The 940,371-nt window shown below is 37.3% G+C and overlaps 2 protein-coding genes across 2 annotated transcripts; one reads left to right on the top strand and one right to left on the bottom strand.

Moving 5' to 3' along the window:
• Nucleotides 1–71,650: 71,650 nt before the first annotated feature.
• LOC150099410 (uncharacterized) lies at nucleotides 71,651–72,462 on the bottom strand. The gene is made up of 2 exons (XM_090404341.1): nucleotides 72,136–72,462; nucleotides 71,651–71,971 (listed from the first exon to the last, which is right to left on the bottom strand). The coding sequence occupies exons 1-2, from the start codon at nucleotides 72,460–72,462 to the stop codon at nucleotides 71,651–71,653; spliced, it is 648 nt and encodes a 215-aa protein (XP_090260467.1).
• Nucleotides 72,463–92,228: 19,766 nt separating this feature from the next.
• Nucleotides 92,229–873,891, top strand: LOC150099409 (tolloid-like protein 2). Its single transcript, XM_090403893.1, has 17 exons — nucleotides 92,229–92,298; nucleotides 153,321–153,449; nucleotides 401,335–401,512; nucleotides 454,085–454,293; nucleotides 500,834–501,041; nucleotides 522,989–523,197; nucleotides 550,856–550,897; nucleotides 586,499–586,682; nucleotides 586,883–586,897; nucleotides 647,055–647,248; nucleotides 667,141–667,366; nucleotides 712,925–713,142; nucleotides 745,884–746,051; nucleotides 798,015–798,144; nucleotides 836,000–836,067; nucleotides 836,228–836,341; nucleotides 873,632–873,891. The coding sequence occupies exons 2-17, from the start codon at nucleotides 153,344–153,346 to the stop codon at nucleotides 873,853–873,855; spliced, it is 2,493 nt and encodes an 830-aa protein (XP_090260019.1). The 5' UTR covers nucleotides 92,229–92,298; nucleotides 153,321–153,343; the 3' UTR covers nucleotides 873,856–873,891.
• The last annotated feature ends 66,480 nt before the right edge of the window (nucleotides 873,892–940,371 follow it).

Genomic DNA, 940,371 nt, shown 5'->3' with positions numbered 1-940,371 from the left:
ATGAAACCTTTGGACTCTTTATTTTAGTAAATATTTTATAATGTATGCTGAAGATTTCAATCACAGATTTCATATTTGAATTAAGTAAGCAACCATTAAATTGCTTTTATCTTTAATAGTAATGTTGCACACATGAAATTATTTTGTACACAAATTCACATGGAGAGAAGACACAAGAAATAAGAAAAGTCTCAATTTAACTGTTGATAGCAATATTTTTATTCTGGTTTGGGGCACAAGAGTAGTGGGGAATTTGAAATAGGAAGTGATCACCATTTAGCGAACAGTTTTTAGAAGTAAAACTGTATACTCAAGCATCCAAATATTATTTAAAAAAAAAAAAAAAAAGAGTGTTTGAAAACAAGAACCAGTCCTTTGAATCTCACTGGCAAGCTCAAAAGAAAGCATTGCATTGATTAATTCATCCAGAGAGAGAGAGAGAGAGAGAGAGAGAGAAAAGCATGAAGTGAGGTGGTTTGGATAGAAAAATTTGAACTTCATAGTGTACTCAAGAAGCTAGAGTCAGTTCTGGAAAGAAGCAAACATATTGAAACTTCCTAAAAAAAGAAGTCGGCAGATACCCTTGAGAGAATACAAACAAAAATGTAAGAAAACTAGTGTGTGTGTGTGTGTGTGTGTGTGTGAGAGGATTTGCTAAATAAAATATACCAGATAAAAAAAATTATATTTTTGTTTTAATACTATACCCAAGTGAAAGAAAGCAACGTTTACACATGAAGTATCTGCTCAACTAAGCTATATTTATATCTATAGACACAGTTGGCTTCACAACAGTTCTCTCCATAATGCATAGCATACTTCCTGTCAGATGGGTGTATTGTGCATTAAAAGAAGGATCACTATCCAGACAAGCTTCGACCTTTATCGAGGTCTCATCTGTAAACAAATGAGAAAACTTCTACAACTCTGATTCAGAGTATCTTAACATTATGGTGATAATATTTATGACCATAATATTAAGCATGATATTGGTAATAATATAGAAGATAAATACAGGCAGCCTTCGGTTTACGCCTCAGTTCCGTTCCTGAAAAAACGGGGATAAACTGAATCGGCGTAAAATGAACCCAAATTTAATGGGAGGTGTGAAGTTATGTTTCGTGCAGTCAAAAAATATCCACATGAAGTATGTGTAACATTGTTATACAGGGTGTTCAGGATAAATTTGACAGTTTCGTAAGGAAAAAGAAAATCTTCTTTGTATCTATTAAATTTAATGAATTGACAAAAAAACATTACAGGCAGAGTTAATTACAATACTATCAACAAGATTTACTCAAAATAACCACCATTAGCATCGATCACAGCTTCAATTCTGCTTCGGAACCTCGAACAAGCTGATGCTACAGTCTCCCTGGGAAGGGCCGCAAAAACTGTTTTAATTTTATCCATTAACTGGGCTTTTGTATTACTGGAAGTACGATTGGTGTCTTTTTCAACTGCGCCCCATACAAAATAATCCATGGGGTTAAGGTCTGGGGAGTTTGGAGGCCAAACATTTGGACTGGTGAAGTCGTAGAAATTTTCAGACAACCATTTTTGACTTTTCCCAGAGGTGTGGCAAGGGGCCGAATCCTGCTGCCATACATACGGCCTACCATTGGCTACCCTTGTTATCCAGGGCTTGACTACAGTTAGCAACTCCACGAACAAAGCCCGAATTCCAATGCCAGGGTTCTTCAACACCTGTTCCTGCAGATTTGCGAGGAATTCTGCTGTACGAACGCAATCAGATCGTCTGCTAGGGATCTTTCTTCTTGCTACATCCTCGTAGTCACCATTGCAAGTCTCTAGTTCATGCCTGATTGTTTTTACTGTATTCAGGGAGCATTGGGCAGCAGTTGTAATATCCTTATTTTGATGGCGGGCACGAATCATCATGATACAAGTTATTCTCTTCCATGATTCAGGTGGGTTCCAGCTATCCATCCTTTCTGACATCTTGTATATGAATGAAGAAGGGTCCAAACTTTTAAATGAAGAGAAGTGTGTGTTAATACATGTAACTTACGGAAAAATATAATTAATTATAAATATGTCAAATTTATCCCGAACACCCTGTATTTAAAGCTTTGATAATACATACATATATATTTGTTAAAATCAAATTATTAATAATGAAAACAAAACAAAATTATATACAAAAATATGAAACTTCGAAAGATAGTTCCTGGTTTCGGATCACCTGCATTTTTTTAAAATAAGTATCCAGTGTTAACTGCCTAGATTTTTTTTTTCTTTCTTTAAGGAGTTCAGTGTAAGGTCGAATAGATGCGATTACACTCCTTTTTATGTTCGCACTCCTTTCCCAATCGTGGTCCATTTCACAGAGTTCATCAGGCATTGTCTCTATGCTTGCAAGGATACGCTGTAATTCGGCCATTTTTATATCTCTCAGAGGATCTTCTTCATTTTCTTTCTCCTCCTTTGGATGTTGATTTAATTGTTCGGCTAATTCTTTTAAGTCTTCATTGGAAAGCGGTTTATCATGGCTCTCTAAGACTTCTGTCACATCTTCAGCTGTAATATCGTACAATCCCACCTCTCTCGCGCAAGCTTGGTGACATCTTCAATAACATTCTACTCTTGCTCTATTTCCTCGAAGTCGTGCATAAATGCTGGAAGAAGTTTTTGCCATGCTCCTTTTAAACACTTTGCTGACACGTCGTTCCAATCTGCCTCGATGTTGTTAATGCCCTTCAAAATATCGAATGACCGCAATAGTCTTTAATAGTTTTTCCTGAAGTGTCCAAGACTCTTACCATAAATGTTATACGGAGGTAATAGGCTTTGAAGATTGATATAATCCCCTGATCCATCAGTTGCAAAAGCGATGTTATGTTTTGGGGCATGTAAACAACCTTGACATGGCTGGCAAATCATTTTCTTTACAGAAGCGAAGCAGTAGGACAAAAATAATTTGTGTACTAATCTATAAAAACGTCTTGTGTAACCCAAGCTTTCTTGTTCCATTTCCAATAGACTGGCAGCATGGCTTTTAGACGCTTGAAGGTGCATGGTGTCTGTGAATGGTACACCAACATTGGTTTAAGCTTCAAAGTTCCGGAGACATTTGCACCCAACAAAAGCATAAGTCTATCTTTTGCAGCTTTAAAACCTGGAGTGGAACGTTCTTCACAGGAAATGAAGGTGTGCGATAGCAATTTTTTCACTAGAGCCCAGTCTCATCAACATTAAAAATGAGATCAAGAGGATAACTTCCTTGTTCTACACAGTCTTGAAATTCTTTAGGAAAAGCAGCTGCTGCTGCAACATCTGCACTTGCCGTCTCACCACATAATTTGACACTGTGGCACTTACTTCGAGACTTAAATCTCATGAACCAACCTTTGCTTCATAAAAATGTTTCTTCGCCTCCATCTGTCTTTTTAAGATCCTCAAAAATTGTTTTTGCTTTCTCAGTTATAATAGCCTGCGTCAGAGGAATGTTTTTCTGATTCAAGTCATCCACCCATAATGATAATAATTTTTCCATTTTTTTTTTCATGAAGTTTATCCCTGCTATAAAGTAGTTTTGCATTTAGTGCAGCCGTAGATTGTTGCGCAGACTGTTTTATTCTATCTGCATTTTTCATAATTGTAGTAATAGTCGATGGAGGTGAGTTCATACTTCTACAGACATTAGCACGTGTCTGCCCATCTTCCATTTTTCAAATCTCCTCCATCTTTTCAAGTGTGATTGATTTCCGCACCTTCTTAACACCAAGTTCTGCTAATTTTTCTGCACTTCTATTATCAGACATGGTATGTAATTACGTAATTTATCAATTTAAATATGCATGTATGTAAAAAAAATTAAATAGAACAATTAAGTAGATTCGACATTAAAACTAGATTTGATACATATATGTCGTAGTAGCTCGGTAAGCACTCAAACACTAGAGTGCCTCCTAGCATCGTTTCTCAGTCAACCACACTACAGTAAGAAAGCACGCGCAGGCAGTCGGCATAAACCGAGGGCTGCCTGTATAAGTGTGACAAATTGTTCTGAAGGCTGTTAAAAGTATAGAAATGGGTACTGGATCATTCTATGCAAAATTATCAAATTAAAAATTAAAATGATCTGCTTAATTTTGCATTTTGATAAATGTAATATTTTTTTTTCCCCTGGTAATTTTTATTCTGCAGATCCACAGAAATTTTGGTTTTGGAGGGTTTGAAAATGAATCGCAGCATATTTCCAGATTGTCTGCTTTCTTTTTTTTTTTTTTTTTTTTTTTTTTTACTGCCATTTTAATGCCCAGGATAAATATTTTGATTTCTTGTATGCATTTGCAGACATTAATATTTTTTCAAGATAGCAGTCACCTGCTTCAGGTGTTACGAGTGCTCTTTTTCCATATGTTGTACTCTGCTTGCAAATCTTTGGCTGAATTCACAAATCAGATTTTCAGTTTGTTTTATCTATTATACATGTAGTTGAGTATGTCCAAAATCACCTTGCATGAAGCCTTTCCTCGGTAAAAAAAAAATTGCCTTATTTTAAAAAATCAAAAATGGCTAACTTTGAACTTCAAAAATAAGTTGTGGAGGAACCCAATAAAAATTGAAAATTTTATGAGGGATAGTCTTAATAGGTGGCTGTAAAGCAAAATTGTCCCATTCTGTTATTTTCATCCCTTCAGCCTAGGCAGCCTTTTGAAAATGAAGAAAACCACATGCCTCCCCCCCTTCTCAACCTTCAGGACATCCACATATTGAGACAGTTTTTTTATGATCTTGATTGGTGTGCCACATGACAGTAACAAATGAGATTAAAAAAAAAAAACTTGGTTAACCCAGCCAGCTGCAAAGATGATTTTGGTTTATTTGAAGAATGTCATTTTTATTCTTTTATTTCCTTCTCCTCCTGCACCCATCACATGTGCTCTTGCCCAGCGTGATGATGCTACCAGAGGAAACCATTAGATGGTTGGTCACAAAGGTAAGCCTGCAAAGAGTTATTAAAACCAGATGTTATCACTGTGAACCATGTTAGGCTTCTTTTCTAACAACATTGCTGGTATAAAATTATTTTATGTATCAAGTAAAGACATTGAACAGAAAGACAAGCTGCTTAAACTTAGAAAGGTTTGAAAAAGGCTTTAAAATAGCATTTTTCAGGTTGTCTTCATCCAAGACATCCTAGTTGGAGGCTGTCTTGGATGAAGGGAAGAAAATAACAGAACAAGACCAGTTTTGCTTTATAGATACCTGTCGAGAGTATCTCTTAAATTTAATCAGACTTGTGAATTTAATTTAGGGCAATTATGTGCCAGTGATGCACAATATACTGTAATTACTAGAGCAATAATAATGCTCTGGCATCAGCAGGCATTCCTACTGTATAAGGATTCCAGTTCTTCTCCTTCCAAGGCTTTAAAAACATGCAGCGTGAGTGATAGATACCCTTCAAGGGCATGCCAAACATATTATAGAGATCCAGTACCTTCCTCATCTTCAAAGGGTACAGCAGTAAGCAGTTCTGCAGACTGGTTTCTAGATAAAGTACAGGACTGAACCAGACAGTAATGCATTTTAAAGATTTCCTGATCAGCTGGTATATAATCTTGATGCTATCTAACACTGCTAAGTTTTGTCTGGATGGCTGTGTAATGGATGTAAGGGACACTATCAAGGCCACATTATATCATGGAGTCTGAATGCTGTCTGCTCCTTGCTTTTTTACTATTCACTTTGCCATACTAGTGTTATGACCTCTTATTTTGTCCTTTATTATGATATAATTATATAGAGATCTATGTGTACTTCTGCCGCTTAGATTGTCATGTGCACGAATTAAATTAACAAAGGGATTGTCTCTGAGTAGAGCCAATTCCTTAGTTGCAAAAATCTAGAGTTACCTCCTCTTAAGGTCCTGGGAAAATTTATTTGTTCCACCACCACCCAGAACCCTTAGATTGGAAAACTTCTTAGCCAAGGAGTGAACTCTCAGACACACACTTGATCAATTGTTCTACATATATACCTAGTTTCCAAATATCGATACCTTCTGTATTTAACTTTGTTTTCAGTCATGGTCTTAACTAAACAATTAACTTCCGCTTAGATCCGAATTTTTATGAGTGGTGCATTGGATTCATTAAATCAGGCAGCCAATTAGGTAAAAGCACAAGGGTTTATTAAGAAATTTCATATTATACATTTCAGCAAAACATTTACACTTAATTAAGCTAATGTATTCTGAGATTAGAGAAATTAACATGTAATAAACTGTAATCTATACAGTAAGACCTTATCAAGAAACATTACTATCAAACTTTAGTGGTTTGCCATTTCAATTCCTTTATCTACAATTTCCTTCAGGCATCAGCTTAATTATCTGTGCTTATGGTTATGCTATAACACATCAAACTTAATTAACATTCACAACATACACTGAAACACATTACTAGATCTAAAGCATTCATCCTTTTGAATATATATTACAGTCCTGCCCATAAATTAACTAGAGTTCTATTAATGGAATCCTTGTTCTCTAACACACAACGATTCTTCTTTCCATATAAAATTAATTAAAGGTTTGTACTTTACCAGATCTGTGATTTCATCAAGCTTTTCTCTCATCCTTTAATTCTTGTCTTCAGCATATTAACCCTTTGTCCGGACTGTTGAATCTCCTGGGCCTGGCTTGGATCTCGGTATAACGATCATTCCTCTCTGGTGTAGATGGGAATAGTTCAGCCTAGGTTGGTCCACATGGTACTGCACATCGATCATCTTACGCAGGCTTTCTCGACATGCTTACAAAACTGCATCATTTAGCTCGCTACCTGGCTGCTACTTCTCCATCTGTACACTGCTATGTTGAACCTTTCATCCCCTCGTCATCGTGAACAATTCAGGTAGCGACCCTTGAATGATGGGTGCTTATGTCGAACCCGAGAGCAAGCGCAAGAAGGATTTTCTGGGTGGTCCCAGCTCTTATATATCTAACCCTAACGGCACCCTTTTTTGCGTCACGTATTTCCACACGGTACTGAATTCTTCTGCACGCGAGTCCTGCCTTCTCCCATAGCATCTTCCAAGAACCCTCTTCGGAAGAAGCATCTTCCAAAAACTTTCTTCCATTGCTAATATACAAAGTTAGGTAGTAATTTCTTATGTATATACTTATCAAAATTTGTCAAAAATACGTTACTTGACAGATTTTTAAGTCATTCAAATTTTTACCTAGATACAAGCATATTCCCTTTGCGTTTTAAACTTGTTTAATCCCGAATGAGATAGTTCTTGAAATATCTTCATCAAGATTTAACACTAGCATGAAAGCTGAATAATTGTGGTTTTTGCAGTAAAATTAAACAAACTCCTCCCTCAAAAAAATTTTAAAAAATTAAAAAAATCTTACAAAAAAATTCTTCCACAGTCTTAGTATCAACACTAACCTAAATGATGTGCAGATATTCAAACCTGATTTGTTTTTGACTTAACCTCAAATCCCTGCCACAACAACCACATAATTTGCACAGTTAAGATAAACTGTCCAAATTATGCCCTATATGATTCCTTCTATCACAAGGGTGGTACAAATGCTTTTGTGTCATCTGACATTCCTTGCCAGAGGATGACTATTCTCCCCTTTTTTGATTTTTTGTGACCTAAGATCCTGCTGTCTCTACCATTCCCCCCCCCCCCATTCTAAAAACCATTCTGATCTCTTTAACTTATCCATGAATCTCGATTTCATACAATCCAAATTTCCTAACAGCGGAGTCCATCTTCCTTGGCAACTTTAATGTTCACAATTCTAAACTGTCTCCCTTTTTTAAATTCCACTGACCATGCTGGAAGAGAAACAGAGATATTTTCTGTAAGTAATGATTTAAAACAAAAAACAAATCATCTCCCATCTAAGATCCCTGACATTCATTACTGCATACCTAAAACTCTGGATCTTTTCCTTTCCAGTTCTCCTTCTAGATACACTGTTGAGGCAACTACTCTTCTTGATAATTCAGATCACAATCTCATCCAAGTTTCTTCTCTTATGAAATCTCTTCCTTTCATCGATTCACAACTTCATATAGTTAGGCATTAAAGCAATGCCAGGTGGAAAGATCTCTGTGACTTTTACTCCTCCTTCCCATAGTCAGATTATCTGATTTTCATATTCAGATACAGAAATTATCCATGTTGAAATGAAGGTTTTCGTTCTTCACTGTGTTGAAAATTCCCACCCCATATCCTATCCAAGCCATGGTTTTCCAAAAAGTTTCCCAGGGTGGTCAGGGGATAAAAAAAACAACTGCTTATTGGGAGTGGCTTAAGATAAAAATCCCAACTTCATTCACAGTCAATACCGAAATATGCAATATTTGCAAAAACTATCATTAAAAAAGTTAAGTCTGACTTTGGCAAAGCTAAATTTGGAAACTTGCCACATGTACCAGTGGAAATTGTTCCTTCTGGTTCTTGCAAAAGCCATTGGGCACAGCCTTTGTTTTGTCTGTACATCTACCTCTTTCTTATCCAAATGCATTTCAACATCCTCCAAGGATAAGGCTGACTTCCTGGCATCTTTCTTCTCATCCAACTCCTATATATATATATGATGAAGACAAATCACCTTCTTCTTTACCTGGAACATATATAGATGATAAAAAACAGATGTTAGTTCAGGAGCATATTTCTTGAGCACAACTGGTGAGTTTCCATCAGAACTGGAAGCCTTTTTTGGTATCCAGGTCATTCAAGATTCTTCTGATGGAAGCTCACCAGTTGTGCTCAAGAAATATGCTCCTGAACTAACATATGTTCTTTATCATCTATATATTATATTATACTCATCTAGCATCCTTCCTACATCATGAAGCAAGTCCACATACAGCCAGTTACAAAAAAAAAAAAAAAGGGAGGGGTGATAAGTGTATGCCATTCATCTATTGACCTATTGCTCTCACCCCAAATAATGGAGAAGTGTTAAGTAATTAATGACCACAGTATGGATTTTGCCATTCAAGATCCACAGCAGATCTCCTGGCCTGCATCACCCACCCCTATATGTGTGCTATGGAAAAGATTGGGGAAACCTGTTCCATTTGCACTTGCCATTTCTAAGGCTTGTCATAGGTTGTGACATCAAGAGCTTCTCGGCAAATTGCCATGTTATGGTCTTTTTTTTTTTTTTTTTTTTTTTTTTTTTTTGTAATTGGATTGCCAGTTTTCTCTCTGGATATTTACACGTAATGGTGAAAGATGTTCTCTCTTCGGATTTTCCTGTTAATGTAAAATTATTCCTCAGGGCTCTGTTGTTTCACCAGCCTTCTTCCTTATATATATACAAATTATCTACTCTCACTGACCTCACATCCTATTTACAGTTTTGCTGATGATGGTACTCACTACCCATCTTAATCATACTATAAATTTTGTAGTGGGGCATCAGCAACCTGGTCAGATTCAGTTCTTCCAAAAACAAAGTTTTGCCTGTTTTCCTCATAAAAAAAGAGTTCTTCTCCACTTACTTTGATAATGTTCAACTTAACAGTGAAGACTGGATCTCTCTCTTCTTGGAACTCTTACTCCTAGTCTTTCCTGACATCACTTCTATGGCATCTTCTAGAAAACTCAGAACATACTTTTTTTGCTCAAGAGAGAGAGAAGAGAGACATTACTTCTCTCCTGCCCAGTTGCTTCCTTTGTACAAATCTGAAATCTGCCTAACCTTGAAATTCTGCCCTCATATTCGGGGTAGAGAAGTGTTCCTAAGACTTCACTAAAAATTCTTAATACAATCCAGAAGGCCACATTGCTAGGTGTCCAAGATTGGACATAGGATTACTTGGTTATTGAAGAACACTAACATCCAGAGATAAAGAGGTTATTATTCCCCATTATAAGGTGTTGATACCACATTTAGATTACTGTGCTCAAGTCTGGCCACCTGGATTCCTTAGAGATGAGGAGGTTGTAGAAAGGATTCAGAGGAGAGTGACTAAGTTGGTGAGTGATGTAAAAGATGCTTCCTACATTTGATAGATTGAGAGCTTGTGGATTGCAAGGTTAGTTGATAGATGGAGAAGAGGAGATATGATAGAAACATTTAAATTACTAAAAGGTTTTTATAAGCTTGATGCAGGGAAAATGTTTCAGCTGTGTGATAGTGATGGAAGAACAAGAGTTTATCCCTGGAAATTAAGGAAAAGTGTGGTTAACAAGTGTGTGAGAACGAGGTTTTTCACATGGAGGATGGTGAATGAGTGGAATGCATTGCCTGACTCATATGTGAGTTTTTTGTCTGTAAATGAATTCAAGAAGAGATATGATAGATATTGTTTTGATGGTTTGGGTCTCCTGCGATGAGTCTACTGACTCCATGGAGATACCCGTAATAATAATAATTTATTTTTTCATAATGAGCAGACAACCCTGCCAGAGAACACTTGCTATCAAACTGCAGAGAAACGATTAGCCACCACGTCCTTACCACCCTTAATAAAATGCTAGTTACTTCACTGTAACATGCTGTTAGGCTTAATACAAAGAAAACTGAGTTGAAATGGATCAAATCATACCACATTACGTGCCATTTGGGTAGCCTGATGTTTCAAATTGCTATATTAAACTTTTTCTTTATTTTAACACTTTGATGTGCTTAGAAATGGATTGTCAAAATATACAAACTAGAGGAAACTGCTTGAAGACGTTATTATTTATTATTGTTATTATTATTCATGCCTCCATGGAGTCAAAAGACTCATCAAGGGAGGTCCCCCCCTAAGAAACACGTCTATCATACCACTCATTGACCGTTCTCACTCTCGCCACTCCATCAGGCAATGCAATCCATGGTTCAACCGCCCTCCATGCAAAGAAACCACTCCTCACCCTCTTGCTCGCAGTTTCCTTTCGTAACTTCCAGGTATGGCCTCTTGTCATCACTCCTTCCAGCTGTTCAACCAAGCAAAAGAACTCCCCACTGTCAACCCTGTAATCACCTCTCCTTCTTCTATCCACCAAACTCTGCAGTTCACATTCCCTCAGCCGATCCTCATAACTATCATTGTACAGTCCTGAAACCATCTTTGTTATCCACCTTTGTACCCTTTCCACAGTTAATTTATCCCCTTCAAATCCTGGGGACCAAGTCTGAGAACAGTAGTCCAAGTGTGGTCTGATCAGGGTCTTATGCAATGGAATGATAACTGTTTTATCTCTACAGGTCAGTGTCCTTCTCGTTATTGCAGCAATCCTCTGTGTTACCTTCACCACCTTTGCAATATGTCCCCTAAATTTCAGGTTTCTATCAATCATCAACCCCAGATCTCTTGTCTCCCCTACTTCCTCCAGTATAACTCCTCCCATAGAGTATGCAGCATCGCATCGATGTTTCCCAAACCTCAAGACCTTACATTTTGCTGCATTAAACTGACACTCCCCCATTCATTTGCCCATCTATTTAGCTTATTCAAATCCTCTTGCAGGGCTACCACATCTGCACTATTACTAATAATCCTTCCCAGCTTCGCATCATCCACTAACAAGTGAATATCCCCTTGCAATCCACTGGCAATGTCATTGATATAAAGGTTAAACAATATAGGTCCTATTACTGAGCCGTGTGGGACCCCACTTGTAACCCTCTGCCTCCTTGAAACTGCCCAACCATACACAATTCTCTGATACCTATCGGACAGCCAATCCTGAATCCAGTTGACCAATCTGACATCCAGACCCATGTGCTGCAACTTAAATATCAGCTTATCATGTGGCACCCTGTCAAATGCCTTTGCTAAGTCTAAGAAAATGGCAGTATATGCCTTTCCCTCATCTAATGCTCTTGTAACTTTATCATAAAAGGTTAGCATATTGCTAATACAAGAGCACCCCTTCACAAATCCATGTTGACTCTCACAGATAACATTACCTTCATCTGCACAATGCTGTATGCTGTCCTTCACTACTTTCTCCAAAATCTTACTAACTACTGATGACACACAAACTGGCCTATAATTAGACACTTCCAGTCTGCTACCACCCTTATGCAATGGCACTATCTTACCTTCGTTCCGTTCCATGGGCACCTTTCTCGCAGCCACACTTTCATTGAAAAGCTAGGTCAAAGGCACTGTCAGTTCCCCAGCACATTCTCTCAAAACTCGTCGTGACATACCATCCAGTCCCACAGCTTTACTGACATCTAGAGTACTCAGTATTTGAAACACACTCTCCTCCTGTACCTATAAACCTTGAACCTGCCCTATCCCTCTAGCATTAAAACTGACTCTTCCAGGATGAAATACTCCAATAAAGTGTTCATTGAACAATTCTACTGTGTCCTTTGCATCAGTCACTCTATTCCCATTTTTATCGCACAATATCATTCTTCCACGGTCATTTGTCCTCCTACTGGCTACATATCTAAAACATTCCCTGGGATTTTCTTTGGATCTTAGGAGTAATCTCCTTTCATATTCCAGTTTCGTCTTCCTTACCATCCTAGTCACTCTTCTGGCCTGTGTCTTATACTCTTCATGCATCTTCTCTTCACTTGTCTGTTTATATCTCTTCCACAGCCTCTTTTTTGCATGCAATTCCTGTTTAATATTGTTTGTCATCCACTTTACTCCAAATTGCGTCCTCTTCTTCACTCATGGTATACAACTTACCATTGCTGATAACAAATATTCTTTCACAGTTTCCTACGCACTAGTGATATCCCGGCCTTCCAATTCCTCCCTCCATGAAACTTCCCGAAGTTGACGTCTAAGACTATTATAATCACCTGCCTTATAATTCCACATAAGTTCCCGTCTCTTTGATACTCCTGCATGTCTGTTCTATTTCCAATTCAAAACCATATGGTCACTCTCTAGAACTGGTGGGAGAGATGTCATCTCAGTTATTATCGACTCCTCTAATGCTATAACCAAATTCAAAATTCTTGAACCTCTTGTTCCCTCTATTACATGTTGCCTAAGACATTTGTCCCTCAAGGATTCTAGAAATTCCATTCCCTTATTACTACATGTATCTTCCTCTCCCCAGTTTATACTGTAGTTAAAATCTCCCATAACAATCATTCTTCTTGCATTTGCCAAACTCAACTGTCTAAACATTTCCTGGTCCCCACCCTCTGTACTCCTGGGTCTGTAGCAACACCCCACTAAATGTCCTGTCTTGCCAACCTCTACCTCACACCATATGCTTTCAAAATCATTAGTGTCACTGCCTTCCAAAGTCTCCACTCTTAGAGGACATAGGTCGTCACTTATCATAAGCAGTACTCCACCACCACGTATTCCCTTCCTATCCTGCTGAAAAATGCTTTTCCCAGCGACTTCTATTCCTGTAATTATATCCTCTTCTGTCAACCACATCTCAGTGATCCCAATAATTTTTGGCCAGGCTGATGCTATCTGCGCCACCAATTCCTCTCTCTTATTCCGGATACTCCTGGCATTAGTATATAGCATATAAATGCCGTTGTTTCTGTACCCAGCATTATCCCCTCTAGACTCCACCGGGCTCAGTGTTACCTGATGTTGTCCCCCTTCTCCCAAGTACACATTCCCACAAGAGGCCACCCCCCTGCTACCATCCTCCCTGGGACACACTGACTTTTTCAGAACAGCAATCTCTCCAGATGCCTACGTCTTTCCTCATTCAAATGTAAGCGGTCTCTTGCATACAATTCCCCTCTGTCTTCAAACGCACTCCAAGCATCCACATATTCCAATCCTCTCTTGTCACACATTATAGCTATTATGTCATTCAGTATTACTGCTCTTCTGCTCAGTTCGTCATTATCATACCTAGGCAACACACACACACACTATCTTTCATCTCTGTGTCTTCTTTCCTACCACCTCAAGAAAAAAATCTCATATCTCTTGCTGCCCTATTTACACCACCACTCAAGTCATTTGTTCCCACCATCACAATCATCTCATCCACCCTTTCACCTCTCTTAACTGCCAAAGCTACCCTTTCTATCGTTCCTTCTGGCAAAACTCCTCACGCATCCTATCTTGAACACCACGGATCATTGAGTCCTCCATACATTATACCTCTTACCATTCCCTCTCTCTCCTATTGTTTCCATTTTTTCATTGTTTCATTCTCCTATTGTTTCCATTTTTTCATTGTTTCATTCTCCTATTGTTTCCATTAATTCATTGAATTTTCTTCCTGGCTCTCTGTCAGAAGGAAGAAAGACAAAAATACATCCAGTTCATTACAGAAGAGTTTTTACTTTGAGTAGAAATTTGATTGATGTTTGTTCATAACATTTTTTTCAAGCATTTTAAATATTCACTTTTCAAAAGCAAATAACAGGTCAGCTTTTTTTTAGGGAATTGAACAAGAGTTTTGAAGAGTGCTTCAAAATGCATGTTATTGTGACCAGAATTCAAATAGTGTGTTTCTGAATCAATGGAAACCATTCAAGCATATGAATTCATAGGGAGAAATTTTTATTACTCTCTGTAGAAAGAAAGAAATACATCCAGGATATGGGAAAATTTTTACTTTCCCTTAACACCCTGGATGTATTTTTAAACTCATTGCACAGATGATTTCTTTATTACTTAACAAGATTTCCATATGTTTGTATACTAAAGAAGGAAGAAGAACATTATATATATAAATACCAATGTATCCAATTATTGACTAATCGGTAACTCAGGAGTTGTGGTGAAGATTTTTGAAAAGTTGGTCAGGGCTCGCATTCAGAAATGGGATGACAGAGAATCTCTACTTTGCAATGAACAGCATTATTTTATCAAGGGAAAGTCATGTTTTAGCAACTTGCTTGCATTCTATAATAATGTTACCATTCAGCTAGACAAGGGGAATGGATATGCCATAATACTTTTGGATTTTGCTAAGGCTTTTGAGTGAATACAGCATGGAAGACTATTGCATAAATTGGAGAATATGGATTGAATTATAAAATATTAGTGTGGATGAGAGGATGGCTGACGGACAGATATCAAAAACTGATATATGGAGGATGCGAGTCTGCAAGATATAACATAACCAGTGGTGTACCACAAGGATCAGTCATTGATCCACTATAATTCAATCTGTACATTAATGACATTGGGAAGGATTTGACATGCAACATTCAACTATTTGCTGATGATGCAAAGATAGGTAGGATATTCAGGAATGTGACTGATATGCAATATGATTAGAATAGACTTGAATTGTGGGCATGGAAAAATGGATGTTCAGTGTCAGTAAATGTAAAGTCATGCACTTTGGCATGATTAGATATCCAGTGTCATATTATATTGGTGGGATTATGCTAGAAGAAACTGATCAGGCTAGGGATCTTGGAGTGTTAGTAGATAGGAAGTTGAAGTTCAGTGGCCATGTAGCAAAGACTGTAAATACAACTCAAAAGATAATTGTAATGCTGAAAAAAGAAACTTTGACATATAAAGATAAGGATGTCATTTTGCCTCTTTACAAGGCCTTGATAAGACCTCATTTTGTGCACAGGTTTGGCCTCCTGATTTCCACCGTGATTCTGATACAGTGCAGAGAGTGCAAAGGAGAGTGTTAAAATAATAACAGGATTGTGGAAAACTCTTGGAATATTATCATACGTGGATATACAAGATTTGAACAGAGATCCCTATATTACCATGATTTCTCAACTCTTTATCTTCTATAAAAATCTGGTCATTGCAACCCCAAAGAATCTATGCAAATAATAAAGTCTACTGAACAAAACACGTTTTCTTTCTTCTTTTCACGGCAGCCACATTTGAACCTCAATGCTCTAACTGTGCAGCATTCATCCCTACTGAATGCCAACTTATGATGACATCTCACTAGAAGTACTGACACCTCTATTTCTAGAACTGTACAAATTTCTCTCATTTAGTTGCATTCCTTTTCGGGGTAACTTGCAGTGCTGGTTCCCTTATACACAGTCAAGAAAAATGAAGCGCTCATTCTCCGTGGAATTGTTGCATTGTGTATTTGTACTCTGTTTATGTGAATCTCAAAACAGTATATCAGTATTAGGAATTAAAATCTATAGAATGTGATATTTCATAAATTTACTGCACATCTCTACAAGCATTAATGTGACTACCACAATGTTTCCTTGGTGGTTCTTAGGAGTTAGAACCACCAAGACGAAAAAATGGATAATATGATGGTTTGTGAAATGTTATGAAATGATCCCATACATGTGCTCAGCGATGGTTGTTACTGTACACATATTAATATAAAGATATTGCTCATACTTCATGCAACAGGAAGTATATTAGATGTTTCCTACTTTTATTTCAATTCAGCTGTTATTTGCTATTTTGTAATATAATTTGACTAGCCTACCATAATGTGCAGATCATAACAGACTGTGCATTATAATGAGATCTATAGGAATATCTGAGCATCTAATTCTCTTGGTAAGAGAGGTGTATAACAACAAAGAAGCTTCAGTACAAAACAGTCTTTAGAGAAACAAGCAGTGTTCGAGTGAAAAAACGGATGCGGCAGGGTTGTATACTGTCATCCTATATTTTTAATAGTTATAGTGAGTATATTATGAGAATGGCTAACTTAGAATAAGACCCAGCAGGAATAAGACTGATAGGAAAAATAAATAATTTAAGATATGCAGATGATACAACCCTCATAGCAAAAACTAAGGAAGATCTGGGGCAGTTGATTCTCTTGGTTAAGAGGGAAAAGCAACAAAGCTAGGATTAATTTAAACATCAGCAAAATAAAAGTGATGGCTTCTGGCAATTTAGATGAATTTATGATTGAGGAAGATAAAATAAACGTCATTGAAAGTTATGATTTACTGGGGTCCAGAATCAGAAATGATAGTAAATGTGAAGTGAAATTATAAGCATAGTCATGTTAAACCTGACAGAAATTATGAAAGATAGAGGTGTTATGAAGGATAGTAAGGCCACAAATTTAGAATTATTAACGTAGTGGTATTTCTTATAGTGATGTATGGATGTGAAAGCTAGATTATTAAAAATAAAACCAGAAAGCAAGTTGATTTATTTGAATTACAGGTGTGGAAGAGACTATTAATAATCTAATGGACTGAAAGAATAACATAAGGTTTTATGACTAATAAGAATATAAAGACAGAATGCTCCTTGGAGGCAATGATTGCTAAATAGAAGTCAATGTACTTCAGACATATTAAACGAGAAGAATAATCATAGGAAAAGGTAGTTATGTTGGGGAAGATTTAGGCATGAGAAGGAGAGGAAGGCTGCAAAAGAGTTGGATGGAAAGCTTAAAGGAACTTACCAATTCTGTAAATATAGCAATCTCTTCATCTCAAACACCATGTTTTTCAATAGACCTCTATGCAAATACACATGGAACGTAAAACTGCTGGAAAAAAAAAAAAGACAAGTGGTCGAGTGAGATGAAGAACTTTGTTCACAAGATACCAAGAGTCGAAAATGACTGGGTGACATATAATAATAACCCATAATGGATATGTCTCATAATCAGTGGATAGTACCTTGCTATCACTCTGGCTTTAATGGCTTAGTTGCTTCAGCAGTAATTCCAGGTCAAAAGTAATAATAATAAGAATAATAAAACTTTCTTTTAATACTTTCCTATGTTAAGACTGAAATTAAATACCAGCTCACAATGCTACGACCTGCTCATTCAAATCTTGATATTCCATATAAACCCCATTGCAATAGTAACAGTTTGCACCATGTTGAATGATCTTCCCTAATGGTCTCATACAATTGTTTAAACCCATTTCTATATATTTCTGTCTGGATTATTGTCCAGAGAGAAATATCTGCTTGAAATAATTGCTGAATATTTATTATTAGTAATAGTAGTATTGTTATCATTATAAGCAGACTTCTAAATAGTCTGTGACTCATTGAGACAGACTATATATCACCTACACCACCTGTCATACCTTTTTTTTTTGAATTCGCTCACAATACTTGCACTTGCAACCTTCAAAGGTAATCCATTCCAATCATGCATCACTCAACAAGAAAAAAATCTACTCTCCCCACCCTTTAGCTGCATTCATTCTCAGATTCCATTGATGTCTTCTGCCCACCCTCCATAAAATGAAAAATTCCATCTACTGTTACCATAAATGACCCTTTCAGATGTTTGTCTTAGTCATATCAGCCCTTTCTCTGTTTTCTTGTCTCTGCAATGCACAAACTCTCATTCAGTCTTCATAATATGTATTCAACAATCCCAATATCATCTTCAACACTCTCCTTTGCACTGCCTATTGTATTAGCATTACAGCAGAAGCCAGGAGACCACTTGAATTACTGTGCCAGTAATTCAAGTGAGATCTTAAGCTATGTAAAGAGGCAAAATGATTTCCTTATATACAGGTTAAGGTTCTTTTCAGAATTGCAATTATCCTGTTATATTTGCAATCATTGCTAATATAGCTCTTGAACTTCAACTTCCTCTCTACTAAATCTCCAAGATCCCTACCAGGATCAATTTCTTCTAGCATAATCTCTCCCATATAATATGACATAGATATCTTATAGCACCAAAGTATTACTCTACTTTTACTGACATTGAACTGATAGACATTTCCCATACAATTCCAACTTATTGAAAGTATTCTATAAGTACTGCATATCAGCCTCATTCCTGATTATCCTGCCAACTTTGCAATATCAGCAAACAGCTGTATGTCACCTTTTAAATTCTTCCCATTAATGTAAAAATTGAATAACATCGAATAAAGAACTGATCCCTGTGTTGTACCGCTGATCACCTTAAATCCATATACCACTTTTTGATATGTCAATCAGCCAACCTATTATCCACTCCAATATTTTATATCTAGTTCCATATTCTCCAGTTTATACAACAATCTTCCATACTAGATTCTGTCAAAAGCCTTATCAAAATCCAAAAGTATCATGGTGTATTCATTCCCCTTGTCTAACTCAATTTTAGCATTGTTATAGGATGCGAGCAACCTCCTAAAGCATGACCTTCCATTAAATATGATATATTATATTGGATTTATTGGACCATGATTTTTATAAACATATATACATAATTCGACAAGTTTTGCCATCTGGGGTCTGTCTGTCTGTCTTTTTCAAGACGAGAAAGGTTATACTAACATTAAATGCTAAAAACAAAACAATGCAGTAACGACTTAAAAATCAGCTAAACAAATTGAAGAGCACGCTTCACATCAAAAGCATAAAGCGTGGAGACTTAATCATTGTTATTAAACCACGTTTTATAATTTTTCGCATAATTGAGTTTTGCTAAGCATAATGAATTTATTAAATTTTTCCAAATGTCTTTAAATATTATGCCTTGGGTTCTATTGAGGTTGTCTCCTGTCTGTAATACCACTGCAGTTTCTTTAAAGATTCTACATCTGAAATCTTCTTCAATGTATGGCATGGAGTGGTTATCCCAATCTATGGAATGGTTTGAAATTGAGAAATGATGTGCTAATCCTGAGGTGTCTGTTCTGTTATTATTTACATCTCCGACATGTTCTTTCTTTCGGATTTTTAGGCTTCGTGAAGTTTGGCCTATGTGAGTCAGTCCACACAAACATGATATGCTGTAAACTCCTGCATATTTGTAGAAAGCTGTCCTTAGGAGATCTTAACATCTGCCGTGTAGTTAAAATTGGTTTAAATGCAACTCTGATATTAAAAGGCTTCATGATTCTTGCTATTTTGATGGAGACTGATCCTGCAATGACGATGGACGATACATACTGTGTCACTAGAGGTTGTTGCTGGGAGTTGTTTCTATAGAGGATTAGAGTTTTTGATATAAGTGAGAGCTCATCAAGTACATGTTTTTCTTCTGTAATATTTTTACTCTGTTTTTTAGCATATGTATGATGCAAAGTTTCTGTGCATAATGATGATTAGATGTAAAATGAAGATAACGTGTCTGTAGGTTTGTGATAGATTGAGCTTGATTTGTCCATTATCTTGTTTTTTAACTAGTACATCCACAAAAGGTAATTGATGGTTGTTTTCTAATTCTAATGTGAATTTAATTTTATGATGGAAAGAATTTATTTTTTTGGAGGAACTTATGTAAGGTATCTTCCTAAATATGTATCATATTTAATGAAAAGGATCAAATATTAACTATCAAAATTAACAATCTAGATGGATATAAAAAACACAAGGTACGTTGTTTAGAAAAAGTTAAAGGCAAAATTGCTTAACCATCTAACTTTCTTTAAAAGATGCAGACAGTATTTTATCGTTCCTAAGTTTCTTAATCGTTAAAGAACATACAAAATCAAAAAGTCAAATCGGATTTATTACAAAACTTCTTTAGCCTTACTCAGAGAGAGAATCCAATATGTCAGATACGCAATGAACAAAATTGACTTTCAATGCCTAGACCCTTTTTGATGATATTTCCAATAACATAGATAATACCACTTGGAATATAATTGACCGCATGATACACAATAGCTACAGCAAAGTTTTTCAGTCTAGTAAGGTATTTCAAATTTAAAAAATTGATGAACTCTATCGAAGAAAATACAACTCTAGACCATGTCTTCCAGATGATAAGGTTATTTTCAACCTTTCGGACTACAGTCTTTCCAAACAAGAATCAGAAATTTTAAAAAAAAGGTTTTAACTTTTTTACTCTGTTTTTAACATATCATATATTAGATAAAGATCCAACCATGAAAAACTATGAGACCAATCTTTTAATACGCAATATGACTAGATGGCCTCAAGAATTACAAAGAAATTTAAAATCTTTACATCCATTAACACCACGCCTATATGGTGTACCAAAAGTCCATAAAGATGGAGTTCCGCTTCACCCGATCGTGGACGGCAGAAACTCTTACATACCTACTAGCCAAACACCTCGCTAGTCTGTTGCAAGAAAAGAAAGAAATCAGCATCATACATAAAGAACCTTCAACATTTCGTTGAAAAACTTAAAAACATCAATATATCAAACAGATATATTTGCAAGTCTAGACGTCGTCTCTCTGTTCACGAACGTAAGAAGTAATTAAGAAGTCTAAGAAGTAATTAAGATCATAGAAGATCTCTTTCCAAACGACATTACACAGCTTTTCCGCCATTGCCTCAGGTCTAACTATTTTAAAGTAAACCACACAGTATATCAACAACCGAAAGGCTTAGCGATGGGCAGTCCCCTGTCACCACCGTGTGCGGATCTGTTCATGGAAAAACTAGAAAATGACATCCTAGCAAAAATAACTCCGAAACCATCAGTCTGGTGGAGATATGTTGACGATTATTCGTTTGGAAAGACATGGAAGATACCTTATATGACTTACTCCAAAAAATAAATTCTTTCCATAAAATTAAATTCATATTAGAATTAGAAAACAACCATCAATTACTTTTTTTGAATGTATTAGTTAAAAAACAAGATAATGGACAAATCAAGCTCAATCTATCACAAACCTAGACACTGGACGTTATCTTCATTTTACATCTAATCATCATTATGCACAGAAACTTAGCATCATACATATGCTAAAAAACAGTAAAAAATATCACAGAAGAAAAACATGTACTTGATGAGCTCTCACTTATATATCAAAAACTATCCGAAAATGGTTATCCATAAAATATAATTCAAAAGATCCTCTATAGAAACAACCGCCACTAATAACCTCTAGTGACACAGTACGTATCGTCCATCGTTATACCTTATGCAGGCTCAGTCAAAATAGCAAGAATCATGAAGCCTTTTAACATCAGAATTGCATTTAAACCTATTTTAACTACAAGATCACCGCTATAAGACGTACAAGACGGATGACCTGGAGCATTATCTAGAATTAATAAAATTTTAAATTCTACATTTTATTTCACACAATAGCTTTTTATTTTACTCGCATAAACAGTTAATTAAGGCATCCTCAAACAATTTTTGAGTCATCCACGACTTCTTATTGTTCCGATAATGAACTGGGAGTATGCTTCCTAAAGTTTTTGAAGATTCGTGGATTCTCACTGCGCCATATCACAAATGGTTTCTATATACAACCACATTATCCATAACAGAATCGTAATATGGGCATTAAGAGCTTTGAAACTAGGTATAGATTTTAGCTTTTTGTGGATAACTGTCCGCTCGAGCATTTTTTTCCGAAACCAGGACGTCTCATCCATATTAAATATTTGCTGTGGCAAATAATTTTATCCAGTTTTAAACTCCTTGGCAGCCTTCTTAACACTTGCAGATTCCCATACATTTTCACATTATGCAGTTCAAAACGCTGCTTGAATCTCATGAACCAACTGGAAGAAGCGTTGAATTCATAGTCATAATCGGGTTCTGCTTTCTCCTTCAACATGTTGAAGAGACTTAGTGCCCTAGCACTGTGACTATATATATGCTTTTGGTTTCAGGTCCTCTATATATATATTTCTTCCCTTATGTGGTCACGGACGTAACTCGGAAGGAACGTAAGTCGAGGGATGACTATAATAACAGGACAGACACCTCAGGATTAGCACATCATTTCTCACTTTCAAACCATTCCATAGATTGGGACAACCGCTCCATGCTATGCATTGAAGAGGATTTCAGATGTAGAAAAGATGCTGCAGTGGTACTACGGACAGGAGACAACCTCAATAGAACCTAAGGCATAATATTAAAAGACATTTGGAAAAACTTAATAAATGCATTATGTTTAGCAGAACTCAATTACGCGAAAAATTATAAAACGTGGTTTAATAACTGACACGCATGCTCTTCAATTTGTTTAACTGATTTTTTAAATCGTTACTGCATTCTTTTGTTTTACCATTTAATATTAGTATAACCCTTCTCGTCTTGAAAACGGCAGACAGACCCCAGCTGGCGAAACTTGTCAACGATTTACATACAATTCCTTCCACTCCTGTGAAATTTTCCCTGTTCTGAGGCTCAAGTTATATAGCCTGGTCAAAGTAACCACCAGTTCAGTGAACACTCTTTAAGCATCCATGCTGATATCCCATCAGTCCCTATTACTGAATTCTTATTTAGTATGTGTAGCATTTCTAATACTTCCTCCTCGTTCACTTGGGTTTCTTTATCCATTGAAGAGGTAACAAATAAGTTCAATAACAATAATAAGAGATAACAAGGAAGTTCAATGCTACATATACTAGTTGATAGCTTTTAGCAAAATGGGCACTCATTGGTTAAACAACCTCTTCTGCATCATCTGTCACCAGCAACTATCTGCATTCAGTAGAGTTATTCTTTCATAATCATTCTTTCTTTTTACTTGCAGCATAACAATAGAATTATTTTGGGTTGTCTTTAGATTGCAGAGCCAGTTTCTTTTCGTACTAGTCTTAAATTTCTGTACAATACTTGTAACTCTTCTGGCCTGCTCCTTATAATTCCATACCTGACGTCATCCTTATGTACAAGATATTCCTTTTTATTTTTATTTTTTAATAAAATTCCACATCCATTGCACTCCTAGCCTATTCATTCTTCGAACTCTGGGGATATATTTTGATATTGCATCATGTAAATATTTTTAAATGCTTTCATGCACTACCAATATCAGTTGTTGATGCAATGGGAAAGAACTCATCATTCTTTTCAGTTAGGCATAATTTCTTGCTTTGTAGTTCAGCATGTAATTTTTTCTGGATGGAACATCCATTACCAAGCCACCCCCTCCTCTGATACTATAATCAGATCTAACCTCTTTAACCTTGACTTCCTTCTGTTACATGCTGCTTGAGGAAGTTTTCTCGCAACAACGAGATAAATTCTGGTTTTATTCTTATTTCTCTCACACACACCTACAATGTATAAATATACAATATATTTTTGTGTTTCCTACCGCCTGTTTGCTTGGTGGTTGAGTGGAAGGTTCGAGTTTTCAGTAGGAAAAACTCTCCCATCTCATAATGAGACTGACTGCTTCACCCATATATTAAACTGAATATTTATCACAAATATCATTTATAAGAGCCTTAATTTTTATAACTCTAAACTCGGAAACATTTAGAGTTTTGCTTTTCTTATTTCTGTGTAACAGTCTATAAGGGTATAACATTTAACTTTTTGGTTGTGTGATGAGTGAATTCCTTATTTAAATGTTGGTGTAATGCTGTAATATTTTGTTTTGTTAAATTATTAAATTTTAATAGTAAATATACATCAAAGTCTATTTTCTAAAAGGTAATGCTCTGCAAACTACCATCCTATGTTTGCTTTCTACCTTTTGCAGCTAAGTCGCATTCTGTCATAGTAGGTGGGTTATTGTTTATTCTCCTTGGGTTTCTCCTCTAATACAGCGAGTATCAAGGTTCAATACATAAATGACAATCTCTGTGTCGCCAAAATGCAGTTCTGTTTAACTTCTCACAAGAAATAATTTCACTTCTCCTAACTTTTAATAAGATTATGGTATCCAAACATGATCAGATTTCTCTTCTCGAGCTGACTTACACATAGTCTTTCCTGACTCAAACCATCTCGGCCATTGCTTCCACAACTGCCGAAACAATTTGGTGTACTTTTTTCATAAGCACATATTTTCAGTTATTCAATTGCTAACATGTATAATCCCAAATCTGCACAACCATGAAATACTGCTCATACATTCCGGGTAGTGTATTCAAAACTTTTTTTTTATTCTTGATGCGAACCAAAAATGTTCAAAATGTAATACCAATATAGCTACTGGTTAACATATATATATACAGGGTGTTCGGGATAAATTTGACAGTTTCGTAAGGAAAAAGAAAATCTTCTTTGTATCTATTAAATTTAATGAATTGACAAAAAAACATTACAGGCAGAGTTAATTACAATACTATCAACAAGATTTACTCAAAATAACCACCATTAGCATCGATCACAGCTTCAATTCTGCTTCGGAACCTCGAACAAGCTGATGCTACAGTCTCCCTGGGAAGCGCCGCAAAAACTTTTAATTTTATCCATTAACTGGGCTTTTGTATTACTGGAAGTGCGATTGGTGTCTTTTTCAACTGCGCCCCATACAAAATAATCCATGGGGTTAAGGTCTGGGGAGTTTGGAGGCCAAACGTTTGGACTGGTGAAGTCGTAGAAATTTTCAGACAACCATTTTTGACTTTTCCCAGAGGTGTGGCAAGGGGCCGAATCCTGCTGCCATACATACGGCCTACCATTGGCTACCCTTGTTATCCAGGGCTTGACTACAGTTAGCAACTCCACGAACAAAGCCCGAATTCCAATGCCAGGGTTCTTCAACACCTGTTCCTGCAGATTTGCGAGGAATTCTGCTGTACGAACGCAATCAGATCGTCTGCTAGGGATCTTTCTTCTTGCTACATCCTCGTAGTCACCATTGCAAGTCTCTAGTTCATGCCTGATTGTTTTTACTGTATTCAGGGAGCATTGGGCAGCAGTCGTAATATCCTTATTTTGATGGCGGTCACGAATCATCATCAGCAAGTTATTCTCTTCCATGATTCAGGTGGGTTCCAGCTATCCATCCTTTCTGACATCTTGTATATGAATGAAGAAGGGTCCAAACTTTTAAATGAAGAGAAGTGTGTGTTAATACATGTAACTTACGGAAAAATATAATTAATTATAAATATGTCAAATTTATCCCGAACACCCTGTATATATATATCACTTTTTTACTTGTAGAAAAACAGAAGAATATGTGTAATACAAAGGGCAGTTCTAATAGTAAAAAATACAAGTAATGTAATAAATTAGTTTCCAAAAAATATGTTGTTTTTACTGTTCTACCTGTTCTTATTATATATATATATATATAATCTCTGGCACGGGCAAGCAAGTTTTTCCTCCCATAAACTCAAGAAAATCGACAGTAGTATCCACATTATTTCAGATAGTAACATATTTTGTTAGGGTTAGGTACCAAGAGATGACAGCACTTGTTTGCCGGCCTCTTCATCAGTGTCTGCTATAATTAGTGATAGACATGGGCCAGCTATCTCTGATTGGCTATCGGTGAAGATTGAACTGCCCACGTAGTCTCAAAAGCTAGATAGGGTATAAAAGCCTCGCCTACTCCCTATAAGAGAATAAAAGGCGTTCGCTAATTATATATATATATATATATGTGTGTGTGTGTGTGTGTGTGTGTAATATAAATATATAAATATATATGTAATATAAATGAGCCTGTGTAGCTCAGTGGATGTGGCGTTTGCACACCACCGCACTTGGCCGCACGAAGGAAGTCTTGGTTTCGAGTCTAGTCGGCGACTAGAGGAAATTTTTCTAAGCCTTTTTTCGACCGGTTCCCGAGTTAGTCGATCTCTGGCACGGGCAAGCAGGTTTTTCCTCCTGGAAACTCGGGTTTTTCGTCCTGTAAACTCAAGAAAATCGACCGTAGAACCCACATTATTTCAGACATTAAAATATATTTGTGTTAGCGTTAGGGACCACGAGATGGCGGCACATTTGAGCCGTCTCTCTTCACTGCGTACCGCTTAATTAGTGATAGCCTTGGGCCATCTGTCTCTGATTGGGTACCAGTGGAGATTGAACTGCCCACTCAGTCTCCAAAAGTTAGATAGGGCTAAATGGCCTCGCCTACTCCTGTATACGGGAATAAAAAGGCGTTAGCTGATTTTTTCTTTTTTATATATATATATATATATATATATACTTTTTATACATACATTGCTGCCGTGGTCGAACGAGTGGTTAGCATATCTCATCTCCAGCCAAAAGCTGTGGGTTTGAATCTGCCATGGGCATGGATGTTTGTGACTGTCTGTGAAAATACTAGTGGTGACAGCGGAAAGTAGATGGCGTTGGTGTAGATCATGGCTGTTCAAAGCGGGGCCCACCTGTTTGTTTTGATTTTCACTAGCGAAAAAATAAAATTTTCAATCGAATGGGTATATATATATATACCCACATGTTTCTCAAATATTAGATGTGTCAAAGAAGCATTCTTACACTGTTTTGTTCCAATACGCATACTCCGGGCGCTAACGTGAGCGCGCGATTAGTGCTCGTTTGTTCAGCTTTCGAGGTTGCATCGCTGCTGCTCATCAAATTACTAGATACGTATTGTGATGCGGTCCTCGGATAAATCTTTTTTTTTTTTTTAATGTAGCCCTCGGATTACCTAAGGTTGAACAGCCCTGGTGTAGATGGTGCGGTTCGTTGTAGTTGGTGAAATGAGTGGTGGAGACGGTTGTAAAGTAGGTGTCCTCCCTTAATGAGTCTTTGGACTCCCTGGAGGTGTCATATAATAATAATAATTTATCTCTTCTTAATGGAATAGTTCTCACAAAAATGTTCTCCAAATAATGATACAGCGCCACTAATATTTTATGTAACTCCACTTGGCTTATTGGGACTTCTCATAAAAATTCTTGGGCGAGTGTCTTTTTTCTGTTTTTTTTTTTTTTTCTTTTTCAGTATTTATTAGTGTGTGTGTGAAGAATTAATTATTCCCTCATATATTTATAATTTATTCAGATATGCTAACATCGTATAATAACAATTGACAGTATTATTTACATGATGTACTGAATATTTAAAAAAAAAGTCACGTACTGATTGTTTATCAAAGTACTTTATAAAACATTTAATCGATGTTTAGGTTTGTGAAACCGACAGACAACTGCAGATACAGTATCAAAAAATTACATTATTTTATCTAAAACAATTTCAGTCAGTCTGGTGTGGTTTTACAACTTCTTCGATGCTGACAGTAGCCCTGCAGAGTGGGGTTTTATGTCTTGGGCACAATTTGCCACCAAAGGCACCCAGAAAAGTGGGAGGCTGGAAGTAAACAAAAATTATGCAAGTAATGTATCTGAATACATATTTTGTATTAAATCTTTCACATATTTTCCATTCTATTATTTTAAGTTAGTAGTATATAATATGATAGTTTTGACACTGAAAAAGAAAATCATATACACTAGAACTGCCACATTCAGTACAATTGAATAGAACTGAAATATTCTAAACCACTGAATAGTATGAAACAAAATCGAGTATGCCAGCTCTGTCATATTCCACACTTTTGAAAAAAAAATCCAATAAAAATGTATAAATATGTAAAAATATCGATAATTTCTACTAAATTTAAATAATTTCATGTTAAAATGTTCAATTAGTACAAATTTCTACGACTGCTTCGGTGTAATTTTCTATTCCTTTAATAACATGTTTTCACCTTTGTCATATGCTTTCTTTCATTATTTCATTCATTCATTCATCAATTTCATTCTTAATAAATTGATAATGTACAAGTTTTGTTGTTGCTTAAGAGCATGTGTAGCTCAGTGAATGTGGCATTTGCACACTACGCTTGACCGCTCGAAGGAAGGATTGATTTCAAATCTAGTCGGCGACTAGATGAAATTTTTCCAAGTCTTTCTTCGACCGGTTCCCGAGTTAGTCGATCTCTGGCACGGTCAAGCGGGTTTTTTCTCTCGGAAACTCAAAAAAAAATCGACTGTAGAACCCACACTATTTCAGACATTAAATATATTGGGTTAGAGACCACGAGATGGCAGCGCTTGTTAAGCGTCTCTTCTTAATTAGTGATAGTCTTGGGCCAGCTGTCTCTGGTTGGCTACCTGTGGGGACTGAACTGCCCACTCAGTTTCCAAAAGTTAGTTAAGGCTAAAACAGCCTTGCCTACTCCCTATACGGGAGTTAGCTGATAGCTTTTTTTTCTTTTCTTTTTTTGTGCTTACTAAGCAGGATGGAGATTTGAGAAACAAGAATGAAAAATAACTACTTGATAAAATTATTAAAAAGCTACTTGACAATTTCAACGGTATCGATGCTCTAGGCCAGTGGTTCCCAAACTTATTTGGCTTACCGCCTTCTTTTCAAAAATAAAAAATTATTTAGCACCCCCCCCCCAATCCTCAATCCCCCCAAACTACTTTCTAAGACCTGTCAGCAGTTCTCGAGTTTTAAGCGAACAAACAGATAGATTCAGAAACAAATTTGCCTTTTATTATGCATCTAGTAGAGATTTTTGAAGTTTGGAAATAAGACAGCTTGGAACTGAAATAAAAACTATTTATTGAAAACGAAACTAATTGCATGTGAACATAGGACAAGTTGGAGCTGAAAATTTAATAACACTATTAAAATTAAGAAAAAACATAAATTGCACACAATGTAAAAATCGCACTTAAAATAGTAAATAACGATCAGTAATATTAAAAACAATCCTAATGAGAAGGATGAGCCTGGTGTGCTGCTGCTAATTGATTGCTGGCTATATATTTGTCAGCAGCTTTCTAAAATCACCGCGATCAGCTATTTACAGTTAGTTTCTTTTTTTAGTTAAAAGATTTGTGACCCACTCAACCCACGTTCCACTAAATATGATAGAAATGCGATTAAAAACTTTTTACTACGGCCCACAATCCAGGATAAAGCACGAGCATTGCTTTTGCATCCAGAACTGTTGGTACCAGTTTTTGTATTTTATTTCAATTTCTCATTTATTGTTCTATCAGTTCTTGTAATTGTAAAGTATTTGTAAACAAGTCCAAAACACAATTGGGTATTTTCATTTCAAGAATATCTTTAAATCGTTGGTTAAAATCATAATGGAGAGCTGACAATAACAGCACATCTTCATCATATATTTCCACTGCTGACAGATTTGGAAACTGGTTGAAATCTCCTTGCCTTCAGTTTCGTTTGTACAGGACAAGTTTTGACACAAACGCAAAAATAACAGCTTTTGTTTTTATTAAATTCAGCTCATCTCCTTGGAGATGTAGATTTGTTTCATTAAATTTGTTAAACAAGTCAGCCAAATAAGCTATGTCACTTTTGAAATTAATCAAATTGGCTCGTAATGAATCATCTCTGTTTTCTAAAAACTAACACTCAGTCAAAGAGCTTATAAAATCGATTCAAACAGGCACCCTTTGATAGCCAACGAACTTCTGTATGGAGTTCGTTAGCTCAGTAAGCGATTGAATTCTTCACTGTTTTCAATACAAAGTTGTCCAAAGAATTTGACTTTTGATTGACAAATGACTTTTGATTTTGTTGACTGCTGTAATTACATATTGTAATGACCTGTATAGGCGATTACTCAGGTATTTGGCAACTAAATGTTGACGATGACTCACATAGTACAGTGAATATGGCATCGCCTCTTTGAAATATGCAATAAAACCGCAATAGCGCACTGCCATCGTTGGAGCACCATCGGTAGCAACTGAGAAGATATTAATGTCAGTTAGTCAATTTTTTCTTTTATGTATCGTACATATGATAAAAGTAAGGCTTCATTTTCTGGTAAAGTAGACTCATGAAGTTGTATGGAAAGCTGGTTTGTTTTTAAATACATAATGAGTCTTCAACATCCTGGGCCATTTCATCAATTCTTCATTGCGCTGTATTATTGCTCAAACGAATTTTCTTGATAATATCAGAGGCTGGCTTGTGCAGTACAGTGCGTATGACCTCGCTAACAGCTGGCAGAATTAGTTCTTCACCAATATTATGTAGGTGAACAATACCCATTTAGCAATCAGTAAGAAAATGTAAGAGGTGCGCAACCCATCTCATCTAGTTTGGATGCTGATGAAAGCATACCCGCCTATGTTGGTTATTTCCAAAATTTTTCTTTAAGTGTTTGAAAATACGATAAATCCTTATCTTTTTTTTTATCAGCATGAACTTTTGTCAAATGTTTTAGTCTTGAAGGCTTCATAGATTCATTTGAAAAAACTTTGGCAAATCAGGCACATATGTAATGTTTTGTTTCAGGCGAACTGAATAAAGTCGTATTTCAAATATTCGATATTATATCGTCTACATTTCTTGTTGAGTTCAGCCATGATATTATCTGTAAAAAAAGTTAAATTTACAGAATTGCTAGAATGCACTTTCTCAAGTATCTAAACGAAAGTATGTTTTACAAGAAAAGGTATACGTTTCATTTATAGTATTATACAGAGAACAAGTCATAACATGGACATGTTCCTGCCGATACGCATCGGTAGGACCAGACAAATAGTTTTTTTTTTCTAGCTGATCACCCTCATTAATCACACTCTTACACAACTTCCAGGGATGATCCCTATTTCTCTCTCCCTGCTCATTATGTCTGAAAATTTTCTTTTCTATTAATCTTATAATGCCATAGGAGAGAGGGAGAGTTCCTTTACTAGCTTATTAGTTTCCATTATGTCCCCTCCTTTCTCCCTGTCAACTAATCTTTACATATGCACACCCAACTCCAACCTGTCCTTACAGGGTTAGGGAGCATTCGTCAGATCTGCGACCCTTTTGGTTACTCATCTAAGGATGCACTCCACCACCATCTCATACACAAGAAACTCAGGTGAACAAATCTGTGCATAGTGGTCAAGATACAGCTGTATCTATCATAGCTTTCTAAAGTGCGATAAAAATCTCCCTGTCAATGTGTTCTTCAACATTCAAATAATTCTTTGAGATAATTTTCCAACTTTTTTTTTTTTCAATATGGGCTTTAGACCCATATTGAAAAACATATAATAACGAGTTATTTCTCCATAGGGAGTATACCCCTACCTAACTTTTATAGAATGAGAAGCAGTCCATCTCTTCACTGTTAACCAGTGAGATAGCTTTTCCAAGACTATCACTCGTTTTAACAGCATCCAATGAAGAGAGAGTATGGCAGACAAATGCCGCCACCTCGCTCCCCTAACTCTAACGCAATATATTATTGTCTGCAATAATGTTAGTTCTATGGTCGATTTTCTTGAAATAACAGGCGAAAAATTCGAGTTTCTGGGAGAAAAAAGCCCACTTACCATCCAGAAATTGACTAAGAAACCAGTCAAATAGAGGTTTAGAATATGTTCCTTTAGTTAACGACTATAATCGAACTTAGAACTCTTTCTCCAGGTGACCCAGCGTTACTATGGATGTAAACATCATTTCCACACGGCTACAAACTATTATGCCTTCAATCTTCTGGGAAGGCTTTCCACTGGATTATAGTATGTTGCTGGTTAATTACCGAATCTTCCAAAAGAGTATTATCGAGGTCAATCACTGATATCAGGCAATTTGTCAGAACCTGCATTCCAATTAATCATACCAGTGTTCCATGGTGTTGAAAATAGGGCTCTGCACGTGCCAGCCACATTCTTCAACACCCATTTTATCAAACCGTTCCTGCACAGATCTTGCTTTGTGGACAGGAACATTGTCATGGTGATACATGAAAGGGCCTTCACAAAACTGTTCTCATAAAGTTAGAAGCACGAAATTGTCTACAGTGTCATTATAGGCTGCAGTGTTAAGATTCTCTTCTGTTAAGAAACCAAGAAAAACAGCCCTGGAACATGATGCTTTCACCAGATCACACTTGGCACTACACTTTCAGGCAGGTAGCATTCTCCTAGCAGCCACAAAACCCACATTTGTTCGTCGGAACGGCAGATGGCGAAGTGTAATTCATCACTCCAGAGAACATATTTTCACTGCTCCAGAGTCCAATGCTGGCGAGTTTAACGGCCCCTACCTGACGCATGATTTTGTCTTTGGTCATGTTAGGCTTATGTGCTGCTTCATGGCCATAGAAACCCATGTTCTTGAGTTCCGACAAATAGTTGCACACATGCTGTAGTTCCTTGCAGATGCATTTTGGAACACCATAGTGAGTGTTTAAAGAGGACAGGCGACATTCTTTGCGACATGCACTTCAGCACTCGGCCGGCTTTTCTGATTTTATTGGCCTACCACGTTGCAATTTTGCCTTGCTCTTGGACATTTCCACTTTACAATAACATCACTTACCATTGATTGGGGAAACTGCAGCAGGGAAGAAATTTCACAAATTGAGTTGATGCAAAGATGGCATCCTATGGCAATGCCACATCAAAAGCCACTGAGCTCTTCAGTACAGCGCATTTTACTGTTGGTGTTTGTCTAAGAAGATTGCACAAACATGTGCTTGCTTTTATACCTGTATGAGTCATATCCACTACTACAAAAGTTTCCGGATATACAAGTCTCTCTCTCTCTCTCTCTCTCTCTCTCTCTCTCTCTCTATATATATATATATATATATATATATATATAGAGAGAGAGAGAGAGAGAGAGAGAGAGAGAGAGAGACTTTTATATTATATATATATAATTTTGGGCTTGGTATATGCGATTTGGCATAGATTCCACAAGGTATTGGATTGCATCCACGTCTACGACATACTAGTTTATCAGGCACGTCTAACTGACTCGGATTATCTGTGTTTCTAACATATCCCATACATTCTAGATGGGTTTAAGATCAGCGACTTCCACCATCTTTCCTGGTGGCCAGGGGACCCGTTCCGTATCAACAGAACATGCTCTACACCATGACCCCACCTCCACAGCCTTGATTTGTGTTTACAAGGCAAGCTAGGTTTATTGTTCATGGAAAGTTCCCGCCAAACTCTCTGCCTATCGTCGTATAGAACAAGGTGTGCCGTGAATCATCAGACCATATGACTTTTTTCCAGTCTTCCAGTGTATAGTCACGGTGTTCCTGACACCACTGTATCCGAACTTTCCTGTTCGCAGAAATCAATGGTTTTCGTATAAGCATAAGACTGCCAATGGTCTTCAATTCCCCGGGCATAGTTTAGTGAGATATAGGTTGGGAACAGCCTGCATTAAATGCTTCGGTCAACTGCTGCACAGAGGAAGTTCTGTTTGGCCATACAGTCATTCTCAGATGACCGCGATCTCTTTTTCCTACAGACTGTCTTAGGATCATAGTTACGTCTCTTAAGAAGCAATGAGGTTATTAAACATCCAGGATATCTCACATTTTGAGAAACCAGTCAGCTCTGCTGTTTTCAATATCGTGGCTGCAGCTAGATAGGCACTTACATAACTCTTTATCGAATTCTGAAAGATCCTTTGTTTTTCCCATTGTGATCAAAATGGGGTTCTGCTCCAATGATCTCATTGTAAGTTGAAAAGGACGTCAGTCGAAAATCGCGATATGAACTATATAAATTCGTTCCACTGTATAGGACTTTGATCAGGAGAAATATGGGCTATTGCGCAGATTTGGTTACCTGGGTTTCAAAACGATACAGAGATATTGGAATGTGTTCAAAGACGATAAACTAAAGTGGATCCTTGTCTTTACGATATTGGGTATGAGGACAGATTGAATAAATGCAATTTACGAAATGTGATGAATATGAGAGTTGGAGTGATTGAGATATATAATAACAGATCAATGTGCATGGGGTGTTTCATAGTATGGAGTTGATAGAGAAGGAAGTAGCTACCTTGAAACCTCTAAAAAGAAGGAATCCGCGGTTTTTTTTTTGCATGGAAAGAGTGGCGGGTGGTTTTGGTGGAAATACATCCCAACTCCATCAGGATTTTGTGACAGGTTGGAAAATATTCCATGAGAATGTGATGAGTGAGCGAGACAGTGAATGCATTTAAGGCTAGGTATGATATTCTCTCTCTTTCTCTCTCTCTGTGTGTGTGTGTGTGTGTGTGTGTGTGTGTGTGTGTGTGTGTGTGTGTGTGTGTGTGTGTGTGTGTGTGTGTGTGTGTGTGTGTGTGTGTGTGTGTGTGTGTGTGTGTGTGTGTGTGTGTGTGTGTCACAACAGGTCATCATATCTATTTGACTGTGTTATAGTGGAACCTCGAATGAATATTTGAATCCATGAACAACGATGATAAATATCATAATGATAACTTCTAAACCACCAAGTTTATGTAAATATCAATATAAAACAAGTACCGTACTGTATTTCCAAATTTATAGGCCTTGTCTTAACTAATGAAATGTTGGGTTTTTGTTGACACAGAATATCATAGCAAGTCTGGTTTTTGTTGACACAGGATATTACAGCGAGTGATATTTATGGGCGATAGCTAAGTATTGTAAAACATGATGTAGCTCAGTGGATGTGGCGTTTGCACACCACGGCGCTTGACCGCACGAAGGAAGACCTCTTGGTTTCGAATTTAGGCGGCAGGGGCGAATACTGGTCTTGAAATTCACGCTTGCTCTTGTTATCATTCAGGGAGTGAGAGGTGTGATTGAAGTCTGATTAACGGAATAATGAATTACTGACAATTTAAAATTATATACAAGTAACTCTCGTATAACGCGGTACTTATACAATGCGGTTTCGATATAACGCGGTCTACAAATGTAGTAACCCTTGTTGACCGCGGTACTTATACAACGCGATTTCGATATAAGACGGTCTACAAACTGTAGTAACCGTTTATCTTTTCATATATTTTTCAACGGCAACTTAAAAATCAAAAGTTATCTTCGTTAAATATGCGTCTGCCCGTATCGTGCATGTAGTTATAAGTAACGAATTTATATTAGGGGATATACCCCTTAGCACACATGTACGTCAATTGTTTACCGTATAAAATATTTATTGTTGAAAATTGTTTTCGTTTTCTGCCAGGAAAGCGCATTCAAAATCATAACTGTGTTAATCTCAAGCTGAGCACTTTATTTTTTGATGAGTTACATACAATATGTAATGCTTTTTTTTTTCTAGTAATGGCCATTTAGAGCGCTTTTGCGATATGGCTGAAAACGAAATTAGTGGATTAATTAATGGAGAAATAGATTTAAATGAGGAGGAACTGGTACAATTAATAGATGACGTTGAACCAAATGGCGGGGAAAGTTCTGCCGAAGATTCTGATTGTGATGAATCCGTTAAAGAATTCAGTTTACAGAAATTAGCAGAAGGATTGGACTTGGCAAGAAAGTTATTTGATGGATAATGATCTCCCAGTGGAGCGCTCCGCAAAATTCACGAGACAATTGGATATTTGTTTACCTCCGTATTATGAACTTAATAAAACATTGCAGTATTGTGGTAAGCAAGGTCTTATTACTGACTTCTTGATAACTAAACCAACTAAATTATGCAAATGATGTCCATATCGTAAATAAAGAACATCTACGAAATGTTAGTTTTGAAGACAATGATGACGATTAAAATATACACTTTATTTTATTTTGCCAAATTTATTTATGAATAAGTGCAAATAAGTGCCAAATTTATTTATGAATAAGTGCAAATAAGTGCCAAATTTATTTATGAATAAGAAAACAAATAAACTATGAAACAAATACATAGTATAAATTTATCATTTTTTTATAATTTTATACTATGTATTTGTTTCATAGTTTATTTGTTTTCTTAACTTACATGAATTACCTGAATTAAATAAAAATATATTTTTTGTTGGATATGTCATTGTATATAACGCGGCATTTTTATGGAACCTAACATCCCCGTTATACGAGGGTTACCTGTATTTAGAAATTTATGTGCATTTAATTATACAAATACAATATTTATTTTACAAATGATATTCTGTCTTTTTTCAATTTAGCTACTTGAATATATATTCTACCCTACAGTTCTACTTATGAACTGGTCAATAACATCGTCATAAAATGTTGGTTGTAACTTACGGTAATTTTCCCATGCAACACGCACACTTATAAAGACTGGTTGAAGCTCACTGGCTACAGCTACTTTGACTGCGTATGGCCTTGTGTTTAAGACGACGTGAAGGGAGCGGAAATGACTATGCGCGCGCATAAAATCACAGTACCGCAGCGAGGACCTGAAAGCGCCTACAACAGAGCAAGCCAAAGGTAGCTTTGACTAGACGAGCAAGCATCGGCCTTCGATACACAACGCAAACCTCAATTATTGCCGCGCAAGCATAAGATGTCTTCTGTCTACAAAAATAAAAGCCTAAATGGAATGCTTATAAATGCGTGCATTTATTAACTAATAAATATTACTTCTTTCTCAATTAATGAGCTTGCACAGCAAGCATGGAGAATTCGCCACTGCTAGTCGGCGACTAGAAGATATTTTTCTAAGCCTTTCTTCGACCATTTCCTAAGTCAGTCGATTTCTGGCAGGGGCAAGCAGGTTTTTTCTCCTGGGAACTCGGGTTTTTCTTCCCGTAAACTTAAGAAAATCGACCGTAAAACCAGCGCAGGCCCGAGCAAATTTTTGAGTGTGGGCAAGATTTTTTTCCCTCCCTTCGGTCGAAATTGTCAAAAAAAAAAAAAAATCAGCTAACGCCTTTTTATTCCCGTATACGGGAGTAGACGACGCCATTTAGCCCTATCTAACTTTTGGAGACTGAGTGGGCAGTTCAATCTCCACTGGTAACCAATCAGAGATGGATGGCCCAAGGATATCACTAATTAAGCGGTACGCAGTGAAGAGAGATGGCTCGAATGTGCCACCATCTCGTGGTCCCTAACCCTAACACAATATATTTAATGTCTGAAATAATGTGGGTTCTACGGTCGATTTTCTTGAGTTTACAGGACGAAAAACCCGAGTTTCTGGGAGGAAAAACCTGCTTGCCCGTGCCAGAGATCGACTAACTCGGGAACCGGTCGAAAAAAGGCTTAGAAAAAAATTCCTCTAGTCGCCGACTAGACTCGAAACCAAATCTTCCTTCGAGCTCAAGCGCCGTGGTGTGCAAGCGCCACATCCACTGAGCTACACAGCCAGTGACTGTGGGAATCTTAGTAGTAAAACATATCGAACTGAAGAGATAAAGTGAATAAAATGGGATATTCGTTGATTGTATGAAGAGAAAAATCAGTAGATTTGGGTTCATGATAAAAAAAAATGCGTACAACACAGCACAAAAAATGCTCTAGCATTTTTGTTCCTTAAAAGTGCTTGTACTCCTGCATTCTTTCCCTTCATATTTGACCCTTTGTCATATCCCTGACCACGGATATTTTGAATATTTAAGTTTTTTTCTTCTAATAATTTTAAAATTACTTCAGCCATACCACTTCCTGTTGTATTATTAATTTTAATAAAATCTAGAAATCTTCCCTCTATTTGTATAATATCTTGGGTTTCTTCATTTTTTTTCTTTTATAGAAACATATCTTACAATTAAGGATATTTGCTCCTGCCGCGAAATATCAGTGGTGCAATCAACAATTATTGAAAAATACTTAGCATGCATTATTTTAGGTACATTTTTTTAAAAATTTCATTACTCAATATATTAATGATTTCGTTTTGTATACATTTCCCTAAATAATGACCGTGAATATCATTGTGTTTTATGCGTTCTACATGTTTTTGTAATACGCTGTCAAATTCGGCGAATAATACAATCAGTTTCAAAAATTTTCCATTATTATTTGTATATAGAGTATCTGAACTTCCTCTGAACGCTATGTTTTCTTTTGCAAGAAATTTAATAACCGATATTATGCGTTTTAAAACATGCATCCAAATGCCTGTGTAGCTCAGTGGAAGTGGCGCTTGCCTCCTCTGCGCTTGGCCGCTTGAAGTTAGACCTAGGTTCTAGTCTAGTCGCTGACCAGAGGAACTTTTTCTAAGCCTATCCTCAACCGGTTACCGAGTTAGTCGATCTCTGGCACAGGCAAGTGGGTTTTTCCTCCCGGAAATTCGGGTTTTTCGTCCCGTAAACTCAAGAAAATCGACCGTAATACCCACATTATTTCAGACAGTGACATATCTTGTTAGGGTTAGGTACCAAGAGATGGCAGCACTTGTTTGCCAGCTTCTTCATCGGTGGCTGCTATAATTAGTGATAGACATGGGCTAGCAATCTCTGATTGGCTACCGGTGGAGATTGAACTGCCCACTCAGTCTCCAAAAGCTAGATAGGGTATAAAGGCCTCGCCTACTCCCTATTAGGGAATAAAAGGCGTTAGTTGATTTTTTTTAAACATTCATCCAGTGTTCTTGTTCTTTTTTGAGTCAAGAGCTGATATTAATATATTATGTTGTTAATCAATTGTAGTTTCATTTTTTAAACGCTTTTCCAAATCTTTCCATTTTTCAAAATTATTAAAATGTTCTTGAGATTTTTCGTGGCGCTGAAGAACTTGGGACATATATTTCTAATCGTTATTGTCTTCCGAAATTAAGTTCATAGTCCGAATATTAGAAAATAATTTGCAGCAGAAACAAAATACTACCTTTTTTGCACTTGAGTAAATTAACCAAGATCTTTTAATGGTTTCTCCGTTACTCAAAATCTTGTTATAATGCGATACGTGAAAACTTCTGTTATGTTCATCGCGTGTGAAAAAGTCTCTTTTATTCAAAATTAAGTGGATATTGAATCCAACATTATTTCTTAGCCGAATATAGAAACTATACAAATAATGTTGGATTCATTATCCACTTAATTTTCAATAATTTTTGCATCGCCGAAGTGAAGCCTGTTGGCTCTTTATCTCAGTTAATTATTGATGCACCTCTTGGCAACTCGTATAGTAAGGAAATAACCTCCATATCAAGGCAGCCTTGGTATTTACATCTGGTCTACCTACTCACTGATGAGATCTCAATAAAGGTCGAAACCGGCCTGGGTAGTGACCTCCTCCCATAATGTATAACAGCATACATCTCCTAGGAGATGTGTTTTACATTATGGGAAAATACTAAGGACAGCGATCTGAGCTTAATCCAACTTTACTACTAGTTGTCCCAGCATGTAGTACCAGGTGTTGGCTTATGCTTGGACTGGCCGAAACTTTGTATAGTTTCTATATTCGGCATGAAACTCTTAGATCTTAGATTTCCTATCTTAGACTTTCTTACTCTGCTAAGAAATAATGTTGGATTCGATATCCACTTAATTTTGAATAATTTTTGCATCGCCGAAGTGAAGCCTGTTGGCTCTTTATCTCAGCTAAAGTCTCTTTTGATTGAGCAGGAGGACCTCGTTTTACCAATATATCAATTATTGAATTGGACAAGTTTGGCCATAAAGCTGGATCGTCAAAAAGCTCGTAATTTAGTGTTCAGGTATTTGTATTTGAAATCGAAGCTATTGGATGTTTCTCAAGAGCCTGATTATCATCTAAACACAAATTCGAATATTTTTCCGATTTCCGATTATTTTTGTTTCTTAAATGAAAATATTATATTTATAAAAGAATCAAATTTTCTCAATGAAATTGGATCTAAATATTTCTATCCCAGGTATTATCAAAATAAAAATAATTATTTAGAGCTTATATAATTACATTAAAATATAATTATCTTTATAAATATATATATATAAACTTAATATTTTTGAAATATATGATATATCCAATTTAATTAATTTTTTTTTAGCTTATTCTGCCTCCAGTATAATTGTAACATAAACTCTAAATTTTCTGCCCTTTTACTTTTCCGCCTGCGGCATTAATCCATTCCTCCCCTGCCTCGCGCCGGGCTTGTGTTAAACCAACATTATTTCAGACATTAAATATGAATGTTAGTGTTAGGTACCACGAGATGGCGGCACTTGTTGAGCTGCCTCTCTTCATTGCGTGCCGCTTAATTAGTGACAGACTTGGGCCAGCTATCTCTCATTGGGTACCAGTGGAGATTGAACTGCCCTCTAGGTCTCCAAAAGTTAGATAGGGCTAAAACGGCTTTGCCTATTCCCTATATACGCCGTATATATGGAGTATAAAATAAAAAGGCGTTAGCTGATTTTTTTTTTTGGTAAAACATGACAAATATAAACTTATTACAAAATAATAAATCAGTAATAATGAAAATGGCAATGCCAGTAATGCGCTGTCCTGGTCTGCCGAGTGGTTAACATCTCTGCTCTCCAACTAATAGACTAATTGTTCTAATCTCGCTGTGGACATGGATGTTTGTGATTGGTTTTAATTAGGAGATGGAGGTCATTGCCTGGTGTGAGATGTGAAACAATAACTACACTCATTAGAAACCTAAAGTGGCTTGAAAGAGTTCTGTGTTTGGTCTCTAGAGCAGGGCTTCTGGACCACGCAAAAAAAAAAAAAAATCCCTGTTGTGTGGGATGAAAAAAGAGCTATAGGCTCGTTTTTTCATCCAGGCTAACTCACCTTCAGTTGAAAAGCTCTAATAAAGGTTCTTCATGTCCTTGTGGAATAAAATCCCTAGCCTACCCATAATATGCATGTACTGACTTTCAACCTTTCATTAGTGGGATGTACATAAAAAGTACTTTTCCATTATCCATTATATAAAATATATAATGAATAATGGATTAGGCCTGTGTAAGTTCTATACAACATTTTTTTTCAAAGTTCATCGTGCATGTTTCCCAAGCAAAATATGGGTTGTGGCGAAAGGAATACCGTTCGATGGTCTTGCAACCTTTCAATTCTGTAAACAGTCAGGAGCACTTTATCACACGATGATTTTTGTAAAAAAAGCTGAAGAAATCTGGAGTCTTGTGAAACAATGGATGCTGCAAAATCAAATAATAAATGAAAATCTAATATTTTTGGCTGAACCAGAAAAGGTTAAGCAAAGTATACAAATAATCATAATTATTATAACTATATATATAATATTTGAACACATAGAGCCTGTGTAGCTCAGTAGAAGTCGCGCTTGACAGCACGAAGAAAGGATCTGATGGTTCAAATCTAGTCGCCGACTAGAGGAAATTTTTCTAAGCCTTTTTTCGGCCGGTTCCCGAGTTAGTCGATCTCTGGCACCGGCAAGCGGGTTTTTTCTGCCGGAAACTCGGGTTTTTCGTCCCGTAAACTCAAGAAAATCGACCGTCGAACCCACACTATTTTCAGACATTAAAAATATTGTGTTAGGGTTAGAGACCACGAGATGGCGACATTAGCTTGCCGCCTTCTTCACTGCGTACCGATGAATCAGTGATAGCTCTGGGCCAGCTATCTCTCTGATTGGCTACCAGTGGAGATTAAATTGCCACTCAGTCTCCAAAAGTTAGATGACGTAAACGGCCCCGCCTACTCCCTATATGAGAACAACATAGGCGTTAGCTGATTTTTTTTTTTTTTTTGATATGACATAACAGGCGGTGAAAAGTTGTCATGAGGAACTCTATCCTTTTGAAAAAGATGAATGCAGAGGAATGGGAATCCTTAGTAATTCACTTCGTATCAAATTAACCAAAGCTACCGTTCAGATAGCTGAACAGGAAGAACTTTATGTATGTGTGTGTGTGTGTGTGTGTGTGTGTGTGTGTGTGTGTGTGTGTGTGTGTGTGTGTGTGTGTGTGTGTGTGAGAGAGAGAGAGAGGGAGAGAGAGAGAGAGAGAGAGAGAGAGAGAGAGAGCAACAGTAAATAACGGTGTGTTAAAATAGCTATCAAGTAAATAGTTAATAACAGTAAAACAAAGGTATTAAGAGTTTAATCCTGAATGTAAATAATAATGTAATCAGTGTCATGTAGCTATTCACTGTTGATGACTAAGAGAAGTAAATTCACAAAATGAATTACTTGTAACAAACAGCAATACCTTTAAGGAGGTTAAAGTATGCATATGTAAATATACGATGTACTGTATTTATTTTTATTACTATGTATTTAATTGTTATTGGTTTAATAACATATACTCTGGGAAGTTACGCTTGCATTCTCTGCACTAGGCCGCTCGAAGGTAGACTTAAGTTCAAGACTAGTCGCAGACTGGAGGAACTTTTCTAAGCGTATCTTCGACCGATTCCCGAGTTAGTCGATCTCTAGCACAGGCAAGCGGATTTTTTCTTCCGGAAACTTGGGAAATGAAGAAAATCGACCATAGAACCCACATTATTACAGACAGTAACATATTCTGTTAGGGTTAGGTATCAAAAGATGGCAGCACTTGTTTGCTCGTCTCTTCATCCTGGTGGCTTGTAATTGGTTATAAGCCAGCTATCTCTGATTGGCTACCGGTGGCAATTGAAATGCCCACTCAGTTTCCAAAAGCTACATACGGTTTAAAGCTTCTCCTACTCTCTATAAGGAAAATCTGCCAATGTCTGTTACAACTAATGACATAACCGTTTTTTTTTTATTTATTTATTTTTGGATGACGTGCAATTAGTTTTGGAGGATTACCGAGTGACCGGCAAGTGATATTTGTTGTAAATGTGTCCTGAATACCACGCCATTATATATCAGTGCTCTTACCCAAAAAATTCAGAGACCTGCATAAGTGCCGGTAAGGCTTCAACTGCACGGTAAGCGGGTTTTTTTTTTCTTTCTTTCAACTTTAGGTACTTCATATTGATAGTCATGGAAATTCAGCTAAATGAGACACTATTCGAGGAAGTATATAGAGAATTTATAAGACTAGGTGAACTACTTAACAAAAATTGGCCGTGAAAAGTGAAACTTTATGACACGTTTCCCCCAGAAAGTGTCACAGACGTTATCGCAAAAGGTCAGTTAGATTCAGTGCTTTCTACTCTTTCAGACTTTGTAGAAGTGCGAGCACGCAAAAAGCGAAGAACAACAGAAGAACCGCACAATGGCAATAATGAAATTGAACAGGATGCTCAGGGTTCGGACGCCGCTATTTCTCACAAAGAAAAGGTGCCTCCGATCATCCTTAGAGAAAAGCAGAGATGGGTAGCTTTAAGATCCACAATGTCCAATCTGCACATTGGCTTCATTAAGGCCAAAAACATGGATGAAGGCATAAAGATACAGCCAGCAACAGTGACAGACTATAGAAGGTTGACCAAAGAACTGGACGATAGAGGCATCCAGTATCATACCTTTGCGCTCAGCTTGGAAAAAAATTTAAAAGTGGTCCTTCGTGGTGTCTGTGAAGACATTGACATAGCAGAAATAGCTCCTGACCTTAATTCTCAGTATCTGCCTCCAGTCAAGGTCAGCGGAATGTACAAAACAGACAAGACTCCCATGCCATTAGTCCTAGTAGAGATTCATAAAATTTACAAAAATATCTACAACTTAAAAACAGTCTGTGGACTCATCGTCACACCAGAACCCCTCCGAAAAAGATCATCTTTTGGGCAGTGCCACAGGTGCCAGAAGTTTGGCCATGCCCAATCTATCTATGTAGAGTGGAATATAGATGTTTGAAATGTGGGGACAGCCACCCAACCAATACTTGCACAAAGCCGAGGACCACCTCGGCCAAATGTGCCAACTGAGGTGGCCCTCATCCTGCGAACTACAAAGGATGTACTCATCACCCAAAGAACAGATGGATGGAGACAGTCAATCAGCGCTCCTCCTACAGTATAAGAACACCAGAGGCCCAAGCATCAAAACCGGAGACTCAGCGGCCACAGTCGGAGACCTCCAAAAATAGAGACACCCAAAAGCCAACAAGAAGTAATGCCGATGTGACCCGTACAAATAGACCAATACTAGAACAAAATCAACCAATAGCACCTAAAAATCTAACAGCTGTTATTACGGCCTCTCTAGCAAACATGCTACAAAATTTCAGCCTATCAAACCCTACTGAAACCTCCACTAAAAGATTTCTTCGTGAAACACAGCTCATCCTCACAGCTCTCAAATATGAACAGTAACAAACTCATTCCAGCATCTCTTCAGATCGTTGCATGGAATGCAAGTGGCCTCAAAAACAAAATTCTGGAACTCTGAGATTTCACATATAGGTATCAACCAAATGTTATATTAATCAGTGAAATTCATTTAAGACCCTCAGACAATCCTAAAATAAGGGGTTATCGCCTATACAGAAATGATAGATTACTCTACAGAGGCGGCGGTACTGCCATCTTCATTAAAAATTACATTAAGCACCACTCTGTGAGCAACCCTTCAACCACTAACCTTGAGATCACAGGCGTGGAAGTAGTCACCAGCTCCGCTGGCAGTCTGGAAATCTACTCAGCTTAAAACCCTTCCCAAAAATCTCTACTACACTCTGACCTAAATGCCATCTTATGCGTCAGAGAGCCCATCATTATACCCGGGGATCTGAACTCCAAGCACCCTGCATGGAATTGCACAACCACCAACAAGAATGGTTGCATCCTTTCCAATTGCTTAGGATCAAGCAACGATGTTGTGGCAGGCCCCACCGAACCAACTCACCTCAGTACGTTTGGCACTGCTGACATCCTGGATATAGCTATCCTGCAGGATATCAAACTTCAATACAACATCATATCTATGAATGAACTATCATCCGATCACAACCCAATTTTACTACAGCTGGGAAAACAAGAATACCTGTGTCCTCCTTCTCACTCCTACATAGCATGGGAAAGACTGTCAAGAGCACTCAAGGATTATATTGGACCTGTTCCTCACATATACACAAAAGAAGTAGAAACTGCAGTTACAAATCTCACACAACAAATTAATTCTGCTATAACGGTAGCTACCTCCTACAAATCTGCCCGCAAGCCAGATCGTTTGCCTGAAAGACATCATGAACTTGATCAGAGACAAAAACAGAGCTAGGAAAAGATTCCATAGCATGTGTGCACCACAAGATAAAACAGCTCTAAAAAGACTAAATGGGGCAGTAAGAGATGCACTTAAAGATCATAGAGACCAAGTATGCGAAGAACCTTAGCCTCTATTTCACCTACTGATCACTCCATCTGGGGACTACTGAAAAATATCAGAAAGACAGATCCCTTCTCCCAATATTCTTTGACCAGGGCCTTGCTCACACAGATGTAGACAAAGCAGAAGATATAGCAAACAATTTGGAGGAGCCATGCAGGCCTTGGTATGAAAACCTTGACTTTGATCACATATATAAGATTCACAACAACGTCAGACACTCACTCAAACTTCCTGACACTAGCACTGACCATATTGCACCAACATCACCTGCTGAGATATATGAATTATTAAAAAATTAAAGAACAAAATAGCTCCTGGGCCAGACGGCATTACTAATCGGGTGATCAAACTTCTGCCCTGAAAAGCAGTAGTGCACCTGACCATAATTATAAATGCAATCCTAAGTCTTCATTATTTTCCTTCCACCTGGATACTGTCCGATGTATTTCCTATACATAAGCCAGGCAAGGATACTCACCTGCCTCAAAATTATCGTCCAATCAGTCTCATCTCCAACCTAGGCAAAATTGCAGAGAAGGTCATCCTCGCACGTCTTCAAGCCTCAATAAACGAACTAGACATTCTTCCTAAAGAGCAGTTCGGTTTTTGGCAATACCACAGTACTACTCACCAAATCCACAGAATACATTATTACCAGCTATAACTGGCGTCAATACACGGGAGCTGTTTTACTTGACCTATCCAAAGCATTTGACAAAATATGACATTTTGGATTGTTACATAAATTTATCTTAGCTGGTATCTCAATGAAATTGACACATTTAGTTCATATCTGCAAAACAGGACTATGCAAGTCAAGATTAACGGCACTACCTCATCTCAGCGACCAATCTTGGCCGGAGTGCCACAGGGATCACTACCAGCTCCATTACTGTTCTCTGTATACATGTCTGATATCCCACACAACCCAATGTCATCCATCATGGCCCTGTATGCAGATGACACAGCATTATTAGTCAGATCTCTCCGACCACATTTCGTTACTAGAAAACTTCAAGAAAACCTTCTAAAATTAGAAAGATGGTTCTCCGAATGGAGACTGCAAGTAAATCCCCTAAAAAGTTCAGCTATTCTCTTCACAAAAAGTTCGATATCTCAGGTAGGAGACATCTTATTATTCAACACCAAAATTCCCTGACAAACGGAAACAAAATACTTAGGTGTCGTCCTCGACAAAAAAATTAACTTTTAACGAACACATCAAGGCTACATGTACAAAGGCATCTAAAGCCATCGCACAGATCTATCCCCTAATAAACAGAAGCAGCAAGCTAAACTATGCTTCTCCAGCCTGGAGCCACACCTCCACTACAAATATTATCAAATTGCAACGGGTTCAGAACAAATGCTTGAGAATGATCCTAAACGCCCCATGGTTCGTCAGAAATCATCAACTTCACCGAGATATAAATATTCCTTATATCTTCTCCTTCCTACAAACTTTAGCTGCAAAGTTCTTCCTAAAGACGTCCACTCATCCCAATGATTTAGTTCAGCAAGCTGTAGCCTATGAGCCTACGGATACACAAAAGACCAAAAGCCATTTTAACTTCCTTCAGTGATGTATAATTTCCATGCCCATTCTGGGCGAGCAAACCGCTCATAATATTTTCCCTCACTGTGACCGTAAGAGACAACGTGGAATATGAAAAGCTTTTCGCTTCACCCCTTAGTCATTATTATTATTATTATTATTATTATTATTATTATTTGACACCTCCAGGGAGTCCAAAGACTCATCGAGGGAGAGTTTGCCAACAGCATCGAACGGTGGGATCCCTTCCAACTACTAACCGCGCTCAAACTTACTTAACTGAGCCATTAGTAGCAGAGGCTCTACCAATCGACCAACCTTTGTCGGCAGTACTTTTTTTTTTTAATTTTTTTTAGTGCTTCATCAAGTTTAAACGACTAGAAATGGTAAAATTTTAAATATATTTCCATATATATATATATAGCCTAGAATTTAAAGCATCAAGTTTAGTAATTACCAGACTAGACAGACACTGAGACACATAACCTACGCAAAGATTCCTCTTTCGAATTTCACTTCCGTATTAATGGTGTTTTGGCAATTATTACATGTAGTACGAACTGATTCACTGGCATATGGAGCCTGTTCCTGATTGCATGTACCTATAATACAATTCGTGGTAGTACAGAAGCTTTAGTAAATTGCTATATTGAACAAAGCATCATTAAACTACATAAATAGTGTTCTACGAAAGGACTTTTTTTTTCTCCCATTTCATACTACAAGCTGATTTTCATACTACAAGATATATAACGAAAAATAGAGAAGATGAAATCGATAAATCGGTAATACTTCAATTTTATAAATTAAATTTAGCCGATTGAATTAGTTTAATAATAATAATAATAATAAAAATTCGAAATTAAATAGATTATTTATTTATTTATTTTCAAGTAATGTAAACACTAGAATCATTCAAAATACAGTATTCTGCATGTTGCACATACATGGCCAGTGGAATGAAGTAATAGGTGACGCTTTAACCCATCAGTTATAGGCCAGACTGAGTAATAACGTCAACAACAACAAAAAAAAAAAAAAAAAAAAAAAAAATCGTCGCCTGCTTGCTTTTCGTTTCTCGTGTTCTTGTTCAGCGAAATAAATAAGACCTCCAAAATGGTGAAAGAAACTAACTCAACACGCGTATCGTGCATGGAAATAAAGAGAAGCAGGTGTTTCTTCTTCCCACCCTCCTGCACAGTCCTCAACGTTAGCACTCCAGACTTCGATCTGTTCCCTAAATTGAAAGACCAACTTCGTAAGAAATATTTATACTACCACTACGAGGTTTCTTTTGAAGTGAACTAGCTTATCAAACGCATAAACGAAAATGGTTTGCTCACAAGAATATGACTTGACCAAGAAACTCATGAAATATATAATAGTAACCATGTAGCAGCGAATTTCAGGCTATGGTGTGAAGTGGAGATTAATTGGATGAAATATAGGATGGGATGTTGCAACAGACCTGATGGATTTATTGCTGTGACGATAAAATGCATTTCCAAATCGCATTTATCGATACTAAACGAGTAATCATTATGGGTGACTTTGATTCATACATTGATCCATATTGACAGGGTAGCAAAGAAAACTCACGACAACAATGAAGGGGAATTTATTCAGTTGTTGCGAGAAAACCTCATGCAGCATGTGAAGGAATGACTCTAGGCCAAATAGTATTAGATACGATCACAGTGTCAGAAAAGATCCCAATTAAGGATGTAAGTTGTTTTGCCACCGTTTAGTGACAATGATCATGCTATACTACGGACCTGGGAAGTAGCTAAGTATATGGATATTCCAATTAAGACAGGTTACATGCTGGATTACAAAGCGGGAGAGTGTTACAAACTCTGGTCTGTCCAGTGGTATCAATTACTGAATGGGAAGGATATCAGCAGTGCACAGGAAGCTTTGAAAAGATGCTTAAATGATTCAGTATCTGTGGTAGAAGTAAAATGGATCGTAACCTTATTAAGAGACAGATACATAAGAAGATAATGTCGAAGGAATATCCTAAGAAGAAATTTCTTCTAAGGATATTCAGGAAATATATACGGCATTAGAAAGAAAAGTTAAGAATATTGTACAAAAAAGCTAAGTTGGAGCATGAAAAGCAATTGGCTGTGCCCGCTAAAGGCAATCGATAAGAATTTTACCATTATCCTGCAATTAAAAAATTAAACAGTAAAATAAAAGACTTAAAAAATGTGGAAGAATAACTTGACTGAATCCAGAAGGTACCCTTGTGTCAGATGCAAATGCGATTGTTTAAATAATGAGTGCTTACTTCACTAATATTTATCAACATGGTGTATATATCATATATCAAATGAAAGGAAATTATGATGCTGAAACAAACATCCCCATGTATGGATAAGGAAATCATTTTCCTTCTTTAAGGATGTGATATGACTGCACCTGGACTACTGTGTGCAGATTTGGTCTGCTGTCTTCCGAGGAGATTAAGAAGTTGTGGAAAAGGTGCAAAGAAGAATTACAAACATTATCGGGATTATGGAATATGAATTATGAGGATAGACTGAGAGTATGTCAGATGCATACGCTGATAAACAGGGTGATATGAGAGAGGGCTATAAACTTCTGAAATGATGTTTTAGGATATCAGTTGATAACAGTTTTCTTTATGTGGAGGATGGGGAGAGCGCAAGGGTGTATCCGTGGAAGTTAAGTTGCTGTGTTGTTAAGAGAGGGATCAGAGGTAGATTTTTCTCTTACAGAACAATGAATGAATGAAGAAAACTGCTCGCCTGTTTAAGTGGTGAGTTATTCTACTATGCATGAGTTTAAGAGCGGGCATGAACAGTTGCTTATATGACGTTTGGCTTCCCTCGATGAGTCCTTGACTCCCTTGAGGTATCTGATGATGATGATGATAATAACAATAATGTCATCAACAAAAAGAATACTGGTGTCAATTTTAATTAATCCTGAATGAACACTGTAACTTAATTTTTTTTCTAATCTTTCGTTATAAGATAACTTGCATATAAATTCCATTGTATAATATATATAAATTCTATATTCCATATATAAATTTCAAAGCGCATATAAATTCCACTGTATATGGCTTTGATCAGGCCATGTGTGGATTACTGTGCAATTCTTCTTTGCACCCCAGTATTACGATGTTTTTTGGTCACCTGGTTTTCAAAAATATGAAGATGTATTGGAAAGGGTCCAGAGACGATTGTCTAAGGTGTATGAAGACAGATTGAGAAAATACAAATTACAGTGGATAGGAGGAGGGCGGGGGATATGATTGAGACATATAATTGTTAAGGGGTTATTACCAGATTATATTTAGATTTTGCAAACGCCTTTATAGGTTGCCACATGATAAACTGGTAATTAAACTGGAGGGGCCAGATAGTAGATTAGTGCGCTGAGTTTGAGATTGACAGTCTGATAAGTATTAACAGGTTGTCTATGGAGAAGCGATATCCAGAACCCGGACAAGACATTAATGGTGTGCCTCAGGGATCTATTTTAGGACCTTATGCTGTTTAACTTGTATGTTAACGATATTGGAGGTGGTCTGAATATTAATATGATATTTTTTGCAGATGTGGAAGAATTGAGAACTCTGAGAAATAGAGCGGATGTTGTGGCTTTGCACGAGGACTTGAATGCACTATTTGGGCAGCGAATAGAATTTCCAATTTAATGGAAAGCATAAAGTTATAAAATTCGGGAAGCGTAGATGGAATACAAAGTATGCAATTGGTGGGGAGATCTAGGAAATAGAGGAGATAAGGGATCTGGGAGTGACTAACAAGGACGGACCTGAAATTTCGTGGAAACATTCTAAAATTGTGAGGATAGCACAGCATATTATGGCAGTGATGCAGAGGACACTGACTTTTAGCAGTAAGGATGTGATTGTTTCATTCTATAAGGATTTGATCAAGCCGCATATGGATTCCAATATCACTTCGTCCTTTCGGAAACATCTGGTTTGCAAAACAATGAAGAGATATTGGAAATGGTTCAGAGACGACTGACTAAGGTGGTTTCTGATCACTGGAATGTTTAATATGAAAACAGGTTGAGGAAATGCAATTTTCAGGGCTGGTGGCATAGGAGGAAGGGGGGAGGGTATGATTGACTAAATAAGCACTCGTATACGTACGTATACATAATTTGGACCAAAAGTTGAAAGCCAAATAGAATTTCACGTGTGTAACACATAGTTGTATCGAGAGTTCCAAACACATGCACGACAGGTGAGGGGTGTTACGGCCCCAGTGACAAAATTTCCCTTTCAACAAGGATGGGACTGCTAATAATGATACTATAAAAAAAAAAGCAACAAGAATTTGTAGCTCCCCCCGACCCCCTCTTCTTTGCCGTGGATACAGATATACGATATAAAATTTTCAGTAATTAGATTTTTGTGGTATAAATTGTGTACATTATACGCGATAATTTACGATCAAAAATACACATAAAAATAAATATGCATAATAAAAAAGGTGGATAAATATATATATATATATATATGTTAAAGATACCAAGCAATTTTATAAGCTAGGTTTTTAATCCTTTTTCCCAAGTCAGCAAACAGACAAGTAAGTCAAGTTTGAGGCTGCACGTAGTGCAACTCTAGGCAACGTGGTAAAGGTGGAGCAAGTCTGATCACTTTCCTTAGAATTTTCCCTTAATGCAAAACACATTTCCTTGTGGAAATGTATGATGCTAGGCATTAAGGTAATGGTCACTACCCATACCAGTTTCGACCTTTATTGAGGTCTCGTCAGTGGGAGCCAGACCTAAAAAATGCCAAGGGTGAAGTAATACAGAGCTTATAAATATTTTAACAAAACAAGTTGCTATAAGGTGCTTTGACCTCATTAAATAAAAATCTCAGGATGAGAGTAATATGTAGAAAGTTTTTTTTTACCTTGGGTATATATTAGGTTAAAGATACCAAGCAATTTTATAAGCTAGGTTTTTAATTCTTTTTACCAAGTAAGTCAAGTTTGCTTACTTGGGAAAAAGAATTAAAAACCTAGCTTACAAAATTTCTTGGTATCTTTAACATAATATATACCCAAGGTAAAAAACTTTCTATATATATATATATATAATAAGAAATTTTCAGGATTAACTAATTAAAGGTGTAATCTTCTTTCTTTATTTTTTTTAAAGGTAGAACTGTATATTATTGTAATTTTAAAATGTAAAATTACTCTATAATACAAATTTGTTTACAATCTTTTACAACATTAACACCACACGCATAAAACCATACCAAATGGTGATATTCAAATTTAAGTTAACTTGCCTGCTAAATGGAAGGACTGAAGTAAGATGGCGGCTCGCGTGTTAGTGTTTCGTGTCGTGTATTTTTGATGGTGAATTGTGAATTTGACTGATATGTTTTTAGAGATTTATGCTTATTCATTAATAATATCAGTTAATTACTTGCTGCCATAAACAGGCACTTTATTTTCTATACTGGTTTATCCAGGTAAGTCTATTGAATTTACAAGGGCGATACGCTAGGCCTACTGCCGCTAGTATCGCCATTGTTGTATTTTATATCGCCACATCTTATTGCTGGTAGACACCTTAGTGTGTCTACGGGATTTGCTAGTGGACCCTTAAAAGTCCACAGGATTATCTTTACCTGCTCGGAACACTTGAGCAATCTCTACTCTTTCTCCATCCTTGACTTATTTCCGAATATTATCATGGCAAAACTTCTAAATGAGGCCAAATTCGAGGAAGTTTACTTTGAATTCCTCAGACTGGGAAAGCTGCTGAGTGATAATTGGCCAGGAAAAATCAAGCTCTTTGACACATTTCCTCCCACAGCAGTCACAGAGGATAATATGGTTGACATGAGTGTAGAGCCCATAACTCAGACGCAATCAGATTTAGCACACTCCCCGAGTATGGAAGATGCTACATCCCAAGACAGCAGACATCATACCTTGGAAACTGATATAGAGTTCCAATTGGTGGAAGAACCCAAAACATCAGGGATAGAAGCACACAATGGTCCTAAAGAAAAGATACCACCAGTCATATTACGGGATAAAGAAAAATGGATCCCTATCTCATCAGCCCTAATAGAGCAAAACATCTCATTCTCATGGGCTAAAAACACAGATGAGGGAGTTAAAATACAACCCTCTACAGTGTCGGATTACAGACAGATGACCAGATTTCTGGACAAAGAAATCTGGTCATCTGTCTGTCCCATACCACACCTTCACTTTACCTAGTGAAAAGAACCTGAAAGTTGTTCTACGTGGAATAGCTGAAGGTATCACTCCTGAAAATGTGTCCACTGATCTCTCCAGACAGGGCCTGTCCCCAGTTAAAGTGAGCAGAATGCTCAGAGCAGATAAAAGGCCAATGCCTTTGGTGCTGGTGGAAATAAACAACACACAAAAGCAGATCTATGAACTGACTGTAGTATGCGGTCTCAAAATTACAACTGAGCCTCTAAGGAAAAGAGCATCTGCAGGTCAGTGTCATAGATGCCAAAGATTTGGACATGCCCAAAAATTATGTAAGGCAGCCTACAGGTGCTTGAAGTGCGGCGAGGGACACCAGACCATCTCTTGCACCAAACCTCGCACAACTCCAGCATGCTGTGCAAACTGCAGAGGACCTCATCCTGCCAACTACAAGGGATGCCTTTCCAATCCAAAAAACCGAGGACCAACAAAAGTCAATCTTGTCCCGCCACGTAAAGACGTTTTAAGCAACCAAACAAATCGTCTTCCAGTCCGAAACACCTTGCCTTCTTCCTCACAAGAACGAACAACCATGACCAAAACATATGCTGAGGCTGCAAGAACTAAGCCTCCTACATCTCTCGAGCTAGAAAGCTCCAACATAACATCCGTTTTAACAGCCTCACTTGCCACTATGCTGCAAGAATTCAGCAAGACATGCCCCTCAACATCTTCCAGAAAGAGATTCCTGCAAAGCACTCAAAACATTATAACAGCCATCTGTCATGAATAATAAATTCAAACCAAAAGCTCTTAAGATAATAGCTTGGAATGCAAATGGATTGATGAACAAGATTTTGGAACTACAAGAACTTTCAACTCGTCTCAGTGCTGATATCATCTTGATTGGTGAAACACACCTAAGACCAGCTCATAACCCAAAAGTCCGTGGATACGCTATGTACAGAAACGACAGAATTGGCACAAGAGGTGGAGGCACAGCCATATATATAAATAGTTATTTGAATCATAACACAATAGACAAGCCCAAAACAGTAAACCTGGGGTGACTGGTGTGGAGGTACATACCTTCAATGCTGGGAGTCTCAAGATCTATGCTGCATATAACCCTCCAAGCATTCCTTTGCTGACAACAGATCTAGACTCCATACTTGGTCCAAATGACTCAATAATAGCAGGAGACTTCAACGCAAAACACACATCTTGTTACAGCTCATCTACTAACACCAAAGGCCACACACTTTTCAACTATGCAATGCTCAACTCTGTTGTAGTCGCCGGCCCTACTGAGCCCACCTATTTCAGCCCTTCGGGTGGCTCAGATGTGCTGGACATTGTCATTTTTAAAAATTTGATACCAATTCAAATTGGAATCAGTCAACGAATTATCTTCTGACCACAGTCCCATAGTGCTCAATCTCGGTTCATCAGATCAATTCTCTCCTCTGCACACATTCATACCATGGGACAAGTTAGCCAAGGTTCTTCCCGATCATATTGGTCCAGTACCCAATATCAGTAAAAAGGAAGAGATTGACACAGCAATAAATAACTTAACCATACAAATTCAGAAAGCAATTGAATCAGTCAGATAATCAACTGTCTTCAACCCAACAAACCGTATCCCTGAAGAAATCATGGACCTAATCAGAGCAAAAAATAGAGCCAGGAAGAGATACCACAATACCAGAGCCCCACAAGATAAAAAAGTATTGAACAATCTAAACAGGCAGGTCCGAGAAGCTCTTCAAAAACACAGAAACCATCAATGGGAAACCAAATTGGCTAACATCAATACTGAAGATCATTCTGTATGGAAATTCTTAAGAGCAATCCGCACCAAAAAGCAACTCATACCCCTATCCAAACCAAGAAAGGGACAGTTCACAAAGATGAAGAGGAAGCCGAAGCACTAGTAGATAACATAGAATCTCAGTGCAACCCATCGTATACTAATTTAAATATCAACCTTATGTACAAGATTCATCGTCATGTTAGGTCAACCTTAAGACAGAACATTGTCAACTCAGAACATATCACTCCTACAAATCCAACAGAAATGATAAATATCATCTCCCCATCTAAACAATAGAAAAGCTCCAGGACCGGATGGCATAACTAACAGAATAGTAAAACTACTTCCAAGAAAGGCCATAGTCCATCTCGTCAACATTACAAATGCTATCTTTAGATTCCAGCATTTCCCTTCTACATGGAAAACAGCCACAATCATACCACTGAAGAAGCCAGGAAAAAATGCTCACCTTCCTGAAAGCTACAGACCCATAAGCCTATTATCCAGCCTCGGAAAGGTAACAGAGAAAGTGATCCTCTCAAGATTCCAAGCAGAAACAGATAAGTTAGGAATTTTGCCTAACGAACAGTTCGGCTTCCGTAGAGCCCATAGTACAGCCCAACAAGTGCACCGCCTGGTAGAAATCATTACTAAAGGTTTCAACTGGAAACTCAATACAGCTGCCATCTTCATCGACGCAGAGAAGGCGTTTGATAAAGTATGGCATCAAGGTCTTCTCTACAAACTGATAAAATTTAATTTCCCAGTCAGACTAATAAAGGTAATACATTCTTATCTGAAAGACAGATACATGCAGGTCAGGGTAGGCGAAACGGTTTCGACCAGACGCAGGATCTCGGCAGGCGTACCTCATGGCTCTCTTCTGGCACCTCTACTGTTTTCAATCTATGTAGCAGACATCCCTCTGAACCCAAGAACAACATTCACTGCATTATATGCTGATGATACTGCACTGATGTCAAGTTCACTGAGCCCAAAACTGGCAACTAAAAGACTACAAAATAGCATACACACTTTAGAAAAGTGGATGGCAGACTGGAGGATCCAAGTTAACCACCAGAAAAGCTCAGCCATACTGTTTACTAGAAAGAAAATCCATACCATGGAGGATATTTATTTATTGGGAGTAAAGATTCCATGGCAGACTGAAGTTAAATATCTTGGAGTGATTCTTGATAGTAAACTCCTATTCAGCAAACATATTAGTTACATTTCCTCAAAGACATCCATCTTAGCACAGCTCTACCCTATGATCAACAGACAAAGTAAACTGGACATGCAAACAAAATTAACAATTTACAAGATGGTTATTAGACCGGTTATCACTTACGCATCCCCAGCTTGAAGACACACCGCAAATTCTAACATTCTAAAACTTCAGAGATTACAGAATAAGTGCCTGAGGATGATTCTGGATGCCCCCTGATTCATAAGAAACACCCAGATCCATAGAGAAGTTAATATCCCTTATATCTCTTCCTTTCTCATAAATCTAGCTGGAAGTTCTTTACCAAGACAAGTAACCATCCAAACCCGTTAATCAAGGAAGCCTCGGAATATAATGAAGAAGAAATCTACAAATTTAAAAGACCAAAATCTATTTTAAGTTCAGCTGAACGCAACTAACTTCACTGCCCTCAATGGGCGAGCATATAGCTCATAAACACTCCATTCAAAGTTCTTCCATTACAAGACAAAGGGGAATATGAAAAGCAATTTTGCTTCACCCATCTAGCCAGAAATGTTAATGTGAATGTTGCCTGCTAAACCAACTACATCTTCACATTTATAGGCCTAAAAAACACAAAGATAGTAAAAGAAGAAAAATGGCCTATAAATGTGAAGATGTTGTAGTTGGTTTAGCAGGCAACATTAATGTTGCCTGCTAAACCAACTACAACATCTTCACATTTATAGGCCATTTTTCTTCTTTTACTATCTTTGTGTTTCTTAGAAGCCATACTTTTATCGCATACAAATTTACGATGTCGAATTAATACAAACAATTACATTAATTGCCCATTGTTCAGTAATACAAAATCGACAGCTTAATTGAAAAGGTAAAATACAATAATCATAAAATCATCAAAAGAAGGTTAGCAACCTCTAAAAATGTCAATATTTTGTTCAGTTGAAAAAAAAAATGCAGTATATTATAATGAATAAAATTAAAACAAATAATTAATAATTTTAAGTATATAACATGATTTTATTATTATTGTTATTATTATTAATTTGAATAACAACAGGACTTTGTGCTTGCTTGTAGAGGAAAAATCACTTTGTGTGTGTGTGGGTGGGTGGTCCTTCCAATAGTAATCCTACCAGGAGGTACAGTATTTTTCCGTGTATAAGACGCCCTCATGTATAAGACTAATCCTACTTTTTCGAACCCAGAATTAAGAAATCAATATTTTAAACATAAAACAGAACACGTTTAATATTTTTTAAAAATATTCAAAGTATATTTAGTAATTAGATAATATTTTTAAGATACATACTAAGAAATTATGCATCACTCTCAGTTCCGGGCATGTCATTTTCTTCATCGTTTTTTTATTTTCGGACATTTTTATGGGCTAGTGCTCAAAATATTGTTAATGCATTAACTTATCTCATCAATGAGTTGCAGACGTATGAATGCTTTCAGAGTTCTAATTGGTTTGTTCAGAATCAGCCGTTAATGACGTCAATCCACGGAATTAAAGACTAGTGATTGACGGAAGCCTGATCTCAGAGACAAGGTACCGGCAGTTTTGCCGTGATAACCGCGGGTTCTCAACCGGTTTCCCCCCCCCCCCCCCGTGTATAAGATGACTCCCAATTTGGTCTAAAATTTTAGAAAAAATTATTGTCTTATACACGGAAAAATAGGTAATTTGTTTCCTACATTCACTATATTCATACAAAGCATATATTACACTGGCGCCCAAAAGCTAAGCGCGAACTGCATTTTTACCTGTATGTATGAAAAAATGTTCATAACAGCCAAATGTGGACATAGGTGTAAATTCATTGCCAGCATACTAATAAATTATATTACACAAAAAGTGTTACAAATTTGGTTACAAATTAAATCGCAAAAGTTACAAATTTCCTAAAGATGTAGTTAAGGAAATAATGTACGGTGCTTACAGAAAACTATGTGGAGAGACATTTCAGTATGAAATATGTCCACCCCGAATTGCGATGCAGCTCTCACAACATTGTGCCATGCTTACCACCAAGTGATTCAGGACTTTTGGAAGCAAACTAGCCCACTCCTCCTTCAGAGAAAGGATAAAGCTTTATTTGTTTTCTTAAGGGTAATTTGGAGAAGCAATGCGTCTCCCAATTACGTTCCTAACGTGTTCTATGAGATTCTTGAAATCTGGAGAGCATGCTGGACACTTGATTCGATTAATATCTTTGGTCGTGAAGTTCGGGGTGAAGAATTTCCACTATTCGTGTACGATGTGGTGTGGCATTATCATCCATAAAAATAATTTGTTTTCCTACAGCACCACCGAACAATAGAACATGACGTTGAAGAACTTCGTTACAATATCATTCACCAGTCATAGTCCTGTTTTCCAGCACTTGTAGCTCAGTGCATCCATTAAGCATAATGCTTCCCCACACCATAACCCTGGCACTGCTGTATTTATCTCTTTCAAGAATATTCTCGCGATGGTGAGCAGTACCACTTTTACACCATATCAAGTATTATCTAGAATCGAAGGAAAGACTAAAACAACTCTCACCTGTAAAGAGTACATTAGCCCACTGGTGTCTTGTTCAATTTTTATGGATAACAACACCTCTGAAAATGTTCTCTGCGATGAGCTGTGGATAAAGGAATGCAGACACTTACAGGCCTTCGGGCATATAGGCCTGCTTGTCGGAGGTCTTTCCATAATTTGTCAAGATATCCGCGTATCTGTGCTTGTATGAAACTGTCTTGAAAACTGACATGCCGCGATGCGTCGATTAAGTTTTGCTGTTATAACCAAAAATCTGTCTTCGAGCTCCGTGGTAGAGCAAGGACGACCTCTTAGCAAAAGTCTGCAACACACTCCATTTTTGAAACGTTACCCAGAGCTATATTACACTATGGATATGTAACATTCCAAATTCTCTGGTAATATCAGTAATTCTACGGCCTTCTTCAAGTTTTTCAATAATGCTTCTCCACGTGAAATCATCTAGATGATAACTTTGAGACATTACAAGACATCCAAGTTTGCAACTTTATTTCTTCACAAAAGGAGTTTCCTTTGTCTTTTATCCTGTTGAATGCTACCACATGACTTCTTTGAGCGTGATTCGAAAATTTGAATGTGTACTCGCTTTCTACGTGAAATCGTCAGTTATACAAATTACTACAAGCTGATTCGTCTGAATTTACGGTTGTAATATTCAGAAATAGTGTTCGTCCTTAGGGTTTGGACACCAGTGTACATGTAGCTTTTTAAAAAACTGAGTAATATTTGCATTATATTTATATTTTGAAATTAATATTTATATTTACATTTATATTTTACATCTATATATATTTTATATATGCATCCATATAAATATATGTGTGTGTGTGTGTGTGTGTGTGTGTGTGTGTGTGTGTGTGTGTGTGTGTGTGTGTGTGTGTGTGTGTATACGTGGGCTGTTCAATAAGTAATAAGACTAATTTTACTGTGGCGAAACCACTCATCACAATATTAATTTCTGTGGAATAAAGAAATGTTGCTGTCTATATTAACAAAAGAGGTTGATAGATGGCGTATACGGGCTGATGTGCCAGAGTGTCACGTGACTAAACGCAAGCTTGTTTCGGCGCGCCTACGAGCTGCGACCAGTCGTCGAAATCGAAGCGTCCTTGGAACAGCGTTATGCGATTAATTTTTGTGTGCGTTTGCAAAAGTTGGCATCGGACACTTTTAACATGATACGCGAAGCTTTCCACGATGAAGCAATGTCGAGGGCAAGTGTTTTTCGCTGGCAAAACTTTTCGTCCATCACAGAGACAATGATCAACACAGCAGCGATTATCATCAAGCACGTCAAAAGGAAGCGTCCATTGCTGAAGAATGGCTTCTTATTGCACCACGATAATGCAAGGCCACATATTGCTGGTTGTGTAGTAGACGTTTTGCAGAAGAACAACACAGATATCCTACCGCACCCTCCATACAGTCCTGATCTCGCACCGTGAGATTTCTGGCTGTTTCCTCAGCTCAAGATACCACTAAGAGGCCGCCATTTCGAAAGCAACAAAGCATGTGTAAAAGCTGCGGAGGCGGTTTTGAAAGAACTCTCAAAAAAACGGACTTTCACATGTGTTTAAGAAGTGAACGCCACGTTGGGACAAATGCATCGCGTCTCACGGTAGTTACTTCGAAAAAGACCATGTAAATGATGATGATTAAAGGTAATCTGTTTTCTGTATAAATATAGTCTTATTACTTATTGAACAGCCTATGTATGTATATATATATATATATATATATATATATTTTTTTTTTAATTTTTTATTTTATTTTATTTTATTTTTTTACATCTATATGTATCTACGTATTAGACATTGTTAGCATCCAGGAATGTGTTAGCAGAGATAATCTCAGGTGGTATGGTCACTTAAACAGAATGGGAGAGGAAAGATTAGCAAAACAAGTATTCCCTGCGAGGTTGGCAGGAAAAAGACCCAGAGGAAACCAAGATATAGGTTGATGGATACAGTAAAAAGTGGCTTAGAAGATAGAAATATAAGATCTGACAATGTTGTAGTCTTGACATGTAACAGATTGATTTGGAGAAAAATTGTATATAGGAAGTTAGTAATTATGTAAATTTTTCATGTAGTACTATTATATCCTGTACATCCCTTTCAGGGTATAAGTCAGGAATTTGATGATAATGTACGCATCACTACATTTAAATCCATATTAACATTTATATATTTATTTACGTTATATAATCCAAGCATTATTTGTAGTTTATATTACATTACAACTATTGCAAGTTGATCCTATTAGCAAAATTAAATAATTTTGAGTAATAATTCTAGATTCAAAAATATTAACATTTATATATTTATTTACGTTATATAATCCAAGCATTATTTGTAGTTTATATTACATTACAACTATTGCAAGTTGATCCTATTAGCAAAATTAAATAATTTTGAGTAATAATTCTAGATTCAAAAAGTCTGTTTGACACTGGCCGCCCTGAAAATTTGTTCCAATTGTTTCCAAATCGTTATAACTATTCCTTATACCACTAGATATTACCATCATATAATTACAAACTGTTGGAGACTGATGTGTGCACGTTGTTCTCAATGTAACTTTGTTCATTGTGGAAGTGAAATGTCTTTTTCCCAGTCGCAATGAAATTTCATTTTGGAAAATTATTTCACTAAACGTTCTTACGCATGTGTTGCCAAGGAATTTCGAGATAAAAATCCGTGTATAGCAGTCCGTCAGAAGTCAACGACAATGAGATTAGCAGCATTTTTGGGGAAAATGTTGCAGATAAAAATCGCTCCTGAAGACATTTTATTTTGACTCACGATAAAATGGACGAGGTAAGAGAGCACTGCAGCAGTCCCCAAGAAAAAGCCTCAGAAAACGTGCTATGCAATTATCAATGCCATACAGTAATGCTCAGAAAGCTGCGAGATCGTTACACCTTCATTCGCATCATGTGTACCCAGTCCATGAACTGAAGAATCCAAATAAAGACAAAGGAGTAATCTTCTGCAGATGATTATGCTTATTAGTCAAAGAACGTGGTATAGAGATGCTTGATACAGTTTTCTTCGATGACGAAGCCTGGGTTCACCTCAGCGGATATGTGAATAGTCAACCCAATAGGGTTTGGTCATATAAAAATCCACATACTTTTCATGAAAAGTTTTGCATTCCATCTACCAAGACATGATCACACGGTTCGTGGCTCTCCTTGATGTCTGCAAATGTCATTGTTGGTTCCAGCAAGACAGTGCCACACGTCGAATAGTACCATACATTTTATGCAAGAAATTTTTGGTGACCGTCTCATCTTGAAAGAATTGTGGCCTCCAAGATCATCACATTTAGCACCAACAGAATTTTTCCTTTCGGAGTATTGCAAAGGTGGTGTTTATTGGAATAATCCTCACATACTGAATAAACTAAAAATGAAGCCTTTGGCTCTTCATATAATTAGTAAAAGTGAAGATTTCAACAGCGATTGAAAACATCAGTATGTAGGTGCTTTTCACAAGATGACATCAAACCTGGTAAAAAGCGAGTGAGTTTGCATTCACTATGGAGGTGGCTAATTTCAACATATGTTAAAATGAAGTTCCCATTCGTCTTTTGTTAAAAAAATTCCGATTAGAACCTGTATTTGTAGCTGTTTCATTTTTCATATACTTGTAATTAACCGTGAAGCAGAAATGTGTTATTTCTGAGTTGCGCAACTTCACGATCACCGTATATGTAGGTGGTGTCTTAATTTTCCATGTCCCGTTAGTAGAGTGGTTAAATCGGGAGAGATGGTGTTTACTTTCAGGCGGAGTCTACTTCCGATACTTGGCACGAATTCTTATGTTTTGATCCGTTTTTAAACATTTTCAATTCTTCTTCTTCCCGAAATTTTGGCCTATTTCTTCTGCAAGTGTTCTGAAAGCTAATTTCGAGTCCTTCGAGTAACTGATTTCTAACGATTCGCTCTCGTGTTTCCTGCCATTCCAGTATGCAGTATTACCCATCCTACTAGACTCAGGTTCCTTACCAGATTTCTTGTCTGCTCTGTTAACACTAAATGGTCGTTCGGATATTTTATGCCATCGACAGTTCTTCTAGTGTCAGTGTAAACTGTTGCAGTCTTTTGATAAGTGGTGTTAAGTGCTAAGCTAATTGTGACCAGCAAATTCATGAGCAATACAAGGATCAGGCAAGAAAAGTGACCAGCATGGTAAGGAAGGCAAAATCATATTGTGATAAGAAATTAGCCGAGCAGGCGCGAAAGGAAATCCAAAGAGCTTTTCCGTTACGTGGTAAATAAGAGGAAGTATGACTGTGGAAGAATAACTTTAATAAATGCTGAATGGCGACGGGGTAACAGAATCAGATAAAATTGTTGAGTTTCTGAATATATCTGACTTTGCAAGGGCATATCATCCAACTGAGGTTAATGCTGTTACATATGGAGCAGACACGTATGTGGGAACAGAGATAGATGAATTGGAGGTTCTTGGGATATTGCAGAATCTCATTGTAAATACGGCTGTGAGGCATCGGCCGGCGTTTTGCGAAAATGTGCAAGGGAACTAGCAATGCCTCTAACTAGGCTCTTTAATTTAATTTTCAGCTCTGGTAGAGTTTCAAGGGAGCAGAAAGAAGTCAAAGTAATTCCCTTGCATAAAGGAGGTTCTAAGACTGCACTGATGGTAAAAGTGCTGGAAAATTTGGTCAAAAAGAGAATTCAAGAATGGGCGGATACGAATATCATACTCTATGATGAGTAACATGGCTTTGTGAAGGATCGGTTATTGCTTAGTAATTTGCTAAATTTTTATAATAAAGTGACAGCTGGGTTGGATTATTGAAATGACTGCATGATTCTCTTGGATTTTGCAAAAGCATCTGACAGAATACCACATGAAACTCTGTTACGTATATTAGAACAAATGACGATGAATATGATACTAATTATGTGGATTTGAGGGTGGCTGCTGGACAGATATCAAAAAGTGATATATGGAGGGGCAGAACCGATGCGAAAACAGGTGACTAGCGGTGTGCCGCAATGTTTACATAAATGATATAGGAAATAATCTGAAAGGAAACATTCAGTTATCTACTGATGATGCAAAATTAGAGAGAGTAATAGTTAATCAAGATGGAGAGCTTGCAAGATGATTTAAATAGGCTGTCAGTATGGGAAATAGATAATGGGTATCAATTTAATGTAGAGAAATGTAAAGTTACGCATTTTAGGATAAATCGAAATAGATAAAGCTAGCGATTCAGTTGTGGCGGTAGACAGAGAGTTCAAGTTTAGAGGTATATTGCGCAGTTTGCTAAAGTGGCTCTGATTACTTGGCTATGGAAGAACATGCTAACGCATGTAGAAATAAGGAAGTTGTTATTCCTCTTTATAAGGCCTTGATGCGACCACATTTGAATTACTGTGCTAAGATCTGGATTTCTTGGGATTGAGGAAGTCGTGAGGAGGATTCAGAGGCCTGTGACCAAAATGGACTGAAGTCTGTGGAATGTTCTCTATGAGGATAGATTGAGGATTTGTGGACTGTAAAAGTTGGTCGACAGGTGAAAAAGGAAGATATAGGATTGAAACATTTAAGTTATTTAAAGGATTTTTTTAGGATTGTTGCAAGAGAAATATTTCAGCACTTCAGCTAGAAGGGAAGAATAAGAGGTAATCCCTAGAAGTTGGGTAAGAGTGTGGTTAACAAGGACGTGAAGACTAGATTTTTCGCTTGGAGAGTGGTAAATAAATGGAATGGATTGCCTGAGTCAGTTTGTGAGTGCTTTGTCTGTTAACGGTTTCAAGGAGAGGTACGACAGATATTGGGTTGATAGTTTTGGTTTCTCACGATGAGTCTTAGGGCTCCATAGAGGTGCCCGTACAACAACAACAACAACAACAACAACAATAATAATAATTCTCGGAGATATGCTGGTGAATTAACTATAGCATACGTGATTGTTTGAACAGAGAGAATGAAGTCTAAAACAGCGTTCTTGTATAATGGAACTGTGTGATATACCATGACAGACTGTCATAGTCCTGTTTTACACCTGTCAGTGTATGGTGTTAGTCACTTTCACGGTTTTTCTTTCTTGATAATACATGTTTTTCTTGCTTGGTGAGTCCACCTACTGTCGTGAAGCAGACGTTCGCAGCAGTTTGGGTCAATGTTCTCATTTTCGTTATATTTTCCTTATTTATGAAGTGACGTCATAAATAAGACAGAATGCTTGCATCTGTCTTATTTCTTGATTTAAATCTGCCTTAAATCTTGATTGTTGTAGGTTCATAGAGTCTGAGTACATTACCGCATTTGCTTAAGACTGATATTTCATTATTCCACCAAGGCACTGATTTTCTGCCGTCGATCTTTAGCTTCTTAGATATTCGGAGAGTTTGTCCGCAGGATTTTTCGGACATGATGAAACTCCTGTATTCCGTTTAACTCCGTTAGACTCCTGTATTCTTTTTTTTTTTTTTTTTTGCTGATAATGATATACGATGATCAGAGCAACGTTCTCCTTAGATTCAGAAATCCAGGACAAAATATCATTGTTTGCAATTGTTAGATTAATGAAGCTTTAATCTAACAATTGCAAACGATTGTTAGATTAATTGGTATTTTGTAACGATGAGGTAGTCGTCATTTAGCACGTGTATGGAATTTGATGATAAAACCTCTTTCAGATTTATACTTCTATTATTTGTGTTCTCATTAAAATATAAAACAAATGGCCGTTGCTATCCATCGCGAGCCGTGAATTATGCTACAATCCAGGATGTTACCCAGTTTTTCTAAGTCGCACTGGATATCACCATGATAGTCTAAATATACTCTCGCAGCAAACGTTTTGATTCCGCGTTACAAAATTTCAATAAATACCGAAACTTCATTGCTGTACTGAGAAATTAATATTGCCTTAACTTCAGGGTTGACCACAAATACTGCAACTCTCTTTCTTTCTGATTCTTTGCAAAATATTTTACGATTAGTTGGAAAGACATGTTTTGTTGGTGGTGTTGTAAGGTTCTTGTATTAATGCTAATGCTATATTTCTTCTCTTTATGAATTCTATTAAGTTATTTATAGCTTTGATAGAGCGTTGAAGATTTATTTGAAGGCTTGCTAAAGATGTTATAAACGCACCACTATCGCTTTACTGTTACACATACCACTGCATTAACAACAAAAACAGCTGTCGATATCCCGAAATCATGCCCATAACACATGCAAAATACATACCTTGGCCTATACATAGATTGCTCCCTTAAATGTACAAAACATAGAATATTTATATACTAAACTCCGCATCATTGCAGCAAAACTCTTCCAAGTAAAGGACATAATTCCATTTAACATAAACAAAACAAAAAAAAAAAACTCATATATGAAGGTATTTGCGAATTGCTACTCAAGTACGAAATAACAGTACGCAAACAACCATCTAACGAACTTAGAAACATTACACAGGAAAAATTGTTTCAAAAGTGATTTGGAGGCCGCATATACAGCAGCCAATAACCGAACCACTTATGGCGATACGCAAAATCATGTGCATTAAAAATCTGAAACACTACACAGTGTTACTAAGGAATTACTTCAACAACTATCGTAACAACAGAGACACATATCGCATAACACGACCCACCACAACTTTTCCCATCCCTGGATCCATTAATAACTCACACAGTTCTGCATTGGGATCACATCTTTATACCCACCACTCAACAACCTAACACAAAATTTAAAACACATAGATAACTACAGAACATTAAAATACGAATTGTGGAAACTATACCAAAACAGTTAATATAGAATTAACACCTATGCGCACTTTACAAATCACCAGCATCCAACGCCTACATTCCATCCATAAAGTACCGAACAACATAAATAGTGTACTTGCATGCTAATTCCATTCTCTTCATAAAAGCTAACCCTGACTTCAAAGTAAGTGGGATTTGCCGGCATCAGCATGGCTTAATCAACTAATCCCATAATCACCATCACTAAACTCTTCGAACAGATTGCAATTTGTTAACCATATAACTGTAAACAGCCTGAATGATAACAATAATCTCTGTGTAATTATATTTATTAAAAAAATGAATACATTAAGAATTGTACACGTAACCCTGTAGAGACGAAATAATGTAACTATATCTTAGTTATATATAACACATGCAATGTAAGCAAGATGATTATAAAGATGATGGCTTTTGAATAGCTATAAGAAAAAATATAACAAGTATTTGCTTGCACATGTATGCAACACATAAATTGTAATAATATGCACGAATTACTAAGAGTGAATGACTATTATTAATACTATTAATAATAATTGCATGGAGTAATTTTGCATACTATAAACAAAAGCGAAGTACTTAGCAATGAAATCATTGTATCATGGTGTTAAAAAAAGAAGTGTAACCATTCTAGAAGATCAATAAGAGTATTACTGTTATTGTTATTAAAAAACGTATTATTAAAATTAATACTGATTAAAAATGTATTGTGAAAAAAGTGAAATGAACGCATTCAGCATTATGGAACACGAGCAACCAAGTGAGATAAGAGTGGAAAACGACATGATCACGCAAGCTGCGGAAGATGCCATGGTTGAAGACGACTGAACCATTCAGGATACAAAGATTCTTCCAGTGCCTGATAAGGAAATCACAGAGTGCATGGTCTCCGCGTGTAGGTTGTTCACCGCACAAGGGCGGCTAATCAAAGGAGTGGCATTTTGATCGATTACATATATAATAAAATTTATTTTTATGGTACCATTTAAGGAATCGCAGAATTATATATACAATGCCCGTCTGATATATCTAGCCTGTATTCATTTAGACAGAGTATAGCCGTGGTTGCACGCATCTGGTATTGTCATTGTGTTGTATCTTGCGTGATCTTACGTACATTTGAATCTGTTTTTCGAGAGAAGCCTGCGAATATAATCCTAGTTCAAAACGCAAAATATTACTCAATAATTTCGATTCAACTCCAGACAACTCATACGGAACAATTAGCTCTTGCTATTAGCTTTGTATATCATAACAAAAATAAAAACATAGCAGAAATTCATGAACATTTTTTGGAATTTTGTGCTGTTGAGGACACTACTGGTCAGGAATTATATGAATTTATTTTAAATCATTTACATCCGCTGAATCTCAGTACAGGTATCTCTCGGTTAATTAATCCCACGATGTTACCGCGTATATCAAAATCGCGTTAATCAAATCTAATAATCAATGGTAAAAATTACAATTCGTCCATGATCGATTACTGTATTAATAATTCGTTTTATATGGTACTCTTTAAGGAAAGATAAAAAATTAACAAAGTAAATGTTTAATAAATACTTGTACCTACATTCTTTACTGCAATTTTTTTTTTATCAAAACAAGTTATCAAGAATCGTTTGAACAGTTTTAGTTTTTTTTTCTTATCAGCATAAATTCTATGATAACAAGCAAAATGACTCTCCAGTCCTCGGCAAACTAGCAATGAAACATAAAGAGAAAACACTGCAAATATAATACATGATGGTACAAATTAAGTTAATATTGAATCCAACATTATTTCATAGCCGAATATAGAAACTACAAGCGTTTCGTGCCGAATATATAGAAACTAAAAGTTTCGGCGGATGCAAGCATAAGCAACCTTATGGGTAACTCGTAGTAAAGGTGAGTAAGCTCCAGATCTCTTTCCTTAGTATTTTCCATAATGACAAGCACATCTCCTAGAGGACATGTATGATAAATAAGCCTTTGGCTCTCTATTTCAGTAATACATGATGTTTATTTATTTTTAGTTACAATCTAGAAATTATTGAACAAAGAATAAAAAAAAAAACTAAACCATACTATACTGACATCGGAGGTCGCGGTATCTCTGAGATACAGTTTACTGTCAAATATCACAAACCTTTACATAACATGTGTTAAACCAAACTGACAGCAAAAAACAGTGCGGAATATCACTCGTAACATATGAATGCACAGCTACTCTGATCTCCAAGCTATACGCTGAATTGTGTAAGAATATTTATATTAAACATTTTGCATGTATCTGTCAGATCAGCTGCGAGCTCCGCAGAGTTAAAGGCGCGTTAATCAAAACTCTTGCCGCGTATATCAAGGGATTGCCGCAATTAATTTCGCCGCATTAATCAAGGGTTACTTGTATTTTTAATTTACGCAGCCAAGGATACGACAATGGCGCGAATATGCATGGTAAACATAACGGGCTTCAACAAAAAATTATTGAAAGAAATTTTAGAGCTTTCTTTGTTCCATCTTCTACACATTCATTAAATTTAGTAGTTTATGATGCAGCAAAAATATCTTTTGAAACAGTTGATATATACTGTATATATAAATATTTGTATTGTCCAAGAATTGTACAATTATTTTGAACTTTAAAACCGTTGTCAAATACATGATGGGAAAGCCGTATCGATGCGACTCTTAAATTTAGCATACATGAAATTTATCAAGTCCTCTTGGAAATAACTGAAGACACAACTAAAGATATCAAATCAAGAGCGCAAGCTAATAATCTTGTTTTTAAAATTATGTCGTTTAAATTTCGTTGTTCAATTATTATATGGCATATATTTTAACTAAAATTAATGTCGTCAGCAAAATTATGCAAAACCCTTCATTTAATATATAATCAGGTATTGAATATTGAACACATTACAAAAGAATGAACTGATTATAGGTCAGATCAAAATTTTGAAAGTGTTATTAATTTTGCAAAAAAAAAAAAAAAAAAAGGCAGATATTTTGGATGTAGAACCAGTTTTTCAGATATTCAAAAAAAGAAAAGAATGTTTAGTTATGAAGCGAACATATACTTCTTTTTTTTTTTTTTTTTTTGCGATATCAGACAATAGTCTGTCATCTCTAATTGAAAGGTTTAAGGAGAATAATGAAATATTTAAAATCATCCATAATGTCAATGCATCGAAACAATGGAAGGAGGAAGATATCTTAAAACATTGCAAAGATTTACACTTGAAATTAAGCAACGATAAAAATTCCAAATGATCGTGATATTGATGGCTAGCTTCATATATGAAAACAATTTATATGATATGTTTCTGAATATTTCATTGCTTTAAGAATTTATCTAACGCTACCAGTATTAGTGGCTTCAAGGGAAAGAAGTTTCTCAAAACTCAAAATAATTAAAAATTATTTACGATGAACCATAACCCAAGAATGTTTAACAGATCTGTCTATAATATCTATAGATATTATAGACATTATGGATAGTTTAGATTTGGGTGAATTAATTAAGAATTTTATTGCATATTGCATATTTTATTACATATATCATAATTATAAAAACATTGCCTTTTTTAATTACTTTCATTAACTTTCGGGGAAGGGGTTAAAGTTTGCACAAAGCCGGCTCATATGCACTTCGGCGGCCTTGACGGGGTCAGTGCCGTCCGCGCTACCTGCTCATGAATCGCCTATTCAGCTACTGAGTGTACATGCACACGAAGACCACTTAGGTATAGACAGTGGCGTAGTTGGGGAGGGAGGGGGGGGGAGGTCCTCCCCGGACAGCACTTTCCACTTGAGACACAATTTTATTTTTCGACAATTCTTTTATTTATGTTAAATTAGTAATTTTTATTACTTAATTAATAATTAGTTTTTAACAACTATACTTACAACTAAAATAAATATAAACATAATGTTTTAATTTATTTCCCTATACGCCGTTTCGACATTTTAAAAAAATTATGTCGTTTAAATTTTTGTGTTTAGTATTTTTGGTGTGTATTGAGAGGGGCGGCAAACTCAGGAACCCCGGGCGACAAAAGCGTCTAGTTACTCCACTGGGTACAGAGCTGTAGCGATTACAACTTGTAGTCCTGCAACTTGTGTAATAACAAGACTGTGTGTGGGGAGGCGGGGGGGGGGGGCAGTTATATACGTTAGTTACTAACCATTATCGTAAGACCAAATATGAAACCAACGTAAATCCAATGTGTTTACGCAACTACCTTGCGTCAAGCGTCTTCTTTTTTAACAAGTATGTTTTATTCAAATGTCTTCTGGGCGTTCAATGAAGTGAATAGCACTTTTTATAAGAGTCTGCCTTGGCAATGTGAGCAATTAGCAAGTTCATGATGTCTGGATAACAAGGTGATTGTGGAATACCTGGCATCAACTATTGGTTTTTGCGGTATGCCCTGTTTGTGTGATTTTAGCTCGTTTCTGCAACTCGAATTTATCCCTTACTTTAATAATATTCACCCTCGGATAAAATTCACTTTTGTGTTGAAAATCTACAGTACTTTTACCGTTTTGGGATACGCTCACGAGCAGAACAATCTCGGTTACTCGGTTTACAGCAAACTATCTATACAAGACGATACCTGCACGCACAATATCATACCACCCGGCAAGCACACACACAGAAAAAAAAAAAAAAAAAACCTGTATTATAAAACCCTAAGAAGGGTTCACCAAATATCCACGAATACAGGACCGACTCTAGAATTTTTGTCACCCAGTGCAATCCATTACTTGCCGCCCCAGCACCAACCTCAACTTTTGGAATTTTGAAAATTATTATGTTCAATATTAGCTTCATGACCATTAATTTTAAATATCGTACCATTAATAATAATGCACTGATAAAGTGATTAAAATACTGCATATTCATAAAATAAACCATCGACTTCATCAATTGACAATTAAATGAAATGTAGTAATAATTTATTACTTACATATATGGAATGATCTTCACTTGTACAATGGTGAACTGTTGAGTTACACTTAACTATAGAATGTACACATTATAGTTTTAGCACTATTTTCACATTATTTTAATTAGAATTTATATTGTTTTTAGTATCTACTGATTAAAAATACATTTTTCTTGCTTTCATATTTGCAAAATCAGAAATTAGGTCTACATAGTCTAATTTCTGACTAATTTCATGTTCAATTGAAATCATGGCAAGACTTCCAATTTAGTTTCGGCCATTGTTGAGCGTAAGTAAGCTTTAATAAGATTCAGTTTTGAGAAACTACGCTCACCACTTGCAACCATCACAGGCAATGTCAGTGATATTCTTAGGGCGACAGCGACATTCGGAGCAAAGTTATTTTCAACAATAAAACGAAAAACTTCAATTGGCGGCGTATTTTCTGGTACTAATTTGGACACTACTTTCAATTCATCACATAGCTCAATTGCATCGATGTGTCTATTTTCTTCATGTGTTAAAACGGCTTCTAGGTTTTTACAATTGTCTAAGAGCTCATTTGTCGTCTCAGATTTTAATTTAGAGATGTTATATAAAAATGAAAAATGTGAACTGTGATGTCCAATTGCTCGAACCTTTCTTCAATAGAATTAGTTGCAACAGCAATAATAAAAAAGAAAAACTCAACTTTGAATTTTGTTTTGGGATCTAAAATAGGTTCATCTCTTGCTTCATAATCATGATGCTCTTTCTGCTGACGCAATCTGGTACTTTCGAATGTTGGTTTCAAATCAGCATCAATTTCGACTTTCTCAGCTAATTTTCTTGTAGCATCGACAAGAAAATTTTGAAATGATTTATCATTTCTGAGATTCTTAAGACTTTTGAGAACATTGTCCAATGTTGTTATGGCGCTAGACAATTCCATCTTTATGCTTTGCAACAGTTTACTTGCAACATTAATTTCATTTAAAACATAGTGCCATATAGCCAGACAACATAAAACTTTAAAGTCTCTAAGTTTTAGAGCAAGGGTTTCAGCTTCGTGTCTCGCCATTTTGTCTACTGACTCATCATCAGCAATTTCTATCAGTGCATAATAAAACTCCTCAATATAGTATCTTAAAGGACGAATAGCGTCGATTCTAGATTCCCAGCGAGTTGTACTTAATGACTTGGGCGTTAGGGTTGTAATATATGTCTATAGGATTCCCCAATGCAGCGTTGACGCTAAGAAAAACACATACAATTTCTGAACCGTTTCAAAAAATGAAATCCCTTCTCTAGATGACATTGCGGCATCATTGACCACCAAGTTGAGAGAATGAGAACAGTAAGGGATATAAAAAGCTCTTGGGTTCAAGTCCTTAATGCGTTGTTGAACTCTTGAATGCTTTCCTTTCATGTTCGATCCATTGTCATAACCCTGGTTACGCATGTTTGCGATTGGAATATTCATGTCTGATAATTTTCTTACGATACATTCGGTTAACGCTGAGCCCGTAGTGGCTTCTACAGGAATAAAACCAAGAAAATGTTCATGAATGTTGATATCAGTTGGATCCTTATTAACAAATCTTACACTTAATGTTAATTGTTCAATGTGGCTTACATCGGGAGTACAGTCTGCAACTATGCTGTAATATTTAGCTTTCTCAACCATAGAAATTATTTGCTTTTTTATGGTTCCAGAGAGGAGAGCAATCAATTCGTTTTGAATATTTTTCCCAAGATAATGATGGGCCGAACCACAAGCTACTCTCATTAAATGTTCAGACATAGCACTCTCAAATATGGCAATCAGTTCAACAAGCAGTAAAAAATTTCCATTATTAGGGTCATATAAATTATCAGATGTTCCACGAAATGGTAAGCATTGTTGACCCAAGAACTGGACAACAGCAATTAGGCGTTCTATTATGCTCCTCCAGTGCCGAATTTCTGAATTTAATAACTTTTGCTGCATTGAATCAATTGTCTGTTCTAATTTAAGCCTGGACGATAATTCAATCCGCTTTTTATGGGACTCCAAATGGTTTTTGGATTTCTCGTGTTCATTAAGATACACATACAAATCACCCAAATCATTATACCCATCAGTAGTGAATGACATTATATTACAGGAAAACAACTTACAGCAGAAACAAAATACAGAATCTTTTTCTTTTGAATACACTAACCATGATCGATTAACATGTTCTCCATTGCTATTCCATTAGTTCCCTGGTGTAAAAATTTAATGAAAATTTCCTACCATTAGAGCTGCGCGGAAAAATGAAATCACTGTTTGGTTTCTCTGGCGGGCCCTTTTTTACGATTTCCAGTCTTTCGGCTTAAAGAAGGATTCCATCTAGCTGGATCAGTGTTATCTATCAAGTTCATCACTTAAATCTCTAGATTCGGAAATTGTCATATCAGTCTCATTTTCGAGATTCCTTGTAATGTCTATGTTACTAGGATCCGAGTTAGAAATACTTGCCACGAGCTCAGAATCATTGGTTTCGGCACATTTACTTATTTCCTCCTGCCCCACATCAGCTGATTCAGTTTTTAGATATTTAAGTAAAGTCCCGCTATGTTTTTGAATATGACGTTCTTTTTCCAGTTTCCGTTTGCGATATTCTGCACCTGATAGTTTTTTTTCTTTTATCGGACATTGTAATCTATTTGAATATTAAAATTGTTTTAAACCCTACAATAAAATATTATTATTAGTATGGTATTATTTAGTAATTAATGGAGGTTGAAACACTGTACTAACTACTCATTTACATGAAACTCAAAAAAATTCTTATCACTGTAACGGTCACTAACACTGAGCAAAATCAACTTTCCTTAATACACGCTCAAAAACAAGTGAAACGTTCTCGAAATTACAGTATCGACGGCCGTTACTCTAAGAGAAGGACTCTAGTGAAATTTTCAATTACTTCGTATATGACTCGTTTTCTAGTACACGTGTCTTGTCTTAGGCAGTAATTCATATAATCGGATTAAGTTCCGAGTTCCCGTGTTTAGTTCACAATGTATGCATACCCAATACTAAGAATTAGCATGATTATTACAACTAACAACTACAAGTTTTTACAAATATATTACAATATATTATACAAAATAGTGACACACAACAGTAGGTAATATTTTAACATTTATTCTGATGAACAAAATTGGCCTTGGGAATGGAAGATTATGTTAAACTCTGAATGAGATACCATTATATTATAATTCTTCTCATTCAGAATTTAACACCAGCTAACAGTGGGAAATTCAATTCATAGTAAGTTAACAAACACAAGATGGAAATATAATATCGCATAATGAACTTTTAAATGCAGTTTTATTGCAGACTCCATTGTTGCATATGCAAGGAATAAAGAGGAGAGGCGAAATGGAAAGAGAGTAAGCGAAGAATGACTCACATAACTTCGATTACCGAAGAGCATTACGCGCGTATCATTGGTCGACGGATTGTCGGAAATAGAAGCAGCATCATGGGCATAATAAGTCACTGGTCGACTTTTATAAAAACTGCGATCTTATGCAATATTATTATGATTATTATTATTTATTCCACATCTTCATTTTTGCCCCCCCCAAAAAAAAAAAATTGTCTCCCCGTGCAAATGCACTCGTTACACCGTCGGTAGAGCCGGCCCTGTACAAATATATATATATATATATATATATATAAGAAGTCAGGAACTACTACCTGAGTCCATTCATCCAAAGAAATGGTTACAACAGATCATTAGTCAATGAATCCGACATCTACCTCCTAGACAATCAAATGAAAGCAGAAAAAAAAAAAAAAAAAAAAAAAAAAAAATATATATATATATATATATATATATTCACAGGGACAGTAATTCTACCATTTAAACGGTCGTCCACGGAGAAGATTTCAAAATTATTACGTAAACAAGGTATAACAGCTACTTTCTACCCAATCAACAAGATCACCAATCACCCCAGGCCTCCAAAATCTCTCCATTTGCCATTTAAGAAGCCTCACATCTGCATGAAAAACTGTGCCTTTGGTTGTATTACTCCTGACAAAGAGGCATTTCAAGCGAGACGCACGTGTTGGAACATTGCATGGACGTGGAAAAAGAGAAAATAACACATCAGGATTGGCATCGTACAACGAATACAGAATATCAAATAATATCGCATCAAACTGAGATGATCCAAAAATAGTTCAACTTAGAGAAGTAACATGGAAAATTCCATGTTACTTCTCTAAGTTGAACTATTATTTTTATGGCTAATATAGCCTACTTTCGTTTAGGAGTGTCCCTTCTTTTACAATATTATTGGCTCTTTAGTCAGATCTTAGGGCATTACTGATGTGTTATAAAACTAATATATGAAGAATAATATAGGAGGAAAATTCGGACATACATTTTTTGGATGTTGTTGACTGTCTCCTTATCCCGGCGATATGCATACATCTGCTGTTAAGCTGCTAAAGGAAGGGGGGTTGGGGAAAGTGATGTGGGGTAAAGTAATGTGGGTAAATTATTTGAAAAAACCCCAGGTTTTTTCAAACAATCTTACGATTATTTAAAATTTAAGAAATAAAATTTTCTGCCAGTTAACAACATCCAAAAAAGGTATGTCCGAATTTTCCTCCTATATTATTCTTCATATATTAGTTTTATAACACATCAGTAATGCTCTAAGGTCTGAATAAAGAGCCAATAATATTGTAAAAGAAAGGACACTCCTAAACGAAAGTAGGTTATATTAGCCATAAAAATAATAATTACTTTTTCCTACTCACGAGTGCTCAAAATAATCGTCTGAAATGATATAACACCTCAACGATGCAATATGAAACACAGGATTTCACATCAACTCTGAATCTCTTTCATTAAGCAACCAATGTATGCAGATACCAATAACGAGCAGAATGCCAACAACTACCAAATGTCTACATAGCGCATTGGAGCATTCCATCGCCTTTCTTTTTTCAAATAGTTTAGTGTGATCGACAGGGCCGTCACAAAATTAGATCTCCCCTGAGGCAAACAATTAAAAATCGCCCATATTGATTATAAGACAAAAATATAAGAAAATCTCCAATTGCTATTTTGTTTTTATTAGAAGAGAAAATTAATGCAAAACGATTGCATAATAATATTAATTAAATGTTTGCTCCGGGAATATCACACAATAAAACTGTTTATAAACTCATCTAAATTTAAATTATAAACTATGTCCGCCTCTATTGATATAGTTGCAACACCAACAAATCTTTCTTTGGTTATTGCTGTTTGCAAATAATTTTTAATGAGTTTAAACTTGGAAAAATTTCTTCCCGCAATTGCTAAGCTAATGGGAACTATTAGCGTAGAAACGGCGCCTACGACAATATGGCTGAATGAGCGCCCTTATTAAGCCGCGCCGTGAGGCAGGCTGCCTCTATGCTACACCCTGTCGACGGTACAGGTGATCGATACATTTCTGTAACCTAATTTTTATCTGCTGATAATGTGCAACGCAGGAATTTCATAAAACTAACTGAGTGTCTTAATAAATAACTTTAACGACAATTGTTCCATGTGGTAAAAAATTGTGGCAACACAATTGCATGATGTCCTCTTTTCTCTTCCCACAGAAGTTTATGTACATAAAATGACTTCATTTCGATTCTCATCTTGATGAGAGGAATTTTTATATGGGCTTTTTAGTTGAAGATGTGCTAGCCAATATCCTATGGAGGTATCAGATTTTTTTTTACTCCCTGAAACTAGAGATGTTTCTGCATACAGACAAATCTGCCACAGCCCACATACAATTTACAGACAAAAATTCTATTGGTGGGGAGTAGATGGTGTAATGTGCAGATGATAACACTAACATTGTTGAAGATCATAGACAGTGGCCCACCCAGCGAGGGGGACAAGGGGCCCTGTCCTCCCCCCCCAAAAAAAGAAATGTTAAAAAACACTAGAAAATTTTCCAAAATACTTTTCCTAATTAAAATTCATTTTTTATTTATGTTGTGTTATGTCTTCTATTTCTATACTACTTATGAATTAGGGGTCACATAAAGTGAGAGAACCCTTTAGCAGTGTTTCTTAACGTATAGTCCGCGGACCACAGGGGGTCCGCGACGATGGGACAGGTGGTCCACAGACTTAAATGAACCAAATAAATCTATATATTTTAATTATTCAAACAAAACAAATTAAAATTGAATAAGTAAGTAAAAATTATTAAAATAAAATGAATACTTTAAAAAAATATTCTGCCACTATTTTAATTTGTAGCGGCAGAATGACGAGTAATAAAAGCGGGGTGAAGTGAAAACAATATGTTTTTATTGCTTCCACCTTCCCTTGCTGTTTTGTCAGATTTGAAGTGAACATGTGTTATCCACATTTCAACCAATTACTTGTTGTTTATTGATTTTTATTGTTGAAGGTTTTCCTCCTTCAACCAAGGCTCAGTATATCTTCAGAAGTGCTAAATAATACTTAGACATAATGCGTTGTGAGTTAACTCCAGTATTTATATATTTTTCGGAAATCGCGCGAAAAGCAAGCTGACAATTGAGATGAAATATATATATATATATATATAAAGGGTGTCCCAAAATTCACGCAAGATTTAAATTTAGCGCCATTTGTGCGGTAAAGTGAGGAAAAAAAAAAAAAGACAGCGTGACAGCTGACAGTTCAGGATTATTAAATATGGAGCGCTACACGAAAAAAACAACGCATTTTCATTGTTGAGCAATATTTTAAAAATAATGAAGGTTTGGCAGCTACAGTTCGCAATTTTCGTACAAAATATGGTCGGAATAGTGATTTAACTTCATCAACTGTGAAAAGATTATTTAAAAAATTCAAGGAAACTGGATCAATTAGTGATCGTATACATTCTGGCCGTCCTTCAACAAGTCGTTCAACAGAAAACATCGAAGCAGTTTGTGAGAGTGTTGCTGAGAGTCCAGGAACATCAATTCGGCACCATGGTCTTGAATTGGGCATTTCGAGAAACTCTCTACAGCGTATTCTCACGAAAGATTTGCATCTTTATGCTTACAAAGTTCAATTGACTCAAGAACTGAAGCCTACTGACCACACACACAGCAAAGAGAGTTCGTTGAATGGATTATGGAACAAAAAGTGGATGCTTATTTTTCGAACAAAATCATCTTCAGCGATGAGGCTCATTTTCATCTTGATGGCTTCGTTAATCGACAAAATTGTCGCATTTGGGATTCAGAAAATCCACGAGTGATTGTTGAGAAACAAATACATCCACAACGTGTCACTGTTTGCTGCGGATTTTGGGCGGGAGGCATCATCGGTCCATTCATCGAAAATGCGGCTGGTAAGTCAATAACAGTTAATGGTGCTCGCTATTGCGACATGATAATCTAGTTTTTTGTGCCTAAATTGCAAGATATGGATGTGGACGACATGTGCCACATGCCATACAGCCCGAGGAACAATTCAATTACTGCATGAGTCATTTCCTGGTCGTGTAATTTCCCGTTTTGGTGATCAGAATTGGCCGCCCAGATCATGTGACTTAACGCCGTTGAACTTTTTTCTTTGGGTTTTTTTTGAAGTCTAAGGTTCTTGCCAACAAGCCCACGACCACCTATGGCTTCGTTAATTTTTAATACCCTTGATTATTATATTTTTAATACCCTTGAAGGAGGAAATTGAGCGCTGTATTAACGAAATTCAGCCACATTTATGCAAAACGATCATGGAAAATTTCGACAAAAGAGTGCGTATGTGCCAACAAAGCCGTGGAGGACATTTATCCGATATGCTATTCCATGCATAACCCTATACTGTATACTTTATGAATCAATAAATTACAATTTTTAATTAAAAACCTGCGTTTTCTATATATATATATATATATATATATATATATATAGAAAGTATTTTTACCTTGGGTATAAATATGTTAAGGATACCAAGCAATTTTAAACCTGGTTTTACTACATTTCCCAAGTAAGCAAACAGACCAAAAGTCAAGTTTGCACCTGCAATTGATGCAAGTCTAACTGATCCCACAGGTAGTGCAAGACCGGGGCAACTCGTGGCAAAGGTGGAACAAGCTCCGATCACTAATCTTAATATTTACCCTTAATGCCAAAACACATCTCCAAGAAGGGGATGTATGACGTTTTGTATTAAAGGCAAGGGGCCACTACCCAGACCGGTTTCGACCTTTATTGAGGTAGAATGGGAGTTCATGTCTCTCATCATTGGCCTTTGGAGAATAAAGCATGCTGAGGATCAGCAGACAGTAAAAGAGGAGTATGATATAAGATAGAGTAGGATAGTAGGAGGTAAAAAGCGGCCTCAGTCAACCTGTTTAGCCTTATTGGCTAATTGGTCTGTAACATATAATCTCAATTTATCTGTTCAGAAAAAAAGGTTAAACATAGACTTTTGTCTATAGTTCACATATTATTTTATCTAAAGTAATGATTTATTCCAGTATTAATGGAGGTTCTTTTTATGTTACTAGATATAATATCCTTATTTTTATTCCAGGTAAATAATTTTTTTTTTTTTTTAAAGACAAGATGTAAATAATAGGACTTATTTAAATATTTATTTTAAATCTAAAATAACAGGACTTAAGGTCCGGTAAGTAGGAATGAATAGGAACTTACTGAGGAACTTGTATACCTGGTACTACTGGGACTTAGAATGGGGAAGAGACTGGCCCGGGAGATGCCGCTGACGAGGAGCGGCACCGCCTCGCAGTAAGCCTTCGCCGCCCGGGTTCTCAGCTCTCCCCCCCCCCCCCCCATTGTTTGGAGTAAAGAAACCGTGCCAGCGAAAGCTTTGTGGCTAGGGGAGACAGAGTGGTTATTCTTTTTCCTGGGGTGGGGGGGATGGTGGGTTTTTTGGGTTCTAAAGAGATATACAGGGCTTGATGCGTCCCTGTATAAGAAAGCATATTGTCGGTGGTTTGCAGTATTGATTCACAAATTTAAAGTCTCCTAGTAAGTGCCTTTCTTGTGAAATTTGAAATTTGGGTAAGTAGAAAAAGAAACCTTTTTTTATTCTTGCATACATTAAATTTGCGTCTCGTACCTGGGATTTTTTCCGTACTTTCCAGATGTGATATTTTAGTACATTGATTAGGAAGATAGTGAACTTTTGGGTTTTTTGGACTGGTGGCGGGAATTGTAGTCGTACGACCTCTTCTACTGTTAGCATGGGGATTCCCAATGCTGTGCTGAGTCTCCGCCAGATGCGTTGGGCTGGTGGGCAAAAATAAAAGAAGTGGTCCACCGTTTCCACGTCCCGGCAGACATCGCAGAATGGGTCGCACGGGTTAGGTACATGCCGGGATTTCACCAGTTTCACCGGGAGCCGCCCGTAGGCTATTCTCCAGGCTAGATCCCGATGAAAAGGCTGTCCCCAGCTATTTTTGATGTTTCTGAAGAGAATTTCATTATTTGTACTAAGATTGGGTGTATCACGCCTGGAAAGTTGGAAGAAATCCCAGTATACTGCTTTGGGTTTGTGTGTGAGGATTGCTATTCCTCTGTCTCTGAGTGTTGTGATCGATTTCACTACTGTACGGTACCACTTGGGCACCCCCCTTGCGTGCGGTCCAGCATAGTCCGTGATCCCAAAGAGGGGGAGGAAAAGTCCTATAAAATATCTAATTAGTAGGCCAGAAATGTGGTTGGAGTTTAAGGCCTTCCGTACGGTTTTGAACGTGTTTGCTTGTAGCAAGCTTTTGTGATCAGGCAGAGCATAACCCCCTTCTTCCTGTTTGAGTTGTAGATATTCTTTCTTTACTTCGCGTTTTCTCCCATTCCAGAAGAAATCCAGGAGTTCTTTTGATAATTTATTTTCTTGTGCCAGTGTGATGCCTGTGATATTGACAGTGTGCATCAGCATTGGGGTGACGATTGTTTTTATTACTGTCGCTCTGCCATAAAAGGAGAAGAAGGTTGGTTTGAACAGCCTTATCCTTTCCCTGCTTGTCTCCTGCAATTTTTGGATTGGTAGTGCTAGGGTGTCTGAAAAGGGGTCTCATCAGTGGGAGCTAGGCTAGAAATACCAAGATTTAGTAATACAGAGCTTGTAAGTATTTCACCAAAACAAGTTACCATAAGGTGTTTTAACCTTATTAAATAAAAATCTCTGGAGGAGATATAAATGAAGAAAGTATTTTTACCTTGGGTATAAATATGTTAAGGATACCAAGCAATTTTAAACCTGGTTTTACTCCATTTCCCAAGTAAGCAAACAGACCAAAAGTCAAGTTTGCGCCTGCAATTGATGCAAGCCTAACTGATCCCACAGGTAGTGCAAGACCAGGGAAACTCGTGGCAAAGGTGGAACAAGCTCCGATCACTAATCTTAATATTTACCCTTAATGCCAAAACACATCTCCAAGAAGGGGATGTAATCGGCGTACAATTAAAAACATGTATGCGGTAGCCACGACCCAACTATCTATTAATGGGTTTCTAACAGAACCAATCCGCATAAAGAGAGGGTTTAGGCAAGGCTGCCCGCTAAGCCCCCTCCTCTTCTCCCTAGTATTAGAACCCCTAATCAAAAGAATTGATACCAAACCCGCAATTAACGGTATTCCACTGCCCCAAGGCTCCAGACAATGCAAAATAGTGGAATATGCGGACGATGTAGTGGCTACACTCAGAGACTCTGAGTCCATCTATATCTATCTGCACACGCTGCAAAAATTCAGCATAGTCAAGCTGAATTTTTGGTCTTCGCGTTAACAGCACTTTTTTGGTCTTCGCGTTAACTTCGCAGTGGTCTTCGCGTTAACGCACAAAAAACCAAAATCAAAAGTTTCGGAAATTTCCATAGCACTGGACTTCCCTACGGTTTAACGCTACAGACACAGCCCCTAACTATACTAGGCGTGCCCTTTTCAGACACCCTAGCACTACCAATTCAAAAATTGCAGGAGACAAGCAGGGAAAGGATAAGGCTGTTCAAACCAACCTTCTTCTCCTTTTATTGCAGAGCGACAGTAATAAAAACAATCGTCACCCCAATGCTGATGCACACTGTCAATATCACAGGCATCACACTGGCACAAGAAAATAAGTTATCAAAAGAACTCCTGGATTTCTTCTGGAATGGGAGAAAACGAGAAGTAAGGAAAGAATACCTACAACTCAAACAGGAAGAAGGGGGTTATGCTCTGCCCGATCACATAAGCTTGCTACAAGCAAACACGTTCAAAACCGTACGGAAGGCCTTAAACTCCAACCACATTTCTGGCCTACTAATTAGATATTTTATAGGACTTTTCCTCCCCCTCTTTGGGATCACGGACTATGCTGGACCGCACGCAAGGGGGGTGCCCAAGTGGTACCGTACAGTAGTGAAATCGATCATAACACTCAGAGACAGAGGAATAGCAATCCTCACACACAAACCCAAAGCAGTATACTGGGATTTCTTCCAGCTTTCCAGGCGTGATACACCCAATCTTAGTACAAATAATGAAATTCTCTTCAGAAACATCAAAAATAGCTGGGGACAGCCTTTTCATCGGGATCTAGCCTGGAGAATAGCCTACGGGCGGCTTCCGGTGAAACAGGTGAAATCCTGGTATGCACCTAACCCGTGCGACCCATTCTGCGATGTCTGCCGGGACGTGGAAACGGTGGACCACTTCTTTTATTTTTGCCCATCAGCCCAACGCATCTGGCACAGACTCAGCACAGCATTGGGAATCCCCATGCTGACAGTAGAAGAGGTCGTACGACTACAATTCCCGCCACCACTCCAAAAAACCCAAAAGTTCGCTATCTTCCTAATCAATGTACTAAAATATCACATCTGGAAAGTACGGAAAAAATCCCAGGTACGAGACGCAAATTTAATGTATGCAAGAATAAAAAAAGGTTTCTTTTTCTACTTACCCAAATTTCAAATTTTACAAGAAAGGCACTTACTAGGAGACTTTAAATTTGTGAATCAATACTGCAAACCACCGACAATATGCTTTCTTATACAGGGACGCATCAAGCCCTGTATATCTCTTTAGAACCCAAAAAACCCACCATCCCCCCCACCCCAGGAAAAAGAATAACCACTCTGTCTCCCCTAGCCACAAAGCTTTCGCTGCCACGGTTTCTTTACTCCAAACAACGGGGGGGGGGGGGAGAGCTGAGAACCCGGGCGGCGAAGGCTTACTGCGAGGCGGTGCCGCTCCTCGTGAGCGGCATCTCCCGGGCCAGTTTCTTTCCCATTCTAAGTCCCAGTGGTACCAGGTATACACGTTCCTCAGTAAGTTCCTCTTCATTCCTACTTACCGGACCTTAAGTCCTGTTATTTTAGATTTAAAATAAATATTTAAATAAGTCCTATTATTTACATCTTGTCTTTAAAAAAAAAAAAAAAAAATTATTTACCTAGAATAAAAATAAGGATATTATATCTAGTAACATAAAAAGAACCTCCATTAACAGTGGAGTAAATCATTACTTTAGATAAAATAATATGTGAACTATAGACAAAAGTCTATGTTTAACCTTTTTTTCTGAACAGATAAATTGAGATTATATGTTACAGACCAATTAGCCAATAAGGCTAAACAGGTTGACTGAGGCCTCTTTTTACCTCCTACTATCCTACTCTATCTTATATCATACTCCTCTTTTACTGTCTGCTGATCCTCAGCATGCTTTATTCTCCAAAGGCCAATGCTGAGAGACATGAACTCCCATTCTACCTCAATAAAGGTCGAAACCGGTCTGGGTAGTGGCCCCTTGCCTTTAATACAAAACATCATACATCCCCTTCTTGGAGATGTGTTTTGGCATTAAGGGTAAATATTAAGATTAGTGATCGGAGCTTGTTCTACCTTTGCCACGAGTTGTCCTGGTGTTGCACTACCTGTGGGATCAGTTAGACTTGCATCAATTGCAGGCGCAAACTTGACTTTTGGTCTGTTTGCTTACTTGGGAAATGGAGTAAAACCAGGTTTAAAATTGCTTGGTATCCTTATATCGACATTATATATATATTATATATTATATCGACATTATATATATATATATATATATATATATATATATATATATATATATATATATATATATATATATATATATATATATATATATAGCAAGTTACTATCGCCATTCTCTGAACGTGTTTCAGATTTTTATTTCATTTGCGAGGAATATGCGAAACTTTTTAATTTCTCTGTTCGAAAAGAAAATCAGGGGTGCGAGTTTTACGTGAGGGCGAGTCATATCCGAGTAAGTACGTTATAACAATTATGGATAAGTACATTGGTACCTTCTTTAAACGGAAAAATAGCTTGGATGACAGTGATAATACAAAATGAGTTTGTAATAACAGTTTGTGTATAGTTTCTGAAGAGAAAGAGGTCTGTAACGAATCCACAAAAACAGAATTCCCATCAGTTGCAATACGATAATATTAACACGCTGAACAAAAGGAAAGATTTGCTAACTTGCTGGACACTCGACCAGTGGATCGCATTCAAAGGTAAATACAATTGGTTAGTTTGTAGGAACATTTTTCTGTTTTCTGACTTTTCTCCCTTTACGGTAATTATGCCTACATTATTGTTATTATTCAACAGTTATTTACAGTTTTGAATGTGTATATAAAGTCAATATCAACAGTTGCCTGATTACGAACGCGTGATGAAAGGGGAGGTTTGGAGCTTCCCCAGATAGTATTCAAAAGGTAAATACAATTGGTTATTTTGTATAGGGCCCCGAAACTTATTAGTTTAGAATTTAACCACTGGGAAAGGGTTTGTGTCCGCCTCAAAACTCTGAAACAGAATTTGGAAACATTTTCCGAATAACTTTTTATAAGAAATTTCTGTGATTTCACGATCCATTTCAGGCTTGCAGTCATGAGAACGACATTTCGTTATCGAAAAAAGAGCAGCTAATTGAGCTTTCAAGTAACAGCGGCCTTAAATGCAATTCCGTGATCGTGGTTTGGCTCGATTCTGGATCTCGCCTCCAGTGAAAAGTGAATTTCCCGAATTATTTGAAGAAGTCGAAAATCGTCATGCAGTTTTCTACAACCTATGTTTGCGAGAAATTTCATCGCTCCTTCAAATAAAAACAAAATACAGAATTCATCTTAGTGTGTGTGTGTGTGTGTGTGTGTGTGTGTGTGCCGATCTTCGACTGAAGTTGACCAATATTGAGCCAGATATCCAGCAACTCTGCAGAGGCCGAGAAGCTGAACCATCTCATTAAAAGTAAATAGTGACATTATTATATCATATTATTTATTTGTTTAATAAAAATTAAAACTTTGTGTCAATTTTTATCCACAAAATTTATTTTTTTATCTATATATCCGGCCTGGTTGGTCGACTATCCAGCCAAAAGGCTGCGAGTTCAAATACCGCAGTGAACATGGATGTTTGTGATTGTCTGTGAAAATACTAGTGGTAGTGGTCGGAGGTAGACAGCTTTGGTGTAGATGATGATAATGATTGTAGTTGTGATTGGTGAAGACGGAGAGTTATTATTATTATTATTATTATTATTATTATTATTATTATTATTATTATTATTATTATTATTATTATTATTATTTTAACGGTGTCTCCATGGAGTCAAAAGACTCATCGCGGGAGACCCGACATTGACACACTAACCATTATTTACACAATACCTGTCATATCTCTCCTTAAATTCATTCACAGTTGAAGCATTCACAACCTAAAATTCATTTAGATGCCTTTCCTCAATATGTCTTTGCACTACCTGGAGGTGTTATGTAATAATGATATCGACAAGCTTTATATGTTCATTGTGCATCACATAGTTTGAATTTGGCACTTGGAAATGTCATATCTGTGAAAATAAGAAATTGCATTGGCATAATTGAAAAGGTATACAATTTCTTCAATACCCTTAAAAGACAGGACGTCCTTGTTCTTTATAATATTATAATATTAATATCTTTTAAGATTTATAATATCTTCGTTTAGCTTGCAAAAACATTTGCGTGCACCTTACCATTGTCTAAAATAATGCAAAAATCTGACCTCTTAAGTGACCTCTTAATTGCTCTCAATTTTGTTGATGATGTTGTGGCTCAATTAAATACCGTTCGTGAAACACCAGATTCTTCATTTAAAGATATTTACTATGAAGCATGTATAAAAGCCAATAAGTTTAATATTGACATTAAAAAGCCAAGGACTTCATCAAAACAAACATTAAGCTCCAATGTTCCAGCCGATTCTGTAGAACTGTATTTCAGAAGAACTATTTCATTCCATTTATGACCAAATATTGACTCAACTTCATGAACGTTTCACTCGGCACTACAACATTTTGAAATATATATTTTTCTCTTCTATCAAATGGAAAAGATGCTCCAACAGGAAGTGAAATGGAAGATTTTCGTCAATTATGTGAATTTTATGCTGGTGATTAGCCTTATACAAATCCACCAATTTTGAACGCCGAATTCAAGTTGTGGTATAAGAAATTTGAAAAATCATTTGCAATAGCTCCATGCAAAAATGATGTTGATGTAGTTTCAAAGGGCGACAAAATGATATATCCTAACATCTATAACTTATTAAAAATATTTGCAGAGCTTCCGATAACAACATGTGTCAGTGAAAGGTCAATTTCTAACTTACGCCTTTTAAAAACCTATTTAAGATCTACCATGACACAATCACGATTGAACGGACTGGCTTTGCTATATATATATATATATATATATACACACACACACACACATAGAGAGAGATTAATGTAACCACGACTGAAATAATTGAAGAGCTTTGTAAAAATAAAAGAAAACTGGATTTTATTCTTTAAATAAATTTTTATAATCACCTAATGAATTTTATTGAATGAATGAAATTTAACGAATTTTAGTTGAACGGATAAAAATATTTTTATCCGTTCAACTCGCCCCTCCCCCAAGATTAAATCCTGGGTGCGCCACTAATCATAGAGGTATATAATAATAATAAATAAAAAAAAATCAGCTAACGCCTTTTTATTCCCGTATACAGGGAGTAGGCGAGGCCATTTAGCCCTATCTAACTTTTGGAGACTGAGTGGGCAGTTCAATCTCCACTGGTACCAATCAGAGATAGATGGCCCAAGGCTATCACTAATTAAGCGGTACTCAGTGAAGAGAGACGGCTCAGACTCGAAACTAAATCTTCCTTCGTGCGGCCAAGCGCCGTGGTTGGCAAACGCCACATCCACTGAGCTACACAGGCTCTAATAATAATAATAATAATAATAATAATAATAATAATAATAATAATAATAATAATAATAATAATAATAATATTAATAATAATAATAATCCTATATATCACAGTGGAAGTGAAGCTTGCATCCTCTATGCTAGGCTGAAGGTAGACTTAAGTTCAGGTCTAGTCACTGACTGGAGGAACTTTTTCTAAGCCTATCTTTGACAGGTTCCCAAATTAGTCGATTTCTGACACCAGCAAGTGGGTTTTTCCTCCTGGAAACTCGGGTTTTTCGTCCCATAAATCTCAAGAATATCGACCGTAGAACCCACACTATTTTCAGATATTAAAAATATTGTGTTAGTTATTTAAAGTAAAGAGCCAATAGGCTTCATTTCGGCGATGTAAAACATTATTTAAATTAAGGGGATAGAAATCCTACATTGTTTTAAAACCGAATAAGAAACTCAAAGATCGAAATATTGTGACAGGGTTAGGGACCACGAGTTGGCGGCACTTGTTAAATCCTCTCTTCACTGGGTTCTGCTTAAATTAGTGATAGTCTCGAGCCAGCTATCACTGATTGGCTACCAGTGGAGATTGAACTGCGCACACAGTCTCAGTAAGCTAGATAGGGCTAGAACAGCCTCGCCTTCTCCCTATACAGGAATAAAAGGTGTTAGTTGATTTTTTTTAATAATAAAGCATTCTTAATTGCATCCTTCTCTTACCTTAGCCTTTCTCATTTTCATTGGTTCTCAACATTTTTGATACTTGCACAGCAAGACCAAAATAAAAAACTTTCGGTACCACATTTCAAATTACGGTATATATTTTATTAAGATATCTAATAAAATATGTGCACTACAAAATGAACTAAACTACTGCATTAACATGTCATTTTATTTTTGGGAATGTTTGTTCCAATGAATCTTATGACTAAATTTCCACCATAGAACATAATTATTGTTATTATTATGTAACACCTCCAAGCAATCCATAAACTCATCGCGGGAGGGCATTCTACTCTACTCCGCTACACAAATCACACATCTTCCGTACTACTGAAAGCTCTAAATTACAGCCTTAGTATAGAACGCCCACCGATTGTAGATCTCTGCTTGGCGTTTTGCCAAAAATAGTCAATTCATGCTGAAGGGGAGAAAGAAATGAAGGATGTACGAATTGGTCGCCAACATGCGAAATCACGTGCTTTCTTGTCTGTCGCTGTACTAGTAGTAGCTTGATTTTTTGTTGCTTTTTTGCTTTATTATTTTTTTTTATTATTAATTTGTGTGATGGACGTTTAAACGTTTCAGTAGCTCTTTCAAAAGAATATTGACTAATGTGCTGACATTCTGCGAAAAAAAATCGTTAAAAGGCAGTCTCATTTCTCCACTTGGTCAAATCAAGTCATAAAACGTGCAAGTGCAATTGCGGGCGTATCGCGATCGACTGTTAAAAGAATTCGTAGGGAATCAAAAGGTGAAGGTAAGCTAAAATTTAAATCTCCTAAAAAAGGGCCAGAGAAAGAAAACCATCGAAACCATAGCTTTGAATGATTTTGATGTAGACGTTATAAGAAGAACTATTCACGAATTTTACGTAGTCGAAAAAAGATTGCCAACTGTTCCGAAATTGATTCCTGTGCTTATAGAAAAAATTAATTTTCCTTGGAAAAGATAAGCTTTAAAGAAAATACTTCATGAAATCAGATTTTGTTTTAAAAAGTCCCAGAATAAAAGGAAACTTATCATGGAGCGAAGTGAGATTGTTTTATCTAGAACGCAGTATTTGAGAGCAATACGACGTTTCAGGGAGGAGAAAAGGCCGATTGTGCATCTAGATGAAACTTGGATTGATAGTAATTTAACTTATGGAAAATGTTGGCAGTCTAAAGAAGAATGTGGAGTGCTAGAAAGCGGAAATGCCTCGCGGCGCATAATAATTTTGTGTGCGGGTGGAGAAATGGTTTTTTTTACCAATTCAAACTTACTATACAAAGTCAATTCAACTACTGGAGATTACCATGGGCAAATGATGTGCGTAAAATTGAATTGCTTAATTTGGTCAAAAGAAACTCGCCCACAACTAAACTATTTAAATTCGACACGGTGCTCAAAGAGCATGGATTTCTAGCTTTGAGGCTACCACCATATCATTGTGATATTAATGCTATTGAGTATGTTTGGGCAGAAGTGAAAAGTTTCATTCGCCATTGCAACGTAACTGGGGATATTGACATGTCGAAACTTTTTAAGCTTTCAAAACAGGCGATTGAAATTATTACAGTTCAAACCTGGGAAAAATATTGCTCTCATGTCACCTCATTGGAAAATATGTATTGGGAAAGAGACGGAATTATCGAAGAATTATGCGAAGCTTTGGTGACCAGTTTAAGAAAGTGATGGCGATTCGGACACCGATTCAGGTGACTATGAAGATTAAAAGGATTTGATAATGGTATTTTTTCCAACCTTTTTTTTTGCGTGGGTTTGTTTAAAGAGTCACAACAAGTCATAAATAATTAATCGGTTTAGGACATTAAAGTGTCTCAGTTCTCTCAACTGTAAGTTTAGAATATCTAAGTTCATTTGAAAAAAATTGCTGTTTTTCTGTATAATTATTTTTATTTTATAGAAAACTTTCTTAAAATAAATTTCGTTAAATTTTTGTTTTATGCTATACTTTTTTTAATTTTGTTAATACTCTACGTACATTTTCCCAACTGTTATACAAGCAAAATAATTACACTTTAAAAACTACAATATTCATAAAAGAAAAGCTAAATTTTCCGACCTGCAATAATAAACAAACTCATCCGAAGAAGGATTGATTACCGGAATGGATTCTCCTTTTTGGGACATGCGCGGAAGTGTCGAAGGATCTTTAATCTGTGGGCGAACTATATTACTTAATTCTCTCACTACACATAACTACTATTAGCGCCATCTATCGCCCATCACCACCGCCAACAGTACTTTTTGTCTGTGAATTGCATGTGTTCCAGGGCGAATTCTCCATGCTTGCTACGCGCAAGCTCATTAATTGAGAAAGAAGTAATATTAATTTGTTAATAAATGCATGCATTTATAAGCATTCATAATATTAGCGCCTTAACATTGCGCGGCAATAATTGAGCTTTGCGTTGTATCGAAGGCCGATGCTTGCTAGTCTAGTCAAAGCTACCTTGGCTTGCTCGGTTGTAAGAGCTTCTAGATCCTCGCAAGCAGCACTCTGATTTTATGCGCGCGCATAGCCATTTCCGCTTCCTTCAAGTCGTCTTAAACACGTCAAAGTAGTTCTAGCCAGTGAGCTTCAGCCAGCCTTTACAAGTGTGCGTGTTGCTTGGGATAATTAAGTTACAACCAACTTTTTATGACGATGTTATTGACCAGTTCATAAAGAAGAACCGTAGGGTAGAATTTGTATTCAAGTCGCTAAACTGAAAAAGACAGAATATCATTTGTAAAATAAACGTTGTATTTGTAGGATTAAATGTACATAAATTTCTAAATATATAGTTTTAAATGGTCAATAATTCATTATTCCCTAATCAGACTTCAATCACACCACTCACTCCCTGAATGATAACAAGAGCACGGGTGAATTTCAAGACTAGCATTCGCTCCTGATGTGTTATGATCTGATGATTTAAATCCATTTAAAGATTCCTTTCATCACGACGAGAATCGAATTCATGCCTTTTTCTATCATAGGTTGCAATGTACCATCGTTCTTCTAATTTTGCTAAGGAGGCTTACAAAAAAAAATTAAAAGATATGTTGATGTGAGATTAAAGACACGAATTACCTCGATGCGAACAATGCATGCTAACAGCAACACTGTTGTGTAAGAAAGTTTTCCAAGAAGGAATAGAAAACATCGAGAGATGAGGTTCGCTTGCGATTTTATGCTTTCCAAGAAATATACGAGCTCGTATAGCTATCCAATCGTAGGTTGAACAAATAAAATATTTCAAAATCAACACATGATTTGTCATAAACTGCTAGGTAAAACATAATTATTTATCTTTACGGGGGGGGGTTAATATTTTATTTTCATAATTTCATAAATTAAAAAAAATCAGTATATACCGCCTTTTATATGAATAAAAGGCGTTAGTAGATTATATTATTGTTATAAAAAAAATCAATCGCCCGTTATTCACGTATCACAAAATCTTTTTCCACGTATATCCAGTGGTACGCGTACCACCGATTGAAAGGTGCTGCTCAACACTTATTGTTATTTATAGACTTTAGAAAAATACGAATGATTATTAAATGCATGCTAGGTGTTGTCTTAACATTTTCTTTCGATGAGTTGTGAGTGATGCTGCTTGACACTGTTTTCAGCGCCCCTGGTGATCAGCTTTCTATCAGTGTATAGAAGGTCTGAGAAAGTTTTGGGAAGAGAAAGTATCCGATGTTGTTCCTTCTTTGCATGATGTTGATGATCCTTTCATGTTAAGTTATTACTTTCTTATAGAAGAAAGAAAAGGAGCTCTGAATATTAAGAGTATTTGCTGTTTTATAATATCTAGTGTATGTTTCCGATACTGACGGAGGTAGTGCTTACCAGTAAAGATCATCATGTTGACGGGGAAGAGACCTTCAACCTACTGCCCTGTTGTGTTATATCTACTGTAGGTTCTCTTAAGGCGCCGTGCCAGGTTAGTTTAATCATTATTTGTTTTGATTACTATATCATTTTTTTTATAAATACTGTAACAGAATTGTATTTTTAATAAAGATTTTATTGCTATTAGTATTTTTGCATTATGTTATCAAACATCTCATTTGACTTTCATTAAGCATATCAACTTACTGATGAGATATAACAAGATTATCTCTTCGCAAGAGGATTAGATATTCTTGGTATATTTCATCCTCTTGCATTCCAACACAAAAAACGATAGTATTTGCGATTCCATGTAATTTTTTTCTTCTTTCATAAAATTGCATGTGCTTGTGTTAATGTTTTTAAATCTGCAATTTAATACATCTTTTAAAAAGCCCATAGCAGTCTCTCGGAATTATCACTTTTTTGCATAATTTTGTTTAAACTATTCCCATGAATGAATGAAATGAATGAACCTATCCCCAGATATCATGGAAAGAAAAAATAACCAATGAAGATGTCTTAAAATCCATTGCCAAAGCCAAAGATCTCATACAAACAATCAAGAAATGAAAAACATCATATTGTGGCCACATCATGAGAAACGACAAATATCAGCTTCTACAAAGAATTGATGACAATGGAGCTAGTAGAAGAAAAAGAATATCTTGGTTTGATATCAACAAGACAGGAAAGAGCAGTGTACAACTGCTCAGATCAATGCAAGAACATAGTTTGTTTGCCAAGATGGTCGCTGACTTTCAATAGAAGATGGGACCATAAGAAGAAGATCCCCATGAAGGCAATTCATGATAACATATATATTTTGACCTGAATATGCTTTTGTCATACCAAATAGAATATAGATCAACTTAGATCAACTGCAGTTGCCTCTAAAATATAATTTAATACAAAATCATTTCAGTTTTTGCTACAGAAAGTAACTTAATTAACATGAATGCTTGTTCAGTGCCATTTAAATCAGTGTTAGCAGGAAACTGAAATTATAATACCTGTGTTCATCTAGCGAATGATCGTTGTGTTATCATGGATTCAATCTCATTTAATTTTTAATTAAATGAGATTGTATAAAATAATATTTAAAATTAAATGAAATATGAAAATAAAATTTAATTATTATTATTATTAACAATAACAACAATAATAATATTATTATTAATGTATCTCCATAGAGTTCAATGACTTATTGTAGGAGATCCACAAACAGTTCACAATATACCTGTTGTACCTTTCTTTAAAATGATTCAGTGATGAAGAGCTGACAACACCTCAGGCAACCCATTCTACTCATTCACCACCTTCATAACAAAAATCTAGATTTCACATCCTTATTAACTGAAACTTTGCTCAACTTCTGATGACAACCTCTTGCTCTATCACTACCTGCCATATACTGAAAAATATTTCTTACCTCTATTCTATAAAACCTTTTTAGCACCTTGAACGTTACTATCATGTCACCCTTCTTGTTTCTATCTGCCAATTTTTGTATCCCCAAAAATCTTCAATCCATTTCATACAGAACATTTCACAGGCCTGAAACCATCTTGGTTACATACCTCTGAATCCTCTCAACAATCTCACATCTCCAAGAAACCCAGGTGATCAATTCTGAGCACAATAGCCAAGAGGTGAGATTTATAAAGAGGAATAAAATATGTGAGACTTATAAAGAGGAATAATGACTATTTATGTACATTGCTAATTAGCATATTTTTGACCATCCAAATGACCTCTGAACTTTAGTTCCTTATCAACCATAACTCCTAGATCTTCAATTGGATTCATCAATTTCCAGCATTGAAACCCCATCAGCAGAACACAGAGATGGAAATTTTTTTCAGAACACAGAGATGGAAATTCAAAATACAAAGTGCATAACTTTGTATTTTGACACATTAAAAGAAAAATCATTATCCTTTCTTTGTTTTAAGGTTATACGCTGGTCAGCATTCGTAGTGAAGAATTTATGGAGTCACAACACATGTTAGAAAAATTACTTTACTTAACGAAACATCGAATGTTACATTCTTAATGTTAAGTAAAGTAATTTTTCTAACACGTGTTGCGTCTCCATAAATTCTTCACTATGAACCATTATCCTTTGATTACAATGACAGCTTATTCAAATCACGCAGGATCACCACTGCCTTTATTTACTATAGCTCTTCACCACTATGCATCATCAGGCAAACAACTGGATATCAATCTTTAAATTGTCTCCAGTTGTTTGCCTGATGATGCATATTAAACAACAGTGGACCAAGAACAGAGCCTTGGCATACCACTGGTTACTTTTCTGACTTTTGACTGTTCCACCATACACTGCTCTCTTGATGTCTGTATGACAGCCACCCACTTATCCATCTCACCAATCCAGTATCCATTTTCCCATTTGATTTAGCATTGTGTGACATTCTGTGAAAATGCAAAATCCATCAGTATCACGTTAGAGGCATTATCTTTATCCAGCTTTATCATTAGTTTATTTGTAGAAATAAAATAAATTGCTAAGGCAAGTCCTCCCCTTAACAAAGCCATGCTGACCTCTAAAAAGTATCAAATTATTATCCACTCAATCTTGAATTCTTGCTTTCACCAACATTTCCAAAACTTTAACCACCACACCTGAGATAGTAACAGGTCTGTAATTATGAACCTCTGTTTTGGACCCACCAATGGAACTGTCATACTTTCCTTCCATGCTCTTAGATCTCCATCTGAGCTGAGACTTAAATTAAAAAAGCCTAGTTCCTTGCACATTTATACAACACACACATGCCGAAATCACATCTAATCCTATGGAAGAATTCATGTTTAGATTTTTTAGTACCCCACATCTTCAGTTTATCTATTGCAAAGATCATATCCATGCCTCTCTCATCAGCTATCATAGATCTTTATCCTGTTGATATACCTTCACTAAGTAATCACTCAGTAATTACAACTATTTCTTCAGGTTATGTTACCTTTGCACCACAGATTCAAAGATAGCTTTCCATAATCATTTTTCTTTTTATTCATAACATACCAAAAGAATTCCTTTTGGATTTACTTTGGAATGTTCAACTAATTTCATCTCATAATGTGATGTAGCTTCCATACCATTTTCTTGCTTGTGCCTTTTACTGTTCATGAGCTTGTTGGTCACATCTCAGCTTATATTCTTTCCACAATAACTTCTTTTGCAGCTTGTGCTTGATGATGCGCCTCCGTAGCGCAATTGGAAGAACGACGGTACATTGTGTGCTTTGAGTGGAATAGGCCTAAGTTCGATTCTCGTCGCGACGGGAGGAATCTTTATCTGGACGATTTCAATCGAAGGTGAGTTAGCCGATCTCATACGGAGGTAGCAGGGTTTTTTCTCCCTGAAACTTGGGTTTTTCATCCCGCATACAGACAAATCGGCCTTTCAGAACACGCGCAATTTACAGACAAAAATACTAGTTGTGGTGGAGGTGAGCGATAGATGGCGTTGATGGAGATGATTCGTAGTAGAGGTTCGGTGTAGTGGTTGAGACAGTTGTAGGTGTCCTCCGGCGATGAGTCTTCGGACTCCTTGGAGGTGTCAGGAATAATAATAATCTTATTCTTCTCACTTTAGGAATTCAGTGTGATACTATTATCTTCAAATATCCTTGAATTATTTCCCATTCATCAGTTGTCCTTTAAGCTTAACAAAATCAGATTTCCCTAAATACTCATTCTTTACTGAGTATTCAACATGACTAAATATCTTCCAAATAACACTGAATGAACAATACTCTCTCTCTCTCTCTCCATATGGAGGCAAAATGATGACCTTGGATAAGGACAAATTCTCCATCACCAAATCCGATACTCTGAGTTCTCTCAAAAACACATTGTTTCAATTAATTCTCTGTCAGTAGCTGCATAAATTCCAATTCCCTTCCCCTATACAACATCTCCTCATTCCAATATATATCCCCATAATTAAAGTTGCCCATAATAATTTCATTGCCCTTATTCATAGAACTCATAGAACTGATCTGCTGATGTATGTCATCTAAATCTGTTCTTGCAAACAGCAACCCACAACAAACATGTCACTGTTTAACCTTATCTCACACCAAATAGATTCAAATGCACTACCTCTCACAGTAATGTCACTGCCCTTCTGACAGATCTCAAACTTAGTTCGTAGCAACTCCTCTGCTGTCATTAACAACACTCCGTCACAGATTTTGTTCTTCCTCTCTTCTCTGAAAACAGAATAACTCATATACTCTATTCTGTCATATCCTGTACACCCCCCTTGAGAATACATGTCAGGAATTTGATGATGATATACTCTATTCCTGAAACTATATCATCTTTTCTTAACCAAGTTTCACTGATACCAATAATATCAGGCCAAGATATAATAATCAAAGATATAAATTCTTAGGTATGCAAACACTTAATACAGCTGGATGCACTAGAACCACTTGTCCCAGTGATCCTTGCACATACATAGTCCCTGTACCTGTTCACACTTAAACAATCAGTATAGTTTCCTATTTATGCACATCACACCACACTTTATTCAGCGCTTCTTTCCAACAGTGACCTCCTAATTTATTTAAATGAACACCATCATACAGATATAATTCATTTCATCTCTCAAATTCACTCCATAAATGAATGAATTGCACTCCATTCCTTTTACACAACTCATTCTTCTGAATTGAATTAATGAATTGATTCATTTGCAATTATGGTTCTTCTATTCAATTTATTCTTATCAAAGTGTGGCAATACACCTATAATCTTCACTTTTATCCCTTTCTCTACTGATTTTTTCAATAACACTTTTGTATCCTCTCATTTCATTTTTTGCTCCTTTCAGATCATTTGCATCTGCAAACACAATCCACTGAGCCTGTGTAGCTCAGTGGATGTGGCGTTTGCACACCACTGCGCTTGGCCGCACGAAGGAAGACTTTGTTTCGAGTCTAGTCGGCGACTAGAGGAAATTTTTCTAAGCCTTTTTTCGACCGGTTCCCGAGTTAGTCGATCTCTGGCACGGGCAAGCAGGTTTTTCCTCACGGAAACTCGGGTTTTTCGTCCTGTAAACTCAAGAAAATCGACCGTAGAACCCACATTATTTCAGACATTAAATATATTGTGTTAGGGACCACGAGATGGCGGCACATTTGAGCCGTCTCTCTTCACTGCATGCCACTTAATTAGTGATAGCTTTGGGCCATCTGTCTCTGATTGGGTACCAGTGGAGATTGAACTGCCCACTCAGTCTCCAAAAGTTAGATAGGGCTAAATGGCCTCGCCTACTCCCGTATACGGAAATAAAAAGGCGTTAGCTGAAAATTAAAAAAAAAAAAATTTTTTTTTTAAAAACACAATCCACTCATTCACTTTTCCAACGTGTTTTTTTGGAAAAGTGAATGAGTGGATTGTGGAAAATTAAGAACACTAATATTCTTAATTTTTTTATTCAAAGGATGATTTAGCCATTCTAATATCATATAATTTTTATCATAGAATTCCCATATAATATTGATCCTTTATTGTCCATTACACACTTTTTCATATTCTCCTGACTCTTTTCAAGAACTTCTTTTCCCTTGTTTATCTCCGTCTTAATCACCAAATACTCATATCAGTTAAACTTTCATACCTTTGACTATCTCTTTCAGACTCTCCTTTTCCCTTTCATCCACCTGATTATCCCCATTTTCACATCTGATCTAATAGAATTAGTTAATCCTATATCCAGCCTCTTAATCTCACTATGCACTCTCAACTCAGACTTCATGCATTTCATCTCTTCTCTTGCTATTTCCAAGCAGCAAATCCTAGATAAAGAATGGTCAGAAATCAATGATGCACTGTCTTTAGAAGACTATATTTAAATTAATAGTTTGTGAGCATTGTCAGGAATGAGTGGACAAATGGTTGGTACAGTCTTCCTCATAAATCTCTTTAAAGAAATAGAGGCCATAATTTGGCAGTAATGAAGATCTGCCGCTGCAACTTCCTCATTATGAAGATATGATTACTTCAAAATATCTTTGGGATGCATTTCCAATGCTGCCTGTATAACAGTCATGGTAATTGGAATTACAGACGTAGATGAAATCTTATATTGTATATCTTTGAAAACCACTGTCTTGTTGTGAAGAACCAGCAAGAGATACTGCAAGAGAACTGAAGTTGGAATCTTGTGCTATGACTTGAGAAGAGAGGTCTGATGCTAATGACTCAGGTGGTGCAGAAAAGGAAGAAATGAATGATTGTCCATCTCCAAACAAATTCCGAATGACAGCTGAATCAGCATTTTTAGAAATGCTGATTCAGCATTTCTAAAAATGAAATTTCTAATTTCATTTTTAGAAATTTCTAATTTCTAAGAATGAAATTTTTACCTATCTAGCCAAGCCATATACACTCAGGCAGATGTTATCAGACTCAGACAGATTGCATGATATTTTTTTTAACCTTCTACAAAGAATTAATTTGTAGAAACATTTGACTGTAATTTTGTTTGTGTAGATACTGCATTGCTTAACTTAATTTTTGTGCATGCATATTATTTTCTAATTTCTCTTTGACTATTTATGTACTGCTGTAATGTTTGCTGTAATTTTATTTATATGTGTATGCTGCATTGCTTTGCTTGGTTTTTGTACATGCATATTGTTCACTAGTTTGACTATTGCATTGCTATAATCTTTAATCTTGCGTATTGCTGTAATCTTTGCTGTGACACAGTATGACCTTTGCTGTTCTTGTGCCAATAAACCAACCAAATCTAAAGTGTTTAACATTTTATTTTTAAAATATAAATGTTTAGTACTTCAGGTTCAGATTTGATCACTTTATATGTTTCAGTGAATGTAAATATCAATTAGAGATGGATAGATCATAACAAATTAATTCAAAAAGATTGATTCTTCACACTGCACATTAGTGCAGTGTGAAACAGTTTATAGTTAAAATTGAAATTAGTCTGATGTACACAAATAACTGTCTGCTATGGCTTAGCAACAGACCACTGAACTGTTCACAATGCATCTGTCAGTTAATATTTGTTATTAACAGATATTCATGGAGTCTGTAGATTATTGTAGGAGACTACACTCTACTGATAGCATACACTCTTCACATCACATTCTGACAGCTCATTGCACTGACTTGTCACTCTTGATTTTTTGTTTGTTATATCACCTTTACTCTGCCTAAGCAGTGAAGTCAACCTCCTTGGATATTTCAGTGTTCAAAACACCATATGGCTCTCCTCTTCCAGCTGTATCAAGCAGGTATACAGTTTGAGACATTTGCTGTCACAATGATTTTATCCAAATTACTTATATACCTACTAGAATAATAGATACTGTCTGACTCCAGATCTGAGACCCTGGTCTGGCAACATGCCAAGAAGAGTCGATTCATGTGAAGGGAAGAAAAAAATAAAGGATGTACGAATTGGTCACTAACATGCGAAATCACGTGCTTTATACATGAAATTTTCCAATTGTTATACAAGCAAAATAGTTACCACTTTAAAAACTACAATATTCATAAAAGAAAAGTTAATTTTCTTACTTGTAATAATAAACAACTCATCCCACAAGATGGATTGATTACCCTGTTATCGGAATGGATTCTCCTTCTTCTGACATGTGCAGAAGTGTCGAAGGGTCTCGCATCTGTGGGCATATAGTAACTCCACTTGCTCTTCAGACACACTAGCTCTATCTCTTCCTAGTGACTCATCTAAATGCACCTCAAATGTTATCTGTCTTTCAGGCATTTTCGATCACAATGATTACAGATCTCTTCCCCTCATGGAGCAACATATATGCAACCATTTGCATCCATGTGTATGACATTGTAAGAAAGCCAAGTGTGATGGTCATTGCACTTCTCTTCATCCTTTCCTTATTTCGATTATTATTTTTACTATTTGATCCACGCTTATGTGTTAACCATATCACTGAAATAATTCTTATCACTGTGAAAACATTTATTTCCCTTTCCACCCTAAAGTCCTCTGTCCCCCTGTTTAAGCCTAGGTTCTCCCAAAGGCCTACCAGGACTGTACAAGAGAAGAATTAAGCATACTCTTACTGGCTTTCATCCGAACTCCCCCATCCTATGCTGCTTATACCAGATTCTGGAATGGCTGCAAGAAAACTATTGACACATCAGAAACTGATTTTGAAGGAGTTAAATAAAAGTAAGAAACTTATCCTGTCCAAATGGCAGACCTTTTGTCTCTAGCCAAGCTGTTGGTGATAACTTCTGTCCAACACTGCTCCCATCGTTATTACATCCAGTTGATTCTATTGAATTGTCAGCCACATAAAAAAACAAACGAGTTGCCCGTTGTTGTACCACCTTACCCCAGTCCTGAAGATACTTTCAGTCGCAAACTTTGTTTGCTCACACTTGGATAAAGGATTAAACTAAATTTATTATTAACTACTCTACTTTTCTTCCAATTCTTGCACCACTGATCATGGTAAATGATCCTCAGCCATTCACACCAGCGAATGCAGAAATGGCTGCAGCAGGTTCAGCTGAGAACAAAGAAAGAAGTGCAAGAAAAGAGAAGTCAATGCTTGACTAAGAGAGAAGGAAAAATTAAGGAGAGAGTCTTGTATAGAAGTTCTATCATTTGAAGTGTGATTGTCAAGAAAATGACAAATCATGCTTGCCAGAGCAAAAATGAATGATGTTAGCCAGGCTATTAAAGCGCAAAAGAGTAAAGTGAAAGAGTTGCATGATTTGAAAGGAGAAAAGTGTGGTATGAAGGAGGATATGAAAGAGTTACTGAAAGTTGCAAAAGAAAAGAGAGAGAGAGAGAGACAGATATGACAGAGTTGAGCTGAGAAAGAGGACCATAATAGTTAATGAATCAATGCAGGAGGAATGATGTGGATGTGTGGAGTGAGTTTGATGGACAAAAGGACTTATTCAAGAAAGATGGTTTGCATCTGAATGGATTTGGTGTTCAGTCAGGAAAAAGTGTTGCTGAATAAAGTGAATATGAAAAATCAGGGAAACTAGAGCTTTTAGTTGAGAGTGATTTAGTTGAAAGTAGGGCAAACTGGAGGAATAACGTGTTGCAGAAGAGGAAGAATGAAAAAAGGAAGAGGAAAAAGAGAAAATGGAAAGGTAGTTAAACAATTCAAAGTGAAGAGTCTTGCAGAAATGTTCTCTGCAGTTAGCGCTGTTTTCAAAATAGTTGAAGACATGTCCCAATGCTGAATGCTACTTACTAGTAGGAAGGAAAGTAGATGATATGTTTGCTTGCTATAAACAAATTTATGATGAAAAGAAGAAGAGGAATAAGCAAAGCACATTGAACATTTTCATCAAAAAAACAAAGGTTACACCAGAAGAGTCGCCCTGGTCCTTCACATAGGGAAGGTATTGAAGATGTGATTGTGGAAGAAGATTTGGGTGATTATTCTCCTGTTTTATAGTGGCAGTAACACACAGTACAGTTTTATAAGGTTTCAAAATTAAAATGACAGTATACTTATTACAGTTAAGGCCCTAACCCCTATAACTCTGTTGATTTAATGTACCGACTTACATCCTGCCTGATGAAACAGAACCCCAACCTAAGTCAAGGTATGACTGTATAGTATAATAGACATTTAGACATAGTATAATATTTAAAATATTATACTATGTTAAACATCTACTACCTTCTGAGGCATGTAATGCTTCAAACAAAGGGCAATACCAGTAAGTATTCTGTGTAAAAGAAATTTAGTTATATTTGTAAAAAATGGATTTGAAATCATGAAGAACTTTGTGTGATTATATTTTGTATTAAACTGAACAACAGTATTATTGAAACAATCAGTAAAATTAAGTAGGCATATGGTAATTATTTTTATCACATGTTCAAGTATTTAAATGGCACAAGATGTTTTTGGAGGGGACAGAAAGTGTAAAAGATGAGCAATGTGCAGGGTGGCCTGTCACAAGAACAAACAACAATATTGAGCAAGTACAATGCTGGATCTGTGAAAGTCTATGTTTAACACCCCCAAATAATCTCAGAAAAATTGCATATTAACTGTTTTACCATTCACAAGATTTTGACTGAAGATTTGGAAATGCGAAAGATCTGTGCATAGTGGTTCCAAAAAATCTCAGTGATGATCACAAAGATTGGTGGTGCAATGTTGCCATAGAAATGCCGGACAAACTTTAAACCGAAACCAGTTTTTTAGATCATGTTATTACTAGGGACAAGAACTGGTTTTTATCAGTACTCTCTTGAAACGACACCACCAAAGTTCAGAGTGGCAACACGAACAAAATCAAAAAAGGCATGTGCATGAGCAAGTTTCAAGCGAAAACCATAATTGTCATATTTTTGATAGCCATGGCATGGTCCACCAAGAATTTGTAACTCCTGGAATAAACCAAGTTTACTACAAAGAAATACTTGAATGGCTGTGAAAACACTTATGGGTATGTGTCCAGAGATTGAGAATGATTGGATCTAGCAGTGTTTAACCAAAAAAAAAAGAAAAAGAAAAAAAAAAAGTGTTCCAGTGTTGGAACAGCTACCATTCTTGCTGGACTTGTCTCTGTATGACTTTTTTTTTTCTTTTTCTCAAGTTCAAGAACAAGATGAAAGACCCATTTTGAGAACTGTAGAAAACATCCAAAGAGCTGTTACATGAGCCATAAACGAGCTAATAGAAGAGGACTTCAATCCTGTTGTACTGCATGGAAGGAATGTTAGAATCCATATTTATATATATATATAAAACACCTTAATCAGAATGCATATAGACTATTGTTCATTGATCTGTTCACCTGGTTTTCAAGGGGATATTGATATCTTAGAGAGGGTGGCCAGATAAAATTCACTAAATTGGTATCAGGTATCTAGAATGTTGGATATGAAAACAGAATGAGGGATTGTAGAGCCTTGGGAATAGAAGGAAAGAAGGGTATGATATCTTACAGCTTCCAGAGATGGCCCTTGTTCTACCTGTCTCCCTCTGCTCTATAGAAGTTCTCCACTGCATTTATCTAGTAATAACCCCTATAGAGCAGAGGGAGACAGGTAGAACAAAGGCCATCTCTGGAAGCTGTATAAGGAGGATGCATGCAAGAAAGTGAGGAGTAAGTTCTTTGCATGGAGACTGATGGTCAGTTTCTCGAATGTGTTGCTTGAGTTTGTGGTGAGTATATTGGATTTAAGCCATGGTTTGATGATCTTTTTATTTGAGAGCTTGGACCTCCCTTATGAGTCTTGAACAACGATATTTTAGCTGCAATCTGATATGGTCTTGCATGGTTGGATAAGTTTTTTAGTCTAAGTCTCAGTTCTGGCAAGGTTCCAAGGGAGTTGAAAAAGGACAATATTGATAATACCATTACATGAAGGTGGTTCCAAGACAGAAGCAGCAAATTGACAATTAACATCTGAGGAGTAGCAGTTAAAGTATTGGAAAAGTTGGTTATAGGTAAAATGTAGCAGTGAATGGATAGGAATGTGATATTCTATGGTGGGTAGCATGGTTTTTTAAGCTGTATGGTCTGCCTTATTTTACTCATATTTTATGAAAGCAGAATTAGATAAGAGAAATGGCTACCATGTTACTGTTCGACTTTGGGCAAATTACCACATGGAAAACTATTACAAAAGTTGGAGCATATGAGAATAGATATGAGTCTGGTGGCATGGATGGGATGGCTGATAAAGACACTAGAGAGTGTTATATGGTAGAGTGGAATCTAGGAGAATGAGGGGGACTAATTGATGAATGATATAGGAAAAGATTTAAGGGGGAGAAGATAAGCTGTTTGCTGATGATGTGAAACTGGAGAGGGGCAATAGTTGCTAAAGGTGATATAGATATCCTGCAGGATGATTTAAATAAATTGGGATTGTGGGTAAAGGAAATTGACTGTCAATTTAATGTCAAAATGTATGGTTTTGTCCATTGTGTTGACAAGGCTACATACTATGTATCACATTGATGGTACTGGATTGAAGGAAATTGATGAGACTAGGGGATAATGATAGACAGAGTCAAAGTTCAGAGACTATATTGTAGAAGTTGGTAAAATAACTCAAAGGATTACTTGGAAGCTGAAAAACACTAACAAGTAAAGATAGGTAAACTATTGTTCATCTTTATAAGGCTATGATTTGGCCATATCTTGACTACTTGGCATAGATTTTTTTGTTTGGAGAGTGGTGAGTGAGAATGGGATGGTTTTCCAGAATTAGTTGAGTTCCCTGACAGTGAATGCATTGAAGGGGAGGTATGATAGGTATTTTTATGTATAAAGGTTAGTGTGGGTCTCTGGTGATGCGTCTTCTGACTCTGTGGCGATACTCATATAATAATAATTACATATTTATTTCTGGTTGTCATTCTCATGGTATCTATGTCATCATTTTGTCTTCAAAACTCATGCAGTAGCTTTATTGTTTAATATGCAGATGAGCACAAAATGCCCATTGGGGAAAAATTGTGCATTTAAAAGTATTATATTAAATATAAACCTATTTAAGTAAACAATATATATATATATATATTATACAAACATATGACAAATAACTAATAATAATAATTATTATTATTCAGAACCTGCCTGGAGTTACAAGACTCATTCTAGGAGGCCCATCTTATACAGCACAGTATCATACCATTCTTTAAACCTGTTTGCTATATCTACCGTAGCAGTGAATACATTCCACATTCCATTCACCCTGCATGTAAAAACCTCTTTTCACCTTCTTCTTCACCACTTCCTTTTACAACTTACTGGGATTCCCCATCTCCTTGTTTTTTCCTTGTTCTATCATACAAAAAAATCTCATCTCCAAGTGTCAAGCCTGTAATATCTCTCAACAGTTTAAATTTCTCTTTCATATCATTCCATCATCTTCTATCCATCAGACTGCACAGTGCTCTCAGTCTCTCCTCAAAAATCAACACTACAGTTCTGATATCATTATTTGTTTCTCTACCTTTTCCAAGGTTACTTCATCCCCTTTATATTCTGATGACCAAATTCGAACATAGTAAGATGTTGTTCGATCTGGGCATTATAAAATTGAGTCAACCCTTTTATCTCTGCTGGTAAGCATCCCTCTCTGTATTGTAGCATTTCTTCACTGCCTTCATGATTTATCTCTGAACTTAAATTTCTATCAGCTTCCTCCACTTCCTCTAGTGTAGCTCCACCAGTAGAGTAATGCAACTTTCCATTGGTGGATCACACATTTCATGACCTCACATTTAGCTGCATTAAACTGATATTCCCATTCATTTGCATACTTGTTCAGCTTATTGAAATCCTCCTGTGGACCAGAGCATTGGGGAGTATTACTAATAACTCTTCCTAGCTTCACATCTGCAAATAGTGAATATCTCCCTACAATCTGTTGACTCTATTGATGACATAAAGGCTAAACAGCAAAGGTCTGAATGCTGTGTTCTGTAGAATCCTACTTATGACTGATTTTCCTAGATACTTCTTTCTCCCCTCCCACACATTCTGATATCTGTTATATAGTTACAGAACCTTCATATCTATCAGAGAGCCTTTGCAAAATCATAAATGTTCTGTAGGTTCAGTTGATGTTTTCAGTGTTTCTACCTATTTTGTCTTTTTATTGCTGATTTTCATTGCTTTTTCTTCACCAAGTTTCTCTTCCTCAATTTTTCTTAGCCGTTTCTGAAGTATACTTGCATAAAACTTACCAGGAACCCTCAGTAGGGAAATATCTCTGTAATTCTCATTCAGTTTTATTTCTCTTTTTATAGATGGGTGCTATGAGAGCTCAGCTCCAATCCTCTGGAATTTGTCCCTCTGACCTGGCTTTCTGAATTATGTAGCCACTGTAAAACTTTTATACCTCCATATTTGAGCATTTCTGGCCAAATTTCACTGGCCTTGTTGGCCGAATGGTTAGCATATCCACTTTTGGATACGGAGTTTGAAAGGCTGTGGATTTGAATTTCACCATGGGCATGGATGTTTGTGATTGTCTGTGAAAATACCAGTCGTGGTAGTGGGTGATAGATGTCATTGGTGTAGTTACAGTTCATTGTAGTTGGTGGATTGAGTGGTGGAGACAGAGTTCGAGTAGGTGCCCTCCTTCAATGAGTCTTTGGACTCCCTGGAGGTGTCAATGTAATAATAATAATAATAATAATTGCATCTACTCCAGTTGCCTTTCCACATTTCAGGTATTTGATGGCTTCCTCCACTACAGTCATTCACTAAAGTACAGTCATTCTCTGGGTTATGGATGAGATACGTTCCTGAGAATGTCTTTAAGTCAGATTTGTATGTAACTCGATCCCTGATGAACAGTGCATACACGGTGATAATAATAATAATATTATAATGGCTCGTATATGGCAATAATAATACAGTGTAATACTGTAATAATAATAATACCCCTGTACTGTAATAATAAGTTTCAGAAACTGTTGTGTTCTTTCTTTTAATTCAAACAAACAGAACATAAACACAAACTCATACAAAAAGTTTAGATAGGAGAAATTTCAAAAAAGTATATTAAAGGTTAACACTCACCTAATGTTGCATCAATGTCTTGTTTATGGGAAGGGCATTTTTGAGGCAAGAAGGTAGGCTAACATTAATCAGAAGATGATGTCGGAGATAGTGCTGGAGAATCAGGATTCGAATTGGGGTCAGATTCTGGTTCTATAGAGGGTGGACCTGGGGCTAGAGAATCAGGATTTGATGCTGTTGCTGGAGGACGGGAGCTTACCAAGTCAGTTTCTTGAAAAAGGTATCTAGGGTTGTTTGCACAGCCTTTTTCTTTTTTTTTTTTGATCATAAATGGCCTTGTAGTAGCTGATGTTCTCACTAACTGCACGGTAAACTTTTGTAAACTGCTCAGTGTTAGGATCTTACTCCTCAAGCTTAGCAAACCCTGCTTCAATGAGATGAAAGGCTTCAGCTAATTCTAAAGCATTAGATGTAAGCTTAATGCTTTCCAAATGAATGATGGTGTCTGGCCTCTCTCTCTCTCTCTGAATGCTTAATTATTTCTGCTTTCATTTCCGTTGTAATCACCTTTCTCTTCGCTGCAGGCTCACCTTGACTTGCAGTGGACTTTCACTTTGGAGGCACAGTCATAAGGGTAATAACAGCCTTACAAAATCAAATAAAAAAGTTAAGATGAAAGTGATGCCGTATGTAAGTGATGCCAATGAACCGCTTACACCATGCAGGTTTGTTTACATGTGCGGAAGAAACTAATTCCCGAATTATGAATTTAATTATTTCATTATTAATTATCCTTATGGGGAGCCTTGGGAGCCCCATTCGTAAGTACGGAATGGCATAAGTTGGGTTGTCCATAAACTAGGGACCGCCTGTGTTAATGTGTGTTCCTGACTGCATTCCTGTTGAGTGTTTTCCACTGCCATGCTATCAATGCTTGTTTCATTTAGCAATCTTTCAAAGAAATTACTCCAGACATCTAGAATATTTTTGTCTTCAGTTTTCATGTCACTTTTATAATCTCTGATTCCTTTTACTGCACTCTTTCCTCCATTTCTAGCTTTCTCGATAGCCTCCAGAATATTTTGTCAACTTCCTGATATTTATTTCTGTGTTCTTACCAAAGTCTTCCCATGACTTTTGTTTAGCTAGTTTTACACATTGCTTTGCTTTCTTACATTTTTCTCTGTATTCTCTAAAAGCACAAGCTGACTTACTTGCCAGGAACTTTCAATATGCTTTCTTCTTTTCTTTCACTGCATCTTTGATCTCCTGACTCCACTATGGAGTTCTGATTTTTCTATCCTTACAAACTGCCTCACCATCCCTCTCTGACTGAATTAATTAATGTGTTCAACCTCTTTCATTTTTTCCTTGAATAGTGTTGGTGTATTTGAGTCTGCAGTTCACCTCTGAAGAAAACTGTTTGACTTTGATTCATTTTAAAACTTTCTTACACACTCTTCTTGTCAATATGAAATTCAGTTTTATCCTGCTCAAAACTAAATAGTGATCATTTACTATTTCAAATCCTCTGTATACTCTTGTGTCCTGAACCAGTGGGAAAGTCACTATCAACTATAACAGGGTTTCCCAAATTGTGTTCTTCAGAACACCAGTGTTCCACAGAAAGTGAATAAGTGTTCCGTGATGTTAATGACAAGCTGTGTATTTTTAGACATGGAAGTAATTTGGGAAAGGGAATACCGCTGTTTATGACCTGTCATAAAAATTGCCTGCAAGTCAATTACAACAATGGGCAGCGTATCCTCTGTTCTCAAAACTGAACGAAATAACATCTGTGTTGCAAATGTTAGTGACCAATCATCAAGGAAGTATAAAGAAAATTTTTCCACTGAAATTGAAGATCAATGTAATCTGTATCCAGTTCTCAAATCTAGTAATACTCAATACTTTCTTCGCAAGTTCGTGTTGTAGGATGAAAGTGCTTGTTTCGAAACCGTAACACAGTGATTTTTTAAAAGTAATAGGCCTACAGATTTAAATTTTAATATGAATAAGAGACAAGGGACTTTGTTTAATTTTGGTGCTAAGAAATCTCTTATTGAAGGTGTTTGTGACAAAACAGATTTCATCCATCTCCAGCCTATAAAGCAATATCCAGGATGTACAAAAGGAGGGGAAAACTACCAGCACACAGGAGAAAAAGTCTGCATTCACTCGTAAGTACTTATAATAATATTATAAATTTTTGGTGATCAGAATGGGGTATGTCGATGAAAATCAGCACAAATTAATTTAATGATGTTGGCCTGAGGAAATTACAATATTATTATTATTATTATTATTATTATTCAGACCTCCATGTAGTCAAAAGACTCATTGTGGGAGGTCCTTCCTAAGAACATAAAGTCTATCAAGACTCATCGAGTGGAAGTTCCCCCCCCCCCTAAGAAACACAAATTCTATCATACCACTCCTTAAACTCATTGACCGTTCTCGCTCTCACCACTATATCAGGCATTGCATTAAACAGTTCAACCACCCTCCATGTAAAGAAACCACTCCTCACCCTCTTGCTCACAGTTTCCTTTCGTAACTTCCAGGGATGGCCTCCTGCCATCACTCCTTCCCGCTGTTCAACCAAGCGAAAGAACTCTCCAGTGTCGACCCTGTAACCACCTCTCAACAGTTTAAAAGTCTCAATCATATCACCTCTCCTTCTTCTATCCACCAAATTCTGTAGTCCACATTCCCTCAGCTGATCCTCATAACCAAAATTGTACAGTCCTGAAACCATCATTGTGATCTGTCTTTGTACCCTTTCCACAGTTAATTTATCCCTTTCAAATCCTGGGGACCAAATCTGAGAACAATAGTCTAAGTGTAGTCTAATCAGAGACTTATACATCAGAATGATAACCCTTTTATTTCTGCAGGTCAGTGTCCTTCTCATAATTGCAGCAATCCTCTGTGTTACCTTCACCACCTTTGCAATATGTTCCCTAAATTTCAGGTTTCTATCAATCATCAACCCCAGATCTCTTGTCTTCCCTACTTCCTCCAGTATAACTCCTCCCATAGAGTATGCAGCATCGCATTGATGTTTCCCAAACCTCAAGACCTTACATTTTGCTGCATTAAACTGACACTCCCCCATTCATTTGCCCATCTATCTAGCTTATTCAAATCCTCTTGCAGGGCTACCATATCTGCACTATTACTAATAATCCTTCCCAGCTTTGCATCATCCACAAACTGAATATCCCCTTGCAATCCACTGGCAATGTCATTGATATAAAGGTTAAACAATATTGGTACCAGTATAGTGAGCCCTGTGGGACCCCACTTGTAACCCTCTGCCTCCTTGAAACTGCTCCACCATACACAACTCTCTGATACCTATCACACAGCCAATCCTGAATCCAGTTGACCAATCTGACATCCAGACCCATGTGCTACAACTTAAATATCAGCTTATCATGTGGCACCCTGTCAAATGCCTTCGCTAAGTCTAAGAAAATGGCAGTATATGCCTTTCCCTCATCTAATGCTCTTGTAACTTTATCATAAAAGGCTAGCATATTGCTAAAACAAGAGTGCCCCTTCACAAATCCATGTTCACTCTCACAGATAACATTACTCTCATCTGCCCAATGCTGTATATGCTCCTTCACTACTTTCTCCAAGTTCTTACTAACTACTGATGACACACAAACTGGCCTATAATTAAACACTTCCAATCTGCTACCACCCTTATGCAATGGCACTATCTTACCTTCCTTCCATTCCCTGGGCACTTTTCCTGCAGCCAGACATCCAAAGTACTCAGTATCTGAAACACTCTCTCTCCTCCTGTACCTCTAAACCTCGAACCTGCCCTATCCCTCTAGCATTAAAACTGACTCCTCCAGGATGAAATACTCCAATAAAGTGTTCATTGAACAATTCCACTATGTCCTCTGCATCAGTCACTCTATTCCCATTTTTTCCCCACAATATCATTCTTCCACAGTCATTTCTCCTCTTACTGGCCACATAGCTAAAAAATTTCCTAGGATTTTCTTTGGACCTTAAGGCCAGTCTCCTCTCATATTCCAGTTTCGCTTTCCTTACCAGACTAGTCACTCTTCTGGCCTTTGTTTTATATTCATGCTACAAGATTTCATTAGTCCAGCGATTGATAACTGATTTAAATGTAATTTTATATTTGTTAACATGTCACACCGTATACATAAGTGTACTAATGCTCTTTATGATTATGCCATAATTAATTATTAATACATTACAAAATAACCAAGGTGTTCCGTGAATATTTCAGGATTTGTGAAGTGTTCCTTCGTAGGAAAAATCTGGGAAACGTTGAATTATAATATAGTCATTGAGATCCTTCTTATTTCTTGCATCTTCTCTCCTTGTGAATTTGTGCACATTTTTATGTTGGAACATTGCATTAATAATAACTAATCCATGTCCTGAACATAAATCCAGCATTTATTTACTGTCATTATTAGCTTTGTGCTTTTCTCCAAATTTTCGCAAAACATTATTATTACATAACACCTCATTTCTATATACCCCACATTTCTATATGTCTGGTAATCATTTCCTACTCTGCTGTTTAGATCTCCAACAAGGACCAACTTTTCTTTTTCATTAAGCCAGTTTCCATTTCTAATGCCTCAAAAAATTCCTCTATTTCTTCCATTGTAGAATCTTCTTTGGGATCAGAAGTCTGATTGCCCATTCTGATATTAGCCCATATCAATGTACTTGATATTGCCTGCCATTCAAGATGATTATACTTATATTTAGTGTTAAATACTATAGCTACTCTCTCTTTTCCATGATTGTCATTGCCTGAATATATAACATTTTGTATTTGTCACTTAGAAACTAGCCTGTTTTTGTCTTCTTCGTTTCAGTCATGCTTATTATGTCAATCTGGTACTTATCCAATCGTGATCTCTGTGGGTGTTGAGTCGGGATGTGTTACAGGATTTGTTCCAGTAGCTGACGTTTTGCTGTTTCCCCCCAGTTACCTAACAAAAACAACGGGGACCTTGTTTAACCAGGTGACATCCCAGTTGGCATGAAATTCTGTCATATTGTACCATAATTTTATATTGAGGTTTAATTAGATTTTTTTAATAAAATAATATACTAATATTATAAATTGCACTACTCTCTCCCCCCCTTCTATCAAGGGGGATAACATGATATCCATAACACAGCACATTCCAAGCTTCCATGTCCTACTGTACACTCTCTTTGTACAAGTATAGACGATGTTGCATGTTGGTTTGGGTAATGTGGGACTTGCATATTGTGTTCCTTCCATGAAAAACCATGTTGTGTGCCTCAGTTATGAATGTTTTTGTGCAGATTATTATATTACATGACATCTCCAGGGAGTCCAAAGACTCATCCAGGGAGGGCACCCACTCAACAATTGTGTATTCATCACTCAATCCACCAACTAAACAAATCACAACTACCATTATCATCTATATGAATGCCATCTACCGCCCACCACCACTAGTATTTTCACAGACAATCATAAACATCCATGCCCATGGCAGGATTCAAACCTGCAGCCTTTTGGCTGGAAGGTGGATCGCTAACCACTCAGCCAACCAAGCTGGCATCGATAACCAGAAGGGTAACCAGTGTTGTGCCCCAGGGTTCTGTTCTTGGACCAATGCTGTTTAATTTGTTTGTAAATGATATATCATGTGGACTGACTGGGGATTCGAGTTCCAATCGATGCCCAGAACTCTGTGTTTGATATGTCAGCCAAAGAATGGCGGGTTTTGCATATTATTTATTGTAGTACCTTATGGTCACATTCGGTGAGTGTGGTTAGTCATCCACTGTGGATAGCACTTGCAGTTGACTTCCTTCACTTTCATATGATTATGGTATCACTGATTGTTGACCTGGGATGGCCCAATTTGTCAACAATTTGCCAAACAGATAGGCCTGCAACATGGCATCTATTCACAATGTCTCTTTCAAACTGCATCAGTTCCTTTCTCATAGCCATCTCACCTGGACACTGTTGCACTTACTTGAGAGCATCATATTCTTCCAATTGTACTGGTTACAAATTGTTACTCATTACATGGCATGGTAAACCTTGCGTAAGGGGTGGCTGTTGACTTCTTTCCAAGCAGTGCATATCATACTATATATATATATATATATTTCAAATATATAATTTGCAAATATTTCAAAATGGAGTGGACATTGATATTTTCACTGGAAAAACAAATACCATATTTCCATTGAAATATGGTATTTGGTTAGCAAAACTATGTAGTTGAACTAAATTTTGATAAACAAATACCATATTTATTGTATTTATTACTGCTTGGCATTGGCAGGGTATTGACAAAATCAATCCTGCTGGATGTAACTGTCAATTCATGGTTCCATACCTTTATAATGGTTTCACGGAGCTCCCGAAGTGTTTTCGATTTCTTGTGTATTTCAATCATTGTTTGGTACCAAAATTCTCATTGGGGTTTGAGATCTGTGCTGTTTACGGGCCACAGTAGTCACTGAATCAAGTGTTCATTGAGCCACTTATTAAGCTGCAACAAAATCTTAAGATTTTTTTTAAATACTAAACTCAATTTGTATGGTACATTTTATGGCTATAATAGCATTATTTACTCTTTTTGCTCTATGACAAGGAGCAGAGTCATTCTGAATGATACAATTTGTTGTTACGATAAAATGGTCTCTGATAGTAAGCAGCAGTTCTTCTAAAATTTTCTGATATACTTGTGCATTCACTGAACCTTTTGTGAAATGCAAGCAACCAACACCATGATATGACATGTGGCCCCAGATCATCTGATTGGCTGAGAGTTTGACTGTTGACACCAGACAGTCAAGGTTGAATTTTTCCCCTGATTGTCTTCAAACTGTCTTTCTATCATTGGTGCCCTGCAAGTTGAACTTTTTCTTGTCAGAAAAAAAAAATTCTTTTCCACTGATCAGGAGTTCATTTGGTATGCTCTTTGCACCAGTTTAATCAAGCCAATCTCATTTTTTTGGTTAACAAGAGTTTTTTTTTTTTTTTTTTTGGTGCCTGGCAATCTGTCCCTGTTGAATGAATCTTCTCCAGTTGCAGTTTCCCACAACTCCAGTTTGTTATTCCCAGTCCCGTTTCAATTTTCTGGATGATGCACGACAATTTTGAGGTAGAGCTACTTTAGAACTGGATCTTATATGATGCAGACAGTAGCTTTCTTCCTCTATCCTTCTTCCTTTTGGCAGATCCGGTTTCCTTCATTTTGACAGCAGCCATACCACAATAGATTGACTACAGGACACAATTTGAGCTATTTCACGAGAAGAGTAGCCTTCTCTATTCAAAGCTTGAATCACATTTTTCCTGTGAGGTGTTAACTACACATAATTAGCTATAGTAATCTCAGCACGAAAATGTGAAAACTAGCTCTTATTGTCTATTGATAGCATAAAACATTCTGATGCAATAGCAGCAACTATTGCATTATATAGAAATAAGCAGATCCGGTTTCCTTCAAATTTCGACAGCAGCCATACCACAATAGATTTACCTACAGGACACAATTTGAGCTATTTCACGAGAAGAGTAGCCTTCTCTATTCAAAGCTTGAATCACATTTTTCCTGCAAGGTGTTGACTACACATAATTAGCTATAGTAATCTCAACATGAAAATGGGAAAACTAGCTCTTATTGTCTATTGATAGCATAAAACATTCTGATGCAATAGCAGCAACTATTGCATTATATAGAAATAAGTGGGAATGTTAGATGATGCAATACAACAAAATATCTAATGATAAACCAATGAAAATGACCATTTAACTACTAAAAAATATATTTATGTAAAGTAAAGCAGTTTCTATGAACATGGGTGTATATTTTTGATGAGTGCAGAGAATGAATCTGAGCAAGTAAGAAATTATATGAAAGAGCTGGAGAGTAAGGAAGAAGAGAATGAAATGGTGCTTTTGAATGGAGAAGTGGGTAGCATGAATGTAGAGAGAGAGAGAGAGGAATGTGCAAGACAAACAGGTAAACAGCAAGATTCAGGTTGGATAGGGGAAAGCATCATGCGAAATGTTGATGCTCAAAGAGGAAGTGACTGTGTGTGTGTGTGTGTGTGTGTGGACAAGAATGGAATGGCCTGGTATGTAGGAAGAACAGTTGAATTTGAAGGAGGTTCTCTGATGGGGACAGAGTAAAGAAATGGCTCAAGGAAAGCATAGTCACATCTAAAAAGTGGTATCAGTGAAACTTGTAATAGATCTCAGAATGAGCAGTTATGTTTGCATATGAATGCTAGAAGTATCAGGCACAAGGGAAATGAAATGATTGCATTGAGTTTGTTCACTCAAAAATTGTTGGAATAAGTCTGACGTCGTTCACTGAGGATGACATCCTCATAAATTATTATGGATGTTGCTATAGGCCAGGTAACTTGGAAGGTAGTGACCATGAAATGTTTAAGCAAATTAGCCAAACAAATTGGAAAAGGGTGATCATTATGGGCAGTGGCATAGCTAGAGCTTTTGCCACCCCTCTCAGCACACACCAAAAATATTACAAAAAGTCAAAACGAAATTATCAAAAAAAAAAAATTAAAATGCAGGAAAAGAAATTAAAACACTATGTTTATGTTTATTTTAGTTGCAAGTATAGTTGTTGAAAGCTAATTATTAATTAAGTAATTAAATTAGTAAGTTAATATAAGTAGAAGAATCATCGGAAAATAAAATTGTCTTTTAAGTGAAAAGTGCTGCCCCGGGCGGACTACCCCCTAGCTATGCCACTGATTATGGGTGATTTTAATTATGTCAGTATAGATTGGGATGACGAGATGCGAACCAGAAGTAAAGAAATTGAATTTCTAGTGGTTAAGCAAGAACTGAGGATTCTTAAATTTGATCATTTCAAATGAGAATGTCATTATAAATGAAGTATAAAATCTTCCTCCAGTTGGTGAGAGGAACAACCTAGGTGATTATCAGCCATGTGAAGACTTCTGTGAAGAAAAGATACATATGGAGCTCCAAGGATGATGATTATGAGAAGCTCAGGGGATACTTGCAGCTATAGCAGAGAATGAAGAGTCGGGTGGAAAGGAGATCAATGCTGCTTGCGTGCTATTTATCTAGTAGAAGCAATGTCTAAATGTATTCCAAGAGTTAAAATGTTAAATAAGGTATGTGCAGAATGGATGAATGAAGAGGGTCTGTAAGTAAATACAGAAAAGACAGAGAAAGAAGGTATTGTGGAGGCAACGTAAGATGAGAGGTAATAATTCCATGAGGAGTACAAAGAACAGGCAAGGAGGGAGACTTGGTTGGTAAGAATAGCAAACATGCAATATCAGCATCAGTTAGCTGATGAGAAAAAAAAAAAACTTTTTTTGTGTGGCCAGCAAAAAAAGAATGATTATGGTAGGATGACATTGTTTGGAGAAAATGGTATAAAGATAACTGATGAAAAGGATATAGTTGAAATATTTAATAAGCAGTTCATAAAGGTCTTATGAATGTGACATCATAGAGTGTTTGAGAGCAGTGCATGAGGAAGAGGAGAAACTGGCTGTGAGTGAGGAAGAAGGATATGGGAAATTGAGCAAACACGTTGTTAATTAGTCTGTAGGAACTGATGATGTATAACCTAGAATTTTGAAGAAATTTGTCAGGGAGTTGACCATTTCAAATTACAAATATGGCTTGGCATATTTGTTTAATATGAGTCTTACATTAGATCAAGTTTCAGAGGAGTGGAAGGAAGGAAGGAAGGAAGGGATGGTTGTACTACTTCATAAGGGAAGTGACAATATTTAAGGCCAATCTGTGTGTTGTGGCTAAATGTTGGAGAGGCTATTGATAACCAGGATTCAAAATATTGGGTTGACAATAGTGGTATTATCTTTTTGCAGCATGGATTTGCTAAAGGGAGATCATGTTTTAGTAATTTACTTGCTTATTACAATAAAGTGATAGCTGCATTGGATGAGGAGACAAATACACAGCAGTACACTTAGATTTTCAAATGCTTTTGATAAGTCACAACATGATAAGTTGATATTCAGACTAGAGCAGATGGGGTTAGATATTAGACTAGTGAATTGGATCGGAAATTGGCTGTCTGATAGGTATCAACAAGTGGTGTGTGGGGGACAATATCTTGGAAGAGGAAAGTTACTAGTGGCATGCCTCAAGGGTCTGTTTTAGAGTTATTGCTGTTAACCTGTTATGTTAATAATATTGGAGAAAATTTGAATGGGAGTATTCAGTTGTTCGAAGATTATGCAAAGTTGGGAAGAACTATGAGGAGTAGAACAGATGTTGTGGCTTTACAAGATTTGAATAGACTGAGTGAATGGGCACTGGAGTTCAGATGACAGCTCAGTGGCACAAAATGTAAAGTTTCAAATTTCAGTAACAGACATGAGATGAAGAATTTACTTTTGGTGGGAATATATTATTTTAAATTGATGAAATTAGTGATCTTGAGGATTGCAGATAAGAATCTAAAATTTAGAGGTTACATTGCCAAAACTGTGAGGAGAACACAATTCTGGTAATGATGCAGAGGACACTGACTTTTGGAAGTAAGGAGATTCTGGTTCCATTGTATAAGGTCTTGATTAGGCCACATATAGACTACTGTACACAGGTTTTTGTTTATGTTTTAAATTTTTTTCTCTTGATTTTGAAATGTTCATTAATTGGAATCTTTGTAAATAGAGGAAAAGTAAAGTGAGACCTTCCTTTGTACATCATCCCACAGACCTGCATGTGTCATTCATGTCATCATGGCGAAAAAACTATTAAAATATTAAAAAGTGCATTGCTTAAAAGTAGTGTTATATGCAATTTTATCCATGAAAATGAAGTTAAATTGTTCATTCTGTCATACAGAACAGGCTTGGTTTGCTTCTGCTTCTTCTGATCACTTTTGTTCCTTTCAGTCACAGGTAGTAATTTCTTTGATTGATTTTTTGTTGAGGATTATTACATTTTTGATTTATGACCATGAACAGTATTTGGCTCATTAAAATTCAGATTTTTTGTTTCCTTGAATGACATTAACTACAAAGAGACAATCGTGAATTGACCCCTCTTCCATTCAAAATTTTATTTTAATTTTTTCCTCCTCTCTGGAAACTAATAAACCCATCAACTGCTTTTGTTCAGTCAAATAATGTACCATGCTTTTCATTATTTGATCAAATGGGTTTGTAAGTTTTCTTTGTGATGCATGAAAATCAGACTCAGCAAATTTAAATTTAATGTTTGTTTTTATTTCATTTATTACTTTTGCATTTCTCATCACCATCATCATGCTTTTCAAGAATTTAGGCAAACAATGGCCAGTTCTGGCCTTAGAAGTCATTGTTGAATCTCTTTAGAGGACATCCTGGTTTTCTTTTTCCTAAAGGTTTGTAATTTGTCTTGTTTTGGTAATCTTTCTGTTTTAATTTTTTCAATGTGTTCCATCCATTTGTGTTTATATATTTTAATTTTTTCTATTATTGATTCCTGGTTTAATTCTTTCTGCATTTCTTTTGTGATCGAATAGAGTATACTTGACAGTTTTCTCATAAACTTAATTTCAGCTGTCATTAATCTTTATTTGTCCTTTTATTGTCCAGATTTCACTTCCATACAATAGGACTGGTAGAGCTAATGTAATTTATAATTTGTCTGGTTTGTTTTTGAACTAGGTTAGGTTTAAATATAGAGTTAATTGCACTTGTTATTTTTAAATATTTCACAATTTTTAGATTTATATCTTTTTTGCATTTTCATATGTAATTATACATCCTAGGTAGTTTAAATGAATTCTCCTGTTCTAAAATCTTGTTATCTATTACTATTTTATTTCTTATTGGATCTTGTCTTTTAAAGGCCATTGTTTTTGATTTTTGTGTTGATATTATCATTCCATAATCTTTGGCTATTTCATTTAAATTTAAAATATCTTTCTGTAAGTTATGTTCAGAATTTGTAATTATTATTTGGTCATTAGCAAAAAGGAGCATGTTTAAGTTTGCAGTAGGAGAAAATTTAATACCTTGATGGAAATTTTTTTTCCATTTTATTATTATTTCATTTAGATAAATATTAAAAAGAGTTGCCGAAAGGGGACATCCCTGTCAGACTCCTTGGTTTATCTCTCTCGGATATGATAGTTCATAATTTAATCTTATTTGCGATTATTTTCATATATACCTGTGATAGCTTTTAGAATATTATTTGTATTTATCTTTCTTTTAATATGTTAAATAAAATACTTCTTTTAACTTTATCAAATGCTTTTTCAAAGTCCATAAATGTATTGTGTTTCTAAATTGTATTCTCTTCTTTTCTCTGTTATTAATTTTAGGCAAAAGGCCGGGTCTATACATGATTATCCTTTTCTGAATCCATTTTGTACTTCTAAAATAAAGATTTCAGGATATTTCATTACTTTGTTATTTAAAATTCTGCTATATATAATAGGTCATTCTTGTAGATAGGCTTATATGTTGGTAACACATGACTAGTAAATTATTTAAGGAATTTACAATGTATACTGGAATATTATTAAAAGAAACTTTAATGAATACGTCTTATATTTTGGCAATGTCACATTGCCATCTTCATGGGAACATAACTATGACATGTGCAAGCAGGATTACAAAAAGCAAATGAGGCAGAAGAGAGAAAACTAATGTTTCTAGAATCCTAAAGGTGCCCCCTAGCGGGCTATATCGGGTTGTCTTGGTTGTTGGGCTGAAGTTCTCACGATGCAGGCTTCCCAAATTTGGGGCAGTCTCATGCACCCAAATTTGTTGAGATTTGGAAAGTTTTTTAGAGCTGAGGCTGATTCCATGAACAGTCTTTCATATTAAAATTTGCTGTGGTGTATTAACGTGGCTTTCTTTCAACGTATTCTGTGGCAGGTATCCAGAGCATGGTCTGCCAGACCAGAGTGGCTGTACTGGTGAAACCAGATGTAGTCTTCATGTTCTGAAATCCTGACATTTGCTGTCCTGCCTGTTTGGCCAAAGTAGGATAGTTTACAACTGCAAGGGACCTGGGATACACCAGGTAGGTCTAGGGGAGGTGGTTGGTCTTTGGTGGAGTGGATAAGGGATGCTAATTTTTTATATGGTTTGTAACAGGAAGTCAGGTCATGTTTTTTAAGATTTTGGATAACTTTTCAGAGGTGCCCCGGATATAGGGAATGGTGATGGATTTAGTGTAATCTTTGTTATGAAGGGAGGAGGGGGTTGTGGTTAACTGGTTTATTTTTTTATTTTATTTTTATTTTTTGGATTTGAAGAAGGCAATGTGACATTGCCAAAATATAGGAAGTATTCATTAAAGTTTCTTTTAATAATATTCCAGTATACGTTGTAAATTCCTTAAATAATTTACTAGTCATATATATAATAGGAATTTAGAATACTCATACCTCTATAATTTTTAGGGTCATCTTTACTATCTTTTTCAAAGCAAAAATTGTTTTGCATTTCTAAATACTAACCATCATGGATAGACTGAACATTCTTGTCATGTTTCTTATTGTTCCTCTCCTTAAACTTGTTCACTGATGAATCACTCAAGACTATCTCTGGTAACTTATTCCGTTTAATGACTACTTTCCAAGCAAAACATCTAGTTTTTAAATTCTTGCTAACCACACTCTTAGACAACTTCGAAGATTGATCTCTTTTTCTCTGCCATCTACTCAAGTATTCAATGACTTCTTTAGCATCTGTCACTACCCAGCCCTGTTTCAACCTTTATTGAGGAGAAAATGTGAAGGAGTGTTCATCATAGGCCTAGAATAGTATAGGGGTTCAAGACAGCTTAATAGTATCAGGAGAAAAATGGATAATAGGAGAGACATCCTGTTTGAACTAAAATTTGGAGATACTGTATTTTTCCATGTATAAGACGAACCCTACTTTTTCAAACCCAAAATTAAGAAATCAATATTTGAAACATAAAACAGAACACATTTGATATTTTTTTTAAAATCAAAGTATGTTTAGTAATTAGGTAATATTTCCGAAAATAAAAAACAATAGCTTTTTATTTTCAGACATTTTATGGGCTATTGCTCAAAATATTGTTAATGCCACAAAATATTATATTGTTAATAATATAATATAATTGTAAATTATATTATATTATATGTTATACGTAATATATATTATTATTATTAATTTATAAATAGCCAAATTCTCTTCTCATTGCTAACAGTTGGGAGATATTGAAAGAAAAAAACAAAAAAACTTGCTCTGCTGTAAGAAATGGAATGCCCACACAACAGTGTTCCAAATATGCAGGGCAAGAGGCAGCTGTAAAATGTATGTTCTGCTGTTTTCAGTTTGTCACAGATTGGATCTGCAATTTTAAAGCCTCGGTTTGATTCCATATACTGAAACGGGACTTTATGCAATTCCTCAAGCAAGATCCCACCTAATATTTTTGAAACCTCTATAAATTGCTAAACAGTGTCATTGTTACCCTACCAGCAAAGTTTGTGATGAAAGTGCTTAAATAATTCTTTATACCAACTTCTGCTGTTATTGATGGAAAGAATGTTGGTGCCAGAATGATACAGCTGAATTCATTGTTTCTGAATGTTCAGGAAAACCAGGAACAGCACAACCATCATAATATATATGGGCAATCTCTGTTCATTGTGACTATTTATTTCAGCAGCAGGAGATGAAAACACAGGTGGTATCAGAGATCAATGGTGTAGCTAAGCTGTTTCATGCACTTAGCAAATTCGTAGCTAAGCACATAGTATAACAATTTCAATAAATGGTCATATATCCTACTGATAACTGGTGCCCTTCTGATACCAGCACATTTGGCAACTGCCCCAGTGCTAAGCGTTCCCATGCCTCTGCTAGACATAGTCTGTGCACTTGCATGATTGGTTTGAAATATATATGGATGTTTTTAGTTGTATTGCTTACATAGAAGAATTTTAATACTGGAAGCTTTAAGCCCCATTCTTCTGTCATAGTTAAATTTAGCCTTTATTGAGGTCTCATCATCAGTGGAAGCTAGACTCAGGAAGATACCAAACTTAGGAAATCCCATAATGCAAAGCACATCTCCTTGCAGATATGTATAATGCTATGCATTATGAGAATGGTCACTACCCAGACCAGTTTTGACCTTTATTGAGGTCTCTTCAGTTGGAGCCAGACCCAGAAGTGATACCAAGGTTGAAGCAACGCAGAAGTCATATTTCCATATGCCAGTTGCCAAAAGGTGTCACACCTTATTATTAAATTACTCTGAATTAGAGAAAGATATTGGAAGTTTTCCCCACTTGGTTAGACTATAAATTATATATTTATTTTAATCCTTTTAATGCATAGCATTATACATGTCTGCAAGCAGATGTGCTTTGCATTATGGGATACTAAGGAAAGGGATCAGAACTCAGTCCTTTGCCACGAGTTGCCCCAGTCCTGAAGATACTTCAGGCATAAACTTTGTTTGCTTACACTTGGAGAAAGGATTAAACTAAATATATAATTTATAGTCTAACCAAGTGAAAAAAACTTCCAACATCTTTCTCTAATCCAGAGTAATTTAATAATAAGGTGTGACACCTTTTGGCAACTGGCATATGGAAATATGACTTCTGCATTGCGTCAACCTTGGCATCACTTTTGGATCTGGCTCCCACTGAAGAAAACTCAATAAAGTTCGAAACAAGTCTGGGTTATGACCCTTCCCATAATGCATAGTGTTATACATGTCCGCAGGGAGATGTGCTTTGCATTATTGTATACTAAGGAAAGTGATCAGAACTCGTTCCACCTTTGCCACGAGTTGCACCAGTCCTGAAGATACTTCAGGTGCATACTTTGTTTGCTTACACTTGGATAAAGGATTAAACTAAATATATAATTTTTAGTCTAACCAAGTGAAAAAAACTTCCAAAATCTAGATCTGTGCACAGTTGTCAAGATGTAACTTTATTAAAGCCTCAGAGGAATAATAACCTCTCTATTCCTGCTTGTTAGTGTGTTCTCTAACAATCATGTAATCTGATGTACTGTTTTGATTACCTTAGCAAGATTCTCTCTCAACTTCCTCTCCCTGTCCACAAACACCTCTAAGTACCTGGCCTCATCAGTTACCTGCAGTTCATTCTCATCAATATCAATAAGGTGCACTTTGGGAAGAGATCACTGGTGATCTCTTCCCAAAGTGCACCTTACACTTGACCACATTAAACTGGCAGCCATTTACCTTTGCCACACTGCTAGTTTATTTAAGTCTTCCTGCAGTATCTATGCATCACCTTCATTTGCCATTGCCCTTCTCAGTTCAGTATCATCAGTAAATAACTGAATATTTCCTGTCAAATCATGTCCTGTATCATTGATATACAAATTAAAGAACAGATGACCAAATACTGAGCCATGTGGCACACCACTGGTCACTTGCCTTTTCCTGGACTGGACTGAATTCCTCCATAAACCATTCTTTGATATCTTTCCATCAGCCACCTTCTAATCCAAATCACCAGATTCATATCCATCCCCATTTTCTCCAATTTATGCAATACAGTTCTATATGAAATCTTGTTCAAATGCTCTTGCAGAGTCTAGTAATATCACTGAGTAGTCATTTCCCTTATCCAACTCCATTGAAATTTTATTATTAAAATGGAAGCAGATTACTAGCGCAAGACTGATCTTAGATGGTATACCCCTACAAAATGCTCACTTAGTAATTCGACTATTTGGTTTGGTTCTGTTACCTCCTCACTATCAACAATTTTTAAAGTCATTCATCTTCCTTTTATTTACCACATAATGAAAGAAATTTTTAGGGTTTCTTTCAGTCTCATCAGCTAGTTTTCTCTCATAATTAGCCTTGGCCTTTCTTACTGTAGAGATCACCCTTCTTGCTTGTGTCTTATACTACTCATGGGCATGCTGATCAATTTTTTTTTTTACAATCCCTCCACAACTTTTTTTTTTGTGTGTGTGCGTGTGCGCAACTCTCACTTAATGAAGTTATTCATCCATCTGACTCCTACCTGATTTATCCTTCTGTCTCTAGGTATATATATTCAGGTATTGCTTTCTTTAAACATCCATCAACCACCTCCCATGCACCAACAACATCTTTCCCCCTCCAAATTCTTATTTCACTGTTGAATGCTGACTCCTCACCTTGTCATAATTGCCTGTTTTATAATTCCATACACATCCCTTCTTAACAGAAAATTCTGCACATCTGACAGTCTTCCAGCTGAAGACTACCTGATCACTTTCTTCAAGCAGAGGCTGCATTGCTAGATTGGTTATTGTTAAGTTCTCTGATGCATTGAGCAGATTCAGCACTGTTGAACCTTGTGTTCCCTTGATTACATGTTACCTTAAGTAATTATCTCTCAGCAGCTGTATAAATTCCATTTCTTTCTCTGCTGTGACGATCTTCCTCCCAATCTGTGTTCCCATAGTTGAAATTTCGCGTAATAATTACTCGACCTGTACTTATCATGCTAATTTGCGAGTGTGTGTGTCATTTACATTCTCCTTTATATCTCCTGGGTTATAGGAGCAACCAATTACATATTTAGTCATGTTGGTTTCTATCTTGTATCAGAGAGCCACAAATGAACTGCCTTCTGAATACCTGTCTCCCTGATGTACTCTACTCTTTTTGGCTTTAATTCCTCTGCTATCATTAGGCATGTTAAGACCCCCCCCCTGTGCTGTTCCTTCTGATCTCTCTGAAGACACTATATCCTTTGCATTCTCTTCTTATGACCATGTCATTCTTGATCAACAATCTCACTAATGTTTATAACTTTTGGCGAAGTTGTACAAACAATGCCAAATCTACTCAACCTTATTTTGAATGCTCCTTGCCCACTAAAGTTAAGAACCTGACATGTTGATCTAAATTTTGCATCATGTGATCAATCTCCCACTTACTAATCTCTAGGTTGCCTGGACCCACGCTCACCTGCATCCTCCCTAAACAGGCTAGTCTCCCTGACTTGAAAAAAAAAGTAAGCAAATTACTAAGAACACTCATTTCCAAACATTTACTGGACAACACTTTCTTAAGACTACTGACACCAAATCTATTTAGATGCACGCCATCCTAGCTTATATAAATCCTTCCTTCCATCAAACTCTCCATAAATCCTCAATAAATTCTACACCATTCCTCGTGCACAATCTGAGCACTGACTCATTCATGATCAAAGCTCTGTCTGAGCTCTCCTCTATCATATCATGACAACAGACTTGCAACTTTTACTTTCTTACTCTTCATTTTCATATGCCCTAGCAACTTTTTCATGTCTTCTTGCATACCACACATACTGAATCATTTGTATCGGCCAAAATAAACATCTCATTCATTTTTAACTCTCAACTCTACATTTTTACAGTTAAGAACTTGACATGTTAAGTTCTTAACTGTAAAAACTGAGATTAAAAATGTCAGCATCACTGACATTTTTAATCTCAGCACTAGGAAAACACGATTTTATCACACTGTCATCAAAGACTCCTCTTATAATTGAATCACCATACAAAATCTGATCTTATTCTCACACAAACAATGCAAAAGTCATATGTATTTTCAGTTTACAAGTAGTAAAATGGTATATCACCATATTAAAATACTCTTAATTAGAGATAGTCGTAGCAAGTTTTTGCACTTGGTCGTGAGTGCAAAATGACAGTCTTCGTATGGGCTGCAGCAAGATAAGTTAATTTTATATTTATTATGTGATGATATCATGTAATTTTTAGATCAAGTGTTGCTGTGTGATATTTGAGATTGGAACACATGCTTGATTAAATATTTTAGACAGTATTATTTTAAATTCTTTGTTTTTTGTTTAGTGCTGTGGAGCAAAATGACAGTAAGAGGGAGGTCGTTGCCTATGTTGATGCAAAAGACAAACTAAATGGCATAGATTCTTCGAGAATGGTATGGTGCTGTAAGTGTATACAAATTAATCAAATTAAACAAATTAATCCGAACACTCACATTTTCGAGATATATTTAATTTTGCAAGAAAATAAATGGAAAAATTAAACTCCAGCTTTACCTAATAATTTATATGTTCTCCTCTGTTCCTAATAAGTTCATCAACACCCCAGCCATGACGTCTATAGACTTTGAGCAAAATCTGGATACGATTCTGTAACACCATGGATAAGAAGTGCAATTTGGTTTCACTATTTCATCCTCCATGGCTGGTAGAGAGGTTAAGTTGCTTAGGCATGGGCCTTATCAACATAGAACACATTTTTTCTTATTTCTGCATCTTGAGACCATACTTTTATAATGGATTGTATTAAGGTATCCTTTGTATCACAATTTAATTTTACAAGTCTCTTTTTTCACTATGGCCTACAATTTTTCTATTGGTTTAATGTCAGGAGAATTACCTGGCCACTGAAGCAATTGGACGTTGTGATTTTTAAGAAACTCTTTTGCTCTTTTTGAAGTGTGGCATAAAGCAAGATCCTGTTAGAAGATGATTTCTTTATCTTTCTGGATCTGTGGGACCACTCTCTTCTCCAATATTTTTATGTATTGGTCACTTGTCATCAAGCAACCCCAGAAAATCTTTTTAGCTGGATATTTAGGAGCTTGTTGAAGGTGGGAGAGAGAAGTCTTATCACCTACTGATTACTTTCCTTGAACAAAGAAATGGCTTTCATCTGAGAATATGACCTTCTTCTACTTCTCAACTGTCCAATCTTTGTACACTTTTACCCACTGGAGCCTCTTTTTCTGCATAGCCTTCATCACCAGTTGTTTCTTTTTTGGTCTGTGGGCAGTCCTCCCTGCTTCCAGCAATCTTTGACAGAATGTCATGTCAGAAACATTAATCCCACTAGTTGCCAAGTCTCTATTCATGTCTATAGCAGACAATCTTGGATTAATTTGCTATTCTTCACTAGTAAACAATCTTGAGCAAGTGTAGTTTCCTTTTTCGCCCACATTTTCCTTTTTTTTTTTTGTCAGGAGAAAAGGTACCTGTCTCCCTAAATTTCTTTAAAATCACATTAACAGTACTCAAACCAACACTATACTCATTGGCAATTTGTCTTTGAGTCATGAAAGTGTGCTGAGAAAGAGTACATACTTTTGAACGCTTTCATGGAGATATATCCATTTTATAGCTCCACAAAATGAATAAAACACTGTGAATGTCAACTTGTTTACACTACTAGAAATGCACAACACTATTAATAAACATCATAGAGATATTTAAAACACACTGCACTCAACTAAAATAGTGAACCAGAATCAGTACAAAAACCAAAATTATTGGTAACTGTGAAACAAATACCAAACCAAAAACTTGACAAAAATTTGTCTTGTTCGGATTAATTTGTTTGTTACTGTATATGTGCGTGGAGATATGTTGGTGATGTTTATGTGAAGAGGTTGAATAAGAGAAAATAGTGAATATGTTCTTGGACCATGAGGCTTGTTTGAATCAGAGTAGGGAACTTGGCATCACAAGTGAAACTGATGTTGAGAAAGACAGTGCAGATGTTAAATAAATGCATGAAACTGCTTGCTGAGAAACAGGTATGAATAACTGTTACAATGTGTGTGAGAATAATGGTGAAAAAAGAGTGCAAGTAGGTAAGATGATGAGCTGGAGTGATCATTGCAATAAAGCTTGTTAGACTGACAAGTAAGAGATTGCAAGAAAGAATAATGGCAAAAAAAGAAGCAAAATTCGAAAGCTAAGCTGATGAAAAAGAGGCAAGAGATGATGCAGAGTGAAATGAAGAAAAATGTACATATATATAAAAAAGTGAAAAAAAGTTTGAAATGAATCATGTCCAAATTTAAGAGGTAATGAAAGACTTGCAATTAGCGTTCGTTCTGTGGTGATTCGATTATTAGAGGTGTGAATGAACTAGGTTTGTTTTCCAGGAGACAAAATGAATAGAGGGATTGAGTGAGGCATTAGATATGAGGACTAAGCAAGCAGAAAAGTTGGTAGTAGAAGTACAAATCACTTGGTTGGAAACAAGGAAAATGTAAGACTGGATATCAGGAGATTGTTGAGAAGAATGAAAGATAATGGTGTAGTAGTGAAGTTTAATATGTTGTTCAGGTATGAGAATGATGAGTTGAGGTGAAGAGCTAGTATTATAAATGATATTAGCAGGATTTGAACCCACTGCCTTTTGGCTGGAGAGCTGATACGCTAACCAATGTGTGAAGAGAAAGGGACAACAGGACACCTACTCCACAAATGTCCGCCTCCACCACTCAACTACATTCATCATCTACACCAATGCCATCTACTGCCGACCACCACCACTAGTATTTTCACAGACAATCGTAAACATCCCTGCCATTAGCGGGATTTGAACCCACTGCCTTTTGACTGGAGAGCAGATATGCTAACCAATGTGTGAAATGTGTGAAGAGAAAGAGGTGCAGTTTGTGAATGTGTGGAATGAGTTTGAAGTATGAATAGAATTTTATAAGAATGATGGACTGCATTTGAATTGTTGTTAGTGAGACCCTGTATTCAGAATTGGGTTGACAACAGTGATATTCTCTTTGATGGACCTAAAGGAAGGTCATGTTTTAATGATTTACTTATTTATTACCATTGCTTGTTTTATTATTATTATTATTACATAGCACCTCCAGGGAGTTCAAGGACTCATCGAGGGAGGACACCTCCTCCACAAATGTCCGCCTCCACCACTCAACTACATTCATCATCTATACCAATGCCATCTACTGCCGACCACCACCACTAGTATTTTTCACAGACAATCGTAAACATCCCTGCCATTAGTGGGATTTGAACCCACTGCCTTTTGGCTGGAGAGCAGATACGCTAACCTCTTGGCCAACCAGGCTGGCATTTTGTAAAACAACAGGTGCCAGTATGCATCCATTACTAGCTGGAAAAGTTAAAAATTAAAACAATTCCACATCAGTATGTGAGATGCTATGTATTGTCTCAAAAAAAAAACAAAAAAAAACACTGCTTATTACAACAAGGTGACAGGTGCTTTAGACAAGAGAGATAGATACACAGTAGTATACTTTTGATTTTACAAAGGTTTCGATAGACTGCCACATGATAAGTTGATAGATTAAACTAGAACAGTTGGAGTTGGATATTCGATTAGGGCATTAAATTGGTAATTGGATTAGATGTATATGTGGAACTACAAGGTTGGTGATTATAAGAAGCTCAGGAGACAGCTTGCAGGTATAGCAGGAAATGAGGAGTTGGGCAGAAAGGAGATCAGTGCTGCTTGCATGCTGTTTAAGAACTGTCTAATAGAAGCAATGTCTAAATGAAGAGATTAACCATGCAGTACAGAGAAAGAAGGAATTATGGAGGCAAAATAAGTTGAGTGGTAATAATAAATTTTATAAGGAGTACAAAAAACAGGCAAGGAAAGGTAACTTGGTTGGTTAGAAAAACAAGGGTAGCAAAAGTGAAGCATGAGCAACAGTTAGCTAATGAAGCTAAAAAAAAAACCTCTAGGGAGTTCTTTTGATGTGTTGCCAGCAACAAGAAAAAATGATTTATGACATTGAGTGGAGAAAATGGCATAATAAGGACATTATGCAGAGGATATAGTTCGGATGTTTAATGAACAGATCATAATGGTCATCCTTATGAATGTGACATGGAGAGTTTGAGAGCAGTTGATGAGGAGGAGATGAGACTATGAGTAAGCTAGATATATGGAGAATTGAGCAACCTGATGTTAATAAGGCTATGGGACTTATAATATATTATCATGTATTTTGAAAGAATGTACCACTGCCTTGGAATATTTGTTTAATATGAGTCTTACGTTGGATTGGTTCTTTGCAGATGATGCAAAAGTTAGGAAGAGCTATCAGGGTAGAGCAGATGCGACTTTACAAAAAGACTTGAATAGACTGAGTGAATGGGCACAGGAGGGGGGTTGCCAGTTCAATGTGTCAAAGTGTAAGGTTTACAAATTTGGAAAACAAAGACAGGACTTGAGTATGCCCTTGGTGGGTATATATTGGAGAAGCTGAAAGAAATAAGGCATCTCAGTTTAATGGTAGATAGTGGTCTAAAATTTAAGCGACACATTGCTAAAATTGTAAGAATATCATTGGTTGCTGCTGTTGAATAGACTGAGTAAATGGGTTCAGGAGTGATATTACCAGTTCAGTGTTGCAAATTGTAAGATTTAAAAATTTGGAAAACAAAGATGGGATTTATTCACTAAGTGTGGATATGGATATATTGGAAGAGCTGGAGGAAATCAGACATCTGGATGTAATAATAGATGGGGATTCTAAAATTTAAACTACATACTGGTAACATTTTGAGGATGTGATACTAGTCATTCTGTGCAGGTCTGGTCTATTGTGCATGGGTCTGGTTTCTGTTGTGATTCTGATATATTGGCGAGAGTACAAAGGAAAGTGTTAAAAATGATATCAGGATTGTGGAATACTGATTATGAAGACAGATTGAGAATTCCTTGTTGATGGTGCATAGGAGTTGGTCAAGTGTCATCCAGAGTCAGAAGAATAAATCAAATAGTGGTTGAATAGCATGATTAAACATGAGCTGCAAACAAATAAAAAATTGTGGTGGGAATATAAAGAAAAATTTGATCAGCATGCCCATAAGTAATACAAATCAAAGCACAGTAAGTGACCTCTATGGGGAAGGCCAAATCTAATGATGAGAGAAAGCTAGTTAATGAGACCAAAAGAAATCCTAAAGAGTTCATTCACTGTGTGGCAAGTAAAAGAAGGAATGACTATGCTAGGATATCTTTTAAAAAGTGCTGATGGTGGGTAGGCATTAGGAGCAATTAATAATTCAACTATTTAGTTGAATTATTAAGTGAGCATTTTGCATGGGGGCACCTTCTAGGTGGTAATGTTGCAATTCCAGATGTGACATTGACTGATGTGGTAATAAAAGTTGAAGAAATGGAGGTGCTTGAAATATTGCAGATTCTTATTGCGAACACAGCCATGGGATTAGATGCCATATTGGCCCTTGTATTACGAGAATGTGCATTATCAGCTCGTCTCATCAAGCCATTTAGTTTAAACCTCATTTCTTGGTATCTTTATATGGGTGGGCCGGATCCAGTCCTCTACTTCTTTTGATCCGGCCCTAATCTATTTCAGCGAAGTTTGTCTGATTCATGGCGGGAGTAAACATGGTGTGTTCTAACTCACATTAAGCTGATGCCATATGACTTGTGCGAAACACACTATGTTTTCTCCAACTAAGATCTCAGAGCCTGTGTAGCTCGGTGGATGTGGCGTTTGCACACCACGGCACTTGGCCGCACGAAGGAAGACTTGGTTTCGAGTCTAGTCGCCGACTAGAGGAAATTTTTCTAAGCCTTTTTTCGACCGGTTCCTGAGTTAGTCGATCTCTGGCACGGGCAAGTGGGTTTTTCCTCCCAGAATCTTGGGTTTTTCGTCCCGTAAACTCAAGAAAATCGACTGTAGAACCCACATTATTTCAGACATTAAATATATTGTGTTAGGGTTAGGGACCACGAGATGGCGGCACATTTGAGCCGTCTCTCTTCACTGTGTACTGCTTAATTATTGATAGCCTTGGGCCATCTATCTCTGATTGGTACCAGTGGAGATTGAACTTCCCACTCAGTTTCCAAAAGTTAGATAGGGCTAAATGGCCTCGCCTGCTCCCCGTATACGGGAATAAAAAGGCGTTAGCTGATAGCTTAGCTGAGATCTCTTTCTCACTTTGACTAGCGGCATGTGTAAACGTGTTACAATGTGTCAGTTCTGTACTTGCGTTGGTGTTGTGCTTTGTTCAGTGCCTGCATTGATGTTATGTTCTGTTCGGTGCCTGCGTTGATGTTGTGTTCTGTTCAGTGCCTGCGGTTTAGGACAGTTTTGTTTGACAGTTCTGAATATCGCTTATAAATTTGGGACAATGTTAGGGGTTATTGCAAAAAAAAGAAAAGTAGATGTAGAGAATCGTCAATTTCAAGACAATTGGACAGAGGATTATTATTTTATTCTGAATAAAGGTTTGCCTGTATGTTTGCTGTGCAACGAATCTGTATCCGTCAACAAAGAATACAACTTGAAGAGACACTTTACTTTGAGACATGCGGATCACCCAAAAATTGATGGACAACTACAAAAAGATGAAATACAGAAGTTGAAGAAGAACTTGGATACCCAGCAGCAAATGTTCAACAAGCAAAGAATGCAGCACCACAGCATTGTCAAAGCCAGCTTTGTGGTAAGCGAAAAAATCGCTACGCATTCTAAGTCATTTGGTGAAGGAGAATTTATCAAAGAATGGATGTTGCAAGTATAATATGTCCTGAAAAGAAAAAATACTTCAAGAATATTTGTTTGTCGAGACGTACTTTTGCCCGACGGATAGAAATTATGGCTGATGATATCAAAAAAAGTTTAAAAGAGAAGACTGCTAGATTGGAAGCATTTTCAATTGCTTTGGATGACAGCACTGATGCCTCTGATACAGCACAACTAGCAATATTTATTCGAGGAGTTGATGCGGATTTCAACATCACAGAAGAATTACTGGTGCTTCGGTCGTTAAAATGAACAACTACCGGTGAAGATATATTTGAAACAGTCAACACAGTCTTTGAGAGATTTGGGCTTAAATGGAGTTCACTATCACCGCATATGCACTGATGGAGTCCCTGCAATGGTTGGTGCACAGAAGGGATTTATTGGAATAGTTCATGAAAGAGCAATAAAACTACAGATCCATCCAGAAAATTTAACAAATTTTCACTGCATTATCCACCAACAAAATCTGTGTACAAAATCGATTAAACTCACAAATGTTATGGAAGTTGTAGTAGCCAGTATTAACTTTATTAAGTCATGTCCACTTAATCACCGCCAATTTAAGGAGTATTTGGCAGACCTATTTTTGGATTATGAAGATGTGTCTTATTATTGTGAAGTGAGGCGGTTGAATAAAGGTAAAATGTTAAAACGATTTTATGATCTGAGACAAGACATTGCAGATTTTATGGACATAAAAGGAAACACAATTAACCAAGTAAAAGATGATGAGTGGGTGTGTGATTTAGCATTCTTTGTAGATGTTACTGGATACCTGAAAGAACTAAATCTTAAATTGCAAAAACAAGGACAATTGGTTCATGAACTGCATCAACATGTCAAAGCTTTTTGTAATAAACTAAGATTGTTGGAAAGTCAGATAAGCGCTAAAAATTGTTATCATTTTCCTACTCTAGCAACTCATAAAAATATCCCTTATAATTGTTATGGAGATAAACTGAAGGCACTGATAGAGCAATTTGATACAAGATTTGCAGACTTCAAAAACAAAGACTCCACATTCGCTATATTTGCTTGTCCGATGGATGCTGATGTAAATAATGTACCAGAAAACTTACAGATGGAACTTATTGAGCTTCAGGCAGATTTAGTGCTAAAATCACAATGCAACAACATTGCTTTGATGGATTTTTATAAATTTTATTTGGGAAGAAAATATACAAATTTACACGCCTTTTCAAGAAAAACCATTTGTCTTTTCGGCAGTACATATATGTGTGAACAGTTTTTTTCAAGGATGAAATACAATAAATCAAAAATTCGGACAAGAATAACAGATGAAAACCTCAAAAATTCTATGTGATTATCCTTAAGTAATAGTCTCGTAGTTGAAGTACAAGGCCAATCTTCACATTAAATTGTTATGTCGTTCATTATAAAATTTATGTAGAGCTTTATACCAAAGCATTATATTATAAATAAATGAAATATGAAGTAGCAACTTGTTTTAATTCATTTAATATTAATTTATTTCATTTAATAATTTGGTCTGGCCCTTTGCTCGGAGACAGAATGATAATTTGGCCCCTGAACTAGGAAAGGTTGCTTATGCCTGATTTATAGTATAACAAATGAAAAAAACTTTCATCTGTCTCTAATCTAGAGTATTTTAGTAATAAAGTGTTGACCTTATTACCTTTTGACTACTTTTATATGGAAATATGACTTCTGCATTATGTCAACCTTGGTATTACTTCTGGGTCTGGCTCCCACTGATGAGACCTCAATAAAAGTTAAAACTGATCTGGGTAGTGACCCTTCCCTTATGTACACCCTCTGTCCAAAAAGAAACCGAACTTTTTGAAAATAGAAGAAACTAGTGGCACAATTAAGCATACAGTGATGAATGCTTATCCCTTACTCAAGTTTATGAGTGGTTTAAGCGATTTCAAAGTGGTCATGAGATGCTTGAGGATGACGAAAAGCCAGGCCATTCAAAAACTGGACTGAGCGATGTTAACGTCCAAAAAGTACGTGATTTCATCAAAGAAAACCCGAAATCGTCTGTGAGATTGATTGAAGATGAATTGGAGATTCCAAAATCAACTGTGCATAACATTTTGACTGAGAGTTTGGGCCTTCATAAATTGAATTCGCGATTTTTCCCAAAAAGTTGACCGATGACCAAAAAATCGAATTGAACACTGCAAGGACCTTATTAAAACTACTCATAAGGACACAAACTTCCTTGAAATAATCGTTACTGGTGATGAAACATGGTGTTTTGAGTATGAGTCCAAAACAAAGCGCCAGAATGCTGAGTAGAGACTAGGAGAAGAGGGGCATCTGGAAAAAAGTCGTTTGGAGAAGTCAAAAGTAAAGACAATGCTGATCTGTTCTACGATTCCAAGGGCATTATCCACAAAGAATTCGTTCCAAATGGTCAATGGCGAGTTTTATCTCGAAGTTTTGAAGTGATTTATAGGGAGAAGTTGTTGCGTACGGCATGAATATCGTGATGCAGGCAGCTGGTCACTTTTGCATGATAATGCACCATCTCATTGTTCGAACATTGTGAGACAGTTTTTGAGCAAAAAAAAACAAAAACAAATTAGTGTGTTGGATCATTCGCCGTATTCACCTGATTTAGCATCCTGTGACTTCTTTCTGTTCCCCCCGACTTCATTTGGCGATGAATGGAAAGCGATATGACACCATTGAAAACATTCAAGTGGCAGTAACCACGACTCTCAACAGTATTCCAAAAACTGATATAAAAAAAACCATTTAACGAATTTAATTGACCATGCAAACGCTGTATCGAAGCTTAGGGAGAGTATATTGATTGAAAGAAATGATTTGAATAATTATAATTGCCTGTGTTTTATTTTCTGCCAAAAGTTCGGTTTCTTTTTGGACAGAGAGTGTATGATGCTATTTTTGGACAGAGAGAGTGTATAATGCTATGCATTATACATATCCATAAAGATATATGCATTACATTATGGGATACTAAGGTAAGTGATGTGAGTCATTAGCTTCAATATACGGGTAGCCCAGTTGTGAATTTACTTCATGTGCAAACTTTGTTTGCTTACACTTTTTGATAAAGGATCAAACAAAGAATATAATTTTTTGGCATATTTAATTTATCATATTATAAGTTAAAAGAACTCTTCAAAATGACACCAACAGTAGAAAATTATGTGTATTTTAAAACTGTAGTGTACCGAAAGAGATAAACATGATGTTACTCAACTCCTACAATGATCCTGGAATGGGTTGTACCATATCCACTCCTTCTCACACACATGAAATTAAGGAAATTATTTGATTTATATATGGATCCCCTATAACAGCACTGTGGAGTATAACAAATTCATCATCTCTAACTTGTCATAAAAAAGGTGAAACAGGATGTTCTGTTCCAGTTGGAGGACAAAAAAGGAGAACTAATGACATTCACATTTAATAATTATAGGAAATCAGGCCTTTCTGATTATTTCCTGGATACTCACCACAGAATTGATGAGGAAAGATACCTGGTCTTCATGTTGTTTCAAAGATTGGGTATGAATGTGGATTTTAATGAAGCTTGTAACATTCTAATCGACAGTAATTATGGCTGAAAACCATAGGAATACCCTTCCATGAAAGGCATCTGTTTGTGGTGGAAGGGACTCCCAGTGATGGTACTAGCTATTTTCATCCTTATTCTTTTTCTATGCTTTTCTTCTTATATTTTTTGCTCAGCTTCTCTTGAGTCTCTTATTATCTGTCTTCCAAACTGCCATCACTGAGATTAATACCTTGCCATTGTGTTTGCCATGCAGTGTGAACCAAAGACATCCAGAAAGGGTGATCCTGGTAGTCTTTCACTACTCTGGCCTCTGCTTTGGCAAGATGGGCAGTCCTGGATGTCCTAGGACAAATCAGCTAATTTTTCTGTTTGTGCTACTGTAGTTGCTTCAAGAATATCTTCGGAATGTAATATCTTTACAGATTTTGGAGATCTCATCAACCCTTCCAAACCCTTATGGATAAAGAAAGGTGACATTTTTCAAAGTAGAAAATTCCCTGTTGAATGCAGAATTAAGAAAATTGGTGTATTTGTTGTGCTTCTGATGTTTTTTTTTTTGTTTCTTCTTTTGGTTTTCTATTGATTATTCTAGGTTTCTGAACCTGGTTGGGGCTTGATGAGTGCTCCTGATGGATGCCCACTCTATGGCAAGCAATGACTGTGCTTGGGGGAGTGAAACACTAGGGCTTCCTTGGACCATGGGGAAAGTGATTTATTGCAACACCATTGTCACTTGCAGGCTAATCAATAGAAAACTAAAAGAAGAAACAAAAAACATCAGAAGCACAACAAATATACCAATTTTCTTAATCCTGCATCCAACAGGGAAATTTCTACTTTGAAAAATGTCACCTTTCTTTACCCATAAGGGTTTGGAAGGGGTTGATGAGATCTCCCAAATCTTGACAGATTTTGGAGATCTCATCAACATGGATATCTCCTGAATGTAATTCAGGAGATATCCTTGAAGCAGCTACAGTAGCACAAGCAGAAAAATTACTTCATGCAACATCTATCAGAGGAAATGCCAATTATGGTTACTCCCTGCAAAACTTTAAATGTTTCTAGATGCATAATATTTGAATGGAACCTCCTCGATGTTCTTGATGATCAGATCTGCACTGATCTCAAGGACCAAGGAGTGACAGCCATGAGAAGAATTTCATATATGGGGATGGGCATCTGATTCCCACCAGGAACATTATCTTTACCTTTAACAAATCAAAACCACCAATGTTTGTCAAAGCAGGTTATTTCAACTTTCCATTAAGGCTCTATATCCCAAATCCTTTGGGATATTTTGAGGTATTTTCCACAGCATCAAACCTAATTGATTTCAAATGTGCTAGAGTCCAAGCAAGATACATCCATCATTACAGCCAAAATGAATCATTTTGCATCCAATACGTATCTTTCATATGTTTGTCAAAGCAGGTTATTTCAACTTTCCATTAGGGCTCTATATCCCAAATCCTTTGGGATATTTTGAGGTATTTTCCACAGCATCAAACCTAATTGATTTCAAATGTGCTAGAGTCCAAGCAAGATACATCCATCATCACAGCCAAAATGAATCATTTTGCATCCAATACGTATCTTTCATAATCAGAACTGCTAGCAATAAAGAAGTCTGAGACAAAATCTGGAAAATGAGATGCAGGTACACCATCCACCAGCTCTCCATCCTAGAACATAATGGTTGCACAGTTGCACCCGGCAGCAGTTGTTAACATGGTCAGGAAAAGTTTTGCTAAAACATCACAATATCTTACCTTCCAGAGTTCCTTGTCAAAAAATGCAATGCAGAAAAACAACAAATTCTGTTTTTTTTAGAACAGTACTGAAGAATAGAACAGGTGGTCATGAAGGAAGAAATGAAAGCTTCTTTGCTTAAATATCACCCATCTACTTTTGTACCAAATAGCATCCACTATGAAATGGTTAAACATCTGTCGACATCATCTGTGTATCAACTGTTTAAACCTCTTCCATAGGATAATCTCTGAGCACATATATCCCGATACCTGGAAATATGCTATTATGATAGTCTTTCCTAAGCCAGAGAAGAATCCACAATCCCCAATAATCTATTGACCAATTGCTGTAATCAGTTGCTTGTGCAAGATTCTGAAAAGAAAAAAAAAAGATTAGTTTTTGTCTTTTGTGGTGGTTTCTTGAGGGAATCGACTTTTTTTTTTTCCCCAAAAAAACACAATGCGCTTCTAACAGCTGATCATGTAGTCTGGATGGAAGCATCCATTAGAGCTGTCTTTCTAAAATGCAAGCAGTTAGTTTCTGTTTTCTTTGATATGGAAAAAAAAGTGTACAATGCTTGCAAATTTGGAATACTGAAAGATCTACACATTAATGGTCTCATATGAATCTCACTTTTTTATCAATTTTTTTTTATTACTGAATCTTTGAAGTCAGAGTGGGATCTGCACTCACCCAACCCACGAGGAGGGAGTCCCACAAGGTTTATTTTTAAGTGTCACTCTTTTTGTAATCAAGGTTAACTTTATAACCAGACAACTTCTAATGCCTTCAATGTATTTGACTTTACCATCTTCTGCCATTCATGTAATATGAGGGTCATAGAAAGAGATCTGCAGTAAGTCATTGATCACCTTTCAAAATGGGCACTTGCAAATAAGTTCAGATTTTCACAGCAGAAGACTTTTTTTTTTTTTTGTGACCACATCTACAACAAAAGTGCACTTCTCTGCACTTTTTTTTTTCTTTCACAGATGTGGTTTTCATCCTGACCCAGGAATCAGACCAGGACAAATTTGATCCCAATTGCACCAGAAGCCAGATTCTTGGGACTCTCGTTTTACAACAAACTCAGTTTCTTCTCTCACATTCATCATTTACAAGATAAGTGCCATAAAGTGATGAACATTCTTTGTATCATGTCATCCACCTCTTGGTGGATGACATGATACAAAGTTTGTTTTATTTGTATGGTGCACTTATAAGATTGAAACTTGATTATGGGTCCCAAGTCTATGCTTCTGCTGGAGAGAGCACTCTGTGTTGGCTAGACCCTGTTCATCATTAAACCATAAGAATTGTAACTGGAGCATCTTTGAACTTCAATCCCTAGCCTGTATGTCGAGGAAAATAAACCACGTTTGTCACTTTGATATCAACAGCTATCTCTATTATATACTACAAAAATAAAATCTGTCATTTCATCCCTTGTTACCTCCAATATATGTTTTTGTGCACTCCAGATAATGAGCAGAATATTATTTCCTTGGCCCTCTTCTTGGAGTTAGATTCACTGAGCCTCTGTAACTCAGTGATTGATGATGTCCTTTTATTGGAAAGGCCCAGGTTTGAATCCCATCTAGGATGCTAAGAACCTTTATAAGGGCATTTCAAATGAAGATGAGTTAGCCTATGTGTTTTCCTTCCTCCCAAAAGCTTGGGTTTTTCATCCTGCAGAACATGCAAACTGACCAGAAGAAGACATACAACTTCCATGCAACATCCAGACAATATTCTACTCTCACAGTCTTAATTTGCTTTGTCCATAAATTCAAATCACCAACAAAGGACTTATCATGGGAAGACCTCACTAAGTGTTATTTGACATTACCATATTTCTCTGTGAATTCATTCACTGACAGCACATTCATAATTGCCTCTAGCAACCCATTCCACCCTTTCATTACCCTTAACAAAAACAATGTAGTCCGTGTGGGGGTGGTTGAACCATGGAATGCATTGCCTGATGGAATAGTGAGAGCGAGAACAGTCAATGAGTTTAAGGGGTGGTATGATAGACTTTGTGTTTCTTAGAGGGGGGGGGACCTCCCCTCGATGAGTCTTGATAGACTTTGTGCTTCTTAGGAAGGACCTCCCATGATAAGTCTTTTGACTCCATGGAGGCCTGAATAATAATAATAATAATATGCAGTTGCTAATAATGACATTTTTAAACAGTTTTTAGCAGTGACCTCCTGTTCTCTTTCCTTGCCTTGTATCGAAAAAAGTATTCCATGTTACTCCTATAAAACCTCTTTAATAATATATCTTTTTATTGTATTCCATCTACCAACTAATCTTTGTAATCCATACACCTTCAGCCTGTCATCATAGGAAGCTGTATACTATACTATTGGAGGAAATTGATGAGGCCAAGGGTTTGGGAATGACTGTGAACAGAGAGTTGAAGTTTAGAGAGCATACTGCAATGGTGAACATCTCATCAGATTACTTGGATGTCGAAGAATACACTGAGATGCAAGAATATGGAAGTAGTTCAATGTAGCCTTATCAGAGCTATATAAAGAGGTATAATAACCTCCCTACCCTTGCATCTAAGTGTATTCTTCAACATCTAAGTAATCTGATGAGATATTTTGACAACCATTGCAGTATGCTCTCTAAACTTTAGCTCTTTGTTCACAGTCATTCCCAAACCCTTGCCGTCATCAATTTCTTAGTCAGGATGATTTAAATAGCACAACAGATGGTAAAACCTCTGTAGTAATGACTGCCAATTTAATGTAGCAAAGTTTTTCATTCTATAGTCTTTACTATTAAACTGGCAGTCATTACTACAGAGGTTTTACAATCTATCGTGTATTTAAATCATCCTGCAAAATCTCACCTTTATTAATTATTGTTCTACACTTTTGAGTTCATCATAAAAAAAACTGATTCATTTATGTACAAATTAAACAGAAGTTAATATGAAATCTGCAGCAAGTCATTTGCGTTCTCGTAAATTCGACTCCCTCATATATATATATATATATATATACACACACACACACTAAAACCCCGTTTTTACGTTCCCGCAATTTATGTTTTCCTGCCATTTACATCATTTTCCGTTGGTCCCGTCTTAAGACCTATTCTTACGATATATTGTTTTCCTGCCATTAACAACTTGATGTGGACGTTATTTCCCGTGATTTGCGTTTTTTTTCTCTGGTGGCAATACTGATTTTCGAATTGATTTCCTCTCATTCAAATCGATTTCTGCAGAAATCTGCGCATTTCTGTTCCCAGATGATGTTGCTTTTGGCTGTAGTTTTGTTTCCGCCATCACGGTGACTTGCACGCTTGGAGCAGTAATGTAGCGATGAGCGATACCTTGATTTTTCAATCACAGTACGAATTGATATTGCAGAATTTCTGCTACGTAATTTAGCGTGTGAAAGTTGCTTTCAAGTTGCGGTGGTGGATTATCCATGTTAGTAACATGGAGCGAAACATGGACCATGAAAAGGAAAGATGAAAAATGAATTCAAACAGCAGAAATTAAGTTCCTCAGAAAAACAGCTGGATATACCAAGTGGGACCACAAAACAAATGAAGAAATCTTACAATCCCTGAAAATAAAACCAATTAATTACTACATAAGACAGTATAAACAAAAATGGCTAGAACATTTAATTTGAATGGACAACAGCAGACTTCCAAAAATATTATACAGATATGAAATAAGTGGAAAAAGAAGAATCGGAAGACCAAGAAAGAGATGGCATGAGACCGGAACAGGCCACTTGGCCTAAATTCCATGTTAGGAAGAAGAAGAGTAACATGGAGAAAAAAGACAGAAAATGTATTTCGGTAGAAGAAAAGATGACAATTCTGCTACTTGTAGATTGGCATGCTGGAACACGTGTGCAATTAGCAAAAGATCTTGGACTCTCCATGTCCACTTTGAACACGATAGTAAAAAACATGTCCAGCATTGAACTCAACGCAAATCAATCTGGCGCTATGTCAAAAAAAAAAAAAAGCAAAAACAATCAACAATTAAAGATTTTTTTAAATAGATAAATGTAAGTAATCGTAAATTCATTTATTTTCAGTTATTGAATTTTGTAATCTAGTATATAGCCTCACATACTAGCAGTAAGTCATTTTTTGCCTTTTTTGTAATGTTTTTTTTTACATTTCCTGCTATTTACACTTTTTCCCATCAGTCTCCTGAAAAGTGTAAAAAAGGAGTTTTACGGTATATATATATATACAGTAATACCTTGTATAGTGCAGTTAATTGGTTCCAAGAAGTGCCCGCGCTATGCAAAACCGCGTTGTTTGAGGTCTATTTATAAAGGCTTTCAATTTAATTTGTTTATTACAAAAATTTAGGATAATAAAAATGTTTAAAAATGAAAAAAAAATGTTATTTTTATTAACCAATAAAATAACTAATAATAACTACATAACAAATAAAATCCTTTTAAACTTATATAAAAGTTGTAGAAAACAAAACAAATATTGCTTCAATTTTAGCATACAGTAATTTACTTTTTACTAAAGTAGTCTCTCGTGTTCGTTGAACCATCCTTGTCTTTTTTGTCTCTTCAAGTACTAGATCTCTGTAGCATTTGATGGCATTATTGAGACTTGGTCTCACTTTGATGCTTCTTTCCAAATTTGGGTCAGCATGTATGAGAAAGTCGAAAGCTTCGTCGATTTTTCTCACATTTGAAATGTCAGAAAAGGAAAATTCTTCAACCATGACATCAGTGGGGTCATCTTCGTCTTCTTCTGCTTCATAGGCTTGTTGTTGTTCCAACTCCAAAAGGGTTTCATCATCCAAATCATTTGAATGAGAATCAATACATTCGTTCACATTGTTACAATCTAAACTTGTAAAACCAAGATCTTTGCCCATCTGCACAATTTCTGTTGAGATTTTCTCTTTCTGTGTTGCAAAGGCAACAAAGTCCTTTGAACAATGCGGCAAGATATTATACCATATGGCTCTCATGTTGCTTTGAGTCACCTCTTGCCAAGATTCATAAATATTTTGAATGGCATCTTTTATGTTAAATTTCTTCCAAAATTCACTCAAAGTTCAAGAATCTTCTTCTGCTGCAGCTTTAATAGCTTGAGGAAAAGTTTGTCTTAAATAGTAAGTCTTGATAACGCTTTGATCTATTGGCTGCAGAATTGATGTTGTATTTGGAGGAAAAAATGAATCTTGACATTTTCATCTAAGTCAGTCAATAGAGTGGGATGGCCTGGCACATTGTCTAATAAAAGCAAAATTTTGAAAGCATTCTTTTTACAAAAGCTTTTAACTTCAAGGCAAAAACAAGTTTTAAACTAGTCTTCGAAAATTGAACGAGTCACCCACGCTTTTTTATTCTAATGCCAATGAACAGAAATTGTTCTTTGTTTTTTTTCCTTCTCTGCTAGAAATGTGCATGATGGCATTCTTTTCCAGAACAAGCCAGTCTTGTCAGCATTAAAAATTTGATCATCTGTGTAGCCTTCCTTCTCAATAGGCTCCTTCAATTCATTGGGAAATACTTTTGCAGTTTTAGTGTCAGCACTTGCGCTTTCACCTTGGATTTTTACGTTATGGAGTCCCATACGCTTTTTGAAATTGTAGAACCACCCGCAACTTGCTATAAAAGTTTCACTGGTTGTACCTCCTTCATTTTTCGCTTTCATTTTCTTTTATTTTGTCATATAGACTTGTTGCTTTTGCCTGGAATATCATTTGACTCAAAGGAATATTTTTCTGATTACCATCTTCAATCCAGATCATTAGAAGGCATTCCATATTTTTCATTGTAGAAGATTGATTTTTTGTGATCACTTTTGACATATAGTCAAAAGTGAAGCAGTACTCTTCCATGTTGTTTAATCTTTTCTTTGCTCTGAATAATTGTTCGTACAGATGACTCATTCATTGAATTCTCACATGCTATTTTAGCAAACGAAGCTCCATTCTCGTGACATTTTATAATTTCAAGTTTCTTGTCTAATGTCAACCACTTGCGTTTTTTTTTGTTACTCCAACAGTGTCTTCTTTGTTTCTCTTTTCACTCATACTTAAATAATAAAAAATATTAAATATTAATATTAACGTAAATAATAAAATGCCGAACGTGTCTACGTGAGAGCCAATCAAATAACTACTGCATAAACGTGGCTCTCGACTGTCACTTGTGGCACCCGAGAGTCGCCGGTCAGTGTTGACAATGTTAGTGTAATAATGATAAGTGTAATAATAAAAATCGTGTTAGATCAAAACCCGTGTTGTTCAAACCGCGCTGTACAAGGTATTCCTGTATATTGCTCTTTGATGTGACTGGATAAGCAATCTTTTTATCCTTATCATTTGGCTTCATATCCCATTTTGCTCCAATTTATATAACAGAATTCCATCTGCTATCCTGTCAGGTATCTTTGTGTATCATCATGTAGAAGTTTCCTTTATCCAATTCAGCTGTTACATTATTATAAAAAGAGATAAGCTAAGACCTATCATTCATAAAAATTTCCCCTCTCACAGAGTATTATATTCCTGTCTTTTTCCAGATATTTGCCTTTTACCCACTTTTCTAAGCTGAACCACATTCCTGAGATTTTGATTGGTCTCTAAATTACTGCCTCTTTCCACTCCGTAGTAGTATCTTACCAGAGCTGACTAAAATTAAACTGCCGGGTAACAGAAGTTGCCAATTTCTTTGAACATTCTCATAATACTTTGGCCAATTTGTCATCTAATCCCATGACTTTACTTGCATTAAGTTTTTTAGAATTTTAGAATAAGGTTACTAGAACAGGTAAAATAAAAATAGGTGAAAAAAGAAATAGAAAGACTTAAAATAGACATTCTGGGCATTAGTGAGACGAGATGGGAGGGACAGCGTGATTTCTGGAGTGGAGAATTTTTAATAATATATTCAGGACAAAAGAAGGGAGAGTCAGAAAAAAGTTGGAAATTTAATTACTACAATAATTAACCACAGTGACAGAATCATGGCTATAAGTATTCAAAATGAACCAGTAAACCTCGATATTATAATGGTCTACATGCCAACATCAAACATAGCAATGAAGAAATAGAAGAAATTTATGAACAAAAAGATGAAATCTGGAACAGCTTTAAAGACAGAGACAACACAATAATAATGGGAGATTGGAATACTATAGTGGGAGAAGAGGATAATGATAATGTTTCAGGAAGATTTGGTCTTGGACATAGGAATGAAAGAGGAAAGCAATTAATAGAATTTTGTACACAAAAACAGTTAGTGATTGCAAATACACTATTTCAAGTTCCAAAAAGAAGAAGAAGATACACCTGGAAGGCACCTGGGGATTCAAATAGATTATATACTGGTTAAGAAAAGAAATCAAATAAAAAATTGCAAAAGCTATCCAGGTGCTGACATCAGTAGTTACCATAACCTTGTTTTAATGAAAACAGAACTGAAACATAGGAAACATATTCGAAGAGACAAACCAATAAGATGGAACCTTGAAAAATTAAAGAGTAAAGAAGTAAAAAGAAGGTACCAAGAGGCAATTGATCACAACATTCCAGAAAACGTAAATAGTCAGAGTAATATTGAATACCAATGGAATATGATGAAAGAGACTATTACAAATGCATCTAATCAATTATTGAAAAATACAGAAAAAGAAAAAAGAAAACATTGGATAATAGATGAAATACTTTGCCTTATGGATGAAAGAAGAAAATATAAAAATGGTTTGTTTAAGTTAAGGGACATTACATCCCATATAGTTTCTTAGCCGAATAAGAAACTCAAAGAGTTTCATGCTGAATATAGTAGAAACTATATAAAGTTCGGCGATTCCAAGCGTAAGCAAATACCTGGATACTGCAGCAACTGACCCTAAAGGTAGTGCAAGCTGAGGCAACTCATGTCTAAGGTGGAGCAAGCTCTGATCACTATTCTTGATATTTGCTGCAGTGTCCAGGTATTTGCTTACGCTTGGAATCGCCGAACTTTATATAGTTTCTACTATATTCGGCATGAAACTCTTTGAGTTTCTTATTCGGCTAAGAAACGATATGGGATGTAATGTCCCTTAACTTAAACAAGTCATGTGTCGCCGAATTGAAGCCTTTGTCTCTTCATATATCTAATAATATAAAAATGGTGTTAAAGAAGAAGATGTGGCCAAATACAAATATCTTAAAAATCAAATTACAAGAAAATGTAGAAAGCTAAAAAAGAATACCTGGAAGAACAGTGTAATAATATAGATGAATTATTTCAAAAAGAAAACATAGAGAGAACATATGAAGAAATTAACAAATTGACTTTCAAATTTAATAAGAATAGTAAAAACAATGCCATCAAAGACGAAAATGGAAAATTACTCATAGAATCTGAGGATATATTAATGGAATGGAAGAATTATCTTGAAAATTTCTATAAAGGCGATGAACTAGATGTGGATATTAGCATAGAAAATCAAAATGAAGATAATCTAGGACACCTAATAATGCGAGAAGAATTTGATTAAGCACTATCCAAAATGGGTAAGGGAAAAAGTCCAGGTGTAGACAATATTCCTATAGAACTACTACAAAATCTATGTGATGAGACAAAAACCTTACTCCATCAATTAATAGCCCAAATCTATAATAGAGGAAAAATACCAAAGGAATTCATGAAATCAACTATAATACCAATACCAAAAAAGAATAATGCTAATAAATGCAGTCAATTCAGAACAATAGCTTTAATCCCACATGTTAGCAAAATTCTACTAAAAATTATTCAAAATAGAATTTATTCAAAAATAGATTGTCTACTGGGTGAAGACCAATTTGGATTCAGAAAGAATAAAGGAACAAGACAGACAATACTCTGTTTAAGAAGAATAATAGAGAGAAGAATAGATCTTAGTAAAAACACTTACATTTGCTTTCTTGATTTAGAGAAAGCATTTGATAAAGTAAACCAGCAAATACTCCAAAATTGTCTAAATGATATCGGCATAGACTTGAGGGATAGGAAAATAATTTATCAAATATATAAAAATCAAAATGGACTGATTAAAATCAATGATAAGGAGAAAATAACTGTACAGAGTGGAGTAAGACAAGGATGTATTCTTTCACCACTTTTATTTAATTTATATATTGAAAATGCCATTCAGGAAACTAAAGATAAAATAAATAGCTGCATAAAGATAAATGGTGAGCAAATCATGCATATGAGATTTGTTGATGACATAGTCATTCTAGCAGAAAACAGAAGAACATTAAAAACAATACTAGAATTACTAAATAATAACCTCAAAAATATAAAATGAAAATCAACACATAAGACTAAAATCTTGTTACAGGCAAAACCCCTATCAATATAGAGCATATGTGTCCTCCCTCGATGAGTCTTTGGACTCCTTGGAGGTGTCGCGTAATAATAATAATAATAATATAGATATCAACAGGAAACAAAACAAGTAAAAAGCTTTAAATACTTAGGAAGCCTAATAACAGAAGATGGCAGAACAAAAGAAGACATAAGATCAAGAATAAACAATGCAAAAGCCCAATTCTCTAAGATGAAAAGCATTTTAACAGGAAACAGTCTACAATTGAAAAAAAAATTAATAAAGACATTGATATGGAGCATGACACTGTATCGATGTGAAACTTGGATTCTAGGCAGAGAAGACATACGAATATTGAAGGCTTTTGAAATGTGGTGCTGGCATCGCATGAACACAAAATGGACAGAGAAAAAAATCAAATGAACAAGTCCTGAGAGAGATAAGTGAAACAGGAAGTTTAATTAGATCAATCAAAATTAGAGGGGATAGGTGGTATGGACATATACTTCGGCATGATGGACTTGTGAAAAGAATAACTGAAGGCAAAATGGCTGGGAAAAGAAGAAGAGGCAGACCAAGGAAAAGCTTTGTTGACCAAGTCAAAGAAAGCATGGGCCTGAGGAGCTACCAAGAGATTAAGAAGAAAGCCAATGATAGGATGGAATGGAGGAAATTGCTGCTGAGTTACCAGTCTCATGACTAATGCAACTGAATGAAGGTTTTTTTGCAGTATCTTAAGCACATCCAATTTTATTGACATCACTCCCTGTTTCATATGGTACTTGCAGATGAAACAGGGAGTGATTCAGGTGAAGATAAGGTATGCTCTTGCAAACGATCGCTCAATAACAGAGCTATTCATATTGTCTGCTCTGTTACCTCTCTACTACCATCACTCATTAAGGTCCCCATCTATAGTAGTTTTTCCTTTTTATTACGACAAATTTATAGATTCCTTGGGATTTTCTTTAATCTGCTCAGCAAGTTTCCTCTCAGTCTTTTGACACCTATTTGTGGTATAAGGAGACCTCACAGTCATGGTGCTGGCCTTTTTCATTCTTCCTCTTTTTCTTTGCTTGTCTTCACCTATTCTTGACTCTTTTACCGAGTCATTTTTACCATCAGCCATGCTACCATCACTGGGATACAGTACATGAAAAGCAGAAGAGCATTCCTGAACCTGCCCACACATGGGCAGGTTCAGGAATAAAGTAATTGTTGATATTCTTCTTGAACTGTTGAAGATTGTAGTCCTTTGGAAATGCTTCATGGGGAAGACTGTTCTACAGAATTTAGATGGAAGAAATGAAAGATGACTGGAAGTATCAGGTTCGCTGAGTATGCAGTTTGATTGGCAGTGGCATGAGTTCCTGTAGATCTGGCAGAAATGGGACTGCTGAACAATGGTCATTGAAATATCTTTAGAAGAGACACAACACAGCAACTGATGTTCTAAGGAAAGTGGGTGAAGAGGGTGTGGGTGAGGAGAAGTGTCATTTATCAACCAGACTGCCCTTTTCTGAACAGCATCAAGAATTGTTAGGGTGGTCTTAGGTGCACTACCACATACATGAGAACATTATTCCAATGTTGATAAGATTTGGGATTTATACAAAATAAGGAACTCTTTGGCAGAGAAGTACTATCTTGAGTGGAAAAGGATGCGAAGTTTTTTGGAAGCTGATGACTATACAAGTGATATGATTGTACTAGGAAATGTTTGGAGTAAGAGTCAGTCTGAGAAGTGAGATTTGATCTTGACTGTTGAACTGAGCATTATCAAAAGTAAGTGGAGAAGATCTGATGTCTTTTTCATGCGAAAACAAGCTATTCATTGCAACCTGTGACCAGAAAGGGGGAATCTTGGTAGTCTCTTACTACTTTGATCTCAGCTGCAGCAAGACTGGCTGACCTGGATGGCTGGCCAGGATCAATCAGCCAGTTTCCTTGCATCCCGCTATGGGCACGGGTGTTTGTTATTGTCTGTGGAAATACTAGTGGTTGGTAGTCAGTAGTAGATGGCATTGGTGTAGTTATGGTTAGTTGAAGTTGGTGGATTGAGTGGTGGAGACGGAGAGTTGTGGAGTGGGTACCCTCTCTCGATGAGTCTTTAGACTCCCTGGAGGTATCACGTAATAATAATAATAATAATACGTAATAATACCAGGAACAATGCCGTTGCAATAAGTCAGCTTTCCCATGGTTTGGGACAGGGCCCAAGACTTGCTGTGATACCAGTACCAGCATGGTTGTCTAGGTTAGCCTTGGCATGCCACTCCAGAGTGCAATTATTGCTTGCCAGTGAGTAGGCATTCACATGTGGCTCTGTGGTGGGTAGGGAGCTCTGGTGCTAAAACAAGATCCAATTGGGAATGCGTCATTTTTCATTTTCAAGTTTATCAGGGGCCTCAGCCATATCCGGAAACCATTGTAACATCAACTGAACAAAATCTTGAAATGAAAAACATCAGATGCAGTTATAAACATAACCAACTTTTTTTAATATGACACTAAACTAAAGAATGTTCTCTCAGAAAAATGTCACCTTTTTCATCCAGAAGAGTTTGGAGGATCTCCAAATTCAGTTGAAAAACCCTGTTCAGGGAACATTCTTTTAGAAACAACAATAATCAGAGCATTTCCTCTGTGCAACATGTATCAAGAATGCCAGTCACATCCCCCCCCCCTTCCCAAAACAAACACAAAACTTTGAACTGCTATTGAGATAACATTTGAGTGGGATCTATTCGATGTTCCTGATGAAAAGATCTGTTCTGAAGACAAGGAGTGACAGAAGACCTCTCATATGTGAGGAATGGTCATTTGGGTCTGAACAGGAACATCTTCCTTAACTTTAACACACCTAAACCACTAACATCTGTAAAAGCAGAATAGCAAAGCTCAGTTATGCTCCACATCCTTAAACCCTTGCACTGCTTTAACCTCTCTACTGGCCATGGTGGATGAAATAGTGGGACCAAATTGCACTTCTTATTCAATCTCATCCAATAGGTGTTACAGAATCGTATCCAGATTTTGCTGGATGTCTATAGACGTCATGGCTGGTTGAGGTGTTAAATGTCAGAAGTATGGTCATTCTGAAAAACTCTGTCATGATTCTGCCATCAGTGCCTAATGTGAGAGTAACAACCATGAGAACAAAGACTGCAAAAGCAAAACATCAAAATGTCCTAATTGTGAGGTAATCACCCAGCATACTTCTGAACAAGCCAAAGGTGGAAAGATGAAAAGGAGACCTAAAAAATTAAAACTGAGCAGAGCACCTCACTCTTATCAGGAGGTGAGGAAGCAGTATACTACAAAAGTAAATCTTCTTATACTGAGAAAATAACTGTCTCAGTAGGGGGGGGGGGTCATATGTGTTAGTATGTGAGTCCCACCTCACTGTTCCCAGATCCGTGAAGTTCACTCATAAGGACATTCGAAAAATGGTCCTACTACAAAAGAATCCACTAATTAACAAAAACAGTGGAATGTGCACTGCAAATAATGCAACTGGGCTCATTAATATATGGGATGAATACCTACGTTCTTCCACAAGAAAATAAAACAATTAGTATGCTATACCTAGTGCTCCAGAGGTTGTTCAAGACGGCTTGGATATTTTTCTTGACTAAGAAATGATGGACACTGGCTTTCCCCTGTTCTCCGAAAAGAAAAATCTAACCGAATGAAAACAAAACTCATGACATTGTGAGTATGACAAGATGATACATGCAATATTGTTTTTAAATGGTACAGGCGAAAGAACCACAGGACAATGCTCCCGTCCATTAGCAAACACTGGAGTTCAGTTCTTGTCAACTGGAAAGGAATCTTTATGCAGACTTTTATTTAAAAAAAAAAAAAAAAGTTAACCAATCTCTATGGAGGTGGCAGGATTTTTCTTCCTGTAAACTCGGGTTTTTCATCCTGCACATATGCAAATTGAAACAAAAACAAATAGAAAACATGCAGTTAACAGACAAAAATTAATATCAGTGGATGGTAGATGGTGGATTATGTAGTATGTAGAGGGTGAGTTAAATAGTGTACACAGTGGGTTTGTATGGTCTAGCCTGCCCTTGCACAATGAGTCCTTGTACTCCATGGAAGTGTCACATGATAGTAATAATACTTTCAGAGAGAGAGAGAGGAGAACCTCTACCAAACAGTAGGAATCATTCCCCCCCCCCCAATTCCATATTGTATAGCGTATTTGCATTCTTAGCAGCATGGTTGGCCAAGTAGTTAGCGCATCTGCCCTCCAGCCAAAAGGCTGTGGGTTTGAATCCTGCCGTGGGCATGGATGTTTGTGATTGTCTGTGAAAATACTAGTGAAGGTAGTGGGTAGTAGATGGTATTGGTGTAGATGATCTGGTTTGTTGTAGTTGGTAGATTGAGTGGGAGACGGAGAATTCAAAACCTATTTACCTTGGAAAGAAATATTCCCCTAACCCTTATTATTATCCAATAATTCATTAATAACATCAGAGGCTTAAATAAACGAATCAACATTAGCCACCTCTTTTACTGCCCTGGTTGGCTGAGTAGTTAGCGTATCCAGCCAAAAGGCTGTGGGTTCAAATCCCACTGTGGGCAGGAATGTTTGCGATTGTCTGTGAAAACACTAGTGGTGGTGATGGTGGTGGGCAGTAGATGGCGTTGGTGTAGATGATGCAGGTCACTGTAGTTGGTGGATTGTTGGAAATGGAGAGCTGTTGAGTAGGTGCCCTTCCTCAATGAGGCTTTTGACTCCTTTGAGGTGTCACATAATAATAATACCACCAAAAATAAATAAATAATGAATAATGAAAACATTTCTACAATAGAATTGTCATGGATTCTTGAAATATTGGCAACATCAAGGCTCTCTTGCAGAAGCATAAACCAATCTACGTATGCTTACAGGAAACATATTTAAACTTAGTGATGATCTTACATTCCAAAATGCAGCCATTGTTCATAAAGACAAGATGGGGAATGGATCTGACCACAGAAGAGTCACCGTCCTTGTAAGATCATTCTCCTTGAAGCAAGATCTACTTAACACAAACACACATTCTTTGCCATCTGACACTCATTAGGATCCCTTATGACAGTATTCTGCTGCAGATATCTCTCACGATGACCTTCATGATGTAATATTGCAGTTACCATCCCTTTGCTTTTAATGGTAGATTTAAATGAACACAACACCTAGTGGGGGGTAGTGCTCAAACTAGTATCAAAGGAAGAGTTGTGGAGCATATACTCATCAGCAATAATCTCTCACTTTTGAATACTGGAAGCAGTGCTTTCTTCCATATGCCCGTGAGCATTCACTGCAGTTGACTGAAATATTTACTCACCCTCCTTTATCCTTCTGTTTAAGTGGGCAATTGTTGACAGCTTATTTGAGAGAGTGATCACTTTCTCATGATATCCACTTTTTTTGCATGGGCAACCATACATCACAGAATTCCAGTGGAAAATTGATCAAACTGAGTGGCTCTCCTTCACTTCCCTAGAAGAATTCTATTTAATAGTGATCATCCCTTCTTCTAGTGTATTATACAAACTGCAACAACTACAATTCCTGAAGCATCTAGATGGTTTCTACTCAGAGTGTACCCACTCTGAATGGTCGATATGTCTAAAAGAAAGGAATCCTGGATTCAATGCACATTTTCTATAAGAAGAGCAACAACACCAAAGAAGTCTGGAATAAAATTCAGCAAATGATTAGCAAATATATCTCCCTTTCCCACTCTTCATCATTGAACATAATGGATGCACAATTTCTAACATTCTGTGAGAAATTTTTGCTAGATCATTTGTCGTAGTTGCTCCCCCCCCACCTTCCCATGAATTCCTTGTTCAAAAATGTAAAGCAGAAAAGCAATAAATTCTGTTCCTCCCAAGCAGTGCAGAAGAATACAACAGGCCTTTCAGGAAACAAGAAATGAAAACTGCTTTGCTTAAATACTGCCCAACTGCTAAACTGCTGTTGGACCATATAACATCCATTATGTGATTTGAAAGTTTTTTTCACTTGATTATACTATAAATTAAAGATGCCAAGATCATTTATCCAAGTGTAAGCAAGTACAGTTTACATGTGAAGTATCTTCACGACTGGGCTACTTGTATATGGAGGCTAATGACTCCACATCAATTGTCTTAGTATCCCATAATGCAAAGTATGCAACCTCTCTGGTGTGTATCATGCTGTGCATCATGGGAAGGGTGCCTCAACACAACAGTGTTTATGCAAGATGGAGCACTTTCTCACATAGGATGTGAAGTTCAACAATTATTGCATCAACATTTCACAGAAGATAGAGTAATTAGTTGCTCATTTTTTATGAAATGGCCATCACATTCATCAGACCTTAATCCTGTGAATTTTGCTTTGGGGACACCTCAAAAGTATGGTATATCATGGCAAAGTTCTTCATCTGGCAGATTTGTTTATTTATAAGTATTGTATAAGATTTGTATTTAAAATTATAGGTCTTATATATTTATAAGTATTATAATGTTATAAATCTGATGGAAAGTTTGCCATAACATATTATTCTTGTTGTAGAGCCAATATTGGCTAAGACGGACATGGCGCCTGGAAATCATGAGGAAATTGAGTCAGCGGGTATTGCCACTTGGTGCATTCTTGCTGCAACATGCCTGGCAGTCCTACTGCCTCACCTTACTGCCTTGGGTAAGTTGGTTCAAAATCGTAGACTTATTAGACTATTATGGTTATAATAGTAGTTTGTCTTGTTAAGATGGTAGCATATTTTTTTATATTTAACAACAAAAAAAATCTTTTCATGTTCCCTTGCATGACCTTTGGCATTCGTGGTGTGCTTTCTTTTTTCTTTTATCATATGTGGTTGTAATTTATATAAATACAGTGGTATCTCGCTAATCCGAACTAATAAAAACCGTGCTCATTCGGATTAGCGAATTTTCCTCCAAGAGACAATAACTAGTGTCTTCTTCTTCTTCTTCCTTTCCAAGTGGCCTGTTCCGGACTCAATTCCATCTTTTTAAGGGTCTTCCTCTGCATCGAGTACCTTTTGGGTGGTAATTTAGAATTTGTTAAGGTATTCTGCTTCTATTCATTCTTAGTATGTGTTCTTTCCATTTTTCTCTATAGCAAATCACTGTTTCATTTAGGGAGGTTGTAATTCCAAGTTTTTTTCTGATTTCGCTGCTTTTCATTTTGTCCATTATTGTGACTCCTTCAGTTCTGCGCAGAAATTTCATTTCGGATGATTCAATTCTTCTTTCACCTGCTTTTTTTATTGTCCATATCTCATAAAGTAAGGTTGGTTTAGCAACTGTATTGTAGATTCTTATTCGTGTGTGTTTTTGTACATAATTGGATTTAAAAATTTTATTTATAATGCCTGTTACTTTTAAAAAGTTTGATATCTTTGGTTCTATATCAGCTTCATTTTCATATGACATTGCGCAACCTAAATATTTGAATATATTTAATTGCTCTATTATTTTGTTGTTTATTACTATTTTGCTTCTTATTGGATTAGCACCTTTGAAGGCCATGACTTTTGTTTTGTTTGTTGATATTTCCATACCATATGTTTTTATCAGATTATTTAGACTGCATAATGATTTTTGTAGTTCATCTTCATTATTTCCAAGGATTATTTGGTCATCAGCAAAAAGATGAGTAGCTAATCTGGTGTTACGGTTTATCTTGAATCCTCCTTCATTAGTTATCTTCCATTCTTTTATGATTTTATCTATGTATATATTAAATAAAACCGGTGAGAGAGGGCAACCCTGACGTACTCCTCGATTTATTGGTTTCCAGCTTGATGTTGAATTATTGTACTTCACAGATATTTTATTATCTTGACATATATTATATAAGGCTCTAAAGAGTTGGTTTGGTATTTCATATTCGTCTAGGATTTCCCATAGTTTTTCTCTGATAATTTTATCAAATGCTTTGGTGTAATCTATAAAAGCTATGTGTGTTTCTATGTTCATTTCTCTGTGTTTTTCAATTAATAATTTTAACGTAAATGCAGAGTCTATGCAAGACCTGCCTTTTCTGAATCCATTTTGCTCTTCTATTAATTTTGGATCTACTATACGTTTAAGTTCATGCTAAGATTTTTGCATATACTTTATAACAGGTACTAAGTAAGCTGATTCCACGATAATTGTTACAATCAGATTTGTGTCCTTTTTTGTAGATGGGAATAACTATTGCTTTGGTCCAATCTTGTGGACATTTTCCTTCTTTCCAGATCATATTATAAAAATTAAGTAACCTGAGTGAGAATTCAAGTCCTGCATATTTGATAAGTTCCAAGTTTATATTGTCTTCTCTTGGAGTCTTTCCTGTTTTGCTTTGGGTTAATGCTTCTCTTAATTCTTCTAGAGTAATGTTTTCCAAGTTATCAGAGATGTTTACAAAGGGTAGTTTCTGTTTTTAATGTTTTCATCATACCATAGATCTTGGTAGTGATTTTGCCATATTTCTATTTTAATGGTATTAATATCTGCTTTTTCTCTAGTTTCATTGCTTAGATCTTTGAGGATTTTATATGCATTAGGTCTTTTGAGCGTACAGTCTCTCTCTCTCTCTCTCTCTCTAATTTTGTTACAAAATTGTTCCATCTGTTTCTGTTTATTCTCCTGCATGCTGCTTTTGCTGTTGCTTTTTTTCTGTTGTATTCGATTTTTGATTCTATTGTTTTTAGGTTGAGCCAGTTTTTATATGCTTTTTTCTTTTCTTCAATAATGCATTTAATTTCATCATCACCCCTAAGGCCTCTTTTTCTTTTCCACTTTTTCTTTGTTCCTAAACTTTCTTTTGCAGCTTTTGTCATTATGGTTTTTAGGTTTGACCATTCTTCTTCTATGTTCTGATTTTGTTTTATACTTGTCATCCAGTTCTGTATTCTTTTTTGGTACAAGTCTTTAATACTACTGTTGTCCCAAAAGTCTAACTTTGAAAGATAACTAGTGTTTAAGACAAAAATAATGAGATTCTAATGGTACATTAATAAATGAAGTAACTGATAAAAAAAAAAAAAAAGCTACTGTACTGTAATGTAAAACTTAAAAAATAATACAAGTTTATTTTAGTAAAAAATTTAGTTTATGTGTACTGTATTGTTGAGGATTCTGATTTAATAAAATTGCATAGTTCAGTACATAACATAACTTAATAAATAAAAATATCACTTTCTTGTACACAACACAAAAAAACATTTCACAAAATAACACACCAAAAAAGTTTTTTTTTTTAAATTTCTTTGTAAAAAGTCACTGATTTTCTTTTGCTTCTTGGAAGCTAAACTTTTCCAAGAAGTGGAAGTTTCCAACACGAAGAGGCAGTTTACATTTTAATATGTGTATAGAATTGGCTAAGCAGAATGATATGCCATTCCACAAAATTTTTTTTCGAATGCTTCTTCTCGGAGCTACATTAGCAATAAAATTTTGTTTAATGGCATATCATTCTACTTAGCCCATTCTATATACATATTAAAACTGTAAACTGCCTCTTCATGTTTTACTTTTTTTCTTCGAGTTCTTTATCGTCATCATCGTCTTCTAATTCATTCTGTAGCGTCATATTTATAATTTCAACATGTGATTCGATTTTGAATTCACTTTCGGTTCTACCTGTAATCCATTCTGTAACATCTGTTTGTGAAATTTCAACATCTGGATTTGTATCTTTAACCAAATTATGTACATTTTGAATTTCCTCTTTTTTGTGTATCACCGTAATTATCTTGGTAAATTTTAGAAGGCCACAGTTTTTTCCACGATGCTTGAATTGCTTCAGGTTCTACGGCTTCCCAAGCAAATGTGAACACACAATAAATCAAAATAGGCCTACACTATAACAGTACAATCGACAGTATGAAAAAAAAAATACTGTTCTGTAATAATAATAAAATAAATAATAATAGTTAAAATAATTATTAAATAAAAATAATAGTGCACAAAATAATACGTAATAAAGAAAACTTTTTTTTTCTTTCAAACCGCAGTTCGGATTACTGGAGGGTTTGGACTAAAGAGGTTCGGATTAGCAAGATACCACTGTAATTTGTTCTTTTATTTTTTACAATTTCGATGAAGTACTTTTTGGTTATCATTTTCATACATAATACAAATATGCGGCAGTGATCTTGCAGCTTCTTAAATATTCTCTAACCTATGATTCTATGTTATATGTCTGTGATGATCTAACTTATTAATGAGGTATACATGCATAAAATATAAATGAATTTTGGTTTCACTATTTTGCTTATGACGTAGCAAGTATGGTTTAAAAATTTTTGTTTTATGTCTTGCATTCTTTGAAAACATGCATTTTGTGCAAGATAAAATAATGTAGAAAACAGTTTTACGATGAACTGTATGTTGGAAATAAAATATTGGAAGGTTTGTTCACAAACGTTTTAAGTACTTGATTAAATCTTGATTTACAGCAAAAAAATGATGCAAGATTTGAAAGCTGAGTTGGTGAAGATGAGACATGAGATGAAGAAGATACAGAGTGAAATGAAGAGAATTGTAAATATCTATGGAAGATGGAAATGAAAGATGTTTGCATGGAAGAGGTATTGAAAGACTTGTAAGTGGCATTGTTTGGGGGTTTGATTATAAGAAGTGTGGTAAATGAAGAGATGCACAAAGTTTGTATTCTTGGAAGTAAAGTGAATAGAATGATTGAGGCATTGGGTATAAGTAGTAAGCAAGCAAAAGAGTTGGTAATGGTAGTAGGAACAAATGACTTGACTTGATTGGGACAAGATAAATGTAAGGCTGGATATCAGGAAGTTGTTGAGAAGGATAAAAAATAATAATGTGATAGGAAAGGTAGTCAGTGATTTCTCCAGGTATGGCAGTGATGAGATGAGGCAGAAATCAATGATTATGAATGATATTGTTAGCAAATTCACAAAGAGAAAGCAGTGCAGTTTGTTAATGTGTGGAATTAGTTTGAAGGACAAATTGACTGTATAAGAATGATGGACTGCATTTGAATAGCTTTGATGTGTGTCATTTGGAGAGACCGCTGCTGAAAGGGAGAGTAATGAGCACAGAGAATGAATCTGAGTGAGTAAGAAGTAATATGAAAGAGCAGGAAAGTGAGGAAAAAGGGATCAAAGTGCTTTTGAATGGAGAAGTGGGTAGTGTGAATGTAGAGAATGAGAGAACAAGTGTGTAAGATACACAGGGAAAAGTGGAGACTCAGGGTGAATGGAAATGCAGTGTTAGAAAGGTTGATGCTTAAAGAGGAAGTGAATGAGCATAGACAGAAAGGGAATGAAATGGCCTTGAACAGGGGTTCTCAACCTTTTCCAGTGGCATACCACTATATTTAATTCAGGATGTTAGATGTACCAGTAAGGCAGTGCTCACGTACCACCAGTGGTACGCGTACCACAGATTGAGAATCCCTGGCCTAGAAGATAAGGAGAATAATTTAATTTGAAAAAGTTCTGAGATGAGTAAGGAGAAAAAGAAATGGCTCAAGTAAAGGTATGGAGAAGTTATATCTAATAAATGGTATCAGTGAAACTTGTTATAGAGAGGAATGAACTGCTATATTTAGATATGAATGCTAGAAGTATCAAAAACGGGGGAAATGAAATGGTTGCATTGATTGCATCTATTCATCCAAAAATTTGTTGGAAAATAGTGAGACATGGTTGGATAAGTATGACATCCTGACAGGAATAGAGTTGGAATGGGTATCATGTTTTTCATGCAGATAGAAAAGATGAAAAGGGAGATGGAGTGCTATTGATTAGAAAAAAAAGTTATATGTCCATGCAAGTTAGAGATGCACGGAGGAAACAGTGGTTGTAGTTTTGAGGTAGTATGGTGTGAGACAGAGATGATAGAATGAAATACTTAGTTGGATGTTGTTTTAGACTGCAATGTGGAGGGCAGTGACCATGAAATGTGTAAACAAGTTTATAGCCAAGCATATAGGAAAAGGATGATCATTATGGGTGATTTCAATTATGGCAATATAGATTTGAATGACAAGATAGCAACCATATGTAAAGAAAATGAATTTCTCGAGTTTTTGAGGAACAGCTACCTCAAGCAGTATATAACAGATGTCCAACAAGGACTGAGGATCTTAAATTTGATTATCTCATCTGAGGATGTCATTAAAATGAGGTGACAAATCACCCTCCAGTTGGTGAGAGTGACAATGAAGTGATTGCCTGGGCATTAACCAGCCATTATTATTACAATTATTATTATTATTATTATTATTACGTGACACCTCCAGGGAGTCCAAAGACTCATCGAGGGAGGGGTACCTACTCTACAACTCTCTGTCTCCACCACTCAATCCACCAACTACACTAACGCCATTTACTGCCCACCACCACTATTGTTTTCACAAACAATCACAAACATCCATGCCCATGGCGGGATTTGAGCCCTCAGCCTTTTGGCTGGAGAGCAGATATCCTAACCACTCAGCCAGCCAGGCTATGTGAGGACTTCTGTGAGAAAAGGGTATATGTGGAACTACAAGGCTGGCGATTATGATCGGCTCAGGAGACAGCTTTGCATCTTTAACTTGGAACGAGAAGTTAGGTAGAAAGGAGATCATTGTGGCTTAGTTGCTATTCAAGAACTATCTAGTAGAAGCAATGTCTAAATCTATTCCAAGGGTCAGAATTAAATAAGCAAATAGGTAGGTAGGTGCAAAATTGATGAAAGAAGAGATGAAGCATGCAATACAGAGAAAGAAGGCATTATGGTATCAATATAAGATGAATGATAATATTCATTTCCATTTGGTGTAGAAAGAACAGGCAAGGAGGGTGTCTTGATTTGTAAGGATAACAAAAGTGCAGTATGTGCAGCACTTAGCTAATGAAGCCAAAACAACCTAGGGAGTTCTTTCTGTATGTAGTGAACAAAAAAAAATAATGACTATGGTAAGATGATATTCAAGAACTGAGGGTTCTTGAATGTCATCAATTGGATAAAAAAAAAATGGTGTATGGACACCCACTATGAAGGATACAGTTGAGATTCTGCTTGGAAAGAAGTCAATGTACAACCCATGCTCAAGGTTCATTGTGCCATGTAACGAGTCACGTGTTTGCAGCTGGTATAAATGTGAGGAATGTGATGCTCCCAAGTTCAATGCAACTGTGTTTGGGTGAAATGGCTGCAAGAAGTGAACTGCTGGAGTTTGAAAGAAGCATTGTGATAGGATGCTGTGTTGATTATCTCATCTCAGGAAGTGATTAAAATGAGATGACAAATGACCCTCCAGTTGGTGAGAGTGACAATTTGACATGATGGCATGTCAAATTGTTTACAAATTGGGACATCCCAGATTAACAATTAGTGATACCATACCGACATAGAAGCATAGGGAGTCAACTGCAAGTACTACCTGCAGTGGTGAATGACCCACCACACTCACTGAACTTGACTGTAGAATGCGACTGCAATATGCAAGTCCCGCGTTACCCAAACCAACATTCAGCATTCTCTTCAGTGGTGCAAAGGGCATCTATAGTCAGACATGGAAGCTTAGAAAGCTGTGTTACGAAGGTTGTTTAAAGGTTTTGTAAAAAAATAAGTTAAATACCTTTTTTGGAAAAAATCACCTTTATTTCTCAACATAGTCTCCAATTGCTGCTGCTTGGACTCAGGTATGTACTGGTGGATCCAAGTTTTGTCTACAGTCACGAATCGACACAAAAAATCCTGCAAATTGTGATTAAATCACCAAACACTGCATTGAAATGTCTTTTCACATGCGTTTTTGATTAACAGTCAACAATTGTGGCATCCATCTCTCTCTCTCTCTCTCTCTCTCACACACACACACACACACAGACAGACAGACAGAGAGAGAGCTTTTCATTGTGCAATTTAATTTTTTGTGCTGGATATTATACACCCATTCAGTTGAGATGCATACAATCTCGGCAATCTTGCGCGCTTTCACTCTGCAGTCTTCCATAATGATATCATGGATTTTGTCAATCATATCCTTCTTAGTGACCTCAGTCGGGCATCCAGAGCACTCTTCATCTTCGATGGACTTATGACTGCGTTTAAACTCATTTATCCAAAAATAAATAGTCTTTAATGCTGGTGCAGAGTCCCCATGAACTGCATCTAATTTGGCTTTGATCTGTGCAGCCATCCATTTCTTCAAATAAAAGTGTTTTATCACTGCACAAAACTCGTTTTTCTCCATTTTTATGAAAAATGTGAACATGGTCATTTTAAATGTTTGCCAAACAAGAACTCTGCATTGCACATTGGTAAAATTTTGCCAGGGATTACAAAAAAGATTATACATGCCGACACTGGTATGAATGAATGAATTGTGTCACCGTCTATTAGAAATTTACCAAATTTTTCAAACAACCCCTGTATGTAGTTGACGAATCATGCTATATCCTCTAGTGATGAAACACGCTACATCCTCTATTGAGCAGATGGACAGGTGTGGTAGATGTCTGGTGAACACCTCTTACCAGAGTGCACAACCCCAACTATGAAATTCGGAGGTGGCAGTGTTATGGTATCATCCATTTTTTCCTGGTATGGCCTCGGACCTCTGTGGTGGCAAACATTCAACTTCGAGAAGTGTCTGAACATTCTGGACAATGCAAAATGCTTCCTACTATGTGGTGTTCCTTGAAAGAGCATGACAATGCACTGTGTCATACAGCTACTTCTGTAACTGCATGGTTTGTGGACATGAACATCACCACACGGGGGATACTTTCCACAAGAATATGATAGCGACCAATGGGAATTATGGACCATTCTTCCTGCAGGCCACCCTATTGAATATCTGTGGAATGAACTGGCATGTGTGGTGAGGTCTAAGGACTGCCCACAACAATCCAGGACCTCATTACATGCCTGCAGGAAGAATGGTCCATAATTCCCATTGGTCACTATCATATTCTTGTGGAAAGTATCCCCTCGTAGGATTGCTGCAGTCATCACAATGAAAGGAGATCTTACATCTTATTAAGGTGATGCCATTGGTATTTATTCCTCATACTGTGGTGTCAGTTGGTTCTTTCAGAGCAGTGCATTTAATGAGCAGTTCATAAAGATCTTTCATCTTTGTGAATGTGATATCATGAAGAGCTTGAGAGCTGTAGATGAGGAGAAGGAGAGACTGTGAGTGAGCAAAAGGTATATGGGGATGATTGGTTGGTATGGTTTATTGGTTCAAGAACAGCAAAGCTCATACTGCACCATAGCAAAGGTTACAGCAGTACATAAGTAATCAAAGATACATATCGTTTACTAATTTATGTACAAAAATTAACTTAAGCAATTTATATCTACATATAAATTAAATTACAGCAATACAGAAATAGTCAAAGAGAAATTAGTAAATATATGCATCCACAAAAATTAAGTTGAGCACAGTATCTACATATAAACAAAATTACAGCAAAGGTTACAGCAGTACATAGTCAAAGATGCAATTAAAATGATATGTATGTATGTACAAAAATTAAGTTAACCCTTCTACCGGCCGAGGTGGATGAAATAGCCAGACAACCCCAGAATTTTTCATGGATCAAAACTTCATCGGCATTCTATCTTTTATCAAGTATTTAGCCTCCTGCGCCGTGAATCCCTTAGCAGCAGAGGAGGCTAAATTTTAGAGCCATTAACAGATTAACTGTTGTGGAAGACCCTTTGAGTCACTTGTCTTTACATGTACTGTGGTACTTGGAATTTGCTTTACTGAACTAGGATATTTGATCTTTTTTTTTTTCTGCACAATTTATTGTGTCTCTTTCCAAAAATAGAAGTTTCACATCTGCCAAAATAAATAATCAATCCTGAAATGACCACAGATCAGCCTTTGCAATGAATATATTTCAGTAATAGTAAATTTGCTTCACTTTACTGACAATATAGATTCTTTTCCCAAATTTTCAAATGTTTGCTTGCATTTAAAATATGTTGTCTAATATTTATATTTTAAAATAACATTTAGTATAATAAATATGACATTTTGCTTTCTTTCTTTGCAAAATACCTTTATATGGATCGTTACGTTTCAATTTTAGGAACGAATTTTTTTTTTTTTTATGAACAACAAATGATTATAAACTGCATTACTCGGTTTCCGATATTGTGTCTTTTTAGTATCAGAAATTTATATCCAATGGTATTTTATCAGAGACTCTTTGCCACCTCCTTTTGCTTAAAATTGCAACAGTTTTTTTTTTTTTTTGTAGGATGCACATTACTATAATGTCCAGTGCTTAACCATTGTAGATATGTTGAAAATATAATAGGAAGGATATCCTGTATGGTATTAGGATTTTTTACTGCAACTCACCCCCCCCCTCCTGTCCTGGAACTCAGTTACATAACTACTTTAAATTTCTACTGGTTTGAAAACTTTCAGACAGTATTCAGAATCTCTTATTTCAGTTTACTATTTTGACCAAAGAAATAAAGCAATAATATTAACTAAGATGAAATGCCAAACGGCTATTTTTTTTTGGCGAGGTTGATAAGTTAAGGGGGATAGGATTGTAGTTTTCGATCTTAGTTTCGCTTACTGGCTGAAAAACAATAAGGGATTTTTATCCCCCTTAACAAAGCAATAATATTGTTGTATATTGGAAGCTCCTAATTCTGTACTCTTTCTTTGCATCTGAAATCAGCTGGTCAGCAGTCTGCTGAAATTATTCTAAGATTTAGAAATACTATGCTGTATTGTCAATATGTAAAACTGTATACCACATAAAGGAAAGTTCAGTTGTGTTATCTATGTTTGTTTGTTTCTTTTTTTTTTAATTCTAAATATTACTACTACTATTGTTGCCGGTTGCTATTTCTGAAATATGTCTTAGAAATGCTGGACAATAATCCTCTTAGCTGGAGGAAAAGCTAAAAGTCTTAGATTACTCTTTTGAGAAACACAAGAGAGAAAGTTTCCCAGAAGTCGCACTAAATTGCCTCAAGCAAGAATGTCTTGTTTCGTTTCAGTTGTTCAGACATACTAACACAGAAAAACTGACATTTCTTTTACAGGCTGATACAGTATTTATGCCAAAAATGATTTCTTTATTTGTAGTGATCAGTTTCACTTTTATTATCAAAAAATTCTAAATTATTTGATACAATTATCTTGAAAAAAGGACTTTAATTTTTTAAGAGAAAAGGCACATATCTGTTACATAATCATTTATTTTTTGGTTGGGGGGGGGGTAGACATATTCAATCTGCAGGCAATTGTTACAAATGTAAATCATTTCGGGAGCATGCTCATGCAGTTTAGTGTAAAATAGTAACAAAAGTTTAACTACTTCAAAAATGTCACGTATCTAAACTAGAAGAAAATGTCGTTATATCTGCTGATGTTAGATCTTACATAAATATTTTTTCTGGCATGAATTCTCTATCAGCTATAATGTAATCAATTTACAGATTTTTGCACTCTTGTATTGACAAAAGAAATATGTTGAGTAATTTCTTCTTTCTACTACAAGAAAAAACCAGATAATAACAGAAGAAAAATATGTAGTATTTTCTTTTTCATTGGGTTAATTTACAATGTTCTTTCTTTGTGTTTTGAAATGAAAGTGCAATGATTATTTTCTTACCATTTTTGCCGATAGAAAATCTGCTATAATTATACGAGTGGCATTTTACCATTTTTCTCCCACAGGAGAAAAGAAATAATGCAATAATATTGTTCAATCTGTCGAACCTTATTGTAGTGCAAATATTTATTATCAAACTTTGCTGTTTTGTAATAAAAAACATATTTTTGTTAATTTGAAATTTTCTAATCTGTGGCACACACTGATATGAAAATTTAATAGACAAAGTTTCGGCAAACTGTATTCTTATTTACAAAAAAACGATCTTATAATAGGCATATTTGGAAAAAAGTTGTATTAGGTGAGATTGTGGTACATAGAATGTTTCAAAAATTAAGAAATAAAACATCTCAGAGAATGATTTACCCTACTGTTCAGAATTGTTTGGAATACAATTCTGAATAGTAGGGTAAGAATAGTAAGCACAATTCTGAGAATGTGCTAGGGAACTGACAGTGCCTTTAACCTGGCTTTTCAATGAAAGTCTGGCTGCGGGAAAGGTGCCCAGGGAATGGAAGGAAGGTAAGATAGTGCCATTGCATAAGGGTGGTAACAGACTGGAAGTGTCTAATTATAGGCCAGTTTTCTAGTAGCAAGGTTTATATGTTGGTCATACATAACTGGTAATTAGTTTACGGAATTAACAACGCATATAAAGTATATTAATTAAAGATAACTTTAATAAATAACTTCTATATTTTGGCAACGTCACGTTGCCATCTTCAGGAACATAAAGATATGGAATGTGCACGCAGGCACTAACAAAAGCAAATGAGGAAGAAAGCAAGAAACTAATATTGTTCCTAAAGTCCTAATGGTGCCCTCTGGTGTGCTAATTTGGTTGACTTGGCAGTTGGGCTGAAGTTCTCAAAATGTAAGTCTCCCAAATTTGGGGTAGTTTCATGCACCCAAATTTGTTGAGGTTAGGAACGTTTTTTAGAGCTGCTGAAGATTCCTTGAATAATTTCTCGTATTAATCCCACCGCAAGTTTAAATACGAGAGATTATTCAAGGAATCTTCGGCAGCTCTAAAAAACGTTCCTAACCTCAACAAATTTGGGTGCATGAAACTACCCCAAATTTGGGAGACTTACATTTTGAGAACTTCAGCCCAACTGCCAAGTCAACCAAATTAGCACACCAGAGGGCACCATTAGGACTTTAGGAACAATATTAGTTTCTTGCTTTCTTCCTCATTTGCTTTTGTTAGTGCCTGCGTGCACATACCATATCTTTATGTTCCTGAAGATGGCAACGTGACGTTGCCGAAATATAGAAGTTATTTATTAAAGTTATCTTTAATTAATATACTTTATATGCGTTGTTAATTCCATAAACTAATTACCAGTTATATAGGCCAGTTTGCGTGTCATCAGTAGTTGTTAAGATCTTGGGGAAAGTAGTGCAGGACTGTATACAGCATTGGGCAGATGAGGTTAATGTTATCTGTGAGAGTCAACATGGATTTGTGAAAGGGTGCTCTTGTTTTAGCAATATGCTAGCCTTTTATAATAAAGTTACAAGAACATTAGATGAGGGAAAGGCATATACTGCAATTTTCTTAGACTTAGTGAAGGCATTTGACAGGGTGCTACATGATAAGCTGATATTTAAGTTGCATGGGTCTGGATGTCAGATTGGTCAACTGGATTCAGGATTGGCTGTCTGATAGGTATCAGAGAGTTGTGTATGGTGGAGCAGTTCCAAGGAGGCAGAGGGTTACAAGTGGGGTCCCACAGGGCTCAGTACTAGGACCTATATTGTTTAACCTTTATATCAATGACATTGCCAATGGATTGCAAGGGGATATTCAGTTGTTTGCGGATGATGCGAAGCTGGGAAGGATTATTAGTAATAGTGCAGATGTGGTAGCCCTGCAAGAGGATTTGAATAAGCTAGATAGATGGGCAAATGAATGGGGGGTGTCGGTTTAATGCAGCAAAATGTAAGGTCTTTAGGTTTGGGAAACATCGATGGGATGCTCCATACTCTATGGGAGGAGTTATACTGGAGGAAGTAGTGGAGACAAGGGATCTGGGTTTGATGATTGATAGAAACCTGAAATTTAGGGGACATATTGCAAAGGTGGTGAAGGTAACACAGAGGATTGCTGCAATTATGAGAAGGACACTGACCTGCAGAGATAAAAGGGGTATCATTCCATTGTATAAGTCTCTGATCAGACCACACTTGGACTATTGTTCTCAGATTTGGTCTCCACGATTTGAATGGGATAAGTTAACTGTGGAAAGGGTACAAAGGCAGATAACAAAGATGGTTTCAGGACTGTACAATGTTAGTTATGAGGATCAGCTGAGGGAATGTGGACTGCAGAGTTTGGTGGATAGAAGAAGGAGAGTTGATATGATTGAAACTTTTAAGCTGTTGAGAGGTGGTTACAGGGTTGACACTGGGGAGTTCTTTCACTTGGTTGAACAGCATGAAGGAGTGATGATAAGGGACCATCCCTGGAAGTTACGAAAGGAAACTGTGAGCAAGAGGGTGAGGAATGGTTTCTTTGCATGGAGGGTGGTTGAACCGTTGAATGCATTGCCTGATGGAGTGGTGAGAGCGAGAACGGTCAATGAGTTTAAGGAGTGGTATGATAGACTTTGTGTTTCTTAGGGGGGGGCCTCCCCTCGATGAGTCTTGACAGACTTTATACTCTTAGGAAGGACCTCCCACGATGAATCTTTTGACTCCATGGAGGCCGGAATAATAATAATAATAATAATAATATATAAATATATATAAATCTCCCACACAAAAAATTTGGAACTTATATCACATCAATGCTGTGTGTAGTAGTGCGTTGTCAAGGGGAAAATGTTAACGTTATTATTTATATATTTTAATTATTTTATTTTATGATTTATATTTTCATGTTTTTGGTGAAATAATTTACTTGAAAGATGAAATGGAAACAGTACAATCAGGCATCTCTCTATCATGCAGCAGGAGGTGGGGGTGTAAAACTATCAACGTTGAAATAAAGTTCAATTCTATTGTGAAAGTATGAAATTTCACATTTAATGCATGCACATATACATATTTTGTATCAGAGAATATATACCCAAAAGTATCGCTCACTTTAAAATTGGAGCAAAATATATAAACTAGCAGAAAATATACATATCAATTTAAATAATAACCGTTTATTTCATTTTGAAAAAAGACCGATTATACAGGTAAACCAATAAGGTGAAACTGCAAAGAACAGTAGATTACAATATTTTGAAAAAACTTAGCGATATTACATGACAAAATTAGCAAAAACATTAAACATTGGTTCTCCAAGGTAACACAATATTTAAGTGAAGAAGGTATGCAAGGATTTATATTTTGTCCTGGAATTATAAGTGTACAATAAAAAGAGAAAATAAAAATAATTTCTATATTTTTAGCCTCTCTAATATAACTAACAGTCAAGTTGCCCAGCATAAAACAAGGAACTACTTTCCTTGTTATAGAGAACTGAGACACAGCTTCACAAGATAATCTGTTTAAGTGTTGTCTACAGTGTGAAGGATTATCACACCTTCTAAAGGACAGAACAATCAAATTGCACTTCTTATCCATGTTCTTTCAACAGATGTATTGAATCGTATCCAGATTTAGCTGGATGTATATATACGTTCTGGCCAGTTGGAGGGTTAAGCAATGCAGTATCTACATATAAACAAAATTCCTGTCAAATGTATTTGTACAGATTAATTCTGTGTAGAAGGATAAAAACATCATGTAATCTGTCTGAGTGTATATGACTTGGCTGGATAGGTAAACATTTCCTTCCTCATGTAAAGTGCATCATCCATTAGAATATAACAAATGGTAAGACATGTATTGCATTTTTCCAACCCAGGATGGTCATCAGCTCTCAGTAAATAAGATGTGTAAGGTGACTGTGGTCTGTGTGGAGCCTAGCAAGAACAGCTTCTCTTCACTTTCTACATTGACTAGAATGCCAATGTGCTTAATTTCAGGCTTAATATCATATAATTTTGATACAAAATTAATAATGGAAAACTCGCGTACAAAGATTATTTAATTTTGTATCGATATGTCTACTCACGGTATACCTCTTTTAAAACTTATCATATAATTTGTTGTCAATTCTTACTGCAGCGATGACTGCCATTGTGCTAGCTTTGATCTTATAAACTATCTGTAGTTTGTATATTGTACTGTCAACCAGTACATAGAGGAAACATGAGCTGATCTAGCAGCTGTATCTACTGTCTCATTTCCCTTAATTCCAGTGTGACTGGGAATCCAGCACAACCAAACGTTAAAATTAAGGGTTTTCGTTTTATACATTAGGTGTAACACTTCATACAGCACTAGCACTGGATGTGGATTATACATTGCAAAGGAGATAGCTTCTAAAGAGCGCAATGATTCTGTATAAATTACACACTTTTGGTAGCAGTTTTCTTTTATATACACAAGTGCAAACTAAATGGCATGCAACTCTGCTGTATAATTACTGCAGTCAGGTGGGATCTGGTTGGAGATAGCAATGTCAGGAAACCAGGATTCGCAGCGGATCGTACACAAAATGGCAGAGCCCCCAATGCCACCCACGGGGCACAGCACACTATCTGAAGGTTACTGATGAATCTTTATTCCCTCAGCTATTGAATGATATAAGTTTGGTTTGGCTACCTTTAATACTTTAGAAATTATTAAACCAAACCTTATCGAATGATTTCATTACACTCAACTTTTCGTCCTGTACCCCCTAGTAGTGTTCTGAATTTAAAGACATATTCACATCAAAAAGACTCAGGAAATGTAGAGCAAAGAATATGGGAAAAACAGTAAAGAAAAAGAGGAAGAATGAAAAGGGCCAGTAACATAATTGGGAGGTCCCCTCCACCACGAACAAGTGCCTCACATGGATGGGGAATTGAGCAAACTTGATGTTAATAAAGCTGTGGGACTTAATGATATATCACCTTGTATGTTGAAGGGATGTGTCAGGGAGTTAACATCTGACTTGACATATTTGTTTAATATAAGGCTTACATTGGGTCAAGTTCCAAAGGAGTAGAGTGGAAGGAGGTCAATATTGTATCGCTTCATAAGGAAAATGAGAGAACTAAAGCATCAAATTATAGGTGGTCTGTGTGTCAGTTGTTGTGGTTAAAGAGTTGGCAAAGCTAGTGAGACTAGGTTCCAGAATTGGGTTGACAACAATGGTATTATCTTTGATGGACAGCACGCATTTGCTAATGGGAGGTCGTGTATTAGTAATTTAATTACTTATTCCAATAAGTGCAGCTGCATTGTATGAGGGAGATGGATGCACAGTAGTATACGTCAGTTTTTCAAATGCTTATGATAGATTACCACAAGATAAGTTTCATCAGTGATATGATGCTTAGAGTCTGCACAGCACCATGCACATAAAAGGGTGACTGAAATTCCCCACAGATGTAATAAGTGGGTACAGCAGATTTGTTTGGTTCTAAATCTGTTTAGTTGGCTCCAGAGGATATTCAGTTGTTTGCAAATAATGCAAAGTTGGGAAGAACTATGAGGTGTAGATCATATGTTATGGCATTACAAGAAGACTTGCATAGGGTGAATGGGAACAGGAGTGGGGGATGCCAGTTTAGTGCTGCAAAATGTAAAGTTTTTTAATTTGGAAAACAAAGTTGGGATGTAGAATTTATTCTTCATTGAGATATATTGTTGGAGGTGGAGGAAATAAGAGATTTTGAGGTAGTGGTGGATAAGGATCTAAAATTTAGAGTTTACATTGCCAAAATTGTGAGGACAACACAACAAATTCTGGCAATGATGCAGAGGACCTTTAGTTATAAAGTAAGGAGATTCTAGTTTCATTGTATGTGACCTTGTTTAGGCTGCATATGGATTAGTGTGCACAGATTTGGTTATCTGGTTTTTAGAATGATGATGATGAGGTATTGGAAAGGGTCCTGATGCGATTGAGTAAGATGATTTCTGCTCTCTGGAATGTTGAGTATGAAGAAAGGTTGAGAACATGCAATATGCAGAATCTAGTGAATAGGTGAAAGAATGGTGCTATAATAGCAATATACAATTTGCTAATTTGGGTTGTAGGATTAACTTTGAAGAGGTTTTTTTTCATAAAATGGTGGGAGATTGGGGGAGAACAAGAGGTCATCTCTAGAAGTTGTATAAGGATGTTTTGAGCAAGGTAGTGAGAAGCAAATTTTTTGCATACAGAGTTGGGAATGATTGGAATTCATTTATTATGAGTGTGGTGTCTGTAGAGAATTTGAATGTATGTATTTTGGACATGGCATGATGAGTTTCATGAGCTTTAGCATAAAAAGTGAATCACTTTAGTATAAAAAATGAATAAATTACTAAGACAAGACCTGCCTCCCCACAAAACTGTGCTGCTTCCCCATAAAATATATTCCCATCCATCCATTTTAGAATTCTGCCTTTGAACAATTTCTTCAATACTTGCCTTTCTGAAATTTACTACCTCTGCCTTGGAGCTTTTTTTTATGCAAGGAAACTATTTTGACCTTTTTCTGGGACCTTGAAAGAGAGCGATGACTGAAAATAAGCAACTTGGTCAGAGGTACCAGTTTTCTTGTATGTTCTCATAATATATGATAATATCTTTTAATTCCACGACTGTATTTGCACATTGAAATTCTTCAAAATCTGGTTCATGTTCTATTTGCATTGAAGATCTAAATGAAGATACTGTAGTATCTTCATTTAGATCAGTAGCTCCCAAACTTTTAGCTATCATACCTCCCTTTAGTGTAATCTTATGTACACACCTCCCCTAAAAATCCAAATGCTAAAATGAACACAAACAAAGAATGAAAATAATGCAGTCAACTTTATTTTTAATTAAGATATGAGAGATAAATATATTACAGACCTACTAGTGGATCAGTTGCTAGTGATGACAAAGAAGTGCATCACCAAATAAAGACGATGGGTGCAATAAGAGTAATCATAATGGAAAACTTTAATTACCTGCACATTGATTGGATAGTTGTGAAATTGCAGGAGAAGAATGAAACTGAATTTATTGAGCTGTTGTGAGACAACTTCCTCAAATGGTATGTGACAAAAGGAATTCTTGGTTAAAGAGTTTTAGATCTGATTATAGTTTTATATATTATTAATAGTTATATATATATATATCTATATATATATATATAGATATATATATATATATATATATTATTAATGAATATCTAATTAAGATTAAGATGCAACTAGTCTGCCTCTGGTTGGTGATAGTGATCTTGTGGTTCTCACTTTGGAAGTAGGAAAGTTTATGAATGTTTCATTCAGAAAAGCAAAGCAGAAAATTATGACCACCTGAGGAGTATGCTGGGTTGTGTGCCATGGTATCAGTTGTTGGATGGAAGGATATCGACAGTGCATGGGAAGTTTTTAAAAAATATGTAAATGATGCAATATCAAAACGTGTCCCTCGAGTTCAAAGAATAAATAGAGTAGGAGATGTGTACTCTAATTAAGCAGTATCGTAAGAAAAAGATGAAGTGGAAGGAATACCACGTGCATAAGGATGATGTCAGTTATGATAATTATAAGCAGCAGGTCAATGTTGTATGGCAAGCTAAGTCTGAGTATGAAAAGAAATTGGCTCTGCAAGTTAAAAACAACTGAAAAGAATTCTATCATCATGCTGCAAATAAAAGAAAGAACACATTTGAAAAACTAACTGAATGCAGATGATATGCTGATGGCTGATGCAGAAGAGATTGTTCAACTAATGAGTAACCATTTTGCTTAAAGCTATCAACTTGGTATATGCAATATTGAACTTACCACTACCTCTTCACTGTATGAAGAAATTTGTATATGAGGAGGAAGTACTAGAGCTGTTGCACAAACTAAATAAGAGTTCTGCAATAGAATCTGATGGGATATCAACATGGATGCTAAAAGAGTGTTCATCTGAACTGGCTATTCCTTTGACCACACTATATAATTTGAGCCTCAGAACAGGGACGATTCCACAGGAGTGGAAAGAATGTATGGTAATCCCATTGCACAAGGATGGTGCAGAGACGGATGTATCCAATTTTTGACCAGTCAGTTGCTCAGGAGTGGTGGTGAAGATTTTGGAAAACTTGGTTGGAGCTCACAATCAGAAATGCATTGACAGAGAATCTCTACTTTGCAACAAACAGCATTTTACAAATGAATGGTCGTGTATTAGCAACTTGCTCACATTCTATAATAATGTTACCACTAAGTTAAACAAGGGGAATAGATACACCATGATTTTTCTAAGGCTTTTGACAGAATACAGCATGGAGGATTTTTGCATAAATTGGAGAATATGGGACTGGATTATAAACTATTGGCATGGATAAGAGGATGGCTGACAAAAAATCGTATATGGGGGTGTAAATCTGCAGGATTCAAGGTAACAAGTGATGTTCCTCAAAGATCAGTCCCTGGTCCATTGTTATTCGATCTGTACATGATCACATTGAGAAGGCTTTGACAAGCAGCATACAGCTATTTGCTGATGATGCAAAGATGGATTGGAATGCAGCTGATATGCAGTACTTGCAGAATGATCTGAATAGGCTGGAATTGCAGGCATGGAGAAATGGCTGTCAGTTCAATGTTAGTCAATATAAAATCATGCACTTTGGTCAGATTACATATCAAATGTCATATTATATGTGGAATTATGCTAGAAGAAACTGATCAGGCTAGGGATCTTGGAGTTTTAGCAGACAGGAAGTTGAAGTTCAAGGATCATATAGCACATATTGTAAATACAACTCCGAGAATAATTGTAATGCTGAAATGAATCTTGACATATGAAGATAAGGAAGTCATTTAGCCTCTTTACATGGCTAAGACCTCACTTGGACTACTGTTTGCACATCTGGTCACCTGGTTTCCATGGTGATTCTGATACATTGGAAAGAGTGCAAAGGAGAGTGTCAAAAATGATATCAAAATTCTGAAATACTGATTATTTATGAAGAGAGATTAATAATTTGAAGGCTGCTGACACTGGCAACACAGGAGAAAGAGGTGTGATATGATTGACACTTACAAACCAAACTTCTGAAAGGGTTATACCGAATTTCAGTTGATTGAAAATTTTCATTTTATGGATGGTGGAGAAAAGACATGAGGGCATCCTTGGAAGTTGAGAATGAATGCTGTCGAGAAGGGAATGAGGACTACATTTTTCTCTCATAGAGTTGTGCATGATTGCAATGAATTGCCGTTGGATGTTGTGTGTGTGTGTGTGCAAGTAGTAAATGAATTCAAGAATATGACAGCTGGTGTGAAGAGCATGGCCTCCCTTGATGAGTTCCTGACTCCCTAGAGGTCTCTCTTAATAATAATAGTATAAAATATAAAAATGTTCAAATGAAAGAGAAATAATTATTTATCCTCAACAATTATAAAATAATTATATAATTCTTCATAACCACTTTAATAAGATGGATGTTGCTGCTTTTGAACAGTTAGGACAGAAACTCAAGGAACATGAGTCCTTGATGGTGATAGGTAAATATCATGTCTGGCATGCAGTTGATTTCTAGACTTTGTCTTCATACTAATGTTGAAAATCCAGATTTGCATAGATAGGTTGTAGCAAATGATATTAAGAGCATTACTTGCAAAACTATGTATGCAACCATTTGGGAAGAACACGAGAATTCATCGAGATTTTGATTAAAGAAATTTTACCTTAGCAAAGATTTGCTCTATAATTTGATGAGATCATCCTTCTTCTTATTGGCATCATCCATAAAATCCAAATTAATTTGATTTATAGGTGTAAATCAAATGATTTACACCTGGCTGTTAGTGAAGGCAATGATTGTGCTTCCACCACCACCATGTTACTCATTTGAAACTAGTATTTTGGGAAAGGTGGACTTATTGTAACAATGTGTAACTAATAGGTTCTTCACATCTCCCCTGGACTCTGGCTGTACCTCCATAAGGAAGGTATACCTCACAGTTTGGGAAACCCTAATGTAGATGGTACACTCTTGTGGAATAATTGCTTAGTAACTCAACTGTTAATGTCGTTTGTTTCTCTTACCATTATCACTCTAGTTTTCCTTCTAAAGTTGTTCTGCATTTCACTTGCCACTTAGTGAAATAATTTTTTGGGATTTTCTTTGGCCTGCTTAGCTAGTTTATTTCATAAGCTGCATTTGCCTTCCTTTCCATACTGACTTCCCATCTTGCCTTTCTCTTTATATACCCTCCACTCCACAGTGTTTTCTGTTTCTGTAGCTCCTGTTTCATGATGCTGTTCATGCATCTAACTTTCCTGATAATAGCTATACAGTCTGATAGCTTCAAGCATCCCTTGATCATCTCCCATGCACTGTTTACAGCCTTCCTTCCCAGATTTTTATGTCATGGCACTGCTTCAAACTACCTCCTCAGTTTGTCATAATCACCTTCCCATGTATATCATGACTGAAAATTCCACATTTGGTAACCTCTGAGGTCATGATTATTCCTGTGGAGGCTGTTACCAATGTAGTTAGTCACCAGGATAGCAATGACTACCTTGCATATTAACAAATTCTCTGATACTGTCTCTACATCCAGAAATTTCGAATCCATGTCCCCTCCATTACATGCTGTCTCAGGTAATTGCCCCTTAATAGTTGTATAAATTCTATTTCCTCTATATGACTGTTATGCTTGGCAGTCTATTTACCTGTAGTTGAAGTTCCCCATAATGATTATTGCCTTGAATTCATTATATGCATGCTTGTATATTGTCTGATACTTATATTATTGGACAGTATGCATACGTAAATTAGCATATTGTACCAACAACTCTCATATTTTCTCAGTATAACACTTGTTGCCTACCAGATTATTTGTACCTTCAAAAATGATCATCTCTTTCACTTTCCTTTTCTGCATCCCAGTAACCTTGCTAACATCCTTAATCTTTGCACTTGGGAATCATGATTTCATCATGCCCCCATCAAAGGTATTATTAGTGATAAGTGTAAAGTGAAGCAAAATGTTTCTTGTAAGAGACAAGACAGGTTCTGTCAAAACTGAAGCTAACAAGGATCCTCGCTCCATTTGGGAATGATAAGGGCATTAGTTATTAAGGCATTGGTTACAGAAGATCTTGAAACTGAGAATGTTTGAACTATGATTTGTGAAAGGAATAGGAAGAATGAAGCATATTGACCACACTGAAATTATAGATAGAATTCAAGGTTTTGTGTGAGAAACTCATTTATGTAGAAGGAAAAGAATGGGATGAAAGTACAGATTGCCAAATACAGTACTCTGCTATGGTACAGAATCTGAAAAGAGGAATCATTCCACTATGGCAGGTAGTGAATGATCAGAGCAGTAACTGGATATCCAGATGCAAAAAATGGAAGACGGATGATACAAACCGCATCACTTATTTTAATGGTATATTATACAACACTAGACTGACTATGATAAATTATAAAGAAAAAGATGTTTATTTACCAGCTTATATTTCACTGGATTTCAAACTGCATCTTCAAGCACATTATATGTTATTGTTAACATGCATAATGACAATGAGTAAGCAAAACAATTGAAATTGTAATGAACAAAAGATCCAAAAGTTATATTTTGGCACTCTCCAATGTTATAAAAAATAAGTATTACAGTTATTTAGAAGTTGATCTTAAGATAACAATCTCCCAAATTTTTGGCAAATTAATGTAACCATACTTGTTCAGGTTAAGAGAATGTTTCATAGCCATAGCTGACTCCAAAAATGATCTCTGACCTGTAACAACTTCTATAAAGCACATTTGTTTCTTTCATCTAATCCTGTGTGAAGGGGTGTTCAAAGCATGGTTTGCAGGTTCAGACTTGCCATAATAATGGTAGTGAATGTATATTTTATGTTTTCCAAGGCAGATGTCAAGAGATCTTCCTGTCTGTCCATAGTAAGACCAAGTTATAGTCACACGGAACTTAACACTCCAAGATATGCCAGGAGTGGAGTTTATCCTTAGGAGAGCTGATGAGATTTGGTAATTTAACATGAGGTTTGAATGTGGTGCAAGGGTTATATTTTATTAGTACTTTGGCTATCTTTTCAAATGCATCTCGGACATAGAGAATAGGAATAGTGGTGTTTCGTTCTTGTGTGTTTGAGGAGGGGAAGTAAGAAGACCATGTAGTATTTTATCTATTTTTTAGCTCTGTAGCCATTGGCCAGGAGTTTGGCAAAGTATGGCAAAGATATTTAAATTAAGTGGAAAGAGCTGCATCATTAGAACAAATGGCCCAAGCCTGTGTGCTAGTGTTTTAAGAATACCATGCTGTTTGGCTGGATGATGTGATTATTTATGTAGATCTCTCTCTCTCTCTCTCTCTGTGTGTGTGTGGGGGGGGATCCCATAAATGGAAAAAGATAGTAAACCATCTGAAAGCTGAGTAACTAATGTGTCAAGTAAAGGCAAACAGTTATTAGATTCTTTTTCTGTGAAGTGAATTATGCAGTCTTGGCTGCTTAGGTAGATAACAAAAGAATCCAAGGTGGCTTGTTCATGGGGCCAAATGGCAAACTCATCATCAGAAAAACAAAACCAGCTAATGGGTTGTATGCAGCTGTAGTTGTATTTTGTTTTTGAAGTGGTCATGTTAAAGTTAGCTAAAGGAGGAGGAGATGTGGAAACCCATAACAGTACCATTAGTCTATTTGTAGATTTTTTCCCTTGCCATATAAACTAACCTGCATGCATAGTAAATTTGAATAATTCGAAGATACCAAGAGGAGAAATTAGATTTATTAATTCCAGAGCATCTGTTAGTGCTACATTATTAATAAAGACTTGGCATTGAAACTAACCATTATGTCTGTATTTTTAAGGATGTGATTTTTAACTAGTGATTTGAAATGGACAGAACATAGAACATTTTTTTTAATAAAAGTAGAGGAGTTGCCAGTAAAGGGGGGAGGGGAGGAAGTGACTTAGCTAACTGTTGAGCAATTTTATTAGTAGGACTGTTTTTGCTATCAACTATAGAGCATAGGGGGATATTAGATTTGTGAAGTTTAGGTATCCAATAAATACGGAGTGGTTTAATATGAACAAGTTTTATTTTGTTGATGATTTCTTTGGGCAAAGAAGTCACTTTTTTTCAATAATTTATGGACTTTTTTCTTTATTATATGTATTACTATATGTATCATACCTCTCTCTTTAAACTCATTCATTGATAAAGTACTTGCATTTGCCTGTGGCAACACATTCACCACGCTGAAGCACAAAAGGTCAGTCTAATGCTCTTACTACCACACTCTTACACAGTTTCCACAGGTAACCCTTCATTCTCTCTCTCTCTCTTCTTCCCATGTACTGAAAAAAAAAATCTTCAATATCAATTCTGTAAAATCCATTTAATAACTTATATGTTTCTATCATGGCTCCTCTTTTTCCCCTCTCAGCTAGTTTTTGCAGTATGCCCTGTAAACTTCAATTCCTGTTCACAATCATTCCCAACTCCTAGACATCTTCAGTTTCCTGCATTGCAGTTCATCAATATAGTACACAGCTTGTGCTCTCTTCTTTCCAAAGTGCATCACTTTACACTAGGCTACCTTAAACTGGCAGTTATTTATTACAATTTCAATCTGATTTCACAGAGAGCATTCCACAGACATGCCATAATCTTTGTCACTCACCTCTGGATCCTCTCTTCCACATTTTCGTACAAAATCCAGGTGACCAGATCTGCATGCAGTAGTCCAGATGTGGCCTTATTAAAGCCTTATAAAGGAGAGCAATAACTTCCCTACCCTTCTTGTTAGTGTGTTATTCAACAACCATGTAATCTGATGTACTCTTTTATCAATATTTGCAATATGCTCTCTAAACTTCAACTCTCTGTCCACAATTACCCTCAAGTTACTGACCGTATTAGTTTCCTTCAGTTTAGTTTCGTCAATATTATTATAATTATTATTATAATACCCTCCATGGAGTCGGCATACTCATTGTGGGAGGTTCATTCAACTGACAACATATTTATCATATAGAATGCATTAACAACACATTCTGGTAATGCATTCCATTCACTGACAATTCTCCATGTAAAAAATCTAATCCTCACACCCTTCTTCATCACTTTGAGGACATAACTTCCAGGAATGACCTCTTGTTCTTCCCCTCTCACCTTCTACTCCTTTTATTATCCCCTCTGGATTAATCTGATAAAATCCTCTCACCAACTTAAACGTCTCTATCATATTACCTCTCTTCCTCCTCTCCACCAAGACACTGCTCCATCATACATGACACTGAGGAGTTCTTTCATTTGGGGGAAACAGGGGGAAGGAGTGAGGACAAGCAGCCATCCCATGGAAGTTATGAAAAGAGCTGTGAGCAAGAGAGTGAGAAGTGATTTCTTTGCATGGAGGATGGTTGAACCATGGAATGCATTGCCTGATAGAGTGGTGAGAGCATGAATGGTCATGAAGGCTTGCATCATCATAATAATAATACACAACCTGCTGGTATCATTCAGAGAGAAATCTCTGAATGATACCATCCAACCAATCCATCTAACCAATAAACTATCTATTCCCATCCTCTGCAGCTTATACACCAAGGTATGTAGTAATCATATGCTTTTGCAAAGTATAGTACAGAGATTGTGATCACTTCTTCCAAAGTGCATCATCTGACACTTGGCTATATTAAACCACCAGCCATTTACCTTTGCCCATGCTGCCAGTCTATTTAAGTCATCCTGAAGAATCTCTACTTACCATCATTTACTGTTGCTCTTCCTATTTGCATCATCAACAAACAGCAATTCATGTTAGATGATTTCCTATGTCATAGATGTACAAATTAAACAACAAAAGACCACGTACTGATCCCTCTGGTATATATCAGTCACCTGCCTTCACCTGGCCTCAACTCCTCCATGAATCACCCTTTTTGTCCACAGCCATGTTCTAATCCAAATCACCAGTTTCATATCCATCCCCATTTGCTCCAATTTATCCAACAGAGTTCCATATAGAATCCTGTCAAATGGCTTTGCAATATCCACTCGTATCACTGAGTAGCCATTTCCTTTATCCAACTCCATTATCACTTTAGTATCTCACTCCTCAGATACTGATTGGTGTATAATTTTCTACTTCAGTCTTAGAGTCTCCTTTATGTGGTGGAACTGTTTTGTCCCCCTCTTTCCACTGCATTGGCAACTTCCTAGTTCTGAGGCTTAAATAGCTTGGTCAGAGGCACTGATAATCTTTGCACATTCTCATAATACATGGGCCGATATGCCATCTAATCCCATGGCTATATGTGCATTAAGGTTCTGCAATATTCCTAAACACCTCCAATTCTTCAACCTCTATTCTTCCAGCAGTCATTGTCACATCCGGTATTGCACCATCACCGCCTGGATGGTACACCTTTGCAAATTGACCACTCAGTAACTCAACTGTTTGATTTGCTTCCTGCCACTGCCCTTCTATCAGCACTTTTAAAGTCATTCATCCTTTTACTTGCCACATAGTGAAATAACTCTTTAGGATTTCTTTTGGCCTCATCAGCTATTTTCTTGCATAATTAGCTCTGGCCTTCCTTTCCATACAGATTATCCTTCTTGCCTGTGCCTTGTACTACTCATGGACATGCTGATCACTTTTTTCTGTATTCTCCACCCACAACATTTTCTTTATCTGCATCTCCAGCTTAAGAATGCTGTTTATCCATCTAACTCTTACCTGATTTATTATTACTCTGGGTATACAATCAGATACTGCTTTCTTCAAACATTCCCCGATCACCTCCCATGCACCACCACCACCACCATCTCTCCCCTTCAAATTCTTATTCCTTGGCACTACTGAAATCTGTCTTTTCAAGCTTGTCATAATCACATACTTTGTAATTGCACATATATCCATTCTTAATAGAAAATTCTTCATGTCTGACAATCTACTAGGTCAGAGTACATGATTATTTTAATGAAATGTTGACAGCATAGCTAGATTGGTTATTGTTCTGTGGTACTATGATCAGATCCAGCACTCTCAAACCTTGTGTCCCCACCATTACATGTAGTCTCAGGAATTATCCCTTAACAGCTGTATAAATTCCATTTCCTTTCCTACCTGCAAGCATTCCTCCTCCCATTATATGTCTCTATAGTTGAAAGCCCCATAATAATTACTTGACTTGCATTCATTGTGCTAATTTGTCAGTACATGCCACTTATATTCTCCATTATGCCCGCTGGGTTATAGCAGCAGCAACCAGTTATATAATTTGTCCTGTTGGCCTCTGCCTCACACCATCTGGTTTCAAATGAACTGCCTTTTCATTTTCAACCCTGTTCTCCTGATGTGCTTCTACTCTTTTTAGTTTCAGTTCTTCTGCCATCATTAGCAAACCCCCCCCCCCCCCGTCCTGTTCCTTCAGCTCTCTCTGAAGATGCTATATCTTCCGAGAGGGCTATATTGTTCTCAGTCACAAGTCTAAATAATGCCTATAATGTTTGGCCAATTTGAGTTGATCAAATGCCATAAACTCTTTGTTCTTATTCCGAATGCTTTTGGCATTAGTATATATATATATATAAACTGCAATATCCCCTTCATCTCACAACCACCATCATGCCTTGTGTTGCTTAGCCCACTAAAAGTTCAGAACCTGGGGAGCTACATTCAGCATGATGTGCTCACTCATCCACGTAACCTCCAAGTCACCTGGATTCACTTTTATTTCCCCTAAACATTTTAAGCCCCGTGACTCTGCACTTCTGAATGCTTACTAAACAATACTATCTCAGGATTTCAGATCCCACACCCATTCTTCAAGGTAAGCCATTCCTCCACCTTATATAAATACCTCCTTCCATCAAACCTCACTTTGCACATTCACAAACTCTACACCATTCTTCCTGCACAATCTATGCACTGACTCATTCTCAATCATAGCCGTCTATCTCAGCTCACTTGTGTTATACCGTGGAAACAGATTTACAACTTTTACTTTCTTCCTGTTCTTTTTTACTTGTACTAACAACTTTTTCATATCTTTTCACAATACCACACTTTTCACCTGCTAGATCAGGCGTTCCCAACCCTATGCCCGCGGGCACCATGGCGCCCGTCGAACAATGTGTATGTGCCGCCGTTGTTCAACTGTGTGCAGTATAGTTTGAAATAATCACGTGCACATCATGCAACAATTCATTTCACTGGCCAATGAAATGCAATGCCAAAGATCACACTAACTTACATATATATATATTTAAATTTTTATATAATGTAAACTTTTAAGTAATAAAACATTTGATTATAATGTAAACTTTGTATGTATTCATTTAACAAAAGAATTAAAAAAATTTGCTTGAAAAAATAGATGGTGCCCGTCGCCTTACCAGTATTTTAGAATGTGCTCTAGGAAACAAAAAGGTTGGGAACCCCCTGTGCTAGATCATTCATACCAACCAACCAAAATAATCATGATCTTTGCTCTCTGCATCCTTATGGCACCACTAACATCCTTAATCTTAGCTCCAGGGAAACATGATTTCATTGCCCTCTCCTCGTGCACTTCTCTTATCATTGAATCACCATGCAAAATTTGATCCTCAATGCTTGTATTTACAGTGTTTCATGCTCTGCTTTCTCTCCCCTTGCATCTTCTCCTTCTTTTGCTTCTTTGTCATACCATCTGCCATGCATTTCTCCAGCCGCTCAATTTTTATTATTATTATTATGTGACACCTCCAGGAGTCCAAAGACTCATTGAGGGAGAGTGTGCCAACAGCATCGAATGATTGAAGCCCTTCCAACTACTAACCGTGCTCAAACTTTCTTAACTTTTTGCGAGCCATTGGTAGCAGAGGCTTTACCAATCGACCAACCTTCATGTTTGTTCTGCTCAGAACTCCCTTTAAGTTCACTGTCTTTTCCATTACCATCTTTCATTCTTTCATTCTTGCTGTCACTCTTACCTTACCATTCACAATCGCATTTTCATTCATTTCATCTAACCGCTATCATTCTTACTCTACTCGCATTTCTGGCATTCATTCTCAAAACACTTATGATAGAACTGCTCACCAGTTTTGTTCTCCTTCCATAAATCTTTCATTCTACTAAATGCATACATTTTGTAAATATGAACAATATATCATGCATGTTGAAATTGCTGATCATTGTTTTACGTATTGATGCCATCAATACCATTGTTAAAATATATGTGCTCCTTGGTAAGCACTATGTTGCTACCCTTAAATTCAAGACAGTATGTAAAATTATTAAAAAATAAAAACAATGTTTGTATAATAGAGGTAAAATTTTCAAACCTCACAATTCAGCAAACAATCCTTAAAATTAAAGACACACTTGCAAGGATCCAAGGTTTAATGTGCATTGTGTGATGAGGAATGGTGATTTGTGAGAATGCATTGCTGTAGGTTGTTAGGAGTATTTACAGTGCAAATGAATTTGAGGTACAGTATTGCAAATATGATTATTATTAGTAGTAAAAAGTAGTATGAAGTCCAGCAGCAACATAGAATAACTATTTCCTTGCTTTTTTATGCAACTCCACTATTACTTTATTTTTACAGCTATTACTTATTACAGTTGTTACTTTATTTATTTAATTACTACAATAAAACTGAAAACACCAAACTGAAAACAATAAAACACCAAGTTATGCTGCATTCCAAAGAAGAAGGTTTTCCTTTCCATTCCCATTCCTAATTTCTGCCTTGAGCTGATCTTTCACTTTAACTATACTCCAGAGATGCCGATCAGTCTATAATTTGTTCTCTTTCTCTCTCTCTCTCTCTCTCTCGGGACCTCTTTCATTGGCAAGGTCAGAGACACTGCCAATTCTTTTGCACCTTATCATAACACTGGGGTCAATATCCCATCTAATGTTCACTTTGAGATTTTGTAATATTCTTAGTACTTCCAGTTCCTCTTCCTCTATTCTCATCAGTTTCTGTAATTTCTATCACTGCAGTATCTCAAAATAATATCTACATCTCTCAGTAAGTAATTACCTATTCCTTGTTTCTATGATCTCCTGTCATCTGCATTCATTTACCTTTTTCTGCCACATTCTTCCTTTTAATTGTGAAAATCCCAGAGTTCTTTTCATATAGTGAAAACAACTCTGAGATTTCATTTGGCCTTCTTGGCTAATTTACAATTATAATTTAAATTTGCCTTCATTACCATTCTTATCACCCTTTTTTCCATTTCTTTATATTGCTCATGAACTTGCTGATTATCTTTCTCTTTATATTCCCTCTACAACATTTTCTTTTTTGTTCTTGCTTAATGATGCTGCTCATCTGTTTAACTTACACCCGATTTAGTCTCTTTATCCTAGGTATGCAGTCTAATACTTTCTCCAAATAATCTTTGATCCTTTATTATACACTGCTAACATTCTTTGCTTTTAATGGTACTATCCCATGCTCCTTCCTAAGATTGTTGTAATCACCTTTTGTAATTACAAACAATATCCCTTAACTGAAAATTCCACATTTATCCATCTCTCAGGTCAAAATCATTGTTTCCCCATTTTCCCCGTCCACTTTGAGAAAGGGGAGAGAGTGATGTTATCACCAGATCAAGCACTTTCACACCTGGTTCCCTTCCATAATACGTAGGTGGTCTGAAACTATAGATGGCAACGCTATCAGCAAGATTTTTTCCCCCCCAAGTTGATACATCTGTCATAAGCATCCATGTGAAATTGCAAGTCATTCAATCAAGTACTTTGTTTTATACAGTTGTCTGAAGCAAAAGTGTTGTCTGTATCCCTTGAAATGGATAAAATTGAGTATCATGCAGTTAAAAAATTCTTTGTAAAAGAAGGTTTAATGGCAAAATAAATTCATTCAAAGTTCATAAAAGTTTATGGACACTCTTCTCCTTCATTTTCAACAATTAAGAAATGGGCTGCTGAATTTAAACTTGTCCGTACAGCCTTGAAGATGATCCATGTGAAGGACGTCCAAAAAGTGTAACAACACCAGAAATCATTGATCAGGTGCATGATATGGTATTGAATGACCAGCGAGTCAAAGTGAATGAAATTGCTGAGACTATAGGCATTTCAAAAGAACATGTAGGATATACTTTGCATGAAGAATTGCAAATGAAAAAGCTTTGTGCATGATGGGTGGCATGCTTTGCTCACAGCAGATCAAAAACACACTCATATAAAAATCCCTGAACAGTGCTTGGAGCGTTTTAACAAGAATAAAACTGATTTTGTTTGTCAATTTATTACTGTGGATGGGACGTGGATTCACCATCACACACCAGAATCCAAACAGTGGTTAGAAGCCGGTTGTTCAGCTCCAAAGAAGACAAATTCAGTTCCATCGGCAGGAAAGGTCATGGCATTGGTGTTTAGGGATGCTAAAGGCATTTTGTTTATTAATTATCTTGAAAAGTGTAAAACAATAACCGGGTAATGTTATTCCGATCTTTTAACCAGCCTAGATGAAAAATTCGTAAGAAAAGACTCGATTTGCAGAAGAAAAAAAATCATCTTTCATCGGGACAGTGCACCTGCCCACAAAGGTTTCTTGGCAATGGGAAAATTAAGGGATCTGCACTATGAATTGTTGGAACATCCACGCTATTCCCCAGATTTGACTTCTATCTCTTCCCAAAACTAAAACTCTTCCTCGCTGATGATTGTTTTTCTTCTAATCAAGAGGTGATTTCAGCTGTAGAGGGGTATTTCACAGATCTTACTGAGAACCACTACAGGGACTGGATAATGGTGCTGGAGCATTGCTGGAATAAATGTATTAGTCTTAAGGGAGATTATGTTGAAAAATAAAAATAATTTTGAAATTATAAATTCATTTTTTCATCGTTAGGCTGAGAACTTTTCAGACCACCCTCGTATGATATTTAAGATAATCATCTCTCTCTCTCTCTCTCTCTCTCTCTCTCTCTCTCTCTCTCTCTCTCTCTCTCTCTCTCTCAATAGCATCAGAAATTCCATTCCATCCTCCAGTGTGCCCTTTTCTCCTTTCAGTTTGTGACCCAAAGTTGAAGTTCTGTAGAATAATAACTTGTGCTACACTTATTGAGCTAATATGCTGATGCTTGCCCCCTATAGGATATACGAGGGATGTCCAGAAAGTAAGTTCCATTTTTAAATATTTTCACTGCAGCACTGCAATCGCAATGGTGTGCATGCGTGCTGAGTTTGTTGATTCGTTAGCAAGGTGTTGATGCCATTTTCAGACATTCTCACGGCGTATGTTTCTTGGTGTGTGTTTATAATGTTTAAGAAAATCGAATCTCCTGCCCCATGTGAAATAGGTCAGTTATCCATTTCTTGAATGCGAGGAATGTTAAAGTAGCTGAAATTCATTTTGATTTGTTCTGATGTTTTGATTCATGATAACGGCCGGCTTAACACAACAACTTCTTACCTCTTTCGGCTGGGAACATTCCATCATTCTCTCATATAGTCCTGACCTCATGCCAAGCGACTTTCACCTATTCATACATCTGAAATCTTTTCTTGGTGGCCAGCAGTTTCAAGACTATAACGAGGTCAAAGAAGCAGTCAATACATGGTTTGTGTCACAGGTGGCAACCCCTTCTATGACGAAGGTATACAATTGGTGCCCCTTTATGATAAGTGCCTGAACAATGGCAGAAATTATGTAGAAAAGCAGTGAAAGATGTCTACTTTAATTTCCAATAAAGTTTTTTTCATAAGGATGTTTTTGTTTCTCTGACAGCCCATCGGAACTTACTTTCTGGACGTCCCTCATATATATATATCACATCATCTCATCATAGCCCTCCAAAACTGAGTGCTTATGCCTTTGAAATTTGATTAAGAAAAAATATTGCAAAAAGCAACATTTTTGTCTATAGCAAGCCTCATGATCCTGTTCACTTAAAGAACACTTCATTTGAACTCACAGTTTTTATTATTTTTTTTTATTTGTTTATTTTATTTTTTTAAGCTGCTCCCACTTGTGAAATGGTTTTTTGATAAACGTATAGTATATGACATAAACATATAGATGATGATAGCAGGGTTGAGATATCAGGAGAAGAAAGTGGCAGTGGTTTTGAATCAGTGTGGTGTGAAGTCGAAGTTGATAGAATGAGATATTTGGTGGGATGTTGCTACAGGCCAGGTAATGTGCAAGTTGGAAACAAATATATAGGCAACTTGGTTTAGTGAACAAACATAGGATGATCATTATGGGTGATTTCAGCTATAGCAGTATTGATTGGAATGAAGAGATAGCATCAGTCAGAGTGTAGTTTTGGTGAGTATGCAGTTTGATCATAAGAAAGGATGTTGAGCCACTGCTGCATGAGTTCCTGTAGATCTAGTAGAAATCGGAGGCATGAGAAATGCTAGTTCTGTTGAACATTGGCCATGGAAATATCTGTAAAATATACTCAATGCTGAAACTGATCTATAGGAAAGTGGTTGAAGACAGTCTTGTAAAAAATGTCATTAATCAATTGAACTGCCCTTTTTCTGAACAGTATCAAGAATTTTTAGGGAGGTTTTAGGTCTACCTTAGGTTCCGATGTTTGGGAACAGTATTCCAAGGTCAGCCAGATTTGGAATTTATACAGAGTAAGAAAATGTTCAGAAGAGAAGTACTATCTGGAACAGAAAAGGATACCAAATTTTTTGGAAGTTGATGATGCTATAGAAGTGATATGATTATGATAAGAAAGGGTTGGAGTAAGAGTCAGTCCAAGAAGATAGATTTGATCTTGACTGTTTAGTTGAGCATTATTAAAATTAAGTGGAGAAGATCTGAAGCCTTTTTTTTTTTTTTTTTTTTTGCAAGAAAACAAGCAAAACTGTGTATATTATTTCTGGGAAAACTCCCATGTTACTCCTCTTAATAAACTATTATAATTACGGCTATTTTGCCTGATTTAGTTTAGGAGTGCCGCTGTTTAAATGTCATTGGCTATTTACTCACGGATTCTTAGGGCATTGTAGATGTAAATTTACCAAAAAGTATATGTAGCATAAGGAAGAGAAATTTACACATACCTTTTTTTGGGTGTTGCGGCTTTTCTTCTTTCTGCGATGCCCAAAAACTACTGAGTGTGTGGAGTGGGGGGTAGGCAATTTGGGAGAATTAAAATAGAAAAACCCAGGTTTTTTTCAGTAATATATATATAAACATATATATTATATTATTATATTATATAGGGTATGAAAGGGTGAAAGGGTTGATTTTTTATATGGGGAAGGGGAAAAGGGGGTTGCTTTAGTTTAGGAGTGCCCCTGTTTAAATGTCATTGGCTATTTACTCACGGATTCTTAGGGCACATTGTAGATGTAAATTTACCATAAAGTATATGTAGCATAAGGAAGAGAAATTTACACATACCTTTTTTTGGGTGTTGCGGCTTTTCTTCTTTCTGCGATGTCCAAAAACTATTGAGTGTGTGTGGGGGGGGGGGGGAGGCAATTTGGGAGAATTAAAATAGAAAAACCCGGGTTTTTTTCAGTAATATATATATATAAACATATATATTATATTATATAGGGTATGAAAGGGTGAAAGGGTTGATTTTTTATATAGGGAGGGGGAAGGGGAAAAGGGGGTTTTCGTGAGTAAATAGCCAATGACATTTAAACAGGGGCGCTCCTAAACTAAAGCAGGCAAAATAGCCGTAATTATAATAAAAGCAAAACTGTGTTTCGGAAGCATTGACTAGGTTGTTTTCACCTCAATCAAGGCTACTGTACCGATCAGTACTCAGGGCATTTTTTTACAAATGATCTTGAAGCTTGAGATGTTTGAGCACTGGTAGGTTTGGCATATAAGTAGGATGAGTAGAGGGTGCTATCTTCAGTAAAATTAGGAATAGGTTTGCATTTAATGAAAGCAGGTCATTTATATAAATCAGGAGGAAGATGGATGAAATGACAGAGTCCTGAGAGACACTGGCATTAACAGGAAAATAACATAATGCAAGAACACTATCCACCATTGCATGTAGGGATTGATCTGAGAGAAAGTTGGTAATTCAGTGAAAATGTAAAGTGCACCAGCACAGGTTTCCCATGAATTCAGAGGTGCATGATGTAAGCCAGATCTCCTGTGGATCTAGATTGGTGAAATCCATACTGGTGATCACTAATTAGATGGTAATTCTCTAAGCGCTGAAGAATTTGACTGTTGATAACCTTCTCCATTACTTTGGACAAAATTGAAGTTGGAGTAATAGGTCAATAGCTTGATGGTAGACATTTATTACCCTGTTTCGGAGTATATATGGGCTTAGTTCCATTCTGTAGGGCAAAAGATGTCAGTTGAGTACAGTTTAATGTATAGAGGATAAAGGACATTTGTTTAGTTAGTGCAGGAGAGCACATCTGGTGGAAGCTCACTGAAAGCACAAGATGCAATGTTCTAGGCAAAGGAAGTAATTTGCCATGGTCATCAATGGAGGAGTTGGAAGAGAAGAATGAAGCCAGGATGCCGGCCTTGTCTTTAGGTAATAATACATTTTGGTCTCAGTCCACTTTTCTTGGCAGTCGAAGAAATACTGTTTGCTTTTCTTCAACCACTAAGAAAAGGACTTCCCTGGCACACTTCTTTGGGAACCATGGTTTAAATATGCAGTGGAAAGTTTGAACGCAGTGAGGAATGAAAACTTCCATTTTAACATGGATTATTTGTACAATAAGATCACAACAGATATCTGAATTGATTAATGAAAACAGTAATGTGACCATGAAAAGGAGGAGTAAAAGTCATTGTAATACCAAAGTACGCAGGATTGTGAATGGTTGAAGGAAGGGCATTCCACCAGAGATGAAACTTTGATGACATTATGATCTGAATTACTAAGAGGAGAAGACACCTGAACAGAGTACCTGGAGAGAGAACTAGTTATGAACAGATCCAGAGTGCTGGGTGAGTGAAAAGATTGTTCTACCAGAATCTGGAATTCTGGTAGAACAATGATCTGTTTTAAGTCATTGCTGGAGGAGAGGCAGATATTTCTGCCTCTCATCCAGCTTTGTCATAGAAATTCAAAAAAAGGGGTGCCAGTTAGAACTGTGAACATCACCAAGAAACTTCACTTTACTTCCCTGTTTGTAAATTCGGACTGAATGAAAATGAGCTTTGAAGATGGTATAAGGTCAAAATGATTTTCAGAATTGGGAGAATGGTAGAGGCAGCATATGACAAAAACAATGTAGCACTTTAAGGCACTGGGGGTTTAAAAGGTGAGATTCTAGATTAGACATCCTTTGGCAAGGAATATCAGAGCTCATTAATGCTGAAGGAATTCAGAATTCACCTCCCTTATGGCTAAAGGAATCATACTGGGGGTAATTTGGAGACATTTAACGTCAGCTTTGGTTGATATAGCAGAAATTTGGGATTCAGTCAGCAATAGAACATCAGGTGTCAATGTTCTGAAGATGATGATGATGCACATAATTTAATTATTGTTAATGCCACGGATGTTGGTCAAGTGAATATGGAAGATTTTTGAGTGGAATTTTGGAGAGAGAGGTTTATTTTTTTAATTTAACTACAGAGACTATAACCTTTTAGGGGCTTACTTTCATATCTAATGTTTCAAAGAAAGATGAAGAGAAAAAGAGAAGGGGAACACACACAGTGGAAGAAAAATAGACTCTTGAACATGTTACCCCTACAGAGAGCATTCGTTCTCCAAACCATGGGAGGAATTGGAGGGACGGGATATCATTAGTGATTGGGAAATTGTGAAGGAATATCTGTTAGCAGCAATAGTAAGCTGTATCCACGAGTGAAGAAGAGGAAAAAATTTAGAGTAAAGTGGAGATATAAGGAGACAGGTGAAGAGCCAATGCATGAAGAATATAAGACACAGGCCAGGAGAGTGACTAGTATGGTTAGGAAGGCAAAACTGGAATATGAGAAGAGAGATTGGCCCTAAGATCCAGAGAAAATCCTAGGGAATTTTTTAGCAATGTGGCCAGTAGAAGGAGAAATGACTGTGGAAGATTGACATTGTGGGATAAAAACGGGAATAGTGTGACTGATGCAGAGGACATAGTGCAATTGTTCAATGAACACTTTATTGGAGTATTTCATCCTGGAAGAGTAAATTTTAATACTAGAGGGATAGGTCAGGTTCGAGGTTTAGAAGTGCAGGAGAAGAGTGTGTTCCAGATGCTGAGTACTCTGGATGTAAGTAAAGCTGTGGGACTGGATGGTATTTCACTACGAGTTTTGAGAGATGTGCTAAAGAACTGACAGCTCCGTTGACTGGCTTTTCAATGAAAGTCTGGCTGTGGGAAAAGTGCCCAGGGAATGGAAGGAAAGTAAGATAGTGCCATTGCATAAGGGTGGTAGCAGACTGGAAGTGTCTAATTATAGGATTGTGTGTTATCAGTAGTTAAGATCTTGGAGAAATTAGTGAGAGACCATAAACAGCATTGGGCAGATGAGAGTAATGTTATCTGTGAGAGTCAACATGGATTTGTGAAGGGGCGTTCTTGTTTTAGTAATATGCTAGCCTTTTATAATAGAGTTACAAGAGCAGTGGATGAGGGAAAGGCATATGCTACAATTTTCTTGGATTTAGAGAAGGCATTTGACAGGGTGCCACATGATAAGCTGATATGAAATTGCAGCACATGGGTCTGGATGTCAGGTTGGTCAACTGGATTCAGGATTGACTGTCCAATAGGTATCAGAGAGTTGTGTATGGTGAGGCAGTTTCAAGGAAGCAGAGGGTTACAAGTGGGGTCCCACAGGGCTCAGTACTGGGACCTATACTGTTTAACCTTTATATCAAGGGAATAGTCAGTTGTTTGCAGATGACGTGAAGCTGGGAAAGGTTATTAGTAATAATACAGATGTGGTAGTCCTGCAAGAGGATTTGAATAAGCTATACAGATGGGTAAATTAATGGGGTATCGGTTTAATGCAGCAAAATGTAAGGTCTTGAGGTTTGGGATGCTGCATACTCTATTGGAGGAGCTATACTGGAGGAAATAGGGGAGACAAGAGATCTGGGGTTGATGATTGATAGAAACCTGAAATTTAGGGGACATATTGCAAAGGTGGTGAAGGTAACACAGAGGATTGCTGCAATAATGAGAAGGACACTGACCAGCAGAGATAAAAGACTTATCATTCCGTTGTATAAGACTCTGATCAGACCACACTTAGACTATTGTTCACAGATTTGGTCCCCAGGATTTGAAGGGGATAAATTAACTGTGGAATGGGTACAAAGGCAGATAACAAAGGTGGTTTCAGGACTGTACAACGTTAGTTATGAGGATTGGCTGAGGGAATGTGGACTGCAGAGTTTGGAGGATAGAAGAAGGAGAGGTGATATGATTGAGACTTTTAAGCTGTTGAGAGGTGGTTACAGGGTTGACACTGGGGAGTTCTTTCACTTGGTTGAACAGCATGAAGGAGTGATGATAAGGGATCATCCCTGGAAGTTACGAAAGGAAACTGTGAGCAAGAGGGTGAGGAGTGATTTCTTTGCATGGAGGGTGGTTGAACCATGGAATGCATTTCCTGATAGAGTGGTGAGAGCGAGAATGATCAATGAGTTTAGGAGTGGTATGATAGACTTTGTGTTTCCTAGGAAGGACCTCCTGCAATGAATCTTTTGACTTCATGGAGGCCTTAATAATGATAATAGTGTGGTCTCGACAGTGCCCTCCCCAACACCATTACATAGCTTCCCTCCAGGCATGACCTGGCAGCAGTTTAGATAACAGTATAATTATGTGCTAGCTGATCAGGACCCCCTCTTAAAAACATGTTGCCATCTGGTTTGATCCCATACACTAACTTGTGGCCAGCCTGTGGAACTGCTTTACTGCTATACCCTCAAAGATGGGGGTGGGGCTACTGGATCTCTGCAGTATGTTTGACATGTCCTCAATGGGTATCCCTTGCACTGCATGTAGAAGGTTTGGTTAGTGGGTGGGGGAATAGAAATCAGAATCTATTTTGATTTCAACCAACCAAACATGGTAACAATTACTTCAGATCTCCAATACGCAAGGTGGTGGTATTTCACTGAGCAGTAAAATCCATTTTCCACCTAGGTCTAGTTGGCAGTTACTCCAACTAGGAAGATGTCCCTTTGCCACTGGAATACTTACTGTTGCAAGAGCCTTTTTTAAACAGGCCACACCACAAGAAGTGAGGTTAAGTTGACCAGGAGAGGCTGTATGTTGTGTATCATCTCTGCTCTTAGTCACCCATAAATGTCTAGAAACATTTATTTCCCATTTCACTTTAAATTCTTGTCTCATATTTAAGCTTGATCCAAGACAAGAATTGTCTTATCTTTTCACTCTATATATCAAAGGCTTTATATATCACAGTCAACATTGATTTTGAAATGGTCATATATATACGCAATCAGCACGAATCATATCCAAATGGTAATCATGCTTTGTGGTCTCTTGTCATAGCTGGTGGCCATAACTTTTGTCAGTCAGCTTTCACCTCCTGTGTATTCAAATGGTTCTATTCTGTTGCATTACTACAGAAAAAGCCAATCTCCTGGATTCATACTTTCCTCAAATTCTTATATTTATATGCACTCTCAATATCATTCCAGACATGCAACATTCAATATCCCATTTGATTTTTTGCCATAAAGAAAGATGAATCTTTTCAAACTTGATGATAAAAACTCCTTGTCCTGATGACATTTCTTTATTTGATTGGAAGATTTTTATGTTCCAGAATTAACACTTGTTTTTTTATGTTGCCTTTTTATTTTCTCTTCTTCAATGGCATCTATTAGAAGCTCAACCATTCCTAAGACTAGAAATATCTCTGCCATCCATTTGTTGTTCAATTTTACTCACTTCAGTTCCTTCTAAAGTAATGGAAAGAACCATTAGCACTCAACTTCCACACTATCAAAGGTTTTAATGTTTCCCATCCACGAAAGGTTGTAAACCTATAGTACATCAGTACTGCAGGTGGGATAAGGAATTTATAATTTTTTAGTATTTTATTTTTTACAATCTTCCAGTAAATGGCACAGTGGTCTGACACTAGATGACGAAATTCACCTCTTACCTAGAGACAAATATAAACATCAATGCCCATGTTGGAATTCGAACCCACAGCCTGTTTGTTAGAGAGCAGGGACTTAACCACTTAGCAGAATCCACTTGGTTGATTCTGCCAAGACAGATAGTAGTAGAATTTGTACTGGATTCTGTCACTGTCTCTCAATTAAGTGGTTGCTTTTTTGTCTCTAATGAATTTGATTAACTCGTTAGAAAGACCTATTAAATAAGCTCCACATATGATTTGTCTTCTGACTTCTGCAACTGGGTTAGCAACTTACTTTCTAGATGCACAAGTGATTATAGCTGGATCTTTATCCTTAAACTTTTCTATTGGCATAAATGTATTCAGATATTGCTTCCTTGAGGCTCTACTTTATCCTAAAACTATTAACTTCATACAAGTCACAAATTCATCCAGCCATTGCATACTGTTTTTACCTTTGGGTTGATTGATTAAAACACAGTTCCTCTCCAAAGTATAATCTACTGGTTTTCAAAGCCAGTGTTCAAAAGTTTCTTCTTTTTCCTCATTTCTCCGCTCATCCAATACTAATGTAACTCTAGGTTGAATAACCTTTCATAGATGAGATTACCATTTAAAGAACAACAACGACAAAAAAAAGTATATGAATATGAATATTATTATATTATATTAATATTATTATTATTAAAATAAAGAAATAGAAATTCTACAGGAAAAACATGACAATTTTAATCTACACAAAAAGATGAAAGAGACCTCAGGTATATATAAGAAAAAACAATTCTGTATCCTTCGAAACAAAAAGGGAGAAATTATATCCAAAAAGGATGACAAAATACAAGAATGGGTGAAATATATAGAAGAACTCTTTACTGATGACAGACAGAACCCAGAAAATACTTATGAACTTATGGAAGGTCCATGCATTCTATAATCAGAGGTAGAATGTGCATTGAACTCAGCTAAAAATGGTAAAGCCCTAGGACCAGATAGAATACCAGCAGAAATAGTAAAGTTATTAGAAGGTGACAACATTAACATATTAGTAAAGCTATTTAATAAGATCTACAATACAGGCATAATCCCTCAAGACTAGTTACAGTCGACCTTCATCATGCTACCTAAAAAAGTAAATGCGAAAACTTGTAATAACCATAGAATGATCAGCCTAATGAGTCACGTTCTCAAAATGTTTCTGAAAATAATTCAAAAAAGAATATACAGAAAATGTGAAGACACCATCAGTGATACCCAATTCGGCTTTAGAAACGGCTTGGGAACAAGAGAGGCTCTTTTCTGTTCTCAGATCTTATTTCAAAAAAGTATTGACCAAAACAAGGTAATATTCATTTGCTTCATTGACTTCGAGAAAGCATTTGACAAAGTCCAACATGCTAAAGTGATTGTACTATTAAAAAGAATTGGATTAGATGGTAAAGACATCAGGATCATTGAAAACGTATATTGGAACCAAAAGGCATCTGTTCAAGTTGATGACATTATTACAGACTCCATTAACATCAAACGAGGAGTAAGGCAAGGATGTGTGCTGTCACCTCTTCTTTTTAACATCTACTCAGAAGCCATATTTCAAAAAGTCTTGGAAGGAAGAAAGGAAGGGATTAGTGTAAATGGTGAAATCATCAGTAACATCCGATATGCCGATGATACAGCTCTTCTGGCTGACAATATTCAGGATCTTCAAAATCTTTTGGAGCTAATAAATGCAGAGAGTGAAAAAATGGGATTAAAAATAAATATCACCAAAACTAAATTCATGGTCATAAGTAAGAAACCAATTCTTAATTTAGCACTTTCTTTAAATAGGAAACAAATAGAAAGAGTGGCAAAGTTTAAATATCTCGGATGCTGGTTAAATGAAGATTGCAATCCAGAAATGGAAATAAAAGTTAGAATTGAAATGGCAAGAAAAAATTTTCTCTTGATGAAATCAACACTGTGTAACTGCAGTTTAAACTTAGAGCTTAGAGTACGCATGGTTAAATGCTATGTATGATCTGTACTGCTGTACGGTGCAGAAACTTGGACCTTGAAGACAACATCAATAAAAAGACTTGAAGCCTTTGAGATGTGGTTATACAGACGAATGTTAAAAATCCCATGGACAGCAAAAACATCCAATCAGGAAGTACTGAAACAAATGGGGAAATCACGTGAACTTTTAGATACCATAAAAAGAAGGAAAACTGCATATCTTGGTCACCTACTTCGTAATGAAAAATATAAGATACTTCAATTGATTATAAAAGGGAAGATAAATGGAAGAAGAGGACAAGGAAGACGAAGAAAATCTTGGCTGGCAGATATCAGACAGTGGACTGGTATGAACTCTGAGAGACTGCTCAGAATAGCTGAGAATCGCTCAAAATTTGCCAAGGTGGTCGCCGACCTCCGATAGGAGATGGCACTCAAAGAAGAAGATTATTATTATTATTATTATTATTATTATTATTATTATTATTATTCAGGCCTCCATGGAGTCAAAAGACTCATCGTGGGAGGTCCTTCCTAAGAACATAGTCTGTCAAGACTCATTGAGGGGAGGGCCCCCCCCCCCCTAAAAAACACAAAGTCTATCATACCACTCCTTAAACTCATTGATCGTTCTCGCTCCCACCACTCCATCAGGCAATGCATTCGGTTCAACCACCCTCCACACAAAGAAACCACTCCTTACCCTCTTGCTCACAGTTTCCTTTCATAACTTCCAGGGATGGATTCTTGTCATCACTCCTTCCCGCTGTTCAACCAAGCGAAAGAACTCCCCGGTGTCAACCCTGTAACCACCTCTCAACAGTTTAAAAGTCTCAATCATATCACCTCTCCTTCTTCTATCCACCAAACTCTGCAGTCAACACTCCCTCAGCTGATCCTCATAACTATGCTTATACAGTCCTGAAACCATCTTTGTCATCCGTCTTTGTATCCTATTCCAAGTGTGGTCTGATCAGGGTCTTATACAACGGAATGATAACTGTTTTATCTCTGCAGGTCAGTGTCCTTCTCATTATTGCAGCAATCCTCTGTGTATTTACACATGGTAAGCACACAGTGTTGATCTCAAAATCAGTTGTAGTTGTGTGTATTCTGAAATTCATTTTTCAAAAACATATCACATGATTTTAAAGCACTTCTTTATACTCAAAGTTTCTTAGCTTTTAATTCAGTTGTATTAATTTTAGGCACAGATTTATCAGATATATAAATTTATTATTCTTTCATTTGTTTATCGCCTTTAATGAGTGATGTGTTTTCTTTACTTTAGTTAAGTAAAAATGAAAACAGAAAATAAGAATTTCATTTCATCTAAAGTTAATGTAATAGTACTTTCATCATTTTTTAAAACTGTAGTTGTGATATTATTAATCGGTATGAAAAGTTGTTTCTGAATTTTCTTAATTAAATTACGAATGTTACTGTATCCATGATTTAGCTATGAAAATTACTTAATTTCTTCTTCTTCGTCTGTGATCTCTTGTGCTTTTAAGCATCGAGATTTTGCCAAAGAGATTTCCATGCCATCCTGCCCAAGGCTTGTTGTTTTGCTTCTTTCCAGTTAATTCCCTTCTTTTCCAATTTTTCTATAATTTCCTTTTGCCAACCTTTCCTGGGTCTGCCTATGTTTATTTTTCCTATTTTCTGGCTTTTGTATACAGTTTTTGCTATTCTTCCTTCTTCCATTTGATTAAGATGTCCAAACCACCTCATTTGGTCTTGTGTTATGAATTGGTTCAGAGGTGCAACTTGAAGGCTGTCTCTTATAGTTTGATTTCTTATTTGGTCTAAGTCTTGTTTTTTGGGCCACTTTCCTAAGATATTTCATTTTAATGTTTGTAGTTTATTTGTGTTTCCTGTTGTTAAACACCAAGACTCGCAACTGTATATTAATATTGGTAGAAACACTGAACAGTACACTGCCATTTTGGTATTCTGGGTGACTTCTTTCTTATCTAAATACAATTTAGATAAGAAATATCAATACAATTTTTCTGAAATGCTTAAAAGCGAAAGTCCTCTGTGGTTTTCACATTTACGGTTGCCTCCTTTCTTAAATATGGGGATTATTATTGCTACTTCCAAGTCTTTGGGAATAATTTTCTTTTTCCATACGACATTGAATAGGTGTAAAAGAAATTTTATGGCTTTCAATCCTAAATTCTTTACCATTTCTGGTGTTATTTGGTCATGGCCTGCTGATTTGCCCAGTTTTATTTTATTTATTGCTGGTAATAGTTCATTTGCATGAATTTCCTCACTTTGATCTTCTATTTTGCTTGCATGTCTTGCTCTTAGAGTTCTATTTTTTTCCATGTACTGCATCGTCCAATAATTCTTGGAAGTATTGTTTCCATCTTTCCGTGATGTCTTCGGAATTTGTGAGTAACTTTCCATCCTTATTATTGATGAAGTTTATGGGGGCATTCTATCTCTGACATCATTTTTCTTAAAACATTATACAAGAGTTTTGGGTTTCCTTTAAAATTTTGTTCTAAAGTTTGTCCGAAGTTGTTGTTGTTATTATTATTCAGGCCTCCACGGAATCAAAAGACTCATCATGGGAGGTCCTTCCTAAGAAACACAAAGTCTATCAAGACTCATCGAGGGGAGGTCCCCTCTAAGAAACACAGTCTATCATACCACTCCTTAAACTCATTGACCGTTCTTGCTGTCACCACTCCATCAGGCAATGCATTCCATGGTTCAACCATCCTCCATGCAAAGAAACCACTCCTCACCCTCTTGCTCACAGTTTCCTTTCATAACTTCCAGAGATGGCCTCTTGTCATCACTCCTTTCTGCTGTTCAACCAAGCAAAAGAACTCCCCTGGTGTCAACCTAACCACCTCTCAACAGTTTAAAAGTCTCAATCATAACACCTCTCCTTCTTCTATCCATCAAACTCTGCAGTCCACATTCCCTTTGCCGATCCTCATAACTATCATTGTACAGTCCTGAAACCATCTTTGTTATCCGCTTTTGTATCTTTTCCACAGTTAATTTATCCCCTTCAAATCCTGGGGACCAAATCTGAGAACAATAGTCCAAGTGTGGTCTGGTCAGTGTCCTTCTCATAATTGCAGCAATCCTCTGTGTTATCTTCACCACCTTTGCAATATGTCCCCTAAATTTCAGGTTTCTATCAATCATCAACCCCAGATCTCTTGTCTCCCCTACTTCCTCAAGTATAACTCCTTATAATATATAACTCCTTATAATTCCACATACATTCCCATCTCTTTGATACTCCTGCATGTCTATTCATTTTCCAAGTCAAAACCATATGGTCACTCTCTCCAGCTGGTGGGAGAGATAACATCTCTCCCACCAGTTATTATCAACTCTTCTGATGCTATAACCAAATCCAAAACTCTTGAACCTCTTGTTCCCTCTATTACATGTTGCCTAAGACATTTGTCTCTCAAGAATTCTAGAAATTCCATTCCCTTATTGCTACATGCATCTCTTCCTCTCCCCAATTTATACTACTGTAGTTAGTCTTTGCAGTATTTTCTTTTCTTTTCTTTCACTAAGGTTTTAACTTTATTTCTTTGGTTATTGTATAGTTCTCTATCAACCTGCAGCTTTGATGTTATATACAGGGTGTTCGGGATAAATTTGACAGTTTCGTAAGGAAAAAGAAAATCTTCTTTGTATCTATTAAATTTAATGAATTGACAAAAAAACATTACAGGCAGAGTTAATTACAATACTATCAACAAGATTTACTCAAAATAACCACCATTAGCATCGATCACAGCTTCAATTCTGCTTCGGAACCTCGAACAAGCTGATGCTACAGTCTCCCTGGGAAGGGCCGCAAAAACTGTTTTAATTTTATCCATTAACTGGGCTTTTGTGTTACTGGAAGTGCGATTGGTGTCTTTTTCAACTGCGCCCCATACAAAATAATCCATGGGGTTAAGGTCTGGGGAGTTTGGAGGCCAAACATTTGGACTGGTGAAGTCGTAGAAATTTTCAGACAACCATTTTTGACTTTTCCCAGAGGTGTGGCAAGGGGCCGAATCCTGCTGCCATACATACGGCCTACCATTGGCTACCCTTGTTATCCAGGGCTTGACTACAGTTAGCAACTCCACGAACAAAGCCCGAATTCCAATGCCAGGGTTCTTCAACACCTGTTCCTGCAGATTTGCGAGGAATTCTGCTGTACGAACGCAATCAGATCGTCTGCTAGGGATCTTTCTTCTTGCTACATCCTCGTAGTCACCATTGCAAGTCTCTAGTTCATGCCTGATTGTTTTTACTGTATTCAGGGAGCATTGGGCAGCAGTCGTAATATCCTTATTTTGATGGCGGGCACGAATCATCATGATACAAGTTATTCTCTTCCATGATTCAGGTGGGTTCCAGCTATCCATCCTTTCTGACATCTTGTATATGAATGAAGAAGGGTCCAAACTTTTAAATGAAGAGAAGTGTGTGTTAATACATGTAACTTACGGAAAAATATAATTAATTATAAATATGTCAAATTTATCCCGAACACCCTGTATCTCTTCCACAATTGCTTTTTATTTTTAATTTCTTGTTTTAGTTCTTCAGTCCATCAAGGTGTTTTATGTTTCTTCTGTTTATTATTTAAGGATACACCACAAATTTCTTTGCTTGTTTCTGGAAGAAGTGTTTTGAACCTGTTCCATAGGCTTTCTACATCTTGGTTTTCATATATTTCTTTTTCTACTGCTTTTATCTTTTCTTCTATTTTACTTTTATACTTAGTGGCTGTTTCTTCCTTCTTTAGTTTGTAGTTCTTTATCTTAACATTTATTTCCTTGCTACTTTTTCTACATTTTTCAATTTTTATTTTATGGATTGTTTCCAATAAGTAGTGGTCACTGCCTATTTCAGGACCTCTATAGACTCTTGCATTTTTTGTATATTTCCAGTATGATCTGCTTATGATGGCGTAGTCAATTATAGATTTTTCATTTCTGCTGGGCTCTTCCATGGTAAACTTATGGATTTCTTTATGCTTGAAGATAGTATTCGCCATTACTAAATTATTTGTAAGGCAAAGATTTATTATTCTTTCTCCATTACTATTCTGGGTTATTTCTCCTTGTTATCCCAACACTTAATTTCCTCATCTACTTGATTCCCTACCCGGCCATTAAGATCTCCTAGTAGTATGATATGCTCTTGAACTTCTTCAATTGTTTTTTGTAAGAGTTCGAAGAATTCATCTTTAATTTCTTTATTAGCATTATCATTTGGGCCATATGCAACAATTACAGTGAATACTTGGTTATCTGATTTAAAATCTATAGTGATTGTCAACAACCTTTCATTTATTAGTTGCCATTTAGTAATATATTCTTTGAGATCTGGTTTAATTATGCAAGCTACCCCTTGTTTTCCCCATCCTCTATTCCCCCGATTAGAAAAGTATATATCATCTTTCATTTTCTGGCAACCTTGACCTTTCTTTTTTGTTTCTGTGACTTCTAGCAGATCCAATCATAATTTGATCACTTGGATTTTAAATTCATCTATTAATTCGTTTTCTTTTCCATGTAGACTTTTAATGTTCCATGTTCCATATCTCATGTACCTTTTTCCTCGCTTTATCATTAACCATTTAAGCAGTTCGGCTATCTCTTTATTTCTTTTAATGGGTGAAATTTTAAGGTGTGTAGGGGATTAGCCTTCAGCACCCAAGTCTGGTGGTGGGGCTGCCACCTTCGAGGCCCCCCAGACCAGCCTATGTGAGAAGTGCTATCCTGTTGGTCCACGGGAGGTATTTGATTTCCCTCCTACCCTTCATAGTAAACTATGACGAGCATTCCCTGATCCGCCACCAGGGGATGCACCCGATGGGGGTTACAGGGGTGTCCCCACACTGGAATTACTTAATTTATAAAGTTTATTTAATTCATGTGTTTTATATATGGAGTACATTATATGACTTAAAAAATATGAATACTAGGTTTAAATTTAGGATTGTGTCCAATAAAGAATGTTTAACTTCATACGGAATAAACTTTCAAAATATAATAAAAATAATCTTTAATAACTTCCTGAACTTGCTTATCTAATAAATATTAGTGAAAATTATTATCATTATTTAATATCAGATCTCCATAGAGTCAAAAGACTCATTGCAGGAGGCAAACATTGTTACACACGTGCCCTTCAAACTGTGCTTTACACTGATTCGATGTATCCACATTAACCACACTGTCAGGCAATGCATTCCACTCATCGACCACTCTCCATGCAAAGAGCCTGCATCTTATGCCCTTGCTAACCCCGTCCTTATATGGTTTCCAGAAATTTCCTCCCCTTGTTCTTCCCCCTTCTCATTCTATGAAAAACTTTTACATTCAGAGTAGGGAACATGGTGTCCTAACTGAAACAATTTTTCAGGAGGATTGTGCAAATGTTAAGAAGTCATGTGAAACTCATAGTGAAGAAAAGAGTGCGGTTGACAATAAAAATGTGCAATAATGATGTTGAAAAACAGAGTGCAATTAATGGTAAGATCGCTAGTGGGGGTTGAATGGTGAACAAGCTTTGTGACTGAAGTAAGATAGTCAGAGTGAATGATAGAGAAAAAATGATGCAAGATTTAAAAGCTGAGTTGAAGACGATGATGTAAGAGATGAAGTAAAAGCAGAGTGAAATGAAGAGAATTGCAGATGAAAGTATAAAAGAGTGAAGAAGACCAAAACAGATGATGTTGGTATGAAATAGGTAATAAAAGGCTAGTGAGTGTCATTGTATGGGAATTTGATTATGGAGGTGTGGTGAATGAAGAGATGCACAAGTTTTGTTTTCCACGATATAAAAGGAATAGAGTGATTGAGATGTTGAATAACAGGAGTAAGCGAGTAAAAGCATCAGTAGTGGAGAAAATTCACTTGACTGGAAACAAGGAGAATATATGACTGCATATTAGGAGATTGTTGAGAAGGATAAATGGTAAAAGTGCAATAGAAAATGTAGTTAGTCATTTTGTTCAGGTATGATGGTGATGAGATGAGGTAGAAAGCAAGGATTATGAATAGTATGTTAGCAGAAATGTGTGAAGAGAAAGTTGACTAACGTGTGAAATGATAGACTACATTTAAATTGTTTTGGTGGTAGTCATTTTGGAGAGACTGCTGCTGTAAGGGAGAGTAATGAGTGCAGAGAATGAATCTGAGCAAGTAAGAAGCAATGTGAAGGAGCAGAAGAGTAAGGAAGGACAGATCAAAGTCGTGCTTATGAATAGAGAAGTAGGTAGCACAACTGCAGAGAATGAGAGAACAACTTTGCAAGACAAACAGTGAAACAGTGAGACCTAGGGTGGGCAGGGGAACACAGCATGAGAGAGAAAGGTTGATGCTCAAAGAGGAAGGGAATATGTATGTGGACAAGAAGGGAATGGGATAAATTAAAGATACCAAGAAATTATATACTTAGTTTAATCCTTTATCCAAGTGTAAGCAAAAAAGTTTGCACCTGAACTATTTTCAAGACTGGGGCAACTCATTTAAGAAGCTAATGATTTCACATCACTTGCCTTAGTATCCCATAATGCAAAGCACATCTCCTTGCAGACATGTATAATGCTATGCATTATGGGAAGGGTCACTACCCAGACTGATTTCGACCTTTATCGAGGTCTCATCAGTGGGAGCCAGACCCAGAGGTGATACTAGTTCAGGTGCAAACTTGTTTGCTTACACTTGAATAAAGGATTAAACCAAATATATAATTTCTTGGTATCTTTAATTTATAGTATAACAAGTGGAAAAACTTCCAACAATTTTCTCTAATCCAGATTATTTTAATAAGTTGTGACACCTTTTGGCTACTCATATATAAAAATATAACTTCTGCATTACTTCACTCTTAGTATCACTTCTGGGTCTGGCTCCCACTGATGAGACCTCAATATTGGTCTTGGTATCTTAATTTATAGTATAACCAAGTGGAAAAAAACTTCCAACAAGGGAATGGGATATAGAAAGAACAGTTGGATTTGAAGAAGGTTCTGGGATGGGTAAGGAGAAAAAGATATGGCTCAAAGAAGGTATGGAGAAGTCACATGTATCAGTGAAACTTGTTATAGATCCAGGAATGAGCTTTTATGTTTGTATATGAATTCTAGACGTACCAGAAACAAGAGAAACGTTGAGATAGAAGTGAATAGAACAAAATAATTAGATGTTGCTATAGACCTGGTAATGTGGAGGGTAGTAACCATTAAATGTATAAGCAAATAGAAAAAAGGTGATCGTTATGATTGATTTTAATTCTGGCAATATAGTTTGGGATGACATCATCATGAAGTGAAAAAAAGAAATTTCTTGAGTTTTGTGAGACAACCACCTCAGGCAGTATGTAATGGAGGGTCTGCAAAGATTATGTGTCTTGATTTGATCATTTCGTCAGAGGATATAATTATATTATAATAAGAGGATATAATTATAAATAAGCAAATCTCTCTCCAGTTTGTGAGGGTGACCATCATTTGCATACCAGGATGGTTGCCAGCAATGTGAGGACTTCTATGAGGAAAGGATATATATATGGAACTACAAGGCTAGTGATTATGAGAAGCTCAGGAGACAGCTTGCAGCTGTGTAGCATGGAATGAGGAGATGGGTGGAAAGGAGATCAGTGCTGCTTGGGTACTATTCAAGAACTATCTGGAATTAGCAATATCTAATTGTATTCCAAGAGTCAGAGGATTAACCACGCTACCGGCCAAGACGTGTATAGACGTCAAGTTTATCATGGATGCAAAGTGCATATTAAAATTGCAATACTATTGTTATTACATTGAAATATATGATGGATACGAAACATATGAGGATGCGTATTTGATCCATAATGGCTGGTGAGGTGATTAAATAAAGTAGGTCTGAAATGAATGAATGAAGAGATTAAGCATACAGAGGAAAAAGGCAGCATAAGATGAGTGGTAGTAATCTCAGTTCCAGAATAGGCAAGGAGGGAGACTTGGTTGGTATTTCAAAAGTGTAGTATAAGCAGTAGTTATCTAATGAAGTGAAAAAACACCCATACATTTCTTTTGATATGTAAGCAACAAAAAAGAATGTTTTTGATAGGATGATATTGATTAGAGAAAATGGCATGAGGTTAATTGCTGCAGAGGATATAGTTGAGATATTAAATGAGCAGTTCATAAAGGTCTTTCATCTTTGTAAATATGACATCATGGAAAGTTTGAGAGTAGTGGATGAGGAGGAAACACTGATTGTGAATGAGCAAGAGTTATATGTGAAATTGAGTACACAAGATGTTAAAAAGTGGGACTTGATGATATTAGCACATATTTTGAGGGAATGTGCCAAGGAGTTGACATTTTCCTTGGCAAATGTTTTTTATATTAGTCTTACATTGGATCAAGTTCCGAAGGAGTAGAAGAAAAGCAAGATTGCATCGCTTCGTCTGTATGTGTCAGATGTTGTGGTTAAAGTGTGGGAGAAATTAGTGAGAACGAAGATCTTGAATTGGGTTGAGAATAGTGGTATTCTCTTTGATGGACTTATTAAAGGAAGGTCATGTTTTAGTAATCTATTTACTTTTTACAATAAGATGACAGGTTACCACATAATAAATTGGTAGTCAAACTAGTGCAGGTAGGGTTGGATATATTAGATTAGTGCATTGGATTGAAAACTGGTTTGCCTTAGGGGATCTATTGTAGGGCTATTTCTGTTTTTTTCCTTATCTTAATGATATTGGGAAGATTTGAATTGGGATATTCATATGTTTTGATGAACTATGAGGAGTAGAGCAGATGTTTTGACCTTTGAAAGAGGGCTTGAATAGACTGAGTGAATGGGCACAAGAGTGAGGATACCAGTTCAACGTTGCAAAATGTAAGGTTTTAAAATTTGGAAAAAAAAAAGATGGGATGTAGAGTTTATGCTTGGTGGGGATATATTATTGGAGGTGGAGGTAATAAGAGATCTTGGGATGATGGTAGATAAAGATCTAAAATTTAGAGGACAGCACAGCAAATTCCAGCAATGATGTGGGGACACTGACTTGTAGAAGTAAGGATAAGTAAAAAAAAAAAAAAGACTTGATTAGGTCACGTATGGATTACTGTGCACGGATTTGGTCACCTGGTTTTAACAAGGTTGAAGAGATATTTCAAAGAGATTTTATAGGTAGTTGGATAGGAGAAGGAGGGAGTGTTATGATAGTAACATACAAGTTAGCAAGGAATACTTATTGGATTAATTTTGAAGAGGTTTTTCGAAAAATTGTAGGAAATTCCCAGAAGCTCTATAAGGAGGGAGTGAGAAGCAGATTTTTTGCTTTTAGAGTTGTGAATGATTGGAATGCATTGTCTGAGAGTGTGGTGTGGTTTCTGCAGGGAATTGAATGTATTTAAGTCAATGTATGATGAGCTGTGTGTATGAGAAAGGGACCTCTGCTAACAAAGCTTTGACTTCATGGTGGTCTTTGGATAATTATAATAATAATAGTAATAATAATTAACCAGGTTACAACCCTTTACCAACTTAAATGTCTCTGTCATATCTCCCTCGTTTTCCTATTCACAAGGCTTTTTTAAATTGCATTTCCTGAATCTGCCTTTGTATCTCACATCCCAAAGACCAGTTACCACCTTAGTCAGTCTTCTCTGGACCCTTTCTAACATGTCATCATCATCATCACTGTAAAAACTAGGGGACTTTGTGCACAATATTCCATATGAGGCCTGATCACGGATTTATACAATGGAAACATAACCTCTTTATTTCTGCATTTGGATTCACTATATCATTGCCATAATCTGATGTGATGACTTCACAACTTGTGAATGTAACCTCAGACTTCAGTAAACTTCAGATCCTTGTCCACCAACACTCCAAGGACTGTTTCTTCTTGACTTCCTTCAAAATTTCCCCACAAAATGTATACTTTGTATTTTATTGTTGCCTACTGAATTGACAGCTCTATACAGTTGCCTACTTATACAATCTATTCAAGTCCACCTGTAAGCCACAACATTTGCTTGATTCCTCATCATTCTCTCCAGTTTTGCATTATCTACAAACAATTGTACATCACCAGTTAAACATATTTTGTATGTACATATCCAAAGCTGAACAACTTTTGGTGGTTCCACAACAAGCTTTGCTCTTGTCAAGATGTCTGATGTCCGAATGAGCAACTTGCATTGCACTGCTACTAACTGCATCATGCATATATATATTACAAATCTACTTAATTCATCAAGGTTCTAGAGAATCAAGGATACGAAGTCATATTTTTCTTGTTACTGTCGTGTATCTTCATATAGGTGGAATGAATTCTGTTAATTTAAAAATAAACAAGTCAAAAACATATTTTGTAGCATGATTTATCACTGCATTGGAAATATATGACTCGACAAGAAATTATATTTTCATCAGTTTACTCTCAGAATATGAATTTTAATTAATATGTGTTATAATATGTTAAGTTTAGCACAGTGATGTAGAGCAACATGCAATTTTACAATCTAAATCTAAAATTATATTCTTTTCTTCCTTACATTACCTAAGTACAGTTGGAAAGACCTGGATTCAAATCCCATCCATAAAGCAAAGGACTTTTAGAAAGTCTTTTCTCCTGAAAGCTTAGGTTTTTCATCCTGCAGAACACGAAAATCAGCTAGAACATGTGCAATTAACAGTCGTCATCATCAGTTATCATCTGCCCAAGATGGGCTGAGTCTTCTAATTAGGGATTTCTTACCAAATTAATGCAGCTAGTTTCCCACTCCTTTGCTGCATTCCCTAAGGGAAAGTATTTAGGACTGTGGATCTGTGTGTTCACTTCGCTGGTTTGCCTGTTTTGAGGGATGAAAAATCAGAGTTTCTGGGAGAAAACACTCTCCATCTTCGTATGAGACCAGCTAACTGACCATTTGATTGAAAACACCTAATAAAGGTTCCCCATGTCATAGATGAGATTTGAACCTGTCTCTTTACATCCAAAGGACTTGTCTATACCAGCTAAGCTACGGAGGCGCCAATTAACAGGCATAATACACAATAATACTTCATAATCTAAATTGCTTCTGTAATTCAAAATGATCCAAAATGAATAGTTAGCAAGCAAAATATCTCAATCCACATCTTCACCAATATCATTAATATACAAGTTAAACAGTACTGGTCCTAAAACAGACCCACTGAGTCACACTACTAGTGACCTTCCTTTTCCTGGATATCACGTCTCCATTCACAACTTGTTGTTACCTATCAGATAGCCAGTCTCCAATCCAATGCACTAATCTAATATCCAACCCCATCCCCTCTAGTTTGATTATCAACTTATCATGCGGTAATCTATCAAAATCCTTTGCGAAATATAAGTATATTACTGTGTATCCTTCTCCTCTATCCAAGGAAGCAGTCACCTTATTGTAATAAGTAAGTAGATTACTAAAATGACCTCCCTTTAGCAAATCCATGCTGTCCATCAAAGATAATATCATTGTTGTCAACCCAATTCTGGCTCCTAGTTCTCACAAGCTTCTCCAACAACTTAACCACAACACCTGACACACAGGTAGGCCTATAATTTGATGCTTGAGTTTTATCACCTCCTTTATGAAGTGGCACAATCTTGCCCTCCTTCCACTCCTTAGGAACTTGACCCAATGCAAGACTCGTATTAAAAAATATGTCAATGCAGGCATCAACTCTCTGGCACATTCCTTCAGAATATCCCCACACTTAGGCTACTTGTAGATAACAGCTAACTTAGGCTACTGTTAACTTTTCCTCTCGTATTTCCACCCTGGTTGGCTAACTGGTTAGTGTATCTGCTCTCCAACAAACACATTCCAAACCTGGAATGTGTTTGTTGGAGAGCAGATAAATTCATATGTCCATGATGTTGGTAAACACATTCATGGACATATGAATGTCTTTAGTTGATGATGAATTTCATCACTAATGCGAGACCACTGTGCAGGTTATTGGAGGCCTGAAGTGGCTTCGTAAAGTTCTATATTTGGTCCCTATAGCAGGATTTCCAGCTTATGTAAATATATATATATATATATATATATATATATATATATATATATATATATAAAATTTGATAGAAAGAATAAATCCTTAACACGTTCATGGTACAAATACACTTTTGGTTTACAAATAACCTTTTGTGGATTGGAGCCACATACAGAAAGAAAGAAAGAAAGAAAAATCACACATCCCATATACATGGTGCAGAGCATTACTATACAGACCAGTTTGACTTTTATTGAAGTCTCGTCAGTGGTAGATAGACATGCAGGAATACCAAGATCTATCTATTATTAGCAGAGACCTATAGGGAGTCAAGAACTTATAGCCATATAACACCCAACCAGCTGTCATACCTTTTCTTAAACTCAGTCGCACTAGATGCACTTATCACTTCAACAGGCAAACTATTCCAACTGATAAAACTTGTTTTATGTCTCTAATCCAGAGTAATTTAATAATTATAAATAACATGGTAATACAGTATTTTTGCTACTTGCAGTGGAATTATGACTTCTTTTGCCATCAAGATAATGTTCATTATCTTAGGAAATCCAGTTCTCACCAATGAGATTCATACAAGATGGAAGTCAGCCTGGGTAGTAACTCTCAATGCTTGCCATTTTTTCATATCAAGAAGGAAGTGCTGTGCATTATGAAATACAAAGAGCAACTTGATGTCAAATCACTCTCCCTCTTTATCAGTGGTTCTCAAACTTTTTTGTCTGGCAGCACACTAAAATCAATAAATAAATTTCACGGCACCCCTAGTATTATTTGATTTTTATACAGAGTAAGGTGCTGATTAATTGATTCTGAAAGACTCGCATATATAACCCATAAAAAATTTATATTACAGATACTAAAGATATGAAGGAAAGCGTGTTTAAAAGAAACCAAATTTTATTTAAACTAAAAAGGAAAAAGGAAAAACATTTGTTTACGATGTCTCTCGTTATAGTTGGAATATATAACAATAAGAAAAACCTCTACTCACTGAATTTAACAACTTTAATATCGTACTTGGTTTATTCTCAACGATGACAAAAGACTCATGATTTTTGTTTAGGGGAAATGATCATGTATAATACTTGTCACACTGAACAGAGAAATACTCAAACAGACAGCAGGACATCTAACCATTCATTAGTTCATTTTCCCCAGTATTTATATGCTGTCACACATCTAGTTACTACGACACGGGGTGATCTAATGAAATCCCAGGATATAATATAAGAGTGATACAAAAAATTATGATTTTTATATACGCTTCATCCATTAAAATCAAAATATATAATTTTTTTGTTTTTGATTTAGTTATTTGTGGCAATTGAATATTTTGCTTTTTTCAAATAAATGATTCAAAATTTCACGGCACCCTTGTGGCATACTTGCAGCACCCAGTTTGAGAACCACTGCTCTCTCTCTATATATATATGCAAGTAGAATCATAAAGGGGGTGCTTAAGGGTCAAAGCTGTATAACTGAGAGGAGACCTCCACATAGCCTTTAAAGGAATGCGGAGAACCGACCAGGGCTTCTGACCTAATGTCCAATCCTCACCTTCTTGTGGTGCACCCTGTTGGGTATCTACTTGGATACTGAACGAACGAGGATGGGCTGGCAATTTGGGATTTAGCCGACCAAATTGTATTCTTATTGGTTAAACCAAAATAAAAAATGATGGTACAACATGACAAAATTTCATGCCAGCTGGGGCATCGCCCGGTTAAACAAGGCCCCCGTTGTTTTCACCAGGGAACCAGGGCGAACAGCGAAAAGTCAGCTACTGGAACAGATCTGAAAACAAACCCCAACTCAACATCACCAAGTTAAAGATCAGTACTATCAACGTAAGAAGCCTGAATGGCAAAGAAATGGAGCTAGCTGAGGAATTAGATAAGTACCAGATTGACATAATAGGGGTGACTGAAACAAAAAAGACGAAAACTGGTGAGATCTTTCTGAGCAATAAGTACAAAATGTCAGGCAATGATAATCTAGGAAAAGAAGGAGTAGCCATAGTATTCAACACAAAATATGAGGCTAATCTTCTTGAATGGCAGTTCGTCTCAAGTAGAGTAATCTGGGCAAATATGAGAATGGGGAACAGGACAATGAGACTTATTTGTGCCTATGGTCCCACAGAAGGTTCTACTAAGGTAGAAGTGGAGGAATTTTTTGAAGCTTTAGAAAAAGTAACTGACATGATGAAAAATGAAAAGTTGGTCCTTGTTGGGGATCTAAATAGCAGAGTAGGAAATGATTGTGAGACTTACAAAAATATTTTGGCAAAATTTGGAGAAAAGAGCAAAGCTAATAATAATGGCAAATATCTGTTGGATTTTTGCTCAGGACATGGACTTGTTATTACGAACACCATGTTCCAACATAAAAATGTGCACAAATTCACATGGAGAGAAGAGGCAAGGAATAAGAAAAGTCTCATTGACTATGTTATTGTTGATAGTGATGTTTTCTCCCTGGTGCAGGACACCAGAGTGTACAGAGGATTTGAAATTGGAAGTGATCACTATCTAGTCTTGAGCAAGTTAAATTTAATTTCATATTGAAAAGAATAACATGTAAGAAAGTTTTAAAGCGAATAAAAGTTGAGCAGCTCTCAGATGTGACCTGTAGACTAAAATACACAAAGATTATTGAAGAAAAAATGAAAGCGTTTGAGAACAGGAATCAAACCTTGGAGATTCAGTGGCAAACTCTGAAGAAAACATTGATTGATTCTGCCAAAGAGGCATGTGGTGAAGTTGTCTGTAAGAATAAAAAAATCAGAACTCCCTGGTGGACACAGGAAGTTAAAGAGGCAGAATGAAAAGAAAAAAGCATATCAAAAGTTCCTGTCAAATAAGTCAGCTTGTGCTCTTAGAGAATATAGAGACAAATGCAAGAACTAAACACTGTGTCAAACTAGCTAAACAAAAGTCATGGGAGGACTTTGGCAAGAATATAGAAAATAAATATCAAGAAGGTAGCAAAATATTCTGGAGGTTGTTGAAGAAGCTTAGGAATGGAGGAAAGAGTGCTGTAAAAGGAGTTAGAAATGAAAAAGGTGACATGAAAATGGAAGAAAAAGATATCCTTGAAGCATGGAGTAATTACTTTGAAAAACTGCTAAATGAAACAAGCAGTGATGACAGAACAGTGGTAAAAAACACTGACCAGGCATGCAGTCAGGAATCCATATCCATACTTGAAGTAGAAAAAGCCATCAAAGGCTTGAAACGTGGAAAGGCATCAGGATTAGATGATATTCGACCAGAAATGCTGAAGTATGGTGGTATAAGAGTCTTACAGTGGCTGCACTGCATAGTTCAGAAGGCCTGGACACAGGGACGAATTCCCGATGATTGGAGTAGAGCACTCATAGTACCCATATATAAAAAGGGAAATAAAACTGCATGTGAGAATTACAGAGGTATTTCCCTACTGAGTGTTCCTGGCAAGATCTATGCAGGTATACTTGAGAAACGGTTGAGAAGAATTGTGGAAGAAAAGCTTGGTGAAGAACAAGCTGGATTCAGGCCAAATAGAGGCTGTCAGGATCAGATCTTCACTTTACCACAAATAGTCGAGAAAGCATGGGAATATAACAAAGATCTGTATTTAAGTTTTTTCGATTTGGAAAAGGCATATGACAAGGTGCCAAGAGAGAAGCTATTCAATACGCTGCAGTTATATGGTGTCAATGGGGCATTATATCAAGCAATACTTAGTCTTTATTTGCGTTGTAAGTCAGCAGTTAAAATTGAAGGAAGTACAGGAAGATGGTTTAATGTTACATCTGGTGTGAGACAAGGATGTACATTATCCCCTCTGTTATTCATTATCTATATGGATCACATTATGAAGGAAAGTGGTATTAAACATGATATCAAAATTGGAGATGTTAATGTCAGCTCTTTGCTTTATGCGGATGATGTTATACTTCTAAATAAATCCGCTACAAGTCTGCAAGATCCTCTGACTAAATTGAATAGCTGTTGTAATAGATATGGTATGAAGGTCAGCAATAAAAAGACAAAGACAATGAAAATAGGCAGAATCATTGAAAATGTCAACTGTGTTGTGAATGGAGAACCTGTGGAACAAGTAAAACATTTCAGCTATTTAGGCACGATGTTTACTGAAGATGGTAAATTAAATATAGAAATAGACAACAGAATCAGCAAAGCTGGTATGGTGGGAAGTCAATTGAATAAATTCATATTGAATAAGAGAGAAATTAGTCAGAACACTAAATTAGCTGTATACAAGTGTTCAAACCAGTTTTAACTTATGGATCTGAGAGCTGGGTCAGAAGTAAAACACTTGACCAAAGACTGGAGACCACAGATATGATAGTCCTGAGAAAGATTATAGGTGTGAACAGATGGCATCAAGGGCAATATCATATTAAAAACGAGGATATTAGGAAAGAACTTGATATTGTCAGCATCCAGGAATGTTAGCAGAACTAATCTCAGGTGGTATGGTTACTTAAACAGAATGGGCGAAGAAAGATTAGCAAAGCAAGTGTTCTCTGCCAGGTTGGCAGCAAAACGACCCAGAGGAAGACCAAGATATAGGTGGATTGATACGGTGCAAAGTGTCTTAGACGATAGAAATATAAGATCTGATAATGTTGGAGTCTTGACAAGTAACAGACTGATTTGGAAGAAAATTGTAAATAGGAAATTAATAATGATGTAATTTTTTTCATGTAGTACTATCATATTCTTTACACCCCTTGAGGATACATAGCAGGAATTTGATGATGATGATGATGATGAATCATAAAGATACTTAATTTGCAAACTGTTTATTTGCTTATGTTTGGATAAAATAAGGATGAAAACAGTATTTCGCTAAGTATAATATATGAATTATTTATTTTTGTTTGGATACATCCCCAAGTGAAAGAATAATTTCCTAATTAAACTTCCTGAGGCCTAGTAAAAAAGTTTGAATCATTTGTGAGAACAGAGATGTTACAACAATTTTGCATTCTGCTATTTTTCTTGGATGCCTCTATTGGTGATGGTTGTATAATGTTGTCATCAGGAAGTCTTCAGCAGAAAGATGACAAATGAAGGGAGGCCTATAAACAAAAATGATTATAAAAAAGGATTTAGAAGAAGAATATTATTGTTATTATCATTCTCAGACCTCTATAAAGTCAAAAGGCTCTTCATAGTAGATTCTGAGTGAATACAATGTTCATCCGATTGTCTTGTTTACTGTTGCTCTGCTCACTACACACTCAGACAACAAAGCAGTATTCTCACCACCACTTTCCAAGCAAAACATGGCTTCTTGTTCTTCTATTCCTCTCTTCTACCACTCACTGAAAAATCTATTCTTCATTAATCTGTTGCAAGATCCCCCATTTCAAACTAACATCACTTTCACTAGTATCCCCCCCCCCCTACACACAAGGTTGTATAGATGGCATTCTTTCAGTCTGTCATCAGTATTCCAGAGGCTTGACATAACCTTAGTCATTCCTCGTGGACCCTTTATAATTTCAAACTTTGTTCATCTCATTAAAAAAGAAGTGATCAGATATGCACATAATCCACATGTGGTCTGAACTAGACCTTGTACAGTAACATCTTTACTTCTACATTTCAGCATCCTTCTCACCGTTGCCATAATCTGTTGTGTTGTCCTCACAATTCTTATAGTGTATTCCCTAATTTCCAGGTCCTTGTCAGCTTCACCTTCAGATCCATAATCTCCTAAAAGTATTCTTGCCAGTTGAATGACAGCATCCTATCTTTTTTTCATCCAAATTTTCAAAGCCTTCAACTTTGTATTGAACCGATAGCCCTCATGCGCTTCTCAGTTTTCCCCCTTTGCGTCATCATATGCTAATGATAGTTGGCAGATGATGCAAAATCCAGTATCAATAATGTATAAACCATAACAGTCCTAAAATCAGACACCAGTAGTACTTTCTGGAGGGGTGGCTTAAACATCTTAAAACAAGCACTAGTGGTGTGCTGTAAATATTAGTGATTGCAGCACATCATTAGTTACTTTCTCTTTTGAGATACTGTTGTTCCATGCATATCTTGCTGATAACCATCAGACATCCTGTCTTCTATTCAACTTATTCATGTATTATTATTATTATTTTATGTTATCTCCATGATGCCTGAAGATTCATCATGGGAGGCCACTCTATACAGTGCAATGCTATCCACCATCTACACTACACAAATCCACTGTCAATGATTTGCACAGCCATCTACTACCTATTACATTTTTTATTAGTATTTTTGTGTGTTAGTTGTGTTCTCTGGCCAGTTTGCTAATTTTCTGGGAGTAAAATCCCTGCTACCTCCATATTAGATTGACTAACTCATCTTCATTTTGAAGCAGTCTTTATAAGGATCCCCTCCCCCTCTCATGAAGAGAATCAAACTCAGGTCTTTTTCTGTCATTGATTACACTACCAGAGCCTATTATCTGACTCCTATCCATCCACTTCAGTTTAAATACCAACTTGTTATGTGGCAGTCTGCCAAATGCCTTAAGTACCTAAGTAAATTGTGAATACCACTTATTCTGACCTACTCTCTAGAGCAGTGTTTCCTCAGGTGTGGTATGCTTATCCCCAGGTGTGCACAAAGATCTTTAGAGGATATGCATCAAAGGATATCTTAAACAAAATATATCTCTTGGCATGTATTAACTGACCTCTGTTAGGGCGGTCTGGATGACTGCACATTCAGACCGTGTGGTTTGAACTGGTTTGCATTAAGAGTTTAAATTCAAATAGGTCAAACCACTTGGTCAGAATTCTCTGTTAAATTTAATTTCTGAATCGTTTTTATCTTAAATTGTGCTGGAACTTAGTGATTGTTTCACCACCCAGATGTTTATTGATATCTATAAATGTTTAATTGTGCTTGTGTCATAGGTTGTCTTCTTGACATGGAGCCTCATACAGCTAAATATAATAATTATAGAACTGGATTTCACCATACTAACTTCTTCCAACAGAAACAATTTCATTTATCTCATTAAAGTTTTTTATTATTGAAAATTTAAATGTCATAATTTTTGTTTCTACTGTATGTGTATTAGATTCTTATAAATAAAACTATATTTTTATAATTAAAAATGTTTCAGATGTTTGTAATTTATTATAATACATATATTAAAAAATAAATACCTTTATGGTTATTTTTGTTATAGCAAAATATAACTTTTCCAAAATTTCTTTTGCTTTAGGAGGTGGTGGGAAGGATAGGTCGGTGTTACTAAAATTTTTAAAGGGGAGGGGGTACATGAATACTAAACATTTGGGAATTCTGATCTCAAGAATTTTTGCTGTCGTCACCCTAGTTCTTAATCCTAGTTTTTTCCAAGGAGAACTCCAGATATGCAGGCTGACCATTAATTTGAAACCTCAGTTTAGTACTTTCCTCTCATGCAGTAGAACAATTTTGTAATTCTCCAGTCTTTCAGAACTCCTGTTCTTCAAGGCCCATATTAAATAGACCAATGAATAGGCTCATAAATCCATGGAATATATTGTAAAACACATGACATACCATCAACATCCACTGAACTCAAATTCCTTGTGTGCTTTTCTCCTCACTCACTACTAGCCTCTCCATTACCATTCTATCCTCGCTGAAACTTTGTATGATCTCATACTGTTTTCCCTTTTTTATATATGAATCCCATCCACGAAAGGTTCTTAATCTATCCTACAATTAGTACCATATCATGAGTAGGCTAAGAGCTAGGTAAGCTGGAATCCCTGTTCTAGAAATCAAACATAGAACTTGTCAAGCATTAAATTTAGGTCACTAATAAACAGGATGTGGTTTCATACCAGGTGATCAAAATATCCACTGCCTAAACACTTATACAAAAATCCATGCCACTACTAGTCATTTAACTGAAACATGCATGGTAGACAAAATATTTTTTTAAAATAATGGTTTCACATATGTAAAGGAAACTAGAATTTATTAAATACTCCTATTTGCTCCATGTAACAAGAGCACCATTCAGAGAGAAAGAGAGCAGAAGGAATTGGCTACAATATTTAAATGTGAACACAAGAATGAGTCATGCAGCATGTGCATACTTCCACATCTCTCAGTTGCTGCTGTGCAAGTAGGAGGAAACAATATTAAAGTTCCAGATGAACAGGTAGGATTATGTCATTAAAAAATTATAAATAGTTAATTGCAATTACTTTCAAGAACTTAGAGATAAGCATACAGTTTGTTTGGTTAAAGATTAGGGCAGTAGTGTAGGATATTTCACATGATTCTAGGAATAGATGATAAAATTATCAAATTTAAACCTGTTGCAGTGAACTTTGTGTCTTGTGTCGATGGCATGAGAAGTAATGCCTGAACCTTCTGATTCCAGAAATCTTACATAATTTTGATATTCTTGAATTCTGATCTTAGCAGAATGACCAGTCTGTCTGAAATGGGAAATTTGACAGAAAAATTGTATTTGACAAACACCAGACAATGGCTGAGGTGATAATTTATCCTTAATAGATAATAAAAAAGAAGACCATTCATGGGCTAGTTTGAAGGTGGTATATATTATATTCATGGCACCTTTACGTTTTTGAAAAATCTACATCACTTACATTCTTCTTTCATGCTTAAAGCCACCCACAGGGAAACATACAGAAATTAATTAATACAATCTGAACTGAACACTGCCTACGAGTCACAGCTATCACACAACAAAATTTAATTGATATATTGATATTGGCAAGCAACAGATATAAAATTTTAGTTTTCTGCATCTCTGAACAGTCGTCCTTCTATCTTCACCACCTACTGGTATCTGATATCATTTTAGTAATGGGTCTAGAAAAATAAAATTAAAGTATATTTGAAATAAAAATTTTGTGTGTGTAAGTGCTTGTTATTGAACTTGAATAAATGAGAGTTACATGTTTTTGTCATTTTATTTTTTATTATTTAAAGCAGGATTTTCTCTGTCGACTAGTTGATATGATATTTGAATTATTATATTATTATTATTCAGGCCTCCATGGAGTCAAAAGACTCATCGTGGGAGGTCCTTCCTAAGAAACACAAAGTCTATCATGCCACTCCTTAAACTCATTGACCGTTCTCGCTCTCACCACTCCATCAGGCAATGCATTCCATGGTTCAACCACCTCCATGCAAAGAAACCACTCCTCACCCTCTTGCTCACAGTTTCCTTTCGTAACTTCCAGGGATGGCCTCTTGTCATCACTCCTTCCTGCTGTTCAACCAAGCAAAAGAACTCCCCCAGTGTCAACCTAACCACCTCTCAACAGTTTAAAAGTCTCAATCATAACACCTCTCCTTCTTCTATCCATCAAACTCTGCAGTCCACATTCCCTTAGCCGATCCTCATACTATCATTGTACAGTTCTGAAACCATCTTTGTTATCTGCCTTTGTACCTTTTCCACAGTTAATTTATCCCCTTCAAATCCTGGGGACCAAATCTGAGAACAATAGTCCAAGTGTGGTCTGATCAGGGTCTTATACAATGGAATGATAACTGTTTTATCTCTGCTGGTCAGTGTCCTTCTCATTTATTTGAGGACTAGTATTTTTTTTCACCATAGCTGGTACTGGACTACTGATAACACTTGGGATGCACTGTTTTAGTGTGTTGCTTATCACGAGCTGTGCTAATTTGCTGATGTATGTCTTCTGCTGCATTATTTCTGGCTTCTCCTCCTGGTCTGTAGCAGCAACCAGCTGTATATTTTGCCCTATTATAGAATGGATAGAATAGAATCGATCTCACACCAGTTTGCCTGAGAAGAATTACCATTTTCCTCTTTGTCTCTTTTTGATCGCAATTCTTCTGCTATCATCAGCAATAACCTTCTTCCTGTCTTGTTTTCTTCAACCTCTCTGAAAATACTAAACCCATTATATTCTATCCCTGTAATTACATCATTTGCTATTAGCCAAGTTTCACCAATGCCTATAACTTTTGGCATGGTTGCATTAGCCAATGCCTAAATCTCCTCCCTCTCATTTCTTCTTCTGATGTTAGTATATAGAAATTGTAGCATTCCCTTAGGCTCTCATCTACCTTAATATCCTGATTTGATTGTCCTCTTTGATATTGTTGCTTGAGAGACTAGATTCCATATTTTTTTGGTCATTTTCACACTCACTCACTTTCACACTTTTTTCAAAAAAATACTACATAGGCCCATTACTTTGTCCCCCCCTAATACACAAGAATACAACATGACCATTTCTATTCCCTATATCAGAGGTACATCGGAAAAGATAGCCAAAGTATTGGTGAAACATGGCCTTCGCACCACCTTCAAGCCTCATGTCAAGCTGGCAACTCTGATCCGCTCACCAAAGGATAAACTTCACCCTTTAGCACACCCAGGAGTGTATGAAGTTCCATGTGACTGTGACTTGGCCTATTATGGGCAAACAGGAAGATCAGTGAACATCCGCCTGGAAGAACATGAAAGATACATTCGCTACTATTACTATGGCAAGTCGGGACTGGCAGACCACGCTTTGGACACTCCTTCACACAGGATTAGATGGAGAAAAACGAATGTGCTATTTAGGAGTCGTTATAGATCTGAAAGACTATTTTTTGAGTCAGCAATGGCTTTGAAGAATTCTCCCAACCTTAACAAATATGGTTGCATTAATTTGCCAAAAATTTGGGAGACGGTTATCCTAAGAAAAACTCCTGGATAACTGCTGTTTTTTTTTTTTTTTTTTTTTTTTTTTTTTTTTTTCTCGTTAGAGGGCGCCAAAAATAGGACTTTAGATCTTTTGTCTTTCTGCAATTATATTGTTTCACTCACTGTCGCGTTTACATGTGTGTTGTGCTCTGATGATGCTGATTTGAAAATCAGCGACATATTAGCGTTAATAAAACATCCTTGTTGATAAAAGTGTTTGTGGTGTTGTTAATACCGTGAAAAAATAAGTAATGAATAACCAGCAACGCCTAAGTTTATCAGTTAGATTGGATAAAGGAAATTGGTCACTCAGTGATACTGCTGGACTTTATGAAGCAATGTAACATGATACCATGTGGAATAGGAACTCTATTGCATAAATTGGAGCAATGATGGACAAACATCACTGTGTAATATATGCGGTCATTGAATCTGGGGGAAAATGCAGGTGGTGTGCTTATTGGGCTTTGTACTTGGGCCAGCTATTGTTAATTTGTACATCAATAAAGAAAGTGATTCAAGGGGAAGAATATCCAGTTGTTTGCTTATGTTGATAAGTAGGTAGAGCAATATTCAATAAATGTCATAATAATGTAGATATCTCAAAAAATCATTTGAATAGTTTTACTGTATGGACAAGATTTGCACTTTGGGATGAAAAGGTTACAAGCTGTGTATGATGTTCATGGGAGTGGGCTACAGGAAATTGAATTTTGAGTAATGGTAGACATGGAGCTGAAGTTCAGATGTCACATCTGGACTGCAGTGTATGCACTGATCACCTGGCTTTCTTCAAATGAAGATTTGACAGAAGATACAAAGTTGCGATAGTAATCACATGTCTGTGGAATTCATCTTATCAGGATAGATTGAAGGTTTATTGATTACAAAAATTGTTTGTGGAAAAGAGGAGATATGATAGAATTCTATAAGTTACTAATGCATTTTTATAGAATTGATGGCTACTGGTTAAATTTTTTAGTGTATGACAGAAATGAAAAACATGATAGAGGGTGACACTCCTGGAAGTTGTGGTAAATGGAACTAGGTTAAAGATGATCTTCACCACCTGGTGAAATACCACCACCTGGAGGCCTCAAGTGATGAACAGCATGTTTGGTTACCAGAACAGGTGTCTCAGTTTCTCTTCCCTATACACTATGATGATACCCTTTCAGGACCATGCCAAACATACTTAGAGACTCAACACTTCTATTTCATGGATATATCATTAACAATAGTGATGCTGAAAGCTTGTTGTCAGATATTACTTTGGCCCAGACCTGTCAGTAATAAGCCAGGATGCTTCCTGATCAACTGGCACATAATCCTACTGCTACATCTGCTGGCCCATGCTTGGAGAGCAAGTCTGAGTAGTAGCATGTGGGAAGCAGTTTTGAGGCCTCATTATGCATGGAAACTGATCGCTCTTTGTATGGGTGTAATTTACAGACAAAAAAAAATGGTGGTGATGGGCAGTAGATGGCATTGATGGTAGTTAAATGTAGTAGAAGAATTAAGTAGTAGGGGCAAACAGTTAGATGTGCATAGCAGAGTGGAGTAAAGCCCTCTCACGATGAATACTTGGACTCCTAGGAGGTGTCATGGGATAATAATTTCCAAGATTCTATCCTCTCACTTACCTGTGAATGAATAAATGAAATGTACAAACATTGAGAGTGATATTGTATCTGAAACCAATCCTAACAGATCAAGCATAACATACAAATCATGCTAGAATCCACACAAAAATATCTCACCTTGATATCTGCTTTACTGATATAAGCTGCATAAACACCGATATAAATGAGTTCATCATTACTTTCACTCTTGAAAGTTTATTTTTCACTTGGTTAGAGTATAATAATATAATAAGCTAATGCTTCTGCCTGGTATCTCAACTTGGGCCTGGCTCCCACTGAAGAGACCTCAGTAAAGGTCGAAACTAGTCTGGTTAGTGGCCCTTCCCTTAATGCATAACATTAGACATATCCACAAGGAGATGTGTTTTGCATTATGGGAGATACTCAGACAGGAGTGTTGGTAGCTTGCTCCACCTTTGCAACGAGTTTCCCTGGTGTTGTACCACCTTACCCCAGTCCTGAAGATACTTTCAGGTGCAAACTTTGTTTCCTCACACTTGGATAAAGGATTAAACTAAATTTATTATACTCTAACCAAGTGAAAAATAAACTTTCAACATCTTTCTCTAAATCCAGAGTAATTTATTAAAAAAGGGTGGCACACCATTTGGCAACTCCTATAGGTAGAGATGACCTGCTAATGCTTCTGCCTGGTATCTCAACTTGGGCCTCCCACTGAAGAGACCTCAATAAAAGTCGAAACTAGTCTGGTTAGTGGCCCTTCCCTTAATGCATAACATTAGACATATCCGCAAGGAGATGTGTTTTGCATTATGGGAGATACGGAGACAGGAGTGTTGGTAGCTTGCTCCACCTTTGCAACGAGTTGTCCTGGTGTTGTACCACCTTACCCCAGTCCTGAAGATACTTTCAGGCGCAAACTTTGTTTGCTCACACTTGGATAAAGGATTAAACTAAATTTATTACTACTTTCACTCATCCAGACCAAACTTTCAGTGTCTTATACAACTTCCGTTGTATAAGACCCTGATCAGACCACACTTGGACTATTGTTCTCAGATTTGGACTCCAGGATTTGAAGGGGATAAATTAACTGTGGAAAGGGTACAAAGGCAGATAACAAAGACCGTTTCAAGACTGTACAATGAGGATCGGCTGAGAGAATGTGGACTGCAGAGTTTGGAACTACAGGGTTGACACTGTGGAGTTCTTTCGCTTGGTTGAACTGCGGGAAGGAGTGATGACAAGAGGCCATCCCTGGAAGTTACGAAAGGAAACTGTGAGCAAGAGGGTGAGGAATGGTTTCTTTGCATGGAGGGTGGTTGAACCATGGAATGCATTGCCTGATGGAGTGGTGAGAGCGAGAACGGTCAATGAGTTTAAGGAGTGGTAATAGACTTTGTGTTTCTTAGGGGGGGGGGGGGGGAGGGACCTCCACTCGATGAGTCTCGATAGAGTTCGTGTTTCTTAGGACCTCGCACGATGAGTCTTTTGACTCCATGGAGGCCTGAATAATAATAATAATATTGCCTACCTTTGTTATACTTTTTGCAATAATGATCTTTGAAATTTTGACTGGAGATTGTAGATGGTGATGAACGAGTATGTTATTAGTGATAAATAAAATAGTAAGATGGAGCTCCATTGAGTTTTAAAATTTAAACCAGATGTGAATAAAGGAGTTAAAAATGTAAAAAGCATTGGATACTATTAAAAGATGAGAATAAATCCAGCAAAGAATGGATGTGATATGATTAGTAAATATACTATAAAACTCATAAAATTTAAAGATGAAAAAATATTAAAAGATTAAAAACTAAAATGTAAAAACTTATCTTACGGTAAAGTAAAAGGAAAAAAGATGAAATATATTTCATTATGTTTTTATATTTTTATGTTCACCATTCATGTGAAATCGATTTCATCTATATTTTTGTTTTGCTTTCAAGGCCTTTAATTCTTTTCTTATCCATTAGTGTTTAAGTTTTGTTTTTAAACTTTTAATATTTTTCATTTTTAAATTTTACAGTGTATTTTATAATATTATCACATAATTTTATTTTTAATTAAAAAATAGAGTTGCAGTCAAATGATACATTCTGATCTAGGGTGTTCTATAACATGAAAGTTTTGCTTCTCTTCCCTTATACTTTTGACAGAAATCCAAATTGTTGCAACATCAACAGCTATCCACTTCCAACGTCCAAATTACGTTTCATCATTCCTTTCACTACAAGGTTAGCACCTGCACATTTGTAAGATCTGCTAGCCATAGAGTGGCTAATTTAAAACACCCTGCTTTTGGCCTCCTCTGGTGCGAGATTTTCTTGCTCTATTTAGTAACAACTCTGAAAATCACGCTGACCTCTTAACCTTTCTCTCCGTGAAGCTGAACTATCTGTAGTGCAGTTTTCTAAATAGTGAGGTCATCTTATTAAGTGATCTTTACACCTGATACCTCCAATTAATTGACCTTTTCCAACACCACTGACCAAGCTGGATGAAATTCAGATGTATTCTCTTTATTATTCTTTGTTATCTCTTGTTAATCAGTTTTCCTTCTGGATACATCATACACATCATCTTCTCTCTCTCATTAACTCAGGTCACAATCTTGTGGAAGTCTGTATTCTCACAGAATGCCATTCATCCAGCCATTCCCAACCTCATGTCGTTTGGCAGCACAATGGCACCAAGTGGGATAATGCTCAGAATTTCTACTCTTACTTAAACTCTTCTGACTTAAGCACCTGCTCAAAGAAATTATCCTCACTTGCAACATCAAGAGCTTCATACCCCATTCTTCCCCAAACTCTCATGAACTTTCCAAGCAGTGGTTCTACAGAAAGCAATGAATCAGTTAAAGACAAAAACATCACAGTAAAAATGAACATTCGACGTTTCGACCTTCATATCAAGGTCATTATCTGTAGCATACACGTATATACAGAGAAACAAGCTGTACTACAATCTACATGGTTTGCTAAAGTTACTGACCAACCGTTACAACAATTATTGGCCTGACCTCTGGTGAAAAAAAAAAAAACTTTACTACATCAAAGCTAGAGTCCTATTATTATTATCTATTAGGTTACAAACTTAAATTGGGCTGGAGAGCAACATGTTTATATATATATATATATATATATATATATATAAACTGATTATATACATAAATTTAAATTAACTGGTATGGAATAGTTTCCAATAAAAGCTTAAAGTCCTAAAGTATGCTAGATATAAGCTGAATATGTGCCATTCAAATTTTTGGAATTTTTATGCCACCATTATTGTTGAGATTAGGGTGGTTAATCAGAATTTCACAGGCATCTTTAAATTTTCTTTCATACCCGGTTTTTGTATGATGTAAAGAGCAGGTATTTTCCCAGTCAATTTGATGTAGGGTGTTGAGAACGTGATCTGAGAGACCTGCTTCACCAAAATTGTTATATTTAATGTGTTCTTTTTTACGTTAATAAAGGCATGTACAATCCCTTGAGCATCAACACTCAAGGGATTGTACATCCAGATTCACCAATATAAGGTAAGTTATGGGTACAGTAGATGCAATAAACTCCAGGATGTGCCAATGGAAGGAGAGGATCCTTAGAGGAGTTGAGTATGTTTTTTAATTTTATAGGTGGTTTAAAAGTGGCATTGAGATTATAATTTTGTAGGATTCTATTGATTTTTTCTGATAACCCTTTAATGTATGGGATGGCTATGGTTTTACTGTAATCTGTATTCTTTTTTTGATGACGTTTTATGAAGAACTTTATTAATAGTATTTTTCTTCTAGCCATTATTTATAAATGGGTTGCTAATAATATTTAATTCTCGTTTAAAAGCTTGTTGATTAGAACAAATTGTTTTAGCTCTGTTTCTAAGGGTGTTAATGACTCAAAATTTTTGCGATGGATGGTGATATGAGTTAGCATGTATACATTGGCCAATATGTCTTGGTTTGCAGTAAACCGTTGCCTGAGGGAAAATGTGTGACCAATGTATCCAGGAACAGGAGCGAGTTCTGATTTTCGATTTCGATAGTAAATTGTATGTATTCATGTTGTTTGTTTAGGTGGCTCAGGAATGTGTTTAAAGTTTGTCGACCATGTGGCCAGATAACGAAAATATCGTCAAATGTATCTAAGCCACACTGTAGGTTTTAGAGCAAAGGAATCAAGAGCACTTTGCTCAAAAGTTTCCTATTATTATTGTAATAATAATAATAGGACTCTAGCTTTGATGTAGGAAAGGTTTTTATTTTTTTTTTTTCACCAGAAGGCAGGCCAATAATTGTTGTAATGATTGGTCAATAACTTTAGCAAACTCCAGATGATGACCTTCATATGAAGGTCTAAACGTCGAGTGTTCATTTTGGTTTATATTAAACTAAAGTTTTGCTCTATCACTGTAGTTGTCTTCATAATTTTCCATAATGTATTCTGGTCACTGCGTAAGCATGAAAGAAAGGATTCTCATCATGGAGTTGGTACTCACAAGCGTTGCAATCAGTACGGTAAGCTAAAGATACGTGTTTCCCATTTTATTAATTGGCTGGCCTCTTTAAAGAGATGCAGAGACAGTAATCTTATTCCTAACTCATCAAGCTGAAAAAGAAATTTACTTCTGCTAAAGCACTTCATATCTGTGCATGCACAGAGAAAGTAAGCAAATCCAAACAGCCTGCAAAAATCTAGCAATAACTCAAAATCAGGTTTTAAATTTACAATCTGAACTACCTAGTTATATGAATCCAGATATTTTGAATGTGCTTGAAAGAATCACTGACAATTGGGCTAAATTCTAGAAAGTTATAAAGAAAAACTTAAGGCCAAATTTCATATTTTAAAACAACAGCAAAATTTGAAGGCCAATCATACGAATCCAACCAATCAGGATATCTCTTCTCCATTAAACAATTCCAATGAACAACAAACAAGTGAGACAAGGAACGACCAACCACCTGCAAGCAATAGTCATCATGTGATCAACTCATCAAGCCACACCTTAAATAACGGTCAACTTGCATTACTTGATAAAGGCCTTAACTTCGCAGTAGCACCTAGAACAATTAATAAACTGGATTTTATAAAACACATAGAAAGAGGCATTAAGTCTCTTCCTATTAATATAGCTGATAAAATTCGGTTAGAAACCAGCAATGTTCTGAATAATAAGAAAACCTTATATAGTAACTTACAAAAACAGAACTAGCAGCAATCAAGTCATTAAAAGCTAATTAAGATATAATTATAACAAAATTGGACAAAGATAATGCCACTGTCGTCCTTGAGAGATCAGCTTACATCCATCAGATGAATCGACTAGTCTCCAACAACAGCACCTATCAGCTTGTAAACTATAATCTAACTAACAGAATAAAGAAAAAAACTGAGAAATTACTTAAGTTCATCATTTCTTCGCCATCAGACACTGTTAAAAAACTTATACCCCATTACGCTCATTTTCCTAGAATATATGGTGTTCCTAAAGTACACAAACAAAACGTTCCACTTTGGCCAATATTTGAAGGAATAGACAGCCCTAATTATCACCTAGGCAAGAAATTAGCATCAACACTCAAGGAGTTGGCAGGTCATTCCTCCTCCTATATAAAGAACACGCAACACTTTATAAAGAAAATTAAAAACATAACACTCGGCAAAGATGATTTATTAGTTAGTGTTGACGCTTCTGCCCTTCTCACAAATGTCCAAATCAGTGACACAATTCTTTTGCTACAGAACAAATTTCTGCCCGACATTACGGCCCTCTTTGTCCGTGTACTGCATTCTGGTTACTTCGTGTGGCAAAATAAATTTTACCTACAAAAAAAAGGTATGGCCCATAGGCTTGCCACTATCCTTCCCACAATTGCTAACTTTTATATGGAAGCTTTTGAGCAAAGTGCTGTTGATTCCTTTACTCTAAAACCTACAGTGTGGCTTAGATACGTTAACAATGTTTTCGTTATCTGACCACATGTGGTCGACAAACTTTAAACACATTCCTCAGCCATCTGAACAAACAACATGAACGCATACAATTTACTATCAAAATTGAAAATCAGAACTCGCTCCCGTTCCTGGATACACTGGTCACACGTCTTCCCTCAGGCAGTCTATCCTCAAACCGACACATACTGGCCAATGTATACATGCTAACTCATATCACCACGCATCGCAAAAATGTGGCGTCATTAATACCCTTAAAAACAGAGCTATAACAATTTGCTGTAATCAACAAGCTTTTAAACAAGAATTAAAGATTATTAGCAACACATTTATGAATAATGGCTATAACAAAAATACTATTAATAAAGTTCTTCATAAAACTTCATCAAAAAAGAATATAGATTACAGTAAAACCATAGCCATCCCATGCATCGAAGGGTTATCAGAAAAAAATCAATAGAATCCTACACCATTATAATCTCAATGCCGCTTTTAAACCACCTATAAAATGAAAAAACATACTACTCCTCTAAGGATCCTCTCCTTCCATTGGCACATCCTGGAGTTTATTGCATCTACTGCACCTGTAACTTACCTTATATTGGTGAAACTGAATGTACAATCCCTATACATAAAAAAAAAAAAAAAAAAGATAACACATTAAATATTACAATTTTGGTGAGCAGGCTTCTCAGATCATGCTCATAACACCCTACACCAAATTGATTGGAAAGGTACCTGTTCTTTACATCATACAAAAACCCTGGAATGAAAGAAAATTAAAAGAAGCCTGTGAAATTCTGATTGACCACCTTAATCTCAACAATAATGGTGACATAAAAATTCCAAGAATTTGGATGGCACATATTCAGCCTACTTAGTATCTAGCATAGGACTTTAAGCAATTTTCAGCTTTTATTGGAAAGTATTCCATACCAATTGGTTGAAATTTATATGCATAATCACATAGTTTTTTTTACTTTTATATATATATATATATATATATACACACTAGGGGACTCTTCTCCCCTGGCGCCTACATCACCCCCCATGTTCCGGACTGGTAGGCCAGTTCTCCTTGAATTCTGATGATTCGAATTTCGAAGACTCGAAGAAGGGGGGGGGTTCCGTTCTAAACCCCCCCCCCCCCCCCCCCCCGATGCCCAATCTCCCGAGTTTTGGACTGGTAGGCCAGTTCTCCCCTGAGTTTCAAAACGTTTAAAATAACTTGAAAAAAACGCGACAGAAAAACGTTACACAAAAAGGCTTATCATTTTATATATATTGGGTAGATATATAAACATGTTGCTCTCCAGCTCAATTTAATTTTGTAACCTAATAGATAATGATAGGACTCTAGCTTTGATACAGTAAAGTTTTTTCACCAGAGGTCAAGCCAATAATTGTTGTAACGATTAGTCAGCAACTTTAGCAAACCACGTAGATTGTAGTGCAGCTTGTTTCTCTTTATATATGTGTATGCTACAGATGATGACCTTGATATGAGGATCGAAACATCGAGTGTTCATTTTGGTTTATATTAAACTAAAGTTTTGCTCTAACGCAGTAGTTGTCTCCATAATTTTCCATAATGTAACTTCTTGTAGATCAACAGTAGAAAACTTGCCTTCTGTCCAAATGTTAGACTGTGCCTTCTGGACCTGTGTTAAGTTTATTGGATGGAACTTCTGCTTACTTATGCTCCCATCTCTGTGATCCAGATGGCACTACTGTTACAGCATCCATAGATAAAGCTGATCTCCTGGCATTACTCTTTTTCTCCTCCTCCTTTATCATCTGAACACTATATACCTCATGTGGTTATTCACTAAAAAGGAATCAGAAAAATGCTAAACGACTGCTTTGCTAAAATTATGGTGGTATAGATTCGAATGAAGAGATAGCATTTGGGAATAAGGAAAATAATTTCTCAAGTTCTTGAGTGATAACTATCTCAGGCAGTGTGTAAAGAGGGTCATGCAAGGATTCAGAGTTTTAGATCTGATCATTTCATCAGAAGATGTAATTGTGAGTGCTGTTTCACACTTTCCTCAAGTTGGTAAGAGTGATCATGAAGTGATCACCTGGGTTGTGGCTAGCCATATGCAGACTTTTGTGAGAAAAGGATATATGTTGAATTATAAAGCTAGTAATTATGACAAACATAGCAGATAGGTTGGAGTTATAGCATGAAACAAGCAGTTGAGCATTAAGGAAATAAATGCTGCTTGGGAACTGGCAAAAAAATACATAACAGCATCAATGTGTGAATGTATTCTGAAGGCCAAAAGGCTGAATAAGGTAGGTGTAAAATGGATGAATGAGGAGAATAAGCATGAAATCTAGAAGCAGGTCATTTGGAGGCAGTTCAAGATGAATAATGGTAATAATCAGTTATATGAAGAGTGTAAAGAACAAGAGCCAGGAGAGTGACTGAGTAAGGGAAAAAAAGTGCATTATGAGCAGAAATTGACAAATTAGGAGAAGAAAAACTCTAGAGATTTTTTAAGATATGTGGCAAGTAGAAGGAAGAATGATCATGGTGAGATGGTAATGATGGATGAAAATGGTAGAATGGTAACTGCTGCACAGGACATAGTCAAGGTATTCAGTGATCAATTTATAAAGGTGCTTCATCCTGATCGGGGTGGAATCATGAGGAACTTATGTGAAGAGGACATAGAAGAGGATGACTTAACTGGGAGTGAGCAGGAGATATTTGAAGAAATAAATAACCTTGATGTCAATAAAGTGATAGGATTTGATGACATATCACCACACGTTCTAAAGGCATGTTCCAGGGAATTGGCAGAGCATTGACATACCTACTTAATGAGAGTCTTACAACAGCACAAGTTCCAAGGGAGTGGAAGGAGGATAAAATTGTTCCACTGCTCAAAAGTCATGATAAGACTGTAGCTTCAAATTATAAGCCAATCTATATATCTGGAGTTGTGGTGAAAGTACTTGGATAGATTGGTTAGAAGTAGGATACAGAAATGAGTTGATAACAGCAGTATTCTGTATGGTTATCAGCATGGGTTTGTTAAAGGGAGATCATGTTTTACTAATTTATGTTCTATAACAAAGACAAAAACATCTTGGACAGAGGAGATGCATATACAGTGATGTACTTGGATTTGTAAAAGCTTTTGATAGACTGCCAAACAACAAACTGTTAAATAAATTGAAACAGATGGGATTGGATAACAGACTTCTTAGTTGTTTCAGTGACTGGTCACATATGTATCATAAAGTTGGTTGTATATGGGGATGCAGTATCCTGAAAGAGGAAGGTCTGTAGTGGTGTATCGCAGGAGTCAGTTTGGGGACCATTGTTGTTCAATGGTAATGATATTGGGACGGGTTTAACTAGGGATATGCAGTTGTTTGCAGATGATGCAAAACTGGGGAGAGCAATGCAGAGCCAAGCAGATGTTTTGGCATTACAAGATTACTTGAATAGATTGCATGAATGGGCAGGTAAGTGGATCTGTCAGTTCAGTGTTGCAGAGTGTAAGGTTTTGAGATTTGGGATGCAAAGTATACACTTGATGGGAAAACTTTAAAGGAAATAGAGGAGATAATCGATCTAAGAGTGATGGTGGACAAGGACTTGAAATTCAGGAGCCACATTGCACAAGTTGTGAAATTGTCACATTGGATAATGACAATAATGCAGAGGACTTGATATGCAGAAATAGAGAAGTTATGATTCCATTGTATAAGGCCTTGATCAGGCCTCATATATGGAAACAGATTTGGGCACCAAGTTTTCATGTCAAGGATATGTTGGAAAGGGTCCAGAAAAGATTCACAAAGGTGGTCAGTGGTTTTTGGAGTACAAGGATAGATTGAGAGAATGTAAGTTGCAAAGCCTCTTGAATAGGCGGAAGACGGGGGGGGGGGGATATGATTGAGACATATAAGCTAGTCAGGGAGTTGTTATCAGATTGATATGGAAGATATTTTTGTGTGAGCAGAGGATTGAGGAGCATGTTCTTTGCATGGAGATGGTTAGTGAGTGGAATACATTGCCTGAGTGTGTTGTGAATGTAGACACATTGAATTAGTTTAAGGCAGTTGGATGAGCATTGTGTGCTATAGTGTGTACCTCCCATGATGAGTCTCTGACTTCATGGAGGTTAGATGTTAATAATAATAATAATAATAGTCTTCTTGTACTGATGGCATCTCTCCAGCTGTACTCAAATATTGTGCCCCATTGCTAACACCTGTTCAGTATTGTCTTTACAATCTCTGTACTTAGCTAGCACTTGTCCTAGTGTGTAGAAGCAGTTGTATATCCAGTCTATTAAAAAAAAAAAAGAAAAAAAAAAGAAAAGACAGATAAAATTTACTGTTGAACCACCAACCATAATTCTCAATAAATCTTATCGAGTATTGAGACTTAATAAAAATTAGTTATAAGTAATTATAGGGATGGTCATTATATTTGTTTTATATTAATGCATTGTTGAAAATATATTTATTTAGTAACACAGATAGTATATCGCTGTGTATTTTATGGCTACTTTTACAGCCCTGTCAATAATGTGTACCATCTGTGAGCATCTCTGCAATTATTTGATATGCGATTGAAATACCTTTGTTAGTGCTCTCCCTATTAACCATACTATATCCTGAAGCTATATCATGTATACTCCACTGTAATTCATTATAATTTTTCTAGGTTTTGATTACTGCAATATGTACTCCTTTTGTTTGGTGTTTAAAGCTCTTTACCTCCCTGAAAAAATAACTACTATAAAATTTCTTATGTTTGAGGAAAGGTGCTTACTGTGGAAACTGACATAAATAGATCTAAATATCAATATGTAAGCAGACAATGTAGTCATAAAATTACTGTGCAGTAATGGAATGAATAACACCTACATTAAGAAAATATTTATAATTTGTAGAATTTTTGGCTAGGTTTTCTAGCTATTGTCAATACAGTTGAAAAGAGATAAACTCCATAAGAGCAACACTTAAAATTGCAAGCATGTGGCAATATATGCTGTTGACTGTAGGAGGATAAGCTCCATCTTCAGAGAAATAAATTTAAATAATTACAATGTTAAGAAATGCAGGAATGAGGAGTGTTATTTAGGATGGCTTCCAAAAAATTGAGAAAGTTTAAGTCACTCATTTTGTGGAGGTTTGGACTGGGAACGTGAGCTTCACAACTTTTTTTTTAAAATCTTTCAAGAAGAAAATAATTTTTATATGCTTTTATATGTAGGACTTTAGTTTTATTCCAATAATTTTATGCCTAGTGGATAAGGCATGGCTAGCTAAACCATTTTTATCAAACTCTTGATAAAAAATACTCGGAATATTTTTCTATATGAATCTCAGCAGAACGACCTATCTGTTTATAATAACAAAGACTGCATGAACAAGAGATCCTGTAAACTCTAGGATAAGAGAGAGAGAGAGGGGATGATATTTGACTTTTGGCGGGGCTAGGAAGGAATTTAGTTTACAAACTGGATGGAGAGAAACTTGTAGATCAGTTTTTTGAAGGAGTCTTGCAATTGTTTCTGATAATCCTTTAACATTAAGTTTTTGAAATGCTGGAAACTTCTCAAGGATTAGGATGAAGGTCATAATTATTGATTATTTTGTCAATTATTTTTGTATTTTAACCATTAGAGATGAAAGTAGTTCTGATAAATGACAGTTCATTATTTAAAAGAGAGTCAGTCGACCATAGCTTGTGTGCATAGTGAACTAAGGTTTTAATTACACCATATTTATGACAAGGATGATGAGGAGAAGCAGCATTAATATATTTACCAGCATGAATTGGTTTCCTGTGTCCTGAGAACTATAGGTTGACTTAGAATTAGAACATCCAGAAAGGTGAGACAGTTGTTATCTTCTACTTCAAATTTATGTAAATTTAATTCTTGAGTGAATTAATTTTCCCATTCAGACAAGAAGAGTTCCATATAGCAAAAATATTAGCAAAATATCTGTACCAAAGTGATGGCTTAGGACTAAAAAACATTCGAGAAGATGCAATTTAAAACATTCTGTGAAATAATTTGTTAGAGTAGGGGAAATAGGAGACCCCATTTTATTTCCTTCTATCTGCTTATATAGTTTGTTTTAACAAATAAAATAACCTGAATTTAATGTCAGATTCAAACAATTTTACAATATCTGCTTGTATAGTTTGTTTTAACAAATAAAGTAACCTGAATTTAATGTCAGATTCAAATAATTTTACAATATCAGGAGGAAAATCATTGCATAGTAATTATATTGTATCATCCAGTGGGATGTTTATGAAAGGATAAAATTACATCAAAACTGATTATGAGATCTATGGAATATAAAGATAATCCTACTTAAATAAAGAGCCAATAGGCTTCACTTCGGCGATGTAACGTTATTTAAATTAAGGGGATATTAAAAATCCCACATTATTTCAAAGCCGAATAAGAAACTCAAAGATCGGAATCGAAAAGTTTCATGCCGAATATAGTAAACTATAAAAGTTTTGGCAGATTGTAGCATAAACTAAAACAAATTCAAACAATTTTATATCTGCTTGTATAGTTTGTTTTAACAAATAAAGTAACCTGAATTTAATATCAGATTCAAATAATTTTACAATATCAGGAGGAAAATCATTGCATAGTAATTATATTGTATCACGGGAAATTTTGCATTATGGAAAATACTAAGAATAGTGATCAGAACTTTACCCACCTTTGCTACTAGTTTGCCCTAGTGTTGAACAATGTGCTTTACCTTACACTACAATCCGCCAACACTTTTATAGTTTACTATATTCGGCATGAAACTCTTTGATTCTGATCTTTGGGTTTCTTATTCGGCTTTGAAATAATGTGGGATTTAATATCCCCTTAATTTAAATAATGTTACATCGCCGAAGTGAAGCCTGTTGGCTCTTTATTTAAGTAATCTATGGGTGCACCTTTATGATAACTCGTATAGCAAAGTAAATAAGTTCTTTTCGCTATAACCTCAGTATTACGTGGTCTACCTACTCATCGATGAGACCTCAATAAAGGTCGAAACCGGTCTGGGTAGTAACCCTCCACCATAATGTATAACATCATACATCTCCTAGGAGTTGTGTTTTGCATTATGGGAAATACCAAGAATAGTGATCAGAATTTTACCCACCTTTGCTATGAGTTACCCTAGTGTTGAACTATGTGCTTTAGCTTACGCTACAAACCGCCAAAACTTTTATAGTTTACTATATTCAGCATGAAACTCTTTGATTCTGATCTTTGAGTTTTTATTCGGCTTTGAAATAATGTGAGATTTAATTTAATATCCCCTTAATTTAAATAAAGATAATCCTGTTACTTTACTCTTGAAATCATCTGAATTTTTAATGGAAGAGGAAGAATTACCTGTTAATGTGCAGAGAAGATTTGAGAGATATTTTGAGAGTTTATAGGTAGGACACTTTTAAATTTACAATTTAATTTTAGGTTATAACAGAACATTATGTAACTGTGGAAGACCATAAAGTTGGGGAGGTTTGCATGACAAGCAGTTAACTTTTTGATGGTTTCTTTGTCCCAAGAATGAACTTCATCTAGAAGATTATTAAGTTTATTGCTTTGTGATTGAGTAGGAGCTCTGTAAATACATCTATAGGTTGTGTATTCATGAAGTAGTAAGTTAAGCTTCCTAAAGTAATTATTTTATTGTGACCACTATGTTCTTCTTACTTTTAAAAGATGATAAAGTTAGGATATCATTTTTCAATACATTGCTGTGAGGAGTACAGATTTAAATAGAATATATGCTACCTAAAAACAAATTTTACTTGCCAAGGAATGTGGGAAGTTATGAAGGCCTTTATCAATACCAAACATAGAGTCCATAATAGGGATGGTTTTTGGAGCCACATCATAATCTAATCATTTTGGCATAAAGAATGGTTAGAAATATTAATAATAGTTCTTGAAGTGTCAGTCTGGTTTCAAAGTGGAAGTTTCTTCTTATTTAAAAGTGATTAAAATTTATGAATATGACATTTAACAGGCATCAAAATCTTTTCAGCTGAGTCTGAAGATATTCTAATAATAATATTGTATTCTTCAGCAGATAAAGCATTAGTGAATTCGGTAGTAATAGTAATAACCTGGGAATTGATTAAAAAAAAAAAAGCCTATTTTTTTTTTTTTTTGAAGTCATGAATTTGATGATTAACAAAGAAAAACTTGCACACCAATAGATGCAATGTGATTGAGAAGAATGAAAAACCTCTTTGATTTTACAACAGTATTCTTTTTTCAAAATAGACATTTAAAAAAAAATGTTCTCTGTAAAACATACAGATAGGTCTGAATATTGACACATAAGTAGGTAACATAATGTATAGCATTATATACACCCTAAAGGATGTGTGCTTTGCATTATGGGATACTAGACAATTCATGTGAAGTTATTAGCTTCTATATACAAATTGTCCAGTTTTGAAGATACAGGAAAACCTCGCTTAACGCAATTAATCCACCATTAATTAATGCGCACTAAGCAAAATCACGTTAAACGAATACAATAAACACTAGGAATAATTATAATTCATCCATCAGTGTAAATTTGGAAAATAAATTACAGTATAAGCTATATTAGAGGATAAAATCAAAGTTAATAAAAATCAATTGCTTAAATTTTTATTTAATGTCTAAACATTTGATTGAGCTACTTTTTTTTAAAAAAAATTAAGTAAAGATGTTTGAATCATGCTCGACTTTTTCATCTTGTCATGCAAATTGCAATAGCTGGCGATCGCAGAACTTTGAAGCTTCATTCCATATTACGATCAGTATCAAACAAAATTTCCTTAGCATAATGTGATTGAAAATTAGCTCAAGTACTTTTGCAATTAACTTCTTAGCCATAACATTCTCTTCTTGTTCGCACTTCTTATCTTCTCCTTCTTTATATGCACACTGTTCTAGTTGAAGGAGATCATTCTCGCTTAACTGTTCTGAATGGGAATTGAGCAAAGTTTCTCACATCTTCATTATCCAGTTCATGAAATTTAAGTTCTTTTCCAATTGTGCTGATTTCTTCAATAATATTAGATTTTGGATTTTGCATACAATAAACTAACATAGGCGTGAGTTTAAAGCCTATGCATTGCCGTCTAGTAAAAGCATAAAAATAAAAATAAAAAGCTATCATTAGATACTCTTTATTCTGGTTGAGATGTTTCAGTTTTAGCTAGGAAAGTTTTTGTTGGGATATGCCAGCATAGGTTGGTCGATTGGTAGAGCCTCTGCTACTAATGGCTTGCAAAAAGTTAAGCAAGTTTGAGCGCAGCTAGTAGTTGGAAGGGGTTCAATCTTCAATGCTGTGACACACTCTCTCTTGATGGGTCTTTGGACTCCCTGGAGGTGTCACATAATAATAATATGCTTCCAAAAGAGACCAGTTTCATCGAAGCTGAATATTTGCCAATCATAATCGCTCTCCTGAATTATCCTTTGCAATTCTTCAGGAAACTTGGCAGATTCCCCAGTTATTCATACGTTATGCAGTCCAGCTCGATTTTTAAACGGTCAAACCATCCTAAACTTGCAGTAAAGCTTTCACATTCCTCTTGAAATTTGGTTTCTTTCATTGAGATAAAAATGAGAGCTTTTGCCTGAATATTTCCCTGTACTAAGAGGTATTATTTTGTTTATAATCCTCAATCCAGAGTGATAGAAGATTCTCCATCTCGATCATTGAATGGCTTCTATTTTGGGTGATCTGCATGCTTAAAAAACCAGTAGCAACTTTCTTTGTTCTTTGTATTCTTTGCTATTATTTAATATAGTCTGAACTGTAGGTCTCGCACAGTCATTGTATTACTAGCTCCATTTTCATGTCTCTTCATGACTTCCAGCTTTTTCGCTTGCTGCAGATAGGCAACAAAAATTTCGCTTAACGTAAAAAAATGCATTAACCTATTAATCACTTACTTAAAGCATGAAATAGTATCATTTCACTCTATCGAATTATCGAATACAGTGAATTCAAATATCGAATTCGTGTTAAGCAAGGTTTTCTTGTACTTCATAAACAAACTTTATTTGCTTACACTTGGATAAAGGATTAAGCCAAGAATATAATTTTCTTGGCATCTTTAATTTGTAATATAACCAAGTGAAAAAAAAAAAACCCTTCAACGTCTTTCAGTGATAAAATATTATATAGTAATGCAATAACAATAGTGTTAGGAAAATATTTATTACTTGTAGAATTTTCAGCTTGCTTTCCATGCCATTGTCAGTACAGTTGAAAAAAGATGATCACAATAAGAGCAACACTTAAAATTGCAAGTTCATGACAATATACTCATATGCTATTAAATGCAGGAGGAAACTCCACAAACTATTAGAATTCGTGATCACACCACCTATAGATGTATTTCCAGATCCTACTCATTTACAAATAAACAAACTTAATAATCTCCTAGATGAAATTCATTCTTGGGATGAAGAAACCATGAAAAAGTTAAGAGTCATCATGTCACACCACCCCAGCTTTAAGGTCTTCCCTAGTTACATAAAGAAACTGTTCTGTTAAGACCTATTGTAAACTGTATAGGTTATCTTACCTATAATCTCTCAAAATATCTGACAAATTTTCTCTGTACATTTACATGTAATTCCCTCGCTTTCATTAAAAATTCAGAAGACTTCAAGAATAAAATAACAGGATTATCTTTACAACCCATACATTTTTAATCAGGTTTGATGTAGTTTTACTCTTCACAAACATTATACTGACTAATACGATAGAATTACTATGCAATTTTTCTCCTGATATTGCAAAATTTATTTGAATTTATTCTAGATTCAGGTTACTGTAGTTGTCAAAAATAATTGCACAAGCAGATAGAAGGAACTGCATTGAGGTTGGCTATTACCTCTACTCTAACAAATTATTTTATGGAATTTTTTAAACAGTATCTTCTCAAATGTTTTTTGTCCTAAGCCATTCTTTGGTACAGAAATGTTGATAACGTTTTTGCTGTATGAAACTCTTCCTTGTTTGAACTTAATGAAATTCTTGGGAAAATTAATTCACTAAACCCAAGAATAAATTTATACTTGAAGTAAAATATAACAATTGTCTCCCTTTTCTGTACGTTCTTATTCTATATATCAACCTGATGTAAGTCTACAGTTCTCGGTATACAGGAAACCAACTAATGCTGATAAATATATTTATGTCGCTTTTCATCATCACCCTTGTCAAAAATATGGCGAATATTCACTGTATATACACACACAAGTTATGTTCTACTGATTCTTTCAAATAATAAACTTTCGCCTATCAGAACTACTTTCATCTCGAATGGTTATGATACAAAAATAATTAATAAAGGTATTAATAATTCTGGCCTTCATGCTAATCTTCCTCAAGAAGTTTCCAGAATTTAATACCATATGCATGATTTCTTTACCAGATTGACTTACACGTTTCTTTGTGTTCCTGCTGGCCTCTCCAAAAGACAAAATATCCTCCTCTCTTTGATCCGGGAGTTTGCAGGATCCATTGTTCATGTAGCCTTTTGTTATTATGGACAGACATATTGATCTCATCAGATGTCTCGAAGAACATCAAGAGTATATTTTATCAAAAGTTTGATAAGTCTGGTTTATCTAGACGTGTATCCACTAGACACAGAATTCATTGGGTCAAAACTAAAGCCCTAGATAAGTAATTTTCTTCTTGAACAATTATATAAAGAAAGTTATTATTATTACTGTAAGACCCCATGAGGCCTTACGATCCCTTACCGCACCTTAAACACAGTCAAATTCTCTGCAGACACCACCACACTCTCAGACAAGTAATTCCGATCATTTACAAATCTGCATGCAAAAAAGCCTGCTTCTCACTCACTTGTTCACGACCTCCTTATACTGCTTCCAGGGATGACCTCTTGTTCTCCCTGGAAAATAAGTTTGACTATCAACTTATTATGCAGTAATCTATCAAAAGTCTTTACAAAATCGAAGTATACTAATGTGTATCCATAGCCTTTGTCCAGTGAAGCCATTACCTTATTGTAATAAGTAAATAGATTACTAAAACATGACCTCCCTTTAGCAAGTCCATGCTGTCCATCAAAGATAATACCATTGTTCTCAGCCCAATTCTCGATCTTGGCACTCAACAGCCTCTCCAACACTTGAACTACAACAACAACAACTGACACACAGATAGGCCTATAATTTGATGCTTGAGTTCTGTCACTTCAATTATACAGCAGCATAATCTTGCCTTTCTTCTACTCCCACTATCATTGAGGGCTTTCAAATAGAATGGATATCTTTCATTGTTATTGTTTTTTCTTGAGTTTTTGAAAGTGGATGCAGACTTTCATAATATTAAAATTGACAGTATTTCTGGGTTATTTTGAAACATGTCATTGTGTCCTTGACCAGGAACACAATCTCTGTTTATAACATTAATCCTTTATGGAAACTGGATTTTTTTTTTTTAAAATCTAAATTCAACATTTAATTGAAGAACACACTATTTATATTCAGGAACTGCAGACGTCCTGTATTCAGGTATATAATAAAATGGACATAACCATTTTTCTGAATATCACCAATAAGATATAACTCTGCAAAATGTAACTTTATTGGTATTTAATATTATTGGCAAACGGAAATGCACTTTGCCACACAGTTTACATGAATGTTCCAGTGTGCACAGTATGCTGCCATAAAAGCTCTGCTTTTTTTTTTATTTTTTAGATTACCTCTTTTTTCATTTATGCAGTGCCAGATATATGAGATATTCATTATTAAACTATGAACTTTTTCTGGTGAATGATGCCTTTCACTAACTGTTCAATATATATTTTTTTTTTACTTGTACCTTCAATTTGTTATATTAAAAAAAGTTTTATATTTTTAACTACAAATATCATTATTTAATTTTCATTTTTCTTAACGGTATACATTAAGAAATCTGTTTTTATCTTTTTTTTTTTTGAGTGTTACATAATGAACTTTTTTTCAGTTATTTCCCTTGAGAAAGAAATCAAAGAAAAATATATAACATTTGAGTAAACATTTATTTATATATATGTGTGTGTATATATATATATATATTAATTTTAGCACATTTTAAATATTTAATATAAGTTATTTTATCATTTATATGGACACTAGCTCTGTATAAAAACATTCACATATTTGAAGTATACTAGACATTTGTGGATTGTAAATGATATGGCTAATTTGAAATTTAAGCACTGTTTAAAATACTCAGTTATACAATAAATAAAATGTTTCTTAGTGATTATTAGTATTGAATAGTAATATAAGCCCTGCTAGTTGTGTTATCAGCCATCAGCCAGATCTTTTTGATTCCCCAACTAGTTTTTGGAGTTCTAAGGTAACATCAAACTCACTAATACAATATCTGTAGTTTGCATGTTCTGGTGTTAGGGTCATGATTATCTATTTTTATGCTGGATTATGGCTGACAACATATATTTTTGTATCAAAATTGTTGTCCTCTTATTGTTAACCTAACTTTCCCTTTCACCATTTTCCTTCTCTGTAGTCGCCGGATCAGCGGCTGTGAGTGATGCCCCGCCTGCCGTACTGTACCCTCCGCTCACCCCCCCCTCAACCCACCACTCGGGCCCCAAGTATGTCCACTCACTTGCCTTTCTATTCTGTTCTGTTTGCTGTAGCCACTTACTAGAAAATATAGATTTAGAATGTAGAATAGATTTTATTGCTGGGGTAGTAAAATGTTGCATGAAAACTAACAGACATTTGCATATGTTAATGCCTAAACAATTCCGTTTTTTTTATTTTTTTTTTTTTTTTTTTATATATATATATATTTTTTTAAGTGGATTGTCATTCAATTCTTGAATTTCAGGAAAATAATTCAAATTTATTGTTGGAATAAAATTTAATTATTTTGTCATAATATAGTAATTTTTTGAAAATTTGTTTAAAAAATGGTTAATATTATGTTTCATATTGATTATATATATATGTCATAATATGATTGCATACTGGCTCAAATGATTAGTAGATATGATAGTGTTGAATTTTAAGGTGTTCTTGTCTGGAAGTCTAATTTGGTAAAGGAGATTTTTCCATTGTGATTCTAAAGATTCATTATTTTCACATTCTCTCAATTTTTTTTTTTTTTTTTTTTTTCATACATGGTGACTTTTGATTAGAATTTTGTTGAGATGATGATATTTAAAAATTTTTGTTTCTGGGCGAGAGATACAATCCATAAAAAGTTCTTCTAGAAATTGACTAATCCTTTTAATAAATTAGAATTCATGCAATTTCTAGCAGTTTAATGTATTTAGAAACAGACTTTAAATCTATATCTATATATATATATACATTTAGTTTTAGGAGTAGGCATGCTCTTTTAATCTTATGCGCTTTTATCTGTAGCTTATGTTTAGCTTTAGAATAAGTACTGTATTAAGTGAATGATAACAGATTCATTTAAGTTATTTTTTTTGCTGAGAACATAATAAGCTATAAAATAGCTGATGAGACATTTTAGTATTTTGGCTGATTGTTTCAGTCAGTTTTAAAGTTACTGTTAGATGTGAAAAGTGTAATACAGTTAATTATTAAGTTAAGGGATATTACATCCCATATCGTTTCTTAGCCGAATAAGAAACTCAAAGAGTTTCATGCCGAGTATAGTAGAAACTATATAAAGTTCAGCGATTCCAAGCGTAAGCAAATACCTGGATACTGCAGCAACTGACCCTTAAGGTAGTGCAAGCTGAGGCATCTCATGTCAAAGGTGGAGCAAGATCCGATCACTATTCTTGATATTTACCCATAATGTGAACTTAGCTCCTAGGAGCTGTATTACTGTTCTACATTATGAGAGAAGGTCACTACCCAGACCGGTTTCAACCTTTATTGAGGTCTCATCAGTGAGTAGGTAGACCTAGTTAATATCAAGTTTGTAGCGAACAGAACTTACAACCCTTCTATGAGTATTGCCGAGAGGTGTCCTAATAATGGGTAGTGACCTTCTTTCATAATGTAGAACAGTAATACAACTCCTAGGAGCTAAGTTCACATTATGGGTAAATATCAAGAATAGTGATCGGAGCTTGCTCCACCTTTGACATGAGTTGCCTTAGCTTGCACTACCTTAAGGGTCAGTTGCTGCAGTATCCAGGTATTTGCTTACGCTTGGAATCGCCGAACTTTATATAGTTTCTACTATATTCGGCATGAAACTCTTTGAGTTTCTTATTCGGCTAAGAAACGATATGGGGTGTAATATCCCTTAACTTAAACAAGTCATGTGTCGCCAAATTGAAGCCTTTGGCTCTTCATATATCTAATAGTTAATTATTAATATTATTATTATTCAGTTCTCCATGGAGTCAAAAAAACTCATCATGGGAGGCCCTTCCTAAGAAACAAAAGTCTATCATACCACTCCTTGAACTCATTGACCGTTCTTGCTCTCACCAATCTATCAGGCAATGCATTCCATTGTTCAACCACCCTCCATGCAAAGAAACCACACCTCACCCTCTTGCTCACAGCTTCCTTTCGCAACTTTCAGGGATGGCCCCTTTAAAAGAACTCCCCAGTGTCAACCCTGTAACTACCTCTCAACAGTTTACAAGTCTCGATCATATCACCTATCCTTCTTCTATCTACGAAACTCTGCAGTCCACATTCCCTCAGCCGATCCTCATAATCCAAAAATTGGCAGAATATGCCTTTCCCCTCATCAACCACTCATGTCACTTGATTATAAAAGGTAGTCATAGTACTAAAGCAAGAGAGACCCTAACAAATCTATGTTGACTCTCACAGATAACATTACCCTCATCTGCCCGATGCTGTATATGGTCCCTTGCTAATTTCTCCAAGGCCTTAACAACTACAAAAACAAACTGACCTATAATTAGACACCTCCAGTTTGCTACCACCCTTATGCAATGGTACTATTTTACCTTCCTTCCATTTCATGGTTACCTTTCCCATAGTCAGACTTTCATTGAAAAGCCAGGTCAACGGAGCTGTCAGTTCTTTAGCACATTTTCTCAAAACCCGTGGTGATATACCACCCAGTCCTCCAGCTTTACTGACATCCAGAGTATTCAATACAGTGGTACCTTGGATTGTGAGTAACTTGGTCTGCGAGTGTTTTGCAAGACAAGCAAAAATGTTTAATAATTTTTAACTTGATAAATGAGCAAGGTCTTGCAATATGAGTATTACCTATATGCTTCGTCTGCCGAGCGTCATGTGATATCACAAGCCGCTTGGGATTGTGGGTAATCGTCTTGCATGCTCGGTCTCAGTAGGCATCCCTCATTCATATAGTCAACATTCGTGCTAGTGTTGTGACCACGTGTGTGTGCATAAAGCATTTTTTTATTTTGTATCCAAATGTAGTGACTGTTCTTTATTAACTGTACTACGACAATGGGCCCAAGGAAGAAAAGGGTTGAAAAGGAAGGCGGTAAGAAGAAGGAGATGATTACGGTGGAAGTTAAAAAGGAAATCATCAGGAAGCACGAACCAGGTATGCAAGTGGCCGCCGTCGCAAGATTTTATAAGAAGTCTACATCAACGATTTGCACAGTATTAAAGAAGAAAGAAGAACTAAGGGGAGCTAGATGTAGCAAAAGGAGTCACGAGAGTATCAAAGCAATGGCCGCGTATTCTGGAAGATGTAGAAAAGTTGCTTTTGGTGTGGATAAATGAGAAGCAACTAGCAGGTGATACTGTGACTGAGAACTTGATCTGTGAGAAGGCAAAGGCCTTGTACGCTGACCTCATAAGTAAACTGCCAGGTATGTCGACAGAAAACGAAGAAGGCTTCAAGACGAGTAGGGAATGGTTTGATAACTTTAAGAGGAGAAGTGGCATCCATAGTGTTGTGAGGCAGAGGCTGCGAGTTTGGATGCAAAGGCAGCAGAGGCGTTCGTTGCCAAGTTCCAGAAGCTCAGTTTCCGAGTGTTACCTGCGCAGCAAGTTTTTAATTGCGATGAGACGGGGATTTTTTGGAAAAAGATGCCAAAGAGGACCTACATTACAGCAGAAGAGAATGCAATGCTCGGTCACAAGCCCATGAAAGACGGTCTCACCCTCTTGCTGTATGCTAATGCAAGCGGTGATTTCAAAGTCAAGCCCATGCTCATGTATCATTATGAGAATCCATGAGCCTTCAAGAAATGCAAGTTTGAGAAGAGCCAGTTAAACGTTATGTGGAGGTCCAACAGCAAGGCTTTGGTCATTCGTATCTTGTTTGTTGAGTGGATTAACAAGGTCTTCGGTCCTGCAGTGAAAAAATACCTTTTAGAAAAAAATTGCCACTCAAAGTCTTGCTGGTTATGGATAACATTCTTGCTCATTCTCCAGGTCTTGAGGACAACTTACTGGAAGAATTCGAGTTCATTAAGGTCAAGTTCCTTCCTCCCAACACTACTCCATTACTCCAGCCCATGGATCAGCAGGTCATTTCGAAAAATCATTTCCACATCGTAAACTGTTTCAAGATCATCAATAAAGTCTGGGATGGGATCACCAAGAGAACCCTTAATTCTGCTTGGAAAACTGTGGTCTGATTGCGTCGAGGGGTTTGCTCATGAAGAGGAGCTGCCAGTTGTCGATGAAATTGTGTCCTTGGAGAAGACCATGGGACTGGAAATGAATGAGGACGACATTCAAGAGCTGGTGGAGGAACATGGCCAGGAGTTTACCACCGACAAACTGACGGATCTGCATCGCGAGCAACAGCAAGAGGTTATGGAGGAGATCTCGTCTGAGGAGGAGGAGAAAAAGACGGAGACATCCCTCTCTTCAAATGTGATTATGGAGGTGTGTAAAAATGTGGGAAACAGTGCAAAATTTTGTAGAAAAGCACCACCCGAGTAAGGCTGTGGCAATGCGAGCGATGAATCTGTTTAACGACAATGCAATGTCGTATTTCCGTGAAATCCTCAAAAGGAGGCAAAAGCAAGTGTCATTGGATAGGTTCCTTGTTAAAGTTGCACAAAAAGAAAAAGAGTCAACAGATAGCAGTGATTGTTAGTGACAATGAAAGTCGTCCTACCCAATACAATTAATATGTACAGTAATTGTAATGTAATTAATAAGTTTGATTACTTTATGTATATTACATTTAAATAATAAAAATATAAAAAGGTGCAGTATACATATAATAAGGTATATGTATTTTGTATTAATCATTTTTATATGAATATTTTTGAATTTTGGAATGAATCATCTGAGTTCCATTATTTCTTATGAGGAAATTCGCTTTGATATACGAGTGCTTTGGATTACAAACACGTTTCCAGAACGAATTATGCTCTCAAACCAAGGTACCATTGTATTTGGAACACACTCTCCTCTTGCACCTCTAAACTTTGAACTTGCCCTGCCCCTCTAGTATTAAAACCTTCTTCTCCAGAATGAAATACTCCAATAAAGTGCTCGGTGAACAACTCCACTATATCCCCTGCATCAGTCACTCTATTCCCATTTTTATCACACAATGTAATTCTTCCACAATCATTTCTCCTCCTACTGGCCACATAGTTAAAAGATTCCCTAGAATTTTCTTTAGATCTTAATGCCAATTCTCTTCTCATATTCCAGTTTTGCCTTTCTCACCATACTACTCACTCTCCTGGCCTGAGTCTTATATTCTTCATGCATCTGCTCTCCACCCCTCCCCTTATATCTCTTCCATAATCTCTTTTTCACCTGAAGTTCCTGTTTGATATTGCTTGTCATCCACTTTACACCAAATGTGTCCTCTTCTTCACTCGTGGAATATAGCTTACTATTGCTGCTAACAAATGTTCCTTCACAATTTCCCCAGCACTAATGATATCCTAGCCTTCCAATTCCACCCTCTTTGGAACTTCCCCTAGTTGATATCTAAGACTATTATAATCACCTGCCTTATAATTCCACATACGTTCCCTTTTCTTTGATACTCCTACGCAGTGGCGCACCCAGGATTTAATCTTGGAGGGAAGGGCCTAGTACTCAAGATTTAATCTTGGGAACTTGGGGGGGGGGAGAGTGCACTCATGATTTAATCTGGGAGGCGGGGGGGGGGGGGCTAGTTTTGAGTAGATGATTTGAGAATATGCACACTACGCATCGCATACGACCTATGACTGAGCATCTTCAGTGATCACCAATACATGATACCCTGTGATCTCTGGCCCGGCTCGGGCAAACAAAGTATCGTCCGAGCACTACTTTGTTTGAACGAAGACCATGATTACCGAGAGTCAGAGGGTATTCCCACCTTATGTGACCACTAATTCATAAGTGGTATAGAAATAGAAGACACGACGCAACATAAATTAAAAAAAAAAAAAAAAAGAATTTTAATTAGGAAAAGATTTTTGGAAATGTTTCTAGTCTTTTTTTCCTTTTTCTTTTTTGAGAGGACAGAGGACCCCTTGGCCCCCTCAATGAGTTCGCCAGTGCTCCTGCATATGTATTCATCTTCCAATTCAAAACCACATGGTCATTCTCTCCAACTGGGGGGGGGGGAGTCATCTCAGTTATTATTATTATTTTCGTATGGGTGCTTAAGGGTCAAAGCTGTATAACTGAGAGGAGACCTCCACAAAGCCTTTAAAGGAATGTGGAGAACCCACCAGGGCTTCTGACCTTAATGTCCAATCCTCACCTTCTCGTGATGCACCCTGTTATCTACCTGGATACTGAATGAACAAGCATGGGCTGGCAATTTGTGATTTAGCCAACCAAATTGTATTCTTATTGTCTTAAACTACAATATTAAAATGGAACAACATGATAGAATTTCATGCCGGCTGGGGCGACACCCCAGCCGGCATGTTAAACAAGGGCCCCCGTTGTTTTTGCCAGGGAACCAGAGTGAACAGCGAAAAGTCAGCTACTGGAACAAATCTGAAAACACATCCCAACTCAACATCACCAAAGTTAAAGATCGGTACTATCAACATAAGAAGCCTGAATGACAAAGAAATGGAGCTAGCTGAAGAATTAGATAAGTACCAGATCGACATAATTGGGGTGACTGAAACAAAAATGACCAAAACTTGAGCTCTTTCTGAGCAATATATTCAAAATGTTATATTTTGGCAATGACAATCAAGGAAAAGAAGGAGTAGCCATAGTATTCAACACTAAATATGAGGCTAATCTTCTTGAATGGCAGGCAATTTCAAGTAGAGTGATATGGGCAAATATCAGAATGGGGAACTGGACAATGAGACTTATTTGTGCCTATGGTCCCACAGGAGGTTCTTCTAAGGTAGAAGTGGAGGAGTTTTTTGAGGCTTTTAGAAAAAGCAACGGACACAATGAAATATAAAAAGTTGGTCCTTGTTGGGGATCTAAATATCAGAGTAGGAAATGATTGTCAGACATACGAAAATATTTTGGGAAAATTTGGAGAAAAGAGCAAAGCTAATAATAATGGCAAATACTTGTTGGATTTCTGCTCAGGACATGAACTGGTTATTACTAACACCATGAATTTGTGCATAAAAATGTGCACAAATCACACGGAGAGAAGAGACAAGGAATAAGAAAAGTCTCATTGACTATATTATTGTTGATAGTGATGTTTTCTCGCTGTTGCAGGACACTAGAGTTTACAGAGGATTTGAAATTGGAAGTGATCACCATTTAGTCTTGAGCAGGATAAAATTGAATTTCATATTGAAAAGAAGAACATGTAAGAAAGTTTTAAAGCGAATAAAATCAGCTCTGAGATGTGAACTGTAGACTAAAATATGCAAACATTATTAAAAAAAAAAAAATGAATGAGTTTGAGAATAGGAATTAAATCTTCAGTTATGTGGTGAAGTTGTCTGTAAGGATAGAAAAATCAGAACTCCCTGGTTAAAGAGGCAGTGAAGGAAAAGAAGAAAGCATATCAAAAGTTCCTGGCAAATAAGTCAGCTTGTGCTCTTAGAGAATACAGAGACAAATGTAAAAAAGCTAAACACTGTGTAAAACTAGCTAAACAAAAGTCATGGGAAGACTTTGGTGGCAAGAACATGAGAAATAAATATCAAGAAGGTAGCAAGATATTGGAAGTTGTTGAAGAAGCTCAGAAATGGAGGAAAAAGTGCTGTCAAAGGAATTAGAGATGATAAAGGTGATATGAAAACTGGAGAAAAAGATATCCTTGAAGTATGGAGTAATTGCTTTGAAAAATTGTTAAATGAAACTAGCAGTGATGACAGTACAGTGATAAAAAACACTGACCAGGCATGCAATCAGGAATATAAACATGCTTGAAGTAGAAAAAGCCACCAAAAGTCTGAAATGTTGAAGGGCAGCTGGAGTAGATGATTTTAGACCAGAAATGCTCAAGTATGGAGGTATAAAAGTTTCACAGTGGCTACACTGCATAGTTCAGAGGGTCTGGACAGAAGGAAGATATCCAGATGATTGGAGTAGAGCTCTCATAGTACCCATATATAAAAAGGGAAATAAAACTGATTGTGAGAATTACAGAGGGTATTTCTCTATTGTGTGTTCCTGGTAAGATTTATGCCAGTATACTTGAGAAACGGTTGAGAAGGATTGTGGAAGAGAAGCTTGGTGAGGAACAAGCTGGATTCAGGCCAAATAGAGGGATGTCAGGATCAGATATTCACTTTATGTCAAATAGTTGAAAAGTCATGGGAATATAACAAAGATCTGTATTTAAGTTTTGTGGATCTGGAAAAAGCATATGACAAGGTGCCAAGAGAGAGAAGCTATTAAAAATGCTTCAGTTGTATGGTGTCAGTGGATCATTATATCAAGCAATACTTAGTTTTATTTGAGTTGTAAGTCAGCAGTTAGAATTGAAGGAAGTACAGGGAGATGGTTTAATGTTAAATCTGGTGTGAGACAAGGATGTACATTATCACCTCTGTTATTCATTATCTATATGGATTACATTATGAAGGAAAGTGGTATTAAACTGATATCAAAATTGGAGATGTTAATGTCAGCACCTTGCTTTATGCGGATGATGTTATACTTCTAAATAAATATGCTACAAGTCTGTAAGATTCCCTGACTAAAATGAATAGCTGTTGTAATAGATATGGTATGAAGGTCAGCAATGAAAAGACAAAGACAATGAAAATAGGCAGAATTGTTGAAAATGTCAACTGCATTGTGAACAGAGAACCTATGGAACAAATAAAACATTTCAGCTACTTAGTCACAATTTTTAGTGAAGATGGTAAATTAAATATGGAAATAGACAAAAGAATCAACAAAGCTGGTATGGTAGGAAGTCAACTGAATAAATTTATATGGAATAAGAGAGAAATTAGTCAAAACACTAAATTAGCTGTATACAAGACGGTGTTCAAACCAATTTTAACTTATGGATCTGAGAGCTGGGTCAGAAGTAAAACACTTGACCAAAGACTAGAGACTGCAGATATGAGAGTCCTGAGAAAGATTAGGGGCAGGAACAGATGGCATCAATAGCAATATGATATTAAAAACGAGAATATTAGGAAAGAATTTGACATTGTGAGCATCCAGGAATGCATTAGCAGAGCTAATCTCAGGTGGTATGGTCACTTTTTTATACAGAATGGGTGAGGAAAGATTAGCCAAACAAGTGTTCTCTGCCAGATTGGCAGGAAAAAGACCCAGAGGAAGACCAAGATATAGGTGGATTGATATGGAAAAAATGCCTTAGAAGATAGATATATAAATATAAGATCTGACAATGTTGTATCTTTGACAGGTAACAGATTGATTTGGCAGAAAATTGTAGGTAGGAAGTTAGTAATGATGTAAATTTTTCATGTAGTACTATCATATCATGTACACCCCCTCCCCTTGAGGGTAAATGTCAGGAATTTGATGATGATTATTTTCATGACACCTCCAAGGAGTCCAAAGACTCATCGCGGGAGGACACCTATTGTGCAACTCTCCATCTCCACCACTACACTGAATCTCTCCTACCAATCATCTACATCAGTGCCATCTACTGCCCATCACCACTACCACCAAAGCTAGTATTTTTTGTCTGTGAATTGCATGTGTTCTGAAGGGCCGATTTGTCTGTATGCAGGATGAAAAACCTGAGTTTCCAGGAGAAAAAAGCCTTCTACCTCTGTATGAGATCGGCTAACTCACCTTCGATTGAAAAAGTCCATATAAAGATCCCTCCCGTCATGACGAGACACATACCTAGGCCTTTTCCAATTGAATGGTGCAATGTACCATCGTTTTTCCAATTGCGCAATGGAGGGGATTATTATTAGTGCTTCTGATGCTAAGATCAAATACAAAACTCTTGAACCTCTTGTTCTCTCTATTACATGTTACCTAAGACATTTGTCCCTCAAGAATTCTAGAAATTTCATTCCATTAATTAAATGGTGTAAACTAATAATAGGCTAATCTGGAGTTGTGGTCAAAGTGTTGGAGAAGCTAGTGAGGCACAATGATTCAAAATTGAGTGGACTGCAGTAGAATTCTCTTTAATGGGGGCAGCATATGTTTGCTAAAGGAAGATCGTGTTTTAACAATCTGCTTACTTAAAACAAGGTGATGAATACATTGGACAAGGAGTATGCATATACAGTAGTATATTTAGATTTTGCCAAGGCTTTCGATAGACTAACACATGAGAAACTAATAGTTAAATTGGAACAAATGTGGCTGGATGATAGATGAATGTATTGGGTTAGAGATTGGCTGTCTGATAGGTATTAACAGGTTGTGTATGGGGAAAAGTAATATTCCAAAAGAGGAGAGTCACTAGTGGTTTCCTAAGGGATCTGTTTTGTAGCCATTGTTGTTAATTTGTATGTAAATGACATTGGAGAGGACTTAAATGGTGATATATGGTTATTTGCAGATGATGCAAAGTTGGGGAGAGTTATGAGAAGGAGAGCAGATGTAGCTTTGCAAGAGGACCTAAATAGACTGTCTGAATGGGCGAGTGTGTGGGGATGTCAGTTTAACGTGTAAGATTTTAAAATTTGGGAAGCAAAGATTGGATGCAGAATATAGGACTGTTGGGGATATTTTGGAGGAGGTGAAGGAGATGAAGGATTTGGGAGTTGCAGATAGAGACTTGGAATTTTGTGGATATTTTGCTAAAATTGTGAGGATGACACAATGGATTATGGGAACAGCGTAGAGAACACTGACACGTAGAAGTAAGGATGGTTTGATTCCATTGTACAAGACTTTGATCAGGCTGCATATGGATTACTGTGTGTGCAGATTTGGTTGCCAGGTTTTCAAATGGATGATGTTTGAAAGGATCCAGATAATTGACTAAGTTGGTCTCTGGAATGTGGAATATGAGAACTGATTGAGAGAATGCAAATTGCAGAGCTTAGTGGATAGAAGGTAGAGGGGAGACATGATCAAGACATATAAGTTGGTAAGGGGTAATTACTAGATTAGTGTAGATGAGATTTTTTGTAGAATATCTGGAGAAAGGGGGAAAACGAGAGGTCATCCCTGGAAGCTGTATAAAGGGGTGACAAGTAGATTTTTTTGTATGTTTTTGCATTGTCTCAGAGTGTGGTGAGTGCTTGGACAGTGAATGCATTTAAGTCGAGATATGATGAGCTGTGCATGTGAGAGTGGGACCTCCTATGATGTGTCTCTTGACTGTATGGAATCTGTTGATAATAATAAATAATATGTTAATATGTGATGTCTGTATCACTTCGATGTAAAATTCAAACGTCAGTATGGAAATATGGTCTTGTAATTTATTTTAAAAAAAATAAAAAAATCAGTGAGATTATCAAAAGAACAACTTCCAAGAACTGTAGAAGTTTACATGGTTATTTCTGTTTAAGGTTAAAAGAATTGAAAAAGAGCTCATCTTTCATAGTAACACACTCTCATACCCATCATATGGTTAGTATATAAGATTAATTTGTGTTAACCCTCTTTAACTGCTGTAATTATTCTAACTCACGTGATGACTGAGACATCTCATTGTTAATTTATTTAATATGATTTAATGAACAAATATTTGTTCATTCATTAAATGAATTAACAAATTCATTTAATGAATTAATTTTGGCACCTCAATAATGAATTATTAAGGTGCCAAAAATGTACAGTATACTGTCAGCCTAAAACATATAGTGTAACGATCTGCCAGTAAAGTAAGCATGGCATGCTGCTGAAGCAAAAGAGCCATGCATAATTGTCCCTGCATGATAAGCAACTCTGTTTGTGGGGGGGGGGGGGGAATGGATCATTCGGTGGATGGGTGCTTGCTGATTGTACGAAGAGTCAAGCAAATAAGTAGAGTAGGAGTAGTAAGATGGATGAATAGTGAAATCAAGCAAGCATTATGGGAAAAGATGTTATGGAGGAAGTACAAGACAGTGAACAGATGCATGTGGAATATAAACAGCAGACCAGAAAGGTGACAGACATGTTAAAAAAAGATAAAGTACAAGATGAGAGGTGATGTCATTCATGTCAATAATAATCCAAGGGAACTTTTCTGCTATATGGCTAGCAAGAAGAAGAAGAATTATGGGAGGATGACACTGTTGGATAATTATGATAACAAAATGGTTATCATAATCTATAGCAAAGGATATATTATTATTATTTATATGGGCACTCCATTGAAGTCTAAAGAATAATCGCAGGAGACCCACTCTATCCATTAATATAATACCTGTCATACATCTCCTTAAACCTATTCACTGTTGGGGTGCTCACAACCACCTCTGGCAAACCATTCTACTCATTCACCACTTTCCAAGAAAAGAACCTAGTCTGTACACCTTTACTACCACGCTCTTAGACAGTTTCCAAGTGTGATTTCTCGATTTCCCCCTACTCACCATGTATTGAAAAATTTCTTCTGTTTTAATCTTATAGTGTCCTTTTCGTAACTTTCTGTAGTTTCTGTCACATCCCCTCTCTTCTGCCTCTCAGCTAAACTCTGCAACTCACACACTCTCATTCTATCCTCATAGGAAACATTCCACACACCAGTCACCAGCTTGGTCACTTGTCTCTGAATCTTCTCCACCACTTCCCGATCCATAAGAAACACAGGTGGCCAAATCTGTGCACTGTAGTACATGTGACCAAATCATAGCCTTATAAAGAGGGATAATAACCTCCCTATTTTTACTTGTCAGTGTGCTTTTCAGCATCTAAGTAACCCTCTGAGCTATTTTGCCAGCTCTTGCAATATATGTCCTCTGAATTTCAAATCTGTATCTACCATCACCCCCAAATACCCAGCCTCGTCAATTTCCTGTAAACTGGCACCATAAATACAATATGAAGTGTGTAATGAAGTGCATTACCTTACATTTTACAACATTGAATTGACAGCCATTGTCCTTTGCCCACACTGACAATTTCTTTAAATCATCCTGTAATATATCTACATCACCTTTAATCAACTATTGCCCTTTCTAGTTTTGCATCATCAGCAAACAACTGAATGTTCCCACTTCAAATCTTCTTGTATATTAATGATATAACAGTTAAAGAGTAGTGGTCCTAGTACAGAGCCTTGGGGCACTCCACCAGTCACCCTCATTTGCTTTGATTCCATTCCACCGTATACCACCCTCTGTCTATCAGCCAACCCCGATCCATGCCACCAGCCTCATATCCAATCCCATTTGCTCCTACTTATATAATAGTTTTTCAAACAGTAGTCTATCCATGCAGTTAGCCTAATGGCTGTGCGCTTTGCAACCATATGCCTGGGGAAGGAGTGTCCCAGGTTCATTCCTATCGGTGACGTGAGGAGCTGAAGGATCTTCCTCAGCCATAGCCAAGTTAGCCAGTCTTGGGTGTGGATAGTAGGATTTTTTCCCCAGTTTATCCTGGTTTTTTTATCCCACAAAGCAGGCAAACCGGCCTTGAGAACTCAACATTATAGACATTAGGATATCCTGTGAACGGATTGAGGTCTGATGATTAACTAACCCTTGACACCGCAAGATAAAAGAGGGATAAGGAAGATGAGATAAGATGCAGTATTGTATCAAATGCTTTTGCTAAGTCCAGCAGTATCATGGTGTAGCCATTTGCTTTATCCAATTCTGCTGTCACTTTATTATAAAATGCAAATAAATTACTGAGGCAGACCTATGTTTTACAAAGCGATGCTGTCCCCCCCCCCCCATAAAGTAAAGAATGTGGACACAGCATTATCATTAATATAATACTTATTATTATTATTATTATTATTATTATGTGACATCTCCAAGGAATCCAAAGACTCATCAAGGGAGAGTGTGCCAACAGCATCGAACAATTGATCCTCTTCCAACTACTAACCACGCTCAAACTTGCTTAACTTTTTGCGAGCCATTAGTAGCTAATCATATTCCTATCTGCCCTTTCTTGAATTTTAATTTTAACCAACTTTTCTAACTACCACTCCAGAGATACTAATTGGTCTGTAATTTACTACTTCTGTCTTGAAGCCGCCTTTATGTAGTGAAACTATCTTACCCTTTTTGTACTCCTTTGAAACCTTGCCAGAACTGAGACTTAGATTTAACAACTCCATAGTAGGCATTGCCAGTTCACTTGCATATTCTTGTAGCACATGAGCAGATGTACCATTCAGGCCCACTGCTGTATTCACATTAAATATACTGGGTACTTCCTGTTCATCTACCTAAATACTCGCATCGGTCTCTGTCACCTCAGTAACTATAAAGTCACCACCTGGATGATATACCTTTGCAAAGTGATCACTTAGTAACTGAGCTATTTCTTCTACTTCTTTCACTTTCCTACTATCAGCACTGAGTAAGGTTATCTTTCCATAATCATTCATTCTCTTACTTGCTACGTAGCAAAAAAAATCATCATGTGCTGTTTCAGGTAATTATCCTGTAGTAACTGAATAAATTCCATTTTGCCATGTACCCTTTCTTCCTTCCAATCTATATTGCCATAGTTTAAGTCTTCCATGATAATTGCTCGGCTTGCACTCATTATACCAATTTGATGATATTTTCTTCTAGACCTTCAGGTCTATAGCAGCAACCAACCATATATTTTGTCCTATTCACATCTATTTCACACCAGACATCCCCAAATTCCTCATTTCCATCAGATCTACAATCTTTTTTAACCTCTATGTTTGTTGGTTGAAGGTCTTCAAATATAATACCCCTCCTCCTACCCTATTTTCTTCTATCTTCTCTGAATATACAATATCCATTACATTCTATTCCTGTAACTGCATCATTCTCTGACAACCAGGTCTCGCTGGTTCCAATAATTTTTTGTCAAGTTGAACTAACAGTGTGAAAAATTCCTCTCCTTATTTCTGATAATGCTTTGGACATTCATGTACATGCATTTCAACATTCCCTTGGGCCTCCAATTACCTCAAAATTCTGATTTGAAACCTGGGAAATTGCACCCAGCTCTTCATAATAATTCCTACACTCATACTTATCTATCCTAGTGGTGGCTAGATACATTCTTGATTCCTTCCTCGCTAATATGCCAGCCTGCTTAGCCAAGTGGTTAGTGTGTCCGCTCTCCAGCTAAAAAAGCTGCGGGTTCGAATCCTGCTGTGGGACTGGATGTTTGCAATTGTGTGTGAAAATACTAATGATGATGGTGGACAGTAGATGGCGTTGGTGTAGATGATGATTGTAGTTGTGGTTCATTGTAGTTGGTGAATGAGTGGTGGACACAGAGTTTTAGAGTAGGTGCTCTCCCTTGATGAGTCTCTGAACTCCCTGCAGCAGGTGCCATGTAATAATAATACTAATAATATTTCTAGTTTCCCTGGTTTTGCACTTCCAGATTTTTACTTAACAACACTTTCTCCAATCACCTCACTTCAAAACCATTTAAGTGCAGTCCATCAGTCATATACAGGTCCTTACATACATCAAATTCACTCTACACATCTATAAACTGCACATTCCTCCTGCACAATCTTCTCATTGCAATAATGGCTCTTCTTCTTAATTCCATCCTGTGATACTGAGGCAGCAGACTCACAATCTTTACTTTCTTACTCTTCATTTTTGCTTCTTCTGACAGCTCTTTCATATCTTCTCTCATTGCATATTTCTCACCTTTCAAATCATTTGTGCCTGCCAAAATGATTAATTTGTTCGCTTCTTTCTTCTGCAAACTTACAGCTTCACTAATATCCTTCATTGTTGCACCTGGTAAACATGCTTTTGTCGCTCTCTCATTTAGTGTATACCTCTTATCATTGAATCCCCATACAATACTATCTCTTTTCTCCTGGTTTTCTTGCACTTTTATGCTTTTCCCTTTCACTCTTTCTTTCATTCTCTGTCTTTTTGTACCATATGCCAATCGTTTCTCCAGTCACTCGAGCTCACGTTTTGTCCTGTGAAGGAGTCCACGTAAGCATGCAATTTCTTTCTGCGCTAGCATCTTATCAGTCACATTATTATTTTCACCACTTCCTTCAAACTCATTCGTATTTTGTACACTATGATTCACTGCTTCTGCTACATTCTCTACAACACTCTGACAATCCTGCTTTTATCAATAATATCAGTAATTTCATTCTTTTGCTCCTGACACGACATGACTCGCATTTCTTATACTCGCAAAACATTTCTGATAGATATTTTCTGCATCTTCGATCTCATACCACAAAGTATTCACTCTCAGCAATGAATACCTTAAACACATGCTACATTGCATTAAATCTCACACTTTGATATTATCAGTAAACATCAATGTTGTGGTTGCTATTTTTCTCGTACACATTGGTGCCATAATGACAAACATTTCTGAAAGTATATCACGTAATAATAGATGACTAAACAACAACACACTCAAAAATAAACAAAATACCACCAGTTATATATAACTATCTATCTACTATCTACTAAAAAATAATGACTTAGCTGAGCAACACGTGAATGATTGGTGTAAATGATTCTGTGCAACATGCAGAAGGGATGCAAATATTATTATTAATGCCAAACCTGCATGGATTCATGCAAAATGTTACCCATTATTATTATTATTATTATTATTATTATTATTCAGGCCTCCAAGGAGTCAAAAGACTCATCGAGGGAGGTCCTTCCTAAGACATAAAGTCTGTCAAGACTCATCGAGGGGAGGTCCCCCCCCTGAGAAACACAAAGTCTATCATACCACTCTTTAAACTCACTGACTGTTCTCGCTCCCACCACTCCATCAGGCAATGCATTCCACGGCTCAACCACCCTCCACACAAAGAAACCACTCCTTACCCCTCTTGCTCACAGTTTCCTTTCGTAACTTCCAGGGATGGCCTCTTATCATCACTCCTTCCCGCTGTTCAACCAAGCGAAAGAACTCTCCAGTGTCAACCCTGTAACCACCTCTCAACAGTTTAAAAGTCTCAATCATATCACCTCTCCTTCTTTTATCCACCAAACTCTGCAGTCCACATTCTCTCAGCCAATCCTCATAACTATCCTTGTACAGTCCGGAAACCATCTTTGTCATCCGTCTTTGTATCCTTTCCACAGTTAATTTATCCCCTTCAAATCCTGGGGACCAAATCTGAGAACAATAGTCCAAGTGTGGTCTGATCAGAGACTTATACAACGGAATGATAACCCTCTTATCTCTGCAGGTCAGTGTCCTTCTCATAATAGCAGTAATCCTCTGTGTTACCTTCACCACCTTTGCAATATGTCCCCTAAACTTCAGGTTTCTATCAATCATCAAACCCAGATCTCTTGTCTCCCCTACTTCCTCCAGTATAACTCCTCCCATAGAGTATGCAGCATCCCATCGATGTTTCCCAAACCTCAAGACCTTACATTTTGCTGCATTAAGCTGACATCCTCCATTCATTTGCCCATCTATCTAGCTTATTTAAATCCTCTTGCAGGGCTACCACATCTGCACTATTACTAATAATCCTTCCCAGCTTTGCATCATCTGCAAACAACTGAATATCCCCCTGCAATCCACTGGCTATGTCATTGATATAAAGGTTAAACAATATAGGCCCTAGTACTGAGCCCTGTGGGACCCCACTTGTAACCCTCTGCCTCCTGGAAACTGCTCCACCATACACAACTCTCTGATACCTATCAGACAGCCAATCCTGAATCCAGTTGACCAATCTGACATCCAGACCCATGTGCTGCAACTTAAATATCAGCTTATCATGTGGCACCCTGTCAAATGCCTTCGGCAAGTCTAAGAAAATTGCAGTATATGCCTTTCCCTCATCTAATGTTCTTGTAACTTTATTATAAAAGGCTAGCATATTGCTAAAACAAGAGCGTCCTTTCACAAATCCATGTTGATTCTCACAGATAACATTACCCTCATCTGCCCAATGCTGTATACGGTCCCTCACTACTTTCTCCAAGATCTTAACAACTACTGATGACACACAGACTGGCCTATAATTAGACACTTCCAGTCTGTTACCACCCTTATGCAATGGCACTATCTTACCTTCCTTCCATTCCATGGGCACCTTTGCCAAAGCCAGACTTTCATTGAAAAGCCACGTTAAAGGCACAGTCAATTCCCTAGCACATTCTCTCAAAACTCGTGGTGAAATACCATCCAGTCCCACAGCTTTACTGACATCCAGAGTACTCAGTATCTGAAACACACTCTCCTCCTGTACCTCCAGACCTCGAACCAGTCCTATCCCTCTAGCATTAAAACTGACTCCTCTAGGATGAAATACTCCAATAAAGTGTTCATTGAACAATTCCACTATGTCCACTGCATCAGTCACTCTTTTCCCATTTTTATTCCACAGTCATTTCTCCTCCTACTTGGCCACATAGCTAAAAAATTCCCTAGGATTTTCTTTGGATCTTAGGGCCAATCTCCTCTCATATTCCAGTTTCGCTTTCCTTACCACACGAGTCACTCTTCTGGCCTGTGTCTTATATTCCTCATGCATCTCTTCACCTGTCTCCTTATATCTCTTCCATAGCCTCTTTTTCGCATGCAATTCCTGTTTAATATTGTTTGTCATCCACTTTACTCCAAATTGCGCCCTCTTCTTCACTCGTGGTATACAACTTACCATTGCTGATAACAAATATTCTTTCACAATTTCCCATGCACTGGTGATATCCCAGCCTTCCAATTCCTCCCTCCATGAAACTTCCCGAAGTTGACGTCTAAGACTATTATAATCACCTGCCTTATAATTCCACATAAGTTCCCGTCTCTTTGATACTCCTGCATGTCTATTCATTTTCCAAGTCAGCACCATATGGTCACTCTCTCCAACTGGTGGGAGAGACGTCAACTCAGTTATTATCAACTCTTCTGATGCTATAACCAAATCCAAAACTTTTGAACCTCTTGTTCCCTCTGTTACATGTTGCCTAAGACATTTGTCCCTCAAGAATTCTAGAAATTCTATTCCCCTATTGCTACATGCATCTTCCTCTCTGCAATTTATACTACTGAAGTTAAAATCTCCCATAACAATCATTCTTCTTGCACTTGCCAAACTTAGCTGTCTAAACATCTCCTAGTCCCCATCCTCTGTGCTCCTGGGTCTGTAGCAACACCCCACTAAATATCCTGTCTTGCCCACCTCTATCTCACACCATATGCTCTCAAAATCATTTGTCTCACTTCCTTCCAAATTCTCCACTCTGAGAGGACATAGGTCATCACTTATCATAAGCAGTACCCCACCACCACGCTTTCCCCTCCTATCCTGACGAAAAATGCTATACCCAGCGACTTCTATTCCTGTTGTTATATCCCCTTCTGTCAACCACGTCTCAGTGATCGCAATAATTTTTGGCCAGGCTGATGCTATCTGCGCCACCAATTCCTCTCCCTTATTCCGGATACTCCTGGCATTAGTATAAAGCATATAAATGCCGTTGTTTCTGTACCCAGCATTATCCCCTGTAGACTTCACCGGGCTCAGTGTTACCTGATGTTGTCCCCCTTCTCCCAAGTACACATTCCCACAAGAGGCCACCCCCCCTGCTACCATCCTACCTGGGACACACTGACTTTTTCAGAACAGCAATCTCTCCAGATGCCTACGTCTTTCCTCATTTAAATGTAAGCAGTCTCTTGCATACAATTCCCCTCTGTCTTGAAATGCACTCCAAGCATCCACATATTCCAGTCCTCTCTTGTCACACATTCTCGCTATTATGCCATTCAATATCACCGCTCTTCTGCTCAGCTCATCATTATCATACCTAGGCAACACGCACACTATTTTTCCTCTCTCTGTCTTCTTCCGTACAGTCTCAAGCAAAAATCTCATATCTCTCGCTGCCCAACTTACATTACCACTCAAGTCATTCGTTCCTACCATCACAATCATCTCATCCACTCTTTCACCTCTCTTAATTGCCATAGCCACCCTTTCTATTGTTCCTCCTGGCAAACACTCCTCACGCATCCTATCTTAAACACCACGGATCATTGAGTCGCCATACATTATACCTCTTACCATTCCCTCGCTCCTATTGTTTCCATTCTCTCCTCTTCTTTCTTTCCCATACCTCTCTCTTCTACTGTTTCCATTCTCTCCTCTTCTAGCGCTCCCATACATCTCTCTCATTCACTCTCTCTCCTAGTGTTTCCATTTTCTCCACTTCTAGCACTTCCATATCCCTCTCTCATTCTGTCTCTCCTACTACTTTTTCCATCCTCTCGTCTTCTAGCATTCCCATACCTCTCTCCCATTCCATATCTCCTACCGTTTCCATTCTCCCCTCTTCTAGCACTTCCATATCTCTCTCTCATTCCGTCTCTCCTACTGTTTCCATCCTCTGGTCTGCTAGCATTCCCATACCTCTCTCTCATTCCCTCTCTTCTACTGTTTCCATTCTCTCCTCTTCTAGCACCCCCATACCTCTCACTCATACTCCCTAAATTCTCTCTCTCTCCTACTCTGATTTGCCTTGCATTTATCTCTTCCATTCTCCTGATCTTATCTTTCATACTTCTGCTCTCATTCACAAGACATTCCACCTCCTCTTTCAACTCATCTATCTCCCTCTGCAGGTCAGTCACTCTTAATCTAAATTCACTCTCCCAAACAAAACCATCTCCTAAACTTTCACAGTCACTCACACCTTCCACACTATCAACTATTATTTTCTCATTCTCTCCTATCACACTACTTGTCTTCCTACATTCATTCCCCGTTCCTGGAGCAACAAAGTTGGATATCAATATATCTAATGTACTTATTTCCTCCAACTGCCTGCATTTTGCGCACATACGCTCTCCACTCTCTTTAACAAGCCACATATGTAATTCCCGAGACGCATACATGCCGCAAGTACTGCATGCCACAAAGTCCCTTATGATATTGCTAATAATTGAGTTCTTAAATGGCGGAGGACTTGGCGTTACGCCACTTGCGACTGCTGCTGAATCCACCATCATTCCTTACTGCCGAGTAGCGTAATCTTTAATAATTATTCAATTAATAAATAAGAGGAAAAAAAGTACAAGCATCAGAACATTTAAGTACTAAATATAATTAAATAAAATGAAATATTACTAAATACAGTAACTTAGCTTCGTTTTGTCTTCCACCGTTACGTGTTCGATTCCGACGGTACCAAAATATATTATATTGTGACAGCAACTAACTTCCAAAAAACAACCACTGAAGTACACTCGTATTCAGAGAAACAATTTAGCACTCAAAAACGTAAAAAAACGGGGAGAAAAAGCGGACTATTCACCGATTAAAAATCTTTATTGCTGTTTCCACGAAAGTCCACGAAACCATGTTTTGAACTTTGAACATGATTTCCCCTTGTTATACCTTTTTCTTCCATTCTGTGAAAAATTTCTTCCACATTAACCAAGTAACAACTCCTTACCAACTTAAACGTTTGTCATATCCCCTCTCCTGCTATTCACAAGGCTTTACAAATTGCATTCCCTCAATTTGTCTTCATACTCCACATTCCGAAGACCAGTTACTACCATTGTGAATCTTTTCTTATATATTCTCATATAAGAAAAGATTCACAAAGCTTATATATTCTCATCAAAATGAAAAATAGGTAACCAAATCTATATGCAATAATCCATAAGGCCTTACACGAGGGTGGTCTGAAAAGTTTTCGACCTGACAATGAAAAAACGAATTTATAATTTCAAAATTATTTTTATTTTTCAACATAAGCTCTCTTAAGAGTAATACATTTATTCCAGTGATGCTCCATCGCCATTATCCCGCCCCTGTTGTAGTTCTCAGCAAGATCTTCAAAATACCCCCTCTACGGCTGCAGTCACCTCTTGATTCGAAGAAAAATGATGACCAGCAAGGAAGAGTTTGAGTTTTGGAAAGAGATAGAAGTCAGAGGGAGCCAAATCTGGGGAATAGGGTGGATGGTCCAACAAATCATAGTGCAGATCCCTCAATTTTCCCATTGACAAAACACCTTTGTGGGCAGGTGAATTGTCCTGATGAAAGATGATTTTTTTCTTCTCAAACTGGGTCTATTCTCATGAATTTTTTTGTATAGTCTGGTTAAAAGATTGGAATAATATTCCCTGGTTATTGTTTTATCCTTTGCAAGATAATTAATAAACAAAATGCCTTTAGCATCCCTAAACACCAATGCCATGACCTTTCCTGCCGATGGAACCAACTTTGTCTTCTTTGGCACTGAACAACCGACTTCTGTCCACTGTTTTGAATGCTGTTTGGATTCTGGTCTGTAATGGTGAATCCGAGTCTCATCCATAGTAATAAATCAATGCACAAAATCAGTTTTATTCTTGTTAAAACTCCAAGCACTGTTCAGAGATTTTTATGTGAGTGTGTATTTGATCTGTTGTGAGCAAGCATGGCACCCATCTTGTGCAAAGCTTTTTCATTTGCAATTCTTCATGCAAAATATATCCTACACGTTCTTTTGAATTGCCTATAGTCTGAGCAATTTCATGCACTTTGACTTGCCGGTCATCCAATACCATATCGTGCACTTAATCAATGATTTCTGGTGTTGTTACACTTTTTGGACATCCTTCACATGGATCATATTCAAGGCTGGTACAGCCATGTTTAAACTCGGCAGCCCATTTCTTAATTGTCGAAAATGAAGGAGAAGAGTGCCCATAAACTTTTGTCAACTTTGAATGAATTTCTTTTGACGTTAAACCTTCTTTTAGAAAGAATTTTATAACCGCATTATACTCAATTTTATCAATTTCGAGGAATACAGACAACACTTTCGCTTCAGACAGCTGTATAAAACAAACTAATTGATAGGATGACTTGCAATTTCACATGGATGCTTATGACAGATGTACCAACTTAAAAAAAAAAAATCTTGCCAATAGTGTTGCCATCTTTGATCGAGGCCGAGAACTTTTGAGACCATCCTCGTACAATGGAACCATAATCTTTTTATTTTCTGCACATTAAGGTTCACTGCATCATTGCAGTAATCTGATGATTTCACAACTTCCGCAATGTGACCTCTGAACTTCTGATCCTTGTCCACTACTCTGTGGTCTCTTGTTTCCTCAACCTCCATCTAAATTTCCTCAACAAGTTTATATTTTACATTCCATTATTGCCTACCATTCAGAACCTTACACTTTGCAACATTGATCTAACAGTTCCAAACTCTTGCCCATTCATACAATCTATTCAAGTCCTCCTGTAAGGCAGCAACATCTGTTTGACTAATCATTACTCTCCCAAGTTTTGCATACTGCAAACAGTTGTATATCTCCAGATAAATCCATCCAAGTATCATAAATATTTTAAATTATTATTATTATTATTATTATCCCTCCATGGAGTTGGCAGACTCATCATGGGAGGTTTAATTCAACTGACAACATATTTATCATATAGAATCCTTAACACTCCTTGTATTAACAACATATTCTGGTAATACATTGAATTCACTGAAAATTCTCTATGTGAAAAAAACCCTACTTCTCACACATGCCCCGCTTCACCAACTCTTACACAACTTTCAGGGATAGCCTCTGGTTCTTCTCCTTTCCCTTCTACTCTTTTTATAATCCCCCTCTAGATTAATCCAATAAAATCTTCTTACCAATTTAAATGTCTCTATCATATCACCTCTTTTCCTCCTATACATCAAACTCTGCAATTCACATCTCTTCAGCCTCTCTCCATAGCCAGCATTCCAAAGTCCTCATATTATCTTAGTCACTTGTCTCTGGATCCTCAACAAAAGTTTCCACATCACATTGAAAATAAGATGACCAAATGTGAGCACAATAGTCCAAGTGTTGTCTGACCCGTGCTTTATACAGTGGTACAACCACTTCCTTATTCCTGCATGTTAGAGTACTTCTTGTCATACTGCCACTACAATGTGCAGTCTTTGCAACACTTGCAATATGCCCTCTAAACTTCAGTCTGCTGTCAACCATCAGTTCCAAATCTTGAATCTTGTCCACTTCCTGCAGTACTTTGCCATCGACATAGTACACAGCCTTATTTTTCTACACTCCAAAATGCAACACCTTGCTTTTATTGATATTAAAACTACAACCCCACTCCTTTGTCCAAGTCAAAAGTCTATTCAAACCTTCTTGAAGGGAATTAACACCAGCAGTGCTAGTAAATTCTCCCCAACTTTGCACCATCAGTAAAAAACAAACTACTTAAACAGCAGGGGCCCAAGAACAGAATCCTGGGGCACACCACTTTTTTGAGGCACTGCTCCATCATACACATCTTGATGGTATTATTCAGAGAGCCAGTCTCCAATCCATCTGACAAGTATATTATCTATTCCCATCCTCTGCTGCTTGTATACCAATTATCATGTGGTAATCTATGAAACTCTTTTTTAGTCTAAGAATATCACTGTGTATGATTTTCCCTTATCTAACACACTTGTTATCTTATCATAAAATGCAAGTAAATTACTTCCACAAGAACTATCCTTTACAGATCCATGCTGACCATCATAAAGAATGTTATATCCATTAACACAATCCTGTTGTCTATTCCTAACCAATCTCTCCAACACCTTGACTACAACTGCAGTTATACAGACTGGTCTGTAATTGGAAACTTCTGTCTTAGAACCATGTTTTGGAGTGCTACCACTTTGCCTTCTTTCCACTCCTTAGGAACCCTACCCACTGCAAGCCTTGCATTAAATAATCGGGTCAAGGGCATAACTAACTGTTTTGCGCATTCCTTAAGAATTCTTAGTGATAGGTCATCCATTCCCACAGCCTTATTAACATCTAACTCAATCATCACCTCTGATTCTTTCACTTCCAGTTCTACTAATATTTGCCTCCCTTCTATATATTGCACCTCATCATTTATGCCAGTATTATATACAGTGTTAAAGTGCTCGTTCAGTAATTTCTCTATATGCTTTGCAACTGTCATTCTGCTGCCATGATTACCTTCCATACTGCACCTTTTCTTTCTTTACCATGATCATCACCTTCCTAACCTGCACTTTATACTCTTCTTGGATCCAATCACTACCAGCTGTCTTGTACCTCCTCCATAGCGTTTTCTTTTCCAACACAGCTTGCTTGATTTCACTGTTCATCCATTTCACTCCTACTCTGTTTACTCACTTAACCCTCCATATGCAGTTCTACATTGCTTGTGTCAGATACTGCCTTATGAATTTCCATGCACTGTCAACATAATTTCTGCTCAAGTCATTTACTCAATGTACTGATGCTGATTGACTGCAAAGTGTTCCATAATCACTCGCTTTACTTCCACATATATCCATTTTTGGCAGTAACCTTTTTTTGTTTCACCACTTCTCATTAAATAGCTAAATAACAATGCCCCAAACCAGACCTTATTGCACACCTCTAGTGACTTTTCTTTTCCAGGATACTGAACCCCCATAAACAACTTGCTGATACCTGTCTGAGATGCAGTAGCCTATCCAACTCACTAATTTGTCATCTAATCTAATCTTTTCTGCTCCAATTTAGTTACCAGCTTGTGGTGTGGCAGTCTCTTATAAACCTTTGCAAAATCTAAGTATTCCACTGTGTATGCATTTCCCTTGTCCAATACAGTCAACATGTTGTTATAATACATAAGTAAGTTGGTAATAAATGACTTCCCTTTAAGAAACCCATGCTGACAAGTACAGAGAATACTGTTGTTATCAATCCTCTTTTGTGTCCTATCTCTTGCCAACCATGCCAATACCTTAACTACAACAAGAGATATTCAGATCAGTCCATAATATGTTGCCTTGTCCTTATCACCACCTTTGTGAAGTGAAAAATTGACCTTCCTTCCAATGCTTTGGGACTTGTAATGTTGCAAGACTTGTTAAACAGGTAGGCCAAGGCCAGTGCTAACTTCCTGCTACATTCCCTAAGACACATGGTGATATCGCATCAAGTCCTACTGCATTATTGGCATCTCACTTATTTAACTCATCATATACCTCTTGTTCGCTCACCATTAAGCCTTCTCTCATTTCATTCTCTACACTTGAGCGTCTCCTGATTTCACATCGAGGATGTAACACCCTGATGAATTGCTCACTGAATACTTTGACCGTGTCCTCTGCAGTAGTTACCAGTCTACCCTTTTCTTCCATCAACATCATCTTGACATAAATCATTATTCTTTCTACTTGACAGATATCAAAAAACTCCCTAAGATTCCTGCTTCCATGTTGTAGGGTAGATGCCAGTTCAACAGGATAGATTGAATTATTAAGAACACATAGGTCCACAGTAATAACTTTTAATTAATAAATAAGGTACAGATATTTCATAGTAAAACTAATAGTACATCTTAAGTGTTACAAACAGATAGGAATGCAATACAAGTTACGAACTTTCGGTGGATCACCTTTTAAAATACGTTGTTGTCGTGAGCTAGGAAATGAAAGAAATGAATAAATAATTAATATTTAAGATAATTGGTTTTTTTAATGATTACATAAAATAAAAGTCTCCCAGATCTTCGAGAGAGAGAGAGAGGCAATCATTTTGATTTAAATTTGGTCGGTGTAAAATAGCTTCACAACTTTCTTTAAAGAGGCATTCATATTTCAACCTGCATCTATAAAGGAGAATAGCTTTATCCCACTGGATATTATGGGAAGTGTTAATACTGTGTTGTGCTAGACCAGACTTCTGAGGGTTGTTGTAATCAATATAATATTGATGTTCTTTAATTCTTTTTTCCATAGAACGGCCAGTTTGTCCAAAATACGAAACATCACATTCACATGGTATTTGGTAAATGCCAGCCAAAGATAGAGATGACAGTTTATCTTTTGTAGAAGGCAATATCTCTGTTTACCAATATTCCATTAGCCGACACAGCAAAATTATTATATGAAGATCACCCTCCAGATATCGCAAAGACAAAGATTTTCGAATTTGTTATCTATTCAGGTTATTTTAGTTGGAAAAAAAGTTCTACAAACAAGTTGAGGGTACTGCCATGGGTAGCCCTTTGTCTCCACCTTTGGCTAACTATTTTGTGAAACAATTTGAAGAGACTATGTTTTCATCCATTCACCCTCAACCATCTCTTTGGTATCGTTATGTCGATGATGTTTTTGCCATTTGGTCACATACTGAAGATGAGCTTTCTACAACAGATAAATTGCCTTTACCCTCGTATCCAATTCATCATGGAAAAGGAAAATTCTAGTACTTGTCCATTTTTGGACATCCTGCTTACTCGAACTTCTTCTGGTACCTTATCTACATGCATCTTGAAAGCCCACATTTAATGGCAGATATATTCATAAAAAGTCTGCTCACTACACATCTCAAAAATTTGGCATTCTTAAATCTCTAATTAATAGAGCACATAAAGTTTTCTCTTCTCCAGAAATCTTACAACAAGAACTTTCCATCATTAAAAAGTTAATGGAATCTAATAATTACCACCCTAAGCAAATTCAACAGATAATTGAATCTTATGTTCCAGTAGATAAAGTTTATTCAACAGTCCGCAGAGTTCCAATCCTCTACATTCCAGGAATCTCAGAACCTATAGGTAGAATTTTAAAAAAGTGCCAATTGATTCCCACATACATTCCTATTAACAAAATTTCTTCCTTATTGCCTTCTACAAAAGATAAACTGTCATCTCTCTCTTTGGCTGGCGTTTACCAAATACCATGTGAATGCGATGTTTCGTATTTTGGACAAACTGGCCATTCTGTGGAAAAAAGAATTAAAGAACATCAATATTATATTGATTACAACAAACCTCAAAAGTCTGGTCTAGCACAACACAGTATTAACACTACCCATAATATCCAGTGTGATAAAGCTATTCTCCTTCATAGATGCAGGTTGAAATATGAACACCTCTTTAAAGAAAGTTGTGAAGCTATTTTACACCGACCGAATTTAAATTGAAATGATTGCCTCTCTCTCTCTCTTGAAGATCTGGGAGACTTTTATTTTATGTAATCATTAAGAAAACCAATTATCTTGAATATTAATTATTTATTAATTTCTTTAATTTCCTTGCTCGCAACAACAATGTATTTTAATAGGTGATCCACCGAATGTTTGTTACTTGTATTCCATTCCTATCTGTTTGTAATGCTGAAGATGTACTATTAGTTTTAGTATGAAATATCTGTACCTTATTTATTAATTAAAAGTTATTACTGTGGACCTATGTGTTCTTTAATAATTTTACTATGCCACAGGTACATCTAAAAATAAGGATAGATTGAAGAGATGATACAGGATAGGTGTTAGCTCTGGGGCACAATTTTTTTTTAACACAATAGGTGGGATACCATCAGGACCAGATGCCTTGTTTGTGTTCAGGTTATTGAGGATTCTTTGGATTTCTTTTTGTCAGAAGCCTATGGGCAACATGAAGGGAGCTGTTCTTGGTAGCATGGAGGGAACCTTGGGCAAATCATCAATGCAGGGATTTGAAGAGATGAGTGATGCTAGTAAGTTGGCCTTGTCCTTGGGTGAAGTAACTACAGTACCATCTAGTTATGAGAGTGATAGAAGCCTCAGTGGGCAGAAGTCGCACCCAATAATCTTTGCATGGGACGAAAAGTGTTGCCAAGTTTCAGTTTTGCAGTTGATTCTCACAGAATCAACTGCAAAATTTATAGATGTAGAACTTTGTTCTACATCTATAAATTCTGTGAGTTGGTTTCTTTGAAACAGACATAATAATAATAATAATTATTATTATTATTATTATTAACCAACATTGAACTAGTATAACTCATCATAGCAGGTCTCAATCAGCAATATATCAATTTTGAAACTTAAAGTCATCCACACTTAGTAATCACAACATGGTCCTGCAGCACATTACACTAATCCACTGTTCTCCATATAAAAAATTTGTTCCTCACTGCTTTATTTACCATTACTTCTAGTAGTGTCCTCTCATCCTTAATTTTCCTCCACACTGTATATATATTAATTCCTTATTAATCATCTAAAATCTCCTCCCAGTTTTGACAAATCTGCCATTCCTCTGTTTCTGCCACGCCACAAAAATAATTTACTTTTCCTCAACTACTCCCCCATGATCAGCATTCCAGAGTTCTATTATTGATTTGGTTACTCATTCCTGGACACATCCCAGAGTTTTGCATCACAGTGGAAACACGTAACCAAAGATGTACACAGTAGTTGCATGGTATAGTTACTTTCATATCTCTAGTTTAGGCGTCCTCCATTTCAAAGATGTAATGCACAGCATGTCTTTGCAATGCTTGCAGACTTGTCTTTATCTATTTGGATTCCTTTGCTTGTATTTGAATTCTTCGGTTCTGATTGATAAGTTGTAAAAAAGTGTCATCAGTATGAAGAATAGCACTACAATTCATGTTTGTAAATTGTAGAGTTTGAGTTAGGTGAAAAAATTGGAGTAGAGGTTTGGCTGTGAAGTACAATGCAGTTGCACTTTACAGCCAAAACTGAAGTTTGGTTAAAAGTGAAGAGCTGAGTCATTTTAAATAAAGGCATGATAGTTATATGAAATATTATGCTGTAAGAAAAAAAGGCAAACAACAGTGATAGATGTAAGTACAAGGCTGGTGATAATAACAAGCTTAGGAGTCAGTTTGGAGCTATAGTATGGAACGAGGAGTTGAGCGGTAAGAAAATAAATGCTGCTTGGGAACTGACAAATACATAACAGCATCACTGTGTGAATGTATCCAGAAGGTCAAATGGCTGAATACGGTGAGTGTAAAATGGATGAATGAAGGTATTAAACATGAAACCTGGAAGAAAAAGGCACTTTGGAGGCATTACAAGATGAATAATGGTAATAATCAGTTACAGTAAAAAGTGCAATGAGAGCAAAAAATTAGCAAAACAGGCAAAGAAAAACCCTAGAGAGTTTTTTAAATAAGTGGCAAGTAGAAGGAAGAATGATTATGGTAATATGATGATGAAATTATAACACAGAAGGAAAACTCGTGTAAAATACTTTATTAGCATAGAATGTTCACCTAAGTATCATAGGTATCATCAGTACAAGATCACAGAATAGCAGTTAAAGATTAACAGACAATTCAAAAAAAGCACGACCGACCTAAGTAGCTAATGTATGATAACTATAAAAGGTCAGTAATTTCCTAACTTATTTAAAAAAGATATCTTACATTAGCTATTTAGGTAGTCCTTTTTAGAATTGTCTGTTAAGGTTTAATTGCTATTCTGTAATCTTGTACAAATGATGCCTGTGATACTTGGTGAAAATTCTATGCCAGTAAAGTATTTTACGTGAGTTTTCTTCTGGTGTTATAATTCTTTTAAGTATACCACTTCACGGTATTTCATTATTGAAACTAAGATGATAATGGATGAAAATGGTAGAAAGGTAACTGCTGCAGAAGACATTGTTGAGGGATTCAGTAATCAATTCATAAGGGTTTTTATAATCAATTTATGAAGTTTCTCCTTTCACCTCATCAGGGTGAAAGGAGAAACTGAAGTGTAGAGGACATGAGAAGATGATCTGGTTGTGAGTGAGTAGGAGATAGACGAGGAAATAAATAAGCTTGATACCAATAAGGCGATAGGATATTTGATAACATATCGCCTTGCATTTTAAGGGAATGTTCCAGGAAATTGACAGTAGAACAACAGTAATTATAGCAGCACAGTTTCCAAGAAAGTGGAAAAAGATAAAAATTATCCCACTATATAAAGATGGTAATAAAGTTGTGGCTACAAATTATAGGCCAGTCTGTATATCTGGAGTTGTGGTGTGAAGGTACTGAAGTGATTAATGAGAACTAGGATACAGAAATAGGTTCATAACAGTAGTGTTCTCTGTGGTTGTCAGCATGGATTTCTTAAAGGTAGATCATGTTTTACTAACTTATATACTATGACAAGGTGACAAATGTCTTGGAACAAGGAAGAGAAAGATATAGCAAATGACTTGAATTTCACCATATGGAGATTCTATCATGAAAAGTGTGGTGAATGAGTGGGTGCAAAAGCAGGGGTGTAGTCCTAAAAGAAATAGTGCCAGGGTGAAAGGAGAAACTGAAGTGTAGAGGACATGAGAAGATGATCTGATTGTGAGTGAGTAGGAGATGAACTCTACCTTGGAAACAAATATCCAGAGCACAAAGTGCATTATTATTATTATTATTATTATTGCGACAGCCATATGGCAGAGAGATTGCCTTGTTTTCTGAAACGAAAATGACAAGAGCGGCAAGCTGCTATTTTTTGACCGAAAGCTGGAAATGCATTATAAGTATCATTATTATAATTCTTATAATTTATTATAATGAATTAAAAAAATTTTATAGTTTCAAAAAAAAGTACCAGGGCGTCGCCCTGGCCCGACTACACCCCTGTGCATAAGATATGCTTTCTAGGATGGAGAAGTACCTCAACCATGAAGCTGGTTGAGGTACCAGATATGAGAATTAAGCATGCCTGGGAGTTAGTGGTTGTAGTCGCGATGAATGATTTGATTGGGCATGGAAAGAACATGAGATTGTATATCAGGAGATTACTGAGGAGAGTGAAAAACAACAGTGTTGTTGGAAGAGTAGTTTGTGTGTTACCTAGATATGACAGTGAGTTGTGGAAGAGTCCAAAATCTTGAATGAATGTTAGCAGAAATGTGTGAAGAGAAAGGAGTGCAGTTTGTGAATGTGTTGAATGAATTTGAGGGGAAAATGGATTTGTATAAGAGCAAAGAACTGAATAAGAGCAATGGATGGCGCTCGTGAGGCAACAGTAGCGGCAGTGTGTAAGAAGAGCTCCGGATTCAGATAAGTTATTCTTAAAATAATTAATTGTATATGAGTGATTGTTTGAGTAAGAGCTGCTATAAAAGTTGTGTGCTACTAATATTATTAGTGTGTGGAATATTTTGCTTAAACTTAATTACAAATTCATTGTTATTAGACTTTAGAGTAGTAAACGGCAGAGGAAAGATTGCGGTGGCTTTGTCAGTGCATAACTTTAACTTAGACTTCAGTCGTTTCGTGAAGTGCGAGTTGTGCTACATTTATTCTTTTGATTACATAGATGATATGTGGACATTTAGAGCTGATGGAAGGAGGGTATGTGCGAAGTGCGAGCTAAACGAGGATATGATAAATGCTAATATGAATTCGATGACAGAAAGTGTTTGAAAGAGAAGCATGATGTGAAAGAAAGGTGCAAAATTGTTAAAAAAAATCATTGAAAAAGAAAATGAGTGATTTGAAAACCGTAATGGATGGTAAAAAGAACAAAAGTGAGGTAAATGTGGTGGAAGGCAACGAAATTGAGAGAACGAAAGAAAATGGAAATAGCGTGATGAAAGATTCGAAAGTTGGAAAAATCAAAAGAACGAATGAATACGGAAATAGCGTGATGCAAGGTTCAGAAGTGGGAAAAATGGAAAGAATGAATGAAAGCGAAAGTTGGACGTATGTACCAAAAGTACGGAAACTCAAAAGGATGAATGAGAGTGAAAGTGTGAAGCGGGAGTTGAGAGTTCAAAAATTTGAAAGATTGAATGATAGAGAGAATGTGACGCAAGATTCGAAAGTTGAATTGGGTTGGATGAGGCAAGAGATGAAATGGATGTGGAGTGAAATTAAGAAAATTCGGGTGAAAACAATTAAAACAAATCAAGTAGGTACGAAAGAATTGATGAAAGACGAGCGAGTGGCATTGTGTGGCAACTCCATTATTAAAGGTATGCTGGACGATAGGATGCACAAGGTATGTTTTTCAAGTGGTGAAATGAGTAGAGTGATTGAGGCATTGGATATGAGCAGGGAGCAAGCAAAGGAGTTGATGGTTTTAATAGGTACGAATGACTTGACTGAGGACAAAGAGCACGTCAGAATGGATATCAGGAGGCTCCTTAGATGGATAAAAAAGAATAGTGTTACAGGAAGGGTAGTGAGCATGTTGCATAGGTATGACTGTGGTGAGATGAGGCAGAAAGCAAGGATTATGATTGATATGTTAGCTGAAATGTGTGAGGAGAAAGGAGTACATTTTGTTAATGTGTGGAATGAGTTTGAAGCACGAAGTGAACTATATAAGAGAGATGGGCTGCGTTTGAGTGGTTATGGTGTGAGTCGCTTCGAGAGAGAGACTACTGCTGGAAGGTAGAGAAGTAATAATGAGTACATAGAATGAATCAGATCAAGTGGGAAGTGATGTGAAAGAGCAGGAGAGATTGAAGATGTGGTTATGAATGAGGAAGTGAGTGGCATGAGTATGGAAAAAATTAAAGAATGGGTGTGCAAGATGAGCAGGGAAATGGGGAGGCTCAGGGTGGACGGGGGGGGGGGGGTACACAGTGCGAGAAAGGTGGATACTCCAAGAGGATGTGAGAGCATGTGTAGCCAAGAAAGGAATGGGATGACCTGGAATCAATAGAAAAGAGGGTTCTAAAATGAATAAGCAGAAACGGGAATGTCTCCCAGTCCAGCATGGAGAGATCACATCAAATGAGTGGTATCAGTGGAACTAGCTGTAGATCCAGGAATGAGCTGTTGTGTTTGTATACAAATGCTAGAAGTGTAAGAAACAAAGCAGATGAAATTATTGCACTAATTGAGTCTGTTTATGCAAAAAATGTTGGAATAAGTGAGACATGGTTAAATGAGAATGACATCCTGACAAGAATAGAGATGGAAGGGTATGATGTGTTTCGTGAAGATAGAAGGGGGAGGGTAGAAAGGAGGGGGAGTGCTATTGATGATAGAGGAAAGAGTTATGCCCATACAAAATAGAGATGCAAGAGAGAAATAGTGCCAGTGGTTTTGAGGCAGCATGGTGTTAGAGGTGAACGGAATGAAATACTTGGTTGGATGTTGTTATAAACCAGGAAATGTGGATGGTAGTGACTATGAAATGTATAATCAAATTAGCCAAGAAAATCATTATGGGCAATTTTAATTTTGGCAGTATAGACTGGAATGATGAGATTGCAACTGAAAGTAAAGAAAATGAGTTTCTTGAGTTTTTGAGGGAAAACTACCTCACACAATATGTAAAGAGGGCACACGGGGATTGAGGCGTCTTGGATTTGGTCATCTCATCAGAGGATTGATTATAAATGAAGTGTGAAATCACCCACCAGTTGGTGAGAGTGACCATGAGGTGATTACCTGGGTGGTTGTCAGCAGTGTGAGGACCTCTGTAAGAAAAGGGTATATGTGGAACTACAAGGGGGGGTGTGATAATGAAGAGTGCAGGATACAGCTTGCAGGTGCAGCATGGAATGAGGAGTTAGCTGGAAAAGAAATCATTGCAGCTTGGGGGATTTTCAAAAACTATCTAGTAGATGCAATGTCTAAATGTATTCCAAAGTTGAGAAGGTTAAATAAGGTAGGTGTGAAATGGATGAATAAAGAGATTTAATCATGCAATTCAGAGAAAAAGGGCATTATGGAGGCAGCATGAGAGAAATGGAAATGAGGGTTACAATTCCATGAGGACTACAAAGACCAGGCAAGGCGGGTGACTTGGTTGATGATGGCAGCTAAGGAGAGGTATGAACAGCAGTTACCTAATGAAGCCAAAAAGAATCCTAAGCAGTTCTTTTGATATGTAGCCAGCAAAAGAAAGAACGATTATGGAAGGATGACATTGATTGGAGAAAATGGTATAAAGACAGCTATTGCAGAAGGTGTGGTGGAGATTCTTAATGAGCAGTTCATAAAGGTGTTTCAATCTTGTGAATGTGACTTCATGAAGAGATTGAGAGCAGTTGATGATTGGGGAAGAGAGACTGACTGTAAGTGAGCAAGAGGTGTATGTAGGGTTGAGCAAACTAGATGTAAATAAGGCTGTGGGACTTGATAATATACCACCATGTATTCTGAAGGAATGTGTCAGGGAGTTGATGCCTGCCTTGACATATTTTTTTAATACGAGTCTTGCACTGGGTCAAATTCCTAAGGAGGGCAAGATTGTACCACTTCATAAAGGAGGTGATCAAACTATAGGCCCATCTGTATGCCAGGTGTTGTAGTTAAGTTGTTGTAGAAGCTTGTGAGAACTAGGATCCAGAATTGGGTTGACAAAAAATGGTATTATCTTTGATGGACAGCATGGATTTGCTAAAGGGAGGTTATGTTTTTGTAATCTACTTACTTATTACAATAAGTAAGTAGTAAGTGACTGCTTCACTGGACAGAGGAGAAAGATACACAGTAATATACTTAGTTTTCGCAAAGGCTTTTGATAGTTTACCGCATGATAAGTTGATAGTCAAACTAGAGCGGATGGGGTTGAATATTAGATTGGTGCATTGAATTGGAGACTGGCTATCTAATAGGTATCAACAAGTTGTGTATGGGGGAGCGATATCCAGGAAAATGAAAGTTACTAGTGGTGTGCCTTGGGGGTCTGTTTTAGCATTACTTTTGGAGAAGATTTGGATGGAGATATTCAGTTGTTTGCAGATGATGTAAATTTGTGACGAACCATGAAGAGTAGAGAAGATGTTGTGGCCTTACAAGAAGACTTGAATAAATTGAGTGATTGGGCATGGGAATGTGAGTTCAATGTTACAAAATATAAGGTTTTAAAATTTAGAAAACAAAAATAGAATGCAAAATTTATGCTTGGTGAAGGAAATAAGAGATCTGGGGTTGATAGTGGATAAGGATCTGAAATTTAGGGGACATATAGGGGCAAAAATTGTGAAGACATCACAAAGATTTTTGGGAATGATGTGCAGGACACTGACTTGTAGAGGTATGAAGATTCTTGTTCCATTGTAGAAGGCTTTGATTAGGCCACACATGGACTATTGTGCCCAGATTTGGTCATCCGGTTTTCAGAAGGACAAAGAGATGTTGGAAAAAGTTTAGAGGTGACTGACTAAGGTAGTTTCTAACCTCTGGAATGTCGAGTATGAGGAAAGATTGAGAAGATGCAACTTGAGAGTCTGGTGGACAGAAGGAAGAGGGGAGATATGATAGAGACTTACAAGTTAGCAAGGGGGTTGTTAAAGGATCAATGCTAGAGAGGTTCTACAGAAAATAGTGGTAGATCAGCGGAGAACCAGAGGTCATCCCTGGAAACTGTATAAAGAGGGTGTGAGTAGAGAGTGAGAAGCAGGTTTTTTCATGCAGTGTTGTGAATGATTGGAATGCCTTGCCTGAGAGTGTGGTGTCTGCAGAGAATTTGAGTGTGTTTAAAGCACGGTATGATGAACTGTGGTATGATAAAAGGACCTCCTAAATGAGTCTTTGACTCCATGGTTTCTTGGGTAATAATAATGAACTGCATCTGAATGGTTTTGGAGTGAGTCATTTTGAAAGATTGCTGCTGGAAGGAAGACATGCAAACAAGTTATCAGTGGGAAGTCAGAAAGTATGTGAATGAGCATGATTGTTGACCAGATGAGGCATATGTTTTTGAATGAGCAGGAGAGTGGACCAGATGAGGCATATGGTTGTGACTAGAGAGGCGAGTTTGAGAACAGAAATGCAATTTGGACAGGGAAATGAGATGAGTTCAGGGAGACAAGGTGTAATGAGAGTGGATTCTAAAAGTAACAATGAATGCATACATATGGATGGCAGCACAAAAATGGAATGGCGTGGAATACATGGGGGTTGAGTCTGGGGGATTATATGGGATAGAAGGTGAGTAGACAGGAGCAAGTAAGGAGAAGTCACAGATGGGGGGGGGCAGTATGAGTAGAACTGGTTATAGACCAATTACTAAATTTTTTATGCTTATTTATGAATCCCAGGAGTATGAGAAATCAGGGAGATGAAATTGTTGCATTGATTGAGTTTATGTGCCAAATATAGTTAGAATTAGTGAATGGTTGAATGAGAATGACATCTTGACTGGAATAGAACTGGAGGGATATGATGTCATTCTCATTCATGTGTTTTCTTAAGATAGGAAAGATTATACCATGGGAATTACAAGTTTAAGATACAAAGGGAAAAAAGCTGCATTGGTTTTGCTGCAGTATGGTGTGAAGTGGAGGTTGATAGAATGGAATATTTGATGGGATGTTGCCACAGGCCAAGGAATGTGGAAGGTGGAGAGAAAGAGATATATATAGGCAACTTGGTTCAGGGAGTAAATGTATGAAGATCATTATGGATGATTTCAGTTACGTCACTATTGATTGGAATGAAGGATTCGCATTGGAGAATAAGAACAACGAATTTCTCGAGTTACGGCACAAAATTCTTATGCAATATGTAACAGATGGCATGCAAGTGTTAAGAGTCTTAGATATGGTTATATCATCAGAAAAGGAAATTGTGAATGGAGTGTGTAATCCTTCCCCAGTTCATGAGATTGACCAAAAAGTCAAATAATAATGAAGTAAAATAATAAAACCCAGCTGGGTTTTATTATTATGTCACACCTCCAGAGAGTCCAAAGACTCATAGGGAGGACACCCACTCTACAACTCCATCTCCTCCACTCAATCCACCAACTAATGAACTGCAACTATACCAATGCCATCTACCTCCCACCACTACTACTAGTATTTTCACAGACAATCAAAAATATCCATGCCCATGGCAGGATTCGAACCCACAGCCTTTTGGCTGGAGAGCAGATACGCTGACTACTCTGCCAACCAGGCCAGCAACCGGGTTGCTGCCAGTCATATGAGAACTTTTGTAAAGAAGGGATATATATATAAAACTACAAGGCTGCTTATGAAATGCTTAGGAAACAATTGGGAGCAATAGCATAGAAAGAGGAATTGAATAGGAAGAAGACAGATGCTGCGCAGGCATTGATCAAGAGCTATTTAACAGCAGCAATGTCTGAGTGTATTCCAAATGTGAAAAGGCTAATAGGAGTGAAATGGATGAATTGAAAAATGTGAAATCTGGAAGAAGGCACTGTGGACGATGAATAGTGGTAATGATCAGTTGCATGAAGAATACAAAGAACAGAACAGGAAGGTGACTCAGCTGGCAAAGACACCAAAAGTACAGTATGAAAAGAAATTAGCCAATCAAGCTAAAAAGATTCTAGTGAGTATTTCAATATGTTGCAAGTAGAAGAAAAAATGACAATGAGAAGAGGAAGCTAGTTGATGACACAGATTGTTAACTAATGTGAAGGATATAGTTGAAATATTCAATTATCAGTTTGAGTATTTCATCCTTGTGAAAACTTCATCATGAGAAGCTGGAGTGTAGAAGGTATGGTGGATGAGGGTCTGCTGGTGAATGAGCAGAAAGTGTATGTGGATTTAAGTAAACTTGATGTTGATAAGGCAGTAGAATGTGACAACATATTGCCACTTGGCTTTAAGGAATACTGTAGGTTATTCATAGCACATGTTGGAGGTTTAGTGGAATATTAACAGCACTGGGAAAGGATTAAAACTAATTTTCATGCTTCCAATATTTCGTCTCTGTCACAGAGACATCTTCAGGGATTACAAAAACTTTTTGTAACAACACACACACACACACACACAAATACAATACACTAGTGAGCGAAACTAAAGTTTTAGTTTCACTCACTTTAGTTTTTTATTTGTGTGTGTGTGTGTGTGTGTGTGTGTGTGTTGTTACAAAAAGTTATTGTAATCCTTGAAGATGTCTCTATGACGGAGACGAAATATTGGAAGCATTAAAATTAGTTTTAATCCTTTCCCTGTGCTGTTAATATTCCATTAAACCTCCGACATGAATTCTTCACAGCACTCAAGCCTCAACACATGTATTAATAGCACCTTTAGCACACCTGCTGTTTGACATGAGTCTTGCAACAGAATGAATACCAAAGGAGTGCAAGATGGAAAAAATTGTTCCACTTCACAAATAGGAAAAGATAAGACTTGAGGATAAAAATTATTGGTCGATCTGTGTATGTCTGGAGTTGTGAAGGTTTTCAAGAGGGTGGTGAGGACTAGGATGCAGAAATGAGTTGATAATAGTAGAATTCTTTATGAGAGTCAACATGTTTTTGTTAGGGAGAGGACATGCTTTAGCAGTCTGTTTGCGTATTACAACAAGGTTAAAAATTCACTGGATAAGGGAAATGCATATACATACTTGTGGCATACTTGAATTTTTTAAAGGCTATTGATTGCCATATGAAGAGCTAGTAGCTAAATTGAAACAGATGGGATTATAAAACAGTCTAGTGAGTACAACTGAATGGCTGTTAGATAGGTATCAGCAGGTTGTGTATGGATGAGTGCTATCCCAAAAGAGGCCATTCACTAGTGGAGTGCTGTTTTGGGATCATTATTTTTTTAATTTGTATATTAATAACATTGGGATTGGTTTAACTGTAGATGTGCAGCTGTTTGCTAGTGACGCAAAGTTGGGAAGACTATTGAGAAGTAGAGCAGATGTTGTGGCCTTGCAGAAAAATCTTAATAAACTATGTGAGTAGGCAAATGAGTAGACCTATCAGTTTAATGTTTCAAAGTGCTAAGTATTGAAATTTGGTAGGCAGAGTTGGGATACAGAGTATACAATTAATGGGGAAATTTTGAAAGAGATGAGAGATCTGGGAGTGATAGTGGACAGATGCTTGAAGTTTAAAGGTCATATTGCTAAAATTGTTAGAACATCATATCAGATTATGGCAATAATGAAGAGGATATTGACATGCAGTATCCTCTTCATTATCAGAAAAAAAGAAGTTATGGTTCCCTTTTATAATGCTTTGATCTAGCCACACATCGACTACTGTACAGAGATTTGGTTGTCTGGTTTACAGGGAGATGAGGATTTGCTGTTTTAAGGATACTTGTGACATAAGACTGAATGATATATGCACGTAAACACAAGAAAAATATTTAATTAACCAAATATTTCGGTCTGGAAATAGCAGACCATCCTCAGTGGTATTACAAGAACAGTTTTAAAAAATAAATACAAGCTAGAATACTAACAATAGATCGTTAAAAATAGAACATGCCGCATGATGTTATATCACTAGGTATGAAACGGAATATTTTGAAGTAGAGACATGATTGAAAAAATAATAATAAAATAAATAAAATAAAATTTTAAAAAATTAAAAAAATATTAATGAGTAATCTTGATTAGACTTTCCCAGATTTTTGATATAGATATACAGTCATTACAATTCAGGTTGGGATGATGGAGCAAGGCCTGTACGCTTTCCTTGAACAAACGTTCAAACCTATAATAGGATCTATGCAAGAGGCGAGTCCTGGACCAAAAGATTCTGTGGTCAGTTTCAATCCCGTGTTGAGCCAATCCAGACTTTTCAGGTTTGTTGTGAAGAATGGAGGATTGATGTTCTTCGATTCTTTTTACAAGAGAACGAGAGATCACAGTTGCAAGGAATTTGATAAACTCCAGGAAGAGATAAAGTTGAACGTTTGTCTTTAGGAGAAGGAAAATGAGAAGACAATTTGTTAATAGGCGAATACATAGCTGTTAAATCATATTTCTTTAAAATTCTTGCAATAGGTTCAGAAATACCGGAGATATAAGGAATAGGCACTCGACGTATTGAAACTTTGTTGTTTTGTGGAGGATTGTAAGAATTGAGAAGATGTTGAGTACTTTTTTCAGAAAAGCCATTGAGTTTCATGTGTTGTTGAATAGTAGAAAGTTCTTTCTGTAGATAATCAAAAGTAGAACAATTAGTTTTGGCTCTTCTGATGAGACATTTTATAATTCCTGTTTTTTTTTTTTTTTTTTTTTTTTTTTTTTTTTGACATGGATGATGGGCTGATTCTTTAAAAATATAACGACCTGTGAACGTTGATTTCCTGTATACTGTAGTTGTAAAAGTATTTGAAGGTGATCTATGGAAATGGAAGAAAACTGGTTGTTTTCTTCTATTTCCATAGTGAACTTTATACGATGATGCAAGGAATTGATACTGTTTAAAAAATAAGGTAAAGAGTTTTTGCTGTGTGGCCAAATAGTAAAGATGTCGTCTATATATCTTACTCAAAAGGATGGTTGAAGGAAAATAGATGAGAAGAGGACTTTTTCTAAATGCTCTAAATAAAAGTTGGCTAAAGCAGGAGAAAGAGGACTTCCCATGGCCATTCCTTCTACTTGACTGTTAAATTTATTTTGACATACGAAATATCCAGAATGTATTATGAAATCGAATAGTTTTATAATGTCTTCAGGAAAGATGTCAGCAAGTAATTTTAAAGTTTCCTTGAGAGGTACATTGGTATATAAAGATTCTATATCAAAGCTAACCATAAGATCTGTAGGTTGTAATGAGACATTTTTTAATTTTTCTAAGAAATCTGAGGAGTTTTTTAAAAAGGAATTAGAGTTGCCAATGTAAGATTTCAATAATTTAGCTAGATATTTGGCTATATGGTAAGTAGGAGAATCAATAAAATCTACTATTGGACGAAGAGGATAGTCAATCTTATGTATTTTAGGAAGACCATAAAATCTAGGAGGTCTTGCAAAATGAGTTTTAAGTCTTTCAATTGTGTCTTTATCTAAACTGATGACTTCATCGAAGAGAGAATTTAATTTCTTTAGTTGTCTGTTGGTTGGATTATAATCAATTTCTGGATATGTGGAGCGATCTCGAAGTAAAAGAGGAAGTTTTCTGCAACAGTAGTTATGGACTCAGCAAATTACAGAAGAAATCTTTCTTTTTTACTTCGAGATCGCTCCACATATCAAGAAATTGATTATAATCCAACCAACAGACAACTAAAGAAATTAAATTCTCTCTTCGATGACGTCATCAGTTTAGATAAAGACACAATTGAAAGACTTAAAACTCATTTTGCAAGACCTCCTAGATTTTATGGTCTTCCTAAAATACATAAGATTGACTATTCTCTTCGTCCAATAGTAGATTTTATTGATTCTCCTACTTACCATATAGCCAAATATCTAGCTAAATTATTGAAATCTTACATTGGCAACTCTAATTCCTTTTTAAAAAACTCCTCAGATTTCTTAGAAAAATTAAAAAATGTCTCATTACAACCTACAGATCTTATGTTAGCTTTGATATAGAATCTTTATATACCAATGTACCTCTTAAGGAAACTTTAAAATTACTTGCTGACATCTTTCCTGAAGACATTATAAAACTATTCAATTTCATAATACATTCTGGATGTTTTGTATGTCAAAATAAATTTTACAGCTAAGTAGAAGGAATGGCCATGGGAAGTCCTCTTTCTCCTGCTTTAGCCAACTTTTATTTAGAGCATTTAGAAAAAGTCCTCTTCTCATCTATTTTCCTTCAACCATTCTTTTGGGTAAGATATATAGATGACATCTTTTCTATTTGGCCACACAGCAAAAACTCTTTACCTTCTTTATTTAAACAGTATTAATTTCTTGCATCATCGTATAAAGTTTACTATGGAAATAGAAGAAAACAACCAGTCATCATTTTTAGACGTTCTCCTTATTTGATCACCTTCAAATACTCTTACAACTACAGTATACAGGAAATCAACGTTCACAGGTCGTTATATTCTTAAAGAATCAGCCCATCATCCATGTCAAAAAAAAAACAGGAATTATAAAATACCTCATCAGAAGAGCCAAATTAATTGTTCTACTTTTGATTATCTACAGAAAGAACTTTCTACTATCCAACAACACATGAAACTCAATGGCTTTTCTGAAAAAAGTACTCAACATCTTCTCAATTCTTATAATCCTCCACAAAACAACAAAGTTTCAATACGTCGAGTGCCTATTCCTTATATCTCCGGTATTTCTGAACCTATCTCAAGAATTTTAAAGAAATATGATTTAACAGCTACGTATTCCCCTATTAACAAATTGTCTTCTCATTTTTCCTTCTCCTAAAGACAAACATTCAACTTTATCTCTTCCTGGAGTTTATCAAATTCCTTGCAACTGTGATCTCTCCTATTTTGGACAGACTGGACATTCTCCTGAAAAAAGAATCGAAGAACATCAATTCTCCATTCTTCACAACAAACCTGAAAAGTCTGGATTGGCTCAATACGGGATTGAAACTGACCACAGCATCTTTTAGTCCAGGACTCACCGCTTGCATAGATCCTATTATAGGTTTGAACGTTTGTTCAAGGAAAGCATAGAGGCCTTGCTCCATCGTCCCAACCTGAATCTTAATGACTGTATATCTATATCAAAAATCTTGGAAAGTCTAATCAAGATTACTCATTAATTTTTTTATTTATTTTTATTTTTATTTTATTTTTTTCAATCATGTCTCTACTTCAAAATATTTTGTTTCATACTTAGTGATATAACATCACACAGCATGTTCTATTTTTAACGATCTATTGTTAGTATTCTAGCTTGTATTTATTTTTTAAAACTGTTCTTGTAATACCACTGAGGATGGTCTGCTATTCCCAGACCGAAATATTTGGTTAATTAAATATCTTTCTTGTGTTTATGTGCATATATCATTCAGGGAGATGAGGATGAATTCAAGAGGGGTCCAGAGAAGGCTTACTAAGTCAGTGTTGGGTCTGTGGAATGTCAGATATCAGGAGAGAGATTGAGAGAATGTAAGCTGCTGAGCCATGTGAATAGAAGTAGAAGAAAGAATATGATTGAGACATATAAGTTCGTGATTAGGTGTTACCTGATTAATGTAGAGATCTTTCATGGAGTAGAGGGAAGCGGGTAGAACTCGAGGCTATCCTAGAAGGCTGTATGAGGAGGATGCAAACAGGTAAGTGAGAAGCAGTTTCTTTACATGGGAAGTAATTGATGATTGGAATGCTTTGCCTGAAAGTATGATGAGTGCAAAAATTGGGAATGGATTTAAGGCATGTTCAATTATCTTTTTGCATGAGAAAGTATAGACCCCTCACAATGAGCCTTTTTACTCCATGGAGGTCAGATGTTAATGATTAAAACATTTTTTATGTTAAAAAAATTATTGTAGTTTGTTCACTGTTAAATACTTTATACAGTTTGAAGGAAAATGTCATCTCAGAGTATTTTTGTTGTCTTTATTGACTCAGATTATATAGTTGTAATGAGTTAATCTTGTAGTGTTCTTGTAACGTGATGTATCAAAAGTTTACATAAGAACCTTCATTCCAAAATCTAGTGATTTTGTTTACTTTCATTTGTTTACTTTTTTTTACTTTCATTTGTTTCACTTGTTTTACTTTCTCGTACATTTTTATTACGTTATCTATTTCTGTGCCAAATAATCTTCAGTGGTCTAAACAGCTGGCATAGTATTATATGCTTATACAACCTCATTATTTGAGTACTTTTTACTTTGGAACTTTGATGTCATTTAGAAAGAGTGATAGGTGAAGACCATCTATCAGTTGTCTCAGTATCAATATAATATTAATTACTATTATTATCTGATCTCCTTGGAGTCAAAGGATTCATTGTGGAGGGGTCTATACTTGCTCATTCAAAAAGATCATTGAGCCTTATTTTTTTAAAATTTATTATTATTATTATTATTTTTATTAATCTTTGTACTGGTTATGGGCAGTACTACCCCTTACATCACGTCCAGACTTGGTATAGGCCTAAGCCCTTACAAGTATTTTACCCTATGCCTGTTCTAGTTATCATTGTAGTCATTCTCTGGTGGCAATACCATACCACCAGTGTACCCTGCAGGGCCCTCAAGGAAATAACTTTTATATCCTTTTGTTTAAGCCCAAGCTGTTTTAAGTCCTTATAACTATCTGCGCTCCATACGCCATGTAAAGAAATGGTGGCACTGATAAACCTCAGAGTTGCCCCATGCTCCTCCCATATCTTACTAACTAGATCTTGGTTATTTTTATAGTAGTTCACTTTATTCTTGTGGCTATAGGCTAGTGGGCACCCTGTTCCTACCACCTGGGCATCAACTACCCAAACGTCACCATCTGTTTTAATCACTAAGTCTGGCTTACACAAACCTGCAGAGGTCCTATAATGTGGTTCCACCGTGGTCTCCCAACCTTTGTTCTTAAAGCGGTTGTTCAGAATTAAGACCATGGCGTCATGCCTCTGCACGTGGACCCCATGAGTGCAGAAGCAACACTGGGCTATATGAAACAATGTCTCACTGTAGTGGCAGTTAGCCCTACAGTTTGAGTCGTCACTACTCCATCGAGCTGTGCGGGCTCGAGTAGGCAGGACATTGATCCTTGTCCTGATATGGTCAATGTACTCAAACCTAAGGAGGAGTCTGGTGCCATCCCTTACCCAATCATGCTGGGGAGGCACCATCTACAGAACAGTGCAACAGAGATGCCCACCTCTTGTGTTCTGTAGGTGCTGACTCAATTAAGTTACCAGTCTTTAGCCCGCCTAAAGTCTTCTTGTATTAATGGGCTATAGAAAGCTTCTCTGCAGATAGGGGAAGAAGATAGTTGTGTGTGGTGTGGCAGTATCAAAGAGGCAGAAAGTTACAAGTGGGGTTCTACAGGGCTCAGTACTGTGACCTGTATTGTTTACCTTTATATTAATGACATTGTCAATGGATTTAAAGGGGATATTCATTTGTTTGTGGATGATGTGAAGCTGAGAAAGGTAATCAGTAATAGTGCAGATGTGGCATCCCTGCAAGAGGATTTGGATAAATTAGACAGATGGGTAAATGAATGGGGTATCGGTTTAATGCAGCAAAATCTACAGTCTTAAAGTTTGGGATCCATCGATGGGAGGCTGCATACTCGATTGGAGGAGCTGTACTGGAGGAAGTAATGGAGACAAGAGATCTTGGGGTGATGATGATAGAAACCTGAAATTCAGGGTGCATATTGCAAAGGTGGTGAAAGTAATCCAGAGGATTACTTTCACCACCTTTGCAATATGCAGGTCAACATCCCTTTACTGAGAGGGATGCTGACCTGCAGAGATAAAAGTGTTATCATTCCGTTGTATAAGATCCTGATCAGACCACACTTAGACTATTGTTCTCAAATTTGGTCCCCAGGATTTGAAGGGGATAAATTAACTGTGGAATGGGTACAAAGGCAGACAACAAAGATGGTTTTAGGACTGTACAATATCAGTTATGAGGATCGGCTGAGGGAATGTGGACTGCAGAGTTTGATTGATAAAAGAAGGAGAGGTGATATGATCAAGACTTTTAAACTGTTGAGAGGGAGTTATAGGGTGGACATTGGGGACTTCTTTCGCTTAGTTGAACAGTAGGAAGAAGTGCCATCCCTGGTGTTACAAAAGGAAGCTTTGAGCAAGAGGGTGAAGAGTGGTTTCTTTGCATGGAGGGTGGTTGAACCGTGGAATGCATTGTCTGATAGAGTGGGTGAGAGCAAGAATGGTGAATGAGCTCAAGGAGTGGTTTGATCGACTTTGTGTTTCCTAAGAAGGACCTCCTACGATGAGTCTCTTGACTCCATGGAGGCCTGAATAATAGTAATAATAATAATTAAAGCTAGCAGCCCTTATCCCCCCCACCACCACCCAAAGACTAGCTGCAATCTCTGGATTTATCTGGAAGTTACCAGGGGCTCTGCAGCTGCAACCTTTCTTATTATGGACAAACAGGCAGGACAACCAACATCCGTATAACTGAGCACCAAGATTACATCTGATTTCACCACTACGGCCGCTCAAGATTAACAGGCCATGGATACCCAGTACAGAATCCAGTGGAGAAAAGCCACCTTACTCCACTGAAGTAAATTCAAGTTCAAGAGACTTTTCCTGGAATCAGCTGCAGCTCTTACCAATTACTGCTACATAAACCAACATGGTTGTATCAGACTCCCATCATATTGGAAACCCTCATCTGCAGCCTGTCAGCCCAACGACTAAGAACCCCCAGCCAAAGCCAATAGGTGGCATAATCGGTGCAGATCTCCTGTATCTCTCCATTTTCTTCATCTTTTACTGAAGTGTGCCTGTATGTACTTGTCTAATACAAGTGTATTTTTCCCTGATTATGCTCATTTGACTTTGGCAAAATATAGGATAGTAAGTAAATAAGTTTATTTATTAACCACTGCATTGTCAGTTTTTTTTTTTTTAAAATATACAATGCTTGAGAATCAGTATAAGGATAAACTAGCTGTATACAAGACAAAGTTCAAATCAATTTCAACTTACGGATCTGAGAACTGGGTTAGAAATAAAAATCTTGATCAATGACTGGAGAAGCCTGAGAAAGATCAGGGTACTGAACAGATGACATTGATGGCAGTATCATATTAAAAATGAGGATATTAGGAAATGATCTGACATTGTTAGCATTCAGGACTGTGTAGCAGAGATAATCTCAGATGGTATGGTCACTTAAACAGAATGGAAGAGGAAAGATTAGCTAAAGAAGTGTTCTTTGCCAGGATGACAGGAAAAATACCCAGAGGCAGAACAAGATGTAGGTGGATAGTAAAAAGTGCTTTAGAAGACAGAAATATAAGATCTGATAATATTGGCATATTGACAGATAACAGGCTAATCTGAATGAAATTGTTGATAGGAAGTTTGTAATGATGTAACTTTTTCATGTAGTACTATCATAAGATCCTGTACACCCTCTGAGGGTATATGTCAGGAATTTGATGATGAAGCACTAGTCTATTCAAATCCTCATGTAGCAAAAAAATGTCAACTCTCTAATTCTCATTAATTTAATATTATCTGTGCACATTTATGAATATCTCCTCTCAAATCTTTAATTATTTCACTGAAATATAAATTGCACAACAAAGATCCCAAAATAGAAATTTGTGGTAATACTATGCTTGACACACTTATCCCCCTCTATACTTATGCCAGCATTTTTTAACCAACCATTATCATATTTCTCCATGCTACCAATTCACTATCCATCTTCATCTCCTTCCATTTCAACCCTAGTTGTTTGTCATTCAGTATTCTGTTAAACTTTGCAGAATCTAGAAAATTACAAATTTCCTACTATCTGACACAGCTGTTATCTTATTACGAAATGCATCAAATTATGAAACAAGACCTATCTTTAAGCCAAACCCCAACATGATCTCTGAAAATGACAATTTTCATCAGTCCAATATTGCATTCAATATCTGTAATCAGTCTCTCTAACACTTTCACCATCATACCACATTGCCAGCCTGGTTTGGCTGAGTGGATAGCGTATCTACTCTCCAGCCAAAAGGCTGCGGGTTCAAATCCCAGCGTAGGCATAGATGATTGTGATTGTCTGTGGAAATACCAGTGGTGGTCGGCAGTAGATGGTGTTGGTGTAGTTGTGGTCAGTTGGTGGAGATGAAGTTGTTAGCAGGTGCCCTCCCTCGATTAGTCTTTGGACTCCCTGGAGTTGTCAAATAATAATTATTATTATTGTTCCGGGCAACTCCAAGGAGTCGACAGACTCATCGAGGGAGGCCCTAACATCATGTCAAGAACAACTATTCGACATTGACACAGTATCTATCATACCTTGCCTTGAACTCATTCATGGTCGTAGCACCCACAACAGACTCTGGAAGCTTATTCCACTCATTCACCACTCTCCAAGTAAAAAACCTAGCTCTAACACCCTTGTCAACCATGCTCTTGCCCAGCTTCCATGCATGAGTCCTAGTCCTCCCACCACCAGTCATATTTTCAAAAATATCTTCTGGATCAATCTTGTAGAAACCCTTCAGTAATTTGAATGTCTCAATCATATCACCCCTCCTTCGCCTATCGTCCAATCTCTGCAACCCACAAATCTTCAACCTATTCTCATAAGGTTTATTCCACAGACCTTCTATCATCTTGGTCACTCGTCTCTGGATCCTCTCCACTTCCTCCACATCACGAAGAAACCCTGGTGCTCATAACTGGGCACAGTAGTCCAGATGGGATCTTATCAAGGCTCGATACAGAGGAACAAAAACTTGTTTGTCTCTGCATGTTAAAGTATTTTTCAGAAGCCAAGTGATTTGATGAGCTGATTTAGTCACTTTTGCAATGTGTCCCCTAAACTTCAATTCCCTATCCACCAACACTCCCAAATCCCTGGCCTCATCAATCTCCTGGAGTACGGTTCCACCAATGCGATATACTGCTGCTATTCTTTTCACCCCAAAGTGCATAACCTTACACTTTGCCGCATTCAATTGACATCCATTTTTCCTAGCCCAGTCCTTCAAACTATCCAAATCATCCTGTAACATTTTGACATCCTGTGCACTCACAATTGCTCTATCCAACTTTGCATCATCAGCAAACAAGTGAACACTTCCTCTCAAATCCTTTCCTATATCATTGATGAACAAATTGAAAAGCAGTGGTCCAAGAACAGAGCCCTACGGTACATCGCTAGTCACAAGCTGTCTTTTAGATTCCACTCCTGCATAAACCACTCTTTGGTATCTCTCCTTCAACCACCCTCCTATCCATCTCACCAACCCTATATCTATCCCCATCTGCTCCAGTTTACTGATTAGGATTCCATGTGGTATCCTGTCAAAGGCCTTGGCAAAGTCCAGTAGTATACCCATTACCCCTATCCAGTTCAGCCATCACTGTGTTATAGAACGTGAGCAAGTTACCGAGGCATGATCTATCCTTCACAAAACCATGTTGTCCCCCATACAATATCCCATTTTCATCTATCCAATCCTGTATTCTTTTCTTTACTAATTTCTCTAAGACCTTGACAATGATTCCTGATATGCTAATCGGTCAGTAATTTACAACAGCAGTCTTGGAACCACCTTAATGTAGTGGAACTATTTTCCCCTCTTTCCACCCTCTCTGGACTAACCCAGACCCGAGACTGAAATTAAACAAAATGGTCAAGGGTACTGAAAATTCTTTAGCTGCTTCTCGTACGACACGAGCTGGTATACCATCCAATCCCACGAATGTATTGACATTGAGGTTATGCAATAGACTACTCACCTCCACTTCATTCACCACAATTCCCATATAATCTACTGGTTTATTCGTTTCTGCAATGTCACCACCTGGATGATATATACTTGCAAAGTGCTCACTCAGTAACTCAATATATCAACTGATTCAGTTACCTCCCTACCATCGGCATTCTTTGAAATCATTCTGCTATGTACATTTTTCCTTTTACTTGCTACATATCTAAAAAACTTAGGATTCTCTTTTAGCTTGCATGGCCAATGTTCTTTCGTAATCCTTTTTTGCTTTTCTTACCACACTCGTTACCCTTCTGGCCTGCGCTTTATACCGTTCATGTGCCTGCCGGTCACTTTCCTCCTTAAATTCCCTCCATAGTTGTTTCTTTTTTTGCAGCTCAAGCTTAATGGTGTTATTCATCCATTTAACCCCTACTTGATTTATTATTCGGACTCTAGGTATACAGTCAGCCATTTCTTCATGCAAACACTTCTTAACTACCTCCCATGCACTATCAACTTCTAGTCCTTGCAGTTGTACATGCCATGGCACTGAACCAATCAAACTCCTAAGCTTGTCATACTTTCCAGCCCAATAATTCCACATGTACCCTGTCTTAATTGAAAATTCCACACCTTCAGCCACCTCCCAAGTCAAGACCCTATGATCACTCTCACCAATTGGTGGCAATGTGGTCATATTTGTTACAGCCAAATCCTCAGATGTAATTACTAGGTCAAGCACTCTCTGACCCCTAGTATTTTCCATTACATGCTGTCGCAGATAGTTATCCCTTAATAACCACATAAAATCCAATTCCTTCCTCAATGCGACCATAGTTGAAATCTCCCATAATAATTACCCTCCTTCCACTCATTTCTTCTATTTGCTTGTGCATACTGTCACCACCATCTTTTCCATCACCTGGTCTATAGCAGCACCCAATTGTATATTTAGTTCTGCTAGCCACAATCTCACACCAAATGGCCTCAAATGTGCTCTTTTCTCTATCCTGCAATTCAACTTCTATTCTCCTTGGCTGGAGCTCATCAGCTATCATCAACAATACTCCTGCCCTCATTTTATTCTCCCGGTCATTCCTGAACACACTATACCCATCACATTCAATCCCATTAGCTATATCATCTACAGTCAGCCATGATTCACTAATACCAATAACCTGTGGTCTGGAAGGTCCAACCATGGCCAAAAACTCTTCCTTCTTGTTCCTAATACTCCTAGCATTAGTGTACATGAATTTAAGACCCCCCCATTAGCCCCAACCCTACCTTGATGCCTTATATTAACTATCCCACTCTGATTTGTTTTCCTTATTCGCTCGGGCATATTATATTCATTCATACATTCAACTGCCTCCCTAAGGACTGTATATCTACCCCCCCCCCCTTAATAAATCTCGTTTCCCTGAATTTGCACATCCACTACATTTAGCAACACTTTCTCAAGTCTCCTTACACCGTAACCATTCAAATGCAAACCATCCATCTTATATAGGTCCTTTCGCCCATCTAATTCACTCCACATATCCACAAATTCCACACCACTCTTCATACATAACCCACGCATAAAGTCATTCGCAATTATGGCCCTCCTTTTAAACATTTCACTGTCATACCATGGCAAAAGCCTAATCATTCTAACTCTCTCACTCTTTTCTTTTGCTACCTCAAACAATTCATTCAGGTCTTCTATCATTTCCATTTTATCGCCTTTCAAATCATTCGTACCTGCCACAAGATTCGTTTCTTTTACCCTTTCCTTTTGCTCTCTAATAGACTCAGTTACATCCTTTATGATCGCACCAGGTTGGTACGATTTTGTCAAATCCTCTACTAACACACCTCGTACTAACGAGTCTCCATACAGCACTCTATCCTTCATTTTGTTCATGTTCACACTCATACGCCTATTTTTCCTGTCATACTTTTTATTATTGGCTGGTTCATTCAGTCGACTTTTGCTCATACGCTCTAGCTGCTGTTTTGCCCTTTGTATCGCACCATTCAACAACGCGATCTCACTCATTGCATCTATCTCATCTTTTTTATTCTCCTTAAAACCATTAATACTATCATTCGTACTTTCTACATTCACACTCTCACAATTCTCTGGTACAACCTTGCCGTTTCTTGTCATATCCCTATTTTCTTCATTCTGAAGTTTGACAAAAATATCATGCTCACGATCCGAAATACACTTCAATTCCTCATTCTCCCTACATTTTCTACACACATTCACTCCTTTATTATCATCTAACCACACTCTGACCGCACTCGGCAAACCGTACATTTCGCAGATAGTACACTGAATCATCTCCTTTACATTACCGTTCTTGAAAGAAGATGGCGAACCATCATTACTGGCCGACGTTTTCCTTCGTACTGGAGCCATACTGGTAACGTATTTTATCAAATTATAAATTATAAACACCAAAAACACACAAACAGATGCACTAACAAAGCAAGGCAAACAAAACTACGCAATATTAAAGTAAATTTATCAGCGATAACTGAAAATAACGCTTATCTTATCAGGAGCTTTCACGAACACTACACACTACGAATCCCTCTAGTGGCGACTTCCCGACATAGATTATGTTATAAAACACTTTAGTACACTAACTACACTAATGAAACTACCATAATATACTAAAATTACACAATTAAATCTAACAAAATATTAATAAATCAACAAAAATCACAAATCTTTCAGGAGCTCTCCGACAGTACGTCCTTTCACCATAATAATAATGCTGATATACAAACTGGTCTGTACTTTGTCACCACTCTTGAATGCTTTCCCTTGTATAAAGCATTATTTTTTGTCCTTCCTTCCACTCTTCGTGTATTGTTCCAGATGACAGATTCTTATTGAACAACCAAGTCAGGGGCACATTCCCTTAATGTGCTGGGTAATACCTCAAGTATATTAAAAGTCCATAGTATTTGCCGTTTCTTCCACCTTGTATTCATCACCCCTTCCAGTCCCAACATGAAATACACTGGCACAATACTTCTTGAGCATATCTACTATATTTTCTGCACAGGTTTTTACTACCTTCAGTAGGTGAACTCACTCTTTCTTCTACTAGCCATATAACCATTGAATTTGTTATGATTTCACTTTTCTGTGAGAGCTAATGCAGAACATTGCATAGCAGCATTTATTATTAAGCATGTAGTACACTTTGAAGATCAACGGGACGTTGTGCCATTAATTAGAAAATACCTGAATTCAACTCAGTATTATTATTATTATGGTAGACTCATCACGGAAGGTTCTAATTAGTAACATATGTTGAACCTTGAATTATTTAAACTACCTGTATTCACAGTGCATTCTAGTATTGCCTCATGTTGAAGTTTCTTGAACAAACAAAAAAAAAACCCATAGAATTTGTTATAATTTCGCTATTCTGTGAGAGCTAATGCAGAACATTGCATAGCAGCACTTTTGTCCATGGTATGGACCTCTAGTAAAATTCTTATTTATTATTAAGCACTTCTGTTGTACACTTTGAAGATCAACAGGACGTTGTGCCATTAATTAGAAAATACCTGAATTCAACTCAGTATTATTATTATTATTACGGTAGACTCATCACAGAAGGTTCTAATTAGTAACATATGTTGAACCTTGAATTATTTACACTACCTGTATTCACAGTGCATTCTAGTATTGTCTCATGTAGAAGTTTCTTGATAAACAAACAAAAAGAAAACTACATAGAAACTAGGTTGCAAATAAATAATATAATTACTGACATTTGTCAGCCTGGTTGGCCAAATGGTTAGCATATCTGCTCTCCAACCAACAGGTCATGGGTTTGAATCCTGATGTGGGCATGTATGTTTGTGAGTTTCTTTAGGTGGGAGATGAATTTCATTGCCCACTGTGAGACCACACTCTTCACTTATTGGAAGCCTGAAATCGCTTGAAAAAGTTCCATGTTTGGTCTCTAGAGCAGGGTTTCTGTGCTATGTAAAAGTAAATAAAAATTTTCAAAAAGTATAATAAATTGATAAAAATGGAAAAAAAAATCCTTAGCCCACCCACAGTGCAAATGTGTGATAGGTTTACTAACAGCCTTTTGTGGGTGGGACCACATTAAAAAAAAAAAAAAAAAAAAAAAAAATATTTACATGCCGACCTTTTATTACCTTAAGCTACCATTATCAGAGTTACTTTACTAATACACACTCAAGTGAAGACAGGGAATGACATGACCTCGAGGACATCCACTTGCATAAAGGGTAACAGTGACACCCTTATTGATAATTTCTTTTTATGGAAGCAGCACAAGTATCTGGGTAACTGCAGCAGAATAGAAGATGTGGTGTTGCATAGATTTTGGTGCACTATCCCTATCTACCTGCTAGCATTAATAACAAATTACCATGAAGAAGAAAAAGAAGTGCTAGACCTCTTTACTTCCTATCCACTACGCTGTGCAATGTTCTTCACATAACTGACATTCCACAGGATCTTTTTTTTTTAATCCCTATCCACTCTTTCTACATCACAGGAAGAAAAGGTCACCTTCCTTTTCTGAGACACCACTCCATCATACACAACTTGCTGGCATTTCTCAGAGCCATCTTCCAATCCATCTAACCAGTCTGTTTTTTTAATCCCGTTTTCTGAAGCTTGTATACCAACGTTTCATGTGGTAGCTTATCAAATACCTCTGCAAAATCCAAGAATTTCACTGCATAAATATTGCCTTATCATAGAATTGCCTTGTCATATCCATCACCTTATCTTGGGGTTAAGATCTTGGAGAAAGTAGTGAGGGACCGTATACAGCATTGGGCAGATGAGGGTAATGTTATCCGTGAGAGTCAACATGGATTTGTGAAAGGGCGCTCTTGTTTTAGCAATATGCTAGCCTTTTATAATAAAGTTACATTAAATGAGGGAAAGGCATATACTGCAATTTTCTTAGACTTATCGAAGGCATTTGACAGGGTGCCACATGATAAGCTGATATATTGAAGTTGTAGCACATAGGTCTGGATGTCAGATTGGTCAACTGGATTCAGGATTGGCAGTTTCATAGGTATCAGAGAGTTGTGTATGGTGGAGCAGTTTCAAGGAGGCAGATGGTTACAAGTGGGATCCCACAGGGCCCAGTACTAGGAGCTATATTGTTTAACCTTTATATCAATGACATTGCCACTGAATTATTATTATTATTAAAACAAGACCTCATGGAATCAAAGACTCATCTATATTCAGTTGTTTGCAGATGATGCGAAGCTTGGAAGGATTATTGGTAATAGTGCAGATGTGGTAGCCCTGCAAGAGGATTTAAATAAGCTAGATAGATGGACAAATGAATGGGGGTGTCGGTTTAATGCAGCAAAACGTAAGGCTTTGAGGTTTGGGAAACATCGATGGGATGCTGCATTCTCTATAGGAGGAGAGTTATACTGGAGGAAGTAGGGGAGACAAGAGATCTGGGGTTGATGATTGATAGAAACCTGAAATTTAGGGGACATATTGCAAAGGTGGTGAAGGTAACACAGAGGATTGCTACAATTATGAGAAGGACACTGACCTACAGAGATAAAAGGGTTATCATTCCATTGTATAAGTCTCTGACAGACCACACTTAGACCATTGTTCTCAGATTTGGTCCCCAGGATTTGAAGGGGATAAATTAACTGTAGAAAAGATACAAAGATGGATGACAAAGGTAGTTTCAGGACTGTACAAGGATAGTTATGAGGATCGGCTGAGGGAATGTGGACTGCAGAGTTTGGTGGATAGAAGAAGGAGAGGTGATATGATTGAGACTTTTAAACTGTTGAGAGGTGCTTACAGGGTTGACACTGGGGAGTTCTTTCGCTTGGTTGAACAGCAGTAAGGAGTGATGACAAGAGGCCATCCCTGGAAGTTACGAAAGGAAACTGTGAGCAAGAGGGTGAGGAGTGGTTTCTTTGCGTGGAGGGTGGTTGAACCATTGAATGCATTGTCTGATGGAGTGGTGAGAGCGAGAACGGTTAATGAGTTTAAGGAGTGGTATGATTGACTTTGTGTTTCTTAAGAGGGACCTCCCCTCGATGAATCTTGACTAACTTTATGTTCTTACCACAATGAGTCTTTTGACTCCATGAGAGTGAAAAATGAAGGCCTGAATATAATAATAATAATAATTATCATGAGATGTAAGGAGATTTCTAAAACAGGACTGACCCTTCACAAACCCATGCTAAACATCACAGAGAATACTTTGTCCATCCATTTTCTCCAAACCTTGACCACATCTGCAGATATTCAAACTGGTTAGTAATTAGAAATATCAGTCCTAGAACTGTGCTTGGTGAGTGGTACTATTTTGCTACTATTTTCCATTTTTCTCTTTGAGAATCTTTTCTGCTGTAAAGCTTTCATTAAATAACTATGCCAAGAGGATAGCTAACTCTTTGGCAAGAGGAATCTTTATATGGGCTTTTTTAATTAAAGATGAGTTAGCTAATCTCATACAGAGGAGCAGGATTTTTCTCTCTTGGAAACTCAGATTTTCGTCTCATCCAGGTAAGTTAACCAGAGAACAAACACGTGTGATTAACCAACAAGAATTCTATCAGTAGACTAAATGGCATAGTGTGTAGATAGAAGATAATGTGGGTAGAGAGTGTCCTGCTGTGATCTTGGAGGTTTCATATAATATAGTAATAATAATAACAGTCAGTTAATGCCTTTTATTCCCTTATAAGGGAGTACGCGAGGCCTTTTAACTCTATCTAGCTTTTGGAGACTGAGTGAGCAATTCAATTTACTAGTAGCCAATGAGAGATAGCTGACCCATGACTATCACTAATTATAAATGGCAGCTGATGAAGAGATGGGCAAACATGTGCTGTCATCTCTTGGTACCTAACCCTAACAGAATATGTTACTCTGAATTAATATGAGTTCTATGGTCAATTTTCTTGAGTTTACGGGAGAAAAAAACCCACTCTGCCAGAGATCAACTAACTGGGAACCAGTTGCAGAAAGACTTAGAAAACATTCCTCCATTCGTGACTAGACTTGAACTTAAGTTTGTCTTTGGGTGGCTTAGTGCAGAAGACACAAGCTCCACTTCCACTGAGTCACATAGGCCTTTAATAATAATATAATAATAATAATTTATTTATTTTTGTCATTCTCTTCATGTTCTGGATGGTACACATGCCAAATTTCGTTGTGATCCAAGAGTTAATACTGCAGATAACTCCAGTCAACAATAACGTAATTATGATAATTCATTAATTTTAAATCATTCCTAAATTTAACAACCTGACACTTCCGTTATTTGTAATATATGTCCTCAATATTTCATCTATTTTTTAATGTAATTGAATGAGCATATAAATCCTAATATTGGGGCCTAAATTCACCAAAATATAGTTCACTAAAAGTTTGCATTTCATGAAAAAATCATTTTCTAAACAAAAATTCATCAGAAGCACTTCCAGGAAACAACAGTTAATGATAATTAACCAACAAATCATTTCACTGAAAATCATGATTCACAAAAAAATTAACTGAAAAGGCAATAACCTAAACATTTATGATAGAAAGAGTTTTTTCCCTCTTGGTTATATATTATTTTGACATTTTAATAGTTAGCATTACTCAGGAAGCGTAACGAGAAAGCATTTGCTTTCTTGTTAAGAATGTTGTTGGATTCATTCTGATATGAGCCTGCATAACTCAGCTGGTAGCAGTGATGCTCTTTGGTCAGAAAAGAGCTCTGATTACCATTGCAGCACAAGAAAAATTCTTGTGAAAACTTTTTTTAGCTAAGCACTTATCTAGTCTCATGAAGTGATAGATATTCTCCCTAGGACATTTCTGTGAACATACAGATACTAATACTTAACGCTTAACTAACATTCCAGTTTCAACTAGGATTCTGAAACAGAAATAAGAAAAAGTTGACTTTATTCTAGAATATTATTCTCTAATTTATACACGCTGTTTGTTATAGGAATTAGTGATACATTTATCATACGTATCACTTGTTCAAAAACTGAACATGTTTTGACTTATTTTAGCACATAGCTTTGACATTGCTACAGATGCGTGTTTTTTGTTGTATTATTATTTTTATTATTACACCCTCCATGGAGTCGACAGACTCATTGTGTGAGGTTCATTCAACTGACAACATATTTATCATATAAATCTTAAAGTCTTAACACTCCTTGCATTAACAACACATTCTGGTAATGCATTATATTCACTAACCATTCTCCATGTAAAAATCTACTCCTCGCATCTTTCTTCACCACACTTTTACACAACTTCCAGGAATGACCTCTGGTAGACTGATAAAATCCTCTCACTAACTTAACGTCTCTATCATATAACCTCTCTTCCTCCTATCCACAAAACTTTGCAGTCCACTTTTCTTCAACCGCTCTCCATAGTCAGCATTCCAAACTCCTCATGTTGTCTTAGTCACTCATCTCTGGACCCTCTCCAATGTCTCCACATCACATTGAAAAACCAGATGACCAGATATGATCACAATAGCCCAAGTGTTGTCTGACTAGTGCCTTATACAGTGGCACAACCACTTCCTTATCCTTGCATGTTAGAGTACTTCTTATCATAGCAGCACTATGATGTGTAACCTCTGCGACACTATCAGTATGCCCTCTAAACTTTAGTCTACCATCGACCATTATTCCCAAATCTCTAATCTCATCCACCTGCAGTACGACACCATCGATATAGTACACAGCCTTATATTTCTGCACTCCAAAATGCAACACCTTGCACTTATTGATATTAAAACTACAACCCCCCACTTTTTTGTTCATGTAAAAAGTCTATTCAAATCTTCCTGAAGGTATTCAGTGTCAGCAGTGCTACTTATAATTCTTCCCTACTTATATGTTTTGGAAATCAATCTTAGAAAGTAGAAAGATATTTTATCTATGAATCTTCTTTCTCAGTATGCGTGATTCAATGGAAGAAAAAAAAGAAGAAATCTCTTTGTTATTGGAAATCTGTGTGTGTAATTCCTAAAAATGATGCTGTACAAAACTATTCTTATTTGTTCTGCATTTCATTTTATATTAAGACCACATGCTTCTAAACATATAACAGGTTTATTAAAATGGCAATATAACCCAAGCTTCATAAATTGTTGAACTTGCATCATTGGGGAGGGGGGTATCAAAACTTATATAAAAAAAAACTAGAGAAAATTAATAATATATGACGGATGTTATCAGAACTTCACAACTGGTACATGCAAATAAAGTAACCAGAAAAAAACTGTTGTATTAATTACTATGTATATGTTGGAACAATGCTAGTTGTTGCTGTCCTGGTTTGTGGCATGACATGTGTCATATCCCAGGTCTGCTTGAAAGCAGACCAAACTGGTGTAAGATTAAGCCTTGGTTTTTATTACATTGTGTAGGAGTATTGAGCATTTCTGATGCTTCATTAAACTTTCTTGTAAAAGAAATTTGATCAATATATAGCATTTCTGTTTCTTGCCAAACTGTTTGGTGGCTTGTGCTTGTTGTATGGAAGACCAATCCTGATTTATGCTTTCTTCTTTTTTTTCAATATCTTTTAGATGTTTGGCATGCAAATTTTCCCAGACCTTCTGGTCTGGTCCACATAAGAGCATTGAATTTTTTAATGCCTGGTTTTTTTCAGCACTGCTTCATGATTACAACATCAATGTTTTTTGCCAATGCATAAGGTCTCGAGATTCTTACATCCACCAAAATCTTCAAATCCTCTCTTGAAAAAAATAAGAGTTCACAAAATTCACTGCTCCTGTGGCATCTGCTATGGAGACTAGATGGGAAGTTCTGGGAAGATTCGTATGTCTGAACACATAAATGATGTTGAAAAAAGAAGGTAGCATAAATCAATATTAGCCTTTCAGAAAAGCCATCAAATGCTTGAAATGTGGAAAGGCAGCTGGAGTAGATGATATTCAACCAGAAATGCTGAAGTATGGTGGTATAAGAGTCTTACAGTGGCTGCACTGCATAGTTCAGAAAGCCTGGACAGAGGGACGAATTCCCGATGATTGGAGTAGAGCTCTCATAGTACCCATATATAAAAAGGGAAATAAAACTGCATGTGAGAATTACAGAGGTATTTCCCTACTGAGTGTTCCTAGCAAGATCTATGCAAGTATACTTGAGAAACGGTTGAGAAGAATTGTGGAAAAAAAAGTTTGGTGAAGAACAAGCTGGATTGCCAAACAGAGGCTTTCAGGATCAGATCTTCACTTTACGACAAATAGTCGAGAAAGCATGGGAATATAACAAAGATCTGTATTTAAGTTTCGTCGATTTGGAAAAGGCATATGATAAGGTGCCAAGAGAGAAGCTATTCAATACGCTGCAGTTATATGGTGTCAATGGGGCATTATATCAAGCAATACTTAGTCTTTATTTGAGTTGTAAGTCAGCAGTTAGAATTGAAGGAAGTACAGGAAGATGGTTTAATGTTAAATCTGGTGTGAGACAAGGATGTACGTTATCCCCTCTGTTATTCATTATCTATATGGATCGCATTATGAAGGAAAGTGGTATTAAACATGATATCAAAATTGGAGATGTTAATGTCAGCTCTTTGCTTTATGCGGATGATGTTATACTTCTAAATAAATCCGCTACAAGTCTGCAAGCTTCTCTGACTAAATTGAATAGTTGTTGTAATAGATATGGTATGAAGGTCAGCAATAAAAAGACAAAGACAATGAAAATAGGCAGAATCATTGAAAATGTCAACTGTGTTGTGAATGGAGAACCTGTGGAACAAGTAAAACATTTCAGCTACTTAGGCACGATTTTTACTGAAGATGGTAAATTAAATATAGAAATAGACAACAGAATCAGGAAAGCTGGTATGGTGGGAAGTCAATTGAATAAATTCATATGGAATAAGAGAGAAATTAGTCGGAACACTAAATTAGCTGTATACAAGACAGTGTTCAAACCAGTTTTAACTTATGGATCTGAGAGCTGGGTCAGAAGTAAAACACTTGACCAAAGACTAGAGACCACAGATATGAGAGTCCTGAGAAAGATTATAGGCATGAACAGATGGCATCAATGGCAATATCATATTAAAAACGAGGATATTAGGAAAGAACTTGATATTGTCAGCATCCAGGAATGCGTTAGCAGAGCTAATCTCAGGTGGTATGGTCACCTAAACAGAATGGGCGAGGAAAGATTAGCAAAACAAGTGTTCTCTGCCAGGTTGGCAGCAAAACGACCCAGAGGAAGCCCAAGATATAGGTGGATTGATACGGTACAAAGTGCCTTAGACGATAGAAATATAAGATCTGATAATGTTGGAGTCTTGACAAGTAACAGACTGATTTGGAGGAAAATTGTAGATAGGAAGTTAGTAATGATATAATTTTTTCATGTAGTACTATCATATCCTGTACACCCCTTGTGGGTACATAGCAGGAATTTGATGATGATGACAATACAAGCCACCAAGTAGTTTGGCAAGAAACAGAAATGCTCTGTATCCCCACAGAATGTAATAAAAACCAAGTCTTAATCCTACACCAACTTTTGTTTACTTTCATCAAAAATTTAACATCGACAGACTTGAGATATGATGTGTCATGCCACATAACATGAGAACAAAAGTTTTGATACCCCTAATGATGTAAGTCTGCTGACTTACGGCACATTGGGTTATATTGTTTCTTTTAATAAGCCTTTTGTATGTTTAGAAAAGTGATCACAGTACTGAAAATTAGCTGTAGAACTGCTAAACCACAGGAATATTCCTATTTGTTCTTATTGTTATTGGTTAAAGTGACAAAAATTACATATCAAATATCAGTGATTCGTCATTTATTATTATTTATTTTAGAACATTTTAGTTTATTTTTTTCTTTCTGCCAGTGCATATACTTGAAATGCAAGTGCCACTTGCATTTCATGTATCTATTTGTGACATGCTCATTGGGATGGGAAAGAGTACCCAATATTTTACTTATATAACAACTTTTGCATGATTCCCTCTCCTGCCCCTGTGTACCTGAAGCATAAATACAAGATATCCAAATCAGTTTGCTTAAGTTAATAAGTACACTTATGCCAGAGCCAATTATAGTGTTATGGTAATTATAATAGTTCAAATTTGTCCAGAGGATATGAAATGAGGATATGCATGGATGGAATATTGTTGAAGTGAAGGAAGTAAGGGATCTGAGGATCTCATTGAATAAAAAGTTGAAGTTCAAGAGACATATTGCAAAAATTTTAAGGCTTACTCAGAAGACTGTTACCATAATGCAACAATGACATGTAATGACCACATCTACATTTCTCTTTACAGATCTGGTCATTAAGAAGATCTAAAAACTCCAAAGAAAGCTCTGAGATGAGTAATTGAAACTATCTTAGAATTATGAAATGTTAGGTATGAGGACAGATTGAGAGAATATGTTTTATAGAATTTGGCAGATAGGAGGTTGAGAAATGATATGATTGAAAATCCATGAGAGGATTCTATCCGATAGATTTAAAGAAAATCATTCATAGCAATGGGTGGGACAAGAAGTCCTTCTGGATATGAGAGTTATTATTATTGTTATTATTATTATTACCCCAAGACCTAATGGAGTCAGACTCATCTGGGAGGTCCTTTTATCACACACAGCTCATCATACTGTGCCTTGAACACATTCAAACTCTTTGCAGACACCACACTCTCAGGCAAGTCATTCCAATCATTCACAACTCTGCACAAAAAAAACCTGCCTCTCACTCCCCTACTCACACCCTCTTTATACAGTTTCCAGGGATGATCTCTGGTTCTCCCCCGATCTCCCACTGTTTTCTGTAGAACTTCTCCAGCATTGATCCTATAACAATCCCTTACCAACTTATAAGTCTCTATCATATCTCTCCTCTTCCTCCTGTCCACCAGACTTGACAAATTATATCTTCTCAATCTTGCCTCATACTCGACATTCCAGAGGTCAGAAACTACCTTAGTCAATCCCTTTGGACCCTTTCCAACATCTCTTCATCCTTCTGAAAACCAGGCGACCAAATCTGGGCACAATAGTCCATATGTGGGCTAATCAAAGCCTTATACAATGGAACAATAATCTCCATACTTCTGCACGTCACTGTCCTCCTCATCATTCCCAGAAGCCTTTGTGTTGTCTTCACAATTTTTGCTATGTGTCCCCTAAATTTCAGATCCTTATCCACTATCACCCCCAGATCTCTTATTTCTTTCACTTCCAACAATATATCTTCACCAAGCATAAATTCTGCATCCCATCTTTGTTTTCCAAATTTTAAAAGTTTCGTGAATAAGGGAAAATGATTTTTCCATGGAGAATTTTAAGTGAGTAAGAATATGTTGGCAGAGTGGGTGGTAGATGCACACCAGTTTAAAATATGTTCAATGTCAGGTACAATTGGAATTGTAATATAGAGAAATAAGACTTCATTTTAGAAATTATGGACTTTGACAATCATGTTATAAATAACTATTTTAATTTCCTGACTTTTCCACCTTCATATTAAGGTCATCATCTGGAGTATATACAAATATACAAGGACAAGCTGAGTTACATTTCACACAGTAAGCTGAAGAAACAAATTAATTATTTCTTTACTGTGTGAAATGTAATGCACTAATTAATTAATTAATTTGTAATTTTATCTGTTTTTTTTTTTTTTTTTTCACTAGAGATCATGCCAGTAGAATAACCGGTGATCAAATCATTGTTTCTTTAGCTTCCTGTGTGAAATGTAACTGAGCTTGTCCTTGTATATTTGTATATACTCCACATGATGACCTTAATATGAAGGTCAAAATGTTGGGAAATTAAAATAGTTATTTATAACACGGTTGTAAAGTCCATAATTTCTAAAACGAATGCTGATCACCGTGCAACACGAAAAGAAAGGATAGAGGAATAAGACATTTTGCAATTAGTCTTGCAACCATGGAGGCATGAAATAATATTTTTACTAATGCACCAGTCAACCTGCTAGTTATATTGTACTTAAATGACTGATTCAGGAATAAACTATGAGTAGTGGTTTTAGCTCTCTGGTGATAGTAATGCAGCTTTAGAGAGGTAGGGGGGGGGGGTTTGGTTGTTTCTATAGCACACTATTGTGTTTTTTTTTTTATTTCTTATGAAATAAAGAAAATATTATTTTATTATTTTTATTTTTTAATTGTACTTTATTATTAAAGTACAATTAACATATAATCCAAACTGTACAAACACAAACGTGTCATGAAGGAATATAGTTGTATTTTGAACTGTGCTGTGAGAACAGAAGTTTAAATTGTATTGTGTTCCTATTTGTAATGGTTCATTTTATCATACTGGGTAAAGGCATTGTTTCTTTCTTTCTTTCTTTTTTTTTTTTTTTTATGTTGAGCCCATACACGAGAGGTTGGTTGATCAACCTTATAGTGTGTAAGTATGGGTGGTGGGTTGGTAAAGAAGGTACTTATTATTATTATTATTATTATTATTATTCAGACCTCCATGGAGTCGAAAGACTCATCGTGGGAGGTCCTTCCTAAGAACATAAAGTCTGTCAAGACTCATCGAGGGATGATCCCCCCCCTAAGAAACACAAAGTCTATCATACCACTCCTTAAACTCACTGACCGTTCTAGCTCTCACCAATCCATCAGGCAATGCATTCCACGGTTCAACTACCCTCCACGCAAAGAAACCACTCCTCACCCTCTTGCTCACAGTTTCCTTTCGTAACTTCCAGGGATGGCCTCTTGTCATCACTCCTTACTGCTGTTCAACCAAGCGAAAGAACTCTACAATATCAACCCTGTAATCACCTCTCAACAGTTTAAAAGTCTCAGTCATATCACCTCTCCTTCTCTATCCACCAAACTCTGCAGTCCACATTCCCTCAGCCGATCCTCATAACTATCCTTGTACAGTCCTGAAACCATCTTTGTCATCCGTCTTTGTATCCTTTCCACAGTTAATTTATCCCCTTCAAATCCTGGAGACCAAATCTGAGAACAATAGTCCAAGTGTGGGCTGATCAGAGACTTATACAACGGAATGATCACCCTCTTATCTCTGCAGGTCAGTGTCCTTCTCATAATTGCAGCAATCCTCTGTGTTATCTTCACCACCTTTGCAATATGTCCCCTAAACTTCAGGTTTCTATCAACCATCAACCCCAGATCTCTTGTCTCCTCTACTTCCTCCAGCATAACTCCTCCCATAGAGTATGCTGCATCCCATCGATGTTTCCCAAACCTCAAGACCTTACATTTTGCTGCATTAAACCGACACCCCCATTCATTTGTCCATCTATCTAGCTTATTCAAATCCTCTTGCAGGGCTAACACATCTGCACTATTACTAATAATCCTTCCTAGCTTCTCATCATCTGCAAACAACTGAATATCCCCTTGCAATCCACTGGCAATGTCATTGATATAAAGGTTAAACAATATAGGTCCTAGTACTGAACCCTGTGGGACCCCACTTGTAACCCTCTGCCTCCTGGAAACTGCTCCACCATACACAACTCTCTGATACCTATCAGATAGCCAATCCTGAATCCAGTTGACCAATCTGACATCCAGACCCATGTGCTGCAACTTAAATATCAGCTTATCATGTGGTACCCTGTCAAATGCCCTTGCTAAGTCTAAGAAAATTGCAGTATATGCCTTTCCCTCATCTAATGTTCTTGTAACTTTGTTATAAAAGGCTAGCATATTGCTAAAACAAGAGCGCCCTTTCACAAATCCATGTTGACTCTCACAGATAATATTACCCTCATCTGCCCAATGTTGTATACGGTCCCTCACTACTTTCTCCAAGATCTTAACAACTACTGATGACACACAGTCTGGCCTATAATTAGACACTTCCAGTCTGTTACCACCCTTATGCAATGGCACTATCTTACCTTCCTTCCATTCCCTGGGCACCTTTGCCGAAGCCAGACTTTCATTGAAAAGCAAGGTTAAAGGCACTGTCAGTTCCCAGGCACATTCTCTCAAAACTTGTGGTGAAATACCATCCAGTCCCAAAGCTTTACTGACATCCAGACTACTCAGTATCTGAAACACACTCTCCTCCTGTACCTCTAAACCTCGAACCAGCCCTATCCCTCTAGCATTAAAACTGACTCCTCTAGGATGAAATACTCCAATAAAGTGTTCATTGAACAATTCCACAATGTCCTCTGCATCAGTCACTCTATTCCCATTTTCATCCCGCAATATCATCATTCTTCCACAGTCATTTCTCCTCCTACTGGCCACACAGCTAAAAAATTCCCTAGGATTTTCTTTGGATCTTAGGGCCAACCTCTTCTCATATTCTAGTTTCGCTTTCCGTACCACACTCGTCACTCTTCTGGCCTGTGTCTTATATTCTTCATGCATCCTCTCTTCACCTGTCTCCTTATATCTCTTCCATAGCCTCTTTTTCGCATGCAATTCCTGTTTAACATTGTTTGTCATCCACTTTACTCCAAATTGTGTCCTCTTCTTCACTCGTGGTATACAACTAACCATTGCTGCTAACAAATATTCTTTCACAATTTCCCACGCACTAATGATATCCCGGCCTTCCAATTCCTTCGTGCGTGAAACTTCCCGAAGTTGACGTCTAAGACTATTATAATCACCTGCTTCATAATTCCACATAAGTTCCCATCTCTTTGATACTCCTGCATGTCTATTCATTTTCCAAGTCAAAACCATATGGTCACTTTCTCCAACTGGTGGGAGAGATGTCATCTCAGTTATTATCAACTCTTCTGATGCTATAACCAAATCCAAAACTTTTGAACCTCTTGTTCCCTCTGTTACATGTTGCCTAAGACATTTGTCCCTCAAGAATTCCAGAAATTCCATTTCCCTATTGCTACATACATCTTCCTCTCTCCAATTTATACTACTGTGGTTAAAATCCCCCATAACAATCATTCTTCTTGCACTTGCCAATCTTAGCTGCCTAAACATCTCCTGGTCCCCATCCTCTGTGCTCCTGGGTCTGTAGCAACACCCCACTAAATATCCTGTCTTGCCTACCTCTACTTCACACCATACGCTCTCAAAATCATTTGTCTCACTTCCTTCCAAATTCTCCACTCTTAGATGACATAGGTCATCCCTTATCATAAGCAGTACTCCACCACCACGCTTTCCCCTCCTATCCTGACGAAAAATGCTATACCTAGCGACTTCTATTCCTGTTGTTATATCCCCTTCTGTCAACCACATCTCAGTGATCCCAATAATGTTTGGCCAGGCTGATGCTATCTGCGCCACCAATTCCTCTCCCTTATTCCGGATACTCCTGGCATTAGTATAAAACATATAAATGCCATTGTTTCTATACCCAGCATTATTCCTTCCAGACTCCACTGGGCTCGGTGCTACCTGACATTGTCTCCCTTCTCCCAAGTATCCATTCCCACAAGAGGCCACCCCTGCTATCATCCTCCCTGGGACACACTGACTCGTTCAGAACAGCAATCTCTCCAGATGCCTACGTCCTTCCTCATTCAAATGTAAGCGGTTTCTCGCATACAATTCCTCTCTTTCCTCAAACGCACTCCAAGCATCCACATATACCAGTCCTCTCTTGTCACACATTCTTGCTATTATGCCATTCAATATCACCGCTCTTCTGCTGAGTTCATCATTATCATACCTAGGCAACACACACGCTATTTTTCCTCTCTCTGTCTTCTTACGTACAGCCTCAAGCAAAAATCTCATATTTCTCGCTGCCCGACTTACATTACCACTCAAATCATTTGTTCCTACCATCACAATCATCAAATCCACCCTTTAACCTCTCTTAATTGCCATAGCCACCCTTTCTATTGTTCCTCCTGGCAAACACTCCTCATGCAGCCTATCTTGAACACCACGGATCATTGAGTCGCCATACATTATACCTCTTACCATTCTCTCTCTCCTATTGTTTCCATTCTCTCCTCTTCTTTCATTCCCATAGGTCTCTCTCATTCCATCTCTTCTACTGCTATTCTCTCTTCTAGCATTCCCATACCTCTCTCTCCTACTGTTTCCATTCTCCCCTCTTCTAGCACTCACGTACATCTCTCTCATTCCCTCTCTCCTACTGTTTCTATTTTCTCCACTTCTAGCACTTCCATATCCCTCTCTCATTCTGTCTCTCCTACTGTTTCCATCCTCTCGTCTTCTAGTATTCCCATATCTCTCTCTCATTCCATCTCTCCTACTGTTTCCATTCTCTCCTCTTCTAGCACTTTCGTATCTGTCTCTCATTCCATCTCTCCTGCTGTTTCCATCCTTTCGTCTGCTAGCATTCCCATACCTCTCCCTCATTCCCTCTCTTCTACTGTTTCCATTCTCTCCTCTTCTAGCACCCAGATACCTCTCACTCATTCCCTCTCTTCTGTTTCCTTTCTCTCCTCTTCTAACACTCCCAAATTTCTCTCTCTCCCCCACTCTGATTCGACTTGCATTTATCTCCTCCATTCTCCTAATCTTATATTTCATACTTTTGCTCTCATTCACAAGACATTCCACCTCCTCTTTCAGCTCATCTATCTCCCTCTGCAGGTCAGTCACTCTTAATCTAAATTCACTCTCCCAAACAAAACCATCTCCTAAACTTTCACAGTCACTCACGCCTTCCACACTATCGACTATTATTTTCTCATTCATACATATATTTTTTTCATTCTCTCCTATCACGCTACTTGTCTTCCTACATTCATTCCCCATTCCTGGAGCAACAAGGTCGGATATTGATAATTCGACACTTATTTCCTCCCACTGCCTGCATTTTGCACACATACGCTCTCTGCTCTCTTTAACATGCCACAAAGTCTCTTATGATATTTCTTATAATCGAGTTCTTAAATGGCAGAGGACTTGGTGATACGCCACTTACAACTGCAGCTGAATCCGCCATCATTCCTTACTGCCAAGTAGTGTAATCGTTAATTATTCAATTAATAAATTCTGTTAAATAAATAGAAAAAAAAGTACAAACAATTACAAGCAAAACAAAACATTTAAGTACACTAAATAAAATGAAATATAACTAAATACAGTAATGAAAACTTAGCTTCATTTTGTCTTCTACTGTTATGCATTCGATTCCGACGGTAACCAAAATATATTATATTGCGACAGCAACTAACTTCCAAAAAACAACCACTGAAGTACACTCATATTCAGAGAAACAGTTTAGCACTCAAAAACAGGGAAAAAAACGGACTATTCACCAATTAAACATCACTTTCTTCTGCACAGCTCAAATTCACCGCCACATGCTACGGCGACACTAGTGCCAATCCAATACTTGTTCACATTTGATTTGAATGACTGTATATCGTATTCCCTGGGGGAACAGAACAAGGGGAAGGCTGTTCCACAGCATAGCAGTTGTGGGAATGAAGGAGGAGGAGAAGAAACTTGTTCTGTGGGTTTCAAAAGTGGACTGTGAAGGGATGTTGAGCAGCAGCTGCACGTGTTCCAACAAGCTTAGGGGAATTATCGATGCTATTTCCGATGAACATTTTCCATGGAAATATTTATAGAATACACACACATAGTGCGGAGACTGATCGTCTGTGGGAAAGTGGGGCAAGTGAGTTGGTAAGAGATGGGTTATTAATAAGTCTGATTGCCTTCCTCTGTATTGAGTCGAGCATTTTGAGGGAGCTTTTGGGGCCTAACCATATGTGAGAGCAGTACTCAATAGTTGGGCGGATTTGTGATTTGTATAAGGTTAACAGCTGTTCAGGGGTGAAATAACATCTTGAGGAAAAGAGAAATCCTAGTTTTTTAGAAGCTGAGGAATCAATGATTGTTATGTGTTTATTCCAGGAGATGCTTGATGTCAGAGTAATTCCAAGAAGGGAAATCTCAAATTTTCTGGAAATTTGGGTGTTGTCAAAAATAATACTGGGAGAAAATGGTTTTTTTATGAGAAATACGACAGTGCTGGGTCTTAATAGCATTGAAATTGATTAAGTTATCTGAATCCTATTGGAGGATGGCTTGGAGATCAGAATTGAGGGCAGTGGCGGTTGATGTTCTGTAGGTTGAGGTGAATTGTGGGGAGTAAGGATTATCATAAGAAAGGGAGGAGTGCAATGTGCTGTCATCTGCAAAACTGTGTATTGGGTTGGAGGATTAGCTGAAGTAGGTCAGTGATATATAGTAGGAAGAGGGTTGGTGAGAGGACAGAACCTTGTGGAATCCCAGCATCAGTTGAATGGTGAGAGGATAAGGAACCAATCACCACTATACATAGTGTGTGTGTCCAGACAAAAAATTGGCAATCCAACTACAGAGGTCTTGAGATAGACTAAATGATGGCAGATTGCTTAGTAAACCTTGTGCCAGACCCGGTCAAATGCCTTGGAGATATCCAGTGCAACCGCTTGAGATTCGCCAAACTTCTACATGGCATTTGTCCAGTGGTGAGTAACATATGTGAGCAGATCTCCTGTTGATTGGCAGCAACGGAATCCATACTGGCAGTCATTTATTATATAGGTAGCTTCAAGGTAGTATAGGAGTTTTGAATTGATGATTTTTTCCATTACTTTGGACAGGACTGAGGTGAGCGAGATGGGGCGGTAGTTGATTTGTTGTCCTTCTTCTTGGGAATGGGTTGAATATAGGCCAATTTCTAGGCTGTAGGATAGAGTAAGAAAATATATATAGGCGAGAGTAGGACAGGATTCAGTTCTAGTGTACAAACCTTCAGCACAATTGGAGGAATGCCATCAGGGCCATCAGAAACTTTTTTGTGTCTTATTTGGACAGTATTTTACTGATCTCTTAAGGATATAGGAGTGGGCATTGTATGTTGGGCATCCGGAATGGTTGTGGGACATTTGTCATTGTCAATTATTCATGCAATGAAAGCAAAGTTTGAGGCCAGGAGATTGGATTGGCCTTTTCTTTAGGTGATGATGCAATGGAGCCATCTGGTTAGGATATGGGTTGGAACAGTGTTGGGCAGAAATTACAATTGATTGCTTTGGTGAGAGACCAAAAGGCTCGGCTGCCATTTGAACAGGCTGCTAATTTTCTGCTTTTTGCTCTTTCAAACTCTGTTTTGGAAGCATCGATTGTTTTTTGGATTTATTTTGGGCTTGGGTATAAGCTCTAAAGGAGGATGGAGTTCTTGATTTGAGCCAGTAATGGTATGTTTGTTTTTTCATTCTTTTGGAAAACCAGAATTTAGTTAGGGAATGGCAGGTCAGAGTATTGTGGGGAATGTATGTTTCCACGCCAGTGAGGATTGCTTTGGTTATAAGTTCAGTGCATGCATTTTGATTGGAAGGTTGGAAGGAATAATCTAGCCATGGGAATGAGGAATAGAAGTTGTGGAGGCTGTCCCACTTGGCACTGTTTTAATGCCAAACTACTCTTGTATGGGAGTGGCTGTGTAAGTATTGTTGCATGGGGGAGAAGATGAACACTAGGTTGTGGTCTAGGAGGATCTCTACATTCACTGCGTATTTGGAAGGGTCATTGGTCAGGAAGAGATCTAGAGTATTTGGAGAGTGGTTCAGATTATCAGGTATTCTGGTTGGCCTCTGAACTATTTGTGTAAGGTCATTAGTGATGGCAAATGTTTCAGCATCTCTGCCTGCAAGATCTGTACAGCTGGAAGAGGAAGGCCAGTTGGTGTTTTGGACATTAAAATCTATTAGGAGGATGATTAGTGTTTCTTATCTTTAATTTTGTTGCTGTGTGTAGTCTGTTTTCTGATTGGTAGTTGATATTTTGAAAATGGTATCTGTAAGCAATTATACGCCAGAAGTGCAGAAAGTTTCACTTTAAAGACCATTTTGCTTTCGGCTTTTTCAATGGATACATTGCAAAAAATTATTATATCTATGCCTCAGAAAATGTGAAAGATTTATAGTCTGTTAAATGAATGAAAAGAAGGAAAGTATTCTGTGAAAATATGATGATAGTATTCCAAAAAGGAGACTGGCATCATCAAAAGTAGTTAGGAAGTGGATGAAAGTGTGAGTAATGATAATGAAAATGAAGTGAAAGAGCCTTAGACAAGAGCTGATAAAAAATGGGGCATGTGGAGGATCAAATTGAACATCTAAAGAAGGGATTAATTGATGTGAATATAAGGAGGAAGTTGCTAGTATGAAGCAAGTGTCAAAGAAAGGTGGTGTAGCTTTATATGGGGATTCAGTCGTTAAAGATGTGTGGTGAGTAACAGGGTACATGTTTTGTTGGTGGCACATTGATACAAACTAATGCTTTGCATGGAAAGAAGAAAGGAATGGTTATCAGAATTACTTTTAGTTATGCACACAAATGACTTCGATGTTGATGAAAGGAATGTGAAAAGGATTTCAAGAAATTATTTCAGAAGTAAAAGATAATATTGTTATTGTAAAGGTGGTTAGCATATTGCCCAGATACGATAATACTAAATTGCGAAGGAGAGCTGAGGTAACGAATGAGTTTGTGAATGTATGGAGTGATTTGAAGACGTTGAAATAGTTTATTGGATTGCATTTGAATGGGTTTTTTGGTGTTGAACATTGGAGCAGCTGTTGTTTGCTGAGTGCACTCAGTCAGGATAAAGGTGCTAGCTAAGGATCAGAGAGTTATCGAGAAGCATATTGTGAAATTACAGAAAGAAGATGAATATAAGAGTGAAGAAGTGATTTATGGCAGGGCAGAGTGATGGAATGCATAAATTTTAGATGGGAATGAGAGGAGTGAGAGTGGGTTGGAGAGAGAGAGATATGTACTGTAGCAGCTAGAGTAAGAAGTGATGGTGTTGGTGGGATGGCCTTGAAGAGAGAGAAGCTTGTTATTTATATACTAATGTAAAAAGTAACAAAAATAAGAGAGCTGAATTTTATGCATTGATTTTATCCTCAGGCACTTTAGTGAAACTCGGATTATATACTGAGGATGCTCTACTGTCAGGAGTAGAAATGGAGTAAATCTACCACCACAGAAGAATGCGGCAGTAGATTTGAGCTGTGCTAAACAAAAAAGAAAAAAAAATTTTAATCTATGTATAGTGTGGCTTTGTCACAAATTGTGCTACACATTTTTTCAGTGATACAAGTGTCCTTCAGTAATGTTGCTTTTGAGAGAGAGGTCAGAGTCAGACACATTCTGAAGTAGAAGAGAAGAAGAAGATAAGTTTTGTTATTTAGTGTAGTTGTAGCATATTATAGTTTATAGTTAAGTATAGTTTATACTTATAGTATCACATGAGTATAGCTTATAGTAAAGCATATAAATATAGTAGAGTGTTTAGTATAGTTGTAGTAGTTCCTAGTACTCAGTACTATTTCAATGAGCAGCAGCCACAGCTCAAATTACAAATGGTGTGTCACCAAGTCCTCCCCCATTTAAGGACTACATTTGTATAGCATACTACAGGATTTTGTGGTATGCATTCTGGCAGTTGGGTATGTGGCAGGGTGAGTGATGAAGAAGTACATATATGCAGAAAATGTAGGAAATGGGAAGAACTTTGTGAGTTAGAGATTACTGTAGCCAACCTTGGCAGCACTGCATCAGAGGCAGGAGAATATTGATCTAGAAAGATGAGTAGTGTGATAGAGGGTGAGAATAATGAGCTAAATATAAATAAAAAAAAAAAAAGAGTGATCAGTGTGGAAAGTTTGAATAATTGTGAATTTTTTGGAGATGGTCTTAGCTGGGAGAATGAATGGTGGGTAACTTGCAGAGAGAGATAGATGAGCTGAAAGAGGAAAGAGGAGGATGAGTTGAGAAGTGTGAAAGATGAGATTAAGCAAATAGAAGAGATGAATGCAAGGTGAATCAGAATGATAGAAGAGGAGAGAATAAAACAGTAGAAGAAAGGGAATCAGAGAGAGTTATGGGAATGATAGAAGAGGAGAGAATAGAAACAGTAGAAGAGAGGGAATGAGAGAGAGTTATGAGAATGATAGAACAAGAGAGAATGGAAACAATGAGAGAGAGAGAGGAAATGAGAAAAATGTGACGGTGTGCTGGAACCAGGGATAGAAAGAGAGATGCCAGGATGGCAGGTAAGCAGAGGAACACAGAGAGAAAGTGTTAGGGGAGAGAGAGAGAGGGATGCCTGTGGGCAGTCAAAGAACAGATTGGTAAGTGGTGCGATGTATGGAGACTCGATGATCCATGGTGTGCAAGATAGGATGCTAGAGGAGTGTTTTTGCCTGGAAGAACAATAGAAAGTATGGCTATGGCAATTAAGTGGTTTAAAGGGTGGATGAGATGATTGTGATGGTAGGTATGAATGACTTGAGAGGCAGTGTAAATTGAGTGGTGAGAGAGATCTGAGATTCATACTTGAGGTTGTACAAAAGAAAACTCAGAGAGAGAATGTGTGTGTTGCTCAGGTGTGATAATGATGAGATGAATAGAAGAGCATTAATAATGAATAGCATGATAGCCAGAATGTGTCAGAAGAGAGAATTGGAATACATGGATGCTTGAAGGGCATTTGTGGACAGAAAGGAACTGAATGCGAGAGATCAATTGGATTTCAACGAGGAAGGATGTAGTCATCTGCAGAGATTGCTGTTTTCTGAGTGAGTCAGTGTGTCAATGCAGGGAAACTAGAATTCCCAGGGCGGATGGTAGCAGGGGGTGGCCTCTTGTGGGAATGGTGCTTGGGGAAAGGGGGGGGGGATGACATCAGGTAACACTGAGTCCAGTGGGTTCTGGAGAGGATAATAAGTATAGAAGCAGTGACATTTTTTTTTATACTTTATACTAATGTCAGGAGTATCTGGAATAAAGGAGATGAATTGGTGGTGCAGATAGCATCAGCCTGTCTGAAAATTATTGGGATCTCTGAGACGTGGTTGACAGAAAATGATATAATAACAGGAATAAAAGTAGCAGGATACAACATTTTTTGACAGGATAGAAAGGAAAAAGACAGTTGTGGAGTACTGCTTATGATAAGTGATGACTTATGTCTTCTCGGAGTGGAGGGTTTGAAGGGCAGTGACATTAATGGTTTTGAAAGCATATAGTGTGAGATAGAAGTGGGCAAGACAGGATATTTAGTGGGGTGCTGCTACAAGCCAAGGAGCACAGAAGGTGAGGAGCAGGAGATGTTTAGGGAGTTGAGCTTGGCAAGTGCTAGACGAATGATTGTTATTCGAGATTTTAACTATGGCAGTATAAATTGGGAAGAGGAAAATGCATGTAGTAATAAGGGAATGGAATTTCTAGAATTCTTCAGGGACAAATGTCTTGCGCAACATGTAATAGAGGGAACAAGAGGTTCAAGAGCTTTGGATTTTGGTCATAGCATCAGAAGAGCTGATTATGACTGAGATGGCATCTATTCCACTGTTAGTTGGAGAGAGAGTGATTATTATTATTCGTGACACATCCGTGATCATGTGATTTTGACTTGGAAGATAAATAGATATGATCAAAGAGAAGGAAATGTATGTGGAATTATAAGGCTGGTGATTATAATAGTCTTTGATATCAACTTAGGGTAGTTCAATGGAGGGAGGAATTGAAAGGCTGAGATATCATTACTGGTTGGGAAATTGTGAAGGAATATTTGTTACCAGCAATAGTCATTTGGAATATTTGTTACCAGCTATATTCCACGAATGAAGAAGAGGACACAATTTAGTGTAACGTGGATGACAAACAATATCAGATAGGAACTTCAGGTGAAAAAGAGGTTATGGAAGAGATATAAGGAGAGGGTGGAGAGCAGATGCATGAGGAGAGTGACTAGTATGGTAAGGAAGGCGAAACAGGAATATGAGAATTGATTGGCATTAAGATCCAAAGAAAAAACCTAGGGAATTTTTTAGTTATATGGCCAGTACGAGGACTGATGCAGAGGGCATCAGTCACTCTATTTCAGTGTTGTTCAATGAACACTTTATTGGAGTATTTCATCCTGGAGAAGGTAAGTTTTAATACTAGAATGATATGAATGAAGAGTTTCTAACCTCTAAGTCTAACCTTTAAATCTCAGGTTTGAGATTTAGAGGTTAGACAATTAAAAGGATTTCAATATAGCTGTGGGACTGGATGGAATTTTGCCATGCTTTTGTGCTAAATGTGCTAAAGAACTGACAGCTCCATTGACCTGGCTTTTCAATGAAAGTCTTGCTACAAGAACGGTACCCAAGGAATGGAAGGAAGGTAAGATAGTGCGATTGCATAAGGGCAGTAGCAGACTGGACGTGTCTAATTATAGGCCAGTTTGTTATCATCAGTAGTTGTTAAGATCTTGGAGAAATTAGTGAGGGACCGTATACAGCATTGGGCAGATGAGGGTAATGTTATCTGTGAGAGTCGACATGGATTTGTTAAGTGGTACTCTTGCTTTAGTAATATGATTGCCTTTTATAATCAAATGCAAGAGCGGTTGATGAGTGAAAGGCATACTCTGCCATTTTTTTGGATTTTTCAAAGGCATTTGACAAAGGCAATTAGATGTCATGTTAGTCAACTGGATTCAGGATTGACTATCTGATAGGTATCAGAGAGTTGTGTGTGTGGTTTGGCAATATCAGGGAGGCAAAATATTACAAGTGGGGGTCCCATGGGGCTGAGTACTGTTACTTGTTTTGTTTAACCTTTATATAAATGACATTGTCAGTGGATTGCAGGAGGATATTTAGTTGTTTGCAGATGATGTGAAGCTAGGAAGGGTTATTAGTAATAGTTTATTTGTGGCAGTCCTGCATTTGTGCTCAGTTTATTCAAAGCCTGCAACAGGATTTGAATAAATTGTACAGGTGGACAAATGAATCAGGAGTGTCAGTTTAATACAGCAATATGTAAAGTCTTGAAATTTGGGATACATTGATGCGAGGCTGCATACTCTCTTGGAGGAGCTGTACTGGAGGAAGTTGGTGGGGGACAAGAGATCTGGGGGTGATGATTGATAGAAATCTGAAATTCAGGGAACTTATCGCAAAGGTGGTGAAGAGAATTGCTGGGAACCCAGAGAATTGCTGCAATACTGAGAAGGACACTGACCTGCAGAGATAAAAAAAAAAAAGTTCTCATTCCATTGTATAAAGCCTTGATCAGGCTTATACTGTTGTTCTCAAATTTGGTCCTCACGATTTAAAGGGAATTAATTAACTTTGGAAAGGGTACAGAGGCAGATAACAAAGATGGTCTCAGGATTCTACAATGTTATTTATGAGGATCAGCTGAGGGGGAATATGGACTGCAGATTTTGGTAGATAGAAGAAGGAGAAGTGATACGATTGAGACTTTTAAACTGTTAAGAGGTAGTTATAGAATTTACACTGGGGAGTTCTTTTGCTTGGTGGAACAGGGGACCATCCCTGGAAGTTACTAAAGGAAGCTGTGAGCAAGAGGGTGAGAATGGTTTCTTTGCATGGAGGGTTGTTGAACTGTGGAATGCTTTGCCTGATAGAGTGGTAAGAGCATGAACAGTCATTGTGTTCAAGGAATCGTATGATAGACTTTGTGTTTTCTAGGAAGGACCTCGCATGATGTGTCAATTGACTCCATGGAGTCTGAATAATAATAATAATAATAATAATATAGAATTTTCTAGAGGGGTAGGCTGTTAATGATACTAGAAGAATTGCATCCACTGTTAGTCCTTAGGAAGATTTTTAAGCTGTTTGGTCTGAGGTTGAAATTAATAGGATGGAGAGACTATAGAGAGCACTGATTGTGAAGTGTTAAGGCAAATTGGTTGAACACACACACACACACACACACACACACACACATACACACACACACACACACACACACACACACACACACACACACACACACACACAAAATGATCTTAATGGAGGAGTTTAATCATAGGAATGTGGTTGGAAGAAGGAGATTAGTGTATGAGAATGAGAACAAATTTGTTGAATTTCTGAGGGATAACTATATTTAGCAGCATGTAATGAAAGAAACACGAGATTTTAGAGTATTGGATTCATTGATATCCTGACTGGACTTGACATCGACACTGCCAATGTTGGTGAGAATGAACATGAGTTTAGGAGGTGATCAAAGAGGAAAATGTTAAGTGATTAACTTACTATACTCATAAATTACATAAAGACAAAATAAAGCATTTAATAAAATTTGTGATTATTTATCTTGTCACATCATTAGAGTGCAATATAGAAAAGGAATGGGCAATTACATGAAGCAAGAATGAAATGAAATTTCATTCTTGCTTCATTCATGTAGACATTATAGAGTGTTTTTTTTATTTCCCCACTTGCTATCCACTCACATAATACTATTAGGAACCCATGGGACAAAGTATGAAATTAGCCATAAACATAACTATTATTATTATTTGGGTCAGAATCAGAAGAAACAGAAGAAACATCGTGGGAGATCCACACCAACCTTTATATACATAGTAACTATTATACCTCTCCTTAAACTCATTCACTGTCAGAGTAGTCACAATTAATTCTGACAATCCATTCCACTCATTTGACACTCTCCAAGCAAAAAATCTAGTCTGAACTCTCTTACTAACCCCTTCTGCACAACTTCCAGGGATGACACCTCTAGTTCTCTCTCTCTCTATTCATCACACATGGAAAAATTTCCTTTGCGTCAATCTTACAGAACCCTCTTTTCTGCCTGTCAACTGAACTTTGCAAGAGACACCTTCAATCCATTCTTACAGAGAGCATTGCATAGACCTGTCACCAACTTGATCACTTGTCTCTGAATCCTCTCTACCACCTCTTTATCCCCAGGTAACAGGTGTGGTTTTATAAAATCATAGCCTTATAAAGAGAGATAATAACCTCCTTGTCTTTAGTTGTTAGTGTGTTCCTCAGTATCCAAGTATGAGCTATTTAATCTACTTTTGCAATATGCTCTCTGAATTTCAACTCTGTCCACCATTACCCCCCCCCCAAGTCTCTAGCCTAATCAATTTCCTGCAATCCAGTATCATCATTGTGATACACAGTATGTAGTCTTTTCAACCCAAAGTGCATAAACCTTGTTATTATCCTTCACCCACAATGCCAATTTAAATAAATTGGCATTGTGGGTGAAGGATAATAACAAGGATATCTGCATCACTTTTATCAACTGTTGCCATACTCAGTTTTTCTATCATCAGCTGAAGCAGCTGAAAATCCTTCCTTAAATCTTTCCCTATATCATTAATATACAAATTTAAGAGTAGTGGCTAGTAGAGAACCCTGAGGCACTCCGCTAGTCACAGTCATTCTCTTAGATTTCACTCCACTGTATACTACTCTGTCTGTGTCAGCCCCCCCCCCCCCCATTCTACAAGCTTCATATCTATTCCTATTTCCTCCAACTCTTGTGATAGTTTTTCATGCAGAATTCTATCAAATGCATTTTCAAAGTACAGCAGTATCATGGTGTAGTCATTTCTCTTATGTAATTCTGCTGTCACTCTATTATAAAATGTATCTAAGGTAAAACGCCTAATTTTACGAAGTCATTCTGCCCACCATAGAGTAGTATCATATTCCCATCTACTCACTCGATTTATTTGCTAATTGCTATCCTAGATTTGTTAAACTAATCAAAACTGCAGCCAAAGCCTCTATTCCTAGGGGCTACAGAAAGCAATATATCTCATGCTGGAGGAGAGAAACTGAAGAACTTTTAGCCAAATATGAGGAAACTGAAGACCCAACTGTTGCTAAGGAGCTCATAGCAACCCTGGATAAAAACAGAAAGGAAAGATGGATCTCAACCATCCATGAACTCGATTTCACCATATCTAGCCAGAAAAGCTGGTCACTCCTGAGAAAATTATGGGGGGAAGGGGCAGAGCCAACAACAAACAAAACAACAGAGATAACCCCTGATCAAATGGCTAATCATTTATTGAAAACCTTCAAGATACGTCTCAGCTCTATCAGGAAAATTGCTGTGCAATCTTCCATCAGACAAATCCTGAAGACGGGACCCGAGCTTCCTGAACTTGTACACCCAGTATCTCGCGAGGAGGTACAGGTAGCCTTAAAACTCACCAAGAATGGCAAGGGCTGCAAAGAGTGGATGTATCCTCCATGAGTTTCTAAAACATCTTAGTCAACAAGGCGAAACATGGCTGGCCGCCATGTTTGGCCTTGAAATTATAATGACTCAGAAATTATAATGACTGGTAAACTACCAAATCTGTGGCGGGAAGCCAAAATAATTGCCGTGCCCAAACCAGGGAAAGATCCAAATGATGTGAAATTCTATGACTATCTCCTTCCTTTGCTCCACCTTTAAGCTCTTTGAAAGAATTCTCCTTAAAAGAATTTCACCACTCATAGAAAGAGCACTCCTGATTGAACAAGCTGGCTTCAGGCCAGGAAGAAGTTGCTGTGACCAGGCCCTGGCCCTGACAACACAGAATGAAGCAGGTTTCCAGAAGAAACTGAAATCTGGAGCCACTTTCATTCACCTAACATCAGCTTATGACACAATCTGGATTAGGGGCCTCCTCCTAAAGCTAGGAAATATAATAAGGTGCAAAAAACTTTCCAGCTTTTTGAATCCATTCTCTCCAACAGAAAGATCCGGGTCCATATTGGCGGAAAAAAGAGCAGGCCCAGATTCCTTCACAGCGGTCTCCCACAGGGCTCCATGTTATCCCCTTTACTTTTTAACATCTACGTGTACGACTTACTGCATACCAGCTCAAGCAAGTAAATGTACGCTGATGACCTAGTGATCCTACATCAATCTACCTCCTTTGCCAACCTGGAATCAACCTTGAACACAGACCTGAACATTCTGGAAGAGTACTTCAAACAGTGGTACTTGAAGCCAAATCGAACAAAAACTGTTCCCACAATATTTCACCTGGACAATGCTGAGGCGAACTGACACCTCAACCTTTCTTTCTGTGGAAAAATGGTACAACACGAGCCTCACCCGAAATACCTTGGAGTGAGTCTAGACAGAAGCCTAACCTATAAAAGGCATATCATCAACCTATCCAACAAAATTAAAATGAGAAACAACATCATTTCAAGGCTTGCTGGAACAACCTGAGGTTGTGGCGCAGGTTGTTCCAGCAACCTGCGCCACAACCTTAAGGTCGTAAGGTTGTGGTCTTAAGGTCGTCTTCACTAGCCCTCGCATTCTCTGCAGCAGAATATTGTGCACCTGTCTGGGAAAAAGTGCACACACTAACATTATAGACACCCAGCTAAACGATTAAAGAATTTAATAAAGCAATGAGCAACCCACTCCTGCCCCTGCACCATCTCATAAATCCACCTGGTCTTCACCTAAAATCTAGAAAGCCTTTCTGGTTCATGGATGAACTCTCTTCAGCTGCCCTGCCATCAACACCTGATATGTGGAGAGAATACTGCTCCAACAATCTTCCAACCAACGGTTTCCTGGTAGAAGATCCCTGTGTTCTGGTTTTGTTCTTCCTAGGAAGATTTGGTCATCAATCAACAGGATCAGAACTAACCAGGGCAGATGTGGCTACTTATGACATAAATGTGGGCTGTTAGACCACCCTTATTGTGATTGTTCTCCCATGGCTCAGACGATTACTCATATTGTATATGACTGCCCAAGCCTCCAATTTCACGGTGGTGGCCTACAGGACATCCACAAGGTGACGGATGAGGCCTTGGATTGGCTTTCTAGACTAGACATTGACCATTACCTGTAGTTGTAATTACTTTTGCTTTTTTTTAAAAAAGGAAGATTTGGAAAGCAGTTTGTGCTAAATAAATAAATAAATCTACTCACTGCTGGATTTTATCTTTAACCAACTTTTCCTATACTTTAACCACATTCCTAAGATGTTGATTAGTCTGAAATTTGCTACTTGTGTCTTAGAGCCACCTTTATGTAATAGAACTATTTTACCCTCTTTCCACTTCCTTGGAATTCTGCAAGAGCTGAGACTTTTAGATTGGACAACTTTATCAGAGACACTGCCAATTTCATGCATATTTGCATAGCACATGGGCCAACATTCCATTTAGTCTCACTGCTTTATTTACATTGAAATGTTTCAAATGCTAAGCACTTTCTGTTCATCTACCTCAATACTGACACCAGTCTCTGCCACATTAGCAACTGTAAAATCTCCATCTAGATGATACACCTTTGCAAAGTGATCACTCAGCAACTCAGCAATTTCTTTTGCTTCTATCACCTTCCTACTATCAGTTTTGATTAAAGTTTTTTTCCATAGTCATTCTTCCTCTTACTTACTACATAAAAAAAATCTTTTGGATTTCCTTTGATCTGCTTGGCTAATGTTCTCTCATACTCTGATTTGTCCTTTCTAACCATACTGTTACCCTTCATGCTTTCACTTTGTACTGCTTATGAGTATACTGATCATATTTTTCTTGATATTCCTTCCACAGTGTTTTCATTTTAATTTTTTGAAGCTCTGGCTTTATATTTCTACTCATTAACTTAACCCAACTTAATTTATTCTCCTGACTGTAGGTATGCAGTCTGTTACTGCTTCTCTCAAACAATTTTTGACCACTTCCCATGCACTACTGACATACTTTCCTTGTATCTTCCCAAGACATATCATTACTGTAAGATACCAACTAAGTTTGTCATAATTACCAACCTTCAAATAAGCATAGCTATAAAACAAACTATAAACATAGGCAATGGAGCACAAGGGTTGTTACAAAGTATGTAAAAGATATGCAATAAGAAAGTCTTAAAAATAATAAAAATTAAATTATAACCTCTGCATAAAACATTCCATTAGAGTACATATAAAATGAATAAATTATTCATCTTGAATTGTAATTGATCCAGCCATAAGCACTTGCATATTGAATGATTGATAAATTCTGAATAGAATTGCTCAATCATTTCTTAGATGACCAGTTGAAAATTCTAAGCATACAAATTGTTGCATTAATCCAAAGTATAAATGATGAGTTTTTTACATAAACTGCTTATTTATAGAATTTTCATCCAGCATATCATGGGCACCTTCAGTGTGAAATGTAGAATAGTAGCACAAGTATATGACAGCAGGATAAACAGATAAGAAATCATGATTAGATCCACGTGGGTCTGATTATTGTTATATAGTGCTTCCAAGGACTCATTGGAGGGCACTCCATGCCACACACTGCCCATCTACATTACGGTCTTTCATCTACATACAACACTATCTATCCCCCACTAATATAATTTTTTGTCTGTAAATTGTGTATATATACTCAAGCTGATTTGCCTGTATGCAGGATGAAAAAAACCTGAGTTTCCCTAAGGGATGGGGACCCCTGCTACCTCCGTATAAATTTAGCCAATTCACCTTCAATTGTGAAAAAAGTCTACATAATGACTCCTCTTTTCAGAATGAGATCTGAACACAGATCTTTCCCATTCAAAGGATGCAGTGCCCTGTCATTTTTCCAACTGCGCTATGGAGACATTTTTAAAAAGAAATCAGAAGTTCTAACAAACTTTTTTTAAGTTCTAGCAAAATTTAGTAGAAGGTAAAAATTAAAATTAAATCAGTGAGCAATTTTAAACACCATTACTTCACTTTGCGCAATGGTAGTACAGTCATACAGTCTTTTGTCTCTCAATAAGAATACCCATTCTTCTGTAGAAATTTAGTCATCTTCCTAAGAACCCCATGAAGGTAATATTGGCATGTTCACTAAATCCAGACTGTTCTAGATCATGGTGCTTGATGCAATTTTTATGTCCCTTGTGATGAATACTTGAATTTATTTGTTTATTCTCATGGCAAAAGGAATGCAGAACAGCTACAGGTCAATGTCAAGTCTGGAAAGCCAATCCAAGGCCTCATCCATCACCTTGTGGATGTCCTGTAGGCCACCACCGTGAAATTGGAGGCTTGGGCAGTCATATGCAATATGAGTAATCGTCTGAGCCATGGGAGAACAATCACAATAAGGGTGGTCTAACAGCCCACATTTATGTCATAGGTAGTCACATCTGCCTTGGTTAGTTCTGATCCTGTTGATTGATGACCAAATCTTCCTTGGAAGAACAAAACCAGAACACAGGGATCTTCTACCAGGAAGCCATTGGTTGGAAGATTGTTGGAGCAGTATTCTCTCCACATATCAGGTGTTGATGGCAGGGCAGCTGAAGAGAGTTCATCCATGGACCAGAAAGGCTTTCTAGATTTTAGGTGAAGACCAGGTGGATTTATGAGATGGTGCAGGGGCAGGAGTGGGTTGCTCATTGCTTTATTAAATTCTTTAATCGAGGCTTGTCTTCTCCGTATGTTGGTGGAGCAATGTTAGATAGGACATGCACCCAGGAGAGAGAGAGAGAGGGTGCTTCTCACTGTCCCACTAATTGTGCACATGGTAAAGTTCAGCTGGGTGTCTATAATGTTAGTGTGTGCACTTTTTTACCAGACAGGTTCACATTATTCTGCTGCAGAGAATGCGAGGGCTAGTGCAGACGACCTTAGGATTTCTGCACCACAACCCCAGGTTGTTCTAGCAAGCCTTGAAATGATATTGTTTCTCATTTTAATTTTGTTGGACAGGTTGGTGATGTGCCTTTTATAGGTTAGACTTCTCTCCAGGCTCACTCCAAGGTATTTCGGGTGAGGTTCATGTTGTACCATTTTTCCACAGAAAGAAAGATTGAGGTATCGATTTGTCTCTGCATTGTAATATTATTATTACAATGTTATTATAAATATTATTATATTGCAATATTATAACTCCATAAAGGTAATATTGGCATGTTCACTAAATCCAGACTCTTCTAGATCATGGTGCCTGATGCAGTTTTTATGTCCCTTGTGATGAATACTTGAAGATCCACATTGACCAACACAAGATAAACCACAAGGAATCTGTAAACACTAGGAAATGCCAATAGAAGAACCTTATCTTTCACAGAAACTAAAAATGAAGATAATTTTAAATATGGTTGGAATGCAACACTTGGATATCAAGAGCTGTTAACTATTGACAATGTATTCAGTTTCCCAAAACATGTGATAACTTTTTAAGTGGTTGAAGATGGAGTAACTCATTGTTGATGTGTCACCAGACAGATAGAAAATTCTATGTTCTGCTCTTTTTCAGGTTGATAGATTAGTTTTTATAGTGCCAGATTTTTGATCTGGTGAGATACCTCAATATTTCCTGTGCTTGTCTCCTTCTAACAAAAAAGACTGAACAGTTGACTTCTTGTTGTCAATAAGTGAGTTTTGTTGAGAGATTCTTGGACCTCTGTTACCTTGCTATACAGCAAAAAATGTTCTAAACAAATTTGGACTACACTAAAGCCTTTGATGAATGCTGTGGATAAAGTGTTTAAAATTCTCCATGAAGTACTCAGCCAAAGTAGGAAAATAGGATTTGCACCCTGCTATCCCTTGTGATGTTCTCACAATTTTAGCAATGTGACCACTAAATTGCAAGTTTCTGTTCACTACCACTTCCAGATCATCATATCTTCCACCTCGTTAAAAATTTCCCATTTATTTCTGTACTCTGCATTCCATCATTGCCTATCAGATTTCAAGACCTCACACTTTGCAGTATTACGTGAATGGAGCTGCCAGTTGAATTCTATTCAGATCTTTCTGTATGACCATAATATCTCTAATCCTTATAGTTCTTTCCGAACAGCTATACATCCCAGTTAAGCCTTTCTTGAAATCATTGACTTACAAGTTAAACAATAATGGTTCAAAAACATTACTCCACAGTACACCACTGGTTACTTTACTCTTTTGGGATACCACTGCTAATACCTCTCTTATAGCCAATCACCTGTCCATCTCACTAGTCTCTTATCCAATCCTGTCCATTCCAGTTTAGTTACTAGCTTGTTATGTGGCCTATCAAAGGCTTTTGAAAAATTGAAGTACTTATGTATTTTTCATCTTGTTACATGTAGTACATAAGCAGATTGCTAAAACATGACATCCAATTAACAAACCCATTCCGACCACCGACCATCATAGAGAATACTATTGTTATCAACCTATTCCTGAAACCATTTTTCATCAACTTCTCCAACACCATAACCACAACCTCTGACACATAGACTAGCCTATAATTTGCAGCCTCAGTCTTTTCTCTCCATGTGTGAAGCGGATCCATTTTACCCTCGTTCCACTTCTTTGGGACTTGCCCTGTTAAACAGGTGTGAAGGTGCCACCCTGAAGCATGGTGTGTTAGCAGTCCTATTGCCTCATTAACATCAAGTTTACTTAATTCCTCATAAATACTCTGATAAATTGCTTGTTTAATACCTTAACTATGTTCTGTGCAGTAGTTACCAATCTGTCATTTTTATCCACTAACATAATTCTCCCATATCATTCTTTCTTTTACTAGTCGCATATTGATAGGATTTTTTCTTGACTTGATTGGGCTAATTTCTGCTCACACTGCACTTTTGCTATGCTTACTAGCCAAGTTGCCCCTCTGTCATGCTCTTTGTACTTCTCATGTAGCTGATTATTACCTTTCATCTTGTGCTGCTGCCATCAAGTTTTTTTATTTCAGATGGCATGCTTAATCTCTTCATTAATCCATTTTACTTCTACATAATTTAGTCTTTTTCACCTTTGGAATAGACCTTTATTTATAAAGTTTATTTTGACAACTGAAATTTTACCAGGAGAATAGTGCAATTGGAAGAACGACAGTATGTTGCATCCTTCAATTGGAAAAGGCCTAAGTTCGATTCTCGTTGTGACTGGAGGAATCTATATGGTTTGTTTTTTTTTCAACTGAAGATGAGTTAGCTGATCTCATACAGAGGTAGTAGGTTTTTTTCTCCAAGAACTTTAGTTTTTCATCCTGCATACAGACAAATTGGCCTTCAGGACACACGCAGTTTACAGACAATACTAGTGGTGGTGGGCAGTAGGATGGCATTGGTGTAGATGTTGAAGACAGAGTTGTAGAGTAGGTGCCTTCTTTTGATGAGTCTTTGGACTCCGTGGAGGTGTCACGAAATAATAATAATAATAAAAAACAATATCAGATTTGTTAGTTATAATTGTAGTACAGCCAGTTCCAGTTATCAGCTCACTAAAGAATTATCCATGCTGCTATCCACTTTTATAAGAAATTTTCCTTTATTTATCAGTAATACATTAGCTTTTAAAAACAAAATTTTGATACTTTGGCAATCTTCAGATACATTGCTTAATCTGGATAAGAATCCATTATTCATTACACCTTTGGAAGATACACTGAATTTGCGTAAGCAAAAGTTTCTGGTATTATCAGATTCTTTGATTTTGAAAATAACCAATTGTGTCTCCAATTCTGACCTTCTCAGTTCTATGCCAACCTGATAGGCTTCAGTTTTAATGAAAGAGGACGCATATATCATATTCATGCCTTTATCTTCGCATATACACGGTGTGTAAACTTTAAAGGAGGTAGAGGAGATGAATGATCTGGGAGCAGTGGTGGACGACGACCTGAAATTCAGAGTTCACATTGCATAAGTTGTGAAGATGTCACATGACATAATGGCAATGATACGGAATTCCCTAAACAGGCAGAAATAAAGAGAGAATATAAATTGCAAAGTCTTGTGAATAGGAGGAGGAAGGGGGGGGGGGAGATTGAGACATATAAGCTAATCAAGGGTTGTTATTAGGTTGACATGGAAGAGATTTTTCATATAATGGGAGAGGGGGGGGAAACAAGAGGCCCATCCCTGGAAACTGTATAAGGAGGGCATGAGCAGAGGGGTAAGGAGAAGGTTCTTTGCATGGAGAGTGGTTGGTGAGTGGAATGTATTGCCTGAGTGTGTTGACACTTTGAATCAGTTGAAGGCATGGTTAGATAACCTTTGTGTATGATAGTGTGTTCTACCTCTCACATGGTTAAATTTAACCATGTGAGAGGTAGAATTTACTGGTCAGTTGATATATTGAAGAACCAAAACTATTTGCTCATCAAAATCCATATAGGAAATCTCTGCTATAATGAAAGTTATTTGACATGATGAAACAGGGTGTATGCTTTCCATGATATAAGCATATGTAAACTGATCTTTATTTTGCATGTAAAATTTTTATTATATGTTATTTAACAATTTAGTTATTTTTATGGAGTATTTCCTTTATTCAAATAGATAAGCTTATATTTTATATAAGCTGTTGGTTGGTCCTTTGCAGTTGCTATGTAATATACCTGTACAAGTTTTTAGCCACTGCTACTATTACATCCATTTTTACTATTTATGACTTGGTGGATAGGACTTCCATTGAATGAAGACTGTTCTGTTTGAAGTTTCACAGTGTACAAATGTATAAAATAGTATGAGACTGTGCAAGTAGAAGTCACAACTTTTGAACAGGAGGGGGAGGACATATAAGATATCCAAAACACATTGGAAATTCTCAGTGAATTAAAATTTCCTTTATGAAAATTCATGTAATCCATAACTAGATGCTAGATTTTTTTTTTAGTTTACTTTCCATGAATTTTATTTTATGAAATATAAGTTATTCAGACATGGCCCGAACTTTGTAGCCCAGCAGTATTGCTAATTGTTTGAACCAGTATAACTACAATTAAGAATTTTTTTTTTTTTAAATAAAAGTTTTTGTAGTTGCAAAGTATTGGAGTATATTTTATGTTACTATACATATGTATATTTTAATTGTTAAACTGTTAATCTACTGTCATGTTCTAACTTAACAAGAATTAGGATGTATTTAGAAGAAAAACAAACATGATTTGAAATAAAATTATATATTCTACTTAATTTAAATATATAAAATCACTAAGCATGTTGTATCAGATCTTTATTTAAACAAAGCAGAATATATTCAAGGAGAGAAGTTTATGCCATTTATGATATTTTAGAAGGGTGTGGTATTATCAGTTACTCTTCATAAAGTAGCTTTCACTGAAATAATTAAGCCATTCTTCATTATAGAGGTCACCCAGGACTGATGAATTTTGTTATTATTTGGTAACCTAGAACATTACTTGATTAGATTTAAAAAAAAAAATCATTGCAAACGATTAACTAAACAGTTTTCTTGAATCTTTTCTTTCATTCTCCATTCTTATAGATCCAGGAATGAGCTGTTATGTTGGTATACGAATACTAGAAGCATCAGAAACAAGGAAAATGAAATAGTTGTATTAATTGAGTTTAATTATTAAAGAACACGTAAGTCCACAGTAATAACTTTAATTAATAAATAAGGTACAGATATTTCATACTAAAAATAATAGTACATCTTCAGTGTTACAAACAGATAGGAATGGAATACAAGTAACAAACATTCGGTGGATCACCTATTAAAATACAATGTTGTTGCGAGCTAGGAAATGAAAGAAATTAATAAATAATTAATATTTAAGATAATTGTTTTTTTAATGATTACATAAAATAAAAGTCTCCCAGATCTTCAAGAGAGAGAGAGAGAGAGAGAGAGGCAATCATTTCGATTTAAATTCGGTCGGTGTAAAATAGCTTCACAACTTTCTTTAAAGAGGCGTTCATATTTCAACCTGCATCTATGAAGGAGAATAGCTTTATTACGCTGGATATTATGGGTAGTGTTAATACTGTGTTGTGCTAAACCAGACTTCTGAGGTTTGTTGTAATCAATATAATATTGATGTTCTTTAATTCTTTTTTCCACAGAACGACCAGTTTGTCCAAAATAAGAAACATCGCATGGTATTTGGTAAACACCAGCCAAAGATAGAGATGACAGTTTATCTTTTGTAGAAGGCAATAAGGAAGAAATTTTGTTGATAAGAATGTACGTGGGAATCAGTTGGTACTTTTTTAAAAAAATGCCTATAGGTTCTGATATTCCTGGAATGTAGGGGATTGGAACTCTGTGGACTGTTGAAGAAACCTTAGGTATTGGAACATAAGATTCAATTATCTGTTGGATTTGATTAGGGCGGTAATTATTAGATTCCATTAACTTTTTAATTGATGGAAAGTTCTTGTTGTAAGATTTCTTGAAAAGAGAAAACTTTATGTGGCTTATTAATTAGAGATTTAAGAATGCCAAATTTTTGAGATGTGTGATGAGCAGACTTTTTATAAATGCATCTGCCAGTAAATGTGGGCTTTTGAAAGACGCTTGTAGATAAGGTACGAAGAAGTTCGAGTAAGCAGGATGTCCAGCATAAAGTACCAGAATTTTCCTTTTCCATGGTGAATTGGATACGAGGATGAAGGCTATTTATCTGTTGTAGAAAGCTCATCTTCAGTTTGTGACCAAATGGCAAAAACATTATCGACATAACGATACCAAAGAAATGGTTGAGGGTGAATGGATGAAAACACAGTCTTCGAATTGTTTCAAAAAATAGTTAGCCAAAGGTGGAGACAAAGGGCTACCACCAATGGCAATAACCCTCAACTTGTTTGTAGAACTTGCTTTTCCAACTGAAATAACCCGAATGGTTAACAAATTCGAAAATCTTTGCGATATCAGGAGGGTAATCTTCAATAAAAAATTCAACAGATTTCCTTGAAAAAATCAAGGATTTAAAAATCACAGAGTCTGAGTTGCTAGTCAGTTTCGACATTGCATCTCTTTTACCAATATTCCATTAGCCGACACAGTCAAATTATTATATGAAGATTACCCTCCAGATATCACAAAGATTTTCGAATTTGTTATCCATTCAGGTTATTTCAGTTGGGAAAAACAAGTTCTGCAAACAAGTTGAGTGTACTGCCATTGGTGGTAGCCCTTTGTCTCCATCTTTGGCTAACTATTTTTTGAAACAATTCGAAGAGACTGTGTTTTCATCGATTCACCCTCAACCAATTTTTTGGTATTGTTATGTCGATGATGTTTTTGCCATTTGGTCACATACTGAAGATGAGCTTTCCACCTTTCTGCAACAGATAAATAGCCTTCATCCTCGTATCCAATTCACCATGAAAAAGGAAATTTCTGGTATAGTTCGCCCACAGATTCGAGACCCTTCGACATTTCTGCGCATGTCAACAGGAGGAGAATCCATTCCGATAATAGGGTCCGATAAATCATTCTGTATTGTGTGATGAGTTGTTTATTATTACATGACGGAAAATTAACTTCTCTTTTATGATGATTGTAGTTAACTATGTTGCTTGTATCACAGTTGGAAACTTTTACCTATAAAGCATGTGATTTCGCGTGTTGGCGACCAATTCGTACGTCCTTCATTTCTTTCTCCCCTTCAGCATGAATCAACTATTCTTGGCAAGACTCCAAGGAGAGACCTACAAACTGTGGGTGAACTATACTTTATACCATTTTTGGACATCCTGCTTACTCAAACTTCTTCTGGTACCTTATCTACAAGCGTCTTTCGATAGCCCACATTTACTGGCAGATGCATTTATAAAAAGTCTGCTCATCACACATCTCAAAAATTTGGCATTCTTAAATCTCTAATTAATAAGGCACATAAAGTTTTCTCTTCTCCAGAAATCTTACAACAAGAACTTTCCATCAATTAAAAAGTTAATGGAATCTAATAATTACCACCCTAATCAAATCCAACAGATAATTGAATCTTATGTTCCAATACCTAAGGTTTCTTCAACAGTCCACAGAGTTCCAATCCCCTACATTCCAGGAATATCAGAACCTATAGGTAGAATTTTAAAAAAGTACCAACTGATTCCCACGTACATTCCTATCAACAAAATTTCTTCCTTATTGCCTTCTACAAAAGATAAACTGTCATCTCTCTCTTTGGCTGGCGTTTACCAAATACCATGTGAATGCGATGTTTCGTATTTTGGACAAACTGGCCATTCTGTGGAAAAAAGAATTGAAGAACATCAATATTATATTGATTACAACAAACCTCAGAAGTCTGGTTTAGCACAACACAGTATTAACACTACCCATAATATCCATTGTGATGAAGCTATTCTCCTTCATAGATGCAGGTTGAAATATGAATGCCTCTTTAAAGAAAGTCGTGAAGCTATTTTACACCGACCGAATTTAAATTGAAATGATTGCCTCTCTCTCTCTCGAAGATCTGGGAGACTTTTATTTTATGTAATCATTAAAAAAACCAATTATCTTAAATATTAATTATTTATTAATTTCTTTCATTTCCTAGCTTGTAACAACATTGTATTTTAATAGGTGATCCACCGAATGTTTGTTACTTGTATTTCATTCTTATCTGTTTGTAACACTGAAGATGTGCTATTATTTTTAGTATGAAATATCTGTACCTTATTTATTAATTAAAGTTATTACTGTGGACTTACGTGTTCTTTAATAATTATACTATGCACAGGTTCCTCTAAAAATAAAAATTAATTGAGTTTGTTCAAAAATTGTTGGAATAAGTGAGACATGGTTGGTTGAGGATGACATCCAGACAGGAATAAAGATGGAAGGGTATGATTTATTTTATGAAGATAGAAAAGATAAAAAGGGAGGTGGAGTTTAGAAAAAGAGTTTCATCCATACAAGGTTACAGATGTAAGGGGGAAATAGTGGTAGTGGTTTTGAGAAGGTATGTTGTGAGATAGTGGTGAAAAAATGAAACACTTAATTGGATGTTGCTATAAACTGGTAATGTGATGATCATAAAATATATAAGCATATTAGCCAAGCAAATAGTAAAAGGATAATCATTATGTGTGATTTTAATTATGACAATATAGATTGGGATGATGAGATAGCACCCAGAAGTAAAGAAATAAAATTCTCAAATTTTGACAGTCAACTACCTCAAACAGTATATAACAGAGGGCATACGAGGATTGAGTCTTGGATTTGATTATCGCATCAGAGGCGCTCATTATAAATTAAGTGTCAGATCACTTCCAGTTGGTGAGAATGACCATGAAGTGATTACTTTGGTGGTTGCCAGCCATTTGAGGACTTCTGTGAGGAAAGGATACATGTGGAACTACAGGTCTGGTGATTATGAGAAGCTCAAGAGACAGTTTGTAGCTATAGCATGAAATGAGGAGTAGGGTGGAAATGAGATCAGTGCTGCTTGGATGCTATTTGAGAACTATCTAGTACAAACAATGTCTAAATGTATTCCAATGTTTAGAAGAATAAATACGAAAGATGATTGAAAAGTTTTGAGAGAAACAAAGGAAGCTACATCTGGTGTTTATTGATCTGGAGAAAGCATACGATAGAGTGCCAAGGCAAGAAGTCTGGAGGTGTCCGAGGGAGAAGAAGGTACCAGAGAAATATGTCAGGTTGGTGCAGGAGATGTACATAAATGTGAAGACAAGAGTTCAGACCTGCCTGGGACAGGCAGAAAGTTTTCAAGTGAGAGTCGGCTTGCATCAAGAGTCAACATTAAGTCCCTTCCTGTTTTTAATATTGCGATGGAGATGGTGATGGAGGAGATGAGAGAAGGCGTGCCTCGGACAATGTTGTATGCGGTTGACATCTTGCTGCGTGCAGATTCAAGAGAAGAAATGGCAGCTATACTAGAAAGATGGGGGAAAGTACTGGAAGAGAGAGGTATCAGACCGAGCAGAAGTATGACAGAGTATACTTGTTGTAAAGTGAACGGCGGCCAGGAGACAGATCTGAAACTGGAAGGAAATGTCATCAGGAAGGTTAGGGACTGTAGATAACATAAGTTCAACAGTGGAAGAGGATGGAGAGGCTCAGAATTAAGTGGGATGGAGGAACTGGAGAGATGGCTGGAGTGCTATGCAATAAAACGGTGCCGATCAATCTAAAAGGCAAAATTTATAAGACAGTAGTGAGACCAACTATGACGTATGCTATGGAAACTGTGGCCCTGAGGAAATATAACATCAGCAGGATGGAGGTAGCAGAGATGAGAATGCTTAGGTGGATGTGTGATGTGATCAGAAAGGGTCATCTGAGAAATGACTATGTGAGGGGGAATGGTGAAAGTTACAAACTTAGGAGCGAAGATACAGGAGGCAAGGTTGAGATAGTTTGGTCATGTGATGAGGAGGGAGAATGAATATGTGGGAAGAAAGGTCATGCAGATGGATGTACAGGGGAGGAGGAAGTGCAGGTGGCCAAAGAAGAGACGAGGGAGCTGGTGGAAGAGGACTTGAGGATGAAGAACTTGGATGCGGTTACAGCCCAAGACAGGAGGATGTGGAAGAGACTCACCAAAAACAGCGACTCCACTTAAGTGGGACAAGCTCTGAATTGAATGAATGAAGAGATTAATTATGTAGAACACAGAAAGAAGGCATTATGGAGGCAACACGAGATGCGTGGTAATAATCAATTCCATGAGGAGTACAAAGAACAGGGACAGAGGGAGACTTGGTTGGCAAGGATAGCAAAAGTGCAATATGAGCAGCAGTTAGCTTATCAAGTCAAAAAAATAGAAATAAAAACTAGGGAATTCTTTCAATATGTTGCCAGCAAAGAAGAAAAAAAAATGATTATGTTTGGATGACATTGATTGAAGAAAATGGTATAAGGATAACTGATGAAGAGGATATAATTGAGATATTTAATGAGCCATTCATAAAAGTCTTGTGAATGAATGTGACATCATGGAGAGTTTGAGAGCAGTGCATGAAGAAGAGAAGAGATTGATTGTGAGTGAGGGAGAGGTATATAGGAAATTAAGAAAACATGATATTAATATGGCTGTGAGCCTTGATGATATATTATCACATATTTTGAAAGAATGTGCCATGGAGTTGACATCTGCCCTGTCATATTTGTTCCATATGAGTGTAACGTTGTGTCAAGTTCCAAAGGAGTGGAACAAAGGGAAGATTGTATTGCTTCATAAGAGAGGTGACACAACTCAAGTACCAAATTATAGAAAATCTGGTCAGGTTTTGTTGGAGAGGCTAGTGAGAATCAGGATCCAGAATTTAGTTGAAAAAAATTGGTATGATCTTTGATGGACAGCATGCATTTGCTAAAGAGAACTTATGATTCAGTTGCTTACTTATTATAATGAGATGACAGCTGCATTGGATGAAGGAGATGGATATGCAGTAGTATACTATATATTGTTGTGTTGTTGCTTTCTCCTATATTTTCTCCTTTATTATTCCTTTTATCACTATTCTTCTATTCTACCATCCGGCCTGAGAATTATCTATTTTGAGGCTTGTCTCCTTTTTGGATATTGATAAATTCATATTTTAGAGCTGCGCCAGCCAATATTCTATAATAGAAGGGACTCTTATTCAGAGAGACATTCCCAGAATTTCATGCATATGCTCATTAACAAAACTCTTTACTACGGCTATGTAAATTTCAGCTAACAGTCGTGACCTATAATCTAACTCTATAAACCTTCAATTCCCTCCCACTCAGGTTCAGATAATATATCACACATTCAATGGACTCAAGGTCATGCAAAATCAATTCATACTAAGTTAATTCTAAAGTCATACTAAATAATACTAGACAAAGGAAATAAGCACAGTACTATATAAGCAATAATTCTCTTCCATAAGTTACTAATTTATATACTCAGATTTCACGTTAAAGAAATTCCAATCAGATTCTATCTGCTACGCTTGTCTCATACATTGAATTCTATCACACTCAAATATAATCATTCCCAGACAATTTGTCTAATGGACACCAGCCATTACAAGTTAGAATAATCACTTAGAGTTCTCTAGTAAACTGTCCAAATTCAACCCATTACACACCACTTTCTTTCTTCTAATGCAACTGAATAACATATAACAAAATTTCTGTACTTTACCAACTCTATGCCGGAAATCAGGTCTGCCAGATCTGTCTACCTTTTGTTAAGCACGACTTGAAACTTTCATCCGATCGCATCCACGTGCAGGGGTCTGGTTGCCATCTGATTAGGCTATACTTCACACCTGGCGTTGTTTCTGCATTGTCCTTGATTAGCTGCCGGACATACTCGTATCTGCTGCTGCTTCTAAGGAAATGTTTGTCGTTCCTTTCCAATGGGAAATTTAGTGAAGGCTCGTAACTGCTGATGCTGACATCTCACGCTTAGCTCCGTCAGAAATCTATTGATCTAATCTATCCCCTGGTTGATCCCATACTCTCCTTCTGCTCTAGGAGTGCTCTTTTCCCAGAAAGCGAACTAAAGTTACCTTTGGGGGGGTATGCCACTTCCTCAGGCCCTACGCTCAACCAGCAAGGCTGGCAGGCAACCTTTGGACTACTGTTTACAACTTACTCAGTGATTTACTGTATACAAAATTGTCTTAATGAAATTAATATTTGCACACAAATTCTCTGCTTAACATTGAATCATAAAAATTTACATGAAGGGAACATATATTCTTAACACACACTTAATAATTTATTTTATTTTCTGCTGGAGTGCAAGTTTCTCTTACAGCTTTATATTAAACTTGTTAAATCCTGAATGAACAGTTTCCTTTTCCAAGTTCTTCATTCAGGATCTAACAATATACTGCATCATAACGTCATTAATCATCATAGCACTTACTAACTGGCGATGCATTACACTCATCACATTTTGCAAGCAATAACCCTCATAGCCAGCATTCTAGAGACCCAGTATAACTTTGATCACACTTTTCCAGACACCTTTCCCAGATCTCATTATCCAGAAGCCATGTGGCCAAATCTGTGCACAGATTTAAACTCATTCATTGTGTCTGCATTCACAACACTTAAAGCAATGGATTTCACTCACTAACCACTGTCCATTCAAGAACCTATTCTTAACACCCTCCTTATACAGTTTCCAGTGATGGCTTCTTGTTCTACCTGACATCTCCCATGCCATGAAAAAACTTCCTCCATGTTAACCTGGTAACAACCCCTGACTAACTATTCATGAATCTTTGCAAATTACATTCCTTCAGTCTGTCTTTATACTCATATTCTAGAGACCAGTTACCACCTGTGTGAATCATCTGTGGATCCTTTTTTAACATATCCTAATCACCTTAAAAACCAGGTGACCAAATTTGAATAAAATAAGGCCTCATACACCGGAACCATAACCCCTTTATTTTTGCATTTCTCCATCATTGCTATTATCTGATGTCTCACAAATTGTGCAGTATGATCCATGAACTTCAGGTCTTTGTCTATCATCACTCACATATCTTTCATTTCCTTTACCTCCTTGCTAGACAAGCAATGATGAGATGCTTACCAAATTTAGAACTTCACACTTTATAACATTAAACAAATAGTTCTACTTACTTGCTCATTCACACAATCTATTCAAGTCCTAATGTAAAACCACAACATCTGCTTGACTCCACATTGTTCTCCCCAATTTTGCATCATTTGCAAGCAGTTGCATATCACCAGTTAAACCCGTCACAATATCATTAATATACAAGTTTAATGATTGAAACTAGTTTGAAATACAGACGCCTATAACACACCACTAGTGACTTTCCACTTTCAGATTACTGCTCCCCCATATACAACTTTCTGATACCTATCTGACAGCCAATCACCGATTCCAAGTGGCCAGTATGTTTGTTTGTTTTTTTCCAGTCTCATCTGTTTTAATTTATTTAATAGCTTGTCATGTGGCAGTTTATCAAAAGCTTTGGCAAAATCTTAGAATACCACTGTATATGCATCTCCTTTGTTCAATACATTACTCTATTCATTATAGTACATAAGCAAGTTGGTAAAACATGATCTCCCTTTAGCAAATCCATGCTTTGAATACTGCTGTTATCAACCTATTTTTCTATCCTACTTCTCAATAATCTCTCCAGCACCTTATCTGTAACCCAGATGTACAAGTTAACCTATAATTCGTAGTTGCAACCTTATCACTACCTTGATGCAGTGGAACAGTTTTACTTTCATTCCACATCCTTGGAACTTGTGTTGTTATAAGACTATTAAACATGCATGCTAGTACTACTGCCAGCTTCCTGGAACATTCCTTTAAGATACATAGTGATATTTCATCAAATCCTATTGCTTTCTTGTCATCAAGCTTATTTAATTCCACATACACCTCCCTCTTCACAATTAAGCCATCCTCTTCTAATTTGATCTACACTTGAGCTGCTCATCCTCATGTGCCCTCTCTTATATACTGCCTAATTTAGCCATCTCTCCAGAACTCAAGAAATTCCCTTTCCTGATGCTTAAAATGCTATCCTTTCATTTCAATCTATGTTACCATAATTGAAATTGCCCATAATAATTATCCTTCCTTTTTTCACTAACCCAAGTTACTTATGCATTTCTTCATCACTGTCCTCTACATTCCCTAGCCTATAGCAGCATCCGACTAAATATCTCTTGTTGTCAAACTCCACCTCACACCATACTATTGCCACTATTCCCCTCTCGCATTTCCATTTTGTATGCACAGTAACCTGCAGGGGAAAAAAAAAAAAAAAAAAAAGGCGGCGGCATTGTCATTCCTTGATTTTAATTTAAATTTCAGTTGTTTCGTTAAGTGTGAGGTCTGTTATATGTATTCCTTCGATTACATAAATGATTTGCGGATGTTTAGCGCAGATGGAAGAAGGGTGTGTGCGAAGTGTGACCAGAAAGAGGAACTGATGAATGCAAATATGAAATTGATGACAGAAAGTGTTAGTAATGAGAATGTCGTGGGGAATATGAGTACACGTTTGAAAGAGAAGGATGGTGAGAAAGAGAGGACAAAAATGTTAAAAAATCAGGAAAAAAGAAAAAGAGCAATTTGAAATCTGTAACGGATGTTAAAAGGGATGAAAGTGACGCAAGAGTGACAGAAGGAAACGAAATTGAGAGAACCAATGAAACTAGAAATGACGTGACGCAGAAATCAAAAGTGAAAAAAAATCGAAAGAATGAATGATGGCGAAAGCTGGACGCATATTGGACTGAAAGTACGGAGACAAAGAAAGATGAATGAGAGTGAAAGTAAGAAGAATGATAGTGAAAGTTGGATGCATGTTAGACCGAAAGTACAGAAACAAAGAAAGATAAATGAGAGTGAAAGTGAGAAGAATGATAGCGAAAGTTGGACTATGTTGGACCGAAAGTACGGAAACAAAGAAGGATGAATGAGAGTGAAAGTGTGAAGAGGGGGTCGAGAGTTAGAAAGATTGAATGATAGAAAGAATGTGTCACGAGATTCGGAAGTTGAATTGGATTGGATGAGACAAGAAATGATATGGATGCGGAATGAAATTAAGAGAATTCAGGTCAAAACTATTAAAATAAATCATGAGGGCATGAAAGAGTTAATGAAAGATGAGCGAGTGGCGTTGTATGGAGACTCCATTATTAAAGGTGTGCTAGAGAATAGAATCCACAAGGTATGTTTTCCAGGTGGTAAAATGAGTAGAGTTATTGAGGCATTGGATATGAGGCGGGAGTGGACAAAAGAGTTAACAGTATTAATTGGTACAAATGATTTGAGAGAGGACAAAGAGCATGTCAGAATGTACATCAGGAGGCTGTTTGGAAGGATAAAAGAGAATAGTGTGAAAGGAAGGGTAGTCAGTGTGTTGCCTAGGTATGACTGTAGTGAAATGAGGCGGAGAGCAAGGATCATGAATGATATGCTGGCTGAAATGTGTGAGGAGATGGGAGTGCAGTTTGTTAATGTGTGGAATGAGTTTGAGGGAAGAAGTGAGCTGTATGGGAGCGATGGGCTGCATCTGAGTGGTTATGGTGTGAGTCGCTTGGAGAATCTGCTGCTGGAAAGTAGAAAAGTGAGTAGAGCGAGAGAGAATAAATCAGATCAAGCAGGAAGTGATGTGGAAGAGAGTGGTATGAGTATAGAAAATGAGAGAATGGGTGTGCAAGAGGAACAGGAAAATGGGGAGGCTCAGGGTGGACAGGGGTACACAGAATGAGAAAGGTGGATGCTCTGAGAGGAGGTAAGAGCATGTGTAGGCAGGAAAGAAATGGGATGACCTGCGATCAAGAGAAAACAGTTGGAATTGAAAAGGGTTTTAAAATGAATAAGCAGAAAGGGAAATGGCCCCTGTCGAGCTTTGAGAGATCACATCGAGTGAGTGATATCAGTGGAACTAGCTGTAGATCCAGAAATGAGCTGTTGTGTTTGTATACCAGTGCTAGAAGTATAAGAAACAAGGCAGATGAAATGGTTGCACTAATTGTGTCTGTTCACTTAAAGATTGTCGGAATAAGTGAGACATGGTTGGAAGAGGATGACATCCTGACAGGAATAGAGATGGAAGGGTATGATGTGTTTCATGAGGATAGAAGGAGTAAAAAGGGAGGGGGAGTGCTATTGATGACAGAGAAAGAGTTATGTCCATACAAGGTAGAGATGCAAGAGGGAAATGGGGCCAGTGGTTTTGAGGTAGTATGATGTGAGATAGAGGTGAACGGAATCAAATACTTGGTGGGATGTTGTTATAGACCAGGTAATGTGGATGGTAGTGATAGTGAAATGTATAGTCAAATTAGCCAAGCAAATAAGAAAAGGGTGATCGTTATGGGTGATATTAATTATGGCAATATAGACTGGAATGATGAGATAGCAACTGGAAATAAAGAAAATGAGTTTCTTGAGTTTTTGAGGGATAAATACCTCAGACAGTATGTAACAGAGGGCACACAAGGATTAAGAGTCTTGGATTTGGTCATCTCATCAGAGGATGTAATTATAAATGAGGTGTCAAATCATGCACCAATTGATGAGAGTGACCATGAGGTGATTACCTGGGTGGTTGCCAGCAGTGCGAGGACCCCTTTGAGAAAAGGATATATGTGGAACTACAAGGGGGGGGGGTGATTATGAAGAGCTCAGGAGACAGCTTGCAGGTGTAACGTGGAATGAGGAGTTAGCTGGAAGAGAGAAAGAGATCAATGCAGCTTAGGGGATTTTCAAAAACTATCTAGTAGATGCAATGTCTAAATGTATTCCAAGGGTGAGAAGGTTAAATAAGGTAGGTGTGGGATGGACGAATAAAGAGATTAAACATGCGATACAGAGAAAAAGGGCATTGTGGAGGCAGCATGAGAGAAGTGGAAATAACCAATTTCATGAGATCTACTAAAGACCAGGCAAGGAGGGTGACTTGGTTGGTGTGAGTAGCTAAAGAGAGGCATGAACAGCAGTTAGCTAATGAAGCCAAAAAAAGAATCCTAAGCAGTTCTTTGGATATGTAGCCAGCAAAAGAAAGAATGATTATGGAAGGATGACATTGATTGGAGAAAATGGTATAAAGACAGCTGTTGCAGAATGTGTGGTGGAGATACTTAATGAGTAGTTCATAAAGATCTTTCAATCTTGTGAATGTGACTTCATGGAGAGATTGAGAGCAGTTGATGATGGGGAGGAGAGACTGACTGTAAGTGAGCAAGAGGTGTTTGGGGAGTTGAGTAAACTAGATGTAAATAAGGCTATGGGACTTGATAATATATCACAACAAATTCTGAAGGAATGTGCCAGAGAGTTGACACCTGCCTTGACATATTTTTTTAATACGCGTCTTGCACTTGGTCAAGTTCCTAAGGAGTGGAAGGAGGCCAAGATTGTGCCACTTCATAAAGGAGGTGATCAAACTATAGGCCTATCTGTGTGTCAGGTGTTGTGGTTAAGTTGTTGGAGAAGCATGTGAGAACTAGGATCCAGAGTTGGTTTGATAACAATGGTATTATCATTAATGGACAGCATGGATTTGCTAAAGGGAGATCATGTTTTAGTAATCTACTTACTTATTACAATAAAGTGACTGCTTCCTTGGACAGAGGAGAAGGAAACCCAGTAATATACTTGGCTTTCACAAAGGCTTTTGATAGAGTACCTCATGATAAGTTGACAGTCAAACTAGAGTAGATGGGGTTGGATTAGATTAGTACATTGGATTGGAGACTGGCTATCTGATAGGTAACTACAAGTTGTGTTTGGGGAAGTGATATCCAGGAAAAGGAAGGTCACTAGTAGTGTGACTCAGGGTATCTGTTTTAGGACCAGTACTGTTTAACTTGTATATTAATGATATTGGTGAAGATGTGGATGGTGATATTCAGTTGTTTGCAGATGATGAAAGTGGGGATGAACCATGAAGAGTAGAGAAGATGTTGTGGTCTTACAACAAGACTTGAATAAATTGAGTGATTGATATGAGAATGAGGATACGAGTTCAATGTTGCAAAATGTAAGGTTTTAAAATTTGGAAAACAAAGATGGGATGCAGAATTTATGCTTGGTGAGAATATGTTGTTGGAGGTAGAGAAATAAGAGATCTGGGGGTTGATAGTGGATAGGGATCTAAAATTTAGGGGACACATTGCCAAAATTGTGAAGACAACACAAAGGCTTCTGGGAATGATGCGGAGGACACTGATGTGTAGAAGTAGGGAGATTCTTGTTCCGTTGTATAAGGCTTTGATTGGGCCAAAAATGGACTGTTGTGCCCTGATTTGGTCACCTGGTTTTCAGAAGGATGAAGAGATGTTGGAAAGGATCCAGAGGCAACTGACTAAGGTAGTTTCTAACCTCTGGAATGTTGAGTATGAGGAAAGATTGAGAAGATGTAAATTGCAGAGTCTGGTGGAGAGGAGGAAGAGGGGAGATATGATAGAGACCTACAAGTTGATAAGGGGTTGTTATAAGATCAGTGGTGGAGAAGTTCTACAGAGAATAGTGGGAGATCAGGGGAGAACCAGAGGTCATCCCTGGAAACTGTATAAAGAGGGTGTGAGAGGCAGGTTTTTTCATGCAGAGTTGTGAATAACTGGAATGCCTTGCCTGAGAGTGTGGTGTCTGCAGGGAGTTTGAGTGTGTTTAAGACACGGTATGATGAAACGTGTGTGTGATAAAATGACGTACCAGATGAGTCTTTGACTCCATCAGGTCTTGGGGTAATAATAATAATAATAATTCAACTGCTATCATCAACAGCACTTTCTTTCCTTTCTCTTTTTGTCCTTACTATCTAAAAACATCATTCCTTTCTATCCTGTCAGGATATACTTTTCCAACCATATTTGACTTAATCCAATGATTTTAGGGCAGATAAACTCAGTCAGTAAAACCATTTCATCTTCATTATTTCTGATGTTCCTGGCATTTGTAAATAAACATAGCAATTCATTTTTAGATCTACCCATTCCACATATTGGTTGTGATTTCCCCACATCTAATCATTTCCAATCCCCCTTTATCACCACTTATCCTAGCTATCTGCTTAGACTCGACTATATCCCTTATATCTCAGGTGAAATGTGGACATTAAAAGCAAATACATTAAAAATAACAAACCTGTATGGCTTTGAAATGTGGATATTTAGGATATTCAATATCCCATGGACAGAAAATGTGAAGAAGTAATGAGAATAATAAATAAAAATAAAAATTTCTCATTAGATGTCCTAAGTAGGACATCTAATGAGAAACCATTAATATAACATTCTTCAGGTGATACTAGAAGGTAAAATCAACGGAAAGAGAAAACACAGAAGAAGAAAAATATCATGGCTGGGCAATATAAAAAAACTGGACACAGAGGCTCTTAATCAGAGCCACTAAAGACGAAGTAAATTTGCAGTGGTGGTTGCTGAACTCTGTTGGGAAATAGCACTGAAAGAAGAAGAAGAAGATTATTTCAGGCAATTTCATTCCAATGCTGACCATCCTCATACGTTTATTACTACCTTCAACATCCACTCTCTCTATACAGTGGCTCCCTGTGCATCCTATACACTGAAATTTCCCTTCCATTTCCTTGTCCATCTTGCACTTGTTCTCTCATCATTATCTCTCATACGTTACTACTGTTCTCATTTATAACCAGTTCAGGCTCACCAGTTCCTCTCTGGTTTTATTTCTTACTTCCTCTTCTCTCTTGCTGACATCACTCATTGCTCTTCCTTGCAGCAGCAGTCTCTCTAGCTAACTCATACCAAATCCATTTAAATGCAACCCATTACTTTTGGATAAATACATCCTTCCTTCAAAATCCTCCCACACGTTTATAAACTCCACTTCCTTTTCTTTGCACAGCTCTGCCAACACACTATTCATGATCCTTGCTCTCTATCTCAACTCGTCACTATCATACTTTGGCAACACACTGACTTGCTTCCTTTCCAACTGCACTATTATCATAACTCTCCTCAACACCTTCCTGCTGTACATTCTCCTTATATCTCATTTGTTCCACAGCCCCCAGTAACTTGCTTGCTCATCTGCTTCTCTTATCTAACACATCAGTTGTTCTGCTAATTCTCACTGCTGGAAAACACACCTTATGAAATCTCTCATTTACATAGTATATGTAACCTAGTTAACCACTGTACTTGCCATGATGATTTTATCATCATCATCAAATTCCCGACAAATACCCTCAGAGAGTGTACAGGATCTTATGAGAGTATTACATGAAAAGTTACATTATTATTAACTTTCTATCAATAATTTTCCTCCAGATTAGTGTGTTATCTGTCAACATTCCAGTATTATCAAATCTTATATTTCTGTCTTCTTAGGCAGTGCTTCCCAAACTTATGGATGTAAAGGCCCCTTTGAAAAAATTAAAATATTTCACGGCCCGCATCGAAAAAAAAAAATTGCATGTTATATGTGCTATCAGTGCAGTCACCCTGCACTTCTAGCATTTTGTATATAGCTACTTTAGTGTTTTGACTAATCTCTCTCTTATTCCATATAAATTTATTCATTTAACTTCCTACCATACAGCTTTGCTAATTTTGCTATTTCCAAATTTAATGACATCTTCACTAAAAATTGTGCCTGAATAGCTGAAATATTTTACTTCTATAGGTTTTCCATTCAGAATGCAGTTGATGTTTTCAATGTTCCTGCCTAGTTTCATTGTCTTTGTCTTTTTAATTCTGATTTTCATACCAAATTTATTACAGCAGTTATTCAGTTTGGTCAGGGAATCTGACATACTTGTCCTGGATTTATTTAGGAGTATAACATTATCTGCATAAAGTAAAGCCCAACATCTCTGATCCTGATATCAGGTTCAATACTACCTTCCTTCATAATGTGATTCATAAAGATGATGAATAACAGTAGAGATAATCTACAACCTTGTTACACACTTGACTTAGCATCAAACCATCTTTCTTTACCTCCTTCAATTCTAACTGCTGATTTACAACTCAAAGAGAGACTATGTATTGCTTGATATAATGTTCCATTTACACCATAGAACTGGAATGTTTTGAACAGCTTTCCTCTTTGCACCTTTCCAAATGATCAGTATAGAGCAGCTTTCTCAACCTTTCTAAGCCCAAGGACCAGTAAAATGCCTAAAGCAATTCTACGGACCACTATGTAATTTAAAAAAAAAAAAAACTATGTGGGGATTACCGACATTTGAGAAAAACTGTGCCATTTATAACATAATAAATCTAGAAGCATGTTTTGAATACATATGGAAACATAATTAATTAAATTGAACTAAACTGAACAAAGTTTTAATTTTTATTAAACAAATAATATGATATAATTATATTACTATATACTTTTAATGAGATTGTTGAGCTTCTCGGTCCTTGCAGAGTTGTGGATATCTGGATCAATATTGGTCAACTTCAGTCGAAGATTGGCACACACACACACTAAGATGATTTCTGTATTTTGTTTTTATTTGGAGGAGTGGTGAAAATCCTTTCTCACATGTAGAAAACTGCATGACTATTTTCAATACTGATTCAGATAATTCAGGAAATTCACTTCTCACTGAAGGCGAGATCCAGAATCGACCCAAACCAAAATCACGGAATTGCATTTTAAGCCTACTGTCTCTCGAAAGCTCAATTAACTGTCCTTTTTTCGATAACGAAAGGTCATTCTCATGACTGTAAGCCTGAAATGGATCATGAACCCACAGAAATTTCTTATAAAAGTTATTCAGAAAATATGTTTCAGAATTCTGTTTCAGAGTTTTATGGTGATCACAAACCCTTTCCAAAAACTCAGAATCAGCAAAAATATTATTTTCCACTAAAAAGGATTCCAATGTTGGAAAAGGTGCAAATTCTCTGTCTTTTCCATAAGTAATGCTATCAGACGAGAGGATGGAAACAGTAGGAGAGACGGAATGAGAGAGAGAGATGTGGAAGTGCTAGAAGAGGAGAGAATGGAAACGGTAGGAGAGATGGAATGAGAGAGAGGTATGGGAATGCTAGAAGACGAGAGGATGGAAACAGTAGTAGGAGAGACAGAATGAGAGAGGGATATGGAAGTGCTAGAAGTGGAGAAAATGGAAACAGTAGGAGAGAGGGAATGAGAGAGATGTATGGGAGTGCTAGAAGAGGAGAGAATGGAAACAGTAGAAGAGAGAGGTATGGGAATGAAAGAAGAGGAGAGAATGGAAACAGTAGAAGAGAGAGGTATGGGAATGAAAGAAGAGGAGAGAATGGAAACAATAGGAGTGAGGGAATGGTAAGAGGTATAATGTATGGCGACTCAATGATCCGTGGTGTTCAAGATAGGATGCGTGAGGAGTGTTTGCCAGGAGGAACAATAGAAAGGGTGGCTATGGCAATTAAGAGAGGTGAAAGGGTGGATGAGATGATTGTGATGGTAGGAACGAATGACTTGAGTGGCAATGTAAGTCAGGCAGCGAGAGATATGAGATTTTTGCTTGAGACTTTACGGAAGAAGACAGAGAGAGGAAAAATAGTGTGCGTGTTGCCTAGGTATGATAATGATGAGCTGAGCAGAAGAGCGGCGATATTGAATGGCATAATAGCGAGAATGTGTGACAAGAGAGGACTGGTATATGTGGATGCTTGGAGTGCGTTTGAGGAAAGAGAGGAATTGTATGCGAGAAACCGTTTACATTTGAATGAGGAAGGACGTAGGCATCTGGAGAGATTGCTGTTCTGAACGAGTCAGTGTGTCCCAGGGAGGATGATAGCAGGGGTGGCCTCTTGTGGGAATGGATACTTGGGAGAAGGGAGACAATGTCAGGTAACACTGAGCCCAGTGGAGTCTAGAAGGGATAATGCTGGGTATAGAAACAATGGCATTTATATGCTTTATAGTAATGCCAGGAGTATCCGGAATAAGGGAGAGGAATTGGTGGCGCAGATAGCATCAGCCTGGCCAAAAATTATTGCAATCACTGAGACATGGTTGACAGAAGGGGATATAACAACAGGAATAGAAGTCGCTGGGTATAGCATTTTTCATCAGGATAGGAGGGGAAAGCGTGGTGGTGGGGTACTGCTTATGATAAGTGATGACCTATGTCCTCTAAGAGTGGAGAATTTGGAAGGAAGTGAGACAAATGATTTTGAGAGCGTATGGTGTGAGGTAGAGGTAGGGAAGACAGGATATTTAGTGGGGTGTTGCTACAGACCCAGGAGCACAGAGGATGGGGACTAGGAGATGTTTAGACAGCTAAGTTTGGCAAGTGCAAGAAGAATGATTGTTATGGGAGATTTTAACTTCAGTAGAATAAATTGGAGAGAGGAAGATGCATGTAGCAATAGGGGAATGGAATTTCTAGAATTCTTGAGGGACAAATGTCTTAGGCAACATGTAACAGAGGGAACAAGAGGTTCAAAAGTTTTGGATTTGGTTATAGCATCAGAAGAATTGATAATAACTGAGTTGATGTCTCTCCCACCAGTTGGAGAGAGTGACCATATGGTGTTGACTTGGAAAATGAATAGACATGCAGGAGTATCAAAGAGACGGGAACTTATGTGGAATTATAATGCAGGTGATTATAATAGTCTTAGACGTCAGCTTCGGGAAGTTTCATGGAGACAGGAATTGGAAGACCGGGATATCACTAGTGCGTGGGAAATTGTGAAAGAATATTTGTTATCAGCAATGGTAAGTTGTATACCATGAGTGAAGAAGAGGATGCAATTTGGAGTAAAGTGGATGACAAACAATATTAAACAGGAATTGCATGCGAAAAAGAGGCTATGGAAGAGATATAAGGAGACAGGTGAAGAGATGCATGAGGAATATAAGATACAGGCCAGAAGAGTGACTAGTGTGGTAAGGAAAGCGAAACTGGAATATGAGAGGAGATTGGCCTAAGATCCAAAGAAAATCCTAGGGAATTTTTTAGCTGTGTGGCCAGTAGGAGGAGAAATGACTGTGGAATAAAAATGGGAAAAGAGTGACTGATGCAGAGGACATAGTGGAATTGTTCAATGAACACTTTATTGGAGTATTTCATCCTAGAGGTGTCAGTTTTAATGCTAGAGGGATAGGACTGGTTCGAGGTCTGGAGGTATAGGAGGAGAGTGTGTTTCAGATACTGAGTACTCTGGATGTCAGTAAAGCTTTGGGACTGGATGGTATTTCACCACGAGTTTTGAGAGAATGTGCTAGGGAATTGACAGTGCCTTTAACGTGGGTTTTCAATGAAAGTCTGGCTTTGGAAAAGGTGCCCAGGGAATGGAAGGAAGGTAAGATAGTGCCATTGCATAAGGGTGGTAACAGACTGGAAGTGTCTAATTATAGGCCAGTCTGTGTGTCATCAGTAGTTGTTAAGATCTTGGAGAAAGTAGTGACGGACCGTATACAGCATTGGGCAGATGAGGGTAATGTTATCTGTGAGAGTCAACATGGATTTGTGAAAGGACGCTCTTGTTTTAGCAATATGCTAACCTTTTATAATAAAGTTTCAAGAACATTAGATGAGGGAAAGGCATATACTGCAATTTTCTTAGACTTGGTGAAGGCATTTGACAGGGTGCCGCATGATAAGCTGATATTCAAGTTGCAGCACATGGGTCTGGATGTCGGATCGGTCAACTGGATTCAGGATTGGCTGTCTGATAGGTATCAGAGAGTTGTGTATAGTGGAGCAGTTTCCAGGAGGCAGAGGGTTACAAGTGGGGTCCCACAGGGCTCAGTACTAGTACCTATATTGTTTAATCTTTATATCAATGACATAGCCAGTGGATTGCAGGGGGATATTCAGTTGTTTGCGGATGATGCAAAGCTGGGAAGGATTATTAGTAATAGTGCAGATGTGGTAGCCCTGCAAGAGGATTTAAATAAGCTAGATAGATGGGCAAATGAATGGGGGTGTCAGTTTAATGCAGCAAAATGTAAGGTCTTGAGGTTTGGGAAACATCGATGGGATGCTGCATACTCTATGGGAGGAGTTATACTGGAGGAAGTAGGGGAGACAAGAGATCTGGGGTTGATGATTGATAGAAACCTGAAATTTATGGGACATATTGCAAAGGTGGTGAAGGTAACACAGAGGATTGCTGCTATTATGAGAAGGACACTGACCTGCAGAGATAAGAGGGTTATCATTCCGTTGTATAAGTCTCTGATCAGACCACACTTGGACTATTGTTCTCAGATTTGGTCCCCAGGATTTGAAGGGGATAAATTAACTGTGGAAAGGATACAAAGACGGATGACAAAGATGGTTTCAGGTCTGTACAAGGATAGTTATGAGGATCGACTGAGGGAGTGTGGACTGCAGAGTTTGGTGGATAGTAGAAGGAGAGGTGATATGATTGAGACTTTTAAACTGTTGAGAGGTGGTTACAGGGTTGACACTGGGGAGTTCTTTCGCTTGGTTGAACAGCGAGAAGGAGTGATGACAAGAGGCCATCCCTGGAAGTTACGAAAGGAAACTGTGAGCAAGAGGGTATGGAGTGGTTTCTTTGTGTGGAGGGTGGTTGAGCCGTGGAATGCATTGCCTGATGGAGTGGTGGGAGCGAGAACGGTCAGTGAGTTTAAAGAGTGGTATGATAGACTTTGTGTTTCTTAGGGGGGGGGGGGGATCATCCCTCGATGAGTCTTGACAGACTTTATGTTCTTAGGAAGGACCTCCCACGATGAGTCTTTCGACTCCATGGAGGTCTGAATAATAATAATAATAATAATAATCCGTAACACCAGTTTTTTCTTGAATACCTTTATTTTGTTGTAAGCATCAAGAACAGTTAAAGAATTTCCCTGAAGGGGGAGATTTAGTTCATTTAATTTTAAAAAAATGTCTGAAAGATAGGACAGTGTCAATAATCATGCTTCGTCAACAAGATCTGATACAAAATCAGAATTATATTCATTTACAAACAATAAAACTTCGTGCCTTAATTGAAATAACCTTGCTAGTAGTTTGCCCCTGGAAAGCCAGCGAATTTCAGAATGAAGCAAAAGTTGTATATATTCACTTCCCATTTCATCGCAGAGTACTGAAAATAACCTGTCATTTAACGGTTGAGCCTTAATGAAATTAACTAACTTTATAGCATTGTATACACGCTATGTCCAAAAAGAAACCGAACTTTTCAAAAATAGAAGAAACTAGTGGCACCATTTGTTGTATCTTTTTGTTGTCGAAAGTGGCAACCTCATTAGTGTTGTGAGAACTGTTTATGACATTTGTTTCATTAGAAGCCGAGTTATAGTACCAAGAGTGATAGTCTGTTTTGACGAACGGTCGGTATTCCCGATATTCATGCCGTATGCGACGAATTCTCGCTTCAAAACTTCGAGATAAAACTCACCATTGAACGTTTGGCAAGGCGGAATGAAGTCTTTGTGGATAATCGCCTTGGAATCGTAGAAAAAAATCAGCAGTGTCTTTACTTTTGACTTCTCCAAACGAATTTTTTTCAGATGTGCCTCTTCTGGTGGTCTCCACTCTGGCACTTTGTTTCTTGCTCATACTCAAAACACGTTTCGTCACCAGTAACGATCGTTTAAAGGAAGTCTGAGTTCTTACGGTTTTAATGAGGTCCTTGCAGTGTTCATTTCGATACATTTTTTTGGTTGTGGGTGAACTTGTGGGGAACAAATCGCGAATTCAATTTATGAAGGCCGAAACTCTTGGTCAAAATGTTGTGCACAGTTGATTTTGGAATTCCTAATTCATCTTCAATCAATCTCACAGACGATTTGGGGTTTTCTTTGATGAAATCATGCACTTTTTGGATGTTAAATTCGCTCAGTCCAGTTTTTGGACGGCTCAACTTTTCTTCATCCTCAAGCGCCTCACAACCACTTTGAAATCGCCTAAACCACTCGTAAACTTGAATACGGGATAAGCATTCGTCACCGTATGCATTTTGAAGCATTTGATGCGTTTCGGTAAAATTTTTACCAAGTTTGACACAAAAGTCAATCGCAGCTCTCTGTTTGAAACTCATTTTCCGACCATTCGTCAAAACACTGTCACTCTTGATACTATAACTCGGCTTCTAATGAAACAAATGTCATAAACAGTTGACACAACAATAAAGAAGGTTGCCGCTTTCGACAACAAAAAGATACAACAGGTGGTGCCACTATTTTTTTCTATTTTCGAAAAGTTCAGTTTCTTTTTGAACAGAGGGTGTAGAACAGTTTTAAATTCTAGTGGGATTCCTTTGGAGGCTAACACTTCCCAATGTATGAAACAATGTACCCAATTAATATTCGGAGCTACTTTCTTGAACTTAGAAACATACCCAACCCCACTATGCTTGCCTGTAATGGCACGAGCTCTGTCCAAACAGAAGCCCATACATTTCTCCCACTGGATCCCTTTGTGTATTATGTAATTGAGAGTGTGAAATAGTTCTCCACTTGTTCGAGATGACAAATTTCTACAAACAGAATATCATCATGAATGTTGTTGTTATGCTCATATTTCATGTAGCATATTAACTGCGCATCATTTGTAACATCAGTAGTCTCGTCTATTTGTAATGCATAATAAGTGTTGTGTCCCTATCTATGATTATTAAACTTTCTTTTATCCTTTCAAGTGAATCTCTATATTTTCTTTATTCAAAACTTAACTATGCACGAGATATTACAAAATTCAAATATTTAAGCTTTTTCTCCCCTTAGTGTCCCTAATATTTATATTATACTGTACTGTTCAGGACATTTAGTTTAAGATATATAATTCGAAAACAAGGAGCAATTAAAAAAATATGTCTGAGTGTGAAACAATTAAGCAGTCGTGACCCTCTATCTCATTACTTAACACATTAATTTCCCTCATGATTAGATTCATATTTTCAAGTGGTGCATTAGGCAGCAATTTCAATCAACTGTATTACTAGTGAACAAAAGTTTATTTAAAATCTCAAACATGGTACAATTCAATTCTATTATATAAAACACAATTCAATATTAAGAATAAAAATTTACAAAATTACACAAGCAAAATACAAGTATTAGGACAAAATCCTATATGGGAATTTGTGATCATGCCATCATATCAGACTTTATACATATAAATATACACATATAATCCTGGAACAAATTAACACTTTACTTAACCTTATGCTAGTCAGAATGCTCTATATTGCTATAATACCATGGACATTAATGTTTATATTTAGTTTACCTTATCTAACTTATAAAACAAAACAATATAGGTTCAACTCTCCTTTTGCTATGCCCATACATACATTTGACCTTTAAGACATTCTTATATGAAATACCATGCGCATACATAAATCTCTAGCACATGAACGTTTATCAAATATATAAACTAGTTTACTCCCATTCTACTCTGATTTGTACTAAAATCCTAGTATATCTTCGACTGTCCAGTAATTAACAATGATTGCAACTATATGCGATTTCAATTGATACAAGATTTTACAGTACCTTTCTAGGATGAACCCTGGTTTTCACGATCTATACCTTTCGTGCTTTAATAAAGAACACACACAGGATCTTCTATTCTATCATTATGAAACTCATCACGTGGGCATGGATTTCTGTATGGATTTTCTTTCCCTCGATACGAGTACTGGATGATGAGATACTTAGACAATTCCTTCTTGTAACTATATGGCATTCCTCGTCTCTTGCAATAGGAATATGGGATTGAATTCCCTCACACTTTGTTTCCTTGTTGCGTCGGATGGAGATAACTCCTACGCCGTCACTCAGGAAAACCCGTGTTACCTAGATGAAAATTTCGTGAAGAAACTCTGAGGGAAAAATAAGCCCCTGTGTGTGTGTGGGGGGGGTTCCTAACCCGTTTATCTGCATGGTCCCTATCGGCACCTTCTTCAATTTCTTTTCTTCCCCTCCTACTGGAGTCGATCTCACTCACCAATTAAAGTCGTGTTTTTCTGCCCAAAACATGCTACGGTTTGCTTGCACGCAACTCTCACGTGACAACGTCTCACTTCGGAAATTGACCTTGAGCGATTGTCATTTGTTTTAACTAGCCTCTATACTAAATTAATCCCCTTTTTAGAATTTAATTGAATATTTTAATCTCCTTTTTTCAAGTGTTAAACTAGCCTCTCACATACAAATTCTTATCTCTAATCTTCTTTGTCTTACTTAACCTAATTTTTCCATATCCTTTTTTTTTTTGTAATAAGATTCCCTTTTTTATTATTTAGTTACACAAACAATTTTTGCTATAATTAATTTTCTTGGATGTAAGCATATTTCCTGTCTTTAAATATCTTGTATTAGCTACTTACATAGGATTTTATATTTTTATTTTCTTGTTACACCATGATAACTGAAATTTTTTACATTCTTGGTTATCAGGGTGTAACAAAAGGGCTCTTAACTCTTTCGATTAACTGAGATTCGACTCACCTACCACATCATTAATTCTGTGAATGACAGTGTCATTTGAAAGAGGAATCAAATCAACATCTTTTAGTAACTTGTTGCCAAACATAGTTTTTACCACATCTTTTACAGCTGAAAGTAGTAAATTTTCCCAAATAGAATGAGGTTCCCTGTGTTTGCTATATGCACACTTAAGAGATAGGATGCTTCCAGTGCCTTGCTATTAATCAAACCCATGACCAAAACTATATCTTTCTCCATGATTTAATGTCCCTGAGCATTGCTGAAAAAATTCAATTGGCTTATTTTTCACATCACAATGTTTAGTTTCTAAATGTCGGAGTTTTGCAGATTTCATACACTCACTCGACAAAATAACTTCATAACACGAAACACATTGAGGTTTCTGTTCACTTTCATCTCCACACCAGGTAAACCTGAATTTCAAATATGAACTGTTATATTTCCTACTGTATTTTTTCTTTGAACTGCTTGTTTCTTCTACTTTAATAGTATCAGATTTACTCACCATTACAACATATGTATCACAATTAAGGTTAGCATTACCTGTTTCATTTGCTTTTCTTTTCAAAGTCCTAATTCTAAGCCACTTTTCCATTATTAAAAAATGTTTCTGAAAAATATATAAATACTAGGGATAACTCATGACACACTTTGTCCAAGTATCAGTTAGCACTTCTGAAGATATACCGAGCCTTGGAATGTGGAAAATGTGGATAATGCATGTTTACTTCAAATCTGACAAAACAGCAATAAAAGGAAGGCAGAAGCAATAAAACCATATTGTTGTTCACTTCACCCCTCTTTTATTACTCGTCATTCTGCTGCTACAAATTATTGTATTGTAGCTGCAAAATGTTCGTGGAATGAACATTCTGCCGCTATTTTTTGTTTTTTTTTAAATATCCATTTTATTTCAATAATTTTTACTTATTAAATTTTGATTTGTTTTGTTTGGATAATTAAAATATACAGGCGGTCCTCTGTTTATGCATCACTTCCATTCCTGTAAAAATGGGCGTAATCCGAATTGGCATAAAACGAACCCAATTTTAATGGGAGGTACAAAGTTATGTTCCTTGCAGTCAAAAAATATGCACATGAAGTATATGGAATATTATTATATTTAAAGCTTTTATAATACATACATATATATTTGTTAAAATTAAATTATTAATAACGAAAACAAAACAAAATTATATACAAAAAATATGAAACTTCGAAAAGATATTACATATTTCTATGTTGAATCGCCTGCATTTTTTTAAAAAAATGTATCCAGTGTTAACTGCCTAGATTTTCTTTTTCTTTCTTTAAGGAGTTCAGTGTAAGGTCGAATAGATGCGATTACACTATTTTTATGTTTGCACTCCGTTCCCAATCATGGTCCATTTTGCAGAGTCCATCAGTCAATGTCTCTATGCTTGCAAGGATACGCTGTAATTCGGCCCTTTTTATATCTCTCAGAGGACTTCTTCGTTTTCTTTCTCCTCCTTTGGATGTTGATTTAATTGTTCGGCTAATTCTTTTAAGTCTTCATTGGAAAGCGGTTTATCATGGCTCTCTAAGACTTCTGTCACATCTTCAGCTGTAATATCGTACAATCCCACCTCTCGTGCATGCTTGGTGACATCTTCAATAACATTCTACTCTTGCTCTAATTCCTCGAAGTCGTGCATAAATGCTGGAAGAAGTTTTTGCCATGCTCCTTTTAAACACTTTGCTGACACGTCGTTCCAATCTGCCTCGATGTTGTTAATGCCCTTCAAAATATCAAATAACTGCCAATAGTCTTTAATAGTTTTTCCTGAAGTGTCCAAGACTCTTACCATAAATGTTATATGGAGGTAATAGGCTTTGAACATTGATATAATCCCCTGATCCATCAGTTGCAAAAGCGATGTTGTGTTTTGGGGCATGTAAACAACCTTGACATCCAATGGTTCTTACTTCAGCAAGGTTTTCAGGATGTCCAGGGACATTATCCAAGAGAATCGATGCCTTGGCTGGCAAATCATTTTCTTTACAGAAGCAAAGCACGGTAGGCAAAAATAATTTGTGTACCAATCTATAAAAACGTCTTGTGTAACCCAATCTTCTTGTTCCATTTCTGATAGACTGGCAGCACGTGGTGTCTGTGAATGATACACCAACATTGGTTTAAGCTTCAAAGTTCTGGAGACATTTGCACCCAACAAAAGCGTAAGTCTATCTTTTGCAGCTTTAAAACCTGGAGCGGAACGTTCTTCACAGGAAATGAAGGTGCGTGATTGCAGTTTTTTCCAGTAGAGCCCAGTCTCATCAACATTACAAATAAGATTAGGAGGATAACTTCCTTGTTCTACAGTCTTGAAATTCTTTAGGAAAAGCAGTCGCTGCCGCAACATCTGCACTTACTTTGAGACTTAAATCTCATGAATCAACCTTTGCTTCCTAAAAAATGTTTCTTTGCCTCCATCTGTCTTTTTAAGATCCTCAAAAATTGTTTTTGCTTTCTCAGTTATAACAGCCTGCATCAGAGGAATGTTTTTCTGATTCAAGTCATCCACCCATAATGATTTTGGGTGGATGACTTCATGAGAAAATGGAAAAACATTTTTTCATGAAGTTTGCCCCTGCTATAACTTGCATGTTTTGCACTTAGTACTGCTGTAGATTGTTACGCAGATTGTTTTATTCTATCTGCATTTTTCATAATTGTAGTAAGAGTTGATGGAGGAAAGTTCATACTTCTACAGACATTAGCACATGTCTGCCCCATCTTCCATTCTTCGAATCACCTCCATCTTCTTTTCAAGTGTGATTGATTTCCATGCCTTCTTAACACCATGTTCTGCTAACTTTTCTGCACTTCTTTTATCAGATATGTTATGTAATTACATACTTATGTAAAAAAAAAATAGAACAATTAGGTAGATTCAACAGTAAAACTAGGTTTGATACATATACGTCGTAGTAGCTCGGTAAACACTCAAAATACTAGAGTGCCTGCTAGCATCGTTTCTTAGTCGGACCACACTACAGTAAGAAAGCATGTGCAGGCATCCAGCATTATTGTGAATCGGCAAAATTGAACCGTAGTAAATCTGAGGGTTGCCTGTATACAGTTACACCCCCAAGTTACTTAACACGTGACTTATGTAAATTCACAGTTATGTAATAAATCTAATAGCTCGTATGAACACGTTTGTGGCTTTGCGCAGGTGCATCTTTGACAGTCTTATTGCAGTACAGTAGTAGATGCCTCGTGCAGTTAGCTCAGTCACTTGATATCACTGCTAGTTTAGTTGTTTTTTTTTTGCCCTTAAAATTGAATGCAAATGCAAAATCGAATGAACTGATAATAAATCTAAAAAACAGTGGTCTGTAATTACTTTAGAAGAAAAGTGGAAAATAATTCGTACATATGAAGGTGGGAAAATTCTTTCACAATAGCTCTGGAAATAAATTGACCTATTTCGACATGAATACAATAGTGAAGGATAAAGTTCGCATTGTTGAAGGCATGAAAGGTGCAGTAGCATTGAAGGGCACACTTATTACAAAGAAGAGGCTGGGCCCAATATCAGAAATGGAGAAATTGTTGTCTCAATGGATCGATGATCTGACACAGAAGCAGATACAGTTAAGTTTACTGATTATCCAGGAGAAGGCTATGTCCTTATATAATAAGGACATAGCTATGCCGTTATATGGGTGACCATCAGGTGCAGGAACAGTATAAAGCTCAGGCCAGGATGGTAACAAGGGTGGCAAGAAAAGCAAAAGCGGATTACGAAAGAAAATTGGCCATGCTAAAGAGAATCCCAAACAGTTTTTTCAATATGTTGCAAGTAAAAGGAAAAATGCTCATGGTAGAATGATCTTAAAAAATGCTGAGGGTAGGGAGGTAACCGAATCAGTTGATATTGTAGAATTACTGAGCGAGCACTTTGCAAGAGTATATCATCCAGGTGGTGACTTTGCAGGAATGGAAGAACCAACAGCTTATACTGGAATTGTGTTGAATGAAGTAGAGGTAACTAGTCTATTACAGAACCTCAATGTCAATACATCTGTGGGATTGGATGGTATACCAGCTCGTGTCGTACGTGAAGCAGCTAAAGAATTGTCAGTACCCTTGACCATTTTGTTTAATTTGAGCCTTGGGTCTGGGTCAGTCCCAAGGGGGTGGAAAGAGGGGAAAATAGTTCCGCTGCACAAAGGTGGTTCCAAGGCTGCTGTTGAAAATTACCGGCCAATCAGCATAACAGGAATCATTATCAAGGTCTTAGAGAAAATAGTCAAGAGGAAAATACAAGATTGGATAGAAGAAAATGGGATACTGTATCGGGGACAGCATGGTTTTGTGAAGGGTAGGTCATGTCTCAGTAACTTGCTCACATATTATAACACAGTGATGGCTGAACTGGATAAGGGTAATATGGGTTTACAGTGATTCTACTGGACCTTGCTAAGGCCTTTGACAGGATACCGCATGGAATTCTAGTCAGTAAATTGCAGCATATGGGGACTGACATAGGGTTAGTGAGATAGATAGGAGGGTGGTTGACGGAGAGATATCAGAGAGTGGTTTACTCAGGAGTAGAGTCCACAAGACGGCCTGTGACTAGTGGTGTGCCACAAGGATCTGTTCTTGGACCTATCTATCTATCCCAATGGCTTTAACAGGCCTTTAAGGCCCACAACCTTCCAAGCATGCTTGGATTTCGTAACCGAAATACGAGGATAGAATGGTCACTCCTATGCCTGAAGGTATTCTTGGCTGTATCCCTGTGTGTTCACGGGGCCGGTTTGCCTGCTTGCGGGATGAAAAACACCAGATAAACTGGCGGAAAAAACCCTACTTCCCGCGCCCAAGACCGGCTAACTTGGCTATGGCTGAGGAAGATCCTTCAGCTCCTCACGTCGTCGACGGGAATCGAACCTAGGACACTCCTTCCCCAGGCATATGGTTGCGAAGCGCAAAGCCACTAGGCTAACCGCGCGGACTCTGTTCTTGGACCACTGCTGTTTAATTTGTTCATTAATGATATAGGGAAGGATCTGAGAGGAACAGTTCATTTGTTTGCAGATGATGCGAAGTTGGGTAGGGCAATAGTGAATGCAGATGACGTCAAAATTTTGCAGGATGATTTGGATAGATTGGAGGTCTGGGCTAAGGAGAATGGATTTCAATTTAATGTGGCAAAATGTAAGATTATGCATTTTGGGGTGAAAAGATTGGCGGCAGTTTACTGCATTGGTAGAACTGTGCTCCAGGAAATTGATGAGGTACGAGAATTAGGAGTGTTGGTGGATAAGGAATTGAAATTTAGGGGACACATTGCAAAAGTGGCCAAATCAGCTCATCAAATCACTTGGTTGCTGAAGAATACGTTGACAAGCAGAGACAAGCAGGTTATTGTTCCTCTGTATCGAGCCTTGATAAGACCCCATCTCGACTACTGTGCCCAGATTTGGTCACCTAGGTTTCTTCTTGATGGGGAGGAAGTGGAGAGGATCCAGAGGCGAGGGACCAAGATGATAGCAGGTCTGTGGAATGAACCTTATGAGAACAGGTTGAGGATTTGTGGGTTGCAAAAATTGGTTGATAGGCAGAGGAGGGGAGATATGATTGAGACATTCAAATTACTGAAGGATTTCTATAAAATTAATTCAGAAGATATTTTTGAGAACAGGGCTGGTTTTGGGAGGACTAGGGGACATCCATGGAAACTGGGCAAAAGTGTGGTTAGTAAAGGTGTTAGAGCTGGGTTCTTTACTTTTAGAGTAGTGAATGAGTGGAATGCGCTCCCTGAGTTTGTGGTGGATGCTGTGACAGTGAATGAGTTTAAGGCGAGGTATGATAGATACTGTATGAATGTTGAATAGTTGTGATGAATATGATTTGGGGCCTCCCTCGATGAGTCTAATGACCCCTTGTAGTTGCCTGTAATAATAGTAATAGTAATAAGGATTTAAAAGAGCAGGCCGGTATCACGGACATGGAGAGTACATTTAAAGCTAGTGCTGGATGGTTCGAACGATTCAAGAAATGTACAAATCTGCTCAGCATCAAAATCACAGGTTAGGCAGCAAGTGTAGATACAGATGTGGCAAGTCAATTTTCCAAACTTCTGGCAGAAATAATTGAAGCGGGAAATATTTGCCTGAGCAAATATCTAATGTTGATGAAATGGCTCTGTTTTGGAAGAGGTTGCTAACACGGGCATTCATTGCAGAAGAGGAAAAATCTATGGCTGGATTCAAGGTCGCAAAAGATCGGATCACTGAAGATCAGTGGAGGCTGAATTCCTCCACTTTAATCCTCGAAGAACATGAGCAGCTGGTGGCCAGCATCCATCCAAAGTTCATCTTCAAACTTTCAAGCCGACTTCTCATCTTCGAACTTTCATTCCATGTATCTGTCATCCTTTGAACAACCTTCTACAGACTTTTTTTCTCCAATGATTGTAATTCCAACTATTAAAGAAACAGAGTTATTTCTTCTTAACCACTTGTCCATACATAGCACTTTTGTACTATGATCTATAAGATCATAGCACAAAACTTGTGTTTGTATATTGTTTTCCTCACAATAGTAGCTCTACCAAGAGGAGTAATTTTAGTTTCAAAGTTTGCCATTGTATACAATGCATATATTATATTTATTTACATAAATTTAATTTGTGTGTATTACACCTAACTAATCTTGACATTACCAATCGTTATATCCCTGCTAATACCTGTACAGATTTGTTTTTTAATTTAGGGTATGCTACACCAACTGAAAATCGTCCTTGTTGGCGAAATTAAATAATTTTGAATCATACATTTGGACTAGTCTGGTTGGACACTGGCCAATCATCTTCTGAATTTGATGATATGTTGTATTACAGACATCCAGATAGTATATAATTGGCAGTAAAAGAGTAAGTGATTGACAATCTGTGAAGCATGTGAACTCAAATGCAGTTCAGTTTCATCAATTTCATGGCTTGTGATATCTTCTTTCTGAAGTGCATCACTTTGCCTTGGCCATATGTTAAACTAGCAGCCATTTCCCTTGCGTATACTGTCAATTTATTTGTTATCTTGCAGATTCACTACATCACTTTATTAATCACTCATTCCACCTTTGTATCAGCAAACAACTGAACATTTTTGCTCAAACAGTTCCTATATCATTGTTGTACAAATTAAACAGCAAAGGACCAAGGACTGAGCCCTGCACCATGCCACTTATCTGCCTTCTCCCAATCTTGACACCTCCTTCCTCCTCATATACTGCTCTTTGATATCTATTCATCAGCCACCCTCTTATCCAGGTCTCCAGCTTCATCTTCATTTGCTCCAATTTATGCAACAGAATTCCATGCAGAATCCTCTCAAATATCTTTGCAAAGTCCAGCAGCATCACTGACTAGCTTTTTCCTTTATTGAATTCAATTGCCACTTTATTATTAATATTTAAAAAAAAAAATGAAGTAAGCAAATTACTAAGGCAAATTACCTACCATTCACAAAACCATGTTGTCTCTTATAGAGCACCATATTCCTATCCACCTAGTCCTGAATTCCTTCCTTTACCAACTTCTCATGAAATACTGATCGTGCTATAATTTGCTACTTCTCTCTTCCATGTAAAGTGTCTTCACAACCATTTTTAAATTAAACTGCCTTCAGTTGGTCGTTACTCCCTGAGATTGTTCATAGTCATTCCTACAGTTCACTATATGACCACAATGCACTAAGAGGATGGAAGAGTGTGAAAAATCTCTCCGAATAGACAATAGACATTTTATTGTTCCTTTGATGAATATTACAGAATGTATGGTAATCTGCTCCGCCTTGCCAAAAATGCTTTTTTCTAAATATAAAACTTATCAGACTGAACAGTATAATTAGGGTATCCTTGAAACTTCAGAAAATTATTAAATGGAGTGGTGGCATTGTTAATATTAAACTGAAAAAGTTGAATATTTTCTTATACCAGGTTTTACTATTATTAATGGAAAGAATATTGGTTCTAGAATGATGTAGCAGTCTTAGAGCTAAGCCGAGAATGCTGATGCTGTAGCAATCAAAAATGATCTCTGGTTTTGGGAATTTGTGATCATTTATTCCAAATATTGGAGATGAAAATCCAGGTAGTACTGGAGAAAGTCTGCCAATATGTGATTAGTCTGTAGCATATTGATTTTTGAGGCTGTAGTGCTTAAATAGCAGAATTTTAATATTGGGAAAAGTCCTAATCATCCACTTCTTTGATAATTGAAGAAATACCTTTTTAACTTTTTTTGTATAAGCTGCACAGAAAAATTGCACAGCCTTCCTATATAGTTGTTTTCTTGTTTTTCTATAATATCTTCAATATTTATTATATGTCTTCTAAGGAACAATAAAATTCTTTCATTTTGTTTTGTCATTGATGGCAGTTAGTCTGCTGACTTACCAAAAAAGATGTGCATTTTGTCATTCTCCCTCAGAGTACCTACTGCATCATCCACATATGCTAATACTTTATTTTCCTTCTTAGTTCAGGGAATTGCAATTCTTCACATAGCATGTGAATTTTCATCTTCCTGCATAAAAGGTTCCAGAACCAACATAAACAGCAAGGGACTAAGAGGGCAATCTTGCTTGACTCCTTTTTGAATTTTGACCAGGTTTAATAGGAATCCATTGACTAGAAGGTGAATAATTGTATTACATAGGTTCCTTTGATGATAGCTAGCAGCCCTTTTGCGCATCCCAACCTGCTGGAGTATGTGGAACCAAAAAAGATGCTGGTCATCGTCAAATGTTTAAAGAAGATCCAACAAGAGTATCACTACTGGATTTTTATCATGTAGCATGAACAGATCAAACTACTACTTTACCTAAAACTACACATATCTCTGTGCTTTTGATTATTTATCTCATTCCTGTTTGGAGCTTGCTGTTCATAATGTGAAAAAGGATCTTGTAGTGAGCATTACAGAAATAGACCTCCAGTTGAAAAAGTATGATCTCTATTAGGTTTTGAAATGAAGATTTGTGGTTGGCTACAAATTTATTTGTCATGTATGTGTAGGGTTCGCATACATCCCGTATTTTACGGGATTGTCCCTTATTATGAGTTTGTGTCCTAGCGTCCCGATAAACTCTTCGGGATGCAGAATTGTCCCGTAATTTGTGCATTTGTGTTTAACATTCCCATTCTTAAACATAAAACATGTAATTGCCAAGAAATCGATATTAGTTATTGATCATAAAATTGTCTTATCAATTGACAATACTGACATGTTGCGAGAATAGTGCAACTATTGGACGTTGTAATAACTAAGCACAGCTTATTTGATATGACACAGATCTGTTATGAAACGTAATTAGTTTTATTATTTTATATGCCTTTAAAATGCCGAAAAGAAAGTGTGTTCTAACAGAAAAGCTAAGGACTGAATACCCTTTTATTATACCATGTAATTGTGATGGCAAAGTCGATGAGAAAGTGAAATGTACACAATGTAATGCATTATTCAGCATACAACCCAGCGGTCGGTCAGACATCACACAGCACATCGCTACGAAGAGACACAAATTAGCAGAAAATGCAAGTGTAAGTAGTAAAGTGTCAGATTATTTTTCTAAAAAAACAATGGCTGAAATGGAAAGAAATCTTGCAGCTGATGAAGCTATATTTGCATATCATGTATGCATGCACAACCAGAGTTTCAGTTCGATGGACTGCATGCTGAAAATAATCCAGAAACTATATGACAGAAAGTTCACTTGCAGTCAAAAGAAGACTCAAGCTATAATTGTGAGTGTATTAGCACCTTATGCAATGGCTGTTTTCAGAAACAAACTTGAGAAAGCTAATTATGTGTCAATAATGATAGACAGTTCTAACCACGGTGCTTTGAAAATAGTTCCAGTTCTAGTTCGATACTTCATACCAGAAGAGGCCATCAAAACTATGGTTCTAGAGTTTTTAGATTTACCGTGTGAAACTGCAGACCAACTTACAGAATACGTATGGCAACTAGTGACAAAGTGGAATATTGAAAAGATAGTTGTTGCCTTGTCAGCAGATAATACTAATACAAATTTTGGTGGAAGTTCCAGAAGAGGAAAGAACAATATTTTTCATAAATTGAAATCAAAATTGAATCGTACATTGATAGGAGTTGGTTGTTCATCCCATATCATAAATAATGCTATACAATGTGCAGCTGATACATTGCCCATGGACGTTCAAGCTGTCATTGAAAAATTATATCAGCATTTTTATATCTATACTGTTAGAGTGCATACACTCAAAGTTTTTTGTGACTTTTTAAATACTGAGTACAAGACAGTGTTAGGGCACTCAAAAACACGATGGTTGTCTCTGTACCCTGCTCTCAAAACGATGAATAAGATGTACAAAGTTCTCAAATCATATGTTCTTTCACTTGATAAACCACCATTGCTTCTAACAAATTTCTTTAGTAATCCAGTTTCAGAGCTAATAGCCACATTTCTAGAATGCCGATCTGAAATATTTTATGCAACAATTTGTGCAATTGAAGGTGAGAAAGTCACTCTTGCTGAAGCAAAATCCATTATTGAAAGCCTCTTAGAGAAACTTCAGCGGTGACGAGATAATGATTTTGCAACACGGAAAGAACAGTCCTTACTGAAGGCATTAATTGAAGATGGACATTAATTGAAGAATTATGGTAATTATAAAAATGAATTTTATAACCCCTGTATAGAATACATCCAATCTTTTGGCACTCTTACTTTTGAAAGTTTGTTTGTCTTGGATTTTATTGAAGAAGCCAGTCTCAGTTGGAAAAGTGTGCAGAAAAATGTAACAACTATTGAAGAGGTCCAATACAAAAATCAATGAAACTGAACTGTTTGATGAGGTGATGATCTTGAAAAAAGCAGTTACAGAGAAGAAAGAAGAAACAAAATCTACAGGAGAAATTTGGTATGAATTATTCAACAGTGTTGGAGTAAAGGAATTAATAAATTTGAAGAAGATTGTTGAGTTCTTCTGCTGCATTCCTGGCACAAATGCTAGTATTGATGCTTATGGACAAACGCTAGTATTAATGCTTATGGACAAACGAAAAGAATAGGTTATCTGCAGAAACTGTGAAAGCTATGCTCTTTGTTAAAGTGTTTTTCAATAAGGACTGTGTGGAATTTCATAACTTGGTAAAACATAATCATTCTTTACTTCAGAAAATACAGTCATCTGAGAAGTATATCACAGGCAAAGATCAATGATTTAGTATTGTTTAAACTTCAATTTTAAGATTGCTATAATTAATTAAATTATTTTCCCTTTTGCTGATGTTCGTAAGTAAGAAAAGCAAAAACATTTTCTTGGTTTATTCAAACCGAAAGTGTCCCGTATTTTTTTTTCAAAAATATATAAAAGTATGATCTCTATTAGGTTTTGAAATGAAGATTTGTGGTTGGCTACAAATTTATTTGTCATGTATGTGACCTGTATATATATAAAGGAATTAAAAAAGTATAATTAGAATGGGAAGAATAAAATCCCAGGCCTTGTAGTAAAGTTCTGTCTCTAGATTATCCGGACCTGTGGAATTCATTGTTTGGCATTCTCTATAGACTGTATTATCTTCAACAATTGTAATGGATCCATCAAGCCAGTTTTGAATAAGAACAGGAAAGGCATTAATGTTACAAAAATCTAATTTTTCATGGTGCTATTGTCTTCAAACAGATGCTCAAAGGGTAAGGTGTGATGAACATGTCTTCACCATCCACACTGCTTTGGGTAAGTCTTTTCTTAATGGAATTTGGTGAACTGTTATTGAATAATGCAGCTGAAGGGCCATCTGCTAAGTGATGCTGCGTTTCTTATTTAAAAACTTTTCTTTCACGGGTTTTTTCCTTTTCAGTTCAGTCTCTGTTGATGTTTGATGATGTTATCACTCTCTCCCATTGTATTAGTTTTTCTATGAACTAGCTTCTCTCTTTATATAGAGGTGTTTTGCAGAAAGCACATTCCTTTCCCCCCATTCAGTCACATTTTGCCATTGTTATGATTATACAGGTATCTCCAATGGAGTCAAGAACATTCATTGCAGGAGATCCATCGTTCACAATACCTATCATACATCTCCTTAAACTCATCTATTGATGAAACACTCACAATCACCTCTGGCAACCCATTCATTACCTTGACTCAAGGGTAATGAATGGGTTACCAGACCTCTTACAAAACTTTCCGTGACATCTTGTTTTCACCCTTCTTGCCATGTACTTAAAAAAAAAAAAAAGTCTTCAGTGTCAATCCTATAAAATCCCTTTAATAACTTAATGCTTCCATCATATCTCCTCTGTTCCAGCTAGTTTTAGAAGCCTACAAACTGTCAATCTCTTCTTATAGGAAGAATTCCATAGAACTCGCCTCATCCTCTCCGCCACTTCATCTCCATGGAATCTGGTAGTCCAGATATGGCTTTATTAAAGCCTTATATGGTGATTGCTCTTCAACAATCACATAATCAGATGAGCTGCTTCGGCTACCTTAGCAATATATCCCTCCTGGCAAAACTTCAACTTCCTGTCCACAATTCCCCCCCCCCCCCCCAAGTCTTTGGCCTTATCAGTTTCCTGCAGTTCAGTTCCATTGATGTGGCTATGGCAATTAAGCAGGGTGGATGAGATGATTGTGGTGGTGGTGGTGATGGGTATGAATGACTTGAGAGGCAGTGTAAATCGGGTGGCGAGAGAGAGAGAGAGAACTGAGATTCATACTTAAGGTTGTACAGAAGAAAACTCAGAGAAAGAAGATAGTTTGTGTGTGTGTGTATGTTGCCCAGGTATGATAATGATGAGATGAATAGAAGAGCATTAATAATGAATAGTGTGATAGCTAGAATGTGTCAGAAGAGAGGATTGGAATACATGGAAATTTGGAGAGCATTTGAGGACAGAAAGGACTGTATGCGAGAGACCAACTGCATTTGTTTGAGGAAGGACGTAGGCATCTGCAGAGATGGCTGCTTTCTGAACAAGTTGGTGTGTCAATGCAGGGAAACTAGAATTTCCAGGGTGGGATGGTAGCAGGGATGGCCTCTTGTGGGAATGCATGCTTGCAGGAAGTGGAAGACATCAGGTAATGCTAAGTCCAGTGAAATCTGAAGGGAATAATGATATGTATAGAAACAATGACATTTTTATGCTTTATACTAATGCCAGGTATATCAGGAATGAAGAAGATGAATTGGTGGTGCTGATGGCATCAGCCTGTCTGAAGATTATTTGGGATCTCTGAGATGTGGTTGACAGAAGATGATGTGATAACGGGAATAGAAATAGCAGGGTACAGCATTTTTCAGCAGGATAGGAAGGGAAAATGTGGTGGTGGAGTACTACTTATGATAAGTGATGACTTGTGTCCTCTAAGAGTGGAGGCTTTGGAAGGCAGTGACACTAATGGTTTTGAAAGCATATGGTGTGAGGTAGAGATGGGCGAGACAGGATATTTAGTGGGGTGTTTCTACAAGCCAAGAAGCACAGAGGGTGAGGAGCAGGAGATGTTTAGGCAGTTGAGCTTGGCAAGTGTAAGAAGAAGAATGATTGTTATGGGAGATTTTAACTATGGCAGTATAAATTGGGAAGAGGAAAATGAATGTAGTAATAAGGGAATGGAATTTCTAGTATTCTTGAGGGCTAAATGTCTTAGGCAACTTGTATAAAGGGAACAAGAGGTTCAAGAGTTTTGGGTTTGGTCATAGCATCAGAAGAGCTGATTATAAGTGAAATGACATCTCTTCCCCCAGTTGGAGAGAGAGTGACATGTAGTTTTCACTTGGAAGATGAATAGACATGCAGGAGTATCAAAGAAAAGGGAAAGTATGTGTAATTATAAGGCAGGTAATTATAATAGTCTTAGATATCAACTTGGGGCAATTCCATGGAGGGCAGAATTGGAAAGCTGAGATAGCATTAGTGCTTGCAAAATTGTGAAGGAATATTTGTTGACAGCAATAGTAAACTGTATTCCACAAGTGAAGAAGAGGACTCATCTTCTAACTCTCACCTTCCAGAACACAATGTGGACTCCGTAAATATCATTTAACAACCAATCATCTAGTTTGACTCGAAACATCCACTAGAGATACTTTCCTACAATGTGAGCACTTAGTGTCAGTTTTCTTTAATGGGGAAAAAGCTTATGATGCTGCTTGGAGAATTGGAATACTGAAAGACCTACACAAATTTATCTCAGATTGAATCTCCCTTTTTTCATTAACAACTTTTTACCTAACCAAATCTTCCAAGTCAGAGTGGAAACTGCCATTTCCTGACCCAAGAGGAGGGAGTCCTACAAGGTTCAGTTTTAAGTGCCCCACATTTTGTAATCAAGATTAGCTTGATATCTGAATACCTAACTTTAAGTAATGCTCTTTGTCGATGACTGTGCTATCTTCTGTCATTCATGTAATATGATCAGATGATCATCTGATGAGCACCCATTTGATGGTGATGGGTGATGAGAACCCATTTGATCATCTTTCAAAATGGGTGCTCAAATGAGGGGTTCAGATTTTCACAACAGAAAGCAGTTTATGTGCACTTTAGTCACTGACATATTCTTCATCCTGACCCTGAACTCTTAATAGGACAAACATCAATCCTAGTTGCACCTGTAGCCAAATTCTAGGGGACTCATATATGACAATAAACTCATCATGTTGGAGGCTTAATGGATTTTTTTACAACACTCAAAAAGAATTAAAATAGAATTTAATACTTCGTATATTTCGTCCTAGTCACTAGGACATCTACGGGGATTACAAAAACAATTAATGTAACATATGCACAAATAACAAACAATACTAAGCCCAACCACGTGGGTGACACTAAAATCCTATCTAGGTAGAGCGCCCTCTAAGGGCAGTAGTAGGTGGCCTGGAATGTAAGGTGGGAACTCTGGTGATGAGTGTTTCCCAAATCTTAGGAAGCTTAATGCAACCATATTTATTGAGATTTGGTTGGTTTTTGAGAGCTGCTGCTGCTTCTAAGAAAAGTCTCTCTTTCTTGAATTTGCTGTGGTGGAGCATGGTGGTTTTCTTCCATGATACTCTGTGGGTGGTGTCCAAAACATGGTCAGCCAAGCCTGAATGGCCATAGTTGTGTTTGAAGATGTAAGACTTGTGTTCCTCTAGACGGATGGATGCTGATCTGCCTGTCTGTCCAAAGTACGCCAACTTACAGGAACAGGGTACTTTGTAAACTCCAGGCAGAGAGAGAGGAGGGAGCTGATCTTTCGTAGAACAGATAAGGGTATCCAGTTTGCGGTGGGGCTTATATGCTGTGTGTAGATTGTATTGTTTTAGTATCTTGGCTATTGCCTATGCAAGTAATGTTGGCATTACTTGCATAGGCATTCTGGGACTCCATAGCAAGTGTTTCAGCTGAGGACAGGCGATTTTTTCATGCCATTGTGTTTGAGCACCTATTGGTCATGTGGGATTTTATGTTACCCATCAGGTTGTGATCATGCCGTTGTTGCTCCTAGGCATTTCCACTTCACCGTAACATTGCCTAGAGTGATCAGGGCAGCTACAGAAAGTCAAAAATTTCCCAAACCAAAGGGTTGCAAAGGTGTCATCATATGATTGTGCCGCATCGAATGTCACTGAGCCCCTGTCAATATGGCCCATTTTACCTAATGTTTGTCTATAAAGATATCAAGACTGTTCTTCTTTTTATTTTTATACTTGTATGAGCCATGGTTCAGATGATGCAGGAATCAATTTCTATTTATATATCCATCTAATACAAAGGGGACTCGATCTGTATAATTATAAATAGCAGTAGCTATAGAATATAACCTTGCTTTTCACTTCTTTTTTTTTAATCAGTGCATCCATCAATTCTAAATGCCAATTTGCAATTTATATAGAAAAGATGTACCACTTTGTATGATGTGTTTCTGTTTGGTGTGAGATGGAGGATGATAAAATGAGATATTGTCATCCTCCATCTCACACATTTCAGTTGATAAAGACAGCAAAGAAATTTGCTGGCTTTATCAACTGAAAAATTTTTTGCTCAATTGGCAAAAGAAATTTGCCAATCGAGCTAAGAAAAGTCATAGCGAGCTCTTTCAACATGGGGCAAGTAGGAGGAAAAATGACTATGATAGAATGATGCTAGTGATAGCAAATGAGCAGGAAGTATATGCAGAATTAGTTAAACTTGATGTTGATAATGCAGTAGGACTTGACAATATATCACCACATGTCTTGAAGGAATACTCTAGGGCAGTGATTCTTAACCGGTGGGCCGCAGCCCCCTAGGGGCCAGCGGAAAATTTATACAATATTTCTTGTTTTTTAAATTTTGCAATCTTTTAAAATAATCATGTTTTATTCCTTATTTTAATTTGATTCTTTAGAGAAAATTAAATATGACTCAATACGTCGAGTTCCAATTCCTTATATTTCCGGGATTTCAGAACCAATTTCAAGAATTCTGAAGAAATATGATTTAACAGCCACTTATATACCTATTAACAAAATATCCACCTATTTCCCCTCTTCTGAAAAGATAAACATTCAACTATATCTCTGCCTGGTGTGAATCAAGTTCCTTGTAACTTTAATCTGCTCTACTTTGGACAAATAGGATGCTCTATAGAAAAAAGAATTCAGGAACATCAATCATGCATTCAGCGCAACAAATCCGATAAGTCTGGATTGGCTCAGCACGGAGTAGAGACAAGCCACAACATCCTCTGGTCCGAAACTCGCCTCCTACACAGATGTCGCTATAAATTTGAACGTTTATTTAAAGAAAGTGCTGAGGCATTATTTAACGCCCTAACTTGAATCGAAATGACTGTATATCTTTATCAAAAATATGGGAAAGTTTAATCAGAATAACACATCGATATACATATAATTTTTTTTTTTAAATTAAGACTTTAGTTCTTACATTAGTCTCATGTTATTTATAAATTAAGATTATTATATGAATTTGTGAATTAATATCTTTAATTTAATCATTACTCTGATGAAAAAGTTTTTTATTTTTTATTTACTACTTAGCGTTATAACATCATGCGGCTCGTTCTACTTTTGAATGATCATTTGTTGGTATTCCACCTTATTAAAAAAACTGTTCCTATTATTATTATTATTATTATTATTATTATTATCATCATCATCATCATCATCACCCAAGACCTCATGGAGTCAAAAACTAGGAGGTCCTTTTATCATACACACAGTTCATCATACCGTGCTTTAAACACACTCAAATTCTCTACAGACACCACACTCTCAGGCAAGGCATTCCAATCATTCACAACACTGCATGAAAAAAACCTGCTTCTCACTCTCTACTCACACCCTCTTTATACAGTTTCCAGGGATGACCTCTGGTTCTCTGCTGATCTCCCGCTATTTTCTGTAGAACTTCTCCAGCATTGATCCTATAATTGACCCTTACCAACTTGTAGGTCTCTATCATATCTCCCCTCTTCCTCCTGTCCACCAGACACGGCAAATTGCATCTTCTCATCTTTCCTCATACTCGACATTCCAGAGGTCAGAAACTACCTTAGTCAATCGCCTTTGGACCCTTTCAAACATCTCTTCATCTTTCTGAAAACCCGGTGACCAAATCTGGTCACAATAATCCATGTGTGGCCTAATCAAAGCCTTATACAAAGGAACAAAAATCTCCCTACTTCTACACATCAGTGTCCTCAGCATCATTTCCAGAAGCCTTTATGTTGATTTCACAATTTTGGCTATGTGATCCCTAAATTTCAGATCCTTATTCACTATCACCCCCAGATCTCTTATTTCTTCCACCTCCAACAATGTGTCCTCACCAAGCATAAATTCTGCATCCCATCTTTGTTTTCCAAATTTCAAAATCTTATATTTTGTAGCATTGAACTCGCATCCCCATTTCCATGTCCAATCACTCAATTTATTCAAGTCTTCCTGCAAGGTCACAACATCCTCACTACTCTTCATGGTTCATCCCAACTTTGCATCATCTGCAAACAACTGAATATCTCCATCCAAATCTTCACCTATATCATTAACATACAAGTTAAACAGTAATGGCCCTAAAACAGATCCCGAGGCACTCCGCTAGTGACATTCTTTTTCCTCGACATCGCTCCCCATACACAACTTGTTGATACCTATCAGACAGCCAGTCTCCAATCCAATGCACACCAATTTAATATCCAACCCGATCCGCTCCAGTTTGACTATCAATTTATCATGAGGTTCTTTATCAAAAGCCTTTGCAAAATTCAAGTATATCACTGTGTATCCTTCTCCTCTGTCCAAGGAAGCAGTCACTTTATTGTAATAAGTAAGTAGATTACTAAAACATGACCTCTCTTTACTAAAGAGAGGTCATGTTTTAGATTACTAAAACATGACCTCTCTTTAGTAAATCCATGCTGTCCATCAAAGATAATACCATTGTTGTCAACGGATCCTAGTTCTCACAAGCTTCTCCAACAACTTAACTACAACACCTGACACACAGATAGGCCTATAGTTTAATGCTTGAGTTTGATCACCTCCTTTATGAAGTGGCTCAATCTTGCCCTCCTTCCACTACTTAAGAACTTGACCCATTGCAAGACTGACATTAAAAAATATATATGTCAAGGCCGGCTTCAACTCCCTGGTACATTCCTTCAGAATACGTAGCAATATATTATCAAGTCCCACAGCTTTATTAACGTCTAGTTTACTCAACTCCCCATACATTTCTTGCTCACTTACAGTCAGTCTCTTCTCCCCATCATGTACTGCTCTCAATCTCTCCATGAAGTCACATTCACAAGATTGAAAGACCTGTATGAACTGCTCATTAAGTATCTCCACCACACATTCCGCAACAACTGTCTTTATACCATTTTCTCCAATCAATGTCATCCTTCCATAATCATTCTTTCTTTTGCTGACTACATATTGAAAGAACTCCTTAGGATTCTTTTTTGGCTTCATTAGCTAACTGCTGTTCATACCTCTCTTTAGCTACCCTCACCAACCAAGTCATCCTCCTTGCCTGGTTTTTGTAGACCTCATGGAATTGGTTATTTCCAGTTTCTTCTCACCCTTGGAATATATTTAGACATTGCATCTACTAGATAGTTTTTGAAAATCCCCCAAGCTGCATTGATCTCTTTTCCAGTTAACGCCTCATTCCATGTTACAAATGTAAGCTGTCTCCTGAGCTGTTCATAATCACCACCCTTGTAGTTCCACATATACCCTTTTCTCACAGAGGTCCTCACATTGCTAGCAATCACCTAGGTAATCACCTCATGGTCACTCTCACCAATTGGTGGATGATTTTACACCTCATTTATAATTACATCCTCTGTTGAGATGACCAAATACAAGACCCTCAATCCTCGCGTGCCCTCTGTTACATACTGTCTGAGGTAGTTATCCCTCAAAAATTCAAGAAACTCATTTTCTTTATTCGATTTGCTATCTCATCATTCCAGTCTATATTGCCATAATTAAAATCACCCATAATGATCACCCTTTTTTTTTGCTTGGCTAATTTGATTATACATTTCATTATCACCACCACCACCCACATTTCCTGGTCTATAATAACATCCAACCAAGTATTTGATTCCATTCACCTCTATCTCACACTATACTGCCTAAAAACCACTGTCACTATTTCCCTATTGTATCTCTACTTTGTATAGGCATAACTCTTTCTCTATCATCAATAGCACTCCCCCTCCCTTTTTACCCTTTCTATCCTCACAAAACACATCATACCCTTCCATCTCTATTCCTGTCAGGATATCGCCCTCTTCCAACCATGTCTCACTTATTCCGACAATCTTTGGATGAACAGACGCAATTAATGCAACCATTTTATCTGCCTTGTTTCTTGTACTTCTAGCAGTTGTTTACAAACACAAGAGCTCATTTCTGGATCTACAGCTAGTTCCACTGATACTACCCACTCGATGTGATCTCTCAAAGCTCGACCAGGGCCATTTCCGTTTCTGTTTATTCATTTTAAAACCCTTTTCAATTACACCTGTTTTCTCTTGATCCCAGGTCATCCCATTTCTTTCCTGCCTACACATGCTCTTACCTCCTCTCGGAGCATCCACCTTTCTCATGCTGTGTACCCCTGTCCACCCTGAGCCTCCCCATTTTCCTGTTCCTCTTGCACACCCATTCTCTCATTTTCTATACCCATACCACTCCCTTCCTCATTCATAACCACCTCTTCAATCTCTCCTATCTTACTCTCCTGCTCTTCCACATCACTTCCTGCTTGATCTGATTTATTCTCTCTCACTCGACTCACTTTTCTACCTTCCAGCAGCAATTTCTCCAAGCAACTCACACCATAACCACTCAGATGCAGCCCATCGCTCCCATACAGCTCACTTCGTCCCTCAAACTCATTCCACACATTAACAAACTGCACTCCCGTCTCCTCACACATTTCAGTCAGCATATCATTCATAATCCTTGCTCTCCGCCTCATCTCACCACAGTCATACCTAGTCAACACGCTTACCACCCTTCCTCACACTATTCTCTTTTATACGTCTAAGCAGCCTCCTGATATCCATTCTAACACTCTCTTTGTCCTCTGTCAAATCATTCATACCGATTAAAACCATTAACTCCTTTGTTTTCTCCCTCCTCATATCTAATGCCTCAATCACTCTAGTCATTTTACCACCTGGAAAACATACCTTATGCATCATATCATCCAGCATACTTTTAATAATGGAGTCGCCATACAACGCCACTCGCTCATCTTTCGTTAACTCTTTCGTGCCATCATGATTTGTTTTAATATTTTTTACCCAAATTTTCTTCATTTCATTCCACATCCATTTCATATCTTTCCTCATTCAATCCAATTCTACTTCCGAAAATCTCGCGTCACATTCTCTCTATCATTCAATCTTCCTAATTTTCTAACCCTGGACCTCCTCTTCTCACTTTCACTCTCATTCATCCTTTTGTGCTTCCGTACTTTCAGTCCAACAACGTCTAACTTTCGCTATCATTCATTCTTTCCATTTTTTCCACTTTCGATTCCTTTATCATGCTGTTTCCAGTTTCATTCATTCTCTCAATTTCATTTCCTTCTGCCACTCCCACCACTTTCGATTCCTGCATCACGCCGTTTCCAGTTTCATTCGTTCTCTCAATTTCGTTTCCTTCCGCCACTTGTGCCTCACTTTCTTCCTTTTTAACATTCCTTATGGATTTTATATTACTAGTTTTCTTTTTTTAGCCACTGAAGATAGTCTGTTATTTTCAGACTGAAATATTTGGCAAATTAAATATATTCTTGTGTAAACGTGTCTATATATTGTAATCTTATTTTAATTTGTTTCAAACTTGTATCATTTTGTATTAGTAATCTGAATTATGCAGTAGTTTCTTTTGTGGTGTCGCCACAAATCGACTTTTCGCTGCTGGCAACACTGCAAGTCATGTCATCTGCCTACTGGATGTGTGTGATAGAATTGATTCTCCGAAGTTTTAAACAGTACTAGTAGAGATGCATAGAACTGAACGTTGTTAATTGCTACTTGAGTGCAATTACTTTTAGAAACTTTCACTGCTGTAATACTGATTTGTTATTTCTAAAAATTTTACCCCCTTATAAAATGAGCAAACAAAGAACATTATTTGATTTCCTAAATATGAATACAGTAAAGTTTTTACATAATTTTAAGTAAAGTTGATTTCTGTTTTCTGATTTTTTTGTCATTATAATCAGAAAGCAAAATCACTATTTTATAAAAATTTAATTATTATTATTATTATTATGTCACTACAAACTTGGAGGCCATGAAAATATTTTAGGATACTTAGAGGGCCATAATTACTAAAAGGTTAAGAACCACTGGCCTAGGGTTAATGGCACCTTTGGCACACCTGCTCAACATGAATCTTGTAACAAGATTCATGTTGAGGAGGTGTGCCAAAAAGGCTACACCTCCTCAACATGAATTGAAAGTGTTAAAGAACTTGATGAGGACTAGGATTCAGAAATAATTTGATAATAGCAGTCATTTTATGATGGTCAGCATGGGTTTGTTAGTAGGAGGTTTCCTTTTGTAATCTGCTTATGTATTGCAATGAGGTGACAAATTCACTGAATAAAAGCAATGCATCTACTGTGGCATACTCGGAATTTTCCAAGGCCTTTGATAGATTGTCATATAACAAGCTAGTATCTAAATTGGAACAGATGGAATTAGATAACAGACTAGTGAGTTGGATAGATGATTGGCTGTCAGATAGGTATTGGCAAGTTGTGTATAGTGGAGTGCTATCCCAAATGAAGAAAGGCATTAGCAGAGTGCCACAGGGATGTGTTTGAGACCATTATTGTTGAACTTGTACATTAATGACATTGGGACTGGCTATGCAGATAATGATGCATATCTCCATTTGGGAAATTTCATCATTTCCCAAATGATTTCAGGAGGATCTCAGTAGGAGCACTGTTGCAAAGTTCACTGTCTTGAAATTTGGTAGGGAACTTTGGGATGCTGAGTATACAATTGATAGGGAAATTTTGAAGGAGGTGGAAGAAATGAGAGTTCTGGGAGTGATGGTAGACAGAGATTTGAAATTTAGGAGTCACATTGCTAAAACTGTACAAACATCCATATGGATTATTGCAATAATGAGGAGGACATTGACATGCAGAAGGAAAGAGGTTATGGTTCTCTAATATAAGTCTTTGATCAGGCCACATGTGGACTACTGTGTGCAGATTTGGTATCTTGGTTTTTTTTGGGGGGTGGGATTTGGATGTCCAGAGAAGGTTTACTAAGTCAGTGTCAGGTCTGTGAAATGTCAGATATGAGGAGTGATTGAGGAATTGTAACTTGCAGAGCCTTGTGAATAGAAGAAGAATGAGAAGTGATATGATTGAGTCATATAAGTCGGTGAGGGGTTGTTACTAGATTAATGTGGAAGAAATTTTTCATAAAGTAGGAGACAAGAGTAGAACAAGAGGCCATCTTTGGAAACTGTATAAGGAAGGTGCAAGTAGGGGAGTGAGAGGCAGTTTCTTAGTTCGGAGAGTGATTGGCAATTGGAATGCATTGCCGGAAAGTGTGGAAATTGTAAATGGAGATTAAGGCATGGTTCAGTGATCTTTTTGCATGAGAGTGTATGGATCTCCCGTAATAAGTCCTTAGATTCTGTGGAGGTCAGATGTTAATAATAATATTAATATTTATTTCATACAGATTTAGTACTTTAAAACATTTTATTTGTTATAATATGATATCACATACTTTTTTCAAAGTCAGCAGAGCTTAAACAGATATAGGATTTCAGTAGATGGAATTATTGAACTTATGGAGGAGGTGGGGAAAAGACAAGAGAGCATGTTTGGAAATTGAGAATGAGTGCCATCAAGAAGTGGATGAGAACTAGATTTTTTCTCTTATAGAGTAGTTCAGGATTAGAATGGATTGCCATTGGATTTGGTTGTACAAACATCCATATGGATTATTGCAATAATGAATTCAGTAACAAGTATAAGAGCTTGTTTAGGTAGTATGTGGTTTCTCGATGAGTCCCTAACTGCCTGAAAGTCTTTCTTAATAACGGTAATAGTAGTAATATGAGGTGGAAAGAATCAACCTTAAAAATTGTAAATAAATAGTTTAATTTCGTAACAGATCAGTAAATGAAAACAATCAGCAAATCAATGATAAAAATGAGATTGTCAAAGTGCCTTAATAAGGAATGTGGGCTTCCCCTCACAGCAGTACATCATTCAAATCATTTTATACTGTTTATAATAGTGTTTAATATCTCAGTTGTTAATAACAACCATTGCTTCTGCAGTGCTCTCAAGTCCCTCAACGTTTTAGTCATGGAGGAGGGGATTGTAAACAGCAACATTTCTATCTACAATATCCAAGACTACTGTTGCAAATTACCGACCAATCATCATATCGGGAGTCGTTCTCAAGGTCTTGGAGAAAGTAGTCAAGGGAAAAATACAGGAATGGAGTGATGAAAATGAGATACTGTATGGGGGACAGCATGGTTCTGTGAAGGATAGATCATGCCTCAGTAACTTGCTCAATTTTTATAACACAGTGATGGCTGAATCGAATAATGGTAATGGGTTTACAGCGATACTGCTGGACCTGGCTAAGGCCTTTCACAGGATGCCACATGGAATTCTAATCCTTAAACTGCAACATATGGGAATGGATATAGGGTTGGTGAGATGGATAGGAGGGTGGTTGATGGAGAGATATCAGGGAGTATTTTACTCAGGAGTAGAGTCCAAAAGATGGCCTATGACTAGTGGTGTGTCGCAGGGTTCTGTTCTTGGACTACTGCTGTTTAATTTGTTCATTAACGATATGGGGAAGGATCTGAGAGGAATGGTTCATTTGTTCGCTGATGATGTAAAGTTTGGTAGGGCAATAGTGAATGCAGAAGATGTCAAAATTTTGCAGGATGATTTGGATAGATTGGAGGTCTGGGCTAAGGAGAATGGATGTCAATTTAATGTGGCAAAATGTAAGGTTATGCATTTTGGGGTGAAATGATTAGCAGCAGTATACCACATTGGTGGAACTGTACTCCAGGAGATTGATGAGGCCAGGGATTGGAGTGTTGGTGGATAGGGAGTTGAAGTTTAGTGACTAAATCAGTGAGTTAATTTAACAAAAATGGCTAAATCAGCTCATCAAATCACTTGGATGCTGAAGAATACTTTGACGAGCAGAGACAAGCAAGTTATTGTTCCTCGTATCGAGCCTTGATAAGACCCCATCTTGACTACTGTGGTCACCCAGATTTGGTCACCTAGGTTTCTTCTTGATGGGGAGGAGGTTGAGATGATCCAGAGGTGAATGATCAAGATGATAGCAGGTCTATGGAATGAACTTTATCAGAAACGGTTGAAGATTTGTGGGTTGCAAAAATTGGTTGATAGGCAGAAAAGGGGATATGTGATTGAGACATTTAAATTGTTGAAGGGTTTCTATAGGATTAATTCAGAGGATTTTGAGAACAGGACTGGTGGTAGGAGGACTAGGGGACATCCATGGAAGCTGGGCAAGAGTGTGGTTAGTAAGGGAGTTAGAGCTGGTTTTTTTACTTTTAGGGTGGTGAATGAGTGGAATAAGCTGCCAAAGTTTGTTGTGGGTGCTATGACAGTGAATGAATTCAAGGCAAAGTATGATCGATACTGTGTGAATGTCGAATAGTTGTGATGGACATGATGTTTAGAGCTTCCCTCGATGAGTCTAAGGACTCCTTGGAGTCGCCCGTAATAATAATATCCCAGACATGCTTAACAGGATGAATATCAGGAGACCTAGCTGGCCACTCCATACATGATTGCGTCTGCTTGAAGATATTGGTCCATGAGATTTGCTCATTGAGCACAGGCATTATTATCATCAGGATAAATGCCTATCCTATCACACCCAGTGGATGAATATAGGGATCCACAATCTTGTTTCTATAAGTTGCTGCATTCATGGTTTCTCTAGGAAGTACATACAGGTCATTGTATTGACCTGTATGTTCCTGATCCACCCATCCAACACAGTGCCTCCCCAAACCATCACACAATCTCCTCAAGTGTCCATGTATATGAAACATAATAGTTTCTATACAAGTATACTAGACCTCAGTATTAAATACAGAAAGCAGCATCTGCAGATTAGCTTTGGATATTACTATTAACATTAAGCTCATTGTAGCTAACATTGTTGTGTGAGCCTCACTCCAAAAAGAAACCTCTCCATCAGCCAGCTCTGTGTCCTGAATAATGTGTGAAAACACAAAAAAAATCGTTACTCTAAGAATGAAGAAGGGTAATGCCACTATAGTCATAAAAACAAAATACACAGTGTGCCTGTTAAGTAATGAGACAACAATCGAAACAACAAACTGTATTTGGAATTATCAATTACACAGATTCAAAATAATCTTCCTCCAATTCCCCAATTTACATCTGTTTACAGGTGTTTGAAGGCATGGTTGAAGTCATGAATGGGAACCTCCTTCAGTGTCTGAGTTGGATGTCACTGAAGTGTTCCTCTTTCAAGGCACATTTCATCTTTGGGAAGAGAAAAAAGTGTGTGGGAGCCAAACCTGGTGAATGAGGAGGGGAGGGAGGTTTGATCACACAGAAACTTCAAAGCCAGAAACTGCTTCATAGATAGTGCTTGGCACATTGTCATGCAATAGAAACCAATTCTTATTGTGTAACAGTTCTTTCCTGACATATAGCATGTGGGCAGATCCTAAATAATACTGACTGTTCACTGTGGTGCCCTCATGAACAAATTTGTGGTGGATAATTCCAGCAGTGTCAAAAAAAAACAATGACCATTGTCTTGACACATGATTTTTGCAACCTAAGTTTCTTCTGCAGGGAGAAGACATTCCACTTCATTCCATGCTCCGGTGTTTCATTTCCAGAAAACACCACCTTTCATCACCAGTGGCTATTCTTTGCAACTCATCACCATCATGATCAGTTGCATGGATGAAATTTTGACAACATGCAACCTGGTGCTTTCTCCCTCTCTCTCCGTTTATGTGTCAATGTGTGTGGAACAGATCTTCTTGTGCAGATCTCTTTCTAAGATTAATCTGGTCATTTTCTTACCAACACCAAGCTGTACAGTGAGTAGTCTAGTGGTTATTCATCTGTCATGGGCAATGATTTCCCTAGCTTTCACCACATTTTCCTTTGTACATGCAGAAACTGGCCATCCAGAGTGTGGTTCATTCTCCAGGGAGACTCCTCCCCTCTTTAAAATTTGAAAATCCGCAGAACATGTGCACAGCTCAGACAGTTATCGCTGCAATATTTTTTTCGATCTTGGTACACTTTTTTAGCAGTTTTTCCTAATTTACAGTGTACCAAGATCGAAAAAAATATTGTGATTACAACACACTCTTGCAGTCAAAACTATAAACACATTTGTTACTTTTATTCAAAGGGTTGCCCTGTAAAAAATCAATCTCATTACTTAATGGGCACGCTGTGTACAACTAAAAATCTGCATTTCATTTAGAATCGTATCACTTATATGGTCTTAAGTCAATCAGATTATAACTTACTTGCTCTCAGGAAAAAATACTAAAAGAATTACTGAAAAAATAAATAAAATTAAATCCTCCAGATATATGCATTATTTTAAACTATGTGTCATGGAATTCTCTCTCTCTCTCTTTCTTTGTAATTCACTGTCAGTTGATGCATCTGCTTTCTCCCTCTTTTAGAATGGCTGCACAACCAGAAAAAGAGATTACTACACTTACCCACCCCTTCCCTCCTCGTCAACAGACCTTTTTCATGCATAAAAATTCTGCACATTTCAATTCGAATTTTAATTATAAATATTTCGGATTTGTCTACTTCTCTTTTTCACTAATATATCCCCTTAAAGTACTGCATCATATTACTAAAAGGAATATATTATTGAAGAAAAAGTAGTCAAACTGGTCTTTTTATACGTTCAGAGATCTCTACATTTTTAGTAGCCATGCCAATTGCATCATCATCAAATTCCTGACATGTACCCTCAAGGGGTGTACAGGATATGATAGTACTACATGAAAAATTTACATCATTACTAACCTCCTATCTACAATTTTCCTCCAAATCAGTCTGTTACTTGTCAAGACCTCCAACATTATCAGATCTGATATTTCTATCATCTAAGGCACTTTGTACTGTATCAATCCACCTATATCTTGGTCTTCCTCTGGATCGTTTTCCTGCCAACCTTGCAGAGAACACCTGTTTTGCTGATCTTTCCTCGCTCATTCTGTTTAAGTGATCATACCACCTGAGATTAGCTCTGCTAACACATTCCTGGATGCTGACAATATCAAGTTCTTTCCTAATATCCTCGTTTTTAATATAATTTTGCCATTGATGCCATCAGTTCACGCCACTAATCTTTCTCAGGACTCTCATATCTGTGGTCTCTAGTCTTTGGTCAAGTGTTTTACTTCTGACCCAGCTCTCAGATCCATAAGTTAAAACTGGTTTGAACACTGTCTTGTATACAGCTAATTTAGTGTTCTGACTAATTTCTCTCTTATTCCATATGAATTTATTCAATTGACTTCCTACCATACCAGACCATATCTATTACGACAGTTATTCAATTTAGTCAGCGAATTACACTACTTGAAACAAAAAATATACAAATGAATGGATAGCACTATTATTATTATTATTATTATTATTTAGGCCTCAATGGAATCAAAAGATCTCTTGTCTCCCCTACTTCCTCCAGTACAATTCCTCCAATAGAGTATGAAGTGTCCCAAACCTCAAGACCTTATATTTTGCTGCATTAAACCGATATCCCCATTCATTTGCCCATCTGTCTAGCTTATTCAAATCCTCTTGCAGGGCTACCACATCTGCACTATTATGAATAATCCTTCCCAGCTTCACATAATCTGCAAACAACTGAATATCCCTCTACAATCCACTGACAGTGTCATTCATGTAAAGGTTAAACAGTACAGGTCCCAGTACTGAACCCTGTGGGATCATACTTGTAACCTTCTGCCTCCTTGAAACTGCCCCACCATACACAACTCTCTGATACCTATCGGACAGCCAATCCTGAATCCAGTTGACCAACCTGACATCCAAACCCGTGTGCTTCAACTTAAATATCAGCTTGTCGTGTCACACCCTGTCAAATGCCTTTGCTAAATCCAAAAAAATGGCAGTGTATGCCTTTCCCTCATCTACTGCTCTTGTCACTTGATTATAAAAGGCAAGCATATTACTAAAACAAGAGCGCCCCTTAACAAATCCATGTTGACTCTCACAATAACATTAACCTCATCTGCCCAATGCTGTATACGGTCCCTCACTACTTTCTCCAAGATCTTACTAACTACTGATGACACACAAACTGGCCTGTAATTAGACCCTTCCGGTCTGCTACCGCCCTTATGCAATGGCACTATCTTACATTCTTTCCATTCCCTGGGCACCTTTCCTGTGGCCAGACTTTCATTGAAAAGCCTGATCAAAGGAGCTGTCAGTTCTCTAGCACATTCTATTTCACCACAAGTTTTAGCACAAAACTTGTGGTGAAATACCATCCATTCACACAGCTTTATCACTTTTTCACTATCCCTCAAGTATTAAAATTTACTCCTCCAGGATGAAATACTCCAATAAAGTGTTCATTGAACAATTCCACTAAGTCCTCTGCATCAGTCATCACTGTATTCCCATTTCTATCTCACAGCGTCATTCTTCCACAATCATTTCTTCTCCTACTGGCTACATAGCTAAAAAATTCCCTAAGCTTTTCTTTGGATCTTTGGGGCAATCTCTTCTCATATTCCAATTTCACCTTCTTTACCATACTAGTCACTCTCCTGGCCTGTGTCTTATATTCTTCATGCATCTGCTCTTCACCTGTCTCCTTATATCCCTTCCATAGCCTCTTTTTCACATGTAGTTCCTGTTTAATATTGTTTGTCATCCACTTTACACCAAATTGTGTGCTCTTCTTCACTTGTGGAATACAGCTTACTATTGCTGCTAACAAATATTCCTTCACAATTTCCCAAGCACTAATGATATCATGGCCTTCCAATTCCTCCCTCCATGAAACTTCCTGAAGTTGACGTCCAAGACTATAATAATCACCTGCTTTATAATTCCACGTATGTTCCCCCCCCCCTTTTTTTTTTGATACTCCTGCATGTCCATTCATCTTCCAAGTCCAAACTGAATGGTCACTCTCTCCAACTGGTGGGAGAGATGTCATCTCAGCTATTATCAACTCTTCTGATGCTATGACCAAATCCAAAACTCTTGATTTCCTTCTTTGTCTCCCTTCCCAATTTCTACATGTTCATTTTGAAAAATATGCTCTTGACACAGTTATTCCTAAGTCTACCATATGGTAGGATAAATTGATAATGTGTTCTGTGTTTTGAATGAGATGATTAATGAAATATTCACAAGAGCAATATTGCAATACATCAGTGCATGTATACTAATGCCAGAAGTATCAGGGGTAAAGAGTTTTTGGCACTGATTAGCTTTAATTGGCCAAAAATTATAGGCATTATCAAGACTGGTTAACAGCAAAAGACATTTTTGCAGGTTTAGATTGCAAGGGGTTATTGCATTTTTGTAAAGGATAGAGAGAGAAAAAAGTACTAGGGTAAGGGTTTTGATAATGATAGCAGAGGGTATATTTGAAGCTGCTTGGCATGAGATGAAAGCCAGTTGGACAAAATAGTAGTTTTTGTAAAGGGATATGGATTGTCAGATTAGTTTATTGAATATATTCTAAGTAATCATTATGGAATACCTCAAGGATGAGGACATAGATTGGAAGAAGGAATGGACACAAGGAGAGAAGGGAATGAAATTTATGCAGCTATTGAGATATTGTTACCTGATTAAGTGCACCGGGATAGGGAGGTGACAGTATCAGAGAATTTGTCGATAACTTAGGTAACCACTTTACCTCCAGTTGGGCAGAGTGATCATGCAGTCTTGACCTGGATGGTGACTAAGCATGAAAGGCTTAGTCACCATCCAGTGCATATTTCACTCATTCACCTTTTGACATGCAATGAAAAAAAAAATCCCGATTTCAATTCCTTACGTTACTTTTACACAATTGTCAGTGATGACCTCATGTTATCCCAACACCTGCTGCCCTTTATAATATCTCTTCCATATCTATCTGATGGGCTCCTCTTAACAACTCATATATCTCTTCTCCTCTTATATGCCAAACTCTTCAGAGCATATACCCTTAATCTGTCCTCATACTCAACACTGTAGTATTCTGAGACAGTCTTAATTACCTGCTTCTGCACTTTCCTTTACATATCTTTATCACACAGATATCCTGGTGATCAGATCAGTGCACAGAAATGCAGATGTGACCTGATTAGAGTTTCTAGAGTGGAAACATTTTCTTCTCCCTACTTGTCAGTGTTATCATAGCAATTATCTGGGTAAACTTTATAATGGGTCCTCTGAGCATCAGCTCCTTATTCACCAACACTCCCAGATCCCTTTCCACCTTCTGGAGATATTTATGCTTTGGATATGACAAGTAAATGAACAAGGGAGTTAATGGTGGTTGTGAGAACAAATGACTTTGGTTGGACATAAGGAGAACATAATGATGGATAATGGATATCAGTAGGTTTTTGAGGAGAGTGAGAGATAACAGAGTTGCAGGAAAGGTTGTCAGTGTGTTGCCAAGGTATGACAATGGTGAGACAGAAAGTGAGAATCATGAATGGTATATTGGCAGGGCTGTGTGAGGAGAAAGGAGTGCAATTGTAAATGTCTGACATTTATTTGAAAGAAAACACTGGATTTGTACAAAAGTGATGAATGGCTTTGGAGCAAGTCAACTGGAGAGACTGTTGCAAGAAGGAAGTGCAATGAATGATGCAAACAAGAGATCAGAGAAAGTAATAGGTGATGGGAAAGATCAGGAGCATGGAACAGATAAGACTGAAGTGCTTATTAATGAAAATAATAGTAGTGTGATAGATGATAGAGAACAGGAGGAAATGCAAGAGGTACAGGGAAATTGGAGAGAGTTGGGATGGACAGAGAGAGATACAGCATAAGGAGGATGAATGTTGGAAGTAGTAGTAGTAGTAGTGAATGCATGGAGGGATTATCAGCATAGGAATGAAATGGTCTGTGATGTGAAGGGTGTAGTGGAGTCTGAGCAGATAGCCGACAGCATGAGTAGGATTGGTTATAGACCTAAAAGTGAACTGCTATGTTTATTTAAGAATGCCAGGAGCATCAGAAATAAGGGATGAAATTGTTTCATTGATTAAGTTTATTCACCCAAAAATTGTTGGAATAAGTGAAACAAGATCTGATGAGAATGATATCCTAATTGAAATAGAAATGGAAGGGGTGATGTTACCTGCAAGTAGAGAAAGAAGACGACGAGAGGGGTGCCTTATATCCACATAAGGTAGAGATGCAGGAGGGAAATAGTAGCAATAGATTTTGATTCAGTATATGGTGTGAGGTGGAGGTTGACAGGAACAGATATTTATTGGATGCTGCTCTGACCAGGAATGTAGAAGGTGGCGATGAAGGAATGTATAAACAGCTTGGGTTAGTGAACAAAGGAAGGGTGATTGTTATGGACAATTTTAATTATGGAGGTACAGATTGAATTAAAGAGAGAGCATTGGGGAATAAGGTAATTGAATTTCTTGAGTTCTCGTGATTGTGAGCAGGTCATATCATTTCCCCTTCAGTCAATGAGGGCAATCATCAAATGATTGCCTGGGTGGTGGCTGGCCATATGAAGATTTCTGTGAGGAAAGGATATTTGTGGAACTACAAGGCCAGTGATTATGAAAAGCTTAGGAAACAGCTTGGAGATATAGCATGGAATGAGGAGTTTAAGCAGGAAGAAGGTAAATGCTGTGGACACTGCAGACAAAGTTATTTAACAGTATCAACATGTGAATGTATTCTGAATATCAAAAGACTGAATAAGGTAGGTGAAATGAATGATAAAGAATTAAACATGAAATCTGGAAGAAGAGGTCACTGTGAAGACAGTACAAGATGAATAGTAGTAATAATCAGGCCAAAAATCCTAAGAAGTTTTTTTGATATGTGACAAGTAGAAAGAATGGTTATGGCAAGAGAATATTAATGGATGAAGGTGGTAGACTGGTAACTACCACAGAGGATGTGGTTGAGGTATCAGTGAGTAATTCATCAGGATGTTTTTTTCATGAAAAGCTCAAGTGTAGAGGAAATGGAAGAATATGCCTTATTGGCGAGTGAGCAAGAGGTATATGAGGAGTTAAGTATGCTTGATGTTAATAAAGCGACAAGGCTTCAAGATATATCACCATGTGTCAAGTAAATGTTTCAGGAAGTTAACGTCAGCCTTGGCTTACCTGTTTAACAAGAGTCTTGCAACAGCACAAGTTCCAAGAGAGTGGAAGGTTATGAAGGAAGGTAAAATTATTCCACTTCACAAAGGTAGTGTTAAGGCTAAGGCTACAAGTTATAGGCCAATTTGTATATCTGCAGATGTTGGTTAAAGCATGGCTACAAAAGTGGGTTGGTAACAGCAATATTCTCCATGGTTGTCAGCATGATTTGTTAAAGGGAGGTCATGTCTTACCAGCTTAGCTGTATACTATAACAAGGTGACACAAATGTATTGTGCCATGGAGATGTGTATACTGTGGTCTACTTAGATTTTCTGAAAGGTTTTGATAGGTTGCTGCACAACAAGTTGGTAACCAAAGTGAAGCAGATAGGACTCTATGCAAGATTAGTGAGTTGGATAGGATACTGCTGTCAGAAAGCAAGATATGAGATCAGCAATATATCCAACTCTCTACTTGATATAGTACAACTGGAAGAATCATTGCCTAAATATTCATTATCAAATTTCATTATCAAATTGTGGCCTTCATTCATCAGTCATTCAGGATGGGTTGAGTGTCCCATGAATTCCTTTCCTCCACTGGATTTTGTCCTCTGCCAGGTTGACCATCTGTTGGAATAAGATCATGCTTGATCAGTTATTTAAGACTTCATGCCATCTTCTTCTTCTTGGTCACCCTCAACCCTTCTGGAAAGAAGGACATAGGGCAATCTTTCATGGCACATCCTGGCTGTGCCCCAAACCACTATAGCTGTCTTTTATATATCTTATTTTGGATGTTATCAGTGTAGCCCAGTTTCTTCCCTTACTGTATCATTTTTTTCCCCTGTCCACTTTTGCCATTGATTCTTCTTATGGACTTGGATTGAAAACCTTTTAATTTTGTCCTCTTCTTGTTTGCCAGCGATCCAGCTGTTTGCTCACTACAGTACAATCTGAAGAATCGTTGTGTAAAGAGTTTAGGCTATGTCTAATTATTTTGTTTCTCCATATTTTATTTAACTTGTTCAATACTGACTATGCTAGACTTATTCTGTGATTGATAGTTTTCACATAACTTAGATCTTCAGTAATTAATGATCCAAGATAATTTTTTCACTCTACCTATTACCATAATTTTTGTCTTATCGAGATTGATCTCTGTATTTGTTGCTGGTTAATTTTAGATTATAAATCATTCATTTTAGTTTCTCTAAATTAACACTATCACAACAATATCTATCATCTGCATAATTTAAGTGATCAATGTTTATTCCATTGACAGTTACTCCAAGGATTCTCCAACTGCTTCTCTGAAGAGAAGGTTGAACAAGCAAGTAGAGAGAAGGTGATCCTGCAACACTTCCCTCTGGGATGGAATTTTAGTTGTTTCATTATTCTTGAATTTTACTATTATTTCACTATTGCCTGTATGTCTTTATGACACTTGCTGATTAACACGTTCGCTGCCAACTACGAGTATACTCGTAGTTCGTATATATGAGCTTCACAAGCCAACTACGAGTATACTCGTATGTCGATTTACCGACCTCCTATGCCAAACACGAGTTAACCCTTAGTATAATTACCTTAATTTGGACCCTTGGATTCTGAATAAAGCAGAGAGCACATCTGGGAGCTTGGTAGAAGGGAAATAATTTCAACTAAAATATAGTATATTATGTATGTGCCTCAAACGCCAACTACGAATATACTCGTATGTCGATTACCAACTTCCTATGCAAAGCGCGAGCTAATCCATAGTATAACACATAATTTGTAAATCAATTTAAAACTGATAAAAATCAATAAAATAAAAACCAATTTATTCAAATTACGAATGATACACTTCAAAACAATTTTCCACGCACAATGGTGGTTTTTCCTAGCAAACAGGACAATAATAACGTGTTTTGCGTCGTTGTTTGTTTCGTATACATAATTGGCATGGCTTTGTCGGTGAATATTTTTTTCTGTAGGTGGTAAAATTTCCAAATAATGAAGATCCCGATTCCTGCTGATAATCTATGATGCTGTAAGCTTATCCATTCCAACATTTAGATTAAATTTAGAGATCAGTTTGATAAATTGATCTCTAAATTTTAATGCAGTCATTGCATTTCCAGTAATTATGTTATAAAATTTATGCGCTTTTTGAATGTATATATCAAGAATGCGTATTGCACTTTTGGCCATTTAATTTTCTTTGGCCATTTAATTGTCTTTCATAAGAGGGATAGTAAGAAAGCATTTCATCAGAAAGATCGATGCCTGACATACCCAAATTATAGTCCCTAACGATATTTGGTTTTAATTGAATTTTACCATTCTGATTTTTTGCATCAACCATTTAAAATGTGTGCGTATTTGAAATGGAAAGAACTTTCCTCTTATCCTTCCATTTGCGATGATGAATTCATTAAGTAAGTTTTTTTATCAGTAAGTTTTCTTTTATTGGTCATGGCGAAACTCAAGGTTTTTAGAGACTTGACGCAATAAACACATTCGTCAGCGCATGTAATATATGAGTGGGGGTGGGGTGATATGAAATTACTCGTAGTTGGCGTATGAAACAAAATTCTGTCTGATAAGCCGGCTATGAGATTACTCGTAGTGACCTTGAAGACGTGAAAGCGCTTGGCGTACGGGAACAAACTATGCCCGAGGAGTGTGGCAGCGAACGTGTTAAGCATAGTTTCGATTTTTTTTTTATAATTCTATCATACAGTTTCTGTGTACTGAATGAAGGACTTGTTTGCTTTTGTTGAGTCAAATCTGTTAGTCTCTGTAAAATGAAGATTATATCACTGGTTCCTTTTCCATCTCTGATTCCCATTACTTCTTCATACTCTTTCTTTATTCTGTTTTTTGAATGATGGTAATCAATATCTTGTAAGCATAGCATATCGATGATATGAATCTATAGTTTTTGCATTTTCTTTTATCTCCTTTTTTTTATGTATTGGGATGATTTACTGAGTCTCCAACCATCAGGGATTTCATCTTTTTTCTAATATCAGGTTATATAAAGTTATATAAATAGTTCAGGTATTATAGGTCCTTCTCCTCCCACCCCCATGTCCAGTCCATTTGCCTTTTCATTCTTCATTGATCTGTTTTGTGTGATATGATATGTTGTAATTGTGAGTAATTCTGAGTAATTGCAAAAAGTGGTTTGTTCAGATTGTTTCTATTTCTGTCAGGATTCCTATCACCTTATCTTCATTAAACATAGTGATGGGGTAAGAGGAGGAGCTCTTTGCAATTTGGTTGATTGTTTTGTACAAAGTTCTAGTGTCATTTTTTTAAATGCATCTTTGCACTCTTCTGTTTTTTTATTATTATTATTAACATTTGACCTCCATGGAGTCAGAGACTCATCGTGGGAGGTACACACTATTGCTATTGCATACAATTCTCATCCAAATGCTTCTTAAACTGATTCAATGTATCTACATCCACAACACACTCAGTCAATGCATTCCACTCACCAACTACTCCCCATGTAAAGAACCTGCTCCATTACTCCTCTGTTCACACCCTCTTTATACAGTTTCCGCAGTGGCCTCTTGTTCTACTCCCTTCTTCCATTCTATGAAAAATCTCTTCCCTGTCTACCAAATAACAACCCCTTACCAGCTTATATATCTCAATCATATCCCCCCCCCCCTTCCTCCTATTCAAGAGGCTCTGCAACTTACGTTCTCTCAACCTATCCTTATACTCTACATTCCAAAGACCACTGACCACCTTTGTGAATCTTCTCTGGACCCTTTCCAACATATCCTCATCACCATGAAAACCTTGCAACAAAATCTGTGCACAATAATCCATATGAGGCCTGATCAAGTCCTTATACAATGGAATCATAAGCTCTCTCTATTTCTGCATGCCAGGGTCCTCTGCATCACTGCTGTTATTCTATGTGATGTCTTCACAACTTGTGCAATGTGGCCCCTGAATTTTAGGTCCTTGTCCATTATCACTCCCAGATCTCTCATCTCTGCTACTTCCATTAAAGTTTCCCCACTAAGTGTATACTTTGCATCCCATTGTTGCTCACCAAATCTCAAAACCTGGCAACATTGAACTGATAGTTCCACTTACCTGCCCATTCATGCAATCTATTCAAGTCCTCTTATAAGACATTAACATCCGCTTGACTAATGCATTGCTCTCTGCACTTTTGCATCATCTGCAAACAGCTGTTAACAGCTTTTTCATTCAGTCACTGGGTCTTTCTTTCTCAGCATTTTCTGATTACTTTTTTCTTGAGTAAACTATGAAGGATTCTGTTTTTAGGAGTGTTTTTACTAATAACTTATTTTTCATTTCTTGCTTCTTCTCTACTATTTTAAAATGTCTCCTATTATCCATTCATTATTACTGTTTTTAGAGTAACCCACGGTCCTTGCTGCTGTGTCCAACAATCTTTACCTCAATTTCAGCAATTTCCTGTGTTGTCTCTTCTCATTGCTCCAAGTTTCCCAGTAATTGGTTTTCCATACTGATGCTTGTATGCTGGGATTGTAAGTGTCTTTGCATTAGATACTTACTGTTTTCTTCTTGGCAAATTTGATGCTTATTAAGGAGTTCAAGGTCTGTATCCATATATATTTTCTTGAAGGTTTTTACATTTTGAATTGCACTTTTTCATGTTTTATTAATTAATATATAGTCTCTGTCATCCTTGATTTTTCCATTGGTTGAGGACAAGATGTATTTATGAGAAAACATTATATTAGTGATAAATACGGCATTTAATTTACAGAAATTTAGTATTATTTATTTATTTCCAAATTTTCCGACAATCTCTGCATAAGAAATCTGAAAATGGTCTGCTTTTTTGCATTAAAATATTCTAAGATTATCAGGATATATCTCTTGTTTGTATCATCTATTTCTTCTTGTAATTGTTCTAAAAATTCTGTATATTCTACTACATGAGAAAGGCATGGTGCATGCACTTTCTTCACACAAAAGAAATTATAATAAATATTATTATATTTTCTTTTGCTTTAAATAAGGCAAGTTATTTAAGGTTAAAGTTATATAAGGCAAGTAATAAGGGAATGGAATTCCTAGAATTCTTGAGGGACAAATGTCTTCAGCAACATGTAATAGAGGGAACAAGAGGTTCAAGAGTTTTGGATTTGGTCATAGCATCAGAATAGCTGATAATAACTGAGATGACATCCCCCCCCCCCCCCCCCCCAGTTGGAGAGAGTGACCATGTGGATTTGACTTGGAAGATGAGTAGACATGCAGGAGTATCAAAGAAAAGGGAATGTATTTGGAATTATAAGGCAGGTGATTATAATAATCTTGGATACCAGCTTGGGACAGTTCCACAGAGGGAGGAATTGGAAGGGCAAAATATCATTAGTGCTTGGGAAATTGTGAAGGAATATTTGTTAGCAGCAATAGTAAGCTGTATTCCACAAGTGAAGAAGCATACACAATCTGGTATAAAGTGGATGACAAACAATATCAAACAGGAACTGCAGGTGAAAAAGAGATTATGGAAGAGATATAAGAAGAGGGGTGGAGAGCAGATTCATGAAGAATATAAGACTCAGGCCAGGAGAGTGACTACTATGGTGAGGAAGGCAAAACTGAAATATGAGAAGAGATTGGCAATAAGATCCAAAGAAAATCCTAGGGAATTTTTAAGCAATGTGGCCAAGTAGGAGGAGAAATGACTGTGGAAGAATGATATTGTGGGATAAAAATGGGAATAGAGTGACCGATGCAGAGGCCATAGTGGAGTTGTTCAATGAACACTTTGTTGGAGTATTTCGTCCTGGAGAAATAGGTTTTAATACTAGAGGGATAGGGCAACTTCGAGATTTAGAGGTGCAGGAGGAGAGTGTGTTCCAAATACTGAGTACTCTGGATATCAGTAAAGCTGGAAGACTGGATGGTATATCACCACGGGTTTTGAGAAAATGTGCTAAAGAACTGACAGCTCCGTTGACCTGGCTTTTCAGTGAAAGTCTTACTATGGCAAAGATACCCAGGGAATGGAAGGAAGGTAAGATAGTGCCATTGCATAAGGGTAGTAGCAGACTGGAGGAGTCTAATTATAGGCCAGTTTTTGTGTCAGTTTGTTTTTGTAGTTGTTAATAAGGTCTTGGAGAAATTAGCAAGGGACCATATACAGCATTGGGCAGATGAGGGTAATGTTATCTGTGAGAATCAACATAGATTTGTTAGGGTCTTTCTTGCTTTAGTACTATGATTGCCTTTTATAATCAGGTGACATGAGCAGTTGATGTGGGAAAACCATATTCTTCCATTTTTTTGGATTTTACAAAGGCATTTGACAAGGTGCCACATGATAAGCTGATATTTAAGTTGCAGTACATCGGTTTAGATGTTGGTTTAGTCAACTGGATTCAGGATTGGCTGTCTGATAGGTATCAGAGAGTTGTGTATGATTGGGAAATATCAAGGAGGCAGAAGGTTACAAGTGGAGTTCCACAGGGACCTGTGGAACTCACTACTGGGACCTGTATTATTTAACTTTTATATCAATGACATTGTCAGTGGATTGCAAGGGGATATTCAGTTATTTGCAGATGAAGTGAAGCGGGGCAGGGTTATTAGTAATAGTGCAGATGTGGCAGCCCTTCAAGAGGATTTGAATAAACTGGACAGATTGACAAATGAATGGGGATGTTGAATGCAGCATACTATAAAGTTTGGGATACATCGATGGGAAGCTGCATACTCAATTGGAGGAGCTATACTGGAGGAAGTAAGGGAGACAAGAGATCTCGGAGTGATGATTGATAGAAAACTGAAATTCAGGGAGCATATTGCAAAGGTTGTGAAGGTAACCCAGAGGATTGCTGCAATACTGAGAAGGATGCTGATCTGCAGAGATAAAATAGTTATCATTCCATTGTATAACACTCTGATCAGACCACTTAGGCTATTGTTCTCAAATTTGGTCCCCAGGACTTAAAAGGAATAAATTAACTGTGGAAAGGGTACAGAGGCGGATAACAAAGATGGTTTCAGGACTGTATAATCTTAGTTATGAGGATCAGCTGAGGGAATGTGGACTGCAGAGTTTGGTAGATAGAAAGAGAGGTGATATGATCGAGACTTTTAAACTGTTGAGAGGCAGTTACAGGGTTGAAACTTGGGAGTTCTTTCAATTTGTGGAACAGCAAGAAGGAGCGATGACAAGGGAACATCCCTGGAAGTTAAGAAAGGAAGCTGCGAGCAAGAGGACGAGGAGTGGTTTCTTTGTGTTGGAGTGTGGTTGAACCATGGAATGCATTGCCTGATAGAGTGGTGAGAGCAAGAACGGTCAAAGAGTGGTATGATTGACTTTGTGTTTCCTAGGAAGTACCTCCCATGATGAGTCTCTTGATTCCATGGAGGCCTGAATAATAATAATATTTAAAACAGAAGCAAGTTATTTTTTTGCTTATATAATGCAATCAATTCAAAAAACAGAAAAGAAAAATAAATGAGATCACAATTGTAGTGGAAACTAGCAACTTAACTAGCAATAGTTTGTTTTGGATGTGTAGAGTGAGTTTGAGGGAAGATTGGATTTGTATAAGAGGGACAGCCTACTCTTGAATGCATTTGACGTATGGAGTCTTGAAAAATTATTAATTGATAGATGACCTAACACAGAGAGTCATGGAAACAGAATTCTGATGTGAGGAATCAGAAGAATATGTGTGTAAGAGCAACAATATTAGGTAACTGTGTTAATAATGGGAATTGCTATTATTATTATAGAAATGGCTATGAAAAGAGAGAGAACAATTCTGTGTTTGTCCAGTTCAGACCTATCAAATATGTGTAACAATGTCTGCATGAGTAAAGAACTGGATAAGAACACAGAACTGCAAGTTATCGAACTGTGTCATGCATACCACAGACAGGTGTATGCAAAAAAGCATGTAGTTAATTTATTATGTCTGTAAACGAATGATAGGAGTATCAGAAACAAAGGATTAGAGTTGTTGCCTTGGTTAAGATACTGGGACCTCATGTTGTAGGCATTAGTGAGACTTTGCTATGAGAAACAGATGTACTAACTGGTATCGAGTACAAAAGAGTAGAGTATTTTTAGGAAGGATAGACAAGATAGGAGAGGAGGCAGGGGAGGGGGGTGCTGATAATGATATCAGATGTCTTGAATCCAATTAGAGTTGAGACTTATAATTGCAATACTAGTAACAATTTTTAATGTGGCATGAGTTTGAAGCCATCTGTTGTGAGATGTAGTCTAACAAGATTAAATACACAGTGGGGTGTTGTTATAGACCTGGTGGATCGGTTGCTAGCAGTGAAAAAATGCATCATCAAATAAATATGATGGGTGCAAAATATTAATCCTAATGGGAGACTTTAATTATCTGAACGTGATTGGGTAGCCATGAAATCACATGAGAAAATGAAACCGAATTTATTGATCTATTGTGAGACAACGTCCTCAAGCAGAATGTGACAGAATGAACTTGAGGTCAAAGAGTGAGGTCAAAGATCTCATTACAGTGTCAGAGGACGTTTCAGTTAAAGACATAACTATTCTGCCTCTGGTTAGTGATGGTGATCATGTGGTACTCACTTGGGAAGTGGCTCAGTTTATGAATGTTTCATTCAGAAAAGGTTACATGCTGAGCTACAAAGCAGGAAATTATGACCACCTCGGGAGTAAGCTGGATTCTGTGTCATGGTATCAGTTATTGGTTGGGAAGGATATCGGCAGTGCATGGGAAGTATTTAAAAAAATACTTAAATGATGTGATATCAGAATGTTTCCCTAGAATTTGAAGAATAAATAGCGTAGGAGTCAAATGGATGTATAATCTTATTAAGCAACAGATTTGCAAAAAAAGAATGATGCGGAAGGAATACCATGTGCATAAGGACGATGTTAGTTATGAAACTTAAAAGCAGCAGGCCAGAACAGTCACAACTGTTGTACTGAAAGCTAATTCCGAATGAAAAAAGAAACTGGCTCTGTAAGCTAAAGACAATAAAAAAGAATTCTATTGGTGCAGGTAAAAGAAAAAATGAAGTTAAAAGAATAACTTTACTGAATGCAGATGGTATATGGGTGACTGCTACAGAAGTGATTGTTCAACTGAGTAGCCATTTTGCTGAAGGCTATCAACCTGGTATATGAAACATTGAACTTGCTGCTACCTCTTCACCTTGTGAGGAAACTCATGTGGATGAGGAAGAAGTTAGAGCTGTTGCACAAACTGAATAAGAATTCTGCAATAGGAACTGATGGGATATCAGCACGGATGCTAAGAGAATGTTTAGCCAGTTCAGCTATTCCCTTGCCAAGGCTATATAATTTGAGTCTCAGAACAGAGAAGATTGTACAGGAGTGGAAAGAGTGTATGGTAATCCCATTGCACAAGGGTGGTAGGAAAGCTGATGTATCCAACTATCAACCATTTAGTATCTCAGGAATGATGGTGAATATTTTAATAAACATGGTTAAGGCTGGCATTCAGAAATCAGCTGACGGTGAATCCCTACTTTGCATTGAACAGCATAAGTTTCAAAAGAGAAAATCATGTTGTAGCAACTGGCTCACATGCTATAATAATGTTAGCACCGAGTTAGAGAAGTGGGAATGGACACACCACGATACTTTTGGATTTTGCTAAGGCTTTTGACAGAATTTCACCATGGAATACTTTTGCATGAATTAGAGAATATGGGACTGGATTATAAACTATTGACATGGATAAGAGGTTGGATGACTGACAGATATCAAAAAGTGGTATATTGACAGATATCAAAAAGTGAATCTGTGAGATTCAAGATAACCTGTGGTGTGCCTCAAGGATCAGTCCTTGGTCCATTGTTATTCAATTTGTACATTAATGACATTGGGAAGGATTTGACATGTGACATATAGCTATTTGCTGATGAAAACAAAGATAGGTAGGGTAATCAGGAATGTTGCTGATATGCAGTACTTGCAGAATGATTTGAATAGGCTGGAATTGTGGGTATGTGAAAACAGCTCTCATTTAAATGTTAATAAATGTAAAGTCATACACTTTGGTGTGATTAGATATCTAATATTGTATTATATTGGTGGGATTATGCTTAAAGAAGCTGATGAGACTAGGGATCTTGGAGTTTTAGTAGACAGGAAGTTGAAGTTCAAGGATCATATATAAAAAATTGTAAACACAACTCAGAGATTGATGGCAGTGCTGAAAAGAACCTTGATATGTAAAGATAAGGAAGGCATTTTACCTCTTTATAAGGCCTTGATCTGACCTGACTTGGACTATTGTATTCTGGTTTCTGTGATGGTTCTGATACAGTGGAAAGAGTGCAAAGGAAAGTGTCAAAAATGATATCAGGATTGTGGAATACAGATTCTGAAGACAGATCGAGAATTTATAGGCTGCAGACATTAGCAAAGAGGAGAAAGAGGGATGATATGATTGAAACTTACAAGTTTCTGCAAAGATTATACAGAATTTCAGTTGACAGAGTTTTTGATTTTTATGGAGAATGGGGAAAGGACACGAGGGCACCCATGGAAATTGAGAATGAATGCTGTCAAGAAGGGAGTGATGGATAGATTTCTCTCAAAGAGTGGTGCTTGATTGGAATGGATTTCTGTTGGACATTGTATGTGCAGGTAGCGTGAATGAATTCAATAATAGGCATGAAAGCTGAGTGCGAATAGTATCTCCTCCCTTGATAAGTTCCTGACTCCCTGGAAGTCTCTCTTAATTATTAATACTAATAATAAATCTGATGGATATGAATCTTGAAGGGATGGTGTTGATGAAATGTTTTCTGATTAAAATTGCAATTCCCTCTCTGTTCTGATCTCTTCTTCCAGAGTAGTATATTCTTTCTTCACTTAGGTCTACCATATCTTCATCTGTCCAGTATCTCTGAAATTCCAATCACATTCCATTTAAAGTGCTTAGCTCCACTTCCAGTAGTCTCAGCTGACCAATTTTATGCAGTGATCTTATGTTTACAGTTGAGATGTGAAATGTCTTTTTTAGGACACACAGCCAATTTTTCACATTTCTTGTGGTTATGGACTGAGCATGTCAGCTCCACTGAATATGGTAGCCTTGTTGTTAAGCTTCAGTATCAAATCCATGGAACCGTTTGGCAGAATTCTGTAACTGGCTAGGTAATCCTGTGTTACAATTACTGCAATAGCTGGTATATTTGGCTACGGTTGCCAGCTATTGATTGAACTATGCCAGTTCATCACCTACCAGATCCTTCTATCACTGACAACACAGTTGTTCTTCCTTCTACAGCTGTTGCACCTATAGAGAGCTTTGTCATAGGATGTGAGGTTTTGGTTGAGAAGAGTTGCTAGATCTGTTCTGTAACATCCTCTTGTTTAGGAATGCAGTATCCTAAAAGTCACTAGTGTTGTGCTGCAGGAGTCTGTTCTGGTGCCTTTGTTGTTTAATTTGTGTGTTAATGATATTGGGATGGGTTTAACTGGTGATATGCAACTGTTTACTGATGATGCAAAACTGGGAAAATTGATGAGGAATCAAGCAGCTATGGCCTTACACGAGCATTTGAATAGATGTATGACTGGGAAAGTTGTCTATTCTCCATCAATCAGGTTTATATTTCATCTTGAACAAGCCTCTCTGACACCTTTGACCACACATGATATTCAGACTGGCCTATAATCCAAATCAGTAGTTTCAACCATTTGAAATGTCAACACCAACTTTGAAATACACTAGCAGAATACTTATTAAATATTTCTGATATAACTTCAGCAAATGTGTCATGTGCTATCGCTAACTTAAGTCAGTCTTCTGTATTTATTCATTCACTCTTCCTTCTAGTGCTCTGCTATTGATGAAATTTTCTTAGAATTGTCTAGTTTATTTTTATTTTTTTGTCACTCAGCCAATTTCCTTTCCTAACCTGTGCCTTATATTCTTCATGATAAGAGCCATCGGTGTTTTATATTTCCTCCATACCCCTCCCCCCCAATAGTTCATACAAACTTTCATGATTCATCATTTTTATCCCACTCATTATTTATTCTCTTAATGCTGGAAATACATACAGTCCAACACTGTTATCAATAATTGATCTTGAACCCCCTGGTATTAGTGATTTCTCTTCTCTTCAGTCGATTATGCTGTATTATGTCACCAGTCTTTTTTTTCCTTAATTTCTCATAGTCTGTTGCTCTCTAATTCTTCACATCTCTTTTGTTCAGCGAGGCTTGCACCTCTACTGGTGACATCAATAGTCCAACACCCATGTTCCAAGAGGTGTCTCCACCACATTCTGTATAAGGTATTTATCTCTAAGCAGCTTATGGAATTCATTTTCCTTATTCACATATTGTTTTTCCTGCTTCCATTTATTTTTTCCTTAATTAAAGTCCCCAGTCATTATTAACTCCCTTTATCAGTCTCAATATGCCTGAATATTTCAGAATCATCTCCCTCCACATTCCCTGGCCTATAATAGTACCCTGCTAAATATCTAACTTTCTGCTTACCTCACCTTCCCACTGAACGGCTTCAAAGCCATTATCATTAGGGGAAACAGCACAACTTTTTTTCTCTTCTGGAGAGAAGCAGAATTACTGGTAAGACAGAGGTAACCAGAGGAAATGAATCTCAACCTTATGTGTGCAAGAGGCACAAAAAGAGGAGCAGATTTAAGGATATTTTATTTTTGTATGCTGAATAGATGTATGACTGATCCGTTCCTCCAACAAAAATGAAATGCAGTTAAGTAAATTATTGTCATTATTATCTAAATATCTATTAAATTACAAATGTTTGTGCTTTTGCTGTCATTTTTGGTTATTATTTTTACATTCTTTTTTTTTGTGCCTCACTAGGAATTTAACCTTTGTTTTAATGCTATTTTAATCAAGAAATTTGATTTTGTTTTATTGAGATGGTGTATAAGAAGGTATACTTCTTAGTGTACTTCCATATATATATATACTTCTTAATGTACTTCCATATATCAACTGAGAATAAAGTTCACTGATTTACTTTAATAATTGCATAAATCACTTTAATTTAGCTGAAATGTATAATTTAATTATCATATCAAAATCTTAAAGAAATGTGCAGAAAATGGCTGTAAGTAATAATAGCACATCTTAAAATTTAAGTGTTTATACGCTTCTTGAATATTATTTTATGGCATATTTAAGGATACTTCATTTCTCCATGCTGCTATCCTTTTCTCCAACAACGATGCAATATTTACTTAGGTAAATTATTGTATTATTATTATCATCCAAAAACTGGAATCTCTAAGGTTAACATCCTCAATTCGAACACCTTTATTTTGCTATTGTTATTGCAAGGCTTCCATTGAGTCAAATACAATGCTTATTGAACCATATTTATGACTACTGTTTCTGCCCTAACCACATGTTCAGATAGTGCATTTCGCTCACCCATCAGTCTGTAAATAGTATTATCATCCTAAGACCCCATGGAGTCATAGACTCATCTAAGAGGTCCCTTTTATCATACATACATCTCATCATACTGTGCCATAAACACATTCAAATTCTCTGCAGATACCATACTCTTATGCAATACATTCCAATCATTCACAACTCTCCGTGCAAAAAACCTTCTTCTCACTCCCTTTCTCACATTCTCCTTAACAGCTTCACTAATGACCGCTTGTTCTCCCCCAGTCTCCCACCATTTTATGAAAAACCTCTTCAATGTTATGTAACAATCACTGATCAACATATACACTACTCTTCCACCTATCCATTAGACTGCAAATTTGCATCGTTTCAACCTTTCTTCATATTCAACATTCCAGAGATCAGAAACTATTTTAGTCACCCACCTCTGGACCTTCTCAAACATCTTTTCATCCTTTTGAAAACCAGTGACCAAATCTGTGCACAGTAACCCATATGTGGCCTAATCAGAGCCTTATACAGTGAAACCAGAATCTCCTTACTTCTACAGGTCAGTGTCCTCTGCATCATTCCCACAATTTGTTGTGTTGTCTGCACAAATTTGGCAATATGTCCTCTAAATTTCAGATTCTTATCCACCATCACTCCAAGATCTTGTTTTCCTCCAAATCCAACAATATATCCCCACCAAGAGTAAATTCTACATCCCATCTTTGTTTTCCAAATTTGAAAACCCTATGTTTCACAACATTGAACTGGTAACTCCACTCCTGTGCCCATTTGCTCAGTCCATTCAAGTCTTCTTACAAGGCCACAACATTTGTTCTACTCCTCATTGTTCATCCCAACTTTGCATCATCTGCAAACAACTGTATATCTCCATTCAAATCTTCACCAGTATCATTAATATACAGGTTAAACAGCAGTGGTCCTAAAACAGACCCCTGAGGCACACCACTAGTGACTTTCCTCTTCTGGAATATTGCTCTCCCATACACAACTTGTTGATACATATTAGACAGCCAATCTCCAGCCCAAACAACAGATTTCATTCTCATTCTCCTGCTCAGAATTCACTTCATAAACTCCTAGGGATAGCCTCTTTTCATGTTTTTATGCACTTTAAGAAATCTCATTTTCATTAATCTGATATAGGTACTCCTTCTGTCTAAATCATATCATCACCTCTGCTTCTGTTTGTCATCTTTGCAGATTATATTTCCTTAATCTGTCTTCATACCCTACATTCCATATTCTAACACTACCATTGACAATCCTCTCCAGAATCTCTTTAATCAAAAAACGAAATTTCTGCACATATAGTTCATATGTAGTCTGATGAAGGCTATATATATATATGTGTGTGTGTGTATATACACTAACTTTATTGTTACATGTCACTGTGCCCCCACTATTACCATTATCAATTTTTGTATGGTTCATAAATTATAGATTGTTGTCTGCTATTTCTCCCAAGTCTGTTGTATATATTTTTGCACACTTCTTTACTCAGATGCATTCAGATTGTGCTTTTACAAGTAAACTGCTCATTTATTTATGTGGTTGTGCAATTTGTGTTTTGCAGAATGTGACCAGATGTTCATTAGTAATCCTGATGGACCCAAGAATGGAACATTTGGAGCACCAGTCTTGGAAATTCCGAGTGGACACTCTCGACAGTGTATCTATACATTTATTGCTGCTGAAAATGAGAGAGTTCAGGTTACATTTATGGCATTTAACCTTAGGGGAACACCACCAGAGTAAATGCATATTCTTTCTCTCTCTCTCTCTCTGTCTTTTTAATTAGCTCTATGTTTAGTATTTTTTTAAAAAGGATATTTAAGAATAATTTGTTCGCCTATAATTTGGTGTTTTAATTCATAACATCAAAGAAACAAAATAAATAAGATGTTTATTTATTTCAGCTGCTAATGTTTTGCTGGTTTTATACTGTGCATTTTCAGAGTACATATAGTTTGAGTAGTACTCAAACACTAATAATCATTTACTAGTGGGAACAGTTTTAAAATCCTAATTTAGTGCCATCTTGCTGGATAAAGAGACTACGAGTGTTACGTTGATCTTAAAATGATTGTCTCTCAGATATTTGATAAATTATTATAACCATACTATTTGAGGTTTTGGGGAATGTGTCATAGCTGCTGATTCCAGATGCAGTCTTTCTGACTTATAATGACCTCTATGTGGCACTTTGATTTTCTTCTATCTAATTTTTTTGTGAAGGGGTATCTAAATCATTGTATGCCAGTCCTGAGTTGTGTTGACGATGGTGGCAAATGCATTTCTTGTGTTCTTTGAGGCAGATATATGTCTGTCTATAGGAATCTATGCTACGAGCTTGGGACACTTCATACACTCCTTTATGTGATAAAAGATAGGTGAATGGATAGGTTTGAATGTAGTGTAGAGCATATATTTAATATGCACTCTTGCTTTATGTATGGAAATTTAAGTGTCATTGACTACTATTCATAATAGCACTTTGCCATATAACCACACCATGAGAGGAAAAGTACATTTATTAAACTGGTAATATTTCTCTGGTTTACTACCAGCATCTTCAGAGCACAATTATAACTGTGATAAGCACAGAGCATTTTTTTTATTTTTTACTAAATAATTTAAGGAAATTACGTCAACTAGGATATACATTAAAATAAATTTTAATATACTTCAATATTTCAGCAACGTCACGTTGCCATCTTCAAGAAACTTAAGAACAAGACGTGCACGCAGGCACAACAAACAGTAAGTGAGGAAGAAGCAGGAAGCTATTATTTCTCCTAAAGTCCTGATGGTGCCCCCTAGCGGGCAATGTTGGTATTCTTGGGCGATTGGGCTGAAGGTCTTCTGATGTAGGTTTCCCAAATTTGTTGAGGTTTGGATTGTTTCTTAGGGCTGAAACTGATTCCATGAAAAGCCTTTCGTATTTGTACTTACTACGGTGTATTATTGTGGCTTTCTTCCACCGTATTCTATGGCAGGTATCCAGCACATGGTTAGCAAGACCAGAGTGGCTGTATTGGTGAAACCGGATGTAGTCCTGGTATTCTGAAATTTTGATATTTGCTGTCTTGCCTGTTTGGCCAAAGTAGGACAGCTTACAGCTGCAAGGGACCTGGTATACACCAGGTAGGTCTGGGGGGGGGGGGAGATTGGTCTTTAGTAGAGTGGATAAGGGATGCTAATTTTTTATATGGTCTGTAACAAGAAGTTAAGTCATGTTTTTTTAGGATTTTTGTAATTTTTTCCGAGGTGCCTCAGATATATATGGTATGGTGATGGATTTAGAGTAATCCTTGATGTGAGGGGGGGGGTGTGGAGGGGGGGGGGGTTGTAGTTAACTGGTTTCAATATTTTTTGGATTTTTTTGGGGGGTAACCATTTGCTGAGAAAGTGTTGAGAATGTGGTTTAGTTCTGTGGTTAGGGCATTGTCATTTGAACAGATAATTTTAACCCTGTTGTGTAGTGTCTTAATGACTCCATATTGTTGCAAGGAGGGGTGGTTGGATTGTTAGTGAATGTATCTGCCTGTATGGGTGGGTTTTTGTATAGACTGAGAAAACCAAGGTTCCATCAGGCTGGCGGGTGACTAGTGTGTCTAAGAAAAGAAGGCACTTATTTTTTTTCTTCTTCCAGGGTGAATTTGATTCTGCAGTGTTTGTTTTGAGAACTAGGATCCAGAGTTGGGTTGACAACAATGGTATTGTCTTTGATGGACAGCATGGATTTGCTAAAGAGAGGTCATGTTTTAGTAATCTACTTACTTATTACAATAAGGTGACTGCTTCCATGGACAGGAGAAGGATACACAGTAATATACTTAGATTTCGCAAAGGCTTTTGATAGATTACGACGTGATAAGTTGATAGTCAAACTGGAGCGGATGGGGGTTGGATATTAGATTGGTGCATTGGATTGGAGACTGGCTATCTGATAGGTATCAACACATTGTGTATGAGGGAGCAATATCCAGGAAAAGAAAAGTCACTAGTGCTATCCCTCAGGAGTCTGTTTTAGGGCAATTACTGTTTGATTTGTATATCAATGATATTGGTGAAGATTTGGATGGAGATATTCAATTGTTTGCCGATGATGCAAAGTTGAGATGAACCATTAAGAGTAGAGAAGATGTTGTGGCCTTACAAGAAGACTTGAATAAATTGAATGATTGGGAATGGGATGTGAATTTAGTGTTGCAAAATGTAAGGTTTTACAATTTGGGAAACAAAGATGGGATGCATAATTTATGCTTGATGAGGATATATTGTCAGAGGTGGAGGAAATAAGAGATCTGGAAGTGATAGTGGATATGGATCTGAAATTTAGGGGACACATAGCCAAAATTGTGAAGACAACACAAAGGCTTCTGGGAATAATGCTGAGGACACTGATGTATAGAAGTAGGGAGATTCTTGTTCCTTTGTATAAGGCTTTGACCAAATCTGGGCACAACATGGACTGTTGTGCACAGATTTGTTCACCTGGTTTTCAGAAGGATGAAGAGCTGTTGGAAAGGATCCAAAGGCGATTGACTAAGGTAGTTTCTGATCTCTGGAATGTCGAGTATAAGGAAAGATTGAAAAGATGCAATTTGCAGCGTCTGGTGGACAGGAGGAAGAGGGGAGATATGATAGAGACCTACAGGTTAGTAAGGGATTGTTATAGGATCAGTGCTACAGAAAATGGTGGTAGATCAGGGGATAACCAGAGGCCATCCCTGGAGACTGTATAAAGAGGGTGTGAGTAGGGAAGCAGGAAGCAGGTTTTTATCATGCAGAGTTGTGAATGATTGGAATGCCTTTCCTGAGAGTGTCATTTCTGCAAAGAATTTGAGTGTGTTTAAAGCACGGTATGGACCGTGCTTTAAACACACTCAAATTAAAGGACCTCCCAGATGAGTCTTTGACTCCATGTGGTCTTGGGTAATAATAATAATGATAAAACATTAATAAAAAAATCTAGGGGTGCTTAAGGGTCAAAGCTAGATAACCAGTAGAAGACCTTCATGTAGCCTTTTAAGGAATGCAGAAAATTGGCCAGGACTTCTGACCTAATGTCAATCCTCACCTTCTCATCGGGCACCATGTTAGATATCCACCTAAATACCAAATAAATAGCTGGCAGTGTGGGATTTTGCAAACAAAATTGTATTGGGGATTTCAGATTCTAATGGTATTATATTTACCTGGCTTCCTCACAACTGCACATGAAGATTATTGAACTACTACAAGAAGGCAGTTAACATAGTCATTGTTGGTACTGAAAAGAGGTGCGATTTTGTGTAATAATTGGATATCGCTTGTATTGCAAACAATACTATTGGATGTAGTATTGTTTATTTTTCATAGCTTAGTGTACCTGCATGATTGTAAGCTTTGTGTAATGGTTACTTGAAATTTTAAATCAATTTTTCAATCTTCCTTTGACTGAAACATAATGCATGAGGTCTTATCGCCATATAGCACGAATATCAAATGCTGCTAACAATGTAGATTTTGAAAAATGGTTTAATGTCATCAGTGTAACATGTATGCAACACAAAATATGAATGTTGTGTTTGTGGAGAGACTGAACAGGATACAAGAAAAGGTATGGATTTCTGGAAAGTGAGATATTTTGTTACGCTACAAGTTATAAATAAATAAGCAAAACAGACTAAAGGAATGAAAGTTAGTAAAAAAAAAAATGTAAACAGAACAAAAGCTAGTGAGACTAAAGGAGTAACTAACTGACATAGAAGCAAAACAAAGTATAATTGAGGAAATGAAAAACAGGCATAGCAGAACGAGAATGACAGAGAGTGAAATTGCCAGCATGGAAGATTTTAAGAAAGAGTTGTTCAAAGTGAATAATGAAATATGGGATATGCAGAGTGATATTAGAGATTTAGTGGAAACAAGTTAAAGTGTGCAAAAGAATACTATGAAAGAAAAAAGAGTAAAAGAGGTGACAGGTGATTCGAGAATAGCAGTGGTGGAGATTCCATTGTTAGAAGACTGGTTAATGAGAGAGTCCATAAGGTCAATTATCCAGGAGGGAGGATGAGCAAGATAACTGATGCTTTAGATATAAGGAGGAAACAAATGAGGACAGAAGTGTTGGTTGTGGGAACAAATGATTTAGATGGACATAGGGAGAATGTAAGGGCAGATATCAGGAGGTTCCTTATAAAATATTAATACCAGAAACACTTTTATGTTTCATTATTATTATTTTTATCCCAAGATCCCATGGAGTCAAAGACTCATCTAGGATGTCCTTTTGTCATACACACAGCTCATCATGCTGTGCCTTAAACACAATCATATTCTCTGCAGACACCACACTCTCAGGCAAGGCATTCCAGTCATTCACAACGCTGCATGCAAAAAATCTCGTTCTCCACGCTTTTCTCGTTCTCCTGCTCGCACCCTCCTCATACAGCTTCCAGGAATGACCTCTAGTTCTCCCCTGATCTCTAACCATTTTCTGTAAAACCTCTCCAACATTAATCCTATAACAACCCCTTACTAACTTGTAGGTCCCTATCATATTACCACTCTTCCTCCTATCCACTACACTCTGTAAATTGCATCTTCTCAACCTTTTCTCATTTTTGACATTCCAGAGATTAGAAACTACCTTAGTCAGTTGTCTGCTATCCAGGTGGGAGAGTGAGTAGAATAATTAAGGCATTCTACATGAAGAAATGAGCAAGAGAGTTAGTCCTGATTGTAGGGACAAATGATCTAAGTGAACATAAGAAGGATATGAGGACGAATATCAGGGGACTATTGAGAAGAGTCAAAGATGACAGTGTAATAGGAAAGGTTGTCAGTGTGTTTCCGAAGTATTACTATGATGTGTTTCAACGGAAAGCCAAAATCATGAATGATATGCTAGCAGAGGTGTGTGAGGAGCAGAAAGCGAAGTTTGTGGATGCATGCCATGTGTTTGAGGGAAGAATGAAATTATACAGGCATTTTGGGATGCATTTAAATGGCTTTGGAGTGAGTGTACTGGAGAAAGTGTTGCTGGATGAAAGTACAGTGTATGATGCATGCAAAAGATCAGAAGAAAGTGATGAGGGAGAAAGAGAGAATGGGAATGAAAGAGGAACAGGAAAGAGGGAGAGGTCTAAATATGGTGCGTATTTAGACCGTATGTCAAATTGGCTACTCTCATCCGTTCACCCAAGGACAGCATTTCTCCCTTATCACATTCAGGAGTCTATGAGGTACCATGTTTGGTTTGTGTCATCAAACTTACTACACTCAAACAGGAAGAACTGTGGCCATCTGCTTCAGTGAACATAGAAAATACATCCGGCACGATTGCTATGGCAAGTCGGGTCTAGCAGACCATGCATTGGATAACCCTGCAGACAGGATCAACTGCAAGGAAACTAAAGTACTGCACAGAAGCTTTATGAGTCAGAGAGAGAGAGAGAGAGATTGTTTTTAGTATCAACAGAAGCCTTGAAACATACTCCGAACCTCAACAAGTATGGCTATATAAATTTGCTTAAGATTTGGGAGACAGTCATCTTAAAACATAACTAATACTGGTTATCTTTCATGTTTATTTTTATTTTATTTTTAACATAGAGGGTGCCTAGTTAGGACTTTAGTCTTTGTGTTGTAGCTACAATTGTTCTAATCCCATTGTTACACCAGATTATTATTGTCTCATGCACTGTGATAAATTGTTTTGTGTTCTCTAAAGATGCTGGTTAGAATACCAGAAAAATATCAGCAATAAGTGAATAAATTTATTATTTGCTTATCAATCCGTGTTTTAATAAAACCATCAAAATTAATCAACATAAAGGTTGTGATTAGGCTGTAGCTTCAAATTATTGGCCCGATTTTATAGCTGGAGTTGTAAAGGTACTATATAGATTGGTGAGAAGTAGGATACAGAAATGGGTTGATAACAACAGTATTCTCTGGTTATCAGCATGGATTTGTTAAGGGGGAAATCATGTTTTACTAACTTACTTATGTACTATAACAAGGTGACAAATACCTTGGACAGGGGATATGCATATACAGTGTACTTAGATTTTTGCAGAGGCTTTTGATAGACTGCCACATGACAAGCTCTTAAATAAATTGAAAGAGATGGGATTGGATAACAGACTTCTGAGTTGTATCAGTGACTGGCTGTCGGATAGGTATCAGAAACGTTGTATATGGGGGTGCAGTATCCTGAAAGAGAAAGGTCGCTAGTGGTGTTCCACAGGGGGCAGTTTTGGGACCATTGTTGTTCAATTTGTATGTTAATGATATTGGGATGGGTTTAACTAGTGATATACAGCTGTTTGCAGATGATGCAAAACTGGGGAGAGCAGTGAAGAGTCGTCGAGCAGATGTTATGGCCTTTCAACAGGACATGAATGGGCAGGTAAGTGGAATTATCAGTTCAATGCTGCAAAGTGTAAGGTTTTGAAATTTGGGAAGCAATGATGGGATGCAAAGTATACACTTGGTGGGGAAACTTTAATCGAAATAGAACAGATGAGAGATCTTGAAGTGAATGTCGACAAGGATCTGAAATTCACAGGTCACATTGCACAATTGTGAAGATATCACATTGGATAATGACAATAATGCGGAGGACCTGATATGCAGAAATAGAGAGGTTATGATTCCATTGTATAAGGCCTTGATCAGGCCTCATATGGGTTACTGTGCACAGATCTAGTTGCTGGATTTTCATGTGACGAGGATATGTTGGAAAGGATCCAGAGAAGATTCACAAAAGTGGTCAGTGGTCTTTGGAATGTGGAGTACGAGCATAAGTTGAGAGAATGTGAGTTGCAGAGCCTCGTGGATAGGAGGAAGAGGGGAGATTATGATTGAGACATGTAAACTACTCAGGGGTTGTTATCAGTTTGACATGAAAGAGATTTTTCATTGAATGGGAGAGGGATGAGGTAGAACAAGAGGCCTTTGCTAGAAACTATATAATGATGGTGTGAGCAGAGGAGTGACAAATAGGTTCTTTGCATGGAGGATGGAATGAATTGCCTGAGTGTGTTGTGGATGTAGATACATTGAATCAGATTAAGACATGGTTGGATGAGCATTGTGTACCTCTACAATGAGTCTCTGACTCCATGGAGGTCAGATGTTAATAATAATAATAATAACATAAGCCACAAGAGCAGGTTATTCTATAAACTCCACGATAAGATAGTATTAAATATGTAAACTGGATGGAAAGCAACTTGTACATTAATCTGTCAAAGTAATCTTTCTATTATTTCAGAAAGTTCCTTAACATGTGGAATACAAATTCTGGTAATTTCTTCTCAAGGAGGGTTCGGATGATGGCCATAATTATTGATTATATTTTCAATAGTTTTTGCATTATAACCATTTTCAATAAAGTTAGTTTTGATAATAAACAGTTCTTTGTTTAAAAGAGAATTTGTGGAACTAATTTTATGAGGTCTGTCAACTATGGATTTGATTACACCGTATTTCTGACAAGGGTGATGATGAGAGTTAGAAGTAATGTATTTACTAGTATGAATAGGTTTTCTATATATTGAGAACTGTAAACTTCCATTCAGTTGACGTAGAATGAGAACATCCAGAAAAGGAAGACAATTGTTGTTTTCTCCTTCTAGGGTAAATTTTATTCTTGGGTTAATTGAATTAATTTTTCTAAGAAATTCATGAAGATCTGAAAGAGGAGTTCTATACAGCAAACATATCATCAACATATCTGTACCAAACCCATTGTTTAAGTGAAAAATGTCTAGAATATGTTGTTCAAAATGTTCCTTAAAGTAATTGGCTACAATTGGCCAAAGGTGAACCCCATAGCGTTTCATCAATCTGTTTATATAGTTTGTTCTGACATCTAAAGTATCCTGAATTAATTACGAACTTGAATAATTTTACAATAGCTGGAGGAAAGTCTTTGTAAAGCAAATGAATTGTATCTGTCAAAAAGATATTTGTAAAGAGTGAGACTACATCAAAACTAACTAGATCTGTGGGTTGTTGTAAGGATAATCACAAAATTTTATTCTTAAAAATCTGTTGAGTTTTTTTATGAAGGAAGCAGAATTTCCAGTAATTGTAGAAAGCAGATTAGATAAATATTTTGAGATTTTATATGTAGGACATGCTATGCAGTTCACAATAGGTCTTAAAGGCACATCTTCCTTATACAGTTTAGGAAGGCCATACAGTCTTGGAGCAAAAGCATGATGAACATTTAGCCTCTTTACTGTTTCTTCATCCCAAGAATAAACTTTGTCTAAGAGGCTATTAAGTTTATTGATTTGTGATTGTGTAGGGTCTCTATCACTGCTTCTGTATGTAAAATGATCTCGAAGTAGAAGACTAAGTTTTCTGAAATAATTATTCTATCATGAATTACAACTGCTTCACCTTTGTCAACTTTAGTAATAATTAGGTTTCTATTAGATTTTTGGGAAGAGAAGGCTTGAAATTCTTTTCTAGATTAGATTACATTCAGAAGGTATTGATTTAAATAAAATATACTCTGCTTGAAGTAAACTTAATAGCCTGTTAGATGAAGTTTATTCTTGGGATGAAGAAACAGTAAAGAGGCTAAAAGTTCATTATTTTGCTCTAAGACTGTATGGTTTTCCTAAACTGCATAAAGATGTGCCTTTAAGAACTATTGTGAATTGCATAGGATGTCCTACATATAAAATCTCAAAATTTTTATCTAATCTGCTCTAATCTCACCAAATGATAAATATGCTCCTCTATCTTATCCTGGAGTTTATAGAATTGCCTGCTCTTTTGGCTTATGTTTTATTATGGACAAACTGGTCAATCTGCACAAATTCGTCTGGAAGAACATCAGGAATATGTCTCTTAACAAACCCGACAAATCCAGTTGAGCAAAACACAGAATTCAGTGGAACAAAACCAAGGTGTTACACAAAAGTTGCTTTCTTCTAGAAACCAAATCTGAACAAAAAAAATTAACCAATAATCTCAATATTAACCGATACTCACCATTCATATGTTCCGTAATTGTAATTAAATTTTATTTATAATTTAAAAATAATTAACTAAATCAATTTATTGTAATTTATTTTGAATATCTATTAATGCAGGTGGAGCTATTCTCCTGCTGCTGATATTGCACATCATATTTTCAATAAAATTGTTCTTTTTTGACTTTCCATGACTGTATTGACAATGGCTATGAAACTTAGTTGAAAATTTTACTATAAAAATAATAAACATAAGTGTTTCTGGTATTAATATTTTATAATGAATTCTTCTGCTTACAGCTCAAATTTCAGATGAATATCAGGAGGTTATTGAGAAATATAACAATATACTAGAGAAGATTGCCAGTTTGGTGCCATGGTATGAAAATTATGAATTGAGATGTAGAGTGAGAATCATAAATGGTATGCTGGCAGAGCTGTGTGATGAGAAGTGAGTACAGTTTGTGGATGTGTGACTTGTATTTGAGGGAAGAATGGAATTATACAGAAGTGAATACAGAAAGCTAACTAACTAAAGTCATACCTTTTCAAGATCATAAAGGATATTTATGAAACGGGGATCATCCCCCAGAGATTTTACACAATGCTCTATCATACCTATTCCTAAAGTAAATAATTCAAACAAGTATGAAAATCATCGAACAATAAGCTTAATATCACATGCTTCAAAAATACTACTCAAAATTATACAAAAAAGACTAACAAAGAAGGTTGAAGAATATTCCATTGGCAATGACCAGTTTGGATTCAAGAAACAGCAGGGGACAAGAGAAACATCCTAGCTATGAACAGTTATCAAAAAAAGATTTGAGAATAATCAAAATACTCTGATAGTCTTTCTTGACTTGGAGAAAGCCTTCGATAGTATTGACTGGAACCAAATGTTTCACCTCCTAAAAACAATGAAGGTAGATTGGAGAGATAGAATGCTCATATTTAATCTGTATAACCACCAAGAAGCCCTAATGGAAACAGCCAGTAATAACACAAAAACCGCAATAGCAAAAATACGTAGAGGTGTAAGACAGGGGTGCTCTCTTTCACCCATATTGTTTAATCTATACATTGAAGATGCAATAAATAACTTGAAAGAACTAATAGAAACAGGAATTAAAAGATAAATGGAATGGATATTAACTGCCTACGGTTCTCAGATGATATAGCAGTTATAGCTGATAACAAAATATTATGGTTGTGAGACCTGGACCCTAACAAAACAAGACATCAAAAAGTTGGAGTCATTTGAACTTTGATGCTGGAGAAAGATGATGAAAATTAGTTGGACAGAAAGGAAAAGTAATGAAGTTCTAAATATAGTTCATGAAGAGCGGTCATTAATGAAACACATCAATAAGAGAAGGAAAAACCTAATTGGACCATTTGAGGCATGGGGGACTGATTACAGAAATAATGGAGGCAACTGTAGAAGGAAAGAGGCCATGAGGCATACCAAGAATTTCATATATAAATAACATAATGATGCTAACTGTCGCTAAGAGTTATGAAGAGATAAAAAGGAGGTCACAAGACAGGATGTTCTGATGTGCTGCTATAATTACCAATCTTCAGATTGATGCACCAAAGAAGAAGAAGAAGAATGATTGCATTTGAATGGCTTGGAGTGCATGAACTAGAGAAACTGTTGTTAGATGGAAGTGCAGTATGTTATGCAAGTAAGAGTTAAAGTGAAAAATCAGGAGAGTGGAATGGAACATACTGAAGCTCTCAGCAATGAAAATAGTAGTAATGTGAAAGATGAAGAGAGAATGGAAATGCAAGATGAACAGGAAAAACAGGGTGTGGGGATCCCGGGTGGACAATGAGCCATGGCATAGGGTGAGTGATTGCTGGAAGTAGTAGTGATTGTATGTATGAGGATGATTAGCATAGGAATGGAAAGGATTGGAATGTGAGTGATATGATTGAGACTGAGTAGATATATGGGGCAAGCAGTGATAAAGGTGATTGGGTAAGGACAGGTGTAATGGAGAAATCACTTCCAGCAAGTGGCTTGGGTCAAACTCATTATAGACCTAAAAGTGAACTGCTGTGTTTATTTAAAATGCCAGGAGTATCAGAAATAAAGGATATGAAATTGTGGAAGGGATGTGAAATATGGTTGAATGAAGGTGATATCCTAACTGGAATAGAAATAGAAGCATACAGTGATTTTTGTGAGGATAGAAAGGAAAAGGGAGGGGAAGAGCTGCTAATGTGCAGCAGGGGAATTATGTTCACATGAAGTGGGCATAAAAGAAGGAAATAGTGGCAGTGGTTATGAGACAGTGTGGTGTGAGGTGGAGTTAAAAGGAACAAGTATTGGTTTGGATTTTGTTATAGGTCAGGGAATGTGGAGGGTGGTGACGAAGAAATGTATGGGTTAGTGAAAACAGTGATTATCATGGGTGATTTTAATTATGGTGGTATAGACTGGAATGAAGAGATAGCATTTGGGAATATGGAAAATTAATTCCTCAAGTTCTTGAGACACAACTATCTTAGGCAGTATGTAAAGGAGGACACACAAGGATCAAGGGTTTTAGATCTGATCATTTCATCAGAGGATATGATTGTGAGTGAGGTATTGCGCTTCCCACCAGTTGGTGAGAGTGATCACAAAGCACTCACCTTGGTTTGTGGCTAGCCTTATGAAGATTTTTATGAGTAATGGATATATGTGGAAGTACGAAACTGGTGAGTATGATAAGCTTAAGATACAGCAAACTATAGCATAGAATACAGAATTGAAGGGAAAGGAAATAAATGCATCTTGGAAACTGATGAAGAAATACTTAACAGCATCATTTTTGAATGTATTCTGAAGATTAAAAGGCTGAATAGGGTAGGTGTAAAATGGTTGAATTGAGGATATTAAGCATGAAATCTTGAAAAAAGCACTTTGTCGGCAGCAGAAGATGAATGATATTGATAATCGGTTGCAAGAAGAATATATATGAAAAAGTATCATAAGTTGTTCTTCATGGAGGTTATCTTCTTAAATAGCACTGTTGCTTACACACAATATGAAAGATGCATAGCACTATGGATTTTCCTCGCATTATGAGGCACAAAATATATATGAGTGTCGTTGGAAGAATCAATTGCCATAATCATGAATTTTTAATTAGCTGTCAATCAATATCAGTAGTTTCCAAGACTAAATGACTTCTCCTTCTGTTGTCTCTCTCTCTCTCTCTCTGTACTGTCAACTTCTCTCCAGTATACTTCCTATTTTCTCTTCCTAGCACTTTGCTCATGCTATCTTCTTCCTCATGTATATTCTTTTTTTTTTTTTTTTTTACCAGCACTTAAAGGACTCTATAAATATAATTACATCATACATTTTGATTCTGGTAGAACTCGATCATAGGGCTGTTCAGCACCATATTTTTCAGGGGAATAAGACAAGATTATGTTTTGGTAGCGCTGTTCAGCACCATATTTTTCAGGGGAATAAGACAAGATTATGTTTTGGTAGCATTAAATTTACTAAATTATATTTTCACCACTTAATCTTGGGAATAGTAAGATTAGTATATTAGCCATAGGATATCTGGATACGTGAGATATCTGAGTACTGCACACATTTGTGAAATAACAAATAGGGATGGACTATACTCTCATCTACAAAGCTGTGAATAGGTTTGGATAGTACAATCATTGATCTATGGGAGAAAGAGTGTAGTTGAAAGCACAGAACCATGGGATGCTCCAGCATTCATGGAAAAATCAAATAAGAGCCATCCACCATGACTCACTGAATAACTAGAGAGGAAGCTGGCATTCCCCTGACAAAGGACAGGAGGACAGTTTTACAAGAAGGCCATGAAGTTAGATTCAATAAAATCCATGGGAATAATCAAGAACATTTGCATGAGATTCTCCAAAAGTTTTCAGGACTTGCATCCAGGGGGTGAGTAAGGTTAGTGAGGAGGTCTGCTGTAGAATGGCGGAATCAGTACTGAGTGATTAATAATTAACCAATAAGTCTCCAGGAAGTGAAGGAGATGACTGTTGATGACTTTCTACATCACTGTTTAGAGTATTGAGATGAGGGCACTGGAACAATAGTTTGATGGCTATCATCACAGTGAACAGAGTGGATAAAAGCTTGCTTCCATGCTGTTGGCCTGATGCCAGATGAGTAGGTCAGTTTGTAAAAATGATACAGGATTGTCTTAATTCTTCAATACAAACTCTTAATATGACTGGAAGGATACCGACTGGCCAGTGGGCTTATTAGTGTAAAGGCTCTTGATATTTTTCTGATGTCCTTCTGTCAAAAGATTGGAGAAGGCATTACTAAGGATGGTTTGTGTATTTCTACATCCCATTTACAAATGTAGTATAATAATGGAAGGAGAATTTTCTTTTTAAAAATGTGCCCAGAGGATATAAAAGATCTTGGTTTGGTGTACATTATTATTATTATTATTATTCAGGCCTCCATGGAGTCAAAAGATTGATCGTGGGAGGTCCTTAATAAGAACATAAAGTCTGTCAAGACTCATTGAGGGGAATGTCCCCCCCCCAAGAAATACAAAGTCTATTATACCACTCCTTAAACTCATTGACCGTTCTCGCTCTCTCACCACTCCATCAAGCAATGGTTCAATTCAACGGTTCAACCACCCTCCATGCAAAGAAACCACTCCTCACCCTCTTGCTCACAGGTTCCTTTCATAACTTCCAGGGATGGCCTGTTGTCATCACTCCTTCCCACTGTTCAACCAAATGAAAGAGCTCCCCAGTATCAACCCTGTAATCACCTCTCAACAGTTTAAAAGTCTCAATCATATTACCTCTCCTTCTTCTATCCACCAAACTCGGCAGTCTACATGCCCTCAGCCGATCCTCATAACTATCATTGTACAGTCCTGAAACCATCTTTGTTATCCACCTTTGTACCCTTTCCACAGTTAATTTATCCCCCTCAAATCCTGGGGACCAAATCTGAGAACAATAGTCTAAGTGTGGTCTGATCAGAGACTTATACAACGGAATGATAACCCTTTTATCTCTGCAGGTCAGTGTTCTTCTCATAATTGCAGCAATCCTCTGTGTTACCTTCACCATTTTTGCAATATGTCCCCTAAATTTCAGGTTTCTATTAATCATCAACCCCAGATCTCTTGTCTCCCCTACTTCCTCCAGTATAACTCCTCCCATAGAGTATGCAGCATCGCATCGATGTTTCCCAAACCTCAAGACCTTACATTTTGCTGCATTAAACTGACACCCCCATTCATTTGCCCATCTATCTAGCTTATTCAAATCCTCTTGCAGGGCTACCACATCTGCACTATTACTAATAATCCTTCCCAGCTTCGCATCATCCGCTAACAACTGAATATCCCCTTGCAATCCACTGGCAATGTCATTGATATAAAGGTTAAATAATATAGGTCCCAGTGCTGAGCCCTGTGGGATCCCACTTGTAACCCTCTGCCTCCTTGAAACTGCTCCACCATACACAACTCTCTGATACCTATCAGACAGCCAATCCTTAATCCAGTTGACCAATCTGACATCCAGATCCATGTGCTGCAACTTAAATATCAGCTTATCATATGGCACCCTGTCAAATGCCTTCGCCAAGTCTAAGAAAATTGCAGTATATGCCTTTCCCTCATCTAATGTTCTTGTAACTTTATTATAAAAGGCTAGCATATTGCTAAAACAAGAGCACCCTTTCACAAATCCATGTTGACTCTCACAGATAACATTACCCTCATCTCCCCAATGCTGTATATGGTCCCTCACTACTTTCTCAAAGATCTTAACTACTGATGACACACAAAGTGGCCTATAATTAGACACTTCCAGTCTGTTACCACCCTTATGCAATGTCACTATCTTACCTTCCTTCCATTTCCTGGACACCTTTCTCACAGCCAAACTTTCATTGAAAAGCCAGGTTAAAGGCACTGTCAGTTCCCTAGCACATTCTCTCAAAATTCATGGTGAAATACCATCCAGTCCCAAAGCTTTACTGACATCCAGAGTACTCAGTATCTGAAACACACTCTCCTCCTGTACCTCTAAACCTCAAACCTGCCCTATACCCCTAGCTTTAAAACTGACTCCTCTAAGATGAAATACTCGAATAAAATGTTCATTGAACAATTCCACTATGTCCTCTGCATCAGTCACTCTATTCCCATTTTTATCCCACAATATCATTCTTCCACAGTCATTTCTCCTCCTACTGGCCACATAGCTAAAATATTCCCTAGGATTTTCTTTGGATCTTAGGGCCAATCTCCTCTCATATTCCAGTTTCGTCTTCCTTACCACACTACTCCCTCTTCTGGCCTATGTCTTATATTCTTCATGCATCTTCTCTTCACCCTCCTTATATCTCTTCCATAGCCTCTTTTTCTCATGCAATTCCTGTTTAATATTGTTTGTCATCCACTTTACTCCAAATTGTGGCCTCTTCTTCACTCGTGGTATACAACTTACCATTGCTGCTAACAAATATTCTTTCACAATTTCCCATGCTCTAATGATATCCCGGCCTTCCAATTCCTCCCTCCATGAAACTTCCCCAAGTTGACATCTAAGACTATTATAATCACCTGCTTTATAATTCCACATAAGTTCCCGTCTCTTTGATACTCCTGCATGTCTATTCATTTTCCAAGTCAAAACCATATGGTCACTCTCTCCAACTGGGGGAGAGATGTCGTTTCACTTATTATCAACTCTTCTGATGCTATAACTAAATCTAAAACTCTTGAACCTCTTGTTCCCTCTGTTACATTACATGTTGTCTAAGACATTTCTCCCTCAAAAATTCTAGAAATTCCATTCCTTTATTGCTACATTTGCTACATGCATCTTCCTCTCTCCAATTGATACTGCTGTATTTAAAATCTCCCATAACAATCATTCTTCTTGCACTTGCCAAACTTAACTGTCTAAACATCTCCTGGGTCTGTAGCAACACCCCACTAAATATCCTGTCTTGCCTACCTCTACCTCACACCACATGCCTCGAAATCATTTGTCTCACTTCCTTCCAAAGCCTCCACTGTTAGAGGACATAGGTCGTCACTTTTCATAAGCAGTACCCCACCACCACCATGCTTTCCCCTGCTATCCTGGCGAAAAATGCTATACTCAGCCATCGTACTGAAACTGTGCTGCTTCTGTTTCTAAGGAACCACGATACCTCCATTTATATATAAAAAAATCATTGAATGTTTTTCATTTCCTACAGAAAATATGCAGTACTGTTTAGCCCCAACTTTTTAGAAATCTGGAGACATTTGGTCTCCACCTTTCATTGAAAAAATGGAGGTTGAAGTTTGGTGCATGTCTCCAGCATGCTGGATAAGTCAGCATTCTGGATTCTAATTAGAATTTATATTTATAATTTGTATTGGTTTCACTGCTGAGTTGCAGGGTTCAAAATTTAAGTGTCACAAGAGATGGGAACCTTACTCATCTGCATAAACCAGTTCACTCTAAAATTGGCTGAAATCAGGCCTAGATATCTAGTCAGAGTTTAGAACTGAACTTATAAGTCTTACTTTTGCATATCCAGCTAAATCTGATTAATAAAACTGAGTTTAATATAGCACTGATTCCTTTGATATTCACATAAAACCAGTAGCAATACAATAATCTCATGCTAATTTTCTCATTATTATATATAGCTGAAGCAACAGTATTTTCTTTTAAATAACTCATGGAATATTGAAGTATGTACCAGAATCTAGATCTTCAGTTAAATCATACCATCAAATTTCCCTACTTCATTTTAAGGGATGCCAAAAGTTTAGTATACTCACATAGTTTGGTTAGAAACTAAACTGTACTTGCCAAGGAATTATATTCTTGTTTTTATCTTTTATCAAATTGTGAGTAAGCAAAAGTTTGAACATGTACCTTCACTACTCAGCACTTCTTATATATAGAAGCATGTATCTGCTATTTAGCAATGTCAGCTTATCTTACATTTCTTTAAATAAATTTTGAGCATTGGATAATTTTGAATGAATAAAAATGAAAGATAATTTTTAGTATTATTTTGAGCTTATTGTTCAAGGTTTTACTATTCCTGAGCACTAAATTCACCATGCCCTCGAAGCTTAAAATTTTGAAAATTTGTCCACATTGCCCACATACTTTGTCTATCTTTTTACATTTCCTTAATAATATCCATACTCATATTAATTTCACTGTTGAAGAAGAAAAAGAAGGAGCTCTTGCCTTCTTTGGATACTTTAAGGCAAGCAGGTGCCTGTCTCTCATGTGTTAAGTTTACAGGAAGTCCACACATATATGCAAATACCTACATGCCACTTCACACCATCATCCCACCCAGAAACACCACACTCTTGCTCATGACTTCCTTTTTCAACTTTCAGGGATAGCACCTTGTCCTCACTCCTTCCTCTTGTTCCACCAAATGAAAGAGCTCTTAAGTGTGAACCCTGTAACTGCCTCTCAACAATTGTCTCAATCATATCACCTCTCCTCCTCCTATGTAATAAACTTGAAGTCCACATTCCTTCAGCCTATCCTCATAAATAACATTGTACAGTGATGCCTTGCAATTCGACACTAATCTGTCGCCTAACTAATGTCGAATTGCGGGACAATATTTCCCATATAAGTTTATGGAAAATAGATTAATTCATTGTCTGACCCCCATCCCACTCCCCCCATCAGGGGAAGTGAGAGAGAAACACACCATATTATTTATTTTACTTTAGTATTTTATTATTGTATAACACACTAAATTACAAAATACACTATTGTATACACAATATATATAATCTATTGAGCCATAGATGTTGGAAGGGAGTCTTTTTTTTATCCTGTTCTATCTCTTCTCGTCTCCTCTTTGCTTGAACAGGGATGAGGAACTGATCAAGAGTGGACTGTCTCTCCCTCTTTTTCAAGATGGTTTTGAAGTGATGCATGATGGTGTTGTTGAACAAGTCTGTCATTCTACTCACATCAGCAGTGTTGGGGTGCCATTCCAAACAAACAGATTGCACCTTCTCCCAATGGAATAAAACTTCTTTAATGGCAGCTGTTGGCATCGGCCCTTTTCCCCTGCTATCCTCTTCAAGTGAAATTCCCCTTTCTCTCCTTTGTTAGCTGTTTGCTAAGTGCTCTGAATTCTTCCACGGTCAGCTCGTCATCGTGATCCTCCACAAGCTCTTCTACATCAGCCTCATCAACGCTTCTATGTCGAGATTCTCCGCCATTAAAATGATCTCTCGCATGGCTGCAGCTGCTTGGTCTGCACTGTTGTCATCCTGAGAAAAATTAGGAACAAGTTTCTTCCACGATGCACGAAGGTTTCTCTGTGTCACTCCTTCCCAGGTAGTTTTAATAAAGGAAATGGCATAGAGAATGTTGAACTCGGTCTTCCAGAAGTCCTTCAGTGTCTTGTTAGAAGAGTGAGTCACGTCGAAAAGCTGTGAGAACAAATCCTTGGTGTAAAGTTTTTTAAAACACGCAATCACTTCTTGATCCATGGGTTGGATCAGTGACATCGTGTTTGGAGGTAAGAACTGGACTTTGATGAAATCAAAGTCAATTTCAAGAATGTCCTCTAAGTCTTGAGGGTGGGCACTAGCATTGTCAAAGATCAGCAATGCTTTCAAAGGCAAATTGTTGTCTGTGAGTAACTTCTTCACACTCAGTTCAAACTCCTCAAAAATCCAATCTTTGAAAACTTGCTGGTCTACCCAGGCTTTTGCATTGGATGTCCACATCACTGGCAGTTTGGACTTAATGATTTTCTTCCCAAAGCACTGAGGATTTTCTGAGTGGTAGACCAAGAAGTGGCTTTAGTTTAAAGTCTCCGCTTGCATTTGCTGCCATAACAAAGTAAACCTATCTTTCATAGGCTTATGTCCTGGGAGCTTCACTACTTCTTGCGTGATGTAAGTTTGATTTGGCAAGCACTTCCAAAATAACCCAGTTTCATCCCTGTTAAAAATTTGCTGTAGCAGGTAGCCTTCCTTCCTGATTAAATCTTCAAATTTTTTCACAAACTTTTCTGCAGCCTCCTTATCTGCACTAGCAGCTTCCCCCTGTCTGAGAATACTATGGATGCCTGTTCTACCTTGGAATCTGTGAAACCAGCCTCGACTTGCTTTGAATTCCTCAGTTTGATCTGAGGTACATCCTGGAGTTTTCTTCTGCAATTCTTTAAAAATTAACCTAGCCTTCTCACAGATCATTGCCTCAGTTACTGGATCTCCCTTCATCTGTCTTTCTCTAATTCCAGGGGATAAGCAGCTTTTCCATCTCTTCATTGATTGAATATCTATTCTTGTCAGAAATCTTCATTTCACCAGCAGACACCCTTAGCACTCATAATTTTCTCTCTATCTCTCTGTTGCCAAAAAAAGTTGCCACAGTTGACCTAGGAACGCCATACTCTTGAGCTATATCTGTAATTTTTCTGCCTTTCTTCACTCTATCTACAATTCTTTCTTCTTTTCTATGCTCAACCAAGTGTGCTTCTTTCCTCAATTATTCCTCTGTTCACTTCTCTTTAGACCCATTCTTAAATTTCACTCAAAAAAATAATAACTGCAGACGCACAAAATTTTTACTTTCTGAAAAATGCAGAATTGAAATTAGCACAAACAACATGAGCAAACACCAATGCAGCCCAACAAGAAATGACAAATGACATCTCACAATTCCATGCATGTGCCGGCCCCCAAAATTCAACTGTCAAATTGTGAGGCACCACTATACAGTTCTGATATCATGTTTGTTGTCTGCCTCTGCACTCTTTACAATGTTATCTTTACAATGTTAATTTATCCTATTCAGATTCTACGAACCAAATTTGAGCACTATAGTCCAGGTGTGGTCTAATCAGGACTTTATAAAATGGAATGACAACTCTTTTATATCTGCAGGTCAGCATCCTTTTCAGTATTGTAGCAGCGCTTTGGGTTACCAAAGGATTGCTACAATACTGATTTCTATCAGTCATTATCCCCAAGATCCCTTGCCTCCCCCACTTTCTCCAGTGTGTTTCCTAGAACAGACTATGCAACCTCCCATTAATGTATCCCAAACTTCAAGACTCCACATTTAGCTGAATTAAACTGATAATCCCCCAATCTTGAATCCAGTTCAGTAACTTAATATCTAAACATATGTGCTGCAACCTTATCAGCTTAATTATGTGTTATCCTGTCAAATGGCTTTGCAAAATCCAAAAAAAAAAAAAAAAAAAATGGCAGAATGTCTTTTCCTTATCAACTGCTCTTGTCACTTTATTATAAAAGGCAATCATACAGAGCAGAGTTGGGCAGATAAGGGTAAGGGATAAAAGGCAATCTTTTACAGAGTTGGGCAAATAAGGGTTATCTGCAAGAGTGCCCCTTAACAAATCCATGTTGACTCTCACAGATAACATTACCCTTATCTGCCCAACTCTGTAAAAGATCCCTCACTAATTTCTCCAAAATCTTTACTACTCATGAAATACAAACTGGTTTCTGGTTTGACACTTCCCTTTTCTGTTACCTGTCTTATACAATCAATCTCTCTTACCCTTATTCCACTCTTTGGACACCTTTCCCATGGCCAGACTCTCATTGAAAATCCAGGTCATCAGAGCTATCATTTCTTTAGTGCATTCTCTCAGAACTCATGCCAAATTCCCATCCAGTTCCATTGTTTTATTGACATCCAGAATATTCTGTATTCGAAACACTCTCTTCTAGCACTTCTAAACCTTGAACCTGTTCCATCCCTCTAGTATTAAAACCTTCCTCTCCAGGATGAAATACCCCAGTAAAGTGTTCAATGAACAATTCCACTATGTCCTTTTTCATCAGTCACTCTATTCCCATCTTTATAATAATAATAATTAATAGTTAAGTAATAATAATAATAATGTCATTCTTAATTTTTATCTAAAGTAAATCATATAATTATGATTTCCTTTGGAACTCAAGGCCAGTCACTTCTCATATTTCTCATATTCCCCATTTGTTTTCCTTACCATACTAGTCAGTCTCATGGCCTGAGTCTTATATTCTTCATGCATCTGCTCTCCACTGACAATCATTATATCTTCTCCTTATATCTCTTCCATAATAACTTGCAGCTCTCATTTAATATTGTTTGGCATTCACTTTACACCAAATTGTGTTTTCTTTTTCGCTCACAGTATACAACTGCCATTACTTCTAATGAATATTAAAATAAATAAATAAAAATTTCTTTATGAAAGTTTGTTATAAAAAAATCTTTGTATAGTAATGGTCTGTCTTAAAATGTTTAATTGCAACATTGATTAGTAAAAAGTATACCCAGAATTTATCTTCAAAAATTATGAAAACAGCTAATGTGTTAGAGTAAAACTTCAGTTTAATATAAACCAAAATGATTATTTGACATTTTGACCTTCACATTAAGGTCATCTGGAGTATCCACATATATACAAAGAAACAAGCTGCACTACAATCTACATGGTATGCTGAAATTACATTTATTTGGTCACTCGTTAAAACTACTGACCTGACCTCTGGTAAAAAAAAAAAAAAGAACCCAGATTTTGAATCTGTGTGGTGTGCAACTGAAATTAAAATGCTAGTATATCTGATAGGATGCTGTTATAGGCCACGGAATGTAGAGAATACTGACTGCGAAATATTTAGGCAAATTGCTAAGGAATGTAGAAAGAAGGTGATGTTGATGATAGACTTTAATTACAGGAATATAGAATGGAAAGAGAAGATAGTGTACAGAAACAAGGAGAGTAAGTTTGTTGAATTTCTGAGAGATAAATATCTTAAGCAGCATGGACTAAAGCAACTAGATGCTTTACTATTTTGGATTTAGGGATAAACTTCACAAGATGTAGTTGATAACGAGGTGTTGACGCTGCTACTGGTTGGTGAGAGTGATCATGAGGTACAGTAAAACCCCAAAATTACGTGGCATGTGGGACCAACAAAAAACGTGTAAATCGAATTCGCGTAACTTGGGGTATAATTTTGCATGTAATTTATATATACAAACATACAATTGGGACCAAAGGTTTACAAAAAGATCTATACTTTTTAAGAAATATAATCATAATTGTAGTTTTTCGTACATAAAAAAAAGAAAGTTATTTCGATGTCGATGGTTTCATAAAATCTAATAGATTCATCTGATGGCATAATGTCTTTTTCTTGTCACGCAAAATTTCTTCATAGCAAGCTAATGATTTTTTTATTCCATGCGGCTACAATTCGTTCCTCATTAGAATCTATGTCCTCCAAAATCTGTAAACCTTTCTTTTATGATTGTTCTTACTGTGGATTCCTGTAGATCGAACTTCTTTGCTAGCTCACAAATTTTCATTTTGTTATATTTCAATTCTTTTAACTCTACCCATTATAATATCATTAACAAATAAGTTGAACAGTAGCAAGTTAAGAACACACAGAACTGCATCATGTTACTTTTACTCTCTCTCTCTCTCTCTCCCCCCCCCCCTTTTTTTAAAATTTATTTTGTTCAGAGAACCAATTTCCTATTCATCTGACTAGCCTGTTCTCTCTCAGCTTCCATGATAGTTTATTATATCATCCCAAGGATACAGAATACCATGATAGTACTGCAAGCTTAAGTTTATATCATGATTAACTTCTCATCAGTCATCTTCATCCTAATTATTCTGCTATTTATCACAACACCAATATTGTGACATATCATAGTTTGGTCTTCTAGGACACTTAATTGCATCAGTACACCTCTCTGGATCTTGGTATATTGTGTGTTATAGGAATGTAAGACATGATAATTAATTAATAACATAAAACAAATTTATTTGACATAAATTTTAATTAGTATAACATTTTTGCCACAGTATCAAGGGCATATTCAGTACGACTTTCAAATTAAACAAGAACAGAAACCAGTATATTCAACAGAATGACATGCATGAACTGCACTTACATGATGCAGAGCATCATGGTCTAGTTATATACTAAATGTATACTAATTAAAATATATACGTAAGGTTAATCTGTTTTATGTTATTTATTAACCCCCCAACCAGCCATGACATCTATAGCGATTCAGCTAAATCTGGATATAATTCTGTAACACCTGTTGAATAACATGGTACCAGTGACACTTGTTATACATTTATTTATTATTATTATTATTATTATTATTATTATTATTCAGGCCTCCAAGGAGTCAAAAGACTCATCGAGGGAGGTCCTTTCTAAGACATAAAGTCTGTCAAGACTCATCGAGGGGAGGTCCCCCCTGAGAAACACAAAGTTTATCATACCACTCTTTAAACTCACTGACCGTTCTCGCTCCCACCACTCCATCAGGCAATGCATTCCACGGCTCAACCACCCTCCACACAAAGAAACCGCACCTTACCCTCTTGCTCACAGTTTCCTTTCGTAACTTCCAGGGATGGCCTCTTGTCATCACTCCTTCCCGCTGATCAACCAAGCGAAAGAACTCCCCAGTGTCAACCCTGTAACCACCTCTCAACAGTTGTTTAAAAGTCTCAATCATATCACCTCTCCTTCTTCTATCCACCAAACTCTGCCATCCACATTCTCTCAGCCGATCCTCATAACTATCCTTGTAGAGTCCTGACACCATCTTTGGCATCCGTCTTTGTATCCTTTCCACAGTTAATTTATCCCCTTCAAATCCTGGGGACCAAATCTGAGAACAATAGTCCAAGTGTGGTCTGATCAGAGACTTATACAACGGAATGATAACCCTCTTATCTCTGCAGGTCAGTGTCCTTCTCATAATAGCAGCAATCCTCTGTGTTACCTTCACCACCTTTGCAATATGTCCCCTAAACTTCAGGTTTCTATCAATCATCAACCCCAGATCTCTTGTCTCCCCTACTTCCTCCAGTATAACTCTTCCCATAGAGTATGCAGCATCCCATATGATGTTTCCCAAACCTCAAGACCTTACATTTTGCTGCATTAAACTGACACCCCCATTCATTCGCCCATCTATCTAGCTTATTTAAATCCTCTTGCAGGGCTACCACATCTGCACTATTACTAATAATCCTTCCCAGCTTCGCATCATCCGCAAACAACTGAATATCCCTCTGCAATCCACTGGCTATGTCATTGATATAAAGGTTAAACAATATAGGTCCTAGTACTGAGCCCTGTGGGACCCCACTTGTAACCCTCTGCCTCCTGGAAACTGCTCCACCATACACAACTCTCTGATACCTATCAGACAGCCAATCCTGAATCCAGTTGACCAATCTGACATCCAGACCCATGTGCTGCAACTTGAATATCAGCTTATCATGCGGCACCCTGTCAAATGCCTTCGCCAAGTCTAAGAAAATTGCAGTATATGCCTTTCCCTCATCTAATGCTCTTGTAACTTTATTATAAAAGGCTAGCATATTGTTAAAACAAGAGCGTCCTTTCACAAATCCATGTTGATTCTCACAGATAACATTACCCTCATCTGCCCAATGCTGTACACGGTCCCTCACTACTTTCTCCAATATCTTAACAACTACTGATGACACACAGACTGGCCTATAATTAGACACTTCCAGTCTGTTACCACCCTTATGCAATGGCACTATCTTACCTTCCTTCCATTCCCTGGGCACCTTTGCCAAAGCCAGACTTTCATTGAAAAGCCACGTTAAAGGTATTGTCAATTCCCTAGCACATTCTCTCAAAACTCGTGGCGAAATACCATCCAGTCCCACAGCTTTACTGACATCCAGAGTACTCAGTATCTGAAACACACTCTCCTCCTGTACCTCCAGACCTCGTACCAGTCCTATCCCTCTAGCATTAAAACTGACTCCTCTAGGATGAAATACTCCAATAAAGTGTTCATTGAACAATTCCACTATGTCCTCTGCATCAGTCACTCTATTCCCATTTTTATCCCACAATATCATTCTTCCACAGTCATTTCTCCTCCTACTGGCCACATAGCTAAAAAATTCCCTAGGATTTTCTTTGGATCTTAGGGCCAATCTCCTCTCATATTCCAGTTTCGCTTTCCTTACCACACGAGTCACTCTTCTGGCCTGTGTCTTATATTCCTCATGCATCTCTTCACCTGTCTCCTTATATCTCTTCCATAGCCTCTTTTTCGCATGCAATTCCTGTTTAATATTGTTTGTCATCCACTTTACTCCAAATTGCGCCCTCTTCTTCACTCGTGGTATACAACTTACCATTGCTGATAACAAATATTCTTTCACAATTTCCCATGCACTGGTGATATCCCGGCCTTCCAATTCCTCCCTCCATGAAACTTCCCGAAGTTAACGTCTAAGACTATTATAATCACGTGCCTTATAATTCCACATAAGTTCCCGTCTCTTTGATACTCCTGCATGTCTATTCATTTTCCAAGTCAACACCATATGGTCACTCTCTCCAACTGGTGGGAGAGACGTCAACTCAGTTATTATCAACTCTTCTGATGCTATAACCAAATCCAAAATTTTTGAACCTCTCGTTCCCTCTGTTACATGTTGCCTAAGACATTTGTCCCTTAAGAATTCTAGAAATTCCATTCCCTTATTGTTACATGCATCTTCCTCTCTCCAATTTATACTACTGAAGTTAAAATCTCCCATAACAATCATTCTTCTTGCACTTGCCAAACTTAGCTGTCTAAACATCTCCTGGTCCCCATCCTCTGTGCTCCTGGGTCTGTAGCAACACCCCACTAAATATCCTGTCTTGCCTACCTCTACCTCACACCATACGCTCTCAAAATCATTTGTCTCACTTCCTTCCAAATTCTCCACTCTTAGAGGACATAGGTCATCACTTATCATAAGCAGCACCCCACCGCCACGCTTTCCCCTCCTATCCTGGCGAAAAATGCTATACCCAGTGACTTCTATATACCTGTTTTTATATTCCCTTCTGTCAACCACGTCTCAGTGATCGCAATAATTTTTGGCCAGGCTGATATAGATAGAAACTTATTAAGTTAGGTGTGAAATGGGTGAAGAGATTAACGATACAAAGATTAATCTCTTCATTCAGTGAAAAAGTAAATTCCATGAGGACTACAAAGAACATGCAAGGAAGGTTACTCAGTTGGTATTGGTAGCAAAAGTTGAGTGTGAGTAGCAGTTAGCTAATGAAGCCAAAAAAATATTGTAGTGAGTTTTTTCAATATGTAGCGAGCAAAAAAAAGATAGCTCTACATATCTCTTTTCTTTGTATCTCTTTTACAGGTATGTCCATGGCCACTGCTCAAATGAACTTCTATTTACTATTATACCTCTTAAAACAAAAGCAGAAGCTCCCCAGTGTCCCTTTTTAGTACAACTGCAAATGCATAGAATCTGCTTTACCACTTCTCATTTATTCCATCTTCCGCTGTTTTCTGGAATAGCTTGCCTCCAAAAAATATCTCTGCATAAAAAATATTAGTAGATTTTCTTCTTTCCCATTAATTACACAGCACTGATGTCTATAGGTACTTCTTGTGTGTGGGTTTCATATAAATAAAGTGATATTTACAAAATCAGTAGCATTGTATAAAACAGCTGAAGTTGGATCAAAAATAAATATGAATAAACTAAATTTCTTGAACTGAACAGCAAATGACAAAAAAATAAAAAATTAGCAACCTGCAGCAGTAGAAGCTTGTTTATAGCAGAAATGTATAAGAATATTACATAATAATCAATTTCATGTGGAATAAAAAGAATAGGCAGGCAGGGTGACTAGGTTCATAAGGATAGAAAAAGTTCAGTATGATCAGCAGTTAGCTAGTAACGCCAAAAAAAAAAAAAAAAAAAAATCCCAGGGAGTTCTTTCAATATGCAGCCAGGAAAAATAAGAATGATTATTGTAGGATAATACCACAGAGTGTAGAAAATAGTTTAAGGACAACTGTAGAAGTGGATATAGTTCAGATACTTAATGAGATTTTCATAAAGTTCTTTCAACATTGTGAATGTGACATCATCGAGATTTTGAAGGCAGTGGATTTCTGGTGGTGTTATACTTTTTCGACGTCATTCACGTGGATCATCTTCAAGGCTGGTACGGCCATGTTTAAACTTGGCATACCATTTCTTAATTGTCAAAAATGAAGGAGAAGAGTGCCTATAAACTTTTATGAACTTCGAATGAATTTCTTAAAATTTTTTTTTCGTTAAAACTTCTTTTACAGAGAATTTTATAACCGCATGTTACTCAATTTTATCAATTTTAAGGGATACAGACAACACTTTTGTTTTAGACAGCTGTATAAAACAAACTACTTTATAGAATGGCTTGCAATTTCATATAGATGCTTATGACAGATGTATCAACTTAGAAAAAAAAAAAAGGCAATAGTGTTGCCATCTATAGTCGAGGCTGAGAACTTTTCAGACCACCTTCGTAGTATTATAAACGTTAATAAAAATTAAAAAAAAAATAATTTCGGTTATTTTTGGGTACCTCCTCGTATATGAGAAATTAACCACCTTATCGGCCATTATGGATCAAATATGGTTCCTATCCATCATATACTTCAATGTAATATCGATGGTATTACAATTTTAATATGTACTTCGCATCCATGAGAACCTTGTCGTCTATAGACGTCTTGGCTGGTAGCGTCATTAAACAAACTTGATATTAATATGGCTGTCGGACAATACTTTATCACCACCTATTTTGAAGGAATGTGCCAGAGAGTTGACATCTGACTTGACATATTTGTTTAATGTGAGTCTTACATTGGGTCAAGTTTTAAAGATTTTCATTTTCGAAGATTGGAAAGAAGTCAAGATCATACTGCTTCATAAAGGAGGTGCCAGAATTCAAGCATCAAATTATAGGCCAATCTGTGTGTCAGGTGTTGTGGTTGAAGTGTTGGAAAGGCTAGTGAGAATCAGGATTCAGAATTGGATTGATAACAATGTCTATTATCTTTGATAGTGAACATGGATTTGCTAAAAGGAGGTCATACTATAGTAATCTACTTACTTATTAAAATAAAGTGACAGCAGCATTGCACATATTAGGTGGTTTCACAGTAGTATACTTAGATTTTGCAGAGGCTTATGATTGATTACTGCGTGATAAGTTGATAGTCAAACTAGAGTGGATGGGATTGAATATTAGACTAGTGCATTGGATTGGTGATTGGCTGTCTGATAGGTATCAACAAGTTGTGTATTGGGGGAACAGCATCCTGGAAGAGGAAAGTCACTAGTGGTGTACCTTAGGGATCTTTTGTGTTAACCTGTATGTTGATATTGGGGAAGATTTGAACAGGAATATACAGTTGTTTTCAGATGATGCAAAGTTGAGATGAACTATAAGGAGTAGAGCAGATGTTTTGGCTTTGCAAGAAGATTTGCATAGACATGGGAGTTGGGATGGCAGTTCAATGTTGCTAAATGTAAAGTTTTAAAATTTGGAAAACAAAGATGGATGTAGAATTTACTCTTGGTGGTGATATATTGTTGGAGGTGGAGGAAATAACAGATCTTGGTGTGATGGACAAGGATTTAAAATTTAGAGGACATATAGAGGGTGTATAGTGTTGGTAATTAGTGCCAGAAAAGATAAGTGTATTTTGAGTAATAATTGGTAATATTTCTTGAATTTTATTGTTGTACTATTTATTTTTGAGAAAAAATGTGTTTTGTTTAATTATTTATTAAACAAAACACAATGGTGGTACTCACGAGGTCAACTACACAGGTGTTGACCTGTGCGACTAGTGAGCACTGTGAAAATCAAGTAGCATTAACAAAATAGACTTTTCATAATTGATTTGATGTCGTGAGTGTAATATGTATGCATGCCGGAGTGTAAGGGATGTGTTTGTGGAGAGAATGGATAGGAGACAAGGGAAGGTATGGATTTGTAGGAAGTTGCAATATATTATTAGACCACGAGGCAATAAATGCGAAGCAGATTGAAAAGATAAAAGATGACATACATGAAAGAAATGGAAAGGAAACAAAAGCTAGTGAAACTGATGAAGGGAGAGTATGCAAGAATATAGAAATGAAATTTAGTGAACGCAAAAATATAGAATCAAAAATTTGTGAAAGTAAGATTGTAGAAGAAAGAGAGAGAGAGAGAGAGTGAGTTAAAGTGTCGAATGAAAGAATAGTATGACTGATGTAAAGAATGAAGAGTTGGCTTCATTGAGGGAGATAGCTCAGTTGCGAGGAGTGGTACATAAGTTGAAGTGGCAGCTGGGGTGAATGCAAAAATGTCTGCAGAATGGATCATCTCATAACAGAAAGAAAGAAACGTGAGATAAGAAAAATGAGGGCTTGACCGAGCGAGAGAGAAAAAGAAAAATCAAGGAGTGAGTGTTGTATGGAGATTCGATCATAAAAGGTATGAACAACGAGAGTTTAACAAAATTGTGCTTTCCTATATCATAGGAAATATCATAATAAATATCATAGATAATATCATAATAATATCTTCAATTTTATTATATCATGTCTCTGATCCATATTGTTATATGGATCAGAGACATGAAACCTGACCAACAAACAGGAGGCTACATTAAATAGTTTTCAAACAAAATGTCTGTCTAAAATATTAAAAATTTTTATAACAATTTATTACAAATGATGACATATATAAGCTGACTGTGCAAAGAAGTATCACCAATGAAATAAAAAAATAAATAAATTGAATACATAATGAGAATGGACAGCAGAGAGATTACTAGAGTGGTTTTGACATGTATTCCAGTAGGAAAACGAGAAATGGGGGAGGGCTTAAATTAACTTAACAGAGAATGACAGAAAAGGAAAGAAGACCAGTTGACTGGAAAAGCTGTTGATAAACCAAACTGGTGGCTCAGGACAGAGATATCTGGAAGAAACGAATCTCAGTCTTATGTACCATGAGGCACGAAGAGGCAAAGTAGGTAAATAACTTTGAAAACAAAAAATGAACAGGTGACAAGATACTAAAACAAATCTGTTGCTTTTTTATTTAACATCAAAGCATAAAAAAAAAGTAGAAAATATTTCACATCAGTCTTCATGCTTTTGCACATATTTAAATATAGTCAGGCAGTGATTTGCAATGGTCATCCCATCACCACATTCACCAAATACCACTCACTCTAGCAACCCATGTATCAGGGGGTGTTATTGTTATCTTAAAGGTATATTAGTTAAGAAATGCTTTTGCTCAGATTGTTGCACTGTTAAGGATCAGAACTCTGAGACCTATGGAAGGATTATAGATTGTATTGTACAAGAATGTATATTCTATTTATGGAGTGAGGTGACAGCAAAGTGTATGAATGGTGTTTGAAGAAACACTTTTGAAAATACACCTTTCCATATGTAACAACATGCATTGTCATAATGATAATAACAACAAACTATAAAAACAGAGGAAAACTCACATTAAAACTTGGAATTTTCTAGAAATTTTTATTGGCATTTTTTTTTTTCATACTTTTAATCAAAATTGCCAATACGTTTTCCATTTCTTCAATGAATACACCTTTTTTCTTTCGCCTGATCATCGATTGTACTGACTGAACATTCCATATGCCGTATTTGCATGTATATATATATACACACACACACACACACACACAGTAAGTCCTAGTCTTATGTGGTTAATTCATGATTCCTTTTGTGTTAATGATGGTTTCCATGGAAATTGATATATAATACTCTATGTACAGTACATGTTACTATAGCTTCCTAGATTTTCCCCCTCCCCATCGTAACTCAGTTTATAGCATGCAATAACATCTTGTATTTTATTGCAATAAATAACCATTAAAAAGTATTGGCAAAAAATTGCCAATACCTTTTCCATTTCTTCAATTAATACACCTCTTTTCTTTGACGTGATCATGGATTGTACTGAGTGAACATTCCATATGCTGCATATTGTGAACTTTATCTTTTATAAAATTTGCATTATTTCCCCACACACGTACTTTTGCAAATGTGATGGGGAAATCATAACCAACGAGTGGCTTTATTAGAACTGGTTATATACCTGAAAGTGAACTTCTGTGTTCATTTACAAATGCCAGGAGTATCAGAAATAAGGGAGATGAAATTGTTTCATTGATTAAATTTATATTTTCAAAATTGTTGGAATAGGTGAAGTTGAGGCCGCAAATAATGTATATATTTTTTGTATAACATTAAAAAAATTTATTGCTATAATTGATGATCTGCAGAGATAAAACAGTTATAATTCCGTTGTATAAGACCCTGATCAGACCACACTTCGACTATCATTCTTAGATTTGGTCCCCAGGATTTGAAGGGGATAAATTAACGGTGGAAAGGGTGCAAAGGTGGATAACAAAGATGGTTTCAGGACTGTACAATGATAGTTATGAGGATCGGCTGAGGGAATGTGGACTGCAGAGTTTGGTGGATAGAAGAAGGAGAGGTGATATGATTGAGAATTTCAAACTGTTGAGAGGTGGTTACAGGGTTGACACTCAGAGTTCTTTCGCTTGGTTGAACAGCGGGAAGGAGAGATGACAACAGGCCATCCCTGGAAGTTACGAAAGGAAACTGTGAGCTTTTTTTTTTTTTAGCATGGGAATATAACAAAGATCTATACTTAAGTTTTGTCAATCTGGAAAAGGCATATGACAAGGTGCCAAGAGAGAGAAGCTATTCAATACGCTACAGTTATATGGTATGAATGGGGCATTATATCAAGCAATACTTAGTCTTTATTTGAGTTGTAAGTCAGCAGTTAGAATTGAAGGAAGTACAGGAAGATGGTTTAATGTTGAATCTGTTGTGAGACAAGGATGTACATTATCCCCTGTGTTATTCATTATCTATATGGATCACATTATGAAGGAAAGTGGTATTAAACATGATATCAAAATTGGAGATGTTAATGTCAGCTCTTTGCTTTATGCAGACAATGTTATACTTCTAAATAAATCCTCTACAAGTCTGCAAGATTCCCTGACTAAATTGAATAACTGTTGTAATAGATATGGTGTGAAGGTCAGCAATAAAATAACAAAAACAATGAAAATAGGCATAATCGTTGAAAATGTCAATTGTGTTTTGAACGGAGAACCTGTGGAAACGATTTTTAGTGAAGATGGTAAATTGAATATGGAAATAAACAACAGAATCAACAAAGCTAGTATGGTAGGAAGCCAATTGAATAAATTCATATGGAATAAAAGAGAAATTAGTCAGAACACTAAATTAGCTGTATACAAGACAGTGTTCAAACCAGTTTTAACTTATGGATCTGAGAACTGGGTCAGAAGTAAAACACTTGACCAAAGACTAGAGACTGCAGATATGAGAGTCCTGAGAAAGGTAAGCAGTGTGAACTGAACTGATAGCATCAATGGCAAAATCATATTAAAAACGAGGATATTAGGAAAGAACTTGACATTGTCAGCATCCAGGAATGTGTTAGCAGAGCTAATCTCAGGTGGTATGGTCACTTAAATAGAATGGATGAGGAAAGATTAGCAAAAGAAGTGTTCTCTGCAAGGTTGGCAGGAAAATGACCCAGAGGAAGACCAAGATATAGGTGGATTGATACTGTACATAGTGCCTTAGACAATAGAAATATAAGATCTGATAATGTTGGAGTCTTGGCAAGTAACAGACTGATTTGGAGGAAAATTGTAGATAGGAAGTTAGTAATGATGTAAATCTTTCATGTAGTACTATCATATCCTGTACACCCCTTGAGCATACATGGCAGGAATTTGATGATGATGATGAATTGTGAGCAAAAGGGTGAGGAGTGGTTTCTTTGCATGGAGGGTGGTTGAACCATGGAATGCATTGCCTGATGTAGTGGTGAGAGCGAGAACGGTCAATGAGTTTAAGGAATGGTATGATAGACGTGTTTCTTAGGGGGGGGGGACCTCCTCTCGATGAGTCTTGATAGACTTTGTGTTTCTTAGGAAGGACCTCCTACAATGAGTCATTTGACTCCATGGAGGTCTGAATAATAATAATGATTGAATGAAGATAATATACCTACAGGAATAGAAATGGAAGGATACAGTGTTTTTTGAAAAGATAGAAAGGACAAGAAGGGAGTGGGTGGGATCCCAATAATGCCAGGGGAATTATGTCCACATAGTGGGAAATAGTGGCAGTTGTTTTCAGGTAGTGTGGTGTGAAGTGGAGGTTGACAGGGAATGGTGATTATTACGAATGATTTTAATTATGATGGTATAGATTAGATTGAGAAGATAGCAATAGGGAATAAGGAAAATGAATTTCTCGACTTCTCGAGAAACAACTATCTTAGTCAGTATGTAAATTAGGACACATGAGGATCAAGAGTTTTAGATCTGATCATTTCATAAGAGATGAAATTGTGAGTGGAGTTTTGCATTTCCCACCAGTTGGCGAGAGTGATCATCAAGAGATCACCTAGGTTGTGGCTAGCCATATAATGACTTCTGTGAGTAAAGGATATATGTGGAAATACAAAGCTTTTGAGTATCACAAGCTTAAGAAATAGCTTGGAGTTATAGCATGGAATGAGGAGTTGAGTGGAAAGGAAATAAATGCATCTTGGGAACTGAAAAAGAAATACTTAACGGTATCAATGTATACATGTATTCTAGAGGTTAAAATATGCTTATGATAATTTATGACTTATGTCCTCTAAGAGTGGAGGCCTGGAAGGCAGTGACACTAATGATTTTGAAAGCATATTGGTGTGAGGTAGAGATAGGCAAGATGGGATAGTGGGGCATTGTTACAAACCAAGGAGCACAGAGGTTGGGGACCAGGAGATGTTTAGACAGTTGAGCTTGGCAAAGTGCGAGAAGAATGATTGTTATGGGAGATTTTAACTACAGCAGTATAAATTGGGGAGAGGAAGATGTATGTAGCAATAAGGGAATGGAATTTCTAGAATTCTTGAGGTACCAATGTCTCAGGCAACATGTAGTAGAGGGTTCAAGAGTTTTGGATTTGGTCATAGCATCAGAACAATTGATAATAATTGAGATGACATTTCTCCCACCAGTTGGAGAGAGTGACCATGTGGTTTTGACTTGGAAGATGAATAGACAAGCAGGAGTATCAAAGAGACAGGAACATATGTGGAATTATAAAGCAGGTGATTATAATAGTCTTAGGCATGAACTTGGGGAAGTTTCATGGTGGGAGGAATTGGAAGGGTGGGATATCATTAGTGCTTGGGAAATTGTGAAGGAGTAGTTGTTAGCAGCAATAGTAAGCTGTATTCCACAAGTGAAGAAGAGCACACACAATTTGGTGTAAAGTGGATGACCAATAATATTAAACAGGAACTGCATATGAAAAAGATGCTATGGAAGAGAGATAAGGAGACAGGTGAAGAGAAGATGCATGAAGAATATAAGACACAGGCCAGGAGAGTGACTAGTATGGTAAGGAAGGTAAAACTGGAATATGAGATGAGATTGGCCCTAAGATCCAAAGAAAATCCTAGGGAATTTTTTTGCTATGTGGCCAGTAGGAGGAGAATGACTGTGGAAGAATGACATTGTGGGATTAAAATGGGAATAGAGTGACTGATGCAGAGGACATATTGGAATTGCTCAATGAACACTTTATTGGAGTAGTTCATCCTGGAGAAGTAAATTTTAATACTAGAGGGCAGATTCGAGGTTTAGAGGTGCAGGAGAAAATGTTCCAAATACTGAGTACTCTAGACGTCAGTAAAGTTGTGGGCTGACTAGTATTTCACCACGAGTTTTGAGAGAATGTGCTAAGGAACTGACAGCTGCTTTGACCTGGCTTTTCACTGAAAGTCTGGCTATGGGAAAGGTGTCCATGGAATGGAAGAAAGTAAGATAGTGCCATCACATAAGGGCAGTAGCAGACTGGAAGTGTCTAATTATAGGCCAGTTTGTGTGTCATCAGTAGTTAGTAAGATCTTGGAGAAAGTAGTGAAGGACTGTATACAGCATTGGGCAGATGAGGGTAATGTTATCTGTGAGAGTCAACATGGATTTGTGAGGGGGCGCTTTTGTTTCAGTAATATGCTAGCCTTTTATAATAAAGTTACAAGAGCATTAGATGAGGGAAAGGCATATTCTGCCATTTTCTTGGATTTAGCGAAGGCATTTAACAGGGTGCCACATGATAAGCTGATATTTAAGTTGCAGGACATGGGTTTGGATCAACTAGATACAGAATTAGCTTTCTGATAGGTATCAGAGAGTTGTATATGATGAGGCAGTTTTAAGGTGGCAGAGAGTTACAAGTGGGGTCCCACAGGGCTCAGTACTGGGACCTACCGTATTTTTCAGTGTATAAGACGCACCCAAGAAATTTAATACGATTTTCTGGAAATAACCTAAACTTTACCTAAACCAAAACAGCGCTAACAGGCTACTTTGACTCCATGTATACAAATCATTTTTGTTGAAATGGCAATGCCATTTTGCCGATTTTCTTGCACCCATTTCAAAACTTCGGTCTCTAGTTTTGGCCACTTTGCAATTTTTCCACGTTACGCACGCTTTTCGTTAAGCAAATTGTACAAAATCTCCTTCTGACTACACCAAGTTCTAATTATTTTTTCTGTAGGCAGAGGTCCAAAATGTCTTTCAGCTTCCCTATTCCCATGTTCCTCCGCATATTTTACAACCTGCAATTTGTAACTTGAATTATATGAATGTCGCCTGTTTTTTTCCATCACTAAAATCTACAGGGAAATATGAAACTGAACTCAGAATGTCTCAACACATCAATTCAATACTGATAAACATCGGTAACTGATTACTCGGATAAGATATTATGAAACTTGAATAGGGACTCCCCTATTCAAGTTTCTTAACTTTTTGCGAGCCATTAATAGCAGACGCTCTACCAAACATCAGCAGATTCCTGTATGATATTCAGTTGTTTGCGGATGATGTGAAGCTGAGAAGGGTTATTAGTAATAGTGCAGATGTGGTAGTCCTGCAAAAGGATTTGAATAAGTTAGACAGATGAGCAAAGGAATGGGGGAGGGGGGTTCCGGTTTAATGCAGCAAAATGTAAGGTCTTGAGGTTTTGGGACACATCGATGAGACGCTGCATACTCTATTCGTGTGTTGAGGCTTAAGTACTGTGAAGAATTCATGTTAGAGGTTTAATGGAATATTAACAGTAACGAGAAAGGAATAAAACTAATTTTAATACTTCCAATATTTTTCGTCTCCATCACAGAGACATCTTCGGGTTTGTGTTGTTACAAAAACTTTTTGTAACAACACAAACACACACAACTAAAACACAAAGTGAAACTTATGTCCTATCTAGGTGGTGCACCCTCTATGGGCATTTGCAGGTGGCCTGGGATGTAAAGACAGATCTCTGATAATTAAAGTTTCCCAAATTTTGGATGTTTAATGCAACCGTATTTGTTTAAATTAGGTTGATTCCTGAGTGCAGATGCAGATTTCAAAGAATAGGCTTTCTTTTTTGAATTTACTATTGTGGAGCATGGTAGTTTTTGTCCAGGAGATCCTGTGGGATGTATCCAAAACATGGTCTGCAAGGCCAGATTGACCATAATCGTGTTTGCAGATGTAAGAACTGTGTTCTTCTAACCAGGTGGATGCTGACCTGCCTGTTTGTCCAAAGTAGGCAAGTTTACAGGGACAAGGTACTCTATATACATCAGGCATTGAAAGAGGAAGGAGCTGGTCTTTAGTGGAGCGGATAAGGGTAGCAAGTTTACGGTGGAGCTTAAAAGCTGTATGGAGATTGTACTTTTTTAATGATCTGGCTATTTTTTTTACCACAATGTAAGGAATGGTGATGGCATTTCTGAAGAGATGGTCAGGGAATGGGTAAGGACTTGATTATTTTTTAAATTCTGTAGTTATTATAGCCATTGGAAAGGAAAGTGTTGTGTATGCGTTTGAGTTTGGTTGAAAGGGTAGTTTTACTGGAACAAAGATTGTGGGCCCTATTGGTCAGAGTTTTAATAATGCCATATTGCTGGGACGGGTGGTGGTGGGAGAGTTTGTGAATGTTTCTGCCTGTATGAGTAGGTCTTCTATACACAAAGAAAGAAAGGTTACCATTAGGAAGGCGTCTAGTAGGTGTCTAGGAACCTACTTAGAAAAGTTTCTTCCTGGCCTTCTGACATTACAAAAAAACTCAAACCATTCTGTTCTCGTCCCCCACGTATATATGGTTTTCCCAAAATCCACAAACCTAATTCTCCCCTAAGACCTATAGTAGATGCCGCCAATGCACCTTACTACAAATTATCAAAGCAGCTAGCTAACTCTTTGACCCCCCCCTCTCACTGGTCTTACCTCATCTTATGGAAAAAACTCCACCCATTTTAAAAACTTAATTGAAAATCTTACTTTAAATAATACAGATAAATTGGTCAGCTTTGACATCATCTCTTTGTTTACAAATATTCCCCTAATTGACACTTTAACACTCTTAAAAAACTAATAAATTAAAGACTTAATTCTGTATGTTAGTCAAGTAAATATTAGTTTAATATCCAACGATTCACTGACTGATATCTGTCAGCATTTTCAAAGGAATACACTGGTAAGTAATAGAAAGTAACAAAAACTAGGAAACTAACCGACAATTCTAAAAATTATATAAAGTTATCGCTGTGTGTGATACAGTGATATAATATGCGTGTCGCAAGCGCAACATTTTATTTGTTGAGCTATTTAATGTAATTTTCATGAAAGTTCATTTCTTTTTGGTTAAATGATCTGATTAGAGTTTTCCATATATCTGGTAAGATTAGGCCTTGATTCTTATTTAAGTTACCTGTTGAATGGGCGACTGTAGCAGCTTCTTTAAATGTTCTGGAATGGTAGTTCTAGATGTCTTCTATGTAGGGCATATGACTCATATCCCATTCAATATTATGGTTGGTAGAGGCAAAGTGTGAGGAAAGGCCTGATATATCCTGTCTGTTATTCCTTGCTTAGCCTATGTGTTCTTTCTTTCTTGTATCAAAACTTCTAGATGTCTGTCCAATGTAATTAATACAGTATGCTATTAACTCCAGAGTATTTGTAGAAAGGATGGCTATCTTTCTATTTTAAAAAGGTGTCGTGACAACAACGTTATACCAAAATTTCTTCGCCAAAAACAACTTTTTAAGTAAAAAAAAAGCTAATATCATTTACCTCAATACAGCATTTGCTCTACTTAGAGAAAGAATTTGTCATTCGAGGTTCAAACTCAACCAAATAGACTCCCAATGCTATGACTTATTCACAGACATTTCTAATATCCTAGTTGAATAAACTTGGCAACTTTTGGACAACATGATTCAAAAACGTTATACAAAAACTTTCAATCAAAGTAAAAAGACACAAATTAAAAAATTTAAGGCACTATATGATAATCACATAAACTCCAGACCTTTGCTACCAGAAAACCAAGTCATCATGAACCAATCTAATCACATCTTAACAAAACGAGAGATTTCTATTCTCAAAAAAGGATTCAGTTTTGCCTTGAAACCTACTACTATTCCAAAAATGGACTTTATCTGCAACTTAGAGAAAGCCTTCTCATTATTTCCACACACAATAGCCAATGACTTACGATTAAAAAGCAGTGTAATCCTCTCCGCTCCCTCAAGATATTCTCACACCAAATCTAGCACTATGGAAAGAAAAGTACTACTGAAATTAAGGAACAACAAAGAAATCATTATACTGAGAACAGACAAAGGAAACAACACTGTCATCTTAAATACTACAGAATATGAGGAAAAGATCAATAATCTATTATCGGACACATCTGTCTATGTTGTTCTTAACACAGATCTACTCACAAAAACCATCTCGATACCAATGAACTATTTCGTGATATGACCAACTGGCCTGTGGACTTAATCAAAAAACTAAAATCTATGCATCCATTAACTTCAAGACTATACGGTGTTCCAAAAATCCATAAAGAAGGCACACCATTACGTCCAACAGTAGATGGTATTCATTCCCCTACTTATAGACTATCAAAATATCTGGCCAAAATGTTACAAGAACACATTCACAACATGGATTCTTATATCAAGAACTCCCAACATTTCTTGGAGAAATTAAAAAACATCATTTTCTCTGAAGATGATATTATGGCTAGCCTGTGGATGTCACATCTCTGTTCACAAATATCCCTGTTTCAGAAGTCATCGATATCTTAGAAAACTTGTTCCCACTCAACATCACCAAGTTGTTCAAGCATTGCTTAACTTCAAATTATTTGACATGGCAAAAAACCTACTACAAACAACTCACTGGATTAGCCATGGGTAGCCTTCTCTCTTCTTCTTGTGCCGACCTATTCTTAGAAAATCTAGAAACTCAAATTTTATCCCAAATTTCCCCAAAACCAACCACATGGTTTAGGTATGTTGACGACATCTTCATCATTTGGAATCACAAAAAATAAGAATTAATAGATTATCTAAACAAAATTAATTGCTTCCACAACACCATCAAGTTCACATTGGAACAGAAAAAGATAATAAACTTCCATTCCTAGACGTCCTTATTAAGAAACAAACTGACAGTAGCATCAACCTGTCAGTATATAGAAAACCTACTAACACTGGACGCTATCTCCATTTCGACTCGTCTCATCACATATCCCAGAAACTCAGCATTATCCATATGCTCAAAAAAAGAACTATACAGTGCACCACAGACCCTGGTGACCTACAAGAAGAATTAATGAAAATATCCAAAGATCCTTATCCCTAAATGGCTACCCTACAAGAATCATCAACAAGATTCTCTTTAGTGGCATACCTCAAAGACAACGAGATGAAACCCAATACATCAGCTCTATAACAATTCCATTTGTTAGTGCCATATCCAGAAAATTAGCTCTTCTAAAACCATATAATATCAGAGTAACCTTCAAACCTATTGAGACCATTCAAAAGTTTATAAGATCACCAAAAGATAGCCACCCTTTCTATGAACACTCTGGAGTTTATAGCATACCTTGTTTTTGCAGTATTAATTACATCGGACAGACATCTAGAAGTTTTGATACAAGAAAGAAAGAACACATAGGCTATGTAAGGAATAACAGACAGGATATATCAGGCCTTTCTTCACACTTTGCCTCTACCAACCATAATATTGAATGGGATATGAGTCATATGCCCTACATAGAAGACAACTACCATTGCAGAACATTTAAAGAAGCTGCTACAGTTGCCCATTCAACTGGTAACTTAAATAAGAATCAAGGCCTAATCTTACCAGATACATGGAAAACTCTAATCAGATCATTTAACCAAAAAGAAATGAACTTTCATGAAAATTACATTAAATATCTCAACAAATAAAACGTTGCACTTGCGACACGTGTATTATATCATTGTATCGCACAGTGATAACTTTATATAATTTTTAGAATTGTCGGTTAGTTTCCTAGTTTTTGTTACTTTCTATTACTTACCAGTGTATTCCTTTGAAAATGCTGACAGATATCAGTCAGTGAATCGTTGGATATTAAACTAATATTTACTTGACTAACATACAGAATTAAGTCTTTAATTTATTAATATTAGTAGGCAAGAAAAAGGTCATAACTCTTAAAAAACGTTTTTCCTTCTGATGTCTTATTGCTCTTTTCCTTTGCCATCAACTCTGGTTATTTCTCTTGGAAGAACAAAATCTACAAACAGATAGAGGGAACTGTTATGGGTTACCCCCTCTTGCCAATTATTACATGGAAAATTTTGAAAAACGAGCCATTGACTCTTCCCCTCTAAAACCTTCTATCTGGCTAAGATATGTAGATGATGTGTTCTCTATTTGGCCTCATGGCCCAGACACATTAGATTCCTTCCTCGGTCACCTCAATAGTCTTCATCCAAGAATCCAGTTTACGATGGAAAAGGAAAATAACAATAGTTTACCCTTCCTAGACACCTTAGTAACATGCCTTCCTAATGGAACCTTTCTTTCTCTGTATATAGAAAACCTACTCATACAGGCAGATACATTCACAAACTCTCCCACCACCCGTCCCAGCAATATGGCATTATTAAAACTCTGACCACTGCCCACAATCTTTGTTCCAGTAAAACTACCCTTTCAACCAAACTCAAACGCATACACAACACTTTCCTTTCCAATGGCTATAATGACTACAGAATTAAAAAAATAATCAAGTCCTTCTCCATTCCCTGACCATCTCTTCAGAAGGACTTCAGAAATGCCATCACCATTTCTTACATCCGTGGTACTTCAGAAAAAATAACCAGATCATTAAAAAAGTACAACCTCCATACGGCTTTTAAGCCCCACTGTAAACTTGCTACCCTTATCCGCTTCACTAAAGACCAGCTCTCTACTCTTTCAATGGCTGGTGTATATAGAGTACCTTGTTCCTGTAAACTTGCCTACTTCGGACAAACAGGCAGATCAGCATCCATCCGGTTAGAAGAACACAGTTCTTACATCTGCAAACACGATTATGGTCAATCTGGCCTTGCAGACCATGTTTTGGATACATCCCACAGGATCTCCTGGACAAAAACTACCATGCTCCACCATAGTAAATTCAAAAAAGAAAGACTATTCTTTGAATCTGCATTCAGGAATCAATCTAATTTAAACAAATACGGTTGCATTAAACTTCCAAAATTTGGGAAACTTTAATTATCAGAGATCTCTCTTTACATCCCAGGCCACCTGCAAATGCCAATAGAGGGCGCACCACCTAGATAGGACTTTAGTTTCACTTTGTATTTTATTTGTGTGTGTGTGTTGTTACAAAAAGTTTTTGTAATCACCGAAGATGTCTCTGCGATAGAGACGAAATATTGGAAGTATTAAAATTAGTGTCAATCCTTTCTCAGTTCTGTTAATATTCCATTAAACTTTTAACATGCATACTCTATTGAGGAGCTATACTGGATGAAGTAGGGGAGAGATGAGATCTGGAGTTGATGATTGATAGAAACCTGAAATTCAAAGGACATATTGCAAAGGTGGTGAAGGAAACACAAAGGATTGCTGCAATAATGAGAATTACACTGACTTGCAGAAATAAAAGAGTTATCATTCCATTGTATAAGACCCTGATCAGACCACACTTAGACTGTTGTTCTCAGATTTGGTCCCCAGGATTTGAAGGGGATAAATTAACTGTGGAAAGGGTACAAAGACAATTTCAGGACTACGCATGTTAGTTATGAGGATCGGCTGAGGGAATGTGGACTGCAGAGTTTGGTGGATAGAAGAAGGAGAGGTGATATGATTGAGACTTTTAAACTGTTGAGATATGGTTACAGGGTTGATACTGGGGAGTTCTTTTGCTTAGTTGAACAGCGGGAAGGAGTCATGACAAGGGATCATTCCTGGATGTTACGAATGGAAACTGTTTGCAAGATGGTGAGGAGTGGTTTTTTTGCATAGAGGGTGGTTTAACTGTGGAATGCATTGCCTGATAGAGTGGTGAGAGTGAGAACGGTCAATGAGTTTAAGGAGTGATATGATAGACTTTGTGTTTCCTAACAGGGATCTCCCACGATGAGTCTTTTGACTCCTTGGAGGCTTAAAAAATAATAATAAAAGTCTGAATGGGGTAGATGTAAAATGGATGAATCAGGGGATTTAGCATGAAATCATCTGGAAGAAAAAGAAGGCACTTTGGAGGCAACACAAAATGAATCATGATAATAATCAGTTGATAAAGAGCAGACATGCAAAACCCTTGTCAATTTTTTCAATGTGTCAAGTAGAACGAAAAATGATCATGGTAATATGATGTTAATGAAGGTTGGAGATTAGTAACTGCTGCAGAGGACATAGTTGAGGTACTCAGTGAGCAGTTCATCAGGTGTTTCATGCTTGATGTGAAATCAGAAGTTCAAGTGTAGGGAATGTAATGTCAGAAGGCTTAATAGTCAGTCAGCAAGAGGTATATGAGGAATTATGTAAATTAGATGTCACTAACACAGAAGGACTTGATGACATATCACCGTGTGTCTTAAGGGAATGTTCCAATGAGTTAGCATGAGCCTTGTGCTACCTGTTGAACAAGTCTTGCAACAGCACACGTCACAAATGAGTGGAATAAAGGTAAAATTGTTGCATTTCACAAAGATGGTGATAGGGTTGGGGCTGCTAATTATAGGTTGATCTATGTATGTATGGAGATATAATTAAGGTATTGGAGATGTTGGTCAGAGATAAAGGTGAGAAGCACAAAGAATACAGTGGTATTCTTTGTGCTTGTCAGCATGGTTTTGTTAAAGGGTAGTCATGTATTACCAATTTGCTTATGTACTGTAACAGAGTGGCAAATGCATTGGATAAAGGCGATGCATACACAGTGGTATACTTAGATTTTGCAAAGGCTTTTGATAGATTGCCACACCACAAGTTTTGTCACTAAATTAAAGCAGGTGGGGTTGTATAGGCAGCTCCCTCTCAGATTGGTATCAGCAAGTTGCATGTGGGGAGCAGTATCCTGAAAGACTAAAGTTACTAGTGGTGTGCCACTGGGAACCGTTTTGGTACCATTGTTGTTTAATTTGTATATTAATGATATTTGGAGGGATTTAACTGGTGTTATTAGCCTGTCTCATACGGAGATAGAGAGTCTTTTCACCTGGAAACTTGGATTTTTCGTCCCTCAGAACAGGCAAACCAGCCCCCCATGAACACATGCAATCTACAGTCATGAATACTTGCAACAATGTGGAAGAGATAGGATCCTGACCATATTACTTACACCCATGGTCAACCATGAGTTACACCATGGTAGTCAACTTTCAGGACACGAGATGACACAATATGATGATGAACGTGTTATGCAACTATTTCCAGAGATGATGCAAAATTGGGCAGAGGCATGAGGAATCAAGCAGATGTTGTGGCCTTACAGGACGATTTTAAATAGGTTATATGAGTGGGCAACATAAAACTGTCATTTCGGTGTTGCAAAGTGTAGGGCTCTGAAGTTTAGTAGGTGACAGTGGCATGCAAAGGACACACTAGGTGGAGAAATTTTGAAGAAAGTTGAGATAAGAGACCTTGGCCTGGTGGTCGACAAGGATCTGCAGTTCAGAGGTCACATTGCACATGTTGTGAAGTCATCACATCAGATTATGGCAATGATTCAGAGGACCTTACATGCTGAAATAAAGAGGTTCTGGTTTCATAAGTATAATGACTTGATCAGACCTCATATGGATTAATCTGCACATATTTGGTACCCTTGTGTACATCAGATTGAGGATATATTGGAAAGGGCCCATAGTAAACTAACCAAAGGTGATAATTGGTCTTTGGGATATGAATTGAGGGAATGCTGCTTGCCAAGCCTTGAATATGATGAAGAGAGGGGATATGATTAAGACAGTTATGTTCATAAACGGTTGTCACTGGATTAATGTGGAATACCTTTTTCCATAGAATGGAGGAAAGTGGGAGAACAAGGGGGGACATCCCTAGAAGCTGTGGGTAGGGAGTTTGAGCCAGGGAATAAGTTTCATGTTTTTTACATGAACTGTGGTCAGTGAGTTGAATACATTGCCTGACTTTGTGGTGAATGCATATTATTATTATTATTATTATTATTATTACCACCCAAGACCCCATGGAGTCAAAGACTCATCTAGAAGGTCCTTTTATCAAACACACAGCTCATCATACCATGCTTTAAACACACTCCAATTCTCTGCAGACACCACACTCTCAGGCAAGGCATTCCAATCATTCACAACTCTACATGAAAAAAACCTGCTTCTCACTCCCCTACTCACACCCTCCTTATACAGCTTCCAGGGATGACCTTTGGTTCTCCTCTGATCTCCAACTGTAAAACTTCTCCAACATTGATCTCATAATAACCCTTACTAACTTGCAGGGCTCTATCATATCTCTCCCTCTTCCTCCTATCCACTAGACTCTGTAAATTGCATCTTCTCAATCTTTCCTCATATTCGGCATTCCATAGGCCAGAAACTACCTTAGTCAGTCGCCTTTGGACCCTTACCAACATCTCTTCGTCCTTTTGAAAAACAGGTGACCAAATCTAGGCACCATAGTCCATGTGTGGCCTAATCAAAGCCTTATACAATGGAACAAGAATCCTCCTACTTCTACAAGTTAGTGTTCTCTGCATCATTCCCAGAAGTCTTTGTGTTGCTTTCACAATTTTGGCAATGTGTCCCCTAAATTTCAGATCCTTATCCACTATCACCCCAAGATCTCTTATTTCCTCGACGTCTGACAATATAACCCCCACCAAGCATAAATTCTACATCCCATCTTTGTTTCCCAAATTTTAAGACATTACATTTTGCAACATTGAACTCATATCCTCATTCCCATACCCAATCACTAAATTTATTCAAGTCTTCTTGTAAGTCCACAACATCTCTGCTTTTCATAGTTCGTCCCAACTTTGCATCATCTGCAAACAACTGAATATCCCCATCCAAATCTTTGCCAATATCATTAACATACAAGTTAAACAGTAATGGCTCTAAAACAGGCACCTGAGGTATACCACTAGTGACTTTCCTTTTCCGGGATATTGCTCCTCCATACACAACTTGCTGATACCTATCAGATAGCCAGTCTCTGATCCAATGCACTAATCTAATATCCAACCCCATCCTCTGTAGTTTGACTATCAACTTATCATGCTGTAATCTATCAAAATCCTTTCAGAAAAATAAGTATATTACTGCGTATCCCTCTCTACTGTCAAATGAAGCCACCTCCTTATTGTAATAAGTAAGTAAAAAGTAATAAGTTAGCAAATCTATGCTGTCCGTCAAAGATAATACCATTCCACCATCTTAACTACAACACCTGACACACAGACAGGCCTATAATTTGATGCTTGAGTTCTATCACCTCTGTTACGAAGCAGACAATCTTGCCCTCCTTCCACTCCTTAGGAACTTGACCTAGTGCATATTAAAAAAATATGACAAGGCAGATGTCAACTCCCTTGCACGTTCCTTCAGAATACGTGGTGATATATATTATCAAGTCACACAACTTTATTAACATCAAGTTTGCTGAACTTTCCATATACCTCTTGCTCACTTATAGTCAGTCTCTCCTCCCCCATCATCAATTCCTCTTAATCTCACCATGAAGTCATATTCGCAAGAATGAAAGACCTTGATGAACTGCTCATTAAGTATCTCCACTATATCTTCCACAACAGCTGTCCTTATACCATTTTCTCCAATCAGTGTCACCTGTCCATAATCATTCTTTTTGCTGGCTACATGTTGAAAAAACTCCCTAGGAATTTTTTTAGCTTCATTAGCTAACTGCTGCTCATTCCTCATTTTTGCTACCCTTACCAACCAAGTCACCCGCCTTGGCTGGTCTTTGTAATCCTCATGGAATTGGTTATTACGACTTCTCTTATGCAGCCTCTATAATGCCCTTTTTCTCTGTATCACATGCTTAAACTCTTAGTTCATCCATTTCACACCTACTTTATTTAACCTTCTGACACTTAGAATACATTCAGATATTGCTTCTATTAGACAGTTCTTGAATATTCCCCCAAGCTGCATTGATCTCTTTTCCAGTTAATTCCTCATTCCATGTTACACCTGCAAGCTGTCTCCTGAGCTCTTCAAAATCACCACCCTTGTAGTTCCACATATACCCTTTTCTCACAGAGGTCCTCCGACTGCTGGCAACCACCCAGGTAATCACTTCATGATCACGCTCACAAATTGGTGGGTGATTGGACACCTCATTTATAATTACATCCTCTGATGAGGTCATCAAATCCAAAACCCTCAATCCACATTTGCCCTCTGTTACATACTGTCTCAGGTAGTTGTCCCTCAATAACTCAAGAAACATATTTTCTTTACTTCCAGTTGCTATCTCATCTTCCCAGTCTATATTGCCATAATTAAAATCACCCGAATTGATCACTCTGTCTTGTTATTTGCTTGACTAATTTGATTATATATTTCATAGTCACTATCATCCACACTTCCAGGTGGATGGTAGTGACTATGAAATCCAGATGTAATAACAACATCCAACTAAGTATTTCATTCTTTTCACCTCTATCTCATACCATACTGCCTCAAAGCCACTGGCACTATTTCCTTCTTGCATCTCTACTTTGTATGGGCATAACTCTTTCTCTGTCATCAATAGTACTCTCCCCTCCCTTTTTACCCTTTCTATCCTCACCAAACACATCGTACCCTTCAATCTCTATTCCTGTGGATGTCGTCCTCATCCAGTTATGAAAGTAATGAAAGAAACTTATTCAAATTAAGTGGATATTGAGTCCAACATTATTTCTTAGCCGAATAAGACAAAGATGGGAAATCTATTTAAGAGTTTCATAGCGAATATAGAAAACTATAAAAGTTCAGTGAGTCCAAGCATAAGCCAACACCTGGTAGTACATGCTGGGGCAACTCATAGTAAAGGTGGAGTAAGCTCCGATCACTGTCCTTAGTATTTCCCCATAATGTACAACAGAACTCATCTGAGATTTACATCTGGTCTACCTACTCACTGACGAAACCTCAAAAAAGGTCGAAACCGGTCTGGGTAGTGACCTTCTCCCATAATGTATAACAGCATACATCTCCTAGGAGTTGTGTTGTACATTGTACAAGAACAGTGATCGCAGCTTACCCCACCTTTACTACGAGTTGCCCCAGCATGTACTACCAGGTGTTGGCTTATGCTTGAACTTTTATACTTTCTGTATTCAGCATGAAACTCTTAGGTAGATTTTCCATCTTTGAGTTTCTTATTTGGCTGAGAAATAATGTTGCATTCAATATCCACTTAATTTGAACAAATTTACTTCGCCGAAGTGAAGCCTATTGGCTCTTTATCTCAGAAAGAAACTTATATTCTTATATTATCGCATGTTCTTTCTTGTGGTTATATCAGTTGCTTTAACATGATTTTTGTTCTAGGTGTTTATCAATACTTTCCAGAAACCTCCCCACCCTCGCATATACACAAATAGCTATATGTAGCCGCAGTCTGGACTTATACGCCTCTTATGAAAAATTGTGGAAAATTATTATTATTATTATTCAGGTCTCCATGGAGTCAAGAGACCCATCAAGGGAGGTCCTTCCTATGAAACACAGACTAGCATACCACTCCTTGAACTCATTCACCATTCTTGCTCTCACCACTCTATCAGGCAATGCATTCCATAGTTCCACCACCCTCCATGCAAAGAAACCACTCCTCACCCTCTTGCTCACAGCTTCCTTTCATAACTTCTAGGGATGGCCCCTTGTCATTGCTCCTTCCTGCTGCTCCACCAAGTGAAAGAACTCCCCAGTGTCCACCCTATAACTGCCACTCAACAGTAAAAGTCTCGATCATACCACCTCTCCTTCTATCCACCAAACTCTGCAGGCTACGTCTGCACTATTATGCATCAGCAAGTCCTCATAATTAACATTGTACAGTTCTGAAATCATTTTTGTTATATGCCTCTCATCCTTTCCACAGTTAATTTATCCCATTCAAATCCTGGGGACCAAATTTGAAAACAATAGTCTAATTGTGGTCTGATCAGAGTTTTATATAATGAAACGATAACTCTTTTATCTGCAGGCCAGTGTCCTTCTCAGTATTACAGCAATCCTCTGGGTTATCTTCACAACCTTTGCAACATGTTCCCTGAATTTCAGGTTTCCATCAGTCACCATCCCCAGATCTTTTGTTTCCCCTACTTCCTCCAGTACAGCTCCTCCAATTGAGTATGCAGCCTCTCATCGATGTATCCCAAACTTCAAGACTTTACATTTTGCTGCATTAAACCGACATCCCCGTTCATTTGCCCATCTGTCTAGTTTATTCAAATCCTCTTGCAGGTCTGCCACATCTGCACTATTACTAATAACCCTTCCCGGGTTCACATCATCTGCAAACTATTGACAATGTCATTGATATAAAGGTTAAACAATATGACCCAGTACTGAGCCCTGTGGAACCCCACTTGTAACCATCTGCTTCCTTAATATTGCTCCACCATACACAACTCTCTGATACCTATCAGACAACCAATCCTGAATCCATTTGATTAACCCTACATCTAAACCCATGTGCTCCAACATGGGTTTAAATATCAGCTTATTGTGTCGTATCCTGTCAAATGCCTTTGCAAAATCCAAAAAAATGGCAGTGTATGCCTTTCCCTCATCAACTGCTATTGTCACTTTATTATAAAATGCAATTGTATTACTTAGGCGAGAGCACCCCTTAACAAATCCATGTTGATTCTCACATATAACATTATCCTCATCTACCCACCTCTGTATATAGTCCCTCACTAATTTCTCCACGATCTTAACAACTACTGATGACACACAAATTGGCATATAATTAGACACTTCCAGTCTGCTACTGCTTTTATGCATCGGCACCATCTTACCTTCCTTCCATTCCTTGGGTACCTTTCCTGTAGCTAGACTTTCAATGAAAAGCCAGGTCAAAGGAGCTGTCGACTCTTTAGCACATTCTCTCAAAACTCGTGGTGAATTACCATCCGGTCCCACAGCTTTATTGACATCCAGAGTACTTGATATTTTGAACACACTCTCCTCTTGCACCTCTAATCCTTATACTTGCCCTACCTCTCTAGTATTAAATCATTCTTCTCTAGGATGAAATACTCCAATAAAGTGTTCATTGAACAACTGCACTATGTCCTCTGCATCAGTCACTGTATTCCCATTTTTATCCCACAATGTAATTCTTCCACAATCATTTCCACTTCTACTGACCACACAGCTAAAAATTCCCTAGGATTTTCTTTGGATCTTAATGCGAGTCTCTTCTCATATTCCAGTTTTGCCTTCCTCACCATGCTAGTCCCTCTCCTGGGCTAAGTCTTATATTTCTCATGCATCTGCTCTCCACCCCTCTCCTTATATCTCTTCCATAAACTCTTTTTCACCTCCAGTTCCTGTTTGATATTGTTTGTCATCCACTTTATACCAAATTGTGCATACTTCTTCATTTGTTGAATACAGTTTACTATTGCCGCTAACAAATATTCCTTCACAATTTCCCAAGCACTAATGATATCCTGGCCTTCCAATTTTGCCCTCCATGGAACTGCCCCGAGTTGATATTATTATTATTATTATTATTATTATTATTATTAAACAAGACCTCATGGAGTCAAAGACTCATCTAGGAGGTCCTTTTATCTTACACACACATCTCATCATACCGGGTCTTAAACACATTCAAACTCCCTGCAGACACCACACTCTCAGGCAAGGCATTCCAATCATTCACAACTCTGCACGAAAAAATATCTTAGACTATTATAATCACCCTCCTTATAATTCCATATATGTTCCCTTTTCTTTGATATTCCTGCAGTAAAAACTACATAGTCATTTTCTCGAACTCAGGGCAGAGAGATATCATCTCAGTTATTATCAGCTCTTCTGATGCTATGACCAAATCCATAACTCTTGATTCTCTTGTTCCCTCTGTTACATGTTGCCTAAGACATTTGACCATCAAGAATTCTGGAAATTCCATTCCATTATTACTACATGCAATTTCCTCTTCCCAGCTTATACTGCTGTAGTTAAAATCTCCCATAATAATCATGCTTCTTGCTCTTATCAAGCTCAACTGCCTAAACATCTCCTGCTCCCCACCCCTCTGTACTCTTTGGGTTGTAGCAACACCCAGTAAATATCCTGTCTTACCCACCTCTACCTCACACCATATGCTTTCAAAACCATCAGTGTCACTGCTTTCCATAGCTTCCACTCTTAGAGGATATAAGTCATCACTTATCATAAGCAGTACTCCACCGTCACATTTTCCCCTCCTATCCTGCTGAAAAATTCTGTACCATGCTACTTCTATTCCTGTTATTATATCATCTTCTGTCAACCACGTTTCAGTGATCAAAATAATCTTTGACCGGGCTGATGCTATCAACACCACCAGTTCATCTGCTTTATCCTTATACTCCTGGTATTAGTATAAAGCATAAAAATGTCACTGCTTCTATACTTATCATTATCCCCTTCAGACCCCAATGGACTCAGTGTTACCTAATGTCGATCCCCCTTCCCCAAGCACCTATTTCCACAAGAGGCAACTCCTGCTGCCATCCACCCTGGGAATTTTAGTTTCCCTGCATCGACACACTGACTCATTCAGAAAACTGCCATCGTTCCAGATGCCTACGTCCTTCCTCATTCCAATTTAAGTTGTCTCTTGCATACAGTTCATTTCTGTCCTCAAATGCCCTCCAAACATCCATATTCCAATCCTCTCTGATGCATTCTGGCTATTATGCAATTCATTATTACTGCTCTTTTGCTAAGCTTTTCATTATCATACCTAGGTAGCAAACATACTATCTTTCCTCTTTGCGTTTTCTTTTGTACAACCTCAAGCACGAATCTCAGATCTTTTGCCACTCAATTTACACTGCCTCTCAAGTCATTCGTGCCTGCTATCACAATCATTTCATCCACCCTTTCATCCCGCATAATTGCCATAGCCACATTTTTTATTGCTTCTCAAGTCAAACATTCCTCTGGCATCCTATCTTGCACAACATGGATTATCAAGTCTCTCTCTCCTCTAACCCCTTCTCTCATGTTCTCCTACTTACCTGCTGGACTGGCATCACTCTGTCCCTGCTTCCAGCACTCCCTTGCACTCTTCTCACTTCCTCTCTCTGACTGTTTCCATTCTCTCCTCTTCTATCATTCCAATACCTTTCTCTCTTATTCCCTCTCTTCTCCTGTTTCTATTCTGTCCTCTTCTATCATTCCCATAACTCTGTCTCACTCCTCCTCTGATTTGCCTTGCATTCATCTCCTCTATTCGCCTACTCCTATCTTTCATATTTTTCATCTCATTCCCGAGACATTCCACCTCCTCTTTCAACTCATTTATCTCTCTCTGCAGTCTCTCTTACTCACCATTCATCCTTCCAGTCAAGACTATCTCCAAAAACTTCTCAATCATTCAAGTCTTCCACACTCCCACTCTTATTTTTTCATTCATATTTCACTCGTTATTCTCACCTTTCACACTGCTCGTCTCTCGATATTCTCCCACACCTGAAATTTCTAATTTATTTATTTATTTTTAAATTAATTAATTAATTTTATTATTATTTTTTTTTTAAATAACTTATGAATCTCTGAAACATACTTAATGCAAAAGTATACAGTTGGAATGGTAGATGTGGAGAAATATAGAAGCCAATGCTTTGAATAACCATTAAATATTCAAGAAAATTCTTTAGATGCTTATTTGCAAATATATTGATTGTTCTTTCATTGATTTATTCCTATTTTTTTTTATTTGTAATCCATATTTGTTTCTTTTCTGTAGGTGCAATCATGAATATATGGATTTATATACTGAAATTAAGGATCGTAGTATGGATCTTATTAGCACACCTTTTGGTGGTAGGTACTGTGGGCACAATGTTCCTCGAAGGAGAATATCCATGCATGAGATATTGGTTGTTGGATTCTATACAGATGAGAAAAATGTTTCAAATGAAGTCTTCCAAGGAATGTATGAGTTTATTGATGCTTGTAAGTATTCAAGTTACTATATTTTTACCAATAATGTAAAATTATTAACAGACTTCTTCTTCTTCAATAATCATATTTTTTATAATTTAATTCGCAGGAAATCCTCACTACACTTATGTTGTATTTGCAGTGCTGATTCTAATTTGCAATGCTGATGGTGGTGTTGCATAATAATAATAATGGTTTGTAATTCATCTTATGATGAAAATCTATTATTCATAATCATATAGTCAGGTGAACATTAGGCTTAGCATATTCTTAAAAGTTATACATACAGTACAGTTTGAAGTCATTTAGAGTCGAATTTTCAATTCACAGTAGTCTATCAAGTGGTGTTACTTTTGTAAAAATCCAAAATTATATCAAAATTTTAGTTCATTTATCGTGTGTGTGTGTCACTGATATGATGTATTTATGCACTTTTGTCATTGCAGACGATTTGATCAATTTTAATAATAATCCTAAATATCAAATTTCATTAAATCCTGGCTTCAGACCAGTGTGAAATTATTAGGTATATTACAGATTTGGTCAGTGAGTTTCATAGTGATGTGGATATGTTAGAAAGGATCTAGAGAAGATTCACAAAGGTGGTCAGTGGTCTTTGGAATGTATAGTATGAAGATAGATTGAAAATAATGTAATTTACAAAGTCTTGTGAATAAGAGAAGAGGAAATATGACTGAGACAAAAGTTGGTCAGGAATTGTTATCAGGTTAACATGAAAAAAATTTTTCATAGAATTGGGGAGGGGGTAGAACAAGAGGCCATCTTAGAAATTGTACAAGGAAGGCATGAGCAAAGGAGTGAGTCGAAGATTCTTTGCATGGAGAATGGTTGGTGAGTGGAATGCATTGCCTGAGTGTGTTGTGAATGCAGATACATTGAATCAGTTTAGAGCATGCTTGGATGAGTTGCGTGTGATAGTATGTACCTTCCACAGCGAGTCTTTGACTCCTTGAAGGTGAGATGTTAATAATAATATCAGTTGAAATCATTTTGGAATCATTAAAAATAAAGCAAAAATTGATCTGCATGGACATTTTCTCCTAAATTCTATCCATTCATATTTTGATTCTTTATGCCTCTCCAAATTATCTGATTGAAACAAAAATTGTGATGGCCATCAACTTTTTGTTATCATCATTATCATCATCAATTTCCTGATATGTACCCCCCAAGGGATGTGCAGGTTACTATGACAGCACTACATGATTGAGTTTACAGTATTATTAATCTCCTATCAACAATTTTCCTCCAAATCAATGTATTACTTATGAGCATTCCAATATTGTCATATCTAGCAATTCATGCTTCTAAGGCACTTCTGACCAAATCAATTTACCTAGGATAGTCTCTTTCCTGCTATCTTGACATCAGACACCTGTTTTGCTAGCCTTTCTTCACCCATTCTATTTAAATGGCCATACCACTTTAGATTAGCTCTGCTGACACAGTCTTGAATACTAATAATGTCAAGTTCCTTTCAAATATCTTCATTTTTAATGTTATTCTGCCATTCGTGCCATCGGTTCACTCCCCTAATTTTTCTCGGAACCCTCATATCTGTTGTATCAAGTGCTTTATTCCTAAACCAACTCTCAGATCCATAACTTAAAACTTGTTTAAACACTCTCTTGTATACTGCTAGTATGGTGTTTTGGCTAATTTCTCTCTTATTCCATAAAACTTTATTCAGCTGGCTACTCACCACACCTACTTTGTATTTCTATTTCCATATTTAACCTGCCATCCTCACTAAAAACTGTTCCTAAATAGCTGAAATATTTTACTTGTTGTATAGGATCTCCATTTAAAATACAGCCTGAAGTTTTCTATGCTCCTGCCTATTTTCACAGTTTTGGTCTTTTTATTGATGATTTTCATGCCAAATTTGTTACAGCTGTTATTCAGTTTAGTTAGTGAATATTGGAGACTTGCACCAGATGTGTTTAGGAGTACAACATCATCTGCATAAAGCAAATAGCTAGGTGTGACATCTCCAATTCTAATATCAGGCTTGATGCCACTTTCTTTATAATGTGATCCATATAGATGTTGAATAAGAGTGGAGATAATGTGCATCTTTGTCTTATCTCTAATTTTACATCAGACCATCTTCTTGTATTTCCTTCAATTCTAACTGCTGACTGACAGCTTAAATATAGACTATGTATTTCTCTGTATAATCATCCATTTATTCCATATGATTTTAGTGATTTGAAAAGCTTTTTTCGGGCCACCTTGCCATATGCCTTTTCCAAATCTACAAAATTAAAGTACTGATCCTTGTCATATTCCCAAGATTTCTCAACTATTTGTCCTCAAGTGAAAATCTGATCTTGAGAACCTCTATTTGGTCTGAACCCAGATGGTTTTTCTCCAAGTTTCTCTTCCACAATCTTTCTCAACCTCTTTTCAAGTATACTTGCATAAATCTTACATGGAACACTTAGTAGAGAAATTCCTCTGTAATTCTCACTTTCAATTTTATTCCCTTTTTTAAAGATGGGTATTATGACAGCTCTACTCCAATCGTTTAGAATTTGATCTTCTGACCAGGCCATCTCTGAATTATCATCTGCAAAACCTTTATACCTCCATACGTAAGTATTTCTGGTCAGATATCATCTACTGCAGCTGCCATTCTACATTTAAAGTTTTTTGATGGCTTTTTCTACATCAAATATTGATATTTATCTCTCTTTGTTTTCCTCTTGAAAATTTTCTAGTATGGTTCTGTCATAGCTTGGCTCATTTAATAGTCTTTCAGAGTAATTACTCCACTCATCTAGGATACTTATCTTCAGTTTTCGTGTCACCTTTATCATCTTTGATTTCTTTTACTGTACTCTTTCCTCCATTTCTAAGCTTCATTAATATCCTCCAGAACATTTTGCCACCTTCCTGATATTTATTTTCTATATTTTTACCAAAGTCTTCCCACAACTTTTGTTTAGCTACTTTTATATACATCTTAGCTCTTTTACATTTTTCTCTGTATTCTTTTAGGGCATGTGCTGACTAATTTGCTAGGAACTTTTGGTATCCTTTCTTCTTTTACAGGACTACTGCTTTAACTTATTGTGTCCACCATGGTGTTCTTATTTTTATATCATTGCAGACACTTAACACATATATCCCTAGCTGAATCAATCAATGTTTTCTTTAGAGTTTACCACTGAGACTCCAAGGTTTGGTTCTTGTTTTCAATTTGTTTAATTTTTTCTTCAATAATGTTTGTATAGTTGAATCTACAATTTACTTGTAAAAGCTGATCAACTTTTTTTTAAAAAACTTTCTTACATATTGTTCTTTTCAATGTGGTATCCATTTTTATCCTTAACTTAGTACTAAGTAATGGTCACTTCCAATTTCAAATCCTCTGTACACTCTTGTATCTATCCTGAATGAGCATGAAGATATCACTTTCAATAATGACATAGTCAATGAGGCTTTTATTATTTCTTGTGTCTTCTCTCATGTGAACATCTTTATGTTGAAACATGGTGTTAGTCAGTGGCAGCTTGTAAGAATTTGTAGTGGTGGGGCTGCAATGCTACCATCCCAAACTGCATGTAATCATGCATTACCCCACTACCATATTCCCACTAGGTAATGGTTTGGTGCAGTCTGCATTGAATGCAGCTCCAGAGTTGAGTATACTAGCCAGTACTGATACTAGCCCTAGCCTGCACAGCACATTGACTATTGCAAAATACAACTATTGCTACAAAATGAATTATATAAAATACTATCTAGCGGTATTGTATTTCAAACAAGAAAATAAGGGTTTTTAGATAAATATATAAAAATTTAAGAATGGTGATAATACAGCAGGAACTTTCATTTTATACTGGAGGGGCTGCCACTGGTGTTAGTGATGACTAGTTCGTATCTTGAGCAAAAGTCCAGTAAATACCATTATTATTAGCTTTGCCCTTTTCTCCAAATTTTCCCAAAATGTTCCCTTATGCTTGGTCAGATTCTCTACTGTTCAGATCTCTAACAAGGACCACTCCTTCCATTTTATTGATGTCTGCTGTCTGTTCTAATGACTCAAAAAATTCCTCCATTTCTTCCTTGGAAGAACCTTCTGTGGGACCATAGGTGCAAATAAGTTTCATTCCATGTCCCCATTTTGAAGTTTGCCCACATAACTCTACTTGAAACTGCCTTCCATTCAAGAAGTTTATCTTCATGTTTGGTGTTGAATGCTATCGCTAATCCTTCCTTTCCTTGATCATTGTTGCCTGAAAATAACTTTCTATGCTTATTATTTAGTAAAATATCCCCTGTTTTTTGTCTTCTTTGTCTCAGTAATGCCAAATATGTCCATGTGGTACTTTTCCAATTCTTCTACATGTTTGATTTCCTTTCAGTTAGTACTCCTTATATTGATGTTTTCTATCTACAGATCTTCTGATGTTGGGTTTATTCTTCTTTTTCTTCCAGATTGAGTTGGAGCTTGTTCATGTGGCCTACTTTTCACTGTTCATCCTGATTCCCTGACAAAAACAGCAGTGGATCTTAAATTAAGGGGATAAAAATCCCTTATTATTTTACAGACAGTATGCGAAACTCTAAGATCGAAAACTACAATCTAAGAGTTTCATGCCGACGAACTATCGGCGAATCCAAGCGTAAGTGACCACCTGGTAGTACCACACCAAGGCAACTCGAAGCAAAGGTGGAGCAAGCTCCCTCGTTATCCTTGATATTTTCTCATAATGTAAAAACACACAGCTCCTAGGAGATGTAATACTGCTCTACATTATGAGGAGAGGTCACTACCCAGACCAGTTTCAACCTTTTTTGAGGTCTCATCAGTGAGTAGCTAGACCTGGATGATGTCAGAGTTTAAGTGAAAAGAACTTGCATACCTTCACTATACGAATGCCAGAAAGGTGTGCCCATATATTATATTATAACATATTATAACTAAGATGAAAAGCCAAACGGCTATTTTTTTCTGGTGAAGTTAATTAAATTAAGGGGATAAAAATCCCTTATTATTTTACAGCCAGTATGCGAAACTCTAAGATCGAAAACTACGATCTAAGAGTTTCATGCCGACTAACTATCTGTGAATCCAAGCGTAAGTGACCACCTGGTAGTACCACACCAAGGCAACTCGAAGCAAAGGTGGAGCAAGCTCCCTCACTATCGTTGATATTTTCTCATAATGAAAATGAAATGAAACTTCAAATGAAACACTTAGATCGTAGTTTTCGATCTTAGAGTTTCGCATACTGGCTGTAAAATAATAAGGGATTTTTATCCCCTTAATTTACTTAACTTCGCCAGAAAAAAATAGCCGCTTGGCTTTTCATCTTAGTTATAATATATGGGCACACCTTTCTGGCATTTGTATAGTGAAGGTATGTAAGTTCTTTTCACTTAAACTTTGATATCATCCAGGTCTAGCTACTCACTGATGAGATTTCAAAAAAAGGTTGAAACCGGTCTGGGTAGTGACCTCTCCTCATAATGTAAAGCAGTATTACATCTCCTAGGCTATGTGTTTTTACATTATGAGAAAATATCAAGGATAGTGAGGGATCTTGCTCCACCTTTGCTTCGAGTTGCCTTGGTGTGGTACTACCAGGTGGTCACTTACGCTTGGATTCGTCGATAGTTTGTCGGCATGAAACTCTTAGATCATAGTTTTCGATCTTAGAGTTTCGCATACTGGCTGTAAAATAATAAGGGATTTTTATCCCCTTAATTTAATTAACTTCGCCAGAAAAAAATAGTCGTTTGGCTTTTCATCTTAGTTATAGCAGGGGATCTTGTTTAACTGGATGACACACCCCAGCCAGCATGAAATCTCATTATGTTGTACCATCATAAACATTTTTGGTTTAAACTAATAGACAAGTACGATTTGGTCAGCTAAGTTCCCTCGTTCATTCAGCACCTACTAACAGGATGCACCATGTGAAGATGAGGATTGGACATTAAGTCAAAAGCTTTCTCAGTTTTCCATGTTTCTGAAAGGCAATGTGGATTAAAATTTTTGTAAGGATTTTAAATACCCAGTATCACTGGAATCTCTCCAGCCAGACCAGAGTAAATTGTGCATTAATGGACAAAATAGTGTTTGTTTTGCACAAATATAATCAGTGCTTCTCATTTCATTAGAAAGCATGTATTAGATTTGTGCAGAACACATAAAAAATGCATTTCAAGAAAGGGATTATAGGATTAAAAGTGAGAATTCAAATCAAGAACAGAGCTTTTAGAATGGATGAAAAAATTCAAAGGAAACATTGATTGAGTGAGCTAAGAAAGCATGCGAATAAATGTATAAAATAAAAGAAGTTATGTAGAATGGTATGACTAGTAAATCACCATTTGCTCTTATAGAAAATAAAGAAAAATATCAGAAATCTGCAAAAAGTAAAATGTAAAAGTAGCTGACAGAAAATCGTGAGAAGTTAAATAGAAAAAAAAATACAATGAAAATATTCTAAAGACTACTGAAAAGTCTTCTTAGAAATGAGAGGATTAAGAGGTAATAAAGGTTTGTGTAAAACTGAATATGAGGTATATCCATCATTTGAAGGAAGATTATAATGGATATTTCAATTAATTGCATCAAACGAGATAAGCAATGACAGAACAGTAGCAGTAGCAGAAAATATTCAGGATGACTTCAGACATAAACGCATTTTAATATGGGGTCAGAAAGAGATATTAGATATCTGAATCATGGAAAGATAGCTTGTGTAAATGAGTCTTAAAGGGAAGTCCTCAAATATAACGTTGTAAATTTATTTTCCACTTGGTTAGAGTATAATAAATTTAGTTTAATCCTTTATCCAAGTGTGAGCAAACAAAGTTTGCGCCTGAAAGTATCTTCAGGACTGGGTTAAGGTGGTACACACCAGGGCAACTCGTTGCAAAGGTGGAGCAAGCTACCAACACTCCTATCCTAGTATCTCCTATAATGCAAAACACATCTCCTTGCGGATATGTCTATTGTTATGCATTAAGGGAAGAGCCACTACCCAGACCGGTTTCGACCTTTATTGAGGTCTCTTCAGTGGGAGCCAGGCCCAAGTCGAGATATCAGGCAGAAGCAATTGCTTAGGTGGAGATGACCTGCAAATGCTTCTGCCTGATATCTCGACTTGGGCCTGGCTCCCACTGAAGAGACCTCAATAAAGGTCGAAACCGGTCTGGGTAGTGGCTCTTCCCTTAATGCATAACAATAGACATATCCGCAAGGAGATGTGTTTTGCATTATAGGAGATACTAGGATAGGAGTGTTGGTAGCTTGCTCCACCTTTGCAACGAGTTGCCCTGGTGTGTACCACCTTAACCCAGTCCTGAAGATACTTTCAGGCGCAAACTTTGTTTGCTCACACTTGGATAAAGGATTAAACTAAATTTATTATAACGTTGTAAATGTTCACAGTTGCTATAGCATCTAATTTAGAACTATTGGTTAGAAGACTGAATGCTAAATGATTACTGCCATTATAGATTGATATAATGAGAGCACATGAGAGCTAGTTAAGAAAAATTATTATTATCGCAAGACCCCAATGGAGTCAGACTCATCATCAGAGTCATACACACAGCTCACAATACCATGTTTTAAATACTTTCAAATTCTCTGCAGACACCATGCTCTCAGGCATTGCATTCCAATCATTCACAACTCTCCATGCAATAAACTGCTTCTTACTCTCTTGCTCATATTGTCCTTATTCAGCTTCTAGGAATGATCTCTTGTTCTACCCCAATCTCTCATCATTTTATGAAAAACCTCTACAATGTTAATCCTATAACAATCTCTTACCAACATATACCTATCTATCATATCACCATTCTTCCACCTATCTGCTAGACTCAATAAATTGCATCTTCTCAACCTTTCTTCGTATTCAACATTCCAGAGACTTTACTCAATTGCATCTGGACCCTTTCCAATGTCTCCTCATCCTTTTGAAAACCAAGTGACTAGATTTGTGCACAGTTGTTCATATGTGGTCTAATCAAGGCCTTATACAATGGAACTGGGATCTCTTTACTTCTACAAGTCAGTGTCCACTGCATCATTGCCAAAATTCATTGAGTTGTCCTCACAGTTTTAGCAATATGTACTCTAAATTTTTGATTCTTATCTGCCATCACTCCAAGATCTCTTATTTTCTCTATCTCCCACAATATATCCCTGCAAGTTTAAATTCTACATCCCATCTTTGTTTACATATTTTAAAATCTTGCATTTCACAAAATTGACCTGGCATATCCCACTCCTGATCCCATTCACTCAGTCTGTTCAAGTCTTATAAAGCCACAGCATCTGCTCTAATCCTCATCTGCAAACAACTGAATATTCCCATTCAAATCTTCCTCAATATCACTAACATACAGGTTAACAGTAATGTTAACCTGTATGTTAGTGATATTGAGGAAGCCCTAAAACAGACTCCTGAGGCACACCACTAGTAACTTTCCTCTTCTGGGATATTGCTTCCCATGCACAATTTGTTGATACCTATTAGACAGCCAATTTCCAATCTAGTGCAATAGTCTAATGTCCAATCCCATTTTCTAGTTTGACTATCAAAAGCATTTGAAAATCTAAGTGTACCACTGTGTATCCATCTACCTCATCCAATGGATCTGTCACTTTATTGTAATAGTAAGTAGATTACTAAAAGATGACAAGATGACTTCCCTTTAGCAAATCTGTGCTGTGCCACTATTGTCAACCCAATATTTTGAATCCTGGTTCTCTCTGGCCTCTCCAACATTTAGCCACAACACACAGATTGGTCGATAATTTGATGCTTGAGCTCTGTCACTTCCCTTATGAAAAGTACAATCATCCCTTCCTTCCTTCCTTTCACTTCTTTGAAACTTTACCTAATGTAAGACTTATGTTAAACAAATATGCCAAGCAGATCAACTCGATGGCACACTCCTTCAAAATTCTTGGTGATACATCATCATTTCTCACAGCTTTATTAACTTCAAGTTTGCTCAATTTCTCATATATCACTTGCTAACTCACAGTTAGTCTCTCCTCTTCCTCATTCACTGGTCTTAAACTCTCCATAATCTCACATTCACAAGGATGAAAGACCTTTATGAACTGCTCATTAAATATCTCAACTATATCAGCAGTTATCCATATACCATTTTCTCTAGTCACTGTCAACCTACCATAATCATTCATCTTTTTTTTTTGTTTATTTTTTGCTTTATTAGTTAACTGGTGCTCATATTCCACTTTTGCTACCCTTACCACCACGATCTGAGACACTTTCCTTGTTTGTTCTTTATAAGCCTTATTAAATTAATTATTAACTCATCTTATGTTGCCTCCATAATGCCTTCTCTCTCTCTCTCTCTCTCTCTCTCTCTGTATTGCATGCCTAATCTCTGCATTCATCCATTTCGCACCTACGTTATTTAACTTTCCGACCCTTGGAATACTTAAACTTGGCTTCTGCTAGACATTTCTTAAATATCATACACGCAACATTGATCTCCTTGCCATCCCACTCCTCCTTCCATGCTACATCTGCAAGCTCCCTTCTGAGATTCTCATAATCTCCAGCCTTGTAGTTCCACATGTACCCATTCCTCACAGAAATCCTCACATGACTGCAACTACCCAAGTAATCACCCTAACCAAATGCAGGGTGATTTCAGACTTCATTTATAAGACCTCTCTGATGAGATGATCATATCCAAAATCATTAATCCTCGTGTGCCTTCTATTACATGCATACTGTCTGAGGTAGATATCAAAAACTCGAGAAATTCATATTGTTTACTTCCAGTTGCTATCTCGTCATCCCAGTCTATATTACCATAATTAAAATCACCCAGAATGATTGCCCTTTCCCTATTTGCTTGGCTAATTTTTTTATACATATCATGGTCATGATTACCTTCCACATTACCAGATCTCTTTCAGCATCTGACTAAGTATTTCATTCTGTTAATCTCTATCACACACCATACTGCCTCAGAATCACTGCCATGATGATATACATAATTGTTTTCTGTCATCAGTAGTAGTACTCCTACCTTTTTATCCTTTCTATCTTTACAAAAAACATCATACTTTTCCATTACTCTTCCTGTCAGGATGTCATCCTCACCAACTATGTTTCACTTATTCCAACAATTTTTGGTTGAACAAACTCAATCGCTGCAACCATTTCATTTCTCTGTTTCTGATATGTCTAGCATTCATATACTAGACAAGTTTCTATTTATATGAATCTATAGCAAATTTTACTAGTACCACGTATTAGATGTGGGTTCTCCAATGCCTTCTTTGAGCAGCTCTCTCTCATCTCAGTAACCTTTTCAAACCAAACTACACCAGGTGTCAAACTGGTTGGCCGTGTGCGGCCCCCAAAGCAATTTCTTGCGGCCCCCTGATGCCTCAAGGAAAGATTTAAAAAAAAAAAGGATGGTTGCTTTTTATAATAAAACAGAAATACCTTATTTACTCAAATATAACTCGCCCTCTCATATGACTCACACCCCTGTACCCTGATTTTACTCTATGAAAAAAGAAATTAAAAAGTTTTGCATATACATCACACATGAAAATAAAGTTTAACCACTTTCACATCGGGATGATAACTTGCTCCCTGTGGTAAACATCACGCCTTCCCCAACTGTCACTATACTGCAGATGTAAGAAAAACACGTAGTTTTATTGTACCACTGAATAAAGTACAGAGACATTTGCTGTCTGTAATATATTTCTCAACATGTGTAATATATTTCTTTAGTGCGATTAGAAACAACTGGTATAAAAACGGCACTAATTAATGAATCACATGTCCGTTCCCACATTAACCATGATGTTTAGATTCAAGCAAAACTATATGTTGCACCGGCAAACACAGTATCTAACTAAAATCTATTGTTTTTAGTTAGATGTGTGAGAGTGCACCCACTAACTCAAACACAAAGCTGCAATAAAATCCGTAAATGTGTTAAAACTAAGACATATAGAGTGAATGTTGTTATGACAGTTTCAGATATTATGGAATTTGGTTAAAGAGAATTAGCGTTTGAGCTCAAAAATGTCGGCTTGACTTTGTGTTTTGGTAATGTGATCTTTTGTTAATACCGCACCTATCATATCCACATCTTCATAGCTGTTCTATCTCTATTGGCCTACCATTGCTGTCTATTTCACTTTCTTCTTTCACCTTCATGAAGGGTGTTCATTACGTATCTAAAATCTTGTAAATTACTTGTAATTTTTACTTGGAATAATGGGAAAGAAGGTGATGCTATTTGGATAGATGACTTTGACAATGCACAAAAGGAAACTGCTCGCGAGGCCGGAAGTAGCTATAACGAAGAGGAGATTCTTGGTAAGTCATCCCCATTTTCAGTTTTTTTTCTGAAAACTTTAGTTTCTAAAAATCCCCACATATATCTCGCGCCATGATATTTTAGCTTTAATTTTAAGGGAAAAAAGTGAGAGTTATATTCGAGTAAATATGTATCGATTTATTCGTTTTCATATGACATTTATAGTTACAATATGGATGCAATGACCTGCTATAATATAATTGCGGTAATAAAAATTTATATCGCAATTTCATTGTTAGATCTGATCCTAATCAATCATAAACTATATAGTTACAATATGGATGCAACAATCTGCTATAATATAATTGCAATAATAAAAATTTCTGTTGCAATTTCAATGTTAGATTCGATCCTAATCAATCATAAACTATATTTATGCTTTCATTGTTAATTTATAGCGTGCTGAAAAAGTCAAATTATTATTATTACATAACACCTCCAGGAAGTCCAAAAACTCATCGAGGGAGGGCACCTACTCTACAACTCTCTGTCTCCACCAACCGCAACTACCTTCATCATCTACACCAACGCCATCTACCGCCGACCACTACCACTAGTATTTTCACAGACAATCACAAACATCCATGCCCACGGTGGGATTCGAACCTGCAGCCTTTTGGCTGGAGAGTGGATACGCTAACCACTCGGCCAACCAGGCTGGCAAAATAATTATTACCAAATATGAATTCACCATCATCAGTGGTCCTAACAGGCACTTAAGCGCCCATGACTTTCCAACTATTCTTGGACTTCGCATCCACAGAGATAAAGGTTCCTCACTTCACGGACAGGAACCGAACCCAGGTTTATACTGATTGAGCTACCAAGGCACAATTCTATTGGCTACCAGCTGTTCACATGACGTGCAGCATATGCACTCATGTGAATCCAGCTGTGTGTTTATAATAATTGCTTGCTACAGTTAATCAGTTATCTTTGAAGTCAGTGTGCCAAACACAATTGAACGACAACCTAGCAGTGAGAGAATCCCTTTTATTATTATTTGTTATTTTTATTTGCAATAGTGTCATGCACTGGTCTACAGTTTTGTGCGTTTTTATTCAAACATTTTTATAAAAATTGTTAATAATATTAATAATATATTTATTCACTGAGGCAATATTTCTTTCCAAGCTAACATGAAAAAGAAAAATTGCTGTTGAGGGGAGAAAATTTCAAGTAAAATGAGAATTGAATTACTTCTGCACTGAAACAAAATGACAAAAAACAAATTTCGTTACAAATAATGCACATTATTTGTAACGAAACAATTAGTGTAACCAAAGAATATAATATAAAAAGGCACCACGATAAAATTCACAAAGAACAATATTCACACTTTGAGGGTAAACCGAGAGAAGAAAGATTAAAAAGTATGAAGAATTCACTTCAAGGTCAACAACAAGTATTTTCAAAAATTATGAAAGATGATGATTCAGCAGTGAGAGCCAGTTATGAAATGTTTTGTTGGCAAAACATTTATTGGCAAAATTTATTGGCAAAACATTCCAAACCTTTTAGTAACGGTTCCTTGGTTAAGGAGTGTATGATAAAAGCAGCCGAAAACATATGTTCCAAAAATGTGCAAGTATTTCATGATATTTCTTTGTCCGGAAATACTGTGATCGAAAGAATAACCGAAATGGCAGATAAACTGCATGACCAGTTGCAAGAAATATCTTCAAACGTACAGTGCTTTTCAATTTCACTTGACGAAAGTTTCAATACTCACGACATGGCTCAAGTTGCTTTGTTTCTTCGGGCTTGCAACGACAATATGAATATTACTGAAGAGTTCTTGGAAATGATTCCCATCCATGGAACCATTAGAGGGGAAGATATTTTTGACGCCTTGTGGGGCATTTTGGAAAAATACCAACTTCCTCTGAACAGACTCATAGCAGTGACAACTGATGGTGCTCCAGCAATGACAGGCAGAAATAAAGGCTTTTTGTCAAGACTTGCAGCAAAGTTAAAGAAAATGTATCCAGACATTCCAAAACTGCAATCTTTCCACTGCATTATTCATCAGCAGGTCCTATGCTCCAAAGTATTGGAAATGAGCAGCGTACTCTAGCCTGTGACAAATACTGTGAACTTCATCCAATCCAGAGGCCTCAATCACCACCAGTTTGCACAATTTCTAAAAGACTTGGAGAGTGAATTCGAATGGCTACTTTATTACACAGAGATTCGTTGGTTATCTTGTCATAAGGTTCTAAAAAGCTTTTTTTTTTTCTTTTAGAAGAGATCAAATTGTTCCTAGAAATGAAAAATCGTGATGTTGCATTTCTTAATGATCAGACATGGGTACAAGATCTAGCATTCTTAGTTGATATTACAGGACATTTGAATGATTTAAATGTCAAACTTCAGGGAAAAGATCAGTTAATAAACATGTATGACGCACTGGGAAGTTTTAGATGTAAGTTAGTTTTGTTTCAAAATCATTTAAAAGAGAATATTCTAAATTACTTTCCTATGTGTGAACAGTTGAACAATAAGAATCAAAGTTTTACTTTTTCTCAATATTGTCTAAGACTAGAAAAGATAAAAGAAGAATTTGATAGGTGATTTAAAGATTTTAAGGAGCAAGAAGTTTTTTTTTGCTTTTTACAGATCCTTTTTCCTTTAATTTCGAAAAAGCTCCTATTTGTATGCAAATGGAACTTATTGATTTCCAAAATGATTCCATTCTAAAAGTGAAATACCAAGAAGTTGGTGTACCAAAAATATACAGTTATTTAGGTCAAAAATATCCAGAAATAAAAAAGTTTGCAGCAAATATTCTATGTTATTTTGGAAGCACCTATTTATGTGAACAATTATTCTCATGTATGAAAGGTAACAAAACACCCCACAGATCAAGATTAACCGATGTCAACCTTTCTGCCATAATGAAGGTCATATGCTCACAATCTTTGAGTCCAAATTTTGGCAGGCTGGTTAATAATAAACATTGTCAAGTGTCGGGGAAAAAAATAAAATACTGAAATTAAATTACTATTAATTATATTATGCAAGTGTGTGTGTGTGTGTATATATATATATATATTTTTTTTTTTTAACCTGAAAATATTATAATTTTTCTCCAAAATATTTTTAAAAAATTCCCCAAAATATAGACCCCCCCCCCAATATATATATATATAGAGAGAGAGAGAAAGAGAGGTATTTTATTTCAACACAAATACAAAAAATTTCAAACTAACAGGAGACTAAATTTTTGTGATGGTTATTAATGAGAGTTTATACTTTTTTTTTAGAATGTATAAATATATAAATATTTGATTTATTCAAATAAAATTTAATTTCGGTTTAATCTGGATTAAATGCTATCTATTCTAAATATTAATATAATAAAAATATTCTTTATATTATTATTTTTTTTTGAGTTGTCATAATCATTATACTATTATTTTCTATGTCTTATAATGACTTAGAATAAATAAAATTTTTATTATTAATTTTCCGATTTATTTATACTCATTTTTTCACTTCCCTTCGATTCTAATTAGTGTAGGTTTTTTAGTCGAAAATTTTTTGCGGCCCACTTGAGATACAATTTTATAGCAAATGACCTGCAGTCCAATTGAGTTTGACACTCCTGCTCTACACTGATAAAATTCACTTCTCCATTGATAAGCATCTCCACAATCTCTCCTTTCTTACTCTCCTGCTCTTTCACATTGCTTCTTAATTTCTGAGATTCATTCTCTGCACTCATTACTCTCCCTTCCCTCAACAGTCTCACCAAATGAGTCACACCAAAGCCATTCAAATGCAATTCATCACTCTTATATAGTTCAGTTCATCCTTCAAACTTATTCCACACACATTAACAAACTGAACTCCTTTCTGTTCACACATTTCTGTTAATATATCATTCATAATCTTTGCTCTCCACCTCATTTCATCACTGCCATACCTGGGCAACATACTGTTACTACCTTTACTATCAGACTATTATATTTTATCTTTCTTGACAACCTCCTGTTATCAAAATCTTACATTGTCCTTGTTCCCAGTCAAGTCATTTATTCCTACTACCACTACCAATTCTTTACTTGCCTACTTCTGATATCCAACACTTCAATCACTCTGTTCATTTTACCTCCTGGAAAACAGGTCTTGTGTATCTTTTTGTTGACCATGCCTCTAAAAATCAAATCCCCCATACAATTCCACTTGCGAGCGAGTCTTTTATTACCTTTTTTTTTTTTTCATACCAACATCATTTGTTCCTGTCTCCTTCACTCTTCCACACCTATCTCTAATTCTCTTCATTTCATTCCACACTGATTTCATCTCTTACCTCATCTTTGCCAACTCAGCTATCAAATCTTGTGTCATTTTTTAGCTATCATTTTCTCTCTCTTACTGTCTTATTGGTAGTCACATGAGCTTGTTTGCTGTCAACCTATTCTGCCATCTTACTGTTAATTGCACTCTATTTTTCAACATCATTATCATATGCTTTCTCGTCAATCGAATTGTTTTCATCACTATCACTTTCACACACTTTCTGAACAATCTTCCTTTCATCACCATATTGCATCATCGCACTAATAAGAACCTGTGAATTTAATATAATGCCACCTTAGAAATTTAACCAAATATCGCATTTCACACTGAAATATCTCATAATAAACACTCAATCTACAATTTGCACAGTATTGTTGCACATTAAATATAAAATTTACTTATCTTTTTGCAGCCTACACAATGACCGTAGACACAATTGTCTACAAAAATTGTTGAAAACAAACTTAGGGAAATACAAACTAGGTTTGTTCAAATAGTTCCCTTGAATTACATTTTTACTTTAAGGCAAACTATTGAGAAATCATGGGAATATAACTGTGGTGGCCAGCCATATGAAGACTTCTGTGAAGAAAGGATATATATGGAAGTACAGGGTCACTGATTATGAAAAGTTTAGGTGACAGCATGTAGTAGCGTGGAATAAGAAATTAGGTGGAAACGAGATAATGCAGCTTGGGTGCTGGTCAAGAGCTATTTTACAGCAGAAGCAATGTCAGAAGTATTCCAAAGGTTAAAGGCTAACTAAATAGGGAGTTATGAAATGGATGAACAAAGAAATTAAGCATGAAATCTGGAAGAATTATGGAGGCAACACATGTTGACAGGTAATAATCAGTAGCATGAGGAGTACAAGAAGCAGTCCAGGAAGATGGCTTGCGTATGCATAGCAGAAGTCAGTATGAGCAGAAATTAGCCAATCAGGCCAAGAAAAATTCTAGCACATCACTTCAACATATAGAAAGTAAACGAATGATTGTGAGAGGATGATGTTAGCAGATGAAAATAAATAGATTGGTAACTGCTGGAGTTGAGGTATTAAGTGTGCAATCCATAAAGGCATTTTGTCCATAGATTGAGGAAAGCCACCATTTGCAGAGATTTTTTTTGAATAGAAGGAAGAGGAGGGATATAATTAAGACATAAGTTGGTGAAAAGGTTTCTACCAGGTTAATGTGAATGAGATAGGCAGAACAAGAGGCTGTCTCTGGAAGCTGTCTGAAGAGGATGTGAGCAGAGGAATAATGGCCGGGTGTTGAGTAACATGCATTGCATGAGCATTAATGGAATTCATTGTCTGAAAGTGTTGAGTGCAGAGATAGTGAATGTATATTAGTGGTGGTGATGGTGGTGGCGGGCAGTAGATTGCGTTGATGTAGTTATGGTTAGTTGCAATTGGTGAATTGAGTGGTGGAGAAGAGATGTAGAGTAGGTGCCCTCCCACAATGAGTCTTTGGACTCCCTGGAGGTGTCGCATAATAATAATAATAGTTCAATGGTCCTTGTGCTGTGTCCCTGAAATCGGATGATTTGGTTGCATGCCCATTGGGTTCAAGACACCTTACAAGTGCAGAAGTAGGCCACCTCCTAGTGGTGGGGCCTGTGTACCTTCAGGTTGCTAAGTTGCTTATTACACTATTTTCTCCTCCCTTCTTGGGTTAGTAGCCCCAGTAGGATTTGTTCCATAGATATGAGTCCAACAAAACAGAATGAGCCCCCCCCCCCCCTTCCTCTCACTTAGGGAGGTACCACAGAACCCCCCCCCCCTCTGGTGATTGATTTTCCTCTTAACTTGGATGGTGATGTCTCTGTCACCTATCCCTGCAATGCCTACAAAATAACTTTCCACACCTTCATGAGAAGACCAGCCATTAGATTTCTAGAACGAATATGACTGTCGTAACCATCAACACAGACACAGTATATTTGTCCCTCTTGTGGTAAGGCCTTTACTACTCCAGCAGGCCTGGGTATAAGTTGGTGAGCAGAATATTCCATCATTCCTGTGACCCCTCCTACAATTTTAAATCTTCCTATGATATTCAGAATATCTCGATTCAACCAGGACCATTATCTCAGATAGAGTATGTCTTGGCATTCATCACCATGCAAAACATCCCAATGCTGTTAATGCCAAAGTTTATATTGAGTAGGCAAAAGCATGATGGAGTATAGAAGAGGAACATTCTGCAACTTCCAATGTTCCTGCAACATCCAGCTACCAAAATATCTTAGTTCAACCAGGAACATATCTCATAGACACTTGGCCCAGAATGTCAGTAAGCTATTACCACCTCTATTGGTCTAGATGTACACCACTATAGGGAGGTACCACACTATTTTTAACATTCTAACATTCTAAAACATTCCATTACTGTTACCTAATGCTGAAATTTGTACTGAACATGCAAAGAGACTGGACTGGTGAAGAGGTTCATCATTTTGCTATCTGAAGCCTCAGCAGCTGTAGAAGATATAGCTCATATCATTGAGATTTTCAAAGACAATAGCTGCAATATTCACATCATAAATTACCATCCTATAGAGAACTAGTGATGCAACCATGAATATCTCATTTCTTATTTCTGAGCTCTCGCATAAGAGAGTTAAACATCTATGTTAAAAATCCCATGAGAGCAGGAAATACCCCTGTATCTTCTTCTTCAGTGAAGAACCATCTCAAGAGAGGAGTAGAGCCAGTACGATTCCATCTCTTCTTCAAGTATGCCTTGCAAAATCTTGGGATCAGCCTCATCTCCTTCAGTATAGTCAGAGGGTTTTTAAATAATATTATTATATTGTCACTCATTTAAGTATTTGTTACAGCAAAGTTGAATCATTATTTAGAGATGAAATTTTTCAGGCAACATCCTACTTCCCAGTTAGTAGAATATCATCCTGTGTCATTTGTTCAATCCAACTAGAGGGAGAGCATCTTTCCACTTGGATCATCTTTATGCTTAAATATAGGCATTATATAAGAAGAATGGGGAAGCATTTGTGCTAGAACAATACTGAATGAAGTATCTCCTCCTTCACATTAGATGCACAAGGAGTTTGTCCACTCCATCTTCTTTTGATGAAATAAAGTCTTCACTTCCAGCTACTTCAACTGTTGAACCAAATGGCTTTCTACTACAGAGCTTCAGTGGGTTCTTCTGCCTCTCTTGCAGGATGTAATTGATATCCTTCTGTTTACCAAATGCTTACCATCATATTTTTGCCAGTCAAGAATAGTATTTGCAAAATAAGAAAGGTGAATTTTTGTATCCTTTGACTGTTGTCCAGTTACAGCTGCTCCTGTTCTCTCCAGTCTCTTTCACAAACTGTTATTATTATTATTATTATTCAGGCCTACACGGAGTCAAAAGACTCTTCGTGGGAGGTCCTTCCTAAGAAACACAAAGTCTATTAAGACTCATCGAGGGGAGGTTTCCCCCTGAGAAACACAAAGTCTATCATATCACTCCTTAAACTCATTGACCGTTCTCGCTCTCACCACTCCATCAGGCAATGCATTCCATCGTTCAACCACTCCTCACCCTCTTGCAAACAGATTCCTTTTGTAACTTCCAGAGATGACCTCTTGTCATCACTCCTTCCCGCTGTTCAACCATGCGAAAGAACTCCCCAGTGTCAACAGTTTAAAAGACTCAATCATATCACCCCTCCTTCTTCTATCCACCAAACTCTACAGTCCACATTCCCTCAGCTGATCCTCATAACTAACATCGTACAGTCCTGTAACATCTTTGTTATCCACCTTTGTACCCTTTCCACAGTTAATTTATCCCCTTCAAATCCTGGGGACCAAATCAGAGAACAATCTAAGTGTGGTCTGATCAGAGACTTATACAACGGAATGATAACCCTTTTATCTCTGTAGGTCAGTGTCTTTCTCATTATTACAGCAATCCTCTGTCTTACCTTCACTACCTTTGCAGTATGTCCTCTAAATTTCAGGTTTCTATCAATCGTCAACCCCAGATCTCTTGTCTCCCCATACTTCCTCCAGTATAACTCCTCCCATAGAGTATGCAGCGTCCCATCAATGTTTCCGAAACCTCAAGACCTTACATTTTGCTGCATTAAACCGACACCCCTTTCATTTGCCCATCTATCTAGCTTATTCAAATCCTCTTGCAGGGCTACCACATCTGCACTATTACTAATAATCCTTCCTAGCTTCGCATCATCCGTGAACAACTGAATATCCCCTTGCAATCCACTGACATTGTCATTGATATAAAGGTTAAACAATATAGGTCCCAGTACTGAGCCCTGTGGGACCCCACTTGTAACCATCTGCCTCCTTGAAACTGTCCCACCATACACAACCCTCTGATACCTATCGGACAGCCAATCCTGAATTCAGTTGACCAATCTGACATCCAGATCCATGTGCTGCACCTTAAATATCAGCTTATCATGTGGCACCCCTTTCAAATGCTTTCGCTAAGTCTAAGAAAATGGCAGTATATGCCTTTCCCTCATCTAATGCTCTTGTAACTGTTAACTAAACATCTGCACAGTCATACATGCAACATGGTTTTAGGCAGTGAGCCTTCATCTCTTCAGATATCTGTACTGAGAATATCTTCATTTTTTTCCTCTCTTCTCTCTGAATTCTGATACCAACTTCAACCTCTCTTTATGTTTCTGGACCTCCAAAAGCCTTTGACAGTGTTTCCCTTCAAGTTATACTTTGAGCTCTGTCTATCGTAGGATTTTTAGAAGTTTTCCTCACCATTTACATATCAAAGATTTACTGTGCACATTCTCTTACTATCATCCTGGGATCCAAATCAACATCCATTCCAGCACATTGGGGTAAATGTGCTAGAATGGATGTTGGAGACCCTCTCTCTCTCTTCTATTTTCTTCATTTTTTATACATATATATATATATATATATATATACACACACATTAATTTCATACACAGGAGATCGAGGAATCTATAAGCATATCAGTGCCATATGTGGGGTACATGGGGGACTAAGATAGAAGCTTATTGATGTTTTTTTGAAGAGTTACAGGTTGTAGTTGTTTGGGAATACTTCATGAAGAAGGCTGTTCCAGATGACAGAGGTGCTTCTATTCTGTCCACCTTTACTGTGGATTTTCCCCTTTATTATCCCTTTACTGTGCAGCCCGGAGAAATTATGATTGCTAATTCACTGGAGCAGTGACCATGGAAATACCTGTAGAATAGCACAGTGGTGAATAACTGCATTAGTGAGATAGTGATTGAAGTGAATCTATAATAAGCCTTGATGATCCTAATCGCTTGCCTCTGGGCATCAAGGATTTTAAGGCATATTTTAAATGCACCCCAAACTTGTGGGCAGTATTCTAAACATAGGCAGATTTTGGATTTGTATATAGTGAAGAGTTGGTTAAGTGTAAAATAGGCTTTCAAACAAAAGAGAATGCAAGTTTCTTGGATGTTAAGGGAGGCTACTGATCTTTTTATGCCATCTATTGATCTGTTTATGGTAAGAAGTCTGGAGGTGTCTGAGGGAGAAGAAGGTTCCGGAGAAATATGTCAGGTTGGTGCAGGAGATGTACAGAAATGTGAAGACAAGTGTTTGGACCTGTCTGGGACAGACAGAAAGTTTTCAAGTAACAGTCGGCTTGCAACAAGGGTCAGCATTAAGTCCGTTTCTGTTTAACATTGTGATGGAGGTGGTGACGGAGGAGGTGAGAGAAGATGCGCCTTGGACAATGTTGTATGCAGATGACATCTTGCTGTGTGCAAATTCAAGAGAAGAAGTGGGAACTAAACTGGAAAGATGGAGAAAAGTAATGGAAGAGAGAGGTATGAGACTGAGCAGAAGTAAGACAGAGTATATGTGTTGCACAGTGGGCGGCAGCCAGGAGACAGATCTGGAGCTGGAAGGAAATGTCATCAGGAAGGTGAGGGACTTTAGATACTTAGGTTCAACAGTGGAAGAAGATGGAGGAGCTGAGAAGGAAGTGGGATGCAGGATACAAACGAGTTGGAGGAACTGGAGTGTTATGCGATAAGAGGGTGACGATCAATGTGAAAGGCAAAATCTATAGGATAGTAGTGAGGCCAGCTATGACGTATGCTATAGAAACTGTGACCCTGAGGAAAAATAACATCAGCAGGATGGAAGTAGCAGAGATGAGAATGCTTAGGTGGATGTGCGGTGTGACCAGAAAGGATCGTCTGAGAAATGACTATGTGAGGGGAACAGTGAAAGTTATGAACTTAGGAGTAAAGATACAGGAGGCAAGGTTGAGATGGTTTGGTCATGTGATGAGGAGGGAGGACGAATATGTGGGAAGAAGGGTCATGCAGATGGATGTGCAAGGAAGGAGGAAGTGTGGGTGGCCAAAGAAGAGATGGAGGGAGCTGGTAGAAGAGGACTTGAGGATGAAGAACTTGGATGTGGTGACAGCCCAAGACAGGAGGATGTGGCAGAGACTCATCATCAACAGTGACCCCACTTAAGTGGGAGAAGCTGCAGAAGAAGAAGAAGATTGATCTGTTTATGCCAGGAAAAATTGGAGGTCAAGTCTAGTCGCCAACTAGAGGAACTTTTTGCCAGCAAAGGTTGGTCAATTGTTAGAGCCTCAGCTACTAATGGCTCATGCAAAAAGTTAAGCAAAATCTAGTATGGTTAGTAGTTGGAAGGGATCAATCATTTGATGCTGTTGGTGCACTCTCCCTCGATGAGTCTTTGAACTCCCAGGAGGTGTCAAATAATAATAATAAATAAATAAATATAATAAATTTGTGTATTACTGAAGGTAAGGATAGATGAGCTGGAGTCTCTTTTTCATGAGAAAAGGCAAGATTGTGTTTAGGTGGCAGTGAACATGACAAAGTTGTCCTCGCCCCTTTGCAGGATAGTATATAAATCAATGATTAAAGCACTGGTTGTAGATGATCTTGTAGCCTGTCATTTCAGAGTAGTGCATGGTTTGTCAAATGAGTAGGATGAGTGAAGAGTACTATCCTCTGCAAAACTGTGCATTGGATTATTGGTTATTGTAAGTAGGTCTTTATATACAGGAGAAAGAGAGAGTAGGTGATAGGACAGAGTCTTGAGGCACTCCAGAATTGATGATGAAGTTCAAAGAGAGGAAGCCGCGTACCATGACTCGCAGAGAACGACCAGAGAGAAAGCTGGCTATCCAATTACAGAAGATGGCAGGTAGACCAAAGGATGGTAATTTATTTAGTAGGCCCTGATGCTACACACAGCCAGAAGCTTTGGGAATGTCAAGGATGGCAGCATAAGTTTCTCTAAACCTTTCCATGGTATATATCCAGTGGTGGGTGATGTAATCTATGCTGTCAGCTGTTGATCTTGAATGGCAGAATCCATACTGGTGAGCCTCTAAGTAGTGAATGAGTTGGCTATTGATGACCTTCTCCATTATTTTGGAGAGTACAGAAGTGATGGCATCTGGTCGGTAGTTTAACAATAGATGTCTATCACCCTTATTTGAAATAGGATGGATATGTATAATAAATTATAGAGATGATACAGGATGGGCAGAGGTGTAGCTAGAGGGAGGTGGCGGAGGGGACGATCCACCCCAGGCGGTACTTTGAACCTTTTTGAACTTTTGTAGTTAAATTCTAAAATACAGTCTCGAGAATTCATTTTCAAATATTGTAATACTACTGTGAATTTTCCTCACAATTGCTGTAAGTGTTGTTAGTTGTGAGAGGAGTTTTTCTAAATTAAAATTGATTAAGAATTACCTACATTACTATGAAATAGACTTCCCCAATGTCATCGATGATTTTGCTAACAGAAAAGCAAGAAAAATAACATTTTAGAATGTTGAAATTAAAGTTTTACTTCAAAAATAAATATAGTGTTTTAATTTATTTCCCTATACGTCATTTTGACTTTTTGTAGTATTTTTGATATATATTGAGAGGGCGGCAAACTCAAGGACTGCCCCAGGCAGCAAAATCTCTAGCTACACCACTGAGGATGGGTATTAGATCTGGAGCACAATCTTTGGAACAATTGAAGAGATAACATCAGGTCCAGAAGACGTTTTTAGTATCCAACTTATTCAGTAGTTTTCTAATGTATTTTTGTCAAAAGACTATAGGAGGCATACGGTGCTTGGATTCTGGTATGGTAGGAGGTGATTTCCCTTGGTCATGTATGCAGCAGGGAAAAGAGTAATGCCAAGATGTCAGCTTTGCTTTTAGGTGAAGTAACAGTGATGCCATCAGGATGAGAGAGAAGTGGAAGTGCAGGAGTGCAGAAGATGTTCCTTGCTAAGGCCATCCAATGGCCTTAGCAAGGAACTAGAGAGCACAACTTCCTTTTTTTTTTTTTTTTTTTTTTTGTCATGCCAATACAAAAGAGCTTGGTTGATCAACCTATAGACATTAATACCATGTATGGGTAATGGATTGGGAAAGGAGGAACTTGTTTACATTTGATTTAAATAACTTTGAATTGTATTCCTTGGGAAACACAGCGGGGGGGGGGGGGGTAGACTATTCCACAGTGCAGCAGTTGTAGGGATGAAGGAGGAGGAAAAGAAATTTGCTCTGTTTGTTTCTAGGTGTACTGTGAAGGGATGTTGAACAGCAGCTGCGTGTGTTCCAATGAGCTTAGTACTGAAGAATTATTGATGTTATTTCAGATGAGCATTTCCCATGGAAATATTTGTAGAATATACATATTGCAGAAACCAAACATCTGTGCAAAAGTGAGCGGGGGGGGGAGAGTTGGTAAGAGATGGGCCATTAATAAGTCTAATTGCACTCCTCTGTATTGCGCAAGCATTTTGAGAGAGCTTTAAGGGGCTCATCCCGTATGTGGGAGCAGTATTCAATAGCTAGGCAGATTTGTGATTTGTATAATATTAACAGCAATTCAGGGGTGAAGTAACGTCTTGAGCAAAAGAGAAATCCTAGTTTTTTTTGAAGCTCAGGATGCAATGGTTGTGATGTGTTTATGCCAGGAGAGGTTTGATGTGAGGGTAATTCCAAGAAGAGTTATCTCAAACTGTCTGGAAATTTGGGTATTGTCAAAAAGGATACTGGTAAAAAATGGTTCTTTTTTATGGAAAATAGGACAGAACTGGGTTTGAATAACATCATCAATTTCAATGCAAATAAAACCCAGTTTCTGTCCTGGGATCAGACCAAATGACGGTAGTTTGTAAGCCTTTGTACCACACCTGGTTAAAGGCTTTGGAGATATCAAGTGCAACTTTTATTATTATTATTATTGTTCTGAGCAACTTCAAGGAGTCGACAGACTCATCGAGGGAGGCCCTAACATCATGTCAAGAACAACTATTCGACATTGACACAGTATCTATCATACCTTGCCTTTAACTCATTCACGGTCGTAGCACCCACAACAGACTCTGGAAGCTTATTCCACTCATTCACCACTCCCCAAGTAAAAAACCTAGCTCTAACACCCTTGTCAACCACGCTCTTGCCCAGCTTCCATGCATGGCCCCTAGTCCTCCCACCACCAGTCATATTTTCAAAAATATCTTCTGGATCAATCTTATAGAAACTCTTCAGTAATTTGAATGTCTCAATCATATCACCCCTCCTTTGCCTATCGTCCAATCTCTGCAACACACAAATCTTCAACCTATTCTCATAAGGTTCATTCCACAGACCTGCTATCATCTTGGTCACTCGTTTCTGGACCCTCTCCACTTCCTCCCCATCACGAAGAAACCCTGGTGCCCATAGCTGGGCACAGAAGTCCAGATGGGGTCTTATCAAGGCTCGATACAGAGGAACAACAACTTGTTCGTCTCTGCATGTTAAAGTATTTTTCAGAAATCAAGTGATTTGATGAGCTGATTTAGTCACTTTTGCAATGTGCCCCCTAAACTTCAATTCCCTATCCACCAACACTCCCAAATCCCTGGCCTCATCAATCTCCTGGAGTACAGTTCCACCAATGCGATATACTGCTGCTATTCTTTTCACCCCATCACGGTGAAAAGAATAGCAGATGGATGTCATTAAATTGACATCCATTTTTCCTAGCCCAGTCCTCCAAACTATCCAAATCATCCTGTAAAATTTTCACATCCTGTGCACTCACAATTGCTCTACCCAACTTTGCATTATCAGCAAACAAGTGAACACTTCCTTTCAAATCCTTTCCTATATCATTGATGAACAAATTGAAAAGCAGTGGTCCAAGAACAGAGCCCTGTGGCACACCACTAGTCACAAGCCGTCTTTTAGACTCCACTCCTGAATAAACCACTCTCTGGTATCTCTCCTTCAACCAACCCTCCTATCCATCTCACCAAACCTATATCTATCCCCATCTGCTCCAGTTTACTGATTAGGATTCCTTGTGGTATCCTGTCAAAGGGCTTGGCAAGGTCCAGTAGTATCACTGTAAACCCATTACCCCTATCCAGTTCAGCCGTCACTGTGTTATAAAACGTGAGCAAGTTACTGAGGCATGATCTACCCTTCACAAAACCATGTTGTCCCCCATACAATATCCCATTTTCATCTATCCAATCCTGTATTCTTTTCTTGACTAATTTCTCTAAGACCTTGACAATGATTACTGATATGCTAATCGGTCGGTTATTTACAACAGCAGTCTTGGAACCACCTTTATGCAGAGGACTATTTTCCCCTCTTTCCACCCCCTGGGGACTAACCCAGACCCGAGACTCAAATTAAACAAAATGGTCAAGAGTACTGACAATTCTTTAGCTGCTTCTCGTACGACACGAGCTGGTATACCATCCAATCCCACGGATGTGTAGACATTGAGGTTATGCAATAGACTACTCACCTCCACTTCATTCACTACAATTCCCGTATAATCTACTGGTTTATTCGTTTCTGCAATGTCACCACCTGGTTGATATATACTTGCAAAGTGCTCACTCAGTAACTCAACTATATCAACTGATTCAGTTACCTCCCTACCATCGGCATTCCTTAAAATCATTCTGCCATGTACATTTTTCCTTTTACTTGCTACATATCTAAAAAACTGTTTAGGATTCTCTTTAGCCTCCATGGCCAATGTTCTTTCGTAATCCTTTTTTGCTTTTCTTACCACACTCGTTATTTACTCGTTTTCTTACCACACTCGTTTCTTACCACACTCCTTCTGGCCTGCACTTTATACCGTTCATGTGCTTGCCAGTCACCTTCCTCCTTAAATTCCCTCCATAGTTGTTTCTTTTTTTGCAGCTCAAGCTTAATGGTGTTATTCATCCATTTAACCCCTACTTGATTTATTATTCGGACTCTAGGTATACAGTCAGCCATTGCTTCATGCAAACACTTCTTAACTGCCTCCCATGCACTATCAACTTCTAGTCCTTGCAGTTGTACATGCCATGGCACTGATCCAATCAAACTCCTAAACTTGTCATACTTTGAGCCCGATAATTCCACATGTACCGTGTCTTAATTGAAAATTCCACACCTTTAGCCACCTCCCAAGTCAAGACCCTATGATCACTCTCACCAATTGGTGGCAATGTGGTCATATTTGTTACAGCCAAATCCTAAGTTTAATTACTAGGTCAAGCATTCTCTGACCTCTAGTATTTTCCATTACATGCTGTTGCAGATAGTTATCCCTTAATAACCACATAAAATCCAATTCCTTCCTCCCGTGTGTCCTCTTCTCACTCCAATCAATGCAACCATAGTTGAAATCTCCCATAATAATTACCCTCCTTCCACTCATTTCTTCTATTTGCTTGTGCACACTGTCACCACCATCTTTTCCATCACCTGGTTTATAGCAGCACCCAATTGTATATTTAGTTCTGCTAGCCACAGTCTCACACCAAATGACCTCAAATGTGCTCTTTTCTCTATCCTGCAATTCAACTTCTATTCTCCTTTGCTGTAGCTCATCAGCTATCATCAACAATACTTCTCCCCCATTTTATTCTCCCTGTCATTCCTGAACACACTATATCCATCACATTCAATCCCACTAACTATATCATCTACAGTCAGCCATGATTCACTAATACCAATAACCTGTAGTCTGGAAGTGCCAACCATGGCCAAAAACTCTTCTTTCTTGTTCCTAATACTCCTAGCATTAGTGTACATGAATTTAAGACCCCCATTAGCCCCAACCCTACCTTGATGCCTTATATTAACTATTCCACTCTGATTTGTTGTCCTTATTCGCTTGGGCATATTTATTCATTCATACATTCAACTGCCTCCCTAAGGACTGTATATCTACCCCCCCCCCCCTTAATAAATTTAGTTTCCCTGAATTTGCACATCCACTACATTCAACAACACTTTCTCAAGTCTCCTTACACCGTAACCATTCAAATGCAAGCCATCCATCTTATATAGATCCTTTTGCCCATCTAACTCACTCCACACATCCACATTTTCCACACTACTCATCATAAATAACCCACGCATAAAGTCATTCGCAATTATGGCCCTCCTTTTAAACATTTCACTGTCATACCGTGGCAAAAGCCTAATCATTCTAACTCTCTCACTCTTTTCTTTTGCTACCTCAAACAATTCATTCAGGTCTTCTATCATTTCCATTTTATCTCCTTTCAAATCATTCGTACCTGCCACAAGAATCATTTCTTTTACCCTTTCCTTTTGCTCTCCAATAGACTCAGTTACATCCTTTATGGTCGCACCAGGTTGGTACGATTTTGTCAAATCCTCTACTAACACACCTCGCACTAACGAGTCTCCATACGGCACTCTGTCCTTCATTTTGTTCATGTTCACACTCACGCCTATTTTTCCTGTCATACTTTTTATTATTGGCTGGTTCATTCAGTCGACTTTTGCTCATACGCTCTAGCTGCTGTTTTGCCCTTTGTATCGCACCATTCAACAACACGATCTCACTCATTGCATCTATCTCATCTTTTTTATTCTCCTTAAAACCATTAATACTATCATTCGCACTTTCTACATTCACACTCTCACAATTTTCTGGTACAACTCGCCGTTTTCTTGTCATATCCCTATTTTCTTCATTCTGAAGTTTGACAAAAATATCACACTCACGATCCGAAATACACTTCAATTCCTCATTCTCCCTACATTTTCTACACACATTCACTCCTTTATTATCATCTAACCACACTCTGACCGCACTCGGCAAACCGTACATTTCGCAGATAGTACACTGAATCATCTCCTTACATTACCGTTCTTGAAAGAAGATGGCGAACCATCATTACTGGCTGCCATTTCCCTTCATACTGAAGCCATACTAGTAATGTATTTTATCAAATTATAAATTATAAACACCAAAAACACACCAACAGACGCACTAACAAAGCAAGACAAACAAAACTAAGCAATATTAAAGTAAATTTATCAACGATAACTGAAAATAACGCTTATCTTATCAGGAGCTTTCACGAACACTACACACTACGAATCCCTCTAGTGGCGAACTTGATACTGAGATTCGCCAAACTTCTCCATGGCTTTTGTCCAGAGATGTGTGATATAAGCAGATCTCCTGTTGATCAGCACTGATGGAATCCATACTGGCAGTTGTTTGTTAGGTGGATGTCTTCAAGGTAGTGTAGGAGTTGGGGATTGATGATTTTTTCCATTACTTTAGACAGGACTGAGGTAAGTAAGACTTGTCACCCTTCTTGGGAATGAGTTGAATATAGGCTAATTTCCAGTTTGTGGGATAGATTCCAGTGGAGTAAGAGAGTATATACAAGCAACATAGGATAGGGGTCAGTTCTGGTGCACAAACTTTCAGGACAATTGGGGGAATGCCATCAGGGCCAGGAGACTTTTTTGTGTCTAATTTTGACAGTATTTTTCTGATCTCATCCTGGCCAAAGGATATAGGGGGCATTGTATGTTGGGTGTCTGGAATGGTTAAGAGACATTTACCATCATCAGTTATGCATGCATTGGAAGCAAAGTGTGAACCCAGAAGATTGACTTTTTCTATGGGTGATGATGATGCAATAGAGCCATCTGGTATGATAAGGGTGAGAATAATGTTGGGCGGAAGTTACAGCCAGTTGCTTTGGCGAGAGACCAAAAGGCTTGACTGCCATTTGGACAGGCTGCTAGTTTCCTTTTTTGCTCTTTCAAAAGTCTGTTTTGGAAGCATTGAATGTTTTTTTTGCGTCTATTTTGTGCTTGAGTATAAGCTTTAAAGGAGGATGAGGCTCTTGATTTCAGCCAGTTATGGTATATCTGATGTTTCATCTGTACAGCCTTGGCACATCTTTTGGAGAGCCAGGGTTTGGTTAGGAAATGGCAGTTCAGAGTAGTGTGTGGAATGTATGTTTTCATGCCGGTGAGGATTACTTTGGTAATAAGTTGGGTGCATATGTTTGGGTTGTAAGGCCAGAAGCAATAGTCCAACCAATGGAATGTGGCATAGAAGTTGCAGAGGCACTGTTATAATGCCAAACTACTCTTGTATAGGAGTGTCTGTGTAAGTGTTGTTGCATTTGGACAGGAGACAAGTTTTTTGCTGTTGGGCTTTATGAAATCTGATTTGGATCTGCTGATGACTGACTTGCATATGCTGCATGCTTTGATATAAGAGGGTTGTTTGAAAAGTTTGATAAAAAAAAATAGGTTAAACACATTATTTTGGAAAAAAATCATCATTATTTCTCAAAATAGTCTCCATCAAGGTCTACACATTTGGTCCAGAGATTTTCCAATTTTTTCATCCCATCTGAAAAGTAGGGTTTGTTAAATTGTGCAAAGTAGTCATTTAAACAGCCTTGATGATATCCTCATTTGAAGAAAATTTTTTCCAGAGAAAATAGATGCAAAAAAACAATCAATGTTTCCAAAACAGAGTTTGAAAGAGCAAAAAGCAGGAAACGAGCAGCCTGTACAAATGGCAGCTGAGCCTTTTGGTCTCTCACCAAAGCAATTGGCTGTAACTTCTGCCACCCAACACTATTCTCACCTTTATCATACCCAGATGGCGCTATTGCATCATCACCCACACTAACCATTCCAGACAGCGAGCCAAATTTTCAAGTTTGGGAACAAGAAGTCACATGGAGCCAAGTCCAGAGAATACGATGGATGTGGAACCAATTCAATTTTCAAAATTGTGCAATTTTGACATTGCAATGGCCGATGTTGGACGTGCATTGTCTTGATGAAAGAGCACTCTTTTGTGTGCCAATCTTGGCCGTTTTTTCTTCAGTTCTTTTAAACAGTCCAGCAATGATGCATAATAGACTTGTGTTATTGTCTTACAATTTTCCAAATAGTCTATCATGATAATTCCTTGGGAATCTTAAAAATCAGTGGCCACCTTCCCAGCTGACAAAAATGGTCTTCGCTTTTTTCAGTGCTCTTTCACTGGGCATTGTCCACTGTTTTGACTAGTGCTTGGACTCAGGTGTTTAGTGGTGAATCCAAGTTTCGTCTACAATCACAAATCGATGCAAAAAATCCTGCAAATTGCAATTAAAAATCGCCAAACACAGAGTTGAAATGTCTTTTTGCATGTATTTTTGATCAACAGTCAACAATTGTGGCACCCATCGTGCACACAACTTTTTCATGTGCAATTTTTCGTGCAGGATATTATACATTGTTCAGTTGAAATGCCTACAATCTCAACAATCTCGCGCACTTTCTTTCGGCTGTCTTCCATTACAACACCATGGATTTTGTTAATAATTTCCTTCATACTGGCCTCAGTCGGGCGTCCGGGGTACTCTTCATCTTCGATGGACTTATGACCACTTTTAAACTCATTTATCCAAAAATATATAGTCTTTAATGCATGTGCAGAGGCTTCATGAATTGCATGTAACTCGGCTTTGATCTGTGCGGCCATCCACTTCTTCAAATGAAAGTGTTTTATCACTCCACGAAACTCGTTTTTCTCCATTTTTATGAAAAATGTTAACACAGTCAATTTAAATGTTTGCCAAACGAGAACCACGCATTGCATGTGGCTAAAATTTTGCCCAAGGGGGGGGGGGGGCATGAAAAAGATGATACATGCCAACACTGAATGAACAAATTGTGTCACCATCTATTGGATTTTTACCAAACTTTTCAAACAACCCTCGTAGGTAGTGGTAATAACTAATCTCTTAGCTTGGGCAAATTCCAACAGTTTTTCACCATGGTCTTGGTGAACGTGCCACACTCAGGCCTAACTCTTATACTCCTTTCACTTTTTGCATTAAAGTCCTCTAAGATGTAAAGTACAAATGTTTCATTAATTTATAAGCAATGTTTTGATGGCCATGTAAATCATTTTCAGTATTACTAATAGGTTTTTTCCAAGAAATCTTGGTGAGATTTTCTTAAAATATTTTTTGCAATAATTGTTTTAGTTCTATAAGCTTCTAGTGATTAATTGTTGTGGTGTTTACTTTGGCTAGTGCAGCTAGTAAGCGCTTTATTTTTCTTCTATAGTTGTTATTTCATCATTCCAAAATATCAGTCCTTTTTTCCCTTTGTCTTTATTTTTGTCCCAAGAACCTATTCTGCCATTTGTTTTATTAATTTGCTTATGTTTATCATTCATCATTCATGTCAGAAGCAGGAATTTGAGATGAGTACTGAGTCAGCCAGTTTTGATACAGATTTCGAATACTATCTTCTTGGAGTAGGTAAGTTTTGTAGTTTCTTTCTACATTTTTCTTTTCATTAGATTCTCATCATTTTTGTGATTTCCATCTTCTTGTATTGCTATTTTTGAGATTACTAGAAAATGGTCTGAATATATGTTATTACCTCTGAAAACTGTTGTGTCACTTAATTGTGAAAATAGTTTCTTTATTAACAATTGTAGTCCTCTGGCACTCCAAATATATTTATGGATATCTTTTTTTTGGAAAAATATATTTGTGATTATTAATTCGTAATATGATAAGCAATCTCTTAATTTGTTTTCATTTTGATTTAATTAAATATTGTTCTCCATATCTGCCTACAATCTGTGTTTACTTTGGTTCCCTACTCTAGCATTAAAGTCCCCTGCAATTATTAAATAATCATTGGTTTAACTTCTACATAACAGCACTGAATAGGCTATAAGTACTCTCACATAAGGAATACTGATTATTACAGACTATTCCAAGGAGTCCTTAGACTCATCAAGGGAACCCTAAACATCACGTCAAGAACTATACAACATTTGTGCAGTATCTGTCATACTTTTATTATTATTATTATTATTATTATTATTATTCAGGCCTCCAAGGAGTCAAAAGACTCATCGAGGGAGGTCCTTCCTAAGACATAAAGTCTGTCAAGACTCATCGAGGGGAGGTCCCCCCCTGAGAAACACAAAGTTTATCATACCACTCTTTAAAGTCACTGACCGTTCTCGCTCCCACCACTCCATCAGGCAATGCATTCCACGGCTCAACCACCCTCCACACAAAGAAACCACTCCTTACCCTCTTGCTCACAGTTTCCTTTCATAACTTCCAGGGATGGCCTCTTGTCATCACTCCTTCCCGCTGATCAACCAAGCGAAAGAACTCCCCAGTGTCAACCCTGTAACCACCTCTCAACAGTTTAAAAGTCTCAATCATATCACCTCTCCTTCTTCTATCCGCCAAACTCTGCAGTCCACATTCTCTCAGCCGATCCTCATAACTATCATTGTACAGTCCTGAAACCATCTTTGTCATCCGTCTTTGTATCCTTTCCACAGTTAATTTATCCCCTTCAAATCCTGGGGACCAAATCTGAGAACAATAGTCCAAGTGTGGTCTGATCAGAGACTTATACAACGGAATGATAACCCTCTTATCTCTGCAGGTCAGTGTCCTTCTCATAATAGCAGCAATCCTCTGTGTTACCTTCACCACCTTTGCAATATGTCCCCTAAACTTCAGGTTTCTATCAATCATCAACCCCAGATCTCTTGTCTCCCCTACTTCCTCCAGTATAACTCCTCCCATAGAGTATGCAGCATCCCATCGATGTTTCCCAAACCTCAAGACCTTACATTTTGCTGCATTAAACTGACACCCCCATTCATTTGCCATCTATCTAGCTTATTTAAATCCTCTTGCAGGGCTACCACATCTGCGCTATTACTAATAATCTTTCCCAGCTTCGCATCATCCGCAAACAACTGAATATCCCCCTGCAATCCACTGGCTATGTCATTGATATAAAGGTTAAACAATATAGGTCCTAGTACTGAGCCCTGTGGGACCCCACTTGTAACCCTCTGCCTCCTGGAAACTGCTCCACCATACACAACTCTCTGATACCTATCAGACAGCCAATCCTGAATCCAGTTGACCAATCTGACATCCAGACCCATGTGCTGCAACTTAAATATCAGCTTATCATGTGGCACCCTGTCAAATGCCTTCGCCAAGTCTAAGAAAATTGCAGTATATGCCTTTCCCTCATCTAATGCTCTTCTAACTTTATTATAAAAGGCTAGCATATTGCTAAAACAAGAGCGTCCTTTCACAAATCCATGTTGATTCTCACAGATAACATTACCCTCATCTGCCCAATGCTGTACACGGTCCCTCACTACTTTCTCCAAGATCTTAACAACTACTGATGACACACAGACTGGCCTATAATTAGACACTTCCAGTCTGTTACCACCCTTATGCAATGGCACTATCTTACCTTCCTTCCATTCCCTGGGCACCTTTGCCAAAGCCAGACTTTCATTGTAAAGCCACGTTAAAGGTATTGTCAATTCGCTAGCACATTCTCTCAAAACTCGTGGCGAAATACCATCCAGTCCCACAGCTTTACTGACATCCAGAGTACTCAGTATCTGAAACACACTCTCCTCCTGTACCTCCAGACCTCATACCAGTCTTATCCCTCTAGCATTAAAACTGACTCCTCTAGGATGAAATACTCCAATAAAGTGTTCATTGAACAATTCCACTATGTCCTCTGCATCAGTCACTCTATTCCCATTTTTATCCCACAATATCATTCTTCCACAGTCATTTCTCCTCCTACTGGCCACATAGCTAAAAAATTCCCTAGGATTTTCTTTGGATCTTAGGGCCAATCTCCTCTCATATTCCAGTTTCGCTTTCCTTACCACACGAGTCACTCTTCTGGCCTGTGTCTTATATTCTTCACCCATCCTCTCTTCACCTGTCTCCTTATATCTCTTCCATAGCCTCTTTTTCGCATGCAGTTCCTGTTTAATGTTGTTTGTCATCCACTTTACTCCAAATTGTGCCCTCTTCTTCACTCGTGGTATACAACTTACCATTGCTGATAACAAATATTCTTTCACAATTTCCCACGCACTGGTGATATCCCGGCCGTCCAATTCCTCCCTCCATGAAACTTCCTGAAGTTGACGTCTAAGACTATTATAATCACCTGCCTTATAATTCCACATAAGTTCCCGTCTCTTTGATACTCCTGCATGTCTATTCATTTTCCATGTCAACACCATATGGTCACTCTCTCCAATTGGGGGAGAGATGTCGTTTCACTTATTATCAACTCTTCTGATGCTATAACCAAATCCAAAATTTTTGAACCTCTTGTTCCCTCTGTTACATGTTGCCTAAGACATTTGTCCCTCAAGAATTCTAGAAATTCCATTCCCCTATTGTTACATGCATGTTCCTCTCTCCAATTTATACTACTGAAGTTAAAATCTCCCATAACAATCATTCTTCTTGCACTTGCCAAACTTAGCTGTCTAAACATCTCCTGGTCCCCATCCTCTGTGCTCCTGGGTCTGTAGCAACACCCCACTAAATATCCTGTCTTGCCTACCTCTAGCTCACACCATACGCTCTCAAAATCATTTGTCTCACTTCCTTCCAAATTCTCCACTCTTAGAGGACATAGGTCATCACTTATCATAAGCAGCACCCCACCACCACGCTTTCCCCTCCTATCCTGACGAAAAATGCTATACCCAGCGACTTCTATTCCTGTTTTTATATCCTCTTCTGTCAACCACGTCTCAGTGATCGCAATAATTTTTGGCCAGGCTGATGCTATCTGCGCCACCAATTCCTCTCCCTTATTCCGGATACTCCTGGCATTAGTATACAGCATATAAATGCCATTGTTTCTATACCCAGCCTTATCCCTTCTAGACTCCACTGGGCTCAGTGTTACCTGACATTGTCTCCCTTCTCCCAAGTATCCATTCCCACAAGAGGCCACCCCTGCTATCATCCTCCCTGGGACACACTGACTCGTTCAGAACAGCAATCTCTCCAGATGCCTACGCCCTTCCTCATTCAAATGTAAACGGTCTCTCGCATACAACTCCTCTCTTTCCTCAAACGCACTCCATGCATCCACATATACCAGTCCTCTCTTGTCACACATTCTCGCTATTATGCCATTCAATATCACCGCTCTTCTGCTCAGCTCATCATTATCATACCTAGGCAACACGCACACTATTTTTCCTCTCTCTGTCTTCTTCCGTACAGTCTCAAGCAAAAATCTCATATCTCTCGCTGCCCGACTTACATTACCACTCAAGTCATTCGTTCCTACCATCACAATCATCTCATCCACCCTTTCACCTCTCTTAATTGCCATAGCCACCCTTTCTATTGTTCCTCCTGGCAAACATTCCTCACGCATCCTATCTTGAACACCACGGATCATTGAGTCGCCATACAGTATACCTCTTACCATTCCCTCGCTCCTATTATTTCCATTCTCTCCTCTTCTTTCATTCCCATATCTCTCTCTTCTACTGTTTCCATTCTCTCCTCTTCTAGCACTCCCATACATCTCTCTCATTCCCTCTCTCCTACTGTTTCCATTTTCTCCACTTCTAACACTTCCATATCCCTCTCTCATTCTGTCTCTCCTACTACTGTTTCCATCCGCTCGTCTTCTAGCATTCCCATACCTCTCTCTCATTCCATCTCTCCTACCGTTTCCATTCTCTCCTCTTCTAGCACTTCCATATCTCTCTCTCATTCCGTCTCTCCTACTGTTTCCATCCTCTTGTCTGCTAGCATTCCCATACCTCTCTCTCATTCCCTCTCTTCTACTGTTTCCATTCTCTCCTCTTCTAGCACCCCCATACCTCTCACTCATACTCCTTAAATTCTCTCTCTCTCCTACTCTGATTTGCCTTGCATTTATCTCTTCCATTCTCCTAATCTTATCTTTCATACTTCTGCTCTCATTCACTAGACATTCCACCTCCTCTTTCAACTCATCTATCTCCCTCTGCAGGTCAGTCACTCTTAATCTAAATTCACTCTCCCATACAAAACCATCTCCTAAACTTCCACAGTCACTCACACCTTCCACACTATCAACTATTATTTTCTCATTCGCTCCTATCATACTACTTGTCTTCCTATTCTCCGTTCCTGGAGCAACAAAGTCGGATATCGATATATCTAATGTATTTATTTCCTCCAACTGCCTGCATTTGGCGCACATACTCTCTCCACTCTCTTTAACAAGCCACATATGTAATTCCCGAGAAGCATACATGCCGCAAGTATACTGCATGCCACAAAGTCCTTTATGATATTGCTAATAATTGAGTTTTTAAATGGCGGAGGACTTGGCGTTACGCCACTTGCGACTGCTGCTGAATCCACCATCATTCCTTACTGCCGAGTAGCGTAATCTTTAATAATTATTCAATTAATAAATAAGAGGGGAAAAAAGTACAAACATCAGAACATTTAAAGTACTAAATATAATTAAATAAACGAAATATAACTAAATACAGTAACTTAGCTTCGTTTTGTCTTCCACCGTTACGCGTTCGATTCCGACGGTACCAACATATATTGTATCGCGACAGCAACTAACTTCCAAAAAAACAACCACTGAAGTACACCCGTATTCAGAGAAACAATTTAGCACTCAAAAACGTAGAAAAACGGGGGAAAAAGCGGACTATTCACCGATTAAAAATCACTTTCTTCTGCACAGCTCAAATTCACCGCCACGTGCTACTTTTCTTTGAACTCATTCACACATGTAAAAAATCTATTCACAGCCTTCTTCCCCACACTTTTACATAATTTCCAGGGATGACCTCTGTTTCTTCCCCTCTCACCTTCTACTCTTTTCATTATTCCCTCTGAATTAATCTGATAAAATCCACTTACTAACTTAAATGTCTCTATCATATCACCTCTTTTCCTCCTATCCACCAAACTGTAATCCACATCTCTTCAACCTTGCTCTCCATAGCCAGCTTTCCAAAGTCCTGACATTGTCTTAGTCACTCACCTCTGGACCCTTTCCAATGTATCCACATCACATTGAAAACCAGGTGACCAGATTTGAGCACAATAGTCCAAGTGTTGTCTGACCAGTGTGCTTTATACAGTAGCACAACCACTTCCTTATCCCTACACGTTAGAGTACCTCTTATCATAGCAGTACTACGATGGGCAGCCTTTGCATAACTAGCAATATGCCCTCTAAACTTCAGTTCACTGTCAACCATCACATTCCAAATCTCTAATCTCATCCACTTCCAGTACGGTACCATCGATATAGTATACACAGCCTTATGTTTCTGCACTCCAAAATGCAACACCTTGCACTTATTGATATTAAAACCACAACCCCACTCTTTTGTCAAGTAAAAAGTCTATTCAAATCTTCCTGAAGGGTTCAGTGTCAGCAGTCTTACTTATAATTCTTATCAACTTTGCATCATCAGTAAATAATTGAAGATCCTCAGTCAGTTCGTGTGATATATCATTTACAAACAAGTTAAACAGCAGGAGACCCAAGAACAGAATGGGGCACACCACTGCTTATCCTCCTTTTTTGAGAGACTGCTTCATCATACACATCCTGTTGGTGTCATTTAGACAGCCAATCTCTGATCCATCTAACCAATATACAATCTATTCCCATCTTTTGTAGCTTGTACACCAACTTATCATGTGATAATCTATCAAATGCTTTTGCAAAGTCCAAAAATATCACTGTATATGATTCTCCCTTATCTAACACACTTGTTACCTTATCATAAAATGCAAGGAAATTGCAAACAGGACCTACCCTTACAAATCTATGCTGACCATCATAAAGAATGATATGTCCATCAACCCAATCTTACATTCTATTCCTTATCAATCTCTCCAACACCTTGACTACAACCGCAATTATACTGACTGGTCCATAGTTGAAGATTTCTGTCCTATAACCATGCTTGCGGAGTGGACTATTTTGCCATCTTTCAACTCCTTAGGAACCCTACCCACTGCAAGACTTTCATTAAATAACCAGGTCAAGGGCATAGCTAACTGTCATGCACATTCCTTAAGAATATGTGGTGATATGTCATCTATTCCCACAGCTTTATTAATATCTAACCCAACCAACATCTGATGCATCTCTGATTCTTTCACATCCAATTTTTGTAATACTTGACTCTCTTCTATATATTGCACAGCATCATTTACACTAGCATGACATACGCTGATAAAGTTCTCGTTCAATAATTCCACTATATTCTTTTGCAGCTGTTATTCTGCTGCCATGACTGTCCACCAGTGTTAACCTGCCATAATTATTCTTTTGCTTTCTTGCCATATAGCAGAAAAAATCCCTTCAGTTAATCTTGTCCTGACCAGCCAGTCTCCTCTAATACTGTACCTTTTCTTTCTTTACCATGCTTGTCACCTTTCTAGTCTGCATTTTATACTCTTCATGGATCCGATCACCACCAACTCTCTTGTACCTCCTCCATAACATTTTCTTTTTCAGCACAGCTTTCTTGATTTCACTGTTCATCTATTTCACTCGTACTCTATTTGCTCCATTTTTGACAGTAACCTTTTCTTGTTTCAACACTTCCCAAACAAGTACCTCATAATCACTCTCTCCAACTGGTAGGCAGCTGTGTCAACACCTCTTTAACAACGGCATCTTGTGAAGTTATCACCAAATCCAAAACATTAAAGTCTGTAATTGTTTCACTCACATGCTGCTTAATACTTATCTGTCAGAAATTCCACAAACTCACTCTCCTTGTTCCCATACACTATCTCCTCCTCCTTCCATTTTCTATTCCTGTAATTAATGTCTCCCATCAGGCTCACCTTTTTTTTTTACATGCCCAACTAATTTGCTAACCATTTCACAATTGGTATTCTCTGCATTTTCTGGCCTATAACAGCATCCTATCAGATATACTAACCTATAACAGCATCCTATCAGATATAATGTGGTGTGCAGATATTTCAACTGCACACCACACAGATTCAAAATCTGTGCATGCACTACCAACTTCCACTTTGCAGACACAATTCCTCTGCAATCATTAACAGCACTCCCCTATCTTCTTTTCAATTTCTTTCCTGGAAAATTATATATCTTTCTATTTCTATTCCTGACATCACATCCTCCTCAGACAACCAAGTTTCACTTATTCCAGTTATCTTTGGGTGTACTGACTCAATCAGTGCAACAAACTCAGCTCTCTTCTTTCAAATACTCCTTACATTTGTGTACAAACATAACAATCAGTGGCACATCTGGGGGGTGGGGGAGGGGCAAGGGGCCCTGGCCCCTCCAAAAGATTCCAAAAATCTTTTCCTAATTAAAATTCATTTTTTTATTTACGTTGTGTTGTGTCTTCTATTTCTATACTACTTATGAATTAGTGGTCACATAAGGTGGGAATACCCTATAGCTCTCGGAATCAAGGCCGCTGTGAATGCAAGGCGAACGTAGTAGTGCTCAGGCAGACCAAGTGCTACTTTGTTTGCCTGTGCCGGGCCAGAGGAGATCACGGGTATCATGTATTGGTGATCATGCAGAGCCAGAGGAGATCATGGGTATCATGTATTGGTGATCACTGCAGATAATCAGTCAAAGGTCGTATTCAGTGTGTAGTGTGTATTATCAAACAGGTATGATAACAATCCTACCTGTTTGAGGCCATTTGGTTTTAAATTCCTCTCATAATCTTTTATTCTTTTATAAGCTTGATTCCTCTTGTAATTTATTATTTTTTTTATGAGTTCAATTTATGATATCTACAATGTCTCATCAAATTTATGTTCCAAAAATTTTTTAAGTTAACAAGACAAGTACATGAACATCTTCCCCAAGGTTTATCTGAAAAATACATTATTTATGTTATTAAATTTTAAAGTATGTCTAAATATATGTCATTTATGTTTTAGTTTTTATTCATATAAATCACAGGAAAAACCATCATTTCTACACTGGGATATCCCTTAAGAATATAAGCATTTGCTATATTATGTTGATTGACACCTCTGTTTGCTTTTCTGCTGTGTTTCCTGACATTACTATCTCCAACCAGATCCCACCTTATTGCAGTAATTATACACAGATTTGCATGCCATTCAGCTTGCATTTGTGCATATAAAGAAAACCGCTTCCAAAAATATATAATTGATACAGACTCGTTGAGTTCTTTACTGGCTATCTCTTCTCCTGTGTATAATCCACATCCAGTGCTGTGTGAAGTGTTACATCTCTTCTATAAAATAAGGACCCTTAATTTTGAGTCCAGTTCGGTTATGCTTCATTCCCAGCCATATTGGAATTAAGGGAAATGAGACTGCAGATGCAACTGATTAGATCAGCTCATACTTTGTCCGCGCTCTGTTTGACAGTACCATATACAGACTACAGACAGCTTATAAGATCATATCTAATTTCCCAGTGGCAGTCATCATGGCAAGAAGCACTTACAAACACATTGCATGATATTAAAACTGAAATTAGGCATTGGCATCCTAGTCAATGTTACAACAGAAAAGTGGAAGTGCTTCTTGCTAGGCTCTGTGTAGGTCATAGTCATCGCACATATTCTTATTTACTGAGGGCTGATGACCCACCTATGTGTGTGAAATGCAACAAGCATCTTACCATTTCTAATATTCCGGTGAAGTGCCACCACTTCACATGAGAATACAGAATGAAATTTTTACCTATCTAGCTGAGCCATATATACTCAGGAAGATGTTATTAGATTCAGACAATTTGCATGGCATTTTTAACTTTTTACAAAAAATTACTTTATACAAACACATTTGATTATAAATTTTATTTATATTTAAATACTGCATTGCTTAACTTAATTTTTGTACATATATATTATTTACTAGAGCCTCTATAGCTCAGTCAGTATAGATGAAGCCCTTTGGTCAGAAAGACCTGGGTTCGATTTCCGTCCACAACATGAGGAACCTTTATCTGGTCTCTTTCGACTAATGGTGAGTTAGCCAGTCTCATACAGAGGTAGCAGTCTTTTTCACCTGGCAACTTGGGTTTTTGATCCCCAGAACAGGCAAACCATCCCATGAACATACATTGATTTACAGCCATGGATATTTGTGACAACATGTGGGAGAGATGGGGTACTCACCACATGTCGTAACGCCCATAGTTTACCATGCATCATATGGTAGTCAACCTCCTTGATAGGAGATAGCAGTTAAACCTTCGCAATAATATCATGCTTTTTATATTGTGACCGTTTTCTGGTGTGGGCTCATATCTCTTTCAATGAATGGAATGGGATTATTTACTAATTTATCTGTCTCTGCCTATTTATTTACCTTCTGTACTGCTGTCACTTTTGCTATGGCGCAGTATGAGTTTTTCTGTCCTTCTGCCAATATATCATCCATGTCTAGAATTTCTGACATTGCTGTCCAAGTGGTTAGCTGCTCACTTTCCAGGCTGCAGATTCAAATCCCACTGTTGGCATAGATGTTCATGATTGTGTTTAGGTAGGAGATGGATTTCAGTACCCAGTATGAGACCACCATCCCACTTATTGGAGGCCTGAAATGGCTTGCAGAAGTTTCTGTTTGGACTCTAGAGCAGGGTTTCCAGACTATGTAATATATATATATATATATATATATATATATATATATATATATATATATATATATATATATATATATATATATATATATATATATTTAAAAAAGATATTTAATGACTATCAAACCAAGAATAAGTTAGACAACTTTAATGATACAACCAGTTTCGGCTTATTATGGCCTTCATCAGGTATCTTTGTAGATAAAAGAAATAATAATAAAAACTGAAGATTCTAAAAAATTGAGATGCACAGATAAATTGCAATACATAATTGAAATAAAAATCGTTGTATTAAAATTCCATTTGTTCTATTTACGTGCCATTGTTTATTGTATGCATGGTAGTAGACTCTCGAGAACGCCAGTATTGAACAACAGGTATGACTCTCAGGGATGTTATAGCTCAAATTACTGTTCAAATGTTCAGAACTAAGACAATCTCCCTGGATTCCATTATCTTTCTTTCAAATTCATCCTTGCAATGGAAAATGTTTTCAGATCTATTCCACGACACTGAGTGACCGTGACATTTATTACGGCCAAACTAATAAATCTGTTGAACTTCACATGGAGGAGCATAAAAGAGACATCTCCTATAAAAGATCAAATGCTAGTGCCTTATCCAGCCATGTTCTCTTCTCTAACAATCCTCATCATAATTTTCAAGGTCACTCAGTTTCATTGGATAGATCTGAAAACATATTCTTTTGCGAGGATGAATTTGAAAGAAAGATAGTGGAATCCAGGGAGATCGTCCTTAATCCTGAACATTTGAATAGTAATTTGAGCTATAACATCCCTGAGAATCATACTGCTGTTGTTCAATACTGAGCCATCGAGAGTCTACTACCACGCATACAATAAACAATGGCACGTAAATAGAACAAATGGAATTTTAATACAACGTTTTTTATTTCAATTTATCTGTGCTTCTCAGTTTTTTAGAATCTTCAGTTTTTATTATTGTTTCTTTTATCTACAATGATACCTGATGAAGGCCATAATAAGCCAAAACTAGTTGTATCATTATAGTTTTCTAACTTATTCTCGGTTTGATAGTCATTAAATATCTTTTTTAAATGTATCACAGTAACCGAGTCAATGCTCATGAATACATATATATATATATATATATATATATTAAGGATACCAAGTAATTTTATAAACTTGGTTTTTTTACTCCTTCTCCCAAGTAAGCAAAACAGTAAAGTTTGCGCCCGAACGTAGTTCAAGTCTAAAGGTAGTGCAACACCAGGGCAACTCGTTGTAAAGGTGGGTAAAGCTCTGAACACTATTCTTAGTATTTCCCATAATGTAAAACACATCTCACTAAGAGATGTATACTGTTATACATTGTGGGTGGGAGGGGGTCACTACCCAGACCGGTTTCAACCTTTTTTGAGGTCTCCTCAGTGAGTAGCTAGACCCTGAAATACCAAGGTTTTTAATACAGAGCCTTATCAACTTTACCTATACAAGTTGCTACAAGGTGCTTTTACTTTGAATAATAAGAAACTCTGGATGAGATAAAGATATGAAAAGTTTTTTACATTTTATATTTCAGGGTCTAGCTACTCATTGAGGAGACCTCAAAAAAGGTTGAAACTGGGCTGGGTAGTGACCCCCCCCCCCCACCCATAATGTATAATAGTATACATCTCTTAGTGAGATGTGTTTTACATTATGGAAAATACTAAGAATAGTGATCAGAGCTTTACCCACCTTTACAACGAGTTGCCCTAGTGTTGCACTACCTTTAGACTTGAACTACGCTCAGGTGCAAAATTTACTGTTTTGCTTACTTGGGAGAAGGAGTAAAAAAACCAAGTTTATAAAATTACTTGGTATCCTTAATATATATTATCCCCAAGGTAAAAAACTTTTCACACACACACACACACACACACACACACACATATATATATATATATATATATAAATTGATAAAAATACAAAAAAAATCTTTAGTCCACTAAGTACAAAAATGTACTATATATATAAATTGATAAAAATACAAAAAAAAAAAAATATATATATATATATATATATGTGTGTGTGTGTGTGAAAAGTTTTTTTTACCTTGGGGATAATATATATTAAGGATACCAAGTAATTTTATAAACTTGTTTTTTTTTCTCTTTCTCCCAAGTAAGCAAAACAGTTAAGTTTGCGCCTGAACGTAGTTCAAGTCTAAAGGTAGTGCAACACCAGGGCAACTCGTTGTAAAAAAAATACAAAAAAAATCTTCAGTCCACTAGGTACAAAATGTACTATAGGTTTGTAAATGATGTTTTGTGAGTGAGAGAGCAATGTAAATATCTTTAGTCCACTAAGTACAAAAATGTACTATATATATAAATTGATAAAAATACAAAAAAATATCTTTAGTCCACTAGGTACAAAATGTACTATAGGTTTGCAAATGATGTTTTGTGAGTGAGAGAGCAATGTAAAATAAACAAATAAATAAAATACACAGAAATAGTGGATATTAAAGATCCAACATTATTTCAAAGCCAAACATATATAGAAACTATGAAAGTTTTGTAATTTTGACCAGCGAGCTTATGAGGAGTGGGGGGGGGGAATCAGCCAGCCAGCCCATGGCAATCACTGGCACAGACTATTGATGAGTAATGCTGGTGCAGAATATTATGATTTGCTCATGGAACATTAAATTCCATGATACAGATGATGGATCATACTATATCCTTTTCTAGTGAATGAATGGAAGAAGAGCATGTGAAGAGATGGCTGCAGTTAAGTTTCAATGATGCATTCCAGCATAATCTCAGCTACAAAGTTTGGTGACTGTTTAATGTTCTGCAGCTTTTTCTCCTAGTGTGGACTTTCACTTTAGTTTGTTGCTTCGAAGGATGAACACAAATGGATATACAATGCTTCTCAATAATATCATGCTTTTTATATTGTGGCTGTTTTCTGGTATAGGCTCATATCTCTTTCAATGACAAAGCATCTTGTCATTTTGCCAGTGTTGTTTGGACGTGATTTGAGGACAGTGATGTATCCTGTAGAGAATGACATTTTCATCCATATCGCTAGGCTTCCCTAAGAAAGCTGTTCTCAGTTCAAATCTGGTTGCCGCCTAGAGGAATTTTTCCAACCTTTTTTTTGATTGGTTTCTGAGTTAGTCTCAGGCATAAGTAAATAGTTGTTTTTTTTTTCTCCTGGAAACTTGGGTTCATCCCAGAAACTCAAGAAAATCACTATAGAACCTCCACTATTTCAGACAAATAATATGCTGCTTTAAGATTGGGGGACCATGAGATAGTGACACTTGTCTGTTTCTCTTCATTGGACACTGTTTATAATTAGCAATAGTTTTGGGCCAGCTATCTCTGATGCCAGTAGAGATTGAACTAGTCTCAAAAGTTACATAGGGCTAAAACGGCCTTGCCTACTTCCTATAGGGGATAAAAGTATTAGTAGAGGGACTGCACATAGTCACATACTTAATCCAGTAAAACACTGAATCGATGAAACAAACATCAAGTGTTGGTCAGGATGTAGTGCATCCACAGTGGTACATGGGCTGGTAATGCTAAAGAAACAATGGTTCAGATTAAATGCTAATATCACAATGTTGCATTTAGAAGGATATAATGAAGCCCAAAAGATGAGAATACATTTTTGAAGTGAGTGTACTTTGGGTTTCTCTGAAATATAGTGTCAGCCTGATACTAGTTTTTTAATGTAACTGCACACACACGCGCGCACACACACACACACACACACACACACACACACAGAAATCTCTGTTATCCAACATCTAAATTACTGAACATTCAATTAATCATCCATGAGTTCTGGTATAGCACATTATCCACCCAGCAAATTTATTTCCTGATTAATGTTGTATAATAATAATTATTATTAATAATTAAATAATAAAATACTTTATATACAATTACCATTTTCTCATATAGAAATTTAGTATATATCATATGTGTGTATGTATATATATATATATATATACACATATATATATATATATTCAGAAATTGTGTTTTTAATTGTTACTATTCTTATTTTAGCACAGTACGTTGTAGGAACACCAACTCCAGATAGTGTGTGTAGTTTTACCATTTATAGCGATAGAAAGAAAGAAGGACAATTTCTATCACCCACGTATCCTGGGGTCTACTCTAAACACCTTCATTGTCAGTATAAATTCTTTGGTGGAAAATCCCAGCGAGTACGTCTAGAATTCATGGATTTTGATCTGATCTATGGTGGTTCCCAGTAAGTGACATTAGTTTTATTAATACGTTTCTGGTCATACTTCCTTTTTCTATTATGAATGCATTATCAGTTTCAAGAGCAACTCATCTTCCTAAATCATCTCTTTTCTCTTCTTTTAGTTTGTAATTAATAACTTATTTCTAAAATCCTAAGGTTGGTCGATTGGTAGAGCCTCTGCTACTAATGGCTCAGCAAAACATTAAGCAAGTTTGAGTGCAGTTAGCAGTAAGGAGATCATTCGTTCGATGCTGTTGGCACACACTCCCTCGATGAGTCTTTGGACTCCCTGGAGGTGTCACATAATAATAATAATAATAAATAAACATGGTTATCTGACACAAGTTCCTTTCTTGCTATAATACTGATAAAAAATACCACTTCTTAATTTATATAACATAGTATTTGACGTTAATGATATTGCACAGTAGATTTAAAATACATGTAATTAATCACTATGTAAACATGGGATAAGATTATTTAATGATAACTTTAAACTTATAACTTTTGGATAGGTCTTTTTAATTTTCTTTTGAGAAAACATTTTACCTAAAGGAATTAAAAACACTCTTGTTTTGATTTTTATCTGAGGTATAATAATGTTATCAATTAGGAAAGCTTTATTTAAAGAAAATGCCAAGAGACATTATGTTGTGTGTGTGTGCTGGGGGGGGGGGTCTTCTTTCTTTCTTTCTTTCTCATGGTGTCTTTTACATAAAACTACATGCAGCATTAATTAGCAAGAAGAATCCCCAACAATATGGCTGTTGTACAGTAGATTGATTTAAGAGAAAGGAAAATATGAAAATTTATTAAGTTAGCTTGAATGTTAGCTTTATAATGTAGTCAAAACTGCTACAGTTGCAAGAACTAGTTGGAAACTGAAACTAAATATTAGGAGGTTTTTTAAAGTCCCTGCTTTAATGTATTAAGGATAGGCTCCAAAAACATCAAAAAGTAGCAAGTACATCAGTTATTCTTAATTAAATTATGAATGTTTCCTGGTGAAGTATGACCTTTGATGTCTGTGCATTAAAAATCAAATTTTAAAAAATATATATTAAACTGATATCCTTTGCCCAGACTGCCAATCTATCCAAATCATTCTGCAAAATTTTAACATCATCTATATTAACTATTGCTGTACCCAATTTTTCATCATCAGCAAACAACTGAATAGTTCCTCTCTGATCCTTTCCTATACTGTTAATGTTCAAATTAAATTTTAGCCAAGTAACAGGCCCTCTACTGGATTCTACTCCTGAATAAACTACTCTCTGATATCTCTATCACCCACCCTCTTATCCACTTCACCAACTTTATATTCATCCACATATGTTACAATTTATTGATTAGAATTCCATGCAGTATCCTGTCACATGCCTTTTCAAAATCCAGCAGTGTCACTGTAGTCCCATTTTACAGTGATACCCTTCCCCATATAGTATCTCATCTCTGTTTATCCATTCCTGTATTTTGCTCTTGACCAACTTCTCCAGTACCTTGACTATGACTCCTGATATGCTGATTGACCAGTAATTTGATACATCTGACTTGGAGCCTTCTTTGTGCAGTGGATCTATCTTCCACCCCACCCCCTTGGAACTAACCCAGAGCTGAGACTTAGATTAAACAACGTGATCAAAGGCACTTCCAATTCCCTAGCAGCTTCTTGTAAAATTTGAGCTGGTATACCATCAAATCTCATAGCTGTATTCACATCAAGGTTCTGTAATATGCTATGCACCTTCAATTCATTTACCTCACTTTCTATATAAGCTTTTATATAAGCATTTGCCTCTCTTCTTACTGCAATATCTCCACCTGGATGATATACTCTTGCAAAGTGTTCAGTTAGTAATTCTGTTTTGCCTGATTCAGTTAGACTCCCTGCCATCAATTCATTAAAATCATTCTGCCATAAACATTCTTCCTTTTACTTGCAACATACCAGAACTTTTTTGGGGTTATTCTTGGCCCTTTACTTCTAATTTCTTTTCATACTCTGTTTTTTGCCTTTCTCATCACATGTTATTCTTCTGGCCCATGCTTTGTACTGCTCATGTGCCTGCTGGTCACCTTTTACTTGAATTCCCTCCACAAATTTTTCTTTTATTGTAGCTCCAGCTTCATGATGGTATTCAGCCATTTAACATCCAATTGATTTATTCTCCTAAGTATGCAACCTGCTATCTCTTCCCTCAAGCACTCCTTTAACCACTGCCATTCACTATCAACATTCAGTCCTTGCAGTTTCACATGCCATTGCACTAATCCAAGCAATCTCCTAAGCTTGTCATACTTACCAACTCTGTAATTCCATATATCTTCTTTTTCTTCCTAGCATTTGTCCTGCTTTAATGCAGGATCTGCTTCTGAGTGTACACTGCTTCCTCCATCTTGCATGGTCTTGAGCAGTTGTACTGTTGACATTTGCTGTGTGCATGTTTTTGGTTAGGCGATCAAGCCAATGTGGCTTTAGTCGGCCTCTTGGTCACTGGCCATTGACATTAAGCCTCATGGGCCAATTTTGGCATAGAGGTTTCATTGCTAGATAGCATGTGGCCATGCTATCTTAGGTGTGCCTCTTGCATCTTCTCTGTTATTGGTGTGCTGCTGAGGATCTTTCGTATACTGGTGTTTGTTATTCGGTCGAGCCTGGTTACACCAAGCATCCATCTTGGCATTCTCATTTCCATGGTATGGAGGGTTTGCTTGTATTTCTGTGCTGTTGGCCAGCATTTTGCTCCATACATGGCTACTGTACTCCATACTGTTCTATATAGATCTTTAAATGTAGTGGGATCTTCTTATCACAGAGAACTCCAGTGACTTGCCGCCACTTCATTCAGGAAGTGTTGGCTCGGGTTTCAGCATCTGTTGTGGTATTGCCATTTGAGTTAATGTTGGACCCTAGATATTTGAACTAGGTGCATTTGTTTAGCTTAATATCGTCTATTGTAAGCGTGCCATTGGTTTGATCACCTCCTTGCATATATTCTGTCTTCTTGATGTTAAGTCTCATTCCAAACTTATATAAGTGGGTTTTCCATTTCTGTACCAGATGTTGGAGTTCATTTTGTGATGTAGTACTAAGCATTACATCATCAGCATATAATAGTGTCCAGGGATGTGGCTTTTGAATATCTTTTATATGCTGATGATGTAATGCTTAGTACTACATCACAAAATTACAGTGTCCATACAGAGGATGAATACCAGGGGTGAGAGGGCAGATCCCTAGTGAACGCCTACCTTTATTGGTTAGATGTCATATTTTCCTGCTGTGTAGTGAGTAGTTTAAACTACTCTTTAAACTGGTAACATTTTGATATAGTATTTTTATGCATTGCACATAAGCTTTGGTTACATAATATGTACTCAGTGCCATCCAGATGAGATCGTGTGGTATACAGTTGAACACTTTTTTCAGATCTAGGAAAGCTATATGTATGTTTTTTTCTTCTTTTCTAGATGGTTCTATATTAAGAGCCGAATGGCATGGATCACATCAGTTGTTCCACAATTTTTAATATATCCACACTGATTTGGCGATATTTCGGCAATGGCTCTAAGGCACGCGTGAAGTATCCTTTGGAAAATCTTCATTGTATGGCAAAGTAACTGAATTGGTCTGTATTTTGAGCCGTCACCAATATCCCTTTTGCCTTTCCAGATGGGAATTGTTATGCTGATTAATCAGATTGATGGTATTTCATTTTCATTTATGATCTTGTTAAACAGCATTGTCAGCCATTGTGGTCAAAGTGGCTTTCAGATTTCAGCTGGTACATCATCTGGTCCAGTGACCTTGTTGTTTTTCATTTGATGGACTGCAGTATGTACTTCATCAGTGCTGATAAGGGGCACAGGTCCAAGGACTGCTGTGGCTATTTGCAATGGTGGGTGTAGGAACTCTTCATTGCCGATCTTATCAAAGTAGTTTTGCCAACAATGTATATATCTTTTGGTGTCTGCAACATCTTTCTGTTCTTCTGTTGTTCTTTCTGTTCTTTAATGTTCACAATGTTCCCTAGGTCTTGTGTTGAACACTGACACACTCAGGCAAGGCAATATATTTGCTTCTTGCCTTCCAATGTGTCTTAAGTACTACCAACAGATCATATATCTGTTGGTCGTGCTTAAGTGGCGAAGGCAACCTTTGCTTTTGTTACAGATTTTTAGGTTTCAGTATTTTTCATAATCATTAAAGTTTCTTATCTTTAAGATCTTATAGGCTTTCTTCTTCAATTTTACAGTTTGTTGCACTTCAAGGTTCCACCACCACGTTTGCTTGTCAGTGAAATGTTGACCAGGTTTTGTGAATCCTAGCATGACTGCAGCAATGCTCTTAACATGCTCGGCTAATGTGCTCCAGATATCATTTGTTGTTTGGTTGAAGTCTGTAGTCAGTGCTTCTTCTAGTGAAGTCTTCACCTGTGTTTCATGTTCCATTAATTTCCACCTCGTAGACAAGCTTATACGCTGGTTATGCATTACTAAATCACTTAAGGAATTGACAACTTATATAAGAATATAAATTAAATTACACTTTAATAATTATTTCCGATATTTCGGCATCGTCACGTTGCCATCTTCAAAAGGAATTTACAAAAAAAAAAGGCACGTGCACGTAGACACTACAACACAGTAACTGAGAATGAAGTGATGAAGCTATTCTCCTAAAAGTCCTAATGGTGTCCCCTGGCAGGCTGAGTAGGTGTTCTTGGCCGTTGGACTGAAGGTCTGTTGATGTAAGTCTCCCAAATTTGGGGCAGTCTCATGCAACCAAATTTGTTGAGGTTTGGAGAGTTTCTTAGGGCTGATGCTGATTCCATGAATAGTCTTTCGAATTTAAACTTGCTACGTTGTATTATTGTAGCTTTCTTCCACCGTATTCTGTGGCGGTATCCAGAGTATGGTCTACAAGACCAGAATGGCCGTACTTGTGAAAATGGATGTAGTCCTTGTGTTCAGAAATCCTGATATTCGCTGTACTGCCTGTTTGACCAAAGTAGGACAGTTTACAGGTGCAAGGGGGGACCTGGTATACACCAGGTAGGTCTAGGGGAAGTGGTTGGTCTTTAGTGGAGCGGATAAAGGATGCCAATTTTCTGTATGGTCTGTACCAGGAGGTCAAGTCATGTTTTTTTAAGATTTTTAAGATAATTTTTTCCGAGGTGCCTCGGATGTAGGGAATGGTGATGGATTTAGAGTAATCCTTGTTGTGAAGGGGGAGGGTTGTGGTTTGTTGGTCTCAATATTTTTTGGATTTTTTTTTTTTTTTTTTTTGGGGGGGGGGGGTAGCCATTGGCTGAAAAAGTGTTGAGGAAGTGATTTAGTTCAGTGTTTAGGGCCTTGTCGTTGGAACAGATTAGTTTAGCCCTGTTGTATAGTGTTTTCGGAAATATTTATTAAAGTGTAATTTAATTTATATTCTTATATACGTTGTCAATTCCTTAAGTGATTTAGTAATTAATTTCCACCATTTTATACAATTCGTCTTTATGGTTGGTCTTATTCAATGTGCTGGTGCAGACAGATCTGTGTATCTAGTAAAAGTAAACAATATTGAGTAGTTACATTGTCTGATTGGATGACCTTTACATCAGTTATGCATTTTAGATCATGTCGACGAACCAACCAATAATCAAATTGTGTATCTCGACCTCCACTTCTATATGTAATTAGGTACAAAGTTATCTTTTTGAAAAAAGTATTTGCAACTGCAAAGTCATAGGCTTCGGCACATTCTACAATATTAGTACCCATTTTAGTACCTTATTTAGATCTCCTCATTTCGTATGCCATATCTTTGTCTACCATGCACATGTTCGAAGTCATCTCTTATGTAACCAACATATCCATTCAGATCTCCTACAATGAATATCTGTTCATTGTTTTTAATAGTTTGAAGATGTCTTTCAGGGTCATTCCAGAATTCATCCTTCGTCTCTTGTGGGCATCCGGTCTATGATGTGTAAAACTTGTAAACTATAGGTTTCTATATTGATCTTAACAGAGATCATTCAGTTAGGGATCCTCGCTACTTCTGTGATGGAATTACATAGCCTCTAGCTTACGGTTACTGCAGCACCATTTTGCCCAGACTTTTTTCCAAAGTAGATTAGTTTATATCCTTCACCAATATCTCTACATTTTATATCAGCCAGTCTTGTCTGTTGTATGCAGGTGATGTCAGTCTTTCTGTTTTTAAAACATTCAGTGAGCTTGCGACTGTGGCCAGTTAGTGTTGCGATGTTGATGGTTCTAATCGAATATTATGGTTTTGTTTCTGACTTTGGGTTTGGGCTTGCTTTATTAACTTGCCTTGCCAATTGGCAGGTAGCTCTAGTATTCTGTTTGTATCATTCAGGCAATAATGGTATGCATTGCTTAAGAGGAACGCCCTAACAGGTGGTGCAAGATGAATCGTCATCAGTATGACCCTTGCCAGCAAAAGTTGGTCGATTGGTAGAGCCTCTGTTACTAATGCCTCACACAAAAAAAGTTAAGCAAGTTTGAGCACGGTTAGTAGTTGGAAAGGGTTCAATCGTTTGATACTGTCAGCACACTCTCCCTCGATGAGTCTTTGGATTCCCTGGAGGTATCACATAATAATAATAATAATAATAATAATAATAATAATAATAGTGATGCAACATGAATTTTTATCCAGTTGGCTTGTCATAAGAGTCTGACCCTGGAGGAACGTTGGGGTTTTTATGGAGCCAGGTCATCACCCTGGCATCCAGTCCTCCTCCTTTCTCATCCTGGTTTTGGATCCGCAATCACAGAGTTTCTGCAGTTCTGCATATACCCCATCTTAACTGAAAATTCCACACATTTAGCCACCTTCCAGGTCAAGACCATATGATCACCCTCAACAGTTGGTGAGTGTGGTCATATTGGTGATAGACAAATTCTGTAATGCAGTTACTTGATTTAGCACTCCCAAACCCCTAATACTTTCCATCACATTCTGCCTCAGAAGTAATTGTTCCTTAATAACTGCATAAATTCCATTTCCTTCTTTAATAATTATTCTCCTTCCACTCATTGAGCTTATTTGTCAAAGCATACTATCCCCCACCTTCCTTTACATCTCCTTGTCTATAGAAGCAACTAAATGTATATTTTGTTCTGCTATCCACTTTCTCACACCAGATGACATCAAATGTGCTATTTTCACTAGCCTGCAGTTGACCTCCTATTCTCTTTGGTTGCAATTCATTGACTATCATTATTAATACTCCTCCTAATCCATTCTTTTCTCTCTATCCTTCCTGAAAACACTATATCCCTCACATTTTATTCTAGTAAAGTTCGATGGGCGAAAGGATTTATATAAATTGGATGGATTACATTTGAATGGATTTGGTGTGCAGAGACTTGAAAAGATATTGTCGAATGTGGTGGAAGTGAATGTACAGAACCAGGGAAACTAGAGTTATTAAGGGGGGGGGGGAGGAATACACATGCAGATTTTAGGGAGACAGTTGAGTGTGTGAATGTGTGTAATATGCCCAAGCGAGTAGGAAAGACCACAAATCAGAATGGGATAGTTAGTATAAGGCATCAAAATAGGGATGGGACAAATAGACTTCTTCAGTTCATGTATACAAATGCCAGAAGTATTAGGAACAAGAAGGAAGATTTTTTAGCCTTGGTTGGCAATTCCAGACCACAGGTTATTGGCATTAGTGAAACATGGCTGACAGAAGATGACACAGCTAGTGGATTGAATGTGAGGGGTATAGTGTGTTCAGGAGAGACAGGGAGAATAAAATGGGGGGGGGGGAGGTGTGTTATTGATGATAGCGGATGAGCTACAGCCAAGGAGAATAGAAGTGGAACTGCAGGATAGAGATAAGAGCACATTTGAGGCTATTTGGTGTGAGATTGAAACTAGCAGAACAAAATATACAGTTGGGTGCTGCTATAGACCAGGTGTTGGAATAGATGGTGGAGATAGTATGCATAAGCAAATAGAAGAAATGAGTGGAAGTAGAGTAATTATTATGGGAGATTTCAACTATGGTAACATTGATTGGAAAGAGGAGAGGACACATGGGAGAAAGGAATTGGATTTTATGTGGTTATTAAGGGATAACTATCTGCAACAGCATGTAATGGAAAATACTAGGGGTGAGAGAGTGCTTGACCTAGTAATTGCATCTGAGAATTTGGCTGTAACGAATATGACCACGTTGCCACCAATTGGTGAGAGCGATCATAGGGTCTTGACTTGGGAGGTGGCTAAAGGTGTGGAATTTATAATTAAGACAGGGTACATGTGGAATTATCGGGCTGGTAAGTATGACAAGCTTAGGAGATTGATTGGTACAGTGCCATGGCATGTAAAACTGCAAGCGCTAGAAGTTGACAGTGCATGGGAGGCAGTTAAGAAGTGTTTGCATGAAGCAATGGCTGACTGTATACCTAGAGTCCGAATAATAAATCAAGTAGGAGTTAAATGGATGAATAACACCATTAAGCTTGAGCTGCAAAAAAAAAAGAAACAACTATCGAGGGCATTTAAGGAGAAAGGTGCCGGCAGACACATGAACAGTATAAAGCCCAGGCCAGAAGGGTAACGAGTGTGGTAAGAAAAGCAAAAAAAGGATTACGAAAGAACATTGGCCATGCAGGCTAAACACAATCCTAAACAGTTTTTTCGATATGTTGCAAGTAGAAGAAAAAATGTATATGGCAGAATGATTTTAAAGAATGTTAATGGTAGGGAGGTAACTGAATCAGTTGATATAGTTGAATTACTGAGCAAGCACTTTGCAAGAGTATATCATCCAGGTGGTGACATTGCAGAAATGAATAAACCAAAAGTTTATACGGGAATTTTAGTGAATGAGGTGGAGGTGAGTAGTCTCATACAAAACCTCAATGTCAATACATCTGTGGGATTGGATGGTATACCAGCTCGTGTCGTACGTGAAGCAGATAAAGAATTGTCAGTACCCTTGACCATTCTGTTTAATCTGAGTCTTGGGTCTGGGTCCCGAAGGGATAGAAAGAGGGGAAAATAGTTCCGCTGCATAAAGGAGGTTCCAAGACTGCTGTTGTAAATTACCGACCGATTAGCATATCAGGAATCGTTGTCAAGGTCTTGGAGAAACTAGCCAAGAGAAGAATACAGGATTGGATAGATGAAAATGGAATACTGTATGGGGGACAACATGGTTTTGTGAAGGGTAGATCATGCCTCAGTAATTTGCTCACGTTTTATAACACAGTAACGACTGAACTGGATAAGGGTAATGAGTTTACATAGAACTCTAATCAGTAAACTGGAGCAGATGGGGATGGATATAGGGTTGGTGAGATAGATAGGAGGGTGGTTGATGGAGAGATACCAGAGAGTGGTTTATTCATGAGTAGAACCCAAAAGATGGCCTGTGACTTGTGGTGTGCTGCAGGGTTCTGTTCTTGGACCACTACTGTTCAATTTGTTCATTAGTGTTATAGGAAAGGATCTGAGAGGAAGTTTTCATTTGTTTGCTGATGATGCAAAGTTGGGTAGAGCAATTGTGAGTACACAGGATGTCAGAATTTTGCAGGATGATTTGGATAGTTTGGAGGACTGGAAAATGGATGTCAATTTAATGTGGCAAAGTGTAAGGTTATGCATTTTGGAGTGAAAAGATTAGCAGCAGTATATCACATTGGTGGAACCGTACCCCAGGAGATTGATGAGGCCAGGGATTTGGGAGTGTTGGTGGATAGGGAGTTGAAGTTTAGGGGACACATTGCAAAAGTGGCCAAATCAGCTCATCAAATCACTTGGTTGCTGAAAAATACTTTAACAAGCAGAGACAAACAAGTTATTGTTCCTCTATATCAAGCCTTGATAAGACTACTGTGCCCAGATATCAAGCCTTGATAAGACTACTGTGCCCAGATATGGGTGTCAGGGTTTCTTCTTGATGGGGGAGGAGGTGGAGTGGATCCGGAGGTGAGTGACCAAGATGATAGCAGGTCTGTGGAATGAACCTTATGAGAATAGGTCGAAGATTTGTGGGTTGCAAAAATTGGTTGATTGGCGGAAAAGGGGGTGATATGATTGAGACATTCAAATTACTGAAGGGTTTCTATAGGATTAATCCAGAAGATATTTTTGAGAATAGGGCTGGTGGTGGGAGGACTAGGGGCCATACATGGAAGCTGGGCAAAAATGTGGTTAACAGGGTTGTTAGAGGTAGGTTCTTTGCTTGGAGAGTGGTAAATGAGTGGAATAAGCTGCCACAGTCTGTTGTGGGTGCTATGACCGTGAACGAGTTTAAGGCGAGGTGTGACAGATACTGTGTGAAAGACGAATAGTTGTTCTTGACATAATGTTAGCGTCTCCCTCGATGAGTCTGTCGACTCCTTGGAGTTGCCTGTAATAATAATAATAATAATAATATCTATATCATCTTCTGTCAACCATCTCTCACTAATGCCTGTAACCTTTGGCCAGGTTGAACTAACCAATGCCAAAATCTCCTCCCCCTTGTTCCAAATGCTCCTAGCATTTGTGTACATGAAGTTCAGCTGCTGCTTAGAACTACCACTGTCCTTACACTTTATGCTAACTATTCCATTCTGGTTTGTTACCAGTTTTGCTAACTTAGGCATTTCATGTACATTCTTACACTCAACTGCCTCACTGCTATCTATGTACTCATGCAACAGTTCCCCCCCCCTCCCCAAAAGCTCCATTTTGCACATCCACTTTCAAATTTCATTCATCAACACTTTTTCCATACTCTTGATACGAAATCTATTCAAATGCAAATTAATCTTCTTGTATAAGTCTTTTTGTCCATCAAACTCGTTCCACATTTTGTTTAAGCTTTTGATATTAAATGTAATACTGTTCTTTTTTTGGTTTGATAGGAGTGGTATTCTTTGTACTTGTCAACATCGGTTTGATAGGAGTGGTATTCTTTGTACTTGTCAACATCGGTTTGATAGGAGTGGTATTCTTTGTACTTGTCAACATCGGTTTGATAGGAGTGGTATTCTTTGTACTTGTCAACATCGGTTTGATAGGAGTGGTATTCTTTGTACTTGTCAACATCGTTTTCTTAAAGGGAGGTCGTGTTTTACAAACTTGTTTATGTATTATAACAAGGTAACAAATGCATTGGACATGGGAGATGTACAGTGGTATACTTAGATTTTGCAAAGACGTTTGATAGATTGCCACAAATTCATCACTAAATTGAAGCAGATGGGACAGGATGATAGACTAGTGAATTGGATAAATGAATGGCTATCAGATAGATATCAGCAAGTTGTGTATGTTCCCACATACATCTGAGACTATCTGAAAATAGGAGAGTCATTAGTGGTGTGCCACAGAGTCAGTTTTGGGATCATAATTATTTAATTTGTATATTAATGATATTGGGTTAGGTTTAACTGGTGATATACAGTTGTTTGCAGATGATGTAAAACTGGGGAGAGTGATAAGGAATCAAGCAGATGTTGTGGACTTGCAGAAGGACTTGAACAGATTGTATGAATGGGCAACAGTATAGACCTGCCAATTCAGTGTTGCCAAGTGTAAGGTTCTGAAATTGGGTAGGCAACAACAAGATGCAAATTATACATTTAGCAGGGAAATTTTGGAGAAAGAGAGGTGATAAGAGAACTTGGAGCAGTGGTGGACAGAGATCTGAAGCTCAGTGGTCACATTGCACAAGTTGTGAAGACATCACATCAGATTATGTCAAAGATGCAGTGGGACCTTAACTTGTAGAAATAAACAGGTTCTGGTTTCATTGTATATGGCTTTTATTAGGCCTAGTGTGGCTTATTGTGCACAGATTTGGTCCCATGCTTTTCATTATGATGAGGATGTGTTAGAAAGAGTCGACTAAGCTTATGACTGGCCTTTGAGATGTGGAATATTTGGACAGATTGAGGGAATGCAAACCCTTGTGAATAGGAGGAAGATCGGATATATGATTGCGACATTTAAGTTGGTGAAGGGTTGTTACCAGGTTAATGTGCAAGAAATTTTTCATAGAATGGAGGAAAGGGGTAGAACAAGGGAACATACCTTGAAGTTGTATAAAACTGGTGTGAACAGAGACATAAGGATATGTTCTCTGCATGAAGAGTGGTTGGTCAGTGGAAAGCTTTGCCTAACATTGTGGTGAATACAAATACATTGAATGAGTTTAAAGCACGGTTTATGATTATTATTATTATTATTATTATTATTTCCCAAGACCTCATGGAGTCAAAGACTCATCTGGCAGGCCCTTTTATCACACACACACATCTCATCATACTGTGTCTTAAACACACTCAAACTCCTTGCAGACACCACACTCTCAATCAAGGCATTCCAATCATTCACAACTCTGCATGAAAAAAACCTGCCTCTCACTCCCCTATTACTCTTATACAGTTTCCCAGGATGACCTCTGGTTTTCCCCTGATCTCCCACTATTCTCTGTAGAATTTCTCCACCATTGATCTTATAACAACCCCTTACCAACTTGTAGGTCTCTATCATATCTCCCCCTCTTCCTTCTCTCCACCAGACTCTGCAAATTACATCTTCTCAATCTTTCCTCATACTCAACATTCCAGAGGTCAAAAGAAAACCTGTACCTGCCAGGTATCAAACCTGGGACCTTTCGTGTGTTAGGCGGATGTAATAACCACTACACTACAGATACACTGGTGTTTGATGGAACTTTTTGTATAACATTGTTTGCCTCCCACGATGAGTCTTTGGACTCCATGGAGGTTTGGTATTAATAATAATTAATAATAAAGTTGGCATATTTAGTTTTCATAGACATTACTTTGTGCATAAATCACACTACCCTAAACTACCCTAAAAATCCTTTAAAGGTAGCCAGTGATGTGACTTATTTGTCTGCTGAAGATGTTTATTTAGTCAGCCAAGAAATAGCAATTTTCAGTCAAGCTTTATTTTGTATGTTGTTTGCTCTTCTCTTTTATTTATTTATTTAAGATATGAATTTCGACCTTTCATGGCATTAAAATACAGTAGATTCCAGTTATTTGATCCACCAGTTAATCAGAGAAGCCATTTTACTGAAGTATGGAAGAACAAAAGAAGATTATAACAAGAATTTGCTTTGTTTATTTGGGGCACAATGCTGTTAATTAGGTCAACCAGCCAGTAACCTCTACAACATGGAGTATTAGAAAAACTATGTAGAAATTTCTGCAATGGTGACAAAATAGCCTTATTTTGTCAGCATTTCAGAAATGTAGTGCTGATGATGTCTGCAATGCTGACAAAATAAGGCTAATTTATTGTACCACATTAGATTGGTTTCCTGTGTTATAAGCACACTACACTGGATCAGTGAAAACAGTGAGTCATTAACAGTGTTTTGATGTGCAAATGTATTAAGAAGTGTGAACGCTGTTATTGGGAAAAAGGGTCAGGTCTTGATGCTTTAAGGAGATTAAATTGGATAGTTTACCTGTTCGGTATGCATTAAGAATTAACTTATGAGTTGGGACGTGGAATTTCAAATGAAATGAAGAAAACTTTTACTGGTTCTTGACAATTGCTAAAGAGGTCAGCACAAGAATTAACGCAATTGTTTTTTACAAGTAATACAATTTATGGCCAATAATCGGTAAGGAATAAGCAACAAGACCATTCAATATTGTTTTGCTCACTGTATTTTTAAACATTCCATTGTAGATATGCCTATGGTCATTAGTGCAAACAGTGTCCCCATTAGCTGTTGATAATTGCTAAGAACTGTATCTGTGTTTAATACATATTTAAATGGAAATATTTTAAATACTTTAATTAAAGCCCATTGATTAAGTTTATCTAATCAAATAATTAAGTCATTTATTTTGCTATGCAGTAAATGAAGAACTTGTCTAAACTTATATTTTGTCTTATGTACATAATATCTTGATGTACAGCTTCTATTAATTGGGCTAAATTATGCTGTTCCTGATGTGGCCCAATTAATCAGAATCCACTGTAATTGAGGATGCATCATTTGTGTACATGCATGCATCAAGAATCACCATTAGTTACTTCCCAGTGTGATCATAGGCAGAGGAGGAAGTGATATCATAGATAGTCATATATATATATATATATATATATATATATATATATATATATATAAGTTGTTAAAGGATTTCATATGGATGTAGAATCTTTTATAATATACTTTAATAATTCATGGAAGATGAATAAGGGCTCAGTCAGCAGAGAAGTGAGAAATAAATATTTCTCTGGTTTCTACTGACAATATATTTAAGTAAATTTAAGATGTATGATGGGCACTATGTAACCGTGATGTTATCCCTGCAAAGTTCATTAAGTGTAAATAATTGATGTAATAGCTAATATTATTATTAACATCAGACCTCCACAGAATTAAAAAACTCATCATGGGAGGTACACACTGTCATATGCAACAACACACCCCACACACAAACATACAGTGCTCCTCAAACCATGCTTTAAACTCATTCAACGTGTCTGCATTCACTAAACTCTCAGGCAATGCATTCCATACACCAGCCACTCTCCATGTGATAAGCCTACTCCTTACTTCCTTGCTCATACCATCCTTATACAGTTTCCAGAGCTGGTCTCTTCTTCTTCTACCTCTATCTCTCATTCTATGAAACATTTCTTCCACATTAAGCTGCTAACAACCCCTTGCTAACTTATATGTCTCGATCATATGCCTCACCTGGGGAATATTTTCTCTTGTCTCTGGAATGAGATGAGAAGTAAAATATGAGATTAGTCAAATGGAAGAGAAGAATGCAAGGCAAATCAGAGTAGGAGTGAGTGAGTTATGGGAAAGATAGAAGAGGAGAGAATAAAAACAGTGGAAGAGAGGGAATGAGAGAGAGTTATCGGAATGATAGAAGAGAAGAGAATGGGAACAGTCAGAGAGTGAGAATGAGGAAATGCAAGGGAGTGCTGGAACCAGGGATAGAGTGATGCCAGGACAGCAGGTAAGTAGGGGGAACACAGAGAGGAAAGGTTAAAGAAGAGAGAGTGAGGGATGCAGGTGAGCAATCAAGCAACATCGGGGTCAGAGGTGAGATGTATGGAGATTCGATGATCCATGGTGTGCCAGGGAAGTATTTTCCTGGAGGAAAGATAGAAAGTGTGGCTATGGCAGTTAAGCAAGGTGAAAGGGTGTATGAGATGATTGTGATGGTGGGCACAAATGACTTGAGAGGCAGTGTAAATCGGGTGACGAGAGATCTGAGATTCATGCAGGAGGTTGTACAAAAGAAAACACAGACAGAAAAGATAGTGTGTGTTACCCAAGTATGATAATGATGAGCTAAGCAGAAGAGCAGTAATAATGACTAGCATAATAGCCATAATTGGAAGGCATTTGAGGACAGAAAGGAACTGTATTCGAGAGACCGCTTTCATTTGAATGAGGAAGGATATAGCCATCTGGAGAGATTGCTGTTTTCTGAACGAGTTGTCTGTCAATGCAGGGAACTAGAATAACGAGGGTGGATGGTAGCAGGGGTGGCCTCTTGTGGGAATGGGTGCTTGGGAAAAGGGGGACGACATCAGGTAACACTGAGTCGAGTGGGTTCTGGAGGAGATAATGATAGGTATAGAAGCAGTGACATTTTTATGTTTTATACTAATGCCAGGAGTATCCAGAATAAAGGAAATAAATTGATGGTGCTGATAGTATCAGCCTGGCCAAAGATTATTGGGATCTCTGAGATGGTTGACGGAAGATGATATAATAACAGGAATAGAGGTAGCATGGTACAGCATTTTTCGGCAGGATAGGAAGGGAAAATGCAGTGTGGGATACTGCTTATGATGAGTGATGACTTATGTCCTCTAAGAGTGGAAGCTATGGAAGGTAGTGACGCTAATGGTTTTGAAAGCATGTGGTGTGAGGTAGAGGTGGGTAAGACAGGATATTTACTGGGGTGTGCTACAAGCCAAGGAGCACAGAGGGTGGCGAGCAGGAGATGTTTAGGCAGTTGAGCTTGGCAAGTGTAAGAAGAAGAATGATTGTTATGGGAGATTTTAACTATGGCAGTATAAATTTTCTGCTGACAACTTGAACCCGTTACTAAGATTCCAATCTTTTGATTACTCTCATGTTACAAGATTTACAGGAAATTGTGAAGTCATCAACATATAGAGCATTGCTTAAAACAGGAGGTAGCTGCTCAGTGACTGAATTAACTTTGACAGCAAAAAGTGTCACACTTAGGCAGAGTCTTGGTCTTGATGATATGGCTAAGATAGTGTACTTCCCACTCTGAATTTGAAAGTTTGCTCAGACAGAAAGTTTTCAATAAATACGAGACTGGACTGAAAAGTTCTCTGCCTCCACCATAGCTGGCAACACTATTGGCAAGATTTTTTTTTCCTAAGTGGGTACATCTGTCATAAGCATCCATGTGAAATTGCAAGTCATTCTATCAAGAAGTTTGTTTAATACAGCTGTCTGAAACAAAAGTATTGTGTGTATCTCTTGAAATGGATAAAATTGAGTATCGTGCGGTTATAAAATTCTTTGTAAAAGAAGGTTTAACGGCAAAAGAAATTCATTCGAAGTTCATAAAAGTTTATAGGCACTCTTCTTCGTTTTCGACAATTAAGAAATGGGCTACAAAAGTTCAAACTTGGCCATACCATCCTTGAAGATGATCCACGTGAAGGGCGTCCAAAAAGTGTAACTACACCAGAAATCATTGATCAAGTCTACGATATGGTATTGGATGACCGGCAAGTCAAAGTGCGTGAAATTGCTGACACTATAGGCATCTCAAAAGAACGTGTAGGTTATGTTTTGCATGAAGAATTGCAAATGAAAAAGCTTTGCGCAAGATGGGTGCCACACTTGCTCACAGCAGATCAAAAATGCACTCGCATGAAAATCTCTAAACAGTGCTTGAAGCGTTTTAACAAGAATAAAACTGATTTTGCGTGTCGATTTATTACTATGGATGAGACTTGGATTCACCATTACACACCAGAATCCAAACAGCAGTCAAAACAGTGAACAGAAGCTGATTGATCAGCGCAAAAGAAGGCAAAGTAGGTTCCATCAGCAGGAAAGGTCATGCCATTGGTATTTTGGGATGCTAAAGGCATTTTGTTTATTAATTATCTTGAATAAAGTAAAACAATAACCAGGAAATATTATTCCGATCTTTTAACCAGACTAACGAAAAAATTCGTGAGAAAAGACCCGGCTTGCAGAAGAAAAAAATCATCTTTCATCAGGACAATGCACCTGCCCACAAAGGTGTTTTGGCAATGGGAAAATTAAGGGATCTGCACTATTAATTGTTGGAACATCCACCCTATTCCCCAGATTTGGCTCCCTCTGACTTCTACCTCTTCCCAAAATTAAAACTCTTCCTCGCTGGTCAGCATTTTTCTTTGAATCAAGAGGTGATTGCAGCTGTAGAGGGGTATTTTGCAGATCTCACTGAGAACCACTGCAGGGAAGGGTTAATGGCACTGGAGCATCACTGGAATAAATGTATTGGTCTTGAGGGGGGGTTATGTTGAAAAATAAAAATAATTTTGAAATTATAAATTCGTTTTTTAATTGTTAGGCTGAGAACTTTTCGGACCAACCTCATAATAATAGAGGGATAGGGCAGGTTCGAGGTGCAAGTGGAGAGTGTGTGTTCCAAATACTGAGTATGCTGGATGTCAGTAAAGCTGTGGAACTGGATGGTATTTCACCACACGTTTTAAAAGAATGTGCTAAAAAACTGACAGTTGACTGGATTTTCAGTGCAAGTCTGGCTACAGGAAAGGTACCCAAGGAATGGAAGAAAGGTAAGATAATGCCATTGCATAAGGGCGGTAGCAGACTGGAATGTCTAATTATAGGCCCGTTTCTGTTTCATCAATGGTTTTTAAGATCTTGGAGTAATTAGTTAGGGACCATGTACAGCTTTGGACAGATGAGGGTAATAGTATCTGTCAGTCAACGTTGATTTGCTAAGAGGTGCTCTTGTCAGTAAAGCTGTGGAACTGGATGGTATTTCACCACACGTTTTAAAAGAATGTGCTAAAAAACTGGCAGTTGACCAGCTTTTCAGTGCAAGTCTGGCTACAGGAAAGGTACCCAAGGAATGGAAGAAAGGTAAGATAGTGCGTTGCATAAGAACAGTAGCAGACTGGAATGTCTAATTATAGGCCTGTTTGTGTTTCATCAATGGTTTTTAAGATCTTGGAGTAATTAGTTAGGGACCATATACAGCTTTGGGCAGATGAGGGTAATAGTATCTGTCAGTCAACATTGATTTGTTAGGAGGTGCTCTTGCTTTATTAATATGATTGCCTTTTATAATAAAGTGACAAGAGCAGTTGATTAGGGAAAGGCATATACTACCTTTTTTTTTTTTTTTGATTTTTCAAAGGCATTTGACAGGGTGCCACATGATATGCTGAAGTTGCAGCACATGGATTTAGATGTTAGGTTAGTCAAATCAGGATTGACTGTCTGATAGGTATCAGAGAGTTGTGTATGGTGGAGCAATATCATGGAGGCAGAAGGTTATAGGTAGGGTTTCACTGGGCTCAGTACTGGAACCTGTATTGTTAACCTTTATATCATTGATATCGTCATTGGATTGCAGGGGGGGGGGGGGATATTCAGTTGTTTGCAGATGATGTGAAGCTGGGAAGGGTTATTAGTAATAGTGCAGATGTGACAGCCCTGCAAGAGGATTTGAATAAACTAGACAGATAGACAAATGAATGGGGATGTCGGTTAATGCAGCAAAATGTAAAGTCTTGAAGTTTGGGATACATTGATGGGAAGCTGCATACTCAATTGGAGGAGCTGTACTGGAGGAAGTAGGAGAGACAAGGGATCTGGGGTGATGAAGGTGCTGAAGATAACCCAGAGGATTGCTGCAATAATGAGAAGGACGCTGACCTGCAGAGATAAAAGAGTTATCATTCGGTTGTATAAGACTTTTATCAGACCACACTTAGACTATTGTTCTCAAATTTGGTCACCATGATTTGAAGGGAATAAATTAACTGTAAAAGGGTACAGAGGCAGTTAAAAAAGGTTTCAGGACTGTACAATGTTAGTTATGAGGATCGGCTGAGAGAATGTGGACTGCAGAGTTTGGTAGATAGAAGAAGGCGAGGTGATATGATTGAGACTTTTAAACTGTTGAAAGGTAGTTACAGGGTTGACACTGGGGAGTTCTTTCGCTTGGTAGAACAGTGGGAAGGAGTGATGAAAAGGGTCCATTCCTGGAAGTTAAAAAAGGCGGCTGTGAGCAAGAGGTAGGAGTGGTTTCTTTGCGTAGAGTGTTGTGAATCGTGGAATGGAATGCATTGCCTGATAGAGTGGTGAGAGGAAGAACGGTCAGTGAGTTCAAGGAGTGGTATGATTGTCTTTGTGTTTCCTAGGCAGGACCTCCCTTCCTAGGAAGGACCATGGAGTCAAGCGATCAATTCGATGGATCTGTTGACTCCATGAAGGTCTGAATAATAATAATAATATTATTATCCCCCCCCCCCTTCCTATTTACAAGACTGCAAATGGCATTCTTTCAATCTGTCTTTATACCTCACATTCCATAGAGACTTTTAAACTATTGAGAGGTAGTTACAGGGTTACCACCTCTGACCCAGATACTTTAGTCAATCCTCTGTTCACCCTTTCTAATATATCGTATTCCTATTCTAATATATCTTGTTTCTGTGGTGCAGAAACCTGGAATAGAAGTTCAAGATGAAAAAGTCCTTGCAGATTTTTGAAAATAAAATCCTAAAAAAAAAAAAAGTCTTTATACCTGTAAGAAATAATACAACAGAGGAATGGAGAAGAAGACATAATCAACAACCATACCAACTCTATATATCAGCACTGCTAACTGATGAAATCAGAACTTTTAAACTGAAAAGGCATGGACATGTGTCAAGAATGTTCAAGACAGAAAAGATGGAAGAAAATGGTACATGCATGAAAGAACTTTAAAGGTTTTGTAAGCTAGAAGAAAGATAATATATCCTTTTTTTGTAATATGTTCTAATATACGAGTATCTTAGAAGATAATATGTACAGTTGACTTCTCACAATTACTCTGTGTAAGGAAGTGCCAGTATAATAATAATGGCAGTCTTGGTATACAGACATTTGTACATTTTCATATTAATGTCTTTTTATTGCATTTTAACTGTGCTATAAAAGTTCTGCTGAGGATATATATAACTGCCATGTATATGAAATGCTTAATTACCAAACATAATCCCAGTTGTTCAAATCATTGGCATGCTAGTACTGTAATTGCTTAGAGATACTTTTCGCCCATCATAATTTTTTCACTATAAGAAAAAATTATGATTAACTGATTTACTCTGAATGAGCAATGTTAATACAAAGCATTCAATTTGACCTACAATGATGGAACTTCTTTTTAAAAGCCTAGTTTACACAATGGTGGTGTGACTGATGCACTCACATGCATTGATGTTTGGAGATAGCAAGTTTGGAATTTGGAAAATTTTCATATTGCCCTTTTCCCTTGTTCATTGAAAATGGTGTCCGCAAAGTGTACAGAGATTAAAATTCAAAGATAATTTATGAAATTTCATAAAAAAACCTATACACTTTTATGTATTTTTGCAATTCATTCAAAATTAATTGTTAAAGCTGAATTTACCTTAAAAAGGGATAACACAATAACTATTATTCTTGTAGATTCAAATTGTAAAATAATATTTGTTTTTGCTTTCAAACATGACCAAGAACTTACTAGAAAATTCTCATGCTAAAAGTAGTATTCAAATATGGTGGTGTGTTGTTGGTAATACCATAGTTACATGATGATGAACTGTTTCCAGCATCATGTAAACTCACTTTTGATTACACTTTTGATTAATGGTTTACCAGCCACAGCTATTTAGAATGGTTAGTTTTCATCAGAGAACAGGCAGCAGATCCTCTGAGACCAAATTTTATCTCATTATCACAGAATCATGTTTAAAAATTGTGTTTTTCATAAGTGAATTCTTGTTTGGTGATTAAGTCATAAATTATGTATCTGGTTTAGGTTATTTTCTTCATAAATGAAGAAAATAACCTAAACCAGAAAATAACACTATTAAAAGAAAGGATAATAAATATCTATTATTGTTGTTTTATGGTCAAGTAGCAAAACAATGTTTGTTTCCCTTTGAAAACTTAAAAAGTGATGCTTGTAGCCGAGACCTTGCTAAAATACTACCTTGCATGTTTTATGCTCTTTTCTCAAACTGACCTTGTTTTGTTTGAGAAAGAACAAATTAGCTTTGTATGGTGCCAAACAAAACTGTTTTAGGCTCTTTTCTTTGTTTGATGTATAAGTTATGACTTACCAAATGAGGATTCACTTACGAAATTTGCCCTCAGTGAATCTGCCACCTGGTTTCTGATGAGAACTAGTCATTTTAAATAGCTGTCAGGCCTGCAAAACCATTAATCAAAAGCATAATAAAAAGAGAGTTTACACAATTATAGAAACTGTTTGTTATTTTGTAACAGGATAATACCAAAGCAACTCTCATATCAAAGGCAGTATTCTAGTTAGTTCTTAGTATGTTTTCAAGTGAATATTGTTTTACTGGAATATACACTCTCCTTTCTATTACAAATACATGAGCAGAATTGCACGTTCTTCCCCTGTTGTGATAGTGCCGTGGAGGTGGTTTGTAGGACAGGAGGTATTCTAATTACTAAGAATTAATTCTTAAAAAAATATAATGGTTATTGTGGGAGGACTCGCTTGTATCACTTTTTTAATCAGTGCTATGAAAATTATCAGTGTCATTCATTATGCTTCTTTTGATAGATACTGTACCTACTCATAATTATTCACATATTTTATGAAAGGAAATGTCTTCATTTGATAAGTGCTAACTGTTTATAAACTTATTTTTATTTATTTTTCATTAGCTGCCCATTTGATTATGTGAAAATATTTGATGGGACTTCCGTTAATGATGCCCTTATTGGAACATATTGTGGACAACAGCGCAATCTTGTGGTATATTCTTCTGGTGAAAATCTCTTTGTTCAGTTTATAACACTTCAGAGAACAGCTGATACAGAAAACAGAGGATTTCATGGCTGGTTTGAATTTAATACAAACTTTGTAAATTTAGGTAAGTAATCATACTCTGTGGTTTTGAGTGTATTAATCATATGAGACCTTGATTAAGATCTTTACAATCTTAATTAATGTAATCACTTTAATTAAGATTGTAGTTTGTGGGATCCATCTTATAAATATTTTACTAGAAGTCATAGTTTAAAAGTACTTGTTTCATTTAGATGCACAGTCATTCTGATATTTTTCTGATTCTGATAGAAATAGAAAGTGTTAGTTGTCATAGGCTAAAAATGGAAGAAAAGGAGTGATTGTGAAATAAACTGAAGCAATCTAAAACTAATACAGTTATAGTCTTATAATTATTATTATTATTCAGGCCTCCATGGAGTCAAAAGACTCTTCGTGGAGGTCCTTTCTAAGAAACACAAGTCTATCAAGACTCATCGAGGGAAGTCCCTCCTAGGAAAGCCAAAGTCTATCATACCACTCCTTAAACGCATTGACCGTTCTCGCTCTCGCCACTCTAACAGGCAATGCATTCCATGGTTCAACCACCCTCCATGCAAAGAATCCACTCCTCACCCTCTTTCTCACAGTTTCCTTTCATAACTTCCAGAGATGGCCCCTTGTCATGACACCTTCGTGCTGTTCAACCAAGCGAAAGAACTCCCCAGTGTCAACCCTGTAATCACCTCTCAACAGTTTAAAAGTCTCAATCATATCACCTCTCCTTCTTCTATCCACCAAACTCTGCAGTCCACACTCCCTCAGCCGATCCTCATAACTAACGTTGTATAGTCCTGGCACCATCTTTGTTATTCGCCTTTGTACCCTTTCCACAGTTAATTTATCCCCTTCAAATCCTGGGGACCAAATCAGAGAACAATAGTCTAAGTGTAGCCTGATCAGAGACTTATACAACGGAATAATAACCATTTTATCTCTGCAGATCAGTGTCCTTCTCATTATTGTGCCAATCCTCTGTGTTACCTTCACTACCTTTGCAATATGTCCCCTAAATTTCAGGTTTCTATCAATCATCAACCCAGATCTCTTGTCACCCCTACTTCCTCTAGTTTAACTCCTCCCATAGAGTATGCAACATCTGATCGATGTGTCCCAAACATCAAGACCATGCATTTTGCTGCATTAAACTTATATCCCCATTCATTTGCCTTTCTATCCAGCTTATTCGAATCCTCTTGCAGGGATACCACATCTGCACTATTACTAATAACCCTTCCCAGCTTCGCATCATCCGCAAACAACCAAATATCCCCTTGCAGTCCACGGACAATGTCATTGATATAAAAGTTAAAACAATATAGGTCCCAGTGGAACCCCACTTGTAACCTTCTGCTTCTTTGATATTGCTCCACCATGCACAACTCTCTGATACCTATTGGACAGCCAATCGTGAATCCAGTTGACCAATCTGACATCCAGATCCATGTTCTGCAACTTGAATATCAGCTTATCATGTGGCACCCAGTCAAATACCTTTGCTAAGTCTAGGAAAATGGCAGTATATGCCTTTCCCTCATCTAATGCTCTTGTAACTTTATCATAAAAGGCTAGCATATTACTAAAACAAGAGCATCCCTTCACAAATCCATGTTGACTCTCACAGATAGCATTACCCTCATCTGCCCAATGCCGTAAACGGTCCCTCTCTACTTTCTCCAAGATCTTACTGACTACTGATGACACACAAACTGGCCTATAATTAGACACTTCCAAGTCTACTACCGCCCTTATGCAATGGCCTTATCTTACCTTTCTGTCTTCCATTCCATGGGCACCTTTCCCACAGCCAGACTTTCATTGAAAAGCCAATCAAAGGCACTGTTAGTTCCTTAGCACATTCTCTCAAAACTCGTGCTGAAATACCATCCAGTCCTACAGCTTTACTAACATCCTGAGTACTCAGTTTGTGGAACACCCACACACCTCTAAACCTTGAACCTGCCCTCTAGTCTTCAAATTGCCTCCTCCTCATGATGAAATACTCCAATAAAGTGTTCATTGAACAATTCCACTATGTTCTGCATCAATCACTCTAGTCCCATTTTCATCCCACAGTGTCATTCTTCCACAGTCATTTCTCGTCCTACTGGCCACATAGCTAAAAAATTCCCTCGGATTTTCCTTGGATCTAAGGGCCAATCTTTTTCATATTCCAGTTTCTCCTTCCCTATCATACTAGTCACTCTCCTGGCCTGTGTCTTATATTCTTCATGCATCTTCTCTTCACCTGTCTCCTTATATCTCTTCCATAGCTTCTTTTTCTCATTAAACAGTTCCTGTTTAATATTGTTTGTCATCCACTTTACTCCAAATTGTGGCCTCTTCTTCACTTGTTGAATACAGCTTACCATTGCTGCTAACAAATATTCCTTCACAATTTCCCAAGCACTAATGATATCCATTGCGATATGCAATGTTTAGGATATTATTATTATTTTTAGTATTATTATTATTCCTGACACCTCCAAGGAGTCTGAAGACTCATTGCGGGAGGACACCTACTATTACAACTGTCTCAACCACTACACCGAACCTCTACTATGAATCATCTCCATCAACGCCATCTACCGCCCACCTCCACCACCACCACAACTAGTATTTCTTGTCTGTAAATTGCGTGTGTTCTGAAGGGCCAATTTGTCTGTATGCAGTATGAAAAACCCGAGTTTCAGGGAGAAAAATCCTGCTACCTCCGTATGAGATTGGCTAACTCACCTTCGATTGAAAAAGTCCACATAAAGATACCTCCCATCGCAACGAGAATCGAACTTAGGCCTATTCCAATTGATGGGCACAATATACCGTCGTTCTTCCAATTGCGCTACAGAGGTGCTTAGTAAACTACATATTTCTAGTTTTTATTAATAATATGATATTCAATACTTCTCCCAACAGCTGGATGCTTGTGTGTTTGGACCTGATTGAGTGGGAAATAACTAGCATACAAACACGATGAAATATTATCATTATCACAGGTCCTCCATGAAGTCATGAGACTCAGTTGCAAGTCTACCATAAGCATTATGAAGCAGTTATTCCACGATCTTATTACACTTTATACAAAGAACCACTGTCATGTGCCACTTTCTTGTCAACTTCCAGGTATTGCCCCTTGTTCCTCCATCTTCGTATATCTTTAAAGTTAACCAGTGGCCATCTAGTAAATACCTCTTTAGGGTTCAGATATCTCCATTATATTCTGCCTTTGTCTTTTAACTAACAAACTTGGCATATTACATGTTCCAAACTGTCCTCATAGCCAGTGTGACATTTCTGATATCAAATATAATACATTTTATTTGGATTTTTATTGGACCATGATTTTGATAAACATATATACATAATCATCGACAAGTTTCACCAGCTAAGGTCTGTCTGGCTTCTTCAGGACGAGAAAGGTTATACTAACATTAAATGCTAAAACAGAAGATTGCAGTAACGACCGTAAAATCAGTTAATCAAATTGAAAAGGACGCATGACATTAAGAACATAAAGCGTGGAGACTTAGTCATTGTTAGTAGATCACGTTTTATAGTTTTTTCCGTAATTGAGTTCTGCTAAACATAATGAATTTATTAAGCTTTTCTAATAGACTTTTAATATCAAGGCATGATATTAAAAGTCTTTTAATATCATGCCTTGATTTCTATTGAGGTTGTCTCCTGTCTGGAGTACTACTGCAGCTTCTTTAAAGTTTCTACATCTGAAATCTTCTTCAATGTATGGCATGGAGCTGTTGTCCCAATCTATGGAATGATTCAAAATTGAGAAATGATGTGTGTGTTCTGTTGCTGTTGACATCTCCGATATGTTCTTTCTTTCGGATTTCTAGGCTTCGTGAAGTTTGGCCTATGTAAGTCAGTCCATAAGAACATGGGATGCTGTAAACTCCTGCGTATTTGTAGAAAGCGATGCTGTCCTTAGGAGATCTTAACATATGCCGTGTAGTTAAAATAGGTTTAAAGGCATCCCTGATGTTGAAAGGCTTCGTGATTTTTGCTATTTTGGTGGAGACTGAGCCTGCATAAGATATGGCGATGGACGATGCGTACTGTGTCACTTGAAGTTGTTGCTGGGGGGGGGGGGGTTCTATAGAGAATCCTTTGAATTATATTTTGTAGATAACCATTTTTGGATAGAGTTTTTGATATGAGTGAGAGTTCATCAAGTACATCTTTTTCTTCTGTGATGATATTTTTTGCTCTGTTTTATTATTATTATTATTATTACTGGCGACTCCAGGAAGTCCTTAAACTCCTCAAGGGAAGCCCTAAACATCATGACCACACAACTATACGACATTCTCACAGTATCTGTCATACCTTGCCTTGAACTCACTCACCATCATAAGCACCCACAACAGACTCTGGCAGCTTATTCAACTCATTTACCACTCTAAAAGTAAAGAACCCAGCTCTAACACCCCTGCTAAATACACTCTTGCCCAGCTTCCATAGGTGTCCCCTAGTTCTCCCACCACCAGTCCTGATCTCAAAAATATCCTCTGAATTAATCCTATAGAAACCCTTTAGGGAAACCCATTTATAGCATATGTATGATGCTAAGTTTTTGTGCATAATGATGATTAGATGTAATATGAAGATAACGTCCAGTGTCTGTAGGTTTGTGGTAGATTGTGAGCTTGATTTGTCATTATCCTGTTTTTTACTAGTACATCCAAAAAAAAATGGTAATTGATGGTTGTTTTCCAATTCTAATATGAACTTGATTTTATGGTGCAAAGAATTTATTTTTTGGAGATACTCGTGTAAGGCATTTTCTGTGTCTTTCCAAACGATGAACACATCGTCAACATATCTTGCTGGACACTGCATACTCTAAGAGTTATTATTATTCAGGCCTCCATGGAGTCAAAAGACTCATCGTGGGAGGTCCTTCCTAAGAACATAAAGTCTGTCAAGACTCAAGACTCATCGAGGGGAGGTCCCCACCCCCAAGAAACACAAAGTCTATCATACCACTCTTTAAACTCATTGACCGTTCTTGCTCCCACCACTCCATCAGGCAATGCATTCCACGGTTCAACCACTCTCCAGGCAAAGAAACCACTCCTTACCCTCTTGCTCACAGTTTCCTTTCGTAACTTCCAGGGATGGCCTCTTGTCATCACTCCTTCCCGCTGTTCAACCAAGTGAAAGAACTCCCCAGTGTCAACCCTGTAACCACCTCTCAACAGTTTAAAAGTCTCAATCATATCACCTCTCCTTCTTCTATCCACCAAACTCTGCAGTCCACATTCCCTCAGCCGATGCTCATAACTATGCTTGTACAGTCCTGAAACCATCTTTGTCATCTGTCTTTGTATCCTTTCCACAGTTAATATATCCCCTTCAAATCCTGGGGACCAAATATGAGAACAATAGTCCAAGTGTGGTCTGATCAGAGACTTATGCAATGGAATGATAGCCCTCTTATCTCTGCAGGTCAGTGTCCTTCTCATAATTGCAGCAATCCTCTGTGTTACCTTCACCACCTTTGCAATATGTCCCCTAAACTTCAGGTTTCTATCAATTATCAACCCCAGATCTCTTGTCTCCCCTACTTCCTCCAGTATAACTCCTCCCATAGAGTATGCAGCAGCCCATCGATGTTTCCCAAACCTCAAGACCTTACATTTTGCTGCATTAAACTCAAATCCCCATTTATTTGCCCATCTATCTAGTTTATTTAAATCCTCTTGCAGGGCTACCACATCTGCACTATTACTAATAATCCTTCCCAGCTTCGCATCATCCGCAAACAACTGATTAACCCCTTGCAATCCACTGGCAATGTCATCGATATAAAGGTTAAACAATATATGTACCAGTATACTGAGCCCTGTGGGACCCCACTTGTAACCCTCTGCCTCCTTGAAACTGCTCCACCACACACACACAACTCTCTGATACCTATCAGACAGCCAATCCTGAATCCAGTTGACCAATCTGACATCCAGACCCATGTGCTGCAACTTAAATATCAGCTTATCATGTGGCACCCTGTCAAATGCCTTCGCTGAGTCTAAGAAAATTGCAGTATATGCCTTTCCCTCATGTAATGTTCTTGTAACTTTATTATAAAAGTCTAGCATATTGCTAAAACAAGAGCGCCCCTTTCACAAATCCAGGTTGACTCTCACAGATAACATTATCCTCATCTGCCCAATGCTGTATATGGTCCCTCACTACTTTCTCCAAGATCTTAACAACTACTGATGACACACAGACTGGCCTATAATTTGACACTTCCATTCCCTGGGCACCTTTCTCGCAGCCAGACTTTCATTGAAAAGCCAGGTTAAAGGCACTGTCAGTTCCTTAGCACATTCTCTCAAAACTCCTTTTGAAATACCATCCAGTCCCACAGCTTTACTGACATCCAACACACTCTCCTCCTGTACCTCTAAACCTCGAACTAGCCCTATCCCTTAAACATTAAAACTGATTCCTCTAGGATGAAATACTCCAATAAAGTGTTCATTGAACAATTCCACTATGTCCTCTGCATCAGTCACTCCATTCCCATTTTTATTCCACGATATCATTCTTCCACAGTCATTTCTCCTCCTACTGGCCACATAGCTAAAAAATTCCCTAGGATTTTCTTTGGATCTTAGGGCCAATTTCATCTCATATTCCAGTTTTACCTTCCTTACCATACTAGTCACTCTCCTGGCCTGAGTTTTATATTCTTCATGCATCTTCTCTTCACCTGTCTCCTTATATCTCTTCCATAGCCTCTTTTTCGCATGCAATTCCTGTTTAATATTGTTTGTTTTCCACTTTACTCTACATTGTGGCCTCTTCTTCACTCGTGGTATACAACTTACCATTGCTGCTAACAAATATTCTTTCACAATTTCCCACGCACTAATGATATCCTGACCTTCCAATTCCTCCTTCCATGAAACTTCCCGAAGTTGACGTCTAAGACTATTATAATCACCTGCCTTATAATTCCACATAAGTTCCCGTCTCTTTGATACTCCTGCATGTCTATTCATTTTCCAAGTCAAAACCATATGGTCACTCTCTCCAACTGGTGGAAGAGATATCAACTCAGTTATTTTCAACTCTTCTGATGCTATAACCAAATCCAAAACTCTTGAACATCTTGTTCCCTCTGTTACATGTTGCCTAAGGCATTTGTCCCTCAAGAATTCTAGAAATTCCATTCCCCTATTGCTACATGCATCTTCCTCTCCCCAGTTTATACTACTGTAGTTAAAATCTCCCATAACAATCGTTCTTCTTGCACTTGTCAAACTTAGCTGTCTAAACATCTGCTGGTCCTCATACTCTGTGCTCCTGGGTCTGTAGCAACACCCCACTAAATATCCTGTCTTGCCTACCTCTACCTCACACCATACGCTCTCAAAATCATTTGTCTAACTTCCTTCCAAGCCTCCACTCTTAGAGGACATTGGTCATCATCATAAGCAGAACCCCACCACCACGCTTTCCCCTCCTATCCTGACGAAAAATGCTATACCCAGTGACTTCTATTCCTGTTGTTATATCCCCTTCTGTCAACCACGTCTCAGTGATCCCAATAATGTTTGGCCAGGCTGATGCTATCTGCGCCACCAATTCCTCTCCCTTATTCCTGATACTCCTGGCATTAGTATAAAGGCTATACCCATCAGTATCCCTTCTAGACTCCACTGGGCTCAGTGTTACCTGACATTGTCTCCCTTCTCCCAAGTATCCATTCCCACAAGAGGCCACCCCTGCTATCATCCTCCCTGGGACACACTGACTCGTTCAGAACAGCAATCTCTCCAGATGCCTACGTCCTTCCTCATTCAAATGTAAACGGTCTCTCGCATACAATTCCTCTCTTTCCTCAAACGCACTCCAAGCATCCACATATACCAGTCCTCTGTTGTCGCACATTCTCGCTATTATGCCATTCAGTATCATCGCTCTTCTGCTCAGCTCATCATTATCATACCTTGGCAACATGCACACTATTTTTCCTCTCTCTGTCTTCTTCCATACAGTCTCAAGCAAAAATATCATATCTCTCACTGCCCGACTTACATTACAACTCAATTCATTCGTTCCTACCATCACAATCATCTCATCCACCCTTTCTATTGTTCCTCCTGGCATACACTCCTCACGCATCCTATCTTGAACACCACGTATCATCGAGTTGCCATACATTATACCTCTTACCATTCCCTCTCTCTTATTGTTTCCCTTCTCTCCTCTTCTTTCATTCCCATAGGTGTCTCTCTCATTCCCTCTCCTCTACTGCTATTCTCTCTCTCTCTTCTAGCATTCCCATACCTCTCTTTCATTCCATCTCTCCTACCGTTTCCATTCTCTCCTCTTCTAGTACTTCCATATCTCTCTCTCTCATTTCGTTTCTTCTACTTTTTCCATCCTCTCATCTGCTAGCATTCCCATACCTCTCTCTCTCATTCCCTCTCTTCTACTGTTTCCATTCACTCCTCTTCTAGCACCCCCATACCTCTCACTGATACTTCCTAAATTCTCTCTCTCTCCTACTCTGATTCGCCTTGCATTTATCTCTTCCATTCTCCTATCTTTCATACTTCTGCTCTCATTCACAAGACATTCCACCTCCTCTTTCAGCTCATCTATCTCCCTCTGCAGGTCAGTCACTCTTAATCTAAATTCACTCTCCCAAACAAAACAATCTCCTAAACTTTCACAGTCACTCACACTTTCCACACTATCAACTATTATTTTCTCATTCATATATATCTTTTTTTCATTCTCTCCTATCACACTACTTGTCTTCCTACATTCATTCCCCATTCCTGGAGCAACAAAGTCGAATATCGATATTTCTAATGCACTTATTTCCTCCAACTGCCTGCATTTTGCACATATACGCTCTCTGCTCTCTTTCACAAGCCACATATCTAATTCCCAAGATGCATACATGCCGCAAGTACTGCATGCCACAAAGTCCCTTATGATATTGCATATAATTGAGTTCTTAAATGGAGGAGGACTTGGCGATACGCCACTTGTGACTGCTGTTGAATCCGCCATCATTCCTTACTGCCGAGTAGCGTAATCTTTAATAATTATTCAATTAATAAATTCCAGTAACTAAATTAGAAAAAAGAAGTATAAACAATTGCAAGCAAAAAAAATATTTAAGTACTAAATATAATTAAATAAAATGAAATATAACTAAATACAGTAATGAAAACTTAGCTTCGTTTTGTCTTCCATTGTTATGCATTCGATTCCGACAGTAACCAAAATATATTATATCGCAACAGCAACTAACTTCCAAAAAACAACCACTGAAGTACACTCGTATTCAGAGAAACAATTTAGCACTCAAAAACGTAGAAAAACGGACTATTCACCGATTAAAAATTACTTTCTTCTGCACAGCATAAATTCAACGCCACATGATACGGCAACGCTAGCGCCACTCAATTTTCAATTCTCAATTATACTGGAGGAAGTAGGAGAGACAAGAGATCTGGGGTTGATGATTGATAGAACCCTGAAATTTAGGGAACATATTGCAAAGGTGGTGAAGGTAACACAGAGGATTGCTGGAATAATGAGAAGGACACTAAAATGCAGAGATAAAAGGGTTATCATTCCGTTGTATAAGTCTCTGATCAGACCACACTTAGTCTATTGTTCTCAGATTTGGTCCCCAGGATTTGAAGGGGATAAATTAACTGTGGAAAGGGTACAAAGGCATCATATATATGCTAAAAAACAGAGCAAAAAATATCATCATAGAAGGAAAAAAAAAAGATGTACTTGATGAGCTCTCACTCATATCAAAAACTCTATCCAAAAATGGTTATCCACAAAATATAATTCAAAAGATTCTCTATAGAAATACCCTCCCCCCCAAAATAGCAAAAATCATGAAGCCTTTCAACATCAGGGTTGCCTTTAAACCTATTTTAACTACACGGCATATGTTAAGATCTCCTAAGGACAGCATCGCTTTCTACAAATACACAGTTAAGAGCATCCCATGTTCCTGTGGACTGACTTACATAGGCCAGACTTCACGACGCATAGAAATCCGAAAGAAAGAACATATCGGAGATGTCAACAGCAACAGAACACACACCTCAGGATTAGCACATCATTTCTCAATTTTGAACCATTCCATAGATTGGGACAACAGCTCCATGCCATACATTGAAGAAGATTTCAGATGTAGAAACTTTAAAGAAGCTACAGTGGTACTCCAGACAGGAGACAACCTCAATAGAAATCAAGGTATGATATTAAAAGACATTTGGAAAAGCTTAATAAATTCATTATGTTTAGCAGAACTCAATTATGCAAAATAAACTGTAAAATGCAATCTACTAACAATGATTAAGTCTCCACGCTTTATGCTCTTAATGTCACGCGTCCTTTTCAATTTGTTTAACTGATTTTATGGTCTTTACTGCATTCTTCTGTTTTAGCATTTAATGTTAGTATAACCTTTCTCGTCCTGAAGAAGCCAGACAGACCCTAGCTGGCGAAATTTTTCGAAAATTATGTATATATGTTTATCAAAATCATGGTTGAATAAAAATCCAAATAAATTGTATCATATTTAGTATAAAAGGACCAAATATTAACAATCAAAAAAAAAAATTCCTGATATAATTTTTTACTGGAATTTGCAACCTGTAGAGTTGGTTCATTCCCTTCAAATGCAGTTTCTTGTCTAACCACAACAGTTCAGATGTGGACTGCTGGTCACATTTAGTCAAGATGTTGTCTGAACTACATGTTAGACAGAAATGGAACCACTATACCCCTTATCCTTTCTTATCAACATTCTCGCTATTGCACCAATATTTCACATTGTTTTCACCGTAATAATGTATCTTAATAATAATAATGTGTTTTATAATGTATCCCATGAATTTCAAATCTCTATCTGCCATTGTCTCAAGATCTCTTGTCTCCTTCTGTATAGTTGCAGTGTTCCATCTATGAACCAAAGTTCAAAATGTTACACTATGTTAAACTTATTCCCACTAACTAGTCCCTCTTCAGGAGGATTTGAATTAACTGTGAAAGGCAGGCAATTGAGTGGGATGCAGCATTTTCAAAATTTTTTGTTTGTTTTGAGTAGAAGCACAGGAGTTTAATTTTGTTTGAATTTGATCATGAACTTAAAATTATCCTTTCGTGTTATGCATTTTCAGGAATCAAATTTACATGTCGACACACTGATTACATTTTATCAAGAATCCAGCAAGTATACTGGAACTTGGCTGGTGTACTGCTGTTCTATACAAGAAATGTCATAGTGGAATTGTTTACCATCTTTTTTACTGACAGCATTCAGTGACATGTTGTACCCCATTGCTTTCTATGTCTGTAACATGACTTCATATTTCTGCAATTGTCACATATAACAGTCCCAAAATATTGACAGTAACAGCTGAAAGCTTTAATAAATTTAGTTTAATCCTTTATCCAAGTGAGAGCAAACAAGGGATAGGATTGTTGGTAGCTTATTCCAACTGGGATAAGCTACCAACAATCCTATCCCTTGTTTAATCCTTTATCCAAGTGAGAGCAAACAAGGGATAGGATTGTTGGTAGCTTATCCCAACTGGGATAGGAGTGTTGGTAACTTGCTCCACCTTTGCTATGAGTTGCCTGGTGTTGTACTACTTACCCAGGTAAGATAGTACAACACCATATTCAGTCCTGAAGATATTTTCAGGTGCAAACATTGTTTGCTCTCATTTGGATAAAGGATTAAACTAAATTTATTATATTCTAACCAAGTGAAAAATAAACTTTCAACATCTTTCTCTAAATCCAGAATAATTTAATAAAAAGAAGGTGGCAAACCAAAAGTAGGATTAAACTAAATTTATTATAGTCTAACCAAGTGAAAAATAAACTTTCAACATCTTTCTCTAAATCCAGAGTAATTTAATAAAAAAAAAAGGTGGCAAACCTTTTGGCATCTCCTATAGGTAAAGATGACCTTGCTATTGGCTTCTACCTGGTATCTCCAACTCTGGGCCTGGCTCCCACTGAAGAGACCTCAATAAAGGTCGAAACTAGTCTGGGTAGTGGCCAATCCCTTAATGCATAACATTATACATATCCTCAAGGAGATGTGTTTTGCATCTTGGGGGATACTGGGATAGGAGTGTTGGTAGCTTGCTCCACCTTTGCTACGAATTGCCTGGTGTTGTACTACTTACCCAGGTAAGATAATACAACACCATATTCAGTCCTGAAGATAATTTCAAGCACAAACTTTTGTTTGCTCTCATTTGGATAAAGGATTAAACTAAATTTATTATAGTCTAACCAAGTGAAAATAAACTTTCAGCTGAAAGCTTTGTTACTGCTTTTTCAGTATAATTTAGGTGTTGCATCATAAAAGAATCATTTTTCATGAGTGTATGAATTTTTTGATCAATAAAAATTCCTTATTTTTGCATCAGTTTTTTTAAAATTATACATACATACATATATATATATATATATACACACTGCTTGGAAAGAAATCAATGGGCATCCCCACAGGCAAGGTGCATCACACTATGTAATGAGTCACATGTTTGTAGGTATAAATTAGAGGAATATTATGCTCCCAAGTCAAGACAACTGTACCAAGTTAAATGACTGTGAGAAGGGAACTAATGGAGTTTGAAAGAGGCATTATGATGGGATGCCATGTTGCTGGCTTATCTGTTTGGCAATTTTTTGACAAATTGGGCCATCTCAGGTTCAACAATCAGTAATACCATACTGAGATGGAAGTGCAGGGAATCAACTGCAAGTGCTATCTGCAGTGGACTACCCATCACACTCACCAAACATGACTACTACAAAGGATAATCTTTAAAAACCACCATTTGTCAGCCTACATGTCAAATGTTCAGGACATTAACTGGACTACAAATCTGCACAAAAACATTCACAGCCAAGGCTCACAACATGGATTTCCATGGTAGGACCGCAGTATGCAAGCTCCACATTATCTGAACCAACATACAGCATCATCATCTTCAGTGGTGCAAAGAGTGTGTATACAATGGGATGTGAAAGCTGTGTTATGGAGCGAAGAATCACACTACGCCCTCTACTGAACAGATGGCAGATGCCTGTTGAAAACGGCTCTTACCAGAGTGTGTAACTCTAACTATGAAATTCAGAGATGGTAGTGTGATAGTATAGTCCTGATTTTCCTGGTTTGGCTACGGACCTCTGTTTGTGGTACCATGAACATTCTGGACAATACAATGCTTCCTACTTTGTGGCATTTCTATGGAACTGACCATTGTCTCTTTCAGCAAGACTTGCTGTAACTGCATGGTTTGTGAACATGAATGTTACCATACCTGACTGGCCTCCACAGATCCCTGATCTCAACCCTACTGAACATACAGAGTGGTCCAAAATGTACCAATGAAATTTAATTCTATATTATTCCTGAATGAGGAGGCATATGAACTCATCCAAAGTGTATTAAGATCTACATCTTATGCCATTTATATTACAACATATTCAATATGTTTACTTTCAATCTCGACGATCTTCTGCAATCGTATCACAAAATTGTACACAACCTTTTGGAGGACGTCTGTTGGAATAGCCAAGATTTCATGCTCATCCAAAGTCTTTGGATTGTTCTGATACACTTTCTCTTTGAGATGTTCCCATAAGAAAAAATCCAAAGGATTGAGGGGTCTGGTGAATGAGGTGCCAGTCAGTTCTGCTTCTGTACTGCTTTGGATTATCATTCAGAAGCTGGAAAATGGATTCTGTGCGATGGGGACAAGCACCGTCTTTCATGAAAAAGTGACCCTTGAGACGAGAACCATAGAAGCCCTGAAGGAAAGGAATGAAATTGTTTTCAAGCAAGTTTCGATACCTCAGTGCAGATACAGTCCCCTCAGTAAAAACAGGTCCAAAAATGCCAGCTTTTGACAAGGCATACCACACAGTCATACATTTTGGGTGGAATCTTGAAATAACCAAAACATGCAGATTTTCTGATCCCCTTATTTGCTAGTTCTGCCTATTCATGAACCCATCAAGCCAAAAGTGTGCTTCATCTGAAAACCAGATGAGACCGGGGTCAATTTCTTGGTTCTCAATTCTTCTGATTATTGCATTAGCAAAGTCCAATCATGCTGCCATGTTCGCCACTGTGAGTGGCTGTTGGGTCTAGATTTTATAGGGAAACAAATGACGATCTTCTTGAGAATTTGCTGAAGATTGTTGTGTTTAATCATCCCTAACACCTGTGACACTCTCCTGGTAGACTTTTTCAGGCTTCTTTCAAATGTTTCCCAAACTTTTTCAATGTTTCTTTCAGTCCTTGTTGAAGGCCTGCCACTTTTAGAGTGATCATCTAACACTGACCAAGTCTTGCAAAATTTCTTGATTAGGTTTGATATTGTGTGCCTCTCCAACTTTGACACCAAACTTTATCTGAAATGCTTTTCTAACCTTTTCGGGGATTTCTGATGGTCGAATGTACTCAAAGGATGATGAATACCTGCTGCACAGTAGTGTAGGCTGACATTTTTCATTCCCTGCAAAATGAAAAGAAAACACAATGAAACACAAATGGCTTGATAAAATAATAAAAATTAAAGATACCAAGAAATTATATATAGTATGCCCACACTTTTGTAGCACTTCACTTGGCTTGGTGCTAAGAATAATCAATTCATGCTGAAGGGGAGAAAGAAATGAAGGACGTACGAATTGGTTGCCAACATGCGAAATCACGTGCTTTATAGATAAAATTTTCCAACTGTTATGCAAACAAAATAGTTACCACTTTAAAAACTACAATGATCATAAAAGAGAAGTTAATTTTCTGATGTGTAATAATAAACAACTCATCCCAGAAGACAGATTGATTACCCTATTATCAGAATGAATTCTCCTTTTTGTGATATGTGCAGAAGTGTTGAGGGGTCTTGAATCTGTGGGCGTACTATACTTGGTTTAGTCCTTTATCCAAGTGTAAGCAAAACAAAGTTTGCCCCTGAAATATAATCAGCACTAGAGCAACTCGTATATAGGAGCTAATAACTTCGCATCACTTGCCTTAGTATCCCATAATGCAAAGCACATATCCTTACAGGTATGTATAATGCTATGCATTATGGGAAGGCCATTACCCAGAATGGTTTCGACCTTTATTGAGGTCTCGTCAGTGGGAGCCAGACCCAGAGCTAGTAGTCAAAAGTTATCACCACTGACACAACCTCAATAAAGGTCAAAATGAGTCTGGGTAGTGACCCTTCCCATAATGCATATCATTATACATACCCATAAGGATATGTGCTTTGCATTATGGGATACTAAGGCAAGTGATGCAAAGTCATTAGCTCCTACATACTTGTTTCCCCAGTGCTAATTATAATTTCTTGGTATCTTTAATTTATAGTGTAACCAAATGGAAAAATTTCCAACAACTATCTGTAATCTAGAGTATTTTAATAATAAGGTGTGACACCTTTTGGCTACTTGTGTATGAAAATATGATTCCGGCATTACTTCAACCTTAGTATAACCTCTAGGTCTGGCTCTCACTGATCAGAACATAATAAAGGTTGAAACCGGTCTTGGTTGTGACCCTTCCCATAATGCATAGCATTATACATACCTGTAAGGATATGTGCTTTACATTATGGGATATTAAGGCAAGTGGTGTGAGGTCATTAGCTCCTATATACGACTTGCCCCAGTTCTGATTATATTTCAGGTGCAAACTCTGTTTTGCTCACACTTGGATAAAGGATTAAACAAAGTATATAATTTCTTGGTATCTTTAATTTAGAGTATAACCAAGTTGAAAAACTTCCTAGAAATGACTTGATGGCTATAATATGTCAGTGAAGTTTTTTTCTAATTATACCAGTTAATTGCAGAGAAAATTGGATTTAAACTTGGTAGGTACATTTTGGACCACCCTGTATGTGGGATGAACTGGAGCATCAGGTGAGGTCAAGGGACATCTACCCCACAACAGTTTACGATCTCATTACATGCCTACAGGAAGAATGGTCTGAAATTCCTATTGATTGCTATTTTACATTTGTGGAAAGTATGCCCTGTAGAATTGCTGCAGTCATCGCAGTGAACAGAATTTCTATATCTTATTAAGGTAGGCATCATGGCTGTTTGTTCCTCAGACTAGAGTGTCTGTTAACTTCTTTCCAAGCAGTGTGTGTATCTCTTATGGTATCTCTCAGATTCTAGTCATTAAATTTCTTTAATTATATATATATGGGGTGGACATAATTAAAGAAGAGATGTTCGGATCCCTGTAGCTAAAAAAAGGTATTGGGCGAAATTCAACCATACTTGGTGTAAGTACATTCTGGAACACAGGGTTTTTATTTACAGCAGATAAAAAAATAGTACAAAATTCTGCTGTCAGGGGATGTTTGGTACTATAAATGCATGGTTTGGTATTAATTAAACAGTAATGGCTAGAAGTGACACAACAAATCAATTTTCGTGTTCCCATATCTCACTTACAGATATGGATCAGTATGTTCTCCTTTCAGATGTTTAAGAACTGCATTCTGTGAATCACATTTTCTTACAGTGGAATGCAAGAGATCTGCTTTGATATGCCTCACATGCTGCGTTATTCTGTCTTTCAAGGTTGCTAAATCAGGAACATGTCCTTCATACACCATGCATTTCAGATGGGCCCACAACCAAAAGTCACAGGGTTTGAAATCAGGTGAACGAGGTGGCCATGACATGGGAAATACACAACTAATCACTCTGTGTTCTGTGAAGTGTTTTTCATAACATTGTACTGACAATCCAGTGTGAGGTAGTGCTCCATCCTGCATGAATATGGTAGAGTCAAGGCATCTTTGCACCTGCAGTTGCAGAACAACAAAGTTGCGCAGTATCTCTCAATACCTAACAGCAGAGGCAATGCAAGTCACTGGCCCTGTCGGGTGAAGTTCTTCGAAAAAGTACAGACCAATAATAAATGATGCAGTGAAACCACACCACACTGTGATGTTCAATGAGTGTAAAAGGGTCTGATGGAACATATGAGGGTTATTCACAGCTCAAATGCAGCAGTTGTGTGAGTTAACACTACTGTTCAGATGAAAATGTGCCTCATCACTCCACAATGGCCATGCATCATCCATCTCCATATGAGTTAAGAACATCAGGGCAAACTGAAATTGAGTTTTTGCATCACCATGAAGCGAAGCTTGAGTATGGTGATCTTGAAGGGGGGAAAAAACCTCAGCATTTAATGCAGGAATTTCTACATAATTGACTATGGCATATCCAGTTGCCTTGATATTGCCCAAGCACTGCTGGACCCTTGTGTGTTATTCGTTCTGTGTTCCACATGGCAGTTGCAACTTCATCAACTTGTTGGGAAATAATCTATTTGTGACTTCTTCCTGGCCTCTGCTAAAGATCCACTATTTTCAAATTGTAAAATAATTTCTGTAAGAGTTGTTACTGTCATTGGATTCTTCTCCTATCCTTCAAATGCCAGAATTCTCAAATCATAGCATTAGTGTTATCATGTTGTTATTGTTATTATTATTATGTGACACCTTCAAGGAGTCCAAGGACTCATCGAGTGAGGCACCCCCTCCACAATGCTCTGGTTCCACCACCCAATCCACCAACTACTGCGAACCGCATCATCTACATCAATGCCATCTACTACCACCACCACCACTAGTATTTCCACACACACAAACATCCATGCCTACAGCAGGATTCGAACCTGCAGCCTTATGGCTGGAGTATCACTAACCACTCGGCCAACCAGGCCGGCAGTAAATGCTGTTGTTGATAGTAAAGCTTGACTAGCACACATTCTGGTTAAGTGAGATCCATAGCACTTGAGTTCTTATCAGAATGACCTCAATCCATTTCGGTCTTCCTTATATCCACCAACTTGTCAGTAGAAACAGTGAGATTATGCAAATATCACGTACTTATAGCGCCAGATGTCCCCCTGGTGGTAGGATTTTTTACTATTTTTATCTTCTGTAAATAAAAACCCATTGTTGCATACTTACAACAAATTTGGTTGAATTTTGTGCAGTACATTTTTTGCTGAAGGGCTTTGAACACTTCCTCTTTAATTATGGCCACCCTGTATATACATACACATGTACTCTCTAGACACTATCAATTTGCAACTGATACCAGCAGATGAACCCTAATATTGGGTTTGGTTTGATCACCTCCTGCATCCTTTGAGGGAGGCTTTCCACCAATGTGCAGCAGGCATCAGGTGGAATTTGTCTCCATTCCTCCATCAAAGCAACATTGAGTTCAACAACAGATTGACGACATGTTGCTCTGGACCTCATTCGCTGCTCCAATTCATTCCATAGGTGTTTGAAGGAGTTGAGGTCAGGACTCTGCACAGGCCAGAGCAGTCATTTAACACCATCTCTTCAAGCCATTCCATAGCTGTGTGGCATGGGACATCATCATCTTGATAGTAACACAAGTACATAAAAGCTCCACAGTGTAGGCAGCACCTGATTATCCAGAATATCAAGGTACTGACTGAGCTGTCTTCATGGAACCACAGACAGTGGTCCCACTCCAAATCAGCTGAATGCACCCCACACTATTACTCCTCCACCACCAACATGGAAAAGCTGTCACTGCTTTTCCATGTTACTATGTATTATTATGATTATTATTATGTGTGCATGTGTGTGTTCTGAAGAACAAAGGTAGGTAGAATGAAGGAAGATGAAAACTTAATTTGATAAATTTGCTGTTGAACTGCATATATGAATATTGACCAAAAAGTAGTTGCTCTTGTTACAAGATTAAAAAAAAAAAGCAGAGGATGATATTCACCAATTTGGCGAATGCAAGTATCTGTAAAAAAAAAGTGCCTCTGTAGTGCAATTGGAAGAATGACAGTACGTTGCATGCACCCTTTGATTGGAGAAGGCCTAAGTTCGATTCACATCATAATGAGAGGAATCTTTATATGTTTTTTTTTTTTTTTTTCCTTCCAATTGAAGGTGAGTTAGCCATTCTAATATGGCAGTAGTAGGATTTTTCATCCTGCATACAGACAAATCAGCCTTGAGAACACACGCAGTTTACAGACAAAAATACTAGTGGTGGTGGGCAATAGTTGGTGTTGGTATAAGTGATGTTGGTAGTAGCAGTTCACTGTAGTTGATGGATTAAGTAGTGGAGACAGAGCTGTAGAGTAGGTGTCCTCCCTATAGACAGAATCATAGCATCTGAGAGAAAGTGTTTGGGAGATTGCAAGAGAGTGATTATTTGTTAAGCAGATTTCCATCTACTGGATACATCAGCAATTCTTGGAGAAGTTTTTAGATACACCTAACCCAGATGTGAAAACAATATTCTAAGATTAGATGGATTTTGGAATTCTGAATGTTTAAAAGTTGCGCAGTAAAAATGTAGCCTATTACTCTCAAAAAACATGGAAGAAAGAAGAGAAACTTTTTGGGTTTTGGGAGACTGAGGAGGTTATGAATGTGATATGTTTATATGTGAAATTCAACCCAAAAGAGAAAAATTAATCTCATCTAAAGATTGGAACATTATCAAAAGTAGGAATAAAGTTACTTCTTTTTTTAAAGAAATCAAACAGAATGCTTAAGATCTTGCAGCTTGAATCATTTGAGTATTTTTCTTGAATGAAGAAGAGGAACTGGAGTATATGTAATAAGTAAAATTATAGATTAATTTGAGGTTACCAAGAAAGTCACTTCTCACACACAATTTTTCTTCAAATGAATGTGGAAAGATGGCGAGAGAATTTATTTGAGCTTCACAATGGGAGGATGGGAAACAATTACTTCTACTGAACTGAACTCATTCAAACTCGCCATTAAAAATGGCCAGTTTGAATAAATGCAAGTCTAACTCAACTGGCTCACTCACTCGTTTTATGTACAGCAATATTTGTGAAGCCTATCTACTTTAGCTTTTTTTTTTAAATCTTATTAACCTGCATGTTGCTTTTTTTTGACCACCCCCAGAATCTAATAAGTAATGCATTCTTCTTCTTATTTTTATTAACATCAGACCATGATGTAGTTAGACTCATTGCAGGAGGTCCACACTTTCATGCAAAGAGATCATCTAACCATGCCTTAAACCCATTCACAATTTCTGCACTCACCAACCAGTCTCCATGCAAAAAACCTGCGCCTCACTCCCTTGCTTACATTCTCCTTATACAGGCTTCCAGAAATAGCCTCTTGTTCTACCTTTGTCTCCCTGTACTCTGTGAAAAATCTTCTCCACTCAATCTGGTAATAGTTCCTCACCAACTTATCATTGATATCCGCTCTCCTTCTTTTATGCACAAGGCTTTGCAAGTTGCTCAATTCCTGTATAACTTGATATCAGATATCAGTAGTTTCTTCAAATTGAATGTTTCTGTTTGTTATTATATAATCCATTGTGGATAAATTTTCTAAGGTTTTCCAAGAATTTTCCAGCAACTCTTTCTACAGCAAACACTGTAGTGAACTCAGTATTGCAGACTATTTAAAGTCCTAGTCTCAGCCTTAATATCAAATAGATAGTAAATGCTACTAATATATTAAGGGGCCAAAAGAATAGTCACCAAACTATTCCTTTGGCCCCTTACTAGAATTGAATGCAGATGTTATGCAGGTGAATTTAGTTGTTGCTATAGGTCAGGGAGTTCCACAGATGAACTTGAAGACATGCATCACCAAATTAACACATTGAGTACAGGTCAAGTGATTATTATGAGGGACTTCAACTAAGGAGATATAGACTGGAAGAAAGAAAGATCACATGACAGGAAGGAAATAGAATTTATATACCTACTAAGAGATAATTACTTAAGGCAGTATATGATGGAGGAGGACTAGGGGCAGGAGAGTATTGGACCTGGTCATAGGATCAGAAAAACTATCCATAACTAAGGTGACTACATTCCCTCCAATTGGTGAAAGACCATGCAGTCCTGATTTGGGAGAAAAAACATGAGGAATATTCTGTCAAGAAGGAATGTACAGTATGTGGAACTATAAGGCAGGTGATCATAACGAGCTTAGAAAGAAGCTTAAATCTGTGTGATGGCATAAAACACAGCAGGATAAGGATGTTAGTAGTGAATGGGATATACTTAAGGGTCATCTAGAGGAAGCAATATTAAATTATATACCTAAGGTATGGAGGGTTAATCAGACAGAAGTTAGATGGATTAGTGATATCATTAAGCATGAGCTGCAAAAGAAGAAAATGCTGTAGAGGGTATATAAAGAGAAAGGTGACCATCAAACTCATGAACAGGGTTCAAGGTTCAAGCAAGAAAGGTGACCAGCATGACAAGGAAGGAAAAATTAGATTATGAGAAAAATCTAGCCAAGCAGGCCAAAGGAAATCCCAAAGATTTCTTTCATTATGTGGCAAATAAGAGGATGAATGACTATAGAAGATTAACCTTAATGAGTGATGATGGTCACTAGGAGACAGAAGCAGATAAAATAGTTGAGTTACTGAGTGACCACCACTCTGCAAGGCTTTATCATCCTAGAGAGGTTACTGCTTTAACATATTGCAGAATCTCAATGTAAATACAGATGTGGGATTAGATGGGATACCAGCTAGGTATCCCATCAGTTTTGCAAGAATGTGCAATGGAACTGGCAATGCCTCTGCCTAGGCTCTTTAAGTCTCAGCACTGGTAGAGCTCCAAGGGAGTGGAAAGAAGGTAAAATAATTCCCTTGTATAAGGGAGGTTCTCAAATTATAGACCAATCAGTATATCAGGAGTGGTGGTAAAAGTACTAGAAAAATTGGTAAAAAAGAGAATTCAAAAATGGATGGATAAAAATGTAATACTGTACAAGGGTCAACGTGGCTTTGTAAAGGGTCGGTCATGACTGGGTAATTTACTAACTTCCAAGGGAGTGGAAAGAAGGTAAAATAATTCCCTTGTATAAGGGAGGTTCTCAAATTATAGACCAATCAGTATATCAGGAGTGGTGGTAAAAGTACTAGAAAAATTGGTAAAAAAGAAAATTCAAAAATGGGTGGACAAAAATGTAATACTGTACAAGGGTCAATGTGGCTTTGTAAAGGGTTGGTCATGACTGGGTAATTTACTAACTTTTTACAATAGAGTAACAGCTGAGTTGAATAAAGGAAATGGCTATACGATGATTTTACTGGATTTTGCAAAGGCATTTGACAGAATATCACATGGACTCTGTTACGCAAATTAGAACAAATTGGGATAGGCATTGTACTGGTTAAATAACATGAATAAGAAGGTGGATAATAAGTTTTGAATAAGAGAGTGGCTGCTGGACAGATATCAAAAAGTGGTATATGGAGGGACAGAATCGAGTTGAAAAAAGTGACTGGTGGTATGCTGCAAGGTTCAGTGCTTGGACCATTGCTGTTTAATTTGTACATAAATAATATAGGAAATAACCTGAAAGAATACAGTTGTTTGCTGATGATGCAAAATTAGGTAGAGAAATAGTTAATCAAGGCGATGTGAAGAACTTGCATGACGATTTAAATAGGCTGTCATTATGGGCAAAAGTTGTTGGAAGTTTTTTCACTTGGTTATACTATAAACTGAAGATACCAATAAATTATATGCTTGGTTTAATCCTTTATTATTGTTTCAAAGACTGTAGATTATGTAACAAAACAGTCAGTAAGGTGTATAACAATAACGAAGATAGTGATATTAAAAAAAAAGTGTATATGTAAATAGGTTGTATAATAATAAGCTATGATATTGATATTGAAAGAAAAAAAAATTATGTACATTTATATTTAAAAATATCACTGTACTCTACATTTGTACTGAACAGAAAATGTAATAGTATACTTTATTGTATATATGTAAATACTCTGTATGATGATAAATAAAATGTTATTACAGTTCCAAAAAAAAAAAACGTCGAAACATAAGCTGTAATCTTTAAAATAAAAAAAAATTTAAAAAACTCTCCACGAAGTCGACAGACTCATGTGGAGGGACAGAATCGAGCTGAAAACAGGTGACTAGTCATATGCCTCAAGATTCAGTGCTTGGACCATTGCTGTTTAATTTGTACATAAATAATATAAGAAATAACCTGAAAGGATATATTCAGTTGTTTGCTGATGATGCAAAATTAGGTAGAGAAATAGTTAATCAAGGCGATGTGGAGAACTTGCAGGATGATTTAAATAGGCTGTCAGTATGGGCAAAAGTTATTGAAGTTTTTTTACTTGGTTATACTATAAACTAAAGATATCAAGAAATTATATACTTGGTTTAATCCTTTATTATTATTATTACACTCTCCATGAAGTCGACAGACTCATCGTGGGAGATTCATTCAACTGACAACATATTTATCTTATAGAATCTTAAAATCCTTAACACTCCTTGCATTAACAACATATTCTGGTAATGTATTCCATGCACTGACAGTTCTCCATGTAAAAAATCTACTCCTCACACCCTTCTTCACCACACTTTTACACAGCTTCCAGGAATGATCTCTGGTTCTTCCTCTCGCACCTTCTACTTTTTTATAATCCCCTCTGAATTAATCTGATGAAGTCCTCTCACTATCTTAAACATCTGTCATATAACCTCTCTTCCACCTATCCACCAAACTCTGCAATCCACATTTCTTCAGTCTTTCTCCATAGCCAGCATTCCAAACTCCTGATACAAAACTACTTAGTCACTCATCTCTGGATCCAGATGGATGATGGATGATGCAAAACTGGGGAGAGCAATGCAGACTCAAGCAGATGTTATGATCTTACAGGAGGACTTGAATAGATTGCATGGGTGGGCAGGTAAGCAGAACTGTCAGTTCTATGTTGCAAAGTGTAAGGTTGTGAGATTTGGTAAGCAGCAATGGGATGCAAAGTATACACAGTGGGGAAACTGTAAAGGAAGTAGAGCAGATTAGAGATCTGAGAGTGGTGGTGGACAAGCACCTGAAATTCAGGAGTATCAGAGAGTTGTGTATAGTGGAGCAATATCAAAGACCTGGAAGGTTACGTGGGGTTCCACAGGGCTCAGTACTGGGACCTGTATTGTTTATATAGGTCCCAGTATATAGGAACCTTTATATCAGTGACATTGTCCGTGGACTGCAAGGGGATATTTGGTTGTTTGCAGATGATGCGAAGCTGGGAAGGGTTATTAGTAATAGTGCAGATGTGGTAGCCCTGCAAGAGGATTTGAAAAAGCTAGATAGATGGGCCATTGAATGGAGGTGTCAGTTTAATGCAGCAAAATGTAAGGTCTTCAGGTTTGGGACACATCGATGGGATGCTGCATCCTCTATTGGAGGAGTTAAACTGGAGGAAGTAGTGGAGACAAGAGATCTGGGGTTGTTGATTGATAGAAACCTGAAATTTAGGGGACATATTGCAAAGGTAGTGAAGGTAAGACAGAGGATTGCTGTAATAATGAGAAAGACACTGACCTACAGAGATAAAAGGGTTATCATTCCGTTGTATAAGTCTCTGATCAGACCACACTTAGACTATTGTTCTCTGATTTGGTCCCCAGGATTTGAAGGGGATAAATTAACTGTGGAAAGGGTACAAAGGCAGATAACAAAGATGGTGTCGGGATTGTACAATGTTAGTTATGAGGATCAGCTGAGGGAGTGTGGACTGCAGAGTTTGGTGGATAGAAGAAGGAGAGGTGATACGATTGAGACTTTTAAACTGTTGAGAGGTGGTTACAGAGTTGACACTGAGGAGTTCTTTCGCTTGGTTGAACAGCAGGAAGGAGTCATGACAAGGGGGCCATTCCTGGAAGTTACAAAAAGGAAACTGTGAGAAAGAGGGTAAGGAGTGGTTTCTTTGCATGGAGGGTGGTTGAACCATGGAATGCATTGCCTGATATAGTGGTGAGAACGAGAATGGTCAATGAGTTTAAGGAGTGGTATGATAGACTTTGTTTCTCCTAGGAGTGACCTCCCTCGATGAGTCTTGATAGACTTTTGTTTCTTAGAAAGGACCTCCACAATGAGTCTTTTGACTCCATGGAGGCCTGAATAATAATAATAAATAAACCATTTGACAATTGTATTCCTGTTCAGCACAAGGTCGTATTTCAAGAAGGCATCTGTATCATCATTCTAAGGTAGTTTCACTATATGATGGTAAAGTAATTAAATAGGAAAATAAATATACAAGAATTACAGAGTGGAAATTAATATTATTTACAGATATTTAGTCAGTGTTGAAACTATTCAGAAAAACTAAAATAAAGAGCCAAAGGCTTCATTTCGGTGATGCAAAATTATATAAATTAAGTGGATATTAAATCCAACATCATTTCAAACCCGAATACAGAAACTACAAAAGTTTGTTGCAGAAACTATAAAAGTTTCGTGCAAAAATTGACCAGAGAGCTTGTGGGTGTATTCCCACAAGCTCTCTGGTCAATTTTCGCACAAAATGTTTCTAGTTTCTGTATTCGGCTTTGAAATGATGTTGGATTTAATATCCACTTAATTTATATGATATTCAGAAAAAGACATACAATAATTATGATTTCTGAAACAACTTTCCTATTGATTATATTTTTATTCTTGCTATTTTGTTTCTAATCTATATAAATTTATTCTTTAATACATTTCTTGGTTCTTCACTTTCTGCATTATTCCAGTCTTTTACTGTTTTTGGCTACAGTAGTCCCCTCTTATATGCAGGTGATATGTTACAAGACCTCCTCTTCCAATATCTGAAACTTAGATAGTATTGGATATATACTATGTTTCTTCCTATACATACATACCTATGATCAAGTTTCATTTAAAAATTAGGCACAATGAGAGATTAACAACAATAGCTAATGTAATAAAATAGAACAGTTATAAAAATATACTGCAATAAAAGTTATATGAATGTGAATGGAATTTTAGCTCACCATACGTTTTTTATTATTTATTTATTATTTTATAAAGTCAAGAACCTTCACCTTTTCACTTAAAGGAAGCACTTAACTTTTTCTCTTTGGCATATCTGAATTAACAGCATCACTACTCTTGCGTTTTGAGACCATTATTAAGTAAAATAAGGGTCACTTGAACACAAGCACTGCAATATACCGCGACAGTCGATCTGATAACCGAGAAACTACTCAGAATGGCATGTAATTTAAAACTTATTAAACATTGTTTTCTGTAATTTTCCATTTAATATTTTCAGACAGCTACTAAGTGACTAATGGGCAAGTAGCATATATGGTACGGTGTGGATACGCGGACAAAGGGGTGATTCACATCCAGGCCAGACGGTATGAAATTTCATCGCATTACTGAGAACAGCACACGATTTAGAAATTATAAATTGTTTATTTCTGGAATTTTCCATTTAATATTTTCAGACTAGGGTTTGACTGCACTTAACAGAAACTGCAGATTAGGGGGACTATGGTACAGAAAAATCCTTTACATGATTATTATTACTTGATACTTCCAGGGAGTCTGAGACTAATCGAGGGAGGGCACTTGCTCTACAACTCTCCATCTCCACCACTCAGTCATCTAATTACAGCAATTCGCATCATCTACACCAACGCCATCTACTTTCCACCACGACCACTACTATTTTCACAGATAATCACAAACATACATACCCATGGCGGGATTCTAATCTGTAGCCTTTTTGGCTGGAGAGCGGATATGCTAACCACTCAGCCAACCAGGCCAGCATGATTAAAGTAATTCATTTCTCAAGTCTTCAAATTGTTATTTTTCCTTCAGAGAATGTTAGTGTATGTTTACATTTCAATGTATCTTGCAAAAAAAAATACACTTTAATTTGTACTTTTAAAAATTGTCTTAGATTGATTATCCTTGCATGTTTGGTTAGGATAGCTCTATTTGTACTAAGCTTTGCTGTTCAAAATAGTAGCATAGCTGTTATTTTCATTTTGCTTTAATTTATTCATTTATTATTTGAAAATAGTAGAGTGGATTATCAACATATCATTTGCTAATGACCACTGGTACAATGATTGTTACTTTTGATAGAACTGCTGCCTAAATTTAGAAAAAATATATTGTATACTTGAAACCTAGATAAATAAAATTCCATAAAGAAATTTTGATGAATACAGTATATTAATATAGGCCTTCATAGCTTAGTCAGTTTTAGCAAAGTCCTTTAGTTGGAAAGACATGGGTTCAAATTCCATCTTAGGCACAAAGAACCTTAATCAGGGCTTTTCATTTGAAAGTGAGTTAACTAGTCTGATATGAAGGTAGCAGGTCATTTCATCCTGCTGCAAGGCAAACGGGCTAGGAGAACATAAGACTTGATCACCTTGTTTTAAAATTATGCTTGTGAAAGCCAATTTGAGCAGATCGTGTATGTACCTTAAGGGACTAAGTATAATAAATTATTATCATTATTATTATGCTATTTAGTATAGTAATAATAATTACTAAAAATAAATTATAGTAATAATAATAATAATAATAATATTATTATTATTATTATTACTATTATTATTAATATGTAAAACATATTAAGATTGATAAATGACATGATTTATAAAGTTATTCAAATAAAACAATTGTTCCATTCTTAATATGAATTAGTAATTATTTTATTTAAATTTCTTTATATATATTTTAATTAGCCTATTTACTTATCTGATGATTAATGTTTATATCACATATTTGTAATAGACTTCATAATAAAGAATGATGGAGAGCACATAAGAGGAACAGGTATGATTTAATTATCAAAATATAACTTTTTATAAAAGTTTTTTACCTTGGATTTATTTGGGTTTATTATACGTTAAAGATACTAAGAAATTATATACTTGGTTTTTAATCCTTTTCCCAAGGAAGCAAAACAATGTTTTGTACAAGAACTATATTCACGTCTGAGCTAGTTGTATATGTTTGAGTCATTAACCTTTGTATACAAGTAGCTCAGACGTGAATATAGTTCTTGTGTAAAACATTGTTTTGCTTCCTTAGGAAAAGGATTTAAAACCAAGCATATAATTTCTTAGTATCTTCAATGTATAACCTTTTATATTTTTAATATAGAAATTTCCTGCAACGTTGTTTCATGTCACCCCTCATTTAAAACAATATCAAAAGATAACAAGGCATCTTTGGGTGATTGAGCTAAATTAGATCTTACAAATATAAAATGTTTAATATATATTAAAAGAGTAATTAAAATAACATACATGTTTATGTATTTTTAAACTGTAGGAATGACAAGATATTCTCAGCCAAACTTGAGTGAGCAGAAAATGTATGATGACAGAAAAGTGTTAAGAATGAAGCTCAGTTATTATTATTATTATTATTATTATTATTATTATTATTATTATTATTACCACCCCAAGACCTCAATGAGTCAAAGACTCATCTGGGAGGTCCTTACGCACACACATTTCATCATACCGTATCTTAAACACACTCAAACTCCTTGCAAACGCCAAACTCTCAGGTAAAGCGTTGAAAGTTTATTTTTCACTTGGTTAGAGTATAATAAATTTAGTTTAATCCTTTATCCAAGTGTGAGCAAACAAAGTTTGCACCTGAAAGTATCTTCAGGACTGGGGTAAGGTGATACAACACCAGGGCAACTCGTTGCAAAGGTGTAGCAAGCTACCAACACTCCTGTCTCAGTATTGGTAGTTGGTAGCTTGCTACCAACTACCAATACTGTGCTACAAATACCAATGCTCCCAGTGTTGGTATCTTGCTACACCTTTGCAACGAGTTGCCCTGGTGTTGTATCACCTTACCCCAGTCCTGAAGATACTTTCAGGCACAAACTTTGTTGGCTCACACTTGGATAAAGGATTAAACTAAATTTATTATACTCTAACCAAGTGAAAAATAAACTTTCAACATCTTTCTCTAAATCCAGAGTAATTTATTAAAAAAGGGTGGCACACCATTTGGCAACTCCTATAGGTAGAGATGACCTGCGAATGCTTCTGCCTGATATCTCAGCTTGGGCCTGGCTCCCACTGAAGAGACCTTTTTCAGCGGCCCTGAGAGAAAGCTCCATGTTCCAGTCCTTCTTCAAACCTGTTCCAGGATTCCAGCAACAGTTTAGGAGAACCGAAAAGAGAGCTCTGATTGAAGTCCTGCCTTGGTAAGATTCCTTTGTGGTGTTTTTTTTTTAGGCCTATACACGGCATTCCGCTATTTTATAGGAATAGACTATCCTTGGAAAGTCTTCTTCCTTTCTTTCGTTAAATAATGTCTTCGGTTTTACCGAGGGTAAGAACCCTCGGGTTCAAAATAGATACTGGTATTCACCAGAGGACGTTTGCGAGGGCTATTATTGACTGCGTCGGGGCAGACAATATTTCCGGTTTCACCCCTTATGGGGGGGGGAAGGTTTCAAGTTGTATGCAAAGACGCTGCTACTAGAGAAAAACTTCTGAAAGGAGTCGAGTGCGAGGCAAAAATTTTTCAACCCTTTGTGGTAGGAAGCTTTGTCAAAAGAGTAAGAATAGATCGTTTTCCGCTTGAATACTTAGAAGAAGGCAATGACATCATAACTAAAGTCTTCTCGAAATGGGGAGCTGTTCGAGATATCGAAGTTGGCACGGACGCTGAGATCCCACAATGGAAATCTGGTGAAGTCACCTTTTCCGTCATGATGAAGGCGGAAATTCCGAATTTCGTCAGGATAGGATCGGCCAGGGTAATGGTGAGTTACCCGGGAGTAAAGAAGCAATGCTTTAGATGCAGCGCCCTCACTCATCTAGGGGCCCAGTGCCCGAAGTTAATATGCAAGAACTGCCTAACAGCGGGCCATACAGTAGCACAGTGCCAGTCAGCATGCCTAAAATGCGGCATTAACGGCCATAAGGTGGACACCTGTCCGGACAGAAACCTGGCCGAAAAATTGGGAGGCAGTATTATGCCCAACACGGAAGCAACAGCCAAAAATGTCATTGGCGCAGAACAGAATGAGTTCCCTACCCTGAAAGTCGCGCATGAGGGAACAACAAGAAAGAATCATGCCGCCACGTCTGAAACACTGCCGAATACACCAATAGAGAAACCTACAAGCAGGAAAGACAAAAGGCAGAAAGAACCAGCCACCGAGCAAACCGCCACTACAAATGTAGCAACCGAAAATAACCAGCAGCACCAACAAAATGGAACTATCACTGCAGTCACAATAGACGAAGACACAGAGGCAGTAGATATGGAAATCAACAATGCAGAAAGCACACAAAAGAGGCCAGCCAGCCCTGGAAAAGTAAATATAAAAAAACCAAAACCAGCTGAAGTTGGAAAAATAAAGTCAACTTCAGAACCCACAAAGTTCCCTCACGCAAAGGCCAATGCACCTATATTGCATCTCTTAAAAGATTTCCCCGAGGAGGAGGCGAGACTACGAAAAGCAATAGAAACATTCGGAGACATTCAACTGATACTCACAGGACAAAACGGGCCAAGAGTCATCAGTGCAGAATGGAACGACATGTTTGTCGATAATATAGATGAAATCACTCCTGAAAAGATCATTGGTCTTATCGATGCAGAGGACGACGTGGGACTAGCACTGCACAGAGGCCTCTACTTGCTAAACCACGTCCGTGGAGACAAATTAGCAGATCTCATCATTAAAACCCACAACAATAGACAGCAGGAGGATTTAAACCTCACCTAACAAGTCGGTCGACTCCTAGTATCGATCTGCCAGAGGGGGGGGAAAAAATCTGGTTTGTTTTTTCTTCTTTTTGTCCTCTTTCAGATTAGAATTTTTGTTGTAAAAAAGGTCTATGTCTATCCACACAGGAGGGGGGTATCCTGAGAACCTGGGCTGCGAAGGCTTACACCGAGGCGGTGCAGCTCCTTGTGGGCTGCATCACCCAGGCCAGGCTCTGCCCCCGCTCTTCTCAGTATTAAACTGGTCATTCCGGTTGAAATTTCAGAATTTTCCTAGTTTCTTACAAAGTGTTATATGTAATTTTAAAGGCTATTTACCAGTTCCTCTTTTTCATGTGGTGCTTCTTTCATTTGTTTTTCCCCACTTTCCTCGGGCAGACACCTGAAGAGGTGACTGACCGGGGAAAGCTGAAAAGAACGGATGGAGGGAGATAATGTCGGAGATCTGCTTGGTGCTGGCATTTAAGTCAGGCCAAGTAGATCGACTGAGGCCTCTTTTAACTATCTACTGCTATCCACTCTATCTTTCTCCTCCTCTCTCACTATCAAGCTGACTCTCAGCACAACTTTTTTTAAATCTAAAGAGGCCAGTGATGAAAGGCATGAACTCCCATTCGACCTCAACAAAGGTCGAAACTAGTCTGGGTAGTGGCCCTTCCCTTAATGCATAACATTAGACATATCTGCAAGGAGATGTGTTTTGCATTAAAGGAGATACCGAGACAGGAGTGTTGGTAACTTGCTACACCTTTGCAACGAGTTGCCCTGGTGTTGTATCACCTTACCCTAGTCCTGAAGATACTTTCAGGCGCAAACTTTGTTTGCTCACACTTGGATAAAGGATTAAACTAAATTTATTATACTCAGGCAAGGCATTCCAATCATTCAGAACTCTGCACAAACCTGCCTCTCACTCCCCTACTCACACCCTCTTATATCTCCCCTCTTCCTCCTGTCCACCAGACTGTAAATTACATCTTCTCAATCTTTCCTCATACTCGACATTCCAGAGGTCAGAAACTACCTTAATCAGTCGCCTTTGGACCCTTTCCAACATCTCTTCATCCTTCTGAAAACCCAGCGACCAAATCTTTGATTAGGCCACAATTGTGTGGCCTAATCAAAGCCTTATACAATGGAACAAGAATCTCCCTACTTCTACACGTCAGTGTCCTCAGTATCATTCCCAGAAGCCTTTGTGTTGTCTTCACAGTTTTGGTGATGTGTCCCCTAAATTTTAGATCCTTATCCACTATCATCCTCAAATCTCTTATTTCCTCTACCTCCAACAATATATTCTCACCAAGCATAAATTCTGCATCCCATCTTTGTTTTCCAAATTTTAAAACCTTACATTTTGCAACATTGAAGTCACATCCCCATTTCCGTGCCCAATCACTCAATTTATTCAAGTCTTCTTGTAAGGCCACAACATCTTCACTACTCTTTATGGTTCGACCCAACTTTGCATCATCTGCAAACAACTGAATATCTTCATTCAAATCTTTGCCAATATCATTAATATAAAAGTTAAACAATAATGGCCCTAAAACAGATCCCCCTAAGGCACTCCACTAGTGACTTTCCTTTTTCTCGATATCGCACCCACATACACAACTTGTTGACACCTATCAGATAGCCAGTCTCCAATCCAATGCACTAATCTAATATCCAAACCCATCTGCTCTAGTTTGACTGTCAACTTATCATGAGGTACTCTATCAAAAGCCTTTGCGAAATCCAAGAATATTACTGTGTATCCTTCTCCTCTGTCCAAGGAAGCAGTCACTTTATTGTAATAAGTAAGTAGATTACTAAAACATGACCTCCCTTTACCATTCTTATTTACCCAACTCTGGATCCTAGTTCTCACAAGCTTCTCCAACAACTTAACACAGCACCTGACACACAGATAGGCCTATAGTTTGATCACCTCCTTTATGAAGTGGCACAATCTTGCCCTCCTCCCACTACTTAGGAACTTGACCAAGTGCAAGACTCATATTAAAAAAATATGTCAAGGCAGGTGTCAACTCCCTGGCACATTCCTTCAGAATATGTGATGATATATTATCAAGTCCCACAGCCTTATTTACATCTAGTTTGCTCAACTCCCCATACACCTCTTGCTCATTTACAGTCAGTCTCTCTCTCTCATTTTCCCATCATCAACTGCTCTCAATCTCTCTATGAAGTCACATTCACAAGATTGAAAGATCTTTATGAACTGCTCATTAAGTATCTCCACCACACATTCTGCGACAGCTGTCTTTATATCATTTTCTTCAATCAAGGTCATCCTTCCATAATCATTCTTTCTTTTGCTGTCTAAATATCAAAAGAACTCCTTAGGATTCTTTTTGGCTTCATTAGCTAACTGCTGTTCATACCTCTCTTTAGCTACCTTCACCAACCAAGTCACCCGACTTGCCTGGTCATTGTAATCTTCATGGAATTGGTTATTTCCACTTCTCTTATGCTGTCTCCATAATGCCCTTTTTCTTTTTATCTCATGCTTAAACTCTTTATTCATCCATCTCACACCTACCTTATTTAACCTTCTCACCCTTGGAATACATTTAGACATTGCATCTACTAGATAGTTTTTGAAAATCCCCCAAGCTGCATTGATCTCTTTTCCAGCTAACTCCTCATTCCATTCTTCACCCGCAAGCTGTCTCCTGAGCTCTTCATAATCACCCCCCCCCTTGTAGTTCCACATATACCTATAGACATGTATATTCAATTGCTGAGAATGAAACATGAATAAAACCAATAAAAAAAGAAAGTATTGAACTAAATGGACATAGATTTTGGACGATTAAGAATTAAATTATGAAAAAAAAAAAAAAACTTGTAAATCAAATACAGGACAGCAAACTGATGGTATGCTGGCTGTTTTGTGGGGAATCATTGTCAGATGATAAATGGTGCAAAACTGAATGTGAGCTTACTTCATTGTTTAAGAGTATGCATTAAGCGTGGTTTTGTTTGTTCAAGAGTAATAGGGAATTTCCATGAAACAGCCATCACACCATCATGTTGATGGTCCTGTATCTACTGTACTCCACCCCCCCCCCTTCCCATTTTTTTTTTTTTTGTTCTTTAATTTTTAATTTTCAAAATTTTTTTAGTTTTCTTAATTTTAATTCTTATTCTTTCAAAATCTGTACTCCATTTGGTTCATCATATTTTTTGTTTGCTGGTTTTGTGCATATTTCATTTTTGGCTCTTATTTATACATATTTAAGTTTCCAAAAAACTTAAGTAAGTCAGCTTGTGCTCTTAGAGAATACAGAGACAAATGTAAGGAAGCTAAACACTGTGTAAAACTAGCTAAACAAAAGTAATGGGATGATTTTGGTAAGAACATAGAAAATAAATATCAAGAAGGTGGCAAGATATTCTAGAGGTTGTTAAAGAAGCTTAGAAATGGAAGAAAGAGTACTGTAAAAGGAATTAGAGATGAAAAAGGTGATATGAAAACTGGAGAAAAAGATATCCTTGAAGTATGGAGTAATTACTTCGAAAAATTGCTAAATGAAACTAGCAGTGATGACAGCACAGTTATAAAAAAAACACTGACCAGGCATACAATCAGGAATACATATCCATGCATGAAGTAGAAAAAGCCATCAAAAGTCTGAAATGTGGAAAGGCAGCTAGAGTAGATGATATCAGACCAGTAATGCTCAAGTATGGAGGTATAAAAATTTTACAGTGGCTACACTGCATTGTTCAGAGGGCCTGGACAGAAGGACAAATTCCAGATGATTGGAGTAGAGCTCTCATAGTACCCATATATAAAAAGGGAAATAAAACTGAATGTGAGAATTACAGAGGTATTTCTCTATTGTGTGTTCCTGGTAAGATTTATGCCAGTATACTTGAGAAACGGTTGAGAAGGATTGTGGAAGACAAGCTTGGTGAAGAACAAGCTGGATTCAGGCCAAATAGAGAATGTCAGGATCAGATATTCACTTTACGTCAAATAGTTGAAAAGTCATGGGAATATAACAAAGATCTGTATTTAAGTTTTGTGGATCTGGAAAAAGCATATGACAAGGTGCCAAGAGAGAGAAGCTATTAAAAATGCTTCAGTTGTATGGTGTCAGTGGATCATTATATCAAGCAATACTTAGTCTTTATTTAAGTTGTAAGTCAGCAGTTAGAATTGAAGGAAGTACAGGAAGATGGTTTTGTGTTAAATCTGGTGTGAGACAAGGATGTATATTATCCCCTCTGTTATTCATTATCTATATAGATCACATTATGAAGGAAAGTGGTATTAAACATGATATCAAAATTGGAGATGTTAATGTCAGCTCTTTGCTTTATGCAGATGATATTATACTCCTCAATAAATCCGCTACAAGTCTGCAAGATTCTCTGACTAAATTGAATAGCTATTGTAATAGATATGGTATGAAGGCCAGCAATAAAAAGACAAAGACAATGAAAATAGGCAGAATCATTGAAAATGTCAACTGTGTTGTGAATGGAGAACCTATAGAACAAGTAAAATATTTCAGCTACTTAGGCACGATTTTTAGTGAAGATGGTGAATTAAATATGGAAATAGAACCGAATCAATAAAGCTAGTATGGTAGGAAGTCAACTGAATAAATTTATATGGAATAAAAAAGAAATTAGTCAAAACACTAAATTAGCTGTATACAAGACAGTGTTCAAACCAATTTTAACTTATGGATCTGAGAGCTGGGTCAGAAATAAAACACTTGACCAAAGACTAGAGACCACAGATATGAGAGTCCTGAGAAAGATTAGGGGCATGAACAGATGGCATCAATGGCAATATCATATTAAAAATGAGGATATTAGGAAAGAACTTGAATTGTCAGCATCCAGTATGCATTAGCAGAGCTAATCTCAGGTGATATAGTCACTTAAGCAGAATGGAGGAGGAAAGATTAGCCAAACAAGTGTTCTCTGCCAGGTTGGCAGGAAAATGACCTAGAGGAAGACCAAGATATATGTAGATTAATATGGTAAAAAGTGCCTTAGAAGATAGAAATATAAGATCTTAAAATGTTGTAGCTTTGACAGGTAACAGATTGATTTGGCAGAAAATTGTAGGTAGGAAGTTAGTAATGATGTAAATTTTTCATGTAGTACTATCATATCCTGTACACCCCTTGAGGGTAAATTTCAGGAATTTGATGATGATGATGATGAAGTTTCCAAAATTGAGCTTTATTCAGAATTCCTTTCTCTTATCATATGTGCTCAGTCAAGTTTGGCTGCATCTTCTATAAATACACAACAGTATGTCTTTTTAATTACTCTTTTAATATAAATTAAACATTTTATATTAGTAGAATGTAATTTATCCTTTGGTTGCATTGTAGAGTAGCTCCATCATCGAATAAGCCATGCTATTTTTTATATTCTTTTGTATTTGCCAAAAACTATTTCTTTTATTTTCTTAAGCTGACAGTCACTTTTAAAACTCTTCAAGCTTTAAAAGCGAACTATTTACCTGATAGAAAATGATAATGGATATTTATTATCCTTTTTCTTAATAATTTTTCCTGCAGTTTATTTAATAATTCTCAATGCTATATAGAGCAGCGCTTTTAAACTTTTTTGAGACTGATGAGCCCCACATAAAATTTATTTTTTTCACAGAACCCCTATAAAAATTTTCATAAAAAATTAGCATAAGAAATTATTACAATGAACTGTCATTCCATGAAAAATATTTTAATCAACAAAATATGATACATAATATACCTTCTCTAGAAATATTTTCCATTTTGTTGAAAGTTTTTTTTTATTTTTAACATCTAATACAAGTTATAATTATCTGTATACTCTTGGTAACCCCTACAAAAGTTTTTGCTGAACTTCAGAGTCCATGTAACACAGTTGGAGCAGCACTGCCATAGAAGGCATCCTGCATAACTCCTAGACTTAATCTTATCATTACTACTACTTTGTGGCATCTCCATGTAGTCTGGAGACTCACTGTGGGAGACATAAATTAATCATTATTCACACAAACCCTGTTATACCTCTACTTGAATCCATTTACCATCAAGGAACCCACAACCAGTTCTGGCAATCTATTCTACTCACTCTCCATGCAAAATATCTGATCCACACACCCCAACTAACCACCTCTTACACATCTTCCACAGACGGCCCCTAGTATTCTGACTATATGTCATATATTGAAAATTTCACCTGCATCATCTCCACAAAGTCCCCCTAATATAAAAGTTTTTACAATGTCTCACTCTCCTCCACCCATCAACAAAAAATTATAGCCCTCAACCCATCATCTCTCAATCCTCTCCAACCCCCCCCCCCCCCCTCCCAGTCCCAAAGAACCCATGTGACCAAATCTGTGCATAGTATTCAAGATGTGGCCAAATCATAGCCCTACAGAGGACAACAACCTCTGCATCCTTATACTAAATTAGCATATTTTTCAACATCCAAGTAATCATTAGCAAGCTATTTTACCAGCTTCTGCAATATACCCTTCGAACCTCAACTCCCTATCCACCACTACATCCCCAAGTCTCCAGCGTCATCAATTTCCTGCAATCCAATACCATCAATATGATACACCATATGCAGCCCTCTCAACTTGATGTGTACACCCTTACATTTTGCAGCATTAAATCGACAATCATTATCCCTTGCTCACAATGCCAATTTATCCAAATAATCCTACAGAACATCTACATCACCTTTATCAACTACTGCTCTCTCCAGTTTTGTATCACCAGCAAGCAACTGAACATTCCCTCTCAAATCTTTCCCTATGTCACTGATATACAAATCAAAGAATAGTAGCCCTAGTACTGAACCCCAAGGCACTCACTCCACCATTCACCATCATTGGTTTGGGACACATTGATGGGACGCTGCATACGCTATTGGAGGAGATATACTGGAGGAAATAGGGAAGACAAGAGATCTGGGTTTGATGATCGATAGAAACCTGACATTCAAGGGACATATTACAAAGGTGGTGAAGGTAACACAAAGGATTGCTGCAATAATGAGAAGGCCACTGACCTGCAGAGATAAAAGAGTTATCATTCCGTTGTATAAGACCTTGATCAGACCACACTAAGACTATTGTTCTCAGATTTGGTCCCCAGGATTTGAAGGGGATAAATTAACTGTGGAAAGGGTACAGAGGCGGATAACAAAGACAGTTTCAGGACTGTACAATGTTAGTAATGAGAATCGGCTGAGGAAATGTGGACTGCAGAGTTTAGTAGATAGAAGAAGGAGAGGTGATATGATTGAGACTTTTAAACTGTTGAGAGGTGATTACAGGGTTGACACTGGGGAGTTCTTTCATTTGGTTGAACAGTGGGAAGGAGTGATGACAAGGGGCCATCCCTGGAAGTTACGAAAGGAAACTGTGAGCAAGAGGGTAAGGAGTGGTTTCTTTGCCTGGAGAGTGGTTGGTGATTATAATAGTCTTAGATATCAAGTTGGGGCAGTTTCATGGAGGGCAGAATTGGAAGGCCAGGATATCATTAGTGTATGGGAAATTGTGAAGGAATTTTTGTTAGCAGCAATAGTCAGCTGCATTCCATGAGTGAAGAATTGGACACAATTTGGTGTAAAGTGGAAGACAAACAATATCAAAGAGGAACTGCAGTTGAAAAAGAGATTATGGAAGAGATATAAGGAGAGGGGTGGACAGCAGATGCATGAAGAATGTAAGGCTCAGGCGAGGAGAGTGACTAGTATGGTGAAGAAGGCAAAACTGGAATATGAGAAGAGATTGGCATTAAGATCCAAAGAAAATCCTAGGGAATTTTTTAGCTATGTGACCAGTAGGAGGAGAAATGATTCTGGAAGATTGACATTGTGGGATAAAAATGGGAATAGAGTGACTGATGCAGAGGACATAGTGGAGTTGTTCAATAAACACTTTATTGGAGTATTTCATCCTGGAGAAGTAAGTTTTAATACTAGAGGGATAGAGCAGGTTCGAGGTTTAGAGGCGCAAGAGGAGAGTGTGTTCCAAATACTGAGTACTCTGGATGTCAGTAAAGCTGTGGGACTGGATGCTATTTCACTACACAGGTTTTAAGAGAATGTGCTGAAGAACTGACAACATTGACCTGGCTTTTCGATGAAAGTCTGACTATGGGAAAGGTACCCAAGGAATGGAAGGAAGATAAGATAGTGCCATTGCCTAAGGGCAGTAGCAGACTGGATGTGTCTAACTATAGGCCAGTTTGTGTTTCATCAATTGTTGTAAAGATCTTGGAGAAATTAGTGAGGGACCATATACAGTGTTGGGCAGGTGAGGGTAATGCTGTCTGTGAGAGTCAACGTGGATTTGTTAAGGGGCACTCTTGCTTTAGTAATATGATTGCCTTTTATAATAAAGTGACAAGAGCAGTTGATGAAGGAAAGGCATGCACTGCCATTTTTTGGGGGATGATTTTGCAAAGTCATTTAACAGGGTGCCACAAGATAAGCTGATATTTATATTGCAGCATATTGGTTTACGTGTTGGGTTAATCAACTGGATTCAGGATTGGCTCTCTGATTGGTATCAGAGAATTTTGTATGGTGTGGCAATATCATGCAGGCAGAAGGTTACAAGCAGAATTCCACAGGGCTCAGTACTGGGACCTATATTGTTTAACCTTTATATCAATGACATTGTCAATGGATTGCAGGGGGATATTCAGTTGTTTGCAGATGATGTGAAGCTAGGAAGGGTTATTAGTAATAGTGTAGATGTTCCAGCCCTGCAAGAGTATTTGAATAAACTATACAGAAGGGCAAATGAATGGGGGTATCGGTTTAATGTAGCACAATGTAAAGTCTTGCAGTTTGGGATACATCAATTGGAGGCTGCATACTCAATTGGAGGAGCTGTACTAGAGGAAGTAGGGGGAGACTAGAGATCTGGGGGTGATGATTGATAGAAAACTGAAATTCAGGGAGCATATTACAAAGGTGGTGAAGGTATTCCAGAGGATTGCTGCAATACCAAGAAGGATGCTGATCTGCAGAGATAAAAGAGTTATCATTCCATTGTATAAGACCCTGATCAGACCACACTTAGACTATTGTTCTCAAATTTGGTCACTAGGATTTGAAGGGGATAAATTAAGTGTGGAAATGGTACAGAGGCGGATTACAAAGATGGTTTCATGACTGTACAATGTTAGTTATGAGGATCAGCTGAAGGAATGTGGACTGCAGAGTTTGGTGGATAGAATAAGGAGAGGTGATATGATTGAGACTTTTAAACTGTTGAGAGGTATTTACAGGATTGACACTGGGGAGTTCTTTTGCCTGGTGGAACAGCAGGAAGGAGTGCTGACAAAGGGCCATCCCTGGAAGTTGCAAAAGGAAGCTGTGAGCAAGAGGGTGAGGAGTGGTTTCTTTACATGGAGAGGGGTTGAACCGTGGAATGCATTGCCTGATGAGTGGTGAGAGCAAGAACAATCAAGGAGTTGTATGATAGACTTTGTGTTTCCTGTGAAGGACCTCCCACGAAGAATCTTTTGACTCCATGGTAGCCTAAATAATAATTATAATAAGCTGGAGGATTATAATAAGCATGAGGATAACAACATGACATATGTTGTTGGTTGCTGCTATAGGTTCAACAGCGAATGTAGATCACATGTATCAACAAAATGGCGTGATGTGTGCAATATAACTAATTATTGTGAGGAACTTCATCTTTACGGACATAAATTAAAAGATGGAAGGAAAAGAATTTAAACAGCTGCTTAAGGGACAGTTACCTCAGAAAAGACTTCGGTTTATGACTGCTAGATCTATTTAGTGATGGTATCATGGAACCTGTCACTTAGGTTCTCAAGAATTTCCAGAAACAAGTCTTAATTTTAAATTTCCAAATTTCTGGGAATAGTAGAAACCAATTTCAGTTACTTTATTGTAGTTATCCCTAACAAGAGTAAAATGTATGAGGATTGGTTACAGTATTTAAAAGAAAAATGCAAAAAAAAAGCAAGACAGCTCATTATCATATTGTTCCAAAACACTGAAGTGCAGAGGATCATCATCAAAGAAAAATATGGGCTTCATTGTCATCTTGAGCCTATTAATGGGATGATATGCAAATACCATCCACTTCAAAAAAATAAAGCATATTATTTCAATTTAAATAGTTTTAATGGAACATGTGTACTAGACATACTTAAAAACTTTCACAGCTTATACATGTAACAAAAAAAACTTTATACCAAAACACCAGTATATTTCATCCAACATTACATGGATATTATCAGGATGGCAGATCATTAACTACACTCAGAATCAGTCAGTAATGAGTCATGAAGCTTGATGTACTAACTTGTGTCTTGATTGCAACTGAAGTATATGATTATACTGTTCAAGTTCAAAGAAACAATTCCAAAAGTTGCATAAATAAAAAATAATTTAAAATAATTATTAATGTAACAAAACTTTTATAGCAATTAATAGTGATCACTTTCCAAAACTTATGGATTGGCATACAATCTGTAGTTCAGTTGGGCAATTTTGTAGCACTTCACATTTCAAGGAAAAGACAACCAAATTTGAACTTGCTAGATTGAAGAAGTATTTTTTTTACAGAGAACTGTGCATAGTGTTAATAGCATGAGAAGGAAGGCCAGACTTGTTGGATTCCAAAAATGTAATATAGTCTTGATGTTCTTCAGTTCTAATCAAGGCAGAATGGCCAGTCTATTCAAAATAGCAAAGATGATATGAGCAGGGTACCTGATAAGGAAAGAGGTGGTAATGTATCCTCTCTAAATGGTAAGAAAGAAGGCAGTTTCTGAGCTAGTTTAAAGGAAGTGTATAAATTGAATTTTTGCAAAGAATCCATGGCATTTGTTCAGATATTCCTTGAAGATATTGCAATTCTGTTCACATTGAACTGTGGTCTGGTGGAAGGATAATAATTATCAAAAAATTTTTGAATGGTAGTTTTGTTGTATCCATTACACATCAAGTTGCTTTTGACTGATAACTGATGTGGAAATGGAGGTGCTTAGGATATTGCAGAACTTTAATGCATATGTGGCAATGGGATTAGATGGAATATCAACCCATGTATTATGAGAATGTGTTAGGGAATTGGCAGCAACTCTGACCAAGATGTTTTAGTCCAAACTCTCGGAGAGGTGCAAAGGAAGTGGAAAAAGAATGAAATAATTTCATTCCATAAGGATGGCTTCAAGACAGATGATTACAGGCCAATCAGTATCTCAGGAGTCATAATTCTAGTATTGGAGAAAGGTACAATTCAGAAATGAGTGAATAGGAATGTGATACACTGCTGCAGAAAGCATAATTTTGTGAATAGTAATGGCCTTACAAGGGGATTTGAATAGATTGCATGAATGGGCAGGTATGTGGAAGTGTCAATTCAATGTTGCAAAGTGTAAGGTTTTGACATTTGGTTAGCAACGATGGGAAATGAAGTATACATTTGGTGGGGGAAACGTTAAAGGAAGTACAGGAGATGAGAGATCTAGGAGTGATGGTGAATAATGACCTGAAAGTCAGGGGCCATATTGCACAAGTTGTAAAGGCTTCACATCTGAATGATGCAGAGGATCCTGACGTGCAGAAATAGAGAGATTATGATGCTGTTGTGTAAGGCCCTTGATCAGGCCTCATATGGATTATTTTGCACAGATTTAGTCGCTGGGTGTTCATGGTGATGAGGATATGTTGGAAAGGGTCCAGAGAAGATTCACAAAGGTTGTCAGTGGTCTTTGGAATGTGGAGTACGAGGACAGATTGCGAGAATGTAAGTTGCAAAGCCTCGTGAATAGGAGGAAGGGGGGGTATGATTGAGTCATATAAGTTAGTCAGGGATTGTTATCAGGAATTGTTGACATGGAAGAGATTTTTCATAGAATGGGAGGGAAGGGGGGGAGACTAGGACAAGAGGCCATCACTGGAAACTGTATAAGGAAGATGTGAGCAGAGGAGTTAGGAGCAGGTTCTTTGCATGGAGAGTGGTTGGTGAGTGGAATGCATTGCCTCAGTGTGTTCTGAATGTAGACACATTGAAGCACGGTTGGATGAGCATTGTAAGCAATAGTGTTTACCTCCCATGAGAAGTCTCTGACTCCATGGAGGTCAGATTTTAATAATAATAATAATCTGCTCACCATTTATAATAAAGTGATAGCTTTCAGTTAGGTAAAGAAAATGACTACACAATGATATTACTTTACTTCACAGTGGCATTGACAGAATACTTTGTTACTTAAATCAGAGCAAATGGAGATGGATACGAATTTGCTGATATATAATAAGAGGATAGCTAATAGACAGACATCAAAGAGTAATTATATGAGGAATTGAATACAGGAGAAGGCTGATGATTGGTGATGCACCATAACATCACTGTTCCTAGGCACTGCTATATAATTGTATGTAACAATATAGGTAATGATTTAAGTTTGAAATTGCTAGTTCTTTGCTGATGCTAAACTGAAAAGAATATTAGTCAATGAAGATAACATAGCGATTCTGCAGGATTACTTAAAGAGACTGGCACATGTGGACAAAAGATAATAGCTACCAGTTTAGCATGTCAAAATTTAAGGGTATTTGTTCAAACCGGACTACAGAAAATTGTTCTGCTTTGTACTACTTTCTTCAAACTGGATTACAGAAAATTGAGAAGGCTGGAGATTTAGAAGTTATTGTAGACATGAAGTTTAGAGTACATACTGCGGAAATGGTACAAAAGCTCATCAGATTACTTAGATGTTGAAGAACACATAGACAAGTATGGTAGGAAGGTTAATATTCTTCTCCTTTATAAGGCTATAATAAGAATGTGTTACTGTGCACAGATTTGGTTGCCTGGATCCCTTGCAGATGAAGTGGTAGAGTAACCAGAGGTGAGTGATATACGAGGGTTGTTTGAAAAGTTTGGTAAATTTCCAATAGACTGTGACACAATCCATTCATTCATACAACTGTCGGCACGTATCATCTGTTTCATGACCCCTGGCAAAATTTTAACCACGTGCAATGCTCAGTTCTCGTTTGGCAAGCATTTAAGATGACTGTGTTCGCATTTTTCATAAAAATAGAGAAAAACTAGTTTCGTGCATTGTTAAAATACTTATTTGAAGAAGTGGATGGCCACACAGATTAAAGCCGAGTTAGATGAAGTTCATGGGGACTCTGCATCAGCATTAAAAACTATTTATTTTTGGATAAATGAGTTTAAGTAAGTCCATCAAAGATGAAGTTTAAACTCATTTATCCAAAACTGAGAAGGAAATGATTGACAAAATCCATGGTATCATTATGGAAGACGGGCAAGTGAAATTGCGTGAGATTGTAGGCATCTCAACTGAATGGGGGTATAATATCCTGAATAATTGCACATGAAAAAGTTGTGTGTGTGTGTGTGTGATGGGTGCCACGATTGTTGACTGTCATTCAAAAACTCATTTGAAAAGATTCAGTGCAGGGTTTGGCAATGTTTAATCACAATTTGCAGGATTATTTGCATCAATTCATGAGTGTAGATGAAACTTGGATCTACCACTAAACACCTGAGTCCAAGCTGCAGTCAAAACAGTGGATAATGCCTGGTGAAAGAGCACCGAAAATTGCGAAGACCGTTTTTGTCAGCTGGGAAAGTGATGGCCACTGTTTTTTAAGATTCCCAAGGAATTATCATAGTAGACTATCTGATAAAGCATAAGACAATAATAGGAGTCTGTTATGCGTCATTATTGGACCGTTTAAAAGAAGAACTGAAGGAAAAAAATGGCAAAAAAGTGCTCTTTCATCAAGACAGTGCACTGTCCCACACATCGACCATTGCAATGGTAAAATTGCACGAATTAAGGTTCTAATTGGTTCCACATCCACCGTATTCTCTGGACTTGGCCCCATGTGACTTTTTCTTGTTCCAAAATTAAAAATTTGCTTGGTGGGAAAAAAGTTTCTTCGAACGAGGATGTCATCAAGGCTGTCAATGACTATTTTGCACAATTTGACAATCCCTTCTTTTTAGATGGGATGAAAAAATTGGAAACTTCCTGGATCAAATGTGTAGACCTTGATGGAGACTGTGTTGAGAAATAAAGGTGATTTTTTCAAAAAAAATGTGTTTAACTTATTTTTTTAGCAAACTTTTCAAACAACCCTCGTACATTGACAAGCCTGTGGAATGCTTCCTATGAGGATAGATTAGAGTTCCGTGGGTTATATAGACTGGTTGATAGGCAAATAGATAGAAGATATGATAAAAACATAAGTTATTAATGGTGTAGATTGACATAAAAGATTTTTGTGTATACATAGCATGAAGGGAGAGAACAAGCAGTCATTCCTGGAAACTGTATAGGAATATGGTTAGCAAAGTGTAGGGCTAGACTTCTGGGTGGTGAATGGATGGAATGGGGGCCAGAGGCAGTTTTCACAGGAAATGTCTAGTTGGGAGTTGCTATAAGCCTTGTAATGTGGATATCAGTGAGAAGGAAATGGATAGGCAAATTTGTCTGGCTAATAAGAAAAGGGCAATTGTTATAGATGATTTTAATTATGGTGGTGGTCAAGGTAGTAGAGAAATTGGTGAAAGGCAGGATTCAGGACTGGACAGATATGGATGTGATACTTTATAATAGGAAATATGGTTTTGTGAAGGGGTAGGTGTTCCCTTAGCAATTTGCTTACTTTTTATAATAAATTGACAGTGGAGTTGGATAAGAGAATGGCTACTCTGGGATACTGGTGGATTTTGCAAAGGTCATTTGACAGGATTCTACATAGAACTCTATTGCATAAATTGGACCCAACTAGGATGGATATGAGTATATTGATTTGGATTAGAAAGTGGCTGATGGACAGATATCAAAGAGTGGTTTATGTAAAAGTCAAGTCCAGGAGAAGGCAAGTGACTTGGGGTGTGCTACAGGGCTCTCAGTACTTGGTCCTCTGTTGTTTAATTTGCACATCAATGATATTGAAAATGATTTATTGGGAAATGTTCAGTTGTTTGCTGATAATGAAATAGTAAATGATGGTCATGTAGAGGTCCTGCAGGATGACTTAAACCTGCCAGTGATTCATCCAGGGGATGGGCTAAGAGGCCCTGCTCTCCTCCAAGAAAAAGGAAAAAACACTAGAAAAATTTCTCAAAATCTTTTCCTAATTAAAATTCATTTTTTTATTTATGTTGCGTCTTCTATTTCTATACTACTTATGAATTATTGGTCAGATAAGGTGGAAATACCCTATAGCTGTCGGGAATCATGGCTGCTATGAATGCAAAGTGAACGAAGTAGTGCTTGGACAGACTGAGCACTACTTTGTTTGCCTGAGCCAGACCAGAGGAGATCACGGATATCATGTATAGGCGATCACTGCAGATGCTCAGTCATAGGTTGTATGCAATGTGTAGTGTGTATTCTCAAATCGTCTACTCAAACCCCCCCCCCCCCCCCACAAGATTGAATCCTGAGTGCACCACTGAAACCAGCAATATGGAAAGTGGTAAATGGCTGCCAGTTTAATGTGGCCAAATGTATGGTGATGCTCTTTAGGAAGAAGAGATAGAAGAGATCATAAGCTCTGTACTATGTTGATGGAACTGAACTGCAGTAAACTGATAAGACCAGAGACTTAAAGGTGATTGTGGACAGGGAGTTTGAGTTTATATTGTGAAGGTAGCCAAAACAGCACTTTAGATTACATGGTTATTCTTCCCCTTTTTTATGTAAGGCTTTAATCAGGCCACATCTGGACTACTATATGCAGATCTGGTGTCACTCGGATTGTGTGGGGATGAAGAAATTACAGAGAGAATCCAAAGGTGAGTGACAGAACTTGTCTACAACATGTTCCTTATAAGAATAGATTGTTCTGTGGTCTTCAAAAACTAGCTGATAGGTGGAAAACATGAGACATGATTGAAGCATATGAGTTATTAAAGAGGTTTTATAGGACTGACACTGAAGTCTTTTTTTTTTTTAAGCACATGACAGGAATGCAGAGAATGAGGGGTCACCCATGGAAATTATATAAGAGTATGGTTAGCAAGGTCTAGCTTTTGCTTTGAGGGTGGTGAATGGGTGGAATGGGTTGCCAGAGTTGAGTGTAAGTGCTTTGTCAGTGAATGAGTGTAACAAGAGGTATGATAGGTACTTTGTGAATAGTGGATCTCCTGCAGTGAGTCTTCTGACTTGATCAAGAAGACTCATTGCAAACATGAAGTTTAGAGAACATACTGCAGAAATGGTGCAAAAGATCATCAGATTACTTCGATGTTGAAAAACACATAGACAAGTATGGTAGGAAGGTTAATATTCTTCTTCTTTATATACATGTATTATACAGGTATCTTGAGCAGTCAAGATACCTGTGTAAATAATAATAATATCGGTTGGAAATGATGATATGGCATCTGAGCGCAAATAGAATGAATTTCTTAAGTTTTTGAGAAATAACTACCTTAGGCAGTATATAACAGAGGGTGCACACGGATCAGGGGTCATGGATTTGATTATCTCATTATAGGATGTTATGGTAAATGAGTAAGTATAACAGCTAATAAATTTAGTTTAATCCTTTATCCAAGTGTGAGCAAACAAAGTTTGCGCCTGAAAATATCTTCAGGACTGGGGTAAGGTAGTGCAACTCGTAGCAAAGGTGGAGCACGATACTATCACTCCTATCTCAGTATCTCCCATAATGCAAAACACATCTCCTTGCGGATATGTATAATGTTATGCATTAAGGGAAGGGCCACTACCCCGACTAGTTGCGACCTTTATTGCTCTTCAGTGGGAGCCAGGCCCAGAGGCGGAGATACCAGGCAGAAGCAATAGCGAGGTCATCTTTACCTATAGGAGTTGCCAAACGGTGTGCTACCTTTTTATTAAATTACTCTGGATTTAGAGAAAGATGTTGAAAGTTTATTTTTCACTTGGTTAGACTATAATAAATTTAGTTTAATCCAAGTGTGAGCAAACAAAGTTTGCGCCTGAAAATATCTTCAGGACTGGGGTAAGGTACCTCAATAAAGGTTGAAACTAGTCTGGGTAGTGGCCCTTCCCTTAATGCATAACATTATAGATATCCACAAGGAGATGTGTTTTGCATTAGGGGAGATACTGAGATAGGAGTGATAGTATCTTGCTCCACCTTTGCTACGAGTTGCCTGGTGTTGTACTACCTTACCCCAGTCCTAAAGGTATTTTCAGGCACAAACTTTGTTTGCTCATACTTGGATAAAGGATTAAATTAAATTTATTATAGTCTAACCAAGTGAAAAATAAACTTTCATCAAGAAGTATAACAGTAAATTTGCAATAGTTCACTAAGAAAGCCAAAACAATTATAGGTACTCATAATACAATTTAATGGAATAACTACAGCACAAAGATAAATAATTAAAAGCAGGTTTATCATTTCAATATTTAGCTCTGTGATTGCAGCATCTGCTTTTGGACTGTTGCTGTTTAATTGTATGTAAATATTATTAAGAAGGGCTTGAATGATGATATGCAGTTGTTTGCAGATGATGTGAAGAGAACTATAAGGAGTAGTACAAATGTTGTAACCTTGCAAGCGAACTTGAATACATGGGATGAATGAGGAAATTAGTGGGAGCTACCAGTTCAACATGGCCAAGTGTAAGGTTTTAAAATTCTGGATGCACAGATGGGAATCAGACTATAAGATCATTGTGGATAAGGACCTGGAATTTCAGAGACATTTTGTAAAATTGTGAGGACAGCACAGAGGATTATGGCAATGATGCAAGGGACACTGACATGCAGAAGTAAGAATGTTGATTCCATTGTATAAGATTTTGATCAGGCTACATATGGATTACTGTGCACAGATTTTGTCACCTGGTTGTCAAAAGGATGAAGTGATTCTGGAAAAGGTTCAGAGACAATGAACTAAGGTGGTTCATTTCTGGAATGTTGAGTATGAAGACGAATTGAGGGAATACAATTTGCAAAGTCTAGTGGATAAAGAGAAGAGAGGGGGAGACATGATTGAGACATATGAGTAGGTAAGTTATTATTACCGTTTTATTGTTGATGAGATTTTTCATAGAATGGATAAAGACAGGGGAAGAACAAGATCTTCCTGGAAATTGTATAAGGAGAATGTGAGTGGAATGATCTGTAGGTGTTTTGCATGGAGAGTAGGTGGGTTGGAATACATGCCTGAAAGTGTGGAGACAGTGAATGCATTTAATGAATGTTAGTCCTTGGGGAGTAGAAAGAAGGGGGAAATAGTTCCATTGCATAAAGGAAGCTCCAAGACTGATGTGGCAAATTACTGACCAATCAGCATATCAGGAGTTGTCAAAGTATTGGAGAAGTTGGTCAAGAGCATAATACAGAATGGATAGATGGAAATGGAATACTGTAAAGGGGGGGGGGGTAGCATGGTTTTGTGAAGGATAGGTCTCAGTAACTTGCTCACATGTTATAATACAGTGACAGCTGAGTTGGATGAAGGTAATGGGTTGACAGTGATACTGTGGACTTTGCAAAAGCCCTTGACAGAATATCACATGGAATTCTAATCATCAGTAAACTGCAGCACATAGGGATGGATTAGATGGACAGGAGGGTGGTTGATGGAGCAATATCAGAGAGTAGTTTATTCAGGAGTAGAGTCCAAAAGAAAGCCTGTGACTAGTGGCATGTCACAGGGTTCTGTTCTTGGACCACTGCTGTTTAATTTGTTCATTAATGATATAGGGAAGGATCTAAATGGAACAGTTCATTTGTTTGCTGATGATGCAAAGTTGGGTAGGGCAATAGTGAATGCAGAAGATGTCAAAATCTTGCAGGACGACTTGGATAGATTGGAGTTCTGGGCTAAGGAGAATGGATGTCAATTTAATGTGACAAAATGTAAGGTTATGCATTTTGGGGTGAAAAGATTAGCAGCAGTATACCACATTGGTGGAACTGTACTCCAGGAAATTCATGAAGCCAGAGATTTGAGAGTCTTAGTGGATAGGGAGTTAAAGTTTGGGGGGGGGGGGGGCACATAGTAAAATTGGCTAAAGCAGCTCATCAGATCACTGGATTACTGAAGAATACTTTGACGAGCAGAGACAAGCAGGTTATTGTTCCTCTTTATTGGTTCTTATCAAGGCTCAATAAAGAGGAACAATAACCTGCTTGTCTCTGCTCATCAATACTTTGATGAGCAGAGACATCTTGACTACTGTGTGCAGATCTGGATCCCAGGATTTCCTGGTGATGAGGAGGAGGTGGAGAGGATTCAGAGGCAAGTGAGCAAGAGCAGGTCTATGGAATGAACCTTATGAGAATAGGTTGAAGATTTGTGGGTTACAGAAACAGGTTGATAGGCAGAAAAGGGGTGATATGATTGAGACATACAAATTATTGAGGGTTTTTATAAGATTAATTCAGAGAATATTTTTCAGAGCAGGTGTGGTGTTGGGAGAACTTAGGGCCACATGGAAATGGAATAAGAGAGTGTAGTTAACAGGGGTGTTAGAACTAGGTTTTTTGCTTGGAGAGTGGCAATGAGTGGAATAGGTTGCCAGAGTCTGTAGTTGATGCCATTACTGTGAATGAGTTCAAAGCAAAGTATGATAGATACCACACAAATGTTGATTAGTTCTTGACATGATGTTTAGGGCTTCTCTTGATGAGTCTAATTACTCCTAGGAGTTACCCATAATTATTATTACGGGCAACTTTAGCAAAATACTTATAAATGCGAAACATATGTCCTCCGTGACCTGGGTTGTGCCTTTCAAGTAATAGCATCTCATACCAAAATTTTTAAAGTTCTAGATAATATTTGAAACTGTTCAAGTTTTCAAAGGTAAATATTGTTGCGTCATTGATATTAAAATAATAATAGATATTTATTTTCTTTATTTAATAAGTGTCAATTTCAAAGTTTGATGTCTCTTTTTTTCATTAGTTTCTTCTTTTCTCACATTGGTATTTATACTCATATGCTAAAATAATGCTAAGTGCCAGACAGCGCTATTTCCCAGATTAGATCGTGCCCTGAGGTAAACAATTAAATATCGATCACCTGATGGATTATAAGACAAAAATAGAAGAAAATCTCCAATTGCTATTTTGTTTTTATTACAAGAGAAACATTATTGCAAAACGATTATATAATAATATTAATTAAATGTTTGCTCTACAGAGATATCACACAATAAAACTGTTCATAAGCTCTTCTAAATTTAAATTATAAGCTATGTCCACCTCTATCGATATAGTTGCTAGACCAACCAATCTTTCTTGGGTCATTGCTGTTTGCAAATAATTTGTAATCAGTTTAAGCTTGGAAAAACTTCTTTCCACACTTGCTACGCTAACAATTCCTATTAGAGTAGCGACGCTTCCTATCGCAATATGGCTGAACGAGCACCCTTATTAAGTCGCCCCCGTGAGGCAGGCCGCCTCTATGCTACACCCTGTTGATGGCACTGGTGCCGGAAAGCAGTAGTGTTATTTATAACAGACAAATATTACTCATATACCCATATCTACTCATAGTGGATAATCTGAAAGGGAAATGGTCTAAGGTGGATAATACACCAAAGGTTTTAACTTTTCTGTTGGCTGTAGAAAATGGAGGATGAAAAAATGTTTAGGCAACTTAGGTAGGACAGTGTAAGTAAATATAATGAGAAATTTCACTAGACCAGTAAGAGAAACTAGCATCTTGTTATTATTATTACTAGGGGACTCTGCCCCTAACGTCTACGGCACCCCCCCCCCCCCGTGTTCTGGACTGGTAGTCCAGTTCTCCTTGAATTCTGATGACTCGAATTTTGAAGACTCGACACTCAGGGGCTACCCTGAGTGTCAAGTCTTCAAAAGAGCGAAGAACCGGCCTACAAGTCCGGAACATGGGGGTTGGGCGCCATAGGCGCTCAACTCCCATGTTCCAGACTTGTAGGCCAGTTCTCCTTGAATTCCGATGACTCGAATTTTGAAGAATCGACACTCAGGGTAGCCCCTGAGTTTCAAAACGTTTCAAATAACTTGACAAAAACATTACAAAAAAAACGTTACAGCCTACATCCATTTCCAATTTCAGCTTATTTTATAGTATAAAGTAGATTACAGACACTTCCAGAGTCAGAAGGCTCAGCATGAGATGCCAACACAAACCATTATTCACACAATACCTGTTATGCCTCTCCTTAAACTATTTCACTTTCACAGCACTCATGACCACCTCTGGCAATCTATTCTCGTTATTCACCACTCTCCAAACAAAAAAAATCTAGTTTACTTGTCTACTGCTAGATTTTGCAAAGGCATTTGATAGAATACTGCACAGACGCTATTACATAAGTTGGAGTGCAAGACATCCCCCACTAGCCACACTTTTACACACAACCTCTAAGGGTGAACCCCTAGTTCTCTTCCTACTTGTCATGTATTGAAAATTTTCTTTTGTATCAATGTTATAGAACCATTTTTTGTAACATATAAGTTTTTTTTTTAATGGCTACTGTTTTCTGGTTATGAACTAAACTTTTCAACTTGCACATCTTCAATCTTTCCTCAATAGGAAGCATTCCACAGATCCACCACCATTTTGGTTGCTCATCTCTAGATCTCTACACATCTCCTCAATCCCCAAGAAACCCAGGTCCTATAGTAGTTAAGATGTAGCCATATAATAGCCTCTCTGTCAGTGTTCTTCAGTATCCAAATAATCATTTAACCTGTTTTGCCAGTTTTGCAGTATGCCTTCTGAACTTCACCTCTCTACATCAGCATTATCAGTTTCCTGAAATCCAGTACTATCAGTGTAATATAGTGTGATTTTTTCACCTCCAAAATGCATAATTTTAATTTTTGCCACATTAAACTGATAACCATTATCATTTGTCCACGTTGCCAGTTTATTTAAATCATCATGCTGGATCTCTGCATCGCTTTATTAACTATTTTCCTCCCCTGTTTTAGATCATCAGCAATTAGTTGAGTATTTCCCCTTAAATCATTCCACATATCATTATTATATAAATCAAGCAGTAGTGGCCATAGTACACAGAACCATGGCACTCCTCTAGTTACTTTCATTATCATGGATTCTTCTCTACCCAGTACTACTCTCTAATGTCTATCATTCAGTTACTTTTCCTCCCACATTCATGTCATCAGCTTGATATCCATTCCCATTTGCTCCAGCTTATTATTATTATTATTACGGGTGACTCCAGGGAGTCCTTAGACTCATCGAGGGAAGTCCTAAACATCATGTCCACACAACTATATGACATTCTCACAGTATCTATCATACCTTGCCTTGAACTCACTCACCATCATAGCACCCACAACAGACTCTAGCAGCTTATTCCACTCATTTACCACTCTAAAAGTAAAGAACCCAGCTCTAACACCCTTGCTAACAACACTCTTTCCCAACTTCCATAGGTGTCCCCTAGTTCTCCCACCACCAGTCCTGATCTCAAAAATATCCTCTGAATTAATCCTATAGAAACCCTTTAGCAATTTGTATGTCTCAATCATATCTCCCCTTTTCTGCCTGTCAACTAATTTCTGCAACCCACAAATCTTCAACCTGTTCTCATAAGGTTCATTCCATAGACCTGCTATCATCTTGGTCACTCACCTCTGGATCCTCTCCACCTCCTCCCCATCAAAAAGAAACCTAGGTGACCAAATCCGTGCACAGTAGTCAAGATGAGGTCTTATCAAGGCTCGGTACAGAGGAACAATAACTTGCTTGTCTCTGCTCGTCAAAGTATTTTTCAACAACCAAGTGAGTCGATGAGCTGATTTAGCCACTTTTGCAGTGTGTCCCCTAAACTTCATCTTCCTATCCACCAACACTCCCAAGTCCCTGGCCTCATCAAACTCCTGGAGTACAGTTCCACCAATGTGGTATACTGCTGCTAATCTTTTCACCCCAAAATGCATAACCTTACATTTTGTCACATTAAATTGACATCCATTCTCCTTAGCCCAGAACTCCAATCTATCCAAGTCGTCCTGCAAGATTTTGACATCTTCTGCATTCACTATTGCCCTACCCAACTTTGCATCATCAGCAAACAAATGAACTGTTCCATTTAGATCCTTCCCTATATCATTAATGAACAAATTAAACAGCAGTGGTCCAAGAACAGAACCCTGTGGCACACCACTAGTCACAGGCTTTCTTTTGGACTCTACTCCTGAATAAACTACTCTCTGATATCTTTCCATCAACCACCCACCTATCCATCTCACCAACCCTATATCCATTCCCATATGTTGCAGTTTACGGATTAGAATTCCATGTGGTATCCTGTCCAAGGCCTTAGCCAGATTATAAAACTTGTTATAAAACTTGAGCAAGTTGCTGAAGCATGATCTACCCTTCACAAAGCCATGCTGTCCCCCATACAGTATCTCATTTTCATCAATTCATTCCTGTATTTTTCTCTTGACTACTTTCTCCAAGACCTTGACAACGACTCCTGATATGCTGATAGATCAGTAATTTGCAACAGTAGTCTTGGATCCTTCTTTATGCAGTTTAACTATTTTCCCCTCTTTCCAGACCTTTGGGACTAAACCAGACCCGAGACTCAGATTAAACAACATGGTCGAGGGCACTGAGGTGCCCATGACCATGTAATAGCTTCTCTGTAACATTTATGTAATAGCTTCTGTGCAGTATTCTATCAAATGCCTTTGCAAAATCCAACAGTAGACAATATTTTGTGGCATAAAACTTAGTTATTGTATAAAAAATAAATCGTGCTTATTTAGTCATTAAAAATCATTGAAATTGTTTTGTATCAGAGTTTATTATAGCCTTCATTGTACATATGGTCTCAGTCAGACAATAACCTACTTTTGAAGTAAACACATTCTAATCACCTCATTTCTGTGGCTTAACTTTTCATAATTTTCAACAAATATATGAATGATAAACACAATATGTCAATTTATTTGATGCTATTTATTCACAACATACAATAATAATAAAGTAATTAATATTCATTTCATTTATTTGCTGATATTTCACTGGTATTATATTATTATTATTACACGACACTTCCAGGAAGTCCAAAGACTCATCGAGGGAGGGCACTTGCTCTACAACTTTGTTTCCACCACTCATCCACCAACTGACCTTAACTACACCAGTGCCACCTACCACCACTAGTATTTCCACAGACAATCATAAACATCCATGCCCACGGTGGGATTTAAACCTGCAGCCTTTTGTCTGGAGAGCAGATACACTAACCACTTGGCCAATCCAGCATCTTCAAAGCACAAAAACTATTTATCACAGTACATGACATGAACAGCAATGATTTGGTTAACAGTGAGATCAGTTTAAAAAAAAAAAAAGTAATACTTGTTTTTTTTTTTATTTATTTTTAATCCACCAACAAGGAACTAAAGTCCTAATTGGTGGATTAAAAATAAATAAAAAAACAAGCATTAATTAACATTCTCCAAATCTTATTGCAGTTTGGAGAATGTTTTCAAGCTGCTGTCGATTTCAAAAACAATCTCTCTAGCTTATTATGAGTTCTGTGTAGCACTTTTGTTTTCTTCCATTTTGATCTTGTGTGAAAGGGTGTCCAAGACGTGGTCTGCTAGTCCCACTTGCCATAAAAATAGTTGTCAAATGTATTTTTTATGTTCTCTAAGGCAGATATCAACAGTTCTTCCTGTCTGTCCATAGTAAGCCAAGTCACAAGTACAGGGCACTTTATATTATTATTGTTATTATTAGATGACACCTCAAGGAGTCTAAAGACTCATTGATTTGTCTGTATACAAGATAAAAAAACTCAAGTTTACAGGAGGAAAAAACCCTGCTACCTCCATATGAGATTGCCTAACTCACCTTCAATTGAAAAAACCCATATAAAGATTCCTATCATCACAACGAGAATCAAACTTATACCTTTCTCCAATCAAAGGGTGCAACGTACCATCATTCTTTCTTAGGTAAATGAATGAGAGTTACCAATTTGATATATGATTTAAATGTGGTGCACAGCTTCTTCTTCTCTTCAAGGATTAGGCATTTGTCTGTCCATCTTGCTTCTGATCTTCATCTCTCTCTTTCCCTTTGGTCTATATCTATCCACCTCTTTTGGTAGCCAATATCTTTCCATCCTAAATAGATTCTCTTTCCTTTTATCTCTATATTCCTTGAGCTTTTCATTTATATTGCAAATATCTGGCTCTCTTCTGATTTCATTTTGTAAATGGTCCAATTTTGTGCATCCTTTAATTGCACTTAAAAATCTCATTTCTGCAGCTTGTATTTTACTTTCATGTTTCTTTTTAACAGTCCATGTTTCTGAACCATGTAATAGAGAGGAAGTGACCATTACTTTATAAAAGTGTAGTCGGATTTCTCATCTTATTTTTTTTTATTCAGTGTCCTTTTAATTGTTCCTCAGATTTTCTGATATTTCTTTACTTTTTCATCTTTATCTTTTAGATATGTTGTTGTTATTATTATTATTACATGACACCTCCAAGGAGTCTCATCGAGGGAGGATACCTACTCTATAATTCTCCATCTCCACCACTCAATCCACCAGCTATAGTGAAACACATCATCTACACCAACGGCATCTACTGCCCATGGCAGAATTTGAACCTCAGCCTTTTGACTGGAGAGCAGAATATGCTAACCACTCGGCCAACCAAGCAAGCAGTTATGCAGCCAGCACCATAATAACCAGCCTGGTTATTACGGCGCTGGCTAATAATGAAACTGTTTCTGTTATTTTAATTTCTGTGAATATTTTTAATCTAACATGATCTCGACCTTTCAATGCCATGACTTTTGTTTTCTTTGGTGAAATTTTTGAAGGTCATCTTCATTGTCTTGTAATGTAATATGATCATCGGAAAACAGCACTGTATTGGTAGCAGTTCTTCTGATTAACCAGATACCTTGTTTTGTTGTTGTTTTCCATATTTTTCAAAAAATATTTACTGGATGCAATGTCTAAATGTATACCACGGGTGAGAAGGTTAAAAAACACATCTCACACCTAAATAAGTTAGGTGTGAGATGGATGAATAAAGAGATTAAGCATGCAATACAGAGAAAAAGGGCATTGTGGAGGCAGCATAAGAGAAGTGGAAGTAACCAATTTCATGAGTTCTACAAAGACCAGACAAGGAGAGTGACTTGGTTGGTGAGAGTAGCTAAAGAGAGGTATGAACAGCAGTTAGCTAATGAAGCTAAAAAGAATCCTAGGGAGTTCTTTCGATATGTAGCCAGCAAAAGAAAGAATGATTATGGAAGGATGACATTGATTGGAGGAAATGGTATAAAGACAGCTGTTGCAGAATGTGTGGTGGAGATACTTAATGAGCAGTTCATAAAGATCTTTCAATCTTGTGAATGTGACTTCATGGAGAGATTAAGAGCAGTTGATGATGGGGAGGAGAGACTGACTGTAAGTGAGCAAGAGGTGTTTGGGGAGTTGAGTAAACTAGATGTAAATAAGGCTGTGGGACTTGATAATATATCACCGCGTATTCTGAAGGAATGTGCCAGAGAGTTGACACCTGCCTTGACATATTTTTTTTAATACGAGTCTTGCACTTGGTCAAGTCCCTAAAGAGTGGAAGGAGGGCAAGATTGTGCCACTTCATAAAGGAGGTGATCGAACTCAAGCATCAAACTATAGGCCTATCTGTGTGTCAGGTGTTGTGGTTAAGTTGTTGGAGAAGCTTGTGAGAACTAGGATCCAGAGTTGGGTTGACAACAATGGTATAATCTTTGATGGACAGCATGGATTTGCTAAAGGGAGGTCGTGTTTTAGTAATCTACTTACTTATTACAATAAAGTGACTGCTTCCTTGGACAGAGGAGAAGGATACACAGTAATATACTTGGATTTCGCAAAAGCTTTTGATAGAGTGCCTCATGATAAGTTGACAGTCAAACTAGAGCAGATGGGGTTGGATATTAGATTAGTGCATTGGATTGGAGACTGGCTATCTGATAGGTATCAACAAGTTGTGTATGGGGGTGCAATATCCAGGAAAAGGAAAGTCACTAGTGGAGTGCCTCAGGGATCTGTTTTAGGGCCATTACTATTTAACTTGTATATTAATGATATTGGCGAAGATTTGGATGGAGATATTCAGTTGTTTGCAGATGATGCAAAGTTGGGACGAACCATAAAGAGTAGTGAAGATGTTGTGGCCTTGCAAGAAGACTTGAATAAATTGAGTGATTGGGCAAGCAAATGGGGATGTGAGTTCAATGTTGCAAAATGTAAGGTTTTAAAATTTGGAAAACAAAGATGGGATGCAGAATTTATGCTTGGTGAAAATATATTGTTGGAAGTAGAGGAAATAAGAGATCTGGGAGTGATAGTGGATAAGGATCTAAAATTTAGGGGTCACATCGCCAAAATTGTGAAGACAACACAAAGACTTCTGGGAATGATGAGGAGGACACTGACATGTAGAAGTAGGGAGATTCTTGTTCCATTGTATAAGGCTTTGATTAGGCCACACATGGACTATTGTGCCCAGATTTGGTCACCTGGTTTTCAGAAGGATGAAGAGATGTTGGAAAGGGTCCAAAGGCGACTGACTAAGGTAGTTTCTGACCTCTGTAATGTCGAGTATGAGGAAAGATTGAAAAGATGTAATTTGCAGAGTCTAGTGGAGAGAAGGAAGAGGGGAGATATGATAGAGACCTACAAGTTGGTAAGGGGTTGCTATAGGATCAATGGTGGAGAAGTTCTACAGCGAATAGTGGGAGATCAGGGGAGAACCAGAGGTCATCCCTGGAAACTGTATAAAGAGGGTGTGAGTAGGGGAGTGAGAGGCAGGTTTTTTTCGTGCAGAGTTGTGAATGATTGGAATGCCTTGCCTGAGAGTGTGGTGTCTGCAGGGAGTTTGAATGTGTTTAAGACCCGGTATGATGAGATGTGTGTGAGATAAAAGGACCTCCTAGATGAGTCTTTGACTCCATGAGGTCTTGTTTAATAATAATAATAATAATAATAATAATAATAATAATAATAATAATAATATTTTAATAATCTGATCAATATATATATATATGAATACTATTATTAACTCGGGGTTGGGATATGTTCATTTTTAATATAAACTGATTATAAACCCCAAATGCAACATGTTTCGTCATGATTGACTTCATCAGGCGTTAAGAATATAGAAAGATATTAAAAGAACACTGAAACAAACATTGAGACACTCTAAAGCTATACAATTATAAAGTTATGATATTCGACTGTAAATTACAGTTATTATGAACTTGTGCTATAGTCCGTGTTAAAGTTCTATTGTTGTACACATGTGCATGTGTGGAACCACGCGATCTCCAGTATCTGATAGTAGAGCTGAAAGAGTCAGGCAAATTATAGCTGAGATTATTGTTCATATGAAGAGGGTCCAAGATGATTTCTTTTGACTCTACAATGCGGCGTTCTACCTCATCATGGCAAATGTGTAGGTTTGAAGTTGTTGTCCAATTTACTTCATGTTGGCGGCTTTCGTTGTTCATGTTTATTGAAAACAGGACATGGCCTGATAGGGCAGTAGCTCTGGTTCTCTTGTAAGCAATGTCTCTCTGGTTTTCCTCGAGACGTAGGAGGATAGATTTCTCCGTTTGGCCATAGTAAGGTTTTCCGCACTCACATGTGACCTTGTATACACCTGGAAATTGTAGAAGGTTGTGAGATTGTTTATAGTTTCTGAAACTTGATCTTATTTTTGGAAGAGTCGAGAAGCATGTTTGTATGTTGAATTTCTTTAAGATTCTACTCGGTTTTTTGGATAGTGTGCTGATATATGGCAAAGAGATATAACCTTTGGAGTCGTTCTGTGTCTCTACGTTGACGGTGGGATAATTGTTTGTTGATACTTTTTAAAGAGTAGCCATTGCTTTTAAAGGTCCATTTAAGATGTTGTAGTTCTTTTTTTAGTTCTTCTTCATCTGACAGTACAGATCTTGCACGATTCGCAAGAGTTGATATAATACCCAACTTTTGCGCTGGATGGTGATGTGAGGACGCACGCAAATATCTGTCCATGTGTGTTGGCTTTCTAAATATAGAGACTTTTATTGATTCAGGCGTCTTGGTGAGTTTAACATCAAGTAAACAGAGCGAACTATTTTCTTCAATCTCCATGGTCAATTTTATATCCTGATGGAGGTTGTTTAAATGGTTGAGAAACCTGTGAAGATTCTCAATGCCATGCTCCCATATGAGGAATATATCGTCCACATATCTAAGCCAAATTCTTGGTTTTAAACTAAAAGAGGAGATTGCCTTTTGTTCAAAATCCTCGAAAAAAATGTTGGCTAATATAGAAGAGAGGGGGCTTCCCATAGCTAATCCTTTGACCTGTTTATATAGTTTACCTTCAAATTCAAAATAGCCAGAGTTTACACAGTGAGATAGTAGAGAGAACATTTTATTTGAAATTTTTATTTGAAATATATATATATATATATATATTGATCCTAAAGAACAGCTACCCACCTCAAAGCATTGCAAACCTTCTAGACACACATATGCCAACTCAGCAAGAAGATAACTCCAATCCTATTGCACACATTCAATTACTGTACGTAAGTTCTCTATCACCAAAATTGGCAAAAATTATGAAGAAATTTAACATGAGAACTCACTTCACTACCCTACCAAAACCTCATTTTTTCCTGAGTCATCCAGCCAAAATATAACCAACTTCAGTTCCCAGGAGTTTATAAAATCATCTGCGATTGTGGAAAAACCATATTATGGGCAAACCGATAAGTCTGTCTCATTACGTTTCGAAGAGCATCAACGTGATATCTCTTACAACAGAACCCGTGCAAGCGCTCTATCCAGTCATGTCCTTTTCTCTGCCAACTCTAATTTAGAAGAGCGTCAACACCAGATAGATTGGAATCTTACTACTAATATCCATAAATGTGCTGACGAACTAGAAAGATGCATTTTAGAATCCAACAAAATGGTCTGAATCCCTCGCATATGAACAGCAATTTATGTTATAGCCTACCTGACTCACACAGCGCAGTGATTCGATTCTGGCGCTCTCGAGATAGTTCCCACTCACTAACGCCTCACGCTAGACCTGCCACGCGGATGCTAGTTCAGATTTGACTGTTGTTATTCCTAACTTATTTATATGAGAAGTCTATTTTTATCTTGCTATTTTCCAGTTTTTATGATAATTTGTACACCTGAAGAAGTCAGCATTCCGACGGAACTAGTTGTGTTTTAATTAATGTTTTTATCTTACCTTATCTTGGTGTTCCTAGTCAGTAAAATTATGATTTAACACGTTCGCTGCCACGCTACTTCATCATAGTTTGTTCCCGTACGCCAAGCAATTTCACTTCTTCAAGGTCAGTATGGGTAATCTCGTTGCCGGCGGTAAGCGTCATACGAGTATACTTGTAGCTGGCTTGTGTGGCTCATATACCAACTACAAGTATGCTCGTGGTTGGCAGTGAACGCGTTAAAAAATATATATATGCAGGGTGTTTCAAAAAGAATGACCCAATTTCAAATAATTATATTTAATAATAAAAATGTGGTACAGTTACAAAATAAATTACCAAGTATGAAATAAGCCTAAAGTTTCACTCACCACAATTAGAAATGCTCAATGTGCATTCATTTGTGGTTCGTGGTTGCAGAAATATACAATTTTTCAAATCGGGACATTCTTTTTGAAACACCCTGTATATTGAATTGAGTTGGAGATAAGCTACATCTCTGTTTAACACCTTGATTAATTTCAATCTCTTCTGTTAATTTATTACCTAACTGTAACTGTATTTTTGTATATTGATATAAACTTTGTATAGCTTGTACTAAATGTAATGGATATCCTTGTTTTTTCATTAAATTCCATAATTTTTCTCTATGTATAGTATAACTAAGATGAAAAGCCAAACGGCTATTTTTTTCTGGCGAGGTTGATATAAGTTAAGGGGATAAAAATCCCTTATTGTTTTTCAGCCAGTAAGCGAAACTAAGATCGAAAACTATCGAAAACTGCGATCTGTAACGTTTCATGCCGACGAACTGTCAGCGTATCCAAGCGTAAGTGACCACTTGGTAGTGCCACACCACGGCAACTCGTTGCAAAGGTGGAGCAAGTTCCCTCACTGTTCTTGATATTTTCTCATCATGTAAAACACACAGCTCTTAAGAGATGTAGTACTGTTTTACATTATGAGGAGAGGTCACTACCCAGACCGGTTTCAACCTTTTTTGAGGTCTCATCAGTGAGTAGCTAGACCTAGAATATCAGAGTTTAAGTGAAGAAAACTTACATACTTTTGCTATACGATTGACCGAAAGGTGTGTCACTATATTATATTATATTATAACATAGTATAACTAAGATGAAAAGCCAAACGGCTATTTTTTTCTGGCGAGGTTGATATAAGTTAAGGGGATAAAAATCCCTTATTGTTTTTCAGCCAGTAAGCGAAACTAAGATCAAAAACTATCGAAAACTACGATCTGTAACGTTTCATGCCGACGAACTGTCAGCGTATCCAAGCGTAAGTGACCACTTGGTAGTAAATAGCCGTTTGGCTTTTCATCTTAGTTATACTATGTTATAATATAATATAGTGACACACCTTTCGGTCAATCGTATAGCAAAAGTATGTAAGTTTTCTTCACTTAAACTCTGATATTCTAGGTCTAGCTACTCACTGATGAGACCTCAAAAAAGGTTGAAACCGGTCTGGGTAGTGACCTCTCCTCATAATGTAAAACAGTACTACATCTCTTAAGAGCTGTGTGTTTTACATGATGGGAAAATATCAAGAACAGTGAGGGATCTTGCTCCACCTTTGCAACACGTTGCCATGGTGTGGCTCTACCAAGTGGTCACTTACACTTGGATACGCTGACAGTTCGTCGGCATGAAATGTTACAGATCGTAGTTTTCGATAGTTTTCAATCTTAGTTTCGCTTACTGGCTGAAAAACAATAAGGGATTTTTATCCCCTTAACTTTTCTCTATGTATTTTGTTAAAAGTGTTCTCATAGTCTTTAAAGGTCAGATGAGTCTAAATTAAATTCTCTTCTTTTTTCAATAATTTGCTTTAATACATAAATATTGTATATATACAATCTTCTAAAACTGTTTTATTCTTCTGAGAGTGGATTGTCTGCAATATTTCTAAGTCTTTTATTCAGGTTTTACTATAAATTTTGTATCTTCTGCATTAATCTGATAACAATACTTATCATCTTATGTTTCAATCACCCTTCCCCACATCGTATCTATGAACTATGGAGATTGTATTTCATCAATCTTGCTTTTATGCAAAATTCCAGAGACTGAAAACTCAACCTTTCCAAAGATCAATGATTGATTTCCAGACTTTTTCCATTTTGTCATCATTATCTTCCTGTTTGAAAAGCATGTAAAGCAGATGATGGATAGAGAGTTGAAGATGTTCACATTTGATTTCAAGACCCATGTATTATATTACTTTGGAAATATGTTAATATTATTTACTAGTATTAATAATTGTTTTGTATAACAATAATTATTATTATCCATTACTTAAAATATAAGTTGTTGTTGTTTTTTTGCCATATCACATGAATGATATTTTAAATTAAATTGAATTTTATTTCAGAATGTGATCAAAAAGTATTAAGCAAAAAAGAATCTACTGGATATGTATATTCTCCAGATTATCCTTTTACTTATTCTGTGAATATTGTTTGCCGATATTATATCTATGGATTGCAAGATTCTCAGCATCTGGAAAGAGTGCGATTAGAATTTGATAGGTTTGATATACCAAATAATGATAAAGAGTAAGTACAATTCTCATATAATTTTCTTCAAATTAAGTATAAAATAAGTGATGTCTGATTTCTTGTTTTATATAACATATTTCATTTATTTTATTACCAATACTCATTTTTTTAAGTTTGCAGTCTTGAACTTGACGGTTTCTTTGTATGATTGATGTAGTCTTTTGTTAGGATATTATTGTCTTTGTATTGTTATCCAGTTATGACAGTCACCAGTTCTAATATGATGGAGCCCAGCCCACCACGATTTAAATATGACATTATTCATAGCATAGTTGATTTCATAGCTTGCTATGTATGCATACAGCATGTATGCATCTCGTGGCAGGTGAGGAACGGAGATTTGTAGGTGTGTATAAAATGTAGACAGTGGGAAGTGCTGGGAGACATAAGGATTTCAATCTTAGGATTTAGCAGTAGCAGAGATATTGCTTCAGAAACTGGTGAATGCCAATTTGTGGATACCAGCAGAGGGTGAAGAGAATATGAAAAATGCGCAAATGGATTTGGCCTTGCCTTGGGCAGTATAACAGAGGGAAATGGTTTATCTGATCACCATGACTCTGTGTGTGTGTGTGTGTGTGTGTGTGTGTGTGTGTGTGTGTGTGTGTGTGTGTGTGTGTGTGTGTGTGTGTGTGTGTGTGTGTCAACTAAAAACAAAATGTCAATTGAAAGCAGGAAATATGGAGAGAGAAATAAAACTGCTGAAAAAAGCAGAGATGGAAAGAATGAAGCCTGAGTTGAAAAGGGTGAATGAAGAAATTAGGAGGCTGGAGTAGTTCACTAATACAAGAAGAACAAGAGCAGTTGCGAGAGAGCAAGGAAGAGAGGAAGTCAAGAGAATGTGACAGGAGAAGAGAGGAAATTGGAGAAAGTTGCGATTGTGGAAACAGGAGATTGAGAGGAAAGAGGGAAAGTGGGGGGGAGGATTTAAAGCAGAAAGAGTCAGGGATGCCAGTAAGCGGTAGCGCACTCAGGATTTAATCTTTGGGGAGGGAGGGCAAGTTCAGTAGACGATTTGAGAATACACACTACGCATCACATACGACCTATGACTGAGCATCTGCAATGATAGCCAATTCCTAAGTAGTACATATAGAAATAGAAGACACGACACAGCATAAATAAAAAAAATGAATTTTATTAATTACAAAATGATTTTTGGAAACTTTTCTAGTGTTTTTTTCTCTTTTTCTTTCGTGGGGGGGGCTCTCTAGGTGTTCCACTGCCAATGAGAGATGGATGAATGAATCTCTTTGCAGTATCATGAATGGAGATTCAGTGATTTGGGGTGTGCAAAGGAGTGCATGCCATGGCAGTAAAGATAGGTGAAAATGTAGAGATAGCAATGGTTGGTGCAAATGGCCCGAGATGTAGTGTGAATTGTGTAGCACGTGATTTGATGTTAGGAATACTACAGAAGAAATGTGCCAGAGGGAAGATTATTATTATTATTATTACGGGCAACTCCAGGGAGGCCCTAAACATCATGTCCACACAACTAAACGACATTCTCACAGTATCTATCATACCTTGCCTTGAACTCACTCACCATCATAGCACCTGTAACAGACTCTAGCAGCTTATTCCCCTCATTTACCACTCTAAAAGTAAAGAACCCAGCTCTAGCACCCTTGCTAACCACACTCTTTCCCAGCTTCCATAGGTGTCCCATAGTTCTCCCACCACCAGTCCTGATCTCAAAAATATCCTCTGAATTAATCCTATAGAAACCCTTTAGCAATTTGTATGTCTCAATCATATCTCCCCTTTTCCACCTATCAACTAATTTCTGCAACCCACAAATCTTCAACCTGTTCTCATAAGGTTCATTCCATAGACCTGCTATCATCTTGGTCACTCACCTCTGGATCCTCTCCACCTCCTCCTCATCAAGAAGAAACCTAGGTGACCAAATCTGGGCACAGTAGTCGAGATGAGGTCTTATCAAGGCTCGGTACAGAGGTACAATAACTTGCTTGTCTCTGTTCGTCAAATTATTTTTCAACAACCAAGTGAGTTGATGAGCTGATTTAGCCACTTTTGCAGTGTGCCCCCTAAACTTCAACTCCCTATCCACCAACACTCCCAAGTCCCTGGCCTCATCAATCTCCTGGAGTACAGGTTCACCAATGTGGTATACTGCTGCTAATCTTTTCACCTCAAAATGCACAACCTTACATTTTGTCACATTAAATTGACATCCATTCTACTTAGCCTAGAACTCCAATCTATCCAAGTCGTCCTGCAAGATTTTGACATCTTCTGCATTCACTATTTCCCTACCCAACTTTACATCATCAGCAAACAAATGAACTGTTCCGTTTAGATCCTTCCCTATATCGTTAATGAACAAATTAAACAGCAGTGGTCCAAGAACAGATCCCTGCAGCACACCACTAGTCACAGGCCGTCTTTTGGACTCTACTCCTGAATAAACTACTCTCTGATATCTCTCCATCAACCACCCACCTATCCAATATATATATATATATATATATATTTATATATATATATATATATATATATATAAATATATTGACTTGAATATTTATATATATAAATATATATAAACAAATGACTTGAATATATATATCCATATATATTCAAGTCATTTGTTCCCGCTACCAACTCTTTTGCTCACTTACTCCTCATATACATTGCCTCAGTCACTCTATTAATTTTACCTCACTGAAAATAACCTTGTACATCTTCTCATTCACCACATCTCTAATAATCAAATCCCCATACAACACCACTCACAAGTCTTTCATTACCTCTTTCACCCAGCATCATTCATTTTTGTCTTCCTTACTCTTCCATACACAATATAATTCTCTTCATTTCAATCCACATCCGCTTTATCTCTTGCTCACCTCACTTTCAAATCTTGCATCCTTTTTGCACTATTGTTTATTCTTGCTGTCGTATCGTTAATCACACAAACTTGTTTGCCCTCACACCATCTTATCATTAATTGCACTTGGTTTTTTAACATCCTTATTGCACACTTTACCATCAATCGCACTCTCTTTTCTTCACTGTCAGTTTCACACAGTTATTACTACTATTACCATGCTTATTAGTATTTATATTTACGAATTTAGGGACACAAAACACATGTGTTGAAATTATTATTTTACTTATTATTAATAAAATAACACTTGACATTTCAACCCCTGTATTGAGGTCATCATTAGAAAGATACATGTGTATAGTAAACCAAGCTAAATGCTTTTGCACTCTATAAAGGTAAATTAAATGTACGCTGTTAATTGATTTTTTTCTCTGTCGGACCTCTAGTGATAAAAAGAAATAAATAAATAAAAAATAATTTAAAAAAATATATATAAAAAATATATAAAATTAAATTAAATTAAAAAATTTTTAAAAATTAATAAATAAAATAACTACAATAAACTCTACTAAAGTCCTCCTGTACTAAGATTCTTCTGGATTTGTATAGTTCAGATTGTTATACTACGATTTTCTTCTGGACTTGTATAGTTCCAGTTGCTATTGAATGTTGAGGTGGGGAAAAAAGCTTGGTTTCCAATACACATGTATCTTTCTGATGATGACCTCAATACAGTGACCGAAATGTCAAGTGTTATTTTATTAATAATAAGTAAAATAATCATTTCAACACATGTGTTTTGTGTCCCTAAATTCGTAAATATGAGTGCTGATTACCGTGTAACCTTAAAAGAAAAAGATGCTTATTAGTAGATAACTGTGCATTATTTATTCTGAAAAAGTAACATGTAGACACAGTTGATACTATTTAATTTAGATGCATTAATTACATAATTTCAGTTTACGTATCATTGATTGTTATTATTACGACACCTCCAAGAAGTGTGAAGTCTCATCGAGTGAGGGCACCTATGCTACGTCTCTGTTTCCACCACTAAATTCACCAACTACAGCAAAACGCCACTACATCATCACCTATATAAATGCCACCACCACTAGTATTTTTTGTCTGTAAATTGCATGGGTTCTTCAAGGCTGATTTGTCTGTATGCGGAATGAAAAACCCAAGTTTCTGGGAGAAAAAACCCTGCTACTTCTGTATGACTTCAGCTAACTCACCTTCATTTGAAAAAATCAATATAAAGATTCCTCTCATCATGATGAGAATCGAACTTAGGCCTTTTCCAATTGAAGGGCACAATGTACCATCATTCTACGGAGGTGCAACGAAAAATTGCAGGTAGTTCCTATAAATATGAGTGTCTCTTGAAAAAAAAGTTCTGAAGTAATTCGACATCACCCAGATCTCAACCTTAGCGATGGACTTTCTATGCCAAAATGAAATGATATGTTTTTTTTTCAGCGTAAAACAGCTGAAATTTAAAAAAATTAAATAACAGTGAATGTATTGCAGAATGGAATCACTTCTAAGCAATAGCAAGACAGCCAGATAAAAACACTACTATTAGGACCAGCTGAAGTATGTGTGTGTGATTACAAAAAACTTACATAATTAAACAGCATAGTTCTTAATAATAATTTCCCACATTATTCACATAGAAAGTCCATTGCTAAGGTTTGAGATCTGGAAGATTATTATCTCAGGCAACTCCAAGGAGTCGACAGACTCATCGAGGAAGGCCCTAACATCATGTCAAGAACAACTATTCGACATTCACACAGTATCTATCATACCTCGCCTTGAACTCATTCATGGTCATAGCACCCACAACAGACTGTGGCAGCTTATTCCACTCATTCACCACTCTCCAAATAAAAAACCTAGTTCTAATACCCCTGCTAACCATATTCTTGCCCAGCTTCCATGTATGATCCCTAGTCCTCCCACCTCTAGTCCTATTCTCAAAAATATCTTCTGGATTAATCCTATAGAAACCCTTCAATAATTTGAATGTTTCAATCATATCATCCCTTTTCTGCCTATCAACCAATTTTTGCAACCACAAATCTTCAACCTGTTCTCATAAGGTTCATTCCACAGACCTGCTATCATCTTGGTTACTCACCTCTGGATCCTCTCCACCTCCTCCTCATCAAGAAGAAACCCTGGCACCCATATCTGGGCACAGTAGTCTAGATGCGATCTTATCAAGGCCCGATATAGAGGAACAATAACTTGTTTGTCTCTGCTCGTTAAAGTATTTTTCAGCAACCAAGTAATTTGATGAGCTGATTTGGCCACTTTTGCAATGTGCCGTGCCCCCTAAACTTCAACTCCCTATCCACCAACACTCCCAAATCCCTGGCCTCATCAATCTCCTGGGGTACGGTTCCACCAATGTGATATACTGCTGCTAATCTTTTCACTCCAAAATGCATAACCTTACACTTTGCCACATTAAATTGACATCGATTTTCCAGTCCTCCAAACTATCCAAATCATCCTACAAAATTTTTACATCCTGTGCACTCACAATTGCTCTACCCAACTTTGCATCAGCAGCAAACAAATGAAAACTTCCTCTCAGATCCTTTCCTGTAATGCTAACGAACAAATTGAACAGTAGTGGTCCAAGAACAGAACCCTGCAGCCCACCACTAGTCACAAGCCATCTTTTGGACTCTACTCCTGAATAAACCACTCTCTGGTATCTCCCCATCAACCACCCTCCTATCTATCTCACCAACCCTATATCCATCCCCATCTGCTCAAGTTTACTGATTAGAGTTCCATATGGTATCCTGTCAAAGGCCTTGTGGGCCTTTGATAGGATACCATCCAGTAGAATCACTGTAAACTACAGGATAAAATCCAGTAGAATCACTGTAAACCCATTACCCTTATCCAGTTCCGTCGTTACTGTGTTATAAAACATGAGCAAATTACTGAGGCATGATCTACCCTTCACAAAACCATATTGTCCCCCATACAATATCCCATTTTCATCTATCCAGTCCTGTATTCTTCTCTTGACTAATTTCTCCAAGACCTTGACAACGATTCCTAATATGCTAATCGGTCGGTAATTTACAACAGCAGTCTTGGAACCTCCTTTATGCAGTGAAACTATTTTCCCCTCTTTCTCCCCTCTCTGGACTAACCCAGACCCTAGACTCAAATTAAACAAAATGGTCAAGGATACTGACAATTCTTTAGCCACTTCACGTACGACATGAGCTGGTATGGTATACCATCCAATCCCACACATGTATTGACTTTGAGGTTTTGCAGTTGACTACTCACCTCCACTTCATTCACCACAATTCCCATATAATCTATTGGTTCATTCATTTCTGCAATGTTACCACCTGGAAGATATATTCTTGCAAAGTGCTCGCTCAGTAATTCAACTATATCAACTGATTCAGTTACCTCTCTAACATCGGCATTCTTTAAAATCATTCTGCCATATACATTTTTTCTTTTACTTGCAATATATCAAAAAAACTGTTTAGGATTCTCTTTAGCTTGCATGGCCAATGTTCTTTCGTAATCCTTTTTTGCTTTTCTTACCACACTCGTTACCCTTCTGGCTTATGCTTTATACCGTTCATCTGCCTGCAGGTCACCTTTCTCCTTAAATTCCGGCCATAGTTGTTTCTTTTTTTGCAGCTCAAGCTTAATGGTGTTATTCATCCATTTAACCCCTACTTGATTTATTATTCGGACTCTAGGTATACAGTCAGCCATTGCTTCATGCAAACACTTCTTAACCGCCTCGCATGCACTATCAACCTCTAGCCCTTGAAGTTACATGCCATGGCACTGAACCAATCAATCTCCTAAGCTTGTCATACTTACCAGCCTGATAATTCCACTTGTACCCTGTCTTAATTGTAAATTCCACACCTTTAGCCACCTCCCAAGTCATGACCCTATGATCACTCTCACCGATTGGTGGCAACGTGGTCATATTCATTACAGCCAAATTCTCAGACGCAATTACCAGGTCAAGCACTCTCTGACCCCTAGTATTTTCCATTACATGCTGTCGCTGATAATTATTCCTTAATAACCACATAAAATCCAATTCCTTCCTCCCATCTGTCCTCTCTTCCTTCCAATCAATGTTACCATAGTTGAAATCTCCCATAATAATTACCCTCCTTCCACTCATTTCTTCTTTTTGCTTATGCATACTATCTCCACCACCTATTCCATCACCTAGTCTATAGCTGCGCCCAACTGTATATTTTGTTCTGCTAGTTTCAATCTCACACCAAATAGCCTCAAATGTGCTCTTATCTCTATCCTGCAGTTCCAGTTCTATTCTCCTTGGTTGTAGCTCATCAGCTATCATCAACAACACTTCTCCCCCCCCCCCATTTTATTCTCCCTGTCACTACTGAACACACCATACCCCTCACATTTAATCCCACTAGCTGTGTCATCTTCTGTCAGCCATGTTTCACTAATGCCAATAACCTGTGGTCTGGAAGTGCCAACCAAGGCCAAAAATTCTTCCTTCTTGTTTCTAATACTGCTGGCATTTGTATACATGAATTGCAGAAGCCGATTTGTCCCATCCCTATTTTGATACCTTATACTAACTATCCCATTCTGATTTGTGGTCTTTCCTACTCGCTTGGGCATATTACACACATTCACATGCTCAACTGTCTCCCTTAAATCTGCATATCTACATCCCCCCCCTTAATAACTCTAGTTTCCCTGATTCTGCACATTCACTTCCACTACATTCGACAACACATTTTCAAGTCTCCATACACCAAATCCATTCAAATGTAAACCATCCATTTTATATAAATCCTTTCACCCATTGAACTCATTCCACACATCCACAAATTCCACACCACTCATCAAACATAATTCACGCATAGTTGTTAGGAATTATGGCCCTCCTTCTCTACTCTTTACTGTCATACCGAAGCAACAGACTCACCAACCTAACTCTCTCACTCATCTCTTTTGCTACCTCAAGCAATTCCTTCACATCCTCACTCATAGCCTTTTTGTTTCCTTTCAAATCATTTGTACCTGCCACCACTATCAATTCTTTCACCCGCTGCTTTTGCATTCTAATTGACTCGCTTACATTCTTAACGTTTGCACCAGGTTGGTATGATTTTGTTAAACTCTCAACTAACACACCTCTTACTAAGGAATCTCTATACAACACACGCTCTTTCATTTTGTTTACGCTCACCATCATACCCTTATTTTTTCTATCATACTTTTTCTGATTATTAGTTGGTACGCTTGGTAAACATTTTTGCCAACTCTCCAGCTGCCGATTTGCCCTATGTATTGCTCTGCATAATAAAGCGATCTCACTCATTGCATCAGTGTCATCATTTTTATTCTCCGATGATTCATTCAATCGCTCTGTATGTTTGCCTTCATTCTAACTTTCAACGCCACTCTCACAGCTATCAGGTACTACCTTTCAAATATCACCGTTCATATCTCGAATATCACTGTTATCTGGATTCTCACTTTCATTAACGTTATCACTCACACAACCTGAAGCACTCTTTAAATCCTCACATTCTTTACACTTTTTGCACACATTCACTCCACTATCGTTGTTTAACCAGACTCCAACCGCTCTCCTCAATGCATACATTTTGCAAACGGTACACTGAATCAAATCCTTTAAGTTAAGATTTTTAGACAAATATGGCAACCTGGACACCATCTTTGTATTCCTCTTTATGGGAGCCATGTGCACAGATAATCGTATCTATCAGTTTACTATTAAAATACTCAAAAAGCACACAAAAATCACCCAGACTCGCTAAAATACTAAAAGTAAACAATACTATGTAAATACTATTAGCCAGCAAAGGTTGGTCGATTGGTAGAGCCTCTGCTACTAATGGCTGTTAAGTAAGTTTGAGCATGGTTAGTAGTTGGAAGGGGACCAATCGTTCGATGCTGTTGGCACACTCTCCCTCGATGAGTCTTTGGACTCCCTGGAGGTGTCAAATAATAATAATAATAAATTCATCAATTTTTACTCAAAATATCACTTATCTGTTCAGGAGCTATCCACAAACATGACATACCATACCAAGTGATGCCAAAGTACTTCTTTGGAATACTTTTCAAAGAGACACTGATATTTATGGGAACATCTATGTTGTAATTTGCCATCATTCCAAATGATCTTGTTGCTAGTATTAGTAATCCCATGTTCTGCGATACTTGATTTGTTCTGTTTCCGTATGCTTTTCTGAACACAAAGCCTACATTACCTCAAAGAAACAGAACAATTCGAGTCTCGCAGAACATGGGATACTAATGCTAGCCACAATATCCTTTGGAACAACACGAAATTGCTACATGGATGTTCCTATAAATATGAGCGTCTCTTGAAAAATAAAAAAGTTCTCAAGTAATTCTACATTACACAGATCTGAACCTTAACGATGGCTCTATGCTAAAAATCTTGGAAAGTGTTATTAAGAGTCTCATTGAACACCTTTATTATTATTATTATTATTCAGGCCTCCAAGGAGTCAAAAGACTCATCGAGGGAGGTCCTTCCTAAGACATAAAGTCTGTCAAGACTCATCGAGGGGAGGTCCCCCCCCTGAGAAACACAAAGTTTATCATACCACTCTTTAAAGTCACTGACCGTTCTCGCTCCCACCACTCCATCAGGCAATGCATTCCACGGCTCAACCACCCTCCACACAAAGAAACCACTCCTTACCCTCTTGCTCACAGTTTCCTTTCGTAACTTCCAGGGATGGCCTCTTGTCATCACTCCTTCCCGCTGATCAACCAAGCGAAAGAACTCCCCAGTGTCAACCCTGTAACCACCTCTCAACAGTTTAAAAGTCTCAATCATATCACCTCTCCTTCTTCTATCCGCCAAACTCTGCAGTCCACATTCTCTCAGCCGATCCTCATAACTATCATTGTACAGTCCTGAAACCATCTTTGTCATCCGTCTTTGTATCCTTTCCACAGTTAATTTATCCCCTTCAAATCCTGGGGACCAAATCTGAGAACAATAGTCCAAGTGTGGTCTGATCAGAGACTTATACAACGGAATGATAACCCTCTTATCTCTGCAGGTCAGTGTCCTTCTCATAATAGCAGCAATCCTCTGTGTTACCTTCACCACCTTTGCAATATGTCCCCTAAACTTCAGGTTTCTATCAATCATCAACCCCAGATCTCTTGTCTCCCCTACTTCCTCCAGTATAACTCCTCCCATAGAGTATGCAGCATCCCATCGATGTTTCCCAAACCTCAAGACCTTACATTTTGCTGCATTAAACTGACACCCCCATTCATTTGCCCATCTATCTAGCTTATTTAAATCCTCTTGCAGGGCTACCACATCTGCGCTATTACTAATAATCCTTCCCAGCTTCGCATCATCCGCAAACAACTGAATATCCCCCTGCAATCCACTGGCTATGTCATTGATATAAAGGTTAAACAATATAGGTCCTAGTACTGAGCCCTGTGGGACCCCACTTGTAACCCTCTGCCTCCTGGAAACTGCTCCACCATACACAACTCTCTGATACCTATCAGACAGCCAATCCTGAATCCAGTTGACCAATCTGACATCCAGACCCATGTGCTGCAACTTAAATATCAGCTTATCATGTGGCACCCTGTCAAATGCCTTCGCCAAGTCTAAGAAAATTGCAGTATATGCCTTTCCCTCATCTAATGCTCTTGTAACTTTATTATAAAAGGCTAGCATATTGCTAAAACAAGAGCATCCTTTGGGATGAATTAGAATGCCGACTTCGCTCCAGACTCTAACAACCCACATCACAAGCTGCTCTGGCTACAGCTCTTCAGGAAGAATGTGCTGCTATTCCTCCAGAGATGTTCCGACACCTGGTAGAAAGTCTCCCAGGCAAAATTAGAGCTGTCATAGAAGCAAAGGGTGGACCCACCCATATTAATGCCCACTACTGGAAAGTGTGTCACAGGAAAAGTCTGATTACAGTTTTGAGTATGTGTCCAGATACTTTTGATCAGATAGTGTATTTGAATATCAGGTGTGATCCATATAGATAAGTAATATTTGAGAGTACAACTCAGCCTTTTCACTCAATTTAACATCATGTAATCTTCATGTATGTTTAGTAATTCTAACATTTAATTTGTAAACTGAATAAGATTTTTGTCACTCTCTGTAAAGGTTCAATTACTATACAGATTTGATATTTCAAATAGTTTTTCATTTTATGAATTTTATTGCATTATCTGCTCTAGAGACAAAACATAAAACTTTTTTTTCAAGACAATTCAGGTCTCCAATATGCGGATTCTAGACAATGTAAAATAAAATATAAGAAATGAATTGAAATAGAAAAAAAAATAGAAAAAAAAATCTTGAATGTACCCATGGTGTAAATGTATTATAGGTTCATAAATAAACTTTTCATGGGTTCGGGAGCCAAAAATAAAATCATTTATTTACACACATACATATGTGCTTTTTGGGATCACAAAGCCTGAATAAAAATCCTGATATTTTCATGATTTCCCTCAAGTACAATGCTCATTCTTTCCTATTGATACAGTCCATAAAGGTCATTGAAAGTGGTAATATCATCAAATGGCTGAAGCTGCATAGTTTTTAATTTTGATGAAAGAGCATGTCATCCTGTCCTTTAAATGAAAGAAAATGCTTTATTTATTTTATTTTATTTTTGTGTGTCATCATATTAATTGTGGCTGTTGTTTTTATTAAGCTGATCCACAGATTTTTCACAGTTTTGGAGGATCTTAAATTTAATCAGGGTTCATTTCCAGAGTGTCCAATTTTTGTATTTCCATTTTTTAATGCTTAAGGTTTTGTTTGTGTACTTTTTGATGCATTATTTTCATTTTTAGATAAACTGCTTTTTTTTCCTTTTTTTCTTTTAAATAAGGCAGCCACTTTCTTTAGTTGTTCTGAGTGCTCCTGTTCCCATTTTGTACCTGAAAGCACTAGGTTGAATCCACATGTCGAGATTTTGTTTATGTATTTTATATATGCCCAAAATCAACTGATCAAAGCTTTCTTCAACGAAAAAAATCGCTTCAGAATTTATAAAAACATTAAAAATGGCTGACTTTGAAGCCGGGAAAAAAAAAAGTTATGCGGGGGGAATCAAATAAAATTCGACATTTTTATGAGAAATATTCTTGATAGGTGGCTATAAAGCTAAATTAGTCCTATTCTTTTAATTTCATATCTTCTGCCTAAAAATCTATTTGAAATTTGAAAATGAAATATCACAAATTTTTTTTTTATTCCATCTTTTAGCGTATTTGTATTTCATACATCCCCTTATCAAGACATAATTTTTTTTAACCTCCTGTGTGATGTGATGTAAGCAAATTACATGTAGAATAAAACTTCTATTTATTTAAATGTTTTATTCTACAAAAGTAGAATAAAATATTTAAGAAATACGTTGTTGTTTTTTTTACTTTTATATCAGTAACTAAGCTATGTGAGAATGTAATTTCATAAAAATCTATTCTTGTATTTAGATTATTTGGATAGCTCTCTTTGAAACTCAAGCATACCTCTTTCAGATTGAATAGTACTAGCTGCTTTTTGCTCTTTTGATTTTAATCTACTTTGAGATTTACAGTAACACAATTTTTGTCACAAGGCATAACTCCTTACTTCATCACTCAAATAGAAGTCTATCTCCTTCTTAATTATATCATCACTTTAGCTATGTCCACTTTTTTTGCTCTCAAAAGCTATCTAGTATTCCATGATTATTTTGTAATGCTCTAGAACAGTGGCTCTCATGTGAAGCCACCAGACACAGAAATATCAAACTTTTTTTTATTTATTAAATTTCAATATTAAAAAATTTATTTATTTACAATAAGATATCATGTGGACTTTTAAAAAATGCTAGATTCGGCAATATGAGAGACGATTTTTGATCTAATATACCAACATTTCAATAAACATGCTAGATTTATTTGAAATATCAGAGATTTGTTGATATTTTGTTGGCTCTTCTTTTTCTAAACCAAGAGGATGCCAACAAGATGGCCTTAAGTTGAAGGATACATAGCTCTAAAATTTACTACATGAAATTTGAGTGTAAATATGAATGATGCAGAAGCCAAATCAAGCTAAGTCATTAAAACCAAATATTAGAAATTCAATTGGTATTCATAGTTATAAGTCACACTGGGAATATGAATGAATTGTATTTTACAATTCATTCATATTCCCAATGTGAATCTACTGGTCTAAATTGTTTACCTAGTAAATGTTTTTTTTTTTTTTTTATTATATAATGAACAAATGGCTGTGGATTGGAGCTGTGGTAAAAAAAAAGTGTTTTTTTTTTAAATACTGTATAGTGTGACTCTGTCATGAATCGTGGTACTGCTTTTGGACTTTGTTATATTGTGTTATTTTTGGGGTTACCGAGAAGGCAAGGTCAGAGTCGGACGCATTTACAGTGGAAGAGAAGTTAAGTTTTTGTTATTTAGTATAGTTAAATGTAGTTTATACTTACAGTAGAGTGTATAAGGTAGTATTTAGCATTTAGTTGTAGTAGTATTTAGTTGTTGTTTAATTGTAGTAGTATTTAGCGTTTAGTGTAGTAGTTATTGAGCACTAAGTTAATGATGGCGGTAGCCACAGCTCCAATTACAATGGCGTGTCACCAAGTCTTCCCCCCATTCAAGGACTCTATTTTGCATAACATAATACAGGATTTTGTGGCATGTATGCATCCCATCAGCTGGATATGTGGTGGGTGAGAGAAGGGAGACTGCGTATATGCACCAAATGTGGGCAATGGGAGGAATTTAGTGAGATATTACAATAACCAACCTAGTTGCATCAGGGTGGGAGAATCTCGAGACACAAGTAGTGTGATAGGTGAGGATAACGAGCGAAATATGAATGAAGAAATAAGAGTGAGTGAGGAGTGTCAAAGACTTGAATGATTGTGAAGTTTTCAGAGATGGTCTTGATTGGGAGGATGAATGGCAAGAAACACTGACTAACTTGCAGAGAGGGATAGATGAATAAAGAGGAGGTGGAATGTCTCGGGAATGAGATGAAAAGTATGAAAGATGAGATTAGGCGAATGGAAGAGATGAATGCAAGGCAAATCAGAGGAGGAGTGAGAGAGAGAGAGTTATGAGAATGATAGAAGCGGAGAGAGAATAGAAATAGTAAAAGAGAGGGAATGAGAAAGAGAGTTATGAGAATGATAGAAGAGGAGAGAATAGAAATAGTAAAAGAGAAGGAATGAGAGAGGTATGGGAATGATGGAAGAGGAGAGAATAGGAGCAGTAGAAGAGAGTTATGGGAATGATAGAAGAGGAGAGAATGGAAACAGTCAGAGAGAGAGAGAGAGGAAATGGGAAGAATGAAAGGGAGTGCTGGAACCAGGAATAGAGTGATGCCAGGACAGCAGGTAAGTAGGGGAAACATGGAGAGAAAGTGAGAGATGCAGGTGAGCAATCAAGGGAAGAGTGATAAGAGGTGTGTTGTATGGACATTCGATAGGATGTGCAAGATAGGATGCCAGAGAACTGTTTGCCTGAAGGAACGATAGAAAGTGTGGCTATGGAAATTAAGTGGGGTGAAAGGGTGGATGAAATCATTGTGTGATGGAGGGCACAAATGACTAGAGAGGCACTGTAAATTTTGTAGCAAAAGATCTGAGATTCATGCTTGAGATTGTACAAAACAAAACAGAGAGAGGAAAGATAGTGTGTATTATCTAGGTATGATAATGATGAACTGAGCAGAAGAGCAGTAATAATGAGCATAATAGCCAGAATGTGTCAGAAGAGAGGATTGGAATATGTGGATGCTTGGAGGGTATTTGAGGGCAAAAAGGAACTGTATGCAAGAGAGACCGCTAGCATTTGAATGAGGAAGGACATAGACATCTGGAGAGATAGCTGTTTTCTGAATGAGTCAGTGTTTCAATGCAGGGAAACTAGAAGTCCCAGGGTGGATGGTAGCAGGGGTGGCCTCTTGTAGGAATGAGTGCTTGGAGGAAGGGACGAACATCAGGTAACACTTAGTCCAGTGGTGTCTGGAGGGGGATAATGATATAGAAGCAGTGACATTTTTATGCTTTATATTTATGCCAGTATTATCTGGAATAAAGGAGATGAATTGCTGGGGCTGATAGCATCAGCCTGGCCAAAGATTGTTGGGATCTCTGAGGCATGGTTGACAGAAGATGATATACTAACAGGAATAGAAGTAGCGAGGTACAGCATTTTTCGGCAGGATAGGAAGGGGAAAACATGGTGGTGGAGTACTACTTATGATAAGTGATGACTTATGTCCTCTAAGAGTGGAAGCTACAGAAGGCAGTAACATTAATGGTTTTGAAAGCATGTGGTGTGAGGTAGAGGTGGGCATAACAGGATATTTAGTGGGATGTTGCTGCAAGCCAAGGAGCACAAAGGGCGGGGAGCAGGAGATGTTTAGGCAGCTGAGCTTGGCAAGTGCAAGAGGAATGATTGTTATGAGAGAAAATGCATGTAGTAATAAGGGAATGGAATTTCTGGAATTCTTGAGGGACAAATGTCTTAGGCAACATGTAATAGAGGGAACAAGAGATTCAAGAGTTTTGGATTTGGTCATAGCAGCAGAAGAGCTGATAATAACTGAAATGACATCTCTTTCCACAGTTGGAGAGAGTGACCATGTGGTTTTGACATGGTCACTCATGCAGGAGTATCAAAGAAAAGGGAACATGTGGAATTATAAGATGGGTGATTATAATAGTCTTAGATATCAACTTGGGGCAGTTCCATGGAGGCAGAATTGGTAGGCCAGGATAACATTAGTGCTTTGGAAATGGTGAAGGAATATTTGTTAGCAGCAATAGTAAGTTGTATTCCATAAGTGAAGAAACAGACACAATATGGTGTAAAGTGGATGGCAAACAATATCAAATAGGAACTGCAGGTGAAAAAGAGATTATGGAAGAGATATAAGGAGAGGGGTGGACAGCAGATGCATGAAGAATATAAGACTCAGGCGAGGAGCGTGACTAGTATGGTGAAGAAGGCAAAACTGGAATATGAGAAGAGATTGGCACTAAGATCCAAAGAAAATCCTAAGGAATTTTTTAGATATGTGGCCAGTGGAAGGAGAAATGATTGTGGAAGAATGACATTGTGGGATAAAAATGGGAATAGAGCAATTGATGCAGAGGACATAGTGAAGTTGTTCAACAAGCACTTTATTGGAGCATTTCATCCTGGAGAAGAATGTTTTAATACTAGAGGGGTAGGGCAGGTTCGAGGTTTAGAGGTAAAAGAAGAGAGTGTGTTCCAAATACTGAGTACTCTGGATGTTATTAAAGCTGTGGGTCTGGATGGTAATCATCACAGGTTTTTAGAGAATGCACTAAAGAACTGATAGCTCCATTGATCTGGCTTTTCAATGAAGTCTGGCTATGGAAAAGGTACCTAAGGAATGGAAGGAAGGTAAGATAGTGCCATTACATAAGTGCAGTAGCAGACTGGAAGTGTCTAATTATAGGCCAGTTTGTGTCATCAGTAGTTGTTAAGGTCTTAAAGAAATTAGTGAGGGAATATATATACAGCATTGGGCAGATGAGGGTAATGTTATCTGTGAGAATCAACAGAGGACCTACTACGATGAGTCTCTTGGCTCCATGGAGGCCTGAATAATAATAATAATATTTCTCTTTTCTATTCCTTATTAATAATTTCAGTATGAATATAAGAAAAAATTTTGGTAAGTAATGAAAAAATGAAGACAAACATATAAAAGATGTAGGTGCATCCATTTGTACTACAATTTATAAAAGGACTATTTGTTATTACAACACTCATGAAGCAGAAATTGAGAAAAATTAGATACTCCACATTTATGCTGCAGAGTTATTGAAAATATTATTATTATTGTGGGCAACTCCAAAGAGTCCTTGGCCTCATCGAGGGAAGCCCCTAAGCATCATGCCAAGAACTACCTACCATTTTAGCAGTAACTATAATACTTTGCTTTGAACTCATTTATAGTCATGGCACCCATAATAGACTCTGGCAACCTATTCCACTCATACACTATTCTCCAAGCCAAAAACCTAATTCTTAACACCCTTGCTAACTACACTGTTACTCAGTTTCCATGGATCAACTGTGGTCTCCCATCTACACACCTGTTCTGAAAAATTTCCTCTGAATTAATGTAAAATCCCCTTCAGTAATTTGTATATCTCAATCATCACTCCTTTTCTGCCTATCAACCAGTTTCTGTAACCCACATATCTTCAACCTCTTCTCTTAAAGGTTCATTCCATATACTCGTTCAGACTCTGGCAATCTATTCCACTCATGCACTATTCTCCAAGCAAAAAACCTAATTCTTAACACCCTTGCTAACTACACTGTTACTCAGTTTCCATGGATCACCTTTGGTCTCCCATCTACACACCTGTTCTGAAAAATTTCCTCTGAATTAATGTAAAATCCCTTCAGTAATTTGTATATCTCAATCATATCAGCCATTTTCTACCTATCAACCAGTTTCTGTAATCCACATATATTCAACCTCTTCTCATAAAAACGTAGAGGTTAAATGGATGAATAATACCATTAAGCTTGAGCTGCAAAAAAAGAAACAACTGTGGAGGGAATTTAAAGAAAGGGGTGACCTGCAGGCACATGAACGGTATAAAGTGCAGGCCAGAAGGGTAACAAGTGTGGTAAAAACAGCAAAAGCCGATTATGAAAGGAAACTAGCTATGCAAGCAAAAGAGAATCCCAAACAGTTCTTTCAATATGCTGCAAGGAAGAATAAAACTGTACATGGCAAAATGTTTTTAAGGAATGATGATGGTAAGGAGGTCACTGAACCAGTCGATATAGTGGAGATACTGAGCACGCACTTTGCAAAAGTATATCATCGAGGTGGAGACATTGAAAAAATGGAGGAGCCATTAGTTTATACGGGAATTGTGATGAATGAAGTGGAGGTGAATAGTCTATTACAGAACCTTAATGTGAATACATCTGTGGGATTGGATGGTATACCGGCACGGCGTCTTGCGTGAAGCGGCTAAGGAATTATCAGTGCCCTTGACCATGCTGTTTAATCTGAGTCTCGGGTCTGGTTTAGTCCTGAAGGCGTGGAAAAAGGGGAAAATAGTTTCACTGCATAAAGGAGGATCCAAGACTATGGTTGCAAATTACCGACCGATCAGCATATCAGGAGTTGTTGTCAAGGTCTTGGAGAAAGTAGTCAAGAGAAAAATACAGGAATGGATTGATGAAAATGAGATACTGTACAGGGGACAGCATGGCTTTGTAAAGGGTAGATCATGCCTGAGTAACTTGCTCAAGTTTTATAACAAGGTGACGGCTGAACTGGATAAGGGAAATGGGTTTACAGTGATACTGCTGGACCTGGCAAAGGCATTTGACAGGATACCACATGGAATTCTAATCCGTAAACTACAACATATGGGAATGGATATAGAATTGGTGAGATGGATAGGTGGTTGGTTGATGGAGAGATATCAAAGAGTGGTTTATTCAGGAGTGGAGTCCAAAAGACGGCCTGTGACTAGTGGTGTGCCGCAGGGTTCTGTTCTTGGACCACTGCTATTTAATCTGTTCATTAACGATATAGGGAAAGATCTAAGTGGAACAGTTCATTTGTTCACTGATGATGCAAAGTTGGGGAGGGCGATAGTGATTGCAGAAGATGTCAAAGTCTTGCAGGATGACTTAGATAGATTGGAGTTCTGGGCTAAGGAGAATGGATGTCAATTTAATGTGACAAAATGTAAGATTATGCATTTTGGGGTGAAAAGATTAGCAGCAGTATACCACATGGGTGGAACTGTACTCCAAGAGATTGATGAGGCCAGGGACTTGGGAGTGTTGGTGGATAGGCAGATGAAGTTTAGGGAGCACATTGCGAAAGTAGCTAAATCAGCTCACCAACTCTCTTGGTTGTTGAAAAATACCTTGACGAGCAGAGACAAGCAAGTTATTGTACCTCTGTACCGAGCCTTAATAAGACCTCATCTTGACTACTGTGCCCAGATTTGGTCACCTCGGTTCCTTCTTGATGGAGAGGAGGTGGAAAGGATCCAGAGGCGAGTGACTAAGATGATAGCAGGTCTATGGAATGAACCATATGAGAACAGGTTGAAGATTTGTGGGTTGCAGAAACTGGTTGATAGGCAGAAAAGGGGAGATATGATTGAGACATTCAAATTGCTAAATGGATTCTATAAGATTAATTCAGAGGATATTTTTGATATCAGGACTGGTGGTGGGAGAACTAGGGGACACCTATGGAAGCTGGGCAAGAGTGTGGTTAGCAATGGTGTTAGAGCTGGGTTCTTTACTTTTAAAGTGGTAAATGAGTGGAATAAGCTGCCTGAGTCTGTTGTGGGTGCTATGACAGTGAGCGAGTTCAAGGCAAGGTATGATAGATACTGTGAGAATGTCGTATAGTTGTGTGGACATGATGTTTAGGGCCTCCCTCGATGAGTCTAAGGACTCCCTGGAGTAGCCCGAAAATAATAATAATAATAATAAAGGTTCATTCCATATACCTGCTAGCATCTTATTCATTCGTTTGGTCATATTAAAAAGGTTGTGGCTCCTCAAAGGAAATAAATGATATTTCCTCCAGATATTATAAATTATACATAGGATCTTTGAAAGTGACATTTTTGATAGGAAAATATCACAAACCTTTTATCGAAAGTGAATGTTTGAAATTGGTTGGTTTGGCTGTAGATTCTGAAAACGAAATATTTCAAAATACGTCTCTCAGTAATGATTCAGTATGACACATTAAGGAATTGTGTGTGTTTACAGGAAAAGAATTAAGTGAATCAATAAATAACAGTCCTTTTTATGGTTTCTGCTTAGATGAAAGAAGCAATAGAAAAATAAAAAAAAAGTCAAATCTTGGTATGTGCAAGATACTTTGACACTGAAAATTTTGCAACCAAATAACAGATGGGAACTTGGTTGCAGTAATGAGACTAACATTGGAATTAATAACTGAAAAAGAATTTCCTTGGAAAAAAATTATTAAAAAAATATAGTTTATATTTATTTATATTATTATATGGTATCTTCATGGAATCCAGAAACTCATCATGAGAGACCTGCACTAAGATTTATACAAACCTATCATTCTTTTTCTTCTTATGGTGCCATCTTCTATCGAAAGTCAGCAACCATCTTGGCGAACAAACTGCGTTCTTGCATTAATCTGAGCAGTGGTACGCTGCTCTTTGCTGTCCACGTCTTTATGTTGTCAAACTAAGATATTCTTTTTCTTCCTCTAGCTCCTTTGCCATCATTTCTTCCTATCAAAATAGTTTACAGAAGTTGGTATTTGCCGCTTCTCATGATGTGACCAGCCTGGCTGACCGAGTGGTTAGCATATCTGCTCTCCAGCCAAAAGGCTGCGGGTTCGAATCCCGCCTTGGGCATGGATGTTTGCGATTGTCTGTGGAAATGCTAGTGGTGGTGGTCGACGGTAGATGGCGTTGGTGTAGTTGTGGTCAGATTTAGTGAATTGAGTAGTGGAGACAGAGTTGTAGGGCAGGTGCCCTTTCTCGATGAGTCCTTTGGACTCCCTGGAGTATTTTTGTTTAAATACTGTACTGATGATGTCCTAAGATACTTAGGATGAAATATTTACAATTAAATAATTTTCACTGTGGTTTATACGTGTGTTTCTTCTAATTATGAACGCACCACAGGTTTCGTTATTTAAAAAAATTCTTAATGGTTGTTTCCTTCAATGTCCATGTTTCAACTTCATAGAACAGAATGGACAAGACAACATTTGAGCATTCAGCATCTGACTTCTATGTTTAGATCTTTATTACAGAATAATGTTCTCATTTTCATGAAGGACTGCTGTGCGACTTCACTCCTTCTCTTTATATCTATTTCAGGATCTCATTTTCATTAAATCAGGATGTCGCCTTTCATTAAGCCATTTATACCTTGATACTTGATCGATATTCTTCCCACTGAGTGTCAGTTTCATTGATGAGGTTGAATGTTTGCTGATGACCATGTATTTCATCTTGTTGATGTTTATATGTATTCCCATTCTTTGGCTTTCTATGTATACTCTGTCAATGAGTTTTTGGAGATCCGTGATGTTATCTGTATTTAGCACGGTGTCATCTGCATATCGTAGGTTGTTAACAATCTTTTCATTTATTTTGATTCCCTGTGGACATTCTTCCAATGCCTTTTTGAAGATTGCCTCTGAGTATATGTTGAACAAGAGTGGTGAGAGCATGCATCCTTGTCTCACTACTCTTTTGATGTTAATATCACTGGTGGTGATGTTGTATAATTGAATGGTATCTGATTGATTCCAATATAGATTTCTTATTAGTCTTTTTAATCATCCTGTTTGTTGAAGGACTTCTATTAAGTTAGTGTCTGACCTTGTCAAATGCTTTTTTGAAATCTATGAAACACATAAAGACAGATTTCTGTTTTTCTGTGTATTTTTGTATTAATATTTGAGCACAGAAAAGGGCCTCTGTAGTACCAAAACCATTCTGAAAGCCAAACTGTATTTCACTCAGTTTCTTCACATTTTCTATAGATACGATTCTGAATTACTTTCAAAAATATTTTTAATGTTTGGCTTATTAGACTAATAAGTTGGAAAGCACCACGGGAATTCGCTTTGGGTTTCTTTGGATAGTGATAAATGTAGATTTGAGCCAATCTGGTGGAAATTTGCTTCTATATATTTTATTGAATAGTTTTTCAAGAAGTTTGATGTTATCTGATTCTATTATGTTATCTGTGAGAGTCAACATGGATTTGTGAAAGGGCGTTCTTGTTTTAGCAATATGCTAGCCTTTTATAATAAAGTTACAAGAACATTAGATGAGGGAATGGCATATACAGCAATTTTCTTAGACTTAGCGAAGGCATTTGACAGGGTGCCACATGATAAGCTGATATTTAAGTTGCAGCACATGGGTCTGGATGTCAGATTGGTCAACTGGATTCAGGATTGGCTGTCTGATAGGTATCAGAGAGTTGTGTATAGTGGAGTAATTTCAAGGAAGCAGAGGGTTACATGGGGTCCCACAGGGCTCAGTACTAGGACCTATATTGTTTAACCTTTATATCAATGACATTGCCAGTGGATTGCAAGGGGATATTCAGTTGTTTGAGGATGATGCAAAGCTGGGAAGGATTATTAGTAATAGTGCAGATGTGGTAGTCCTACAAGAGGATTTGAATAAGCTAGATAGATGGACAAATGAATGGGGGGAGGGTGTCAGTTTAATGCAGCAAAATGTAAGGTCTTGAGGTTTGGGAAACATCGATCGGATGCTGCATACTCTATGGGAGGAGCTATACTGGAGGAAGTAGGGGAGACAAGAGATCTGGGGTTGATGATTGATAGAAACCTGAAATTTAGGGGACATATTGCAAAGGTGGTGAAGGTAACACAGAGGATTGCTGCAATTATGAGAAGGACACTGACCTGCAGAGATAAAAGGGTTATCATTCCATTGTATAAGTCTCTGATCAGACCACACTTAGACTATTGTTCTCAGATTTGGTCCCCACGATTTGAAGGAGATAAATTAACTGTGGAAGGGGTACAAAGACAGATGACAAAGATGGTTTCAGGACTGTACAATTTTGGTTATGAGGATCGGCAGAGGGAATGTGGACTGCAGAGTTTGGTGGATAGAAGAAGGAGAGGTGATATGATTGAGACTTTTAAACTGTTGAGAGGTGGTTACAGGGTTGACAATGGGGAGTTCTTTCGCTTGGTTGAACAGCGGGAAGGAGTGATGACAAGAGGCCATCCCTGGAAGTTACGAAAGGAAACCGTGAGCAAGAGGGTGAGGAGTGGTTTCTTTGCATGGAGGGTGGTTGAACCATGGAATGCATTGCCTGATGGAGTGGTGAGAGCGAGAACGGTCGATGAGTTTAAGGAGTGGTATAATAGACTTTGTGTTTCTTGGGGGGGGGGAACCTCCACTCGATGAGTCTTGATAGAATTCGTGTGTTTCTTAGGAAGGATCTCCCACGATGAGTCTTTTGACTCCATGGAGGCCTGAATAATAATAATAATAATAATAATCATTCAAGAGTTCTGTTACATATTTTACCCAAATCTGTGCTTTATTCTCTTCTTCTAGAACTATTTTTCCACTTTCGTCTCTTAGAGACATTGTTTGCTTTTTTCTGAGTTTTCTGGAAATTTTGTTGATTTTCTTATACAGATTGAAATGGCCATGTTTCTTCTGAAGCAGTTCAATCTTGATACCAACATTTTTCATCTAATTTTCCTTTGCTGCTTTTATTTTTTTCTTGATGATGATATGTGTTTTTGTAAATTTGGCTAGGTCTTTGTTTTTGTACATTCTTCGTGTATTAATAAGAGAAAGAATCTCATTTGTCATCCATTCCTGTTGTTTTGCATTATTCACATTATATACTTCTTCAATACTTGTTGTTACGATGGCATTCTTTAAGCTATTCCAAAGAGATTCCACTCTTTCATTTTCTTCTGTTAATCTGTTGTAATGACAGGTTAAGTTGTGTCTTGGCTCTTTTATTTATTTTCGGGTCTTTTAGTTTTTTCTACATTAATTTTCTTTTTCCTCTTTTGTGATTTTTTTGATAATTTTAATCTAAGACATATTTCTGCAACTATGGAATTGTGGTCTGATGAGATGTCTACTCCAGGGTAAGTCTTTGCACCCTTTATACTACTGTGGAATCTTTTATTTATCAGTATGTAGTCAATTTGATTTCTGACAATGTTATTGTGGAAAAATCGATGTCGTTTGTGCCTTTAAAAAATTACTCTTATTGTTTTTGTACCTGTTCAAATGTTCTATACTCAATATTTTACTTTACTTAACTTTAACTTAAATACTCTACTTATTATACAGTTGTAACTCCGAGCTCTTAATACATTGCTTGAATTAGTCTCTTATTTTTAATCCTCTCATTCAACTTTAATTGTCTCAAGGCTGTATTTATGATTCTTCACGTGCACAAAACTTTAGAACTAAGAAATTGCCTCTGGCTGGAGCCAATTTCTTTGTCTGAACTACTGGCGTTTTTCTATTTAGAATTCTGAAAATTTATTTGTTTGTATCGACTGCGCCATCAGGATTCATAGATAGGAATTTAATATCCTTCCAAAGAAAAACACTCAGCAAGGCATGGAATTTTTCTCTTGTGCTTATTCTAAATCTAGCAACGCAAAATTTCTATCTATCAGTCGTGGCTACTTTTCTCTCAAGGTCACACAGATTCGAGTTTTATGAGCAGTGCATTGGTATGCAGGAATCAGGCAAATTGTTTGACAAACAAAACAATTTATTCATGCTAATTGAATGTACATTAAAAGTTAACACTTGACATTTAAAATCTCTCAGGCTCTATACCTTTCAGCAATATTAGCTTGGATTCAAATTAATCAACCTAGCTTTACAATTCTCCTTTAAACAATTGATCTAATGCACTAATTATTCCTACAAATTATTCATACACTAAAACAGACTTGTGCATACTACACCATATTTTAACTCAGACATTAAATTATATCACACACTCTAAACCATCAAATATATTAACTCTATCTTAACACACACAACTCAGCAGGATATTTCACAAAAATTTAACTCATGACCTAGAGTCCTTATTACTGTTTTTAACTCTAACAAAATTTCAATACAATAGTAAATTCTGCCCCAAATTTCACTTCTAGAAAATTCCTATACAAGGCCTTACTTTTTAGTCATCTTTTTCACATTAGTAGATCCTTTAGATTGTTATTTTCATCTTTTACCTTCTGATTTAGCTCACTACCGGGTGGCTTTTACGACATTGAAGACATTTCATCAACGGAGACCTTTAGGAAAAAACTTGGTGGCTGGAAGTCTGGAACTGACCGTCGTTCTGCATAATCGAGCCTTCTATTACTTCCGGACATCTGTTGGGATGATGTGGATCTGCGATGCCTTGAATCGATAAGACTCACTGGAATTCCTTGCATCTAGGACTGGAACCGAGAGCCGGAACAGCATCTGGGTAGAGGCATGACACACACCAAAAAAGTGCATGCCTAAGTGCCACCTACTAGAAAGAGCCTTCTCAACTACCTGTGGGTGTGGGAAAGGGAGCATGCTTCGATCTATCAATCCTTTTCATTCTCTTCCTTCGACCTTGGAACTGCCACCGATTTGATTCCCTTGGGTGTTTCATGGGTCTGCACCCACCACCTTTTTTTTTTGTCGTTGCGTTAAGGCGGGAAACCCCATACATACTTGACCTTCATGATAGTGATTGACTTGGGTCATAAGTTAATCCGTCTGGAACTTTCCTTTATTACAATTAAATTTACACTTAACTTTCTTTGTTCTTTACAGAAATTTGGCAGTCACAATATTTAACAGTTTACTCTAAATTATTTCCATACTACATAAACATAAAAAATTATCCAATTAACCACAAGTATTTTGTATGGATTTTCATTTTCCAGTAAAATCGATACTTTCCAAGATGGTTTCCAAATGTCTTCTGGGTGGGAGTTTAAACCAAGTGTTTGCTATTGTTAGATCTTCTTCCTGACAGAACTGGACAAGGCAATCTCCTCGTTTATTCCCCCCCCCCCCGCCCACTTTTGCATTGAAGTCACCCATCACTATGTTTATCACATGTTTCTTTGATGGGTTTTTAATCTCTTTTAAGTCTTCATAAAACTCTTCAACTTCTTCACTTTTGTCAGCTGTGGGTGCATAAGCTTGGATGATATTTATATTAACAGGGTTTCCCTTAAGTTGTAAACAGCATTATTATCTTTAAGAAAATGGGATCCAATTTATTACTGATTTATTGATTTCTTCTATTACAGCTACACCATGTAAATGTTTGTTCTCATCATTCCCAGAGTAAAACATTGTCATATTATCTTGTTGACACTTTCCAGATCCTGGCCATCTTGTCTCGCAAATTCCCAAAATCCAGACACCCAGTCTCTTCATTTCTCTTGTGGCATTTCTTAATTTGCCAGCTTCATATAGAGTTCTGACATTCCAAGTTGTGATTTTAAAAGTGGACACCATTTTGAGCCTGGAGATTCTTTGCACTTCTGTCCCATTTAAGGGACTCCAGGAACTTGGGGCCAATTGTAAAAGTTTGCTTGCCATGGTGGTTGTTCTGGACATAAGGTAGAGCAGTAGTTTCTCCATTTTCTTTCTGCTCTGCAGTATTACAGATATACAATATAATCATATTGCCATCTGCAAATCTCTGATCACAAGATTTACTGTCATAATTTAGCTTCAACCTTGTGTCAGTACTGACAATGCTGCTTCCCACTGTCAGCGGAATAGCCCTGATAGCCTGCCACTGTTGGTCCATGGTTGCTTATTCGCCAGATTACTCTGGTTATGTGACAGCTAGCCTCCATGTCTGAAGGCCGTTTCTCCAATCCTCCACCTGGGAATGCACCCGGTAGTAGTCAGCTATGCCTCGGGAAACCTATCATAACTCTCCTTAAACTTATTTACTGTCAGGGCACTCACAACTCATTCTGATAATCTATTCCACTTCACCACTTGTCATCCAAAAAAATTTAGTTCACACACTCTTACTAGCCACACTCTTTCACAACTTCATGGATGATCCCTAGTTCTCTATTTGTCATATATTGAAAAATTTACATTCATCTCTGATCTTTGTAATAGTCCACCTTTTTGTTATAATGCTTAAAATTGTGTTTTTTTCATCAGATGAAGTAGACTTCAAGAATTCCTTGAAGTCTTGTAAATAGGAGAAAGAGAGAGAATATCATTGAGACATTTATGTTAATAATGTGATTAATGTGGAAGAAATTTTTGTAGAATTGGAAAACTGGTAGACCAATGGGGACATGCCTGGAAGCTGTATAAACAGGGTGTAAGCAGGGACATAAGGGGCAGGTTCTTTGCATAGAGAGTAGTTTGCCCGATATTGTGTTGAATGCCGATACATTGAAATTGTTTAAAGCACAGTTTGGGTTTGTGTGTGACAGTGTTTGTTTGCCTCCTGCGATGAGTCATTTGACTCCATAGAGGTCTATTGTTAATAATAATATTAATAATAATCACATCATCATCATCATCATCAAATTCCTGCCATGTACCCTCAAGGGGTGTATAGGATATGACAGTACTACATGAAAAAATTACATCATTACTAACTTCCTATCTACAATTTTCCTCCAAATCAGTCTGTTACTTGTCAAGACTCCAACATTATCAGATCTTATATTTCTATCGTCTAAGGCACTTTGTACCGTATCAATCCACCTATATCTTGGTCTTCCTCTGGGTCGTTTTCCTGCCAACCTGGCAGAGAACACTTGTTTTGCTAATCTTTTCTCTCCCATTCTATTTAAGTGACCATACCACCTGAGATTAGCTCTGCTAACGCATTCCTGGATGCTGACAATGTCAAGTTCTTTCCTAATATCCTCATTTTTAATATGATATTGCCATTGATGCCATCTGTTCACGCCTCTAATCTTTCTCAGGACTCTCATATCTGCGGTCTCTAGTCTTTGGTCAAGTGTTTTACTTCTGACCCAGCTCTCAGATCCATAAGTTAAAACTGGTTTGAACACTGTCTTGTATACAGCTAATTTAGTGTTCCGACTAATTTCTCTCTTATTCCATATGAATTTATTCAATTGACTTCCCACCATACCAGCTTTGCTGATTCTGTTGTCTATTTCTTTATTTAATTTACCATCTTCAGTAAAAATCGTGCCTAAGTAGCTGAAATGTTTTACTTGTTCCACAGGTTCTCCATTCACAACACAGTTGACATTTTCAATGATTCTGCCTATTTTCATTGTCTTTTTATTGCTGACCTTCATACCATATCTATTACAACAGCTATTCAATTTAGTCAGAGAATCTTGCAGACATGTAGCGGATTTATTTAGAAGTATAACATCATCCGCATAAAGCAAAGAGCTGACATTAACCTCTCCAATTTTGATATCAGGTTTAATACCACTAATAATAATCACTTTATTTCTTATTAGGTTTTGTCGTTTGAAAGTTTATTGTCTTGACTTTTGGTATTCTCATATTATATTGCTGTGAAATTTCATGTAATCATTTTACTGATCTCTGTGGATCATCTTCTGATGTAGCTAGTACAATTATCATAGTTTTTGTTTGTTTTTGTTTTGTTTTTTTCATAATTATGAAGGTCACGTATGTTTCTTTTTGGAATTCTCTTCTCATTTTGCTTAACAATTTTAGACTAAAAATGGAGTCTATGCAAGATCAGCCTTTTCAGAATGCATTCTGTTCTAGTAGTTTGCCCCCTACTGTACTGTTCATTTTCTCTTTTATATTCCTGCATATGTTTTGTAATTTGCATTTAGTAGACTAATTCCCCTATAGTTATTGTAGTCATCTTTATTTCCTTTTTTATAAATTGGAATAAACAGTGTTTTTTCTTTTTTTTTTCCCAAGAGTTTGGAGTTTTTCCAGAAATCCAGGCCATGTTAAAGAATTTCAGGAGTGTTTCATTATATTTTTCATCTACATTTTTATATAGTTCCATGTTGTCTCCTGGTGTTTTCCTATTTTTCATCTTGTTTACTGTATTTTTATTTCTGACATTGTAATATTTTCTGTTTGGTCATTCTTTGTTTTATAAAATGTTACTTCTTTATTATCATCAGTCCAAACATTTTGAAAGTAAGTTAACCATTTTCTAAATCTGTTGTTTGTATTTTTTTTTACCTTTTCTTTTATTTCTTTGTTCATGTATTTTATCATTTTATAGGGTTTTGTTGTAGCTTAGCTATATCTTTTTCTAATTCTGTTACAAAATTGTTCCATCTCTCTCTCTCTCTCTGTTTCTTCCTTACATCATGTTTTTCATTTCCACTGTTTCTTTTGTACTCTATTTTTGCTTCAACTGTCTTGCTATTTAGCCATTTCTGATAACTCTCTTTTTTGTTTTTATTTTATTTTCTATTTCTTTGTCCCAGTTTCACAGTCCTCTTTTTCTATTCCAGTTACTCTTTATTCATAAACTTTCTGTTACTGCTTTTGTCAGGATTTATTTCAGATATTCTCATTCCCCTTCTGTGTCCTTTGATTCATGTATGATTTTTGTTTTTAAATCAGTGCATTTCTGATACTGTTGCCTAGTATGGGGATCTTGTAATGAAGACATTTTTTAATCGGTTAATAGTTATTTTCCGCTTTATTTATTTTTAGCCATTTTGGTTTAAATTGAATTTCTGCCAGTACCATATGATGATTAGAGTTTAATTCAAAGCTTCGATATGCTCTTACATCTAGGATTAACTTGACTAATTTAAAATTTGTGATAATGTAGGCACTAACTAATTTATATCCTCTGGATGACCAGAGGTTATAAATCAGTTCGTGTTAAAATATTGAGTTCATTATTCTCATATTATTATTACAAATGCCAAAATCCTGTAGTTTATGTCCATTTTGAATGCATATATCTTCACCAGATCTGCCTATGTTTGTTTTGTAATTCCTGTTTCTTATTCATCCATTTAAATCTCCTGCTAGTAGTAAATAGTCTGTCCTATTTGTTTTATCTATGGCTTTCTGCAGTTCTGTGTAAAAGATTTTACTGTCTTCTTCTTCTCTTCTGGTGCATCACATGGTGAGATTTAGGAGTGTTGGTGGATAAGGAATTGAAATTTAGGGGACACATTGCAAAAGTGGCCAAATCAACTCATCAAATCACTTGGTTGCTGAAGAATACGTTGACAAGCAGAGACAAGCAGGTTATTGTTCCTCTGTATCGAGCCTTGATAAGACCCCATCTAGACTACTGTGCACAGATTTGGTCACCTAGGTTTCTTCTTGATGGGGAGGAGGTGGGGAGGATCCAGAGGCAAGTGACCAAGATGATAGCAGGTCAGTGGAATGAACCATATGAGAACAGGTTGAGGATTTGTGGGTTGCAAAAATTGGTTGATAGGCGGAGGAGGGGAGATAATTGAGACATTCAAATTACTGAAGGGTTTCTATAAAATTAATTCAGAAGATATTTTTGAGAACAGGGCTGGTTGTGGGAGGACTAGGGGACATCCATGGAAACTGGGCAAAAGTGTGGTTAGTAAAGGTGTTAGAGCTGGGTTCTTTACTTTTAGAGTAGTGAATGAGTGGAATGCGCTCCCTGAGTCTGTGGTGGATGCTGTGACAGTGAATGAGTTTAAGGCGAGGTATGATAGATACTGTATGAATGTCAAATAGTTGTGATGAATATGATTTGGGGCCTCCCTTGATGAGTCTAATGACTCCCTGGAGTTGCCCGTAATAATAATAATAGTAATATGCCCCAAGTATTGTTCCTAGATTAAATAACTGTCACATTTGCTGTAATTTAAATATCAGCTAATCATGTAGCACCTGTCAAATGCCTTTGTAAAATGCCAAAACAATGTCAGCATATGCTTACATTTTGTTTTGCAATTGCACTAAGATATTTGTGCTTTATCTTTGCTTCGACTATCTTGGTATTTAGTCATTTGCCAACCTGGTTGGCCGAGTGGTTAGCGTATCTGCTATCCAGCCAAAAGGCTGCAGGTTCAAATTCCGCCATGGACATGGATGTTTGTGATTGTCTGTGAAAATAATAGTGGCGATGATGGGTGGTAGATGGCATTGGTGTAGTAATGATGGTAGTTGCAATTCATTGTAGTTGGTGGATTGAGTGTGGAGACAGATAGTTGTAGAGTAGGAGCCCTCCCTCAATGAGTCCTTGGACTCCCTGGAGATGTTACATAATAATAATAATAATTTCTGGTAACTCTTTTTTTTTTATTATCCTTTCTATTTCTTTGTCCCAGTTTTATACTCCACTTTTTCTATTCCATTTACTCTTTATTTGTAAACTTATATAAAAAGCACTCATATTACTAAAGCAAGAACATCCTATAACAAATCCATTCTGATTCTCACAGATAGCATTACTCTCATCTACCTAAGGCCCTATATGATCCTTCACTAATTTCTCCAAAATCTTAGCAACTACAGATGAAATACAAACCGATCTATAGTTTGATACCTCCATTCTACTATCACCCTCCTTGGGCACTTTCCCACAGCCAGACTCTCACCAAAAAAGATAAGTCAATGGAGCTGTCAGATCTTTAGTGCATTCCCAGTAAGTCTCATTGGTTTATTGACAGCTACAGTACTTAGTATTTCAAGCATGCTGTACTTTTGCACTTCAAAACCTTGAACCTGTACCATCCCTACTTTTTAAAAGTACTTCTCCAGGATGAAATATATCCTATCATTAAACAACTCCACGATGTCCTCTGCATCAGTCACTCTATTCTCATATTTGTCTAACGATATCATTCTTCCACAATTGTTCCTCCTACTACTAGCCACATAAGGAAAGAATTCCTTAGGATTTCCTTTTTGATCTCAGTGCCAGTCTCTTCTCATATTCCAGTTTTGCCTTTTTTTGCAATAAGAATCTTACAACAGCACATGTTCCAAGGGAGTGGAAAAAAAGGTAAAATTGTTCTAACTGCATAAAGGTGGTGATAAGATTGTGGCTTCCAATTATAAGCCAGTCTATATATCTAGGGTTGTGGTGAAGGTACTAGTGTAATGTATTGGTGAGAAGTAGGATGCAGAATATCCAAGTGTAAGCAAACAAAGCTTGAACCTGAAGTATTTTCAGGACTGGGGCAACTCGTGATAAAGGTGGTATGACTTCGCATCACTTGCCTTAGTATCCCATAATGCAAAGCACATCTCCTTGCAGCCATGTATAATGCTATGCATTATGGGAAGGGTCACTACCCAGACTGGTTTCAACCTTTATTGAGGTGATACCAAGGTTGAAGTAATGCAGAAGTCATATTTTTATATACGAGTTGCCAAAAGGTGTCACACCGTATTATTATAATACTCTGGATTAGAGAAATTTAGTTGTTGAAAGTTTTTCCACTTAGTTAAACTATAAATTAAAGATACCAATAAATTATATACTTGGTTTAATCCTTTATCCAAGTGTTAGCAAACAAAGTTTGCATCTGAAATATTTTCAGGACTGGGGCAACTCATGGTAGTGGTGGTATGACTTCGCATCTAATCAACACACCATCAGTGTTTCTATACCTATCATTATTTTCTTCAAACTCCACTGGTTTCTGCATTACACATGCTCATCTTCCCAGCCATGCTGATAAACCTCAGATCTTTTGCCATCCGATTCACACTGCCTCTCACTTCATTCATATCCATCATTACAATTATATCTTCCACTTATCACAATCATCTCATTTTGTCTGGCTTAATTGCCATACTGTCTATCATTCCTTCAGGCAAACACTCCTCTGGCATTCTATCTTATACTCAACTGATCATCAAATGTCCATGCTCTTTACACTCTTTTCCTTCCTTGCTCATCTGTATCCTTCACTCCCTCTCTTGTGTTCTCTCCTTGTTCTCCCACTTACTTGCCTTCCTGCCTGGCAATTTGCCATCCATTTTTCCTGCTCTATTCTGCCTTCCTCATATTCCCCTATTCTCCTATTCTCTGCCCTTCTGTCATTCCCATAAATCTCTCTTATTTACATTGCATCCATTGTTTTACCTGTCTTCCTGGCAACTTGCCACCCATTGTTCCTGCTCTGTTCTGCCAGGGAATATGCCTTCCTCATATTCCCTGATTCTCCTATTTTCTGCCCTTCTGTCATTCCCATAAATCTCTCTCATTCACACTGCATCCATTGTTTTCAGTTTTTCTGTCTCCTAATCCCATCTTTCACATTTCTTAACTCATTCCTCACATGTTCCACTTCTATCAGTGCATCTGTCTCTCTCTCTAAGTATCCTACTCTTGCTTGAGATTCATTCTCCCAATCAACTCCATCTTTCAAACCTTCTATACTCTCAAATTTTTTATTCTTATTCCCATGCTGCTTGTCTTCCTTGCCCTTGATTACGCTACACATCTCTTGGTCAGCATTTGCTCATTTCTGATGTAACGCTGCCAAAGTCTGTTATGCTAATTTTGATATCACCAAGTTCTTTCCATTTTCTACATTTTCAGAAGACATGCACTCTCCGGTCTCTGACCTGCCACATTTCTAACTGCTTGTATCTGAACATGCCACAAGCACAATACCACTAAATACCTTAGTATGTTATGTTATGTTAGAGGTCTTTTTTTCTGTTGGTGATTGTTTTGAATTTAAGCTTTATATTTGCTGATAGAATTTCTTGATCAGAATCCATATCTATTTTCTTTAAGATTTTTACCTTTCAGACTGATGCTTTCTGTCTTTTCTAGACTAAGAGAAAAGTCACCAGCAGAGTACTGCAGTGGTCTGTCTTGGTGCCATTATTGTTTAACTTGGATGTTTATGTCAATAATATTAAGACAGGCTTAACTAGAGATATACAGTTGTTTGTTGATGATGCAAAGTTGGGAAGAATTGTGACGATCAGAGTAGATTTGGCTTTGCAAGAGGATCTCGATATATGAGTGGGTAAGAGAGTAGAGCTGTTATTTTAATGTTGCAGAGTGTCTTGAAATTTAGTAGGCACTGATGTGTTAAGAGTATACAGTTAATAGAAATATTTTGAAGGAGGTGGAAGAGATTAGAAATCTGGGAGTGATCGTAGACAGAGACTTGAAGTTCACATCACATTGTCAAAATTGTAATGAATTATGGTAATAATGAGGAGGATATTGACTAGCAGAAGCAATGATGTTATGGTTCCTTTTATAAGGCCTTGATCAGCCTGCATATGGACTACTGTGTGCAGATTTGGTTACATGGTTTTCATAGGGATGATGATAAATTAGAGAGGTTACAGAGAAAATTTGCTGTCAGTTTCAGATTTTTGGAATGCTGGATATGAGGACAGATTGAGGGAATGCAACTTACAGAGCCTTTTGAATAGAGTGATTGTTACCATATTAATGTGAAAGAGATTTTTCATATAGTAAAGGGAGACATGGGCAGAACAAGAGACTATCCCTGGAAGCTGCATAAGGATAGTGTGAGTAGGGGAGTGAGAAACAGGTTCTTTGCATGGATAGTGATTGATGAGTGGAATGCACTGCCTGAAAGTGTGGTGAGTGCAGAAACTGTAAATGGGTTTAAGGCATGGTTCGATGATCTGTTTTTATGAGAGCATGGACCTCCTGCAGTGAGTCTTTTAACTCCATCATAGTATGGAGGTCTGATGTTAATAATATGTTTGAGGGGAAAATGCACTTATACAGGCATGAGGGATTGCATATGCACTGGAGAAAGTGATGCTAGATGGAGGTGCAGTATGTGTGATGTAAGCAAGAGATCACAAGTAAGAGATGAAGTGAAAGATTGGGAGAATAGTATTGACGAGAGAGAGAGAGATGCTTGGAAGTGGAAACAGTAGTAGTATGAGAGATGAAGAGAGAATCGGAATACAAGAGGAATGGGGAAATGGGTACAGCCCGGGGAGGAGGAGAAGATATGGCATAGGGAGAGTGGATGTTGAAAGTAGCAGTGAGTGAATGTGTATATGCAGATGGAGTATACTGTGATGTGATTGAGGAAGTTCAGACCTAGTGGATATATGTAGTAAGTGGTGATAAAGGTGATTCGACAAAGGCAGGTATGGTGGAGAAATCACAACCAACAAGAGGCTTAGAGGACTGATTATAGAACTAAAAATGAACTGCTCTGTTTGTATACAAATGTCAGAAGTATCGTAAATAAGGGAGATGAAATGGTTTCACTGATTGAGTTTATTCACCCCAAAATCATTGGAATAAGTGAAACATGGTTGAATGGAGATGATATCTTAATGGGAATAGAAATGGAAGCACAATTATTTTTTGTGAGGATAGAAAGGACAAGAAAGCAGTGGGAATGATGCTGATAATAGCAGGGGAATTATGGCCACATAAGGTAGACATGAAAAAGGGAAATAGTAGCAATGGTTATTTGGTGTAACGTGGAGGTTGACAGGAAGACATATTTAGTTGGCTGTTGGTATAGGCCAGGGAATGTGGAGGGCAGTGATGAAGAAATGTGTAAAGAACTTGGGTTAGTGAACAAAGGAATGGCAATTATTATAGGCAGTTTTAATTATTCAGATATAGATTGGAATTAAGCAATAGCATTTGTGAATAAGGGATTAAAGAATAGTCCCAATGTAGCTCATGCATGTTGTAAGAGGCAACTAAAATGGGTACCCAGTGCCTAGAGGTATAGTTGGGCCACCCTACTTCCAGGGGACAAACTGGAGACCTGGTCCTCCAGGTTGGGGGGTTTGACAGTGAACTAATAAACCATTCCTGTAAAATATCTCTTTTTAAGAAAGATAAACAACTGAAAGCTGGACTGACTTCAAAGAAACAACACATGAAAAGGAAAAGGTTAATGAATTTTGGAACTTGGAATGTTAGAACAATGTTACAGGTAGGAAAAATGCAAAGTATAGCAGAAGAGTAAAGAAATATGAATTGGATGTTACAGTTACAGGAGAGAAGATGGAAAGGAAAAGGAAGAATAAACAAAATATTATAAATAAATAAAAAATATTATATTATGTATTACAGTGGTGCTGAAGAATAAGGAAATTATGGAGTAGGATTTATTATTAGAAAAAAATAATAAAATCAATTTTAGGATTCATGCCAATAAATGAAAGAATTTGCAAGTTACGAATTAAAGGAAAATTCCATAATATCACTTTTATTAACATATATGCCATGACCGAAAATGCTGACGAGATTGTGATAGATATTTACAAGGATTTACAAGAAACGTGTGAAAAAATAAATAAAAATGAGGTCATGATATTATTAAGGGATTTTAATGCAAAAATACGGAAAGAGGACATATTTCATGAAGTAAGTAATTGGAAAGTACAGTTTACATGAAGAAACCATTGAAAACAGAAATAGTCTTATACAATTAGCAATATCAAATAAACTTAGAATAATGAGTACATTATTCTAAGTTTCAACATAAGAAGATACATTTGGATTCAGGTGTTGTGGTTAGGTTGTTGGAGAAGCTGGTGAGAACTAGGATCCAGAAGTGGGTTGACAATGATGGTATTATCTTTGATGAAAAGCATGGATTTCCTAAAGGGAAGTCATGTTTTAGTAATCTACTTACTTATAACAGTATGGTAACTGCTTCCTTGGATAGATGAAAGGGATACACAGTTGTATACTTACGTTTTGCGAAGACTTTTGATAGATTACCACAATGTAAGTTGATAGTCAAACTAGAGCGATGGGGTCAGATATTAGATTAGTGCAGTGTTTCTCAACCTGTGTCACACATCGTTGCGGACCGCAGGTGGTTCGCAACGATGGGACAGGTGGTCCGCAGGCAGACTTAAATTAAATAAATAAATAAATATATATTTTTTAATTATCCAAACAAAATGAATTAAAATTGAATAAGTAAGTAAAAATTATTGAAATAAAATAGAAAATTAAAAAAAAAAATAGCAGAGCGTTCGTTCCATGAACATTCTGCTGCTACGATACTTTGTAGCTGCAGAATGACGAGTAATAAAAGAGGGGTGAAGTGAACAACAATATGGTTTTATTGCTTCTGCCTTTCCTTGCTATTTTGTCAGATTTGAAGTAAATATGTTTTATCCACATTTCAACCAATTGCTTGTTGTTTATTAATATTGAACAGAGTATGTCGTGAGTTAACCCCCAGTATTTATATATTTCATCAAAACGTTTTTTGATAATGGAAAAGTGGCTTAGAACTAAAACTTTGAAAAGAAAGCAAATAAAACAGGTGATGCTAACTCTAATTGTGATACAAGTGTTGTAATGGCGAGTAAATCTAATACTATTAAAGTAGAAGAAATAAACATTTCAAAGAAAAAATACAGTAGGAAATATAACAATTCATATTTGGAATTCAGGTTTATTTGGTGTGGAGATGAAAGTGAACAGAAACCTCAATGTGTTTTGTTTTATAAAATGTTGTCGAATGAGTGCATGAAATCTGCAAAACTCCAACGACATTTAGAAACTAGACATTGTGATGTGAAAAATAATCCAACTAAATTTTTTCAGCGACACTTCAGGACATTAAATCATGGGAATGATATAGTTTTGGCCATGGGTTCGGTTAATAGCAAGGCACTGGAAGCATCCTATCTCTTAAGTTTATGCATAACGAAAACAAGAAAACCTCATTCTATCCTGGAAATTTACTACTTCCAGCTATAAAAATTGTGGTGAAAACTATGTTTGGCAACAAGTTACTAAAAGATGCCGATTTGATCCTCTTTCAAATGACACTGTCAACCACAGAATTAATGATAGGGCAGGTGATGTAGAATCTCAGTAATCGAAGAAGTTAAGAAGAGCCCTTATTATGCTTTAAATAGACAAAACTGTTGGTGTTACAAATGATACACAGTTAATATGCTACATAAGATATAAGCATGATAACAACATTCATGAATATTCTGATTTGTAAAACTTTGTCAGCCCGAACAAGTGGAGAAGAGATATTTCACACTCTCAATAATTACATATTACACAAAGAGATCCAGTGGGAAAAATGTATGGTCTTCTGTTGGGATGGAGCTCATGCCCTTACAGGCAGGCATAGTGGGGTTGTTTCTAAGGTCGAAGAAATTGCTCCCGATATGAATTGAGTACGTTGTTGTAAACATAGGGGAGCGTTAGCCTCTAAAGGAGTGCTACCAGAAAATTTTTAAAACTGTTTAAAACTTTAAAATACTGTAAAGCTAGTTAATTTTATTAAGACTCAACCATTAAATAACAGGTTATTTTCAGTAATCTGCAATGAAATGGGCAGTGAATATATACAATGTTTGCTTCATTCGGAAATTCGCTGACTTTCCGGGGGCAAAGTACTAACAAAGTTATTTCAATCAAGGTATGAAATTTTATTGCTTTTAAATGAACGCAATTCTGATTTTGCATCACTCCTTGTTGATGAAGCATGGTTATCAACACTATCCTATCTTTCAGGCATTTTTTCGAAATTAAATGAAGTAAATCTCTCCCTTCATGGAAATTCTTTAACTGTTCTTGATGAATACGACAAAATAAAGGCATCCGAGAAAAAACTAGTGTTATGGATGAGTTATGTAAAAGACAGTTTGCACCTTTTCCAACATTGGAATTCATTTTAGTGGAAAATGATATTTTTGTTGATTCTGAGTCTCTGGAAACGATTCATGAACATCTCAAAACTCTGAAACAGAATTTTTAAACATATTTTCCGAATAACTTTTATAAGAAATTTCTGTGGGTTCACGATCCATTTCAGGCTTACAGTCACAAGAGCGACCTTTCGTTATCGAAAAAAGAACAGTTAATTGAGCTTTCAAGTGAGTATGGGCTGAAAATACAATTCCGTGATCTTGTTTGGCTCGATTTTGGATCTAGTCTTCAGTGAGAAGGAATTTCCCAAATTATCTGAAAAAGCATTGAAAATTGTCATGCAGTTTTCTACTACCTCTCTTTGTGAGAATGGATTTTCATCACTATTTCAAATAAAAACAAAATACAGAAATTGTCTTAGTGTGGGTGGGTGGGTGGGTGGGTGGGTCGACCTTCGACTGAAAGTGACCAGTATTGAACCAGATATGCAGCAACTCTGCAAGGCCGAGAAGCTCAACCATTTCATTAAAAGTAAGGTAACATAATTATATCATATTATTTATTCATTTAATAAAAATTAAAACTTTGTTCAATGATGATACACTTTTAATCGTTTACTTCCAATTTAATTACTCATGTTTCCATATGTATTCAAAACATTCTTTTAAATTTATTATGTTATAAATGGCACAGTTTTTCCCAAATGTTGGTAATCCCCAAGTAGGTTTTTTAAAAAAATTACATAACTTAATGGTCCGTAGAATTGTTTTAGGCATTTTACTGGTCCTTGGGTTTAGAAATGTTCAAAACACTGGATTAGTACATTGGATTGAGGACTGGCTATCTGATAGGTATCAGCAAGTTGTGTGTGGGAGAGCATTATCCAGGAAGAGGAAAGTCATTAGTGAGGAGTATGTCTTAAGGCCATTGCTGTTTAACCTATATGTTAATGATTTTGGGAAAGATTTGGATGGAGATATTCAGTTGTTTGCAGATGATAGCCTTAGAAGAACACTTGAATAAATTGAGTGACTGAGCATGGGAATGAGGATGCGAGTTCAATGTTGCAAAATGTAAGGTTTTAAAATTTGGGAAACAAAGATGGGATATAGAATTTATGCTTGGTGGGGATATATTGTTGGAGATGGAGGAAATAAGAGATCTTGGAATGATAGTGGATAAGGATCTGAAATTTAGGGGACATATTGCCAAAATTGTGAGGACAACAAAGACTTTTTTTTTGGGAATGATGCAGAGAACACTGACGTAGAATTAAGGAGATTCTTGTTCCATTGTATAAAGCTTTGATTAGGCCACACATGGACTACTGTGAACAGATTTAGTCACCTGGTTTTCAAAAGGATGAAGAGATGTTGGAAAGGGTCCAGAGGCAACTGACTAAGGCAGTTTCTGAACTCTGGAATGTTGAATATGAGGAATAGTTGAGAAGATGCAATTTTACACAGTTTAGTGGATAAGAGGAAGAGGGTGGTGATATGATAGAGACCTACAAGTTAGTAAGGGGTTGTTATAGGTATTTGAGAGGTTCTACAGTAAACAGTGGGAAATTAGGGGAGAACCAGAGAGCATCCCTGGAAGCTGTATAAGGAGGGTGTGAGCAGGGGAGTGAGAAGCAGGTTTTTTGCATGCAGAGTTGTGAATGATTGGAATGCCTTGCCTGAGAGTGTGGTGTCTGCTGAGAATTTGAGGGTGTTTAAAGCATGGTATGATGAGCTATGTGTATGACAAAAGGACCTCCTAGATGAGTCTTTGACTCCATGAGGTCTTGGAATAATAATAATAATGTCCTAATTTCGAAAAGATATGTAAGTTCAGTCTATGATGTATGAACATATAGAAGAGCAAATTGTGACTAATCATCATGCCTATCAAGAATTTAGGCCTAGAGTGGCCTGTTCCGTCCTCTTAAGAGGACATCCTGGTTTTCTTTTCCCTAATGGTTTGTAATTTAATAAAACTTGTTTTCGTAATCTTTCTGTTTTCATTCTTTCAACATGTGCCATTCATTTATGATTATATTTTTTAATTTTTTCTATTACTGATTCCTAGTTTAGTTCTATTATAATTTCTTCATTTCCTTAGACTGATCATATGTTCATTAAAATTAAATTTATAGACAGAATATCAAATGTAGACCAAACGAAAACTGAAAAGATAAAGAAATGGAACACCGAGGCATTCCAAAATGGAGAAATAATTGATAAATATCAGAAGAAAATAAAAGATAATATTAAAGTAATAGAAAAAGGAAAGAATATAGAAGAAAACGGACTTAATCCAAAAAACAATCATAAATACAGCTGAATTAGAAATAGGATGGTATAGGAAAAATAGAAATGAACGGTTTGATGAAGAATGTAAGGGAATAAAATGAATTATAAAACAAAGCAAGGAAAAAGTATTTGCAAAGGAACTGTTATGTCTCTGGTTTCTCTCTCTCTCTCTGTTTTATTTTATTATATTTTCTTTATTACTTCTCCTACTCTTTAGTTCCCTATTTTGTGTTATCTTTATTTTGCTCCTAAGTCGACTGCACTATTGTTATATCTGTTATCTAGCCCTTGTTACATCTTGTACCTTCTTTTTATTCTTTATCCTATATTTCTGTGTACCAGAAATTTCGTTTCCGACAAATTTGTTTTAGAACGACTGCGCCAGCCGGTAACTAATTCCTGATACTTAATTGATCATCTTGGTAACATTAGTTAACATAGGGATCACGTGGTGAGCAGTCGTGGCTCCCCTCTCTACCTTGCATGAAATGTTCCCCTCACTCACACAGGTCCGAACGTTCTTTATAAGTGGTAGGTCAGTCTTAAAACAACAGAACTTATAAACTTTGGTTTAAAAGAATACATTTATTATAGCACAAGAAAAGATACACATTCGATTAGACATTCTAAATATACTTGAAATAATAACTTTATTACTAAATTACCCGCTTGTTCAGAATTGCAAGTCTGAATCCCCCCTCCCCTTTTTAGGTTAAGTGATCCAAAATTTCATTCTCTACGCTTAAGTATTTCAACCAGATATCTCTGCACTACGATTAAGCTCAAACTTGATCCATCTTTACAGAATTAATCAATACTCATTCCCTATGTACAATTGTAAGTAAGGTTTACACATGGCATATCAAGTTCACACTATTTTAAACTCTAACATGGAAGACAAAGTTCAACTCTGTAAAGTTTCTATGCCCTACACTTTAAGTGTAAGTCAGGCTAACATTCAATACTACAGCTATCAGCTTCTTCCTAACAAACTGTTTAAAAGTTGTGTTCCCTTTTTGGCACAATTTTAGAATAGCACGAGTCTTCTGACACAGACAATTAGTCCACACAGTCACTGAGGCACTATGAGCAAACAAATGCATGGAGCTCTTCAAATCTCTTCAATATAAGTTAGATAAAAAGGTTGTACTTTACCATCTTGTCTTTACTAATGGGGTTTCCGTGACTTCTCCACGCTTTCATTTCGGATATGGCAAGACTTCCGTGTTCATTAGCCACTTGCTTCTATGGCTGCTGCAACTTACTTATTTCTTCTTCGAAGGTTGTCCTTCCCTGTCTTTACATTGGTGTGGTTTACCAATGGCTCCTTATTGAAAATCTGGCTTCATTCCACAGGTAACTTTGTTCGTCTCAGTTATAACAGCAACCGGGAGATAGTTGCTGGTCACCGGCGACAAGCTTCCTCAGCCATCCAGGCTCGAACGGGAACACAGGAACAGAAAAAACAAGAGAGCGTTTGAACTGCGCGCCGCTCCTTATATCTTCCTCGCGAGCGCCCTCTCTCATTGTCTACATCATACACTTAGCTATAGCCGATTGGTTACTTTAACTCTGAACTGTTTAACATGGTTCTAAAACACAGTTTTCCTTAGCTTATTTTACAACAATAATTTTAGTCGAGTTGACATACCTTTGGATCATAATATGTTCAGTACTCTGTCAGCCTTGTTCTTGGAAGTATAAGCATGTCCTTTCCTTAAGTTTCTATTCTCTCATGTTGGGTTGGAAACAAATGGCCTACGGATAGTGGGTCAGTTATTTCCGACACAACAAAGCCCCCCCCCCCCCTTTAATTAAAATTTTTTCTTAATGGAGTTACTGAAAAAAAATGTTTTTTTTTTTTTTTGATTGATGTTAGCAACATCCTCTTCTTTCTCTGGGGAAGGGTTGACCTCCTTGCCTACTCCTTAACATATACCTATGCACCGGATTTTGTGCCTCCTCTCCCTCTCCAGGCCCGGTCAGCCTATCTTGATTCCCCCGATTGGTATCATTTTCACATGCAACATCTGGGGTCTCCCTGTGTCTTATGGAGAAAGGAAAATATTCATCTTGGAGGCGTTCTTCCTCCCTTACATTGTGGTCTCCGTTTTTCTTTGATCGCAGATTGTTGTTGGGCGAGCCTTTTCTATGTCTATATCTGTTATGCCCCCCCCCTTCTCTCATTTCCCCAGACACACACTAATGAGTCACCAAAACAGACTAGTCTTGCTGACCTAGTCTTGTATAGTTTGAGGCGATCAGCGTGGACAATGATAACCTTACCACGAGGGCTGGTTTCCTTGATTCTGAAGGTCACAGGTGTTATTCTCTCGATCATCTCAAATGGTCCGAGTGCGCTTTTGCTGAACTTTCCCCCCTTTCCTCCATTAGAACCAAACTTCCCTTCTTCAGGTCCTTAGCTTTCCTTAGTCCGTTAGCGTACTGTCTTGCACGGAGGGAGCTTCTTTCACTGGTCTCAGCCACTAAGTCATATGCTTACTTGTTATCTCTTATGAGGCTATTTAGATATTCGTCAATGTTGGGAAAACCAGTTTCTGCCCTGGAGTTCCTGAAGTCATTTGGGAAAAGGAGGTTCAAATCCATATAGTAGTAGTACTGCAGGGGCTTCCCTGGTGGCTGTGTGTAGGGCTGTTCTACGCACAGCCACTGTGTGTAGAACAGCCCTACACTAAAGGGTGTGAGGTAGACAAACATCCCACTCTGAGATCTGCTCCTCTGCTAGCTTCGCCAAGGAATACATTTATTATATTCAGAGTGTGGTTCATCCTCTCACACATCCCATTCGGGGGTGATATGGGGGGGAGTGAAAATTTTCTTTATCCCCAATGATCCGCATAACTGTAGGAGTACCTCGGCCGTGAAGTTAGTGTCCCGATCTGATAGCAGGGTCTCAGGCGTCCCATACCTCGAAAAGATCATCTTGAATAACTTGTTTGCTGCAGTTTTGGCCATTTGATCCTTCATGGCCATGGCCTCAGGGAACCTGGAGAACATGTCTATGACGACTAAGATGTACCTGTTCCCCCTTCAATGTGGTGGGGAGTGGCCCCCACAATATCCATAGCCACAGCCTGGAAAGGGTGCAAGGGCAGAGGGAACGGCCTGAATAGGGGCCTTACCAGTGATGGGGGGGAACTTCCTCTGACATAGGTTGCAAGAAGAGACATATGCCTCCACATCACGTCCCATTCCTTTCCAGAGGTACCTATCTGTCACCCTCCTCAACGTTCTGTGTATTCCCTGATGCCCTGCTAGATTAGTATCATGGAATGTGTGTAACACCCATGGAATCATAGCTTTGGGTACTATTATTTTCTCTCTCCATCTCCCAGTGACGCCTTGTCTAGATAGTAGAAGGCCGTCACTGTCTATGTGCATATTGTCATCTGGCTCTGATCCATGATATCTGCCGTTTGCACTTAACAACTTCTTGTAAACCGCTCCACATACTGGGTCGGTTTTCTGTGTCAGCTTTCTCCCAGGTCTGACATTGGGGTTCGGGTGCTCCCTTTTCCTTTGATTCTTGAATGACTGAGACTTGTTCGGCGATTCTTCCGATGTGGTTGGGACTCTCCTCGGGCTGGGGCGTTAGTGACCGGGACAGGTAGTCAGCTACCACGTTAGCTCTTCCGGGTATGTAACTGACTTCCATTCTAAACTCCTGCATCTCTAAAGACCAGCGCACAATTTTTTGATTTTTATCCTTCATGGATGACATGAAGGACAAGGGTTTGTGGTCAGATCTGAGGACAATGTCCTTCCCTAACAGTAGGTGACGGAGCTGCCTGAGGCTATATATAATTGCTAATGCTTCCCTCTCAATTACTGAAAAAATCTTCTCTGAAGGGGACAACTTCCTACTAATGAATGTGACTAGTTTGAACGATTCCCCTTCCTTTTGTTCCAGTATGGCACCGCCGATAGTATCTTTTCTAAATAACTTAGGGAATTTTTCAGGGAAAATGGCAATGAGACATTGCCGAAATATCGGAAATATCTATTAAAGTATTATTTAATTTATATTCGTATCTACGTTGTTTTAATTCCCTAAGTTATTTAGAAATGTATAACCAACGTATAAGCCTATCTACGAGAATCGATAGTATCTTTGGATGCGTCAGCCACAAGGTGGAACGTCTTCCCTAGCTTTGGGTGAATGAGGACGGGGGCCGTAGTTAGTGCCTTGCTTAATGTATGGAATGCTTCTTCTTGTTCTGCCTTCCAGGCAAATTTTGTTCCCTTCCTGGTCAGGTTCATTATGGGCCTCATTATTTCGGAACATTGGGGAATGAATTTACGGTAAAAATTTACCATTCCCATATACCGTCTAACCTGCCTGATTGTGGAGGGGGGTTTTTACATCTAGTATGGCATTTACATTGTTTCGTGAGGGTGTTATTCCATTCCCTGTTATAATATGTCCGAAGTATTCGACTTTGTCAAGGAAGAACTCGCACTTTGAGCACTTCAGTGACAGCCTGGCTTTGTCCAACCTACCTAACACGTTCAGCAAGGTTTCAGTGTGCTCCTTTATGGTGGTGGAATATATCAGTAGGTTGTCCTGGAAGCATAAAACGCCTTTGCCTAAAAGTCCTGCCAGTACATCATTCATGAGGCACTAGAAACTCATGGTAGAGTTTTGGGCTCACTGAGGAAGTTGGCATAGTTGGTATTTCTGCCACCTTGTGGTGAATGCAAAATATTGCCTATCTTCCTTCCTGAGGGGAATCTGGCAGTACCCAGAGTTCAGGTCAAGTTTTGAGAAGACCTTTGCCCCTTCCAGTCCGACCAACAGCTCTTCTCTTGTACATACTGTAAAGTCGATGGACTTTGTTCACTTCTCTTAGGTCTAAAACAAACCTCAGGTCGCCATTTGCCTTCTCGACCAGTATGAATGGGCTGTTCCAACGGGATACTGACTTTTCGATCACTCCTGCTTTCTCATAGTCATCCATGAGCTTCTATAATTTGTCTGCATGTTTCGGGGGGGGGGGGGTGGTATTGTTTTATGTGTATGGGTGAGGTTGAGGTTAATTGTACAGTGTGCTCTACTGCATTCGTACAGATAAGAGTGCTTATCCCTTCAGTGAATACCCCGGGGTGTAGTTTGTATGCTACGTCAAAGAACAGTCTTATCTCCTTTATATCGCGATCAGAGCTATGGTTGTCTATCAATCTATTCATCAATCTCTCCTTCCACGTGATTTGCTTCTCTTCAGATTTCTTTGCGGATATCAGATTAGTTTCAAGGGACTTATCTTCGTGCAACTTTCTGCTTGGGTTGATTTTGGGGTGGTAGGTTTTCCCACAAAGAGATATTGACTGGGTTCCAAAGTTGCAGGCTAACTGGTTTGCTTTTAGGAAATCCAGCCCCAGAATAACTTGGTTGCCCATGTCTGCAGGTATCTCGAGGAAGATTATTAAGTCATGGGTGAGATCAATTGGGAAACAGGGGATTGATAATTTTGCCCTTATTTTTGTGGAGGATTGCAGCTCAATTTTGGCTATTTCCATTATTTTGTGGGGTTTTTGGAGGGGGATGAGTATTTTGTCGTGGGACATGTCAAGCCTTTTGTATAGGTTATGTGGGATGACGGATATGTGTGCCCCTGTGTTGAGGAGGAATTCACATGGTGTTTCTTCTATGCTTCCCTGGACGAGGGTGAGGTTCCCCTCAAGGTTTGCCTCAGTTATGTTGGTGCTCTGCATCTGGTAGTATGTGCTCTCATGATTCTTCGGGTTTTGGCACTCGAAACCTTTTTCCTTTCCACCATGTCTTTCTTCTATTATCATTTCTCTGTATTCAGAGGTTTGGACAATGTTTGCTACTATTTCTTCCCTCTCTCTAGCCACTACGTAGCACGCATCAAGACTATTTGTTCCTTTGAGGTATATGCTCTATTGTAATTCAGGCAAGATGCCTGTTCGGAATTGTTGTAATGTTAGCCATTCAGTGTGTTCTTTATCGTGTGGCGAGGTTTTAATGTCATGGGCGAGTTTTGACAGTCTGTTGAAGAATTCTGTCACCCTTTCCCCTTTTTTCTGTAGGCATTTGAAAAATTTTTTAAATGCTTGATTAGCTCCTCCTTCCTTTTTTTTTTTTTGAACTTGGATATCAATGCTTCTTTGAAATTGTTAAATTTTAATGCTCTGTTTAAGGTGGGGTGGGAGTGCAATGCTTTCTTTGCTTTCCCTTCTAGTCCACTATGTATTAGGGTTAAGAGTTGAGGCTCACTCCAATTGGCTGCCTTTTTAAGCCTTTCTATGTATCAGAGGAAAGATTCTATGTCATCATTCCCTTCCCCTGAGAATCTGGGATATATTTGTTTGGGGTTCATGATTTTGAAAAATTCTGGGTTGCTCATCTCAGTTGATGTTGGTAAGGAAATACTTACTCTTTCAAGTTGTTATACTCTATTACGAACCCAATTTCTCTCTATTATTTTTCAATTTCTTAATTAAGTTCTGTGTGCGTGTGAGACTGAAACCAACTTATCGTGCTTGTATTGCTTGCTTTATAATTTTTCTTTCAAGCACATCCTGTCGACCACTGCACCATTGTTACGTCTCTGGTTTCTCTCTCTCTGTTTTATTTTATTATATTTTATTTATTACTCCTCCTACTCTTTAGTTCCCTATTTTGTATTATCTTTATTTTGCTCCTAAGTCAACTGCGCTATTGTTATATCTGTTATCTAGCCCTTGTTACATCTTGTACCTTCTTTTTATTCTTTATTTACTACTGTTATTATCCTATATTCCTGCGTTCTAGAAATTTCGTTTCCGACAAATTTTTTTAGAACTGCGCCAGCCAGTAACTAATTCCTGATACTTGCCTCCTGTATCTTCGCTCCTAAGTTTGTAACTTTCACTGTTCCCCTCACATAGTCATTTTTCAGATGATCCTTTCTGGTCACACCACACATTCACCTAAGCATTCTCATCTCTGCTACTTCCATCCTGCTCATGTTATTTTTCCTCAGGGCCACAGTTTCTATAGCATACGTCATAGCTGGCCTCACAACTGTCCTATAGATTTTGCCTTCACCTTGACATCACCTTTATTCCTCTGTAATTTTTACAGTCTTATGCATCCTCTTTACCCTTGTAGATGGGGACAAGAGTACTCTCCCTCCATTCCTCGGGTATATTTTCCTGTTGGCAAACTTTCATGAACAGGTCCCACAGCAGGTCAATTCCCTCTTCCCCCAGTGCCTTCCTTGCCTCCACTGGAATCCTGTCAAGCCCACCGATTTTCCATTCCTCATCCTCTTCATGGTCTCCATCACTTCCACTCTACTGATGTTCTGCACCATCCCCTCAGAAAGCTGCCCATCTTCTCTGTGAGTCCTTGCATTTTCCTCATTCAGAAGTCCCTCAAAGTATATTCTCCATTTGTTTCTTATCTCCACATCCCTCCATAATACTCTTCCTTCAGTATCTATGATCTGCCTCACATGTAAGATGTTCTTTGCTGCTTTATTTCTACATTTCACTAGTTGGTAAATTTTTCTCTGTCCTTCCTTTGTTTCTAATTGATCATACAGATCTTGATATGCCATGGCCTTCGCCTGTGCCACAACTCTCTTGGCTTCTTGCTTTCTCTCTCTGTACACCTCTCTGTCCTCTTCCACTCTTGACTCATCCCACTTCTGCTTTGCCTTCCTCTTAGCTGTCACTGCCACTTGTACATTATTATTCCACCACCAACCCTCCTTCTGCTCTCTAATCTTTCCAGATATCTCACCAAGCACCTCGATTGCACAGCTCAGGATTACTTTTGAATTATGTTTCCACCAATCTTGTACACTTTCTAGTCCATCCGAAATCCTCTCTAACACCCCCTCCCTAAAACGATTCCTCACACTCTTCTTTTAAGTGAAACCACTTAATTGTCTTCATCCCATGGCTTCCAGAGGTTCTTATCTTCGATCTTATTTAAAGTCTGCGCACAGCAGTCAGTGTTACTCTGCCACTTGATCTGTTGGAATTACTTTATAATTTGTCACAACCTTAAGATGTTTTCTTCTAGTCAAAATGTAGTCAATTTGTGAACTGTTGTTACCACTCCTAAATGTTATCAAATGTTCTTCCCTCTTGTAGAAAAACGAGTTCACAATTGCCAGATCAAGCACTACTGCAAAATCCACAACCCTCTCTCCTTCCTGGTTCATCATTCCCACTCTGTGGCCACCATGCACCCCCTTCACAGTCTCTATTCTGTCTCCCTATGTGTCCGTTCAAGTCACCTCCGACAATCACCATCTCGTTTTCTTCCAGTTCCCCTATTTCTTCATCTAACACGTTCCAGAACTCGTCTTTCTCCTCTGCTGTACAGCCAACTTGCGGGGCATATACACATAATACAACCACACACTCTTCTCCAAGACCCAATTTCATTCGCATGATCGTGTCGTTCCTTCTACCCACTTCCAGTACTTCGCACTTCATTCTGCCACACACCACAATTCCTACACCATTTCTTCCCTTGTTATTCGCTCCAGAGTAGAACAATTTATATCCATCTCCCAGTTCCTTGAGGTAATCTAATTTCCAACCCCATCTGCTCTAATTAGACTATAATCTTGTCATGCAGTTATCTATCAAAAGCTTTTTAAAAGTCTAACTATTATTATTATTATTACCGAAGATCCCATGAGTGAAAGACTCATCTGGGAGGTCCTTTTATCATACACACCTCTCTTCCTCCTGTCCACCAGACTTTGCAAGTTGCATCTTCTCAATCTTTCCTCATACTTGACATCACAGAGGTTAGAAACTACTTTAGTCAGTCGCATCTGGACCCTTTCCAACATCTCTTTGACCCTCTGAAAACCAGGTGACCAAATCTGGGCATAATAGTCCATGTGTTGCCTAATCAAAGTTTTATACAATTGAATAAGAATCTACCTACTTTTACAAGTCAGTGTCCTCTGCATCATTCCCAGAAGCCTTTGTGTTGCCTTCACGATTTTGGCAATGTGTCTTCTAATGAAGCCATTTACTAATAAAAGTTAGTTAATGCCTTCATTAGCTAACTGCTGTTCATACCTCACCAACCAAGTCACTTGCCTTGCCTGGTCTGGTCTTTGTAGTCCTCATGGAATTGGTTATTTCCACTTCTCTTATGCTGCCTCCATAATACCCTTTTTCTCTATATCACATGCTTAATATCTTTATTCATCCATCTAACACCTACCTTATTTAACCTTCTCACCCTTGGAATACATTTAGACATTCAAGTTAAACAGTAATGGCCCTAAACAGAACCCTGAGGCACACCACAAGTGACTTTCCTGTTCCTGGATATCACTCCCCCCATACACAACTTCTTGATACCTATCAGATAGCGAGTCTCCAATTCAATGCGCCAATCTAATATCCAACCCGATCCGCTCTAGTTTGACTATCAACTTATCATGTGGTAATCTATCAAAAGCCTTTGCAAAATCTAAGTATATTACTGTGTATCGTTCTCCTCTGTCCAATGAAGCAGTCACTTACTACTTACTTATTGTAATAAGTAAGTAGATTACAAAAACATAACCTCCCTTTAGCAAATCCATGCTGTCCATCAAAGATAATACCATTGTTGTCAACCCAATTCTGGATCCTAGTTCTCAAATGCTTCTCCAACAACTTAACTACAACACCTAATACACAGATAGGTCTATATTTTGATGTTTGAGTTCTATCACCTCCTTTATGAATTGGCACAATCTTGCCCTCCTTCCACTCCTTAGGAACTTGACCCAGTGCAAGACTCGTATTAAAAAAATATGTCAAGGCCAGCATCCACTCCCTGGCACATTCCTTCAGAATACGTGGTGATATATTATCAAGTCCACAACCTTATTTACATCTAGTTTGCTCAACTCCCCAATACACCTCTTGCTCACTTAAAAGAGCCAGTCTCTCCTCCCCATCATCAACTGCATTCAATCTTTCTCTCTATGAAGTCACAGTCACAAGATTGAAAGACCTTTATGAACTGCTCATTAAGTATCTCCACCACACCTTCCACAACAGCTGTCTTTATACCATTTTCTTCAATCAAGATCATCCTTCCATAATCATTCTTTTGCTGTCTAAATATCAAAAGAACGCCTTAGGATTCTTTTTGGCTTCATTAGCTAACTGCTGTTCATACCTCTCTTTAGCTACCCTCACCAACCAAGTCACCCGACTTGCCTGGTCATTGTAATCTTCATGGAATTGGTTATTTCCACTTCTCTTATGCTGCCTCCATAATGCCCTTTTTTTTCTCTATATCGCATGCTTAATATCCTTATTTATCCATTTCACACCTACCTTATTTAACCTTCTCCCCCTAGGAATACATTTTGACATTGCACCTACTAGATGGTTTTTTAAAATTCCCCAAGCTGCATCGATTTATACTACTTTGTTTTTATATCCCACATCCAGTGCTGCTGCTGCTACCTTATTATAATAAGTAAGTATATTACTAAAACCTGACCTCCCTTTAGCAAATCCATGCTGTTCATCAAAGACAATACTATTGTTGTCAACTCAATTCTGGATCTTGATTCTCACAGGTTCTTTGCATAGAGTGCGGTTGGTGAGTGGAAGGCATTGCCTGAGTGTGTTGTGAATAGACTCATTGAGTCAGTTTAAGGCATGGTTTGATGAGCTTCGTGTATTCCTTCCACAATGAGTCTCTGACTCCATAGAAGTCAGATGTCAATAATAATACCTAACCCAAATCTTTCCATCCAAAGGACACATCTGATGTGGTCATCCCATGTACTACAAAGATGATTCCTAATTTGAAGTTCAACAAATATTCCTTCCTAAATTTGGCCCTTGTAAATTTTTAGAAATCTCAGACAGGTGAAATATACGTTTGTTTTTGTTCAGTGCTTTGGCATTGATATCAAGAGACCCAGATTAGTATACAGTTTTCTCATGGTCAAAAGAGACTTGTGTTGATGTTCTCTCTCTCTCTCTCTCCCTCTCTGTCTGTGTTTTCCTAGTGTAAATTCCTTTGAGGAATGCCATATTTTAACATAATATTCTGTAACCCTGCTGTCACCTATGCGCAAAAGCTTGCAGTTTCTTGTAAATTCACATGGAATATTTTGGTGTAAAATGATTTTAATTACCCAGTGTTGGTCCAGTCCACCATTTTGCTTATTGGAGGCTATAAATAGCTCAAAAATATTCATGTATGATAGATGATATCATATTTTTCAACATCATCATCAAATTCCTGACATATACCCTCAAGGGATGTACAGGATATGATAGTACTACATAAAAAATTTACATCATTACTAACTTCCTATCTACAATTTTCCTCCAAATCAGTCTGTTACCTGTCAAGATTTCAACATTACCAGATCTTATATTTCTATCTTCTAAGAAACTTTTAATCATATTAATCCACCTATATCTTGGTCTTCCTCTGAGTCTTTTTCCTGCCAACCTGGCAGAGAACACTTGTTTTTGCTAATCTTTCCTCTCCCATTCTGTTTAAGTGACCATATCACCTGAGATTAGCTCTGCTAACACATTCCTGGATGCTGAAATTCTTTCCTAATATCCTCATTTTTAATATGATATTGCAATTGATGCCATCTGTTCATGCCCCTAATCTTTTTCAGGACTCTCATACCTGCAGTCTCTAGTCTTTGGTCAAGTGTTTTACTTCTAACCCAGCTCTCAGATTAATAAGATAAAATTGGCTTGAATACTGTTTTGTATACAGCTAATTTAGTGTTTTGACTAATTTCTCTGTTATTTCATATAAATTTATTCATTTGACTACCTGCCATACCAGCTTGGTTGATTCTGTTGTCTATTTCCATATTTAATTTACCATCTTCACTAAAAATCGTGCCTAAGTAGCTGAAATGTTTTACTTGTTCTATACGTTCTCCATTCACAATGCAGCTGATATTTTCAGTGCTTCTGCCTATTTTCATTATCTTTGTCTTGTTATTGCTGACCTTCATACCTATCTATTACAACAGTTGTTCAGTTTAGTCAGGGAATCTTGCAGACTTGTAGCTGATTTATTTAGAAGAAGAATATCATCCGCATAAAGCAAGGAGCTGAGATTAACATCTCCAATTTTGATATCAGGTTTAATACCACTTTCCTTCATAATGTAATCCATATAGATAATGAATAACAGAGGTGATAATGTACATCCTTGTCTGGCAGCAGATTTAACATTAAACCATCTTCCTTTATTTCTAACTGCTGACTTACAACTCAAATAAAGACTAAGTATTGCTTGATATAATGTCCCATTGACACCATATAACTGTAGTGTTTCGAATAGCTTCTCTCTTGGCATCTTGTTATATGCCTTTTCATATCTACAAAATTTAAATACAGATCTTTGTTACATTCCCATGATTTTTCAACTGTTTGTCATAACATGAAAATCTGATCCTGTCAGCCTCTATTTGGCCTGAATCCAGTTTGTTCTTTACCAAGCTTCTCTTCCACAATCCTTCTCAACCGTTTCTCAAGTATACTTACATAAATCTTACCAGGAGCACTCAGTAGAGAAATATCTGTCATTCTCACATTCAGTTTTATTTCCCTTTTTATGTATTATTATAATTATTAAGAGAGAGACCTCCAGGGAATCAGACTCATCAATGGGAGGCCACATACTACATACACCAGTTATCATACTTATTCTTGAATTCATTCACACTGCTTGCACTCACAACATCCAGTAGCAATCCATTCCAATCACGCACCACCTTCTGAGAGGAAAATCTAATCCTCACCCCCTTCTTATCAGCCTTCATTCTCAGCTTCCATGATGCCCTCTCATCCTTTCCCCACCCTCGATAAATTGAAATCCTGTATGAACCTTTCAGAAGTTTGTAAGTCTCAATCATATTCTCCCTTTTTCTCCTGTTTTCTAGTGTGCAGTCTACAATATCCACCAAACTCTCCAATTTACACTCCTTTAACCTCTCTCCATAACCAGCATTACAGAGTCCTGATCACCCATTTCTGGACCTTTTCCAACCTCTCCACATTCCAATAATAACTGGGTGGCCAAATCTGATCACAGTAGTCCAAGTGTGGTCTGACCAATGCTTTATACGATGGCACAACCACGTCCTTATTCCTACTTGTCAATATACACTTTATCATAGTAGTAATGCAATCTGCAGTCTTTGTACTACCTTCAGTGTTCCTTGTAATGAGTCTGCAATGAATTATTTGACTCCATGGAGGTTCGATGTTAATTTTCATGCACTTATGATTTCATCTTACAGTTTCTAATGCTGTGGTCTTTTAACACCTCTTTGTAGTAATCACCCATGTGTATTTCAACATTTCAAGAGGCTCTGAAAGCTGTATATGGAGAGTGTGAACAAGAAAGTACAAAGTAGATTTGCCTGAGAGTGAGTGTGGTGCCTGCAGAGATATATTAGTGTATTTAAGGCATGGTATGATGAACTGTGTGTGTGTCACAAAGGGACCTCCGTCAATGAGTGTTCGACTCCATGGCAGTCTTGGAATAATAATAAAATGACTGAGGTATGCTTGATAACTTTTGTCGAATGGATAAGAAACACCTTTGGATATAAGAATGACTAAGATTTATGCTGTAGAAAATTGATTATAAAAAATTTGGTTTCACTTGGTTATAAATAAAATTCCAAGAAATTATATTCTTGATTAACACTTTATCCAAACTAAGCAAATGAAGTTTGTACATTATGTTTCTTCACAACTAGGCCCTTTTACATGGATGCTATTGACTTCACATTAAATGCCTTAGTATCCAATAATTCAAAGTACACATACTTCAGGTGTGTATAATACTAAGCTTTATTGGGAAGGACCACTACCCATAACCAATTTCACTTTTATTATGGTCTCATGTGGGCACCAGACCCAGAAGAGGTACCATGGTTGAAGTAATGCAGGTCACATATATTCCATATAATAGTAGTGAAAAGATGAAATCTTTAGGCTGTTTGTCATAAAGGCAAAACTGGTATTCAGACAACTTGTGAATTATGGAGTAAAAGAGAATGTTGTAGAAAAATACTATTGTATTTGTGTAGAATTGAAGTATATCATCACTTTCAATTTTTTAAATTCAGTTGTATTGTTTATATAGATCATTTATTAGGCACACATATTCACAAGAATATAGTAATTTTATTATTGCAAATATTTCAACTAGAAACAAACTGATCATCAATGCATCAGTATAATCACAAGGTGAAGCTAGAATAAAGAATGTTAATCCTATTTACAGAGCTGAGCCATGTGCTACAATAAAATAAGATTAGTTAATACCCAAATTTAAAATTAAGTGATTCGAAATAAAATTAAATATAATTAGTTAGTGAAATGACACAACATTATATTAAAGTTAATTTTTTTTTAAAAATTGTGGGGGGAGAAGAAAAAACACTATTGCTAGCCATTTATTATTATTATTCAAGCCTCCATGGAGTCAAAAGACTCTTCTTGGGAGACTCATCCTAGAAAACACAGAGTCTATCATACCACTCATTGACCATCTGCGCACTCTCACCAATCTATCAGGCAATGCATTCCACAGTTCAACCACCCTCTATGCAAAGAAACCTCTCCTCACCCTCTTGCTCCTTCCTCCTGTTCCACCAAGCAATTGAACTTCCAGAGTCAGCCCTGTAACTACATCTCAACAGTTTAAAATTCTCAATCATATCATCTCTTCTTCTTCTATCTACCAAACTCTGCAGTCCACATTCCCTCAGCCTGTCTTCATAACTAACTTTGTACAGTTCTTATACCATGTCCTCTTGCATCTTTATTATCCACCTCTGCACCCTTTCCACAGTTAATTTATTCCTTTCAAATCCTAGGGACCAATTTGTCCAGTTTATTCAGATCCTCAATTGCAGGGCTACCTACATTTACACTATTACTAATAACCCTTCCCAGCTTCACATCATCTGCAAACAACTGAATATCCCCCTCCCCTGCAATCCAGTGACATTGCCATTGATGAGGATGAGACTCTCCCAAACATTTGGGAGAGTCATTACCCTCTGTGTTTGTCTGTCAGCCACTCTCTTATCCATGCTACCAACTTTGTGTCCATTTCCATTTCCTCCAACTTTGGTAATAGTTTTCCATGCAGTATTCTGTTAAATTCCTTTGCAAAGGCCAGCACTATCATGATGTAGCCATTTCCCTTATCTAATTCTGCTTTCATTCTGTTATAAAATGTGAGTAAATTACTAAGGCAACAATGGATTCTTACAAATCCATGTTGCCCACCCATAGATCATGGTATTACTATCCACCAACTACTGGATTTTACCTTTAACCAACTTTTCCAGTACTTTAACCACAACTCCTGAGATGTTAATTGGTCTGTAATTTGTTACTTCTGTCTTGGAGCCACTTTTATGTAATGAAACTTTCCTGTTTTCACTCCCTTGGAACCTTACCAAAGCTGAGACTTAAATTGAACAGCTTCATCAGAGGTACTCTCGCACGTTTGCATAGCATACGGGCCAACATACCCTTTACCCCCACTGCTACATGCACTTGGTATTTTTCAATGCTGAGTACATCTTGTTCATCTGTCTCAATTATAACATAAGCCTCCGTCACATCAGCAACTGCAATACAATACACCTTTGCAAAGTGATCAATCAGCAACTCAAACATATCTTTTACTTCTGTCTCCTTCCTGTTATGAGCATTAATTAAAGTCATTCTTCCTGTCATTTGCTACTTAACAAAAACACTTTTGGGTTTACTTTTACCTGCTCAGCTAATTTTCTCTCCTAATATGATTTGCTATGGCCTTTCTTGCCATACTATTTACCCTTCTTGCTTACACTTTGTACTGCTCATGAGTATGTTGATCACCTTTTTCTTTATATTCCATCCATAATGGTTTCTTTTTTTTTTTTTTTTTGAAGCTCTTGCTTTTTATCTCAACTCATCCACATGTAATATTATCTCCTCTTTACTCTATTTATTCATTTTTCATAATTTTCTGTTATTATTATTTGTTCAATCATTTATTATTAAACCTTAGAACTATGCCTTTATATTTTCTTTTCCTTAACAGTCGTAACACGAGTTTGTAGTCATTGCTTGAGCTAGTTCAATCACTCTTAATCCTCTCTGGCTATAATTTACTTCCCCCCCCTTCTCAAGGTTGCAAGTATGCTAATTTTCATGTGTACTTAGTCTAGATTCAGGAAGTGCTTCGGGCTGGAACCAATTCCCTTGTCTATCTTGCTGACTTTCTCTTGCACTGATCTTTAAAAATTTATTTGTTTTTTCGACTATGCCATTAAAGATCACATAGAGGAATTGTGTGTCTTTCCCATACATGCAAGAGAAACATCCAGCTCAACGCGGAAATATCTCTAAAGTTTAATTCTAATTCAAGCAACGTTTACAACTAAAAATCAGTCAGGCATGGCTATTCTATCTTCAGGACACACAGATTCTATATTTTATGAGACAGTGCATTGGTAAGGCAGAATCAGGCAAGCTATTAACAAACAAAACTGTTTATTCATTCTAAATCAAGGTAATTATAAAGATTAAATCTACACATATCAAAATGTCTGTCTCTGATTAACGCAGCTAAATAACATTGGAGACAAAGAAAAGCACTTGTCTGGTTCTCCACTCGATTAAATTAGCATTTCTCGCTTAAGCTTATTGAATTAAAACAATATACATGCTCATAACAATCAGACATGTGATTAGACATATATGCACTCATACGTAACTTAACTCAGACTAAAACAGAATTAGGCATAACTGAACTTTACAATCAATTTTCCCCTTCATCACATAACATTAGCAAATTTCTCTGAACTCTGTAAACAATTAGTTCACCATTAATTAGAAGTGTGGCTTTCCGACTTCACAAAAAAAAATGTTCTTTATGCTAACTAGCTATGGGATCGGCATTCTTAGCCTTAATTTTTACAATCTAGAAAAGTTCTATAAAATTCTTACTTGCAATCTTGTCAGCTAATTCAGTACACTAGATCCTAGAGATCACATTTCTCTTCCTTTCAGTAAAAACCACAATTGGGCACTATTTCACGGCAACAATAATACAGCATACTCTGAGATCGTCAAAAAACTTTGCGGTGAGACTTCTGGAATAAACCGTCACTGCTGTTACGAACCTCCTATCATCGTCGGACTTCTGTTGGCAGGATGTGACTCCCATCCTTGGAACGGCTGGACACAGGATCCTCTTTGAAGGAAACGAGAGCCAGGAACAGAGCGATTTGGCCCCTCTATTTCTCCCTTTTATCCTATTCTCTTGACCTTGGAACTTCCTCAGATTAAACCGCCGGATATTCTTGGAGGGGGGGTCTTCTCTGCCACCTCACTGTCACTGAGTTTTGGTGGGAAAACCCTGCCGTTGACCTTCACGATTTTTGCTAGCCTCAGGTCAAGATGTCTAATCCTGTCTCAGCTATTTCTTTGTCTGTACAATTTCAGTGGTTCTTAAATATTTTAACAATTTACTCTAATATTTTAACAGATTTAATATAATTTAATTACAAGTATTTTATATAATTTATTATTTCAAAGTAAAATCGGTATAGAAAAATTTTGTACTAATTTTTCCTCATACAAGATTTTACACACATAATCTCCACTTGGTTTATCCTTCTGACTGTGGGTATGCAATCTGATCGCTGAACCACTTCCCATGCACTACTGATGTTCTTTCCATGTATCTTCTCAAGCTATGGTACTGTTCTAAGATGTCTCCAAGTCTGTTATAATTACTAGTTTATAGTTCAACATTCTATAAAGTAAAGCTGCCAAGAAATTATATTCTTGTTTTTATCCTTATCCAAGTGTAACCAAACAAAGTTTGCATGTGAAGTAACTTGCCGGCCTGGTTGGCCGAGTGGTTAGCATATCCACTCTCCAGCCAAAAGGCTGTGGGTTCAAATCCCATGATGGGCATGAATGTTTGTGATTGTCTGTAAAAATAGTGGTGGTGGTCGGTGGTAGATGGCACTGGTAGTTGCAGTTAGTGGAGTGGTGGAGACGGAGAGTTGTAGAGCAGGTGTCCTCCCTCGATGAGTCTTTGGACTCCCTGGAGGTATTATGTAATAATAATAATAATAATAACTTCATGACCGTGCTACTTGTATACAGAGGCTAATGACTTAACACAGTTGCCTTAGTATCCTATAATGCAATGCACATATCGGACAAGTGTAATGCTATTCATCATGGGAAGGACCACTACCCAGACCGGTTTCAACCGTATTGAGCTCTCATCAGTGAGAACCAGGCCCAGAAATGATACAAGGTTGAAGTAATGCATTAGTCATATTTCCATATACAAGTAGTCATAAAGTTTCTCTTGACAAAAAATTCCATATGTTTACCAACCTCCAGGGACAGGACTGCATGGTCACCCTCCATATTTGGAATCAGAATAGCCACCTTTTTTATGGATACATCTTCTGATGCTGTTCCCACATCCAGCACTCTCAAATCCCTGGTGGTTCCTACCATGACATACTGTTTCAGGTAATTATCCCTTGGCAACTGTTTAAATTCCCTTCCATCTTGCCATGCCCCCCTTTTCTCCCTACAGTCTGTGTTCCCATAATTGAAGTCTCCTTAATTATTGCTTTGCCTGTACCTGTGCTAATTCGCCAATACATGGCAACCACGTCTTCCTGCAGACCCTCTGATCTGTTACAGATTGTTATCTATCTATCTTGCACTAGATGGTCTCAAATGAACCATTTCTCACAGACCTAAAATCTTCTTGAATGCAATTTTATTGGTTGAAGTTCTCTAGCTTTCATCAGCAATACTCCACCTGCCCTATTCCCTCTATCCTCCCTGAAAATACAATACCCTTTATGTTCTATGTCTGTAACTATATCATTTTTTGTCAACCAGGTTTCACTAATGCCTATAATTTTTGGACAAGTTGAGCTTACCAATGTCAAAAATTTCTCTTCTTTGTTTGTTATGCTTTTGGCATTCATGTACATGCATTTCAACATCTCCTTTGACTCACAGTTCCTCTTGTTTTGTCATTACTAAACTATTCTGATTTGAAACCTGTGCAACTGCATTTAGCTTTATGCACTTATTTTTGTACACATACTCCTTTTGAACCCATACTTGGCTGCATCTCCACTAATATTTCTAGTTTTCTTGATTTTGCACTCCCAACCTCTCACTGAAAAGGAACTCTTTCATATTTTCTCTCATTGCATATTTCTCACTTTTCAAATCATTCGATCTAGCCAAAACAATTAATTCTTTCACTTCTCCCCTCCGCAAGCTAACGGCTTCACTAACATCCTTCATATTTGCACCTGAGGAACATGCTCTCATCACTTTCTCATTAAGTATACCTCTTATCATCAAATATTCATACAATATCTTCTCCTTTCTCTTCTAGTTTTTCTCACTTTAATACTTTTACCATTCACTTTTTCTTTCATTCTCCCTTCTGACATACCACGTAATTGTTTCTCCATTGCTCTAGCTTACATTTTATCCTGTGAAGAATGCTGTTTAGAGCACTATTTCACTCCTTACTGTACTTCATTTATTTTACCTTCAGATATTTTCATGTTCTCATTCATATTTTGGGCACTATTGTTCATTCCTTCCACATTTTCTATGAATTTATTAGTAAACTACATATTTATTGGTAAACATAATATGAAAATTTTAATAAGGTTTGTACTTTGGTTATGGCTGTTTTTCAAAAGAGAGATTCAGCTAGAAGGTTACATTAGAGTAAGATTAATAACTACTACTACTTCTTCCAGATGATAATTATAATATACAATAATGCAACAACATACAAATAAATAGCCCTGGTATATTAAATTCATTCGCGTGATGTATGTGTGTAGGATGCATGCTTATTTAAGTGAAAGGTTGTTATTTTCACAATGGCAATAAATTTTTCATTTCTATTCTTAGGTGTTCGGATGGATATTTAAAGCTTTACCTTCAAGGGCAAGAGGAACGGCAGGCATTAGATGAATTTGATCATATTTTTTGTAATCAAAATGTTCCTACTTCAATTCTGTCTGAAGGACCTAGGTTATCAATGGTATTTAGTAGTGGTTCAATAAAAGGTCCTGGATTTAAAGCACATTATACTTTTGAAACTGGTAAGATAAAAATAAAAAGCGATCTTTTATACTTATACTTTTCATACTCTGATGTTTTATGTGTAGATTTGTTTGCCAGGTTTTCAAGAGAGAGTGAGCATATATTGAAAAAGGAATGCTGGCTATGAGAACACGTTGATGGAATACCAATTTTAGAGCCCAATGGACAGGAGAAGGAAAAATGATCATCATCCTGTCCATTAGCAGGTCTAGGAGGCCTGTTATAGTATCATGCCATCTCTTAGTTGGTCATCTTGGAAGCCTTCTTACTCTAGCGATATATTGAAGAATCTGTCAAAGTATCTTCACTTTGTCTTTCTGTTTACATGCTGAAATTATTTTTGGCTATCTTGTTGGATTTATTGTGTTATTATTATTATTATTAATGCACTTCCAAGGAATTCAAGGACTCATCAAGGATAGTTTATTTAGACACTCATACTTAAATAGGTATTATATTTCTCCCTAAACCAATTTACTGAAGATACGCTCATAAATTCTAATGGTAGTCCATTTGAAATATACTGACCACATGCATGAGAAGAACCTAGGGCTCACATGCTTCTTAATTACTCCCCTAGCTATCATTCAGGTATGATTCTCATTTTTTTTTTTCTTTCATGCTTACATGGTGATCAGAATACATTTTGGAAAATTATGGAGACAACTACAGTGTTGGATTAAAACTTTAGTTTAATATAAACCAAAGTACTGTTCTGTACTGTTCAGAGTGTACAGTTATCTAATATGATGACTGTACTGTCTGAACAGTTATCATAATGTAAAGTAAGTAAGCAAAATAAGCAAAATGTAAAGTCTTGGGGTTTGGGATCCCATCAATGGATCCCAAACCCCAAGACTTTACATTTTGCTGCATTCAACTGACCCCCCCCCCTTCATTTACCCATCTGTCTAGTTTATTCAAATCCTCTTGCAAGGCTGCCATTTCTGCACTATTACTGATAACCCTTCCCAGCTTCACATCATCCGCAAACAACTGAATGTGCCCTTGCAATCCATTGACAATATCATTGGTAGACTGAACAATACAGGTCTGAGTACTGAGCCATAGAACCCCACTTGTAACCTTCTGCTTCCTTGATATTGCCCCACCATACACATCTCTCTGATACCTATCAGGTAGCCAATCCTGAATCCATTTGACTAACCCGACATTTAAACCCATGTGCTGCAACTTAAATATCAGCTTATCATGTGGCACCCTGTCAAACGCTTTTGCAAAATCCAAAAAAATGGCAGTATATGCCTTTTTCCTCATCACATGCTCTTGTCACTTTATTATAAAGGGCAATCATATTACTAAAGCAAGAGCACCCCTTAACATGATTGCCTTTTATAATAAAGTGTGTTAATTCTCAGAGATAACATTACCCTCATCTGTCCAATGCTGTATATAGTCCCTCACTAATTACTCCAAGACCTTAACAACTACTGATAAAACACAAACAGGCTTATAATTAGACACTTCCAGTCTGCTACCGCCCTTATGCAGCAGCACTATCCTTACCTTCTTTCCATTCCCTGGGTACCTTTCCTGCAACCAGACTTCTATTGAAAACCCAGTTCAATGGAGCTGTCAGTTCTTTAGCACATTCTCTCAAAACCTATGGTGAAATACCATCAAGTCCAACAGCTTTACTGGTATCCAGGGTGCTCAGTGTTTGGAACACACTCTCCTCTTGCACCTCCAAGCCCTGAACCTGCCCTATCCCTCTAGTATTAAAACCTCCTCCTGGATGAAATACTCCAAAAAAGTGCTCATTGAACAACTCCACTATGTCCTCTGCATCAGTCACTCTGTTCCCATTTTTATTCTGCAATGTCATTCTTCCACAATCATTTCTCTGCCTACTGGCCACATAGCTAAAAAATTCCCTAGGATTTTCTTTGGATCTTAGTGCCAATCTCTTCTCATATTCCAGTTTTGACTTCCTCACCATTCTGGTCACTCTCCTGGCATGCGTCTTATATTCTTCATGTATCTGTCCTCCACCCCTCTCCTTATATCTCTTCCATAATCTCTTTATCAACTGCAGTTGCTGTTTGATATCGTTTGTCATCCACTTTTCACCAAATTGTGTCCGCTTCTTCACTCGTGGAATACAGCTTACTATTGCTGCTAACAGATATTCTTTCACAAAGACCTGCAAGTGGCATTGTATGGTGATTCGATTATTAAAGGTGTGCTAGACGAGAGGATACATAAAGTATGTTTTACTGGAGATAGAATGAGTAGAGTGATTGAGGCATTAGATATGAGAAGTAAGCGAGCAAGGGTTGGTAGTTGTAATAGGTACAAATACAAATGACTTGACTGCAGATTGGATATCATGAGGTTCTTGAGTTGGATAAAAGAGAATAGTGTGAAAACAGAGGTTGTGTGAAAACCTGGTCAACAAGATTACTACCTCAGAGGTAGTAATCTTGTTGATCAGGAATGACAGTGGTGAGATGAGGAAGAGAACAAGAATTATTAATGATATGTTAGCAGAAATATGTCAGAAGAAAGGAGTGCAGTTTGTTAATGTTGGAATGAGTTTGAAGGATGTAGTGAACTGTACAGATACAATGGACTACATTTGAGTGGTTTTGGTGTGAGTCTCTTGGAGAGACTGCTGCTTTAAGGTAGAGAAGTGAGTGCAGAGAATGAATCTGATCAAGACATAAGTTCAGTGGAAGAAGGAGAGAGTAAGAAAGGAGAGAATGAAGAGGTGGTTGTGAACGAAGAAGTGAGTGGCATAAGTATAGAGAATGAGAAAACAGATGTGCAAGAAAGACAGGGAAACAGGGAGGCTCAGGCTGGAGAGAGGAACACAGCTTGAGAAAGGTAGATTATTATTACTACTGTTATTATTATTATTATTATTATTCAGGCCTCCATGGAGTCAAAAGACTCATCGTGGAAGGTCCTTTCTATGAAACACAAGTCTATCAAGACTCATCGAGGGACCAGGAATCTATCAGCAATGCATTCCATGGCTCAACCACCCTCCATGCAAAGAAACCACTCCTCACCCTCTTTCTCACAGTTTCCTTTCATAACTTCCAGGGATGGCCCCTTGTCATGACTCCTTCCCACTGTTCAACCAAGCGAAAGAACTCCCCAGTGTCAACCCTGTAACCACCTCTCAAAAGTTTAAAATTCTCAATCATATCACCTCTCCTTCTTCTATTCACCAAACTTTGCAGTCCCCACTCCCTCAGCCTATCCTCATAACTAACATTGTACAGTCCTGACACCATCTTTGTTATCCGCCTTTGTACCCTTTCCACAGTTAATTTATCCCCTTCAAATCCTGGGGACCAGATCTGCAAACAGTAGTCTAAGTGTGGTCTTATCAGTCTTATACAACGGAATGATAACCATTTTATCTCTGCAGGTCAGTGTCCTTCTCATTATTGCAGCAATCCTCTGTGTTACCTTCACTACTTTTGCAATAATATGTCCCCTAAATTTCAGGTTTCTATCAATCATCAACCCCAGATCTCTTGTCTCCCCTACTCCCTCCAGTTTAACTCCTCCCATAGAGCATGCAGCATCCTATTGATATGTCCCAAACCTCATGACCTTCCAATTCCTCCATCCACGAAATTTTCCCAAGTTGACGTTGTAGTCTATTATAATCACCTGCCTTATAATTCCAATACATTCCCATCTCTTTGATACTCCTGCATGTCTATTCATTTTCCAAGTCAAAAACCATATGGTCACTCTCTCTCCAACCGGAGGGAGAGATGTCATCTCAGTTATTATCAACTCTTCTGATGCTATAACCAAATCCAAAACTCTTGAACCTCTTGTTCCCTCTATTACATATTGCCTAAGACATTTGTCCCTCAAGAATTCTAGAAATTCCATTCCCTTATTGATACATGCATCTTCCTCTCCCCAATTTGTACTGCCGTAGTTAAAATCTCCCATAACAATCATTCTTCTTGCACTTTCCACGCTCAACTGTCTCAACATCTCCTGGTCCCCACCCTCTGTGCTTCTTGGTCTGTAGCAACACCCCACTAAATATCCTGTCTTGCCCCTCTCCACCTCACACCATATGCTTTCAAAATCATTATTGTTACAGCCTTCCAAAGCCTCCACTCTTAGATGTAATAGGTCATCCGTTATCATAAGCAGTACTCCAACTCCATGCTTTCCCTTCCTATCCTACCGAAAAATGCTGTACCCAGCAACTTCTATTCCTGTTATTATATCCTCTTCTGTCAACCACGTTTCGTGATCCCAATAATCTTTGGCCAGGCTGATGCTATCAGTGCCATCAATTCCTCTCCCTTATTCCGAATACTCCTGATACTCCAAGAAGATGTGATTGTATATGTAGACGAAAAGGGAAGGGGATGACCTGGTGTGAAGGGAAAACAGTTGGATTTGAAGAAGTTTGAAGATAAATAAGGAGAAAAAGAAATGGCTCGAGTTTAGCATGGAGATGTCACATCAAATAAGTGGTGTCGATGGAACCAGTATAGATTCAGTAATAAGTTGCTGTGTTTGTATACAAATGCTAGGCATGTAAGAAACAAGGCAAATGAAATGGTTCTATTGATTGAGTCTGTTCAATAATGAACTGTTCATGGTGGGATGAGGATGACATCCTGACAGGAATAGAGTAGGAAGGGTGTGTTGTGTTTCACGAGGATAGAAAGGGTAAAAAAAGGGAGAGGGGGGAGTGCTATTGATGATAGAGAAAGAGTTATGTCCACCATAAAAAGTAGAGATGCAAGAGGGAAATAGTGCCAGTGGTTTTGAGGCAGTATGGTGTGAGATAGAGGAAATAGAATGAAATATTTAGTTGGATGTTGTTATATACCTGGCAATATGGATGGTACTGACTATGAAGTGTATAATCAAATTATCCAAGCAAATAAGAAAAGGGTGATTATAATGGGTGATTTTAACTATGGAAATATACAATGAGATGATGAAATAGCAACTGGATGTAAAGAGATGGAGTTTCTGAGGAACAACTACTTCAGACGGTATGTAACAGAGGGTACATGGTGATAGAGGGTTTTGGATTTGATCATCTCATCAGAGGATATAATTATAAATGAGTTATCAAATTATCCTCCAGTTGGTGAGAGTGACCACGAAATGATTACCTTTATGGTTACCAGCAGTGTGAGGACCTCTATGAGAAAAGGGTATATGTGGAACTGCAAGGCTGGTGATTATGAACATCTCAAGAGACAGCTTGCAGGTGTAGCATGGAATGAGGTGTTAGCTGGTAAAGAGATCAATACAGCTTGGGGGATATTCAAGAACTGTCTAGTAGAAGCAATATCTGAATGTATTCCAAGTGTCAGAAGGTTAAATAAGGTAGGTGTGAAATGGATGAATGAAGAGATTAAGCATGCAATGCAGAGAAAAAATTATGGAGGCAGCATAAGAGAAGTGGTAAAAACCAATTTCATGTGTATTACAAAGACCAGTCAAGGCAGGTGACTTGGTTTGTAAGGGTAGCAAAAGTGAAGTATGAGCAGCAGTTAGCTAATGAAGCCAAAAATAATCCTAGGGAGTTCTTTCGATATGTAGCTAGCAAAAAAAAAAAAAAAAAAAAAAAAAAAAAAAAATTATTATCCGTGACACCTTCACAGAGTCCGAAGACTCATCGCGGGAAGACACCTATTGTGTAACTCTCTCCGTCTCCACCACTACACCGAACCTCTACTACCAATCAACTACATCAGCACCATCTACCGTCAACCACCACCACCACAAGTATTTTTTGTCTGTAAATTGCGTGTGTTCTGAAGGGGCAATTTATCTGTATGCGGGATGAAAAACCAGAGTTTCTGGGAGAAAAAACCCTGCTACCTCCATATGAGATTGGCTACCTCACCTTCAATTAAAAAACATCCATATTAAGATTCCTCCCATCATGACGAGAATCGAACTTAGGCCTTTTCCAATCGAAGGGTGCAATATACCGTCATTCTTCCAATTACACTACAGATGCACTTAAAAACTCTGGCCCGTGTTTATGGAAAGATGACTTTTATTGATGAAAATGGTACGAGGACAACTAATGCAGAAGATATAGAGGAGATACTTAATGAGCAGTTCATAAAGGTCTTTCATTCTTGTGAATGTGACATCATGGAGATATTCAGAGCAGTTGATGATGGGAAGGAGATGTTGACAATAAGTGAGCAAGATGTCTATTGGGGAATTGAGCAAACTTGATGTTAATATGGCTGTGGGACTTGATAATATATCATCATGTATTCTGAAGGACTGTGCCAGGGAATTGACATCTGTCTTGACATATTTTTTTAACATGAGTCTTGCACTGGGCCAAGTTCCAAAGGAGGGCAAGATTGTGCCACTTAATAAGGGAGGTGATAAAACTCAGGCATCAAATTATATCCAACAACATTAAGTTGTTGGAGAAGCAGGTGAGAACTAGGATCTAGAATTGGGTTGACAAGAAAGCTGTTATATTTGATGGACAGCATGGATTTGCTAAAAGGATGTCATGTTTTAGTAATCTACTTAGTTATTCCAACAAGGTAACAGCTTCCTTGGAGAGAGAGAGAGAGAGAGAGAGAGAGAGAGAGATACACAGTTGTATACTTAGATTTCACAAAGACTCTTGATAGATTACCACATGATAAGTTGATAATCATACAAGAGTGGCTGGGGTTGGATATTATATTAGTGCATTGGATCGGAGACTGGTTATCTGGTAGTAGGTATCAGCAGATTGAGTATGGAGGAGCAATATCCAGGAAGAAGAAAGTTACTAGTGGTGTGCTCAGCAAGTCTGTTTTAGGGCCATTGCTATTTAACCTGTGTGTTATTGATATTGGTGAAGATTTGGATTGGGATATTCAGTTGTTTGCAGGTGATGCAAAATTGGGACGAACTGTGAAGAGTAGAGAAGATATTGTGGCCTTAAAAGAAGACTTGAATAAATTGAATGGATGGGCACGGGAATGGGGATGTGAGGTGAATGTTGCAAAATGTAAGGTTTTAAAATTTGGGAAACAAAGATGGGATGTAGAATTTATCCTTACTGAAGTGATCACTTAACAACTGAGCTATTTCTTAGTGAAATAGCTGAGTTATTTCTTAGTGAATAACAACATTTACTCAAGTTATTCTTCTGTGATCATTCTTCCTTTTACTTGCTATAAGGTGATAAAACTATTTCAGATTTCCTTTAGTCTGTTCAGCTAACTTTTGGTTTTTCATTCTATATTTCATCTCCATTTCTGCTATTTGCAAAGCTCTTTTCTAGTCTATCTAATTCATTTAGTATTATGCAGCACTTGTATATATAAAATCTCCTTTCTCACACTTACACCTTTTTCACACCACTGTCAATATCTTTCATTACAACACTGCCATTTCTGCTCGTATCCACTTAGCACTACCTGTGCTACACATTTCATTTGTTTCCTAATTTGAATTTGTTCACATTCATTGTTTCATGTTGAATGTGAGAAAATTTTGTCAGTCCTAATAGGTATAATTATAGGTATCATATTTAGTTTTTTCATTATATCTTTGTTTACCATGTGGTTCAGTAGTGTACATCCTACAATTCCTCTCATATATTTCATTTCTACAAATAAAAACCAGCGTTTATCTTGTTTTCTGATAGTCGAGCTTCACTCCTATAGGTAAGTATTAGTCTTTCAAATTCCCTGTAAACTTTAATTCTGATGTACTTTCTTTCTTCTTTCTTTCTTTTTTTTTTTTTTTTGATTAATTATTCTAAGTGCTCTGCTGAATTTCTTCTTTGTAATTACCATGGTTTTAAGTAGTTGACTTTCTTAATAATTGTATTTCTGATACATATTTTACTTTAAATTAGCTCCTTTCCTTGAAAAAGCATGATTTGGATTTTTATAGTTGCAATGTTTTCATATTAAATTCTTCATCACTGAGGTTTGAATGGTGTAGAGAACATTGCAGTTCTACCTCATTATGGGCCAGAAGTACATCATCCACATATAACCATTTCAAGGTGGCTCTCACTTCATAAGGGAACACAACTTCATAAAGGTTGATGCTCAAAGAGAAAGTGAATGTGTCTAGACAAATTCCCTGTAAACTTTAATTCTGATGTACTTTCTTTCTTCTTTCTTTCTTTTTTTTTTTTTTTTGATTAATTATTCTAAGTGCTCTGCTGAATTTCTTCTTTGTAATTACCATGGTTTTAAGTAGTTGACTTTCTTAATAATTGTATTTCTGATACATATTTTACTTTAAATTAGCTCCTTTCCTTGAAAAAGCATGATTTGGATTTTTATAGTTGCAATGTTTTCATATTAAATTCTTCATCACTGAGGTTTGAATGGTGTAGAGAACATTGCAGTTCTACCTCATTATGGGCCAGAAGTACATCATCCACATATAACCATTTCAAGGTGGCTCTCACTTCATAAGGGAACACAACTTCATAAAGGTTGATGCTCAAAGAGAAAGTGAATGTGTCTAGACAAAGGAATGGTATGGGTAAGGAGAAAAAGAAATAGCTCGAAGAAGGCATGGAGAAGTCTCATATAATAAGTGCTATCACTCACAAGGTGTTATCAAAAAGAAACTGAACTAGCTAATCAAATCTTTACAACTTACCCAGTGAAGCGGTAAAAGAATTGAAGGGTGCAGGGGAAAAACAACTTCAGTCCACGATATTGACTTCCGAAAAAAACGTAATTAAATTTTCCTTGTTGTCAAAATGCAAGTAAACATAGCATAACAAAATAAAAAAATATTAGATATGGTACATTCATGTATATTAAATAGTACTTAAAAATTAAAAAAACAAATGGCAAATAATGGCCTTTTTGTCGAAATGGCCGGACTGAATATCTGATTTTTTAATTAATTAATTATTTAATTTATAAATAATGATCAGATCGCATCCCTTGTTTTAAAGATAATAGGTACTAAGGGAATTATTATACTAACAAAGGTTGGTAAGTGCTTCTTTATTAAGTAAGCAATAATACACAAAACATGAAATATGGTAAAAAGTAATAAAAATTTAAGTAGTTAAAATATTGTAGTTTTAAAATAATCATTTATTTCAATCATCTATTGGATGGTCATCAGCGTTGTCGTCATCACTTTTAATAAAACTTTTAACTTTGTTCTTAGTCTCTTCTGAAATTTTGTGGGGTCTGTTTAGGTGTTTACCACACCCATCTTTAGGTGACTGACCAGTGTTTATCAAACAGTTTTTAATCCTTTTCACTCGTTCTTCAGATATACCATGCAAAGAAATAAATGCTTTACCGCAAATTCTGATATCTTCACTATTCCCCTCATCGCCGCCTTGCAGTAATCTGACACAAAAAGCAAATTAAGCCGTGTTCACCCTCGCATCAACTCCTTTTCTAGGACGCTTTCTCATTACGGGAAGGATTGTAATTAGTCCACTTAAATAAGAGTTTTGGTCATTATAATTCCCTAATAAGTTAAAATCACGAATAATTCTGTTTTGTTCGGCATCAGGAATAGTTTCGAAGTAACAATACCTTTTGCATAAACAGTCATGACCAACTTCCTGCGTTGTTGCGCAAAGAATTTTCATTACATCTCTAGTCCTACCTGTCTTTTTTCGTTTCTTTGTGAGTTTTTCTTTAGTATCAGCTTCACTTTCATTTGAACTATTAGAATAATCACTTATCATTTTCACACTACTTTTTATTATTAAAAAACAAGTAAAATACTCGTAAAACCAAAACAGTAAAACTATAATCAAAACTAGTAGTGATTCAACAAACCACTGATAACAAAATAATGGCTGATGCAATAGTATCAATAGTTGATGTGATTGGACCGAAGTTGTTTTTCCGTACAACCACTCGGACTGAGGGTGTTCTTCCCAAGTTTAAGAAATATTCTCCGTTCATTTGTCTGGACCGAGGTTGTTTATGCAGAAAGTCGTATTTATGAGATAAAACCTTCCTTTAATCCCCAACAGATGGCAGCATTAGGTTGAATTCACAAAAATTGGACTGAAGTTGTTTTTCCCCTGTACCCTTCAATTATCAGTACCTTTGACCATTTTGTTTAATTTAAGTCTCAAGTCTGGGTTAGTCCCGAGGGAATGGAAAGAAGGGAAAATAGTTCCATTGCATAAAGGAGGCTCCATGACTGCTGTTGTAAATTACCGTCCGATCAGCATATCAGGAGTTGTTGTGAAGATTTTGGAGAAAGTAGTCAAGAGCAAAATACAGGAATGGATAGATGAAAATGGGATGCTGTATGGGGGACAGCATGGTTTTGTGAAGGGGAGATCATGCCTCAATAACTTGTTCAAATTTTGTAACACAGTGATGGCTGAACTGGATAAGGGTCATGGGTTTACAGTGATATTGCTGGACTTTGCAAAGGCCTTTGACAGGATGCCACATGAAATTCTAATCAGTAAACTGCAGCATATGGGGATGGATATAGGGTTGGTGAGATGGATAGGAGGGTGGTTGATGCAGAGATATCAGAGAGTGGTTTATTCAGGAGTAGAGTGCAAAAGAAGGCCTGACTAGTGGTGTGCCACAGGGTTTCTTCTTGGACTACTGTTATTTAATTTGTTCATTAACGATATAGGAAAGGGTCTGAGAGGAACTGTTCATTTATTTGCTGATGCAAAGTTGGGTAGAGCAATAGTGAATGCACATGATGTCAAAATTTTGCAGGATGATTTGGATAGATTGGCAGTCTGGGCTCAGGAGAATGGATGTCAGTTTAATATAGCAAAGTGTAAGGTTATCTATTTTGTGGTGAAAAGATTAGCAGCAGTATACCATATTGGTGGAACTGTACTCCAGGAGATTGATGAAGCCAGAAATTTTGGAGAGTTTGGTGGATAGGGAGTTGAAGTTTAGGAGGCACATAGCAAAAGTGTCTAAATCAGCTCATCAGATAACTTGGTTACTGAAGAATACTTTGACAAGGAGAGACAAGCAGGTTATTATTCCTCTTTATCGAGCCTTGATAAGACCCCATCTTGAATACTGTGCCCAGATCTGGGCACCAGGGTCTCTTCTTGGTGGTGGTTGGGGGGGATCCAGAGGCGAGTGACCAAGATGATAGCTGGTCTATGGGATGAACCTAGGGAGAACAGGTTGAAGATCTGTATGTTACAGAAATTGGTTGATAGGCAGAAAAGGGAACTTCAAGGTTGAATGTCAGAGGGCTTCTTTTTGAGCAAATGGAAAATCTATTACTAATTTGGATCAAGAAAGAGAAATGGCGGGTGATACTACATCTCAAAATGCAATCTGTCAGAAAGCTAAACAGATTTATCAAGATTTGAAAAAGAAGACTTCGGGATCAAGATCAGGTAGATGATGATGATTTCAAAGGTAGCAGAGGTTGGTTTGACAACTTTAAAAAAAGAATAGGAATTCATAGTGTGGTCAGACATGGAGAGGCAGCTAGTGCTGACAAAGCAGCAGCAGATAAATTTGTCAATAGTTTTACAAAAATTATAGAAGAAGGAGAATACCTACCTCAACAAGTCTTCAATTGTGATGAGACTGGGTTATTTTGGAAGAAAATGCACAACAGGACATTTATCACAAAAGAAGAAAAAACACTTCCCGGGCATAAACCAATGAATGATAGGTTAACATTGCTTTTAGCAGCAAATGCAAGTGGAGACTGCAAGGTAAAACCAATGTTAACCTACTACTCAGAGAATCCCCGAGCATTCAAAAAGTTCAGTGTCTCTAAATCCAATCTCGGTGTTCTGTGGAAGTCTAACAGCAAAGCCTGGGTAACAAGAATAGAATTTAGAGACTAGATTCGCGAAGTGTTGGACCAACTGTCAAAGCCTATCTTGAGCAAAACAATCTGCCTCTAAAAGCCATTTTAACCTTGGATAACGCACCTGGCCATCCAACGGGCATACAAGAAGAGCTACCAGAGGAATTAGATTTTATCAAGGTGAATTTTCTTCCTCCCAAGACTACATCTCTGATTCAACCTATGGATCAGCTGATAATTGCAAATTTTAAAAATCTTTACACAAGGGCAATTTTTACCAGGTGCTTTGAAATGTGTGAGACTACCAACATAACCCTAAGAAAATTTTGGAAGGAAGAATTCAACATTGTCATAGCAATTAGGCTAATTGTAAAGGCTTAGCAAGAAGTAACAATGAAATGTCTCAAAGCAGCATGGAGGAAACTGTGTCCTTCCTTTGGTAACGAAGAAACTTCAGATGAAGGACACAAATTGGTAAAGGATATTGTGGCAACTGCTCATGATCTTAACTTGGAAGTAGAGGAAGAAGATATTGAAGAATTATTGGAGACGCATGACCGAGAACTGACTACTGACGAGCTAAAAGAACTTTTCAAGCAGCAATGTGAAGAAAAGGAAATGGAAATTTCACCTGAAGATGAGGATGGAGAGAAAGAACAAATTACAACTGCTGAAATCAAAGTTTTGACAAAATGGGAGGAAGTTCAAAATGTTGCTATGAAAGCGAATCCAAACAAATCTGAGGTTATCAGAACTGCAGATCAGTTTTTCAGAAACATTTTAAAAAAGAGGCAGAAGCAAACAACCCTAGACATGTTTTTTACAGGTCCATTTGTCAAAAACTCCGAAGTGAGCCCAATTGTCCTTTTGGTGAAGATTGATAATTAAAAACTGTTTTCATGAACAATTCATTTTATTAATGTTAATTTTTTTGTAGCAATACTGTATAATAAATAAATGATATTTACCATATTTTTATGACATTTTAAATGAGTTTTATCTGCATTTTTAATATGTACTATGGTTGCGGGGAGGAGCTGGAACAAATTAATTAATTTTCAGTTAAATCTTATGGGGAATCATGCCTTGGATAATGACGGTAATCCTGGAACGAATTACCATCGTTAACCAAGGCACCACTGTAATAGTTTATATTTAGACGGAACCCCCTTCAAGTTTATTCAGTGATCTCACTGCTTTCACCATGCTCTGAATGCTTTCTGGAAGCGTTTTTGTTGAAGCACATCAAGCACCGCTTGCAATTCGTCTTGGATCTCCTTAAGTTTCAAACCACTGCCCTCTTCAGCTTCAAATTCATTTTTGGAAACAAAAAGAACTCACAAGGGGATAAATCTGGCAAGTAAGGAGGAGGTGGAATGAACACCATGCTGTTTGCCACCAAAAATTCTCATGTTGTTAAGGTGCTGCGTTGTCATGATAGAGAGCCATTCGCAGTTTTGCCACAGTTCCAGTCTTTTGTGGTGACCATCCATGTTAATGAAAAGTCCATGCAGTTTTTCAGAAACATTTTAATTAAGTGATCTGGTGCGACAAATTCCTGCTACACAGTCCCCTTAACGTTGAAAAGATGATCAACATGCATGCACTTTGTCACACTCCTCTTGGCGAATGGGGCTCTTTCACTGTGACAATTCCTGTTTTGTCTCCGTGTCATGACCCTCGAGATGGAGGTTGGGTCATCAATGGCCTTTTCACAAAGATCATGATAAATGATCACACAGTACTCCTTCCCCCAATAAAGAGATGGGGGAATAAACTTGGCAGCAATGTGATGCATGTTCAAATCTCTCACGATAATTGCTTGAGCTGCTCTATATGAAATCCCAACTCTGTCAGCAACTTCCTGGATAGATCTGCACAGATAATCTGTTGAAATTTTTTAGACATTTTCATGGGTTGTTCTGGTGCACGGTTGTCCTCCAAGATGGTTCTGCCTTCATAAAACATGGGTGCCACTCAAAACATTGTGTTTGGCTCAATAAAGGTTGAAACTGGTCTGGGTAGTGACCTTCTCTCATAATGTAGAATAGTAATACAGCTCCTAGGAGCTAAGTTCACATTATGGGTAAATACCAAGAATAGTGATCGGAACTTGCTCCACCATTGCTATCAGTTGCCTCAGCTTGCACTACCAAATGGGTCAGGTGCTGCACTATCCAGGTATTTGTTTACGCTTGGAATCGCCAAACTTTATATAGTTTCTATATTCGGCATGAAACTTTGAATTTCTTATTCTGCTAAGAAACAATATGGGATGTAATATCTCTTAACTTAAATAAGTTCATGTTGCTGAATTGAAGCCTTTGGCTCTTCATATAATTAGGAACTTTAATATATATTTCCAATATTTCGACAACGTCACGTTGCCATCTTCAAAGGAACTTAAGATAAAGACACGTGCACGCAGGCACTACATACAGTAAATGAGGACGAAGCGAGGAAGCTATTGTTTCTCCTAAAAATCTTGATAGTTTCCCCTAGCAGGCTATGTAGGTATTCTTGGCCATTGGGCTGAAGGTCTCCTGATGTACATCTCCCAAATTTGGGGCCGTCTCATGCAACCAAATTTGTTGAGGTTTGGCATGTTTCTTAGGGCTGAGGTTGATTCCATGAATAGTCTTTCAAATTTGAACTTGCTACGGTGTATTACTGTGGCTTTCTTCCACCGTATTCTGTGACGTGTATCCAGAGCATGGTCTGCAAGACCAGAGTGGCTGTACTGGTGAAACCAGATGTAGTCCTTGTGTTCTGAAATTCTGATAATCGCCGTCCTGCCTGTTTTGCCAAAGTAGGACAGCTTACAGCTGCAAGGGACGTGGTATACACCAGGTTGGTCTAGGGGAAGTGGTTGGTCTTTAGTGGAGTGGATAAGGGATGCCAATTTTCTATATGGTCTCTAACATGAGGTCAAGTCATGTTTTTTTAAGATTTTGGTAATTTTTTCCGAGGTGCCTCGGATGTAGGTGATGGATTTAACGTAATCCTTATTGTGAAAGGGGGGGGGTGTGGTTTACTGGTTTCAATATTTTTTGGAATTTTTTTTGGGGGGGGGGGTAGCCATTGGCTGAGAAAGTGTTGAGGATGTGATTAAGTTCAGTGGTTAGGGCATTGTCATTTGAACAGATTAGTTTAGCCCTGTTGTATAGTGTCTTAATAATTCCATATTGTTGTTAGGGGGGGATTGTTAGTGAATGTATCTGCTTGTATGGGTGGGGTGTCTATAAACTGAGAAAACCAAGGTTCCATCAGGCTGGCAGGTGACTAGTGTGTCTAGGAAAGGGAGGCTGTTGTTTTCCTCTTTTTCTAGGGTGAACTGATTCTGGGATGTTGGTTGTTTAAGTATGTTAAGAAGGAGAGGAGTGTATCAGAGCCATGTGGCCAAATAGCGAACACATCATCAACATAGCGAAGCCATATGGTTGGTTTTTGTGGGGCAGAGTTTAAGGCTTCAAAAGTCTCCATAAAGAAGTTGGCCAAGGGTGGGGAGAGTGGTGAATGCATGGCTGTCCTCTCTATATGTTTGTAGAAATTTCCCTGCCAAACGAAATAGCCCGAGTTCATTGTGAACTATAGGGCAGAGATATCGGGAGGAAATTTAGCTTAGAATGTCCCACTCAAGGTTTCCTTGAGTGGGACATTTGTGAATAAGGAGGAGATGTCAAAACTGACCATTATGTCAGTATGTTGGAGTGTAAGGTTTTCTATGCTGGCTTTGAAGTGGGAAGAGTTTTTTATGTGTGATGGTGTGTTGCCAGTATAGTGTCTGAGCACTTTGGCCAAATGTTTAGCTAATTTGCATGTGGGGGAATCAATGCCATCCACTATGGGATGTAATGGCACATTTTCTTTATGTATTTTTGGGAGTCCATATATATGGGGGTTGGGGAATATAGAGTTATACAGTTTTAATTTGTTAGTAACTTTTACAGGCCAAGAAGTGACCTTCTTAAGGAGCCTATGGAGTTTTCTAATTTGTGAGTTGGTGGGATTGTATTCAATGGGGAGGTAAGCCCGATCTAATGATAGAGCATTAAGCTTACCTGTGTAGTCCATTTGGTTTAGTACTACAGTGACGTTTCCCTTATCAGCTTTCGTGATTATTATTTCTTTGTTTTTCTTTATTTCCTACAGAGCTTTATATTCCTTATTGGATATGTTGGCTTTTAGTGGTCTTGTTCACCAGTACAGCCACTCTGGTCTTGCAGACCATGCTCTGGATACACGCCACAGAATACAGGGGGTCGTTGGACAACATAGGACAACGACCTATGTTGTCCTCAAATTATACATTTTAGCATGAAATAATTTTAACAAGAATAACAATAAGAATAGCCAAAAAATGCTTTTGTTAATTTTTAATAGGGCTTATGGTCTCCATTAACAGCCAAAACATCAATACATCTTAATTGCATGTACTGGATAAGATGATCAAATCAATCCGGCCTGGTTGACCGAGTGGTTAGCATATCTGCTCATCAGCCAAAAGGCTGCGAGTTCGAATCCCGCTGTGGGCATGGATGTTTGTCTGTGAAAATAGTAGTGGTGTGCAGTAGATGCCATTGGTGTAGTTGCAGTTCGTTGGTGGATTGAGTGCTGTTGACAGAGCTGAAGAATAGGTGCCCTCCCTCAATGAGCCTTTGGACTCCCTGGAGGTGTCATGTAATAATAATAATATTATCCCAATTTTCTGTGAGAGCAGTTTCCAGCTCTTGAACTGTGGTGGCACTAGTCGAGCAGAAACGTGCTTACCTAAAGCATCCCAGGCATGTTGGATTGGATCACAATCCTTTGTACAGGCAGACTAGTCCATTCATTCAATACCTTCTTCCTCAAACCACTCTTGTACCAAATTTGCACAGTGTGGACAAGCATTGTCATCCATAAAAATGAATTTTTGGCCAATTGCAGCAGCATATGGACGAACTATAGGGTCCAAAATCTCATCGCAATACCTTTGAGCTGTTAAAGAACAGCTTCTGATAAAATAGAGATCAATATGGCCACCTACATCCCTCTGTCCAAAAAGAAACCGAACTTTTCGAAAATAGAAGAAACAAGTGGCACCACCTGTTGTATCTTTTTGTTGTTGAAAGCGGCAGCTTTCATTAGTGTTGCGTCAACTGTTTATGACATTTGTTTCATTAGAAGCCAAGTTATAGTGCCAAGAGTGACAGTATGTTTTGACGAATGGTTGGAAAATGAGTTTCAAACAGAGAGCTGGGATTGACTTTTATGTTAAACTTGGTAAAAGTTTTACCGAAACGCATCAAATGCTTCAAAAAGCATACAGTGATGAATGCTTATCCCGTACTCAAGTTTACGAATAGTTTAAGCGATTTTAAAGTGATCGGGAGACGCTTGGGGAAGACGAAAAGCCGAGCTGTTCAAAAACTGGACTGAGCGAAGTTAACATCCAAAAAGCGCGTGATTTCATCAAAGAAAACCCGAAATTGCCCGTAAGATTGATTGAAGATGAATTGGGGATTCCAAAATCAACTGTCAGTCAACTTGTTCCCCACAAGTTGACCGACACTACAAGGACCTCATTAAAACTGCTCATAAGGACTCAAACTTCCTTGAAACGATCGTTACTGGTGATGAAACGTGGTGTTTTGAGTATCAGGGCATTATCCACAAAGAATTTGTTCCGCCTGGCCAGATGGTCAATGGTGAGTTTTATCTCGAAGTAGCTGTAAGCAACAAGAAAACGTTGATATTGTATCTGGATCAAATGAAATTGAGAAGGGTGTGTCGTCTGACATCTCTATAGAACCAACTAGGAAGAAGATGGAAAAACTTCGTAAGTACAATATGAATTACTTGAAATGTTGATTTTCATGGATGGGAAACGAAGAGACACTTATTCCATTATGTGTCATTTGTGGTGAAACTTTAAAAAATGAAAGCATAAAACCATCTAATTTAAATCGCCATTTTCAATTGAAACATTATGAATACAAGGACAAACCTGTAGAATGTTTTTAAAATAAACTAAAAAAGTTATAAGAATCTCCTGACATGATGTCAATCATGTCAGGAAGAGATATTATGAAGGCTTTAGAAGCTTCATATCGTGTGTTGCTATTAATATGAAAAAGTGGTTCGGCAGAAACAATTGGTGAAACTTTAGTCAAGTCTACAGAAAAATAATAGCAGAAATTGTGATCAGAGATAATGCAAAAAAATCTTTTGAGTGGATTTGCCTTTCAAATAGTACTGTTTATCAAAGAATCACTGAAATAGCTGAAAATATAAAACAAACATTGTTATCGAATATACGTAAGTTGTTATTATGCATTGCATGTCAATGAATCCACCAACATTATAAATTTTGCAAATCTTCTAGTGTTCATAGGTATGAAAAAAATCAAAAACTTCATGATGACCTTTTATTTTGCCAACCCTTTCCAGAACATACAACGGGAGAAGAAGTATTCAACAATATAAATACATTTATCCATCAAAACAAGCTTGATTGGAAAAGTTGTGTTGGAATAAGCACTGACAGAGCGTTATCCATGGGCGGATCTAAAAAAGGGCTTATTTCAAGGATTCAAGCTGTTGCACCAGATGCAAAGTCGACACTTCTGCATACACAGGGAGGCTTTGGCTACATATATGATGTCTACAGACCTAAGAAAAGTTCTGGATGAAGCTGTAAAAATCATAAATTATATTAAATGCCATCCTCTAAATGCTAGCCTTTTCTCTCAACTTTGCAAAGAAATGGGAAGTAATCATACACAACTTCTTTTCCATACCGATGTTCATTGGCTTTCTCGTGGCAAAGTCCTTGCTCATTTATTTGAACTTTGGAATGAACTACAAGTTTTTCTCGGTGAAAATTCTGAATTGAAAAATCATTTACATAATTGGAAATGGCTCGGTCAATTAGCATACCTGGCAAATACGTTTACTGTATTAAATAATCTTAATTTGTCTTTACAAGGCAAGAAAATTTCTATATTTCATGTTCAAGATAAAATGAATGCCACATTGGCAAAGATGAAGTTATGGCAAAAGTGGGTTGGTAATGGAGAATTTGACGTGTTTTCATCTCTTCATGATTGCTCGCAAGTTCAAATGAACAAACTGATAATGACGTGAAAATTACTATCATGCAGCATTTACAAAGCTTACAAATGAATCTAGAAAAGTATTTCCCTGAATTGGACATTAATATTGAGTGGATAAGATACCCTTTCAATATCAACAAATCTATGCCGAAGGATCTGTCACCAATAGAAGAAGAACAACTTTTAGAACTAGCTTCTGATGGTTGCCTAAAAAATAAATACAACAAGAATATGTTATCATCATTTTGGCTGCAAATACAGAATGAATTTCCTGAATTAACAGATAAAGCTCTAAGGTTCATTTTTTCATTTCCAAGTTCATATCTGTGCGAAGTTGGATTTTCGGCCCTTGTAGATATTAAGATGAAGAAGAGGAACCACATAGATGTCAAACAGCATCTGAGATTGAAATTAACTATAGAGCCAAATTTTGCTGAAATTTTATCCCACCATAAGCAATTTCACTCCTCTCATTGATGATAAATTATTTCAATTAAGTAAAAATTTATAGTATCTTTATAAATTTTGTTCTGTTAAAAAGAAATCATGTTTTTTGTTTACATGTATATCTAAATTTAAATAAAATAGACATTTACAATGAAATATATTTTTTATTTTATTTATTTATTTATTATTTATTATTATTTTGAAAAGGGGATACTTGATAATAATGAAAATTTAAGAAGGGATACATGGATATCTGAAGTTTGAGTAACACTGATCTGACCCTTAGCCCCTATCTAATGCTCATGATACTAAAATATATGTAAGGTGTACAAATGTTTTTTAATGGAATTCACATAAAAATACTACTAATAAAAAACTAATAGCATCAACCAAGTTGCAGTGAATCTCATACTTTCTCAATACTTTTTAACAATAAATTTTAGGAGAAATAGATCCATAATTTCTCTCTAAAGAAAGTACTCTTAAATTCTGCATATAAAATTATCTCTGATGAATATAACATCTGAAAAGTGTTCTTAATCCCTTAAAAAGACAATTTTCAGCTAGAAATATATTTTTTTCAACAGATTACAAAGTTCCTGGAACTCCATCTCCTGATGGCACTTGCCATTTTAGTTATTGGAGTAGCAGTCACAAAACAGGTGATTTTAATTCACCCCGATATCCTGCTAATTACCCTTCGAATATCAGTTGTCAGTACATCTTCTGGGGAGAGCCAGGAGAACAAGTGAAATTTGTGTTCAGTTACTTCAAAACGAAAACACGATATGATACTTCAGTTCATGGTTACAAGTAAGTACTGTATGCTAAATTTAAAATTAAAAAATTAAAGCAAAACATCTCCACTCACCATTATGTTTTACTTTTCTTATATCCTGAATGCAAATAAATTGCCTAATAAAAAAAATAACGTTTCCTTCCCAGAAACTCAAGTATTTTGATCCCCTGATCAGAAGAATATGGGTAATTAACACTGGCCATTAATACCAGCATAAAACACTGGCCTTATAACCTCAGGTGATTTTTTTGGTTGGATTCAAAACAACCTAACCCAGTTATTTCCTTAACGTGTTAGGTTCACTGGTCTGCCATAGCCAAAGCTAGACAGGGTCATAGAAGCCTAATAAATGTTCCTAGAGGAGTTAATCTTGTTTGTTTAATGTGTTCCTCAATTTCATGCATTCTCAGGTTGGTTTGTCTGTTTTACAGGACATGAATTTCTGGGTTAAAAATCCTTCCATTTTGTTATGAGACTGGCTAATTCAACTGCAGTTGAAAAGTCCTTATAAAGTCACATACTTCAAGCTTGCTATGGTTATCCACCATGAAAATATTGAGGAATGAAGAAAATGATTTAATTAATATGTTCATTCACCCTGAACATATATTGCTTGTGTTTCACATTAGCCAGGAGCTTAGTTAACCGTATATCTGGTCTCTGCTACACTGCGCATAAATATCAGAGGGTTGTTTCAAGGAAGCATCATCAAGGAAAAGGAAGGTTACAAATAGAGTTTTCCACAGGGGTCAATAGGACCTTTGCTTTTTAATCTTTATGTCAAGAATATTGTCACTGAGTTTCCGGGAGATATTCACTTATTTGCAGGTGATGTGATGATTGGAAGGGCTATTAGTAATACTGTTGATGTGGTAGCCCTTGAGGAGGATTTGCAGTAAGCTGGAGAGATGGACAAATGAATGGTGGCAGTGGCAGTTTCATGCATCTAAATATAAAGTTTTGAAATTTGGGATCCACTGATGGCAAGCTGCATGTTCTATTAATGGAACTGTACTAGAGAAAGTGGAGAAGGGATCTTGAGGTGATAATCAGTAAAAATATGAATTTTGGGGACATATTGCAAAAGTGGACTGTTGCAATATTAAGAAGAACTTTGACCAGCAGATACAAAAGAATAGTGATTCCATTGTATAAAGTTCTGATCATGTCACATCTGGATTATTGTACTCAGACCTGGTCATTGCAATTTGAAGAGGATACAGAGACAGATAAAAAAAAATGATATTAGGACTGTACAATGTTAGTTATGAGGATAGACTGATAGTGTGCAAATGTTTGGTGGATTGGAGATGAAGAGATGACATGATTAAGACATTTAAAACTGTTAAGAATTTTTTTTACAAAAATAAAGAGCCAAAAGTCTTCAGTTCGGCGATGCAAAAATTATAAAATCAAGTGGATATTAAATCCAGCATTATTTCAAATCCAAATACAGAAATAAGTTTCGTATGAAATTTGACCAGAGAGCTTACGGTAATACACTCACCAGCATTTACGAGTTGCCCTAACTGGACCTTATAGGGGACATAATCGCTATGCCCAAGCATCCATATATTTACCTCCTATTGGGCCATTTTGATAAGGTTTCACTGGTCTTACAGTTTCAAACTGGTTGGTTTTCATCAGAGACCAGGCAGAAACCTTAAGAGAGCAAGAACTCTCAATACTAAGGAACTTCAAACATCAGGGAGGTGTATTTTTCATAAGCGAACTCTCAGTCAGTGCATAAAAGTATTTACTAAAATAAAGAGCTAAAAGGCTACAGTTTAGTGATGCAAAAATTATAAAATCAAGTGGATATTAAATCCAGCATTTTAAAATATCACACTTGACAGAAATTAGTTAGTTGCTTCACTTAGTTATTTACTCAGGATATATGGAGCACCAAAAATTCACAAACAAGGAACACCCTTATGCCCTATTGTAGATAGTATAAATAGTCCCACATACAAACTGGCTAGACATTTAGCTAAGCTACTAGCCACCAGTGGTGGCTCGTGGCTTGAAATCGTGGGGGTGCTGCAACTTTCAAAATATACATATACACTGTAAGTACAGTGTATATGCATTTGGATAAAATATCAAAATTATGGTAAAAATTTAAAAAAAAAAATTAAACATGAAAAAATATTGTTTATTATCAATAAAAGTATACAGTTTGGTATAATTCAAAATTACTTAAAAATAAAATATATTATTCTTGTTTTGTTTTGAGTGAAAAGATCAATAACTTTTTCCTTGATGTTTGTGTGACTGTTGAAGAATTTATAGTTCACTTACAGTCACTACTGTCACAAAACTCATTTCTTGAGGTTGCATTTCTGAGGTCATGATTGTCAATAACTCAATAATGTTCTAAAATAAAAACTATAACAAATGTTATGTCTTTAATTGTAATGTCCAAATATTTAAAGAGACGGAGTAAACACGATAAGCTCTGTGAAAATTTTAGCACTGTATTCAGACCGTGTGTCAAATTAGCAACTCTCATCTGTTCACCCAAGGACAACATCCCTCTTTTATCACATCCAGGAGTCTACGAAGTACCCTGCTCATGTGATCAAGCTTACTACAGTCAAACAGGAAGAATTGTGGATATCTGCATCAGTGAACATAAAAGATACACCCGGCACTATCACTATGGCTAGTCGGGCCTAGCAGACCATTCTTTGGATACCCCTGCACACAGGATCAACTGGAAGAAAACAAAAGTACTGCAGAGAAGCTTTTACATGTCAGAGATTGTTTTTAGAAGCAACAGAAGCCTTGAAACATGCTCCGAATCTCAACAAATATGGCTGTATAAATTTGCTAAGATTTGGGAGACAGTCATCTTAAGACATAACTAGTACCTACTTTCTCTCTCTCTTTTTTTTTTTTTTTAAGATAGAGGGCGCCTAATTAGGACTTTAGTCTTTGTGTTGTTGCTACAATTTTTAAACTTGTCCCTCTGTTACACCATGTTGTTGTTGTTGTAGTCTCGCATGTACTGTGACAAACTGTGTTTTTGTGCTCTGAAGATGCTGGTTATAACACCAGTGAAATATCAGCAATAAGTCAATAAATAATTATTTGTTTATAATTCTATGTTCTGGTATATACCATCAAAATTAAACAACATTCTACATGTTTAATACTGGGAAGATTTTTCATATGGTAGAAGTAGTGGAAAGAACAAAGACAAGGGGCCATCCCTGGAAGTTGTAAAATGAAATCCTGAGTTGGAGGATGAGAAGTAGAGGGTGTCTGGGCCATGAAATGCATTGCCAGATAGGATAGGTTGATGAGTGTACAAATAGTGCATGGGTTTAAAGAATGGTATGATTGACTTTTTATTATCTAAAATAGTCTTATGATGAACTTCTCTTATGAACTCTGGGGGTTTTGAAATAATAATAATTATAGAATGTCATTTTCGGTTTATTTCAGTAGAATTTTTAAATAAAACGTATATTCATGTCATGTCTGAATGACTTAGAAAACTGAAAAAGTAAAGTTGTCCTCTTTCAAATCATGAAAAAAGAAAAAAAAGTGCTGAGGATGTACTTTTTAAAATAGTTAGTTGCTTCACTTAGTTATATATGTATGCCTAGTAGAATTTATTATTATTATTTATTATTATTATATATAATGGACAGGAAAGAGCAGTGCACAACTGCTCAGATTAGCACAAGAGCGCAGTTTGTTCGCCAAGATGGTCGCTGACCTTCGATAGAAGATAGCACAATAAGAAGAAGATTATATATAAATAAAAGAAATAAATGCCATGTGATGGTGCAATGACCGTGAGTCCCCTTTTATGGGGAGGTAAGGCACCATCTAGTCTCCCCCCCCAAAAAAAATTTTATCCTGGCTCCGGAACTGGCATAGCTGACGAATCAGGCCTATGGCTGGGTCAGTATTCCTGACTGTAATCTGTGTGTGTGTTCACGGGACCGGTTTGCCTGCTTGTGGGATGGAAAACCCCAGATAAACTGGCAGAAAAAACCCTGCTGTCCGTTCCCAAGACTGGCTAACTTAGCTATGGCTGAAGAAGATCCTTAAGCCCCTCGCATCGTCGACGGGAATCGAACCTAGGACACTTCTTCCCCAGGCATATGGTTGCAAAGCGCAAAGCCACTAGGCTAACCACGCAGACATTATTATATATAAAAGTGTGTTGATAAAATAGATTACAGTGATTAGAATCGGGAACAAGAGTCAGGACCATAGTAGAAGAGCTTAGGCAAGAGTTAGTGAAAATGAAAAGTGAAATAAAACATCTGGAAGATGATATTAAACATCTAAAGAGGAGATTGGCTGATAAGAAGGAGGAAGTTAGTACTATGAAGAAAGAGTCAAAAGATAATCATACATATCATTGTATGGGGACTCAATCATTAGAGGTGTGATAATTGATAAAGTGCACATAATATGCTTTGCTGGTGGAACAATGAAGAAAATAACTGATGCATTGCAGAGAAGGAAAGAGCAGGTATCAAAATTAGTGGTAGTTGTGGACATAAATTACTTAGTTGGTGAAAAAAAAAAATGTTGATAGAGACTTAACCCCTTAAAATACAAAGACGTCTGTGACACGTCTTTTGTTTATTGCACCAAAATTGATTTTGAATTTTGGTTTCACATATAAATACAACCGAATATAGACGCTAGACAATCTTGTGCCTATTTCCTTTCAGCTGAGAAAAGTTGCCAATGATGTGTATCGGCTATTTCGTTTGCATTTGCACAAATTCATCATTATTTTTCAAATAATGATGAATACGTTAAAGGGTTAAGGAAATTGTTGCAGTAGTTAAAGAATAATAGTGTTGTTGAAAAAGTCATTAGCATGTTGCCCAGATATGAAAATAGTGAACTGAGAAGGAGAGCAGAGATAATGAGTAGTAAGATGGTTGAGTTGTGTGAGGGCAAAAAGGGTTCAGTTTGTAAATCTATGGAGTGAATTTAAAGGAAAGTTGGAATGGTTTAAAGTTGATGGATTGCATTTGAATGGGTTTGGTATTGGGCATTTAGAAAGACTATTGTTTTCTGAGAAGGCACAGAATCAAGAAATTAATGTAGCAAACGATCAGAGTCTACTTGTTGAGCAGGATAGCACAACTAAACAGATTGTATGACAGGAGGAAGATGGATACATGGTTGAAGATATGGTTCAGCCTCACAAGGTGATGTAATGCATAACATGAGGATGAGACAGGTATGAATGGAAATCAGAGTCAGTATCAGGGAAATAGGAGTGGTAAGACTGAAGAGAGAGAGAGAGAGAGAGAGGTGTAGTATAGCAACTAGAATAGAAAATATTGGTGCTGGTAGAATAGTGTCGAAGACACAGGGATTGTTATGTTTATACACAAAAATGTAAGGAGTATTTGAAATAAGAGAGCTGTGTTTGTTGCATTGATTGAGTCAGCATACCCAAAGATAATTCATATTAGTGAAAGTTGGTTGTCTAAGGAGGATATGATGTTGGGAATAGAAATGGAAGGATATATAATTTTCCAGGATAGGAAGGTGAAAAAAGAAGTGGGATAGTGATGTTAATGATTGCAGAGAATTGTGTCCACACAGTTTAGAAGTTGATAGTACATGCACAGATTTTGAATCTGTGTGGTGAGAAGTTGAAATTAACAGGCTAGTATATCTGATGGGATGCTGTTATAGGTCAGGGAATGTAGAAATTACTGATTATGAAATGTTTAGGCAATTTGGTTGGACATGTAAAAAGAAGGTGATTGTGATGGGGACCACCTAATTACAGGAATAATTAATGGAAGGAGTTGATAATGTATGAAAACAAAGACAGTGAGTTTGGTAAATTTCTGAAAGATAAATATCTTAAGCAGTATGTCCCTGAAGAAACTAGAGACTTCAATGTTTTGGATTTGGTGATAACTTCACAAGATGTTGTTAATGAGATATAAACACTGCTACCACTTGATGAGAGTAATCATGAGGTTGTTTGGGAAGTGGTGAAACAAGAAAAGGTTACTACCAAAAAATGGATATATAAAGCAGATGATTATTGGAAGCTCTGTAGTCAATTAGCATCAATATGTTGGGTAGATGAGCTGTGCAGAAAATATATTGACAATGCATGGAAATTCATAAGGCAGTATCTGACACAAGCAATGTATAACTGCATACCAAAGGTTAAACAAGTAAATAGAGAGTAGGAGTGAAATGGATGAACAGTAAAATCAAGCAAGCTGTATTGGAAAAGAAAAGGCCGTGGAGGAGGTACAAGATAGTTTGGTGGTGATTAGATCCATGAAGAGTATAAAGTGAAGGCTAGGATGGTGAAAAGCATGTTACAGAAAGAAAAGGTGAAGTATGAAAGAAGATTGGCTGATCAGGCCAAGGTTAATTCTCTTGCTTGACATATAGTGGCAAGAAAGAGAATGAATGATTTTGTCACTAGTGGATAGTCATGAACAGCAGAGTAACCTTTGTAAAGGATATAGTGGAATTATTGAATGAGCACTTTATCAGTGCATATCATACTGGTGTAAATGATACTTCCTTCCTTCTATAAATGCAGTATATAGAAGGAAGGAAGTATTAGGAGAATTAGAAGTGAAAGAATCAGAAGTGTATCAGGTATTGATTGGGATAGATGTTAATAAAGTTGTGGGAAAAGATGGCATATCACCATGTATTCTTAAGGAATGTGCACTACAGTTAGCTATGCCCTTGACCTGGTTGTTTTATGAAAATCTTGCAGTGGGTAGAGTTCCTAAGGAGTGAAAGAAGGGAAAATCATTCCACTCCACAAGCAAAGTTCGAACAGAACTTTGCTTGTGGAGTGGCATGATTAAAGACCAGTCTGTATAATTGCAGTTGAAGTCAAGGTGTTGGAGAGATTGGTTAGGAATAGACTACAGTATTGAGTTGATGGACATAGAATTCTCTTGATGGTCAGCATGGGTTTGTAAAGGATAGGTCTTGTTTTAGAAATTTACTTGCATTTTATGATAAGGGGATGAGTGTGTTAAGTTATGATAAGTTAGTGTAAGCTACTAACAACAGGAATCGATAGTTTATATGGTTAGATGGATCAGAGATTGGTTTTCTGAATGATACCAGCAAGTTGTGGATGATAGAGCAGAGACTCAAAAAACGAGGGTAACCAGGTGGATGCCCCAAGATTCTGTTCTTGGGTACCTGCAGTTTAACTTGTTTGTAAATGATATATCATGTGGACTGAATGGGGGATCTTCAGTTGTTTGCTGATGATACAAAGTTGAGGAGAATTATAACTAGCACTGCTAATGTTGGTGCACAGGATTTCAATAGAATTTTGACTTGGAGAAAAGTCAAAATTAACAGTACATTAACAAGTACAAGGTGTTGCAATTTGGAGTGCAGAAATACAAGACTCTGTACTATCGGTGCTGTACTTCAGGAAGTGGATGTGGTTCAAGATTTGGGAGTGATGGTTGAAAGTAGACTGAAATTTAGAAGGCATATTGCAAGTGTTGCAAAAACTGCACGTCAAAGTGCTGCTGTGATGAGAAGTACTCTGACATGTAGGGATAAGGAAGTGGTTGTGCCACTGTATAAAGCACTCATCAGACCACACTTGGAATAATGTGGTCATATTTGGTCACCTAGTGTGATGTGGAACATTGGAGAAGGTCCAGAGACAAGTAATTAAGACTATGATATGTTGGCTATGGTGAAAGATAGAAGGAATGTGGATTGCATTGTTTGGTAGATAGGAGGAAAAAAGGAGCTATGACAGAAATGTTTAAGTTAGTGAGATGATCTTAAGATTTATCCAGATAGGATTATATTAGGAGTAGAAGGTGAGAGGGGAAGAACCAGATGCCATCCCTAAAAGTTATCTAAGAGTGTGGTGAAAAGGAGTGTGAGAGTAGATTTTTTACATGGAGAATTGTCAGTCAATGGAACACATTCATGGAATATGTTGTTAAATGCAAGAAGTGTTAAGAATTTTAAGATTCAGTATAATGAATATGTTGTCAGTTGAAAGAACCTCCGACGATGATTCTTCTGACTCCGTGGAGGATGTAATAAATAATCATAATAATATATAGTCATAAAGTCATTCTACGACTTTAACTTAGACTTCAGTCGTTTCATTAAGTGTTAGGTGTGCTATATATATTCTTTCGATTACATAAATGATTTGTGGATGTTTAGGGTGGATGGAAGGAGGGTGTGTGCAAAGTGTGACCTGAACGAGGAATTGATGAATGCTAATATGAAATTGATGACAAAGTGTTAGAATGTCACAGGAGAAAATGAGTGCACGTTTGAAAGAGAAGGAGGGTGTGAAAGAGAGGCGAAAAAATGTTAAAAAATCAGTAAAAAAGAAAACGAGTGATTTGAAAACCATAATGGATGGTAAAGAGGACAAAAACGAGGCGAGAATGGTGTAAGGAAACGAAATTGAGAGAACGAATGAAACCAGAAATGGCATAACGCGGGAATCGAAAGTTGAAAAAATTTAAAGAATGAATGATAGCGAAAGTTGGACCGAAAGTACGAAAACACAGAAGGATGAATGAAAGTGAAAGTGAGAAGAGAAAAATTAGAAAGATTGAATGATAGAGGAAGTGTGATGCGAAAATTCGGAAGTTGAATTGGATTGGATGAAGCAATAGATGAAATGTATGCGGAATGAAATTAAGAAAATTCAGGTAAAAACTATTAAAACAAATCATGATTTCATGAAAGAGTTGAGGAAAGATGAGCGAGTGGCATTGTATGGCGACTCCATTACTAAAGGTGTGCTGGATGATAGGATGCTCAAGGTATGTTTTCCAGGCGGTAAAATGAGTCGAGTGATTGAGGCATCGGATATGAGGAGGAAGCGAGCAAAGGAGTTCACGGTTTTAATCGGTACGAAGACACGTACCTATTAAAACCAGACAGAGGACAAACAGCACGTCAGAATGGATATCAGGAGGCTGCTTAGAAGGATAAAAGAGAATAGTGTGACAGGAAGGGTAGTCAGCATGTTGCCTAGGTATGACTGTTGTGAGATGAGGTGGAGAGCAAGGATTATTATTATTATTGTTGTTGTTCCGGGAAACTCCAAGGAGTCGACAGACTCATCGAGGGAGGCCCTAACATCATGTCTGGAACAACTATTCAACATTCACACAGTATCTTTCATATCTTGCCTTGAACTCATTCACGGTCGTAGCACCCACAACAGACTCTGGAAGCTTATTCCACTCATTCACCACTCTCCAAGTAAAAAACCTAGCTCTAACACAATTGTCAACCACGCTCTTGCCCAGCTTCCATGCATGGCCCCCTAGTCCTCCCATCACCAGTCATATTTTCAAAAATATCTTCTGGATCAATCTTATAAAAACCTTTCAGTAATTTGAATGTCTCAATCATATCACCCCTCCTTCGCCTATCGTCCAATTTCTGCAACCCACAAATGTTCAACCTATTCTCATAAGGTTCATTCCACAGACCTGCTATCATCTTGGTCACTCGTCTCTGGACCCTCTCCACTTCCTCCCCATCACGAAGAAACCCTGGTGCCCATAACTGGGCACAGAAGTCCAGATGGGGTCTTATCAAGGCTTGATACAGAGGAACAACAACTTGTTTGTCTCTGCATGTTAAAGTATTTTTCAGAAGCCAAGTGATTTGGTGAGCTGTTTTAGTCACTTTTGCAATGTGCCCCCTAAACTTCAACTCCCTATCCACCAGCACTCCCAAATCCCTGGCCTCATCCATCTCCTGGAGTACAGTTCCACCATTGCGATATGCTGCTGCTATTCTTTTCACCCCAAAGTGCATAACCTTACACTTTGCCACATTAAACTGACATCCATTTTTCCTAGCCAAGTCCTCCAAACTATCCAAATCATCCTGTAAAATTTTGACATCCTGTGCACTCACAATTGCTCTACCCAACTTTGCATCATCAGCAAACAAGTGAACACTTCCTCTCAAATCCTTTCCAATATCATTGATGAACAAATTGAAAAGCAGTGGTCCAAGAACAGAGCCCTGTGGCACTCCACTAGCCACAAGACGTCTTTTTGACTCCACTCCTGAATAAACCACTCTCTAGTATCTCTCCTTCAACCACCCTCCTATCCATCTCACCAAACCTATATCCATCCCCATCTGCTCCAGTTTACTGATTAGGGTTCCATGTGGTATCCTATCAAAGGCCTTGGCAAGGTCCAGTAGTATCACTGTAAACCCACTACCCCTATCCAGTTCAGCTGTCACTGTGTTATAAAATGTGAGCAAGTTACTGAGCCATGATCTACCCTTCACAAAACCATGTTGTCCCCCATACAATATCCCATTTTCATCTATCCAATCCTGTATTCTTTTCTTGACTAATTTCTCTAAGACCTTGACAATGATTCCTGATATGCTAATGGTTCGGTAATTTACAACAGCAGTCTTGGAACCAACTTTATGCAGTGGAACTATTTTCCCCTCCTTCCACCTGCTCGGGACTAACCCAGACCCGAGACTCAAATTAAACAAAATGGTCAAGGGTACTGACAATTCTTTAGCTGCTTCTCGTACTACACTAGCTGGTATACCATCCAATCCCACAGCTGTATTGACATTGAGGTTATGCAATAGACTACTTACCTCCTCTTCATTTACCACAATTCCCGTATAATCTACTGGTTTATTCGTTTCTGCAATGTCACCACCTGGATGATATATTCCTGCAAAGTGTTCACTCAGTAACTCAATTATCTCAACTGATTCAGTTACCTCCCTACCATCGGCAATCTTTAAAATCATTTTGCCATGTACATTTTTCCTTTTACTTGCTGCATATCTAAAAAACTGTTTAGGATTCTCTTTAGCCTGCATGGCCAATGTTCTTTCGTAATCCTTTTTTGCTTTTCTTACCACACTCGTTACCCTTCTGGCCTGCGCTTTATACCGTTCATGTGGTTGCCGGTCACCTTTCTCCTTAAATTCCCTCCATAGTTGTTTCTTTTTTTGCAGCTCAAGCTTAATGGTGTTATTCATCCATTTAACCCCTACTTGATTTATTATTCGGACTCTAGGTATACAGTCAGCCATTGCTTCATGCAAGCACTTCTTAACTACCTCCCATGCACTATCAACTTCTAGTCCTTGCAGTTGTACATGCCATGGCACTGAGCCAATCAAACTTCTAAGCTTGTCATACTTTCCAGCCCGATAATTCCACATGTACCCTGTCTTAATTGAAAATTCTACACCTTTAGCCACCTCCCAAGTCAAGACCCTATGATCACTCTCACCGATTGGTGACAATGTGGTCATATTTGTTACAGCCAAATCCTCAGATGTAATTACTAGGTCAAGCACTCTCTGACCCCTAGTATTTTCTATTACATGCTGTCGCAGATAGTTATCCCTTAATAACCGCATAAAATCCATTTCTTTCCTCCCGTGTGTCCTCTCCTCACTCCAATCAATGCGACCATAGTTGAAATCTTCCATAATAATCACCCTCCTTCCACTCATTTCTTCTATTTGCTTGTGCATACTGTCACCACCATCTTTTCCATCACCTGGTCTATAGCAGCACCCAATTGTATATTTAGTTCTGCTAGCCACAATCTGACACCAAATGGCCTCAAATGTGCTCTTTTCTCTATCCTGCAATTCAACTTCTATTCTCCTTGGCTGTAGCTCATCAGCTATCATCACCAATACTCCTCCCCCCATTTTATTCTCTCAGTCATTCCTGAACACACTATACCCATCACATTCAATCCCACTAGCTATATCATATACAGTCAGCCATGTTTCACTAATACCAATAACCTGTGGTCTGGGAGTGCCAATCATGGCCAAAAACTCTTCCCTCTTGTTCCTGATACTCCTAGTATTAGTGTACATGAATTTAAGACCCCCATTAGCCCCAACCCTACCTTGATGACTTATATTAACTATCCCACTCTGGTTTGTTGTCCTTATTTGCTCTAGCATATTATATTCATTCTTACATTCAACTGCCTCCCTAAGGACTGTATATCTACTCCCCCCCCCTTAACAAATCTAGTTTCCCTGAATTTGCACATCCACTACATTCAGCAACACTTTCTCAAGTCTTCTTACACCGTAACCATTCAAATGCAAGCCATCCATCTTATATAGATCCTTTCGCCCATCAAACTCACTCCACACGTCCACAAATTCCACACTACTCATCATGCATAACCCACGCATAAAGTCATTCGCAATTATGGCCCTCCTTTTAAACATTTCACTGTCATACCGTGGCAAAAGCCTAATCATTCTAACTCTCTCACTCTTTTCTTTAGCTACCTCAAACAATTCATTCAGGTCTTCTATCATTTCCATTTTATCTCCTTTCAAATCATTGGTACCTGCCACAACAATCATTTCTTTCACCCTTTCCTTTTGCTCTCTAATAGACTCAGTTACATCCTTTATGGTCGCACCAGGTTGGTACGATTTTGTCAAATCCTCTACTAACATACCTCGTACTAACGAGTCTCCATACAGCACTCTATTCTTCATTTTGTTCATGTTCACATTCATACGTCTATTTTTCCTGTCATACCTTTTATTATTGGTTGGTTCATTCAGTCGACTTTTTTTCATGCACTCTAGCTGCTGTTTTGCCCTTTCTATCGCACCATTCAACAACGCAATCTCACTCAATGCATCTATCTCATCTTTTATATTCTCTGAGAAACCATTAATACTATCATTCACACTTTCTACATTCACACTCTCATAATTCTCATGTACAACCTTGCCGTTTCTTGTCATATCGCTATTTTCTTCATTCTGAAGGTTGACAAAAATATCACACTCACGATCCGAAATACACTTCAGTTCCTCATTCTCCCTACATTTTCTACACACATTCAATCCTTTATTATCATCTATCCACACTCAGACCGCACTCCGCATAGCGTACATTTCAAAGCTAGTACACTGACTCATTTCTTTTATACTACCGTTCTTTGATAAACATGGCGAACCATCATTACTGGCCGCCATTTTCCTTCGTACAGGTGACATAATTATTTGCAACGTGTTTTATCAAATAATAAGTTATAACACACCAAAAACACACAAACAGACGCACTAAAATACGCAAGGCAAACAAAACTATGCAATATTAAGTAATTTTATCAACGATAACTGAAAATAATACTTATCTTATCAGGAGCTTGCACGAACATTACACAATATGATATAACCTCGAACTCCTGATTATGAATGATATGTTGGCTGAAATGTGTGAGGAGACAGCAGTACAGTTTGTTAATGTGTGCAATGAGTTTGAAGGATGAAGTGAACTGTATGGGAGCGATGGACTGCATTTGAGTGGTTATGGTGTGAGTCGCTTGGAGAGACTGCTGCTGGATGGTAAAGAAGTCAGTAGAGAGAATGAATCAGATCAAACAGGAAGTGATGTGGAAGAGCAGGAGAGATTGAAGAGGGTCATGAATGGGGGAAGTGAGTGGTATGAGTATAGAAAATGAGAGAATGGGTGTGCAAGATGAGCAGTGAAATGGGGAAGCCCAGGGTGGACAGGGAAACACAGCATGAGAAAGGTCGATGCTCCAAGAGGATATGAATACATGTGTAGACAGGAAGGGAAATAGGATGACCTGGGATCAAGAGGAAACAGTTGTAATTGAAAAGGGTTCTAAAATGAATAAGCAGAAAGGGAAATGGCCCCAGTCTAGCATGGAGAGATCACATCGAGTGAGTGGTATCAGTGGAACTAGCTAAAGATCCAGAAATGAGCTATTGTGTGTGTATACCAATGCTAGAAGTATAAGGAACAAGGCAGATGAAATGGTTGCACTAATTGTGTCTGTTCATCCAAAGATTGTCGGAATAAATGAGACATGGTTGGAAGAGGACGACATCCTGAAAAGAATAGAGATGGAAGGTATGATGTGTTTCGTGAGGATAGAAGGGGTAAAAAGGGAGGGGGAGTGTTATTGATGATAAAGAAAGAGTTATGTCCATACAAAGTAGAGATGCAAGAGAGAAATAGTGTCAGTGGTTTTGAGGCAGTATGATGTGAGATAGAGGGGAATGGAATCAAATACTTCGTGGGATGTTGTTATAGACCTGGTAATGTGGATGGTGGTGATAGTGAAATGTATAGTCAAATTAGCCAAGCAAATAAGAAAAGGGTGATCATTATGGGTGATGTTAGTTATGGCAGTATAGACTGGAATGATGAGATAGCAACTGGAAGTAAAGAAAATGAGTTTCTTGAGTTTTTGAGGGATAACTACCTCAGACGGTATGTAAGAGAGGGCAGACGAGGATTGAGGGTCTTGGATTTGGTCATCTCATCAGAGGATGTAATTATAAATGAGGTGTCAAATCATCCACCAATTGATGAGAGTTACCATGAGGTGATTACCTGGATGGTTGCCAGCAGTGTGAGGACCTCTTTGAGAAAAGGGTATATGCAGAACTACAAGGGGGGGGGGGGATATGAAGAGCTCAGAAGACAGTTTGCATTTGCAGACGTAGCATGGAATGAGGAGTTAGCTGGAAAAGAGATCAATTCAACTTGGGGGATTTTCAAAAACTATCTAGTAGATGCAGTATCTAAATGTATTCCAAGGGTGAGGAGGTTAAATAAGGTAGGTGTGAAATGGATAAATAAAGATATTAAGCATGTGATACAGAGAAAAAGGGCATTATGCAGGCAGCATAAGAGAAGTGGAAATAACCAATTCCATGAGGACTACAAAGATGAGGCGAGGAGGGTGACTTGGTTGGTGAGGGGTAGCTAAATAGAGGTATGAACAGCAGTTAGCTAATTAAGCCAAAAAGAATCCTAAGGAGTTCTTTCGATATGTAGCCAGCAAAAAAAATGAATGATTATGGAAGGATGACATTGATTGGAGAAAATAGTATAAAGACGTCTGTTGCGGATTGTGTGGTGGAGATACTTAATGAGCAGTTCATAAAGGTCTTTCAACCTTCTGAATGTGAACTTTATGGAGAGATTGAGAGCAGTTGATGATCGGGAGGAGAGACTGACTGTAAGCGAGCAAGAGGTGTATGGGGAGTTGAGTAAACAAGATGTTAATAATGTTTAAGATACCAAGCAATTTTAAACCTGGTTTTACTCCATTTTTCCCAAGTGAGCAAACAGACAAAATGTCAAGTTTGCGCCTGCAATTGATGCAAGACTAGCTGATCCCACAGGTAGTGCAAGACCAAGGCAACTCGTGGTAAAGGTGGAGCAAGCTCTGATCACTGATCTTAATATTTACCCTTAATGCCAAAACACATCTCCAAGAAGGGGATGTATGATGTTTTGTATTAAAGGCAAGAGGCCACTACCCAGACCAGTTTCGACCTTTATTGAGGTCGAATGGGAGTTCCTGTCTCTCATCATAGGCCTTTGGAGAATAAAGCATGCTGAGGGTCAGCAAACAGTAAGAGAGGAGAATAATGAAAGATAGAGTAGGATAGTAGGAGGTAAAAGAGGCCTGTCAACCTGTTTAACCTTATATGGCTAATTGGTCTGTGACACATATTCTCAATTTATCTGTTCAAAAAAAAAAAGAAAATTTAACCATAAAAATTTTGACCAAAGTTCACTTATAAATTTATCCTTAATAATTTTGTCAGTTATCTATGAAGGAGATCCATTGACCTGTTTTGAAAACAGTATTTTCAGTTAGAACATTTTTTTTTTTTTAAATTACATAAAAATTAAAGGACTTAAGGTCCGTTCAGTTGAACTGAAAGGGAACAAAATAAGGAACTTACAGACCTGGTACCACTGGGACTTAGAATGGGGTAGAAGTCTGGCCCAGGAGATGCCGCTCACAAGGAGCAGCACTGCCTCGCAGTAAGCCTTCGCAGCCCGGGTTCTCAGATCTACCCCCCCCCCCCCCCATTTGGAGTAAAGGAAACCGTGCCAGCGAAAGCTTTGTGGCGAGGAAGAATAGAGTGGTTGTTACTTTTCCTAGGGAGAGTTAGGTGGAGTTTTGGAGATACTAAAGAAATATACAGGGCTTGATTCGTCCCTGTATAAGAAAGCATATTTTCGGTGGTTTGCAGTATTTGTTCACAAATTTAAAGTCGCCTAGTAGATGTCTCTCTTGCGCAAGAAATTTAGGAAGGTAAAAAAAGAAACCTTTCCTTATTCCTGTGTACATTAAATTTGCGTCCCGTACCTGGGATTTTTTCCGTACCTTCCAGATGTGATACTTTAAGACGTTAATTAAAAAAATGGCGAATTTTTGGGTCTTGTTGACTGGTGGCGGGAATTGCAGGTGTATGACCTCTTCTAGTGATAGCATCGGGATTCCCACTGCTGTGCTCAGTCTTTGCCAGATGCGTTGGGTTGGTGGGCAAAAATAAAAGAAATGCTCCACCATTTCCACGCCCCGGCAGACATCACAAAAGGGATCGCACGGACTGGGTACGTACCTAGATTTAACCTGTTTCACCGGGAGCCGCCCATAGGCTATTTGCCAGGCCAGATCCCGATGAAAAGGCTGTCCCCAGCTATTCTTGATGTTTTTTAAAGAGAATTTCATTGTTTGTCCCGAGGTTTGGTGTATCACGCCTGGAGAGTTGGAAGAAATCCCAGTATACTGCTTTCGGTTTGTGTGTGAGGATTTCTGTTCCTTTGTCTCTAAGTACTGTGAGTGATTTTACTAGTGTGCGGTACCACTTGGGCACAAACCTTGCACGGGGTCCAGCATAGTCCGTGGTTCCAAAGAGGGGGAGGAAAAGTCCTATAAAATATCTAATTAGGAGGCCTGAAATATGGTTTGAGTTTAAGGCCTTCCGTACGGTTTTGAATGTATTTGCATAAAGCAAGCTTTTGAGATCAGGCAGAGCGTACCCCCCTTCTTCATGTTTTAGTTGCAGGTATTGTTTTTTAACCTCATGTTTTTTTTCATTCCAGAAGAAATCTATGAGTTTTTTGGATAATTGGTTTTCTTGTAGCAGTGTGATGCCTGTGATATTGACTGTGTGCATCAGCATTGGGGTAATGATTGTTTTTATCACTGTGACTCTGCCATAAAAGGAGAAAAAGGTCGGTTTGAATAGACTTATCTTTTCCATACTTATTTCCTGTAATTTTTTAACTGGTAAAGCTAGCAACTCAGAAAAGGGAACTCCTAGTATTGTTAGCGGCTGCGTATGCAGCGCTAAACCGTAGGGAAGTCCGGTGTTATGGATATTTCCAAAATTTTTGATTTTGGTTTTTTGTCCATTAACTCGGAGACCACTGACTATGCTGAAGTTTTGCAGTATGTCAAGATAGATGCAGATAGACTCAGAGTCTCTGAGTGTGGCCACTACATCATCTGCATATGCTACTATTTTGCACTGTTTGGAGACTTGGGGCAGTGGAATACCATTAATTGCAGGGGTGTTCTCTATTCTTTTGATGAGGGGTTCTAATGCTAGGGAAAAGAGAAGGGGGCTTAGTGGGCAGCCTTGCCTAACCCCTCTCTTTATATGGATTGGTTCTGTCAGAAACCCATTAATAGACAGTTGTGTCGAGGCCTCCGCGTACATATGTTTAATTGTACGCCGAAGTCTCGGGCCTATGCCTACTTTTTTTAGGGTGTCCTGTAAGTACGTGTGGCTGACGCTGTCGAACGCTTTTTCCTGGTCAGTGGAGAGAAGTGCCAGGGGGTATTTTTTTTCCTTGGCCAGTCTGATTAGGTCTCTTAGCAGGAAGAGATTAAATTCCATAGTTCTACCTGGGATTCCATAGACCTGTGAACTTGTTATTGTTTTCTATTCCACCCTTAATGCGTGTACAGATAATTTTTGCGAAAAGTTTATAGTCTAGGTTAGTTAAGGAGATGGGACGCCAGTTATTTGACAAGGTTCGATCTCAGTCTTTTTTGGGGATAAAGATTGTATAGCTCTTAGCGAATTCCTCGGGGATGTTTCCCGAAGCGAGGAATGCGTTAAAGATCTTTACTAGTGCTGGCAGTACAAGGTCCCAGATAGATCTATAGAATTCTATCCCCAGTCCGTCTGGCCCTGGGGTCTTTTTTGTCTTCATCGTTTTGCACGTGGCTTTTATTTCAGCTGCAGTTATCGGCCTGTCATGCAGGGCGCTCAGATGCTCGGGAAAACGTTTGACGTCCCACTCACTGAAGTCATCCGTGCCCTGCTGGTCAGCGAAGATGCCGAGATACTGCTGGTGAAAGTGACGGAGTATTTCATGGGTTGAATTTAGAATCTGGCCTTTCTCCTCGATCTGGTAAATCATTCTTTCATCGTTTGCTGCCATCCGTTGTTGATTGCAGAATGCGGCGGAGGGTGTTTCCAAATTTCTGAGATAGAGTCTCGTGCGAAAGTCGAGGTCATTGACTCTACTCTGCCGCTCTTGCTGCAGCTCTATTTCTACCTGTCTGATAAGATGTCCGCAGGGAACTCCGCTCCGTTCGCTTGACCGGTACCAGCCGAGTTCCCTGTAGAGATCCCTCAGCCGTTTACGTTGTTGGTAGACCTTTCGCACCCACATTTTTGAAACAGTTCCTTAGCCTGCCACTTAAAGTGCAGCCAGTTTTCCCAGTCCCAGTTGATGTTTGTCCATTCATCACAGAGTTTCTGTAGCTGGTCGCTAAAAAGACTGGGAAAGGTAGGAGGAAGCCTCCAAGGACCTCTGGCTGTTTCCATAACCTCTGGGAGTGTAATTTTTAAAATGACCAATTTGTGGTCTGTTGACATGTTGTGTGCTGTGGTGTGACATGTCCTTTGAACATACTGTTCCAAGTTTTGGGACACATACACCCTATCTAGTCTCATCGATATCTGGCCGCGGCACCACGTTTTTTCTACCTTCGATGGGTTATTCCTCCTCCAGACATCGACGAGATCAAAATTTACACAGCATCTTTTTAGAGCGGTGGTTCCGGAGTTTGCATTCCCGCCTACTTTGTCCAAACGTGTGTCTTTCACACAATTCCAGTCCCCAGCTACTATTAGGTATTCTGCTCCCAAGAGGTAGTTTTCAAGGGCAGAGAAGAAACCGCTTCTGTGGTATGGGTTGTTCGGGGCGTATACTGCAACAAGCCGGATGGTACAGCCACCGTACTTCCAGTCCACCGTTATTAGACGTCCCATGGCGTCCTTCTGGACGTTGAAGAACCCCTCCTGCGATTGGGGGGCGAATTAGTATCCCCACCCCTCGCAAGTGAGCATCCCCAAAGCACCAGTAGCTGGTGACTGGGTAGCTTCTCGAGAAGTTCTCCACGTCCCAATGCTTATAAAAATGGGTTTCTTGAATCAGGAGGATATTAATTTTGTACCTTAACATTAGCTTCCAGACAGTGCTTTGTGCGAAGGGGTTTCGTAAACCGTTGGTGTTTAAAGTGGCAATTTTAAAATCCATGTTGGTATTTGGAGGAAGGGGGGGGTGTTGTCTGTTTGTTGCTCTACATGTTCCACCTGTGATTCACTATCAGAGCTGTTTGGAATATCCATAACGAGGTCGTTTTGAAATTCCATTTCTGTGACGCTATAAATGTCCATGCTGCAGATACGTGAATGGGGTTCTGCAGGTTAGTCCGCTACTGGGGATAGGTTTCCTGTCTTTGTTACTGCCTCCTCAAGGGGCTGGGTGCCTTCGCGTTGGCTTGTAGTTTGGATGTTGTCCATTTCATCTTCTGACGAGAGTAGACTGCTTTGTTTAGCCTTTTTTGCCTCTTCTGTTTCTGCCTCTCTTGTGCGCTTTATTGGGGCGCTGGTTGTTACGACTTCTTCCTCTTTGCTGCGGGTTTCGAAGTTGGCTGTTATTTCCTTGATGTGGCGGGTTGCCCTGGGTGTCTTACCCGTTACGGGTTTCATGGAGGTTGTGTTTTCTGCTAGTGTTTCTTTTTCGGTCTGTTGCCGGAGCTCTGGAAAATCGCTCCCTGATGATCCCTCAGGTTTACCGAGGGGTATAGCCCTGATCGGTATTATGGTCCCTCCAGCTGCTTCTGAGAGTGTTCTGTGCGGGCACGTGTCCACTTTATGGGTCAAGTCCCCACATTTAAGACAAGCTTCTGTGCAGTTTACTATTTTGTGCTCTGTTGATTTGCAATTTCTGCACTGTAGTTTTGGGCATTCTGCCCCTAGGTGACCCTCAGAGTTACATCGGAAACACAATCTTTTAACACCCGGGTAGTTAACCATGCCCCTTGTTTGGCCCACTAAAATGAAGTTGGGAACTTCCATTTTCATATCCATCTGTATTTCAACGTCGCCTGTTTTCCAGCCTTTGTAATCAGCATGTTCAAATGCTTTGATACTAATAATATCGCCCCATTGGCTAAAAAATTTCTTGACGTTGTCTTCATTCTCCAGGTCTTCCAAGGGAAATCTAGTTATTCTTAACGTTTTCCGTAAACTCCCTATTAAATAAGGTTTGATCGTTTGTCCCGCACAGGGGAAACCCTCTAATAATTTGCTTTTTGTTTGGTCATTTTTGACTACAATTTGGAATCTTTCTTTTGAGTACGGTGTGAAACCGTATATGTTTTCTGCCCCTACTGTATCAATCAGAGCTTTCACTAACGTCTGCTCATCTGGGAGCTGCTTGACTTCGATGCCAAGCGTTCTAGTCCTGGGTAAGAATAACGGCATTGTTGGGGGAAGACCTAACTGGCTGTAGAAGGGGGGGGAGGTAAAGGAGGGCGAAGTCGGGGAACGACCGGTGTCCCTCACAACAAGCGAAGAGATACCAGAAGGAATGGGTAAAAGAGCCAATAATAAGAAAAAAGGTCTTGCCAACGACGAGGTACTTCTGTAGAAAGTGAGCATGGAGCTCTCTCTTCGGGCCGCGGGAACTGGATCCTCTTTTGGACTGGTAGGCACAGGTTCTTTCTTCTTCGAACTGGAGCTCTCTTTCACGTCTTGGCGAATAAGGTCTCATTAGTGGGAGCCAGGCTAGAAATACCAAGATTTAGTAATGCAGAGCTTATAAGTATTTTACCAAAACAAGTTACCATAAGGTGTTTTAACCTTATTAAATAAAAATCTCAGGAGGAGATCTAAATGTAGAAAGTATTTTTAACTTGGGTATAATTATGTTAAAGATACCAAGCAATTTTAAACCTGGTTTTACTCCATTTTTCCCAAGTGAGCAAACAGACAAAATGTCAACCGATCAAGTGTTGATCAATTTTATTAATTAACTGGACCAACTAGTTTCGCCACACTTTTTTCTTGTCAGTTTGCAGTTACGCATAATTGTGAGAGTGTTTAAACCTATATGTAAGTGCCCTGAAGAAGCCAACAGATAAGCGTGGCGAAACTAGTTGGTCCAGTTAATTAATAAAATTGATCAGACAAAATGTCAAGTTTGCGCCTGCAATTGATGCAAGACTAGCTGATCCCACAGGTAGTGCAAGACCTGTGGGATCAGCTAGTCTTGCATCAATTGCAGGCGCAAACTTGACATTTTGTCTGTTTGCTCACTTGGGAAAAATGGAGTAAAACCAGGTTTAAAATTGCTTGGTATCTTTAACATAATTATACCCAAGTTAATAATACTTTCTACTAAAGATGTTAATAAGGCTGTGGGACTTGATAATATATCACCACGTATTCTGAAGGAATATGCCAGGGAGTTGACACCTGCCTTGACATATTTTTTTAATATGAGTCTTGCACTCGGTCAAGTTCCTAAGGATTGGAAGGAGGGCAAGATTGTGCCACTTTATAAAGGAGGTGATCAAACTCAAGCATCAAACTATAGGCCTATCTGTGTGTCAAGTGTTATGGTTAAGTTGTTGGAGAAACTTGTGAGAACTAGGATCTATAGTTGGGTTGACAACAATGGTATTATCTTAGATGGACAGCATGGATTTGCTAAAGGGAGGTCATGTTTTAGTAATCTACTTACTTATTACAATAAAGTGACTGCTTCCTTGGACAGAGGAGAAGAATACACAGTAATATACTTGGATTTCGCAAAGGATTTTGATAGAGTACCTCATGATAAGTTGATAGTCAAACTAGAGCTGATGGGGTTGGATATTAGATTAGTGAAATGGATTGGAGACTGGCTATCTGATAGTATCAACAAGTTGTGTATGGGGGGAGCGATATCCAGGAAAAGGAAAGTCACTAGTAGAGTGCCTCAGGGGTCTGTTTTAGTACCATTACTGTTTAACTTGTATAAAAATTATATTGGTGAAGATTTGAATGGAGATATTCAGTTGTTTGCAGATGATGCAAAGTTGGGACGAACCATGAAGAGTAGAGAAGATGTTGTGGTCTTACAAGAAGACTTGAATAAATTAAGTGATTAGGCACGGAAATGGGGATGTGAATTCAATGTTGCGAAATGTAATCCTTTAAAATTTGGAAAACAAAGATGGGATGCAGAATTTATGCTTGGTGAGGATATATTGTTGGAGGTGGAGGAAATAAGAGATCTGGGGCTGATAGTGGATAGGGATCTGAAATTTAGGGGACACATAGCCATAATTTTGAAGACAACAAAAATACTTCTGGGAATGATGCAGAGGACACTGACATGTAAAAGTAGGCAGATTCTTGTTCCGTTGTATAAGGCTTTGGTTAGGCCGCACATGGACTGTTGTGCCCAGATTTGGTCACCTGGTTTTCAGAAGGATGAAGAGCTGTTGGAAAGTTTCAGAGGCGACTGACTAAGGTAGTTTCTGACCTCTGGAATGTCGAGTATGAGGAAAGATTGAGAAGATGTAATTTGTAGAGTCTGGTGGACAATAGGAAGAGGAAAGATATGATAGAGACCTACAAGTTAAAAAGGGGTTGTTATAGGATCAATGCTGGAGAAGTTCTACAGAAAATAGGGAGATCAATTGAGAACCAGAGGTCATTCCTGGAAACTGTATAAAGAGGGTGTGAGTAGGGGAAGTGAGAGGCAGGTTTTTTTAATGCAGAGTTGTAAATGATTGGAATGCCTTGTCTGAGAGTGTGGTGTCTGCAAGGTGTTTGTGTATGTTTAAGACACTGTATGATGAGCTGTGTGTGTGATAAAAGGACCTCCCAGATGAGTCTTTGACTCCATGAGGTCTTGGGGTAATAATAATAATAATAGGAACCTGCATTGAGTCTTTAGACTCATCATGGGAAATCTATTAAAAAAAAAAAACATTAATCAACAATTGTCAATACCTGTACAACGTCTGTCATATTTGGCATTGAAATCATTCACGACAAAGTACACGCAACTGACTCTGGCAATCTACTCCACTCATTCACCACTCTCCAAGCAAAAAATCTTGTCCTTGCCCCCTTGCTAACCACACTCTTACGCAACTTACATGGGTGACATCTAGTTTTCCTCACATTATTCATGTACTAAAATATTTCATCTACTTCAATCCTGTAAGCAACTTACAGAATTAAGGATAAGCAAGTTATCTCTGTCATATCCGCTGATGAACCAGCTGCTGTAACCCAGGAATCTTCAATCCCTCCTCATATGGAGCATCATAGAGAACTGTCACCATCTTAGTTACTCTCCTCTGAATCTGTTCCATCATCCACATCTCCAAGAATTCCTGGCAACAAATGGTGACAAATTTGTGTACAGTAATCCAGATGAGGCCTGATCATATCCCTCTAAAGAGGAATAATAACTTAAACTCTGCATGTCAGGATGTTCCTCAATAACCAAGGTAACTATGAGCTGTTTTAGCCACTTTTGCAATATGTCCTCCAAATTTCAACTCCCTAGCCACCAACATCCCCAAGTCCCCATCTTCATCAAGTTCCTGGAGTACAATTTCATCAATATGGTACAGTGCTGGTAATATTTTCACTCTAAAATATATATAACCTTATACTTTGCCACATTAAATTAGCATCTGTTCTCCTTTGTCTATATTGCCAGTCTATTTAAATCAACCTGTAAAATATCAACATAATTATACATAACTTGCAATAATAAGCACAGTAGTCAGTGATGCAAGTTCAGTGCTGTGAAATGTAAGGGTTTAAAATTTGGAAAACAAAGATGTGATGTAGAATTTACTTTTGATGCAGATATATTGTTGAAGGTTGAGGAAATAAGAGATTTTTGGGTGATTGTGGATAAGGATCTAAAATTTAGAGGACACATTGCTGAAATTATGAGGACAGCAAAATGAATTCTGGAAATTATGCAGAGGACCCTGACTTGCAGAAGTAAAGAGATTCCAGTTCCATTGTATAAGGCCTTGATTAGACCATATATGGACTACTGTGCACAGATTTGGTCACCTAGTTTTCAAAAAAAATGAAAAGATGTTTTGAAAGGGTCCTAAGGCGATTGACTAAGCTTTCTGGAATGTTGAATATGAACAAAGGTTGAGAAATGCAATTTATAGAGTTTTTTGGATCGGTGGAAGAGTGGTGATATGGTAGACGTACTAGTTTGTAAGGGGATGCTACAGGATTAACATTGAAGAGGATTTTCAATAAATGGTGGGAGATGGGGTGGATTTCGGATGGACTGGAAAGTGTACAAGATTGGTGGAAACATAATTCAAAAGTAATCCTGAGCTGTGCAATCGAGGTGCTTGGTGAGACATCTGGAAAGATTAGAGAGCAGAAGGAGGGTTGGTGGTGGAATAATGATGTACAAGTGGCAGTGACAGCTAAAAGGAAGGCAAAGCAGAAGTGGAATGAGTCAAGAGTGGAAGAGGACAGAGAGGTGTACAAAGAGAGAAAGCAAGAAGCCAAGAGAGTTGTGGCACAGGCGAAGGCCATGGCATATCAAGATCTGTATGATCAATTAGAAACAAAGGAAGGACAGAGAAAAATTTACTAACTAGCGAAATGTAGAAATAAAGCAGCAAAGGACATCTTACATGTGAAGCAGATCAAAGATGCTGAAGGAAGAGTATTATGGAGGGATGTGGACATAAGAAACAGATGGAAAATATACTTTGAGGGACTTTTGAATGAGGAAAATGCAAGGACTCACAGAGGAGATGGGCAGCCTTCTGAAGGGATGGTGCAGAACATCAGTAGAATGGAAGTGACGGAGGCCATGAAGAGGATGAGGAATGGAAAAGCGGTGGGCCCCGACAGAATTCCAGTGGAGGCATGGAAGGCACTGGGGGAAGAGGGAATTGACCTGCTGTGGGACCTGTTCATGAAAGTTTGCCAACAGGAAAATATACCTGAGGAATGGAGGGAGAGTACTCTTGTTCCCATCTACAAGGGTAAAGGGGATGCACAAGACTGTAAAAATGACAGAGGAATAAAGTTGATGTCCCACACAATGAAGATCCTAGATAGGGTTCTTGATGGTAGATTGAGGAAGGAGGTGGAGATTGCAAAGGAACAATTTGGCTTCATGCCTGGTAGATCAACAACAGATGCTATCTTTGGGTTACGACAGATGATGGAAAAATATCGAGAGAAACAAAGGGAGCTACATCTGGTATTTATTGATCTGGAGAAAGCATACGATAGAGTCCCAAGGCAAGAAGTCTGGAGGTGTCTGAGGGAGAAGAAGGTGCTGGAGAAATATGTCATGTTGGTGCGGGAAATGTACAGAAATGTGAAGACAAGTGTTCGGACCTGTTTGGGACAGACAGAAAGTTTTAAAGTAACAGTTGGCTTACATCAAGGGTAGCATTAAGTCCGTTTCTGTTTAATATTGTGATGGAGGTGGTAACAGAGGAGGTGAGAGAAGATGCACCTTAGACAATGTTGTATGCAGATGACATCTTGCTGTGTGTAGATTCAAGAGAAGAAGCGGGAACTAAACTGGAAAGATGGAGAAAAGTACTGGAAGAGAGAGGTATGAGACTGATTTTTGTCATAGAATGGCACTTTGTTTATTATGTCAGGTATGTAGAAGTTTCAGGTGGCTATTCTATAGTAAATATTATACTTATATTTTATATGTTATGTAGTTTGTTGACTGTGGTCTTGTTATCTGATATGTTGTTCTGGTTACTCTGTAGGTTGGACTGAAGTAATGTTTTCACATGACTGTGTAGTGGCATAAGTGTTTCGCCTTAAGTATTTTGTGTTCTGTCCTTGCTGCCCATATTAGTGTGGGCCGTTCTCTTTGTTCTCAGAATATCAGGTTTACCATTTTGTTTTGCAGCAGTTGCAATCTGTTAAGTTTGTAGTCTGCACAGAATGCGAATGATGTAATCGCATATCTTAAAATGTTTTCACATAATGCTTTATAGATGAGTATTTTTATGTGTGTCACAGCAATGTCCTTTAATTGATATAGTTTACTGGTGGTGACAAAGATACTTCACATTATTATTATCCCAAGACCCCCCATGGAGTTAAAGAACTCATCATACCATGCCATAAACACACTTAAATTCTCAGCAGACACAACACTCTCAGGAAAGGCATTCCAATCATTCACAACTCTGCATGCAAAAAATGTGCTTCTTACTCCCCTGCTCACACCCTTTATACAGTTTCCAGGGATGTCGTCTGGTTCTCCCCTGATCTCCCACCATTTGCTGTAAAACCTCTCCAACATTGATCCTATAACAACTCCTTACTAACTTGTAGTTCTCTATCATATCTCCCCTCTTCCTCCTATCCACTAGACTCTGTAAATTGCATCTTCTCAACCTTTTCCTCATATTCGACATTCCAGATATCGGAAACTACCTTAGTAAGTCATCTTTGGAACCTTTCCAACATCTCTTCATCCTTTTAAAAACTTGGTAACCAAATCTGTTTACAGAAGTCCATATGTGGCCTAATCAAAGCCGTATACAATTAAACAAGAATCTCCTACTTCTACAAGTCAGTGTCCTCTGCATTATTCCCAGAATTCTTTGTGTTGTCCTCACAATTTTGGCTATGTGTCCCCTAAATTTCAGATCCTTATCCACTATCACCCCCAGATCCCTTATTTCCTCCACCTCCAATAGTATATCTCTACCAAGCATAAATTCTACATCCCATCTTTGTTTTCCAAATTTTAAAATCTTACATTTTGCAACATTGACCTTGCATCCCCATTTCCATGCCCATTCAACTCAATTTATTTAAGACTTCTTGTAAGGCCACAACATCTTCTCTATCTTCATAGTTTGTCCCAACTTTTCATCATCTGTAAACAACTGAATATCCCCATCCAAATCTTTGCCAATATCATTAATATACAGTTTAAACAGCAATGGCCCTAAAACAGATCCCTGAGACACACCACTAGTGACTTTCCTCTACCTAGATATTGCTCCCTCCATACACAACTTGCAGATAATTATCAGATAGCCAGTCACTGAATACACTAATTTAATATCCAAACCTGTCTGCTCTAGTTTGACTCTCAACTTATCATGTGGTAATCTATTAATCTATCAAAAGCCTCTGCGAAATCTAAGCATATTACTGTGTATCCCTCGCCTCTGTCTGGAATCCATCACCCTATTGTAATATGAAGTAGATTACTACCTCCCTTTAGCATATTCATGCTGTCCATCAAAGAAGATAATTCCATTTTTGTCAAACCACTTCTGGATCCTAGTTCTCACCAGCTTCTCCAACAACTTAACCACAACACCTGACACACAGATAGGCCTATAGTTTGATGCTTGAGTTCGATCACCTCCTTTATGAAGTGGCACAATCTTGCCCTCCTTCCACTCCTTAGGAACTTGACCCAGTGCAAAACTCATATTAACAAAATATGTCAAGGTAGATTTCAACTCTCTGGAACATTTCTTCAGAATATGTGGTGATGTATTGTCAAGTCCCACAGCCTTATTAACATAACTTTCCTCAATTCCCCATACACATCTTGCTCACTCACAGTCAGTCTTTCCTCCCCATCATTAACTGCTCTCAATCTCTCCATGAAGTCACATTCACAAAGTTGAAAGACCTTATGAACTGCTCATTAAGTATCTCCACCACACATTCCGCAACAGCTGTCTTTATACTATTTTCTCCAATCAATGTCATCCTTCCATAATCATTCTTTCTTTTGCTGGCTACATATTGAAAGAACTCCTTAGGATTCTTTTTGGCTTCATTAGCTAACTGCTGTTCATACCTCTCTTTAGCTACCATCACCAACCAAGTCACCTTCCTTGCTGGTCTTTGTAGACCTCATGGAATTGGTTATTTCCACTTCTCTTATGCTGTCTCCATCATGCCCTTTTTCTCTGTATCACATGCTTAATCTCTTCATTCATCCATCTCACACCTACTTTACCTTCTCACCCTTGGAATACATTTAGACATTGCATCTACTAGATAGTTTTTGAAAATCCCCCAAGCTGCATTGATCTCTTTTCCAACTAGCTCCTCATTCCATGCTACACCTGCAAGCTGTGTCCTGAGCTCTACATAATCACCAGCCTTGTAGTTCCACATATACCATTTTTCTCACAGAGTTCCTCACACTGCTGGCAACCACCCAGGTAATAACTTCATGGGCAGTCTCCCCAACTGGAGGGTGATTTTGACACCTCCTGTATAAATTATTATTTTTTTTATTATGTGACACCTCCAGGGAGGGCACCCACTCTATATCTCTCCACTCCATCACTAAATCCACAAACTACAACGAACCTTAACTACCCTCATCTACACCAACATCATCTGCTACCCACCACCACCAACACTAGTGGTTTCAAAGACAATCACAAACATCCATGCCCATAGCAGGATTCAAACCTGCATCCTTTTTACTGGAAATTGGATACGTTAAACACTCACCCAACCATGCCAGCACCCTCTGATGAGATGAGATGATCAAATCCAAGACCCTCAATCCTTGTGTGTCCTCTTTTACATACAGCCTGAGGTAGTTGTCTCTCAAAAACTCAATAAACTAATTTTCTTTACTCCCAGTTGCTATTTTATCATCCCAGTCTATATTGCCATAGTTAAAATCACCCATAATAATCACCCTTTTTTTATTTGTTTGGCTAATTTGATTATATATTTCATAGTCACTACCTTCCACATTTCCTTGTCTATAACACCATCCAACTAAGTATTTTTCTATTCACCTCTGTCTCACACCATACTGCCTCAAAATCACTGACATGATTTTCCTCTTGCATCTACTTTTTATGGACATAACTCTTTCTCTATCATCAATTGCGCTCCCTCCCTCTTTTTTTGGCTTTTCTATCCTCACGAAACACATCATACCTTCCATCTCTATTCCTATCAAGATATCATCCTCATCTAACCATGTCTTATTTATTTCAACAATTTTTGAATGAACAGACTCGATTAATGCAACCATTTCATTTGCCTTGTTTGTTACACTTCTAGCATTTGTATACAAATACAGCAGCTTATTCCTGGATCTATAGCTAGTTCTACTGACACCACTTATTTGATATGATTTCTCCATGCTTAATTGGAGCCATTTCTTTTTCTCCATATTCATCTTTAAACCTTCTTCAGATCCAACTGTTTTTTCCTTGATCCCAGGTCATCCCTTGATTCTTTTGGTCTATACATGCATTCACATCCTCTTGGAGCATCTACCTTTCTCATGCTGTGTTTCTCTGTCCGCCCTGATTCTCCCTGTTTCCCTCTCTATCTTGCACATCTGTTCTCTCATTCTCTATACTCATGCTGCTCAATTCTTCATTCACAACCACCTCTTCAGTCTCTCCTGTCTTACTCTTTACTTGGTTTGCTTACATTTGGATAAGGATTAAAAGAATATAATTTCTTGTTAAGTATATTTGCTGAAATGTGCTGTGAATGCTTGAGAGTATTAATGAGTTTAAGCTTTAGCATGCTATATATGTTGCTTGTTGAGTGAGACTTTACTTGGGGATGATTTGTTTTGATTCTGCAGAAGTTTTTATAATAATAATTATAATAGAAACTTAAGGATATTCTGGATATCTGGGATATTTATTTTTAAAAAATTATTAAATGAAAAAAACATCAGATGAATAGTGGCAGACATATCCGGGAAGAATGCAATTTTTTTTGCAGCATTTCAGCACTGGAAGTAGAAAAATCTGTTAGAAATTTTAGATGTGAAAATGCAGCTGGAGTAGATTCTGACTAGAAATCTTGCCTAGAGGGAGTTCTAGTTTAGCATCAAGCAAGGGATGCTTTTTAGTCCATGCTCGGGCTAGAGTCTGGGTACTTTCTATAATTGAATTAGATGCAAGTTCTTCACTCTTGCTCTGTAAGTGTCTGACATTACACCACATATTATCCAAAGTGATTTATAATGAACTCGAAATCCTACAAAAACAAAAATAAAATAATAATAAAAATATCAAAAATACAACAAAACATTGCAAAAAAAACATTACACTCCCACAAAACAAGCCTAAAAAGAAAAGGAAAAAAATTCCATGCAAAAAATATAACTTCCATATCCATTGCGCTAATATCTGTCCTTAAGACAAACATTAATGATATGCACTACTGCACACAGGCATCAGAATATGATCTTTTGTTCTCCCTTATTGAACCTCACTAATATCCTCTACATCTACAGTTCATCTTAGCTATCAGCATTGTTCATGATGCATTCTGTAAGAAGAGCAAGACATGTTTTATCTAGGTCTACATTCCATTCCAAAGGCTACTAAATCTTGAATCCTCTGTATGGTAGTTTACATATCACAGTCAACATGTTAGCCAACTCAACAATAAATCTTACATGTGATATTTGAATGCACAATGTATATTGTTGTATTTTTAGCATTAGATTCCATTAATTATGCACACACACACACACACACACACACACACACACGCACGCATTTTGTAAAATGTAGTTTGCTCTGCCATTCAACATCTTTTCAGTGCTTAATTTCCGTTCCTGAAAAAGCACACTAGAGTGTGCAAGAAATTACTCAGATTAATATATAGATAAAAAATTTTATGTATGTGTATCTACCATTTTTTTATGTATGAACAACAGCTACAGAAGCTGTTGTTCAAAGACACCTGTCTCCAATCCCACATATGTGCAAAACCAGACTTATCATTTGCACAAAGGGAACAAAGATGCCAGCTTTGAAGATAACTCGAAGAAAAATGTCAAAATGGTTACAACAGTTGGACCATCGACTACAGACAAGAAAAACTGGTGAAAAAACCAAGTGATGCCACTAGCAGCCACCATGCAGTATGCAGGCACTGCATAGGAAATGTGCAAGACCCATGCGGTCCAACATATGACTCACAAAACCCTACACATCCACTTCACCAAATCTCAGAAATTCAAATCTCACCTCCCCCCAGCACCACTTATCTCAACCTTCCAAACTACTCACTCTTTAACAACTTTTGTCCTGAGGGTGGTGTCTGTGCATACATCCACTTTGACATACCTTTTTCTGTGGGTGATGATGCAGATGGCTCTACTGCATCATCACCCACAGAAAAAGTCAATCTTCTGGCTTCATACTTGGCTTCAAATGCATGCATAACTGACGATGGTAAATGTCCACCAACCATTCCAGACACCCAACATAGAATGCCCCCTATAGTATTTTTCTGATCTTATCCTTTTGCCAGAATGAGATCAGAAAAATACTGTCCAAATTAGACACAAAAAAGTCTCCTGGCCCTGATGGCATTCCCCCAATTGTTCTGAAAGTTTGTGCTCCAGAACTGACCCCTATCCTATGTCACCTATATATACTCTTACTCCACTGGAATCTATCCACAAACTGGAAATTGGCCTATATTCTCCTGTCAAAAGTAATGGAAAAAAATCATCAATTCCCAACTCCTACACTATCTTGAAGACACTCACCAAATAAATGACTGCCAGTATGGATTCCGCCACTGCCGATCAACAGATCTACTCACATACGTCACCCATCTCTGGACAAATGCTATGGAGAGGTTTGGCGAATCTCAAGTGGTTGCACTAGATATCTCCAAAGTCTTTGACTGGGTCTGGCACAAAGGCCTACTAGGCACACTACCATCATTAGGTCTGACCGGACTTCTGTAGTTGGATTGCTAGCTTTCTGTCTGGATGCACACTGTGTGTGATGGTGGATGGCTCTCTATCCTCTCACCACTCAATGCTGGGGGTCCCACAAGGTTCTGTCCTCTTACCAATTCTCTTCCTGCTATATATCAATGACCTACTGCAATTGACCTCCAACCCAATACACAGTATTGCAGATGACAGCACACGTCACTCCTCGCTTGCATTGGATAAGCTTTACCCTTCACAACTCACCTCAACCTACAGAACATCAACCACCACCCTCAACTCTGATCTCCAAGCCATCCTACAATTGGGTTTGGATAACCTCATAAACTTCAACACCAATAAAACCCAGTTCTGTACTATTTCCCATAAAAAAGAACCATTTTTTTCCCAGTATCCTTTTTGACGATACCCAAATTTCCAAACAGTCTGAGATCTTGCTTCTTGGAATCATCCTCACATCAAACCTCTCCTGGCATAAACATATCACAACCATTGCATCCTCATCCTCAAAAAAAAAACTAGGATTTCTCTTTCGCTCAAGACATTACTTCATCCCTGAACAGCCACTAACATTATACAAATCACAAATCTCCCAGCTATTGAATACTGCTCCCACATATGGGGTGGGGCCTCTAAAAGCTCTCTCAAAATGCTCGATTCAATACAGAGGAGAACAATTAGACTTATCAATGATCCATCCCTTACCAACTCTCTCCCCCCACTTTCACACAGATGTATGGTCTCTGCAGTATGTATATTCTACAAATATTTCCATGGGAAATGCTCATCCAAAATAATATCAATAATTCCTCTGCTCAGTACAAAGCTCATTGGAACATGTGCAGCTGCTGCCCAACAACCCTTCACAGTACACCTAGGAAAAAAACAGAACAAGTTTCTTTTCATCTTCCTTCATCCTTGCAACTGCTGCACTGTGTAACAGTCTCCCACCTGCTGTGTTTCCCAAGGAATACAATCTAAAGTTATTCAAATCAAATGTAAACAAATTTCACCTTTCCCAACCCACTACCCATACATGGTACTAATGTACTATAGGTTGACCAGCCAACCTCCTGTGTATGGGTCCAACATAAAAAAAAAAAAGAAGCTTTGTGATATGTCAGTCTGATCTGCATAGTGACCACAGAGGAAGTTGTTCTTGCTAGGTTCCACATAGTCCAGTCATTTTATACTCTCTTCAAGTTGAGGGACTGTGATTCCTATGCATGAGTGTGACTATACATAATATTTTAAGTCTGCCCTTATTTCTTTACACTCAAGCAGATCTTATCTGATTTATGAAATATTGTGAATTTTACTAGAATTTTAAGTAGTATTGTTTGCTTTTTGTTTCTTGGTGTGTCTGTGCAATTTTTGTGTGTTTTCTGTTATTTTAAGTATTATTTTTAAGATAAGATAGCATACATATGGCACCGATAAAGAAAAAAATGGCGGCCAGGTTGCCATGTTTGTTTAAGAGTTTTGATGTAAACGAATTTATGCAGTGTGCTGTCGGTGAGATGTATGCTTTGCGAAGAGCGGTGGGAGTCTGGTTAGAGGGTGATAGTGGAATTAATATGTGCAGAAAGTGTAAGGAGAATGAGGATCTCAAACGTGTTTCGGGTGGCGAGAGTGATATCGTTAACGATAGTCAGAATGTAGAAAATGGCGGTGTGATAGAGAATTGCGTGGTAGTGCCAGATAGGTGTGAGAGCGTCGTTGAAAGTGTAAATGAAGGTAGAAATACAGAACGAATGGATGATTTGATTGATAATGAAAATGGTGAGATAAATGCGAGTAGTGAAATTGCGCGTTTGAACGGTGCCATACACAGAGCGAAAAGGCAACTGGAGCGTGTGGAAAAATGTGTGCTGAACGTACCGACTAATAACCGGCGTAAGTCTGTGACGACAAATAATAGAATGTTCATAAACGTCAATAAAATGAAGGAGCGAGTGCTGTATGGGGATTTGCTATTAAGAGGTGTGATAGTTGAGAGTTTGACAACGTCGTACCAGCCGGGTGTGAACATAAAGGACGTCAGCGAATCTATTCGAGTGCAAAAACAGAGGGTGAAAGAGATGATAATCATGGCAGGAACAAATGATTTGAAAGAGGACAAAATGGAAATGATAGAGGATGTGATGGAATTACTTGAGGTAGCAAAAGAGAAGAGTGAGAGAGTTAGGATAGTGAGTATTTTACCGCGGTATGACAGTGAAGTGTTTAGAAGGAGGGCCATAATTGCCAATGACTTTATGCGTGGATTATGCATGGAGAGTGGTGTGGAATTTGTGTATGTGTGGAATGAGTTCGATGGGTGAAAGGACTTATATAAGATGGATGGGTTACATTTGAATGGAGTTGGTGTACAGAGGCTTCAAAAAGTGTTGATGAATGATGTGGAAGTGGATGTACAGACTCAGGGAAACTAGATTTCTTAAGAGGGGGGGGGGGGTGGATATGCAGACTTTAGGGAGCCAGTTGAGTGTATGAATGAGTATATTATGCCCGAGCGAGTACGAAGGACAACAAATCAGAATGGGATAGTTAGTATAAGGCATCAAAGTAGGGATGGGACAAATGGGCTTCCGCAATTCATGTACACTAATGCCAGGAGTTTTAGGAACAAGAAGGAAGAGTTTTTGGCCTTGGTTGGCACTTTCAGACCACAGGTTGTTGGTATTAGTGAAACATGGCTGACAGAAGATGATAAAGCTAGTGGGATTGAATGCGACGGGTATAGCGTGTTCAGGAGTGACAGGGTGAATAAAAAGGGAGGAGGAGTGTTGTTGATGATAGCTGATGAGTTGCAGCCAAGGAGTATAGAAGTTGAACTGCAGGATAGAGAAAATAGCACATTTGAGGCTGTTTGGTGTGAGATAGAATCTAGCAGAACAAAATATACAATTGGGTGCTGCTATAGACCAGGTGATGGATTCGATGGTGGGGATAGTATGCATATGCAAATAGAAGAAATGAGTGGAAGAAGGGTAATTATTATGGGTGATTTCAATTATGGTAACATTGACTGGAAAGAGGAGGAGGAAGGAATTGGATTTTATGCAGTTATTAAGGGACAACTATCTGCGGCAGCATGTAGTGGAAAATACCAGGGGACAGAGAGTGATTGACCTAGTAATTGCAACTGAGAATGTGGCTGTAACGAACATGACCATGTTGCCACCAATTGGTGAGAGTGACGATAAGGTCATGACTTGGGAGGTGGCTAAAGGAGTGGAGTTTACAATTAAGACAGGGTACATGTGGAATTACAAGGCTGGTAAGTATGACAAGCTTAGGTGTGTACTTGGTTCAGTGTCATGGCATGTAAAACTGCAAGGGCTGGATGTTGATAGTGCATGGGAGGTAGTTAAGAAGTGTTTGCAGGAGGCAATGGTTGAGTGTATACCAAGAGTCTGAATAATAAATCAAGTAGGGATTAAATGGATGAATAACACTATTAAGCTTGAGCTGCAAAAAAAGAAACAATTGTCGAGGGAATTTAAGGAGAAAGGTGACCAGCAGGTGTAGGAACAGTATAAAGCTCAGGCCAGGATGGTAACAAGGGTGGTAAGAAAAGCAAAAGCGGATTACAAAAGAAAATTGGCCATGCAGGCTAAAGAGAATCCCAAACAGTTTTTTTTCAATATGTTGCAAGTAAAAGGAAAAATGTTCAGGGTAGAATGATCTTAAAAAATGCTGAGGGCAGGGAGGTGGAGGTAACCGAATCAGTCGATATAGTGGAATTACTGAGCGAGCACTTTGCAAGAGTATATCATCCAGGTGGTGACATTGCAGGAATGGAAGAACCAACAGCTTATACTGGAATTGTGATGAATGAAGTAGAGGTAACTAGTCTATTACAGAACCTCAATGTCAATGCATCTGTGGGATTGGATGGTATACCAGCTCGTGTCGTACGTGAAGCGGCTAAAGAATTGTCAGTGCCCTTGACCATTTTGTTTAATTTGAGCCTCAAGTTGGGGTCAGTCCCGAGGGGGTGGAAAGATGGGAAAATAGTTCCGCTGCATAAAGGTAGTTCCAAGGCTGCTGTTGAAAATTACCGGCCAATCAGCATAACAGGAATCATTATCAAGGTCTTGGAGAAAATAGTCAAGAGGAAAATACAAGATTGGATAGAAGAAAATGGGATACTGTATCGGGGACAGCATGGTTTTGTGAAGGTTAGGTCATTCCTCAGTAACTTGTTCACGTATTATAACACAGTGACGGCTGAACTGGATAAGGGTAATGGGTTTACGGTGATTCTACTGGACCTTGCTAAGGCCTTTGACAGGATACTACATGGAATTCTAATCAGTAAATTGCAGCATATGGGGATGGATATAGGGTTGGTGAGATGGATAGAAGGGTGGTTGACAGAGAGATATCAGAAAGTGGTTTATTCAAGAGTAGAATCCACAAGAGGGCCTGTGACTAGTGGTGTGCCACAAGGATCTGTTCTTGGACCACTGCTGTTTAATTTGTTCATTAATGATATAGGAAAGGATCTGAGAGGAACAGTTCATTTGTTTGCGGATGATGCAAAGTTGGGTAGGGCAATAGTGAATGCAGATGACGTCAAAATTTTGCAAGATGATTTGGATAGATTGGAGGTCTGGGCTAAGGTGAATGGATGTCAATTTAATGTGACAAAATGTAAGGTTATACATTTTGGGGTGAAAAGATTAGCAGCAGATTTCTACATTGGTGGAACTGATCTCCAGGAAATTGATGAGGCACGAGATTTAGGAATGTTGGTGGATAAGGAGTTGAAATTTAGGGGGCACATTGCAAAAGTGGCCAAATCAGCTCATCAAATCACTTGGTTGCTGAAGAATACGTTGACAAGCAGGTTATTGTTCCTCTGTATCGAGCCTTGATAAGACCCCATCTCAATTACTGTGCCCAGATTTGGTCACCTAGGTGTCTTCTTGATGGGGAGGAGGTGGAGAGGATCCAGAGGCGAGTGACCAAGATGATAGCAGGTCTGTGGAATGAACCATATGAGAACAGGTTGAGGATTTGTGGGTTGCAAAAATTGGTTGATATGCAGAGGAGGGGAGATATGATTGAGACATTCAAATTACTGAAGGGTTTCTATAAAATTAATTCAGAAGATATTTTTGAGAACAGGGCTGGTTGTGGGAGGACTAGGGGACATCCATGGAAACTGGGCAAAAGTGTGGTTAGTAAAGGTGATAGAGCTGGGTTCTTTACTTGTAGAGTGGTTAATGAGTGGAATGCGCTCCCAGGGTCTGTGGTGGATGCTGTGACAGTGAATGAGTTTAAGGCGAGGTATGATAGATACTGTATGAATGTAGAATAGCTGTGATGAATATGATTTGGGGCCTCCCTCGATGAGTCTAATGACTCCCTGGAGTTGCCCGTAATAATAATAATAAATAATAATAATACCCTGTGGTTTGAAATTTCTACAAAAAAAAAATAATAATTTGTATAACTGCATTTAGAAATAAGAGAAAAGAAGTTTATTCCACTATTAATATATAAATTTTATCTCTTATCCACCTTGGAAAAATTTTAATTTACAATGTACAGAATTTTTTACATTATACTTATAGATTTATTACTTGTTATATTTTATCCCTATACTTAATGCATTATTGCTAAAACAGTATTACCAAAAGTGATTTTTAATTGGGATAAACTACAGCAGGTTAGTTCATCCCATACAAAATCATTATTCTTTTGTCAAATACAGAGAGATTTCTAAGACAAAAATTAATATTCCAGTACCAAATAACACAGCATAAAGAATTGTAACAAATTATACCAAATTAAGTCTGAATTTATAGTTGCTTCTCATTTTAACAAACACCAATTTAACAATCGCACATGCTGTAACACACTACCAAAAAATACCCACCAAATGATCATATGCATAATGTTTTTCTGAAAGAAATTCACTAAAACAACTTTAAAAAGTATTCTATGGTCCCTATGAGTTTTCTGTAATAAAAGTTGTAGCAGTCTGGTTTACACAGGGACTGTAGAAAGGAAGTTGTTCTTGCTCAGCTAGTTATCTCACATATCCTTTCCTAATGAATGCTGATGGTATGCTTATTTGTAAGTACCGTAGTAAGTTTTAATCATTTTACTTATTTTAATATAGATTGTCCTTATTTCATTAATGAGCACAGTCTTTTACTCATTTTACCTGTCTTTCTGAGCTCTATACACTCTGGTAGATTTTATATCATCACTAATAGATATTGCGTTTGTGTTTCTCTCGGTATTTTTTATAAATGTACTCCTTTTATACGTCTTACTTTTTTTTCTCTCTACGAAGATTTTTACATTGTGTACTTTTGTTTTTAGGACCTTTGAACAATTTAGTTTATTATAGCTATGGAAGTTATTTCATTGTTATCATCAACAGCAGCAGCATCTAGCCTGTTCTTTCAAAGCTCATCACCTAAGCTTACTGCACATCTGCAAGGATGATCACGTTTGCCCCTTGATTGAAGTTGAATTTGATTCCTGTCAAGGATGGGATTAAAACCTACATCTCTGCTCTTGTCAACTCAGTCAGAATAATATAGACATAATACATTGACCTCATAGCCTTAGTTGCTTCAACTATGATTTCACTCTGACCTATCTTTATAGAAAACACTATATATCTTACATCTCTTTTCCTGTTAGTTATGTACGTTTAGTACATAATGTAACAAGAAAAGAGATTTAGTACATTTTGAGTAAAAAAAAGTCTAACAATGATTTACCCATGCCATTCTTGCAGATCAACTTAGTATTGTGAATTCCTTCCCTTTATTGTTCACCTTCCCCAGCATGACTCACTTTGGTTAATAAAACCAGTCCAACGTAATCTCTCCTCAGCCATAACCCCTCACTAGTCGATAATCATCCTCTTCTTTATTGCAACCTATCATTTTTGCTTTTCCTAGATTCAAGAAATCCATATGTCTCAGACTATCTCATCTTCATATTAACTATCACACCAACTTCTGTGTCTCTATCAAGTTCTATCTTCTCCATCTACTTCCAAACTAGAAAAAGGATAAATTCTGCCACATCCCAATGATGAGAAGCAGCAATACATTTTTTTTTGTCTTATGGAAGTTGATATTTTTACTTCCTGAAAAAGAGAAAAACCATTGGAGAACATAAACAATTAACAGACACAGAATACTAGCTTCATAGCCTTAGTTGCTTCATCCATAATTCCATCAAATACAAAATTCACATCTTCTTGGAATGCAAGCAACTAGATGTGAGCCTTGATAGGATCAGTTGTACAGTTCGCCCACCGATTAGAGATCCTTTGACACTTCTGTGCATGTCAGAAAAAGGAGAATCCATTCCGATAATAGGGTAATCAATCTATCTTCTGGGATGAGTTTGTTTATTATTAAAGGTCTGAAAATTTAGCTTTTCTTTTACGAACTTGCTGTTTTTAAAGTGTAACTATTTTGCTTGTATAACAGTTGGAAAAATGTACGTAGAGTATTAACAAAATTAAAAAAGGTATAGCATAAAACAAAAATTTAACTAAGTTTATTTTTAAGAAAGTTTTCTATAAAATAAAAATAATTATATAGGAAAACAGAAATTTTTTCAAATGAACTTAGATATTCTAAACTTACAGTTGAGAGAACTGAGACACTTTAATGTCCTAAACCAATTAATTATTTATGACTTGTTGTGACTCTTTTAACAAACTCATGCAAAAAAAATGTTGGAAAAAAATACATTATGAAATCCTTTTAATCTTCACAGACATCTGAATCGGTGTCCAAATCGCCATCACTTTCACTTAAACTGATCACCAAAGGTTCGCATAATTCTTCGATAATTCCGTCTCTGTCCAAATACATATTTTCCAATGAGGTGACATGAGAGCAATACTTTCCCCAGTTTTGAACTGTAATACTTTCAATCGCCTGTTCTGAAAGCTTAAAAAGTTTCGACATGTAAATATCCCCAGTTACGTTGCGATGGCGAATGAAACTTTTCACTTCTGCCCAAACATACTCAATAGCATTAATATTGCAATGATATGGTGGTATCCTCAAAGCTAAAAATCCATGCTCTTTGAGCATCGTGTCAAATTTAAATAGCTTAGTTGTGGGTGAGTTTCTTTTGACCAAATTAAGCAATTCAATTTTTCGCATATCTGGGGAATGAGAAATGTTATTTGCAGAGAGCCAATCCATAAGAACTTGCTTCTTATTAGACCAATTTGGAACTTTGTTTAATCGAATAGAGTGATATGAAGCGTTATCAATTATAACAACAGCATTTTTAGGAAGGTTTGGAATCAGTTTTTCTACTGCCCACTTTTTGAAGATCGTAGAATTCATTTGCCCATGGTAATCTTCAGTAGTTGAATTGGCTTTGTATAGTAAGTTGGAATTCGGTAAAAAACCCATTACTCCACCTGCACACAAAATTATTATGCACCACGAGGTATTTCCGGTTTGTAGCACTCCACATTCTTCTTTAGACTGCCAACATTTTCCATAAGTTAAATTATTATCAATCCAAGTTTCATCTAGATACACAATCGGTCTTTTCTCCTCCCTGAAACATCTTATTGCTCTCAAATACTGCATTCTAGATAAAACAATGTCACTTCGCTCCATGATAAGTTTCCTTTTATTCTGGGACTTTTTAAAACAAAATCAAATTTCATGAAGTATTTTCCTTAAAGTTTCTCTTTTCCAAGAAAAATTTATTTTTTCTTTAAGCACAGGAATCAATTTCAGAACAGTTGGCACTCTTTTCTCGACCATGTAAAATTCGTGAATAGTTCTTCTTATACACAGCAACAGACAAGAAAGCACGTGATTTCACATGTTGGCAACCAATTCATACATCCTTCATTTCTTTCTCCCCTTCAGCATGATTCGACTATTCTTGGCAAAATGCCAAGGAGAGACCTACAAACGGTGGGTGAACTATATCAAGGCCTTGTAAAGAGGCTCGGTAACTTCCTTTTCCTAACAAGTTACTGCTGCACTCACTATTGCAGTGATTAGTTCTTACCGCCATGTAGGCATGTCCACTGATCTTCAACTCCCTGTCCACCATCACCTCTAGATTCCTAACCTCAGGCTTGCTGAGTGGTTAGCATATCCACTCTCCAACCAAAAGGCTGTGGGTTCGAATCCCACTGTGAGCATGGATGTTTGTGATTGTCTGTGAAAATAGTGATGGTGGTCGGTGATAGATGGTGCTGGTGTATATGAAGGTAGTTGCGGTTAGTGGAGTGGTGGAGACAGAGAGTTGTAGAGCAGGTGCCCTCCCTAAATGAGTCTTTGAACTCCCTGGAGGTGTTATGTAATAATAATAATAATAATATATTTAAGTCCGATCAGTGTGATACTCTATCTGGAATGTAGTCTATCCAGAGCATATTATTTTCCATTTGGCAACATTAAATTAGAACTCATTGTCTTTTATAACATTAAGCCATTCTAATTCTCTTGCTAGAACTCCTTTTCAGAATCTGTCCTTATGACTTCAGCCAACTTAGCACCACTAAGCAAACTAATGAATGTCTCATTTCAATCTGAACCCAGTATCATCAGAATACAAATTGACCAGCAGTGGTTCATAGACAGCATACCGTATATCATCACCTTCGATCTATTAGACTGTCTCCATGCTGTTTTCTTATCAGCTTTCCTATCATTCATATCGTCACTTTTCTTCTCATTTACATAGTTCCATTTATTATTATTTCGTGACACCTCCCAGGAGTCAGAAGACTCATCAAGGGAGGACACCTACTCTACAGCTCTCCGTCTCCACCACTACATTCAACCTCTACTACTATCATCAGCTACATCAACGCCATCTACTTCCCACCACCACCACCACTAGTATTTTTTGTCCATAAATTGCATGTGTTCTGAAGAGCTGATTTGTCTGTGTGTGTGATGAAAAACCCGAGTTTCCGGGAGGGGAAAAACCCTGCTACTTCCATATGAGATCAGCTATCACCTTCAATTGAAAAAAATCTATATAAAAATTCCTCCCATAACAACGAGAATTGAACGTAGGCCTTTTCCAATCAAAGGGCACAACTTACCATTGTTCTTCCAATTGCACTATGGAGACACTATGCAGTATTTGTGAAGTATCTTTTATATGTTATGCATCAAATGGCACGGAAAAATAATATCTTAGTGTATCCATTCTTAGTGACTCTATAGCTTAGTTGCAAAGATGGTATGATGTTTGCTTCTTGCCTGGACATGGGTTCAAATCTTGTCAGGTGATATTAGGAGCCTCTCTATGATATTTTCAGCTGAAAATATCATAGAGAGGCTCCTAAAAGTAAGTTAATTAGTAACATAAAGGTGGCCAGATTTTTCACCTTACGTGGCATACAAATTGGCTAGACCACACACACACAGTAACAAACAATGAATATAAGGAAATGTCTATTCTGTTCTGCCAGAGTTGACGTTGAATGCAGAAGTATAAATTATGATGATAATCCATTTCTAACTCAGCTGTAACTATATTATAAAATGTGAGCATATTACTAAGATAAAACTTCATGTAAACAAAGCTACGTTATCCTCTATAAAGGTGTTGATTCTCCATCCATCCATTCCTATATCCAGATCATAACCAGCTTTCTAGACCCTAACCACTAATTTATATATATATATATATATATATATATATATATATATATATATATATATATATATATATATATATATATATATATTGATTTCTGATAATTTACTACATCTGCCTTCTTCTGGGACTTTCTTGTTTTCTTTCCACTCCTTTGGGATCCTAAGCAATTAAAACTTGAAATAAGCAGTCTCAAGGTCTTTGAATTCATAACTTATTTTAATGGTCTTAACAACACTAAATGAACTAATTTATAAAAAGATGTTTATTAGCCGACTTATATTTCACTAGATTTCAAACTAGCATCTTCAGAGCACAAAATAGCATATGTTATAGTTTACACATGACATTGAGTAAGTGAAACAGTTCAAATTGAAATAGACAAAAGATCTAAAGTACTAATTTGGTGCCCTTTAATGTTGTAAAAAAAAAGTATTACAACTGTCTAGGAGTTGATCTTAAGATAACAGTCTCCCAAATTTTTGGCAAATTAATTCAACTATACTAAAAGAAATGAGAAGAATAAATACTCTGACTCTAAAAATAAACTTTCTAACCTGCAACAACTTCTAAATAACACACTGGTTTTCTTCCATGTAATCCTGTGTGAGGGTGTCCAAAGTGTGGTCTGCCAGTCCTGACTTGCCATAATAATGGTAATGAATGTATTTGTTATGTTCTCCAATGCAGATGTTAACAGATCTTCCTGTCTGCCTATAGTAGGCTAAGTCACAGTCTTTTGGGCCAAGAGATCCTCAATAAAATAAAACCTGTTCATGTTAAACCATCCTGTATTTATGGGGTACTTAAAATCCACAAATCTAATATTCCCCCTACACCCTATAGTTGACAGCATGGACAGTCCAACTTATAAACTTGCCCAGCAGTTAGCTAAGTCTCTTTCCCCTCTATGCAGGTTGTTTTAAATTGAAAGCAAAAATCTACAATTGGATTAATGGCTTCCCTGCCTCTCCCCTCTTTAGCTAACGTTTACATGGAATGCTTTGAAAACAAAATATATAAATAATATTATAGTTATGCTTTACTGATGATGATGTGTTTGCCATGGGTTCCACCCCCCCTTATCCAACTTTGATGTGGAACACTTTGAAAACAAAATACTTACTGCAGCTACATACAATCCTGTAGTATGGTTATGCTTTGTTGATGATGTGTTTGCCATTTGACCCTATAGACAAGACACTTTGGATGTTTTTGTCACCTACCTAAACAACCGCCAACACCACAAAATTCACTTCACAGTAAAAAAATAATTTAATAACTGCTTGCTTTTTCTTCATACATTAGTCACTTGCTTTTCTAATGGTTCGCTATATTTTTCTATTTACATATAGCCGACACACACAGGATGATATCTACATAAACAATCACATCATCATACAATCCAACAGTATTGTATTCTAAAAACACTTACACACAGAACCAGAGCAGTTTGTTCTAATGATGTGCTCTTTCCACATAACTTAAATATCTGCACCATACTTTCTTGGCCAATGACTACAATTCCTACAAAACAGATAAAATATTATTATTATTCAGGCCTCCATGGAGTCAAAAGACTCATCACGGGAGGTCCTTCCTAGGAAACACAAAGTCTATCAAAACTCATTGTGGGAGGTCCCACCTAGGAAACACAAGTCTATTATACCACTCCTTAAACTCATTGACCGTTCTCGCTCTCACCACTCTATCAGGCAATGCAATGCAATGCAATCAATCATATCACCTCTCCTCCTTCTATCCACCAAACTCTGGAGTCCACATTCCCTCAGCAAATCCTCATAACTAACATTGTACAGTCCTGAAACCATCTTTGTTATTGGCCTTTGTACCCTTTTCACAGTTAATTTATCCCCTTCAAATCCTGGGGACCAAATCTGAGAACAATAGTCTAAGTGTGGTCTGATCAGAGTCTTATACAACGGAATGATAAAATAAAATATTACATAGGCCCAATTACTTCTCCTTCCTCTAACACATAAGATGTCACTATTCCTATTCCCTAGATAAGAGGTACATCAGAAAATATAGTCAAAGCACTAATAAAACATGGTCTATGCACCACATTCAAATCACTTGTTAAATTAGCAACTTTGATCCGCTCTCCTAAGGATAAACTCCATTCCCTAACATATGCTGGAGTGTGTGAAGTTCCTTGTGACTGTGACTCAGCCTATTATGGGCAAACAGGATGATCTGTTAACATCTGCCTTGGAGAACATGAAAAATACATTTGCAGTGTACAGACATAACAGACTATAGGGATAGGATTAACCACTTTATCATAAGCAGTAATTGAGTTTCTAAGAAAGCAAATTACTTGATCAGGAAAGGGCCATTGAGACTAACATGAAAGAAAAGATGGAATGGGAATATTTTTTTTTAAAGAATTAGAAACTGAGCTAGGTGAATAATCCAAATAAGAAATGTATACAAAAATTATAATAACCAAAATGCATAAGGTATTGGCTAGAAATTGATCTTGCTTTTTTTTTTAATTTTGAACAATAAAAATTATTATATTCTCAGGCAAAAGGAAAAGAAAAAGAAAGGAATTGTGTAGAAAAGTGAATATATCAAATTATCAGCTTTTTTAATAAACTGTGAATAAAACAGCAAAAATAAATGCACACTGCATTCTTAAGCCCAAGATGAAATGTAGAATGGAGCCCAGTCTTTTTGATGGAATGCTCTTCCAGTGAAATATAAATAAACTTTGTTTCCTTTATCTGATCCCATAGTTTCCTTCAAGAGGTATGATATGAAACTGTTCAATAAACACATTAAAAAAAAATTCTTCTTCTTCCTCTTTAACCACTTGTACTCACCTGACACTAGTATATTATAGGTTTTGCAACCTCTCATTTGGAGATGAGATTAAAAAAAAACAAATGCAGAATGATCATTTTTTACCCAGAGGTTTGATAACTGCAACCTAGTATAATTCTAAATTGTTGATTTTACACCTCTTTATATTCAATATACATGTGTGTGTGTATGTATGTATGTGTTGTCTATTTTCTAGTGAAGTGTGTCAGGATGATTGGATAGAAATTTATGAAGTATTTCCAAGTGGAAGAGAAGGGAAATTTGGTCGCTATTGTTCCAAATCAGCTCCAGGCCCGATTATTTCTGATATTGGCATTCACAATATGAAAGTTATTCTCCATACTGATGCAGATGGTGTTGCAAGTGGCTTTAGTGCTACGTATAACTTTATTCCTGCCATGAGCAAATTTGGAGGTATGATATAAATAAATTTATAACATTTATCTGTTATTGTGTTAATTGCAAATTATTGATTGATTGCATTCCAAACCAAACCAAAGTGTGAACTCTTTATAATCAAGCTATATTATGATTTGTTGTATGTATATGAAAGTTATTCTCCGTGTTGATGCAGACAATGTTGTACATCAAGTTATATATATATTGTTCCCATACACGAGAGGTTGAGGGACCTATGAGCACATCATTGCCGTGTGTGGGTTGTGGATTGAGGACTGAGATAGAAGCAAAATCAGGTATATTACATACAGTGAATTTATTTCAAAATCATTTAGAATGAATAGATCACTACAGTTGACTCACTATAGCAGACTTGTAGGGACCTTAGGAATAGTTTACTATGATTGGTAGTTTGCTGTAGCAGTTTTCTTTATAATAGCATTGTGCCTATAGGTTGGCTAGTTGGTTGGGAATTTGTTCTAGTGAGAGTCAGTTGTCTTAAGAAAAAAATTTTAAATTCTTTTCCCTGGTTCAGTTTGAGCAGTGGTTAAAACTTATGCTCTGCAGCTGAAATGCTGTTTAAATTGTATTATGATATAAATATTCATAAATTTCACCAACTTGGTTGGCTAAGGAGTTAGCATATCCACTCTCTAAACAACAGGCTGTGGATTTGAATTCTGCCTTGTTCATGGATGTCTGTGATTAATTTTAATCAGAAGATAAATTTCATTGTCCAATGTGAGACTACCACCACCTAATTATGGGAGACCTGAAGTGAAATGAAAAAGTTCCATGGTTGGTCTATACAGTAGGCTTTCCCAATATGGCACTGTGGACGTGTCTGAGAAGAGCTCCTGATTGAGATAAGTTATTCTAGGAATAATTAAGTATATATGCATAATTGTTTCAGTAAGAGTGGTTGTAAAGGTTGTGCGCTACTGGTATTATTAGTGTGGGGAATTTTCTTGCCTAAACTTAATTACGAAATCGTTTTATTAGACCTAGTAACCTGCAGTGAAAAAAAAAAAAAATGGTGGCGGCATTGTCATTCCATGATTTTAATTTAGATTTCAGTCGTTTCATTAAGTGTGAGGTCTGTTATATGTATTCCTTTGATTACATACTTGATTTGTGGATGTTTAGTGCGGATGATAAGGGTATGTGCGAAGTGTGACCTGAACGAGGAACTGATGAATGCAAATATGAAATTGATGACAGAAAGTGTTAGTAACGAGAATGTCGCGGGGGAACATGTGTGCACATGTGAAAGAGAGGCGAAAAAATGTTAAAAAATCAGTAAAAAAGAAAAAGAGCAATTTGAAAACCATACCGGATGTTAAAAGGGATGAAAGTGAGTTGAGAGTGGTGGAAGGAAATGAAATTGAGAGAACAAATGAAACTAGAAATGCGGTGATGCAGAAATCGAAAGAAAGAATGATGGCAAAAGTTGGACGCATGTTGGACTGAAAGTACTGAAACAAAGAAAGATGAATGAGAGTGAAAATGAGAAGAATGATAGCAAAAGTACGTAAACAAAGAAAGATAAATGAGAGTGAAAGTGAAAAGAATGATAGCGAAAGTTGGACGTATGTTAGACCGAAAGTACGGAAACAAAGAAGGATGAATGAGAGTGAAAGTGAGAAGAGGAGGCCGAGAGGTAGAAAGTTCGAAAGATTTAATGATAGAGAGAATGTGTCGCAGGATTCAGAAGTTGAATTGGATTGGATGAGGCAAGAAATGAAATGGATGTGGAATGAAATTAAGAAAATTCAGTTCAAAACTATTAAAATAAATCATGATGGCATGAAAGAGTTAACGAAAGATGAGTGAGTGGCGTTGTATGGCGACTCCATTATTAAAGGTGTACTAGAGGATAGAGTGCACAAGATATGTTTTCCAGGTGGTAAAATGAATAGAGTGATTGAGTCATTGGATATGAGGCAGGAGCAAGCAAAAGAGTTAATAGTATTAATTGGTACAAATGATTTGAGAGAGACCAAAGAGCATGTCAGAATGTATATCAGGAGGCTGCTTGGAAGGATAAAAGAAAATAGTGTGACAGAAAGGGTAGTCAGTGTGTTGCCTAGGTATAACTGTGGTGAAATGAGGCGGAGAGCAAGGATTATGAATGATATGTTGGCTGAAATGTGTGAGGAGATGGGAGTACAGTTTGACGGACGAAGTGAGCTGTATGGGAGTGATGGAATGCATTTGAGTGGTTATGGTGTGAGTCGCTTGGAGAGACTGCTGCTGGAAGGTAGAGAAATGAATAGAGAGAATGAATCAGATCGAGAGGGAAGTGATGTGGAAGAGCAGGAGAGTAAGACAGGAGAGATTGAAGAAGTGGTTATGAATGGGGAAGTGAGTGGTATGAGTATAGAAAATGAGAATGGCTCACATCATACTGCCTCAAAACCACTGGCCCTATTTCCCTCTTGCATCTCTGCCTTGTATGGACATAACTCTTTCTCTATCATCTATAGCAATCCCCCTCCCTTTTTACCCCTTCTATCCTCACGAAACAGATAGCCTCAGGGTGGACAGGGGTACACAGCGTGAGAAAGGTGGATGCTCCAAGAGGAGGTGAGAGCATGTGTAGGTAGGAAAGGAATGGGATGACCAGGGATCAAGAGGAAACAGTTGAAATTGAAAAGGGTTCTGAAATGAAGAAGCAGAACAGGAAATGGCCCCAGTCTAGCATGGAGAAATCAGATCGAGTGAGTGGTATCAGTGGAACTAGCTGTAGATCCAAAAATGAGCTATTGTGTGTGTATACCAATGCTAGAAGTATAAGGAACAAGGCCGATGAAATGGTTGCACTAATTGCATCTGTTCACCCAAAGATTGTTGGAATAAGTGAGACATGGTAGGATGAAGACGATGTAAAAATAATCATATTAAAAATTCTGAATATTTTTACGTATTAATTATGCTTGTTAGTTTTTGTTTTCATACACGCAGTGTCTGCACTTGTGATGTGCTCGTTATGAAAATGTTATATTAGATGTAACATGTAAAGAAGTAAAAATATTGAAGTACTTACTAAGCTGATTATTTGTGTTACTTATAAGAAAGTTTGTTGTATTTTAAAATGTTGAATTTTGTGTTTGTGAAAGACTTTCTCTTAGCGCTGATGGATACAGCGAGTCAGCCATTTTATTGCAGTGCGTAGTTTCTGACTTTTGTGAAGTGCGCATGCTCCCGGAGAGAACTTGATGTGTGATTGACAGCTGACAAGGAAAGCGTTGCGTATCCAAGTTACAGTTGTAAACAAGAGAGCGTTCGGAAAGTTTTTAGAACACTGGCCGAGATATATTCAAGTTGGGAGGAACTTGATTTTTTTGTGCGGCAGTCAGAAGGAAATTTCATAATGTATTCCGAAAAGGGAATAGTGAAAATAATAGGTTTCAAGCGGGAATAAGTAAAGAATAAAAAGGAAGTCTTGAAACTATAAGTTTTTATAAATTGGCCGGTAAATATTCAAGTTAGAAGGAACTTGATATTTTTTTGTGTGTGGCAGTCGGAAGAAATTTTATAGTGTATTCCGAAAAAGGAATAGTGGAAATAATAGGTTTCAAGGAGGAATAAGTAATGAATAAAAGGAAATCTTGAAACTAAGTTTTTATGGTGAAATAAGTTAAGACTGTCAATTTAGTATTGTGAATGAAAGGAGAACTTGTTGCTTACATTCTAAAGTGAATGTTTTTCTTAGAGAAAATATTGATATGGAAGTTTTATAAGTATTAAGAATGCCTGAAAGTGAAAGTTTAGAAAATATATTGATTAAGAAGATTTGTAGGTATTAAAGGTGCCTGATCTGATGAGCATTACTACTGAAAGGAAAACAGGATATAGTCAAGAAGACTTTATGTGTGTTATATTGATTGATGAAAAGGATCCTGAAAATGAAGTACAGAGCCTTGTAACTTCTGGAAAAGAGCCTTAACAGAAAGAGAAAAAGACTATGAACATTTTTTTGTGATTGTGAAAGAAAAAGTGTTTAGTCTTAAGAGTAAGTTTATATTTTTAAATAAGGCCTTGGATCCATATAATCTGTAGTTATAGTTATGTATTATTACTAGAAGTGTATATATATTGTTTTAGTTTTATAAAATGTGTTTATTTTGTACTTGGTATTGAGTCAATGATTAGTTGGATTCTGAAAGAGTGAGTTAAAGTCATTGCACCAATTGGAGTGAACTCTTTGTGCAAATATAATAACATATAGGGACACTCGGAGTCAAAATTAAAAATAATTGTTAGTAAAAGAAATTTATATAATATTTCATCTCATAAGTATATAGAGGAAGAAAAAATATATATATAAAAATACACATATAAATAACAACGACATCCTGACAGGAATAGAGATGGAAGGGTATGATATGTTTCGTGAGGATAGAAGGGGTAAAAAGGGAGGGGAATTGCTATTGATGATAGAGAAAGAGTTATGTCCATACAAGGCAGAGATGCAAGAGGGAAATAGGGCCAGTGGTTTTTGAGGCAGTATGATGTGAGATAGATGTGAATAGAATCAAATATTTGGTTGGATGTCGTTATAGACATGGTAATGTGGATGGTGATAGTGAAATGAATAGTCAAATTAGCCAAGCAAATAAGAAAAGGGTGATCATTATGGGTGGTTTTAATTATGGCAATATAGACTGGAATGATGAGATAGCAACTGGAAGTAAAGAAAATGAGTTTCTTGAGTTTTTGAGGGATAAATACCTCAGACAGTATGTAACAGAGGGCACACGAGGATTAAGGGTCTTGGATTTGGTCATCTTCAGAGGATGTAATTATAAATGAGGTGTCAAATCATCCACCAATTGATGAGAGTGACTATGAGGTGATTACCTGGGTGGTTCCAGCAGTGTAAGAACCCATGTGAGAAAAGGGTAAATGTGGAACTACGGGGGGGGGGGGGATTATGAAGAGCTCAGAAGACAGTTTGCATTTGCAGACGTAGCATGGAATGAGGGGTTAGCTGGAAAAGAGATCAATGTAGCTTGGGGGAATTTCAAAAACTATCTAGTAGATGCAATGTCTAAATGTATTCCAAGGGTGAGAAGGTTAATTAAGGTAGGTGTGAGATGGATGAATAAAGAGATTAAGCATGCAATACAGAGAAAAAGGGCATTGTGGAAGCAGCATAAGAGAAGTGGAAATAACCAATTTCATGAGGTCTACAAAGACCATGCAAGGAGGGTGACTTGGTTGGTGAGAGTAACTAAAAAGAGGTATGAACAGCAGTTAGCTAATGAAGCCAAAAAGAATCCTAGGGAGTTATTTCGATATGTAGCCAGCAAAAGAAAGAATAATTATGGAAGGATGACGTTGATTGGAGAAAATGGTATAAAGACAGCTGTTGCAGAATGGGTGGCGGAGATACTTAATGATCAGTTCATAAAGATCTTTCAATCTTGTGAATGTGACTTCATGGAGAGATTGAGAGCAGTTGATGATGGGGAGGAGAGACTGACTGTAAGTGAGTAAGAGGTGTTTGGAGAGTTGAGTAAACTAGATGTAAATAAGGCTGTGGGACTTGATAATATATCACCACGCATTCTGAAGGAATGTGCCAGAGAGTTGACACCTGCCTTGATATATTTTTTTAATACGAGTCTTGCACTTGGTCAAGTTCCTAAAGAGTGGACGGAGGACAAGTTGTGCCACTTCGTAAAGGAGGTGATCGAACTCGCGCATCAAACTATAGGCGTATCTGTGTGTCAGGTGTTGTGGTTAAGTTGTTGGAGAAGCTTGTGAGAACTAGGACCCAGAGTTGGGTTGACAACAATGGTATAATCTTTGATGGACAGCATGGATTTGCTAAAGGGAGGTCATGTTTTTACTTATTCTATTTTACTTATATCTATTTACTTATTACAATAAAGTGACTGCTTCCTTGGACATAGGAGAAGGATACACAGTAATATACTTGGATTTCACAAAAGCTTTTGATAGAGTACCTCATGATAAGTTGACAGTCAAACTAGAGCAGATGGGGTTGGATATTAGATTAGTGCATTGGATTGGAGACTGGTTATCTGATAGGTATCAACAAGTTGTGTATGGGGGTGCGATATCCAGGAAAAGGAAAGTCACTAGTGGAGTGCCTCAGGGGTCTGTTTTAGGGCCATTACTATTTAACTTGTATATTAATGATATTGGCAAAGATTTGGATGGAGATATTCGGTTGTTTGCAGATGATGCAAGGTTGGGACGAACCATAAAGAGTAGTGAGGATGTTGTGGCCTTGCAAGATGACTTGAACAAATTGAGTGATTGGGCACGGAAATTGGCATGTGAATTCAATGTTGCAAAATGTAATCCTTTAAAATTTGGAAAACAAAGATGGGATGTAGAAGTTTATGCTTGGTGAGAATATGTTGTTGGAGGTAGAGGAAATAAGAGATCTAGGGGTGATAGTGGATAAGGATCTAAAATTCAGGGGACATATCGCCAAAATTGTGAAGACAACACAAATGCTTCTGGGAATGATGCGGAGGACACTGACGTGTAGAAGTAGGGAGATTCTTGTTCCGTCGTATAAGGCTTTGATTAGGCCACACATGGACTATTGTGCCCAGATTTGGTCACCGGGTTTTCAGAAGGATGAAGAGATGTTGGAAAGGGTCCAAAGGCGACTGACTAAGGTAGTTTCTGACCTCTGGAATGTTGAGTATGAGGAAAAGGTTGAGAAGATGCAATTTACAGAGTCTGGCGGACAGGAGGAAGAGGGGAGATACAAGTTAGATAGAGACCTACAAGTTGGTAAGAGGTTGTTATTGGATCAATGCTGGAGAAATTTTACAGAAAATAGTGGGAGATCAGGGAAGAACCAGAGGTCATCCCTGGAAACTGTATAAAGAGGATGTGAGTTGGGGAGTGAGTGGCAGGTTTTTTTGTGCAGAGTTGTGAATGATTGGAATGCCTTGCCTGAGAGTGTAGTGTCTGCAAGGAGTTTTAGTGTGTTTAAGACACAGTATGATGAGATGTATGTGTGATAAAAGGACCTCCCAGATGAGTCTTTGACTCCATGAGGTCTTGGGGTAATAATAATAATGTAAAAAATATATAAAATTAATACAAATAAAAAAATAATCCTTAGTCAACCCATAGTACATTAGTACCATGTGTTGGCTAAGGCTAACAATATCTTCCAAGAATAACTTGGAAGATATTGTTCTCAAAATTTGTGATTGGCAGCCTGTGCTATAGTCTTTTGATCAGTTTGTGTTTTATATAGGTTGCTGCAGTATTATTATATCAGGTCACCCCAAAAATAATGTCATTTTTAGCATTAAGTTTTGAAAGGATATAAAAGATAAAGCACTTGCTAATTTATTCAAGTATATATTCTCCATTTGAATCAATACTGCTCTTCCAATGTTGTAAAAGCTTCATAATGCCATTTCTGTAGAATTCAGGCAGCTTGGAGGCAAAGAAGTTGCATATGCTCAATTTCACTGCCCCTAATATATCATATTGTTTTTCATTAATGAAATGTTTGCAAACTGGTTGGCCGAGTGGTTAGATATCTGCTCTCCAGCCAAAAGGCTGCGGGTTCGAATCCCGCTGTGGGCATGGATGTTTGTGATTGTCTGTGGAAGTTGTGGTGGTAGGCCGTAGATGGCGTTGGTGTAGTTGTGGTTAGTTATAGTTGGTGGATTGAGTGGTGGAGACAGAGAGTTGCAGAGTAGATGACTTCCCTCGATGAGTCTTTGGACTCCCTGGAGGTGTTACAAAAAAAAACAAACTTCGAAATAAGTGGTAATCTGAAGATGCAAGATCAGGAGAATGTAGAGGATGTGGAAGATTTTCTTAGCTGAGTTCCTCAATCTTGGTACAGGTGATTCTTGCACTTTGATGGTGTACGTTATCATGGTGAAAAACAACACCCTTTTGATTGACCAGAGAACACTTCCTTTCTTTCAGTTTTTCATTCAGTCAATCAAGTTGTTCACAGTATACTTCAGCTGTGATTGTTTTTGTGGCAAGAGTTCAAAGTGTATAATACCAGCCATATCCCATCAAATGCTTAACAAAACCTTCTGAGGTTGAAGATATTGGTTTGGCTGAGGGTTAGCCTGTTCCTCTGAATGAACATTAACATTCTTGTAAAGTGTCCACTTTTCGTCACCAGTGACTACACGACTCAAAAACGGATGAACCTCTCAAGAATGAAGAGCAGTGCAGATGTTGACACACTCTCTTCGATTGTTGTTTGTTCCAAGTTCTTGCAAATGGTGATGGATGGTTGATGATGATGAATTAAGATCTTTTGCTGAACCTTCAACAGTTGTATTGGTATTTCTTGCAACAGTAGCTTTCAGCATGTCATTATCAAGAGAGAGACAGGGTGCACAGAGTGAGGGAGTTTTTCAAGCTAAAAGCCCCTTGTCGAAATTTCTGGAACCATCACTGGCACTTTCGCACATTCAAAACATTATTGCCACACACTTCTTGCACATTTTTTACAGTATGAGCAGCATTGTTGCCTTTTTTGAACTCATAAAGTTCATATGATGTGCCCTTCAGTGACCCCCATGGTAATAAAAGGTTATTTAAACAATAACTTATGTATGATGTTCTTGCAAGGTGGAATTCCTGAGAATGAGGCCACCTCCAATAGCATTAATGCAGTGGTACTTATAAAGCTTTAAAAATTCATGTTTAGGCAATCTGAGACATGTTTGAACAAGTACAGTATAAAAAACAACAACATTACTTTTGGGATGACCTTATACATGCTTTCCATTTCTGTGGGATATTTCCTGACTTGAGAGTCAAATTATACAATCATGTCAAGGACCTAACCAATTCAGATGAACTTTCTTTTAGCATGAATACCAATATCTCTGCTGTTGCCGACTTGCTGGAATAAGAATCTGTCAATAGGGAACTTCCTTCTCATGCACCTCTATCTCTTCATCCAGTTATATACCACAATTCCATTGTTACATTGTGCCATGTCATATACACTAGATCAATAGATCTGAGAAAAGTGAGCACTCATTATTTGAACAGTTCCATCTGCCTTCTGACACAAGCATACCATCTACATTCAGTAATTTTTCAATATTCATTCTTTCTTTTACTTGCAGCATAGCAATAAAATTCTTATTAGTTGCCTCTTGCTTGCACAGCCAACTCTAACTCGTGATATTCTTTTCATATCATGTTCATAGGGTTCTCTTGCTTAATAAGGTTGCACATCCATTTCACTCTAACACTGTTTGTTCTTCATACTCTAAGGACAGACATTATTATTATCATCCCAAGACCACCAATGGAGTCAGAGGCCCATCACAGGAGGTTCTTTTGTCATAACTTCATCATATCGTGCTTTAAATACATTCAGATTCTCTGCAGTCACCACACTCTCAGGAAGTGCATTCCAATCATTCACAACTCTCCACATAAAAAAACCTGATTCTCGTCCCTTGCTCTCCCCCCCCATCTCCCACCATTTTATGAAAAACCTCTTTAACATTAATCGTATAACAACCCCTCACCAACTGATACATCTCTCTCATATCATCCCTCTTTTTCCTATCCACTAGACTCTGCAATTTGCATCCTCTCAACCTTTCTTCATACTCAACATTCCAGAGACTGGAAATGACCTTAGTCAATCAAAACTAGACCAACTAAGATCAAATCTGACATTGTGATTAAATTTCTCACTCTTTGATCTTGAGTCCCCTCTTTCACCTCCTTCTCAATCACTCTTTCCAATATCTCTTCATCTTTTGAAAACCAGGTGACCAAATCTTGCACAGCATGGAACCAAAATTTCCTTATTTCTACATGTCAGTGTCCTCTGCATCGTTGCCAGAATTCATTATGTTGTCCTCACAATTTTAGCAATGTGTCCTCTATATTTTAAATCCTTCTCCACAATCACCTCAAGATCTCTAATTTCCTCCACTGCCAACAATATCTTCCCACCAAGAGTAAATTGTTCATCCCATATTTGTATTCTAAATCTTACATTTTGAACAATGAACTGGTATCCCCAGTCCTGTTCAAGTCTTCTTGTAAGGCCACAGTATCTGCTCTACTCATTCAGATACAGCATCATTTGAGCATCTTTTTCATTGCTTTCCATGCCCTACTGATATCCTTTCCAATCAGTAACTGATACCATGGGAATGAGCATAGTATGCTTATTTATTATAAGTTCCAGCTTGTTAATTCAACACGTAACTTGCTCTGATTTGGAACATCCAGATCTGATTTTGAATATATTTAGCTACTTCTCAGGTCAGTACAGCATGATCACTATCTCTTCTGATGCTATGATCAAATCTATCACCCTTTGATGTCGAGTCCCCCAATTTCACATGCTACTCAAAAAAGTTGTCTCACAATCATGTTACTGTTTAGTGGAGAAAACACACATCTAGAGGTCATAATTACTAAGTAAATTTAATTAGCTAAGAATTTATTATAGTAGTATTTTACCTTTGCCTCCATGGCATTCTCATGGGCACAGAGAAATATGCCAAGTACATGCATTCTATTCTTGAGAGACACTTGTGACATTAAATTAAGAATTATAAACACGTTAACACAAGAATATTTTAATGTTTGCCAAATATTTCTGTCTGAAACTAACAGACTATCCTCAGTGGCTTAATAAGAACAGTTTTTACAAGGTGGAATACAAACAATTGTTCATTTAAAAGTAGAATGAGCCATGTGATGTTACATTGCTAAGCATTAAAGAGAGGTAAATTTCATCAGAGTGATGAATAAATTATAGGTATTAATTCACAGTTTCATATAACAATCTTAATTTATAAATTCAATTAAAGATAACGTTAGATGAATGTAAGAATTAAAGGTCTCAATTAAAAAAAAAATATATATATATATATATATATATATATATATATATTTTTTTTAGTGTTATCTGGATTAAACTTTCCATATTTTTAACAAGGATATACAGTCATTTCGATTCAAGTTAGGGCATTGAATAAGGCATCAGCACTCTCTTTGAATAGCCATTCAAATTTATAGTGACATCTGTGTAGAAGGTGAGTCTTGGACCAGAGAATGTTGTGGCTTGTCTCTGTCCTGTGCTGCGCCAATCCAGACTTATCGGATTTGTTGTGAAGAATGTATGATTGATGTTCTTGTATTCATTTTTCTATAGTGTGTTCAGTTTTTCCAAAGTACGACAGATTGCAGTTACAAGGAACTTGATATACACCAGGCAGAGACATAGTTGAGCGTTTATCTTTAGAAGAGGGGAAATAGGTGGATATTTTGTTACTAGGAATATAAGTGGCTGTTAAATCATATTTCTTCAGAATTCTTGAAATTAGTTCTGAAATCCTGGAAATATATAGAATTGGAACTCGATGTATTGATTCTGTTACGACGTTGTTTTCCCTAAAAAATTGATGCCTTCTTTAGTGTAACTTCCTTCCCTATACTGTGATTTATCCCTTCCAGAATTTTCTAACCTTAAAACTCCAAATCACCCTTTTGTAACTTCCCTATGAAAGTGAAAATTAGTCACCAACTAAGAATGAATTCTCTAGATCTTCTTTCTGGGGTCGTCTCCTTCAGACACTGACAAATTTGTTTTTTGAAGCTGCACCAGTCAGAGTCCTAGGACAGAAGAATCCTTGTTCAGAGAGACCTTACCAGAATCTTAACACCTATTTTTACTAAAGCTCTACAACATCTGTAGGATTCTTAGCTTGCAGTCGTGACTCTAACATTCTAAATTCCCCTATCTTATTCCTTTCGCATAGGTTCAGATTTTATGAGTGGTAGGTTGGTCTCATGCTCAGTCAAAACTCAGGTTTACATAACAAAACATGTTTATTAGGATCTTAGAGCACTTGCATTTAGATCAAACATACACAAGAATTTAATCAATTAAACACTAAATCAAACTGGTGAATACAAGTGAACATTCTAATAAATAATTAACAACTGTAGCCTCTAATGATACACATAACATTCACAATGCAAAATTCTAATTAGATTCTATCTACAATACTAGCTCCTCACATTAATTTGGGCACACACACATCTGCATAAGTTTTCAGACAACCAGTCTAATGAAAAACCAAAAAATTGCTAAGCATATTAGTCATTCAAAGTTCCTATCTGTCCATAATTTCTTTCCACTAGAAACTGATTCACCTTTTCTTCTAATACAATTGGAAAATAAGTAAGAAAGTTCTGTACGTCACCATCACTGTGTTTGTTTACCATCTCTGCCTGGTCCATCTTCCTTTGTTGGATAAGACTCTACACTTTCAACAGGTTGCGTCCATGTGGAGGTCATGTTGTTCATTCGATAAGGCCTTTCTCTGCACTTTAGCGATGCTAGTGTTCGTCTCGATCTCTAGTGGGTCACTGTGGTCAGCATTACCGTCTTTGGGAAAAATTCTTCCACTGCCTCATTCCGGTAGGACTTCTAACAATGGCCTGAAACAGTGGATGCCTACTTCTCGCATACTGTCCGTCCGGTACCCATCAAGCATCCATGAGGAAGAGCTCATCGTCCGACATCGTAGTATCTTCTTCCACTGGTCAGCAACCACAGGTCCAAGCGAGAACAGGAACAAACTCGAGAGAGCTTGAAACTTGCACGAATCCTTATTTATTCTATCTCCATTGTGCCCTCTTTTCCGCTGCAGAAATCTTCACACGGCACGTTCCCTTGTGCCCTTAAACTGTTTCATCATAACTCTGCTCCTCGAGGAGTGCTCTTTTCAGGGAACACCATTCACCTTCCGCGTAAGCCTTTGCCTCAGGCATACGCTAAACTGGGTAGCTAGCATGCGACCTTCGGACTTTTGTTTACACTTGATATACAGTTCACATAGACTACAGTTTGATCACTACAACTTACAAAACGGAATTCCTATTTAGATAAACAAAATTCATCTTTCCTTCGTATTTCACATTACAGTTATTCATTTATGCTCCCTCTTACAATTTGTTTTCCTACTATGGTACAAGTATCTCTTAGTTGTTATTTTATTCTTGTTAGATCTTGAATGAAATAATTTTTTTTTTAATGCAAATTCCTCATTCGAGATCAACAATTCTTTGTTGTTCTGGATTGGATTGTAGGAATCGAACAGATGTTGTGTAGCTTTTTCGGAGAAGTCATTTAATTTCATGTAATGTTTGATAGTTGAAAGTTCTTTCTGTAATTCATGAGGAGTTGAGCAATTTGTTCTAGCTCATCGAATTAAACATTTAATGATTCCTGTTTTTTGATAAGGATGATGGGCAGATTGTTTGAGAATGTAATGTCTAGTAAAAGTGGGTTTTCTGTAAACTGTTGTTGTCAGAATACCTGAAGGTGAGCAGATGAGAAGGATGTCTAAAAAGGATAACTTGTTGTCTTTTTCAATCTCCATGGTAAACTTAATACGAGGATGTAAGGAATTGATTTTGGCTAAAAAGGTAAGGAATCTCTGTTGTGAGGCCACACTGAAAAGATGTCGTCTATATATCTCACCAAAAGATTGGTTGAGCGAATATAGATGAAAACAGAACATTTTCTAGATGTTCCAAATAAAAGTTGGCTAAAGTAGGTGAAAGTGGACTTCCCATGGCCATTCCTTCCACTTGGTTGTAGAATTTGTTTTGACACAAGAAATATCCAGAGTGCATCACAAAATCTAATAATTTTATGATATCTTGTGGGAAGATGTCAGCAAGTAATTGTAGTCTCTTTGAGAGGTACATAGAGACTACAATTACTTGCAATTAATTATAAGTATATAGAGATTCTACATCGAAGCTCACCATAAGATCAGTAAGTTGTAATGAGATATATTTTAATTTATTTAAGAAATCCGAAGTTTTTCAAAAAAGTGCATGATTTACCTATATGTGATTTCAATAATTTCGCTAAATATTTGGCTATGCGATAAGTAGGTGAATCAATACAGTCAACTATTGGATGGAGAGAAATGTCTGTCTTGTGAATTTTATGTAGACCATAAAATCTAGGAGGTCTTGCAAAATGTGTTTTTGTTTTTAACCTTTCTATCGTGTCTGCATCTAAACTTATCACCTGATCTAGAAGGTAATTTAATTTCTTCAGTTGCCTGTTGGTGGGTTCATGATCAAGTTCTTGGTATGTTGAGCGATCTCAAAGTAAAAGAGAAATTTTTCTTCTGTAGTTTGAAGAATCCATAATTACTGTTGCGTTTCCTTTGTCTGCTTTAGTGATAATAAGGAGAATGTTGTTTCTTAAGGAATGTAGCACTTTTTTTTCAGAAGGAGATATGTTGGAAGGAGGAAGCTTGGCTTTGAGTAGCGTAGAAGCAACTTCTAGTCGGAGAGAATTAGCCTTTTCACTGGAGAGATGACTAAGGTTCCGTTCGATGTTAACCAGGAAATCTAAATAAGGAATCTTTTTTAGGGACTATAGCAAAATCATGTCCTTTTGTGAGGATGGGTGTTTCACTACTCATTAAAGGGCGACGAGACATGTTGACGACCCAATTATCTGGAACATGGAAAGGCTTGATTTGTCTAGATACAAGGACATCAAATTTGCGGTTTAGATGTCGATTCTGTTTTTTATATGAACGTTGTATAGAGCGTTTAGCCACATTAAGAACTATGTCAGAAAGTTGTGGGTCTAAGTTTGTGGAGATAAAGGTATGGAGATCAGCAACTTGACAAATATTAATAGCAAGATCATGTTTAACTGCTCTGAGTTGATTACGGATAAAAGTTAAGCTGGTGTTCCTGTAGATTTTTTGAGCTCCAAGGGATTTGATGGTTTCTTTTATCTTAGCGAAGTTAGGAATAATCTGATTATCGCGGGATTTTTTCAGAAAAATTATTCTCGCTCGTAACTTACCTTGTATTACGCTGCCAGCCTGGCTGCCCAAGTGGTTAGAGTATCCGCTCTCCAGCCAAAGGGCTGCAGGTTCGAATCAAACCCACAAACATCACAAAAATCTCAAACATCCATGCCCACTGTGGGCATGGATGTTTGTGATTGTCTTTGGAAATAGTAGTGATGGTGGTCAGCAGTAGATGGCATTGCCGTAGTTGCAGTCAGTTGGTGGAGACAAAGTTGTAGAGCAAGTGCTCTCTACTGATGAGTCTTTGGACTCCCAGGAGGTGTCAAATAATAATAATAATAATTACAGATAGTTTACCTATTATACTGTTTTTTTTGGTAAACTTTTCCCCGTATAGGAACATGGAAGAGAGGAACAGAATTCTATTCTTGAGAGACAGTTGTGACATTAAATTAAGAATTATAAGCACGTTAAATGAAGAATATTTTAATGTTTGCCAAATATTTCAGTCTGAAACTAGCAGACTATCCTCAGTGGCTTGATAAACAGTTTTTACAAGGTGGAATACAAACAATTGATCATTTAAAAGTAGAATGAGCCGTGTGATGTTACATTGTTAAGCATTAAAGAGAGGTAAATTTCATCTGAGTGATGAATAAATTATAGGTATAATTCACAGTTTCATATAACAATCTTAATTTATTAATTCAATTAAAGATAACATTAGACAAATGTAAGAATTAAAGGTCTCAATTTTAAAAATATATATATATTTTATTTATTTATTTATTTATTTTTAGTGTGTTATCCAGATTAAACTTTCCCATATTTTTGACAAGTATATACAGTCATTTCGAATCAAGTTAGGGTGTTGAAGTAAGGCCTCAGCACTCTCTTTGAATAGCCGTTCGAATTTATAGCGACATCTGTGTAGAAGGCGAGTCTTGGACAAGAGAATGTTATGGCTTGTCTCTATCCTGTGCTATGCCAATCCAGACTTATCGGATTTGTTGTGAATAATGTTTGATTGATGTTCTTATATTCTTTTTTCTATAGAGCATCCGGTTTGTCCAAAGTATGACAGATTGCAGTTACAAGGAACTTGATATACACCAGGCAGAGACATAGTTGAGCATTTATCTTTAGAAGAGGGGAAATAGGTGGATATTTTGTTAATAGGGATATAAGTGGCTGTTAAATCATATTTCTTCAGAATTCTTGAAATTAGTTTTGAAATCCTGGAAATATATGGAATTGTAACTCTATGTATTGATTCTTTGTTGTTCTGGATTGGATTGTAGGAATCGAGCCGATGTTGTTTCTTTTGATGTTGTGTAGTTTTTTCAGAGAAGCCATTTAATTTCATGTGATGTTTGATAGTTGAAAGTTCTTTCTGTAATTTGATGTGCTTTCTGAAATATTTGGCAAATAATAAAATATTCTTGTGTTAGCATGTTTATAATTCTTGAGTACATGTATGCAGATCTTGACTAGCTTCCTCTGTGAGTGTGGTAATGGAATCTTACTGAAGGTCTCGTGATGATGGTTTCCCAGATTTTTGGTAAGAGTGAGGCATCTGAATTTATGAGGATTTAGGAAATGTTGTAATCCGATGCAGATTCTGAAAATAGTCTCACATATTTATATTACTTCTGTATGAAGTGGTTTTGTTCCATTTGATCTGTGATCTGTATTCCAGCATGGTCTGCTACTCCAGAATGACTGTAGTTGCAGGTAATGGACATAGTTTCTGTGTTCCTCCAGATGGATATTAGCTGTTCTTCCAGTTTGTGCAAAGTAAGACAGTTTGCAGGAGAAAAATGTTGTTGACCCCAGTATGGTTAGATGAAGTAGAGGGCCTTTTGGTGAGCAGATCAAGACAGCTAATTTTGATATAGCTTGAAGAGGTCTGCCATACCTTTTTAGAAAACAGGACTTTTTTTCTGAGGTGCCCCAGACACGAACTGACAATGAATTTTTTGTTCTGGATTTTCAGGGTGAGGAGGGTGGAGAGACAGAGTATTTTGTGGTGAGACTAATGTGCTGCTTTATTTGCTAAGGTTTTGATAATACCTTATTGCTGGGCGGGATGGTAATGTAATAGATAATGGATGTATCTTCCAGTGTTGTTAAGTCTGTAGACATAAAAGGATAAAGATCTATTGGGTAATCAGATGACCAAAGTGTCAAAGAAGGGCATACTATTATTGTTTTCTTTTCAGTGGTGAAATAAACCTCAGGTGTTGGCTGTCATGGTGTGCTAAAAATGTTCCCAGCATATCCCAGCCAAGTGACCAAATGCAGAACACATCATCCATGTAGCTTAGCCATACTTTGGGTTCAAGAAGGATAGAATTTAATGTGCTGTATTTTCAAAATGTTTCATGAAAAGATTGGCAGTGGGAGAGAACTTGGGCCCATAACTATGAATTTGCTTGTAGATCTTCCCCTGACATGTAAAATAGCAGAGTCCATAGTAAAAACTAAATAGGAATGCTATATTAGAGCAATAGAGAGGCTGAATGAGTTCTGAGGTATCTTTTAGGTACATTAGTGATTAGAGAGGCTACATCAATGCTGATCATAATATCAGTATCTTTGAGGATCGAGTCTGACAAGCAAGATTTGAAATGCACAGACTTTTTTTACATGGGAGGCAGTGAGACCTGTGTGTGAGAGAGTTCTTGGGCTTAGTATTTGGCCACTTTATAAGTATGGAAGCCAATACTGTCTGCTGTATGTTTCAAACATGTGTATTCTGTTTGTGTAGTTTTGTTAATCCATAAATCCAGAGAGCCCTGAGATTATAAGGTTTTTTTTTTTTTTTTTTTTTGCATATTTCAGGAAAGTCGGGATATAACTTTGTCTAGTAATGTTTGTAGTGCTTTGTTTTGTGTTTGGGAATGGTCAGTGGTAACTAAGTGATAAATAAAGTGATCACTGAGTAAGACTCGTATTTCCAATCATATTCAGAGCAATCATTCATGTACTACTGTACCATTACCCTTATCCACTCCAGTGATAATGATATTCTGGTTTTGGTATAACTTTTTAAGCATAGTGAGTTCTACATGGGATAGATTCCTTTTTGGAGCTTTTGCCAATTTTGGCTACATCTTCTTCTTTCTCAGCCATTTTCAATCCACTGCTGAATGAAGGTCTCCCCCCATGATCTTCCAAATTTTCCACTCTTTGCTTCTGCCATCCATCTCTTTCCAGCTAGTTTTTCTATTTCATCTGCCCATCATGTTTTTGGATGTCCTTGTCTTCTCTTTCCAGTTGGTATATCCGTTCTGTTACTTTTCTGGCCCATCCGTTGTTCGTTTCTTGAGCCAGATGTCCTACCCATCTCCATTTGGATTTTTTTACAATTTCTGTTGCATCCAAGACTTTTGTCTGAGATCTGATCCATTCCTTCCTCTTTTTATTCATTAGTGTTATTCCTTGGATGATTTTCTCCATTCTTCTTTCCATCACCAGTATTTGTTTTTTCATTTGCTTAGTTAGTGCCCAGGTTTCTGAGCCATAAGTGAGTACTGGTAATATATATATATATATATATATATATTGGTTGAGTATGTTGCTTTTCAGGGGATGGGTAAGTTATTTTTGAAGATGTAGTTCAATTTCCCAATGGTATCCTTCTTTTAATTTCGCTCTATACAGAAATGATTTTGTAATGCTGAATGCAATTACACCAGTTTCAAATTCGAGTAGATTGGTAATGACATTACACAAGGGTAACTGTGGATCCAAGGGTATGTTGAAATACATGTACACAAATGCCAGAAGTATCAGAAATAAGGGGAAGGAGTTTTTGGCATTGGTCAGTCTACTTGGCCAAAAATAATAGGCATGAGTGAGACTTGGTTGAGAGAAAATTATATAGTTACAGGGATAGAATGCAAAAGGTATTGTATTTTTTAGGGAAGATAGAGGGAATGGGACAGAATGTGGGGGTACTGCTGATAATAGCTGAAAAACTATGAATAACAAAATTAGAAATTAAAGAGGATTTTAGGTATTGCAGAGATAGTTCATTTGTGAATATCTAGTGCAAGATAGATTCCAATAGGAATCCGGAAAAGATAAGCGCAATTTTGAATAATAATTGGCAATATTTCATTAATTTTAGTGTTATACTATTTATTTTTGATAACAAAGTGTGTCTGCGTAATTTTTGGTGTAATTTCTCTTGATTTATTAGTTGAAATTGCCTTCTTTAAATAGAACACACAGTGATTGTACTCATGGGATCAACCATGTGGGCATTGACTGGTGCAACTAGGAGAGTGCCACGAAAATCAAGTGGCATTAACGACATAGAATTTTCAAAAATGATTCAATGTGATGAGTGTAATATGTATTCATGGCAGGGTTGTAAAAGATGTGTTTGTGAAGAGAGAGAGAGAGAGAGAGAGAATGAACAGGAAACAAGAGAAAGTATGGATTTGTAGGAAGCGATATATTATTAGACCATGAGGTAATGAATGCAAAACAGACTGAAAGATAAGAGATGCCATAAATCAAAGAAATAGAAATGAAATAAAAGTTAGTGAAACTGATGGAGAAACAATGCAAGAATGTAGATGCAAGAGTTAGTGATAAGGGAGTGAAAGAAAATGTGAATGACGAAACAGAAGTAAGGTGAGGCAGAACGAGAGGTAGCAAGACTGCTGGAGTAGCAGAGTGGGAAATTAACAGAAATCAAGAATTTATGAAACAGTTATTGAAAATGAAAAATGAAATGAGCAATATGCAGAGTGATATTAGGCATTTAGTGGAAACTAATGAAAGTGTGCAAAAAAATAGAATGAAAGGAAAAAAGGATAAAAAAAAAGTGAAGAGTGACTCCAGGATGGCAGTGTATTGAGATTCCGTAGTTAGAGGATTAGTTGATGAGAGAGAGTCCATAACGTCTGGAATCCAGCAGAGAGAATGAGTAGAATAATTCAGTCATTGGACATGAGGAAGAAACGAGCATAAGAATTAGTTTTGGTTGTGGGGATAAATGATCTAAATGGACATAAGGAGCATGTGAGGACAAATATCAGGAGGTTATTGAGAAGAGTGAAAGATAATAGTGTAGTAGGAAAGGTTGTCAGTGGGTTGTCAAGGTATGACAATGATGAGTTGAAATGGAGAGCCAAAATCGTGAATGGTATGCGAGGAGAAAGAAGTATAGTTTGTGGATGTATAACGTGTTTGAGGGAAGAATGCAATTATACAGGCATGACTGGTTGCATTTGAATGGTTTTGGAGTGAGTGCACTGGAGAAAGTGTTGCTAGATGGAAGTACAGTGTGTGATGTGTGCAAGAGATCAGAAGTAAGAGATGAAATGAAAAATCAGGAGAATGGTATTAAAGAGACAGAAGTGCTTGGCAGTGGAAACAGTAGTAGTGTGAGAGATTAAGAGAGAATGGGAATGCAAAAGAAACATTTGCCAAGTGGTTAGCATGTCCGCTCTCCAGCTAAAAGGCTGTGGGTTTGAATCCAGCCATGGGCATGGATGTTTGTGATTGTCTGTGAAAATACTAGTGGTGGTGGGCAGTAGATGGCATTGGTGATGAAGTTAGCTGCTGTTTGTTGTAGTTGGTGAATTGAGTGGTGGAGATGGAGAGTTGTAGAGTAGGTGCCCTTCCTTGATGAGTCTTTGAACTCCCTGGATGTGTCATGTAATAATAATAAAGAGAAACTGGAAGAGCCTGGGTGGACAGGGAGACATAGCATGGGGAGAGTGAATGTGTGTATGAAGATGGAGTATGTTGCAATGTGGGTGGGGAAGTTGAGACAGCGGACATATGTGGTAAGTGGTGATAAAGGTGATTGGGCAAGGACAGATGTGGTGGGGAAATCACGACCAGCAAGTGGCTTGGATAGGACTAGTTATAGACCTAAAAATGAACTACTGTGTTTGTTTCCAAATGTCAGAATTATCAGAAATAAGAGAGATGAAATAGTTTCACTGATTGAAGAGATAAATAAAGAGCCAAAAGGCTTCACTTCGGCGATGCAAAATTATACAAATTAAGCGGATATTGAATCCAACCTTATTTCAAAGCCGAATATATATAGAAACTATAAAAGTTTCAGCGGAATCCAGGCGTAAGCCAACCTAGTTCAAGCTAGGGCAACTCATAGTAAAGGTGGAGTAAGTTCCGATCACATCACTATCCTTAATATTTTACATAATGTAAAGCATATCTCCTTACGGACATGTATGATGCTATACATTATGGGGGGGGGGGGTGTCACTACCTAGACTGCTTTCGACCTTTGTTGAGGTCTCATCAGTGAGTAGGTAGACCCAGATATTAATACTGAGGTTGAGTGATGCAGAAGTTATTCTTTACCATGCGAGTTGCCAACCGGTTGCACTAAGAATTAAAGAGATAATTTACTCAGAACTTACTCCACCTTTACTACGAGTTGTTGCCTTGCTTGAACTAGGTTGGCTTACGCTTGGATCCGCTGAAACTTTTATAGTTTCTATATATATTTGGCTTTAAAATAATGTTGGATTCAATATCCACTTAATTTGTATAATTTTGCATCGCCGAAGTGAAGCCTTTTGGCTCTCTATTTATCTCTTTAATTCTTGGTGCACTGGTTGGCAACTCATAGGGTAAAGAATAACTTCTGCATCACTCAACCACAGTATTTACATCTGGATCCACCTACTCACTGATGAGACCTTAACAATGGTCGAAACTGGTCTGAGTAGTGACCCCCCCCCCCCTCCATAATGGATAGTGTCATACATGTCCGTAAGGAAATGTGTTTTACAGTATGGAAAATATTAAGGATAGTGATCAGAACTTACTCCACCTTTACGACGAGTTCCCCTAGCTTGAACTAGGTTGGCTTATGCTTGGATCTGCCGAAACTTTTATAGTTTCTATATATATTCGACATGAAACATTTAGAGTTTCTATATTTAGCTTTGAAAAAATGTTGGATTCAATATCCACTTAATTTGTATAATTCACTGATTGAGTTTATTCACCCAAAATCATTGGAATAAGTGAAACATGGTTGAATGAAGGTCATATTCTAAGAATAGAAATGGAAGGATGCAGTGTTTTTCATGAGGATAGAAAGGAGGGGGAGTGCTGCTAATGATAGCAGGGGAATTATGTCCACATAAGGTAGACACAAAAGAGGGAAATAGTGTCAATGGTTATGAGCCAGTGTGGTGTAAAGTGGAAGTTGAGGTAAACATATTTATTTGGATCATTTCTTTTAGTATTACACAGTGATCAGCCGTCATTTTAGTAAAATTATGGAGACTACAACCTTGTTATGAATAATTATTTTAATTTCCCGAAATTTCAACCTTCATATTAAGGTCATCATCTGAAGTGTACATTACAAGGATGATCTGAAAAGATCTCTACCTAACAATGAAAAAACGAATTTATAATTTCAAAATTATTTTTATTTTTCAACATAATCTCCCTTAAGATTAATACATTTATTCCAGCGATGCACCATCTCCATTATCCTGTCCCTGTAGTGTTTCTCAGTAAGATCTGCAAAATACCCCTCTATAGCTGCTCAATCACCTCTTTTTTTGAAGAAAAACGCTGACCAGCGAGGAAGGGTTAGTTTGGGGAAGAGATAGAAGTCAGAGGGAGCCAAATCTGGGGAATACGGTGAATGTTACAACAATTCATAGTGCAGATCCCTTAATTTTCCCATTGCCAAAACACCTTTGTGGGCAGGTGCATTGTTCTGATGAAAGATGATTTTTTTCTTCTGCAAACTGGGTCTTTTCTCATGAATTTTTTTGTCTAGTCTGGTTAAAAGATCAGAATAATATTTCGCGGTTATTGTTTTACCCTTTTCAAGATGATTAATAAACAAAATGCATCCCAAAACACCAATGCCATGACCTTTCCTGCTGATGGAACCGACTTTGTATTCTTTGGCATTAAACAACCGACTTTTGTCCACTGTTTTGACTGCTGTTTGGATTGTGGTGTGTATAGTGAATCCAAGTCTCATCCATAGTAATAAATCGATGCACAAAATCAGTTTTATTCTTGATAAAACGCTCCAAGCACTATTCATTCAGAGATTTTCATACAAGTGCATTTTTGATCTGCTGTGAGCAAGCGTGGTGCCCATCTTGTGCAAAGCTTTTTCATTTGCAATTTTTCATGCAAAATACATCCTACACATTCTTTTGAAATGCCTATAGTCTCGTTATAAATATTTTATTTATAATGTCATCCAATACCATATCGTGCACTTGATCAATAATTTCTGGTGTAGTTACATTTTTGGACGTCCTTCACGTGGATCATCTTCAAGGATGGTACGACCATGTTTAAACTCAGAAGCCCATTTCTTAATTGTCGAAAACGAAGAAGAAGAGTGCCCATAAACTTTTATGAACTTCGAATAAATTTCTTTTGTCGTTAAACCTTCTTTTACAAAGAATTTTATAACCACACGATACTCAATTTTATTCATTTCAAGGAATAATACAGACAACACTTTTGCTTTGGACAGCTGTATAAAACAAACTACTTGATAGAATGACTTGCAATTTCACATGGATGCTTATGATAGATGTACCAACTTAGAAGAGAAAATCTTGCTGATAGTGTTGCCATCTGTGGTCGAGGCCAAGAACTTTTCAGAGTTCTCGTATACACGCACAAAGACAACCTACATTACATGTTTAACAGTAAGCCAAAGTGACAATGATTTGATCAATCGTTATTCTACTGGCCTGACCTCTAGTTAAAAAAAAAATAAATAAAAGCAATTTTTTATTTATAACATCATCAGAGAACAAATTCATATAAATAGTTTTAATGCAACAAAGTAGTGATCTTATCCATAATTTAACAAGAGTGTTATATTACGATCCTGGGTTCTTACAGTCCTAATTATAATTGATGCTTCGATCAAAAGGTTTGGTGGGTAGAATATGTGCCATCCATATTCTTAGGATTTTTAAACCTCCATTATTGTTAAGATGATGGTGGTGGACAAGAATTTCACAGGCTTCTTAAATTTACGGTCATACCACGTTTTGGTGTAATGTAAACAACAAGTGCCTTTCCAGTCAGTTCTATGTAGAGTAATCAGGGCATGATCAGAAAGGCCAGATTTACCATAGTATACTTTCCTTGAACTCATTCACTATCATAGCACCCACAACCAACTCAGGCAGCTAATTCCACTCATTCACCACTCTAAAAGTAAAAAACCCAGCTCTAACATCCTTACTAACCACACTCTTTCCCAGCTTCCATAGATGTCCCATAGTCCTCCCACCACCAGTCCTGTTCTCAAAAATATCCTCTGAATTAATCCTATAGAAACCTTTCAGCAATTTGAATGTCTCAATCATATCTCTCCTTTTCCGCCTATCAACCAATTTCTGCAACCCGCAAATCTTCAACCTGTTTTCATAAGGTTCATTCCATAGACCTGCTATCATTTTGGTCACTTGGCTCCGGATCCTCTCCACCTCTTCCCCATCAAGAAGAAACCTAGGTGACCAGATCTGGGCACAATAATCTAAATGGGGTCTTATCAAGGCTCGATACAGAGGAACAATAACTTGCTTATCTCTGCTCGTCAAAGTATTCTTCAGCATCCAAGTGATTTGATGAGCTGATTTAGCCACTTTTTGCGATGTTCTCCCTAAGCTTCAACTCCCTATCCACCAAAATTCCCAAGTCCCCGGCCTCATCAATCTCCTGGAGTACAGTTCCAGCAATGTGATATACTGCTGCTAATCTTTTCATCCCAAAATGCATAACCTTACATTTTGTCACATTAAATTGACATCCATTCTCCTGAGCCCAGACCACCAATCTATCCAAATCATCTTGCAAAATTTTGACATCTTCTGCATTCACTATTGCCCTACCCAACTTAGCATCATCATCAATATTCTATTTATGTTCCTTTTATCTGATAAGAATTGTGTGTCTTGTTTTACCTATATAAGGCAAATTGCATGTGCAATGAATACAGTATACTCCAGGGTGGGCCAGTGGAGGAAATGGATCCTGGATGAATTGAATAATTTTTTTTAATTTTGCAGGACATGGCATCAAGGTTGTATTTCTGTAGTGTTCTGTTTATTTTATCTGATATACTTTATTGTATGGAAAGGCTACAATTTTATTGTAATCTAGTTTATTTTTATTTTTAAATGGAGTCTTGTGAAGAATTTTGTTGATAGTATTTTGACTGTAGCCATTTTTCAGGAAACGTATTGCCAATAATTTTAATTCATGTTTAAAATTCTTGTGTACTGGAACAAATATTCAAAGCCCTGTTTTTTAGTGTGTTAATATCACCTAGTTTTTGTGCTGGGTGGTGGTAGGAGTGTATGTGTATAGTAGGGGACCCTGGCGCCTACAGCACCCAACCCCTCGTGTTCCGGACTGGTAGGCCAGTTCTCCTTGAATTCTGATGACTTGAATCTTCAAAAGGGGGCTCTCCTCCCCTGGTGCCTATGGTACCCAGCTCCCCGAGTTCCAGACTGGTAGGCCGGTTCTCCTTGAATTCTGATGACTCGAATTATGAAGACTCGACACTCAGGGTAGCCCCTGAGTTTCAAAACATTACAAAAAAAAGCTTATCGTTTTATATTATAGAGTAGATATTGGCCCGTGTGTGAAGGCTTATGATAAAGTAAAGGAAAGATTGCCTGAAGGAAGACTTGTGACAAGTGTATCTAGAAAGGGAAGTGAGTTCTGACTTTCAATTTCAGTTGTGAAATGTATGTGTTTGTGTTGTTTGTTTAGGTGGCTGAGGAAAGTGTCTAATGTCTGGCAGCCATGGGACCGGATAACAAAAATATCAGCAACGTATCTAAACCAGACTTTGTGTTTTAAACTAGAGGAATCTAAGAGTACGTTGCTCAAAATATAAAATATGACTTCAATATAAAAGTTAGTGATTGGGGATGGGGGAATAGCAGTGATCCCATGGCTGTGCCTTCTTTTTTGTATGTAAAATGTATTTTGCCAATAGCCAGAACATAGTATATGGGCAAAGAGCTCTTTTACAGGACAAATTCCCACCCAATATCACAGCAGTCTTTGCCATTGTACTATGTTCTGGCTATTTTATGTGGCAAAATACTTTTTATCTCCATTTTAAGGCATGGTTGAATGAGCATTGTGTGCAATAGTGTGTGCGTCTCCCACAATGAGTCTCTGACTCCTTGGAGATTAGATGATAATAATAATAAATTAACATTACACTTTTTGTACCTATTTAACATAATCAAAGGTATGGGAATAAGACTGAGGCTACCAATTAGAGAGGTTGATGAGGAGTAGGATTCAGAATGGAGTCTATAATAACAGCATTCTCTATGAATATGAAGGTTAGCACCTATTTGTTAATGGGGATCATGTTAAGCAATCTGCTTATATACAACAGCAAGGTGACCAAGTAACTGGATAAGGGAGATGCACATACACTAGTTTACTTAAATTTTTCACAGGACTTTTAGATTGTCACATAACAAGCTGGTGAGTTCAGTATATGATTCTCTGTCAATTATATGTCAGCAGGTTGTGCATGGAGGAGTGATATTCCAAAAAACCAAACAAAAGGGAGATTGTAGAAAGTTTTTTTTACCTTGGGTATACTATACTTTAAAGGTACCAAGTAATTTTATAAACTTGGTTTTAATCCTTTTTCCCAAGTAAGCAAACAGAATAGTAAGTCAAGTTTATGCCTGAACATAGTTCAGCTCTGAGGCAACTCGTGGTAAAGGTGGAGTAAGCTCTGATTACTTTCCCTTAGTATTTCCCTTAATGCAAAGCACATCCCCTTGCGGAGATGTATGATGCTATGCATTAAAGGAAAGGGCCACTATCCAGACCGGTTTTGACCTTTATTGAGGTCTCTTCAGTAGGAGCCAGACCCAGAGATGTCAAGGTTGAAGTAATGCAGAGCTTATAAATTTTACCTAAACAAGTTGCCACAAGGTGCTTTGACCTTATTAAATAAAAATCTCAGGATGAGAGAAAGATGTGAAAGTTTTTTTTACCTTGGGTATACTATAAGTTGACGATACCAAGTAATTTTATAAACTTGGTTTTAATCCTTTTTCCCCAGTAAGCAAACAGACAAGTAAGATTACTCCACCTTTACCATAAGCTGCCTCAGACCTGAACTATGTTCAGGTGCAAACTTGACTTACTTATCTGTTTGCTTACTTGGGAAAAAGGATTAAAACCAAGTTTATAAAGTTACTTGGTATATTTAACGAAAAGGGAGAGTGTTGTAGGTGTCTCTTTTGGAGCCGTTATTGTTTATAATACCTTCTATGTTAATAATATTAAAATAGACTCCACTTGAAAATATTCAACTGTTTGCAAATGATATAAAGTTGAGAAGAATTATGAGGAGTAGAGATGTTATGGTCTTACTGGAGGATCACCATTTTAATGTTACAGAGTGGAAAGTCTTGAATTTTGTAGGCAAGAATGGGGAGCGGAGTATACAATTAATGGGGAAATTTTGAAGGAGGTGGAAAAGATAATGGATCTGGGAGTGATTGTGGACAAAGACTCAAAGTTTTGGGATTACATTGCTAAAATGTGAGATCGTGGAATATGGCAATAATGAGGAGGATTTTGACATGCAGAATCAAAGAGGTTATTATTATTATGTGACACCTCCAAGGAGTCCAAAGACTCATCGAGGGAGGGCACCTACTTTACAACTCTCCATCTCCACCACTCAATCCACCAACTACAGCAAACCACATCATCTACACCAACAGCATCTACTGCCCACTACTACCACTAGTATTTTCCCAAACAATCACAAACATCCATTAACACGGCAGGATTCAAACCCACAGCATTTTGGCTGGAGAGCAGATGTACTAACCACTCGGCCAACCAAGCCAGCATTATGGGTCCCTTATACAAGGGCACCCGTGTGTTGAGGCTTAAGTCCTGTGAGGACATCATGTTGGAGGCTTAATGGATTGTATACAGCACTTGGAAAGGATTAAAACAGATTTTAATACTTCGTATATTTCATCTCAGTCACTGAGACATCTTCAGGGATTACAAAAACGAATGTAACATATACACAATACTAAGCTAACCATGTGGATGACTCTAAAGTCCTACTAGGTGGTGTGCCCTCTATGGGCGATTGTAGGTGGCCTGGAATGGAAGCGGGTATCTCTGATGATTAATGTTTTCCAAATCTTCGGAAGTTTAAAACAGTATTTATTTAGATTTGGTTGATTTGGAGATCTGCTACAGATTCTAAAAATAGTCTTGCTTTTTTGAATTTACTGTGGTGGAGCACAGTGGTTTTTTCCAAGAGATCCTGTGGATTGTATCCAAGACATGGTCAGCCAGGCCTTACTGACCATAATCGTGGTTGCAGATGTATGACTTGTGTTCTAAGCGGATGGTTGCTGATCTACCTGTCTGTCCAAAGTACGCTAGCTTACAGGAACAGGGTACTTTATAAACTCCAGGCACTGAGAGAGGAAGGAGCTGATCTTGATAAGGGTAGCAAGTTTGCAGTGGGGCTTAAATGCTGTGTGAAGGTTGTACTTTTTTTAAGGTCTTGGCTATTTTTCCGATGTGCCACGGATGTAGGGTATGGTGATGGCATTTCTGAACTCTTTCTGAAGAGATGGGGGAGGAACTGATTCTTTTTTTAATAATATAATCGCTGTAGCCATTGGAGAGGAAGATGTTGTGTATGTGGTTGAGTTCAGTTGAAAGGGCAGTTCCACTGAAACAAAGATTGCGGGCTCTCTTGGTTAGAGTTTTAATAATGCCATATTGTTGAGAGGGGTAGTGGTGGGAGAGTTTGTGAATGTATCTGCCTCTGTGTGTAGGTTTTCTATATACAGTGAAGGAAAGTGTACCATTAGGAAGGCATGTAACTAAGGTGTCTAGGAAGAGTAAACTATTATTATTTTCCTTTTTGATTGTAAACTGGATTCTTGGATGTATGCTGTTGAGGTGACTGGGGAAGGAGTCTAATGCGTCTGGGCCATGAGGCCAAATAGCAAACACATCATCTACATATCTTAGCTAGATCAAAGGTTTAAGAGGGGCTGAGTCTATAACTTGTTTTTCAAAATTTTCCATATAAAAATTGGCAAAGGGGGTGAGGGGGGGGAACCCATGGCAGTCCCTCTATCTGTTTGTAAATTTTTGTTCTTCCAAGAAAAATAACCAGAATTGATGGCAAAGGAAAAGAGATCTAAGATGTCAGAAGGAAAAACGTTATCTAAGAGTATTACGGTATCATTTAAGGGAATATTGGTAAACAGTGAGGAAATGTCAAAGTTTACCAATATGTTTGTGTTATTTAAAGTTAGATTTTCTATTAGGGTTTTCAAATGGATAGAGCTTTTTACATAGGATATGGTAAGTCCAATGAGGGTGGGTCAGAGAGTTAGCCAGCTATTTTGACAGTTTGTAGCATGGTTCATTAGTGGTATCCACTATAGGTCTTAGGGGGAATTAGGTTGGATTTTTGGTCAGCCGTGTATTCAGGTTGGGGGGGAACAGAAAGGTTTGAGTGTTTTTCATAATGTCCGGAGGCCAGTTCCAGGAAGTATCTTCCTGGCCTCCCCCCATTCCCCAGCCATTTCTTCAGAAAGAGTTTAGAAATGCCATCACCACACCTTACAACCGTGGCACATCGGAAAAAATAGCCAAACCTTAAAAAAGTACAACCTTCACACAGCACTTAAGCACCACTGCAAACTTTTACCCTTATCAAGATCAGCTCCCTCCTCTCTCAGTGCCTGGAGTTTATAAAGTAAATAAAGTATATAGAGTTTCTAAAGTATCCTGTAAGCTGGCATACTTTGGACAGACAGGTAGATCAGCAACCGTCTGCTTAGAACACAAGTCATATATCTGCAACCACGATTATGGTCAGTAAGGCCTGCTGACCATGTCTTGGATACAACCCACAGGATCTCTTGGAAAAAAAACCACCATGCTCCACCACAGTAAATTCAAAAAAGAGAAATTATATTTAGAATCTGCAGCAGCTCTTAGAAATCAACCAAATCTAAATAAATACAGTTGCATTAAACTTCCGAAGATTTGGGAAACATTAATTATCAGAGATACCAACTTACATTCCAGGCCACCTACAATCGTCCATAGAGGCTGCACCACCTAGATAGGACCTGAGAGTCACCCACGTGGTTAGTTGAGTATTTGTGTATATGTTACATTAGTTTTTTTTTTTTGTAATTCCTGAAGATGTCTCAGTGACTGAACGAAATATAGGAAGTATTAAAATTTGTTTTAATCCTTTCCAAGTGCTGTATACAATCCATTAAGCCTCCAACATGATACAAGGGAATCCTAGTCTCTTTGCTTGGTAAAGTGGTTAGTGTATCCACTCTCCAACAACCAGACTGTAGATTTGAATCCCAATGTGTTCATGGATGTTTGTGACTGTCTTTAGGTTGGTGATGAATTTCTTGCCCAGTGAGAGACCACAGCCCACTTATCGGAATCTTTAAGTGGCTTAAAAAAAGTTCTGTGTTTGGTCTGATAAATAAGCTAATAAATAAAATAATTGATTTATTTATCTAATCTGGAAACTAGTCTAGTCTCTTTTAGTAAAGAGACTAAAACAAATAAGACTAAAAAAAAATATATACAATTAATAAAAAAATAGCAAAACTTGCTGGTCTACCCATGGCGCCCGTGTGCCAATTTATAGGTTTATAAAAACCTTTCATAAGCAGGTTCTGCCTATGAATCTAATCAAAGGCTTGTACCAACTGATCTATTGAGGCTCTAAATCAAATAGAATATCATTTTCACTTGTATGATACACTTTGATGTTATACTCATTTAATATTTCATATTTCTTCTTCTTCTGTTGTAATTAATTTCCTACTACCTAAAAAGTAATTAAATAGTGATACAGCACTTGGCTTTTTCATACAGGCATACCCTGATTTACAGCACTTGGACTTGGCTCTTTACATTTATGGAGACTTTTGAATTGCCCCTTACCCCAAATTTGCATCACTTGCTTCAGAGTTACAGCTCTTTAGCACCATGACGTTATCATGGGAAAGGTATTGCTGTCTCGCTATAATTTCTGATGAACACTACTTTAATTAGGAGAAGGGATAAGATTGTTGCTGATATGGAGAAACTCTCATCATTCTATATAGATGATCAAAATAAAGACCACAGCCTTTTCAATGGCATGAAGGCTAAGAAAGGTGAGGAAGTGAAAGATGATGCTGAATTTGGAGCAGTGGCAATCAAAATTTTAATGTAGGTGAAATGGGGCTGTACTGGAAGAAAATGCCACCAAGAACATTCATTGCAAAAGAGGAGAAAACCATGCCAGGCTTTAACCAGATAAAGATGGGCTAACCCTTCTGTTAGGTGCCCCAATTTCTGATTTCAGAAAAATCAGAAAACCCCAGAGCTTTGAAAAATCAAAAGTAGATTGCATTGGAGGTATAATGCAAAAGCATTATCCCTCCATTCTTCAAGAAGTGCTGCAAAAGCAGCACTTTTTTTTTAAGAATGGTTTGACAGTTGCTTTGTTACTCCTTACGATAGCCATTATAAGGAGAAGAACATCCATTTCAAAATTTTACTCCTTGTAGACAATGCTCCTGGCCACCCTCAAACATTAGATGATCTGCACCCTAACATTTGAGTGATATTCGTACCACGCAATACCATCTCTACAGCTGCATCACATGGATCAGTGTATCATAGCTTCCTTCAAGCCGTACTACTTTAGAAGAACCTTCAGCAAGTGTATTACAGCAATAGACATGAAGAAAGTACCAAGCAGGAAGCCATCAGAAATTCTGGATGAGCTTTATAATCTTAGATAACATCAAGGCTACATGCATGGAATGATGTTAAGATCCCTATGCTGAAAGAAGCCTGGAAAAAATCAGTTACTGGATAATTTTTGAAAGCTTAGAAAATTCTGTACCTGAAGTAACTAACAATATTGTAGAGATGGCAAGACAATTACAGCTAGAAGTTGAGCCACAAGATGTAGCTGAACTTATGGAGTCCGGTTCTCAGCCTCTCAGGAATGAAGATCTTCTGTCACTTGATGAGCAGAAGCAAGAAGAAGACGTGAATGAGGAGGTATCTATCACTGAGCCTAAAGGCCTAACTTCCAAAATTCTATCCAAAGCTCTCCATACTTTCAAAGTTGGCATAGCTCTTTTGAAAAAGCATGAATATGATTTTGAAAGAAGTGTTCAAAAGTAAATGCTAACATTATAAAGGATTATGCCTGTTAGATGGAAATCTACAGAGAAAAGAAAAAACAGTCTAGCTCACATACAGCATCAGACAGGTACTTCCAAAAAAGACTAACATCATCTACTGAAAATCTATGTCTACCTTCAACATTAACCCAATCTCATCAAATGTAGACGATACCTACATATTTGACACACTACTATGCCCAGCCAACAACGGATAGCATTGCAGCACATGAACTCATTTAGTAAACCAATTTTCATACATTAGGTTTTTTATTTCAGTCATAACCATACTGTCTTCAAACTTCAACACAGTGCTTCGACTTATGGATATTTTTGTGTTACACCACTCCTCTAGAACCAGATGTGACCTAACTTCAGGTATGGCTGTATATTGAAAGATGGCTTTCTGTTAAGCATCTCCAGAGGGCTAACTTTACACTGATGATGATGTGTCAGTAAAGACACATACATGACTATGAAGTAACTCACTAGAATGTAAAGCTACATATGATTCCTAAGGAATGTGCCTTCCATTGTTGGGAAGTTGTTTTCAAGATAAATAAATAAAAAGTCATAAATTACTTTATATGTGAAGTATTTTTGTATGCTGGATGAAATACAAATATAAACAAGAATGTAAATTATTCCTAGTATAATAAACTGGTGATTTTTCCCCCCCCAGACTGTGGTCACAATATTAGTGGAAAAGACAGTGGAGTTATTACTAGTCCAGGTTTTCCTGGGAAGTATAGTGCTCATCGTCAAATCTGTAATTGGTACATTAGTGTACCGCCACATCATAGAATTTTGTTGCTGTTCCAGTTCTTTCATATTGAAGGAGACCCTGCAGGTAATGCATGTTTTTATAATATTACATTAATCAAGTTTTAACTGGTTCTTTGTTTAAACAAGTTTCTGTTTAAATAAATGACATTATTGCAAACATTCATAAAAAAAGGTGCATCTCATAATCACATTCTTGTATGGTGACATTATTCATTATCACAGCAGTTAAATACAGAGCAGTTTTTGAAATCCATACTGTAGACATAATTTTGCCATCAAAATTATCCAGTTGAAGTAGTAATTTCAATAGCGATCTTAAATATCAAATTTCATTAAGGTACGAATGAATTATTTTTATCATTGCCGGTTTTTTGTCTATAAAAACATTGTACGATGAAAAAAAAAAAGATAAAATATATAATTTCAAGTTTTCTAGTTGGTTGTCAGTAAAATGCAATTTTTTTTTTTTTTTCAGGGAGGGAAGGGGAGGTTCACTAATTGGGCTTACTAAAATACAGGGTGGCCATAAATTAACTTTCCCTCTTTGGAGGTATCTGTAGCTAAAACTAATACATGGAATGAGACCACATTTTATATTGAGACTTTTGAAGGCATGGGGAGATGAATTCTGCAAAAAAAATATTTAGTACCAAAAGTTGCCGATAGGGGAAATTTTGGCGCTGGCAGAGCCGAACGCAATCAGATTTTTGCAGTAAACGCAGTTAAAGAGAATTATGCAAATTTTACTGTGCATACGTGACAGCAGCGCCACCAGTTCCACTTAAAAATGGATTTGGCACATTCAGGCAGTTATTCGAATGACTGATGAATTGTGCTCAATATGCATAGGATGCATATTGTATACCTTGCCTCAGCGTGCTTTACTTGTTAAGTTGTTTTACCTTAAACAGTGCAATTCCATAGCGGCCCTTTGGGAATTTAGAAGGCTTCATAACCTGAGTACAGGTCCTATGTCAGCTGTAGCACTGAGAGCTATGATTAAGAAGTTTGAAGAAAGTGGATCACTAGGAGTTAGACCTGGCAGAGGATGGAAAGCAGTGCAAGAAGAGACAGTAACAGACGTTGCTACTGCGGTGTTCAACGTCATAGGGATGAGTAGTGGTCCAAGCGCTTGTGCCATAGCTCGCAAACTTGATATGGCTTATGGTACAGTCTGGATATTCTTATGGAAAATGCTTCACTTCTATCCGTATAAGTTCAGTCGTGTGTAAGCACTAACTACCGCAGATTATGATAAACGCATGACCTTCGCGCTAACGTTTCTTGCCCGAATGGAGGTCGACAATGACTGGTCTTGGAGAATATTGTGGGGTGATGAGGCTCATTTTTATCTGAATGGGTCGGCCAACACTCACAACTGCAGAATTTGGGCGTCGGAACATCCCCAAGCGATCCAGCAAGTACCACTGCATTCTCCAAAAGTAACCGTGTAGTGTGGCTTCACAGCTGATTTCATAATAGGACCATACTTTTTTTGAGCGTATTACCCCTACAGATCTTGCAACCTGCTCCATTACTGGAGAGATTTATTCGTTGATAAACGAATGCTGGAAAATTTGGTCATTCCTGCATTGCAACAAAGACGATGTTTGGACTCCATAATTTTTATGCAGGATGGAGCATGGCCACACATTAAACGTTCAGTACAGCACCTTTTATGCCATCATTTCAGTAATGAGAGAGTTATCAGTCAGTTCTTTCCGACGGCATGACCACCTCGATCCCTGGACATCACTCCATGTGACTTTTGGCTGTGGGGGTATTTGAAATCCATTGTGTATGTTCGTGGCATTCCCAACTTGCATGTCTTGAAAGAGAACATAAAACAGGCTGTTATGAACATCCAGTCAAACTCTTTACGTTCAGCTGTAGAGCATGTCTCACACCAGATGCAATTTGTTGTACACAAGAAAGGTCAGCACATTGAAAATTGTGTATGTGGTCCAGGGGACCCTGATTCTGATGAATAAAACATTATTTCCTGTGAGTTCAATCACTACATTAATTTCTGTATCTCTCGCAAGTTGTTGTTTTAGTTTAATTATTATTATTCTTATTATCATTGTAATGCGTGACATATCCAGCTGGAATGAGTGACGCAGCTGTTGCTTACACCGTTGAAATCTTATTATTCCATTTTATCTACCTTTAATGTAATTATCCGCTTGTTTTCGGCTTCACCAGCACCAAAATTTTCCCTTTCGGCGACTTTTGGTACTAAATCTTTTTTTCACAGAAATCATCTCCCCATGCCTTCAAAAGTCTCAATATAAAAGTTGGTCTCATTCCGTTTATTGTTTTTAGCTACAGATGCCTCCAAAGAGGGAAAGTTATTTTATGGCCATCCTGTACATTAGTGATTTTGTTATTTGAAAAGCTTTACAATTAGAAATGGAATTATAATGTGGAAGGGAAGAGTGCAGAAAGAATCTTTTATCAAAAGGCTCAAACCTTACACTAGCTGTAGGTTCATTGTTACTGTTCTGTATTCTCTGCATTTTGCCAAATAAGCATTATGTTTAGTAGGCTGGCTCGTGTAACTGTTTATATACATTGTAGGCTGAAATGATTGAAATTAGGGTTTTTTTTGGATGTTCACCAGTGTCCATGCATATTTGTAAATGGGTGACCAAGGTTCCACAGTGTCTGAAGCAGTAGCCATGGAAATAGTTTTTTTTTTTTAAATAAAAAAAAAAAAGATATGATGCAGAAGCATGGTTTCCTATAAAAAAACAATTAGAGAAAATCATTGAGAGAAAGAGGTCTTCTGTTAAGCAAATGGACCCCCCCCCCCCGTTATGGATACAATAAGACATTCAGAGAGTGGTTTTCGGTGCCTCATCCCAAAAGAATACCAGGTTTCTTGGAGGTTGAACAAGCTTTGAAAGGGATTGGCTAGGTGCAAAAGTTAACTGAAGATTAGAAAATGAAAGGAAGCTGTGAGCAAGAGGGTGAGGAGTGGTTTCTTTGTATGGAGGGTGGTTGAACCATGGAATGCATTGCCTGAGCAAGAACGGTTAATGAGTCCAAGGAGTGATATGATAGAATTTGTGTTTCCAAGGAAGGACCTCCAACAGTGAGTCTTGACTCCATGGAGGCCTGAGTAATAATAGAAAACTGATCTTCGTTGGCAATTAGAAAGTATTATATATTATCTTAAAGTTTGAATCATCTGAACCATCAATAAGGGTTTTTTTGAATGAAGAAAAGGAATGAAGTGTACTGTTATGATTACTATTATTATTATTATCATCTGACCCCCATGGAGTCAGAGATTCAAAGAGTCAGAAGTACTCACCCAACCATGATTTAAACTGATTCAATGTGCCTACATTCACAACCAGTACCATCGACAGGGTGTAGCAGAGAGGCAGCCTGCCTCACAGTGCGGCTTAATAAGAGCACTCGTTCAGCCATATTGCGGTAGGCACCGTCGCTACTCTTAACAATTCCTGTTAGCGTAGCAAGTGCAGAAAGACATTTTTCCAAGCTTAAACTGATTAAAAATTATTTGCAAATAGCAATAATCCAAGAAAGATTGGTTGATATAGCAACTATATCGATAGAAGCAGACATAGCTTATAATTTAAATTTGGAAGAGATTATAAACAGTTTTATTGTGCAATATCCCCATAGAGCAAACATTTAATTAATATTATTATCTAATCATTTTTCATTAATGTTTCTCTTGTAATAAAAACAAAATAGCAATTTTGAAAAAATTGCTATTTTGTTTTTATTAGAAGAGATACATTTTGAACATTTCAATTTTGAAAAAATATATGAAAATAGAGATTTTCTTATATTTTTGTCTTATAATCCATCAGGAGCGATATTTAATTGTTTGCCTTGGGGCGCAATCTAATCTGATGACAGCCCTGTTCACAATACATTCAGGCAATGCATTCAACTCACCAACCACTCTTCATGCAAAAAACCCACTCCTCACACCTCTGCTCACATCCTTCTTATACAGTTTCATCAATGGCCTCTTGTTCTATCCCTCCCTCTCCTATTCAATGAAAAATCTCTTCCATGTCAACCTGATAACAATCCCTGACTAGCTTATATGTTTCAATCATATCCCCCCCCCCTGTCTTCCTCATATTCATAAAGCTCTGCAACTTACGTTCTCTCAATCTGTCGTTGTACTCCACATTACAAAGACCATTGACCACCTTTGTGAATATTCTCTGGACCCTTTTCAACATATCCTCATCACCTTGAAAACCCAGTGACCAAATCCGTGCACAATAATCCATTTGAAGCCTGATCGAGGCCTTATACAATGACATCATAACCTCTCTATTTCTGCATGTCAGGGTCCCACGCATCATTGCCATTACCCATTGTGATGTCTTCACAACTTGTGCAATGTGGCCCCTGAATTTCAACTCCTTGTCTACCATCACTCCTAGATATCTCATCTCCTCTACTTCCTTTACAGTTTCCCCACTAAGTGTATACAGGTAATCCTCGTATAACACGGATATTAGGTTCCACAGAAATGACGCATTATATAAATCACATTATGCAAGACTCAGATTACATAGAAAAAGTAGGGTTATGTTTTAAAATCGTTTTTTTATAAACAACAATGACATATCCAACAAAAATATATTTTTATTTAATTCAGGTAATTCATGTAAGTTAAGAAAACATATAGAAGGCAGAGTGGTTCCTTTGCATAAAGGTGGCTTTAAGACTGCGGTAGTTAATTACAGACCAATCACCATCTCGGGAATGGCAGTAAAAGTATTGGAAAAGTTGGTTAATGATAGAATTCAAGAATGGGTGGATTAGAATATGATACTCTATAGGGGCCAACATGGTTTTGTTAATGGCCGATCCTGCCTTAGCAATTTATTAACTTTTTATAATAGAGTGACATCTGAGTTGGACAATGAAAATGGCTACACAGTGATACTTCTGGATTTTGCTGAGGCTTTTGACAGGATACTCTTTGGAATACTGTTGCGCAAATTAGAGCAGATGGGGATGGATACTAAACTGGTCATGTGGATAAGAGAATGGCTCATGGAGAGATACCAGAAAGTAGCGTGTGGAGGAACAGAGTCCAGGATAAGGCAGGTGACCAGTGGTGTGCCTCAGGGATCTGTGCTTGGGCCGTTATTGCTTAATTTGTACATAAATGATATAGGAAATGACTTGAAGGGAGATATTCAGTTGTTTGCTGATGATGCAAAGTTGGGTAGTGGAATAAAAAAATACAGCCAATGTTGAGAGTTTGCAGGATTATTTAAATAAGTTGGCAAAATGGGCAAAAGGTAATGGATGTCAGTTCAATGTGGAAAAGTGTAAAGTCATGCATTTTGGGATTAAAAGATTACCAGCTGTGTACCACATTGATGGAACAGTACTCCAAGAGATTGATGAGGCTAGGGACTTGGGGGTGTTGGTGGATAGGGAGATGAAGTCAGAGGGCACATTGCTAAGGTGTCCAAGATTGCACATAGGATTACTTGGTTGTTGAGGAACACACGGACATCCAGAGATAAAGAGGTTATTATTCCCCTTTATAAAGCATTGATACTTCCACATTTGGATTACTGTGCTCAGGTCTGGTCACCTGGATTCCTTGGAGATGAGGAGGCTGTGGAGAGGGTTCAGAGAAGAGTGACTAAGTTGGTGAGTGATGTAAAAAATGCTCCTACATTGATAGTTTGAGAGTTTGTGGATTGCAGAGGTTGGTTGATAGGCAGATTTATTTATTGTTATGGCAAAAGGATTACACAACAGCTACAGGTCAATGTCCAGTCTCGAAAGCCAATCCAAGGCCTCATTCGTCACCTTGTGGATGTCCTGTAGGCCACCACCGTGAAATTGGCACCTTAGCCAGTCGTTCACAATATGAGTAATCGTCTGAACCAAGGGAGAACAATCACAATAAGTGTGGTCTAATAGCTTTCATTTATGTAGTAGGTAGCCACAGCTTCCCTGGTTAGTTCTGATCCTGTTGATTGAAGACCAAATCTTCCTAGGAAGAGCAAAACCAGGCTGCAGAACACAGGGATCTTCTATCAGGAAGCCATTTGTTGGGAGATTGTTGGACCAGTATTCTCTCCACATGTCAGGTGTTGATGGTAGGGCACCTGAAGAGAGTTTGTCCATGGGCCAGAAAGGCTTTCTAGATTTTAGGGAAAGACTAGGTGGATTTATGAGACTCTGGTGCAGGAGCAGGAGTGGGTTGCTCATTGCTTTATTAAATTCTTTAATCGAGGCTTGTCTTCTCCGTATGTTTGGTGGAGCAATGTTAGATAGGACAGGCAGCCAGGAGAGGGGTGCTTCTCACTGCCCCACTAATTGTGCGCATGGTAGAGTTTAGTTGGGTGTCTATAATGTTAGTGTGTGTGTGTGTGTGTGCGCGTGCGTGCGTGCTTCTTTCCCAGACAGGGGCACAATATTCTGCTGTAGAGAATGCGAAGGCTAGTGCCGACGACCTTAGGACTTCTGCACCACAACCCCAGGTTGTTCCGGCAAGCCTTGAAATTATATTGTTTCTCGTTTTAATTTTGTTGGACAGGTTAGTGATGTGTCTTTTATAGGTTAGGCTTCTGTCCAGGCTCACTCCAAGGTATTTCAGGTGAGGGTCGTGTGCTACCATTTTTCCACAGAAAGAAAGGTTGAGGTGTCGATTCGCCTCTGCATTGTTCAGGTGAAATACTGTGGACACAGTTTTTGGTGGATTTGGCTTCAAGTAGCACTGCTTGAAGTACTCTTCCAGGATGTTCAGGTCTGTGTTCAAGGTTGATTCCAGGTTGGCAAAGGAGATAGATTGATGTAGGATCGCTAGATCATCAGCGTACATATACTTGCTTGAGCTGGTATGTGGTAAGTTGTACACGTAGATGATAAAGAGTAAAGGGGATAGCACAGAGCCCTGTAGGAGACTGCTCTTTTTTCCACCAATAATGACCCAGATCTTTCTGGTGGAGAGAATGGATTCAAAAAGCTGGAAAGTTTTTTTGCACCTTATAATATTTCCTAGCTTTAAGAGAAGGCCCCTGATCCAGACTGCGTCATAAGCTGATGTTAGGTCAATGAAAGTGTCTCCGGATTTAAGTTTCTTCTGGAAGCCTGCTTCAATCTGTGTTGTCAGGGCTATGACCTGGTCACAGCAACTTCTTCTCAGCCTGAAGCCAGCTTGTTCAATCAGGAGTGCTCTTTCAATTAGTGGTGAAATTCTTTTAAGGAGAATTCTTTCAAAGAGCTTAAAGGTGGAGCAAAGCAAGGAGATAAGTCGTAGATTTTTGACATCATTTGAATCTTTCCCTGGTTTGGATACGGCAATTATTTTGGCTTCTTGCCACAGATTTAGTTTTCCAGTCATTATAATTTCTGAGAGAAAAGGGCGGCCAGCCATGTTTGGCCTTGTTGACCGAGATGTTTTAGAAACTCGTGGAGGATACCATCCACTCCTGCAGCCTTGCCATTCCTGGTGAGTTTTAAGACTACCTGTACCTCTTCCTGGGATACTGGGTGTACAAGTTCAGGAAGCTCGGGCCCATCTTCAGGATTTTTCTGATGGAAGATTGCAAGTAATCTTCCTGATTAAGCTGGGACATATCTTGGAGGTTTTCGATAAATGATTAGCCATTTGATCAGGAGTCATCTCTGTTGTTTTGTGTGTTGTTGGTTCTGTCCCACCTAATTTTCTCAGAAGTGATCAGTTTTTCCAGCTAGATGTGGTGAAATCGAGTTCATGGATGGTTGAGATCCATCTTTCCTCTCTGTTTTTATCCAGCATTGCTATGAGCTCCTTGGCAACAGTTCGGTCTTCAGTCTCTTCATATTTGGCTAAAAGTTCCTCAGTTTCTCTACTCCAGCATGGGATTTATTCTTTTCTGTAGCCTCTAGGGATAGAGGCTTTGGCTGCAGTTTTGATTAGTTTTAACAAATCTTGAATAGCAATTAAGGGTGGGTGGAATTTCTCTAATGGTTTGCTCAATTTGTTTCTGAAATGCATTCCAATTGGACCTGTGAAGGTTTCATCTAGCGATTGGTGGTCCGCTGATGACTGGGATTGATGTGCCTGTCTCTGTTAGTGTAGGACAATGCTGACTATTAGGAAATCTGTTGAGGATGGTTCTGGTTGTTGGCAGATGGTGGTCTTCAGAGTCTTTAGAGACTATACACAGATTTGGGGTGTAGGTTCTGTTCCATCTGGCTGAGTGGAGAGTGCCTTCCTGCTTGGCATCGTAAATCAAATACAGGTTATATGTATCCATCCAGTTAACTAGATTATTACCATCCCAGTTGTTAGAGGAATAGCTCCACATGGTGTGATGAGAGTTGAAGTCACCAACATAGATAGCAGGGTGAGGTGGTGGCCGGTCCATCTGATCCGGCCAGAATTGCATTGGTGATTTGTAGACATTGTAGATGGTGGTATTTTGAACTTGAATACGTATGGAGTATTCTGCATCAGGTACACAATTGGGTGATGTCCTTGAGGCCAGACCCAATGTAGGTTGCCAGGCCATGCTTGGGATGGCAGTTATAAGCCACGAGAATTAGGCCTGAGATCTTTAGTCTGTTGAGAGCTATGTCAGGCACATGGGTTTCCTGGAGAGCCAAGACGTCAATTGGCTATTTGGCTATTTTGCCGATGACTTTGTCTTTAGATGTAGATAGTCCCTCTATGTTTAAGGAACATATCTTGAGAGAGCGTTGTTTAGGGGACTATAACTTATTTTTCGTAGCTTGCCCTCTACCCAAACAAGCAACGATCAAGCCAGCATGGAGCTTTTTAAGTTTTGTATTCATCATAGTTGCTGTAATTGTGATGAAATTGGCTTGGTACCTTTGGACACCTTGTTTGAGACATTAACTTCATGTTACCTGTGATTCAATGTACCACAGGGTAACACTACTGGTGGGGGGGGGGGGGGGGGGGGGCACGGGAAGGCTGTCTCAATTCCCCCCACTTGCTCATAGGTGGAGAAGAGGGGATATGATAGAAACATTTAAATTACTAAAAGGTTTTTATAAGATTGATGCAGGGGAAATATTTCAGCTGTGTGATAGTGATGGAAGAACAAGAGGTCATCCCTGGAAATTAAGGAAAAGTATGGTTAACAAGGGTGTGAGAACTAGATTTTTTGCTTGGAGGGTGGTGAGTGGGTGGAATGAATTGCCTGACTCAGTTGTGAGTTCTTCGTCTGTAAATGAATTCAAGAAGAGGTATGATAGATATTGTTTTGATAGTTTGGGTTTCCCGTGATGAGTCTACTGACTCCATGAGATACCTGTAATAATGATAAAGTCACATTCACAAGAATGAAAGCCCTTTATGAACTACTCATTAAGTATTTCCACCACACCTTCCACAAACAGCTGTCTTTATACCATTTTCTTCAATCAATGTCATTCTTTCTTTTGCTGGCTATATATTGAAAGAATTCCTTAGGATACATTTTGGCTTCATTAGCTAACTGCTGCTCATACCTCACTTTTGCTATCCTTACCAAATCAAGTCACCACCTTGACTGGTCTTTGTAATCCTCATGGAATTAGTTATTACCACTTCTCTTATGCTGCCTCCATGATGTCCTTTTTCTCTGTATTGCATGCTTAATCTCTTCATTCATCCATTTCACACCTATCTTATTTTACCTTCTGACCCTTGGAATACATTTAGAAATTGCTTCTACTAGATAGTTTTTTGAATATCCTCCCCAAGCTGCATTGATCTCTTTTCCAGCTAACTCCTCATTCCATGCTACAGCTGCAAGCTATCTCCTGATCCTTTCATAATCACCACCCTTGTAGTTCCACATCTTCACTTTGTGAGGAAACTCATGTGAATGAGGAGGAAGTACTAGAGCTGTTGCACAAACTGAATAAGAATACTGCAATAGGAACTGATGGGATATTAGCATGGATGCTAAAAGAGTGTTCAGCTGAACTGGCTATTCTCTTCCAGGCTATATAATTTGAGTCTCAGAACAGGGAAGATTCCACAGGAGTGAAAAGAATGTATGGTAATCCCATTGCATAAGGGTGGTGCAAATACCAATGTATCCAACTATTGACCAACCAAGGAATATAGGGAGTGGTGGTGATGATTTTGGAAAAGTTGGTCAGGGGCTCACATTCAGAAGTGGGTTGACAGAGAACTTTGTAATGAACAGCATGGGTTCAAGGAACTGTTTTTACAACTTGCTCACATTCTATAATAATGTTACCACTGAGATAGACAAAGGAAATGGATACACTATGATACTTTTGAATTTTGCTAAAGCTTTTGACAGAATACAGCACGGAATACTGTTGCTTAAATTGGAGAATATTGGATTGGATTATAAACTATTGGCATGGATAAGAGGATATCTTACTGACAGATATCAAAAAGCTGTATATGAGGAGGGGGGGGGATGAATCTGCAAGATTTAATCAACCAGTAGCATGCCTCAAAGTGTACCTCCTTGATCCATTGTTATTCGGTCTGTGCATTAATGATATTTGGAAGGAATTGACATGTGACATACAGCTATATGATGAATTTTAGAATGATTGAATAGGCTGGAATTGTGGGCATGTGAAAATGGCTGTCATTTCAATATTAATAAATGTAAAGTCATGATCTTTGGTATGATTAGATATCCAATGTCATATCCATTGGTGGGATTATGCTTGAAGAAACTGATAAGGCTAGGGATCTTGGTTTTAGTAGACAGGAAGTTGAAATTCAATGTTGATATAGCAAAAATTGTAAATTCAACTCAGAATAATGGCATTGCTGAAACGAATCTTGACATGCAAAGATAAAGATGTCATTTTGCCTCTTTCCAACGCCTTGATAAGACCTCACTTGGACTATTGTGTGCACATCGGGTCTCCTGGTTTCTGTGGTGATCCTAATACAGTAAAGAAAGTGTAAAGGAAAGTGTAAAAAAATGATATCAGGATTGTTGAATACTGATTATGAAGATAGATTGAGATTTGTAGTCTGCAGACATTAGCAAGCTGGAGAAAGAGCAGTAATATGCTTCTGAAAGGGTTGTGCAGAATTTCAGTTGATTGAAATTTTTAATTTTACGGAAGGTGGGAAAGGATGCGAGGGTATCCATGAAAGTTGAGAATGAATTCTGTCAAGAATGGAGTTAGAGCTAGATTTTTCTCTCAGAATAGTGCGTGATTGGAATGGATTGCCTTTGGATGTTGTGTGTGCAAGTAGCTTGAAGGAATTCAAGAACAGGTATGACAATAGGTGTGAATAGTTTGGCCACCCACCCTCATTGAGTTACTGACTCCCTGGAGGTCTCTCTTAATAATAATAATAATAATATACAATATTGTTCTTCATAGATGTGTGTATTATTATCATTATATCTGCTTTTTTTTTTACTCTACTGTAGATTTGCATATAGTTATGTTTGTTTGGTACCTTGTACCCTCTATCTTTTTCTTTGTTACAGTTACTGTGCATATCTTTACATTGGTTTGGTTTAATTGTTCATCAAGTTTCCCTTCTTTATGTGCAGTGCACCTTATATTCCAAGTTGCGATTTTCATTATATGTCCTTCTTCAGTTTCATTTATCTTTTCCTGAATCATGGTCTTTTCTCCTGATAGTCTGTACAGCTTTTCTTTGGATGAAACTTCAAAGTATATGAAATTTCCCCAGGACAGTTTAACTAGCTTTTCACTAAAAAAAGTCTAATAATAGGGTTGATACTTAACGGCTCTGGACAGGCAGTTCTAAGAGCATTTGCTCTGTTAGGGTTATACCGCCCATACCCAGTCACCATTGCCTAAATTGCACTTTTCGAACAGGGTGGATCACAAGAAGGTGAGGTTGGCATCTCAGTGGTTGAGGCTATAGTGGTACGATATTTAATTTTCCAGGACTGCTTCTCTACCCTTCAGTTTATTGGTTTTCTGAATGCTCATTTTAATTTTGTCTTCAATGAACCATGTAGGCAAGCTTAATAAATCAGTTTCCCTGTCACACTGTTAGATGGCCCTTGAGGAATACCAGTTTGATAAGTCGGTATTCATTCAAACTGCTGTTTCTTTAAACTGCTTGTCATCAGTTTTCTAAATAAGATTGAAACCATAGGTGGTGTAAATTCTCAGAAAAAATCCTTCTTTCCAAACTAATTTGACTTAAAAGTAATCTAAAAAAAAATCAGCTAATGCCTTTTATTCACATATAGGGAGTAGGCGAGGCTGTTTTAGCCCTATCTAACTTTTGGAGACTGAGTGGGCAGTTCAATCTCCACTGGTTGCCAATCTGAGAGATAGCTGGCCCAAAAGCTATCACTAATTTAATTGGCATGCATTTAAAAGACATCTAATAAGTGCCACCACCATCTCATGGTCCATAATACCCTAACACTAATATTTTTAATAGAATAACACTAATATTTTAGTGTCTGAAAATAGTATGGGTTTTACAGTCAATTTTCTTGAGTTTACAGGATGAAAAACCAGAGTTTCCAGGAGAAAAACCCGCTTGCCTGTGCTAAGGAACTACTAACTCAGGAACTGGTCTAAACAAGGCTTAGAAAAAGTTCCTCTAATCAGCGATTAGATTTGAACCGAAGTCTTCCTTTATGCAGTCAAGCACAGTACAGTGCAACAGGAATAAAAAAAAAATTTTCAAGAAACAAAAACTGTGATATAGATAAATGATTCTAACATGTACATTCATCTTACGTTACCAGGAATATTTAATAAAACAACTATAAAGTTGATCAAGTGGCATGTGTACCATTATGACCTTACAAGTAAATAGCATAATACTATGACTAGCATGGGAATAAGTCTTTTATCCTCCACTTGGAGGTCTGCAAAATCAAAGAGCAGTGCACATTGTTTATTTCCTTCAAGGATGGTTGTAGTTCAGAAACAAATTAGAAGTATGGGTGTTTACAAGATATCTACATTGTTTATATGAGGCAAACCGTGGGAGGAGGTGGTGGTGAAGTAAATCCAGTGTGCCAAACGAATCTCTTACATAATATATAATTAGAGTATTGGCTGAAAGTGTTAGAAGCATACATTTCAAAACATGGAACAAGTAAAACAATTCTAATATTAAGCTTATTAAAATATCATGTTTGATGGAATGGACAATGTTTTCTTGTAAAAGTCTGAATTTGATATAAGTGGATTGTAATTAATATTGGCACAGCTTGTATGAAAATTGCATCAGTTACCAATGGTACATTTCTGAAGGTTTGTATTTCACACTAAATCACATTTGCCAAAATTCACTGTACTTGTGCTTGCATTTAAACAAATACAGTATATCAAGAAGTAAATCTAGGTCAGATTCACAAAAGGCAACTGCTTTTGTGAAATTTTATGTTTGTGTTGACTGCCGTATGCCAGCATCTAATTGGCATTATTCACAAGTGGGGGAAATGTGGTTTGTGAAATCTTTTATCTGCAAAACTCATGATTTTTCTTCCATTACATTTTCACATTAAGAGTTATTTTAGTTATTAGCAATGAACCTTTCACTTCCCTCGATTATATATAATATTTAAATTTCATTCATTGTGTGAATTTGAACACAAATGTTATTGTTGAAAGAAAGGTATGAAATAGAAAAAAAAGTCGATTCGGTTGAAGCATATTTCTGGCCAGATGATATAAAATCACATTGTCAACTCGAAAACCCCAAAACAGACAAATTAACTTTAAACAATATCTCATCTAGAAAATAGAAAACTACAAGAAGCCTGGGTGTGATACAAAACTGTTCAGTTTGTTTATTCATTAATATATACAAAAAAAAAAAAAACTCCTTCATTCTAAACGTGCTTTTTAGAAAACTGCAAGAACTGAGAAGAGAAAAATTCTACACATCATTTAGTGAAACTGCTGGAAAGGACTTCATAATCCTACTTTTATCTAGGCTGCTAAGAGCCTTTATGAGGGCTTTTCACCTGAAGGTGAGTTAGCTTGTCTCATAAAGGGGTGGAATGTTTTATTCTCCCTGAAACTTGGGTTTTTCTTGCCAAAAAACAAGTGAACCAGATAGAAAAACACACACGGTGATTTAAGGCTGGTTGCTTCAGCTGTACTCGCTTTCTATTCCAAATCTTCAGTTATAGAAATTGCTACAAGCTGATTCATCTGAATTTGCAGTGTAATCTTTAGAAATGCTTGAAATGTTGGTTGCAGAAAAACAGGCCTCAAGTATCTCTCACTTAAACAGAGAGCGATTTCTGTTATTTCATTATTTTTTTATTTTTTTTATATTTTTTTATTATTTTTTTTTTTGCTTTACTGGTCTGTAAACATATCTAGATTACTGATGATTATTAATATTATTACAATATACCCTTCACATAGTCAAAAGACTCAGTGTATTAGATGCATATAAGTTGATTAAAAAATAAGTCATTTCATTATTATTATTATATTATTTTTTTTTTTTTTTTGCTTTACTGGTCTGTAGCATATCTAGATTACTGATGATTATTGATATTATTACAATATACCCTTCACATAGTCAAAAGACTCAATGTGTTAGTGCATCCTAAATAAACAATACTTTTCATACCACATCTTAATTTATTTCCTGTTTTTACACAACACTTGCTAACATTATCAGCCACTTTTCACAATTTACCGACTTCTCACACAGCAATGCAACTTCCAAGTTTGGCTTTTAATTCTTATTCCTTTCCAGAACTTTTGGGGAAAAAAATCCTCCAATATCTATCCAGTTCTCAAAAACTTATTGTCCTGATTATATCACCTCTTCTCCTGTTTACCACGTTGTAAAATTTGTATTACTTCAATCCACACTCATAAAATCACCTTATTACACAGTTCTGCACCATCTAAGATGCAATATTACCAAGAAAACTAGATGACCAGATCTTTAAACAGTAATCCAGCTTAATCAGATCTTTATACAAGAGAGCAACATCTCTACTTGTCGGTGTTCTCTTCACTGTAGCAGCAACACTCTGAGTTGACTTCATTACCTTTGCAATGTCTCTGGAACTTCAACACGTCTGCTGTCATTACTAGATTCTTATCTTCTCTACTTTACAACACCACCTTCTCCCCCCCCCCCATCTAGTATACAAGTATACATTAATCAGTTCTGATAACAATGCCCTAACTAGTGAACTTTACCATATCCTTAACACTTTCTTAGCCAATGGCTACAACCCTCATAAAATCCAAAAATTATTAAAACCAGGTAACCACAACCCCCCCCCCTTTTCAAAGCATAGATGACTTTAAATCTATTACCATTCCATATATCTGGGGCATATCTGAAAAATTAACAAAAATCCTAAGGAAATATGACCTTACAACCTGTTACAGACCACATAAGAAATTGACATCGCTTATCAACTCCACCAAAGACCAGCCACATCCCCTAGACCTACCATGAGTATATTAGGTAATTTGCAGTTACAAACTGTCCTTCTATGGTCAAATAGGCAGGTCAGCCAATATCAGGATATCTGAACACAAGGACTACTTTCAGTTCCACCAATACAGCCATTCAGGACTTGCTGACCATACTTTGGACACCAACCACCACAGGATACTCTGGAAGAAGGTCACTGTATTACACCACAGCAAATACAAGTACGAAGACTATTCCTCAAGTCTGCCTCAGCTCTGAAAAACTTTCCAAACCTCAACAAATTTGGGTGCATGAGACTTCCTCAGATTTGAGAATCATACATTTTAAGATTGTCAGCCCAAATGTCCAAGATAATCCAATTTAGCCCACTAGTGGGAGGGACACCTTTTAGGACTCTAGGTTCGACTTCTGTTGCCTTTATTCAGCCTAATTTGATCAATGTTAGTGCCTGTGTGAACACATTGTTTTTTATCGATGATGGCAATAACATTGCCGAAATATAGGAAGGTATTAATTAAAGTTGTTTATAATTAATATTCTAGTATACATTGTCATGTCCTGAGAAATTATAAGCCATCTAGTATACAGCCTTCTATTTCTGAATTTTAAAGTGCAGAACCTTATAATTAGCTACATTCACCAGACATCTCCACATCACCAATTGTGTTCAAATTCTCTTGAAGGGCTTCATCAGGAGGATCTGATTGCTCTATTCAATAATGTTTATTCATCCACAATAAATTTCTTTCCTCCTGACTAGAGAGAGAGAGCAGGATAACTCCTTGAAAGTATTATGTTGATTCTCTAGCATCTTCTCATTCTCTCCTGTCACTTTCTGGTTCATATATTTTATATTTGACATGCAGCTACTCACTGATGTTTCTTTTATATATCTTCATCACCACATAAATTTCTTCTGTAACTCATACTGATGCCTCTATTTGTTGGTTTCAACCTCAGTTGACTTATCCTTCTAACCTTAAAGAATACATCTACTGCTGACTCTAAATTAAGTTTTAATAGTTTTCAAGACTATTAATATTTCTTCTGTCCATGCCGCTTCGATCACATTATTGCTGATTGCTATCTTCTAAGGGCTTCATGAAGTCCCATCTTATAACAGCATGATAATATTACTCTTATCGTACTGTTATAAAATAGGATTGAGAAGAGCCACAATTGCAAATAAGCTAATCATTAAGTTGTACAGGAGGAGAGAGAGAGAGAGAGTGTGTGCAGTTTGTGGATGTGTGGAGTGAGAATAAGTTTGATTGAAAAGACTGCTTGAATGGATTTGGAATTAGGTGTTTAGAGAAAGTGCTGTTCAATGAGGAACTGAAAATGTAAAATCAAGGAAACTAGAGCTACTGTGGAAAGAGGGAGAGAACAGGTGAACATGTCTTCAATCACTTTTCATGAAAATGAGTGTGAGAACAGAAATGAGCAAAAAATGCTGTTCTTCAATCTGAAGTGGATCATTATTAGGTTACAGTTATGCAAGCATTTGTGTGTCTGAAAGAGATAATATAATTCATGTATGCTGATACCAGAAACATACATGAATAAGGGAATGCAAATCCATCCAACAGTCGAATACTATTCTAGCATGTGAGGTGTCCTTAAAAATACTCATTGTGGCAGTGAATAATTTATTGATAACCCTCTCTCACTCCATTCTTTCATACAAATCAGTGCTTGTATTTTCTACAAAGGGGAAGGAGGGTCACTGTTCATCAGAATTTGGCATCTTTAATTCTCCTACTCTTCCCTAAACCTGTTAAAATGCACACAGCAGCTATTCAACACTCTTCACAGTTGAACTATGAAGGAGTGTTGAATAGCTGCTGTTGTTCAACACTCTTCACAGTTGAACTATGAAGGAGTGTTGAATAGCTGCTGTTGAATCACCTTCTACTGATGTTTTTTAGGAACAGTCTTCTCTCTCTTATGTTTTCTAAGGTGTACATTCTACAGGTCTTCTAATCCAATATTAACAAGTTTCTTCTGTCCAATCATGATAATAATGTACTATAAGTTGAACAATCTTGTGGATGAGATCACAATGAATTGAGGGGAAGGGGAATACCCTAGATACAAATCAGAAGTCTGAAGCAATTACCAGACCATGAGCCCATCTAGCTCAGTAGAAGTTGAGATTCAAATGTAATTGCTGACTAGAGGAACATTTTCTACGCAATTTTTCGACTAGTTCTTGAGTTAGTCAATCTCTGGCATGGGCAAGAGGATTTTTTCTCTTGGAAACTTGAGTTTTTCGTCCTGTAAACTCAAGAAAATCAACTGCCAAACCCAAACTATTTGTAGACATTAAAAATATTGTAATAGGGTTAGGGACTACGAGATGGTGGCACTTGTTAGCCATCTCTTAACTGCATACCAGTTAAGTAGTGATAGCCTTGGGTCAGCTATCTCTGACTGGCTACCAGTGTAGATTGAACTGCTCACTCAGTCTCCAAAAGTTAGGGCTAAAACAGCCTCGCCTACTCCCTATATGGAAATAAAAGGCATTAGCTGTTGTTGTTGTTGTTTTTATTTGCGTTGGCTGTAATTCAAAACAACTAAACCCAATTCCATTTTCCTTCAGCACTGTGTTCCGCTGACCATTGGCATCCTTCAGAAGTTCGATTGTAACTTCCAACCGCTGCTCATTTCCATATAACGACAGATGAGCATGTGTCAAAAAAGCTTTGTGAAGTTTTTTTTTCTAATTTTTCTAATTCTTTGCTCATCATTTTTTTTTTTTAACAAACTGTATCAATCAACTCCTCAAAAGCCAGAAATGCACCCACATGCATTCTCATCAGTATTCTTAACTTAATCCTCCCCTTGTCAACCGCAGTTACTTGCCTTCAAGGACATTCGGGAAATAGGGGCACATAGCACTTCTGCCATTGCGAAATAGAAACAGGACTAATAAGTGAAAGGTGATTGAAAAATCTTCACGAATAATGATTTTTTTTCAAGTTTACCAATATTTTTATTATAACTCTAAATTCTTATATATTTTATTATTATATTCTGAGAAAACCTTAGAAAACTATAGAAATGTCATCCTCAAAATTCCAGTTAGGCATATACACTATAGCAGTGTTTTTCACACTATTTTGAACTCAGCCAACAATAAGAACTGCATTTTGCATTGTGATTCAGCAAAACACACACACACACACACAAAATGGAATGAGCTGTTGTGTTTGTATACAAATGCTAAAAGTGTAAGAAACAAGGCAGATGAGTGAGACATGGTTAGATGAGGACGACATCCTGACAGGAATAGAGATGGAAGGATATGATGTGTTTCGTGAGGATAGAAAGGGTAAAAAGGGAGGGGGAGTGCTATTGATGGTAGAGAAAGAGTTATGTCCATACAAAGTAGAGATGTAAGAGGGAAATAGTGCCAGTGTTTTTGAGGCAGTATGGTGTGAGATAGAGGTGAATGGAATGAAATACTTGGTGGAGGTTGTTATAGACCAGGTAATGTGGATGGTAGTGACTATGAAAAGTATAATCAAATTAGCCAAGCAAATAAGAAAAGAGTGATCATTATGGGCGAATTTAATTATGGCAATATAGACTGGAATGATGAGATAGCAACTGGAAGTAAAGAAAATGAGTTTCTTGAGTTTTTGATGGATAACTACCTCAGATAGTATATAACAGATGGCACACAAGGATTGAGGGTCTTGATTTGGTCATCACATCAGAGGATGCAATTATAAATGAGGTGTCAAATCACCCACTAATTGGTGTGAGTGACCATGAGGTGATTACCTGGGTGGTTGCCAATAGTGTGAAGCCCTCTGTAAGAAAAGGGTATATGTGGAACTACAAGGGGGTGATTATGAAGAGCTCAGGAGACAGCTTGCGGGTGTAGCATAGAAGAGGAGTCAACTGGAAAAGAGATCATTGCGGCTTGGGGGATTTTCAAAAACTATCTATTATTATTATTATTATTATTATTCGCGACACCTCCAAGGAGTCTGAAGACTCATCGCGGGAGGACACCTACAACTGTCTCAACCACTACACCGAACCTCTACTAGGAATCATCTTCATCAACGCCATCTACCTCCACCTCCACAACTAGTATTTTTTGTCTGTAAATTGCGTGTGTTCTGAAGGGCCGATTTGTCTGTATGCGGGATGAAAAACCCAAGTTTCCGGGAGAAAAAACCCTGCTACCTCCGTATGAGATCTGCTAACTCACCTTCGATTGAAATCGTCCAGATAAAGATTCCTCCCGTCGCGATGAGAATCAAACAGGCCTATTCCAATCAAAGGGCGCAATGTAATTGCACTACGGAGGCGCTAATCCACTAATCCAGTAGATGTAATGTCTAAATATATTCCAAGAGTGAGCAGGTTAAATAAGTTAAGTGGGAAATGGATGAATAAAGAGATTAAGCATATGATCCAGAGAAAAAGGGCATTAATGAGGCATGGAAATAACCAATTTCATGAGGACTACAAAGACCAGGCAAGGCAGGTGGACTTGATTGGTGAGGGTATCTAAAGTGAGGTATGAACAGCATTTAGCTAATGAAGCCAAAAAGAATCCTAAGGAGTTCTTTCGATTGTAGCCAGCAAAAGAAAGAATGATTATAGAAGGATGACATTGATTGGAGAAAATGTATAAAGACAGCTGTTGTGGAAGGTGTGGTGGAGATACTCAATGAGCAGTACATACAGGTCTCCCAATTTTGTGAATGTGACATGGAGAGATTGAGAGCAGTTAATGTTGGGGAGGAGAGACTGGCTGTAAGTGAGCAAGAGGTGTATGGGGAGTTGAGCAAACTAGATGAAAATAAGGCTGTGGGACTTGATAATATATCACCACATATTCTGAAGGAATGTGCCGGGGAGTTGACACCGGCCTTGACATATTTTTTAATGCAAGTCTTGCACTGGGTCAAGTTCCTAAGGAGGGCAAGATTGTGCCACTTCATAAAGCAGGTGTTAGAATTCAAGCATCAAACTGTAGGCCTATCTGTGTGTCAGGTGTTATGGTTAAATTGTTGGAGAAGCTTATGAGAACTAGGATCCAGAGTTGGGTTGACAACAATGGTATAATCTTTGATGGACAGCATGGATTTGCTAAAGGGAGGTCATGTTTTAGTAAAATACTTACTTATTACAATAAGATGACTGCTTCCTTGGACATAGGAGAAGGATTCACAGTAATATACTTATTACTGTGAATTTGACTATCAACTTATTTCAGATAAGTTGATAGCCAAAGTAGAGATGATTGGTTTGGATGTTAGATTGATGCATTGAATTAGAGACTGGCTATCTGATAGGTATCAACAAGTTGTGTATGGGTGGGGGGAACGATATCCAGGAAAAATAAAGTCACTAGTGATGTGCCTCAGGGGTCTGTATTAGTGCCATTGCTGTTTAACTTGTATATTAATGATATTGGTGAAGATTTGGATGGAGATATTCAGTTGTTTGCAGATTATGCAAAGTTGGAACGAACTATGAAGAGTAGAGAAGATATTGTGGCCTTACAAGAAGACATGAATAAATTGAGTGATTGGGCATACGAATGGGTATGTGAGTTCAATGTTACAAAATGTAAGGTTTTAAAATTTGGAAAACAAAGATGGGATGTAGAATTTATGCTTGGTGAGGATATATTGTCGGAGGTTGAGGAAATAAGAGATCTGGGGGTGATAGTGGATAACAATCTTAAATTTAGGGGACACATAGTCAAAAGTGTGAAGACAACACAAAGGCTTCTGGGAATGATGCAGAGGACACTAACTTGTAGAAGTAGGGAGATTCTTGTTCCATTGTATAAGGCTTTGATTAGGCCACAGACACATGGACTGTTGTGCCCAGATTTGGTCACTTGGTTTTCAGAAGGACGAGATGTTGGAAAGGTTCCAGATGCGATTCCCTAAATTAGTTTTTAACCTCTGGAATGTCGAGGATGAGGAAAGATTGAGAAGATGCAACTTGCAGAGTCTAGTGGACAGGAGGAGGAGGGGAGATATGATAGTGATCTACAAGTTAGTAAGGGGTTGTTATAGGATCACTGTTGGAGAAGTTGTACAGAAAACAGTGGGAGATCAAAGGAGAACCAGAGGTCATCCCTGGAAACTGTATAAGGGGAGGGGGGGGGTGAGAAGCAGGTTTGTTTTCATGCAGAGTTGGTGAATGATTGGAATTCCTTGTCTGAGAGTGTAGTGTCTGTAGAGAATTTGAGTGGCTTAAAGCTGTGTGTGTATGATAAAAAGGACCTCCCAAATGAGTCTTAGACAACTGCATGGGGTAATAATAAAACTGAAACAAAAATTTCACAAAACTAGAAATACCTTTACTACATGTACAATATAATAAAATAATAATAAACAGAAAAGCATAGCAAAATATCAAATATGATTTTATTAATATTTAAATACAACATTGAAAAATAAACTCAAAATAAACAATTACACAAACAGAAATTAGGAAATATTTTATTTAATACTAGGATAGTTTGATTTGATTTTGTACACATATTTCAAATGTAAGTGTATTAAATCTAGAAATCTGTATCCACTCTGATATTTCCTACACAATTTCATGACCCACCAATGTGTTGCGACAAGAAAATCTATTGTATTCTCAGTATAATCTATTTGTTCTGAGGATATTCAAGTGTTTGGGTTCTTTGGAATTATAAAGGAAGCAACTCAGACTACGAGGCCAGTATATTATGCCTATAAGTTGTGTGTGTTATTCTAATCAGATGGTCTGTTTTGTAGGATGAGAAACCATTTTCTAGGAAAACCCAACCAATTCAGAAGTTTAGGCTATAAAATCCTCATGTCTGGATATATCACTTCCTCTGATCTTCAAATGCAACAGCATTATTAACAGTTTAGGTGTTACATTGAACTAATGGCTTCAGTAATTTGCACTTGTATTTTGTCGTTACAAAATTAAATTATTAATTTCACTTTGATAGAATTATTAATCAATTTCTTCACTCAATGCCTACATTAACCAAATGAAATCATCTTCATCAGAACAGGGCATCATACAAATAGAAAATTCAGCTGAAAATCTGTTCCTTTGAAATGTCTTTGAAGGAATTCACAAAAATATTTTTATTTATTTTTTTGAGAGGGATAAATTATTTTTTAATCACGGTATCAATGAATCTTGCAATTTACAGAATAATACTTTTTTGTTTGTTTTTCAGTAAGTGCATGAATTAACCTGATGATTTCTAGAATTATTCCTTAGGGCACAATGTAGATTTAGTGTACTGCTTCATTTCATGACTTGAGTCACAACAAATAAATTATAATATGGGGGGAAAAAGGAAGAAAGGATGAGAAAGCAGTTATTCAAAAATGAAAACATATATACTAAAGGGTGTCCCAAAATTCACGTAAGATTTAAATTTAGCGCCATTTGTGCGGTAAAGTGTTGCCAACAAGAAAAAAAAGACAGCTGACAGTTCAGGGTTATTAAAAATGGAGCACTACACGAAAGAACAATGCATTTTCATTGTTGAGCAATATTTTAAAAATAATGAAGGTTTTGGCAGCTACAGTTTGCAATTTTCGTACAAAATATGATCGGAATAGTGATTTAACTTCATCAACTGTGAAAAGATTAATTAAAAAATTCAAGGAAACTGGATCAATTAGTGATCTTATACACTCTGGCCGTCCTTCAACAAGTCATTCAACAGAAAACATCGAGGCAGTTCATGAGAGTGTCGCTGAGAGTCCAGGAACTTCAATTTGGCACCGTGATCTTGAATTAGGCATTTCGAGAAGCTCTCTACAGCGTATTCTCACGAAAGATTTGCATCTTTATGCTTACAAAGTTCAATTGACTCAAGAACTGAAGCCTACTGACCACACACAGCGAAGAGAGTTCGTTGAATGGATTATGGAACAACAACAAGTGGATGCTTATTTTTCGAACAAAATCATCTTCAGCGATGAGGCTCATTTTCATCTTGATGGCTTCGTTAATCGACAAAATTGTCGCATTTGGGGTTCAGAAAATCCACGAGTGATTGTTGAGATACAAATGCATCCACAACGTGTCACAGTTTGGGTGCGGATTTTGGGCTGGAGGCATCATCGGTCCATTCTTCTTCGAAAACGCGGCTGGTAAGGCAATAACAGTTAATGGTGCTTGCTATCGCGACATGATAATCCAGTTTTTTGTGCCTAAATTGCAAGATATGGATGTGGACGACATGTGGTTTCAACAAGACGGCACCACATGCCATACAGCCCGAGAAACAATTCAATTACTGCATGAGTCATTTCCTGGTTGTGTAATTTTCCGTTTTGGATAAGAATTGGCTACCCAGATCATGTGACTTAACGCTGTTGGACTTTTTTCTTTGGGGTTTTTTGAAGTCTAAGGTTTATGCCAACAAGCCCACGACCACCCATGCCTTGAAGGAGGAAATTGAGCGCTGTATCAACGAAATTCAGCCACATTTATGCAAAAAGGTCATGGAAAATTTCGACAAAAGAGTGCGTATGTGCCAGCAAAGCCGTGGAGGCTATTCCATGCATAACCTATACTGTATACTTTATGAATCAATAAGAAATTACAATTTTTAATTAAAAACCTGTGTTTTCTATCAAAATTACTTCTTACGTGAATTTTGGGACACCCTGTATAAATAATGAAAGCAACAAATGTACATATAAAGTACAAAAGTTAACCATAAGAAACTAATATGGAAAATAATTTGTTGCCAAATAACAGCACCCTTTTGTTTTGTAGCACCTTGCAAGTGTCCTCAAAGCATTGTGTTCATGAAATTCACAAAGGATTATCATCAGGGCATGTTTGTCAATTTTATCTTCTTTTTCCTGCACATAGGAATATCAGCATTTCACAAACTGCAGTGCAATACATTAGTAATGATCAATCTGGATGATTTGTTCACTGGCAACAGTATATCGACATGGTTACTTCATTGCATGGTATCCCTACTTTCCTAATTAAAGGCACCTATTACTACTAACTATTATTATTAGTTAGTAGTAATAGTAGCAGTAGTAGTATTGGTAATAATAATAATCATTAATGTTATTTCTCCTCATTCTCCTCTCTCTTCAGTTTAATAATTGGTGGGATAGCACTACTACTTTACTAGGGAATAATTTTAGAACAATATGGTTTCTTACTGTCTTTCTTGTCCAATAATTGATTTACGTCTGTAGATATGTGTGTTCATGGGACTGATTTGCCTGTTTCCCAGATTTAAAGCTCTGACATCTCCCTATTAGGCCTGCTAACTCACCTTCAGTTAAAGAGAACTGATAAAAATTATGTGCTCTTTGATGGGATTCGAACCCAGGTCTTTCTAACTAAAGGACTTCGTTTATACAGGCTAACTATGGAGGGCTCCATTATTATTATTACTAATAGTAATATATGACGTCAGTACAGCAATTATGATGGGATGAATTTTATTCAGATTCAGTATTTGAAACTTTTACAAAAATTTGTCCAACTGTTCCAGTTTTCAGTTCCACTATATTTGGGGCTACAAAAAAATTCTCTTTTTTGTTTCATATGATGATACAACAGCTGTGAGCCCCTTTTATGGGGAGGTATGACACCGTCTCAATCCCTCCATTTTATCTGGGCTCAGGACCGGCATAGGTGATGAATCAGCTATGATTCTTCAGCTATAACCTATGGCTGGGTCTTAAGTATTCTTGACTGTAATCCATGTGTGTTTACAGGGCCATTTGGCCTGTTCTGGGGAACAGAAAACCCGAGTTTCCAGGTGAAAAAAACCCTCTATCTCCATATGAGACCAGTTAACTCATCTTTTGTCAAAAGAGGCCAGATAAAGGTTCTTCATATCATGGATGGGAATGGAACCAAGGTCTTTCTGACCAAAAAGCTTCATCTATACCAACTGAGCTGTGGAGGTTCTTACAAAGAATTAACACCTGTCGAAATTATGTATTACAATAACTCTCTGACTTAGCAGAATTTGCAGTTATCCGAAATGTTTCAGTTTTAGTTCCAACTAGATCACTTTTATTATATAACTTTTTTTATTATTATTATTATTGTTATTATTGTTCCGGGAAACTCCAAGGAGGCGACAGACTCATCGAGGGAGGCCCTAACATCATGTCAAGAACAACTATTCAACATTCACACAGTATCTATCATACCTTGCCTTGAACTCGTTCACGGTCGTAGCACCCACAACAGACTCTGGAAGCTTATTCCACTCATTTACCACTCTCCAAGTAAAGAACCTAGCTCTAACACCCTTGTCAACCACACTCTTGCCCAGCTTCCATGCATGGCCCCTAGTCCTCCCACCACCAGTCATATTTTCAAAAATATCTTCTGGATCAATCTTATAAAACCCTTCAGTAATTTGAATGTCTCAATCATATCACCCCTCCTTCGCCTATCGTCCAATTTCTGCAACCCACAAATCTTCAACCTATTCTCATAAGGTTCATTCCACAGACCTGCTATCATCTTGGTCACTCGTCTCTGGACCCTCTCCACTTCCTCCCCATCACGAAGAAACCCTGGTGCCCATAGCTGGGCACAGAAGTCCAGATGGAGTCTTATCAAGGCTCGATACAGAGGAACAACAACTTGCTTCTCTCTGCATGTTAAAGTATTTTTCAGAAACCAAGTGATTTGGTGAGCTGTTTTAGTTACTTTTGCAATGTGCCCCCTAAACTTCAACTCCCTATCCACCAGCACTCCCAAATCCCTGGCCTCATCAATCTCCTGGAGTACGGTTCCACCTATGCGATATACTGCTGCTATTCTTTTCACCCCAAAGTGCATAACCTTACACTTTGCCACATTTAAACTGACATCCATTTTTCCTAGCCCAGTCCTCCAAACTATCCAAATCATCCTGTAAAATTTTGACATCCTGTGCACTCACAATTGCTCTACCCAACTTTGCATCATCAGCAAACAAGTGAACACTTCCTCTCAAATCCTTTCCAATATCATTGATGAACAAATTGAAAAGCAGTGGTCCAAGAACAGAGTCCTGCGGCACTCCACTAGTCACAAGACGTCTTTTTGACTCCACTCCTGAATAAACCACTCTCTGGTATCTCTCATTCAACCACCCTCCTATCCATCTTACCAACCCTATATCTATCCCCATCTGCTCCAGTTTACTGATTAGAGTTCCATGTGGTATCCTGTCAAAGGCCTTGGCAAGGTCCAGTAGTATCACTGTAAACCCATTACCCCTATCCGGTTCAGCTGTCACTGTGTTATAAAACGTGAGCAAGTTACTGAGGCATGATCTACCCTTCACAAAACCATGTTGTCCCCCATACAATATCCCATTTTCATCTATCCAATCCTGTATTCTTTTCTTGACTAATTTCTCTAAGACCTTGACAATGATTCCTGATATGCTAATCGGTCGGTAATTTACAACAGCGGTCTTGGAACCACCTTTATGCAGTGAAACTATTTTCCCCTCCTTCCACCCGCTCAGGAATAACCCAGACCCGAGACTCAAATTAAACAAAATGGTCAAGGGTACTGACAATTCATTAGCTGCTTCTCGTACTACACGAGCTGGTATACCATCCAACCCCATTGACATTGAGGTTATGCAATAGACTACTCACCTCCACTTCATTCACCACAATTCCCGTATAATCTACTGGTTTATTCGTTTCTGCAATGTCACCACCTGGATGATATATTCTTGCAAAGTGCTCACTCAGTAACTCAGCTATCTCAACTGATTCAGTTACCTCCCTACCATCGGCATTCTTTAAAAACATTCTGCCATGTACATTTTTCCTTTTACTTGCTACATATCTAAAAAACTGTTTAGGATTCTCTTTAGCCTGCATGGCCAATGTTCTTTCGTAATCCTTTTTTGCTTTTCTTACCACATTCGTCACCCTTCTGGCCTGTGCTTTATACCGTTCATGTGCCTGCCGGTCACCTTTCTCCTTAAATTCCCTCCATAGTTGTTTCTTTTTTTGCAGCTCAAGCTTAATGGTGTTATTCATCCATTTAACCCCTACTTGATTTATTATTCGGACTCTAGGTATACAGTCAGTCATTGCTTCATGCAAGCACTTCTTAACCACCTCCCATGCACTATCAACTTCTAGTCCTTGCAGTTGTACATGCCATGGCACTGAGCCAATCAAACTCCTAAGCTTGTCATACTTTCCAGCCCAATAATTCCACATGTACCCTGTCTTAATTGAAAATTCTACACCTTTAGCCACCTCCCAAGTCAAGACCCTATGATCACTCTCACCGATTGGTGACAATGTGGTTATATTTGTTACAGCCAAATCCTCAGATGTAATTACTAGGTCAAGCACTCTCTGAACCCTAGTATTTTCCATTACATGCTGTCGCAGATAGTTATCCCTTAATAACCGCATAAAATCCAATTCCTTCCTCCCGTGTGTCCTCTCCTCATTCCAATCAATGCGACCATAGTTGAAATCTCCCATAATAATCACCCTCCTTCCACTCATTTCCTCTATTTGTTTGTGCATACTGTCACCACCATATTTTCCATCACCTGGTCTATAGCAGCACCCAATTGTATATTTAGTTCTGCTAGCCACAATCTCACACCAAATGGCCTCAAATGTGCTCTTTTCTCTATCCTGCAATTCAACTTCTATTCTCCTTGGCTGTAGCTCATCAGCTATCATCAACAATACCCCCCCCCATTTTATTCTCTCTGTCATTCCTGAACACACTATACCCATCACATTCAATCCCACTAGCTATATCATCTACAGTCAGCCATGTTTCACTAATACCAATAACCTGTGGTCTGGAAGTGCCAACCATGGCCAAAAACTCTTCCTTCTTGTTCCTAATACTCCTAGTATTAGTGTACATGAATTTAAGACCCCCATTAGCCCCAATCCTACCTTGATGCCTTATATTAACTATCCCACTCTGGTTTGTTGTCCTTATTTGCTCTAGCATATTATATTCATTCTTACATTCAACTGCCTCCCTAAGGACTGTATATCTACTCCCCCCCCCCCTTAACAAATCTAGTTTCCCTGAATTTGCACATCCACTACATTCAGCAACACTTTCTCAAGTCTTCTTACACCGTAACCATTCAAATGCAAGCCATCCATCTTATATAGATCCTTTCGCCCATGAAACTCACTTCACACGTCCACAAATTCCACACCACTCGTCATACATAACCCACGCATAAAGTCATTTGCAATTATGGCCCGCCTTTTAAACATTTCACTGTCATACCGTGGCAAAAGACTAATTAATAATTCTAACTCTCTCACTCTTTTCTTTTGCTACCTCAAACAATTCATTCAGGTCTTCTCTCATTTCCATTTTATCTCCTTTCAAATCATTCGTACCTGCCACAACAATCATTTCTTTCACCCTTTCATTTTGCTCTCTAATAGACTCAGTTACATCCTTTATGGTCACACCAGGTTGGTACGATTTTGTCAAATCCTCTACTAACACACCTCGTACTAACGAGTGTCCATACAGCACTCTATCCTTCATTTTGTTCATGTTCACATTCATACACCTATTTTTCCTGTCATACCTTTTATTATTGGTTGGTTCATTCAGTCGACTTTTGTTCATGGACTCTAGCTGCTGTTTTGCCCTTTCTATCACACCATTCAACAACGCGATCTCATTCAATGCATCTATCTCATCTTTTTTATTCTCTGAGAAACCATTAATACTATCATTCACACTTTCTACATTCACACTCTCATAATTCTCATGTACAACCTTGCCGTTTGTTGTCATATCGCTATTTTCTTCATTCTGAAGGTTGACAAAAATATCACACTCACGATCTGAAATACACTTCAGTTCCTCATTCTCCCTACATTTTCTACACACATTCAATCCTTTATTATCATCTATCCACACTCCGACTGCACTCCGTAAAGCGTACATTTCACAGCTAGTACACTGACTCATTTCTTTTATACTACTGTTCTTTGATAACGATGGCGAACCATCATTACTGGCCGCAATTTTCCTTCGTACAGGTGCCATAATTATTGCAACGTGTTTTATCAAATAATAAGTTATACACACCAAAAACACACAAACAGACGCACTAAAATACGCAAGGCAAACAAAACTACGCAATATTAACTAATTTTATCAACGATAACTGAAAATAATACTTATCTTATCAGGAGCTTGCACGAACACTACACACTACGATATTGTAACATTGTAAAGAAGTTTCAAAATCATGTCAGTAATTCCACTCTGGCTGGATGAAATGTAAGGAAATTTTACAGTTAAGATATATATTAAAGTTTTAATTTCAACCTGACTAGTGTTGTGACAAAATTAGGTCGAGCGAAATTTGTTGTCTAGAGATAAATCGCTATCTACACAATGAAGCAGTGTGTGCACTTACATACAATGTTCTAAATTGCAACAAAATAATTATTACATTCCAATGACCACTTATATATGTTGTGTGTATCTTTAGTAACATTAGGTATTGCTACAGAACACTTTTAAACAATAGTTTTGTAGAAAATTAATCTTTTCGTGAATTTTTTTTTTCGATGAATTGCATTTTCAACAAACTGTTGTGTGATGAATTATCTTTTCGATGAATTGCCATTTGGTAAACTGTCTTTCAATTAACTGTTTTCGATGAATTTTCATGGAACCTGTTCGGTGAGTGTAGTGGGTCATCCACTGCAGGTAGAAATTCCAATTGATTCCCTACACTTCCATCTCACTATGGTATCACTAATTGTGGATGTGAATGGCCCAATTTGCTGAACTGATAGGCCTGCAGCATAGCATCCTATTGCAATACCTCTTTCAAACTCTATCAGTTCCCTTCTCGCAGCCATTTCATCCAGAGACAGTTGCATTGACTTGTGAGCATTATATTCCTGCAATTTATACCGACTGCAAACATGTGAATCATTACATGACACAGTGCACCTTGCCCATGTTGGTGGCCATTGACTTCTTTCCAAGCAGTGTATATGTTTGTCATATCCTCCTCTTTTCCACCTATGAATCAAATTTTTCAACTTACAAAAAACATATTGAATCTCTCCTTATAGGGAGATTCCACAGACCTGATCTTGATCATCTACCTCTAAATCCTCTCAAAGCACGCACAGGCAAACAAATCTGAAGCACACAGGAGTTCAGATATCCATATTAAATCCATATGAAGAATGATAGCAATTTCTTTACCTCTAATTACAGTGGTGTGTTTTTCATATTCCAAGTGATCTTTGTGCTGTTTTGCCCACTTTCCCAACACATCTTACCATTATCCTTGATTCCTGGCATCATCTGTTCCTTATAGTACAATTACCTTAGTGTGTTACACAGTTTGTAATATTTTGTCCAATGCACATACATAATCTTATGCTTTGCCATATCTCATTTTCTTAAAAAATTCCGAGTTCTATTTCAACATTCTCATTTTAGACAAATAGTTGTTGGGTACATACACTGTTGCACAGTACTCCTTAGTTCAACAATGCATGAGCAAACTACATTTCCTAGCACAGTATTCCTGCTAATTTTGGTTTCAGAATTGAACATGTATGGAAACCCATATATTCTGTACTTTTGCATTTTCTCTTTATCAGTTTTCTTTTTCTTAGGATATCAAATAAAATTCTTTAAAATTCAAATAAATTAACTTTCTCTATCATTGTGTAAGACATAGCTGCAATCTTTGATGCTGACTGATATTATTGTTATGATTATTATTACACCCTCCATGGAGTCAACAGACTCATCATGAGAGGTTCATTCAACTGACAACATATTTATCATATAGAATCTTAAAATCCTTAACACTCCTTGCATTAACAACACATTCTGGTAATGCATTCCATTCACTGACAATTCTCTGTAAAAAATCTACTCCTCACACACCCTTCTTGACCAGACTTTTACATAACTTCCAGGAATGACCTCTGGTTCTTCCCCTCTCACCTTCTACTCTTTTTATAATCCCCTCTTGATTAATCTGATTAAAATCCTCTCACTAAAAAACATTTCTATCATATCACCTCTCTTCCTCCTATCCACCAAACTCTGCAATCCACATTTCATCAATCTCTCTCCATAGCCAGCATTTCAAACTCCTGATATTCTCTTATTCACTGGTCTCTGGACCATATCCAATGTCTTCACTTCACATCGAAAACCAGGTGACCAGTGCCTTATACAGTGGCACAACCACTTCCTTATCATAGCAGCACTACGATGTGCAACCTTTGCAACACTAGCAATATGCCTTCTAAACTTCAGTCTACTGTCAACCATCATTCCCAAATCTCTAATCTCATCCACTTCTTGCAGTATGGCACCATCAATATAGTACACAGTCTTATATTTCTGCACTCCAAAATGCAACACCTTGCACTTATTGATATTAAAACTACAACCCCACTCTTTCGTCCAAATATTGAAATCTTCCTGAAGGGATTCAGCATCAGCAGTGCTACTTATAATTCTTACCAACTTTGCATCATCAGCAAATAACTGAAGATCCCCAGTCAGTCCACATGATATATCGTTTACAAATAAGTTAAACATCAGTGGCCTAAGAACAGAACCCCGTGGCATGCAACTGGTTACCCTTCTTTTTTGAGACACTGTTCCATCATACACAACTTGCTGGTATTGTTCAGAGAACCAATATTATTATTATTATTATTAAACAAGATCTCATGGATTCAAAGACTCATCTAGGAGGTCCTTTTATCTCACACACATCTCATCATACCGTGTCTTAAACACATTCAAACTCCTTGCAGACACCACACTCTCAGGCAAGCCATTCCAATCACTCACAACTCTGCACGAAAAAAAACAACCTTTCCTCATACTCGACATTCCAGAGGTCAGAAACTACCTTAGTCAGTCGCCTTTGGACCCTTTCCAACATCTCTTCATCCTTCTGAAAACCAGGTGACCAAATCTCGGCACAATAGTCCATGTGTGGCCTAATCAAAGCCTTATACAATGGAACAAGAATCTCCCTACTTCTACACATCAGTGTCCTCTGCATCATTCCATTCCCAGAAGTCTTTGTGTTGTCTTCACAATTTTGGCGGTGTCCCCTAAATTTTAGATCCTTATCCACTATCACCCCCAGATCTCTTATTTCCTCTACTTCCAACAATATATTCTCACCAAGCATAAATTCTGCATCCCATCTTTGTTTTCCAAATTTTAAAACCTTACATTTTGCAACATTGAACTCATGTCCCCATTTGCTTGCCTAATCACTCAATTTATTCAAGTCTTCTTGTAAGGCCACAACATCTTCACTACTCTTTATGGTTCGTCCCAACTTTGCATCATCTGCAAACAACTGAATATCTCCATCCAAATCTTTGCCAATATCATTAATATACAAGTTAAATAGTAATGGCCCTAAAACAGACCCCTGAGGCACTCCACTAGTGACTTTCCTATTCCTGGATATTGCACCCCCATACACAACTTGTTGATACCTATCAGATAGCCAGTCTCCAATCCAATGCACTAATCTAATATCCAACCCCATCTGCTCTAGTTTGACTGTCAACTTATCATGAGGTACTCTATCAAAAGGCTTTGCAAAATCCAAGTATATTACTGTGTATCCTTCTCCTCTGTCCAAGGAAGCAGTCACTTTATTGTAATAAGTAAGTAGATTACTAAAACATGACCTCCCTTTAGCAAATCCATGCTGTCCATCAAAAATTATACCATTGTTGTCAACCCAACTCTGGATCCTAGTTCTCACAAGCTTCTCCAACAACTTAACCACAACACCTGACACACAGATAGGCCTATAGTTTTATACTTGAGTTCGATCACCTCCTTTATGAAGTGGCACAATCTTGCCCTCCTTCCACTCTTTAGAAACTTGACCAAGTGCAAGACTCGTATTAAAAAAATATGTCAAGGCAGGTGTCAACTCTCTGGCACATTCCTTCAGAATGCGTGGTGATATATTATCAAGTCCCACAGCCTTATTTACATCTAGTTTACTCAACTAGATGTAAATAAGGATGAACACCCAAACACCTCTTGCTCACTTACAGTCAGTCTTTCCTTCCCATCATCAACTGCTCTTAATCTCTCCATGAAGTCACATTCACAAGATTGAAAGATCTTTATGAACTGCTCATTAAGTATCTCCACCACACATTCTGCAACCGCTATCTTTATACCATTTTCTTCAATCAATGTCATCCTTCCATAATCATTCTTTCTTTTGCTGGCTACATATTGAAAGAACTCCCTAGGATTCTTTTTTGCTTCATTAGCTAACTGCTGTTCATACCTCTCTTTAGCTACTCTCACCAACCAAGTCACCCTCCTTGCCTAGTCTTTGTAGACCTCATGAAATTGGTTACTTCCACTTCTCTTATGCTGCCTCCACAATGCCCTTTTTCTCTGTATTGCATGCTTAATCTCTTTATTCATCCATCTCACACCTACCTTATTTAACCTTCTCACCCATGGTATACATTTAGACATTGCATCTGCTAAGCAGCTTTTGAAAATCCCCCATGCTGCATTGATCTCTTTTCCAGCTAACTCCTCATTCCATGCTACACCTGCAAGCTGTCTCCTGAGCTCTTCATAATCACTCCCCCCCTTTGTAGTTCCACATATACCCTTTTTTCACAGGGGTCCTTGCACTGCTTGCAACCACCCAGGTAATCACCTCATGGTCACTTTCACCGATTGGTGGATGATTTGACACCTCATTGATAATTACATCCTCCGATGAGATGACCAAATCCAAGACCCTTAATCCTCGTGTGCCCTCTGTTACATACTGTCTGAGGTAGTTATCCCTCAAAAACTCAAGGAAATCATTTTCTTTACTTCCAGTTGCTATCTCATCATTCCAGTCTATATTGCCATAATTAAAATCACCCATAATGATCACCTTTTCTTATTTGCTTGGCTTATTATTATTATTATTATTATTAAACAAGACCTCATGGAGTCAAAGACTCATCTAGGAGGTCCTTTTATCTCACACACACATCTCATCATACCGGGTCTTAAACACATTCAAACTCCTTGCAGACACCACACTCTCAGGCAAGGCATTCCAATCATTCACAACTCTGCACGAAAAAAACCTGCCTCTCACTCCCCTACTCACACCCTCTTTATACAGTTTCCAGGGATGACCTCTGGTTCTCCCCTGATCTCCCACTATTCGCTGTAGAACTTCTCCACCATTGATCCTATAGCAACCCCTTACCAACTTGTAGGTCTCTATCATATCTCCCCTCTTCCTTCTCTCCACTAGTCTCTGCAAATTACATATTTTCAATCTTTCCTCATACTCGACATTCCAGAGGTCAGAAACTACCTTAGTCAGTCGCCTTTGGACCCTTTCCAACATCTCTTCATCCTTCTGAAAACCAGGTGACCAAATCTGGGCACAATAGTCCATGTGTGGCCTAATCAAAGCCTTATACAATGGAACAAGAATCTCCCTACTTCTACACGTCAGTGTCCTCCTCATCATTCCCAGAAGTCTTTGTGTTGTCTTCACAATTTTTGCGATGTGACCCCTAAATTTTAGATCCTTATCCACTATCACTCCCAGATCTCTTATTTCCTCTACTTCCAACAATATATTCTTACCAAGCATAAATTCTGCATCCCATCTTTGTTTTCCAAATTTTAAAACCTTACATTTTGCAACATTGAACTCACATCCCCATTTCCTTGCCCAATCACTCAATTTATTCAAGTCTTCTTGCAAGGCCACAACATCTTCACTACTCTTTATGGTTCGTCCCAACTTTGCATCATCTGCAAACAACTGAATATCTCCATCCAAATCTTCGCCAATATCATTAATATACAAGTTAAATAGTAATGGCCCTAAAACAGATCCCTGAGGCACTCCACTAGTGACTTTCCTTTTCCTGGATATTGCACCCCCATACACAACTTGTTGATACCTATCAGATAGCCAGTCTCCAATCCAATGCACTAATCTAATATCCAACCCCATCTGCTCTAGTTTGACTGTCAACTTATCATGAGGCACTCTATCAAAAGCTTTTGCGAAATCCAAGTATATTACTGTGTATCCTTCTCCTCTGTCCAAGGAAGCAGTCACTTTATTGTAATAAGTAAGTAGATTACTAAAACATGACCTCCCTTTAGCAAATCCATGCTGTCCATCAAAGATTATACCATTGTTGTCAACCCAACTCTGGATTCTAGTTCTCACAAGCTTCTCCAACAACTTAACCACAACACCCGACACACAGATAGGCCTATAGTTTGATGCTTGAGTTCGATCACCTCCTTTATGAAGTGGCACAATCTTGCCCTCCTTCCACTCTTTAGGGACTTGACCAAGTGCAAGACTTGTATTAAAAAAATATGTCAAGGCAGGTGTCAACTCTCTGGCACATTCCTTCAGAATACGCGGTGATATATTATCAAGTCCCACAGCCTTATTTACATCTAGTTTACTCAACTCCCCAAACACCTCTTGCTCACTTACAGTCAGTCTCTCCTCCCCATCATCAACTGCTCTTAATCTCTCCATGAAGTCACATTCACAAGATTGAAAGATCTTTATGAACTGCTCATTAAGTATCTCCACCACACATTCTGCAACAGCTGTCTTTATACCATTTCCTCCAATCAATGTCATCCTTCCATAATCATTCTTTCTTTTGCTGGCTACATATCGAAAGAACTCCCTAGGATTCTTTTTAGCTTCATTAGCTAACTGCTGTTCATACCTCTCTTTAGCTACTCTCACCAACCAAGTCACTCTCCTTGCCTGGTCTTTGTAGAACTCATGAAATTGGTTACTTCCACTTCTCTTATGCTGCCTCCACAATGCCCTTTTTCTCTGTATTGCATGCTTAATCTCTTTATTCATCCATCTCACACCTAACTTATTTAACCTTCTCACCCGTGGTATACATTTAGACATTGCATCCACTAAATAAAAATTTGCTTGGCTTATTTGACTATACATTTCATTATCACCACCATCCACATTACCAGGTCTATAAGAACTTCCCACCAAGTATTTGATTCTATTCACCTCTATCTCACACCATACTGCCTCAAAACCACTGGCCCTATTTCGCTCTTGCATCTCTACCTTATATGGACATAACTCTTTCTCTATCATCAATAGTACTCCCCCCTCCCTTTTTACCCCTTCTATCCTCACGAAACACATCATACCTTTCCATCTCTATTCCAGTCAGGATGTCATCCTCATCTAACCATGTCTCACTTATTCCGACAATCTCTGGGTGCACAGACGCAATTAGTGCAACCATTTCATCTGCCTTGTTTCTTATACTTCTAGCATTGGTATACAAACACAACAACTCATTTCTGGATCTACAGCTAGTTCCACTGATACCACTCACTCGATGTGATCCTTCCATGCTGGACTGGGGCCATTTCCCTTTCTGCTTCTTCATTTTAGAACCCTTTGCAATTTCATCTGTTTCCTCTTGATCCCTGGTCATCCCATTACTTTCCTGCCTACACATGCTCTCACCTCCTCTTGGAGCTTCCACCTTTCTCACGCTGTGTATACCCCTGTCCACCCTGAGCCTCCCTGTTTCCCTGCTCCTCTTGCACACACATTTTCTCATTTTCTATACTCATACCACTCACTTCCCCATTCATTTCCACTTCTTCAGTCTTTCCTGTCTTACTCTCCTGCTCTTCCACATCACTCCCCTCTCGATCTGATTCATTCCCTCTATTCACTTCTCTGCTTTCCAGCAGCAATCTCTCCAAGCGACTCTCACCATAACCACTCAAATGCAGTTCATCCCTCCCATACAGCTCTCTTCGTCCCTCAAACTCATTCCACACATTAACAAACTGTGCTCCCATCTCCTCACACATTTCAGCCAGAATATCATTCATAATCCTTGCTCTCCGCCTCATTTCACCACAATCATACCTAGGCAACACACTGACTACCCTTCCTGTCACACTATTCTCTTTTATCTTTCCAAGCAGTCTCCTGACATTCATTTTGACATGCTCTTTGTTCTCTTTCAAATCATTTGTACCAATTAATACAATTAACTCTTTTGCTCGCTCCCGCCTCATATTCACTGCCTCAATCACTCTACTCATTTTACCACTTGGAAAACTTGTGCATTTTATCCTCTAGCACACCTTTAATAATGGAGTCGCCATACAACGCCACTCGCTTATCTTTCATTAACTCTTCCATGCCATCATGATTTATTTTAATAGTTTTGACCTGAATTCTCTTAATTTCATTCCGCATCCATTTCATTTCTTGCTTCTTCCAATCCAATTCACCTTCCGAACCTCGCGACACATTATCTCTATCATTAAATCTTTCTAACTCTCGACTCCCTCTTCTCACTTTCCCTCTCATTCATTCTTCTTTGTTTCCGTACTTTCGGTCCAACATACGTCCAACTTTCACTATCATTCTTCTCACTTTCACTCTCATTTATCTTTCTTTGTTTCTATACTTTTGGACTAACATGCATCCAACTTTCGCTATCATTCGTCTCACTTTTACTGTCATTCATCTTTCTTTGGTTCAGTACTTTCGTTCCAACATGCGTCCAACTTTCACCATCATTCATTCTTTTTTCGCTATCATTTATTCTTTCAATTTTTTTTCTTCTGATTTCTGCATCACGCCATTTCTACTTTCATTCGTTCTCTCAATTTCGTTTCTTTCCGCCTCACTTTCGTCCCTTTTAACATACGTTACGGTTGTCAAATCGCTCTTTTTCTTTTTTCCTGATTTTTTAAAATTTTTTTGCCTCTCTTTTTCTCACCATCCTTCTCTTTTAAACGTGCACTCGCGACACAATCGGTACTAGCACTTTCTGTCATCAATTTCATATTTGCATTCATCAGTTCCTCGTTCAGGTCACACTTCGCACACACACCCTTCTTCCATCCTCACTAAACATCCAGATATCATTTATGTAATCGAAGGAATACATATAACAGACCTCACACTTAACGAAACGACTGAAATCTAAATTAAAATCATGGAATGACAAAGCCGCCGCCATTTTTTTTTTTTTTTTCTCTGCAGGTTACTAAGTCTAATAATAACGATTTTGTAATTTAGTTTAGGCAAGAAAAAACCCCACACTAATAATACCGGTTGCGCACAACCTTTACAGCCACTCTTACTGAAACAGTTATGCATATATACTTAATTATTCCTAGTAAAACTTATCTGAATCAGGAGCTCTTCAAATCGCATCCACACCGCTTGGCCCACTAGCGCCCTCTCTCTGATCTGATCCATCTAACTGATATACTGTATATTCCCATCCTCTGCAGCTTGTACATCAACTTATCATGTGGTAATCTATCAAACGCTTTTGCAAAGTCTCACTTTATCATAACATGCAAGTAAATACTAAAACAGGACCTACCCTTTACAAATCCATGCTGACCAACAGAAAGAATGCTATATATCCATCAACCCAATTCTGTATTCTATTCCTTATCAATCTCTCCAACACCTTTACCACAACTGCAGTTATACAGACTGACCTATAGTTGGAGACTTCTATCTTAGAACCATGCTTGTGGAGTGGTACTATTTTGCCTTCTTTCCACTCCTTAGGAACTCAACACCTCTGTTTCTTTCATTTCCAATTCTCCTAATACTTGTCTCTCTTCAATATATTCTGCCAGATCATTTATACCAGTATGATATACATTGATAAAATGCTCGTTCAATAATTCCACTATATCCTTTGCAGCTGTTAGCCTGCTGCCATGACTATTCACCAGTGTTAGTCTGCCATAATTATTCTTCCTGTTGCTTGCCATGTAACGAAAAAATTCCCTTCAGTTAACCTTGGCTTGACCAGCCAATCTCCTCTCATACTGTACCTTTTCTTTCTTTTGCCATGCTCGTCATCTTTGTAGCCTGTACTTTATACTCTTCATGGATCTGATCACCACCAACTGTCTTGTACCGTCTCCATAACATTTTCTTTTCCAGCACAGCTTGCTTGATTTCGCTATTCATCCATATCACTCCGCTCTATTTACTTGCTTAACCCTCGGTATGGAGTCATACATTGCTTTTGTCAGATACTGCCTTCTGAGTTTCCATGCATTGTCAACATCTTTCTGCTCAGCTCATCTATCCAATGTACCAATGCTAACTGACTACAGAGTTTCCTATAATCACCTGGATACATGTGGAAGTATAAAGCAGGTGATTATAGGAAACTCTGTAGTCAGTTAGCATGAGTAGGTAGACGAGCTGAGCGGAAAAGATAATTCCTCTATTTTTCCAATTCAGATTTTTAAAAATTTCTTCTAGCATTGCTGTAAATAATTTAGGTGAAATGGCATCTCCCTGCCTTACTCCCTTTTTTTATCCTGCTTGTTCTGGGCAAAAATCTAGTCTGTTTAGTATTCTGTTGCTAATGGTTTTTGTAAAAATTTTGTATATTGTTAAAAGGAGATTGATATGGTGTAATTTTTAATATCTTCTCTGTCTTCCTTATTAAAAACTATAATAAAAATAAGGATAGCATTGTTTCAACTGTTTGGTATTCTCTTCCTTCTTAGGCATGATGTATAAATTTTACTTAACATAGTCTTGACTGGCACACCACCTGCTTTCAGAACTATATATATCAGTGGCGCCATGTGCCCATTTTAGTTGGGCATGCTGTCGTGTGGCTTATGCAACCCACACTACAAAATTCATGCCAGTTTGACCCTATGATTGTATTTTTATTGATGTGTGAAAGTTTTAAGAGTGGATAGTGCATCAGCGCTCATCTTAATTGGTCCAGCGCAATTAATTGTAGGATAACTTCGGATAAATAATTCTGGGTAGGATAACTTGTAGGATAACTACAAATCCCACAGATGTATTGACATTGAGGTTATGCAATAAACTACTCACCTCCACTTCATTAACCACAATTCCCGTATAATCTACTGGTTTATTCGTTTCTGCAATGTCACCACCTGGATGATATACTTTTGCAAAGTGCTTACTCAGTAACTCAACTATCTCAACTGATTCAGTTACCTCCCTACCATCGGCATTCTTTAAAATCAATCTGCCATGTACATTTTTCCTTTTACTTGCTACATATCTAAAACACTGTTTAGGATTCTCTTTAGCCTGCATGGCCAATGTTCTTTCGTAATCCTTTTTTGCTTTTCTTACCACACTCGTCACCCTTCTGGCCTGTGCTTTATACCGTTCATGTGCCTGCCGGTCACCCTTCTCCTTAAATTCCCTCCATAGTTGTTTCTTTTTTTGCAGCTCAAGCTTAATGGTGTTATTCATCCATTTAACTCCTACTTGATTTATTATTCGGACTCTAGGTATACAGTCAGCCATTGCTTCATGCAAGCACTTCTTAACTACCTCCCATGCACTATCAACTTCTAGTCCTTGCAGTTGTACATGCCATGGCACTGAACCAATCAAACTCCTAAGCTTGTCATACTTTCCAGCCCGATAATTCCACATGTACCCTGTCTTAATTGAAAATTTTACACCTTTAGCCACCTCCCAAGTTAAGACTCTATGATCACTCTCACCGATTGGTGGCAATGTGGTCATATTTGTTATAGCCAAATCCTCAGATGTAATTACTAGGTCAAGCACTCTCTGACCATTGTCAAGGTCTTAGAGAAATTAGTCAAGAAAAGAATACAGGATTGGATAGATGAAAATGGGATATTGTATGGGGGACAACATGGTTTTGTGAAGGGTAGATCATGCCTCAGTAACTTGCTCACGTTTTATAACACAGTGACGGCTGAACTGGATATGGGTAATGGGTTTACAGTGATACTACTGGACCTTGCCAAGGCCTTTGATAGGATACCACATGGAACCCTAATCAGTAAACTGGAGCAGATGGGTATAGATATAGGGTTGGTGAGATGGATAGGAGGGTGGTTGAAGGAGAGATATCAAAGAGTGGTTTATTCAGGAGTGGAGTCTAAAAGACGTCTTGTGACTAGTGGAGTGCCACAGGGCTCTGTTCTTGGACCACTGCTTTTCAGTTTGTTCATCAATGATATTGGAAAGGATCTGAGAGGAAGTGTTCACTTGTTTGCTGATGATGCAAAGTTGGGTAGAGCAATTGTGAGTGCACAGGATGTCAAAATTTTACAGGATGATTTGGATAGTTTGGAGGACTGGGCTAGGAAAAATGGATGTCAATTTAATGTGGCAAAGTGTAAGGTTATGCACTTTGGGGTGAAAAGAATAGCAGCAGTATATCGCATTGGTGGAACCATACTCCATGAGATTGATGAGGCCAGGGATTTGGGAGTGTTGGTGGATAGGAAGTTGAAGTTTAGGGGGCACATTGCAAAAGTAACTAAAACAGCTCACCAAATCACTTGGTTTCTGAAAAATACTTTAACATGCAGAGAGGAACAAGTTGTTGTTCCTCTGTATCGAGCCTTGATAAGACCCCATCTGGACTTCTGTGCCCAGCTATGGGCACCAGGGTTTCTTCGTGATGGGGAGGAAGTGGAGAGGGTCCAGAGATGAGTGACCAAGATGATAGCAGGTCTGTGAAATGAACCTTATGAGAATAGGTTGAAGATTTGTGGGTTGCAGAAATTGGACGATAGGCGAAGGAGGGGTGATATGATTGAGACATTCAAATTACTGAAGGGTTTTTATAAGATTGATCCAGAAGATATTTTTGAAAATATGACTGGTGGTGGGAGGACTAGGGGCCATGAATGGAAGCTGGGCAAGAGTGTGGTTGACAAGGGTGTTAGAGCTAGGTTCTTTACTTGGAGAGTGGTAAATGAGTGGAATAAGCTTCCAGAGTCTGTTGTGGGTGCTACGACCGTGAACGAGTTCAAGGCAAGGTATGATAGATACTGTGTGAATGTTGAATAGTTGTTCTTGACATGATGTTAGGGCCTCCCTCGATGAGTCTGTCGACTCCTTGGAGTTTCCCGGAACAATAATAATAATAATAATAACTTTGAATACTTTAATTTATCAATTAATGTAATTTTAAATATGGAAAGCATAAAGATCAAATGAACAATAGCTATGCTTCACACAAACTGTTTATGTGAGAAACTTCTCTTCATGGTGAGATTAGATTATCATTTTAAATACAGCCATATAATATGCACAGAAATCAGAAAAAGTAATCACTTGAGAAATTATTATTTCTCTGGGTCCAACCAAAGAAAGGCTGAAATAACTTGTTTTACTTATTTATTTATACATGAGTTCCAACCTCCTTCAACTGTAATCATACACTCTGCGAAAGCTCTGTCAAAAATGGGACATGCATGTAAAACAGATGACACTCAGAAAACAAAAACAGCAACTCATGACGAATGACAAGTTCAATTGGATTGGTTGACACAATAACTAATCACAGCCACTGATTTCTAGGTGCTATTGACTCAACGCTCACTCTTCCTCTCCTTCTGGGTGGTTTAAAACCACTGGAATGCTAAGAATTTGACTTGCTGCAGCATGTGTACACGTTCAAAGGACTCAAAAGTGTATGTTGTGACTGCACACCCAGACTATTAGCAGTAATGTGATGCAATGTTTACATGTCAAAAAGTGTCCTCTTCATGAAGCATTAGTATATTGTGTTTTTAATTTTAGGAATCATGCAAAGTCAGGAAACAATTAAGGGGGTCTTTAATGGGAATAAATGCAAAATATAATATCGCCGATATTGCTATTCTGTAGATGTGCACCGCACACCCTGAATATTTGCCCCTGATGTATATTGTACAACCAATTCTCTTTTTTGCACAGCTTTTTTTTTTTACACGATTTCGAAATAATATGGTTTAGAAAACAAAAGCAGTTCTATTTTTACACTGTATATTTTGATTTAACATGGTTCAAATGGTGCTTATTTTTAAAATTTCTGTTTGAATTCAGTTCTGTTAAAAAGGGTATTTCCATTATAATTACTATTTCTTAGTAGAGCATATGCCCTTAAACTTGAATTTTGGGGACCTACCCCTCAATGTTTTAAATATTACTCTACACTACAGAATGTAGACAAATGCAAAGTAGAACTTATATAGCGAAATCACAAAAAAAGTGTTGGAGGCTTTAAAGCAGCTAAGGATCATGTGACTATTATTTTGCAGCAATGCTCAGGAGATCATATATTAAAACCATTACTCATTAATTGATCCCTAAGACCACGGGCAATGAAAGGTGTGGATTTTAACATGTTATAAGTGCACTGGAAGGCAAATAAAATGGTTGGCTTACAAAAGAAATTTTTAATGAATGGTTCCATCAATGTTTTGTTCCAGAAATTAAAAATTATTTGATGGAAAAAAATCTGGACTTTAAAGTTTTATTGATAGTAGACAGTGTTCCTGTCCATCCTGTTTTAGAACACCCAAATGTGAAACATTTTTTCTGGCACCTAATACAACATCCTTAATACAACCACTAGACCAGGGTGTGATCGCTAACTTCAAAACTTACTATATAAGAAGAACATTCCAATACATTTTGGATAAACTAGATAAGGATAATAATTTACTGACAGTTATTGATGTGAGGAAGAAATTTTCTATTCTGGATTGCATCAAACTTGCTAAGTTGGTGTTATCAGAATTGAAACCATCAACTTTAAATGCATGCTGGAAAGCTACTTGGCCAAAATGTGTGAAAAAGTAAAACTCTGTGCCTTTGCATACAACTGAATATCCCAATATCATCAGATTAGCACATGCAGTTGGCGGAGAAGGATTTGATGATTTTTCGTCTGTAGATATTGAAGAATTGATGGTTGACAAAGCTGTTAGTGATGACGAAATAATAGGAGCTGTCCTTGAGAATCTCGATGAAAAAGAAAAAGTGATGATGATGAAGAGATTCCACTTACTGCAGGATTAAAGAAGGGCTTCAAATGGCTAGTAAATTTCAAAGTCGTTTTCTTACACATGATCCAAATACTGAACAAGCTGAACAATTTAAACATGAACTGAAGTCATCTATGGTGTGATATGAAGAATTATACAAAGATCTAGTCAAAACAGGATCTCAACAATTAATTACAGAGTTTGTGGTAAAAATAAAAAAATCAACCTTCAGAATTATTGGAAATTAGTGCTAATTTAGTTCCTTTTACTGAAGAAAATGTTTCACTATTGCAGTATGAACAGGACAGCCAAAATGTTTCAAGTGATGAAGTGATTTAATTCCAGTCTCATGCAGAAGAATGTGGTTACTGTCAGAAAGTGACAGCGAATAAAATTTAACTAATAACCATATACTCAGGTGTATTTGGACCTTTCCGAATTTCTGTTTTATTAGTGACACACTATTTTCTTTCTATTCTATTCTATTCCCTCAGCCATACAGCTGGTGGGGTTAGCTATATGCTACCATACTAGGGAAATAATTATGAGCAAGGTGGTTTCTCATTACCTTCTTTGCCATACTATATCCTTTGACTGTAGCCTGTGTGTTCAAGGGGTTGGTTTGCCTGTTTGCAGGATGAAAACCCCAGATAAACTGGTGGAAAAAACCCTGCTGTCCACGCCCAAGACCAGCTAACTTGGCTATGTCTGAGGAAGATCCTTAAGCTCCTCACGTCATTGAGGGTAATCAAAACTAGGACACTCCTTCCCCAGGCATGTGGTTGCAAAGCGCATAGCTACTAGGCTACCTGCGTCGACTATTTTCTTTAAGAGATGTATATGTGTGTGTGTGTGTGTGTGTGTGTGTGTGTGTGTGTGTGTGTGTGTGTGTGTGTGTGTGTGTGTGTGTGTGTGTGTTAAAGATACCAAGCAATTTTATAAACTTGGTTTTAATCCTTTTTCCCAAGTAAGCAAACAGACATGTTAGTCAAGTTTGTGCCTGCAGTAGTGCAAGTCTGGGCAACTCGTAGTAAAGGTGGAGCAAGCTCTGGTCACTATTCTTAGTATTTCCCATAATGTAAAACACATGTCCTAGCGGACGTGTATGATGTTATACATTATGGGGGGGGGGGGGTCAATACAGGTCAAAACCCAGACCAGTTTCGACCTGTATTGAGGTCTCGTCAGTGGGAGCCAGACCAAGAAATACCAAGGTTATAGTAATACAGAGCTTATAAATATTTTATCTATACAAGTTGCCACAAGGTGCTTTTATTTTATTTAATAAAAATCTCTGGATGTGAGAAAGATGTGAAAAGTTTTTTTACCTTGAATATATATATGTTAAAGATACCAAGCAATTTTATAAACTTGGTTTTAATCCTTTTTCCCAAGTAAGCAAACAGACATGTTAGTCAAGTTTATGCCTGCAGCAGTGCAAGTCTGGGCAACTCGTGGTAAAGATAGAACAAGCTCTGATCACTATTCTTAGTATTTCCCATAATGTAAAACACATGTCCTAGCGGATGTGTTTTACATTATTTTTTCATGTGCACTGTATTCTTTTTTTACATGGTTTTCATTTACACCATTTTTTCTGGAAAACCAATCTACCTTGTAAATGGAGAATTGGGTGTATATAAGTTACTTAAAGGATTTTGTAGAATTCATGGAGAAAAAAAAAATTTTAAGACATAACAGGAGAGTAGAGAGAGCTTCAGTAAAGGAGTTTAAAGAAAAATATGATAGGCAATAAGTTAATAAGGGTTTATGTTGGCCTTCTTTGCGGTTAGTCTTTGAGACTCTTTGAAATGCTGTGTAATAATAATGTTTGAGTCTCCTATTGATGTGTAGCAAACTTCTTGATTATTATTATTATCCTAAGACCCCATGGAGTCACAGAGATCCCTTTTGTTATACACATTTCATCATACCCACCTTAAACCCATTCAAATTTTCTGCAGACACCACTCTCCAAGGCAGTGCATTCCAATCATTCACAACTCTCCATGCAAAAAACCCGCTTCTTACTCCCTTGCTTATACCCTCCTTATACAGCTTCTAGGGGATGACCTCTTGTTCCCCCACAATCTCCCACCATTTTATGAAAACCTCTTCAGTGTTAATCCTATAACAACCCCTTACTAACTTGTATGTCTCTGTCATATCACCCTTCTTCTTCCTATCCAGTAGACAATTCAAATTGCATCGTCTCAACCTTTCTTCATATTCAACATTCCAGAGATCAGTAACTATGTCAATCACCTCTGAACCTTCTCCAGCATCTCTTTATCCTGTGAAAAACCAGGTGGCCTAATCAAAGCCTTATACATGGAACTATTACACAAGTCATATTATTTCAAGGTAAAATATGTTCAAATAGTGAAAAATATATAGCTTTTCAAAAAAAAAAAAAATTCTTTGTGGCTAACTAATTAATATTATGATCAACTCATAATTGGCATACAAAAATTTAAATAATTAACTAGAAGAAATTTAGTGATGCTTTCTTTTAGGCTTACACGGTGATCCGAATGCATTTTTGAAAATTATGGAGACAACTACCGTGTTTGAATAAAAACTTTAGTTTAATATAACTAAAATCTACATTCAACGTTTCGACCTTTATGTCAAGGTCATCTTCTGCAGCATACAAATATACACAGGAAACAAACTATACTACAATCAAACTGGTTCGTTAAAGACACTGACCAACCGCTACCACAATTGTTGGCCTGACCTCTGGTGAAAAAAAAAAAATATAAAATAAATAAATAAATAAATAAAATAAAAATAAAAATAAAAACATATAAATTAAAATAAAAAAATATAAAATAAAATTAAAATTAAAATAAAAAATTATACATCAACGCTAGAGTTCAATTATTAGTGTTGTTTAATATATATATATATATATATATATATATATATATATATATATATATTCCAGCCAGTTGGTATGGAATGGTTTCTAATACTAGTTACAGATTGGCTAGAGTCCTGACTTATGCTGGAGCTTTCATATTAGGTAGGCTGAATGTGTGCCATCCAGATCCTAGGAATTTTCATGCCATCTTTGTTATTGATTGGGTGGTTTATCAGGATTTCGCAGGATTCCTTAAATTTCCTTTCATACCAGGTTTTTGTGTGGTGTAAGGAGCAGGTGTTTTTCCAGTTGATTTGGTGTAAGGTGTTGAGTGCGTGGTCTGAGAGACCTGCTTCACCATAATGGTTATATTTAATGTGTCTAATGTGTTCTTTCTTACGTATAGGAATTGTCCGTCCTGTTTCACCAATGTACGGTAAATTACAGGTGTAGCGGATGCAATAGACTCCAGGATGTGCTAATGGGAGAAGAGGATCCTTAGAGGAGCTGAATATGGTTTTAAGTTTAGTGGGTGGTTTAAAGGTGGCATTGAGGTTATAATGTTGTAGGATTCTGTTGATTTTTTCCGATAACCCTTTAATGTATAGGATGGCTATGTTTTTACTGTAATCTAGATTCGTTTTTGTTGTAGTTTTATAGAGTATTTTATTAACAGTATTTTTGTTATAGCCATTATTTATGAATGTGTCACTAATGATTTTTAGTTCTTGTTTCAGGGCTTGCTGGTTAGAGCAAATAGTTGTGGCTCTGTTTTTAAGGGTGATAATGACTCCATATTTTTGTGATGGGTGGTGGTATGAATTTGCATGTATGTATTGGCCAGTGTGTGTCGGTTTTCGGTAGACCGTGAAGGATAGACAGCCTGAAGGAAGACGTGTAACTAGTGTGTCTAGGAACGGGAGCGAATTTTGGTTTTTGATTTCGATGGTAAATTGTATGCGTTCGTGTTGTTTGTTCAGGTGGCTGAGGAATGTGTTTAGTGTTTGTCGCCCATGCGGCCAGATTGCGAACACGTCGTCAATGTATCTGAGCCAGACTGTCGGTCGTAGCATGGCAGAATCAAGAGCCCTTTGCTCAAAGGTTTGCATGTAGAAGTTAGCAATTGGGGGGGGGGGGGGGGGGGGATAGTGGTGAGCCCACGGCTGTACCTTCTTTTTGTAGGTAGAATTTGTTTTGCCACATGAAGTAACCGGACTTTAGTACGTGGGCAAAGAGGGCAGTAATGTCGGGCGGAAATTTGTTCTGTAGTAGGAGAATTGTGTCATTGATGGGGACATTAGTGAAAAGGGCAGAAACGTCAAAACTGACTAATAAGTCGTCTTTGTCGAGTGTTATGTTTTTGATTTTGTTTATAAAGTGTTGTGTGTTTTTTATGTAGGAGGGGGGGGGAATGACCTACTAACTCCTTGAGTGTTGCCGCAAATTTTTTGGCTACGTGGTAATTGGGACTGTCTATTCCTTCCACGATTGGTCGAAGGGGGGCACATTTTGTTTGTGTATTTTCGGAACCCCATATAATCTGGGGGGGGGCGTAGTGGGGTTTGAGTTTTTTAATCGTGTCTGGTGGCCAAGAAGTGATTGACTTGAGTAGTTTTTCTGTTTTATCCTTTATCCTTTTTGTTGGGTTATAATTAATTAAATTAAATTATCAAATTAACTATCAAACTTTAATTTATAATTAACATAAATTAAAGTTTGATAGTTCGGATTGTAATTTAGAAACCAGATTTTGCGTTGTAGCTAGGTTTTGGCGGGCTGTTTGAATCTGTTCTCTAAGCATTGCTTTTTCTGTGTGGTCATAGATACGGAGTGCCTTAGCGGACGTAAATTTCTTTTTTAGCCTGATGCAGATCGGAATAAGGTTATTATTATAAGGTAATAAGGTATTAACATCTAACTATGTTAATCCAGACATTCTACAAACACTTGAAAGAATTACTGACAATTCGACCAAACATACCTTGGAAAAGAATAAAGAAAAACTCAAGAAAAAATTCCACAGTTTGAAACAACGGCAAAATATGGCGGCCAATCACAGGAATCCATCCAATCAGAGGACTTCCTCCCGGGTAAACAACAACAATGAACAACAAACAAGGGAGACAAGGAGCGACCAACCATCGACAAGCAAGAACCATGTGATTAACCTATCAAGCCACACCCTGAACAACGGCAAACTTATGCTACTGAATAAAGGACTGAACAACGCAATAACAACAAAAAAGGTAAACAAATTAGATTTTATCTACCACATTGAAAGAAGCATCAGATCCCTACCAAACAATATAGCAGATAAAATACGACTAGAAACCAATAATGTCCTAAATACTAAGAAAACCATACAGAACAACCTGACTAAAACAGAATTAGCAGCACTTAAATCATTAAAAGCCAAAAAAAACATAATAATAACGAAAGCGGATAAAGGCAGTGCCACTGTTGTCCTTGACAGGTCAACATACATACTTCAAATGAACCAACTAGTAGCCGATAACAACACATATAAAATGGTAAATTATAACCCAACAAAAAGGATAAAGGATAAAACAGAAAAACTACTCAAGTCCGTCACTTCTTGGCCACCAAACACGGTTAAAAAACTCAAACCCCACTATGCCTCCCCCCCCCCCAGATGGGGTTCCGAAAATACACAAACAAAATGTGCCCCTTCGACCAATCATGGAAGAAATAGATAGTCCCAATTACCACCTAGCCAAAAAATTAGCAGCAACACTCAAGGAGTTGGTAGGTCATTCCCCCTCCTACATAAAAAACACACAACACTTTATAAACAAAATCAAAAACATAACACTCGACAAAGACGACTTATTAGTCAGTTTTGACGTTTCTGCCCTTTTCACTAATGTCCCCATCAATGACACAATTCTCCTACTACAGAACAAATTTCCAACCGACATTACGGCCCTCTTTGCCCACGTACTAAAGTCCGGTTACTTCATGTGGCAAAACAAATTCTACCTACAAAAAGATGGTACAGCCATGGGCTCACCACTATTCCCCCCAATCGCTAACTTCTACATGGAAACCTTTGAGCAAAGGGCTCTTGATTCTGCCACGCTACGACCGACAGTTTGGCTCAGATACGTTGACGACGTGTTCGCGATCTGGCCGCACGGGCGACAAATACTAAACACATTCCTCAGCCACCTGAACAAACAACAGAACGCATACGATTTACCATCGAAATCGAAAACCAAAATTCGCTCCCGTTCCTAGACACACTAGTTACACGTCTTCCTTCAGGCAGTCTATCCTTCACGGTCTACCAAAAACCGACACACACTGGCCAATACATACATGCGAATTCATACCACCACCACCCATCACAAAAATATGGAGTCATTAACACCCTTAAAAACAGAGCCACAACTATTTGCTCTAACCAGCAAGCCCTGAAACAAGAACTAAAAATCATTAGTGACACATTCATAAATAATGGCTATAACAAAAATACTGTTAATAAAATACTGTATAAAACTACTACAAAAACGAATCTAGATTACAGTAAAACCATTGCCATCCCATACATTAAAGGGTTATCGGAAAAAATCAACAGAATCCTACAACATTATAACCTCAATGCCACCTTTAAACCACCCACTAAACTTAAAACCATATTCAGCTCCTCTAAGGATCCTCTCCTCCCATTAGCACATCCTGGAGTCTATTGCATCCGCTGCACCTGTAATTTACCGTACAGTGGTGAAACAGGACGGACAATCCCTATACGTAAGAAAGAACACATTAGACACATTAAATATAACCATTATGGTGAAGCAGGTCTCTCAGACCACGCACTCAACACCTTACACCAAATCAACTGGTAAAGCACCTGCTCCTTACACCGCAGGTGTAAGGAGCAGGAAATTTAAGGAATCCTGTGAAATCCTGATAAACCACCCCAATATCAATAACAAAGATGGCATGAAACCTAGGATCTGGATGGCACACATTCAGCCTACCTAATATGAAAGCTCCAGCATAAGTCAGGACTCTAGCCAATCCATAACTAGTATTAGAAACCATTCCATACCAACTGGCTGGAATGATGTTAATATATATATATATATATTAAACAACACTAATAATAGTACTCTAGCGTTGATGTATAATTTTTTTTTATTTTAATTTTATTTTATATTGTTTTTTATTTATTTTTTATTTTATTTTATGTATTTATTTATTTTATTTTATTTTTTATTTTTTCACTAGAGGTCAGGCCAACAATTGTGGTAGCGGTTGGTCAGTGTCTTTAACGAACCAGTTTGATTGTAGTATAGCTTGTTTCCTGTGTATATTTGTACGCTCCAGAAGATGACCTTGACATAAAGGTCGAAACGTCGAATGTAGATTTTAGTTATATTAAACTAAAGTTTTTATTCAAACACGGTAGTTGTCTCCATAATTTTCAAAAATGCAAATTTAGTAATGCTTGTAATATTTCTTAATAGTCAAAGGAGTCTTCTAAAGGATTTGTGCGCACTAGACCATAGAAGTGAGGACATTTGGACTTCTCAATATTTAGCCTGAGGAGAGGTAATATTCAGACTATAGAACATCCATTGTGGCCAGCAGTTTTTAATTGCAGAGTTTACTTATATGCATGTAAGTGGAAGTTCAGTTTTAAGTATACAAGATAGTTGAGAGGAATAAGGAGTAATAATATTTTGCAAAGATTTTTTAAGGTTAAGCTGGGTATCCAGCAGTAAATCGCTGGACCCCACAGAGAACATGTTAATAATAATGATAAAAGTAATAATATATTTATATTACAAAAAATGGTTTAGTTATGGTATTCAAATATGAACTTTTTTTTTTATTAACCACAGAAAGAGGATGTCCTGGTGCAGTGGTTAGAGTATGGCAAGACCTTAGTCAACCACCATTAGAGTTATGTGGTACTGAAATTAACAATGAGACTCAGGAAATCATTTCAACATCTAGTGTAATGAAAGTAATGTAAGCATTTTTATAGCAGAAATCAAGAACAGCTTGATATATAAGAATTCATTTCATTTTCTGTATTAGCAAAAATTTTCACATTATTTATTTATTATTTCCCAATTAATTCGAAACTTCAGTCAGTGAAAATATCAATTTATCTGTAATCTATTATATAGTGAAACCTGTGGAATATTCATAAGTAAAAAATTCACGTGTATACCACAGTGATTAGATTTTAATAATATGTAGATATTTCATCTTAAGACATCATCAGTACAGTTATTATAAAAAATACCAGGAATTACATACAAAGAAACAGTAAGTGCGCATGCTTATATTGGAATCCCTCTATGCATATAGTCACATGTTTGATCAACCTTTTCTGTCCTCTCATAGGCCACTGAGCTTCATCAATTAAAAATTTCACACAAAAATGAAAGACATTCAACTGTCAGAAACAGACATGCTAATAAGCTTCGACATTTTCTCTCTCTCTCTTCAATAATATTCCTTACAAGGAAACAATAGAATTGTTAACTCAAAAATTTCCATCCGATATTGTGGAATTATTCAAATTTGCTGTCACATCTAGGTACTTCACATGGAAAGATAAAATTTATAAACAAGAGGAAGGAACAATAATGGGCTCTCCCTTATCACCTAACTTAGCCAACCTTTTTCTGAAACACCTAGAAGATAGAATTTTCACTCTTGAACCAAAACCAAAAATATGTCTACAATATGTTGATGTCTTCTGGAGCCACTCTGAACAATACTCATTTCTAGATAAGATCAACAACATTCATTTTTGCAACAAATTCATCACTAGGAAAATAATCAGTCAGTGAAACTGACTGATTATTTTTCTAGGTATATAAAAGATATATCCTTTCTTGATATACACATCCAACAAAAGCAAGATGGTCTCCACTTCTGTCTATCGTAAACCAACGTTTTCATGTCGTTACATCTACAATTCATTGGCTCACCATCCATCTCAAAAATATGGCGTCATAAAATCTTTGGTATCCAGAGCATGCAATTTTGTTCCTGTGAAGAATCTTTAAAACAAGAATTGGAAATCATTAAAGATACAGCCATATTAAATGGATATAATCCAAAAACAACTCAAAAAACCATCAGCCACTTTCCTGCACATCAACCCAGACAAGAAGAAGCCCATGGGACTCTTATACCATATGTCAAAGGCATTTTGACATATGGTATTTCAAAAATTACGAAGAAATACAAACTCGTCGCTATCTATAAACCAATCAACTAGATCCACAATTTGCTACCTTCTTCAAAAGACAAACTCTCACCTATGATGCTTCTTGGCATATATGAAGTTTCATGTTCTTGTAAGATGTCTTACTATGGACGAACAGGAAGATCTATAAGTAAACGTATCTCTGAACATCAAGACCACATCCGTTTTATCAAGTCACAAAAATCTGGCCTTTCACAACATGGAGTTGAAAACCCTAACCATAGGATCCAATGAAAAACCACCAAAACTGCTACATAGATCCTTATATAAACATGAGTGTTTATGTAATTAAAATGCTGAAGCCTTACATCACACACCCAATCTGAACTGTAATGACTGTCTCACTATCCCAAAAGTCTGGGAAATTATTATCCTCAATTGTATAAAATAAATTCATCAGATATATTTTAATTTAATTTAATTACAGCCAAATTAATTTTAAGTCCTCAAACATGCTTCTGTTTGCATAGAGGGATTCCAATGTAAGCATGCACTATGTTCCTTTGTATGTAATTCCTAGTATTGTTTGTAACAACTATGCTGATGATGTCTTAAGATACTTAATACGAAATATCTACATATTATTAAAATTTAATCACTGTGGTATATATGTGAATTTTTTCAGTTAATTTATCTGTAAGTCTTTTGTTATAGATTAAATGATGCACTTTAAAGCATATGTAAATGATTTTACTACCTTGGTTCCTACACTGATACTCCAACTGACATAGTGAAAAGAAAGTATAAAACCCTTCATTTCTGTAAAAGCCTAACTAATGTCTGAAAATCCAATTTCATCACTACAAATACCAGAATTCATCTCTACAAACCCACCAGTCAAGCAATATTTACATATGGTTCCCAGAAATAGAACATCACTACTAAGTGAGCAGTTGATATCATCACTAACTTTGAGACAACTTGTACCTTCAATCATTACTGGGATATACATGGCAAGATCACATTCTGTGATCTTGTCATTACTAATACTGTCATTCTTGAAGAATGATAGGAAAGACCCCTAATGGAAACATTTCAGAAAAGTCAGATGAGGTGGTTGGGATGCCAACTTAGACATTCACCTTCACCTGAATTCAGTGCTCTCTCTCTCTCTCTCTCTCTCTACAAACCAACTTACGGATGCCGAAGAAGACTGAGAAAACGGTTTTGGCAATACATAAGTAGATTTCTTTTTGAAGATGGGACTCATGAACTATCTGTCACAAAACAGAGCAACTTAGCTCACTTTCATTTTATAGATTTTCTGATATTCATATATCAATGAATGATGATGATGTATAGTAAAGTCCTTCTAATCCAGGTCACTATCATACAGAACTCTTGTGAAAAATAAATAAATAAATAAAATAAAATGAAGTAATAAGTAGGCATAATAAACTTAAGACTTGAAGTAGATTGGTATTGTTGCCTATAGAAAAAGCAATTAGTAAGTACCAAAATTACATTCAGTATGGGTAGTCACAAATGGCCAGTCTCTTTTATGTGTTCATTCCATCCATAAGAGGTTGTTCTCCCTATAGTACATTAGTACTATGGATAGACATAAAGGTGAAACAAAAGAAGAAATTTGTTAATATCGAATTTGAAGACCTGTAGATCATATCCTTTAGGGAATATTTAAGGGGAATACTATGTCAAAAGATAGCAGTAGAAGGTATGCATAAAGATGAAAAAAAAATGTTCTGTGAGTTTCGAGAATTATTGATGCTAATTCTGATGAACAGTTTCCATTGATAGTTGTAGAAAATGCCAAAAACGAAGATATGTGTGAAAGAGTATGAGGTCAATTATTATTATTATTGCACCCTCCATGGAGTCAACAGGCTCATCATGGGAGGTTCATTCAACTGACAACATATTTATGTACTGAATCTTAAAATGAGCCTCTGTAGCTCAGTCAGTATAGACAAGGCCCTATGGTTGGAAAGACCTGGGTTTGATTCCCATCAGTGATATGAGGACCAGATAAAGGTCTCTTTCAATGAAAGGTGAGTTAGCCAGTCTTGTACAGAGGCAGAGGGGTTTTCATCCCCCAAAACAGGCAAACCAGCCCCGTGAACACATGCATCTACAGACATAGGATACACCAGGAGGCATAGCTCTAATCACCTTATACTCAACTCATGGTTGCAGTTACAAGAATAAAGAAACCTCGACACCGTAAAAAGGTAAAAGAGGAGGAGGATTAATCAGAAGAATCTTAAAATCCTTAACACTCCTTGCATTAACAACACATTCTGGTAATGTGTTCCATTCACTCACAGTTTTCCATGTAAAAATCTACTCCTCATATCCCTCTTCACCATACTCTTACATAACTTCCAGGGATGACCTGGTTTTTCTCCTCTCACCTTCTTCTCTTTTTATAATCCCCTCTGGATTAATCTGATAAAATCCTTTTGTTCATGTAAGTTAGCAAAAGGATTTTACATGTCTATCATATCACCTCTTTTCCTTCTATCCACCAAATTCTGTAATCCCCATCTCTTCAACCTCTCTCTCCATAGCCAGCATTTCAAAGTCCTGACATTGTCTTAGTCATCATACACTTGCCTCTGGACCCTTTGCAATGTTTCCACATCACACTGAAAACCAGGTGACCAAATTTGAGCACAGTAGTCCAAGTCTGGTTTATGCAATGGCACGACCACTTTCTTATCCCTGCATGTTAGACTACATCTTATCATAGCTGCACTATAATGTGCAGACTTTGCGAAACTAGCAATATGCCCTCTAAACTTCAGTCTGCTGTCAGCCATCACTTCCAGATCTCGAATCTTATCCACTTCCTGCAGTGTGGCATCATTGATATAGTACACAGCCTTATATTTCTGCACTCCAAAATGCAACATTTTGCACTTATTAATATTAAAGCTAAACCTCACTCCTTTGTACAAGTAAAAAAGTCTATTCAAATCTTCCTGAAGAGAATTAACATGAGAAGTGCTACTTATATTTCTCCCCAACTTTGCATCATCAGTAAACAACTGAAAAACCCCACTCAGTCCACATGATGTATTGCTTACAAACTAGTTAAAGAGAAAATTTTTTCTCCCAAGAAAAGAACCCTGGAACATACCACTTTCTACCCTCCTTTTTTGAGACTGCTCCATCATACACAACCAACTGGTTTCATTCAGAGCCAATCTCTGATCCGTCTAACCAACATGAAGAATGGTGAGGAAGGCAAAACTGGAATATGAGAAGAGAAGAGATTGGCACTAAGATCCAAAGAAAATCCTAGGGAATGTTTTAGCTATGTCGCCAGTAGGTGGAGAAACGATTGTGGAAGAATGACATTTTGGGATAAAAATGGGAATAGAGTGACTGATGCAGATTACATAGTGGAGTTGTTCAATGAGCACTTTATTGGAGTATTTCATCCTGGAGGAAGTTTTAATACTAGAGGGATAGGGCAGGTTTAGAGGTGCAGGAGGAGAGTGTGTTCCAAATACTGAGTACTCTGGATACCAGTAAAGCTGTTGGACTGTATGGTATTTCACCACGGGTTTTTGAGAGAATGTGCTAAAGAACTGACAGCTCCGTTGACCTAGCTTTTCAATAAAAGTCTGGCTGTGGGAAAAGTACCCAGGGAATGGAAGGAAAGTAAGATAGTGCCACTGCATAAGGGCGGTAGCAGACTGGAAGTGTCTAATTATAGGCCTGTTTGTATGTCATCAGTAGTTGTTAAGGTCTTGGAGAAATTACTGAGGGACTATATACAGCATTGGGCAGATGAGGGTAATGTTATCTATGAGAATCAACATGAATTTGTTAATGGGCGCTCTTGCTTTAATAATATGATTGCCTTTTATAATAAAGTGACAACAGCAGTTGATGAGGGAAAAGCATATACTGCCATTTTTTTGGATTTTGCAAAGGCGTTTGACAGGGGGCCACATGATAAGCCGATATTTAAGGTGCAGCACATGGGTTTAAATGTCAGGTTAGTCAAATGCATTCAGGATTGGCTGACTGATAGGTATCAGCGAGTTGTGTATGGTAGGGAAATATCAAGGAAGCAGAAGATTATAAGTGGGGTTCCACAGGGCTCAGTACTGGGACCTGTATTGTTCAACCTTTATATCAATGATATTGTCAATGGATTGCAAGGGGACATTCAGTTGTTTGCAGATGATGTGACTTGGAAGGATTATCAGTAATAGTGAAGATGCGGCAGTCCTGCAAGAGGATTTGAATAAACTAGATAGATCGGGAAATGAATGGGGGTATCGGCTCAATGCAGCAAAATGTAAAGTCTTGAAGTTTGGGATCCATCGATGGGAGGAGGTAGAGGAGACAAGAGATCTGGAGGTGATGATTGATAGAAAACTGAAATTCGGGGAGCATATTGTAAAGGTGGTGAGGATAACTCAGAGGATTGCTGCAATATTGAGAAGGATGCTGACCTGCATTCTTCTCAATATTGCAGATAAAAGAGTTTTCATTCCATTGTATAAGACCCTGATCAGACCACACTTAGACTATTCTTCTCAGATTTGGTCCCCAGGATTTGAATGGGATAAATTGACTGTGGAAAGGATACAGAGGCAGATAACAAAGATGGTTTCAGGACTGTACAATATGAGTGATGAGGATCAACTGAGGGAATGTGGACTGCAGAGTTTGGTGGATAGAAGAAGGAGAGGTAATATGATCAAGACTTTTAAACTGTTGAGAGGCAGTTACAGGTTAGACATTGGAGAGTTCTTTCACTTTGCGGAACGGCGGGAAGGAGCGATGACAAGGGGGCCATCCCTGGAAGTTACGAAAGGAGGCTATGCACAAGAGGGTGAGAAGTGGTTTCTTAGCATGGAGGGTGGTTGAATCTTGGAATGCATTGCCTGAGAGAGTGGTTGGAGCGGGAATGGTCAATGGGTTCAAGGAGTTGTATGATAAACTTTGTGTTTCCTAGAAACAACCTCCCACGATGAGTCTTTTGACTCCATGGAGGCCTGGATAATAATAATAATATACTCTCTATTCCCATCCTCTGCAGCTTGTACACCAAGTTATCATGTGGTAATATATATTGGTGAAAGGTACAGCACCTCCAGGAAGTCCTGAGACTCATCGAGGGAGGGCATCTACTCTACATCTTTCCGTCTCTGTCATCATCTACACCAGTGCCATCTACTGCCTACCACTACCACTGGTATTTTCACAGACAATCACAAACATCCATGGTGGGATGTTTGTGGGATTCAAACCCACAGCCTTTGGCTGGAGAGCAGATATGCTAACCACTCAGCCAACCAGGCCGGCAAAATAAATAAAGCCTGTGAATCTGCTGATACTTCTTCCAGGTAGTCAAAATTTCCGTATCACACTTAATAAGAAAACTACTAAAGTATCACAAGTTAAAATTCAACCCTCATCACACTCCTTAAGCTTAATCAAGCTAATTGCTCTCTTCTGCCCTGAATCAAATAAATTTATAGAGTTTTTGAATGGAAATGTGATTTGCATATAGTTAATAGCTGTTTCAGAATTAAAGTAATGCCTTGAGCAAAAGTTAAAACCTAATTTTTTGTATGCAGATAAGATAGCATGTATAATATGCTTATGCCAAGAGAGATTCGAAGTTAGAATAATCCCAAGAAGAGAAATTCATTATGTCTGAATAATTAGTGATATTTACTAAAATAAAGAGCCAAAAGGCTTTATTTCAGCAATGCAAAATTATATAAATCAAGTGGATATTAAATCCAGCATTATTTCAAAGCTGAATGTAGAAACTATGAAAGTTTCATATGAAATTTGACCAGAGAGCTTATGAGAATACACTCGCCTGCATTTATGAGTTACCCTAGTGTGGACCATATAGAAGGTATGATTATATTAACTGAAGCCTTTCGGCTCTTATTTTAGTAAATACTTTACGCACCGACCAAGAGTTCTCTTACAAAAAATACACCTCTCTGAAACTTCGAGTTCCTTAATACTGAACTAGAGTTTTTGCTCTCTTAAGGTTTCAGCCCGGTCTCTGAGGAGAACCAACCAGTTCGAAACAGCTGTCAGGCCAGTGAAACCTTATCAAAATGGATCAATAAAAGGGAAATATATGGACTCATGGACAAGCGATCATGATGTCTTCTATATGGTCTGCACTAGGGCAACTTGTAAATGCCAGCGAGTGTATTCCTGTATGCTCTCTGGCCAAATTTCATACAAAACTTTCATAGTTTCTACGTTCAGCTTTGAAATAATGCTGGATTTAATATGCACTTGATTTATATGAATTAGTAATAGTTACAAAAATAACAGCAATAAAGCATACACCAACAGTGTGGAAGGTTTTACTCATAGATCAAGTTTTTCCCTAGAATTTTCAGTTTATATGTTACATGTATATATGTCCAAAAATGTTTAAGATTTATGGGATTTTAGGTTAAATTAGAAGGAGCATATTGCAGTGTGTTGAGAAGTGTGATAACAGGTTAGGACATTCCAGAAATGAGACCAGTGTCATCAGGAGTAATCAGATAATGGATAGAAGTGCTGGTGACAGTAATAGATGAGAGTTAATGAAAATGAAGAGTGAATTTAAATGTATGGAGGAGGAAAAAATTGAACTTTAAAGAAGAGATTAACTGATGTTAATGAAAAGGAAGTCAATAGGAAGAAGCAAGTATCTATAGATGTTAATGAGGAGAAGGTTAATATGAAGAAGCAAATAGCTAAATAATTTGTGTGTATTTATATGGAGATTCAGTCATAAAGGTGTGGTAAATGATAAGGTACATAAGACATGCAATCCCAGTTGGTACAATAAAACAAATATCTGATGCTTTGCATGGAAAGAAGGAAGGAACGGGCTTTGGAATTAGTGGTGGTGGGCACAAATAACTTGAATAATGAGACAAAGAATGTGGAAAGGGATTTGAAGAAGTTATTGTAGTAGGTGAAGAATAACAGTGTCATTAGGAAAGTGATTAGTTTGTTCCCCAGATATGATAGTAGTGAACTGAGAAGGAGAGCAATGACACTGAATTGAAAAGATGGCTGAATTGCATCAGGCAAAGAATGTTCTATTTGTGTATGTATGTGGTGAATTTGAAAGGAAGTTAGAATGGTTAAAAGCTGATGGTTTGAATTGGAATGGTTTGGTGTTGGACATTTGAAGTGACTGTTGTTTGCGAAAAGTACATAGAATTTATACAAAATTAATATTACTGAAGGTCAGAAAGAGGTTGAGAAGTAGGTTGTGGAAAAACAGAATGAAGATGGTTACAAAGGTGAGGAAGTGATTATGGCAGTGAAGAGTGATGCAGTACATAAAGGTGGGAATGATAAGCATATTAATGAAAATATGAGTCAGGATGAGAGAAACGGGGATGGTCAGACCGAAGAGAGAGATGTACTATAGTAGATAGAGTTTGGAGTAATGTGGTGGGGTCGCCTCAAAAAGTGGAGAATTATGTTTGTATACTAATGTAAGGACTATCAGAAATAAAGGGACTAAGTTTGTAGCATTCATCGAGTCATTATGCCCAAAGATAATTGGTATAAGTGAAAATTGGTTGTCCGAGGATGATATACTATCAGGACTAGAATAGGATAGGGTAGTACTGTTAATGGCAGCAGAGGAAATTGTGTCCACGAAGAATGGAAATGGAAATTAGTAGTACGTGCAAAGGCTTTGAATCTAATTGGTGTGAAGTTGAGATCAGTAGAATAGTATAGCTAACAGAATGTTGTTGTATACCAGTGAATGTGGAGAGTACTGGTTGTGAAATGTTTAGACAAATTAATTAGGCAAGTAAAAGGAAGGGGATCCTAATGGGCAGTTTTCAATTATAGACCAGTCTGTATATTGGCAGTTGTGGTCAAAGTGAGGGAAAAATTGGTTAGGAATAGAATATGGGATTGAGTTGATGGACATAAGATTCTCTATGATGGTCAGCATGAGTGTGAAAAGTAAGCCTTGTTTAAAGCAATCAGCTTACATTTTATGATTAGGTGACGAATGCATTAGATAAGGGAGATTCATATACAGCAATTTTCTTGGATGTTGCAATTGATAAATTATTATTATTATCATTATTATACGGACACCTCCATGGAGTCAGAAGACCCAGTCTACCCACAATATATCATTGTGTGGGGTAGACTGACTCTGGCAACCCATTCTATTCATTCATTCACAACTCTCCAAGCAGAAATTCTAGTCCTTATATCCCTACTAACCACACATTTATTTAACTTCCAGGGATGACCCTCCCCCCTTGTTCTGGTCCCTCTAGCCAAGTGCTGATTTACCCTGCATCTATCCTTTAAAACTCTTCAAGCAACTTAAATGTTTCCATCATATCCCCTCTTTTTCTCCTATCAACCAACTTCTGCAGTCCACACACCTTCAATCTGTTCTCATAGAGAACATTTCACAGGCCACTGATCCTCTTGGTCACTCACCTCTGAATTCTCTCCACTGCATCCTTATCCCCAAGAAAACCAGGGGACCAGACTTGAGCACAGTAATCAAGATGTGGGTATATTAAGGGTTATGAAGAGGAATAACTTCCTTATCTCTGTTCTTCAATAGCCAAGTAATCTTATGGGCTACCTTAGCAATATGTCCTCTAAACCAGAGGTCGGCAACATAGTGCCTGCAAGCGCCATGGTGCCCACAGTGAATTTTTAGTGCACCCTCAGAGAAATTATTGTAAACTGCTTTATAGCTCGTAGTGGTAATTTTGCAGTGTAGATCGCAGTATATCTGAAAGATACATTCATTACTAGTATATGCTAAAATGCAAGAAAACATAAAGAAAAAACACTGGAAATATAATACATGATGGTACAAATTAAGTGAATATTGAATCCAACATTATTTCATAGCTGAATATAGAAACTACAAGAATTTCGTGCCGAATATATAGAAACTAAAAGTTTCGGCGGATGCAAGCATTATTATTATTACATCACACCTCCAGGGAGTCCAAAGACTCGTCGAGGGAGGGCATCTACTCTACAACTCGTAGTTTCACAACTCCACCTACTTTCATCAACAAACACCAATGCCATCTACCGCCGACTACCACCACTAGTACTTTAACAGACAATCACAAACATCCATGCCCACGGTGGGATTCGAACCTGCAGCCTTTTGGCTGGAGAGTGAATATGCTAACCACTCGGCCAACCAGGCCTGTGCCTTATGGGAAACTCGTAGTAAAGGTGGAGCAAGCTCCAAACTTCTTTCCTTAGTATTTTCCATAAATGTAAAGCACATCTTGCAGAGGTCAGCAACCTTTTTAATATGAAGAGCGCAATATAAAATTTGAAAATTATGGAGGGCTCATGACACAGGCATTTTTTCTCTCATTTCAGGCTTAGAAATTCTATGATTAGTTGTTTTAAAAAAAATGAGATTTCAAATTTTAACATTATTTTATTTACCTCGCTTTTACAACATATTTTTGTTACATATGAATGAATATAAAATACCATAAAAATAAAAATGAATACAAAAAAGAATATTCATGTTAACAATTGGCATGTATCTGTCAGATTAGATGCAGTCAGATGAAAAAAGTAATATAGAAAGACATTTCAAAACCATTCATGCCAATTGTAATTTTAAGTTTAATTATTTAAATCAGGAGGAGTCGGCAACATAACACCTGCGAGCGTTATGGCACCTGCAGTATTGCGTCCTTCATATTAAAAAGGTTGCTGACTACTGCTCTAAACTTTAACTCTCTGTCTACCAGTACTCCTAAATCTCTAGCTTTATCTATTTCCTGGAATACATTGCCATCAATGTGATACATGGCTTATAATCTATTTATCCCAAAATGCATAACTTTGCATTTCTCAACATTGAATAGACACAAATTAACTTTTGCCCATACTGACAGCCTATTTAAATCATCCTTCAAGCTCTCCACATCACCTTGATTAACTATTACTCTATTTAATATTTCATCATCAGCAAACAACTGGATATTTCTTTTCAAGTTATTTCCAATACATTTATGTACAAATTAAACAGCAATGGTCCCAGGACTAAACCTTGCCACACACACACACCACTAGTCATCTGTTTTCGCCTTGATTCTGTCCCTCCATATACCACTTTTTGATATCTGTCCATCAGCCACCCTCTTATCCACTTAACCAGTCATATCTATCCCATTTATTCTCATTTGTATAACAGAGTTCCATGTGGTATTCTATCAAATGCCTTTGCAAAATCCAGCAAAATCATCGTGTAGCCATTTCCTTTATCCAACTCAGCTGTTACTCTATTATAAAAAGTTAGTTATTTTGCCCTCTCTCCACTCCCTTGGAACTCTACTAGAGCTGAGACTTAAAGAGCATAACAGAGCCACATCCAGTTCCCTTGCATATTCTCGCAAAAACCCTAGCTGATATCCCATCTAATCCCACAGCTGTATTTACATTGAGATTCTACAATATCCTAAGAATCTCCAATTTATTCATCTCTTCCCACATTAGTGTCTGTCGCATATGTTAAAGCAGTAACCTCACTAGAATAATATACCTTTGCAAAGTGGTCACTCAGTAACTCAACTATTTTATCTGCTTCTGTCTCCTTGTGACCATCATCACTCGTTAAGTTTAATCTTCCATAGTCATTCTTCCTCTTACTTGTCACATAATAAAAGAACTCTTTATGATTTCCTTTGGTCTGCTCGGCTTGATTCTTCTCATAATTTGATTTTGCCTTCCTTGCCATGCTGGCCACCTTTCTCTTTATATACCCTCCACAGCCTTTTCTTCTTCTGCAGCTGGTGCTTAATGATATTACTCATTCGTCTAACTCCTACTACCTGATTTACCCACCTTACCCTAGGTATACAGTTTAATACTGCCTCCTCTAGATGACTTGTAATTATATCCTATGCACTACTAACATTCTTACCCTGCAGTGTTTTATGCCATGGTACAGATTTAAGCTTCTTCCTGAGCATGTCATAATCACCTGCCTTGTAGTTCCACAAATACCCCTCCTTGATAGAATATTCCTCATGTTTTACAATCTCCCAAGTCAAGACCACATGGTCACCTTCACCAATTGGAGGCGTTGTTGTCACCTTGGTTATGGATAACTCTTCTGATTCTATGACCAGATCCATACTCTCCCACCCCTAGTCCTTTCCATCACATGCTGCCTTAAGTAATTATCTCTCAGCAGGTGTATAAATTCTATTTCTTTCCTGCCATGTGAGCTTTCTTCCTTCCAGCCTATATCTCCATAGTTGAAGTCCACCAGCAGATTGCTTCAAATGAACAGCCACCCTTCTGCCTGTTTCCTACTCTTTTTGGTTGCAATTCATCTGCTCTCATCAGCACTACTCCTCCCCAATCCGATCTTCCCTGAAAATACTAAACCCTTCTTGTAACTACATCATCTGCTGTTAGTCAAGTCTCAATAATGCTTACAACTTTTGGTGAGGTTGCACTAATGCCAAAAACTCCTCCCTCTTGTTCCTGATACTTCTGGCATTATTATATAGAAACTGCAGCATCCCTTTAGTCCCCCCCCCCATCCACCTTTACTTTCTGAATTGACTACCCTATTCAATATTTTTGCTTTGCTTGAGAGAATAAATTCCTCACTTGGTCATTCTCACACTCATACACTTCATTTGGGGATAGCACCCAAACTCACTTGCTTTCATCCTAGTTGCTTAAGTTTCCCTGGATTTGCACTTCAGCATGCTCAGTGAACAAAGTTCTCTCTAGACACCTAATACCAAAACCATTTAGATGCAGTCCCTCATCATTGTACAAATCCACCTTTCTGTCAAACAGAAACCACAGTCACAATCAAATTCTACATCATTCCTTTTGCTCAATCTACGTATAGATTCATTGGCTATCAGCAACCCCCCCTCCTCCTCAATTCTCCTCTATCATAGCATGTTAGAAGACTTACAATCTTCACCTTCTTGCTCTTCAGTTTTGCCTCTTCTAACAACCCCTTTTAATCCTTACTTATAGAATACTTTTTGCCTCTCAAATCATTTGTACAAACCAAGACAATCATTTGTCTTGGTTTATTTATTAATTTATCCCCTTCAAATCCTGGGAACCAAATTTGAGAACAATAGTCTAAGTGTGATCTGATCAGAGTTTTATACAACGGAACGATAACTCTTTTATCTCTGCAAGTCAGTGTGCTTCTCAATATTGCGGCAATCCTCTGGGTTTCCTTCACCATCTTTGCAATATGCTCCCTGAATTTCAGTTTTCTATCAATCACCACTCCCAGATCTCATGTCTCCCCTTCTTCCTCCAGTATAGCTCCTCCAACCGAGTATGCATCCCCCCATCGATGGATCCCAAAGTTCAGGACTTTACATTTTCATTAAACCGAGACCCTCATTCATTTTTCCATCTTTACAGTTTATTCATATCCTCTTGCAGGGCTGCCACATCTGCACTATTACTAATAACCCTTCCTAGCTTCACATCATCTGCAAACAACTGAATATCCCCCTGCAATCAACTGACAATGTCTTTGATATAAAAGTTAACAATACAGGTCCCAGTACTGAGTCCTGTGGGACCCCATCTGTAACCTTCTGCCTCCTTGATATTGCCCCGCCACACACAACTCTCTGATACCTATCAGATAGCCAATCCTGAATCCAGTTGACCAATTCGACATCTAAACCCATGTGCTGCGACTTAAATATCAAAAAAAAAAAAAAAAAAATGACAGTATATGCCTTTCCCTCATCAACTGCTCTTGTCACTTTATTATATAACACAGATAACATTGCCCTCATCTGCTTGACGCTGTATATGGTCCCTCACTAATTTCTCCAAGATCTTAGCGACTATTGATGAAACACAAACTGGCCTGTAATTATGATAAATTTAGTTTAATCCTTTATCCCAGTGAGAGCAAACAAAGTTTGCACCTGAAAATATCTTCAAGACTGAATATAGTGTTGTACTATCTTACCTGGGTAAGTAGTACAACACCAGGCAACTCGTAGCAAAGGTGGAGAAAGCTACCAACACTCCTATCCCAGTATCTCTTATAATGCAAAACACATCTCTTTGTGGATATGTATACTGTTATGCATTAAGGGATTGGCCACTACCCAGACTAGTTTCGACCTTTATTGAGGTCTTTTCAGTGGGAGCCAGGCCCAGAGTTGGAGATACTAGGCAGAAGCAGTAGCAAGGTCATATTTACCTATAGGAGTTGACATAACAGTATACATATCCACAAGGAGATGTGTTTTGCATTATGGGAGCTACTGGGATAGGAGTGTTGGTAGCTTGCTCCACCTTTGCTACGAGTTGCCTGGTGTTGTACTACTTACCCAGGTAAGATAGTACAACACTATATTCAGTCCTGTAATTAGATATTTCCAGTCTACTATCGCCCTTATGCAATGGCTATCTTACCTTCCTTCCTTTCCTTGGGTACCTTTCCCATAGTTAGACTTTCATTGAAAAGTCAGGTTAATGGAGCCGTCAGTTCTTCAGTACATTCTCTCAAATCCTGTGTGAAATACCATCTAGTCCCACAGCTTTACTGACATCCAGAGTACTCAGTATTTGGAACATGCTCTCCTCTTGCTCCTCTAAACTGCGAATCTGCCTTATCCATTTAGTATTATTATTTATTATTATTTTTATTACTATTATTATTTGTGACACCTCCAGGGAGTCCAAAGACTCATCGAGGGAGGGTACCTACTCTGCAACTCTCTGTCTCCACCACTCAATCCACCAACTACAGCGAATTGCAACTACTCCAACGCCATCTATCCCACCACTACCACTTGTATTTTCACAGACTCGCAAACATCCATGCCCATGGCGGTATTTGAACCCACAGCCTTTTGACTGAAGAATGGATACACTAACCACTCGGCCAAACAGGCCTGCAAAATAATTTTGAAATTATAAATTCGTTTTTTCATTGTTAGGGTGAGAACTTTTCAGACCACCTATTAATAATAATAATATTATTATTACATGACACCTCCAGGGAGTTCAAAGATGCATGGAAGTAGGGCACCTACTCTACAGCTCTCTGTCCCCACAACTAAATCTAAATCTACCAACTACAAACAACTGCAACTACACCAACACCATCCATTGCCCACCACCACTAGTATTTTCACAGACAGTTGAACATCCATGCCTATGGTGGGATTCGAACCCGCAGCCTTTTAGCTGGATACTCTAACCACTCGACCAACGAGGCCGGCTAAAAAAAATTCCTTTGCCTAAACCTGGGAACCTTTAGATCTTCAATCTAACGCTTTCCCAACTGAGCTATTTCGTGTATTAAACTTACTTCTCCAGGATGAAATATTCCAATAAAGTGTTCATTGAACAACTCCACTATGTCCTCTACATCAGTCACTCTATTCCCATTTTAATCCCACAATGTCATTCTTCCACAATCATTTCTCCTCCTGCTGATTATCTTTGGATCTTAGTGCCAATCTCTTCTCATATTCCAGTTTTGCCTTCCTTACCATACTGGTTACTGTCCTGGCCTTAGTCTTATATTCTTCATACATCTGCTCTCCACTCCTCTCCTTATATCTCTTCTGTTGTGTCGGAAATAACCGGCCCACTATCAGTCAGCCATTTATTTCGGACCCAACATTAGAAGAAATTGACTTACGATAAAAACATGCTTATACTCTCAAGAGCAGGGGTAAAGAAATAATAAATGAATTGTAATCAAAGAGGGTATATCAATTTAATTAGTAAGATTGTTATAAAATAGTCCAAATTGTATTCTAAAATCATGCCCAGTATGGGAAAATTATGTTAAAGAAATCAGAATCATATGTCAACCAATCAACGGAAGGTCAAATCACTACGTAAGAGTCCACAGTGACACAGCAGAAAAACCGTATAGCCATCTGGTAACCTCAACCGTAACAGTTTCGTCAAGAGAGGCATGGAGAAAAGAATGTGACATCATCAATACCTGATGAATCAGGGATAGTTAAGTAGGTGATGAAAATAATGAGAGTGGGCGCTCGCAAATGAAATATAAGGAGCCGCGCGCACTTTAAACACTCTCACGTTCCTGTTTTTTCCTATGTTCTTGTTCGAAGGCTGTGAAGGCTGAGGAAGCTTGTCTCCAGTATCCAGCAACATTCCACATTGCTGTGGGATCCGATATGCACAAGATATCGGACAGAACATCGGCAGACAGTGCCATTGGTAAATCTGCTACCAATTTGAGGACGGCAAAGGAGATCCTTCGGATAGAAAAGAAAGCAACAGACAGCGGAGCGACAAGAGAATCCTGCCACGTCCGAAGAAAACACGGGACTAGTTAAGGAACCAACTTCACTAAGGAAATAGCCGGTAAGGTGCAGAACTTTTATGTTATATACAACAAGTCATATAGAAAGAGAGGAAACAAAAGGAGAGAGAACTTTGAGCATAGCCCTGCTCAAGCCATCTAAGTGATCCGTTTGGACTAATCGTCTGTGATAAGACCTTCCTATGTTAGTTTAATCTCTTGTGAAAGAGAGATATTATAGCAGAACAGTTATTAAATGATTTAGTATATGTGATAGTGTGTGAAGGCCCTGCTCCTTATATTGAGCCTATAAATTATATAAGTTTTACAGGAAAGAGTTTAGTCCTCTGACTAAAACAGTGACTGTTAATTGAGTGAATATATCATGTACATTTAGCTAAGGTTGTAATATTCAAGAATTGCATAACCACGAGAGCATCACTTAATCCTAATGTGAGATACAAGAATAAGGATGATTAACTAATGCTCTTGACATAAAATTAGATGAGCCTGTGTGATGAGAGATATCATTTAGGATATTTGAGTGATTTATTACAGTAGTATGAAAATCTATGCATGAGTTTATCCTTATATTATTGAGATATGATTTTAGTGTAAATACCTTTTGTTTAAATAAATGTATTCTTTTAAACTAAAACTTGTGAGTTCTTGTGTCTGAGACTGAACTACCACTTAGAAAAGTTCGGACCTGTATAAGTAGGAGATATTGTATAAAGAGTAGAAAAAAGCGGGCCATGACTGCATACCACGTGATCTCTAACCTCAGCTAAATTGTTGATATAATTAGTAGCTTAAGTCTCAGTATCAGAAACTGGTTTCTGGCTGGCGCAGTCGATCCTAAAATAATTTGTCAGGAACTAATTTCAGGTACACGTAACTTCTTAAGATAAGAAACTAAATTAGGGTATTATAAGAAAACAAAATAACCAAAAGCAAAAAGAAAAACCAGAAAGGAGAAGCTAGGGACCTAACACTTCCATAACTTCTTCTTGAAATACATTTCCTGTTTGATATTGTTTGTCATCCACTTTACACCCATTCTGTTCTCTTCTTCACTCGTGGACTAATCTTACTATTGCTGCTAGCAAATATTCCTTCACAATTTCCCAAGCACTGATGATATCCTGGCCTTCCAATTCCACTTTCTGTGGAATTGCCCCAAGTTGATATCTAAGACTATTATTATCATCTGCCTTATAATTCCACATACATTCCCTTTTCTTTGATACTTCTGCATGAGTGGCCATGTCAAAACCACATGGTCACTCTCTCCATCTGGGGGAAGAGATGTCATCTCAGTTATTATCAGCTCTTCTGATGCTATGACCAAATCCAAAACTCTTGAACCTCTTGTTCCCTCTATTACATGTTGCCTAAGACATCTGTCCCTCAAGAATTCCAGAAATTCCATTCCCTTATTACTACTAGTGTTGCCAATTTAGCTCTTTTGGAGCTAGATCTAGCTCTTTTTTTTTCTTCCCTAGCTCCAAAAATTTTAATCTAGCCCCTTCAGAACTAGTTTCAGCTCTTTTTAGTTGTTTTTATAACTTACTGTTAAAGAAATTGTTTTAAAAGTTTTCCAGATGTTCGCATTTGATAAGGAATTGTATTGTACGTTTGGTACGAGCATCGTACACATTTCAAATGCATGATGACGTCAGTCAGTCACGTGGCCCAACAGTCTGCCATTTTGTCGTTTTAAAGTTGATAGCACCGCTAAAAGTTAGTCTTTGCACAGTGTTCTGGTTGGTGGATACGATAGCGAGTGGGAAGTTTTCAAAGACTGATCGTAATTTGTTGCAGTAAAGAGTTATATACCCTTCTTCAAAAATAAGCAAAGAGAAAAATAAAACTTACAAGCAAAAATTTAGGAGGGAGTGGTTGCAAATGGGAATGTTTAGTAAATGGCTGTGTGAAGTTCCTGGTGATGCTACAAAAGGCCACTGTAAGTTTTGCAGGTGATATAGCTGCTAAATGTCAGCTTGTAAAGCATAGTGAAACTAAGAAACATCTTGCTGCAGTTCATATAAGGCTGTTCCTATTACAAATATGCTTGTGAAAAAGTCTGATGAGACCGCAAACTTTGAAGGTAGGTTGGCATTATTTCTTTGTTGTCACTCATCATTCAACAGTTGCGATCATCTAGTAGATTTTTGTAAAAATATCATCCCAGACAGTCAAATTATGCCAAAGGTAAAAATGCACCAAACTAAGTGCTCTGCAATTGTAAAGAACATTCTAAGTGAGCATTTTGAAGAAGATCTAATTGCGGACATTGGAGATGAAAATTTCAGCTTGTTAATGGGCGAATCGAATGACATCACAGTGAATAAGATTTTAGGAATGGCCATCATTTATTATAGCAGGAAATTCAACAAAATTATGCATACATTTCTGAGCATGGTGGTTCTAGAAAAGTGTGACGCTACTGGTATTGTGGCTGCACTGAAAAAAGAGCTCTTGACCAAGAAACTGGACATTAAAAATCTCATTGCAATTGGTACAGACAATGCCAGTGTTATGGTTGGTGTCAATAATGGCATTTATGAACAAGTGAAGGCATATATTCCTCCTTAATTTTAATTAGATGTGTATGCCATTCATTACAACTGGCAATGTCTCACACTTGTGCAGAATCTCTCCCAAGAAAATTAGAATAATTTTTAGTTGCCGAAACGTATAAGTGGTTTTCACATTCTTCTTCTTCAGGACAAGCAGCATACAAAGAGCTTTATCAAACTATCAACGAAAATGATGCTCCTCTGGAAATTGTAAGCAATTGTGCATCAAGGTGGCTCTCCATTGAACCTGCAGTAGACAGAATTTTCAGCCAGTGATTGGAATTAAAAACTCACTTCGACGTCATGAGTGCAACTGAGAAATGTTGCAAAGCTCAAATTTTGTGGGAGATGTACAAAGATGAAAGGAATCTGTTGTAGCTTTTATTTTTGCATCCTGTTCTAGTTCAAGTTCGGGAAGCTAACAAAATTTTCGCATCTAACAGTGCGGATAAGATGAGATTATTTGAAGACCTTTCTCATTTAATTCGCTCTATTGCTAATATGTTAGTGCTACCATCATCCACAGTCGACCCTCTAGAGTCAGAGATTGATGGCTATTTGGATCCCAGTCCAAATCTTGGTTACAGATTTGAAAGAAAAATTTCAGAGTTGATGATACAAAAGAAAATAACGCAAAATGATGAGCGAAAAAAAAAGGATGTTGCTGCTGCTGAATACCAGTACAATACTATCCATTTAAATAAATGGACAAATATAGAAAACACTGAACTATTCTGGACTGAAGTACGAGAATATAAAGATGCATCTGGAATGAATCCATTTAAAAAAATTGCTCAGTATGCAATAAATTTATCAATACTGCCAAATTCTAATGCAGAAACTGGACGAATGTTTAGTTCCATGAATGTAGTTAAAACTAAATTAAGAAACAAGATGGAATTGCCAATGCTGACAGCTATTTTGTCAGTCAAGTATGGGCTCAGGCGTAACAATAAGTGCTGTACAGACTATCATTTACCAGAATCTACACTGAGTAATATTAGAACAATGGCCACATATAATAAAGCTGAAAATCTACGTGAAAATGTGGGTGAATTAAGTGCAGAAAACCACATGGAAGATGTATTTATAACTTAATAGCATCAGCTACTAGTTTTAAAATTTTAACTTCAAATTTTTATTTTTAACTCCTTTTTAGCTCTTTTTTTTTAAGATTTAGCTGTTTTTAGTAATTTTCATTTGGCAACGCTAATTACTACATGCATTTTCCTCTTCCCAACTTATACTGCTGTAGTTAAAATCTCCCATAAATCATTCTTGTTGCACTTGCCAAGCTCAACTGCCTAAACATCTCCTGCTGCCCACCCTCTGTGCTCCTTGTCTTGTAGCAACACCCCACTAAATATCCTGTCTTGCCCACCTCTACCTCACACCATATGTTTTCAAAACCATTAGTGTCACTGCCTTCCATAGCTTTCTCTTAGAGGACATAGGTCATCACTTATCATAAGCAGTACCCCACCACTGCATTTTCCCATCCTATCCTGCCGAAAAATGCTGTACCCTGCTACTTCTATTCTTGTTATTATATCATCTTTCTTCAACCACGTCTCAGAGATCCGAATAATCTTTGGCCAGGCTGATGCTATCAGCACCACCAATTCATCTCCTTTATTCCGGATACTCCTGGCATTAGTATGAAGCATAAAAATGTCACTGCTTCTGTACCTATCATTATCCCCTCCAGACTCCACTGGACTCAGTGTCACCTGATGTCACCACCACCACCACCCCAAGCACCCATTCCCACAAGGGCCACCCCCTGCTACCACCCACCCACCCTGGGAATTCTAGTTTCCCTGCATTGAAATACCACCTCGTTCAGAAAACAGTAATCTCTCCTGATGCCTACATCCTTCTTGATTCAAATGCAAGCGGTCTCTCACATACAGTTCCTATCTGTCTTCAAATGCTCTCCATGCATTCGCATATTCCAATCCTCTCTTCTGACACCCCCCTCCATGTGGGGCACCTGTTCGTGGTGGAGGGGGACCTCCCAGTGATGGTAGCCCTTTTTATTTTTCCTCTTTTTCTTTGCTTTTCTTCTCGTATTATTTGCTCTACTTCTTATGAGTCTTTTTCACTATCCTTTTTCCAGACCACCATCACTGGGATCCAACACCCTGCCGCCGTGTTTGCCGTGTGGTGTGACCTGTGGACATCCAGAAAGGGGGAATCCTGGTTGTCTTGCACAACTTTGGCCCCTGCTTCGGCGAGACGGGTGGTCCTGGATGGCCCAGCCAGGATCAATCGGCTAGTGTGCTTGCCTGCAAGGGTCAACGGTGTTGCAGTAAGTCTCTCACCCCATGGTCCAGGGTCAGGATCCTAGACCTACTGCAGTGCCGGTAAAGCGTCCAGGGTAACCCTGGCATTCCACTCCTGAGCGCAGTCTTTGCTTGCTTGGTAGTGGGCATCCATGTTGCTCCGTGGTGGGTGGGGCGCTCTGGCACTGAACTAAAAACTCCTTAAATATGAATCCTTCATCCTCAAATGTTTCAGGGACCCCAACAAAGTCCCAACCAAGTACTGATACTATAGATACAGCATATGGAAACAGAAGCAAGAAACAAAAGATATCGGATACTAACATAAATGTAACAACCTTTTTAATCATTCATGCAACAGGTGAAAAACCAATTGGGAAAATGTCACCCTTCTTTATCCAAAAAGGTTTAGAAGAACTAGCAGAACTTACCAAAACTGTCAAGAAATTGCATTCTGGTGATATCCTCGTGGAAACAATGTGTAAACAACATTCCGAGAAACTACTGAGAGTAATGACAATGGGTGAAATACAAATTGCAGTAACATCTCACAGAACACTCAATTCCAGTAGAGGAGTGATATCAGAATGGGATCTCCTTGATATTCCTGATGAGGAGATATGTTCAGAGCTTAAAGATCAAGGAGTGACGGGTGTGAGGCACATCCTGATACGTAGGGATGGTCGCCTGGTCTCAACTAAGAACATCATCCTTACTTTTGATACACCTTGGCCTCCGACATCTGTAAAAGCAGGGTATCTCAGCTGTCCTGTTAGAATGTACATCCCTAACCTGCTGAGATGCTTTAAATGTCAAAGATATGGACATGCCCAAACTACCTGTCATGGTTCTACTACCTGTGCCCCATGTGGTAGTAAAGAAAATGATAATAAATCTTGCTGTGAAAAAAAAGCTAAATGTGTCAGGGAGATCATCCAGCTTACTCTCGTGCATGTAAGAAATTGAAAGATGAAAAAGAGATACAAAAAATTAAAACAGAACAAAACATAACATATCAGGATGCAAAAAGAAAGCTGGCCACAATTACACATGTTCTACAATCCTCTTATGCTGAAAAAGTAACAATTAAAAAAGTGCCAACAGCAACTCAAACATGTATGTCTATTCCACCATCTGATAATTTCACCATACCTGAACTTTACGATCGTAAGTGCGTCTCTGTTGAGCGCATTAATCACAAGACCTATGGCCTTACTCCTGAGACAACTTCAAAAATGGTCCCATCCCATGAAAACTCGCCTGTCAAAAAAATTATGGTGGAAACTTCACTCAAAGATAAACCACCAGACACTCGCACAGAAAAAATGGATACCTCGATACCCACTGAAAGCAAACTAAACATGCCAACTGATCCTAAACATACCAACTGACATTTTCCCAAACTCACCTGTCAAAAAAATTATGGTGGAGACTTCACTCAAAGATAAACCACCAGACACTCGCACAGAAAAAATGGATACCTCGATACCCACTAAAAGCATACTAAACATACCAACTGACCCTAACACATTTGATGTTTTGAACACTCTACCAGAGGAAGAGATGGACACTGGCCATCCATACTTCCCTAAAACAGTGGATAAATATAAATCTGCCAAAGGTAAGCCTTCAACCTCCAGAAAACCAGACAAGTCAATAAAATCAAGACAATAGGAAAATTTTTACAATGGAACTGTTGTGGGATTCTCCAGAATATTGACGATATCAAGATGTTGTTGCAGAACAAACCTTTCTGTTTCTGTCTACAGGAAACGTACTTAAGACCCAATGAGGACCGTACCTTTAGGAATTTCACTGTTGCACGTAAAGACAGAACTGGAGGTGGCCCTGCTCATGAAGGAGTAGCTATCCTAGTGGGTGGTCATATTCCTTTCCATCAGGTCCAACTTAATACTTCTCTGGAAGCAGTAGTGATTTGCATCTCTGTGGGATTTCTTATTACAGTATGTTCAATTAATTTACCACCAAATTCCGAGTTAAATGAAATTGATCTTGATAACCTTATCTTGCAACTGCCTGAACCATACTTTTGATGGGTGACTTTAATGGTCACAATAATCTATGGGGGTAGTGCCAACACTAATAGACGAGGTCGAATCATTGAAAGAATTCTTGATAATAATAACCTCTCCCTTTTAAATAATAAACTCAATACTTTCTTCCATATGCCTACCCATTCATATTCTGCAATTGATCTTACAATCTGCTCCCTTTCCATTCTTCCACTACTCTCTTGGAACGTTGAAGAGAACATATATGGAAGTGATCACTTTCCTGTTCTCTGCACGTCTTCACAGGAACCATGTTCACCCACACGGATACCTATATGGAAAATTGACCAGGATGACTGGAACACTTTCTCTCATCTTACAAAATTTAATACTGATGCCATCAGTCAAGCACCTATCAATGAAGTGGTAAAATATATAACAGAATGCATTGTCCAGGCAGCAACAGCCTCCATCCCAAAAACATCATCTCAGTTTCCAATCTATCCAAAGCCTTGGTGGAACAAAGAATGTAAGACAGCCAAAAAAAGATTAACACAGAGCTTGGGACATATTTCATAGATACCCCACCACATCAAACTTAATAGCTTTCAAACGTGCTCGAGCCACGTTATGTAAGACGTCAGAGTCAAAAACAATCATGGATCCAATTTACCACATCATTTAATCAAATGACGAAATTGTCATTTGATTAAATGACCAGTCCAAAAATTATATGGGATTCTTCTTCTTCTGCAGCTTCTCCCACTTAAGTGGGGTCACGTTTGATGATGAGTCTTCTCCACATTCTCCTATCTTGGGCTGTCACCACATCCAAGTTCTTCATCCTCAAGTCCTCTTCTACCAGCTCCCTCCATCTCTTCTTTGGCCGCCCACGCTTCCTCCTTCCTTGCACAACCATCTGCATGACCCTTCTTCCCACATATTCGTCCTCCCTCCTCATCACATGACCAAACCATCTCAACCTTGCCTCCTGTATCTTAGGGGAACAGTGAAAGTTACGCTCCTAAGTTCGTAACTTTCACTGTTCCCCTCACATAGTCATTTCTCAGACGATCCTTTCTGGTCACACTGGACATCCACCTAAGCATGCTCATCTCTGCTACATCCATCCTGCTGATGTTATTTTTCCTCAGGGCCACAGTTTCTATAGCATACGTCATAGCTGGCCTCACTACTGCCCTATAGATTTTACTTTTCAGATTGATCAGCACCCTCTTATCGCATAACACTCCAGCCATCTCCCTCCAGTTCCTCCAACCCGCTTGTATCCTGCATCTCACTTCCTTCTCAGCTCCTCCATCTTCTTCCACTGCTGAACCTAAGTATCTAAAGTCCCTCACCTTTCTGATGACATTTCCTTCCAGTTCCAGGTCTGTCTCCTGGCCACCACCCACTGTGCAACACATATACTGTCTTACTTCTGCTCAGTCTCATACCTCTCTCTTCTAGTACTTTTCTCCATCTTTCCAGTTTAGTTCCCACTTCTTCTCTTGAATCTGCACATAGCAAGATGTCATCTGCATACAACATTGTCCAAGGTGCATCTCTCACCTCCTCCGTCATCACCTCCATCACAATGTTAAACAGAAACGGACTTAATGCTGACCCTTGATGCAAGCCAACTGTTACTTGAAAACTTTCTGTCTGTCCCAGACAGGTCCGAACACTTGTCTTCACATTTCTGTACATCTCCCGCACCAACCTGACATATTTCTCCGGAACCTTCTTCTCCCTCAGACACCTCCAGACTTCTTGCCTTGGCACTCTATCGTATGCTTTCTCCAGATCAATAAATGCCAGATGTAGCTCAAATTGTTTCTCTCGAAACTTTTCCATCACCTGCAGTAACCCAAAGATAGCATGTGTTGTTGATCTACCAGGCATAAAGCCAAATTGTTCCTTTGCAATCTCCACCTCCTTCCTCAATCTTCCATCAAGAACCCTTTCTAGGATTTTCATTGTGTAGGACATCAACTTTATTCCTCTGTAATTTTTACAGTCGTGTATCTCCTTTACCCTTGTAGATGGGGACAAGAGTACTCTCCCTCCATTCCTCGGGTATATATTTTCCTGTTGGCAAACTTTCATGAACGTGTCCCACAGCAGGTCAATTCCCTCTTCCCCCAGTCCCTTCCATGCCTCCACTGGAATCCTGTCAGGGCCCACTGATTTTCCATTCCTCATCCTCTTCATGGCCTCCGTCACTTCCACTCTACTGATGTTCTGCACCATCCAAGCCATATACACTCAGGGAAATGCTAGCAGACTCAGGCAAATTGCATGATGTTTTTAATTTTTTAGAAAGAATTAATTTGTACAAACACATTTGACTATAAATTTGTTCATATGTAAATACTTTGCTTAACTTACTTTTATACATACATATTCATTAGGTTAAATCTAACCAATTCACTGGCCAACAAAAAAAAAAATTTTTTTCTGCTGATTATGACCTGACACTTGTTTTTTACTAATTTGGGTGTGCTGATTTCAAATATCAAACCCATTTTTCTCTATCACGTCAGGTTTTTCCTCTATGGCATTTTCTTTTTGCTAATTTGTAAGTTTTTGATAGTTTTAAGGAGGCAGTACTATTTAGAGGATCAAAAAAATCGATTTTTTAATATTATTTTCTAAAAGTATGTACTTTTAAAAATCTGTTCCTAACTTTTTATCAAGACATTCGAAAAATTCCCGAAGATATAGCCTATTATTCAAAGCAGTGCTCACCACTCTCGCTTGTTAGTAAACGAATAAATGCGTAAGAACCTGCAATGGCATGTACTGGTGCTTTGAATGCAAGAGAGGCCGATAACCGACCTAATACATTTAGGTGATGACAACTGCCTAAAACAATGAATGCTATATGCGTCATAGCGGACAAAGAACGATTGAAATCAGTCAATCGTTAATCGATCGTGAAAGTATGATGCGCGCTTATAACATTTCAATAAAGTCTCTGGTTTTTTTTGTCTTGTTAATTGCATGTTAGTCAGCAGTGAAAAAAATACATCATGTCTACTACAAAAATGTGTCAATAGTGTAGATTCCTTCTGCTACATTTGTGGCAGCTTTACTGTTCCCAGTCAAAGGACAAATAGCACTGATTTCGTTAAGAAAGTGTACTTTGCATAGTTTGACATAAAACTTGCAGATCAGGACAATTCATGGGCTCCAAATAAAGTGGGTAAGTCACGTGTAGAAAATTTATGACAGTGGAGTAAGGGAGCCTTGATAAGACCTCATCTCGACTACTGTGCCCAGATTTGGTCACCTCGGTTCCTTCTTGATGGGGAGGAGGTGGAGAGGATCCAGAGGCGAGTGACTAAGATGATAACAGGTCTATGGAATGAACCATATGAGAACAGGTTGAAGATTTGTGGGTTGCAGAAACTAGTTGATAGGCAGAGGAGGGGAGATATGATTGAGACATTCAAATTGCTAAAGGGATTCTATAGGATTAATTCAGAGGATATTTTTGAGATCAGGACTGGTGGTGGGAGAACTAGGGGACACCTATGTAAGCTGGGCAAGAGTGTGGTTAGCAGGGGTGTTAGAGCTGGGTTCTTTACTTTTAGAGTGGTAAATGAGTGGAATAAGCTGCCAGAGTCTGTTGTGGGTGCTATGACGGTGAACGAGTTCAAGACAAGGTATGATAGATACTGTGAGAATGTAATCGCATAGTTATGTGGACATGACGTTTAGGGCCTCCCTCGATGAGTCTAAGGACTCCTGGAGTCGCCCGAAATAATAATAATAATAATAATAAAAAAATGCCAAAAATTAGCTTTTGGCATTCCAGTGATTTGGCGTGAACCAAAAAATCACGTAGATGAATGCTATTTTTGTTTAGTTCAGACTTCTGGTTATAATAAGAAGAATAAGAAAAAAATTGTGTATCCAAATCTCGACTCAGCAATTCGGCCAGTTGCTCATTCCAATGAAATAGCCGTGCCAATTTACAAAGGACTTCCTTTACTTGAGAACGAGCATGATCGGGATATGCCAAATGTTCTTGAGGAGCAAGACCCGGATGTTGATTTAGACAATGAAAATTTAATTTCTAGTTCTGGACCGCAACGTTTTACTCAAGCGGAATTGAATGACTTAGTAAGAGATTTGGGCCTATCAAAGGAATCGTCGGAATTGTTAGCTTCATGATTAAATGAAAAAACTTACTGGAGCAAGATACGAAGATAACTTTTTATTGTAGCAGGGAAAGTAATCTTGTACAATATTTTAAACATGAGTGTGGGTTTGTTTACTGTAACAATGTGTCAGGTTTACTAACTGAAATGAGTGTTGTACAATATCATCCAAATGAGTGGCGTTTATTATCGATAGTTCAAGCAGAAGTCTCAAGTGTGTCTTACTACACAAGGAATGTATATGGCTCAATTCCTATTGGCTATTCAGTCCACTTAAAGGAAACATATGAGGACATTAAAAAGGTTCTGAAGTTATTAAAATATATAGACCATAACTGGATCATCTGTGTGGATCTTAAAATGGTGAACTTTTTACTTGGCTTTCAAAGAGGATATACAGAGTTTCCGTATTTTCTATGCTTCTGGGATAGTCGAGCTAGAAATCAACACTGGAGTCAGAAACATTGCCTCTTAGAATATCCTTAAATGTTGGTGAACAGAATGTTATAAATCAACCTTTAATTGACAAAGAAAAAATCATTTTTCCACCTCTACACATCAAACTAGGTCTTATGAAGCAGCATGTTAAAGCTTTAGATTTACGAGGTGACTGTTTCCAATACATATGTGAAAAATTTCCACTACTTAGTTATGAAAAAATTAAAGCCGGTGTATTTGATGGACCGCAAATTAGAACTTTAATGAGAGACCCAAATTTCATCAACTCTATGAACGAAATTGAGAAAGAGGCCTGGACTTCATTTACGATGGTTGCGAATAATTTTCTTGGAAACAAAAAAGTGCGCAATTACAAAGATCTAGTGGAAACAATGCTTGAAAATTTCCAGCACCTAGGTTGCACCATGAGCATAAAGCTTCATTTCCTATAGTCATCTTGATAGATTTCTCGAGAATTTAGGTGCTGTAAGCGATGAACAAGGCAAAAGATTTCATCAAGACTTAAAAACTATGGAAGATCGGTACCAAGAAAGATGGGATTCTCAAATGATGGCCGATTACTGTTGGAGTATTCAAAGGGATTGCCAAAACAGAACACACAGCAGAAATTGCTACAAACAAAAATTTATTCCCTGAAACTCATATGTAAGTAAAATTGTTATTTTTTTATAAATATTCTTGTAATTTTTAATGAATATTGTTAAGTAGTTATGTATCTAATTATCGCCTCTCTCGCATTCGAAGCGCCAGTACGTGCCGTTACAGGTTCTTACACATTTATTCGTTTACTAACAAGCGAGAGCACTCAGATTGCTCCGATTCTGATCTGCGCACCGCTTTGAATAATAGGCTATATCTTCGGGAATTTTTCGAATTTCTTGATAAAAAGTTAGGAACAGATTTTTAAAAGTACATACTTTCAGAAAATAATATTAAAAAATCGATTTTTTTGATCCTCTAAATAGTACTGTCTTCTTAAAACTATCAAAAACTTACAAATTAGCAAAAAGAAAATGCCATAGAGGAAAAACCCGATGTGATAGAGAAAAATGGGTTTGATATTTGAAATCAGCACACCCAAATTAGTAAAAAACAAGTCTCATATAAAAGTCAGCAAAAATTGTGTTGGACTGTGTTATGTATTACCGTAGGCCTTGATCTTGTATATTTGTATCACCCTGCTGTAATTTTGTTAATATGTAAATACCATAATGCTAAACTTACATTTTATGCATATATGCTGTGTAATAATTCCTTTCTGACTCTTTAAGTATTAGTATAATAATGTTTGTTGTAATCTTAATGTATGGTGGAGCAATGTCAAAGAGGCAGAAGGTTACAAGTGGAGTTCCACAGGGCTCAGTATTGGGATCTATATTGTTTAACCTTTATATCAGTGACATTGTCCCTGGATAAAGGGGGATATTCAGTTGTATGTGGATGATGCGAAGCTGGAAAGGGTTATTAGTGATAGTGCAGATGTGGTAACCCTGCAAAAGGATTTGACTAAGCTAGATAGTTGGGCAAATGAATGGGGATGTAAGTTTAATGCAGCAAAATGTAAGGTCTTGAGGTTTGGGGCACATTGATGGGACGCTGCATACTGTATGGGAGAAGTTGAACTGGAGGAAGTAGGAGAGACAAGAGATCTCGGGTTGATGATTGATAGACACCTGAAATTTAGGGAACATATTGAAAAGGTAGTGAAGGAAACACAGAGGATTGCTGCAATAATGAGAAGGACACTGACCTGCAGAGATAAAATGGTTATCATTTCTTTGTATAAGATTATGATCAGACCACACTTAGACTATTGTTCTCAGATCTGGTCCCCAGGATTTGAAGGGGATAAGTTAACTGTGGAAAGGGTACAAAGGCAGATAACAAAGATGGTTTCAGGACTGTTCAATGTTAATTATGAGGATCGGCTGAGGGAGTGTTGACTTCAGAGTTTGGTGGATAGAAGAAGGAGAGGTGATATGATTGAGACTTTTAAATTGCTGAGAGGTTGTTACAGGGGTTGACACTGGGGAGTTCTTTCGCTTGGTTGAGCAAGAGGGTGAGGAGTGGTTTCTTTGCATGGAGGGTGGTTGAACCATGGAATGCATTGCCTGATAGAGTGGTGAGAGCGAGAACGGTCAATGCGTATAAGGAGTGGTATTATAGACGTTGTGTTTCCTAGGAGGGACCTCCCTCGATGAGTTTTGATAGACTTGTGTTTCTTAGTTTCTCCCACAATGAGTCTTTTCACTCCATGGAGGCCTGAATAATAATAATATAGATACTGCTTTCATTGACTTTTTTTGTATATATATATGTTAACCTGTACTGTTATCTATTTATGTACTGCTGAAACCTCTGCAGTAAGTTTGTTTATATGTAGATACTGCATTGCTTAACATAAATTTTGTGTATGCATCTTATTCACTACTTTATTTTTAGAATAATCATGTAGTGCTGTAGGATACCTTGTCTATTTGTATACCTTCTAGTAATTCAGTTTATATGTATTGCTAAATTCAGTTTATACTACATTGCTAAATTTAATTTTCATCCATGCATATTACATAATAATCCCTTTTTGCTTATTTTTGTACTGCTATAAAAGCATCTATTATAATTTTACATATAAGTAGATACTGCATTCCTTGGCTAAGTGTTTCGTATTTTGTGTATTAACTTATATTGTTAACTGTGTTTGCACTACTGTAATAACCCTCTGACCTTGTGTGTTGCTGTGCCCTCTGCAGCAGTTCTGTTTATCTATAGATGCTGCTTTGTGGAACTAGATTCTTGTACAGACATATTGTTTATAATTTTCTGTAAATGCTAATGTTGTAACCTTTAGTATGGCACAATATGACCTTTGTAGTTTTTGTGCCAAATAAACTGTAAACCAACCAACCAACCAACCATCTTCTGACACATTATGGCTATTATGCTATTCATTATTACTGCTCTTCTGCTAAGCTCATCATTATTATACCTGGGCAATACACACACTGTCTTTCCTCTCTGCATTTTCTTTTGTACAATCTCAAGCATAAATCTCAGATCTCTCACCACCCAATTTACATTGCCTCTGGAGTCATTCATGCCCACCATCACAATCATCTCATCCACCATTTAATCCCCCCTTAATTGCCATAGCCACACTTTCTATCATTCCTCCAGGCAAGCACTCCTCGGACATCTTATCTTGCACACCGTGGATCATCGAGTTCACCCCTTATTACCACTATGTTCCTTGATTGCTCACCTGCATTCCCCTCTCTGTGTTCCCCTATTTACCTGCTGTCCTAGCATCACTCTATCCCTGGTTCCAGCATTCCCTCCCATTCTTCTCATTCCCTCTCTCTGACTGTTTCCATTCTCTCCTCTTCTATCATTCTCATAACTCTCTCTCTCTCATTCCCTCTCTTCTACTATTTTATATTCTCTCTTCTTCTATCATTTCCATAACTCTCTCTCATTTCTACTCTGATTCACCTTGCATTCATCTCTTCCATTTGCCTAATCTCATCATTCCACCTCCTCTTTCAGCTCATCTATCTCTGTAAGTTAACCCCCCTTGCTCGCCATTCATCATCCCAATTAAGACCATCTCCGAATACTTCACAATCATTCAAACTTTTCACACTCCTCACTTTTATTTTTTCATTCATTTTCTGCTCATTATTCTTACCCTCTATCACACTACTCGTCTCTCTAGGTTGAGATTCTCCCACCCCTGACACAACAAGGTCAGTTATGGTAATATCTAACTCACTGAGCTCTTCCCATTGCCTCCCTATTTTGCACATATATGGATTCTCACCCCCCACATATCCAACTGCCAAGATGCATACATACTCTTTTGATGTTGTTTTGGAACTTTATTTTATCTATTTTTAGAATATTCTTGGGATGAAACTGAAATACTGAAAATGTTATTTCGTTATCCAAGGACAATCTTGATTTTAAGGATAGAAATTAAAGAATCTAAGTATGGGATAAATATTGATTTCCGATATTTTAATGCTGGTGTTATAGCAGAAACTCCAACATAAGAACCAATATCATATTCTAATAAATTATTTGATGAAATTCACTCAACAGAGTCATTTTGAATCGATGTTCCAGGAATCGGATCAACTTGTGTATCTGAATGGATACATTTTTCTTGCTGAGTTTTTATTTTGCATTTTTGCATTTTTTTTCTAGGAAAGAAAAATGATTCCTTATATCCATTCTGAAAGAGGGGAAACACAAATAAGAAAATATTTTTTTGGAATAAAACTATAAATACATTTATAGTTTTATTCTAAATATAAATTGCTCCCCTATATTAATTCTTGGGGCAGAAAAAGTATTCAGAATTAATACAGTTTTTAGCACAATTTCATATATAAAAAAATTGACCAGCATATTTTATTAAAAATCAACTAATTAATTAATCCCAAAATCCTAAATTAAATTATGTCAATTTAAAAGCAAAAAAATCATAAAACAAACAAATAAAATAATATTAAATTACATACACTTACCTTCTAAAAATATATTTATCTTTTAAAATTTGTTTCACTATACATTTACAATTCACACTTCACCTCAGTGACTCACTAGACACAGAAGGCAAATGAACTGGTCACTGTTCACAACAGTAATGAACACTTTAAGACTGACAAAACATCCTCATGGTCGAGGGTGTAAGGTTATATATCTCAATCACTTTTACGATTATAATTTGTGGAATTTTTACTCGATCCCTGGGGGGGTCAAGTGCCCTGTTTGCTCCCCTCCCTCTGCAGATGCCCATGGACCCATGACAGACCAATGTGACACACACTACTAGTGGCTTTCCTCTTCCAGGATATTGCACCACCTATACACAACTTGCTGGTGCCTATCCGAGAGCAAGAGTTGCCTATCCGGGTCACTAATCTATCATCCAATCCCATTTGCTTCACTGTAGTTACCAACTTGTATTGTGGCAATCTATCAAAACCCTTTGCAAAAAAATCTAAGTATACCACTATATATTCATCTCCCTTGTCCAATATATTTGTCACCTTGTTATAGTACATAAGCAAGCTGGTAAAAATGCGACCTCCCTTTAACAAACCATGATAACAAGCACAAAGAATACCACTTTTATCAACCTACTTTTGTATCCTATCCCTCACCGACTTCTCCATTACCTTAACTACAACACCAGATATACAGATTGACCTGTAATTTGTAGTCTTAGCCTTAACACCGCAATGAAGAACAACAATTTATTTTCCTTTCACTCGTTTGGGACTTGTGCTGTTGCAAGACTTGTTAAACAGATAGGGCGAGCTGATGCTAACTTGTTGGAACATTCCCTTAAGACACATGGTAATGTATCAAGTCTTGTTGACATCTAGCTTCCTTAAATCCTCATATACCTCTTGCTTACTCACCATTACCTCTCATTTCATTTTACACACCTCACTTCTGATTTCACACTGATGATGAAACACTCTGACGAGCTGCTCACTGAATATCTTGACGTCCTCTGCATCAGTTACCAATCTCCCACTTTTGTCCATTAGCATTGTCTTGCTATAATCATTCTTTTTCTACTTACCATGTATCAAAAAAACTTCCAAGTGTTTTTCTTGACCTGATTTGCTAATTTCTCCTCATGCTGCACTTTTGCTGTCCTTACACCTCTCCTTGGGTGCTCTTTATGCAACTAATTGTTACTATTATTTATCTTGTTTTGCCTCCAAAGTGCCTCTGCTTCCAGATTTCAATCTTAATCACCTCATTCGTTGATTTGACACCTACATTATTCAGCCTTTTGACCTTCAGAACACATTCACAGATTGATGTCATTAAATATTTCTTTGTCAGTTCCTAAGAAGCATTTACTTCCTTTCTGCTTAATACCTCATTCCATGCTATAGCTCCAAGATGTCTCCTAGGCTTGTCGTAATCACTAGCCTTGTAATTCTGCATATATTCTTTCCTCACAGAAGTCTTCATATGCCTATCTACAACCCAGGTAATCTCTTCATGATCACTCTCACCAACTGAAGGGTAGTGTGAAATTCCACTCACTATCACATTCTCTGATGAAATGATCAGATCTAAAACTCTCGATCCTTACATGCCCTCCTTTACATGCTACCTAAGATAGTTTTCTCAAGAATTCAAGAAATTTATTTTCCTTATGTCCAAATGCTATCTCTTTCTTCTAGTCTATACTGCCATAATTAAAGTCACCCGTCTCTTGTTCTTTAACACAAATGTAAAATCCATAATTTCGAAAATGAATGTTGATCACCATGTAACACTAAAAGAAAGGAAAATGAATTCACTAACACAAGTTTCTTATACATTTCTTCAACACCTTCAAGTTCTCTGATCTATAACAACATCCAACTAAATATCTTTTTCTATCAACACCCTATGTACTGATGTAACCTGTGTCCTGATGCAATATGACCTTTGCTGTCCTTGCACCATAAAATTCAAAATCAATCAATCAGTTAATATTTCTGTTTAACCTCTACCTCACATCACCCTGCCTCAAAACGATTTCCACTAATTCTCTTTAATATCAACCATATGTGGACATAATTCTTCTTCTATCATCGGCAGCACCCTCCACACTTCTATCCTCACAAAAATGACTGTACCCTTCCATTTGTTTTCCATCAGAATATCATCTTCATTCAACCATGCTTTACTTACTCCAATTATTTTTGAGCAAATATAATCAATTAGTAAAACAATTTCACTCCCTTATTTCTAATACTCCTCTCATTTCTAAATAAACGCAATTGCTACAAATAAATCTATAGCCGTACATACCTAATCGACGTCTTGGCTGTAATTTCCTCACCACTGATGCCTTTGCCAAATCATCTTTATCATCACTTACCGCATATATATAGGGTGTCCCAAAATTCACGCAAGATTTAAATTTAGCGCCATTTGTGCTTTACTGCCAACGAGAAAAAAAGACAGCGTGATAGGTGACAGTTCAGGGTTATTAAAAATGGAGTGCTACATGAAAGAACAATGCATTTTCATTGTTCAGCAATATTTTAAAAATAATGAAGGTTTGGCAGCTACAGTTTGCAATTTTCGTACAAAATATGGTCGGAATAATGATTTAACTTCATCAACTCTGAAAAGATTAATTAAAAAATTCAAGGAAACTGGATCAATTAGTGATCTTATACACTCGTGAGAGTGTTGCTGAGAGTCCAGGAACTTCAATTCGGCACTGTGGTTTTGAATTGGGCATTTCGAGAAGCTCTCTACAGCGTATTCTCATGAAAGATTTGCATCTTTATGCTTACAAAGTTCAATTGACTCAAGAACTGAAGCCTACTGACCACACACAGCGAAGAGAGTTCGTTGAATGGATTATGAAACAACAAGTGGATGAATATTTTTTGAACAAAATCATCTTCAGCAATGAGGCTCATTTTCATCTTGATGGCTTCGTTAATTAACGAAATTGTCGCATTTGGGGTTCAGAAAATCCACGAGTGATTGTTGAGAAACAAATGCATCCACAACATGTCACTGTTTGGTGTGGATTTTGGGCTGGAGGCATCATCAGTCCATTCTTCTTCGAAAATGCGGCTGGTAAGGCAATAACAGTTAATGGTGCTCGCTATCGCGACATGATAATCCAGTTTTTTGTGTCTAAATTGCAAGATATGGATGTGGATGACATGTGGTTTCAACAAGACGGTGCCACATGCCATACAGCCCGAGAAACAATTTAATTACTGCATGAGTATTTTCTGGTTGTGTAATTTCCCGTTTTGGTGATCAGAATTGGCTGCCCAGATCATGTGACTTAATGCCGTTGGACTTTTTTGTTTCGGGTTTTTTGAAGTCTAAGGTTTATGCCAACAAGCCCATGACCACCCACGCCTTGAAGGAGGAAATTGAGCGCTGTATCAACGAAATTCAGCCACATTTATGCAAAACGGTCATGGAAAATTTCGACAAAAGAGTGCGTATGTGCCAGCAAAGCAGTGGAGGCCATTTACCCGATATGCTATTCCATGCATAACCCTATACTGTATACTTTATGAATCAATAAGAAATTACAATTTTTAATTAAAAACCTGTGTTTTCTATCAAAATTACTTCTTGCATGAATTTTGGGACACCCTGCATATATGGGGCAAGTACACACACACACACACACACACACACACACACACACACACTCAATCACCTACGCTCACCTAATCCATTCCATTTCTATGCTGATCATTCTCATGCACACATTCACCACTACATCCACTCTCCCTATTCTGTGTCTCCCGGTTCATTCTGACTGTCCCTGTTTCCCTGTCTCTCACTTTTATACAGCTCCATTCTTGTCTCAAATACATGCCACACATCTACAAACTACACTCCCTTCTCTTGACACTACTCTGCTAGCATACATTCACAATTCTGGCTCTCCATCTCAACTCATTATTGTCATTCCTCGGAACACACTGAAAACCTTTCCTTCTATACTGATTTCTTTCACTTTCCTCGACAACCTCCTGATATCTGCCCTTACATTCTCATTATGGCCACTTAAATCATTTGTCCCAACAACCCCACCACCACCAATTCTGTTGCTCATTTCTCATGGGCAAAGCATGAATTATCTGGCTCATTATCGCTCCCAGATAACAGACCTTCTGGACTCTCATTACCCAATCATCCAACAATGGAATCTCCATACACTGCTATTCTTGAGTCATTCATCACCTCTTTTTGTTTTTATTTATTTATTTTTTTTATTCTGTTATTGTGCTCATTCATTCATTTGTTTCCACAAAACATCTAATATCACTCCACTTATTTCTGATTTCATTTTTCAATTTGAACCCACTCTTCCTTTGTGTCTTGCATTCTGGCAATTTCACTCTCTATTGTTCCCATAGTCTTGCTCCTTCTCATTCTATTACATGTTTCCTCATTCCTACTTCCTTTTGCTTCTGTATCACTTACTATCTTTTCTTCATTCTTGCACTGTTTCACTTCCTCATTCTCACTAGCTTTTGCTCCTTCATTTCTCCTACTACATTAAGGGTACACATCTGTCAGCAAGATGTGTAATCTTGAGACTACATAATACTACCCCTTTGCCTCCCAGTGGTGAAGTTTAGGAAACACAAGGCTGAGGTGGTTAAGTCATTATAATGGATAACTGCAATGACAACACTTCCTCTTCATATAGCTGTGATAAGAATCCATTGCTACTATGCTCAGAATATGATCACCTGTGTTCTGCATGATGGAGGGGACAGTGAAAAAGGTTCGAAGGCAGGTAACCAAGATAATATCAGGAATCTAAAACACTGTTCGTGAGAAAATTGAGGAAATGCAAACATAAAAATTGATGGAAAAGGTGATGAAAACAAAAGTCAGTAAGGGATTTTATAGTATATTAAAGATCAATTCATTACAGGTTGGAAAAAGAATGGTTGATCAGGGTTGACCAAGCAAGGATAGCTTGGTCAATATTCTCATTATACCAAGAACAGACAATTACTGTCTTGGTATAATGTCTGTTTTTCTCATTGTGCATGAGAAATGAATTGCCAGTGGGAATAGTTGAATAACTTTGAAGGAGAGGTATGACAGTTACTGTCTAGGTTTGGGGCCTCCTGTGAGGAGTTATGACCTCCATTGAGATGTCTGATTAATAATAATATCTTCATGAATTCTTAGAATCTCTTGGTAGTATAGCAGAATTCCATGGATCATAGTTTGGATATTAAGGTTTTCTTCTTTTGAAATTGTGATTATTATATTTCTTTTTAGGTTTGCCACAGCTGACAAGGCCATTGGAGCAGAAGGCTTTAAAGCCACATGGACTAAAATTAAAGAAGGTTAGTAAAGTAAAACTCTGTATTATTTCATGTTATTAAACATGTCCTTTTTAAGCTTGAATTCCTCAATCTTCTCATAAACAGTGGTTCAGATTCCTGATATTATATTGGTTACTGTACCAGCTTTTTTAGATATTTTGCTCTATTTTTATATTCACAGGGATGGAATGCAATCAGTATCAATGTGAAGTCAGTAAATTCTGCATTTCTGAAAGTCAAAAATGTAATGATTTGCCGAATTGTGGATGGAATGATAATTCTGATGAGATTGGCTGTAAGTATATATGCTTTAACTGAATAGGAGGGAGGAGTAACTTTATTAGCTTTTTATAATTATGGATTAATTGTGTGCTTTATTTCTTTGCCTTAGGCTTTAAAATCTTGTCCATGTGCATAGTCTTCAGTTTACATTAATGAAGTGAAATAAACAAAGAAAAGTAGATTTACTGCCTTTTTTTTTACATGCACTCTCAAATATATAAATAATAGTTATGTCTCATATCATTATTATTTCAACTGTCTCACAGAACCATTAATTCCACTAGGATGGTAAAAAAATGGACTTGACTGGCATATTTTTGAGAGGAAAACCAACTCCAAATAATCTTAGCTCTGAGACTATTATTATTATTATTATTATTTGACACCTCCAGGGAGTCCAAAGACTCATTGAGGGAGGGCACCTGCTCTTCAACTCTATCTCCACCACTCAATCCACCAACTGACTGCAACTACACCAATGCCATCTACCGCTGACTGCCACCACCACCACTATTTCCACAGACTAACTTAGTGTTGAAGAGTAAAAACAAACTATATACACTATTACCAGTGAGGTCTTCCTCCCATTGGTTTTGAGGCAGTGTGGTGTAAGTTGGAGATTGACACAAAGAGATTTACTTGGATATTGCTATAGGCCAAGGAATGTGGAGGGTGCTGATGAAAAAATATATAAGCAACTTGTGTTAGTGAACAAGGGAAGCATGACAATTAGGAGTGATTTTAATTATGACAGTTTTGTTATCACCAAATATCATTTGGTGATAACAAAAACGAATTTCTTGAGAGACAACTATCCTAAATAATATGTAAAGGAGGGAACACAAGGAGTAAGAGTTTTAAATGTGATCATTTCATCAGAGGATGTGATTGTAAGTGGAGTTTCACACTTCCCTCCAACTAGTGAGAGTGATCATGAAGAATCTTAATCTGGATTCATATACCTAGCCACAACCCAGAATCTTCATTCATGAAGAATGAAGAATCTGGGTTGTGGCTAGGTATATGAAGACTTCTGTGAAGAAAGTGCTAAAAAAAAGTATTTTTAATTAGTGTACAGTGCAGCTTTTTAATGCAAATTGTGCTGCATTTTTTCAGTTTGGATAGAAGTGTCCTTCAGTGGTGTTGTTGTTGTTGGTGGTGAAATTTTTTGTTGTTTATATCGTGTTTTGCAACTTGTTTGTTCGTACTGCTTATGACTGAAGTTTAGAGTGCATATTGCTAGTGTTGCAAAGGTTGCACATCGTAGTTCTGCTATGATAAGAAGTACTCTAACATGTAGGATTAAGGAAGTGGATTAAGGATTACATGTAGGATTAAGGATTATGCCACTGTATAAAGCATTCATCAGATCACATTTGGACTTTTGTGCTCAAATTTGGTCACTTGGTGTTCAATGTGATGTGGAGGCATTGGAGAGGGTCAGAAGGTAAGTGACTAAGACAATGTCAGAACTTCAGAATGCTGGCTATGGAGAGAGGTTGAAGAGATGCGGATTACAGAGAGTTGATATGATAGAGACATGTAAGTTAGTGAGAGGATTTTATCAGATTAATCCAGAGGGGATTATAAAAAGAGTAGAAGATGAGAGGGGAAGAACCTGGAAGTTATGCAAAAGTGTGGTGAAGAGGAGTGTGAGAAGTAGATTTTTTACATGGAGAATTGTCAGTGAATTGAGCACATTACCAGAATGTGTTGTTAATGCAAGGAGTGTTAAGGATCTTAAGATTCTATATGTTGAATGTGTTGTCAGTTGAATGAACATCACACAATGAGTCTGCTGACTCCATGGGAGGGTGTAGTGATAATAATATGTAGAATTACAAGGCTCATGATTATGACAAGCTTAGGAGATAGCTTGGAGCTATAGCATGGAATGAGGAATTGAGTGGTAAGAAAATAAATGCTGTTGGGAACTGACAAAGGAATGCATAATAACATCGAGGCGTGGATATATTCAGAAGGTCAAAAGGCTGAATAAGGTAGGTGTGAAATGGATAAATGAGAGGATTATGATATCTGGAAGAAGAAGGGACTTTGGAGACAGCACAAGATGAATCAGTTGCATGAAGAGTATAAAGAGCAGGCCAGTTTTCAAATCTGGTCAAAGAAAACTATAGGGAGTTTTTTTTGGATATGTGTCAAGTAAGAAGAAGAATTACTCTGGTAAAATAATCATTTTAATGGATGAAAGTTGTAGATTGGTAGCTGCTGTAAAGGGCATAGTCGAGGTATTAAGTGACAGATTGTCAGGGATTTCATCATCAGTGTAGAGAGAAAGAAGACTTATTGGTGAATGAGCAACTAGAATTAAGTAAGCTGGATGTCAGTAAGGCATTAGGACTTACTGACATCTTTCTTGGCCTACCTGCTTAACAAGAGTCTTCTAAACGCATGTCCCAAAGGAGTGAAAGGAAGGTATGATCGTTCCATTTCATATAAGTGGTGATAAGGCTAAGAATTATAGGTAAATCTGTATATCTGGAGTTGTAGTTAAGGTAGTGGAGAGGTTGGTGAGAGCTAAAATACAAAAGTGAGTTGCTCTTTGCTTGTCAGCATGAATTTGTTAAAGAGAGGTCGTGCTTTACCAACTTGCTTATGTGCTATAACAATGTGATTGGATGTATTGGACAAGGGATGCATATACAGTGGTATATGCATCCCTTTTGCCAATGGACTGCCATACCACAAGTTGATAACTAAAGTGATGGGATTGGATGATAGATTAATGAGTTGGATAGGCAGTTGGCTGTCATATAGGTATCAGTAAGTTGTGAATAGAAGATCCAGTATCCCAGAAGAAGAAAATCACTAGTGGTATACTGCAGGGATCTATTTTGGGATCATTTTTATTTAATTTGTATATTCATGATATTAGGATGTTTTCAGATGATACAAAACTGGGAAGAGTGATGAGGAATCAAGATGTTATGGCCTTACAAGACGACTTGAATGGATTGTATGACTGGGCAGCAGATTGAACTGTCAATTCAGTGTTGCAAAGTGTAAGATTCTGAAATTTGGTAGGCAACAATAGGATGCAAAGTTTACACTTTGCAGGGAAATTTTTGAGGAGATAAGAGACATTGGAGTGGTTGTGGTGTACAACAATCTGATGTTCAGAGGTCACATTGCACTTGTTGTGAGGTCATCATATCAAATTATGGCAATGATGCAGAGGATCTTAATGTGCAGAAATAAAGAGGTTCTGGTTCCATTGTATAAGGCCTTGATCTGTCCTCATATGGAATATTGTGTGCAGATTTTGTCACCTTATTTTCATGGTAATGAGGATATATTGAAAAGGGTCCAGAGAAGACTAACTCACATGTAACTGGCCTTTGGGATGTAGAATATGAAGACAGATCGAGGGGATGCACTTGCAAAATGTTGTTAATAGGAGGAAAAGAGGGGACATGATTGAGAAATATAAGTTAGTAAAGGGTTGTTACCCAGTTAATGTAGAAGAAATATTTCATAAAATGGAAAAAGGGGCAAGAAGAAGGGGACATCCTTGTAAGCTGTATAGCTGCTGCTGGAAGGTAGAGAAGTGAATAGAGAGAATGAATCAGATCAAGAGGGGAGTGATGTGGAAGAGCAGGAGAGTAAGACAGGAGAGATTGAAGGAGTGGAAATGAATGTGGAAGTGAGTGGTATGAGTATAGATAATGAGAGAATGGGTGTGCAAGAGGAGCAGGGAAACGGGGAGGCTCAGGGTGGACAGGGATACACAGTGTGAGAAAGGTGGATGCTCCAAGAGGAGGTGAGAGAATGTGTAGGCAGGAAAGTAATGGGATGATCAGGGATCAAAAGGAAACAGATGGAATTGCAAAGGGTTCTAAAATGAAGAAGCAGAAAGGGAAATGGCCCCAGTCCAGCATGGAGAGATCACATCGAGTGAGTGGTATCAGTGGAACTAGCTGTAGATCCAGAAATGAGTTGTTGTGTTTGTATACCAATGCTAGAAGTATAAGAAACAAGGCGGATGAAATGGTTGCACTAATTGCGTCTGTGCACCCAGAGATTGTCGGAATAAGTGAGACATGGTTAGATGAAGATGACATCCTGACAGGAATAGAGATGGAAAGGTATGATGTGTTTCGTGAGGATAGAAGGGGTAAAAAGGGAGGGGGAGTGCTATTGATGATAGAGAAAGAGTTATGTCCATACAAGGTAGAGATGCAAGGGGGAAATGGGGCCAGTGGTTTTGAGGCAGTATGGTGTGAGATAGAGGTGAATAGAATCAAATACTTGGTGGGATGTTGTTATAGACCTGGTAATGTGGATGGTGGTGATAGTGAAATGTATAGTCAAATAAGCCAAGCAAATAAGAAAAGGGTGATCATTATGGGTGATTTTAATTATGGCAATATAGACTGGAATGAAGAGATAGCAACTGGAAGTAAAGAAAATGAGTTTCTTGAGTTTTTGAGGGATAACTACCTCAGACAGTATGTAACAGAGGGCACAAGAGGATTAAGGGTCTTGGATTTGGTCATCTCATCGGAGGATGTAATTATCAATGAGGTATCAAATCATCCACCAATTGGTGAAAGTGACCATGAGGTGATTACTTGGGTGGTTGCCAGCAGTGCAAGGACCCCTGTGAAAAAAGGGTATATGTGGAACTACAAGGGGGGTGATTATGAAGAGCTCAGGAGACAGCTTGCAGGTGTAGCATGGAATGAGGAGTTAGCTGGAAAAGAGATCAATGCAGCTTGGGGGATTTTCAAAAAATATTTAGTGGATGCAATGTCTAAATGTATACCACGGGTGAGAAGGTTAAATAAGTTAGGTGTGAGATGGATGAATAAAGAGATTAAGCATGCAATACAGAGAAAAAGGGCATTGTGGAGGCAGCATAAGAGAAGTGGAAGTAACCAATTTCATGAGTTCTACAAAGACCAGGCAAGGAGAGTGACTTGGTTGGTGAGAGTAGCTAAAGAGAGGTATGAACAGCAGTTAGCTAATGAAGCTAAAAAGAATCCTAGGGAGTTCTTTCGATATGTAGCCAGCAAAAGAAAGAATGATTATGGAAGGATGACATTGATTGGAGGAAATGGTATAAAGACAGCTGTTGCAGAATGTGTGGTGGAGATACTTAATGAGCAGTTCATAAAGATCTTTCAATCTTGTGAATGTGACTTCATGGAGAGATTAAGAGCAGTTGATGATGGGGAGGAGAGACTGACTGTAAGTGAGCAAGAGGTGTTTGGGGAGTTGAGTAAACTAGATGTAAATAAGGAGTGGGACTTGATAATATATCACCGCGTATTCTGAAGGAATGTGCCAGAGAGTTGACACCTGCCTTGACATATTTTTTTAATACGAGTCTTGCACTTGGTCAAGTCCCTAAAGAGTGGAAGGAGGGCAAGATTGTGCCACTTCATAAAGGAGGTGATCGAACTCAAGCATCAAACTATAGGCCTATCTGTGTGTCGGGTGTTGTGGTTAAGTTGTTGGAGAAGCTTGTGAGAGCTAGAATCCAGAGTTGGGTTGACAACAATGGTATAATCTTTGATGGACAGCATGGATTTGCTAAAGGGAGGTCGTGTTTTAGTAATCTACTTACTTATTACAATAAAGTGACTGCTTCCTTGGACAGAGGAGAAGGATACACAGTAATATACTTGGATTTCGCAAAAGCTTTTGATAGAGTGCCTCATGATAAGTTGACAGTCAAACTAGAGCAGATGGGGTTGGATATTAGATTAGTGCATTGGATTGGAGACTGGCTATCTGATAGGTATCAACAAGTTGTGTATGGGGGTGCAATATCCAGGAAAAGGAAAGTCACTAGTGGAGTGCCTCAGGGATCTGTTTTAGGGCCATTACTATTTAACTTGTATATTAATGATATTGGCGAAGATTTGGATGGAGATATTCAGTTGTTTGCAGATGATGCAAAGTTGGGAAGAACCATAAAGAGTAGTGAAGATGTTGTGGCCTTGCAAGAAGACTTGAATAAATTGAGTGATTGGGCAAACAAATGGGGGTGTGAGTTCAATGTTGCAAAATGTAAGGTTTTAAAATTTGGAAAACAAAGATGGGATGCAGAATTTATGCTTGGTAAGAATATATTGTTGGAAGTAGAGGAAATAAGAGATCTGGGAGTGATAGTGGATAAGGATCTAAAATTTAGGGGTCACATCGCCAAAATTGTGAAGACAACACAAAGACTTCTGGGAATGATGAGGAGGACACTGACGTGTAGAAGTAGGGAGATTCTTGTTCCATTGTATAAGGCTTTGATTAGGCCACACATGGACTATTGTGCCCAGATTTGGTCACCTGGTTTTCAGAAGGATGAGGAGATGTTGGAAAGGGTCCAAAGGCGACTGACTAAGGTAGTTTCTGACCTCTGGAATGTCGAGTATGAGGAAAGATTGAAAAGATGTAATTTGCAGAGACTAGTGGAGAGAAGGAAGAGGGGAGATATGATAGAGACCTACAAGTTGGTAAGGGTTTGCTATAGGATCAATGGTGGAGAAGTTCTACAGCGAATAGTGGGAGATCAGGGGAGAACCAGAGGTCATCCCTGGAAACTGTATAAAGAGGGTGTGAGTAGGGGAGTGAGAGGCAGGTTTTTTTCGTGCAGAGTTGTGAATGATTGGAATGCCTTGCCTGAGAGTGTGGTGTCTGCAAGGAGTTTGAATGTGTTTAAGACCCGGTATGATGAGATGTGTGTGAGATAAAAGGACCTCCTAGATGAGTCTTTGACTCCATGAGGTCTTGTTTAATAATAATAATAATAATAATAATAATATATGGGTATGATATATAAGAAATAGCTTTGCTTGGAGGGTGGTTGGTGATTGGAATGCTTTGACCGACATTGTGGTAAATGTGGACACATTGAATGAGCTTAAAGTGCAATTTGATGGGATTTATGGCTAATAGTTGTTTTCCACAATGATTCCTTTTGATCCATGGAGATCTGGTGTTAATAATAATTTTCTCCTTTTACTTCCCATATTTTTATTTTTTAGATGATAGAAAGAGTTTAAATATGTTCATTATACTAATCATCCATCAAATTAGCTAATATTTTAACTGTCATAATATTAAATATCAGTAATCGATAACAGTTAATCATAGTTTCCAAAAACATTACTAGCACATTCAGTAGTGGTAGATGTATATTCATCTCTAATTTACCACTTACTGTAATAACAACATGCACTGTGCTTATTTGTTAATTTAGAAAGTTAACGATATTCATCACCCAGTGCAAGACCACTAGTGGATTGTACTATATATATATATACACATACACTATTTTTGGTTTGTGGAACAGGATCCCTAAATTACCTAACCTTAGCTCACCATCGGTATTAATGTAATCTAGGTTTACAGACTTTGTGGATGAGAGTGTCATAAAAAAAAGTTGAGTTAATAAAGTAATAAATTTATTTAGAATTTATAGTCAACAAAAGCAGTTAATAATAACTGAGTTACAAAATTAAGCTTTTTCTCTGAATCCTCTTGAAAATGAATAATTCCATTATGAATGGCTTTTTGATGGATGCTAAATCTAAATCTGTTTTCAGAATTCATCTCTCTCATTTGCTGAGCAAAACACAATTTTTATACAAAACAAATATTACAAAGCAGAATCACCTAATAGTCAAAACTAGATAGCCGAGAAAAAAAAATATTGAGAACTGACTGGAGCTTCTGATCCAGTGTCCAGTTTTACATTTCTTGTGACTCACCCTGTTATTAGATATCAATCTAGATTACCTGAATATTGAATGAATAACTATGGAACCTGGTAGTTTAGAATTTTACCAATGATCTCATATTCTGGCTTAAACCACAGACAAATATGATAGTACAATAAGAACAGCATGTCAGCTAAGATATCGGCTTAGTTAAACATGGTAGTACCAGCTGTTTACATCAGGATTTGATTGACTGATTGATTGATGTTGGGTTTTATGGCTCAAGGACAGCAAAGGTCATATTGCACCGGGACACTGGGTGTTGATAGGTAAATAAATAAAGAATTAGTTACAAGGAGATAAATTAGTGAATAATATAAAATATATGTACAAAGTTAAAAGAAGATAAATGAGTAAATAAAATATATGTATAAAATTTAGTATCTACAATGTCTTTGCTTATATCTACATATAAGCAAATCCATAATCAAATATGCCTTAGTTTATAAATTAATGTTTTGTAAAAATCTAAAAACGTCATGCAATCTGTAGAATTCTGATAACATCTGGCTGAGTGTATGTCTCAGCCAGATAAGTAAAAGTGTCATTTCTCTCTTGCGTGAAGCTCTCACACTCCACTAGAATATGACTAATGGTAAGATGGATATTGCATTTCCCACACATAGGTGGGTCATCAGCACTCAGTAAATAAGAATCTGTGAAATGACTGTGACCTATGCAGAGCTTAGCAAGAACAACTTTCTCTCTTCTGTTCCTACGTTAAGTAGACTGCTGTGCTTAATTTCATGCTTAATCTCATGCAATTTGTTCATTGCTTCCTGCCTGGAGTATTGCCATTGAGCAATTAACTTTGATTTTATAACCTGTAGGTAGTCAGTATAAGGGACTATCAAACAGTATTTCAAGAAAGTATGAGCTGACCTAGCAGCTACATCTGTAATGTCATATTCTTTGGATATGCTGCAAGTAAAAGAAAGAATGTATGTGGCAGAATGATTTTAAGAAATGCTGATGGCAGGGAAGTAACTGGATCAGTTGAAATAGTAAAATTACTAAATGAACACTTTGCAAGAGTATATCATCCAGGTGGTGATATTGCAGGAATGAGAGAATCAAAGGCTTATACGGGAACTGAAGTAAATGAAATGGAGGTACATAGCGTATTACAGAACCTTAATGCGAATACAGATGTGGGATTGGATGGTAAACTAGTTCAAGTTTTACGTGAAGCAGCGAGGGAATTGTCAGTGCCCTTGACCATATTGTTTAATCTAAGTCTCAGCTCTGGGTTAGTCCCGAGGGGGAGAAAGAGGGGAAAATAGTTCCATTGCATAAAGGAGGCTCCAAGACTGATGTAGCAAATTACCGACCTATCCACATATCAGGAGTTGTTATCAAAGTATTGAAGAAGTTGGTCAAGAGCAAAATACAGGAATGGATAGATAGAAATGGGATACTATATGAGGGGGAAGGGACAACATGATTTTGTGAAGAGTAGGTCATGCCTCAGTAACTTGCACACGTTTTATAATACAGTGACATCTGAGTTGGATAAAGATAACGGGTTTACAGTGATACTGCTGGACTTTGCAAAGGCAATTAATACATAATTTCCTTTGACAGGATACCACATGCAATTCTAATCAGTAATAGAGCAATAGGTAATACAGATGATGTGAAAATTTTGCAGGATGATTTGGATAGATTGGCAGACTTGGCAAAGAAGAATGGATGTCAGTTTAATGTGGCAAAGTGTAAAGTTATACATTTTGGGGTGAAAATATTACCAGCTGCTTACCACATTGGTGGAACTGTACTCCAGGAAATTGACAAAGCCAGAGATTTGGGAGTTTAGTGGATAGGGAGTTAATGTTTAGGTGGGGCACATAGCAAAAGTGGCTAAAGCAACTCATCAGATCACTTGGTTACTGAAGGATACTTTGACGAGCAGAAACAAGCAGGTTGTTGTTTCTGCTTGTTTTCTCTGTGTTTCTCGTACAGATCTAGGCACCAAGGTTTCTTGGTGATGAGGTGGAGAGGATTCAGAGACAAGTGACCAAGATGGTAGCAGGTCTATTGAATGAACCTTACAAGAACAGGTTTAAAATTTGCAGGTTACAGAAACTGGTTGATAGGCAAAAAAGGGGTGATATGATTCAGACATATAAATTACTGAGGATTTTTACAAGATTAATTCAGAGGAAATGTTTTAGAACAGATATGTTGGTGGGAGAACTAGGGGCCATCCATGGAAACTGAGCAAGGGTGTGTTAGAAGTAGATTTTTTGCTTGGAGAGTAATGAATGAGTGGAATAGGTGTTGCCAGAGTCTGTTGTGGGTGCCATGACTGTGAATGAGTTCAAAGCAAAGTATGATAGATACAGCGCAAATATTGGATTGTTCTTGGTATAATGTTTAGGACCTCCCTTCATGAGTCTGGACTCCTTGGAGTTGCCTGTAATAATAATAATAATATCCCTTAATTCCAATGTGGCTGGGAATCTAACAAAATGAATGACATAATTAAGGGTCTTTATTATGCTTCTACAGTCAAAAAATATATCCTCCCCCAGCAGCAGGCTAGGCGACAGGTCGGTTGGGAGTGGTACTAACAAGAAGTCGCATCTAAGTAAAACGCGGACCCTGCATAGGAAGCAGGAATAAAGCATAGTGAAAGAAGATTTTATACTAGAGTTAAAGCACCTCACCAAGTACTGGATGTGGATTATACACTGGAGAGAAGATAGCCTGTAAAGAACACAAAGAGTCTGTATAAATTATACACTTTTGGTAGTTTTCTTTGATATGCACAAGTGCGAGCTGAATGGCATGCAGTTGAATGAGATCTGGTTGGAGATTGTAATGTTAGGAAACACAGCAGCACAGCCAACAGAGATCTCTGATCTTGAATCATCAGTATAGATGGGCAGGAAATGAGTGGGTTGCTCTGTTTACATTGAAGGTAGACAGATGAGGATGTATTAGAGCTTGCATTATGGGGTGCAAGCCTTCCATGGAGGAATGCTGTTTTGTTGGTGCAGGCAATGTTGTCAACACTCATGCTAACAGCTTCCATTAGCCTCTTTAACACACACATACCAAAAGGACAGACGGTAGTCTGATGTGTGATATGGGGCTTCCTAACGTAGAGAAAAGAGATTAGTCCTAGTATAATCTGTAAGGGAATTTATTTTTCAGGCATAATTAAGAGACAAATGTTTTTGCCTAAATGATAGAAGGGGTTCATTTGATTCAATATAAAAGCTTTTAATGGGTGATGATGTGCAAAAAAGCACTGATAGCTACACAGATATCCCGATGATGGATTAGATCCAATGAGTATACCCTTTCTAGCAGAACTCTAAACCTGGGACCCATAATCGAGCTATGAACATACAAGTTCATAATAAATGCGCAATCAGCACTCCATTCAGTAGATGATAGAGTGTGGAGGATGTTCAATGCTTTTTTGCACTTATCCCAAAGATGACGAATATGTGTAAAGAAAGTTAGCTTTCTATCAAAGATGAGTCCCAAAAAACTTGGCCTCTAGAACTTCAAGGTATAATAGTCCCATTCTTAAATCAGGATAAAGGTAGAGTAAGTTTCTTTCAGAAGTGTACACAGACAGTTTTATTCTGCAGATAATCTGAACCTATGATGAGACATAATCGATTGCTTGTTGAAGTTGTCTTTCAGTGACCCTCATTTGCAGGAGTGACAGTAAATTGCAAAATCATTGACATAAAGGCAATTGCCTGCTGTGGGAGGAAGCTGTTCAGTAACTGAGTTTACTTTAATAGCAAAGAGGGTCACACTTTAGACAGAGCCTTGAGGACCCCCCCCCCATCTTCCTGGGGATATGGTCGAGATAACATACTTCCTGCCTTCATTTTAGAAATTATGGGCTTTACAACTGTGTTATTAATAACTCTTTTAATTTCCCGACGTTTCGATCTTCATATTAAGATCATCATTTGGAGCATATACAAATATACAGGACAAGCTGAATTACATTATATACAGTAAGCTAGATCTTTGATCAAATCATTGTTTCTCGAGCTTACTGTGTGTAATGTAACTCAGCTTGTCCTGTATATTTATATATGTTCCAGATGATGATCTTAATATGAAGATCGAAACGTCGGGAAATTAAAAGAGTTATTAATAACACGGTTGTAAAGTCCATAATTTCTAAAATGAATGCTGATCACCGTGCAACACTAAAAGAAGGGAATACTTCCTACCTATATAGCTGGATAGAAAGTTCTTAATAAAAACAGGACGGCTCCCGACACACATGCTCCTCAGACCAAGATTAAACAGGTCTTTTAATATGCCATATCATCATAGATAAAATGCTAATGAGATGGAAGGAATACATTGAAGATATATATGACAAGGAAAATAGACCAAATGAGTTGCCATTAGAAGATATAAAGAAGGTAAATGAAGATGATCTAGGCCCAGAGATTTTGAAGACAGAAGTAGAAATGGCCATTAAAGAACTAAAATGCAGAAAAGCAGAAAGAATAGATGAAATACCTGCAGAATTCCTGAAACAACTTCAGAAGAAAGGAACTGAAGAAATAACCAAAATAATAAATTTAATTTATAACAAAGGAGAACTTCCAAAAGATTTTATGACCTTAATGTTTATACCTATATCAAAGAAAAGTAATGCGATGAACTGCAAGGATTTTAGAACAATAAGCCTCATTTCCCATACATCAAAAATACTTATGCGAATCTTAACACGAAGAATTGCATCTAAAGTGGAAGACTTTCTTGGAGAAGATCAGTTTGGTTTCAGGAAGGGTAGGGGGAACAAGAGATGCGATTGGACTGTTAAGAATAGTAAGTGAAAGAAGTATGGAAGTGAATAAAGAAGTTAATATCTGTTATGTAGATTTTGAAAAAGCTTTTGACTTTGTAAAATGGGATAAGATGGTGGAAGTAATGGAAAAGATTGGTATAGATTGGAAAGACAGAAGGCTAATTATTTCACTATATATATGGGACAAACTGCCATGGTGAGAGACATATATGTTACAACAGAACAAGGTATCATTGGACGAGGAGTAAGACAAGGCTGTTCTCTGTCACCAGTTTTGTTTAACATGTATTCCAAAGCAATGTTAAAAGAGGCACTGGAGAATTCGGAAGAAGGAATAAAGATTGGAGGTAGATAGATATTTGCAATAAGATACGCAGATGACAAGTCATTACTATTAAATACTGAAACAGGACTACAACATCTGTTGAACAGATTACTGGAATCCTGTATCAATTATGGAATGAAAATTAACATCAGAAAAACAAAAGGTAATGAAAATAGTAAGGAAAGAGGCAAATATGGATATCAGAATAAATGGAGGAAAATTGAATCAAGTAAAGACATTTAAATTTCTAGGAAGTGTTATTAGCAGTGATGGAAGATGTAAAAGTGACATAAAAGCAAGAAACTTTTATGTCACTTTTTACGATGGGAAGAGATGCCTTTAATAGAAAATGGAATTTATTCAGAAGTAAAATGGATAGAAAAGACTAATAAAATGTTATGTGTGGAGTATTGCTCTCTATGCAGCTGAAACTTGGACATTGAAGAAAGAAGAAATTAAGATTTTGGAAAGCTTTTAGATGTGGATTTGGAGAAGGATGGAAAAAATCAAATGGACAGATAAAATAACTAATGAAGAGGTCTTAAAAAGAATAGAAGAAGAAAGAAGTCTGTTAAGGAGGATAAAAAGAAGCAAGGGAAACTGGATTGGTCACATTCTGATAGGGAATGGAATCATCAGAGATGCCATCGGAGAAAAAATAGACAGAAAAAGACTCAGAGGAAGAGTAAGGAAAACAATGCTAGATGACATACTGAATGGAGATAAGTACACAACCTTGAAAGAGAAGGCTCAGAACAGAAGAGAGAGTGGAAGGAAAGTTTCTGCTACTAAAAGAAGAACCTGCTCAATTGCAGAATACTCAAAAAGAAGAATCATCATCATACTGTGTCATAGGTTTTTTCAACGTCAAAGAACATGGAATCACATACTCTCATTTCAGGAAAGCATCTCTTATACATATTTCTAAATGGACCAAATGGTCGAAGGTTGATCAGTGTCTATGAAAGCCACATTGTATGCTGGAAAGAAGTTTGTTGCTTTCTGAGTACCAGAGAAGCCTTGCATTTACTATTTTTTCGAAGATCTTACGACAACTAGTCAGAGCAATTGAACAATATTTTTGGCCTGGGCTGGATCCTTACCAAGAGGTTGGAAACTCTTCCTCTGTAAGTATTCTGTTTATACTAACAGGAGGAAATCCATGGAAGGTGATGGGAGGTATTTTAGCCACTGTTTCTCTTGTTGTTCTTTCAAAATTAAAAACTCAGGAGGATAGGAAACTGTTGCTGAGATCCAGGCTAAGCTGTCTCCCTAAGTGTTCTAAGCATCTGCAATAGCTTTGGGATCAGCAACAATACATCCATTATGTTCCAAGGTAGACAAATCAACATTAACATACACATAATAGTGTTTATTCTGTATCTACCTTTCATCTTCCAGATTTTATCCGAGACAGTTTTTACACTGGTTGTTTAATTAATCAGTGTTGTAAATTTAATCCAGGATTGTTTTTGACTCTGACATCTCACATAACATGCTTTGAACCAAGCACATTTAAATGCTATTAAGTTTGTTGTGGTAGGATATCTATGAAATATATACCATGCTCTATCTTGATCTTTTTTTTGGCTGCTAGGCGCTCTTTTCCACTAAGGCTTTAGGTGGAGTGGAAATCAGAATGATGTTTTTAGAACTGCTGCAGTGGCTATATGTACAATACAATCTGTGACATACTTCACTGCTTCATTAATAGGTGTTTATCTGACTGCTTCAGTATTAAATTTTGCAAGATGGGAAAATGTATTTCAGTCAGCTTGGTTCAATTTCCACATGAGCATCCATGTAGGAGGATATGATTCCTGTGAAGACATAGTGAAGAGGAAAAAGATTGTTTCCATATATGTTTTCATCAACATCCCATGTGGGCAGTGGAAAAATGGCTGGAAGCTGATTGTAAGATCGATTGCAGATAAGCATATGGAAGAAAATATTTACACCATTTCTAAATAAGGGAGAGGTCATGGTTGTTGAGCATTTGCTCAATGATATGACCTCATCTATTTGTGTTGGCGCTACCACAGAGAGTGTTATGTCCATTAAAGTCACCTATTAGGAGTGTGGACTGAGGCAGTTGCATTATGAGATTATCAATTTCCGTTTCATTTATAAATTATATATTTAGTTTAATCCTTTATCTAAGTGTAAGCAAACAAAGTTTGCACCCGAACTATCTTCAGGCAACTCGTGGCAAAGGTGGACTAAGTTCTGATCACTTTCCTTAGTATCCTATAATGCAAAGCACATCTCCTTGCGGACATGTATAATGCTATGCATTATGGGAAGGGTCACTACCCAGACCAGTTTCAACCTTTATTGAGGTCTCTCAGTGGGAGCCAGACCCAGAGGTGATACCAAGGTTTAAGCAATGCAGAACTCATATTTCCATATGCCAGTTGCAAAAAGGTGTCGCACCTTATTATTAAATTGCTCTGGATTAGAGAAAGATGTTGGAAGTTTTTTCCGACTTGGTTAGACTATAAATTATATATTTAGTTTAATTCTTTATCCAAGTGTAAGCAAACAAAGTTTGCACTCAAAGTATCTTCAGGACTAGAGCTACTAAGGAAAGTGATCAGAACTTACTCCACCTTTGCCACGAGTTGCCCTAGTCCTGAAGATACTTTGTTTGCTTACACTTGGATAAAGGATTAGACTAAATATATAATTTATAGTCTAACCAAGTGGAAAAAACTTCCGACATCCATTTAATTTAATTCAGACTCAATGGTAAATATATTGAACATACTGTGACTAGAAACCCCACAGATAGGCAAATTGCTGCTTTCCAGAACAGTATTTAGCTGAATGTGATGGAAAGGAGTATGACTGGCCATGGAAATAGCTATTCCACCATATGCGGGTTGGAGTAGCTACTCCAGTTCTGTCCTTGCATACGAAAGTGATATTCCTTGCTGTGTTTTAAATGAATTTCCTGCAAACAGAAACAAAAAGGTTTGTGTTTCTGCAGCAGGTACTTCATATCATTAGCATTCTGGCAAAACCCATGACAGTTTCATTATAAAAAAAGTACCTATTGTTCAGGCTTTGTAGGCTCATTTGGTTTCTGGGAGGTTGAGGACTTGCTCTTATCAGGTTTGTATTTCTCATTAGATTTTGAAGAAAGTATGGATGACAAGTGTCCATATCTTCCTTTGGAAAAATATTTAATACATCATCTGATGTGTCACAATCACTGGGTAAGTCTAATTGCTTTCACTGGATTCTGAATTTGATGTTAAAAGCTTTTTTCCACTTGGTTATACAATAAATTAAAGAAACCAAGAAATTATATTCTTGGTTTCATCCTTTATCCAAGTAAGCAAACAAAGTTTGCAAAGTGAAGTCACTTGACAACTGGGCTACTTGTATATAGAAGCTGATGACTTGACATCAGTTGCCTTAGTATCCCATAATGCAACGCACATATCCTTATGGAAATGTATAATTATTATTATTCAGTTTTCCATGGAGTCAAAAGACTCATCGTGGGAGGTCCTTTCTAAGAAACAGAAGTCTACCACTCCTTAAACGCATTGACCGTTCTCGCTCTCATCACTCTATCAGGCAATGCATTCCATGGTTCAACCACCCTCTATGCAAAGAAACCACTCCTCACCCTTTCGTAACTTCCAGGGATGGCCCCTTGTCATAACTCCTTCCCGCTGTTGAACCAAGCGAAAGAACTCCACAGTGTCAACCCTGTAACTACCTCTCAACAGTTTAAAAGTCTCAATCATATCACCTCTCCTTCTTCTATCCACCAAACTCTGCAGTCCACACTCCCTCGGCCAATCCTCATAACTAACATCGTACAGTCCTGACACCATCTTTGTTATCCGCCTTTGTACCCTTTCCACAGTTAATTTATCCCCTTCAAATCCTGGGGACCAAATCTGAGAACAATAGTCTAAGTGTGGTCTGATCAGAGTCTTATACAATGGAATGATAATAACCATTTTATCTCTGCATGCCAGTGTCCTTCTCATTATTGCAGCAATTCTCTGTGTTACCTTCACTACCTTTGCAATATTATTATTATTATTATTACATCACACCTCCAGGGAGTCCAAAGACTCATCGAGAGAGGGCATCTACTCTACAACTCTTTGTCTCACTACTCCACCAACTTTCACCAATGCCATCTACCCCTGACTACCACCACTAGTACTTTCAGAGACAATCACAAACATCCATGCCCACGGCAGGATTCTAACCGGCAGCCTTTTGACTGGAGAGCAGATACGCTAACCACTCAGCCAACCAGGCCAATATATCCCCTGAATTTCAAGTTTCTATCAATCATCAACCCCAGATCTCTTGTCGCCCCTACTTCCTCCAGTTTAACTCCTCTCATAGAGTATGCAGTGTCCCATCGATGTATCCCAAACCTCAAGACCTTACATTTTGCTGCATTGAACTGAAACCCCCATTCATTTGCCCATCTACCTAGCTTAATCAAATCCTCTTGCAGGGATACCACATCTGCACTATTACTAATAACTCTTCCCAGCTTCGCATCACCCGCAAACAACTGAATATCCCTTTGCAATCCACACAATGTCATTGATATAAAGGTTAAACAATATAGGTCCCAGTACTGAGCCCTGTGTAACCCCACTTGTAACCTTCTGCCTCTTTGATACTGCTCCACCATATACAACTCTCTGATACCTATCAGACAGCCAATCCTGAATCCAGTTGACCAATCTGACATCCAGACCCATGTGCTGCAACTGAAATATCAGCTTATCAAGTGGCACCCTGTCAAATGCCTTTGCTAAGTCTAGGAAAATGGCAGTATATACCTTTCCCTCATCTAAGGCTCTTCTAACTTTATCATAAAAGGCTATCGTGTTGCCAAAACAAGAGCACCCCTTCACAAATCCATGTTGACTCTCACAGATAACATTACCTTCATCTGCCCAATGCTGTATACGGTCCCTTACTACTTACTGTGACACTAATAAAAATTATTAATGTCACAGCCTTCCAAAGCCTCCACTCTTAGAGGACATAGGTCGTCACTTATCATAAGCAGTACTCCACCACCACGCTTTCCCTTCCTATCCTGCCGAAAAGTGCTGTACCCAGCAGCTTCTATTCCTGTTATTATATCCTCTTGTGTCAACCACATCTTGGTGATCCCAATAATCTTTGGCCAGGCTGATGCTATTAGTGCCACGAATTCCTCTCCCTTATTCCGAATACTCCTGGCATTAGTGTAAAGCATAAAAATACCATAAATAATGCTATAGATTATGAGACAGGGTCACTACCCAGACCAGTTTTGACCTTTATTGAGGTCTCATCAGTGGGAGCCAGACTCAGAAGATTTACCAAGGTTGAAGTAATGCAGAAGTCATATTTCCGTATACAAGTAGTCAAAAGTTGTATCAGTTGAGACAGTTGTAGATGTCCTCCCGTGATGAGTCTTCGGACTCCTTGGAGGTGTCAGGAATAATAACAATAAAGGTGTCACACCTTATTACTAAAATACTCTGGATTAGAGATATATGTTGAAAGTTTTTTTCACTTGGTTATACTACAAATTAAAGATGCCAAGAAATTATATTCTTGGTTTCATCCTTTACCCTAGTTAAGTCATCAGTCTGTATATAAAAGTAGCCAATTCATAAAGGTTGCTTCATGTGCAGACTTGGTTTGTTTATACTTGGATAAAGGATGAAATGAAGAATATAATTTCTTGGCATCTTTAATTTATAGTGGATACTGAAGTATCCATTTTTTTCTGTGGAAGGGTCTGGCAGTTTGTCGTTAGGTGATAACCTTGCCATAAGTTTTTTCACAAGTGGGTTCACATCGAATGGAACCATTTTTGGAGTAAGACCATAATGCAATTGATGAACTCAACAGAAAAATAGTCATGATTGTAAAGTTCAGGTATGGTGGAATAGACATACAAGTCTGAGTTGCTGTTGACATTTACTTAATTGTTATCTTCTGAGCATAAGAGGTTCTCAGAGCAGGTATGGTAGTAGCTAACTTTCTTTTTGTATCCTGATATCATGTTTATTCTGTTTTTATTTTTTGTATTTCTTTCTCATCTTTCTGTTTCTGACATACACGGGAGTATGCTGGATAATCTCCTTGGTAGTTTACACATTTAGCTTCTTGGTAGATCAAGATTGGTTATCATGCTCTTTACTACTACATCAGGCACAGGTGGCAGAGTCATGACAGCCAGTTTGGCATGCCATATTCCTGGCATTTGAAGCACCTTAGTGGATTAAGACCACACAGTCAAACAGGACAGTTGAGATACTCTTTTTTAACAGATGTTGGAGGCTTAGGCATATCAAATGTAAGGATGGTTTCTGGTTGAAACCAGATGACCATCTGTACAGATCATGATGTGCCTCATACCTGTCACCCCCTGATCCTTCAGCTCTGAACATTTCTCTTCATCAGGGACATCTAGGAGATCCCACTTTCAGATCACTCCTCTACAGGAATTGAGTGTTTTATATGGTATAACTGTTATTGGTATTCCACCCATTGATGTTGTTTTGAGTAGTTTTTTAGAATGTTGTTGACAGGATGCTTCTATGAGGACATTGCCAGAACATCATTTCTTAACTGTTTTGGAGGAACCTGCCAGCCCTTCTGTACCCTTTTGAATGAAAAAGGGTGACATTTTCCTGATCGGCTTTTCACCTGTAGCTGGGTGATTAAAAAAATGATACATTTATACTGGTATGATATATTTTTATTTCTTACTTTTGTTATCAATGGTATCAATACTTGGTTGGGGCTTTGTTAGGGCCACTGAAATGATTGAGGATGAAGGATTCGTGCTTGAGTGTTTTTTTTTTCAGTGCCAGAGCTCCCTGCCCACCACTGAACTACACATGGCACCCACTATCCAGCAAGCAATGACTGCTCAGGAGTAGAATGCCAGGGTTACTCCATACACTATAGAAGCACCACAACAAGCCTTGGGTCCTGTCCCTGGACTGTGAAGAAAGAGACTTACTACAATACCCTTGACCCTTGCTAGAAAGCTCATTAGCTGATTGATCATGGCTGGACCATCCAGGACCACCCGTCTTGCCGAAACAGAGGCCAAAGTAGTGCAAGAACTACCAGTATCCTCCTTTCCAAATGTCCACAGGTTGCACCACAGCAACACCGTAGCAAGACGTTGGATCCCAGTGATGATACTCTGGAAGATAGGAAAGTACCATCACTGGGAGGTCCCCTTCAGGTGCCTAACATGGAGGGTAAAATTGGACAAACCTTCTCCTCTGTCCAAGGAAGCAGTCATCTTATTGTAATAAGTAAGTAGATTACTAAAACATGACCTCTCTTTAGCAAATCCATGCTATCAATCAAAGATAATACCATTGTTGTCAACCTAATTCTGGATCCTAGTTCTCACAAGCTTCTCCAAAAACTTAACTACAACATCTGACACACAGATAGGCCTATAGTTTGATGCTTGAGTTCTGTCATCTCCTTTATGACGTTGCACAATCTTGCCCTTCTTTCACTCCTTTAGAACTTGACCCATTGCAAGACTCGTATTAAAAAAATATGTCAAGGCTGGCGTCAACTCATCGGCACATTCCTTTAGAAGACGTCGTGATATATTATCAAGTCCCACAGCCTTATTTACATCTAGTTTGCTCAACTCCATATACATCTCTTGCTCATTTACAGTCAGTCTCTCTCTCTCTTCCCCATCATCAACTGCTCTCAATCTCTCTCCATGATGTCACATTCACAAAATTGAAAGATCTTTATGAACTGCTCATTAAGTATCTCCACCACACATTCTGCAACAGCTGTCTTTATACCATTTTCTCCAATCAATGTCATCCTTCCATAATCATTCTTTCTTTTGCTGGCTAAATATCAAAAGAACTTCTTAGGATTCTTTTTGGCTTCATTAGCTAACTGCTGTTCATATACCTCTCTTTAGCTACCCTCACCGACCAAGTCACCCCACTTGCCTGGTCATTGTAATCCTCATGGAATTGGTTATTTCCACTTCTCTTATGCTGCCTCCATAATGCTCTTTTTCTCTGTATCGCATGCTTAATACCTTTATTCATCCATTTCACACTTACCTTATTTAACCTTCTCACCCTTGAATACATTTAGACATTGCATCTACTAGATAGTTTTTGAAAATCCCCCATGCTGCATTTATCTCTTTTCCAGCTAACTCCTCATTTCCAGCTACACCTGCAAGCTGTCTCCTGGACTCTTCATAATTACCACCTCCCCCCTTTTGTAGTTCCACATATACCCTTTTCTTACAGAGGTCCTCACACTGCTGGCAACCACCCATGTAATCACTTCATGGTCACTCTCATGAATTAGTGGGTGATTTGACACTTCATTTATAATTACATCCTCTGATGAGATGACTAAATCCAAGACCCTCAATCCTTGTGTGCCCTCTGTTACATACTGTCTGAGATAGTTATCACTCAAGAAACTCATTTTCTTTACTTCCAGTTGCTATCTCATCCTTCCAGTCCATATTGCCATAATTAAAATCACCCATAATGATCACTCTTTTCTTATTTGTTTGGCTAATTTGATTATACATTTCATGGTCACTACCATCCACATTACCTGGTCTATAACAACCAACCAAGTATTTCATTCTATTCACCTCTATCTCACACCATACTGCCTCAAAACCACTGGCACTATTTCCCTCTTAAATCCCTACTTTGTATGGCCATAACTTTTTCTCCATCATCAATAGCAATCCCCCTCCCTTTTTACCCCTTCTATCCTCACGAAACACATCATACCTTTCCATCTCTATTCCTGTCAGGATGTTGTCCTCATCTAACCATTTCTCACTTATTCCGACAATCTTTGGGTGAATAGACGCAATTAGTGCAACCATTTCATCTGCCTTGTTTCTTATACATCTAGCATTGATAGACAAACACAACACCTCATTTCTGGATCTACAGATAGTTCCACTGATACCACTCACTCGATGTGATCTTTGCATGCTCGACTGGGGGCCATTTCCCTTTCTGCTTCTTCATTTTAGAATCCTTTTCAATTTCAACTGTTTCCTCTTGATCCCTGGTCATCCCATTTCTTTCCGGTCTACACATGCTCTCACATCCCCTTGGAGCATTGACCTTTCTCACGCTGTGTACCCTTGTCCACCCTGAGCCTCCCCATTTCACTATTCATCTTGCACACCCATTCTCTCATCTTCCATACTCATGCCACTCACCTCCTCATTCATAACCATCTCTTCAATCTCTCCTGTCATATCCTCCTGCTCTTCCACATCACTTCCCACTTGATCTGATTCATTCTCTGTACTCACTTCTCTACCTTCCAGCAGCAGTCTCTCCAAGCAGCTCACACCATTACCACTCAAATGCAGTCTATCGCTTCCATACAGTTCACTTCATCCTTCAAACTCATTCCACACATTAAAAAACTGTACTTCCCTCTCCTCATTTCAGCCAACATATCATTCATAATCCTTGCTTTCCACCTCATCTCACTACAATCATACCTAGGTAACACGCTTGCTACCCTTCCTGTCACACTATTCTCTTTTATCCGTCTAAGCAGCCTCTTGATATCCATTCTGACATGCCCTTTGTCCTCTTTCAAGTCATTTGTACCTATTAAAACCGTCAACTCCTTTGCTCGCTCCCTCCTCATATCCAATGCCTCAATCACTCTACTCATTTTACCTCCTGAAAAACATACCTTGTGCATCCTATCATCCAGCACACCTTTAATAATGGAGTCACCATATGACACTACTCACTCATCTTTCATCAACTCTTTTGTACCTACTTGATTTGTTTTAATCGTTTTCACCCGAATTTTCTTAATTTCACTCCACATCCATTTCATCTCTTGCCTCATCCAACCCAATTCAACTTTCGAATCTCGCTTCACATTCTCTCTATCATTCAATCTTTCTAATTTTTGAACTCTCAACTCCGGCTTCACACTTTCACTCTCATTCATCCTTTTGAGTTTCTATACTTTCGGTCCATGCGTCCAACTTTCCCTTTCATTCATTCTTTCCATTTTTCCAACTTTCGAACCTTTCGTAACGCTAGTTCTGGTTTCTTTCGTTCTCTCAATTTTGTTGCCTTCCTCCACATTCACCTCACTTTCGTTCTTTTTTACCATCCATTACAGTTTTCAAATCACTTGTTTTCTTTTTCAATGATTTTTTAACAATTTTTCGCTTTTCTTTCACATCATGCTTCTCTTTCGAACGAGCACTCATTCTTCCTGCGTGATTCTTGCTACTAACACTTTCTGTCATCAAATTCATATTAGCACTCCTTCCATCAGTCCTAAATGTCCACAAGTCATCAATGTAATCAAAAGAATACATGTAGTACACCTCGCACTTCACGAAATGACTGAAGTCAAAGTCATGCACTGACAAAGCCGCCACCATCTTTCCTCTGCCGGTTAATACTCTAGGGTCTGATAACTAATTTGTAATTAAGTTTAAGCAAAATATCCCACACTAATAATACTAGCAGTGCATAACTTTTATAGCAGCTCTTACTCAAACAATCACTCATATACAATTAATTATTTCAAGAATAACTTATCTGAAGCCAGAGCTCTTCTTACACACCACCGCTACTGTTGCCTCATGAGCACCTTATATCCAAAAAATTTTTTGGATATAAGATACTGTGCAAGCTTGTTGAAGATGGAATCAACAAGCTTGTACAGTATGTGTTTCTTAATAAGAAATTATATTATGATTATCCTCATCCATATTTTAACATGGCTTTAAGAAATGATAAAAGCTTGTGCAAAAAGAATCTTCACTACAAGTATTCTTTAATGTGTAGAAAATTTCTTAGGAAGTATATATTGCTCTATGTTAGGAAGGTGATCGGCATGCACATGAGCAGTATAAATCACAGGCCCAAAGGGTGACCAGTATGGTAAGGTAAGGCAAAACCAGAATAGAAGAGGATATTGGCTGCATAAGTCATAAGAATGATTACAGTAGAATAATTTAGACAAATGCTGATAGTAGGGAGGTAAGTGAAAAAGAAGAAATAGTTGAATTACTAACCAAAGAGAATGGCTGATGTGGAAATAGAGGGAGGGAGAGATAAACTGATAGTGTATAAGATATTACAGGACTCTGATGTGAATATAACTAAAGGATTAGATGGTATATTGTTTAATTGAAGTCTCAACTCTGAGTATGTCCCAAGAGAGTGAAAAAGGACAAAATAGTTCTACTGCATAAAGAAGACTGAGGTAACAAATTATTGACCGATCAGCATCTCAGTAGTGATTGTCAGGGTATTGGAAAAGGTGGTTGAGGAAAAAATCCAGGAAAGGGTGGATAGAAATAGGATACTCTATGGCGGGCAGTATGGTTTTGTGAAAGGTAAATCATGTCTCAGTAACCTATTCATTTTTTATAAAGTGATAGCTGAGTTTGATGAAAAGTAATGCCTAATGACTATACAGTGATACTGCTGGACTTTGCAGAGGCTTTTGACAGGATACCACATTGGATTTTGAAGATCAGCATCAGAAGAGTTGATAATAAGTGAGATGACATCTCTCTCTCCCACCAGTTGGAGAGAGAGACCATGTGGTTTTGACTTGAAAGATGAATAGACATGCAGGTGTATCAAAGAAAAGGGAACGTATGTGAAATTATAAGGCAGCTGATTATAATAGTCTTAGGTATCAGCTAGGAGCAGTTCCAATGAGGGCAGAATCGGAAGGCCAGGATATCATTAGTGCATGGGAAATTGTGAAGGAATATTTGTTAGCAGCAATAGTCAGCTGCATTCCATGAGTGAAGAATTGGACACAATTTGGTGTAAAGTGGAAGAACTGCAGTTGAAAAAGAGATTATGGAAGAGATATAAGGAGAGGGGTGGAGGGCAGATGCATGAAGAATATAAGAGGCAGACTAGGAGAGTGACCAGTATGGTGAGGAAGGCAAAACTGGAATATGAGAACAGATTGGCACTAAGATCCAAAGAAAATCCTAGGGAATTTTTTAGCTATGTGGCCAGTAGGAGAAGAAATGATTGTGGAAGAATGACATTGTGGGATAAATAAAAATGGGAATAACGTGACTGATGCAGAGGACATAGTGGAGTTGTTCAGTGAACACTTTATTGAAGTATTTCATCCTGGAGAAGGTTTTAATACTAGAAGAATAGGGCAGGTTCAGGGTTTAGAAGTGCAAGAGGAGAGTGTGTTCCAAATACTGAGTAATCTGGATAAAGCTGTGGGGGGGGATGGTATTTCACCACGGATTTTAAGAGAATGTGCTAAAGAACTAACAGTTTCGTTGACCCGGCTCTTCAATAAAAGTCTGACTGCGGGATAAGTACCCAAGGAATGGAAGGAAGGTAAGATAGTGCCGCTGCATAAGGGTGGTACCAGACTGGAAGTGTCTAATTATAGGCCAGTTTGTGTGTCATCAGTAGTTGTTAAGGTCTTGGAGAAATTTGTGAGGGACTATATACAGTGTTGGGCAGATGATGGTAATGTTATCTGTGAGAATCAACATGGATTTGTTAAGGGGTGTTCTTGCTTTAGTAATATGATTGCCTTTTATAATAAAGTGACAAGAGCAGTTGATGAGGGAAAGGCATATACTGCCATTTTTTTGGATTTTGCAAAGGCGTTTGATAGGGTGCCACATGATAAGCTGATATTAAAGTTGCAGCACATGGGTTTAATTGTCAGGTTAGTCAAATGGATTCAGGATTGGCTATCTGATAGGTATCAGAGAATTGTGTATGGTGAGGCAATATCAAGGAAGCAGAAGATTACAAGTGGGGTTCCACAAAGCTCAGTACTGGGACCTGTATTGTTCAACCGTTATATCAATGACATTGTCAATGGATTGCAAGGGGATATTCAGTTGTTTGCGGATGATGTGAAGCTGGGAAGGGTTACCAGTAATAGTGCAGGTATGGCAGCCCTGCAAGAGGATTTGGATAAACTAGACAGATGGGCAAATGATTGGGGAATGTCAGTTTAATGCAGCAAAATATAAAGTCTTGAGGTTTAGGATCCATCGATGGGAGGATTGGAGGAGCTATATGGGAGGAAGTAGGGGAGACGAGATCTAGGGGTGATGATTGATAGAAAACTGAAATTCAGGGAGCATATTGCAAAGGTAGTGAGGATAACTCAGAGGATTGCTGCAATACTGAGAAGGATGCTGACCTGTAGAGATAAAAGAGTTATCATTCCGTTGTATAAGACCCTGATGAGACCACACTTAGACTATTGTTCTCAAATTTATTTCCCAGGATTTGAATGGGATAAATTAACTGTGGAAAGGTTACAGAGGCAGATAACAAAGATGGTTTCAGGACTGTACAATGTTAATTATAAGGATTGGCTGAGGGAATGTGGACTGCAGAGTTTGGTGGATAGAAGAAGGAGAGGTGATATAATCGAGACTTTTAAACTGTTGACAGGTCATTATAGGGTTAGACATTGGTGGAATGGCAGGAAGGAGCGATGATAAGGGGTCATTCCTGGAAGTTACAAAAGAAAGCTATGAGCATGATGGTGAGGATAATAATAATAATTATTATTATTATCCAGGCCATTAGACCTGGATAATAATAATAATAATATTTCTGTTATGTAAAGTGCAGCTAGAGATGGATATGAAGTTGATGTGGAAAATATGGTACCTGATGGAAAAATATCAGATAGTTTAATCAGGAGTAGAGTCCAGTAGAAGGCCTTTGTCTAGTGGAATGCCACACTCTATAATCAGGCCACTGATATATTAATGATATAGGAAACAATAAGAGGAAATTTAAGTTGGTTTACTGATTTATGCAAAATTGGATACAGCAATAGTCAACAAAAATTATGTTGAAATCTTAAAGGATGATTTATATAGACTAGCATTAGGTCAAAGAAGAGTGGCCCATGAATTTAATGTGGAAAAATCTAAGGTTATTATTATTATTATTACCCAAGACCCCATAGAGTCAAAGACTCATCTAGGAAGTCCTTTTATCATACACAGCTCATCATACCATGCTTTAAACACACTCAGATTCTCTGCAGACACCACACTTTCAGACAAGGCATTCCAATCATTCACAACTCTGCATGAAAAAAACCTGCTTCTCACTCCCTTACTGACACCCTCTTTATACAGTTTCCAGGGATGACCTCTGGTTCTCCCCTATGTTCTTATGTATGCATTTTGGTGTGAAAAGATTACCAGCTGTATACTACATTGATGGAACTGTACTCCAGTAAATTGATGAAGCTAGAGATTTGACCTCTGGAATGTTGAGTATGAGGAAAGATTGAGAAGATGTAATTTGCAGAGTCTGGTGGAGAGGAGGAAGAGGGGAGATATGATAGAGACCTACAAGTTGGTAAGGGGTTGTTATAAGATCAATGGTGGAGAAGTTCTACAGGGAATAGTTGGAGATCATGGGAGAACCAGAGGTCATCCCTGGAAACTGTATAAAGAGGCTGTGAGTAGGGGAGTGAGAGGCAGGTTTTTTTCGTGCAGATTTGTGAATGATTGGAATGCCTTGCCTGAGAGTGTGGCATCTGCAAGGAGTTTGAGTGTGTTTGTGTTTAAGACATGGCATGATGAGATGTGTGTGTGATAAAAAGACCTCCTAGATGAGTCTTTGACTCCATGAGGTCTTGGGGTAATAATAATAATAATTTGGGGTGATGGTGATAAGGTGTTGAAGTTCAGAGGTCATATTGAAAAACTGACTAAAATAGCTCATAGGATTACTTGGTTATTGAAGAACATTCTGATGAGTAAGGATAATGAGGTTATTATTATCTCTTGATAAGGCCCATCTGAAATTGTGCACAGATCTGCTCCTCTGGGTTTCTTGGATGGGAAGGGTGGGGGGGGGGGGGATCCAGAGCAAATGACCAAGATAGTTGCAGGTCTATAGAGTGCTCCCCATGAAGATAGGTTGGATTTATTTATTTATTGTATGGCTATTACATGGCAAGAAAAAATAACATATACAGTGTCGGTATAATTATAACAGTATGCATATAATTAAAATATAAATAGACATATATATAAAATAAATAAAAAAAATAAAATAAAATATATAAAATGTAAACTCGAGATCTCTAAATATATGTATATAGCACAAACATTAAATATACAAACAACTCCAGTAGAAATTACAAATACGAAAATTAAGATTCTTCTATCAGTCAGATATTACAAGTTTATATCTAAGTTATTAATCCAGTCAATAGTCGCAAGTGTTGGAACCAGGAAATCTTGTTCTTCTCCTTTGTATGCTTTCAGTGGGCATTCTTGGCAAATGGTCTGCTTCTCACTTCCACAGTCACATTATGAGGAACAAATTTTCTGGCACTTGTGAAAAAAGTCTGCACATTGACCGTGGTTAGTCCTTAGCCGATTTAGAGTATCCAAGTTTTACATGGAAGGATTCTTCAATGCAAGGAAGGTTCTGCAGGTCTGGATCTGCAAAACACCTCCCATTGGCATCTCCATTGTCCTCTAGCAGTCTCATAGCAGTACTAACAGGAAGATATCTCGATTTCAATCTATTTATTAAATTTGAAGCGTCTCTATGCACTGGAAGATGGGGATTTTCCTGGATCTTTCTGTACTCCCTACATAAGGCATTGGCTCTTCTTAACAGTGGGGGAGGAATATGGCTTAAAATAGGGAGCCATTCTATAGGAGTACTCTTGATTGTCCCTGAAATAAGATGCATAGTATTATTGAGCCGTTTGTCAACCAAATTGGTGTGTGCACTGTTAATCCACACCGGAGCTCCATATTCAGTGGTGGAAAATACTAGGCCGAGAGCTGAGCATCTAAGTGTCTTCGCAGAGGCTCCCGAAGATGTTCCAGTCAATTTCTGAATTATATTGTTGCAAGTCTTGATTTTAGCCTAAGTGTTTTCATGAGGTGTTTTTTAAATGTCAGAGACCTGTCAGGAGTTATTCCCAAATAGCCAGAAACATTCATTAAGGTAAACCTGAAGTTCTCTTTTGGCAAGTTTGTTATTAAGGTGGAAGCAGCAGGTCTCAGACTTGTTGGTATTGAATACGCCAATTCCTGAAATATCTACCAAGAGAGAGAGTCCAGGTCAGTCATCAGTGTTGTCTCTGTAGTTTCTATTGAGCGACTATTTGTTGCCAGAGCCCAATCATCTGCATATCCAAATTTTCTGGATATGGTATCTGGCATGTCGGCGATATATAAGCTAAGTAACATCAGAAAAAGGACAGAACCCATTATTCAGTAATTTGCTTCCACTTGTTTTGGTTCCCATAACAACCTGGAATAGCCTATTACTTAGCATATTATTGATAAGTGCAGTTGTTGTTTGGCACCGTGTAACTTTAAGTAGTTTATAAATGAGACCCTGCCTCCAAACCATATCATAGGCAGTAGTGAGGTCTATAAAGGCAACTGAAGTCTTAACTTCTACATATATAGAAAGAGGATTTCAGCGTTGCTGAAATCCTACTTTTATATATGTAGTCAAAGATAGGACCTGGTCTATAGTGCTTCTGTTTGGTCTGAATCCTACCTGTTCAATAGGTATATGTTCCAGTATTTTTGGGCCTATTCTGTTCAGTAAAAGTCTCTCCATAATTTAAGACACGTGCTTAAAAGAGCGATTGGTCGATGACTCTCTACCTGTTCATTTGGTTTACCTGACTTCAAATTGGCTATTATTTTTGATCTTTTAAACTCTGAAGGTAAATGTCCAGTCTGTAAAATATCAGCGTAAAACTTTGATAGCCAGAAACGTGCATATTCACCATAGTGGCATAGAAACTCAGGGTGCATTCCATCAAATCCTGGAGCCTTACCTGGCTTCATTTCCTCCAATGCATTTGTTACTTCTGTAACAAGAAAGGGGAAAGAATAACAAGATTCTTGATTGCACGTCTCTTTCAATTTATCAAGATCTCTTTTAACTCGAGTATCGTGGCTATTATTCTGGGGTGCTCTTGACAATGATAGTATGCAATTTGCAACTTGATTAGGAGACACTTTAGCTTCCTGGCATCCTATCGGTGAAACTTTGCCCAGTTTTCATAGCAGACCCCATGCTTTGCAGCTAGAGTGCTTAAGACTCAGAGACTCTTTTCTAAAACCTCTTAGGATATGTTTTTTGGCGACTGTAATGACAGCATTTACAAATCTGCTATAGTTCCTTGCTGTGGGTAGTATCCAACCGAGACATTTTTCCAGATCTTCAGCAAAGGCATTTCAGTTTGCTTTACTGAAGTTCCAACGAGGGCAAGGAAAACAGGAGATCAGTGGTACTTGCAGCCCGAATTCGAGGAATACTATGGAGAAATTCCTCCAAGACTTCTTTTAGCCATCAAAGGTGCACCGTTAATACTCTTGGAAACAAAACACAGATCTGGATTATATTCTTGATCCCATGCCACAGACTTAAAGGTGCCCCTATCTTTTGCACCAAAGATCAAATGGTAGTTATGATCTTCAGCCCAGTCAACAAGAGATTTGCCATTCAAGTCATTAGTCCTGTATTTCCAAGTTTCATGGTGGCTGTTGAAGTCTCCTATATAAACTGAAGGACGTGCTTGAGTCTCTAACACGTGTTGGCCACATCACACTCGGAGGTTTGTATACATTGATTACTGTGATTTCTCCTATTTTTACAGTCACAGTATAGATATTTCCTTGGGTTGACATTGATATGAGGCAGACATTATCAATCTTCCTCTGAACATATGTGGCAATGGCATATACTTGGTGGAGTGCCCACTAGATCATACCCTGGAATTTTACCCCTTTTCTGAAAATCCTGTTCCCTATCAGTGCATGTCTCCTGGATAACAACTACATCTATTTTATTATTATTATTATTATTATTATTATTTTAGAAAAACACTGACATTTAGGCCAGCCGATGCTTTCAATATTTAATTGGCAGATACGGACTGAAGGTCCGAGTTCCCACGTCTGCTGGTTCTGGAAAGAGCCTGAGCTTCTCATTTGATTTGACATTTTGGGTAAATGCAATGTAATCAAATAGTCAGGAGATCCCATGGGATTGTCTGACTGCCAGATATTGTAGACTATTTCGCCGTGAAAATCATGTTGCCTGGGGTGCACCACTAGGAGGCTAGTCTGCTTTTGCACCCCGATAGGTTGGATATTTGTAATTACAGAAGTTAGTTGATAGCCAGGAAAGAGTTGATATGGTAGAGACATACAAATTACTTAGAGGAATTTATAAGATTGAAATTTTTCAGTACAGGGGAAGAAAGAATTGGAAGGGGGGGTGTAGAAATTGACCAAGAATGTGAGGACTGGATTTTTTGCTTGGAGTGTTGTGAATGAATGGAATTGGTTCCCAGAGTCCGTTGCAGGTGCCATGTCAGTGCATGAGTCCAAAGTAAAGTATGATATTGTGCAAATGTTGGTTAGTGCTTGTCATAATGTTTGGGGTCCTCCTCATTAAGTCTACAAATGCTATGGAGTTGTCCCTAGTAGTAGTAATAATATTTTTTTACCATACCAAAATGGTAAGTTATTCTGCTGAGTTGGATAGTATGATAATATTGAAGAAATTATATTCTTGTTTTTGTATTTTATATTACACTTCTACAGAAAATTTGGCACATCTATCTAAATCCATGGCATACTCATAAATATGGTAACTTCTTTAGAGAAATGCAATATCTGCCATTAGATTAATCTGCACTCAAGTTTGCTGATGAACTTTCAATAACGTATGAAGTATGGTATACATATTATATATATTGTACATGCATGATCAAGTACAACATATAATATACAATTGCACATCCAGGCCTCATGTAATGCAAGTTCAATTAATATGTTTTTCATTTAATGTGATCTTTTTTATGTTATAGTTGAAAAAGATTTGAATTGTGCATTAAGCTTACCGTGTGTCTGGTGGGCAATAAATGCTTGTCTGCTGCGCACTTCAGTGTGCTCCATCAACTATCAGAAGCAGACATGTTACTTGTTTGTCTCTCACTAATAAAGTAACAGAGAACCTCAAATGAGAGGTAATTGTTTTAATCCTAACATCAAAATAAGCATGTTATTTTGCCAGGGCAAGAGAAGCTTGTTGTCTTGTTGTCTTCATTGCATTTGTTATGCAATAAACATTTAATTCTATAATTACATTGTATTTCTATTATCCTTTACATGATATACAATTAAAAGGCATGTTAAAATTTCTTTTTGGGCATCACGAAATGTTGCAAACCAACTATTATATATTATATTTTATTATATATATGTAATAATGTACAGTAATATATATACAATAAAGAATAATGTGCATAATGCATACATTATTCAGTATTGCAGTTTAAGCAGATAAGGCTGTTAGGCTTATGTATTAGTTAGGTATATTAATTGTGTGTGTGTGTGTGTGTGTGTGTGTGTGTGTGTGTGTGTGTGTGTGTGTGTGTGTGTGTGTGTGTGTGTGTGTGTGTTCTTCTGACAAGTTTGCCTGTTTTGGAGAATGAAAATCTTGAGTTTCTAGGAGAAACTCCCACTACTTCCATGTGAGACTGACTAACTTACCATCAGTTGAAAAATCCTTATAAAGATTCTTTCATCCTAGACAAGATTTGAACCGATGTTTTTCCAACTAAAGAGCATTATTGCTACTGACTGATCTACAGAAGCTCTCAGGAGGAAGGATGAACAGGGTGGTTATGAGGAATAAATGAACAAGAGAGTTAGTGGTAGTTGTACAAACAAATGGAAATCAGATTATTGAAGAGAGTTAATCTTCAGGAAGAGTAGTCAGTATGTTGCCTGATTATGGAGAGTTAAGAGTGGTGTGAGAAGACAGAAGCACAGCTTGTTTGACATGCATAGTGAATTTGAGAAGTGAAAGAATTTATATAAAAGTGATGGACTACATTTAAATGGATTTGATGTGAGTAAACTAGAAAAACTGTTGTTGGAAGGAAGAGTGGTGATGGAAGTGAACAAGAGATCTGAAAAAGAAAGAGGTGATGGGAAAGAGTCATTAGAGTGTCATAGGTGAGGTATTTGTAATTAGAGAGAGTTGAGAACAGGAGTGCAAGATAGACTTGGAATTAGGGGGAAGTCAAAGTGTATAGGGAGGTGCAGCATGTGAAGAGAGGTTGCTGGAATCATTAATGTGAACATGTGCATAGGAAATGGGAATAGCTCAGAACATAAGCGGTGTAGTTAAGTCAGGGAAAATATGGGATAGTTAGTGATACAGTTAAGTCCAGATTTCCTTCCATTTCTATTCCTGTCGAGATGAATATATCTTGACAGGACTGAATGGAAGAGTATAATGCTTTTCATGAAGATAGCAAGAAGAGAGATGAGTTCTCTTCATGATAACAAGAGAGTTATGCATACATAAGATGAAAATGCAAGAGGGATAGTAGCAGCAGAGTATGATGTGGAGGTAGGCATAATGACATTAAAAGTTGGATGATGATATACGCCAAGAAGATGGAATGTGACAAAGAGGTAAATTGATGTAGTAAGCAAGAGAAGGATGAGCATTGTGTATGATTATGAATGGTAACATAGATTAGAATGAAGAGATGGCATCTAGGAATAAGGTAAATGAATTTCTTGAGTCTTTGATGGTGAGCTTTGTGAAGAAGGTGGTGATCCTTCCAGTTGGTGAGAGTGACAATGAAGTGGTCACTTGAGTAGAGACCAGTCATATGAGGACTGCTACGAGGAAAGGATTATATATATAGAACTACAAAACCAGTTATTATGAAAAGCTTAGGAAACAACTTGGAGCTGTAGCATGGAAGGTGATGAGAAGGAATTGAGCAAGCGATATTTCATATCAGGTGACATACCTTGTTTTTCAATGTCATCCTCATAAGTAGTACATCAGAAGGGGACTTGAGCGTAAAGGGATTGGAGGAGGAGAAGAGACTGATAGTGTGTAACCACAAGGTATGAGAATTAAGAAAGTTTCATGTTAATAAGGTAGTAAGAGTCAATGATATATTGCTGCATGTTTTATGGGAATGTTCTAGTGAATTAATGGCAACTTTGACATGGCCTTGCAACAGTGAAAGTCCAAAAGGAGTACAAATAGGAGGTTAAATTGTTCCACCTCACAAAGGATGTGATAAGACTTAGGCTTCAAATTATAAGCCATCTATATGTCTGTAGTTGTAAAGATGTTGGGTAGGTTGGTGGGATAGGATCTAAAACTGAATTGATAACAGCCGTATTCTCCATGGTAATCGGTATAAACGTGTTAAAGAGAAGTATTGTTTTAACAGTCTCTCTATGTATTACCACAAAGTAAAAAATGCACTGGACAAGAAAGATGCATAATGATTATACCTAGATTTACAAAGATTAGATAATAGAGTAGTGAGTTGGAATGGTGATTGTCTGTCAGAGATAGGTATCATCGAGTTATGTATAGGGAAAGTGGTATCCCAGAAGTGGAAAATCACTAGTGATGTACCACAGGGGTCTGTTAGGGGAACATTGCTGCTTAACTTTGTGTGTGTGTGTGTGTGTGTGTGTGTGTGTGTGTGTGTGTGTGTGTGTGTGTGTGTGTGTGTGTGTGTGAGTGAGTGAGTGAGTGAGTGACATTGGGAGAAGCTTAAATGGAGAAATGCAGGTATTCTTCGATAATGCAAAGTTGGAGGAAACTATGAGGAGTAGAGCAAATGTTATGGTCTTATAATATAATCGGAATATATGATGAGTTTCCAATTCATCATTGTAAAGTGTAAGGTTTTGAAATTTGGTAGGAAAGGAAGGATGGGATGCAGAGTATACAAATAAATGGAAAATATTTTAAGGAGATAGAGGAAATGAGAGATCTGCAACTGGTGTGGGGGGGTCATATTGCTAAAATTGTGAGGACATCACAGTGGATTATGGTGGTGAAGAGGAGGGGGACCTTGACATATAGAACAAATGAGATTATGGTTCTGTTGTATTTAGACCCAGGCTACATATGAATGACCAAGTGTGCATATCTGATTTCCTGGTTTTTAAAGGGATGAGGATATCTTGGAGAGGGTCTAGAGAAGATTGACTAAAGCAGTGTTGGTTCTCTGGAATGTGCAATACGAAGACACATTGAGGGAATACCATCTGAAAAGCCTCATGGAGGGATGATATGAATGGGACATAGAAATTAATAGGGGGTTGTTACTGGTTAAATGTGGAAAAGATTTTTCACAGAATGAAGACACTGGTGGAACAAGAAGCCAGCCACCAAAGTTATATAAAGTTGTGAGCACAAGAAATGAGGAGCAGGTTCTTTGCATAGAAAGTTATTGGTGAATAGAATACATTGCTTGAGTGTAATGAGTATGGACACAGTAAATAAATTTAGGACAGAATTTGATGATCTTTCTATGTAACAGTTGGAATCTTCTGCAAAGAGTCTTTTGACTGTGTGGAAGTCTATCGCTGTTATTAATAATAGAGATCAAACTGATCTGGATAGTGGGAAAAATACATTTCTTAGGAAATGTACAGGGTGATCAAAATTAAAATATCCCTGTTTAAGGCCTTGTGGAACTCTATGCAGTGATCCAAATGCTGTGAAACTTTACAGGAATATATTGTGCATCATACAAATGCGATATCTTGGGGGAGGGAAGTTCCAAAATTCACCATCATTGGGTGCTGTATGATTCAACAAATGTAGATGTAGTAATTTTTCTGTGTGGATAAAAAGGAGAAAAGTGACACAAGCTTAAATAATACACATTTATTCACTTCTGTTATGCATTCACAGACTGTACTGTTCAATGTGTTGCCCTTCCTGGTATGCCACAAACTGCATTCTTTGCAGTGTATTCAACAGCAGAACACAGCTGGTTGGGACTAATGTTACAGACATGCCGTGTTATGCTATCTTTCAGCACTGGCAAATTATCAGGATGATCCCGATAACCCTATCTTTGAAAAATCTCCAGAATCAAAAGTCACAGGGGGTCAGATGAAGTGAACAAAGTGGCAGCGCAATGGAAAACACATGGCTGATCACTCTGGCTTACATGAAATGTTCTTAAAAAACTTCCTGTATGGATCAACCAATGTGTAGCGGGGGGGGGGGAGGCATCCCATATGAAAATGACTGAATCCATGCACAGGTGCTGCTGTAGCTATGGCACATCAAAATTGTTTATCATATTGCAATACCTCTCAGCAGTAACTGAACAGGTCACAGAACCTGACTGACTAATCTCCTCAAAGACGAATAGTTCAATGATAAACGAAGCTGTAAACCTGTACTAGACAGTAACTGTGGGGCAAAGGAATTTGTTGGATTGCATATAGGTTTTGCATAGCCCATACTTGGCAGTTGTGGGTCTTCACAGCTTTGTTCATGTGAATGGGAGCCTCATCTCCCACAAAATCATCTACTGTCATGTGGCGTCCAACTTCACTCAAGCTAAAGCGAATGTCAGTCAACTTTCAAAGTTATGCGGGCACAACTCCTGTGTCAGGATTATCTTGAATGGGTAGAACTGCAGAATCTTCTGTAGCATTTTCCAGCCAATTTTATAAAGAACATCAATGTGTCTTGATACAGCATGTGCACTGCCGTAATCAATGCTGTTATTCATGGCCTGCTCCACAATGGCAGTAGCAACTTCATTCACTTGTTGTGAACTGATTGGTTTGCAATCTCTGGCAGGTCTAACCCTTCCAATGATCCCATTTCTTCAAAACGACTAATCATTTGTCACAGACCACATGGAGATAGTGGACCTTGTTGACATTTGTTCAGGTGACAAAATTTGCAGAGTGCAGCAACAACATCACAATTGTTTCTCTAGTACAGCCTCACGAGCACATCAGAGAAGGTAAGTGCCATCACTGTGGATGTTATTAACAACCAGAATGAAGGGAAAAACCCCATTTCCATCATTTTAAATTCTCCTGGCAAGTTGCATAATATGCAAATTCCATGCATTTTGGTGTTTAAAGTGTACCTGGTGTGAATTTTGGAGCTACTTTTTTTTTTCCACTTCATATATTGCTTTTGCATAATGCATGTATAGCAAAGTTTCACAGCATTTAGATCACTGGATGGCACTCCACAAGGCCTTAAACAGAGATACTTTAATTTTGATCACCCTGTACTTTGCATTATGGAATATTAGAGTAGTTTATCATAGATATACTTAATACACACAAACCTGTGCTGCTTGTTTACATTAAAGTAAAAACAAAAATATAATTTCATCAAAATGGTGACAGTATCTTTGGACCAGGGTATTAGGAAAGTAGCACTAAAACTGAATGTTATCTCATTTCTTTATAGCCATATACACATAAAATTAATGAATGCAGAAGTACCAGTCTGTTTTTATTTATATAAAGAGAAATATGTTAAGTCTGATTGTAATTTTTCTGTTTAGGTGTTGAAGAAACTGAAATTAATATCTACTTAGTACTGGGCCTCACCATTGGTGCAGCCTTCTTTATGGTGCTTAGCATTTGTGTTGTATGTCATCGAAAAAGAAAGAGACGGCGGCATCACCATCATCCTCATCATCATCCCCCTCCCCCTCCTTTTGAGCCACACCAGAAGAGCCCTCAAGAAGTCCCTAGCATGCACTTTATGACTATTGACAGTGTGTGAAGAATATCATTATTGACAGCCGTGCCACCTGTTAACAAGAAAGTGAGTTTATCTCACAACTGCCATAATCCCAGAGATACATTCCAGGCTTATGAGGTCATCAGTAGATTCACTTCAGAAGACTCTGATACCTGTCAAAAAGCCCTATTGGTGAATATTCTTCAACTCTCAACTCTACTAAAAAATGTATCTTGTTGCTCAAAACATGGCCAAGTAAAAGAATAATATCCAGTAATTCAATAAAAGAAAAAAAAATAGTTGCTAATTAAGCATTATTAAATTACTGTTGGAGGTAAATTGGCATAATTTTCATTGTTATTGAAATTCCATCATACGTTGAGTGGAAGACAGTTATTAGATTTCAGTACTAATCTGAAGCTGGTGATGTATTAATAGTAATGAAATGAGTAACTTTAGTTTGTAGCCACTTTCATAAGTCTGCATTAGCAATGCATGAAAGTATTTACAAAATAAAATAAAAATCAAGTAAAAAAACTCAAGGCATACAATTGCACAAGTGCCAAAATGTTCTGGTTTTCAACATTTAAAGAATTTACTGTAGTCTTTGTTATGTTGTTCAGTTTTATATATATATATAATAAAATAAAAAACAGTGCTGTTTTTGAGGGAGGGGGGTGAGAATAGATCCTTTTAAAAAAATAGAAAAAGCAAAACTATTGAGAATAGTCATTAAATAATATTAAAACATAACAGGATCAGTAATCATATCATTCAATTTTTAGCTTTAGGACTCAGGAATATAGATTAAGCTTTTATTCGTAAACTTTGTTTTTTCACTTTAATAATTCTTTTGAATATGACATATAGTAGAAAAGTTTCTAAAGTATTTAGCTGATATCATATCTCTACTCAAATAAGTTGTCCTAATTTTCATAGAACAACTCCCTTCACTCTTTAATAATTATAAAAATTATTTACAATTAAATGTATAATAAAAATAATTTTATTTCATTTCATCTTCATTAATGTATTATACCTGGCCTTACTGTGGCCAGTTAACTTGGCTTTTCAAAAATCATGTCACTATCATATGAAATTAGATAACTCTTTCAGTTGAAAAGCCTTTATATACCCTACATTCTAGTTGGTCTTTAAACCTTGGTTTCCAAATAAAGTGCATAGTCCCTCTTCCAACTGTACTATGGAATTATTATTATTATTATTTTTAGTTTAAAATGATTACTAAAAGAGTTCATTAATTATTTAATTAATGAATTAATTAATTTTAATTATTTTAGCATAGTGTTCGTAATTAAAATTAATTAATTCTATCTCATCTTTCAATATATAGTAGACCCAGTTGCCTTACTATGCCAACTAACTTGGCTTTTCATAAACCTGATTTATTAATTGTGTGTACACGCACATCCTCTCTGGTCAGTTTTTCTGTTTTGGCTGTAGAGAGAGAGAGAGAGAGTGCATAATTTTTATGAAAAACTCTGCCACTTTTATATGAGATCATTTAACTCATTCAGTTGAAAAGTCTTAAGACTCACACACACACACACACCTTATCTAGTTAGCATTTAAACTTAGATTTCCAACTAAAATATATGGTCACTCTTCCATCATCTATACACTATGGATTTTTTTTTTTTTTTCAAATTTAATTATGAATACTAAAAGAATACTTTTGAAAAAAAAAGTATCCTCTTCAGCACAACTTTGATCCCGTTCTTAAAAAATTCATCAGGTTTGTTATTGATTTCAAAATATTTTGTATGATAAAGCTTGTTAGGTCATATGCTTCTAGTTACTGATATTTATTTATTAGAAAATACTTGCAAAGAAAAAAAAAATTGTTAACTTCCCCTTTTTCTTATCTCTGGATATGTATACTGGAGTTTCACCAGTGAACACTTGAACTCATAGTTTTCATGCATTTGAATATACTTGTCACAATTGATTATTAAAAAATGTATATGACAAATAGCATACAAAAAAAACCTCAATAGTCAGTAAAATTTTATATAAATTGCTTTTCAATTAACTTGAAAGACAGAGATCTAAACAACTGGATGCATAGATCATGTTGAAAAAAAATAAGATTTTTTGAAATTCCTTGACACTTAGTTCCTTGATGAAAAATGCAGATATTACACTTTGCACAAGATTGGTTTCAGCAATAAAAAAAGAAAAAACTGGCTTAGTGTCTACAGCCACCTTGAGTATCTAATTATAGAATTATTGTAAGAGAAAAGTTAACAGCAAGTGTGCTCTTGCACAATAAGAAAAAAAAGAATTAAACAAAAAGAGGGAAATAGTGGGAATGGTTTTGAGGTGTGGTGTGAGGTGGAGGTTGACAGGAAGAGATATTTAGTTGGATGTTACTATAGGCCAGGGAATGTGGAGGGAGGTGATAAAAAAAATGTATAAGCAATTTGGGTTAATGAGCAAGGGAAGGGTAATTATTAGGGGTAATTTTAATTACGGCAGTATAGAAGATCTGATCATTTCATCAGATGATGCAATTGTAAGTGGGATTTCACACTTTCCTCCAGTTGGTGAGGGAGTGATCACCTGGATTGTGGCTAGCCATGTGAAGACTTCTGTGAGAAAAGAATATATGTGGAATTACAAGGCTGGTGATTATGATAAGCTTAAGAGACAGCTTGGAGTTATAGCATGGAATGAGGAGTTGAGTGGTAAAGAAATAAATGCTGCTTGGAAACTGACAAAGAACTGCTTAACAGCATCAATGTGTGAATGTATTCCAAAGACCAAAAGGCTAAATAAGGTAAGCATAAAATGGATGCTTACCTTAAAGGTAATTAAGCATGAAATCTGGAAGGCAGAATTTTGGAGAAGCACAAGATGAATAATCAGTTACACAAAACGTATCAAGAGCATGCCAGGAATGTAACTTAATTGGTAAAGACAACAAAAATGCAGCACAAGCAATAATCAATTACCTAAAGTGTATCAAAAGCATGCCAGGAATAACTCAGTTGGTAAAGACATCAAAAGTGCAGCACAAGCAGAAATTAGCAAACCAGGCCAATAAAATCCTCAGTAGATTTTTTTTTTTTTTTGTTTGTTTTGTGGCAAGTAGAAAGAAGAATTATTATGGTTAGGTGATGAAAGTGGGAGATTGGTAACTGCTGCACAGGATATAGTCGATGTATTCAGTGAGCAGTTCATCTGAGTGTTTCATCCTCAGTGCGAAATCAGAAGCTTAGGATAAGAGATTTAATATTGAGTGAGCAAGAGGTATATGAGGAGTTAATAAGCTAGATGTCAATAAGGCAATAGGACTTGATGTTATATCACCACATGTCTTAAGAGAATGTTCCAAGGAATTAGCATCAGCCATGTCCTACCTGTTTAACAAGAGTCTTGCAAGAGCACAAGTCCCAAAGGAGTGGAAGGAAGGTAAAATTGATCCACTTCACAAAGGTGGTAATAAGGCAAAGGACTACAAATTATAGGCTGTTGAACATATCTGGAGTTGTAGTTAAGGTATTGGTGAGGTTGATAAGGGCTAGGATACAAAAATGGGTTGATAACCGTGAAATTCTTTGTGCTTGTCAGCATGGGTTTGTTAAAGGGAGATCCTGTTTTACCAATGTGCTTATGTACTATAACAAGGTTACAAATGTATTGGACGAGGGAGATGCATGTGGTACTTACATTTTGTAAAAGCTTTATTTAAATTGTCACACCAGAAGTTGAATTGAAGTTGAATAACTAAATTGAAGCAGATGAAATTGGATGATAAATTAGTGATTTGGGTAGAATCTGGCTCTCAGAATATGTATCAGCAAGTTGTGTATGTTGGTGCAGTATTCCAAAAGAGGAAAGTCACTAGTGGTGCCACATGGGTCTGTTTTGCAAACATTATTATTTAATTTGTATATTAATGATATTGAGATGGGTTTAACTGGTGATATACAACTGTTGGCAGATGATGCAAAACTGGTTGGAGTGATGAGAATCAAGTAGATGTTGTGACCTTACAGCAGGAATTTGAATAGATTTCATTAGTGGGTCACAGTATGGAAATGTCAGTTCAATGTTAAACTTTAAGATTCTGATATTTGGTAGGCAAGGCCCTGTATGGATTATTTGGCTCCTGGTTTTCATAGTGAAGAGGATATGGAACAGTCCATGTCTAAAGTGGTAACTTTGGGATGTAGAATATGAAGATAGGTTGAGGGAATGCAGTTTGCAAAAGCCTTTTGAATAGGAGGAAGAGAAGGGATATGATTGAGACGCTTAAGTTGGTAAAGGGTTATTATCAAGTGAATGTGAAAGAAATTTTCATAGAATGGGAGAAAGAAATAGAACAAGGGAACATCATTGTAAGCTGTATAAGGGTGTGAGCATGAGCATATGGAGAGTGGGATGCTTTGCCTGACATTATGGTGAATGCAGATACATTGAATGATTTTAGAAACAGTTTGATGAGTTTATTGTGTAATGGTGTGTCTCCCCCGTGATGAGTCTTTTGATTTCATTGAGGTCTGTTGTTAATAATAATAATAAAAAAAGTCAATATTTGAATGTAGCATCCAGCATAGCATCATCGGTAACTTCAGAATCACTTCTTCTTCTTCAGATATTTTCTGTCCACTGGTGAACAAAGGCCTTTCTCATATTTTTCCCCTCTTTCTTGTGTTGAACCACAGACCTCCATCTCTTTAATATTATCCCCATCTCTTTGGTTTTTGTATAGCTCCTTTTTCCCATTTCTGGTACACCATTCGAATATCATTCCTAGGGTTCTTGAGTAGTATGTACTATCTGCTGACATATGATGTTTTAATGGTTTTTATGTCTTTCACTCTGTTCCAAGCTTTAACCCAAGTATTTTGCTTTCTGTCTTGAAGAGCAATACTGTTGATAAGGGAATATTTAAGCTGCATTTATTCAGATTTTAAGTTCAGCAATGATTATCAGCTTAAACTTTATTTACTTATCAACAGCAACTGGTAGTCCTTTATTTGGGAATGTTTTTCATGATGGCTAAAAAAAATTTGTCTTTCCTTTCTTCCTTTTTTCTCTGAATTTCATTTCCTTGTCAAATCTGAAAATTTACTGCTTGTTTACTGACTTAGAAGTGAACTAATTCATCAATAAAATGTATTAAGGTTGATGTTTCTTTCTTTTGTTTCTGAAAAATAATCTCTATCTTCCAATTCCTTGTTTCCATATTTCTCCCAGTGCTCTGTTCCCTTCTCCTCTCACAATGTACTTCATCTGTACTCTTGATTTCTGAATGTCACTTCATTTGCTGTATCACTGATCCATAGTATCAAGACCACCATATAGTGTCACAACAGCCAGTTGCCCTAAACAATTACAACTAGTTGTGAGCGGTTCATGTATAGTAGAAAATGTGCAACTACTTTTGGCATGACTGAAACAAAGATTTTCACTGACTTGTATTTTCATTGCAGAATCATCTAAATATTTCAGGTTCAACTACATTCTTATTACTATTACATGATACCTCAAGGGACTTATTATGGGAGAGCACTGCACACAATTCATACAACTACACACAATGCTAGGACAGCATTTTTTTTTTTTGAAACTTTGGAAACAAAATTTTATTCTCTGTTGACAGCTCTTAATATATAAGGCACAGACATGTTTAATGGCTGGCCTCTCTAGTTTGCTGCAAACAATGAAATGAAAAGTAGAGCCATTTCTTTTGCTTCTAATGCAAAACAAAATGTCATCGCAACAGCTAATTGTCATTTATCTTTGAAATTTTTCAAAATTAACTATAACAAGGTTATAGTTAATTCAAGAAACCACCAGAAACCCTTATTAGTATTATTATTATTATTATTATTATTAAGAGAGACCTCCAAGGAGTCAGAGACTCATCGAGGGAGGCCATATACTACACGCACCAGCTATCATACTTATTCTTGAATTCATTCACACTGCTTGCACTCACAACATCCAATGGCAATCCATTCCAATCATGCACCACCCTATGAGAAAAAAATCTAGTCCTCATCCCCTTTCTTAGTGGCCTTCATTCTCAGCTTCCAAGAATGCCCTCTCATCCTTTCCCCACCCTCCATAAATTGAAAATTTTCATGAATTGAAATCATGATATGATAGCAAAAGCTGGAAATCTTTCATAGTTTTCAAATTGGCCTTGTCTTAGCTTAAATTGGTAATAATTTAAGTATAAGTCAGTATGCTGTAACTCTTGCCACAAAATTCTTTTCATAAGGATAATATCAAGTACTACCAAAGAATGAACATATATTCCAAAATAATTTACAGTACTACCACCATCCAGCCAAACTCACCATTCACTAATGCACAATCAAATATTATACCAATGGACTTTTTTTCTTTCATTGAACTCTTATAGTTCCCTTATTATTATTATAACTCCAAATGATATGAAAGCACAACCTTTTCTGCCAGATACATTGATTCATCAACAGTGTATTCCTATTTTTCATGACTGAGAATTTGTCTGCCATCTTTGTTGTCAAGTTGTTAACATACTTGTTCTCCAAACAGTACGCTGCAAGTTTGATCCCACCATGGTCATGGATGTTTGTGATTGTCCTCGGGTAGGAGATGAATTCCCTTGCCTGGTGTGAGACCACCACCCCCATTTATTTGAGGCCTGAAGTGACTTGAAAAAGTTCCATGTTTGGTATCTATAGTATATATAAATATCTATGTTTGACTTTCTGGACCGTGCAAAAAAATAAAGAAAAAATACTTAAGAAAGAAAAGATTAAAAAACTAAAAAAATCTCACTAACAAAAAAGTTTAAGGGAAAAAAATTTGCTGCTTCTTTTTGTACATGTAAACTAACTCTCTCAGCGAATGTTCAAGGAGCTTGATGACATTGACTTCAAAAAAAAAAAAAATACACCAATATGAAAGAAATTTTATTAAATAATAATTGCATTGACTATATCTTTGAATCCCATGATGGAATTCAAATATACAGTGTTTATTTTAACATGTATACACAGAAAAGGACCATGGTGAATGCTGTTTCAATTTCATAATATAAAATATATTGCTTTTTTTAATAACATTATTAGTAAAATTTTTAGAATAATAATGTATTGTTACATATTTTCATGTATACTAATAATATAGCAGCAATAAAATAAATCTCTTAATGCCTTTTCCCTATGAGGAGTAGGCAAGGCCATTTTAGCCCTACCTAGCTTTAGACTTGGGGGGGGGGAGTTCAATCTCCACTGATAGCCAATTAGAGATCGCTGGCCACGACTAATTTGGAACCAATCTAAGAACGTGTTAGGAAGAAAAAAAATCTGCTAGTCGTCAACTAGATTCTAAATGATAATTACTTTCTTTGGGCAGCCTAGCATTGCGAATGCAAATGCCATTTCCACAAAGCTAATTTAAAATCTAAATTATGAGAGAAAACAAATTACTAAAATCCTAATACTTATTCATAATCTTCTTTTACCATTTGTAATTTTCCACAAAACATTTACATACTTATTCAGTGAATACCATGTTTCATATACTAGAAATGTAATATATCAAGTAGTTCATCAAAATCACATTTCATTTTGATATCATTTTACATCACCATTTTCCTTCTGAATAGTAATTATCAATGTTTCTGTGCCTCATCTTAATTGGATATGTGCCAAATTTATTTTGGGGGATTGATTATAGAAAAGTGATGTGGCCTTTTAGCATTAGGTAAATGAAATATTTCTTACATGTTTTCCATGTTGCCTAAACTTTACAGACTGTTATTATATGCAGGCATTTATTTATTTTGTTGTTGATTGTCTTTTCTTTCTTTATCAAACTTATATTCCAATTTCTTTTTGGTGTTATTATACACTGTTGTAAATACTAAGAATCTCAAATATTAAAAATTTAAGATAAATCAAAGCCTATTCAGTATTGCAAACAGTCAAATTAAACTCTAATCAGTGAATAATTGAAGCAATATTCATAATAATAATAATTATTATTATTATGAATATCTGACTCCATCGAGTCAGAGACTCATCGTGGGAAGTACACAATATCACACACGATGCTCATCCAACTTAAACTGATTTAATGTGCCTACATTCACAACACACTCAGGCAGTGCATTCCACTCACCAACCACTGCCCATGCAAAGAACCAGCTTCTCACTCATCTGCTCACACCTTCCATATACAGTTTCCAGCAATGGCCTCTTGTTCTCCCCCCCCCTTCTCTTGCATTCTATGAAAAATCTCTTACATGTCAACCTGATAACAACCCCCGACTAGCTTATATGTTTCAATCATATCTCCTCTCTTCCTCCTATTCATGAGGCTTTGCAACTTACATTCTCTCAATCTGTTCTCGTACTCTAAATTCCAAACACCACTGACCACCTTTGTGATCCTCTCTGGATCCTTTCCAACATATCCTTGTGACCATGAAAACAAGGTGACCAAATCTGTACACAATAATCCATATGAGACTTGATCAAGACCTTATACAATAGCATCATGACTTTTCTATTTCTGCATATACGTCAGGGGTCCTCTGCATCATTGCGATTATCCAATGTGACGTCTTCACAATTTGTGCAATGTGGCTCCTGAATTTCAGGTCCTCGTCCACCAACACTCCCAGATCTCTCATCTCCTCTATGTCCTTTAAAGTTTAACCACCAAGTGTATACTTTGGATGATATCATTGCTTACCAAATCTCAAAATCTTACACTTTGCAATATTGAACTGACGGTTCCTCTTACCTGCCCATTCATACAGTCTATTCATGTCATCCTGTAAGGCCATACATCTGCTTGACTCTGCATTGCTCACCCCAATTTTGCATAATATGCAATAATATATCAATAGCTAAACCCATTCCAATATCATTAACATGCAAACTGAACAACAATGGTTCCAAAACTGACTCTTACTGTGCACCTTCCTCTTTTGGGATACTGTACTCCCGTATACAATTTTCTGATACCTATCTGACAGCCAGTCACTGATCCATCTCAGAAGTCTGTTATCCACTCTCATCTGTTTCAATTTGTTTAACAGTTTGTCTTGTGGCAGTCTATCAAAAGCTTTTTGCAAAATCCAAGTACACCACTGTATATGCATCTCCCCAAGGTATTTGTCACCTTGTTATAGTTAGTAAAACATGATCTGCCTTTAATAAACCCATGCTGTTATCAACCCATTTCTGCATCCTACTTCTCACCAATATCTCCAGTACCTTCACTCACAACTGCAAATATAGAGATTGGCCTATAATTTGAAGCTACATCCTTATCACCACTTTTATGCAGTGGAACAATTTGACCGTCCTTCCACTCCCTTGGAACTCTTAAACAGAATTGGCATGTCTGTTTAAGACTTATTAAACAGACATGCCAATTCCCTGGAACATTCCCTTAAGATGTGTGGTGATATATCATCAAATCCTATCACCTTATTGACGTCAAAGTTATTTATTTCCTCAAATACCCCCTGCTCACTCACAATTAAGCTATCCTCTCCTATGTCCTCTACACTTAAGTTATGATTCCACCCTAATCAGGATGAAACACCCTTATAAATTGATTACTGAAAAGCTCAAAAATGTCTTCTGCAGCAGTTACCGTTCTTCCATTTTTCATCCATTAATATTTCATCCATCTTATCATTCTTCCTTCTACTTGCCACATATCTAAAAAACTCTGTAAGGTTTTTATTTGCTGATTTGCCAATTTGAACTCATACTGCACTTTTGATTTCCTTACTAACTGAATCACTCTCCTGGCTTGTTCTTTATACTCTTCATATAACTGATTATTACCATTATTCTTCTTGTACTGCCTGCAAAATACCTTCTTCTTCTTCTAGATTTCATGTTTAAGCTCCTCATTCTTCCATTTTACACTTACCTTAGTTAGCTTTTTTTCTAGCCTTCAGAATACATTCATGCTGTTATGCACTGGCACGCCCAGAGGGGGGCCGATGGGGGCCCTTCCCCTCCCCCCACACACACTGAAAAATTTTCCAAACATCTTTTCCTAATTAAAATTCATTTTTTTATGTTGTGTCATGTCTTCTATTTCTATACTACTTATGAATTAGCGATCATTGCAGATGCTCAGTCATAGGGTATATGCGATGCATAGTGTGTATTCTCAAATCATCTACTCAACTCAACCCCCCCCCCCAAAGATTAAATCCTGAGTGTGCTACTACTGTTATGTATTTCTTTGTCATTTCCCAAGCAGCATTTATTTCCTTATCGCTTAACTCCAAACTCCATGCTATAGCCCTAAGATGTCTCCTAAGCTTGTCATAATCACCAGCCTTATAATTTCACATATATCCTTTCCTCACAAAAGTCTGCATATGGCTAGTCACAGCCAATGTGATCACTTCATAATCACTCTCACTAACTGGAGGAAAGTATGAAACCCCACTCACAATCACATCCTCTGATGAAATAATCAGATCAGAACTCATGATTCTCACGTGCCCTCCTTCTTACTGCCTGAGATAGTTATCTCTCAAGAACTAATGAAATCAATGTTATCTCTTCATTACAATCTATACTGCCATAATTAAAATCATCCATAATAATTACCCTTCCTTTGTTCACTAATTCAAGTTGTTTAAACATTTCTTCATCCCCACCTTTACACATTCTATGGCCTATAGCAACATCCAACTAAATATGTCTTCCTTATACCACAGTTCCTCATAACCATTGCCACTATTTTCCTCTCTCTTGTCTACCTTATGTGGACATAATTCTCCTGCTATCATCATCAGTACTCTCCTCCCTTCTTGTCCTTTATATCCTAGCGAAAAATATTGTATCCTTCCATTTTTATTCCCAATATAATATTAGCTTCATTCAACCATGTTTCACTTATTCCAATGATTTTGGTGCAAATAAACTCAATCAGTGAAACCATTTCATCTCCCTTATTTCTGATACTTCTGGTATTTGTAAACAAACAAACACAGTAATTCATTTTTAGGTCTATAACCAGTCCTATCCCAGCCACTTGTTGGTGGTGATTTTCCCACCACCTGCCCAATCACCTTTATCACCACTAACCACATATATATGCTCTGTCTCAACTTCCCCACCCATATCGCAATATATTCCATCTTCATGCACACATTCACTGCCACTTTCAACATTCACTCTCCTGATGCCATATCTCATTGTTCACCCAGGCTCCTCCCCTCCCAGTTTCCCCTGTTCCTCTTGTATTCCTGTTCTCTCTTCATCTCTCACACTACTATTTCCACTGCCAAGCACTTCTGTCTCTTCAGTACCACTCTCCTGATTTTTCACTTCATCTCTTCCTTCTGATTTCTTGTACGCATCACACACACACACACACACACTGTACTTCCATTACATCTAGCAACACTTTCCCCAATGCACTCACTCCAAAGCATTCAAATGCAACCCATCACGCCTGTATAATTCCATTCTTCCCTCAAATGCATGCCATACATCCAGAAACTGCACTCCCTTCTCCTCGCACAGGCCCGCTAGCATGCCATTTATGATTTTGACTCTCTGTATCAACTCATCATTGTCATACCTCAGCAACACACTGATATCCTTTCTTACTACACTGCTATCTTTCATTCTTTTCAAAAATTTCCTGATAATGCCCTGCAGTATGTTGGTAGAAGAGACATATCCACTCTTCAGCCAATAGACAGTAGGTTGAATCCTGCCATAGATATGGATGTTTGAGATTTGAGATGAATTTCATTTCCTATCATGAAACCAACATCACCTTGCTTACTCAAAGCATGAAGTGAGTTCATGTTTCATTGCTAGAGCAAAGTTGAAGATTATGTAAAAAAAAATATTTAAAAAAAACTTCTTATTTAGGACATATTTAATGAAATGATTGTTAGAAGTGTAATAAAGAAATTATCAGTAGTAGAAGAGTAGAGCCAAAGATGAATGATTGCAGTGGACTGGTTGAAAGTAGCATAGTGTATATGGGCATTCTGTGGTGAAAGATGTGGAAACTAAGCAGATGCTGCAGTATGGAAGCAGTGATGGGAATAGTGACAGGCCATGAAGAGGAAACGAAGTGCTGAAGAGTTAATTGTGCTGGTAGGAACAAATGATTTGCGAGGAGGTGTGAATGAGTTATCTCAGGGTTTGTAAATATGTTGCCAAAATTTGAGGGTGGTCTGAAAAGTTCTTGGCCTAACAATGAAAAAACGAATTTATAATTTCAAAATTATTTTTTTTTTCAACATAATCTGCCTTAAGACTAATACATTTATTCCAGCGATGCTCCAGCACCATTATCCTGTCCCTGTAGTGGTTCTCAGTAAGATCTGCAAAATATCCCTCTACAGCTGCAATCACATCTTGATTCAAACGCTGACCAGCGAGGAAGAGTTTTAGTTTTGGGAAGAGATAGAAGTCAGAGGGAGCCAAATCTAGGGAATAGGATGAATATTCCAACAATTCATAGTGTAGATCCTTCAATATTTTCCCATTGCCAAAACACCTTTATGGGCAGGTGCATTGTCCTGATGAAAGATGAATTTTTTTCTTCTGCAAAATGGGTCTTTTCTCATGAATTTTTTTTGTCTAGTCTGGTTAAAAGATCAGAATAATATTTCCCAGTTATTGTTTCACCCTTTTCAAGATAATTAATAAATAAAATGCCTTTAGCATCCCAAAACACCGATGCCATGACCTTTTCTGCTGATGGAACCAACTTTGTCTTTGGCACTGAACAACCAGCTTCTGTCCACTGTTTTAGCAGCTGTTTGGATTCTGGTGTGTAATGGTGAATCCAGGTCTTATCCATAGTAATAAATCAATGCACAAAATCAGTTTTATTCTTGTTAAAATGCTCCAAGCACTGTTCAGCAATTTTCATGCGAGTGCACTGTTGATCTGCTATGAGCAAGCGCGGCACCCATCTTGCACAGAGCTTTTTCATTTGCAATTCAACATGTAAAATATATCCTACAAGTTCTTTTGAAATGCCTATAGTCTCAGCAATTTCATGCACTTTGACTCATCGGTCATCCAATAACATATTGTGCACTTGATCAATGATTTCTGGTGTTGTTACACTTTTTGGATGTCCTTCACATGGATCATTTTCAAGGCTGGTACAACCACGTGTAAACTCGGCAATCCATTTCTTAATTGTCAAAAACGAAGGAGAAGAGTGCCCATAAACTTTATGAACTTCAAATGAATTTCTTTTGCTCTTAAACCTTCTTTTACAAAGAATTTTATAACTGCACAATACTCAATTTTATCCATTTCAAGGGATACAGACAACGCTTTTGCTTCAGACAGCTGTATAAAACAAACTACTTGAAAGAATGACTTGCAATTTCACATGGATGCTTATGACAGATGCACCAACTTAGAAAAATAAATCGTGGCGATAGTTGCCATCTATGGTCGAGGCCAAGGACTTTTCAGACCAGCCTCGTATGGTGCTATTTGCTGCAAATGGTCTCCATTTGAGCAAGAGTGGCAGTGTGCAGGTGGGTCGATTTTTTTTATGTGTAGTTCCCACCCACGAAAGGTTATTATAAACCAATAGTACATTATATACCATGGGTGAGCTAAGGATTTTTTTTTCTGTATTTTTATCAATTTTTATTATTATTATTATTATTCGTGACACCTCCAAGGAGGCCGAAGGCTCATCGTGGGAGGACACCTACTGTACAACTCTCCATCTGCACCACTACACCAAACCTCTATTACCAATCATCTACACCAATGCCATCTGCCCACCACCACAACTAGTATTTTTTGTTTCTAAATTGCGTGTGTTCTGAATGGTTGATTTGTTTGTATGCAGGATGAAAAACCCGAGTTTTCAGGAGGGAAACCCTGCTACCTCTGTATAAGATCGGCTAACTCACCTTCAATTGAAAAAATCCATATAAAGAATCCTCCTGTCATGACGAGAATCGAACTTAGGCCTTTTCTAATCGAAGGGTGCAGTATCATTGTTATTCCAATTGCACTACAAAGGCTCTTATATATACTTTTTTATAAATTTTTATATAGTCTGTCTGGTAGCCCTGCTCTAAACATGGAACTTTTTCAAGCCACTTCAGGCCTCCAATAAGCTGGGCAGTGGTCTCACACCAGGCAATGAAATCATCTACCTAAAGACAAGAACAGACATCCATGCCCACAGCAGGATTCATACCCATGACCTGTTGGTTGAAGAGTGGGTATACTAACCACTTGGCTAACCAGGCCAGCATGAAAAAAGAATACATCCAGTTAGTGAATGAAAATTACACAATTGAACTATGAATGTAAGCTACCAGGAATGGCATACAATAAATTATGATGTTGGATGATAAGGATGCAGGGATGGCTTCAGTGTAAGCAACAAACTCAAAGGACTCAAATGATGGACAAGGAATTTTAGGAAAGAAAATAGAGCACAAAGGACAAACTACTATACTTATACATCAATGCAAGGAGTATTAGGAATAAAGGCGCAGATTTTTGGCCTAGATAAAATTAATCTGGAGTGACTGATACAGAGGACATAGTGGAATTGTTCAATGAACACTTTATTGGAGTATTTCATCCTGGAGGAGTAAATTTTAATACTAGACGGATAGGGCAGGTTCGAGGTTTAGAGGTGCAGGAGTAGAGCGTGTTCCAAATAGTGAGTACTCTGGATGTTAGTAAAGCTGTGGAACTGGATGGTATTTCACCAAGAGTTTTGAAAATGTGCTAAAGAACTGAGAGCTATTTTGAACTGGCTTTTCAATGAAAGTCTGACTATGGGAAAGGTGCCCAGGGAATGGAAGGAAGGTAAGACAGTGCCATTGCATGAGGGCGGTAGTAGACTGGAAGTGTCTAATTATAGGCCAGTTTGTGTGTCATCAGTAGTTGTTAAGATCTTGGAGAAAGTAGTGAGGGACCGTATACAGCGTTGGGCAGATGAAGGTAATGTTATCTGTGAGAGTCAACATGGATTTGTGAAGGGGCAGTCTTGTTTTAACAATATGCTAACCTTTTATGATAAAGTTAGAAGAGCATTAGATGAGGTAAAGGCATAAGCTGCCATTTTCCTAGACTTAGCAAAGGCATTTGACAGGGTGCCACATGATAAGCTGATATTCAAGTTGCAGCACATGGGTCTGGATGTCAGATTGGTCAACTGGATTCAGGATATCAAACAGGCAGAAGGTTACAAGTGGGGTTCCACAGGGCTCAGTACTGGGACCTATATTATTATTATTATTATTATTATTATTATTTTGGGCAACTCCAAGGAGTCGACAGACTCATTGAGGGAGGCCATAACATCATGTCAAGAACAACTGTTCGACATTCACACAGTATCTATCATACCTCGCCTTGAACTCATTCACGGTCATAGCACCCACAACAGACTCTGGCAGTTGTGGGTGCTATGACCGTGATTCCACTCGTTCACCACTCTCCAAGTAAAAAACCTAACTCTAACATCCCTGCTAACCACATTCCATGTATGGCCCTAGTCCTCCCACCACCAGTCCTATTCTCAAAAATATCTTCTGGATTAATCTTATAGAAACCCTTCAGTAATTTGAATGTCTCAATCATATCACCCCTTTTCTGCCTATCAACCAATTTTTGCAACCCACAAATCTTCAACCTGTTCTCATAAGGTTCATTCCACAGACCTGCTATCATCTTGGTATATTGTTTAACCTTTATATCAATGATATTGTCCGTGGATTGCAAGGGGATATTCGGTTGTTTGCGGATGATACGAAGCTGGGAAGGGTTATTAGTAATAGTGCAGATGTGTTAACCCTGCAAGAGGATTTGAATAAGCTAGAGAGATGGGCAAATGAATGGGGTGTCGGTTTAATGCAGCAAAATGTAAGGTCTTGAGGTTTAGGATACATCAATGGGATGCTGCATACGCTATGGGAGGAGTTAAACTTGAGGAAGTAGGGGAGACAAGAGATCTCGGGTTGATGATTGATAGAAACCTGAAATTTAGGAGACATATTGAAAAGGTAGTGAAGGTAGCACAGAGGATTGCTGCAATAATGAGAAGGACACTGACCTGCAGAGATAAAATGGTTATCATTCCATTGTATAAGACTCTGATCAGACCACACTTAGACTATTGTTCTCAGAGAAGTTACGAAAGGAAACTGTGAGAAAGAGGGTGAGGAGTGGTTTCTTTGCATGGAGGGTGGTTGATGGACTTCATTGCCTGACGGAGTGGTGAGAGTGAGAACGGTCAATGAGTTTAAGGAGTGGTATGATAGATTTTGTGTTTCTCAGGGGGGGGGGACCTCCCCTCGATGAATCTTGATAGACTTTGTGTTTCTTAGGAAGGACCTCCCACAATGAGTCTTTTGACTCCATGGAGGCCTGAATAATAATAATAATAATAATAATAATAGGAATGACAGTTTAATGCAACTAAATGTAAGGTTTTGAAATTTGCATTGGATATTGGCTGTCTGATAGATATCAGAGGGTTGTGTATGGAGGAGACGTATGAAGGAAGAGGAAGATAACAGATGGGAGGTTGCATACTTTATTGATGCATCGCTAGTGGAGGAAGTGAATGAGACAAGAGATCTTGGGGTAAAAAATTTTAAGTTTATGGTACATATAAAGTTGGTAAAGGCAGCCCAGAAGATTGCTGTGATACTAAGATGGATTAGTAGAGATAAAAGAGTGCTGATTCCACTGTATAAAGCTCTGATCAGGCCATATCTGGTCACTGAGAATTGAACAGGATAAATTAATCCTGGAGAGGGTACAGAGGAGAATAACTAAATTGATATCAGGACTCTACAATGGTAGTTATGGGAAGAGACTGAGGGCATGCAAACTACAGAGTTGAGTAGATAGAAGACAAAACGGTGACATAACTGAGATATTTAAACTGTTGAGAGGTATTTAAAGAATTGACACAGGAGGGATTTTTCATATAATAGAACAAGGGGGGGGGAGGAACAAATGACAAAATGCCATCCCTGGAAGTTGTGAAGGAAGATGGTGAGTAGAAGAATGAGAAGTGGCTTTTTTTTTTTTTTTTTTTTTTTTTGAATGGAGGAAAAGACTCATTGTGGGAGGTCCTTCCTAAGAAACACAAAGTCTATCAAGATTCATCAAGGGGAGGTCCCCCCCCCTGAGAAACACAAAATCTATCATACCACTCCTTAAACTCATTGACCGTTCTCACTCTCACCACTCCGTCAGGCAATGAAGTCCATCAACCACCCTCCATGCAAAGAAACCACTCCTCACCCTCTTTCTCACAGTTTCCTTTCGTAACTTCCAGGGATGGCCCCCTTGTCATGACTCCTTCCTGCTGTTCATCAAAGCGAAAGAACTCCCCAGTGTTAACCCTGTAACCACCTCTCAACAGTTTAAAAGTCTCAATCATATCACCTCCTTCTTCTATCCACCAAACTCTGCAGTCCATACTCCCTCAGCTGATTCTCATAACTAACATTGTAGAGCCGAAACACCATCTTTGTTATCCACCTTTGTATCTTTTCCACAGTTAATTTATCCCCTTCAAATCCTGGGAACCAGATCTGAGAACAATAGTCTAAGTGTGGTCTGATCAGAGTCTTATACAATGGAATGATAACCATTTTATCTCTGCAGGTCAGTGTCCTTCTCATTATTGCAGCAATCCTCTGTGCTACCTTCACTACCTTTTCAATATGTCTCCTAAATTTCAGGTTTCTATCAATCATCAACCCGAGATCTCTTGTCTCCCCTACTTCCTCAAGTTTAACTCCTCCCATAGCGTATGCAGCATCCCATTGATGTATCCTAAACCTCAAGACCTTACATTTTGCTGCATTAAACCGACACCCCATTCATTTGCCCATCTCTCTAGCTTATTCAAATCCTCTTGCAGGCTACCAAATCTGCACTATTCATTTGCCAATATTTCCAGCATATTCAAATCTTCTTGAAGAGCCAAAACATCAGCACTATTAATAATAATCCATTTCACCAATCTGATATTTTACCCCATGTGTTGCAACTTTAATATCAACTTATCATGTGGCACCTTGAAATGCCTTTGCAAACTCAAAAAAAATGGCAGTATGTGTCTTTCCCCCATTAACCACTCTTGTCACTTTATTATAAAAGGCAAGCAACTTATTAAACCCAATCCATGCTGACTTTCATAGATAATATTATCCTCCTCTACCTATTTTGTATATGATACCTTACTAACTACTCTCCAAAATCTTAACCATAGAAGAATACAAACTGATCCATAGTTTGATGCCTGCAGTCCACTACCACCCTTGTGCAGTGGCACTGTCTAACCCTCCTTCCACTCATTGAGCACTTTCCCAATAGCTAAGCTTTCACTGTACAGCCAGGTCAATGGAGTTATTAATTCCTTAGCACATTCTCTCAAAACCCGTGGTGAAATCCCATCCAACCCCACACCTTATTGACCTCCAGAGTTCTTAGCATGTGAAACACATCCATGAATAAAACCTGCTTTTTCAGGATGAAATTGCCCCAATAAGCAGATCATTAAACAGCTCTGCTAAGTCATCTGCAATGGCCACTTTATTTTCCATCTAATAGGGTAATTTGTCTACAATGATTTCTCCTCCTACTAGCCACATGACAAAAGAATTTGTTCGGATTTTCCATGGACTGTACAGTTAATCTCTCCTCATATTCCATTTTTGTCTTCCTTACTATACTAGTCACTTTCCTGGCCTGAGTTTTATATTCTGCACTCAACTGTCCTCCACCTCTATACTTTTTCCACAATCTCTTTTTCATCTGCTTTTCCTGTTTGATTTTATTAGTCATCCACATTATACCAAATTGCTTTATCTTTTTTACTTGAAGAATGCCATTTGCCATTATTGTTGATAAATATTTCTTCACTAGCCCTGTGCACTGCTGACATCTCTTCCTTGCAACCGTTCCATCCATGAAAGTGCTCTAAGCTGATTTCTAAGATTATTGTAGTTATCTGCATTATAATTCCACATAAGTTCCTTTCTCTTTGAAACTATTGCATGTCTGTTCAACCTCTAAGTCAAAACTTCATGATCATCCCAGTGGGGAGACAAGATTGACATGTCACAGTTACAATCGGCTACTCTGATGCAAGGACCAAATCTAAAACTCTTGATCCTTTCTATTCCTTCTACTACAGGTTGCCTGAGACATTTGTCCCTCAAGAATTCCAGGAATTCCGTTTCCTTTACTACTAATGCTGCTTCTTCTGCCCAGTTTATGCTGCTATATTTAAAATCTCCCATTATGATCATTTGCTTTTTTACTTGCCAAAGTCATCTGCATAAACATTTCCTGATCATTACCTTCTGTGTCCCTGGCCTATAACAGCATCCCACTAAGTATATTGTCTTTCCTGCCCACCTCCACCTCATAACATACACTTACAAAACTGTTAGTGCCATTTCCTTCAAAATTCTTCACACTGTGAGGCCTCAACTCATCACTTATCATAAGTAACACTTCACCACCCCCCACTGCCCTCCTTATCCTGCCAAAATATGCTATGCCCTTCTGTTCCTGTCAGGAACAGAAGAATATAGCACATTACCTTCAGTCAACTATGTTTCACTCATTCCAGTAATCTTAAGACAGGCTGAGACTATTACTGCCACCAATTTACTTTATTCCTAATACTTGCCCGCCTGGTTGGCTGAGTGGTTAGCGTATCCGCTCTCCAGCCAAAAGGCTGTGGGGTCAAATCACGCCATGGGCATGGATGTTTGTGATCATCTGTGAAAATACTGGTGGTGGTGATAGGCAGTAGATGGCATTGGTGTAGATGATGCGGTTTAGTGGAGACAGAGTTGTAAAGTAGGTGCCCTCCTTTGATGAGTCTTTGGACTCCTTGGGGGTGTCACGTAATAATAATATTATTATTTATTATTATTATTATTATTATTCAGGCCTCCAGGGAGTCAAAAGACTTATCATGGGAGGGCCTTCCTAGGAAACACAATGTCTATAAAGACTCGTCGTGGGAGGTCCCTCCTAGGAAACACAGTCTATCATACCACTCATTGACTGTGCTCGCTCTCACCACTCTATCACCCAATGCATTCCACGGTTCAGCCACCCTCCATGCAAAGAAACCACTCCTCGTGCTCTTGTTCACAGCTTCCTTTTGTAGCTTCCAGGGATCTCCCCTTGTCATCACTCCTTCCCGTTTAACCAAGCGAAAAAACTCCCCAGTGTTAACTCTGTAACCACCTCTCAACAGTTTAAAAGTCTCGATCATATCACCTCTCCATCATCTGTCTACCAAACTCTGCAGTCCACATTTCCTCAGCCGATCCTTATAACTAACATTGTACAGTCCTGAAACCATCTTTGTCATCCACCTCTGTACTCCTTCCACGGTTAATTTATCCCCTTCAAATCCTGGGGTCCAAATTCGAGAACAATAGTCTAAATGTAGTCTGATCAGGGTCTCATACAACAGAATGATAACCATTTTATCTCTGCAGGTCATCTTCCTCATTATTGCAGCAATCCTCTGTGTTACCTTCACTACCTTTGCAATATGTCCCCTAAATTTCAAATTTTTATTAATCATTAACCCCAGATCTCTTGTCTCCTCTACTTCCTCCAGTTTAACTCCTCCCATAGAGTATGCAGCATCCCATCGATGTGTCCTAACCCTCAATACAAATCCTCTTGCAGGGCTACCACATCTACACTATTACTAATAACCTTTCCCAGTTTCACATCATCCAGAAACAATTGAGTATCCCCCTGCAATCCACTGACATTCAAACCCATGTGCTGCAACTTAAATATCAGCTTATCATGTGGCACTCTGTCAAATGCCTTTGCTAAATCCAAGAAAATGACGGTATATATCTTTCCCTCATCAACTGCTCTTGTAACTTTTATATAACCTTTTATAATTTTATTATAAAAGGTGAGCATATTACTAAAATAAGAGCGCCCCTTAACAAATCCATGTTGACTCTCACAGACAACATTACCCTCATCTACCCAATGCTGTATACGGTCCCCCAATAATTTCTCGAAGATCTTAACAACTACTGATGACACACAAACTGGCCTATAATTAGACACTTCCAGTCTGCTACCGCCCTCATGCAATGGCACTGTCTTACCTTCCTTCCATTCCCTGGGCACCTTTCCCATAGTCAGACTTTCATTGAAAAGCCAGTTCAAAGGAGCTTCCAGTTCTTTAGCACATTCTTTCAAAACTCATGGTGAAATACTATCCAGTCCCACAGCTTTACTGACATCCAGAGTACTCACTATTTGGAACACGCTCTCCTCCTGCACCTCTAAACCTTGAACCTGCCCTATCCATCTAGTATTAAAATTTACTTCTCCAGGATGAACTACTCCAATAAAGTGTTCATTGAACAATTCCACTATGTCCTCTGCATCAGTCACTCTATTCTCATTTTTATCATAATAATAACTTCTGGAGTTTGTATAAGGAATGCATTGTCACTAGTTCTGTACCTATTATTATTCCCTCTATTCTCCAACTCATTCTGCAATATACCATACATTATAAACAGTGCCGCACCGTAGGTAGGGGGCGCCCTTGTGCAAAACGTTTTCAGCGCCCCCATAAAATAAGTTTCCATGAAAAATTTTTGCGAAAAATTTACTTTGTATAAAAGTACAAAACAGTTTATATGCATACATAAAAATAAATTTTATTTAACAATAGTAGAACATTGTAATTACTAAAATTCATTAATAAGGAATTTTTAATAATAAAGATTATCAAAAATGATTATTTTGTTAATATATAAATACAACAGAAAATATATAAACAAAAATTACTTTGATTTTAATATAAAAAGAAATATTACATAACGAAGATAATGTGGAAATATATTATTTGGAGATTTTAACTATATAACAATTAGAATAAATGTAGATTTATTTTACATATTTATCCATCTTTCTTTAGCCACCACAAAATTTTTAATAATATATTTAATGTCTAATGAATCCATATTATTATATTGAATTGATATAATTGATAAATCCGTTAGATGCTCTCCAGATATTGTTTGACTGCAAATAATTTTTTATTAGTGTCAGTTATGAAAAACTTCTTTCCCATGATGCTAGGGATATTGGTAATGTTAAATATATACGCATTAGAATCGTAGTATTCGGAAACGTGTCGGTTAATTTATTTTCTTATATATAATTTAAACCATCCTGAGGAGCCGAGTCTTTTTTAATAAAAAACATTGCAAAGTTTTTAATTCCTCAAATAAAGTCATGCCATCAATATCGTGATTGTCGGAATCTGGATTGGCGCTCAGTTTTAAGTGCAAATCTTTACAATGTTCTGTTCGCTCTTCATCGCTCCAATCTTTTAATTTCCTAATGTCTCTTATAACTTTAAAGTCCTAGCTATGTTGTTTTAAGAGTATGAATCTTTCCATGACTGAAGTTATTGTCATGTCTAAAATCACGAAGAAAAAAATTATTTTAAAATTTTGTTTAGGATCATACGTTGTCTCATCTGATGTTTCGTAACCAAACATTCATTTTTATTATTATGCGAAAGTCTTGAAAAATAGGATCAATATTAAGATTGTTTACTACTTCTTTTGCAGTTCTAATAATATTTTCAAAATATTGGTCTGTTCGACGAGTATTTAATTCTTGTATAACATAATCAAGATTTTCTTTGATTTTTCCTGTATCAAATGTCGGATTCTGCATTATTTTGCTTGTAATGTTTACGAGACTTAAGATATTGTACCAAACATAAACAGAGCAAATAAATTTAAATGAATAAATCTTTTAAATTAAGTTGTCTGCCTGAACTCTAGAATTGATATCTGTAGTTTCATCTTCCGTACTATCAAAAAGAGCCTGGTAAATTTTCTTGATATTATTTTCAAGTGGCTTTATTGCTTCTACTCTACTTTCCCACCTAGTAGCAGAAAGTGGTTTAAATTTAAAACACGAATGTTTTTTAATATAGCCCGATGCTTCACAGATATTGAAAAATAATTATATAATTCCTGTATTACCCAAAAAAATTTACAGTTTCACAGGATATCTTAGCTGCATCATTAACTACCAAATTTAATGAATGAGCAGCACACGTAATAAAAAAAGCCCTTTTTTTATTACGTTATTTTTTCCTGCAGTCCATTATGTTTGCCTTGCATATTTGAACTGTTATCATAAGCTTGGTCGCATAAATCCAGAATGTTAATATTCACTAATTTTAAATAATTTTTTATAAATTCAAACAGTCCTTGCCACTGGGCAAGGACTATTTGAGGAATAATTATCTATTGTTATTAGATAATAACAATAGATAATTGTTCTGTGTGGCTTATATCCGGAGTAGTGTCAATAATATTTCGCCTCTTTAACCACCTTACCGGCCATTATGGATCAGATCAAATACGCATCCTCATATGCTTCGTATTCATCATATATTTCGATGGTATTACAATTTTAATATGCACTTCGCATCCATGGTAACTTGGACAGTATATATACTGTACATCCTGGCCAGTAGCATGGTTTTAACCATTTCTAAAATTTTTTGTTTTATAGCTTCAGAAATTATACGGATGATTTCATTTTGTATTTTATCACTAAAATAATGAGCAATGTTCCTTTTTTGTGATGCTTGGATGCGCTGCAAGTGTTCTGCCATTAGCAAATTAAATTTAGCTACAGTTTCTACTAACTTTAAAAAATTGCTGTTATCATTTTCAAAACGTTTTTGAACGTTTTTAAAAGCCATTCACTGTCTTGATAAATATTGTATTATGTAGATTAACCATTCTATAACAGATTGCCAATATTTTTCTCATAATCTTTGTTGTGTGCGATCAATAATGCATTTCTTAATCAACGACATTTTTAAGCTCGCTGTATTTTGAACAGTTTTTAATATGCATGGAACTTGTCTCATGTATTTTTAGTATATGACTCAAATGTTGCCAATCATTACAACCGTATTCATTAATAAGTTGTGAATTTTCTCTACCAAATATTTTGCAATAATAACGGAAAACCGAATTTCTCGATTCTGAATAAGCTAAATAACTTCGTAAAGGTTTTTCTCCATTTGCTAAAGTTCGATAATAGTATGAATTAGAAACCTTGCGGTCAGATTCAGTTTTGGGAAATTCTTTATTAACTACTTCATGTAGGCAATGTTCAAATAAACAATCTCTAACTTTGGTAGTTATATGATTTGGCCAAGTACTTGGATCATTAACATTAAAATTTAAAGTAAAATTTGTAGATTCGGGTTTCGCTGAATCAAAATCCAATATTTCTTCTGCTGCAACTATTGTAGACAGTCCAGTCAGGCCAGTTTCATTTTTGCATGGAACATTTCTTTCTTCATAGTTATCTTGTGTCCTCTCTTTTTCTGTAGTAGAGCTACACGGAATATTTGCTTTGTCAGAACTTTCTGTTCTTCGTTTTTTATGTGGTCCTGAAGTTAAAAATTTATTCAGCAATCCGGCCAATTTATGTTCCAGTTGTTCTCGTTGCAATTGTCTTTTCCTGTTTTGTGCACCAGATAACTTCTTTGGTTTTTTCCCGACATCTAGGGGTTAACATACTTGGTTAGACCTTAAAATAAGAAGAGCAGTGAAAGTTGTCAGCCAAAATAAATAATAATTTCTGAAATTTTCCCTTAAACTTATTTTTTAACCCTTAACCGACTATTATTTTTTAAGGTGAATGGCCCAAAACTGACTATTTTTTTTTTTTTTCAGATGTTTTGAATAATAAATATGCTTACATTTTAGGTATTTTTTTGAAAATTAACATGTAGAGATATTAGCCACTGATTGATTTCTCAGGGATATTTATTTAATATTTTTTACATTCTGGTAATTGTTTAATAATTAAGAAATTTCTAGAATATTAAAATTATTTATTAAAGAAATTAGTAAAAGGGACCCCAACCAGAACAAGAAGAAATATATAAATAAATCTCTTATTGAAAATTATTTATTTTCTAGACGTCTACCCAACATAACATAAAAATCTTTTGTTTTCAAAATAAGATAATTAACTAAAATGAAACAATTTAATTGATTTTCAAACTTAGCAAATATATAATAGACATACTTACTTTACATGAATAATAATCCAAATTGACAAAAAATTTACTAAACAACAATAAATATATTTCATAAAACAAAAGGCAACTGCACAGTAACACTGTAACGCACAAAATGAAATGATGCAAAATACATCAAAAAAGTATCAAGAAAGAGCCAATTGCAGTATGTGTAAACAAACCTAGATCATCTAAAGAGTTTTATAGCTCATAAATAACCTATGTTTATTAATTTAAGTCGAGCCACTTCAGCCTGACTCGCCGATAGTCTACCCCGCATATATATGGGATTTTTAGCTATGGTCCCTCAGCAGTGACCCGTATATATATACTGAATAGTCGGTTAAGAAGAAAATAATAGGTAAATTTATTTTAAAAAAAATGAAATTATTCAACTATACAACAAAAATAACAGTCATTTACAATTTTTTTTTTTTTTTTAATATTATAATTGTTTTTCGTGAAAACTAGAGGTTCGATTAAAATCAAAATTTATTTTGGTTGGTAAATTTTAACACTCTTTTTATTTTAAAATCTCACCAAATGCATACTGTCGAAAAAAAATCAATTAGGTTATAGTTTCTTACCTTCCAAATTTTCAGATCAATGTCACTGTTTCAGTCACAATCACACATCTACAAAGGGCAAAGCACAGCGTAAGAATGAATTCACGTTCTGTCTTAAACGAATAATTTTCACTAAAAATATAATAAACAATTGAAAATATTTATACAATTTTCGTTGAGTTGATGCTTACTCTGTGAAATAAAATCTGTGGTAATATTGATAACGTTTCACTTCAAACAAATTATAATAAAACTGGTGATGTATTAAGTTAAAATATTGTTAGATTATTAAGAATTACTAATAATTTGACTGCTTTTAAATTTCATTTTTATTCCATTAACAACTATAATTCGTAATTGTGTAATTTATATAATACGATATAATTCAAGAATAAGAAAATTTATATATATATATATTTTATTATTTCCCATGGTGAAATGGTGCCCCTCATCGTCAAGCGCCCTTGTGCGGGGCACAATCTACACAACCGCATGGCGTGGCCCTGATTATAAATATATACACGTTTACACAAGAATATTAGTTAATTTGCCAAATATTTCAGTCTGAAAATTACAGACCATCTTCAGTGGCTACATAGGAATAGTTTTAAAAAACAAGGTGGAATACGAACAATTGATCATTCACAAATAGAACGAGCCGCGTGATGTCATATCGCTAAGTATTAAAAGAGTAAACATTTTTTATCAGTCATGATTAAATTAAAGATATTAATTCAAAAATTCATGTAATAATCTTAAATAATATTAGACTAATATAAAAAGTGCAAAAAAAAAATTAACGTGTTATCCTGATTAAACTTTCCCAAATTTTTAATACAGATATACAGTCGTTACGATTCAAGTTAGAACATTGAAGTAAGGCCTCCACACTTTCTTTAAATAAACGTTCAAATTTATTGTGACATCTGTGTAGGAGGCGAGTCTTGGACCAAAGGATGTTGTGGCTTGTTTCTATTCTGTGCTGAGCTAATCCAGATTTCTCGGGTTTGTTGTGTTGAATGGATGATTGATGCTCTTGAATTCTTTTTTCTATAGAGTGTCCAGTTTGTCCAAAGTAGGAAAGATTACAGTTACAAGGAACTTGATACACATCAGGTAGAGACATAGTTGAGTTGATCTTTAGAAGGAAAATTTTTCTTTAAAACTTTAGAAGGATGGCTAATTTGTAAATAGGTGTATAAGTGGCTGTTAAATCATATTTCTTCAGAATTCTTGAAATTGGTTCTGAAATCCCGGAAATGTAAGGAATTGGAATCCGACGTATTGAATCTTTGCTGTTTTGTGTTGGATTGTAAGAATCGAAAAGATGTTGTGTACTCTTTTCGGAGAAGCCATTTAGTTTCATGTGATGATTGATAGTCGAAAGGTCTTTCTGTAGTAATTGAGAAGTTGAACAATTAGTTTTGGCTCATCTGATTAAATATTTTATGCTTCCTGTTTTTTGACAAGGATGATGGGCAGATTCTTTGAGAATATAACGAACCTGTGAAAATTAAATTTTCTATAAACTGTTGTTGTAAGAATACCTGGAGGTGAATGGATGAGGAGGACATTTAAAAAAGATAACTCGTTGTCTTTTTCAATCTGCGTGGTAAACTTTATACGAGGATGTAAGGAATTGATACTGCTTAAAAAGGAAGATAAGGAGTCTCTGTTATAAGGCCATACAGCAAAGATGTCGTTTATATATCTCACCCAAAAGGATGGTTGAGGGAATATAGATGAGAACAGGACTTCTAGATGTTCCAAATAAAAGTTAGCTAGAGCAGGTGAGAGTGGACTTCCCATGGCTGTTCCTTCCACTTGGCTGTAAAATTTGTTTTGACATAAGAAATATCCAGAGTGCATTACAAAATCAAATAACTTTATAATGTCTTGGGAAGATGTAAGCAAGTAATTCTAAAGTCTCTTTGAGAGGTACATTTGTATATAAAGATTCTATATCAAAGCTAACCATAAGATCTGTAGGTTGTAATGTGATATTTTTCAGTTTATTTAAGAAATCTGAAGAGTTTTTCAAAAAAAGAGCATGAGTTGCCTATGTGTGATTTCAATAATTTAACTAGATATTTGGCTATGCGATAAGTAGGAGAATCAATACAATCCACTATAGGGCGTAGAGGAATATCTGTGTTATGTATTTTAGGTAGACCATAAAACCTAGGAGGCCTTGCAAAATGAGTTTTTTGCCTTTTGATCGTGTCTACATCCTCATCTAGCAGGGAGTTTAATTTTTTCTGTTGGTTGGATCATGATTGAGTTCTTCGTATGTTGAGCGATCTCGAAGTAAAAGGGAAAGTTTACTTCTATAGTTTGAAGAGTCCATAATTACTGTCGCTTTCCCCTTCTTTGAAGAAATATGATTTAACAGCCATGTATACACCTATTAACAAATTATCCATCCATTTTCCTTCTTCTAAAGATAAACGCTCAACTATGTCTCTACCTCGTGTGTATCAAGTTCCTTGTAACTGTAATCTTTCCTACTTTGGACAAACTGGACGCTCTATAGAAAAAAGAATTAAAGAGCATCGATCATCCATTCAACACAACAAACCCGAGAAATCTGGATTAGCTCAGCACGGAATAGAAACAAGCCACAACATCCTTTGGTTCAAGACTCGCCTCCTACACAGATGTCGCTATAAATTTGAATGTTTATTTAAAGAAAGTGTGGAGGCCTTACTTCAACGTCCTAACTTGAATCGTAATGACTGTATATCTGTATCAAAAATTTGTAACACATTCATTTTTTCATTTTTTTTAAAATTTTTTATATTAGTCTAATATTATTTAAGATTATTACATGAATTTTTGAATTAATATCTTTAATTTAATCATGACTCTGATAAAAAATGTTTACTCTTTTAATACTTAGCAATATGACATCACGCAGCTCGTTCTATTTGTGAATGATCAATTGTTTGTATTCCACCTTGATTTTTAAAACTATTCCTATGTAGCCACTGAAGATAGTCTGTAATTTTCAGACTGAAATATTTGACAAATTAAATAATATTCTTGTGTAAACGTGTATATATTTTATAATCCTAATGTCACAAGTATCTTTAAAGAATCAAATACCATATATTGTTTTCCCAAGTGATTATCTGCACAAGATGCTGCCCTACTGCCGTACACCCTGGCATTTCTAGTTTCCCTGTCCTAACACTCTCACTTGCCTCAAGAACAATAATTGCTCGAGATACCCACATCCTTGTGGATATATGCCTCTTGCATACAGCTCCCCTATCCTCAGATGCACTCCAAGCATCCACATATTCCAAATCTCTTGCCACTTGATTCACAGTGCCTCTCATATTATCTGTTCCAATCTTGCTGTGAGTAACTTGGTTACATTTTATAAATGACTGATTAATGTATTGGATAGGGGAGATAATTATACAGTGATTTTTCCCATTCAAGCACTTCAAATATGGAAGAAGTTTAACTTTATGGATGCGCATTATTTTCTGGTCAGACCACCTATATTTAATATATGTAATTTGGCCCTCTCTTCATATATTTAATATATGAATAGAGGGCCTCTTAGTGAAAGGCCATTGAAATTGCTGTCGAAAAGATAAGTTTTATTTTTGTAGTAAAGGAGTGAGGTTCTTTGCATGGAGAGTGGTTGGTGAGTGTAATGCATTGCCTCAGTGTTGTGAATGTAGAAACATTGAATTAGTTTAAGACCCGGTTGGATGAGCATTGTGTGCAATAGTGTGTATCTCCCATAATGAGTCTCTGACTCCATGGAGGTCAGATGATGATAATAATAATAATAAAGTAGTCATTTGGATTTGCATTTTGGTGTAGTTTTGTTTATTTTTCATATCTTAGCATAACTGAGTGATTCTGGAGCTTTGTGTGTTTGAAAGATATGTTTCTTTTACTATTTTTGAAGCATAATTTTACTGTTTTTGTGCATAATTACTTGACATTTGGTCAAGCAATTACTCACTCTTTCATTCCATAAGCAAATGTGAAACTGGCTAATGGACATGAAAGAGTGCATAATTTCTCGACCAAATGTGTGTGAATTATGGAATGGAAGCAAGCAAAACTATGGAAGTGAAAGGAAGTACAGCTGATAAAATGAAAGCGAATGACATTGTGGAAGTGAAGTAAAATAGGAATGAGGAAATAGACAGGCTGATGATGTAATTGCCAGCATGCAAGACTTGAAAAATTATCAGAATCAGAGTTGAAATGAAAAATGCACATAGTGAGATGAGAATTTTGATTAATAAGAATGGAGGAGAGCAAAATGTTAGGATGGAGGAAAGCAGAGAAAAAGAGTTGAAATGACTTGAGAATAATGATGTATGAAGAATCCATTATTAGAGATATATTAAATGAGAGATTCCATAAGATGTGTTTTCTAGGAGGGAGAATTAGCAGGATAATTGAGGCATTACATATGAGAAGCAGACGAGCAAGCAAGTTGGTGATAGTGGTTTTTGGAACAAATGACTTGGTTGGACATAAACAGAATATGAGGATGGATATCAGGAGATTGTTGAGGAGAGTGAAAGATTATAGAGTGATTGGAATGATACTCAGTGTGTTGCTGAGGTATGATAATGATGAGTTGAGATGGAAAGCAGAGATTATGAATGGCATGTTGGGAGAGCTGTGTGCATAGAAGGGAGTTTGTAAATGTGTTGGATGCATTTGAGAGAAGCGTGGAAATGTACAAAAATGACAAATTTTATTTAAATGGATTTGGTGTGAGTCATTTAGAGAGACTACTGCTGCAAGCAGGAGCAGTGAATGATATGAGCAAGAGAACAGATGAAGTAAGAAGTGTAGCAAAGGATCAGGAGAGAGGAACTGGTGTAGTCTGAAAGTGAATTGTTGTGTTTATTTACAAATACCAGGAGCATTAGAAATAAGGCAGATGAATTTATTTTGCTGATTGATTTATTTGTCAAAAAATTGTGTGAATAAGTGAAACATGGCTGGAGAAGTATGATATCGTAATGGGAATTGAAATGGAAGGATATGATGTTTTTCATGAGGATAGAAAGGACAAGGATGGGGGGGATACTGTTGATGACTGCAGGTGAATTATGTCCACATAAAGTAGACATGCAAGAGGGAAATAGTGGCAAGGGTTTTGAGACAATACAGTGTGAGGCAGAGGTTGACAGGGAGAGATATGCAGTTAGGTGGTGCTATAGGCTAGGCAATGTGGAGAATGGTGATGAAGGGATGTATAAGCAACTTGGTTTAGTGAACAAGTGAAGGGTGATTATTATGGGGGATTTTAATTATGGCAGTATAAGTTGGAAATGATGAGACAGCATTTGGGAATAAGGAAAATGAATTTCTTAAGAGACAACTATCTTATGCAGTACATAAAGAAGGGCACACAAGAAGCAAGAGTATTACACCCGATCATTTCATCAGAGGATGTGATTGTAAGTGGGGTTTCACACTTCCCTCCAGTTGGTGAGAATGATCACCTGGGTTGTAGCTAGCCATATGAAGACATCCATGCAAAAAGTATATATGTGGAATTACAAAGCTGGTGATTATGAAAAGCTTAGGTGATGGCTTAGAGCTTTAGCATGGAATGAGACTTTAAGGTGAGAGGGAGATAATTGCTGCGTTAGAACTAACTAAATGATATTTAACAACATCGACATGCAAATGTATTCTGAAGGTCAAAAGACTGAATAAAATAGGTGTCAAATGGATGAATGAAGAGATTAAGCGCAAAATTTGAAAAAAAAAAAAATTCTGTGGAAGTGACACAACATGAATAATAGTAGCAATCAATTGCATGAGGAGTATAAAGAGGACCAGGAAGGTGACTCAGTTGATAAAAAGCCGCAAAACTACAGAGTGAACAGAAATTAGCAAATCAGGCCAAGAAAAACCCTAGAGAGTTTTCAGATATGTGGCATGTAGAAGGAAGAATGTGGTAAGGTGATGTTAATGGATGAAGTTAGTGGCATAGTAACTGCTGCAGAGGACATAGTTGAGGAATTCAACAATTATAAGTGTCTTTCATCCTCATCAGGGTGAAATCATGAGAAGCTCAAGCATAGAGGAAATAGGAAACGATGGCTTAATTGTGAGTGAGCAGGAGGTATATGAGGAAATAAACAAGCTTGATGTCATTAAGGTGATAGAATTTGATGATATATCACTGCATATCTTAAGGGAATGTCTCAGGAATTTTGAAGGGGAGAGAAATCAGTAATGCCTGAGATTTGGTTCAGAATCAACTACTTATGGTAATGTCAGATGATTTTCCTAAGGTTCAGAGGATAAATAAATTAGGAGTGAAATGGATGAATCACAGAACTATACGGGAGCTTCTGTTATAGAAGCTCCCGTATAGTTCTGTAACAACTGCTTTCTGTTATAGAAAGCAGATGTTATAGAGAAGCTCTAAAAAACAGGGTACCCATCAACAGCATGATGGCTAAGGAGGTGATAGGTTCACTGTATAAGGTGCAAGCTAGGAAGGTGACAAATATAATAAGGAAAGCAAAATTTGCATAAGAAAAGAGATTGGCTGAAGCAGTAAAGCAAAACCATACAGAATTCAATAGTTATGTTGCTAGTAGAAGAAAGGGTGAATATGGAAGGCTGAGATGGAAACGAGTCAGATCTTCTGAAGATGTAATGGAAATGTTCAGTGATTATTTTGTTAGTTTTATTTTATTTCATATGATGATACAACCTGAGCCCCTTTTACTTACAGCACCATCTCAATCCCCCCCCTAGTTTATCCAGGCTCGGGACTGGCATAGTCGACAAATCAGGCCTATGGCTGGGAGGGACCGTTTCTTAAGTATTCCTGACTATAATCCATGTGTGTTCACAGGACCAGTTTGCCTGTCTCTTCTGGGGGACGAAAAATCCAAGTTTCCAGGTAAAAAAAACCCTACCTTCATATGAGACTGGCTAACTCACCTTTCATTAAAAGAGACCAGATAAAGGTTCCTCACGTCATAGATGGGAATCGAACCTAGGTCTTTCTGACCAAAGGGCTTTGCCTATACCGATTGAGCTATGGAGGCTCGTTTTGTTAGTATATTTCATGTAGGGGATTAAGAGTGGTGTTGAACAGCAATAGGAAGGGGGACAGAACACTTACAGTTCAAGCATGGAAAGCATTTAGAATAGCAAATAACCTTGATATTGATAAGGCTGTGGAAATGGATGGGATATCACCATGGGAATGCAAAATAGCTGGTAGCGCCCTTGACTTAGTTGTTTAACAGAGGTCTTACAACAGGAACAATCCCAGAAGAGTGGAAAGAAGGAAAAATAATGCCATTGCATAAGACAGAATCCAAGTCAGTAGTGTCAAACTGTATGCCAGTTTTTATATCAAGAGTAGTGGTGAAGATGTTAGAGTAGAATACAAACCTGGATTGATGAGAATGGAAATATTTTGAGAAAGCAGCATTAGTTTGTTAAGTGGAGGTCATACTGTGGTATCTTGGTTACATCTTATAATAGGGTGGCTGATGTATTGGACTCGGGGGGGGGGGGGGGGGATTGCTTATACAGTGCTTTACCTGAATTTTTCTAATGCGTAAGTACCACATAAGCTACAGTCGAAATTGAACAGAAACGAGAATGAGCAGTCATTTGATAGCTTCGTTACTGGAATGGTTGACTGAAAAGAGCCATCAAGTTTTTTTATGGTGCAGTTTTACATAAAAGGAAGGTGATGAGTCTGGGACCACTTATATATCAACAATATAGTTCACAGTGTGAAAGAAGATTCACTTGTTTGCTGATGATGCTAATTAGGAAGAGCAATGTCAGGAAATTCTGATGTGTTGTGACAGGAGGATTTGGATAGGTTGATGCTTTGGGCTGCAGAATGGGCATTTCATTTCAATGTTGCTAAGTGTAAAGTCATGCAGTTTGGCTTGAGAAGATGGAATGAGCTTTACCATATTGGAGAAACTTTGCTTCAGGAGGTGGAGGAGGCAAGGGATCTTGGTGGGTAGATATTGAAGTTCAGGGGGCACATTGCAAAAGTTATGTTACCAAGAAAATTGCTGCTATTATGTGAAGAATGTTGACATGTATGGATAAGGAGGTGATAGGTTTGCTATATAAGGCACTAATTTAGCCTCCATTCGATATCTGTGCACAAATCTGGACACCTGGCTGTATTGGTGATAAGGAAATATTGGAGAGAGTGCAGAGATGAATAACTAAGACTGTCTCAAGACCGGAATATTGAGTATGAGGCCAAATTGAGGGAATGTGGTCTTCAGAGCTTGGCAGATAGGAGGTGGAAGTGTGATATGATTGAGACATATAAGTTGGTGAGAGGAGTCTATCAAATAGATGCAGGAGAATTACTGCATAGGATAATGGGTAATGCAAGAATAACAGGTCATGTGAGGAAGCAAGTGAAAAGGATATTTTTTGCTTTGTGGGTGGTTAATGAGTGGAATGCATGACAAGAGTGGGTGGTGAGGGTTCCAACATTAAATGTATTCAAGGCAGGTATTGTTAATACTGATGTCAGTAACCTATTTTTGTTGACTTGCTCTGCATTTATTATTTTGCCCACACCTATTTAAACCACTTATATAGGTTTTTTTCAAAGATTATTATTATTATTATTATTAGTGACACCTCCAAGGAGTCTGAAGACTCATCGCAGGAGGACACCTACTGTATACAACTCTCCATCTCCACTACTACTACACAGAACCTCTACTACCAATCATCTACATCTACTGCCCACAACCACCACCACAGCTAGTATTTTTTTGTCTGTAAATTGCATGTGTTCTGAAGGGCTAATTTGTCTGTATGCAGGATGAAAAACCCGAGTTTCCAGAGGGAAAACCCTGCTACCTCCATATGAGATCGGCTAACTCACCTTCAATTGAAAAAGTCCATATAAAGATTCCTCCTGTCATGACGAGAATCGAACTTAGGCCTTTTCTTATCGAAGGGCACAACGTACCGGTTTTTCCAGTTGCGCTATGGAGGCGTTTATTGGTTCGGTTCATATCTCTGATATTGTTTTCAGGGTAGATAAATATATTGGAAGGAAATATATTCATTTACCTGAAAACAATATCAGTTTTCCCCAAAACATTAAAACTCATATATTACATTCACTTATCTTTATCTCTAAAATAAGACATGAGAAATTATAATACAAGAGGAACAATGTTTAATGAAATAACTATACAAACAATTATTTACATAAAGAAAAACTGTATGAGAAAACACTTTCTCTCACTCACTTGAAATTTTAATTCAGGAATTAAAAATTCCAACAAAGAAAATGTATTCCTTTACTAATCCTCTCTAGGATTAAACAGCTGCTGCATTTTAATACAGTCAATTCCAATGAAGAAATCTTTTCACACTGGCTTAAAGTTAACACTCATTTACAAAATAAGGAACACATCCTACCTCTCTAACTTGAGTACAATTTGTATGTGATTCACTATGAGTAGATTTGCTTAAATAATAAATAATAAGGTTTTGTCTGATAGGTGTTTTTTAATTATACTAGATGTATTTCCTTGACATATTTCACTGTCTAATATGGCTGACACAGGAGGTTGCTAAACGCTTCCAACAGCTGCTGTTTCTATAAATTGAAAAGACTGAAATGATAATATAATCACAAGTATCATTACGTTACATTAGGCATGTTACATGCAGTCTCTACATTGTTGTGTAAATTCTGTATGTGATTGCTGGCATAGGAAAGGTCTTGAATTCCTTGGGTTCTACTTAGTGTGCCATTTGAACGAATGACCTTGGAAGACTTCTTGAACAATCTGGCAAAGTAATTCTCTTATAAGTAAGGTACGGAGGATGCTTACCAATTTACAATATTATGCTCTTTGAGGATGTACACTGTGAGTCTGCTTTTTTTTGTTCCCTTTTGTTTTTAGCATCGTTTATATGTTCTTTGTTATGGATTTTGAAACTTCTCCCAGCTTGACCTATGTACATCTTTCCACAAGAAACAGAATCTTGTATACTCTGGGATGTTTATGAAATGGAACTTTGTCTTCAGGGGAACATAGGATGCTGCATAAGCTGTTAATTGGCTTGAAGGCTGTTCTGATGTTGACTGATTTTAATATTTGGGCTATTTTTCTTGATCTTGGAGTTTAGTAGATAGAATTTTGAAGTTTAAGGGCCATATAGTAAAGACTACAAATATAACTCAGGATAATTACAATGCTGAAACAAACCTTAACATGGAAGGATAAGGAAGTTGTTTTTCCTCTTTATAAGGCCATGATATGACCTCACTTGGAACATTATGTGCAGGTCTGGTCTTCTAGTTTCCATGGTGATGCTTAAAAAGTATATCAGGATTGTGGGATACAGATTATGAAGATAGATTAAGAATTTGCATAAAGGGGAAAGAGGGGATGACATGATTGAGACTTACAAACTTCTAAAAGAGTCATACAGGATAGTGGAATCAAAAAAGAAGAAATAGCAAAAACAGGTGTAATGATTTTTATTCACAAATCAATTAATACTGGAGCAAGAGAATTCTAGATGTTGTAGCTATTAATAGATAATCATTTGAGTTTATATTTTATTATTATTATTATTATTATTATTTTTTTTTTTTTTGTAAATCTGAATAAAAGACTGTCATTTTCCTCTCTTCCTTCCTCTGGGGGGGGGGGGGAGTTTTGACTATTATTGGTGTCTAAACCCCCCCCCCCTCCCCCAGAGGAAGGAAGAGAGGAAAATGACAGTCTTTTATTCAGATTTACAAAAAAATAATAATAATAATAATAAAAGATAAACTCAAATGATTATCTATTAATAGCGGGAGATTTCAATGCCAGAGTAAGAAATGTTCCACTTCATACATATGTAGGAACAAATGGTGAAACTACATGCAATAGAAATGGATATAGACTTAGGGATTTCTCCACATATAATAACTTAAAAATTACTAATACTTTTTTCAAGTAGAAAGATTGCCATAAGTTCACTTGAGAAACAAGAAACATAAAAAGTGTACTAGACTATATAATAGGTAATAGGAAAACAGCTAATATGATACTAGATGGCTGAGTATAGATCCCCCTATCCCAAAGTTATTTAAACTTAACTAATCTTTTAGACTTTAGCCCTTGGGTGTAGTTAATACTTTTGCCATTTTATGGCAAAAGTATTAACTACCTTTTATTTGCAAGGAATAAATGAAACTCTAGAGCAAATAAAAGAAAATGATGATATAGAGATAAAATGGAATTAATATAATTAACGTCTATTTTAGCCTGTTTTTGTTTAGGAGTATCCCTTGTATTTAATACATTGGCTAACATAACTCAAAAGGGGTATGTATATATTTTAGGGCATTACGGGCAAGTGTAGAAGGCAATTATGGCAGAATAAAAAATATGGAAAAATTATGTACATACCTTGACTTTGGTTTAAAGATGCCTTCTAAATCCAAGCTCTTGTTGAAAGGGGGGGGGAAGAGAGGGAAAGAACATGGGGATGTACTTGAGACACGGGAAATAAGTTTGGGAACCCAGGTTACTATTAATAATATATATATAAATATATATATATATTATTTTGTTGTGGGGAGAGGGGGGAAGGAAAGAAGGGGAAGGGTATCCTTATGTGGAAACTGGGGCAAGGGTTTACGGGGTGTGGACCGTTTCGGTCATCGTCTGACCATCGTCGGAACTTTGTGGGAATGACTGTAGGGCTATGTCAAGGCTGTAAGATGTATCTGCCAAATTTGGGCATTTGTTGTCGCAAAATGGCCGGAGGCGTGGCTTAATTTGTAAGTTTTGGAACGTCCAACATTCGGAAATTAGGTAGGGGCGGTGGACGTTGATAGAATTACCATCGCATTTTATGGCAATAGTTTCGGATATTCTAAGCATCGTTTCTTTTCTTGTTTGTCAATGATTATGGCTTTGTCAATTTGGGGAATGTGTTTTAGTTCAAGGGCGTGAGCTGCAATTTCAGTCTTCCCTGTATTCTGTGGTTTGTTTTTCTTTTTGATGTTGCGATGTTTCTTCTTAAAATGGAATAATTTAAAAACCACACTAATAAATGCAGTAACAGAATACTTGGGAACAAAAAGTAACTGGAAACCATATCATCTAAATAATAATCAAAGACAAGAAAGGATCATATAAAACAGTGGATAAATACAGAATCACTAGAGGCAGAAATTAATTATGAAAATAAAAGAGCAATGAACAACTAAATAATAAAGACAAGAAAGGAGCATATAAAACTGTGGATAAATACAGAATCACTAGAGGCAGAAATTAATTAGGAAAACAAAATAGCAATGAACAAAAACATGCAAAAAAAAAAAAAGAATAGAGAAACATGAGACACCTCATAGCTGAAAAGAGAACTTACAATGAAAAGACCAAATACATATAAAATTCTAAGAGACGTGAATAAGTAGATAAAAGAAAGAGTGAAATTGAAAGAATCAAAGAGAAATCTGTACAGTGGAAGAAATAATATTACAAGAAATCCAACAAGCAATATAGCAAAATAAATCAGGAAAACCCCCTGGAGAAGATGGAATATAGACCTTATTATATATGAAGGCATCCTGTTCATTGAATGACTTTTAAATTACTTAACAATATCTATTAACTTAACAATGTGATCTGAATACATTTTTTAAAATTATGGAGACAACTACTGTGTTTGAATTAAAACTTTAGTTTAATATAGCTAAAATCTACATTCGACCTTTATGTCAAGGTCATCTTCTGGAGCATACAACTATACACAGAAAACAAGCTACACTACAATCAAACTGGTTTGTTAAAGTTACTGACCAACTGCTACAACAATTGTTGGCCTGACCTCTGGTGAAAAAAAAAAAATTATACATCAACGCTAGAGTCCTATTATTAGTATTATCTGTTCGTTGTAGAAATACATTGGCCGCAACATAGACATGATACATAAACTTGTTGTTGCGCCCAATGTATTTCTACAACCAACAGAAAACACTAAGTTAGGAAAGATTAGCTGATTTAAAGAGTGGTATCTTCCATAAAGGGGATAGACATAGACCATCAGATCTGTTTTAGTTGGGAAAGTGAAGTAAAGTTTCACGTTTCTTTATAAAGCCATTCCACGAGGAACCGACTTTTGTGAAGGACTCTTGTCTTGTTCCAATGAACTCTATGTCTAGTGTTGATGGCATGCTCTGCAAGTCCAGACTGTTCAGGTTCAAGGTATTGAATATATGACTTGTGTTCTTCTATCCGAATAAAAGCAGATCTTCGCGTTTATCCAAAATAAGATAACCCACAAGAGCAAGGAATTTGGTAGACACCTGGATGACTTAGATGTGGAGGCTTGTCCTTTGGAAAAGTGAGAAAGGTGGCGATTTTTCTGATGGGTTGAAAGGCAACAAAAATATTAGTGGTTTTAAAACTTTTGCTATGCGTTCACTAATGCTTTGCACATAATGGATAGGAATACGCGTTATTTCTTCTTTATTTGAGAGGAAGATATATCAAAACTACTTAAAGCTCTTTTGATGAAAGAATTCTTATATCCATTAGATAGAAAAGAGGAAATAATATATTGCAATTCTTTCTGAAATAGTTCCTCTGAAGAACAAAAGGTGTGGCCTGATGAACCAATGTTTTAATAGTTCCCACCTTTTGACTGGGATGGTAATGAGAACTATTAAAACACTGGTTCATTAGGCCCACACCTTTTGTTCTTTAGAGGAACTATTACAGAAAGAATTGCAATATGTATTATTTCCTCTTTTCTCTCTAATGGATATAAGAATTCTTTCATCCAAAGAGCTTTAAGTAGTTTTAATATATCTTCCTCTTCAAATACAGAAGAAATAATATGTATTTCTATCCCTTATGTGCAAGGCATTAGTGAATGCATAGCGAAAATTTTAAAACCACTAAATATTTTCGTTGCCTTTCGACCCGTCAGAAAAATCCCCACCTTTCTCACTTCTCCAAAGGACAAGCTTCCACATCTAAGTCATTCAGGTGTCTACCAAATTCCTTGCTCTTGTGGGTTATCTTATTTCGGACAAAAGGGAAGATCTGCTTTTATTCGGATAGAAGAACACAAGTTGTATATTCAATACCTTGAATCTGAACAGTCTAGACTTGCAGAGCATGCCATCAAACACTAGACATGGAGTTCACTGGAACAAGACAAGAGTCCTTCACAAAAGTTGGTTCCTCATGGAATGGCTTTATAAACATGTGAAACTTTACTTCACTCTCCCAACTTAAACAGATCTGATAGTCTTCGTCTATCCCCTTTATGGGAGATAGTACTCTTTAAATCAGCTAATGTTTTAATTGTACATGTTTTTTTTTTTTTTTTAATGTCTTCTTCTTTTTCCACTTATTTTGTATCTGTATAATATTTTTGGTAGTCTGCTGTTGTCCATTCGATTTAAATGTTCTAGCCATTTTTGTTTATACTGTTTTATGTAGTAATTAATTGGTTTTATTTTCAGGGATTATAAGGTATCTTCATTTGTTTTGTGGTCCCACTTGGTATATCCAGCTGTTTTTCTGAGGAACTTCATTTCTGCTGTTTGAATTCGTTTTTCATCTTTCCTTTTCATGGTCCATGTTTCGCTTCCGTATAGTAGAGTTGGTTTTGGCAAGACATATAGTCTGATTCTAGTGTGTTTTTGTACCAGGAATGGCTTAAATATATTATTTATTATGCCATTTACTTAGACATTAAAATATCAAACTTTGTCAATGTCTTTTTCTTCTTCGTATGATAGATCACATCCCAAGTATCTGAAAGTGTTTACTTGTTCTATTTTATTATCTATCACTATTTTACTTCTTATTGGGTTTTCTCCTTTGAATGCCATTATTTTTGTTTTTTCTTTGGATATTGTCATATTATATTGCTTTGAGATCATTAAAATCATTAATATCATTTAATGATTTTAATGATCTTTGTAAGTCATCTTCTGATGTAGCTAATACTATTTGATCATCTGCAAATAGTAGTGTTAATGGCCTGTTTTAGTTATCTTACATGAGCTACTTAGGTGGCGCCCTTTGGAATTGTCAGTTATTGTTTAATTAGCCTTTTTACATGTACTGAAGATACCTGTGATACTCAGGCGAAAATGCTACTAATAAATAATATTTTACTTGAGTTAATTCCGTTATTATAATTTTAAGTAATATGTCTACTCTCGGTATTTCCTTACTGAAACAGATTGTAATGTTAAGAATGTTGTAGAACCTAAACGGGCTAGTCCCAAAATCCATCTAGTATAGCATAATAAATATATATATGATATCAGCAAAAATCTCAATGCCATTCCCATTGACTGCAGAGGGAAAGAATGTATGGATCATTATTATTTAAAAGTGAGTTCACATCTAATAATATTTTCAAACCTGAAGACATCCATATACATGCTAATTTCTGGTTATGTTAAAATAATATATTATTATTATTATTATGTGACACCTCCAGGGAGTCCAAAGACTCATCAAGGGAGAGTGTGCCAACAGCATCGAACGACTGAACCCCTTCCAACTACTAACTATGTTCAAATTTGCTTAACTTTTTGCTGAGCCATTAGTAGCAGAGGCTCTACCCCGACCAACCTTTGCTGCCATCTTATCTTTGCTTAGATAACAAGAACATATTTTAAATATAAATAATTCAATAATGCTGCATTCCTGTATAGTTTTAAGATACATGAAATGGAACAAGGAAGTCATTCTGTTTTAAATTTTTTAATACAAAACTGGAACCAAGAGGAACATGCAAATTATTAAGTCTTTGGATATTTAGTTCACAGTTCATTTGATTTGTGTTCATTATCAAAATGTAAACAGACCATATGAGAAAAGCCTACAATTGTTAGGTATTCTCTAAAATATTATCCCTATAGTGGATAATTTAAAAAAAAAAAAAAAATGAACTTCAGAAAAATTACTTTCCTGAAACTCATACTTTTAGAATATTTTATGTTAAGAACTAGAGACTGGGATCTATCCTCTTCCTCCCACCTTTCTTTCATATTATTATTTCAATTTTATTATTATTTTTTTCTTAATGTCATAGCAGAACTATAGTTTCCTCTTCACAACAATTAAACAGTGTCTGTATTTGTAGAATCTCTTCAGAAAAGCCTAATGATGGTTTTGTCTTCCACTCTGTACTCCTAGATAATAATTTAGCCATTTATAGTACAGTTCCACCTGAAAATAAGGACTAAACAATTAAAATGAACAAACTTTTGAAGATAGTGTTTTTTATATTTGTAGTTTACGCTGTATCTTTGAATGGTTTGAGAAATGTCTTTAATTTTTATTGTAGAATAAAAGCTGTTTATTTCAGCATGATGTTTTTATAAAGGTATAATAAAAAAAAAATGTAAAAAAAAAATTGGGCTGATTTGAAATAACGTTCTATACATATACATTTCTTTAGATTAGAACATGGCATAAATTTATTTAAGAACATTACATCAGATAGCAGTGGTGGAGAATCTTTAAGAGAAAATTAATATGCATTGGAAATATTATTATTATCCCAAGATCCCCATGGAGTTAAAGACTCATTGTGAGAGATCCCATTGTCATACACACAGCTCATCATACCATGCCTTAAATACATTCAAATACTCTGTAGACACCCCACTCTCAGGCAATTCATTCTGATCATTCAAAACTCTCCATGCAAAAAATCTGCTTCTCATTCCCTTGCTCACACTCTCTGTATACAACTTCCAGGGATGACCTCTTGTTCTCCCACCATTTTATGAAACCTCTCCAACATTACTCCTATAACAACCCCTTACCAACTTGTACGTCTCTATCATATCATCCGCCCCCCCCCCCTTCTACCTATCAAATATACTTCGCATCTTCTCAACCTTTCTTCAAACTGAACATTCCATAGACCAGAAACTACTTAGTCAATTACCTCTGGACCCTTTCCAATATCTCTTCATCCTTTTGAAAACCAGGTGACCAAATAATAGAATCAGAATTTCCTTGATTCTACAAGTCAGTGTCCTCATCATTTCCAGAATTCATTGTAGTCATCACTGTTTTGGCATTGTGTCCTCTAAATTTTAGATCCTTATCCACCATCACCCCAAGATCTCTTATTTCCTCCACCTCAAACAATACATCCCCCAGCAAGAATTCTACATCCAACTTTGTTTTCCAAATTTTAAAACTTTACATTTTGCAAGAACTAGTATCCTCACTCTTGTGTCCATTCACTCAATCTATTCAAGTCTTCTTGTAAGGCCACAACAGCTTTACCATACAGGTTAAACAGCAATGGCTCTAAAACAGACCCCTGAGGCACACCACTAGCAACTTTTCTCTTCTGGGATATTGCTTCCCCATACAAAACTTTATAATATCTATCAAATAGCCAATCCAATTTGCTAATCTAATATCCAACCCCATTCATTCTAGTTGGGCTATCAACTTATTGTGTGGTAATCTATCAAAGCTTTTGCAAAACATAAGTACACTACTATGTATTCATTCTCAATAACTTCTCTAACACTTTGACCAAAATACTAGACACACACAGATTGGCCTATAATTTGATGCTTGAATTTCTGTCACCTCCTTTATGAAGCAGTACAATCTTGTCTTCCTTCCACACCTTTGGAACTTGGTCTAATGTAATAAGACCCAATTAAACACATATCCCAAGGCAGATGTCAATTCCTTGGCACATTCCTATAAAATACATAGTGATATATCATCAAGTCCCACAGCCTTATTAACATCTAGTTTATTCAATTCCACATATACCTCTTGCTCACTCAGTCTTTCCTCCTCATCCACTGCTCTCAAACTCTTTGTCATATTCACAAGGATGAAAGACCTTTATGAACTGCTCATTAAATCAGCTATATCCTCCACACAGCAGTTATCCCAAAACCATTCTTTCCAGTCAATGTCATCCTTTTTTTTTTCCTGGCTACATATCAAAAGAACTCCCTAGGGTTTTTTTTTTTTTTTTGCTTTATTAACTTTTGCTACCCTTACCAACAGTCACCTTCCTTGCCTTTTCTTTGTACTCCTCATGGAATTGATTATTACCACATTTCTTATATTGCTCCCTTATAATGCCTTCTTTCTCTTAATCTCTTCATTCATCCATTTCACACCCCTTATTTAACCTCCTTATCTTTGGAATACATTTAGACATTACTTCTACTGGAAAGTTCTTGAATAGCACCCAAGCAGCATTGATCTTTCCATTCATGCTACAGCTGCAAGCTGTCTCCTGAGTTTCTCATAATCACCAGCCTTCTAGTTCTACTATACTCTTTCCTCACAGAATTCGCACATGCTGGCAACCATCCAAGTAATCACTTCATGGTCACCCTCACCAACTGGAAGGAGATTTGACATCTCATTTATAATGAGATCCTCTGATGAGATGATCAAATCCAATATCCCAATCCTTGCATGCCTCTGTTACATATTGCCTCAGGTGGTTGTCCATTAAAAATTCAAGAAATTTATTTGCTTTTTTCTTCCAATTCTATCTCATCATCCCAGTCTATATTGGTAATTAAAATCATCCTTTTCCTATTGGCTTGGATAATTTCCTTATGCATTTCATGGTCACTACCCTCCAGGTTAACAGATTTATAACTATGTCTGACCAAGTATTTAATCGTTATTCACCTCTCTCTCACACCATACTGCCTCAAAACTACTGTCTATTTCTCCCCCCCCCTTGCATGACATAACTTCTTTTCTATCATCAATTGCACTCCACCTTCCTTTATACCCTATCTTCACAAAAAAAACATCTTACCCTTCCATCTCTATTCTTGTCAAGATGTTATCCTCGTCTAACCATGTCTCACTCATTCCAGCAATTTTTGGATGATCTTTTAATCAGTGCAACCATTTCATTTCCCTTGTTTCTGATGCTTCTATTAATCGTATAGAAACATAACAGCTCATTTCTGGATCTGTAACAAGTTCTCTATGCCTTCCTCGAACCATTCATTTCTCTTATTATCCATCCAGGTACCCCTTCAAACTCGTTTCCCTTACATCCCAGACCATCCTATTCTAGTCTTCTCATACTTTTGCTTCCTCTGTCCCCATGAGCTCTCCCTTCCCCCATTTCTTTGTCTTAGACACTTGTTCTCTCATTCTCTACACTCGTGCTACCGACTTCTCCATTTATATGTACCACTTCAATCCTTCCATACTCTTATACATCGCTCACTTGCTCGGATCCATTCTCTGCACTCATTACTCTCCCTTCCAGCAGCAGTCTCATCAAATGACTCGCACCAAAACCATTCAATAAATGCAGTCCATCACTCTTATACAGTTCAGTTCATCCTTCAAACTCATTCCACATGAAGAAACTTCACTCCTTTTCGTTAAAATAGCATTCTTAATCCTAGTGCTCCTCATTTAATATTAGCAAACTGACTGCCTTTCATATCATACTATTATCTTTTATCCTTCTCAATAACCTCCTGATAACCAGTCTTACATTCTGCTTGTTCCCAGTTGTCATTTGTTCTTACTACCACTAGAAATGCTTATGCTTGCTTACTCCTCATATCCAACGCCTCAATCACTCTATTCATACCTCCCAGAAAACAAACCTTGTGCATCTTCTCTTTCACCACACCTCTAATAATTGAATCCCCTTACAATGCCACTCATGAGTCTTTCATATCAACATCATTCATTTCCATCTTCTAATAATTTGAGTAGGGAACATGGTGGATAATAATAACAATAAATAAATAGGGAATAATAATAACTTGAATATAAATAATTCATTCTTGTATTGTAGTGGCTTAGTGAATGAAAATCCAGCATTATTTATTATGTTCCTTGAGAACAGCATTGATGTTTTTTTTGTTTTTTTTTTTACTACTTTGGTTAGGATCATTTGATATTTTGTTATAGCAAGAGTTGACAATTCAAATAATCCTGGACAAAGTCCCAAAACTTCACTACTATATTCAAGGAATTTCATTATAACATATAATTCATTTGAACTGTGTGTTTACTTTTAGAATGAGTTGCCTGGTGTTACTTACAAAAATGCATTTTTGGTTTTTGTTTTCTTGTTAATATCAAAAATCAGTGGTAGAACTATAATATACTGCAAGATCTCTCAATGCAAGAGCATGCATGGTTGAAGAAGAGTAATCAAGAAGCTCCGTGAATGTGCTCACAGATCAAATAAACACTTTTTGAAAAAGGGGGGGAAAAAAAGAGAACATAATTTATACTGATGATAAATAAACATCAATCAAAATTTACATTAAATACAGATTTACTCTATTATTATTATTCAGGACCTCCATGGAGTTACAAAACTCATCATGGGAGGCCCATCTTAGATACTGCAAATTACATCATATCATTCACTGGCACTTTCACTATCCTATCAGCATTGTATTCCATGATTCAACCTCCTCCACCTTGTAAAAATTCTACTCACCACCCCCTGTCCATCTCCCTTTGCAACTTTCAAGAATAATCTCTTATTCTACCATAGGAAAAATCTTCTGTTAGTCATGTATATATGTCTCAATTGTATCCCCACCTTCATCTTCTATCTGCCAAACTCTGCAGTTCATGGAAGCAACTCTTTTTTTTTTCTCTGCTGGTCAATGTCCTTCTCAGAAGTGCAGCAATCCTTTGGATTGCCTTACCACCTTTGTAATATGCCTCCTAAAATTCAAATTTCTTTTAACTTTAAAATTTCTTTGAACTTTAGGGGAAATAATTCCCTTAAAGTTCAACCATCACCCCAATGTTCCTTGCCTCCTCCTCCACTTCCTTTATATAGTTCTACTTACCTACCATTTGCAGATCCTAAATTTCAAAAACTTACATTTAGTTATGTAAAATTGAGTCTTCCCTCATGTGTCCAGCTTATTCAAATCCTCCTGAAAAGGCACACCATCAAACCTGTTACTAATAATCCTTCCAGGCTTCACATCATCTGAAAACAACTGAATATCTCCCTGCAGTCTATTAACCAAGGTTAAACAGCAAAAGTCCCAGTACTGACCCCCCCCCATGGAACCACCACACTATGACCTTCCTTCCTTGATGCTGCTCTCCCATTCACAATTCCATGATATCAGTCAGGCAATCAATTTCCAATCCCTATATCTAAACACATTGTGCAGCTTAATCGTATGGCAGCCTGTCAAATGTCTTTGCAAAATAATTTTTTTAAAAAAAATTATAGCAGTGTGGTGCCTTTCTATCATCAGCTGCTCTTGTCACTTCATTATAAAAGGTAAGCAGATTACTAAAACAAGAATTCCCCTTTAATCCATGTTGGCTATCATAGATATTCAGGCACCTTCATTCACACGATTCTGTATATGATCTCTCATTAATTTCTCCAAAAATTAACTACAGAAGAAATGCAAACTGATCTGTAGCCGGATACCTCCATTCTACCACTATCCTTATGCATTGTCACTACTTACTCATTCCCCCCCTTCCAGTAGCTACATTTTTATTGAGGTCAGGTCAATGATGCTGTCATTTCCTTCACATTCTCTTCAAATGCATAATAAAATCCTATCCAGCCATTATTGGCTTTCGGGGATACTGAATATTCAAAATACATTCTTCTTGTGCATTTCTCAACCTTTGCACCAACCTTCCAGAATAAGACCTACTTTTTTCAGGTTGAACTACCCCAATAAAGTAATCATTAAACAACTCCACTATGTCATTATTTAGGGGACATATTGCAAAGGTAGTGAAGGTAACACAGAGGATTGCTGCAATAATGAGAAAGACATTGACCTGCAGAGAAAAATGGTTATCATTCTGTTGTATAAGATTCTAATCAGACCACACTTAGACTATTGTTCTCAGATCTGGTCCCCAGAATTTGAAGGGGATAAATTAACTGTGGAAAGGGTACAAAGGCGGATAACAAAGAGGGTGTCGGGACTGTACAATGTTAGTTATGAGGGAGTGTGAACTGCAGAGTTTGGTGGATAGAAGAAGGAGAGGTGATATGATTGAGATTTTTAAACTGTTGAGAGGTGGTTACAGGGTTGACACTGGGGAGTTCTTTCGCTTGGTTGAACAGCGGGAAGGAGTCATGACAAGGGCCATCCCTGGAAGCTATGAAAGGAAACTGTGAGAAAGAGGGTGAGGAGTGGTTGAACCATGGAATGCATTGCCTGATAGTGGTGAGAGCAAGAACGATCAATGCGTTTAAGGAGTGGTATGATAGACTTTGTGTTCGCTAGGAGGGACCTCCCTCGATGAGTCTTGATAGACTTATTTCTTAGAAAGGACCTCTCCATGGAAGCCTGAATAATAATAATGTCATCAGCATTGGTCACTCAACTCCACACCCTGCATTTCCATCCAACATGGTCATTCATCACAATAATTTTTCCTCTTACAAGTTACTTTGGAATTGACTCTTTTGTACACAATGCACGGCCTACCTGGACCCTCTGTGGTAATACAAACCCATACGATGACAGAGGTTGCAAATTTCTCCAAATGTTTCATGCATTCTTTATCAAATGCTTCTTGCTTAAGGCAGTAAACACATATCTCTTGATGACCATGGGACACACAAAACATTGCTAAAAAGTACCTTTTTCCAGTCCTCTTGACCCCACAGCAGTCTTTGCTTACACCATCGCACTCTAGCTGCCTTTTGCTTGGAAGTCATAAGCGAATTCATCTTAGGCATACATGTGATTTAAAACTCAATTTGTGAAGTTGTCTCAATGTCATTTATTTAGACGCATTCGCACCTAGTTCTTTCCATCTCCTGTGAAAATACCTGACACTTCAGAAACAGTTTTTCTTCATGATATTCTTCATTCTCTTCTCATCTGTTAATGTAGTTATTACCTTTCGAGCACTGTTGCAGCAATTATTTTGAAAACTCCAGTTATTAGAATACTGTCTCAATAGTCTATTCACGCTTGCTTGAGAACATTTCAATTCCTTAGCTATAAACTGTTGAGTTTGGTCTTCTTTGTGTAGACACCATAAGAAACTTCTTAACTTCCAATATGTCACTCTTTTGACCCATGTTTAGCAAATGATTAACTGAAATCCACGTGCAAATGATTCCTCACACACGAGTCACCCCTGCAACTACTGAAATATATGCTATTTCTATGTTCTCCTCAAAACCAATTGGAAAAATTTGGAATATTCTAATTTTGTGAATATTTTCAAATAAGTTTTCTAATAATTTATATTACATTTTTATGTGTTTACATGTTATATAATCTACAAAGTACATAGATTTAGATGATGCTAATCCATGTTTGGTAATAATTATTTTTTATGCAGTAAATTAGAATTGCAAATCATTCAACACATTTTCTTTGATTATTCTAATTTTTTGATTCAGAGATATATTATAGTCTCTTGCCTTATAATTCCACATAAATTCCTTTTCCCTTGATATTTCTGCATGTTTTTTCACCGAGTCAAGACTATATGGTAACTCTCACCAGCAGGACAAGTATAACATCTCAGTTAGTCAGATCCTTTGATCCTCATGTTGCCTGAGACATTTGTAACATGAGAATTTCAGAAATTCCATTCCCTTACTACTGTATTGTTTCCTCTACTCAATTTATACTGTTATAGTTAATCTCCAATAATGATCACTCACTTTTCAGTTGCCAAAAACTTATGTGTTCCCTAGCCTAGGGTTTCCCAACCTTCTTGCTAAACTAAATTGTGAGGACTTCTTGCAGAGTCCTCACAATTCAATCTTTAAAATAAACATGATAAAAAGGGAGAAATCAAAAAAAACTCGCCATTTTACGATTTAGTGCTCTGTAAATTAAAAAAAAAAAAAAACATTTAAGTTCATTTTAATGACTACACTGCAGTTGTTGTTTTGAACTGCAGAGTTTTTCAAAGTCTGGTATGATGGACGTAACTTGTAGCATCATATCAATTTCATGATATCATTGATTCATTAATTTTAAAAAAAAGTAAATATTTGTAAACAAGATTCATGGAGCCCTAGAATTTCAGTTGTGGAGCCTTAGGGCTCTGCAGAGCCCACTTTGGGAAACCCTCCCCTACCTTATAGCAATGTTTCACTGAATATGTCTACCTCCATCTCATAATACTCTCAAAACCATTAGTGCTCATTTCCTTCTAAATTCTCTTTCAGAGGAACGACTCCTCACTTATAAGTAAATCTCCAACACTCCATTTACCCTTTCTATTCTGCCAAAATATATTATTCTATTTCTGTTCCTGTCAGAACATCATCGTTTTTCAACCACATTAGGTTTACAAGCAATTTTTCAGTGTGAGAAAAACCTGTAATTTAAGCTGTAAAAATACATTATGAACTTATTTATTAATGATGTGTTATGTGAATTGATGTGGGAATATGTAGTGCAAATTTATGGAGAGTTATAAGAAGTGATTGAAATGTAAATAAACTCTTAGCTTGGAGAAAAGAGCAAATGAGGTTGCAGTTTGAATGCTAATAAGGCCATGTACTATATTGATGAAACCATGTCTCAGTAACACTGATGGTAGACAGGTGGTGTGAAAATCACAGTGTATTGGTACACTGTGATTTGTATTGATAGTTGGACCATTTTTTGATAGTTATACCACTGTACAAGGTGGATTTGAAGAACATGTAATCACAGTAAAAGATAAAATAATTTAATTAAATAATGGATGTTTTGTGCCCTGCAAAATATCAGTGTCACTGAAGTGTAAGGAGGAACAATGGAAACTTTAATTCTAACAGATTACAGCTACATGCTATAGAAATCATAAGTTTTTAACTATGTTCAGTGCAGTTACATGTATATTAGATTTAATACAATTGAAAAGTTTTCAATTGTATTAAAATTTTCATAAGTTTTGTGAAAGAATAAACTATTGCAATTGTGGTTAGACCACTGTAATAGTGCTTTAGCACTTTCTTTGAACAAGCATTCGTATTTGAAAATACTACTGTGGTGCAACTTGGTACTATTCCAGAGGATCATGACTAGTATCAGCCAAATAAGTATAAGTAAATAAGTGTTTGGAGATAGGTTTTTACAATTGGCCAGTTTTATCAAAGTAGGGGACATCACAGGAAAATGGACTTGATAGATACCAGCTAACAGCATTGAAGAAAGCTTGTCTTTAGAAGAAAATAAAAGCTAGTAAGTTTGGGGGTAAAACAAGCTGAAATTTCTCGAACCTTTGCAACCCATTCTGAGGTGCCTTTTATCATGCGATGGGAATTTCATCCTGATGTTGAAGGATGTGGAGATAACTAGTTGAGTTATATGTGGATATTGTAGCTATTGAGAAGAGAGGTTTGCTAATAGTTAAGATTTAATTCTAGTAGCAAGACATTGGTCATACATAACTGGTAATTAGCTTACGGAATTAACAACGCATATAAAGGATATTAATTAAAGGCAAATATTTCGGCAATGTCACGTTGCCGAAATTTTGAAGTTATTCATTAAATTGCCTTTAATTAATATCCTTTATATGCGTTGTTAATTCCATAAGCTAATTACCAGTTAGTTAAGATTTAGGAGAGTTTCTTGTGAAGAGCAAATTTTCTGAGCTCTTGTAAGTAAATAATGATTATTCCAAGTTCTTGGAAAGGATGATCAGTGGAATTGGTGTATATAATGTCCAGAGAAAGTAAGTTTCTGATGGACTGAAGTAGAGAGAGAGAGAAAGTCTTCTATTTCATATTTAGGATGGCCATCCAGAAAGGATAAAGTTCCTTGTGATTCTTTATCCTTTACAGATGTTTATCTCTCTCTCTCTCTCTCTTGTCCAGAGGAGGTTGGTCTATTTCAGGCTATCATAGATCAACCTTCTGTGGACAGAAAAAAGGTATTGCATTTATTATGAGAAAATGATAGACAAGTAATAATTTTAATTAACATAAAGAATCATGGAAGGCATTGTTTTTCCTCCACAATTTTTTTTTCCATCTCCTTCTTGCAAATAAATAAAACAAAATGCAATTAACAGACATAATATATTAACCTTATAGCCAAACTCACAACCAATACATTTCGGAATCATTCCTTCATATTTTCAGTAAAAAGAAATTGCATCACTTGATTTGGAAACATGTTTTTCAGATAAATCCATCACCTTTTGTTGACAGGGAAAGTCATGGATTTATTACTTTAAATAAAATTTTTCAGTCACTTAAGGGTAAAATCTAGATAACTGAGAGGAAACTTTCACCTAACTTTAAAGAATGTGGAGAACTGATCAGGACTTCTCACCTAATGTCCAACACCTTCTCATGGTATGCTCCAGTAGCAAGTTTGCATGAATGCTGAACAAACAATGGACAGGCAATAAGGAATTTAACTAACTATATTTTATTTTGTACTGGCCTAAACAAAAACAAACTGATTTGTAAATAAAACATGATAAAATTTCATGTCAACCAGACAAGACCCATGCTTTTTTTTATTCAGGGAATTAGAATGAATGGTCAAAAGTCAACTACTGAAACAAACTCTGACTCAACAACAGAATAATTCAAGACATCAGCAAGACCTGGTTGACAGAAAAATGATATAGTTACAGGGATAGAATGTAATTGGTATTGTATTTTCAGAGAGGATATAGGGAAATAGAACAGTGGCGGGGGGGGGAGTATTACTGATGAAAGCTGAAGAACCTCAAACCGACAAAACTAGGAGGATTTTAAGTCTGAGGAAATGGTTCATTTGTGGTTATGTGGTGCAAACTAGAGACCAAGAAGACAAAATATATTGTTAGTCAATGCTATGCAGCGTAGCACTAGCTGAGCAATTATTATGGGGAGACTTCAACTATGAGGATATAAATCTGAAGGAAGGGCACATGGCAAAATGGAAATGGAGTTTATACAGTTACTAAGGAATAATTTTTTTTTTTTTTCTCTCGGGGGAACCCTGTAACCCCTAGAGAGCGTGTCCCCTGGGTGGCGGATAGGGGAGCCCACCATGTGTGTGTGTGGTGGGATGGTCCGAATATACTGAATAAGGACGGACCAACAGGGCCATAAGGGGTGATCATCTTGATTGTAAGGGAAGCGGCACTCCCATGGACCCCTAGCTGGATCTATCCTCTCCTACTACTTTGAGGAAGATCCATTACTTTATTCTTTCCTATAAGACCTTATCAGCCAACTCTTCTTATTTTATGACCCCTATGCTATTAGAGTACTCGAGGGCCATGGGGTCTTTTCACTTCTGGCCTTACAACTATGCCCTCTCTATAAATCTTACTATAATTCCTCTATAATCTATCTTTCCCCCTTCAATATACCCTATTCCTCCTATGAGTTTAAATTCAGAAGAAGGCTTAAGGTAGCAGCCCTACCACTGAACTATTCCATCGTCAGGCTAGTCCCCTGACATGGAGAACATAATTCTACTAGTAAGCTGACAGAAAAAGATAATCGGATTGAATCTATAGGAAACGACCCTAGAATGGAAAAGGTAAAACAAACATGGAAACAACAAAATATAATACACATAGCAAACTGGAATGTAAGAGGAATAGCATATAAAGAAATAGAATTAGATCAATTATTAAATGAAAGAAATTTTAAAATAGCAGCAATCACTGAAACAAAAAAGAAATTAAAAGGAACCATGAGAACTGAAAATTTTAATGTGATATACAGTGGAGTTGACAGAGACTAAAGAGCACAAGCAGGAGTCATGATTTCGATTCATAACTCCCTTTCAAAACAGTTAAAACATTATCAATTATGGAATGAAAGAATAATAGAAGCTAGAATAAAAATAGAGGCTATTTAACAATAATTAGTTTATATGCCCCAGAAGAGGGAAGAGAACAAGATAATATTGTTTTTTATAATCAGCTACAAAGCATATATAATAACATAAATAAAAATGATTACATAATTTTAGCAGGAGAAGGCTTAAATGCAAGAATTGGGATGAAAATTAATATAGGAATACATGGAGAACATACTCTAAACAGGAATGGTAAAAAATTGATTGACTTTGTAGTTTATAATAACCTAAAAATAATGAATTCCTTCTATAAACATAAAGATATACATAAATATACTTGGGCAGCAAGAGGATGGAAATCAATATTAGATTACTTTATACTAAATGGAAAGACATCAAAATTTTCACTAGATGTTAGAGTTCACAGAGGATATGAAATAAGCAGTGACCACTTCCTTGTTAAAATAAAATTAAGATTACCACCTTAATTTTATTTTAACATTATTAAAATAAAATTAACGTGATGAAATAACTAGACTACTGAATGACACAAATGTACAATGGCTATCTGAACAAAGAATTAACCAATATCTAGACAAAATAAAACAAAATGAAGAAATAGAATGGCTTAATATAAAAACGATACTAAATGCAGCAGCAAATGAAATAAAGGACAAGAAAGAAGGTATTCCATGGACTGGGTTTTCCCACACAATTGTCTGGGCCAGTGAGGTTCCCATTTGATGAGGTTTTGTTTGCAAGTTAAATAAGCAGCATCCTGTTGTTCGCAGTCTGTTGAGGCTTTTCCAAGTATTCCAGTCCAAGTTGGCACCACGTGGAAGATGTTCGGCTGTTGGAATACCAGTATTAGCTCATGAACAATACAAAGCATGCTCATGAACAATACAAAGTGCAGAGAAGGGTAACCAGTACAGTAAGGAATGATAAATCAGATTATGAGAAAATTAGCTAAGCAAACCAAAATAAATCTAAAAGTTTTTTTGTTTTTTTTTTTCCTATGTAACGAGTAAGAGGAAGAATGATTATGGAAGGATAATTTTAATCAGTGCTAATGGAAGGAAAGTGACATTAGCAGAAAAATAGTGGAGCTACTAAGTGATCACTTTGCAAGGGTGTATCATCCAGGAGGAGACTTTGCAGTTACTGATGTGAGAATTGAGATGAACAAACTGGAGTTGCTCAGCATACTGAAAAATATCAATGTCAGTTCAGCAGTTGGAGTGTCAGTCCATGTGCAAGGGAACTGGCAGTGCCAATGACAAAGCTGTTTAATCTAAGTCTCACCTCTGGCAAGGAAGTGGAAGAACATAAGATAGATCATTTACTTAAAGGTGGCTCAAAGACAGAAGTAGCAAATTACAGAACAATAACTCAGGGATGGTGGTTAAAGTATTGAAACAGTAGGTCAAAAATGAAATTCAGAAATGTGTGGGTAAGAATATGATACTCAATGGTGGGCAGTGTGGATTTTGTAAATAATGGTTTTGCCTTAGCAGTTTATTCATATTTTGTAATAAAGTGAGAGCAGAATTGAATAAAGGAAATAGTTACACCATGATACTGCAGAACTTTGCAAAGTTTTTTAACAGAATACTGAATGGAAAACTGTTATATAAAATGGAGCAAATAGGAATGGATTTGAAGCTAGTGGCATGGATGGGATCACTTAAGAATCAAAGCAAGATAACTGGGAGGAGACCTCCACGTCATCTTTAAGAAATGCAGAGTACTGATTTGGACCTCACCTAATATCCAATGCCCACTTTCAGGTGGTACACCCATGTTAGTAGGTATCCACTTGCTATTGAATAAACAGGGATGGGCTGGCAATTTGGGACTAAGCCAACCAAACTGTACTTTCTATTTGCTGAAACCAGAAATACACATGATGGTACAACATGAGATTTCATGCCAGCTAGCCCAGTTAAACAAGACCCTTGCTATTTTTGGCAGGGAATCAGGATGAACAGTGAAAAGTTAGCTAACAATCTTCAACTCAACTTCTGGAAGAAAACAAACACATCAGAAGAATTGCTTTCAAATATAGGTAGAAACCATCAACATAAGGAATATTTATTAATGGAAAGGAAATTGAACTTGCAGAAGAACTGGAAAGTATCATGTGAACATAACTAGTGTTACTGAGACAAAGAAGACAAAAACAGGTGTGATCCTACTATAATTATAAGTATAGGATGTTATATTCAGGCAATAACAATTAAGGAAAGGAAGGAATAGTGATAGCATTCAACACCAAACAAAAATAAACTTGATTGAAAAGCAATTTCAAGTAGTTATGTGGGCAAACTTCAAAATGAGGAAATGGACAATGAAACTTGTGCTCACAAGGTTCTCTAAAGAAGTGGAGATTTTTTTTGAGTCAGAGCAGGCAGGTGATATAAAGAAAATGTAAGAAGTGGTCGTGGTTAGAGATCTAAACACAGAGTAGGAAATGAATCCCATTAGGCATATAGAAACGTTTTGGGAAAATTTGGAGAAAAGGGTAAGGCTAATAATAATGGTAAGTACATACCTGATGGACTTCTGCTCAGGATATTGACTAGTGATTGCTAACACCATGTTTCCAACATAAAAATGTTCACATGGAAAGAAGACATGAGAAATAAGAATAGCCGCTATGTTATTCTTGATAGTGATATATGCACATGCTGGTTCAGAATACAAGAGCATATAAAGGACTTGAAATTGGAATAACCATCACTCAGTTTTAAGCAGATAAGAAATGAATATCACATCGAAAAGAGCAATATGTAAGAAAATTTTTGAGAAAGAATTAAAGTTGTGCAGCTTTTACAGGTGAACCGTAGCCTCAACTATACAAACATTATTCAAGAAAAAATTAAACAGTTCAGCTTAGAAATGGATGGAAAAATTGTGGTAAAAGGAATCAGAGATGATAAAGGTGCAATGGCGAATTCTCCATGCTTTCTGCGCAAGCTCATTAATTGAGAAAGAAGTAATATTTATTTGTTAACAAATGCATGCATTTATAAGTATTCCATTTAGGTTTTTATTTTTGTAGACAGAAGATGTCTTAAGCTTGCGCAGCAATAATTGAGTTTTGTGTTGTGTATCGAAGGCCAATGCGTGCTCGTCTAGTCAAAGCTACCTTGGCTTGAGCAGTTGTAGGAGCTTCCAAGTCCTCGCAGCAGAACTGTGATTTCATTCTCACCCATAGCCATTTCACATCGTCTCACTCTGTTGCTTAAACGCAGTCAACGTAGTTCTAGCCAGTGAGCTTCAGCCAGCCTTTACAAGTGTACATGTTGCTTGGGAAAATTAAGTTACAACTAGCTTTTTATGACGATGTTATTGACCAGTTCATAAAGAAGAACTGTTGAAAAAGATAGAATATCATTTGTAAAGTAAATGTTGTATTTGTATAATGAAATGTATATAAATTTCTAAATATATAGTTTTAAATGGTCAGTAATTCATTATTCTGCTAATCAGACTTCAATCACACTTCTCACTCCCTGAATGATAACAAGAGCAAGCGTGAATTTCAAGACCACCAGCATTCGCCCCTGTAAAGGAGACATGAAAACTAAAGACATGCTAAATGTTTGGAGTAATTGTTTTGAAAGAGTATTAAACGAAAGAAGCAGTGACAGAACAGCAGTAGAAAATTTTAAAGAGGAATGCACACATCAATACATATTAATACTTGAGACAGAAAAAAAAAATTGAAATGTGGAAAAGGCAGCTGGAGTAGATAGTATCATCATCAAATTCCTGATATATATATATATATATATATATATATACACACACACACACACACACCCTCAAGGGGGTGTACAGGATATGACAGTACTACATGAAAAATTGCATCATTACTAACTTCTATCTACAATTTTCCTCCAAATCAGTCTGTTACCTGTCAAGATTCCAACATTATCAGATCTTATATTTCTATCGTCTAAGGCACTTGGTACCATATCAATTCACCTATATCTTGGTCTTCCTCTGGGTCTTTTTCCTACCAACCAGGCAGAGAACACTTATTTTGCTAAGCTTTCCTCTCCCATTCTGTTTAAGTGACCATAAATTAGCTCTGCTAACGCATTCCTGGATGTTGACAATGTCAAATTCTTTCCTAATATCATCATTTTTAATATGATATTGGCATTGATGGCATGTGTTCATGCCCCTAATCTTTCTCAGGACTCTCATATCTGCAGTCTACTCTTTAGTCAAGTGTTTTACTTCTGACCCAGCACTCGGATCCATAAGTTAAAATTGGCTTGAATACTGTCTTGTATACAGACTAATTTAGTGTTTTGGCTAATTTCTCTCTTATTCCATATAAATTTATTCATTTGACTTCCTACCATACCAGCTTTGTTGATTCTGTTGTCTATTTCCATATTTAATTTACCATCTTGACTAAAAAAAAAGTGCCTAAGTAGCTGAAATGGTTTGCTTGTTCTATAGGTTCTCCATTCACAATGCAGTTGATATTTTCAATGTTTCTGCCTATTTTCATTGTCTTTGTCTTTTTAATGCTGACCTTCATACCATATCTATTACAACAGTTATTCACTTTAATCTGGGAATCTTGCAGATTTGTAGTGGATTTATTTAGAAGTATAACATCATCTGCATAAAGCAAAGAGCTGAAATTAACATCTCCAATTTTGATATCAGGTTTCAAACAAGATTTAACATTAAATCACCTTCCCGTACTTCCTTCAATTCTAATTGCTGACTTACAACTCAAATAAAGACTAAGTATTATTTGATATAATGCACCATTGACACCACATAACTGTAGAGTTTCGAATAGCTTCTCTCTCTTGGCACCATGTCATATGCCTTTTCCAGATCGACAAATCTTAAATACAAATCTTTGTTATATTCCCACGATTTCTCAACCATCTGTCGTAAAGTGAAAATCTGATCATGACAGCCTCTATTTGGTCTGAATCCAGTTTGTTCTTCACCATGCTTCTCTTCCAAAATCCTTCAACTGTTTCTCAAGTAAAGAAACAGTTGAAGGATTGTGGAACTTCAACTCAGTAGAGAAATACCGCTGTATTTAGTTCAGTTTATTTCCCTTTTTATATATGGATATTATGAGAGCTCTACTCCAATCATCTGGAATTTGTCCCTCTGTCCAGACCTTTTGAACTATGCAGTGCAGCCATTGTAAGACTTTAATACCTCCATACGTGAGCATTTCTGGTCGAATATCATGTATTCCTGACTGCATGCTTGGTCTTTTTTTTTTAATCACTGTGCTGTCATCACTGCGTGTTCCATTTAGCAATTTTTCAAAGCAATTACTCCATACTTCAAGGATATCTTTTTTCTCCTCTTTTCATGTCACCTTTATCATCTCTAACTCCTTTTACAGCACTCTTTCCACCATTTCTAAACTTCAACAACCTCCAGAATATCTTACCACCTTCTTGATATTTATTTTCTATGTTCTTACCAAAGTCCTTCTGTGACATTTTTTCAGCTAGTTTTACACAGTGTTTAGCTTTCTTACATTTGTCTTTCTATTCTCTAAGAGCACAAACTGACTTATTTGCCAGGAACTTTTGATATGCTTTCTTCTTTTCTTTCACTGCCTCTTTAACTTCCTGTGTCCACCATGGAGTTCTGATTTTTCTATCCTTACAGACAACCTCACCACATGTCTCTCTGACTGAATCAATCAGTGTTTTCTTCAGGACGTGCTACTGAATCTCCAAGGTTTGATTCCTGTTCTCAAACTCTTTCATTTTTTCTTCAATCATGATTGTGTATTTTAGTCTACAGTTCACATCCGAGAGCTGCTAAACTTTTATTTGCTTTAAAACTTTCTTACATGTTCTTCTTTTCAATATGAAATTCAATTTTATCTTGCTCAGGACTAAATGATAATCATTTCCAATTTCAAATCTTCTGTACATACACTCTGGTGTCCTGCACCAGGGAGAAAACATCACTATCAACAATAACATAGTCAATGAGACTTTTCTTATTCCTTGCCTCTTCTCTCCATGTGAATTTGTGCACATTTTTATGTTGTAACATTGTGCTATTAATAACCAGTCCATGTCCTGAGCAGAAATCCAACAGGTATTATTATTAGCTTTGCTCTTTTCTCCAAATTTTCCCAAAATATTTTTGTATGTCTGACAATCATTTCCTACTTTGCTATTTAGATCCCCAACAAGAACCAACTTTACCTTTTTCATTGTGTCAAATGCTTTCTCTAAAGCCTCAAAAAATTCCTCCACTTCTACCTTAGTAGAACAACCTTCTGTGGGACCATAGGCACAAATAAGTCTCATTGTTCAGTTCCCCCATTCTCATATTTGCCCACATCACTCTACTTGAGACTGCCTGCCATTCAAGAAAATTAGCCTCGTATTTAGTGTTGAATACTATGGCTACTCCTTTTCCTTGATTGTCCTTGCCTGAATATAACATTTTGTATTTATTACACAGAAAGATCTCACCAGTTTTTGCCTTTTTTTTTTTTGTTTCATTCATCCCTATAATGTCAATCTGGTACTTATCCAATTCCTCAGCTAGCTCCATTTCTTTGCCATTTAGGCTTCTTATGTTGATAGTACCGATCTTGAACTCTGGTGATGTTGAGTTGGGGGTGAGTTTTTAGGATTTTTTAGGCATAGATAGTATCCAACCAGAAATGCTCAAATATGGAGATATAAAAGTTTTACAGTGGTGATACTGTATAATACAAAGAGCATGGTCAGAAAATTGAATTCCAATGCTTGGAACAGAGCTCTCATAGTTCCCATCTGTAAAAAAGGGAATAAAGCTGAATGTGAAAATTACAGGGAAAAGGAAGACTACTAATTGTTCCAGCTAAGCTTTATGCAAGCGTACTTAAAAAGAGGTTGAGAAAAATTATGGAAGAGAACCTGGAAAGGAACAAGCTGGATTCAGGCTAAACAGATATCTGGGTCAGATTTTCACTTTATGACAAATAGTTGAGAAGTTATGGGAATATGAGAAGGATTTGTACTAAAGTTAAGTAGATCCAGGAAAAGCTTTTTAACCACCTAACCGGCAATGTGGATAAAATATGCACACTTCATATATTTCAATGTAATATCAATGGTATTGCAATTTTAATATGCACTTCTCATCCATGCTAACCTTGCCGTCTATAGATGTCATGGCCTGTTGGGTGGTTAAAACAATACAATTATATGGTAAAAACTTCAGCTGCATTCTCTATGGAGAACTTATAAAACAAGTAAAATATTTCAGCTATTTAGGTACAGTTTTTAATTTACAGATGGTAAATTAAATCTGAAAATAGACAATAGAATAAACAAAGCTGATATGGTAGAGAACAAATGAGTTGAATAAACTCATATAGAATAAGAGAAAACACAAAATTAGCAGCATAAAAGACAGTATTCAAACCAGTTTTAAGTTATGGATCTGAGAGTTGGGTTAGAAATAAAGCACTTGATTAAACATTAGAGACCACATATAAAAGTTCTGGAAAAAATTAGGGGCCTGAACAGATGGTATCAATAGCAGAATCATTAACATTGTTTGCATTCAAAAATGTGCATGACTAATCTAATGTGATATGGTCACGTAAACAGAATTGGAGAAGAAAGGTCAGCAAAACAGGAATTTGATGGCAGGAAAAATACCTAGTGGAAGACTAAGGTCTAGGTGGATTAATTCAGTCAGAAGTGCCTTAAACAAATGAAATGTTAGATGACAATGGAGTGCTGACAAGTGATAAACTAATTTGTAGGAAAATTGTCAATAGATTAATAATATTAATAATAATGTAAACTTATTGCTGCCACAGTAGCCTGAACACTCCTTGAATATACATATTGAAATTGATGAAAATATGTCTTATGGAACACTTATGCAAAGAAAGTTGTGAAATCTGAACAGAAGTGGACTGAAACTATTCCCTTTATGAGAAATAGTATGTCTCCACACATTCTGCAGACTCTTGTTTACAGTTAAGACCTTGATGTATTTTAGATCATTCCACTATCATGTATGTGTAGCTCACACCTTTCATTGTTGAGTCTTCTGATTTCTGTCCTACTTGTTTAATTTGAAAGTCATACTTGAAGATGGCCTTGATACTTGGATGAAAATTCTGTGCTAAATAATAAAAATATCATGGCGGTATTATTAAAAGCGAGTTTTATTCATTCTTGAAAATTTTTTCTCCTGCTGCCACAAATCTTTTTTCAATGCTACCTTCAATCATCTTTAATTGCAAAAGAAGATTCAAATACAGAAATTTGGTTCAGCAGTGGGCACCTTACTATTGCCTCCTGCCACCAATTAATGCATCAAAAAATTTGAAGTTCTGTCACTTGCTACCTTTAAACCATGTGTGTGGTTGGCAATTCATGGATGTTTTTGTTTAGAAATAGTTGGAAGGACTTAAAGGAAAATGTTGGCTTTATCAGCAACTATCATCCCAAAATTAAGTTGAATCTGGATATTGAAAAGGATAAACTTCTGTTTTTAGATGTTCTAAGTAAAATAAAAAAAAAAAAAAAAAAGGTGATTATCATTCAAGTATGTAGCAAGGCAACTGATATGGCAAGATATCTCCATGGCAGTTACTTTTGTCTTTATTAAGAGACCTTCAGGAGTCAGGAACACGTCAAGGAAACTACGATTCACACCAGCTGTCATACTTGTTACTGAATTCATTCACGCTACTTGCACACACACACAACATACAACAGCAATCCATTCCAATCAGAGCAGTAAATGAGAGAAAAATCTAGCCCTCACTCCCTTCTTGACAGCATTCGTTCTTAACTTCTAAGGATGCCCTTGTATCCTTTCCCCACCCTCCATAAAATGAAAAATTCCATCAATTGAAATCCTGTATAACCCTTTCTAAGTTTGTAAATCTCAATCATATCATCTCTATTTCTCCTGTATGTGTGTGTGTGTGTGTGTGTGTGTGTGTGTGTGTGTGTGTGTGCAGCCTGCAAATTCTCAATCTGTGTTCATAATCAGTATTTCACAATTCTGATATTTTTGACACTCTCCTTTACACTCTCTCTCTCTCAAACTGTATCAGAATTTACCACAAAAAAACAAACCTGCATGCAATAATCCAAGTGAGGTCTTATCAAAGCCTAGTAAAGAGGTAAAATGACTTATCTTTACATGTCAAGGTTTGTTTCAGCATTGCAATTATTCTCTAAATTATATTTACAATCTTTGCTATATGACCCTTGAACTTCAACTGCTTGTCAACTAATTTGTTTGCTACTGTAAAGTACTTTTGGCTATTCCTTCAGAGACACTTTAACATAAGAATAATGACACAGACCACCTCGGAAGGCAGATAAGGAAACCCAACTTATTAATGACTAGCTGAGTCCTCCTGCTTCACCAAGGTGAACTTATACTGCAGCAGTTCACTTCAAGGTATTTACTTGAGTATTTGGTGCTGGTGCTTTCATAATGGTGTAGAATTGTGAGCATTATAATACTTCTTTGTAAACAGAAGTTTCATCATCCTCGACAAAAATAATTAAATTCTCAGGACTCAGTAATACCATTTGCAAGGAAAAGAAACGTGAATGTAATTACTTCCAGAGACAGGAACACTTCAGTACAACACAGAGGGAGCTAGATGTATCAGTCTTAATGGTGCCAGACTTGATAAGGACGATGATATAAAGAGTAAAATGTAAAGTCCAGTATGAATTTCCTTTCTAAAAATAGAGAAGTGAAGCCACAAAGGAGATCTAAAGGACAGCCCAGTTATCTGGATGCGATTGTGAATTCTGTCGATCTTAGTGATGAACACTTGAAGTGCAGTAAAAGAACCATGCCAAACCAGAAATATATCATTCACATATCTGCATCATAAGAACGAGAGATGCTCTTCAATATTCATTGTTCAAATCACTCCACGTAGTCAGCAAGTGTTGGATAAAGGACTACTATTGCTCAATTTGCTGGTAAAGCTTATTTTGACATTTGAAGTAGCCAGAGAACAATATTTGCAGGAAGTCTTTCTTGCCTGAGAAAGTCCAGTGTTTCACCTAGGAGATCATTAATGAACAATGACATTTACAGCTGACTGTTCATTCCAGAGATCTGATATTTTTTCTCTAAAATGAGATCCATTCTTAATAAATGAACAGTGAAAATTAATTCAAAGAAAGGTGTTTTGCAATTTTTTTTTAGCAAGGAGAGCAATGCAGTCTACAACAGAATATTTGCTTTGTAGAAGCAAGTATTCTGTTTGTATTGGTTTCCTTATTTCAACAAGAGACATCCATTATCAACAAGCAAGTAGGATCATTATCAAGAAGATATGTAGTCACATGGGTTTTCTGTAGTATTCATTCTGATCTTAACTACTAATGCTTTTCCTTTATCAGCCTCACTAATAAAACCAACAAAATTTCTTCTGAGAGAGAGAGAGAAAAAGAAAGGTCTTAATTTCTGGATAAGACAAATCTGGAGGAGGAGGAAGCTTAGACTAAAATAATTTGCACAATTTGAAAAGAGGTTAGCCACATCTGAAGAAACATTATATAGTTCTTTATCTGGTGAAAGAAAGATTTATTATATCACTTTTGGAGCTATGGTGAAATACAGACCGTTATGGAGGGCATTTATTTCAATAGAAAGAGGAAATATTACTATCTTACTAAGATCTCCAGCAGATGAAAAACACTGACAACAGCTAACAAGACTGAAATTTTTGTACAAGCTTTTCCCACAGTAGCAAAGACCTTGCCATCAGAAACATCAGATATGCTATACTAGCTCAAACACATCTAGAGACAAAGTTGTAACTGATCTCTGATGAACAGTGACTTAATGTCCTTTTTAACAAAGCTAATCTTTTTGTTAGACTCATACAGTTATGATATGTAATGATCTAAGAGCCTGTGAATCAATTCTATGATCTTTGGAAGACCAAAAGGTTTTTTTTTAGCTGCTGTACATCTTTTCAACAACCTAATCTGGTTTACACATTTAGTTTGTTTTAAAAGTTTACCATAATGGTTACAATGATTAGAAGTTAGCTCTCCATAAATCTATGAAATAACATGTGAAATGGGAAGGAACACAAGCCACATTAGATGAATAAAACTCATTGTGGGTCATTCACTTTGGTCCACACAGGAGTCTATCAAATTCCTTGCTAAAATGAAGATTATCACATTTTGACCAAACTGATAGATCATCAGCAGCTATATGTAATGAACACCTCAATTACATTTAATTATCAGGAGCCTGAATAGTTGGAACTTGTAGAACATGCCATTTCCAAACATTAAATCCTCTGAAGGATTTCATGGTTTAAATAAATTCTTCACAAAAGTAGCTGTCTTATGAATGCTTATACAAAGGAAGTGAAATCTTGCTACACCATCTGAATAGGAGTGAATGGACAAACTATCCCTGTTATGAAAATAATACTTCTCCGCACATTTCACAGGCAATTTTTTTTTTTTTTTTTTTAGTAATTATCTCTTGTTTAAAGTTGTATCATTGCAACCTTAATGTATTTTAGACTGTGCCACTCTGTATTATGTACATGTAGCTAACTTTTTTTCATTGCTAAGTATTCCAGTTTCTATTCTTCTTGTTTAATCTTAGGTTGATTTCAAAGCCCATTAATCTCTAAATTTTTTTTTTATTTTAAATGAAGTTTGAGGTGTACAATATGGTTTTTGAGAAGCTTCAAAAAACATTTTATTGAAAATTATATCAAAAAAGAATTATTCATTAACACACTTGACTTACTGCAGCAAACACAGACCACCAAAGTTATAATTCTGCCCACAATTGAGACCATAGCTGGCAGTGGCAAAAAAAGTCAATTTATACTGAGCTTTCGAGGATACCCTCTTATCTTTCCCCCACCCTCCATAAAATTCCATCAACTGATATCCTGTATAACCCTTTCAGAAATTTGTAAGTCTCGATCATGTGACCCATCTTTCTCCTGTTTGCTAGCATTTAAGTAAGCAAATTCTCAATCCGTCTTCATAACCACACTCCTGATATTTTTAACACTCAACTGTATCAGAATCACAACGGAAACCAGACCTAAGCACAATAGTCCAATCCAAATGAAGTCTTATCAAGGCCTTGTAAAGAGACAAAGTGACATCGTTATCTTTACATGTTAAAGTTCGTTTCGGCATCGCAATTATGGCCCCTGAACTTTGACTTGCTATCTTGGAGTCTTAGTACATATTCATTTTTGGAGTGTCAGACATCCATTTTTCCTATGCCTACAATTCCTCCCTATTCAAATCATTCTGAAAATACTGCATATCAGCAACATTCCTGATTACCCTACCTATCTTTACATCAGCAAATAGGTATATGTTGCCTGTCAAATCCTTCCTAATATCATTAATATACAGATTGAATAACAGTGATCCTTGTGCTATACCACTAGTTAGTTACATTAAATCTTGCAGACTCGCATCCCCCCCCCGCCCCGGTATATCACTTTTTGATATCTGTCAACCATCCTCTTATTCCATGCTAGTATTTTATAATCCAAGCCCATATTCTCCAATTTATGCAACAATCTTTCATGCTGTATTCTGTCAAAAGCTTTAGCAAAATCCAAAAGTATCATGGTGTATCCATTCCCCTTGTCTAGTTCAATGGTAACATTATTATAGAATGTGAGCAAGTTGCTAAAACATGACCTTCCCTTAGTAAACCCATGCTGTCCATTCCAAAGTAGAGATTCACTGTCAACCCATTTCTGAATTCTGGTCCTAACCAGATTTTTCCAAAATATTCATTATCTTACAATTTTGTGTTCCATTGTTATCATACTAAGGATGCCTATGATACCTAAGCAAGAATTTTACAGCTAATAAATTTATTTCACATAAGTTTAAATTATATGATCATCATCAAATTCCTGCCATGTACCCTCAAGGGTTGTACAGGATATGATAGTACTACATGAAAAAAATTACATCATTACTAACTTCCTATCTACAATTTTCCTCCAAATCAGTCTATTACTTGTCAAGACTCCAATATTATCGGATCTTATATTTCTATCATCTA

The sequence above is a fragment of the Typopeltis vanoorti genome, chromosome 14 (assembly GCF_054136105.1).
Source record: "Typopeltis vanoorti isolate ZY-2024b chromosome 14, IOZ_Tvanoo_1.0, whole genome shotgun sequence".
In the NCBI taxonomy this organism is placed as follows: Eukaryota; Metazoa; Arthropoda; class Arachnida; order Uropygi; family Thelyphonidae; genus Typopeltis; species Typopeltis vanoorti.
This window is presented reverse-complemented; position numbering and strand designations above follow the sequence as displayed.

Bases quoted from the DNA above. Each gene is read 5' to 3' on its own strand.
- LOC150099410 (XM_090404341.1), bottom strand. From the start codon at position 72,462: ATGGCGAGACACGAAGCTGAAACCCTTGCTCTAAAACTTAGAGACTTT. The intron at 71,972-72,135 runs GCAAGAGATGAA...TTAAAATCTGAG, and splicing joins AAGAGCATCATGATTATGAA to ACGACAAATGAGCTCTTAGA.
- LOC150099409 (XM_090403893.1), top strand. From the start codon at position 153,344: ATGGCGCCTGGAAATCATGAGGAAATTGAGTCAGCGGGTATTGCCACT. The intron at 454,294-500,833 runs GTAAGTATTCAA...TTCTTATTTTAG, and splicing joins GTATGAGTTTATTGATGCTT to CACAGTACGTTGTAGGAACA. The intron at 523,198-550,855 runs GTAAGTAATCAT...TATTTGTAATAG, and splicing joins TACAAACTTTGTAAATTTAG to ACTTCATAATAAAGAATGAT.